Source organism: Rhinolophus ferrumequinum, chromosome 19, assembly GCF_004115265.2.
Source record: "Rhinolophus ferrumequinum isolate MPI-CBG mRhiFer1 chromosome 19, mRhiFer1_v1.p, whole genome shotgun sequence".
NCBI lineage: Eukaryota > Metazoa > Chordata > Mammalia > Chiroptera > Rhinolophidae > Rhinolophus > Rhinolophus ferrumequinum.
In genome coordinates, this window is record NC_046302.1 from 4128163 (window position 1) to 5281595 (window position 1153433).

General features: G+C 39.0%; 11 protein-coding genes, 1 long non-coding RNA gene and 2 pseudogenes across 28 annotated transcripts; 6 read left to right on the forward strand and 8 right to left on the reverse strand.

The window, feature by feature from the left end:
• The first annotated feature begins 2816 nt into the window (after positions 1-2816).
• Positions 2817-35007, forward strand: LOC117011632 (uncharacterized). The gene is made up of 3 exons (XR_004421039.1): positions 2817-2883; positions 11126-11253; positions 34837-35007. It is a non-coding gene; the product is annotated as an uncharacterized LOC117011632 (long non-coding RNA).
• A 711-nt stretch (positions 35008-35718) lies between these two features.
• MC2R (melanocortin 2 receptor) lies at positions 35719-37993 on the forward strand. The gene is made up of 2 exons (XM_033087600.1): positions 35719-35828; positions 36366-37993. The coding sequence occupies exon 2, from the start codon at positions 36490-36492 to the stop codon at positions 37381-37383; it is 894 nt and encodes a 297-aa protein (XP_032943491.1). The 5' UTR covers positions 35719-35828; positions 36366-36489; the 3' UTR covers positions 37384-37993.
• Positions 37994-41293: 3300 nt separating this feature from the next.
• On the forward strand, positions 41294-41667 carry LOC117011964 (60S ribosomal protein L22-like 1). The gene is given in 2 exon segments (XM_033087813.1): positions 41294-41375; positions 41378-41667. Coding segments are annotated over 2 exon segments (366 nt in total). The 5' UTR covers positions 41294-41299.
• Positions 41668-136880: 95213 nt separating this feature from the next.
• Positions 136881-139522, reverse strand: MC5R (melanocortin 5 receptor). The gene is made up of 3 exons (XM_033087558.1): positions 139381-139522; positions 139048-139138; positions 136881-138258 (listed from the first exon to the last, which is right to left on the reverse strand). The coding sequence occupies exons 2-3, from the start codon at positions 139121-139123 to the stop codon at positions 137255-137257; spliced, it is 1080 nt and encodes a 359-aa protein (XP_032943449.1). The 5' UTR covers positions 139124-139138; positions 139381-139522; the 3' UTR covers positions 136881-137254.
• Positions 139523-168841: 29319 nt separating this feature from the next.
• RNMT (RNA guanine-7 methyltransferase) lies at positions 168842-197782 on the reverse strand. 2 transcript variants are annotated; one of them, XM_033087416.1, is made up of 11 exons: positions 197678-197756; positions 194784-195199; positions 193242-193377; positions 190607-190732; positions 188262-188374; positions 187097-187278; positions 186619-186783; positions 177802-177919; positions 173861-173962; positions 172861-172894; positions 168842-169723 (listed from the first exon to the last, which is right to left on the reverse strand). In XM_033087416.1, exons 2-11 carry the CDS (start codon positions 195021-195023, stop codon positions 169686-169688), a joined length of 1254 nt encoding a protein of 417 aa, XP_032943307.1. In that variant the 5' UTR covers positions 195024-195199; positions 197678-197756; the 3' UTR covers positions 168842-169685. The 2 variants fall into 2 exon arrangements, with proteins under 2 accessions (XP_032943307.1, XP_032943306.1); XM_033087415.1 differs by having other exon boundaries at positions 169410-169723; positions 194784-195239; positions 197678-197782.
• Positions 197783-197839: 57 nt separating this feature from the next.
• FAM210A (family with sequence similarity 210 member A) lies at positions 197840-238954 on the forward strand. Its single transcript, XM_033087878.1, has 4 exons — positions 197840-198074; positions 227334-227832; positions 233089-233200; positions 237736-238954. The coding sequence occupies exons 2-4, from the start codon at positions 227366-227368 to the stop codon at positions 237967-237969; spliced, it is 813 nt and encodes a 270-aa protein (XP_032943769.1). The 5' UTR covers positions 197840-198074; positions 227334-227365; the 3' UTR covers positions 237970-238954.
• A 10665-nt stretch (positions 238955-249619) lies between these two features.
• On the reverse strand, positions 249620-821973 carry LDLRAD4 (low density lipoprotein receptor class A domain containing 4). Of its 8 annotated transcripts, none has more exons than XM_033087356.1 (7): positions 821264-821971; positions 736478-736563; positions 586717-587180; positions 522765-522905; positions 281432-281586; positions 258731-258784; positions 249620-257310 (listed from the first exon to the last, which is right to left on the reverse strand). In XM_033087356.1, exons 3-7 carry the CDS (start codon positions 586754-586756, stop codon positions 256780-256782), a joined length of 921 nt encoding a protein of 306 aa, XP_032943247.1. In that variant the 5' UTR covers positions 586757-587180; positions 736478-736563; positions 821264-821971; the 3' UTR covers positions 249620-256779. The 8 variants fall into 8 exon arrangements, with proteins under 8 accessions (XP_032943247.1, XP_032943251.1, XP_032943250.1 ...); XM_033087360.1 differs by lacking the exon at positions 821264-821971 and adding an exon at positions 821071-821128; XM_033087359.1 differs by lacking the exon at positions 821264-821971 and adding an exon at positions 821043-821060.
• LOC117038651 (keratin, type I cytoskeletal 19-like) lies at positions 301988-445191 on the reverse strand. The gene is given in 3 exon segments (XM_033135560.1): positions 301988-302076; positions 444496-444570; positions 444573-445191. Coding segments are annotated over 3 exon segments (783 nt in total).
• Positions 821974-822147: 174 nt separating the features above from the next.
• Positions 822148-858426, forward strand: LOC117038673 (60S ribosomal protein L29-like). The gene is made up of 2 exons (XM_033135567.1): positions 822148-822187; positions 858041-858426. Exons 1-2 carry the CDS (start codon positions 822148-822150, stop codon positions 858424-858426), a joined length of 426 nt encoding a protein of 141 aa, XP_032991458.1.
• Positions 858427-939557: 81131 nt separating this feature from the next.
• On the reverse strand, positions 939558-1087944 carry CEP192 (centrosomal protein 192). 8 transcript variants are annotated; one of them, XM_033087616.1, is made up of 47 exons: positions 1087821-1087944; positions 1086951-1087124; positions 1084168-1084251; positions 1081434-1081601; positions 1080445-1080570; positions 1068306-1068487; positions 1064763-1064812; positions 1062280-1062400; positions 1060599-1060747; positions 1058641-1058785; positions 1058032-1058165; positions 1043999-1044365; positions 1043437-1043580; positions 1037569-1037633; positions 1036791-1037000; positions 1033819-1033945; positions 1032753-1032883; positions 1019441-1020272; positions 1019225-1019348; positions 1003341-1003512; positions 1000478-1001396; positions 998466-998614; positions 996884-997114; positions 989856-989981; positions 989520-989660; positions 989301-989364; positions 988735-988874; positions 988543-988635; positions 987853-987971; positions 986548-986724; positions 975258-975348; positions 974923-975099; positions 971189-971449; positions 970829-970944; positions 968382-968491; positions 965042-965192; positions 960645-960823; positions 959894-960017; positions 958364-958469; positions 957706-957910; positions 955243-955322; positions 954215-954310; positions 950540-950659; positions 949974-950092; positions 947363-947492; positions 946840-946898; positions 939558-939981 (listed from the first exon to the last, which is right to left on the reverse strand). In XM_033087616.1, exons 4-47 carry the CDS (start codon positions 1081595-1081597, stop codon positions 939843-939845), a joined length of 7665 nt encoding a protein of 2554 aa, XP_032943507.1. In that variant the 5' UTR covers positions 1081598-1081601; positions 1084168-1084251; positions 1086951-1087124; positions 1087821-1087944; the 3' UTR covers positions 939558-939842. The 8 variants fall into 8 exon arrangements, with proteins under 8 accessions (XP_032943507.1, XP_032943510.1, XP_032943512.1 ...); XM_033087619.1 differs by having other exon boundaries at positions 1068306-1068466; positions 1087816-1087941; XM_033087621.1 differs by having other exon boundaries at positions 1044218-1044365; positions 1087816-1087941.
• On the forward strand, positions 1015994-1017488 carry LOC117038652 (40S ribosomal protein S8-like; annotated as a pseudogene).
• LOC117011878 (importin subunit alpha-1-like) lies at positions 1027001-1029176 on the reverse strand (annotated as a pseudogene).
• A 6463-nt stretch (positions 1087945-1094407) lies between the features above and the next one.
• Positions 1094408-1130188, reverse strand: SEH1L (SEH1 like nucleoporin). 2 transcript variants are annotated; one of them, XM_033087547.1, is made up of 9 exons: positions 1129948-1130188; positions 1125044-1125094; positions 1121295-1121441; positions 1115068-1115279; positions 1104735-1104833; positions 1100505-1100645; positions 1099375-1099532; positions 1097877-1098027; positions 1094408-1095090 (listed from the first exon to the last, which is right to left on the reverse strand). In XM_033087547.1, the coding sequence occupies exons 1-9, from the start codon at positions 1130056-1130058 to the stop codon at positions 1094883-1094885; spliced, it is 1278 nt and encodes a 425-aa protein (XP_032943438.1). In that variant the 5' UTR covers positions 1130059-1130188; the 3' UTR covers positions 1094408-1094882. The 2 variants fall into 2 exon arrangements, with proteins under 2 accessions (XP_032943438.1, XP_032943439.1); XM_033087548.1 differs by having other exon boundaries at positions 1094948-1096794.
• Positions 1130189-1139618: 9430 nt separating this feature from the next.
• Positions 1139619-1140273, reverse strand: LOC117011818 (40S ribosomal protein S10-like). Its single transcript, XM_033087522.1, has one exon. It carries the CDS (start codon positions 1140251-1140253, stop codon positions 1139768-1139770), a length of 486 nt encoding a protein of 161 aa, XP_032943413.1. The 5' UTR covers positions 1140254-1140273; the 3' UTR covers positions 1139619-1139767.
• Positions 1140274-1153433: the final 13160 nt, after the last annotated feature.

Sequence of the window (1153433 nt, forward strand, 5' to 3'; positions counted from 1 at the left end):
TCCCAATTTCCATGAGGACAGAAGTTTCTGCACTTGGGACCCTTCCAGACCTCGCCCTGTGTACCTCTTCATATGGCTGTTCTTCTGTATCCTTTATAATAAACCAGCAAACGTAAGTGTTTCTTTAAGTTCTGTGAGCCACTCTAGCAAATTATACAACCCAAGGAGGAACCTAGATTTATAGAACATCATTCAGAAGGGCAGGTGACAACTTGAGACAATTAGTGTCTGAAGTGGAGCCAATCTTGTGGGACTGAGCCCTTATCCTGTGGGACCTGACGCTATCTCCAGGTAGCTTGTGTCAGAACTGAATTGTATTGTAGACCACCCAGCTGGTGTTGGATAATTGCTTGATCTGTGGACAACCACCCACACATCTGGTATTAGAAGTATTGTGAGTATGTGAGTAAAGGAGAAACCCAGGAGTAGTGTGTTTTTCCTCAGAGTTACTTTCCAAACCCCAGCATTTGATGTGTTCCAATTACATTGGTCCTACATATCTGAAAGACAGATCCCTGCCCCTGTCTCTTCTTCTTGTTCCCCGATTCCATCTCCCTTCCCCAGCTCTGTCTCCTGACTCAGTCTTCCCCACATTTCCCTCTCTCTCTCTCTCTCTCCTCTCTCTCTCTCTCTCTCTCTCTCTCTCTCTCTCTCTCCTCTCTCTCTCTCTCTCTCTCTCTCTCCTCCCTCTGACTTTTCCATAATGGAGGCATAATGTTGAATAGGGTGGTGGAGTTGTGAAGAACAGAAAAAAAGGGGCTGAGCTGCTGTATAAGAAAAGAAAAAAAAGGGTGCACACAGGAGCTCCTTGTATGCTCTCTAGATGTCTTTTTCCATCCTCTCTCTTGAAGGAAAAGAGATGGGCTCAGAATGGAATGCATGGCAATTGTAGAATCCATCACTGCATTTGCTCTACCAGATCTCAGCTCACAAGTTTGCTTTTAAATGTTCACAAGCTGAATGAATTCTCCTCTGACTAAGGTATCTTTGAAAAACTGACCTCTATTTCAATAACATTTTGGACCAGGCTATAAGAACCGCAAGTACTGGTGTATGAATTTACAGTTCTCTAAGCATTTTTACAAACCCATCTCATGTAATCCTTGTAACAACTCACTTTACATGAAGAAATCAGAGACCCAGAGATCTGGCAGAGTTAGAACTTTTAACATGTGTCTTTGGCTCTAAATCTCATGTCCTTTCTACTCTGCTCCTTCCAAGAGATTTTTGCCCACATTTCTTGCATAATTGGAAGAACAGGAGCACTCTTTGGCCTCAAGTAAAAAGGAAGAACTAAAATAGCAAATCCCACTCTCTTTTCTAGGGCTTAGCCAAACCCTGAGGTCATCTTGTCCCTCCTTGAAATCTCTTTTATCTCTCCTAAATTGAGCTGCTCAGGTCTCCACACAGAGGGAATCTGCTGAAACTTGCCTTCTCCTAAGATCATCCCATGCTCCAACACCCCCTCCAACTGTTAACCTGCCTGAGCCCTGCTCTCTGGGTCCTGGCACCAGTTTTCCCAACCAGCCAATTGGATCCACAGATCTTTGACAAAGTTTCTGTGATGGTACAAATCTGAGGGTGAGGACAAGGTGTCTTCTGTTTCAGGTAACAATGTGGCTTTCTGGAGGCACTGTCGAGCTTTTATATACTGTCTCAACTCTGTGGCTCTGATGGGGAAAAGAGGCCTGTGGAATACCCTCGTTTGAGCCTCAGGACATGTTGCCAGGCACACAGCTACTCACAAACAATCCTCAAACCTGGAATGACCCTGAGTCCAACAGTGCCCAGGGAGAACATGCTTTGCCTCAGGGCCAGGCCAGAGGAAAGGCACTTTATAAAAAAAATGTGTTTGCCTGTCTGGGAAATCAAACTCAGACCTTTGTCCTCAGTGCTTTCCAGACCACCCACATGGGAACATCTTTCAGTTAGGGCTGGAGCTGATGTTTTCAGAATTGGCCACTGGTTTGGAATCAGCCACATATCCCCAATCCATCGCAAAACTTGGCCCCATGCTGCATTTAAACATTCAGATTGATGATCCCAAGAGCTATTCTTCATATTTTTATTTCCCTAGGCTACCTTGAGATAAATTTAACACCCATCCTCCTCCCAAACACATGCTGTACACACATACACACATACACATACGTATGCATGCATATACATATATACACACACTATAGACCTTCACTGCAGGCATTGGCAAACAGAAAACCAAAAATATTGTACCCTAAAACTAAACAATTTTGTTTTGAATTATGAAACTATTGATGGTGGTTTCTGTGAAATTTTATAACAGAGAAGAATTGGCAGAACATGAGGGTTTTCTTCTTGTCTTGGCCCATGTTCGGTTAGGTGCCCTTGAGCACACAAGTCTACTGTTTAGTCTTGTGAAATATGGATAATATGGTTATCCCCTTCTTCTTAATGAGATTAATGACCCAAATGTTTGCAAGATGTCTTGAGAAGTTTGCTGGAAATTTAAAACAAATTCTTTCAAAACCATTTCCTCAAAACCCCAATTTATTGAATTCCTTAGTTTGAAACTAAATGCAACTCTAAAATTATATTAAAAAGAAGCAAGGTCACAATTCTGTAATGTGCCATAAACCTTGTCATAAACTTTGGAAGCATCCTTGTCTAGCTGAGCCCATGGAAATTATGTCTTAATCTGTTTCTTTCTATTTCTCGAACTTCACATTACCAGAAATATGCAGTCCATTTCATACGACATTTATTCAAGGTTATGATAACAAACTGTCTCTCAGTGATGCATATGTTCCGGCACTTCCTGGCCCAAGGTCCTTGTGCTAGCTTTTCTTTCAAACCTCATTCGTTTTCAGTCATCTTGGTCAGAAAGTTCCTGCTTCAGAGCTGAAGGTAAGTACATTTTCTACTAATTTCTCAGGTTCGTAAGTGCTCGTAGAACAGTTAGGAACAAATCTGAGAAAAAATAGTATTCAGAATTCCTTCCAATAGCTCATCCTTTCAGTTATGGTACTTCATCCTTCCTGAGGGAATATATCATTTTTCTAGTTGAACTGTAACAACGACTCTATTTCTTGTTTATTTAACTAAAGCAGTCTTCCTTATTAATGAATATATTAGCTTCTCTATATTCTTAGTCTTTAAAGTATTATCAAGCTCTACTCAAAGACTATGGCCAGGTTTTTCCTAATGGAAACAGGGGTGAGAAAAACATGCTTCTTTTACCCTTTCATGAGAGTCACTCTTTTACCTGATTAACTTTTGTTTTAATGAGCGTGATAGTTTTGCTGTCGTGGTAATTAGGGAAGCTGGCATGTGGTTGGCTTCCCACCACTCTGCCATCAACATATGCATGTGGATTATTTGTGGTTCTAGGGCAATGTACACTCTCTCTGCCTGTCTTTTCCATTAGTTCTATAGTCCTCTGACTTCACTGGCAACAACTCGGGGTAGTATAAACAAGAATTAAAAATACAAACTCCTCCAAAATGGTTATCACTTGGAAAACCACGCAATCACTAAAGAATTGAGATACTCTTTGCTTGATTGGCTTTGTCATGAGGGACATGCATTCTCCAGAAAAGAGGTCCCAGTCTTTTTTTGAATACAGTTATTCTTCGTATTTTTATTTCCCTAGTCTGCCTTGAGATAATTCTACCATCCTCCTCCCAAACACATGCATGTACACATGTACACACATACACATACATACACATGCATATACATGTACAGATATACACATATATGCACACATGCAAAGTCCTAATGGGATAGAAGTGGTATAGGGATAGAGGGGGATGCTGAGAGTAAGGCATTGAGCAAGACTATGAAGAGGATAGCTTCCTTCAGTGCACCCTGAGCAGAAGTGCAGAAGAGATGGTGACAAGCTGTGCTCACTCATTCATGTGTTTATCCAAAATATCCACTGGATAAAGCCCCATCAGATTGCTTGCCACAAGTCCCTGGGAGAACTAGGGATGGAGTAGACAGCTACGGAACAATCTTAACCTTTCAGTGCATCCTGTATCTCTTGTGGCAGAGGAAAAGTTTTTGCTCCCGCAGAGGGCCCGTGGCAACGGCCCTCTCACTGCCTCAGAGCAACTTAAGGCAGTTTAGTTGCCTTTAAAAATTTTAAAGCCATTTTATTATTTACCTTGTTAATTTTTCAGGTATGTTTCCCATTTGAAAACGTAATGGCTAACTAACATTAAATGATACCTTTCTGCTCGGTATAAGCAGCATTCATCTTCCATTGATTTTACAAATATTGCTACGGCCAGGTTCTCTGCTGGGCACTGGGCATACTGAGATGGCCAGGACAGTTCTAATCATAAAGAACTCTGAATCCATTTACAAGGGAAGACCATGTGTTTTAATGTGAGCAATGTCATCAGAGAAATAAAGGCAAATAGTATAGAGGAACATAGATGGGAAGCTCTCTCATGCTCCTTTGGCACAAAATAACAGGATGAGTCTGGAACATCTTATTGTGCCAGAAAGTAAATAATTGTTACCAAAAATCACAATGATGAGACTATGTTTGAGTGACACAGGTGCCAACTAAAAGAGCTCCGAACAGCCAAAGTTGGAAAAATTTAGACAACAAAGTAAGTGAAATTATATTGGATTATAACCTAAAATATAAAATAAATATCCATGTATCCATACTGATAGAAACAAATGATTGAATAAATAAATGAAAGAGAATAGACAAACTCCCTTGCAGAATTCCAAATAGTTTATGAAGTTAGATACTCCACTGTCAAGGAAGTGGGGCACAGCTCTTTAATCCTTAAGAGTGGGCTGTGCATAGTGACTTCCTTTCAAAGAATGCATTATGGAAGGTGGGTGGAGACGACTTACCAGTGCAGAAACGACTTACCAGTGCAGAAACTTGACAGACATTACTTTAGCCAGTTGATGGTGGTCAACACCAACGGCGGATAGTATGTCCCTTGATAGGATGTGTGTGATGAGAACGTTACTTTGCTTCTTGTGGTCTTCCACCCCCAAAATCCATAACCCAGTCTGATCACAAGAAAAACACCAGACAAATACCAGTTGTATGACATTCTACAAAATACCTGACCAGTACTCCTTAAAGCTGTCAAAGTCATTCAAAACCAGAAAAGTCTGATAAACTGTCACAGCCAAGAGGACCATAAGGAGGCATGCTAAATGTAATAATGACTAAATGTCGCCATAGGATTCTGGAACAGAAAATGGACATAAGGTGAAAACTAAAGAAATATGAATAAAGTATGACATTTAGCTAATAATAATGTATAAACACTGGTCCATTAATTGTGGTTAATGTGAGATAATAATATGGGAAACTGGGTGTGCTTTGTATGGGAACTCTCTGTACTAGCTTTGTAACTTTCCAATGAATCTAAAACTGTTCTAAAACAAAGAAACATATATTTTACAAATTAGTTCATAGTTCCACCACCCAACTAAAATTTGAGATATGTCTTTCAGTGATTTTTCCATGCCTTTTCATGAATATATATATATATTCATATACATATATATATATATATATATATATATATATATATATATATACACACACATATATGGCCAGGTTTTTCCTAATGGAAATAGGGGAGAAAAAAAATGCTTCTTTTGCCCTTTCATGAGAGTCACTCTTTTACCTGATTAACTTTTGTTTTAATGAGCGTGATAGTTTTGCTGTCGTGGTAATTAGAGAAGCTGGCATGTGGTTGGCTTCCCACAACAAGTGTGTGTGTGTGTGTGTGTGTGTATATATATATATATATATATATATATATATATATATATATATATATTATGTACACTTCTGCACCACTGAACCATGATTTTAATCATAGAATAGTGTTCTATCTTATGGGCCCGCCAGAATTTATTTACCCAAGACTCAATCACCAGTTATTTATATTGCTTTCAGTTTTATTATAATAATTAAAATAATAATTACTTTCATCATAATAATAATTACTTTCGCTATAATCATTAAAATTCAGTGAACATCATTGTATATACAACTTTGTACATATCACTGATTATTTGTTTAGGGCCACTGAGTCACAGATCAGTCAGGTTTTTAGCTCCTAAAGGCAGACAACAGGATAGTAGAACTATATGTGTCACCTTCTGTTGGGTTAGAATGTGTGACTAGGATTTTTACTCTAGATTTCTGGTGATGATACACTTTCTAGTAAGCAAGTTTGATGCCTATGTTTAACAAAAATTGTACCTGGATTTTGAACAATCTATATTTATTGAAATTTAAATAAATAAGCTGTAATTACACTCTTTCACAGCACCTTAGTTTATTTATAACTATTTTATTATCTTCTTTTCTTCACTTTTGATTTCTCTGAACTGTCATTAGTCAGATTAGGTTCCAATGTTAATAGGAAACTGCTTGCTTTAACCATTGTATTTCTCTTTCTGTCCTCCAACTTTCACCCAAAGCAGAGATTAATTACTTCTTACATATTTCAGCTAATTATTAGTATTTTACTCCTGGATGAAAAGAGTTGGTACAGAGTCAAGGAAGGGAACAACCAACTTCTAGGAGACCCATTACCTTTTTCACTCACTACCACGAGATCTGACATTAGTGAACACTTTAACCCCTTTACATTGATAATATTAGGCTTATACTTTTTGATCATGGTGTATATATATATATATATATATATACACACACACACACACACACACACACACACACACACCATGATATATAATATATATATATATATATCCTTAAAATGGTACAGTGCTCTTTATCTTCACTATCTCATAGACTTCATATTTTAATATAGCCCTCATATAACCAGTATGGGTTACTCCACAAAGCAGTGGTAAAAATAGTCACATATCTTAATATTTGAATTAAATGTTCAAGCACCAATATGCTATGTTAGAAAAGAAAAATAAAAGCCAGTATTTTCCCCTAAGCTGCCTCTGTACCCTGAATTTTCTAAAACCCTCCGGACTTTTGGATTCCAAAGCTGAGCAAGGACAGTCTGGCATTTGGTCAATTTACTACTGTCTTTACTTCACACTGCCACATGGTGTCGCTGTTGGGAGCCGCTCCAACTTCTGTTTGCTGCTAGTCCAAGTAGCCACAGTTCCTTGGGACACCAACGTTCAAGCCCTGCAAAGCATGCCTTATTGGGTCTCTCAGACCAGAGTTCCTAATTCTCAGCACTTTCAATCCCATCAGCAGCTACGCCACCCCCACCCCCCAAGCTAACCATCCCTGGAGTTTTGGGCCAAAACCAGGTTTTACATTTACCTTTTCAGTCTTCGGAGAGGAGGACTGTATCCACTGTCTCCTTCTCTTCCAAACAATAAACATTCAAAGAGGTTGGGCATTTTTTTTTTATTTTCAATATTCAAAAAGTAAGACATCTAATTTCAACTCCTTTCTATTAACAGAAGGTACTCACTTGCCTCTTTCCTTCTAAGTAAGACCCTCTTTCTTTCTCTCTTGCTCAAAAGGTCTCATTATTCTGCTTTTACCACCCAGGAGACCTTTGGCCTTTTACATGCACCTGTAAATAAAGCTGTTTTCTGGAACTCTAGACAACTTGATGTTTTACCCTTTCTAAGACCATTTTATGGACCGTTTTACTGACAATACTTCTAAAGAAGAGGAAAGCAAATGTAGCAAAAGCATACATTTTCCCACAAAATTTTACCTAAAACATTATCTACTAACAGTTTTAAGCTCTGACATGTGAAAAATAAAATCACTAACTGCTTCTTATATATTTTATGTATCTCCCCCAAATCTATCTTTTTAGAAACACAAACTGTTGATTATTCAATTCAATGATGGTCACATCAACAAATAGTTATTGGGCACGTCAATAAGTTACTGAAGTGGATTTAAAGAAAAGAGATGTAGAATTTGTCAGCCCTCCAGGGTGTTATAGAAGATAAAACATCAAAGTTGAGCTTCACATGAGCAAAGTGTGCCATATGTCAAATGCAAGAACAAAGCACGCTCTCTGCAGGACATGAGAGCAGAGAAAGGTCACATAGGTTGAGATGGTGAGTGGTGACACTTGAGATGTTCGATCTTGACTTTGAGCTTAAACAAAAGTAGAATTTAGATAGACAGAGGAGAAATTGGAGAATTCCAGAGGGAGGACAGTAGTAAAAATGTGGAAGGCAAAAATGTTCTAGGCTTCCTGGAGACATTAATAAACTTGCTCTCTGTCTCTCTCTCTGTCTCTCTGTCTCTCTGTCTCTCTCTGTCTCTCTCTCTCTCTGTCTCTCTCTCTCTCTCTCTCTCTCTCTCTCTCTCTCTCTCTCTCTCTCACACACACACACACACACACACACACTACTATTTCTCAGATTTCCAAGAATATTAGAAAATTTTCAAGTATGTTACAAATTGTTTTAAAGAGGAAGAAATATGAGTAAGCAGAGATCTAAAGATATATCACTAAAAATATGAATTCCTCTAGAGGCCAAATACCTCATCATTGTCAGGTGTTTGGGGAATAGATTTAATATCTTTTAGGTAATTCCTCTGGTTACCATCCTCAACTGTATTCTTTTGACCATATCTGGCTCCTATTTCAGAAAAGAGCATATTTCTCAGGAATATAGTTTTAACTATATTTCTTAACTAAGACAGCAGACTTAATTGTCCTATAGACTCAGCCTTCCTACTTCAGTGGTTTAATCTTTTATCTTCAATTATATAATGCCATTTGAGAAAAAGAATATCCATTTAGTTGTGTGTGTAAAACTCAAAATCTACTATTTTGTTAATAATTTTAATTGAGTTTTCCCTTGCCTATAAGACTATCCATTTATACCAAACCCCAAAGTAAGTAAAAATGGCACAAGTGACAGCTAAGAGTGGTTGAAATTATTATTACCTTGAGGGGAGATGTGAAAGTTATGGTAATTGATATAAAGCTTTCCCCCGCCACCCCAACGTGGTGAGAAATACAGGTCAAAAAAAAATCCCCTAGTGAAAAAATTTTCAGCAGCGTTCTGATGAGCTTAGGTGTCCCCAGGATCTTCTACTATTGTACTCGATTCTGCTGCTCATGTAAATATTAATAGGCCTATAAAGTTAACAAATCAATAGCTTCACGTTAGAAGTTCTCTGGGCTTCAGATGATTCTAAGGGAACCAAGTGCCCAGTGGTAGAAAATTACTTCTCTGATTTTTTAATATCAACATTAGCATTTTTCCAAATTAGATTCTTCACTACCCCACAAACCACAGTGGATTACAATCTATAAACTTGACTTTAGTCTACCTGTCAATCACGCAAAATCTTAATTTTAGAAAGTCAACAGAATTAAACCAGGTAAGAAATCAGATGGGAGTCTTCACAAATCATTCCACAGCAATCAATAGTATTCATGTCTAAAAAGCATCAGCTCAATGCCAGTGTTAGACTTGGGCATCCAATGGGAGGTACTGATGGTGGTGGTAGTGATGGTGGGGCGGGGATATTTCACTAGATGGATTGAAGAGTAACATCACTTATAAAGTTCTTCACAACAAGCATGGAATCTTTTCAATTTGTTCACTTATTCTATCACGTTTATGAGTAGCCCTTCAAGAATATCTGAGAATGAAGGTGTGAACTGGAAAAAGCTCAGGTCCTCCTGCAGGGGGATCACCACGTGAAAGCTATGATAAGATGGGCCAGTTGGTTGCACGCACTGTGCCCACTACACAGACTCCTTGCAGGAACTGCCAGTGCTGAATGGTGTTGGGTGCTGGGCAGGAAAGAAGATTGGGGAGCTATCCACGGGAAGCTAGCAAGCTTATTGACCAACTTACATCCTGCACTCTGCTTATATTCTTCACCCTCTATTGTTTTTCTTAACAAAATACTTTTTTTTATAGGTAATATTACAACTTCAATCTTTATTTGATTAATATGCTTTTACATTTCTTTTTGAGAAGTTAGGATGTATATGCTCTTTTAAAAAAAATTATTGGGTGACATTCATTAATAAGATTATATGTTACAAGTGTATAATTCTATAATACATCATCTGTATATTGCATTGTGTGATTATCACCTGAAATCTAGTCTCCTCTGTCACCACATATTTGATTCTTTTACCATCTTCAACCTCTGCCCACTCCCCTTCCCCTCTGGTAACCACCATACTGTTGTCTGTTTCAATTAGTTTTTTTGTTCTTGTGTTGCTTTCTGTTTTATATCCCACATGAGTGAAGTCATGTGGTTCTTGTCCTTTTCTGTCTGACTTAGTCCTCTTAGCATGATACTCTCAAGATCCATTCATGTTATTGCAAATGGCAGTACTTTATCTTTTCTTATGGCTGAATAGTATTCTATTATATATATGAGGACAGACAATTAAGTTCACGAACTCATCCTAGAAAAAGTGCTACATACCTCATTGCTGAAATTCATGATGATCATCTTCAAAGTACTCCCCTTGGGAAGCTATATACTGATGCCAGTGCTTAGTCTACTCTTCAAAGCTATTTGAGAACTCTTTCTGGAATGGCCTTCAGAGCTGTCATCGTATTATCCTTGATGTCTTGGATGTCATCAAAATGTCTTCCTTTCAATAATTCCTTTATCTTCAGGTAAAGAAAGAAGTCATTGGAGGCCAGATCAGGTGAGTAGGGAGGGTGTTCCAATACAGTTATTTGTTTACTGACTAAAAACTCCCTCACAGACAGTGCCGTGTGAGCTGGTACATTGTCATGATGCAAGACTCATGAATTGTTGGTGAAACATTCAGGTCGTTTAACTTTTTCATGCAGCCTTTTCAGCACTTCCAAATAGTAAACTTGGTTAACTGTTTGTCCAGTTGGCACAACTTCATAATGAATAATCCTTCTGATATCAAAAAGATTAGCGTCGTTGCAACAAGTTCACGAACTTAATTGTCAGACCTTGTATGTACCACCTCTTCTGTAGCCAATCATCCATCAAAGGACACTTGGGTTATTTCCATGTCTTGGTTATTATAAATAATGCTGCAATGAACATAGGGATGCATATATCTTTAAGAATAAATGTTTTCAAATTTTTATCCACCTTCCATTTTTTAAGTTTCATTCAGAGCCATTAAACTCTGGTGAAAGTCTAAGTAACTGTTTTGCTTTCAAACAGTGGCTTCCAACATTTTGGTGACCTTCATCTTGACTTACAATCAGAATAATATTCAAAATACTTAGAAGATGCCAGAGGGACACTGACCTATCAGAACAGGAGATACCCTTTTACAGCTCTACACTAAGGTAAAGAGCCCCTGAACTGAACTAAAACTGGTCCATTCAGATAAAAGTCTACAATTTGGCTACTTTTAATTTATGTAAAACCTAACCTGTCCCTGCATGTTGATTTCTAAGATTTTACTGTTGTTTTTTCTTTTTTTCCCTATTTTTCATCTCTTCTTTTTTTACTAGATCATCTTTAGCTTATTTTACTACTCAGTTTTTCCACTCGTTTTCTTCTCTCTTTGAATTCAAGACCAAGAAACAGAAGCAAAGATCAGTTATAAGGACAGTTTGTACCCAAACAGGAAATGCTGGGTGTCCCTCTCAGCCAAATATTTAAGCATGATAGATCTGGTGTGTTTGTAGCACCGAGATAGAAGTAGGAAGCTAAAACTGGAAAGGCCAAAATGCCATCAGACTGTAGGAATGGTGGAGAGAATGTTCTAATTGTGATATCAAAATAACACAAAGGGAGATAACAAAATTTATGTCAAGTATGTAGAACAAAATCTACCAGGTATTTCATTGGCAATAATCACAAAGTTTGATAACTCTGTATTGAGCAGGCAATGGAACGGGAGGATGGTTGGGGTGGGAAATGCACTCTTATGTATTGCTAGTGAGGCTATAAATTGGAACAACCCCTCTGGAAGACAATTTGACAATATATATAAAACCACTGATGCATATACATTTTCATCAACAATTCCATTTCTGTGAACTTATCCTACTCATGAGACATTGTATACTTACATGATTATTCATTACAAAACTTTGTGTACAGCAAAATATTTGAAACAACCCAAGTGACTTTCAATACAGACAGATTAAATAACTTAGGACGTATCCACACAATTGAATACCATGCAGTGGCCAAAGAAATTAATTTAATTAAAAAGAAAAGAAGAAAAAAAGAGTAAGAATGTGATCCATCTACTTTGTGAAAAGTCTCCAAGATAAAACAAGGCACAGAACACTATGTGTAATAAGCTGTTTTTTTTAATACAAAGGGCATGGGATATAGTGGCCATTGAAATGTGCCATTCAGACTCCCACTATAGAGTTGACTGAAAGCCCAGAGCTCCACTGTCCAGATCCAGCCCCTCCCCCCTACCCATCACCGGAGAGGGGTGACCCTACTTGGAGCAGTGCTTGGGCTTGGTTCCCACACTAGGGGTCTAACCCCGGCCTCCTGGGTGAGAGGCGGGAATCCTAACTGCTACATTCCTGGAGGATGGGCTCTCCTTGGTGTGGTCTCCAGGTTCTTGGCATCTCAAGCAAACAATTGAATGAGACACAGAGATAAAGTGGAGAAAGAGCAGTTTATTAGAAGAGAAAGTACACTCCAAAAAGTTAGGAGAGGACCCAACCACAAAGAAAAGCTACTCCCTCCCCCTCCCCCACGACCAGCAGAAGTTTGGCGGTTTTATTCTTTCTTCTCTAGAATGGGCTGTTCCCCTCACCTGATTTACATCTGTGATTGACAGGGGGCTATTACTTCATCTTTTTGTTTTGACTGGATGAGTTGTTGTTTTTTTATTAGTTCCAGGTGTACAAAACAACGTAATAGTTAGATATTTATACTCCTCACAAAATAACCCCCTCCCCCAATCTACTACCCCTCTGACATTGCACTCAGTCGTTACATTTCCACTGTCTCTATGCCTTACGCTATGCTCCATTTCCTGTGACTATATATATATATATATATATATATATATATATATATATATATATATATATATATAATTATACTTGACATTCATTATTATTCAGCTTCAGGTGTACACTGCAGAGGACAGGCACCTACACTGTCCATGAAGTGGTCTCCCTAATAGGATAAGTGTCCATCGAATACCCTACAAAATCTTTACAACATTATTGATTATATTCCCCAAACTGTCTTTCATATCCCTGTGGCAATCTTGTGGTTACCGATTGTGCTTTCTAATCCCTTCATCTTCTCCCTAATCTCCATCACCCCTCCTATCTAGCAACCCTCAGTTTTTCCTCTATATCTCTGAGACTGTTTCTGATTAGTTTGTTTATTTATTCTATTCGTTAGATTCCACATATAAGTGAGATCAAATGGTATTTGTCTTTCTCCATCTGACTTATTTCACTTACTGTAATGTTCTCTAGGTTCATCCATATCGTTGCATAGGGTAAGATTTCATTCTTCTTTACGGCCAAGTAATACTCCATTGTATAAATGTACCACAGTTTCTTAACCTAGTTATCTACCAATGCTCATTTCAGTTGTTTCCAGGTCTTGGCTATCGTGAATAGTGCTGCAAAAGACATAGGAGTGCATACATTTTTTCGAATTAGTGTTTTGGATTTCTCTGGATAGATACCTAAGAATGGAATTGTGGGGTCATAAGGTAGTTCCATTTCCAGTTTTCTGAGATACCTCCATACTGATTTCCATAGTGGCTGCCCCAATCTGCAATACCACCAGGAATACAGAGGGATCCCTTTTCTCCACATTCTCGCCAGCATTTGTTGGTTGATTTATTGATATAGCCATTTTGACTGGGGTGAGGTGGTATCACATTTTGCATTTCTCTCATTATTAGTGAGGTTGAGCATTTTTTCATATGTCTGTTTGCCATCTGTATGTCCTTTTTAGAAAAATGTCTCTTCATGTCCTCTGCCCATTTTTTAATTGGGTTGTTTGTTTTTTTGGTGTTGAGTTGAATGAGTTTTTTTTATGCATTTTGGATATTAACCCCTTATCTGATGTACCACTGACAATGTCTTCTCCCATTCAGTAGGATGCCTTTTTGTTTTATTGATGGTTTCCTTTGCTGTGAAAAAACTTTTTAGTTTGACGTAATCCCATATGTTTATTTTTTCTTTTACTTCTTTTGCCCGAGGGCATACATCAGTAACAATATTACTAAGGGTACCGTGTGCACACTTTCTTCCTATATTTTCTTCTATGGTGTTTCCCCGAAAATAAGACCTAGCCGGACCATCAGCTCTAATGAGTCTTTTGGTGCAAAAATTAATATAAGACCCAGTATTATATTATTTTATATTATATTATATTAAAGACCCGATCTTATATTAAAATAAGATTGGATCTTATATTAATTTTTGCTCCAAAAGACACACTAGAGCTGATGGTCCACCTAGGTCTTATTTTTGGGGAAACACAGTAGGAGTTTGATGGTTTCAGATCTTAAATTTAAGCCTTTAATCCATTTTGAATTTATTCTTGTATATGGTATAAGGAGGCAGTCCAGCTTCATTTTTTTGCATGTGTCTGTCCAGGTTTCCCAGCACCATTACTGAATAGACTGTCTTTACTCCACTGTAAATTCTTTCTTCCATTGTCGAAGATTAAATGACCATACAGGCATGGATTTATTTCTGGTCTCTGTATTCTGTTTCATTGATATATGTGTCTGTTTTTATGCCAGTACCATGCTGTTTTGATTACTGTAGCCTTGTAATATAATTTGATGTCAGGTATCGTTATACCTCCCACTTTGTTTTTATTTCTCAAGATTGCCGATGCTATCGGGGGTCTTTTATGGTTCCATATAAATTTTAGGATTATATGTTCTATTTCTGTGAAAAATGTCCTTGGTAGTTTGATAGGAATGGCATTGAATATGTATATTGCCTTAGGAAGTATGGACATTTTAACTATAATAATTCTTCCTATCCATGAGCATGGTATGTGTTTCTATATATCTATATCTTCTTTAATTTCTCTCCTCAGTGCCTTATAATTTTCTGAGTACAGATCTTTTACTTCTTTTACTTATTCCTAAGTATTTTATAGTCTTTGAAGCAACTGTAAATGGGACTGTTTCTTAATTTCTCTTTCTGATAGTTTATTATTGGTATATATGAATGTAACTGATTTCTGAATATTAATTTTGTATCCTGCTACTTTACTAAATTCATTTATCACTTTTAATAGATTTTTGGCAGAGTCTTTAGGGTTCTTTAGATATAATATCATGTCATCTGAATATGATGATAATTTTACTTCCTCCTTATCAATTTGGATGCCTTTCATTTCTTTTTCTGTCTGATTGCTATGTGTAGAACTTCCAGAACTATGTTGAATAAAAGTGGAGAAAGTGGGCACCCTTGCCTTGTTCCTGATCTTAGGGGGAATGGTTTTAGCTTTTCCCCATTGAGTATGATGTTAGCTGTAGGTTTCTCATATATGGCCTTTATTATGTGAGATATGATCCCTCTATTCCCATTTTCTTAAGAGTTTTTATCATAAATGGCTGCTGGATTTTATCAAATGCTCTTTCTGCATCTATTGATATGATCACATGAGTCTTATTTTTCATTTTGTTAATGTGGTGTATCACATTAATTGATTTGCAGATGTTGAACCAACCTCACATACTGGGAACGAATCCCACTTGAATATGGTGTATGATCTTTTTAATGCATTGCTGAATTCTGTTTGCTAATATTTTGTTGAGGATTTTTGATCTATGTTCATTAGGGATATCGGCTTGTAGTTTCCTTTTTTTGTAATGTCTTTGTCTGATTTGGGGATCAGGGTGATAGTGGCCTTGTAAAAAGAGTTTGGGAGTGTCACGCGGTGCATCCAGCGGGGTCTCAGATCCTGCTCCCCACACCAGAACACAGGATATGGTGAGGCCAAAAAGGAACACCCACGGAGCCATAGGTAGGGAAGTCATACCACTATAGTCTCACTGAAGGCTGGATTCACACGACGTGTGACCTGCTGTCCACTTTTCTGCCAACCGACCAATTCGACTCTCCTCGACTCGACTCCTCAGCACAGCCGCAGCAGTTATACAATGGTTACAGCTGACGGCCAACTAGCAACAGCTGATGGCCATCTATTACCCGAGCCAGCACCTTTCCACGTGAGGCCAAGAGCCTGGAAACTGCTCTCTGGGGCTCTGTCCCCACAGGGAGTCTTCCCTACTGCTGGATTTTTTTAAATAGTTTGAGGTGAATAGGTGATAATTCTGTTTTGAATGTTTTGCAAAATTCACCTGTAAAGCCATCTGGTCCAGGGCTTTTGTTTGTTGGGAGCTTATTGGTTACTGATTCAGTTCACCTGGTAGTAATCAGTCTATTCAGGTTTTCCGTTTCTTCTTCCGTTAGGCCTGGGTGGTTGTATGCTTCTAGAAATTATACATTTCTCCCAAATTGTCTAATTTGTTGATGTATAGTTGCTCATAGTAATTACTTAAAACTTTTTGTATTTCTGTGGTGTCTGTTGTCACTTCCCTTTTATTTCTGATTTTATTAATTTGGGTTCTCTCCTGTTTTTCGCTTTTGTTGTTTTTTTTTTTTTTTTTTTTTTTTTTTTGATGAGTCTGGCTAAAGATTTGTGGATTTACTTAATCTTCTCAACCAGCTTTTGGTTTCATTGATCTTTTGTTTTTTGGGGTTTTTTTTTGTTTTTTTGGTCTCTATTTCCACTCTGATCTGTATTATATCCTTCTTGTACTCTCTTTGGGCTTATTTTAGTGTCCTAGTTCCAGATCCCTTACGTGTAGGATAAACTGTTGATTTGAGATTTTTTTTCTTCTTTTCTTTTCATTAAAATTTTTTTTTAATTTATTGGGGTGACAATTGTTAGTAAAATTACATAGATTTCAGGTGTACAATTCTGTATTACATCATCTATATCTATATATCCCATTGTGTGTTCACCACCCAGAGTCAGTTCTCCTTCCATCCCCATCTATTTGATCCCCTTTACCCTCATCTACCACAACCCTCTCCCTTTACCCTCTGATAACCACTAAACTATTGTCTGAGTCTATCAATTTTTGTTTCTCATTTGTTTGTCTTGTTCTTTTGTTGTTTTTGGTTCATATACCACTGATTTCACATATCAGTGAAATCATATGGTTCTCTACTTTTTCTGTCTGACTCATTTTGCTTATCATTATAATCTCAAGATCCATCCATGTTGTCACAAATGGTCCTATTTCATCTTTTCTTACCGCCGAATAGTATTCCATTGTGTATATATACCACAAATTCTTTATCAATTCATATATCGAAGGACATTTTGGTTGTTTACATGTCTTTGCCACCACGGTAAATAAAGCTGCAATGCACATTGGAGTACACGTGTCTTTATGGATAAATGTTTTCAGATTTTTTGGGTAGATACCCAGGAAAGAGATTGCTGGGTCACATGGTAATTCTATGCATAATTTTTTGAGGAACCTCCACACTGCCTTCCACAGCGGCTACACCAGTCTGCATTCCCACCAACAGTGCATGAAGCTTCCCTTTTCTGAACAGCCTCTCAAACACTTGTTACTATTTGTCTTGTTGATGATAGCCATCCTGACTGGGGTAAGGTGATATTTCATTGTGGTTTTTATTTGCATTTCTCTGATGATTAGCGATGTTGAGCGTTTTTTCATGTCTATTTGCCATTTGTATGTCCTCTTTGGAGAAATGTCTCCTCAGGTCCTCTGCCCATTTTTCAAAACACACAATGGGTTGTCTGTTTTTTTGTGGTTGAGTTGCATGAGTTTCTTGTACATTTTGGATATTTGCCCTTTATCAGAGGCACTGTTAGCAAAAATCTTGTCCCATTCAGTTGGTTGCCTCTTTATTTTGTCAATGGTTTCTTTTGCTGTGCAGAAGCTTTCAAGTTTGATATAGTCCCATTCATTTATTTTAGCTTTTACTTCCCTTGCCTTTGGAGTCAATTTCATGAAGTGCTCTTTGAACCCGAGGTCCATAAGTTTAGTACCTATGTTTTATTTTATGCAGTTTATTTTTTCATGTCTTATGCTTAAGTCTTCGATCCATTTTGAATTAATTTTGGTACATGGTAACAGAGAGCAGTCCAGTTTCAGGTTTTTGCACTTGGCTTTCCAATTCTGCCAGCACCATTTATTGAAGAGGCTCTCTTTTCTCCATTATATGTTTTTTGCTTCTTTGTCAAAAAGTGTGTGTACATATTTATGTGGTTTTATTTCTGGGTTCTCAATTCTATTCCATTGGTCTATGTGTCTGTTTTTCTGCCAGTACCATGCTGTTTTGATTATTGTTGCCTTGTAGTACAAAATAAAGTTAGGGAGTGTGATACCTCCAGCATTGTTCTTTTTTCTTAGGATTGCTTTGGCTATTCAGGGACTTTTGTGGTTCCAAACAAATCTGATGATTTTTTGTTCTATATCTTTCAAAAATTCCATTGGGATTTTGATGGGGATTGCATTAAATCTGTATATTGCTTTGGGTAATATGGCCATTTTAACAATGTTGATTCTTCCAATCCATGAGCACGGAATGTATTTCAAATTCCTTTTGTCTTCTTCAATTTCTTTTAAAAATGTCTTATAGTTTTCAGCATATATGTCTTTCACATCATTGGATAAGTTTATTCCTAGGTATTTTATTCTTTTTACTGCACTTGCAAAAGGAATTCTTCTTTTCCTTTCTTTTCTGAGATTTCATTGTTAGTATATAGGAATACAATGAATTTTGGACGTTGATTTTGTAGCCGGCAACTTTGCTGTATTCGGTGATTGTTTCTAATAGCTTTTTGGTGGAGTCTTTAGGGTTTTCTATATATAGCATCATGCCATCTGCAAAGAGTGACGATTTAATTTCTTCATTTCCAGTTTGAATGCCTTTTGTTTTTCTCTTGCCTGATTGCTCTGACGAGGACTTACAACACTATGTTGAAAAGCAGAGGTGATAAGGGACAGCCCTGTCGTGTTCCTGAATGTAGAGCAAAGGGCTTCAGTTTTTCACCATTAATTATGAGATTAACTGAGAGTTTGTCATATATGGCCTTTATTATGTTAAGGTATTTTCCTTCTATACCTATTTTATTAACTGTTTTAATCATAAATGGATGTTGTTTCTTGTCAAATGCTTTTCTGCATCAATTGACGTAATCGTATGATTTTTGTCCTTCATTTTATTTATATGATATATCACATTGATGGACTTGCATATGTTGAATAATCCTTTTGCCCCTAGGATGAACCCCACTTGGTCGTGATGAATAATCTTTTTAATGCATTGTTGCATTCGATTTGCTAGAATTTTGTTTAGGATTTTTGCTTCTGTATTCATCAGACATATTGGTCTGTAGTTTTCTTTTTTCGTGTTGTCTTTACCAGGTTTTGGTATCAGGATAATGTTGGCCTCATAAAATGAGTTAGGGAGTACTGTCTCTTCTTCAATTTTTTGGAAGAGTTTGAACAAGACTGGTATTAGATCTTCTTTGAATGTTTGGTAGAATTCACTAGCGAAGCCATCTGATCTCGGAGTTTTGCTTTTGGGAAGATTTCGAATGACTGATTCAATTTCCTTAATGGTAATCGGTCTGTTTCGATTTTCCAATTCTTCATGGTTCAGCTTAGGAAGGCTATATGTTTCTAAGAACTTGTCCATTTCTTCTAGATTATTGAATTTGGTGGCATGTAGTCCTTCATAGTATTCTTGGATGCTCCTTTGTATTTCTGTGGTGTTCATGATAACTTCCCTTTTTTCATTTCTGATTTTGTTAATTAGTGTTTTCTCTCTTTTTAATCTTAGTGAGTCTAGCCAAGGGTTTGTCAATTTTGTTAATCTTTTCAAAGAACCAGCTCTTTGTCACATTAATTTGTTGTCTTGTCTTTTGTTCTCTATTTCATTTAATTCTGCTGTGATTCCTATTATTTCCTTTCTTCTGCTGACCTTGGGTTTTATTTGTTCTTCTTCTTCTAGTTCTTTAAGGTATAACATGAAGTTATTCGTTTCGGATTTTTCTTGTTTCTTGAGATAAGCCTGTTATGATATAAATTTCCCTCTTAAAACTACTTTCGCTGCCTCCCAAAAATTTTGGTAAGATATATTTTCATTCTCATTTGTTTCTATGTATCTTTTGATCTCTACTCTAATTTCTTCTTTGACCCCGTCATTCTTTAAGAGTATGTTGTTTATCATAGACACAAACAATAGTTTAGTGGTTACCAGAGGGTAAGGGGGGAGGGGAGTGATAGATGAGCGTAAAGGGGATCAAATATATGGTGATGGAAGGAGAACTGACTCTGGGTGGTGAACACACAATGCCATTTATAGAAGATGTAATACAGAATTGTGCACCTGAAATCTATGTAACTTTACAACAATTGTCACCCCAATAAACTTCAATTAAAAAAAAGAGTATGTTCTTTAATCTCCAAGTATTTGTGGTTTTTCCTGCTTTCTTTTTGTAGTTGATATCCAATTTCAAAACCTTGTGATCAGAGAATATGCTTGGTATGATTTCAATCTACTTAAATTTGCTAAGGCTAGTTTTATATCCAATATATGGTCTATCCTTGAGAATGTTCCACATACACTAGAAAAAAATGTATAGTCTGATGTTTTAGGATGAAGTTCTCTATAAATGTCAATTAAGTCCATTTCATCTAATGTGTCATTTAGGGCTGCTATTTCGTTATTTATTTTCTGTTTGGATGATCTATCCACAGCTGTCAATGACATTCTTAGGTCCCCTAGTATAATTGTGTTTTGGTTAATTTCTCCCTTTAGTTCTGTTAGTAGTTGCTTGGTATATTTCGGTGCTCCCTGATTGGGAGCCTAAATATTGATGACTGTTATGTCTTCTTGTTGTATAGTTCCCTTTACCATTATGAAATGTCCATCTTTTTCTCTTGTTACCTTTTTCACCCTGAAGTATTTCATCTGATATCATTATGCCTATACCTGATTTTCTCTGGGTGCCATTTGCTTGGAGTGTCTATTTCTACCCTTTCACTTTCAGTCTATGCTTCTCCTTGTAGCTGAGATATGTCTCTTAGAGACAGCATATGGTTGGGTTTAGTTTTTTGATCCAATCTGCTACTCTGTGCCTTTTCATTGGTGAGTTCAGTACATTTACATTTAGGGTGATTATTGATATGTGAGGATTTCCTATCATTCTATCTTTAGTTTTCTGGTAAGATTGTGTCTCCATTGTTTCTTTGCCTTTTTGTTGTTGTCTATTATTTCTGTGTGGTGGTATTCTATGATTTTTCCCTCTGTTTCTTCTTTTATTACAGTATATATTTCAGTTCTGAATTTTTTTGAGTGGTTACCATTAACTTTATGTAAAAGAAAGTTTGATATTTAGAGTATTCCATTTTCTTTAGCATGCTTACTTTCCCCATTCCCATGTTCCAGTTCAGGCCTTTACTCTTCCCCTTTTTATGTTTTGGTTGCCACAAATTATCCCTGTTGATGGTGGTTGAATTGCCTCCTTTAGTATTTCTTGTAGTGCAGGTCGTGTATGAGACAAGTCCCTCAGCTTCTGTATGTCTGGAAAGGTCTTTATTCCTCCTTCATATCTCAAGGATATCTTTGCTGGGTATATTATTCTTGGCTCATCATTTCTCTCTTTCCATAGTTTGAATATTTGGTTCCACTTACTCCTGGCTTGTAGAATTTCTGCTGAAAAAATCAAATGATAATCTAATGGAATTTCCTTTGTAGATTACCGTCTTCTTTTCCCTGGCTGCCTTGAGGATTCATTCTTTGTCGTTGATTTTTGACAGCTTCAATACAATGTGCCTTGGAGAAGGCCTGTTGGGGTGAGATAATTAGGTGTTCTATTTGCTTCTTGGATTCGAGGATCCAGTTCTTTCCACAAGTTTGGTAAGTTCTCATCGACAATTTGTTTGAATATACTCTCTGTTCCCTTTTCCCTTTCATCCCCTGCTGGTATGCCCATTATTCTTATATTGCTCTTTCTGATGGAGTCAGAAAGTTCTTGTAGAGTTCTATCATTTCTTTTAAGTCTCAAGTCTCTTTCTTCTTCCATCCATGTCATTTCCAGGTTTCTATCTTCAATGTCACTTATTCTTTCCTCCATCTGGTCAACTCTACTATCTAAGCTGGCTATTTCATTTTTCATTTCTTCTATTGATTTCTTAATCTCCAGAAATTCTATTTGGTTCTTTTTTAAAATTTCAACCTCTTTGGTAAAATATTCCTGTTGTTCGTTGATTGTGTTTCTGAGTTCATTAAACTGCCTTTCTGTGTTTTGTTGCATCTTGTTGAGTTTTTTCAGAACAATCTTCAATTCTCTGTCATTTAAGTTACATATTTCCATATCTTTAAGTTCATTACCTGGAGACTTTTCATTTTATTTCTGAGCTGTATTGTTGCCTTAGTTATTCATGGCAATTAATGATTTATTGTTTCTCTTCCTAGATATCTACAGGAGTGGGTTCTGCAACAGTTTGATAGGGATAGTTCTTTCTTTTGTTTTCCAGTAGGTGTTGGTAGAATGTTTTACTTTCTCTCCAACTGCAGCCTTTTATTCTCTCTCACACTGTATTGTTATGTTTTCTCTGCACTATTCCAGCTTCTCACACAATGGGGGGATACCTTGGAATGCGTGCTTCTCCTCTGTTAACAGTTCACATGGGTCATAGGGCGCCATGTCCATGTGGGGATGCGGAGAGCTTTTGAAGTCCCAATGCTCTTCCTGCACCAGATTCAGAGCCCGTGTGTTTTAGCAATTCTGTTTACTCCTGCAGTGATCCGCCCAGATAGGTGGGGACAGGAGCAGGGTGGGTTGTGAGAGGTGGCCCAGAGCAATGTCAGCGACCACCACCACAGTTGGTCCTGCTTCCACAGCTCCCTCCCTTTTGCTGGAATTAGTTGAGCTGCGAATCTGTGTCTGTGGACCACAGTTCTCAGAACTGCAAATATTCTGTTCTTTTGATCTGACACTTCTACTGTTCTGCTTCTAGCACTGGGTAGGTGAGGGTGGGGCGAGCTTTGGGAGGGTAGAGAGGGGGCAGCTAGCCTTAGTGCCTAAGGCTCTGTTCTCTGTGGCAGTGAGCGCTTAAACCACTGTTTGCAGCCTTCTTCCCTCAGTCTTTGCTCTGAGGTCTCTGCCATGAGCATTGGGTTCAGCTGTGTTATATGCTGCCCCCTCAGCCCTGTGGGCCATAAGTGGAGGCCTAACAGTCCTTGTTCTTCCCTCTTCCACAGCTTTGGTAGTTCTGGGATGCAGCGAGATCGGAGCACTGAGCTAGGTCTGCGTCCTGTGCCTGCGCCGCCCTGTCTCCTCACTTCTCCCTTCCCTCCTCCCCTGCTCTGGCAATTCGTCCAACTTTAGGTGAATTCAGTAGTGAGCCTCTTCATCTTGCCTGTCTGCTGTGCAGGGAGTCCTTTGTGGAGTTATAGTTGTTCGATTTGTTATAAATTGCAGGGGAGATTTGCAGAGGCTCACCTCACACTGCCATGTTGAGGACGTCACTCGAGATTTGTGTTGTTTCTTTAGGTAGGCCTGCATTGCTATTAATTTCCCTCTTAGGAGTGCTTTTGCTGTATCCCATAGATTTTGGGTTGTTGTGTTTTCATTTCCGTTTGTCTTGAGATATCTTTTGATTTCTTCCTTTATCTCATTGTTGACCCATTCATTATTTAGTACCATGCTATTCAGCCTCCATGTGTTTGTATGTCTTCCAGTTTTTTTTCTTGTAATTGATTTCTAATTTCATAGCACTGTGGTCAGAGAAGACATTTGATATGATTTCAATTTTCTTAAATTTATTGAGACTTGATTTGTGGCCTAACACATGTTCTACCTTGGAAAATGTTTCATGTGCATTAGAGAGGAATGTGTAGTCTGCAGCTTTGGGGTGAAATGCTCTAAAAATATTGGTTAAATCCAACTGGTCCAATGTGTCATTTAAGGCTGCTGTTTCTATATTGATTTTCCATCTAAAGGACCTGTCCCTCATTGTCAGTGGTGTGTTGATTGCCCCTACTAAAATAGTGCTATTGTTGATCTCTGTCTTTATGTCAGTCAATATCTGTTTTATATATTTAGGTTCTCCTATGTTGGGTGCATAGATGTTTACTAGGGTTATGTCCTCTTGTTGGATCGATACTTTTATTATTACATAGTGCCCATCTTTGTCTTTTAATATATTCTTCATTTTAAAGTCTATTTTGTCAGATATAGGTATTGCTACTCCAACTTTATTCTCATTTCCAGTTGCATGAAATATCTTACTCCAACCCCTCACTTTCAGCCTGTGAGTTTCTTTTGATCTGAGGTGAAGTCTCTTTCATACAGCACATGCAAAGGTCTTGTTTTCTTATCTACTCAGCCACCCTTTGTCTTTTGATTGGATCGTTTCATCAATTCACATTTAAAGTTATCACTGATAGGTACATAATTATTGCCATTTTGTTATTTGTACTTCTGGTCTTCATTAGTTAGATTGTTTTCATCTTTCTTCTGCTTAAAGAAGCCCTTTTAACATTTCCTGCAATACTGGCTTTGTGGTAATGAATTCCTTTAGCTTATTCTTTTCTGGGAAGCTCTTTATCTCCTTCAATTTTAAATGATAGCCTTTGCTGGATAAAGCAATCTAGGTTGTAGGCCTTTGTTTTTCATCACTTTGAATACCTCTGCCACTCCCTTCTGGCCCGAAAAGTTTCTGTGGAAAAGTCAGCTGATAGTCTTATAGGATTTCCCTTGTTGGTACTCCATTGTCTTTCTCTTGCTGCTTTTAGGATTCTCTCTTTGTCTATAACCTTTGCCACTTTAACTATAATGTGTCTTGGTGTGGGCCTGTTTGGGTTCATCTTGGTTGCAACTCTCTGCACTTCCTGGGCTTGTATGTCAATTTCCTTCTACAGGTTAGGGAAATTTTGGTCCTTATTACTTCAAATATGTTTTCGATCCGTTGTTCCCTCTCTTCACCTTGTGGTATTCCTATGATGTGTATGTTATTGCACTTGATGTTATCCCAGAGGTCTCTTAAACTATTTTCATTTTTTTATTCTTTTTTCTTTTTGTTGTTCCACTTCGGTGATCTCTGCTAACTTGTCTTCTAAATCACTGATTCAATTCTCTGCCTCATCTAACGTGGTGGTAATTCCTTCAACTGTGTTCTTTATTTCAGTTATTGTATTCTTTATTTCTAACTGATTGTTCTTTATGATTTCTCTATCTTTCTTTATTTCATCACTAAGCTCCTTAAACATTTTTATTATCAGTATTCTAAACTTTGTCTCTGATAAGTTGGTTACCTCTATTTCATTTAGTTCCAATTTTGGAGATTTCTTCTGTTGTTTTATTTGGGAGATGTTTCTTTGTTTCCACATTCTGGCTGACTCTCTGTATTTGCTTCAACATATTAGGCAGATCCCCTAGTGTTCTCAGTCTTTGCTGGTGGTCTTATGTAGTATGTGTCCTTTATATTTGAATTGCACTGCTTCCCTATTCTGTGTGTGTGTTCCAGAGGTGACCCTTGTGTTGTGTCTATTCTTTTGTTAAAGTTGAGCTTTAATTGCTTTTGGCTTGTCAGTAGGTGGGATTGACTCCTAGGCTGACTAGTTGTGAGAATTCACTATGCCCACAGTGGATCAGCTGCTGTGTGAGCGTTGGACACTCAGATGAGGCTTGGCCCCTATGTGCTTTTGTGCCTGTAGAGAATTCCCTGTGTGTGTGTCACTTGTAGGTCAAAACCAGTAATACTCTGGTTTGGTCTGGAGTTGGCCTCTGGGTGTGTTGAATCTGGTGCCTCTTGAGCTGGGCCCTGGTCTAGGGCAATTTCAGAACAAAAATCAACAAACACAACAACAACAACAACAACAACAAAGAAAAAACCAAATATACTCACATGTAAGAACAATTGATAACCAACGGGCAAAAATATCAAAAATACAAAAAAAATCAATAGAAAAAAATGAAAAGGGAGTAGGAAAAGTAGGGAAAGGAAAAGAAAACAGAAAAGAGGAGAGAGAGAAAAGGGAAAAGGTGTATATATATATATAAACATATATATGTTTATAGCATATATATGTATATGCTAAAAATGATAACACTAAAAAGAAACAAACAAACAAACAAAAAAAAGCATCGCCGGTCTTGGCTTAAGCCCACCAAGCTATCTCCATGTTGTCCTCTGCTGTACAAAGATTCCTCTGCATCTTGTGGATGCAGAGCTAGCCACCTGGTGTCCAGAGTGACCCTGGCACTGCAGTTCTAGATAAGTGGGGCTATGGGGTGTGGTTGGTAGTTTTTACAAAGTCAGTGCAATTTCTGCTCTTGCCTGCACAACCACAGGCTTACAGCACCACAGCCAGCCACTGGGAGGTGGGCTTATTCCCTGTGCCCAGGTCTCCTGAGTCTTAGGGCACTTCTTCCATCAGGGGTGTGGGGGTGCGAGATTTCTGTGCTGCTGAAAGCCCAGAGCTGCCTCTGCCACTCGCTGCTGACCCCTGCATGTGTCTCCACAGCTGTAATTGCCCTGCAAGCAACCCAGAAAATGTTGGGGCTGAAAAGACCTGTGCTTTCCGTGTCCCTACCCAGTTTCTTCCCTAGGTCACAGCTCCAAAACTGGCTTTTTCCAGATCCTGAGTGCTACAGCAGCTCTGTAATCTGACACTACTCCTCAGTTCAGGGACCAGCTTAAGACTCTGGAAGGGCTGGGTAGGATTGCTGTGGGAGAGTGGGGGGGAAGGGCCCAGGTGTGGCATTTGCTTTTTGTCTGACCTAGGGCCCAGCTGGAGATCTCAACTGAAGTTACTGCCTCAAACGCTGGATAGCTACTCTCTAGGAGGGAGAGATCAGCTACGGGTCACTGGGAGAGAGCCCAGAGCCAGGGTGCTGCAGTCTCTAGTCTATGTCCTGAGGCTCCGTGTCCCTGCAGCTGTGGATGCGGGCTGGGTCTCCACACCGCTCCCTTCCCTCTTCCCCTTCTCGCCTGGTTTGCCCACTGTGGGGACAGAATCCCAGAGAGCAGTTTGCAGGCTCTCGGCCTCAGTTTGCTGGCTCAGTTATTAGATGGCCATCAGCTGTAATCAGATGGCCATCCGCTGTGGCTGGGTGGCCATCAGCTGTTACTGGTTAGCCATTAGCCACTAATATAACTGTCGTGGCTATGCTAGGGTTGATTGGCAGAGAAGCGGATGGTGGATTTGCGGATCATGTGGATCCTGCTTCCTATATCTCCAACCCAGCTGCCAGCAAGAATATAGTGGTATAAACCCCCTATTCATGGCTCCATTGGTGTTCCTTTTTTTTTTTTTTTTTTTGGCCTCACCATATCCTGCATTCTTGTGTGGGGAGCGGGAGCTGAGACCCTGCATGACACCCACCTTCAAGTAATCCTCATGCATGTCACTTAGCTGTTCTGTGTGATGAGTGGAGAGTCCTTTGATGTGTTATAGATGTTCAATTTGTGGTAAATTCCGGAGGAGAATTCATGAAGCTTACCTCACTGACACCATTCCTATGACGTCCTCTTTTTACCTCATCTTTATAGATTGCGTATGTTCCTTCCCAGAATTCAGTCTGTTATAGTGATATTAATGAACTTCTGGGCATATATGATATTATAATGATGGTATAATGAGGCTAAGGTGAGATGGAGGTCGTTGTAGCCTCTACTGCGCAGGTGTGAGTGACTGGTCTAATCTAGTTAGGAAGTGTAGGGATGAAGTCCCAGAGAGCAGTTTCCAGGCTCTGGACCACACGTGGAAAGTTGCTGGCTCGGGTAGTAGATGGCCATCAGCTGTGATCACATGGCCATCAGCTGTAACCAGTTAGCCATTAGCCACTAATATAACTGCTGTGGCTACACTGGCAAGGCGGTTGGCAGAGAAGTGGACAGCGGATTGCGGCTAGTAAGTGAGGTTAGCAAGCGGATTGTGGATCGTGTTGATCCTACTTCCTGTGTCCCACCAGTGAGACTGGGGTGCAGGAAGACCCTCGTTGTGGTACTGGCGGATGTCTGCTTTTGTGTCTCGACCAGCGCCATAGAGACTCCCCTATCTATGGCTCCATTGTTCCTTTTTGGCCTCACCATATCCTGCGTTCTTGTGTGGGGAGTGGGAGCTGAGACCCTGCATTACAGGTAGTTGTTGTCTTTTAGTGTCCTCACAGTGATTAATGGTTAGGGCAGATAAGGAAAGAATTCGAGAGGTCTCTAGGCGATGCTCCCCATAGATTGTGTTGGACATACAGGAATGCAGAGACCCAATTACCTAGTTCTAACTGCCTGCCTTATTTCCTCTGAGAGATGTGATCCCCATAAATCTCTGTGGGAAGTTGAGGGACAGGATGTCTCTCTTCTGTATTTGCTTCCTGCTAGACAGAGGTGTAGATCTGTCCCTACCTATTGGGGATTCAGAGAACTCTCATCCTATCTGATCTTAAATAAAAAAGAGGGGTCTCATATCTGCTTTGATCAGGGAAGCGATGGCCCCAGAAACAGGACTCAAGTCCATTTATCTTAATTTCAGGTGGCATTTGTTCACCCAGGGGTTAGGTCTGGAATGGCCTGGAGGAGTGTTAAAGTCCATTTAACTTTATTTCAGATGGCGTTTATTTATCCATGCGTTAGGTCTGTAATGGCCTTGGGAGAATGTTGGGCTACAATGATTACAGTTAACAAGCTTAAGTCACAGGCTTTTAAGTAGTTACTTGAAGCAGGGGTGAGAGACATTCTGTGATTTAGGGTAAGAGCAATCTTTAGGATTAAGAAACTGATTTGCAAAGTGATTAAGACCAGGGGCTAGGGAGCTAAGAAATTCGGGAAAAGGAGACTTAAAATTCTTATAGTGGAGGAGGCTTAACATTTCTATAGTGAGTGGGCTCTCCCGTATCACCTCCACCATGTTCATGCTAAGGTCATATTTTCCCAGGCTGCCTCCAGCCTAAGATTGAGCACAGTGGTAGTACTAGAGCTGACCTATTTCTACAGGACCTAGGATTCCTCTAACTGGCAACTTTGGCGTTAGGACTCCCCATTGGCCAGGTCAAAATTTTCTTAGAGCTGTGCCACAGTCTGACGTTCTTCCTACTCAATCCTCCTTTCTTCCCACTCTTCACTCCCAGAAGTCAAAACTGCCTCACAATTTGAAGCCTCCCCTGCCTGCTCTTGCTGCCTCCCCTTCATCCTTCATAGGTATTTCTAATCCCATCTTGTTATCTGCTTCTCAGAGACCCTAAGTAACAACAGGAAGAAGATATACACACTCATATTTGCTTATACATGCATACAGAAACTCCAAAAGAAGATTAGTAATGGGGCATGTGAAATAAATAGTTGGGAGGGAGACTTTTTACTACTTACACATATCTACACATATACATATATAAATACATATGACTGTAGTATAAATATATATTGATATAGGATTCTGCTGTCTGGTGCCCAGGGTTCGTGGCCTCACGCACTCGAATGAGAACATGGACCCAGAGAGGTAAATTGAAGCAGTATACAGTTTTATTGCAAAAGCGAAAAGTGCAAGGGTACAGCTCTCTGAAGAGAGGGGGTGTCCGAATGGAATACCCCGCAGACTAAGCTATGTGTCCTTGGGACCCCTGATCTTTAAGTTGTTTACCAGGAGCTGGTTGGGCTCTCCCACCCATTTTCCCTTCCTGCTCCTGGAGTGGTATCTTGGCTGACTCTGCAGTCTGATGCAGTAGCCCCTCCCATCTAGCTCCCTTTTTTACATTTTATTTTTGTTAGCTGCTGTTCTCTTTGGCCTTGAGGCCCTCCTCTTCATGTCCCAGACTGCCCATGATTTTCCCATCTCACTCTGAGACTGTTTGTCTGGGCTTTGATGTCCTCTACTGCAGTCCTGTCCCTAACTGCCTATGACTTTTCGATCTCAAAATGACTGACTCAAAGAATGAAATAAAAATGTTAAATGCACCTCATGAAAACAAGCCAGCACAGAAGCTGGGATGCTAAAAGCAGCTCTGTGATACTGTGATTTATAATAAGAAATATGTAGTTGGTCTTCCTCCTCTTTTCTGTCACAGAGCTCCTAAAACCAATGGAATTTTTTAAGTGATAAGAGCAATTAAGGTGTCTTTGGTTATGTTAATGAGATAACTTTTGGAAAGCCCCTAGGTAACCTAAGTTAGGTTAGGTTTGTTGCCAGGGGGTTAGGCTTGTAGGGGGGCTTGTTGCCAGGGGACCCAATCATGTGCCTATCCAGTTGGAACTTTTAGTCCCACCCCACTGACCTCCAGGACAGGGAGAGGGGCTGGAGGTTGAATCAACCACCAAGGGCTAATTATTCAATCAACCGTGCCTGTGTACTGAAGCCTCAATAAAAACTGAAAAAAATGAAGTTTGAAAAGCTTCTGGGTTGATGAAGATGTGGAGATTATGGGTAGAGTGGTGTATTCAGAGAGCACGGGAGCTCTCTGCCCTTTCCCTATACCTTGCCCTCTGCATCTCCTCCATATCACAGTTACTGAGTTACATCCTTTTATAATAAACTGGTAATCTAGTAAGTAAATTTTTTTTCTGAGTTCTGTGAGCCACTCTAAAATTCATCAAACCCAGTGAGGGGAGTTTTGGAATATTCAATCTATAGCTGGTCAGTCAGAAGCATGGTGACAATTTAGACCTTGGGGACTAATCTGAAGTGGTGTAGGACTTAAGCCCTTAACCTGTGGGATCTGATGCTATCTCCAGGTAGATTGTCAGAAATGAGTTGAATTGCAGGACACCTAGCTGGTGTCCAAGAATTGCTTGGTGGGGAGAAAAAATCCACACATTGGAATCAAAAGCTTTTAATTCATTCAGAAGTAATCCAGAACTCCATACCATGCATACACCTCCACCCATGTCAGTCCCAGCCACACCCAACAGCTCACATAGACCACCTCAGAACCCAGAGTTCATTTCCTATGCTAGCTCTCTATAAAGCATAGGTTACAATATTCTATCACCTGGAAAAGCCTGATAACCCTATAATAAAACTCACTAACCCATTCAGTAAGAAAATAAGCCATGGTATACTCCTTCCCAGCTGCTCTCCAGAAAAGCATTACAAGAAACCGCCAGTAGCATAGAGAACATGCTTGTACAGTGCTGCTAACATTTTCAGAAAGATTCAGAGGAGCCCCCAAAATACAGCCCTCTGTCTCCAGGATGCCTGCAGCCTTTCTACTCAAGGCCTCCCATGGCCGTTTTCAACCAAAAGTGGGGATTGTAGGGCCTTTCTCTTCTCTGAATTTCTTTAATAATCTTTGAGAGACAGAGTTGGGAAAACCATCCTAAGCTGGTCAGATATACAGGTTTAAGGTTTTAAAAGTGATTTTGTTTTCATTTTCTACTAAAGGCAATAAAATTTCCTTATCAGAATAATATTTATAGAGGTGCTTAGATTAACTGATTTATTGTAACAGATATTCATTTGTGTCATCAAACAGACCTTGATTTAAATATCAACTCTGCAACTTAAAGCCTACAGAACTTCAGATTAGTATCTTGACCTCCACCTCAATTTCTCAGATGCAAATTGGGGAGAACACAACAATCTCATACTGTTGACAAGAGGATTAAAATGAGATGTTGCATGTACAGCATGTGGCATAGTAGCAGTTGGCACATAGCAAGAATTTAATAAATAATAGAGCCTTGTCCTTTCTCTTAGATCCCTTCAAAAACATAAAAATTTGTTTCTACATTTTCTGCTCAAAGACAATAATGAATATAAAAATCTCATTTTACAGTTGTCATGCTCCTTTTCCTCTTTCAAAGAGTACCTACCAAGTTGAGCTGCCTTACAGTTGGGGCCACATTCATTTGTCCCATGATGCCATTACCTCTGATGATTCATGATCCCCTCGACCCAGCCAAAAAACAAAAGTTGGTTTTGTTTTTCTGTAGAGTTTTTATGTGATTATAATTGCCCCAGTTCTCTGCTTTATACCCAAACATACCCCTTCAAGACAAATAAATCAGCAAAGGTGGTTTCTGGATATAGATGCTTCAGTTATGAAAGACTTCCCTCATTTTCTTCATCACTCACTCTCCCATCTCTGGCAACACCACGGAGTTGGTGCCTTCTACATTCTTGGTTACTGAAGCTCAAAATGGAGGGGCTTGGTCTTTAGGCAAGAAATTAATCCCAGAGATAAAACAATATCAGAAGGGCTGAAATTTAAAAATCACTCTGTAAACCAAGATTTAGCCATAGTCTAGCTTGATTAGTCGGGCTGAATGTGACCTCCATTAGGGGGTGTACACAAAAGCTGATCAAGCAATAACCTTACACTCATAGTGAGAAGCAAATGCCTGACTCACATGGATAAGGCCAGAGTCCACAGGAAGCAAAAAAACAAAACACCTGCCAGTTTAAGTATAAATTCACTCTTTATTGTTGGATAATTCTTGGTGTCATTTGTTAAAATGCTTTGTTTGGCCATCATTTTAGCAATTATTTCAGCTGAAAGAAAGCATTCTGAAGAGCACTGATGGTTATTTAACAACCCTCCCTGGAGGAATAATATAGGAGTCACTATTTAGTGCACATTTATGTCCAGATCGCCAATAGTCTAAAAGGCACTTTCAAATACAAGTGTAAAAAAACAGAGTGTTTGCAAAGAAAACTGTTGTCTTAAAGAATTTGAGAGTTCAATATAAACTTGGAACAGAATCTCACATTTGGTACTTTTTTCCATAGAGGCTGGAAAATGAACTAATAACATTTGTCAGGTGATAATGAGCACAAATTGGCTCATTTTAATTTTCTACTAAGTATCCTATGAATTAGTTAATGTTGTTTTAATGTTTACCAAACACATTGTTTTTTTTAAAAGAAACAGCTAAAATGTTTTAAACACCCATTAGATTCTCCTACAATGATGAGTAATTTAACTTTACCTCTTATTTTGAAAGAATATCAAACTGGGGTAGTTTCTTATCAGTATTTGAGCATCCATAGTAGTCTATGGCTCTGCCAAATTAAAAGAAAACGAATTTATAAACCTTGTTCTCCCAAATAAAAAATAATTTCTTTACCCTAAAATATAGATATGACTGTTAATTTATGAATGCTAGCTAGTTGTGCTAATGCAATGTTCTGTACCAAAAGAGATCATAGTGGAAGAGATGAGGAGATTATCTGAGGCTGGGATCCTGACAAATTTAGTTTAGCCAGAAGCAGGTGTCAGTAGAATATTGGATTGAGAGAAGCAGCATGTATTTGAAGGATGGACATTTATTGCCCAGCACACTGTAAGCCCAGAAGAAAGTGAAAGTACCCTAGAACTGTGTTGCTTGGAGTAAAGAAATCAAGACACAAAAAAGCAGACAGGAGAGAAGCAGGGCTTTGAATTAGTGAGACCAGACACACAGTAAGTAGGGATCGTTATCCCAGCTCCTTAAACCAAAGAACACATTTGCCTGAAATATTTGGATCATTGAAGTCAGTGAACAAAAGGTCATTGTGAGGTGTTAATGAAGTGTTTTGTTTCTTCTAATTGTCACTTAATGTTGTTTACAACCAATACCTGAAAAACAGGGGACTAGTAATATAATATAACTTATGATATAACCCCAACTGGGTTTTGAGAAGAGAACTGAGTCAAGAAAATAATAGATATCACTTTTTGTTGCAATTTGGGTTGGAGTATGGGATGATTTATCTTGTTTCTTGCATATATTTTTACATTTGCTACTTTGAGAAAGGGGTGCAGTGTGGCAGTTCAGTGATGGATCCAGTGCACACCTGCCCAGGGTGTAGTATTCATCAGTTACCTAACCTTTCTGGATGGTTTCCCCAATTGTCAAATGGGGAAATAACATAATCTACCTCATGGGTTTGTTGTGAAAATTAAATGAGTTAGTATATGTGGAGTATTTAGAATGGTGTCCAGTACACAGTAAGAATTCATAAATACTTATTAGTGTCATCACCCTCTTCAACCAAGAATGGGGTTACACACCCCCTGTAGTCCCTACCCACAAGATTGGTGACAACTCATGAATCCACACTAACAATGGCTGATTGATAGCCTGTTGAAGGTTGCCCAGTAGACTACACTACATTTTTCTTCAAATCTAGGACCTTCCTGTCGATTTACAGGATTGGCAGCAGCAGATCAGTAATGCACATTGACTGAAGCTGGGTTTCAGAACCACCTCTTCCCAAGAAGTGCCAGAATCTCTGTCAGCATTTCTTTTTTTCTTTATCAATTCTCCTATCAAATACAGCCAAGATTGACAATACCGAGAGTGCCAAAAAAAAAGTATACAAGTGGACACTTTGGTCAATGTTGCTCAAGCAGTAGTTCGCCGTAATCAGAAGTATCTGGACACTGATGGTAACCACTTTGAGCACTTCTTGTAGTAGCAGAAGTCAAACATGACTTGTATTCATATTTTGTTATCGGTATATATTGAGTATTACAATTTTAATAGTTTTTTCCTTTCTTAAAATGTGTATACATTTTTTTGGCATCCTCTGCATATACCAAATATGAGGACATTTAATAGACTCAGGTATAAGACTCTCTAGGTGGTTCATGCTGGGCACAGACCTTGGGGTATAGGAGATTAGATACCAATATAGGTATAGGTATAGGTATAGATATAGATATAGATACAGATATATAGATCTGTTATAAGGAATTGGTTCACATGATTATGGAGGCTGAGAAGTACCAAGATCTTCAGTCTGTAAGCTGGAGACCCAGGAGAGCCAATGGTGTAGCTCCAGTCAGGAAGCCAGCAGGGTCAAGACCCAAGAAGAGCTGATGTTTCTATTCAAGTCCAGAGGCAGCAAAAAACCAATGCCCAGGTCAACAGTCAGGCAGGACGTGTTCCCCCTTACTCATTGGAGCCTTCTTGTTCTTTTTAGGCCTTCAACAGATTGGATGCAGCCGTCTACATTGGGAAGGGCAATCTACTTTACTCAGTCAACTGATTCAAATGTTAATCTCCTCCATAAACACCCTCACAGACACATCCAGACTGTTTGAACAAATATGCGGCACCCCAGGGACCAGTCAAGTTGACACATAAAATTAACCGTCACAGGCTCCATACTTTTCAGTATGTATGGACACATGAGTGTATGCTGCTAGCATACAGCTTAAGAAGGTAGAACTAGAGTAACAAATTATCCTTGTTTGCCTGGAACTAAGGGGGTGCCTGGGATGCAGAACTCTCGGTCCTAGGCAAACAGGGATAAATTGGTCATCCTAGATAGAACCCTATCAGCAGCTACCACCTGCCACTCCACTCCTTTCTTAATCATCTACCTACCTAACTCACAAATTTCTACTTTAACACTTAACCTCTGACCCCAGTCTTTGTAAGAAAATTATTAGGTTGGTGCAAAAGTAATTGCAGTTTAAAAGGTTAAAAACAATTGCAAAAACCACAATTACTTTTGCATCAACCTAATAATTCCTTTCCAGGAAAAACCTTAGTTTAAGACAGTAATGAGGACCCTGTGGACTTTGGATCGAAAGCTACACTCCTAGATTCACTCTCCCAAGGGCTGCCTTACAACATGGCAGCTGGCTTCCTGCCTGCTCGAATGGAGGGGAATTAAGCTCCATTTCTTGAGGGGTAGAGTATAAAGGATTTGTGGTCAAGTCTTTAAAACCACCATTTGATACAAAGGCAAATTTGATACATTTCATAAAACTACTTGTGTCCAGCCATCTGTAAACTGAATCAGTAAAAATCCCACATGCTCTCACCAGAAGCAGACTTCTCAAAGTCACTCAGCTATGATCTAGTCAGTCTTCTGTTTAAGGGAAACTAGGCCATTTTGCTGCCATAATTCAACTCCAATCTAGAGATACCTTGAAAACATTGGAAATCTCCAGAAATACCAGAGCTGTGAGTTCTACCTTTGAAACAGAAATAATAACACGTATTGCATAGCCAACTTTGGGAATGGTACATCAATACCTTTGCATTTATCCTATATGCTATGGGGTCAAGCAGTGACCCAGAAAGAAAAGCCGTGAAATAGATAGGACCCAAAAATCTCATTAATCCTCTAAACCCAGCTACTACTTCTAAGTCAAAGAAGGGTAGCTGTGTGCTTTCTTGTTTCTACACATGCCATTAATTTCTTTTATTTCTTTTCTCATTCTAATCTATCCCACATACAATTGGATTCATGAGAAGAACGGGGGAGGAAAAAGAGAGAGGACAAAAGATAATCTTTATTTTTATCTCTGGACTCAAAATTGTTCTAAAGATATTTGTCACCGAGCAGTTAAGATGAGGGTCCAGTAAATTGTTTTATTTAAATGATTATACCATTATATCATATTTCATTGAGGCAATAGAGCTTTCTTAAAGCTAACATGGCTTGTTTTTATTTTGTAGTCTATTTTGCAACTGATGTTCATATATATTCTTTCTTAGGTGACAGTGTGGTTTTTACCTCAGATTTCCCATAAGTACTACAAAGAAGAAAAGATTCTGAAGAATTAGTCAAGTTTACAATCAAGTCCGAGTAACATTTCTGACTTCACCACAAGGAGGCAAAATGAAGCACATAATCAATCTGTATGAAAACATCAACAATACAGCAAGAAATAATTCAGACTGTCCTCATGTGGTTTTGCCAGAAGAGATATTTTTCATAATATCCATCATCGGTGTTTTGGAGAATCTGATTGTCCTTCTGGCTGTGATTAAAAATAAGAATCTCCAGGCACCCATGTACTTTTTCATTTGCAGCTTGGCCATTTCTGATATGTTGGGCAGCCTGTATAAGATTTTGGAAAATATTCTGATCATGTTCAGAAACATGGGTTATCTCAAGCCTCGTGGCAATTTTGAAACCACAGCTGATGATATTATCGACTCCCTGTTCATCCTTTCCCTACTTGGCTCCATTTTCAGTCTGTCTGTGATCGCTGCTGACCGTTACATCACAATCTTCCATGCTTTGCAGTACCACAGCATTGTGACCATGCGCCGCGCCATTGTGGTCCTGATGGTCATCTGGATATGCTGCATGTGCAGTGGCATCACCATGGTGATCTTCTCCCATCACATCCCCACAGTGATCACCTTCACATCGCTGTTCCCTCTGATGTTGGTCTTTATCCTGTGCCTCTATGTGCACATGTTCTTGCTGGCACGTTCCCATGCCAGAAAGATATCAGCACTTCCCAGAGCCAACATGAAAGGGGCCATCACACTGACGATCCTGCTCGGGGTCTTCATCGTCTGTTGGGCCCCCTTTGTCCTTCACGTCCTCTTAATGACATTCTGCCCAAGTAACCCTTACTGTGCCTGCTACATGTCCCTCTTCCAAGTGAATGGCATGTTAATCATGTGCAATGCAGTCATCGACCCCTTTATATATGCCTTCCGGAGCCCAGAGCTCAGGGAAGCATTCAAAAAGATGATCTTCTGCAACAGCTACCACTAGAATTACTGGTCCTTGATTTTAGGAGCCATGGTGATAATATTGTCAAGTGACAGAATAACATGACATACCAACAAATTCCAATGTTCCCAACTACTCTTTTCCTTCCCTAGTATGCATGAGGATTATCCCATTTACTAGTGTTTGTAATAGTTTAGTTCTATGTGAACAGTCATGCTGTAGTATAACTTTTATAACTAGAGAGATAAAATAATGTATTGAAAGAAAGACAGAATACAAAGCACATACAGCAATATAAATTTGAGAGCTTTAGGCTAAAACAATAACTGGTTCTTCTGTAGATATCTAGCAAGCCTATAGATCTCTACTGGCCTTTCCAGGCTGGACACCACTATCACTGATTTCTAGAAGTTAATGTACTAGCATAAGTACTCAAGCCAGAAACTTTGTAAGTCAAAGATGCCAATAAATTACTGCAGCTGAATTTGCCTGCCCCACACTTCCATACAGAATCCCTGCCCTCCCTCCTTCTCACCTGCCTGGCTTATTGTATGCCATCCCAAATCTTTTTGGAGGCAAGCAGGGTATAAATTATAAATGTCTAACAACTCTTTGAGATTTCAAGAATAAAGAAACCTTCTCATTTAGTCTTCTTTGCTCACTCAGTATCCCATTGGCTTTAAGATCCTTTCCTGGTTAAAACTCCTCATGCTTTAGAAGCATAATTTCAAAGGAGGAAATAAAAATGTAATCCATTTTGTTCCTATGTGGGAATAAAGACCAGAGGAAAATTGTGACTATCTGAAGAAGGTATAACCAATCTTTGTAAATCTGTCCAAATAAAGAAGTAAAGGAAAAGAGGCCCCAAATCCCAATATGTATTTTGTGGAATAATGTGAGAGGAGAAAGAAGAGAGGGAGAGAGAAAGAGAGAGACTTAGCTCATTGACCATGCTTTTGGACTGTGGGGAAAACGAAGACCAAAACAACACGTCAAGAACAGTGCTATTATTGGGACCCAAGCCATAGACTATAAAAAATATTTTACCTCCTTCCACAGATGAATCTGAGAGCCTGACCCAATCACTAGAAAATTTCGTCCTACCATCAGCCACAGGACAGATGCCAGCTATTGAAAAGTGGCATTGCCAATGGGAATGAATGACACATAATTTATAAATTCACCCATTTTCAATAGCTGAAAATAAAGCTTAAAGAAAAAGCAACTTCTTTCCATCCATAGTGGCTGCACCAATTTGCAATCCCACCAGCAGTGCATGAGGGATCCCTTTTCTCCATATCCTCGCCAACACTTGTGGTTTGTTGATTTATTGATGATAGCCATTCTGACTGGAGTGAGATGGTATCTCATTGTGGTTTTTATTTGCCTTTCTCTAATGATTAGTGAGATTATGACCACTCTTAGAGAAATCCAAAACACTAATTGAAAAAAATTTATGTACCCCTAATGTTTATTGCAGCACTATTCACAATAGCCAGGACATGGAAACAACTGTAATGCCCATCGTAGATGACTGGATTAAGAAACTGTGGTACATTTATACAATGGAGTATTACTTGGCGATAAGGAAGAATGAACTATTACTATTTGCAATGATATGGATGGACCTAGAAAACATTATGCTAAGTGAAATAAGTCAGATGGAGAAAGACAAATACCATATGATCTCACTTTTATTTGGAATCTAAATAATAGAATAAATGAAGAAACTAATCAGAAACAGTCTCAGCAATATAGAGGAAAAACAGGGTTGCTAGATGGGGGGGGGGAGTGGGGATGAGGGAGAAAGAGAGGGGATTAGAAAGCACAATTGGTAAGCACAAGATTATCAGGGGGATACAAAAGACAGTTTGGGGAATATAGTCAATAATGTTGTAAAGATTTTATAAGTTATCTGATGGGCACTTGTCTTATTAGGGCAACCACTTCATGGACAGTGTAGGGGCCTGACCACTGCAGTGTACACCTGAAGCTGAATAATAATGAATGTCAACTATAATTTAATACATATCTAATCACAGGATGTGGAGTACAGCTTAAGGAATAGTGTCAGTGGAACTGTAACATATATACAATGTCAGAGGGGTAGTAGATTGGGGGAAGAGGGTTATCACTTTGTGAGGGGTATTAATGTCAAACTATTACATTGTTTTGTACACCTGAAACTAATAAGAAAAAAAAACAAAAGAAAAGAAATAGCAAGTCCTGATCATAAGGCCTTATTAAGTTGGAGAGTAACTTACAGGGGTGAGTAGTGAAGGAGAGCGGAAAGAAGTCGGGTCTTCAGATGGATGGAGCATGGTTGCTCAGGACCCACTGAGAGTGACTGTCTTCCGGAAGAGGCAACACTTTACCCTCAGAAGAGTTTTCCCTGAGCTGCTGAGAGCAGAAGCCAGCCACAAACAGGACTACTGGTCTGGTGATGAGTTTGATATTAGTTGTGGGGAGGTACAGGATCTTAAGAAGCAGAGCAAAAGACATGGATTTAAAAAGAAGGGCTTTTTTCCAGATGGCCTCCATCACAGATTAGAGATGAAACCTAAGGTGTGCCTTCTTATCCTCTGTTCTGTAGAAATCCTTTGGTCGTTCTCCCTTACAGTCTGGGCTCTATTACTCTAATGTACAGTAACCTGGATTTTTAATATATAAAATACTATGTAAGTTTATTTTTCATAAAATCTAAAGCATAGGCCTATAAATGATTTTTAAAATGTTATTTTTGTAATGGTGAAATTCAGGAATCAATAATGTAATTAGACTTAGCTAGTTTGAAGTTTGATGCATCATGTAACCTCGCTATCTAGCCACCTGTAATCAGACTTAGTTTGCCGTTAGATCCATCCTGATATTCCGCTGTTTTCTCTTTATTTCTCCACTCACTGATTAACTTAAGAACTCTGTTTTGTTCCCTTTCTCAAGGCTACCCATACCTCATTAATCCATTTAATTGGCAGAATCCTAACCTGGAAAGGGCAATTTTTTAATCCTAGGGCACCCAGACACTGGAATCTGTTTTGCAACTCCCTTGCACTTTTTACTGGTAACACATAAAGTCCCATACCATGGTGGCTGAGTCCAAGCCCACAGTCTGGGGATAACATTATCTTAAAACAGACCAGACCCTAGGAAGCGATGTCAGCCCTCAGACCTGCCTGACAGACTCCCCTTTCCTATATAAGAAAAAGCTAATGTAAAGGTCAGGGAAGCTGTCTACTTGAGACTCTGCCCGCGGCAGCTTCTCTGCCAGCACTTTTCTTGTTAACTAAACTTTCTAACTTCTATTCCTTTTGAGTCTTATGAATTCTTTCACATTCTGTGAATGACCAGGGGTATCCCAAGACAAAACAATTTCTACCATTAAAATAATAATGTATAGCACATTTTTCTGAAATTGAATATTCTCAATAAAATGTAACCTTCCTTTGATGTTGTGCTATTCTATGATACTGTAGAGGTGGATAGTGCAATTTAACCCCTGTCACAAATGATCCCAAACTGCTGTGCTTATTGAATTCTGCCTTTGTTAATAGCTTTGCTACCACTTTCAAGCTCTCAGCTGTCACATTTGACTATTGTCAGAGGAAATCTCCTACCTTTGCCTTCAATTTGTTGTGTTTACTCTAATAAACAAAATCAATAGGGCTACTCTAATAGTATACAAGCAAAAGCATAGACTGTGTGCTAACTCAGAGACATTTACAATTCTACTTCCTCAGCTATATTCAAATCAGATCAGTGTCTTTATTACTCAGAATTACTGAGAAATTTATGGTTTCCTACCTCTACCTTCATATTTAATTCAAACAAAAACAGTATTGAACTGCATTCATTTGAGTAAGGAAGATCAATAAGGCTCAGATTTTTCCCTTGATGATACTTCAAGTCTATTAACAAAATATTAAATCTTAGCTCTCTAATAGCACAGCCTGCCTTCAAGATGGTGCCACAGAAAGTCAAGAAGCCTAAGCGGTCAGTCTGGAAGTTTGGTTTGGACCTTACTCATCCAGTAGAAGATGTATTTTTGATTCTTAAAATTTTGAATAGTTTCTACAGGAGAAGGTTAAAGTCAATGGAAAAACTAGAAATCTTAGGACTGCTGTTCACATTGAACGCTGCAAGAATAAAATGACAGATGCTTCTGAGAAACTGTTCTCAAAAAGATATTTGAAGTATCTTACCAAGAAATATCTTAAAAAGAACAGTCTTCATGACTGGCTTCATGTGGTTGCATCTGACAGGGAGACTTATGAACTTCGTTACTTCCAGACTAGTCAAGATGAAGATGGATCCGAGTCTGAGGACTAGGAGAAGCCACCCATTGTAGGGCTTTGCTTACTACTCAAACAAATGAAGCATACAGAGAAAGAAACATCCAGAAATGGACTTTTAGTTTATCAGTGAATAAAAAACGTACTCTGTAAAAAAATTAAATTTTAAAACTGTTTTGGTAATGACATAAGCATATGTTCAGTTTTGTCAATGACCGAGCCTTGGATCAGACAGCTGAGAATCTTAGAAAAAAGATGACGCACTACAGCCGACTTGACGTCCTCTTTAATGCAGAAGCACATCACTTCTGTGTCCTCTCTAATAAAAATGGAGAGAAGTTTCCTCTTCCTCTTTTTCTCATTTCCTTATTGCCAAGGCCTGAGTGTTTGTTTTTCCCCCAAATTCACACATGTTGAAATTTTATTCCCCAAAGTAGTATTAGGAGGTGGGACCATTGGGAGGTACTTAGACCATGAGGTGGGACCCTCATGAATGAGATTCATGCCCTTATAAAACAGGCTCCAAAGAGATCCCTCACGCCTTTTGCCAAGTGAGGAAACGAGAGAAGGCATCAGCTATAAACCAGAAGGACTCACCCCACCATGCTGGCACCCGGCCTTTCAGCCTTCAGAACTGGGAGAAATAAATTTCTAGTATTCATACATCACCCAGTCTGTGGTGTTTTATTATAGCGGCCTGAACACACTAAGACCCATCTATTCATGAACAGATATGAGTAATTCAATAAACACCTGATTTCTTCAACCATACATTCAGTGGGCTGAGGTAGGAAAGGGACTGAGAGAGCAGTCAAGGAGTACCCCCAGACCATCTAGTTAAGATCTAGTTAAGACTTACTGAGAAACATGAGCAAATCCATAACAAATCCTGAAAAGTCAGAGTTAATGTTTCCTGGAGTGTGGGGACATGTAGCAATAATAACAATAACAATAGTGCCTATCTATTACTGAACAGTTAGTACAAGCCAGGCATTATTCTGAGCTTTGTGTGCATTAATCCTCACAACAACTTTAAGAGTAGGCACTATTACTATTCTATTTTTTTTTTAGATGAATAAGCTGAGGTTCAGAGATGTTAAGTAACTTCTGTGGCAACGGACTCGAAAGTAATCCTTGTGATCCCTGCCTCCTGGCATTTCACATCTTTGTGTAACGCCGGCCCATTGAGTGTGGGTAGGACTGTGATTTGTTTCTAACCCATCGAATATGGCAAATGTGATGGGTTATCACTCTCATGACCCTATTACATTATGTAAAATACCATCTTGCTAGCAGACTTGCTAGAGAGACTCTGCTTGCTGGCTTGACAAAGTAAGAAGACATTCTGGGAAACCCATGTGGCAAGGGGCTATAGGCAGCCTCTAGTTCCTGTAAACAGTGGAGCTCTTGGCCCTTAATGCTGCTGACAGCTATATGAGTCTGGGAGCAAACAGTGAGCATCAGATGAGAGTGCAATCCAGCCCATGGCTTGATTGCAGCCTTGTGAGATCCTGAGCAGAGGATCCAGCTAAGCTGTACCCAGTTATGAGCCACGAAAACTGAGATAACAAATGTGTATTGTTTTAAGCCTCTAAGTTCGTTGAAATTTGTTAAGCAGGCATGGGAAACTAATACACTTACCCAACTCAAGTTAGTGAGTGCCAGAGTCAGGAGTCAACTCCAGGCTTCAGCGTGGTTCCAGAGTCTACTCTCTGTGTGCTATGATGTTCCACATGAAAAAGAAAAAAAGAAAAAAACAGGCTGTATCATGGCAGAGTGACTATTTACTTTGTCTCATTCCATGGCAAGAGAGGCAAGGCAAGAATACCTGGGACCCTCCTCCCCAAACTGAGCACTTAGTTCCTAAAGTAGGGATGCCACTCAGAGAGAAGGGCACCATTGTCCCCAACCCACGGCCAGAGCCCTGCCTCAGTGATTTTGCCTGTAGGAGGAAGCAGGCCATAAAAGAAATAGCTCTAATCTCTTCCCAAAGTAAGTGACTTCATTTTCAACAGAGGATGGAGAATTCTCAGCACTCTCAAGGAGATTGTGACAAAAGGCAATTGGGAGAGGAACAACAGATTCATTTGAGATATAGAGAAATCTATAGGCCAGGCAGTTGGCTGAGGAAAGGAGGGGAACAGTGGGGATTCTCCTGGGGTCAGAACAAATTTCAATCACTGACCTCAGATACTATCCCTTCAAAGGAGCCCCAAATTTGATTAGTCTTTGGAGCAATTTATGCTGCAGGACATTGTTGAAAACAATAAAGCAATCAGTCAGTAATAATTAGTAGGGTTTAACATCTGGGTATGATCAAGGAAAAGCAGTCAAAACAGCCCTGTTAAACCACTGTCATCCCAAGATGACCTTAAGCAAGCCCAAGTCTGCACCCCCTAAGGGGAAAAACAGAGGCATAATACTGCAGGGTGGGGTGAGGGGGTAGAATTCACTAAAATAATCCAGCAAGTCACTAAACAAATAAACAAGCAACTAATAATAACCAGCCCCAGAACAGGGAGAGGGCCCAGTACCCAGAGTTGCTAATTTGTATTATCTAAACTGTCAGTTTTCAGCAAAAAATTACATGCAAAAGACATACAAAAAACCGGGAAACCCATACACGTGGAGGGAAAAACAGGAACAGGACAACAGGAACTGCCTATGAGAGCCAACCAGATCTCAAACTTAACAAAGACGTCAAAGCAGCTGTTATAAACATGTTCAAAAATTAAAGGAAACCATGATTAAAGAAGTAAAGGAAGGTATAATAACAATGTCACATCAAATAAAGATTACCAATAAAGAGATAGAAATTATAAAATAGAAGTGAATGTAAATTAGAGATTAAAGTACAATAACTGGAAAAATAAAATAGAATGCAGAAGTGATACCACAGAGATCGTGGAGTAGCTAGCTCCAAGAATTTTCCCTCCACAGACTGAAAAAAAATCAACAGAATAAAATTACCTGAGCTCTAGATTCTAATCAAACGCAGCAAACAGAGGAGTGCTTAATGAAGAGAGGTGGCTAAATTTCAGTAAGAAAGCATAGTAGCATTTTTGATTACTTACCTAGTATCCTCCATTCCTCAGCATGCCAGTGGTCATGAAAACAGTGGCCCACATTCTTGGTGTTGCTTGCTGGTGCCAGGACCTTGTTTTCAAAAAACTGGGGTTGTGCTTTTTGACCAGAGTCTGACCTTTTGTCACTTGTCTCAATCTGGCATGAGGTCCCAGGGAGTATCTAATAAAAACATTTAAAGACATGTGCTGTCCATAGTCACCGGGGCAAGGTACGGAGGATGGGCCAAGCAGTAGACAGACCTAAAAGCCTGGGAAGGAGGATGCTGAGGAGGAAGATTCTTGAGCAAATAAGGGCTTTGAAGGGCAATCTTGTACACCTAGTAATCTGGAGTGCAACACGTATATCTGATAGGGTAGGTAGATAGATAGAAATGAGCAGAAGAAGGAGAAATTTAGCCCCTGTTAGAAAGCCCCTTGCTGCAGCTCCTACTTGGGTCAAGACCCCTGGCAGCTGCCCAGCAGGACTCCCGGCTTACACATACCTCTAAATCAAAGAGATATGTTGTTAAAAGTCAGAGAAGGGGAAAACCCATCCTGTTTGTCACCAATACCATACTAACCCAAGGGATTCTAGGTTGTTGTAAACATCCAAAGGGATGTGTAAACACATCCCCCAAAACCAAGGGGATGTGTTTACACATGCCCTGAAATCAAAGAATTGCATTGCTAAATTCCACAGGACTAAGCACCTCAGGGGGAGAAAGTGAGATAATAGAGGAGAGAGGGGGAGGCAATTCTACTCATAAAAATAAAAGCCTTCATGCAGTGTTAGGTGAGGCTGCTTCCTTCTCTTGGGTCCACCCACTCCAGATCTTGGAGTGTTCTTTCTTTTACTAGTAAACTTCTGCTGTTCATGCTGCACAAATTTCTCTCTCTTGATTGAAGTCTTTCCTTCAAGAAGACAAGAGCTGAGGTTTCAATGTTATTTTCCCGGAAACATACTCGTGCTTCAGAAATAACCTGAAAGGATCCTAAGCTTGCACCTCTGGCTGACCCTTAGGCACTGCACAAACAGGAAGTGAAAGCTAAGGCAGAGTTTAAGCAATCTGGCTTAGTATTGAAAGAGTGCCCTAGTTCAGAGCCAATCTGTAAAGACAAGGAATGTTTTTCATTTTTCTTTTTGCCTCCTGGAAATCTCTGTCAGGTCACTGAATGAACACAAAGATAATGGAACAGAGAACTCAGTGACCACACACAAAGGGAATACAGTCTTTGCAAAAATAGTTTGGAAAAAAAGCTGAAGAACTGGATAGCTGTAATGTTCAGCAACCAACAATACCAATGTCTGGGGAGGGGAGAGAATCTGATTTTCAGAATTACTACATTGCAGCATTTAATGTGTCCAATTTTCAACAGCAGCAACAACAATAACAAGAGAAATTATAAGGCATACGGAAAAAACACACACAGAAAAGTATGGCTTATTTACGGGGGTGGGGGGGGGGGAAGAAATTGACAGAAACCCTCCCTGAGGAAGTCTAGCCATTAGACTTATATCCCAAGCTGGCATCAGAATCTCCAACGACACCTTCCTCTTCATCTTCTAAATCTTCACACTCCTCGATCACAGGCATAATCTGACCTTTGTTTCATTGCCTCAATCTGGCATGAGGTCCCAGGGGGTATCTAACAAAAACATTTAAGGACATATGGGACAAGGGACGGAGGATGGGACAAGAAACGACCTGATCACCTGTCTCTTGGCCTTCATTCACGTAAGTGATGCTTATTGTAGTGATCTATGATGCTCATGTTCATAGTGATGCTGCTCATTATACTGTTTTTGGTGTCTTCAGACCTGTTTGAGTTACTGAATTTCAGAATGACTTCAAATGTAAGGTATTTTTCTATACAAGCAGGATCATGAGAGGCCTCACCATCATCACGTTCCTGAGCATGCTCTAGGCCGTCACCCTCAGCCCCAGTACCCCCGAGTTCAGGGATGTCCAAACTGCGGCCCGCGGGCCAACTGCTGCCCGCAATCCATTTTTAATTGGCCCGCAGCAAATTCCAAAAATATATTTAGTTTACTTAAATAAACCAGGTGAGGCAATACATACTTCACCTCGAGTGAGTGGCCCGGCTGTTTTGTGTATTTTACCGCATATGGCCCTTGGTGAAAAACATTGAAAAAAGTTTGGACACCCCTACCCTAGTTGGTCAGATTTAAACAAAAATACACCAGTGTCATCTTCCATTCCTTCTTCTTTTTATGGACCTTCAGTTTGTCTTTCAGTAGTTATCGGATTGCTATGATTTCTTGAGTTCCACTCTTAAACTCTCAATCCTGAACCTTTTCCCTTAACTGCCTTGCCCTGTTCTAACTATCCCATCTACCCCTTCCTTGGGCGGCTGCTGGAAAACTCAAAATAGTTAACTTTATTGTGCATATCATATTAGCTCTCATTTGCTCAACCTTCCTTTTCCTGACTAGCCTGAGTTACACTTTTTTTAAAAAAATTAAGATATCAATGAAACACCCCCCCACCACCACCATTATAATGATCTTCTAAATAAATTTGCTATCTATCCTGGATGAGAAAACTACTAACCACACAAAGAACCAGCAGAGGCTTTGAAAGCACAGTTATTCTTTAATTTGTCCTGTTAGAGTTTTTAGGGGGAGGGCTTGTCTTCCAGAACAGGGATCTTAGTAGGTGGAAGGGAAAACAAAAATGGGGTTTTTTTCCCTCTCCAAAGAAAACCTCAGGATATTTTATTTTATTTTTTCTTCTTCTCTGTAACTTCTTTTAAAATGAAACATGATAAAAATAAACATGTGCAATCAGATTCTCATATCTCTTTAGCAATCTATTCTATTCTCCTTTGTGATTGAATTAAGCCCTTTTAAAAAGGCCCTTTTGTGTCAAATTCTTCATTATATTGGCATAGTAGGGAAAGACCTGTTTTCCTTTATTTTACTTTGAAAAAACCCAATATACAACAATAATGCTGAGAAAAATCACAGCTATGTTAATAAAAAGAAGCCCAAATATTTTAAGAAAAAATATTTCTTCTGTAATTGACAATGCTCAGAAATTATAGTGAAGAATGTTATACTCAGATTTTTGACTGCATGTGTGGTCAGTGTCCCTAGCCCCCACATTGTTCAAGCATCAACTGTATTTACATTTACTGTAGGTATTTATATGGTTGTTGAATTTATAATGTTGCTGGTTATTTTTTATTCCATGTGTTCTTCTTTCTTCTTTCTTTTCAATTAAGTGTTTTTTATGATTAAGTATTTTTATTTCCATTTTTCTGTAATATTTTATTTATTATATTATTTAATTTCTTCTCATGGCTGCTCTAAAGTTCATGGCATACATCTTTAACTTTTCACAGTATATCTTCAAATAATATTTATCACTTAACTTAGAGTGTATAAGCTTTAGCCCTGTAGATTTCCATTTCTTTCCTCCCATCATTTGTGCTACATACTATTGTCAAATATTTCACTTCTATGTGTTATAAACCCCACAATATTATTGCCATTAATTATTAGTAATTATTAATATGATTTTTATTTTAAGCAGTTAGTTACGTTTTTAATTGAATTTTTTCTATAACTTCTTATCTTGAAAGATCATGAAACACAAAACATTGCAAAAGAAGTACAGAGAGTTTCCATGTAGCCTTCACTCAGCTTACTTCAATTATAAGATTTTCCATAACCAAAGTATATCATTAAACCCAGGAAATTGACATTGGCATGATACTATTAGTTATAAGATATAGACCTTATTCAGATTTCACCAGTTTTTACCCAAACTTTTACATGAAATTTTATCACATGTGTAGATTCGTGTACACACGTGTAACTACGTGTAACTATAAACACAATCAGTATACAAAGCTGTTCCATCTCCACAAAGAAACTCTTTGTTTTACCTCTTAATAGATATTCCGTCTCCCAAACCTTAACCTCTGACAATTAATAATCTATTAATCATCAACATAATTTTGTCATTTTGAGAATGATGTATAAAAGGAAAAAAAAAAAAAAAACCCTTGGGATTTCCTTTTTAACTCAGCACAATGCCCTTGAGATCCATCCAAAATGTTGCATGTACCAATAGTTAGCTCTTTTTATTGCTGAGTTGTATTTCAGTGTATAGATGTATCACATTTATAAAAATTCAGTTATCTGTTGAATGACATTTAGGTTGTTTTCAATTTTTTGGCTATTACAAATATAGAAGCTCTGAACATTCATGTCCAGTTTTTGAATGAACATATATATTTTTTAAAAAGATAAATAAAAAGCAGTTCAGTTTCTGGATCATATGGTAAGTGTATACTTAATTTTATAAGAAACTGTCAAACTATTTTTCAGAGTGGTTATACCATTTTACATTACCACCAGCAATGTATGAGTGATCTAGTTGCTCTACATTCTTGTCAGTACTTGGCATTATCATATTTTGATTTTTCTAATAGGTGTGTAGTGGGTCTCATCATAGCTTTAGTTTGTATTTCACCAGTGGCTAATGTTGTTGAACATCTTTTCATATCTCAATTTTTTATTTGTTTATTCTTTTTGGTGAAGTGTCTGTTCAATCTATTACCAATTTTCTAATTGGAAAACGTCTTTTGAAACAATTAAAGTCAAGAAAAAAATCTTTTATATTTATTCCCAGTTTTACTATTTACAGTCCTCTTCATTTATTTTCTTTTTTAAAGTTCTTTATTGGGGAAGGGGAACAGGACTTTATAGGGGAGCAGTGTTTACTTCCAGGACTTTTTTTTAAGTCCAGTTGTTGTCCTTTCAGTCTTAGTTGTGGAGGGCACAGCTCACCTCCAGGTCCAGTTGCCATTGCTAGTTGCGGGGGACGCAACCATCCCTTGCGGGACTCGAGGAGTTGAACCAGTAACCTTGTGCTTGAGAACCCACTGGCCCATGTGGGAATCGAAACGGCAGCCTTTGGAGTTAGGAGCACGGAGCTCCAACCACCCGAGACACTGGGCCGGCCTTCATTTTCTTTTTTGTATATACAACTTTCTATCTGGTATCTTACTACTTCCTGAAGAACTTTTTGTTTTTTTCTTTAACATTTTGGTAGTGCATGTAAGCTGTCATGAATTCTTGAATTGTATCATGCCAATGATAAAATTAAAATGTTTTAATTTTACCTTCACTTTGGGACAGTATTTTTCACCTGTTATAGAACTCTTGGTTGACAGTGTTTTGCTTTCAAGAATTTAAAGTTGTCATTCAGTTGTCTTCTGGTGTGCATAATATCTGACAAGAAATCTACTGTCCCCCATTTTCTTGTTCATTTGCATATAATGTTAATATTTCTTTGTGTTCTATATTTTCATTTTATCTTTGGTTTTCTTTGATGTGTCACATGATGTGTTTAGGGATTTTCCTGGGTTTTTTTTATTGTTGCCTTTTAGTAATTTTGGATAATTCTTAACATATTTATTCTGCCCCCTTTTCCTTCTGGGTTCTTAAATTATTTGGATTATTCTTTTCCTTCTGGGACTCCAATTACACACACATTAGACTTTTTGTTACTGTCCCACAGTTTTTGGATCCTCTGTTCTAGTGTTTCATTCATTTTTTTCTATTAGTATTTCAGTTTAATTTCTATTTGATCTATATTCAAGTTCGTTGGTTCTTTCTTCAGCTGTTTTCAGTATTCTGATAAGCTTGCTGAAAGAAACCTTCATCTCTGATTGTACATATTTTATTTCTAACACTTCCTTCCATCTGACCTATAGTTTTTCTCTCTATACTGGATTTCCTCATCTGTTTATATGTGTTGTCCCCATGTCCCCCAATTAATATGTTTTGACATGTTTACCATAGCTATTGAAAACTGTCTGTTCTATTGTTACAGTTTCTTGGTTATTTTTGAGTCTGGTTTTATTGTTTGCCTTACCTCTTTGACAATGGGTTGTTTGTCTACTTTTTGGTGTGTTTCATAATTTTTGATAGAATTATGTGTATCAGGTACAGAAGAATAATAAAGACTGAGGTAAATATTATTTATTTTCAGAAATGAGTATATATTTCTTCACTCATGAAATTAGCAATTTCAATTTTTTCACACTTCTTTTATTTCTCAAATGATGTAAATTCTTGGGACTTGTCAACTTCTGGCCTTGAGAGTAAATGTCATCAGGAAATAATAGTGTAGCTGCTGTTGTAAGTAAAGCTTAGACACAGAAAACAGATGCCACCAATTCTGAAGAACTTTAAAGATATTGCCTTAGCTGCTACTTCTATAACCTGTAAAATTTCTGTTTTCAGGGTTTGATATTTAGCTCATGCTTAGGAGTTGCTCATCATTGTTTAATTAAACTGCATTTTTGAAGCATAGAAAATAGGCTTTTAAGGAAAAAAATTAAACTTATTTATATCATGCTGGTATGAAAGATGCTGAAGAACTGAAATTTTCCATTGACCTAAGCAAGATCTTCGCTCCAACTACTTTTCTGTAGTTCTCCACCCCTCTTTTTAAACTTCAATTGACCAACCAAAGGTTGTTAAACCATAGCCCCAGTTTAGCTAAACTTGTATGCTGTCCCTTGATTAACCCAACCGCAACTTTACCATACCTTACAAGAATTGTTTACGGTTCAGGTCAATTCTTGGAACATAGCTGAACTTTGACTAACCTTCGTCAATTTATTCCATAAAATTTTTCAAACTTCTTGGTCCCCCACAGAACACTCATCTTGAGCTGTTGTCATGTTGAAATGCTTGCAATAAAGGCTTAAACTAATAGATTTCGATCCTGTTTTTGGTGTTTCTCCTTCATCACTGCTGATGTGTACTTGATTCTGCTCTACTGCTGGGCATGCAAAATAGAGCATTAGCCTTTCTGGAAGTCTTGTCCTGATGTACCCAGAAGAGACTGGAAAAAGAAAGCAGGATTGCTCAGCGTCTTTTGAGTCACTAGTCACTTTTAGAATCTGAAGATACCTATCTAATCTTCCCCAGAAAAATGTATGTGTACGCGCCCGCTCCCGCGCACACACACACACACACACACACACACACACACTTACTTTGCATAGATCCCTTGAATATGAACCTCCCTCATGTTTTCTCCAGGTCAATAACCCTGATTTAGAGATATAATTACCATGCAATGGAAATAAAGATTTGCAAAGGCCTGTGAATTTATCATATTAAGAGGCTAAAATTAATTAATTTTAAGAAAGTAGATCTTGACTGGCCTTTCAGTTAGAGTATAGAAAGGTTATTGAAAATACTGCATGTTCCCAATATTTCTGAAATTGATCAAATGTCTTCTTAAATGACCATATTTGCTCTTTTTTGGGTTTTGGCATTCAAAGTTGTTTTACAAAGGCATACATATATATTATCCTGGACCGGTTATCCACTCAGCTGTTCCTCCATTCTCATTGTGGCATGGATTAGATGGATAGATTAGGTGATGGGTCACCTGACATGGTCATAAAGGTCATGAGGGAAGGCAAGTTTTTCTCAAGGAGACTGATGGTTTGGGGAAGGAAATCAGCAAGTAGGAAATGCAGAAAAAAACAGAAATGGCAAGAAAGACCCAGAGACTTGTCATTACATTAAAGGCTGTGGGCATCCAGGGAGTGTCACAAAGGCACTAACCATTTAGAAAGTGCTAACAGCCAAGGGGGAAATACCTATATTTCTCCTGTTTGTAATTGTTTATAATTTTGCCTGCATGGTCTCTACTTGACTTTCAGAATATGGAATGAAACAAGAGGTGTAAACTTTCCTTGCAGAGAAGAATTCTCTTTGGCTTTAGAAGGCTTTCCTTTCAAATAACAGAATATTAAAATAGTTCTAGCTTTCCTTGAAACCTTAGTAAAACAGTGGTGTGTTACCTCACTGTCCTAAATATATCACATACTGAAACAGAATGCTTATTGTCAGGGTTGAGCTAAATCATTAGTATCAGGAAGTCTTGGAGAAATGTCTTCTGTAGAATAAACGCCTCTCTCACCCACATATTTCAGTTTATGAGTAGAGATTCCAGTTTCATATGACCACAAGCAAAGGCAAGAGTAAAAGCACATGAGTAATTTGGAAACATGTTGATAGGAAAAAAAAAGACAGAAATTAGGATTCTGAGAAATTTTTACAAAGGTGTGTATGGGATGGAGGTGTCTTCTACGGACCTGCCTGGTGACTCAGGTGGTTGGAACACTGTGCTCCTAATGCCGAGGTCGCTGGTTCGATTCCCACATGGGCCAGTGAGCTGTGCCCTCTACATCTAAGACTGTGAACAACAGCTCTCCCTGGAGCTGTGCTGCCATGAGCAGCTGGAGGTTGGCATAGGCTACCATGGGCTGCCATGGGCTGCAACGGGTTACCATGTGCCATCAGCAGCTGGCGGCCAGCATGAGTGGCCAGCAGCCAATGAGAGCTGCCATGAACTGCGTGTGCTGCTGTGAGCGGTGACCAGTGACAGTGATCGGTGACTCCAACTGCCTCAGCCCTGGGGGAGCGCAATGCACAACAACGGCTTGAACCGGAGTTGGGGGGGAGGCGGTAGAAGGGAAAAAAAAGGTATTAAGCAAGGTATTTTGTAGGTAGATAGATGGGGCAGAGAAGTGCTCAGGGATCTTTCCACAGCACTAAGTTTTACTGACACAAACAATACACATAGGAAAATTGTATCAGGTGATTAAAACATTTATTTTATTATTATGTTGTGGAGTAATACCAGACTCTGTTATTCTCAACCACACTTCTAAGACCTGGGTTAAACACCTTCTGTATGTCAGACTACCATGTGATTTTTATGAGACCTGTTACTTCATTATCCTTCCAGAATGCCAGAAGTCTGTTCAGACACAAAAGGTTCATATCACAAAGGCATCCTTCACCTTCCATTTTTTTACATTTTAGGTTAATGAATGGTTGAAGTTTAATGATTAAAGTATGTACACATTTGGGGTTTGTGAACTTGGAGACATCAGATTTTAAGTTTTATAGATTTTTGAGATATCCATCCAACAGAGAATGAAAGCTATCATATTAAGCCCTGTAGCCCAGTGATTTTGAGATATGTCTGTAATATTTGGTTACTTTGTTATTTATAACATTTTAGTGACATTTTATATTTATATGAAAATGTATATAAAATTTTAATGAAAATTTATATGAAACATACAGAAAATTTGAAGTAATTCAATTGTAAACACTTATATACTCACCCTCAAGATTCTACAGTTAACATCTTTCTTTACTTTCTTTATCACTTATCTATACAGCTACTATCAGTCTACCTTACTTTTTTGTGTGATACATTTCAAAGTAAGGTTCCCCTTCCCCAATGGCGTTTAGTGAATCCACCTTGTTCAGACACTTGCACATTTTTCTTTCATTCCTTCATCAACATTTTTAAATATATGATATTTTTAATAGATAAAGAACATTACAAGTAATATTCAGATGCATTTATAGTAAGATTTTGTGGTTACTCATCAACCCTTCCTCTTCATGATATTGGTGAAAATCTTAGAAGAGTATCTACCATGCCATTACTCTGGTCCCATCCTCAGTTTTCTTTCTGTACCTAGTGCTGCACTGTCCTTTGGTCCACTTAGACCTTCCACAGTGGACACATCATATGAGCTGCTCCTTTGCATATGCACAGAGACTGTGTCTTCTCTCCATGTGCAATTTTTGAAAGTACAGTCTTTAACATTCAGAGACATTTACCTCAACTTCACATATTTCTACTATTTCTACTGCTCAAATTATCTCCAATAGTTTCGCCAAATAAAGATTTCATCATCCAGACCTCTCAGGCCCACGCATTTAAGTCTGAAGTCCCAAAGTCACTCTGGGCATCAGGTGACCGGCTCTGCCTGCGCAATAAGCAGGGGGCTCTATGGTACAGCAGAGGACAACCTGGACATTGCTTGGTGGGCTCAGGCCGAGACTGTCGCTGCTTTTTGTTTTGCTTTGTTTTGTGTTGTTTTGCTTTGTCTTTATATCTTTGATATCTTTGCCTGTGACGAGTGGGGGTTATCGGCTGTTTTTTGCATGTGAATGTATTTGATTTTTTTCTTTGCTGTTGTCGTTGCTGTTGTGCTTGGTGATTTGCTTTGTGCTGAAACTGTCCTGCTGGGGCCCAGCTTGAGAGGCATGGGATTCAGCATATCCAGGGGCCAACTCCAGACCAAACCGGAGTGCTGCCGGGTTTGACCTCCAGGTCACACACCCAGAGGGGGTTCTCTGCAGGCACTGGAACCCATAGAGGCCAAACCACATTTGGGTGGTCAACCCTCACGCAGCAGAGCGCCCTGCGGGGGGCAGAGCCAAGTCTCACAACGGGTCAGCCCAGGAGTTAACCCCACCTACTCACAAGCAAAAAGCAATTAAATATCTTCTTGAACGGGACAGTGTACACAACACAAGAGTCACCTTTGGAGCACACGCAGAGGAGGACGACGCTGTGCGAGTCAAATATAAAGGACACATACTACATAAGATAACCTAGCAAGAACTAAGAACTCTAGGGGATCTACCTAATATATCAAAATAAACACAGTCAGCCAGAATGGGGAAACAAAGATACACGTCCCAAATAAAAGAACAGAAGAAGCCTCCACATCTGGAACCAAATGAAGCAGACGTAACCAACCTTTCAGAGACAGAGTTCAGAACACTGGTGATAAGAATGTTTAAGGAGCTTAGAGAAGACATAAAGAAGGATGTAGAAATCATAACGAACGAGCTTAGAGAAAACATAAAGAAGGATGTAGAAATCATAACGAACAACCAGTTAGAACTAAAGAACACAATTACCAAAATTAAGAACTCACTTGAAGGAATTACCAGCAGGCTAGATGAAGCAGAGGATCGAATCAGCGACTTAGAAGACAAGGTAGCAGAGATCACCCAAACGGAACAACAGAAAAAAAAAAGAATAAAAAACAATGAGGATGGCTTAAGAGACCTCTGGGATAACATCAAGCACAACAAAATGCGCATCATAGGAATACCAGAAGGTGAAGAGAGTAAGCAAGGGATTGAGAACATATTCGAAGTAATAATGTCTGAAAACTTCCCCAATCTGATGAAGGAAACCAACATACAAGCCCAGGAAGTGCAGAGAGTTCCAACCAAGATTAACCCAAACAGGTCCACACCAAGACACATTATAGTTAAAATGGCAAAGCTTAAAGACAAGGAGAGAATCCTAAAAGCAGCAAGAGAAAGACGGAGGGTTACATACAAGGGAACTCCCATAAGACTATCAAATGATTTTTCTACAGAAACATTGAAGGCCAGGAGGGAGTGGCAGGAGATACTCAAAGTGATGGAAAACAAAGGCCTACAACCTAGATTGCTTTATCCAGCAAGGCTATCACTTAAAGTTGATGGAGAGATAAAGAGCTTTCCAGAAAAAAATAAGCTAAAGGAATTTATTACAACCAAGCCAGCATTGCAAGAAATACTAAAAGGACTTCTGTAAATAGAAGAAAGATCAAAACAACCTAACTACAAATTTAAAAATGGCAATAACTATGCACCTATCAATAATCACTTTAAATGTAAATGGATTAAATGCTCCAATCAAGAGACATAGGGTGGCTGACTGGATAAGAAAGCAAGACCCTTGTATATGCTGTATACAAGAGACTCACCTCAGAACAAAAGACACACACAGGCTGAAAGTGAAGGGTTGGAGTAAGATATTTCATGCAAATGGAAACGAGAAAAAAGCTGGAGTTGCAATACTTATATCTGACAAAATAGACTTTAAAATGAAGAACATACTAAAAGATAAAGATGGACACTATATAATAATAAAGGGATCGATCCGACAAGAGGACATAACCCTAGTAAACATCTATGCACCCAACAAAGGAGCACCTAAGTATATAAAACAGGTACTGACTGACATAAAGACAGAGATCAACAGTAACACTATTATTGTAGGAGACTTCAACACACCTCTGACAACAAGGGACAGGTCTTCCAGACAGAAAATCAATATGGAAACAACAGCCTTAAATGATACATTGGACCACTTGGATTTAATCAATATTTTCAGAACATTTCACCCCAATGCTGCAAAATACACGTTTTTCTCAAGCACACATGGAACATTTTCCAAGATAGACCAATGTTAGGCCACAAAACAAGTCTTGATAAATTTAAGATAATTGAAATCATACCAATTGTCTTCTCTGATCACAATGCTATGAAATTAGAAATGAACTACAGGAAAAAAACTGGAAGACACACCAATTCATGGAGGCTGAATAACTTTTTACTAAATAATGAATGGGTCAAGCAGGAGATCAAGGAAGAAGTCAAAAAATATCTGGAGACAAACGAAAATGAAAACACAACGACCCAAAATCTATGGGATGCCGCGAAAGCAGTCCTAAGAGGGAAATTCATAGCTTTGCAGGCCTACCTAAAGAAACAAGAAACATCACTAATCAACAGTTTATCTTCACATTTAAGGGATTTGGAAAAAGAACAGCAAAATAAGCCCAAAGGGAGCACAAGGAAGGAGATAATAAAGATCAGAGCAGAAATAAATGAAATAGAAACCAGAAAAACAATACAAAAGATCAATGAATCCAAGAGTTGGTTCTTAGAGAAGATAAACAAAATCGACAAACCTTTAGCCAGACTCATTGAAAAAAAGAGAGAGAGGACCCAAATTAATAAAATCAGAAATGAAAGAGGAGAAATCACAACAGACACTGCAGAAATACAGAAAATTTAAAGAAATTACTATGAGCAACTATATGCCAACAAATTTGACAATTTGGAAGAAATGGACAATTTTCTAGAGGCGCAAAACCTTCCAAGGCTAACTCAAGAAGAAACAGAAAACCTGAATAGACTGATTACCACCATGGAAATTGAATCAGTAATCAACAGTCTCCCAACAAACAAAAGCCCTGGACCAGATGGCTTTACAGGTGAATTTTACAAAACGTTCAAAAAAGAATTATCACCTATTCTCCTCAAGCTCTTCCAAAAAATCCAGAAGGAAGGAAGACTCCCAAACACTTTTTACGAAGCCACTATCACCCTGATCCCAAAATCAGACAAAGACACCACAAAAAATGAAAACTACAGGCCGATATCTCTAATGAACATAGATGCAAAAATCCTCAACAAAATATTAGCGAACAGAATACAGCAATACATTAAAAAGATCATGCACCATGATCAAGTGGGATTCATCCCTGATATGCAAGGGTGGTTCAACATCCGTAAATCAATTAACGTGATACACCACATTAACAAAATGAAAAATAAAAATCACATGATCATATCAATAGATGCAGAAAAAGCATTTGATAAAATCCAACAGCCATTTATGATAAAAACCCTTAAGAAAGTGGGAATAGAGGGATCATATCTCAACATAATAAAGGCCATATATGACAAACCCACAGCTAACATCATACTCAATGGGGAAAAGCTAAAACCATTCCCCCTAAGATCAGGAACAAGGCAAGGTTGCCCACTATCTCCGCTTCTATTCAACATAGTGCTGGAAGTTCTGGCCACAGCAATCAGACAAGAAAAAGAAATAAAAGGCATTCAAATTGGTAAGGAGGAAGTAAAATTATCATTGTATGCAGATGATATGATACTATATATAGAGAACCCTAAAGACTCCACTAAGAAACTATTAGAGCTGATAGATGAATTTAGTAAAGTAGCAGGATACAAAATTAATATTCAGAAATCAGTTGCATTTGTATATACCAATAATAAAACATCAGAAGGAGAAATTAAAAAAAACAATCCCATTTACAATCGTTCCAAAGACTATAAAATACCTGGGAATAAATTTAACCAAAGAAGTAAAAGATCTGTACTCAGAAAATTATAAGACAGTGAAGAAAGGAATGAAGGAAGATATAAATAGATGGAAACACATATCATGTTCATGGATAGGAAGAATTAATATAGTTAAAATGTCCATACTGCCTAAGGCAATATACATATTCAATGCAATTCCTATCAAACTACCAACGTCGTTTTTCACAGAAATAGAACATATAATCCTAAAATTTATATGGGACCATAAAAGACCCCGAATAGCAAAGGCAATCTTGAGAAATAAGTACAAAGTGGGAGGTATAACAATACCTGACTTCAAATTATACTACAAGGCTACAGTAATCAAAACAGCATGGTACTGGCATAAAAACAGACACATAGATCAATGGAACAGAATAGAGAGTCCAGAAATAAATCCACGCCTATATGGCCATTTAATCTACAACAATGGAAGCAAGAATGTACGATGGAGTAAAGACAGTCTATTCAATAAATGGTGCTGGGAAACCTGGACAGACACATGCAAAAAAATGAAGCTGGACCACCTCCTTACACCATATACAAAAATAAATTCAAAATGGCTTAAAGACTTAAATGTAAGATCTGAAACCATAAAATACCTAGAAGAAAACATAGGAAGAAACTTCTCAGACATTACCCGGAGTAAGATTTTTATTGATATATACCCTCGCTCGAGGGAAGTAAGAGAAAAAATAAACATGTGGTATTATATCAAACTAAAAAGTTTTTTCACAGCAAAGGAAACCATCAATAAAACAAAAAGGGATCCTACTGAATGGGAAAAGATATTTACCAATGATATATCTGATAAGGGATTAATATCAGAAATCTATGAAAAACTCACTCAACTCAACTCCAAAAAAACAAACGACACCATTAAAAAATGTGCAGAGGACTTAAAGAGACATTTTTCTAAAAAGGACATACAGATGGCAAACAGACATATGAAGAAATGCTCAACCTCACTAACCATCAGAGAAATGCAAATAAAAACCACAATGAGATACCACCTCACCCCAGTCAAAATGGCTATCATCAATAAATCAACAAACCACAAGTGCTGGCGCGGATGTGGAGAAAAGGGAACGCTTGTGCACTGTTGGTGGGATTGCAGATTGGTGCAGCCACTATGGAAAACAGTATGGAGGTATCTCAAAAATCTGAAAATGGAACTACCCTATGATCCAGTAATCCCACTCCTAGGTATCTATCCGGAGAAATCCAAAACTCCAATTCAAAAATCTTTATGCACTCCTATGTTTATTGCAGCACTATACACAATAACCAAGACATGGAAACAACCAAAATGCCCATCGGTAGATGACTGGATTAAGAAACTGTGGTACATTTATACAATGGAGTATTACGCAGCCATAAAGAAGAAAGAAATCTTACCATTTGCAACAACATGGATGGACCTAGAGAACATTATGTTAAGTGAAATAAGTCAGACAGAGAAAGATAAGTACCATACGATCTCACTTATTTGCGGAATCTAAAGAAAAGAATTAGTGAATGAACTAACCAGAAACAGTGTTGGAGACAAAGAGGAAAAACTGAGGTTTGCTAGATGGGGGGGGGGGGCGGGTGAAGGGATTGAAGGGCAGTCGGTGACCACAGGATGGCCACGGGGTTTGAAAATTAATCTGGGGAACGTAATTTAGCGGTTACCAGAGGGTAAAGGGGTTGGGGGTGGGAGATGAGGGTAAGGGGGATCAAATATACGGTGATGGAAGGAGAACTGACTCTGGGTGGTGAACACACAATGTAATTTATAGATGATGTGATATAGAATTGCACACCTGAAATCTATGTAATTTTAATAACAATTGTCACCCCAATAAATTTAAATAAAAAAAAGCCAAAAAAAAAAGAAAAATGTCACTTTTTAAGAATAAAGAGAAGTTTCCTATAAAGATTTCATTGCTAAAATGCTAATGACACATTCCTTTTTAAAGCAAATAAACTCTGACAAATGCTCCTACTGAGTCCCTTCCTTCTATGAATGTCTGAAACCTATGACAAAATAGTATTTTGAAATTAAGTGGTTTCTTTTTCTTTATTTTTTTAAAAATTTATTTGGGGGGACAATGATTAGTAAAAATACATAGGTTCCAAGTGTACAATTGTATAATACATCATTTATATGTCACATTGTGGCTCACCACCCACACTCAGTTCTCCTTCCATCATCGTATATTTACCTTCTTCTACCATCCCCCCCACCCCTTACCTCTGGTAATCACTAAACTGTTGTCTGTCTATGAGTTTTTGTTTCTTTATTTGTCTTGTTCCTTTGTTGCTTTCAGTTTTATATTCCACATATCAGTGAAGTCATAGGGTTCTTGACTTTTTCTGACTTATTTTACTTAGCATAATAATCTCAAGATCCATCCATGTTGTTGCAAATGGCAGTATTTCATTTTTTCTTATGGCAGAGTAGTATATATACCACATCTTTATCCAATCACCTATTGAAGGACACTTTGGTTGTTTCCATGTCTTGGCCACTGTAAGTAATGCTGCAATGAACATCACAGTACATATATCTTTACGGATAAATGTTTTCAGATTTTTGGAGTAGATACCCAGGGGAGGGATTGCTGGGTCATATGATAATTCCATTCTTAATTTTTTCAGGAAACTCCATACTGTTTCCTATAGTGGATGTACCAATTTACATTCCCACCAACAGTGTATGAGGGCTCCTTTTTCTCCAAGCCCCTCCAACACTTGTTATTTGTCTTGTTGATGATGCCATTCTAACAGGTGTGAAGTGATATCTCATTGTGGTTTTGATTTGCATTTACCTAATAGCTAGTGAATTTGAGCACTTTTTCATATATCTGTTGGCCGTTTGTATGTCTTCTTGGCAGAAGTGTCTATTCAGGTCGTCTGCCCATTTTTTAATTGGATTTTTTGTTTTTGTTGTTGTTGAGTTGCATGCATTCTTTATATATTTTGGATATTAGCTCCTTATTGTGTTGTTTGAAAATGTCTTCTCCCACTTGGTGGTTGCCTTTTTGTTTTGTTCATGATTTCTTTTGCTGTGCAGAAGCTTTTAGTTTGATATAGTCCCATTCATTTATTTCAGCTTTTACTTCCTTTGCCTTTGAGGTCAAAATCATAAAATCCTCTTTGAACCTAAGGTCTATAAGGTTAGTATCTATGCTTTCTTCTATGCAGTTTATTTTTTCAGGTCTGATGTTTAGGTCTTTGATCCATTTTGAGTTAATTTTGGTATATGGTGACAGATAGCAGTCTAGTTTCATTCTTTTGCATGTGGCTTTCTAATTTTCCCAGCACCATTTATTGAAGAGGCTGTCTTTTCTCCATTGTATGTTTTTGGCTTCTCTGTCGAAAATTATCTGTTCATATTTATGTGGGTTTATTTCTGGGTTCTCAATTCTATTCCATCAGTCTGTGTATCTGTTTTTTAGCCAATACCACACTGTTTTGATTATTGCTTCTCTGTAGTACAAGCTGAAAAGTCAGGGAGTTTGACATCTCCAGCATTACTCATTTTTCTTAGAATCGCTGTGGCTATTTGGGGTCTTTTGTGATTCCATACAAATCTGATGATTTTTTTTGTTCTACTTCTTTAAAAAATGTGGAGAAAAGGTAACCTTCATACACTGTTGGTGGGAATGCAGCAATCCCTCTCCTATCTACCCCAAAACTCTGAAAACATTTACCTGTAAAGATACATGTGCTCTGATGTTTATTGCAGCTTTATTTACGGTGGCCAAGACATGGAAACAACCAAAATGTGCTTTGCTAGATGATTGGATAAAGAAAATGTCATATATATATATATATATATATATATATATATATATATACAATGGAATACTATTCTGCCATAAGAAAAGATGAAATAGTACCATTTGTGACAATATGAATGGATCTTGAGATTATTATGCTAAGCAAAATAAGTCAGACAGAAAAAGTCGAGAATCATATGATTTCATTGATATGTGATATATAAATCTGAAAACAACAAAAGAACAAGACAAACAAATGAAGAAACAAAAATTCAGACACAGACAATAGTTTAGGGGTTACCAAAAGGTAAGGGGGAAAAAGGGTGGTAGATGAGGGTAAAGGGGATCAAATATATGGTGATGGAAAGAGAACTGACTCTGGATGGTAAACACACAATGTGATATATAAGATGATGTACTTCAGAATTGTACACCTGAAATCTATGTAACTTTGCTAACAATTGTCACCGCAATAAACTTTAATTTAAAAAAATGCCATTGGGATTTTAATGGGGATTGCATTAGGTCTATATATTGCTTTGGGTAATATGGCCATTTTAACAATGCTGATTCTTTCAATCCACAAACATGGAATGTTTTTCCATTTTTTTGTGCCTTCTTTAATTTCTTTTAAAAATGTCTGATAGTTTTCAGTGTATAGGTCCTTCACATCTTTTGTTAAGTTTCTTTTTAGGTATTTTATTCTTTTTGTTGCAATTGCAAAAGGAATTATTGTTTCATTTCTTTTTCTGAAATTTCATTGTTAGTATATAGGAAAGCTTTGGATATATGTACCTTGATTTTGTAGCCAGAAACTTTACTGTATTCGTTTATTGTTACTAGCAGCTTTTTGGTGGAGTCTTTAAAGTTCTCTACAAAAAGAATCATGTCATCTATAAAAAGTGTCAGTTTAACTTCTTTATTCCCAATTTAGATGCCTCTTATTTCTTTCTCTTACCTAATTGCTCTGGCTAGGACTTCCAATACAATGTTGAATAACATAGGGGGCAACCCTGTCTTGTTCCTGAACATAGAGCAAAAAAGGCTTCTGTGTTTCACTATTAATTTTGATATTAGCTGAGGGTTTGTTATATATAGCCTTTATTATGTTAAGGTATTTTCCTTCTATATCCATTTTATTAAGTATTTTAATCATAAATAGATGTTGTATCTTGTTAAATGCTTTTTCTGTATCTATTGCTATAATCATATGATTTTTGTCCTTTATTTTGTTCATGTGGTGTATCACATTTATCAATTTGCATATGTTGAAATATCCTTGTGCCCCTGTGATGAACCCCACTGGATCATGGTGTATAGTCTTTTTAATGTATTGTTGTATTCGATTTGCTAGAATTTTGTTTAGGATTTTTGTATCTGTATTCATCAGAGATATTGATCTGTAGTTTTCTTTTTTTTGTGTTATCCTTACCAGGTTTTGGTATCAGGGTAATGTTGGCCTCATAAAATGAATTAGGAAGTATTGCCTTCTTCAGTTTTTTGGGAGAGTTTGAGTAGGACAGGTGTTAGATCCCCTCTGAAGGTTTGGTAGAATTCACTAGTGAAACCATCTGGTCTTGGACTTTTGCTTTTAGGGAGGTTTTGGATGACTGATTCAATTTCCTTACTGCTGATCAGTCTATTCAGATTTTCCAGTTCTTCATGATTCAGTCTAGAAAGGCCATATGTTTCTAAGAGCTTGTCCATTTCTTTCAGGTTATTGAATTTGGCAGCATATAGTCCTTCATAGTATTCTTGGATGACCCTTTGTATTTCTGTTGCATCCATGATAACTTCCCCTCTTTCATTTTCTGATTTTGTCTATTTGTGTCTTTTTACCTTAGTGAGTCTAGCCAAGGGTTTGTCAATTTTATTAATCTTTTCAAAGAACCAGCTCTTTGTTGCATTAATTTTTTCTATTGTCTTTTTGTTCTCTATTTCATTTAGTTCTGCTTTAATTTTTATTATTTCCTTCCTTCTGCTGACTTTGGGTTTCATTTGTTCTTCTTTTTCTGGTTCTTTAAGGTGCAATATGAGGTTGTTTATCTGGGATTTTTCTTGTTTCTTGAGATATGCCTGTAATGATATAAATTTCCCTCTTATTACTGCTTTCACTACACTCCAATAGTTTTGATAGGATGTATTTTCATTCTTAGTTATTTCTATGTGTCTTTTGATCTCTCCTTTTATTTCTTCCTTGACCCAGTCATTCTTTAATAGGATGTTGTTTAATCAGATATTTGTGGTCATTCCTGCTTTCTCTACACAGTTGATATCCAATTTCAAAGACTTGTGATCAGAGAATATGCTTGGTATGATTTCAATCTTAAATTTCCTGAAGCTGGTTTTATGTCCCAACATATGGTCTATCGTTGAGAATGTTCCACATACACTAGAAAAAGATGTATACTTTTGTGTTCTAGAATGAAATGCTCTATAAATGTCAGTTATGTCCATTTGGTCTAATGTCATTTAAGGGTGATATTTCCTTACTGCCTTTCTGTTTGGATGATCTATCATCCATAGCTGTCAATGATGTATTTAGGTCTCCTACTATAATTGTATATCGGTCAATTTCTCCCTTTATTTATGTTAGTTGTTGCTTTGTATATTTTGGTTCTCCCTGATTGGGGACATATATATTGATAAGTGTTATGTCTTCTTGTTGTATTGCCCCTTTTATTATTGTGAAATGTCCATCTTTGTTTCTTGTTACCTTTTAATCCTGAAGTCTGTTTCATCTGATATAAGGAAAGTCTATTGTATTTATCCATTTTTTTTTACTCATGTTGTCATTTTTTCTTTCTTCTTGATGTTCCAGGATTCCTTATTTTATCATTTCTTTTCTGTTTAGAGAAACGTAGCTATTCTTTTAGATCTACTGATGACAAATTCTCTTAGTTTGCCTTAAACCAAAATTTTGTTGAATTTGCCTTCATTACTCAAGGACATATTTCTGCATTATAGAGTTCGGGGCTGACAGTTATTTTATTTAAGCACTTGGAAAATATAGTTTCACTTTTGGCCTCAATTTTTTCTGATTAATGATCCTTATCATTCAAATGTTTTTCCCAATAGATAAAGTATTATATCTCTCTTACTGCTTTGAAGATTTCTTCCTTTCTTTCTCTCTCTCTTTTTTTCTCTCTCTCTCTTTCTTTCTGTCTTTAGATTTCAGAAGATTGGGACCTGTCTTGGTATGGATTTCATTAGATTTATCTTGTTTTTGATTTGCTCCACCTCTTAAATCTGCAGATTTATGTGTTTTTTCATATTGGGAAGTTTTCATCCATTATTTTCAAGAAATTTTCAGTCTCTTACTCTTCTTCAAGTATTCTGATGACATAGATATTAGGTCTTTTATTATAGTGCCACAGGTCCCTGAGGCTCTGTTCACATAATTTCAGTCCATATTTTTCTCTGCTCAGATTGGGTAATTTCTATTGTTCTACATTAAAATTCACGTATTTTTTTTTTCTAACCCTTCCCGTCTACTGTTGGGTCCATCCATTGAGTTTAAAAATCTTTTCATTATTGTACTTTTCAGTTCTAAAATATTTATTTGGTTCTTCTTTATATCTTTATTTCTTCACTGAAAAAATTTTTTTCGTTTGTTTCAAGTGTGTTTGTAATTCCTTGTTGAAACATTTTCATGATGGCTGCTTTAATATATTTTCCAAATAATTCTAACACCTCGACATCTGTTGACATTTTTTTCATTCAATTTGAGATTTTCCCGTTTCTTGATATAATGAATAATTTGGATTGAAACCTACATATTTTGAGTATTATTTTATGTGATTTTTAAAATTCTATTTAAACCTTTTGGCTTAGCTGTTTTTTTAAAATACATTCAGCAGGGGAAATAGGGGGGCACTGCCTCATTATTTCCAGGTAATGGTAAAAGTCCAGGTTTTTCACATGGCCTCCACTGTCTCTTGAGTCGGGGAAAGCTTTCTCATTACTTTTGGGTGTTGGTGAGAGAATCTGATGATGGCACACTGGCAAATATGGATAAAAATGTCTTGTTATTGTTCCTCATGTGGTGTCTACCAACACCACGGTATGGTGGAGGTTACCTTGTTACTCTTGGGCAGTAATGAATGTCCTTACTCTACACTAAGCCTTCTACAATACCACTCAAGTGGGAAGAAAAGTCATGCCTTATTAATGTTGGGTGGAGTGGTAGTCCAGACTGCCTATATGATATCCACTGACATCCTTTTGGGGAGGAGAGTAAAGGTCTTTATTGATTTGTAAGGATATAATCTCTGGCTCTCCACGTACCTTTGCTGATAGGGTCACAATATTTTCTGTTGTATTTTGCTGTATTATTACCCCAATTATTATCCCAATTTTTTCTTCTTCCTAGACTATCCCTTAACTGACTTTTTGGCTAGGGAGTGAAGGTTTTAATGAGATGTGTGTGTGTGTGTGTGTGTGTGTGTGTGTGTGTGTGTGTGGTGGTGGTGGTGGTGGTAGTGGTGGTGGTTCTATGACCATTGGAATTTTAAAGTTGCTGACTTCTTTAGCTGAAGCCTGGGAATTGTGTTACACAAAGAATACCCAGGAAATTCATCGCTGTGTTGCTCATGGGGTCCTGAAGTTTCTAGCTGGTTCCTCCTCTTGCAATCTTTCAGAATCTTATGTTTGTGTCATACATAACATCTAGGTGTTTTAGTAGTATTTAGCAGAAAGAATGGGAAAAATTACATCTACTCTATCTTCCCAGCAGGAGAAATCTTTAACATATTCATTTCTGTGGCACCTCATTTTTTAAAATAATTTTTATTTTTCAATCAGTTGACATACAATACTATATTAGTTTCAGGGGTACAACATAGTGATTAGACATTTATACAACTTCTGAAGTGATTACCCTGATAAATCTAGTAACCAGCTGACACCATAAATAGTTATTACAATATTAATGATTATATTATCTATGCTATAGTTTACATCACTATGATTCTTTTGTAACTACCAACTTGTATCTCCTAACCCTTTTTCCATTTACCCATCTTCCCAATCTCCTCCCATCTGACCACCATCAAAATGTTCTCTGTATCTATGAGTTTGTTTCTGTTTGGTTTGTTCATTTACTTTGTATTTTGTATTCCACATGTATGTGAAATCATATGGTACTTTTCTTTCTCTGTCTGACTTATTTCACTTAACATAATACCCTCTAGGTCCATCCATGTTGTTGCAGATGGCAAGAATTCATTCTATTTTATAGCTGAGTAGTCTTCCATTATATGTATGTACTGCTTCCTGATCCATTCATCTGTTTATGGACACTTCAGTTGCTTTCATACCTTCACTATTGTGAATAATGCTGGAATGAACATATGGATGTATATGTCCCCTAGAAGAAGTGTTTTGGATTCCTTCAAATAAATACTCAGAAGTGGAATTATTGGGTCCTTCTTTGTTCTTGTTATACCCTTTGTTTTAAATTCTGTCTTGTCTGGTGTAACTATTGCCATCCCAGCTATTTAAATACCATTTTCATGAAAAATCTCTTTCCATCAATTTCAATCTGTGGGTATCTTGATCTGAAGTGAATCTCTTGTAGGCAGCATATGTAAGGGTCTTGTTTTCTTTCTTTCTTACTTTCTATCTTCCTTTTCTTTTTTTTCATTTTCAGGTATAAAACACAATGTCATAGTTAGACATTTACACCCCTCACAAAGTGATAACCCCCCTCCCTTAATCTACTACTCCTCTGATATCGTATATAGCTGTTACAATTCCATTGACTCTATTCTCTATGCTGTACTCCACATCATATATCTATCTATCTATCTATCTATCTATCTATCTATCTATCTAGATAGATAGATAGATAGATAGATAGATAGATAGATAGATAGATAGATAGATATATAATTATGGTTGACATTAAATATTAGTCAGCTTCAGATACTGGTGTATAGTGCAGTGGTCAGACAACTACACAGTCCATGAGTGGTCTTCCTAATAAGGCAAGGGCTTATATGATCCAATACATAATCTTTACAACATTGTTGATTATATTCCCCAAACTGTATTTCATATACATGTGACTATATTGTGACTACTAATTTGTACTTTCTAATCCCTTTACCTTCACCCTCATCCCCACCCCCTAGCAACCTCAGGTTTCTTTCCCCCTATATTTCTGAGTCTATTTCTGTTTTGTTTGTTCGTTTATTCTGTTCTTTACATTCCACATTTAAGTGAGATCATATTGTATTTGTCTTTCTCCGTCTGACTTATTTCACTTAGCATAATATTCTCTAGGTCTATCCATGTCATTGTAAATGGTAATATTTCATTCTTCTTTTTGGCTGAGTAATACTCCACTGTATAAATATACCAGTGTTTCTTTATCCAATAGTTTATCGATGGGCATTTCGGTTGTTTCTGTATCTTGGCTATTGTGAATAGCACTGCAATAAACATGGGGGTACATAAAGTTTTTCAAATTAGTGTTTTGGGTTTCTTTGGATAGATACCCAGGAGTGGAATTACTGAGTCATATGTAGTTCCATTTTAAAATTTGTGAGGTACTTCCATAGTTTTCCATAATGGCTGCACCAATCGGCAATCCCATCAACAGTGCATGAGGGTTCCCTTTTCTCCACATCCTTGCCAGCACTTGTTTGTTGACTTATTGATGATAGCCATTCTGACCAGAATAAGATGGTATCTCATTGTGGTTTTTATTTGCATTTCTCTAACGATTAGAGACGTTGAACATTTTTTGATATGTCTGTTGGGGTATCTGTATGCCGTCTTTAGAGAAATGTCTTTTTATTGTCCTACCCGTTTTTTAATGGGGTTGTTTGAATTTTTTGGTGTTGAGTTGTATGAATTTTTTTTACATATATAAATTTTGGATATTACTCCTCATCAAATGTATCATTGGCAAATATCTTCTCCCATTCAGCAGGATACCTTTCTGTTTTATTGATGGTTTCCTTTGCTATGAAAAAACTTTTTAGTTTGATGTAATCCCACATTTATTTTTACTTTTGCTTCCCTTGCCCAAAGGAATATAAAAATATTACTAAGGGAAATGTCTGCAAATTTACTTCCTATATTATCTTCTAGGAGTTTTATGGTTTTGGGTCTTACATTTAAGTCTTTAATCCATTTTGAATTTATTCTTGTATATGGTATAAGACGGTGATCCAGCTTCATTTGTTTGCATGTGTCTGTCCAATTTTCCCAGCACAGTTTATTAAATAGGCTGTCTTTACCCCAGTGTAAATTCTTGCTTCCATTCTCATGGATTAATGACCATATAGGCATGGATTTATTTCTGGGCTCTCTATTCTGTTCCATTGGTCTATGTTTCTATTTTCATTCATACTGTTTTAATCATTATACCCTTGTGGTATGATTTGATGTCAGATATCATGATACCACCCTCTTTGCTCTTATTTCTCAAGATTGCCATGGCTATTTGGGGTCTTTTACGTTCCATATAAATTTTAGGATTATATGTTCTAGTTCTGTGAAAAATGTCATTGTAATTTAATAGGGATTGCGTTGAATCTATATATTGCCTTAGGCAGTATGGACATTTTAACTATATTCATTCTTCCTATCCAAGAGCATGGTATATGTATCCACTTATTTGTATCTTGTTTAATTTCTCTCGTCAATGTCTCATAATTTTCTGAGTACAAGTCCTTCATTTCTTTGGTTAAATTTATTCCTAAGTATTTTATTGTTTTTGAAGCAATTGTAAATGGGATTGTTTTCTTAATTTCTCCTTTTAATAGTTTGTTATCAGTGCATACAAATCCAACTGATTTCTGAATATTAATTTTGTATCCTGCTACTTTACTAAATTCATTTATCAGTTCTAATAGTTTTTTGGTGGAGTCTTTGGGATTATCTCTGTATGGTATCATGTCATCTGCATATAATGACAAATTTACTTCCTCCTTTCCAGGTTGGATGGCTTGCTTTTTGTTTTTCCTTGCCTGATTGCCGTGGCTAGAACTTCCAGAACTATGTTTAATAAAAATGGTAAAAGTGGGCAACCTTGTCTTGTTCCTGATCTTAAGGGGAATGCCTTTAGCTTTTCCCCATTGAGTATGAGGTTAGCTGTGGGTTTATCATCTATGGCCTTTATTATGTTCAAAAATGATCCCTCTAGTCCGACTTTGCTCAGAGTTTTTATCATAAATGGCTGCTGGATTTTGTCAAATGCTTTTCTGCATCTATTGATATGACCATATGATTTTTATTTTTCATTTTGTTGATGTGGTGTATCACATTAATTGATCTGCAGATATTGAAACAATTTTGCATACCAGGTATGAATCCCACTTGATCATAGTGTATGATCTGTTAAATGTATTGCTTAACTCAGTTTGCTAATATTTCCTTGAGGATTTTTGCATCTATGTTCATTAAGTATATCGCACTAGAGTTTTCTTTTTTTGTAATGTCTTTCTGTGGTTTTGGGATCAGGGTGATAGTGGCCTTGTAAAATGAACTTGGGAGCCTTCCCTTCTGGATTTTTTGGCATAATTTGAGGAGAAAGAGTGATAGGTTTTTTTTGACTGTTTGGTAAAATTCACCTGTGAAGCCATCTGGTCCTGGGCTTTTGTTAATTTGAGAGCTTGTTGATTACTGATTCAGTTCCATTGGTAGTAATAGGTCTGTTCAGATTTTCTGTTTCTTCTTGATTCAGCCTTTGAAGATTGTATAATTCCAGAAATTTATCCATTTCTTCTAGATTGTCTAATTTGTTGGTGTATGGTTGCTCATGGTATTTTCTTCTTCTTTTTTTTAAAAAAGTTTATTGGGGTGACAATTGTTAGTAAAGTTACATAGATTTCAGGTGTACAATTCTGTATTACATCATCTATAAATCCCATTGTGTGCTACCACCCAGAGTCAGTTCTCCTTCCATCACTATCTATTTGATCCCCTTTACTCTCATCAACCACCCTCCTCCCCCCTTACCCTCTGGTAACCAATAAACTATTGTCTGTGTCTATGAGTTTTGTTTCTCGTTTGTTTGTCATGTTCTTTTCTTGCTCTTGGCTCATATACTACATATCAGTGATACCATATGTTTCTCTGCTTTTTCTGTCTGACTTATTTCACTTAGCATTATAGTCTCAAGATCCATCCATGTTGTCGCAAATGGTACTATTTCATCTTTAATTATCGCAAAATAGTATTCCATTGTGTATACGTAGCACAACTTCTTTATCTATTCATCTATCAAAGGACACTTTGGTTGTTTCCATGTCTTGGCACCATAAATAAACCTGCAATGGACATTGCAGCACATATGTCTTTATGGATAAATGTTTTCAGATTTTTTGTGTAGATACCCAGGAGAGAGATTGCTGGGTCATATGGTAATTCTATTTGTAATTTTTTTTTAAATTTATTGGGGTGACAATTGTTAGTAAAATTACATAGATTTCAGGTGTACAATTCTGTATTACATCATCTATAAATCCCATTGTGTGTTCACCATCCGGAGTCAGTACTCCTTCCATCACCATATATTTGATCCCCCTTACCCTCATCTCCCACCCCACCCCCCTTACCCTCTGGTAACCACGAACTATTGTCTGAGTCTATGAGTTTGGTTTCTCATTTGTTTGTCTTGTTCTTTTGTTGTTTTTGGTTTATATACCACATATCAGTGAAGTCATATGGTTCTCTGCTTTTTCTGTCTGACTTATCTCGCTTAGCATTATACTCTCAAGATCCATCCACGTTGTCACAAATGTTCCTATATCATCTTTTCTTACTGTCAAATAATATTCCATTGTGTATATATACCATAACTTCTTTATCCATTCATCTATCGAAGGACATTTTGGTTGTTTCCATGTCTTGGCCACCGTAAACAAAGCTGCAATGAACATTGGAGCACACGTGTCTTTATGTGTAGATGTTTTCAGATTTTTTGGATAGATATCCAGGAGAAGGATTGCTGGGTCATATGGTAATTCTATTCGTAATATTTTGAGGAACCTCCACACTGCATTCTATAGCGGCTGCACCAGTCTGCATTCCCACCAACAGTGTATGAGGGTTCCCTTTTCTCCACAGCCTCTCCAACACTTGTTACTATTTGTCTTGTTGATGATAGCCATTCTCTGGAATGAGGTGATATCTCATTGTGGTTTTTATTTGCGTTTCTCTGATGATTAGTGATGTTGAGTATTTTTTCATATGTCTATTTGCCATTTGTATGTCCTCTTTGGAGAAATGTCTCTTCAGGTCCTCTTCTCATTTTTCAATTGGGTTGTTTGTTTTTTGTTCTTGAGTTGCATGAGTTCCTTGTATATTTTGGATATTAGCCCCTTATTGGAGGCACTGTTTGCAAAAATCTTCTCCCATTCATTTGGGTTCCTCTTTATTTTGTGAATGGTTTCTTTTGCTGTGCAGAAGCTTTTCAGTTTCATATAGTCCCATTCATTTATTTTAGCTTTTACTTCCCTTGCCTTTGGAGTCAAATTCATAAACCGCTCTTTGAACCTAAGGTCCATAAGTTTAGTACCTATGTTTTCTTCTGTGCAGTTAATTTTTTCTATGCTTAAGTCTTTGATCCATTTTAAATTAATTTTGGTACATGGTGACAGAGAGCAGTCCAGTTTCATTCTTTGCACGTGGCTTTCCAATTCTCCCAGCACCATTTATTGAAGAGGCTGTCTTTTTTCCATTGTATGTTTTTTGTGTCTTTGTCAAAAATTGTGTGTCCATATTTATGTGGTTTTATTTCTGGGTTCTCCATTCTATTCCATTGGTCTATGTGTCTGTTTTTCTGCCAATACCATGCTGTTTTGATTATTGTTGCCTTGTAGTACAAGCTTAAGTCAAGGAGCGTGCTACCTCCAGTATTGTTCTTTTTTCTTAAGATTGCTTTGGCTATTCAGGGTCTTTTGTGGTTCCAAACAAATCTGATGATTTTTTGTTCTATTTCTTTAAAAAATGTTATTGAGATTTTGATGGGGGATTGCATTAAGTCTGTATATTGCTTTGGGTAATATAGCCATTTTAACTATGTTGATTCTTCCAATCTGTGAGCACGGAATGTCTTTCCATTTCTTTGTATCTTCTTCAATTTCTTTTAAAAAACGTCTTATAGTTTTCAGCATATAGGTCTTTCACATCCTTGGTTAAGTTTGTTCCTAGGGATTTTATTCTTTTTGCTGCAATTGCAAAAGGAATTGTTGTGGGGTTTTTTTTATTATTTCTTTTTCTGAGATTTCATTGGTAGTATATAGGAATGCAATGGACTTTTGTACGTTGATTTTGTTGCCGGCAACTTTACTGTATTCGTTGATTGTTTCTAAGAGCTTTTTGGTGGAGTCCTTAGGGTTTTCTATATATAGCATCATGTCATCTGCAAAGAGTGACAATTTGACTTCTTTATTGCCAATTTGGATGCGTTTTATTTCTTTCTCTTGCCTGATTGCTCTGGCGAGGACTTCCAACACTATGTTGAAAAGCAGAGGTGATAGGGGACAGCCCTGTCGTAGAGCAAAGGGCTTCAGTTTTTCACCGTTAATTATGAGATTAGCTGTGGGTTTGTCTTATATGGCCTTCATTATGTTAAAGTATTGTCCTTCTATACCTATTTTATTGAGTGTTTTAATCATAAATGTGTGTTGTATCTTGTCAAATGCTTTTTCTGCATCAATTGATATAATCATATGATTTTTGTCCTTTATTTTGTTTATGTGATGTATCATATTGATGGATTTGCATATATTGAACCATCCTTGTGCCCCTGGGATGGAACCCCACTTGGTCGTGATGAATAATCTCATGGTATTTTCTTAATTTTTTTTTTTTTTTTTGTATTTCTGTAGTGTCTGTTGTCATTTCTCCTCTTTCATTTCTGATTTTTATTAACTTGGGTCTCCTCTCTTTTTTTCTTGATGACTCTGGCTAAAGGTTTGTCAATTTTGTTTATCCTTTCAAACCACCAGATCTTGGTTTCATTGATCTTTCTTATTTCATTTCATTTTATTTTATTTTATTATTATTTGGTCTCTATTTCATTTATTTCTGCTCTGATCTTTATTATTTCCTTCTTTGTACTCCTTCTGGGTTTATTTTGTTGTTCTTTTCCCAGTTCCCTTACATACAAAATAGACGGTTTATTTGAGCTTTTTCGTGTTTGTTTAGGTAGGCCTGTATTGCTATGAATTTCCCTCTTAGGATTGCCTTTGCTGCAAACCATATGTTTTGGGTCATTGTGTTTTCATTTTTGTTTGTCTCAAAGTATCTTTTGATTTCTTCCTTGATTTCATTGTGGAGCCATTCGTTATTTAGTAACATGTTATTCAGCCTCCATGTGTTTGTGTGTTCCCTGGTTTTCTTCTTGTAATTGATTTCTAGTTTCATAGCACTGTGGTCAGAGAAGAGGCTTCATATGATTTCAATCTTCTTAAATTTATTAAGACTTGTTTTGTGTCATAGCATGTGGTCTATCTTGAAAAATATTCCATATGCACTTGAGAAGAATGTATATTCTGCTATTTTGGGGTGAAATGCTCTAAAAATATTGATTAAATCCAACTGGTCTAATGTGTCATTTAAGACCACTGCTTCCATATTAAGTTTCTGTCTGGAGAATCTGTCCATTGGTGTCAGTGAGGTGTTGAAGTCCCCTACTATGATAGTGCTACAGTTGATCTCTCTCTTTATGTCAGTCTATATCTGTTTTATATATTTAGGTGCTCCTATGTTGGGTGCATAGACATTTACTAGGGTTATGTCTTCTTGTTGGATCAATCCCTTTATTATTATAAAGTACCCTTCTTTGTCTTTTATTATAGTCTTCATTTTAAAGTCTATTTTGTCCAATATAAGTATTGCTACCCTAGTTTTTATCTCATTTTCATTTTTGTAAAATATCTTATTCCATCCCTTCACTTTCAGCCTGTGTGTGTCTTTTGATCTGAGGTGTGTCTCTTGTAAACAGCATATGCATGGGTCTTGTTTTCTTATCCACTCAGCTACCCTTTGTCTTTTGAGTGGAGCATTCAATCCATTTACATTTAAAATGATTACTGATAGGTAAATTGTTATTGCCATTTTATTATTATTTGCATTTCTTGTCTTCATTAGTTAGCTTGTTTTCACCTTTCTTCTGCTTAAGGAAGACTTTTTAACATTTCCTGCAATACTGGCTTGGTGGTAATGAATTCCTTTAGTTTATTCTTTTCTGGGAAGCTCTTTATCTCCTCTTCAATTTTGAATGATAGTCTTGCTGGGTGCAGAATCTTGGTTGTAGGCCTTTGATTTTTATCACTTTGAACATTTCCTGCCACTCCCTTCTGGCCTGCAAAGTTTCTGTAGAAAAGTCAGCTGATAGTCTTATGGGTGTACCCTTGTAAGTAACTAGCTGTCTTTTTCTTGCTACTTTCAGAATTCTCTCTTTATCTTTAACCTTTGCCATTTTAACTACAATGTGTCTTTGTGTGAGCCTTGTTGGGTTCATCTTGTTTGGAACTCTCTGCACTTCCTGGTCTTGTATGTCATTTTTCTTCACCAGGTTAGGGAAGTTTTCAGTCATTATTTCTTCAAATATGTTATCGATCTCTTGCTCCTTCTTTTCTCCTTCTGGTATTCCTATGATGTGAATGTTGTTACACTTGATATTGTCCCACAGATCTCTTAAACTATTTCCACTGTTTTTTATTCTGTTTTCTTTTTCTTGTTCTGATTGGGTGAATTCTACTACTTTGTCTTTTAAATCGATGATTTGATCCTCTGCTTCATGTAATCTGCTGGTGATTCCTTCTAATGTAGTCTTTGTTTCAGTTATTGTATTCTTTATTTCTGACTGGTTATTTTTCACGGCTTCTATATCCTTCTTTATGCTTGCTTTCTCTTTGTTGAAATTCTCACTAAGTTCCTCCATCATTCTTGTCATCATTTTTTTTTTTTTAATAATTCACCAAATATATGGTGATGGAAAGAGATCTGACTCTGGGTGGTGAACACACAATGTGATATATAAGATGATGTATTACAGAATTGTACACCTGAAATCTATGTAACTTTACTAACAATTGTCACCCCAATAAACTTTAATTAATAAAAAAATTCAAACCACTGATGATGACATATACCCAAAGTATGAAATAAAACCCCAAACAAAACTTATCAAAATTTAACATAAAAAAAATAAACCTAACATGTGATCATCAGTATTTTAAACTCTGCATCTGGTAGGTTGACTGTTTCTGTTTCATTTAATTCCATTTATGGAAGTTTCTTCTGTTCTATTATTTGGGACATGTTTCTTTGCTTCCCATTCTGGCTGTCACTCTGTGTTTGCTTCTACATATTAGTTAGATCACCTAAGTCTCTCGGTCTTTGTTGGGTGACCTTATGTAGTATGTGTCTTTTGTAGTCGAATTTCTCAGTCTCTCTAATCTCCTGTGCATGTGTTCCAGAGGTGTCCCTTGTGTTGTGAATGTTCTTCTGTTGTAGTTGAGCATTGATTGCTGTTGGCATATTAGTGGGTGGGATTGACTCCCAGGGTGACTAGCTATGAGGATTGGCAATGCCCATGGTTTACGAGCTGCTGTGTGAAGTCTGACCCCCTCAGTGGAGGGTTCACCCCTGTGAGCTCTTGTGCCCATTGAGAATTACCTTTGGGTGTGCTGCTTGTAGATCAAATCAAGTAGTGCTCTGGTTTTGGCTGAAGCTGGCCTCTGGGTGTATTGTTTTTGGTGTCTTTTGGGTGGGGTTCCCATGCAGGGCAATTTTATCAATGCCCGTTACTGGCCTGTGGCTACCTGGTAGACGCCTCAAAGCTGTATGTGGTTGGCTGCTGCCTGTGCTGGACCTGGAGGCATGTGGGGGTGGCCTCTCTGTGAACTGAAGCTGGCTGCCACCAATATTGGGCTGAAGGCAGCTTAACAAAATGCCCAAGGCCCCCTATGCCTGTTGCCACCTGTCCATTGCCCGTAAGGCCCAACTGTTGAAAGAGGCTCCTTAGGAGAATGTATCTGACTTGTTGACTTGATATTGAGTGTGACCTCAGTGATGTGGCACTAGCTAGGTGAGGTGGAGTTCAAGTGAGTCACAAAACATGACCAGTGGTTTTTACAACATTAATGCAGTGTCAGATCTTATGCTTGCACCTGGCCTGTGACGACCACCTTGGATCGCACCCCTAGGACACTGCCACCAGCCTCCATTGCAGGCTCACAAATTTCTGAGAGCTGCTCCCAAGTGATTGTGGTGCAGTTTTTTGGGTCACTCTTCACCACCAAAATCTCCCCAGCCCATTGCAGATTGTTTGCTGCTGTAAAAAACCTCCTCCGTGGTTTGTGGGTGCAGGGCCAGTCACCCAGGTGCCCAGAGTGCCCCTGGCAAGGCAGTTGTAGGTGGGCAAGGCAGTGTTATGGGGGGGCTACAGGGTGTAGTCAGTGGTTTCTACAAATGCGGTGTAGTCTTGGCTCCTGGTTGGGGGCGGGTGTTGGACCCTCAATGATTCCACAAAACAAAACAAACTAACAACAACTCAAAAATAATATACACACACTAGAAAGCCACACACAACATTCAAAACAAACAAAAATAGCAAAAAAACAAAAACAAGAAAACAAAAGCAAAACAAACAAGCAAACAACAGAAAAACAGGAAAAAACTAAGACACCAAAAAAAACAAAACTAAACAAACAAAAGAAAAACAGAATAACAGCAAAAGGAGTAGAAAAAAAGAAAAAGAGAAAGAAAGAGAAAAAAGAAAGAAAAAGAGAAAAAGGAAAAAGAAAAAAGAATGCAAAAAGAAGAGGAAGAAAGACAAGAAAAAAAATACACTAAATCCAGTCACCACTCAACAATGTTGCAGAGCAAGTCTTGTTTTCGCACCCTCTAGAAGTCTCCCCTGGCTGTGACAGGTTGTCCTCTGCTGCATAAAATCTCCTCCACACAGCTTGCAGAGGTGGGGCCAGACACCTGGTACCCAGAGTGCCCCTGGCAATGCAACTCTAGGTGAGCGGGGCAGGCTTGCAGTGTGCTGTGTGGTGTGGTCAGTTGTTTCTACAACCAGTGCAGTGTCTCTCCCAGCCCACAAAAATGCACTGAGAACACCATGGCCGGAGCTTCTAAAATCCCAAAGCTTCCCCTTCAGCCAAATGCTGAGCCTGTGTTTCTCCACTGCTCTGATTACTTGCAGGGATCCACTCAGAAAGGTGGGGGTGGGCTGGGATGTGGAAAGGCAGCTGTAGCCTGTGGCTCCAACCAGCCTAGAGCTGTCTCAACCCCCATACCCCCAGCTCCTTCCCTGTCACCTGAATGTACTGGACTATCAGTGCAGTTCTGAGGGTTGTAGATATTTTGTTCTTTAATCTGACATGGCTACCTGTTTCTTTTGAAGCCCAGTTCTAACTCTGACGAGGGTGGAGGTAGGGTGAGCTTTGTGAAGGTGGAAGGGAGGCAGCCAGTCTCTGTGTCTTTGTTTTCTGATTTCTTCCTGGCCATGCGGACTTAAACCTCCGTTCTCATCAGAGGTGTCTGCCTCTAACGCTGGATTCAGCCACCTTGTATGCTTATGCTTCAAGCAGAATTGTGGGTCACAAGGGGTGTGTCTGGAGCATGAATTTTTCCCTCTCCTGAGGCTGCAACTCTGGTCCAGGGGCCCCGCAGCCTGTGGTCCATGTCTTTGCAATTCCCCATTCTGTCCTCCCCCGCTAGCCTGATTTGCCCACCTTCAGTTGATTCACAGTGCAAGTCTCTCAGGCATACTTGTGTTATGTGCAGGGAGTCCTTTACTGAATTATAGCTGTTCAATTTGTTGTAAATTCCAGAAGAGATTTCAAGAAGCGTTCCTCATGCCACCATATCTGTGACATCATCCAAAGGTCTTGTTTTCTTATCCATTCAGCCACCCTATGTCTTTTGATTGGAGGATTTAATCCATTTATATTTAAAGTAATTGTTGATATAAATGTAGTTACTGTCATTTTATTATATTTTTTATCTTATTTTTTCTTCTTTTTAAAGAAGTCCCTTTAACATTTCTTGTAATACTAGTTTGCTGGTGAACTCCTGTAGCTTTTTGTTGTCCGGGAAGCTGTTAATCTGTCCTTTACTTCTAAATGATAGCTTTGCTGGGTAGAGAAATTTTGGTTGTAGTTCCTTGCTTATTATCTCTTGGAATATTGTACGCCAACCCCTTCTGACCTGCAAAATTGCTGTTGAGAAATCAGTTAACACTTTTATGGGAGCTCCACTTGCAGGGAACTAACTGCTTTTTTTTTTGCTGCTTTTAAGATTCCAAAATATCTTAAAGAAAAGAAATCACAAAAACCAAATTCTTAGGAGAAAGAGGGTTAGTGAAAAATTTCTTGTTATAAGAAGATACCCAAGAAATTTAAAAACAAGATGTAGATGCCTGATCACTGCACTGTACACCTGAAGCTGAACAATAATGAATGCCAACTATAATATTATATATATATAGGTATATATAGGTATGCATACATTTACAAGAGGCAGAGTACAGCATTGGGAGTGGAGATAGTGGAAATGAGATACCTCGGTGTGATGTCAGAGAGATAGTGGATGGGCGGAGGGGGTTCCACAGTGTGAGGGATATAAATGATAAACGTCTAAGGAAAAAAAAAACAACTCATAGACACAGACAATAGTTTAGTGGTTACCAGAGGGTAAGGGGGGTGGGGGGTGGGAGATGAGGGTAAGGGGGATCAAATATATGGTGATGGAAGGAGAACTGACTCTGGGTGGTGAACACACAATGTAATTTATAGATGATGTGATACAGAATTGTGCACCTGAAATCTATGTAATTTTACTAACAATTGTCACCCCAATAAATTAAAAAATAAATAAATAAATAAATTTTAAAAAAATAATAAAATAAAATAAAAACAGAGATAGCATATATGCAGTTTCAAGTAGTTGTTTATTCTACAGCATGGGGTAAAACTTCTCAGTTATCCCAAATAATTCAGAAAAGTGTTGCACACATCAGCCTTATGTTAGTGCTGTTGCGGTGAATGAAGTAAAAGAGATCGTGACCATAGTACAGAGAAGTGGAACTAGTAAGGAAGGGTAGAGAAGTCCATAAGAGCCAGAATTCTAGTTGGCAGCCACCAGAAGTAGTCTCTGGATATCCTGAGAAAGTTTGTAACTTGTTGGATTTTCAACGGGATGTGGGATGCGAAATTAGCACTGTCTTATTAAATACTGAAAGGATGATCCCCCAAAGCTGGAAGAATACAATTTATAAGAACATAAATCTTATTGGAAAAAAAAAATCTCTTCAAAGTTCATTGAAATTTAATATAATATTGTAGTTGCAAAACCAAAATATGTATTTAATTCTTTTGTTTTAAAAATATAAGTGCCATTTCAAGTCACGTGCTCTTACCAATTTTCCATTTCATGTGATCTATGTGGAAAGAGTTTGTGAAAGGGAAACATTATTTATATCAATTTTTTAAAATCAAAGTAATATCTGTTTGTCAACCCTGACCACTAGGATACTAATGATTATTGCTCAGAACCCTCCAATCATCCTCAAACCAGCCACTAATCCTCGGCTTCTAACCCCAGCTACATCCTATCATATTTACTTCTCAGAATAACTTAGGAAAGCAATAAACCCCGTGGGGAAATTTAACCATAGCTGCTAAGTTTTTTTAAGGCTACATTCCTCATGGTAAGTGAAGCTGAGAATATATAAGAAAAGCATTCTCAGTTAACAAGAATTTTCTGGAGAGACTTTTATGCTCTGTGTTTTGAATTTTGCATCTGAGAGAATAAGCCCAGAATCCCAGGGAACACAGTCACCCATTAACTAAACAGGTAAATAAGAAGACTCGGATTCCTAGGTTATTTTCTCAATTTTATACAAATACAGTATTTTTTCCAAAGTCTCTCCTAAGAGTGGTAGTGTTTATCTGCACAGCACACTGAAGTCCTTATTTTGCAGGCAAGGTGCATGAAAATATTACTATAAATGATAAAGCAGTTCATAACTCAAATGGCAAAGGGTCCAGGAAATTAATATAAAGTTGTAGTTGCAAAACCAAAATATCTAATTATTTATTTTTGCCATTTGTGTTTACCATGGAAGCCTCACTATGTTCTATGTTCCCTCTTTCTCTTTCTTTTTCGTTTCTGATCTATTAATGAACTTCGAGCCTTAATTTTTCACACACCTGCCTCCAGTTTACTTAGCTCAAGGGCGATCATGAAGTACACTATTCTGAGTATGTAGGGACATCTGGATGAGTTTCAATCTTAGTCCACGGGATAGTAATAGCAGTACTTGGTTGTCTAGAGGAAGCTAAGTACTTCCCATTGCAGTAACTTTAGAATAAATTTGATACACTTTATCACTCAGAGCCAATTTCTGCCAGAAAAAGGCTGACTGGGGCTCAAAGGTTCAGAAATTTGACAATTTTTCTTCTTCTTTTTCTTTTTTAATTTATTGGGGTGACAATTGTTAGTAAAATTACATAGATTTCAGGTGTACAATTCTGCATTACATCATCTATAAATCCCACTGTGCGCTCACCACCCAGAGTCAGTTCTCCTTCCATCACCATCTATTTGATCCCCCTTACCCTCATCTCCCACTCCCCACCCCTTTTACCCTCTGGTAACCACTAAACTATTGTCTGTGTCTATGAGTTTTTGTTTCTCATTTGTTTGTCTTGTTCTTTTGTTGTTTTTGATTTATATACCACATATCAGGGAAATCATATGGTTCTCTGTTTTTTCTGTCTGACTTATTTCACTTAACGTCAGACTCTCAAGATCCATCCATGTTGTCACAAATGTTCCTATATCATCTTTTCTTACCGTCAAATAGTATTCCATTGTGTATATATACCACAACTTCTTTATCCATTCATCTATCGAAGGACATTTTGATTGTTTTCATATCTTGGCCACCATAAACAAAGCTGCAATGAAGATTGGAGCACACATGTCTTTATGTATAACTGTTTTCAGATTTTATGGGTAGATACCCAGGAGAGGGATTACTGGGTCGTATGGTAATTCTATTTGTAATTTTTTGAGGAACCTCCACACTGCCTTCCATAACAGCTGCACCAGTCTGCATTCCCACCAACAGTGTATGAGGAGTCCTTTTTCTCCACAGCCTCTCCAACACTTGTTACTATTTGTCTTGCTGATGATAGCCATTCTGACTGGGGTGAGGTGATATCTCATTGTGGTTTTTATTTGCATTTCTCTGATAATTAGTGATGTTGAGTGTTTTTTCATATGTCTATTTGCCATTTGTATGTCCTCTTTGGAGAAATGTCTCTTCAGGTCCTCTGCCCATTTTTCAATTGGGTTGTTTGTTTTTTTGCTGTTGAGTTACATGAGTTCCTTGTATATTTTGGATATCAGCCCCTGATCGGATGCACTGTTTGCAAAAATCTTCTCCCATTCAGTTGGTTGCCTCTTTATTTTGTTGATGGTTTCTTCTGCTGTGCAGAAGCTTTTAAGTTTCATATAGGCCCATTCGTTTATTTTAGCTTTTACTTCCATTGCCTTCGGAGTCGAATTCATAAAACGCTCTTTGAACCCAAGGTCCATAAGTTTAGTACCTATGTTTTCTTCTATGCAGTTTATTGTGTCAGGTCTTATGCTTAAGACTTTGATCCATTTTGAATTAATTTTGGTACATGGTGACAGATAGCAGTCCAGTTTCATTCTTTTGCACGTGGCTATCCAATTCTCCCAGCACCATTTATTGAAGAGGCTGTCTTTCCTCCATTGTATGTTTTTAGCTTCTTTGTCAAAAATTATCTGTCCATATTTATGTGGTTTTATTTCTGGGTTCTCAATTCCTTTGGTTTATGTGTCTGTTTTTCTGTCAGTACCATGCTGTTTTGATTATTGTAGCCCTACAAGCTAAAGTCAGGGAGTGTGATACCTCCAGTATTCTTCTTTTTTCTTAAGATTGCTTTGGCTATTTGGGGACTTTTGTGATTCCAAACAAATCTCATGATTTTTTTTTTCCTATTTCTTTAAAAAATGCCATTGGGATTTTGATGGGGGTGCATTAAATCTGTATATTGCTTTGGGTAATATGGCCATTTTAACTTTGTTGATTCTTCCAATCCATGAGCACGGAATGTCTTTCCATTTCTTTGTGTCTTCTTCAATTTCTTTCACAAATGTCTTATAGTTTTCAGGATATAGGTCCTTCACATCCTTGGTTAAGTTTATTCCTAGGTATTTTATTCTTTTTGCTGCAATTGCAAAAGGAATTATTTTTTGTATTTCTTTTTCTGAGATTTCATTGTTAGTATATAGGAATGCAATGGACGTTGATTTTGTAGCCAGCAACTTTACTGTATTCCTTGATTGTTTCTAATAGCTTTTTGGTGGAGTCTTTAGGGTTTTCTATATATAGCATCATGTCATCTGCAAAGAGTGATAATTTAACTTCTTCCTTCCCAATTTGGATGCCTTTGATTACTTTCTCTTGCCTGATTGCTCTGACAAGGATTTTTAACACTATGTTAGAAAGTTGAGGTGATACAGGACAGCCCTGTCGTGTTCCTGAACGTAGAGCAAAGGGCTTCAGTTTTTCACCATTAATTATGAGATGAGCTGAGGGTTTGTCATATATGGCCTTTATTATATTAAGGTATTTTCCTTCTATACCTATTTTATTAAATGTTTTAACCATAAATGGATATTGTATCTTATCAAATGTTTTTCTGCATCAATTGACATAATCTTATGATTTTTGTCCTTTATTTTGTTTATGTGATGTATCACATTGATGGATTTACTGATTTTGAGCCATCCTTGTGCCCCGGGGATGAACCCCACTTGCTTGTGATGAATAACCTTTTTACTCCTTTGTTGTATTCGATTTGCTAGAACTTTGTTTAGGATTTTTGCATCTGTATTCATCAGAGATATTGGTCTGTAATTTTCTTTTTTTGTATTGTCCTTACCAGGGTTTGGTATCAGGGTAATGTTGGCCTCATAAAATGAGTTAGGGAGTACTGTCTCTTCTTCAATTTTTTGGAAGAGTTTGAGCAGGACTGGTATTAGATCCTCTTTGAATTTGGTAGAATTCACTAGTAAAGCCATCTGGTCCTGGACTTTTGCTTTTGGGAAGGTTTTGGATGACTGATTCAATTTCGTTACTGGTGATCGATCTGTTTAGATTTTCCAGTTCTTCATGGTTCAGCCAAGGAAGGCTATCTGTTTCTAAGAACTTGTCCATTTCTTCTAGGTTATTGAATTTGGTGGCGTATAGTCCTTCATATTATTCTTGGATGATCCTTTGTATTTCTGTGGTGTTCGTGATAACTTCCCTTGTTTCATTTATGATTTTGTTAATTAGTGTCTTCTCTCTTTTTATCTTAGTGAGTCTAGCCAAGGGTTTGTCAATTTTGTTAATCTTTTCAAAGAACCAGCTCTTTGTCACATTAATTTTTTCTATTGTCTTTTTGTTCTCTATTTCATTTAGTTCTGCTCTGATTTTTGCTATTTCCTTTCTTCTGCTGACCTTGGGTTTCACTTGTTCTTCTTTTTCTAGTTCTTTAAGGTGTAACATGAGGTTATTTATTTGGGATTTTTCTTGTTTCTTGAGATAGGCCTGTAATTATATAAATTTCCCTCTTAAAACTGCTTTCGCTGCATACCAAAAATTTTGATAGGATGAATTTTCATTGTCATTTGTTTCTATGTATCTTTTGATCTCTCCTCTAATGTCTTCTTTGAACCGGTCGTTCTTTAAAAGTATGTTGTTTAACCTCCATGTATTTGTGTTTTTTCCTGCTTTCTTTTTGCAGTTGATATCCAATTTCAAAGCTTGGTGATCAGAGAATATGCTTGGTATGATTTCAATCTTCTTAAATTTGCTGAGACTGATTTTATGTCCCAATATATGGTCATCCTTGAGAATGTTCCATGTACACTAGAGAAGAATGTATAGTCTGTTGTTTTAGGATGAAGTGCTCTGTATATGTCAATTATGTCCATTTCATCTAATGTGTCATTTAGGGCTGCTATTTCGTTATTTATTTTCTGTTTGGATGATCTATTCATTGCTGTCAATCGTGTATTTAAGTCCCCTAGTATAATTGTGTTTTGGTCAATTTCTCTCTTTAGTTCTGTTAGTAGTTCCTTGGTATATTTCAGTGCTCCCTGATTAGGGGCATAAATATTGATGATTGCTATGTCTTCTTGTTGTTTAGTCCCCTTTACCATTATGAAATGTCCATCTTTGTCTCTGCTTACCTGTTTCACCCTGAAGTCTGTTTCATCTGATATCATTATGGGTACACCTGATTTTCTCTGGGTACCATTTGCTTGGAGTGTCAATTTACACCCTTTCACTTTGAGTCTATGCTTGTCCTTGTAGCTGAGATATGTCTCTTGGAGACAGCATATGGTTGGGTTCAGTTTTTCATCCAATTTACTACTCTGTGCCTTTTTATTGGTGGGTTCAGTCCATTTACATCTAGGGTGATTATTGATATGTGAGGATTTCCTGTCATTCTATCTTTAGTTTTCAGGTAAGGCTGTGTCTCCATTGTTTCTTTGCCATTTTGTTGTTGTCTATCATTTCTGTGTGGTGGTATTCTATGATGTTTCCCTCTGTTTCTTCTTTTATTACAGTATATATTTCAGTTCTGGATTTGTTTTTTGAATGGCTACCCTTAAGTTTATGTAAAAGAAAGTTTGATGTTTAGAGTATTCCATTTTTTTCATCACGCTTACTTTCGCCATTTTCATATTCCGGTTCAGGCCGTTACTCTCCCCCTTTTTATGTTTTGGTTGCCACAAATTGTCCCTGTTGATGCTGGTCGAATAGCCTCCTTTAGTATTTCTTGTAGTGCAGGTCGTGTATGAGAAAATTCCCTCAGCTTCTGTATGTCTGGAAAGGTCTTTATTCCTCCTTCATATCTACAGGATATCTTTGCTGGGTATATTATTCTTGGCTCATAATTTCTTTCTTTCAATAGTTTGAATGTTTGATTCTACTCCCTCCTGACTTGTAGAGTTTCTGCTGAAAAATCTGATGATACTCTAATGAGCTTTCCTTTGTAGGTTACCGTCTTCTTTTCCCTGGCTGCCTTGAGGATTCTCTCTTTGTCGTTGATTTTAGACAGCTTCAATACAATGTGCCTTGGAGAAGGCCTGTTGGGATTGAGGTAATTAGGTGTTCTATTTGCTTCTCGGGTTTGAGGATCCAGTTCTGTCCACAAGTTTGAGAAGTTCTCATCGATAATTTGTTTGAATATATTCTCTGTTCCCTTCTCTCTCTCTTCTCCTTCTGGTATGCCCATTATTCTTATATTGCTCTTTCTGATGGAGTCAGAAAGTTCTTGTAGAGTTCTTTCGTTTCGTTTAAGTCTCTAGTCTCTTTCTTCTTCCATCTGTGTAATTTCCTGGTTTCTATCTTCGATGTCACTGATTCTTTCCTCCATCGTGTCAACTCCACTACCTAAGCTGGTTATTTCGTTCTTAATTTCTTCTATTGAGTTCTTAATCCCCAGAAATTCTATTTGGTTCTTTTTTCAAATTTCCATGTCTTTCGTAAAATGCTCATGTTGTTCTTTGATTGTGTTTCTGAGTTCATTAAACTGCCTTTCTGTGTTTTCTTGCATGTCATTGAGTTTTTTCAGAACTGTAATATCGAATTCTCTGTCATTTAAGTTACATATTTCCATATCTTTAACTTCCTTTTCTGGAGACTTTTCACTTTCTTTCTGAGCTGTCTTTTGCCTTGGTTATTCATGGCAATTACTGATTTATTATTTCTCTTCCTAGACATCTACAGGAGTGGCTTCTGCAAGAGGTTGATAAGAAGAGGTCTTTCTTTTGTTTTCCAGTACTTGTTGGTAGAATGTTTTGTGTTCTCTCTGACCGCAGCTTTTTATTTCTCTCTCACATGGTAATGCTATATTTTCTTTGCACTATTCTAGGTTCTCACACAGAACCTAGGGAATGGGGGGATTCCCTGGGAGATGGGCTTCTCCTCTGTTAATAGTTCACCTGGGTCACAGGGCGCAGTGTCCATGTGGGTATGCGGAGAGCGTTTGAAGTTCCAAAACTCTTCCTACACCCGATTCAGAGCCCGTCTATTTCAGCAGTTCTGTTTACTCATGCAGGGATCCACCCAGATAGGGGTGAGTTGTGAGAGGTGGCCCAGAGCAATGGCTGCGACCACCACCACAGCTGGTCCTGCTTCCACAGCTCCCTCCCCTTTGCTGGAACTATTTGAGCTGTGAATCTGTGTCTACTGTCCAGAGTTCTCAGAATAATAAATATTCTGTTCTTTTGATCTGACACTGCTACTGTTCCGCTTCTAGCACCAGCCAGGTGGGGGCGGGGTGAGCTCTGGGAGGGTAGGGAGGTGGCGGCTAGTCTCAGTGCCTAAGGTTTCTGTTCTTTGCTCGGCAGTGAGGGCTTAAACCACTGTTTTCAGCCTTCTTCCCTCACTCTTTTCTCCGAGGTCTCTGCCGTGAGCGTTGGGTTCAGCCCTGTTATATGCTGCCCCCTCAGCACTGTTGGCCATAAGTGGAGCCCTAGCAGTCCGAGTTCTTCCGTCTCCCGCAGCTGCGGTTGTTCCGTGATGCAGCGAGCTCGGAGCACTGAGCTACATGTGCGTCCTGCGCCTGCGTGGCTCTGTCTTCACACTTCTCCCTTCCCTCCACCCCTGCTTGCGTGATTCGCCCACCTTTAGGTGAATTCAGTAGTGGGCCTCTTCGTCTTGCCTGTCTGTTGTGCAGGTTGTCTTTTGTGGAGTTATTGTTGTTCAATTAGTTGTAAATTCCAGGGGAGCTTTTCAGAGGATCACCTCACACCGCCAATTTGATCACAGTTTTTCTTAATTGGGATTCTAGCCACTGTAATCAACAAATTTGAGCAATTTTTAAAATTGTCTTTTAAGAATTCATTTCAGCGAAATAAAAAGGAAAATCAATTACCGAGTGACTCAATAGCAAGAATAAGCTCACCCTGAAAATTGACAATAAATGCAAGAATATTTTCTAAAGTTACCTTATATAAAGTTGTAAATTACAGAATTTATAATCATAGCTGTGTTCATGTTAGACACATTGTGTAAATATTAGTGAAAAAGTAGCTGATCAGCAGGTCCATATTTTATATTCTTAAAGAATACTCCAAATCTTATACTATTGAAGAAATAAATGTGCATAGAGAAATCAGTAAAATTCTCTTTAATTTGAGGAAGTAAATTAAGTATTTTGCATTAAATGTTTTCATTGAAGAATATCCTCTCCTTTTGAATCTGGGCTTGTGATTGCTCCAACCAAGAGAATATGGCAGAAGTGACATTATTTCACTTATGAGAAAAAAATTGGTAAAAAGATTCAGCTTTTGCCTCATCCACTTTCTGTGGGGAGACTACCCTTGGAACCAGGCTACAATGCTGTGAGGAAGCCCAAACCAGGGCAAATGGGGAGCCTATATAGAAGGCCGGCATGAAGAGGAACTGATGCCCCCAACCAACAGCCAGCATCAAACACCAGACAGAGGGATGAACCAGTCTGCAGATGACTCCAATCAAGCCTTTGAGCCTGCCCAGATATCATGGAGCAGAGACAAGCTATCTTTGTTATTCCCCATCCAAATTCTTAATCCATAGAATTGGTCAACAAAATGGTCATTTTCCACCATTTTTGGGGAAAATTTGTTTGGGGATAATTTGTTATGCTATCATATTAACAAACATAGGAATGGAAGGGAGACATCAGAAAATTTATCAAAGAAGGATGTCAAGAGCCTGTGTGTTGCCGAAGCTAGGGAAGGAGAACAACACAGTGAGAGAGGAGTCTTTGTACAAATCAAAGCTGAATAGAGGCAAGGAGGGTGGTGATTAGGAAAAAGTCTTTGGAATTTACAACTAAAGGAAATCTGCCCTTAGTGTCTTTTGGAGGAACAAACATTACAAACTTTGAGGTGTAACAGGGAGTGGTAAGTGGGAACCATAAATTTAGAGAAATTTTTGGGAAGATTTACAGTTAAAGAAAAAAGGAGAGAGGACAGTAACCAGAGGACAATTCAAGGAAAGATTATTTATAGACAGAGGAAAATAAGCATCCTTTTAGAATGTTAGGAAGAAATACACGGTAAAAATTAAATGGATGTATTGTAGTACAGAGTTAGAGGACACTGAAAAATACAAGGTTACCCAGGAGTGGAGGGGAGTGTAGACAGAGAGAAGGAAAGAAGATACTTCTTCATCTGAGACAAGAAAATGAGAAAAAAATGATTAAATAATTTAAACATTTTTTTGACAAAGAGGGAAGTAAAAAAAATATTTCAAGTAGCATTTTTCCCTTTAGCTAAATAAAAGATGAATTTATTTAAATGGCTCAAAAGAAAGGGAGTGAATGCTTAGGATTATGTAGGATTTGTTTCTTATCCTCATTGTTTAGCTTACTGCCTTAATATTTATTTTCATTCCTTCTGAAAAATACTAACAGGGAAAGCTATCTTAAAATGAATTAGCTGGTAGAGTCAAGGCATCACTAGTGATATTTAAGAAGGTTCACTTTGAGGTTCAAGCTGGATCATGAAATATCTTATTTCTTAAATATACTTCCTCTAGATAATACATGAAACTCATCATACACTGATGTGCTTACCTAACAACTTTGTTTTCTCTCCTGTTTCAGTGGAAAGACAAGTTTGTCATTCATTAATTCCAAGTGGGTTATTGTTTTTACATCACCTTTTCCCAAAGGAAATTAATCCAAGGCTATAAAAGCAAAGCAAAAACTGTGTATTCCTCACCCTTCATTTCCTTTAACACCACCTAATTTATTCCAGTTTTCATCTAAGAACAAACACTCTCTTTACTCTGCACATTTGTCCAGACTGCATCTGTCTTTCCTGATTCCAAACATTCTTTCTGGGGAAGACAGGCATTATCTTATGAACTGCTCCCTGCCTAGTACCTCTGATTCTCCAAACCTTGTTGGCTCTTTAGTTTAGTTCCCAAAATTTTCCTGAGGTGCCTCAGTTTTGATAAAACACCTTAGGCATATCACACAAACTGCACTAGAGCATCCCTTTTGGAGGCTTCCAACATTGCATACCTTACATAAGTGAACAAGAGACAGTCCCAAAACTTTCTCACCCAGATCAACCAAGGGGGAGTTGGCAGGGAACTAGTGCTTCTCAACTCATCCGGAGTCTGACTAATCAATGAATCAACCAATGAGCCAGGGCTTGTGACAAATAAACATGGCAAGAATCGTCTTAAATGTTTGTTGAACTGAGTGGACTGGAGTACGACACTTTATTGGGAATTCCTAGTTTACCCGAATTTCTACTGAATTGCATTATGTCAGCTATCAATTCCAAGTCCCAACCACTCTGCCATTTACCTATATCTGCCCTGGTTTTATTTAAGCAAATATTTGTGCACTTCAAATGGTCATAATTAGTTCTGATTGCAAGTGAAATTTTAATTCTAAAATATACCTCTACTCACCTTCCCCACCTATTGCTTTCTTTCACCATAGGATGATTGCTATTTAACAAGCAAGTTAAAAATTTAAGAGGGTTGCTAGATACTGTGGTCATGAGATATTTTTTTTTAAATCTCTTTCATCTGTCTGCCTTGAGAAACAAGTTTTTGATGTTCTAAGACTCTAAGTGACTTTTAAAACCTTTCCCAACTCTGTGTCCACATCACCAAGATGATTTTCAGTCCCCAAAGGAAAATCTTGTGTAAATTAATACCCAAAAAATCTGCATTTCATAAAATTTTCCTCTAAAAGAATTAGTAATCCACCCATGGTGCTATGGAAATCAAGAGAATATGTTGTCCTGAATTTCTAAAAGATTGGAAACTAACAATAAAAAGAATGATACAGATGGACTTCTAAGGAAATAAAAACAGCCACCAAGATTAAAGACAGAGGATATAGGTAAATAATATGTCGGTATTAAGTAAAAACAAAATGTGGCATATAAATAGAAGGATATGAAAACAAGTCAAGGACATAGCACCTTTAAAACTCAGGTGAGGCAGGAAACTTGCTTTTAGGAAGTATCAAGTGTATAGCCCACTCTCTACTGCCAATAGTAGTGGAATATAAAAGTAGGGTGAGAAGTTATCCAGGTTTGCCCAGGACTGAGGGGTTTCCCAGGATGCTAGAATTCCAATGCTTAAAAATTCCAATTTCAGCAAATCAGTGTGATTAGTTACCCTGAACGAGACTCAACAGAAATATATAAACTGCACCAATAATCTAAAGAATACTTCGTTGGAAAATTGGAAGGCTTGACTGTGACTCTTTTCACTGCCTCATAGTGGCTCCAGCATAAAAGTCAATAGACTGTGGGCAGCCAACAGGTCAGCAGTACACTAAAAATTTAGTTAGTATGCAGATCAGAGACTAGTGTACACACAATCAATACCTGACTACAAGCATACAATTTCTGGCTGACTGGGATTGTCTAGACATAGCAAGTCACGCACATGATCTAGTGAGTCTAACACATTTTTTTAAAAAAGTTACCTCAGTGTTCTTGCTTTCCTCCAACTAAGCTTCATACCAAAACAAATGGAAGCCTCAGGAGTGCACGTAGGCAGCCAAGGCCCTCACAGATGCTTGTGAGCCCAGATCAAGTCCTGACTCCTGTCATTGGCTTGCACTGCTAGGCCTCATGAGCAGCAGGTAGTTCCTGCAAATGTGCACCTGCATCCTGCTGGCCCAACTCCCTTCATCAGCCTCCACTACTATACATGCACCCATGGGAAGACCCTGCAGCTAAAGGAGGACACTGAGAGCCAGGGGCCCCATAGCTGCTATTGCACACACAGTAGGCCTCAAACCCTGCTTCAGACTCTGACTCTTACCACTGTACATATGTCTGCAGGTAGACCTTGTCACTACACAGGCACCAGCATCCAGCTCCTGCAGGTGAGTATGTGCACTCCACTGGCTCAAGCCACAACCATCACCCTCCCTTTTCCCTAATCACTAAACCTGGCAGCTCTTCTGAGAACTCCAACAACCCTTATAGCTAGTGCAGACCAGTGGGTCTCTCAGCTTGCAGCTGTTACCAAGGATCACATAATTGTTGATTTCATAGGCCTTAGTGACCTAACGTGACAAAATATCATGCTCTCCCTGACACATGTCCCTATACATATTTGGCACCCAGCATCACTAGACCCAGGTTCACAGCATGTTTCACCCCACCCACAGGTGCAGGTCTTTCCTTACCAAAGTCAATGCATAAATGTGGGAAGAGGTGAATGCTTCCTCAAATGCACAGACACCATGCAAAGCTATAGGGATCACAAAGAATCAGGGACTCATAACACCACCAAAGGAACAGAATAGACTTCCAGTAACTGACCCCAAAGAAGTGGACTACTCAAATTGCCTGACAAAGAATTCAAAATAATTATTCTAAGATGCACAGGGAGCTACAAGAGAACACAAATTAACAATAAAATCAGGAAAACAATACAAAAACAAAGTGAGAAGTTCAAGAACTAGGAAAAAAACACATAAATTTTGGGGCCAAAGAATACAATAACTGAACTAAAGATTCAATAGAGAGCTTTAACAGCAGACTGGACTAAGAAGTAAAGAGAATCAGTGAACTCAAAGATGGAGCATTCGAAATTATTTTGTCAGAAAAGAAAAAAAGAATTATTTTGTCAAAAATGAAAAAGAGTGAAAATTAATGTAGAAAGCTTACTGAACTTATGGGATACAATTAAGGAAATAATCTATGCATTATTGGAACACCAGAAGGAGAAGAGAGGGAGCGAGAAACAAATGCTTATTTAAATAAATAATGAGAAATTTCCAGATGTGTGGAGAGATTTGGACATCTAAGTTCATGAAGCTCATCAATTCCCAAACAAGTTTAACTCAAAAAGATCTTCTTATAATAAAACTGTCAAGAATTAAAGACAGAAGTAATCTTAAAATCACCAAGAAAAAAAACCTTGTTACTTACATGGGAACCTCCACAAGCTATCAACAGATTTCTAGATAGTAATCTTACAAACCAGGAGAGACTGGGATAATATGTCCAAAGTGCTGAAAGAAAAAATCTGCCACTTTATCTTGCGTGTTGTCCTTTGGAAATGAAAGGTAAAAGCTTTCCCAGAAAAACAAATCTGAGGGAGTTCATCACCACATAAGACCTGCCTTACAAGAAATGCTGAAATGAGGTTGTCAAGCTGAAAGGACGCTGATTAGTAACATGAACATATGTGAAAATATAAAACAAACTAGGAAATGTAACTGAATAATCAAATTCAGAATAACCCAATATTATAATATAGTGGTGTGTTAAATAATCACTTAACTCAACTATAAAGGTTAAAGGACAGGAGTATTAAAAATAGCTATAGCTACAGTAATTTGTTAATAAATATATATAAAAAGATGTAAACTAACATCAAAAGCATAAAATAGGGCTGGGGTTAGGGTAGAGTTTTTTTATGCAGTAGAGTTAAGGTGTTATCAGCTTAAAATAGACAGTTATAACTATACAATGTTTTATATAAGCCTCAGGGTACACATGAAGCAAAAAGCTACAGTAGATACACACAACATAAAGAGAAGAGAATCAAAGTATACCACTACAGAAAATCATTAAATCACAAAGGAAGGCAGCAAGAAAGGAAAAAAGGAAACACAAAACAGCCAGAAAACAATAAAATGGCATTAGTAAGATTTTACCTATCAGTAATTTTTTTATATGTAAATGGATTAAATTCTCCAATTAAAAGGCATAGAGTTGCTGAATGGATAAAAATTACAAGATCCAACTATGTGCTGCTTACAAGACAATTGTGTCAGCTCTAAAGACACACATCACCTCAAAGTGAAGGAATGTAAAATAATACTCCATGGAAATGAAAACCAAATAGAACAGAAGTAGCTATTCTTATATCATACAAAATATACTTTAAGTCAAAAACTGTAAGAAGATACAAAAAGGTCATTATATAATAATAAAGGGGTCAATTTATCAAGAAAACATAACAATTATAAACGCAGATGCACCCAACATCAGAATACCTAAAAAAACAAATGCAAACAGATCTGAAGGGAAAAATAAACATTACAATAATAGTAGCAGACTTCAATACCCCACTTTCAACAATGATCATTCAGACAGAAAATCATTAAAGAAACATTGGACTTGAACTATACTTTAGAGTAAATGGACCTAACAGACATATACAGAAAAATCCATCCAACACAAACAGAATACATATTTTTCTCCAAGAAGACATGGAACATTCTCTAGGATAAATCACATGTTAGATAACAAAACAAGTCGTAACAAATTTAAAAAGAATAAAATCATATCATGCAACCACAATGGATTGAAATTAGAAAACAATAAAAGGAGGAAACTGGAAAACTCACAAATATGTGGAAATTAAACAACACAATCCTGAACAACAAACGGATCAAAGAAGAAATCAAAAGGGAAATCAAAAAAATATCTTGAGACAAACAAAAATAAAAATGTGCATACGAAAACTTATGGGATGCAGCAAAGCAGTGCTAAGAAGGAAACTTATAGTGATAAATGCTTACATTAAGAAAAGATTTAAAACAAACAACCTAATTTTACATCTTAAGCAACTAAAAAAAGAACAAACTAAGCCCAAATTTAGAAGAAAGGAAATAAAAAATATCAGAGAAGAAATACAGACTATAAAGAAAATAGAAAAAAAATCAGGGAAACTAAGACCTGGTTTTTGAAAAATTAAAAAAATAATAATATATGGACAAACCTTTAGCTAGACCCATCAATAAAAAGACAGAGAACCAAAATACATTAAATTGTAAATGAAAAAGAAGACATTGCTACTGATACCACAGAAATACAAAAGATCATAAGAGACCAATATGAAAAATTACATGTCAACAAATTGGGACAACTGTAGGGAAGATGTTGAAGAAAATTTGTCTTCATTGGTTGATGTGAGCTTTTGTCTATTAGCTTCTATTTGTTCCTGTATGTGAGGTGATTTCTGTGCTGTGATCAGGGGTTGAATAAATTCCCCCTTTGGTCTCAATCTCCCACGCAAGGGAGATATGAGATGGTATTGCTTTCTGGGTCTCATTCTCTTGAGCAGGGGAGATATGGGATGAGGTTGCTTTTCTGTCCCTCTTTGGTCTCATTCTCCCGAGCAGAGGAGACATGAGATGAGGTTTTCTGTTTGGTCTCATTCTTCCGAGTAGGAGAGATATGAGATGATGTTTGTTGTTCTGTCCCTGTTGTGAGGTGATGGTTAACTTATGGTTAAAGAAATTCTTTGTCAGGGGTTGAGAGAATTCCCTCTTTGTTCTGTCTGTTTCACCCACATCAGCAGATGAAGTGAAGAAGTAGCTAAGTTATATCAGGATGACGTGATAGGCGCGTTGCCAGGCTTTGGAAGACCTTGGGCTGACAGTACCAAGCAAGAACAGTAGATATTGCTTATCTGGATGAATTGGCCCTTTGGCCAGATGGGCAACATTCATATCAGTAACTGCCGGACCCTCCCGGGACTGGCCATTCCTGGAGGGGGAGGCCGGAACAAGAAACTTGGCTCTAAGGTACATCTGAGAAAATATGTAAGACAGACCTCAGTTGACAGTATTAATTATTATTATTTCATCATTTGGTCATTTTGTCATTGGTGATTTCTCATCATTCTAACATTCTGAAGACTTCCAGCAACATGCAACTTACAACACCAGGAGATGTCCTGACTTCCAGCCGCGAACCTGGTGAGGTCTGGCTGGTTCCCGACCTCTTCACTGTTGTTCCCCACTGTTAGCCTTCTTGAGAACGTGTTAGCATCTAGAAAACTTGTATGCAGCTTGCAGCTTACAACATCAGAAGACATCCTAACTTCTAAAAACAACAACAACAATGACAACAACAGCAACATTCTTCAGATTGTTAACACCTTGAAAACTTAGATACAGCTTGCAGCTTTTAGCATCAGAAGACACTTTGGCTTCTAACAACAACAACAACAACAACAACAACAACAACAGCAGCAGCAGCATTCTTGGGAACTTGTAAGCAGCGGTGTGGGAGACACCTAAGTTTCTCTCAGCTACAGACCTGGAAAGGTTTTGATTTATGACTTTTCCAGTACTGTTCTCCCCCAGTTTGGTGAGCTTTTGGCATCTACTGTAATAGTTACTATCCTATAGAGCCTATTACTACTTTTGGATACTCCTTACTGATGTTATTTGTGTATTTAGCCAAGTGATTTTTGATCAATAGTAAACATATGTGGAGATCTCTTAAATTTATAAGTATGTGTACTCCTTTGACATGACGTTGGTTATCAATGTATATAGTTTAGTCTTAACCACCTCTACTTTCTGTCATTAGCACATTCTATTAATTGCCTTTGTCTTTTGCTATTGCACATTGCTAAATAAATTGATTAGATATTGCTAAATATATTCATTAGTCCCATTCTAGCCTGTGTCACTCCTCCTTCTTTCCCCCTGCTGGTCATTACAGACAACGTAGAAGAAATAGATAAATTCCTAGAAACATACAATCTACCAAGAGAGAATCATGAACTAATAGAAAATCACTAGTAAAGAGATTGCATCAGTAATCAAAACCTCCCAACAAGGAAAAGGCCAGGACTGGATGGCTGTACTGGTGAATTCTACCAGTGAAAAAGAAATAAAGAAAAAAACCCACTTATAAGAACATCAAAAAAATAAAAGAAATAAATTTAACTAAGTTAAAGATCTGTACACTAAAAACTATAAGACATTGATGAAAGAAATTGAGGAAGACACAGATAAATGAAAAGCTATCCACTGTTTATAAATTGGAAGAGTTAATATTAAAATGTTCTTATTACCCAAAGCCATCTATAGATCCAATGCAGTCCCTGTCAAAATATCAACTGTATTTTTCACAGAAATAGAAAAAAACAAAAACAAAAAACCCTAAAATTGCATGGAACCACAGAAAAATCCTGCATGTCTAAAGCAATCTTAAGAAAGAATAAAACTGGTGTTATTATACTTCCTAACTTCAAACTATATTACAAAGCTATAATAATGAAAGCAATATGGTACTGGCATAAACAGGAACAATGACCAATGTAACAGAATAGAGAGCCCAGAAATAAGCCCATGCATATATGTTATCTAATATTTGACAAGGGGGCCAAGAATACTCAATGGAGAAGGGATAGTCTCCTCAATAAATGGTGTTAGGAAACTGGATATTCACATGCAAAAAAATGAAATTGGACCACTATCTTCCATTATTCACAACAATTATCTAAAAAATGGACTAAAGACTTAAACATGAAACCTAAAACTGTAAAACTCCTAGAAGAAAACAAAGGAAAAACTCTTTGACAATGGTCTTGGCAATGATTTTTTTGGATATGACACCAAAAACACAAGCAACAAACACAAAAATCAACAAGTGAGACTACTTCAAACTAAGAAGCCTCTGCACAGCAAAAGAAACAATTAACAAAATTAAAGGCAACCTACAGAATGGGATAAAAGATTTCCAAACCATATATCTGATAAGGGATAAATACCCAAAATATATAAGGAACTCATACAACTCAATAGCAAAAGAAACCCACTAATAAGCCAATGTAAAATTAGGAAAAGGACCTGAGTATACATTTTTCCAGAGAAGACATACAAAAGGCTAAGAAATACATAAAAGGCTCTCAACATCACTAATCATGAGAAAAATGCAAATCAAACCACAATGATATAACACCTCAGACCTGTTAAAATGGCTATTATCCAAAAAACAAGGGATAAATTCTGGTGAGGATGTGAAGAAAGGAAATCCTTGTGCACTGTTGGAGGATGTAAGTTCGTACAGCCACTATGAAAACCAGTATGAATATTTCTCAAAAATTTAAGAATAGAACTGCGATATGACCCAGCAATTCCACTTCTGGGTATAGATCTAAAGGAAATGAAATCAGGATTCTGAAGAGACATCTGCCCCTCCTATGTTCATTGCAGCATTATTCACAATAGCCAAGACATGAAAACAATCTAAACGTCCATTGGTAGATGAATGGATGAAGAAAATGTGAAATGAAATATTATTCAGCCAAAAAAATAAGAAAATCCCACCTTTTGTGACAACATGAACTTGGAGGGCATTGTGCCAAGTGAAATAAGTCAGACAGAGAAAGGCCAATATTAAATGATCTCACTTAGATGTGTAGAATCTAAAAAAGCCAAACTCATAGAAACACACAGTAGATTGGTGGTTGCCAGGGGCTGGGGGAAACAGAGAAAATTAGATTGGTCAAAGGGTACAAACTTTCTGGTATAAGAAGAATAAGTTCTGAGAATCTAATATAAAGCCTGGTGATTCTACTTAACAATACTCTACTGTATGCTTAAAAGTTACTAAAAGAGTAGATCTTAAGTGTTCTTACCATAACAACAAGCACAAAATGGTAATTATGTGAAGTAAAGAATGCATTAACAAATCTTACTGTGGTAAACATTTCACAGTATATATATATATATATATATATATATATATATATATATATATATATATATATATATATATATATGTATGTATCAAATCATCACATTGTACACCTAAACCTTACTCAATGTAATATGTCAATTGTGTCTCAATAAAGCTAGGGAACAAAGGAAATTGAAGGTTTTATTCTCACTGGTCAATTCATTCACTTTCAAGAGTAGTGAGAAAAACCTATCAATAACCAAGTTTGCGTTCCACTATTTTACCCTAAATTTATACGGTGAGGATGAAAAAAGGCACAAGGTATTATATTTCTTATAATAATTTCTTAATAATATCTTTGAAGATGTCTGGTAAACTGCTAAACTTCAATATGTAATAGATTTGATAAGTAATGATCTGCACTTTATAGGTGAAATGAATAAATGTAAACCCAAGGTAATAATCACTCAAAATGCCAAGGAAAAAGGAAATTTAAATTATTATATTGACTACTATATTGTGTGTGAATTGTAGAGATTTTATGAAATTCTAAAACTTCTGATTTAACAATATGTGTATCAAAAACGGGGTAAACTATCATATTTAGTAATAGCATTACCAAAGAAATATAAGAATTGTTGACCCTGAGAAAGAAGATACTTACCAAGAAGGGGTCCTGGTGGCTAACTGGGCTCAAATGTCAAAACACAGCCTAGTAACCATTTCTCAACAGGGACCGCTCACCCAAACCCACTTCAGGGAGAAGCCTGCGCTGAACTGCCTGCCTCCTGCACTGAACTGTTTGCCTGTACTGTGTTCCAGCCACCTGAGCTACCCCTTATAAAGAAGTTCCTGGAATCCTATTTCAACCAATAGGACTGAGACTTTCTCTGTCCAATCGGAGCTGTGCAGTGATATGCTCATTAACATCTTCACCACCAATCAAAGCAGCTCCATTTCGATCAATCAGGACAACGTTTTTTGGACCAATCAAACTGTGAGGGCTTGGAGTCCTCATTTGCATGAGAATGGACAAATCAGGTGGTTTCTCTGTATATAAGTCAGCTCCCATTTTATTGGGGAGCACACTTTCCTTTTCCACTGAGCACTGCGTTTTCCTGGCTGAAGCTGAACACTGAAGACATCTCACCATACCAGAGCAGACCAGAGCTGCCCTGTCTCAACAGGCCAGAGTGGAGGAGAGCTGTCCAGGCAGACTGGCATGGAGCAGAGCTGTCTAGCTAGAGAGGGGTGGGGCCACTTTTCCTCCAGGGCCAACCTCCCAGCCATGCTGTCCTCAGTGATGTTTCGTAACTGAGTTCTAAAACTATTGAGCTGTTCCACAGATGTGGTGTTCCACAGCTGTGCTATATCACAGTCGAACTGTTTGTACTAAATAGTCTCCTCCTTCACCACTCCCCAAAATGAGGATTCATGTAGACATTGAATTGGAGCCAATGACCATCTGTTGACAGAATCTAGAGTAAATCAACTATAGGAGAAACTAGTTTAATGAAAAAATTTGACTTCTGCTAGTTCTCATCCAATTTCCAACAGCCTATGTAACATTTAAAAAGTCACTTAAACTCTCTAAGACCTGATATGTCATCTAAAAGTGAAATTGCCTGACTACATGAAATCAAAAGTCCCTTTGTTCTCTAAAAGTTTATTTTTACATAATAGATAAATGTAACAAGTTATCAGTTTCCTGAAACTTTTAAGTGTATTTCACTAAAAGCTGCATATGAATATCATCTAATATGCTCTAGAAAAACATGTGTGTATGGGGATTGCATAGCAAGTTCTTTATTTTTTCTCTCTTTTTTTAAACTTTTTTAATGAGTTTCAGGTGTATAAAACAACACAGTGATTAGACATTTATATACCTCACAAAGTGATGATCCCAATAAGTCTATTACCCATCTGACACTGTACATAGTTATTACAATATTATTGAATATATTTCCTATACTGTACTATATATCCCCTTGACTATTTTTTAATTATATTTGACTTTCAATCTTATTTCATCTTAGTTGCAGTTGTACAGCATATTTGGTAGGTATTTACGTAATTTATGAAATGATCCCCCCAATAAGTCTAGTACCCATCTCACATTATACATATGTTTACAATATTATTGACTATATTCCCCGTACTGTGCTTAACATCCCCATGATTCTTTTGTAACTACAAATTTGTATTTCTTAATCCCATCACTTTTCTCATCAGCCCCCAAACTGCATCTTCCATCTGCCAGCCATCAGTTTGTTCTCTGTATCTGAGTCTGATTCTCTTTTGTTTGTTTGTTTATTTGGTTCTTTAGATTCCACATATAAGTGAGATCATATGGCATTTGTCTTTCTCAGTCTGACTTATTTCATTTGGCATAATACCCTCCAGGTCTACCCATGTTGTTGCAAATGACAAGATTTTGTTCTTTTTTATGACAGTAATATTCCATTGTATATATGAACCACCACTTCTTTATACAATCATTTGTTGATGGGCATTTTGTTTGTTTCCATATCTTGGTTATTGTAAACAGTGCTGCAGTGAATGTAGCAGTGCATATACAAGTATCTTTTCAGGTAAGTATTTTGGATTTCTTTGGATAAATACCCAGAAATGAAATTGCTGGGTCATAAGGTAGTTCTATTTTTTATTTTTTTAGGAACTTCCATACTGTTTCCCATAGTGGCTGCACCAATTTGCAGTCCCACCAACAGTGCACAAGGGTTCCCTTTTCTCTGCATCTTCGCTAAAACTTTTTGTTTGTTGATTTATTGATGATAGGCATTCTGACACATGTGAGGTGATATGTCATTGTGATTTTTATTTGCATTTCTCTGATGATTAGTGACATTGAGCGTATTTTCATAAATCTATTGGCCATCTGTATGTCCTTTTTGGAAAAATATCTATTCAGGCCCTCTGCCCATTTGTTAGTCAAATTGTTTTCGTTGTTTTTTGTTTGTTTGTTTGTTTGTTTTGGTATTGAATTGTAGGAGTTTTTTTAAAAATAGATTTTGGATATTAACTCCTTATCAGTGTATCATTGGCAAATAAATTTCTAATGGCAGTCCTACTTCTGCCATTCAGTAGGACTCCTTTTTGTTTTGTTGATGCTTTCCTTTGTGGTGCAAACCTTTCCAGTTTGATATAGTCCCATTTGTTTATTTTGTCTTTTGTTTCCCATGTCCAAGGAGATAGATCAGTAAAAATATTACTAAGGGTCTGAGTGTTTACTGCTTATGTTTTCTTCTAGGAGTTTTATGGTTTCAGGTCTTAACTCTAAGTCTTTAGGTCATTTTGAGTTTATTCTTGTGTATGGAATAAGAAAGTGGTCCAGTTTCTTTCTTCTTTCTTTCTTTCTTTCTTTCTTTCTTTCTTTCTTTCTTTCTTTCTTTCTTTCTTTCTTTCTTTCTTCCTTCCTTCCTTCCTTCCTTCCTTCCTTCCTTCCTTCCTTCCTTCCTTCCTTTATTCCTTCCTTGCTTCCTTCCTTCCTTCCTTCTTTCTTTCTTTCTTTCATTCATTCTTTTTGCATGTATCTGTCCAGTTTTCCCATCACCATTTATTGAATAGACTGTCATCACCTCATTGTATACTCTTGCTTCATTTGTGATAGATTAAATGACAGTATAGGCATAGATGTATTACTGGTTATTTATTATATTTCATTGATCTATGTATCTGTTTTTATACCAGTACCATGTTTTTTAATTACTATGGCCTTGTAGTAAAGTTTCATATCAGATAACGTGACACATCCAGATTTTTTCTTTCTTAAGATTTCCGTGGCTATCCAGAGTCTTTTATGATTCCACATAAGTTTTAGGATTATTTGTTCTAGTTATGTGAAAAACGTCACTGGTATTTTGATAGGGATTGTGTTGAATTTATAGATTGCCTTGGGTAGTATGGACATTTTCACTATATTCATTCTTTCTATCCATGAGAGTGGTATAGCCTTCCATTTACTTGCATCTTCATTAATTTCTATCTTCAAAGTCTCATAATTTTCTGAGTACAGTTCTTTTACTTCCTTCTCATTTTGTTTATGTGGTGAATCACAGTAATTGATTTGTGGGTATTGAACCAACCTTGAATACCAGGAATAAATTCCTCTTATTTGTGGTGTATGATCTTTTTAATGCATTGCTAAATTAGGTTTGCTAGTATTTTGTTGAAGATTTTTTTCATTTATGTTCATCAGGGATATTGTACTATAATTTTCTTTTTTTGTAATGTCTTTGTCTGGTTTTGGAATCAGGATAATGGCAGCCTCATGGGACGAGATTTGGAGCCTCCCCTCTTTGAATTTTTTGGAATAGTTTGAGAAGAATAGGTGTTAATTTTTTATTGAATGTTTGGTAAAAATTACTTGTGAAGTCATCTGGTTCAAGAGTTTTATTTGTTCTGAGTTTTTTGATTATTGATTAGATTTTGTGAGTAAAAATTAGTTTGTTCAGATTTTCCATTTCTTCTTGAGTCAGCCTTGGAAGATAGTATGCTCTTAGGAATTTATCCATTTTTTTCCAGATTGTCCAATTTGTTGGTTCATAATTACTCACAGTATTTTTCCTCATAGTATTCCTTATAGTCCTTTGTATTTCTATGGTGTCAGTTGTCATTTCTCCTCTTTCATTTCTGATTTTATTTGTCTGGATCTTCTCTCTTTTTTCCTTGATGAGTCTGGTTAAAGGTTTATCAATTTTATTTCTTTTCTAAAATCTAGCTCTTTGTTTCATTGGTCTTTTGTATTGTTCTCTAAGCCTCTATTTCATTTATTCCTGCTGTGATCTTTATTATTTCCTTCCTTCTACACACTTTGGGCTATGTTTGCTGTTTTATTGTTTTTTTTTTTTTTTTCGATTTCCTCTACTTGTAAAGTTAGCTCATTTATTTGATATTTTTCTTTTTCTTGAGGTAGGCCTGCATTGTCATGAATTTCCCTCTTAGGACTGCTTTTGCAGTGTTCCATATATTTTGAGTCATTGTGTTTTCATTTTCATTTGTCTCAAGGTATCTTTTGATTTCTTCCTTAATCTCATTGTTAACCCATTCATTGTTTAATAGCATGTTATTTAGCCTCCATGTGTTTGTTTGTTTTTCAGGTTTGTTTTTTTAAATTTATTTCTAGTTTAATATCATTGTGGTTAGAGGAGACGTTTGATATGATTTCAATCTTCTTAAATTTATTGAGACTTGTTTTGTGGCCTAACATGTGGCCTAACTTGGAAAATAATCCATGTGCACTTGAAAAGAATGTGTATTCTGCTACTTTGGGGTGAAATGCTCTAAAAGTATCGGCTAAATCTATCTGGTCTAGTGTGTCAACCCTGTTTGATTTTCTGTCTGGATGATCTGTCCATTCGTGCCAATGAAGTGTTAAAGTCCCCTATGATGATTGTGTTACTGTCAATCTCTTTCTTTATGTTGGTCAGTATTTGTTTTATATATGCATATGCTCCTATGTTGGGTGCATAGATGTTTACAAGGGTTATGTCCTCTTGTTGGATTGATCCCTTTATCATTATGTATGTCCTTCTTTGTCTCTTATTATAGTCTTCGTGCTAAAGTCTATTTTGTCAGATATAAGTATTGCAAGCCCAGCTTTTTTGTTTCCATTTCTATTAAATATCTTTTTCCACTCCTTTACTTTCAGTCTCTGTGTGTCTTTTGATCTGAAGTGGGTCTCTTGTAGACAGTATATGTATGGGTCTTGTTTTATTATCCATTCAGCTACCCTTTGTCTTCTGATTGGAACATGTAATTCATTTACATTTAAAGTGAATATTGATAGGTATATAGTTATTGCTATTTTATTATTCATACTTTTTATCTTCTTTTGTTGTTTGTTTTACCCCTTCTTCTTAAAGAACTACCTTTAACCATTTCTTGTAATATTTGCTTGGTGGTAATGAATTCCTTTACCTTTTTCTTGTGTTGGAAGCTCTTTATCTGTTCTTCAATTTAAAATGATAGCTTTACTGGGTACAGTAGTCTTGTTTGTAGGCCCTGGATTTTTGTCAGTTTGCATGTTCCTTCCACTCCCTTTTTACCTGCAAAGTTTCTGTTGAGAAATCAGCTTCTTATGGGAGCTCCCTTCTAAGTAACTAGTTATCTTTCTCTTGCTGCTTTTAAAATTCTCTCTTTGTCTTTAATCTTTGGCGTTTTAATTATTTGTGTCTTGGTGTGGGCATGTTTAGGTTTATCTTATTTGGGATTCTCTGCACTTCCTGGGAGTGTATGTCCATTTCCTTCACCAGGTTAGGAAAGTTTTTGGTCATTATTTCTTCAAATGGGCTCTTGATTCCTTGCTCCCTCTTTTCTTGCTGGTACTCCTATGATGTGAATGTTGTTATGCTTGATGTTGTTCCAGAAGCCCCTTAAACTATCTGCTTTTTTTAAAAAATTGTTGTTGTTGTTGTTGTTTTGATTGGCTGTTTTATGCTACCTTGTCTTCTAAATTGCTAACTTGATCCTCTGCTTTATTTAATCTTCCATTGATTTTTTTCGAGTGTATTCTTCATTTCAGTTATATTTTTTATTTCTGACTGGAATTTTTATGTTTTTTATCTCTTTCTTTATGTTTATTATCTCCTTGTTGAAATTTTCACTAAGTTGCTCTAGCATTCTTCTAATCAGGTTTTAAACTCTGTCTCTGATAGGTTGTTTGTCTCCGTTTTGTTTAGTTGTTTTTCTGGAGTTTTCTCCTATTCTTTTATTTGGGACATGTTTGTTTCTTTATTCTGGCTGTCCCTTTGTGTTTGCTTCTATATATTAGGTAGATCTGCTACATCTCTCAGCCTTTGCTGGGTGACCTTATGTCATATGTGTCCTGTGTGGTCCAGTGGCACAGTTTCCTGATCACCTGTGTGTGTGTGTTCCAGGAGTGTCCCTTGTGTATGTTGTGTGTATTTTCCTGTTGTAGTTGAGCCTTGATTGATTTTGGTGTTTCAGTGGAGGCTTTAGCTCTTGGGTTGACTGACTGTGAGGATTGGCTATGCCTATAGTGTATGAGTTGCTGTGTGGCACTGACCCCTCAGAAGGGGATTTGCCCCAATGTGCTCTTGTGCCTATCAAGACCACCCTTTGGGTGTGCCACTTGTGGGGCTTATTGGGTAGTACTCTGGTGCCTCTGGGTGTATTATTTCTGGTGCCTCTTCTGAGGGGTTCCCATGCAGGCCAATTACAGCCTTGCCTATGACTGGCCCATAGATACCCGGTAGGAACTACAAAGCTATACATAGTTGGTTGCTGCCTGTGTTAGATATGGAGGCAAGTGTGGGTGGTCTCATTGTGAATCGAGGCTCGCTGTCAGACGTATCAAGCCTGGGGAAGCTTATCAAAAGGCCCAGGGCCTCCCTAGGCCTGTTGCCACCTGCCAGTAAATCTTAGCCACTGAAAGAGCCTCCTTAGATTCTTGGACCTGGCTTGTTGACCTGGTGTTGAGTGTTCCCATCAACATCATGCTACCTGGGTGATGCATGTTCCCAGGAAGTCACAGGGTGTGTTCCATGATTTTTACAAAGTTAATGTAGATTCAATTATTTCACCATTGCTGAGCTTGTGGCCACTCTGCAAAATGCACTAAGAACACTGCAGCCAGCCACCACTTGCCTTGGGCCCAGAGAACCCCAAGAGATGCCCAAGGAAGGCTGCATCACAATCTGGGACTGACTGCCACTCACCTAAAGTTTCCCAGGTTGCTGCTGTAGAAATCTACCGGAGCTTGCAGGGTGGGCTGCCTGCCCAGGAACTGAGAGTGCCCTGGGTCATGTGGCACTACCTGGGTGGGGTGGGTTCCAAGGGAGTCACTAAGGTGGTGTGTACAAGCATGCAGATTTTACCAGACCAATGTGGTCTCATATTTGTCCCGTGGTGGGGGGGGGGGGCATTCAACACAGGAAAGATGGTGTGCTCCTGTAGGCTACATGTGAGGTGGACTTGACACAGGGATAATGGCAGCTGTCCATCTAGCTCTCAGCCTGAAGCCACACAACTCAGTCTTTCCCTGTATGTCTCTGGCACCTGTTGAGTCACCACCCCTCCACTGGAGCCCAGGATAAGTGCTGGCAAGTAAGTGAGTCTGTACATGAGATTTTTAAGCAAATGTCTGCATTTCCAGTTGCCTTTTATGTTACTGGGATGGTCAAATGGAATACTCACTGATTTTCATCCCCAGTTGTGGAGACTCCTCTTTCCAGCATAGGACACCTAGGCTGGGGAGCCGGGTGTGAGGCTGGGATTCCTCAATCTTCAGTGGGAACCTCTGTTGCTGAGGTGTCCCTGCCAGTGCTCAACCACTACCTGTGGTTTTGGAAACAGCCTGTTTCACATTTCCACCCCTCCTACCAGTCTCGATGTGGCCTCTTCTTTGTATCCTAAGTTATATAGCATAGGAATCTCTTTAACTTGCACTTACTTTACCATCACTTCATGGCTCATTCCTCAGCTAGGTTTATTTTTAAATGTGTTTTGCATGTTTCAGTGTGTACAAAGATTTTTTTGTCTATAGTTTTGTCAAAAGGTAGATGCCCCCATCAGATCTATGCTGTTTCAGAATGGCAGACTGACCAAAGCAGTGAGATTCTCTGTGTTCAAATTCAAGCTCTGCATAGGACTTCCTCTCTCTGAGACCTTGAGGTAGTGACTTTACTCCCATGCTCTGTTTCTTCACTGTAAAATTGAAATAGCAATAGTACCTGCCTTGATGGATTTGTCACAAAGATTTTCAAAAATGTAAAGTCCTTGATTCTGGCACATGGCAAGATTTATATATAGAGTTGTTAAATAGTTTTTTTTTAATCAATTTATGGTGTTAAAAATTGGATTTTCTTTTTAACTAAAAAGAGAAAAGTTTGCTGCATTCTGCATCATGAGTTTTATATTTTGTTGATGCAAAATTTTAAATCATTACATTTAAATAACATGCCTAAATCATGTCCTTATTTAATGCATCAGAAGCAAATGTACAAATGATTAAATTAAATCCCCTCATGGCTGTGGAAGTTATAACATCAGAGAGTTATACCCACCGCAAACACATGTGGTAAAGCTGACATTCACACATCATAGCATGGACTTTGTTATTGCTCTCCTGGTTCATATATCTTCATTTTTTTTAAACAAAGTTTTTCTCTTTAAGATGATTTGCTTGGAAGGTTAATGGAGTTATTGGAAAGAAAGGTATATGAGGAAAGCAAAGAGATTATTTAATTTATTTATCTGTTCAAAAAACACGATTGCATTTTTCAGTTTATTCTCTACTGCCATTACTTATTAGATGACCTAAGCCAGGGGTGTCCAAACTGAGGCCCGTGGGTCAACTGCAGCCTGCAATCCATTTTTAATTGGCCCGCAGCAAATTCCAAAAATATATTTAGTTTACTTAAATAAATCAGGTGAGGCAATATGTACTTCACCTCAAGAGAGTGGCCCGGCTGTTTGTGTATTTACCGCATATGGACCTTGGTAAAAAATGTTGAAAAAGTTTGGACACCCCTGACCTAAGCAAATCACTTAACATTTTCTAAACTTCACGTGTGAAATTGTAAAAAGAAACAACTGAATAAAACCTGGGATTGCTGTTACCTCTCAATGATTCAAACCTCCAAAGATACACCCACATCTAATCCAACTCAAAACACAACTCCATTCCACATGAACATGACCATTTTCCTTCTTTAATTGTTCCCAAATCTGATACACATTATCACCTGGAAGTTTTTTTGAAAATACCAATGCCGCACCAAATAATGGTGAGGCTGTGAAGCAGTAGGGAATCTTGTTTATTGCTGGTAGGAATGTGAAATGGTACATTTACTTTGAAAGAAATTGTGGCAGTTTCTTACAAAATTAAAAATATTCTTACCATTTGATCCAGTAGTCGTGCTCCTTGGTAATTACCCAAATGAGTTGAAAAATTATGTCCACACAAAAAACTGCACATGAGTGTTTACAGAATTCTTTATTTAGAATTGCCAAAACTTAGAAATAACCAAGATGCCCTTCATTAAGTAAACTGTGTTACATTCACACAATGGTATGTTACTCAGTGATAAAAAGAAATAAGCTATCAAACCCTGACAAGACATGGAAGAAACTTAAATGCATACTGCTACGTGAGAAAAGCAAGTCTGAGAAGGCTATAGACTGTATGATTCCAATTGTATGACATTTTGGAAGAGGAAAAACTATGGAAACAGTCAAAAGATCAGTAGTTGCTGAGGGTTGGGGGAGGTAGGATGAATAGGCAGAACACAGAGGATTTTTAGGGCAGTGAAATTATTCTGCATGATAGTATAATGTAAATATGTATCATTATATATATTTAAAAACTCATAGATGAAGAATGAACCCTAATATAATGAACCTTAATATAAACTATGTACTTTGAGTGATAATGATGTGTCTGTGTACATTCATCAATTGTGAAAGGGTTCAGAGTATGCAACCTTAAAATATGCCACTATGGCATAACTATTATTTTGAGTTTAAGGCAATTGAGAAACAAATGCATAAAAAACTCTCTACTATCCACCTCTCTGCTTAAAACAAAGTTTAAATTTTCCTTTGTGAAAGAAAAGATTCTTTTTATTAAAAGCTGCATATAAATATCATCTTCCTCCCCATCTTGTACCAGGAAGAGGAGAATGACTCTTAATCACTGGATACACTTTTATCACCCTGCAGACTGCAAGAGATTGAGTCTGCATAACAAACCTTACTAAAATAACCCTTGTCTTCTATTAGTTTCCCCCATATATTTATCTCTTCCTAGAAGCCCAAACCCCTTTTCCTTTGTCTTGTCACTTTTTCATAATTTCTCTCTCTTTATTAACGCGGTATATATGACCCAAATTCTAACCACTACTTTGAGTTATTCATCACTGAGATCTCCTGTATGTACATTATACACATTAAATAAACTCTTTTTTTCATCTTATGAATCTGTCTTTGGTCAGTTTACTTTTCAGGTGCCCAGACATTGAACCTAAGAGGGTGGAGAAAATTTTTTTTTCCTCCTCTGCAATTGTAACAAGTGTACCACTCTCGTGCAGGATGTTGATAGAGAGAGGTGAGGGTTGGAGAATGGGGTCGGGAGTGGGCATATAGTAACTCTTTGTACTTTCCACCCAATTTTTCTGTGAATCCAAAATTGCCCTAAGAAATAAAATCTATTAAAAATAAAAATACTGGGCAGACTAAGCAAAGCAAAACAAGCCAAATACCAATGCCTGAGACCGACACAGACCAAGCAGAGAACTACTGAGGGTGAAGTCCAGACTTAGACATTCTTTTATTATTTTTTTAAGCTCCTGGATTGATTCTAAAAAGCAGCCAAGGTTGAGAACCAGTGAGGTACTTTCCACATTCTTACTCTCACTCTTTCTGCCCTTCAGCCTTAAAAAGAACTTTAACCTAAAATTAACTTCAGTTACTCCTTTTACCTACCATCTCTTTCCTTTCTACTCATCCAGGGCCTGTTGTGGATTATGTAAAATACATGTTTAGCAAAATGGGCTTTCCTTCTCCACTACCCTTCCTTACCCTTACTCGGGAAAACCACACACTGAAACCCTGTTTAGTACACCTCATCCTCAAGCACTGGCTCTCCACACACCACAAGCCATGTTCACATTCCCTACCATTCAGGCCTCCATGTGCTCCTGGAGAAATCCACCTGTGCCTGCTATGGCCCTATGCACTCATAGTCTCCTGCCTCAGGTCCTGCATCACATCATTTTCTGCTTGCCCTAAAATCCTATTTGACACTTCAAGCTCTATTCTGTCAATACCTCACTCAATCCCCACCTTCTTCTGTTGGCATATTCTCTTACCTCCTACTTACAAAACACACTTTCACTGCCTCTCTCCCTTCTAGTCCCAAAGATGCCCCTTCTTCCTCTCCATGGCTCTCCAGAATATCTGGTCCTTTGGTCCCACATCTTCAAGCTTCTCTGGGACCAGACTATGTCAACCAGCTTCTCTTTCTCATGTGATTTAAATCTCTTTTTTCTAGTAACTTTCCTCTTTACTCTGTAAATATGTTCAATATCACTTATCCTAACAATTTCCCCTCAACTCTGCATTTCTCTCTTCTGTCTGATTTCTATTCTTCCCTTATTTAAAATTATTGAAGGAATAGTCTAGAATAATGATATTATGGCTATGATAGATTTAAAGAGCCCTTAACATTTAGAGATCTGCTGAAATATTAAAGAATGAAATAATACGAGGTCTGGGATTTGCTTTAAAATAATAGGAAATGGGCTCAAGTAAGAGGAAGTACAAATGAAACAAGATGACCATGAGCTGATCATTGTTGAAGCTGCATGATTGGCACATAGGAGTTCATTTATTGTGTTTCCACAACAAAAAGTTTTTTAAAAAATCTATATGCATTGTCCACTCTTCTTACAGCTATTTTTCAGCCTACTGTTTTTACCTGGCTCCTTCCCATTCCTACAAAAGTGTTCTCATTATAGTCACCTGTAACCTTCCGATTGCCCAAATCCATTAAATGTCTTTTATTAATTGTTTGCTACAATTGTTATTGTCGATTACTCCCTCCTCCTGAAACACTCCACTACCTTTGCTTCTGCAACATGATAGTCCCCCAGCTCTCACATACTCTCCAACATTTCCTTCTCTATCCACCATTCAAATGCTGAGGTCACTCCTCAGATTCCTCCTCATACTATCTTCACTCAACAAACTCTCCCCAATCTTTGATTTCATCTCTACCTATGTGGTGAAGACACACAAGTACATATATTTAACCAAAATTTCCCCTGGCTTTATTCTTGACTATCCAAGTTCTTAATGGACATTCTCATTGACGTCCCATAAACACATTCAGCCTCAAGCTGAATCCACAGACTTCCCTAAGCCTGCTCCTTCTCTGTTCCACTGTGAAAACATTCCTCTTACACCATCTTCCTGATTATCTCAGACCCCTCTCTTTTCTTTATCACTCCCTTCCTGTTGACTTTACCTCCTCAGTGTCACTTCTTCACTTCTCCAATAGCACCCTCTTGTCCCAGCCTTTATTTCTCATCTAGAACAGCAACAGCCTTCTATCCAGCATCTCATTTCTCATCAACCCTCTTATCTATACATCTTCCTTCCCCCAAAGTAGCCAGAGACATTCTTAGAAAATATGTATTTGATCATATCATTTTTGTTTTAATCCCTTCAAAACTTGCCATTTCAATATCATTAGTATACAAGTTTCTTAACATGACACACAACAGCTTCCAAGACCTCTTCTCCTCCTGGATTCAGCCCTCAGCATTCCATCTTGCAGCTTATACTCCAGACACTAAATTGTTTGCTTTCCTCCTGTGTATCTTCGCAATTCTCATCCTGTATTTGCTCATGTATCACTTCTGCCTGGGACGCCCTTCTCTCCACTGTCACCGCTCTATCTTGAAGATTTCATTTAGGCTCATTCTTCTCTAAGAAGCTTTCCCTATTCCTCAGCCCCACCCAGTTATGTGCTCCTGTATCCCTATGAATCCCTGTTAATAGCTCTATCTCCTTCATTAGACCATGAGCTTCTCAAGTACAAGAACTTGTCTCTTTCATTTTAATGTACCCAGCATTCAGCTTGGTGACTGGTAAATTGTAGATATTCAATTATTATTTCATAACTAAGTGAATGATAAAGGTATATTTGGGGAATGAATAATATAGCTAACATACAATATAATATCATATTAGTTTCAGGTACACACCATTGTTATTCAACACTTATATACTGAAAGAAGTGGTCACCATGATAAGACCAGCACCCATGTGATACCATACCATGCTATCACAATATTATTGACTATATTCCCTATGCTGTATTGACTATATTCCCCATGACATTTGTTTCATACTTGGAAATGTGAACCTCTTATTACCCCTCACCCTTTTCCTCCCTTTTTAAAACTTTCAATTACAGCTGACATTCAATAAAACTTTCAATAGTCAAAGTTAATGAAGAGTCATAAAATGAAGGTTGGACAATTACGTTCATGAACTCATCCTAGAAAAAGTGCTACATACCTCATTGCTGAATATCACTATGGTCACCTTTGAAGTATTCCCCTTGGGAAGCTATGCACTGATGCCAGCATATAGACCACCCTTTAAAGCAATTTGGGAACTCTTTTTCTGGAATGGCCTTCAGAACAGTCATTATATTACCTTTGATGTCCTTGAATGTCATTAAAATGGCTACCTGTCAATATTTCTTTATCTTTGGGTAAAGAAAGAAGTCACTGGGGGCCAGATCAAGTGAGTAGGGAGGGTATTCCATTACAGTTATTTGTTTACTGGCTAAAAACTCCATCACAGACAGTGTCGTGTGAGATGGTGCATTGTCGTTATACAAGTGCCATGAATTGTTGGAGAAAATTTCAGGTTGTCTAATTTTTTCATGCAGCCTTTTCAGCACTTCCAAATAGTAAACTTGATTAACTGTTTGTCCAATTGGTACAAATTCATAATAAATAATCCCTCTGATATAAAAAAGGTTAGTGGATGTCATCAAAATGGCAGTGTGAGGTGAGCCTATGTAAATCACCCCTGGAATTTACGACTAATCAAACAACTATAACTCCACAAAGGACTCCATGCAGAGCAGACAGGCAAGATGAAGATCCCACTACTGAATTCACCTAAAGGTGGGCGAAGCGCACCAGTGGGGGAGGAGACAAGGGAGAAGTGCAGAGATGGAGACATGTGGGTGCAGGACGCAGACCTAGTTCAGTGTTCCGAGCTCACTGCATCATGGAACTACCGCAGCTGCGGAAGAGGGAAGAACTCGGACTGCTAGGGTTACGTTTATGGCCCACAGGGCTGAAGGGACAGCATATAACACTGCTGAACCCAAGGCTCACAGCAGAGACCTCGGAGCAAAGAGTGAGGGAAGAAGGTTGAAAACGGTGGTTTAAGCCCTCACTGCCGAGCAGAGAATGGAAGCCTTAGGCACTGAGACTAGCTACCCCCTCCCTACCCTCTCAGAGCTCACCCCACCCCCACCTGCCTGGTGCTAGAAGCGGAACAGTAGCGGTGACAGATAAAAAAAAACAGAATACTTGCTGTTCTGAGAACTGTGGTCCACAGACACAGATTCACAGCCCAACTAGCTCCGGCAAAGGGGAGGGAGCTTTGGAAGCAGGACCGGCTGTGGTGGTGGTCGCCGCCATTGCAATGAGCCACTTCTCACAACTCACCCCACCTCTGGCCCCACCTATCTGCACAGATCCCTGCTGGAGTAAACAGAACTGCTGAAACACACGGGCTCTGAATCTGGTATAGGAAGACCTTTGGAACTTTAAAAGCTCTCCACATACGCACACGGACACTGCACCCTGTGACCCAGGTGAACTATTAACAGAGGAAAAGCCCATCTCCCAGGGAATCCCCCCATTGTGTGAGAAGCTGGAATAGTGCAGAGAAAACATAGCATTACTGTGTGAGAGAGAAAAAAAGGCTGCAGTCGGAGAGAAAATAAAACATTCTACCAACAAGTACTGGAAAACAAAAGAAAGACCTCTTCTTATCAACCTCTTGCAGAAGCCACTCCTGTAGATGTCTAGGAAGAGAAATAATAAATCAGTAATTGCTATGAATAACCAAGGCAACAAGACAGCTCAGAAAGAAAGTGAAAAGTCTCCAGAAAAGGAACTTAAAGATATGGAAATATGTGACTTAAATGACAGAGAATTCAAGATTGCAGTTCTGAAAAAACTCAACAAGATAGAACAAAACACAGAAAGGCAGTTTAATGAACTCAGAAACACAATCAAAGAACAGCATGAGCATTTTACGAAAGAGATTGAAACTTTGAAAAAGAATCAAATAGAATTTCTGGAGATTAAGAACTCATGAGAAAAAATAAAGAATGAAATAGCCAGCTTAGGTAGTAGAGTTGACAAGGTGGAGGAAAGAATCAGTGACATCGAAGATAGAAATGAGGAAATTAAACAGATGGAAGAAGAAAGAGACTTGATACTTAAAAGAAATGAAAGAACTCTACAAGAACTGTATGACTCCATCAGAAAGAGCAATATAAGAATAATGGGCATACCAGCAGGAGAAGAAAGATAGAAGGGAACAGAGAGTATATTCAAACAAATAGTCGATGAGAACTCTCTAAACTTGTGGAAAGAATTGGATCCTCAAATCCAAGAAGCAAATATAACACCTAATTACCTCAATCCCAACACGCCTTCTCCAAGGCACATTGTATTGAAGCTGTCAAAAATCAACAACAAAGAATCAATCCTCAAGGCAGCCAGGGAAAAGAAGACAGTAACCTACAAAGGAAAGCCCATTATAGGATCATCAGATTTTTCAGCAGAAACTCTACAAGCCATGAGGGAGTGGAATCAAACATTCAAGCTATTGAAAGAAAGAAATTATGAGCCAAGAATAATATACCCAGCAAAGATATCCTGTAGATATGAAGGAGGATTAAAACCCTTTCCAAAAATACAGAAGCTGAGGGAATTTTCTCATACACGACCTGCACTATAAGAAATACTAAAGGAGGTTATTCGACCACCATCAACAGGGACAATTTGTGGCAACCAAAACATAAAAAGGGGGAGAGTAAAAGCCTGAACCGGAATATGAGAATGGCGAAAGTAAGTGTGATGAAGAAAATGGAATACTCTAAATATCAAACTTTCTTTTACATAAACTTAAGGGTAACCACTCAAAAAAAATCCAGAACTGAAATATATACTGTAATAAAAAAAGAAACAGAGTGGAAACATCATAGAATACCACCACACAGAAATAATAGACAACAACAAAAAGGCAAAGAAACAATGGAGACACAGCCTTACCAGAAAACTAAAGATAGAATGACAGGAAATCCTCACATATCAATAATCACCCTGAATGGAAATGGACTGAACTCACCAATAAAAAGGCACAGAGCAGCAGATTGGATCAAAAAACTAAACCCAACCATATACTCTCTCCAAGAGACACATCTCAGCTACAAGGACAAGCATAGACTCAAAGTGAAAGGGTGGAAATTGACACTCCAAGCAAATGGTACCCAGAGAAAATCAGGTGTAGCCATAATGATATCAGATGAAACAGACTTCAGTGTGAAAAAGATAACAAGAGACAAAGATGGACATTTCATAATGGTAAAGGGGACTATACAACAAGAAGAAATAACAGTCATCAATATTTATGTCCCCAAACAGGGAGCACTGAAATATACCAAGCAACTACTAACAGAACTAAAGGGAGAAATTGACCAAAACACAATTACACTAAGGGACTTAAACACATCATTGACAGCTATGGATAGGTCATCCAAACAGAAAATAAATAACGAAATCGCAGCCCTAAATGACACACTAGATGAAATGGACATAATTGACATATACAGAGCACTTCATCCTAAAACATCAGACTATACATTATTTTCTAGTGTACATGGAACATTCACAACGATAGACCATATATTGGGACATAAAATCAGCCTCAGCAAATTTAAGAAGATTGAAATCATACCAAGCATATTCTCTGATCACAAGCCTTTGAAATTGGATATCAACTGCAAAAAGAAAGCAGGAAAAAACACAAATACATGGAGGTTAAACAACATACTTTTAAAGAACGACTGGGTCAAAGAAGAAATTAGAGGAGAGATCAAAAGATACATAGAAACAAATGACAATGAAAATACATCCTACCAAAATTTTTTGGATGCAGTGAAAGCAGTTTTAAGAGGGAAATTTATATCATTACAGGCCTATCTCAAGAAACAAGAAAAATCCCAAATAAATAACCTCATGTTACACCTTAAAGTATTAGGAAAAGAAGAACAAGTGAAACCCAAGGTCAGCAGAAGAAAGGAAATAACAAAAATCACAGCAGAACTAAATGAAATAGAGAACAAAAAGACAATAGAAAAAATTAATGTGACAAAGAGCTGGTTCTTTGAAAAGATTAACAAAATTGACAAACCCTTGGCTAGACTCACTAAGATAAAAAGAGAGAAGACACTAATAAACAAAATCAGAAATGAAAAAGGGGAAGTTATCACAGATGCCACAGAAACACAAAGGATCATCCAAGAATACTATGAAGGACTATATGCCACCAAATTCAATAACCTAGAAGAAATGAACAAGTTCTTAGAAACATATAGCCTTCCAAGGCTGAAACATGAAGAACTGGAAAATTTAAACCGACCGATTACCAGTAACAAAATTGAATCAGTCATCCAAAACCTTCCCAAAAGCAAAAGTCCAGGACCAGATGGCTTCACTAGTGAATTCTACCAAACATTCAAAGAGGATCTAAAACCAACGCTGCTCAAACTCTTTCAAAAAATTGAAGAGACAGTACTCCCTAACTCACTTTATGAGGCCAACATTACCCTGATACCAAAACCTGGTAAACACAACACAAAAAAAAAAAACTACAGACCAATATCTCTGATAAATACAGATGCAAAAATCCTAAACAAAATTCTAGCAAATCGAATACAACAAAGGAGTAAAACGATTATTCATCACGACCAAGTGGGGTTCATCCCTGAGGCACAAGGATGGTTCAACATCCACAAATCCATCAATGTGATACATCACATAAACAAAATAAAGGACAAAAATCATATGATTATATCAATTGATGCAGAAAAACATTTGACAAAGTACAACATCCATTTATGATTAAAACACTTAATAAAATAGGTACAGAAGGAACATACCTTAACATAATAAAGACCATATATGACAAACCCTCAGCTCATCTCATAATTAATGGTGAAAAACTGAAGCCCTTTGCTCTACGTTCAGGAACACGACAGGGCTCTCCCCTATCACCTCTGCTTTTCAACATAGTGTTGGAAGTCCTTGCCAGAGCAATCAGGCAAGAGTAAGAAATAAAAGGCATCCCAATTTGGAATGAAGAAGTTAAATTGTCACTCCTTGCAGATGACATGATGCTATATATAGAAAACCCTAAAGGCTCCACCAAAAAGCTATTAGAAACAATCAACAAATACAGTAGAGTTGCTGGCTACAAAATCAACATACAAAAGTCCATTGCGTTCCTATATACTAAAAATGAAATCTCAGAAAAAGAAATAAAAAAAACAATTCCTTTTGCAATTGCAGCAAAAAGAATAAAATACCTAGGAATAAACTTAACCAAGGATGTGAAGGACCTATATCCTGAAAACTATAAGACATTTTTGAAAGAAATTGAAGAAGACACAAAGAAATGGAAAGACATTCAGTGCTCATGGATTGGAAGAATCAACATAGTTAAAATGGCCATATTACCCAAAGCAATATACAGATTTAATGCAATCCCCATCAAAATCCCAATGGCATTTTTTAAAGAAATAGAACAAAAAATCATCAGATTTGTTTGGAACCACAAAAGACCCCGAATAGCAAAAGCAATTTTAAGAAAAAAGAACAATACTGGAGGTATCATACTCCCTGACTTTAGCTTGTACTACAGGGCTACAATAATCAAAACAGCATGGTAAACAGCATGGCAGAAAAACAGACACATAGACCAATGGAATAGAATTGAGAACCCAGAAATAAAACCACATAAATATGGACAGATAATTTTTGACAAAGAAGCGAAAAACATACAACAGAGAAAAGACAGCCTCTTTAATAAATGGTGCTGGGAGAATTGGATAACCATGTGCAAAAGAATGAAACTGGACTGCTGTCTGTTACCATGTACCTAAATTAATTCAAAATGGATCAAAGACTTAAGCATAAGACCTGACACAATAAACTGCATAGAAGAAAACATAGGTACTAAACTTACGGACCTTGGGTTCAAAGAGCATTTTATAAATTTGACTCCAAAGGCAAGGGAAGTAAAAGCTAAAATAAACGAATGAGACTATATGAAACTTAAAAGCTTCTGCACAGCAAAAGAAACCATCGACAAAATAAAGAGGCAACCAACTGAATGGGAGAAGATTTTTGCAAACAGTGCCTCCAATAAGGGGCTACTATCCAAAATATACAAGGAACTCATGAAACTGAACAACAGAAAAAGAAACAACCCAATTGAAAAATGGGCAGATGAACTCAAGAGACATTTCTCCAAAGAGGACATACAAATGGCAAAGAGACATATGAAAAAATGCTCAACATCACTAATCATCAGAGAAAGGCAAATAAAAACCACAATGAGATATTACCTCACCCTAGTCAGAATGGCTATCATCAACAAGACAAATAGTAACAAGTGTTGGAGAGGCTGTGGAGATAAAGGAACCCTCATACACTGTTGGTGGGAATGCTGACTGGTGGAGCCATTATGGAAAGCAGTGTGCAGTTTCCTCAAAAACTTACGAATAGAATTACCATATGACCCAGCAATCCCTCTCCTGGGGATCTACCCAAAAAATCTGAAAACATTTATACATAAAGCATGTGTGCTCCAATGTTCATTGCAGCTTTGTTCATGGTGGTCAAGACATGGAAACAACCAGTGTCTTTCAATAGATGAATGGATAAAGAAGTTGTGGTATATATACACAATGAAATACTATTCTTCAGTAAGAAAGAATGATATAGGAATATTTGTGACAACATGGATGGATCTTGAGAGTATAATGCTAAGCGAAATAAGTCAGACAGAAAAAGCAGAGAACCATATGATTTCCCTGATATGTGGTATATAAACCAAAAACAACAAAAGAACAAGACAAACAAATGAGAAACAAAAACTCATAGACACAGACAATAGTTTAGTGGTTACCAGAAGGTAAGTGGGTGGGGGGTGGGAGATGAGGGTAAGGGGGATCAAATATATAGTGATAGAAGGAGAACTGACTCCAGGTGGTGAACACACAATGGGATTTATAGATGATGTAATACAGAATTGTACACCTGAAATCTATGTAATTTTACTAACAATTGTCACCCCAATAAATTAAAAAAAAAAGAAAAGAATAGCCAAAATGGTTCCATTTTGCTCCCTTGATATGAAATAGTTTTTATAGTCTATGCCAGAATGCTATATAGATAACAAGAAATAAGGCATGTTTTTGTACAGATCTCTAAATCAATACTTCTTGTTTACTTGAAAGTATCACAGATAATAATGATCGATTGATTGCTAGCTACCATGTGCTGGTTACTATGCCAAATAATTATCTCCATTATTTCATTTAATCTGGCATGTTAGTCATATTAATCCACTTAGAAAAGAAGAATCTGAGGCTAAGAGAAGTTAAATTACACACCAAATATTACAGGAACTAGTAAGTAACAGAGTCTGGACATGAATGCAGGTCTGCCTGACTGCAAAGAGTAAAGCCATAAAATCTCTGAATCTTCCTGAAAAACATCAAAACTTCAATATAATTAAGAGTACAATTTTATCCATAGAGTATATGGTACATTTAAAATACACCTTCAAAATCCTCTTTTACATGTCTATACTAGCAGAATAAAAGTGTTGACAATACCAAAACCCAAAATAAAAATTATTAAATTAAATTATTGACAATGTAAGAAGCCATAATCCTGATGCTCCCTGACGGATGTGAATAATGGTGTCATTACTGACTAACCTCAATTCTAAGAATCCCTAGCACCTTCTCAAAGGACAGATATGGCAGCTCCTGCAATCATGTCAAAGGGTTTCTCTACATGCTGGACGTTTCAATTCATACATTCCATAAAAAGCATTTGGGTTGATACAGGAAAACTACCTATGTTTACATTACACAGGATGGAGCCTTTGGTACCTTATGAGAGGCTTATTTATTTGTAAATTAAAAGTGTTGTTCTAAATAATCTCTAAGGTCCCTAATAATTCTATGATTACATAAACCTGAACGTTTTAGTTTGTCTGAAACCTAGAGTATCATGATCAGTAAAGGTTAAAAGGGACCAGATTTGAGTAGATACTTAGCAAGGGAAACCAGCATTCTTAATTATGAAAAACAGAGGACACTGGTCTCACTTTTATACTTTAAGTATGATACATTCTCATCCATCTTTTAAGAAACATTCAGAAATATGCTGAACAATCAGACATCTTGATAATGAGAGGTGAGGAGGTGGTCAGCCTCAGGACCTTCAAACTTTGTATTTGTGACCCTGTGATTCATTTCAGATTAATTTAGGAAATGCTTTTTGTTTTTTTAAAAAACAGAAGTAATTAAGTCTTCTGCATTTTACCTAATTTACCTGTTTTATTCTGTCATTTCAGTCCTCCTCATCATCTGTTTTTTTGGTTTACTTTTTGCTGCAACAGATGGACCAGAAATAATATCGCTGTTTAAGTAAGAGAGGCAGGGAACCAACCTTCAAGGTCCCTTGAAGATAATGTTAACAGTAGGATTTCATTATTGAATATCAGGTGGCATAAGAAGTATATACAGAAATTAATTTCCTGTTGACTTATTTTCACTACTGATTTTAAGTATCACCATGAACTAAACAAACTTTATGCAACTACCAATAAACTTCACTTTTAATATGTTTTCAAGTAAGTTTATGATGGATAAAATCTTGTAGCAATGAACTACTAAACTATTATTTTTGAAACCATGGAAATCTTAGTAGAGCAAGTAGAGTGTTGGTTCATGTAAATTTAAAAAGTGGAGCTATTAGATGAAAATACAGAATAGGACAGTTACGATTGGTTTTCCACGGAAAGGATCCATGGGGAAAAAAGAACACCTGTAAATATCTCTTCACAGATATGCAAATAAAGAAACAATAGACAATTTAAAGACTAAGCCATATATTAAACTAAGCAAAAATGATTATAACCCAAGACCATAAATAAAATGGAATGCAATATCTTTTCTGGCAAGAGTTTTATTCTATTTGAGAATAACTGCCTCATGCTGGTAAGTGACAGGATACTTACCTCATGGAGATATCAAAAAAGCTTGAAAGGATTAAAGGATGTGTTGAAAGACTCTGCATGCCAGGAGATTTGCAGTAGGTGATTTGCTTCCTGCCTCACAGTTGCTAAAGAATGAAAGGCTCCAGCTGATGGAGTAAGGAGCCACAGTGTGAGATAGCCTTTTTGACCTGAGGGAAGTCATCTGCCTGGTGGTGGGGGTGGAGTGGGGGGAACTCTTCCTTAGCAGTCCAGACCAGATCACAGAGGTAAACCAATGGGCCTTACAGCAGCCCAATCAACTCAACTATTAGAAATTTAATATGGAGTTAATGTGGCCACTACCCATTGGGTCCAGGCTATACAGCATAACCCAAGGGAGAAAAAGATGTGAGCAACATGGTCTCCATCTAGGAGGCTTGTTTAGCAACCTGGTTGGCTGGAAACTCAATTTTACCTCAAAGAAGTGGCCTTGAAAACAAATGCAAGGTGCCTCATCCAAAGGAAAATAAGCCCCATCAGAGTAAGGAGATTAAATGTGTTGTGTGAACAAATAATAGAGGAAGGGAGAGTTGGGAAGGGGTGGGGGGGGGGTTCCCAGGCAATACCTGAGTGATTCCAGAAACTGGGGAACAATGTTATATTCTAGAAGGGACTTTCACATTGTGTTGTTCTGACCAGGTATATACCATACCATATATAACATGATATAAAGACACAGCTCACAGCAAAATGCAGTTCAGGATAAAGACCATGAATAATTAGTCTACATATACTTCCATGTGCCTAACAGAAATATTCAGATTTTTAAAACCATTATCAACCATGTTCTGTAAGCCAGGTACTTTCTCTTATGTTACCTCATTTAGTTTAATTTGATCCTCCCAACAATCCTATGAGTTAATTATCATGATCCTCATTTTTTAGATGAGGAGGCAGAGGGAATCTCTGTGCAGAACCTTCATCCCCCTAAGGTCTTGAAAGCCCATTCACTTTCTAAAGCCTTTCTAGAAAGTAAGTGTCATGAGAGAAACAATTTGTTGCTGTACCAGGCTTAGATTTAAGCATTGTTCTAAGAAGATGCCAGAACTGAACAGACCATGGAATTCCAAATAGGTTCTGAAACTAAAGAGGTGTTTTTCAATGACAAGGAACTCGCTGTAACCCACACCCAGGTTTAATCCAAGACTGTCCTCTAGACCTTAGTCTGTCACCTGCCCAACCAAAACCTCCCACTTCCCCTTCAGGATGCGGAGTGACTATAGGGTGGAAATTTGTTCTTGTTTTTCCTCTCTCAAGTTATCTCACCCCTCATGACACTGCTTTGGGATCCTTCTGGGTAATTCCTTCACTTTGTTAAACCAAATAATTCATAGGCTGTCTAATGGATCCAATATTTCACAGTTATATTTCATGCCATTCCGATGTGCAAAATTGTAATATTTGTTTCTTTGAACTTAATTTCTAACTGCATACTTAGAAATTACTATGCTGACTATGTCTGATGCAACAATTTAATCTGGTTCTCTGCAGATAGATTTGGTCAATTTACTGTTTTCTCTATCATTTCAGATTTAAACTCTGTAGGTGCACGGCTCAGCCCCACCTCACTCTCATCACCATTCTCCCCCAGAGTGGCATCTGATGGCCAGAAGGTATAAAGGAATCAGTGACGGAGGGAATGTCTGTCCACAGCTCTCAGCTGGCACCCCGAGAGACTGACATCCCTGGTCCCTCTGGTCTTTGGTCACTGCCTCTGACCCCTTTACTTCCCCTGCTGCTTCAATTGCAGGGCCGTGCAAGATGCTCACGTCTGGTTCTGTTCCCTGCTCAGCTCCTTGAAGCCAATTTTGCACTCACTGAGAATCAGCAGTGATTTCCTGGAATGACTCCAGATGATCATATGGTCCCCACCAACCAGAAGCTGTGGCAGTGCCCATTTCCCCTGCAATCATCAGTCACCTGCCTTACTGGTCACGTGAGAGGCTGCGCGAACAGGATACACCTCCCAACGCCCACCACGAACCAGCTTCCTCCTTCTTGTCAGCCTCTCTCTGGGTCTCAAGGCCTCCTATTCAAACTTAAAACGGTTGCTTGCTCTCAGACAAGGCAAGCCACACCTGGAGATGAAGTCTCTTGCATTCCTTCTAAATGCTATTATTACCTCTGTTACTGATCTGATAGTTTTCTGGCTGACATTTACAGCAAAGATTGTTGAGTGAGCATGCTGTTTTCAGTAGCTTTTGTCTGGATGGCTTTGCCACTCTGGTGACTCACCAGGACAAATGTTACATTTATTCCTGGCCTCTGTGTGAGGTTCACTGCAGATTCTCTTCCCTTCCCTGTTCTGCTCCCTGGAGAGAAGCAAACCCGTCATGAACATCCAGCTCATCCCCACCTACTCATCACACTGGACCCATGGGGAAAGAGTCGCCTAAATAGAATCCCAGTGGATCACTTATAACCGGGAAACTACCTGGCTTTCACTTGAACACATATCGTCTGTCTGCAGCACCCTAAAAGTAAACCCTGAAGTGTCGGGACCTGACCAAATTGTTTGCTGATGAATAATTGTGTCTAGAATGCTTGCTATAATATCTATCAATTGAGAGTTTTCTATATGTCAAGTTCTTTCATATTTTATTGCATTTAAGACCTACAATGACAGATGAGAATCTGTTTTGCAGTATAAGAAAACTATTTTAAAGGTGAGAAAACTGAAGCTCAGAGAACTTTTATCACGTGTCTGAGGTCTCAGGGCAGGCAGGGGACAGGGTGGGAATTTGAACTCCCCACTGTAGCCTTTGGACCCCAGGGAGATTAGTTTTCCCTTGACTGCTCCTTTGCTATTGTTTTGGCTTTTCCCCTACATATTCAAAGGGGTATATTCAATCTTTCACCTTTTATGCCGTGTTTCAAAAACTGTATTTCAATTTTATTAAAAAAACAAAACAAAACTGTATTTCAGTCACCCTGGGAATGTGAGGTGAAGCCAAGGAGGCCTCTCAGTGGGTTTAGGGCCCGATTTCCACCCAATGCTATTCTTTCATTGGCTTTTTAAAATTGACTTTCTACATATTTAATATGTGCAAATGTTTCAACCATTCAAGAAAAAAAGGTAAGGGATAGTATGAATGGAAAAAAAATAATAGGTGATTCAAAATTTATTAACTCTTTCACAGCGTTAATTGATTTCAAGTTTTTTCCCCCAAAATATGTCAGAAAGCCACAAAAAACCAAAAAGTTGATATTTTGACAATTTTATGCATTTAATAATAATAATTTGAACTGCTTTATATATAAATGACATTATTTTTATTTATAAAAATTTTAAATATATTCATTCGGATATATCCGACCACCACAGCAAAATTAAGTCAATATTTTCTACTTATTTTATATCAAAGCCTAAGAGTGAACTAATAACAGGGTTGCCTAAAAATCAGTATTTTTGGAACCTCTCTCTCTATTTTCAACACGAGCAGAGATCATATAAAGCAAGAAATAAAAGGGAACAGAGATAAAGCAAAATTTTGCATAAATAGCTGTTGAGTCACCAAGCAGCGCTGAACAATTAATTCATTCACAGCAATGGGAATTCCCAGCTGGTTCATCAGGACTGTAGGAAGCTGAGAATGATCAGACACATACACTATGTTTTCCAAATCAAACCAATCCAGAAGTTTTTAAATCACCATAATAACCAGAAAATAGGACTTCCCCGGCTTTCTCCAGGTTCTGGTGGGAACACCAGCCTGCTTACCCAAATGCTCCCAGAGGCGGGATGCTCCGGGGTTCTGCGAGCCTGGCACTGGTGGTTCCATTTCCCTGCCCTTGATCGCTGCCTTGGGCTGCAGGCCAGTCCTCGGGGAGTTGTTCTGCTGCTGGTTCTGTAAAGGCCACACATCAGTGATGTCTGTGCTGGATGCCTAGTCCGTGAAGGCGGCACAGACTCTGGCCCCACTTCTTCTCCCTGTAGGAGTCGCCAGGCCACTGCGTATGCGGGGCTCTGGGAGTTCTCTGGAGGAAGGAGATTTTGGGTTTGGTTTTCTCTTTTCTTTCCACCCCCTCCAACCACCACATTCTGGCTGCTCTGGGACGCAGGCATGAAGGCACCGGGTTGGAGGACTGCCTAAGCGACAGACACCTGCCAGTGTTCACAGCCTTGTCCCCCTCTTGTTTGTTCAACTGCCCTTCACACCTATGGAGCATCTCTGGGTGAGTGTTGTGCACAGAAGGACCCTCAGAACTTCACGTCAGAGCTCCGTAGAGCCTTCTCCTCCAGGCAGAGGTGTACCTGGATCCTCAGGTGAGCACAGTTAGAATCATCTGCCTCACATGTGATCACTGGCCACTGTTCATCTAAAAGATCAGCCAGCCCACAAAGTTTCTGTCTCAACAAGCAATTTAAGGACTTCAGAAGCTGGGTGTAATCAATCAAGAAGGGAAAGTGATAAAGAGAGGGAGGAAGAAAGATTGCATTTATTTAGCAGCTGCCATGTTCTTGGCATGGTGGCACATGCTCAGCTGCTGCGGTGTTTGCTTAATTACACATACACCAAAGCTGCCTGCACCATGCCATCCTTCCACATGCACACAGGTCCTTCCCAGTGCACAGCACTGCCAGGTGGGGTGGGCGGTGCGAAACCATGCAAGAAAGCCCTGGTGGACGGCTCAGCCTGGCCTTACACAGCCCACCCAGGCCCTCCACTCCAGTAATTTATTGTGGTAAATTTAGAAAATACATTAAAACACAGGAGAAAGTAAAAACTATTCATAATCCCACAGTCCAGATACATACTATCAGCATTCTGTTGTGTTTGTATTTATCTATTTGTTTGTTTGTTTGTTTATTGGGGTAGCCTAAGTAATATAACTAACACCCCCTAAGTCTTGATGACCTAACGCAATGAAGGCTTATTTCTGTCTCATGCCACCATCCAGTGTCAGGGGTGGGAGACAGCAGGAGGGGCCTTTCCTCCTGCAGTCATTTGGGAACCTAGCCTCCTTCCATCCAGTCATTCCATCACACCCTGGGGCTTGAAGTTCTACCCAGGTTCCTCCACATCTGGCATCTGAGAAGGGAAGAAAGAGACCTGCGGTACAGGACACATGGTTGCATCTAACTGCAAGGGAGACTGGAAAATACTACAGTCTACCCAAGAAGAAAAAGGAACAGCTTTAATGAACACCTAGCTAGTCTCCGTTATGGAAGCAGATGTAGACATTGATGTGGATGTGAATAGTGTAAGTATAGAAGGGGGTGTCGTAATGGATATGGGTATAGGTACAGGCATAGGTGTAAAGATGGATAGAATACAAACATAGGTGTGGGGATGGATATAAATAAATATAGGTATGGGGATGGATATGACTCTGGGGAGAGATATGTGTATGCTATGAATATGAGCATAGGTAGAGTTTTTTCATTAAAATTGATTCATAGTTTTATTCTTTTTTAAATTTAATGTATTCTGAATATTTTTAATTCATTAAATGTTTGAGAAAGTAAGCATTGTAATGAGTGACTATGTACAGAGCATCTCTCTTAAATAGGAAAAGACCCCGATAGCAAGGTCAAAGATTATACTTACTGTGTCTACCTGACCTAGGTATTATGATGGAGACTGCAAATGTTGGTTAGGTCCGTCTGGGCCAGATAATTAGTGGATCTTCTTACTCAGAATTTTATGAAGTGAACAAGAAGAGTAGGTTAAAAGAAAAAAATCCTACAAAATGCAGGGGACCCTACAGAGCCCATTAGTAGTTTTCACATATAGAGGTGACATATATATGTAGTAAAAAAGAATGTAGACTTGATATCTAGACTGTTGAGATCCAAATCCCAGGTCTGCCACTTAGCAGGTAAGTGATTCAGACAAGTTACTTCATATCCTCACCCCTAAATTGGAGACAATTGATGGTGCCAGCCTCCTACTGTTGTTAAAATGATTAAACATGTTTCTATATGACAGGGGCTTAGAAGAGTGCCTGGCACATGGGGAGCACCCTATTATGTCTTCCTTTAGGGAAAATGGCAGGAGGCAGGAATAATTATAAATGCAGAAAAATTATTTGCATGCATATATCTTGGAAAAAATGTATAGATATAACTGTGTTGCAAGCCTGGTATTAACCTCCTAATCCTCCTCCCTAAGTTTGAAGCCCTTGGTCAGGAGTGTCTGAAATGGACTAAGTCTCTTCCTGGTTGCTGGTCCCTACCTTTCCATTATACTTATTCAACACTGTCTCCTTTTCTATGAATAATCATAGATAATCATAAATCCTCTGATTTTTATGAATTATTCATGCTAGTATGTGATGTTTCATATCCCATTCTGGTCACTCTCATATCAAGCCTTGGAACTCTCAGCCTCTTTATAAGCAAAGTGCTATATTTGAAATGCAGAATTATACTTCAACCACACAGTATTCCAGCTTTGGCTATTTATATTCTTAACAACTAATGCACAAAGCCCGACACTGATGAACTGCTTCTTTCCATTGTGACTTTCTATGCAGTGTGCTAGAAGTGAACACACTTTGCTCTCTATTGCCTATACAATATCTCCCATGGCTATGGCAGCTGGGTTGATAGAACTCTTCAGCTTTAATGGAAAGAGTAGCAGATCAGAGTGGAGAAAATTCCTTCAGAGGTTGATTTAAAACACCTACTACCAAACATCTTGCTTACTTGGCACTCCATCATGCCATACAGATTTTTTTTTAGGTACTCTACTGGTGCCCATTTGCACCTACTGGAGATTAGCTATTTAACTGTTTGTTGTCCACTGGGAAATGAGTTTTATATTGTGCTAACCTGTGTGTGCCTTCAATGTTTTAAAAAAGGGGGAATGTAGTTTAACAGTGTTAAACTTGGAAAGAGACCATCTTATAGACATTAATAACTACAAATAACTTGAACTGAGTTGAATTAAAAATTTAAACTCTATGAAGAAAGTGAGTCATCCAGAGAGTACAGTTAAGGTTCTGTTACTATGGAGACCAAAATGCTATAGATACTGATGTCAAGAGTGGTGGAAAGTAGAAACAAATGAAACTGGGATGTACTCACACACATAAGCAACATTAATGGGAATGTGGGCCAGCTTCTGCTCTTCCCTGCCACCCTGACTCCTGTGGCCCTTGTGTGACATCTCAGCTTCTTGTCCTTTTATGAATCCTATGGATAGCAAGTTTAGTCAGGAGTCTGTGTGTGTGCGTGTGTGTATAAGCACACATGTGCATGCACACACATATGTGAATTAAAGTTAGAGAAAGACACCACACTGGGAATCTCTGAGGTGCATTTGCTGATGGGTTTGCTAGATAATGTGACTTGGCAAAAGATTTGCCAGTCTTGGCTTTTGTTGAAATTCATGAATTAAACCATAAATATGGAACTGTTTTATTATTATTATTATTAAAACATCATAAGTAGGGCTAAGTCAGTTTCACTGGGAAAAATCTATTCATTTTATCCACAGCTATCTGTTACACACAAGCTGTTCCAAGCAAGTGCCTTGAAATGAAGGTACATTTTTGAAGGATATAGGCAAATTCATAACTGGATACCCAGCACCTAGCTCCATAGCTGGGGCATGGTAGCCATTCAAGGAAGACTTGTTGAATAAATAACTAAATGAGGACACCTCTATTCCCCTTCATGCATCTTAGAGTCTAGTGTTCAATAAAGACAATTAAAGAAGCAACGCCAATGCTGAGTGGAAAGTGCTTGGGTAAGAATCATCCAGGGCACTAAGGTAACCCAGGGAAGGGACAACTAAACTTGAGGATTAGACACAAGCTTCTGAAAAGAATCATGTCAAGGATGTGCAGGAGTCAGCCGAGGGGAAGAAGGAAAGGGAACACAGATGTCCTAGACAGAAGCAAAGATCTGGAGGCGAGAGACAGAACATGGTTCCAATTGAGGAACAAAAGTGGTGCCATGTGACAAGAGTACAAAGTACAGGGAACAGTAGCAAGAGATGAGGGTAAAGAGATAAGCAAAAGCCAAATCATGAAGAGCACTGTAAGCTATTCATGGAATTCTAAGGTCTGAATGGACATTACAAATGGAAAAGTTCCTGGGATTGGATAGCGTGCAGCTGTGGGAGTGAGTGGTTTAGAGGAGTGAAAGTAAAAATCACTGGAGATGAAGTCAGCTTCCAGTAAGGATGGAAAAGGTGAAAGCAGATGGACACATTGAAAAATCATAGTACTCTTTTGACTCTCCCCTCCTGCTCCTCAGTAGTTCTGGGACTTCAGGAAAACACACGGCAGTCTGAAAGAAGAAAAAAAAAAAAAAAGGAAAGACAGTGTGTGGGCAGTTGTGTGAATTTTCCAAAGCACCACCTGTGGAGGGGACCACAGTCATACCTCTAGTGACTGACTTCTCACATACTCACACACAAGTCTTCTCTGTCTTGAGTTTTGAGAAGGAGTTAAAAAAAAAAAAAAAAAAGAGAGAGAGAGAAACAAAAATTCCCATGAATAAGAATAAAACATTGTCTCTTTAGTCTCCCTTTTGTCCTATTCTCCCAGATCCCCCCCCTCCCCACTCCTGACTAGCCAGTTCCCCATTCATGCTGGGTGCCTAGGGTACCTAGGCCATGACAGATGTGTCCCATATGCTAGCCCTGTCCCTTTGCCTTTGACTCTTCCATCTCACTCCTTGTTACAGTTCCCGCAATTAGTGAACCATAAGGCCCTTTAGGGAAGAATCAGCATCTTATTCACTGCTATGTCCCCAATGTCAGGCACTCAGTAATTGCTTGATGAATAAATGAATGAATGTGGGCCTTGGAAAACAGTGCCTTACCTGAAAGACGTGACAGTAATTTGGAAACTCAAGGCACTCCAAAAGAACACTAGGAGAATATTTTGGTGAGGTCCTAGCAGTCAGTACAGGGTGTTTCATCCAGGCCCATAAAGGAATGTCTTAGAAAGAGGTGCCACCAGTGCCTCTAGCTGCCATCCCTGGGAAGGTGGGGGACGAGGTGACCTCAGGGGTTCCTATTATCCATATGTGGGTGGGGGGTTGGGGAAGTTGTGCTGCTGCACCTCCAGAAAAAAGAGCTGGAGTGAGTCCCACCCCACTCTCCCACATGAGCCCGCTGAGGAGATGCTGCTGTTCACAGGCCATGTCACAGAACGTAGCAACACCATGAAGTGGCCATGTGGTGCTCCTTTTGGGTGTAAAACACCAAACTGCCTGAGGCCATAATATCAACTTTTGGAGAACCCTGGGCCTAGACCACATTTTTTTGCAGCTGCCTCCGTACCTGTGCTTACCAGTCACTCTTATAGGGAAACTCAGCTACCCACCACCCCTCCTATCCTGACCTGTGCCCACTCACAGGGGATGGCATGGTGTAAGAATGCAGAGTCCCCATGAAGGATTGTGGAACCAAGCAGTGCCCATGCAGAGCACAGCAGGAAGCCAAAGAAAGCAAAGGTATTGAGGACTTACAACAACAAAGAAATGCAGCAATTTTTTGAATCCCCTAAGTTTGAATTGAGAGACAATACCATATTGGGTGTACAACCTCAGGCAACTTACTTAGCCTCACCAAGCTTCAGTCTCCTCATGGGTAAATTGAGAATAGTAATATTTAACTATTTTTTAAGGTGGTTGGGGATTAAATGAGATAATACTTTCAAAAATACATAGGATATTGCAATTTGTATTCCAGATATTTTTGGGCAGCTTTCAAGCAATGAGGTCATGGAAGTAATTCTCAACTGGAGATACTTTAACTCATTAATTGGCTGGTCAGTAGGTTAGATGGATAACAAACAAAAATTCTGAGATATGTTTACTGCCAAAAAAAGTTTGACCATTAGCTTAAAAGGGCCACTGAACAGATGAATGGACACCTCGGGGACTCTGCCTATCTCCTTTGACCTGGATATGGTCTTTGTTTAAATAACCAATTTCTTTGATCTCTTTAGTTAGGAGTCAAAATGAGAACAAAGATAATAGAACAATGGTCAAGGTGCCGGGTGGGACAAGACTCCTGCACCTCCTCAACGTTGGCAAAGCGGTGCAGGACACACTTGTCCTGGGTGTGGCTGTGTGCTTGTAAGTAGAACCATGGTTAGAACCAGATCCTAGATTCTGGGCAGTGTCTGGAAGCTTTGCTTTGTGCAGAAAACTTATCCTGCTAGCCCCAAAATGTAGCTCAAACTGATTCCTCATTCCTCAAGTATGTATCTCTACTTCTTCTTGAAAATCTACAGAAATGACAGTAAAAACGTGTATAAAATGGAATGAATTCATAAAAGCAATACAAAATGGAAAGGTAAGATCAATAGAATCACTGACTCTGGAGGAAACAAATGATTCAAGTAAGAGGACAAATATTTTAAAAAACAAATTCATCTTTAGAAAGATTGAACAAGATATGGACCCATAAATTCAAAAACAGCCTGCTATGAAAAGAAGGCAATGAAAGGATAAATAAGAAGTCATAGAAATTAAAAATATAATTGTCAAATTAAAAACTCAGTCAAAAGCATAGGTGAAAAAAAGGTAAGAAGTCTTTCAAAATGCATAACAAAAAGACAGAGGAAGAAAATATGAAGAGAAAGATTAAGAGACAATCTGACTAATAGGAATTATAAGAAGAGACACAAAGAAATGGGAAAAGAAAAAAATAACCAAAGAAATAATAAAAGACAGTTTGCCAAAGTTGAAGAAAAACAAATGACGTTCAACAAATGACGTTCAACAAATGTACAAAAGCTGACGTTCCTGATTATTCTTCCTTTTGTTCCATGCTATAATTTGGATAGGATGACAAGAGCTCCAGCAGCCATCTTGGACCATGAATTGGCCTTGAGAATGATGTAAGCCTTGATTCTTTATGGCACCCTTGAGTTCCATGCTAGTCTTAAATTGCTTACCTCCAGACCTTTTGATGTTTCTATAAAAGAGAAATACACTTCCATCTTGAATAAGTCACCATTTTTTGCAAGTTTTCTGTTACATTGAACCAAATTCTGTGTGTTGTTCAATGTGGTAGTTACTGGTCACATGTGGTTATTTAAATGTAAATATACATTAACTAAAATTAAGTAAATTTAAAATTTATGTCCTCAGTCACACTAGTCACATTTTAAATGCTCAATTGTCACATGCAGATAGTGGCTAATATGGTGGGCAAAGCAGATATAGAACATTTTCATTATTGTGGAAAGTTCTATTGGCAGCGTCACCTTAATTGATTCAAGTCCCTTCACACAGAGATTCTTACATTCTAGCAAAGGACATAAAAACTATCTGCTCTCTGAAGTACCTGGCAGAATGTGTGCCACAATGAGGTATGACTATGGAGATCAAAAAGACTCATGGGAGCAGAGGCATTTGAGATGAACTTTAAGGCTCATGTGGATAGAAAGGATGTTCCCAGCTGATTGAACGGCTTAAATAAAATCTGGAAGCAGAAAAGTACAAGTCCTGTTCAGAGTAGTCTTATTTTATTGATGTGTAGGATGATTGGAAGGTTGGCTAATATTCTGGAGATCATTGAAGGTAAAGGTGAGGATTGGGTACTTAATATGGCAAACACTGGGTGTCATGAAAGGTTTCTGAATAGAAAGAATGACACGATCAGAGAAGCAGTTTAGGGGAGGTTAGCACAGGAAGAGACTGGAGGAAGTTTAGACATTAACCAGGAATAAAAGGGATTCAAGATGGTACAACAACAAAATGAATGCACTTACACTGCTGAACTATAAACTAAAAAATTGTTAAGATGGTACATTTATGTTATGTGTATTTTACCGCAATTTATAAACAAACAAATAAATAAATAAAATTTTTTTACTCATACATTTGAAACCAGATTAAAAAAAAAGAATTCTAGGAAATCCAGAGGCAGGACTTCAGAAAGAGAAGAGACAGCTCTTCTCAGCCTAATAAGTAAAAGATTAAATTTTAAAAGTTGAATAACATAAGCCAATTAAAACTCAGATTTGGCACTAGGATCAAATCAACAGACAGTTTTTACCATCGCTGCAAATCCTCTGAGTAGATTAAGGAAGCTGTCTCAGTAAAATCCAAAAAGCATATAGCAAAAGGATCAGTGAATCCTTTCAATTGGACAAAATGGCTCAGGGAAAAGAAACTAAAAGCATGGTTCTCCCTCAAATCCTGATAGACTTAAAGTATACATATTTAGGATGAGAGAAAGAAAAAGTCATAGGGGTAAAAAGGAGAAAGCTACAGCAAGCCTAGGAAATAAATGTAGATATGCACAACCTGTGGCTAGTGCTGCACTGTCCAGTCTGGCAGCACTAGCCACAGGTTGCTGTTGAGCCCTGAAAGTGTAATGCTGGGTTTCTTATTATTTGAGTGCTTGAATAGGAGTACCTGTGTGGTCCCCTCTTCCACCATCATTTATCAGCTTGGTAAAGGTATCAGATAAGTTGTCCTTTTAGTTTATTGGTCTCCAGCTACATCTATACCTGATGTAGAGATTACCTGGGGATTTTTCAAAGTTACTCCTTCACCCGAAAACTCTGCTATGTGCCCCACATTCACCAGTAAAAATTGTTGTTGCAGCCATGAGAGATATCACAACCTTCATTTTATAAGATATATAAGCTGTGTCTCATAAATTCACATTTAATTATGTGTAGTATCTTGAATTGTGGGTAGTGTTTCCACATTTCTTAAAATAGTCATGTCTTGAAATAATTTGTTCCATAAGCTCTTTGATGGCAGAGAGTCTCTAATGGCCACTGCTTCTAGCCCTATACTGAGTACATGATCAGTGATATCCCCAAAATACTTACTTATTTACTAAGAGACAGACTTTAAGACAATATATAATGTCAAGTGTACAATTTTATTTAATTTTTAGGAGTTAAATCACTTTGAACTGAGAAATGGCCACTGCTCAAGCAATAAATACTGTGAGGGAAACTTCATCATTTTCACCAATACCTTCTCATTTTTTGCAGCAGCTGCTGACCAATTGGCAGAAACACCGGAAACACTGAATATCACACATCAGGATGACCACTTCACAGGGGTGGTCTGATCCTTTCATTTAATTAACCATTTCTTTGAACACGTATTTTTATACCAAATAAAGTTTCTACAGAAGCAGAAAGAGCTAATATACAATACCATACAGTATTTGGATTTTTTTGTTTGGGGGTCTTTGTGTTGGAGTCCCAAGGGTTGGCTCATTTACAGATATTTACCGAATCACTATATACATGTATTCCTTCCAAATGAAGACACATCTGAATACTTGGGTTATTTCTGCACTATTTATATAGAGATGAAAAGGCATTTGAGCATTTACTTAAAGACCTTTATAGAAAAGGTCAGACCTTGTCTGAAGTCATGAAGCACACAAAGCAGAGAGTTAGCTTAATGAGAACTGAGTTCACAGATGGGGCCAATACAAACCACAAGAGCTGCAGTTTGATTTCTCATATGATTGGAACCCTAGTGACCTCACTTAACGCTCAGGACTGGTAGGCAGCAGATTAGGTACACAATTATTTATCAACAATAATAAACATCAGGTGAATGCCTACTCTGTATCAAAAACTTCAGGCAACAGGGCCACAGACATGAGCAGGACAGCAGGGTGACTGGCTTTCACAGAACCTAGCTTCCTGAGACATCCCATGTAAAGATGGACTGTGGTTTCCCATCATAATTACATGGAGATCACTTAATTCCCATTCATGGACACACACAGCATGTTCTGCTAAAAGGAACAGGAAACATTTGAAAGGCTAGCTGCCCCTTCAAAACTCAGTTGCTCACAACCTACTAACTTGCCATTTTCCAAAGATTTGCATGTCTCATGTACTTTCCTGCTCGTGCCAGCCTCATTTTTTTTTTCTGGACTCTTAGCTGCCAGAGGTGGGGGGTCAAGTCTATAAGTTATTTATATGTCTTACACCCAGGAAGTTCCTCTGCCCGATAGGCTTCAATAGCTTATAGTTGAGTGAACTTCACGACCCACTGCTTTATTTACACTTTTTCTTCATTGGAAACAGTCCCGGCGCAAATATCCAAAACAAAAGAGAAATCATTAAAACCAAAAATAACAGAATGGAATGCAAGAGCTATAAGGACCACACCCTTCACTTCAGATAAGAACACTGAGACCAAGAGGTTAGAGACATATTCAGAGTCAAACAGCGGCTCTGTGGCAAAGTAGGCCTCCTGGATTCTGGACCACTACTCTCACCATTGCCCTCTGCATCCTCCCTTAATATTTACCCCATCTACAGCATTTCTTTAAAATAAATACTCAATCCCTATGGTGTTTGACTTGTTTTCAAGGTGTTCTCAAATTTTCTCATACAGTTCTCATGACCATCCTGTGAGGTCAGCACAGATGTGAAACCTGAAAAGAAATGATTAAAGCGACATCACCTGTTAATGGCAGAGTCAGGACATGAACTCCATTCTACATTGAAGAAGACGGGACTCCCTGGATTAAAGATGGGCACCTGATCTTCTCTGGCTGCTGGAGTCAGATTGTGATGTGCAAAGTATACAGTGACAAGATTTCAGACTCAAAGACAGACCCAGTCTAAGGAGGTCAAAAATAGCTTGGCTACAGGCATGTGCTACAGTGGGGAAGAGGGAATGGGGGAGGAGTGGCACCTGGAGCCCATGACATGTCCCCAGAACATTCATTTGTAAACTCTGGACTGAGTCAGACTAAGACAGTAAGAAAGAGTCACAGAAACTTTCACACTGCGTGTGGCAAGGTTTGTAACAAGAAGTTTTATATCTAGACAAGTAAAAAAAAAAAAGCGTGATTGACAAAAGCATAATTCTATCCTTGGACATTATAGACGCAAGCCATAAAACCAAAAGTTCAGAAAAGGTGAGCTGTAGAAACATCCCATAATGAATGAACAGGAAATATAAAATGGAAATAATTTGACCACTCTATTCTGCGCTGAAAAGCATGCATAAGTCCCAAGAACATTAAGCAAAGTTACAGAAGTGCTTCTATAACCCATGATGTAGATATTCACAAGTTTTCTTTCCATTACTGTCAGCTCTTCATTATGCTTATGCCTGTACCCAGGATATTTTACCTTCCCTGAGCACACGCTTACTAGATGGAAGATGGATGGGGGCCCCAGAAATGGGTGGGAGCAGTAGAAAAAGTAGAAAAAGTAGAAAAGTGCTTCTATAACCCATGATGTAGATATTCACAAGTTTTCTTTCCATTACTGTCAGCTCTTCATTATGCTTATGCCTGTACCCAGGATATTTTACCTTCCCTGAGCACACGCTTACTAGATGGAAGATGGATGGGGGCCCCAGAAATGGGTGGGAGCAGTAGAAAAAGTAAGAAGAAAACAGAATAATAAGAAATTGTCACAGATCATTCCCAAAATGGATAAGTGGCATGTGCATGTCTGACCCAACAACCACCACAGGGAAAAAAAAAAATGGAAAGAAAGAATGCATCATCAGTACAAATTCGAGATGGAAAAAAAGATAAAGGTAATGCACAGTTTTTTATTTTGACTTATCTTGTTTACCCTTTGGCTGTACTGACTTCATCATAAAGTAAAGGAAGGAGAAAAGAAAACTGCAGAGAATACTTTAGTTTAATACCTGCTAGGGAACTTACAGGGTATTCTGAAGCTATGGCAACAAATAATCTCTTTAAAGGTCTTCCGCATCTCTTGGCTGCGGAAGGCATATATCAGAGGATCAATCACAGAATTACACATGATGAGTATGAGGTACATATTGAAGTGAGACATAAAACAAGAACAGTAGAGGTTCTGAGGGCAAGAGATCATCAAAATGAGGTGGAGGAAGAATGGAGCCCAGCAAACAATGAAAATGCCCAACAGCATGGTCACGGTGATGGCACCTTTCATGCTGGTCCTTTGCCACACAGAACTGTATCCAGGCAGAGCTGCTATCCGCTTGACATGAGTCTGTGCCAAGAGGAACATGTGTATATACAGAGACACCATGAGGAACAACATAGTAAAGAACATGGAGATGAGGCAAATGATGACATAAGTGGATTCGTAGTAAATGATGAAAACAATGCCACAGCCTGTGCAGAAGGTCCAGATGCATGCAATAATCACCCCAGAACGCTTCACTGTCATGATGTGATGGTAGCGTAGGGCATAGAAGACGGTGACATACCTATCCACGGCAATGGCCAGCAAACTGCACATGGAAGCCACCACGGAAATGCAAATCATGGAGTCAAACACATTGTCAATGTGATGCACAAAGGCATCTGCCATCACCAGGTGCTTATTATTTATTAAGTAAATGGTAATAGTCTCCCAGACATTGGACATGCTCACCAGCATGTCAGCTACTGCTAAACTGCACACAAAGAAATACATTGGAGAGTGTAAATTCTTGTTCTTTACTATGGCACTTATGACCAAGATGTTCTCCAAGAGGCTGATGAGACCCAGAGTCAGAAACACCTCCACAGCGATGCCCATTTCTTCACATGGAGACGACTTGTTCTTGACATTTGGTTCTGAAAGGTTGCCCTCTGTGGCATTCAGGTTGAAATCCAAGAAATACAGATGAAATGAGGAATTCATTGCTTCTCTTCTTGGCAGCAAATGTACTGCAAAACATGTTTTAATTCATGATCCGGAGAAGTTAATAATCTACCAAAGAAGCACAATCTACCAAAGAAGCAAGCATAACGTGAGAATGGGGATGAATGGACTCAGCGCATTTGCTCAGTATTAAAATTCTATGTATTAGAATATGATACCTGCTGCCTCATCTCCGGATCCCTGGAATAGTGTCCCCCCAACATGCAGGCTTACACTTTTCACCAGCCTCCTGGTCTTCCTTCCTTTAGGCTCCAATTCTTTCACAGACCTCTTAATACATCTCAGTGTGCCTGAGACAGTTTCACTTTTTAGGCTTGTTGTCCTGGCAACCAAGTTCACTCTCAAAGGTGTCCCCAACTCACAACCTACAAAATCCCTTCCACTCTACTGATTTTCACGTTCCTAAGGCTACTACTGTATTGCATTTTCCTCAAGTGAGCTTAGATTTCTGAAGGATACATGGGCCCATATTCTCTTAAGAGAGATACATAGGTATCTTCTTAACATTTGTCCTGACACTTCTAAAATCCAGTAGGATTCAGTCTCCATAGTTGTAATTAAGATTGTAACCAAGGTGATCCACTAACCTGAACATAATCACAAATAAAAAGCTACTGTCTTCAATTCATAAATTTAGTCGCACATACATGTTAAAATTGAGGCACTCAGAATGCTCTTCCCTCAATAAATATTTCCCTGACTTTTGCATTTGCAATTCCATAAAATCTAATTAATGGATAGTTTTATAATTTCCACATAAGCATAGTACAAAGAAACAAGAGATTTAAATTTACCAAGAATTAGAGGAAGATCACTCCTTTTTCGCCCAATTTCTCTCCCATGATTTATATTCAAAAATCCTTTTGTCATCCAAACTCAGCACATCTGGGGAGAGAGTTAGAATTTCTGTCATCATTCTCATCATCAACAATAAGCATTAACTGAAACGTAATCATTTGTTATTTTGTCTAGTTCTATCTCAAAGATAGTGACCAATTATACTATTACATTAAACATCAGATCAAGCTGTTTAAATGTTCACCTAGCTCTCTTCCACATGTCGGTTAGGCATGATTTTGCATTCCTTTCAAGATGATTTTAAGTAAATAGAAAGCATGGCTATTTACCAGTGCTCTCCCCCACGTCTCTTCTCTTTCACAGCAGCCCATGGGCCCCTAGCTCGGGACGCTGGTTCAGCCTGGACACCTGGCATCCAAAGGGTGCGACCGCTGCCAAGAGCTAAATGCCATCACCCTAGGATGGGACACTTCAAACCGAGCGCAAAGTCGTCTTGAGCATGGTCGCGGCTCTCTTGCTTTTACACAGCCTCGCAGCCCCGCCTCCCTGCCGCCGCTCTCTCGGGACCTGAACCTTCTTGACCATGACAGGCTCTTTACACAGCCGTGGGCCTGAAGCACCACCTAGCGGTCAGAGTCGTGGATTATGACCCTCCCTTTCCCATGCGTACGTTGCTCTGGCTGCTAGCCTTAGGAGCTCCTGGTGACACCTGCTTAGAACAACGTTCTTCTATTTATGGAAAATCTTTTCCCAAAAGTGCGTTCAAGTGTGTTTTCTAGATAGTTATTCTTTTTGACTTTGCTTCTTTTCTCTTCTTCTTACGTACTGATTAAAATGTTGACAGATCATATGACAGCTCAGGTTCTCCCATTCCTCTGTCAGCCCTTCCCTCTAGGACCCTGGCTCAACGTTCCCCCTGACGACTGCTCTCTGGGAAACCACAGCCTGGAACTGTCATCTGTGATCCTGATACACACCCCGTGCTGGCCCAAGACTTTAACTCCTCCACAAGAACTCTGTAAGCCATTCCAGGTCTAACACTAACAAAATAATTTTGTTACTAGAGAAAAAAGAGAAAAGAGACTTTCCTCTGCCAGATATAATGGCTTTTGGCAATATTTTCTGGACCTCCCGTTTCTCTGGTACCTAAAACACTGACCTGAAATTCCCCCTCCCCCAAAGGACCTTTATCACACAACACCAGAAACAGATGCCCAAGTGACTGCCAAGACAAGCCTGGGACAGAAATGCATGAAGCTGTTCTATTACCAGAGATGTGTTTCCAGCTTCGCACATGATCTGACAACCTTTCCAACAAATGTAAGCATACGAGGCTGCAGTCTGGGAAGTCCAATGCCCTGGTGTTTTAGTGCCATGCTGACAGCCACAGATGGAATGCTGTGAAGAGATTTCTTATGTTGCGAACAGGGATGTGTATGTGCAAAGGAATGGCTGATAGAAAACATATAAAGATTCAAGCATTCCTTATTTTTTCTTTATATTCCAGATAAAAGAGGGCTCTGTAAAAGATCCTGGTTTCACAATAAAGTGGTAAAAGTGGAGATTTCTGTTAAAGATAATTAATAGTCCAGACTACATGGCCCAGTTGCCTTTGATGCTGGTCAGATAGCACACCTCTCTAAGCCCTGTGAACACATGCTATTGCATGTGCTGTCATGAATTACTTTTTTAATCTTTACAGAAGCCCTAAGAAGTGGATCCTTTCATCACTGCCATTTCACAAAGGAGGAAACTGATGCTTGGAGAGATTTTGTAGCAAACCCAAGGTCTCAACGCTTAAAAGAAGCACAGTTGTGGCTTAAACCCGGGCAGCTTGACTCAGAGCCCACACAATTTCCCAGCAGGATGCTGCCTCTCCAAAGAGCCCTGGTAGTCATCAGGATTATTCTTTTTATTTTTTTAATTAAAGTTTATTGAGGTGACAATTGTTAGCAAAGTTACATAGATTTCAGGTGTACAATTCTGTAATACATCGTCTATATATCACATTGTGTGTTCACCACCCAGAGTCAGTTCTCTTACAATCACCATATATTTGATCCGCTTTACCCTTATTTACCACCCTCCTCCCCCTTACCCTCTGGTAACCACTAGACTATTGTGTGTGTCTATAAGGTTTTGTTTCTTCATTTGTTTGTCTTGTTCTTTTGTTGTTTTCAGTTTTATATACCACATATCAGTGAAATCATATGGTTCTCAACTTTTTCTGTCTGACTTATTTCACTTAGCATTATAATCTCAAGATCCAGCCATGTTTTCACAAATGGTATTATTTCCTCTTTTCTTATGGCCGAGTAGTATTCCAATGTGTATATTACCACAACTTCTTTATTCATTCATCTATCAAAGGACACTTTGGTTGTTTCCATGTCTTGGCCACCGTAAATGAACATTGCTACAATGAACATTGGAGCACATATGTCTTTAAGCATAAATGATTTCAGATTTTTTGGGTAGATACCCAGGAGAGGGATTGCTGGATCATATGGTAATTCTATTCTTAATTTTTTTAATGGAATAAAAGATTGTCTCAATAGATACAGGAAAATCATTTGACAAAAATCTAATATCTTTCATGATAAAAACACTGGACAAGCTAGTAATAAAAGGGAGCTTCCTAGACCTGATAAAAGTCATCTATGAAAAACCCTAGCTAACACCATTCTTTTTTTTTTCCAGTTTAAATTATTTTTTTATTAGTTTCAGGTGCACAAGACAAAGTAATACTTAGACGTTTATCATTTATATCCCTCACACTGTGTGAACCCCACTCCCCCCATCTGCTATCCCTGACATCACACAGAGCCATTACATTTCCACTGTCTCTATTCCTAATGCTGTACTCTGCTTCTTGTAAGTATACACACACACACACACACACACACACACACACACACACACACACACATACAATTATAGTTGCAATTCATTATTGTGCACCTTCAGCTTCAGGTGTACAATGCAGTGATCAGGCATCTACATCATCCCTGATGTGGTCTCCCAAATGGGACAAGTGTCCATCAAATACCCTACAAAATCTTTACAACATTATTGATTACATTCCCTAAATTAATTTTCAAAACCCCGTGGCCATCTTGTGGTTACTGACTGTTTTCTAATCCCCTCACCTTCCACCTTACCCCCACCTCCCCATCTAGCAACCCTCAGTTTTTCCTCTATGTCTCCAAAACTGTTTCTGATTAGTTCATTCACTTATTCTTTTCTTTAGATTCCACATATAAGTGAGATCATATGGTATTTGTCTTTCTCTGTCTGACTTATTTCACTTAACATAATGTTCTCTAGGTCCATCCGTGTTGTTGCAAATGGTAAGATTTCTTTCTTCTTTATGGCTGCATAATATTCCATTGTATAAATGTACCACGTTTCTTAATACAGTCATCTACTGATAGGCATTTCAGTTGTTTCCATGTCTTGGCTATTGTGTATAGTGCTGCAATAAACATAGGAGTGCATAAAGATTTTTGAATTAGAGTTTTGGATTTCTCCATAGATTCCTAGGAGTGCAATTGCTGGATCATAAGGTAGTTCCATTTTCAGATTTTTGAGATACCTCCATACTGTTTTCCATAGTGGCTGCACCAATCTGCAATCCCAGCAAAAGTGCACAAGCGTTCCCTTTTCTCCACATCCTCAGCAGCACTTGTTGTTTGTTGATTTATTAATGATAGCCATTTTGACTGGGGTGAGGTGGTATCTCATTGTGGTTTTTATTTGCATTTCTCTGATGATTAGTGAGGTTGAGCATTTCTTCATATGTCTGTTTGACAACTGTATGTCCTTTTTAGAAAAATGTCTCTTCATGTCCTCTGCCCATTTTTTAATTGGGTTGTTTATTTTTTTGGAGTTGAGTTGAGTGAGTTTTTTATAAATTTGTGATATTAACCCCTTATCAGATATATCATTGGCAAATATCTTTTCCCATTCAGTAGGATTCCTTTTTGTTTTATTGATGGTTTCCTTTGCTGTGAAAAAACTTTTTAGATTGATGTAATCCCACATGTTTATTTTTTCTCTCACTTCCCTCGCGCGAGGAGATGTATCAGTAAAAATCTTACTCTGGGTAATGTCTGTGAAGTTTCTTCCTATATTTTCTTCTAGGAATTTTATGGTTTCAGATCTTACATTTAAGTCTTTAAGCCATTTTGAATTTATTTTTGTATACAATGTAAGGAGGTGGTCCAGATTCATTTTTTTGCATGTGTCTGTCCAGGTTTCCCAGCACCATTTATTGAAAAGACTGTCAATGTACCCCACCGTACATTCTTGCTTCCATTGTCATAGATTAAATAGCAATATAGGCATGGATTTATTTCTGGACTCTCCATTCTGTTCCATTGATCTATGTGTCTGTTTTTATGGCAGTACCATGCTGTTTTGATTACTGTAGCCTTGTAGTATAATTTGATGTGAGGTATTGTTATACCTCCCACTTGGTTCTTATTTCTCATGATTGCTATGGCTATCCAGGGTCTTTTATGGTCCCATATAAATTTTAGGATTGTATGTTCTATTTCTGTGAGAAACGTCATTGGTAATTTGATGGAATTGCGTTGAATATGTGTATTGCCTTAGGCAGTATGGACATTTTAACTATATTAATTCTTTCTATCCATGAACATGATATGTGTTTCCATCTATTTATATCTTCCTTCATTTCTTTCTTCAGTGTCTTATGATTTTCTGAATACAGATCTTTTACTTCTTTGGTTAAATTTATTCCCAGGTATTTTATAGTCTTTGGAGCAATTGTAAATGGAATTGTTTTTTTAATTTCTCCTTCTGATGTTTTAATATTGGTATATAAAAATGCAACTGATTTCTGAATATTAATTTTGTATCCTGCTCCTTTACTAAATTCATCTATCAGCTCTAATAGTTTCTTAGTGGAGTCTTTAGGGTTCTCTATATATAGTATCATGTCATCTGCATATAATGACAATTTTACTTCCTCCTTACCGATTTGGATGCCTTTTTTTTCTTTTTCTTGTCTGATTGCTGTGGCTAGAACTTCCAGCACTATGTTGAATAGAAGTGGAGAAAGTGGGCAACCTTGCCTTGTTCCTGATCTTAAGGGGAGTGGTTTTAGTTTTTCCCCATTGAGTATGATGTTAGCTGTGGATTTATCATATGTGGTCTTTATTATGTTGAGATATGATCCCTCTATTCCCACTTTCTTAAGGGTCTTTATCATAAATGGCTGCTGGATTTTATCAAATGCTTTTTCTGCATCTATTGATATGATCATGTGATTTTTATTTTTCATTTTGTTAATGCGGTGTATCACATTAATTGATTTGCAGATGTTGAACCATCCTTGCATACCAGGGATGAATCCCACTTGATCATGGTGTATGATCTTTTTAATGTATTGCTGAATTCTGTTCACTAATATTTTGTTGAGGATTTTTGCATCTATGTTCATTAGAGATATCGGCCTGTAGTTTCCTTTTTTTGTGGTGTCTTTGTCTGATTTTGGGATCAGGGTGATAGAAGCTTCACAAAAAGTGTTTGGGAGTCTTCTTTCCTTCTGGATTTTTTGGAAGAGCTTGAGGAAAAAAGGTGATAATTCTTTTTTGAACGTTTTGTAAAATTCACCTGTAAAGCCATCTGGCACAGGGCTTTTGTTTATTGGGAGATTGTTGATTACTGATTCAATTTCCCTGGTGTTAATCTGTCTATTCAGGTTCTCTGTTTCTTCTTGAGTTAGCCTTGGAAGGTTGTATGCCTCTAGAAAATTGTCCATTTCTTCCAGATTGTCAAATTTGTTGGCATATAGTTGCTGATAGTAATTTCTTTAAATTTTCTGTATTTCTGCAGTGTCTGTTGTCATTTCTCCTCTTTCATTTCTGATTTTATTAATTTGGGTCCTCTCTCTCTTTTTTTCAATGAGTCTGGCTAAAGGTTTGTCGATTTTGTTTATCTTCTCTAAGAACCAACTCTTGGATTCATTGATCTTTTGTATTGTTTTTCTGGTCTCTAGTTCATTTATTTCTGATCTTTATTATCTCCTTCCTTGTATTCCCTTTGGGCGTATTTTGCTGTTCTTTTTCCAGATCCTTTAAGTGTGAAGATAAACTGTTTATTAGTGATGTGTCTTGTTTCTTTAGGTAGGCCTGCAATGCTATGAATTTCCCTCTTAGGACTGCTTTTGCGGCATCCCATAGATTTTGGGTCGTCGTGTTTTCATTTTCATTTGTCTCGAGATATCTTTTGATTTCTTCCTTGATCTCCTGGTTGACCCATTCATTATTTAGTAACATGTTATTCAGCCTCCATGAATTGGGGTGTCTTCCAGTTTTTTTCCTGTAGTTCATTTCTAGTTTCATAGCACTGTGGTCACAGAAGACAATTGGTATGATTTCAGTTTTCTTAAATTTATCAATACTTGTTTTGTGGCCTAACATATGGTCTATCTTGGAAAATGTTCCATGTACTCTTGAGAAGAACGTGTATTCTGCAGCTTTGGGGTGAAATGCTCTGAAAATTCGATTAAATCCAAGTGGTGCAATGTGTCATTTAAGGCTCTTGTTTCCATATTGATTTTCTGTCTGGAAGACCCGTCCCTTGTTGTCAGAGGTGTGTTGAAGTCCCCTACTATGATAGTGTTACTGTTGATCTCTGACTTTATGTCAGTCAATATCTGTTATATAGATTTAGGTGCTCCTATGTTGGGTGCATAGATGTTTACTAGGGTTATGTCCTCTTGTCAGATCGATCCCATTATTATTATATATTGTCCATCTTTGTCTTTTAATATGTTCTTCATTTTAAAGTCTATTTTGTCAGATATAAGTATTGCAACTCCAGATTTTCTTCTCATTTCCATTTGCATGAAATATCTTACTCCAACCCTTCACTTTCAGCCTGTGTGTGTCTTTTGATCTGAGGTGAGTCACTTGTATACAGCATATAAAAGGGTCTTGCTTTCTTATCCACTCAGCCACCCTGTCTCTTGTTTGGAGCATTTAATCCATTTACATTTAAAGTGATTATTGATAGGTACATAGTTATTGCCATTTTTAAATATGTAGTTAGATTGTTTTCAGCTTTCTTCTATTACAGAAGTCCTTTTAGTATTTCTTGCAAAGTTGGCTTGGTGGTAATAAATTCCTTTAGTTTATTCTTTTCTGGGAAGCTCTTTATCTCTTCATCAACTTTAAGTGATAGCCTTGCTGGATAAAACAATCTAGGTTGTAGGCCTTTGTTTTCCTTCATTTTGTGTATCTCCTGCCACTCCCTCCTGGCCTTCAATGTTTCTGTAGAAAAGTCATTTGATAGTCTTATGGGAGTTCCCTTGTATGTAACCCTCTGTCTTTCTCTTGCTGCTTTTAGGATTCTCTCTTTGTCTTTAACCTTTGACATTTTAACTATAATGTGTCTTGCTGTGGGCCTGTTTGGGTTTATCCTGGTTGGAACTCTCTGCACTTCCTGGGCTTGTATGTTGGTTTCCTTCATCAAGCTCGGGAAGTTTTCGGACATTATTAATTCCAATATGCTCTCAACCCCTTGCTTCCTCTCTTCACCTTCTGGTATTCCTATGATGCACATGTTATTGCGCTTGATGTTATCCCAGAGGTCTCTTAAACCATCCTCATTGTTTTTTATTCTTTTTTCTTTCTGTTATTCTGTTTGGTGATCTCTGCTAACTTGTCTTCTAAGTCCCTGATTCGATCCTCTGCTTCATCTAACCTGCTGTTAATTCCTTCAAGTGAGTTCTTTATTTTGGTAATTGTGTTCTTTAGTTCTAACTGGTTGTTCATTATGATTTCTACATCCTTCTTTATGTCGCCTCTAAGCTCCTTAAACACTTTTATCATCAGTGTTCTGAACTCTGTCTCTGATAGGTTGGTTACCTCTGTTTCATTTGGTTCCAATTCTGGAGGTTTCTTCTGTTCTTTTATTTGGGACATGTTTCTTTGTCTCCCCATTCTGGCTGACTCTCTGTGTTTGCTTCGGTGTATTAGGTAGATCCCCTAGAGTTCTTAGTTCTTGCTGGGTTATCTTATGTAGTATGTGTCCTTTATATTTGACTTGCACTACTCCGTTCTTCTCTTCTGTGTGTGCTCCAAAGTTGACTCTTGTGTTGTGTATATTGTCCTGTTAAAGAACATCTTTAATTGCTTTTTACTTGTGAGTAGGTGGGGTTAACTCCTAGGGTGACTAGTTGTGAGACTTGGTTCTGCCCACTGCAGGGTGTTCTGCTGGGTGAGGGTTGACCACTTAAATGTGGTTTGGCCTCTATGGGCTCTTGTGCCTGTAGAGAATTCACTCTGGGTGCGTGGCTTATAGGTCAAACCCAGTTGTACTCCGGGTTGGTCTGGAGTTGGCCTCTGGGTATGTTGAATCTTGTGCCTCTTAAGCTGGGCCCTGGTAGGGCAATTTCAGAACAAAGCAAATCACCAAGCACAACAACAACAACAACAAAGAAAAAATCAAATACATTCACATGTAAAAACAACCAAGAACCCCCACCCAACACAGACAAAGATATCAAAGATATAAAGACAAAACAAAACAAAACAAAAAGCAGTGCCAGTCTTGGCTTAAGCCCACCAAGTAATCTCCAGGTTGTCCTCTGCTGTACCAAAGAGTCCTCTGCATATTGTGGAAGCAGAGCCGGTCACCTGGTGCTCAGTGTGACATTGGGACTGCAGATTTAGATGCGTGGGGTTGAGGGGTCTGGATGGTAGTTTCTACAAAGTCAGTGCAGTTTCTGCCCTTGCCTGCCCATATGAGAACAGAGAGTAGCACCACTAGCCCTGTGTCCAGTTCTCCTGAGTCTTAGAGCACTTCTTCTGTGTGTGTGTGTGTGTGTGTGTGTGTGTGTGTGTGTGTGTGTGGCGGGTGGGAGATTTCTGAGCTGCTGAAAGCCCAGAGCTGCATCTGCCACTTACTGCTGATCCCTGGGAGTGCCTCCGCTGTTGTAATTGCCCTGCCCTAGCAGGCCAGAAAGGGTCGGAGCTAGGGGTGGAGGAGTCTCTTCTCTCCTAGCTCAGCAAAAATCACACTCTTCCTAGCCTCTTCCCTGGATCAGAGCTGCACGCCAGTCTTCCCAGAGCCTGAGCACTAAGGCTCCTCTGTAATCTGACACTACTCCTCAGTTCAGGGGCCAGTTTAAGTCTCTGGAAGGGCGGAGGTGGGATTGGAAGAGCGGGGGGAGGGTCCCAGGTATGGAGTTTGTGTCCTTTGTCTGGCGTAGGGCCCAACTGGAGCAATCAGCTAAGGTTATTGCCTCAAATGCTGGATATGCTGCCCCCTCGGCTGGAAAGATCAGCTGTGGGACGCAGGGAAAGAGCCCACCTCCTGGCTTTTGCGTTCTCTGTTCCGTCCTGGGATCCCCTGCGTCTCTGCAGTTGCGGATGCCGGCCGTTTTTCCACCGCCATAGATGCAGACCGTGTTTCCACAGCCAAAGATGCGGACCACGTTTCCACTGCTGCAGATGCAGGCCACGTCCCCCTATTCTTAATTTTTTGAGGAACCTCCACACTGCCTTCCATAGCGGCTGCACCAGTCTGCATTCCTACCAACAGTGTATGAGGAGTCCTTTTTCTCCACAGCCTCTCCAACACTTGTTTGTCTTGTGGATGATAGCCATTCTAACTGGGGTGAGGTGATATTTCATTGTGGTTTTTATTTGCATTTCTCTGATGATTAGTGATGTTGAGCATTTTTTCATATGTCTATTTGCCATTTGTATGTCCTCTTTGGAGAAATGTCTATTAGAGTCCTCAGCCCATTTTTTAATTGGATTGTTTGTTTTTTTGTTGTTGAGTTGTATGTGTTCCTTATATATTTTGGATATTAGCCCTCATCAGAGGCGTTGTTTGCAAAAAACTTCTCCCATTCTGTTGGTTGCCTCTTTATTTTGTCAATGATTTCTTTTGCTGTGCAGAAGTTTTTAGTTTGATATAGTCCCATTCATTTATTTTAGCTTTTAGTTCCCTTGACTTTGGAGTCAAATTCATAAAATCCTATTTGACCCCAAAGTCCGTAAGTTTAGTACCTATGTGATTTTCTATTCAGTTTATTGTTTCAGGTATTATGTATAGGTCTTTGATCCATTTTGTGTTAATTTTGGTACATGGTGACAGATAGCAGTCCAGTTTCATTTTTTTGCACGTGGCTATCCAATTCTCCCAGCACCATTTATTGAACAGGCTGTCTTTCATCCATTGTATGTTTTTGGCTTTTTTGTCAAAAATTATCTGTCTATATTTATGTGGATTTATTTCTGGGTTCTCAATTCCATTCCATTCGTCTGTGTGTCTGTTTTTCTGCCAATACAATACTGTTTTGATTATTGTTGCTCTGTAGTACAATCTGAAATCATGGTACCTCCAACACTGTTCTTTTTTCTTAGGATTGCTTTGGCTACTCAGGGTCTTTCATGGTTCCATGGAAATTTGATGATTTTTTGTTCGATTTCTTTAAAAAATGCCATTAGGAGTTTGATGGGGATTGCCTTAAATCAGTATCTTGCTTTGGGTAATATGGCCATTTTAACTATGTTGATTCTTCCAATCCATGAACATAGAATGTCTTTCCATTTTTTTGTGTCTTCTCCAATTTCTTTTAAAAATTTCTTGTAGTTTTTTGCATATAGGTCTTTCACATCCTAGGTTAAGTTTATTCCTAGGTATTTTATTGTAAGTGTATAGAAATGTGATGGACTTTTGTACATTGATTTTATAGCTGGCAACTTTACTGTATTCATTTATTTCTAAAAGCTTTTTGTGGAGTCTAGTGTTTTCTATATATAGCATCATGTTATCTGCCAAAAGTGACAATTTCACTTCTTCATTCCCAATTTGGATGTCTTTTATTTCTTTCTCTTGCCTGATTGCTCTGGCGAGGACTTCCAACACTATGTTGAAAAGCAGAGGTGATAGGGGATAGCCCTGTCGAGTTCCTGAACGTAGACAAAAGTGCTTCAGTTTTTCACCATTAATTATGAGATTAGCTGAGAGTTTGTCATATGTGGCCTTTAATATGTTAAGGTATTTTCCTTCTATACCTATCTTATTAAGTGTTTTAATCATAAATGGATGTTGTAACTTGTCAAATGCTTTTTCTGCATCTATTGCTATAATCATATGATTTTTGTCCTTTATTTTGTTTATGTGGTGTGTCACATTGATGGATTTACATATGCTGAATCATCCTTGTGCCCCTGGGATAAACCCCACTTGGTCATGATGTGTAATCTTTTTAATGCATTTTTGCATTCAATTTGCTAGAACTTTGTTTAGGATTTTTGCATCTGTGTTCATCAGAAATATTGGTCTGTAACTTTCTTTTTTTGTGTTGTCCTTACCAGGTTTTGGTATCAGGGTAATGTTGGCCTCATAAAATGAGTTAGGCAGTATTGCCCCTTCTTCAATTTTTTGGAAGAGTTTGAGAAGGACGGGACAGGTTTTAGACCCTCTCTGAATGTTAGGTAGAATTCACTAGTGAAGCCATCTGGTCCCAGGCATTTATTTTTGAAAAAATTCGGATGACTGATTCACATTCCTTACTGGTGATTAGCCCATTTAGATTTTCCACTTCATGATTCAGCCTAGGAAGGCCATATGTTTCTAAAAACTTGTCCATTTCTTCTAGGTTATTGAATTTGGTAGCATATAGACCTTCATAATATTCTTGGATGATCCTTTGTATTTCTGTTGCATCCGTGATAACTTCCCCTCTTTCATTTCTGATTTTCTTTATTTGTGTCTTTTCTCTTTTTATCTTAGTGAGTCTAGTCAAGGGTTTGTCAATTTTATTAATCTTTTCAAAGAACAAGCTCTTTGGTGCATTAGTTTTTTTTCTATTGTCTTTTTGTTCCTATGTCATTTAGTTCTGCTCTGATTTTTATTATTTCCTCCCTTCTGCTGACTTTGGCTTTCATTTGTTCTTCTTTTTCTAGTTCATTAAGGTGCAACGTGAGGTTATTTATCTGGGATTTTTCTTGTTTCTTGAGAAAGGACTGTAATGATATAAATTTCCCTCTTATTACTGCTTTCACTGCATCCCAAAAATTTTGGTAGGATGTATTTTCACTCTCATTTGTTTCAATGTATCTTTTGATCTTTCCTCTTGTGTCTTCTTTGACCCAGTCGTTCTTTAAAAGTATGTTCTTTAATCTCCACATATTTGTAGTTTTTCCTGCTTTCTTTTTGCAATTAATATCCAATTTCAAAGCCTTGTGATCAGAGAATATGCTCCGTATGATTTCAAACTTCTTAATTTTGCTGAGGCTAGTTTTATGTCCCAATATATGGTCTATCCTTAAGAATGTTCCATGTACACTAGAGAAGAATGTATAGTCTGATGTTCTAGGGTGAAGTGCTCCATATATGTCAATTATGTCGATTTCATCTAATGTGTCATTTAGGGCTGCTATTTCATTATTTAATTTCTGTTTGGATTATCTGTCCATAGCTGTCAATGATGTATTTAGGTCTCCTACTATATTTGTGTTTCAGTCAATTTCTCCCGTTAGTTCTGTTAATAGTTGCATGTTATATTTTGGTGCTCTCTGATTGGGGGTGTAAATATTGATGACTGTTATTTCTTGTTGTATAGTCCCGTTTATCATTATGAAATGTCCATCTTTGTCTCTTGTTACCTTTTTTATCCTGAAGTGTTTCATCTGATATCAGTATGGCTACCACTTGCAGCGTCAATTTCCACCCTTTCACTTTGAGTCTATATTTGTCTTTGTAGCTGAGATGTGTCTACTGGAAGCAGCATATGGTTGGGTTTAGTTTTTTTATCCAATCTGCTGCTCTATGCCTTTATTGATGAGTTCAATCCACATACATTTAGGGTAATAATTGATTATGTGAGAATTTCCTATCATTCTCTTTAGTTTTCTGGTAGGACGGTGTCTCCATTGTTTCTTTGCCTTTTTGTTGCTGTCTATTATTTCAGGGTGATGGTATCCTATGATTTTTCCCTCTGTTTCCTCTTTTATTATGTTATATATTTCAGTTCTGGATTTTTTTTTTTTGAGTGTTTACCCTTAAGTTTATGTAAAAGAAAGTTTCATATTTAGAGTATTCCATTTTCTTCAGCATGCTTACTTTCTCCATTCTCTTATGCTGGTTCAGAGCTTTACTCTCCTCACTTTTATGATTTTGTTGTTCCAAATTATCCCTATTTATTCTGGTCGAATAGCCTCCTTCAGTATTTCTTGTAGTGCAGGTCGTGTGTTAGAAAATTTCCTCAGCTTCTGGATGTCTGCAGAGGTCTTTATTCCTCCTTCATATCTAAAGGCTATGCTTGCTGGATATGTTATTCTTGGTTCATAATTTCTCTCTTTCAATAGTTTGAATATTTGATTCCATTCCCTCCTGGCTTGTAGAGTTTCTGCTGAAAAATCTGATGATAATCTAATGGGCTTTCCTTTGAAGGTTACCATCTTTTTTTCCCTTGCTGCCTTGAGGATTCTTTCTTTGTCGTTAATTTTTTTGACAGCTTCAATACATTGTGCTTTGGAGAAGGTCTGTTGGGGTTGAGGTAATTAGGTGTTCTATTTGTTTCTTGGATTCAAGGATCCAGTTTTTTCCACAAGTTTGGGAAGTTCTCATCGACTACTTATTTGAATATACTGTTTCCTTCTCCCTTTCTTCTCCTTCTAGTATGGCCATTATTCTTATATCGCTCTTTCTGATGGAATCAGAAAGTTCTTGTAGAGTTCCTTCATTTCTTTTAAGTGTCAAGTCTCTCTCTTCTTCCATCTGTGTCATTTCCAGATTTCTATCTTCGATGTCACTGATTCTTTTTTCCATCTGGTTAGCTTTATTACCTAAGCTAGCTATTTCATTCTTCATTTCTTCTATTGAGTTCTTAATCTCCAGAAATTCTATTCATTTGATTCTTTTTTAAAATTTCAATCTCTTTGGTAAAATGTTCATTTTGTTCTTTGATTGTGTTTCTGAGTTCATTAAACTTCCTGTCCGTATTTTCTTGCATCTCGTTGAGTTTTTTCAGAACTGCAATCTTGCATTCTCTGTCATTTAAGTCACATATTTCCATGTCTTTAAGTTCATTTTCTGGATACTTTTCATTTTCTTTCTGAGTTGCCTTATTACCTTGGTTATTCATGATAGTTAGTGAATTATTCTTAACTGCATCCTTTAATTCTCTCTCATGCTGTAGTGTTATATTTTCTCTGGCTTCTCACACAATGGGGGGAATCCCTAGAAGGTGGGCTTCTCCTCTGTGAGCAGTTTCCTGGGTCTCAGGGCACCACCTTTGTTGCGGGATGTGGAAAACTTCTTAAGTTTTGAAGCTCTTCCTGCACAAGATTCAGAGTCTGTGTGTGTTCAGCGGCTCTGTTTACCCCTATTGAAATATGCCCAGATAGGTGGGGGTGGGGTGCGTGGGCTGTGAGAGCTGGCTGTGAGCAATGGCAGCGAGTATCAGCATAGCCCCCAGGGCTCTCTTCCCTGAGCTGGAACAAGTATGGCTGGGGGCCACAGTTCTCAGAATTGCAAATATTCTGGGCTTTTGATCTGACACTGTTACCGTTCTGCTTCTAGTACTGGGCAGGTGGATGGATGTACGGTGAGCTCTGGGTGGCTGGGGAGGGGGTGGCTAGGCTCTGCCCCTATGTCTTTCATCCTCGTCTTGGCAGTGAGGGCTTAAACCACCATTTTCATCCTTCTTCCCTCAGTCTGTGCTCCGAGGTCTCTGCTGTGAGCATTGGGTTCAGCCGTATTATATGCTGATCCCTCAGGCGAGACTGGGCCATAAATGGAGCACTAGCAGTCAAAATTCTTCCCTCTCCTGCGGCTGTGGTAGCTCTGGAATGCGGGAAGCTCAGAGCTCCGAGCTAAGTCTGTGTCCTGCGCCCGTGAGGCCCGCCTCTCCACCCTTTCCCACTTCCATCATCCCCTGCTCATCCAGTTTGCCCACCGTTAGATGATTTCAGTTGTGCATCTTTTATTCTTGCCTGTCTGCCACTCAGGGAGTCCTTTGTGGAATTATAATTCTTCAATTTGTTGTAAATTCCAGGGGAGATTTAAAGAGTCTTACCTCACACCACCATTTCTTTGACATCATCTACCTCAACTTTTAAATCACTCATTGGATCCTCTTCTTCATCTAATCTACTGTTGATTCCCTCTAATGTATTATTCATTTCAGTTATTGCATTCTTCATTTCTGTTTGGCTGTTTTTTATGTTTTCTATCTCCATTTTCATGTTTCCTGTCTCTTTGTTGAAGTTCTCCCTGAGATAATTGAGCATCCCTATAGCCAGTGTTTTGAACTATTCATCTGGTAGTTTGCTTGTCTACATTTGTTTCATTCTTTTTCTGAAGTTTTGTTCTGTTCTTTCATTTGGGATATGTTTATTTGTCTCCCCATTTTGGCTGCCTCCTTGTGTTTGTTTCTGTGTATTAGGTAGAGCTGCTATGCTTCCTGGTCTTAGTAGAGTGGCCTTATGTAGTAGGTGTCCTATGGGGTGTAGTGGTGCAGTCTCCATAGTCACTGGAGTCGAGTGCTCCAGGTGTTTTCCTTATGTGGGTTGTGTGTGCTCTCCTGTTGGTGAGCCTTGGTTGCTGTTTGCATATCAATGGGAGGATTGGCCCTCAGGCTGATTGGTTGTAAGAACTGGCTGTGACTACAATGGTGGAGCTATTATGGAGGAGATGACCCTATGGAGCAGGATTCACTTTAGCCAGGCTCTGGGGTCTGACCAGTCTGCCCTTTGGGTGTGTTATCTGCAGAGGCCACTGGGTGATGGTCTAGCTCTGCCCAAAGCTGACCACTGGGCATACCAGCACCGGCACCTCCTGGAAGGGGCCTTGCCACAGGCCAAGTCAGGTGCAGCTTGTGCTCTGCCCAGGGCGACCTGACATGAGCCACAAAGCACTCTGCAGATGGCCACCACCCCCACTTGGGTTGGAGGTGCTCGGAGAGGCCAAGCTGTGAACCAAGGCCAGCTTCCTGGGACCACCTGGCATGAGCCACAAAGAAATCTGCAGATAGCTGCCATCCATCCTGGATGTGAAGGTGCCTTGAGGGGCTAAGCCATGAACCAAGGCTGGTTGTTGCTAGTGCCAGGCTTGGGGTTACTCAGCAAGAAGTATGGAACATGTCAAGGCTAGATGCTTCATGTTTGGGTTTTTTGAACCTTTCCGAGATTTTAGGAAAGTCTGCAGCATGAGCCAAGACAGGCCATTTGTATGGAAAGGACACTGGAAGTGGCTTGAGTGGGCCCAAAAGTTGGGTGGGGCAGGGTCTCAGAGAATCACCAGAGTGGGACAGTGTTCGTCAGATTGATGGAGACTCAGATATGGTGGGCACCTAAGTCTGCATGCCAGGAGTGTGGAGAGCTCAACAAAGAAATAATGGATTCTGCAGCATTTCTATCTAGGAGAAAGCTGCTTCTTCAGCTTGCACCCTGAAGCCAGATAACTCAGTTCCTCTCCATATGTTTCTGGCACCTTTCAAGCTGCTGCCCCAGTGCTGGAGTTCAGAGAGTGTGAGTCCATCAGCGAGTAAGTCCATGCACAGGTCCTTTAAGAGGAGCAGCTGGCACTCCAGCCACCTTCTGTCTCAGCCACAATCTCCACTGGTTATCATAGCCAGAAGTTATGGGGACTTCTGTCCCTAGCATTGGAACCCTGGGCTGGGGAGCCTGGTGTGAGACTGGAATCCCTTGCTCCTCTAGAGGTATATCCACAGCTTAGGTATCCCTCCTGATTTTTAATGGTCACATGTGGGTGTGGAATTAGCCCATTCTGTGCATCTGCCTCACTTACCAGTCTCAACATGGCTTCTGTATGTCCTTAGTTGTGGGACTTCAGTTGAGCTAGACTTCAGGTGTTTCTCGATGATGGGTGTTCTGTAGTTTAGTTGTAATTTTGATGTGGTCATGAGAGAAGGCAAGCATAGCATTTATCTACTTTGCCATCTTGACTGAAAATCTCTTAATTTTTTTAGATAGATGCTTTCGATATTATATCTAAGAAATCTTTGACTAACCCAAGGTCATGAAAACATTTCCCTATGTTTTCTTCTAAAAGTGTTATAGTTTCAGTTCTTAAATTAGGTCTTGAATCCATTTTGAGTTAATTTTTGCATATGGTGTAAGATAAGAGTCAAAATTGTTCCATCACCATGTTTCAAAAAGACTATCTTCTCTATATATCGTGTCACCTTTCTTAAAAATCAATGGACAATATATATGAGTTTATTTTTGTACTCTACACTTGGTTCCATTGATCTGTATGTCTACATTTTTGCTAATACCACACTGTTATGACTACTGTAGATTTAGAGTAAGTTTTGAAATCAAGAAACATAAGTCCTCCCACTTTGTTCTTCTTAAAAAGTGCTTATTTGATGCTGGGTCCTTTGAATTAATATATAAATTTTAGGATCAGTGTGTCAGTTTCTTCAAAAAAGCTTGCTGGAATTCTTATGAGGATTCATGTTGAATCTATAGATCAATTTGAGGAGAGTTAACATCTTAACAATATTGACTGTCCCAATCCATGAACATGGATTGTCTCTCCACTTAGATCTTTAATTTTTCTCAACAATATTTTGTAGTTTTCAGTGTGCAAAGCTTATACTTTTCTGTTAAATTTATTCCTATTTTATTATTGTGAATTGAATTTTTTCTTAGTATCATTTTTGAATTGTTCATTGCTACTACATAGAAATGCAACTGCTTTTTGCATACTGGTCTTGTATCATGAAATTTTGCCAAACTCATGGGTTTTGGGTGTGAATTTTTTTAGTTTAATACATATTGTTGTCTGCAAATAAAAGACAGTTTTGCTTATTTTCCTATCTGAATTCCTTCTATTTATTGTTGTAGCATGATTACACTGGCTAGAACCTCCAGTATAATGTTAAATAGAAGTGGTGAGAGTGACATCTTTGACTTATTAACAATTTTATATTTAAACATTAAATATGATGTTAGCTGTAAGTTTTGTAGTGCATTTGATGAGGTTGAAGAGGTTCCCTTCTATTCCAGGTTTGTTCAGAGTTTTACCACAAAAGGATGTTGGATTTTTGTAAAATACTTTGTCTGTTGAAATGATCATGAGGTGAGGTAGCTGGATGGCTCAATTGGTTAGAGCGCGAGCTCTGAACAACAGGGTTTCTGGTCCGATTCCCACATGGGCCAGTGAGATGTACCCTCCACAACTAGATTGAAGACAACAAGCTGCTGCTGAGCTGCTGGAGGGGTGGCCAGATGGCTCAGTTGGTTAGAGTGCGAGTTCTCAACAACCAGGTTGGTTGTGATGTATTATCTTTTTAATGTATTGTATTCATGTTGCTAATATTTTGTTAAGGATTTTTGCATCTGTCTTTATCAGACATATTGGTCTGTAGTTTTCTTTTTAAGTGTTTTATCCTTACCAGGTTTTGATATCAGGGTAATATTGTCTTCATAAAATAAGTATTGCCTCTTCTTCAACTATTTGGGAGAGTTTGAGAAGGATAGGTATTAAATCTTCTTTGAATGTTTGGTAGAATTCCAATTTCAAAACATTATGGTTGGAGGCTATGCTTGGTATGATTTCAATCTTTCTAAATTTGATGAAGCTAATTTTATGTCCCAACATATGGTCTATCCTTGAGAATGTGCACAAGAAAATAATATATAATCTGGTGATCTGGGATGAAATGCTTTGTAAATGTTGATTATGTCAATTTGGTCTAATGTGTCATTTAAGGCTGATATTTCCTTATTGATTTTTCTGTTTGGAAGACATATCCATAGCTGTCAATGAGGTACTTAGGTCCCCTACTATAATTGTGTTCACTAGTGAAGCCATCTGGTCCTGGACTTTTATTTTTTGGAAGGTTTATGATGATTGTTTCAATTTCCTTGCTGTTGATCAGTCTATTTAAGTTTTCCAGTTCTTTGTGATTCTGTCTAGGAAGATTATATAGTTCTAAGAACTTGTCCTTTTCTTCTAAGTTATTGAATTTGATGACATGTAGTCCTTCATAGTATTCTTGCATGATCATTTGTATTTCTGTGGTGTCCATCATAACTTCTATTTCATTTCTGATTTTGTTTAGTTGAGTATTTTCTCTATTTTCCTTAGTGAGTCTAGGCAAAGTTTTGTCAAATTTATTAATCTTTTCAAAGCAGCAGCTCTTCATGGCATTAACTTTTTTCTATTGTCTTTTTGTTCTCCATTTTATTTAATTGTGCTCTAATTTTTATCATTTCCTTCCTTCTGCTGACTTTAGGCTTCATTCATTCTTCTTTTTCTAGTTCTTTAAGATGTAGTGTTAGGTTTTTTATTTGAGCTTTTTCTTGTTTCTTGAGATATGCCTGTAATGATATAAACTCCCTTCTATTACCACTTTTGCTGCATCCCACAAGTTTTGATATATTATCATTCTCATTCGTCTCTATGTATCTTTTGATCTCTCCTTTTATTTCTTCTTTGTCCCAATCATTCTTTAGTAGCATGTTGTTTAATCTCCACATATTTTGGGGTTTTCCCATTTTCTTTTTGCAGTTGATTTTCCCCCCAATAGGATGCATACCTATGAGGTCAGACAATTAAGTTCACAAACTCATCCTAGAAAATGTGATACATACCTCATTGCTGAATATCACTACAGTCACTTTTGAAGTACTCCCCTTGGGAAGCTATGCACTGATGCCAGCGCCTAGTCCACCCTTCAAAGCAATTTGGGGACTCTTTTTCTGGAATGGCCCTTGATGTCCTGAATGTCATCAAAATCTTTTCCTTTCAATATTTCCTTTATCTTTGGGTAAAGAAACAAGTTGTTGGGGGCCAGATCAGGTGAGTAGGGAGGGTGTTCCAATACAGTTATTTGTTTACTGGCTAAAAAACTCCCTCACAGACAGTGCCGTGTGAGCTGATGCATTGTCATGATGCAAGAGCCATGAATTGTTGGCAAAAAGTTCAGGTCATCTAACTTTTCCACACAGCCTTTGCAGCACTCCCAAATAGTAAACTTGGTTAACTGTTTGTCCAGTTGGTATAAATTCATAATGAATAATTCCTCTGATATCAAAGAAGGTTAGCAATATCATTGCAGAAAGTTCACGAACTTGTCAGACCGTGTGTGTGTGTGTGTGTGTGTGTGTGTGTGTGTATGTGTTTATTTAATTATGGTTGACATTCAATATTATTCTACTGCAGCTTCAGGTGTATAGTACAGTGGTCAGGCATCTACACAGTCTATGAAGTGCCCCTCTCCCCCATAAGTCCAGTACCCATCTGGAACCCTAATCTTTACAACATTATTAATTTATAATCCCCATGCTGTATATTATATCCCCCTGACTATATTGTAACTACTAATTTGTACTTTCTAATCCCTTCACTTTCTCTCCCATCCTCAGTCCCCTCCCATCTAGCAACCATCAGTATTTTCCCTATATCTTTGAGACTATTTCTGTTCTGCTTCCACGTTTATTGTCCTTTCGATTTCACACATTAGTGAGATCATGTGGTATCTGTCTTTCTCAGTCTGACTTATTTCACTTAGCGTAATATTCTCCATGTCCATCCATGTTGTTGCAAATGGTATGATTTCATTCTTTTTTATGGCCGAGTAATACTCCATTGTATGAATGTAGCAGTTTCTTTATTCAATCTTCTACCGATGGGCATTTCAGTTGTTTCCATATCTTGGCTATTGTGAATAGTGCTGCAATAAACATAGGGGTGCATATATATTTTCTGAATTAGTGTTTTGGATTTCTTTTGATAGATACCCAGGAGTGGAAATTGCTGGGTCATAAGGTAGTTCCATTTTCAATTTTTTGAGGAACCTCCATTCTGTTTTCCATAGTGGCTGCACCAATCTGCAATCCCTCAATAGTGTCTGAGGGTTCTCTTTTCTCTACATCCTTGCTAACACTTGTTGTTTGTTGATTTATTGATGATAGCTATTCTGACAGGAGTGAGGTGGTATCTCATTGTGGTTTTTATTTGCATTTCTCTAATGATTATTGATGTTGAGCATTTTTTCATATGTCTGTTGGCCATCTCTATATCCTCTTTAGAGAAATGTCTCTTCATGTCCTCTGCCCATTTTTTAATTGGGTTGTTGTTTTTTTGTTTTTGAGTTGTATGAGTTTTATAAATTTTGGATATCATTGGAAAATATCTTCTCCCATTCAGTAGGTTATCTTTTTTATTGATGGCTTCCTTTGCAGTGAAAAAACTTTTTAGTTTGATGTAATCCCACGTTTATTTTTTCTTTTGTTTCCCTTGCCTGAGGGAATATATCAGTAAAAATATTACAAAGGTTAATGCCTGTGAGTTTACTTTCTATGTTTTCTTCTAGAAGTTTTATGGTTTTGGGTTTTATATTTAAGTCTTTAATCCATTTTGAGTTCATTCTTGTATTATGTTGTAAGAAGGTGGTCCAGTTTCATTTTTTTTGCATGTATGTGTCCAGTTTTCTCAGTACCATTTATTAAATAGATTGTCTTACCCTAATGCAAATTCTTGCGTCCATTGTTGTAGGTTAAATGATTATATAGGCATGGATTTATTTCTGTGCTCTCTATTCTCTTTCATTGATCTATGTGTCTATTTTATGCCAATACCATGCTCTTTTGATTAATATAGCCTTGTAGTATGATTTGATGTCAGGTAGTGTGATACCTCTCACTTTGTGACTATTTGGGGTCTTTTGTGGTTCAATATACGTTTTATGATTATTTGTTCTAGTTCTGTGAAAAATGTCATTAGTAATTTGATAGGGATTGCACTGAATCTATATATTGCCTTAGGTAGTATGGACATTTTCATTATATTAATTCTTCCTATCCATGAGTGTGGTATATATTTCTAGTTAGTTGTATCTTCTTTAATTTCTCTCTTCAATGTCTTATAATTTTCTAAGTACTGGTCTTTTACTTCCTTGGTTAAATTTTTTCCCTAAGTATTTCACTGTTTCTGAAGCAATTGTGAATGGAATTGTTTTCTCGATTTCTCCTTCTGATAGTTTGTTATTGGTGTATACAAATGCAACTGATTTGTAAATATTAATTTTGTATCCTATTTACTAAATTCATTTATCAATTCTAATAGTTCTATTGTGGAATCTTTGGGGTTCTTTATATATAGTATCATGCCATATGCAAATAATGACAATTTTACTTCCTCCTTTCCAATTTGGATGCCTTTTCTTTTTCTTGTCTGATTGCTGTGGCTAGAACTTCCAGCACTATGTTGAATAAAAGTGGTAAAAGTGGGCATCCTTGTCTTGTTCCTGATCTTAGGGGGAATGCTCTTAGCTTTTCCCCATTGAGTGTGATGTTAGCTGTGGGTTTGTCATATATGGCCTTTATTATGTTGAGATATACTTCTATTCCCACTTTGCTAAGAGTTTTTATCATAAATGGCTGCTGGATTTTGTTACTTTTTTCTGCATCTATTGATATGACCATATAATTTTTATTTTTCATTTTGTTAATGTGGTGTATCATGTTAATTGATTTGCAAATATTGAACCAATCTTGCATCCCAGGAATGAATTCCACTTGATTGTGTCCCATTATTCTTATATAGTTCTTTCTGATGGAGTCATACAGTTCTCATAAAGGTCTTTCTTTCCTTTCTTAATTTTTTTTTTTTTTTGATTCTCAAGGGTCTCTTCTTCCCTCTGCATCATTCTAGGTTTCTATTTTCGATATCACTAACATTCCTCCATCTGGTCAGCTCTATTTCCTAAGCTTGCTAGTTCATTCATCTCTTTCATTAAGTTCTTAAGCTCCAGAATTTGTTTTTGTTTGCTTAATTTTCTAAGAGTTTATGTGAGCCAAACTGACAACATATGTTGGGGGGGTGAGTGGGGGCAAGACCTCAAATGCTCCTATTTGGTTCTTTTTAAAAGTTTTAATCTCTTTGGTAAAGTACTCATTTTGTTCATTGATTTCATTTTTGAATTCATTAAACTGCCTGAGTTTTCTTGGCTCTCATTTTTTTCAGAAGTGCAATCTTGAATTCTCTGTCATTTAAATCACATATTTCCATGTGTTTAAGTTTATTTTCTGGAGATTTTCATTTTCTTTCTGAGCTGCCTTGTTACCTTGGTTATTCATGATATTTGATGGATTATTTCTCTGTATAAGCATTTATGGGAATGAAATCTGATTTTTTAAGAGTAACACTTCTCTATTTAGTAGGTTGATAAGATGAGGTCTTTCTTTTGTTTTTTCTGTAGATGGCACTGAAGCACAAGTTTTTGAACTTTCTCTTGCACTGCTCTGGCTTCTCGTATCTCTGTGGGGCAGTGGAAAATGCCCTGTATTCCTTGGGGAGGTGGATGTCTTTGTGATCAGGCCTTGGTCTAAGGGCACCACCCCTATGGGGGAATGTGGTGGGTGATGAGTTTCTGAGCCCGTGAAATCCCTGTGCTGCCCCCTGCAACCAGATGCTGCCAGTAGTGCTGCACTGTGCAAACAAGCCCCATGTGCCCCAGCTGGGATCAGTCGCTATGAATAGGGGTGGGGTGGGCTAAGAAAGCCCAGCTCCTGCATTTGTGGCTTTGTTCTCCTCCCAGTAATAGCGACTGCCAGACCTCAGCTGCCTCACCTCTGTATCTCCACCTGTCAGTGATATTAGCTTCAGTGTGCATTTGCCAGTCAGGGAGAAATGCTTCTGCATCCCTAGTTCTGTGTTTCAGATAATGTGGTCTGTAACCCAACACCTGCTATAGCTTCTTCTGGGGCCCTCACTGATAGTTCTGGGAGGGTGAGGGGAGGCAGCCAGGCTCCGTGGCTTTGTTTACTACCTGGCAATGGCAGCCACCAAAGCACAGCTGCTGCACTTCTGCAGTCCATCTCTGCCATCATTGGATTCAGCTGCAGTATGTACTGACCACTCAGGCAGGAATGCTCCCTCTACCTCTCTGTTCCTCAGGGCTGCAGGTAGTGCACACTGCAACCTGATTCCACCACCACCCCGACCCCCTGCAGACCCATAGTGAGCTCTGAGCTGTGTCTTTGGCACCCGTCTCTGCTCTTCTCCCTTCCCTCCTCCTGTTTGCCTATTTGCCCACCTTCAGATTTTTCAATGCGTGGATCTCAGATATTTCTGTGTTGAGCACGGAATCCTTTGCTGAATTATAGCTGTTCAACTTGTAACTTCAAGGGAAGAGACCAGGAGAACCTCTCATGCTGTCATGCTTCTAACATCACTCCTCAATTTAACTGTTCAGAGTCTCTATTTCCTCTTGAGTCAGTTTCAGCATTCTGGGTCCTTTCACCTTTGCAGGCCATTTCACCTAAGTTGTCTAATTTGTTGACATAAAATTTATATTTCTCCTTTATAACCCCTTTCAACTATAAATTTGATAGTGGATTCCTCTCTTCACTCTTCATTTTGGTAATTTCTTTTTTTCATAGTCTAACTAACAGTGTGCCAATTTTGCTGATCTTTTTTAAGATCAACAAGTTTTTAAAAAATTCACTGATTTTTCTCTAGTTTGTCTTCTATTTAATTGATTTCAACTTTAATCTTTATTTCCTTTCTTCTTTTTGCTTTGGGCTAATTTGTTTCTCCCTTCCCACTCCTCCGCTCAGTTACTTAAGTTATGGATTTGAGATTTTTGTTCCCTTTCCAATATAGGTACTTGTAGCTATAAATTTCCCATCTACCATAAGCACTGATTTAGATTTATCCCATGCATCCTGATGTAATTTTATTTTTGTGATTTCTTCTTTGACCTATGGGTTATTAAAATTTTGGGGGGTCAATTTCCAAATGTTTATCGATTCCCCAAATTTCCTTCTGCCTTTGATTTCTAGTTTAATTCTATTGTGGTAGGGAAAATACTTTGTATGATTTTAATCTTAATTTTATTGCTCTATGGTCTATCCTGGAGTATATTTCATGTATGCCTATAAAGAATGTACGTTTTCCTGTTGTGGGGTGAAGTGTTCTACAGATGACATTCAATTTAAGTTGGTTGATAGGGTTGCTCAAGATTTTTATATCCTTGCTGATCAAGGTTATCTTTTAAAAACATAAAATAGATTATCTCATTCACATAATCCTCTTGTGGCTTTCCACTGACTTTAGAATAATGTCCAGATTTCTTCCCACGGATGCCTATCTCTATGCATTCATCATGTACCATTCTTCACTTTGCTCAATTGACTCACTTAATAAGCTAAAGCTACCCTTGTGTTCTGTTATTGATATCAAAATCTATTATACAAACATAATTAAGATAGTGTGATACTGGTGCAGGATTAACAAGCTGACCAGTGGAACAGAACAGCATCCAGAAATAAGAACACACACACATCAGCACTTCATACATGACAAAGGTGAAAAACTGGCATGGTGAGGAATGGATGGTTTTTCTCAATCAATAGTGCCGGACAGCTAGAAATTCATATAGGAAATCTTCTACCTTAAATTCTATCTCACAATATTAAAAAAAAAAATCAGTTCAGTAAGATTTCAGATTAAAAGGTAAAACAAAAAAGATTTTAGAAGAAAACAGAACATTTTCATGATCTTGGAGTAGACAAACATTTCTTAAACAAAATATACCGACTATAAAGGACACTGATAAATTGTACTCTATTAAGAGCTTCTTGCTTTATCACATACATTCTCACAACACAATACCTTCAAAGGAACTTGTATCCAAAATAGATAAATATATTTTTAAAAACCAAGAAGTCAATACAAGAAAAACAGTCCACCGAATAGAAAAATGGGTAAGAAGTTGAACAGATATTTCACAAGACACTCAAAGGCCAGTAAGCATATATGAAAAGTGCTCAATCGTGTTACTAATCAGTGAAATGAAACTAAAGCCACACTTAGATACTGTTAGATAACTTGTCAGAATAAAATGGAAGACACTACCAAGTGTTGACAAAAATGTGAGACAACTGGAACTTAGGAAAACTGTTTGGCAGTATCCAATAATGCTGAATATAATGTATGTACTGTGACCCTGTAATTCCACTCCTAGGTAGAAATGCACACCTACGTGCACCAAAATCCATGTGGTAGAATATTTGAAGCAGTACTATTAATAATTGTTCCCAAATTGGGAATGAACCAAACATCCATGAGATAATATGTGGTTTATTCATGCAGTAGAATGCTATACAGCCATGAGAACGAACCTGAAAAATACATGCAACAAAACTCTCACAGAACATTGAGCAAATAAGCCAGATACAAAAGAATACATACTGCTTGATTCTATTCATATGTCCAAAACCAGACAAAACTAATCTATGCTCTTAGAAATTAGGATAGTGGTTACCCTTGGGGAGGTAGTAACTGGGAGCATGAGGGGGTTTCTGGGGTGCTGGTAATAGTTTGTTGATTTGGGTGCTGATAGTACCCATGTGTTCCCTTTGTGAAAAAGCACCTAATTGTTTATGTTACACTTAAAAAGTTAAAACGAAATGATTTGCCTCAGCCTGTATTATCAGCTGACTGAAGCAATGATTCCTTCTCTTGGCCTCTCCCCTTGGCTAGTTTCACACTTGCACTCACAACTCCTGCCACATCCAGATGGCGAGGGTGGGAAGAGCACCCCTTCGCTTTCTAACAGACTAAGCTAGGTTTTCTACAGGTCTGGTTGTTAAAGGAAGCCTGCTAAAATGTGAAATCAAGTCTATTTCTGACTTCCTGTTGATTATTCACTTTTCCCCCTCCTTCCCCTAGTGCCCAAATGTCCTCTGCTCCTTTTGCCCCAAAGTTCTTAGAAGTAAATGCTCCTCTTAGGGAACATTTAAATAAGTATCAAAGTTTTGAACCAAAAGGACGGAGTTCCAATAGTTAACATTTCAAGCGGCAGGTAGTGGATAGGCGTGGAGTCATCTGAGCCTTTCTAACACCTCTGAAAGAATATAACATACAATTGAAGTGCAGGCCTGACTTGGGGCATATGGGATGTTCAAATCTTGGCTCTGCCTTGGGCAAGTTTGTATCCTCTGTGCCTTGGTTTCCTCATCATTAAAATAGGGTTATCTCTATCCTTACCTCATACAGTTGTGATAAGAATCAAAATGAGTTACATATGTAAAAGTTAGAAAAGTGATTGACATACGATAGGAGCTTAATAAATGTTAGCTATCAATTTGGCTTAATCCAAGGTATGCTGTCTCCAAGGAAGCAGGACCTGAGAGTTCAGAGAGCAGAGGGCTTCCGTGAGCATTAGTCTCCCTAGGCTAACTGAGACTACTCCTGGGTGTCCCATACTTGCTCAGTATTGCAGTGAGGAGCAGGCAGGCACACATGCTTCATGGCTAAATGGGACCAGAGGAGAAACTGAGGACACAAGGAGGAGTTGGCTGGCCTCAGCCCAATATAAATCTGTTAAATAAGTCAATCCCTAATTAAGTGTAGCACCTACTTCATCAACTGCCTTCATAGAATCAGGAATGTTGCTGTCAGAGGGTGGAAAATGAAGAGATTTATCAGGTATGTAGTATTTGATGTAACAGCAACAAGGAAGGTGGTGACAACATACACCTATGCTTTCTATTTGACCAAAGGACCAGTAATCACCACAGGCATTTTGGTACAACTTTATTTATAGAGCCCTGGTCCTTGGATCTGGCCTCTACTTTGAAGACCTTGGCAGTGACTGGCTCAGGATACATACAAAGCCTGAGGTAGACAACAAAAGCCAACTTATCAACAGCGAAAAATAAAGCTCACTAACTACAATATTCCTAAGTGGCATTTTCTCCCTGTAGGCAGATCTACACAAGAAGCCAAATCTTCATTAGAAGGATACTTGAAGACATATAACAATAACGTAATGACAATAAGCTAATAAAGGCCAAAGAATCATTCCCAAAAGAGCTAATGGGACTAGAGACCTGGATATCTGATAGCTGACAATGTTTCCACTGATGATCAACATTGCACCCTGACTCAAAAGCCTGACTTTATAAACTTCTACTCTGATGCCCTATTAATGCTATTAACACAAATTTAGACAGCAATCGTATTTCCTTAATTTCCAAGTTTGGGGAGGGGTAGGCTAGGACTCTGTACTGATAATTACACAGATTAGTTAATAGATGTCAAAGTCTCTAATCAATGCCTTCGCACCCTCTGAAGGCAAATTTCGTTGGGGAGTCACACTAGAACCAGAGGCTTGGTGGGCATTGAAAAAGCAGAGTTACTACCCCCGGGCTTCCAGTTGTCTGCAGGTTAGGACCTCCCCTTTGAATGCAGCTGGAAATGACCAGATTCTCTCCCTGAACACTAGTTACATAGTGCCAGTGTTTCCTTTAGTATATTCTAGGCCCAAAGAATTCAGCTTGAGCATTCTTAGTTATGTCACAATCCAGTCACATTCCCAGATCAATCTTCCCAATTTCAGGTTGTTTCCTTTCTACAAATGGCTGATTTGATCATCATTTCTCCTTTCATCCTCGAAGGACAAACTGAATGTCAGGTCTGGGAGTGCTCTGCAGTCACTCCCATGAACCACTTACATCTCTAACCTGACAGTGAAAAGCCATGTCCCTCCCTCTTCTAACAGTTACAAGTCTTGCAAAGAAAATTACCAGATACTTAGACTACGCGTGCGTGTGTGATGAAGTCCTTCCAGCGTTTGCCTTGGTGATGGTTGGTAGGGACCACATTTCCTTAAGAGTTCTTCTTGAGTCACTGCCCAGACAATTGCAGCAAGGAGACGCTGGGGAGTGAGGGAAGGGCAGAGAAGGAAACGAGGCCAACAAAGCTCACAGGAAAGGGCAATTACCGGAACTCCCCATCCTCAGCGTGGCTCTGCGCCTCTCCTGCACATACAAGAGCTTGCTTAGAGCCCAGAGCCCTGTTCCATCCACTTGAGCTCTTTTGCTTCTCTCTGCTTTGTATTACCAACAATTACTCCATCCTTTGGAGTATTCTTTTCTCCCCCAAATTATCTATGGAGTGGAAAAGCGCAGGAGGAGGCTAAAAACACTTTATTACTTGCTTAGAATTGACACCATTAAATGAGAATAGCGATAGGAAATAATACAGAAGCTTTTCATGCTCTACTGAACTACACATTACTTTTTTGCACTTTCCCCAGAACTAAAATGAATCTGGATATGTATCACTAAGAGCTCACCATCTCCACCTCCCCAGCACCATTACAAAACCTTAGCTAGCTAACAGCAGCCACCATAGTCAGAGGTACTATTATGTATTTCCCCAAATGACTATGGCAAACTACCACCAAGGCAAAAAAACTTAATTTTTGTAAATCAGTAACAGTCTGGAGATTGAGATTGCAGAAGAAACAGAAATAAGGTAATCCACATTCCTTTGATAAAAGATTTGCTATTCCAACATCATGAACAACAACATGTATGAAAAATTAAGAGACTACACTTTTTAAACAAGTACTCTGGATAATTATAGAAAAGTAATGTCTTTTTCAACATGCTTTAAAGAAATGATTTTTAAAAGATATGCAATAATTGCTCTGCTTTTCTCTTTAAACTTTTCACTATATCTAAAAATTGGCAAGTTTTCTAAACAGTAATGTTAAAGTTAAGGACAATAGTAGCTGTCAGTTTTGGAAAAGTAGTCCAGCAAGAAGCCAGGGCTGATGATTGTAAGGGTTTTGAAACAGCAAATACAAATTCTGAATGGTCATGAGATGCTGGATCCTACTATACAATGTACGACACTATAATAGAGGAATAGATACTGCTTCTTTCTGAGGGGTAACAGATTTATAGCATGTATCACCAGTAACCTAAATCTAACATGGGGAGAATTAATCTGAAGTCTGTCAGCTTTTTTTTTTTACAGTCCTATTACAGTACTGAGGAAATCTGAGGAAAATGTACAACAGGTTTACATGGGAGAGGTTTTCATTATATTTTGAGAAAAAACAGCATTTTTGTTCAATGAAGAAAGATAAATCTAATTACATTCCTGATACCTAGAAACATTAATTGCTAGGATAGGAAATTCTTCAGAGAAAACCCCCCAAATCCAAAGCAATTCTATGCTAGGATCTGAAAATGTTTTATCAGTTCCAGAATTGCAATATATTAGCAAATAGAGTAGTTATTTATAATGAAATATAATAAGTGGCTAAAATTCAAGTTAAATAACTTTTACAACAATCTAAAATTTAGTTTTAAACTTATAACTTTAGTAATACATATTGAACACTTACATTCAACTGTACAGAATGCAATCTGTTTAATCTTAAAAAACACTAAATAGCAAAACTCCGGAAATAAGAGCACACACCTGCAAACCAGTACGATGCTCCCTATCAGTTCTATAATTGTAATACATTTAATACTGTAAACAAACATTGAATGAATCAGAGCACTGGGGAAAGAGTTTAGCGGCTTTCACAAATCATAACTTTTATGAGCTAAGAGAGTAGAGGCAAATGGAATTTTTAGAACATTACTTAAAAATAGATTTTTAAAGACAAAGGTCCCAACTCATTCTTATATACACACATAAAAATTCATCTGTCACAGACAGCAAATATTGAATTTATACACTGGAGTTTCCGGCACTATCATGTACATTTAGAATAATTAAACAGAAAGTTGTCAAATCTATCTAAGGTGGATCATTCAAAGCTGCATAAGATGGAACACAGCTGTTCTGGTGCTCACTGCTGCTTCTCAAATGCAAAAACTAAGTAAATACCTAGAAATAAAATAAATAAAAGTCAGCGTTTGGTTTTTCATATCCTCGGGAAACAAAATCTCTGTCCTATTTGTAATTTGGTGAAAATTCTTAGGTTTTCAAGCAGCTTTTGAAGAGGAAAGATTCTATTATTTTTAAGAGTTCCTCAATTATTTCGAGTAATTCAAACAGATGTGGTATTACTACATGTGATGTTTATTTGAAAACAAATGTCCAACTTACAGTAATTCTCAGTGACATCATAGCCCTTGAGAAAACCAATTCAACAGCTCTAAAAATTTCTAAAAACAGTTTGAGATAAGAAAATTTAAAAGTATAAAAGCAAAGAATATTAAAACTAAAATAATCTTATGACTTAATTCTTTTTACCTGGAGCAAGATAAATAGGTAGAACAAGTTTTCTATTCAGAAAAAAATAGAAAGAATCATAAGGAACATATACAATGTGCATATTAAAATTCCAATTACTGAATTGCTGTGTTGTAGGGCCTGGTAAGGAAAGTGAACCAAAAGCTACATGATAACGGATGCTTGGAGATATTAATCTGGCCCGAACAGTGATATTCCTGCATGAACCCAGCCCCAAGAGTACTCTTCCCTAAATAAGGTTTCCTGCTTTGACATGTGTTCACTCAAAAAAAATCTAAAGGCATCTATGGTTCTCCATTCTGAATCACACTTAAGTTCAAACCTCTATCTTTTAATAAAAACCTGTAGATTTTACGGTAAGAAAATATCTGAGAAGATGACAAATCCTCAAAACATCACAAGGATGTTCAGAGTGTGTACTAGGACATTCATTCAACCAGCGAGCCAAGATGACAGGTCACATAACTTGGAGTCCTCGGTCCTTGAGTTAACTTTGTTGAACAGCGAGCAGATGAAGGACGCCAGACTAGAAAACAGCCTCCTGATCCTTCAGCTTTTTGCCCTTCCAACCCAACCTGTACAAGAGTACCATCACACCAGTCTTTCTAAAACACTACTTTGGTCATGCTATTCTCTGCTCCTTATCTGCTAGTCCCTCCCACCCTTCTCACCCCCACGTAAGGAGAAATGAAACATGGCTGGCAGAATAGTAAACAGGAGGACAGAAAACAGGCAGGGTGATCATCAACACTGTAGATTCTTCTAGAAGATAAGGAAGCAAAGCAGTCTAAAGCATTCACAAGTATGCCACGAAATTTAGAACAGACAAGCATTACTTACCTTTCCTTGCACTCTAAGGTCGCAGTGCAACCCTGCTGAATCCACCCCAACACACCTACACCTACTGCAAATGACCTGGCAGTCCTATCCTGCCCTCACTGAGGGTCATTTGAAACCACTAAGATGCAATGTCTGATTTCAGAGAAACAATTACTACCTTACCTTTCTAACTCAAACATTCAAAAAGTTCACTCTTGAACCACTTCTAAAAGCAAATCAGCAACAATTCTCTACTTTCCTTTCACATTTAAAACATCTTCTAGAGGAGCAGCAGGCTGTTGTAACAAGAGCTTAATGATTAGACCAGTAGGAGTTCAAAATATAATTTCCTACATTTATTAAGACTGTGACACCAGGCAAAATACTCTCCAGCCCACAAAGCCCTCCAGTTTAGAATAGTGGACCTTATCAAAGCTGACTGGTCCCGAGCGCTAGATCCTGGCTGCAATTTGCCAGCGTTCCTTTTCTATTGCTTTTCACATCGCTAACCCATCTCTTCCTCAACTGTTTGGGGCCATCTAATTCATTTTCATGTTATCACTAAAATCTACAATTAATATAAAAATACATCTCTAAGCTACAGCCATCACACCGTCACAGCCTTTGACCAAAGTTGTTTTCCCTCACACGGTACTCTGGGAATGGTAGCATATCTAAGATAGCTGTTCCATTTCCAGTTTGAGGAAAGTAATTAAATGTGTAGTTTTATGCATACGCCTCAGTTTATCATTATGTCTCTAATACATCCTCCAATTCCATTTCTGCTGAGGGTACCAATATTCTCAGACAAGCTCAAAATGTTGTATTCTTTCCTTTTTGTCTCTACCCAGTTCAGCAAGTCCTAAGAAATTTTCCTTTCACGTGGGCTTCCATGAGGCCATGGTTATTAGCATGGACCACTTGGGTTAGCTTTGTGACCTTAGCCAAGTTAATAGTCGACTTGTAAAGTTGTGAGCTACAACATATGAAAATCTTAAAATACTGTGCCTGGGCACATGTTAACCACTCAATAATATCAATTATTATTTCTCAGGTTTTGTGAGTTTTCATTAACCTCTCCTTCACCTATTTTTCCCATTACAGTAACTTTAGCACTTTAAATTGTTTGCCAAACTAGTGCACTTATCTGTGTCTATTTCTTCCATTAGATCTGGAAGCCAGAGATTATAACTTGTTTACTTCTTTATCCCCCAAAGCCCTTTCATAGAACTTTATGTAAGTCAACACTCAATGTTTACCAAATGGATTGTCTATGATTACTACTTGTGCCTTCAACATAATCAGCAAGTATTTAAATAAACAGTGAGAACTATCTTTTAAGTCCTTGGGGCAACCATGTATGGGTATTATCATCATCTTAATAGAGAGGCTCTGGGAGCTCACTTCCTCAACATCCATTAGCTGAAGAACCACAGGACTTTGCAGATTTGCCAGACCTCTGACTTCTCTTCCAAAGATAGGTACCTCACTTCAGAATGTCTCCATATAAGGCCTGTCCTCACCCCTATAAAATATCCGGCTCGCTGCTCCTTCACTAAATGTTCTAGGACTTATTATGACTTCACTGTCAACATCAGAGTGGCCAGAATCAAATAAAATATATGGAAGTGTTCCATAAGCCAAAATTTCTGATGCAAATCTGAGGTAAAGACATCAAATACAGACGTCTATGTAATAATGAGTAGACAATGAAAATGTTTAAGAATGCTTGTGAAAGTTTGTTAAGCAACATCCTGCATATATTTTCTATTGGCACTAAACAGCTGTGCAAGAAAGGAGGAATTAGACATAAGGATTTTGTGTGAACATAAATATACACACACACAACCTAATATGTGTCAGAAAAACACTAAAGTTTTCAGATTTTAATGATCAATTTGAAACAATCTTTAAAAATGTCAATAAATCTATACTGATGATATACTCACTTGTAGCTTCCCATTCTGATTTACTTAAGGTTCCCTAAAATTACAAAAAAAAAAGAGAGAATTTTAGACTGAAAATAAAACTACAGTCGACACTTGAACAACACGGGTTTGAACTGCATGGGTCCACTTATATGGGGAGTTTTAAATAAATACTATAAATGTATTTTTCTTATGACTTTAATAACATTCCCTTTCTTTTAGCTTACTTTATATAATATATACAACATGCAAAATATGTGTTAAAAAACTGTTTATATTATTGGTAAGACTCCCGGTCAACAGTAGACTATTAGTTGTTAAATTGTGGGGGGAATCAAAAGTTATATGTGGATTTTCAACTGTGCAAGGGGTCAGCGCCCCTAACCCTCACATTGTTCAAAGGTCAAGAGTGTGTGTGTGTGTGTGTGTGTGTGTGTGTGTATAGATAGATCGTGTTTCCCCGAAAATAAGACCTAGTCAGACCATCAGCTCTAATGTGTCTTTTCGAGCAAAAATTAATATAAGACCGGGTATTGTATTGTATTTGTATTATATTGTATTATATATTATACCTTGTTTTATATTATATTATACCCGGTATTATATCATATTACATATATTATTCTATATTATATTATATTATATTTTATTTTATATTACTATATTATATTATACCTGTTCTTATATTATATTAAAATAAGACTGGGTCTTACATTAATTTTTGTTCCAAAAGACGCGTTAGAGCTGATGGCCCGGCTACGTCTTATTTTGGGGGAAACACGGTAGATTAAGATATAATGATATGGCAAGGTAACTCTCAAACTAAGTCTATAACTTTCTCAAGTACATTTTATTCAATATTTTATGGTTATAAAAAGTCAACGTAACTTAGGGAAAACAGACTAACGTGTATCTGAATTGTAACTCAGTGAACCCAAGTTCTGTAAACCCATGAAATGATTTCCTAAGTTTCCATATATGTTTTACATTTTTAAAAATATGTTTAAAAATGAAAACTTACCAAAGGTAGCCTGACTTGACTGTTCTTCATGTACTTTGCTGCATGTTCATAGTCATCCACCTTCTCTGAGGTAAGTTTGGAATTCTCATCTGCAGGATATGGCTAGGGAAGCAAGTGAAATTCCTAGTTAAGATATCATACTGAAATTTATAATTCAGAATTAAACACACTAAATCGCTGAAATAAAATAATTAACACAATAATCCCTAAGTAACACAAACTACACATACCTTTTGAAATATGGAAAAAAATGGTTGGAGGGAATCCCCTTCTAACAAAAGAGCTGTTATGGTAAATATTCTATTTACAGTTGGACTAACTGTATCATTTAATTACTACCAAGGACCACTTAGCAGCAAACACTTGCATCTCCCTGACTCCATCATAGGCTTTTTCTATTACAACACAAAGCTGAAGGAAGGTATTATGAAAAGAGCAACATATTAATTTGAGCATTATAGTGATTTAATAGCCATGGAAGGCACGAACAGCAATTAGAAACAATACAAATGAAAAACTTGAGTCAACAGAGAACACTATGAGTTAAAGAAGATAAGGAAAATAATCCAGCCTCCAAAGAAAGTCAATCTCTGTATTTCCAGAAGAATCTGAAGACACACACACACACACACACACACACACAGGCTGTTTTTTAACGGTATGTTGGGAAAATGTTTATTTAAATTACCTCAAATAGTATTTTTAATCCATTTTAATTAACGTCTCTTTATACTATAAAGAACAGTGCTTTGTAGATACATGTAAAAAACATAAATTACACAGACTATTTAATATAACAACCATCTACTCTATAAAAATTATATATTCTTTAAAATTCCTTTGTTTTCTTACAACAAAGCAGCTAGTAAGGAACAACTTTAGAACTAGATTTCCCTAACAAATTTTTAAGAAAATGATCCAGAAATGTCTACTTTGTTATCTTCTTTTCCCTTTGGCTTTATAAATATCTTACAATAAGTTCAGGCATTAGAATCTATTTGTTTGCTGTTTAAAAAGTATTGGGGGGAGGGGGCGGCGAGGCCGGTTAGCTCATTGGTTTGATCATGGTGCTCTTAACAACAAGGTTGCCAGTTCTATCCCCACATGGACCACTGTGAGCTGCGCCCTCCACAACTACTAGATTGAAACAACTACTTGACTTGAAGCTGATGGGTCCTGGAAAAACACACTTAAATAAATGTTTAAAAAAAAAAGTATTTGGCTTTTTGGACTTCCATATTGTTACCATTAACAACTATACTCTTTCTTATTGCAACTATACTCTTGTTAAACACAAGGGATGTAAGAAACACCACTTACGATCATTAAATTCTTTTGAACCTTCAAGCCCACATCTTGTGGTTTCATCACACTACAAACCTTCAAAACTTTAATCTGAATGACTGCCAAACTATTCTGTTGTAATTTTTTTAACTAATCAATGTAATAAGACTCCTCTATGTGATTATTTGCCTGTCACTGGACATCTAGATTCTGTCCCGTTGATCATTTTAACAAAATAACATGACAAAATAACATGATTATAAAGCTGCAAAATGAGTGTTTTTTCTAAACTTGCTAAAATGTATATATCCTATTAAGTGTCTCCTCTTACAGCAGTTACCTTTTCAGAACTATTCCCACGTGAGAAAAAAGAAAACAGGTGTCAGGACTTTATAACTATAGTTCCTTGGCTTGCGTCTTTTCATTCTTCCTTCCATCTGCTACACTGCTTCAGGAGAGCAGAGCCAAGTTTTACTGGTTTTACTGCTGAAACTCTGGGCTAGCTGAAGGCTGACGGCTTTAGGAAAAGACCTTTTATAGCAAACATCAGAGAACAGATCAGCTTAAAATCTGATCTGGATTAAAGCAATAGCATCCTGGCTGCTCTTTCTGCCTCTGGTCTTAACATCCCTCCAAACCATCTTCACAGTTGTTCTATTATTTGGTCATATCCTCTCCCACTCAAAGTCCTTTACAGGTGTACAGAAATGACTTGGTGAAGAAGTAGAAAAAAACCAAAGGACTTTTTCAAACTATACACTATTACTGCTCATGTGTGTCCCCAGATGGCCACAGTGATAGGTCATATCCTCAAGGACAGTAATGAGGGAGAAGAAAGACTGGAGAACTACTGTGCTAAGAAATACTAAGTTATTAGTACTTCTTCAAACATTCTCTGCTTTCATGCTTCTCCGCCTTTACTCTTATAGTCTACTTTCTTCACAAAAGGTCTTTTATATACTCACTGCACTTTAATAATTTCTTCATTAAGGCAATTCTCAATGTACTAAATTATTTGCTTATATGTTTATCTCCTCAATATGAATGATATTCTTGAAGAAAGTGGACCCTGTTACCCCTATATCCCACTGTCTACATATATATATATATATATTTTTTACATTACCTTTCCTTTTAATTTATCAAATTTATTAGGGTGACACTGGTTAATAAAATTATATAGGTTTCAACTGTACATTTCTATAATACATTATCTACATATTGCATTGCGTGTTTACCACCCAGAGTCAGTTCTCTTTCCATCACTATATATTTGATTTCCTTTTCCCTCTTTTCTACATATATTTTTTAATAAATTACACCGATCAATTCATTACCCACATGCGAAGAGAAAGTATAAACAACTGATCATTGTACATGTAACACACCATCAAGTAAGGATAATATACTAAAGGCATGTAAGTGTGTGGTGATTTATGCACACACTTTTTCTAGTTTTCTCCTCTCCCTCAAAACAAACAAAAACAAGCCTCTCTTAATGTAAAGCAAATACAAACATTCCTAATTCTAAAGTATAAGAAACATAACCAATGAAGAATATAACATTTTAGTGATTACTGGTTTTAAAAGACAACTTAGGTTTTAAAGAGGATCCTCCCATTCAAAAATGGGGAGGAGGGGAAATGCAACTACAACAGGAGAGTTTAGCTGGAATACCACCTATAAAAACTGAAGAAAACCTGAACGTTAATACCGCATGACCTTAAACAAGTCATTTATCATTTCTAATCCTCAGAATGCCCATTCAAAAACAGGAAAAGTGGCTGCTTTGCCTATTTCATGAGGTAGTTGTGAGGATAAATGAGTATGCTTAAAATACTTTTAAGAAGTTTAATGATTGATTAATATGATCCTGATCAATAATAAAAATGTTTACTATTTTAGATATGTCCAATTAAACACTGGTAAAAAAAAACATAGGGAAAACTAACTAATTAATGGCTGTACACTGTGTTTAAAGCTTGAGTAGACTACCTTCACTACTGCACTAGCGAAAGCAGAGAGGAGTCCAGCAGTTAAAGCAGGTCTCAGGACCAATACAGTCTAAAAGACTGGCATCTTGCCAGTCACCAAAGAACACAATTATACATGGTATGAACTTGTCCTCGACCCTGGCCACGAAAGTTTTAAATTACTGATGTAACCAAAGGACATTACTGTAAAGAAGTGGTTCTCAGCTGAAGGTGACTTTGCATCCCAGGGGACATTTGGCAATGTCTATAGACATTTTTGGCTATCACAAATGGGGGCAGGAGTGCTATTGGCATTTAGTGGGTAATGGCCAGGATGCTTGTTGGACATCCTACAGTGCACAGAACAGCCCCCATAACAAAGAATCATCCAGTCCAAAATGCCAATAGTCCTGAGGTTGAGAAATCCTATTTTAAAGCAGCACTATCTAGAAAATAGAATTTGATGACAGCATCACTCATTCATTGAAGTATTGACTGAGCATCTACCCTAGAAAGTTCCTGTACCAACCTCCATCTCAGGTGCTGAAGAGCCTAGAATAGTTATAAATAATATGTGTAATTTATATCAATATTAAGTGTCTACGTGGCCTTGAAAAGAAACTCAGAAGCAGCAAAACAAGATTATCATGACCTGGAACTTTTATACCTTTTCTAAATACTTACCTCCAGAGCCTGCATTCGTTTTAACAGCATTTTATTTTCATTGTTCTTAATCTTTTCTTCATAGAATTCCAGAAATGTTTTTTTGTAGACTAGTTTCATATTGTACTTCTTCACCATTCTGTCCAAAAAAGATTTAATGAAACGGCTTCCAAAATGTTTGTAATTCTTCAATAGCTTACTTTCACAACAGTGACATCTTCTGGGCTTAACTAAAAAAAGCTACTATCTCCTCTATATATTCACAATAAAGTGATGCAAAATGAATACGCAACACACCACTAACCATGCCCATAAGAAAATATGCCCTCTAAATCTCAATGGGTCACAGGTAGGTCTCTATTGATATAACAAATGGGTCAGGAAGTAAAATGAAAGACTGTGAGATGGGAATGAACAGCTATAAGGAACACTTTTCTATTGATTCCATTTTATTTAACTTTGTCTCTCACAGCGGCATTGAAAACAGCTGCCAACTTCCTTAAAATATTCTTCCTTTCTTGGATTCTATGCAAACATACACTATTAATTTTTATCCTACATCTTGGGTTGCTTCTTTATAGTTTGTTTCACAGATTTCTTTCACCCAACTTCTAAATTTTACGGTTCTGAAGAGATTGGCCTAGAGCCTTACTCATTTTCACTCTTGATTTTACTCAGCCTTTGGTGCTCAACTCTCTTCTGTCCCATTCATTTCTTCTACTGCTTACTAGGAATCTCCACCAGGATGGGGCACAGACATTCTCTAAGTTCCCATATCCAAGGCTGAACCCCACCAGATTGTTCCTCTGCCAATCTTTGTTATTTCAGTAAATTGCTCTAATAATTTATTCCAGAAATTCTGGGAGTTCTCCATGCCATCTCCTTCTCTCCACTGCCCACTGTATTCAACATGCCACTCTATCCTTTACATTAAACTATAAAACGTACTTCAACGGCTTTCCATCAGCATTTTGAACGAGCCAAGCTCTTTCCCACTTAAGGGCTTTCATATATATTGTCCCCTGTGCCTGAAAGATTATTCCTGCCAGTCTTTAACTGGCCAACTCCTATTCATCCTTTAGATCTTGACTTAAACATCACTTCTTCATAGATGGCTTCCTTAAATCCTCAATTACATTGGGTCTCCCTGTTATACTCCATGTTTTTGTGGGTTTTTTTTTTTTCCACTGCATTTGCCAAAGTTTATAACTATATATCTGTAGACAACAAGAAAGAGCCTGGAGTTGATTTCAGGCACCAGGCAAAGAAAGAAAGGAAAAAAGGGGAAAAAACCCTGAAGGGGTACATGGGAGGGCTTGTGAGGTGACAGGTGAGGGGACAAGATGAAGGGAAACATTTGAGGGCCTTTAGGATTTGTATGCCAGAGGCATATTAAGGCAGGATTCCTGTAATTTGAATTAGCCCTCCTTGGAAAGATACCATGAGTAAAGATAAAAGTCTCTTCTATTCCAGCAAGTTCATTTTTTATCATAAATCTCCAAAACAAGCCTTTAGAAATGAAACCAAGTTTTACACCTAAAAAAATAATTACAATTACAAAGAACTAAAACTCAATCTGATCAATTTGAATAGATTTGCCATCATATAAAAGCTGGTATTATATTTTTGTTCAGTTTCTTAATAAAATGGTAAAAGGGCACCTCAAAAATCCCTGTGCATTTGTGGATTCTGTCTCACCAAATGAAGACCTGTTTTGATAAATAACTTTTTAAAAATTTATGTATTAAAGTGATTGTGACTATATATGTCTATCATCATTAAACAATTTAAGTAGAAAAGGTTGCTAGTGCTTGCTTAGTTTTTTTAAAAAAGTTAAACTATTACGTATAAAATCACCAACTTTGTTAGTGAAAAACACCAAACTAACATATTAAACATATGAAACATACTAAAAATGTTTATTATTCTTTTATGAAGTTGAAGAGCACCAACATTTCCCAAAAGTTCACTACTTTTAAGAATAAAAGTGGTTCAAATTTAATTTTAGTTATAAATTGTGCACAGTATTTTCCTGTTTAGTCACACTCTACTGAACTTTCTTATATTATTGTATAAACTTTTTATATATTGTAGAACACCTGAAAATCCTATACCCATAATTTTACGGGCTGACTAAGACACAATTCAAATAATCACCAGCTAAAAGTAAGCAGGCAATAAAGCTCTTTTCCTCAGTTAAAAAAAATACTTTTGGCTGAATTCCTGGGATGAGAGAGGGACTGGAGATTGAGTTCAAACAATCATGCCTGTGTAATGAAACTCCATGTTAAAACCCTGGACCCATGAGGTTCTGAGAGCTTCCTGATGGAGCCTTTGCTTCTTCATACCAGCCTTGAGTGTCACCATTCCTCCAGACATATGCCCAGCATTCCCCAAGGAGAATAGGGAGACTGTGCAATTCAAACATAAAGGACACATACTACATAAGACCACCCAGCAAAGACTGAGAGACATAGGGGATCTACCTAATACAGCGAAGTAAACACAGAAAGACAGCCAGAATGAGGAAACAAAGAAACATGTCCCGAGGTGGCCAGATGGCTCAGTTGGTTAGAGAGCAAGCTCTTAACAACAAGGTTGCAGGTTCAATTCCCACCTGGGATAGTGGGCTGCGCCCCCTGCAACTAAGATAGAAAACGGGGACTGGACTTGGAACTGAGCTGTGCCCTCCACAACCAGAATGAAGGACAATGACTTCAAGGCGATGGGCCCTGGAGAAACACACTGTTCCCCAATATTCGCCCCCCGCCCCGGAAAACGAAAAAAAGTAACATGTCCCAAATAAAAGAACAGAAGAAACCTCGAGAATTGGAACTAAATGAAACAGATAACCAACCTATCAAAGACAGAGTTTAGAACATTGATGATAAGAATGTTTAAGGAACTTCGTGAGAACATAAAGGATAGAGAAATCATAAAAACCAATCAGTTAGAACTAAAGAATACAATAACTGAAATAAAGAACACACTCAAAAGAATTACTCGCAGGTCACCCATGGGGATCAACAAAAAGAAAAAAAGAATAAAAAAACAATGAAAATAGTTTAAGAGACCTGGGGGATAACGTCAAGTGAAACAACATGCGCATCATAGGAATGCCAAAAGGAGAAGAGAAGGAGCAAGGGATTGAGAACATAGTTACGAGAACATAGTTAAAGCAATAATGACCAAAAACTTCCCTAACCTGGTGAAGGAAATCGACATACAAGCCCAGGAAGTGCAAAGAGTTCCAACCAAGATGAACCCAAACAGGTCCACACCAAGACACATTATAGTTAAAATGGCAAAGGTTAAAGACAAAGAGAGAATCCTAAAAGCAGCAAGAGAAAGACAGAGGGTTACATACAAGGGAACTCCTATAAGACTATCAGCTGGCTTTTCTACAGAAACTTTGCAGGCCAGAAGGGAGTGGCAGGAGGTACTCAAAGTGATGAAAAACAAAGGCCTACAACCTAGACTGCTTTATCCAGCAAGGCTGTCATTTAAAATTGAAGGAGATAAAGAGCTTCCCAGAAAAGAATAAGCTAAAGGAATTCCTTACCACTAAGCCAGCATTGCAGGAAATGTTAAAAGGGCTTCTTTAAGCAGAAGAAAGATGAAAACAATCTAGCTAATGAAGACCAGAAACACAAATAAGAAAATGGCAATAACTATGTACCTACCTATTACTAATCACTTTAAATGTAAATGGATTAAATGCTCCAATCAAAAGACACAAGGTGGCTGAGTGGATAGAAAACAAGACCCATGCATATGCTGTATACAAGAGACTCACCTCAGATCAAAGGACACACACAGGCTGAAACTAAAGGGATGGAGTAAGATATTTCATGCTAATGGAAATGAGAATAAACCTGGAGGAGCAATACTTTTATCTGATAAAATAGACTTTAAAATGAAGAATATAATAAAAGACAAAGAAGGGCACTGCATAATAATAAAGGGATCGATCCAACAACAGGACATAACCCTAGTAGACATCTATGCACCCAATATAGGAGCACCTAAATACCATGTTTCCCCGAAAATAAGACCTAGCCAGGCCATCAGCTCTAATGCGTCTTTTGGAGCAAAAATTAATGTAAGACCGGGTATTATATTACATTATATTATATTATGTTATATTACATAAGACCCGGTCTTATATTTCATTAAAATAAGACCAGGTCTTATATTAATTTTTGCTCCAAAAGACGCATTAGAGCTCTTGGTCCGGCTAGGTCTTATTTTTGGGGAAAGATGATATATAAAACAGATACTGACTGATGTAAAGACAGAGATCAACAGTAACACTATCATAGTAGGGGACTTCAACACACCACTGACAACAAGGGACAGATCCTCCAGACAGAAAATCAATATGGAAACAGTGGCCTTAAATGACACATTAGACCAGTTGGATTTGATATTTCTAGAGCATTTCACCCCAAAGCTGCAGAATATACATTCTTCTCCAGTGTATATGGAACATTTCCCAAGATAGACCACATGTTAGGCCACAAAACAAGTCTCAATAAAATTAAGAAAATTGAAATCATATCAAGAGTCTTCTCTGGCCACAGTGCTATGAAATTAGAAATCAATTACAAGAAAAACAACTGGAAAACACACAAATACATGGAGGCTGAATAACACGTTACTAAATAATGAATGGGTCAACGATGAGATCAAGGAAGAAATCAAAAGACACCTCAAGACAAATGAAAATGAAAACACAATGACCCAAAATCTATGGATTGCAGCAAAAGCAGTCTTCAAAGGGAAATTCATAGCAATGCAGGCCTACCTAAAGAAACGAGAAAAATCACAAATCAACAGTCTATCCTTACACCTAACGGAACTGGAAAAAGAACAGCAAAATAAGCCCAAAGGGAGTACAAGGAAGGAAATAATAAAGATCAGAGCAGAAATAAATGAAATTGAGACCAAAAAAACAATATAAGAGATCAATGAAACCAAGAGCCGGTACCGTGAAAAGACAAACAAAATCAACAAACTTTTAGCCAGACTAATAAAAAAAGAGAGAGAGAGAGAGAGCCCAAATTAATAAAATCAGAAATGAAAGAGAAGTGACAACAGACACCATAGAAATACAAATAAATTTAACAAAATACTACAAGCAATTATACGTCAACAAATTAGACAATCTGGAAGAAATGGATATTTTTCTAGAAGCATACAACCTTCCAAGGCTAATTTAAGAAGAAACAGAAAATCTGAATAGATTGATTACTACCAGTCAAATTGAATCAATAATCAACAAGCTCCCAACAAACAAAAGCCCTGGATCAGATGGCTTTACAGGTGAATTTTACCAAACATTCAAAAAAGAATTATCACCTATTCTCAAAATATTTGAAAAAATCCAGAAGGAGGGAAGGCTCCCAAACTCTTTTCACGAGGCCACCATCACCATGAACCCAAAATTAGACAAACTCATTACAGAACAAACTATAGGCCAAAATCCCTAATAAATATAAATATAAAAATACTCAACAAAATATTAGCAAACAATTCAGCAATACATTAAAAAGACCATACACTATGATCAAGTGGGATTCATTCCTGATAGGCAAGGTTTTTTCAATATCTGCAGGTCAATTAACATGATACACCACATTAACAAAATGAAAAATCATATGATGGTATCAATTGATGCAGAAAAAATAGATGACAAAATCCAGCATCCATTTATAATAAAAACTCTGAACAAAGTGGGAACAGTGGAACCATATCTCAACATAATCAAGGCCATATATGACAAACCCACAGCTAACATCATACTTAATGGGGAAAAGCTAAAGCCATTCTCCTTAAGATCAGGAACAAGACAAGGCAGCACACTTTCTCCACTTTTATTTAGCATAGTTCTGGAAGTTCTAGTCACAGCAATCAGACCAGAAAAAGAAATATAAGGCATTCAAATTGGAAAGTAGTAAAATTGTCATTATATGCAGATGGCATGATACCATATAGAGAGAACCCCAAAGACTCCACCAAAAAACTATTAGAACTGATAAATGAATTTAGTAAAGTAGCAGGATTAAAAATAATATTCAGAAATAAGTTGCATTTGTATACATCAATAATAAACTATGAGAAGGAAAATTAAGAAAGCTGTCCCATTTACGATTGCTTCAAAAACTATAAAATACTTAGGAATAAGTTTAACCAAAGTAGTAAAAGACCTGTACTCAGAAAATGATAAGACACCGAAGAGAGAAATTAAAGAATATATAAATAAATGGAAACACATTATCATGCTCATGGATAGGAAGAATTAATATAGTTAAAATGTTCATATCGCCTAATGCAATATACACATTCAATGGAATTCCTATCAAACTACCAAGGACGTTTTTCACAGAAATAGAACACATAATCCTAAAATTTATATGGAACCATAGAAGACCCCAAATAGCTATGGCAATCTTGAGAAATAAGAACAAAATGGGAGGTATCACCATACCTGACATCAAATCATACTACAAGGCTATAGTAATCAAAACAGCATGGTACTGGCACAAAAACAGACACATAGATCAATGGAACAGAAAGGAGAGACCAGAAATAAACCCGTACCTAGATGGTCATTTAATCTACGACAATGGAAGCAAGAATTTACATTGTGGTAAAGACAGTCTATTCCATAAATGGTGCTGGGAAATCTGGACAGACACATGCAAAAAAATGAAGCTGGACCACCTCTTTACACAGGAATAAATTCAAAATGGATTAAAGAGTAAAATGTAAGATATGAAACCACAAAACTCCTAGAATATAGGAAGTAAATTTGCAGACATCACCCTTAGTAATATTTTTACTGATATATATCCCCTCAGGCAAGGGAGGTAAGAGAGAAAATAAACATATGGGATTACATCAAACTAAAGTTTTTTTCACAGCAAAGGAAACCATCAATAAAACAAAAAGGCATTCTACTGAATGGGAGAAGATATTTGTCAATGATACATCTGATAAGGGATTAATATCCAAAATTTATAAAAAACTCATTCAACTCACCAAAAAAAACCCCCAAAACAACCCAATTAAAAAAATGGGCCAAGGACATGAAGAGACTTTTTTTTAAAGAGAACATACAGATGGCCAACAGACATGAAAAAATGCTCAACCTCACTAATTATTAGAGAAATGTAAATAAAAACCACAGTGAGATACTGCCTCACTCAGGTCAGAATGGCTATCATCACTAAATCAACGAATAACAAATGATGGCGAGGATGTGGAGAAAAGGGAACCCTGGTGCACTGTTGGTGGGATTGCAGATTGGTGCAGCCACTATGGAAATCAGTACGAAGGTATCTCAAAAAACTGGAAATGGAACTACCTTATGACCCAGCAATTCCTCTCTTAGGCATCTATCCAGATAAATCCAAGACACTAATTCGAAAAAATATATGCACCTCTATGTTTATTGCAGCACTATTCACAATAGCCAACAACTGAAATGCCCATCGGTATACGACTGGATTAAGAAACTGTGGTACATATATACAATGAAGTATTACTTGGCCATAAAGAAGAATGAAATCTTACCATTTGCAATGTTGTGGATGGACCTAGAGAACATTACGCTAATTGAAATAAGTCAGACAGAGAAAGACAAATACCGTATGATCTTACTTATACGTGGAATCCAAAGAACAGAATAAATGAGCAAATTAATCAGAAACAGTCTCAGAGATATAGAGAAAAAAACTGACGGTTGCTAGATGGGAGGAGGGTGAGGATGAGGGAGAAGGTGAGAGGATTAGAAAGCACAAATTGGTAACCACAAGATTGCCACGGGGATACGAAAGACAGTTTGGGGAATATAAACTATGTTGTAAAGATTTGGTAGGGTATCCGATGGACACTTGTCTTATTAGGGAGACCACTCATGGGCGATGTAGATGTCTCACCACTACAGTGTACACCTGAAGCTAAAGCTGAATAATACTGAATGTCAACTGTATAATTTAATATATATATAGTCACAGGATGTGGAGTACCGCATAGGGAATAGAGTCAATGGAATTGTAACAGCTACATACGATGTCAGAGGGCTAGCATATTGGGGAAGGGAGTTTATCACTTTGTGAGGGGTGTAAATGTCTAACTATTACATTGTTTTGTACATCTGAAACTAATTAAAACAAAATACTTTTGTTTTTAAAAAGTAGGAAACCAAATTCGGTCAACTGTGACACCGCCTACATTTAAGTTGACTCTTGTCCTCTCCCTGTCAAGGAAAACCCCATGACCAAGGTTTCTCATAAGGCCTTGAAGCCTCACCTCAGATGAAGTGCGCTACCCCAACTCTCCCAGTGTCTATCGAGTCCCCAGGACTCCTAGGAATTCAAGTGCATGAATGAATACTTTCCTGAATCAGGATTTTATTATCAACATTACTTGCGAGCACATAGGTCATTTCAGAGGTATAGTGAAATGTAAAACAACTTTTAGTACCCATCCCTGTCAAAAGGACTCATTTCATATTGCCAAGTTACTAGCAGTTATTTAAAAAAAAATCTTTTGATATTTGCAATGTCAAGTATTTTCTGTCACAAGTTGAAGGTAATAGGCTCCCTTTCTTACCTACAGGATAAAATAATTCCAGGAATAAAAGCAAACTAAATAAATAAGGCTATATGGCACCAATGCTAGATTTGAGGTTAGTCCCCCTTTTTTTTTTAACAAGGCTATACCTTTTCTTTGGATCTCCTATAAAGTAAGGGATGATTAGAAATACTGGGTATTTTTTTTTTCCTCTCCAAAGGCAAAAAGAGAATAACAACAGATTAACAACATCCTTACTCAGTTAGCAATGGAAAATAGACCAAGAATTCAGGGACATCCACAACACCTTCCAATTTGAAGTCATATTTGCAGCCAAATAAAGGATAACTTCCTTTCTTCTGAAATTTCACAGTATATATTTCATTTCCAAATGATTCTGTTTCTGAAGTTTCAAGGCGTCTTCTATAATGGTTATCCCGAAACCAAAATAAAAAGATTAAAATTGTTATTAACACAAGCTTATTTTGATCAGATTATGCATGTGAAAAAACTATATGATGCAATTTTAAAAAGACAATTGACTTAAGCCTTTTAATTTAATTTGAGCTACTTTTTAGAAGCAATATACTAAAAGATCATTAACAGTTTTTCTAATAATGTTTTCAAGTTTTATAAAAACTCTATTTCTGATAAACATTTGCTACTTTAAAATAAGCTTAACGCTCAGCACTTTGTAATTCACAGTATTTGAATTACAGTATTTGAAAATACTTACATCAGTTCAAAGCTATTGGGAGTGGTACCAATAAAATAGCCTCCAGGGCTAAGTCTCTCACAAGCATTTCTGAGCATTGTGTCAGCCTGCTCATAGGACTCAAAAGAGTAATGACAGACAAACTGACAACTGCAGATGTCAAAGCACATTTCCGGGTCATGAAATTTGTCAATCAAAAGTTCCTAAAGCAAATTAAAATGGGTAAACATTTGAAGTTAAGTGTAGCATAAAAAATTTGTAATCAATTAGTTTCTAGAATTAGGATTCTTAAAATAAAAGTAGACACGCTCTCCAACTGATCTATCCTTTCCCTCAGTCTTCAATACCTTTCTCTTATGTATAAAAAGGGTCATAATGAAATCATTCTTTCATTCTTGTTCAATAGAATTTGATTCCCATTTTCATAGTAATTTTAAAAACTAGGGATTCTGAAATCATCCTATATATCATCCAATATATCATAGGTAACATTTAAAAGAGTCGATCCTTTCATTTGGTTTCACTTGAAAGCTAAAGTAGAATAACTTTGAACAATAACTTTAAAAAACATACAAAGCTGGCCTTATAGACATTTAAAAATATATATATATTGGTGTTTTTAAAAGTTTCCAACATTCTAGCAGTATACTACCACGTTTCCTCTCACTTTCAAAACTGAAAACAACACGTGTACGATTAAAGGTAGCTCTAATAGCTTAATGAGCTCACAAAAGTCAAACAAAGAACATACATTTCAAGGTGAGACTTGCACCATTCAAGTGTCTCTGTAGTTCTTAAACTTCAGAGTTGTTAGGCAATTGAGAAGCAGGTAGAAGGTGAAATAAAACAGACTCTAATATGTTGGGAAACTACCCTTATAAATTACAAGGTGAACAAAACATAAGTTCAGTTCTACTTCAAAATACTGTAAAATAAACCTTGTCCAAACAGAAAAGCAACAAGTGACTTCAAAAGTTCAAATTATTAAAAGCAAAAAATTCTCAAAAGCACTCAGGGGACCATTTAAAAAATTTATCACAACAGAATTTTCAGTTGAAACTGAAAATGCATGTCCTAAGATTTTTAACATTTCAAAGCACATTTTCAAAAAGAGCTGATTTTTAAAACAAATCATTTTATCAAACTAAAAATATGAAAAATTGATAAATTTTTAAAAATCTTGTACCTTTGAACAATCAGCAGTTATAAATTCTGCATTGAAAATATATTCATTATCACGACGATTTTTCATGTCCTCATACCGCTGCTGACATTGTTTGACAGAAACATCAGCAATATCTGGAAGGGGAAGGGGTGTTAGTGACTGTCAACAAAGACCCGCAGAGATAACAAAATGTAAATTCAAAGATGGCACAAATCTAGACATTGATTTCAACTTAAACTTTGGTATGAAATCTAGCCTTAGTACAAGCAAAAAGGTTCTATTTCCTTCAAAACAAAAAAGAAAGTCTGTTCCCATGTAAATGCCCTATTATTTTTCAAGAGGCATTAAAAGCTTTCTCAATAGATATGTATAACAGAAAAGTTCTGTCATGATTTTTAAATGCTTATTCATTAAAAGCAGAAAGTTTAGATTCCAATTTGAATCATAAAATCTAATACTTTATACCCAGGTTTGGAAATGCCAAATTTGTATTTGCTTAATAAAATGTTATTTGCCTTTTTTCCTGTATTGAGATTTGCACAGATGGAGCAAAAGCAATGGTGGGTAAAATACTGGCACCGTATTATGAATACAAGATAGTGGTAGCAAACGGTACTGGTAATACTTATATTCTTCACCACTATAAACCAGAATGAGAAAAAAGAAAAGCCAGTTCCATCTAAGAATATCCTTGAGAAAGCAGTAAAAATTAATTTTAGTAAGTCTTGGCTCTTTTTAATATTCTATGGGATGAAATGGAAAATAATAAAACATTTCTGCTACATAACAAAGCTTGAACAGGACTGGTATAATTGTATTGTGAACTGTACTGGTCACTTTTCTCATAGAAAATTGTTTCCACTTTAAAAGCACCATTGACAGATAAGCTGGGTATTCAGACTTGGTAATTTGGCAGACATTTTCTTGAGAATGAACAAAGTGAGCCTGTCACTTCAAGGAAAACAACAGATGTATTTGTTACCAATGGTAAAATTTGAGCTTTCAAGTGAAAATTACAATTCTGAAAAACTTACATCTACCACCATGGGCTAGGCATCTTGCTATTTACTTCTCTGATTGGTGGTGATACTAAACAAATGTGATTTCTTGATGTCAACATAGGAAGATTTGCATAACTTTACTGAACATTATTTTCCAAATATTATAAAATCTCACAGGGCCAAAGATTCATTCAAAGTGCAAGACAGACCAACGGATTTAAATGTAACAATATGAAAACTCATCAATACGGTTTCAGATTCCACACTGTGGATGTTTAAGGAACTACATACTGCTTGTCAAGTTTTGACGTAGTATCAAAGATGAACATCTTCAATTATCTGAAAAGACTATTAAAGTATTCCTTCATTTTACACTTATCAAATGAAGTAACAAATCACAACATACTGAATGCAGAAATAGGTGAGAGAATCCAGTTGTCCCCTATTATTCCACACTCTAAAGGAATTTGCATAAAATATTTTTAAAATGCCAGTCTTCTTACAAAATTTTGTTTTTAGTGGATTAAAAATATTTCTTAAATTATCATTTTTAATTTCTACAGTCAATAGATGTAACCACACACAAAAGCTTTCTGGGGTCCTCATTTTAAAGAGTGTACAGTGGTCATAAAACCAAAAAATGTGAGAAGTGCCAATGTAGGCAACATTTCATAGGTTGTGCTGTATACTTCCTGCTACTTATCACATTGGAAGAACATGATGCCTGCTTGTTCCACTTTAGTGTTAAGACTGACTAGTGGGTTCAGGTGCCTTCAACCTCTCACCTAATAGCTTTAGCATCTTTTTATGATTGTTGCTTAGATCTATTATTTCATCAGGGTGGAAAAATCGTGATTTTCATCATTCCTCCTGCACTTATGATTTTTCAAGAAAGAACAACTTCCCTTTTCAATCATTTGGTTACCTTGAAATATGGTTCATACAAGGTTGGGAAGATAAATAACTCAATCCCCACCTCCCCACTTAATTTATGAATTTCAGAATAATGAGTAAATTTCCTAGCAACCTCCAAGGATAAACAATAAGATTTTCCCCCTTTATTTGATGTATTGCCATCCACTCTGATCACTATTTTTGTTGATGAAATTGTGTACTTTAGACATGACTTTAATCATCTTTAATTGCTTCCTTCTTTTTAAGAAGAACAAGTTATCCCAGGCTAATAAACCATACTATAACATCATTAATAAAATCTGATATCTTATTTTAAAAACACCCATCCCATGAGTAGCGCCCAGATATACTGTCATAGGTATTTTGGTGTTGCATTGATAATGAGATCCCTTTTATTTTCCATTTCCCTGACTGACCACAAATTATTATTTTCCCCATTATTAATCTTACCAGTACAAACTAGCTTGTTAATTCTTCCCTTTTTCCACTTGAGCAAATCTCCACCTTTACCACATCCCAGGTCCAAAACACTGATATCACGTTTTTTTTTCTGTCGCAAGTTTTCTAAAAATTCCCCTAAAAGAGAGAAATAAATCACAGTAAATGATCTCCTCTCCATTTTTACTAAAGCATAAACTCTTGCCCCTAATAACCTACTAACTTCTGCCTGACATTTAATAGAAAATTATTATATTTTCATTTTTCTAATTCTTAACTTTTGGTAAATGTTTCAAAATATGACTAAGAGTTAATTAACTTAATCTTCCAGCATTAAAGATAAAAAAAAGCATATATCTGGTATCTTTGAAACTTAAGATAAGGTTTTAAAGGTTACTTTCAGAATCTGATTCAACATTAAATAGCAGATATTTTAAATTCTAATTAATACAAGACTCAACAATTGTTCATAAAAAAAAAACTATTCATAATTTTTGTAGTTTTCTCTTTCCAAAATGAAGTATTTAGCTAACTATACACTTAAGTTAATCAAAATAATTATGGGGAAAGAGTGCTTGATTTTCTCGAAAGATATCAGGCTTACCACTAAAAGAAATACAAGAACTAGTCAAAAAACTATGCATACCTCTTAATTTTGCTATCATCAGAATTCTTAAGTACTCTGAAGTAAAAATGGAATCTTTCATCCCAATGTACAAAATCACATGAATAGCCAACAAATAGTATCATAGATGCCCATATATCAATAGCCAAATGCTTCAAATATCAGTTAAAGGAATCTTAATATTCTTAGACAGCTGAAGTATTCAGCAATTCTAAAACTTGATACAATATGGCATCCAAGATTTTCTCTTCCTATCTTTATCACTGAGTTTAACTATTTCATTTGTGTACTATTTTGACTGCTAGCCTATTCTGTATAAATGCTTCTGTCTTTCACTGCCCACAGGATCTCAATTTCAATAGAAGTGCAAGTGTTCCATATTTAACTTTCTGTGATGACTCTTAAGAAAACAGCATAAAAAATAACTCTGAAAGAGTGAAAAACAACAATTATAAAATCTCTTTATTTCCATACAGTAAGACTAATGAGGCGGGTAATCATTATGAAACATTACTGAAAGATATCTTCATCATATTCAAGAACAGTACAACTATTTACTAAGCTATAGGCACCAAAAAGAAAGAGAAAATGAATGACAAAAAATGGGTGTTGAGAAGAGAGAGAAAAAAGCCAGAGAGGGAGTTTGGCATATACCACGTGGATTGCATCAGAATCAGAAAGACAGGTGCAGATGGCAGAGTACCCATTGAGAGAGTTGCTGGAACAGCTGAGGAAGGAAAATACCATAAATATTCTGAGATCCATTTTTGCTAAGTTTGACTTAAGTCTTTTAATGAATAAATACATAAATAAAAGATACATCATTTGAAAATATCCAATGATAAGCTATCTGCATTAGTGGATCTGCATAGGAAAAGAAAAGAAATTAGGACTAGGGTCCAAAGATTACCTTAAAAGCATAGGCCAAAAATGACATATTAAAAAAAAAAAAAAAGAAAGAAAGAAAAAAAAAAGCTGACACTCAGTTACCCTTCCGGACAACTGGCAGAATGAAATAAATCATATTTTTGTAATAAAACATGAATATTAAAAAATATAAAATATTAAAATGTGATTGGAAAAAAATGAGCCTAGTTCCCACTCCTAATACTACTCAGAATGTCTAATTTACCTTTAAAAATTAGTAAATTATCATCAAAACTAGTAAGAAGTGCCCATAATTGGCATTTTATTCTTTCTAGTGTAACCAAGAAAGTATTCTCACTTTTCCTGAGGCTGGCTTTAAAACACAAAAATAGAAACAAAAAATCTTACTGTGAAAAACTTCAAAATACACTGGCTTTTAAAAATTCTAAACTCTTATATAAGAGTCTAGTAAATGTACTAGATATACAAAGCAATAAATATATCCTGAATCATATTTCTTCCACTGACTTACACTTTAATTTCAAAGATGAGTTTCCATAGAAAAAATGCTGGCTCCAAAAAATTGAAAGTCTTCATCAATCCTCAACATAAAATTTATTTCTCCTCAGATACCATACAAGAAAGATAAGTTCAATGGACAACCAACACACAGGACCTTTACCAACTCATTAAAGGCCTGGAAATAAAAAATCATGATATTGTCAATTTTCTTGACTTAATGAAACCTGAATGTTTAATCCAACAATATGTCATTGTTCCAGAACTATTAGAGAGAAACAGAATAATTACTTAATAGCACTAGGTAACCTTAATTCTAAGTATGAAAGGAGCACACTAGTTAACTGTTCAACTTACTATCCATTAGACATTGAAAGCCTAGTTAACTGTTCCACTAACTATCCATTAGACATTCATTAATATCTTACGTAGTCAACCAAAAGTGAATATGAAAAGAATTTATTTTAAAGGCAGTTTTAGTTTTGGCTCCACTTCTATAAAGCCAAGGTTTGATAATTAAATGCAAAGGAATTAAAAATCTAGCATCTTGGTGTATGATTAACCATAGGGGGAGGGGAGAATGAGACATAAAATGAAATAAAAAATTCCAAACCATAAATAAAATAACAATCATACCAATGAGGACGCTTTTCATCCAATTATTAAAGTTTCTTAGGTAAAAAATACGACTTTGACTACGCTTCTCCAAACCAACTTCCTGAAGTTCATTGTAATGGGCAGCTACTGCTGAGCTATGTCCTTCTTCCAAGATCTGAAAATAAAAGAATGTAACAAAATTAAGAATCAGAACATGGCAAAAAAAAAAAAAAAGCCTCAAAGAACATATAACCTATAAAGGATAAAATACTACTGAAATTGGTAAACTTCATTAAGCAGTGGCATTAACCACAGAAACCCCACTAATTATAAAGAGATGTAAGACTTGTTTTCCCCTGTTCCCTAGGTTTAAAAACATCTCTAGGTTTAACATTTTCGTCTTGATCTTTCATTGGTACAATTTTGGTATCAATGTCTTAATAAAACACTCTTCCAGAGTTCTGATTTATTCAGTTCAATAAATGCCAGTCAGTAAGTAGATGGGATTCCTACAAGAAAATAAAATAGGCATGTTATACATATACATTACTATAAAATAGTTGTGGGCATTAAATGAGATACACACAAAGGCATAAGAACTCAATACTACGTTCAGTGTCAGTGATTTCTATTATTATTTGCTATTAATCTAATTCACCATTTTCAATTTGTGCTCCCTACTTAAGGACCTAAGCAGTCTGCAAAAATGCCATGGTAGGAAAAGGGCTTCAGATTTCTCTCATTTCCTTGTTCAACCAAAGTGATTCACCTTTTATCTATTTCACATATCAGGTTTAAGATTTTCACTTGAGAAAAGGGTTCTGCTGCTAGTGTAAGTTTGAAAACTACATTTATAATACAGGCTCCTCTCTGTTACAAGGATTTATACTCTACTAATGAGAAATGTCTGGCCAATCTGCCACTTTCCTCTTCAGGGTTGGTGGCAGAATTTTACTCATTCATTGAAGTTCTCTTTCCCTCCAAATCCAGATTCTGCTTCAGATGTCTTCACAATATGGTAGTCCCAGACCAAAATAACTTGCTAACCCTTGCTCTATAGTATCCCTGCTAAACATCACTCTTTGCATCCACTTAGTAGCTAAAACTGTATGTGACTATCCCAATAAGAAGTTGGAAACAAGATAGTTAAAGGAAGTGCATTAAGAAAGGACTGTAAAGCTGGGTATGATTTTGAAATTTATCATTTTAAGCGATAATGTCAACTACTTCAGATATAAAAAAGAGCCAAACAATAAAGGAAGAAAAAGGTAAATCATCTGGACCCCATACTCTTGTCTTTTTTAAAACACTAAGAAAATGCAAACTAATAAAAACTAGCTTTCAAGTTTCTAATAAAATAAGAGTTCTGAAATAACATAAAAATATCTCATTAGCAGAAGTTTCACCTAATAAAAACAACTAAAATATAAGCGATAAAAGCCTACTCTACCGTAACACAACATCCATTAAAAAAGAAAATTCTTAAGTTATTCAGATTATGTAAAAAAACCAGTATTATCTCACAGATGCTCCACATTTGACATATCCCATTACGAATAAAAGAGAAAACATTCAACATACTTTTTGCTTTTCAGGAGCATCCTCAAGTCCTATTTTTCTCCTTTCCTGAGTGCCATATCCAGTAGAAGCTTCATCTTTTGGAAAATCATCAGTTTCCATTCTTCTTTTCTTTGAAATGCCTTCATCATCACCAGAACCTTTTTCCTCTGAGACAGTTTCAGTATCAAGTTTTCTTTTCTTGGATGGAGTGTCTTCCCCACAACTAGAACTTTCCTTTACAAGACCATCTGCAAACTCCATTTTTCTCCTTTTTGGTGTGTCTACTTGCCCACAGGTAGGAACCGTTTCAGAAAGCCCAGTCCCAAGAGCGATTGTGTTTTTATTAATACTGAATGAAGATTGTTTCTGAGTCTATTGATGTGTTTATCTCTTCAAGGGAGATCTTTTTACATTCCTCTGTTTTTGGAGAATATTCCCTTTTGGATTAAACAGATGGTACAACTTCATGAACTAACACTGAAATGGCAAAAATTTGATTTTACTTATAAACCACTAATGCTGAGACTAAAACAATTTTAAACAAAAGCAAGCAATTTCATTTCAGTAATCAACTAGTAGTTTTAAAAAATCTCATTCTAGAGACCACCGAAAATAATGTTGACATATATTAAAATCAATTTCTGAATATGCTAATGTGGTAGTAGTACTAATTATAATCCCCAAACACTTCCACAATCTTATCCATAAAAGTCAATACTGACATTAAAACTGACAAATGAAGTGGGGGTATACAAGTTCCTTCTCTATTCTGATCCTTACTCTACTCTGTAGCCTTGGTTCCCAAATTGTGTGCTGGGCACTCTAACTCACATAGACACAGCAGGATATTGAAAAACTTTATAGGAATCACAGTGATATCTAACATCTGGAAGATTATCACAGATACAACTTCAAGTAGAGCACAGTTTCAACTGAGTATATTACATCACTTTCAATGACATCATAACTTTGTGAAGCTGAGATTTTTGTGGTACCGAAGAAAACAGGAAATGAAACTGGTGATGTTTCAAGGCTTGATTAGTTGTTCAGTACGTAACATTGTGTACAGATTCCATTAGTAAGGACTTGTGGTTTACTAAGAGTTAAACACCAATCTTTTTCTTTCAATTTGTGTGTTATTTTCTAAAATAAATAAGCACATAAATACTTAAATTCTTTGCACTAAACTACTTGTAAGTTATACTGTTAGGTATTTCTTTCGGCATAGAGATACTGAAAAAAAAATCAGAGATACTAGGGGCACCAATTACAGGAAATGTCTGGGAACTTACTGTTGACTTCCGAGAGCCCTATTTTGTAACAGGCATCAGAATTAGGTAGAAAGTGAAGAAAGTGGCAATGTCTTTGGACAAGAAGTTTCAAGACTCAGCCCGCAACTTAATGACCATTAAGTCTCTTTCAAATGCCCTTAGGCCTATGTGTAAAATGGGACGGAGAGGGAACTATTTATTCCACAGGAATTGTTACGGTAATCCATTTATTATCATTCAACAAATTTACTGAACCTCTACAACAGAGGGGCTCAATGAGGCACTGTGTGAATTTGTCTTCAAGGAATTTACAGCTTATTATATACCACTATTAAAACTTTAGGCTGTATTATTCAAAACAAATGGACGAGAACAGAAGTACAAAAATCAGTTAGATTCAGTAAATTCAGAACCTGAAAGTTATGAAGAGAGGGTAAATGTCTTTTGAGTAAAAAAATGGAATAAGAAATAAAGTTACTTAAGGAAATGGGTAAAAACAAGTCATTATAGACAGGGAAGGGTTTCAAGAGATATGAACTTTACCCAAGGTTTGAGGTAACAAAATACCAAAACATGCCAAAATAGAAGGAGCTGAATTAGAGGAGGAAAAGAAAAATCACCCCAAAAAGTATTTTGCAGAATGACTACTTAAAATGATTACCTAGTAAAACTGGCCTTCGAATTATCAAATCCCTGTCTTCTCCTGTCATTTATTTCCCAAAGGAACAGAAAGAGGTTTTAAATTGAAGTAGACCAATATGGTTTATCATCTTTAGCAGTAATTAATGCTGAAACTAGTACTGGGAATAGGTGTGAATTTTATTTATAAGTAACTGTTTCCACAGATGAGATGTCATAAAAACAATCAATTCGGGCAGAATAAACGACAGAGAATTCCAAACGATGGCTGGGTAAGCATGTTTGAAACCTAGCGTCAAAGAGGAATAATAAACTCCAAACACGAGAGCTCCCTTCAGAATCCTCGAGGAAGGAGCTTAGGGAAAAGAGTCAACTACATCGAGATGGATATGATAAAACAGGCATTTCGATCGGGCTTTCCAGTCACACCTCTGAGGCAAGCCACATCTCAGTCGTTTGTTTCTCAGAGAACAACCAAGTAGGGCGCCAGGGCCGCCAGGCTTAAGCTCAAGCAAGATAAGCTCTACGCCCCAACCCGCCAGTTAGACGGGGTCAACCCGGGGGCCCAAGAAGATGCGACAAGCGAGAAGGGAATTCTTCAGCCAAGTTCATCCTCTTCCGTCATTGACGCGGCCTAGCTCTTAACTAAACCTCCAGCCCAGGTTTCTAATCCTCAGCTCAAGACCCACAGACGCTTCGTCTGACTCCTCCTCCCTAGCCTGCCCGCTCAGCGCGGCCCTAGGGCGCAGCCTGATACAGCTCTTTAGTCTTCTCGAGACCCGGACTCGTTGGGTCTTGAGGATCAAGAACACCCGCCGACTGCAACAAATCCTTCCCATTTTGCTCCGCGCTGAGGGCAAAAAAAAACCCTCCTCGCGACAGGTACTGAAGGCACAGTTAATGCGAAGCGAGCGCATGTCAGTAGTCGGAGTGCCTCTTCCACCTCGACTGCAGTGGAGGACCTAAAGACAAAAGAAAGGCTGGATCTCCAGCCACCACACTCACCGACACAGGGACCCACGGTTCTGTTTGCGGAAGCGGCGAGCCGCGCCGCGCCACGCGTGTACTGTTACGCCATTTCCGGGGAGTGTGCTGATCACGTGACGCCGCCCTCGGCAGCGAGTGGAGCGTCGCACGACCTTCCCACCGGAACTACGAGTCCCGTCGTGCCGCGCAGCGGCGTGCTGAGGGACGCACAGAGCGTTCACGTGCAGTCTTGAGCACGTTGCTAGTGGGCGCGGCTGGCTGGACTCGGGGTGGTGGGAGGCGAGCGCCCACTGAGTCCCGCGGGTTCCAGCACTGTGGTCATCACTCGGCTAGGTCACTCTGCTGAGTGACACCGCCGTGGTATCTGAGGAGGTGTCGTCCGGCCTGTGCGTCGGCGGCCTCAACGTCCTAAGAGGTAACCTGGGCCCAAGACCTCTAAGGGACAGCGGGAGGGGTGGTGAGGGCACCTTCAACGCGGTGCACCTTGGGGAGCAGACCCGGGGCGCGAAACCGACTACTGCTCTGTGGCAGGGGTGCGCCTGCGGGGGGGGCGGGGGTCATTCACACTCGCCCCACCACCCTTTGCTGCCGAAAGAGGTCACCCCGCCCTTTTTGGTTGGGCCAGTGTCCTGGCAAATCCTGCTTTCTGCTGTAACCTTTCACCCTCTGCTCTTCCCTTCCACGGAAGTCTGATGAGGAGGTGCCTGGGTGCCTCTGCTTTCGGAGTTGTTTTAAGAATGAGCAACAAGGTACCTTCTCTTTAGGGGCTGGCAGGTCATTCCTTATAGCCGTATTTGGGAAGCCGTGCCATACCTTCCTCTAAGGAGGTCTTTTTTAGCTGTCAGATTCTGGAGAAAGGGGCAGCCCATACCTATGCTTGAGAAATGCCTCAAGGTGTAGAATTCTGTGTTGGTTTGACTTCGGTATGGGATGGTTGGGGGAGACAACATTTTCTTTGTCCATCTCCCTCTCCTCTCCCCCGCTCCCCCCGATTTCCACTGGAGAGTCGAAGGCACCTACTGTATTGAAACTGGAAAGCTCCATAGTTCAGTGCTTTCATCCTGAGATTAGGATAAAAACCGTACCTGTGGACTAAGATAATTGATGTGTGTACATATTAACGTTATGTTGTGCCTTAGCACTTTCCCACCTTAAGGGTGTAAAAACGTGATCAGATACACAATCCATCCTGCATTATTCTTTACCAAAATTGATCCCTTTAAAAGCAACTTTGAAAATGTTTTACTAGCCTGCCTACTTGTCAGTAGGCATAGTTATATTAATGAGTAGACTTCGCTTTGGGGAAGGCAATATTTGCAGCACGTTTACAATCCAGTTACTTCTAAAATGTGGGCATTAACCATTTTGACTTTGTTGACCCCTTATAAACTTTGGACCAAGAATGAATCCTATTTTTAACAAATGAGGATGAGCTATCAATTTCAGATGACTGCTTGTATTTTTATTATGTGCAGTGAGCCTAGGTTAAGAACTTCAGTTCATGAATATTGACAACTGCAAACGTACTATTGACAATTGCAAACGTACGAAATTGAATGTACTATTTAGGCACCCAGGCATTAGAACTAGGCAATTACATAGCCCATATTTGCTGGTTCTGATGACAAAGTTCTAGAGATAATTGCAGTTGTAATTTCAGGAAAAATTAGTAATTTTGACTTTTCAAGAAATTTTCTCATTAGATTAAAAGCTTCCTAACTGTGTTTATACAAACTCCACCATGAGTTGATGTTGTGCATAAGATATATAGAGCTCACATTTTGTAGTTTTTATAAAACTTAACTGGAAATCATGTAAATTCAGTTGTGAATAGAACTCTTGCAGATAGTAATAATAGAGGGTAAATGGACCAGATAAAAATGTTTTGAAAGTTACCGTTGGTGTTATTTTCCCCATTATTGCATGGTTTTCTGGAAATTGAATTAAAATTGTAATAGCTAATGTTTTAGTACCTTCTATATGCCTGAAGAAGTGCTTTACACATTTGACTCATTTAATTTTTACATAATCCAGTGGGGTAGTATGATTATTTTTGTTTTATACATGAAGATTAAATAACTTGGCCAAGGTCGTGCAGCTTGGAATTAGTGGAACTAGGATGTGGACTCAGACAGACTAGCTCCAGAGACCAGACTCTATGCTAGTATTGAAATAGTGCCTACTAGTAGGCCAAACTCAGAACTGGAAGTTGACTGACATATAGTAGATTTTCAGAAAATGTTTTGATACTTCTTATGCTTGGGTTGTTATGTTCAGAGAGAAAATAGCTGGACAAAGATGTTATCTTGCTAGAATGTGAGATACATCTGGACAGGATCATCATTTTGTTCAGGGATTTAACCCAGGTGTCTTCAGCAGTGCCTGGCATATAGTGGATGTTTATTGAATGAATGAATTGCCAAGAAAAGTTTTTAAAAATCTTTTTAATAAGGACAGACAGGAATTATTTCAACCCATTTATAAGATTTCTTTATGTGCCGTTTTGATTATTTGGCCCATTATTCACCTGCTCACCCTGTCTGGTTTGGATTTCTCCTGGTTTGGATTATACTTCGTCAGTGAGAGAAAATAAAATAGTAATTTGTAAGGTGTTTTTGGTCAGAGTCTAGTCAAGCAACAGATTCAGTAGATACCATCCCTCTTTTTAAAGTCATTAATTTTCAAAGTGAGATCACTCTGACTTGTAATTTTAAAGTGTGATTTCTGTTGTAGAGTTGAAAATCACATTTTTGAAACATAAACACTGTGTTAAAAATGTAGATATAATGTTACAGCTTCCTAAGAATGATGTTCTTGGAGGTAGGAAAGAGGTGGTTTATGGAAAGTTTGTTTCTCCAATAAGTGGTTCTTTTTTTTTTTTTTAAGTACACCAGTGAACATTTATTTAGAAGGAAAAACAGAAATTGCAAAAAAATTTAAAGTTGACAAATACCTAATTTAAATTTCCAAATGTGTATTCTTAGAATATAGAAATAAAATGCATATTTTTGATTGACTTTGTTTTTTTTAACATTTTTTTATTAGTTTCAAGTGCACAAAACAATGTAATAGTTAGACATTTATCATTTATATCCCTCACACAGTGATAACTCCCCTTTCCCCATTCTCTACCCCTCTGACATCGCACACAGCCATTACATTTTCACTGTTTCTATTCCTAATGCTGTACTCCGTTTTTTGTAGCTATATACACACACGTATAAAATTATAGTTGACATTCATTATTGTTCAGCTTCAGCTTCAGGTGTACAGTGCAGTGATCAGGCCTGATCCAATAAGTCTTGGAGGAAGGATTGTCCCTCTTGTCCCCTCCCAAAGTGCCCTCACTAAAAATTTACTGCCTTTTTGGAGTACATAAGATATTCTTGTTTAAAAGGTCTTTTCTATGGTTGAAAATAAGATTTGGTTGAGAAATCTCTAAGTTTAGTAGTACGTATGTATGTCTATTTGTTTTATGTTAATCTGACTAGGCTGCAGTACCTAGTTATTTAGTCAAATGCTAATCTAGGTATTACTGTAATGGTATTTTGAAGATGTGGTTAACACATCTACAATCAAATGACTTTAAGTAAAGGAGATTGCCCTCAATAATGTGGGTGGACCTAATCCACTCAAGTGAAGGCCTAAATTTCAAACTGAAGTGTCTCAAGAAGAAACAATTCTTCCTCCAGACTAGTATTTATTTCTGCCTGTGTTTCCCTGCCTGCAGATCTGCCCTACGCATTTCAGAGTTGCTAGCCCCACAAATGCATGAGCCAATTCCTTAAGATAAATTTATATCTATCTGTTTAGATAAATAATCTAATAGATTTCTAATAGATAGAAATATATGTTTATCTAAAGAGAGATTGATAGGTATAGATATAGATATTTTTCTATTGGTTCTGTATATCTGGAGAACCCTATCTGATTCAGATTTTGATACTGAGAGTGGTTTTAAAGGAACGTAATTTTAAGGATGAGTTTCCTGAATTACTTATGTTACTCCTGGAATTGGTTCCTGAATCTGATTAGATTTAAGGGCACTAATGATTATTTCCAGAGGGCACTGATAGTCCAGGGTGTGATGTGACAATAGAGACAGGGTCTTTTATAAGTATTTGAGTAGGAGTATCTAATGGTGATATTTTGTGTATCATCATGTATTTGATGACTTAAAACATTTTTATCAAATTAACAAGTATAATGAGATTGGTTGCTCCTAACTGTGTTGGAAAAAGTGGGGAAAGAATAGGTTAAGCTTAGATCTTTAAATTCCCAGCTCAAGCTCTACATAATTGACCTGATAATTTCTGTATCTTCTCTAAAGAAACTCTTCTCTCTTGTAACCGCAGAGCTGAGATTGCTGAAACCAAACCCAGTTTCATCCTTCAAGGTGACTGAAAATGCAAAATGAATTCCCAGTCTAATAGGGTGTCTGCTGTTAAAATGAGGGCATGAATTGAGAAGGAATGAGATCCTTAAATTTGGAATGGTGTACTGAACCCCTAAATTTTGATCAGTCTTCTTTGCCAATAGAAACAGTTTTTTCACTCCTGTTTGAGGAATTTAACCCTACTTTGCCTGAAGAACCTGTAATGGCCTTTCCAGAAGTAATTGCTTTGCAAAACATTGCTGCTTCTCCTCAGGAACTATGCGTACCACTCACTCACCCTTGCTCCTAGACCTATAACTAGACTCAAGTTCCAGCAGGGCCTCAAGGGTCAGCTACAAAGTGTGACCCATGAGGAAATGTGCTTAAAAACTGCGTGATTTTTTCCGATTTACATAGATACAAATCTGGGGAATATAGTGGGAATGAATATTAAGGGTGTGGAATAATGGTGGAAGGAAAATAAAGTTGGATCAGGCCAAATTTATTGATATAGGACCACTAAGCAGAGATTCTGGATTCACTGTTATAGCTTGAGGAGTTAGAAAGGGCTCTAACAGTTTGGTCATTTGGCTGAAGCATGGACCAAAAGGTGACCTAGCTAAATGAAGTTAAAATGCCATACCTGCCTTGGTATACCGTAGAGGAAAGGATCCAAAGGCTTATCAGGGAGAGTGGAATGGTGAAGTGGATTTATCATTAAGGCCTGCTCACCCACCTTGGGAGGGTCCAGAGGAGATATCTTTCACCATGGCTCTGAGAAGTAAATATGTGAGGGGAGCCCCAGCATCCCGGAAGAGCTCTATGATTGCTCTTCTCTGTAAGTCAGAAACTACAGTGGGAACTACTGCTATTGAACTGCGGATGCTTAAAATCCTTTTAAGGATAATTGGAAATCGGGTCGATATTACAGAGGGACCTATTTTTTAAATTTATTTTTTGAACATTATAAATACTTTTTTTCCAATTACCGTTGGTATTCAATATTATTTTATATTAGTTTCAGGTGTATAGTATAGTAGTTAGACATTTATGTAAATTACTGTGATCCCCTCGATTAGTACCCACCTGGCACTCTATATACTTATTCCTGTATTATTGACTATATTCCCTATGCTGTACTTTGCATCCTGTAACTATTTTGTAACTACCAGTTTGTACTTCTTAATCCCTTCACCTATTCACCCACCCCCCATCCCCAACCCCATCTGGCAACCATCAGTTTGTTTTCTGTATCTATGAATCTGTTTCTGATTTGTTTGTTCATTGATTTTGTTCTTTAAATTCCACACAAGTGACATATGGTATTTGTTTTTCTCTGTCTGACTTATTTCACGTAGCATAATATCCTTTAGATCCATCCATGTTGCAAGTGAACAGTTTTCATTCTTTTTATGGCTGAGTAATATTCCATTGTGTATATTTACCACATCTTCTTTATCCAGTCATCTATTGATGGGCACTTAGGCTACTTCCATATCTTGGCTGTTGTAAATAACACTGCAGTGAACATAGGAGTACATATATCTTTTTGAATTAGTGTTTTGGATTTCTTTGCATAAATACCCAGAAATGGAATGGCTGTGTCATAAGACAGTCCTATTTTTTTCATTTTTTGAGGAACCTCCGTACTGTTTTCCACAGTGGCTGCACCAACAGTGCATGAGGGTTCCCTTTCTCCTCATCCTTGCCAGCACTTGTTGTTTATCGATTTATTGATGATAACCATTCTGACAGGAGTGAGGTGATATCTCATTGTGGTTTTTATTTGCATTTCTCTGATGATTAGTGACATTGAGCATCTTTTCATAAGTCTGTTGGCCATGTGTATGTCCTCTTTGGAGAAATGTCTATTTAGATCCTCTGCCTATTTTTTAATTGAATCGTTTTGGTGTTGATACGAATGAGTTTCATATATATTTTGGATATTAATCCCTTATTGGATGTATCATTGGCGAATATCTTTTCCCATATCTTCTTCGTATGTGCCAGCCAGTCTTCATTTTGTTGATAGTGTCCTTTGCTGTGCATAAGTTTTTCAATTCCATATTTATTTTTTCTTTTGTTTCCCTTGCCTGAGGAGATGTCAAAAAAATATTACTAAGAGCAATATCAGAGAGTTTACTGCCTATATTTTCTTCTAGGAGTTTTATGGTTTTGAGTCTTACATTTAAGTCTTTAATCCATTGTGAGTTTATTCTTGCATATGGTGTAAGAAGGTGATCCAGTTTCATTTTTTTGCGTGTATCTGTTCAGTTTTCCCAGCACCATTTATTGAAAAGACTGTCTTTAACCCATTGTATGTCTTACCCCATTGTATATTCTTTGTCATAGATAATTGACCTTATAGGTATGGGTTTATTTCTGGGCTCTCTATTCTGTTCCTTTGATCTATTTGTCTGTTTTTATGCCAGTACCATGCTGTTCTGATTACTATAGACTTGTAGTATAGTTTGATATCAGGTAGTGTGACACCTCCAACGTTGTTCTTCTTTCTCAAGATTGCTGTGGCTACTCGAGGTCTTTTGTGGTTCCATATAAATTTTAGGATTATCTGTTTTAGTTCTGTGGAAAATGGCATAGGTATCTTGATAAGGATTGCATTTGAATCTATGGATTGCTTTGGGTAGTATGGACATTTTAATGATGGTAATTCTTCCTGTTCGTGAGCATGGTATATGCTTCCATTTATTTGTATCTTCTTCAATTTCTTTCTTTAACCTATTTTCTCAATGGCATATCCGTATGCTAAAGGAAAGAAGCCAAAGGAAAAGGCGATTGAAATGCAGGAAAGATAATAGCAGTAAAGAAATACAAGGAAAATGTGGTTGAGCAGAGTCTTAGAAAAGACAGAAAGAGTTTAGCTCTAGAACACAAGTGGAGGACTGGCCTTTGAATGGAGGGACAGTTCATTTTCTGAGGAAGGAGTTAATGGATTCTGGGATGGGTGTAGATGCAGGTAACTCTGGGGGGGGCTGAAGTTGAGAAAATTCACCCCTCATAACTTTGGTTTATTTTTAAAGGGAAGAGAGGATTCACTTCATCTAATTATTCAACAAATATTTATTGAGTGCTTCCTGTGTGCCAGCCAGCCTTTCTTCTAAGGCACCTGGGATGCAGCAGTGAACAAATTCAGAAAAAAAACAAAACAAAAAACTCTGTCCTTGTGGGCCAAAGTAAGTGTAATAAATAAGTAAATTATATAGGATATTAGAAGGTAAGTATTATGAAAAAAGAAGCAAATAGAGCAAGATTAGGAAGATAGGGATGTCAGGGCTGGAAGGGATGGGATGATTGGGAAGCAGTGTTGCAATTTTAAATAGGATGGTCAAGGTAGGCCTCGTGGAGCAGGTGCCGTTTGAACAAAGACTTGTAGGAAGCAAATGAATTAGCCATGCTAAATTGTAAAGAGTATTCCAAGCAGAGAAAATAGCTAGTGCAACATTTTTAAAGCAGAAGCCTTTTTAGCATATTTGAGGAGCTACAATGGGGCTACTGTGGCTAGAGCAGAGTGAGCAAAGAGAAGACAGAGTAGGTGATGCATTCAGAGAGGGAAAGGGAGGAGTTTATGTAAGGCTGTGTGGGCAATTGTAAGGACTCATTATGCTCTCACTTTAGGAGAAATTGGAGAGTTTAAACAGATGAGAGACATGATCTGATGTATATTTTATTATCAGCTGAAAGTAAAGTATAAGAGGCTTGAGGAGATTGGGAAAGGTGTGGAATGGGAGAAACTGATCAGGAACTATCCTGGGTTGTTACACAGCATTCAAAGCCTTGCTAAGATAGGCTGATGTATCATCAGTGTATGCTGGTACTAACTTACTTGTGTGATTTTTGGTAGTGCTCAGCTATGGAGATGTTGTGGGGAAAGCAAATGGTTGGACTGGCTCAAGATTAGATTTAATGGGCTGGTATTGCAGAAAGACAAAGCAGTAATTCAAATTATGTACTGAATCTAGGCTGGATAACCACTTCAGAGTGAAACCAGGAGGAGCTGTTAGATTTGAAGGAAAAAGAGAGAGGTAGTGCGGCAGGGTCCTGGAACTAGAGTCTCAAGAGAGAGAGTAAGGGAGTGGAGGCTGGAAGTAGGAGAGGGTGCAGAGAATGAGGTAGTGTATTTTAGGGATTTCAGTTGTGGAGCAGTATCCAGTGATTTCAAGGTCAAGGGTATGACCAGTGTAGTGAATTGCTAAAGAAGCTGGGATTTTTATGAGTCATCCAAATGGAATAATGACAAAAGTTTAGATGAAGGAAGAATATCACCTTGATTTGAGCAGGTCAGTAGATGAGAAGAAGGAGGGAGACAGGAAGGGAGAGGAGGAGAAGGAGAAAAACTAGAACTAACCATTGATACAGCATACTAAGTGCTAGATACTTGACATACTTTATCTCATTTAATCATCATAAATACCATATTATTATAAAAGTATAATTAATTAACCCCATTTTAGGAATGAGGGAAAAGGCTAAGTAAAGTAATGCCAGAAGATATCGGAACGCAGATCTTTCTGATAGCAAAGCCTGTATTCTTCCCATTGCAGTGGAATAATATAATACCTGCCAGAGCCAAAAAGGAAGGGGGTGGAAGTGGAACCATGTGGATTCTGGATCAGTGTTACCATTACAGATCACCATGGCTTACCTTATAGAACTCTGAAAAGGGATAGAAATATAAACATTCTGTGTAAATTAATATATTTATGTAGTAATTTTGGAAAAATTGTTGATTTTCTTTACAAGTGATACATTTCACATTTAAGCTTGCTCTGGAAATCATTGGATTATTTATGAAATTCCTTAGGAACTCACTAGGGGGCAGAATTTAACCTTTTCTGAAGATTAAGAATTTAACAATGTCTCCATCATTACCACAGCTTGTTTATGTGCCTCAGTTCTGGCATTACAAAGCTCAAAAGCATAATAGCTTGAAGGAGATTATATAATTATATAATAGAGAATAAATTGAATCCACCAAATGCATTAGGGAACAATAAAGTAACAGCCCAGAAAGTACTACAAATAAACTTACATAATGTTGTTTTTCCTAAACAGCAAACTAAATTTGATTTGAAATAGTAGTCAAGGTGTGAAGAGATTGAAATGAATAAATTAGAATATTAATCTATTGAAAAAAGAAAAATTGAATTTCCTTCTGTTTAGTGATAATTAAAATTTGTATAAAGGCAATTTTTTTCTTCACGTAACCCTTTTATTATGCTTCAACCTGATGACTTGTACATTTATCACTTTGCTTTTATCACTTGTACTTCAGGTTAAGGCTATACTAAATACCAGTTGTATTTGGCAAGGCCCAGTGTGCTTTATAGGAATATTAGTAGTAGACTTGATATATTTTAGAGAGTTTAGGTTTATAGAAACATGAAGCAGAGCGATTACAGTACATAGAATCCCCATGTTATTTCCCCCCTACACACAGAGTTTCCCCTGTGTAGCATTAATAGCATCTTGTATTAATGTGGTACATTTGCTAGAATTGATGAACCAATATTGATACATTAAAGTCTGTAGTTTACATTAGAGTTCACTCTTTGTGTCTTACAGTTTTATGGGTTTTGACAAATGTATATTGATGTTTATCCACCATTACAGTATCATACAGAATAGTTTCACCACCCTAAAAATGCCCTGCTCTCCACCTATTCATCCTTAACCCCCCCATCCGCCCACATCCTGCAGCCCCTGGAAGCCACTGATATTTTTACTGTCTCTATATTTTTGCCTTTTCCGGAATGTCATAGTTGGAATCACACAGTATGTAGCCTTTTCAGACCGATTTCTTTCACTTAGCACCATACATTTAAGATTCCTCCACATCTTTTCATGGCTTGATAGCTCATTTCTTTTTATTAGTAAATACTGTTTATTGTATGGAGGTACCTCAGTTTGCTTATCCATTCACCTATTCATAGATACTTCATGGTTCCTTTACTTTGGGGCAATTATGAATAACGCTGCTATAAACATTTGTGTGCAGATTTTAATGTAGACATAATTTTTCAACGCATTTGGCGAGGTACCTAGGAGTGCTTTTGATGGGTAGTATGGTAAGCCTATGTTTAGCTTTGTAAAAAACCACCAGACTGTCTTCCAAAGTGGCTCTACCACTTTACATTCCCACTAGCAATGAATGAGAGTTCCTGTTGCTCTACATCCTTCCAGCATTTGGTGTGGCCAGTGTTTTGGATATTAGTTAATATGTGTGTGGTGGTATGGCAGTTCCTTGTTTTAATTTGCAACTCCCTAGTGACATGTGATGTTGATATCATTTTTTAATTGAAATATAACATATGATGTTATATTTGTTATACAAGATAACAATTTAATATTTGTATGTATTTCAAAATGTTTAACACAATAAGTCATGTTAACATCCATCACCACATATAGTAATACTTTTTTTCTTATGATAACATTTAAGATTTACTCTTCTTAGCAACTTTCAAATATACAATACAGTATTATTAATTATAGTCACCATCGTGTACATTACACTCCACCATGACTTACTTATTTTATGTAATAACTGGAAGTTTGTGCCGTTCACACCCATTTCATCCCCCAACCCTCCTCTGTCAACCACCAGTCTGGTCTCTGTACCTATGAGTTATGAGGTGTTTTTGTTTTTGTTTTAAGATACCACATAAGTCAGATCACACAGTGTTTGTCTTTTTCTGATTTATTTTACTTAGCATAATGCCCTCATGGTTCATCCATGTTGTTGCAGATGGGAAGATTTTCTTTTTATGGCTGAATAATGTGAATAATACACACACACACACACACACACACCATATATATTAAATTTTTTGAGGAACCGCTATAACTATTTTCCATAGCGACTGCACCAATTTACATTCCCACCAACAGTGCACTAAGGGTTGCCTTTTCTCCACATCCTCCCCAACACTTGTTATTTCTTGTCTTTGATAATAGCCATTCCAACAGGTGTGAGGTGATTTGAGCATTTTTTTCCGATGCTTATTTGCCACCCATATATCTTCTTCAGTCTGTTCAGTTCTTTAGCCCATTTTCTGGTTAGGTTGCTTTCTTACTGAATTTAAGAGTTCTCTGTATATTTTAGATACAAGTTTTTAAAAATCTAATATGTGTTTTGCAAATATTTTCTCCCAGTGTGTGGCTTGTCTTTTCATTCTTAACGTTGTCTTTCAATGAGGAGAAGTTTCTAACTTTAATGAAGTCCAACTTACCATTTTTTTCTTTTATGTATGGTGATTTGGATGATCTATGTGAAAAGTCATTGCCAAACCCAAGGTCGCTTAGATTTTCTTCCATGTTTTTTTTTTTAGAAATTGTAGGGTTCTACATTTTATATTTAGGTCTGTGGTCCATTTTGAGTAGTTTTGTGAAAGATATAAGATCTGTGTCTAGGTTTATTTTATTTATTTTTTTACGTTTATCACTTTTTTTTTCCTATTTTTTAAATTAGTTTCAGGTACACAGGACAAAGTAATATTTAGACGTTTATCATTTATATCCCTCACACTGTGTGAACCCCCCTCCACCCATCCACTATCCCTCTGACATTACACAGAGAGCCATTACGTTTCCACTGTCTCTATTCCTAATGCTGTTCTCAGCTTCTTGTAAGTATATATATATATATATATATATATATAAAATTATAGTTGGCATTCATTATTGTTCAGCTTCAGGTGTACAGTGCACTGATCAGCCATCTACATCATCCCTGATGTGGTCTCCCACATGGGACAAATGTCCATCAGATACTCTACAAAATCTTTACAACATTATTGATTACATTCCCCAAATTCATTTTCAAAACCCCGTGGCCATCTTGTGGTTACCAACTGTTTTCTACACCCCTCACCTTCCCCCTTATCCCCATCCCCCGCCCATCTAGCAACCCTCAGTTTTTCCTCTATGTCTCCAAAACTGTTTGTGATTAGTTCATTCGCTTATTCTTTTCTTTACATTCCACATATAAGTGAGATCATGTGGTATTTGTCTTTCTCTGTCTGACTTATTTCACTTAACATAATGTTCTCTAGGTCCATCCATGTTGTTGCAAATGGTAAGATTTCTTTCTTCTTTATGGCTGCGTAGTACTCCATTGTATAAATGTACCACGGTGTCTTAATCCAGTCATCTACCGATGGGCATTTCAGTTGTTTCCATGTCTTGGCTATTGTGTATAGTGCTGCAATAAACATAGGGTGCATAAAGATTTTTGAATTAGAGTTTTGGATTACTCCGGATAGATACCTAGGAGTGGAATTGCTGAATCATAAGGTAGTTCCATTTTCAGATTTTTGAAATACCTCCATACTGTTTTCCATAGCGGCTGCACCAATCTGCAATCCCACCAACAGTGCACAAGCATTCCCTTTTCTCCACATCCTCGCCAGCACTTGTTTGTTGATTTATTGATGATAGCCATTCTGACTGGAGTGAGGTGGTATCTCATTGTGGTTTTTATTTGCATTTTTCTGATAGTTAGTGAGGTTGAGCATTTTTTCATATGTCTGTTTGCCATCTGTATTGTCCTTTTCAGAAAAATGTCTCTTCATGTCCTCTGCCCATTTTTTAATTGGGTTGTTTGTTTTTTTGGAGTTGAGTTGAGTCAGTTTTTTTAATAAATTTCTGATATTAACCCCTTATCAGATATATCATTGGCAAATATCTTTTCCCATTCAGTAGGATCCCTTTTTGTTTTATTGATGGTTTCCTTTGCTGTGAGAAAAATTTTAGTTTGATGTAATCCCACATGTTTGTTTTTTCTCTTACTTTCCTCACGCGAGGGGATATATCAGTAAAAATCTTACTCTGGGTAATGTCTGTGAAGTTTCTTCCTATATTTTCTTCTAGGAATTTTATGGTTTCAGATCTTACATTTAAGTCTTTAAGCCATTTTAAATTTACTTTTGTATATGGTGTAAGGAGGTGGTCCAGCTTGATTTTTTTGTCCAGGTTTCCCAGCACTATTTATTGAATAGACTGTCTTTACCCCACCGTACATTCTTGCTTCCATTGTCGTAGATTAAATGGCCATATAGGCATGGATTTATTTCTGGAATCTCTATTCTGTTCCATTGATCTATGTGTCTGTTTTTATGCCAGTACCATGCTATTTTGATTACTGTAGGCTTGTAGTGTAATTTGATGTCACGGATCATTATACCTCCCTCTTTGTTCTTATTTCTCAAGATTGCTGAGGCTATCCAGGGTCTTTTATGGTCCCATATAAATTTTAGGATTATATGTTCTATCTCTGTGGAAAACATCGTTGGTAGTTTGATAGGGATTGCATTGAATATGTATTTTGCCTTAGGCAGTATGGACATTTTACCTATATTAATTTTTTGTATCCATGAGCATGGTATGTGTTTTCATCTATTTATATCTTCTTTCATTTCTTTCTTCAGTGTCTTATAATTTTCTGAGTACAGATCTTTTATTTCTTTGGTTAAATTTATTCCCAGGTATTTTATAGTCTTTGAAGCAATTGTAAATGGGATTGTTTTTTTTAATTTCTCCTTCTGATATTTTATTATTGGTGTATACAAATGCAACTGATTTCTGAATATTAATTTTGTATCCTGCTACTTTACTAAATTCATCTATCAGCTCTAATAGTATCTTGGTGGAGTCTTTAGGGTTCTCTATATGTAGTATCATGTCATGTGCATATAATGACAATTTTACTTCCTCCTTACCGATTTGGATGCCCTTTATTTCTTTTTCTTGTCTGATTGCTGTGGCTAGAACTTCCAGCACTGTGTTGAATAGAAGTGGAGAAAGTGGACAACCTTGCCTTGTTCCTGATCTTAGGGGGAATGGTTTTAGCTTTTCCCATTGAGTATGATGTTAGCTGTGGGTTTATCATATATGGCCTATATTATGTTGAGATATGATCCCTCTATTCCCACTTTCTTAAGGGTTTTTATCATAAATGGCTGTTGGATTTTATCAGATGCTTTTTCTGCATCTATTGATATGATCATGTGATTTTTATTTTTCATTTTGTTAATGTGGTGTATCACATTAATTGATTTGCAGATGTTGAACCACCCTTACATACTAGGGATGAATCCCACTTGATCATGGTGTATGATCTTTTTAATATACTGCTGAATTCTGTTCACTAATATTTTGTTGAGGATTTTTGCATCTATGTTCATTAGAGATATCGGCCTGTAGTTTCCCTTTTTTGTGGTGTCTTTGTCTGATTTTGGTATCAAGGTGATAGTGGCTTCGTAAAAAGTGTTTTGGAGTCTTCCTTCCTTCTGGATTTTTTGGAAGAGCTTGAGAAGAATAGGTGATAATTCTTTTTTGAACGTTTTGTAAAATTCACCTGTGAAGCCATCTGGTCCAGGGCTTTTGTTTATTGGGAGATTGTTGATTACTGATTCAATTTCCCTGGTGGTAATCAGTCTATTCCGGTTCTCTGTTTCTTCTTGAGTTAGCCTTGGAAGATTGTACGCCTCTAGAAAATTGTCCATTTCTTCCATATTGTCAAATTTGTTGGCATATAGTTGCTCATAGTAATTTCTTAAAATTTTTGTATTTCTGTGGTGTCTGTTTTCACTTCTCTTTCATTTCTGATTTTACTAATTTGGGTCCTCTCTTTTTTTTTTACGAGTCTGGCTAAAAGTTTGTCAATTTTATTTGTCTTCTCTAAGAACCAACTCTTGCATTCATTGATCTTTTGTATTGTTTTTCTGGTTTCTATTTCATTTATTTCTGCTCTGATCTTCATTATCTTCTTCCTTGTACTCCCTTTGGGCGTATTTTGCTATTCTTTTCCCAGATCCCTTAAGTGTGAAGATAAATTGTTGATTAGTAATGTTTCTTGTTTCTTTAGGTAGGCCTGCAATGCTGTGAATTTCCCTCTTAGAACTGCTTTTGCGGCATCCCATAGATTTTGGGTCGTCATGTTTTCATTTTCTTTTGTCTCAAGATATGTTTTGATTTCTTCCTTGATCTCCTGGTTGACCCATTCATTATTTAGTTACATGTTATTCAGCCTCCATGAATTTGTGTGTCTGCCAGTTTTTTTCCTGTAGTTTATTTCTAATTTCATAGCACTGTGGTCAGAGAAGACAATTGGTATGATTTCAGTTTTCTTAAATTTATCAAGACTTGTTTTGTGGCCTAACATATGGTCTATCGTGGAAAATGTTCCATGTGCGCTTGAGAAGAACGTGTATTCTGCAGCTTTGGGGTGAAATGCTCTGAAAATTCGATTAAATCCAAGTGTTGGGATGTGTCATTTAAGGCTGTTGTTTCCATATTGAATTTCTATCTGGAAGACCCGTCCCTTGTTGTCAGAGGTGTGTTGAAGTCCCCTACTATGATAGTGTTACTGTTGATGTCTCTCTTTATGTCAGTCAATATCTGTTTTATAGATTTAGGGGCTCCTATGTTGGGTGCATAGATGTTTACTAGGGTTATGTCCTCTTGTCGGATCGATCCCTTTATTATTATATAGTGCCCATCTTTGTCTTTTAATATGTTCTTCATTTTAAAGTCTATTTTGTCAGATATAAATATTGCAACTCCAGCTTTTTTCTCATTTCCATTTGCATGAAATATCTTACTCCAACCCTTCACTTTCAGCCTGTGTGTGTCTTTTGATATGAGGTGAGTCTCTTGTATACAGCATATACAAGGGTCTTGCTTTCTTATCCACTCAGCCACCCTATGTCTCTTGATTGGAGCATTTAATCCATTTACATTTAAAGTGATTATTGATAGGGACATAGTTATTGCCATTTTTAAATTTGTAGTTAGATTGTTTTCATCTCTCTTCTATTTACAGAAGTCCTTTTAGTATTTCTTGCAATGCTGGCTTAGTGGTAATACATTCCTCAGCTTATTCTTTTCTGGGAAGCTCTCTATGTCTCCATCAACTTTAAGTGTTAGCCTTGCTAGATAAAGCAATCTAGGTTGTAGGCCTTTGTTTTCCATCACTTTGAGTATCTCCTGCCACTCCCTCCGGCCTGCAATGTTTCTGTAGAAAAGTCATTTGAGAGTTTTACGGGAGTTCCCTTGTATGTAACCCTCTGTCTTTCTCTTGCTGCTTTTAGGATTCTCTCTTTGACTTTAACCTTTGCCATTTTAACTATAATGTGTCTTGGTGTGGACCTGTTTGGGTTTATTCTGGTTGGAACTCTCTGCACTTCCTGGGCTTGTATGTTGGTTTCCTTCATCAGGTTAGGGAAGTTTTTGGACATTATTACTTCAAATATGTTCTCAATCCCTTGCTTCCTCTCTTCACCTTCTGGTATTCATATAATACTCATGTTGTTGCGCTTGATGTTATCCCAGAGGTCTTGAAACCATCTTCATTGTTTTTTATTCTTTTTTCTTTCTGTTCTGTTTGGGTGATCTCTGCTAACTTGTCTTCTAAGTCCCTGATTCGATCCTCTGCTTCATCTAACCTGCTGTTAATTCCTTCAAGTGAGTTCTTTATTTCAGTGATTGTGTTCTTTAGTTCTAAATGATTGTTCATTATGATTTCTACATCCTTCTTTATGTCGTCTCTAAGCTCCTTAAACATTCTTATCATCAGTGTTCTGAACTCTGTCTCTGATAGGTTGGTTATCTGTTTCATTTTGTTCTACTTCTGGAGGTTTCTTCTGTTCTTTTATTTGGGACATGTTTCTTTGTTTCCCCATGCTGGCTGACTCTCTGTGTTTGCTTCGATGTATTAGGTAGATCCCCTAGAGTTCTTAGTTTTTGCTGGGTTATCTTGTGTAGTATGTGTCCTTTATATTTGACTTGCACTACTTCCTCCTTCTCCTCTGTGTTTGCTCCAAAGGTGATTCTTGTGTTGTGTATATTGTCCTGTTAAAGAACATCTTTAATTGCTTTTCACTTGTGAGTAGGTGGGGTTAACTCCTAGGCTGACTAGTTGTGAGAATCGGTTATGCCCACCGCTGGGTGTTCTGCTGGGTGAAGGTTGACCACTTAAGTGTGGTTTGGCCTCTTTGGGTTCTTGTTCCTGTAGAGAATTCCCTTTGGGTGTGTCACTTATAGGTCAAACCTGGTAGTACTCTGGTTTGGTCTGGAGTTGGCTTCTGGGTATGTTGAATCTTGTGCCTCGTAAGCTGGGCCCTGGTAGGACAGTTTCAGAACAAAGCAAATCACCAAGCACAACAACAACAACAACAACAACAACAAAGAAAAAATCAAATACCTTCACATGTAAAAACAACCGACAACCCCCACTCAACACAGGCAAAGATACCAAAGATATAAAGACAAAACAAAACAAAACAAAAAGCAGTGCCAGTGTTGGCTTAAGCCCACCAAGTAATCTCCAGGTTGTCCTCTGCTGTACCAAAGAGACCTCTGTGTATTGTGCTGGCAGAGCTGGTCACCTGGTGCCCAGAGTGACATTGAGACTGCAGATTTAGATGCGTGGGGCTGAGGGGTCTGTATGGTAGGTTCTACAAAGTCAGTGCAATTTCTGCTCTTGCCTGCATGTATGCGCACTTAGAGTAGCACCACCAGCCCTGTGTCCGGTTCTCCTGAGTGTTAGGGCACTTCTTCCGTGTGTTTGTGTGTGTGTGTGTGTGTGTGTGGCGGGTGGAGGATTTCTGAGCTCCTGAAAGCCCAGAGCTGCGACTGCTGCTGACTGCTGATCCCTGGGAGTATCTCAGCAGTTGTAATTGCCCCGCCCTAGGCAGGCCAGAAAGGGTGGGGGCTGGGGATGGAGGGGTCTTCTCTCTCCCAGCCCAGCCGTGTCACACTCTTCCCACAGGCCAGAAAAGGTGGTGGCTGGGGGGTGGAGGAGTCTCTTCTCTCCTAGCCCAGCAAAAATCACACTCTTCTCAGCCTCTTCCCTGGGTCAGTGCTGCACGCTGGTCTTCCCAGAGCCTGAGCACTAAGGCTCCTCTGTAATCTGACACTACTCCTCAGTTCAGGGGCCAGTTTAAGTCTCTGGAAGGGCGGGGGTAGGATTGGAAGAGTGGGGGGAGGTACCCAGGTATGGAGTTTGTGTCCTTTGTCTGGCCTAGGGCCCAACTGGAGGTCCCAGCTGAGGTTATTACCTCAAATGCTGGATATGCTGCCCCCTAGGCGGGAGAGATCAGCTGTGGGACGCAGGGAAAGAGCCCACCTCCTGGCTTCTATGCTCTCTGTTCCATCCTGGGATCCCCTTCGTCTCTGTAGCTGCGGATGCCAGCCGCGTTTCCATCGCTGAGGATGCCGGTGTGTCTCTACAGCCGAAGGTGCAGGCCGCGTCCCCACAGCCACACATGTGGGGTGCGTCTCCACCCCGCTCCCTTCCCTCTTCCCCTGCTCGCCCAATTTGCCCACCTTCAAGTAATCCTTGCACGAGTCTCTTAGTTGTTTTGCGTGATGAGCAGAGAGTCCTTTGATGGGTTATAGATGTCCCGTTTGTGATAAGATCCGGAGGAGAACTGAAAAAATGCGCCCCGCTGCCGCCATTCCTATGACGTCACCCTAGGTTTATTTTTCTGCATGTGGATATCTACTTGTTCTAGAACCTTTTGCTAGAAAGACTATTCTTTCTCCATTGAATTGTTTTTGTTTCTTTGTCACGAAACAGATGCCTGTATATGTTTGTGTCTCGTTCTGGACTCTATTCTGTTCCATTGATATATGTGTCTTTTTCTTTCACCAAAACCACACTGTTTTGATTATTGTAGCTTTATGTCTAGTATCTTAAATGTCTAGTATCAGACCTCCAGCTTTGCTCTTCAGTATTCTGTGGTTATTCTTGGTATTTTCCGTATAAAATTTAGAATCAGGTTGTTGATATCTAAAAATAGCTTGCTAAAATTTTGATTGGGATTATAATTTGAATTTCAATCACAGTGGCAAAAATTGATATATTAACAATAATGAGTCTTATCTATGAACATGAACTACCTCTCCATTATTTAGATATTTGATTTCTTTCACCAGAGTTTTACAGTTTTCCTCATAAGATCTTGTACACATTTGTTAGAGTTATACCTAAGGGTTTTTTGTTGTTGTTGTTTTGGGTTTTTGGGGATGTGTTTTGGACAAGATTTCAGTCTTTTTCATGGCTAATAGTCCATTGTATATATGTACCTCTTCTTCCTTATCCATTTATCCCTTGATAGACATCAAGATTGCCTCCGTATCTTGGCTATTGTAAATAGTGCTGAATGAACATAATGGATGCACGTGTTCAAAGTAGTCTTTTGAGTTTCTTCGATTAAGTACCCAGAAGTGGGATTACTCGGTCCTTCTTTTTCTCTTGTTATAGACTTTGTTTTAAAGTCTATTTTGTCTGTTGTAAGTATTATTACTCCAGCTTTTTTGTTTGTTTCTGTTTTCATGAAATATCTTTTTCTATCCCTTTACTTTCAGTTGGTGTGTGTCTTTCCATCTGAAGTGAGTCTCTTGTAGGCAGCATATGTAAGGGTCTTGTTTTCTTATCCATTCAGTTACCTATGTCTTTTGATTGGAACATTTAATCCATTTACATTTAAAGAAATTGTTGCTAGATATGTAGTTATTGCCATTTTATTATTCATATATTTCATCTTTTTCTTTCCTTTTTAAAGAAGTCCTTTTAATAACATTTCTTGTAATACTGGTATTGTGGTGACAAACTCCATTAGCTTCTTATCTGGGAAGCTCTTTATTTGTCCTTCCACTCTAAATGATAGCTTTGCTGGGTAGAGTAATCTTGCTTGTAGGTCCTTGCTTTTCATCACTTTGAATATTTCCTGCCAACCCCTTCTGGCCTGCAAAGTTTCTGTTGAGAAATCAGCTGACAGTCTTATGAGAGCTCCCTTGTAGGTAGTAATTAACTGCTTTTCTCTTGCTGCTTTTAAGATTCTCTCTCTGTCTTTAAGCTTTGGCGTTTTAATTATGACATGTCTTGTTGTGGACCTCTTTAGATTCATTATGTTTGGGACTCTCTGCACTTCCTGGGCTTGTATGTCTATTTCCTTCATCAGGTTAGGAAAGTTTTCTGTCATTATTTCTTCAAATAAGTTTTTAATTCCTTGCTCTTTTCTCTTTTTGGTACTCCTATGATGCAAATGTTGGTAAACTTGATGTTGTCCCAGAGGCCCTTTAAACTATCCTCGGTTTTTTGTTTGTTTGTTTGTTTGTTTTTTGGATTCTTTTTTCTTTTTGCTGTACTGATTATGTGTTTTCTGCTAGCTTATTCTCCAAATTGCTGATTCAATCCTCTGCTTCATCTAATCTATTGATTCTCTCTAATGTAATCTTCATTTCAGTTATTGTGTTTTTTCTGACTTGTTCTTTTTTATGTTTTCTACCTCCATTTTCATGTTTCCTATCTCTTTGTTGAAGTTCTCCCTGAGATCACTGAGCATCCTTTTACCATTGTCTTGAACTCTGCATCTGGTAGATTGCTTGCCTCCATTATGTTTAGTTCTTTTTCTGCAGTTTTTTCCTGTTCTTTCATTCGGGACATGTTTCTTTGTCTCCCTATTCGGCTGCCTCCGTGTGTTTGTTTTATGTATTAGGTAGAACTGCTATGTCTCCTGGTCTTAGTAGAGTGGCCGTATGTAGTAGGAGTCCTGTGCGGCCCAGTGGCACAGTCTCCCTGGTTACTGGAATTGGGTGCTCCAGGTCTGTTCCTTGTGTGAGGTGTGTGTTCTCTTCTGTTATAGTTAAGCCTTTGTTGCTGTTTGCACATCAGTGGGAGGGATTGACCCTTGGGCTCATTAGTTGTAAAGCATGGCCATGACTATAGTAAAGGAACTGTTGTGCAGGGACTGACCCTGTGGAACAGGATTCACGTTAGCAGGGCTCTGGTGCCTGCCCAGTCTACCATTTGGCTGTGTCACCATTGGAGGTGGTGGAGTGATTCTCTGGCTGGGTCAGAAGCTGGCCACTGTGCATGCTGGCTGCTGGACTTCCTGGGAGGGGCCCTGCCGCAGGCCAGTTTCAGCTGCTGCCTGTGCCCTGCCTGGGACCACCTGGAAGGAGCCACAAAGCAACCTTTAGATGGCTGCCAGCCTCCCTGGACTTGGAGGTGCCTTGGAGATGCTGAGCTGTGAACTGAGGCCAGCTGCTGCTAGTGCCAGGCTTGGGGCTGCTTATCAAGAGGTACAGGGCATGCTAAGGCCAAATGCTGCTTGTTTGGGGTTTGTGATCCTTTGAGAGATTTCAGGAAAGTCTGCAGCATGAGCCAAGGCAGGTCATGGAAAAGCTACTGGAAGTGGCTTGGGTGGGCCTGCAGTTTGGGTGGGAAGGAGTCTCAGGGAATCTCCAGGGCAGGGTGGAGGAAGGGTATTAGCTAGATTGATGGAGACTCAGATATGTCGCCCACATGCATGTACATACTCGGATTGGGGAGGGCTCAACAAAGAAATAATGGCTTCTGCCAGCATTTCTGTCTGGGAGAAAGCTGTCCCTCTAGCCCTCTCCGTGCAGCCTAACAATACCGTTTTCCCCTGTACGTCTCTGGCACCTTTTGAGCTGCTGCCCCAGAGCTGGAGATCAAAGTGAGTGAGTCTGTCAGCAAGTCCACATGCAGGCCCTCTAAGAGGAATGCCTGGGACTCAAGCCGCCCTTCATCTCATTCACAATCTCTGTTGGTTTTCACAGCCAGAAGTTGTGAGAACTTCTCCTCCTGGCACTGGCACCCTGGGCTGGGGAGCCTGGTGTGGGGCTGGGACCTCCTCGCTCCTCAGGGGGGACTTCTGCAGCAGAAATAATCCTCTTAATTTTTAAATGCCACATGCAGGTGTGGGATCAGCCCATTCCACATCTCTGCCCCTCCTACCAGTCTCCATGTGGTCTTTCTTGTATGTCCTTAATTATAGGACTATTGTTCAGGTAGACTTCAAGCAATTTAGAGTATTGGTTGTTCTGTCATTTAGTGGTAATTTTGATGTGGTCATGAGAGCATGTAAACACAGCATTTACCTACTCCACCATGTTGACTGGAACTCCCAGCCTTCTTCTGGTTTTGATTGAGAAATTTATATGATTCTATTTTATCTCCTGTTTCAGCTTATCAATTGTACTTTTAAAAGAATTCTATGAAATCTATGTAACTTTGCTAACAATTGTTACCCCAATAAACTTTAATTTAAAAAAATAAAATAAATTTAAAAAACATATTTCAGTGGGTTCCCTAGAGTTCACAATATACATTTAAAGTCCATCTTCAAATAACACTATCCTTCTTCATGTGTAGTTGCAAGTATCTTATAGAGTTTTCTCAATTCCTCTCTCCTGTTCCTTGTGACAACACTGTCTTTCATTTTACTTGTTCATGTGCTATTATTAATGCCTTAATTCATTGTTACTATTATTACTTTAAACAATTATCATTTGATCAATTAAGAATAAAAAAGGTTTTTAGTTTGCCTCTATTGGTTCCTTATTCCTTTATGTATATCTGAGTGTCTATATTATTTCCTTCTTGAAGGGCAAGTATGTTGGCTATGAATTCCCTCAATTTTTTGTCTCTCTGATACAGGGTTTATTTTTGTTCTACTTTTGGTGGATAACTTTGCTGGATATAGAATTCCAGTTTGCTGGTTTTTCTTTAAACTTTGCCTAGTTTCTGATGAGAAGTCAGTTCTAATTTTTATCTTTGCTCCCCTATAGGTAAGGTGTTTTGTTTTTCTCCTCCAGCTTCTTTCAAGGTTTTCTCTGTCATTCTTTCTTTTTTTTTCCCCCAGCTTAAATATGTATGATAGGTCTAGATATGAATTTTAGATATTTATCCTGCTTGGTGTTCTCCGAGCTTCCTGGACCTGTGGTTTAGTGTTTGTTAGTAATTTTGGACAATTCTCAAATTTCATATTCAGGTATTTCTTCTGCTTTCTCTGCTTCTCCTCCTGTCATTCCTATTACGTGTGTGTCACACATTTTGAAATTGTCCCATAGTGCTTGTTATTTTGTTTTTCTTACTTTTCCCATTTGATTAGTAACATATTAACCATAGTTATTTTAAATTCCCTAAGAAGACAGTGTTAATTTGTATATTTGGTACCCAAAACTTCCCAAGCTGAAGATGCTACATTGATTTTAGAAGTCATTTATTAGAGATTAGTTGAGTCTTTTAGAAACTGACAGGTTGGGCCTGCCCAGTGGCTCAGGTGGTTGGAGCTCCGTGCTCCTAAGGCCAAAGGCTGCCGATCGATTCCCACATGGGCCAGTGGGCTCTCAACCACAAGGTTGCTGGTTCAACTCCTGCAAGGGATGGTGGGCTGCGCTCTCTGCAACTAACAACTGGCAACTGGACCTGGAGCTGAACTGCGCCCTCAACAACTACGACTGAAAGGACAACAACTTGACTTGGAAAAAATACTGGAAATACACACTTCCCCAATAAAGTCCTGTTCCCCTTCCCCAGTAAAATCTTAAAAAAAAACCCAACAACTGACAAGTTGTTGATATTCACTGACCTGTATTTTATTGAGCACTCACTAGATGCCAGCTTTTGCACTTTCCCTGTAACTACCAGGAATCACAACAAACTCTTTGCCCTACAAGAACATAGAGTCCACAGGGAAAAAGAAAGAGAAAAATAAAATCCAATATCTGGTAAGTTTTTAGTGGAGTTTCTTTTCTAGCTTGTGGGATCCAGGGGCTTCAGAAGGAATTAGTGCCTGGGCTGTGACTTAGCACATAGATGAAGTAGAACTTTCATATACAGAGAATTCATCCACTTTGTGATTTTGTTTTCATAGTTAGATTTCCTGTGGCTGTTCCCCGTAAGCTGGAAGAGGTGGAGGCAAGCCAGAAAACTCCATTTTTCTCACTCCTGCTTTAAATTGAGCAACTTTGCTTTTATTTATTTTCTTCATTGAACTTCCAAATAAGATTTTGTTTGACAAAAAAAGAGGAATTTGAATTCACTTAATAGAGAACCAGCTCCTTCTATTGAAATTTGTTGTTCTAACTTTTTAGTCAACGTTTTTTTTTATTTCTTATATAAGAATGAAGTACAAATTAGTTAATTCTTTGTACACTCAGTTGTTGTATTTCTAGGTCTGCTTAAATGTGTGAGGGACAAAAACATGTTCATATAATCTTGAGCAATGTGTGTTTGGTAAGGATATAGATGCAAGAAAGGAATCTCAGGAACTAACTCATTTAGCCTAATGGAACTGGAATTTCCAGATAGCTGCCCTAGAATCTTAACAGCACTCTAATATTTGTGCCCCACTGGCATTTAGTCTAATCCATCTTCCCTACCCTCATTCCTTTGACTCAGTGCCTTTCTCTCTTTCTTTCTCTCTCTCTCTCTCTCTTTCTCTCTCTCTCTTCCCACTGCTTCTTTATTGCTTTACTGTTGACCACTGAGTCTTCACCCTGCTTCTCTCTGCCTTAGGATTGCTACATGAAAGGATTCTAACTTGTTTCATCCTCACAACAACCATATGAAGTAGGTACTATTATTAACCCCATTTTACAAATTGGAAACCAAGTCCAGGGAGGCTAATTAACCTGTGCAAAGCTTACATAGTTTATAGTATTTCGGGATTTGAACCCGGGCAGTCTGACCTCTCAGATTCCAAGCTCTCAATTGTTAAACTCTAATGTCTCCCGACTAAAATTAAGTCATGACACAATCAGACTTTACTTAGAAATTTTCACGATGTCCCTGCCCTACAGACTAGGGTTGTGTATTGAGAATTAGGCATTGTTAATCATGTTCCAGCCACTTACAGTGTGTTAAAGGCTTTAACGACTTAATTCTGTGAAAGGATAGCCACGACAGCAGTGTAATCTTGTCACTTCACTTGGGTCTAGTGCTGTAGTTCATCGTCTACTTCCATAACTGAAGCAATAAGCAATTTAGAACACTGCCCCCATTTATAGGTATGAAAATTTCATGCTGTTGGGGCAGGAAAATAACAGGTAACTTTTGTGTAAGAAATAAGCTAAGTCTCATGATTTTAAAAACTTATTACTAAAGTTACTGTATTTCATTGGAAGAAATTCAAGATTAAGTTGTTCATCATTCGAGGTTCTCCAGTTCTATCAGAAAAATTTTAGGAGCCTGTTAGTTCACAATTTCTTCACGTCAGCTCGTACATCTGTCTAGATGCAGCTGGTTTGAGCTGGGTAGGGTTTATGAGGACTGGCACCTCCATATTGACCGATAACCAAAAACTTTTATTTTTAATTGTAAAAATGAGCAGACTAGTGAAATCCAGAAATGAAAGCTGCCAGTGAGCTGAGGCCAGTATACACAGGTGCTAGCTGTGAGACAATTCCTACCGTGCCTTGGTTTTTGTTATTCCTGAAGCCTATTCATTCCAGAATATTTATGATACTACTCAGTCTGTACCTGCTCTCTACTTTTACTTGCACTCACCTAAGTGGGTTTGTTCTTTGAAATCTAATGAGCGTTATTGTATATGTCATTGGTATTGTGATCGATTACCTTTGGAGGGCAAGAGTTATCATTGCCAAATATGGTAGCCATTACCCACATGTTGCCATTTAAATTTAAATAACTCAATTTTAATTTAGTTTTTAATTAAAAATTTAACTCATTTCTTGGGTCAAGTTTCATTAGGAAGCTTTCATCATGTGTCTTGGTCTACTCAAAATTGTCACTGTCTCTTCTAGAAGTGGATGTATAGCTTAGTGACCTAGCATGGGCCTGGGATCAAACTAGGTTTGAACCCCAGCTCCTCCACTCACCAGTTGAGTGACATTGGACAAGTTATTTACTCTGTGCTTCAGTGTCCTCAAGTATAAAATGTTGAGAGTAGTCCCTCCTTCATAGTATTGTTATGAAAATAATATGAGTTGATACATATAAAATATTTACAAAGCACCCGTCACATGGTAGGGGGCTCAGAAACATCTTACCATGATGATGGATGATACCTTTGCCACCATCCTGACTCTGGCATTGAATCAATTTGCTGGGCTTATAGAAATGATCCCCAAATTCATATTGTCAGGTGTGACCTGGCTACAGGAGATTCTGATTTATTTGGTCTTGATGGAGACTAGTAATCTGTATTTTCACACTACTTCCACTCTCCTGCAACATCCTAACCCCCTATGATTCTGATGCCTAGCCCGTTTTGGAAGCCACTAGCCCAGAGGTTTCTCAGGGAACAAAGGTGAATCTTAGCCCAAGAGGTAATACAAGGATGACCCTTGACGACTTTATGCTAAGAAGCCAGTCACATACTGATTCCATTTATATGAAATGTACAGAATAGACAAATAGAGACCGAAAGTAGGGTAGTGATTGCCTAGAGCTGGGAGGGTGAGGGAATGGTGAATGACTGCTAATTAACTTGTGCAAAGGATATGTGGTTTCTTTTGGGGGTGGTGAAAATGTCCTAAACCTAGATCATGGTGATGGTTGCACAACTGTGAATATACTAAAAATCATTGAATTCTACACTTTAAATTAGTGAATTGTATACTATGTGGATTATATCTCTCAGTAAAGATGTTTTTAAAAATAGGCAATAAGTGGAGAAGATGAAAATAATTTTTTAAAATGGGAGGTAGTTGGGAAAACCAGGAGAAAGGGTGCAGACTGGAAGTTTGGAAAGAGGCATATTATTTTACTTGTTTTAATCCTTTTTCTTTCACTTTATTCACACACACAAATACCTAATAATCTAGTTATCTGAAAGTTAGACTTCTGGGAGCTTTAACTACTGGAAAACTGCCCTGGAAAGGAAATAGGTTTAAAAAAAAGAAGAAAGTCTAGAGTTCAGCAAACACCTGTACTAAAGCCATGGATAGGAATCATTCAAAGATAACGGTGTTGGAGGAAAGCCTCAGAATAAATCCACTAAAATAGAGACCAAAACATTCATAATAAAAAGCTTGAAAGGAATTTTTGTGTGTGTGAAAAATGAAGGTAAACTTTATAGTTGACAAATTTTAGGTTATAATTCCAGCTGAGCTAGTTCTTAGAATAAACAAACACTTGGTATTTTCCCCTTGGCATAGGCATAGCATACATTTATAGATAAAAGTAAAGATGTAGATTGTAGAAGAGTAATACATCCTTTACTCAATGTTTGACTTTCACAACAAATAATAAGTCAGTTTTGTAAAAATAATTAAGGGCTTAATCGTTTTTCTCTATAGCCTCTTTTAGTCATCTAATATTTAAATCATTCTTTATTTGAAGCATATTGTCTTTATCTCTGTGTCTTTTTCTCTTTGATTGTTAACTGGTCTGATTTTTCAGATTGTTACTTGACATTGACTTTGCTTTTGATTGTAGCAATCTGCAGCATCATTTTTTTTTTATTAGTTTCAGGCGTACAAAACAATGTAATAGTTAGACATATCCCTCACAAAGAGATAACCCCCTGCCCCCAATCTACTATCCCTCTGACATCACACACAGCTGTTACATTTCCACTGTCTCTATTCTTTATGCTGTATTCCACTTCCTGTGACTATATACATATATATATTAAATTATAGTTGACATTCGTTATTATTCAGCTTCAGGTGTACACTGCAGTGGTCAGGCATCTACACCATCCATGAAGTGGTTGGTCTGTCTAATAAGACAAGTGTCCATTGGATACCCTACAAAATCTTTACAACATTATTGATTATGTTCCCCATACTGTCTTCCATATCCCCATGGCCATCTTAGGGTTTCCAGTTGTGCTTTCTTTTTTTTTTTTTTTTTTTTAATTTATTTTTAATTTATTGGGGTGACAATTGTTAGTAAAATTACATAGATTTCAGGTGTGCAATTCTGTATCACATCATCCATAAATCACATTGTGTGTTCACCACCCAGAGTCAGTTCTCCTTCCATCACCATACATTTGATCCCCCTCACCCTCATCCCCCACCCCCCAACCCCTTTACCTTTCTAATCCCGTCACCTTCTCCCTCATCCCCACCCCCTCTCCCATCTAGCAACCCTGTTTTTCCTCTATGTCTCTGAAAATGTTTCCGATTAGTTTATTCATTCTATTCTTTAGATTCCAGATATAAGTGAGATCATATGGTATTTGTCTTTCTCTTTCTGACTTAGTTCACTTAGCATAATGTTCACTAGGTCCATCCATATCGTTGCCCATGGTAAGATTTCCAGCATCACTTTTAAAGGCTTCATGGGAGCCTATTTGTTTCAGTTTCATTTCCCAGCTCGTTTTTGCATTGTGTTGTTGGATTATCTGTGAGAGCCTGAGAGGAGCTAATATTAATTATTAAACAGGGAGGGATGAATCAGGGAATTAATTTTATAGGGGGGCAGTTTATTAGTGGATGTCTTTATATGATTACAGTCAACTTTGTACCCAGATAACAAATATTCATGTCAAATGGAGTAGCTGTATTTAATTGCAGTGCTAACTTACTAGGGTGCTAACCAAATTTTGTTGACTCTTACTTAGTATACAAAAAAAAAGATTATTCTCAGTATATTAGAAGTAGGAGGGTGTGGGATGGTGGTGGAATTGGGGTCAGGTGACTGCCTGATGTTGAGAGAAGGGAACTGATTTGATATATAGTAACGCATACTATAATTCTATTTTACCAGTGGGCAAACCTATGTCTACAGAGGCCAAGTAATTTACTCAAAACAATACCACTCTTACCTCAGTTGGGTCCATCTCATTCCAAACTCTGTGTTCTTTTAAAATTACATTATAACTGTTCTGTAAAATTACAATAAAACTATCCAAAACGTTTCAGATATCTGGAAAAGTCCATCTATCTTCTCACCAGCCAATAACATGTTATTTACAGGTTTACATAATTTAGTCTAAAGGCATTATAGGATGAATGATATTGATATCAACTTTTCATTAGACTGTAACATTTGTAATAACACTTATATAATGCTTGTTAGTTTACATCAGAAATTTCATATAATTCCTATAACACCCTGTGAGATAATCCTCGTTTTACTAGTGGACTTGGTTTTGGTGTCTAAAAGGGAATTGCGTGGACTTATGTTCCCTAAACACTTGAGCCCAGGTCTTTTGCTTCCAGATCTTATGACTTTTCTGTTACATTACATCCCTTCTTTGTAGAATAACAGAGTACCCTATAAATATTCCTTTTGTAGTAATAAAATAGCCTCAAAACATTACCCTACGTGATGTCTGCTGGACTCCCCTTTAGTCTATCATACTTAAATGATGTGTTTTAATGAGATTTCAGATTGTATTGTATTAGAACTGTATACCTTAACACTAATTTTGTAGATTTGGTAGCAATGTCTATCCTTTTACTTCCTAATAGTTAATGCTTTATGTTTAAGTGGATTGGTTTAAAATGGAAATCTGTATAATCTAATTTTTAATCTAATCTTTGTAGAAACTGAAATCCATCAATCACCGTTCTTAAAAATGCAATGGAATGTACCAAGGACTGTATTCCGACTGGCACATAGGACATGCATGGAACAACATAAAGCTGGTCTTTTTGGACACTGTCAAAATATAATGGGACCATTACTTTTTTATAAAGCTGAAACCAGAGTAGTTTTGGTTCAGGGCCCTCAAACACAGTGGCTGCACTTAACTGCTGCCCAGTGCACTGCAAAGGAACGGAAGCCATTTGATCGTCATTCACCACAACCAGGGGTCGTCCTTCACCATAAACAGTGGGAGCAAGATATTTTGTTGAGAAGGGTTACCACATCTCCGGGAACTCCTTCGGAAAAAAAGGAAGAACCTGATCCTTTACAAGACAAATCTATTAATCTTTATCAACGATTTAAGAAAACATTTAGACAATATGGAAAAGTTTTGATTCCAGTTCATCTAATAACTTCTGGTGTTTGGTTTGGAACATTTTATTATGCAGCCATGAAGTAAGTTTTTGCTTGGTTGAGCACCTTTCCCTGTTTTATCAGAATGTCAATTTTAATTGTACTAATGAAAGCCTTAAATAGTTTTTGAAATGCTTGGATGTCTTTAATTGATAGAGGATGACTATTTTTCATAAATTTTTCACATTTTAATAATAATTAACATTTGCTTACTGTGTACATCAGGCATTGCTAAATTTTCGACTGTATTATCTCATTTAATCCTTAAAACAACCATATGAAGCAGGTGCAATTATTTTCATTTTATTAGTGAGAAAACAGATGAAGCAAAAATAAGTCAAAATAACTTAGCCTTTCCCAAAATAATTCAGAGTCTGATTTCAAAGCCCATTCTCTTAATCACTGTGTTCATCTCCTATCATCAGTTAGGGTAGCACAGAAATAAAATCAGATTTCAGAAATTTGGTAGCACCATGAGCTCTGGACTTACATAAATAAAACCATATCTAGTATTTTTCCATATGTATGATTTTAGTGGGAAATTAGGAAGATATTTTTTCCAAAGCCTGGCTAATATCTGTTATAGACACAAAATTGAACAAACTGCAGACTTATGTTTTAATGTTATTTTAATGTTTTAATGTTATTTTTTATGTATTATTCATATGAGTATCTGATTGGTGTCAAAGTATAATAATATCTTTTATTCTGATCAGAGTTAATTTGTTGTACACTTGAAATTTTGTGAAGAGGGTAGATCTCATGTTAGGTGTTCTTACCACAATAAAATAAACTTTAAAAAAAAATAAGTTAATTTAGTAGGCCTAGCCTCCAGATACAGTATTGTAAAACAGAATTTCTAAATGTACCTTTCTTGTTAAATTCTGTTTCTTTCTTTTAAGGTAAGTTATATTATTCACACTGTTTTAGGAGCAGCAGGAATACACATAGAAACAGCGTCCCCAGTGAGTGCCAGTCCGTTTCTGCTTCTAGTATAACTCAGTGGGTGCCAACCTGCCTGTTCCTTTGAACCTATGGTGTGGACTTCTCTTGTACTGGTCTGGTCGTGACCAAGGCCATTGACCTCATTTTCCTGAGGGCAATGAGACAGCACAATGTAGACCACTTTGACATTTTAGTAAACTCTCCTGATGGGTCTAGAATTATGTTATACTTTCCAAAAGTCCACTAATTTTCAGTGTTTGGTTATATTTTCTAGCTTGATATTAAGGTATTAGTAAAGATGGTAGTTTTGTATATATAGCTCACTCATTAGAAAAAGCTTATTATGTACTAAGTTAAAAGATGATGGAATGGAGATTGTACTAGTTTGGTGCAAAAAGAATTGCGGTTAAAAGGTTAAAAATTGCAAAAACCGCAATTACTTTTGCACCAACCTAATACTTATTCTAGAGAAACGGGATTATAGATGTTTCTTTACAAAAGTTCTGAAAGGTTTTTTTAAAAAAAACCTTGCATAATTGATGCTGTTCTGTTTCTCTCCACGTCTTTCTTTCCATTATGTTTCTGTTATTCAATCATATCCTTCCTTATGTATCATTATTTTCTTTAAGAATTTTTCCTTTTTTCACAGAAGGTCCTTGTATATATAATTTATGGAGTTATCTCTGTTTATTAATGACATTTTCTGGACATGTACAATATTTATAGATGTCTTCAAAACTTAGTTTTGTTTTTTAACAGAGCCCTTAGTTTTTTAACAGCATAAAATCATGTACCATTTTGAATAAAAATTATTATATAGGCCTTCAGTTTTTCTACTTAATTAACGGCTTTTTATATGTTAAATTTTCTTCTTTTGAGCCATTGAGGATTTTTCTGATTCAATATTGTGGAAGATGATATGAGAAATACTTGTTTCTTCTGCCTTCCTTAGGTTGCCCTTGATAAGCATTCGCCTCCTGGCATTAGAGGGAGAAATCTTAAGTTTTTAATTAATTGAATATGAAGGTCTCATTTGGACTATTAAAAAGAGTACTTTTGTTCTATTTACTTTCCGTTGCTTTCTTTAAAGAGTTCTATAACTATAAAAGCAGATCCCAAATAACCTAGTGATACTAATTCTTCTTAATATTTTTTCAGTGCTATCTGGCACCTGAGACAGTTGTGGGGACATTCTGCCATCCCCTGGAGAATGCACCTTTCTTAGTTTTATCTTTACCCCCTCTTTTTCTGAAGAATGCTTGTGTGTAAACATGGTCGTAAGACTATCTACTTTAAAATCATATCCCTTCTCCATCACAACTTGTCTTTTGGCTGTTTGCTAACATATGAATTGGGTTGCCACACCCACCACTACTACCCAGCTATGACTACCCGTCCAGTTGTTATAGCAGTATCTCATAGCTAATTTGTATTATGTAGGATGTGTTGCTTCCCAGAACAGCCCTTAATGTTTTTATTAAATGTTTAATATTTCAGAAATTGAAAGTTGATTTGTTCTAAGTGAAGATCTTATCTCAAGTAATAATCAGAAAATAAGGATTTAGGATGTGTTCAAATGGCAGTTTATCTTTCATTGTGAGATGATTTTTTTGTAAAATTGGAGTTGACTGTATTAAATACAGCTTTTTCAATTCAACTGACAAGAGGCTGGCTTTATTTTATTTTATTTAGTTTTAGCTGGAAAAAGTTCTCTGTTATTTGCTTGTTGCCTCCTAACTATTAAAAGAAAGAAGAAAAAATAGTTTGTAACTTGAAGGATGAACATTTGAAGTCATACTGCATTGCTGACCAGTGTTTGTTTTAGTCACTCTGACAACTAGCATTACTACCTTACTAGTCACCATAAAGCAAAATGCCATTCTTTATTTAGTTAATTCGGTGATAAATATGTCAGGCTTTTGAAACATTTTATTTCAGGGAGATCTAAATTGTGCATGCTGATAGATTTTATTTTAGCCTAAGCTTTGTTGTCACATCTATCTGGCAAAAGCTTGCAGATATCTTATGTCTTCTAACCAGAAGTGTGATGATGGTTTTTGTCCCTGAGTTTAGATGCCTCATGTTTTGGGCCTCAGGTTCCTAAAGCTACAAGTCCACTTGGAGGCAAAATCCCAACTGATTTTTTTCTGCATTTTATCTAGACTGTGAATGTACCTTTGCCCTTGTGTGTTTCTGCATCAGTAGAAATATCCATAAAGCTGGCAGTTTGTGAAGCAGATTGCTGTCAGGCTGTGGGAAGTTCAGAGTAAAAAGTGACAAAAAGTGGATATTACTGTTTAAATCAGATCCTCATTAATATTTCAAATTTAGCAATTCCAAAGAAAATGAAAGTTATTTTTATTTTTTAAAAAGTCAAATCATCAAATCAATATTTTAGAAATAAGTGGAACCAGGTGCTTGCTGGTTTATTTTACAAAGGATACTTATGCAAGGTGTCTGAGGTAGTTTGATCTTTTTGATGGTTTTTTTAAAAATCACCTAATTTTGTCTGTTTGGCCAAATGTTTGTCTTTTTTTCCCCTTCATGATTGCTGTTGAATATGTAGATTTTACATACTAGGCTTAGTCTAAACTAGGAGATGATTAATGAAATAATTTTATAATTATATTGGTATAGGAAAATATCATTAGCATGTTGTGGTAGTATGTTACTGTACGTAGTGACATATTAAATCTATAGAATAGTCTTTGTGGTACTAAGTCTTGCTTTAATGGGATTCTGTCTATGAAAGACTTTAATAGGAACTGCTGATGGAGATAGAAAAAAGCATTTTGGTTTTGATTTGTAATTGATGTTTTCACTAAACTCTTTAAAGTTTTCTTCATTTATCTGGTTTCATCTTGTAGATGATAGGTAATTTTCCTTGATAATCAGCCATATCTATTGAGAGTAGTCCCTAGTTTGTTAGTATTATAGTGAAATCACAGAGAGGGACAACTTTTCATCAGTTACCCAAATTATTTTTGATATTAAAAATAACTTAGGAGTTTGCAACTACCATAATGATAATGGGCCCAAGCAATTCGCTTGCTGAATTACAAAGAGAAAAAGTTTGTTTATGGTGGAGCAACCTGTGGACCCTACCTTTAACCAAGAGTCAAACTTACACCAGTAATGGAACAAACTGACATTGTATGGCCCCTGCTGATACACTGAGAGGAACACAGAATTAACTGTGCAGCTTTCCTGTTGAAAAATATTTAACCAGAATCTAATCACACGAGGAAACAATCAGATAAATCCAAATTTTTGACATTTTACATGCAACTGGCCTGAAAGCTTCAAAAATCTCAGTGTCAAGAAAGACAGCCTGCCTTCCTCTTCAACAAAAAGTTCTGGGGAACATTTCTAGAGAAAAGGAGACTAGAGAGACATGACAGAATAGCATTAAGGGACATACTGGGACAATTCAGGAAATTTTAATATTAAATAATATATTATTCTATTAATAATGTACTATTGTGTATGTTAAATTTCCTGGTGTGATAATTATGTTTATGTAGGAGAAGCACAGAACAAGAGCCTTGTTCTGATTTAGAGGTGAAGGGTTTCAATATCTGCAAAACTGTACAGTGAATGAGACAGCGTGCACACATGCCTGCAGTGCCAATGTAACAAAATGTTGATAATCAGAGGAAACTAATAATAAATTAGGGCTTAACAGCTCAGGTTACAGACTATATCTGCCTTCTCTCCCTCCCTCCAAAAACTTGTTGCAGTTTTCAGTAATTGCTTCTTTACATGCCTTTTAAGTTTGATAATAGCATAGAAGCATCCTTGTAGAATAATTGAAATTTTCACAACCCGTAGAATCATTTATTCTTTGCATAATAACATAATAAGTAATGTTATATCACTTGCTTTTGCAATAATAGTATATAGCTTGACGTGTAATAGTAGAGGTAAAAATCTCAGGTCTTGAAGTTTGAGTTGGAGCATTCTAAGGAGGTGGTGTTTAGTTGAGAAAACTAGGATCAGGTAAATGATTCTGATCCTTTTCTGTTAGGTTACTTAAAGATATTAATTTTGTTCTGATAAATGCTTCTGTTTTTCTGAATATGCCAATTAGGGCTGTCTTTGTGCAGAAGAAGTTGCACACAGTAAGATACAGCATGAGATGCTGATATTTATGTACATACATATTGTTCTTTTAGAGTGAAATTAAAGTGCTTGATAATGCAGAATTGACTTTTAAACAAAATTTGGTTTTGGTTTTTTTGGATAGTCTTTTGAAAAAGTTTATCCCTAAAAGTTTGTGTGTGTGTGTGTGTGTGTCTGTGTGTGTGTGTGTGTGTGTACATATATATAAATTACTTTCTGTTTTTCTCTTAGAGGAGTGAATGTCGTTCCTTTTCTAGAACTTGTTGGGTTACCTGACAGCGTAGTAAACATTCTGAAAAATTCCCAGAGTGGAAATGCACTAACAGCATATGCCTTGTTTAAGGTAGGTATTATTATTATAAATGGATTGCTCCTTACCCTTAACCAGTGACCTGCTCAGTTCTCTGGAAAACTCCATGTTAACACCCAATAGTTCTCTTTTGTAACTTAAAATATTATATTTCATTTCTTATATGTTTAATGATTAAAATTTAAAAATTTTAAGTGTAAATAAAATGATGTTTGTGGAAGAAGTGCTTTGAAAATAGAGAGATTATTCATAACCCACTGTGATTAAATGTGAAACTTCAGAATTTCCAAGTAAGAAGTCATCTTTTTGACATTTTTCCTATTGATAGTATATTAATTTTCCTGACTCAGAGATCCACATGCCACTTGACTTATTTGTGAAATTTAGCGTTTATTTTGTTTATAATAGTCCATCTTCTTAATAGGTAAAATAGTAAAGTTTAATTCAGATTGTTGTATGTGATAAACGTTAATTAGACTTATTGTTAGATGGTATGTATGTTTCATTTTAGAAGTTTTTATAACTGTTTTCTGAATTTAGACAATGACACCTTTAGATAGTTTCTACACCATGGGTCTTTATTTCAGAAGAGGAGATTCATTGTAAATGATGGAATTTAGCCATATTAATCTCATTTTTCTCAATTGACAAATAATTATGAGGTTCTTTGTAGCTTCATCCTAAGAAAGGAAATAGGTAGAAAGCATTTGGAAACTACATGTTATTTTACTTCTGTTGTATAAAAATAGGTAGAAATATGGTTATATAATAGTACCCAAAAGTAAAGTTTTATTTTGTCATCCTCATTAAATCCTCTGAAATCTTGGGAGATTTCCTCTTTTATTAAAATTTTGACTAGAGGGCTAAAGCTTAATTGCTGAGTTTTTCAACATTAAAACTTGTTAAATTCATAAATTATCAAGTTTCTAGTTACAATGGGTATAATTTAGCCTTAGTAAATTAGACTATCATGATGATGATTTAAACCATTTCCGTAATTATAATTGTTCCTTATCCCATGCTCCCATGATGTGTGTAGCTCTTATGCAATTCATATCACAGTCTGTGTTACTTGTATTTTTTAATGTTTGTTTTCTTTATTTGATTATGAGTGCCCAGGAATTCAGAATCGTGTCTTCTTTCTCTTTGTGTTTTCAGTATGCCTGTCATTGTGCTTTGTAGGCAAATCAATGCTCAGTGCATTTTTGTTGCGTTGGACTTGAAACATGAAGCTATACATGTAGATAGATTAATGTCAGCAGTGTTTCTTCTCACTCACTGTTCCTCGGGACGTGGGAAACGTGGAGGGGGATTCTCCTGCGTATTTACTGTAACCCACAGGTTTCTCAAGTAGAGCAACAAACCCTGAGATTCATTGCTTCAATAAGGCAATGCCCCAAAAAGAGGTGTGGCAAATATGAAAAAAAAAAAACCTGTATGACCTTGTGGCATTGGTTAAGATGGTCTCATGACCCCCTTGTACTGTTCTTGAAATGTACGGTGGTTTGAGTTGACACAAATTTGTTGAGCCCCTACTATGTGCCAAGAGCCAATTCTAGGTACTGGGAATACTGTAATTAAATAGGATATAGTACAAAACACCCGCCCTCGTGGAGCTTATATTCTAGTGGTAGGAGGCAGTTGGAGAGACAGAGAAGGTAAAGTTAAGAAAAAAGACACATACGCACACGCACTCACAGTGTATTTAGATGGCAGTAAGTGCTAAGAAGAAAGAACAAACCAGTGATGGAGGATATGTTTGTGTTGTTGTTTGGTGTTTGCTTGTTTGTTTTTCAGAGGTTGAGTTACAAGAAGGTGAGAATATTAATTAGCTGTGTGGGAGAAGAGCGTCCCAAGCAGGGGAAACCAAAGTACAAGGTCTTGAGGCTGCAGGATACCTGGAGTATGTGAGGGAATGGTGAGGAACCAGTGTGGCTGTGATGACTGAGCAGGGACACAGGCAACAGAGTGGCCAGATCAGGGCGTCGTGACGGGCCATTGTGAGCACTCTGGTTTTTTACTCTGAGAAGATAGAAGGTCACTGGGCAGTTCTGAGCATCTGACTTATTTTAACAAAATCACTTTGGCTGCTGTATTGAAAACAGTCTCACGGAACAAGGGTCGAAGCCCAAAGACCTGCCAGGAGGTCATTGCAGCAGTCCGGGTGAGAGCTGATAGTGGTTAGGACCAAGGTGGGAGCAGGAGAGGCGGGAAGAAGTAGATGGATTCTGTCAACAAAATAAAGAGGCAACCAACCAAATGGGAGAAGATATTTATAAACGCCTCTGATAAGGGGCTAATATCAAATATATAAGGAACTCATACAACTCAACAACAAAAAGACAAACAATCCAATTTAAAAAATGGGCAGAGGACATGAACAGAAACTTCTCCCAATAAGACGTACAAATGGTCAACAGATATATGAAAAAATATTCAACTTCACTAGCTGTTAGGAAAATGCAAATCAAAACCACAATGAGATATCACCTCACACCTGTTAGAATGGCTATTATGAGCAAGGCAAATAATAAGTGTTGGAGAGGTTGTGGAGAAAAAGGAACCTTCATATACTGTTGGTGGGAATGTAAATTGGTACAGCTGCTATGGAAAAGAGTATCCAAGGTCCTCAAAAATTAAGAATAAAATTACCATATGATCCCTCTCCTGGGTATCTACCCTAAAAATCTGAAAACATTTATCCGTAAAGATATATGTACTCCGATGTTCACTGCAGCATTATTTATGGTGGCCATAAATTATTGTATCCTTCGATGGATAATTGGATAAAGAAAATGTGGTATATATGCACAGTGGAATACTACTCTGCCATAAGAAAAGATGAAATACTGCCATTTGTGACAACATGGATAGATCTTGAGATTATTGTAAATCAGACAGAAGAAGTCAAGAACCATGTGTCTTCACTCATGTGGGATATGAAGGCAACAAAGAAACAAGACAAAGAAACAAAAACTCATAGACACAGACAACAGTTTAGTGGTTACCAGAGGGTAAGGGGGGAGGGAGTGATACAAATGGGTAAAGGGGTCAAATATATGGTCATGGAAGGAGAACTGACTCTGGGTAGTAAACATACAATGTGATATATAGATGATGTAATACAGAATTGTACACCTGAAACCTATGTAGTTTTGTTGACCATTGTCACCCTAATAAATTAAAAAAAGAAAAAGTAGGTGGATTCTGGATATATTTGGAAAGTATCTTACAAGTTTTGGGCCTGAGCAACTGAAGAGTAGAATTTTCATTTCCCGAGATGCAGACAACTTTGAGAGGAGCAGGTTTGGGGTGGGACCATTGAACAAAAAGAGGTCAGTTTTGAACAAATGACATTCTGAGATCCTATTAGACCTGAAGTTGGAAACGATTAGGTGGTTGTATATGCTAGAATTTAGGGAAAAGGCTGAGACTGGAAATCTAAATTTAAAAATCATCAAAATGACACTACAGACACGAAACTGGACAAGACTGCTGAGGGAGTGAGGTAGGTGGAAAAAAGGAGGAGTCCAGGCACTGAAAGCTGTCCCACTGTGTTCAGAGGTAGACGACATGAGGAGCAGTCAGCAAGGACAACTGGAAAGTGGCAGCCTCTGATATGGAAGGAAACCAAGCAGGTGGGGGCCTGAGAGCCAAGTGGAGCAAGTGCACCAAGGAAAAGCTGCCTTAGGTGTTTCTCATGGTTCAGGGACCTCTGTGCTCTGTGAGGAGAGCAGTTTTTGTGGAGAGGTGGGTTGAAAAAGCTTAGTAAGTTCAAGCGAAAATGAAGAGGTAAATTGGGGGTGGAGAGCACATGCAGCTCTTTCAAAGAGTTTTGGTATCTGGCACACCTACAGTTAATACTGCGAATTTTAATACAAAAGCTTCAGAATGGATGCAGACTCTGCTTTTATGATTCTCTTTGACCATTTTGTCTACTATTTAATTTTGGTTCCTACGTCTCTGATCAGAGTTAAACCTGTGCATGTCTGCAACACATGTACCATTTTACCACTTGTTGGCCTCTTGGAGGTTCTGGTTGGGATTCCAGGCCCAGAGCAGATTATAAGGAGGAAGGAGCATAAGGACTGAAAAAGTCAAAGGAAAGAGATTTAGAAGTGAAACTAAATTCACTAAAGAAGAAATATTAGATCTGAGCTTGCCTCTCACCATCTGAAGTAATTCGGTTCTAGTTTAATTCTCGAAAGTGTCTGAGGGTTGTCATGGTTTTAAAGAATAGAGAGAGACCTGTGTACCTTTGTTGTTGGTAGTGGTCCTGAGCCCTCTTTGCTTTCCCAATGAATCCACCCCCCACCCTCAACCCCCACCCCCGATTCACCAGCATGCGGTAACACACTTCAGGGCTGCCACTGCGAACATGCTGTAATCCTGGGTCAGTGTCTGAGTGATGAGTATTTGTACAATGAATTTACAGGTGAAGTGCCCTTGTTAAGAGGGAGAACCATGTATTATTAGCCTTAGAAAGCAATAAAGTAAGTTCAGATTGTTTTTGCTTAAGACGATAGTCATAATTGGGTATTGATCTGCCTATTTGCCTTTTCCTTCAGATTGCAACACCTGCCCGATACACCGTGACTTTGGGGGGAACCTCCTTCACTGTGAAGTATTTGCGTAGTCGTGGCTACATATCAACACCGCCTCCTGTTAAGGAGTATCTACAGGACAGGATGGAAGAAACAAAGGAGCTTCTCACAGAGAAAATGGAAGAAACAAAGGATAGACTCACTGAAAAATTACAAGAAACCAAAGAAAAAGTTTCCTTTAAGAAAAAAGGGGAATAGGCTGCTATATAACAGGTTATAGACAATTCCTGCACTTTAACCCTTTGGAGACTATGGACAAAGATACATGCTCCTGATTATATTTTTGGTTAGTTGCCTAAATGGACTAGTTCTCTGAGGGCTAAAGAACTAAGATACCTTTGTAACATTAAATGTTGCTAGAAAAATCAGTGTTTTTTGAAAAAAAAAAAATGAACCCAGTATAAGAATTTTACATCGGTAGCTGAATTAAGACGTGGTTAGTGTCTTATAAGTCAGAGCTCTTTTTCAAGGTCTGCAGAAACATACTTGCTTTATGGTTTGTTGCAGCCATAACTGAGTCATACGAGGCGATTGACTCCTTGAATAGCTGATCTGGCCCAAACAGGATGTCAGCACTCGGTCTCCATCTTTATGTTATTCTCTGAGATTATACTATATTCAGTTCTCAATGTGGAGACAAACTATTTTCAAAACTGCCTTTGAATAAGAGGAGAAGTAGTGTTTCTATAAAGAGTCTATAACAATTACCAGTTAAAATACAGACTTTATATGAAGACAGTTGAATAAAAATTGAGTCATTTTTATGTAAATAAGATGTGTTGGTTCTATGTAAATGAAAAAAATTGACCATTTAAAAATGATTTTTCTCTGAAACTTGTAATCAAATTTTTTAAAGCAAATATATATGGCCATAGTACTTTTTCACCTAGAACATAAAACTGTGACTTGTGTCCTCTGCATCTAATTTTTCAGAGGAAAAGTGAAAATGATTATACCTTTATTGTTGAAATCAGATTATCTTAAGCAGTGACTCAAGCTTGTGGTTGTCAAGCAAATACAGGTTTGGAAGGATGGAAGGAAAATGACATCAGGGTTGTCACGGAGCTGACTCACTCTTCCTGTCATGTGGTAGGCCTTGGTTTCTGCAAGCCAGTGCTCTTTCCTAGTTTCTTTGTTCCAGAGTTAATGTTGATGTCATTATGGAATAAATTTTTAAATTGTAGCCCCTGCTTTTACCATTATATTGAAATGTCCTTGCTTGAGCATTTTACTTGAAATTTTTATATTATCTGCTTAAACGAAATCCAGCCTTTGTCAGACAGGAAAGTTGCTATGAGTGTGTGTGTTTGTTTGAGGATGTCTGTGTCTGTTTCCTTTTGCTTTAACTGCTTTTACTTCAATTATGATCCTTGGATTGATATTTGGAAGAGGGAATGGCCTCTTTCTAGATTGTCTAGATTGTCAGAGGGCTTGCCAGAAGCCGTCCTGCAGGAATTATCGCTATTTGGCAGGATTTTTATATTTAATATTTAGTTTGGCCAAATCTGGAGAATAAAGGGAAAAAAGTGTTTACATTTGATACATCTAATCATTAAGTTGGAACACTTCTTAAATTAATACACTGTAGTTGGAATCTTACTTTTGAGGGGGCGTAGTGTGGAGTAGGGAGAGGACAAGAGCTATTGCTCTGCCACATACAGTCTTTTTTTTTTTTTTTTAATTTTATTGGGGGACATTAGGGGACAGTGTGTTTCTCCAGGGCCCATCAGCTCCAAATAGTTGTCCTTCAATCTAGTTGTGGAGGGCGCAGCTCAGCTCCAAGTCTAGTCGCCATTTTCAAACTTTAGTTGCAGGCGGCACAGCCCACCATCCCATGCGGGAATAGAACCAGCAGCCTTGTTGAGAGCTCGCACTCTAACCAACTGAGCCATCCGGCCACCCCTCTGGAAGATCAGCGGCAGCTCGTTGTCTTCAGTCCATTATGGAGGGCACAGCTCACTGGCCCATGTGGGAATCGAACTGGCAACCCTGTTGTTCAGAGCTCACACTCTAACCAACTGCGCCATCCGGCTGCCCCTGCCACATGCAGTATTAATCAGGAGAATGGTTTGTCTGCTAATACAGAGTTGAACATGTGATTTGAAATTAACAGTACATTTTCCAATCTAAGTACAATTGACATATTTTAATTTGTTTATTAAATAATTCACATTTTTTGCACATATTAAATACTAAGATAAGTATAAACACATTTCTTGTTTATTTTTTCTTACTATTTTTTAACCACTTGAGACTTTGCCTGTGTTTTAAAATCTTGTGTAATATGGAACTCTTTCTTTTAAAACAATTTCTTTTCACTCTGCAAATTGCACAGGACATATTTTTCAATGCTGATTGTGGATTCTTAGAAGTCACTAATAATCTTGAGACTAAAATTTATTTTCCTGAGTATCCACCTTTTATTTAGTTCATTTGAGTTTTGTTGCCATCCAGTTTCATAATTGTGTTGTGTTTATGATACTGATGAGTGCTTTGAAATTCTCTAATGATAAGTTCTCTGAAGATGTGAGAAGATCTTTTGTCATTATTTGGCCTCAGAAATATTTGTATCACATCAAATGCTATTGCTAGCATATTGCTAACGTAGTCTTTAAGGCAAGCTACAAATAGCTTACAAGGAGACACTTGTAATATGTTGTATCAAGTTAAATAAATTGTTACGCTACTCAGAGAGTAAATAGTTTGCAATATAAATAATAAACCCCATTTCATTTACAATCAACCTTATCCTTTGGATTAATTCACCCATAACTCCTGTGAACTATGAGAGCAGTTCTGCATGTCTGTATGTAGGTAGGATGTGTTGACATGGTAAGGAGGGGGCTGTGACTGAGATTTAACTTAAATAAAGTGGATGAAAAGGGTTTGCTCAGCGAATTAACAATTGAAACGAAAAAGATTAGGTAAGAGATTTAGTTTGTTCAAGAATAATAGCAAACAAAGCCAACCTTTTAAAGTACCAAAAAATGTCTTTCATTGAAAACAACCTTTTGTATATAAGTACTGTTCACAGATTTCAACAAAGGAGAAAAAGAATGTATATATTGAGATTACCTTCTAGTAATGAAAATAATAAAATTATGCCTCAAAACATAATCTTCAGTTTATTTATTGTTACAAAATCTGCCCCCATTTATATACAAATGAAAGTACTACTATAGTTCTTTATGCTCCCGGATGAAATGGAGCTTTTGCCTGTCTTATTTCAGTGATTTTAGAAGGTAATATCAGGAATTTAAACGATCATAATAGTTTGGGCGGAAGAGGTATTTCAGGAAAAGAGGCAAGTCGTATATTAGAGCCATCTAGCTTTTTCCTTTGTCCTTTCCACTGGGTTCAAGCCATCTTCAGGATTTCTTAACCAATTCAGACATTGTAAACAAGGCCGCTGTAGAATGTGGCAGAATATGGTGATGGTAATGAAATGGACAGAAGGTGATTTTAGCAAATGAGGCAGAAAAAGGGAGTGCACCTTTTGTGGTATTTTTGAGATATAATTTTGACAAAATATATGTGTGAGATACACATTTCTGAATTAAAGGATTCTTTCTGAAAAATACTTGTTTTCATGGTATGTAGACATACTTCTTGTTTTGGTTACAGTCCACTTTTTTAAATGGGGACCTTCATTTCAGATTTTCAAAACTGAGTTTCCATATGGCCTAAAGTACATTAAATGTTACCAAAATTGGTTGGAAGTATTTTTCAGTATTAAAAGCTTGCTGTTAGGTTGGTGCAAAAGTAATTGCGGTTTGCAATTATTTTTAACCTTTTAAGCCGCAGTTACTTCCTTGACTTGACAAACTAATACTTACTTGACTTTATCCATGCCGTAGTCTGCAGTGCATCTGATTTTATAGGTCTAGATTCTCAAGTGGCACAGAAGCTTCCATATGGAAAAGTATGGACCTCTCTGCCACCTGTGAGTTTAACCACCTGAACTAGAAATCTATAGAACCAGAGGTATGTACTTTTAATTATTTATTCTGCAAATATGAACTTTGTTCAGTCTCTTACTGGTTCATCTGTATGTTATGTAGTACCACGTTAGTATTAAATAGGATTCCAAAAGATTCTGCATCATGTACCTGAAGGTTCAATAGAATTAAGATTGCATTCTTCTTCTCTAAGAGACTTCAATGGTCTAGGGGACTCACTCCTTCCCTGAATTCATCGTCAGCTGTGAATTTTGGACTGGCCTTCTGATTCTTGAAAGATCTTTCTCCTGCACTTGAAGTTTGTAACATATGAGGTCGGACAGTTAAGTTGGCGAACTCATCCTGGAAAAAGTGCTACATACCTCATTGCTGAATATCACTACAGTCACCTTCGAAGTACGCCCCTTGGGAAACTGCATTGACACCAGCGCCTAGTCCACCCTTCAAAGCAATTTGAGAACTCTTTTTCTGGAATGGCCATCAGAGCTGTGATATTACCTTTGATGTCTTAAATGTCATCAAAATATCTTCCTTTCAATATTTCCTTTCTCTACGGGTAAAGAAAGAATTCACTTGAGGCCAGATCAGGTGAGTAGGGAGGGTGTTCCAATACAGTTATTTGTTTGCTGGCTAAAAACTCCCTCACAGACAGTGCCGTGTGAGCTGGTGTGTTGTCATGGTGCAAAAGCCATGAATTGTTGGCAAAAAGTTCAGGTCGTCTAACTTTTTCATGCAGCTTTTTCAGCATTTCCAAATAGTAAACTTGGTTAACTATTTGTCCAGCTGGTACAAATTCATAATGAATTATCCCTCTGATATCAAAAAAGGTTAGCAACATTGTTGCAACAAGTTCACGAACTTAATTGAGTTAGGCCATTTGGATATATTTTTCTCTCAGAGATTTTTCCTTTGCAACTTCTGTGTCAAGTGGGTTTATTTTAGCTAGACAAAACAAGTTTTTAATTGTCTTCTTCAGGGTTAGGCTTTGAAAATCAAGCTGCATTCTTCCCTATGCATCATTGACAGTCACAAACAATAATTACAGATTGTAATTATCTTGTGACAGTTATCTGGCTATTTTGATAAGAATGATCTTCTTAGTAGAAAGAATACATCTTGATTTCAGAAATGTCAGGGCAGAGTATAACATTAAACCTCTTTATTCTGATCACTTGATTGGACAGTCTTCGTCAGGAGGTACACACGCATCATTCTCAGACTATGTGGTTTCTCTTTATAGTTAAGAGTGCTGGCGGAGAATAAGACCAAATAGAAGATACTTTCACATTGTGTTTTCTGTGGGACAACATGGTCCATAAGAGCAAAAGTCATAGGAAGGTTAAAGGATGTTCCACATGCTGCCCAAATCAAAATATATCCTCATTCTTGCTTAAAGTGAGGATTTGATACAACCTGTTTTCTTTCTCTCCCTCTTCCTTTCTCTATCCAGCTTTTTCTGTTTTGAATTTTGACCAATGTAAATGTTAGAAAACTCTCTTTGAAATGAGACAGAAGAAGGTGAATTTGCACATGAGTGTGTTTGACTTCCTGTGCAGTGGCATACCAGTTCTCCCTCCCCATCTCTACTCTAGTGGGCAGGTCCACATGGCCTGTTCTTGTAAGAGTGGGACAGCAAACTTGCCATTGTTCCCTGACTTTTAGTCAAGTACATGATGAAAGTCAGCCTTTTATTCTGTTATGCTAGTTCCATAAAGTTTAAGCATATGACATATGAAATAATGGCGATTCTTTATCTTCCCTAATTGGTATACAATCAGGTGTTTTAAATCCTTAATACTGGAATTAACAAAAAAAGAACAGCAATGTCTCCATATACACAAATGTCTCAGTTATTACCTTGTCTGTGTCTCTCAATTCCAGATTTGAGATTCTGTAACGACTGAGCTATATTTTGTTTGTGTTTTATTGAGTTTGAGTAAATATTTTCTTTGGACACTTAATATGGGGACTTGTCACTGCTGCTTTACTTTTCTAAGAATAGTGGTTACTTTGGTTCTCTCTTAAGCTCGGGGTGCCAAAAGTGAGGTCTGAAGTCCTCAAATGCCAACTGTTCTGACTGCCCTTCAGCTCCATCTAGAGATAGAATTACAGGGCTCGGTTGCCATGGTGCTTCATCAACATGTACTTTTTTATTCCCCTATTAGAGAAGATGCAGGATATGGAGGTGGTAATTTGCATTGCTTGTAGAAATAAGGTCAGAAATAAAGGACAAGTCTTAGTTTCCCCCCAAAGCTGAAAATATTATCAAACACTTTAGTCCACAAAACCTAATGCAACTTTAGTTGAGAAATCTAGACCATTTAGTAACTGCGTTATTTTGGAAATATTTTAGATTAATAGGAGTTTTGAGTCATAAACCCTAGGCTTATAGAGATTTTATATAGAATTTTGCCTTTAGTGATTCACTCTAGAACACTGAGGCCAATATTTTTAGTTGAAGAAAATAGGCACAGGAGAGCTGGATGTGAAATTCAGATCTCAACTTCCAGTTTAGTATTTTTCCTCTCGTTCAGGCACTGAGCTAAAGCAAGTCCATGCTTTGGAACTTTTGAAATATTTTGTATTTTTGGAGCTAAAGCAAATTTATTAATAATATTCTTTACCCTCTCCTGCTGCTGGTGCCTTCCATTTTGGGGGGCTTTTTAATTTCATAATTTTTCTTTAATTCTTTTAGATTCTACTATTTTCATCTTTTCTTTAAAATGATAGGAAGAGGAGAGAGTAGCTCTTCTGTTACCTCATTTATGACTATAGGAAGGAAACATCTATTCATTTCTTAGGATTTCAGCTTCATTTTCCTCACAGACTGAGAGATGGGGAAAGGTTCACTGCGGCCAGTTCAGTGCCGGCATCTATGTTGACTTGGCAAAGCAGTAACTATTTTCAAATACGTAAATCTATGCTTGAGAGCAAGTAATCTAAACATTGGTAATTAGATTTAGTCTTTATACACCTGTACAGGTTTAATATTTCATATATCCAAAGAGGATTTGACCTCAGGAAATATACCATTGACCCCTTGATAAAAAGTGAGTTTGCTTTTCCCTGTTGCCCCGATATCAGCCGATATTTGTGGCATATTTGAAATCAGCTCAGATTGGAGTTTTCCATTTACTTGGGTCCAATCACTGGGAGATCTGAAATGATCAGAAACGCATTTGTGAAAAATTTTAGCACTGAGAAATAAGTTCAGTATATCCCTGATTAAGACGTAATTTTCACTAAAGGACAGAGGTTGGCCTCTCTGAATCCCATGAAAATGTGACCAACCTTAAACCCTGGCATTTCACAGCCCATGTGAACAGCTCTGCAATACCATGAAATGTCGTGGAGAGAAGCTGTGTTCTTCATAGTATCTTGTTACGTGGGCTCTGTGCAGGGGATGGTGCTTAATGGACCTGATAGGATACAACTTACTGTGCTGCACTTGCCTTGGGTCCCTCTGCCACTCACATGTGGGTAGCATGTGTGCACAGTTCACGGAAACAGCGAGGGTGCTGAGAGTCAAATGTGCTCCTGTCATGGGCAGCAGATCCTCTGACTGCGGAGGCCTGGGTTGCAACATCTCGCCTCCCCCTTTCCTTTAGCTGCACTTAGCTGAAACCCTTGCAGAGGGAGACTAGCAGATGGTGAAAGAATTGTCAATGTTGAGAAATGGAGAACATATATGTTTAGGGGATGTTGATGGTCAGGCAGAAGACAGTGCTTCTGGATAGTATTCCAGAAGAGAGCGATTGTGCCAATATTAGCAAAGAGGAGTGAAGAACATGGCATAAGTGCTAGATACGAAAAGACAGAGGTGCCCTGAAGTGCAAGATCCCAGCACTAGGAGCCTGAGGTTCATCCAGGGTCCACTTCAGGCCTAAACTGGGGAAGTAAAGAGAACGCTAAGTAACAATGCGCAAATCAACATTTTTAACCATTTATTCTCCCTTTGGAATTTCACATTTTATTACTAAAGCTGTAAGAAACACTAACCCTATCCCCCACCCGCAATGTGGTTCATTAACCAAAAATTCTGTATACGAGGTCTGACAATTAAGTTGGCGAAACCATCCTAGAAAAAGTGCTACATACCTCATTGCTGAATATCACTACGGTCACCTTTGAAGTACTCCCCTGTGCCTAGTCCACCCTTCAAAGCAATTTGAGAACTCTTTCTGGAATGGCCATCAGCGCTGTCATCATATTACCCTTGATGTCCTGAATGTCATCAAAATGTCTTTCTTTCAATGTTTCCTTTATCTTTGGGTAAAGAAAGAAGACATTGGGGGCCAGATCAGTTGAGTAGGGAGGGTGTTCCAATACAGTTATTTGTTTACTGGCTAAAAACTCCCTCACAGTGCTGTGTGAGCTGGTGCATTGTGACGCAAGAGCCATGAATTGGCGAAAAGGTCGTTTTTGTATGACTTTTTCACGCAGTCTTTTCAGCACTTCAAATAGTAAACTTGGTTAACTGTCCAGTTGGTACAAATTCATAATGAATAATCCCTCTGATACCAACAAAGGTTAGCAACATTGTTGTAACAAGTTCGCTCAGAGTTCCTATGTCTAGAATAATGGGGAAAGAAACAGATGTATTTTAATTAAAACCTATGGGAAGCAAGTTTCAGGCCTAGTGATTTAGTCTTCACCATTAGGTTGGGTACTCCAACCCTATGTAGCACTAATTGCAAGAGCATTAAAATTGGTGCCTGTTTCTTTCACTGACATTTGAAGCTACAATTGTTAATATAGAGAGTGTTCCAGGGCACAGTGCTGTTTACAAGTTTGTAGTAATTGGACAAAACGTTTTTAAAATTAAACCTAGAATATTAAAGTTATAGCAAAGCAATAACAGCTTCCTTCTTTGTTGAGGACTCTCCATGGCAAGCATATCCCCTCCTTCCCCATCAGTGTTCCTGTTGTATAGATGACATTTAAACACAACTGCCCATTAGGGATATTAACTTGAGCCAAAGCTAATATTTGAATCACCCAGGTCTATAGGCTCCAGTCTGTGCTGCCCTTTAACTGTAAATAGGAAATCTCACAGAAGTGGCACAGATACTAAATCACTTTTGAGTCCCATGCCAAAGTCGGGTGTGACAAACGGAGCTCTCGCTCACGCAGCAGCTCCGGGCAGAGAACAGGTGAGGGAGTGGGGTGGCCCACCCTGCCACAATGGGAGAGACCAGAGCTTTGTCCTTTGGTTTCAAAGCATGCTTACTCTGTTTGCTAGTGTAGCTAGGACATTTTGTACTTATAGATGCCTGGTAACAATAGTGACAATACAACTCTATAGATGCAAATGGCTTTGTCAACAGGTTAAGTTATACCACAGCTACTATATATGACTATTTGTAAATATACCAGGGGTGCCAAAAAAAAATGTATACACTTGTATTCATCTTTTGTTATTGGTATATATTATTACAATATTAATACAGTTTTTTGCCTTTCTTAAAATGTGTATATATTTTTTTGGCAACCTCTGTATATAAATGCTTCCTGGTAAGTCCTTTTGAAAATATATTTCAGTCACCACTGTGCTGTGTTCCAATGATTAAAACTAGTAGTTTTTGCATTACTGATTTTTTTTAAAAAAGAGAGTGGAAAGTAGGGTGAATGAGGTTTGCATGGATTAGGGCAAAAGCTGAAGTCTGGAGAGAAACATGGCATTAAAACAAAGAACTTTACAAATGCAAAGTTTTAACATTTTGGCTGCTATTTTAATGTGCGTTTTTATTAGAATCCATTCAGAGCAAAACATCAAAACAGTGTAATGAGAGAAGTCTAATTATGATGTTCTAAGTAACAGACTCATTATAAACTGTTCTGTGCAAGTATCACAGTCAGAATATGGTGTTTTATTCCAAGGCTCACTATGGGCTCTGAAAGACTCTGGAGGATTTTCCTCGGCGTGTCCTGCGTGTCTAAGTGTCTTCCTGAGAGTGCAGGCAGAGGGCAGCCTTATGAGTGTGACTCCTCGTTGACTTGCTTAGCCACCAGCAGCTTTGCTGCTTCACAAACAAGTTAATGAACAGAGTAACCCAAGGAAGGCCAGACATTGGAGGGATTTGGGATCCAGTGTAGGCATGATTCCACAGCACTGAAGTCTCGTGGAGAGCTCCCCACATTCCCAGGTTGGGGCATAAGGAGGCCTGGCCAGAACTGGAGACCATCTTCAAAGAGAGGAGGTGTTGTCCTCTGTGTATGTCCTGTACTGAGTGTAAGCCTATCTGGAGAAACTGGGTACAGAACTTGACGATTCTCTCCCTGGCTAGCAGTGCCCAGTGCTTTCAAGAAGTGTGGTGTGCTCTGTCGCAGAGGCACGAGAGCCCTACTCCAGTGCTCCTTGGTCACTGTCATTTCAGCTCCAGCCTAGGCAGGCAGTTCTTGCATACACTGGCCCCTTCCAGGCATCAGTTACCTGTATTTTTCTGCCTCAGGCTTTCTGAAGCTTTCTGAAGCTTGTTCAGTCCACAGCTAGGGCGCTGAGAAGATAAACCCAAAGGGCAGCCCTCAACAGTGGAGATTATTGTCCCCACCTCCTATCCTTTAAAGGCACAGCCACCATGATTTCTTGGCACCAAACTAGCCCCTGTTGCCTAGAGTGGAAACCAGTGCGAGCACCTTTACTGTCTTCTCTCTCCCCACTTAAAATCACCTGCTTCCTCCTCTGAGAACAGCTCTGGGTAAGCCACCTGCCTCCAGATCCGTGACTCAGCCTTTGCTTTCAAGGGACCCCACACTGAGACAGCTACCAGATGACACTTACTACAAACTCCTTACGGCAGACAGGGAAGGAGGGTTTCTCTGCTGTTTCCATTATGACAGCAGACCCCTGGGCTTACTGAATAGAATCATCACATAGGAATCTCAAGTCCTGAATCCCCCTGTTCCTTCTGTGCGGAACTTTCTCCATGGGGAAGATTTACACTAGTCTTAGCTTCACTCGGGGAGAGCAAGTTTGGAGAATATTCTTTAATATTTCTCAAATGACCTGAATAAAACAACAGAATTTATTCTGGAGCATAGTGTGGTTTATCAGTGACTACTTGCTGTTTTAAGGAAAAGAAATCGTCTTGTAGCTATTTTCCTCCTTGTACGTAGTTTTCTGATTCCCTTTCTAAAATAATCTTAATTCAGAATCCAAAATGGGTGTTATGACTAGGGTTTTTAGCTCATACAATTGTTTAAATGGTATCTTTTAAGATTTCAGTTTCCAAAGTTCATTACTAACATACAAATGAAAAAAAAATGTATTTCCTACAGCTATGCTAAACTCACTTATTCTAGTAGTTTGGTAGATTGTGTGAGGTTTTGTACATATGTATCATGTCATCTGTGAGTCCATATACTTATTTAGAGCTTAGAGATAATACTGTTCTAATCTCTCAGTGAGGGAAATATAGAGTACTTTTGCTACATTATCATGAACTGAAAACCTCTAATGATGAGGACCTTAACCTCTGAGGGCGTCTGTCCTGCTGTTGAACAGTTCTCATTGTTAGGAATCTTGTTTATGCTTTGGGCTGAGCTGACTTCAGTTTCTCTGTGACAGCCATCCAGAAACTTGAAGACAACTACAAACGCCTCCCCAGGCACCTCAGCTCTGTTGAAGCAGTTGTCAGTGTCTTCTCTCCTGATGAGACCTGAGGATGACCCTTGAATGTTCTGTGGAGAACACAGAATTGAGGAAAGAATCATACGACATGATCTGACCAGAGTTGTTTATAGCAGAATATGATTTTTGTGAAAAATCAGAGTGAATAAAAGTGAACGGAAAGGTTAGCTAGGGAGCCATAGAAGTGTTTCTTTGAGATGGGTTTTGAAACATGTAGATTTTCCCCCACAGATGTGTTTTGTTTTTGAAAGATTAAAAAGCAAAACAGGAGACATATGTATATCACTGATAATTTTTAATAATTTTGTGCTATGGTTGACCATAGCATTAAGAACAAGCAGAAAAAGCTGATTTCATAACTTTAACAGCACTTAGAGCAACATCTTTCTTTAAAAGTATTGCAATTACAGACCTTAGGTCAAAGAACTACATCACCATTGCTCAGTTAAAAGAGGCAGATACACAACATTTGGAAATCTTTTTCTGTATATAACTGGGAATTATGTTGAAAAGTAAGTACAAATGGTGGTAAAAAAGACTTGAATGACTTCTGCTTATCATAGTTCAAGTGAACAACTGTTTAAAAGTTCAAATACAGTTGTACTTTTTTTAGTAGGCTACTTTATAATAAAAATTAAATGAACTAAATGCTGTGAATAGTATTGTACATATTTTAAAACAGTTTTAAACTAGACAAGTATACAATTAGAAAATGTGATTTTTCAAAGCCATGAAATGAAAAATAGTACACCAACAAGTACATTAAAATGAACCAGTACCATTAACAGTAAAGTTTAGCCTCAATTAGTTCTGTAGAAAGGAAGTTATGGTGTGGTAACAAATTTTAGTACCTCTGAGTCCAGAACATTCTCAGATGCACCCACACTCAACAGTTCTCCCAAGAGATGGAAACTGGAGGGGTGGGAGTGTTGTTCCTGACAGTACTGAGCCTCTGTTCTTAATGCTGAATCATGTGGGAGCCCCTGCAGTATGCAGTGGAACAGATGGTGGGGGCTGGATGGGCTAGAGAACACACAGATGATAATCTTTCCATGACCCTTTCTAAACACGTAACAAAAGAAGGGCTGATTTTTAGTTCATTCAGCATTAAGAGTTGCACCATAGAGGCGTTTTTAATTTAAGGATAATCAGTAATAATTGGTTTTCTGGAGAGGATTGTATTGTAATTTTCAAGATCAGAATATACACCACAGAACAAAGAAAAACCATGGAATTTGATAGACTTAATTAATATCCTGTAGTGACAGAATACACTGGAAGTATGGATCAGATGGGCAAAATTTCACTGATTGCCTTTATGGGCAACACTGGATAGGATGCTTACACCCATGATTCAACAGTGGTTTTAGTGAACATGTTGTTATAGGCTTTTCTTTTTCACTTTTTAATACTAGAATATTTGAAGATAAATGCAGAGGTCACAGTCAGACACTAAAAACTGAACTGGAAGTAGACGCTGTCTGTGTAAGAGAGCTGTGACATAGTATGCAACTGAAAACGTAATCCCTAACCCATGGTAAAACCTAGTCTGTTTTTTGGGTCAAGATCACCATGAGACACCAAAAGGAATGGACATAAGATTCTTTACTTGGCTGGCTGATAGCTAATTCTCTGCTGACGATAACCTGTAACAAAATGTTTTTTTTCCAAAGAATGGGGTCCTAAGTGGGTTCATTTTTCCTGAGGTATTCTTTCCCTAACAAACCACTGTTATTTCATTGGCTTCACTGCTTGGATTTGTCAAAGAAAAAGGCACAGAAAGACTTGGCACTCAGATGGTCATAAATGCCTCTGTATTGAACAAAGTCCTCTGCGGCAGTCCGATTTACCTACTCTGGATGTAATTTTTGCAGTTTTAACAAAATGTGCACTTTGTCTGGGGTCAAACATCTTCATTATTCTATAACATGACATAATGTCTTTTTATAAATCAAGTTGAAAAATCAACTTTTTTTTCTGACTTTAACAGTGGTCCAATTGGACATTACTAAAGAGATTAAAATAAGCTTATAGTGGCAACCAAAAAAGATGGAATTTTTTTAAATTATTTTTTAAAAGTGGTTTCACAGCAAAGATGCAACTCTCAATTGCTATACATACGCTGGTCATAAACTGTGGCTTGCTTGTTCTGACTTCTTTCCCTTGTGTTATAATATTGATATTTAATAGGAAAATAAACTACATAGACTTTTATCTGTATGCATCCATTTGCAAATTTCCTTACAAAAGAGGACAAAGCACATAGGCATTCACAAATCCTATGCCATTTCTGTTAAAATTGGTATCTATACATTATATTACAGTATTAACAATTTTTGTTCTACCCATTGGGTAGGATATGTGCATAATATATTCAAGTTATATACAGCACCTTACAAATAAGGACATAAGAAAAGACAAACTGAAGAAGCACCATTGTAAGTGAGGCACAGCAAAGGTGGGAGCACAGAGTATGGCAGTGGTGGGGGCTTGGTTCCTCTGTCTACTAAAAGCAGAACGTGAGACAACTTGGTTGCTTAAAAACTACTGACATGCAGAGCTCTCTGAAGTGATATGGATCCATATAATATGCATATTTCTCGGTATAGTTTTAAGCCCCACCACAGTACACATAAACAAGCATACAGAGGAAGGAAAGAAAAGGAGAGGAAGACAGTGCTTTCTTAGCAAGGCATCCCCCTCACACACGACAGCTTCCTAATGTAGCCAACCTGGAAATCAGCAGCAGTAGCAGAAGCAGCAACAGCAACTGACTGTCTCATCCTGGCAGAAATTACACACTTGAACTATGTATGCAAAAGATGCAGCACTTTGGGTAGTAAAATAACCCAAGCTGAAATCTTGATTTCTAAAAATTCCTATTCCTAGGATATCGCAAGGCAGGAGCGTACTTTCCATTTTCCATCCATGTCTCTGATCTCTGGATAGAAGGTTCTGGCAGCTGGCAGTAGGGCCTTGTTGGAATTCGTAAGTTAGGTGCTGCAAAGCTGCCAAGACTATCATTTGTGTCTTGGGTGAAAGCAATGTTTCTTAATCTGTGACTTCGGGGTGCCGCTGTTAGATACAGCATTCCTAACATTGAGGAGGGGACACTTGCCAACTTGTCAGCAATTGTGTTATTTTATCTAAATCTGCCAAGGCTATGGTCATCTAGGTGAATGTAAGCAGAACAGGAGCCTGCATTCCTGCTCGTCAACGAAGGTTGGGGATGTTGGTGGCCAGTGAGGAGGCAGGCTTGGGAGAATATGTCACTCACTGTACAAAAGCTTGGCGCCAAGCACTGGCATATTTCTGTTTCTAGTCACTTAGACAAAATCAAAAGTTAACAAAAACCAAGTGTCCTTCCCAGGCTTTTTTCCTTCAGACACTGTTAAGCTTTCAAAATTTTAAGAAAAATGAATGACATACAAATTAGCATGCAATTAATGTTGCCGTGCTAAATATAAATAGCAAACCTCAAGAAGCCAGCACCAGGGCAGCAAACACAAGACGTGAGGCGGCTCAGAACGACGCAGGAGCAAGCGCCAACAGCATAGATGGACTTTCTTTTGAGAGCAGGAGCCAGACTGGGTGTATCTCTCCTATGGGCCAGTATCTGAAGGGCACGGCTCTTCCTAAAAAGGACTTCCTAGAGAAGAGCAAATGGATGGAAGGTACAGGATCACCTCTGTCAGGATGCAACTACTGGTTCTGAGAGGAAGGTGGGGATTTGAAAGGATTCTTCTAGAGCAAAGAAGCTTTCAGAAAGTGCTTGCCTCTTGACACCTCATGCTTATGAAGAGAAAGACGAAGAAGAGCAAATGGAGATACTTAGAAGCTTGATACTCATCTGTGTACCACATTACTATACTGGTGTTAGGCCTCCAGTTTACTGTTGGCCCCTATTTCCTCTCCCATAAATTTGAGCTAAAATTAGTGGATATATGTGTATCCTCATGACAAATCTTTGTAAGTTTTAAATATTCTCCTCTGCTATCTTGAAATTTCTTGGCTTGTGTGTCTGTGTATGTTTGGTGGGGGTATGCTTGACAAGCTTCTTTAACTAAATTTTGGTCACACACAGAGAATAGATTAGCTTTTTAAATGCATAATTTGTTTAGCAAAATCTATTTTGTACTAAGGTTGGCTTCAGTATCTGAAGAACACTAGCCTTTCTGAAAAAACAAATACATGTCTGAAGACTGTTCCTCTAAATGGGACTTAATAGGCCTTGCGTTTCATATTCTTGGAAGTCCCTGGGACAATGGACAAGTCACAGCAGGATGCCCAGAGTACCAGTACCCACCAACTGTTCTTTTGAACAGTGCAATCCTTTGTCTTGATATTCTACTGAAGTAATAAACCTATCATCGATTGCCTAAAATCACTGCTTCTTAAACTGGACCCTCGCGCTCCAGAAGCACAGGCTTCTTGAACATCAGGCCCCACTGTGCAAGCTGCGTCTTCACAATCACTCCTCTTTCCACACCAGGCCAGCGAGATGATGCGGTATGAACAGGCCAGCCACAATCTTCAAAAGAGCTGCTCATCTAAATCACCTGTTCTCTGTATCGAAGGGAAACTTAATTCATGACCTTGGCTTTTAAACTAAGTCATTACAAAGTACCAGCCTCAGGACCATTCAAGTCATGGTTTCATATGTCATTGTCTTTAATAACTAACCTAAAGGGCAATTTTCTAAAGTGTCTGAATGTGAGAAAACTATCTTTTGAAGGATAATTAAAGTTACTTGAATTAAATCATTGTTTTGCCAATACTGTGGGCATCTGCAAAACTTTCATATACTTGCAAAATGACTAAGGAATTTACAAGTTTCTGACCTTAGTTCATTCTTGCAGCAGGTAGGAAAGTTAAGGATTGTAAAACCGTTTTGAGCTATAGGGTGGGTTCACCTTCTTTATCAAAATTGCAGGCAAGGTTTGGAATGATGACATCGTTAGCTAACCCTGTCATTTTGCATTTGAGGAGATACCTGACCAGTAAATTACCCTGAATCCCCACTAATGGGGTCCTGACTGGAACAAGCACTTTACTTGACAGGGTAAGATGAGACTTCATGCCACAAAGATTGCCAGCTTCCTTGAAGCACAGGCTTGTGACCCAGGCAATGAGCTGGCCTGCCAGGAGGCTCTAGGGCAGTGGGAAAGGCCCGAGTCTCTGGTCCCGAGCCAAGGCTCCCAGAGCTCTGCCCAGTCTTGGAATTCCTACTGCAGCCCTCAGTGGCCAGACTTCCAGACAGAGTCTGGAGAGTGAGTGACAACTGTTGCCCACCGTTTTTCTCTCCCTTTCTACGAGTTTGACTAGTCCTGTGGATGTTACTGGGTGAAATGAATACATCTAATGAAGATTCCAATCCTCAAAACAAAACAAACAACCAGCAACCTACGGACCAACCAAGAGAAGCATCAGAAAAGAGCAGAGGGCAGTGGACAGGGCTTGTATTAGGTTGGTGCAAAAGTAATCGCGATTTTTGCAATTATTTTTCTTTTAAACCGCAATTACTCTTGTACCAACCTATAGTTCAGAACAGTCTCTCCAGCTGTCAGCCAACAGCACAAAGTCACCTCACTGAGAAATTGCCTTGGAGACCCACAGACAGACACGAACACACGTGTGCTGATTTGGCATTAAAACTGCAGTGGTCAGAGTCATTGAGTCATCATTCCAATCCATTCTGTTACATGCAGAAGCCAAAAGAACCTAACTTGCTCAGAGATTACAGATAAACCCACCCGTGGTGCGGTACTGGTTGAACTTATTGTCTGGTGCTGTTATAAAAGCCAAATGCTTACTTCTGCAAAAGAAAGTTATTTATTTTACATAGGGACAAATGTTTGTAAATATCAGAAATATTAAAACTAACAATATTTAAAATTAGTTTCTAGTTGCATTTTAACTGCTTGTTGTGCTTTTTATCCTGTGCTTTTAAAGTTGCTCCTCTGCCCTGCAGTGTTTTGTAACTGACCATCCAGTTCTTGCCACCACTGCAAAGGCTGAGTGAACTCCCACAGGAGTTTGGGTTGTGAGCACTGCATTCCTCCAGGAATGCTGTGCCAATACTAGTGAAGTGCAATGGCTTGTCTTGTTCATCAATGTGGTATTCTTTTGTCAATTCCAGGGGCTTCCTATGCATGAAGAACCCACTGCCGGCATCACTCAAACACCAAAGCCAGAGGGCTGCATGGGGAGAGAGCCTCTTGAGCACTGACCAGCCGTCCAGGACTGAACTGAACTATCTAGGAAAAGAGAGAGACAGTGGGAATACACTGACAAGTCACATATTTCAACAGTATTAAAAATAACCACCTTGCATTTTAAATAATTTATTGCATAAAATAATGTATGTATCTGAGTATATTTCATGCTACAGTGAAAAAAACCTAAGTTACTGAAGAAACTGCACTGCTGGAGGATGAGGGCAGCACTGCATGATACTCGGATACATAAACGCATGTGTCAGGTTCATTTTTAATGAAGTGTGCAGCCTAAGTCTATTAGAGTAACCAACAAGTCAGAAATACTGGAACTTAGTATTTACTATCTTCTATCCAAAAGTGTCCAAATACTTCAATGATACACTGTTATCTGATGCAAATTCTTGCAATAATGACTTTCTTGATTTACATAAATCGGCATATGTGAGGCTACATCCCCAAACATCTTTCCTTGAATGATTATGGGGAGCACTCCAGGTTATTCCTTGGGCCTAATAATAATCCACAGGTGAAAAGACAACATACAGAACTTCACGTAAAACAATTCGCTCATGTATATTTTAAACATTAAGATAGTGCAACTTAAAAAAAACACATCATCATAAAAACACAAATTAACTCCTTGCATTCATCTAGCTTTTCCACTTTATACCTTGGCACAAAAAACAGGAATTTTGAATCATATTTTTAAAACAAAATAAAAGTTCCACATCTTGGGAGAAAAAGCAAACTGGCCAATTCTTCCCCATGATAATACATAATAATGCTTCCTTCTTTATTCAGTTAATTATAAAACGGGCCATTCTGGCCTCTTTCTCTGCAGTCTACTTTCATAATTAAATAAATCAAATACCTCTGTGGGATTTATTTCATGATATCTTCAAAGCATCCCTTTCTCTGTGTTCCCATGCCCACCCTTTTCCCACCCCCGGCCCCCATCCCGACGCCTGCCCCCACATAAACACTGTTTATGGTCAGACAGGATGGAAGTTTGTATTATTTCAGTCTAGTTTGCATGCAATTCCCCTGAAAGAAATCAGAAACAAAGACCACATTTGCACATTTGGTTTTACTTAGTTGTAGCATGTAAAACTGAAGAACACTGTGCCTGGGAGCAGAGGGGTGGTGCAGCCCTCTTCCCTCCTCAGTTTCTTTCTCCTCAACTCAAGTGCACATTGGAGGATCAGACAAGATTTCCAGGCTTCCTGTCTTTGCCCTGGATGGGCACCACTGTGCTCCCCGAGATGTCCTGCTGAAATGACAGTCTGCTGCTTCTGTGCGCGTTGCTGTGCTGGTGATGGAAGAAAGAGGCTCCTGGGTAGTGGCCCATCACCTCGCTATACGTCGGGGGCGGCCCCTCCATCCTCCCATTACTGCTGCAGGTGCTGGCACTTATGCCCGAATTGCTGCTGGGTGGGCACGGGCCCCCATTGTACACAGAAATGTCTATCAAATCACTGTCGAATATGGTCCGGTTGGGCGGGGCCCTCACAGATTCTCGGTTGAGTTCCATCTGCTGTTCGGGGTCCCTGAGCTGCAGGGTACAGGGCCCCTGGTAAGGAGGTGGCTCTTCCCCATCAGACAGGGAAATGGTGGGGGGAAGGTCAATCTCGTGCTGCACGTAGGGGTAGGTGGGCTGGAAGCGACTAAACCGATCCCTCTGGATAAAAGACGGTGCAGTAAACCTGTCCCGAGAACGCGGGGCATACATGATCTGCAAGGAACAAAGGAAAAGCTTGAAGACATTCTTGACACAATAATGATCACGAATGTGATGATATAAAGAAAATTTACGCTTGGTCTGTTTTCTCACCCATCTGAAAACTTTCCCCGCAACAAAACAGATAGAAAAGACTATCCCAGAAAAAAAAGTAGTTTTCTTATTCCTCGTGACTTAAACCACTCACCTTGCCAAATTACAGTTTATTCAAGATGGTTCAACAGTGGAGAATTGTGGTTAACTGAAAATTTGGGTTTAATGGGAGTTACTGTGTACATTATGTATACGTTTCCCACCGGTTAAAGTAGAATACAATAGCAACTTCCAGAGTGCAGTAAACAGTAACATAGTGGAAGAATGCTGTGCAGACAACGCTCTGGTACTGCCCACCATGTGACCTGGTCCCGGCCTCCACTTCTTTACCTATAAAGTAAGAGGCTGGCAGGCCTGCTTTCTCAGGTCTCTTCCAGCTCTCATAACTATGATTCGTAAGAATAGGGAGTGGCTCAGAATTTTCATGGTAAATGTGAGTTATAACTTCACACCATGGTGCTTAGTACAGGTAGGGGGCACTGGGTCAATTTATGAATTATTTATAGGAGGCTGTTGCCCTATCAATTACTTAGAAAAATATGGAACAAGTGACTTCTTTTTCTTTCTGGTTTCTAACCTTTAACAGTTATTTCTTTCTAGATAAAGTTTCCTGTAGCTATTTTTAGCAACTGACATGAAAAATGTTTTGTATTCCAAAGTAAATATGATTATAGATTTTTTTCCAAAGTGAATTCTTACATAATTGTCTCATCTATTTCACCATCCATTCTTCTAGAGGAAAGATATTTTATATATATATATATATATATATATATAATATATATATTTTATATATATATACATATATATAAAATATATATAAAATATATATATATATAAAGTATATATATATATATATATATATACACACATCCCCATCCATCCATTGACTTCTCTCATACCATATTCTTAACTTAAAGGCAAAAAAACTGTTTTTTAAAGTCATACTATTAAACTTTGAGATGTGAAAATGAATCATGTTATATTTATAAACTATGTCCACATCTGCCAAGCCTCATTATTAGCAGTTTATAGGATCATGTAAAGATCAGTGATTCTCAACCTGTTTTCTATAAGAAACTTTAGCACAAATAATCTCTAGGAGATTCTAGGGAAAAATGCCCCCGACCCCCACTTTTAAACAAAGTTATAGGCATATGCCTTAATTTATATGTGTTATTTCTTAAGCTATGCTATAATACATTTAACCTTTGCACTAATTTTGTTGTAATGGTTTATTTCCCTCCTCTCCTCTCCTATGCACATCGGGTTCAGTAGCTTCCTCCTGCCACCCACAGGCTTCCCTTGTCCAACTCCTTACCTCCGAGGTAACTGGCCGAGGACCGGAGGTGTCTGAAGGCCACAGGCGCCCTTCCTGGTGGTGGGTGGGAGGGAGGGAGGAAAGAACGTCACAAGAAAATAATCAGTTTCATAACAACAGCACCTAAAATCAAGGAACTACATTCCTTTTTGACAGTAACAGACCTGTTTAAAACAGAACAACAAAGAATTGTTTTTTTTTTTTTATACTGAACATCACAGTGAGAATTGTGACCAAGAAGAAAAGTTAGAAATTTTAGGTCTCTGCCAGATTTGAAATAGACTGGATTTGAAATAGATTTGAAGCTAAACATCTTTCAAACTATCTACTTGTGTGTTTGAAATACATTCAAATGTCATCAAACAGTATTCAGTTACACCTAGATTTGGGTGGATCTAGGTGAATTCATCTCTTATACGGAGGCCTACCCCATGTTGGCCAAGTGCCAGCCAAGGCCCTTCTGAACTGTGACTTGGCTTTGAGTTAAACAGCAGCAGCAGAAGAAAACCACTGCCCTGCCATACTGGTTGGCTTTCAAAGTGAAAACTGTTTCCAAAGCCTGAAGGCCCTTTGAGCATCTTCTAGTCAATTTATTCTTCAGTCCATATATTCCCAAGGCGGATGGAACTTGATATCTAGTTGCTTAACATCTTTTTTTTCAAAAATGTTTGGCCAGACTGGCAAGATGACAAGCAAACAGTAGGCGTTATTAAGGGTCATTTCTAACACCATAAACTTGTTTACAAAGCACTACAATACGTCATCCCTTTTGAACCCAAATTGCTGGCTACTGGCAAGGGACTGTTGGGCTATTAGCTAAAGGCCTATTACTATAATAAAGAGAATAAGGACTATGGGGGAAAGGGGCAGCTGTCTGTATTTTTGGATTCCCAGGAATATTTGTACATGACTTTGTGCGATCACTGAGCCTCCTGAGAGCCAAAAAGGGCCCACAAGTAGACCTGAGAGGTAAAACACCCCTCAGTCTCTCTTGCTCTCTTTTGTAGGCCAGTATTCTAATACAAATATCCCCTTTGATGTTCAGCAGGGTGTTTGTCTAGTTCATACAACTTGTTCCTAAAATACAGGATATCATGGACTCAGCTGCAAAAATCTGAACAGACCCAGCAGCATTTAGAGGAATTTTGGTCTTAAAGTTTGACTATAAAATTATGTGATGGGCGATTACAGCTCTGGCCTGGCTAAGGTGATAGACCTAATTGAATCTATGAAGTGGCTGACACACATTCACAAGCAGCCTTTCACCAGCCAAGGCAGCTTGCACAGCACTCAGGTCAAAGTGAAATAATCACTACAGTTCTGGGTTGTTGCAGCAACTTTCATATTGAAAACGACATAAAAACTTATCCTCGGATGTTTCCAAGACTCATAATTCTGCCCCAGCTCCTCTTTCTTTCTTGATACTGGAGCTCAGTGACTTCTGCCTACCAGCCACCTCAATGATTTCAGCTCTAATCTTCCAGCCAGAGGACTGCCACCAGGAAACAGCAAAAACAGCAGATTAAAACACAGTGTGGAGCATAATGGCCAGAAATAAAACCACCAAATGAAGTAAGGGGGAAGTGACCCAGAAGTAGGTGGTTGCACATTTTCTGAAAATGGCAATAACCATCCTCAATGGCTTTAGTCCCCTAAAAAGTAGCAAAACTGAAAAAGTGCCTAAGAGATTAAGCCTCATGAACACACAATCTTATATTTCAGATCATCCTCATTGTTACTAAATTCACTGGGCACTTTTTGGCCCTCCTCTCACCTGGCCTCCCAGTAGCACTGTGCTCTCTCTTGTTGATCTCAGTGACATCATTCCTCCTGGTTCACACCCTGACTTCTCTGGCCACTTTGCTCCTTGGTGGGGGGGTGCTTTTAGCTCTGCATTTTGGTTAAATGTTGGAGTTCCTTAGAGCCTGTCTGGGGCCCCTCTCCTCTTACCAAGGTCTCCCTGGGCCACCTCATTCCCTCCATATCTTACAGGGACATCTTCATGGGGATGGGTCTATTTCTGGCCCCACCTTCTCCCAGGAGCTCCAGATGCTGCCCACTGAGGAAATCATGAGTGCAAACATCAGCAGAGCTTCCCTATGTCATGCATTGCTCCTTCTTATGTCACGAAGCGAAAGCAGGGAGACAGTAGGCAGGTTAAAAGAAACAACAAGTTTATAGCATTCAATTTTGTGACAAACTTTTATTTTCTCTTGGATCTTCTTTGATTTGCTAAAATGAAATCTTTTTTGTTAATGAATATATTATTTGTCATTCTCCTGCTAATTTAGTCACTGTCAGGCAATCACTTATGCTTGACCATTTCTGAGTAGGGTGACAACATTTTTCTTCTGAATCTGCAAGTTGTAGGCAGAGCCTGGATTGCAGTAAACATGCCAAGGGAGAGGCTTTCCCTTGTGACAGTATCATCCAGCCTAAATCCACAAAAAAGCACAACCACAGTACACACATGAGTGTACACAGACACGTGAGTGCACATGTGTAGTTTCTCTGCTATGCTAAGTACACTTTGAATCAATGACATCTGGGGCTCTGACTTCCCTGACTTAGCCCTGGAAGTTGCCTCTACAAGCCCTCTGGTGAACACAGCCACTGGGACCCAGGCCTATGAAACCCTTGGAGCACCCTGAGTTGCTGGCTGGTCATCAAGGGTCTCTACTGAATCTACATCTTGTGGGAAAGGGATGCAGGACAGCTCCAAATCTTGTAGGCTTAAAGACATGCATTTTCAGACTCCTTTATACTCGAGGAATCTGCTTTGTATTTTCCTCCTTCTGAATGGTCAATGAATAGCCATACTGACAGAAAAATTCTGACAAGACAGAATCTGCTTGACACTAAAACACCCGTATTAAACATTTTTAAAAAAATCACTTAATCTTCCAAATGATTGTTTTTATGATGCCAACAGTGTTATTTTCAGACCTGGAAAACAGACCTGAATTTTTTTCCCTTTAAATCTGACTATCTGGCACTTTCTTAGGGGTTGGTGCTGAGTGGGAAATCAAAATTGACTTGTCTTCTTTTTTCATTAAGGTAAAACTTACATAACATAAAATTAGCCATTTTAATAATTTAAAAGTGTACAGTTCTGTGGCATTAAGTACATTCCCTTTGTCGTGCAAATATTACCACCATCCATCTCCAGAACGTTTTCATCTTCCAGAACTAAAATGCTACACTCATTAAACACTAACTTCCCATTCTTTTTTCCCCTCAGTCCCTGGTAACCACCATTACACTTTCTGTCTCTATGAATTTGACTATTCTAGGTACCTCATATAAATGGAATTATAAAATATTTCTCCTTTTGAGGACAAATACAATATTGTGTCCTTATTTCACTTAGCATAATGTCTTTAAGGTTCATCCATTTAATTGAAAAGAAGGTTCATCCATATTGTAGCATGTGTCATTCATTTTTTAAAGCTGAATAATACTCCACTGTGGGAACAGACCATATTTTATTCGTTCATTCATTCATTCTCTGATGGATGGTTTAGTTGTTTCTGCCTTTGGGCTATTGTGAACAATACTGCTATGAGGAAGGGGAACACAAGTATCTCTCTAAATCTCTGCTTTTAATTCTTGTGGGTATATATATCCAGAAGTAGACTTGCTGGATCATAAGGTAATTCTATGTTTAATTTTTTTGAGGAAGCACCACACTGTTTATAGTGGAAGTACCATTTTACATTCCCACCAGCGGTGCATGTGGTTTCAATTTCTTCACATCTTTGCCAATGTTTGTTGTTTTCTGTTTCTTTGATAATAGCCATCCCAATAGGTATGATGTGGTATCTCATTATGATTTTGAACACTAATCATACACAAATCAGTCAGGGTTCCTCAAAGAAACAGAACCAATAAGGAGTATGTGTGTGTGTGCGCATGTGTGTATGTACACACATTTATCTTACCTTTATATATCTATCTATCTATCTATCTATCTATCTATCTATCTATCTACCTATCTATCTATATCTATCTATCTATCATCTATTATACAAATTGGCTCATGTGGTTTTGGAGCGCCACAATCTGCCATGTGCAAGATGGAGAACCAGGAGAACTGGTGGTATAGTCCAATCTGAATCTGAAGGCCTGAGAACTGGGTGTCACTAGTGTAAGTCTTGGACTCCAAAAGCCCAAGACCCAGGAACTCCAATGTCAGAGGGTAAGAAAATCGTCCCAGCTCAAGAAGAAAGAGAGAGAATTTGCTCTTCCTCTGCCTTTTTGTTCTATTTGGATCCCAAGGAATTGGAAGGGACCAACCCACATTAGTGAGGGCAGATTTTCTTTATTCAACCAACTGAGTCAAATGTTAATATCTTCTGGAATTATTCACACAGACACATCCAGAAAAAATGTTCTACCAGCGATCTGGGCATCGCTAAGCTCAGCCATGTTGACATATAAAATAAGTCATCACAATTAGTGATACTGAGCTCTTCTCATGTGCTTATTGGCCATTTGTATATCTTCTTTGGAGAAATGTCTATTCAAGACCTTTGCCTATATTTAAATTGGAATGGCCATTATTTTGTTGTTGAGTTGCAGGTGTTCTTTATACATCCTGAATATTAGTCCCTTATCAGACATATGATTTGCAAGTTTTTTTCTCCCATTTTGTGAGTTGCCTTTTTCATTCTCTTGATTTTGCTCTTTGACAAACATAAGTTTTTTTAATTTTTGAAGTCTAATTTATTATATATCTTTTGGTGCCTGTGCTTTTGGTCTTGTATCTAAGAAATCATTGCCAAATGCAACGTCATGAAGTTTTTTTCTTGTTGTTTTCTTTAAGAATTTTATAGTTCTAACTCTTACACTTAGGTTTTTGATCCATATTGAGTTAATTTTTTTTGTATATGGTATAATATAAGATATGGGTTCAATGTCATTATTTTGCATGTGGATATACAGTTTTCCCAGAAGCATTTATTTATTTATTTATATACTGGGGTGAAAATTGTTAGTAAAATTACATAGATTTCAGGTGTACAATTCTGTATTACATCATCTATAAATCTCATCGTGTGTTCAACACCCAGAGTGAGTTCTCCTTCCATCACCATATATTTGATCCCCCTTACCCTCATCTCCCACCTCCCTCCCCCCTTACACTCTGGTAACCATTAAACTATTGTCTGTGTCTATGAGTTTTTGTTTGTCATTTGTTTGTCTTTTTCTTTTGTTGTTTTTCATTTATATACCACATATCAGTACAATCATATGGTTCTCTGCTTTTTCTGTCTGACTTATTTCACTTAGCATTATATTCTCAAGATCCATCCATGTTGTCACAAATGGTCCTATTTCATCTTTTCTTACCACCGAATAGTATTCCATTGTGTATATATACCACAACTTCTTTATCCATTCATCTATCAAAGGACATTTTGTTTGTTTCCATATCTTGGACACTGTAAATAAAGCTGCAATGAACATTGGAGCAAACGTGTCTTTATGTATAAATGTTTTCAGATTTTTTGGGTAGATACCCAGGAGGGGGATAGCTGGGTCATATGGTAATTCTACTCGTAATTTTTTGAGGAACCTCCACACTGCCTTCCATAACGGCTACACCAGTCTGCATCCCCACCAACAGTGTATGAGGGTTCCTTTTTCTCCACAGCCTCTCCAACACTTGTTACTATTTGTCTTGTTGATGATAGCCATTCTGACTGGGGTGAGAAGATATCTCATCTTGGTTTTTATTTGCATTTCTCTGATGATTAGTGATGTTGAGCATTTTTTCATATGTCCATTTGTATGTCCTCTTTGGAGAAATGTCTCTTCAGGTCCTCTGCCTATTTTTAAATTGGGTTTTTTGTTTTATTGTTGTTGAGTTTCATTAGTTCCTTGTACATTTTGGATATTAGCCCCTTATCGGAGGCACTGTTTGCAAAAATCTTCTCCCTTTCAGTTGGTTGCCTCTATTTTGTCGATGGTTTCTTTTGCTGTGCAGAAGCTTTTAAGTTTCATATAGTCCCAGTCGTTTATTTCAGCTTTTACTTCCATTGCCTTTGGAGTCAAATTCATAAAATGCTCTTTGAAACCAAGGTCCAGAAGTTTAGTACCTATGTTTTCTTCTATGCACTTTATTGCATCAGATCTTATGCTTAAGTCTTTGATCCATTTTGAATTAATTTTGGTACATGGAGACAGATAGCAGTCTAGTTTCATTCTTTTGCACGTGGCTATCCAATTCTCCCAGCAACACTTATTGAAGAGGCTGTCTTTTCTCCATTGCATGTTTTTCGCTTCTTTGTCAACAATTATCTGTCCATATTTGTGTGGTTTTCTTTCTGGGTTATCAATTCTATTCCATTGGTCTACGTGTCTGTTTTTCTGCCAATACCATGCTATTTTGATTATTGTAGCCCTGTAGTACAAGCTAAAGTCAGGGAGTGTGATACCTCCAGTATTGTTCTTTTTTCTTAAGATTGATTTGGCTATTCGGGGTCTTTTGTGGTTCCAAACAAATCTGATGATTTTTTTCTTCTATTTCTTTAAAAAATGCCATTGGGATTTTGATGGGGATTGCATTAAATCTGTATATTACTTTGGGTAATATGGCCATTTTAACTATGTTGATTCTTCCAATCCATGCGCATGGAATGTCTTTCCATTTCTTTGTGTCTTCTTCAATTTCTTTTAAAAATGTCTTACAGTTTTCATTATATAGGTCTTTCACATCCTTGGTTAACTTTATTCCTAGGTATTTTATTCTTTTTGCTGCAATTGCAAAAGGAATTGTTTTTTGCATATCTTTTTCTGAGATATCATTGTTAGTATATAGGAATGCAATGAACTTTAGTATGTTGATTTTGTAGCCAGCAACATTACTGTATTCGTTGATTGTTTCTAATAGCTTTTTGGTGGAGTCTTTAGGGTTTTCTATATATAGCATCATGTCATCTGCAAAGAGTGACAATTTAACTTCTTCATTCCCAATTTGGATGCCTTTTATTTCTTTCTCTTGCTTGATTGCTCTGGCAAGGATTTCTAACACTATGGTGAAAAGCAGAGGTGATAGGGGAAAGCCCTGTCGTGTTCCTGAACGTAGAGCAAAGGGCTTCAGTTTTTCACCATTAATTATGAGATTAGCTGAGGGTTTGTCATATATGGCCTTTATTATGTTAAGGTATTTTCCTTCTATACCTATTTTATTAAGTGTTTTGATCATAAGTGGATGTTGTATCTTGTCAAATACTTTTTCTGCATCAATTGATATAATCATATGATTTTTGTCTTTTATTTTGTTTATGTGATGTATCACATTGATGGATTTGTGGATGTTGAACCATCCTTGTGGCCCGGGGATGAACCCTACTTGGTTGTGATGAATAATCTTTTTAATGCATTATTGTATTCGATTTGCTAGAATTTTGTTTAGGAATTTTGCATCTGTATTCATCAGAGATATTGGTCTGTAATTTTCTTTTTTTGTGTTGTTCTTACCGGGTTTGGGTATCAGGGTAATGTTGGCCTCATAAAATGAGTTAGGGAGTACTGTCTCTTCTTCAATTTTTTGGAAGAGTTTGAGCAAGATTGGTATTAGATCCTCTTTGAAGGTTTTGTAGAATTCACTAGTGAAGCCATCTGGTCCAGGACTTTTGCTTTTGGGAAGGTTTTGGATGACTGATTCAATTTCGTTACTGGTGATCGGTCTGTTTAGATTTTCCAGTTCTTCATGGTTCAGCCTAGGAAGGCTATATGTTTCTAAGAACTTGTCCATTTCTTCTAGGTTATTGAATTCGGTGGCATATAGTCCTTCATAGTATTCTTGGATGATCCTTTGTATTTCTCTGGCGTCCGTGATAACTTCCCCTTTTTCATTTCTGATTTTGTTTATTAGTGTCGTCTCTCATTTTATCTTAGTGAGCCTAGCCAAGGATTTGTCAATTTTGTTAATCTTTTCAAAGAACCAGCTGTTTGTCACATTAATTTTTTCTATTGTCTTTTTGTTCTCTATTTCATTTAGTTCTGCTCTGATTTTTGTTATTTCCTTTCTTCTGCTGACCTTGGGTTTCACTTGTTCTTCTTTTCCTAATTCTTTAAGGTGTAACATGAGGTTATTTATTTGGGATTTTTCTTGTTTCTTGAGATAGGCCTGTAATGATTGATATAAATTCCCTTTTAAAACTGCTTTCGCTGCATCTCCAAAATTTTGGTAGGATGTATTTTCATTGTCATTTGTTTCTATGTATCTTTTGATCTCTCCTTTAATTTCTTCTTTGACCCGGTCATTCTTTCAAAGTATGTTGTTTAATCTCCATGTATTTGTGTTTTTTCCTGCTTTCTTTTTGCAGTTGATATCCAATTTCAAAGCCTGTGATCAGAGAATATGCTTGGTATGATTTCAATCTTCTTAAATTTGCTGAGGCTGATTTTATGTCCCAATATATGGTTTATCGTTGAGAATGTTCCATGTACACTAGAAAAAAATGCATAGTCTGATGTTTTAGGATGAATTGCTCTATATATGTCAATTATGTCCATTTCATCTAATGTGTCATTTAGGGCTGCTATTTCGTTATTTACTTTCTGTTTGGATGATCTACCCATAGCTGTCAATGATGTATTTAAATCTCCTAGTATAAGTGTGTTTTGGTCAATTTCTCCCTTTAGTTCTGTTAGTAGTTGCTTGGTATATTTCAGTGCTCCCTGTTTGGGGACATAAATATTGATGACTGTTATGTCTTCTCGTTGTATAGTCCCCTTTACCATTGTGAAATATCCATCTTTGTCTCTTGTTACCTTTTTCACCCTGAAGTCTGCTTCAGCTGGTATCAGTATGGCTACACCTTATTTTCCCTGGGTACCATTTGCTTGGAGCGTCAATTTCCACCCTTTCACTTTGAGTCTATGCTTGTCCTTGTAGCTGAGATGTGTCTTTTGGAGACAGCATATGGTTGGGTTTAGTTTTTTGATCCAGTCTGCTACTCTGTACCTTTTTATTGGTGAGTTCAGTCCATTTCCATTTAGGGTGATTATTGATATGTGAGGATTTCCTGTCATTCTATTTTTAGTTTTCAGGTAAGGCTGTGTCTCCATTATTTCTTTGCCTTTTTTGTTGTTGTCCATTATTTCTTTGTGGTGGTATTCTATGATGTTTCCCTCTGTTTCTTCTTTTATTACAGTATATATTTCAGTTCTGGATTTTTTTTGAGTGGTTACCCTTAAGTTTATGTAAAAGAAAGTTTGATATTTAGAGTATTCCATTTTCTTCCACATGCTTACTTTCTCCATTCCCATAGTCTGGTTCAGGCCTTTAGTCTCCCCCTTTTTATGTTTGGGTTGCCACAAATTGTCCCTGTTGATGGTGGTCGAATAGCCTCCTTTAATGTTTCTTGTAGTGCAGGTCATGTATTAGAAAATTCCCTCAGCTTCTGTATGTCTGGAAAGGTCTTTAATCCTCCTTCATATCTAAAGGATATCTTTGCTGGGTACGTTATTCTTGGCTTATAATTTCTCTCTTTCAATAGTTTGAATATTTGGTTCCACTGTCTCCTGGCTTGTAGAGTTTCTGCTGAGACATCTGATGATAACCTAAAGGGCTTTCCTTTGTAGGTTACCGTCTTCTTTTCCTTGGCTGCCTTGAAGATTCTTTCTTTATCATTGATTTTAGGCAGTTTCAATACAATGTGCCTTGGAGAAGGCCTTTTGGGATTGAGATAATTAGGTGTTCTATTTGCTTCTTGGATATGAGTATCCAGTTCTGTTCACAAGTTTGGGAAGTTCTCATCGACAACTTGTTTGAATATATTCTCTGTTCCCTTCTCTCTCTCTTCTCCTACTGGTATGCCCATTATTCTTATATTGCTCTTTGAAGGAGTCAGATAGTTCTTGTAGAGTTCTTTTATTTCTTTTAAGTCTCAAGTCTCTTTCTTCTTCCATCCGTGTAATTTCCAGGTTTCTATCTTCCATGTCATTGATTCTTTCCTCCATCTGGTCAACTCTACTACCTAAGCTGGCTATTTCATTCTTAATTTCTTCTATTGAGTTCTTAATCTCCAGAAATTTTATTTGGTTCTTTTTTAAAATTTCAATCTCTTTCATAAAATGCTCGTGTTTTTCTTTGATTGTGTTTCTGAGTTCATTATACTGCCTTTCTGTGTTTTCTTGCATCTTGTTGAGTTTTTTCAGAACTGCAGTCTTGAATTCTCTGTCATTTAAGTCACATATTTCCATATCTTTAAGTTCCTTTTCTGGAGACTTTTCACTTTCTTTCTGAGCTGTCTTGTTGGCTTGGTTATTCATGGCAATTACTGATTTATTATTTCTCTTCGTAGACATCTACAGGAGTGGCTTCTGCAACAGGTTGATAGGAAGAGGTCTTTCTTTTGATTTCCAGTACATGTTGGTAGAATGTTTTATTTTCTCTCCGACTGCAGCCTTTTTTTCTCTCTCACACGGTAGTGCTGTTTTCTCTGCACTATGCCAGCTTCTCACACAATGGGGGGATTCCCTGGGAGATGGGCTTCTCTTCTGTTAATAGTTCACCTGGGTCACAGGACGCAGTGTCCGTGTGGGTATGCGAAGAGCTTTTGAAGTTCCAAAGCTCTTCCTGCACCAAATTCAGAGCCCATATGTTTCAGCAGTTCTGTTTACTCCTGCAGGGATCCGCCTAGATAGGTGGGGCCAGGGGTGGGGTGAATTGTGAGAGGTGGCTCAGAGGAATGGCGGCAACCACGACCACAGCCGGTCTTGCTTCCATAGCTCTCTCCCCTTTGCTTGAACTAGTTAGGCTGCAAATCTTTTTCTGCACTCCACAGTTTTCAGAACAGCAAATATTCTGTTCTTTTGATCTGACACTGCTATCGTTCCGCTTCTAGCATCGGGAAGGTGGGGGCGGGGCGAGCTCTGGGAGGGTAGGGAGGGGGTGGCTAGTCTCAGTGCCTAAGCCTTCCATTCTCTGCTCGGCAGTGAGGGCTTAAAACACCATTTTCAGCCTTCTTCCCTCAGTCTTTTCTATGAGGTCTCTGCCGTCAGCATTGGGTTCAGCTGTGTTATATGCTCTCCCCTCAGCCCTGTGGGCCATAAGCGGAGCCCTAGCAGTCCGAGTTCTTCCCTCTCGTGCAGCTGCGGTAGTTCCGGGATGAAGCGAGCTCGGAGCACTGAGCTAGGTCTGCATCCTGCACCTGCGTGGCTCCATCTCCGCACTTCTCCCTTCCCTCCTCCCCCGCTCACGCAATTAGCCCACCTTCAGGTGAATTCAGTAGTGGGCCTCTTCGTCTTGCCTGTCTGCTGTGCAGGGAGTCCTTTGTCCCAGCAGCATTTTTGAAAAGACTGTCCTTTCTCTTTGAATGGTCTTGGCATCCTTGTCAAAAATCATTTGACCATATATGGGAGAGTTTATTTCTGAGCTCTATTTTATTCCATTGGTTTATGATTTTCTTTATGACAATACCACACTGTTTTTGTGACTGTAACTTTGTAGTAGGTTTTAAAATCAGGAAATGTGAGATTTCTAACTTTATTTTTCTTTTTCAATATTATTTTTGCGATTTAGGGATGGGGGATTCTTTGAGATAGCTCCTGAATTTTAAGATGGATTTTTCTATTTCTGCAAAAAACCGCACATCATTGGCATTATGATAGGGATTGTACTGAATCTGTAGATAGCTTTGTGTAGTACTGACCTCTTAACAATGTCAAGTCTTTCAATCCATGAATAGGAGATGTCTTATTTCGGTCTAATTTCTTTCAGCAACATTGTATAGTTGTCGGTGTACAAATATTTTAACTCCTTGGTTAAGTTTATTTATAAGTACTTTATTCTTTTTGATACTATTGTAAATTGAATTGTTTTCTTAATTTTCTTTTTGTATTGTCCATTGTTACTGTAAAGAAATGCAACCAATTCTTGCATGTTGATTTTGTATCCTGCAACTTTTTAAAATTTGTTTATTAGTTTTAGCAGGCGTTCTTTGTTTGGTTGTTTGAATCTTTAGGGTTTTCTACATATAAAATCATTTCATCTGCAAACAGAGATAATTTTACTTTTTAATTTCTAGTTAGAATGCCTTTTATTTCTATATCTTGCCTAATTGCTCTGGCTACAACTTCCAATAAGTACGATGTTGAAAAGAAGTAGTAGGAACATTTGAGATCTTGCTCCCAGCATATGTTGTCAATTTTGGCTCAAATAAATTATTAAAATTCTTATAAAAAGAAAGAAAGAATGAAAGGAGAAAAGAACTGAAAGAATTGGTGAAAGTAGTCATCCTCGTCATATTCTTGATTTTAGTGGAAAACATTTCAGTCTTTCACCATTGAGTACGATGTCAGCTGTGGGTTTTCCATAGATGGCTTCTATTACGTTGTGGTAATTTCCTTCTATCCTAGTTTGATGAATGTTTTTATCATGAAAAAGTGTTGAATTAAGTCAAATACTTTTTCTGCATGATGAGATGACCATGTAGTTTTCCCCCTTCATTCTGTTAATGTGGTATGTTAAATTGATTGATTTTCATATGTGGAATCATCCTTGCATTACAGAAAATAACGCCGATTGGTCACGATAGATAATCCTTTTCATATGCTGCCAAATTCAGGTTGTTAGTATTTTGTTGAGGATTTTTACATTAACATTCATGAGGGATATTGGTTTTCTTTACATGTTGTGTCTTTGTCTGGCTTTGGTATTAGGGTAATGCTGGCCTCATGAAATGAATTAGAAAGTGTTCCCTCCTCTTCATTTTTGGAAGAGTTTGAGAAGGATTGGTCTCAATTCTTCTTTAAATGTTTGGTAGCACTCACCAGTGAAGCCATCTGGTCTAAGGATTTTCTTTGTTGGGAGGTTTTTGATTATTGATTCAATCTCCTTACTAGTTATAGATTTATTCAGATTTTCTATTTCTTCATGATGCAGTCTTAGTATGGTATTTTTTTAGGAATCTGTCCATTTCATCTAGGTTGTTCAATTTGTTGATATATAATTATTCATAGTACTCTACTAATCTTTTTTTTATTTCTTGGACTGTTTATCTCTTGGATCTTTTTTACCTGAAGGATATAATTATAGCATTAAAGAGAGTAATCTGTGACCATGACTTACTGGGGCTTTCTCTGGGAGCTGTGACTGAAGCCTACTGCCTTGGGTCCATGTGACCATGTATGAGGCCTCTCCCACAACATGAAGCTTCTTGGTTTTATGCTCTCAGGTAAACTCTCCTTTCCACACTTCAGGGACCATAAGATCATTAGATTTGCGGACTGGAAACAGCTAATAAAGTGTTTTTCAAACTGTGAGTTGCAACCTCTCAGAGAGCTGGAAAATCAATTTAGGTGGGTCACAACCAGTATTTGAAAAAATGAAACAGAATAGAAAATATCGTTTTCTATAAGGATTGTGAAACTTTTGTCCTAGTTGTGTATATGAGTATTGTGATATAAATGCATTTCTTACTGTTCTGCGTGGTCAAAAACAATCTGCAGGTCTCTGATCTAAGCTAATTATTCCTCATTTCACATGGGAGGAAACTGAGGCCCAAAGAGAGTATATTACTCGCTGGATGTGACACAGCCAGTTTGTGGAAACACAAGCCCATTGCTGGATATTTTGGCTTCTACCCAAGGGCTCCTCCCAATGAATGAATGTATTGTATGGCCTCAAATATTTGGAAATCTATTTTTCTTCCTGTCTCAGGGTGAGAAATTCACAGCATAGGTAAAACTGATCTTTGGATATTCAGCAACACCTTTACCTTCTGATAAAATCAATTTTGTTTCTTCCCTTTTCTCATGCAACCTCTCTACCATGCGACTGCTTTAATATCACTGTCTTTTCCACCCTAGATGGCAGTAACAGCTTAGATGTAAAGGCAATACCTCTAGATGTCAATGACTGTGTTCTCTCCATCATCTCCCCTTTTATTCCTCCATGGGAATGCATCATCAGAGTTCTCAAGACTCAATATTTCCTTCCCAACTCTATTCAATCTGGGCCACATCCCTTAAGATAAAGACAAGTCATCCAAGAAGGTATGTTGGGAAGAAAAGAAAGGGAATCCTTTATGTTTCTAGAACAATACAATAGAAGGGAGGTCTATAGACCCTGAAAAGCAAGCAGGAAAGGAGCTATGCAAGTGCCTTTCCAGGGCTTGGTGCTGGGGGAGAGTGAGCAATTAGACTTCATGAGAAGCCAGCCTGGGAATTAGAAAGCTCAGGGCAACAGGGAAATGTGGAACCATACACTATCAGCATAGGTAGGCACAATCACCTCCTTTAAGGCATGAGAGGAAGCTGAAATACAGGAGTGAACGCTTTTGCCAAGGTCATAGAGTTGGTAGGGGATTAACACAGAGCCAGAACCCAGCTACCTATCTTGGCATCTTTTGACAGCTCTAGGCAACAACAAGCGCCATTCAGAATTAGAATAATTTAGAAAACTTGTTTTTCCCCTCAGAATAAACCACACCAACTTTCAAGGACTAAGTAAAAACAAACAAAACAAACAAACTTTACCATTAGATTATTAATGTTAATGTCTATTTAAAGGGTTATTAAAATTTTTTAGTTTATAAGTTTTATTTTAGCATACTTTGGTCACAGTACAAACCATGTTCAAATGAGTTACCTTGGAAGTCAAGTCTATAGATGCTCAGAATATTATTGGATTTGTCTTCAGCATTAGTTTATGTGAGCAGAGGACGTTTTTTACTTGTAAAAGTAATACATGAATACATTCTTATTATAAACATTTTAACAACACACACCAGGTTCCCTTTGTCTACCTCCTCCCAGAGGAAGCTGTCAGTTTGCTGTGGGTCCTTCCTGACCTTTCTGTACAGCACTTTGTAACTTGGACAATACCATTTTTACTAATTGAGTCACATTTAGCTTTGCAACCAACTTGTATCATTTAGCTTGATCAGCCACATCATTTACAAGATTTCACTCTAAATGGATTTTGGCTGGGACCAAAAATCAAATCCATTCTCAGAGTAAAAATAAGAAAAAGGAAGAGCTGCCATTACTGAGAATGTGAAAAATAATTTCCCTTGAAACTTTTCAAAAAAATTACCTGCAAGCTCTGAAAGTAATTTCAAAACTGTTCTGAGCAACGATTACATAAGTAGAAGGATATTTGAGCTACTCATGTTGCTTTAAAGACAAATCTTGGCTATTAAAAAGGTCTATCTATCTTTATTCAGATGAGAATCTGCTGTGTAACTATGGCCCAGCTTCCTTATCCAATTTTTGCCAGCAATTTGGCCTCCGGTTTCTCTTTCTTGAAGGGGGACCTTCTCATTTTGAAGCTGTTAAAATGATCAATCTTCTAATGCTTCAATTAGCCACACAAAAAGATACAACCTTTTAAATGACCAGTCTGGCAGCTTGACTGTGTGAACACCCTGGCTTATTCAGAGAGAAACAGCATGACTGATGGTAGGAAACCTATGCTTGGAGTTTACAGTAGGCACTGACTTGTCCCTTGCAGTCCCCTCAACACTTGGAAATGTAGTTTTAATGGCTCATGAAATAATGGAGAATTGTTATTGAACAAAGTGGACAACAAATACCCCTGGTATTATGGTGCAGCAAGAGTCTGCCTTACCCACAGGGAAACTGTCCCCTGCCATCTTTCATCTCAGCCTGATGCTAAATGAAGCCTGTGGCTCTCTTCTCTTCAGTCTGGAGTGTCAGAGACACGCCTATTATAACTGCATTATCAAGCCCTTTAGTTTTTTTTTTTGTACCTAACTGAATGAAAATAGTTCATTTCTATCATTTTAGAAATGCTTTTCTAAATGCAGACTGAAGGAGGTAGAAATGAGAAAAGGCAGGTAGGTGCACAGTGGTCTAGCTCTTCAGTCACAGTGTGAATGAACTGTGTGTGTGTGTTGACTCCTCCACTCCCTGTGTCGTTCACTGGACCTCAGGACACAGCCTATGGGTTTCTCAAGCATAGTGAGCTCTGAGCCTGCTGTGGTGGATTCCTGAGCTGCTTCTCAGAAGTGATCAGAACTGCCTGTCCTCAGGCTACCTCCATTCCCAAGACCAACAGAGAGGAGCCCACAGCCAACTCTGCCCTCTAGGCCACATACTCTAGCCACAGAAAGGAAGGTTCTGCCCTGGGCAGATGACTGGACAGCAAGGGCCATGAAGGAGCATGTGAGGCCTGGCACAGGAAATGCTGTACTCTGTTGGACCAGACACACTCAGTTAAACTACTAATCTTGTAGGAATGATCTTTACTTCCACGAGAAAGTTTGCTCCCATTTTTCTGGAAACAGTGGCCCTCTTGGTCTGTCTTTTGTCTTCACCCTTGTGGTAGAGGCCTGAATACAGAAGAATATTTCTCTCTAAAAAATAATCAACATAGAGAGATGGGACCACAGCAAAAAGGTGAGCACTGGTCCATTTCGAGTGACAGCTGCTTCGCAGCCCCAGCCTGGGGTTGCCAGGTAAGAATAGAGGCCAGTGTGGCCTGATATGCTGACTTTTCAAGAGAAGATCTAAATTCCAATTTTTATGTGAAATCTCATTTTTACAAGTTCAATTAAGTTTTGTCAAACTACCCTGTGTGGCAAACCACACACACTGGCCATACCCCAGGCCAAGTCTACAGCATTTGCAGGGAGGGTCTCTGGGTGTAGACTTCCCAATACCAGGGCACATACCACAAATCCATGTTTCTGGACCAGCACAGCTGGCGTTTGCAGTCCTCATCCTCCTTCCCAACAGCTGGGGGACAACACAAATGGCCTTCTTCCCTGCACCCCCCCATGGAGCTGGTGTAGCGTTGGCTGTGCTGAGTGCCATCCTAATGCTGCTTTGTCTCCACAGGGAGGCCCAGGCACCCACATTTTCACAACTGATTTAATCCCTGCAGCAGTTGGTAATGAAGAAATGCCTGACGTGACTCCTTTTGTTAATTTTAAAATTAAAATTGCTGTTTTTATAGGTCAAAATGACTGAATATCCATGATGTCAAATGGTGCAAACTAAGTAAACTGTTCCTGTCTCTCTGCTGTTCCTCAGTAAATAGTTGGCCACCTTGGCCTCACCCACTATCCACTGAGCCCCGGGCTATCCAGTGGGCTCAGCTGGCCCCACTGGGCTGGACTCTAGGCTGTCAGAAAAAGCCGCTCAGGCCTCCCCCAGCTCTGGCAAGAAAGGCTCCAGTGATTGTGCAAACATCTCTCAGGGCTGTGTCTGGAATATTTATGCCCCTTTATTGTTTTTCTATTACTTGGTGGTCTAAGGTAATGAAAAGAAATCTAGACAGTCTCAAATCTCTGAAATCACACAAAATAAGCCAAAGCTACTTCAGAAAGAACACATCTGGGTTTATATCACAAACCCACTCATTACTGTTTGTCATGATTTACTTTTTCTGTGTTTAATTTTCATTTTCATTCAGAGATGGCTACTTCCACTAAATTCAGAGCCAGTACTGGCCCATCCGCTGGGCTCCCTGGAACAGTATCTTAGAGACATTGTGGTGATGAAGGCTGATTGGCCTTAGCTGATGCAAACTCTCTCTATTCCTCCCTTGGCCAGAGGGGAGCTGGCACAGAAGGTGTGTGCTTCCAACAGGCACTGTTAGAGCCAACAAGGGAGGAAACCCAGGGAGATGGTGCTATATGAGGAAGATGGGGTGGATAAAGTTGGGCGTGAGGCCACCGCCCTCACTAAAGAAGGTGCCTTTGACTGTATAAGAGAAACCTTCCAGAATCAGGGTGAGCCTGGTGCTTGGCTCAAAGGCGCAACTGATCCAACCCACCATTTTCCAGAAGACTCTCTCTGAGAACCAGGGATATTCAGAGCTACTGAGATCCTATGTTATTAATCTCAGTTTTGGTTTTCCTTTTTGGTTTAAGTAGAAATCTCATTAGTGAGTAGAGGGGCAGCTCAACTAGGGTAGTGAAGTTTACTCAACCGAATCAGAACTTCTACATGTTCAGCAAGCCTCTTTCTCAAAAACAAAACCCAACTATTTTCCTTTATTTTTCCATCTTGACTGCCAAGTAAGTCTTCCAGCAGAAATATATACAAATAAATTTAACCAACAGTGTTAAACCAAGTCACCATAACTTGATAAATTAGATGCCCAGCCCTTCTTGCACCAGTCTAAAATAAATACACCTTTTACTGACATCCTCATGGAGACCTCACATGGTTCTAGCACAAACAGACCAAAAGGCCCCCAGAAATGAGTGGCCCCCAGCAATGCACAGGCTCACCCATTGTGAGGCTGTACCCATACCCACAACCTGCCAACTAGTTGGATGCTGTAGCCCCTATCACTCAGGCTCCCAGGGAGGCAGGATTTAGATATCGGCAAAGTGAAAGGCACTTCAGGAGCATGCAGGAACTCTGACAACAGACGTGAAACCACATGGACAGTAGCAACCACAAATACATATCCACCTTTCCCCAAGGAGCACAAACTGGCACAATGCCACAGGCAGCCCAGCAGGCCATCACTGACGTGGTCTGTCAGTAAGAGCAGAGCCTGTGCCACCATGCCGTGACTGTCCAGCCATGCCCTGCCCAGCTCCCTCTAAGCCCTTCAGAGGAGGAGGCTGCTTGGCACAGGCAGTCAGTCACCTTGGGATGCTGAGGAAGGGCCACCTGGAAGGGCAAATTGAAACTGCCCGTGCTGAGTCCTTATGCCCCATCCCAAACCTCTCCTACAGCTTACATCCACTTGGTATATAGCCCCACCCCCACATAAAAATGGCCATTGAAGACTATTGGCCTCCCCCAGCAAAACAGAGAAAATGCCCATTAGCGTTAGCACAGCGGATGCTGCTGATGGTGGGGGTAGGGAAGGTCGGAGGCAGAGCATGGCAAGGACACACTGCATTGTTTCTTCATTATCTTGCTCTGTGCCTGGTTCATGTCCAGTGAATGACTGAATGAACAAAGAAGGCAGAAATCTCGGGGGAAACTGGTTTCCAAGGCAGAATCCCAGACTAAGACCCTCTGATTGCCTAAGTTCCCAGTGGACCCACAACACTTTCTGCTGAGCTGCTGGGAAGTGTTCTCTTTACTCTGCGGAAGACTCAGAGCCAGCCATGAGAGATCCAGTTACATTAACAGGCATCCTCTTCTAATAGCGAAATGCCTCTGGGAAGGGCGGTGTTCAGCACCTGGTGAGGTCAGGGACTCCCCACTTTGGCACCACTAACATTTGGGGGCAGATGATTCTTTGTTATGGGGGCTGCCCTGTGCATTGCAGGATGTTTAGAGCATCCCTGTAGCACCCTCTCCTCAAGTTGAGACACCAAAAAACATCTGACATTCTCAAATGGCCCCTAGGGGGCAAAATCACCCCTGATTGGGATCCAAGGGTGTAAATGAGTCAGGTTGCTCTCCCAGTATGTATTAAGAGAACTGACATTTCTTAAAAGAAGTTCTAGGAAGGAGAATTGGTAACTGGGAGTGTCGTGCGGGGCGGCCTGCGGGGTCTCAGCTCCCGCTCCCCACATAAGAACGCAGGATATGGTGAGACCAAAACGGAACACCCACGGAGCCATAGGTAGGGGAGTCATACCACTATAGTCTCACTGGAGGCTGGATTCACATGACGTGCAACCTGCTGTCCACTTTTCTGTCTGCTAACCGACTCCACTCGACTCGGCTCATCAACCAACGTAGCCATAGCAGTTATATCAGTGGCCAGTCGGCTAACTGGCCACAGCTGACGGCCAACTAACCACAGCCGACGGCCATCTACTACCCGAGCCAGCACCTTTCCACTTGAGGCCGAGAGCCTGGAAACTGCTCTCTGGGGTTCTGTCCCCACAGGGAGCCAAGAAGCCTGGTGGGGAAGCACATTCCTGGGTAGGAGGAGAACTACATGTGAAGGTATGGCTGCACCCACAGTATAATCTAGATTTGTATCTGTATGCAGGAGAGAAGTCAGGTTTCCTCCTCACCCTCTCTCTTTCCTTTTTGTATTATGAACTAGGCGAATGGTCCTAGTCATGAAATGGAGTTATATATTCTGGGCCTGAATTGTCTCCATCACTGTGTAAAAATACATCTTGGGTTTGTGAAATGTCGAATAGAGCCCATTGCTAAGCTGTGCAATATCCACATTCCTATTTATTGAGAAGGAAAATCCAAGCCTTGAGAAGCAACGGTACCTGTACTAGGTCTCTCAAAGAAAAGAAAAAAGAGCGTAATAGTAGCAAAGGAATTAAACCCTATGTTGTGTGCAGCCTGCATCTCTACAACCCCCAGCTCAGAACTAGGATTGAACTCTCAGGGGCAAACTTTTCAAATGTTTATTAACAAAATTAGGCACCGACAGTGATAAAGATGTCCGTGGACACAATCACTAGCTATTGATTGTTTTCACTTGGCCGTGCAGTGTGTAGCCCTGAAGGAACCTCTGAGAGTCACTTCATTACTTTCTTGATTTCAAGAAAGGGAGACCTTGCTGCCCAGCAGTCCCTGGAGGAGGGTGGACACAAGCAAACTGCTGCCCCTGAAGAAGGGCTTTCTAGAGACCCACTTCCAAATGAAATAGAAGACATAGTCCAAGTAAAAATGCACTTAAAGTTTTGTTTTTCTGCCTTTGCAAAATTGTCTTCCTGGCACCCCTCTTTGCTGGTAAGGGTGTGACTGTATATATACTCGTCCCATCACCTGACTGGACGGGGAGTACCCAGTCTGGGGTCGGAGAACAGTGAGTAGGTGCTAAGGCAACAATGGATGGGGACAGTGAAAGCAAGCATGGCCAGGTCTACATTGAGGTATGGCCGAAGGAGCCACCTCACCCATGCAAGGCAAGGCGAGTTAGGTGGAAGAAAGATGATCCCTGAAGCAAATCTGAGAGGAGAATAGGGATGGGTGGAGCCCAGGCACTGGGTAAGCAGTCTGAATTGTCCCGGTGCAGTGACTCCAAGCGAACTTTGGGGCTTGGAGCAGAAAGTGTAAGATAGGGAACTTGGACAAATTCATGGCAGGTATTCCCTGGAAACTTGAGAGCTGCCTATTGATGATGACAACAAGTCAGGTAGCTTTACCTCCTTCTCCTGAAGGCTGGGTGATCGGCATTTGTAATCCTTGCTTTAAGGCTTAGGCAAAGCAATGATGGCCGATCCTTTTATAGTTCTGACACTGCTGTGACAAGATTTCTCTCTGTCCTCTCTCTTTAAAACTCAGGAGAATTATGAGTATTTTGTGTTCAGCAGAATTAGTTCTGTCCTTCAGGTAACAGAGCTGTCCTTATACAACAATAGGGAATCTATAGGCATCAGGATACCAGTGTTCAGTGAGTCAGGACCCTGCAGGTACTAGACTGCTAGGATAACAGAGGGCCCACAAGGAAACTATCATCGTATAATGAAAGCCATATTAACAGGGCTGGAGGGGGCTTGTGGACCCAACTGGAGATCTGAGGAGACAAAGGAAGGGGAGAGTAGAGGATGAGAGAAAGCAAGAGGGAGAAGGGGTTCTTTCTCAGGATTGATCCTGGTGGCCACATGGTATCCTGTCTAATCTCTGTGGGTTTAAAGGGTGGCACACAATAAATTCATCCCTTCCCTCTCCCTCTGCATGCCATGGACACAGAACATTCAGTAAACCTCAGTTCCACCCACTGGGACAGCAGAGCTTATGGCTCACTGCAGCCCCAATGAAGCATAACTCTGACCTCCTGAGAGGTCACAGTGCTCTGGACTCAGCTGCACCATACCCTCTAAGACAGCTGCACCCCCATACTCATGATGGTCTCCCTAAGCCAGTTACCAGACAGCCCTGGTCCTGACACTTTTAGGGGCTGAGTGTCGTGGGGTGGGGGATGGGATCCTGCCCCTTTGCCCACCACCAAAGCCAAGAATTTATAAGTACCTAAACTCATGCTTCCCAAGTCTTTCACTGAAAGCCTCCAGAATCAAAGATTGTAAAACCAGCTCAGAGCAGAAAGTTCCAGTGGCCCTTGGTCTCCCAGGTACAGATCATGGAGCAGGTTAGCTGAATATCAGTGTTTTATTTTCTAGAGGAGGAGTGTGATTCAGAGCAAGAAGTAGCTGGAAACCTTAAAAAACCTGAAGAGCCTCACTACGGGTTGTTCTGTGAGCCCCCTACACAGCCCCACCTGCCCTGATGCTGTCCCACCCCCACTCCCCTAGCTCGACCACGCCTTTGGACTGTGGAACCCCCTCGGCTTCTTACAAATGCAGGTAGTGAGCACAGTGTGTTGTTGATCACTGGAACACCTCCCAGACCACATTTAAGAATAGGTCTCTACATAAGAGCAAGGATAGACCTCACAAGTGTAACGTGAGTGAAAGAAGGCAGACACCAAAGAGCACCAAAGAGCAACAACTGATTCTATTGTTACAAAGTTCAAAAGCAGGTGAAACTAGTCTGTGCTGATAGCCATCCCGGCAATGGTGACCTCGTGTGGGGCATACTTGGAAGTGGGGCCTGAGTGTGTTTCTGGGGGCTGGTCACGTCTTTTTCCTGATTGGGTGCTGGTTACACAGGTGTGTTCAGTTTGTGAGAATTCACTGAGCTGAACACTCACTATGCATGTGCTTTTCCATAAGTATATTAACCTTCATTAGAGAGTTTTCAATACCTCTGAACCGCAGTGGACTGACACGAGAGCCTGTTCTGTCTCATGGCCCTCACGGACACCCAGTCACACTTTTGGAGCCCGGGACAGAGGCCTGGGCAGCAGGAAGGGCCCAGGTTCACACTTACCGCCTGTAGCCTGTCCTCTTGCCTCCTGCTATGACTTGGGCGGTTGATGAAAGACCGCGTGGACACTTTGTAGTGATTCAGCAGGCAGACGATGACCACGACCATCACCGTAACCACCACAATGATGATGAGGATCTGGGCAAATTCCAACTCCGCTGCATTGAAAGTGGAAACTGTGTTAACCACATGCCTCTTTGCACCATCACCCACTCAGTTCTCCAGACCCCATTTTCTTGATCATGACACCCCCACTCTGATCATGACAACACCACACGTTGAAGGCCTCATGCACGAATCTGGTCCTCACAAGGACCTTGTGAAAGAGAACCTATTTTTCCGCAGGCCTGCTGCCCAAGGCCACGGCCAGACTTTGACATTCTAATAACATTTAAATGAAGAGAGGCCCATTTTGGGAGCTCTCTTTTCAACAGATTTCTGGTGTTTGGTCTAACCTTGGTGCTCAGACACACCTTGACTTTGCAATTTTATAATGAGAAGGGCCTTAGGAAAATGTATTCCATTGGCCCTGCAAAACCTCTAGAGCTGCTGTGCTGTAATTGACGAGCCCATGAAACTCAAAGGCCAGACCAGTGTGCATGCCACAGGCTGTGTGCCGCATGGCCTACCCCTTCCCATTGGGCAGGCAGGTCCTTGAGGGCCATCTCTTGGGGTATGAAAAGCTTTCCATCCCCTATACTCCATTCCTGCCAGATGATATCCTCCTTCCACGCCATCCCAAGGAGAATTAAGAAAATCTCTCAAAACCGAAGCTGTTTCTCCCAGTGTAATCCCTCTGGAAAAGTTAAACTCATCTTTATAGTTGAGTCAAGTTTTCCAAAACACATCCATACAGGATCGGCATCGTACACCAAAGGGAAAATACATGTTGATATAAAGTTCAACCTCCTTTCCTTAAAGGCTCTGCCCTTGGAAGTAATTTAGAAAACACATCTCCCCTGTCTTCAACCCTGTGGGCACCATATTTCATGAGCAGTCGGGTCACCACTGGTTTTCTGACACCATCATTACAAAAGATTTTCTAAATTCCACTAACACATGCTTCACACACGAGTACAGTGCCATGGAGCTACTTCTAGAATAACAGCACATTGAGTTGGCAATTAGAGAAGGAGGTGACTGAAGCACTTCAGTTTTGCAGATAGGAAGCAGAGGCTCAGTCCTCAAGGTTAGCCCTGGAACCCAGACTTTCTGTTTCCTGGCTTCTAGCTCATGGCTCTGCCTAGTGTTGCCTACCTGATTTCCTCTGAGTCTCCCCACACACTAAAAAGGAAGTGACTGTCTGTGTAGGGCGTTAATTTAAAGAATGAGAGGCTCAGGAAAATGCACAGGCTCAGGAAGACAATGCACATCTTTGGTGTGAGGTGGGGAAGTATGGGGTATAATGAAGGGCAAGAGAAAGACGGGAGAGCTCTGTCAATTGCGCTAGTGCCTTGAACTTGCAACACATACATGCATGAACACTCGCACACACATATAAATGTGCACAGACACACACATAAATGCGTGCATGCACACACGCACACAAATATGCATGTGTGGACACACATGGGCTCACACTTGGGATGATGTAAAAGGGGACTGGGTAGCACCGTTCCCCCCAATATCTGCAGCTGTGTGCCTCCACCATCCACACCCTGGGAACAGAGAAGCAGGGGATGGGATGAGGGTAGATGGAGGGTCTTCCTGAACTCTACCATATCCTGTCCTGTGTCACTGTCTTCCACTCCTGCCCTCGGCCCCCACATACCCAAGGGACAAAGATTTACATAATGCCTTCTGGACTGGGCTAGACTGCACTTGACACTGGGCCTACAGGGGGGCTACCTAGAGGTACACGTTGGAAAGCGGAGCTGGTTGTGAGGAAACTGAAATGCTGAGCCCCATGTGGTGAGCAGTTGAAGCCAGGTAGCTTTGCTGAGTGCACCCAGCTGGCAGTAAAAGGGCAGATCCCAGTGGGCATGGCTGACCGAGGAGAATGAGGAGGCAATGCTCCAAGCAGCTCTAGAAGCTGGTGATCAGCAAGACCCAGGTGCCGGGATCTCTACCCCTCTCCTCATAGCATCTTTGCTCTGGGCACCCCTGAGGTCTAATGGCTGATTGGCAAGGCCTCCAGAGGGGCTGTGTACCCAGTTCAGCCCTACGGGCTTAAGCACCTACTTACTGTGGGGAGGAAGCCCCCAGGGAGCCACCAAATTTCTGCATACCCAAGCAGGGAGTTAATTCTGCTTGGGTCAAAGGTAGCCAGTGAAGCATGAAGACTGAACACAAAATTATGCCTTGTTTTACCAACCTTTATTTTTATTTTGTGGATGAACAGTAGAGTGTTCATATGCGTAAACTGGCTTTCAAGTAAATCACACCCTGGAATTGACAAATGTTTTCGTTTCTCAAGAAAATTTCCTTGCTTTATGGCTATGAAAAGAGAGAAAAGTGATGATTACAGTGAGGGTTCCTCCACAAAGTCTTCATGAGTTAATTCTTTACTTGGAGAATGTTTTTCTAGGTCATCTTTTCCTGAATATGGAAAGCCATGCAGATAACCGTTTATAGCAAAGTAATCCAAGTATGTTTCCATAATTCTATGGACATATTTGGGTATATTTGTGTTCCATTTGAAAAGGATTTTTATTATAAAAATGAAGACCTTTAAAATTTAAACAGTATAGAAGAAAATAGTGTATAATATAAAAGTTCCAGTCTTGATAAATTTAAGAAAATTGAAATCATACCAATTGTCTTCTCTGATCACAATGCTATGAAATTAGAAATGAACTACAGGAAAAAAACTGGAAGGCACACCAATTCATGGAGGCTGAATAACTTATTACTAAATAATGAATGGGTCAAGCAGGAGATCAAGGAAGAAATCAAAAGATATCTCGAGATAAACGAAAATGAAAACACGACGACCCAAAATCTATGGGATGCCGCGAAAGCAGTCCTAAGAGGGAAATTCATAGCTTTGCAGGCCTACCTAAAGAAACAAGAAACATCACTAATCAACAGTTTATCTTCACATTTAAGGGATTTGGAAAAAGAACAGCAAAATAAGCCCAAAGGGAACACAAGGAAGGAGATAATAAAGATCAGAGCAGAAATAAATGAAATAGAAACCAGAAAAACAATACAAAAGATCAATGAATCCAAGAGTTGGTTCTTAGAGAAGATAAACAAAATCGACAAACCTTTAGCCAGACTCATTAAAAAAAGAGACAGAGGACCCAAATTAATAAAATCAGAAATGAAAGAGGAGAAGTGACAACAGACACTGCAGAAATACAAAGAGTTTTAAGAAGTTACTATGAGCAACTATATGCCAACAAATTTGACAATTTGGAAGAAATGGACAATTTTCTAGAGGCGTACAACCTTCCAAGGCTAACTCAAGAAGAAACAGAAAGCCTGAATAGACTGATTACCACCACGGAAATTGAATCAGTAATCAACAGTCTCCCAACAAACAAAAGCCTTGGACCAGATGGCTTTACAGGTGAATTTTACAAAGCGTTCAAAAAAGAATTATCACCAATTCTCCTCAAGCTCTTCCAAAAAATCCAGAAGGAGGGAAGACTCCCAAACACTTTTTACAAAGCCACTATCACCCTGATCCCAAAATCAGACAAAGACACCACAAAAAAAGAAAACTACAGGCCGATATCTTTAATGAACATAGATGCAAAAATCCTCAACAAAATATTAGCGAACAGAATTCAAAAATACATTAAAAAGATCATTCACCATGACCAAGTGGGATTCATCCCTGGTATGCAGGGGTGGTTCAACATCCGCAAATCTATTAATGTGATACACCACATTAACAAAATGAAAAATAAAAATCACATGATCATATCAATAGATGCAGAAAAAGCATTTGATAAAATCCAACAGCCATTTATGATAAAAACCCTTAAGAAAGTGGGAATAGAGGGATCTTATCTCAACATAATAAAGGCCATATATGACAAACCCACAGCTAACATCATACTCAATGGGGAAAAGCTAAAACCATTCCCCCTAAGATCAGGAACAAGGCAAGGTTGCCCGCTATCTCCGCTTCTATTCAACATAGTTCTGGAAGTTCTTGCCACAGCAATCAGACAAGAAAAAGAAATAAAAGGCATCCAGATTGGTAAGGAGGAAGTAAAGTTATCATTGTATGCAGACGATATGATACTATATATAGAGAACCCTAAAGACTCCACCAAGAAGCTATTAGAGCTGATAGATGAATTTAGTAAAGTAGCAGGATACAAAATTAATATTCAGAAATCAGTTGCATTTGTATATACCAATAATAAAACATCAGAAGGAGAAATTAAAAAAACAATCCCATTTACAATCGCTCCAAAGACTATAAAATACCTGGGAATAAATTTAACCAAAGAAGTAAAAGATCTATACTCAGAAAATTATAAGACACTGAAGAAAGGAATGAAGGAAGATATAAATAGATGGAAACACATATCATGTTCATGGATAGGAAGAATTAATATAGTTAAAATGTCCATACTGCCTAAGGCAATATACATATTCAATGCAATTCCTATTAAACTGCCAACGTCGTTTTTCACAGAAATAGAACATATAATCCTAAAATTTATATGGGACCATAAAAGGCCCCGAATAGCAAAGGCAATCTTGAGAAATAAGAACAAAGTGGGAGGTATAACAATACCTGACTTCAAATTATACTACAAGGCTACAGTAATCAAAACAGCATGGTACTGGCATAAAAAGACACATAGATCAATGGAACAGAATAGAGAGTCCAGAAATAAATCCACGCCTATATGGCCATTTAATCTATGACAATGGAAGCAAGAATGTACGATGGAGTAATGACAGTCTATTCAATAAATGGTGCTGGGAAACCTGGACAGACACATGCAAAAAAATGAAGTTGGACCACCTCCTTACACCATATACAAAAATAAATTCAAAATGGCTTAAAGACTTAAATGTAAGATCTGAAACCATAAAATACCTAGAAGAAAATATAGGAAGAAACTTCTCAGACATTACCCGGAGTAAGATTTTTACTGATATATACCCTCGCTCGAGGGAACTAAGAGAAAAAATAAACATATGGGATTATATCAAACTAAAAAGTTTTTTCACAGCAAAGGAAACCATCAATAAAACAAGAAGGGATCCTACTGAATGGGAAAAGATATTTGCCAATGATATATCTGATAAGGGATTAATATCACAAATCTATGGAAAACTCACTCAAAAAAAAAAAAAAAAAACAAACGATCCAATTAAAAAATGGGCAGAGGACATGAAGAGACATTTTTCTAAAAAGGACATACAGATGGCAAACAGACATATGAAGAAATGCTCAACCTCACTAACCATCAGAGAAATGCAAATAAAAACCACAATGAGATACCACCTCACCCCAGTCAAAATGGCTATCATCAATAAATCAACAAACAGCAAGTGCTGGCGCGGATGTGGAGAAAAGGGAACGCTTGTGTACTGTTGGTGGGATTGCAGATTGGTGCAGCCGCTATGGAAAACAATATTGAGGTATCTCAAAAATCTGAAAATGGAACTACCTTATGATCCAGTAATTCCACTCCTAGGTATCTATCCGGAGAAATCCAGAACTTCAATTCAAAAATCTTTATGCACTCCTATGTTTATTGCAGCACTATACACAATAGCTAAGACATGGAAACAACCAAAATGCCCATCGGTAGATGACTGGATTAAGAAACTGTGGTACATTTATACAATGGAGTATTACGCAGCCATAAAGAAGAAAAAATCTTACCATTTGCAACAACATGGATGGATCTAGAGAACATTATGTTAAGTGAAATAAGTCAGACAGAGAAAGATAAGTACCATATGATCTCACTTATTTGCGGAATCTAAAGAAAAGAATAAGTGAATGAACTAATTAGAAACAGTTTGGGAGACAATGAGGAAAAACTGAGGGTTGCTAGATGGGCGGGAGGGGTGGGGGGTGGGGGGGAGGGTGAGGGGATTGGAGGGCAATCGGTGACCATAGGATGGCCACGGGCTTGAATATTAATCTGGGGAACGTAATTTGGTGGTTACCAGAAGGTAAAGGGGTTGGGGGGTGGGGGATGAGGGTGAGAGGGATCAAATGTATGGTAATGGAAGGGGAGCTGACTCTGGGTGGTGAACACACAATGTGATTTATGGATGATGTGATACAGAATTGCACACCTGAAATCTATGTAATTTTACTAACAATTGTCACCCCAATAAATTAAAAATAAATTTAAAAAAAAAAAAAAAGAAAAAGCTAAAGGCGTTCATCACCACCAAACCAGCGTTACAAGGAATCTTAGAAAAACTTCTTGAAGACAAAAAACAAAAACAAAAACAAAACAAAAAAAAACAATTAAAAATATGAATAATAAAATGGCAATAGCTACAAAAAAAAAAAGCTATTGTAAATTTTTCTGAACAGAGTTTTAGTGTTTTTTGAACCTATTTACTAATCACACAAAAATGTGATTAGGGAGAGCAACTGACATCAGAGAAAATGAAATTCAGCAACAGAATTTAAACAAAAATCATTGTGTAATCAGTGGAGTAGAGTGGAAACGAACATCTAAAGGGGCACTTCTTCCATCTGGTTCTATGCATCTTTGTGAGGGAACTTTTTCAGTTTTAATGAGCAATAAAGCCAAGTATCGAAGAAAGTAAAAAAAGAGAGGGAGGGAAGGAACTGAACCTATAACCTGAATTATAATAGAATCACAGCATCACAAGAATTATACCAATACATTTTCAAATAATGAAGTATATTCAAGCATATCATCCTCACTAAAAATTATTAAGTTCCATAGTGAGGGAAAAGTTTTGTTAACTTTTTGTTAAAAGTTTTGTCAATAAATTACTTCAGAATATGTGTATATATTTTGAAATATAAATATGAAAAAAATAAAATAAAAAAAAATAATAAAAGTTCCCCTTTATGGGCCTGCAGCATTCTCTGAACCCCCATCCAACCCCTGCCATCCTAGGGTGGGGAGCACAGTTCACCCATTGTGTGTATTTGTGCATTTGCCTATTAAATAAGGGCTTTCTTTTTTTTAATGAATGGAATCACTGTACAAATATACCGTTCTGTTTTTTTTTCACTTAATATATCAAGACATCTTTAAACAAGAATACATATATATACATATATATATATACATATAATACATATATACATATATATACCATGTTTCTCAGAAAATACGACCTAACTGGACCATCAGCTCTAATGCATCTTTTGGAGCAAAAATTAATATAAGACCCGGTCTTATATAACATAATATATAAGACCGGGTATAATATAATATAATATAATATAATACCGGGTCTTATATTAATTTTTGCTCCAAAAGATGCATTAGAGCTGATGGTATGACTAGGTCTTATTTTCGGGTAAATACGGTATAAATTATATATATGTAATATATATAATATATATATATATACACACTAACCTCACTCTTTACGGTGGCTATCTATTCCAGATATGCCAGAACTGACATTCACCAAGTGATGGTTGTTTAGGCGATATTTCCTTTTTTCCATTATGACCAAATATTGTGTGTGTTTACGTCTGTGTGTGAGTGTCAATGTGTGTGTTGACCCACATTTGTAACTATCCATATAGGAAATATTCCTAAAATTGAAATTTCTAGGTCAAGGACAAATCCTTTTAAATGCTGATGGCTACTAAGACCCTGCCTTATGAAAACGCTCTTGTCAGGGAGAGGGCATGCTCCCCCACACCTTCATTAACACTGGACACTCACCCTTCCCAGGTGTACTAATTTCATGGGCAAAAATATATATCTTGTTTCAATCTGTATTTCCCCAACTACTAGTAAGTTCAGATTTTTTCCTAGGGTTATTGGTAATTTGTATTTTTCTTTTTCATAATTATATCAGTTTATTTGTAGTTTTCTCATTTCTTTCTCATTTATTTGCAAGCAGTCTTGACATATCATGGTTATAAATCTTTGTCTGCTACATGTGTTGCAAATATTTTCTTTTAGTCTTCACTTCTTTAAACTTTGCTTGAGTTTCTCTATAAAAAATACAATTTTTTATGTCATTAAAGACTATCTTTTTCCTTTATGGCTTCTAAGTTTCCTGTTTGATTAGAAAGGTCTTCTCCAATAGTCTAAAAATATTTTTCTTCTAATATTTTTGTAGTTGTATTTTTATGTTTAGATCTTTATTCACTCTGGATTTGATTTGTTTTGGTCTGAGACAGCAGATAGAACATTTTATATTGTTTGAAAGGCATGAATCTTCTGATCTAGTATCATATTAAAAAAATTCACTGCAAGCAAGGGTAAGAAAAATCCCAGTTATGGGAAACAGTGTATAGAATCCCCACCATCTTTCTTTTAAAGGGGGCTACTTGCTCATAGGCTGCACTCACCAGATGCCACACCTCCTGTGCCCTGCCCTGCCCCTGCCGAGGTGCTGGCACTTAGAAGGCCCACCCCAGCCCTCAACATGTCCAAACTTGCTGTACTTCCTTCCTTGGCTCCACCCTCTGGGTCTGCTTAGACTAGCAGCTCTCAAGTGCTTTGGTCTCAGGACCCCTCTACACTTTTAAAAGCTACTGATATTACCCCCAAAGAGCTTTGTTTGTGCAATGATATCTATCAATATTTACCATACTTGAAATTAAAACTGAAAATTTTAAATATTCATTAAAAATAAACTCATTACATGTTAATACATATAACATTTAATAAAAGTAATTGTATTTTTGAAAATAAAAAAATTTAGTGATAAGAGTGGTTTTTCTTTATACTTCTGCACATCCCTTTACTATCTGTCTTAACAGAAGACAGCTGGATTCTCCTCTCTGCTTTACCTTCGATCTGTTGTCACATGTTGCTTTGGTTGAGGTATATGAAGAAGAGCTGGTCTCAATGACTACCTTTGAGGGTCTTGGGGACCCCAGGGATCCTTGGCCATACTTGGAGAACTGGTGGTCTAGACCAACTAACAGCAGGTGCTCTAGCACAAACAGTAACAGTCCCTGGATTTCTTGAGGACATTCCAGATGTCAGGATTTGAGATGTTGGAGTTGCTCCAAGGCTGTTGTCCTGAGTTTTCATGCATGAGTACGGCCCCAGTAAGTGCGTCTATGGCACACAGGACACATGGTGACTCTAGGGGTTCATGGGTATTCGTAATTTAGAACTTGCCTGGGGTAGGGCAAGGGCACAGGCTGGCTGGAACCGGGTCCCCAGGGCTCCACCCACTGAGGCAAGCAACCAAGCAGTGAAGCCCAGCTGACTTCTGTGGGTGACAAGCCCAATCAGAGCCTAAGCTACTACACTCCACGAGAGGCAGGTCTTCCTGCAGGGACTGGCCCAGGTTCCAGAGGCCACTGTCCTAACAACCAAGCCCTAATCAGGCACAGGGGCAACAGCAAGTGAAGCAGCAGCAATTTGGACCCTGGCTGCATGTCAGAGTCACCTCTGGTGCTTGTTGAAGTCCCCAACATCAGGGACCCATTAGATACTGTGGAGCTCCTGGGCACGGAGGCCTAGGAGAGCCGTGCAGCCCCCAGTCAAATGTGCAGCAGACCTTTGCTTGAACTCTACGCAAAACTACTCAATGAAAACAAACTGCTTTCTTGAACACCAACAACTGGAAAATATGAAGCCTTCACTTTCTTTGGTGCTACAAATACTCCCTCAAGAGAGGTCGAGAGGATTTTCAGAGTGAAAATTTGAGTAAACAGAGAAGGTTCTAGGAAACAAGCATGATGACTTCCGGACTCCAGAGTCCTGGGCTACCAATAACCACTTCCTTCAAGACCGTATTTGAGCTCACAAGGGTGTATGTGAGCAACCCCCATACCTGTCCTCCCACACACTCTTTTTAAACAGGAAAATTCTACTGAAAAAAATGCATCGTAAACGGTAAATTAAGTAAAGACCATACCACCATAGGGTATGGGCAGGCTGGGTGGTAAATCCAGAAGGGTAGACGGGGAGGGGATTGTAGGCCCCCAAACCCAGCGGCCCACCCCTCCCCTTCCTCTCTCTCCATGCAGTTTGTAATAACTGTGACAGGTGATCCTTTGCCTCTTCCTTTGCCATTCATGAACCCTTCCCCAAAGCCCCCCACCTATGCACGGAAACTGCTCAAAGGCAGTCAGGATCCCCAAAGTGTTTTGCCAGCCCCCAATGAGAGTCTGCTGCCAATAGCCTGATTTTACTTACATCTTCTCAAGAAAATGACTTTCATAGAAAAATTGAAGAAATTCTATATTAAACAAAAAAACCAACACCCCTGCATTACCACTTCTGAATATGTCAGATGAAATTCAGCATACCTGTTCTCCAAAGTGCCCAGTTTCAAGATTTCTGTGTTCCTGATCTCTACAGATGTTTTCAGGGCTTCTGGGGACTTCACTTAGCAATTCCCTGTACTGCACAGTCAGGTATCAGGCAGGCCAAGCAATCTCCACTTCATAATGAAACTACCATCCCTTCAAGGTAGCAGGTCCTGGCCTTATGTTTCCCCACACAGGTGCACACACATACATACTTTCCCACGTTACACCTCATTCATGTCTCTTCAATGTACTCCAAGCTTGGGAGGACCAGGGTTCAAGGCCTGCACATAGGGCAGCAAGGTACAGTAGGGCCTGTTAACCACGCCACAGGGAACTCTTTTGACAGGGCCTGAAGAGGCATAGTCATCAGACAGATACGTGCATTCTACTGCTCTTGAGAATCCAGGTATCACCTAACCCTGTGGAATAAAAGTCCGTGCATAAAAGTAAGGCAGATGCCAGCTGAGGCCTCGCACTGTACTTGGGCTTTGCTGTCCCTCCCTGCCCCTGGTCCGTTCATGTCGGGCTCTACAAGATGCTGTCTGTTTTTATGTTGTAGGGGAGAGGTAATGTGCAATGATGCATAGAACTTAGGGTATACAGAAAAGAAAAATGCCTGCCGGTGGTTTGGGTTTCAGGAAATGGGATGGAAAGGGAGGGCTAAGAGGAGAATTAATTCTGGAAGAACTATTAAAACACACTTTAAAAAAATAATAAAACCTATAGGAATGGTAGAGTTCTGAGAAAATAATGAATACTTTAGGGTTTCCAAAATTTCACGTACCCAATAGGGATTCTGCACACAGCCCACTGCTCAGTTTTCCTTGATTCCAGTAGCTACTGACGTAAACAAAGGAATGCCAAAAAGCAAGCCATGCAAGGAGAGAATTTTAGGCCAAAGTCAAATTTTCAAATTGTGAAAATTTTCTCCCTTTTCTCATGGGGCTGTAGTTCATGATGTTATAATGGATGAGTCAGTGCAATCCAAACACCAGAAATTTTATAATAAATCTAGTTTGAAATTATAGGAAGGCATCATAGCACCTTATTTTATTACTGTAAAACAGTGACAGTTATGACAGTGATGATGGCATCTCTGTAGTTTTATAGAAACATCTCTAAGAAATTCTAAGTTGTGTAGTGGAGAATTACTGTATTTTGCTGTCTATAATGTGCACCCACGTTTTTGGCCCAAACTTTCAGTGGAAAAAGTCTTTTGTTTTAATTTTTTAATTCAAATTTTTATTTGTTTACATTTAGGTACTTGTGTTTTGTATTATAAAGGAATTTTAGCATTTATTTTTTTAATATATTATGGTACAAGAGATTTTATGTAACAAATAATTACAAAACTCAAGAATAGATACAAGGTACAAGAAGTTTTATGTACTGGTAACAAATTTATGATATTTATGCATCACAGAAGGCCAAGAACTCTTCGTTGTTGCAAATTTTTCATAATTTCAACAAAACAGATTATCCTATCCCAGGGTATTATTTTGCATATGGATATCGTTATTGATTTCTAGAGTTACACTTTTAACTCATAAGCATAAGTAAAAGAATTAAAAACATTTATATAGATACAGAATTAATACTACCCATGTATAATGCACATACTTATTTTTCTCTCACAAATTTGGGCAAAACAGTGTGCATTATACATGGAAAAATATGGTAATTACAGAAACAGAAGAAAATGTGTGAGATTTTTGTTGGTCTGGTCGCTGGTTCAATGAAGAGCTGAATTGACTCATACTAGAAGCATGAGTGTCTGTACTATTTTTAAAAATCTCTGGGGAAGTGTGGTTCTACCACCTTAGGTTCCTAATATAATACTCATTTCTATTTGTGGTATAGTTAACACCATCTTCTATTTGGTCTTTCCTCCGTTAATATAAATAACACCCTTCACAGAAGTCCTATTTTCTAAATATTTAATTATTTTTAAGCTCCAGATATGTAATTTATGCCCTTTCTGACCCTATAATGGGAGTTGGGGAGGTTCTGAGCCTTTTATTAGCCCCCTCCTTTCACCAGGCCAACTAAACACCTTGGCAACATTCAGAACACTTGTCATACAGAATACTATGGCATCACTGAAAGGGCTGAATGCTTCTACAAATCCCTGCACACCATGCTGGATGGTTCTTCTCCCATCCTAACCAATGGCAGCACCTCCACCTTACTCCCTCAAGTGCTAGAATTTACTAGGAAAATGAAGACCATGCCTAGCTGCCATGGTTACTAGCTTACCCTCCAGGCAGCCCTCTCTCCCAGAGAGCTCTCCTAGATCTCCATCATGGTTCAGGCATGGTGAATGTGTGTCTGCATTTCCTTCTTCGCTGTCCCCCTGAGCAATGATGGGTGTGGTGAGATGATAGCCTCAGGGGGTCTTACTCTTTATTTATGGTTCTGTGACACTTTCAAAGTGCTAAGTGTTCCTAAAGGCTGGTATATCATTTCTCAAATCCTACAAAGACTGGTTGGTGGGGGCAGAAAGATGGGTGGGGGCAGGAGTTGGAATCTACACAGCCTGTAATTGCCTCAAGTTTGTGAACTGTTAGTATAAAAATACTCTTGCAGACTTCAATGGTTGAATGAAAATTCACACTCATTAAACACCATGGTCGAGAGGGGACAATTCAGCCTGTGTTATAAGGATAACTTCACAGCTTGAAGTTCAGAAGACAAAATAGTAAGAGTTGTAATTTTAATGATTGTATTATATATTTTGCACTCTCTTTTCCTTTGGGTGTGTTGGCTTCTCTGATCTATCCTACAAGTAGAACAACAGAAGGAGAAAAGAGCCACTCAAATTTGGAAATACCAGATTTGGTGTCACTCCCTTTAGAAGCACTTTCCTAACCCTTTGATGATGGGCTCACTACCCAAGGGAGGCTCCCTTGAGTGCATTTGAACCCATTACAGCACTTATCACTGTCTTGTTAGTGCCCATTTTCTGGTCTTCTTCCCCCATGGAGTGAGCCCTGGAACAGTATCTTGTTCTTCTATAGTATCCTCAGGAGGTAGCATGTGCCTGGCACAAAGATGGTGTTCATTATAAACTGAAGAAGAAATCCTGGAAGGAAGGGGCCCCAATTGCCTAATATTCTTTGAACAGTGTCTAGCACAGAACCATATTCCACCAAACATTTATGAATGACTTCAATGGTAAAGTTTTGCTAAAGGTTTTCATATTCTGTAACAATTACTCAACTATTACTACGCGAGGCAGTGTGAACTGTCACTGGAAAAAGCCTCATGGTTGCCACAGTTACCTGTTTATAGAATCCTATTTATATTCATATATTTATATAAAATGTTTTGCATAATAAAGGTAGGAAGTGATATACCTATGATCTATAGAAGAAGAGATGAAAATAGAGCACCAATGACTCAGGGCCCTTTGAGGGCAAAGTGCGGCCCAGGCACATGTGCCCAACTCCAGTCCAAGGCAGAGGACTTTGATGGCACTGGCAAGCAGGCAGCAGGCAGCAACAATTAGACTGACCATGGAATCCCTAGAATGCAGGCACTGTGAGTCCTTCCAGCTAGAATAACATCTTTTTAATTTATAAGATCCAAGCACTTATCGAATACAACTTTTACCACGCATTTTTAGAATCTAGAGTTTCATGATCTCTTCGGAAAGAAATTTAGCTGAATATGTTCCAATCAAATATGATTGGCAGGATTTTCTAAAACATAGCAGAGGAGTAATACCAATTATAAACTTTTAAAAGTTTATCCCTCCGTCATGCTATAAATGGAAAAAATGAATACATAAAACCATAATTCCTTCTATATGGTTCATTTAAAATCCACTCTCACAATATTAATTTAGGAAAGTGTATCAGAAAAAAATACAGCTGCACAAGTAACTGTCTTATTAACAGTTAGAAGCAGTGTTTTCTGAGTGCTCCCTAGCTAGAAGTCAGTCTGTCTGTTTTTCACTTTCCTTGGCTCTCTCTGTCTCCCTCTCAGAGTCACAGTTCTCTTTCCTAACATCTACTGTTACTGCACTAGTGACCTGAGAAACTACCCACATCCTAAGAAATACATCTTTTCTTTAAAATGCTGTTTTCAATGACTCAGGGTGGAATAAAAAAAGTCTAGCAGTGAGTAACAGAATTTCCAGGGGAGGCTTTAGCTTCATGTACAGAGCATTTGAAAACCCCAAATTCCAAAGCAACACATCTATGTATTTATGCATAACATCTCCAACACTAACAAAATGATTGCAGATGAAAAAAAAAAGAAAAAGCCTAAAATACATCTTCGTAAAGAGAGTCTAACCTTTAAGTATTCTCAGAGCTGACAGACCCTAAGTAGACATAAACTTCTTAGTTTCCACAACTCTGTCCTCAGAGTAAACTCCAAGAACAACCACAACAAACCCCAGAGAGAAGGTATCACCCACAGCTGGCCTTTGGAAGTGTACCTTTTTTCAAGAACAGGTCTTTAAACGGGGCCTCCTTCAGTGTGCTGTTGTTCAGGTGGTCACTGGACATAATCGAGTCCTCTGCAAAGGGGAGTCCAACCTTGATGCAGCCCCCCCAGTTCAAAGCATCCCTTCAGCCTCAGGCAATCTCCTCTCTAGGCAGCTCAGAGCTGCAGTTATAGCCAGCATGGTGTATGTGTGTGTGTGTGTGTGTGTGTGTGTGTGTGTGAGAGAGAGAGAGAGAGAGAGAGAGAGAGAGAGAGAGAGAGAGAGAGAGAGAGGAGAGAGAGAGAGAGTCTCTCTCTACTGTATCAGTGGGGCTCAGCCCAGGTGCTAGACTCAAATGCTGTGGCTCTGACCGCAGACTGTGGCTACCAATTATCAACTGCCATCCACAGAAATCAGGAGCTCTGCGGCAGGAAGCCAGTGGTGTCACAGAACAGATAACAAGTCCATGGTCTGAAATCCTGAGAGCAGCTGAACACTCAGTGTTTTACACAGCAGCATAGAGCAATGATTAGTTTGCATTTCTTGTGTTTGGCCTCACAAGAGACATGTTACACACACAGATGAGCGGAATGCAGCTAGACAGATCATCAAGGGGAAGTCTGCAAATCTCAACAGAATATTTCTTCCCTTGATCTCTGCTAGAAGCTTTCATAGTTGAAGAAATGGACAGGGAGGGAGGGAGGGAGAAGGGAAGGGAGGGAGTGAGGGAGTGAGGGAGAGAGAAAGGGAGAGGGAGGAGGAGACAGAGGAGGAGAGAGGAGAAGAGAAGAGGAGAGGAGAGGAGAGGAGAGGAGAGGAGAGGAGAGGAGAGGAGAGGAGAGGAGAGGAGAGGAGAGCACTTACCCAGGCAGCATGTGCAAGCAGGCAGGAACATTTAGCTACTCATGCTTCTCTGCTGTGGATCCAGTTTCAAGAGCATGTCCCCATTCAGAGCGCACACAACTCCCCTCACGCCAGGAGCCAGGCTGTGGACTGTCCTCTGGGTCCTCCTCTCCCCAAAGCCTATAACTGAGGGGAGCAGCTTGCATGGCTCTTGCAGCTAAGCTCTGCACTGGCAACTGGCAGTCATAACCACACCAGGAAACACTCATAGTTTCTCTATCCCCGCTTCCCTGTCAGCTCTTCTCTCTTCTCTCCCTCCTCTCTTGTCGTCATTATTTCTCATTGTATGATAGTACAAATATACCACAGAGAATCCTACAAAGTCAGGATTCTCAATCTTACTATGCAGTTTTAGTTTACAAGTTCAGAAATTACAGAAAACAATCCCAGGTGATGAGAAAAGGCAATTCAAATACTAAAGCAGTGACACATCTCGGGAGAGTGCTTTTTCTTGGTTCATTTTGTGCAAGCACAGTCTCTTTCGTCCCCTGAGGTCTAAACAGTTTGTTTCATATGTGTGTAAAACATCTCCGGTGCATTCTGATGCCCTGGGGCTGTGGTAAAGAGCCTTAAGAAAAGGCTGCATGTCTGTCAGAGCACTTTTCAGAAAAAATCATTGTGGCCTCAGTGAAAAGGGCAGCATGCCATGGTAATATTGCAAATAACCCCCACCACAAGCACTGCTCTGTGCCCAGAATAGCCTTTGTTTTTTCTTATTTAGGGTAAATAGCAATGACATGTGGGCCATAACAATAGTTTTGGCTGTAAGAGGAGTTGTCAAAGCAAAACTAAACTCTGTTGGTTACTACCAGCATTAGAAACGAGGACAGTTACGTCAGCAGTTGGTCCCTGCTGTCTGCCCCAGCATGTCACCTGGGGCCAAGAACAGCTTCTGGGCTTGATGTCACCTCCTGGTCCTCTTGTATTCTAATTACCGGGGATGTGGGGTGGGCAGGAAAGGAACAAACGAATCATCATGAAGATTTTTCAGAGATTTCATGTGGGTAAAACAAATGGGAATTTCAGCAGGAAAATTAACCGTTGTATATATTTGCATGTGCCTATCAAGATAGCCTGATTTTTTTTTGAGCAATTCACAAATTTAAAACGTAACTCCCCTCTCTTATGTTATACTTTCCTCAGATTTCTTCTTAGAGTCACATGGCTGGGTGAATGAAGAGCAGGAGGCTCCAGAGACTGGGCTGGAACGTGCTCACCCAGCTCAGGGAAGCCTCAGAGAAGAGCCAGCCTCAGAAAGCATTATGAGACGGCTCTCACTTCGCTGGGCCTCTTGGGCAGTCCCTTGTACCTGCAGCCCTGAGGTTCTTGTCTTCTGGGGATGGTACTTTCTAGTCAGTTTAGTCAAGGTGATAGGATCACTCTGAAAGCAGCTCCTTCAAGAGAACTATTCATATGATTGTATATGACTGTTAGGCAAGTCTGTTTTTGAAAATCAGAGATTCAGTCAACATATGGGACCTGAAAATCTGTTCTGTCATATTTTTTAATGGATATATTAGCATTTTTACATAGTTAGAAATAGTCCACTTTGGGGTTTTTAAACATTATTTAAAATGCATATTTCATGTATTAAAAAAATGAACACATTTCTAATGGCTACAGGATATTCAACTCTGCCTTAACATACTTATTTTGTTTGTCTGGCTTCCTTATCAACTGGGTGTTTGGGTCATGGGAATCAATCTTAATTAAGCTCCTTATTCATCTGTTTAATTGTTCTCACTCTTTAATCTGTTTAAAAATAACTTTAAAAGCTTTTGACTATGGACGACAGTTTATTTTCAAAACACTGTCCACACCTCACACTAGGCTGGCTGGCATACATTCCTGCGGGATATGTTCTGCACTCCTGGCTGAGATGGGTATCCATCAGAGCCACCTGGGACTGTGTCTGACATGTTGCTCACCACGCTGCAGGGTTAACTCAGGCACAACACCACTCTTTTGCATTCACTGAAGGGTTGTTTGGGCTAAGCCACCAGGTGGTGTTCTTAATTTTGTTCCTATTCCCTTTTAAGCACCAGCCTGAGGAGGATGCTTCAGAAAGAAAGCACACGATAAACATCTCATTCTAGCTGGCCCCGATAGTATATGGATCACTGGAGCTTTTTAAATGATAGGTGCCAATATTTCTTTTCCCTTAATTCAGAGAAAATGGCAGCACACACAGCAGAAGGGTGTGGGAAGAAACTAGTCAGCTGAACAAAAACGCAAAAGTAGGGAAGTGTAAAAAAATTTGCATTCAAGATCTCTTTCCTCCCTACTTGTCTTTAAAAATACATCTTTAAAATGAGTGTTCTGATGGCTGATTTTACTAATGTAAGTTTTGTGCATTTAATAAAATGTCCTAAGCTGTATGAGGTTTCCCTGTGTAGCAGAGGACCTTGGAAATGGTGCCAGGAAGGACACCTAAGCCAGACATTTTCACAAGGGTTAGTTAATAGCAACAAAAACCTGAAGAGCCTCTGCTCTTCACAAGCTCACGCTACCAACATCTTCAAGGTTTTGTATATAAAGGTCTTCAGTTCATTAATTCATCTGACACATATTTACTAAGCGGTTACAGTCCTTAGGAGGAAATATACTGGACCATCAGTGTAGTCTGACAGACAAGCATTTACTGTAGGGTTGACACGTCTTAGTTTCCATCTATAGATAGTTGCTTATTTAAGGAACTGAACAAATTCTAAGGATTGGCTTCTAGCCAACGTAACAAGCTGAGGTGGCTAGAGCACCCATGATCTAAATGGCCAAAAGAGGCAGCACAGGGCAGGGATTTTAGCTCAGGGGCTACTCAGAGCTCATTAGATTCAGAGAAAAATCTCTGGGTGGTAAAAAGGTGAGCTGCTATACCAGAATTTTTCTCTGTTGCATATAATCTGGGTTAGCATCTAGCTTGGTCCAAGCCTCTGATATCATTACAATGGGATCTGTCATGCCCTGCTACCTGTCCCTTACCACCTTCCCATTCTCCCACCCTCAGTAGGTATTCCAACACAAATTTGCACAGATACAGATCATTTGGAGAGTTAGGAATACCTTTACAATGGTTACATAGCAGAAAATTAGCATGTATAATTATTTATAAAGATCTACTGTTATATTCTAGGTACTTTCAAGCACTGTACTATATCTTTTATATTCATACCAGCCCTGTGATGTTATTTCTTATTCCCACTTTATAGAGGAGGGAGCTGAGGCTCAGAGAGGGTGAGTATTTTGTCCAAGGTCGAATGGCTGCTAAAAGGCAGGCTAGGAGTCGGAACCCTGGGCAGTCTGACTCAGAAGCTCCTACTCACCCACCTATCATTCTGCTCAGGGGGTGGTGAACTCAGAATTATCCAACAGCCAACAAACTGAAGTCTCCTGAAACTAACCAAAGGATTTTAATCAATTTATATGGATTTATTTGGAGAATTTTAGCCTGAACGCCTGATTCCTTTTGGGCAATAACTTGCAAATCCATGTTAAAGATTCCGTATCTCTACATGTTGCCAGAGGCTCTTGGAGCCATTTCATATGTCTCCTATACCTGTTAATGTCATTTCTGTTAAGAATCAATGGCCCTGTCCATTATAAATTCTCATTCTTTGAGGTTTATGACTATGAGGTAAAATTTTGCCCTGAGATGAAATTTTCCACATAAAAATTAAGCCCTGGAATTTGGCCTTTAGAAAACAAGACAGTACATTTTAAGTAAGGTTGCTATGCTTAAAGTTGTGAATGAGGATTTTAAAAGAACACAAACTTTGTGTTCCTGCAGACTCAAAACATAGGAATAGTTTGTTTGATATTTGTGGACATTAGCCTATAGCATAGAATAATTTACTAATGTATTCTTAGTGCTTAAAGAGTACAATACAGAAACGTTTTTATGTAGAAACGTGAGTGCTCTGCATGTGCTCCAACCACAGCGCTTGATATCCCATCATTTGGTAGAAATGTCCACAAATGTAAAATATGTGACACGATGGAGCTAGCAAGATACGATGGATTAAAAGTTTATTAAAATAATTAGTCTAAATTGAATAGCCTTGAAATAGCTTCCTAATATGCAACAATACTCCCTGTATTAACAGACTTTGGAGTTTACCTTACACATTATCTATGCCACTACAGTAATTTTGTCCTCTAATGGGGAAAAAAAAAATTACATCTTTTTCTGCACTTATGGCAATATAGATTTTCATAATGGCTAAGCTACTCCTCCCAAGTGGGTTATACACCTTATAAAAGAGCAGCTCCTCTTCCAAGCCCCAGAAGAAAATGAAAGGCAGTATAAAGTTTTACCGTGGCTAAATTCAGGGGCCAGTTAGACCCAAGTTTGGGTTCCAGTCCTGCTATCTAACTCTGTCAGCTTGAGCTAAACCCATTTCCTCCTCTTTAAAATGAGGGTAAGAATACCCATAGCAGAGGGTGGTTGGGAGGATACAATAAAATAACATATAACCTTTGCTACTTAAAGTGTGGACTAGTAGCATTAGCATCAGCATCACCTGGGAGCTGGTTAGAAAAGCAGGACCTTGGGCCCTGCCCAGACCTAAATCAGAGCCTACATTTGAACCAAATCCCCAGGTGATTCATCTGCACATCAAAGGTTCTTCTGAAACTTTGGTCTAATCCAAACTCCTCATTTGGATTGAATGAGCAAACCTGGGGCTCAGAGAATTTGTGGTTTGTGCATACCACGCAGAGGAAATGAGAGTAGAACCCAGCTCTCCCATTTTGGGCCAAAGTGGTTGCTGCTCAACAATGACTTTAACAAATAGTACTCAGCATGTAAGTTTGTGTGCACACGTATGTAAAATCATAATGCTGCCCTTCTGGGCTAAGGGCGGGGCCCAGTGCCACACAAGGCAGGTGCTTCTTGCTGTCCTCCCACCTCTGCTGAGGGGCTGTTACTGATCCATTCATACCCTGTGAGAGAAGCAATAGGGGTTGACAGTGCTGTCAGGGCTCATGAGAATGGCAAAGCCAACCAACTTATGTTAACTGAGGCTCTGGTGTCAGAATACAATACTAGGATATTTGGCATTCTTCTTAAAAACTCCAGAAGTCCCTCAGGAATCCTGGATGCTATACAAGGTCTGACAATTAAGTTAGTGAACTTGCCACTGTGCGCTAACATTTGGCAGCACTGTACAAACCGGTTGGTAAGGTTTTATAACCTTGATATATCAGTGTCTCACAGCTGTGTTTGTGCCGACATGTGGCAGTGTCTTGCTGAGTGGACCTCATTGTTGTTGCATGTTTTTCTGTGCCATCATGAGAATGTCTGAGCTTGAACTAGAGCAACGAACAAACATTCAATTTCTTGCTAAACTTGGCAAGAGTGGAAGTGCAATCAGGGACATGCTAGTCCAAGTTTATGGGGATAATGCCGTGAAGAAAATGGCAGTGTACAAATGGATCAAATGTTTTTCGGAGGGGAGAGAATGCGTCACTGATGAAGAGAGGTCAGGGTGGCTAGTAACAAGCAGAATTGATGAAAACATTGCAAAAAATTCATCGAACTGTGTGTCAAAATTGTTGGCTGACTGTGAGAAGCATAGCTGACCAAGTAAACATAGATAAAAAAAACAGGAAAATCTTAATTGAAAATCTTGGCATGACAAAGGTGTGTACAAAAATAGTCCTGAAGGAGCTCACAGATGAACACAAGAAAAGGAGAGTCAAAGTTTGCCAAGACCTTTTGGAGAGAGAGGCAAGATGATGATTTGGGCCATGTTATCACTGGTGATGAAACATGGGTGTACCAATACGACCCTGAAACAAAGCATTGAAGTGCACAATGGAAGTCAACCAATTCTCCACGACCAAAAATATCCATCAGTCCAAATCAAGAGTCAAAACGATGTTGCTAACCTTTTTTGATATCAAAGGGATTATTCATTATGAATTTGTACCAACTGGACAAAGAGATAACCAAGTTTACTATTTGGAAGTGCTGAAAAGCCTGCATGAAAAAGTCACACGAAAACGACCTGAACTTTTTGCCAACAATTCATGGCTCTCTCTTTTTTCTATGCCTAATTTATTATGTCCGTAATCCTTTCTTTTCTTTCAGGCTCAAAATGTCCTTTTCATTTAAGGATTCATTAGATCCTATTGTAGTACCAAAGATTATAATGTGCCTGAAGGAACTGTTCAGTTTAATATCTTATTCATTTGTGAATTGAAAAAGTATTGAAACTAAAATGTAATTTTAAAACACACTATGGTATCAGATTTCTTTGTTTAAAATGAGGAGTCTTTCTACGTAGGCAACGAAATCACCACACGGAAACAGGAAGAGTTTAGGTGCACATGAGGTCCTTGGTTAACCAAAGATAATGAAAATCAACTGAGCTTTATAAGGACATCTTGCCACTATAAAACAGGCAGAAACCAAAATGATTGGTAGAGTTGGCACCCATTGATCAAATGGTCTAAGAGTGCCTTTTATGTGGATAAGGAGAAATATGGTCCTGTTTTGATTAGAAGTGACCTTAATCAAGTCTGCTATTCTCAACAATAAACACACAAATTAGGAAAGCAATAGAATACAGTAAAATAGAGTGGCAGTAATAAAAATGTTTGGAATTTTCACAGGAAGAAAGGTTTTCTGGCAGAAACTCACTTAATCTTGGTTATACAAATAAAACTGATTTTTCAAAAATTTAAAGGGCCAGAAATGGTAATATCATAAATGGCTTTACAATTTTTTTCTTGTAATGTGCCTTACAGAAAAACTTTTCAAAAATTGTCTATTACCATTTAATCCTCTTAGGGGCAGCTATAGCCTTACAAAATGTATTTCTTAAATAATGAGACTTGAAAATTGAAATTACTCCTTGATCCATATGCTGCAGAATGGATGTTGTATTAGCAGGCATGAACACAACATTAGTCTCATTGTGCATCTCGTTCAGAGCTCCCGGGTGACCAGTAATGTCAATGAGCAGTAATATTTTGAAAAGAATCTATTTTTCTAAGCAGTAGGTCTCAACAGGGGGCTTAAAATATTCAGTAAACCATGTTGTAAACAGATGTGCTGTCATCCATGCTTTGTTTTTCCATTTATAGAGGGCAGGTAGAATAGATTCAACATAATTCTTAAGGGCTCTAGGATTTCCATAATGGTAAGTGAGCATTGGTTTCAACTTGAAGGCACTAGCTGCATTATTCCCTAACAAGAGAGTCAGCCTGTCCTGTGAAGCTTTGAAGCCAGGCAATAACTTCTCTCTAGCTATCAAAGTCCTAGATGCCTTTTTCTTCCAATATAAGGCTGTTTCATCTACATTAAAAATCTGTTGTTTAGTGTAGCCACCTTCATTAATTATCTTAGCTAGATCTTCTGTTGCAGCTTCTACATCAGTATTTGTTGCTTCACCTTGCACTTTTATGTTATGAAGATGGCGTCTTTCCTTAAACCTTATAAACCAATCTTTTCTAGTTTCAAACATTTCTTCTGCAGCTTCCTCACTTCTCTCAGCCTTCATAGAATTTAAGAAAGGGCCTTGCTCTAGATTAGGATTCAGTTTAAGGGAATGTGATGGCTGGTTTGATCTTCTATCCAGACCACAAAGTTTTTCCATATCAGCAATAATGTTTTTGTTGTTATTGTTGTTGTTGTTGTTTTTAATATATATCATTCATTTATTCACTGGAATAGCTACTTTTAATTTCCTTCAAGAACTTTTCCTTTGCATTTACAACTTGGCTAACTAGCACAACAGGCCTAGTTTTTAGCGAATTTCTGCTTTCAACATGCCTTCCTCCCTAAGCTTAATCATTTCAAGCTTTTCATTTAAAGTAACAGATGTGCTACTCTTCCTTTTACTTAAACACTTAGAGGCCATTGTAGAGTTATTAATTGGTCAATTTCAATATTTTGTATCTCTGGGAATAGGTAGGCCTGAGGGGGAAGAGAGAGAGAAATATTGCCATCTATGGAGCAATGAGAATACACATAACATATATCAACTAAGTTTGCCATCTTATATGGCCTTGGTTTGTGGCAACCCAAAACAATTACAATAGTAACATCAAAGATCAATGATCACAGATCCCCATAACAAATATAATAATCAAGAAATTTTAAATATTGCTAAAATTACCAGAATGTGAAAAAGAGACACAAAGTGAGTAAGTTGCTATTGGAAAAATAGACTGCCAATAGACTCGCTCAAAACAGCATTGTCACAAACCTTCAATTTGTAAAAACCAATATCTGTGAAGCACAATAAACAAAGTGAAATAAAGCAAGGTATAACTAGAGTGTGTTTGAAATTTATCATATTTGAAATATAATATGGGAGATTCACTTCCAGAATAGTGAAGTAAAGAGCTACATGGACCCACTCCCCAAGAAAACAATCATTATTAAAAAATAACCATTTAGGGTTCTAGGATTCAACATGGTAGAGTAGATAACTGCAGTGTTTGCCTCCTCCCATGAAGACATTAAAATTACAATTAAATTATAGAACAATCAACCATCTGAAGTCTAGCTGAACATATGTTTTATAATTAAAAACATAAAGAAACCACAGCGAAACTGGTAGGAGGGGCGGAGACACTGAATGGCCTGACCCCAAACCTGTGTGTGCCAGTTGAGAATCAGGAGAATCAGGAGGGATATCTCAGCTATAGAGGTTCCCCCTGGAGGAGCGAGGGACCCCAGCCCCTCCAGGCCAGAGTACTGGTACCAAGATCAGGAGCCCCTACAACATCTGGATGTGAAAAACAGTAGGGATTCCGACCATTGGGGTGCGCTAGAAGGCTGCAGGAAACCCAGACATCCTCTTAAAGGGCCTGTGCACAGACTTACTCACTTGCAGGCACTTGCCCTGGGCTCTGGCAGAGGGACTGACTCAGGGTGGGGGCAGGGCATCAGAAACATGGGGAGAGACTGGGTTGTGTGGCTTTGTGGCAAAGGATAGAGGAACAGTCGCCATTTATCCAGTGTGGGGATCCTTCTCTTGTGCAGCTGGCAGGCAGGCACCATCTTTCCTGTGTTGAGCCCTCCCCCCATGCCCATGGCCAAATCTGAATCGGAATTGGTCTGGTGAATTTCACTCACACCACCCTGGTGACTCCCTGGGACCCCACCTTACCCAACTTGCCCAATGCTGGAGGCATTTTCTTGGTGAGCAGCCAGCCCGCCCCTAGTTGAACACTTTCTTGGATAATTATTGGGGGTCCGTGGGCCCCAGGTGGGTGGCAAATGGGGCCTCAGTATGCTCTGAGATTTCTGCTGAGTAGCTCCAGGCTCAGTACTGGCACCAAACCAGAATCTACATTAACTTGGTGAAAACACTCGTCCCACCTTGGTGACTCCCTGAGACCCTGCCTCACCCAATTCGTGTACCACAATTAGGCTTTTTCAGTGGCTGAACCTTACGAGAGACAACAGGTGGCAGTAGGCCTTGCAGTGTCCTGGCTTTTTGCAGAACTATCCCAAGCCCAGTACTGGTGGCAACTGTCTTCAGTTAACAGTGTGACCACTCCCACATACCTCCAGGTTTAGCACAGGCAGCAATCAACCATAGATCGCTTTGTAGCTTCTACCAAGTAGTCCTTGGTCAGTTACAAGCAATGGGTGACCTAGACCTGTACGAGAGCCCCTCCCAAAAAGCCCCAGAACCAACATATTTGGAGGTCAGCTTCAGACCACAGCAGAGCACCACCCAATTAGCCCCACAAGTGTCACATCAAAAAGGTGGTCTCAACAGGCACCAGAGCCCACTAGGGCAAATCCCACTCCACAGGGTAAGCCCCCCCCCGCCCCCAGCAGCCTGTAAGCTGTGGACGTGACCAAACCCCACAGACAGTTAGCCTGAGAGTCAATCCCACCCACTGACATGCCAATAGCAAGGCTCAACTATAACAGGAGGGAACACACAACCCATTTAAGGGACAGACCTGGAGCACCTGGCACAGGTGGTCAGGAAAACTGTGCCATGGGGCTCCACAGGGCACTTACTATATAAGGCCACACAGCCAAGACTAGGAGACATAGCAGATCTATTGAATACGTAGAAACAAACACAGAGAGGCAGCCAAAATGGGGAGACAAAGAAACATGTTCCAAATGAAAGAACAGGAGAAAACCTCAGGAAAAAACAAAATAAACAAAATGGTGGCAAGCAACCTACCAAATACAGAGTTATAAGGATGCCAAGGAATATAGTGAGAACTTCAACAAAGAGATTTCAAGCATAAAAGAGGACATAGAAACCATAAAAAAGAACGAGTCAGAAGTGAAGAATACAATAACTGAAATGAAGAATGCACTAGAAAGAATCACCAGCAGACTAGATGAAGCAGAGGATCAAATCAGTGATTTGGAAGACAAGGTAGCAGAAAACAATTAGAACAGCAAAAAGAAAAAAGAATAAAATACGAGGATAGTTTAAGAGACCTCTGGGACAACATCAAGTGTAACAACATACGCGTCATAGGTTACCAGAAAAAGAAGAGAGAGAGCACAAAGGATTGAGAACCTATTTGAAGAAATAATGACTGAAAACATCCCTAACCTGGTGAAGGAAATGGATATACAAGCTCAGGAAGTGCAGTGAGTCCCAAACAAGAAGAACCCAAAAAGGCCCACGCCAAGACATATTATAATTAAAATGGCAAAGGTAAAGACAAAGAGAGAATCCTAAAAGCATCAAGAAAAAGGTAACTAATTACTTATAGGGGAGCTCCCATAAGATTGTCAGTTGATTTTTGAACAGAAACATTACAGGCAAGAAGAGAGTACCAGGAAATATTCAAAGCGATGAAAAGCAAGGACCTACAACCAAGGGTACTCTACTCTGCAAGGCTATCATTTAAAACCCAAGAACAGATAAAGAGCTTCCCAGAGAAGAAAAAGCTAAAGGAATTCATCACCACCAAACCAGTATTACAAGTGTTAGAGGGACTTCTTTAAGACAAACATATATATATATATGTATGTGTGTGTGTGTGTATATATATATATATATATACACACACATATATATGTATATATATGTATATATATATACACATATATATGTATATATACACACATTTATATATATGTATATATATGAATAATAAAATGGCAATAACTACATATCTATCAACAATTACTTTCAATGTAAATGGATTAAATGCTCCAATAAAAAAGCACACAGTGGCTGAATGATAAGAAAACAAAACCCTTACATATGCTGACTACAAGAGACTCAGTTCAGATTGAAAGACACACAGACTAGAAAGTAAAGGGATGGAAAAAGATTTTTCATGAAAATGGAAACAACCAGACAAAAAAGCTGAGGTAGAAATACTTATACCAGACAAAATAGACTTTAAAACAAAGGTTATAACGAGAGAAACACTACTTCAAGGGGGTGTGCATCCACATGTTCATTGCAGCATTGTTTAAAATGGCCAAGATGTGGAGGCAGCCTGGGTGTCTGTCGATGGATGAAAGTTTAAAGAGTAGGTGGTACGTAGAAGTATATACAATGGCATATTGCTCCGCTATGGAAGGGAATGGGTTCTGGCCATCTGTGGAGGCATGTATGGACCTGGAGCGTATTGTGTTCAGTAGATTGTCAGACAGAGAAAGACAGATGCCATGTAATTTCACTTATATGTGGAATCTAAAGAACAAAATAAGCAGAAACAAACTCATAGATACAGACAACATTTTGATGGTTGCCAGGTGGTGAGGGGATTGGGGGACAGGGTGAAAAAGGTGAAGGGATAAAGAAATACAAATAGATAGTCATGAGGATGTAAAGCATAGGCAATATAGGCAATACTATGGTAATAACTATGTATAGTGCCAGGTGGGTAGTAGACTAGTCAGGGGGATCATATCTTAAATTATATAAATGTCTAACCACTATGCTGGACACCTAAAATTAATATAAAATATTGAATATCAACTGTAATTGAAAATTTTAAAAAGGGCTGGGGAAAGGTGAAGGAGAAAAAGAGGTCCAAATTTCCAGGTATAAAACAAATAAGTCATGGGGATGTACTCTCAACATAGGGAATACAGTCAATAATATTGTGATAGCAAGGTACGATGTCACATGGTTGCTGCACTTATCATAGCGATCACCTCTTTTGGTATATAAATGTTGAATAACTATACACCTGAAATTAATACCGTGTTTCCCCGAAAATGAGACCTAGCAGGACAATCAGCTCTAATGCATCTTTTGGAGCAAAAATTAATACAAGACCGGGTATATGGTATCTTATATATTATATTATATTATATTATATTATATTATATTATATTATATTATATTATATTATATTATATCACATTACATTACATTACATTATATTACATTACATTACATTGCATTATATTAAAGACCCTGTCTTATATTACAGTAAAATAAGACCAGGTCTTATATTAATTTTTGCTCCAAAAGATGCATTAGAGATGATTGTTCGGCTAGGTCTTATTTTGGGGGAAATGCGGTATAATGTTGCATGTTAGCTATATTTTAAATAAAAATCTTTTTAAAAATCATTACTTAAAATCTCTGAAAATTATCCAAAGGATGTACAGAAAACTAAGAAATATTTAGGAGTAAACTAAACCTAAAGCAAGAAGAAGAAGGGAAATAAAGATTAGAGCAGAAAGTAATTAAATATAAAATAGAAAAATAGAAAAAAATGAACCAAACCAAAATTTAGTTTTTTGAAAAGATCAACAAAATTGACAAACCTTTAGTTGACAAAGAAAAAAAAAGACTCAAATTATTAAAATCAGGAATGAAGGAGGTGACATCAGTACCAATCTTCCAAATATAAAAAGGATTGTAATGGAATAACATGAACAACTATAAGCCAACAAATTAGGTAACTCAGATAAAATGGAACATTTGTGGAAAGGCACTAACTATCAAAACTGACTCAAGAATAAATAGAAAACCTGAATAGACTTATAACAAGAGATTGAATTAGTAATTTTATAACTTCCCATAAAGAAAAGCACAGGCCCAAATGGCTTTATTGGTGAATTTACCAAACATTTAAAGAATAAATACTAATTCTTCACAAATTCTTCCAAAAATAATAAAAGGAGAGGAAACTTCACAATACTTACACTTACCCTGATAACAAAACCAGATAAAGACATCATAAGAACAGAAAATTACGGAGCAATATATCTTATGAAATTACATGCAAATATCCTCAACCAAATACTAGGAAATCGAATCCAGCAATATAAAAAAAAGATTATGCATCATGACCAACTGGGATTTATTCTAGGAGAACTAGGTTGGTTTCACATCTAAAAATCAATAAAGTAATACACCATGTCAATATAAAAAAAGACAAAAACCACGTGATCATTTCAAAAGATTCAGAGAAAATATTTGATAAAAATCCGACATGTTTTTATCATAAAAACACTCAACAAACTAGGAATAGAAGGACATCTAGAAAAAGACCCACAGCTAACACCATACCTAATAGTAAAAGTTGGTTTTCTAACTAAGATCAGGAGTAAGATAAGGGCCCCCATTCTTGCCATTTCTAGTCAACATTTTAATGTATGTTCTAGACAGGGAAATTAAACAACAAAAAGAAATAAAAGGCATCAAGATTGAAAAGAAGTCAAGCCATCTGTATTCACAGAGGACATGATCTTGTACATAGAAAATCCTAAGGAATCCACTAAAAGACTATTAAAATCCACCAACAAACAAGTCCATCAAAGTTGCAGGATATAAGTTCAATAGACAAAAGCCAACATATTTCTATTCATTAGCAATAAACAACTCAAAAGTGATATTAAAAGACAATTCAATTTTCAATAGCATCGAAAAAAAGAAAATACTTAGGAATAGATTTAACAAAATAAGTGCAAAACTTAAATTCCAATTGCAAAACATTATTGAAAAAAATTAAAGAACACCCAAATAAATGGAATATCACCCACAGCTCATGGATTGGAAGTAAGATGCTTCACAAATTGGTCTACAAATTTAACATAATCCCTATAAAATTCCCAGTTGTTGTTTGTTTTTTTTTTTAAAAAAAAGAAATAGAAAAATTATCCTAATAAAGAAAAATTATTTATATGGAAAAACTATCCTAAAATTCATATGGAAATTCAAGGGACCCAGAATAGCCAAAAGAAGTAATCAAATAGTGTGGTACTGGCATAAGGCGAACTATTATCAAAGGAATAGAATTGAGAGTCCAGAAATAAACCCTCACATTTACTGTCAGTGCCTTTAAAATTTTTTTTCAAACACTTTAATGTAAACATTTACTGTCAGTTCATTTTTGACCAAAGTGCCATGACCAATCATTGAGGAAGAAGAGTCTTTTTCAACAAATGATAATGGGACAACTGCATTTCCACATATAAAAAATGAAGCTGGACCTCTTCCTTATACCATGCACAAAAATTAACTCAAAATGGATTAGGGATTTAAATGTGAGAACTAAAATTATAAAAGTCTTGGAAGAAAACAGAGGAGTAAATTTTTGTGATTTTTAATTAGGCAAAGCCTTCTTAGTTATCCACCAAAAGCACAAGCAATAAAAGAAAAATAGGTATATTGGATTTTACCAAAATTAATTATTTTTGTGCTTCAAAGGACACTATCAAGGAAAAGTGAAAAGACAACTCACAGAATGAGAGAAAATTTTTATAAATCATATACCTGATAAGAGACTTGTATCTAAAATATATAAAGAACATTTACTACTCAATAAGAAAAATTAAAAATGGGCAAAGATCTACATAGACAGCTCTCCAGAGAAGATATGCAAATGGCCAAAAAGCCCATGAAAAGATGCTCAGCATCATTAGCCATCAGGGAAATGCAAATCAATACCACAATGAGATTCCACTTCACACGCAGAAGGCTGACTATAATCAAAAGCCCAATAACCTAGTGTTGGTGAGAGCATGGAGAAATGAAAACCCTCATACACTGCTGATGGGAATGTGTAATGGTGCAGCTGCTGTCTGGCAGTTCCTCACAAAGTTAAATATACAGTTACTACATGACCTGGCAATCCTACCCAAGAGAAATGAAAACACATTCCCACACAAACACTTATACACAAATGTTCCCAGGAGTAATATTCATAATAGTCAAAAAGTTGAAACAACTTAAATATTCAACAGGTGAATGAATAAACAAAATGTGGTATATCCATAGAAAAGAATATTACTCAGCCATAAAAAGAAATGAAATACGGATACTTGCTATCACATAGGTGAACTTGAAAACATCATGCTAAGTGAAAGAAGCTCCACAAAAGACCACATACTATGTTATTCCATTTATGTGAAATGTCCAAAATAGGCAAATCTATAGAGACAAAAAGTAGATTAGTGTTTGTCCATAGCTACCGTGTTTCCCCGAAAACAAGACCTAGCCAGGCAATCAGCTCTATTGCGTCTTTTGGAGCAAAAATTTTTATAAGACCCGGTATCGTATCATATCATATCATATCATATATCATATCATATATCATATCATATCATATCATATCATATCATATCATATCATATCATACCTGGTCTTATGTTAAGGTAAAATAAGACCTGGTGTTATATTACATTATGTTATATTGTATTATATTAGACCCGGTCTTATATTATCGTAAAATACGTCCAGGTCTTATATTAATATACAAAATATTATATACAAAATATACAAATATACAAGAATATACAAAAACCTACTGAATTGTACACTACATTTTAAAAGGGGGTAATTGTATGTTATATGAATTACATCTCAGTAAAGCTGGTACAATATAAAGCACTGTGAAATGAAATTGCTTTATGATAAAAACAATAATCAATTTCAATGATGCTTATAATTTTTGTATTTCCAGCTTTAATAATCAATGAGCTTGTTTTTATAAATTTGTTTTGTGCTATTGTTTGTAAGCACCTTTCTAGGTGTATATGTATATCATCTTTATTCTGAATAAATATAAAATTAACCTGAATATAATTATAAATATATTTTTCATTTTTAACATAAAATTTTGAAAAACCAGAAACATCTTTCAGAATAATGAAGCATAGACTATGTTGAGATATAGTTTATATTGAGACAGATTATAGACTATATTGAGATAAATTTGCAAAGTGATTATAATTTTTTTAATCTCCTCACTAGTATTTCAAGATTAGTGTTCTTTTGTTAACCAGTGGTTCATAATGGGTATAAATTAAACAATGTTGCTTAGAATAAGGACAAGTTGAACCTGTAGTGAATCACTATGTGGCTGGTAACGTCATCTGAGTGGCAGATTGACAGAGGGACTGAGCAAAGAGCCACCTTCTTTAAGCTCTGCTCCTACCAGGCAAGCTCACAGGCATACACTCATGCTGCCTCTAACAGGGGAACTGCTCCTCACAGCACCTCTCTAGAAACACAGACTCTCTCTAGAACACCGAGACACACTGTGTGTAGAGTGTAGGTATAGGTGTGCACATATGAATAAATGCAAATGCTAAATGAGGATGGTAATAGAAAATTATGATACAGAAAAGTTTGGGAAGAAAAGAAAAATTTAAAAAGACTGCTCAATGCTCCCATTCCCACACTTCTCAGCACCCTCTCCTCCATTCTTAAGCTGCAGGTCAGACACTTAGGAGCAGGCAGAGCTTCCCTGCAGTGAACGATCATAGAGCATCTCCTATGTAACCACCACTGTGCAAAGCACTGTGAAGAAAGAAGAGAAATCCATGGCCAAGTCAGCTTGGAAACACCTCACAGTCTTGCTGGGGAAACAAGACTGAACCCCAAAAAACGGCAATTAGAATATTTTAAACTGATATTATTTTGCAAATGGCCCTTAATAAATTCAAAAATACTTCTACATGTAGACTCTCATTTGATATAATCAAATTTTAAAATGTGAGAGTCAGACAATAAATTCATAGAACCTGAATCACTTCACCAGGTTTTGGCTTCCGTCTATACCCTGTTTGGGATCCATGACTTACAGGAGAAAGTACAAATTCTTTCTAAACTATTTATAGATTATAAAGTTTATTTTTTCCATGTCTCTGTTTCTCATTTTGAATTTCTTAGAGTTAAATGTAAGATTGAGACATTCATTATCCTGCCTTGGAAAAATCATACCTATACTCTTTGTTGCGTAAGATTTTTTCTTAAAAGGATTAAAATCCTGGTTGACTACCTAGCGCCAAGCCTAACAAGTTTGTAAGTAATAATATTTTCTGTACTCTCTACCAAATAATGTTCATTTTTTTAGCTTACAGCATATCTTTCCACATAGCTAAGACAGATCATTCACTTCCCTAATCATGATGTTACCCATTTTTCTGGCCTTCTGAGAGAAGGGAAGCTGTACAGTGTTTTTTAAGCCCTGAGTCACAATCTATTAGGGCAGTCAGTGCAGTAGACTCCAACAGAATAGAATGGGAAATATCAGAGAGCAAATAGGAAGGACTTATCCTTCCTGTGAGAAGGTTTGTTTGGGCTCTGCATGTATGAGACTGTATTTGCAGTGGGTTGTGATATAAGATGTATTTCTCACTGTAAGTCAGGGTTAAAAGTTTGAAAAGCACTGGTTGAATAAGTAATGACTATTCAATATTTCAGTATTCCCCATTATACAAGGTAAATCATCTTCTTCCACAAAACTCCATTCTTCATCGGGAACATACTAGCAATAACTAAGGTCTTTTTAAGGTTTGTGATTATAATTTAGAAGACTAACATATGCATACCTTCCAGTTGAAGGTTTTGGGCTAGAACCTGATCCACTACCTGCAAATTATGTGATGCTGGATTCGTCACATAAACTTCCCCAGCCTCCATTTCCTCATCATCACCCCTAAATGCCCTAAGAGTGTCATAAAGATCAAATAAAACAAGATGTGTGTAAGTGGCACACAATTATAAAAAATGCATTGTTTTTCATTGGTCTCATTTGCAAGTGACAGTTGAGATATATATTGGCTCAATTGCTCACAATCTTTTAATTCAACTCTGCATATATTCTTTAGAGCAGTGGTTCACATTGGCTGCAGATTTTATCACCTGGGTATTTTACAAATATCAATGCCTAGGCCTCATCTTAGACTGACAAAATCAGAAGCCTCAGAGGTAGACTTAGGCATTTGGAATTTTTAAAGCTGTCAAGGTGATTTTAGTATGTAGCAGGGTTAAGAATCACTGTCTTAGACGGGATTACTGCTCTATTTTCTTTATTTTAAAAATTCTGTCTGCAATGTTCCTCTCTATATAGATACAGACTGACAGGCATGCAACCACACATCTTTTAGGAGTGCATTCTTTCATATTGCAGCTGATTTCAGAAAGAAACAAAAAGCTAGGGGTGATTTACTTAACTTCTTCATTCCTATTCTAATTATCCAGTGACGTTAAATGTGAAACTCAAAATCTTTGACACCAAACCAGTTTCTATAATAAGTCTTTAATTTAGATAAATTATTACTTTGGATATTCTCAAGGAAATCCCTAAAGAGTTTTTATTTATATGGAATTATTTTCATTGTTGAGAGAGAAGTGAAATTCTACAGTGGACAAAAGGTGCACAAAATTTGAATTGTCGTTTTTCTTCTGGATACTTTAATTGTTCAAAGACAATAAGGCAGCCCCACAATTCCCTATGTAAAGGCAACTAAAACTCATATATGATTACTGGGTCAGGGCCCTTTGCTCCTTTTTATTTATACTTAAATAAACATCTAAAAAAGAAAAGTACTAAGAATTTCAGTGAGAAGACAAGCACCAGCCTCAAGGCTACCAACTCATTCTGCTCTGTTTCTTCTTTTGCATTTGATAAATAATGAGACCTCCGGATTAAAATAATAAATTGGTCTTTCAAATTAGTTTTAAATATAAGATGCTTTATACATTTAAAAACTCAAAATTATTTTTTAAATTAAATATTGGCCAAGAGTTCCCTAAGGAGAGAATATGAACGATGGGAAGAGGCAACGTTTACAAAAGAACATTTTCCAGAGTTGAAGACCCAGGTCCTCACACTAAAGAATCACAGTGGGATGTCCCCAGTAGGATAAATTAAAATAAGACCACACCTAGGAAGACCAGAACACTGAATGTGAACAGAAACTTAAAGTCACCAGAGAGACAAGACAGAGTACCACAAGTTAATGAGAACTTGACTGGCAGCAGACTTCTCATTAGAAGTAACAGCTAGAAGCCAATGTAACAATATTTTCAAAGTGCAGAGAGAAAACAACTGTCAAACATCTAAAAAACAAGAATTCTGTGGTATTTGGGAAGAAAAGAATGCCAACAGAAGCTAAGCAATATGTGGGGAGGGGTTTCTTTTTTTAATGTGGTTTATTCTTAGCCAAAAGGCTGAAATCTTTATTATTGAAAACTCAGTAGTAGTAATGGCCAATTTCCTTCTGAAGTGCCATTGTTTACTTTGGATTTTTAATTGCCTTATACAATAATTCTAAATTTTCCTCTAAAAACAAAGTTTTATTTGTATCCACAAATTAAAAAATGTTTTTCAGCCAAAAAAAAACAAAAAAAAACTCAAAATTAGATTTGATCTCCAGTGCAAGTGATCAGAAAGTACCTCCTGAACTTTTAATGTGTTTGCAGGTCTGGTGTATACAGAAAGGATTAGTCACAAGGTAGGATTCTTTGGGTCTAAAGGCTAATCACGTATGTCAAACAAGACAGTGCCTTGTCACCCAGACTTTCATGATGGGTTAAATTGTTTGTAGAGATTATAAATGCTATAGATTTTAAGATGAAAAGAAATCAGTGAGGACTGTGGTGGTCGAGGAGGTGTTGTGGCAGAGGTGGCCTTTGGGAAGGTTGGATGTTCCAGGGACATGTAAATTCTGAATGCACAATTCAGAACATACAAGAAGTGGTATGTCCACACATGTGATGTTTCAGATTCAGGGTCATTTTGATTTCCTGATACACACAAGTGGGCTCTCAACACACATACATGCATGCGTGTGCACGTACACACACGCACACACACACACACACACACACACACACACACTCTCAGTACCTGCCTGGTGTCTTTCTTCATTTTCTTTACATTTTATCCTTGTAGGAAAGGTCCAGCACCCGAAGCAGGTAGGGGTTTTCTCCTCTATCTCCCCTTCCTTTTGCTCATTTACTCCCATTCACAACTTCACCTCACATCACCTGGGCTTTCCTTACTTCTCAAGGCAACTTTTCCTTTACCCCTCTTCTCCCTTCTTTGAGTTTCTTCTCTCCATTTTGACTTCTTCTTTCTTTCTATCTTCTCTATGTGAAGTCTGATCAATACCTGCAGTCTAAGTCTGGTTATGGTTGAGGCAACCCTGGATGTAGCGATGCTGCCTGGGGGAAGACAGACCAAGGTGAGGCTGGAAGCAGCTGCAGGAGGAACAGAACTGCAGGGTAACTGACATATGGATTCTGTTAGAGACAGAGCAAGATATAACTACCTCCTTCTGTCAGCTACCTTGACTCAACTTTCTTGACCTCTGGAATGTGTGTGAGAGGGCACAGCAGTAGTGTAACAATCCATTCCCAAGAAAAACATCAAAACAAGGTAGGCTGTCAGAAAAGCCAATGGGAACAGCAGCAGAAACGTTGATTAAAATATAAGAAATATAGTTCCGGTAAACTCTCTGTGGATCTCCACCAAGGATTTGCAAACAAAAATAAACACCCTAAGTCTTGCTGGATGAAGCTGAGCATGTCATGGGTGCTTGAGCTTCAACACACACATAGATGAAAACCCAAGCAGAGGAGAGAAGCCTGTGGTGGCACCAAACTATTGTTTCACTGCCTTTTTCCTACCACAGGTTATTTTAAACAAATTGAAAGAGTCTGGATATAAGGACTAACGATAAAAGAAAAAAGATGACAGGGTGATGGATGATTTAGCCAAGTTTCCTGAGTGCACAAACAGCTGAATGAAGGCATCATAATATATAAAATCAATGTCGCTGGACTCTGGATTAAGGAAGCATCTCTTCTAAAATAGGGTCAAGATAGTTCCAAAGAATCGGTGGTAATCATATATTCTTTGGAGGAAATTGTGTTGATAGCACAGAACAAGTCAGTCCAAAGAACACAGAGTAAGTAGTTCAAAATTTTTTTTCCAAAATTGAAGCCGATTACAGAAAACACCAGGTAAGTCTTCTGCAAATCAAACTATGGGGAGAAAATGTGCCTTTTGTTCCTTTACTTGGTGAGGCAATAACCAGATATTAGAGTTTGCAAAAAAATTTCTAAGGAAAGGTAAGAAACTGAAATTTAAAAAATAATGCATTATTTGATGATATATTTGAAAATGCATTCCTTTTGAAGCATTTGTGAATTTATTTTATATTCTACTAAAAAATGAAAGCTAATAATCCAAACATTTCCAGAAAATGGAAAAGTCAACATATAGATTTGTTTCTCAGCTTCCAAAAATTATTATTTTATCTATAAAATCCTTGTCTAAAAGTGTACAGCTCCAACTGGTTCATTCAGAGCAGAGAACCTCAAAATGATATTCAAAGGGGGAACAAAAAGGAAGCACCTGCCAGGGTGAGAGAGAAGGCACAGGTGCATCCCCAAGCACAGTGACACCACTTCTAGTGTAAATGTCACCAGAGGTTTTAACTTTAAGCAGGAATGAGTCTGTCTTCTCACAGTATTTTCATAAAGATTCTCAAAGTTTCATTGGGTTGGGAGGATGAAGAAACTATTCTTGTGAGAATATTATTTCATAGATGAATGACATCAGACCATGTCCTCCTTAGGAACCTAGAAAATGATGCAATCCCTTAAAAAAAGCTTTCTGGAGTCCAAATCCAAAATATGTGTGGAGTCCACATCTTTTGTGTAAATTGGATGGCAGTCCATTACTGGTAACTTAATGAACAACCATCCAATTTACACAAAAGATATCCAAGATCAGGTATTATCATTTAAACTTATTTTGGAACTAAATTTTTAAGGTTGAAAGTGACCCTGTTTTTTGTAAACACTGTAAAGCTAAAGAAACAGATAAAAGATTCAATACGAGGAAACAGGATTATGAGTGAGTAAAGGCTTTATCACAAGCCTTTACTTAAATCTTCACTTTACTTAAATGATCACTTAAATGTTGGAGAAAAATAGCCACTCTGTGCACCTGGCCTGGGCATTGGCCCTAGAAGGAATCAAAGGACCTACAAATCTGTACAAAGGTCCAGCTATCCAAGAGAGAGTTAACTCTGCAAAACCTACTATTACACGTCTACAGGAGATAGGAAAGAGATCAAGTAAGGAAAGGCAGAAGCAATTAGAATTGTTTTCCCTTCTGGGTCTTGAACCATTCCACCCCACTAAACAAAGCATGGAGCAGGGAATTAGCAGTTCTTCAACTACCCCTGCAGGCAGGCTGAGAGTGAACGCGAAATTTTCTGTGAAGAATGCTGAAGGGTTGGCTGCTCTCCATAAAGGACAGGAACGTATGTTTCTCATATTCTCTTCAACTAGCACAGAGCTTGGCACCTGGTAAGCACTCAGTCAATATTTGCAACATATATGAGCATGAGACCATCTAACCTGGATAGAATTCTGGAATATGATGCCCAGGGCAGTGGTTTTCAAAGTGTGGTTCCTGGAACAGCAGCATCAGCATCACCTACTAACTTGTTAGAAATGCACATTTCTAGGCCCACTGCAGATCTACTGAATCAGAAACTCTGGGCATGGGGTGAGCAATCTGGACTTTATGGTGTCCTCCAGGAGATTCTAATGCATGCTAGAGTTTGAGAATTGCTGACCTAGGTAAGTTGTGGCATTTCAAGAGCAAAAATCTCCAAGAATAAAATGAATACACAATGTTTTGATATTGCCTGCTTCCTAGGCACTCTGATTTCCCTAGGTCTTTCATTTCTGTGATTCTGGACTTGCAATCCCTTTGTCTTTAGAGTAGATGTGATGTTACAGGTCCACCCTAACTTTTTAGGCATCCAGACTGTTTCAAGATCAACTTATCTGAAAGTTAGATCCTTGAGTACTTTAATGTGTGTTTGTGAGTGCACGTGTGTGTGAATGTGTTGGTGTGTTATAAATAAATATAGAATGAGAAAGTATACAATATCTTCAACTGACCCATTCTGAAAAAAAAAAAAATCTGTATGATGGGAAACAATTTCCTGAAAAAGACTCCTGTAAAATCACAATCTTGTTACATGCACTTTGATTTCTATGAGACCAAAAAGAAAACCATCCCTGTCTGGGAACAGGAACTCAGGGAAGGCTTTGTCAACACAAGACAATCTATTTTCCTAACTGGGGTTTCTTTCTGATGCAGTTTTAATTATTTTTCTAGCAGTCCACTATTTAAAATTACCATTGTGACTGAATTAATTTCTTCTCTCTTTAACATCTCTAATTTCTGCTCATTTCATTTGAAGGTCTCATTTTTTTTGAAGAATTCCACTGACAATGCTAAACATGTAGACAATTCTGTATTTTGAGTTTCCTCTTTAAATTCCATTTTTACTCAGCATTCATTTCCATCTGAAATGGAGAATGTAGAGCTTATAGCCATATTAATGAAAATGAGTTAAAAAAAGAATATTGAGTCAAAATATCTTAATGATTGAAAAAAACCTCTACTTCTGATCACACTGTACCCTTCCTCTATTCTCCCTTCCCCCATCACATGTTACTTTGGCTGAGGGAATTAAATTCCTCTATACCTCATTTCAAAACCAGCATGAATGTCACAGAAAAACTAAGGTCGGAAGGGCATTTAGGTGCTAGAGGAGGTAATGATAAATAATGAATGGGGGAAAAGGGCTTTCTACTTTTAATTCTTCTGCTTGTATTTTTGTTAGAGCAACTAGCCAGTTCTTTTTTAGTAATTACTCTAGTACATTTCATAATATTTTCATTAGACTGTGTCTGTTACATAGTTTTTCATTCTGTCATTTCTGAAAGATATAAAAAGCAACCCTCTATTTAAGCCTTCACAGATGAATCTCACAAATTCCCTGCCCTGGCTTCCACCTTGTGCAGTCAAATGCTTAATGTGTGACTGAGAACTTTTTAAGAAAGTAAATCTTTTCTTATCTGAAGTCATACTGCAAACTTCCTAGCTGAAGTCTTTAGGTTGTCGAACATTGAAATGAAATATGAAAGCATTTTCTCTGTATTTTAGGTTAAAAAATAATTCTCCTTAGCTGATGTTCTTATTTTCTCTCTTTTTACTTTGCATTGTCTGTTTTGCCTGAGCTCAAGTGATCATCTTTTCCTTTTTTTGTAATAATAGAGGCCAAACAAATCCACAAGAAATTAGATACTACTTAATATCTAGATCCGGAAAGAGAAAAAGGAGAAAGAAGGGGAAAGAAGAGCAGGGAGAGACTGTGCGTGTTTTAGGGTTCCGAGGCTTCCCTTACAATGGGAAAACCGATATCATAATCTGACTTCATTTGGCCTGTAGGAGAAATACAAAATGCGAACTGTGACTCAGACCTTTCTCAGCTGCTATTCTTTACTAGGTACTTTTTTAAATTTCTAGATGACAGTAATTTCAGCCTCAAGTAATTTCAGCCACACTTTCAACTTTCAGTTACTTCAATTCATCAGTTATTTGGGTATTAGCTAGCTTGTGCATTACAAAATATTTTGATCAGCTTCTTTAAGAGGAAAAGCAGGGGAAATGTAACGGTTTGATGGACAAGTTCATTTAGAAGGAAATACATTTGAAGATATTATCTAACTTTCAATTCCCCTATTTTATTTGCCCCCCTGGCTTGGTTCAATGTTGAGATATTTTTCTTCCAACACAGGGCTTATTATTCTGTAATGTATTACCAGGAATCTTTAGTCTCCACATAACCTAATACCAGTCTGTGTTAAGTATCAAATATTTTGGTTGATATAGCAATTGTGCTTACATTTGGACAGAATCTGGGAGAGCAGTTGTCTGCATCAGTGAAATTCATCACTAAAATTAAATGTTTTAATTTTCCTAATGGGCTTCAAAGAGGGAGGGAAACCAAGTGTGCTTTTGAAAGATAATCTCCTGGAAGAGGAAGTCTGTACAGAGGCTTAATCAAATCTGGGGCAGAAGGTATGTTGCCAAAATTTCTAATCATCAAATGACCCTTCTTTCTCATTAGTGCATTAGTAAGTGTGGACACCCTTCACCTGGAGCAAACTGTTAATCCCCATGGTCAGACATAATCCATTTCTTCTCCCTTCTCTTCAACTCTACATTAAAGGCTTAGAAAGACCATTTTTTAAAAACAAATCCAGAAGGCACTGTTATTTATGACCGAAGATATAAATTAATGCAGCTTACAGCATTTGTGCCAGAATAAAGAGAGCTGGTAACAGATTTGTTGCTGACGCATTAGAAATGAACCCCGTGACAAACTTCTGCTCTCTCTCCAGCGAAGCTGATGTATTGACTAGACAGGTAGATATTAGGTACTCAGGCTGTCTGGGTGTTATGGAAATTACGACGAGTGCATTTGACCATCGGCAACGGGGCCAGACAAGCATGAGGCTCATTCTTATTCCAACCAGGGAAGCGGCCTTGTCTGCATTTGCCTTTTCACTGAAAGGTTGCCATATTTGTCAGCTCAGACTTGTGTAAGATAAGCTCTGTCCTTGTTATCTAATATTTCACTAGGCAGTAGAACCAAAGGATAAAGACAATCTAAGTGCCCATGTGGGCAGGAAAGCTTGAACACCATCAGGCCCAGCACAAAATCTGAAGCCTGGACAAGAGAAAGTTTATAGCAGAAGTTAATCACTTCATTTGGAAGGAAAGTACTGAAGGACTTGGACAAACAATTATGATTTACTCTGATTACATAATGAATCAGGAGACAGACCCTAAGGCACTTGCTGCAGTATTATCTTCAGACATGCTCTTTACTTTCTTCCCCACTACGCACTTCTAAATTTAATCTAAATTAAATAGAACTAAAAGAAGTGGAGATATGTAAGCCATTGGTCCAGAGTTAATGAGGAATGGGTGTGAGGAGAGACCACTTCTACAGCCATCCTCCAGCTAGCCACCCAATGAAGCTTCATGAGGACGAGTACAGGATTCGTCATTGATGAGAACAAGATGGATAAGTTCCTGTTCTGGAGAAGCCTGGAGTTCCTGGGGACAGGGGAGGGTATAAACTAATAGTTACAAACCAATTGGCAAGGACTGTAATACAGATATTATACAGCTCACAATGGGAAGTACCTAGCTAGTGGGTGGAAGAGAGAGCTGGGTGGGAAAGGCTTCCTGGAGGAAGTGGGCACTAATCTGAAAGTTAAGGGATAAGTAATATTTAGCTAGATGAAAGAGGGAGGGACGAAAGGGACAGGATTCCAAAGGGAGAGGCTAGCATGAAACAAAGCCTTAGAGATGACAAAAAGCATGGTGTATCTGGGGCAAAGCTAAGCAATGTGATATGGCCAGGGTGTTATGACAAAGAGGCTAAAGAAGGGGATGCAGACTCCAGATCCTGTGGGTTATGCGATTCAATTTGGGAATCAGATCAACTAAACTCTGTGGGAAATGAACTTATGGGAAATGGATGAGAGGAGAACAGGGAGGTGGGTTAATAGCCTGTAGCAGTACTAGATCACAAAGGAGATGGAGCCATGAGCCACGGGTAGAACAGGTACAGTAAATATGATGATAGGATTTGGGGAGGTGGAAGAGGAAGAAGCAGGTGTCAAAAAGGACTCGCAATTGTTAGAGAATGGCATGTTGGTGAAGTACAATTCTCTTCACTCTAAGCATAACATTTATTAAGCCCAGTGATACACCAGAAGTGTGGAACTGAGAGGAGGCCCCCCAAAAAGCCAAAGGCAAAGCCAGAAAACAATGACAAAACTATGCCAGCAAGGTATCCTGCCTCAGGGTGGGATCTGCTCAAGGACTTCTGTGACAGCAGAGACTGTATCCACAATGACTCACGCAGCACTTGACACATGATGGGTACCCCTAAACTACTTATTAAGTGAATGAATAAATGAAAACCACACCAGTGGTCAAACTATCTAGCCTCTTACTCTGTGTATATTTGGGCAAATAACAATGTCTTAAAATCTTGATTCTCAGTTGAAAGTGATGATAATAATGTGTTCTCCTAAATACTCATATCTTAGAGGCCAAAGTACTTTCTTTCCGGAACTCCAATAAAACATTTTTTTTTTGCAACTTATTTAGGTTCCCAATCCTATATTTTCTAGAATTACTAACTAGATTTTAAGCATCTAAAAGGCAGTGCCTGGGCCACATCCTTTCCAGAGGGTTCAGCAATGGAAGGCACTCAACGAATACACAGAGTTCAGGAGACCAGTTCAGCCTGACACCCAGGAACTGGGTGTCCTTAAGTCAATTGGCCGTCCTTTCTGCACCTCACACTGTAACCTGCAAACAGGCAAACAGTATGTCCTCTACCTTCTATTTCGTAGAGTTGTTTTAGAAAAAAAATAGGATCATACAAAAGGTATGCTTTGAAATCTTAAATTATATATATTTATATGATTCAATGGTAATATCACAAAAGCAACTAGTTTTTGGATAGCAAGTAGCCTGCTCTGGTTAGTTAGTAAATGTGAAAATAAGAGCTAGAACTCAGTCTTACAGTACAGGTAAAATAATCTAAAAAATTGCCTTAAAGAATAACAGAGTCCCCGGGAAGTGAAATGTACCAAGGTTTGACTTAGACTAGTGTTGGGATGAAGTGAGGCCATGTGGGAGGTGGGCCACGCAGGAGCAGAGCCCAGTGGTGAGGCTGGTCTGGACACAGGCTCAGGCTGGTGCCTACTGCCCGCCATGCAGTTATTTGACTCAGTGGGTACAGTAGTGAAACCTACATGTTGTGAAATGCCTCATCATACCCATTCACTGGAACAAAGAGGACAAAGTAGAAGAGTTGCATACATTAGTCTGAGAGCCTGACATACTGTCCTCTAGCTTAGCCAGGCCTGACCGCTGGTCTTAGGACAGCCACCTGAGAGAAAATTACATTGACTCGGAAATGGCAAGCTCCTCTCAAGTTAATTCACATTTAAAGGGAGGTTTAGAGGTCATTCTTTGGTTGTGTAACTACCATTATGCTGTCCAGAATGCCTACCCAGTGCTCAGGATGATGCCCAGCACTAAACTGAGAAGAACATGTATTTCTCCTTCTCTCTCCGATAGTCTCTTGGCCTTTAGGCAGCTCAAAGGTAAAGATTCTGGGTGCTTCTGTGCCATGCACTGTGCTGACTGCTTTACCTTTTCTTCCCTCTCACTTTTGGTAGGAATCACTATGTCCGTTTTTACAGATGGAGACATTGAGGCTGAGCAGGATGCTACCTGACTGAAGATGAATGGCTAGCAAGTGACAGTGACGCCAACCCTCAAAGGCCATGCTCATTTCAGTGTGAAATAAATCATGGAAAGATATACGCATTTTTTAAAAAAGCTCTAAACTGTCAAATGCTGTGGACCACTAACCCTCTGTCACATATGCGCGTGTGCACACATGCACGCACAGGTGTGCACACAGTCCTGGTAAGCATAGCAGCCACGCTCAGAGTGCTCAGCAGTGCAGTGAGTCCTCAGCCCCATCTACTCTCACACCCACCAAGATGGGTTTGCAATTTATATTTTTAACTACTGGGTAAGGGTTTGGAAGCTGATAGAAACCACAGAACTAAAATTACCAGGTTCAAATTGCTGGACAAACTTTAGAAAAGCATGAATAGAAAATGAATGGTAGACAAAACAAAAAAATTGCTAAGATGCAATTTTATAGCTGGATGATCTCTAGTTTCTTTTTATAACTACATGAGTCCCTCTTTCATATTCCCAAAGAGAAGGCTCCAAAGAATTTAGAAGAGTCTACCCAGAGAAGACAGAATGCAAGCAGCTCAGCTGTTTGAAATATGCTAGACTGTCTCCAGACAGTTTACTAGGGAGACAGAAAATGAGAGACAAGCCTCACTGTAAAAACTGCATTACAAGTAAAACAAACCAGCAGAAATGTATTATACATAAATCCAGTTATCAACCAATTGGCAACCTTGTAATTATCCAATTTCATAGCTGTTATGTTATTTAGAAAAAAGTGAACTTGCAATAATTAAGTGATGCTGCTTTTCTCTTTGCCAAGGGCTTCCTTAAAAAGAGAGCTACAGTTCAAAGACATTTTTATGGTTTCATAAACCAGGAAAACACAAAATCCTTAGTGACCAGGGTTAGGTCCAGAGCCCTGCCTCTGGATAAGGCCATGACCCAGTCACCCAGGAGACAAGCTGACTGGTGGTCAGTCCTAGGAGAAATCCAGGAAGGAGGACAGTCACTTGGTGCCTGTTAGCAGCTGCACTAGTGCTGATCACCCCGAGGGTCCAGAAGTGTCATTCCTGATAGCCAAGGTGAGGCTCTTGTCTTCATGTACGCTTATTCCAAGAACGTCTTCAGCAGCAGCAAACAGTCACTAAGCACCATCTTACGTTGTGTGGGGGATGCAGGGGAACCAAACACATTGAGACACAGGCCCTGAGCTGGAGGGACTCACTCTCCAGCTGATTAAATGGTTCTACTACACCTGTAGGCATGGAGAGCCCAGTGAGTGGTTCCGACAGAAAAGCTAGGGAACTGGAGATGACTGCTGAGGCTGGGAGGGTGGGGAAGGTTGTAGGAGACTGAGCAAAAAAGCTGATGTGGAGATGCACACAGCTGTGTCTGGAGCTGGGCTGACTTGCAGGAGCAGCAGGGAACTTAGGGGCGTGGGGTCTGGTATGGAGAACCTCGGGGACAGCTGGTAGAACTCTATTCTGTCAGAGGTGAAAAGACTCTAAAGGTTTTGGGGCAGGGGTTAGGGAATATGCAGCAGAGGCTAGAAAAGGGAGACTGGTAAGGAGGTCCCTGAAGTAATCCCAAGGAGAGGTGTCAGTAGAAATGAGAAAATTATAAGCAACAAATGTGAGAAAAGCACAGCATTAATACTGTAGATTCATTTATTGCTAATGTGTGGTGAACTAGGGGAAGAGAAGGGAAGAGAGAGCTATGAAAGACCTTAGAAGGGAGGGCTTGATGGGATTTTGCAGCTCATGGTGTCCAGTACCACCAGCTCTGCTAAGACAGGACATGGCATTGTGGGAAATGTCTGAGTCTTGCCAAGGCATATGGCCCCCAGATGATGTATGGACAGACAACATCCTAAAAGTTCATACAAAAGTCATCTACTTGGAATTGGGAATTAATTTTTCTATAGAAAAAAAATATCACAAATGGTGGGGTGGTATCCAGGATACCTCCCTTCAGTTTCTATATAAAACTGAAATATAAGCTGTAGGCAAAGGTGGCATTTCCGCTCTATTACTCGTACCCATAGAATATTTGGTGACTTTGCCTTGGGAAGCCATATCCAATGTTATCATGTCTCCATCAGTTTAAATCTCAAATTCAGGATGTACTTATTAATACTTGAGCTATATTGGCACTTCCCAGCCACAGCAGTCACCAGCCGAAAGAATGCCCTTCAGCTACCATGTGGAGACAAGGAATTCTCTTCTTTTCTGCCATGCTAGTCATCCATAGAGGAAGAGGTCCTCTAGCTTGGGGTAAGCCAGAGAGCTCTGGGCTTAGTGAGTATGGAAGAAGTAATGTCTTACTAACAAGAACTGGCCCACTTAAACACTTTCCATGTACAATCAGATTGCTACACAAAAAAAAAAATCAAATGACTATTACTTGATAATTACGGTACTTCTTTAGTAAGTATTTTCTGGATTTTTCTGAGTCACAAATCACCAATATCAGTTTAAGCAAATAGTATTATATTATTAACTCATAGCAACTTGTGGTCCACTGTGATCTCTTACTCGAGAAAAGACTTGGGCATCTTTTAAACTGGTCACTGTATTTTCATGGATTCTATTTTGACTTCTTGCATTTGTCTTTACTGAGTTTCAGCTTGTTTTTCATACCATCAAAAAACAAAAGTTGCTCCAAGCTACATACATTAGAGTTAGTTAATAAGCCAGTATCAGCATCTTATTCAGTTGCTTTCATGATCTGCAATACATAACCACAAACATTATGTGTCACTGTCACTTTTCCCAAGGGGGTATTGTGTCTTCTTTCTCTGATGCTTAATAGTTGCATGTTTTTTCTTTTCCATATATTCCCTGTAGTTCATCCTTTGTCACCTAGCGCCACACTCAGCAAACACTCTTTGGGGTAGGAGGAGAAGAAGGGTGAGGTGAGGCGGGGAGGAGGGAAAGAAAGAAAAGAAGGAGAAGAGGAGAGGAAGAGATGGAAGGAGAGAGGAGGAAGAGGAGAAGGAGGAAGAGCAGGAGGAGAAGAAAAAACAGAAATTCTGGTCTGGCAGGTGACAAGGTAGAATTAAGAAGTCATTCTCATCTCCTGGGACAAGTACATTCCCAGATTAGTCAATCTAATTTGAGGGAAAATATCAAGGTATTTGTATCCTTAAGGAATATAAACAGTTATTAAAATTATAAAATGTAATAGTAAGGTGATCATTCATCAGAAAAATGATGCAACCAATTATTTTATAAAAAAGAGGCACCTATTGAGTTTGTAGCAAGTGCTTTTAACTGAAAATCCATGGATGGGCTTCAGGAGTGTGCAAACCCAATAGCTATATATTAACCCTGGTGTATTTGCATTCTTCTGAGATGAGGGTTGTTGGCCTGTATCACCTTCTCAAAGGTTAAGAACCATTGGTTATTAGAGATCAATTCTCTACACTCAATCTCTCACTCTACCAAAAAGAAGTAGAAAAACATTGACTTCCTTCTCCTTACTCCCATTCCAGCCTCCTTTGGGTGTGGAAGGCACACATATTCTCTATTTAAAGATAAAAAATTGTGGCTCAGTTTTAGAGATAACAATAGAAAAACCCAGGATTGAGGAGCAAATAAAAATTTCAGGATAAAACTCTGCTATGTCATTAGTGCTTGTTTCACCTTGAAAGTAAACCTGCATTTTCAGGTAACCTGATTTTGTTTTCTTAAAAGGTACACCTCACACAGCCAAATTGTATTAGAAGTAGTCTACGGCAAATCAATTTGCAAATGATAACGCAGCTGGTAGTTTTCCTTATTAAGTTTCCATTTATTCATTACAGAAGATTTGTGTAATGCTAGAGATACTAAACACGAAAGTCCCCCTTTTCCTTCACTTTTTCTCTTTTCCTCACTATCACCATGAATGAATCCACATTTCAGTTTTTTGGGAAAAGAACATCTCCATTTCTTATGTTTTCCTTAGGATTCTTGTCAAAAGTTGCTCTTTTTTCTAGCTACAATCAATAGAATCATAACTCACTCTGCCCACAGTTCTAACAGCACCACATTGAAAAGACTGGCCTCTGATGAGCAAAGGCTTGTCACTGGCATCTCTAAGTGTTCCCCAGCCGCCTGCAAACCAATTTCAATACAAGCCACTCTTTGAGACTCTCCGTACTACAACTGCAGAGTAGCTAAACCTCACTTCTCAAATGCTCGTGAACATGCCTTTTTTGCCCATTACACAACTACTGAAATATTAGTCTCATTTCCCAAAGTAATCAAATTTCTTTCCAGTCAATGACAGGCATGGAACAGCATGCCCAAGAGTTTACTTTCTCATTACGAATGCTGTTTGTGTTTACTATCACATCTGCTTCAAGTCATATGAGTTGAAACTTGCAGAAATATGAAACTAGTCTCATGTAAATTCAGATACTTAAAAAAAGGCTAAACCACAGAGCAAAAAATATATGCTACCAGGAAATTAAACACAGAACTTATTAGTTAGTGTCCAATAATATTTTGTCCAATAATTTATCCAATAATATAATGTCCAAGATATCCAATAATATTTTTAAAACTTTTGCTAAAGATTGCTTTCCACAGAAAGCTTCATATTGTTTTGCTTAATGTTGCCAATTCCTTCTTCAAAGCCACCAAATCAGCAGCTTTTCCTAAGCAGTGCTCATGGTCACCCCTGAGGGCCACCACCTGATACCACATTGTTGACATCCCTCACTTAACACTCCACCTTCCACTGGACATCCAGACATCCTCCTGCTACTGCCCTGAATAATGATTTAACTCACCATGTGTCTGTGTTCTCTCACCCAACAAATCTGAAAGTTCTGAGCTCAAAGGGCCTACTAGAGTGCCATAAACACAGCAGATAATCCAGTCTACTAAGTGAAGACAGGATGAAGGCTTGATTTAACTAACCCAGGACAGCATTTATCATCCATCTTATAAGCTTAATTAAAACAATTTTTAATTCCAATCAGAAGGCTTTAAAATCAGAACTATCAGAACATGATTTTGTGAACATTAAATGATGGGCAAGAAATTGGGGAAGGAATCTACTCGCTTAACACTTGCAACAACTTTTAAGAAACAAAATATCCTCCTCAAAGACTTTCTTCATAATAACCCTCCCTTTAAACTTTTTCTTCATATTTCGGGGGGTTTTTCTTTGCTTTGCTTTCTTCCCCCCGCCCCCGCTTTTTTTGAGCTATAAGCAGGGACTCATCTGGGGAAGGAAAAAATTGGGATGACATACCACTTCTTCCTTCTAAGAAACCTTGTGCTCTAAGGCAGTGTTACATGGGGGCAAGAGACAAAAAGGAAGGGGTCTCCAACACAAACATCCCCATAGGAAACACAAGCTTCAAGCTCTCAATTCTTGCCTATTGGCTACTGCCTGGAACCCAGTAGAACCTAACTTAAAAGCAGGAAGGTTTTTGTTTTTAAAACTTTACAATAATTTGTATGTATGGAGGTTCTGAGAATACTCGCTTGCCACAGTGAGATCTCCTTTTAAGTTGCGGCATTTCAGAGAGCCCCCAGAGAGCAGTGGTCTGGAAAGTGCTCACATCCAGTGCCAGAGCTCCATCAGTGTCAAAGCCCAGAACTCTCAGGCAGCAAAGGAAGTGAATTCAGATAGAAAGGTGCCAGGAAAAGCCATATCACTCTATGATTCTGCATTGATTGTATGGTAAATGTTTTTGGAGGGCTTAGATACCAAGTGCTGGGGCTACAAAGATGAACAGGATATAGTTCCTGCTCCAAAGGAGCTAGTGCTGTGGTGAGGAAGATGTCCAGGTAGATGAATCACAATGTGACAAGGATCTAAAAAGCGGTCTGGAGAGCACACTGTGGACAGTGAACGGGTGATCACTCTGCCCAAAGCCAGGGACAGCACTAGAGAAGCATTCTTTTGGCTGGGTTCACCCAAGAGCTGTAGCCCAGCCATGTTCTGCTTTTATCCTACTAGACTTTCTAATAATACAAAAATAATCCAGTAACAAGTCAACATACTAGATGATAGAACAGCCATTATTAATTCTGGTAATAGATGTACTTTTGCAAATCTGGTCATTTTAAAGCATTCTCAATGATCAAAGAAGAGAAATGAGCATTTGGAATGACTGCAAGTTACAGACTTCTTCTAGGTGGTCAAGAAATTAAGCTCACTTCAATGTCTTCGTCAACAGCTCAAAAAGCATCCATCCAAGGCTATACATGAAGCCCACAGAACTCAAACTGGTTATAGATATCAGCCTGGAAAAACTCCAAACCTCTCTTTCAAGAAGTTCCTGACCAGAAAATATTGAAATGGGGACATGAGATGGAGTGTGTCAACCATAAAATATTTGGCTTCTCTTCCCTCCAGAAAATCTAAAGCTGAGGTCTCACCAAGAAGGTTCTAAGTGTCTAGAATTGAATTTGACGTCAGTGTCTCTACCCTCAATTGGTTTCTCTGACTCTATTCCTTTTACCAAAAATTATGATACTCCTCCCCAATCTAACATAAAATGAATTCCAATCCAACGCGTGTTTGCTTACAATGTATGTTTTGTCAACCTCTTCTTGTTACTTCTCACTTTAACCCAGCATAGTACTAGGATTTCTAAGAAAAAATTGAGAAAAACTTTACAGAAGAATCACTGTGAAGCAAACCTTATGAACCAACAATTCCTCTCCAAATAAACACTGCCCGTCCCAATATCCTGTGCAGGAAGAAACAGCTCTACCATACCAAGCAGGCACACATGCACCCCAGACTTCATTGGGGATTTGCAAGTCTAATTTGTGCTATTTTGTACCCACTGTGCTCCTACTATTAGTACAGAAAAATGCAAGTCCTTTAGCTGGAATTCTTATCAGTAGTACTGGTCCATGTAAACATGATCACTTCTGGATGAAAAATGGTTCAAATGAGCTACCCTAAAACACCACTTGTCAGTTACCAGGATTTAGTAGCCTGAAAACCATAACTGAAAAATGGTGATCTCTGAGCATTGGGAAACATTATCAAGAGGCATGGGTTAGAAATCGTAAGACAACTCTAAGCATATCTATCTTGCTCCCACTGATTGCTCCTTCTCTGCTTTCCATCTGGGGTTTCTTACTCTATGTGCATCAAAGCACAAGAAAAGATATAGGAAGCCTCTTGACAAGGACTGAAGGATCCCTAAATCTTCTAAGGCCAACACAAAAATCAGTAAAAAGGATGAAAGCTTCTCAGAGTCTCCTTCTGTTCCATGCCTAGGTCTGTAAGCACTGTCATTTGCATTCAGATTGCCCATCAGAGTTGGGAAGCTGAGGGAATTCATGGCTAACCTTTAGCAACTTCAGAATGACAACCCACGGAGAAGGCAGCCAGAGGGAGGACCTGATGGGAGGATGATTTCTTAAGTAACTTGAAATCCATCAAGAAATCCATAACTTTAAACTGATTGCACTATTTCCTCAAACAGTTAAAATGCTGGCCTGATTTAAAGAATGAATCCTGTAACACTTCAACCAACATTTGCAATGAAAGATGAATTGATTATATTTTATGGAGTCATCAATATTTATGCCCCCAATCAGGGAGCACTGAAATATACCAAGCAACTTCTAACAGAACTAAAGGGAGAAATTGACCAAAACACAATTATACTAGGAGACTTAAATACATCATTGACAGCTATGGATAGATCATCCAAACAGAAAATAAATAACGAAATAGCAGCCCTAAATGACACATTAGATGAAATGGACATAATTGACATATATAGAGCAATTCATCCTAAAACATCAGACTATACAATTTTTTCTAGTGTACATGGAACAGTCTCAAGGATAGACCATATATTGGGACATAAAATCAGCCTCAGCAAATTTAAGAAGATTGAAATCATGCCAAGCATATTCTCTGATCACAAGGCTTTGAAATTGGATATCAACTGCAAAAAGACAGCAGGAAAAAACACAAATACATGGAGATTAAACAACATACTTTTAAAGAATGACCGGGTGAAAGAAGAAATTAGAGGAGAGATCAAAAGATACATAGAAACAAATGACAATGAAAATACATCCTACCAAAATTTTGGGGATGCAGCAAAAGCAGTTTTAAGAGGGAAATTTATATCATTACAGGTCTATCTCAAGAAACCAGAAAAATCCCAAATAAATAACGTCACGTTACACCTTAAAGAACTAGACAAAGAAGAACAAATGAAACCTAAGGTCACCATAAGACAGGAAATAATAAAAATCAGAGCAGAACAAAATGAAATAGAGAACAAAAAGACAATAGAAAAAATTAATGTGACAAACAGCTGGTTCTTTGAAAAGATAAACAAAATTGACAAATCCCTGGCTAGGCTCACTAAGATAAAAAGGGAGAAGACACTAATTAACAAAATCAGAAATGAAAAAGGGAAAGTTATCACGGATGCCACAGAAATACAAAGGATCATCCAAGAATACTATGAAGGACTATATGCCACCAAATTCAATAACCTAGAAGAAATGGACAAGTTCTTAGAAACATATAGCCTTCCAAGGCTGAACCATGAAGAACTGGAAAATCTAAACAGACCGATCACCAGTAACGAAATTGAATCAGTCATCCAAAACCTTCCCAAAAGCAAAAGTCCTGGACCAGATGGGTTCACTAGTGAATTCTACCAAACCTCCAAAGAGGATCTAATACCAATCCTGCTCAAACTCTTCCAAAAAATTGAAGAAGAGACAGTACTCCCTAACTCATTTTATGAGGCCAGCATTACCCTGATACCAAAACCTGGTAAGGACAACACAAAAAAAGAAAACTACAGACCAATATCTCTGATGAATACACATGCAAAAATCCTCAATAAATTCTAGCAAATCGAATACAACAATGCATTAAAAAGATTATTCATCACGACCAAGTGGGGTTCACCCCCGGGGCACAGGGATGGTTCAACATCCGCAAATCCATCAATGTGATACATCACATGAACAAAATAAAGGACAAAAATCATATGATTATATCAGTTGATGCAGAAAAAGCATTTGACAAGATACAACATCAATTTATGATTAAAACACTTAATAAAATAGGTATAGAAGGAAAATACCTTAACATAATAAAGGCCATATATGACAAACTCTCAACTATTTTCATAATTAATGGTGAAAAACTGAAGCCCTTTGCTCTACGTTCAGGAACACGACAGGGCTTTCCCCTATCACCTCTGCTTTTCAACATAGTGTTGGAAGTCCTCGCCAGAGCAATCAGGCAAGAGAAAGAAATAAAAGGCATCCAAATTGGGAATGGAGAAGTAAATTGTCACTCTTTGCAGATGACATGATGTTATATACAGACAACCCTAAAGACTCCATCAAAAAGCTATTAGAAACAATTAAAGAATACAGTAAAGTTGCTGGCTACAAAATCAACGTACAAAAGTCCATTGCATTCCTATATACTAACAATGAAATCTCAGAAAAAGAAATACAAAAAACAATTCCTTTTGTAATTGCAACAAAAAGAATAAAATACCTAGGAATAAACTTAACTAAGGATGTGAAAGACCTATATGCTGAAAATTATAAGATATTTTTAAAAGAAATTGAAGAAGACACAAAGAAATGGAAAGACATTCCATGCACATGGATTGGAAGAATCAACATAGTTAAAATGGCCATATTACCCAAAGCAATATACAGATTTAATGCAATCCCCATCAAAATCCCAATGGCAGTTGTTAAAGAAATAGAACAAAAAATCATCAGATTTGTTTGGAACCACAAAAGTCCCCGAATAGCCAAAGCAATCTTAAGAAAAAAGAACAATACTGGAGGTATCATACTCCCTGACTTTAGCTTGTAAAACAAGGCTACAATAATCAAAACAGCATGTTATTGGCAGAAAAACAGACACATTGAACAATGGAATAGAATTGAGAACCCAGAAATAAAACCACATAAATATGGACAGATAATTTTTGACAAAGAAGCAAAAAACATACTGGAGAAAAGACAACCTCTTCAATAAATGGTGCTGGGAGAATTGGAAAGCCACGTGCAAAAGAATGAAACTGGACTGCTATCTGTCACCATGTACCAAAATTAGTTCAAAATGGATCAAAGACTTAAGCATAAGACCTGACACAATAAACTGCATAGAAGAAAACTTAGGTACTAAGCTTATAGACTTTGGGTTCAAGGCCATGCTTTATGAATTTGACTCCAAAGGCAAGGGAAGTAAAAGCTAAAATAAACGAATGGGACTATATGAAACTTAAAATCTTCTGCACAGCAAAAGAAACCATCGACAAAATAAAGAGGCAACCAACTGAATGGGAGAAGATTTTTGCAAACAGTGCCTCCGATAAGGGGCTAATATCCAAAATATACAAGGAACTCATGAAACTCAACAACAACAAAACAAACAACCCAATTGAAAAATGGGCAGACGACCTGAAGAGACATTTTTCCAAAGAGGACATACAAATGGCAAATAGACATATGAAAAAATGCTCAACATCACTAATCATCAGAGAAATGCAAATAAAAACCAAGATGAGATATCATCTCACTCCAGTCAGAATGGCTATCACCAACAAGACAAATAGTAACAAGTGTTAGAGAGGCTGTGGAGAAAAAGGAACCCTCATCCACTGTTGGTGGGAATGCAGACTGGTGCAACCACTATGGAAAGCAGTGTGGAGGTTCCTCAAAAAACTACGAATAGAATTACCATATGACCTAGCAATCCCTCTCCTGGGTATCTACCCAAAAAATCTGAAAACATTTATACATAAAGACACGTGTGCTCCAATGTTCATTGCAGCTTTGTTTATGGTGCCCAAGACATGGAAACAACCAAAATGTCCTTCGATAGATGAATGGATAAAGAAGTTGTGGTATATATACACAATGGAATACTATTCGCCGGTACGAAAAGATGAAATAGGAACATTTGAGACAACATGGATGGATCTTGAGAGTATAATGCTAAGCGAAATAAGTCATTCAGAAAAAGCAGAGAACCATATGATTTCACTGATTTGTGGTATATAAACCAAAAACAATAAAAGAACAAGAAAAACAAATGAGAAACAAAAACTCATAGACAGAGACAATAGTTTAGTGGTTACCAGAGGGTAAGGGGGGCGGGGGGTGGGAGATGAGGGTAAGGGGGATCCAATATATGGTGATGGAAGGAGAACTGACTCCGGGTGGTGAACACACAATGGGATTTATAGATGATGTAATACAGAAGTGTACACCTGGAATCTTTGTAATTTTACTAACAATTGTCATCCCAATAAATTAAGAAAAATTATAGTTTATGAATAATTGCTCTACCTTTTTGTTCAGAATTCTAAGCAACACTGGCATGTAAATGGCATCAGGCAACCCCGAATTACCTGAAACAATCATCTACAATTTTAGAAGAACACATTTTCTCTGACCCTGATAAAGATTAAGCCCAGGTCTTCACTTCACCGGCTACCAGAGACAGCAGTGGGCGTGAAAAAGGCATGGCTTCATCTACATGCATGCAGGGGCCTATAGATGGCGATGCATCCAGGGTAATCCTCACATCCATGCAGGGGGTTACAGCAGGAGATGGCAGAAAGAGTACTGCTTTAAGGGTCTGTGTTCAGTTTCATGTTTTATACAGGATCTTTGGAGGCACTGGGGTCTTTAGGGAACTGGAAGCTCTGTTTGAATTTAGTGGTTCTCAGCTTTTGACTGATTTCTGGAAGAAAGAGAAGACATGCTTAATAACTCCACTCTTCAAAAAGGCAGCCTGAGACTGTATCTGAAGGTCACAAGGGTGAAACTCATTGCCAGGGAGTCCTGGGCACAGAAGATCTACCAGACTCCCAGGGAGGTGCCCGCTGGATCTCATCATTAGAGGTCTGTGAGTGACCTCAGTTATGGAGTCAGTTAGGGGCTTCCTGTTTACGTCTCCAAGTACAAAATCAGCACCGTGCCCTTTATATGTATCTAGAGCTGTGACAATCAGTGGCATTTCTCCACTCATTAAGTAGCCAGTTAAGAAGTTGTTTGGCCAAGGCCATGCTGCTTCTCTGCTGCCAGACTCCTGCCTTTCTTTGCCACACAGTAGGCACAAAGATGTCTGGCCAAGCCCTGGGGCTGCTGTGAACTCCCCCATTCTCTCACTGGAGTCTTTGCCTCTCTCTAGCTCCAACAACCCCTGAAGCCCAACGTGTCTGGGCTCCCACTTGGCAGTAGTCTAGGCAACAGGCTGCAGGAGAAGGTCACTATGTCCTGAGCCTTGTAGTGGCATTTTGAGGAGACCCACTTCCTGCTGCAGTGCTGATACACACTGAGTCAGACTTCCCACTTCCTATTGTTCAGACCCTCCTGGATGGTCACAAGTCTGTTCTTTGTTGTAAGACACAAAGTATTATGAAGTTCAGTTTGCTAAGCAAACTAAAATGTCATCCATCACTTTCTTTTAGCTTTACTTCAATTAGATTGAGAATGTCCTTCAAGGGACTAAGAATTTTTTTAAAAAGAACAAAAACCACCAGGAAAATGAAATGCAATCTCCACCACCCCTAAAACACTCTTTAGGCCCAGTAGCTTACTTTTGATGGAGTTCAACTGTCTTGCCTCACTCATGCACAACAAAGAAACAAATAAATAAAAATAAATAGTACCTTATTCTTCCAGGGGAAGTTTAATACAATTCAAGTAAATTGTTGGTGTAATTATCAGTTAATATCAAAAGGGAAATTAATGCAAAATAATGCTAATCATTAGCACAGCAGATTTTTCAAAGAATATTTCTCCCTCAAAAGAAATGAGATTCCTTTTAAAATAAAGTGAATATAAGCAGAGTCCAACTTACGAATTAGATTGGTTCCCAAAATTCAATTATAATTGACTTATCCTGCAACTGATAAGAATTTTTTTCTATGGAAAACAAGAGTACAATAATTTATTCCCTTAATAGTTCAGCTCTATTATTGAACTAATATTTCAGTCCTGAGTCCCTGAGCCTGTAGGAGAACGGGATAGCTGTGGGAGGGCAGAGGGCTGGGAGAGAAGCTTCTGGGGCTGAGCAGCATGAGGTAAAGGTTTCAATGGCAGGATGGGGGAAGAGGACACTTCTCCAGTTTCTTACATTTCTTTAATATAAGACATCATCTAAGATGAACATCTCAAGACAATATAAGACCCGGTCTTATTTTACTATAATATAAGACAGGGTTATAATATAATATAATATAATATAATATAATATAATATAATATAATATAATATAATATAATATAATATAATATAATATAATAAATATATAATACCGGGTCTTACATTAATTTTTGCTCCAAAAGATGCATTAGAGCTGATTGTCTGGCTAGGTCTTATTTTCGGGGAAACACTGTTATAATAATGTTTTTTCAAATTATGTATTTGCTGTTAATCCACTGAAATCAATTCATTCATAAAATGTTTACGTACTGAGTGCCCATGAAGGAAATTAGACTGAGTAGAGGGTTCAGGGTCAGTGGAGCTAACATCTCTTATGACCTAGGTACTTGTCAAGGCGGGGTACTACCTTGACAAGGTGCCCTTTCAGGACAACCATGCAGACTCGATATATTTATGCTGACTGGTTAAATGAGTCCAGCCAAGCTGTAAATTTAAATAATTTGACTAATAAGGTAAAAGGCAATTAGACCTGAAAACTAAACACATCTGGCCTCCAAACAAATGCTTTGTCTGCTACAACCTGTGAACCCTAAATCGTAGTTAAGGTCATATGTCCTTGATGTGGCAGGAACTTCTCTGACTTTAATTCCTCCCTCCTCTCTTCTTTAGCAAGATGGGGCTTGCCCAACCTCTCTTGCATATAGGTATGGTCAAATACCTTCTGGCCGTAAGATATTTACAGACCTGTTGCGTGGGACTTCTAGGAAGGGTCTTCAAAGGAAGGAAGTGCGAATCATTTTGGACCTCTGTTATTCGTCCCTAGTCCAACCCGTGTGTGAATGCCATGAGTGGAGTTCCAGAAGTCATCCTAGACCACAAAGAAACCTGCATATTGGAAGGTAAGTGCTGGGAGGGTAGAGCCAAAAGAGGTAGAGGAAAAACCCTGGGTCCCAAGGACAAAGTGGAGCAACTTTACAAGCCCCATAATGCCTTCTAACAGAATTTGTTTTTTCATTTTTAAAATTTGTTTATTTTTGTTCAGTTATTCAATATTTTGTATTCGCTTCAATATTATTTTGTATTAGTTTCAATATAAGATTATTTTGTATTAGTTTCAGGTACACAGTATTCAATATTATTTTGTATTAGTATCAGGTATACAGTATAGTGGTTAGACATTTATATAATTTATGCAGGGATCCCCTCGATGAGTCAACACCTGGCATAGTTGTTGCAAAATTATTAACTATGCTCTCTATGCTGTACTTTACATCCCATGACTATTTTGTTACTACCAATTTGTACTTTTAATTTCTACCTTTTTCACCCAGCTCCCTAACCCCTCTCCCCTCTGACAACAATCATTTTGTTATCTGTAACTATGAGTCTGTTTTTGTTTTGTTTGTTCATTTATTTGGCTCTGTAGATTCCACATAAGTGAGGTCATATAGTATTCGTCTTTTTCTGTCCGATTTATTTCACTTAGCATAATATCCTCTAGGTCTATCCATGTTGTCACAAATGGTAAGATTTCATTCTTTTTTATGGCTGAGTAATATTCCATTGTATACATGTACCAACTCTTCTTTATCCAATTGTCTATTGATGGGCACTTGGGTTGCTTCCATATCTTGGCTATTGTAAATAGTGCTGCAGTAAACATCGGGGTACATGTATCTTTTTGAATTGTGTTTTGGATTTCTTTGGGTAGATACCCAGAAATGAAATTGCCGAGTCATGAGGTAGTTCTATTTTTAATTTTTTGAAGAATCTACAAACCATTTTCCATAGTGGCTGCACCAATTTGCAACCCCACCAACAGTGCATGAGGTTTCTCTTCTCTCCACAAACTTGCCAACACTTGTTTAATTTATTGATGATGGCCATTCTGCAAGTGTGAGGTGGTATCTCTTGTTTTAATTTGCATTTCTCTGATAATTAGTGACATCGAGCATCTTTTCATATGTCTATTGGCCATCTGTATGTCCTCTTTGGAGAAATGTTTATCCAGGATCTCTGCCCATTTTTTAATTAAGTTGTTTTTTTTTTTTTTTTTTTTTTTTGTGTGTGTGTGTTCAGTTGTATGAGTTCCATACATATTTTGGATATTAACCCCTTATCAGATGTATCATTGGTGAATATCTTCTCCCATTTAGTAGACTGTCTTTTCCTTCTGTTGATGGTTTCTTTTGCTGTGCAAAAACTTTTTAGTTTGATGTAGTCCTTTTTATTTTTCTTTTGTTTCCCTTGCCTGAGGAGATACATCCAAAAACATATTACTAAGAGTAATGTCAGAGAGTTTACTGCCTATGTTTTCTTCCAGGAGTTTTATGATTTTAGGTCTTACATTTAAGTCTTTAATACATTTTGAGTTTACTCTTGTATATGGTGTAAGAAGATGGTGCAGTTTCATTTTTTTGAATGTTATCTGTCAAGTTTTCCCAACACCATTTATTGAACAGACCGTCTTTAACCTACTGTATATTCTTGCCTCATTTGTCATAGATTAAATGACCATATAGGCTTGGGTTTATTTCTGGGCTCTCTATTCTGCTCCATTGATCTGTGTGTCTGTTTTTATGCCAGTACCATGCTGTTTTGATTACTATTGCCTTGCAGTATAGTTTGATATCAGCTGGTGTGATACCTCCAATTTTGTTCTTCTTTCACAAAATTGCTGGTTATTTGGGGTCTTTTGTAGTTCCATATAAATATTATAATTATTTGTATTTGTTCTAGTTCTGTAAAAAATGCCATTGGTATTCTGACAAAGACTGCATTGAATCTATAGATTGCTTTGGGTAGTATGAACATTTATAACAATGTTAATTCTTCTTAGCCATACGCATGGTATATGCTTCCATTTATTTGTATCTTCTTCAATTTCTTTCTTCAATGTCTTGTAGTGTTCTGAGTACAGGTCCTTTAACTCCTTGGTTGAATTTATTCATAGGCATATTTTGATGCAATTCTAAATGGGATTTTCTTAATTCCTCTTTCTGAAAGTTTGTTATTGGTGTAAAAAAATACAACTGATTTCTAAATATTAATTTTGTATCCTACTGGTTACTGAATTCATTTATCAGTTCTACTAGTATTTGGCAAAATATTTAGGGTTCTCTCTATATAGTATCATGTCATCTGCAAATAATGACAGCTTTACTTCTTCCTTTCCACTTTGGATCGTTTTTATTTCTTTTTCTCGTATGACTGCTGTGGCTAGGACTTCCAATATTGTGTTAAATAAAAGTGGGAAAGTGGGTATCCTTGTCTTGTTCCTGATCTTAAGGAAAATACTTTTAATTTTTCTCATTGAGTATGATATTAGCTGTGAGTTGGTCATATTGGTCATTATTACGTTGAGGTACGTGACTTCTACTCCTATTTTTCTGAGAGTTGTTATCATAAATGGATACTGGATTTTGTCAAATGCTTTTTCTGCATTAATATGACCATACAATTTTTATCTTTCATTTTGTTTATAGGGTGTATCACATTAATTGACTTGTGGATATTGAACCAATGCTGCATACCAGGAATAAACTGCACTTGATTGTGGTGTATGATCTTTTTAATGTATTTCTGAATTCGGTTTGCTAATATTTTGTTGAGTACTTTTGCATCTATGTTCATCAGGGATATTGGCCTTTAATTTGCTGTTTTTGTAATGTCTTTGGTTTTGGAATCAGGGTAATGGTGGCTTCATAAAATAAGCTTGGGAGCTGTCTATTCTCTTGAATTTTTGAAATAGTTTAAGAAGAATAGGTGTTAATTCTTCTTTGAATGTTGGTAAAATTCACCTGTAAAGCCATTCAGTCCAACACTTTGGAGTTTTCATTACTGATTTGATTTCATTAGTAGTAATCAGTCTGTTCATATTTTCTGTTTCTTTTTTATTCAGTCTTGGGAGAGAGTGTATGTTTTGAGGAATTTACCCATCCTGTTCAGATTGTCCAATTTGTTGGAATATTATTGTCCATAATATTTTCTTATAATCCTTTCAATTTCAGTGGTATCAGTTGTTGCTTCTCCTCTTTCATTTATGATTTTATTTACTTGGGTCTTCCCTCTTTTTTACTTGATAAGTCTGGTTAAAATTTTATCAATTTTGTTTATCTTTTCAAAAAAACAGCTATTGGTTTTATTGATCTTTTGTATTGTTTTTTAGACTCTATTTTGTTTATTTCTGCTTTTATCTTTATTATTTCCTTCCTTCTACTCACTTTCGGCATTGTTTGCTGTTCTTTTTCTAGTTCCTTTAGGTGTAAGCTTAGATTGTTTATTTGAGATTTTTCTTGTTTCTTGAAGTAGGCCTGCATTGCTATGAATTTCCCTCTTAGGACAGCTTTTGCTGTGTCCCATAGATTTTGGGTCACTGTGTTTTCATTTTTATTTGTCCCAAGATATCTCTTGAATTCTTCCTTGAGCTTGTTGTTAACCCATCCATTGTTTAGCAGCATGTTATTTAGCCTCCATGTGTTTTTCAGTTAAGTTGGTCTCTTGTAGACAGCATATGTACGCGTCTTGTTTTCTCATCCATTCAGCTATCCTATGTCTTTTGATGGGAGTATTGATCCACTTACATTTAAAGTGATTATTGATAGACATATAGTTATTACCATGTTATTACTCATATTTACGTTCTTCCCCCACCCCCATCCCTTCTTCTTAAAGAAGTCCCTTTAACATTCCTTGTAATACTGGTTTGGTGCTGGTAAACTCCTTTCACTTTTTCATGTGTGGGAAGCTCTTTATCTTTCCTTCAATTTTAAATGACAGCCTTGCTGGGTAGTGTAATCTGGGTTATAGGTTCTGGCTTTTCATCACTTTGAATATTAATGCCAATCCCTTCTAGCCTGCAAAGAATCTGTTGAGAAATCAGCTGAAAGTCTTTTGTGAGTTCCCTTGTAGGTAAGTGCTTTTCTCTTGCTGTTTAAAATTCTCTCTTTGACTTTAACCTTTGCCATTTTAATTATGATGTGTCTTGGTGTGGGACTCTTTGGGTTCATCTTGTTTAGGACTCTCTGTGCTTCCTGGGTTTGTACGTATTTCATTTTCCATTCCGTATTTCCTTTGCCATGTTAGGAAAGATTTCTGTCATTACTTCTTCAAATAGGTTTTCAACTGCTTGCTCTTTCTCTTCTCTTTCTGGTACCTGTATAATGTGAATGTTGGTACACTTCATGTTGTCCCAGAGATCCCTTGAACTATTCTCATTGTTTATAAATTCTTTTTTCTTTTTGTTGTTTCAATTGGGTGTTTTCTGCTACCTTGTCTTCCAAATCGCTGATTCAATCCTCTGCTTCATCCAGTTTGCTGGTGATTCCTTCTGCGCATTCTTCATTTCAGTTATTGTATTTTCACTACTGACTGGTTCTTTTTTATGGTTTGTATGTTCTTTTTTTATGCTTGCTATCTCTTTGTGGAAGTTCTCACTAAGTTCCTTGAGCATCCTGATAACCATTGTTTTGAACTTTCTATCTGGTAAGTTGCTTGCTTCCATTTTGTTTATTTTTTCTGGGGTTTTCTCCTGTTCTTTCATTTGGGACAGGTTTCTCTGTCTCCCCGTTTTGATTGTCTGTTTGTTTCTATGTACTAGGTAGATCTGCTACATCTCCTAGTCTTGGCTGGGTGGCCTTATACAGTCGGTGCCCTGTGGGGCCCCGTGGCATAGCCTCCCTGGTCATCTGTACTGCATGCTCCAGGAGTATCCCTTTTGAGTATTTGTGTGTGCCCACCTGTTATAGTTGAGCCTTGATTGCTATTGGCATGTTTGTGGGTAGGATTGACTCTCAGGCTGACTGGCTGTGAGATTTGGCCACATCCATAGCTTACAAACTGCTGTGTGTGGGGGCTTCCCTCGTGGAGTGGTATTTGTCCCAGTAGGCTCTGGTGCTGGCTGAGACCCGCTTTGGGTGTGCCCCTACGGGGCTAATTGGGTGGTGCTTTACTGTGTTCTGAAGCAGACCTCTGGGTATGTTAATTCTGGGGCCTTTTGAGAGGGGCTTCAGTGCAGTCCCAAGTCAGTTACAACCTGTGACTGGGGACTATTTGGTAGGAGCTACAAAGCAATCAGTGGTTGGTTGCTGCCTAGGATAGACCTAGGGATATGTGTGGGAGGCTATGCTGTGAACCAAGATGGCTGCCACCAGTATCAGGCCTGGGTTTGCTCCCCCAAAAGCCCAGGCCTGTTGACTTCTGTAAAGCTCAGTTGCTGATAGAACCTTGTGGGGTAAGTGAGTTGGGTGAGGCAGGGAGGCTATGCTGTGAACCAAGATGGCTGCCACCAGTATCAGGCCTGGGTTTGCTCCCCCAAAAGCCCAGGCCTGTTGACTTCTGTAAAGCTCAGTTGCTGATAGAACCTTGTGGGGTAAGTGAGTTGGGTGAGGCAGGGTCTCAGGGAGTCACCAGGGTGGGACAAGTGTTGTTCACCAGGTTAATGTAGATTCTGATTTGGTGCCAGTGTTGAGCCTGGAGCTACTCAGGAAAAGTCTCAGAGCACACTGTCACCAGCTATTGCCTGCCTGGGGACCTTGTACTCTCGAGAGTTGTCCAATAAATAGTGCAACATGGGCAGAACTGGCTACTGGCTACAAACGTGCCTTCCGCATTGGGTGAGGTGGATGCAGCAGGGTCCCAGGAAATCACCAGGGTGGAGTCAGCAAAGTTCACCAGGCCAATGCAGATTAGATTTGGCCATGTATGGGAGAGCTCAACACAGGAAAGATGGTGTTCACCTGCTGGCTGCACAGAAGTAGGATTCTACACAGGGAAAATGGTGACTGTCCCTCCAATCCTTGCTCTGAAGCCACACAACTCAGTCTCTCCCTGTATGTCTCTGATACCTCCTGAATCAACGTTCCTCTGCTGGAGCCCAGGGTGAGTGCCTGTAAATGAGTGCATCTGTATGCTAGCGCTTTAAGAAAATGTCTGGATTTCCTACAGCCTTCTATCTCATCTGGATGGTTGGAATCTGCACTGTTTTTCACTGCCAGATGTTGTGGAGGCTCCTCTTCCTGGGCCCAGTATTCTGGACTGGGGAGCCTGGTGTGGGGCTGTAGTCCCTTGCTCCTCAGGGGTGGGGAGGACCTCTGCAGCTGAGATAGCCTTCCTGATTCTCAACCACCACATGCAAGTGTGGGGCCAGACATTTTGCATCCCTACCGCTCCTACCAGTCTCGACATGGCTTCTTCTTTATATCCTTAGTTATAGGACTTCTGTTCAGCTAGACTTCAGATGGTTCTCCAGATTGATTGCTCCATAATTTAGCTGTAATTTTAATGTGGTCATGGAAGGAGGCAAGCACAGCATTTATCTACTCTGTCATCTTGGATTCTGTCACTCCAGAATTGTTTTTAATGTGAGGGAAAAAATGCTTGTGGTTTTAAGGCACTGTACTCAAATGTCTGTTACTCACAATTCCTAATATCTACACCCAATATAATAGCAAAACCACAGTTTTATAATTGTATTAAACAACTACATTATTTTCAATAAACCAAGACATTTTCACGCTAGGCTTTGAAAGCAGCAGTCATCATCATATTATTTTCATTTTAAAATAAGTAAATATTCTAATATTTTTGGCAAAAAGTTCCCATTTTAAAGGTAGAACATTTTCTATTTGACCAACATAACAATTATGAACAGTAAGATGAATAGAAACCAGCAGAGGAAGTTTATTTGCATTCAGGATAAGGAGAAAAAGGAGCCAAGAGAAAACTCTTCATTTGGTGCTAATAGTCTCAAATGTTCAGAGAATTTCAATGCCATGTTTTTAAAAGTTGTAAGTGATTGGGGAGATTTTTAATTTTTATTTAGGTGTTCTGCAAAACTAAATTCTCCGGGGCTGCTGAAATGACAGATGAAGACAGTGTTTCTGTGAGCAGGCACTATGGGGACAGACAAGAGCATAGTTCCACTTCTGAGTAACTAATAAGTTGAGCAAAATTAGCTATAAAAGCTCTTAGGTTAATAAGACCCTACAGGTTAAAAGGCTTCATCTCTACATTCAGTCCATCTACTGGAATTTTAGGCAATCCAGATGCGTTTGAATTAGGAATATAAGAGGTACATACTTTTCTTCCTTGTGTGTATTTATTTCAGCCACATCCATGGAGGATTACTGTATTCACAAAACTGGACATCATAGCTATAACAATGAGGCTGGATGATGAGGGAAATGATTAATATTGACCAAAACTAACCAAAACAATGCAAGATGAGGAGAAGGTAAGTGAACCTTAAACAGGAACAACTCAGAGATGTGTCAGCAGGTTTCTTTCCCTTGTGGAGTATGGACCAAGATTGGACTTGGATTCCACCTGGCTCCTCCACATTAGCTGTGTGACTTTGGACAAGGTACTTAACCCTGCTGGGTTTCAGAGTTCCCATCAGTTCAGTTGATAAAGTAATACTCTTTTCAGAGGGATACTGATGAAATTCCCAGCACATTACTCGGCACACAGCAGATGTTCAATAAATCTTTTATTTTCCACTTTGCATGCCACTTTCATATCCTTTTGGGTAGATGTTTATAAACTATACAAACACACACACACACACAATAAATACATTTATGTATATATCTATATATTTTTCCCTCCTCTTTTTTTTTTTTTTTGTGGGAGAGACTCGGTTCAAGGATAGTATAAAATCATAAAACTATAATATAACACTACATTTATTATTTTCACTGAGCCAAGACATACTGGTTGTCATTTAGTACATAATAAGCATGCCCAGCATACTATTATACTAAAAACAGAAGAAAACTCAAGTCTATCATGCCAAGCAGAAGACATTCTTGGGGTAGATGGACTGAAAGTAGTTGGGTTCCATTCCAGTACTATACTGATCTTCAAGGAATAGGGAAGAAAGCAACCAGAGAACACCTTGTTTACCTTACTCAATGACTTTTACTATGATCTCTTGTATGCTGACTGGAGGTCCCTGCATGAGGCCCTTCAGTCTTATCATCAATTCTCACCAAACACAAGTGACTGGTAAAGCTCCATGTCTTAGACACCTGCCTCTTTCTACCAGATGTCATGCTCCTAGGAGCAGGGGTTATGCAGGTGTATTTCTGAATTCCCATGAGGAGACAGTGCTTGTACAGAGAAAATTTGTAACCCAGGTTTGCTGAATGAACAAAATGATGATTGACATGTGATAGTGCATCTAAGACTTTTCTGAATGCTGCACGAACATCATCCTATTCTTCAGAGCTACATCTGATCAACACTGATGGAATTCTTCCTTGTAGTACAAATACAAACCCTTTCAGGCTTCATTCAAAATGTGTGATCCCACAAGTAAAGAGAAACTCTATTCTAGGAGCTATAAAAATACAAAATAGTAAAATTTCTCCTCCTCATACAAAAATAAGGTGTAGGTACAGAATTCTGCTGTAAATGAGCACAACTATTTCTCGCCCTCAGCTGAGAAAGGTTCTGTTCACTGTATGAACCACAATGTCATCCCTTTTGTTTGTTTGCTTATTGATAAGGGAGTGGGAAAGAGGAGAAAAGAATGAGTATTTCAATACAGCTGGGTTGGCTCCCTCCATAGGCCTGAGACTGGGTGCCAGGATGGCCCAGCTGTGAGGGTCAGCTCATGCCAATGTCATGATCCCACTACTACAAGAGGCTGTTATTTACCGCCACTGGTGGATGGCAGCCCCTGGCAATGTGGCTGGGGATGCAGTTGTCCTCCGTCCAGCACCCGGGAGGGCTGCCCAGCTGTTCTTAGAATGACACTGGTGGGCCCTGACTCAGCTTGGTGTTGGAAACAGCTCTGTTCCCTTCTGCTGCTTGGGCCTCTCACTATACAAAGGCCTGTCAGAGGGGCTGTCTGGGATTATGGAAGACTCTCTTCAGCCATGGCTTTGGCCCCACCCCTGGGTATCCTTTGCCACCCCTCTATTATAGACAACTGGTAGACCTAAAACACAATGCATTATTATTTTACAAAAGCCCCCAAGACATAACTAGCTAGGGACACTTTATATTTTATGGGGAGTTATAGTGAGAAAGCCTATTTTTCTGGCAATATGGCTTTGTTTTACATTGCTGCTTTTAGTTCAAATCATGGTAACATGATATTTAATTACTTTTACTTTTCAGACAAGGGTATACAGAGTGACATACTCTGTTCCAAAATAGCAATGTTAGCATAACTGACATGCATGGAGCAACTTTCACTATATGTCCCCACTGGCTGAGTCTCACTTTTAACGTGTCTTTTTTCTTTTTTGGAGTTGGGGGTGGAGGTGGGAAGTATGGACAGAGCACAGAAAGCAAGAATTTTTCAGAGAAGTTAGGAGATTCAAACCCAATTGTACAAATCCTAAAGAATAATATATACCTGGACACTTTAATGACCCCACAAACTACAGGGAAATTAGCAAGGGAGCATTGGAGGGCTGCCACTGTAATGAAAGAAAAATGGTTCTGCCAAGTCAGGAGAGAGGAGAGGTGGTGAGGACGGTGAGGAGATAGCAGGAATAGAGGAAAGGTCACATAGCTGCTGTGGCTAAACACTGACTTCCATTCCCACAAAAGTTTTGGGTGTGGGGTTTTCTTCCTCCCTCCCTTCCTTCTTTCCACCCTCCTTTCCTCCCTCCCTCCCTTCCTCCCTCCTTCCCTCCCTCCCTCCCTCCCTCCCTCCCTCCCTTCCTTCCTTCCTTCCTTCCTTCCTTCCTTCCTTCCTTCCTTCCTTCCTTCCTCCTTCCCTCCCTCTTTTTATCCCTCCCTCCCTCCCTTTCTTCCTACAAAATAGGAATATATAAATGAACTATTTACATTCTGAAAAACACACAAAAATTAAGGATAGCAAGTGAGGACACAGTTCTCAGCGCACTGATCATGCAGGTTTTTTCATAATCAACCCCCAACCCTTAGAGACTGGCTCACTCAGCAGAGGTGGGCAGTGTGGCTGCTGGCCTCAGTTTACATATGGGGAGGAAATATTGCCAGAGGTGTGCAATTTACCTTCATACTTAACTATGCTTGCTTCTGACAAGGACTACTTGCATAACAGCCATTTTCCTATCCAGAATACTGCTCCATTTGGGGTGGGAGGAGGAAAATAAAATTTCTGTAACTATCAACAAAAAGAACAAAAAGGGGAGGAACCTGGCAGTTTGAAAATGGTTCAGTTATATCCTAGTTATTGGGGTTTAAATCATGGCTCAGAGAATCATTGAGGGGTCTTGAAAGGCCATTTGCTTAAAGATCCTTGAGAACTGGGATCTGTCTTGTGGCTTTTCTACCTCCAACAGGGCTAGGTATTTGATAAGCACTTAAGTATTTATTGATGTATGAGAACTATGAATCTTTCTGTTTATTAGCACTAGTAGCTAGGACCATCTATCCCTATTGACCTGCGAATGCTATAACTGTCAAGGCATTCTATAAGGAGGCTTTGTACCCTATATTTCTTTTGTTGAGTTGAAAGAAGTAATATGAAAAAGCCACAGAAAATGTCCATTTTCTCTGTAGACTTACTTACCCCTAAATGAGGAATAGTTCCCTTTCACTTCCTTCCTTATGCCACTATATCTAGAAATTTTTGTGTGAACAGATTTTGGGAATCAATGCTCTCAATATTCACTAATCAACAATTTTTGAAGTTGTCCTGTGGTCCAACCATCCAGAATCCACCCCCTCTTCCTACTGTCATTCATAGGCATGGCTGGAAAATTTTTCATCCGGGATACTACCTGGATGGCATCTCTGTAATTCCACCATCCATCCAAAATTAAACTGGATCTAATTATCAACTTAAAAATGCTCTATGGATTTTGGTTGAAGGATTATTCAGGTGCTGTGAACATGCCCATGTCACTAAAAAGAATCATTAGTTATCCCTAAAACAAAGATATCTGTCATCTCCAGTGATAAAAATATGTTTTATTAAAAAAGACAAAGTGACATGAAACAGTAAACCTTCAGATATAACCGTGTTAAACTATCAGGTCTGTCCCCAGATAGTCAGAAATGGGAAATGGGGAGTTAAGTTTCTTCCTCTCCTAACAAAGAACTGTACTAGTTACACTAGATCAAACAAAACAGTTTCAATATAGAGGGTAACAGTTGGTTTAAGTTCTACCTTCCTTTCTCGGTCTGATCTATTTTTAAATCTGCAGCAGAAAAAAACTTGGCAGCTGAATGTTTCCAAAAGTTAGCATGCCACTTCCCTACTTCAGATCACACATGAGGGCACAGCCTGGGAAGCACAGATTCCTGGGGTGGGAGGAGGGCAAGTGCCAACTCAGAACTCGTATGTCTCATAAGTTCATCAATGTCCTATCAATAGCTTTTATTGAATTTTTAAATTGAAATTTATTGAAAATGAATTTGAAAAGGAAAGGACCTAGTTAAGAGGGTGGAGAATTAGGACAGGCTTAATTTTAAATCAGATTTAAATGATTTAGGTCAACAGAGATGGCTGAGAGTTAACAATCTCAAGGTGACCGATCTTGGTCCTAGGGGTTAAGATGATATCCATGACAGTCCCTCTAACAAACACAGCGTACATTGTCATTAACTTTCCAACAATCTACATGTACCTATAAAGTAAGTAGGTATGATAATCACCTTTTTACAAATGAAGAAATGGAAGTTTAGAGACATTAAACAAGTTGTCCAAGGGCATACATCTTAAAAAGCGACAAAGCCATGAATTTGTGGCCTGAATCAACTTAACCCCAAAGCTCTTAATCATTCTGTAAGGCCAGAGGTGAGGGAGGTCTCCGATGCCACATGGTTGCGTAACATTAAGGAGGAGCTATATAATCCTTATTGGATATTTTAGACTTTCTATGCTTTTCTTTCTTACTCATCATCGCACATCTTTGGTTTTAAAGTTTTCTCTAGTATAAATAAAACAATGATTATTGATGATTACAGGAGGATTCAACAAGCAGGAAAACTCAGGTTTAGCTTTTCCAAAATTAATTTCAGGTTCATGGTGCATTCTCCTGATGCTCTATCACTACAGTAAACATGCATATTTTAATGCCTGATATCTCACAAGGTCCAAGAAACATCAGAATGAATCCTCCATCAAATGAAGGTAAGTTTAAGTATGTGTTTGTGAATGGATGTCATTATACTCTTGATTTCTCTGAACATGTTTCTTGAACTATAATCAGGATACCACTCATGATTATGAAGTACACTTCCAACAAATGATTCCTCTGCTTATTGAGTCTCAGCTGCAGTGCTTAATCACATGGCAGAAACCATTTATTTTCTCATATACTTTTCCTTCTTGAAAAATCTCTTAATTATCTTATTTAATCCAATATAAAATATTGGATTTTATGCAGAATCTTAAGGAGTTGTAAGGTATACATCTATTTCTCATTAAGAAATTTTCAAAATTCCAAATTCTATGATTGGTGGAAAAATAACTGAACGATGCTCTAAGAAAAGGGTAAATAACAATAAGATATATTAACAGAAGCCCAGTTTTAAAAAGAACAAACAAAACTAGTTACTTATATATTGTGTCCCCCAAATAATTTTACCTCTTTATTTTAGGTCAAAAATCTTAAACATCTTTCCACCTTTCAAACACAGAACCTAAAGAATAGCAACAGTGTAGCGCCCCTGATATCTACTTGTGATGTTCCCTGAGACAGTAAGATCTGGAAACTGGGAAGTTTTACACACCACTAAGGCCATGTGACACAATGACAAGCCATTTTATAATACAAGTGAGAAAACAGAATCAGATCTCTTAGGAGACTTTCCTAAGGTCACATAGGTTGCATGTGGAAAACTCAGGACTAAACTCATTGTTTTTCTTTATTTCACACAGACTTGAAGGTTTTTTTGTTGAGAGTGCCACAGTTATGGGCACCAACACTTGTAGAAGGATAGGTAATTTCAATCACAGCTCTTCATTCTATTTCCTATGTTCTTATCAACCATACCAACAAGACTTACTGCCTCTTGAACACTCGATGTTGAAATTGGAGTCTTCTTTAATTATTATTATCAACATAAAAGGTTGAGGTTGAAAGAAAATGCTTAATCTCATTAAGACCCTTTGACAGAGAAGTGAAGAAGATAAACTTTCTGATTTCTTGTCTTGTAGGAAAACATTAAATTAAAAAATCATGGATTAGGAGAAAAATTTTTGTTTTCAAAATCTTAAGATCTTTAAGTTAGTCACTTAGAATCCTACTGAGTCATCTGAAATGTAAGTCTTTAGGGGCCCTTGGGCACAGGCATCAGCTCCACTTCTTCCCATTGGCATGGAGTCTATGATACTTATGATGAAGATCTCTTCCAGGGCTGACCTGAGACAGTAGTCACAGCTTGGGAAGTAAGAACCCAGAATTCCCTTGGGTTCTGAGATTGTACCAAGTTACCCATCACTTCCAAATATCTGTTCAGAAGCCACAGAGAAAAAGTCAGCAACCAGATGTGCTCTTAGTGACTTGGGTTGTCACATATTTTCCTTCAGCAGTTTCAACTATAGTATTTAGGGGGATGTAGCTGGCTTATGACAATAGATGCAAAAGCAAAGGGACACTCTAGTAATCATCTCACCCACCGAGGGCTCAATTCCCTAAAAATAATTCCCCTGTTCCTCTATTTTTGTTTTTGAACAATTTATGTTTTTGAACAACATAAATTTAGAAAGAAAAAACAAAAACAAAACAGGAACTGAGGAGTTTCACTCTTTCTGCTAACAGTTAATCTAAAGCTAAAAAGTTCCCAGTATACTTGAAAACTGTCAGCGAAAGGACTGGTCTAGGAATTCCTTCATGCTAGATTTCAACATCCAACTTGGTAGATTATGAAAGACTGAGCATTTCACAGACAGAAGACTGCTTAAAGGGAAGTAAGGAAGCGCCCAGATACAAGCAGCGATCTCGCAAACTACACAATCTTTGAGCTAGAAGAGGCCTCACAGATCTCTAACCAACTCCTCTGATGGGGAAATTGAGGCCAGAAGAAGGGAAGTGATTTAGCTAAGGTCAGTGAAAAAGTAATTTGTGGAGCTGATATAAAAACCCAGTTTACTGACCCTCAAGCAGAGTGATCTTGGTTTCTAGACTGTCAGGAAATAATAAATAAATTATATATACACACACACACACACACACACACACATATACACAGATGTATGTATATATGTGTGTATGTATGTGTGTGTGTGTATATATATATATATATATATATATATATATATACCCCCATACATTTATATTTAGAAATTTCAATTCTAGACAAATAGAGGCTAATAATCCTATTGCATTTTTTAGTGGATTAGGCTTTATATGTAATTAACAATTATAAAAATAACTTGGCTTAAACATCTAGACATTTTCCATGAATGATATTTCAAGGTAGGTACTATATTCCAGGTCTCTGTCATTCATTCATTCATTCATTCATTCATTCATTCATTCACTCACTCATTCATTCATTCTCCAGGGGGATGAGTAAAAAAATGTATCTAGTTAACACTTAAGAGACTCCTGTGATGACAGCTATGCAGCTATTGTTCTAATTACCTACCAAGTACTGAAGTATCACTCAATTAATAAACAATTTGAGGAAAAATAAAAGTAGGGATTCTCTTTCCTTTTTTTTTCTTTTTGACAATGGCATTTGATTTATCTGTTTTGTTGAATTTGGCATTCGATATTAACAAAGTTTTGCTTTTTATTTGGCTTTTATTAGTTTTTCTTGATCTTTAAAAAATACATTAAAAACTTATTCACCTTTGACATTATTTAAACATATATTAGCAAGCATATTGAGCAAACAAACAACATTCTAGGTTTGTTTTACTTATTTATTCTTTGGTAATTTTTAAAATAAATTCTTTTTTTAGAATAGTTTAAGATTTACAGAAAAATTGAAAAGATAGTCCATAGAGTTCTCATATACTCCATACCTAGTTCCTCTTGTTATTAACATCTTACATTAGTATGGTACGATTGCCACAATTAATAAACCAATATTGATACATTATCATTAACTGAAGCCCACACTTTATTCATATCTTTTAACATTTCAATTTTCTTTTTCTAATTTTAAAATATTTTATCATAAAAATAATACAAATAAAAAAACCTGAAATACTGAAGAGAGACAAAGTCATCTGTTCACTGCCCTGCCATCCTATTATAATCACTATTAATTTATTTTGTCATCATTTTATTACATGCTTGGTGTGTTATTTATAATCATGGTCATACCCATTCATACACTTTTGTATCTTGCTTTTGTTTCACCAAAGATATATTTTCTCATGATTTTTATTATATTCATTACTAAATTTTAATGAGTACATAATGAATCATTCTTTGAATTTATCTATCTATATCTATATCTGTATCTATATATCTCTATATATATCTGTTTACCAACTATTTCATTAGACAAAGGGTTGGCAAATTATGGCTCTACATTTGTAAATAAAGTTTTTGTAAACAAATGGGCATGTGTTGGAACACAGCCATGCCCATTTGTTTACATATATTGTATGGTTGTTTTCATGCTACAAAGAGCAGAGTAGAGAAGTTGTGACAGAGACTATATGGCCTGCTAAGCCTAAAATGTTTACTTTCTGGCCCTTTACAGACCCCTGCCCTAAACTTTTAAATGGTTTATAATTGGGTTATTCAAAGTAATGCCACTTGGAGCATCTTTGTGCATATAATTTTTTATGTTTTAGGCAACTTTAGTAGCAAAAGTGGAATAACTGGGTCTATTTAATAAAGATGTTTTCAACATTGATACCGTCCCCCACTACCTCTCTTGTAATATTCTGGTTATGATATAATAAGGATGGTGATAATAGGAATGGAAAGGAAGGCCCAGTACTGTTGTAGGTAGCACTTTCTGTTCCCTATTAATTTAGACATGTAAGTTTACACTGTGGATGAGCATAATTTCAGTTTTGATTTAAAGTCAACCAAAGAAGACATAATAGTAACTACAATATGAAAATCAATTGAAAGGAAACATTTACTATTTATTGGGGATGAAATAACAGACTGAAGTAAACGATCCAGGTGTCCATGTATATAAGACATCCCAGGCTAGCTCTAGTGGCCAAAAGGCACTGGCATGGTTGAGTAAGGGAAAGAGCTGGTAGTCTCAACAATGAGCAAGCAGTGGCAGCAATGGACAAAGAGGCAGCTATGAGTATGGGTTGACTGAAGAAACATATAGATTCCACCTCTCTGAACACATTCTATGCATAAACTTATACGTAATTGTAATTAAACTGTCTCTAGATGAGAAAGTTCTAGAGCAACTGCCCTATATTTTTGAACAACAACAAAAATTCTTCTACCTGGGAAAGTTGTATTCTTCAGAAAGAAAACTTATGGAATGGGACCAGTTAGGTCAACCCTCACTATCTCTGAGATAAAAGGTGAAACAATCTGACAGGTCTCAAATATAACCTTGTATGAATAAAGTAAGCATCATTAAATATAGGTGTCATTTTCTAACAAGGCAGATGAGCTGGCCAAAAATCCCACAGTTTGTTTCATGCCAATTTTTACTCTCCATGAGGTCCAGGTAAATTAAGAATGCTATATGAATTTGGGTGGCATCTCCTAAACCTAATTCCATCATTTCCAAATATCTAGGGTGGGTGTCTATCCTGACATCCTCAAGGCCCAGAACTTGGTACCACTGTCAACACAAATGCCACCTTCAGACTGCTGCAGCCCAGGTGAGTTCAGAATCACAACACTCCTCCATACCAGGTAGTCTCTCTCTTTCCTTAAAGAGACCTTTATAACCACTCAAGACTGATGATTTGCTATCTCTACTCATTAATTATTTTTATTTACAATGTAATTTCACATTGGTCTTGCAGATAGTGGATGCTACTGCATTCTGGAGTGGTAGCAGTAACGCATCTAGTGATAGTGACAACACTGAAGTTCCTGAAAATAAGCAAGACTTTCCTGAGAAGAAAAGTATCAATCAGGTAATTCACATGCTTCGCAATCCTATGAATGTCTAAGCTCATGGGATGGCTAGTTGACAACTCTCTCTTACAGCATGTTGGGGGTGAGGAGGAGTTGCACTTGGGAAAATTAGAGGTATACATTTATTACATAAATTGTATTATACTATGATGTTTATTCTTAATTATACCTATGAATAGAAGTAACATTTGGCATAAATATTCTTTGGGAATTCATATATGACACTCTTATATATTTTTCTTAATTTAATTAATTTCAAAATTACTTTGCATTTCTGAACAAACACTAACTGATATGGAAGATAAGATTACCGAGAGACATATGAAGTTAAAGTGGGAATCTTTCAGTTAGCCAATAAGCATTTGTTACTGAAACCCTATATGTACCTACCCTATTAGAAATAAAAATTTGCTGCCCATATACTAACAAGTGCTGCCCATTATTTAGGTTTTGCCTACATAGATTATAGCTTTCTGTTTATTGCTGCTTTAATGCTTTATGAGTAAGCTGCGTTGGCTGTGGCCAAAGTATTGGGTGAAGAACAATGTCTTCCATGAGTGTTCCTCTCCACATTACCTTGATAACCTGCTCTGCTGGTCAAAGAAGCTGGTTGAGAATGGAAGAACTCAGGCCAGAACAGGGACCTCTGTGCTCCCCACCCCATTGCCTGGGCTGGTCTCTCCTGGATGTCTTCCTATTCTTCAGAACTCATTATCTCGTTTTCTTCTGCCAGAGTGACACCTACTGGAAAGTATGCATGAATGCAGCTCATTCCTGTGGAATAGTTCTACTCAACATTCTCCCTGGTCTATTTTTATAAAAGGGTAAGAATTTCAACCAGCTTGGATAAACACACAAGTTGTGTGCCGTGAAGATAAATTTGGCAATGGTTGCTTAGGAACTGACAACAGTGCAATCAATAGGCAGTTTCCCAGAGCACCCTACTCCAACACCTTTTTAAAGTGTTATTCAAAGTTTGCAAAACCCATTCATTATATTTCAATACATGAACTCTCCTTACACTTTGAAAAAATGATTAGATTTTGTTTTAGTTGAAGAGCTCTTCCTAATTCAAGTTCAAAGTGAAAATAATGAAATTGGTTATCAAGAGTTTGAGTATGCTGGTGTCTGGTGTCTGGAGGCTTTAGCTATACAATGAAAGTAATAACGATGATGATGTAAAAAATGATGGCTAACACTTATTTAGTTATTACAATAAGCCAAATTCCAAGATAAGTTTCATTTCTTAACTAATTTCTTCACAACTTCTGATCTCCCTATAAAAAAATTTTGTCTGAAGGAAACTACCTTTAGGTACTATTACAGTTTTTGAGAAAGTCAAGTATAGATTAGGATCTTTTTCAAAGTTTAGGCAGTCTACTATTTGCTTATTATTTTCTTAAGCCTGATGAATGGTCTGGAATATCCGATTTTCATGGATTGATTTTCATCACAATACACTGATAATATTATATTTCATAGAGCATTAATTATCCTTTAAAGAGTGGTTCCTCTTAGACAAGGGGGAGAAAAAGTAACTTAACAGTGGAGAAACCTAACAAACACTACCTCAGTCAGATAATAAAGGCCAACATCAACAGTCATAAATCATGTTGACAGTATATACCGTTGATCTGATGTACAAAGGCTAGGAGGTAATCAGCAACAACAAATCCCTCATCTTGGAATTTTCCAAATATATTCCAACTTTTCCCATTGGCATATCTTTCTTTACCAGCTGAAATTAATTTTTCCTCTACTGCATCCCCTACCTCTAGAAACCTACTCATACTTAATAGTCCAGGCTTATGTGCTGCCTGCTCCATGAAGCTGTCCTTGCTCTTTAGGTCAGAAGTCATTACACTCTTTTCTTTGTATACGTGGCTATTTGATATAGGCTCAGAATTACTCTTATTTTAAGAAGTTTGGCATAGCCAAAGCACCATTCCGTTCTCTCCCAATGAATCCACTTTCACCCTCACCTATGTATTTCACACTTTTCAAGAGACATATATTGCAGATAATCACGTGTCTTCACTGAATTGTAAGATTCTTGACAGCAGAGTTATACCTACATAATTTCTTTCAACTCAAACTTATTCATTTCAGTGAAGCTCTGTAGCCTCCTAATAACACGTAGAAATAATGATGACCTACTATAAGAAGGTAAACTCTGTTCTTTAAAAATGTTCCCTGATAGTTTGGAAACAAAAATCAATAGTCTCAGAAATTCAAATGACAATAAATAACTCATTTAAATCAAGTTTCCAGACATGAATTCTAGAAAACAACATACACTAATGCTAAGGAAGATAACTAAGGTTTTAGTTATCCAATTTATGAGCATGCAAATTATATATCTCAGTGAGTGACTAGATAGAGCAGGAATGCATTCCAAAACTATCATTTGCCTTATGCTAGATGGATAATAAATCTAATGCTTAACATAAACTTGCACTCTATGATAATGAAGTCACAAGGAAAACAATGATGAAGCGATTAATTCGCACACAAAAGACTACTTACCCACCTTCTTAGAAAATAATACAATTCCCAAACAAGTTTTAAGTAATAATCTAAGCCTCAATTTTACTCCATCTATAAAATAATTCAATTATATATTCTGTAAACTTCTTTCAATTTGTAATTTTATATTTCTGTCTAATTACAGTTGAGTTTCTTTAAGGCACCTGGCTTACATATTAGGACAGACCAGGTGATTTTTTAACTCAAAAATGATGTACATATCTTTGTATCCTGATGTAACGACTGCTATATACCTTATAGAGCTATCCAACAAAATTTAGATATTTATGTTTGCTGTCTTCTATCCCATTTCAAATGAAAATAATAATCTGAAAATCAATAATTTATCTAATATTGCATCCCATAGGTAAGAGAACATCAAGGCATTTCATCAGAATCTAGCTGAATAATTTCTAATAAAAACAGAAAGAGAAGGAGGCAAGCTGTGACTAATTTTATTGCTGCTTTATTGCAATTGTACTTAAATTTTGTATCCCAAACTAATTCAGAAAGGTAGTGTTCAAGTTAAATGACTCTACTGTAATTCTTTCCTCTTACAAACTATAATTAAAAGAAAAATTAACAGAAGTCCAGAGTATGTTTACATTTCCTTATTTTTTTTTTACATAATGTTCTTTTTCTGTTCCAGGATCCCACCCAGGAAACCACACCACATTTACTCATCATGTCTCCTTAGACTCATCTTGGCTGAAACAGTTTCTCAGACTTTCCTTGTGTTTAATGACCTTGGCAATTTTGAGGAATACCGGTCAGGCATTTTGTAGAATTCTCTTTGATTGGAATTTGTCTGATTTTTTTCCCCTCGTGATTAGATTAAAGTTATAGGTTTGGGGGAGGAAGACCACAAAGGCAAAGTGTCATTTTTGTCATATCATATCAAGAGTACATGCTATCAACGTGATGCATTACTGTTCAAGTTAACCTAGATCATCTGTCTGTGAGAGTGTTTGCCAGGTTTCTCTACTGTACAGTTACTCTTTTCCCACGCTTTTTATACTATACATTTGGAATGCAGTCATTATGCACAGCCCACACCGAAGGAGTAAGGAGGTATGCTCTCCCTCCTCCTTAGGGGTGGGTATTTACATAAATTACTGACTACTTTTTGAAAATATGCACAAGTGGAAATTACCATATTTTGCTATGTATAATGAGCACGTTTTTGCCCAAATTCGTGAGGGAAAAACAAGGATGTACCTTATACAGGGGTAGTACTAATTCCATATGTATACGAATGTTTTTAATTATTTTGTTTATGCTTATGAGTTAAAAGTGTAATTCTAGAAATCAATAACAATGTTCGTATGCAAAATAATGCCCTGGAATATGATAATCAGTTTTGTTGAACTTACAACAAATTCGCAAAGACAAAGAGTCCTTGGCCTTCTATGATGTGTAAATATTGTAAATTTGTTACTGGTACATAAAATTTCTTGTACCATAATATGTTAAAAAATCAATGCTAAAATTCCTTTATAATACAAAAACCAAGTGCCTAATGTAAACAAATACAAATTTGAATTAAAAAATTAAAATGAAAGATTTTTCCCCCTGAAAGTTTGGGCCCAAAATGTGAGTGCGCATTATACACAGCAAAATACAGTACTCACTAAAATATTATTTTTAACAGTCAAGTAACTGTTTTTTCAGTAACTAAAATTTAAATTCTGTTACTGAACTTAGTTATGCCTAAGGGAAAATAATAATATTAAACGGAAATAGTTACTGTAGCAAAAAATTAAGTAGATCTATTTGAAAGTATCTTTGTCTTTGGTGTCCAGACATTCATGTGTCGATTTGGTATCTACACATTCTACACATTACTCTTTCCAGATTAGACCCAACCATATAAAGTTGAAATATTAACAAAAAAGGCCCTATCTAAAGCCATATTTCAAATTAAATGCATGAAATAGAACTACCAAAATATACAACTCCAAATATGGACTTTCTAACTTAGAAAAACACATAAAAACAACTAATCTGTTACATTCTCAGTTATATACACTACTATGGGCCATAATTTGCAATATTTTCATGTGATAATTACATGTTTTTAGTTCAAATAACTAACATTAAAGCAACAGCTAGAATAAAAACATTTATAACACTTGCACTTCCTATGAATCATTCATCGATATATTGGTTCAATATACATTTACGTACAGAGTGCCTACTGTACGCCAGGTGACAGGGAAGCAGAGAAAAATAAGATAATTGTACTATTTATTCAAGCACAGACAGACTACAAATGGAATCATGGTATTACATTCCAGCTACATGACTAGAATAATTAAAAGAAATAAAACATACTAAGGCTGAAAAATGGGCTAGGTAGCAACATCTAGACAGAGAGTCTTGCCTGGTGTGACTTACTCGGTAATTCACAGGACAAACGACAACTTCAGTGAAGAATTATCAGTTATACTTATAGAAGGGAATAGTTTAGCTAACTTGACTTGTTCCCAGGTCATAGACTGCACTTACAAAGCCAGTCAGGATTGCATCATGTATTAACACAAAAGAGGGAAACATACTCAAAACATACACTGAAACATACTGGTGGTCGGCCAAAACTATTGTTTTTATATGAAGAACAGACACTATTATCAGCAGTAGAAACAGACAGACAATGTGTCTGAGCTGGTCAAGATTTAGATAATGAAGGTATCAGAAAACTAAGGATTAGTTAAGTTCCATGGCTATTAATGGGGACCAGCCCATTCTTGGCACAGCTCACGGAACATAATGTTTCAACTTCTGACAGGGACAAACTGCTGTTCAAATCGGGCAAATTATTATTTTAGAAGAAACAAATCTTTTTAATGTAATTTAGGATTTTGCTAAATCTATAATTTAATATATTTTGTGTTAAGAAGCAGTTTGCAGACATATTTTAAGAGTCTTTCTTTAAAATCTCGTCTCACATCTTCAGACACTTTTCTGTCACTATACCCAGTGTCTAGACACCCAAATTAAGTACTGTAAACCCAGCAACAACCAAAACGATCCTTGTGCCTCAGACAATGTGTACACAAGATCACAAACACGTAAGTGTACAAATATTTTCAACATGCACCAAACAGGAGACCTTTATTTGTGGACAAAAATATTGATGTTGCTAAGTGATATTGAACAAATCACCAACTCTAACTCTTTTTAATTTATTTCCATCTATTTCCCACTCATAAACAATTTTAACACTGTTCTAGATCTGCATATATTTAGACTCAATTAGAATGTCACATTTATTAAAAATATAACAAAATAGTAACCTATTATAATTTTTCAAATAATTCCTTAAGAATATATCAAGGATGGGTGAAGTCTTAACTAATCAACATAACAAAGTAAATGAACCAAATAAAATGATTATGGTTAGTTTAAACCTAACTCTAAATCCTTTTTTTACATAGCAAACTCTTAATTTTTCTTACCAAGACAGAAATAAAGCCAGATAAAGAAAATCCACAGGCAATCCCAAACTGAAACTCAGTAAATAAATGCATGCACATTCTCCGTGAGGGTAGCTAATGAAGAGTGAAACTGGCTGATTTTAGGCTCTGTCACCCTCTCTGTACCTTCTAGAAGAGCAGCATCTTCTAAAATTGGGACAAAACAGGGTTGGAAAAGTGGAAAGCAGAAGTCCCCTGGAAGCCACAGTGACAATCAGCCCCCAATCATTAGGAAGTAATGGGAGTAATATGAGCACCTGGCCACCAACCAAAGGCCCAAACCAAGCTATGTAAAGAACCAGGGAGAGCGGCAGAAGGAAGGAGACATGGCAGGGCTGTGGTGACATCATGACTCATCAGGGGCTAAAGGAATCAGCAGCTAAAGGAATCTTGAAGATATTTTCAAAGATGCGAAACCAAGGTCTGGAGATAGTGCACAATCCCTTCAAATTTTTCTAAGGCAGAGAAGACAACGACACATAAAATGTAAGCACCATGAAAAAAGTGAGAAACCTTCCAACATGCTTTCCAACAGTGCTGGGATTCCATGACAACAGCTATCCATCTGTACTTCCCCAGCAAGGAAGCAACAGAAGTGTCATGGGAAATGGCTGGTGGACAATTGAAGAGACTCAGATTTTCACCCTGGCTTGTCACTGGGTGCTGCAGGATTGGGACACTCACTTTGCCTCTCTCTGCCTCACATGGCTTATCTGTCCACTTGGCAAGCCCAAATGCATCACAGGTACGGGTCTTCTCAGTCTGTCTCTGCAAGTGGTTTCTTCCTGTTCTCCCTGATTTTCCCCTCAGCTGGGGGCCCTCTACTGTCCCCTCCTGTCAGGTGCTCTGTGATGCTGTCCTGCTCACTCATCTGGCATCATTTCCCCCAATTTCAGAGTTTCAGCTACTTTTAATCTACCCATCTTTCTTCTGTCACTCTCACTCTTCTTGCAAACTGTATTGCTCAGGCCACCACCTTGCTCTCAGTTCTATCTATATGATCTCTGATAGTTAAGGTTTCAGCCACCTTGCAGGACTCACTGTTGCCACTGTGTCAATATGTGATTCTGGTCCAGGAGCATGACCCAAATGAGCCTGTACATAGACAAAACATATAATAAAATGATTCTTTGTAGAAGGAAACCCAACAGGAACAATTAATCAATGTGTCTTTACAAGATGACACTGAAGGGAAGGTCTGAGCAGCTGTCCCTGGCCAGCTCAGGACACCCACTGTTACTCCATCAGACAGTTCCCAATGCTGCTTACAAGGGGATGAAAGACCCTACTTTGTTTGTGATCATTGGAAGGGAAGTAAAACATTGAGTCCTGCTAAGAGTTTGAGGAAGTGGTGGTGGTGGCATTCGGAGACACACAGAAAATTGCTGCAAAATTAGAAGTGCTGAGCGCTCTGCTACCATATGATTCAGATAAAGGTCAAGTCCCTGGGCACTGATGGAGAAGAACTAGCATCCTCACTGCACATTGCTGCAGGAAGGGTGTAGATGGAAGTTGAGAGTCTGGCGAGAGGGCCCCAGCCCAGGATGACAGCATCTGCACACTTTAAAGGAGGCTCAAAGGAAGCAAAGAATGGAACATGCCAAACTGGAAATCAGCACTAGCGAGACACTGAGGAAGGGACTATGCTGATATGAGGGTCAAGAGTCAGGTTCTAGACACCATTTTCAATGTGTCTCAGGATCTTGTCCTCCACAGGATTCTCTAAAACACCCCTAGATGTGGTCAGCCACTGGGTTGGCGGGGGCGGGGAGGCACTGTCAGCGGGACCATCTTGATGTTTGTCGGCTTGTACCTAGACTGTGGTCAACTCCTGGTTCTCTGATTTTTCTTAACCTAATGGTGATGTGAATCTGTGTATAGTTGCTATGCTATTATTCAAGAATATTACAGAACACTGCTCAGCAGTACTCAATCTTTATAGGCACCTCAACATAGCCAGTCCAATCCATCATACCTAGCACCTTTCTTATCACTGTTATCAGGGACATTTTCCATTCTTATTATCATAACATACCTTCATAATACAATTGAACCCAGTTACTTTCTATACCCATGAGCTTTGATTTATTCCAAGTCCATTGTAGTTCCCAATATTAAATCTCTCCAGACTCATTATGGGTTTCAGAATTTTGTTTTCATCCATCACAATTTGCATAATACCAATCAGATGAAGATTTTGCTTATGCTAGCTTTCCTTTTATTACAGAAGTTAAACAATTCTGTGAAATGAAATCATTGTCCTATTACATTTGAAATGAGTGTCGGCTCAGAGCTCTGTATTTTTTTATACTCCTCATGAAGCCATCGCTTATTCTCGCTACAGAACTATTAGAACACTTCATTGGAAACTTTTTGGTACTTCTCATATTCTAATTTATAATAATCTGTTTTCAAGTCTTACATTAAGTAAATAATAAGCCCATTGAAAACAGTGAATGTGCCTGATTTCTCTCTGTGGACATGGCCAACCTTGAAAAAAAAAAAGACGTTTTGCTAAATGAAAATATGCTGGCTGGATAATGGCAGTAGCTCAGAATAATCCATGAGGCAGGTAATATCATCTCCATTTTATTGAATAAATACAGCTCAGAAAAAATCAAGAAAGTTGCCCACATTCCTTTGGCTTTTAAAGTGGCAATGCCTGAATTTGAATCAGGTTTTTGATCACTCTGCTGCTGTCGTCACCAGAAAAACCAAGAGAGCAAGAACTGCAAAAGCTAGAAGCTGAATTTAATTTTACTTTTTTATATTAGTTTCAGGCACACAAAACAACATAATGAGTAGACATTTACACCCCTCACAAAGTGATAACCCCCAAGTCTACTACCCCTCTGACACCGTGCATAGCTGTTACAATACCATTGACTATATTCCCTATGCTGTACTTTACATCCTGTGATATATATATATATATACACACACACACACACACATATATACTTACATATATATGTATATATATTGAATTATAGTTGACATTCAATATTATTCTACATCAACTTCAGGTGTACAGTGCAGTGGTAAGATACATCTATCTACACAATCTATGAAGTGATCCCCCCAACAAATCCAGTACCCATCTGGCACCTTACATAATCTTTACAACATTATGGATTATATTCCCCATACCGTATTTCACATTAAAAAAAAAAGAGAGAGGGATGGCCATGTGAAGACAGAGGGTTGGAGTGACACATCCAAAGTCCAAGGAATGACAAAGATTACCAGGAAGAGGCAATGAAGAGTTCCTCTATAGGTTTTAGACAGAGAATGGCACTGCAGATTTGCCCAGAACCATGAGATAGTAAATTTCTGTTTTAAGCAAAAAAAGAAAAAAGCTGGAAGCTGTTAAATTTCGTAAACTGAAACAAGACAGTCATATCTGGCCCAGGGCACAGTTTGTCTGGAGAATAAGGTAGGGCCAATTTTAACTCTGTCTATTCTTAACTAAGTTTCTTCCCTCTGGTCTTCTAAAAGAACTCTTAAGTCCTATTCTTTCAGTCATCACAGCCTTTTTACGTTTCACTCTCACAGCTCAAATACTCAGATTCAGTTTCCTTTCTTTAAATATGTAAAAACACAATTATATATTTGTTCTTCAATTAAAAACCTCTGTAAATAAAATAAATTTAACAGAACTATGTGGTCTTTTTTAATCTTACGCACAAAAACCCCTTGCTCTGAAGCTCCCTGACTAGATGTATCATCCCCCAAACCTTCTAGAAGTTGCTCAGCCTGTGACTTAGGCTGTCTGGTTCAGTGTTGATTCCTTAACCATGTAATTTTCACTGTTTCTGTAAAATGAAGACAGCTGTTTTCATTATAGTTCTAGCCTAAACAAAACTCCAACTTCTTATTACGAATGTTTAATAAAACCAACAGGGCATTAAAAACTGCCAGCAGGGAGCTTAGCAAATTAGATGCTTGCATGGTACCTCCCTCTGTGCATGGATGCAAATATTTCTCATTTTATACAGCTTTTCTGAAACATAATAGTGCCATCCCAACCAGCACCTCCCCTCCATGTTACTATTGGGCAAACCAGCTTCATTTTATGACAAAAGTGAAACTCTACTAAGTAGCTGTTCGGTTTGGGGGAGTTGGGAATTTAAGAAGTTGCTTTAGAACTCATGGAATAATTAAAAGAGCCCCACCCGGAGATGGTAAAAATGGAAGAAAACCGTTACATTATGCCACCTAGTATCTATTAAATACCTAACAAACTGGACCCACATTGTTAGACATTGATGGATTTTCTAATAAGTTTAAAGCATTAAACTTATTACTCTCTGTTCTTACTCTCAAGTAGCTTGTGCAACAAGCTAATTTTTCAAATAGTTCTAGTTTTCAAAGAAGCCCAGAATCTGCAATCCCAAGTTTAAGGTATAAAGAACCATGTGCTCTGAATGGATGCAACTCAACTAAACGATGAAATGCTATTTTCTTCCTTTTACCTCAAAAGATGATCTAACTGAAAGTCAGTAACAGGAGTGTGGAGACAGAGCCAGGAGTGCAGTTTCCAGGCTCTCGGCCTCACGTGGAAAGGTGCTGCCTCAGGTAGTAAATAGCCATCAACTGTGATTGGATGGCCCTCAGCTGTGGCTAGTTGGCCGTCAGCTGTAACCAGTGAGCCACTGGCCACTAATATGGGGGCTAGCAAGAAGATGGTGGCTGGGCTAGCAAGAAGATGGTGGCTGAGCTAGCAAGTACCGATTGCAGTTAGCACGGCGGAGTGCTAACTCTGCGGATGTTGCAGATGTCAGAGAAGTAGACAGCAGGTTGCGGATAGTGTGGCTTCTGCTTCCTGTGTCTCCAACCCAGCCACCAGCGAGAATATAGTGGTATGACTCCCCTATCTATGGCTCCATGGGTGTTCCTTTTTGCCCTCATCATGTCCTGCGTTCTTATGAGGGGAGCGGGACCAGAGACCCCCGCATGCCACCCTGCATGACAAGGAGATTAAACAAAGGGAGATGTGTAATTCTTATAGGCCAGAGAACTGTAAATGCCAACATCTGGGGTCTTGTAATCTTATCTAGCATCAATAAATTTCAAGATGGCAAAAAAAATTACAACAGCTGTACAGCCTTACCTCACTCACCGGAATTTAAAGTATTATCTTTTTAAGTAGCATAAATTCAAGAGAAGGAGATGCCTCCATCAAGGGAAATGTAGTAACACCGTCCCTCTAAGTCAGCTCCCTCTCCCCATAGCAACTTCACAGCCTGGCCAGAGAGGCTTTCCTGCTGATTCATAAACTCTGGGGTGAACCCCTCAGCAAGCAGGAGCCACATACTCATGTCTATGTGTGGGGACAAAGCCCTGGAGAGCAGTTTCCAGGCTCTTGGCCTCATGTGGAGAGGTGCTGGCTCGGGTAGTACATGGCCATCAACTGTGATGGGATGGCCATCAGGTGTGGCTGGTTGGCCGTCAGCTGTAACCAGTGAGCCATTGGCCACTAATACAACTGCTGTGGCTATGTTAGCAGAAGATGGGGGCTAGCAAGAAGATGGCTGAGCTAGCAAGCGCGGATTGCGGTTAGCAAGAGTGGATTGCAGTTAGGATGGCGGGTTGAAGACAGTGTGGCTCCTGCTTCCTGTGTCTCCAACCCAGCCGCCAGCAAGAATATAGTGGTATGACTCCCCTATCTATGGTTCCATGAGTGTCCCTTTTTGGCCTCACCCTATCCTGTGTTCTTATGTGGGGAGTGGGAGCTAAGACCCCGCCTGACACCCCGCATGACACTATGCTTTCTCTAAGCCAGATGAGCAGTGAGGTGGGAACCGGGTGCCCCTCGACAGCATCATTCCTAATTAGTTCATATTAAGTGTGTCGTGCGGGGCGGCCTAAAGGGCCTCTGGTCCTGCTCCCCACATAAGAACGCAGGATACAGTGAGGCCAAAAAGGAACACCCACGGAGCCATCGGTAGGGGAGACATACCACTATATTCTCGCTGGAGGCTGGGGTGGAGACACAGGAAACAGGAGCCACATGATCTGCAACCCTCACTGCGCCGCTTGCAGACTCAGCCACCATCTTCTTGCTAGCCCCCATTTGCTGCTAGCGTAGCCACAACAGTTGTATTAGTGGCCAATGGCTCACTGGTTACAGCTGATGGCCAACTAGCCGCAGCTGACGCCCATCCAATCACAGTGGATGGTCATTTACTACCTGAGCCAGCACCTTTCCACGTGAGGCCCAGATCCTGGAAACTGCAATCCTGGTTCTGTCCCCACAAGTGCCTGCCACACTGACCTACAAACCACACTGAGCAAATGCCCTCTTCAGGTGTGGCAACAGTCCATCACTTTTCTCCAGGATGCTGAGTAAACCCACCAATATTATTCAGTTACTTCAAACTGCACTGGTGTTTGTGGTATTAAAAAAAAAAAAAAAAGAAAGAAAATCGGACGTCATAGGAATGGCGGCTACGGGGCGCACTTTTTGAGTTCTCCGGAACTTTTCACAAACGGGACATCTATAACCGATCAAAGGACTCTCTGCTCATCATGCAGAACAGCTAAGAGACTCGTGCAAGGATTACTTGAAGGTGGGCAAATTGGGCAAGCAGGGGAAGAGGGAAAGGAGCGGAGTGGAGAGGCGGCCCGCATCTGCGTCTGAGAAAACACTACCGCATCTTCGACTGTGGAAACACGGTCTGCATCTAGGGCGGTGGAAAAACGGCCGGCATCCGCAACTGCAGAAATGCAGGGGATCCCAGGATGGAACAGAGAACACAAAAGCCAGGAGGTGGGCTCTTTCCCTGCGTCCCACAGCTGATCTCTCCCACTGAGGGGGCAGCATATCCAGCATTTGAGGCAATAACCTCAGTGAGACCTCCAGTTGGGCCGTAGGCCAGACAAGGACACAAACTCCATACCTGGGCCCCTGCCCCACTCTTCCAATCCTACCCCAGCCCTTCCAGAGACTTAAACTGGGCCCTGAACTGAGGAGTAGTGTCAGATTACAGAGGAGCTTAGTGCTCAGGCTCTGGGAAGACCAGCGTGCAGCACTGACCCAGGGAAGAGGCTGAGAAGATGTGATTTTTGCTGGGCTAGGAGAGAAGAGACTCCTCCACCCCCAGCCACCACCTTTTCTGGCCTGCGGGAAGAGTGTGACACGGCTGGGCTGGGAGAGAGAAGACCCCTCCATCCCCAGCCCCCAACCTTTCTGGCCTGCCAAGGGCAGGGCAATTACAACTGCAGAGGCACTCCCAGGGATCGACAGTAAGTGGCAGATGCAGCTCTGGGCTTTCAGCAGCTCAGAAATCTCCCGCCCGCCACACACACACACACACACACACACACACACACACACGGAAGAAGTGCCCTAAGACTCAGGAGAACTGGACACAGGGCTGGTGGTGCTACTCTCAGAGTGCATATGTGCAGGCAAGAGCAGAAACTGCGCTGACTTTGTAGAAACTACCATCCAGACCCCTCAGCCCCACTCATCTAAATCTGCAGTTCCAACATTACTCTGGGCACCAGGTGACCCACCATGACTGCACAATATGCAAAGGACTCTTTGGTACAGCAGAGGACAACCTGGAGATTACTTGGTGGGCTTAAGCCAAGACTGGCACTGCTTTTTGTTTTGTTTTGTTTTGTCTTTATATCTTTGATATCTTTGCCTGTGTTGAGTGGGGGTTGTCAGTTGTTTTTACATGTGAAGGTATTTGATTTTTTCTTTGTTGTTGTTGTTGTTGTTGTTGTTGTGCTTGGTGATTTGCTTTGTTCTGAAATTGCCCTACCAGGGCCCAACGTAAGAGGCACAAGATTTAACATACCCAGAGGCCAACTCCAGACCAAACCAGAGTACTACCGGGTTTGTCCTACAAGTGACACACCCAAAGGGAATTCTCTACAGGCACAAACCACATTTAAGTGGTCAACCCTCACCCAGCAGAACACCCTGCGGTGGGCAGAGCCAAGTCTCACAACTAATCAGCTTAGGAGTCAATCCCACCTACTCACAAGCAAAAAGCAATTAAAGATCTTCTTTAACAAGACAATATACACAACACAAGAGTCACCTTCGGATCACATGCAGAGGAGAAGAACGAAGGAGTGTAAGTCAAATATAAAGGACACATGCTACATAAGATACCCTAGCAAGAACTAAGAACTCTAGGGGATCTACCTAATACATCGAAGCAAACACAGAGAGACAGCCTGACTGGGGAAACAAAGAAACATGTCCCAAATAAAAGAACAGAAGAAACCTCCAGAAATGGAACCAAATGAAACAGAGGTAACCAACATATCAAAGACAGAGTTCAGAACACTGGTGATAAGAATGTTTAAGGAGCTTAGAGACGACATAAAGAAGGATGTCGAAACCATAATGAACAACCAGTTAGAACTAAACAACACAATTACCGAAATAAAGAACTCACTTGAAGGAATTAACAGCAGGTTAGATGAAGCAGAGGATCGAATCAGGGACTTAGAAGACAAGTTAGCAGAGATCACCAAACAGAATAACAGAAAGAAAAAAGAATAAAAAACAATGAGGATGGTTTAAGAGACCTCTGGGATAACATCAATCGCAATAGCATGTGCATCATAGGAATACCAGAAGGTGAAGAGAGGAAGCAAGGGGTTGAGAGCATATTGGAATTAATAATGTCCGAAAACTTCCCGAGCTTGATGAAGGAAACCAACATGCAAGCCCAGGAAGTGCAGAGAGTTCCAACCAGGATAAACCCAAACAGGCCGACACCAAGACACATTATAGTTAAAATGGCAAAGGTTAAAGACAAAGAGAGAATCCTAAAAGCAGCAAGAGAAAGACAGAGGGTTACATACAAGGGAACTCCCATAAGACTATCAAATGACTTTTCTACGGAAACGTTGAAGGCCGGGAGGGAGTGGCAGGAGACACTCAAAGTGATGGAAAACAAAGGCCTACAACCTAGATTGCTTTATCCAGCAAGGCTATCATTTAAAGTTGATGGGGAGAGAAAGAGCTTCCCAGAAAAGAATAAGCTGAAGGAATTTATTACCACCAAGCCAGCACTGCAAGAAATACTAAAAGGACTTCTGTAAATAGAAAAAAGATGAAAACAATCTAACTACAAATTTAAAAATGGCAATAAGTATGTACCTATCAATAATCACTTTAAATGTAAACTGATTAAATGCTCCAATCAAGAGACATAGGGTGGCTGAGTGGATAAGAAAGCAAGACCCTTTTATATGCTGTATACAAGAGACTCACCTCAGATCAAAAGACACACACAGGCTGAAAGTGAAGGGTTGGAGTAAGATATTCCATGCAAATGGAAATGAGAAGAAAAGCTGGAGTTGCAATACTTATATCTGACAAAATAGACTTTAAAATGAAGAACATATTAAAAGATAAAGATGGGCACTATATAATAATAAAGGGATCGATCTGACAAGAGGACATAACTCTAGAAAACATCTATGCACCCAACATAGGAGCACCTAAATATATAAAACAGGTACTGACTGACATAAAGACAGAGATCAACAGTAACACTATCATAGTAGGGGACTTCAACACACCTCTGACAACAAGGGACAGGTCTTCCAGACAGAAAATTAATATGGAAACAACAGCCTTAAATGACACATCGGACCACTTGGATTTAATCGATATATTCAGAGCATTTCACCCCAAAGCTGCAGAATACACATTCTTTTCAAGGGCACATGGAACATTTTCCAAGATAGACCATATGATAGGCCACAAAACAAGTCTTGATAAATTTAAGAAAATTGAAATCATACCAATTGTCTTCTCTGACCACAGTGCTATGAAATTAGAGATGAACTACAGGAAAAAAACTGGAAGACACACAAATTCATGGAGGCTGAATAACATGTTACTAAATAATGAATAGGTCAACCAGGAGATCAAGGAAGAAATCAAAAGATATCCCGAGACAAACGAAAATGAAAACACGATGATCCAAAATCTATGGGATGCCGCGAAAGCAGTCCTAAGAGGGAAATTCATAGCATTGCTGGCCTACCTAAGAAACAAAAAACAAGAAGCAAGAAAAATCACTAATCAACAGTTTATCTTCACACTTAAGGGATCTGGAAAAAGAACAGCAAAATAAGCCCAAAGGGAGTACAAGGAAAGAGATAATAAAGATCAGAGCGGAAATAAATGAAATAGAAACCAGAAAAACAATACAAAAGATCAATGAATCCAAGAGTTGGTTCTTAGAGAAGATAAACAAAATTGACAAACCTTTAGCCAGACTCATTAAAAGAAAGAGAGAGAGGACCCAAATTAATAAAATCAGAAATGAAAGAGGAGAAGTGACAACAGACACCACAGAAATACAAAAAATTTTAAGAAATTACTATGAGCAACTATATGCCAACGAATTTGACAATCTGGAAGAAACGGACAATTTTCTAGAGGCGTACAACCTTCCAAGGCTAACTCAAGAAGAAACAGAAAACCTGAAACGATTGATTACCACCAAGGAAATTGAATCAGTAATCAACAATCTCCCAACAAACAAAAGCCCTGGACCAGATGGCTTTACAAGTACATTTTACAAAACGTTCAAAAAAGAATTATCACCAATTCTCTTCAAGCTCTTCCAAAAAATCCAGAAGAAGGGAAGACTCCCAAACACGTTTTATGAAGCCACTATCACCCTGATGCCAAAATCAGACAAAGACACCACAAAAAAAGAAAACTACAGGCCGATATCTCCAATGAACATAGATGCAAAAATCCTCAACAAAATATTAGTGAACAGAATTCAGCAATACATTAAAAAGATCATACACCATGATCAAGTGAGATTCATCCCTGGTATGCAAGGGTGGTTCCACATCCACAAATCAATTAATGTGATACACCACATTAACAAAATGAAAAATAAAAATCACATGATCATATCAATAGATGCAGAAAAAGCATTTGATAAAATCCAGCAGCCATTTATGATAAAAACCTTTAGAAAGTGGGAATAGAGGGATCATATCTCAACATAATAAAGGCCATATATGATAAACCCACAGCTAACATCATACTCAATGGGGAAAAGCTAAAACCATTACCCTTAAGATCAGGAACAAGGCAAGGTTGCCCACTTTCTCCACTTCTATTCAACATAGTGCTGGAAGTTCTAGCCACAGCAATCAGACAAGAAAAATAAAAGGCATCCAAATCGGTAAGGAGGAAGTAAAATTGTCATTATATGCAGATGACATGATACTATATATAGAGAACGCTAAAGACTCCACCAAGAAATTATTAGAGCTGATAGATGAATTTAGTAAAGTAGCAGGATACAAAATTAATATTCAGAAATCAGTTGCATTTGTATATACCAATAATAAAACATCAGAAGGAGAAATTAAAAAAACAATCCCATTTACAATTGCTCCAAAGACTATAAAATACCTGGGAATAAATTTAACCAAAGAAGTAAAAGATCTGTACTCAGAAAATTATAAGACACTGAAGAAAGAAATGAAAGAAGATACAAATAGATGGAAACACATCCCATGTTCATGGATAGGAAGAATTAATATAGTTAAAATGTCCATACTGCCTAAGGCAATATACATATTCAACGCAATTCCTATCAAACTACCTACAACGTTTTTCACAAAAATAGAACATATAATCCTAAAATTTGTATGGGACCATAAAAGGCCCCAGATAGCCACAGCAATCTTGAGAAATAAGAACACAGTGAGAGGTATAACAATACCTGCCTTCAAATTATACTACAAGGCTACAGTAATCAAAAGAGCATGGTATCGGCATAAAAACAGACACATAGATCAATGGAACAGAATAGAGAGTCCAGAAATAAATCCATGCCTATATGGCCATTTAATCTACGACAATGGAAGCAAGAATGTACGGTGGGATAAAGAGAGTCTATTCAATAAATGGTGCTGGGAAACGTGGACAGACACATGCAAAAAAATGAAGCTGGACCACCTCCTTACACCATATACAAAAATAAATTCAAAATGCCTTAAAGACTTCAATGTAAGATCTGAAACCATAAAATTCCTAGAAGAAAATATAGGAAGAAACTTCACAGACATTACCCAGAGTAAGATTTTTACTGATATATCCCCTCGCGCGAGGGAAGTAAGAGAAAAAATAAACATGTGTGATTACATCAAACTAAAAAGTTTTTTCACAGCAAAGGAAACCATCAATAAAACAAAAAGGGATCCTGCTGAATGGGAAAAGATATTTGCCAATGATATATCTGATAAGGGGTTAATATCACAAATTTATAAAAAACTCACTCAACTGAACTCCAAAAAAACAAACAACCCAATTAAAAAATGGGCAGAGGACATGAAGAGACATTTTTCTAAAAAGGACATACAGATGGCAAACAGACATATGAAGAAATGCTCAACCTCACTAACCATCAGAGAAATGCAAATAAAAACCACAATGAGATACCACCTCACCCCAGTCATAATGGCTATCATCAATAAATCAACAAACAACAAGTGCTGGCGCGGATGTGGAGAAAAGGGAACGCTTGTGCACTTTTGGTGGGACTGCAGATTAGTTCAGCCACTATGGAAAACAGTATGGAGGTATCTCAAAAATCTGAAAATGGAACTACCCTATGATCCAGTAATCCCACTCCTAGGTATCTATCCGGAGAAATCCAAAACTCTAATTCAAAAATCTTTATGCACTCCTATGTTTATTGCAGCACTATACACAATAGCCAAGACATGGAAACAACCGAAATGCCCATCGGTAGATGACTGGATTAAGAAATTTATACAATTTATACAATGGAGTACTACGCAGCCATAAAGAAGAAAGAAACCTTACCATTTGCAACAACATGGATGGACCTAGAGAACATTATGTTAAGTGAAATAAGTCAGACAGAGAAAGACAAATACCATATGATCTCAGTTATATGTGGAATCTAAAGAAAAGAATAAGTGAATGTACTAATCAGAAACAGTTTTGGAGACATAGAGGAAAAACTGAGGGTTGCTAGGTGAGCGGTGGGGTGGGGATAAGGGGGAAAGTGAGGGGATTAGAAAACAGTCAGTAACCACAAGATGTCCATGAAATTTTGAAAATTAATTTTGGGAATGTAATCAATAATGTTGTAAAGATTTTGTAGGGTATCCGATGGACATGTGTCCCATTTGGGAGACCACCTCAGGGATGATGTAGATTCCTGATCACTGCACTGTACACGTGAAGCTGAACAATAATGAATGCCAACTATAATTTCATATATATATGTATATATATGTATATATATGCATGTATATACTTACAAGAAGCGGAGTACAGCATTAGGAATAGAGACAGTGGAAATGTAATGGCTCTGTGCGATGTCAGAGGGATAGTGGATGGGGGAGAGGGGTTCACACAGTGTGAGGGATATAAATGATAAACGTCTAAGTATTGCTTTGTCTTGTGCACCTGAAACTCATAAAAAAAAAAAAAGTAAAGCTTGAAAAAAAAAGAAAATCACCATCTATGGCCATTGAAGATGGCTGTTGAGCTGTTTCATTGTTAAATCATTCTCAGAATAACACACAGTAATTAAAAGCCATGACAGTAAGTCTGTAATATTCCTCTGCAGAGGTTTCCTTGCTGACTTCCTCCTCCCATGGCTTTTCACCTGATGAGTTATAGACATTGGACAAAGATTGATTGCACCCACCTATCCATCTGTGCACATAAACCTATTTCTCTGCCTCAACTGCTGTTGGCTTTCACAAGCGCACCCCTAGCTGAGCCCCCAACAGAATGGCAGAGGCAGACTCATGAGCCCTGTGGGGACAGAGCTAGGAGTGCAGTTTCCAGGCTTCGGCCTCACATGGAAAGGTGCTGGCTCAGGTAGTAAATGGCCATCAACTGTGATTAGTTGGCCATCAACTGTGGCTAGTTGGCCGTCAGCTGTAACCAGTGAGTCATTGGCCAGTAATATAACTGCCTAGCTAAGCTAGCAGCAAGTGGGGGCTAGCAAGAAGATGGTGGCTGGCAAGCGCGGATTGCAGTTAGCAAGGGGTTTGTTGGTTGGCAGAGAAGTGGACGGCAGGTTGCGGATCGTGTGGCTCCTGCTTCCTATGTCTCCAACCCAGCCACCAGCAAGAATATAGTGGTATGACTCCCCTATCTATGGCTCTGTGGGTGTTCCTTTTTGGCCTCACCATGTCCTGCGTTCTTATGTGGGGAGCGGGACCAGAGACCCTGCATGACACCCTGCATGACAAGCGCTTAATCCTGAAAGTCCTCCCAGTTCCGATGCAAATGCTCTCATTTCGCAGGTGAGGGAACTGAGTCTCAGAAAGGGGAAGCAATGGGTTTGGGATCCCATGGTTATAGCAACTGCACCAGAACCCCATTTTCCCAGACTGCCACTAACTTCCATCTCAACTTTGGGTTTAAGGTAAGTAACTCCAGTACTATGATGTCCCAAATGAAGTCAATTGATTCTCACCTATTGAGTTCTCTATAACCCCAGTCTTGCATGATTAGCTTTCCCTGCCTTTCAAATGTTTAGAGGTATCACCTCTTAATGACTCAACCCCACTATAACCCAAACACAGCTGGCACTCACTAAGTGCCTTGGCGTAATAAATTAGCCTTTTTCACTCCATTTCTCCCATCTCTCTTCTACCCCTCCAGTCTTACTGCCCCACCCCACATCTACGACTCATTTGCAGCTGACAAATACCACTACTTATGGTGGACTACTGTATGCAAATCACATAAAAGAGCAACGAAAATTACTTCTGTTACTAACCACATCACTTCATAAAAGGGAAAGCCATTAATGAACACCAAGAGGGATTAGATAAGATTATACAGAATGATTCTCTTTGGGCATTGGGATATGCAGAGTCACTGAATAGGTTCTAATCTGTGAAAGTTAACATTTAATCAAATTCATGCTTTCCCATACTTCAACTAAGGGTTCAGCCTGAATTTTGGTTCCAAAAGGATTCATTTACATATAATTTGGATATTATAGAGCAAAGCCCCCACAGAGTGACCTTTCCTTTTGTATTTATAAATGAGAGTTCTTGGGTTTCAGGCATTTGACCTGATCTGATCTGAACATGTATGTCCAGTGGGTAGCTAAAATAGTGTGGTAAAGTGGCAATGAATCAGCAATGAATCTTGGGGCGCAACATCAGAAACACAGATTATTGGACTCCTGAAGCCATCTTCTCTTACCCTCTGTCTGCAATGTCCATGACATCCAGGTAGCCTAGGCCATTAGTCAGGACTATCAAGAGGAGAAAGCGAACTCTGCTCTCTTCTCCCAGGTAAGGACCGTCTGAGGAACCCTATGGATAAGACTGAATTGTCTGACCATTGAAACCTCAGCATAGACTTCCTACAATGGATGTTTATATTCTAATAAAGTTTAATGTATGCTTTAATAATACCATCTATTATAAAAGTAATATCTGCTCATTGTAGAAAATTTAAAGAAGGATATAAAGAAAAGACATACAAAATGTCACTCATCATTACTTCTGACATTCTGAAGTGTTTCAGGGAGTTGAACCTTTATCCTAGGTAGCATCTGAAACTTGAACTATACCTCTCTTTGGCCTATGGAACATCAGTATTATAAAGGTGGCTTCTCTCTGTCCATTCACCATTTGTTGGTGTAGCCAAACTTGCTTAAATGTCAGTAAATCCCTGGTTAGGTCTACCTGTAAGCTCTGACTGCCCTCCTTTCTTATCTATTTAAGGAAAAACAATGTGTTTCTAGTAGTTGCTTTGTAACTACACACAGACTTCATTTTCACAGTCCACCATCAGGCTACCATCATTAACAATCAATAACGGGCGTCCCTCAGTATCCACAGGGGATTGGTTCCAGTCCCTTACATAAAATGGCATCGTATCTGCATATCCTCCCATACACTTTAATCATCTCTAGGTTACTTAAAATACTTAATACAATGTAAATGTTATGTAAATAGTTGTTATACTATATTATTTAGGGAATAATGACAAGAAAAAAAGTCTGGACATGGTCAGTACAGTCACAACCATCATAGGCCTACACAGTACATGTCAGGAACATAACTTTTTTTCCCCCCAGAATATTTTTGATCCATGGTTGTTGACTGTGCAGATATGGAACCTACAGATATGGAGGGCCAATTGTATTTCCAGAAGCCACTCAAGGTACACCAATCTCTGGGCCTATTGCTGGGCTGATTTCACAATTTTCTGTCTCCTGAAAACACATCTTTGTACAGTTTTCTTTTCGGGTCTGTAACTGTGTTAAGCTCAGGGCTCAGTTCCTTCCAGCTTCAAATACCTTCCCTCCTTAGGAGGTGGGAAGGAAAGCACAGCTTTGCTATTTATGGTGTTCAAGAAGGTTTGTTTACCCTATTAACAATATCAACATTTGTGACTCCATGGCACCCTAAAAATGTCCCTGGCCCACTGTAGCACCCTGGTTAGGAAATAAGGAAAACAGCCTCAAGGCAGAGCAATGCCTTAGGCAGTAATCACATTTTCACTAGTTTCCCAATTGTTTTCCTGAATGTTATTTTTGAAAAACAGCTTGGTTCCATAGCAGGCTCAGGAATTCAGATATTAGTGTCAGGACTAAAAGTTTGTGAATACTAGGCTCAGTTCCATGGGTAACTCACACTGTGTGTATACATATGTGTGGTGTGCATATTTGAGGGGCCTTGTCCTGGTGTCCCTGAGCACTCACTCCAGGCCAGAACCTGCCCTGGTTCTCCTCATGCACATCTCCTTAATTAACCCTCCCAGCAGCCCTGTTTGAGGTACGTGTTAGCTCTTTATTAAAGAAACTGTGGCTCAGAAAGTTTAACTGACTTCCCCAAGGGCACAAAGCAGATAAAGGGCAGAGTTTGGATTTGAACTAGAGTCTGGGTGACTGCACAGGCTGCCTCTCACTCACCAACAAACTCCAGGTGACTCCACCAAGAGACCTAATGTAAGGTAGACCAAAATGGTCAACACACAAGATAATTTATAAATGCTTATTAAGAGATGGGATGCTAATTTTAACAATAATGCAACAATGCAAATTTTCTCCAATTGAAAATGGTCTTGTTCTTCAATTCAGTTTGTTAAAGCCTCTTTTGGGTTCTCAGACATTTTATACCCTTAAATTCCATACATCCATGTCCCTTATCCTCCACCAGCACACCATTCAGTAAACAAAAGCACTGCTGCAAATATCCCATGGGCTCAGGAGCAAAATGGACAAAATCATAAAGAAAAGAGACTGATGGTGTCAAAATTCAGTTGGCTCCACACCCAGGAGGCTCACAGGTGCTGGGAGTGTCTGGGCTGAAAAAGGCTGCAGAGATAGGATGGAGATGATTTTAGGAGCAGGTGCTAAAGACCCTCAGCTCCAGCTCAGCTTAGACATTGTGCTTATACTAGGACGGCACAAGGACACACGGAGCTGGCTGCTCATCTGTGCACTTTTTACCCACAGTTTTCAAGGGAGCTTTCAAGGGAGGACTGGGATTTCATGGACAGGACTGAATCAGAAGAAACATGTTTAATAAATGTAAATGGGTGATCCCTAAATTGCCTTTCCATGAGCACCCCTGCTGACACAGCAGAGGGGCTTGAGGTATGAGGATGGGCCTCTATGCCCACTGCACCAGGTAATCACCTGTAAAAGACAAGGAATGCAGATCATGTCAACCTTATTTACCCATTTCTCCCAGTTCTCTCTTTGGTACCTGGCAACGGGGTACCAAAGAAATGGAAAAGGAAAACATCAGGAAGGACTCAGAGGGGATACAGGCAAAGGGGACACCTTCCTATCCCTCGGAACTTGGACACACTAGAGGCCCTTTCTCTTTGTAAACATGGAGAACCACCATATCTGTGCTCGAAATAGTCTCAGTGGCAGGGAAACAAACTCCAGGGAGAGTCCTTAGAAACAGCAAGGACTCACAAGGAAAAGCAACATAAAAAGGAGAGCAGAGGGGAGTTTTGTGCTTCTGGAACAGCACCTCCTTCTCTCCACCCTTCTGCTACTATTCCTGAGGGATGCCACGAAGAGGATTGCAAGTTCATACTCCCTTGAGGAGCTGACAGGAGGGGAAAGAAAACTGACATCTGAACAAGAAAGGTGACACAGTAGCACAGGATCATCATAGAAACCTGTGTAGAGATGCAAGGAAGAAACAGGAGGTTCTGCCTGCAATGTCAGGGATGGCTTCATCGAGGAGGAGACACTGATCTAATTTGGGTAGAAAAGGTACATCAGGGTAGAGGAAAGAAGGTAAGCACAGACATGTGGATGTGAAGCGGCCAACGGCCCTGGGAAATACTGTGCAGGAAGTGATCAGACATGGGGCAGGAAGGGAGGTGACACCAGTTGGTGATTGTGTGCTTCAGGATTACAAAACAGACAAATATTTATTTAGTTGGCAAGGCCTAGTCCAAAAGTGGATACTAAATAACTTCTCTACAAAACACATTGGCTTATATTCTGAATTGACATAACTTTTCCAATCACTTACCGAATCCCCAATGTAAACTACACAACATTAGTTCCATGAATAGAGCTTTACTACTGTTAGAAGTCGAATTTCAGTTCAAAATTATTTTTTTCATATATTACATTCATTGTGCTAAACTTCTTACACCAGACAAAGTCTGAAGGGAATCTACACTTTACAGACATAGAGTGTATTTCCAAGCACTGTGACCATAAAATAGACTCCAGAGGCATCTCAATTGTTAGCAATATTCAGTATTAACTAGAAATATGCAGACTGCTGAACTCTGCGATCTTTCAGTAAGAAACAACTGTTCTAATCTCAGCAAGCTCACATCTCGAAAGAGAACCTGGGAATCACCTGAGAAACCACTATTCATGGTTTAGTGGTTATTATTTTTCCTTATATCTCTGTATACATACACACACACACACACACACACACACACACACACGGGCACCTACACTTTTACATAAAAGATCAAAGGGCTCTCACCGCCTTTTTTTTTTTTCACTAAACAATCTATGGTGAATCTCTTTCTTTAATTTCTTAAACCAAGTCCTCATAGTTGGCAATGGTTAGTGTAAACCCTAGTTCTCAGTATTATAATGAACAATTTAAAGTGAAGCATTTTAATTGTTGCAGTGAGCATTCTTGATTGTTTATCTTTGTGCACTCACCTAAACAACTGAGTAGAGTTATATGCACATTTTATATTTTATTGTATTTTCCCTAAAACCTTTCAAAATGGCAGCCCTAATTTCTACCCTGGTGGGAATGCCTTATTGGGTCAGGAGGTTAAGGAGAGGCCTCAGCTACGTGCCTTCTGATGGGGTCATCATGGAGAGTAGAATGTGAAGACCTCCATGCATCTAAACACTCCAGTTTTTGACTCCACTGACAGACAGCTGGCAGAGCCCACGAAAAAGGGCCCAGGCACTGGCTCTGCTTAGTCCCCACATGGAGGTGTCAACAGACGTGACAGGACCAGAGTGGGCAAATCTCCTAGCAATCCCAGAAGTAAGAATAGAGAATAAAATGCTGCTGACACACTAAGAGAGTCTTCCATTTTATAAACTGCTATCAGTAGACACTGATTGTCTATGTATTTCACACCAGATCTTTCTCCTGACACGCTGTAACTAATAACGTGTGGAGTTTCCTTCAAATTATCTTTCCTACTGCTCATTATAATCTGAAGCAATTGATAATGTTTCTACAAATTACACTAGATAGATTATTTTTTTTTAAATTCCAGCCAGCAGCTATTGAAGCCAACTAATAAATAAATAACCATCATAGAACACCCTCACTGAACTCAGAAAAGGCTGTAAATATATTTAACAATCCACACATAAACATATCTGCAGCTCCCAACCAGGACTGAATACCTTTCAGAAACTCTGTTAGTTATAAATATATCTGAAGAGAAAAAAAAAAAAAGGCTCTATAGGACACATTATATATGCCTATTTATTTCAGAAATTAATACAAGTCCTGCCCTGTTTCCCTTACCCCTGCCCTTAACAAATGCACACATTTGCAAACATTAGTGCCGTTATACATATTGACTTTATTTAACATCCATTGAATTTTAGATACAAATCTACTTTGCCTTAGAGACTAAACAAAGAATTATGGAGTTCTCAATTTCTTGCCCCATGTCTCTTACCAATTTTTTTTTTATTTGTCTTTTTAACAAAAGACAAATACAGGTAAATTGACAGGTACAAAAACTAAAACAAACAAAAAAACAAAACAAATCCAGAACTCCAACCCTGTTTTACCTAACCTCCACTTGTATCTGGTTAGTAATTTTCAACTCTGTGTCTTACTTATTTCCTTGTTCTTGGGTCAGAAAGAGCGTTAGCCTGACATTCAGTCTGCCTACACTCCCCAGGAATGCCAGGGCCTTGAGAGCTGCCCCTGGTTCTCAAAGGCCCAGTCAGCCATAGGTAGCCCAGGGCACAGCCACCTGGCCCCATATGAGGTGATTTGTCTACCTGTTACTCCCCTTTAGTATGATACTGGTTATATTTCCTTTTCATGCACTGGAGATTCTATTTTTGAAATACGAATTATATTTGATAGTTTACACTTTACCTGTTGCATGTACTTAATCCAGGATGTAATTGAGCAAATATGCAAATGTCAATCCTCATGTTAGGCCCATAAATTTCTGATGTAACCTCCTATAAGACGCAGCCATCATGATACCTAATTCATGTTATTCCAACTTGGGCAAAGAAGAAAAAACAAACATCGAAACAGTGATGAATACCAAAATAGGTAGTGGTAGGAGGGGTAGTCTTTAAAGAGGTGAAAGGGCATAGAAAATAATCTATGTTTGTTTATCTGTAACACACAAACACAAGAGCTTTCTATTGTGAAGCACACAAAGTCAAAAAGAGCTTGCATCTGTTTTTCTTGTTGGCAAAATATGAGCTACTTCAAATTCTGGTTCCTCGCATGAACAGTTCTATTTCTAAGCCAATAAAACAAAATGGAATTGAACTACATTTAGCAACTGAAAAAATTATTCTACTAAATTTCTCCTTCATCTAGTCAGTCTTCACACAGGAACCCAGCTGCTCCATGGTGTGGGGTCGCTGTGCTCATCAATCAGATGTTCCACCACACTTTTGGACCCCAAATCTCTCCAGAGGCCTCAGAATAAAGTGCTGTTGGGAAGGCATAAAGATGATTTCCCAAAAAGCTTTCACTACTCCAACAAGCCTGTAAGAGCAATTACTTCACCTATGAGAAAGAGAACTTGGCAGGAACGACTTGTGTTTTGTTTTGGTTTTTTCTTTGTAATGAAGGGAGGAGAATTAAAGCCAAAACCAAAAGTTACACCAAAGGAAACTGCGTTTCTCATTAAGATCCTAAGAGGTGCAAAAACACTGGTTTCAATTTCCATCCTAGGGACAAACAAGAAAAAGTTTAGTCATCATTCCTTCAAAGGCTTCATTAAGCGGATAAACCCTAGAGCCTTGAACACTAACCAGAGCCAAACTTTCCCTAAAGAAAGCTTTTCACACCGACAGTAAGAGTCATAGAAAGAAAACACAAATTTAAATGATACCCTTCACATCCAAAAAAATCTATGCTTTTTGCTGCCATTTGTACTATACTGTCCCACTCTTTAAAATGATTCTTTAATGGTGCTTTGTCATATGCAGAACTATCCACATATATTAATTTGTTATGAGATAAACACAGAAGTATTCTTATCCCCATTTCACAGGTGAGGAAATCAAGGATCGATAATATAATCAAGGTTGCATACATTATATTCATCCATGCCTGAATTGCAACAATCAGGAGACCTTATTTCCTGCTGCAACTCAGGTGCTGATAAATTTGGTATAGAAAACCCTGACCAAATTACTGATCCTTAGTTTGCTCAGTTTGGAGGAACTTTCTCAGTCTCCATTTCCATAAAACACTGTTCACTTTTTTCTATATCCCACCCAATCCTTTAACCACTTTTCAGAAATAAATAAGTTCAAGTAAATTGATTGAAAAGACATATAAAACAAATAATAAGCATAAGAAGGCTGGAATGGCAACATTACATCAAATACAATGGACTTCATGACGAAAAGTATCGACAGAGATCAAAAGGAACATCTCACTATGATGAATGGTCAGTTCATCAGGACATAACAGTTATAGATGTGCATGTACCTGAAAACACAGCATCAAAATACATGAAGCGAAATAGAATCAAAGGGAGACATAAATAATTTCAACTATCACTAATAAAGATTTTAATCCTTCCTTTCAGCAGTTGCTAGAACAACTTGATGGGGGATAAGCAAACTATCTATAAAGGACCAGACAGCAAATATTGCAGCCTTTCTGAGCTGCAATTTTTGTCATAATTATTCAACTTTGTTTTCATAGCATAAAAGAAGCCAGAGATGATATGTAAAAAAATGACTGTCGCTGTATTCCAATAAAACTTTATTTATAAAAATAGGCAGTGAATAGATTTAGCAGACAAACTGTATTTTATCAACCCTAAAATAATAATAATATTAAAAATCCCATAAAAACATAAAAGATCTGAAAAATACTATTAACCACGAGGACTTATAAAAGACATTACACCTAATAACAGCATTAGGGGTAGACAGTTTTTCCTACAAAAAAATAAGAGATTTTTTTCAAGTATATGTGGAAAAACCTCGTGCTAGGCCTTAAAACAAGGGGCGAATAATTATAAAAACTGAAATACAAAGTACACTGACCACAATGGAATTAAATTAGAAATTAACAGTATTAAAATAACTAGGAGAGTCCCAAATATCTGGCAATTAAACAATCCATTCCTAAATAATCCATGGGTCAAAGAAGAGATCATGAAAGGAATTATAAGATATTTTGAAATGAATGAAAATAAAAATAAAATATTTCAAAATTTGTAGGATACGGCTAAAGCAGTTACTAGAGAGTTTTGTCTATAGCTTTAAATACTTGTATTAGAAAAGAAGATATAAAAACAATGATCTGAGCTCCCATTTTAAGAAATCAGAAAAAGAAGAGCAAACTAAATCAAAAGTAAATAATAGAAGGAGATAAAAAAGATAAGAACACAAATCAATGAAATCAAAAATGGAAAATAGAGAAAATCATGAAGAGAAAAGCTGGTTATTTGACAAGATAAATAAAACGATAAACCAGTAACTATATTGGTCAAAAAGAAAAGAGAGAAGACATAAATGACCAATATCAGAAATGAAAGAGGAAACACCCTACAGATCCTACAAATATTAAAAGGATAATAAAAAACATTATGAACATTTTTGGGCCAATAAATTTGACAACTTGGATAAAATGGACACATTTTTTTAAAAGACATGTGAATGCAAAAATGAATGCAAGAGAGAACAGAAAAATTGAAGAGCCCTACATCAATTAAATAGCTTGAATACACAATTAAAGCAATTTTTCTTTTTTTCTCTCTCTCTCAGTCCCCCTCCCCCAATGCATGTCCCAGATAGCTTCCCCTCCAGGTCCCAGATAGCTTCTTTCTGATGAATTCTATCAAATATTTAAAGAAGAAATAATACCACCCATACATAAATTATTCCAGAAAATAGAATAGGGACCGTTTCTCATCTCGTTTTATGAGGCCAATGCAACCAAACCAGATAAAGACATTACAAAAAAGGAAAATGATAGACCAATATATCTCATGAACACAAATGCAAAACCCCTTGACAAAATTTTAACAAATAGAATCCGACAATATATATAAAAAATATACCATGGCCAAATGGGATTTATCCCAAGAATGAGGGTTGTTTTAACATCTGAAAAATCAATGTAATTAACCACATTTATAGAATAAATGGTTTTAAAACCATATGAGCATTTCAATAGATGCAGAAAAAAAGATTTGAAAAATTTCAACATCCATTCATGATAAAAACTCCCAGCAAAGTGGGAACAAAAGAGAGCTTCCTCAACCTGATTAAAAGCATCTAGAAAAAAACATACAACTAATGTGCTCATTTATAAAGGGTCAATGCTTTCTACCTAAGATTAGGAACAAGGCAAGAATGTTTGTTTTTTACCACTTTTATTCATCATTGTACTGAAGATTCTGGCCAGTGCAACAAGGCAAGAAGAAGTAATTAAAGGCATACAGGGTTGGAAAAAAAAGTAAAACAGTCTCTCCATGATGACATGATTTTGTACAGAGAAAACTTTAGAGAATCCACAAAAGAATTGCTAGAACAAATAAACTTAGCAAGGTCTCAGGATATGAGGTTACTATATAAAAATCTACTGTATTTCTTTACACTAGAAATAATGACATATAAATACAAATTTTAAAACAATTCCATTTCCAACAGCATAAAAAATATCCTTAGAAGTAAATTTAATGAATGACCTGTATACTGAAAATTACAAAACTTTATTTACATAGAAAAATCAAAGAAGACCTCACTATATGGAGATATATAATGTTAATGGATTGGAAGACTCCACATTATTAAGATGGCAATTCTTCCCCCAATTAATCTTAAAATGCAGTTAATTGCAATTAAAATCCTAGCATGCTTTTTGAACAGATTGGCAAACTAAGTAGAAAATTTATACAGAAAGAAAAGGGACCTAAAGCAAAAAGAGTACTGTAAGAGAATAAGGTTGGAGGACTTATACTATCTAATTTCAAGAGTTCTTAGAAAGCTACAGTAAGCAAGAGTGTGGTATTAGTGTAAGGAATGACACTAATGAACAGAATAGAATGTCCAAAATAGACCCATCATTACATAGCCACTGAGTTTAAGCAAAGGTGCCATGGTATTGCAACGGGGAAAAGATGGTCTTTTCACCAAATAGTGATAGTATAATTGTATCTCTATGGGAGAAAAAAAGTGAATTTGACTCTTACACCTTACATAAAAATTAACTTGATAGGGATCATAGAACTAAACATAAGAGCTAAAAACAATTAAATTTATAGAAGAAAAGAGGTGAAAATCTTTGTGACGTTAGGGTAGGCAAAGATTGCTTAATGGGGCACAAAAACCACAATCTATATAAGGAAAATATGTAAAATGGACTTAATAAAACTGTGCTCTTTGAAACACAGCTAAGAAAACAAAAAAGCAAGCCACAGACTAGGAGGAAATATTTGCCAAATACATATCTGGCAAAAGTTTATACACAGAATATATACAGGTCTCTTAGAAATCAATAAGAAAACAACAACCCAATCAAATCTGGGCAAACATTTTAATAGACATTTCACAAAAATAAATACACAAATAACCAAAAGCACATAAAGAGATGTTCAACATCAGAAATACTCAGTCATCAGGGAAATACATATTAAAACAATGAGATGTATTATGCAACCACCAAATGACTAAGGGTAAAAAGACTGACAATACCAAGTGTTAGCAAGAATATGGAGTGACTGGAACTCTCATTAATTACTGGTTGGAATGCAAAATGGTACACCTAGTTTGAAAAACAGTATGGCATTATTTTTTAAAATAAACATTTACTGGGGGTGCCATAAAAATGTATATAATTGGATCCTTTGGTCAACGTTGCTCAAGCAGCAGTTTGCTGTAATCAGAAGTGTCTGTACGCTAATGGTCACCACTTTGAGCACCTCTTGTAATTGCATAAGTCAAATGTAACTTGCATTCATCTTTTGTTATCAGTATATATTACTACAATTTTAATAGTTTTCCTTTCTGAAAATGTGTATACATTTTTTTGGTACTCTCTGTACTTAGCATATGACCTGGCCAGTATTTACCAAAATGAAATGAAAATACGTCCACACAAAACTTCTGTGTGAATATTTATAGGAGCAGTATTCATGAAGCCTCAAACTGGAAGCAATTCAAATATCCATCAGCTGATGAATGGATAAATAAATTATAGCATAGCCGTACCATGGAACATCACTCAGCAATAAAAAGGAACAAATACTGATACACACCACAACATGGATGAATCTCAAAACTGTTATGCTAAATGAAAGAAGTAAAACTAAAAGGACTATATACTGTGTGCTTCTATTTATATTATATTCTAGAAAAGGAAAAGTACAGTGACAGAAACCAGATCAGAAGTGGCCTGGGGCCTGGGGTCAGGGAAGGGAACTGAGTACAAAGCCAGATAGCAAACAAAAGTCCCTGTGCTGACTGGCCCAGTGACAGCTGGTTAAAAACCACTCTGCTCAGTCACAACAGACTCTATGGTCAATAGCAAAGGAAATAACCCTCTGGGGGCGTCTTCCGGAGTATTCCAGTGGACAGCTTGATTTCTTGAGCCCTCACTGCATGCTTATATCTGTCTCTCTGTCCACCTTTCTTATCTTTAAAAGAGCCAACTTACACATAACTAAATGAATGAGAACCCAGCAGGCCTGACATCTCTTCACTGAGATAGCACACTCAAAATTAAAATTCCAAGGGGCCTCACTTCCTGGCAGACCTTCATGCTGTCATGTTCCCTCCCTTGACCTGTGTAAAGCACCTGGTCAGAGCTGGGGATCAGACTCAAGCCTAAACCACCTGAGAATTCTGCTAGAGTATTTCTGCTATTCATTCAAGAGAAATTATAAAGCCTTGTTTTCCTCTTTCTTAAAGTCTTTCTTGTTCCAAGGTGTGTTTCTCCTAGGAATATACAAAGGAATTGCAAAGGAATATAAGAAAACCCTCTCATTTATTTGGTTAAAAATGTAAATGACATTCCTCTTTACAAAAAACAAAGAAAGTTTCCGATTACAGGGAGATTTAACTATGGGTCCCATTAAAATTTTAGCCAGCTTTCTGAAAATAAAAGCTGAAACATGTGGAGCATCACCAAGGAACCCACATACCACACATACCCAGACTGTGCAGTGAGCTATTTATCCTCTAATTTTAAAAGTGTTGATATACTCATGTGGATGCTACATTAAAGAAAAAGAAGGAGCGTGCAGATAAGAACCACCTTGAAATAATAATCTGTAAAATCTAAACAAGGCAGGGAAATATGAAATTACCAGGAGTTTCACTGACAGAAATGAGAAGGATGTGGCCGGTTCTAACAATCCACAGAAAACACAAGCAGGAACGCAGCTTGGGGAGCCAAGACACACACTTGATATTATTCCAGGGGATTTAATAGAAATACAATCAGGAAGGCAACAGCTTCATGGCCCATTCAAATGAAATGCACTTAAAACTGCATTTTAAATTAGTACATTTCATACAGTTTTCACAGCATCATCCATTTTGTCTTTTGTCAAGGAAGAGAGCTGTGCAAATTTCCCCAGCCCTTTACAGTTCATTGAAAGGCACATTATGTTCAAGAGGAGAAACCCAAAAGTCCTTTTAATCCCCAAGTAGAACATTATTCACCTATTGAGGTGAGTCATTAAGCTCAATTAAAATAAAACCATCCATCCATCCATCCATCCTTCTAGCTATAGTCATAGATTTTTTTTAAACTTCTATTATATATATTCCAATACATGGAGCACTGCTTTATGGTAAGAGTCAGAGCACAGTCACCTCCAAAACACCAATGACAATGGGCAACTAGAGTATCATTCATAAATAAAATTAATATTTAAATTAAACCAAGATATTTCAAACCAAATTCTTGCTAGGCATAGTGGAAAATGCTCTGGTTTGTTCAAAGAATATGAAAAATTGATATTGTGAGATAAATGTAAATCCTTTTTTTGTTTCTACTTTCTTCACTATTAAGCCTTTTCTCCTGCAGATGTTCTACAATCACAAGATCTGCTAATTTCAGTGTTATTTTCTTTATCTTCCCTTACTCTTTCAAAGTAAGTGATAGGAGTTAAACAGTCAAGTGTTTGACAATATATATAAATATATTGTCAGAAATATAACAAAGACCAGAACCACAAATATAACAAAGTGAATGAATTATCAGAAATATAACAAAATGAATGAATTATCAGAAATATAACAAAGTGAATGAATTATCAGAAATATAACAAAGTGAATGAATTATCAGAAATATAACAAAGTGAATGAATTATCAGTCTGAAAAATCAGTTACAACAAGAAAAAGATCTATATAGATTAATGTACACAAGTTTATTCAGATAGAGGCTTCTCTGGCTGATATTGAACTTGAAGCTATAACTAGAACAAAGAATGCTATGAGGGGCAGGACACTGTCTTGACACATAGCAGGTGCTCAGAAAATATGATTAATGAATTAATGGAAAATAATGAATAGCGGTTATTAATCGAAACCAAGAAAAACAGGGTGCACACTATTTATGGCCAAGGAGGTTCATTTCCATTTTGATGTGTTTCGTTTGCTTTCCAGCCGGTGGACTTGACATTGAGTCTCTGAGCTCCTGGCTGAGGGTTCCTTCTACTGCCCCTGCCCAGGATGGGATTCACTGGCCCCTGGCTTTGGAAATCGAAGGACAGAGGGCCCAGAGTCAAGCGTGCCATTACACAATAGGAACAAAAGGAGAAAAGGGGGCTTCTGTCCTAGGGGCTAGGAATCCAAAATATTTTACAAGCATTACTGCTATTAAAATTACTATACAGATAAACATGTCTCTGTTTTGCCAAATCTAATGAGGGTTGATTCTTCTCCATGTATATAAAACCACAGACAAGGTGAAAAACATAAAAAAATTGGCGGGTGATAGGAGACTAGTTACCAAGGTTATCTGGTTGCCCGGATTGTTTAATTCCTTAGACAAATATCCTTACTCCGATGCCACCCACCTACCCCGCTTCACACTTCTTTAGGTAACGTAGAAAACAGGAATACTGTGTATACATATTATATTATATATATGTATATATATATTTTTTATATGTATATATTTTTTTCAACTACACAGTCCATGGAGTAATAATTTGGCCCCAACCTGTTGGAAATAAACTCAGATCACTCAAATCATAGTAACCGACAAAACCTACTTGATGATCACCAATTAATGCCAAATTTAGTCCAAACTACTACAGCAGAAGTTTCAGACTCGAATTTGAATTTACAGTCCTGCATTTCAGAGAGGGAAAAATAATATACAATTCGAAAGTCTGCTGCCTTGACCTCCTTATCACTCTTCAATATTTGAATTAAATAGTGTGAGCCCTCCCATGCCATGTACTATGGGAAGTTCACATCTCCCCCAGGATTTTAACAATCCCTAGGCACTCACGTCCTTGGGATCTGATTTAATGCTTCCACTGAGCTTCTCCACCAACCCAGCCCCTGCCTTGTTCCTTTCTCTTGTTCTTTTATTCCCCAAAGTAATACCACCAAAATACAGGCTACCCTATGCCTAAGTCAGGAACAATGGAGGGGGTCAGTGTTAACATCACAGCAAAAACATGAAGGTCCTCCAGGCAATCCCACTAGCAGAGATTTTGACTAGCCACACTTTCTCCTCAGGTGCCAGCATATTATTGCACTCTCTCCCCCCAAGGACCCTTCTCCATCTTTCCTGAACCCGTCACACTGTTTGATTGTCAGGACAACTCCAAATTTCTCTAAGGAGAGAGATCCAGCTCTTTCTATATTTTTAGATATGACCAAGGGGTCGTAAGAGAGAATGGAAATTTTCACCTTTCACAGTGAAGGGGGTTCATCGAGGTTCTAGCCCAAGAGTAGATCTATGATTTCCAGGCATTCTGTCTCCTCCTGATTCAGAAGATAGCCAGCCAGAATAACGTTTTTTCTTCGCATTCCACAAATACAAACTTTCTCCACTATACTGTTATCATAAAGTATGATTATTATTGCACACGTAGAATACTCTCACACATCTGTCTTACTACTTAGAGTCTTTGTGTTGAAGGAGCATCCAACATGAAGCCAGATTTTGACTTTGTAACTGGTCCATGCCTTCCTGACCCTTTGCTGCCCCCAGAACTGGGTTGATCCTGAGCCCAAGGAAGGATCTGCTATTAAGAAATAGCAGCTTGTGGCTCTGTGGGGACGTGGACCAGGCGAAGGGGAAACAGTGTAGTCGGCAAATGAAATTAGTGAGAACCTGTCGTGTTCAGCTGTAGCTTAACTCTATTCTAATCCCAACTCTTAGCGTGGAAGCTTTTCAATGAAGCTCCTTCAGAATGAAATCTTACTTCCTGGTACCACCCCAGCCCACATGATTCTAAATCTGGCACTTCTGTCTGTGCCACTCACCCAAATCCTGTTGCCCCAGCTAATGTTTCTTATGCACGAACTTCTTCCTCCCAACTCCATTGTAAGCTTCCAGAGGGCAGGATTTACCATTCTCTTTGGGGGCCCACTTATAGCTCTGCAGAATCCCTGAACATTACACACATTGCCAAACTATAATTAAGAGCCTGTGTTTTTTATACTAGGGGAATGAGAGCTCTGACTCAGGCCAGCACGGAGCCTGTGGTGCTTTCTCATTACATAAGCCAGTAGACTCAGCTTGGCTGCCTCTCTCCTCTGGACCTCGTGAAGATTCTTCATGGTCAATTTTCTTGGTACTTAGATATTACTAGAAATTTTATTCATTTTGGCCAGAATATTCTTGGAATCATGCTGGAAGGACACTTTGCCCAAGTAAATGAAACGCTGCTACAATCATGCTCCTCTCTATCTAGAAACTTATTGGCTATTTCATAACCTACTCTAAGAGTGTTCATTAAATGGCTTACTGGATTCAGTTAATATTTTTTTTGAAAGGGTGTGATATCTTTTTAGACCCAAAGACTGTTTTTTCTTCTAGGAGAAAAACAGAGAGAAATGTGTTTCTTCCTCTTGTTACTTTTAAAGTCTGTAGCTACACACTACATTTCAATGTTGTATACTGATTTTTATGTTCTTATTGCAGTAGCTTGGTGACTCCACAATTATCCTTCAAGGAATCTGGACATACATGGTTAGAATCACAGGAAATTTCATTCTTTTGACTTAAATGTGAACTTTATGATCAGACAGTTTTTTTTCTGTACAACTTGGGACCCTAAGGACACATATTTTATGAGGATAAGACTCACCCTTAAATATCACTTAGTCACCTTAAATTATTTAGATATTTCAAAATAGAAAGCTTCCCACTACAATGACAAGCATATCACTTTCTTAAAAGAAAACATTACCCGAGGATTGACAGTGCTTCAAATGGAATCTCTTCCATCTCAGTGGAATGGTACCACAATATGTCTCTAAAGAATAATAACAACATACCACAATAGGATGTAATGTGTGTGGACAACATGTGGATGAAGTACAAGTTAATTACATCAGCAAAGTGTCTTCTGTGCACACGTATATTCAAATGTCCTGCCAATATTCAGAGAAAGGCTCTCTATTGATCTGAAGGTTAGTTTTTCATATTGGAATGGCTGGAAGCTCAATTCCTTTTTTTTTTTTTATATGTCCACTCTGAATATGAAAAATACACTTCACAAAACAACTGATAGATGCCATCATAAAAGCATCTATTATTTACTGTGCCTCATGATCTCTCTGAACTTTGCAGCAGCCCAGCTCCCTACAGAGCTTTCTAAAAGTCCTGTACAGCTACAGCCGCCTTTGAGGCTGCCAAAGTCTCAGTATGCATCCTTATCATCTGCCACATGTGGATGGCCTCCTTTAAAAGGAGCCAGCATTCCAGGTAGCTTGTAGGCAATCACCACTCATTTGTATCATCAAAGGCTATCCTCATAATGCCTTTCTGGGGTACCATTCATTCTATTTGGAATGTGGGAGAAATAAATCAGAGAGTGCCTCGAAATCTCCCCCAGCAGCTAGTTCCTCCTGAAAGGCCACCAGTGCTACACAGTGGGTATTTGGCCTGGGCCAGGCACCTGGGGCCCAGTGCTGCCCAGTGAGTGAGGGCTGTGGGAAAAAGCTCTGGTCTGCTCACAGCCAAAATCAGACAGTGCAGTCTTTGACCCCAGTTCTCCCTACACATCTTTAATTTCTGTATTTTCTGAGCCAGGGTTTCAAGTAGGTGATGCTATGTTGATTCCCCATCCGTCTGATCTCAGTTAGGTCTGGTGTCTCCTTCGCCCTCCAAAGCACTGTAAAGCTAGAACTACAGCCAAGGATCTAAACCTTCACTACTCAAATTGTGATCTACAGACCAGCAGCAGGCAGATCCCCTGGAAGCTTGTTTAGAAAGGCAGAATCTCAGGCTTCACCCTGACCTCAGAATCAGAATCTGCACCTTCACAACCCACCCTGGGGACTTCTGTATAGCAAAGGTGGGGAAGCGTGGTTACACAAGGCCGGCTGGGTGCCCAATGGGAGCCTCATTCTTCAGTGAGGAATCTAATTCAAACACCTAAGCCAGTTCTGAGCAAACTCATCTTTTGAATATGGCATAAACTATCTGTGTGACCTTATATGAGTTATGTTAATCTCTTTGGAAAAAAGATAAAAAATAATAGTGCTTGACTCACAGTGCTGCTGTGAGGATTATAGGTAATATAGGTAAAGAGTATTTAGCTCAAGGCCTGGCATGTGGCAGGTGCCCAAAGATGTTGGTTATTAGTAGTTGTGTTTTCATAGAGGTACTTTTCGACATGGGATGGAGAAGAGCACCCAACCTAAAGCGTCTGCTACCAGGTTACTGCAGGAAAGCCCAGGCAAGTTGTGAAGTAAAAAGGCCAGGTGTGGAAGTTGCACTTTTGGGGAGAAAGGAAGACAGTCACTAGAAGCTGGGAGGGTGAATACCAGCTCACTGTGCCATGTGAGCTAGGAGAGGATGAAGGCAACTGGTCACGGTCATCAAAAGAAAGGAGAGAGCAAGCTGCAGGACACTGGGGCCCACAGCGGAGAGAGAGGCAGGCTGTGCTGTGCGAGTATTGGGAGCTGATGATCCCACGCCAGGCATGACTCTGCCTCAGTAAGGGCCACAGATACTGTCCTGAACTCAGGCAGGTCCTGTGAGGATCTGCTCTATTCATGTGAACCACCAGTCTATACCAGGCAAGGCTTCTCATGTATTCTACTTTCACCCTTTGTACTATTGTGACTCTGCTCTCTTTCTCCCTCCATCTGCACACTCTCTTTGCTTCTTCCATTGCAGTCATGCATGCAGAGAAGTCACCACAGATTCTCTAGGAAGGGGTAGTGGCTAGAATAAGGGCGTAAGTGAGAAAGACCACTGGAAGAGAGACTGAAGGCTGGAGAGAAGCTCACATTTGGTTCAAAGTAGGTCTTTGGATAGGGTTGGGAAATGGTAGGAAGAAGAATGGAGACTTCTTGAGGCAGCAGCCTCTCAGCATGTGGCCTGGGTTGGTGAGCAGTCCAATCTCCCAAAGGTAAGCTTGCAGAAGGCCACATGAACCCATGCCTCAGCCTGGAGGCCTGCTTGCATATAAAAGCATAGTACAAGCCTCATTCAAGGACAACTTCATATGCCAAATGACAACCCTGTCAGCAATATTACGACATCTCTCATGTACTGCTTTCTAAGGCTAATCTGTAAAGGCTGTCATGAAGTATCTGTAGAAATGGCACTTTTTGAGCACCATTATATTCATTTATTTGGCTTCTCTGCCTCAGCTTCTCCATCGAGCAGAGTCAGGTCAGCACCATCATACTTAATAGTGGATAATTAAGGGAACCTGCATCAAGTCATGAGGGCCACTGTTTTCCATGTTCTACTGAAGAGCCCAACCCCAGTCTGCATTACCTTCAGACTTGCCTCTCTTTGCCAAGGGCTACTGCAAATGATGCTTTTGTTATGCAACACAAACATAACAATAACATGTATTAAAATACCCATCCAAATTATCCCTTACATTTATCAGAGAGATGGTAATATGAAAAAGAAACAGACTATGAGAACAGTCAGGGAAAGAAAGAAGGAAGGAAGGAAGGAAGGAAGGAAGGAAGGAAGGAAGGAAGGAAGGAAGGAAGGAAGGAAGGAAGGAAAGAAGGGAGGAGGGAAGGAAAGGGGAGGGGAGATGAGGGAGCTGGTAAGAGGAGAGGGGAAGGTTATGGGAGGGAAGGGGAGGAGAGGAGCTTAGGACCAGGACTCAGAAATCTTAGTTCCAGCTATGTCTGCATTTATTGGTCTTATGTTCTAAGCACATCTCTTAGTCTTGCTAAGTCTCAGTTCACTCAGATGCAAATGGGAAAAAACACTTTCAAGCATTTGTTAAAAAAGGTAAAATGGTATTACATGGAAAGTACTTTCTAACACTATATATCATTGTAGAATTTACATTTTATTTTTTCTCCGACTAGAATGAAATAACACTGAGAAAGAGAAAAAGAGAGAGAGAGAAAAAGAGAGAGGAGGAGGGAGAGAGAGAGAAACTGTGGGTAATGCTCAAGACAATTGAGAAATTTTGTTCATTATTATAAAGTATGGCTCAATTGCAAGTGATCTCAGGATAGAGAAAATGTGAGAATTTTTTGCTTCCGCACTTTCGGCTTTATTGTTGCAAGCTAACCTTCCCTTCCCCTCTCACAGACATCTCTTTCCTTTTTTTTTCATGCATATAAACCTGTTCAGCGTACCTGATATGTTTTCCAATATTATGAAACTCCCCTTTCACATACTTTATGATCTGTCCCAGCTTATCTGGAGATGCTTTTCCCACCACATGCAGATCAAGGAGTCCTTGACAAAACAGAGCCTAATAGACGCCTACAGAAGTTTTGAGGGCTCCAGAGGCACTGCTTACATAAATTGGAAAGGCAAATGAACATGCATGGAGAACATATTTAATACATTTCTGATGGGAGTGTTTGCTTATAACAGAACCATAAAAAAAATCACACAGGAAACCCCCCCCAAATAAAATAATATTCCCAAATTGAAATAGAGTCCATGAGACTTCAAGAATATTTAATACCTTAAAAATGTTCTGAAATGGAAAAGCTGCTCAAAATTTATAGAACAGAGAAAACACACACATACATAGGAGGCGGCAAGCTACCCATTAGATCTACAGAAGCTACCCAGTGGTATCTATAAGGAGGGAAGGGTGAGGTGTGGCAGCCATTGATTTATAGGTGACCCTGTACTAAACACCATTGTTATAATCTTGGCCTCAGGGTCTTGGTCTTCCCTCATTGGGCCACACTAATGTGGGCACAATAGGAGGTGGCCCAGAGAAGTCCCCCAGATGGGGCTCCAGATCAGGCAGATGGCAGGGCACCATTGGTGGGATGCTACCGAGCTTTCGGGCCAGGACCCAGCATGTCCCAGGGAGGAGTAGTGGCAGCACAGAATGAACTTGTCTGTGGGCACATGAGAAATATCCCCAGGAAACACCCATTTGAGAGCACCAAGTAGTAAATGAAGTCATACAGAAATTTCCAGGGATCTGTGTCCCCTCTTGCTGTTACAGGACCTCCAGTAGTCTCCCGCCAAAGTCTCTCTCTGCTTGAGAAGTTCTGCCGTGTCTTGGTGGCCACTTGGACTCTGCTATCCTGTCACCAATGCCCTGAAATCGTCCTAGTGCCCAAACTCCAAATGGCTTAGGGTACAGAGGAAGAGAGGATGGCAGTTCTCCTTTTTGTTACACTCCGTTTGAGTGGTCACAGCAGCATTTGACATAGTTTGGTAAATCAGGTCTTCAGTTTTTCATTTAGAGGCCACCATCCTCCCCTGGGTCCTGGTCCCAGTTAAGCTGGAGTTCTGGTCCACACCCTGTGGGCAGGTCTCCTACTCTCTTCCAATGGCTCAGGTGCCACGGCTGGGTCCAGATCATTATGCATAGTGCCCTTGCTGAAGATGACCTGTGTGGGGACAGAGTCCCAGAGAGCAGTTTCCAGGCTCTCTGCCTCACGTGGGGGGGTGCTGGCTTGGGTGGTGGTCGGCTGTGGCTGTAGCCGGTTGGCCACTTGGCTGCTGATGTAACTGCTGTGACTGCGTTGGTTGGTTGGCTGGTTGGCAAGCAGAAAAGTGGACGGCAGATCGTATGGATCCTACTTTGTGTGTCTCCCCGGCTGCCAGAAAGAATATAGTGGTATGACTCCCCTATCTATGGCTCCGTAGGTGTTCCTTTTTGGCCTCACCATGTCCTGCATTCTTATGTGGGGAGTGGGAGCTGAGACCCTGTGTGACACCCTGCATGACAATCTAGAAACCTGCAGTGGACCCTGCTCTAGTTCCTCTTCCAGAGGCTCCTCACGCCAAATGAGGATGGGCCCTTCTGTAGACAGGCCATCCCACCAGACTTCAAGACCCTCCCAGGCACAATGTAGACACAAGATGGGATCCCTGCCACCTGAAGCATACCCATTAACTTTTACTAGTGTAAAATTTCTGCACAATCAATCAAGTTTATGGGAATACCCATTTTTTCGTGGGGATCCTGATTGGTTAGTACTCCAGCTGTCCAGTATTACCAGGATCCAGAGGTAGTTCTATGGTCTGAAAAGCAAACTTAAAATGTTTAAATGTAAATTTTGAATGAGAGACTCAAATGGCATGTGAACTAATGCTTACTGAACACTTGCTGTATGCCAGGTGCCATGCTCTGCTCTTCATTCTTCCAGCAAAACAGAAGTTGATGTTTGTATCTCTATTTTACAGATGGGGACACTAAAACTGTTGGATGTTAAATCATTTGCTGAAAGTCACAAAAAAAAAACAGCACTCAAAATGCAGGTCTGCCAATTCCCAAACCACTGTCTCTCTCCAACATCAAACATTGTTTTCCAAATGACTCTATTTCAGTGGACCTGAGTATGTGAGTACAAGTGTATCCATGTCTGCTTGCGAGCATGCCCCCTTGCAAAGGCACACACACACAAACCATGCACAGAGGTTGTAATTAAGCTCTTCTAATGGTGAGGCTAAGTAGCTTTAACTAGGACAGCCTTAATTGAGAACTGGGGCAGGATGGATAGTGAAGCAAGCCAACTTAATTGGAATTGTAACTCTTTCTCAGATCAAGTCAAACTTAAAGCTTCAGAAGCTGAGAATAGAATCATGGGCTGAGTTCTAAGAAGAACACAGGGCTTCGACCACAGAGACTCTGCATTAAGCAACATCTACTGTGTTGGGAGCTGTAATATATAGTTCATTCCACGTGATCTGACTGTCATGGCTTTTGCTGAAATGAGCAGGTTTCAGAGTAAAGACAGGTGGGAGGGTTAGTGAGCAACAATATATGGTTATTGTTTTAAGCCATTGAGTTTCTGGAGTAGTTTGTTACACAGTATTATTGAGGTACTAGCTAACTGATACAGACAGTAACTTTCCTCTCTAGTAATAAGATGACTGGGAAAATTCGGGCTGGCCTTCCTCAAACTCTATTTCCAGGCAGTAGAATAACTACTCTGCTTAATTTTTTTTCCTAAAAATCTCAGACTAAAAGACATGCCTCTATTTAACTAACTTCATTTTTTAAATATAAAGACACTATATATTAATTTTCTTTAGAAGAAAATTAAACAGGTATAACAGAATGTAGAATTGGAAGTTTCAAATGAAGCATCAAGATGAAATAAATATGTCAAAGCAAGTGTTGGGACGGAGTCCCAGAGAGCAGTTTCCAGGCTCTCAGCCTCCCGTGGAAAGGTGTTGGCTCGGTGTCGTGCGGGGCAGCCTGCGGGGTCTCTGGTCCGCTCCCCACATAAGAACTCAGGATATGGCAAGGCCAAAAAGGAACACCCACGGAGCCATAGGTAGGGGAGCCATACCACTATACTCTCGCTGACGGCTGGGTTGGAGACACAGGAAGCAGGAGCCACACTGTCCTCAACCCGCTGTCCACTTGTCTCTGCCAACCAACCTCACTTGCTAACTGCAATCCGCGCTTGCTAGCTCAGCCACCATCTTCTTGCTAGCCCCCATTTGCTGCTAGCGTAGCCACAGCAGTTATATTAGTGGCCAATGGCTCACTGGTTACAGCTGACGGACAATTAGCCACAGCTGATGGCCATCCAATCACAGTTGATGGCCATTTACTACCTGAGCCAGCGCCTTTCCACGTGAGGCCGAGAGCCTGGATACTGTACTCCTGGCTCTGTCCCCACACTCGGGTACTAGATGCCCATCAGCTGTGACTAGTTGGCCATCAGCTGTTACCAGTTAGCCATTAGCCACTAATATAACTGCCGTGGCTATGGTAGGGGGTTGGTTGGTTGGCGTGCATATGGCAGGCTGCGGATCGTATGACTCCTGCTTCCTGTGTCTCCAACCCAGCCGCCAGCGAGAATATAGTGGTATGACTCCCCTATCTATGGCTCCTCTGGTGTTCCTTTTTGGCCTCACTATATCCTGCATTCTCGTGTGGGGAGCAGGAGCTGAGATCCTGCATGACAGCAAGGGTACAGATCAAGTGTGTATTTTCATGAGAGCATAAAATAAAAACAAGCAACCAGCACCAGACTATTACAAGACCCTTCAATGCTTACCCACACTGAAGTACAGAAAGGCCACGGTAACAATGGGGATGAGGCTTTTTGTAGTGTTCCGAGACTCATTCCCAGTCCCAAAGAAAGAGGGAGGCCTGATCTAAACTGATCTAGGGACCCTGAAGTTGGAGAGAACTGTGAAGAGAAGGTTCTCTGGAGTCTGTGCTGTGCATGTCACTAGGACCCCTGGCCACGGGTCAGGGTGAATTGTGTTTGTCTCAGGCCAAGGCAAAGAGATGTTCACAGGACCATCCAAAAAGTTTCAAATAAGTCAGGGAGGCTCAGTGGACTGCTGCCTGAGTCTCATCTGAGAAATCCAGAGACCAAAGAGATGGCTGACTAGCTGCTTTGGAAGCAGCGAAGGAAAGCGAAGCAGCTGTTCCTACTGCATTGGGTGGAGATTGAGGGATTTCCTAGAATTTTACAAAGCAAAGGAAATGGATCATGGAGGGGGGCTCACTGAAGTCAGTTCAAATCCTCCCCAAACAGTCCAACTGGAAAAGCAAAGGAATCTCAACAGAAATGGTCTGTATGCAGAGAGTCATACAAATAGTGGGGGTGTGGCTAGTGGAACAAAATACATCACCTACACCAAGGAAAGTGCAGGAGAAATTTCAGGAGGCAGTGGCAGCTCTGAAGAACCTACTAGAACAGTTTTCCACTGCTACATGACCAATCATCACAAACTTAGTGGCTTAAAACAACACGTGATGATTAGCTCACAATTATGTATGCTGGAAGTCCAGCACGGCACAGCTCTATTCTCTGCTCAGGGTCTCAGCAGGCTGTGCTCTCATATCTGGAGCTTGGGATCCTATTCCACATTCGTCCGTAGCAGAATTCAGTTCCTTGCTGTTGTAAGACTGAGGTCCCCATTTCCTCGATGTGGCCCACTCTTCTCACAACATGGCACTTCTTCAAGCCCAGCAAGAGGGCCTCTGCTACTACTTATCTCTTTTAAGGATTTCACCTTATTAAATCAGGCCCATCCAGATAACTCCCTTTTGATTAACTGACTGGGGACCTTAATTACATCTGCAAAATCCCTTCATCTTTGTCATATAAGTGTAACCTAATTATGAGAGTGACTGTCCTAACATAGCCACAGTTCCCACCCACACTCAGGGGAGGCGACTAGCTAGGGTGTATAAACCAGAGGGCAGGAATGTTGGAGAGATCTCAGAATTCTGTCTCATATACCATAAAAGCACCAAAAGAGTTAACTATAAATACATGGAGACCCAAAGAGCACAAATCATCCTGTGGCTTTGCCAGGCAGGCACCGAATTCCTACTTCTCTTACCCTGCTCCCTGTACGATTAAATTGCTGGAGGAGGAAGGGTGGAAGCATGAGGCTGGGAGGATAGATGGCCATCCTGCTCCCTGGACTCCCACTCACTGATACAGGCTATGTGTGTGTGGTGGGGTGGCGGAAAGGGTTTGGGGGGAGGTTGAAACTTTTAACTATTCATTTGTAACTGTGACCAAGGTACTTTTTATTGCCTAAAAATGAAGAGTCAAGGGAATCCCTAAGTTTAACCAGGAAGGGTGAAGAACTTCTATGGGAGACAAATGAAAATGTTTTCTAATTAAACCTTGAATCCTATTTGGTCAATTATAAGGTTGTTTATCTGAGCAGTGGGTTTAGAGGCCATTTGGGTTTCTTTTTTATGCTTTCTGAACATAAAACACCTAATAAATGTATTAAATACATATTTATATACTTTACATATTTAAGAGAGTACTATGAAATATTATTTACCAAAACGTTGTACTATCATGAGTTTCATACTAAAATTCCAAAAGCAAACAGAATTATTCTAGGATTCTTAAAAACCATTGGGTTTTTAAGAGTTTGGGTTATTTAAAAGTGTAAAAATAACTTTGGCCCAGATAAAGAAGACAAATCTAAACTTTCAGGACATGGCTTTTTATGGCTGATGTCACATGACTCTTGTCCCTTTCGTGTAGTGTACAAGCTTCTGCTTGAATGATAGAGAAGGACTGGTGAGTATTTCAGATAGGTGTCATGTTCCACGAAGCTTAGTAAAGTCAGTCACAGTTCAGAAAACACATCTCATTTGCATGGCACTTCTTCAAGCACAGCAAGAGGGCATCTGCTACTACTTATCTCTTTTAAGGATTCACCTTATTAGATCAGGCCCATCCAGGATAATCTCCTTACATTAATTTTTTAAATGGAATTAAGCTCTCAGAACATGAAGACTGGCTTCTCCAAGTATTTGGGAAAATGAAATGTGTAAAAGGCATATTGTTAACTTGAGCATATTTATATAATCAGCATACAGTACAATTCTACACATATGTAAAAAATTGTCTGTTATGGATTTCCTAGAATCATTTATGGATAATGTTGCATTTCAAGGGACTGGCTGGGCAGTGGGATCAGAGGCCCTTTTGTTCTACATAATAGCAAAGCTATCAAACAAGCTGGTCATAGAATTATGCAGCTTATCCATGGATCAAGATGGTGATATTGTAAGATAGTATTTAACAGACTTGGTAAGCTGCCTCCAACGAAACAGTTTAGAAAATTAGACTCATCTTCATGAATTCCTCTATGGAATTACTCGTAATTTTCTTCATTGCCCAAGCTCCTAATACGTATATTTAAAAAAAAAAAAAAACTGGTAAATTATAGGACCTTTAGAATATACTTATGGTTAAGAACTACTCTTTTTTTCCTCTGTCTCTCCAAATTTTAATTTTCTTTTTTAAAATTTACTGGGGTGACAATTGTTAGTAAAATTACATAGATTTCAGGTGTACAATTCTGTATTACATCATCTATAAATCCCATTGTGTGTTCACCACCCATAGTCAGTTCTCCTTCCATCACCATCTATTTGATCCCCCTTACCTTCATCTCCCACCCATCACCCCCCTTACCCTCTGGTAACCACTAAACTATTGTCTGTGTCTATGAGTTTTCCTTTTTCATTTGTTTGTCTTGTTCTTTTGTTGTTTTTGGTTTATATAACACATATCAGGGAAATCAGATGGTTCTCTGTTTTTCCTGTCTGGCTTATTTCACTTAGCATTATTCTCTCAAGATCCATCCATGTTGTCACAAATGTTCCTATATCAGCTTTGTTTACAGTGGCCAAGACATGGAAACAACCAAAATGTCTTTCAATAGATAAATGGATAAAGAAGTTGTGGTATATATACACAATGGAATACTATTCAGCGGTAAGAAAAGATGATACATTACAAAGCTGTAATGAACATTGGAGCACACATGTCTTTATGTATAAATGTTTTCAGATTTTTGGGGTAGATACCCAGGAGAGGGATTGCTGAGTCATACGGTAATTCTATTCGTAACTTATTGAGGAACCTCCACACGGCCTTCCATAGTGGCTGCACCAGTCTGCATTCCCACCAACTGTGGATGAGGGTTCCTTTTTCTGATGAGTTTTTTGTTCTATTTCTTTAAAAAATGCCATTGGGATTTTCATGGGGATTGCATTAAATCTGTATATTGCTTTGGGTAATCTGGCCATTTTAACTATGTTGATTCTTCCAATCCGTGAGCATGGAATATCTTTCCATTTCTTTGTGTCTTCTTCAATTTCATTTAAAAATCTCTTATACTTTTCAGCATATAGGTCTTTCACATCCTTGGTTAAGTTTATTCCTAGGTATTTTATTCTTTTTGCTGCAATTGCAAAAGGAATTGTTTTTTGTATTTCTTTTTCTGATATTTCATTGTTAGTATATAGGAATGTAATGGACTTTTGAACATTGGTTTTGTAGCCAGCAACATTACTGTGTTCGTTGATTGTTCCTAATAGCTTTTTGGTGGAGTCTTTAGGGTTTTCTACATATAGCATCATGTCATCTGCAAAGAGTGACAATTTAACTTCTTCATTCACAATGTGGATGCCTTTTATTTCTTTCTCTTCCTTGACTGCTCTGGCAAGGACTTCCAACACTATGTTGAAAAGCAGAGGTGATAGGGGACAGCCCTGTTGTGTTCCTGAACGTAGAGCAAAGGGCTTCAGTTTTTCACCGTTAATTATGAGATTAGTTGAGGGCGTGTCATATATGGCCTTTATTATGTTAAGGTATTTTCCTTGTATACCTATTTTATTAAGTGTTTTAATCAAAAATGGATGTTGTATCCTGTCAAATACTTTTTCTGCATCAATTGATGTAATCATATGATTTTGGTCCTTTATTTTGTTTATGTGATGTATCACATTGATGGATTTGTGAATGTTGAACCATCCTTGGGCTCCGGGGATGAACCCCACTTGGTCGTGATGAATAATCTTTTTAATGCATTGTTGTATTCGATTTGCTAGCATTTTGCTGTGGATTTTTGCATCTGTACTCACCAGAGATATTGGTATGTAGTATTCTTCTTTTTGTGTTGTCCTTACCAGGTTTTGGTATCAGGATAATGTTGGCCTTATAAAACGAGTTAGGGAGTACTGTCTCTTCTTCAATTTTTTTGGAAGAGTTTGAGCAGGATTGGTATTAGATCCTCTTTGAAGGTTTGGTAGAATTCACTAGTGAAGCCATCTGGTCCCGGACTTTCGCTTTTGGGAAGGTTTTGAATGACTGATTCAATTTCGTTACTGATGATGGGTCTGTTTAGATTTTCCAGTTCTTCATGGTTCAGCCTAGGAAGGCTATATGTTTCTAAGAACTTGTCCATTTCTTCTAGGTTATTGAATTAGGTGGCATATAATCTTTCATAGTATTCCTGGATGATCCTTTGTATTTCTGTGGTGTCCATGATAACTTCCCCTTTTTCATTTCTGATTTTCTTAATTAGTGTCTTCCCTCTTTTTATCTTAGTGAGTCTAGCCAAGTGTTTGTCAATTTTGTTAATCTTTTCAAAGAACCAGCTCTTTGTCACATTAATTTTTTCTATTGTCTTTTTGTTTTCTATTTCATTTAGTTCTGCTCTGAAATTTGCTATTTCCTTTCTTCTGCTGACCTTGGGTTTCATTTGTTCTTCTCTTTCTAGTTTTTTAAAGTGTAACTAACATGAGGTTATTTGTTTGGGATTGTTCTTGTTTCTTGAGATAGGGCTGTAATGATATAAATCTCCCTCTTAAAACTGCTTTCACTGCATCCCAAAAATTTTGATAGTATGAATTTTCATTGTCATTTGTTTCTATGTATCTTTTGATCTCTTCTCTAATTTCTTCTTTGACCTGGTCATTCTTTAAAAGTATGTTATTTAATCTCCATGTATTTGTGTTTTTTCCTGCTTTCTTTTTGCAGTTGATATCCAATTTCAAAGCCTTGTGATCAGAGAATATGATTGGTATGATTTCAATCTTCTTAAATTTGCTGAGGCTGATTTTATGTCCCTATTTATGGTCTATCCTTGAGAATGTTCCACGTACACTAGAAACAAATGTATAGTCTGATGTTTTAGGATGAAGTGCTCCATATATGTCAATTATGTCCATTTCATCTAATGTGTCATTTAGGGCTGTGATTTTGTTATTTATTTTCTGTTTGATGATCTATCCATAGCTGTCAATGATATTTAAGTCCCCTAGTATAATTGTGTTTTGGTCAATTTCTCCCTTTAGTTCTGTTAGTAGTTGCTTGGTATATTTCAGTGCTCCCTGATTGGGGGCATAAATATTGATGATTGCTATGTCTTCTTGTTGTGTAGTCCCCTTTACCATTATGAAATACCCATCTTTGTCTCTTGTTACCTTTTTCACCCTGAAGTCTGTTTCATCTGATAGCATTATGGCTACACCTGATTTTCCCTGGGTATCATTTGCTTGGAGTGTCAATTTCCACCCTTTCACTTTGAGTGTATGCTTGTCCTTGTAGCTGAGATGTGTCTCTTGGAGACAGCATATGGCTGAGTATAGTTTTTTGACCCAATCTGCCACTCTGTGCCTTTTTATTGGTGAGTTCAGTCCATTTACATTTAGGGTGATTATTGATATGCAAGGATTTCCTGTCATTCTATCTTTAGTTTTCTGGTAAGGCTGTGTCTCCATGGTTTCTTTGCTTTTTGTTGTTGTCTATTATTTCTGTGTGTTGGTATTCTATGATGTTTCCCTCTGTTTCTTCTTTTATTACAGTATATATTTCAGTTCTGGATTTGTTTTTAATGGTTATCCTTAAATTTATGTAAAAGAAAGTGTGATATTTAGAGTATTCCATTTTCTTCAGCACGCTTACTTTCTCCATTTCCACATTCCGGTTCAGGCCTTTACTCTCCCCCTTTTTATGTTTTGGTTGCCACAAATTGTCCCTGTTGATGGTGGTCGAATATCCTCCTTTAGTGTTTCTTGTAGTGTAGGTCGTGTATTACAAAATTCCCTCAGCTTCTGTATGTCTGGAAAGGTCTTTATTCCTTCTTCATATCTAAAGGATATCTTTTCTAGATACTTTATTCCTGGCTCATAATTTCTCTCTTTTAATAGTTTGAATATTTGTTTCCACTCCCTCCTGGCTTGTAGAATTTCTGCTGAAAAATCTGATGATAATCTAATGGGCTATCCTTTGTGGGTTAACGTCTTCTTTTCCCTGGCTGCCTTGATGATTCTTTCTTTGTCGTTGATTTTAGACAGCTTCAATACAATGTACTTTGGAGAATGCCTGTTGGGATTGAGGTAATTAGGTGTTCTATTTGCTTCTAGGATTCGAGGATCAGCAAACCCAAGGTCAGCAGTAGAAAGGAAATAACAAAAATCAGAGCAGAACTAAATGAAATAGAGAACAAAAAGACAATAGAAAAAAAATTAATGTGACAAAGAGCTGGTTTTTTGAAAAGATTAACAAAATTGACAAACACTTGGCTAGACTCACCAAGATAAAAAGAGAGAAGACACTAATTAACAAAATCAGAAATGAAAAAAGGGGAAGTTATCATGGACACCACAGAAATACAAAGGATCATCCAAGAATACTATGAAGGACTATATGCCACCAAATTCAATAAACTAGAAGAAATGGACAAGTTCTTAGAAACATATAGTCTTCCAAGGCTGAACCATGAAGAACTGGAAAATCTAAACAGACCAATCACCAGTAAGAAAATTGATTCAGTCATCCAAAACCTTCCCAAAAGCAAAAGTCTGGGACCAGATGGCTTCACTAGTGAAATCTACCAAACCTTCAAAGAGGATCTAATACCAATCCTGCTCAAACTCTTCCAAAAAATTGAAAAAAGGACAGTACTCCCTAACTCATTTTATGAGGCCAACATTATCCTGATACCAAAACCTGGTAAGGACAACACAAAAAAAGAAAACTACAGACCAATATCTCTGATGAATACAGATGCAAAAATCCACAACAAAATGCTAGCAAATCGAATACAACAATGCATTAAAAAGATTATTCATCATGACCAAGTGGGGTTCATCCCCGGGGCACAAGGATGGTTCAACATCCGCAAATCCTTCAATGTGATACATCACATAACAAAATAAAGGACAAAAATCATATGATTACATCAATTGATGTAGAAAAAGTATTTGACAGGATACAACATACATTTATGATTCAAACACTTAATAAAATAGGTATAGAAGGAAAATACCTTAACATAATAAAGGCCATATATGACAAACCCGCAGCTAATCTCATAATTAATGGTGAAAAACTGAAGCCCTTTGCTCTACGTTCATGAACACGACAGGGCTGTCCCCTATCACGTCTGCTTTTCAACATAGTGTTGGAAGTCCTCGCCAGAGCAATCAGGCAACAGAAAGAAATAAAAGGCATCCACATTGGGAATGAAGAAGTTAAATTATCACCTTTGTAGATGACATGATACTATATATAGAAAACCCTAAAGACTCCACCAAAAAGCTACTAGAAACAATCAACGAATACAGTAAAGTTGCTGGTTACAAAATCAACGGACAAAAGTCCATTGTGTTCCTATATACTAACAATGAAATCTCAGAAAAAGAAATACAAAAAACAATTCCTTTTGCAATTGCAGCAAAAAGAATAAAATACCTAGGAATAAACTTAACGAAGGATGTGAAGGACCTATATGCTGAAAACTATGACATTTTTGAAAGAAATTGAAGACAAAAAGACATGGAAAGACATTCCGTGCTCATGGATTGGAAGAATCAACATAGTTAAAATGGCCATATTACCCAAAGCCATATACAGATTTAATGCAATCCCCATCAAAATCCCAATGGCATTTTTTTAAGAAATAGAACAAAAAATCATCAGATTTGTTTGGAACCACAAAAGACCCCGAATAGCCAAAGCAATTATTAAGAGGAAAAGAACACTACTGCAGGTATCACACTCCCTGACTTTAGCTTGTACTACAGGGCTACAATAATCAAAACAGCATTGTTATTGGCAGAAAAATCGACACATAACCAAATGGAATAGAATGAGAACCCAGAAATAAAACCACATAAATATCGACAGAAAATTTTGACAAAGAAGCTAAAAACATACAATGGAGGAAAGACAGCCTCTTCAATAAATGTCGCGGGAGAATTGGAAAGCCCACGTGCAAAAGAATGAAAACTGGACTGCTATCTGTCACCATGTACCAAAATTAATCTGAATGGATCAAAGACTGGGGGTCTACCAAAAAATCTGAAAACATTTACCCATGAAGACACGTGTGCTCCAATGCTCATTGCAGCTTTATTTATGGTGGCCAAGACATGGAAACAACCAAAATGTCCTTCGATAGATGAATGGATAAAGAAGTTGTGGTATATATACACAGTGGAATACTATTCAGCGGTAAGAAAGATGAAATTGGACTATTTGTGACAACATGGATGGATCTTGGGAATATAATGCTAAGTGAAATAAGTCAGACAGAAAACGTAGAGAACCATATGATTTCACTGATATGTGGTATATGAACCAAAAACAATAAAAGAACAAGATGAACAAATGAGAAACAAAGACTCACAGACATAGACAATAGTTTAGTGGTTACCAGAGTGTAAGGGTGGAGTGGGGTGGTAGATGAGGGTAAAGGGGATCAATATATGGTGATGGATGGAGAACTGACTCTGGGTGGTGAACACACAATGGGATTTATAGATGATGTAATATAGAATTGTACACCTGAAATCTATGTAACTTTACAACAATTGTCACCCCAATAAACTTTAAATAAAAAAAGAAGATCTATTCTTTGTTTTCAAAACCACACACACTTTCTACCCTCTTTTTTATGTATATTCATTACTTAAGTGTATCTGCATCTAGGTGCACATTTCATTTACCATGTAAATTCCAGGTATGTTTTTGTATGTAACAGTATCTATTTTGCACAGAGTACTTGGTTAGAAATATCCTTAGAACACTTGGAGCTCTTGAAAATGAAAAATTAATATGAACTGGTAAAACCTCAGTACTTTTAGGTTATTTACCTGAGATCGTATGAAATGTAATAGACATTTTAATGTCTACTAACTTTTGGAAGATGTTAAGTCTCTTTTTGAAAAAGGCCAACTCCTCTTGAGGAAGTTAATCTAAAGAAGGAATACCCAAAGCAGAAAAGGGAAAGCGCTGACCCCCAATTCCTTCTGGTATACACACCAAGGAGAATATGGCACACTGATTCCAAATTTTTCTGGAACTAGAGGGATAATAAAGAGTTTCATTTCTTTGCAATACAATGAAATGAGATCCCAGAGACTCACCCTTTACTGGAAAAACTAAGTGCTGAATAAAATAAAATAAAAATAAATAAAATAAAATAAAATAAACAATCTTTAAACCAAAAGGAAGCAAGCAACACTCAGAAGCCAAAAGCTAAGTGAAAATGGGCACTTAGAGATTCAATGAGCACTGAAAGTTTTACCTGCAAAGTATTTTCCAAGGTAATAATTTGAGTCTCAATTTTAATGACTCTTTAAGCACAGTAGACAGGAGACGAAACACCAGGGCATTTCCATGTGGAGTCTAACAATGAACACTACCTCTGGGTAAGCTGGATCTCCAGAAAATTATATCCCCAGTGTAATGGTGAACTAGAAAATCCACCCCCTATGACCATCTTATCCCAGTGGCCTGCAAGGAAAATTACTAGTCTTGGATAGATGGGAAAAGAATCTCCTATGAGAATTTATAACCCTAAGGTTGTCCTTAGGCAGGTTTATAAGCTAAAGTCATACTTTCTGGATGAGTCAAAAACACTCAAACCAAGAAAGCTGAGAGTGCACCAAGAATCTGGTGGGAATAAAGCATGTAGTTTCTGGAAGAACCAACCTACAACTCAGGCCTCTGGAATTCCCATATATATAGTTCTAAGGAATATGAGCTCACATTAAAAAAAAAAAAACCACAAAACAAGAAACAAAGCACCATAATAAGAGCCAGCAGAAGCATAGAAAGTTGAATAAGACTTGCAAAGACTTCAGATATGGAAAACAGAAGATGTAGAAGATAAAATTAAATATGTTTAATATGCTAAAAAGAAAATAAGGAACTGGAAATTGTATAAGGAGCAAGACACAAGTTTTAATAATGACTGATCCAACCTGAAAAATAATCAAAGAAATCTTCTAATATGAAAAATATTAAAAACAAACACAAACGTATTGGATAGGTTTAATAACATGTTAGACACAGATGATGATTAATGACTAGAAGGAATTATCCAGAATGTAGCACAGAAAAACAAGAGATAGTAAATATAAAAGAGATAAGAGACATGGAGATAGAGTCGAGAGGACTAACATACAGTTAATCATAGGAAAGGAAAAAGGAGAAAGAGACAAGGCAGGAGACAATTATTTTGAACGTAATGGCTGAGAATGTTCCAGAAACTACTGAAAGACACCAATCCACAGATTTGGGGACGCTCAGAAAATATGAGGAAAGTGGGGGAGAGATGGATGGAGAAGGGGAAGGAAGAGGCAGAGGAGAAGGAGGAGGAGGATCAGAGAAAGAGAACAAATCCATGTCTAGACATAATGTGTTTCCCCGAAAATAAGAACATAACCGGAAATAAGCCCTAGCATGATTTTTCAGGATGATATCCCCTGAACAAAAACCCCAATGTGTCTTTTGGAGCAAAAATTAATATAGGCCTGGTCTTATTTTCGGGGAAACATGGTACTTTAGAGAGAACAGAGTAACATACAAAGACCTTAAAAATAGCCAGAGAGAAAAACTGTCTCACTTGTGGGGCCCCAAGAACTATAAACAACACTTTCTTTCCAAGGGTCCCATGTATGCCTCCAGGACTGTACTTCTCATGAAGAAGACAGGTATTCACCTGCCACCCTCCCCAAAACATAGTGACTTGCGACTTCATGGTAGTCATAAGACATTTAAAATGTTTAAGGAAACATCACCAGTAGGTCATCTAACCCTCAATCAACTGTGGAGCTCTACCCAAAATGCAGCTATCCTTGGCTACTCAGGGGGCTTCTTGAATAAATAACTGATTCATTATTTATGTGTATGGTATAGACCATTGACATCCAACAAGTGGAACATCCAACTAGAAAAAATGGACAAATTTGTCACTGAACTTAGTGATTAATGGTTCCTTGGCTCTGGAAGGCACTCGAGTCAACGTCAACTCACTGGGCAAGGTTGTTATGGGTGACAAACTTGCCCTGGACTTCTGTGGGCCACAGCAGTCTGTACAATCACTGATCCATCCTGCTATGCCCAGATGAATGTCTGAGCCAATGGAAAAGGTCAGTAGAGAAATGTAAGGAAAAACCACCTGACTTTCTTAGGTAGCCTTTGATGATCTATAGAATTTCTTCAGCTGGTTGGGTTTGGGACACTAAGGGGCAAGACTGAGATCAGTATTGTCAGCCTCATTCTGACAATACTGTTCTGTTGATAACAGTCTTAATTAAATGCTGTATGAAACAAATTGAATGGATTTGATCCTAGCCTTTGTCACAATCTATAGAATGTCATACTCATGAGAAAATTTTCCAGAAGCAAAGTTGGTATAGAAACAAGAGGTAGATATTACCGGAAAACAATTCTTCATAGGTCTATTGTGGTTTTGCACATCTTGTGAGCAGAGGCAATGACTTTCCTTTGTTCTGGATTATCATTTCAAGGATGTCTGTAGACAGCCTTGGAAAATAAAGTCAGTATCTCCCTCTGGAGCAAAGGACAAATTTGTTTACATTAATATTTCCTTCCAGTCCAAAGACAGACATGCTTACTCCTCATTATAAAAGATCTGGGTTCCTTAAGCTCATGGTTTATCTATTTCAACTCATGATGTGTGCAGGCATCCATCTAAGTCCATCTGCACCCAAGTGGGACTTCGGCCAAGGAGAATTGATGTGAATATGCTGATGCTCATGCTGCTTGTTATTCTGTAAGTAATAAAGTCCTTTGTCTCTAATCCAGGAATCTCATGTCTTCTGCCAGCATCTGTAAATTGGCAAGCTAAATTCTTAGCTTGCAAGTAGGGTAGAACCTCAGACCTTTCACAGATCTTAACTCAACCCAATAGAAATTGGGCAAAAACACTGTAAGAGGCAACTCAGAGAAAAAAATAATCAGAATAGCCAATAAACATATCAAGTAGATGAAAATTAGAGCTCCAATTAGATGTTATTTCACACACGGTCTGATAAAAACTGAATATTCTCACAATATCAATGTTGATGAGGATAGGAAGAAACTCAACACTGCTGATGAAAGTGTAAATTGGAGCAATCACTTTAGAAAACAATTGGCCTTCTAGTACAATTGAAGATATACCAGTATCATTCATAGGTAGATAGACTAGTGAAATCTCTGTACACATGCACCAAAAGAACTGAAGAAGAAAATTTATGCCAGTACTGTTTGCAATAACTAAATATATAAAGCAACTCAAATGGCAATAGGAAAATGTACATTTTTATCTTGTAGCATATTTATACAGTAAATATTACACATGCAGCAATATGGATAGATGTGATAAACATGTTGAAAAATAAAGCAAACTGCAGAATACTACAGATGTTATGATTCCTCATATAAAATTTAAAACAGAACAAATTCATTGTTTAGGAACACATACATATAAGAAATCTATAAAGAAAAGCAAATAAATATCTACCAATAATGAACTATCAGAAAGAGTAATTAGGAAAACTATCCCATTTACAATTGCATAAAAAGAATAAAATACCAAGGAATAAATTTAATCAAGGAGATAAAAGACCTGTACTTGGGAAACTGTAACATACTGATGAACAAAACTGAAGATGCAAATACACAGAAACGTATATCATGATCATGGACTGGAAGAATTAACATCATTAAAATGTCCATACTACCCAAAGCAATCTACAGATCCAATGAATCCCTATCAAAATACCAGTGGCATTTTTTCACAGAACTAGGACAAATCTTAAAATTTATATGGAACCACAAAAGACCCTGAATAGCCACTGCAATCTTGAAAAAGAAGAACAAAATTGGAGGTGTCACATTACCTGATATCAAAATATACTACAAGGTTATAGTAATCAAAACAGCATGGTACTACCATAAAACCGACACATAGATCAGTGGAACAGAATAGAGAACCCAAAATAAACCCACACCTATGTGGTCAATTAATCTATGAAAAAGGAGGCAAGAATATACAATGGTGTGAAGACAATCTCTTCAATAAATAGTGTTGAGAAGACTGGATACATGCAAGAAAAAAAAAAAGAAAGAAAAGAAACTGGATCACTTTCTTACACCACCTACAAAAATAAACTCAAAATGGATTAAACACTTGAATGTAACATCCTGAAACCATAAAACTCCAAGAAGAAAACAGGCAATAAACTCTCTGGCAAAGGTCTTAGCAAATTTTTCTCGATATGTTTCCCTGGGCAAACACAATAAAAGAAAAAGATAAACAAATGGGACTACATTAAACTAAAAAGCTTTTGCATCGCAAAGGAAACCATCAACAAAATGAAAAGGCAACCTATAGAATGGGAGAAGATATTTACAAGATACATAGATAAGGGGCTAATATCCAAAATATATGAAGAACTCATACAGCTCAATATCAGAAACACAAACACTATGGTTAAAAACTAAGCAGAGGACATGGACAGACATTTCTCCAAAGAGGACATACAGAGGGCCAACAGACATACAAAAAGATGTTCAACATCATTAATCATAAGGGAAATGCAATAAAAGCCACAATGAAATATCACCTCACCTGTAAGAATAGCTATTATCAATAAATCAACAAACAACAAGTGTTGGTGAGAATGCAGAGAAAAGAGAACCCTAGTGCACTGTTGGTGGGATTGCAAATTGGTGTAGCTACTATGGACAAGAGCATGGAGATTCCTCAAAAATTAAAACTAGAATTACCATATGATCCAGCAATTCCACTCCTGGGTATCTGAGTAAATCTAAAACATTAATTTGAAAAGATATACGCACCCCCATGCTCACTGCAGCACTATTTACAATAGCAAAGATATGGAACCTAAGTGGCCATCGATAGATGAGATGGATAAAAATGTGGTACATATATACAATGGAATATTACTCAGCCATAAAAAAGAATGAAATTTTGCCATTTTGACAACATGGATAGACCTAGAGGGTATTATGCTAAGTGAAATAAGTCAGGCAAAGAAAGGCAAATACCATATGACCTCACTTATATGTGGAATCTAAAAACAAAATAAATGAACAGAAACAAACATACAGAGAATAAACTGATAGTCGCCAGATGGGAGGGGTTGGTGGCATGGGAGAAAAGGATGAAAGGTATTAAGAAGTACAAGCAGCAGTTATAAAAAATATACAGGGATGTAAAGTACAGCATAACAGTAAACAATATTATAATAACTATGTATATGGTGTTGGATGGGTATTAGACATATCAGGGTGATCACTTCGTAAGGTATATAAATGTCTAATCACAATGTTGTACACCTGAAACTAATATTGTTTGTCAACTATAACTGAAAAGAAATTAAGAAAAATAAACGATAATCACAAATTCTGGGTAGTGGTGACTTCTGAGCAACAGGTGTGCTCAGAGTAGGCACACTAAGACGTGGAAGATAAAGGTAACATTCTTTTGCTTGAACTAGGTGGTAGAAACATGGATGTCCAAATGGACTGTGATGTTACTTAATACTTCACACATGTCATGAATATTTGCTTGCAAGAAACCATTTTTTTAAGGGATGCCAGCTGCCTGAGGAGCACAGGCTCACACCAGGCTTCTTTCCTTCAAAGAAGGTGCCATTTGAGAACATTGCTGAGGGCTTTTTCTCCCAGTGAGCTGCCACAATCCAGACTAACAAATACAGACTCATTTTATATATCCTCATCCAGAGTTTGTAAAGCTTTTTAGATTAAAATACATTTTTGTTCTGAGACACTGATCCTTGAATCAAAAATAGTGTCAATTTGAAGTGCGGCTGTTGGTTTCTAGGAACAACTAGAATTTAGAATGCTACCTAAATAATAAAGAGCCTAACTATATAAGCATGTGTCTGTGAAGTCTTGCTGTCACAGAGAGATGGATCTGTCTGCATCCTCAAATTTCTATACAAATCACACCCTTAACTTCAGCCTCACAGGAAGAAGTGCTCACTGGTTCAGCATTGGCCTTTTCAGCATCTGGGACCGAGATAATATGTGAACAACGATGGAAATGCCCTCCATAGCACGGAGGTCTAGGACTTTCTGTAAAAAATGAGATCTTCTTCAGGACATCATTAAAAGAGATCATTCATGATTTTACTTCTACAGGGAATCTTATTAGAACTTTGTTATGGTAACATTCATTTCCAACACGCTCAATTTTTCTAACTTTAGTTTTGGGGGCGAGGAAGAAGAGATGCAAATAAATCTTGATATAGATCCAAAGACCCAAAAGTCTCTTTTTCCTCACATATGGAGACTTTTAGGCATCAAAACATATCAGCTTGCTTAAGAAACATACTCCATAAAATGCAAATAATGATCTAAATATAATTTAGAAATGGTTTTAGTCCTAGAGATTTTGTATCATTGTCTGATTTTTGTTTTAGATACTAAGAAAGGTAAAACAAAGTGAAACCATTGTTAAATGAGGTGAATTAAACATCTGAATTTGCAAGTCTACTGAGATTTCAAGAGGTTGGTAAAACCTGGGGCACCTTCCACAATGTCACACAGCGGTACAGGCATCTACACTTTTCTGAAAATTTGCTCAATGTCTGCTTAATGGCTTGCTTTATCGTACAATTTAAAATTTATTTATCTTGGATTCTGTGTGCTTTCAGTTTTTTAAAGACAATTGTCCTATAATCACAAGGCTTCTAGGACAAAGTTCGCTTTAATAGCTATATCCAAACTGAAATACAAGGCAACCACCACTTCCAAGAGCAGAACTCTGTTTGTCTCCTGTCCTTTGGTATATATCTGGAAGCTTTAAAAAAGCAAAGTCAGAACTTACTCATGTTTCCTTCCCTCCTGCCCACAGGCAGCTCATCAAGGATTTTGGTTTATTAAAAACAGGTATAATTACAGAGGCAAGCTCTCATGAAATATAAGAGTGCGTGCCAGTGTTCTGCACAGGCAGAGCTGCTCTACAAGCCATTTCCACAACGGAAAACTATTTATACCATGTTCCACCACATACATTCTTTTTCTAGCAACAGTTGACACCTTAACAATCATGTAATTTAATTACTTCCTAAATATTTAAAAATAACAAAAGTGTCCACGAAGAAAATACTTGCCCACTCACTAAAACATCTTCAGTGCTTAGCCCAAAGTGGTAATGGGAGAAGAAACGAGAGTGCAAAGTTGGAAGGGTTTTGGCTAATGCACCCTTCAATTATAGCACAGAGCAATATTAAATTCTGCTGCTTGGAAGAGCCTTTTTATCCTGCTCGTCTATAAACAGCAAGATGAGGCAGATTTAAGCAGAGGCATTGAACCTGAAGCTCTCATCTGTTCTCTGGGACATTAGAAGAGGCTGCGGCAGCAACACTGGTCTGGGTTTCACCTTGGGTCTTATGTTGTGTGCTTAGATTATCAATCTGCATTGGTTGAATTGGATTCTGCAATGAGCTCTGAAACACAGCTGCTCAAGGTAGAATTTAAAGTACCAGTGGACTGATAGCTTCTTCAAATGAACATACACATAGACACAAACACTGAATCTGAATAGAGTCATAAGACTGCTTGTATGTAACAAGTAGCACTCCATTTAGGGTTACCAAAGGCATATCATACCTGGTTGGTCTCTTATTTGGGCCCCAGAATCTTGGTTCATCTGTCAGCTAGGTCCACCTGACTCAAATATCTATGTTTAATTATACAAGAATGAGTTATTTATGAACTTTATAAAGGGAGGGAGGAAGGAAGGAAATGGAATTCATATTCAGTATTATATATTAGACACTGTGCTAGGAGTTTTATTTGCATTCATTCCCATAACAATTCCATGAAATTGGTTTATTATGTCATTGTACAGATAAGGAAAACTGGGGTTAAAAGAAATTAAGTTAATTCTTTCAAGGTCAAAGGATCCAACCCAGGACTTCAGCACTCCAAAAATATTATGGATTCTTTGAAAACAGGTGGGTCCAAATTATGGAATGAGAACTATATGCAGTTTACTACAAGTAAGAGTTAATATATGCAACACACTACAAATGAAATATAATAGTAATTTCCGGTCTCTCCACCCTCCCATTTAGAAAGTGGTGAAACCTTACACAGAGTGCAGGTAAGAAATAACTGTCTGAGACTGAATCATCCTCTTTCCTTCACCCCAGTTGTCTGCAGTTATCCAAAATGACATCCGATGAGCCTTACAGCTGAAAAAGCCTTTATTACTTTCTGTCGAGAATTCTCAGCCTGCTTGCAATTTCTCCAAGTTCTGACTTAAACCAGAGCCATTATCAACTGGACTTCTCAGCTTTCTTATATCTTGCAAACTTAAAAAGATAGGGTAATGTGTGCCTGGTTGGGATCCACCTTTTACTCTTACCTTGGTCTGACAGGTGTTTTATAAATAACCTCTAACATGCTCTAGTGAAATCAAAGTCCAATATGTCTCCAAGGCCCTGGCATTTTCTACATGACAAGAAAACTCAGCAAAAGCTCTTGAAGTTCACAGAAAACTGAGATGCCATAAACTGATGAGCAAGAAAAGTAAGAGGTGGAAGTCTGCGATGACCCATGAGCTACCTATCAGCTCGTGTGAGCCCAATACTCCCCACTCTTCCAAAGGAACATCCGAAGCTCCTGAAGTTTGAATTTTCCTAATAAAAGAAGGGAAAGAAACATGTAATTTCATTACTTTTAACTATTTAAATATAACCAAAAAAGTTCATGGAAAAAAAATTTGCCCACTCACAAAAACATCTTGTATTTAGCACATAGTGGTAGTAATGTGGAAAATGTGACTTGCCTACTGCTATCTAAATGCTTTCTGAAGCATTAGGCAAGATAGATTCCAGAAACTGGATGTGGGAAGAGACAAAATACTAGAAAAAAATCAATCTTTAGTTTTTTCAAGTTAAATGTAGGAGTCATTAGCTTTCTAAAGCTATTCAAGGAAGAATTGATTGAGGTGATTTAACATAGGAACTATGGACCACATAAAATTAGTCAATGAAATCTAAGGAAGTATAAATCTAGCATGTGAATGAAAAAAACAGCAAATCTATTAGGCACATAAAACACATTCAAAAGCATCAACACTTGAAAGGAACCTAGCACCAAAACTTTGAGCACTCAACCTTTCCTCTTTAGAAACTCATGTTAACCGCCTTACAAAACCTATGCAGGATGTTTCTATGTCAGAGTATTTTCTTACAGAGCTGCCCATAGGAAACAAGGCCACAGATGATTAAGTAGCTGTTAATTACATAGAAATCTAAAAGTATCAATCATATATTGTGACTCTGGAGGATATTTATTTTAGCCAGGTACTTCATGCCACAAAAGATGTGCAGCTGAGGGGTTAAAAAGTGGTGTAACTAAAATACAGCCACATTTCTTTTTCAATTCTATATCCATCCTGGAAGCCCAATGCAAGAGACAACCATCAAAAGAAATAAGGGAAATTACATTTAAAAACAAAACACTATGGTTTGCCTTACAACCCATTTAAAATAAACACAGTAACTGCTGGAAGAAAATTCAAAGAATGTTAGTGATAAGTAGTAAAAATACTCCTGTTATAAACTTAACTTCTATGTCCAAGAAATGTTTTCAATTAAATACATAAGCAGTGACAATAACATAACTCCAGATGTTTTACATCTTTGCAGTCCCTAGAGCATCTTTCTCAGGGGCCAACGACAGTAAAAATAGATTTCTTGGGGGGCAATTCCTGATACAGTCTGATATTGCGGGGTTAAGTCAAGCAAACAAAGAAGAGGTTAAGGTCTTTTCTTTGTTTTAGGTTTAGGGTAAACCACCACTTCAGAGCCAATATTTCCTAACTCAGCACGTCCAAAAGAGAAATGCTGCCAGGTCATGTTACAACAGATACACTGATGCTATAAGCCTTTCCTATCAGTGGATCAAAACCAATCACTCTCTTATCCCCAAATTTCCAAGTCACTCCTGTAGGAAAAATTTTCCCCATCAGAAGATGATAGAATCACGATATATATATTTTTATCCATAATTTTCAAAGAAATTATGCCCATTTTACACTGAACTGTGTGATTATTTTTGAGAATATTTTGCTTTCCTGTTTCAGAAACAGGATTAAAAAGCACAGTGGAGAAGAGGCTTTCCAAGCTTGCTCAGTTTTCTTCTCTTCCTTCCTCAGACTATGCTCACAGGTCCTGTTTATAAAAACCTGAAGTCATGCAAGTAATGCCAGACTGACAATTTCCACGGGTAATCCAATCCAGGCTCAGTGGATCTTGCTCCCAGAAATTATTCCCATTTCCCTGGCCTCAGTGTGATAGCTTTTCTTTGGAAGAACTGAATTTAATTCTATTGGTTTCCAGGTGATAAAAAACCACTTCAAGACCACTTCCACACCTCTTCCTTTTTTTTAAAAAAAAAAATTTTCCTCTTACTCTTCATAGAAGCCACATTAATTCTATAATTGCTTCAAACTATATTTTCCTCATCCGTTAGGTTCAGCCTCTTGGCTCCCACCTTCTGTAGTAGAGACAGATTGTTGCTCACCAGCCTCTGGATGTAAACTTCACAAGGCGCTGAAACTAGTCATTGTACGTCAGGAAAGCCAACCCGATTGAATTAACCTTTCCTCAGACACCTCCTTTTTCAACTCTTTAATCACCTTTATGACTTTCTTTGAAACTCTCTCTAAGGTCCCCCCACATCATAGAATCAAATATTTTTAAAGCTGGAAGAGACTTTATAAAGGTCATCTGGCCTTTTACAGAAGACACAACTGAGACCCAAAGGGGCTGAGTGACATGCATAGAAGTCTCCCAGCTGATTACTGATGCAGTTTTTTTCTTAATTTTTTATTGTGGTAAAATACACATAATGTATAACTAAACATCTTAACCATTTTTTAAGCATACAGTTCAGTGGCATTAAGTACATTCACATTGTTATGCGACTATCACCACCATCCATCTCCAGAACACTTTTCATCTTGCAAAACTTAAATTCTATATCCATTAAACACTAACTCCCCATTTTCCCCCTACCCGCAGCTCCTGGCAACCACCATTCTACTTTCTGTCTCTGTGAGTTTGACTGTTCTAGGTACCTCATATAAGTGGAATCATATATTATTTAGTTAATTTCCCTGAACATAATGTCCTCAAGGTTTATCCAGGTTGTAGCATGGGTCAGAATTCCCCTCATTTAAAAAAAAAATTATTTTTCAATTACAGTTAACATATTATATTAGTTTCAGGCATACAACATAGTAATTAGACATGTATATACCTTATGAAGTGCTCACCCCAATAAATCCAGTACCATTCTGACACCATAAATAGTTATTACAATATTATTGACTACATTCCCTGTACTTTACATCCTTGTGACTATTTTTGTAACTGGTGATTGGTGCTTCTTAATCCCTTTCACCTTTTCCATCCATCCCCCCTCCTATCTGGCAACCATCAATCTGTTTTAGTATCTATTTACTGATGCAGTTTTAACTAGAAATAATGAATTCCAATTCCCATGAAAACACAGTTACCTGTTCTGTTCAAGATTTAAAGGTATACAGGCTATCTTTGCTTTATACAGTTCAAATATGAAAAATTTTGGTTACCAGAGTTTAGTTAAATGATACCATTCTCAATGCAACATGGTTCAAATCTTAGTTATCAGAATATATTAACTGTAATTGCATAAAAAATTCTATAGCTAGCTCTTCAGTCCACAAATCGTTACATAAATAACAGTTGAGTATCATGATCACTGACCAATCACATCACTTCTTCCAAAATCTGCTAGTGATTGATCACCACATAATCGTTATTCACACACAGACAAAAAAGCATGTAGTTGTATTGTGCCCTGTCTCCCAGAGGTACATATATATGACATTTTACAAAGATGGGTAATCAGAAGAGGGAACTGGCTGGCCAACAAAGATAAAAAACAAAACAAAAACAAAAAGTGATATTGCTAGAAGTGAAATTTGAATCTACCATAAACGGAGTTATAAAAGAAACAGCTCACGATGGGAATGATGGCCCTGCTGCTGTTCAAAACTCCTGATGTGTAGCCAGAGAAACTCAGTGAAGGCGAGCCTATCGACATAACGAAGGGAAGCGGTTGTGACAAAAAGGATGTAGCTGTCCCAGAGGAAATGATACCCGTAAAAAAAATTTTACATTAAAGGAATTCTCAGTGATATTTCACAACATTGAAAGCATATATGATAAAATGTTGGAAGCTGATCTAAACTAAGAAAGGAGTATGACAATTCATCAAGGCACAGGAAAAATGCTTGCTCCATATCAGAAGTTACAGGACAAGATGACAGAAAGCATGTTCAAACTACTCTTGGTAAGTTTTATAAAGAAATAAAACACATTCATTCTCAATGTTTCTAATGTCTTAAATTCCAGTATATTAAATAAACATAAGTTTTACTATTATTTGTCATTTCCCTATAAATGTATAATTATAATCTGAGAGTTTTTAATGCTTTGACAAAAAAAAAAATGTTTAAGATCAGGAAACAATTGTAATTTTTTCCATTGATTATTTGTGGGACTAACCTAAAAAAAACAAAATCTCCTTTTTACTGTTGGTAGAAGCTAACTAAAACTTAAGTTATGGGTGACCAGCTCTTACCACCTAAGGGAATTAAGAGACATTGTTACATTTCCTTAATCAGAAGCAACCACAGTGTGCCACGGATTATGGTATAGGCCATCATGACAAGCCTGTGCGATAGAGATTAAGTGACTTGTCCAAGCCACATGGCAGAGCTGGAATCCAAAGCTGGTTCTTCAGACTCTAAGCCACCTTCTCTGCCCACCCCTCCACAGCCTGTCCAGGTCCTCTGGTGGGAAGGACAGCACCTCTTATGAAGGATGAATATTCCCATATCAGAATCCAAAACAAACAGCAATGGCAAGAAATGGGGGCATCGTTGTGGGGATGTTGCCACAGAGTTATTAACCAATGGCCAGACAAATCACAACTCACACTCCTGCCTCTTTCAGAAGAAAAAAAGGTGTATTCTATTACTTATTTATCTTTGAGTAAGCAACTGTTCATTTTAAAACAATGGATCTTCATTTTTAAAGCCATGGTCTTTCCTTTTTCATCTTCTGCCTGATGTATGGCCTACGATGCCCTCACAGAATAAAACAAAATTCACTTCAGGCTGGGTCTTAACTCGAAATGCACCTATGCGTTCCTTGTCTGGATCCTCCCTAGCACACCTGCTCATATTTCCCTACCTGTGCTTCTTCTATTGTATGGTGAGCTGCTTTAAACAGCATCCACAGGTCTCTCTCACAGCAAGGAAGCCCCGTTCTGATCCTTTTTCCTCTTTCCTTTTCATAACTGTTTCCCTTATCTGATATTCAAAAGGGAAAAAATCCAGAAGATTTTAAAAAGTCGTAATACCCATTTTGAGTCTTTAAGGTTTTTCTACTTAGGAGAGGGAATATCATATACACCATCATTTGTTCTGGTCTCTGGTAATAGGGAAACATGTTGCCTGTTAGAAACAGAGGCAGACTGCCAACTCTCTGTAGAAAGGATCTTCAAAGGCTGCACAGAATAGAAATATTGCTGTGGTGCAAAGTGCTGCATTTTTCAATGATACCATTTGTAATAGTAGTTAGGGACTTCTCCCATGTAACTGAAGGGAAAAAAATCATGGAGTAAAATAAGTAAAAAAAACAAAACAAAACCATTAGTATCAATCTCTACTTTCAGGGCTACAACTTAAACATTTTATCACATATTGTCAATTGATAGTGGCCATAGATAAACCATAAGAGAAAGAATTAAATGCACAATTAAAACTTAAAATTCCATGTAATACCATCAGCACCTCATGTTCACATTAATACAAAACAATAATCCTGACTTATACAACAAATTCTGCTGTCACTCTTCATTCTTAAGCATTTTGTTTCCCCAAATTCTTTCTATTATAGCAGATCTTTGCTGTTTTCACTGATCTACAACAACCATCTGTACATAAAGTCCCTGAAAGACAGAAAGGAATCCATCGCCGCAAATAGCCCACAGTCGGGTGTGTGATGACAACAGATCTCAGCCTGTGGACACGGGGGTGCTCCATAGATGACCGCATAGTCCTGTGATGATTCCCAGAGAGATGAGCTCTCTGAGGACACTAGGGAAAGGTCAAAATCCAAATCCCTGAGATCTGTTTCATAGGCAGATCACCTTGATGGGCTTGGCCCAAACAATTCTCCCAGTGTAAGTCCCTATTTAATATTAATCAAACATGTGGATTTCAGGCAGTCATGGCCCAAGATGGCTGAGAGTATGTGACAAGCAGAGCTACAGGGCTTGGCTCACTCTGCCACCAGCAGGAAGCTGCTTTATCTTTTCCCCTGAGTATTTTTTTCTTCTGTAAAGAGTCAACAAATAATTAAGAATTTACTGGATAGACATATTGGATACCTATGTGCTTAGCACTTGTAGTATTAAAAAATTTTTAATGACTTGGTGGCTAGAATGAACTTCATATACAAAAATCTGGTAATACACAGGCCAATAATTAGTATTCAATTATCAGTGTGCAAAGGGATTAGTACAACTTAAATGCAAATAAGAGCATATTAGGAAAAAACTATCACAAAATGGACCTCAGTACAGTCGTTAGAGTTCCTTAATGATCAGGGCCAACACAAAGGCTGTTTAGCTCTAGGAAGGAGTTTTAGAAGATGTGACACCCTTGATTTTTAAAATCCAGACTTTTTTTCTACATGTGGATGGTTTTCATTTTAACTGGCATGTCATTTGCACACAAAAATAAAGAATAGACAAAGCAATGCAATACAGGAGTAGACAAAAGAAATGTGCTAAGACAAGTAAAAAAAAAAATTCTCTCATAGAACAATGACCTGTTTTACAGGAAACAAAAATCTTGCGTTGAAATTTACACAGTCAGACTATAATTGCATGAAAAAATCTATTTTGTCCTAAAACATTTTTCATTCATGAGTATTTTCAAGTTTTTCATACTATACACATTTCTTACAATATGATATCAGTAGGAACTGAAAATAAATGCCGAATTCGCTACACATGTGTTATCTACCTCTAGGTAACAAAAATATGTGGCAAAACATATACCACCCATAGTGCTTCATAATATGCACTTCTATTTAGCCAGAGCTTACTGTAGTAAACTATTCTTAATAAGATTCACTCACCATTTATAAATGTTCTGGTATGTATTCTTTATAGTGAAGTGTTACTACATCACATCTTATTTATTTTAGCAAATCAGTTTATTTTCTGTAACTATAAAGAATTAACTTAGTTTTTGACATTTATTTGCAAATACACTTTTTCCATTTGGCACTATGGTTTGTTGCCTACTTAGCTGAATATATAATGTCAGCTTATCCTAAGGCCGTCCATGTACTTAATTTACTTAAGTATTCATTTTAAGTAAAGCACTCACTGTGTATAGTAATTTGTATTTTGGAAGTGTTTGATCTATCTACAAACAAAAATTAGGAATTATTTTGTTATAAAATGCTCCTAGAAATCTTAATTGTGTTTATATTTTTAGAAAACTATAATTAGACTTGTGTGCATGGAAATAATTAAGGTACATCATTATTGTAGATTAAAAGTTAAATGTGGGAAGATATATTTTGTTTTTACTGTATGTTTTTACTGAATGATCTCTTCCCCATCCCAAGGCAAGCAAGAATAAAACTAGGTTAAATATTTAAAAAATGATGTGATACCAATTGATAAAAGTAAGTCACTTAGTAATAACACAAAACCTATGTGATAGGAAACTTTGAATCAAGAGCTAAAGAAACCATAAGGCAAGCTGGTCCTAGAGGCAGATGGAATGGTTTTCCATATCTTATTCGGGAAAAAAAAAAGGTTTTTTTAAATTAAAGTTTATTGGGGGTGAGAACACACAATGTGATATATAGATGACTTATTTGGAAAATTTATTGGATTAATATATGGTGCTTTAGTGATTAATTCAAAGCCTTCTCAATATTTTTAGTATTACCCAAAGATTTTATTTTGTAACCCAGATTTGTCTATTGTGCTTATCCATAACTTCTATATTGCGTACAGTACTAATTTTAAAGAGGCTTGAGACGAGTAGAATAAAAGGATTTTAAGTGTTATGTTTTCTTAGGTTAGAAGTATCAAAAATACAGCTTAGTACAATTTCAAATGTTTCAAAATATTATTTTAGAATGCTAAAAATCTTGAAATAAAACTTCCTTCATTGTGGAATGCTTCCTGTATTTACCATGAATTAAAACAAGTCCAACAAAAACAAAAACCCATTTCATATACCTGTCTCTGATTCTTACAAAAAGAAAAGGGCATGTGTGCTTGAGAGTGTGGGGATATTTGTGCATGTGTGCACGCACACACACACACATTTCACTTGTCCTTCTCTTAATCCTGACCTTTCCGGTCTCTATGTATTAATACCTGCCCACCTGGCTGGCAGACCTTTTCACAATGTACCCTTCAAGATTTAAAAAAAAAAAGAAAAAAATCAGCACAGTTTGAAAACAGACAATGAAAGCCCTATGGAGGGCTGGAGAAGAAAAGAACTAAGGGCAAGACCCAGAGAGACAGACATACACGCTCAAGGAAATCGCTTCCAACCAGGGTCTGGGGCTATGCAACTAATCAGGCAGGTATTCAGCTCTTCACTTCTGCAGACTTGCTTAGCATTGAAATCGGCTGTCTGCCCAGGAGGATGAGGTAATGTCTAGGTTTAATGCCAAAATCTCTCTAACTGGCAGGACACATCGGGTAAATATTTCTGTTGCAGGAGACCACATTCATTTGATGCTGCTGCTAGTTTTATTATTGTTATTATGCTCATTACTATTAATACTTCACCATAATACCTGTTTAAGACTGAAGATGGGAAAGTTGGGATTTTTGCTAAAATCGTGTCACAGTAGGTATGGGAGGAAAAGAGTAAGCCTCCCACTCCACTCACCATCCTGTCTTCCCTTAACAACGAGAGCCACATCACTCACCCCTTTCACACACCCTGGGCTGCACAGAGATCCCCCTCCGCTGCAACCACCTCTCCTGTTGGCTGTAAATCTGGAACTGCTGGGGTTGGTCTCTATTACAACCTGTCAGTGAGAATGGGTGGGGGTCGGGAGGCAGGTGGGGATTGAAGCCCACTTCAAGCTACCTTAACAGTTGTAATATTTAGAAATGTAATAGACTGCTAATGATTTCTTCTCTCTTCTAAACAAACAATTCTAAATTTGCTACACCGTTAATTTTGGATGACCTGTTTTATGGCCTCACAAATATGGCACCATGGTGCCGATACCCAACAGGTCTCATAATTTGTTCCTTGATGATCTGTCTCTGTGGTTACTGTCAACAATATGCATTCATGTTGAAGCATATTATCTTACAGAAACATTTACAGAAATGCTCAAGGCTTCTCTAATTTAAATTTTCCCTGTTGTTACTGGATGAGGCATCTGACATCAGCCTTATTCAGTTAAGAAGACAGAACTTTTGTTCTGGGAGCCAGCAACTGAATGTCAAACTTCAGAAGGGGTCACGAAGGACCACTGACAAAGGTTGACCAAACTTTCACCTATCTTATTTCCTCTCACCAAACAGTTGGGAATAATGCTTCCCTCCCACAGGCATTATTCCAAGCAAGGGTAAGAAAGCATGATGTGAAGGCAAAGTCCTCCCAAAAAAAGCACAGTAAGAGCAGTATTATGTGAGAACAACATGAAAGAACATCTGAGACCAATATCATCCTGCACCAAGGGAGGGAGAGAGGGAGAGAGGTACACCTCTGCACTCTGACATTACCTGTATCTAACTTCACAGGGAAAATGGAGCTGTGGAGAATGGAATCAGGAGACAACTCCTCAAATGTGCCAAGGTGGGAAAATAAAGTGAAAGATGCTATTCCTGTGCTTGATTAGAGCCAGCCAAACGCAGCGAGCTGCTAAGATCTTAAGCACAGTGACTCTAAGAGGTTAGTTGAAAAAAATTTTTAAAAGGTCAAACAATATGAGAAGTCATGAAAATGGCGGCGTGAGGTGAACCTCTGTAAATCTCCCCTAGAATTTACAACAAATGGAACAACTATAACTCCACAAAGGACTCATGCACAGCAGACAGGCAAGACGCAGAGGCCCACTACTGAATTCACCTAAAGGTGGGAGACTCAGCAGAGGAGACGTGAGCAGAGAAGGAGGGAAGGGAGAAGTGAGACGGGGCTCCGCGGATTCACAACGCAGACGTAGCTCAGTGCTCCGAGCTCACTGCATCCTGGAACTACTGCAGCTGCAGGAGAGGGAAGAACTTTGACTGCTAGGGCTCCATTTATGGCCCACAGGGCTGAGGGGACAGCATATAATATGGCTGAACCCAATGCTCACGGCAGAGACCTTGGAGAAAAGACTGAAGGAAGACGGCTGAAAACGGAGGTTTAAGGGCTCACTGCTGCAGAGAATGGAAGCCTTAGGCACTGAGACTAACCGCCCCCTCTCTACCCTCCCAGAACTCGCCCCGCCCCCAACTGCCCAGTGCTAGAAGCAGAACAGTGGCAGTGGCAGATCAAAAGAACAGAGTATTTGCTGTACTGAGAACTGTGGTCCAAAGACAGATTCACAGCCCAACTTTTTCCGGCAAAGGGGAGGGAGCTGTGGAGGCAGGACTGGCTGTGGTGGTGGTCGCAGGCATTGCTCTGGGCCACCTCTCACAACTAAACCGTTCCTGGCCCCACCTATCTGGGCGGATCCCTGCAGGAGTAAACAGAACTGCTGAAATATACCGGCTCTGAATCTGGTGCAGGAAGAGCTTTGGAACTTCAAAAGCTCTACGCACACCCACACGGACACTGCACCCTGTGACCCAGGAGAACTGTTAACAGAGGAGAAGCCTGTCTCCCAGGGAATCCCCCCAATTGTGTGAGAAGCTGGAATAGTGCAGAGAAAATATAGTACTACTGTGTTAGAGAGGGAAAAAAGGCTGCAGTCGGAGACAAAATAAAATATTCTACCAACAAGTACTGCAAAACAAAAGAAAGACCTCTTCTTATAAACCTGTTGATGAAGCCATTCCTGTAGATGTCTAGGAAGAGAAATAATAAATCAGTAATTGCCATGAACAACCAAGGCAACAAGACAAAAAGGCAACAAGAAAGAAAGTGAAAGTCTCCAGAAAATGAAGTTAAAGATATGGAAATGTGTGACTTAAATGACAGAGAATTCAAGATTGCAGTTCTGAAAAAACTCAACAGGATGCAAGAAAACACAGAAAGGCAGTTTAATGAACTCAGAAAGGCAATCTGAGCATTTTACGAAAGAGATTGAAATTTTAAAAAAGAACCAAATAGAATTTCTGGAGATTAAGAACTCAATAGAAAAAATTAAGAATTAATTTTTTAATTAATTAATTAATTAAGAATTAAGCTTAGGTAATAGAGTTGACCAGATAGAGGAAAGAATCAGTGACATCGAGGATAGAAACCTGGAAATGACACGGATGGAAGACGAAAGAAACTTGAGACTTAAAAGAAATGAAAGAACTCTACAGGAACTTTCTGACTCCAACAGAAAGAGCAATATAAGAATAATGGGCACACCAGAAGGAGAAGAAAGAGAGACGGGAACAGAGAATATATTCAAACAAACTGTTGATGAGAACTTCCCAAACTTGTGGACAGAACTGGATCCTCGAATCCAAGAAGCAAATAGAACACCTAATTACCGCAATCCAAACAGGCTTTCTCCAAGGCACATTGTATTGAAGCTGTCTAAAATAAACAACAAAGAAAGAATCCTCAAGGCAGCCAGGAAAAAGAAGACGGTAACCTACGAAGGAAAGCCCATTAGAGGATCATCAGATTTTTCAGCAGAAACTCTACAAGCCAGGAGGGTAGTGGAACCAAATATTCAAACTATTGAAAGAGAGAAATTATGAGCCAAGAATAATGTATCCAGCAAAGATATCCTTGAGACATGAAGGAGGAATAAAGACCTTTCCAGACATACAGAAGCTCAGGGAATTTTCTAATACACGACCTGCACTACAAGAAATACTAAAGGAGGCTATTCAACCACCATTAACAGGGACAATTTGTGGCAACCAAAACATAAAAAGGGGAAGAGTAAAAGCCTGAACTGGAATATGGGAATGGAGAAAGTAAGCGTGCTGAAGAAAATGGAATACTCTAAATATCAAACTTTCTTTTACATAAACTTAAGGGTAACCACTCAAAAAAATTCCAGAACTGAAATATGCACTGCAATAAAAGAAGAAAAAGAGGGAAATATCACAGAACACCACCACACAGAAATAATAGACAACAACAAAAAGGCAAAGAAACCATGGAGACACAATCTTACCAGAAAACTAAAGATAGAATGACAAGAAACCCTCACATATCAATAATCACCCTAAATGTAAATGGACTGAACTCACCAATAAGAAGGCACAGAGCAGCAGATTGGATCAAAAAACTAAACCCAACCATACGCTGTCCCAAGAGACACATCTCAGCTACAAGGACTAGCATAAATTCAAAGTGAAAGGGTGGAAATTGACAGTCCAACCAAATGGTATCCAGAGAAAATCAGGTGTAGTCATACTGATACCAGATGAAACAGACTTCAGGGTGAAAAGGGTAACAAGAGACAAATGTGGATACTTCATAATGGTAAAGGGGACTATACAACAAGAAGACATAACAGTCATCAATATTTATGCCCCCAATCATGGAGCACTGAAATATACCAAGAAACTACTAACAGAACTAAAGAGAGAAATGGACCAAAACACAATTATTCTAGGGGACTTAACTACATCATTGACAGCTATGGATAGATAATCCAAACAGAAAATAAATAATGAAATAGCAGCTCTAAGTGACACACTAGATGAAATGGACATAATTGACATATATAAAACACTTCATTCTAAAACATCAGACTATACATTTTTTTCTAGGGTACATGGAACATTCTCAAGGATAGACCATACATTGGGACAAAAAATCAGCCTCAGCAAATTTAAGAAGATTGAAATCATGCCAAGCATATTCTCTGATCACAAGGCTTATAAATTGGATATCGACTGCAAAAAGAAAGCAGGAAAATACACAAATACATGGAGATTAAACAACATATTTCTAAAGAACGACTGGGTAAAACAAGAACTTAGAGGAGAGATCAAAAGATACATAGAAACAAATGACAATGAAAATACATCCTACCAAAATTTTTGGGATGCAGCAAAAGCAGTTTTTTTTTTTTTTTTTAAGGGTTTTTTTTTTTTTAATTTATTTTTAATTTATTGCGGTGACAATTGTTAGTAGAATTACATAGATTTCAGTTGTGCAATTCTGTATCACATCATCCATAAATCACACTGTGTGTTTTAAGAGGAAGATTTATGTCACTACAGGCCTATGTCAAGAAACAAGAAAAATCTCAAATAAATAACCTCACATTACACCTTAAAGAACTAGAAAAAGAACAAATGACACCCAAGGTCAGCAGAAGAAAGGAAATAACAAAAATCAGAGCAGAACTAAATGAAATAGAGAACAAAAAGACAATAGAAAAAATTAATTTGACAAAGAGCTGGTTCTTTGAAAACATTAAAAAAATTGACAAATCCTTGGCTAGACTCACTAATATAAAAAGAAAGAAAACACTAATTAACAAAATCAGAAATGAAAGAGGAAAAATTATCACAGATGCCACAGAAATACAAAGGATCATCCAAGAATACTATGAAGGAGTATATACTCCAAATTCAATAACCTAGAAGAAATGGACAAGTTCTTAGAAACATATAGCCTTCCTAGGCTGAACCATGAAGAACTGGAAAATCTAAATAGACCCATCACCAGTAACGAAATTAAATCAGTCATCCAAAACCTTCTCAAAAGCAAAAGTCTGGGTCCAGATGGCTTCACTGGTGAATTCTACCAAACCTCCAAAGAGGATCTAATACCAATCCTGCTCAAACTCTTCCAAAAAATTGAAGAAGAGACAGTACTCCCTAACTCATTTTATGAGGCCAGCATTACCCAGATACCAAAACCTGGTGTGGACAACACAAAAAAAGAAAACTACAGAGCAATATCTCTGATGAATACACATGCAAAAATCCTAAGCAAAATTCTAGCAAATCAAATGCAACAATGCATTAAAAAGATTATTCATCATGACCAAGTGGGGTTCATCCCCGGGGCCCAAGGATGGTTCAACATCCATAAATCCATCAATGTGATACATCATGTAAACAAAATAAAGGACAAAAATCATATGGTTATATCAGTTGATGCAGAAAAAGCATTTGACAATATACAACATCCATTTATGATTAAAACACTTAATAAAATAGGTATAGAAGGAAAATACCTTAACATAATAAAGGCCATATATGGCAAACCCTCAGCTAATCTCATAATTAATGGTGAAAAACTGAAGCCCTTCGCTCTACGTTCAGGAACACGACAGGGCTGTCCCCGATCACCTCTGCTTTTCAACATAGTGTTGGAAGACCTTGCCAGAGCAATCAGGCAAGAGAAAGAAACAAAAGACATCCAAATTGGGAATGAAGAAGTTAAATTATCACTCTTTGTAGATGACATGATGCTATATATAGAAAACCCTAAAGACTCCACCAAAAAGCTATTAGAAACAATCAATGAATACAGTAAAGTTGCTGGCTACAAAATCAACGTACAAAAGTCCATTGCATTCTTATATACTAACAATGAAATATCAGAAAAAGAAATACAAAATTCAATTCCTTTTGCAATTGCACCATAAAGAATAAAATACCTAGGAATAAACTTAACCAAGGATGTGAAGGACCTATATGCTGAAAACTACAAGAAATTTTTAAAAGAAATTGAAGAAGACACAAAGAAATGGAAAGACATTCCCTGCTCATGGATTAGAAGAATCAACATAGTTAAAATGGCCATATTACCCAAAGCAATATACAGATTTAATGCAATCCCCATCAAAATCCCAATGGCATTTTTTAAAGAAATAGAACAAAAAAATCATCAGATTTGTTTGGAACCACAAAAGACCCCGAATAGCCAAAGCAATCTTAAGAAAAAAGAACAATACTGGAGGTATCACACTCCCTGACTTTAGCTTGTACTACAGGGCTACAATAATCAAAACACCATGGTATTGGCAGAAAAACAGACACATACCAACGGAATAGAACTGAGAAACCAGAAATAAAACCACATAAATATGGACAGATGATTTTTGACAAAGAAGGAGATAACTTACAATAGAGAAAAGACAGCCTCTTCAATAAATGGAGCTGGGAGAATTGGAAAGCCATGTGCAAAAGAATGAAATTGGACTGCTATCTGTCACCATGTACCAAAATTAATTCAAAATGGATCAAAGCCCTAACATAAGACCTGAAACAATAAACTGCATAGAAGAAAACATAGGTACTAATCTTATGGACCTTGGGTTCAAAGAGCATTTTATGAATTTGACTCCAAAGGCAAGGGAAGTAAAAGCTAAAATAAATGAATGGGACTATATCAAATTTAAAAGCTTCTGCACAGCAAAAGTAACCATTGACAAAATAAAGAGGCAACCAACCAAATGGGAGAAGATTTTTGCAACCAGTGCCTCCGATAAAGGGCTAATATCCAAATTATACAAGGAGCTCATGAAGCTCAACAACAGAAAAACAAACAACCCAATTGAAAAATGGGCAGAGGACCTGAAGAGACATTTCTCCAAAGAGGACCTACAAATGGCAACTAGACTTATGAAAAAATGTTCAACATCTTGAATCATCAGAGAAATACAAATAAAAACCACAATGAGATATCACCTCACCCCAGTCAGAATGGCTATCATCAACAAGAGAAATACTAACAAGTGTTGGAGAAGCTGTGGAGAAAAAGGAACCCTCATACACTATTGGTGGGAATGCAGACTGGTGCAGTCGTTATGGAAGGCAGTGTGGAGGTTCCTCAAAAAATTACGAATAGAATTACCATATGACCCAGCAATCCCTCTCCTGGGTATCTACCCAAAATATCTGAAAACATTTATACATAAAGACACTTGTGCTCCAATGTTCATTGCAGCTTTATTTACAGTGTCTAAGACATGGAAACAACCAAAATGTCCTTCGATAGATGAATGGATAAAGAAGTTGTGGTATATATACACAATGGAATACTATTTGGCAGTAAGAAAAGATGAAATTGGACCATTTGTGACAACATGGATGGATCTTGAGAGTATAATGCTAAGTGAAATAAGTCAGACAGAAAAAACAGAGAACCATAAGATTTCACTGATATGTGGTATACAAACCAAAAACAACAAAAGAACAAGACAAACAAACGAGAAACAAAAACTTATAGACACAGACAATAGTTTAGTGGTTACCAGAGGTAAAGGGGGTTAGGGGGTGGGAGAAGAGGGTAAGGGGTAACAAATATATGGTGACGGAAGGAGAACTGACTCTGGGTGGTGAACACACAATGGGATTTATAGATGATGTAATACAGAAATGTACACTTGAAATCTATGTAATTTTACTAACAATTGTCACCCCAATAAACTTAAAAAAAAAAAAAGATCAAACAACCCTCCATTAACAAAGAGTTTCAAGTTGTTTCTAAAACTTCCAAATTTCAAAGTCTTGGACAACATGTCTACACCAGATATATGCTTCTAAAATGGGAAACAAAATTATCTGTGAATCAGGAAGACTGTAGATGGGAACTGGAGATGGGGGTGAAAAGGAAATAATAAAATGGTGATGTAGTTATTGTTAGGAGAATGGAACCCTGGCTGCTTCCAATATAATAATATTGGAAAGATAATTGAGAATGAAAAAGGAAGGGGATTGTGGAGGTTTTTCACAGCTGGGAAAGATGTGTGGTCAGGATTTCTTCAATATGACTTCCACCTGGGCTTCCTCCCATGGGATCGCTGAAAGGACTTCTGCCTCCCTACCACCCCAGTTGACAAATATTTCTTCTCACTGTAGCTTTGGTTTTTACAAGCCAACCTTCTGTCTTCCCCAAAGAGGAGGACCTTTGTCATTGTCGTGCGGGGCGGCCTGTGGGGTCTCAGCTCCCTCTCCCAACATAAGAACGCAGGATGTGGCTTGGCCAAAAAGGAACACCCATGGAGCCATAGGTAGGGGAGTCATACCACAATAGTCTCACTGGAGACTGGATTCACATGACATGCGACGTGCTGTCCGCTTTTCTGCCTGCCAACCAAATGACTCCATTCAACACACCAACCAGCGCAGCCGCAGCAGTTATATCAGTGGCCAACTGGCTAACCGGCCACAGCTGATGATCAACTAGCCACAGCCGACGGCCATCTACTACCTGAGCCAGCACCTTTCCACGTGAGGCCGAGAGCCTGGAAACTGCTCTCTGGGGCTCTGTCTCCACACTCCACCCCTACAGGGTCTCGCCTTACAATCTACACGACAAGCGTCTCTGTGAGGGTACCAGTGCCATATTAGCCTACAGGCACCTGATCACACAACACCTAAAACCTTGACGGATAAGCCAGGGCCTTGGACCTTTTCCTCATTCACCGTCCAGCCACGTGACTTCAGGTGGCAGAGAAAAGAGGGACCTGTTTGCTCCAAATCTGAAAGAGAATCTGATGTTAATAAAATATCATCGACATAATGAGATAAGGCCACAGAGGATGGGCGATCCCACTGTGCCAAATCCTGGGCCATGAGCCCGTGGCAGATAGTGGGGCTGTGCAAGTATCCATGTGGAAGGACCTGAAAAGTCCACTGCCGCCCGTCCCAAGTAAAAGCAAACTGCTCTTAACACTCAGGTGCAATGTCAATGGAGAAAAAAAGCATTGGCCAAGTCCACTACGTAATGAAACGTTTCCAGGCGGACAGTCAGACGATCCATCAAATCGTGAAATGAAGGCACTGCCGCGTGCAAAGGTGGCGTCACCTTATTTAACTCCCTATAGTCCAGAGTCATTCACCAGGTCCCATCTGGCTTCTTGACAGGCCATACTGGGGAGTTAAAGGGACTGTGCATTGGCCTCACAATATGTGCCTTCTCCAATTCCAATATTGTACGACCAATTGCCTCCTACCCTCCTGGCAGGCGGTACTGTCGCACTGTAACCATGTGCCAGGGCTGTGGCAACACTTGAGGCAGGTGGCGAGCATGTCTGCGTGTCACGGCTTTCATCACCCAGATCCGGAGACGGAACTCTCCTACCAACGTCTGTAAGCTGAGGCCATGTAGCATGTCCACGCCTAGAATATACTCCGGAACAGGGGAGACATAAATTTTGTAGGTATCAGGGGGAAGCCTTCCTATACCCAGTGGTAAGGAAACAGCTTTCACAGTCACAGTCTTTCCCGCGTAGCCATCAATGCAAATTGCTGGTCCGGGGAGCAGTTCTGGATTCCCATAAACAAGACTGCAGTCTGCGCCAGTGTCAACTAGGGCCAAAACCTTCTGCATATTAGAAGGGGACCAATGTATGCACAGTTCCACGTGGGGCCTCCGGTCCCTGCTCGTCCCCTCTGACCGGTTACTTGGCCCCACCCCTAATCAAGCTGAAAGGAGTCGACCTCAAGCGGCCACATGAAGTCTTGAAGGGACACGGGTCGCACTTTCCCAAACTTCTCCTTTAGGCTTCTCCGGAATTGCTGTTCCGGATGCAACTGTTTCCAAAGTTCCAACAAAAGTACATTGGGTTGTCGGTCTATCTTCTCCTGATCAACCCCTGCTGCCACAAGATCACGCCACATCTGTGCGCGTGTTATTCTCTGAGGCCCGCGACCTCGCCCCTTTACCTTTGGTTTGGGCTTCCAGGTCTCAACTGCGTGGACCTCCTGTCTTAACTTACTTCGCCTCCGGCTTTCAATATTCCCTAGGGTGGCCATGGCAGTTGTAACTTCATGGATCCGTTGCCCCACATAGAGCGCAAGAATGGCAAACAAGGATCCAAAACCACTCGCTGGTGCAGTATCCAAAACCAGATCTCTCATGCTGGCTGTAAGAAGCTCGTCATCTGGCCCCTGCATATTACGGTTGAAAATAGCATGTCTCATTCCCATTTCACGGATGATTTGCGTAAGTTCCATATATGACTGCCATTGATTCACAGTGTCTGGCATCTCGCCAGCCTGTCCCCATACTGTGCGTACCGCAGCAGTGAGCCACTCCATTAGAGAATGGTTACCCTGGCTTGGGGCCAACCTATGGCAGTTCTGTAACATTTGTCACAGGGACGGATGCACTGTCACAAAGGCTAGCTTTTCCATCTCGCCTGGGGAGCAGAGAATGTTGTCTGTTCCCTCATCCCATAAGTGTAATAGCCAAGCCGAGACTGGTTCTCCAGGGCGCTGCCGGTACCGTCTCCCCAGCTCCTGCAACTCAGAGGGAGTGTAAGGGGTGTAGGTTGTGAACTCAGTCACAGCTGGGTTGCCGGAAGCAACGCCCCCTGGAGCCCAAAAGTTGCTCATGTTTTACCCTTTGCTTCAAGATTGGCCGGGGTTGGGAGCTACATTGTCTCTACTTGCTTCCTCCGCCTCTGCCTCAGAGTCTCCACTGTGGGACCCCTCTTCTAACAGACGGACAGGGACTTCCAGCGCCTCCAACTGGGACACCTGGTCCGGCACCTGGGCCATTTCATTAAGCGCATTTTCCATGTTGAGACTCAAGGCCGTGAGGAACATCCAGCCCACGCGGCCGGCTGTAGCCTTCGCCTCCTCCGGCAACCGCTCAGCCAGAGCCTGCAGGGCCCTCTCCACGCTGGACGGAGAGCCGTCCATGTCCTCCCACCCCTCCTTGGGGGTCCAACTCCTGAGAACAGTGGCCACCAGACACCACACACTGTGTGGGGGCCACACGTCTTCCTGCCCAGAGTCAGATTCCATTCCTACCTGGTCGGAATCCTGCTCGTAGTGCGAGGTGTCTGAGTGGGTGGTGGCCTCTGTGTAAGATGTCCACAACCCTCGGAGCCTAAGGCCACAGCAGATCAACAAAAGGAGGACAACGCCGTCCATGGCCAAGAAGGTGGTGTGCCAGCTGGAGGCTTGAGTCTCCCAGGCAGACCGCGCCTCCCATTCCTGGTGTCGCTCCTCATGGGCATCCTGAAGCTGAGCTTTCACATGCACAAACCGCTCACCGTGCTTCAGTAGGTTCTGGCCGGCACCGTACCCTGCCTACAAAACTGAGCTTTTATATGTGTAAACTGCTCCACTACCTTCCGGAGAGTTTCGGCCGACACCACACCCTGCTCGCTGCGCCATGTGTCATGTGGGGCGGCCTGCGGGGTCTCAGCTTCTGCTCCCCACATAAGAATGCAGGATGTGGTGAGGCCAAAAAGGAACACCATGGAGCCATAGATAGGGGCGTCATACCACTATAGTTTCACTGGAGGCTGGATTCACACAATGTGCTAACTGCTGTCCGCTTTTCTGCCTGCCAACCGACCGACTCCACTCGACTCACCAACCAGCGCAGCTGCAGCATTTATATCAGTGGCCAAACGGCTAACCGGCCACAGCTGACGGTCAACTAGCCGAGCTGACCATCAGCTAGCCATCTACTACCCGAGCCAGCATCTTTCCACGTGAGACTGAGAGCCTGGAAACTGCTCTCTGGGGCTCTGTCCAGAGACACATATAAGAAAATTAAGGCTCCCCAAACGTGTTTTGATCTGATATTATGAACACCACTTGTACCTCCTTACAGGGCTTAGTGAACTGTTTTTGAACAATGAATGGTAATAATTAAGAAAGGTTAATAATGTAGAGTAGTCACCCTTTCAAAAATGCCATAAGAAGCCCCTTCTTGAGTTGTAAAATAAGAAGCTAAATAAAATTCCTAATAGCTAAGCAGTCTAAACTTTATTTAGACTGGAGAATGCTCATTATGAATCAGGCAACAGGCTGGATGGAAGTCACTAATTAATTGAACATTATAGCTTTAAAACTCATTAATTCATCTTACTGCATTTCCTGAATACATGCAATTTTTATGTTTTATTAAACTAATAAAAACACAATTTTAAAAGATTACTAATCAGGAGGTTAATAATCTATCTTCGCTATCTATCTTCAACCACTGAGGTGCTGTTGCAGGGTCGGTCACCTTCACATTTGCTGGAGCAAATAAACGTGTAACCACGACATTTTATACTATGTGGTGTTTTTTTTTCAGTGTGTACTTTTATATTGTACATTTAAGGAAGAGTTTGTTTAAATAATTTGTTTAAATCCTCGCAAGATTTAAAAACATAATTATCATTACCAGTATAGTTACAATTTACGTTTTTTTTTTTTAACTTCTTTAAAATTAGTTTCAGGTACACAAGACAAAGTAGTACTTAGACGTTTATCATTTATATCCCTCACACTGTGTGAACCCCCTTCCCCCATCCACTACCCCTCTGACATCGCACAGAACCATTACATTTCCACTGTCTCTATTCCTAACGCTGTACTCCACTTCTTGTAAGTATATACATATACATACACACACACACATATATATGTATATATATGTATATATATGTATGTGTGTGTATATATACATATACATATATATATATAAACTTGTAGTTGACATTCATTATTGTTCAGCTTCAGCTTCAGGTGTACAGTGCAGTGATCAGGCATCTACATCATCTCTGAGGTGGTCTCCCTAATGAGACAAGTGTCCATCGAATACCCTACAAAATCTTTACATTATTGATTACATTCCCAAAATTAATTTTCAAAACCCCATGGCCATCTTGTGGTTACCAATTATCTAAACCCCTCAATTTCCCCCTTATCCCCACCCCCCTCCCATCTAGCAACCCTCATTTTTTCCTCTATGTCTCCAAAACTGTTTCTGATTAGTTCGTTCACTTATTCTTTTCTTTAGAGTCCACATATAAGTCAGATCATATGGTATTTGTCTTTCTCTGTCTGACTTATTTCATTTAAGATAACGTTCTCTAGTTCCATCCATGTTGTTGCAAATGGTAAGATTTCTTTCTTCTTTATGGCTGCGTAGTACTCCCTTGTATAAATGTACCACAGTTTCTTAATCCAGTCATCTTCCGATGGGCATTTCGGTTGTTTCCATGTCTTGGCTATTGTGTATAGTGCTGCAATAAACATAGGAATGCATAAAGTTTTTTGAATTAGGGTTTTGGATTTCTCCGGATAGATACTTAGGAGTGGAATTGCTGGATCATAAGGTAGTTCCATTTTCAGATTTCTGAGATAGCTCCATACTGTTTTCCATAGTGGCTGCACCAATCTGCAATCCCACCAACAGTGCACAAGGGTTCCCTTTTCTCCACATCCGCGCCAGCATTTGTTGTTTGTTGATTTATTGATGATAGCCATTTTGACTGAGGTGGTATCTCATTGTGGTTTTTATTTGCATTTCTCTGATGGTTAGTGAGGTTGAGCATTTTTTCATATGTCTCTTTGCCATCTGTATGTCCTTTTTAGAAAAATGTCTCTTCATGTCCTCTGCCCATTTTTCAATTGCATTATTTGTTTTTTTGGAGTTGAGTTGAGTGAGTTTTTTTATAAATTTGTGATATTAACCCCTTATCAGATATATCATTGGCAAATATCTTTTCCTATTCAGTAGGATCCCTTTTGTTTTATCAATGGTTTCCTTTGCTGTGAAAAAACTTTTTAGTTTGATGTAATCACACATGTTTATTTTTTCTCTTACTTTCCTTGCGCGAGGGGATATATCAGTAAAAATCTTACTCTGGGTAATGTCTGTGAAATTTCTTCCTATATTTTCTTCCAGGAATTTTATGGTTTCAGATCTTACATTTAAGTCTTTAAGCCATTTTGAATTTATTTTTGTATATATATTATTTTCTTTTTTCTTTAAGGTATAAGGAGGTGGTCCAGCTTTTTGCATGTGTCTGTCCAGGTTTCTCAGCACCATTTATTGAATAAACTGTCTTTACCCCACCGTACATTCTTGCTTCCATTGTCGTAGATTAAATGGCCATATAGGCATGGATTTATTTCTGGACTCTCTATTTTGTTCCATTGATCTATGTGTCTGTTTTTATGGCAGTACCATGCTGTTTTGATTACTATAGCCTTGTAGTATAATTTGATGTCAGGTATCGTTATACCTCCCACTTTGTTCTTATTTCCCAAGATTGCTGAGGCTATCCGGGTCTTTTATGGTCCCATGTAAATTTTAGGATTATATGTTCTATTTCTTGAAAAACATCATTGATAGTTTGATAGGAATTGCGTTCAATATGTATATTGCCTTAGGCAGCATGGATATTTTAACTATATTAATTCTTCCTATCCATGAACATGATATGTGTTTCCATCTATTTGTATCTTCTTTCATTTCTTTCTTTAGTGTCTTATAATTTTCTGAGTATAGATCTTTTACTTCTTTGGTTAAATTTATTCCCAGGTATTTTATAGTCTTTGGAACAATTGTAAATGGGATTTTTTTTTTTTAAATTTCTCCTTCTGATGTTTTATTATTGGTATATACAAATGCAACTGATTTCTGAATATTAATTTTGTATCCTGCTACTTCAGTAAATTCATCTATCAGCTCTAATAGTTTCTTGGTGGAGTCTTTAGGGTTCTCTATATATAGTATCATGTCATCTGCACATAGAGAATTTTACTTCCTCCTTACTGATTTGGATGACTTTTATTTCTTTTTCTTGTCTGATTGCTGTGGCTAGAACTTCCAGCACTATGTTGAATAGAAATGGAGAAAGTGGGCAACCTTGCCTTGTTCTTCATCTTAAGGGGAATGGTTTTAGCTTTTCCCCATTGAGTATGATGTTAGCTGCGGGTTTATCATACATGGCCTTTATTATATTGAGACATGATCCTTCCATTCCCACTTTCTAAGGGTTTTTATCATAAATGGCTGCTGGATTTTATCAAATGCTTTTTCTGCATCTATTGGTATGATCATGTGATTTTTATTTTTCATTTTGTTAATGTGGTGTACCACATTAATTAATTTGCGGATGTGGAACCACACTTGCATACCAGGGATGAATCCCACTTGATCATGGTGTATGATCTTTTTAATATACTGCTGAATTCTGTTTGCTAATATTTTGTTGAGGATTTTTGCATCTATATTCATTAGAGATATCGGCCTGTAGTTTTCTTTTTTTTGTGGTGTCTTTGTCTGATTTTGGGATCAGGGTGATAGTCACTTCATGAAAAGTGTTTGGCAGCCTTCCCTCCTTCTGGATTTTTTGGAAGAGCTTGAGGAGAATAGGTGATATTTCTTTTTTGAACGTTTTGTAAAATTCACCTGTAAAGCCATCTGGTCCAGGGCTTTTGTTTGTTGGGAGATTGTTGATTACTGATTCAATTTCCTTGGTGGTACTCAGTCTATTCAGGTTTTCTGTTTCTTCTTGAGTTAGCCTTGGAAGGTTGTACGCCTCTAGAAAATTGTCCATTTCTTCCAGATTGTCAAATTTGTTGGCATATAGTTGCTCATAGTAATTTCTTAAAACTTTTTGTATTTCTGTGGTGTCTGTTGTCACTTCTCCACTTTCATTTCTCATTTTATTAATTTGGGTCCTCTCTCTCTTTTTTTAATGAGTCTGGCTAAAGGTTTGTCGATTTTGTTTATCTGCTCTAAGAACCAACTCTTGGATTCATTGATCTTTTGTATTGTTTTTCTGGTTTCTATTTCATTTATTTCCGCTCTGATCTTTATTATCTCTTTCCTTGTACTCCCTTTGGGCTTATTTTGCTGTTCTTTTTCCAGATCCCTTAAGTGTGAAGATAAACTGTTGATTACTGATGTTTCTTGTTTCTTCAGGTAGGCCTGCAATGTTATGAATTTCCCTCTTAGGACTGCTTTCGCGGCATCCCATAGATTTTGGGTCGTCGTGTTTTCACTTCCGTTTGTCTCAAGATATCTTTTGATTTCTTCCTTGATCTCATCGTTGACCCATTCATTATTTAGTAACATGTTATTCAGCCTCCGTGAATTGGTGTGTCTGCCAGTTTTTTTCCTGTAGTTCATTTCTAATTTCATAGTACTGTGGTCAGAGAAGACAATTGGTATGATTTCAATTTTCTTAAAATTATCAAGACTGGTTTTGTGGCCTAACATATGGTCTATCTTGGAAAATGTTCCATGTGCGCTTGAGAAGAATGTGTATTCTGCAGCTTTGGGTGAAATGCTCTGAAAAAATTGATTAAATCCAAGTGGTGGGATGTGTCATTTAAGGCTGTTGTTTCCATATTGATTTTCTGCCTGGAAGACCCGTCCCTTGTTGTCAGAGGTGTGTTGAAGTCCCCTACTATGATAGTGTTACTGTTGATCTCTGTCTTCATGTCAGTCAATAACTGTTTTATAGATTTAGGTGCTCCTATGTTGGGTGCATAGATGTTTACTAGGGTTATGTCCTCTTGTTGGATCTACCCCTTTATTATTATATAGTGCCCATCTTTGTCTTTTAATATGTTCTTCATTTTAAAGTCTATTTTGTCAGATATAAGTATTGCAACTCCAGCTTTTTTCTCATTTCCATTTGCATGAAATATCTTACTCCAACCTTTCACTTTCAGCCTGTGTGTGTCTTTTGATCTGAGGTGAGTCTCTTGTGTACAGCATATATACAAGATATGCTTGTATATATCCACTCAGCCACCCTACGTCTCTTGATTGGAGCATTTAATCCGTTTACATTTAAAGTGATTATTGATAGGTACATACTTATTGCCATTTTTATATTTGTAGTTAGATTGTTTTCATCTTTCTTCTATTTACAGAAGTCCTTTTAGTATTTCTTGCAATGCTGGCTTTGTGGTAATAAATTCCTTTAGCTTATTCTTTTCTGGGAAGCTCTTTATCTCTCCATCAACTTTAAATGATAGTCTTGCTGTATAAAGCAATCTAGGTTGTAGGCCTTTGTTTTCCTTCACTTTGAGTATCTCCTGCCATTCCCTTCTGGCCTTCAATGTTTCTGTAGAAAAGTAGAGCACTGATTTCCTCCTCATGGTTCTTCCGGAGGTAGGCCAGCTCTTCTTCAGGCCTTCGATCTGCATCTCCTGGTCGGCTGTGGCCAGGGTCAGCTCATCCAGCACCCTGCGCAGGCTTTTGGTGTCGGCCTCCACGCTCATGTGCAGGGCCGGCTCCATCTCGAACTTGGTTTGGAAAGTCATCCGCAGCCGGACATGCATTGTAATCTGTAGGACAATCCTGGAGTTCTTAATGGTGGCACCAAGTATCTTGTCCCACAGCTCCTCAATGGTCTTGTAGCAGTGGCTGTAATCTCTCGCGGGGCCGGGACCCTGCTTCTGGTACCAGTCATGGATCTTCACCTCTAGGTCACCATTAGCCACCTCCAGGCGGTGCACCTTATCAAGGTAGGAGGCCAGGCGGTCGTTGAGGTTCTGCATGGCCACCTTCTTGTTGCCCACCAGCAGCCCATCGGACCCGGGCAGGGCGCCTATATAGCTGCCACCGTAGCCCCCAGAGGAGGACGAGGACACGAAGCGGGCTGAGGACACCGACACACCGTGTTCACCAGAGCCCCCGTGGATGCTGGGCGCACAGAAGACGCCTCCCACCCGGAAGCATACGGTGCCATCGCCCAGACCCCCGAAGGACAAGGAGGCAGACAACTGGCCATAGCTGTAAGAAGTCATGGCGAAGGAGGACGCTGCAATACTGGCCGGTGGAGTTGCAGTCGGCTGGAGGAATCTATACCATGTGGTTTTAATTTGGCTTACATTAATGCAGTGGTTTGGCAGTAATTGCCACAAATCTTGAAATTACACTCTTTTCCTCTCACCTCCCCATCCCTTTATTAAGCTCGGCTATCGGAGACTTTGACTCTAATACCAAAACCAAGAGTCAAATTTCTGTGATGTCCTTCTTTTTGAAACCATCCTATGATGTGACCCAGTACAGTGCCAATTCTTGAGTCCCCCTAACGCGAAATACTCTAAATTTAACTGGATACTTTAAAGGCTGAATTCTGATCTCTTCTGCTCTTCACCTCCACTGGGAACAAGGTTTAACTTACGCAGGAAAGATTTAGGTCAGATGAAAAAATGGAATTAATATTTTCAACAAAAGACATGTTAAGCATTAGACTGTGCTACTGACTGCGGAAACATCATCCCCTGAAAATCTTTTACCAGAATCAAGAGGGAAGATGGGGTGTCATCTGGTTTATCCCCTGACTACAAGCAAGACCCCATGAAAATCATTCTAGGTAGTGAAGCTGCCGTATTTTTAAGGTGTGTTTTCTGCTTTTCTAGAGGACCAGATTCCACAATCTTCCTTAATAGTCTACTTGAGTTCCTGATGGTCTTCATGACTCAGGATTCATTTCCTTATGCTTAACGTAAATCTTCAAAGCTGCCGCTGGTGCTAATTTCCTCCTGTGTTCTCATTGGTACTGATGCAGAACAGCTGGTGCCTGCCCTCCGCATAGTAACTCTTCCTGTTCCTCCAGACAAAGCCCATCTCCTCCAGGCCAAGAAGGGGTGGTAGGAGAGCCAAGAGAGCCTGGGGTTTGTAATAGAATTAAAAGAGGGATCTTAAAGGGAAAGAAAAATTAATGAGGAAAAATTCCATAAAGAGGCCGGCAGTTGAAGGTAAAGGCAATCTAACTGAGTTAGAAGATGAATGGAGATCTTTGAGTTTGCTTAATTTTGTAAAATAGAAATGCTTACGATTTTTCTATGTGATCAAGGTGGGGCATATAATCCCTTTGAGTTTCAGTTGTCATCTCAGTACAAAATAAATAAGTTTATTGCCTAAAGAAAGGGGGCTGGACCCAATGACCTTTCTTGTTCTAAAATTTGGAATTTTATTAACCTATACCTGACCCATCTTAGCTACTCCAAAGATTATTGACCCAATTCTGAGGAAACAGCTAAGGGAAGATTTAAGAATCCTTGATGTATGCCTTTTTACGAAGCCACATTGTTAGTAACAACCCCCTTTCAAGAACACTGTCTCATACTTCAGGAAAGGAGAAAAAATATACCCTTGTATTTCCTCTAAAAGATAAATAAATAGACTCACTGCATGTGACAGCACCAAAGCTGTTTCTTAGGCTGATGAATAGAAAACATTGGTTGACGGAAGGCAGGCTTAGAGAAACAGATGAGATACATTTACAATTTCATTTGTCAGTAATATTTTAAGCTCTGAGATTTATCAACTAAAGAACAAAAGAGATTTGTGTTCAATTCTTTTCTCACTTCCTGATCTCCCTTCCCCATCTACATTCACCTTTCTGACACCGGAATTCAAACTGTTCCCCAACTTACAAAATGAGGCCATTTAGACCAAATGATTTCTGATTTCACTTCTATGATGAAACTCTGCATTTATGAATGTAGATTGGAATTTTAATAGTCTTTCTTCAGAATCCTACCACATATATAAGCCCTTCTGAATAGTCCCATACATTTAAATTAAGATGTCATTTTCTCAAAAAATGATTTACTCTCTGTGAAAACTTGGTGAACTTGGAAATCTCTCCTCGATGCCAAATAAGACCTTGAAAGTCATTGTAACCACCGTGCCAGGAGGCCGGGGGCATTAGGGCTGAGTTAAAAACGGTTGAGTTGTATCTTAAACTGAGTATTAGCCCATTAGGTTCACTCTCACTATTGTAACAACCAGAAAATAGTGGTCTTGAAAGACATGTACAGAGAGAAATCATCAAATTACAAATTATCATTTTACTAGACTTCTCTAATAATCATTTAATAATTCATTGATAAGCCTATGTCCTGGGAGGCAGTGGGGGGGGGCGCCCGAACTTCTTACAGGCTACATATTTTCTGCAAGTTCCCACTATTAAATGTCATTTATTTAATGCATATTTTCTATAGTATTGGCATACTATCAATATGTGTTATAAGAAAAGATATTTCACTTGTTTTAAAAAACTCAGACATAGACTTGAAAGAAGTCCTTAAGACAGAATATGTTTCGGTGGGCATACTGCATTGTGAACTCATTCAGAAAAAGCTTTTACAGACGTCAGTAACTAAGCTCTTCAGCGGAGGCCAGGCTGAAAATGAATCCTCTCTCTCTCTCTCAACTGAAGCCCCTTGAAGCAGAAGTTAGATGATTTTATTTCCCCTTCTAGTAAATATATGCTTTTGTGTCAGACAAGCCAAAAGCTACCACAGTTGGAATTCAGTGAATGTCAATATTTAATCTGTCCTTTCCTTTTCCATTTTAAACCACAATGCACCATCTCAGCATGATTAATAACAACCACCCCACTTCTTCTCCCCAATTGACTCCAGCTCTTTTTTTGCTAGGTAATGTTTTCAGTCGACTCTCCTCCAAACACAGGGACGATGGCCTCCTGGTAACCACTGCAGATGGGCCTCCACGCCACCTTCAAAGATAGCAGCATGGCAATTATTATGTCTGGGGCCAACACACCTGCTTCCAAACTGTGGGGTACGGCCAGAGCCTTCTTAGGAAGTGGGGACCTTTTAAGTCATCCTGCACACAGATGGGAAGAAGCAGGGGCCCAACAGGGGATGCGGGAGGCCCAATCTAACAACATTCTTCTTCGTAAGGACCATGGCGGGTTGTGGCTTTAACCTCTGCCTCCCTTTGCCTATTCCATGTACTCTTTTTCTCTAAAATAGCAAGGGCCAGTGGTGGACAAAGTCAAGAAACTCTGTTCTGCTCTCAGCCCTGCATCGGGATCTCCTGGTGCAGCACACAAAAAACCATTGAATCTTGGCCTTCCTAAGTTTCTTCTTAAAGAAGAAAAAATCTTATGTTAGGAGCCTAAGAGTGTTCTATGATTTAATGAAAGGATACTACTCAAATATTGGAAAATACTTCAAAAGCATTCAAAGCAATTCCCAACTAAGAATACCTTTCTTTGCAGAACATTAGGGACACCAAAGCCAGGAGCAGCAAGAGGCACACAGTGCAAAAAAAGGGAAAAAAGATTTATTTGCTTTTACATAAATTATTTTTAGTGATTAATATTTCTAAGATCTAAATTACTCTCTTAATTTTTCTAATCTGAAAAGCTGACTCCATGGTCTAACAAAAATGCAAAAAGAAACTTTATGACATTTTACACAGAACTACACTGTTGTGCAAAACACACAAATAAAGATTTAAACAATTGAAAAGGAAGACCAGAGTGTCAGGACTGGCCTTCAGAGGAAGGGCATGCACATCCCCAGTACTGGTAGGCGTATGGAAAATGGTTTTAAAATTGCTTGAAAACAATGAAATTGGTTGGTTGTGGGCAACATGTCAAGGTATTTAGAAGATAGGGGTTATGTTTGAGGATTCCCCTTTATTTACCATACCCTTTTACTAGGGTAGAGACATTTGCTATGGCAGAGACATCCCCTACTCTGAGACAGGAGTAGGTGAGCAGCGAGGATGGAAGAAATGGGGAAGGTGGGGCTGTTGCCTGACCTGGTGCTCCCACAGGGTGCCAAGATGACCTAGGTATTTAGGCATTGGCCAGAGAGCTCGGTCTTCTGGACAGCAGCAAGACCCCTGAAGGGAATCTTGAGTTTCAGGATTCTGGGCATGTCCCCAGTTCGGGTGCGAATTCGGTGGTCTCCATGCAGAGAGATTCACAGGAGGGTCAAATTTACCACACCCAACATCTTCCTGGAAAAGATCTAAAAGCCTGGGACACCTTCCTCGAGGCTGCTCCAGTCTGTGGGAGCCCCACCTCTGGGTAAGGTCAGCCATACTGTGTCTTCTTCAGGGAATTCAACTGTCCTTCTGGGTCAGGGGAGAGGTATTCACTAAGGAGACGTTGCTTCCTGACAGATTATAAGAAGAGTGAATGAACAGAAGCAAGCTGGAATTAGGACACGGAGGAAGGGACAATCCCTTTTGTTATAGTAAATAAAATAGATGTTCCACATAATTTTTACCTTTACAGCAAGGCAAAGGGAACAAGCAAAATCCTGGGCAGTGAAAGGGGTGTCACTTCATACAGAGGCAACTTGTAATTAGAGGAAAGCTTCTCTGGGGATTCTGTCAAAGCCCAGAAACATGGGAGCAAAATACTGAGATTCACCTTCCTGAATGCCTCAGAGCAGGACATTCACATATACACCTCTGTATTTCTGAGTCTTCACGGTGTCTCCTTATAGTCTCAAGCCCTTCCTGACCATTCAAGGAACATAAACATGACCTGTTTCTGCCCAGACTTGGCATGTGGTAGCATAGGTCTTAGAGAAAGGCAAGCTGCATTTTCAACTCCTCCTTAAATGCTTGTCTACCTTTATTAGCTCTGTTGTGAACCAGTGAATGGGAGGCAAAAACTACATGAAAGTAACATAAATTATCTATATGGAATTAATTACATACATAAAACATAGTATTACAGTGCTAGATACAATGAAGCAAGCTTAATAGCCATCCATAAATTGATGGAAACAAGTCTGCTTCTCCCTCAGTGCTTAATGAAAGCCTCTTTGTGGAGCACTGCAAATTCAGTGATCTAATAGTACCAACATGCAAAGCTCTGGAATGACAAGACATAGACCTTCACACTGTCACCTAATGGGAAAAGTACTATGTTGAGAAAGAGATCTTGGCCTCTAGTTCTATATCTTATTCTTTGCCTGTAAAATGGGTATAAAACTCATCTTTGGGCCATTTGACATTAACCTTATTACTGCTTTATTACATCCTTGCTACACTCAAGTGTTTGTTTTGTTATGAAATCAAATGTTGGCATCTTAACTATGGGTTAATAAATTACACTTACCAACACCATATATCTTTAAAGGAAACAGACAAAAATTAGATTCAATGGTACCAGCTATTAATTATTTCAAACATATAAAGTATCTTAAAAAGCAGCAAGTCAAACTTATTGCCATTCAATTTTAAATGTGTCTGTCTTAGAGCATCTCTCCAAAAGTCTCTGTCTTTAAGTTGCATGCACACAAAAATCTACAGACTGATGGTAATGGATGCACTCAGTGACAGAACCAGCGACGGTCGGCCGTTAGTCTTCGGTTCCAGAGGTCATCAGCTACAGACAGAAAAATAATTCTTGGAATGTTTAATTATCCCAGTTGCCTTACAGGTAAACATTTATAATAAATTATTTACTCAACGCCTCATCATTAACCACACAGGACCCTCTCAATGGTATGTAGCAGGTTGAATAGAGTCTGTTGCCTTTTCCATAAGGGTGGGTCTAGATGGCAGCAGAGTGACCCCCCTCTCCCAACTGAATCCCTCCTAGAGCTCAGGGATTTGCTCTGTTGCCAATTTTTGACCTCTGAGAAATTCAGGATAGAGTCACAGAAAATTGTCATTAGAGAGACGAGGCAGAATATCTAAAGGGAGGGGCAGTACAGGAGGCTTCATTCTGCCTCTCCCTGTCCTGTGCCAAGGACTGCAGTTTCTGGCACAGCCAAGATCTGGTAAACTCTTGGTTGTAAAGAAAACCAAAACCCACTATTTCACATCCTCTGAGGAGAAAAGTACTGCCAGACGAGGGAAAGCTCTTCTTATTCACTACATGACAGAACAGATTCTTAAAAGGCTGCCTCAGTCCTGCCTCATGTCTTGGCTCTCTCTTTTCACGTGGCCCAACGGTCCTCATGGTGAGCAGACCCTCATCGGACCAACCGCTCTGGTCGGCCCACATGGCAAACCATTATCCAGTGACCAAGGCCATACTTGTCAGGGAGACAGCAGAAAGTTCACTTTTTGATTTTAATATTCCTTTTTTTCCTTACAGAAACCATTCCTGGAAATACCTATAAATCATAAGTAAGGTAGGCTTAAGAGTGTTTTAGGCTGTAATTTCTAAATTTTTTATTAAGGTATAATATACCTATAGAAAAGCACACATATCACAAGTTACAGTTTTCAGAAACTGAACATACCCATGTAAATTTTTTTAACTCTGACTATAATATTTTGAAATATAAATCTCACAAAAGGATAAAGTGAAAAAATGCTCAATTTTAATGTAGTTCACTTATCATTTCATAATAGTTGGTAACAAAGTTATAAACAAAGCTTAAGGGAATATAATCCCTAGGCCACATTAGGTCACAGTAAGTCATTCTGGGTACATTAGCTTTATACCCCATAATGATGAATTACTGGCAGTCAGCACTTCAGGTAGATGGTGGATCCCAGACACAAGTCTCCTGGTCTCTGAAGAACTAATGGCAGTTTTCTAATCATTACGGAGATTTAGGATGAGCATTCCACTTCACTTGGCCACATATCTTCTAAGTGGAGAAGATCTGGGTTTTATTTACTTTTATCATGAGTTACTTAACAGAATAAAAAGATATATGTAACGTTTATTCATCTTTTAGCCATTTTTCTTCATGTCTGGCATATAATCCCCTCTCTTCCTCTTCTGTTGCAGGTTCCTATAAGTCACTCAAATTAAAGTAGCAAACAGATTCTACGGGTATTTTAATGCAGCATCTCTTTGACAACAGAGATGACTCCGACCCACACACTGGAAAAGGGCTGTTGCTATGGCACAATTACATGCCTGTTTGTGTTAGGAAGCCTCTCCAAGGAAGGCTCCATCCATGCCCTGTTGTTCTGGGAACTTCAGTACGTTGACTTATGAGTCCTGACAAGTATTTTCAACCTACGTATCTGCTATGGATGTAACAGGACATCAGTGCTCACATGTGAGTGTTTGCATGAGTGTGCTGTGTGCATCTGTAGAGCAGGAGACATAGGACATCAGAGGAAGAGCATACCAACGAGTTCCTAAGTGATGAAACATAACAATGATTCTATTACAAAGTAAAAATACCTAAGGCAAACACCAGTCAAATGTCTGCAGAGGCCTCACACCCCTCACAAGTCCATAGGAGGTGCTGGACAATCAATGTTTTAGGCCGGTTAACAGAAATCGCTGCCAGTGCAGTTCTCATGTGATCTATGTACTTCAGAAATGCACATGGAAGGGTGGCGGGAAGAAAGACTACAGAGATTTTGAGCCCTCACAATATTCACAGCATATTTCAATCTTGATCCTCTTCTCTCCAAGACAGCAAGGTATGGAGGGCACAGAGGGGCACTAAAGGGGGTGTCAGCTTTTCTTTAGTGGGTCCTGCCCCTGCATTGCCCTTGGATACTCTCACTGCCTGGGCATAAATGTAGGGATTAGGACTCAAGAGAAGAAAGTTGAAGCAAGAACAATGATACACAAGGCAGATGGGGAGGCAAGTGGAGGAAATGGGGCAAAGGCATCTTTGGAAGTCCCTGACGGTCTGGGAAAAGGGTAAGCTTGGAGTGAGGCAGGTATGCTGGATGGTTTCTTTTCCATGAGATAGCCAGGGTTACCCTTTAAAAACCCCAGTCAGCTCATGGTTTTCCTGGCCCAAATCCCTATACTACCTTCCCATTTCACTTGGAGTAAAATTCAAATTCCTCACCAAGGACCATAAGACCCTAAGCAGGCCTCTGACCTCTGAGCCCTTCTGAGCTCCAGCCACTCTGCCCTCCTGGCTGTCCCTCCAACACAAGCATCCTCTTGCCTTGCTGTTCCTTGTGCCTGGATGCTCTTCCATGAAATGGGCATGTGGGTACTCCCTCACTTGATTCAGCTCTCTGCTCAAATCTTGCGTCCTCGAAGACTTTCTCCACCATCTGCTGCCACCACTCTCTAGCCCTTCCCCGTTTCATTCTTCTCTAGGGCACCTGTAATCACTTGGCATTACATTATATTTGTACTGTTTATTTTTGGTCTCCGTGAAGGCAGGGGCTATGTTTATTTGGTGTTTTATCTTCAATGTTGAAGATATAGCAAGAGCTCATGATACTTATTGGATGAACTAAAGAAGAAATTAACAAATTAATTAATTAATGCATGCAGGTAGCCTATGGATGTTAAAAACCTTGACAATGAAATAAAGCAATGGCTGCAGCAGCAAGATATGAAGTTGATGCTGTGATCGGTACCTCTTCGCCAAGGCTTTGGCACTTCTCCCTAGTTGAGCAGGACTGCACCTCACCAGGTCAGGGGAGCCGGCTCTCTTCCTCTGACATGTCTCCCTGTTTTTGCCATGTGACATGGCCAAGAGGTCATGAAGGCTCCCTGAACCAACATGCCTTTGTACTTTTCTGATCACATCTCCACTCAAACAGCAAGGGCCTGAGAAATCCGTTAGTTCAAATGCACACCTGCAGGACTTCCACAAGAGGAGCAAAAGGTGAAAGACCTAGCCAGCTGTGGCTCTCGGCCACCACTGAGGGCAGTGTGCCTTTTGCTATGCTTCCTGGAAATGGGAGGCAAATTTTTTAAGTTTCCTAAACTGTATTATGGTTGGGGGATGGAAGAGAAATGATCGCCCTCATAGAAATTTTAATAAGGAAAAAAAACAAACTTCTATTTAAAACAGAATTACAAAAATTCAAATGACTGATACACATGAAAAAGTCACTTAGTCATGTAGGGAATTCAAATTAAAGCTTCAATATAATATGTATTACCCACCCACCAGAAATGGCTAAATTAAAAAGCCGGACAATACCAAGTGCTATGGAGTACGTGGAACAAGTAGAGCTCTCATAACTCTGCTGGTCAGAGTGAAAATGGGAAAACCATTCGCCCCCCCCAGAAATTTCACTTGTATATTTCTAACAAAACTGCAGCCCAAGGGAGCTCTGTGGGAGGCTTGTCGAGTTCTGCTGCTTTGTGTGTGTGTGTGTGTGTGTGTGTGTGTGTGCGCGCGCGCGTGTGTGTATGTGACATTCATATTGATATAAAAGTAACCATTTTAAAGTGAACCATTTAGTGGCATTTAGCACAGGTATGTTCAAAGTGTAAATAATACAGTGGGTTTTAGATAGATGTACTTTTCTAACGTATATACTAATGCAATAGAAATTTTAAAAATGGAATGACAACATAAAAATGAGCTTTTTCCTTGCTTTCACTCCTTTAAAGAATATCTGTTTTGTAAACAGAGAGAAGGAGTGGGCAGCATTTTCTCTTTAGCTATCGCTGTGTCGTTTCTTCTTTCTCCCTGGTAGAATGAGCTTTTATCGCTTTGGGTTATATAGTCCCCCCTTGTCTACCAGGGATATATTCCAAGGGCCCTAGTGGATACCTGAAACTGAGGATAGTACTGAACGCTAATCAACTTCTTTAACTCGGCCAGAAATGTGGCAGCAGTGTTTTCACCAGCAGATGCAGCCTCTCCAGTAATTTTTATATTTTTCAGCCCAAACCCACTGAATCTGTGTAACCATCCCTTACATACAGTAAATAGCTTGGTGACACTCATTTCAGAGGATTCCTTGCTTTCTGATGTAACACTTTGCCATAAATTGAAACACGTTTTCTGTTCATGTCTTCGACTCACAAATTTAATGCTTTTTTTCACCTTAACTAAGCATTTATCATGCACTGTGGCCGTAACTTTTGCTGTTTGACGTGCAACAGCAAAACTAGCACTAATCTCTTTTTTCTTCTTCACAATTTCATGGATAGAAGATTGCTTCTTACCATAGATCTTAGCAACCTCAGGATAGATTCTTTTTTTCTTTCATTATTGAAAACTTCCACATTTTTCATTTAAAGAAAGCACTTTACGGCTTTTTTTTTTGGCATAGCCGAATTGCCAGCATTATTTTTGTATTTTGGGACCGTTATTAAACAAGACTTACTTGAACACAAACAGTGTGATAAGGAGACAATGAAGCTGATCATCCAGACGGCCACTAAGTGACTTAACAGGCAGAGAGTGTCTACAGTGTGGATACACTGGACAAAGGGATAAGTCACATACCAGATGGAATGGAGCAGGATGGCTCGAGATTTCATTATGCTACGCAGAACAGTGCACAATTTAAAATTATTTCTGGAATTTCCCACGTAATATGTTTGGACCATGGTTGATTGCAGATAACTGAAAACACAGAAAGCGAAACCACGAATAAGGAGAGACTACTGTATATCATCATCCCTTCTCCAGGATTACTTAGGGGTTTTCTATGCATGTGACAAAACCCATCAGTAACATTTTCAGATGACTTTAAATTATACCTTGCTATTTGTGTTCACAATTAGCCAAGCTACTACATCTCCAATTCTGTGGAGATGGGAAATTGTTTTAATTCAGTAAGGGAAAAAGTCATAACGAAGTAACAATAAGTAAAAATAAATATGTAGTTGTCATGCAGGGTGTCATGCGGGGTCTCTGGTCCCACTCCCCACATAAGAATGCAGGATATGGTGAGACCAAAAAGGAACACACACGGAGCCATAGGTAGGAGAGTCATACCACTATAGTCTCACTGGCGGCTGGGTTGGAGACACAGGAAGCAGGAACCACACTATCCACAACCTGCCGTCCACTTCTCTCTGCCAACCAACCTCACCTGCTAGCTGCAATCTGTCGTGCTAACTGCAATCCGCTCTTGCTCGCTCAGCCACCATCTTCTTGCAAGCCCCTATTTTTCTGCTGGTGTAGCCACGGCAGTTATATTAGTGGCCAATGGCTCACTTGTTACAACTGAAGGCCAACTAGCCAGAGCTGATGGCCATCCAATCATAGTTGATTTACTACCTGAGCCAGCACCTTTCCATGTGAGGCCGAAGCCTGGAAACTGCACTCCTGGCTCTGTCCCCACAGTAGCAAAATTATTTTACATGTGAAAATCGCCTACAATGTCACATAGCCCAGGGAACTATGTCTGCAATGTGCTAGTGCTTTTCACACTTGGCACTCACTATGCTAACAGTGCTCAGGGCCCTTGGAGAAATAATGGTATGTATTTAGTAACTAGTTCCTCATTAGATGGTTTCTGAAGCACCACGTGATTATTGTTTGGAGAGCAGATAACAAGGTTAAAATTCAGTTTCTAGGATTGCTTCTTAGTTCTTGATATTTCCAAGTGGCTGATACATCCCAGAACCATGGGTAATTATCAATGATCGATAGCTACTTCAGCAGAGGCAGCTTCTGCATTATTATAAAACTAAATCAAGAAAAAAGAAGGGAAAAGGCCCCTTTTCAAGCAATTAATAAGGCTTTATCTTTTGTATTTTCAACCACAGCTGATAATTTCTGTCCTTATTTTTTGAGGTGATATTATTTATTTATCCTGGTGCTTTAATATAAAAATTACATAACGTAGGACGTGGTACTATGTGACATGTAGGGAAAATTATTAAGTTACTAAAATTGAAGCAACTAAGCACCTGAGCAGTGAGAAACCAAGGAGTGGGTAGGGGATCCTGGAGCCACCCAAAAAAGAGCAGCTGCCATTATCATGCCTGTATTCACTGAACTGATGCGTAACACACATGCCTGTCTGCACTCCCCCATAGGGAGTCACTGAGACCAGGGAGCAGCTAGGTCAGCCATGTGGCCACGCTCGCCTGGCCAGGACAGCTGGGCCAACATTTGAACTTAGGCCTTCCTGACTCCCAAATCCGTGTATTTACTGCCAGCTACACTGCCTTACAACAAGGCAAGATGCCAGAAAACAAAAGTGGAGATTAGAAAAGCGAGTCCTTCCCCAGGGGGTTTGCTCTCAATACACAGTGCAAGTATCCCATGGGTGCCAGGGAGGCCCTAGCAAATAATAGGTGTTCAGTAAATACTGGCTGAATATGTGCTGTAGAATATTTCTCCAAATATGTTGCTGGCGTCACTGCAGATCACTCTATTTGGAATGTGCCTTTCCAAAATTCTCAGAAGAGCTGCAGAAGTAAAATTATATTCTAATTTTTTAGAAAGATCCTCTATCATATGCTAAAATATGTCTAACAATACTGCTGTATCCAATGCTGAACTTAAGCAACTTTGTATAACTACCAAGGATATTTAAATCCACCACCAAAACATCCAAATCAATATCAGATTAGCTGACACTCATTTGAAAAATTAAAGAAGTCTTGGGTATGTGTGCTAGAGACTGTCCCTCCTGGGGGGAGGGGAGTACATCTTTTTTCATTCTGATAAGAGAGAAAAAATTCTTGAGAATGTTTATCAGTAAGATAGAAAGTGTTTTTCTATCTCTGACGCTTTGTTCTCCTAACCATTGGATCTCCTGTTGCTCTCAGATGCCAGCAGAAACCAGCATCTCCCAGCAAAGGCCCCATCAACACCCACTAGGAGAGCGGGCGAGAGGTTAAGATAAAGCCACTACCAGGTTGGGTTTCTGCACACATCCTAATTGCTGCCAGACAAGAATGTTTTCCTATTTGGCCAGAACCTGGTCCCTCCTCACCTAACCCCATTATCTGTTCTCCAAACACTAATCACATGGGGCTTCAGAAACCATCTAATGAGGAACTAGTTACTAAATACATACCATTATTTCTCCAAGGGCCCTGAGCACTGTTATTATGATGAGTGCCAAGTGCGAAAAGCACTTGAATGATGTCCTGGCACAGAAGGACTACTCAAAAAATGCCTGCTGAACTGAGCAGGAAAGATGGGCCCAGGTGTGAATGCTTTGGGTCCTGCCATCTCTGAAGAGGGCAGGGGCAGAACGCACACCTCTGCTGATCCCTTTCCCTGCATGTGAGGCGGGGAGGGAGCTAATTATAAAATTTAACAAGATAACCTGTTGACTATCAAAACAAGGACCTGTGTCACTCCATTGACCCTGCAGTTCAGGACTCTCACTGAGAATTCCTTCCCTGAATGGAGCAAAAGGGTATTCAAATCTTCTGTAGGCTTGGTGTGAGCGTGCCAGATCAGAGGCTGTGCGATCAGATTCAGGTAGAGGGGTGAAGGAGGAACACATGGGGCAGCAGGAGACAAAGCAAACATGCTGAGTCTTGGGTCCATAACTGGAGGGCAGGCCTACAGGTGAGAACACAGAGAACCTTGCAGTACTTGAAGGAAGGGCCTCAGAATAGGCAGGGCATGAGCCCTGCTGGGGCGAGACCTGGGTGAGGACCTGTCCCCAACAACCTCCTGACTCAGTAGCTTGAGCAAATGGTCCTATTTTTCTGAGCCCGTTTTCTGATTGGTAAAATGGAGATAACAACATCTACCCTCACAGAGACTGGGAAAGTTAAATGATACAATATACACCATGCCTGGTATTTAGCAAATGCTCAACAAACATGTCTCAACTACATGCACGACAACCGGGCCAGGAAGGTAGGAAGGTGGACTAGAGGCACAGAGGCCACATGCCCTCCACCCCCACTTTTGGGAGGTACGCTCAGTGCCAGTGTTCCTTTCCACTTCAGTGGATGCAGCCACATGGTTTAGTGATAGCTTAAACTGCTCCCCAGGTCCACGGGTCTATCTGGGCAGGGGCAGGGTACGTGTTTTACAAAAGTTTCAGCAGCAAACATGGAAGACTGGACTTGGGGACAAGGAACCTCAAGGAGAGAAAACTCAGTTCTTGGCACACCAGGCAAAGCTCAGAGCCTCAGAACACATGACACATTCAGTAACCGCAGCCCTGGGTCAGGACAGGTGTGGTTAGATGCTGAGCCTAGGAGACAGGGCTCAACATATTCCCTCCAGGTTTGAGTCCAGAGATGGAACCCAGACAAGGGTTCAAAGGCCCTTGGTTAGAAGGCGGTGAGGGGGAGGAGGGGCTGCACCTTTGGGCATTTCCAAGCTGTGAGGGTCCCAGGTGACAGGCCCTGAGGGGATGCTACTTGCTCTTCTGTCTGAGGGGTGAAATTTCTGCTCCAGGCTCTCAGATCTTTGTGGAAAGAATTATTTTCCTCCATAAACCAGCATTTCTAACTCATTCCCTCTGTTTTCACTCACCATCATAGTGTATCAGAGGAAAGATGCAGCGAAGCATCTGAAGGAGATTCAGCGAGGCCTGGCACCTGACAAGCTGTGTGGCCTTGGGCAAGTCACTTAAAACTCAAACTGAGAGTTCCGGCCAGGATCACTACAAGATCCCTTCTTCCCTATATTATCACATCACAGAGAAAGGAACTGGTCCATGAGAGGTGACTGATTTGTTGACTGATTTGAACTCCTCCTCATCTCTCTTCCTACTATTTCTTCCTAATCAACCACTTGATCATCACTTGGGCTCAACAGCCTTCCTACGTTCATCAACCTGATCATTTTCAACAGCAGAGCAGCTGGAGGGGAGGAGGAGAGAAGAAGAAGAAAGGAGATATGCGTGTGTGAAATCCACTAAACATGGATTTCTAAGAAAATCAGAACAATTTTGACTTTTGGTAACTCATGCAGTTTCTGCCTATCTCCTCTTTAGGTAAGCCAGACAGCATACCTCTGGAATTTTCTGGATTTATTTTATCTCTAGGATATGACAAGCGTTGAAGGCACATGATAGGCAAATCATATGCTAAATTATTAGCAGAGTTGCCAAGTAGTTTCGCAAGTAAAAGGGTATCCTTTCTCTTCTGGAGAAGGATCTTTCTTATGTGCTGCTCCAACCTGGGGAGGCAGGGGTAAGAAACAGTCCATGATGAAGATGGGTTGGGATCTCAGAAAAATGCTTTTCCATCTGGCCTGCGCTACACAAGGGTATTACTGGAAACAAAGACAAAGGGGGCGGGGTTACAAAAGAAAATTGGAACATTCTGGATAAAAACTGTGAGCAACTTTAAAACTCTATGTTTTCAATTCCGTATGTTGCCTGGGTTCCATTTCTGTATGTTATTACAAGAGAAATCACTGACAGCTCCAGAGTTATACAGAAGTTTTACCAGCTGTCCCCCAGCCCCTATCAGCTTTCTTCACTTTCCTTCACCTTTTAGGCACTGGAAGCGAGACACACATGGCACTCTATCCAGTAACTCATCGCAGCCACTACCTGGTATCTGTCAGGTATCACACACTTACCATGTCCAAATAAAAACGACTCACCCCCATAGTGCCCATGTCTCGGTCAATGACAACTGTAACCTTCCATGAGCTCAGGCCAATAGCCTTGTAGTCCTCTTGTCTCTTTTATTGCTCTCACATCCTACATGTGATCTATCTGATCCACACACAGCAAATCTGGTTGACTCAGCATTCAAAATATACCCACTACCTCTTATCTCCTTCATAGGTACTACTCTGTAAGTCCACACCCCCATCATTATCTCTCGCTTGTATTATTTCAGGCTCCCTGCTCCCACTCTTCCCCTCAGATAGTCTATTCTCACTATAGCGGCCAGATGGATGTTTCTAAACACAGGTCACACCATATTGCATCTCTGTTCAGAATCTCCTAGTGCCTCCCCATTTCAGAGTAAAATTCCTCCTTTCAGTGGTCTGTGAAGCTCTACATGATGTGGCTCCTCATTCTCCCATGAAGCAGCTTCCTTGATATCCCTCAACTTCATCAAGAAGGGCCTGCCCCAGGGCCTTTGCACTACATGATCCTTTCCCTCTAGGTCTGTACCGCTTACTGCCTTCACTCCTTCGGGTCATCATGCAAATGTCACATCCTCACAGAGTCCTTCCTTGACCACCTATTCAAAAATTGGAACCCACTGACATTTCTGATCCCTATTCTTTCCTTTTCTCCAAAGCACTCATCACCTTCTATAGCATGTAATTAACCAACTTAGTTTATGGGCTCTTTCCCTGCACCAAAATGTAAGCTCCAACAGAGCAGGTACTATCTATTTCGTTCACAGTACCTGGCATATAGTACATGCTCAATATTTGTTGAATGAATGAATAACATTTTCACCTGAAGTCTCCATACAGGGTTCACATGTTATATATTAAGTGTCAACTTCCAGATAGCTCCCCAATCTGACCTTTCAACTTAAGGGCAAAATCTAGAGTCCAAGATGTCTCATCATCACAAAACTGATATTTAACTGCTTTCTTTTCACCAGTTTCTTTATAACTCTGTGGAAAAGCTTCCTCTCTTCCCTCTCTCTGGTCCTGTCCATTCCATAACTTCTCACTCAATCTGTTTCACCAGTCATCTCTTTAATACGTGAACACTTTCACGTCAAACACTGTTTTCTGTGACACATGGACAGACCTACAACTATTCCAAAAAACAAATAAAGAACTTTGGAATAATACTTCAGAACTATTAATCTTTACTATGAGTCTTAAAAAAGATATGCATCAGGTATGTATATATGTATATGGGGGGATTAAGGGGGGCGGGCGGGGCTTGGTCCAGCTGGGCAAAACCATTTAAGGGTCTTCCGAAACTCACTGTTTATTAGCAAAACCAAGTGTCCTGATTATCTGATTTGAAAAGAAACTAAAACCTGAACCATTAGAAAGTATCTAGAAGACTGCAGTCTTTGCAATGAATTTCCATTTAGTGATTTCAAAGGGAGAAGAACACATTATTTGAGGGACAGTTTCTTTTGTTTACCTAAAATTAGAAATAACAGTCATAATTGTTTTGAAGGGCTCTAAATGGTTTCAGAATTTGGGGAGAGTAATTTGGCCTTTTGCAAACAGACAAATTTCTGAAATATAATTCTGAAACATGCACCTCTAAAATAAAAAGCAATTCTTCCTGCCCTTGATTTCCCATTGTTCTATTTGTTTTCTGAAACATAGAGCAGAAAGACATCCTTTTACCTTCAATCCCTGCTTACTACCTCAGACTTTTAAATCCTTTTAAGTACCAAGAGACTTCTTCCATTTCTGCTCCAGTGTCTTCCAGCTACCTCCCCATTACTTTCTTTCCACAGCCCCGTTTTCCATCTCATTAGGCTGTGTATTTACTCCTCTAGGCCTCAAGGCTCAGCTCTCCCTCCCACTGAGACACAGAGAGCTGCAACTCATCCCCCTGCGTGAACTGGGTGAAGATGGACATTTCCACTGGAGCTGAGGGTCCATACCAGCAGCCAGGCCCAAGCTAATTATCACTGCCCCCTACAAACACTTCATCACTTCAAGCTGCCCAACAAGCTTGGCAGATGCTGAGAAACTCCTGGTAGTGACCTCATCAGCCCATCACCTTCAGGAGCCATTGACTCACCACAGAACAATTTTTCTCGCCATGCAAATCAACTGGCCTCAGAGTGGCACCACTTTGCAGTCGCCATAGGCCCTAGACACCACAGTCACCTCTGGCCTCGTACCACCCTCAGTCTCCCTGTGCTCTTTTCTCTTTGCGCAACTTGGCACTTGATTTGCAGTTTTGTTTGTGAAGGGAGGTGGGAAGTATTACAATATATAAATACTTATAAATGGTCCCTTGTCTAATTGCTAAATAAGAGTGGTGATTTTTGCCAAGCAAAAGAACTTACTTATATAATCACAATGCTAACAGGAATTTGTATTTTGGGGAAGTTGGAAGAATGATGTTCATAAAAGAAAATAATGTGAAACAGTAGAGCTGCCTCGACTCATCCATTGCAGAGCCTCACTTTGCCTATGACACGTGAAGTAGGAACCAAAGGATCTGGCGACCATGGGGGTTGTGAGAGGCACTAGTTCTCCCCCTGAAATGCCCCACTTCTGCAGGCCCCCAGCCCTCATCACAGTCAGCTCCCTGCTGTCTCTCCTGGAGCACAGCATCCACTGCTCCAAATTTGCTCACCTCTAACCACTTCTCTGCCTGCAGCCTCAGAGACCCCTCACTCTCCTTCCTAGACCCCTAAGAGTCAGGCTTTCCTTTGCCCAGCAGTCCCTCCCACCCACCCTCACCTCTGTCCTCTGTCTCTCCTCCAGCCACCACCCCGTCCTATCCCTCAGCTATGCTCTGCCCACTCTCTCTCCTCCTCTCCTGTAGGCCTTCCACTTGCCACTCTTACGACAAACTCTACTCACCTTTCAAGTCCTAATTTAAATGTCATTTCCTCAGCAAGGCCTTTCCTGACCTTTAAAGCCGAAGCCCCTTATTTAGTACCCTCCCATAATTAATTATCTAATTGCCCACTTCTTCCAACAGATTGTAAGCTGTGGGGGACAGATGGGACTTTGCCTATCCTGAGGCCTGCAGAATCCCTATGGCCCGCACACGTCCTGACTTAGGGCAGGCACTTCATAAATAGCTGCTGAATGAACTAATAAATGAAGGATGGTGTCCAGGAATACAACAAGGTCGTGCCTGAAAGAGGTATGAGTGGTGGGACTGGGAATAGGGAACGGGGACAGGCACTGTTGACAACAGGAGCTAAGCCTTGGATAGCAGCCATAGCAGGTGCTCTTCCCAGGAGATGGGGGACACATGCTCAACCTTGTCACATCAAGGGAGTCATGGAGTTAGGGGCTTCGAGGTGAGAGAGAGCCAAGGCACAGCAGAGGGAAACATCTCCTCATCGACACTTCATCAGTCATGCCTCTTCTCAGCAGGCAGGTTCACTCTCAAAAAAGGCAGAAAATCCACCCATCCTAGGATAACTGTGGAAGGTGACAGGAAGACAGCTATATGTGCTGTCAGTCAGTACTGAAGCCACTCTTTAGCCCACACAGGCATGTGCGTCTGCTGCCCTAAGACACATGCATTCACAGCTTCCAGGTCAGATCTCCTGGAAAGACTTACCATGCTTTGCCGGAATCCTAAATTTTGACTTAGGTGGTCACTGTATGTTCTTTCTTAGATGCTGCCTCTGGCCACGCCTCTCGTGGTCCAAATCTAACTTTAAAAGCATTCTTCTACACTATGAAGCTCTATTCAGGATGTTTTTAATTAAAAAGAAAAATGTGAAAATAGTGAACTTTTACACAATAGTGTATTTAAAATATTTTTAGTAATTTTATCTAATTTGCTATGTTGCTATATGATTCCCTCCTTTGCCAGAGTAATCAAATAATTCCCTAATGAGAAGAAAGCCTAATTTGATTTTCCAAATTACAAACACACAGTTATATGTCAAACTCATTTAAAATAGAAATCAGTAACCATAGCAAAAACATTGAACATGGTATTCTGGCCCGAGGTGCAGACATTCGCCAGAGAGCAGCACCCTGTGTGACGTGACATTGTGTGCCTGTGCCACAGTCAGCTGAGCCCAGAACTTGCAGTGATGATAGTGAAGTTAGTGCTTGTGTGTTTTAACTTAATGTTTTACCATGAGTTATTTTAAAGGCAATATAATCTCATCATGGGAGATTATTTTCCCTAAAATGAATAAGCCAAACAAGGACCTAACTATGCTTATTAAAACAAATCTTTAGTTTTTTGTTTAAGAAATGCTTTTGTGTTTTAAATCCTGAAAATTATTTTATGATGAACTCTACTCTTTAAGAAAGTAGTTCAACTTAACACGTATTAAGTTTATTCACATTTCCTGTGAGAACATATGCTTCTGTTTGTATCTATCCCTTCCATGTCCTGCCTCTATGCTCCCTCAAACACTGTGGTATCTGATATCAACCCAAAAATACTCCACTAAGGCCCCCGAGTGCACCCAGAGCCCTTCACTCTTCCTTTCCTACCTCTGCCCCTAACCCCAAGTCCCAGCCAACCACATCTGGCTACATTTCAACCAGTGCCTTCAAAGCTTTGGGAGGAGGAAATAGAAGGTATTTTCGTTCCCCCTGAGGCTTGGGAGTCCAAGTTTCTATTTCTAAAAGGGCAAAATCAAAGGGAATAGGTTTAGATCACAGCAGACAGGAAGACATTTATAAAGAACTTCCCAGAATCTCAGGGATGGTGTGGGCCCCAGATGTTAGCAGACAGGGGGTTTTGCCTATCTTGGTTGACCACTCAGACTAGTATTTATGAAATGCAGGCCCACGTCACCAAACATTGTTGTAGTAGAAGATACTTCTCCAGAAGCATTTTAAAGACACACGTAGTTTCCCAGGCAAAGGGATACAAAACATCAGTGACTCCCAAGCTTTTCTTGCTGAAAACCTAATGTTCCACTTCAGGTCTAAAAAGGAACCACAGCCATGGCTCTTTTTTAAATGTCCCACTTAATACATGATAACTATCATCACACCATCAAAGCAGCCTGTTAACCTGCAAAATAATATTTCTGTTGGCTGAGGCCTCCTGATGCCTTTTCCACCACTGTTCACTTATCCAGCACACACTTACAGAGAACCTACTTGGGCCTCGCACTGTGCTAGGATCACAGCATGGCTTGAAGACTGCACGTACAGCAGGCATCAGACAGACCATCAGAGAGCTGGGCATGCGAGCCTGGAGAAAGCATGATGCTTTACAGAAGGATATCTGAGCAAAGCCTGAAAGCGAGTGTGGACATTGAGCCAGTGGGTGAAGGGAAAAGTGCACTCAAGAAGTGAGGTTCAATGCAAGGAACTTAGGAGGTGTCACAGAAGGGACTAGGTTTGCTGGGAAGTCAAGATGGGGGCTAGACTGCAAAAGGTCTTGTGTTTGGTAAGCAATGCAGAGCCAAGCAAGGATTTCAGGCAAGGAACCGACATAGCTGGATTTATGTTTCATACCAGAACTCTGGTTGATGTTCAGAATAAACTGAAGGAGAACAGATGCCGGGGGTAGGGGGGTAAATCTAGGGCAACATATCTCAATTTAGATGTGTATACTCATCACCTAGTAATTGTGCTAAGGTGTAAACTGTGATCTAGTAGATCTGGGTGGAATCCATGATTCTGGATTTCTAACAAAGCCCCAGATGCTGCAAATGCTATGAGTTCTCAGACAACACTGAATCACCAGAGTCTTGGGGAAAGAAAATGAGGGTCTAAGCTTGGGCAAAGCCAGTGAATAGGGGACAAGTTCCAGAGGCAGACATTTGTCTTGTCACTCTTGTTGTTCCCCCTGGACCTACCTATCAGAAGTAGGTCCAGAGATGGGAGAGAGGGAAACAAAAGGGTATATGAACAGATGAATGAAGACAGAATGGCTTTGGCACCCTTAGTTGAACTGAGTTGGATCATCAGAGCCAGGGACCAAGGGAAAACTGCCACTTTTCCCCATGTGCCTGCTGGATTTGTTCTGCAGCTCTGGTCCTCCACTAAACCAATTTGGAGGATCTCCTTGACTGCAGTACGCACATGTGTCTCTTGGGCACCTTCTTTCTCCTCCCTAAATGTGCACTTAGCTCATCAAATATAGCAGTAAATTGGGGGTCAGGAGAAGAGCTTTGTGACATAATTACCTGGAAATCCCCTGAGGTTATCATCTTGCTCTCTGGACCACAGTTTTTCTCAGCTGTGAAACAAGGGAGTTGAACTAGAAAATGCCTACAGTCCTCTTTCCATAATCCTATAACCTGAGCTCCAGTCTTCTAAAGCCTTCCTTTTTGTTACCAAAGATCTACTCCAGCTACTCTTCATGCACAGAGTCAGGCTTTATCCCAACTCTCAGCCTTCAGCAACTACTGAAGGGAAATACAAGTAGTTCACAAAAGGAAAAAAGTTGGGGAGCTCTTTTCTAGAAGCGTTGTTGTTTCAATTTCCTTCATTGGTTATAAAGGTTGACGGATGGGAATGGAGGAGTTACAGTCAGCTAATTTCTCAGACAAGCTTGCATTTTTCAGCCCAGTGAACCTCTCTTTCAGCTTGTTCTTCTGGTCATGAGTCGCAACAACAAACACCACTTCCTTGAGAAGGTCAGGGCCTCAACTTCACTCAGACTGAGGAAAGGAAATGTAACACATCTTGCTGGAAGGCAAAATGAAGCATAAAAGAAGTTCCCCTCTTGGAGAAAATCAGGGCACAATCAGGGTTTCTTACTCCTGAGGTTTCTTCTTTTATTCTTTACTCAGAAAAATTCCACCAAATTATGAAAATACTCATTAATATAATTTCAGTCTCCTAAGAAGCCTAATCCATTGTGGGGATTATATGCAAACTGATCAACATAATAAGTCTAGTGAAAACCCATCACCACACATAGTTACAAAGTTTTTTGTGATTAAATCCTTTAAGAGCTACTCTCAGCAATTTTGAAATATGCAATACAGTATTAACTATAGTCACTAGGCTGTACATTATACCCCATGACTTATACATTTTATTTTGACCACCTTCTCACTTTTCACAAAAGTAATATTTCTTGATACATCAAAAGGGATAAGACAATAAGTAGTTAGTGGAGAACTTTTTCCTGACATAAGGCATAATCTAATCTATTTTAAATAATATCCACACCACTCCATTGTTATCAATAATGTCTAAAAACATTAGGCCAAGCAAAAATTTGCAGGGGACCATAGCTACAGTCAGATGCACTCACTGCCAGCTGTCAGATAGGTGATATCAGTGAGTGAAAAAGGCTGGGTGGTAGAGAACAACGGGGCAATCCTCACAACATCCACAAGACTCGTGGCCTCTGTGTGGAAGAGACAGTAAGGGCAATGGGAAACCATGTGCTACTCAGTGACTATCAAGGACCACGAACAATGCAGGCCCAACTGCTACTTCTCAGTTTTCAAGGGAGAAATTTGACTTAACATGACATTTGGATTAACATGAAGTTTCCTAATTTTTTTAACGTTGGCAGTTTATTCATAATTTTTAAAACACTGACAGACCACAGTGTATATGCCAAACCAAACATGTCTGGACCAGATGTGGCCCATAACTGCCAATTTGCAACCTCTCACGTACAAAGCAAGCCCCCATCCATCAGGAACTTATAAACCCCTAAGTCCATGGGTTTATAATCAAGGCTCTCACTTGCCTTTGTATCAAATGTTAATGCTATTATAGGTTTAGAGATCCTTCATTGTCTGATCCCCCAGATTAATCCAATTTATGTTGCATATTCCCCTAAAAAACACTCTATTCTAATGAAGTCAATCTCCTGCATTCCCATGAACATATCATTTTCATTTCCATCTCTGTCCTTTTGCTCAAGTTATTTTGTTCCCCTATAATGCCTCTCCTCTCTCTTCCATTCATGAGGTACAATCACATCCCACCTCTCCACACCATTTTCTTTGACTCCTCTGGTGAATGTATCATTTATTATCAGTACCACAGTTTAGCATGTAGTCATACACTGCTGTTATTGTGAGCTAATCGTTTCATATGTATTCATTATTTCCTGGTGAGGCTGTGAGGTCTGTGGGGGAAGGGGCAATGTCTTGGTGTCTTCTTCTGGCGTGTTTTAAGCAAGGTAATAGGAGTACACATACACCATAAGATATAAAGACATCTGGGACATCAGCCACAAAACACACTACATTAATATAAAACAGACCAGCCACTGCTAACTTAGGATTCCTTACAGTGGGAAGGAGAAGAACTCCCTGGCCCAAATGAAAAAGGTCTAGTTAAGAAGCAGTGCAAAGCACAGAACTGAAAACAGCAAATCAGTGTCAACATCCTTGAATTCATCAGTCTGCTCTATTTCCTTCTGGAGTCAAGTCAATACTTGATTGGTCTAAAACTTACTTGGGGGCTTTCCAGAAACCAGGTGGAGACATACCAGACCCAGGGCAAAGTCAGGTCCCAGGAAACCATGGCATTGGTCTCTGTTCCATGAACCACTTTAACCCCAAACCAAATGGGACCAATACTCTTGCCAATGACCTTACTCAAGAGGAATCCTGAACCAACCCACTGCCTGGCATCCTTGGGTTATCCATTTTCCTAGATCAGCCTGATTCCTCTATAATTGTCACCTTTAGCCAGACATGTCCAGCCTGACCTCAGGACTCCAACACCCACCAAATGTTTGAATTTGTCTGGCTAGTATATTGTACTCCTTCAGAAATACTTCAACTATGGACAAGTGCCTACTACAACAGCTAGAGAAGCTAGAGATGGCAAGAAGCATCTAGGCAGTGTGCTGTTCCCTTCCTGTCTAGGATTGTAGTCTGGGCAAGCTGAAGACAGATTTTAATGTCTTCGTTTTGAAACAAAGACAACTCACCTGGCATCGTTAGGCTGTAATTAGGTTTGCTTTTTTTTTCTATGAATTATATTCTCCCTTCAGTATTTAAAACCATCTGATGTGCTGGGAGGAAGGGGGTGGCAGGAATTCACTATTGCTGTGCAGTATTTTCATTTCAGCTGAGAAGCTTAATTAATGTTGATTTCTACAAACAAATGCTCTTCAGAGAATGATAATGACATACTGAGATTATGAGTAAATTAAAAATTAACACTATCTTTGAAAGGTTGTAAAAGACAGGCAGACACATACCTGGCCACAAAGTCTTCTTTACATATTACCAAAGGAAGAGATGAATTTTGCTCATAAATGCCCACCATGAACTATGAAACTTGCCCTCTTCATCCATTGAAAACAAAGATGTAATATATTTGTGGAGCAAGATTGTCATGAGACAATATAAAAGTTTGTAGTGCATTAGCCAGGGACCCATGTAATCCATGAATAAAATCATTTCATGCACTTGACCTTAAACTATTTGTCCAGAACCTTCCTGCCAACATTAAGGCCAGGCACGTGCAAGTAAGGTAAGAAGACAGAGAGGATAGGCGTAGGAGAATGAAGAGGATGAAGGAGTCTGTCGGGTAGATTTTTTCATTAACCCGAAGGATGCCCAAATTCTGAGAGTTGGCTCACAGCCTTGGCAGGGACAGGATCCTGCAGACTTCACAGTGCTGCTCCTTTTTTCACATTCTAATGCGTTTCACTGCACAGAGCAGAAGCTACACTGTTATGCCAGATCATTTCATGAACCTCAAGTCGTTTACCTGAAACCAAAGCCTAAATGACTTTTTTATCTGCCCAGCTTGCTGGCCATCCCCTTCAAGTTCCTGAATGAAAACAAGGAAGGCCAGAGCTGTCATATTTCTAGGTTTCAATGAACTCCACAGCATCTCAGAGTGTGGGATACCGTTTTGATTACTGAGTCTTTGGAAGACAGTTCTTCAGAATCTGGCAGGGTGCAGGAGAAAGCGCCACCTGTGGATTGGCTATGGTGGTGGTGTTGGCTGGATGGAATGGAGGGAGACCTCATATAACAGTCATGTCTTTTTCACCCTCTTCCTCGTAGGCTGCTGGTAAGTAGGCGACTTAGTTTTCTGTGTTTAAGACAAATTCATCCAAACTAAGTACAAGGTGTGATAAAAAAATATGATGAATGTTTAAAATTTAAAAAACGTATTAGAGTAAAAGACATATTGCCATTAATTCCCCTCAAAATATTCCCCCTTGCTTCAAACACTCTTATCCCATCATTCTTGCCACGTTCTGAAGCAGTTCTGGAAGTCCTCTTTTGGAGGTGTCTTTAGTTGCACTGTCGTGGCTGCCTCGATGTCCTGAATCGATTCAAAACGTTTACCTTTCATGGTCATTTTGACTTTGAGAAAGAGCCAGAAGTTGCACAGTGCCAGATCCAGTGAATAAGGTGGATGAGGACATACCATAATGTTTTTATTTGACAGAAATTGCCGCACCAGAAGCCATGTGTGACATGAAGCGTTGTCACGACAGAGGATGAAACTGTTTGCCCATTTGATGTTAATGCACTGTGCATGACCCATGATTTAGGGCACACTTTAAAACACAACTTTTCTCAATCGTAGCTCACACCCGACTGCACCGAACAAGTTGAAACTTGTCACACACTGTTACTGAGGTTCGATGTGCCCCCTCCCGTATTGAAGATTCCTACTTTTCCATTGGATGGCATTCGGCAGCAGCATTCGCCGTATATTCAGATCATACCTCATACTTCTGCCTAAAACCAGGAATTCAGTTTCTCTGAATAGAAAATCAAAATCAATACTTTTGTGCTCTGAGTTTCCTTCTCCTTATGACTTTCATTTATAAGATTCGTGTCTACTCTTGGAACAATAAGGAATTAGTTATTTAGTAAATTTCTTCATAGCACCAAAGACTCAAAAAAAAAGCCTTTTTAAAAAACAAATAAAACCCAAAACAAATAACTGTTGTTCTTCAAGAAAAATGTATCCTTATCAGTGAAATGGGAAATGCTCTGTTTATCTGGATACAGGGGATGTCCAGACAAAGCTGTGAGGTATGTAATTCTATCTTGAGCATTCTCCTCTTCTCCTGGCACCTCCTTATTTTGCTGCCTCTGAGGTCCACACTCCATTATGCTCTCTAGTGCTCTGGGCTAATGGTTCTCAAAGTGTGGCCCCTTTGATGTTGCAGAAGCATCAGCATTATCTGCAAACTTGTAAGAAACATAGTCTCAGAACATCCCAAGTCTTCTGAATCTCAGAGGATGGAATGATCTGATGCACGAAAAATTGGAGAACTAACTGAGCCTTTTCTTCCCTCCTTCTCCCAGTTAAAAAAGAAAAAAAAGTGCTTTGTTCCTTTCTGCTGGTGATGGTGATGCTTACTGTGAGTGAGTCATGTGCTAAGTACTTCACATCTTCACAGCATGCCCTGTCCCTATATAGTAGATACATAGTGACAGGTTACTATAGCAGAGAACCTGATCAGTGTTCACTACTATTATATGCACATAGCCTTAACCAGGTTAAGATTATGAGTCTGATTCTTACAGATGCCTGTTTATGCTGGGCCACTCTGAGGCTACAAAGGGCAGTCTTCAGTCTGAGATAGATATTGGTCCTAAGAGGCAGGCATGGGGCCCATCAGAACAAACCGGTCAGAAAGGCCATAAAGAATAGCCAACGGGGAAAGCACCACCAGTCACTAGAACATACAGATAGTGTTGCATACTAATTATGACATCATTAATGCTATCTAGAGGACTTTAGAAAAAGATCTCCAAGTGTGTGGTTTCACCCACAGCAATGGCATTCCAACACATGGTCTGCAGACAAGTTTTTTTAATCAGGTCAGTCTGGGCATAGGAGAGGTAAGTGAGGTTGCAGTCAGCAGCAAGAGGAAGGGGGCAATTATGATGGCCCCGCACATGTCATAAGAGTGGTCTGGATGCCCAACATATTGGGGAGAGATGGAAGTTGAGGACCGGGCAGAACACAACAAGTGAGGGAGGTACTTGTGCAACCAAGGGCATCAGCCTGGGGAAGGAGGAATAATCTCCTTGCACCCCAGTCTTCCTTCACCCTGCACGTGGGATGAGAGAATCAGGAAGCTGCAGTCCCCACTTCTGCCTGAGAAAGAAGAAGTGTCATTACTATAAATCAAACATTCCATTTCTCAGAATGCATTCCTAATTTCAGAGCATATTCAGTACTGCACAGAATAACCATAAGCATTGACAGATTTAAGATTATAGTTTCAACTACCTGAGAAGTGACTTACTCGTCTACTCTTTCAACGAATATGTCTAGAGCTCATACTATATACCAGGCAGGGTGCAAGGTGACTTCATATATGTCTCATGAAGCTTATGGCCCCGGGGACCAGAATATTTGCTGTTTTGCTCCAGTACAAATTTGAGTCATGCATTGTGAGGATTATGTACCACCACTAGTCAGGTTGAAGGAGCCAGCTAAAGGACTGGAACCTACATCACAGCCTGATATTTGTCTTTTCTAACCATCTTTATATACACTTGCAAAACGCTAAAAACTTTCTTCATGAAACATGACCATTAAATTTGTGGGTGAAGAAATACACAGGAAACACTTATTTCGCTATGGGAACGTGATTCTGGAGAAAGCCAGGAGACTACAAATATTTCTGCAGCCTCACGTTTGGAGATTTGCAAAAGTCTTTGGTGCATCCTTCTGGATAACAAGAGTCTACTGAATATTACTTTTTTTCATAAGTAGTTATAACAGTGAGAGTTTATTACTTACTCTCTTTTGATCCTCACATCTGTGAGACATTAGTCTGGAGAAGGAAACCTAGTACTTATTTATCTTAAAACTGGAAGTTTGTGCCTTTTGACCACCTTCATATCATTCCTCTTCCCACCTATCCCTCACCTCTAATAACCACAAATCTAATCTCTTTTTCTATGCATTTCTTTTTTAAGATTCCACATATAAGTGAGATCATACAGTGTGTGTTTTTCTCTGTCTGACTTATTTACTTAGCATAATGACTTATACCTAAGAATCCACTGCCAAATCCAAGGTCATGAAAATTTCCCGCTGTGTTTCCTTTTAAGAGTTTTATAGTTTTAGCTCTTATATTTAGGTAATTCATCTATTTTGAGTTAATTTTTGTATCTGGCATGAGGTAGGATTCCAACTTCATTCTTTGGTATGTGGAAATTCAGTTGTCCCAGTACCATTCATTGAAAATATTATTCTTTCCCCATTGAATGAACTTGGCACCTTATAAAAAATCTGTTGCCACGTAGATGTATTTATGTATATATTTATGGACTATCAATTCTATTTGTGGTCTATATGTCTATCGTTAGGCCAGTACCACACTGTTTTGATTACTGTACTTTATAAGTTTTGAAATTGGGAAATGTGAGTCCTCCCACTTTGTTCTTTTAACAAGATTATTTTGGCTATTTAGCACCCTTTACAATTCATATGAATCTGAGAATCAGTTTTTACATTTTTGGGGAAAAAACTGTTAGAATTCTGATAGACATTGCATTGAATTTGTAGACCATTTTGGGAAGTATTGACAGCTTAGCAATATTAAGTATTCCGACGCATGAATATGTAATGTGTTTCCATTGAATTAACGTCTTCTTTAAATTTCTTTCAGCAGTGTTTTGTAGTTTTCAGTGTACATGTCTTTCCTCCTTGGTTAAATTTATTTCTGCGCATTTTCTTCTTTTAGATGCTATTTTAAATGGAATTACTTTCTTAATTCCTTTTTCAGATTGTTTGTTGCACAAGTATAGAATCACAATTGTTTCTCTGTGTTAATCTTCTTCCCTGAAACTATGTTACATTTTTATTTTAGCTCTAGTAGCTTTTTTGTGGATTCTTTGGGATTTCAATACATAGGATCACGTCATCTACAAATAGAGATAGTTTTATTTCTTTCTTTGAAATTTGGATGCCTATTATTTCTTTTTCTTGTAGAATTGCTCTGGTTAGAATTTCCAGTACAATACTGAAAAGCAGTGATGAAAGTGGAAATCCTTGTCTTCTTGTTCCTGATCTTAGGGGGAGATCTTTTAGTCTTTCACCATTGAATATGGTGTTAGCTGTGGGTTTTTCATAAATGCCCTTAATTTTATTGAGAAAGTCCCCTTCTATTCCTGTTTTGTTTTGTTTTTTAAGAGTTTTTTTTTTAATCATAAAAGGATGTTGAATTCTGTCCAATGCCTTTTTTTGTATCTATTGAGATATGCATGTGTTTTTTTCTTTCCTTCATTCTATTAATGTATATTAAATTAGTTGACTTTCTTATGTTGAACTACAATTCTATTGTCTTTTTAAAAGATAATTAATTGCAAAATACATATGACTGTACAAAAACGCTGGGCATCATTTTAAAGATTAGTTCATTTTCATTCAACATATATTAATTGTACTCCCAGGCATTGTTCTAAGTAGTGAGGGTATTTCACACCAGTGAACTAAACAGACATACATACCGTCCTGGAGTAACATTCTTAGAGGGAAGACAGACAAAAAGCAAGACAAGCAAGGTATATGTTATGCTAATCAGTGACAAGTGATAAGGAAGAAAAGCAACAAAATGAGAAGAGAGTATGAAGATGTTGAGATTTTAGATAGAAAGGACTATCTAATTTGTAGCATTACAGTTTACATACATGTCCATAATTTAGCATTGCTTTAGAAATAAAGAAAAACACTTTTGGTGAATAGACATAAACTGTCTAAATGAAGTTAGTATCTTTCCCACAACAATCCTCTGCCAAGCCACAAGCCCAACTAGGAAACCCCACTTCCTTTTGGCTCCATGTCCTCCACCAACAGATACTGACCCTGATGCCAAATGTAATGTGGTTTTGAGGTGTTGTGAGCCAATAAGGACTTAAATGGCACCACATATTGCCCTGTTGAACTAGAACAAGGTTGTAGAATACATCAAGTGATGACTGAGTAGTACTCCAGCATCAAGTGCTTCAACATCCCCACCCTTTCCAATCTTCATCCCTGTTATTCATTTTTGATACCTGAAAATATTCAGGACTGTGTATTTGTCCATAACTCCTACACGCTACCTTCCCGATACTGTATGGTTCTTTAAGAAGTTATCAAAGGTTAAATCGTCTTTTCATTTCTGACTCCAGCATGCTAACATAATTTGAACGTACTCATCTGACCTTCAAAATAAATGAAAAATACAAGAGAGTGAAGAGTGGGCGTGCTACTTGATAAGCTGACTTAACAAGACAGCGACAACTGAGTGCCACTTAACTAAATCGTAGGAACATACAGACTCTCAGACGTCCAGATTCTTTAAACCAATTACGCAGATTAAACATGACTTCATTTAAATTACAATCGCAATATACTTTTTGATAGTTATGTAGATTTTTAATATAAAGCTTCCTAAAAAAGACAATCTTTTGACTTTATACCCAAGAGGCTGCCATCCTGAGTTGAGCAATATTTCTTTCAGCCCCATTCAACTCACTTGCCTTTCTCCCACCACAGCAGACAGGATGCACTGTGCAAGGAACAGGAAACCTGTGCTTCTAGTCTTGTGCCCAGGCCAACCAATTAGCATGTCACCATGAGGGGCAGATGCACATGAATATGGAGCACAGAGCCTCATTTTTCTCTTCAGTCTATCAAGCCATGAATTCACTAATCCAGTTTTTGGGGGTGGGGGTAGGGCCTGAAGAGAAGGAGGGTTTCACAAGCCACATCTACAGGGTTGTGAAACTCAAAACAGTCAGGCTCTGCCATCCTGAAAATGTATTTCTGAATGCAGTGACTCCATCTTTTTATACCCAGGTGCGCTTCCTGGTGTTAGGTCACGGTGTAGTTAGATACAGTGACATCAAATTATTTCCAATGGAAGACAGTCTTGATGTTATGTAATTCACCTACATAAAGAAAAAGGAAGACTTACTGTAAGATTTTTGAGCCTAAACGGCAACAGGTATAACCAGACATTTTATAAAGAAAACCAAAACACTGAAATGAAATTACTGGCTAAATGAGCTCAGAAAAATGTAGGGGAATGAAAATACACAATGTCTAATTTTATTTATCACATTAGAGCAAGTTCTATAGAAAATTACTATATTCTTTGCTCATCAACACAGTTTAAGGCAATGTAAACACATCCCTATTGCTACTGTGCCCAAATACTTCTCCATTGAGTTATTAGCCATAGTTTCATATTATAAGAACCATAATAGAAAATGTGGCCAAACAGCTAGATGGAGTGTTCCTGGCAATATGGAGAAACAGTTGTGTTTATGCGGAGATTAGTCTTTCAAATTGAGAGATCTCCAAAGCTCCATTTGTACTTGAAAGGCTTGTCTTTTTGTTACCTAGTAAATAGCTCATTCATATTCTACAAAGAAAACCCTCTAAAATGGGAGAAATAGCCATATTTAACGTTAGGTAGGGAAATGGGGCTGAAAGCTAGAAAAGTCTATTTCCCTCAGTTTCTTGGACTAGATTAAAGCTTTAAAATAGCCTCTGTTTTTTCCACATATAAGAGGCAAAAATTTCATGAAAGACTGAAAAGTACCATCCATAAATGGAGAAATTATGCCAGAGAACACGTTAAGAAACACATTTAAAAAAAGAAATCTTGGGTCCTTTTCTCTTATTCCTCAACATGTATTTGTTAGCTGCTACATTTCCCCCAAAGATGGAAGGGGAATTGTCAAGATGGTCAAAAAGGGTGCTGAAACTGGTCTTCACGTCCGGGCCATCTTTTCTAAAGCCCAAGAGTGTCCATGAGAGTATCTTGGGATGACTAGAGTTGCAGTTAATTCTCAGTATTAGGAATAAATATCAGAATTGTGGAGATGCTGAGGGGATCCTGTCACCCTTCTGTCAACTCTCATTTCAGACCCTATTTTCCATTCCCATTGTTGGCGCCTTAATTCAGAGTGTCAACTTCTCTCACCCAAAATACCAGCACCTCTTACAGGTTGACCAGTCTCCCTGCACCCTCAGTCTATAGCACTATGCCACAGTGATTGTCCCCAAACAACACTCCCATTCATCCTTAAAAACACAGATCTTATTTTATTTGCATTGCAATCTGCCTGGCTTAAAAAAAAAAAATCAACTTTCTTGCAGGTAGCTAGAGACTTAGCTGTGACCAATAAGATGTAAGTCGATAGGATTCCAAGAAAGTCTTCATAAAAGGGGGCAAAAACTAACTGGGTGTCATCTTTCTCGGCCTCCTCTCCCCATTCCGGATTCCTGCCTGGAACTTGATGTATATGATGTAAATTAGAGCCTCTGGGAGGCACAACTCACTATCTCAAAAACAAAAAGACAATCGGGGAGGTAAGAATATGTGTTAAAAACTGTTTTAAAGACTATTTGAATATAAAAATAACAGAATGGAGCTACCATGTTAACAGGAAACAAAGGCAATGATTCTGTTCTTCATCAGTCATGTGTCCATAGGCCAACCGCTGGCTGTGCTTTTCCAAACCCAAGGCTGGGGTGGGGAGGGTGCAAACAACTGGAAAGAGGGGTATGGCAAGCAGCATGCCCCTTCAAAGAAGCAAAGGAGGAGAAAGGAGCTCTTTTCAGAGACAAAGAAGAGTGTTGGAGAAAAGGAGTGAGCCTGAGAGTCTGTCAAAGTCCAAGGGTGATTGCAGCTATACTCAGGAAGAAGTCAGCTCTTCCCTAAGTGCAGAGACACATCATGCCTGAATCTAGAAACTCTGCGTGGTATCTTCAGGGAATCACCAATGGCTTCACAGAAATTCTTCATAGTCCTGGGTCCCTAGTAGGAAAAATGCTCCACTATCCTTTAGAGTCATCCTCAGTTGCTACTGCTGAAGGTCTGGACTTGCTTGACAGCTGTTCATTAAGAGGCCAGGAAAGGCTCCCATGGCGACTTCACCCAAAGTGTCCTGATCTCTCACGGACACCTGTTCATGAAAGCACTATTACATACACTCCTCGGGTCTAGGTAGCAAACTATTCATTCCTAGACCCATTCCTAGACCCATACATTCCTTGGGTCTAGGAATGGATCATCTTTCCTAGATGACCCATCTTAGGAAAGTTCCTGGATGGGGCTTTGCTTGGAGTCTGTGTTTCTGGGCAATGTCCTTACTGTCCCTGCTCTGGCCCTTACAGCCACCACAATTGAACCTACCGTGATATTCTGGGCCATCATCCTGCTGCATGAACACATTCCTTCCTTGGTGAGCTTTTCAAGGCTTAGGCATAGGAGACTTTTGTATTAATTAAGTAAAGAAGACAAATCCCAATTACTTACCTACCGGATTTCTTTTTTACAATTATTTAGATCACTTCCAAGATCTAACTACTTATAAGACACTGAATGTCTCACAGTTCTATGTAAAATTCAGCTTATCTTACACCAAACTTGGCATCTCTTCCTGAAAAGCACCTCCCTCCCTGACTGCATGATATAGTGAATCACATCTTTGTTCACCTAGGCTTGAAACCTAAAAGCTTCCCCTGGCTTCTCCCCAACCCCAGCATTGGTCATCCTGTCTGCACTTTAAGAATACAGCAGTTCCCCCCCTTGTCTGTGGTTTCGCTTTCCACGGTTTTAGTTACTCGTGGTCAACAGTGGTCTAAAAATATTAAATGGAAAATTCCAGAAATAAGCAAATCGTAAGTTTTAAATTTCACACTGTTCTGAGTAGCACGATGAACTCTCTCCCTGTGCTGGTTTATCCCGCCCAGGTGATAAACCATCCCTTTGTCCTGCGTATCTACGCTGTACACGCTATCTGCCCATTAGTCATCTAGTAGTATCTCAGTTATCAGATCAGTTAGAGAGAGGTCACATTCACATAGCTTTTATTCCAGCGTACTGTAATAATTGTTGTATTTTATTGTTAGTTATAATTAATCTCTTACTGTGCCTAAGTTATAAATTGAACTTCATCATAGGTATGTGTGTAAAGGAAGAAACATGGAATATAAGGGTTCCGTACTATTCACGGTTTCAGGCATTCACTTGGGGTCTTGAAACGTATTCCCCGCAGATAAGGGGGGACTAATGTGTTCACATCGACTCCGAGTCTTACTGCCACTGCCCTATTCACACCTACCTCATACCTGACATGTGTTATTTCTAGTAAATCCACAGTTGACCATCTGTCTACTTTGGGAACGGTGAAGGGTCCCACAAACCTGAGTTGTGGTTCTTTTCTGCAGTTGCTGCCATCATGGTATATGATGTCAGTACACTGCTCAAAAACTTTCTGTCGTTTCCAAAGAATAAAGCTGGCCCACATTAACTAGTTGAACAATTGACCTCAAATTCCTTCTTTAGCATAATTTCCTTTCCTACAAGAACCGTCCACTCTCCTTCAGTAACATTTATGTCACTGTCCCCCAAACCTTCATGGCTCTTCTTTGTTTTTGTTTATAATGTTGTCCTACTCCTCATTGGTGCTCCCCATGACTCTCAAAATCCCATGTATTCTTTAAGGCTATCTGTACCCCGACCCCAAACACCCAGCTCTGGCTCTTCTCATTTGCTATAATAGTCTAGCATTCATGAATATATTCATGCATTTGCTTGACAGATGTCCATGAAGCACCTCCTATGGGTGGGCACTGTGACATCCAATGGGGACAAGACATGTCAGCTTCCTGATCCCACAGAGGTTGCAAAGAAAATAAGCCGTTCCATTCCAATATGGCATGGTAGGGTACATTAATCACTTGTTATGATGGATGAGGATGTAAATTCTACCAATGGAGATTGAGTAAGGTTCTTAGGGTCACACAAAGGGCAAGCTGTGGACAACTTTTCTAGAGCAGTGCTATCTGAAGTGAATGGCACAATAGGAAAAAAATATGAGAAAATTTCATTTATTTTTACTCATTCCTTGGTAAAAATTATAATGTTGTGTTTATCTTATAAAGTTTATAATAGTAAAATATATGCATATAATTTTCAAATAATTACACATATAAGGGGGATTATCCTCAAAATCTTTTACGGATAAGGGGTCCATGATCCAAAAAGTCAGGAGCTATGAATTCTCTACCTTAAATATCCTCATCTCTAATTCTCCATTTTTGTTCCCTTTCAACAGCATCTCCACATAATCCATACAGAATTTTCTATACTCAGTAAATCTATTAGAAAATACAACAACAAAAAAGACACAAATGACATTGGTCACATGATATGGGTCCACTTTAATGGACTGCTCTAAACTGCCAATTTAGGAAAATAATGTTAGTTAACGATTATTTTCAAATATATCTCCATTCCTCTAATGTACAAAATCCTTGCAAAGCACCTCCCTTTTGTATTCCTCTTCAAAAAAGAAAAAACAAATAAATAAGAACAAACAAACTAAAAAGCCTTGAGAAATTATACAGTGAAATGACAATACCCACCAAAGAGGACTCAGGAGAGTTCTAGATTTAGCTCTCTGTCACTAACTGTGTGACACTATGCGACAGAGCTGCATCTAGTGTGTGACCTAAGGCAAAATCTTAGGGAATGCTTAATGAAATGAAGAGATTGGACTAAAATTTGTAGACTTGGAGCTAATAGATGCCCATATTTCTCATAGAGTGAAAACACTGAGAAAATGTAGAACTGAAAAATATTTTCTTATTTTTATTTAAACAATATCTTTATATATGCAAGCCTACATGTATTGGTTCCCTATTCTTGCTATAACAAACTATCACAAACTTAGTGACTTAAAACACAAATTTATTATCTTAAGTTCTAGGGGTCAAAAGTCCAAAATGAATCTCACTGAGCTAAAATCAAGGTGTGAGCAGGGCTGTGTTGTTTCCCAAAGGTTCTAGGAGAGAACGTTTCTTTGCCTATTTGATTGTCTGAAGTTGCCCACACTTCTTGGCTCAAAGCCCCTTCCTCCACCTTCAAAGCCAACAATGGCAGGTGCTGTCCTTTTCACATCACATCAATCTGACCCTTCATCCACCGTCGCATCTCCCTCTGACCATAGCCAGGAAAGATTCTCTGCTTTTTCAGGCCCATATATTTGGATCTGCCTGGATAGTCCAGGATAATCTCTACAACTCAAGTTCCTTAATATAAAGCCTCCTTTTCAATTTAAGGTAACTTATTCACAAATTCTAGGGATTAAGACATGAACATCTTTGAGGTGCTATTATTCTGTTTACCACACCTTATATGTAATTAAACAGAACAATGCAGTCAGTGAATGTTTCAACATATGTGCAGAACTGCTCTCATGGAGATATGTCTAATTTTCACCTAGTACACACACTCCAGCCTGGCCAGAAGTCTGGTCAACTAGGGAGCCCAGAATGATGGTTGTATAAATGATATGTGCATAAGAAAGACTCACTCTCCTCAGCCAAAGAAACGTAGCTAAACTTTATATTGTACATGATAACAAACAGCACTCTTTTTTTCAAAACACAGTTGCAAAGATAAATTATTATTTTTTTCCTTTCCCAAATGTTTATTAAATGCTCATTATGCAATGTCACTTTTAAAATATATTTTTTATTTTCCAATTATAGTTGACATTCAATATTATTTTATATTAGTTTCAGGTGCACACTGTAGTGGTTAGATACTTGTATAATTATGCAGTGGATCCCCCCAATAAGTCTAGTATCCACCTGGCACTATACATCATTATTACGATATTATTGACTATATTTCCTATACTGTACTTTACATCCCCAGGACTATTTTGTAACTACCAATTAGTACTTCTTAATCCCTTCACCTGTTTCACCCAGTGCCGCCACCCCCCCCTTCCGCTGCCAAACAAACTTCCAATCTGGTAATCACCAGTTTGTTCTCTGTATCTATGAGTCTGTTTCTGTTTTGTTTGTTTGTTCATTTATTTGGTTCTTTATATTCCACATATAAGTGAGATCATATGGTATATGTCTCTCTCTAACTGACTTATTTCACTTAGCATAATATCCTCTAGGTCCATCTATGTCATCGCAAATGGTAAGATTTCATTTTTTAAAGGCTGAGTAATATTCCATTTTATATATATATCACAATTTCTTTATCCAATCGTCTATTGATGGGCATTTAGGTTGCTTCCTTACCTTGGCTATTGTTAACATATGGCTACATATATCTTTTTGAATTGGTGTTTTAGATTTCTCTGGGTAACTACCCAGAGGTGGAACTGCTGGGTCACAAGGTATTTCTATTTTTAATTTTTTGAGGACCCTCCAAACTGACAAACAGCACTTTTAAAGTAATGTACAGCTTTTCTTTTTAGTTGCTAAATTTATTTTGCCTGAATGGCATTTTGAATTCCTTGTTACGCATAGTTGACACAATTCTGTAGATTTGTTCCACCGTTCCTGCCATAGAATCAGCCACCAAGCTATTCCCTTAGGCTCCCTCCTTTACGATCTCCATGTTCTGTATGCTGTGTTTTTTCTTTAATTTAATAATTTATTTTTAATTACAGTTGACATACAATATATTAGTAAGCTATACAACATAGTGATTAGACACTTATATAACTTACGAAGTAATCACCCCACTAAATCCGGTACCCATCTGACACCATACATAGTACAATATTATTGACAATATTCCTTATGCTATACTTTACACCCCATGACTACTTTGTAACTAACAATTTTACTTCTTTTTTTAATTTATTGGGGTGACAATTGTTAGTAAAATTAAATAGATTTCAGGTGTACAATTCTGTATTACATCATCTATAAATCCCATCGTGTGTTCACCACCCAGAGTCAGTTCTCCTTCCATCACCATATATTTGATCCCCTTTACCCTCATCTCCCACCTGCACCCCCCTTACCTTCTGGCAACCACTAAACTATTGTCTGTGTCTATGAGATTTTGTTTTTCATTTGTTTGTCTTTTTCATTTGTTGGTTTTGGTTTATATATCACATATCAGTGAAATCATATGGTTCTCTGCTTTTTCTGTCTGACTTATTTCGCTTAGCATCATACTCTCAAGATCCATTTATGTTGTCACAAATGTTCCTATATTATCTTTTCTTACCGACGAATAGTATTCATTGTGTATATATACCACAACTTCTTTATCCATTCATCTATCGAAGGACATTTTGGTTGTTTCCATGTCTTGGCCACTGTAAACAAAGCTGCAATGAACATTGGAGCACATGTGACTTTATGGATAAATGTTTTCAGATTTTTTGGGTAGATACCCAGGAGAGGGATTGCTGGGTCATATGGTAATTCTATTCGTAATTTTTTGAGGAACCTCCACACTGCCTTCCATAGCGGCTGCACCAGTCTGCATTCCCAACAACAGTGCATGAGGGTTCCTTTTTCTCCACAGCCTCTCCAACACTTGTTACTATTTGTCTTGTTGTTGATAGCCATTCTGACTGGGGTGAGGTGATATCTCATTGTGGTTTTCATTTGCACTTATCTGATGATTAGTGATGTTGAGCATTTTTTCATATGTCTATTTGCCATTTGTATGTCCTCTTTGGAGAAATGTCTCTTCAGGTCCTCTGCTCATTTTTCAATTGGGTTGTTTGTTTTTTTGTTGTTGAGTTGCATGAGTTCCTTGTATATTTTGGATATTACCCCCTTATTAGAGGCACTGTTTGCAAAAATCTTCTCCCATTCAGTTGGTTGCCTCTTTATTTTGTCGATGGTTTCTTTTGCTGTGTAGAAGCTTTCAAGTTTCATATAGTCTCATTCGTTTATTTTAGCTTTTACTTCCATTGCCTTTGGAGTCAAATTCATAAAATGCTCTTTGAACCCAAGGTGCATAAGTTTAGTACCTATGTTTTCTTCTATGCAGTTTATTGTGTCAGGTCTTATGCTTAAGTCTTTGATCCATTTTGAATTAATTTTCGGACACGGTGACAGATAGCAGTCCAGTTTCATTCTTTTGCACGTGGCTATCAAATTCTCCCAGCACCATTTATTGAAGAGGCTGTCTTTCCTCCACTGTATGCTTTTAGCTTCTTTGTCAAAAATTATCAGTCCATATTTATGTGGTTTTATTTCTGGGTTCTCAATTCTATACCATTGGTCTTTGTGTCTGTTTTTCTGCCAATACCATGCTGTTTTGATTATTGTAGCCCTGTAGTACACGCTAAAGTCAGAGAGTGTGAAACCTCCAGTATTGTTCTTTTTTCTTAAGATTGCTTTGGCTATTCGGGATCTTTTGTGGTTCCAAACAAATCTGATGATTTTTTGTTCTATTTCTTTAAAAAATGCCACTGGGATTTTGATGGGGATTGCATTAGATCGGTTTATTGCTTTGGATAATCTGGCCATTTTAACTATGTTGATTCTTTCAATCTATGAGCACGGAATGTCTTTCCATTTCTTTGTGTCTTCTTTGATTTCTTTAAAAATGTCTTATACTTTTCAGCATATAGGTCTTTCACATCCTTGCTTAAGGTTCTTCCTAGGTATTTTATTCTTTTTGCTGCAATTGCAAAAGGAATTGTTTTCTGTATTTCTTTTTCTGAGATTTCATTGCTAGTATATAGGAATGCAATGGACTTTTGTATGTTGATTTTGTAGTCGGCAATTTTACTGTATTCGTTGATTGGCTCTAATAGCTTTTTGGTGGAGTCTTTAGGGTTTTCTATGTATAACATCATGTCATCTGCAAAGAGTGACAATTTAACTTCTTCATTCCCAATTTGGATGCCTTTTATTTCTTTCTCTTGCCTGATTGCTCTGGCGAGGACTTCCAACACTATGTTGAAAAGCAGAGGTGATAGGGGACAGCCCTGTCATGTTCCTGAACGTAAAACAAAGAGCTTCAGTTTTTCACCATTAATTATGAGATTAGCTGAGAGTTCGTCACATATGGCTTTTATTATGTTAAGGTATTTTCCTTCTATACTTGTTTTATTAAGTGTTTTAATCATAAATGGATGTTGTATCTAGTCAAATGCTTTTTCTGCATCAACTGATATAATCATATGATTTTTGTCCTTTATTTTGTTTATGTGATGTATCACATTGATGGATTTGCATATGTTGAACCATCCTTGTGCCCCGGGGATGAACCCCACTTGGTCGTGATGAATAATCTTTTTAATGAATTGTTGTATTCGATTTGCTAGAATTTTGTTTAGGATTTTTGCATCTGTATTCATCAGAGATATTGGTCTGTAATTTTCTTTTTTTGTGTTGTTCTTACCAGGTTTGGGTATCAGGGTAATGTTGGCCTCATAAAATGAGTTAGGGAGTACTGTCTCTTCTTCAATTTTTTGGAAGAGTTTGAGCAGGATTGATATTAGATCCTCTTTGGAGGTTTGGTAGAATTCACTAGTGAAGCCATCTGGCTCCAGACTTTTGCTTTTGGGAAGGTTTTGTATGACCGATTCAATTTCGTTACTGGTGATGGGTCTCTTTAGATTTTCCAGTTCTTCATGGCTCAGCCTTGGAAGGCTATATGTTTCTAAGAACTTGTCCGTTTCTTCTAGGTTATTGAATTTGATGGCATATAGTCCTTCATAGTATTCTTGGATGATCTGTTGTATTTCTGTGGTGTCTGTGATAACTTTCCCTTTTTCATTTCTGATTTTGTTAATTAGTGTCTTCTCTCTTTTTACCTTAGTGAGTCTAGCCAAGGGTTTGTCAATTTTGTTAATCTTTTCAAAGAACGAGCTCTTTGTCAAATTAATTTTTTTCTATTGTCTTTTTGTTCTCTGTTTCATTTAGTTCTGCTCTGATTTTTGTTGTTTCCTTTCTACTGCTGACCTTGGGTTTCACTTGTTCTTCTTTTTCTAGTTCTTTAAGGTGTAACATGAGGTTATTTATTTGGGATTTTTCTTGTTTCTTGAGATAGGCCTGTAATGATATAAATTTCCCTCTTAAAACTGCTTTCACTGCATCCCAAAAATTTTGATAGGATGTATTTTTATTGTCATTTGTTTCTACGTATCTTTTGATCTCTCGTCTAATTTCTTCTTTGACCCGGTCGTTCTTTAAATGTATATTGTTTAATCTCCATGTATTTGTGTTTTTTCCTGCTTTCTTTTTGCAGTTGATATCCAATTTCAGAGCCTTGTGATCAGAGAATATGCTTGTTATGATTTCCATCTTCTTAAATTTGCTGAAGCTGATTATATGTCCCAATATATGGTCTATCCTTGAGAATGTTCCATGTACACTAGAAACAAATGTATAGTCTGATGTTTTAGGATGAAGTGCTCTATGAATGTCAATTATGTCCATTTCATCTAATGTGTCATTTAGGGCTGGCTATTTCGTTATTTATTTTCTGTTTGGATGATCTATCCATAGCTGTCAATGATGTATTTAAGACCCTAGTATAATTGTGTTTTGGTCAATTTCTCCCTTTAGTTCTGTTAGTAGTTGCTTGTTATATTTTGGTGCTCCCTGTTTATGGGAGCCTGGGGGCATACATATTGATGACTGTTATGTCTTCTTGTTGTATAGTCCCCTTTACCATTATAAAATGTCCATCTTTGTCTCTTGTTACCTTTATCACCCTGAAGTCTGTTTCATCTGATATCATTATTGCTACACCTGATTTTCTCTGGGTACCATTTGCTTGGAGTGTCAATTTCCACCCTTTCACTTTGAGTCTATGCTTGCCTTGTACCTGAGATGTGTCTCTTGGAGACAGCTTATGGTTGGGTTTAGTTTTTTGACCCAATCTGCTACTCTGTGCCTTTTTATTGGTGAGTTCATTCCATTTACATTTAGGTTGATTATTGATTAGTGAGGATTTCTTGTCATTCTATCTTTAGTTTTCTGGTAAGATTGTGTCTCCATGGTTTCTTTGCCTTTTTGTTGTTGTCTATTATTTCTGTGTGTTGGTATTCTATGATATTTCCCTCTGTTTCTTCTTTTATTACAGTATATATTTCAGTTCTGGATTTTTTTTTTTTTTTGAGTGGTTACCCTTAAGGTTATGTAAAAGAAAGTTTGATATTCAGAGTATTCCATTTTTTTTTTGCACGCTTACTTTTTCCATTCCCATATTCCAGTTCAGGCCTTTACTCTCCCCCTTTTTATGTTTTGGTTGCCACAAATTGTTCCTGTTGATGGTGGTCGAATAGCCTCCTTTAGTATTTCTTGTAGTGCAGGTCATGTATTAGAAAATTCCCTCAGCTTCTGTATGTCTGGAAACGTTTTTATTCCTCCCTCATATCTAAAGGATATCTTTGCTGAATATATTATTCTTGACTCATAATTTCTCTCTTTCAATAGTTTGAATGTTTGGTTCCACTCCCTCCTGGCTTGTAGAGTTTCTGCTGAAAAATCTGATGATACTCTAATGGGCTTTCCTTTGTAGGTTACCATCTTCTTTTCCCTGGCTGCCTTGAGCATTCTTTCTTTGTCATTGATTTTAGACACCTTCAATACAATGTGTCTTGGAGAAGGCTTGTTGGGTTTGAGGTAATTAGGTGTTCTATTTGCTTCTTGGATTCGAGGATCCAGTCCTGTCCACAAGTTTGGGAAGTTCTCATCGACAGTTTGTTTGAATATATTCTCTGTTCCCGTTTCTCTTTCTTCTCCTTCTGGTATGCCCATTATTCTTATATTGCTCTTTCTGATGCAGCCAGACAGTTCTTGTAGAGTTCTTTCATTTCTTTTAAGTCTTAAGTCTCTTTTTTCTTCCATCCATGTCATTTCCAGGTTTCTATCTTTGATGTCACTGATTCTTTCCTCCATCTGGTCAACTCTACTACCTAAGCTGGCTGTTTCATTCTTAATTTCTTCTATTGAGTTCTTAATCTCCAGAAATTCTATTTGGTTCTTTTTAAAAATTTCAATCTGTTTGGTAAAATGTTCACTTTGTTCTTTGGTTGTGTTTCTGAGTGCATTAAACTGCCTTTCTGTGTTTTCTTGCATCTCGTTGAGTTTTTTCAGAACTGCAATCTTGAGTTCTCTGTCATTTAAGTCACATATTTCCATATCTTTAAGTTCCTTTTCTGGAGACTTTTCAATTTCTTTCTGAGCTGTCTTGTTGCCTTGGTTATTCATGGCAATTACTGATTTATTATTTCTCTTCCTAGACATCAACAGGAGTGGCTTGTGCAACAGGTTGATAGGAAGAAGTCTTTCTTTTGTTTTCCAGTACTTGGTGGAATGTTTTATTTTCTCTCCGACTGCAGCCTTTTTTTCTCTCTCACATGGTAGTGGTATGTTTTCTCTGCACTATTCCAGCTTCTCGCACAATGGGAGGAATCCCTGGGAGACAGGCTTCTCCTCAGTTAATAGTTCGCCTGGGTCACAGTTGCAGTGTCTGTGTGAGGATGCGGAGAGCTTTTGAAGTTCCAAAGCTCTTCCTACACCAGATTCAGAGCCCATGTGTTTCAGCAGTTCTGTTTACTCCTGCAGGGATCCACCCAGATAGGTGGGGCCAGGGGCGGGGTGAGTTGTGAGAGGTGTGGACCAGAGCAATGGCGGGGACCACCACCATAGCTGGTCCTGTTTCCACAGCTCCCTCCCCTTTGCCAGAACTAGTTGGGCTGCAAATCTGTGTCTGCGGTCCACAGTTCTCAGAACAGTAAATATTCTGTTCTTTTGATCTGACACTGCTACTGTTCCGCTTCTAGCACCCGGCAGGTGGGGGCGGGCGAGCTCTGGGAGGGTAGGGAGGGGTCAGCTAGTCTCAGTGCCTAAGGGTTCCGTTCTCTGTGACAGTGAGGGCTTAAATCACTGTTTTCAGCCTTGTTCCCTCAGTCTTTGCTGCGAGGTCTCTGCCGTGAGCGTTGGGTTCAGCCGTGTTATATGCTGCCCCCTCAGCCCTGTGGGCCATAAGCGGATCCCTAGCAGTCTGAGTTCTTCTCTCTCCCGCAGCAGCTGCGGTAGTTCCTGGATGCAGCGAGCTCGGAGCACTGAGCTAGGTCTGTGTCCTGAGCCCGAGCGGCTCTGTCTCCGCACTTCTCCCTTCCCTCCTCCCCAACTGGCGTGAGTCACCCACCTTTAGGTGAACTCAGTAGTGGGCCTCTTTGTCTTGCCTGTCTGCTGTGCAGGGAGTCCTTTGTGGAGTTATAGTTCAATTAGTTGTAAATTCCAGGGGAGATTTACAGAGACTCACCTCACGCCGCCATTTTTGAATTGTACTTCTTAATAACTCTCCTTTTTCACCCATTCCCTTTATCCCCTCTCCCATCTGGCAATCATCTGAATGTTTTCTGTACCTGTGGGTTTGTTTCTGTTTTGTGTGTTCGTTTATTTTGTTCTTTAGATTCCACATATAAGTAAAATCATAGGGCATTTGTGTTTTTCTATCTGACTTACTACACTCAGCACAATATCCTTTAGGTCTATTCATATTGTTGCAAATGGCAAGATTTCATTCTTTTCTATGGCTGAGTAATATTCCATTGTATATATATACCACCTCTTATTTATCCCTGTATCCATTGATGGACATCCAGGTTGCCTCTATACCTTGGTGATTGTAAATAATGCTGCAATGAATATATGGATGCACATGTCCCTTCAAAGCAGTGTTTTTGGTTTCTTCAGATAAATACCCAGAAGTGTGATTACTGGATTCTTCTTTGTCTCTGTTTATAGCCTTTGTTTTAAAATCTATTTTGTCTGGTATTAGTATTGTTACAAAAGCTTTTCTTTTCTTTTCTTTTCCGTTTCATGAAATATCTTTTTCTATCCCTTTACTCTCAGTCTGTGTGTCTTTCAATCTGAAATGAGTCTCTTGTAGGCAGCATATGTAAGGGGCTTCTTTTCTTATCCATTTAGACACCCTATGTCTTTTGATTAGAGCATTTAATGCATTAACATTTAAAGAAATTGTTGATTAATATGAAGCTATTGCCATTTTATTATTCATATGTTTAATTTTCTCCTCCTTTTTCTTCTTCAAAACTTGTTTAACATTACTTGTAATATTGGTTTGGTGGTGAGGTTTTCTTTAGTGTTTTCTTGTCAGGAAAGCTCCTTATCTGTCTTTCGATTCTAAATGATAGCTTTGCTAGATAATCTTGGTTGTAGGTCCTTGCTTTAAATCACTTTGAATATTCTGTGCCAATCCCTTCAGTCCTGTAAAGTTTCTGGTGAGAAATCAGCTGACAGTCTTCTGGGAAGTCCCACAGAGGTAATTAACTGCTTTTCTCTTGCTGTTTTTAAGATTCTCTCTTTTCCTTTAACCTTTGGCCATTTTAATTGATTTGTCTTGGTGTGGGCCTCTTTGACGTTGTCTTGTTTGGTATTCTCTGTGCTTGCTGGGCTTGTATGTCTATTTCTTTTGCTGGGTTAGGGAAGTTTTTCATCATTATTTCTTCAAATAGTTTTCAATTCCTTGCTCTTTCTCTTCTCCTTCTGGTATCCCTAGGATGCAAATGTTGGTATGCTTGATGTTGTCCCAGAGGCCCCTTATGCTATCCTCATTTGAGGGGATTCATTTTGCTGTACCAATTGGGTATTTTCTGCTACCTTGTCTTCCAAATCACTGATTCGATACTCTGTTTCATGTAGTCTGCTGGTGATTCCTTCTAGTGCATTCTCCATTTCAGTTACAGTATTCTTCATTTCTAATTGGTTCTTTATGTTTTCTATCTCCATTTTTATATTTCCTATCTCTTTGAAGTTCTCACTGAGCATCCTCAAAACCAGTGTTTGGAACGCTGCATCTGGTACATTGCTTATCTCCATTTTGTTTAATTCTTTTTCTGGATCTTTGTTCTGTTCTTTCTTTTGGAACACGTTTCTTTGTCTCCCCATTTTGGTTGTCTCCCTGTTTTTGTTTCTGTGTATTAAATAGAGTTGCTATGTCTTCTGATCTTAGTAGAGTGAACTTATGTAGTAGGTGTCCTGTGCGGCCCCGTGGCACAATCTCCCTGGTCACCTGACCCAGGTACTCCAAGTGTGTCCTTTGTGTGGGTTATGTATGTCCTCCTGTTGTAGTTGAGCCTTGGTTGCTGTTCGCACATCAATGTGAGAGACTGACCTTCACACTGATTGGTTGTGAGCACTGATCCAGACTACAGTGGAGGAGCTATTGTGTAGGGGCTGACCCAACAGATCAGGATTCAGTTTAGCAGAGCTCTCGTTTCTGCCCAGTTTGCCCTTTGCATGTGTTATTTGTGGGTGTGGTTGAGTGGTACTCTGATGTGGTCTGGTGTGGTATTGTGGTGTGGTTGGATGGTACCAGATGTGTTGGTTCTGGGGCCCCTTGGGAGGGGTTCTGTTACAGGTCAAGGTCAGCCACTGCCTGTGCCTTGTGTAGGGCCACATGGTATATGCTACAAAGTGATCTGTGGATGGTTGCTATTTGTGTTGGGCTTGGAGGTGTATGGGAGAGGCTAAGCTGTGAACTGAGATTGGCTGTAACTAGTGCCAGGCTTGGGGATGATTAGCAAGAGGCATGGAGCATGCTGAGGCCAGGTGCTGCTTCTTTGGGACTTGTAAACCTTTAAGAGGTTTTAGAAAAGTCTGCAGCATGAGCCAAGACAGGCCATTTGTATGGCAAAGCCAGTGGAAATAGCTTGAGTGGCCTGCAATTTGGTGGGATGAGGTCTCAGGAAATCGCAAGGGTGGGACAAATGGTGTTAGCCAGGTTGATGGAGATTCAGATGTGGTGGCTGCCTGCATCTGTATGCTGGGTCAGAGGAGGGCTCAAAAAAGGAAAAATAGCTTCTGCCAGCATTTCTGTGTGGGAGGAAGCTGCCCCTTCAGCCCTCACCCTGAAGCCAGGCAATTCAGTTTCTCCCCGTATGTCCCTGGCGCCCTTTGAGCTTTTCTCCCAGAGGGCGAGCTCAGAGCAAGTCCATCAGCAGACCCTTTAAGAGGATCACCTGGGACTCCAGCAGCCCTCTGTCTCACTCAGTTATAATCTCCACTGGTTTTCACAGTCAGAAGTTGTGAGGATTTCTCTCCCCAGCATTGGAGACCTGGGCTAGGAAGTCTGGTGTTGGGCTGGGACTGTCTCACTCCTCGGGGGGGACCTCTGCAGCTGTGATATCTCTCCAGATTTTTAATGGTCACACATGGGTATGGGGCCGGCCTGTTGTGCATCTCTGCCTCTCCTACCAATCTGGAGGTGGCTTCTTCTGTACATCTTTAGTTATGGTACATCTGTTCAGCTAGGCTTCAGGGAGTTCTCAATGATGGCTGTTCTGTACTTTAGTTGTAATTTTGATGTGGTCATGAGAGGAGGCAAGCACAGAGTTTACCTATTCCACCATATTGACCAGAAGCTCCTTTATTCTGTGTTCTTGACCCAGGTGAGAAACTCACAATTACCACACTTTTCAACAAGAAATGAATAGATATACAATTCTCACCATTAGGAAAGGCAAAGAAATCATTAGAACATGTACTAATGACATAAGTTATGGTGCTGGAATATACTGTTTTTCAAAAAATTCAAAAGAACAAGACAAACAAATAAATAAACAAAAACTCACAGACACAGACAATAGTTTAGTGGTTACCAGAGGGTAATGGGGGAGGGGGTGGTAGATGAGGGTAAACGGGATCAAATATATGGTGATAGAAGGAGAACTGACTCTGCATGGTGAACACATGTGATATATAGATGATGTATTACAGAACTGTACACCTCAAACCTATGTAACTTTACTAATTGTTGTCACCCCAATAAACTTTAATTAAAAATATTCATGGGTTTGTTCACTCAATCAACAAATATTTATTAAGTACTAGTCATGTTCATGGCACTATGGAGGACAGAAAGATCTCAAAGGTATGGTTCCCTGCCTTCAGGGAGCTTATAACCATGAAGGCCTGTAGGATAAGCACTGAAATAAGCAAACTACAAAGGAGAAGCAAGGCTTCAAGTACTAAAAGAATGGAGCTGAGAGAGCAATTCCTTACAGCAGAGGGCAGTGGGGAAGCAGGCATTAGAATTTTAGATAACTGTAAATTATCTATGTTAACCAAAGAATTTAGAGGAAACCATGTGTATTTAAGGAAAAGCAGGAGGCATATTTCTGCTGAACTAAATTTATTAAGATTCTTTAGCTTGAGATTGGGGTCCAAACTTATACTGACTATATAAATTGGTTTATGTCCACAAATACAACACTGTTTTCTCATTTCCATTTATAGGAATAGTTTTAAAAAGTAAAATTATAATAGATATATGTGTATATAATTTATTTGTATTGTGTATGAATACCATGTCAAAATCAACATGTGCTGAGTGTCTACTATGTGGTAGGCTTTGTGCTGGACACTGAAGGTCTAAAAATGAGTAAAACATAGACCTTACCCTGGAGAGATTTACTTATAATCTAGTAGAAGAAGGGTAATTAAAGAAATAATTAAAGTCCAACATGATATGGGTTAGAAGAATCCATAGGGTGATAAAGGAGCACAATGAAAAGAGGAAAAAAAAGGGAATGGATCCACTGAGAACCTCAAATGGCCCAGATACCATGATAGCAGTTTTGCTGGCCTTGCTGGGAGCACCTTACCCAAAGCTGCTCAAAGAAAAGAGGAGCTGAGCTGTGCAGGAAGTGGTAGAGAAAAACTGCACTCTCTTAAAGACATGGCTCGCTCAGAGAAAGACATACAGTGAAAAATGTAAGATTTAACCATTTCTAAAATCTAGTCTCCCATTTTCAGGCAAAACTCATGCCTACCTCTCACTCTCCCACCACAGTTGGTCATTTTATTAGTTATTTATGCATACTCCAATCCAGATCACTGGATACATTTTCCACCTGGACCTCTGACCTCTCTCTTGCCTATGAGTCCATGAGAAGGTGCCCCTTACTTCTTGGAAGATGTATTCTTACCACATGAGTGAAGCATGCTATTAATCCCCAATATGCTTGAAGCCAAACAAGAACATGTTTCTACTAACAATGGAAAGAACTTGTGAGACAACTGGTACTCCTGTAAGAAGACCTGTTAGACATGCACATGGAAATCAAAATAATCATATACTGGAAGCAGTGATATGCTGGGGCTCTGAATAAAAAAAGACTAAAAAAATAGGCTTACTTCACAAACATTTTTGCCTTCTTTATAATCTTAAAAATATAAAAGGTGTGATCAAATAATATGGTGAATGTTTAAATTTTTTAAAAAATGTATTACAGTAAAAGACACATTGCCATTAATCCCCCTCAAATATACTCCCCCTCACTTCTCACACATTTAGCCCATCGCTCTGGCCACTTTCTGAAGCAGTTCTGGAAGTCGTCTTTCATGAGTGTATTTAGTTGTGCTGTCATGGCTGCCTCGATGTCCTAAATCATTTTGACTTTGGGGAAGAGACAGAAGTCTCACGAAGCCAGACCCGGTGAATAAGGTGACTAATGTTTTTTTAATTTAAATATTCACTGTATGTTTTGTATGTATACACCTCGTATAACTGTAATTTATCAATTAGTACAATTGAACAAGTATTTGTTCAATTGTACATTAAACCACCAAAAAATAACACCAAAAATATTGCAGTTTTCACAAAAAGCCCAGTAATTGCATTTTGAGAAATTGAGAACAATCTTTTACTATGCAAGTATAATAAAATAACCTTTTAAGAAACATTCTTGTATGTATTATAATTTCAGTTTTCTAGTCCTTTATTAGTAAATGTCCAATATCAAGGCAATGAAAGTATTTTGTTAAGTGATAAATAAACCCCCTGTGTTAACAAATATATTTATTTTGCCCCCAATTTATACATTCTAAATAATATTTTGAAAGCTGTGACTTGTTTGATACAGCACTTGTGTGTTTTTCTCCATACAGTGATAGTGTATTGTATATATATTTTTAATTTCTGTATATTATGATGTTTTGACATCTTAAAAAACCTTTGTTGCTAGAGAAAGAATGCCCCTCCCAGGGCTAGCCATTTCTTGGATAACAAATGGCTTAGCCCAGAGCATGCCTCTGATATGCAAACTAATCAATCCAGAGCCAGATCTCCTCTCTCAGGCTCGTGCTCCCCAAGAAGCAATATTTCTCTGCCTTAATTATTCCAGTGCCAGGTACCAGGCAACTAGAGACCTCCCCTATAGTCTAAACCCTGCCCAAATTGATCAAACTAGCCAATCTTAAATTGTTTAGCCTGCCCTGCCTTTCCCACAGAAACCCCAATACAGGCTGTGGCCTAAACTCTCCCAACACTTCTGTCTTCTGCCTCCACTCTGATGTTTTCCCTTGTGGCCCTGCATAGCATGCAGAGATTCCCTCTCTGAGACCTGTGAGTATAACAAACTTCTTCCTTCCAAGCCTTGTTCTCTTCTCCTGTGGCCACATCAACCGACCTTACCATGTTCTACACATACTTTCTTAAAACAGATTGAAAACCTACAGTTTATTAATTTGCAAGAATCATGTCCAAAGAATTTGTTAAGACAGAATTGCCAAAAAGAAAAGGCCGAGGACTGGAGAAAGGAAAAAAACAGACAAGTTGAAGTGTTTCTTTTCCTTTGCCCCTTTTCTTGTGCTCCTATTATATCCTGTAAGGAATGAGTCCATAATGTATCCCCTGTAGTGATATTTCCCATAGTAGGAAAGAGGGCAATTTCGTTCTACCTTTCATTACTGAGGGCAAGGATAATGACTGGGTATTTTACATAAGGTTACTGGAGTTGAGTCTTTAAGAAAAAAATGGAAACACCATATTGGTTCCCTCTCATTGCTAAATGGTAAATGGTGTCCAAGAATTATCACTGAAGGTGGAACTTCTGCTCAAAATGATATAGAGCTGCATTCAGACAGAGGAGATAGTTGCTAGAGTGTTATAAGTAAGGCTTGGTCACTGAAAAAGCCATCTCAGGGTTCTAAAGGATCTTTCAATCTTGCTATTTAAAATGTCAGAATGGTATTTTTAAATAAACACAAATGTAAATTACATGTGTAGCCACACGTACACACGTCACACAGACACACCCCACATCATACACACACCCTCCACCTCTCTGCACTTTGTACCCATGTTCATTTAAGATCATTCCTCACTTCTCAGTCTTTATCGACTTGTGTGGCAGCTGCCTACAGTGTATATGAAGACCTAAAAGACAGAGCCCACGCAGGCAGGCAGGATGCAGTCAGTGCAGACTTCCTCTTCTGGTGTATTTCGGAGTCACGGTCATAGGACGGTAACTCTCTGGAAATCTCTGTCTGCCCTTGAGATACACTTTCATTCCCTGTGCCCTAACGCCAGTGCTGAAACCTTTGTTCCACATCTCATTTGAAACAACCCAAAGTACAGACAGAAGATATCATTATCCAGTTTAAGACAAAAAAGCAGAAAAAAGAACAAAGAAAGAGAAGTGAAGGAGGGAGTCAGATAGTGGGATAGAAGGAGGGGACGAAAAAAAGATGAGGGAGTGTACATGTGTTCTTAAATTAAATGTGTTATAGAAAAATATCCTTCCAAAATTACTGTAACAAGGTATTAAGGAAAGCCTGGAGAAGGGGGTAGCTAGGTTTAATTGAATCTATAATGAGTTGCCCACTACACAGCAAAGTGCTTTTATATAGTTTCCCAAACTATATGTTAGTGACCTTGACTGCAGGTGGGACATATTAGCTAGGAATCCTACTGTAAAGAGACATATTTCAGAAGAATATGCTCCTGACAGATACACACACACACACGCACGCACATACACACACAGTGCTGTCCATGAGACTCTTGGGAGCCATTTCTCATTCAGTGTCCTTGGCAATTCCCCTAGTGCTTTGTTGTTTAGATGAAGGGGTGCCTTCTTCCCTCTCAAGTGGGAAGAAGGTCCTGCCTCATGAAGATAATCCTGGTGTGTGCCAAGGCCAGGGTGGAAGGTTGGGTTCTAGGTCCAGGGCAAACCTTCCTGTGCAGATAGAACTGAGGGAGAAGCTCAGGAACACCCAAATGAGGGGTCGGGGGCAGTCCATAAGGGGATGGTACTTACCATGACCTCCTTTTGTTGTTTAACAGTAAGGTACATCTTACCGCCTAAGCCCAACTACACATTCCATTAGAGCAAGGACTCCAGTTTATTCGTCTTTAACATAGCAGGCTCCTCTCACAACATTTACTGTTCAGTTCGCATTTTCAGCGGTGCCCTGTGATAACACTCCTCCTCGACCACGCCGGTGTGGGTCTGAACACAAGTGGAGGGGAGAGGGGCGGCCAACCTCCGGGCAGCTTACCTGGGAGCGGGGGAAGGAACGGACTCTTGTCCATCCCAGTCGCAGGGGGCTTGCACCTCTACCTGCTCTTATCATCCGAATTTAAGCCATGTGCACCAAGGAACCAAGCCCGACTCCTTCTCGAAGAGTGAGGACACATGAGACAGTGAGGAGGACACGCCCTCAGCGGGATGTCTGGGCTTTGGGATAATGCTGAGAATTCCCTGGCCTTTCTCTACATTCTCTAATCAGGAGAAGTTGTCCCCACAGGCTCCAGCCTCTTCTCACCACAGGCTCCCTGGCCCTGAGGGTGTCATCTATGTCTGTGCTTGCTCACCTGCCTCTTCACCCTGTCTGTGTTCATGTCATGATTCTTTTACATTCCATTAATTGAATACACAAAAAAATTATATGTCTCAGGTATATGAGTGGTATATTCATTCAGATATTAAAAAATAAGTAAAACTGCTTTATGTCTATTTAGCAAGTGATTCTCCCATTTCTCTTTAAGAGTCCTGTTTACAACTACCCTCAGTCATCAAGTGTCACAGATAGGCTTTCTAGGTCAGAAAAATGGCTAGCCTCAAAGCTTCTGCTATTGAATCTACCCATTTTTTCCATCATTAAGTATACAATAAGCACATACTCTATCCTGGAAAACTCATTTCATAACTAAGAACTTTTCAGACTACCTTCTCTGTTTTGTTTCATCAACTGACAGTATAAAGATTCATAGTTGGGTTAAATATATAGGTTATATATAATGTCTTTTATGTTTTCCTCTGGCTCCTTCACAGTTTTTAAATTTCAATTTTAGTTTTAAAATATATTTGAAATTTGGCCTGCATGGCCTCCCAGATGCACCCTACACCAATGAAGTGTACCCACATCCCACATGAGACAATGAATCATAGCTGATTAGTTGATGTGCAGTTCTGTTGACTGTTGACAGTTAATTACATATGTTCATTACAGTTTTTAAGTTTTCTTTTTCTACCATGGAGGAAGTACCACTTTTTCCAGGTTTCCAATATTTGTGTAGGCTCTTGAAAAGCTTGGAGACCCCCCAACTCCCTGCCTAAGTGTCTACTGAGTAAAACAACCTGGTGCCAGGATGTGCTTCAGCATGGTCTGTCCTCTGCTGAGCTTCTTGTGACCGTTCCCCAGCAAAGCTCACTCCTCCTCTCTTGTCCCCAGTTCGTGCATGCGTGCACATGCACGCAGGCAGGTTTCCCAGCATTGGTCTAATTATGCCCTTTGTAGGTAAGGACCACCAAGTCTTATACAATTTGGATTGCCAGGCACAGTGACTGGTACATATGAGTCCATTCAACAAATACTGATTGAATACCTACTAGGTTCCACGCCCTGTTCCTTCTTTGGGGGATCCAGCAAGTGTACATTGAGTGGGATGTTTGATAAATGGATGAATGTATAAATAATCATTACCTATATGTGAGGGCTCAGGGTTGTATGATCTCCAAAGCGCCATAAAACATCCAATGTAACAGCTTTTGTCATAGAAACGCAGTGCTTCCCTGCTCCCTAGCACCTTTTTGACAAGGCCTGCTATGTGTCTGCTTGAGCCCCGGGTGCCCTGGTACTCAGCACCCTACCCACCTTAGCTCTGACAGCTGCATGGACCTGTGGCTTGGGTGAATTCCCAATGTGGCCCAGGCATTTCCTCCTGCCACCCTCCCTACAGAGACGGCCATCTTTCAGTGTGGACAAATACCACCAGCTTATATAGCGGATAGCATCTGCCTGTCTTGTCCATTCACTCTGAGTATGTTTTTTACTCAACTGACTTCTGCAAAGTGAGAGCAAACCAATAAAGGGAGGGGGTCCAGGGGGCACGCCTAGGTATTAATATGAGCAAAGATTATGAAGAGAATGGAGTCATTTGTTAATATGAGCCAGGAACAAAACAAAACAAAACTGTAAGCCAGAAATTCAAAATTCTATATATTTAAAATTAAATGTAATGTACTTTAGTCATCCCTTTAAATTTGGTATACTGGAATTCTTTTATGCATTTATAGATCAAATTTAGAACCTCTTTCTAGAGCTCAGAAACTCTATCGAGATGAACATTAACCACAAACAGGATAAAATCTAATTTATGTTAATCAAATGACTGCATCCTATCATTATCATTTACAGTGCTCCTCCACTGAACTCTGCTCTCTTGCTCACTCTTTCTAACAGTCGCACAGAAGGGGGTTCTTCTATCACTGGAGGCCCAGAAAGGCAGCACACTTTATAAAGGAGATAGGAGGAGCCCTTCGGAGACTAACACTACAATAAACAAAACCACCGCCAAGCACTGGGATGAGAGCAACGTGCCTCCAAGCAGCGGCAGCACTGGAATGAACGTCTGCAGGGAAGAGCACGCCTGTTAGCTCCCGTGGCTTGTTAGCATATTTTAAAGCTGCGATCACAGCTTTCTATTTCTATCAAGGTACCAGTAGGTGCCAGACTCTGGATTCACACATTGTGTCATCATCATCTCCAATGACAGATTACACAGCAATATTGGGGATGAAGGTTGAAAGGTAATGAGCAGGGGTAACAGTGGGACGGCAGGTGCACCTGGTTATTTAGTAACAAATGGAAGGGCCAGTCACACAGAAGAGGTTCTAATTTTAGCGGGTACCGGGTAGACATTTTCTGCCCTGATGAACACCTCTCTCAAAACCCTGAAAATAATTACATTATTTACAAAGAAATACTTTTGCTGGGTAAATGTTGTAGCCAATATTTATCTCACTCAAGTTAACAACAGAAGTAAAGTCACTGATTCAGATGAGGGTTTTTTGTTTGTTTGTTTTTGAGCCACAAGGCACTATAGGGACCAAAACTGCTTTACTGGTCAGCAGACGGAGAAAACCCAGGCCCAAGGTGCTAAGGAACCGAGGCCACTGCAGAGAGTAGCAGAACTGCTGATTTGTATTCTAACCCATCCTGTGACACGAGTAATGCAAAAATCCATTGTCACCCATGATCAAAACAAGTCTCAGGGCTAGGCCTCCAAGAAAAACATCAGGAAGGGTTCTGCCCCTTCTGAACATTACAACCTAAGTTTCTATGTAACATTATAGCAATTCACAGGTTTCTTGATTTCCCTAATGCCTATACATGAACATATACTACAAACACACCAGCAACAGAGCAACACAAAGTCAATCATCATTTGTTTTCAAAGGGGAAAAGAGCTAGACCCTGTATCTTTCCTCAAATACAATTCCCACTGTTATTCAAATGTTATATTTGCATTGAATAAAACCTAACGACACACATCCTCACTCACAGGCATACACATGCATTACAGGGCCTGGGAGGGTGGGGGAATAGGGAAAAGTTGGTGAAAGGTTACAGACTTTCAGCTATGAGACGAATAAGGTCTGAGGATCTAGTGTACAACAGGGTGACTAGAATTGGCAATGCTGCATTATATAAATGAAATTTGTTAAGAGAATAGAACTTAAATGTTCTAATTAAAAAAGAAGATAAATATGTGAGGTGATGGTGTGTGAATTAACTAGATGGGGGAATCCTTTCACAATGTATACATATCTAAAATCTCCATGATGTACACTTTAAATATCCCACATTTTTGTCAATTATACCTCAATACAGCTGGAAATTTTTTTAAAATTTAAAAGAAAGTTGTAAAGTAAAACCAAGAGGATGTTATGATTGTAGATTTTTTCTACATTAGTATTTTTTTCACCTCCCCAGCCCCAAGTTGGTTGGTGGCAGAAGACTCCAACTACCCTTTAGTAAGAAGACCTACCCCATGAGGTAATTTTTCTTCCTCCTTTTCAGCTCAGTGACTATCTCCAACTCAGCAAGAGTTCTGCCCAAGCCTCCCAGGAGGAGGCTCCTCCCCTTCTCTACACTGGCTTCCATCCCCTTCAGAGACTTGCTCATAGGATCCTCCACTTCCTCTGGCCTCTCCCAGACATCCCTCTCCCGGAAATAATCTCAATCCCTTCCTCCCTCGTTTCACAGTACTGAGCCTCTGGGGATTGCCAGGAGCTGTGCTGAGCCCTGAGATTACAGCAGTGAGAGGTGGCCTGCAGAGCCACAGCAGGCCCCACACTGAGGGACACCCCAAATGGGGGAACACCTCCAAACTGGGACACACTCAGACTACCCCTCTATTCATCTCCTGATGCAGCTTTCACACTGATTCCTCCAGACTCTTTTTGTTTTTTTACATAATCTTAAAATTATCATGACAATCTGACTATCTTCATAAACTATTGAAAAGGTGCCACTGGTGACAAACGTGCTGGGGGCCTGCCCCCTGTAATGACCTTCCTAGTCATGTGTCTGTCCTCATGGGGCACACACCGAGTTCACTGAAAGACCACCTACTCTGTGGAGAAGGGTCCTTCCGGGTGACTCCCTCTTTATTCTTCATCTTTCCCTGCCACTGCCTTACTTGACAGTTAGTGTGAGGACATTAAACAGTGGAAAGGTAAATGGCCTAAGAACCGATAGGAAGCATTCGTATCAGGGTCTCTGCCGATCACTATTCCGTGACCTTGAAAAAGTTATTTATACTCTCTGGGTTTAAGTTCCCTTACTTATGAAGTGTAGTGCAGAACTAAGTGATCACGAAGGACCGTCATTCATGCAATTGCATTGTTTCATATCCTCACTCTCCTACTCAAAAAACTTCAATGACTTCCATCAGAACAGAAGATAAAAACTATTTGACCCGATATCCCTGGCTTTCTAGAACCTGGCCACAACTTACCCTTCCAGTAATGCTCCTCAGATTCAGACCTTACCTCCAATCAAGCTGGCTTATCATGACAATTCCTACATGACATCTCTGCTCACCCATTTCCCCCACTGTGCTTCTGGCTTCTCCTGTCAGGCTGCTCAGGAAAGTATGAGTTCTCCAGAACCCCACCCACAATGCTGAGGTCTGCCCTGAGCACCAAGTTCAAAGAGATTTTCCCTGCTGTCTCACAAACTGGCACTGGAGAAACTGTCCCAAACCTTTATGGATCTTCTCAAGTGCACTCTTTTAGCGCTAGATGGAAAAGCTGGAAAGCAGAGACCACTTCTTGTCAACACTGCACCCACCCCATCCCCGCTGTACACTCTGCACCCACCCCATCACCCGGCTCTGTGTGTCTCACATATTTAACACAAAAACACTCTCCATGAAATATGTCCCCCAAAAGGACAAGCTACTACTATTTAATATATCATTTTCTGCACATAACTACCTCAAACATATTTTCTCTAGAGCACTCTTCAGCCTCTTGTCCAGATATTGTCTTTCAATAACTCATTCTCTTTCACAACTTTTGAAAAAGAATCTGTTCTGGTATCTTGTTGTTTGGAAGAAGCGAACTGCACTGGCCATCAGTTCCTGTCATTTCCAGACTAAAATGTCCCAACAAGAGAACAAACATGGAACTCCAAAAGCATGAGGAGGCAGCGACCCTGGTACCTCAGAGAGAGTGAAGACCATTTTCATCTTTTAAGGTCAGATTGGCATTTAAAATCTTGATTTCATGCCAAGCTCTCTCCCCATGGAAAAGACACACTTAACATTTCTATCATGTAATAGGAAGAGGGGAATCTCTCTTAGGGGTACATTTTTCTTGGTACCCCTCAAAATTATGTCAAGTCATAGATTTTAGTCATTTTCCTTGATACCCCTCAAAATTATAGACTAAAATTATAGACTTAAGTCATAGACTTAAGTCAGGTCATGGAAGATAAATAATTGTCCTTGCCTGGTTCAGCTACTCCCTCCCACAACAGGGAGAGTGGCCACTGGGCTCAACCTACTGCCTGCTTCAAACCCAGACTGGATGGAGAGGCTGCCAGTCTGAGCAGACCCCACTGCTGCACCTTAACAGGAACAATACCTGGGCCTTCCCCCCATGATCTAAGCAGAAAAGGGTCAGAGGTTTAGCTCAAATTCCTTTTTCTCCTATTTTTTTTAGAATCAAAGGAATAATGGGAGCCCAAACCCCCACTAAAGATAAAGAAATAAAGAAAAGGAGGCAAAATGCCAGTCATCCCTTCCAGATCAGATGTGTGCCAAAGCGAGGGCAAGTGCCTTTTCTCAAAGAGGAGGAACAATACTATATTCTCCTAGCCAAGGCACATACATGAGTCAACCCACAAAATCTTCAGTCTTTGAAATAGGCAGATGAATGTTTTGTTCCTCTGATTATAAGTGAACAGAACCAAAGGGTGTTGGGGTTCTGCCAAGTGTTGTGGTTTGCCTTCTAGACACCAGAGGCTGTTGGTATAAGTTGGCATCCCACCCCCACATTGCGCTTCACTGCGGCAAATGGATGCTCCAGAGGGTGCGAGAGTCCATGCCCTAAAGTCTGGTGGGGACAACAGGCAAGCGTTTTAGGAAAAGAAGACTTTCTGGAGGCTCACGGTACCTTCTGGATGACCTTGGCGATATTTCTGAGAACCATTTTGGAACAAGAACGGATTCGCTCACTGCTTATATGGCTGCAGCTCTTAAACACAAGATCTCTTTCTTTCCTCTCCAGGAATTGTGTACTTTAAGAATATTTTTCATTTTTAATTTCCCTTTTCTTTCTGGGAAGGAAGAAGCAAAAACCATCTATTCCCTCTGCTGTCAACTCTTAGGACATAACAAGAATGAATGAAGGAGTGAAAAAATGATAACTGCTAAATTTAGGTTACTGGATTTTTTTCCAAATTAAAAGCCTGTGCTGGTATCTCTATTGAGACATGACTAAAAGGGCAATAAGCCCAGATGGTTAATTCAGAGACCTGACCGACCCTCAGGGGGTCACTCACTCCACTTCTGCAGTACAGGTTCCATCACATGACATTTGAATTTCAGATTATTTTTGTGATTTCTCAAAGATGGCCCCTCCCAAGCTTTACTGTAGACCCTTTTGGGTAATTTTTCTAAGGCAAATATGTGACTATTGACATCAAGGCCAACAAAGCCCCTCCCAGCTGAGGTGAGTCATGCTCTTCTTGTTGGTGGTCCCCTTGCCTTCCCCCATAACTTTATCTTTCCCCACCCACCACCACATTTAGTTTGTGAGTTTTTATATGTGGAAACTCACTACGTACATATGTCATGCAAACTTCATTCCTGGCACTACAGAAATACTGAGTAAAACGACCATCAGAAGTATTCTTGGACTCAAGTGCAGCCAAGCAGGACACTTGTGAGATTTTTGCCTCATTTCCTACAGCACCATTAGCACAGCTGCTTGTGATGAAATCCAGCTATGGGAAGTTCTCAGAGATTCATCAGAAATGAAAGCAAGCCATATGAGTCTCTAAAACCCTTCCTAATTAAGAGGCTAAACCCAAGAAAATGAATAGTCAGGACAGACAGTCTCGACTGGAGCAGTACCGGGCTCATCAATATACACAATTAATGCAGGTCACCCGATAATCTAGGTTCTTGTTTTAATGACACAAGGAGACATCCTCCTTTTCTGCTCTTCTCCAGTCTTTCAAGGACCATGTATGGATTAAATCATCCCACATTCTGTGGCGGGGTACAGTTTAAATCAATACTGTTACCATACTACAACTCTCCTTTCACACTCTCCCTAATGCCTAGTATTAGTCAAGTTTGCACTAAAATTGATCAGTGACAGAGAGTGTTTTCTCTTAACACCCCTTCTGCATCTAACCTCCCCCTCGTACCCTTTGGCCTCCCCCAGGAAGCAGATTGGCATTGATTTCTATCTGATTACAGGAGAGCCTGCCCTGACTTTCCCCAGTTACTTAAGCCGGTGTCTCATTGCTTGTCCTTAGAGACCAGGGCTTCGCTCAGGCAGAGAGCGTCTAGACAGTATTCATGACCCATCTGTCTGGCACAGCCCAGCGGATGGCAAACTCTATTAGAACTGAAACCATTTTTCCCTCCTCCTCCTCTCATCCCTCTCTCCCTTTGAGAAGCAGGAATCTGACACTGAAAATTACTATCATTGTTGCAATTCTCAAAATAGCACCGCCAGACTTTCATTAACATCCACGCTAGACTACTAAATATTTAAAGAAGTGGATAAATTTCATCTGAAGTGGGACAGCCCCACACACATGAAAGCAGTAACAGAATCAAAATGTAAATCTAAGAGGTTGTTTTTATCCACGTAAATTTAGTGTCACAGCAGGAGAAAATGATGCCTAAGATTTATTGAAACTTTCCCTCCCATTTGTTCTCTGCCTGTGTTTATTTGAAACGGCAGAATTGCCTTTCAAGATTGTAGAAAAAAAAAATTGTACAAGATTTTAATTGATCAGAAAACTGTCTTGGAGAAACAAAGGCAGCAAACCAAAAGGGCCAGAAGGGGAGGTGCCCTCCTCTTCGTCAGTGAAGAAGGAGGGTGAGCCCTACCAGTGCTGCCTCTGTGGCCTACCCCCTAAAACATACCGAGGTGGAAGCCAGTGACCACCTGCCACCCAGTGGGGCCTAGCCTAAGAAATGCATATCCTCATCTTCGCCTTGTTTGAAATACCACCTTGGATCATTTTCACACAAGTCAATAACTGTTTTGCCGAGGATTCTTTTGATTTTTAAGTTGAAAAAGGGCGTAGGGAGTCCTGTTAAAAGAATAAACACTGTTCAGCAGAACAGCTTTCTTCATTGAAAAGAGCCTCTACCTTCCAGCCTTGACCAAGGGAAGCCAGAAATAAGCGAATAAAACCTTCAGAGGCCATGCCACCCCTACCTCACCATGCTCTGGGACAACACAACACACTGGAATATCCTTGTCCCACCCCCACACCCCTGCAGTGAGCAAGCAATATCAAGAGTCTAATCCACTGAGTACTTAAGGACCTGGGAAGCAGGCAGGACCCCACATGTGCTCCACTGGCACAGGTGAAGGAGTCTGAAGGGACCACAGTGCTCAGGCAAGATCCAGCAGGAAATTAGGTGTCTAGGGATAAAAGCCCACATCTAGCCAAGTAGGACTTTTGGTATTCACAGACGGTAAATGGGGGCGAGTAATGGCAAAAACAGTCTCTCTGTTCACTGAGTCCCAAGAAGCTTGAGCCACATGCTCTCAGCTGTCATACTCACCCTCCTGATGGGGAAGGTAAAAGAAAGAGGGGAACTGACCTCCCATAGGTCATGTAAATTGTGCACAATCCATGCAGAATTGAAGAAAGGATCGATTAATTAATCAATTAATAGAGGAAACTCAAAGCAACTCAACAAAACCAATGATCCCTAACACACTGGGGCTCCTGGATTAATATTTTGTAATCTTTTTGAAAATCCAGAATGAAACCAAGATTAACATCATCTGTGCACCAATTAAAAATTGTCACATAAACAATTGTTCTTGGAGCACTCACTTCTGTGGGCCTTCATAATAATAGACTGTTTGATTTCTAACCCCCAAAACTATAAACCTTTAAAAACTGATGAGTAAATCCTTATCTGCTTGAAAAGCTATCACGAAAAATACAACAACAAACAACAAACAAAAAAACAACAAACAGCCAGAAGCAAAAACAAAACCACAACCTGAGTTCAATTCCCAACTGCAGCATGTTCTAGCTGTGTGACCCTGAATAAATTACCTAACGTCTCTGAGCACTATTTCCTATGAAACTTTTCAAGGATGGTTTTGAGAAATAAATGAGATGATGTATGTAAACAGCTGGCACTCAGCAAGTGGCAGCTCTCTGCCTTACTCATCCCCACCCCTAAGAAGCTATAGGTCTTCTTCAGATAAACTTGCACCCACTGGTCATCACAGAAAAGAAGCAGTACTGCCCTTTGAGTAGGGATAATGACATACATGGGAAACAAAAGTGGGTTAAAAAGCCAAGGTCGGGGAGCTCCTGTTGCGTATGCTCCTTGTCATGCAGGGTCTCTGGTCCGGCTCCCCGCATAAGAACGCAGGATATGGTGAGGCCAAAAAGGAACACCCACGGAGCCATAGATAGGGGAGTCATACCACTATATTCTCACTGGCAGCTGGGTTGGAGACACAGGGAGCAAACATCCACCAGTACCCCAACAAGGGGTCTTCCTGCACCCCAGTCTTGCTGGCAGCTGGGCTACGCACGAAGTAGGATCCACATGATGTGCAATCCGCCGTCTGCTTTTCTGCCTGCCAACCAACCAACCAATGTAGCCACACAGTTATATCAATGGCTAATTGGCCAACTGGCCACAGCTGATGGCCAGCCACCACTGGAGCCAGCACCTTTCCACGTGAGGCCGAGAGCCTGGAAACTGCTCTCTGGGACTCTGTCCCCACACTCTGTTCTTGAACATTCAAGATGATGAGTAACAGGTTAAGACTGGGAAGGATCTAAGTGGTCTCCTTGTGCAGGACTCCTGCTACTTGTCCACTGAGCCTTTGCTGAGTAACACAAACAACTGCTATGAAAGATGTGACTGAGGCAACTGAAAAGAATTTAATGTGGACTGTATATTAGAAAATAGTATTATGTCAATGTTACATTTTCTGGGTTTTGGTAACAATACTAGAGAAGAGAATGTCTTTTCTTAGGAAATGCACATTGGAGTATTTTGAAGTAAAGAGACATGATGTCTACAAGTTACTCTGAATTGGTTCAGAAAAAATTAAAATGTAAATACATAAAGACAGAATGATAAAAAGGATACATTTTGTAATTTTATAATAAAAGTTTGAAAAATATTTCAAAATAAAATTTAAAAGACAGCAAATAGAGAAACAGTGTTGAAAATATAATATTTATTGAGTACTTACTATATACCAGACATTATTCTAGTTGCTTTACCTAAACTATTTTATTAAATCCTCAGAACAACTCTTTGAGAGAGATACCAATATCATCATCTTCATTTTACAAATGAGAAAACCAATTCATGAAGACGTTAAGCAACTTGTCGAAAGTCACAGTCAGTGAGTGGTGACTCCAGGATTGAACTCAGGGCCTGATATTGTAGTTTCTAGTGTAAACAAATTGTAGGACCAGCCAGGAACCTAATCACACTTTTAAGGTCGTTTATAACATTGCGCCCACAACAAAATATGGTCTCCCTCTAGTAATATGAAACCCAGGCTGCCAGGGATATATTGGCATAACATGGGACCTAGGACGGGGAAGTGAAGCTGTACACCATGCTCACACTCAGACACACTCACATGCTCACACACCCCACACACACACTTGTGCACATTCATTCACTGTAGCACACACACTTCACACACTCTCATGCACATTCACACACTCTAGCACACACACTTCTTTAGGATCTGGCAGGAAGCATTTCACATTTCTTCTGGGCTTAGCATAAACCAGCCTTTCATATAGTACATGGACATTCAGAAGCCAGAGGTTTGTGTCTCAAGGATTGCTGTTTTGAGAAACCTTGACCCCAGTAAAACACAGTAAAAGTCTATCATACTGTTCACAGAATAAACACTTTGCACTATGGTAGACTTAATCTCTAGTTAATTTGGGTGTTTATGATAAGCAACTACAAATTGTAATGACAGACAATTGGGAGGTACAGAATTTACGCCACACCTTTGTGTCCAATCACGCAGGCTGCCAGGATTGTGTAGGTATTTGAAACCTTCCTATTCCACTAGCAGGGCACTAAGCCATACAAAACAAGTTTTTTTCATCCTCTGGTCAGACTTGAGTGTTCTGAAAAAATCACATTCATTCATTCACTCAGCAAATATTTACAAGGCCATGCAACATATGTTATATATATGTCACATACTATATGCTATACATACTATGTACCACATGCTAATATGCCGTGCACCGTATGCTATTAGGTTGCTGCAAAAGTAATTACAGTTTAAAAGGTTAAAAATAATTGCAAAAACCGCAATTACATTTGCACCAAACTACGGTAAAATATATGCCATGCACTATGGTAGGCACTAGGGCTACAGCAGAAACGCTCATAGGCACCGTTTAATTGAAAGCTATGCTTACAGCATGCTAGGAAGTAGCAGAAGAAGGATAAATGGTTTTCATTTCAATTCAATAAATACTTGTCCATATGTACAGTCCATGCTATGTTAGGAGTATCAGGGCTTCCAAAGACGTAAGCATAATCCCTGTCTTCAAAGAGTTTAATATCTAGTGGGAATTACACTTGTACACGTGTAACAATCAAGCAGAACATACAACACTTTAAGAGGGGCACAGAGTTCTGCAGGGTCCCAAGAAGGAGAAATTATTTCTGGCTACGGGGAGATCAGAAAGCCGCGACCAATTTAATATAACTGGCAGATGATCAAAACACGAAGACAGAAAATACCAAAGGAGGAACTGGTCTGGGGATGGAAGGAAAACTAATTGGTTCAGCTTTAGATACTCAGAGTTTGGGAGGCCTGTAAGAAGACTGACAAGCAGTTGGATACATTGGTCTGGGCTGGAGATAAGAATGTGGGAGTGGTTTTAAAGCCACATAGTATCCAGAATTACGGAGGAAAGGGCAAGGAGTGAAAACTGGGGGCCAAGGATGGCACCTGGGGAACAGAGGAGCTGCCAAAGAGAACAGCTGGAGATGTCTAAAGAGACCAGTCAGCTATGAATCCTGTAATCCCAAGGGAAAAGAGAATCTCAGAAAGGGGCTGACCAACCCTATCAACTGTGGAAAAAAGACTAGTAAAATAAGAACTGGAATAAAGACCACTGGATTGGGCAACAAACAGTGATCCAGCAAAAACAGCTAGGAGAGAGCAACGGTTAGTATGAAGGGGGTAGAGGGGGAGCAGTCAGGGGGCTGTCGAGCTGTCTTCCCAATGTAGTAGGAGGCGAGCTGGGACTGGGATGGAAAGGGACAGGCGATGGAGGGCAGGTGGAGATGAGCAGAGCAGATCTAGGTAAGTGTGGAGTAAAGCAGAAGAGGGTTCCAACTAGGGAACTGTGAGAATTCTTATGGGTGCTGAGGGCCCTGCCCGAGGGGAGGTCACACCCAGCCATGGTACAGTGCCTGCTGGCAGCTGAGGGCTTCTCGGAAGGACCTGGAGAGCAGAGAGCAGCCCTGGTGTCTGCAAGGAGGGTGCAGCAGAGGGCTGTGGGCACAAGGCTGTAAGAAGACACTTCAGGAAGTCAGAGGATAGATAGGTGAGGACAAGAAGAAGCTGAGACTGCAAGGGAGGTAAAGGAAGGATCATGAGACTCCCGGATGCTGTGGTGGGACTGTGGGATGGGGTCAGACCCTGTACTCCTGAAGTTTCACCGCTTTGAAGTTAAACAGACCATTGGGGATCACAGAAGCCTGGATAAGACCTCGTAGTTGGTTACCTAAGTACAGCAGAGGGGGTTTCTAAAAAGGTTTCATGTAAACATCAAATGCATTAATTCATCAGTTCATAATGACACATAAAAAAAATACCTGTGAAAAGCTATGGGAAACTTTCTCACTATTGAGAAAATTGATCCTATGTGATATCTATTTCATGATAATCACTTAGTTGATAGGGAGTTTTTCTTTACAGAAGTATCTACCCCACTATTGAACAGAGGAAAAAGGATAGAATTTGCTTATGACTGTTTTGCAACCCTTAATGACTGATGATTATCACACAACAGAGAGACAACCAGATAGGATGTGGCTCCCAATGGAAGACAACAGGGTCTATGAAGTTGCTTTACACATACAACTTTTAAACCTGAATCACTCCCAAAACTGCTAGACCTAACTACCAACTGACAGGAATTATAAGGCACAGAGAGCATACTCAGTGACTTCATGGGAAAGCAGTCAGCAAAATCCAGAGTATGGAAATTCTACAGAACAAGCAATCCAGAACTTTCGACCAAAACTTCTAAGAAGTGTGTGTGTGCCAGTGGGGGGGGGGGGGCTACAGAGCAAAAAATTCTTAAGGTCTTATCAATCCATCTTGGAGGAATGCTTGGAGCTTCTTTGGATCTTGGTTCAAACAAACTGTAAACAAAACAAAACACACATTTATAAGACAATTGAAAAAATAGGAACTCCATCAGGATATTTGATGGTATTAGAGAATTACTGTTAATGTTTACTGAAATAATTATAGAAAAAAAGGTTCTGGTCTCTGTGAAGCCTGGTTGTAGATAGGTTTTGCACATGGTTATAAACCTGGTCCCAAATACAAAATACTTCATGTTAACTAAACTTATTGTGACATTCATTTCACAATATATGTAAGTCATTATGCTATGTATCATAAACTTATACACTGATGTATGTATGTCAATTATATCTCAATGAAAATAAATGAACGAAAAAACAAACAAACATACTTGGGAGATGAGGAGTTGATAGCCAAAAATGAAGTACAGGGTAGTTTAGCTCAGTGCCTAAAGGTGACTGATGTCTGAGCCTAGGCAACAAATAGAGTGCCAGTCCCTTTGGCATAAAAAAAAAAAAAAAATAAGGAAAGTGGGAAGACTGGTTTGGAAAGAAAGACACTCAGCTCAGATTTCAATATGTTAAATTTTATCTTACTTGGTTGTAATTACCCTAAATGACCTTGGGCAAAAGGAAGGAAGAAAAGAAGGAAGGAAGGAAGGAAGGAAGGAAGGAAGGAAGGAAGGAAGGAAGGAAGGAAGGAAGGAAGGAAGGAGGGAGGGAGGGAAGGAAGGAAGGAAGGAAGGAAAGAAGGAAGGGGTTTCCTTCTGAAAAAGTCCTAAATTTTAATCCTGGCTTAATTAGGTATACTTTATTAGTTTCAGTTCATTGGATTTTGAGATTCAGTTTTATGAAGCCACCTATTGAGAAAAAAGCCACTCCCCCCTCCAGCAGGGTTGGGAGCACCTCCACTCCCAACTTTCCCTGAATCAGAAATTCCACTGAAGCTGAATGTAAAAGTTATTCTGATTGACTGCAGGCTTCGTGTCAACTTTGGACTTACTCTTAAGGTCTAGTAGCATGAATTCCTTAGTAGTGGTTGCTTAAGGAAGGTCTGTTTTTGCCAACACTTTCAAAGTACACAGCTCTTTGCAAGGTTACATAATTATTGCTTCTGGGAAGTCAAGGGAACTCTATTCTTCCTCACCAAGATGTGGCAAAGGGACTTTAAAAAAGCAGTGTAACAGGAAACATTCGACTTGGTAGTGATGGTCAGGCAGAGGGTTCACTAAGTGAAAGGCTGGTAGTTGCGATGCCAACATCACTCAGGGTGGCAGGCAGGCTATGCAGCTCTCCCCTACACATAGCATTGGACTCACAGGCAGTCGGTTTCTTTTTAAAAGACAAGGACAGATGTAGCAGGACTTACTGGCTTTTCCCCATGGGCCCAAGCTACTTTTCCAACCCAGGCCTTCTGTAGTCAGGGCACCAGCCCTCACTCTCCTCACACTCATGTTATTGTGTGCCCTGACGCTATCCTCTCCATGACACCCAGCACATCTCCTCCACAGAGCCACCATGACAACCAGAATGATTCTCTTTAAACTCCTGGACCATACATTGTGGGAACTGCTTAGCTCTAAATACCCTGTGTTCATTTTTAGTTATCTTTATACATGTATCTTTTAGTTCCCCAAGTTGACTATCAGCACCTTGATAACAGGATCTGTATCTTACTTCATCCCCCACAATGCCTGGTACAAGAATCAAAGAAGGCACTTAATTTTATTTTTGTAAATCATAAGTAATTTTATTTGTATAACTTGTATTTTTAGTGCTCAGGAGTACAATATTTTGATGCAGATGCAGCAGCCAAGAGAAAAGACACAAGAAAAGCTGGCAATTTAGGCTGATAGCATTTTCCTCTTCTGTAAAAAGATGCATCCAGCAAAACTCTTTCCCTGTGAAACTATCAACACCAGTCCAGTCCTCCATGTCTGTGCAAAACTGGGGCTAACAGAAAAATAAATTAGCTTCAGTCAATGGACAGCATGACCACAGTCAGCAAAGAAGAGAAGCAGGTGAAACCACTCAAGTCTTTTCAAGGGAAAAGCTACTTACCGCTACTGTAAGGGCTTCCATTATCATTAGCATTGCTGACCTCACAAGTGACAGTAACATTTTCTCTCTAACCTTAATTCATGCTGAATTTCAGCAAAGACGACCAAGACTTCTAAGCCATAGTGCGTGCCCACAGCCAACAACACAGGCAGAAAACTGGTTCTAGCTCATCTGGAAATCCAGAAGAGTCCACCTTGCTTTATCCTAAGCCCCACCAAACAACAGAACATTGAATGTTTCCTCCCTGTGGAAACAAAGCAGATCGAGTAAACGAATCTTGTTCTCAAGTAAGAACAAGAAGGAAGCACTATTTGTTTTTCTGGAATGCAATATTTCATAGACAAGAATTTCTGGAATAATTCAAGTTCTCAAGGTGGAGAGGAAGTGGAATCGTATCGTTAGAATTAGCACTGCATGAAGTGCATATTGTCCGCCTGTTGCAGGAAACGCGTTGATAGATGCATTACAACCCTCTTACAAATGGAGAGCCTCTAAGCCTCCTGACACAACTATTAAGAGGAAGTAAAACATCTTTTGTTTCCTCTGTGTTCTTGCACGACAGGGTACAGGGAAGAGAATATATTCATTTAATATTAGATCATCCTCTAGCATCACCAAAGAACAGGGACACTACACGCTTTCCCAAAGGCACCTGACCATATAGAACATACCTGCTACAACAAACTCAGAGCAAGGGTCTCGATTTAACAAGTGAGCCTGGCTCCCTCTGCTGCTTGCAGAGAACCAGGGAAAAGCAGTGTAGAGGGGGCTGCTGGCCAGATCAGAGTATGCCACCTTGATCTGGCAGACCTCCCCAGGGGACAGACTAGGGGGGAAACGTCCAGAACCTCTGCTGATGAACTCACCTTTGGACATATGGAAACTCTTGTTACATAAGAAAAGTGGCAATGGAATTAAAGGCAGTTGATACAAAGTCATGATGGTCGACCTCCCCAAGAAAAGGCCACACAATGAGTGGGGATGATAGTAATGACGTGATTATATAGACGATTCTTTTCATGTATATTATTTTATTTAAATCCTCAGAGAAACCTTTTTTTTTTTTAATTAAAGTTTACTGGGTGACAATTGTTAGTAAAGTTACATAGATTTCAGGTGTACAATTCTGTATTACATCATCTATAAATCCCATTGTGTGTTCCCCACCCAGAGTCAGTTCTCCTTCCATCACCATATATTTGATCCCCCTTACCCTCATCTCCCACCCCCCACACCCCTTACCCTCTGGTAACCACTAAACTATTGTCTGTGTCTATGAGTTTTTGTTTCTCATTTGTTTGTCCTGTTCTTTTGTTGGTTTTGGTTTATATACCACATATCAGTGAAATCATATGGTTCTCTGCTTTTTTTGTCTGACTTATTTCGCTTAGCATTATAATCTCAAGATCCATCCATGTTGTCACAAATGTTCCTATATCATCTTTTCTTACCGCCAAATAGTATTCTATTGTGTATATATACCACAACTTCTTTATCCATTTATCTATTGAAAGACATTTTGGTTGTTTCCATGTCTTGGGCACCATAAACAAAGCTGCAATGAACATTGGAGCACACGTGTCTTTATGTATAAATGTTTTCAGATTTTTTGGGTAGATACCCAGGAGAGGGATTGCTGGGTCATATGGTAATTCTATTCGTAATTTTTTGAGGAACCTCCACACTGCCTTCCATAGCGGCTGCACCAATCTGCATTCCCACCAACAGTGTATGAGGGTTCCTTTTTCTCCACAGCCTCTCCAACACTTGTTACTATTTGTCTTGTTGATGATAGCCATTCTAACTGGAGTGAGGTGATATCTCATTGTGGTTTTTATTTGCATTTCTCTGATGATTAGTGATGTTGAGCATTTTTTCATATGTTTATTTGCCATATGTATGTCGTTTTTGGAGCAATGTCTCTGCAGGTCCTCTGCCCATTTTTTATTTGGGTTGTTTGTTTTTTTGTCATGGAGTTGCACGAGTTCCTTGTATATTTTGGATATTAGCCCCTTATCGGAGGCACTGTTTGCAAAAATCTTCTCCCATTCAGTTGGTTGCCTCTTTATTTTGTTGATGGTCTCTTTTGCTGTGCAGAACCTTTTAAGTTTCATATAGTCCCATTCATTTATTTTAGCTTTTACTTCCCTTACCCTTGAAGTCAAATTCATAAAATGCTCTTTGAACCCAAGGTCCATAAGATTAGTACCTATGTTTTCTTCTATGCTGTTTATTGTTTCAGGTCTTATGCTTAAGACTGATGGATTTTGAATTAATTTTTGTACATGGTGACAGACAGCAGTCCAGTTTCATTCTTTTGCATGTGACTTTTCAATTCTGCCAGCATTATTTATTGAAGAGGCTGTATTTTCTCCGTTGTATGTTTTTAGATTCTTTGTCTAAAACTATCTGTCCATATTTATGTGGTTTCAAACAAAATGTGGTTTATGTGGATCCAAACAAATCTGATGATTTTTTGCTCTATTTCTTTAAAAAATGCCATTGTGATTTTGATGGGGATTGCATTAAATCTGTATATTGCTTTGGGTAATATGGCCATTTTAACTATGTTGATTCTTGCAATCCATGAGCATGGAATATCTTTCCATTTCTTTGTGTCTTCTTCAATTTCTTTTAAAAGTGTCTTATAGTTTTCAGCACATAGGTCTTTCACATCCTTGGTTAAGTTTATTCCTAGGTATTTTATTCTTTTTGTTGCAATTGCAGAAGGAATTGATTGTTTTATTTCTTTTTCTGAGATTTCATTGTTAGTATACAGGAATGCAATGGACTTTTGTACGTTGATTTTCTAGCTGGCAACTTTACTGTATTCGTTCATTGTTTCTAATAGCTTTTTGGTGGAGTCTTTAGGGTTTTCTATATATAGCATCATGTCATCTGCAAAGAGTGACAATTTAACTTCTTCATTCCCAATTTGGATGCCTTTTATTTCTTTCTCTTGACTGATTGCTCTGGCGAGGACTTCCAACACTATGTTGAAAAGCAGAGGTGATAGGGGACAGCCCTGTCATGTTCCTGAATGTAGAGCAAAGGGCTTCAATTTTTCACCATTAATTATAAGATTGGCTGAGGGTTTGTTATATATGGCCTTTATTATGTTAAGGTATTTTTCTTCTATACCTATTTTATTAAGTGTTTTAATCATAAATGGATATTTTATCTTGTCAAATGCTTTTTTTTGCATCAATTGATATATTCATATGATTTTCGTCCATTATTTTGTTTATGTGATGTATCACATTGAAGGATTTGCATATGTTGAACCATCCTTGTGCTCCTGGGATGAACCCTACTTGGTCATGATGAATAATCTTTTTAATGCATTATTGCATTCGATTTTCTAGAATTTTGTTTAGAATTTTTGCATCTATATTCATCAGAGATATTGGTCTACAGTTCTCTTTTTTTGTGTTGTTCTTACCAGGTTTTGGTATCAGGGTAATGTTGGCCTCATAAAATGAGTTCGGGAGTACTGCCTCTTCAAATTTTTGGAAGAGTTTGAGCAGGATTGGTATTAGATCCTCTTTGAAAGTTTGGTAGAATTCACTAGTGAAGCCATCTGGTCCAAGACTTTTGCTTTTGGGAAGGTCTTGAATGACTGATTCAATTTTCTTACTGGTGATCGATTTGTTTAGATTTTCATGTTCTTCATGGTTCAGCCTTGGAAGGCTATATGTTTCTAATAACTTGTCCATTTCTTCTAGGTTATTGAATTTGGTGGCATATAGTCCTTCATAGTATTCTTGGATGATCCTTCGTATTTCTGTGGCATCTGGGATAACTATCCCTCTTTCATTTCTGATTTTGTTTATTAGTGTCTTTTCTCTTTTCATCTTAGTGAGTCTAGCCTAGGGTTTGTCAATTTTGTTAATCTTTTCAAAGAACCAGCTCTTTGTCACATTAATTTTTTCTATTGCCTTTTTGTTCTCTATTTTCATTTAGTTCTGCTCTGATTTTTATCATTTCCTTTCTTCTGCTGACCTTTGGTTTCATTTGTTCTTCTTTTTCTAGTTCTTTAAGGTGTAACATGAGGTTATTTATTTGGGATTTTTCTTGTTTCTTGAGATAGGCCTGTGATTATATAAATTTCCCTCTTAAAACTGCTTTCGCTGCATCCCAAAAATTTTGGTAGGATGTATTTTCATTCTCATTTGTATCTACATATCTTTTGATCTCTCCTCTTATTTCTTCTTTGACCCAGTCATTCTTTAAAAGTATGTTGTTTAATCTCCACGTGTTTGTGGTTTTTCCTGCTTTCCTTTTGCAGTTGATATCCAATTTCAAATTCTTGTGATCAGAGAATATGATTGGTATGATTTCAATCTTCTTAAATTTGCAGAGGCTAGTTTTATGTTCCAATATGTGGTCTATCCTTGAGAATGTTCCAAGTACACTAGAAAAAAAAATATATAGTCTGATGTTTTAGGATGAAGTGCTCTATAAATGTCAATTATGTCCATTTCATCTAATGTGTCATTTAGGGCTGATATTTCTTTCTTTATTTTGTTTGGATGATCTATCCATGGCTGTCAATGATGTATTTAGGTCCCCTAGTATAATTGTGTTTTGGTCAATTTCTCCCTTTAGTTCTGTTAGTAGTTGCTTGGTATATTTCAGTGCTCTCTGATTGGGGGGATAAATATTCATGACTGTTATATCTTCTTGTTGTATAGTCCCCTTTACCATTATAAAATGTCCATCTTTGTCTCTTATTACCTTTTTTACCCTGAAGTCCATTTCATCTGATATCACTATGGATACACCGGATTTTCTCTGGATACCATTTGCTTGGAGTGTCAATTTCCACCCTTTCACTTTGAGTCTATGCTTGTACTTGTAGCTGAGATGTGTCTCTTGGAGACAGCTTATGGTTGGGTTTAGTTTTTTGACCCAATCTGCTACTCTGTGCCTTTTTATTTGTCCATTTACATTTAGGGTGATTATTGATATATGAGGATTTCCTATCATTCTATCTTTAGTTTTCTGGTAAGACTGTGGTTCCATTGTTTCTTTGTCTTTTTGTTGTTGTCTATTATTTCTGTGTGGTGGTATTCTATGATTTTTTTCCTGTGTTTCTTCTTTTATTACAGTATATATTTCAGTTGTGCATTTTTTTGAGCGGTTACCCTTAAGTTTATGTAAAAGGAAGATTGATATTTCAAGTATTCCATTTTCTTCAGCATGCTTACTTTCTCCATTCCCATATCTGGTTCAGGCCTTTACTCTCCCCCTTTTTATGTTTTGTTTGCCATAAATTGTCCCTGTTGATTGTGGTCAAATAGCCTCCTTTAATATTTCTTATAGTGCAGGTTATGTGTTAGAAAATTCCCTCAGCTTCTGTATGTCTGGAAAGGTCTTTATTCCTCCTTCATATCTAAAGGATATCTCTGCTGGATACATTATTCTTGGCTCATAATTTCTCTCTTTCAATAGTTTGAATATATGGTTACACTCCCTCCTGGCTTGTAAAGTTTCTGCTAAAAAATCTGTTGATATTCTAATGGGCTTTCCTTTGTCGGTTACAGTCTTCTTTTCCCTGGCTGCCTTGAGCATTCTTTCTTTGTCGTTGATTTTAGACAGCTTCAATTCAATGTGCCTTGGAGAAGGCTTGTTGGGGTTGAGGTAAGTAGGTGTTCTATTTGCTCCTTGGATTCAAGGATCCAGTTCTTTCCACAAGTTTGGGAAGTTCTCATCGAAAATTTGTTTGAATATACTCTCTCTTCTTCTCCTTCTGGTATGCTCATTATTCTTATACTGCTCTTTCTGATGGAGTCAGAAAGTTTTTGTAGAGTTCTTTCATTTCTTTTGACTTTCAAGTCTCTTTTTTCTTCCATCCATGTCATTTCCAGGTTTCTATCTTCTATGTCACTGATTCTTTCCTCCATCTGGTCAACTCTGCTACCGTAGCTAGCTATTTCATTCTTAATTTCTTCTTAATGAGTTCTTAATCTCCAGAAATTCTATTTGGTTCTTTTTAAAAATTTCAGTCTGTTTGGTAAAATGTTCATTTTGTTGTTTGATTGTGTTTTGAGTTCGATAAACTGCCTGTCTGTGTTTTCTTGCATTTCATTGTGTTTTTTCATAACTGCAATCTTGAATTGTCTGTCATTTAAGTCACATATTTCCATATCTTTAAGTTCATTTTCTGGAGACTTTTCATTTTCTTTCTGAGCTGTCTTGTTGCCTTGGTTATTCATGGTAATTAATGGTATATTATTTCTCTTCCTAGACTTCTACAGGAGTGGCTTCTGCAACAGGTTGATAGGAAGAGGTCTTTCTTTTACTTTCCAGTACGTATTGGTAGAATGTTTTATCTCCGACTGCAGCCTGTTATTCTCTCTCAGACTGTAGTGTTATGTTTTCTCTGCACTATTCCAGCTTCTCACACAATGGGTGGATTCCCTGGAAGGCGGGCTTCTCCTCTGTTCACAGTTTGCCTTGCTCATAAGGCACCACGTCCGTGTGGGGATGCGGAGAGCTTTTGAAGTTCCAAAGCTCTTCCTGCACCAGATTCAGAGCCTGTGTGTTTCAGTAGCTCTGTTTTTTCCTGCAGGGATCCGTCCAGATAGGTGGGGACAAAGTCGGGTTGGGTTGTGAGAGGTGGCCCAGAGCAATGGTGGCAACCACCACCACAGCCAGTCCTCCCTTCCACAGCTCCCTCCCCTTTGTCAGAACTAGTTGGGCTGCGAATCTGTGTCTGTGGACCACAGGGCTCAGAACTGCAAATATTCTGTTCTTTTGATCTGACACTGCAACTGTTCCGCTTCTAGCACTGAGAAGGTGGGTTGGGGCAAGTTCTGGGAGGGTAGGGATGGGGCAGCTAGGCTCAGTACCTAAGGTTCCATTCTCTGCCAAGTACTGAGGGCTTAAACTACCGTTTTCAGCCTTCTTCCCTCAGTCTTTTCTCTGAGGTCTCTGCCGTGAGCGTTGGGTTCAGCTGTGTTATATGCTGTCCCCTCAGCGCTGTGGGTCATAAACGGAGCCCTAGCAGTCCGAGTTCTTCCCTCTCCCGCAGCCGTGGTAGTTCTGGGATGCAGCGAGCTTGGAGCACTGAGCTAGGTCTGCGTCTTGTGCCCCCATGGCCCCGTCTCCGCACTTCTCCCTTCCCTCCTCCCCTGCTGGCTCAATTTGCCCACCTTTAGGTGATTTCAGTAGTGTGCCTCTTAGTCTTGCTTGTCTGCTGTGCAGGGAGTCTTTTGTGGAGTTATAGTTGTTCAATTTGTTGTAAATTCCAGGGAGATTTCAAGAGACTCACCTCACACAGCCATTTTTATGACGTCACCGCTGAGAAACCTTATATGACAGCAGTTGTTCACATTTTACAGAGACAGAAACCAAGCCTGAAAGGGCTTCAATTACCTACTTAAGGTAGAATTTGAACCCAAGTCCACCTGAAGCCACAGCCATGGTCTTGTCCTTTGTCATTCTGTTTCCTAGGTCTCCAGTCTTCTTAAAAGAGAGCGCAATGTAAATAACCTCTCATTTTAGTTATAGGACACAACAAGTTATATTTATATCTGAACTGTAGGGACCAACAATTTGCCAATAGGATCTTCAAATTCCTCTGTTAGGGCAAACTCTTGTAGCTGCCTGGGAAATGTTGAACCACTTACAGACGTAACTGCTTCACCTGGCTTCTAAGCAAAATTAAAATATTCATACTTTTAAAATGGATGAAAAAGACATGTGGAAATAGGCTTTAAATACCAGGAAACAATACTGATGAGAAACGAGGGAAGGGGAGAGAAAAGAAAAGGAGGGGAAGGGAGGGGGGCAGAGAGCGGCGGGCAGGGGAGAGGAGGGGTTTAATAGGAGGAACGGACCCTGAAGTGAAGGAGAAGCACCTTCAAGATTCAGTGAATCAGTCTGTGACGTGCCCTAGGGCCAAAGGTTTGGTCATCTGCTTTTCACAGTCAAGGTACCACACACAGTCCTAATAGTCTCTCTATAGCTTATCATGCATGTGCTTGCTGTTACTCAAGTCTAGAGAAAAACAACAACAAAAATCAAGAAATTGGCTTTACATTGCCCTTCTTATTCTAAGATCCCTTGGCTTGAGTTTAGCTGACCTACATCAAGGGCTTAGTATCAGCAAGACTCTGTTCTAATTGCTTTATGTGGACCATCCCACTTAATCCTCATGATACCCATTCTCATGACTCATTGTGCAGATGAGGCCACAGAGCTGCCCAACTGTTGGGTAAGTACCAAGTCCAGGATCCGGACCCAGCAATCCAGCTCAGAGCAGACAGAACAAACACTTTGTGGACCCCTTCCCTGAGCCCAGGCAAGCCACATTATGCAAATTACAGTACTGACAATTGCAAAGGCTATTACACAAAACATCATCAGAGGAAACAAATGGACCAAATACCCAGAAGCACACACATAACCTTAAATTGTATTTTGAAAGCATAGACATGGGATTCTAAGAACACTCAGTGTTAAGAAAATGCAAACTGACACAACAAAAAAGCTTGAATTTAGCAAGCATAAAGAGCAAGCTTAGACTTTACTAGGCACTGTTATTCTCTGAGTTTTCCCCCAATATGAAAAATACAGTAGGAATAGAGAAAATTGTTTCTTTTAAATAATCTCTCCACATTTCCCATTACAGTATCAGTATTTATGTAGTCTAATTTTCATAACAAAAATGTACAGAGCTGTAAATAAAAACAAATATAACCCCTCAAAATCATGTCAATAACACTGGGAAGATAAGTTGAATGTTTCATGAAATGATCGCAGTAAGAAGACCCCATGAAGAGGGTCAGTGCTACAAACATTCCTCCAGAGTGTGCTACTGCAAAATCATTCTGTCATCCTCAAACCACTTCACTTAGCCCAAGGAAACACAGGAAACAATAAACTATTTTCCCTAAGAGAAGTTCAGCAGTGCTTCAAAGCTGCCTTCTCTCTCCTTCCTCTTCATAAAAACCATGAAATCAAAAATCAGTGAACTTCAAACTATTTATTTCACCTTTTCAAGTTCAAGAATTTCTCAGCCTTGGGATTCACAAATCTAAACACCTCACTTAAGTTCTTTTCCATCCAGCAGCAAATAGAAAAACACATGATCAGAACCTTTTTTAAAAGTCCAATATAAATCTGTTTTCTTATTTTAATTACATAATTAATTATGGCCTCTCCACATATCTTTCTTTGCTTATTTAAAATTATTTGAAAATTGTTTCAAATTACTCTTTAAAAATTCTACAAAACTGGTAGGAAGAATACTAAATCAATATATTATTTCTTGGAATCCAGTAAATGCTTCTGGGTAGCAAAATCCTATTCCGAAACATAGTGTCACTGGACATCTCTGAAAATAGAATAAATTTCCCACTTTTAGACACACCATTTTTCTATCCTAAAAGAAGAAAACATTCCCTTTGTGAAAATGTAAATCTTGCCCCGCAAAACAACATCTTTCCCATTTCCACCAGGACCCTACCTCCTAACCATTTCAAAAACATAATCAAACCTAATCATGCCAAGGTGCGTAGGAGGGACTTACAGTTGAAGATGCCCGGAGGTGGATGTTCAGTCACCAGGAGACAGTTTTCTTCATCACTGTTGTCCCCACAGTCGTTCTGTTGGTTACAGACCAGTGAACCAAGATACAAGCATTTACCGCTGGTGCAGGTGAATTTGCACTCTGAAAAAGTACAATATAAAGCATGAAGTAGTCAATGCAAACTTGATGCTCTTGAGTTGTTTTTCGCATTCCGTGACTGTTTGGGAACTCAATTCTATCTGGAGATCCCAGGAAACTGATCTTAGAGAAGGACTATCTTGGTAAGGACCTTCCTTCTATGAAATGCACAGGATAGTGCCCCAGGGGCACTCTGGGGCCTGCCATACATTACTCACCCCACTTCTATAACCCACAAAATTAGTAACACAGGTGCTTTCTTTCCATGACCTGCCCAGCAAAAGTCACAGCTATGAGGCTCTCATTTAGCTTGAAAAACATCCATGATTTCCATGCCTCCAAGGATGAAGAGCTTATGCAGCAGCGACTGGGGCTGCAGCAGAATTTGGAAGTTCAGGCTTGCTAAAAGGAGACACATACATTTTATTTCCAACTTTTCACTATATATTGTGAAGCTTTGAGCAAAATATTTAACCTCTCTAGTGTTCATGCCTAAGAAAACCCAGGTTTAATACAAGGTAGGAGTAGCATTGACTTTATAATGTAAAATATGGGAAAACAATGTGAGCTTTCTGCTCAGAAGCATCTATGCCGGAGACCATGTGGAGTGACTTAAAGAATAGGATGGAGACCAACCCAGATCCCTGTAGGTCACATCGAACATGTATCTCTAAGTCTATACAAAGCAATATTTGAAAATGGAATTAACTTTTATAAGACTTTAAAATAAATTTGCAAACTTAACACATTACTATCAATTTAAGCAATTAAGGATAAAGGAAGTGACACAATTACATAGACATGGGCACATAGATGTGTATGTGTATCACCTTGCATTCTGTGAGCTTTTTACTAGGAGTACCCACAGAAGCCAGCAGGATTCACATAGTATGTTCCACTCAGTGGCAGACAGTAGGAAAAAACTCAGGAAAAGCATCTCAGGACACCCACTGACACAGACTATCACAGCTTCTTCATTTCTCTTCAATTTTGTCTGTCTAGAATATGAGTGGCAGGCTTGGATCAAGTTCAGGGTCTTTTCAACTCTAAAATTCTGTTATTCAAATAAAAGACTGGGCATCAGAACACCAAGGCCTCCTCCAGCTACGCTAAGGGCACATGGGGCTGCAAAGAGAATAACCCTTTACCTGCTCTAAAGAGACAGAACTTAAATCCTCAAAAGTATTTATTTCTGTGACCCAGTATGAAAGGGATCTTATAATTCTCCATTTGTTCACATTCTCTTAAAAGAATATAGAGACACCAACCACAGATCCTGACCTAGTTTAGAATAACATGTGAACACAGCCCAAATGTACAACCACAAGTTCGCTGCTGGCTGGGTTAAAAAAATCTGTGTGCTGGGTATGATCCAGGCCATGTGGTAGGAGCATTGTTGAAACCAAGCTCTCTCTTCCCATAAGGTAGAAAGATTAAAATCCAGCTGTTTGAGATCACATTTATGAAGCAACTATTTTTTAAACTTAATTTAATGGGGAAAAAAGGATGTCAAGGAAAGAATTTATCTTTCTTTCCAAAAGAAATATTGGAGTTTGAATTAATACCAAACATGAAAAGGACGTTAAGCCAAAACAGGTACTCTTCATGTTGCCATGTTGATCAGAAAAAAAGGGAATACTAACCTATTGGAATCAAACTCCAACTAAAATATTAACCATTGCTGTGGTTTGACAGGATCTCAGGCTAGACACCATGTTGAAGTTCGTGTGGTACTTGAAGCCAACAGGAAAATGAACCCACATCCACACATTACTCATTTCAACTTGTTCAAGGGAGACTCAGACTAGAGGAACAAAATATCTTCAAGGAAATTAATTATGTGATTAATTCATTCACATAAACAGTATTTTAGCCCCTTCTTTGTTATGTGCCAGGTACTGAGACATGGAAACACAAAGATGAAAGAGCAAGCCGTCTTCAAAGGGCTTACAATATGATTTTTTTTTTATGTGAACAGTGACTAATATATTTGCTAACTCCTTCCAAGGACATATTTTCCTTTTTTATATCCTTCACATCTTGAATGCTCCCTGGCAAATAATAGGTACTTGGTGAATCACATATTTATTGAAAAAATTAATGATCTAATCTGAGCCTCGTAAGAACTCTGTGAAATAATTATGGTAGGCATTATTCCTATTTTATAGATGAGGAAATTAAGACTCAGAGATTAAGTAAGTTGCCCATAAATACACTGCTAATAAATGGCAAAATCCAGAGGAGTGTCCAAATTCTCTAACTCCCATCTCAGGGCTCTCCCCATTGTTGCCTCTCAATTTCCAAATCTGCTTTCATGAATGTGTAAGACTGGTTTGTAATGAGGATGCCCATTAATGTAACAAAGTTCTCAAAATAGTTTTTTTCATAAGTAGGCTTAACATAACTCAGGACACATTAACAAGGCTTAGGCCACTAATTTGCTCAGAAAGCTCTCACTTCTTAGATAATGGAAATATCAACATCAACACATTGAATCTCAAATTCCTAAAATCTAAATCTTCTCAACTATGAATCATTAGCTGAATATCAAACTAAAGGTCTCTCCATCACATGGCCACTTGAATCAAAACTATTAGATTGAAATTTTGAATCTATCAACTTCTTGATGTGATATAGAAACTAGAAAATTGCTATAATTGCTATAGTGCTATAAAGTGGTAAAGATTAATGCTAAAGCTGGAGTGAAATTTTAGACTAGAATAAAATATCTCTCCAAGTTAAAATAACGGTGCTGACTGAGGCAGGCTTCCAACTCTATCCTGACTCACCCTGCAAAGCCATCTCCAACACACTTTGCTATCCAAAAGCCAAGTACATTCAGACCTTAGGGGGTGGTCCTCTAATAACTAGCTTATTGTGATATTTGAAACAAACTAAGAACCCTACAGGGTCTGTGTCTGCATACTGGAATCACCTGACCATCTTTCAACACTACTTATACCTGAGCTCCACACTGCTCTCACTAGCCTTATGCCTGGGCAGTGGGGGTTTCTAGAGATCCTTAGAATGATACTGATGGGTGGCTAAGATAGAGAACCAATGCCTAGTAAGAAGTAGATAACTCTCACTTAAATTAAGCCCTCTCTTTAGCTAATAGTATATTACTGGAATGTTTAGCTGGTATTTGCTAATTTACTAAAAAAAAAAAAAACAATAAAAAATAATCTCTTAAAATAGGCAAAAAAATGGTGATGAAAGCAGAACTGACTCTGGGTGGTGAACATACAATGTATACAGATGATGTACAATAGAAACCCATACTTGAAATCTATGTAATTTTACTAACCAACGCCACCCCAACAAATTTAATTTTTTAAAAAAGGGCCAGGTATTTTGATGATTCCTGTATATAGGGACTGGTTGTTACAGCTCTGTACTATCAACTGGATATTTCAGAAACTTTGAGACCCCAAAACTACATTTTGATACACTAGAGCCAGAAAATGTCCTCAATGAAATAAAACTCAAGTCAGAGAAAGACGACAGAAGAATAAAAAAATGTTTTGTTATATCTCGTCCATTATTTGTGGAACTTGAGTATTTCTGCCAAGCCAGAAGCTGAAGGAAATCAAATATTGTTAAACATTGGAAACATTCTGGCTACAAATTCAATGTATAATATTGGAATGGAATACAGAACAAACAACTCAGTTTTTCCTTCAATAGCTATAGATTTAATTTTTAAAATTATAATATTTAAATAACTCCTCTTTGTTAAATTCAGGACTTTAACACTGAAGAAAATGTCATTCCTGTCATATTTTTTATGTGATTTCTTATGAAACAATTTCTAGAATCAGCAATATATTTTAGAATCACTTTATATATTCATAGTAATAAAGAATTTTCTCCAAATTTGGGGTCTTTAATTTCTCTACAATCCTACATAAAGCTTCTGATGCATTTCAGTGACTTTGATTTATTACAGATTCATAAAATTCTAATGCTGAGAGGGCCCTAGAGACACAGTGGTCCATCCTCTCATGTCACAGATGAGGAAATAGTCCAGAGGGAATTCCTGACTTACCCAAAGTCAGAAGACAAATTCTCTATAATGGAACATAAAACCCAAGATTTCTACCAAATTGGGAGAAATAAACCTTTTTGTACTGAACGTCATTCTAATTATGTACAAACTAATATTAACTAGCTGGAGTATACTGTGTGAGACAGAAAAGAAAGTAATGATTAAGAATAAGAAAATTTCCTAATATTTTGTTACCCTTTTTTTTAAAAAATCAATTTTAAGAGTCCTAAAACCAGGAAAAATGGAATATCCTGGGATGTTCTATGAATTCCAAACTTTTATACAAAACGCTATACTAAAAAAATTTTTTAAGAACCAGTAGCTTAACAATTTGAATAGTCTAAATCTAAACTTAGACAGGATTCAAAGATAAATGTTCAATCTTGACTTCCAGGAGAACAAATCTGCATCCCAGAGACCAAAGTTAACCCACTGGGTAGAGTCAACATTTTATTAGTTAAAAGGCAATAAAAAGTACTTGAAAGTTGCTAAGAGAGTAGCTCTTAAATGTTTCTCTCTCCCTCTCTCTCTCTCTCTCTCTCTCTCTCTCTCTCTCTCTCTCTCTCTCTCTCTCTCTCACACACACACACACACACACACACACACTCACACACACACACACAGTAATTCGGTGACGTGATGAGGGTTTTAGCTAACGCTATGGTGGTGATCAGCATTCTGCAATATGTAAGTGTAAGTATCAAATCAACACGTACCCCTTAAACTTACACAATATTGTATGTTAATTATATCTAAATAAAACTGGGGGGGGAGCAACAAAAAGTTGTTCTCAATTTTTCCTACAGTCTTTTTAAAGCCTCAGTTTTCACAGATATGATCTTAGTCCCAAAATATAGACCTATACAGAGTATTACATCACAACTGTAAAATCAGTCTTTTTTGTGAATTGGCAAGGTAGTCTCCCTTAGCTATTTCTGTTAAAATTCATACAGTAACATTGACTCATTCAGTTCACACTTCTATCATTCACAAACCTGAGAACTGAGATTTTGGCTCCAACATTTCTGACATTAAAATCTAGAAACTGCTGTCAGTAATGGGGCCTTCATAATGTACTTACATTGTGACTAGCAAAGAGATAAAACTTAGCCATTAATAACCTGTACGTGAAGAATTAATAGGTATCTAAAATTAAGATAAATAATTTATTATAACCAATGTAAGTTTACATTTCCTAGTGTAGAGATGAAAATAATATTTTTATTGATTTATGTATACATTGCCTATTCACCTGCAAGGTACAAGTTTATCTATCATAAAAGTAAAATTCAAAAAAAAAAGGAAAACAGTGATTAAAAGATAAAAACCCATGAATTTAGAAATGCAGGGGAAAAGAGAGAAACTGTGACTGAAGAGAGCTCTAGTAATTGGTCACTAAACTGAACTCCAAGCCAACGAGCTGCCACAGAGACAAGGAAACCAGAGACATGGTGGTGAGCCCTCACTGGTCCATAGTAGTAGGCATTCCAGTTAGTCAGAAACAGACTTTCTCCTGCTTCTAGGAATTAAGAGGATCTATCCCTCTTTTTACGAAAGGGTGCTGTACAATAACATGGAGGCTATCTGAAGTACCAATTTTATCAAGGAAAGGAAAAGGGCTCCCCATACTATTCCCTATATCAGCCTTCAGTGCGGTTGGAATACTAGTTTCCATAAAGGAAGCCAGAATTACAGTGTCCAGGAAGGAGTGATTTAGCAAATTATGAAGATAAAAGTTTTGAGAATCTTCAGAAGTGAAAAATTAATCCTTAGGGCTATTCATCTCAAATGTCAGCTTTTGATAACATGTGAATGGCATAAGGATGATATATGCACATTATCCTACAAAATTTTCAATGCAAGAAATATATTTTGAGTAACCTGTAAAAGACTTAATATCTCACATAATGTCAATGTTTATCTCCTTGGAAATCTGAGGAACGAACTACACAAGTTGTGTGTGCTCCATCTAACATTACATGGCGATCTGCACAGCATGCCAAGAGTTAAAGACTGAATCACTAATGAAGCTCTCACCTCACACTAAGAGGAGGCTGACTTTCCTGGTCTTATGTAAATTTGGAACAAAGGGGTATTTAATTTGAAGGTTTATATTCTGTGTAATGAATTAACTTACCCACAAGTATGTAATCAAAGTCTTATCTTATGTGGTGCTACTGAAACCATAGTTGTCCTTCAGAAACATGAATCTGACATGATAAAAGGATATTTTCCCATATAATAAGATTAACATACTGTGTTTCCCCGAATATAAGACCTAGATGGACAATCAGCTCCAATGAGTCTTTCGGAACAAAAATTAATATAGGACCCAGTCTTATATTATATTAAATAAGAACCGGTCTTATGTTACAGTAAAATAAAGACCCGGTGTTATATTAATTTTTGCTCCAAAAGACGCATTAGAGCTGATTGTCCGACTCGGTCTTATTTTTGGGAAAACACGGTAGCAGAGCATCCCATCAAATATAGTAACAAAAACTCAATCCATTTTATGATATGGATTATTGGTCTCACTATGGTGCTGAAAAGATTTTAATGTACCTGAAATTCTCTGAAAACCGTAAGTGAAAAATGTGCTCTTAGAAGTACCAGGTACTTTCAGACTTTAGACTTCTGGTGCTAAATTTACCCTTTAGAACAGCTTTAAAAAACTACCCAACTTTCATCAAAACATCATCAGGTATTTCAAAAGTCAGTGAAAATCCTTTAAAACTTGAATTAGCAAATAGCACTGTTTCTTTTCTATGTTTAAAACCAATGAATGAATGAACTTTTTCTGTCTTTCTGTATATAAAATGTGAGGAGGTATATTATCTCCTTAGAACAGTACTGAAAATAAGCAGGTAAGAAAACACCTTAAAACACTTTGAAGAACAAAAAAGGTATATCAATATATGCAATGCACATGGGAAATAGTTTGAAAGGAAGTTGATAAAACATAAACAGTGACTATGTCTGGGTGCTGGGGTCACTAGTAATTTGTAAGCTTCTTGTGAATTTTATGTATGATTTTATATCAGGAAAAATATACAGCCTCTTCTAAGGGGGAAAAAAATCTCTGTGAAAACCAAATGTTTGTAGAATTCTAAATCCATCACAATCCTAATGTTTGTGTGTTTTTTAATTAAAGTTTATTAGGGTGACAATTGTTAGTAGTTACATAGATTTCAGGTGTACAATTCTGTATTACATCATCTGTATATCACATTGTGTGTTCACCACCCAGAGTCAGTTCTCCTTCCATCACCATATATTTGATCCCCCTTACCTTCGTCTCCAACCCCCTACCCCCCTTACCCTCTGGTAACCACTAAACTCTTGCCTGTGTCTATGAGTTTTTGTTTCTCATTTGTTTGTCTCGTTCTTTTGTTGTTTTTGGTTTATATACCACATATCAGTGAAATCAGATGGTTCTCTGCTTTTTCAGTCTGCCTTATTTCACTTAGCATTATAATACAATCCTAATTTTAAAGGCACCAATAAAGTACTAATTCCCAATGGCATCATCCAAACAAAACTCCAGACATACATCTCCAACCCCACAAGCATAACCACTATTTCAATTACATTTCATTTCATGAAGAACACTGAGCCCCTGCCACTGGTGAAGCAGTAGTATCAGTAGGGATACCAGTTGGCAGTATCTGCCTGAGTAGCTGCCTAAGGGGAGAGTGAAGGGAGAGGAGGTCTGCTATGAGTTCACGCCAGTCCTGTGGAGCTTTGTGTGCCACGGGAGGACAGAAAGTGGCTTTTACTCTAAGACCTGAGCCCAAGGACTAATATACTCTGACATTTTAAAAAATATGTGAAAAAGGTGTGTGTGTGTGTGTGTGTGCGTGTGTGTGTGTGTGTGAGGCCCAAGTTAACGGATTTATACTAAGGAAAAAAACCCCATGTAACCAGCACACTGATCAAGATACAGAAAGGCGCATGAAGGGGTGGGGAAATGGAGGTTTCCTGGGGTGTTCTAACTTTCATTTTAACAGAATGCCACTGTCTGCAATATGAAAATAAGACTCTAGGGCCAGGCATCCACTCAAGAAGAACCTTGTATGCCTTGCTGAGGACCGTTACTGGCTCTCAACCAATAGGTTTTAAATAAGTGTATTTGAATGTAAGGGTTACCGGGCAGTATCAAGCATTTAATATACATTCACCAAGATTAAACTTGCAAAATCCTCTTATGACTGCTCCATTGGGTAAGCAGCATAAATCCTCAAAACTAAACAAGAGTTCTAAGTTATCTACTGATAAATGTTCTTTCCATAAGCATCTGAGGTACACAGGTTATAAGGACAAAACCCAACTGTCAGGACCAACATAAATGGATGCACAGGCATATTATAGCACAAATCTGGGCCCCAAAGGGGGGAACACAGGGGTGAAATTTCCATTTTCTTGTACACCTGGATAATTTCTTCAGATATATCTTCCATTACAATAATTATCAATTTAATTCTGTCTACTCTACTGCTAAATTCTTCATCAATTCTTAAATTTTCAAAGATTTTATTTTTCATTTTTTAAAGTGTATTTTATTTGTTACTATAATGTTTAATTTTATATGGCAACTTAGCTAGGTTATGGTGCCCAGTTTTTTGATTAAAAACTAGTCTAGGTGTTGTAAAAATATTTTTTACAAGTGATTAACATTTACAACAAGTTGACTGTATGCAAAGCATACTACCCTTGATAATGTGGTTGAGCTTCATCTAATCAGTTGAAGATCCTAAGAGTAAAACTTTGTTTCCTGAAGAAGAAGGAATTCTACCTAAAACTGCAACATAGAAATCCTGCCTGAGTTTCTAGCTTGCCAACTTATTCGATAATATACAAACTTGGGAACCTCCACAAGCATGTGAACCAATTCCTTAAAATAAATGTAGATAGGTATTCAACTGATGAGACACATAGATGATAGATAGATAGATAAATAGATAGATAGATAGATAGATAGATAGATAGATAGATAGAAATATATCTCTCTCCATATTGATAGATAGGTATAGAAGATATCTAGATATATATAGACAGATATATGGGTAGATAGGTATATATGATAGGTATATATGATGGTTTGTGTTTGTGGATAGGTAGCTCCCATTGTGCAAAAACTCTTTGATGCAGTTTAATGTAGTCCCATGTTCATCTTTTCTTTTGTTTCCCTTGCCCAGGGAGACATATCAAAAAAAAAAAAAAAAAAAAAAAGGAAAGAAAATGTTACTAAGAGAGATGTCAAAGAGATTATTGCCTAAGTTTTCTTCTAGGAGTCTTATAGTCTCAGGTTTTACATTGAAGTCTTTAATCCATTTTGAGTATATTCTTGTTTATGGTGTAAGAAAGTGATAGAGTTTTATTCTTTTGTATGTATCTGTTCAGTTTTCCTAACACCATTTATTGAAGAGACTGTCTTTATACCATTGTATATTCGTGCCTCCTTTGTCATAGATTAATTGACCATATAGGTGTGGGTTTATTTTGGGGTTCTCTATTCTGTTCCATTGATCTATGTGTCTGTTTTTATGCCATGTACCATGCTGTTTTGATTACAATGGCCTTGTAGTATAGTTTGATATCAGGTAGCATGACACCTCCAACTTTGTTCTTCTTTCTCAAGATTGTTGTTGCTATTCGGGGCCTTTTGTGGTTCCATATAAATTTTAGCATTATTTGTTCTAGTTCTGTGAAAAATGTCATTTGTATTTTGATAGGGATTGCAGTGAATCTAGATTCCTTTGGGTAGTATGAACATTTTGACAACATTAATTTTTCCTATCCATGAACACGGTATATCTTTCCATTTATTTATGTCTTCTTCAATTTGTTTCTTCAGTGTCTTGTAGGTTTCTGAGTAAAGGTCCTTTAGCTCCTTGATTAAATTTATTCCTAGGTATTTTATCATTTTTGATGCAACTGTAAATGGAATGGTTTTCTTAATTTCATTTTCTCATAGTCTGCTATTGGTGTATAAAAATGCAACAAACTTTTGAATATTAATTTTGTGTCCTGCTACTTCACTGAATTATTAATTCTAATATTTTTTGTGTGTGGAATATTTAGGGTTCTCTCTATATAGCGTCATGTCATCTGCAAATAATGACAGTTTTACTTCTTCCTTTCCAATTTAGATGACTTTTCTTTCTTTTTTCTTTTCTTTTTCTATTTTTTTTTTTTTTGTCTGACTGCTGTGACTAGGACTTCCAATACTATGTTGAATAAAAGTAGTGAAAGTGGGCATCATTGTCACATTCCTGATCTTGAAGAAAAAGCTTTCAGATTTTCACCAGTGGGTATGATGTTAGCTGTTGATCATATTACGGCCTTTATTAGATTGAGGTAAGCTCCTCTATCCCCACTTTGCTGAGAGTTTTTATCATAAATGGATGTTCAATATTGTCAAATGCTTTTTCTGCTTCTATTGCTATGATCGTATGATTTTTATCCTTTATTTTATTTATGTGGTGTATCACGTTAATTGATTCGTGTATACTGAACCAACCTTGCATCCCAGTAGTAAATCCAACTTGATTACGGTATATGATCTTTATAATGAATTGCTGTATTCAGTTTGCTAACATTTGTTGAGGATTTTTGCATCTATGTTCAGTAGGGATATTGGCCTGTAATTTTCTGTTTTTGTAGTGTCTTTGGTTTTCTTATGAGGATAATGAGGGCCTCATAAAATGAGTTTAGGAAACGTCCCACCTCTTGAATTTTTTTGGAATAGTTTGAGAAGAATAGATGTTAATTCTCTTTTGAATGTTTGGTAAAATTCACCTGTGAAGCCATCTGGTCCAGGATTTTTGTTTGCTGAGAGCTTGTTGATTACTGATTTGATTTCATTAGTTGTAATCAGTCTGTTCAGATTTTCTGTTTCTTCTTGATTCAGCCTTAGAAAGTTGATGTTTCTAGGAATTTATCCATTTCTTCCACACTGTCCAATTTGTTGGCATATAATTGTTTGTAGTATTTCCTTATAATCCTTTGTACTCTTGTGGTATCAGCTGTCATTTCTCCTCTTTTATTTCTGATTTTATTTATTTAGGCCTACTCTCTTTTTTTCCCTGATGAGTTTGATTAAAGATTTATCAATTTTATCTTTTCAAAAAACCAGCTCTTAGTTTCATTGATCTTTTCCCTTATTTTTTAGACTTTATTATGCTTATTTTCACTCTGATCTCTATTTCCTTCCTTCTATTCATTTTGGGCTTTGTTCGTTTTCCAGGTCCTTCAGGTATAAGGTTAGATTGTTTGAAATTTATGTGGTTTCTTTAGGTGCCTGAATTTCTATAAATTTCCCTCTTAAAACTGCTTTAGCTACATACCATAGATTTTGGGTCTCTGTGGTTTCATTTTCATTTGTCTCAAAGTATCTTTTGATTTCTTCCTTGATTTCATTAAGTCATTAATTGTTTAGTAGCATGTTATTTAGTCTTCACATGTTTATGTGTTTTTCAGTTTTCTTCTTGTAATTGATTTCTAGTTTCATACCATTCTGAACAGAGAAGATGCTTGATCTGACTTCAATTGCCTTAAATTTATTGAGACTTGCTTTGTAGCCTAAGATGTGGTATATCCTGAAAAATGTCCTATGTGCCCTTGAGAAAAATGTATATTCTATGATTTTAGGTGCAATGTCCTAAAAGAATCAATTCAGTCTATCTTATCTAATGTGTCACTTAAGGCCACTGTTTCCTTATCGATTTTCTGTTCTGACAGGATGACCTGTCTATTGATGTTAATGGAGTGTTAAAGTTCTCTACTACAACTGCATTACTTCTGAACTCTCCCTTTATGTCTGTCAACATTTGCTTTATACGAGGTAAGAAAATTAAGTTCATGAACTCATCCTAGAAAAAGTGCTACATACCTCATTGCTGAATATCACTATGGTCACCTTCGAAGTACTCCCCTTGGGAAGCTATGCACCAATGCTAGTGCCTAATCCATCCTTCAAAGCAATTTTGGAACTCTTCCTGGAATGGCCATCAGAGCTGTCGTCATATTACCCTCGATGTCCTGAATGTCATCAAAATGTCTTCCTTTCAATATTTCCTTTATCTTTGGGTAAAAAAAGAAGTCATTGGGGGCTAGAACATGTGGATAGGGAGGGTGTTCCAATACAGTTATTTGTTTGCTGGCTGAAAACTCCCTCACAGACAGTGTCATGTGAGCTGGTGCATTGACGCCATGAATTGTTAGCAAAAAGTTCAGGTTTTTCACACAGCCTTTTCAGCACTTCCAAATAGTAAACTTGGTTAACTGTCCAGTTGGTACAAATTCCTAATGAATAATCCCTCAGATATCAAAAAAGGTTAGCAATATCATTGCAACACGTTCATGAACTTAATTGTCACACCTCATATATTTAGGTGCTCCTTTATTAAGTGCATAGGTGTTTACAAGAGTTTGTCCCTTGTTGGTTTCATCCCTTTATCATTAAAAAACCTCCTTCTTTGTCTCTTGTTACAGCACTTGTTTTAAAATCTATTTTGTCTGATATAAGTATTGCTACTCTACCTCTTTTTTTCCATTCCATTTGCATGAAATATCTTTTTCCATCCCTTTACTTTCAGTCTGTGTGTTTCCTTCAATCTGAAGGAAGCATATGTATAAGTCTTGTATTTTATCCATTCAGCCACTTTTGATTGGAGCATTTAGTCCATTTACATTTACAGTCATTATTAATAGATATATAGTTATTGTCATTTTATTAATTGTTTTCTAATTATTTTTTTTAGTTCTTCTCTGTTCCTTTCTTATTCTCTTTCTTTCTTCTCTGGCATGTTGAGTACTGTCTACTGTTGTTTGGATTCCTTTCTCTTTATTTCTTGTATATATCTTGTAGATTTGGGGTCTGTAGTTACCATGTGCTTCCAGTATACCGAGCTATGTTTATAGCAGTCTATTTTCAGTTGATGGTCACTTAAGTTCAAACACATTTTAGAATCACTGCAATTTTTATTCACCCCCTCCACATCTATGCTTTTGTCATTATTTTTTACTTCTTTTGTGTGTGTTTGCATATATCCTTTAATTTATTATTGTAATTAAACATGATCTTCCTACTTTTGCCTTTTAACCTTTGTACTAGCTTTATAGTTGGTTGATCCACTGCTTTTATCATGTGTTTGCCTTTTTCAGTGAGAATTTTTTTTCTTTTTTGTATTTTCTTCTTCATGTTTTTGATCTTTTCTTTTTTTTCTAAAGAAGTCCCTTTAACATATCCTGTATAACAAAAATAAAATAATAATCATAATAATAATAATAACAATACTGGTTTGGTAGTGATGAACCCCTTTAGCATTTTCTTGTCTGGGAAACTCTATCTCTCCTTTGATTCTAAATGATAACTTTGCTGGGTAAGGTAATCTTTGTTGTAGCTCCTTGCTTTTCATTACTTTGAATATTTCATGCCACTCCCTCTGTCATGCATAGTCCCTGTTAAGAAATCAACTGACAGTTTTATGGGAGCTCCCTTGTAGATAACTAACTGCTTTTCTCTTGTTATTTTAAAGATTCTCTGTTTGTCTTTAGCCTTTGTCATTTTAATTATGATATGCCTTGGTGTGGGCCTCTTTGGGTTCATCTTGTTTGAGACTCTCTGCTTCCTGGACTTGTATGTCTATTTACTTTGTCAGATTAGAGAAGTTTTCTATCATTATTTTTTCAATAGGTTTTTAATCCTTTGTTCTCTCTCTTCTCCTTCTGGTACTCTTATGATGTGAATGTTGTTATGCTTAGTGTTGTCTCAGAGGTACCTTAACCTATCCTCATTTTTTAAAATTCTTTTTTGTTTTTGCTGTTCCAATTGGTTGTTTTCCACTACCTTGTCTTACAAATTGCTAATTCAATCCTCTGCTTCATCTAATCTACTGTTGATTCCCTCTAATGTATTCTTCATTTCAGTTATTACAGTCTTAATTTCTGACTGGTTCTTTTTTGTTTTCTATCTCCACTTTTGTTTCCTATCTCTTTGTTGAAGTTCTCACTGAGTTCATTTATTCTTCCCCTAAGTAAATGGAGCATCATTACAACCAGTGATTTGGACTCGGCATCTGGTAGATTGCTTGTCTCAATTTCATTTAATTCTTTATTTGGAGTTTTATCCTGTTCTTTCATGGAAACATGTTTGTCTCCTAATTTTGGCTGACTCCTTGTATTTGTTTCTTTGTATTAGGTAGATCTGCTTGTCTCCCTGTCTTGGCAGAAGGGCCTCATGTGGTAGGTGTCTATGGGACCCAGTGATGCAGTCTCCCTGGTCACCTGAGCCAGGTGCTCCAGGAGTGTCCCCTGTTGTGTGTGGGTTGTGTATGCCCTCTTGTTGTAGTTGAGACTTGACTGCTGTTAGAACATAAGTGGGTGGGATGGACCCTCAATCTGACTTGCTGTGAGGACTGGCTATGACTACAATAGATGAGCTTTTGTACAGGGGCTGACCCCACAGAGCAGAATTCACTTTAGTGGGGCTCTGGTGCCTGCCATGTCTGCTCTTTGGGTGCAGCCTTTGTGGAGCTGGTTAGGTGGTGCTCTGGTATGGTCTGAAGCTGGCCACTGGGTGTGTTATTTCTGGGGCCTCTTGAGAGGTCAGCTGCCATCTGTGCCCATCCCAGGGACACCTGATACGAGCCACGAAGCGATCTGTGGTTGATTGCCACCTGTGCTAGGCTTGCAGGCATCTGAGAGAGGCTAGGCTGCACTCCAGGGTCAGCTGCCACTAGTTCCTAGCTTGGGGGCTGCTTAGCAAGAAGTATGGGGCACTCCAAAGCCAGGTGCTGCTTGTTTGGCATTTGTGGACCTTTGAGAAATTTTAAGAAAGCCTGTAATGGGAGCCAAGGAAGACCCCGGGTGTAGAGTAGCTGCTGGAAGAAATTCAAGCTGGATGTGTGAGTTGGGAGGGCAGGGTCTTGGGGAATCACCAGGGCAGGGCAAAAGATGTTAGCCAAGTTAACGGAGAGCTCAGATTTGGTGCCTGCCCATGCCTGCTGGCTGGGTGGCATAAAGGCTTGACAAAAGAATAATGGCACCTGCGAACACTTCCTTCCCTGGAGGTGGTCCTGACTCCAGCCCCTCCAGCCTTTGTCCTGAAGCTAGTCAATTCAGATCCTCTCCAATGTCCCTGGAGCTTTTCAAGCTGCTGCCCCTGCACTGAGGCTCCAAGCAAGTGAGTGTATGAGCAAGTGAGTCTGTGGGTAGGCCTTTAAGAGAAATGCCTGGGACTCCAGCAACCCTCCACCTCATTGAGCCTCAAAACCCTCCCTACTGGTTTTGACAGCCAGATGTTATGGGTAGTTCTCTTGCCAGCAGAGAAGCCCAGTGTGGGGCTGGGACCCCTCGCTCCTCAGGGAGTATTTCTGCCATTGAGATATCTATCCTGTTTCTTAACCTCCACACCATGTGTATGGGACCTGCCTATTCTGTGTCTCCGCTCCTCCTATCTTTCTTGATGTGGCTTCTTCTTTATATCCTTAGTAATAGGAATTCTGTTCAGTTAGTCTTCAGGTGGTTCTCACTGATGGTTGTTCTGTCATTTAGTTGTAATTTTGATGTGGTCATGGGAGGAGGCAAGCACAGCATTTACCTACTCTGCCATCTTGACCAGAAATCAAAAGGACAGCATCTGTCCTAACGTATTGCAACCTCTGGGCCTCAGGGCTCTTTTCCTCCAAGCTATTCAATCATTCACTAATTCATTTATTCATTCAAGAGTCCTGCACTTCTCTGGGCTAAGAGCATGGCCACAGGCACCAAGGAGAGAAGTAGACACTCCATTTTCCTGAGTCTCAGGAAAATGGCTTCTCTTCCAGCTCTTAAATTAAATATTGTGTTTATCTTCAGGCAAGAATCTTAACCCCTAGATTCTCTACTGGTAAATGGCATGCCTGGATTATACCAGTTTAGAATCTTTCCTCTGAACAACATAGGTGTTCCCCTTGAAGTTTCAGGGTCTTCAGCAGGAGATGGGAGTGGGAGTGACATCAGTAAAAGAATCCTGACAGGTCTGCTAAGATCTGCATACAGATTAGATTTCCTCTGAGATTTCACTGGAAAAAGGCATTCTCCAGCTAAAAGTTTTGAAAGCCAATGAATGTCTTACATTTAAACAAATTATTTTACTTCTTACAATCCATGATTCTATAAAATTTGAAGAAATTTTAATGAATTCAATCCTCCTTTAGCACTTTGGTATAATACTTCTGATGCCTGCTCTTGGTTATTCTAATGATTATCCAAAAGACAGGTGATTTTTCAAATTTCTGAATTCTGTATGTTTTAATGCATACTGATTATCAACACCACCTCTATGGGATCTTTCACGTCAGCTATAGAAATGTACTGTAACTTCCTATCTTTAAAATAAATATGCCCTTGGCTCCATTCTTCAGTTCTCCACTCCCCCAGCTTAATGCCTTTAACTTGTAATTCTCCCCTAAACAAATTCCAGTCAGGCTTTGGCCCCCATCATTGCGCCAAAACTGCTTATCTGAGTCACCAATGACCCCCATGTTGTTAACTCCAGTGTAGTCACTCAGGCCTTATCTTACTAGACTGCCTTCGACACAGCATTCATTAAATATTTGTTAAATAAATCAATGAACAGAAGTAAAATCTTGTTGGGAGGTTGTTATAGGAAACACAATTAACTACTGCTATCCCTTGAGTGAAGAAAATTTTCTCTAACTGAGCAAATATCCTCACTAGGTGTAAAGGAGACCAAAAAAAAAAAAAAAAAAAAATAGAACTCAAATACATTATTGGCAAATTACATAACACTTTTTAAAGCAAAGAATTACTTAAAATTATTATCCAAAATAGTATTTTTTAAAATTATCTGTGATCTTCATGTATGGAATCACTCTGTCTCTCGTATTCAATGTCATAAATATTTAGTCTTCTCCATCTGTCCCTTCCCAGTCATCTGGCCTAATTCCTAAATCCCAGTGATCTCTCTCAGTGTAGCCCCCATGTATTTTGGAGAGAAATCCCACTGTCTGGCTAAAGCATTGGGCTGTTTATTCAGGGAACAGCCAGCTTCTTCCCTCACAGCTTCCAGCACCCTGAGAATTGGGTTTGGACACTGAGTTTTCCACCTGTCTTATTTTTTAATATCTGCAAACAAGCTTGGGAGCCAGGGAGTAAGGAAGGTATTTACTGATTCATGGTGTTGTTGACCCTGTCTTGTCCTCAAGTTGATCACAGCTAGTTTTTTGTTTTGTTTTATTTTCCTATCTGGGGAGAAACTGCCTCATTTTCTTGCCTTGAGCCTCCCATGGATATTTGCTTGGGGTCCTCCAACTGTTGCACACCCTTTATGAAATGTACCTTCTTGAAAATGTCCACCTTCTGAGACCTCCACAAAAATCAAAACTCACCAAACTCAAAGTGTCACAGGAGCTGGCTACATAAACTCCTGTGCCCCGTCTTCTTTAGCCAATGCACACCGGAATTTTGACATGATATCTTTATACATTTTTTACTGGATAGTAAGATACTCTACTGCAAGGAGAATGCCCCTTGCCCCAAACAAGGACAGACTGCTACCTTTTGTTATTTATTTCCCCATTGGTTCCTTAGAAGCCCTTCTTTGTTCCCTCAAATAAATTTCCCACTTTAAGACCTATTCAACCCTACTGTCATCTATAATAAGCTGATGGCCTTATCATTCACACCCTCGAACAGAGTGCCATATCCAGCCAAGTCCCAAAGCTCCCTCACAACACACATAGCCTTAGAGAAGCTCAGGAACGTTGGGAGACAGATCTATCTCTTCATCTCTAGAGGGAGAGCTTCAGATACTTAAAATTATAGCCTTTGGTTTCTACCACTAATCAAATTTGAGGCCAGGGATCAATGTGGATGGAAAGCCATTGCCGCGTATTTCTCCCAACTCCATACGTTAGAGGGAGGCAACATAGGGGGGCTTCTTGGTTGTCAGAAGGAGGCTCCCACTGATCTAGAACCAGTCCTACCTTAGGTAGGAGAGATGTAGAAGCCTCTAGCTCTGTACTCCACTTCCATCCATGGTTACTGCTTTATTGGGGAAAATGACCTATTTCTGACAATATAGAACAGGTTAGAATCTTACATTCCACGAGGACAATCTTTTATTTTTGGTCCTAAAAAAAGATCCTTTCTTTATGAAAGGCTCATTTCAGGCCTTTCATAAAGAATTTCTTTATAGTACCATGGGCCAATTAAGAATTTCCTGAATTCCTTTGCCTATTTCCCCAATAACCAAGAAGAGATTATTTCTAGAAAACTTAAGAGACTTCAAAAAAATTGATTAATGAGCAGGACCAGGGAGGGGCTTAAAATCCATCCTCCTCAATGGAACACTGTTTGAAACACTTCTTACCTTCTGAAATTAACAACTAATCTTTCCGCTCAATTATTCCTCAAGGACACCCCCAGTTGGGAGCTTGTTCCATGTGTGGTGTGACCTGAGACCCAGCACCCAGGAGTTATGGGTATCCTGATACTCTTGGTCATTTGTCCCCCAAATTCCTGCTGATCACTCTGCTCCACAGACCAACTCTTGAGGAATGTTGTCTCCAAATCACAGGCTAGAATCACTCTCAACCTTTGCCTGGCTTCCCTTCTGCGCCCCTTCCAACAGGAGCCTCAAACACCATCAGTGCCCTATCCCAAGGACTCATTACCATTGCTGCAGCTGATCCCAGATCAGGTAGACTGATAACCACAGTAGTAGCAATGATGCCGTAAGTGTGGAAGCACATGAGAACAATTCGTCCACTGCCCTAGGCCCTCCACTCTGGCATGGAAAACTCACATGTGTACTCACTCAAGCCTTTAACACTCCTGCTGAAGCTAACCCCATTTTATCTTGTTGTGTCCGTAATGGAGATAGAGGTAACTGGTCTAACTTAAATAACCACTTACACCCTTGAACATGGTTTTGAGGTTACTCTTTAGCTTTCTCATCTCTAAACTCCAATTTTTCGTATTTGTATACAGTACTGGAAGGAGTAAATACACTAAATGAACATGGAACTCAGTTTTAACTCTATTTCACAACCAATACAGGAGGTTTTCTCAATATTATTTCTATAAACAAATTTATAAAACAGCAATAATAATTGACACAGATACAAATGTGGCATAGAATCTGAGTCTTAAAATACACACTGAAAACAAATTCATAAAAAAATACAAACCAAAGTAAATTTTCTTTATAGTCAAGTATAGCAAAGCACCCTATTTAATATGTAACCATCCACCCCCGTGTCCAAACATCATTTTCTTTTCTCTGTAGCAGTTAACATTTTTCAATAAATTATGTAATTAACTTTTTTTGTGTTTACTGTCTCTAATCACTAAAATGTAAGTTTGCCTGAACATAAGGAATTTCTATGGTATTGTTTCTTTCCTGAAACCTAGAACAATATTTGACATGTAATAGGCTCTCAAAAAGTATTAGCTGAATGAAGAAACATTCATTCTATCCAGTAAATTGTTACATCTAAATCATAAATATCATGTCACTCTTCTACTTTAAATCCTTCACCTTCAGAATATAGTCCACGTGAGCTAGGTATACAAGACCCTCCTAATGTGGTCCTGACCATCTATCCAACCTCATTTCCCAACTCCTTTCTATACATCACCCCTGAAGCCTTACACACCAAAACACGAGGATGTTCCCAAGCACACCATGGCTTCCCATTATTGTGCCTTGACGCAGTGTTTCTCCTGCTAGGAATGATTTGCTCCCCTCCCCCTTACCTTACAAATGTCTGCTGACCTTTCAGCATAAAAAAAAAAGTGCCATGTCTGTGAAGCTTCCCCATCCTCTCCATTCCCATCCACAATTAAATACTGCTGCCTTTATGTTCCCATGGCAACCTGCGCATCCCTCCAGTACAGCGCTTATCACATTGCTGTCATTATTTATCTATTTGTCTGTCTCATCCACTGCTGGTGAGACCACTCGGGCCTAGAACCATCACATCTTTGCATGCCCAGCTTCTAGCATAGTTGGTGATTAATAACTTGGTTCAAGTTAAATTGAATCAAAAGCACTGGGAGGAGGGGAAGAGAGAAGTGCCGTTTGGGGTTCAGTTTTGTTTCTTTCACTTGTACCTGAAGTCTATGCTTTCCCTACACACCATCCACACAGACATACAAGCTAATGAGAAAGACGTAAAAAGAGGAGTAAACATTTCACTACACTGGTTTCACATAGAACCAGAAGGGTCCATTTATCTTTGTTAACTTAAGCTATTAAAGCTGTGTAATTCATACAACTAGTATCCACTACATGTCCAAATTAGGAGGTAATAAACACTAGAAGATTATTTAAATATACATATTTTTTACAGAGGGAAAGTTATACACAGAAATTATAAAATGTAGATGATCACAAATTTCCTGAGACAAAGGGCACATGAGAGGGAACCACATGCACAGGACTTTCTACAGCTGTTCAGGTGCACACACTGGGAACAGTCACCAAGGATTTCTGTAGACAAATGAAAACAGTGGGTCAGCAATAAGAAATTCAGACAAAAGAGTGAGTATAAGTACTAACAGTTTCATCCCTCTCAGTTCTTGGAAGCAGCCAAAGTCACAGCTCAATGGGAAATGTAGTAAATGGGGCTTTTCCTAAGTCTCCTTAAAATCAGAAACTTTTTCCCTAAATGCCAAAAATTGTCAGAGTTCTAGACAAGTGGTGACTCACTATGGCTATACCAATATTGAGATAAAATAAAAGCTTTTGGACCTCAATAGTATTATAAGAATTTGCTTATCAATCCTCAATAGCAGGTTAAATTCTGCTAGCCAATGGAAACTGCTGGGATTAACCATGGGGCCTGCTCAACGCCCCAGGCTGCTGCTAATAACTCCAGAGCCACATTCCTTTCCTAGTGTCATCTTTTAACTTCTGGTTAGTGGAGATCACATTACCAAGGTTGAGCTGCAAGCAGTTACAGCCCACAGCCTTGCACAAGCAAATTAAAAGGGAAATTGGAGCCTGTTATATCTAGGCAGTTGTACCTAACAACATATTCTTCTGGTGCATGGCTGTGGAGATAGGAGAAGAGGGAAAAAAAAATAGGTATGTTGCTAGAAACAAACCAGCAAGCATAGATTTTTCTAACAACTATGCTTGCTAACATTGTTGTTTTTTAAAAAACAAACATATTTGCAGCAATATGCAATGTCTCTCTTTATTTGCATGTGGCAATTAGTAAGTCCTTACTGGGCTAGAGAGAGAGAGAATACTTCTTTGGATTTTGGAACTTGAAAGGCCGAAGCCCTTTTTCTACCCGTGGTTCTCCCCTCACCATCCATGGTGCGTGCCCTATGGGACCAGTGCACTGAGGTATTTTTCAATAATAATGAATAAAAGAATGATAAAATAATTGAAAGAATTATGGAAATACACACTGGCAAAAAGTTGCTATTAATTCAGTAATACTTAGAGTAAGTAATTTGTTAATCACACCAGCAGCAAAAGTAAGGGTCAGCCAATTGTTGGAACTAATTGGTTACCTTATTGCCTGGACCCTAGATCAAAGATGTTTTAAGTCATTAGCATGTGTGGAGGACACCAGCATAGGTGTCGTGCACACGACCTGAGGCTGCAGGTGCAGTGTGAGCCTCTCCTGCCCAGGTCTCCAGCACTGCCCACCAGCAGGCCTGCTTTACTGTGCTCTGCAAAATGTGCTTCACTTGCAGCTGACCCAGCTCATGTGAATATCTGCATTTCTCCTTGCCCTATAGTATCCAATGTATCTTTTAATTCTGTAAACAGTAATCAGGGAAATACCGGGACAGATGGTGACAGCCTCTCAGAAGATTTACAAAAACGCAGGGAGAAAGAGATGAGAGGTGCCGTGCTATCTTCTGCAAAGGACAGAGCTTGTCCTCAGTGACAGGAGGCCTAGAAGAGACTCACAGAACCCTCGTGACTCCATGCTGGAAGGAGGCTTGGATTGAGTGGAATGGACACAGGCTTTCTCAAGCAGGAAGTGCTCACCCCTGGGCACAAAAGCCTGTTCTGCTTTCTCCATAGACTTGTACAGGTTATATCTTCCCTGTTGTTCATCTTCCCCTTCAGACTAACCAAATTTAAAGATGTCACCTTCCCAAATTTACTCCCTCCAAACATCAGATACTCTTAACTTTTATTTTCTTTATCCCCATTGTTATTTATTTAATCATTCAGCATTCAGTCAATAACTACTATATGCCAGGTACTGTATTAGGGTTTTTTTGCTTATTATCTTAGATGAGGAAGCTGAGGCTCACAAAGCTTCGGTGAGCAGATGGTCACCTGGGGAAGAATGAGGAAACAGTTCTTCACATGCTTGTTCTCCCCTATTCTGGGCACTGTGCCCCTGACCCACACAGAGCTGTGATGTGTGTGTGGAAGGTGGAAGGACAGGGAGGGAAAGCTTCTGTGGTGATGGTGGTGACAGAGCTGCAACACCTGCAGACCAGAGAAGAGGGGTGCAAAGCCCAAGAGGGCTTCTTAAATTCTACATACCTTCCCTGCCTGTCCAATGTCTATCCCCCAGGACACAACTGATCTGGAAGCAAGTGTCAAGAGGTACAAAGTATCCTCACACCTGGGCCCACAAACACCCTCACCACACAGCAAGGGCTGAAAAGGTAACTTGAGTATTTCATCCTGCACAGCTGTCCCCGCTACAGAGACATTAAAAAGTTAGTCTGTGGTAGTAAATGCAGAAAGATATTCTCTGCTCCTTTTAACGTTCAATTATTATTTTGCTCAGTGACCCCCTGGTATGCTTTTCTCTGTACAATGTGGAGAAAGAATAGTCAGGAAAGCTCCCCAGTCCTGTCATTGTATCTGGGTGGCTGCTCGGATGACAACATCCAGCTGACTGAAGTCTCTGCCATGCTGCACTGAGTCTCTGTACACTTGGGACATACAGGACTGAGATGTCTTCCAGCACTAGTGAATGTAACTAACGTTTTCTATGGTGTCCAAACCATTCTACAGCAAGTATTCTATAGTTAGCCACTGCCCTCTGCAAAGCTGAGGAAATAATGAGATCATGCTGACCAGGGGCCACTATGCTCTATAAGCCATGCAAGGGAGCTCCACACTTGGGCTCTGAAACCTGAATGACATTTCACCTGGACGACACTAGCAGAATAAATGTCAGAGCTCAAATATGCTTTCCTGAAGTTTATCTTCAATTAAGGCCTGGGTTGCTTACTTTTGTGAAAAATTTAAGATGTCAAAAAGACGTGTTCTGCTAGGCTGTATATCAAGAAAGCTCCCCCTTTAAAAAAGGTTCTCGATATTGCAGGTGTCACTTTTTGCATTATAAATCACAAAGTGTGGTAGCCAGTTTAACAAGGGAGAAACAGTTGTTTCTCCTCTGAAGGCGCATGCAGAATAGTACAGAGATTCTGTCCTCATTCACTGTACTCAGACACATAATTTATGCAGGACTTCCAATCACCCAGCTGAGGTCTGCATATATGGGGCTTGTGTGGACACGTGCACAGGAGTGCATTCTAGTCTACCAAGCTGAAAACGCAGAATGTTAGGGATGGAAGAAACCCTAGAAATCATGTAATCCAACTCTCTCATTTTAGAGATGAGAAATGCCAGACCCTAAGAGGAGAGGAACTATAACACAGTGGAACTAGAATTAAACTGCCCGGGTCCAAATCCTAGTGTGACAACTGTGTGATCTTGGGCAAGTTACTTAATCTCTTTGGGTCACAGTTTGCGTGGCTATAAAATACAACAACAGTATCTACCTCATGGGGAAACTTTAAGAATGAAATTTATAACTGCTATTAAGCACTTCAAAGACTTTCAGATATATAATATTAGAACTACATTTGAGCTAAACCATGATCCAAAACTTTGGCTTAATGATTTCCAAGATAATACTTTCCTACTTGGATGGATCATCACTTGTATTATGCAATGTTGTAAAAGGACACAAAGATCAAACATCACAAAACATACAGAGCTGTGTTATATATGTCTATCTACAGAGGTCCTTGTCCCAAAACTTATGTGGATTCCCAAAAACCATTACAACATATAATTTCCCCCAATAAAATGTAGCAGAGTATAGCTGAAAAATTTAAGGGACCCGTTAAACTCCTAATGATTCTATAAATACAGCCCTAAGGTAATTTATAAAGCTCATAAAATACATTCCAACTGAAGCATTTACTGCCAAGTTTTTACTGTTGGTGACAAAAGTATATGAAAAAGTTTTCTTATGTCATATAATCAAGTCATCACTGAATTCAATAATCTTTTCTTTCATTTATATAAAATTTCCATTTTTTGGTTTTGAGACCTAACTGTACAAAGAGTCTAAGGTGGCAGGGTTGCGCTGAAAGCCCCCTGAGGGTGGGAGTCATGTGTGACTGGCTAGCACTCTATCTCTGGCCCAATGACTGAACCATGAACAAAAAATACTTCTGAAACCAAACTACTGTCTGCCAGGCAGTACCAACAAGCCATAGCTCAAAATGTTTGTTCATTAGCCTGCCATTCAAAACTTTGAACTTGGAACAACACCAACAGTAGTTTAAGTGTCTCACTGAGCAATGTACAAAAGTACTGGTTATTCAAAAGATGGCCATATTATACTGGCCGAAAAACAGACACATAGACCAATGGAACAGAATAGAGAGCCCAGAAATAAACTCATGTCTATATGGTCAATTAATCTATGACAAAGGAGACAAGAATATACAGTGGGGTAAAGACAGTCTATTCAATAAATGGTGTTGAGAAAACTGAACAGATACATGCAAAACAATTAGACTGGACCACTTTCTTACACCATATACAGGAATAAACTCAAAATGGATTAAAGACTTAAAGACCTGAAACCATAAAACTCTTAGAAGGAAATATAGGCTCTCTGACATTGTGCTTAGTAATATTTTTACTGATCTATCTCCTCAGGCAAGGGAAACAAAAGAAAAAATAAACAAGTGGGACTACATCAAACTAAAAAGTTTTTACACAGCAAAGGAAACCAACACCAACAACAAAAAAAGAGACAGTCTATTATGGGAGAAGATATTTGCTAATGATACATCTCATAAGGGGTTAATACCCAAAATTTATAAAGAACTCATACAACTCAACACAAAAATAAATAAAAAATAAAAAATGAGCAATTCAATTAAAAACTGGGCAGAGAACCTCAAAAGACATTTCTGCAAAAAAGACATCCAGATGGCCAATAGACATATGAAAAGATGCCCAACATCACCAATCATCAGAGAAACACAAATTAAAACCACAATGAGATATCATCTGACACCTTTCAGAATGGCCATCATCAACAAATCAGCAAACAATAAATGTTAGTGAGAATGCAGAGAATAGGGAACCCTAGTGCACTGTTGGTAGGATGGCAAATTGGTGCAACAACTATGGAAAACAGTTTGGAGGTTCCTCAAAAAATTAAGAATAGAACTACCTTATGACCCAGCAATTCCACTTCTGGATATTTATCCAAAGAAATCCAAAACACTAATTCAAAAAAATATATGCATCCCTATGTTCATTGCAGCACTATTTATAATAGCCAAGATAAGGACGTAACCTACATGCCAATAGATGATTGGATAAAGAAGATGTGGTACATATATATAATGGAATATTACTTGGCCAAAAAAGGATGAAATCTTATCATTTGCAGCAACATAGATGGACCTACAGTGTATTATGCCAAGCGAAATTAGTCTGACTGAGAAAGACACTTGATCTCACTTATATGTGGAATCTAAAGAACAAAATTAATGAACAAACAAAACAGAAACAGACTCACAAATACAGAGAACAAACTGATGGTTGCCAGAAGGGAGAGGGGATGGGGAGCTGAGTGAAAAAGGTGAAAGGATTAAGAAGTACAAATTGGTAGTTACAAAATAGGCACAGGTATGTAAGGTAAAGCATAGAGAACATAGTCAACAATGTTACAACAACTGTGTGTGATGCTAGGTGGGTGCTAGATTAACCAGGGGGATCACTGTATAAGTTATGTAGGTGTCTAGCTACTATGCTATACACCTGAAAACTAATACAAAATAATGTTGAATATCACCTATACCTGAAAAAAGAATAAATAACTTTTTGAAAAAGTTGACAACATTGACCTGAGGGCTGTCCATAGCAACAAGTGACTGCAATGAAATCATACAGATCCAGAACCCATAAGAGATGAAGCTGAGGACAGAGAAAACAAGCGACGAGATGTAGAGCATTGATGAAAGACACAGTTGTAAGGTCCCCTCAGGCAGGAAGAATGATCTGGAAGAGGGCTGGCTTGGGCCAGGTCCAATGGCATGAACCTCCACATCCCAGTTGGAGAATCAGACAGGATCACAAGAGCTGTGAATCACTGGAACCAAGTGAGGATCCCAATAAAGATGGCACTGAGCTGGCCCTTAAAGCTACTGTCCAGACATGGGTGACAGTCCTGACATAGACCCAGGGTCCAAGGAGTGGGGGCACGAAGGAACCTGCTCGCAACACTGTGAATGTCCTCTATGGCCATCGCTGGGCTGGGAGATGGAAAAGAGACTAACTGGGGAAGAGGTTACAATCAGCTTAAACACCAAATAGTTAGAATTTAAGAACAGTCAACCAGCTGCATTTCAGTGAGTAGTGGACATTTACAATTCTATTTTCCTACTCAGCACTGAAACTTTTTTGATTAAGGAATTCCCTGCTTTATAGGTCCTATGGGCAGTGGAGCTCCTTCATAATCAAATGCATTGTCCTGGGTTTCACTTGGAACTAGTGGTGTGAAATAGAAGGGTCAAAAGAAGCCCTTCCTTCTGGTTTCTGTTGCTTGCATCCTGCTGTCACATAAGTCATCATCACCATGTGCAAGAAGGAAGCAGCACTTCCAGGAAGTCAAGAAGAATAGGAATCAGTAACTCTATATGCTTGAAAAGCAGAAAACAACTCAGCAGAAGCTGAGCATAAAGAACACACCATATAGGCTGCCCACTTTCACCACTTTTATTCAACATAATTCTAGAAGTTCTAACCACAGCAATCAGAAAAGAAAAAGAAATAAAAGGCATCCAAATTGGAAAGGAGGAAGTAAAATTGTCTTTATATGCACATGACATGATACTATATGTAGAGAACCCCAATGACTCCACCAAAAAACTATTAGAACTGATAAATGAATTTAGTAAAGTAGCAGGATGCAAAAATTAATATTCAGAAATCAGTTGCATTTATATACGCCAATAATAAACTATCAGAAGGAGAAATCAATCCCATTCACAATTGCTTCGAAAACAATAAAATACCTAGGAATAAATTCAACCAAAGAAGTAAAAGACCTGTACTCAAAAAATGATAAGACACTGAAGAAAGAAATCAAAGAAGATACAAATAAATGGAAACACATACCATGTTCATGAATAGGAAGAATTAATATAGTTAAAATGTCAATACTACCTAAGGCAATATATAGATTCAACTTAATTTCTATCAAACTACCAATGACATTTTTCTCAGAAATAGAACATATAATCCTAAAATTTATATGGAACCATAAAAGACCCCGAATAGCCACAGCAATCTTGAGAAATAAGAACAAAGTGGGAGGTATCACGCTGCCCGACATCAAATCATACAACAAGGCTATAGTAATTGAAATAGTATGGTATTGACATAAAAACAGACACATCGGTCAATGGAACAGAATAGAGAGCCCAGAAACAAATCCATTCATATATGGTCATTTAATCTATGACAATGAAAGCAAGAATTTACATTGGGGTAAAGATAGTCTATTTAGTGCTGGGAAAACTGGAATGAAACATGCAAAAAAATGAAACTGGACCATGGACCACCTCCTTACGCCATATACGAAAACAAATTCAAAATGGATTAAAGACTTAAATATGGGGTGGCCAGTTAGCTCAGTTGGTTAGAGTGAGGTGCTGATAACACCAAGGTTGCCGGTTCCATCCCCATATGGGCCACTGTGAGCTATGCCCTCCTTAAAAAAGAAATAAAAATACTTAAATGTAAGACCTGAAATTATAAAACTCCTAGAAGAAATACAGAGTAAATGTGCAGACATTACCCTGAGTAATATTTTTAGTGATATATCCCCTTGGGCAAGGGAAGTAAAAGAAAAAATAAACATATGAGATTACATCAAACTTAAAAGTTTTTTCACAGCAAAGGAAACCATCAACGAAACAAAAAGGCAGTCTACTGAATGGGAGACGATATTTGTCAATGATACACCTGATAAGGGGTTAATACGCAAAATTTATAAAACACTCATTCAGCTCAACACCAAAAAAATCAAGCAACCCAATTAAAAAATGGGCAGAAGACATGAAGAGACATCTCTCTAAAGAGGACATACAGGTGGCCAACAGACATATGAAAAAAATGCTCAACCTCACTAATCATTAGAGAAGTGCAAATAAAAACCACAAGATACCACCTTACTCCGGTCAGAATGGCTATCATCAATAAATCAACAAACAAGTGCTGGTGAGGTTGCGGAGAAAAGGGAACCCTTGGGCACTGTTGGTGGCATTGCAGATTGGTGCAGCCACTATGGAAATCAGTATGGAGGTATCTCAAAAACTGGAAATGGAACTACCTTATGATCCAGCAATTCCATCTTAGATATCTATCGAGAGAAATCCAAGACGCTAATTAGAAAAAATATATGCACCCCTATGTTTATTGCAACGCTATTTAAAATAGCCAAAATTTGTTGAAAACAACTGAAATGCCCATCGGTAGACAACTGGATTGAGAAACTGTGGTACAATTATATAATAGAGTATTACTCGGCTGTAAAGAAGAATGAAATCTTGCCATTTGCAACGATATGGATGGACCTAGAGAACATTATGCTAAGTGAAATAAGTCAGTCAGAGAAAGACAAATACCATATGATCTCACTTATATGTGGAATCTGAAGAACTGAATGAGCAAAGTAAACAGAAATAGTCTCAGAGATATAGAGGAAAAACTGATGGTTGCTAGAAGGGAGAGAAGTGGGGATGAGGGAGAAGGGGAGGAGGTTAGTGAGCATAAATTGATAACTACGATATTGCCACGGGGATAGGAAAGACAGTTTGGAGAACACAATCAATAATGTTGCAAAGACTTTGTAGGGTATCAGATGGGCACATGTCTTATTAGGGAGACCACTTCATGGAAGGTGTAGATGCCTGACCACTGCACTGTACACCTGAAGCTGAATAATATTGTATGTCAACTACAATTTAATACATATATAGTTACAGGATATGGAGTGTAGCATAGGGAATAGAGTCAATGGAATTGTAATAGATATATACGATGTCACAGGGTCAATAGATTGGAGGAGGGGGTTATCACTTTGTTGGGGGTGAAATGTCTAACTATTATATTGTTTGTACACCTGAAACTAATAAAAAGCAAACAAACAAACAAAAAAAAAGCACGCCATGCCCTGGGAACAGCAGGTAGTGACGGGGCCAGTGTGGGGTTGAGCACAGGGAAGAGGCAGGCAGTGCAGTAACTGAGACAAAGTCCTGTCACTGACTGTGCTGTCGAGGACTCTCCTGAGCAAACTCCAGCTAAGAATACATGCGGACTACTAAGTTGAGTCTTTTAATTGGCAATTTCGACAAAAACACCCTATTGACTGACTTACAACAGTATTTGAAATATCTGCTCTTTTCTATGAAGCCATTGTGTTTTTAGGAGGTCCCTGTAAAAAAATAAAATCTAAATGTTTTACCTGGAAGTAGTAATATGTTAGCTTATAGCAAATGCTTCTTTGAAATCTTTATTGAGCACTTATTAAGGCAAAATTATGAGATATTAAGACTAAAAAAGATGATTCTGTTCTTGGGGAATCTTATGTAGATTTGTTTATCCTAACTAACTGCCACCCTCTATGGCGGGGAAAGTGCTACATTCAAAATCCATCCTCTCATTTGTCCTGAATCTCCACTTCCCCCTAGCAAAAATATCATCCACTAAAATCAAGCTAACCTTTTAGAAATAGTGCTTTCAGTTTCCCATAAAATGGCTTACCAGTTTTATGAATTTTTCTAGGCATCCAGCCTATTGGGTCTCACCTCATATTTTGCAAGGCTAATCACAAGGTAATCTGAGGAAGGGAAAATAATTTACATACAGTGTATTTCAAAGTCCAATGTAAACCAATATCTGTAATTTTTAACTACCTATATGCTATTCTTCCCTCTGTTAATACAGATGATCAAGCATGACTATATAAACAATAGCAGACTTGTATATTCACACACACACACACACACACACACACACATGGTGTCAAAAAAATGTATACACATTTTAAGAAAGGAAAACTGTATTAAAATTGTAATACTCAATATACGAAGTCTGACAATCAAATTCGCAAACTTGTTAAACCAATGTTGCTAAACTTTTTTGATATCGAGGGATTATGCATTATGAATTTGTACCAATTGGACAAAAAGTTAACCATGTTTACTATTTGGAAGTGCTGAAAAGGCTGCATGAAAAAGTTAGACAATCTGAACTTTTCACCAACAATTCATGGCTCTTGCATCACGGCAATATACCAGCTAACAGGGCACGGTCTGTGAGCGAGTTTTTAGCCAGCAAACAAATAATTGCATTGGAACACCCTTCCTACTCACCTGATCTGGCCCCAAAGACTTCTTGCTTTACCTGAAGATAAAGGAAATATTGAAAGGAAGACATTTTGATGACATTCAGCACATCAAGAGTAATAGGACGACAGCTCTGATGGCCATTCCTGAAAAACAGTTCCCAAATTGCTTTGAAGGGTGGACTAGGCACTGGCATCAATGCACAGCTTCCCAAGGAGAGTACTTCGAAGGTGACTGTAGTGATATTCAGCAATGAGGTATGTAGCACTTTTTTAGGATGAGTTTGCAAACTTAATTGCAGACCTCATATACTGATAACAAAAGATGAATACAAGTCACATTTGATTTCTGCAATTACAAGAGGTGCTCAAAGGGGTTATCATCAGCGTCTAGACACTTCTGATTACAGCGAAGAACTGCTTGAGCAACGTTGACCAAAGTGTCTACACACACACACACACACACACACACACACACACACACCACACACCACACACCACACACACACACACACACACACACATACAGGGGGTGCCAAAAAATGTATACACATTTTAAGAAAGGAAAAAACTGTATTAAAATTACGCTGATGGTAACCACTTTAAGCACCTCTTGTAATTGCAGAAGTCAAATGTGACTTGTATTCATCTTTTATTATTGGTATTTATTGAATATTACAATGTTAGTACAGTTTTTTCCTTTCTTAAAATGTGTATCCATAATGGATTTTTTAACTTCGTACTTTGAGATTATTTTAGACTTATAGAAAAGATGCAAAACGACTACAGATTTCCTGTACACCCTTAACCTCACTTCCCTTAGTGTTATAATCTGACAACTATAGCACAATTATCAAAACTAAGAAAGTAACATTAGTATAACACTGTTAATTATAGACATCATTTGGATATCACCGTTTTTCTCAAAAATGTCCTTTTTCCATTCCAGGTCCCAATATAGGGGCCCTGGTTATGTTTAGTTGCTGTGTCTCCTTAGTCTCCTCCATCTGTGACAGCTCCTCAATCTTTCACTGTCCTTCAGGATCTTAGCACTTTTGAAAATTACTGGTCAGGTATTTGTAGACTGTTCTTTGATTTGGGTTTAGTGATGTTTTACAATGCTAGACTGAGATTATGCATTATACAGAAGGATACTACATAGGTGATATTCCCCGCTCACTGCATCCCATCCAGGGCTACAAAATGTGGATATGTTTATTACTGCTAATGTTGACCTTCAGCACTGATGACTGCCTGTTTCCTTCACGGTAAAGCTATTACTTTCTCTTTGTAATTAATAAATATTTATATTGGGGGAGATACTTTGAGACTCTTCAAGTACCTGTTTCTCAACTTTCACTGACTAATTTTAATACCTATTAATAGATCTTACCTACAGCAATTATTATTATGGTACTCTGATGGTGAATTTCTGTTTTCCTCATTTCTTCTGTTAGGTTGGTGCAAAAGTAACTGCAGTTTAAAAGGTTAAAAATAATTGCAAAAACCACAATTACTTTTTTTTTTGGGGGGGTACATTTTATTTTTGTTTTAAATCTCTATGGATAACATACCCTTGTTGTGCCTGTAACCAGGGAGATCACACCCACTGCCTGCCCTTGGCACATCACTGCCAGCACGCTTACTGCTCTGCAGGTCACACCTCCACCCTGGCTTCAGGAAACCATCTACCTCTTTTCTGCAATAACGGATTGTTTTTCTGTTCTAGAACTGCATATGAATGAAATCATATAGGATATACTCTTTAGTGTCCAGCTTCCTTTATTCAGTACAATGTTTTGGTGATTCATCCACATTCTCGTGTGTATTAGTAGTTTATTCCTTTTAATTGTTGAATAATATTCCATTGTATGAATGAACATATCACAAATTTTTAACCATTGTTTTGTTGATGTACTTTGAGATGTTTTCAATTTGGGCTATTAAAAATAAAGTTTCTGTGAACATTTTTGCACAAGTCATTTTATAGATTTTTCTAGCTAAGTGCACAATTAACTATGAGAAACTGCCAAACAATTTTTCTAAGTGATTTACAAATTTTTTTTACTCCCACAGAGAATGTATGAGAATTCCAATTGTGCTATATTCTCATCAACATCTGGCGCTCATGCTTTAAAATTTCTCAGCATTCTAGTGGTTATAAAGTGGTATCTCATTGTGGGGAAAACCGCAATTACTTTTGCACCAACTTAATATATGTATTAACTGGAATTCTTCTGTAAGGAAAAGTTGTCCCTTCTCTTCCTTCCTTAATGCTTTTTATTCTTGTGAACTGTCTCTAATGCAAGAATGAAATGGCTCATTAAGAACGAATCAAGGAATGCTCATGTTGCAATATGTAATGCAAAATTTGCATATGTTCTCATACTAAATGATAAAATACAGACTGCAGATAGTTTTAAGAATGTAAGTTCCACCTAAGATACAATAGGTTAATAGTTTGACCTGTCAGTAGCTTACAGTCTTCCTATATGTACTAGCACTAAATAAAAGGCAAGGTTATTTAATAATTCATAGGCAGGATAACTACAAATGGTATGTATAGAGTCACCTACAGTTAAGGACAGAACTCCTAGAGGACAATTAAGCATTTTCTACAGTATTCCCAGGGAAATCCAACATACCTTCCTCTTCTCTAGGGAATGGAGGCAATGGCCTTCCCCTCTGGGCTCTACCCAAATCACTCACTACCAGGAGGCATGTCTTGTCTATGAAGGTGGCCCAGTTACTTCCCTAGTGAAAGAAAATGGTGCAATTATGTAACAAAGACAAAGCTGGAAACAGAACCAAGGGCATCAAGGACAAACCTATTTGGGGGGTTAAAAATGGGGCTATGACACAAAGGCAGAATCTCACAACTCCTCTGAATTCTCACCGTTCTCAGAGATCTTCCCTCTGTGCACACCAAGATGAATGTAATAATCACACTTTGTGATTAAGCTAATTTTCTTTGCTCAAAAAAATAATTCATATTAACAGTAAAAAATTTAGAAAACCTAGACAAACTGAAAACAAAGGAAGGAAGAGGATGAGGATAGGGAAAAAGAAAAGGAAAAGAAAAAAAGGAGGTTAAGAGAGAAAAGAAGAAAATGTATCCTAACCTCATGAACCAGAAGAAAGCACTGTATATCTTCTATTGACTATTTTTTTCTTTGCATGTATTTTTTTGTTACAAAACTGAGCTCATACTTCACCTACTCTTTCTATTTCTCTTCATATATTATATTTAATTGAATCAAAGATGATAGTAATTGTAAGACACTATTTCATGTGTCAATAAGAAAGAAAAAGAAAACACAAGCAATTTTAATTGTAATATGTGATCATACGCCAGTTTTGAAAGCGTGGCAATGGAGGGAGGGAAAATATGCTTAAAATAGACTAAGTGTGGTTTCTTAATACTTTCCATGTTATTAAAAAATGCCTTCACAGCATCATTTTTAATGGCTGTATATTGTCTATACACTGCCAAATTACCTCCAGGAAAGTTCATTCATTTACTTATTTACTCAGTATTTATTGAGCACCAACTTTGTACTGACTGCTGGAGGTAGAATAATTAGTACAACAGAACCTAGTCCCTGCCTTCTAGGACTTGGGGAGACAGACACTAGTTTAAAAAACACATAAATATCTCATTAGAAACTATGGTAATGGGTGTGAAGAAAAGGTCTGTGAGGCACAGACAGGCTCACTGCTCTGTCAACACCCAGAGTACCCTTGTTGGACAGTGGCCAAGTGCATTCCTCTCACGTGGCCTAGAAGGAGTTCTCTGAGCTCTGAACAACCATCTCCACCAAAGGACACCAAAACCTTGGACAGAGAGCACTGGCACAGGTCCTCCCTTGGGCAACCTTGGTACACATCAGAAGCATCAGGTAATATATCAAAATGACTAGAGAGAACACACTTTGTCTTGTTCATCATTACATCCAATCAGTGTTAATGCAATGCGTCAGCACTATACAAGTTCTATAAACACTGGGTAAAAATTATTCGAGAGACTCACACCATCCTCAATCCATTGTTACGATGAAAGGGTAATGGCATTTTCCTATAAGCTAAATTATTTGTATGTCTCTAATAAAAAAAATGAAAATTAGAGAAGCTGTGGAATCCCATTCAGATTGGACTTTATGAGTGAAGCACCCCAAGTTAAGCAGGTGACATTGAGCAGTAATGCACAATAATATGTGCATTTAAAGCAAGTTTAAGAAAAGTCCACTGAGTTCTGTTCTCTCTCACCTTTATTCTCACATTTTCTAAAACACTCTGCAAAGGAAAAACAATCATAAAAAAAAATCTTAAAACCCATATTACCAGGTACCTTGTCTATTATTCTGTTCCACAGTATGTCAGACCATGTTAAATTTATGGGACATACGAAAGAGCAGAGGCCAACAGTCCTTGCCTTAAATTGCCATTAATGAACAGTCATTTTATTTTATTGCTGAATCAGTGTCTGGGCTAAAATCAAGGACTCGAATCCACCTTCAAATGCCATACCACACTATCCTTAGCACCCTGACAGTCGTATTTCACCTCACAGACAGTCGACCTCTGGAGGACACATTCTTCACCCTGTAAACGTGTGGAGGCCCCTGGCCATCTCCCTCCATGTCCTCTTGCCCAGCTCATGTGGGGACTGCTACAGAGAAGACCCACGGGCAAGCAGGGGCAAGATGCTGCAAGGTGTGAGTCAGCCCTGGCATGGTAAGAAATTGTGTGCTATGTGGCTGGCTCTGTGTTCCACTTCATCAGATCCTGGGGTCTGCCCCATGCCCACTCCAGTTTTTCTTTCCAGAGGCACGCAGAATGATTAAACATGTCTGGGAATTGCAGAGTGGGAAGGCTCAGCACAACACAGAAACAAGCATGTTCCCCAGTAAGCAAAATCATCATATGCTCCATGACATGGATGGGACAAGAGGACAAAGTATCCTCTTTAATGTCTACCCTGTCTTAGTCCTGCATGATGTCAGACCCTCAATCTTCTCTGTAACAAAGAAAATGACTGGATAGCACTGTTCATGTCACTTCTTAATAAATATGGGTACACAGCTTCTTGTTTACATGTCACTGTCATTTCAGGAATCTAAGCAACTTGCAAAACACAGGCCAAAGTACCTCAGCACTACTTTCCCAATAAAGACGCATGTTCCTTACCAGCTGGAAATCCCAAAGTCACTTGGGGGTTGGAAACTCAGCAGGTGTCATCAGTCAGGAGAGCTGGTCACTAAGAATCCAGGGCAGATTTGTCTGGAAGTCCCAGGCACACCATTCTGATGAGGGGCATCTGTCATGGTGTGTGGCTCTGTTAGACCACAGAATAAAATATGCTGCAAAACTAGAGGTGATTTTATCAGCCACCATAAAGAAATGTTGTATAGTAAGAATGGTCACAAAATTTTTATTCAGTCTAAAGAAAACAACTTGGAAGGAAGAAACAAAGGAAGGGAGTGAGGAAGGGAGGAGAGAGAGGGACAGGACTTAGGGAGGAATCATCTCACAATGAAGTGAACCACTTACTACTTCAGAGGAAAGGAAATGAGCTGCTGACAGAAAAAGGTCCAGGAGCCCCTTGGTGCTCAGAACCCCCCAGCACCATCACACACCATCCAAGTCAGCGAGGGGAACAGTGAAAATGCTCCAGAATGCTGGAAACACTCAGATAGCCACACAGCAAAATTCTTCTCATTCAAAATAATTTTTGTGCCCACGGTACCGACATGAGATAGAAACAAGACTGTAGCTAAGGTCAAATTGTGATAGTGTTGTTCTTTAAAGAGTTGATAATGAACTGGTTAGTTTATAGCTCACATTCTGAACAAAGCACTTTTGTTACCGTAGTCAGAAAAACAAAGGACTGCAGGGAGAAAAGGGGAAGGAGACAGGAAGTGCAGAAAAACAAAGGAGGGAGGAGATGAGATCATTCTTAAGAAAAGGTGCAACTACTAAACTGGCCAGAACCAGATTTCATAGGCCGAGAGCAGACTCAGGACTCCATCTTGTCCCTCAAGGTGAACTTTACCTAATTATAATGGATTCTAATATTACTGCAGGCAGGGAAAACTCCATCCCCTGTGTCGCAATGACAGTTCCGACAAGGGCCAAATCCTTACATCCTGATGGGAAGGAGTGGTCAGTGAGGACCCGCCTAGGAACGAGTGTAATGCCACCATTAATTCTTAAATATTTTGCTCCTTCATTTTTAGGGAAATAAATTCCCAAGCCCCACCACTTGTTGCTGTTCTCCTGGCCTGCCCACTCCCACCATCTTGGGAGTGTACTATCCTTTTCTTTTAATAAAAAAATGCTGCTTGCTTGGCTTATTTAGTGCATCTTTGAATTCTTTCCTGTGGTATATCCCAAGAACCCACTTTTCTGGCAACACTTTAAGAAGATCATCTATACTAGTTAAGGAAATGGATCTGGGTGCAAGTTCCAGCTTTTCCATCAACAAGCTGTGTTGCATTGTCTTTAAGGCTAGGTTTGTTATTGTATAAAAAAGGTTTAACACCTACTTCTTAAGGTTGTTGTGAAGATTAAATGAGATATTTATACATGAAGTGCTTAGTATAGTATGTGATCCATGGTACATATGGAATAAAATGGTAGCTAATAATATTATATTTGTTATCATCTTTATCATGATTGTCATCATTATCAGTATTACCACCTGCTCATCAAAAAACAAACTTGAAGCTACAGCTTAGATGGCCTTGCCATTTTTCTGGGAGTTCCCACTGCCTCAAGGAACAGCAGCACTGTCCTTATCAAGGAAGGGTACTCAGAGAGGCTGTTATGTCACATCTACTTTTATATCAAAATGTCTTCATTAGGTTTCTCTCACACTACATTTTTCTTCCATTACTTATATAACCCACATATAGATTTGTAACTCCTGTTCTTTGCATGCATTTCGAGAATACCACAGAAAACTGAAATGGATGTTAAAATAGGTCCTGAATTTGTATAAGTACATTTAAAAACTCTAAACATAAATTTAAAATAACAAAAATTACTTTAGGGGGAGGAAATCTTGCAACAGTTCCCAGGAAAAGAATTAGGAGTGTTCATATTCTACAAATTAAGCAAGTCCATTGACCCACAGTATAACCACAATGCCTGGCACAGAGGACACTCACAGTAAGTAGGCAATGTCAGGTGGGAAGGTGGCCACAAAGATTAATATAATCTCAGGCGATGTTGTAAAGCATAGAGCCCATGTGGAAGTCACGTATTGCTGCACCCTATGCCTTCAGACATCTGGACTCGGGAGTATCCTGTGCGCATCTGGACACCCGCTTTAGGGAGTACTAGAAACAGTGTGAATACAGAGCACCGTGACAACAAAGCTGCCAGACGAAAGGGCAGACTGTGCTGCATCATGCACCCATGACTAGAGGAGTCAAGCTCACTACATACACCACATATCAGAAATGCTCAAGAAAGATTTCCAGTCTCCAAGGTACCTCTTAGTCCTATAGGACATTAATGAAGAGATAGCAAAATATGAAATTATTGGCCTCAGTAAAATATACTTAGGAGGAGAAGTAAAAGTCATTTCCCAGGCTACACTAACCATGGGGGAGGGTGGGTGGGACTGCAATATTGTGATTTGTAATAAATATATATTTGGTTTTAGTCCCTGTTTCTGGCAGAGAGACCCTTGAAATTTCCTAAGTGGTAAGAGTCATAAAGGTCTTTTGTTATTCATAACAAGCCCCTTTCAACCACACCTGAGTTTATGTTAATGAGGTGACTTTTGGAAAGCCCCTAAAAATAGGGGCTGGTTGCCAGGGGAAGCCAACCACGGAATTTTCAGGCCCACCTCCCAACCTCTGGGGAAGGGAGAGGGAATGGAAATCGACTTAATCAACAAAGGCCAATGTTTTAATTAATCATGCCTATATAATAAAGCCTCCATAGAAACCTGAAAGGACAGGGTTCAGAGAGCTTCCAGGTTGATGAACACATGGAGGTGCCAGGAGGGTGGTCTACCCAGAGAGCATGAAAGCTCTGCCCCGTCCTGCACACCTCACCTCATGCATCTCTTCCATCTGGCTGTTCCTGTGTTACATCCTTTAAAATAAACTAGTAATCTAGTAAGTAAACTGTTTTCCTGAGTTCTGTGAGCGACTAGCAAATTAATCAAATCTGAGGAGGGATCATAAGAACCTCCAATTTACAGCCAGTGAGTCAATAGCACAGGTGACAACCTGAACTTGGAACTGGCCTCTGAAGGGGGCACTCTTGTGGGACTGAGCCCTTAACCTGTGGGACCTGACACTAATACCAGGTAGACAATGTCAGAATTGCATTAAACTGTAGAATGTCCAACTGGTGTCACAGAACTGCTTGATGTGGGGAAAAACCACATTTGGTGGCCAGAAGTGTGAGTGTTGTGTGTAGACAAAGAAAAAAGAAGAGTTTTTTTCCTTTACAGGGACAAACATAATAACAAAAATCAATGCTCTCTATCTCTAGCCTCAGTTCAGCTCAATGTTTGCTCATTCAGCTCATACACCACCTCCCTTTATGGCTGCACTGCGGGCAGGGCATGTGTAGGTGAACTTGCTCCCATTCAGCCATTCTCCTTCCAGTCCTTGCCACCCTCCATCATACTGGGATTTACATGCAACGGGGAGGGGGGCGGGGGGTACGGAGGGGGAGTCTGCTTTAAGGCCATAGATTCCCCTTGCCCTTTCTTTTAGAAGTAAAATATATTAGGACCAGTTTGAATTCTAATATAGGACTCTAGGTCCTATAAAGACACAGTTCCATGAGTTTCTGCACAGCAGTAAGACATTCCCCAGTGAAAGACAGCTAAATACGGTCAGAACGCAGGTATACAGAATCGTCAGATCATATGGGGCACCATCAGAAGGGGGTCTCAGAGATTATTTCAATTCCTGATGTCAGAGAAACTGAGGCCCAGAAAGGTTAAGTAACTCACTCAAGGTCATACAACTATGTAACAGAAGAACTGTCAGTATACACCTCACTGTCATTTGTTCCGAAAGTGAATGATCAGAGTTTTAGTATCTATTCTCAGATGTACTCTTTTAATAATAACATTATAAAACAATAATATTAAACTATCCTAGACACATGCAATTGTTTTTTACCACAAAAGTAACAATAGTTATTATTGACCCATATTTTTATAAAACATGTTTTTTACTTTAAAAAAAGAAAATTAGGAAGATATAAATAAGTACAAGTAATTAAAATCGTACGTAATGCTATCACTCAGAGGTAGCCACTATTCACATTTTGGTGCATATCCATCTATACTGTCTTTGTTCTTTGAGAATAAAAAAATAAACAAAAGGATTGTCCTCTTCGTATTGTTTTATGACCTACTTTTACACTTAAAAATATAAGAATTTCTCCAGGACATGAAGTCTGCCAGGGGAAGCCAACCACGGAATTTTCAGGCCCTCCTCCCAACCTCTGGGGAAGGGAGAGGGAATGGAAATCGACTTAATTAATCATGCCTATATAATAAAGCCTCCATAGAAACCTGAAAGGACAGGGTTTTCTCAAAGAGCCTTTGTAATGGTTGCACAGTATTTCATAATAATAATGTACATTATTTAACCATGTGATAGTCTGGAACTTGTTCATATTTTAATATTGTTATCTTTCTAAATTTTGATTGCACCAGCCAATGACTGAGCAATTCCTTCTGGTCTCCTGTCATTTGCAAACTTAATAAGCACGCTTTTTATCACCTTCACCCAAATTCTCAACGAAAGCCTTGAGAAACAATCTTTGCGAGTTCCTACATGGTCGACATTCATTCATCAACATTCTTTGAAATCACCAATTAGGAATTCAAATTCTGGAAGAGTTCCCCAGTAACAAATATTGGTTTTCATAACAAATATTTGGTGTTTCATTCATTCAATATATGTTTACTAACTGCTGTCAACAAACAGTACTGACCTAGGAGCTATAAAAATGTCTGAAAAGTGTTAAGAATACTTACATAAATGAGAATTTTTGTGACTCTTGCTCACAAAAACAAAAAACAGAAACAACCCGATTTTGACAACCCAAAAGTTAAAATGTTTTTCATTTAAAAGTAAAAAATACTTTAAAATTTTTCATAAATTTCTTTTTAATTAAAAAAATAAAATCCCCTCAATGCTAATAACATGTTTTGGAAACATATCTAGACTATAAAAATTGTTCAAGTTACTGAACATAGGAGTCATATAATTCAAGATTTAGCTATTGGGTCACCATCATTTCCAAGCAATGAGTTTCTGAAGATGGGATGTTAATAATGAAAGTATGAATTCAGGTCACAGTAGCAGGATCCTGTAACCAGAGCAGCAGCTTTGATTTTGAAGAAAGGACAATAGGCTGTACCTTACTTCTTTGTAAAAACAAGGAAACTCATGGTTACAAGCAAAAAGGAACCAAGAGCTGAAAACCTCAAGAGAAGAGTTGGAAGAGAAGGACAAAGGATATTTTGGGCTCCTATCTTTTTAAAAGGCAGTATTTAATGCTGAAAATATCATGAAAAGTGCATCAGATGTTCTCATGTTAAGTGAGAAGAGACAAAGTATGGCAAGATTAAAAACTGATCTGGCAAAGTGCCGTTGGTACTGATTCCCATAGCTTTTATTATGTCGTCGTCCAGGATAAGGACGAACTACCCTAGGAAACTGCACTTGTGAAGTCAGTCCAGAAACCTAAGAGAAATGTATTCCAATATGAACTGGTGGTGGTGTTACCTGCCAGAGGGGTGGCATTTTGAAAGGATGCATACTGAGAAATAGCCTTGGTGTTCACTGAGGTGGGCCCAGTTTGGAAAAAAAGAACCAGGTCTGAAAGCAGATTCTGTTCCCCATGTTTGCCCCAAAATGACTGCAGCAGCCTACATTTGTGGGGCAAAGCTGGGAGTGCCAAGACTGAGCAAAATGTCTGTCACATTTTTCACGTCCCTGGACCTGTGCTGGAGAGCAGCACAGGCTCTCCCCGGACCTGAGAGCTCATCTCACGCAACGTCTTCTCTCCCATGAGACTTGCTGTCCCATCTCACATTTCTCAGTGACTAATAATGAGAATTTGCTTAGCCACCACATGTAGTTGTTTCTCTCACGCTTGTATCAACACAGCTGAGCAATATGCTTAGGAAGTGCCAGAAAATACAGAAACTGAAGTCCAAGAACTGACCTTGAATATAAAAGCCCGTATAGTAGACTCAGTGTTTGGGAGATGGACAATTTTTAAAAATCAGTGATTCAAAACAAGACATAATTTATATGTACTAAATATATACCAAATGGTACTAGCTAAAATTACAGATATTTACCCAGATTCTTCCTCCCTCTGGAGAGAACAGTGGGCACCAAAACAATGTAAAACAAAAGCACAGTGACCATTCATCTGCCCAGCCTACTCTTGGGCAATGTGACCATCCAGACAAACCATGCTGCTATTCCTCAAACACCAACTTTATTCCAACTCTAAGCCCTCTGCACTTGATGGGCAGAACTCTCTTTGCCAATCTCCACCTGACCTCTCCCTCCCTTTTCCTTATAGGGCTTCCCAAATCATCCTAGCAGTAATAGTCATTCCCCATCACTCTCTTCTTCCCCACTTAATTTTCTACAAGACTTGATTGCTATCTGAAATCACATGACATTTTTGTTATTTCTTCATTATCTGTCTGCCTGGCCAATTTGTAAATTCTGTGAATGCAGGGGCTATCTCTGTCTTGTTCACCCCTAGTACCTATTACAGTGCCTAATATAGCGCAAGTGCTCAATAAAAGTGTTGAATGAATAAATCTAAGAGTGGGGCTCACATCATGGACCCATAAAATAAACCATGTCCATTCCTTCATAATCCTTAAGCCGAAGGTAACGCTGCCTCCTGGTCAAAGTGTTTTTAGAAACTGTATAAGGGAAGAAAGATTTGCTCCCATACACATGCTCTCAATCCTGATCAACCTATAAAAATACACGTGAACACAGCTGGGTTTGTTATTTCCCTGGTTCATTTCCAGACATGGGCTCCTATCATAAATACTCTTTTCACCATCTTGGAGTGTCTCCTGCCCTGTTACCACATTTAAGAGTCTTGTCTGCTCACCTGAACTGGGCTACATAAACAAAGGGACTTGCCTGGAGCCAGCAAGTCTGAGCTCCACACGAAGTACCAAGTACTGAGTCCCAGCTTCCTGGGGGATGCAAACCTACTCTCACCCCTCTGGACTTTGACCCAAGCCCAAATTCCTGCTGCTGGAAATGGAAATTCCTTAAGGCCTCCAGGATCTTGAAGGGTCATAGGGACATAAAACACCCTTATGGTACTTTTTCTATATGCAGAAATGAAATCACCAAGTCTTGCATGCTTCCCCTCTCTCTTTTTTTCCAACACCTAAAAAATAACTTAATTGTACAAGTATATATGACAAAGACATGCTGCCCTGAAGAAGCTGAAGCCTGCCATCCAAGTAAACTATGTAGTGTTTTTATGAAATAGAATGTTTTCCTGTTTTGCAAGTCATTTTTACTGTTATATTTCCAGCACCTAGCCCAATGCCTGGCATAAAGTCAGTAAGGGAACCAATGCTGATTGGCTCTCCAGGGCCACGAATGTTTTTTACATCGAGCAGGACAACAGGAGGAAAAGTAACAGAAAACGTATAGAATGTAAACTGTTTAGCAAGATGTATGTTTATATTACATCTCTACCTTATAAAACATAGTGAAAAATGTATTTAAATGACAAATATGCAATAAAGATTCTCACTATAGGGGGGAACCAACCTTCATTGAATGTACTAGGAACAATTAATCATGTGGGAATATTAATTTCAACCTACAAGGGGTATCCAAGAATCAGAGGTTTGCTTTGTTGTTATTTAACAAATGAACTAGAAAAGCACATATTCACATAAGTTTACACCATGATTTCCAATCAATAGTGTTGCCATCATTCAAAACCCTTTGGAACAGCTCTTCTGGAAATGTCCCCAGACTCTATGGGTAAATGTGATGCCGCATGTGGGCCCACTGACAGTGTGTTGAGATTTTCAGAGGCAGCAAAAATTTGAGGGCCAAGTTGTGTACATAAATGAGGTGAATCAATGGCTAACAATTACTTGTCATGTTTAAAGTTGTGTTTTTAGTAACAGCAGGATCCCTGAGATAACAATAATAACTATTTATTGCAAACTTATTATATGTCAGGTAAGTGCTTTATCTATGTAAACTCGTGTATTTTACCAATAACCTTCTAAAGTACATACTATTATCATTATTCTCATGTTATAGGTGAGGAAAGTGAGGCACAGAGAGGTTAAATAACTCACCCAATGCCACACAGGTTGCTATGGCAAAGCCAAAACTTGAACCCAGGTAGTCTGGATCAGAGGCCACATGTATTTAAACACATTCATGTCCTATCTGTCTCTGTAGCAATATATATAGTACCCTAAGATGACTGCTCCTTAGGATATCAAGAGGCATCTAACGCTTTGAAGGTTATCCAAGTATTTCAAACTATACAGATGCTCCTCGACTTTTGACTGGGTTATGTCCCAATAAACCCACTGTAAATTGAAACCATCATAACTTGAAAATGCGTTTAATACACCTAACCTACTGGACATCATAGCTTAGCCTAGCCTACCTTAAATGTGGCTCAGAACACCTACACTAGCCTACAGGTGGACAAAATGATCTCGCTGCCACTGCCCAGCTTCAGGAAGGACCGTCATACTGCATATCACTAGCCCAGGAAAAGATCAACGTACAAAATTCAAAGCACAGTTTCTGCTGAATGTGTTATCACTTTTGACACCATCTATAAAGTTGAAAAATGGTAAATGAAACCATTGTGAGTTGGGGACCGTACGTATTACAAAGCTTTAGTAATTAAAACAGTATGGTATTGGCATAAAACAGACACAGAGATCAATGGACCACAGTAGAGAACCCACAAATAAACCCATGCTTTCATAGTCAATTAGTTTACAACAAAGGAGCCAAGAATATATAATGGGAAAAGCAGAGTCTCTCCAATAAATGGTGTTGGGAAAATTGGATAGCTAAATGCAAAAGAATAAAACTGAACCACTATCTCACACTATACAGAAAACTTAACTCAAAATGGATTAAAACGTTGAATATAAGATCTGAACCATAAGACTCTTAGAAAAAAACATAAGTGATAAGCTACTTGACATAGGTCTTAGCAATTATTTTTTAAAATCTGACACCAAAAGCAAAAGCACAAAAGCAAAAATAAACAAATGACACTACATCGAAGTACAAAGCTTCTGCACAGCAAAGGAAACCATCAACAAAATAGTAAAACAACCTCCTGTATGGGAGAAAATATTGGCAAATTATATATTGATAAGGAGCTAATACGCAAAATATATAAAGAAGTCACAATACAATAGCAAAAAAAAATCTGATTAAACAATGAGAAGATCTGAATAGACAGTTTTCCAAAGAAGACATACAAATGGCTGACAGGTACATAGAAGACACCATCGTAAGAGCAATGTAAATCAAAACCACAATGAGATATCACCTACCTCACACCTGTTAGAATGACAATCATCAAAAGATAAGAAACAACAGGTGTTGGCGAGGATGTGGAGAAAAGGCAACCCTTGGTGCACTATTGGTGGGAATGTAAATTGATGCACCACTATAGAAAACAATATGGAGTTTCCTCAAAAAATTAAAAATAGAACTACCATATGATCCTGCAATTTCACTTCTGGGAATATATTTGAAGGAAATGAAAACACTATGTTGAAGAAATATCTGCATCCTCATGTTCACAGCAGGATTATTTACATAGCCAAGACATAGAAACAATCTAAGTGTGCGTAAACAGATGAATGGATAAAGAAAATGTGATACACACACACACACACACACACACACAGAGGAATATTATTCAGCCATAAAGAAGAATGAAATCTTGCCATTTGCGACGACATAAAGGAAACTTGAGGGCATTATGCTACGTGAAAAAAGTCACGCCAAGTGAAATAAGTCAGAGAAAGACAAATACTAAATGATCTCTCTTATATGTGGAATCTTCATTAACAAACAAACAACAAAACAAAACAAAACAAAAAAACAAGCTCACAGATACAGAGAACATATTGGTGGCTGCCAAAGGTGGGGTTGGGGGATGGGAGAAATAGGTGAACTGCTTTGTGGTGTGTTTTTTTTTTTTAGTTTAAATAAAAGGGGTGGAATTATTTATTTCAACTTCTTCATTTTACAATAAAGTGTTCTGAGATGTTAACTGACTTTCCAGAGTAAGAGAGAGAAAGAGAGAGAGGGAGAGAGGTAGGAGAGAGAGAGATTATTGTAAGGCTAATGAATGGTATGCTGAATAGCCAAACCTAGGAAAGCCAGGCAGGGACTTGGGCATTTAGATGAGCGATACAATGGGAATTCATGTGTTCACTATGTTAGGAGCTGCTGTCAGATGACTCAGTCTAACTGCCTTCTAATCCTGTATGTCTCTGCTCACGATTCAAATTCCTAGAAGAGAGAGCCTGATCATTTTGGCTTAGCTTATCTCTGGAGTCCTATGACTGACAGCTCACTAGAATCACGTACAGTGCCAGAAGGACAGCTCCCACCAAAGAATGAGTGCTGGGAAGGAAGCAGAAACAAGAGAATCACTGGCTATACAACATACACACATGCCCTTCTTTCCATAAACACCATTTTAAAATATTTCAAATATAACGTAAATAATTTTTAAAAGAAACACTAAACAAAAAAACTACTCCCGCTACCCCACAATGCTTGAACTTCACACCCCATGTTGTTGTAATGTTTTTGAATTCCCACTAATGACAATTACCACAAAATCTGCTATCAGAATATAATCACCCCTAGAGAGCCCCTCTAAACCTCAAACTGTAATCAATGAGGGCTGATGGAATGGGACCAGTGGGGGTGGGAGCAAAGCAGCAGAGTTGGCCCAGTTCCTCTCTCTCCAGACCTGAATTGGCTGATGTATTTTTTTCTAGCACATGTGGCCACACATGGAACCTCTCCTTATCTGGACAGCAGACTTGAGGAGTCTCCAGAGCTCAGGTAACATCAGACTTTTGCTGAGAGAACTTTAGTAACCCTCCAAGGAAGCAGACGACAAGGGGGTAGGGGTTAAATAAAGGGACACAGAAACAAAGGCACGCACATATATGAGTTGGCAGAGGTGACTGCTAACTTTAAAGTCTAGCTAAGGAAAGCCTGGCCTGACATAATGTGTGGGCACCCATACCAAATTCCTTCTGTTCCACCTCTGACTGCCTGTCTGACAAACGAACTCCCAAACTTTAGGTAGATGTTGGATAGTTATCACTTCTACTTCAGGCGTCTTTACTCACTCCAGAATCTACTTTCCAGTCTAGATCTGCTTTTCTTCCTAGCCCAAGGATGAGCTTCATGTCTATTCCACAGTCACTCTGATGCCCTATAGACCGTCCTCAGGGCTCAGGAGGAAAGGAGCAGGACTCTACCTGGCCCCAAAGTGCTCTCCTGGGCACCAGGACCCTTGCTATGGCGTCACTGTCATCCCCTCCACCCCATGAAGAGAGCAATGGCTTTGGCGCTTGACGTCCCACTGAGCTGGGACCCGTTTTTCCCACTACTCTGTTTTAATCTAACATGTAATCTCTGGCAGCCTGCTCCCTGTATCCTCCTTCACCCACCTCTACCTTTAGCCTTTTCTCCCCCATCCAAACTTCTTTATAAAAAGTTGTTTACACTCCCTGTGTCTGCTTCCTCACTTCCCTTCATGCATCCACTGCTGACCACTGAGGCCACATCCTGACCCCTCCCCTGAATGCACCCCCACCCCCACCACTCTGGCTGTGCCCTCCACATTTGCATGGGACTTTAATGTTGACATTCCACACAATTCTATTTTAAGCCTCTTTCTTCTCGGGCTACATACTATCTCCCCATGACTACATTCTCTCTTTTGCCCTCAATTATTACTCAATGAAAAATACCCATTGCTTACAGAGACATTGGAAATACTCGTAAGATGAAGCTGTGTGTGATCCGAGATAAAGAAATCACCTTTGATCCTGAAGCTCCTGCAGCTCTCTGTACCCATGGAGTACAGAGACAGACCCTTTTCTGAAAGGCCCGAGGACGGGCTCCACCTCTTATATGTCAGTGGACTCTGAGCATGGTCTAGAAGCAAGAGAAGACAGGAGGAATAGATGCGTGTAGACTGAAGTCTCTGATCAGGTTTTACTGCCTCCAGGAAAAAAAAATATGAGGTGCTTGGGAGATGTGTGATTGTGTAGATACATGTGTACACAAGTCACCAGAGAAGAACTGAATACTCAGGAGAACACAGGACACAGCTTCAACTCACACTGGCCCAGAGACACCAAAGAAAGGTTCACTCTGGGGCACCATCCACCGTGGACCAGACAGCAACGTTACATGTAATGGTAGGGTTCGTGTGTCCTGCAGCCTGCTCCATGAGGGAAGGAGGTGGATCCCAGGGCAAGACATGAAAGTAGGAAATGTGGTTTTCCTAGAAGGGAGGAAGACAGAGGTTTACAGGGAAAGGCTCCGTGGAGGAAGGAGCTCTCTTTCTGAAGAGCCAACCTCCAGACAAGAAAGGGCAAGAGTTGGCTGCCCCCATGCGGGGATCATTTGTGAAGAATATAACTTTTGCTTTTCTTTCAAATTCTGTAAATTGTCTCATTTGATGTACTAAGTGTCCATTTTAAAAGTTTTTCTCCTATCTAGCTCCTGCGGACTATGCAGGCTTCCGTACAGCTGGCCCCCTGCAGGCTTGTGTTAGCACTATTGCTAGGTTCACACAGCAATGGAGAGCTGGCTTCACCCCCTGCAAGAACAGCTCAGCCACAGCAGTTTGCGTTTTTCGAGGGAGGCAGCAGTTTGGCTTCCCTGAGGCAGACACAGGGAGTGGCGGGCTCAGAGCGGAGCAGGACACGAAGGGAGGTACTGGGGCAGAGAGGCAGTGGCAGTGTGCACAGGGGGAAAAGGTTGTAAAATGGGTTCCTTTCCCCAAAGGTTTGCTGTAAGAAGGGAAAGCAGTCATCTGTAGTGCATACAGACTGCTGATTCCCAAATCTCCCTATCCAGCCCTGATTAAAGCTGGATATGCACTTTCATATCCAACTGCATGTCCAACATTTCCACCATGATGTCCTGAAGCACCTCAAATTCAATACCTCCAACACTAAACTCGAGATCTTCCCCACAATACCTCCTCCTCCTCCTCTTCCCCTACCCCTCTCTCTCTTCTTCCTTCTCCTCCTCCTCCCCTACTCCTCTCTCTCTTCTTCCTCCTCCTCCTCCTCCCCTATCCCTCTCTCTCTTCTTCTTCCTCCTCCTCCTCCTATGTTAACTGGCTCAGGAGATCACCCACCCATCCTCCAGGTGCCTCAGCTGGACATCTTAGCATCAGCTTTGCCTCTTCCTCTCCTTCACACAGTACTTCCAGTTAATCATCATTCAACAGAACCTATTTCTGAATTGTCTCTCACTTCGTGTCCTTTCTTCCCATAGCTACTGCCACTGTCTGGACCCTGCTCACCTGTCCGCGTTGTCAATTTCCACCACCGCCTCCCACGCAAACTCTAAGCTCTGGCTGGATGGAGCCACCACCCATGCTCTCCCCACTCACCTTGGGCTGTTGGTCCTGCTGTCCAGTTTTCCCAGGACTGCCCCCCACCCCACCTACTCCTTCATTTGGCGAAGTCATACTTCTGATCTCTGTTTATAAGTCATTTCTCATGGAAAGCCCTTTCCTAATTCCCCTAGTGTAGTACAGGTGACTCTACTATGTAAACCTACGGTGACCTAGAAATGGTCACAGTAAAGACAATTGTTTACTCCCTGTCTGAGTCCCCTCTCAGGCTTTACACTCCATGCAGGCTGACCTCACACAGTGCCCAGCACACAATAAAAGCTCAACAAATACTACAAATGGAATATATGGATTTGGTCTTCATTTGGTGGGGGAGCCAGAGGTTTATACATCAGTCATTTTTTGGTGCAGTGTTTAACATGAATAAAACAAGATGATGCCACATAATTCTTCAATATGTAATTCCTCTGCTGAGAGGCTCTAATATTTTGATAACTTCATTTGGCAATCACTGTCTTTGTAAGGATGATACACGAAGTCTGCCCCTTCTCCCAAAAAAAGATGTGAATATCAACCACAACTTGGTCTTGGTCTTTCTTACTCCTTCTTCCAAAACACCAAGCTGAACGAATCTCACAAGGTTGTCTGTCATCTTACAGCCACCTGAACTCTATAAGCAGATAAAATGCACACAATGGCTTTTAACACAATGCAATCTTTGGCAAGAAAATAACATTCTATCAGCTGAACTTATGCAACTTATTAACTGCAGGATATTCTACTTTGGAGGAAAACCTATATTCATAATATACATATATTACTTAACTCATTTTTTTTTTTTGTCTTAACCAACACAACCCTCTTTCCACTCTCTGAGTGCTGATAAATGTTCATAAATCTCTCAGTCATAGTTCTGGCTTTGAGCAATCGGGAATACGTTCTTTATGCTCAAAAGAAGAGTATGTGCCTTTGAGATAAGTAGACAAAAAAAGCCGGTGAACCTTGCCCAGGAACACCAAGGGGGAAGGTGAAGGGGAATTTAAAAAAAATGTGCCAAGCTGAGCATAATCGATGGCCAAGCATGAACTTCCTTCTGCCTGGCCTCCGTCACCTCCACTCTCTCAGGAACACTGCAGCCACAGCAGCTCTGATAGTCACTCTGTGGCCTGAAACCTTCACAGGCTCTTCATTCACCTCCCAATAAATGCCAAACCCTCACTCTGACTGCCCGCCCACTTCCACAAACTCGTGGTCATGGAACTACTTGTGCCTACACTGTTCCTGCCTTAGATTCCCTCTATCTCCTCTACCTGGATCCTCCCTGCACTCCAGGCTCAGCTCATTCTTTCTAAGCCGCCCCTAGGAAACCCGGGTTTCCGCCTGCTAGGAAACCCCAGAGCTTATCATCAGTACATTCCTTAGCACTCACAACTTTCTATTCTGTCCACACATGTAAGTTATCTCTTCTAATAAAACAGGACACTAAGGTTAGGAGAGATGCCAAATTAATCTTCATTGCTCCTCCATCCCTGGCCAAGAGTAGATGAATAACAACAGATGGACAATGAATAAACAAACATCACTACTAAGGGTGCTTCAGTGAAGCCCACAGGACAAGGTATTCACTTATGGTGCAATTGGAAATCAAGGCCAACATTGATTTAAATAAATAAATAAAATCTGATGAGTTTCTATAATTCATTAATAAAAATTTTCAAAGCTTCCACCTCAGTTATCTCTCCCCTGTACTCATGACCAGGTACTCAATTTAGCGGTTCACTCCACAGCAGAAACATCTTATTTATTTAGTGGGTAATTTCGTTTATAAATCTTAAATTTAAAAAAATAAACTTTAATTTCAATTAACATTTACTTGTATGGACATGAGTTGGTGCAAGGAGTTTGCTAAGAACTTTGACAGACCTCATTAAACCCTCATGACAAACTCACAGGGGAGGGACTATCCACCTGAGAGACAGAGGTGGACACCCACTCCTACTACCACACAGCTAGTCAGTGGGGAGCCAGGGCTGATCCAGCCATAAGATAAGCTCCCTTTCCACCAGGCCATATTGCTGCAGAGTTTAATCTTCCAATTACAAATGTTTCACCGAATAGAAAAACCGCTATTGCTAGGAAAGCCATCTTTACACACAGCTGTTGCAGAGACGGTGTAGAATGAAAATATCCAGGAAAGCCTCCTGTCACTATTCAAAGCCAGGAAAGTCACTCCTGTAGTCAGGATATCAGCCGTAAGTACAATGGTCACATATCAATGGTTGTCCAAACTGTGATATTTTTGAGATACAAGAAGGGCTCTCGGTCATCTAAACATTATTATTAGATTTCTTAACTCTTGTGTAACATTTTGAAATTTACACAGCACTTTCTACATGCTTTTTAAAAATATGGCTCTGTATCACCACCTAGGAAAGTGGGCATTTATACATTTCCTATCTTACAGATGAGGATGGTTTCAGAGAAATAAAATGTTCGTGAAGGCACATAGTTTCCAGTAGGAAAACTGGCCAGACCCAGGGCTTGTATGTCTACTGCTCCAGTTTGCCCTCGCCACTTGGGTCACTTTCCAAGAGAACAGCTTTTTGAGGAAACAGACAACAGCGTTGGCAAGTGACAGAAAAAGGACAGAGACAGAGGAGGCATGAACCCAAGGCAGACAAAGGGCTTCAGCAGGACAGCTCTGTGGGACCACAAAAGAAAGAACAAACAGCAACAAAAATGAATTTTCCCAGTGTTGGTTTTTCCTTGGGTTAGTCTAATATAAGCCAACATATTAATATTTAACATTAGAAAATACGTTTGACCAATAACTGCTCTCCCCACCAAAAAACAAACAAATAAATAAATAACTGCAACAAAAAAACACCCAGGCAGAGTTGCTCAAAACTGTAAAAAGAAACAGAAGAGGTGTGGACTATACATCAGGTCCTATACTATGACCACACATCACAAACCCATAGAAGGGCAGGACAGAGACAGAATTAACCATCGAATCTATCCATAATTCCCTCTCCCCTTTGACCAATAGGTCCCAGTACCTCAACCATCAAAACAGTGTCAGCAGTGTTCACATGCAGCTACATAGCTAGGTTTAAGTTGTAATTTGCATCCTTGTCATACTCACCCTCTGTGAATGTGCCACAGACACATGAAGTAAAAGCTAAAGGCAGGTACAGCAGAGGCCTGGGCCCAGGTGGAGAAGCCTCACCCTGGAGAAGCTGTTTCTGAGTCCTGCCTCCACATCAAGGCCTTGGCGGACGCTGGGAGACCTCACAACACAGTTCCCAGGTCTTTCCAGAATGGTAGGAATGCCACGGAGGGAAACTGGTGGCCTTGTCCAGCACTGTCACTTAGGTTCTCTCTTTAGCTATCATAGCTATATGGAGTTGAGATCCATATTTCATAGAGAAATATGGACTCCAATTTCACAGGGAAAAAATACTGAAGTCCAGATTCAATAACTTTCCCAAATCCCACCTTTAACAAACGGCAGGCAGGACTTAGATCAAAACCCATACGTCATAAGCCCAAGTTCACCCTCTTCTCTCCTTGCAGTGTCCTGGCACAGAGAAATGGCCCTGTGAAAGATGGCCTGCTGTATGTCCACAAGAGGCATTCTCTAGAGTGGAACTGGAGTCTGTATGCTCCAGGTCCAAAAGAACCTCCTCTCTGCGCTATGAGTGCTGCCCAATGTCCAAGCATTGACTGGAGCAACACTAGGCAGGCAAAAACCAGAAGCATGAGGCAGGCAGACCATTCTTCCATACTAGAATATCAGCCAATATATCCAAGTGACTGGAATTTTTCTTGTTGCTCATTTTATATTTTTTAAAGAGAAGAAAAAGATTTGTGAGAAATGAGGTTTGAATGGAAAATATACCAGCTAGATTGTTGAACAATATAGGCTGCACATAACACAACACAACACAGGAAGAAACATGGGTGTTCTAGTGCTTTCGCCATTTGCTTACTTCCAAACACCCTGAAAGACCATCACAGTGATAAGACACACTCCTGTGTGGTCTAACTGAACCTAGAATTAGAGAAGGTAAACAGAGCTGCAAATCCATATATTAAACAATGTTTGTACACAGGCCACAATTTTGTCATTTTTATGTCAAAAAAAAAGGAAAAAAGCCCTTACAGGCCAAGTATTCTTAAATAACTGTAATATGAATTTCTCCATGAACTAAACCACCTCTCCAAGAGCAGCATTTGGATCATAGGTCTCTGTGGACACTGATAAGCTGGAAGGAAAACACTTCCCGATAAGGCTGGCTTTGACCATACTCAAGGTACAATCAGCCATATGTGCTGACTACAGAGGTTGCAGGTTCTAATCTCAGCTAGTTGTCTTACCAGGGGTATGACCTTGACTTACCCTCGTGCCTTGGTTTCCTCATCTGCCAAAAGGGCTTCATAATAGTACCTATTTTATAGAATTGCCTTGAGGCTTGAATAAGGTTATATATGTCAAATGCTTCTATATAGAAAGTTGCTTAGAACATTGCTTGGCACATAGTAATACTCAATTACTCTCATTTAGTCTCTCCATAACCCTCTCACCCTGAGGAAATAGGAATAAGGCAACATACGCACATATTTATGGTACACGCAGTCAAGACTGGACAACAGCAGAAGGTAACCAGAGAAGGTCAAGGTTGGATGTTTAATAAAAGAGGAAAAGGGGCTGACAGCTTCAGTGCCAAACTGAAGCAGTAAGCGGAGTGTGCAGGACAAGTGGGGTTCACAAACTCCCGCCTTGGAAATGGCACTCCCTACTACAAGAAACAGCCTAGGCACAGGTTATCTCCTGTCCAGGAGGACTGTCTCCACAAAACGAGCTAGGACAAGAAGATGCAGGCAACACCTGGTGCCAGGTACACAGAACAGCTAGAATTCTAAGGACAAGCAAGGAAATTGATTCTAAGAGTCCCAGGCCAATAACCAACTCAGGGGACTCCGAAAGAATATACATCACCAGCTGCTGCAAATTGATGTGAAGCAGAGAGTAAGGACAAGAAGGAACTCAAATAATATTACACAAGGAGATGCATAAGGCAAGAGTTCCAGGGGGTCCTAAATCAACAACAGGGAAGAGTGCCGCTCTACCAACACCTTTTTTTGAGTAACAGCTGCCTTTTATCTGTGATGTTTCTGGAATGCTGGTTCCTGCCCCTGGTCATGCTGGACATTCTTGAGGTGGTTACAACAGAGTCTCTCACCACTTACATAGTCATCTCCTCTCTACTTTCTAGATAACACATGATAGCTTGGGAGGCCATGCTATCAGCCCAAGTCACAACAGAACCTACAGTGACAAAAGGAGACCCCAAGAAACCGTCAGGTCCTAGCCCTACTCCCTGTGCTTTTCACAGAAAGGAGCCTTCCAAGATATCCTGGCTTAAACGCACATTTTCAGTGTCTCCAACTTCACCACTACGCCTATCTAAGGAGAATGAGATTACAGACATGCCAGCCGAGAAGTCACCGAGGATTCCGATCTATACCGATACCAAACAACAACATAGTACTGCGGGCCCCAAACAGCTTTACAAATATCAAGAGTTGGGGGAAACTGCATTTATCACATCTCTGTGAATGAGTACACTGTATGAAGTTGGAAGCAATGTTATGATCAGTGCTCTATATACGAAGTGAGTCCCAAGCACAGCAGTACCTCGGTTTTCGAACGTCTCCGTCAACTAACATTTCGGTTCACGAACGCCATAAACCCAGAAGTAAATGCTTCGGTTTTCGCCCTTGGCTGTTTTCGAATGTTTCAGAACTTGAATGGTCTTCCAGAACGGATTACGTTTGAAAACCGAAGTACCACTGTATTAACAGATGGTTGTTAAGCTGCCTTCTGGGGAAGGGGACTGCTTACCTGTGGGGCTTCTGCTTTGCTGAGTGGGATCCATGTGTTTATAACCAGCAGTGCAGAGGCTGTGTGGGACACCAGCAGCCCACACAAACTCGGCCTCTCCTCCCAGTGAGCACCGAGTAGGAGTATCAGTTCACCAGCCTGTCCAACTGTGGGTACATCTACCTCAGTCCAAACCTGCCTTTAAGCCAGACAAGACCGTTCTCCTCACACACACTTTCCCACATGTCTTTCTACCCCCCTTCTCTCCATCAAGACACATGCTCAAAAAGAACTATTGGTTCTTTTTTTCACAACTTTTTGTTTTTATTGTGTAAAAATATACACAATATAAAATTTACCATTTTAACCGTTTTTAAGTGTATAGTTCTGTGCTATTAAGTACATTCACATGGCTGGGCAACCATCACCACCACGGTTCATTCTTGCTTTCACTCCTATGCATTATCAAAGCAGAATGACATAAAACTGGTAAAGTTATGTTATAAAGCAGATATGTAAGTTTGTATTTTCCCAGTTAGAACACAGACATCACTATCTCACAAATGCTTAAATGCAAGTTCAGTTTGGAGCTTCAACTTCCTATCTCTTTCTCCGTATATCCCTCTCACTCTGCATTGGAGTCTGAAAGAAATATCCTATTTTTCTGTGTTCTCCCACATGCTCAGAGGAAGCTGAGGCAGCACAGTGGGAGACACCAGGATCCGGCTCCATTACACACAGACCGTGTTTCAGCTCTGGCACTGCAGCTGCTAGTCATCTGGGCCTTGAGCAGGCCTTCTTTGGGCCTGTGTTGTTCCCTTACCAATAAACCTGGGATGATATGAACACCTCCCAGGGCTGTTGCAAGGACTGAATGAGACTGCATATGTGAAAACACCTGGCATAGCAGACAATTAATCTTCATTCCTTATGTCAGCTCTGTGAAATATCATATCTGAGATCAATGATAACATAATTCCAAAAGGACAAGGAAAAACACCCTTCATTTTCTGAAATTTTATCACAAAAGAAAAAAGTAAGATTAGATGATAAGACCAGCATAGTTTCTCATCTTACTCTTGATACAAAGGAACCCTGAGCCTGGACACTGCCTACAGGTGTGTAGGCACACACACTCTCATCCTGCGTCTGGAACCAAGAGGAATCTTTCTTCCACTGCTCTGCAAATACTCTAAAATACCAGTCAGCTGAAAGAAAAAAATGTCCATGTTACTATATTCACTGTTGCTTATTCAATTTTTGATGGAACCATAAAATATTCACCCAGAGGTTAAACGTATTTATTTCTGCATCCCTTTTCTGGGTGTTCACATTTGAACATAGTGTCCTGAAGTATGTAGACGTAGACCTGTGACTCAATCTTAGGCCCAAAGAGGCACACACCAGTGACCTGTGATGACTGCATGGGGTCACTGCCCCCAAGTCCTCTGGAAGAGAAATCATCACTCAAAGGCTATCTATGAGCACAGGCAGGTAGAGTGAATGAATGTGGAGGCAGAAACCATTATTGACAGAATATAAATGAACAAGACAGGAGGCCATATGCTGAAGACGTCCATGAGCGGAGAGGTCAGGGGTCTGTGCAAAAGTCCTCAGCCTCTCTAGACCATGCTCCCAGCTCCACAACAGCATGTGAAGTATCTATTCTGCACCAGTTAACAGTGTAGCTCATGACGACATCGACATTGTGAGCTCCAGGGAGAGGGATACAAGGTCTTACAATGACGTTCGTGAACTCATCCTAGAAAAAGTGCCACATACCTCATTGCTGAGTATCACTATGGTCACGTTTGAAGTAGTCCCCTTGGGAAGCTATGCGCTGACACCAGTGCCTAGTCCACCCTTCCAAGCATTTTGAAACTCTATCTGGAATGGCCATCAGAGCTATCATCATATTACCCTTGATGTCCTGAATGTCATCAAAATATCTTCCTTTCAATATTTCCTTTATCTTTGGGTAAAGAAAGAAGTCACTAGGGGCCAGATCAGGTGAGTAGAGAAGGTGTTCCAATACAGTTATTTGTTTACTGGCTAAAAACTCCCTCACAGACAGTGCCATGTGAGCTGGTGCATTGCCGTGATGCAAGAGTCATGAATTGTTGGCGAAAACTTCAGGTCATTTTCATGTGACTTTTTCACACAGCCTTTTCAGCACTTCCAAATAGTAAACTTGGTTAACTGTTTGTCCAGTTGGTACAATTCATAATGAATAATCCCTCTGATATCAAAACAGGTTAGCAACATCATTTTGACTCTTGATTTAGACTGACAGAACTTTTTTGGTCATGGAGAATTGGCTGACTTCCATTGTGCACTTTGACACTTTGTTTCAGGGTCATATTGGTACACCCATGGTTTTTCACCAGTGATAACACAGCCCAAAACATCGTCTTGCCTCTCCAAAAGGTCTTGGCAAACTTCAACTCTCCTTTGCCTGTGTTCATTGGTGAGCTCCTTTGGGACCATTTTCTGATGCCAAGATTTTCAGTTAAGATTTTCCTAACTGTTTCTCTATCGATGTTTACTTGGTTTGCTGTGCTTTTCACAGTCAGCTGACGATTTTGACGCACAATTTGGCAAATTTTTGCAATGTTTTTGTGAATTCTAATCATTACTGGCTGCCCTGACCTCTCTTCATCAGTGATACATTCTCTCCCCTCATAAAAATGTTTAATCCATTTGTACACTGCTGTTTTCTTCATGGCATTATCTCCATAAACTTGGACTAACATGTCCCTGATTTCACTTCCATTCTTGTCAAGTTTAACAAGAAATTTAATGTTTGTTCGTTGCTCTAATTCAAGCTCAGACATTCTCACAACGGCACACAAAAACAGGCAACAACAATAATGAACGCCACTCAGCAAGACACCACCACATGTCGACACAAACACAGCTGTGAGACACTGATATACCAAGGTTATGAAATCTTACTGAGCTGTCTGTATAGCACAGCGAATGTAAGCACCTGGTGGCAAGTTCGCGAACTTAATTGTCACCCTGAGGAGTCTGGACTCTTTTTTTTTTTTTTAGGAACCAATAAGGAGCCACAGAAAGTTTGGGGGCAAGAGAAAGTAAACTAAAGTTGCATTTTAAAGAATATTGGCAGAACTACAGAGGGGAGAGAATGGAGGCAGGAAGACAGACTGCTTTGTTACATTCTTTTCAGCTGCAGCACTTTACATATGTCTGGCAAGAGCTCCATAAACATGTGCTTGGTAAAAGTAGCCCGATTGGGAAATTACTGCATCAGTGCAGGCAGGACAGGGACACCTGACCTGCAGATAGAAGGAGGGCAACATCATAGACTGGCAACACAGGCTGTGGGGGACTCTCCCTCCATGGTTTTCTTTCTAAAAAGACTTCAAGGTCTTGTCATTTGGGAAATGCTCTCAACCATTTGCCTGTTTGGGACTTTTATATTGCACAGTCTTATATTAAACTCTGAAACACTCTACAGTAAAGAAACCAATTTAAATTTCTTCTTTCAGAATTTGGCCATAAATCCACCCCATCCTTCTCCTTTATGAGCAAAACAATCTTAATTTGTTTAACAACTAGACCTGATTATTCTTTTCACAGAAAGACTTGTAAATTCTAAAGCAATTTGGTGTATTTACCTCATTATCCAACGTAAAATGTTTTTTCTAACATTGAATGAAATGATTCAAAGAGCCTAAGAAAATTGTGCAAAACCTTTACAGTATCTAAGGGTGTTGGAGGAGGAGGAAGCATATAGTGATAACCCAGGCAGGGTGCCTTCTAAGTCACTGAGAGTACAGTAAACCTCAGATGAAATCTCCATCTCTATTAGGACACTTCAGTGGGGCGCTGACTGACACATCCTGAAAGGATTGCCATTTCTATCTGCCCAGAAGTACAGGGGGTTTGTTTTTACAAGAGTCTTATCTTCCTGGAATCTATCGATCTACATCATTGCCTCAGTGAACTATAGCCACATAGAAAGACTGCCTGAAAGAACAAACACAGTAAATTTAGGATGCCTGAGTTTTTCCTTTGCCTAAACGAAATATTAGCATTATCATCATAACTGTGGCACTCAGGTAGCCTTTATAGCAGCATGCTGCAAAGAGCTCCACAAACATATATTAATCCCACGACATCCCGCAGGGCAGGCAGGGCAGCTCCATCTCACAGCTGACTGGCAGGGACAGGCCACAGAAACAGTGAAGAGGCAACTGGAAGAAACTGAGCTCAGCGCAGTCTCAGGAGCTAGGATCAACCAATCCCTTTGGAAATTCAACCATAAACTTTAATAAAGTTCCCATCTTTGGACCTAACAATTGTGCTTCTTGGAGTTTATCCTAAGGAAACAACCCAACATACAGAAAAGCTTTTTGCACAAAGTTGTTCATCAATGCCTTATTTATAAGGGTAAAATTGTCAAAAACTCCAATATCCAACAATAAGAGCACAATTTTAAAATTCAAGTACACATACATAAAAGAATATTATGAAGCAATTTTAAATCACATTTATAAAGAAAATGCTCATAATGTAATGTTAAAAAAGAACGACCAGGTTATAAAATTGAATATATATTACGAACATAGTTCTGTAAGAAGAAATTTGAACAGGGAATATATTGAAAGGACATAAGCCAAAATGTTCACAGTGGAAAGCTTCATATGACAAGACCATTTATGGGTAATTATTTTTCTTTTTTAGACTTTTCTCTGCTTTCAAAATTTTCTTACAATGAGCAGGTATTACTTGTAAAAGGGAAAATTTAAGTTTTTTGTTAGAAAATAATATACAAAATAATTAAAATCATTTATAAATTACATGCACTGAGAAAATTGGAAACAATGTATAAATTCCTTTATGCAACAAATGATTAGCCTAAGAAAATCATAATTAGGAAGGTGAATTTGCAATATGTATCCATGTGGGTATACCTACATTCACACAGGAAGCAAGACGTAACAGGTAACTTCTAACCACACAGGTGGGCCAGTAGTGTCATGGAGAGTGGGGCCTTCCAAGCTCCCACCACCCATCACGGTAATTTCACACATTCTAAACAAGCATTCTAAACAGGCAAACACAGTTTCACACGGGTTTCCCAGCCTTCCCTCCCAGCCAGACTGCCGCCCCTCAGCCTTTATTAAATAGGAATCTTGAGCATTCGCCTCCCGCATGAGAACTAAAACATAAAATATAAACTGCTTAATTTTTTAAGTGGAGATACAGTTAACTGTATAGTGACTTTTGTCTTGCTCCAAAACAAGATTTAAAGCCAAGGAAAAATGCCTCACCCCTTCACCATTTAAGATATCTAAAGTAAGGCTCCTTTCTACTAGCATAGACAATCAGCAAAATCAGTGCAAGTTCCTTCAACTCCAGAAACTAAGATGTTAGCATCTTTAGTTGCCCTGAGATAATAAAAGACTACAGTCAAAAAACATATGAATAGCAAACCAACTAAGGGGGTGGGCACTAGCCTCCTACTCACCTCCATCTAAGACTACAGCTTTACCCAGCTGCTTAGGCAGGGACAGAAGATTAGCTCTTTCATCCTACATCATAAGTAACTTTTACTAACTATGTGGACAAAGAAAGATGAGAAGGGCAGGCCAAGAATAAAAATGAACTGATTCTACAGGAACCCTCCTCCAGAGAAGGCTGGGTACTTACATTTCCTTTATTTTATCACTAGTTATTTTCTAGAGGTATTGGGAAGCTAAAACCAGTTTTCCACAGGTGCTACAGTACTGTGTCCGGCTCTCATAACTAACATTCAACACGTAAGTTTCCTTAAGAATAATCAGATTAATTAATTCAATCATCCCTGTTGAAGGAATGAGACAACTAAGTTCCTTTTCTTAAAAACAGACTCTCCCAACCCATCCCTCGCCTCTAAACACCACTACCTGTACAGTGCTGGGTCTCAGTGCTTCCCACACTTCCATGTGCACTGACACCTGGAGATCTTGTTAGGATGCAGGTCCTCATTTAGCAGGGTTAGGTGATGCAGAGACCAATTAAATCCCAATCTCTGAGGGTGAGACCCAGGCAGCGAGTGGTAAGTCTCCCTAGGTGAGCCCCAAGTACAGCTGAGGTCGTACACAGTGCTAGAGGGCCACCAGCTCAGTCTAACTCCTTGGCTACTCTTAGTGTGCCCCCTGCACCAGCCACACCAGCACATTAACACTGGCTTCAGAGTTGTTATGACGATTGACAGAGGTAACACAGGTAAAGCACGCAGTAAGTTCTTTAAAATATTAGTCGTGGTTATTATTTTACTACTAGTAGTAGTATGATTATTATTCAGGTGGGCTAATGCAACTGAGAGGAGGCCAAATTTGTAAAGAAACAGAGTTCTTGGGAAAACTATGAGTTACAGGAAGATAAGAAAATATGAGCTGGGGAGGAGCTTCAACAGGATGGCTGAGAGCAAGTGTATGAGGAGGTGACACAGGGCCCTGTGCATAGCCCACAACCAAGGAGCAGCTCATGTGACTGTAACAGCTGAAGTGTACCCATTAAGAGAGGACAAAACGGGTATGGTTTCAGGCCAGCCAGGCTGGAAGTCTGAAGCTGGTTCTAGAAAGCTTAATTTTGTGTATTCTTCTGAATCTATGTTTAAATAGCTGTTTCACTCATTTTCAATGAGCCATGACCACCCTAGGAAGACCTTCCCCAGCACCACCTGCAAGATGGAGGTTCCCATGTTACAGATGTAAATGCTAAGAGGCCTAAGGAGTTCACTCAAAGGTCTGAGCACAAGGAGCAGCAAGGCCTGGACCAGGCAACCTGGCTCCACACTGCGACTCCATATCAGGAAACAGCCGAGGCCTGGAAAGCATCAAAATCTTTGTTCTGCATCTCACCTATCTTGTCTCATTTTCCTCGGAGCAGCACTGTGAGAGCTGCACATGACCACCTACATTTACAAATCAGCAAAGGGAAATGGAAAAGAGCTCAACGAATGTCCAGGTTCAGAGCTCTAGTCAGTGGAGAAGGCAGAGTAATCCAAGTCTGTGTGCCTCCCAAGCCTAAGTCACAACTTCTCTCCAGGCACTCCGACAACTTGACCTGCTCTCTCCACAAAATTTGAAAAGCTACAAACCTTCAGAAGTCACAGGACCAGAGAATATGGTCACTTCTTGTGATTATTCTACAACTTTCCTTTAAAAAAAAACAAAAAAAAAATTTATGTAAAAATGTTTTCCCTGAATTTTATGAGGTTCTTCAACTGCACAGCCCCCATTTTACACACAAGGAGCCAAAGGTCCAGAAGAATTAAGTGGCTTCCTGGGATGTTAAGCAAATCAGACAAAGACCCAGGACCCAAATTTATTTGTTTTTTGTTCTTTTGTTGTTTTTGGTTTATATGCCACACATCAGTGAAATCATATGGTTCTCTGCTTTTTTCTGTCTGACTTATTTCGCTTAGCATTATAATCTCAAGATCCATCCATGTTGTCACAAATGGTCCTATTTCATCTTTTCTTACTGCCGAATAGTATTCCATTGTGTATATATACCACAACTTCTTTATCCATTCCTCTAAACACCACTATCGAATGTCCTCTATCGAAGGACATTTTGGTTGTTTCCATGTCTTGGCCACCGTAAACAAAGCTGCAATGAACATTGGAGCACACGTGTCTTTATGTATAAATATTTTCAGATACCCAGGAGAGGGATTGCTGGGGCATATGGTAATTCTATTCGTAGTTTTTTGAGGAACCTCCACACTGCCTTCCATAACGGCTGCACCAGTCTGCATTCCCACCAACAGTGTATGAGGGTCCATTTTTCTCCACAACCTCTCCAACACTTGTTACTATTTGTCTTGTTGATAATAGCCATTCTAACTTGGGTAAGGTGACATCTCATTGTGGTTTTTATTTGCATTTCTTTGATGATTAGTCAGGACCCAAATTTAAAAGCCCCTGTGCCTCGGCCAGGACTCTAGGGCACCAGCCAGACTAAGTGGTTCCCTGCAAAATGTTCAAACTGACAGCCAGGGGAAAATCCATGTAAGATAGTGATACCAGGATTGATAGGAAAAGCACCCTCGCTGCAAGGATAGTTCAGCAGAGTTGACACTCCACCACCATTTGCACATGAATAAATCTGAGGAAAAAAACTACAGATGGGGAGGGAGATATTACTCGTCAGCAATAATTTTTTTTCATTCCAAGAGTCTTCCCAGTTCTATAAAGAAAAACACATTCCCTATACATTGCTCTACAAGTGACAGATTTCCTTCAGCAAACAGTGACTTGCAGGATATTATGTGTGCCCTATTACTTAACAAAAGCAGAATCATAAAATGACAAATACTTTTTCAAATTGCTACTTAGAAGGAAAACATGTTATTATTTTGTAAAAATTCAGTCACTATCGCAGCCCAGGCCTTGAATCTGAATGGTCTTCAGTTCATAAATGGAAATGTACATTCATTTTAAACAGTTGTTTGGTATTTTATTACCTATCAACTAAGAGTTGAAATAAAGTTTTCGTTTAAGTGTGGAGGATTCTCACCTGTGAAAGCATTTGTGGCCTGAAAACCAGCTTCCTGCATACTGCTCCTCAGACAAGCCTGTGTACCGACTCTTAAGCTGTCCTGTCGAGAGGAAACTGCCCAGGCAAGGCCTCAGGTCACTTCCATCTTAGCTTGTTGGAGTCCATCGCTCTGTCCCTTCTGGCTTTTGGTAGCATTTGATGCCCACCTGCCCTGCTCCCCAAGAGCAGGCAGTACCTGGGACAGCACCCAGTCTAGGAGCGTGCACACTTGGGGTACAGTCACGTCAGCCGTCCAGCCAGAGATCGGAAGCCATGGTGAGCCCAGGAGCAGAGGACGCTGTCCCACTGAGACCTGCTTTCCCACCTTAGAATGATGGCCTCCTCAGCCACTCAGCAGCCAGCATCCTCCACGGCTCGCAGCTGCTCCAATGGAGCTCAGTATGGTCTAATCTGCTGCTCTCTGTGCTTCGCCTCTCCCCTTGCTGAAATTAAAAAGAAAGAGATCACTTTCCTGGTGACCTATAGGAACATTAAATTTAGTAGATCTACAGAGACAAAAAAGAAAAAGAAAAAGTAAAAGCCACCCAGGACTATGCTCATGACCATACTTTGGGCACTGGGGGAGCTCTCAGGAAGGGGTAGCTATGGCACTTTTTCCTGAGTGCCTATGCAAGGGCAGGAGAGCAAAACAAAACAACACAGGGTTCATTGCTCCAAACCTCTCTAAGAACGGTTACAAAGGTCATACAATGTGCAAATGTCCTTCCCCAGGTTACTTATAGTTCACAGACACCTTGAAGAAGCCCATTTCCCAAGCTTGCTCCCGAGGTCTTAGAAATGCAGTCTGAGGTTCATAACCACTGCCATCAGCCGTCTAGGAAGGACTCAGGTTGAGAAGTTTTAAAAAGTGCCTCTTAAGGGGGAAACAAAGGCCCGTATTAATTTTTTTAAAGAGTGCAAAGGAAAAGCAAATTTAATCTATAAACTATTCCATATATATTACATAATAATAAAAACATTTTACAAAATACTTTCAGTATTTCAATGTTGTTATATTATACAAGAAACAACATTAACAAGAATATCAGAAGCCCCAAAGACCAGACTTTTAAAATGGTATCCCTAACATTAATCTCCAGTATTGGAGAAAAAAATCCTTTTTTCATTACTATCACTTCATCTTATTCCTTTTACAACTTCACCATCAAACTAAAGAAAAAAAGAATTTAAGAAAACAGCACGTAACAGAAAGGAATCCTCTGTTGAAACCTTCATGTTTCTGTGAATATAAATATAAGGTAATAAAGTAAAATATCACTAATACAGATTAACTATAAAGACTTTAGGTATTAATGAAGAAATTTAATCATATTAAGAAATTCAATTGTATTGCCTTCACGCACCTGCAGTAACAATATCAGTTAAGGTGTAGCTCAGTAGGAGTCCTTAAGTTTAATGAATAGGTAAAAATTTTATTTTAATTAAAAATCATTTATGTAAATGGTGGTTTTGAAGTGCTTGAAAATGTCAGAAATGTTTTTTCACTGAATTTAAACATTCCACATAAAATGACGAACACACAGTATCAGCATCCCAAAGTCCTACACCAACTTCTAAAGTAAACTAATCACATACACTGTTGTTATCAATTTTAGGAAATGGAATTGCCAGATTAAAACAAAACCCCACATGCCCTAAAAACCTTAATCTTCTTTTCCCTTTTCTATAATGCTCTCAACGCACAGAAATGCTAGACTTTATTCTTTCTCTGAACTCAGAGACAAACTGAAGTGTGGTGAGGTTTTTCTTGTTTTATTGTGGGGGGTTTTGTTTATATTATTTTGTTTCCTTGCAAAAGGTATGCTACCTCACGTTTTAAGAAATGAAGCTATCCTATATCACATTTCAAATGGCTATGGGAAAGATTGAGGCAGATGTGAATAGAAATAGAAGAAACAACAAAGTTATTTTTCTTGCACTGCCATTATCACACTCACCAATTCTTAACTTCACTTCTTCTAAAATAGAGGCATTACAACAAGTGTGTAAGAGTTCATTTTGAGGTCTCAGGCATGGTCTTGGGCAGGATTTTTAAGGCATGATGTGTGCGGTTCCCAACAAAGGACGGAGGGACACAATTGTGTTAATTCATTAAAAGATAACTTGCACACTCCTACATACACTCTGAGTCTCCTCACATGAAGTTTTCAAGTTAAAATGAAACTAGAAGGGCTATAAACGTTTTCTTCCTAACCGCTAACACCACAGAAAAGCTACACTTTCTAGAAATATGCAAGAAAGAGATGGAGGTCTCCAGAACCTGGAGTCTTTCTTCTTCTGCTCAGTTAGGGACCCAACCATCTAGAACAGGGCCAGAAACCCAGCCATGCTCATTAAGAAAGTGTCCGATGACCCAATGGGTTGAGAAACAGAGGTCTGCTTTCACAGCTTAATAACCAACGAAGAATCAGTAAAATGGTAGAGAAGCTGACAAATAGTGTCTCACCTGTTTGTCCTTCCTATCTTTCACTCTCATGTGGCTCCTGCTCATCATTTGCTGCTCACCTTCTAGTCTCAGCTCAGTGGGCATCCCTCCTCAGAGATGCCCACTTGATCATCCCCCAGGCTAAATTCAGAACCAAGTTACTGGGCTTCTCAGCACTTGCCATAGTTGTGGCTTCATACAAGGATTGTGACTGCTTACTGCCCGTCTCTCCTACTAGACTTTAAGTACCACGAGAACCAGAACAGTGACTGGCTGACTCTTCATTTCCCCTCAGCACCTAAGACACTGCCTGACTCCTGGTAGGCACTCTGTAAACGCGGGTTTCTTGGATGGATGGATGGATGGATGGATGGATGGATGGATGGATGGATGGACGGATGGATGCCACTGGTGTTCAAAGGGGTATAAAGAGAAGGGCTCAGCAAATACCCACAAAGCAAATCTACCACCGGCTGTGAACTGACAAGCAGCAGTTCCCGGACTGAGAGACTATTCCGCAGTTCTGACTCTGAGCCCCTGAACTGGCAAGAGCTTTTCCTATCACCCCATTAGTCAAGATGAGACAGTGATTATGAGTGGTGATTCTCATCACACTCACACTTCACAGAACGTCTTATCCAGTAAAAGCCTATAGAGGTCATTGTTTTAAATTCCCTCAAGCCACAGCGAGAAAACTCGAACCCCAAAGAGGTTAAATAACTTAGCCCCCAAATCTAGTGTGCAGGAGAGTCAGGACTAATGCCTGGGTCTCTTAACCCTACAACCACTATTCTTCCCATGCTACTTCTAAATCTCAGGTAGTTCCCTAAATCAAGATGTCGTTAAGTCTGATAAAACTCATATCAGGAAAACCACGGTGGAAGAAGAGAGGAAACATAAAGAAAGAGGCAACTTACCCAGGATGCAAGATCACAGAGTAATCCTGAGCCACATGTTAAGAGCCCCCTCTACAGCAAGCATGCTACCATCATCCTATCGTCTACACACACACACACACACACACACACACACACAATCTACTTATACTAGGAAGATGGGCAGGACTAACCAGGAAATAAATTAATTCAATATCGCACTTGAAAAATGTCATTAAGTCCCTCCCATAACAGAGCAACAGTTACTAAGGAAATAGAGCACACCAAACGGAAAAACACCCCCACACGAAGGGACATTTTTTAAAAAACGTGAACACCCACAAAACCTAACCAAATAAGTTGTGGAATATGTTTGCTCTATCACTTGTTCATAAAAACTTTTGTAAAATGAAGTCCTCTTAGGAATCATTGGGGAATGGAAACTTAACTGCATTCAACAGATCAGAGGTTTCCTAACGTACACTGAAAAAATAGACATGCACAAGTCAAGAAACATTAGGGTCACACACTGGGCACAGAGGACAAAACCTAATAGAGAAGTGAAACAGCCTTTTTTTCAAAATCTAGTAACATTCAAAGATTTTGTAGTGCATAAAGAATAAACACTGCAGTTTCATTTTTTATTTCCTCTCACTGTGGACAGACTGTTTCACTGCCCTAGTATCGGTTACCTAGGTAACAGCTAGACTAAGTAGCCTGAAGGGCTCCAGGCCATAGAGACTCTGTGAGCTAAGTCCCCATGCCTGTGTCTCATGAGCCATCACTGGTCTACCCACCAGAGAAGTTCCAGGGAGAATGGAACACTGAAAGATGAAGAGATAGTTTTAACCTTAAAAATTAAGGCATTGTTGTAAAATTCAAAACATAAAAATTGATACATTGAGTTGTACTGTACTGCTTACCAAAAAAAAATCAACTATGGGCTACTTCATTTAAGTTCGAAGTGGCAATGGACTTTTAGTGAGATAGATGTGAGAAAAAATAGAGAAAAGAAACCCGACATTCTTTTTTTGACCAGAGCTTGAATCAGGTGTTACCCTGGCGGAGAGACGTCACACTTCTCCAAATGAGTTCCTCTACCTCATGAACAGTTTAGACCTTGGCAACTGCCAGTCAGTCTCAAGGCTTCCTAACAGCAAAAAAGGAGGGCCTTAAAAAAAACACAGTCCCTGCCTGCATGTCAGCAGTAGGGAAAAGAGCACTGGACAGGGAGTCCCTCCCTGGTTCTGGGCCGACTTATAGGATTTTAGCCTGTCAGGGTCCCACTTCATCATCTGTAAAGTTAGGAGGTGAATTCAAGATCCCTTTTGATCTGAATATGTTCCTATGGCTATGTCTCTGGCCAAGGGAGACAGGACAAATGTGCATAAAAAGGACAAACAAGTACAGAAAATTTGCACATAAAGGCAAGTCTGGGAACAAGTCAAAGAAACCAGCAGGCTACAACTAGCAAAGGTTGAGTTGGGGTATTACTGATTCTTCAGGCTACTTTTAATTTCTGTTATTTAGGGTATAAAACAATTTGTAGCTTCTAAAATACAACCTCTAGGATTTCCAGTCAAGATGGTGGAGGAGATAAACGCTATGCTTATCTTCTCTCACGACTACGTCAGTATTACAACTAAACTACAGAACACTCATCATTGAGAACTGCCTGAAGTCTTGCTGAACCGAAGCCTTACAACTAAAGATATACAGAAGCAGCCACCTCAAGACTGGTAAAAGGGTCAGACACAGAACAGGCACCCGCGTTTGACCACTAAACATCAGGAGGTATATTTCAGCTGTGGAGGTCTCCACCCCTACTCCCCCAGAAAGGCAAGGGGTCCCAGCCCCATACCAGGACCCCTAGCCCAGGGTTCCAGTGCTGGGGAGAGCAGTTCCCATAATTTCTGGTTGTGAAAACCAGTGGGAATTGTGACTGAGTGGGATGGAGTGCAGCTACACTCCCATGAGTTCCTCTTGGTGGCCCGCACACGGACTTAGTCACTGATGGACTCACTTGCTATTATTTCCAGTGCTGGGGCAGCAGCCCAAAAGGTGTCAGGGATGTGGGGAGGACTTGAGCTGTCCGGCTGCAGGGTGAGGCCAGGAGGAACAGCTTTCTCCTGGACGGAGGAGCTAGTGGAAGCCATTGTTTCTTTGTTGAGCCCTCCCCCTTCCCGGCATGCAGATGCAGACAGCCGCCATATCTGAGACTCTATCAAGCTGGCTAACACCGCCTGACCCTGGTGATTCCCTGAAACCTTGCTCCACTCAATTTGCAAGCCCACTCAAGACATTTCCAGTGGCTTTTTCATACAAATTGCCTGCTTTGGCTCATGCTGCTGACTTTCCTAAAGTCTCTCAAAGGTTCACAAAACCCAAAAAAGCAGCATCTGGCTTTGGCATGTCCCATACCTCTAGCTGAGCAGCCCTAAGCCTGGCACTGGCAGCAGCAGCCTTGATTCACAGCTTGGCCTCTCAAGGCACCTACAAGGGGTTGGGGGTAGGTGAAAAAGGGGAAGGGATTAAGAAGTACAAATTGGTTGTTACACAGTAGTCATGGGGATGTAGGGTATAGCATAAGGAATATAGTCAATAATATTGTAATAACTGTGTATGGTTATCAGGTGGGTACTAGATCTATTGGGGTGATAGATGGGAGAGGGGTTGGGGGCAGGGTGCAAAAGGTGAAGGGATTAAGAAATACAAATTGGAAGTTACAAAATAGTCAATAGGATGTAAAGTAAAGCATAGGGAATATAATCAATAATATGATAATAACAATGTATAGTGCCAGGTAGGTATTAGACTAGTTAGGGAGTTCACATCTTAAATTATATAAATGTCTAACCACTATGCTCTACACCTGAAATTAATATAAAATAATGTTGAATGTCAAAATAAAATGCAACCTCAAAGCCATCCTAGCCCTGCATAGCTTAATGGACTCCAGTTACTTAGGTCACTATTTCAGGAAGCAAGTGTAAAATCTCAAACACCTGTTTCAAACACACACACAAACTAGAAACAGCAAAAAGTGGCAATTATGTTAGAACATCCTTTAAAATGTCACCTTGGCAAATATGATACTTGATAAATCCTGATGTATCTATAGTCTAGGTCTCTACTAAACCAAGTTGGGTAAAGTTTCCCCGAGATATAATTAAGTAGGATAACTGTCCCTTGTGAATCATGAGTCTACAAACTATCTCCTCATACTATCTTGGAGCAAAGGAAGCCATAAGGGGTCGTCTATCCTACCCTTTCATTTGATGGAGGAGGAGGAAGAGGCTCAGGGAAGAGAGGGGACATGCTGAAGGTGACTGTGGTGAAAGCAGAGATGGGACCAGAACCAGGTGTCGGTATAGGTCCAAGCTTCAAGTTCTCCCATTCACGGAAACTGGCCCCAAACACGAAAATTGGCCAAAAGAAGAAGCTGTGAAAGGGGCAGTGTACATCTGTACCAACTGCCAGTGGGGATGAGGGAATATTGAAACTATTCTTACTTTCTCAGGCCCAAATCGGACCATGCCCACAACACGAATGTGCCTAAAAGAGAAGGCAAGGAAAGGTCAAGGTCAGACAGTCCTTGAGTGAATGTATGTATATTGAGTGGAAGGTATGTGACCTACTCTGAGCACGTCACGGTCACTTCATCTGTGGATGCCAGCCAAGCAGAGGGCAGCTGTGTGAGAAATGGTTACCTACTCCCAGCCCGGTGTGAGGGGGCACAGGCTAGCCATGCCAGGATTTGGGTCCTGAGACATTCCACACCTAGCCCTTCCCCCTCCCCAAATTTCTTCAGAGAAAATCAGCTTACAGTGGGCATGACAGGCAAAGAAAAAGAGGGTCACTTCATGCAGGGAGCTAACGAGTGTGAGCAGAAAGGAAGGGGTGCTGTTGCTTCGTTCTTTGGTGAGAGCAGAAGAGAATATGAACTGATGAGCTATCTGCACAAAACAATTTTTGTCCTCCTCGCACACACCCTCCAATGCCCTTGTCGCCCATCAATGCCTGCTCTGCCAACGCCAGCACTCCCAGCTCCCCACACCAAGCCACTGTCTGCCTTAACTAATGGCAGGCTTCCATCAGACACCTGCACGTAGCCCATGACTTTCTCTGCTCTTTGGCATTCAGACCTCCCACAAGTTGCATCTTCTCATTCAGTATTTCAACAACTATTTGTGGGGTCATTACTCTAGCCGGGCATTATTTTAGGTGCTGGGAGATAGAAGTTAGAAAACAAACCTGTCCCCGTGGTGCCTATATTCTCGCCTCTTTCTATGGCGGTGTTTCTAACAAACCTTTCCTTGCTAATCTTTGCATCTTCAGCATTGGTATCAGGGACTAGAACACAGCAGGTCCCCAGTAGACGTGGTTGTACTGCACTGAATTGCATCTGAGCTTCAGCTGGGTCATCTTCTCTTCACTCTGTTACCTCTGTCATGCCTCAGCTGCACAAAGTACCAAGGGCACGATACCGAATGAGGCTGCTGGCCACAGGGCACTCAACCCCCAGAGGGCACTCCATGTGGGGAAGTGCCAGCTGGGAGTCTGAAGCACAGGGAGAGCCAACCTGTCCAATATTTAAAACACGCTCTAATGAGAGCTTTAAACACAAACAGGCCAGAGGACAAAAGGCCAGGCTCTGCGTCAGACTACCTTGGGTTTACTTCATTCTAGGCTGGGTGTGATTTGGGCAGTACTTAACCTCTCCAAACCTCAGTTTCCTAATCTATAAAATGGAAGCAACAAGGGCACCTTCTTCATAGAATTATGGTGCATTTAATGAGGAAACATACACAAGACATTAGTCACTAATAAATGTTAAAGAAATAATAGTGGCTACAATGATAACTCACCTCAGCAGATGACTAATAAATTACGTCTTTGAGAATATACCCCATCCACCCTCTTTCAACTCTTATCAGACCTAATCGGACACATTTTATCTCATAGCTTCTCAGGTGATTTGTACTGTTCATTTTTTTTTTTAAGTTTTCAATAGATAAAAATCTAAGCTCAAAATCATTCTATGTTAGCTAAAATTAATAACAGAGAGAAACAGGGGAAAGGATACAAAATTAGAGAAAATGTGTGGGTGAGGTATTTGGTATGAAATGTGGTAGAAAAGAAGAAAAAAATGACAAAAAGGGAACTTGCCTTTAAAAGGAAAAAAAGCCTCTTGATAGTCAATCTTTTCATGTTTTCATATTGAAACATCAAATTTACAAAACAGCAATAGATAGTAATAAATAAATTTAACCAAGGTTTTATATCCCCTTGCCAGAAAATAATCATGCAGGGTCTGCCTTTCTTCTGTCCGTTGCCCTGTTTGGTTTGTTCCCTTTGTAAAGTGCTGATTTTTCAAGCCCTTTATGTGCTTTTCTTGAGCTTTGACAAGGCCCCACGAATGAACCTGCACATAGAGGACATCCTACCAACCTTTCCCAACAGCTTAATAAATTCAGTCCTCCTCTACACAACAGGAGGCGTTGGAACAGAACCGCCAACACTTTAAAAGCTAATGAAAATTGATCAACAGTAAAAAAGCCAATGCTCCCTATAGAAATGAACAATCTGCATAATTTCATTTCTTGCATTAGCAAAGGAGTTTCTTCAATGTCCCTGTTTACAAAGCTCCAGACCAGCTCCACACTGGCCTCTTTAATCAAAACACATAGGGAATGCCTACATTTTCATTAAGTAGTTTTTCTTGTTTGCTCACTTCACTTTCTGAAAAACATATTCCATTAGGAGGAAAAAGAAAACTTTCCACTTTACAGCTTTTTACAACTCAATAGGCAGTTTGAGGTGGGTAGTAGTGTATAGAAATACTCCAATAATATTTTTCTTAGATATGTCCAAAGAAAAGTCTATGTTGTCTGGAACAGACATGGGAGAAGGGAGACACAGTGAGTGTCTGTCAGGCACGTCCCCAACACCTGGGGCCTGCGAAACTCTGAGCAGCAGCCAGCAGAGATCAGTGCTCAATTTAATGCAGGTACAACTGTGGGTCTCTCTCTCTCTCTCTCTCTCTCTCTCTCTCTCTCTGCCTCTCTCTCTCTCTCTGTCTCTCTCTCTCTCTTTCACTCCTCCCCCGCCTCTCCCCGCCACACACACACACAGTTGTTTAACAATTTGTGCCCTGGAAGAAAGACTCCTTATTGCCTGAGTATGCTCATCAACAAAATTGAGGAGAAGTCCTGCTTACCTGTGGAGAGAGAAGGAGGTTTCCATTGTCTATAGAGCAGACACAGATACAGACCCATCCCATATCCTCTTAGAACTTAAACTTCCACCAACTACTGTGTTGTTTCCCTCAGTTCAGGGAACCAGAAGAAGAAACAATATGCAATGTATCACGGATCCCAGGAAGATCACAGATTCCATGACTACCTTAGAGAAACCACAAGTTCTCATATGAGCTAAAGCTGCCATTTGAGACATACCAAATTCTGGAAACAGAACTCATTTAGCCCAGTTAGTTAGCTTTGACGGAACAACTTAATCTGATCACAGAAATCCAAGATGAAAATTTCAGCAGATGTCTGAAAAACATAACACAAAATGGTACTGTCTGAGGTTGGCCCCCGGAGCTGATATCACTAGCAGCAACTAGTCTGAGAGTGTGACAAACGAGCTCTCGGTGGATGTTACACACAATAATGAACGTTACATCTGCGAGAGGCCCCAGCACACCAAGCCATTTGACGAGCTGTGCCTGACTCCACATATATTAGGGAAACACTGATTGAGTTTCACGTCTTCCTGGAAGGCTGGATGAGGCAGGGCCATGAAAGTGCATCTGTCCTGAAGAGCAGCTGTTGAAGGGGGCAGAGAATTCAGGGAAAGGCTGCCTGGTATTTACTAATGGGACTACACAAACCCTGTCCCTGTGTGTTCTGGAGGCCTCCAGCCAAGCAGAAAGAGTTCATTAGACCAATTTCCGCTGCCTTGGTAACAAAGGCTATGCATGTACTCTTACTCAGGGAAAGAAAACAAGTATTATTCCTGGGGAAAAAACTACAGACAGGTACTTCGTGTCCCACCCAGGAGGCCAGGCAGTAGAGACGTGCCATCCTGTCATATAGAAGTGCCCTCGCCAGAAGCCCAGTGTGATCAGAAGCAGTCTCTTGCAGTACCTGAGGCCATGTGTTTCTGAATTAGCACAGTTTGCTCAGCTTTAGAAGCACTGATCAGTGCCTCCGGAAACTATCGCATTCCAAATAGTATACTCAACCAGGCATCAGTAACCTTGGTGCTAAGCGAACCTGTCTTACATGTCCACCATCACATCTGGACATGAGAATGCCTGAGATACCACCAAAGAAAACTGCAGGGCTCTGGCAGCAAGAAGAAATTTTAACCATCAAATTTGGAGCCCAAAATCACTGTTCGTATTCTCATCACTTGCTAAAGTTAGCTACACAGTATCTGTGATGCCTTTCATGATCTAAGTACGCCAGGGACCCTGTCAACCCAACAGGAAACTTTCTCTGCATTTAAAATAGCATCTTCTTTCAGTTCTCCCTTTTTTTCCTCTCAAAATCTAGCTCTTATTTATTCCCTTCCCTTCTGGAGTTGACAAGTAGGAAGTGACTTATTCTAATCCCTGTTCTACAGTGGAGTCCTCAGCAAGCTTCTTCAGAAAGAGGCCCTGAGAGGACCAGAGTCAGGCACAGGTGGTGGAAGGGAAGGGAAGGCAGGAGGACAGGAGGAGACTTTACCACAATGTGAAACATCTCCTCACTCCCTCACCTTCCCACAGTCTAGTGAAGTAAATTTGTTCCCTCAAGCAGCAAGAATGAGGATTTGAGTTTGTTCCTCACAGGACAGCAAGCTGTTGCTGCTTTCCACCAAAATACTCTCTCTAGGCCAGTGTTCCCAAAATACCCCAAGAGGAAGCATGCAATCATCAAAACTAAATTTTGCCCATTTTGACTTTAAATATATTGATAAACACATTTAAAATAGGAAAATGCCCATACGTAAATACACAAGACTAACATCAAAGAGCAAGGAGCTGCCTGTTTATTTGGGCTGGCTGTTTGGAGGAAATGATAGAAATGGATGGAGGGTGGAGGGAGGGTGCTGAGAGCAGCTCCCAATAGGTGACAAACTATTGCAGTCAGGGACTCTGCAAGTCCCGTTGGCACTGACATAGATGCTCACTCCATGGAGCCCTGTGCTCACAGGAGCCAGCACGGCTCTGGGGGCAGACAGGGCTTAGAATGACAATTCTGCTGAGCAGCCCACCATACCATATAATCTGCTATCAGGCAGATTATACATCCTCTCTGAGCCTCAGTCTCTTCATCTGTCAAATGAGGCATTAATATAATATAACTGTAAGGCAATTGTGATGACTAAATGAGAAAATACATGACAGACATGAACATGGCATCAGAATATCTAGCAGGCCCCCAATAAACAGTTAAGGCAGTAATGGGGAGCAGGGAAGAGGGGCAGGGATTACACTGATTTCAGACCCTTGGAAGATGTGTGAAAGGGGTGGTCAGTCAACCAGGCTGTAAGAAATGTGGGAGAAATTGAGGGGAAGGGAAAGGAAAAATACAGCATCTCATTGAGACCCACAAAACGCCACTCCGTGGTTGAACACTCAAAGAGTTAAAATCTAGGGCCTATTAGATTAGAATTTAATATTCTCATCTTCAAATAATTACTTAAATAGGTCAACATCAGGTGTGTTTACCTTTTTCCTTACCAAAACTTGTCCATTTAACTAGGGCATCCACCCTGCCCTTGCTAACCTGGCCCCTCTTTCACTCCACTAGGCCTTCATTCCCACCCCAACACACACAGCCAGTCAATATTTACTGCACACCCACTAACTGTTGGGATTCCCCACATCAGAGAAATCACTCCTATTGAAATGACTTCTCCCTTCACTTCTTTGAGTAAAAACATGTTATTATATTCAATAAAACTATACAAGAAATAATAGCTAAAGATGACATTTAAATAACTTATATCAACACCTAAAAATGGTTTCCTGGAAGAAAAGGAAATAACTGGCATTTTCAAAGATATTTTAAGAGCTCCATTTCTTTTCTTCTTCTACCCCCACTTCCCCTCACAGATGAGTCATGGCCACATTCAGAGCCACACGGGCCCCTGGCCTAGAGATAAACTTGGGCAAAAGAAGGTTTTATAGAGAGGACAGAGGCCATTGATATCTGAAAGCAGTCTAGCTACTATACCACCATCACTTTCTCTTCTGGTTCCCATGGAAACAGACCTCAGATCGCCAAAAACAGGGTAAAGATAGCACCATGCCCAGTTTCCCTGCAATCTGTTTCCATGGGAACTGGAAGAGAAAGGAATGGGAGGCTGGGTAGCTAAACCGCCTGAAAATCTCCATCCCTGTCAGGTAGGGATGCAGGCATTGCTGGCATATTAGTCCAGTGGCCCGTAGACCTCCACGGCCTCCTCAGATATGATGTGTCCACTCTTGAATGAAGTCTGAGAAAGGGAAGCTCACAGAAGGCTAGACTGTGGGACCAAAGCCAGCTACAGACCTCCAAATACATACTCAGCAGTGATTCACCTCCTGGAACATCCCTTTACCAACCACAGGTGAACCAGTGGTTCCCACATCTGGTTGGGCAGCAGATGACCCCAAACCTAGTGAATCAATATCCCAAGGGGCTGGGACCAGGATTCTGTAATTTTTAATCAGCTCCAAAGGTGATTCTGGTGCTAGGTCATTCTGGGAAACCAGTGATCTAGACCAGATTTTCCCAAAATTTAAGGTTCTCATGAATCCTGTGGGGACCCTGGTGAAAAGCAGATTCCAGTTCAGCTGAGATACTGCATTTCTAACCAGCTTCCAGGGAATGCTGATGCTGCTTGGACCACATCTGAGTAGCGAATATCTAGACTCCAGTGAGTTAGCCTCTAGACCCTTCTCCATTGACCAAAGATAGAGACTACAGCTATTCCCACAGTAGCAACTTATTCCCATCTTTAGCCATCAGTCCACACCCAGGCCAAGCCTCTAAGGCAGACAACTCTGATGATGGGGGGTGAAGCGGAGTCGAGTCATGCTTCACATTACCCGCCCTCTACCTGTTTTCTCTGCCTCCAGAGACAATCTGTGTGGATAAGAAGGTAACACAGAATAGGAAAAAATTACGTATCAACAACAGGGGAAAGAAACATGATTGTCTCCTCCAAATCTGATTTCTCTAAGAAAAGTAAAAGCAAAGTCTACATAGTTGAAGATAAAACTAGTGGTGGGGAAATGTGTGAAATATTTAGAATATTTATAAATACAGATATTTTATACCCAAAGAGGAATAGAACTGTCCACATGTCATTTTAAAAGAAATGAGAGAGAATTTTGAAAAACTCTACAATTATTAATAGAAAGTAACTCAGCTAGCCTTAAAATCCCTAGCCTAAAATAAAATGTACAGAGTAAAAGAAGACTCCACATTCCAGCTAAAAGTATGCAGAGTAATAGAAAAGTAATGTTTATTTCTATACGGAACCACAAAATAGTTTTAAACCACATAAAATGCCAGTGTATTATTCAAAAGCAATTCACTGATTTTCTATCTTAAGAAATCTCCATTTTGCTTTTATATATATATATATATATATATATATATATATATATATATATATATATATATATATATATATGGTGAACTATTTCTGTTTGTTTCATTAAATACATTTTGTATCTCCTTTTTCTGTATCATCTTCTTGATAAAGCATTACATATATTAATCTTTGAAAATTAAAATATGAGCAAACAATTCAACTTGAGAAATAATCTTCTGATTATAAAATTGTAAAAGGGGAAAAAATGCAATTCTTTGATTAGTCAGCACACAAGCAAGAAAGAGAGCTCAGCATTTTGCACAGCGCTGTCACTGCAGGCAGCCAAAGAAAACTTCACACATATAGTCTGTGACACACATTTTCATTCCAATGAGCCAAAAATATACATAATATTTATTTAGACATGTGTGTATAATGTCACATACAAACTTAAAGAAAATGAGTTAGTTTTGAGACTCAGTTACTTTTTAGGTTCCCAAAGCACATGAAACCAGAGTGCTACTGCTACGATAAAAAAATGAAGTCAAAATGAGGGCTTTCTATGTTTACTTAAAAGACAACAAACATACATACACAATAACAAATTAAACAGATGTAGTAGAGAATGCCAAAGGGGTGTGAGCTGTTAAGTGCTCCATTAAAAAACATAAAAATAATTGGGAATAAATGCAGAGACATGCTTACACAGAGTTCCACTGAAATCTGTTAGTTTGTGAGACCCTAACCAGAGAATCAGTTGTATTTACTCTGTACATGTGTTTACTTTGTATTTACATGAAGAAGCAACTGGAGCAGGGTCAGCAAACTTCCTGTAAAAGGCCAGATGGCAAATGGCTTTGCAGGGCATGCAGTATCTGTCCCTACTCCTCGATTATGTCATTAAAGCATAAAAGCAGCCACCAGGAACAACACATAAATGAATGAGTATTATATGTTCCAATAAAACTTTATTTATACAAATAAGCATGAGCCAGAATGTGGCCTATGAGCCATAATTTACCAACCACTGGACTAGACTATAAACTCCTTATTTGGGAGGAAATATTCAACTTCCTCTCCACAGTTTCAGGAAGGGAAGAGGAAAAAAGCTGCAGGATCTGTCTGACATTTTTCAGTCACCACTGAGGCATCTCTGAATTCTCAATACCCCAAATGTTCTAGCATTTCTCAGCACTTATATACCAGCTCTATGCAGATGCTACTAATGAACATATAACTATTTGTTGTGTGCTGTTTGTATTTTCGGTACTTTTTCTTGCATTTACCTTGTCTCCTTCACTAGATTCTAATAGTTCCAAGGGCAAGACATTTTTATTTGCATTTTCCCTCGGAATTTAGCTTAGTGGTCAGTAAAAGATACTACTGACAAACAAATCCTCCCTTCTTCTCAAAGGATAGGTAAAAATATGGCTAAACAGGAAAAAAAAACCCACCATCTTTTATATTAACCCCAATGCAACTTGGGGCAGGGAGCACAATCTCACGTCTACCTTACAAAGGTCAAGAGTATATATAATGGACATGTTCACCAGAACTTCCTGAAGGTCAAGACTGGCCTTATCTGATAGTGTCCCCAGCGACTGCACATGGAAATATCTATTGAATTCAACAATACATAAAGTATAATGAACTGTATAATGAACTCATCTAATTTCTTACACTTGAACAGAAATGTGGAATCTAGAAATAGGAAGTGCTCTTAGATATCATTCAGTTCAATTCAATGTCCTTCCCATATAAGTAGAAATTATGACTCAGCTGTCACCACAAGTTATGCAAAGCTGGGCCTAGACCAGAATATAAAATTGAGCTAAATCTGATGCTCTTTTAAACATAATATAGAAATTCTTGCTGTTTTAAGGAATCCTATAATGAATCTGGCCTCATAAATAAAAACACACATTAGTAAAAAGTTGTTTGTTGCCTAATTGAGAAGTTCCTTGAATCTGGGTTCTGACAGACTCAGTCTGTCTAGTAGAAGTCACACCAGTAAGTGTAAGTACTCACTCAGTAAGTGTTTACACAGGAGATTATGACAATCCGCAGTGATGCGACAGAGACAACATAAAGTTGTGGCTTGGGATCCAGCGGCAGCAAATATGGAACACCATGTCTGTGGGGACAGCTCCAACCTTAGAGCATGCTACATTATCCTGTGTCTCAGCTGCATTTCACAGCCTTCATTCTCAGTTTCTCCACAGACTGTTCCCGTGAAGCATCAGAGTGAGATGAACACAGGCAGTAATTTCCAGAGCCATCTAAATACCAAAGGAAGAGAACCTTCTCTGTAGTCATTTCTGCCTCCTGCTGCTGGAACCTGGTTTCTCAAGGAGAACAAAACCTTCCTGGAGCCACTGGCTCAGTCTGAAAATCTTGGTGGCATATTCTGATGAGAAAAGGTAGAAGGATCAAAAATCATGAAGGAGACATACCCACATCTAAAATCAAGGCCTGATGTCACAGAATATGATCAGCTCCATGGACCATTCCAAGCTGTTTCCCTTGGCCATTCTGGAAGAACAGGAAATGCAAACAGCTTCACCTTTTGAGTTTTTATTATTGTAAATAAAAAAAGTGGCCGTATAGAGGTGACGCAAACACTAAATTATATAGGGTCCATGTAAACTGACTGACACAGAGCAAGTACTCGACAGTATTTTATACTAAGCATCATCATAACAGGAATCATTAAGGATAGGCAATACAGTCAACTCAAGTAAATCAAGGCAAAGCGAAAACTAGTTTTCAGTGTGTTCACATGGGGCTCATTGATGACAGTGTTTAATCCCAGCCTACATTCTCTATGACACATAACATAGTCTCACATGTCCACCCTTTGCCTTTTCCTCTCTGAGCCCACAGGCATAGTAATAGAGGCCACAAGCCATATCTCTCTGAACCTAGGACTCTTAAGTTCCTATGGGACAATGTTTCTCAAACTTTGGGTTGTGACCCATTAGTGGGCTATTTAATTAATGTAGTGGATCATAACCAGTACTTTGTTTTTAATAGAGAGGGAAAGAGCATACATCTCAGGAAGTAAGGTTGAGTACTGCCTCAAGAATCTTTCTATACCGTGATATACATGAGGTCAGATAATTAAATTCACAAACTCATTGCAAAGATGTTGCTAACCTTTTTTGATACCAGAGGAATTATTCATTATGAATTTGTACCAACTGGACAGTTAACCAAGTTTACTATTTGGAAGTGCTGAAAAGGCTGTGTGAAAAACCTGAACTTTTTGCAAACAATTCATGGCTCTTGCATCACGTCAATGCACCCGCTCACACGACACTGTCTGTGAGGGAGTTTTTAGCCAGCAAACAAATAACTGTATTGGAACACCCTCCCTACCCACCTGATCTGGCCCCCAATGACTTCTTTCTTTACCCGAAGATAAAGGAAATTTTTAAAAGGAAGACATTTTGATGACATTTAGGACATTAAGGGTAATACAATGACAGTTCTGAATGCCATTCCAGAAAAAGAGTTCCAAAATTGCTTTGAAGGGTGGACTAAAGCGCTGGCATTGGTGCATAGTGTCCCAAGGGAAGTACTTCGAAGGTGATCATAGTGATATTCAGCAATGAGGTATGTAGCACTTTTTCTAGGATGAGTTCGTGAACTTAATTGTCAAACCTCATATGTGGGTGCTGGTATCTGTGTACCAGGTCACAATGTAACATCTATTTCTTAATGTGAATCAAGGTCAGGATGTAAAATTCATTTCTTACTGAGAAATATTATGCTGTTAACACAGATCATCAACGCAGCTCCCTGTGTATAGACCACTTGCAATCAGGAATTTAATTAGTGGTTGAATATTTAAAAAGTCCATGCATTAACTATTCCATATCATTTAGGAGACATATTCTACTGACAAAAACTCCCCAGAAGCTCCCACAGTTCCAAGCATGAGCCCTGCTCCTGGGTAGCCAGTGTGGCCAGGCAGCAGAGCTGGGCTAAAAGGGACAACCTTCACAATTACCCCTTATTTTAAGATGAGGTGGAGCACATGGAGGAGGTGGTCTGACTGCATAAGCCCACTCAGTGCTCACTAGAAGCCTGACATCAGCAGAAAAGACACTCAAGGAAAGATATTTATCTACAGAACATGAAGTTCATTTTCAATATTTTCTGAGAAATAATCAGAGCATTTATCAAAGGTCTGGGGGCACTGAAGTAGCTCTCTAAAATGCAAATATGATGAGATTGTTTCCCTGCTTAACATTCTTCAATGTCTCCCACTACTTTCGGGATATAGTTCAAACTCAGGAGCATCTATGGTCTTTCGTGGTCCAGCCACTTTCTCCCTTCCCATTCTCATCTCCCTCCACTCCCAGGGAGAAGTCCATGCTCCAGCCGTCCTGAGCATCTCCACAGGGTGCCACCGCCAGCCCTGTGCCTAAAGTACCCCTGCAAGCAATGTCCTCACCAAGATCTAGGCCTCTCCCCACAGCCAGCCTGGGCTTCAGGCCCCTGAGGGCTTCTCAGATGCAACTCTCTCTTACATCACCTGTAACCCCAGCATATTTTCCACGTTTCTGTCTCCACCAAGCTGGGTAGGTCCTTGAGGACAAGAAGTGCGTATCATTCCTACACCTCCAGTACCAAATACAGGGCTCCAGAAGTAAGGGGTACTCCATGAACACTTACCTGAATGGAAAAAGACAAAACCTCCTTAGAAGGAGGGTGAGTGGCCATTGTTCTTTAGTTCACAGGCCCTGCCTATGTGAGCCTGGCCTCAGCATCTGGTTAAAGCACACTGTCCTACAGCCAGCTGTGGCTTTCCCATTCTTCATTTCAATGTCCAGCTCATTGCTAGACAGACACATGCACATTGACTGAGCTTCCTGTGACAAAAAGAATTATGGTCTATAACATTTTCCTCCTTCTCCACTGACCCTCCACCCTACCTGGTCAGAAAGTCATTAATACTAACCAGCAAGGTGACAAGCAAACATAACAGACAGCTGTCCCAAGGCTAACAGGGAGCTCAGAGATAAGGACTCTGAGCTGGTAAAAACTGTTAAAACAGGTAAACACATCTTCGTGATATATAAAGATTGTATAGTTATATACAAGTAATATGTTATATATTATGTATTATGTATTTTATATATACATTTATATATTAGTATATGTGTATGTGGAAATAGAGCTAGAGATAGAGACATATAGAGGTAGAGATAAAACATATTGATCAATAATAATGAATTAACATATGGCATTGCGGGGAAAAGTCACACATATGAGGTTCATATCAACCTGATGACAAACTCAGTCCCAAAATCCAACAGAAGACTGATTCTGCTTGTGATGTTATAACAAACATTAGAAACAGCAGCTATTACAAAGGACAAAGCCATTACAGAAGGAAAAAAAAAAGAAAAAAACTATGTCTGGTAAGCTCCTGGTGACAATACAACATGAGCCCACCCAGTCATTGTGCACCCAACTATGGCAGTATTCTCTGCCATACTGAGCCTACTCGTGCCCCTGTTCCCAGGTAACAGAAAGTCATTACCTGCTCAGTCCTGCTGTTTACTCACCTGCATGGGCCATTGGCAAGAAGGTGAGGTGGATCTGCTTCTGAAGGGATTCAGTGGGATTAAAGGACAGGAGAGCCTGACTCCTGGTCCTTGCCTCTGAAACTGGAGAACTTCTGAGCAAGAGAGTAAATCTCATCTTCTCAGCCCATGATGGAGCAAGCCCACCCTTCTGGCCCAGTCCATGCCCACAGGGGAAACCCTGCCTGTTTCTTCCTACGGACAAAGGAGATATTACTTCTCACCCAAGGAGACAAGAAGGAATGGGAGCTGCCCCAGTAGTTGGTACTAACAAACCCGTGGTACAGGTACAAACTCATTGGTATTTCTAATCCTATGTGTAAACTTTTTAGAGCCTGGAAACAACGCTCACTGAGGGAGCAAGTTTGCACATGGAGATTCAGAGCACTTGGAAAATCTCATTAACCCCTCCTACCTTTCACAAATCAAAGTATTTCAGATGAAAAGAAAAAGGGGTTTGTCAAGGACGGCACATGGCTGCATACACACTTCACACGCCACCATCAGCATGATCAACAGGACAAAGGGTCATCTCAGAACTTCCATCTGGCCCCTAACCTGAACCTTAATGATCCTCCCCAACCCCACTCATGTCCCATGGCACACCTGGCTTCCTGAAATATTTGCCGTCTAAGTACCTCTCTGCTTCCTAAGAAGGGAACACATGCTTTGCAGGGCTCTCATCCTGCTGCACTCAGGAGAAGCTCTAATCCTTTCCAGTTCTGCCTCCCTGGTGACTAGCTCCTGCTGTCTAGCCCCAGTGTTCCCCTCCACGGACGCCCCCAAATCACAGAACTTAAAACTGTCAAATACTTCACCTTAAAGAAGACTCTAGGGTCATTTTTTAATTCTGATAGGCATTTCAAATAATATTTCACACTTGATATGAGTATACATTTCTTTACAATGTAATATTGTTCCATATCTATTCTGAGGCTGGTCTTTCCCCATCTCTCCTTTACGGACAAGGAAGACGAGAGTGACAAAGGCTAAAGGCTTTGCTGAAGGCTGGGAGGTTAGACTGTAACAAAATTCAACTTACACGAGCTCTTTCACTGGAAAGCCAGCCTCTTTGGACTGCACCAACTTGGTTTCTCCAGAGAAGCAGGGCCAGGGCTGCAGCACCCTCATGACGGCCCTGCCACAAAAGAGTAAGAAAAAGCATCCCTTCCCCTGCTTATGGGAACTCTGGCACTGAGGAGGAGATCCATGTGACCATGTCTACCCATAAGCTATAAGTAGCCGGACCCAGCATAACAAAAAATAAACTAGAATCACAACGAAACAAAGAAAGTCCAACAGCTTGTCCTCTTCCTCTCCCAACTAAAATAGTTCAAAAATGATGAAACATAAATAGGGCAAAAAAAGAACTGTAAAAGAAAGTCATAGCACTTTGCTAGATGAATAAATTCAGGTTAAAAAAGGAGCAGGCGAGAGGGAGATATGGTGCTTGGCTGGTTAGGAATGAAGACAGCTCAGTTCACTGAGGTCTGGGCTCCTGCCATCTTCCCCATGACCTTGGACAACTATTTCAACTTCTCTAATCTCAAGATTTCCTCACAGGTAAAGGGAGAGATGGAACTAGAAGCCTACCAGGTCTCTTTCCACCCCAAAAGTATGAAAGAAGAAATTCATGAATAGCACAAATTAAGCTACTAATCAGTATTTCCACAAAGTTCAAACAGGCCTTGGATTAGGAGCATCTCCCAAAACTTGAGGTGTTCCCAAACAATCTCGTCCCAAGACACCTACAAGAAAGTGCCTAGAGAAATAATAGAAGTGAAATGAATCAGGTAAGTGCCATGGAAACATCTAGAAAAGCACTTGGCACACAGCAGGCTCTCATCTGAGTGGACAGGACAGATGGACCACAGATAGACAACAGATGGATAAAATCAGAATTGCTTTGTGAAGAAAAACTACTTTATATCTATGTTTGTAATATTTGTTCAATTTTAATATGACTTTTAAAGATAAGTTCTGGTATAGACTGAGCTATTAGTAAGTGCAGCTCCTTAAACAGAAAGTAGCCACAACTGAAAGGGGTCCAGGCCAGGGGACAGCACCCACTTCACGTAGCCAGAACTGCCACATGCATTCTCCCCATCTCGCCGTAGCTCCTGACATCAAGGTCCTCACCCTCTCCAGGTGCCCTCCTGGTGTGTCTGTTTTCCTTCTCCTGTTTTGTTGTTGTTGTTGCTGCTGCTGCTGCTGCTTCCTCCTCAGCTCATCCCCTAAGTGTTGGTGTCCCCGAAGTCCCATTATCAGGCTTCTCCTCTCCTCCTTCTAGAAACTCATCTTCACAACCGTCTATGTGTTAATATCCCCAAATCTGTAATTTTGGCTCAGGAAACTTTTCCTGAGCTCCAGGTCCCCTTCCTGGGTAGTCTCACTTGCATATATCCAAATATACCTAATTTTAAGACATCAGAAAACAAATTGTTCCTCCCAAACCTGTGCCTTATCTTTTTATACTCCCTGATTCAAAACAGAAGGTACAGCCATCCCAGGCCCTCCGTGTTCCTTACCTGAACTCTCACCTACCTACATGCCCATCAAACCCCTACAGTCTACTCTGTTCACACTGCCACAGCTATATTTCTGGAACATTCTTCTGTTCAGAGCTTTTCTGGCTGGAAACTGACTACGGTTCCCCAATGCCTGTGGTGTAATTCCTGAGTGTAGCTGATGAAGCCCTTCATAGTCTGACCTTGCCAGACTATAGGCCTGCCCTTTACTGAGACCCCTATAACCAGCCACGTCAGGCTTGCTGCCTGCCCCTACACTCACCAGACTCCTTCCTGTCCCAAGGAATGACCCATACAGGTCTGAGACTCCTTCCACTCCTTCCCTGCCTGTTAGTCCCTATGTATCCTAGAAAGTCCTTAAATATTGTGTGCTCTCCTCTGCACTATATCCCCCCAGCTGTCTGTACCACCTGACACACAGCCCTCTCAGGCTGTCACAGTCCACTCACTGGTCTCCCCCACCACACAGTGGTTCTCAGACTTTGCATCAATCAAAAGCATCTGGGGATTTTATTCAAAACTAAGATTCCAAGTTCTATTTCCATAGGTTGTGATTCAGTGGGGCAAGAGTCGGATATAGTGCTTTCCTTCACATTTCCAAAAGACTTTCCTGGACAGCAAATAAGACTACTCTGCATAGCTCTAATGGCCAGAACTAGGACCGCTGAGTGAAAAATATGGCTTCCACTCACTGACAGGAAACAAGTTTTAATAATTAAGAGCCATGCAAAACTGAAATAGGCTGCCTCATGAGGCAGTAGGCGCGCCCCGTCACTGAAGTTGTTGGAGAAAGGCTGAACGACCACATGTTGACGGTACTGTAGAAGGACTCAGCCATCAGATAGGTTTGCATCAAATAGCCAAGAAATGCCCTCCAGCTCTTTTACAATAATAGCAATTATGTACGGGTTAACCTTTGCTGAATCTCACTCAGAGCCCAACCATAAAGATCAGCCATGACCCAGATTCCCACAGAAGCTGTTTATAGACAGAGAGTCAGGAGCCAAAGCCAGTATTCATTAATTCTGCCTAAAAAACAGGACTTGAGTCTCAAGTATTCTTGCTACTAAAAGCAAGGGGCTATGAAGGGTGGTCTTTTTTTTTTTTTAATGTGAGAGGAATTAGACAAAAGGATTCTCATGTGAAAGATCAAACAACCCTCAAATTTATTCAGAAGGATTTTTTTCTCATGTTGAAGTTTTCAATATCAAATAAATATATGACAGACCTTGATCTCTAAGAGCTGATATAAGATGGTCGGTCAATCCAGGGGTAAAGAAATACTGATCTTCAAAAATCAAATATTTAATTTTAGCTGAACATCAAACAATCCTGACTTTTCCACTAAAGGACCTGTGAATCATTCCATTAATTGTCTTCAGGGAGACAATATGAGAAAGAAATAATGCTCTTTTCTCTCCTTCCACTGAAAAGTAACCAGGGCCTCTTACAGACCACTCATTGACTTTGAGATAAACACATAGTATTTTACAGAGCATATTACAGAGCCTATTGTATAACGTTTTCACTTAACATATATAAAACTCATTCTATGTTAATTATTCTTTGGAACAGAACATTTATATGACCTCAGTATATTTGAGGACAATCTTTTAAAATTCAGAATAAACCTCATCTTAACTCCTTGTTGATAACAAGATAAGGTCTAGTAGGGATGGCAGCAAAGAACAAGCACAGTACATGGAATTATTTATAGAGACTTTTAATACTGACAGGAGTCGTAAAAGGTAAAGTGTCAAGTCATGCTCTAGTGCTGTTAATTTGGCAATTAAAATGTTTTACATTTTTAAAAATGAGATTTAATTATAACCATAAAGACTTAAGGTATCTATGAGACCACAACTAATATTTATTTTTATTACAGTACTATTCCTGACACTACACATTTTATCGTGGAAATGAGAACACTATTATCATTGTCAGCTGTCAAAACACATCCTGAAAGGCAAGGTCATAAGCCAACATTAACTCAAAAGATGTGATATTTAAAAGTGCAAAACTGTCCTCAGAGCTGACCCCTAGACTCCTCTGATATGATACACTAGTCACACTTGAGAAATCTGCCTTTTTAATTCCTACTTCATTTTCCTCTGTTGCAATCCTAAAGCCTTTCATTGAGGGAAGTAACTTGAAGCCTGCCCACCCATCCACTCCCATTCATTCTTATTCTCAAGCCTTGCTGCCGGTTGGCGTTTTTATGATTAACCTGATAACTAACTACAGCTCATAGAAGTGGTTACAAACATGATTAGCTTTTCACAAAAGATGAATCAGTCTCTCTTATCTCAAGCAAAGAAAAAAACTTAGTAGTTTTCCAATTAAGTTCTTCTCTGAAGGCATAAAAGTATCCAACAAGCTCAAATCCAGGGATCCACCAACTTCCCATGTAATTTTCAAAAAGGGAGTCAGAAGGAACTGCCCTTAACACAAATACTAAATCTCATCCAAGAATAAATTTATGATGTTTATCATCTTTGCATTGCACTTTTCATTTCTATTTAACCAGTTTCCATACTGTTATTTCTATCAAGCTGTTTTCTGCTACTTTCACCTTTTGAATTTTCTATTTGTTTTATTCAGTTTGTCTTCTAAGATGTGTTTATGCATCTGCTAAGGTCCAGCTAGAAACATCTAGATGCATAACTGAAGCAAAGAGACTGAGATCCAAGGTCACCTGGACTGAATCCTGCCAGGGCGGTGATTTCAAAATCAGACCACCACAGTACGTTGGCTCTGTGATATTCCTGAAAGCTGCTCCAAATCATGCCTTGATCTCCTGTGCGTCAGTTCCCTCTACTTACAGACTTTATGGGCATATTCCAAAGCACCATGTGTAAGGTCTATTTGGACTGCAAAAGACTTCAAATGATAAGGTCACTAGAACGCTAAACTGACACAAATGTATGAAAGTAAAATCATGACTCACATGCTGAAAACCAAGAAATGTTTGGTACAAGCTGTGAGAAAATCAGATAAGAACTGCTGCCCGACATTCCTACATAAACTGGCACAACATGCAACTACCCGTAACAGAAATGTTGGTATACAAGGCAAAGCAACTATAACAAATTGCAAAGATGGCCTCTATTCTCTGACACCTCTGCTCACACTGTATTCCAAACACATGTCTTTACCCATCCACCTACCTCTGTGTGTAACAATCAAAAGTTTATGCTCCACCATTAAAGCACCATACAATTAAGACATGCCAACTATGTCAAGGCCCCTTGCTGACAGGAATCAGAACAGGCACACCTGGCTCAGCTGTGACCCTGCTCTGACTGACCGGAACAAAACCCCCACAAAGAACAACATGGTGTGTAGTTGACATCATGCTAGCCCCTTAATGGGAAACATGCAACTTACTACTTTTCATCCATCAAACTGTTGCGATGGGCCCTTCTCAGCTCTGTCAGTGTAGTCTTCACTGCAGTGAAAATACCTAACATGGATGAGGGTACTGATGATGTCATCCAGACAACCTCTGAGATTACATGCCCTGGAGCCCATGAAAGAATCCACATGGAAAGGCCCAGAAAGATGATGTCCTAAGAGTCCAGCAGATGAAACAATACAAAGCTGGCTTAGGGCCATGGCTGACGTTGGCTGTCTTATCTGTGGGGTTGTACTTAGAGCCATGGAACCACCACCCAAAGTAAAGTACAACAAAAAGCACTTAGAAATAAGTCAGACTAAGAAAGACAAATACTATATGATCTCACTTATATGTGGAATCTAAAGAACAGAATAAACCAACAAACGAAACAGAAACAGAGAACAAACTGATGATTGTCAGAGGAGAGGGGGTTAGGGGACTGGTTAAAAAAGGGAAGGTATTAAGAAGCACAAATTGGTAGTTACAAAACGTTGTGGGGATGTAAAGTACAGCATAGAGAATATAGTCAGTAATAGTGCAACAACTATGTATAGTGCCAGGTGGGTACTAGACTAATGGGAGGTGGGGGTAAATCACTGTATGAATTATATAAATGCCTAACCATTATGCTGCATACCTGAAACTAATATAAAATAATATTGAATTTCAACTGTAATTTAAAAACATAAATAATTTAAATAATTTTTTTAAAAAAGAACTTAAGAAGTATATGCTCTTCTTCAGCCACAACACCTCTTCCTTTCTAGAAATCATGACCAGAAAAGTGGGCATAATATGTATACTAAAATGACAGAAGAAATGAGAACTTGCATTCAGAGGAATATTTTGACTGAACAATGGAAGAGATGCCCTGTAGTCATCCCAAGGATCTTCTTGATGAGAAATGGGGTCCTCTCACAGCAGTTGCTTTGGTGCTCAGACCTTTAAACATGCGCAACTATCCCCACTCCTTCACCCTATAACCTAATATCTACAAAATATTTGGTGCAAACCTTAAATGCAAATCTTAATGCAAAATTTGGTGGGGGTTGTTATACTCATCTCACATCCATGTGCCTCCCTCTGGAAATAAAGTGACCAAATTCAGTGGGAAGAAAATGGGGGAAAAGGTAGGACAGAAAAATATCAGTAATTCTCCCTGGGCCAGGAATGGGCACCTTCACATCACCTATTACTTACACAGTGAAAAACCAAAGCAAGCCCATCTTCCTCTTTTATTCAGCTTCCACTCTTGAGAGGCCTTGTGTGAGAAGGTATCCAACTGCCCTGCTTCTCAGTGCTTTTTTTACTTTTTGAATAACGATACTAGAAACTTCTTTCTGAGTCAAATTATCTTTGTATATAAGGGCAGAAATTGAAAAATCCACATTATATTTACTTATATTCTTTTCATAAATATTCATGGTCATTTTGTATGTATGACCTCTAAATTCCCTAACTTAAAATTCAGGGATCTTCTGTCATACTGATTTATTTTAGTACTGATAATCTGTAATAGAGGCTGAAGGTCTAACCAGACAAAACGCATGATAGCATTGAGAACAAAAGCTAAACAGGATTGTCACTGATAAATATTGGTACTGTCCTTGCATGGAACAGTGTAATATTGTATATTTCCACACCTGAATTTATCTTGCTACATAGCCAGTTAGATTACAACCTTCCTGAGATCAGAAAACACATTTTCCTGAGAAGAGAAGCTATATAGGATATTTGTTCTCAGTCTGACTCTAAAATAAACCTGTTTCCAAAGTGGCTGAGAGATGCAATTTTTTTCTCCATTGATAAAGAAAGAAATGACTAGCAGGAAAACTGAAAGCCTGGGTCCTGGGTGAGGTGAGCTTGGCTCAGGTCCTGGGTGGCCACACCTCACCCATCACTCATCAAGAGACACCATTTTCTAAGACTCACTACAGCTTGAAGTCTTTTCATTCCATGGCCCATCTATAGCTCACATTCTCTGTGTTCCATCAGAAGCTGAAAACACCTTAGTCTCATTGATTTCAAAGGCCAAAAAACAGTCAGAAACAAAATTTATCAGTTTCCAACTGTGACTCAGCCATATGCCTGCTGGTTGGGAGGAAATCTTTGAAACATACAAGCCAATCTCAAGAATAGTTTCTATTCCTGGGTATTTTATTCTTTTTGTTGCAATTACAAAAGAATTGTTGTTTTTGTTTTAATTTCTTTTTCTGAGATTTCATTGTTAGTATATAGGAATGCAATGGATTTTTGTATGTTGATTTTGTAGCCGGCAACTTTACTATATTTGTTTATTGTTTCCAATAGCTTTTTGGTAGAGTCTTTAGGGTTTTCTATATGTAGCATCATGTCATCTGCAAAGAGTGATAATTTAACTTCTTCATTCCCACTGTGGATACCTTTTATTTCTTTCTCTTGCCTGATTGCTCTGGTGAGGACTTCCAACACTATGTTGAAAAGCAGAAGCGATAGGGGACAGCCCTGTCGTGTTCCTGAACGTAGAGCAAAGGGCTTCAGTTTTTCACCATTAATTATGAGATTAGCTGAGGACTTGTCATATATGGCCTTTATTATGTTAAGGTATTTTCCTTCTATACCTATTTTATTAAGTGTTTTAATCATAAATGGATATTGTATCTTGTCAAACGCTTTTGTGCATCTATTGATATAATTATATTATTTTTGTCCTTTTTTTTGTTTATGTGATGTATCACATAGACAAATTTGCATATGTTGTATCATCCTTGTGCCCCTGGGATGAACCCCACTTGGTCGTGATATATAATCCTTTCAATGCATTGTTGCATTCAATTTGCTAGAATTTTCTTTAGGATTTTTGCATCTGTATTCATCAGAGATATTGATCGGCAATTTTCTTTTTTTGTGTTGTCTTTACCAGGTTTCGGTATCAGGGTAATGTTGGCCTCATAAAATGAGTTAGAGAGTACTGTCTCTTCTTCAACTTTTTGGAAGAGTTTGAGTATGACTGGTATTAGAGACTCTTTGAATGTTTGGTAGAATTCACTAATGAAGCCATCTGGTCTCAGACTTTTGCTTTTGGGAAGGTTTTGGATGACTGATTCAAATTTCTCACTGGTGATCGGTCTATTTAAATTTTCCAGTTCTTTATGATTCACCCTAGGAAGGCTATATGTTTCTTAGAATTTGTCCATTTCTTTAGGTTATTGAATTTGGTGGCATATAGTCCTTCATAGTATTCTTGGATGATCCTTTGTATTTCTGTGGCATCCATGATAACCTCCCCTTTTTCATTTCTGATTTTGTATATTTCTGTCTTTTCTCTTTTTATCTTAATGAGTCTAGCCAAAGGTTTGTCAATTTTATTAATCTTTTCAAAGAACCAGCTCTTTATCACATTAATTTTTTCTATTGTCTTTTAGTTCTCTGTTTCATTTAGTTCTACTCTGATTTTTATTATTTCCTTCCTTCTGCTGACTTTGGGTTTCACTTGTTCTTTTTCTAGTTCTTTAACGTATAACATGAGGTTATTTATCTGGGTTTTCTCTTGTTTCTTGAGATAGGCCTGGAACAATGCAAATTTCCCTCTTAAAACTGCTTTTGCTGCATCCCCAAAATTTTGGTAGGATGTATTTTCATTCACATTGGTTTCTATGTATATTTTGATATCTTCTCTCATTTTTTCTTTTGACAGTCATTCTTTAAAAGCATGTAGTTTAATCTCCACATATTTGTGATTTTTCCTGCTTTCTTTTTGCAATTGATATCCAATTTCAAAGCCTTGTGATCAGAGAATATGCTTGGTATGATTTCCATCTTCTTAAATTTGCTGAGGATAGTTTTACATCCCAATGTATGGTCTCTCCTTGAAACTGTTCCATGTACACTAGAAAAGAATATATAGTCTGATGTTCTAGGATGAAGTGCTCTATAAATGTCAATGTGAAAGACCTATATGCTTAAAACTATAAGACATTTTTAAAAGAGATTGAAGAAGACACAAAGAAATTGAAAGACATTCCGTATTTATGGATTGGAAGAATCAACATAGTTCAAATGGCCGTATTACTCAAAGCAATATACAGATTTAATGCAATTCCCATCAAAATCCCAATGGCCTTTTTTAAAGAAATAGAACAAAAATCATCAGATTTGTATGGAACCACAAACACCCCAAATAGCCAAAGCAATCCTAAGAAAAAAAGAACAAGGCTGGAGGTATCACACTCCCTGACTTCAGCTTGTACTACAGGGCCACAATAATCAAAACAGTATGGTATTGGCAGAAAAACAGACACACAGACCAATGGAATAGAACTGAGAACCGAGAAATAAACCCATGTACATATGGACAGATAATTTTCGACAAAGAAACAAAAAACATACAATGGAGAAAAGACAGCCTTCTCAACAAATGGTGCTGGGAGAATTGGAAAGCCACATGCAAAAGAATGAAACTATACTGCTCTCTGTCACGATGTACCAAAATTAATTCAAAATGATCAAAGACCTAAACATAAGACCTGAAACAATAAACTATATAGAAGAAAACATAGGTACTAAACTTACGGACCTTGGGTTCAAAGAGCATTTCATGAATTTGACTCCAAAGGCAAGGGAAGTAAAAGCTAAAATAAATGAATGGGAGTATATCAAACTTAAAAGCTTCTGCACAACAAAAGAAACCATCGACAAAATAAAGAGGCAACCAACTGAATGGGAGAAGATTTTTGCAAACGACGCCTCTGATAATGGGCTAATATCCAAAATATACAAGGAACTCATACAACTCTACAACAGAAAACAAACATTCCAATTAGAAAATGTGCAGAGGACCTGAAGAGACATTTCTCCAAAAAAGACATACAAATGGACAATAGACATATGAAAAAATGTTCAACATCACTAATCATGAGAGAAATGCAAATAAAAACCACAATGAGATATCACCTCACACCAGTTAAAATGGCTATCATCAACAATACAAATAATTAACAAGGGTTGGAGAGGCTGTGGAGAAAAAGGAACCCTCATACACTGTTGGTGGGAATGCAGATTGGTGCAGCCGCTATGGAAGGCAGTGTGGAGGTTCCTCAAAAATTTAAGAATAGAATTACCATATGACCCAGTGATCCCTCTCCTGAGTATGTATCCAAAAAATCTGAAAACATTTAACCATAAAGACATATGTGCTCCAATGTTCATTGTAACTTTATTTACAGTGGCCAAGACATGGAAACAACCAAAGTGTCCTTCAATAGATGACTGGATAAAGAAGTTGTGGTATATACACAATGGAATACTATTCTGCCATAAGAAAAGATGAAATAGTACCATTTGCAACAGCATGGATGGATATTTAGATTATAATGCTAAGTGAAATAAGTCAGACAGAAAAAGTAGAGAACCATATGATTTCACTGATATGTGATATATAAAAGTGAAAACAACAGAAGAACAAGACAAACAAATGAAGAAACAAAAACTCACAAACAATAGCTTAGTGGTTACCAGAGGGTAAGGGGGAGGAGGGTGGTAGATGAGGGTAAAAGGGATCCAATATATGCTGATGGAAAAAGAACTGATTCTGGGTGGTGAACACACAATATGATACACAGATGATATATTACAGAATTGTACACAGGTTGGAGGAATCTGTACCCTCTACAGTTGTTGTAGTTGGCCTTCACCATGATGTGCTTAATGTAGCTGTTCCCAGAAAGCTTAATTCTGAGGGATAATATTTCTGATGAACTACCAACATTTATATCATTTATCATCTATGCAATTATAAAATCAAATTCAACTGGCACTGTCTCCTGACTAAGTGTCCAAAAGGGACAACTCCCAGGGAATTAAATTCACAAAGTGAGTTCACAATCATGTTTATCTCTCATAAAAATATTCACTCCCTTCCTTGCTATTATTACATAGCAAATGGAATAGCAGAATATGAGAGTTAGTAGCTAATAATATGACTTTGCTTTTAAGCTGACTTAAACAATTGTAAAGACGAGAAGCTCATTATTTAACAAGAAGCCCATCCCATTGTTAGACAACTGTTAGAAGCTATCTCCCAAAAATGGAGAATTTTTCTTCCTGTACCTTGTACCGATAGACCCTAGACTGATAATTTCAAGCAGTGCCAAAACCCTACTGCTTCTTCCACTGAAGAAGGAGGGCTTTAAAAAAAAAAAAAAAAAAAATTTGAGTTTTGGTTTTTGTTGTTGTTGTTGTTGTTTTTTTGGGGGGGGAAGGTGACAGGACTTTTATTGGGGAACAGTGTGTACTTCCAGGACTTTCTCCAAGTCAAGTTTTTGTTCTTTCAATCTTAGTTGTAGAGGGCGCAGCTCAGCTCCAGGTCCAGTTGCCATTGTTAGTTGCAGGGGGCACAGCCCACCATCGCTTGCAGGAGTCGAGGAGTCGAACCAGCAACCTTGTGGTTGAGAGTCCTGTGCTCCAACCAACTGGGCCATCTGGCACTGGCCCATGTGGGAATCGAACCGGTAGCCTTCAGCGTTAGGAGCACAGAGCTCCAACCACCTGAGCTACCGGGCCGGCCCAAGGAGGGCTTTTATTTGAAGACCTTTGTCTTTCAACTATGGATTCTTCTCCATTTTTGGGCTCCTCAACTGCTTTTCATGTAACATGATATCCAAATTCTCCTCCATCAGAGTCCCTGCCTCTGAACCATCTCTAGTGTGTCAATGCCTATACTTTAGCACAAAACTTGAAACTAAAGAGATATAGCCTGACCAGTGTGGGCTTCCATGCACTGACTAAGACACTGATCGTCAACGAATGAATGCAGCCTTTTTGAAAATCCAGTGGTGGTGTTTTGTTTGTTTTCAGCTGCCTCATATTTTTGATGTACATCACAGTTTTGGGTTTTGTTACCGAGAAAGACTAACCCTTTCTCCATCCAGTCTTTTTCACTTTCCTATCCAAAAATTATGTAACTGAGCTTCTGAACCCAAATACAGGTGAGACCTTTATTTTTAGCCATGTTAAATTTGAACATTTTTGTGTTAACTATTTTTTTCTAACCTATCAATAACTTTCTGAGCTATGATTCTGTTATATTTACTGTTTCCAACTAAAAATATAAGCCATCTGTCTTAAGCCATTCAGGCTGCTATAACAAAAATACCGTAAACTGGGTGGTTTATAAACAACATTTATTTCTCACAGTTCTAGAGGCAGAGAATTCCAAGATCATGATGTTGGCAGAGTGTGGTGTCTGATGAGGGCCCACTTCCTCATAGAAACAGTGTTCTCACTGTAACCACACATAGCAGAAGGGGTGAGCTAACTCCCTGGTTTCTCTTTTATAAGGGCACTAATTCCATTCATGAGGGCTCTGCCCTCATAAACTAATCACCTCTCAAAGGCCCCACTTCCTAATACCATCACTTTGGGGGTTAGAATTTGAACATATGAATTGGGGGTGGGGGTGGGAAGGACACAAACATTCAAACCCTATCATCATCCTTCTAAACTTAAATCACTGGAAAAGGTCCAAAGAGGACAGGGTTAAAACTCCAATGCAATAAACTGTTTTCAGTAATCATAATTGGCAGTGGTAGTATTGGCATTTTTCTTCTAACTTTGTTGTACATTGAGATAAATTGAATGAGTAATCATGAAATATTCTCATTCCATCATTACTCATGTCCTTCAGAACCAGGATTCTCACTGTAGAAGAAAGAACATAAATGTAATATAAAAAAGATTAGGTAATACCCAGTAATCCTGAAATTCTAAATTTGAATTGAATATATTAAGATGAATTCACAAGATCTTTTAACTTGTGATATGTATATTACACCTAGTTCTATCCACTGAAAAGGCCTAAAAACAATAACCTAGGATTAGTGAGTATCCCTAGTACTCAGATGATGCTCTTGAAATGTGATTTCCCATTAAAAGAAACCACAGCTTGTAGGGGAAATGTCTGATCCCAGGTCTTGTGCATAAAATGTACCAGATGAGCTTCTTGTCATACCACATAGCCAGGAAAACATCAAAGACTATCAGGATCATGTCAAAAAAATCTCAGCAGACAACTGGAAGAGGTTCTCATTGGTCAAAGATAGCACCATCTAACTTCAACAATAATAATTATTATAATGGATTGACTCCCATTTGTTTAAATCCATAAGCTCATAACTGCATTTTTAAAACTAATCCGTCATCTTTTGAGTATGACAGAAACTTGATGATGAAAAGGAACATCAAGCATTTATATGAACTGTACCACCAGGTAACCAAATGGCAGATGAGGTAAAGCATCTCCTTACAAAAATCCTCCAGCTAATAAGAAAAATCAAAATAATGGAATTACAACATGACGAGCTTACAGCCCCCAATAAACTAATGGATATAGAAACATAACATTAAAAAACAATGGGAAACAGATATTAAATGGTTCCTGATGAAAGAACACAATATATCTTCTAGACGTGCCAAAGAGACCAAATTCTGACCATGCTTCTGGACACAACTACCAATTTACAGGAATTACCAAGAACAGAGAAATATGTTGAACTGCACTAGGATTATGCAAGTCGCAAAATCCAGAGTGAAGGAAACTGTAGGTCAATATATCCCAGATCCTTTAACAAATAAACCTCAAGGAAAACAAAGGGCTAGAGGGAGAGCCTGTATATTAAAAGAGACTTGAGATATATCAAGTTTTTTTAAAACCTGGAAAGATTATAGATTAAATTTGGATGAGAAAATCATAAAGAAATGTCAGGAAATCATTCTAATAAAAGTTACAATGCTGGTTAATTTTGGAATGAAGAAGGGAGGAACGTGATGTGTTGGGAAAGGGGCACATACGGGGGCTGATTGGGTTGGGTGGCAAAGTTCTATTCTTGACTTCAGTGGTAGGTACAGGCGTGGTCACCACAGAATAATTTACTAAACTATATATTAGTTTTGTATGTTTCTATATCTGTATTTTATTTACAATGAAAAGGTAAAGCTTTTAATTAGAAGAAAGACTATTTTAATTTTAAATAAAATGCCTGTCTTATACCTTTTCTTTCTTTCTACACCCCTTCATTTTCTCCATCAGACTTACGATAAAAGACATTAACAAAGAACAATAAGTTTTTTTCATCAATCAAATGTGCTAAACTAGCGTGAAATGATGCATTTACTTTACATACACCGCAAATCTTCCTCAGTGTCTAGTTTAGTCACCAATGGAAGGCAGGGGTGTGTGCATGTTGTTAGATAGTGATAGATGTGCTGTAGACCTTCATTGAGTTCTTTGGGAGTTTAGGGTGGACTTTATACCCTGATGCCAATATCCATCTTTATGGAGGTACTGCTCCGGAACCTGCTGTCTGGGAAATGAATGGAAAGATGTGTTTGTTTTTACTTCACTACTGTTCCTTTTTGATACATTGTTAAGAAATATGACTGATGATCAGATTAAAGTTGTCACACTGTCACACTGTGAGTGTTTGGTACAAAGTCACAGGGGGCCCTTTAGAGGCTTTGGGTGCTCCTTCACTTTGGTCTACATTGCCAAATTTTTTTGTTTTATTTAATCAGAACTTACCTATTCTTTTAATCTAAAATTGGAGTGAAACTGACACTCCTGATAGTGCTTAAAACTTAGGAAGACTTGATGAATGTGGAGATTTAGTGAGATGCCAAGTTGCTTTTCTATGGATGAGTCTTCAGATGCTGTTGAACAGAAGCCCTGCTCATCACCTAGCAAGAGAAGATTAGGATCCTCTGCTTTTTGTCCCTTTTATGGAGTTGCTATTATAAGCCAGTTATGAGGGAGTCTTAAAAGGAGTTAGTAGCTCATCCACATAAAGAAATGAGACATGCTGGGACATGCTGATGGTATTTAGTGTTTTTCAGAATGGCAAAATGCTTACTTATTCATGACTTACTGAGACCTTTCATGCCTGTCAGTAATTCGCTTTTAAGCTGGAGTCACTTTGGTCACTGCAAAAGTGAATTTTACTAACAGTTTTCACCCCAATAAACTTTAATTAATCAAAAAAAGTGACTTTTCATTTTCAAAAGTATTAAGCTGATTTTCTAGAAGCAGAGCCTGAGATAACACTATGGTTGCAAGTTATTTATTGAGGATATATTATCAGGAACAGGAGACTGAGGTGAGAAGGATTGGGCAGTGGGGGAAGGAGCTAAACAAGTAAGTGATCGTAGGGACTCGAGCATGAATTGCATTGCGGAACGTGGATTGGTCCCACTATTGTGGGAAGAGGGTAGGTCTTTTGTACTCTGTATCAGTCATTCTTCGGTGACTGACTGCCTGGGGGCTGTGGTGTGGGGTGGGCCGTGGTGTGGGGTGGGCCATTGGGCATAGCCTCTGAGAGAGGTTTAGCTAAGAGGAAGTTTCTATGTTTTTTTTTTTTTTAAGAAATGGTAGCTATAAGCCATTAGCGTCCAGCACACAGCTGCTTGGGATGGGTGCAGTGCCACTAAACCAAGTTTGCAATGAACCCAGATAACTGCAAAAGTGACTTGCATTAGATCCATTAACAGATTCTGGTTGAGGACACCAGCTTAATAATCTCTATCACACTATCTGAATCACACCATCCAGAAGCCTCAGATGGTCATTTACCTATTCCCCTTCCTCAAGAAGGATGGTACCTAAGTCTTCACAGGCCCAGTTCTATTTCCACCTCTATTTAATGGAACTATAAATCAGTTCAGAATGCCTCTCGTTCTCTATATCTTTCCACCACAAAAACAAATGTAATTTCTAATTCACAGTACCCTATGTGAAAACTAAAGAGTGTATAACCAATAGCACTGAAAGAATATTCCTGACTTATGTTCATTCTGTTTGCTCCAAAATCAGACAGAAATTCATATCACTTCTAACAGTGAATTCCTTTTGTGAATAAAAAGATGTTGTGTTGCAGCTAAACAATACAATAAAAACTTCAAGATGAGATTTTGCTGTAAAAAAATGATAATTTCACATTGCATTTTCTAAAGTATTGAATAAATTAAACTTTAAACATTTTTAGTCCTTCAGTTAAATCATTGACGTAATAATTGTGCAAAAAAGAATATTATCTGGAGAAGTGATGTCAACAAAACAACAGACTAAGAGGCTCCAGGCCCTTGTCCATCCACAAAAAACATTTAAATAATAAACAACTTCAGACTGGTTACATTGATTTTATGAGAGCGGTAGAAAACAAAGGTCTACAGCAACCAAGCAACACCCCAATCAAAAAGTCACATTCAAAAAAGCAGGAAATCTAAAAAAAACCCTTTCTAGTCTGATGTGGATTTGATCTGGAATAGGTAGCAGCCCAGTTCTCCCTTGAAACAGAGGGAGCAGAACAGACCAAATTTTCAAAATCCTCACCTTTCTGGGGATTGGTCTCTGAGAGATTAGTCTCTGTATCACCTAACGCAGAGCTCAAACAGCAAAAAAGCAATGCAGCTCAGATCTAAGAACAGGAGAAGCCCCAGGAAACAGAAAGCATCAGTAAAAGCCATAGGAAGACTAAAAGCCCCACAGACGCCTGTGGCAAGAGATTACAAAAGGAGGAATACAGTTATTCCTCTTCCTATAATAGAACATGTAAGGCCCAAAGAAGAAACTAAGGTGAGGCTCTTAGGAAATTAAGACATTTAAAAGCAGTCATTTATGTGGGGAAATCAAAAAAGCACACACACAGGTCCAAGTAAGACACGTATCCAGAAAAGGCCTGAGACGACATTATGCTTTCACAACTGGCTGATCCAAAAGCTCAGAACACAGCCAACTAATCAGTGAAGGTGTTCCTCGCAAGTAGCCAGTCTGAAAAGATACAGAGAAGTGGCTGTGTGTTTTTTCAAATGCACAGTTTTCAACAGAAAACATAAAATATCAACAACTACAAAAAAAAAAAGCAGGAATTATACCATGATGTAAGGCAATTGTATCTCAGTAAAATGGGGGAGGGGCGAGGGAGCAGGAAAACATGGCTCATTCAAAGGAAGAAAATAAAGCAGTAGAAACTCTTCCTGAAAAAACATTGGCATCTGACATACTAGACAAGGAATTTAACACAAGTGCCTTAAGTATGCTTAAAGAGCTAAAGGAAAATATGTACAAATACCTAAAGGGAATCAGAAAAATGAAACATCAACAAAATGAGAATACTGACAGAGACTGAAATTGTAAAATGGAACCAAAAAAATTCTGGAGCTGAAAACACAATAATTGAATTGAAAAATTCACTAGAGGAGTTTTAATATCAAACTCCAACAGAAGAAAGAATCAGAGAGCTTGAAGACAGGTCATTTGAAATTATTGATTCTGAGAAGCAAAAAAAAAACAAAACAAAAAAATTAAAGAAAAGTAAAGAGAGCCTAAAGAATTTATGTCATACCAACTAGTAAGCCAACTGATATGTATTATGGGAATCAGAGAAAAATGAAGAAAGGGAAGATATCTGAAAAAAATAATAGACAAAAATTTCCCAAATGTGAGGAAAGATATAGATCTACAATTCCACATAGCTATACAAACACCAAGTAGGATAAACACAGAGAGACTCACACCAAGACACATTATAATCAAATTGTTGAAAAACAAAGAGAATCATGAAAGCATGACATACAACAGTTCCTCAATAAAATGATCAGTGGACTTCTCAACAGAAACCTAAAGGGGCAGAAGAGGGTGCAATGATAAACTTAAAATGCTGAAAAGGGAAAAAAGTGTCAACTGAGTGTCAACTTTGTCTATATCTGGCAAAACTGCCTTATCTAAAAATGAGGGGGAAATTGAGACATTTATTCCTAGGTAAACAAAAGCTATGGTGATTCATTGCCACAAGATCTGCCCTACAAGAAATGATAATGGGAGTACATCAAGCTGAAATAAAAGAACACTGGACAATTCAAAGTCATAGAAAAATATAAAGTTTTCCATTAAAGGTAAATATATGGACAAATATTAAAACCAGTAATATTGTAATTTTGGTTTGCAACCCCACTTTTTTCTTTTCCACATGACTTAAAAGACAAATGCACAAAAACTAATTATAAATATATGTTAATGGGTACAAAATATACAAGGGAGTAATTTGTGGCATCAATAACATAAAGTGGGAAGCAGCAATATAAAAGAGTACAGTATACATATGCAATTGAGGTTAAATTGGTATCAATTTAAAATACTGTTATGACTTTAGGGTATTATGTGTAATCCCCAAGGTAGCAACAAAATGTTTATAGAATATACACAAAAGTAAATGAGAAGAAAATCAAAATGTGTCACTACAAAAACAAAAATCAACTAACACAACAGTAACGGTGGAAATAATAAACAAAAGTGGTATAAGACAAATTGAAAACAAAACAAAAATAAGTCCCACACTATTGTAAATGAATTAAACTCCCCAATCAATAGACATAGGTTGGCAGAGTTTGGAATTTAAAAGAACAAAATCCAACTATATTCCATCTCCAAGACACTCACTTTGGATCTAAGGATATGCATAGGTTGAAAGTGAAAGGATGAAAAAAGACATTAAATCAAAAACTGTTACAAGAGACAAAAAGAACATTATATATAATAAGAGGGTCAACAAACCAAGAAGATATAACAATATAAACACATGTAGACCAAACATCAAAGCTCAAAAATATACAAAACTATACTGACATAAGTAAAGAGAGAAATTAGACAGCTCTACAGTAATAGGAGACTTCAATACCCCACTTTCAATAATGGATACAATGAAGACCAATAAGGAAAGACAGAAACTAAATAACACTACAGACAAATTGTACCCTAGTAGACACACAGAGAACATTCCACACAACAACAGCAGAATACATTTTTTACAAGTGCACATGGAATATTCTTCAGGATAGAACATTTGTTAGGCCACGAAATACATCAATGAATTTTAAAAGACTGAAATCACACAAAGTATCTTTCCAATCACAATGAAAAAAAACAAAACTAGAAATCAATATCAGAAGGAAAACTGGATAATTCACAAACTTAAGGAACCTAAATAATATGCTATTAACATGCTAATAACATGCCACTGATTAGTGGGTCAAAAAAATCGTAAGAGAAATTGGAAAATATCTTGAGACAAATGAAAATAAAAATACAACATACCAAAACTTATGAAATGCAGCAGCACAGCAGTGCTAAGAGAAAATTTATAGCTATGAACACTTACATTAAAAAAGATCTCAAATCAACAACCTAACTTCACACATTAAGGAACTAGAAAAACAAACTAAACCCAAAGCTAGAAGGATGAAAATAAAGATTAGAAATAAATGAAACAGAGAATAGAAAAACATTAGAGCAAAATCAATAAAACCATGAGTGAGTTCTTCAAAAAGGTCAACTCTTCCAAAATATTGAAGATGAGAGAACACTTCTGAACTCATTCTATGAAGCCAGAATTACTTGAATACCAAAGCCAAACACACACACTATAAGAAAATAAAACTACAGACCAATAACCCATTATGAATACAAAGATCCTTAACAAAATAATAGGAAAACAAATTCAACAGCATATTGAAAGGAATGCACAATAGGACAAAGTAGGATTTATTTTTTCAAAGCAAGGATAATTTAACATACAAAATTTAATCGATGTTATACACCACATTAACAAAATTTTTTAAAAAACGATCATCTCAATTGATGCAGAAAAAGCATTTGATGAAATTCAACACCCGTTCATGATTTAAAAGACACACAATAAACTAGAAATAAAAGGAAAATATCACAACATTATAAAGGCCATTTATGAAAAACATACAGCTAATATATTCATTGGTGAAAGACTGAAAGCTTTTCCTCTAATATTGAGAACAAGACAAGGATGCCTACTTTCACCACTTCTATTCAATATGGTACTGGAAGTCCCAGCCAGAGCAATTTGGCAAGAAAAAGAAATAAAAGGTGTCCAAATTGGAAAAGAAAAAGTAAAATTATCTTGGTTCACAAATGACATGATCCTTTATGTAGAAAACCCTAAAGATTCCACACAAACACAAAAAAGAAAAACTGTTAGAACTAATAAATGAAAACAGCAAAGTTGCAGGATACAAATCAACACACAAAAATTAGCTGTGTACTTATACACTAACAATAAACAATATGAGAAATTAAGAAACCAAGAAAAGAAATAAAAACAATTCCATTTAAAATAGCATCTAAAAGAATAAAATACTTAGAAATAAACTTAATCAAGTAGGTAAAAGATTTTGTATGCTAAAAACTAAAAAATATCGCTGAAACAAATTAAAGAAGATACCAACAAATGGAAAGACATCCCATGTTCATAAAAGACTTGATATTGCTAAGATAACAATACTGTCCAGTGAGTCCACAGATTCAATGCAAGTCCTATCAAAAGATCAATGATGTTTTTGCAGAAATAGAAAAATCTGTTCTAAAATTGGACTATCATGAAATATCAAGGGACCTTAAATAGCCAAAACAATCTTGGAAAAGAATAAAGTTGGAGGTCTCACATTTCCTAATTTCAAAAATTGTTATAATGCTACAGTGATTAAAACAGTGTGGTACTGGCATAAAGACAAATATACAGTCCAGTGGAATAGAGACCCCAGACCATTCAGTGGACAAAGGATAGTCTTTTCAAAAAATGTGTTGAGAAAACTAAATATCCACATGGAAAAGAATGAAGTTGGACCTTTCCCTAACACCATATGCAAAAATTAACTCAAAATGGATTAAACCTAAATGTAAGATCTAAAAATTAATTAAAACTCTCAGAAGGAAAAAAAAAGACATAGGGAGAAAGTTTCATGACACTGAATTTGGCAACAATTTCTTAGATGTGACACCAAAAACACAGGTAACAAAAGAATAAATAAATTGGACTTCATCAAAATTTAAAACTTGTGCATCAAAGGACACTACCAAGAGAGTGAAAAAAGAAAACTACAGAATTGCAGAAAATAATTCAAATAATATATCAAATATATCTAATAATATACCCTAAATATATAAAGAACAGTACAGCTCAAAAACGAAAAAAAGGCAAACTGATTAAAACACAGGCAAAAAACTTGAATAGACATTTCTCCAAAGAAGATATACAAATGAGCCAATAAGCACAAGAAAAGATGTTCAACATCAGAAATCATTAAGAAAATGTAAATCAAAACCACAATGAGACACCACTTCATACCCATTAGATTGGCTGGAAAAGGAAAAAGAAGGAAAGAGAAAGGAAGGTAAAGGGAAGGGAGGAGAAGGGAGGGCAGAAAATAATAAGTGTTGGCAAGGACATGGAGAAATAGGAATGCTTGAGCATTGCTGGTGAGAATGAATAATAGTACAGCTGCTATGAAGAACAGTTTGGTTCCTCAAAAAATTAAACAGAGAATTACCATATACTCAAGCAATTTTACTTCTGAGTATATACCCAAAAGTCCTGAAAGCAGAGACTTGAACAGGTATGTGTACACCAATGTTCATAGAAGCATTATTCATAGTAACCAAAGGTGGAAACAATCCAAGTGTCCTTTAAATGATGAATGAATAAACAAAATGTGATATATATATATATATATATACACACATATATATAAATATATATATATATGTATATACACACACACACACACACACACACACATACATACATACATACAATGGACTATTATTCAGCTTTTAAAAGGAAGGCAATTCTGACATTTGGTACAACATGGATGAACCTTAAAGACAATCTTTCCCTAACACCATTTTACTGCTAAGTAAAATAAGCCAGATACAAAAGGACAAATACTATAGATTCCACTCATATGAAGTACCTAGAATAACCAAATTCGTAGGAACAAAGTAGAATGGTGGTTGCCAGGGGACAGAAGGAGGGGGGAAATGGGGACTCAGTGTTTAATGGAAACAGAGTTTCAGTTTAGGAAGAAGAAAAAGTTCTGGAGATGGATAGTGGTGATGGTTGAATAATACTGTAAATGCACTTACTGTCAGGGAACTACACAATTAAAAATGGTTAAATGGTAAATTTTCTGATATATATTTTAAACATAATATTAAAAAATAAGAATTAAGGGCAGCCAGATGGCTCAGTTGGTTAGAGCGTGAGCACTGAACAACGGGGTTGCCGGTTCAATTCCCACATGGGCCAGTGGGCTGTGCACTCCACAACTAGATTGAAGACAACGAGCTGCCACTGAGCTTCCGGAGGAGTGGCCGGATGGCTCAGTTGGTTAGGCCATGAGCCCTCAACTACAAGGTCGCCGGTACAATTCCCGCATGGGATGGTGGGCTGTGTCCCCTGCAACTAAGATTGAAAACGGTCAACTGGACTTGGAGCTGAGCTGAGCCCTCCACAACTAGATTGAAGGACAATGATTTGGAGCTCATGGGCCCTGGAGAAAGACACTGTCCCCCAATATTCCCCAATAAAATTTATTTTAAAAACAAAGAATAAAAAAAAGTTTTGTTTTATTACTTTAAAAGAAAGAATATCAGCATTACATTTTGGTACTGTATCTACTCTGGTCATCTATAGTTTTAGTTGTTTTCATGCAAATTTTTATCTTTATATATTAAAAGGACACAAAGCTTAATAGATATATAAAAGGAAAACAAATTTAAAGAGATGACATATTCACTATATAATGCATTAATTTTTGAAAAGCTATTATTTTAATCAATGAATGTTATCCTCAAGATGCAATGAAAAGTAATCCCTGAAATATGGGAAATAATTCTATCAAATGCCTCTCTCTTCCCTACCAAAACATTTTGATATGTCCCAGTATTATAAATCAACATACACAAAATTTTAAACTATTTTGTGAATTCTTCAAAATGAATGTACATTTCCTCTCATCCAACCCTGAAACAGACACACACAAAAAAAATCCCCTAGATTCACCATTGTCCTCTTCAGAGGAAACAAAGTCAATGTAAAGCATCATTTTGAAAGACCATCATCTTGCCTGTCTCCTCTTCACCCTGAATCTCTCACAAATCCACCCAGCTTAAACACACACACACACACACACACACACACACACACACACACCAGAATGTGTGTACAGGACACATATGTATAAACAAACAACTAAGTTTGATATTACAATAATCTTAAGAGTTAGCAATTAAGCCTTATTTTTTATACAGAGTAACAACCACAAATAATTTCTGAAAACTCAACTGTTCTTTGCAGAAATGCAAAAATAAAGAACATGGCACAGTTGAATTCTATTTTCACCAGAACCTTATCTTTACAGTGTAAACATATGTGTTAGAGTAACCTTTACACTCACAGAAACATTCACAAACAAATCCACCAACGCTATATTCAAGAAGGGTACTGCAATGCTCAGGGCTGAGGATCCTGTCAGAGTCAACAGCAGTAGTTACTGATTTCAGATCTCTGTTTCAGGAAGCTCAACCACTCTAAACTTATGAAACGAGACATGATAAGAAAAGAAATCTGATTTTATCCACTCATCCCTCGGCTCTATAAAATATCTGACTAGAGGTCCCTTAAACAAAACAAAGGGAGAACACAATTTTTAGTGAGTCCAGTTCTAAAAGGGAAAAACCAAGAGAGAATAGAAAGGAACAATGGTAGATGATATAAAACATCATCACATTCAGAACAGTTGCAAGAAAAACAGTAGATGAGAATAGAGAGCCTTATTTACCTATAGTCTCCTTTCTGGGTCACAGAAGGAAGGGAAAAATAGAAGGGAGGGACTGGGAGAGAGGGAACTTGAAGCTATAGAAGATCATGAAGTTCTAGTGTTCCACTAAGTGAAGGTGCAAAATTTTTCCAAAATCATCACTTGCTACTTAGCTGCATCTACATCTATAACAAATATCCAATGAGACTAAGGTCCCTTTGACTATATAACTATGCTGCTGTGACTATATCTCCAGTCCTGAAGAAACACCATGGTATAATGACAGAGCACAAGCTTTTAAACTTGGTTTTGAATCGTCACCCTGACTTATGCTGGGAGACAATAATCAAGTAATTTAACCATTGTGAGACTACATTCATTATCCATAATAATGGATATAATAGAACTTTTTCTTTCTCTTCTGGATATCAAACAAACACAAAAGGACAATAAAAAAAAAGTTGTATGGAATTTTCAAACTCGATTTTCCATGTAGCTGGGAGACATAAAAATCTACAGACTTCAAAATGACCTGTAAGGACTGCCAGAAGCAGCTGAGATTGGGCAGAAAGTACATAGGGAGAAGCAAAGAAAAAAAGCACAGAGAAATAAAAGGACTCAGGGTTGAAAGATCCCAAACACCACAGACAAAAACATACTTGAAAGGGAAGAGCATATCCTGAAGAACACAGCTGTATTCCATGGCAGGAGTGGAATATTACCTCGTGGCAGAAGCCCTCCAGGATCTACACAGGTTCAAAGAATCAGAAGACATAAGACTGCTCAAAAATATCTCATAGCTGGAAAAAAAAAATCCCATTGATGAGCCATATTTGTAGAAAACAGCCCTGATGCAGCAGAGATGGAGGGAGGATGTGGGGTGTAGAGCCTGGAAAGCTACCCTGGAAGCTTCATCGTATCACAATACCTTTTACAAAAAGCTGGTCTTGGAAAACCCAACTCACTCAACAATGAGTAGTAAAAAAGGAACTGGAAAAGCAATTAAAAAGATACTCTATTTAAAAAAATGTAAAACCGTAAAACTTACCAAGAGACAAAGAACACTCCTTAGAGCGTTGCTATTGGGCAGATAAAACTGTGACCAAATATTGTGCCATAAATTTTAAAACTTTAAGAGGCAATCCCCCTATAGAAACAAAGGGGAGAGAAAAAAGACCACAAAGTACAAATATAAGAATCCAAGGTAGAAATGGTAAGAAACAAGAGGAGGTAAATAAAATCTGACCTGGCGAAAATTAGAAAACAAAACTTAGAAAAAAAAAGGTCACAGAAATGAAGATGAATTTGAAATGAGCACAAGACAGAAAACATATTGCAGAAAACAAAGGAAGAGGTAGTGGGTAGGGATTCGAAATGTCAAGAAAATGAAACTGAACTAAAGACTTAGTAAGGACTGGGGAGAAAGATGATAGATTTTTGAAGAACAGCAAATGAGAGTCAACATATGCATAAATGGAATCTTTAATAAAACAAATATTTAAAGACATTATTAAAGAAAATTTTCCTGAATACAAGGAGACTTAAATCTGTATAATGAAAGGACATAGAGGGCACCCTAAGTGACAAGGAACTGATCCACCATAGTCAAAAGCCAAGCATATCCTAGTAATATTGGATTTACTAAATTTGGACTTTCAAAATAAAGAACAACACCTAAGAGCAGCTGGGCAAAAGAAAGAAAATCAAGTCACTGATCAGAGGTACATGCATTAATCTGTCCTTATATTTCTTCAGAGTAATAGCCAATGCCATAAATCAGTAGAATAAATCTTCAGAATACTTAAAATACTTAAGCATGTAAAGCATAGGCCAAAGATTTCATATCCAGCCAGGCATTTCTTCAAGTATAAAGACTAATAGTTTTGAACACATCCAAAAGACAAGTGGGAAAACAAAGGCAAAAGAACTGGCAATTGTTTTCATTTAACTATAAAACTAAGAATAAAACAAATATAAGGATTAAAGTGATGTGCCAAATATAAATTTTATAATATGTGACAATGTAAAAATGATACAAAGCAAAAGTTGTGGCAGTGGAAAAGAGCAGTAAAACATGGTGGCTGACAGGGTAATGTCACTGATTGCCTAGTGGCTGAGAATCAAAAGACATCACTCAAATGTGATGAGGAAAAAGTAATAGATATATAAGCATAAATAACAAATAAATACTATTAAAATACTATAATTGACTAACAACAAGTATAGAAGGAGACAGAGAGAAGAGTGAGGAAGAAGACAAATGCTAAACATTACTGCTCATTGCAGGAGCTTCTCTCTAACAAAAAAGAGAGGAGTAAAAGTATTTCATGAAGTTATAACCCAAAAAGTTACTACTAGATAAAACACAAACAATTGTAATTATCAAAAGTAACATAAAAATTTTAAAAAGATCTCATAACAAGAGACTTGAAAGACTATAAAAACAGAAAACATATAACATAATTTAGACCGGGGGTGTCCAAACTATTTTCAACGTTTTTCACCAAAGGCCAGATGTGGTAAAATACACAAATAGCTGGGCCACTCACTCGAGGTGAAGTACGTATTGCCTCACCTGGTTTATTTAAGTAAACTAAATATATTTTTGGAATTTGCTGCGGGCCAATTAAAAATGGATTGCAGGCCGCAGTTGGCCTGCGGGCCGCAGTTTGGACACACCTGATTTAGACCAAACCTATCTAGCATATCAGGAATGAGCTTAAATCTAAACTAAATAAACTTAATTCATCAATTAAAAATTTTCAGATGAGGCCATGGAGCAAAATTCAACTCATTCTCAGCAAAGTAGGAGTAGAGCGGAAAGAACTTCCTCAACTTCATAAAGAACATCAAAAAACCTACAGCTAACATTATACTTAAAGATGAGAACTAACTTTCCCGCTATGATCAGGAACAAAAAAACGTATGTTTCTTCTTATCACTCCTTCTTTTATTTTTAAATAGTTTCAGGTGTACAAAACAACACAGTGATTAGACTCCTTTCAACAGCATACTGGATGTCCCAGCTAATGCAGTAAAACAAGAAAATGAAATAAAAGATATACACAACGTCTGACAATTAAGTCCTGGAACTTATTGCAACAATGTTGCTAACCTTTTTTTGATATCAGAGGGATTATTCATCATTAATTTGTACCAACTGAATAAACAGTTAACCAAGTTTACTACTTGGAAGTGCTGAAAAGGCTGTGTGAAAAAGTAAGACGAAAACGACCCGAACTTTTCACCAACAATTCATAACTCTTGAATCACAACAATGCACCAGCTCACACAGCACTGTCTGTGAGGGAGTTTTTAGCCAGCAAACAAATAACTGCATTGGAACACCCTCCCTATTCAATGGTCCCCAGTGACTTCTTTCTTTACCCCCAAAAAAAGTAAATATTCAAAGTAAGACATTTTGATGACATTCAAGACATGAAGGGTAATACGATGACAGCTCTGATGGCCATTCCAGAAAAAGAGTTCCCAAATTGCTTTGAAGGGTGGACTAGGCACTCGCATCAGTGCACAGCTTCCCAAGAGGAGTACTTCGAAGGTGACTGTAGTGATATTCAGCAATGAGGTATGTAGTACTTTTTCTAGGATGAGTTCGCAAACTTAATTATCAGACTTCATAGATTAGGAAGGAAGAAATAAAATTGTCTGTTTGCAGATAACATGATTTTTTATATAGAAAATCCCAAAAAGTGGACACAAAAACTCTTGAAACTGATAAGTGATTATATCAAGGTTGCAGGATACAAGAAAGTCACTCACTTTCCTATTACCAGCAATACACAAGTAGAATTTGAAATTAAGAAGAATGCCACTAGATTACCACCCCCAAAAATGAAATATTAGGTATAAATCTAACAAAATATGTACAAAACCTATATAAGGAAAACTACAAAAATTGATGAATGAAATCAAAAATCTGGATAAATCAAGAAATATTCTATGTTCATGGACAGGAAGACTCAATAGTGTCAAGATCTCAGTTCTTGCCAAATTGATCTGTAGATTCAATGCAATCTCAATCAAAATCACAGGAAGTTATTTTGTGGATATCAACAAATTGATTCTAAAGTTTACATGGAGAGGCAATATAACCAGAATAGCCAACACAATATTGAAGGAAAAAACAAAGTCAGGAAACAGACACTTGCCTGCCTTCAAGACTAAAGTTACTAAAACTACAGTAACTGAGACAGTGTGATACTGATGAAGAAATAGATCAACAGAACAGATTAAAGAGCCAGGTAGACCCACATAAATATAGTCAACTAGCCTTTGGCAAAGGAATAAAGGCAATATAATGGATAAAAAACAGTCTTTTCAACAAATGATGCTGGAACAACAGAACATCCACATGCAAAATAATGAATCCAGACATAGACCTTACACCTTCCACAAAATTTAACTCAAAATTGGACCACAGACCTAAATGTAAAACGTGAAACTATTAATATAAAACTCCTAGAGGATAACATAGGAGAAAACCTAGAAAAGCTTGGGTATGGCAATGACTTTTTAATAGAACACCAAAGTCACAGTCCATGAGAGAAATAATAATTGATAAGCTAGACTTCATTAAAATTCAAAACTTCTGCTCTGTGAAAGACACTGTCAAGAGAATGAGAAAACAAGCCACATGCTGGGAGAAAATATTTGTAAACAACATATCTGATTTAAAGGCAAACTGTTATCCAAAATACTCAAGGAACTCTTAAAACTTAACAACCTGACTAAAATGTGGGCAAAAGATCTCAGCACTTTACCAAAGGAGATACACAGATGGAAAATAAGCAAATGAAAAGATGCTCAACATCATGTTATTAGGAAACTGCAAATTAAAACAATGAGATACCACTACACATCTATTAGAATAGCAAAAACCCAAAACGCTCACAACACTAAATGTTGGTGAGGATCTGGAGCAACAAGAACTCTCATCTATTGCTGGAGGGCATGCAAAATGGTACAGCCAAATTGGAAGGCAGTTTTGTATTTTCTTACAAAATTAACGATACTCTTACCATACAATCCCGGAATTGCACTCCTTGATATATGTACAAAAGAGCTGAAATCTTATATCCATTCAAAACCTGCACATGGATGTTTACAGCAGCTTTATTCAACATGGCCAAAACATGGAAGCAACTATGTGTCCTTCAGTAAGTGAATGGATAAATTACGGTACATCTAGACAATGTAATATTATTCAGCACCAAAAAGAAATGAGCTACGAAACCATAAAAAGACATGGAACAACTTAAATGCATATGACTAAGTGAAAGAAGCCAATCTGAAGAGGCTACATGCTATATGATTCCAGCTTTAAGACTTTCTGGAAAAGGCAAAACAATGAAGACAATAAAAATAATCTGTGGTACCAAGGGTTGAAGGGAGAGAAGAATACATAGGTAGAGTACAGAGGATTTTTAAGACAGTAAATCTGTTCTGTAAAATACCATAATGGTAGATACATGTTATTATACATTTGTCAAAACCCATAGAATATACAAACCAAGACTGGACCATAATGTAAACTATGGACGTTGGGTGACAGTTATTTGTCACTGTAGGTTCATTGATTGCAAAGAATATACTACTCCAGTGAGGAATGTTGACAGTGGAGCTGTGCCATACGGGAGCTAGAGGCAAATGGGGAACCTCTGTACCTTCCACTCAATTTTTCTGTGAACTTAAAATTATTCTAAAGAAAGTATGGTGACATCATAAAATTGGCGGCATGAGGTGAGCCTCTGGAAATCTCCCTAGAATTTATAACAAATTGAACAACTATAACTCCACAAAGGACTCCCTGCACAGCAGACAGGCAAGACTAAGAGGCACACTATTGAAATCACCTAAAGGTGGGCAAATTGCGCGAGCAGGGGAGGAGGGAAGGGAGAAGTGCAGAGACAGGGGCGCAGGATGCAGACCTAGCTCAGTGCTCCGAGCTCATTGCATCCTGGAACTACCGCAGCTGCGGGAGACAGAAACTCAGATTGCTAGGGCTCCATTTATGGCCCACAGGGCTGAGGGGAAAGCATATAACACGGCTGAACCCAAAGTTCACGGCAGAGACCTTGGAACAAAGACTGAGGGAAGAAGGCTGAAAATGATGGTTTAAGCCCTCACTGCCGAGCAGAGGACGGAAGCCTTAGGCACTGAGACTAGCTGCCCCCTCCTTACCCTCCCAGAGCTCGCCACACTCTCACCTTCCCGGTGCTGGAATCGGAACAGTAGCAGTGTCAGATCAAAAGAACAGAACATTTGCAGTTCTGAGAACTGTAGTCCGCAGACACAGATTCGCAGCCCAACTAGTTCCAGCAAAGGGGAGGGAGCTGTACTGGTGGTCGCTGCCATTGCTCTCAGCCACCTCTCACAACCCATCCTGCCCCTGTCCCCACCTATCTGGGTGGATACCTGCAGGAGTAAACAGAGCTGCTGAAGCACACAGACTCTGAATCTGGGGCCATGAAGAGCTTTGGAACCTAAGAAGCTCTTCACATCCCCCCATGCAGGTGGTGTCCTATAACCACAGCCAACTGTTCACAGAGGAGAAGCCCGCCTTCCAGGGAATCCCCCCATTGTGTGAGAAGCCGGAATAGTGCAGAGATAACGTAACACTACGGTGTGAGAGAGAATAAAAGGCTGCATTCAAAAAGAAAATAAAACATTCTACAAACAACTATTGGACAACAAAAGAAAGACCTCTTTCTATCAACCCATTGCAGAACTCACTCCGGTAGATGTCTAGGTAAAGAAATCATAACTCATTAATGCCCATGAATAACCAGGGCAACAAGACATCTCAGAAAGAAAATGAAAAGTCTCCAGAAAATGAACTTAAAGATATGGAAATATATGATTGAAATAACAGAGAATTCAAGATTGTAGTTCTTAAAAAACTCAACGAGATGCAAGAAAGCACAGACAGGCAGTTTAATGAACTCAAAAAACACAATCAAAGAACAAAAGGAACCTTTTACCAAAGAGATTGAAATTTTTTAAAAGAACCAAATAGAATTTCTGGAGATTAAGAACTCGATAAAAGAAATGAAGAATGAAATAGCCAGGTAAGGAAGTAGAGTTCACCAGATGTAAGAAAGAATCAGTGACATCGAAGATAGAAACCTGGAAATGACGCGGATGGAAGAAGAAAGAGAGTTGAGAATGAAAAGAAATGAAAGAACTCTACAAGAACTTTCTGACTCCATCAGAAAGAGCAATATAAGAATAATGGGCATACAGGAGGCGAAGAAAGAGAGAATGGAACAGAGAATATATTCAAAAAAATAGTCAACGAGAACTTTCCAAACTTGTGGAAAGAACTGGATCCTCGAATCCAAGAAGCAAATAGAACACCTAATTACCTCAACCCCAACAGGCATTCTCCAAGGCACATTGTATTGAAGCTGTCAAAAATCAACGACAAAGAAAGAATCCTCAAGACAGCCAGGAAAAAGAAGACGGTAACCTACAAAAGAAAGCCCATTAGAATATCATCAAATTTTTCATTAGAAACTCTACAAACCAGGAGACAGTGGAACCAAATATTCAAACTATTGAAATAGAGAAATTATGAACCTCCTTTAGATATGAAGGATAAATAAAGAACTTTCCAGACATACAGAAGTTGAGGGAATTTTCTAACACACGACCTGCACTACAACAAATACTGAAGGAGGGTATTCGACCACCATAAATAGGGACAATGTGCGGCAACCAAACCATAAAAATGGAGAGGGTAAAGGCCTGAAAGAGAATATGTAAATGGAGAAAGTATGCATGCTGAAGAAAATGGAATATTCTAAATATCAAACTTTCTTTTACATAAACTTAATGGTAGCCACTCAAAAAAAATCCAGAACTAAAATATATACTGTAACAAAAGAAGAAACAGAGAGAAAAATCACTGAATTCCACCACGCAGAAATAACAGACAACAACAAAGAGGCAAAGAAACAATGGAGACACAGTCTTACCAGAAAACCAAAGATAGAATGATAGGAAATTCTCACATATCAATAATCACCCTAAACGTAAATGGACTGAACTCACCAATAAAAAGGCACAGTGTAGCACATTGGATCAAAAAACTACACCCAACTATATGCTGTCTCCAAGAGACACATCTCAGCTAAGAGAACAAACAGACTCAAAGTGAAAGCATGGAAATTGACACTCCAAGCAAATGGTATCCAGAGAAAAGCAGGTGTAGCCATGACTGATATCAGATGAAACGGACTTCAGGAAAAAAAGCTAACAAGAGACAAAGATGGACATTTCACAACGGTAAAGTGAACTATACAACAAGAAGATATAACAGTCATCAATATTTATGCCCCCAATCAGGGAGCACCAAAATATACCAGGCAACTACTAACAGAACTAAAGGGAGAAATTGAGCAAACACAATTATGCTAAGGGACCTAAACACATAATTGACAGCTAAGCATAGATCATCGAAACAGAAAATAAATAACGAAATAGCAACCCTAAATGACACATTAGATGAAATGGGCATAATTGACATATATAGAGCACCTCATCCTAAAATATCAGACTATACATTTTTTTCTAGTGTACATGGAACAGTCTCAAGGATAGACCATGTATTGGGACATAAAACTAGCCTCTGCAAATTTAAGAAGGTTGAAATCATACCATGCATATTCTCTGATCACAAGGCTTTGAAATTGGATATCAACTGCAAAAAGAAAGCAGAAAAAAATCACAAATATGTGGAGATTAAACAACATGCTTTTAAAGAATGACCAGGTCAAAGAAGAAATATGAGGAAAGATCAAAAGATACATAGATACAAATGACAATGAAAATACATCCTACCAAAATTTTTGGGATGCAGTGAAAGCAGTTTTAAGAGGGAAATTAACATCGTCGCAGGCCTCTCTCAAGAAACAAGAAAAATCCCAAATAAATAACCTCACGTTACACCTTAAAAAACTAGAAAAAGAAGAACAAATTAAACCCAAGGTCAGCAGAAGAAAGGAAATAATAAAAATCAGAGCAGAACTAAATGAAATAGAGAGCAAAAAGACAATAGAAAAAAATAATGTGTCAAAGAGCTGGTTCTTTGAAAAGATTAACAAAATTGACAAACCCTTGGGTAGATACTCTAAGATAAAAAGAGAAAAGATACTAATAAACAAAATCAGAAATGAAAGAGGGGATGTTATCACGAATGCCATGGAAAAAAAAAGGCTCATCCAAGAATACTATGCATGACTATATGCAACCAAATACAATGACCTAGAAGAAATGGACAAGTTCTTAGTAACATTCAGCCTTCCTAGGCTGAGTCATGAAGAATCAGAAAATATAAATAGATTGATCATAGGCAACAAAATTGAATCAGTCATCCAAAACCTTCCCAAAATCTAAAGTTCAGGACCAGATGGCTTCACTAGTGACGTCTACCAAACCTTCAAAGAGGATCTAATACCTGTGCTACTCAAATTCTTCCAAAAAACTGAAGAAGAGACAGTACTCCCTAACTCATTTTATGAGGCCAACATTACCCTGATACCAAAACCTGGTAAGGATAACACAAAAAAGAAAACTACAGACCAATATCTCTGATGAATACAGATGCAAAAATCCTAGACAAAATTCTAGGAAATCAAATGCAACCATGCATTAAAACGATTATTCATCATGACCAAGTGGGATTTATCCCAGGGGCACAAGGATGGTTCAACATACGCAAATCCGTCAATGTGATACATCACATAAACAAATAAAGGACAAAAATCATATGATTATATCAATTGATACAGAAAAAGCATTTGACAAGACACAACATCCATTTATGATTAACACTTAATAAAATAGGTATAGAAGGAAAATACCTTAACATAATAAAGGCCCTACATGACAAACCTCAGCATATCTCATAATTAACAGTGAAAAACTAAAAAAAAAAAAAAAAAAAAAAAAAAAAAAAACCTGAAGCCTTTTGCTTTACATTCAGGAATATGACAGGGCTGTCCCCTATGACCTGTGCTTTTCAACATAGTGTTGGAATTCCTCACCAGAGCAACCAGGCAAGAGAAAGAAATAAAAGGCATCCAAATTCGGAAAGAAGACGTTAAGTTGTCACTCTTTGCAGATGACATGATGCTATATATAGAAAATCCTAAGACTCCACCAAAAAGCTATTATATACAATAAACGAATACAGTAAATTTGCCGGCCACAAAATTAACATACGAAAATCCATTGCATTCCTATATACTAACAATGAAATCTCAGAAAAAGAGATTTAAAAAAAACTTCCTTTTGCAATTGCAACAGAAAGAGTAAAATACCTAGGAATAAACTTAACCAAGGATGTGAAAGTCCTATATGCTGAAAACTATAAGACAATTTTAAAAGAAACTGAAGAAGACACAAAAAAATGGAAAGACATTCTGTGCTCATGGATAGGAACAATCAACATAGTCAAAATTGCCATATTACCTAAAGCAATATACAGATTTAATGCAATCCCCATCAAACTCCCAATGGCATTTTTTAAAGAAAAAGAACAAAAAATCATCAGATTTGTTTGGAAGCACAAAAGACCCCGAATAGCCAAAGCAATCCTAAGAAAAAAAGAACAAGGCTGGAGGTATCACACTCCCTGACTTTAGCTTGTACTACAGGGCTACAATAATCAAAACAGCATCGTACTGGCAGAAAAACAGACACATAGACGGATGGAATAGAATTGAGAACCCAGAAATAAAACCACATAAATATGGACAGATAATTTTTGACAAAGAAGCCAAAAACATACAATGGAGAAAACACAGCCTCTTCAATAAATGATGCTGGCAGAATTGGAAAGCCACATGCAAAAGAATGAAACTGGACTGCTATCTGTCACCATGTACCAAAATTAATTCAAAATGGATCAAAGACTTACGCATAAGACCTGAAATAATAAACTGCATAGTAGAAAACATAGGTACTAAACTTATGGACCTTGGGTTCAAATAGCATTTTATGAATTTGACTCCAAAGGCAAGGGAAGTAAAAGCTAAAATAAATGAATGGGACTATATCAAACTTAAAAAGTTCTGCGCAACAAAAGAAACCATTGACAAAATAAAGAGGCAACCAACTGAATGGAAAAAGATTTTTACATAGAGTGCCTCCGATAAGGGGCTAATATCCAAAATATGTGGGAACTAATGCAACTCAACAACCAAAAAACAAACAAACCAGTTGAAAAATGGACAGAGGATATGAAGAGACATTTCTCCAAAGAGGACATACAAATGGCAAATAGACATATGAAAAAATGCTCAACATCATTAATCATCAGAGAAATGCAAATAAAACCACAAAGAGATATCACCTCACCCCGATTAGAATGGCTAACATCAACAAAACAAATAGTAACGAGTGTTGGAGAAGCTGTGGAGAAAATGGAACCCTCATACACTGTTGGGGGAATGCAGATTGGTAGAGCCGCTATCGAAGGCAGTGTGGAGGTTCCTCAAAAAATTAAGAATAGAATTACCATATGACCCAACAATTCCTCTCCTGGGTATCTACCCAAAAAATCTGAAAACATTTATCCATAAAGACAAGTGTGCTCCAATGTTCATTGCAGCTTTATCTATGGTGGCCAAGACATGGAAACACCCAAAATGTCCTTCAATAGATGAATGAATAAAGAAGTTGTGGTATATATACACAATGGAATACTATTCAGCAGTAAGAAAAGATGAAATAGGAACATATCTGTCAACATGGATGGATCTTGAGATTATAATGCTAAGCAAAGTAAGTCAGTCAGAAAACGTAGAGAACCATATGATTTCACTGATATGTGGTGTATAAACCAAAAACAACAAAAGAACAAGACAAGCAAGTGAGAAACAAAAACTCATAAGACACGGACAATAGTTTTGGAGTTACCAGAGGGTAAGAGGGTAGGTGAGTGGTAGATAAGGGTGAAGGGGATCAAATATATGGTGATGGAAGGAGAACTGTCTCTGGGTGGTGAACACGCAATGCGATTTATAGAGGATGTAATACAGAATTGTATACCTGAAATTTATGTAACTTTACTAACAACTGTCACCCCAATAAACTTTAATTAAAAAAAAAGAAAGTCTGTTAAAAAAAAGAGAAATTCAACCCATAGAAGATTGTTTTACTCAACTTGCAACAAATAAAGTTGAATCTCTGAATGAAATGAAAAGTTTCTAGGAAAATGTAATTTACCTAAACTCATAATACCAAAGATATATTGACTAACTTTCACAGGAAAAATAGAAAAGGTTGTCAAAATGGTAACCCCCCAGTGAAATCTCAGAAAAAGAAATTAAAAAAAAAAAGCAATTCCTTTTGCAATTGCAACAAAAAGAATAAAATACCTAGGAATAAACTTAACCAAAGATGTGAAAGACCTATATACCGAAAACTGTAAGACAGTTTTTAAAGAAATTAAAGAAAACACAAAGAAATTGAAAGGCATTCCATGTTTATGGATTGGAAGAATCAATATAGTTCAAATGGCCATATTACTCAAAGCAGTATACAGATTTAATGCAATCCCCATCAAAATCCCAATGGCTTTTTTTTAAAGAAACAGAACAAAAATCATCAGTTTTGTATGGAACCACAAAAGCCCCAAATGGCCAGAGCAATCCTAAGAAAAAAATGGTATTAGAATTGGGTAACTATCTGGGGGAAAAAAACTGAATCAAAAACTTACACCACAGAAGGATAAATTCCAAATGGATGAATGATTCAAATGTTTAAAAAAAAAAAAGGAAGCCCTAAAAGTAACAGATGAACACATGGGAAAACTTCAGAAGACCCTCCTGTTATTCTAAATCCAGAAGTCACCAAAAGAAATATTTAATTGATAGATCTGACTACAGGAAATCAGAAATTTATGCATGGAAGGGGAAAAATATAAATAAATTTAAAAAAACAAATGAAAATCTGGGAGAAAATTTGTAATTCATATCACAGAGAAAATGGATTAAACCTAAATGTAAGATCTAAAAATTAATTAAAAGATAGGTAAAGAAAATGAAATATGAATGACTCACAAATATGTGAAAAAATGTTCATATTCACTCATAATAAACATACAAATTAAAGCAACTCTATTACAATGTTTTATCAAGTAGACCAACAGAAGTTCTTTAAAAATTGATAACTTACTCTGCTGGCAAAGCTGTGGAGAAACAGGACACTACTAACTATATTGCTGATGATCATGTAATTGGTACAACCCTAAGGAAAAGTAATAAAATTGTGAGTAATAACTAATCAAAATGAAAAATGTATAATACTTTTTCTTCTTTTTAAAATTACAGTTGACATACGATATTATATTTCAGGTGTACAATATAGTGATTCCACATTTATATACTTTACAATATGATTACTATGATACATCCAGTAATTATTTGTCACCATACAAAGTTATTATGATATTATCGACTATATTCCCTGTGTTGAACATTATATCCCTATGACTTATTTATTTTATAACTAGTCTCTTATTCCCCTTCACCTTTTTCATCAATCCCCCTGCCCTCTGGCAATCATCAGTTTGTTCTCTGTATTCATGAGTTCTTTGTTTTGTTTTGTTTTTAGATTCCACATATTAGTAAAATCATACAGTCTTTGTCTTTCTCTCTCTCACTTATTTCACTTAGCATAATACCTTCTAGGTACATCAATGTTGTCACAAATGCCAAGATTTCATTCATTTTTATTGCTGATTAATATTCCATTGTTGATTGATAGATAGATAGATAGATAGATAGATAGATAGATAGATAGATAGATAGATAGATAGATAGACACCACATCTTTATCCATTCATCTATCGATGGACACCTACATCGCTTCCATAAAAATACATATAGTACTGCTTATTCTGAGCTTGCTATAGCAAGAGTCAGCACCGTCACTTGGGTTTTGGCCGAGGCTCAAAGGTAAGTAAAGGAGTGGAAAAGCTTTATAGGGGAAAAAAAAGAGAAGGTTTCAATGGGCTCTGATTGGAGGCTGTTGGCCTGGGAAGCTGTAGACAGGCCCACTAGAAGACATCATATGTGACTGGTTAAGGGTTTTTATGTGACTGGTTAAGCATTTGGCCTCTTCTAGTAGGCCTTAAGTGGGAAGTAGGGACACCAATTAGAGAAGCTGTCAGTTATTAATCAAGTCCTGGCCATTTGGAGCTGATGGTTACAGAATTTATTTTTTAGCATCCTGGATTGTCACTAGAGATAGCAGTCTGGCTTCTTGCAAGTCTGACTTATGGCAGGCTGTCTTCCTGGGTCATTTATTATAAATAAGGGGTTGGTTATCTGGGCAGGCTGCTGAAGGTTGTGGATCAAATTTCTTTTTTAATTTTATTTATTTATTTTTTTGATCTTGCAATGTACTTTTTAAATTTTATTTTATGTTTTTCTTAAAATATAGCTAATATACAATATTATATTAGTTTCAGGTATATGCCATAGTAATTCAACATTTATATACCTAAAGAGGTAATCACCATAAGTCCAGCAACCATCTGACACCATACCACGCTATCATGATATTATTGACTGTATATTCTGTACATTACATCTCCACGACTAATTTGTTTTATACCTGAAAATTTGAACCTCTCATTCCCCTTCACCTTCTTCCGCCTCTTTAATTTTTCAATTACAGTTGATATTCAATATTATTTTATATTAATGTCAGGTATACAGCATAGTAGTTAGACATTTATATAATTTAAGAAGTGATCCCCCTGACGAGTCTAGCTCTCACCCAGCACTATACAGAGTTATTACCATATTATTGACTATATTCCCTATGCTTTACTTTACATCCCCATGACTATTTTGTAACTACCAATTTTTACTTCTTAATCCCTTCACTTTTTTCACTCTGCCCCTACTCCCTCCACCTATCACCTCAATAAATGTAGTACCCATCTGACACCATACATTGTTTAGTGACTATAATTTTTTCGCTCAGATGTTTTTATTTCAGCTTTTTTGTTTATTTGTTTCTTTTGTTTTTTAATTAAAGCTTATTGGGGTGACAATTGTTAGTAAAGTTACATAGATTTCAGGTGTACAATTCTGTATTACATCATCTATGTATCACATTGTGTGTTCACCACCCAGAGTCAGTTCTCTTTCCATTACCATATATTGGATCCCCTTTACCCTCAATGAATGCTGCTGCAACATGCAAAAAAATGAATTAGACACAGACCTTACACCTTCCACAAAAATTAACTCAAATTGGACCACAGATGTAAATGTAAAACGTGGAACTATTAATATAAAACTCCTAGAAGGTAACATAGAAGAAAATCTACAAAAGCTTGGGTATGGCAATAACTTTTTAATAGAACACCAAAGTCACAGTCCATGAGAGAAATAATTGATAAACTAGACTTCGTTAAAATTCAAAACTTCTGCTCTGTGAAAGACACTGTCAAGAGAACGAGAAAACAAGTCACACACTGGGAGAAAATATTTGTAAACAACATATCCCTTACCCTCTAGTAACCACTAGACTGCTGTCTGTGTCTATGAGTTTTTGTTTCTTCGTTTGTCTTGTTCTTTTGTTGTTTTCAGTTTTATATACCACATATCAGTGAAATCATATGGTTCTCGACTTTTTCTGTCTGATTTATTTCGTTTAGTATAATAATCTCAAAGTCCATCCATGCTGTCGCAAATGGTACTATTTCATCTTTTCTTATGGCCAAATAGTATTCCATTGTGTATACGTACCACAATTTCTTTATCCATTCATCTACCAAAGGACACTTTGATTGTTTCCATGTCTTGGCCACCATAAATCAAGCTGCAATGAACATGGGAGCACATACATCTTTACGGATAAATGTTTTCAGATTTTTTTGGTAGATACCCAGGAGAGGGATTGCTGGGTCATATGGTAATTCTATTCGTAATTTTTTGAGGAACCTCCATACTGCCTTCCATAACGGCTGCACCAGTCTGCATTCCCACCAACAGTGGATGAGGGTTCCTTTTTCTCCACAGCCTCTCAAACACTTGTTATTATTTGTTTTGTTGATGACAGCCATTCTAACTGGTGAGGGGTGATATCTCATTGTGGTTTTTATTTGCATTTCTCTGATGATTAGTGATGTTGAACACTTTTTCAAATGTCTGTTGTCCATTTGTATGTCTTCTTTGGAGAAATGTCTATTCTGGTCCTCTGCCTATTTTTTAATTGGATTGTTTGTTTTTTTGTTGTTGTTGAGTTGTATGAATTTCATCGACAGATACCCAGGCTGTCTCCACGTCTTGGTCACTGTAAACAATGCTGCAATGAACATATGGATGCACATGTCCCCTCAAAGTAGTGTTTTGGGTTTCTTCAGATTAATACCCAGAAGTGGGATTACTGGGTCCTTCTTTGTCTCTTGTTTAGCCTTTGATTTAAAATCTATTTTGTCTGATGTAAGTTTTGCTACCCCAGCTTTTATTTTTCATTTCCATGTTCATAAAATGTCTTTTTCTATCCGTTTACTTTCAGTCTGTGTGTGTCTTTTGATATGAAGTGAGTCTCTTGTAGGTAGCATGTGTAAGGATCTGGTTGATCTTCATTTATTCCCACAGTGACTCATGGAAGGATGAAAAGATAAAAATATAATTTAAAAAATTGGTGAAGGAGGAAAAGCGAAGAAGATAAAGTAAATTCCTCATGTTCACGGTAAGAATTCAGGAGACACTATTTAAAGAGATAAGTCAAGAAACAGGGGCATATATTATTTAGAGTTATGGGGGCCCTTACTCATGATTTATAAGAATAAATGGTCCTGAAGAGTAAGGAGGTGGGGAGATGAATGGGGTAAAAGGAGGAAGATGTTTTCTTTTCACTTAAGAGCCTTTTATAATATTTTAACTTCTGTTTTCATATTGATTCATTACTTTTATAATTAAATGCATTTCTGGATCATTGCCTTTTATTATTCTGGATAAGAATTATACTTTTAAAATATAGATGCACCTAAGAAAATAAAATTTCTTGGCACTGACGTTGGCAGGGAAGACCCAGGTAATGAGAAAAACAGGAAGGGAGAGAGTGGACAGTGCTAGGGGCTGACCAAAAAGGGTCTATGACGAGGTAAGGTGTTGTCAGATGTATGTGGTGTTGCACAGCGATTTTACACATGGCGGCCATAATCATGGTTGAGGTATTACAAGACATTAAAATTTTCCTACTCCACACTTCTCCGGGGACATTTGTTACCTAATCCAGTAACAGACACACAAGGTCAGACCCACAGCAGTGACTGTGACTGGAAAAGAAGGGATAAATCTACAGAGACAAGGTTTAAAAAGCAGAATTCGATACCAAGAGGCAAAGCAGGAATTGATCTGAAATTCTCAAATAAATGTTTTCTACGGAACCTATTTTTACTTATGACCTAAATAAAACTGTCTGTTCTCATTTTTTTTATGCATATACTTTTAATCTGGCAATTCCATTTTGATAACCTACCCTGCAAATGTATGTTCACATGTAAAAAAATATATGGATATATAAGGTCATCCAATTAACATCATTTGTAATACCAAATGACCAGAAATGAAAATATATTTCTCTCTTTGTATGGCACTGGGTAAATAAATGCTGGTATATCCATTCAACTGAGTCAGTACTATGATGCTATCAAAAAAGAACGAGGCTGCTCCCTATGAACTGATCTACGACGATTTTCAAGATAAACTGTTAAGTGAAATAAAGCAAAGTGTAAAACAGTGTGTGCAGAATCTACAATTTGGGCATAAGAGGTAAATAATAATATATTTTATCTTTGATTTTATATGCTTAAAATTTTAGGATGTATAGATGAGAAAATAAAAATGGCTATATATTGGAGAGTGGGAGAACTTGATGGATGGGGAATAGGGACTGGAGGGAAATTTTTCAATAAATATCTTTTTTATGCTTTTCAGCCATTTGACTAAAAGGCATACTCAAAAACTCAAAGTTAAAATGAACACAATTAATATATTCCACAGAGTTGTAAAGATATTAGATGATAGCCTACTCCCTAATATAAAGTAGATACTCAATAAATGTTAAGTTCCTCAAACCTCATCCCTGTCCACAGGATAAGGACAATACTTCAAAGCATAGTAATGAGAGCCCAAAAGCAAAGCAAGAGGGCCATGACACTTTGTACACATCTGTCTCTCCAAGCCCATGCTCCTCAAACCTCTGGGAGTACTTTGTGTTGGTTGTTGGTTTGGGGTCTGGGGTTTCCACTGAGTTAAGTTGGGTTGGGTGAAGTTTTGATTAGAGCATCTCACATTTCAAAGATGTTTTCCAGCATCTCCAGATTCTCATAAGCATGAGCCACTTCCTTTCTCTTTAACATGAGGTCATGTCCCCCTATCCTTAGAAACAAACTTTCCTTCATCCTACTAGTCCATCTAGTACTAGTTCTATTTGAAGACAAAATCTTTAATTAAAAGAAAAAAAATGCATGCACCATAGTTAATTTCTACTTTCTCTCCACCTTCCCCTCCCAACTTCCTTGAGATATGGCTTCCATTTCAAAGACTTGCTCTTCAACAATGACTCCCTTTTAGCCATTTTGATGTGTGTTTTTTTCTCCGCCAGTCCTTATCCAATTTTAATCTTTCTGCATGGTTATGCTGCTCAAAGCTCCTTCGTTAATTTCAGCAGCACCATATTCTTTGGTGCCACAAGTACTTATTATCTATTAAGGGCTAGGTGCTGTGCTAGTATAACCTCACACAGCTGTGGTGAGAATTCATGGGTTAACCTGATCAACTGCTTAGAAAAATTGGCTCTATCACAATGATTATTATTACTATCATTATCATTTGTTTAAAAATGTGATAATCAATCAGAAGCTCAGGGAGATGAAGCTCTGAACTAGATTCATTAGCCCACAGACAGGAATCAAAAGAGAAAAGCAATGGGCCCGTGACAAGAGTACTATCTTTTAAGAATAAATACATGAGGAGCATCCCCAATAAATAAAATGGAGAGTCAGATGTCAAAGAGATAGTTTATTAATAATAGTAATAGTGGTAATAATAATAATACAGTATCTACCTTTTACTGAAGCACTTTCTATGTTACACCTTGATAAACACTTTAATATACTGTCTCATTTAACCACATATAACCTTGTGAGCTATGTATTGCTATTTCCATTTTATAGATGAGGAAATTAAGGTTTGCTCCAAAGCAAATGGCAGTTTCAAGAGGAGTGGGTACTCAACACAGCTGAATGCAGCAAAGAAGCCTAGTAGAACAGGTCTGAAAAGCACCCTTGACATTTGCCCACATGATCGTCATTGTGACAGCAATTTCAGTGAAGAGGAAAATCCTAACTCTCCAAATGAGAAGTGAAAAGGAAGTGAGGAAATAGAACCTTTACACATCCTTCAAAGAAGGTGAACTATATAGAGAAGGACAAACAGGTCAACAGGGTGAGGGGAGTAGTTTGTGTTGGTTGTTGGTTTGGGGTCTGGGGTTTCCACTGAGTTAAGTTGGGTTGGGTGAAGTTTTGATTAGAGCATCTCACGTTTAGAGCATCATTAGAGAGTCTTAGTGCACTCTCCAGATCTTCCTTCTCTCTGAGTCTTACATTCAGTCCTCTTTGCTGACTCAAAGCTCTGCCATCAACCTTCCACAAATATCCACACCCATGCATTCAAGTCTCACTTTTCATGATAGGGACTTCAGGTTCTAACCTTTGGCTATGTTCAGCCCTTATAGTGGCCTAGAAGGACATGTTCAACTTGGATAACCCACCAGCATCTCAAAACCAAAATGCCCAAACTTGAAGCCATCATCTAAACCGACAAGTCGTCTCCTTCTCCCTCTTCACCATTTCTATCACTGTTCTTTATACATACCGTGTTTCCCCTGAAAATAAGACCAGGTCTTATATTAAGTTTTGCTCCAAAAGATGCATTAGGGCTTTTGTTTAGCGCTGTCATCCTGAAAAATCATGCTAGGGCCAATTTTCTGGTTAGGTCTTATTTTCGGGGAAACACAGTAATAAGTGGATCAACAAATACTAAGTAAATCATTTCAGAGCCTTGTCCAAAAATACAAATACTTGTACCCAATGTGGTTAATGAAGCTAAATGTACATAATTCATTTTCAAGACATGGCATATTAACTCTGATGACTTTTTGAAGATTATATCCTTATCTGAACTTGAGTCTTTTCTTCTTTATGAATATTCACTACGGAATAATACTAATATGAAGAGGTTTACAAAATATTCCAAAATGGTCACTGGAAATACTTTTACCTTACATACATTTAATATCATTCCCTGATTCCACATGCTGAATTTTACATCTTATCATAAACAGACTCTTCTTTTTTGTTGATATATAATCAAGAATGAATTCCATTCACATAACTAAAATGAAATCAAATACTCATCTTAATATATCCATCAAAGTATAAATGCTACAATTTACAACAGAATAATATGTCATCAGAAATTTCTGTTTTGGGTGATACAGTAAGAGCTTTTCATAAAATTTATTAAAGCACCCCCAAAAAACTTAAGTGGTAAAAGCACTTCACTATTTTTTATATTTCCAAACTAAATACAAGGCATACAATTCAGATTCTTTAAAATGCATGTACAAATCATCTGCAACAAAACCAACAAGAAAAGAAAAATTGAGATGAAGCTAGCTTAACAAAACTGGTACAACAAACACGGTGCTTAGATATTAAGCCATATTGGAGTGTGAAGCAAAAGGAAACTATGATACTGATCCTGTCTTTATTCAAAATTTTAATATTTTGTTCACCATAAACTCTTCTCATAATTTTGATATTTTAAAAATATTCTTTATCTTGATTACCAAGGAGTTTTTTGCAGTGCCTCCTTAAATTTGATGCCTGACTACAGTCCTGCCCCTGTGAGGTTATGGCCTGAATTGGGGGGAAAAAAATACAAAGACCACTAACATATTTACTCTCAACTTCCTGCTTAGGACACGAAAAATGATCTAGCTGTATACGGTCCTTGCATAAAAATATCACTCATTTAAAAACATCCATTCTTCTCTTAATTGCTAGTCCTGCCATTTACATAGCACAAGTTCTCACTTCTAGGAGCTTATGATAAAAAAAGGAACATCACTGGTGAAAGCAAACACACAAAGAAAATGCAGGCAGAAAAAAAATGTACAACGATGTATTTCTTAACAGAACATTTTCTAAAGAATAAAAGCAAAGCTTCTTTCTGAGGAGTTTGAAGGAAAGCAGTTTTCTTTCTACTGCTCCCCTTCCCAACTGCTTCCCCTGCTGACCAAGCTTCACAAAAGAAAAAATCCAGAGATGCTGCTGATTTCATTTCATAACTATCTATGAAGAAGAAAACTCTAAGTTGAAGCCTTCACATGACAGAAATTTACATTATCCAAAAACAGAATTGGGTGTTAATGTTGAGTACAAAAAGAAGTGAGAGCCATTTATAAAATCAGATTTCATTCCAGTCAAGATGGTGCAATACGTAAACTCTGTGCTTACCTTTTCTCACTACCACATCAAAATTACAACTAAACTACAAAACAACCATCATTGAGAATTGCCTAAAATCTTGCTGAATCAAAGCCCTACAACTAAGGACATACAGAAGAGGCCACCTTGAGGTGGCCGTCATATCTGGTAGGAGGGGCAGAGGCATGGGATGGGCTGGACCCACACACAAGTTTGACCATTAAAAATTGGGAGGGATATCTCGACTGCCGAGGTCCATTCCAGAGAGGCGAGAGGTGACCCAGCCCGTCCACAGCCCAGGGTTCCAGTCCAGGGAGGGAAGTCCCCATAATTTCTGGTTGTGAAAACCAACAGACATTGTGACTATATGAAATGGAGGGCAGCTGAAGTCCCAGCCATTCCTCTTAAAGGAACCGTGCGTGGACTTAGTAACGGAATCACTGCCTCTGAGCTCAAGCACTGGGGCAGCAGCTGGAGAGGCGACCAGGACATACAGGGGTGGGGGAAAGGGGGAACTGAGTTGTCTGAATTCAGGATGAGGGCTGGAGGAGCAGCTCTCTCCTGGACAGAGGAGCTGGAGGAAGCCATTGTTTCTTTGTTGAGCCCTCCCTCTTCTCAATTTGCAGACACAGGTGGCCACCATAGCTGAGTGGCCACCATATCAAGCTGGCTAATTCCCTTGGTTCACCATGCCCTAGTGATTCTGAGACCCACCCCGCCCAATTTTCAGGCACACCCACGTCGCTTCCAGTGGCTTTTTTGCACAAACCACCTGTCTTGGCTCATGCCGCAGACTCTTTTAGGGTCTCTTAAAGGTTCGCAGAACCTTTAAGAAAAGCAGCATCTGGCTTGATCAGGTTCTGTACCTCTGGCTAAGCAGCATTAAGCCTAACATTAGCAGCAGCCAGCCTGAATTAACAGCTTGGCCTCTCAAGTCACCTACACGCATGACTTAAGTGGTGGCCACATGTGAATTGCTTTGTGTCTCCTGCCAGGTGGCCCTGAGTGTGGCACAGGCTGCAGCTGAATTTGGCGTACAGCGAATCCCATCCCAGGTGGCCCTGAGGTTGGAGTCCTCTGTGTCCACCTTCCTAAAGAACTGGAGCATCACCCAGCGGCCTCCAAGGATGATACACCCAAGAGGCGGTTTGAGCAGGCACCAGAGCCCTGCTCAGGCATATCCTGCTCTGTAGGGTCAGCCTCTGCACCACAACTCCTCCACTGTAGTCAAGGCAGGTCCCCACAACCAATTGAGCCCAAGGTTCAATCCCTTCCACTGATGTGCAAACAGCAACCAAGGCTCAACTACAACAGGAGGGCACACACAACCCACATAAGCAACACACCTGGAGTGCACAGCACAACTGACTAGGAAAACTGTAACATTGGGTTCTACACACACCAACTACATAAGATCACTCTACTAAGACCAGGAAGCATAGTAGCTCTTCCTAATACACAGAAACAAACACAGGGTGGCAGCCAAAATGGGGAGACAAAAAACATGTCCCAAATAAAAGAACAGAACCAAGCTCCAGGAAAAAAACCTTAAACAAAATGGAGACAAGCAATCTACCAGACATAGAGTTCCAAACACTGGTTATAAGGATGCTCAATGATCTCAGGGAGAACTTGAACAAAGAGATAGGAAACATAAAAATGGAGATAAGACTACCTCCCATAAGACTACCAACTGTTTTCTCATCAGAAACTTTGCAGGACAGAACAGATTGGCAGGAGATATTCAAAGTGATGAAAAGCAAGGACCTACAACCAAGATTACTCTACCCAGAAAAGCTATCATTTAGAATTGAAAGACAGATAAATAGCTTCCCAGACAAGGAAAAGATAAAGGAGTTCATCACCACCAAACCAATATTACCAGAAATCTTAGAGAGATTTCTTTAAGACCAAAACAAACAAAAAAATATATGAACAATAAAATGGCAATAACTACATACCAATCAACAATTATTTTCAATGTAAATGGATTAAATGTTCCAATCAGAATTTGGGGAGCTGAATGGGTAGGAAAACAAGACCCTTACATATGCAAGGGACTTACTTCAGATCGAAAGATACACAGACTGAAAGTAAAGGGATAGACAAAATATGTCATGAAAATGGAAACAAACAAAAAATCTGGGGCAGCAATACTTACATCAGACAAAATAGACTTTTAAAATAAAGACTGTAACAAGAGACAAAGAAGGACCTAGCAATCCCACTTCTGGCTATTTATCTGGAGAAACCCAAAATGCTACTTCAAGGGGACATGCTCATCTATATGTTCACTGCAGCATTATTTACAATAGGCAACACATGAAGGCAACCTGGGTGTCCCTGAATGGATGAATGGGTAAAGAAGAGGTGGTACATACATACAAAGGTATATGACTCAGCCATAGAAAAGAATAAAATCTTGCCATCTGTGACAACATGGATGGACCTAGAGGGTTTTCGCTGAGTGTAGTAACACAGACAACAAAAGACAAATGTCATATGATTTCACTTATAGGTGGAATCTAAAGAACAAAATAAACAAAAGAGAAACAAACTCATAGATACAGAGAACATTTTGATGGTTGCCAGAGGGGAGAGGGGTTGGGGTGGATGAAAAAGGGGAAAGGATTAAGTACAAATTTATTGTTACACAGTAGTCATGGGGATATAGCGTATAGCATAAGAAACATAGTCAATAATATTGTAATAACTATCTATGGTGTCAGACGGGTAGTAGATCTATCATAGTGATAGATGGGAGGGGGATTGAGGGCAGGGTGAAAAAGGTGAAGGGATTAAGGAATACAAACTGGTAGTTACAAAATAGTCTTGGGGATGTAAAGTGTAGGAAATATAATAATACGGTAATAACTATGTATAGTGCCAGGTTGGATCGCTTCCTATATTATATAAATATCTAATCACTGTGCTGTACACCTGAAACTAACATTAAATAATATTTTCACTTATATGTGGAATCTAAAGAACAGAATAAATGAACAAAAAAAACAGAAATAGATTCGGAGATATAGGGGGAAAATGAGGGTTACTAGATGGGAGAAGGTGGGAATGGGGGAGAAGGTAAAGGGATTAAAAAGTAAAAATTAGTAATCACATTATAGCCATAGGGATATGAAATACAGTTGTAAAGATTTTGTAGGGGTTCAGATGGGCACTTGTCTTATTAGGGAGATCACTTCATGGACTGTGTAGATGTCTGACCACTGCGCTGTACACCTGAAGCTGAATAATATGGAATGTCAACTATAATTATATATATATAGTCATGGGATGTAGAGTACAGCATAGATGATAGAGTCAGTGGAATTGTAACAGCTATATACTATATCAGAGAGGTAGTAGATTGAGGGAGGGATTATCACTTTGTGAGGGGTGTAAATGTCTATTACATTGTTTTGTACACCTGAAACTAATCATAAATAAATAAATAAAATATTAAATGTCCATTCTAATTGAAAAATTTAAAAGGGGGGCAAAAGATGAAGAATAAGAGGTTCAAAGTTCCAGAAATAAAACAAATAAGTGTTGGGGATGTAAAAACAGAATAGGAAATATAGTCAATAATAGCGTGATAATATGGTACAGTGCCAAATGGTTGCTAGACTTAATCATGGTGATCACATTTTTAGCACAGGGAATATAATCAATAATATGGCAATAACTATGTATAGTGCCAGGTGGGTACTGTTCAAAAACTATGATGTATAACTAAAACTAATATAACATTACATGTTAGCTATATTTTAGCAAAAATCTTTAAAGAAACTTTTTAAACTGAGAAAGAAAATATAATTTTATACAGAGAGTAATTGTTAAATTATGTAAGCTTATGGCAGTACGACACAGAAGCTAACTGAATCACTTGATTTTCTTCTTAGGATAAAGTTTTCTGTGCTGTAAAAATATTTTCTGTATTTTCTGTTTCACTAAAAAGAACAAGCACAGCTAGGATTCTGGGTTTTTTTAAATTCTAAATGTAACTATACTGGCTTTCACTGCTTTTTTTCACAAATAAAGATTTTAACTTTTTGTCTTTTTCTCAATATATTAATTTTGGAAGAAGAGTTGCCATTATAAGTATCCGAATCTGACAGCTATAAATTGTATGGAAAAGATTAGAAAACAGAAGATACAAAGAAACTAATTCAGAACTGTAAACAACTGCTTCAAATGTAAAGGAAATAATAGATTGCCAAAAACAATAATTAAATAGGCACTAAAAGCTAAACAAACTATGACTTTTAAAAAACAGCAGTCATAGGCCTAGAAACATGTTCTGAAAATGTCTGCTACTAAATCTGAAATCACAGAACAGTAACTTTCAGAAGGAAGCTAGAGAGGGAGCCAAATAATGGGCAGATTTCTGTGGTAAGATGCAGTTCCTAAGTACACAGACTCAGAGGTGCTAGGGTAAAAAATAAAACTGTTCTTCAATAAACAGCCTGTCTGTTGGGCCAGATAAGAAATGGGGAGCTAAATCTCTCAGAACCCCAAAGGATAATCTGGATGAAAATTAACTACCCTCTCTGCTTGCTGACTTTCTAAACATAAAGGGACAGCAGAAGATAAAAGATTGCTATTAAAAAAAAAAAAAGCTGCAAAGTCAAATATCTCAAATTATGCACTTCTGACATGCTCATTTTGACTCACTAAACTAGTCCATTTACTCACTATCTCCAATTTACTTTTCCCCAGTAATTTATTAGAAATCATTTCACCAACAGATGCAGGCAAGGCTTAGCATGTCCAGCAACAGAGAGAGGCCACATCCTGGAGGAGCCCATATGGAAGGAAACCCACAACTGTTCCTGTTGTGCTTTGTAATGTATTCTTGAATTACACTTGAATACAGTCCACCTGAGGCTGTGGGCATTCACAACATGTCAAAAGAAACACTGAAGTCAAGAAACATTCAAACTCAGAATTACCCTACTTCTAACCCTAGCTTACCCCTCCCATGCCACGTTACCAGCTGGCAACAGTATTTCTCAAGACTTCACTGAGCTTATCTGGCGAAAATTATGAAGATAGATTTTTTTTACTTCCATATAAAGAAGAGGTTTCCAAAATTTGAGCTGTCCAGAAATACCCTGTTTCCCCAAAAATAAGACCTAGTCAGACAATCAGCTCTAATGCGTCTTTTGGAGCAAAAATTAACATAAGACCCAGTATCATATCATATCATATCATATCATATCATATCATATCATATCATACCCAGTCTTATAGTAAAATAAGACCAGGTCTTATATTAATTTTTGCTCCAAAAGACTCATTAGAGCTGATTGTCCGGCTACGTCTTATTTTCAGGGAAATACGGTAGAATTATGCACCTTCTTAGGTGGTGACTTCTCTCATACTAGAAGATTCAAGCATAGTCATAGTCAGCATAACCACTTATCAGAGGGAATTCATTTATCCACAGAAAACTAACTTACTGAAAGACTCTGGAGTACTTGTTCCCACTGCAATCCTAGGAGGAAAGAAGCAGACACAAGGGAGATTTTTTAAAATTGTCTCTTCCCTAGGTTAGAAGATACATTTTGAAATGTTTCAGTTTAAAAGGATTGCTCCTAGGCTAGATGTAACATAAAAGTAAAAATAAAAAAGAGGCAACAGATTATGTCAACATAAGACCTCACAGCACATTCCTCCTAATTAATACAAACTTAAAAGCAGTATGGGCAGAGTCAGAGATGCAGCTAAGAAACTTGAAAATGCAAACTACTGAAGAATTTCTGATGAGATATGCAATCAAATTATCTCATTGAAACCAGGCCCTAACACTGAAACCAGACCCTAATATTTTTTGTTGTTGTTGTTTTTTGCTTTTTGTTTTTTGGTTTTTTCTCCTAGTTTTCTTCTGCCTTTCAGAAGATAACAATACGTCTCCTCACAGCAACCTGGAGACCAGGAGACCATGTTGGATCAGACTGGTCCCAGAGGGTTATGCAAGCGCAGAAAGCCAACAAATGAATGCCTGCTAACCTCGACAGGTGGCTGGAACCAACATTTGATGCTAGTCAAGACCTCTGTGCGCAGACCGGTCCTTTAGGACAAAATTCAGAAGTGAAAGTTGCCTAGTAATTTGCACGTAGCTGGGCACCTAGATCTCACCCTATCAGACCCTGCCAACTTGGAATTCCTTTATACTTTCTCTCACCTTTCCTACTCCTTACCTTAGATGACTTAGTTCCAAGATTGTGCAATCAAGACTCCTGAATTAGAATTAATAAATATGTATAGTTTTTCTTTACCATTATCCTTTAAATTTGCTCTAAGTCTTTATTCAGTGAGCCTTGTCTCTGGTCTCCTTATTTGACAGCTGAACAAATAAATATTTTCTCTGCAAAAACCTTGTCTCAGACTTTGACTTCTCTGTGCACCACTGGCATCGATGCCACTGGCATCAAACTCGCGGACTTTGTTCCTTGTTCCATAACATCATCAGAAAGTTGAGATCACAGGATAGCATAAAAAGTAACTATAATTCTGCAACAATGTGCACACCATTGTTCCCAAGTCAAAACAAAAATCTTTTTACAGTCTTTGAATCAGCCATACATAGTTTTTTTGGTTTTGTTTTTTTTTCATCCCTTCTTCCATTTGGGGGCACAGTTCAAGAACTCCTTTATTTATAAGATTATTATTATTTTAAAAATAGTAAAAATTCAACACAGTGATCCTGAGAAATGCCTCCTGACTTGAGCATTAAACCACACCAATTTTAGAGCTAGAAGCCAAGCATGGCCTGAAATACACACATTTGGAAGTCACTTCATTCAGGGTTCCCAAAATTTCAGTCACTTGGGCGCCCTCTCCTCTGTTTTTGCCATAGCTGCAAACCAACTATACCATTTACTTATTATTTTTCTATAAATCAGATAACTTTTTCACTGAACACACATTTATTTAAAAGATTTCTTGGTCCGAGAGTTAGTGGTGCCCATGCTGAGCAGGTTTGAGGCTCAAGTCCTAAATGAAGTACTGCACTCCAGTGTCACAGATGTACCACTGAAGACCAAACACCTCTTACAGGAAGCAGCTGCACCTGCTTCAGGACAGAACTTTTGACCCTGAGCACCTGGAAACGTATGACTTTGAGCCCACTTAGGAAGGCAAGTTCTTCCAATTAAACCCCCAAAATTTCCTGCACTAGGAGCAGAGACGCAGTGACCATTGGGTTGTGAGTTTAGGATTGCACGGAACCATTCTCACCAACCACTAATCCCAAGGGTGAGCAAATTGGGAGGTGTTTCCCTCATTTCGTTTCTATTAAAGATCTTGACTACCATACAGGGGGGGTGAAAGGGGTGGGGGAATTTCTATCACTGCCATAAACAGAAAGCCAGTATCACCGGTCATGAATTAAAAGCAAATCTAAAAGTAAATAACAATGAGACAATAATCCAATAATTTTAAGAAGAAACATTTAAATTGAACATTAACATATGTCTCAAATGAATAATAAACTTGGTCCTTGCAGGGAGAGAGTTCAATTTCCTCTTCCACCAACCTCTAAAATTCCAGCTTTCATGAATTTCATGAACCAGAAGTTCAAAAGCAGATCGGTATCTGTAAACAAAGTACCATCAGACCAATGAAAAAACTCTGGCGCTATCTCTGGTTCATGCTTAGGAGCTGTAGGCCTCTACACAAGCCATTCCACCTCTGCGCACCTCTGTTTCCTGTGCATGAATTGTGACTAACACCATTTCCCTTGGCTACTTCACAGGGCCATTGTTTATTATGAAGTTCTATTCATGCTTTCATAAACCAAAAAGTCCACACAAACGAAAGGTGGTATCACATAGAGGAGCAGCAGTAAATTAATCAATACATGTAAAGTATTTAACCAATAAAAAGGGCTTTGTGAGGAATAAGAGCAGAAGCAGCATTTTTTTAAAAATCTAACCAGTGAATGACCTCACACACTAAAGGACATGATGCATCATACATGCAGTAGGATCCTAGTTCACTAACAATTATTGCAAGTATTGATTTTCTTTTCCCTATTAGTTCTTCAGCTTTCCTCATTTAAAGCCTGAAAACATTGTGCAGTAGATGAGTCCTCCTCCAACTCCAAGCCAGGGTACCTTAATATCAGGGCCAGGCCAGGCTATAGAATCAATAAAGCTGTTAATTTGCAAATGAAGTGATGTAACTTCATCCATCACCATTTGCAAACAGAGCTCTCTACAGCAGAAATGTGAAAAGGTGGCTGCCCCCAGAAGATGCAAATGCAGAGAAGCAGAGCCGAGACCCAGGAACCAAAATTTTGAAAAGAAAGTTTCTTTTCTGTTTTCTTTTTTTTAAATATATAATAAACTCTTCGTTTTATTTTATTCCACTTCAGATTCTTTTTCTTTTTCAGGAAAGATATTTTAATACCAGTGCAAGGGTATTCCATACAGAACGACTATTCCCAATTTTTTTTTAAATTAAAGTTTATTGGGGTGACAATTGTTAGTGAAGTTACATAGATTTCAGGTGTACAGTTCTGTAAACATTATCTATATCTCACATTGTTCACCACCCAGAGTCAGGTCACTATCCATCACCATATATTTAACCCCGTTTACCCTCTTCTAGAAACCCCTTCCCCCTTACCCTCTGGTAACCACTAAACTATTATCTATGTCTATGATTTTTGATCTTTCATATGTTTGTCTTTTTCTTCTGTTATATACCACATTATCAGTGAAATCATGTTTCTCTACTTTTTCTGTCTGACTTATTTTACTCAGCATTATAATCTCAAGATCCATCCATGTTGCTAAAAATGGTCCTATTTCATCTTTTCTTACCGCCAAATAGTATTCCATTGTGTATATATACCATAACTTCTTTATCCATTCATCTATCAAAGGACATTTTGGTTGTTTCCATACCTTGGCGACCGTAAATAAAGCTGGAATGAACATTGGAGCACACATGTCTTTATGTATAGATGTTTTCAGGTTTTTGGGTAGATACCCAGGAGAGGGATTGCTGGGTCATATGGTAATTCTATTCGTAATTTTTTGAGGAACCTCCACACTGCCTTCCATAGTGGCTGCACCAATATTCATTCCCACCAACAATGTATAAAGGTTCCTTTTTCACCACAGCGTCTCCAGGACTTCTTAACTATTTGTCTTGTTGATGATAGCCATTCTAACAGGTGTGAGGTGATATCCCATTGTGGTTTATATTTGCATTTCTCTGATGCTTAGTGATATTGAGCATTTTTTCATGTCTATTCTCCATTTGTAAGTCTTCTTTGGAGAACTGTCTATTCAACTCTTCTGCCCATTTTCTAATTGGATTGTTTGTTTTTTTGTTGTTGAGTTGTATGAATTCCTCATATATTTTGGATATTGGCCCCTCGTCAGAGGCGTTGTTTTCAAAAATCTTTCATTCGGTTGATTGCCTCTTTATTTTGTCAATGGTTTCTTTTGCTGTGCAGAACTTTTTAAGTTTGATATAGTCCCATTCATTTCTTTTAGCTTTTACTTCCCTTGCCTTTGGAATCAAATTCATAAAATGCTGTTTGAACCCAAGGTCCATAAGTTTAGTACCTATGCAGTTTATTTTTTCATGTCTTAGGCTTAGGTCTTTGATCCATTTTGAATTAATTTTAATACATAGTGACAGATAGTCCAGTTTCATTCTTTTGCATGTGGCTTTCCAATTCTCCCAGCACCATTTATTGAAGAGGCTGTCTTTTCTCCATTGTATGTTTTTGGCTTCTTTGTAAAAAATTATCTGTCCATATTTATGTGGGTTTACTTCTCGGTTCTCAATTCCATTCCATTGATCTATGTGTCTGTTTTTCTGCCAATACCATGCTGTTTTGATTATTGTTGCCCTATAATACAAGCTAAAGTCGGGTAGTGTGATACCTCCAGCATTGTTCTTTTTTCTTAGGATTGCTTTGGCTATCCGGGGTCTTTTGTGGTTCCATCAAATCTGATAATTTTTGTTCTGCTTCTTTAAAAATTGCCATTGGGATTTTAATGGGGATTGCATTAAATCTGTATATTGTTTTGGGTAATATGACAATTTTAACTATGTTGATTCTTCCAATCCATGAACATGGAATGTCTTTCCATTTCTTTGTGTCTTCTTTAATTTCTTTTAAAAATGTCTTATAGTTTTCAGCATGTAGGTCTTTTACATCCTTGGTTAAGTTTATTTCTAAGAATTTTATTCTTTTTCTTGCAATTGCAAAAGGAATTGTTTGGTTTTTATTTTTTTCTTTTTCTGAGATTTCATTGGTAGTATCTACGGATGCAATGGACTTTTGCACATTGATTTTGTAGCTGGCAACTTTACTGCATTCGTTTACTGTTTCTAATAGCTTTTTGGTGGAGTCTTTAGGGTTTTCTATATATAGCATCATGTCATCTACAAAGAGTGACAATTTAACTACTTCCCTCCCAGTTTGGATGCCTTTTATTTCTTACTCTTGCCTGATTGCTCTGACAAGGACTTCCAACACTATGTTGAAAAGCAGAGGTCATAGGTGACAGCCCTGTCGTGTTCCTGAATGTAGAGCGAAGGGCATCAGGTTTTCACCATTAATTATGATATTAGCTGAGGGTTTGTTACATATGGCCTTTATTATGCTTAAGTATTTTCCTTCTGTACCTGTTTCATTAAGTGTTTTAATCATAAATGGATGTTGTATCTTGTCAAACGCTAGTTCTGCATCAACTGATATAATCATATGATTTTTGTCCTTAATTTTGTTGATGTGATGGATCACATTGATGGATTTGCGTATGTTGAACCATCCTCTTGCCCCTGGGAAGAACCCCAGTTGGTTGTGATGAATAATCTTTTTGATGCATTATTGCATTCGATTTGCTAGAATTTTGTTTAGGATTTTTGCATCTGTATTCATCAGACATTTTGGTCTGTAGTTTTCTATTTTTGTGTTATCCTTACCAGGTTTTGGTATCACGGTAATGTTGGCTTCATAAAATGAGTTAGGGAGTGCTGTCTCTTCTTCAGCTTTTTGGAAGAGTTTGAGTAGCACAGGTATTAGATCCTCTTTGAATGTTTGGTAGAACTCACTAGTGAAGCCATCTGGTCCCAGACTTTTACTTTTGGGAAGGTTTTGAATGACTGATTCAATTTCCTTACTGTTGATTGGTCTATTTAGGTTTTCCAATTCTTCGTGATTCAGCCTAAGAAGGCTACATGTTTCTAAGAACTTGTCCATTTCTTCTAGGTTATTGAATTTGGTGGCATATAGTCCTTCAGAGTATTCTGGGATGATCCATTGTATTTCTGTGGCATCCATGATAACTTCCCCTCTTTCATTTCTGATTTTGTTTATTAGTGTCTTTTGTTTATCTTAGTGAGTCTAGCCAAGGGTTTGTCAATTTTATTAATCTTTTCAAAGAACAAGCTTTTTTTCACATTTTTACTCTTGTCTTTTTTTCTCTATTTCATTTAGTTCTGCTCTGATTTTTATTATTTCCTTTCTTGTGCTGACTTTGGGTTTCATTTGTTCTTCTTTTCCTAGTTCTTTAAGGTGTATCATGAGATTGTTTATCCGCGATTTTTCTTGTTTCTTGAGATGGGCCTATAATGATATAAATTTCCCTCTTAAAATTGCTTTCACTGCATCCTAAAAATTTTGGTAGGATGTATTTTCATTGTCATTTGTTTCTATGTATCTTTTGATCTCTCCTCTTATTTCTTCTCTGACCCAGTCGATCTTTAAAAGTATGTTGTTTAATCTCCATGTATTTGTGGTTTTTCCTGCTTGCTTTTTGCAGTTGATATCCAATTTCAAAGCCTTGTGATCAGAGAATATGCTTGGTATGATTTGAATCTTCTTTAGTTTGCTGAGGCTAGTATTATGTCCCAATATATGGTCTATCTTTGAGAATGCACACTAGAAAAAAATGTACAGTCTGATGTTTTTGGATGAAATGCTCTATAAATGTCAATTATGTCCATTTCATCTCTAATGTGTCTTTTAGGGCTGATATTTCTTAATTTATTTATTTTTTGGATGATCTATCTATAGCTGACAATGATGTGTTTAGGTCCCCTACGATGATTATGTTTTGGTCAATTTCTCCCTTTAGTTCTCTTAGTAGTTGCTTGGTATATTTCGGTGCTCCCTGATTGGGGGCATAAATGTTGATGACTGTTATGTCTTCTTGTTGTATAGTCCCCTTTATCCTTATGAAATGTCGACCTTTGTCTCTTGTGTCCTTTTTTATCCTGAAGTCCGTTTTATCTGATATCATTACAGATACACCTGATTTTCCCTGCATACCATTAACTTGGAGTGTAAATTTCCACCCTTTGACTTTGAATCTCTGTTTGCTCTTGTAGCTGAGATGTGTCTTTTGGAGGCAGCATATGGTTGGGTTCAGTTTTTTGATCCAATCTGCTACTCTCTGCCTTTTTACTGGTGAGTTCAGTCCATTTATTTATATTTAGGGTGATTATTGATATGTGAGAATTTCCTACCATCCTATCTTTTGTTTCCTGGTAAGACTGTGTCTCCATTGTTTCTTTGCCTTTTTGTTGTTGTCTATTATTTCTGTGTGGTGGTATTCTATGATTTTTCCCTCTGTTTCTTCTTTTATTACGTTATGTATTTCAGTTCCGTTTTTTTGTTTTTTGGGTTTTTTTTCCGAGTGGTTTCCATTAAGTTTATGTAAAAGAAAGTTCTTATTTAGAGTATTCCATTTTCTTCAGCATGCTTACTTTCTACCTTTACATATTCCGGTTCAGGTCTTTACTCTCCCCCCTTTTAAGTTTTGGTTGTCACAAATTATGCCTATTTATGCTGATCGAATAGCCTCCTTCCGTATTTCTTGTAGTGTGGGTAGTGTGTTAGAAAATTCCCTCAGCTTCTGTATGTTTGGAAAGGTCTTTATTCCTCCTTCATAACTACAGGATATCTTTGCTAGATATATTATTCTTGGTTCATAATTTCTCTCTTTCAATAGTTTGAATATTTGATTGCACTCCCTTCTAGCTTGCAGAGTTTCTGCTGAAAAATCTGATGATAATCTAATTGGCTTTCCTTTGTAGGTTACCGTCTACTTTTCCCTGGCTGCCTTGAGGATTCATTCTTTGTCGTTGATTTTTGACAGCTTCAATTCAATGTGCCTTGGAGAAGGCCTGTTGGGGTTGAGGTAATTAGGTGTTCTATTTGCTTCTTGGATTCGAGGATCCAGTTCTTTCCACAAGTTTGAGAAGTTCTCGTCGACTATTTGTTTGAATATATGCTCTGTTCCTTTCTCTCTTTCTTCTCTTTCTGGTATGCCCATTATTCTTATATTGTTCTTTCTGATGGAGGCAGAAAGTTCTTGTGGAGTTCTTTCATTTCTTTTAAGTCTCAAACTCTTTTCTCTTCCATCCGTGTCATTTCCAGGTTTCTATCTTCGAAGTCACTGATTCTTTGCTCCTCCTAATCAACTCTACTACCTAAACTGGCTATTTCATTCTTCATTTCTTCTATTGAGTTCTTAATCTCCATAAATTCTATTTGGTTCTTTTTTGAAATTTCTATCTCTTTGGTAAAATGTTCATTTTGTTCTTTGATTGTGTTTCTGAGTTCATTAAACTGCCTGTCTGTTTTCTTGAATCTTGTTGAGTTTTTTTCAGAACTGCAATCTTGAATTCTGTGTCATTTAAGTCACATATTTGCATATCTTTAAGTTCATTTTCTGGAAACTTTTCATTTTCTTCCTGAGCTGCCTTGTTATCTTGGTTATTCATGGCAATTAATGATTTGTTATTTCTCTTCCTAGACATCTACAGGAGTGGTTCTGCAATAGGTTGATAGAAAGAGGTCTTTCTTTTGCTTTCCAGTAGGTGTTTGTAGAATGTTTTATTTTTCTCTCCTAATGCAGCCTTTGATTCTCTCTCACACTGTAGCATTATATTTTCCCTGCACTATTACGGCTTCTCACACAATGAGGGGGATTCCCTGGAAGGCAGGCTTCTCCTCCATAAGCAGTTCCCCTGTGTCATAGGGCTCCACCTCCGTGGGGGGGATGTGGAGAGCTTCTGAAGTTCCAAAGCTCTTCCTGCCCCAGATTCAGAGCCCATGTGTTTCAGCAGCTCTGTGTACTCCTGCAGGGTTCCGTCCAGATAGGTAAGGACAGGGGCGGGGTGGGTTGTGAGAGGTGGCCCAGAGCAATGGAGGTGACCACCATCACAGCCAGTCCCGCTTCCTCAGCTCCTTCCCATTTGCCAGAACTAGTTGGGCTGCGAGTCCATATCTGCGGACCACATTTCTCAGAACCGCAAATATTCTGTTCTTTTGATTTGACACTGCTACTGTTCTGCTTCTAGCACTGGGAAGGTGGGGGCAGGGTGAGCTCTAGGAGGGTAAAGAGGGGGCAGTGAGGCTCAGTGCCTAAGGCTTCCATTCTCTGCTTGGCAGTGAGGGCTTAAACCACTGTATTCAGCCTTCTTCCCTCAGTCTTTGCTCCAAAGTCTCTGCCGTGAGTGTTGGTTTCAGCCATGTTACAGGCTGTCCCCTCAGCCCTCTGGGCCGTAAGCGGAGCCCTAGCAGTCCAAGTTCTTCTCCCGCAGCTGCGTTAGTTCCAAAATGTAGCAAGCTCAGTCTGCATCCTGCGTCTGCACGGCCTTGTCTCACTTCTCTCTTCCCCCTCCCCCCGCTTGCCTACCTTTAGATGATTTCAGTAGTGAGCCTCTTAGTCTTGCCTGTCTGCCGCACAAGGAGTCCTTTCTGAAGTTACAGTTGTTCAATTTGTTGTAAATTCCAGTGGAGATTTCAAGAGGTACACCTCACGCCGTCATTTTTGTGACATTGTCCTCGAAAAGAAAGCTTCTGGTACCCCAAAGAGAAGGAAGTGAACAATGGGTCAAGAGGGAAGTGGGGACTACTATCCTTGGTGGAGAGGGAACATGATTTAGCATGAAGCAAGAGGGCTTTCTAACCTGGTAACAATAGTACTGCCCACATTCACCCAAAAGGCAGCAACTCTGGCAACAACTTAGCACCCAGCGTCCTCCTTAAGTCTGTGGCCTCTGTGGCAACACATCACCAGGCATCTAACATCATATTAAAAGTAGTATTAGGGTTCCCAGTGTCATTTTAAACTCAGATGAAGAAAAAAATAGCCTTATTGATAGGCATTTATTCTAATTTTTGAGGACACACTTAAGATCCACCACGAATTAAAGCTCCATACCCAGAAAAAAGAGCAAGGCACAAGCAGAAGGGGAAGCAGTGGGTGGTGCTGTGAAATGGAAACTATAGGTGAGGGTGTGACCTCACTTCTGATGGGCTCAATTCCTGTGTTAGAGAACACTCCTAACTTGACAAATTAAAGGAACAATCACCTTTACAATGGACATAAGGGAAGGCCAGGTACATTGTACAAATGAACCAAATCACTCAAATGAACAGGTACTCAACTATTTTTTAAATGATGGATGCCTCCTAGTGAAGAAATGTTGTTCGTAAATTCATCAAAATGAATTCTGACAAACGTGAAACACTATTTCTTCTTTAAAAAAAAAAAAAAAAAAAAATCATCCCAGTAGCTGGCAAGCATCTTCCATCCAAGTTACTTTTGGGGAATGTGTGCATTATGCTTGGGGGTTGAAGAAGTTGGGAGTCTTTACTTACAAACTGTCCCTAAGAGCTTTGGATATACCTGGAGGCAATTTGAGGTCTATCCCTTTGTGGCTCTAGATCCTGCCTTTATACTAAATTATCTTCCTTGGGAATTGACCATTTATCAATATAAAATGTCTCTATCTTTAAACAATGTTCCCTGCCTTAAAGTCCACTTCATCTCATATTGGTGTATAGAGACACCAGCTTTCTTTTAGATGGTTGGCATATCTTTTTCCATCATTTTACTTTTAACCCTTTTGTATCCCTTTATTGAAGATATGTCTATTGTAAACAACAATCTTTTTTTTAATATCCAGATTGACAATCTTTGTCAATTAAATAAATTCTCTAGTCCTTTTGCATTTCATGTAATTATATGTTTGAGTGAAATTTGACCAGGTTGCTATTTGTTTCTGTTTGTCCTACCTGTTTTCTCTCTCTCTCTTAATTTATTTTGGATTCATCAAATACTTTTTATCACTTCAATTTCCCTTCCATTATCACATTAATTATACATTATTATCATCTTAGTAATTACGAGGGATTACAACATACTCTCTTAATTTATTAGAGTCTAACATAAATTAGTGCAGGTGGTCCCCAACTTAACAATTGTCCAACTTATAATTTTTCAACTTTACAATGGTGCAAAAGCGGTACACATTCAGTAGAACCCGTACACTAAATTTTGAATTTTGATCTTTTACCTAGCTAGCAATAGATATGTGGTACAATACTCTCATGAGTATTGCAGCAGTGAGACACAGCTCCCAGTCAGCCACTTGATTACGAGGGTAAACAACCAATATTCTACTTACGAGGGTAAACAACCAATATTCTACAGTGAACTGTGTTGCCAGCATTTTTTGGATATTTTGTCTTGTGTTTTCACATCCCATAATGTCTACAAAATGTCCATCTGTATCTCCTACTGGTCTGAAGAGGAGAAGGAAGGCAATTACTCTTGAGATAAAACTCAAGATAATTGCCAAACTATAGACAATGTAAGTGTTCTAAGCATGTTTAAGTTGTGCTACACTAAGCTATGATGTTTGGTATGTTAAGTGTATTGAATGCATTTTCGACTTATGATATTTTCAACTTACAATAGGTTTATCAAAAATAACCCCATCATAAGTCAAGGAGCATCTGTACTTCAGCAACTTCTCTTAACAATGGAAGTGCCTTCGCTCCACTCCTACCTTTTATGCTATTATCATGTATATTAATTCTACATACATATTATAACCCCACAAAATACTGTTGTTGTTCTATAGTAAATACTCATGGATAATTATCCACATATTTATTGTTTTTGTTGCTCTTCATTTCTTCCTATATTTCCATGCTTCCATCTGGGACCATTTTCCCTTCAGCCAAAAGAATTCTCTTCAGTATTTTGTTTACTATAGGTCTTCGGTGGTAAATTCTCTCTGCTTTTATTTGTCTACAAATGTTCTTTGGATGCCTTCATTTTTGAAAGATGTTTTCATTGGGAAGTGAATTCTGGGTTGACAGTTACTTTTTCATCACTTTACAGATTAATCATTTCATTGTCTTCTGATTTCTATTACTTTGGTTTAAATGTCAGCTGTCAGTCTTATAGTAACCACTTTAAGATAAGTGGGATTTTTTTTTCAGCTGGCTGTTTTTTAATACTTTTTCTTTGTGTTTTGGTTTTATTATGCTGTATCGGGTGTGCTTTTCTTTGTATTATCATGTTTGGAGTTTGTAGAGCTTCTTGAATATCCAACTTAAAACTGTCTTTAGACAGTTTTGAATAATTCTTAGACAGTACCACTCCAAATATTGCTTCTGCCCCAATCCGTTTCTCCTCTCATCATTTCTCTTTATTTACACACATGTTGGGTCATTTCACCATGTCTCACCATATGGTTTTTATGCTCTTTTCTCTATTTTTCTATTCTTTTCTTCTCTCTGTGCTTCAGTCTGCATGTTTTCTATTGATCTGTATTGCAGAGTTCACTAATTTCCTATGTCTAATCTGCGATCAAACTTATCTACTTAAGTCTTCATTTCATTTATTGTATTTTTCATTCCTAGAATGTCCATTTGAGTCCCTTTTTTACACGTTTCATTCTACTTGCGACATTCTCATCTACTTTCTTGAACATATTTATGACAACTCTTTTAAAATCCTTATCTAATTACTCCAATATCTAGATCACCTGTTGTTGTTTTCATTGTCAGTTTTTACTTGATTTTTTTTCCCTTGTAATCATTTTGCCCTATTTCCTGGCATGCCTATTGATTTTTCACTGAATGCCAGACATTGTGTATCAAAAACTAATGAGACAATCTGAGGTCCTGGCTGATGTTACCATTCTTCAAAGATGGCTTATTTTTGGTTTTTGGCATCTCAGTTAGAGCAGGGACAGATCATGGTAGTCTACCCTGACGTAAACTGGCTCAAAGCTGAGTTTCAGACTTTTGTAATGATTGTCCTATTTCAAGTTTACTTTTATTCCTAGGGCGGAGTCAGGCCCAAACAGGAAGTCTAGAGTGCTTACTAAGGCTCTTCCTCCTTGGCAAGTTCTAAATTCCAATTTTTGTTGCCCCAGCTCCCTGACACTGCCAACTTCGCCTCCAGCCTTTAAGAATACCTTTCTCTTTACATCTTACCTCTGAGATGTTAACACATCAGCAAATGCCTTGAAGAGAACATCAGTGAAGATTATTTGTTCTTATTGTTCTTTCCCGCCTCCACAAGATCCTAATCTCTTAAATCCACACTTCCTTTGTAGCTTTAACTCCAAGTTTTGTTTCCACAACACCATAAGACTGTCGAAAGCTCCATTAATGGTCCCAGCTTCTTGGAAAATACACTCTGTTTGGTTTGTTTTCATATCTATCCCCTAGACTCCTTATAAACCAGAAAATACTTCAAGGGGAAAAGCATCACAGAGTGTTAGGCTGAATCAGTATGTTTCCCTTCTCTTTGATACCCTGGTCTCTCAAGTCTTGACCGACCACCTTTTCTTGTACTTTGTCCATTTTTTCTTGATCAATTTATAGGAAAGTTTGTCTACAACCTATTCCACTTTCACTAAAAACAGAAATCTTTCTATGGTAAGTTTAACTATTGCTTTCATCTTTGGAGCTCTGTCCTATCCAGTAATCTTCTGTCTTCTGTTAGAAGCTGCTCTAAAAGCTATTGAAAGGCACTTAGTTAAATAATTTAAAAGCCCAGATAAGCAGCATCCAATTATTCCAATATCATACATTAGAATTCTGTCCAGGTCCCCTATATACACTCCCCTACTCCCATTGCAACTCTGAACATTTCTGGGCCTTGACTGACTTGGATTTGCCAGCTCCCACACCTGGGTTCATCTCTATGCATGACAGCCCACATCTGATCCAACCCATTTTGTCTTAGGGTAGAGTCTTCCTTCTGGGCCTACCTCCTCCATATTCCCAGTCACTATACTACATAATTAGACCCAAGCATAACATTCAACTTCTCCTACCTTTACAAATCTGCCTGTACTCTCAACCCAAGTCACACACCACCCAGTGCTTATATTCCAAGCTTTGAGACTCTTCTCCCCTTTCTCAAGTTTCATCTGTGAACTCTGACAGTAAGCAGGCCTTCACCTTCAGGGCAAAGAGGCCAGGTATTCCAGCTTTGTTTTGTGGGCCTCAGCCTACTGATAGTAATGCTATGGGCTAATAATGCCTGAGGCACTCACCTAGGCCTCTACTATATGTGGCAATTCCCCACAGACATTTCCCTGACCTGAGCCAATTTTGTGGCTGCACCAGTCATTGTAGCTCTTATTATTATTGCAAGACCTACCTAAGCCAAAAACCATCAGGGAACTTTGAAGAACAATATTTATTACTCAAAGGTCCTGGAGGGTACCTGGCATGTCTATGGGTCACACAGCAAAGTTGCAGGCATGCAGAGAGAGCCAGAGGGACCATGGGTCTGGGGTCTGCTTTTATTAGAGTAGGCGGGTGGTGTGCCTAGGGTTTCACGGGTTCACTCTTTATTGGAAATTTTAAAACATAAGAGGGGGAATCAGAGAGCAAAAAGGGAGAAGTGGAATCATTTAAGTGGTCAGTTATCTAGGTTACCCCGGGCTTTGTAAAAGAACTCAGGTAGGTGTGGCCTGGTTCCTTATCTAGTTGATTTGCTTGTAGCTGTGTCATACAGCTGGCAGTGTGTTAATTCGAGATGGATATCTTTGAAATGGATGCCTAAGCAATCAAAAGCTTAATGTCAAGCAATTATACTACAAGCTCACTCTCAAAGCAAACAAACTTCTCACAGCAGCAAAATATCTAAGCCTTCCGGAAAATATAGCAAAATATAGTCAGTTATCTGCATAACAATTTGCTGCTTTAAAGATTTTCCACATTGAAATTTTTATCTATAAATGGCTTCTCTATACCCCTCTTTCAGGTTTTGGGGTTACTATGTTTCCCATCCTCTGCCACTAACCAAGAAAAAGAAACACTTAAACTGAGGTATAAAAGAAACACAAAATAATTTAAATATGAACTATAAACTGAAAAAGTCACTAAGTCTTCCCCTCCAAAAAAAAAAACAACAAACAAACAAACAAAAAAAACCATGATGCATTCCAAAGCCACTTAAAAATAACCTTGTATTTTTCTCCTATTATATATAACATAAAAATAAATACAGTTATACTTTTGTCTTAAGAACAAGAACATTTTGAGTGCAGAATATATGTAATATGCAATTTCATACTTTATACAATATACTGCACAGTTGTATATTAAATTATAACATTGACTGTGTTAGCACCAGTTTCATTTTACAAAAAATATTTTAACCTATATATTACACAGCAACTGTATCCTAAGATTTGCCAAATTTTCCCCTTTTATATCTAACAGGCAGATTATGCCATTTTAAAATAAATACAGAAGGTTAACCCTTATTTTCTTTGTTTGTCAAGACTGGGCTTTTCCAATGTATCACACCTGGGACTCTTCTCATAAATTGTTCAGGGAGCCAAGGCTGACGGGGTCAGCAGAGAAGGTCTCATTAACGGCAGTGCCTTCAACACTATTCTGCCCTCTGCTGTGGCAGAAATACCCATATATAGGAATAATTTGAAGGACTGATTTCATCCTTAAAGCCCAAGTGTTTAAGTTTGCTTTAGGTCATCAGTGTGACACAGCTATCTGGGGACAAAGGCCCTCCCTTGTCAGAGGGACTCTTAAGAGTTGCTATGATATGCTGTCACCTGCCTAAGGTGCTGGGATTACGTTACCACTGCTGGCATGTCTGCAGGCTACTTTATCATACTGGCTATACTGGGAAGGCTACACCATAGCCCAAAGTCGATGCAGGTGGATTGTAGGGACAAAAGACCCTTTAAGCAAGGATGATTCTCAAGCAAGGGTCCTATACTAAGGTTGCTGCTATACATTCAGGTAGAGGTGAGAGGAAGTAGAATAAAGTAAGCTCTCTGAGGGTCTTATTTGCACAGGTTCCTGGAACTGATCTTTTTCCAACTACTCCCAGGACTTCTCTCTCCCTTTTTTTATGGTGATGCTGATGCCTCTCACTAGTCTGAAATGAAGCAGATGTAGTCACCATTTTACATCTCTATCTGATACATGAAGGCCCTTCTCTATTTGCCCAGAAATCCCCCAGCTTCTGTAGGAGATTCTCCTTGTTAGAAGGTGTATGCATACACTTAAAGGTACAGTGTTGTACAGCATGTCAAAAACTATCACAGACTGGGGGTTGGTTTGTGGTTAACTTAGTTCTTCAAAGATATCTTTAAAACAGAATCAGAGTATATCAGTATTTTACTCAGTGCTATGGGTTGAAGTTGGGTGAAAGAAGAGAAAACGTGTTCCTCCAAAGACCACAAACCAAATTTAACAAGAAAGGCCCATGACTGATGACAATACACTATGATAGTCCAACTTCACTTTCCAACAAAGAATATTTGTGGGTCAGCCATAGGCTGAAAAGATTTAGTCAAAGGTAAGAAATTTCTCTGAGTTCTGAATTCTCCGAAAGATATCTTTCTTTTTTTTCTTCAACACAGTTCCCTGGCCCATGCTGGTATTATGAGCCTTGCCTTCCCCTTGGCTGAGGCAGTCGGTCGCCAGTCATCGGTCAGCTGCTCACAGCAGCTCTTGCCGGCTGCCGGCGGCTCACGATGGCTGCCGGCACCACACAGCAGCCCATGGCAGCCTACAGAAGCTCACGCTGGCTTCCAGCCTCTCATGCTGGCTGCTGGCCACTCGTGCTGGCCACTGGCCGCTCACGGTAGCCTGCGGCAGCACTCAGCAGGCTGCGACAGCTCACGGCAGCCCAGCTCTAGGGAGAGCTGCTGTTCACAATCTTAGCTGTAGAGGGCACAACTCACTGGCCCATGTGGGAATTGAACCAGCAACCTCGGCGTTAGGAGCATGGCGCTCCAACCACCTGAGCCACAGGGCCGGCCCCAAAAGATATCTTTCTAATCAACAAAGTTATGCTCAGCAGTTGTCACCATTCTTGTCACTTTGAGCACATCTCTGTTTCTTCATCTATGAAATGACAGTTTTTGAAACACTACCCCTAATGCCATGACAACTTTTACATTCTATAAATTAGTGGACACAACTGCTGCCCTGACACCCTTGGTACCTAAGGTCATTATCTATGTGGTGAGTAAATCCATGACCTTCCACCTAAGAGGAGATGTGTGTGTCAGGAGGATTTCAAAGGAAAACGAAAATTACCTACTGATAAGGTCAAGATTTAGGAAGAAATCTGGAAGGTGAAAGCTACTGGACTATTTTCAAGCACAGATGGCTAAAGATTGAGTTGGCCAGCCATACAAACACCAAAACACCATCTGAGAGTTCTTCAGAGCTTCTTAACAGCCATATCATTAAATTAACACCAACCCCAAAAACAAGGCAAGGAAGAAGGTCTTTAAAGGTTAGACACCATCTTCCAGGGAAGGCAGATATAGCGCCAATCCTAAAGTTTATAAAGGAGCAAAAAAGACAGACATCCCAAGGGAAGACTGGGGGAATGGGTGAGACATAAAACAACAATAAGAATTTTTTTATATATTTTCTGGTCCACATTCATACATAGCATATGGCAAACGGAAAGAATTGAATCTGAATGTGAATCCAAGTCCCCTTCTGTCCAGGTGAGAAAGCTTCAGGCAAGAGAAATGTCTCAAAGCTGGGAGCAAAAAGGATCATGGCTTCCTCAAGGGCCTTCTTCACAACTCCAGACTCTGGCTACCTGCCTCTGCTACCCACCTCTGAGGTCCCACGGAATTTGTTCACGTGCATGAAATGTTGGGGGGAGAGGGACGGACACTGCCTACTTACACCCCTTCAAACAGGGTCTCTTCTTCCCTATATGGGCACACAACCCCATAGTCCATTGTTTCTGATCACTGTTTCACCTGCTAACGAACCCACTGTGCTATACATGCTAATGCACACACTGGCTACAAAGCTGGCCTTACACATCATGGAAAAGGGAGTTACCTAGAACGCAGGGTGTCAGCAGTTTAGTGTTTTGAAGGCTTGATGCTTAGTATCTCTTACAGCTCGATGTAACCACACAAGACAAAATAGGTGGAGCTTTCTTCCTCCAAGTCAGTGACTTCAGACTCTCAGAGCACATCTGGGAAGGGGAACAGCTCTGCTGGTTTAAACAAACTCATTCTATGCATACCACCTACCAAAGGGTCTGCTGATGAGATATACAGGAAATACCTCTGACAGGAGGTTTTTATGCTCACCTCGAAAACATGTACCACTGATGGGCCGTGTTGAATTATCATTAGAGAAGTTCTAAAATACACTGGGCCAACAAGGACTATTTTCTAACTCTAGTTGATGACATTTTTCCAACAAATGTGTGGATTTTTGTGAATTTTTCAAATGCAGCTATTTTTATTCCTTATACACCAAACATTATTATAAGAGTAACAGCCACATCACAAAAAGTGTTAAAATTACATACAATAGTTTAGTGGTTACCAGAGGGTAAGGGGGCAGGGGGTGGTAGATGAGGGTAAAGGGGATCAAATATATGGTGATGGAAGGAGAACTGACTCTGGGTGGTCACAGATGTATTACAGAACTGTACACCTGAAATCTATGTAACTTGACTAACAATCGTCACCCCAATAAACTTTAATTTAAAAAAAAGTGTTAAAATTAAGAGACCACTTTTTCAATAAATTATTTGACATAGTTTAACAACAAAAAATAAAGAAAACAATCACCACTTCTCCAGAAAACTTAAAACCCCTTTGGTACCTCTAATTTTTAAAACATTCCATTTAATCAGGTCAAAATAGTCTCTTCTATTGAGGAGTCCCTTATGATCTACCACTTGATGACTGAGAAATCCCAAGCCATTAGGTAATATGCCAAAATCATCATAAATTGTACCAAGATATTTCCCCTCAAGCCCCACTGATTTCCAAATTCATTACCAAAATGACTTGAAGATGTTGCTTCTTTACTAACAAGTTGAAAAGAGACATTTAAACACTGACTTTGTCTGGACAAGACGGCAGAGTAGGTAAACGCTATGCTTGCCCCCTCCCACGACCACATCAAAATTACAACTAAACTACAGAACAACCATCACTGAGAACTACCTGAAGTCTAGCTGAACAGAAGCACCATAATTAAGGATATACAGAAAAAGCCACATCAAGACTGGTAAAAGAGGCAGAGATACAAAACAGGCTGCTCCCACACCCACCTGTGTGGAGGTTAAAAATGGGGAGGGATGTCTTGGTTGTAAAGGTACCCCAAGGAGTGAAGGGTCCCAGCCCCAGACCAAGTTAGACAGCCCAGGGCTCCAATGCCAGGAAGAGAAGTCCCACACTCTTAGCTGTGTAAACCAGTGGGGATTGTGGCTAGTGAGACAAGGGCATTCATTTCTCTTAAAAGGCCCCCAGACAGACTTACTCGCTGGGCCCCACAGGACACCTACTACATAAGGCCCTCTACCAAGACGGGGATATGTAGCAGCTCTACCTAATACACAGAAGCAAACACAGGGTGGCAGGGAGGAGACAAAGAAACATGACCCAAATGAAAGAACAGAACTCCAGAAAAACAACTAAACAAAATGGAGACGAGCAATCTACCAGATGCAGAGTTCAAAACACTGGTTATAAGGATGCTCCGTGATCTCAGTGAGAACTTCAACAAAGAGATAGTAAACATGAAAATGCAGAGAGAAAACATAAAAAAGGAGTGACGTCATGAAAATGGCAGCATGAGGTGAGCCTCTGGAAATCTCCCCTGGAATTTACAACAAATCGAACAACCATAACTCAACAAACACCCCCTGCAGAGCAGACAGGAGAGACGAAGAGGCTCACTACTGAATTCACCTAAAGGTGGGCAAATTGCGCAAGCAGGGGAGGTGGGAAGGGAGAAGTGTGAAAACGGGGCCGCGCAGGTGCAGGACGCAGACCAAGCTCAGTGCTCCAAGCTCGCTGCATCCCAAAACTACATCAGCTGCGGGAGAGGGAAGAACTTGGACTGCTAGGGCTCCACTTATGGCCCACAGGGCTGAGGGGACAGCATATAACACAGCTGAACCCAACGCTCACGGCAGAGACCTCAGAGAAAAGACTGAGGGAAGAAGGCTGAAACTGGTGGTTTAAGCCCTCACTGCCACAGAGAACAGAAAGCCTTAGGCACTGAGCCTCACTGCCCCCTCCTTACCCTCCCAGAGTTCGCCCCGCCCCACCTACCCTAGTTCTAGAAACGGAACAGTAGCAGTGTCAGATCAAAAGAACAGAATATTTGTAGTTCTGAGAACTGTTGTCTGCAGACACAGATTTGCAGCCCAACTAATTCCGGCAAAGGGAAGTGGCTATGGAAGCAGGAGCAGCTATGGTGGTGGTCGCTGCCATTGCTCTGGTCGTGCCGCTCTCTGTGCTATCTGAGTGGGTACAGGAGTGGGGTGGATTGTGAGAGATGAGTAAACAGAACTGCTGAAACACACAGGCTCTGAATCTGGTGCAGAAAGAGCTTTGGAACTGGTGCAGAAAGAGCTGTGCCCCACACAGACGTGGCACCCTATGACCTAGGTGAACTGTTAACAGAGGAGAAACCCCGCCTTCCAGGGAATCCCCCCACTGTGTGAGAAGCTGGAATAGTGCAGAGAAAACATAACACTACAGTGTGAGAAAGGAAAAAAGGCTGCAGTCAGAGAGAAAATAAAACACTCTACCAAAACGTACTGGAAAAAAAAAAGAAAAACCTCTTCCTATCAACCTGTTGCAGAACCCATTCCTGTAGAAGTCTAGGAAGAGAAATAATAAATCATTAATTGCCATGAGTAATGAAGGCAACAGGACAACTCAGAGAAAAAATGAAAAGTCTCCAGAAAATGAACTTAAAGATATGGAAATATGTGATTTAAATGACAGAGAATTCAAGATTGCAGTTCTGAGAAAAACTCAATGAGATGCAAGATAACACAGAAAGGCAGTTTAATGAACTCAGAAACACAAAGAACAACATGAACATTTTGGCAAAGAGATTCAAATGGAAATGCTGGAGATTAAGAACTCAATAGAAGAAATGAAGAATGAAATAGCCAGCTTAGGTAGTAGAGTTGACAAGATGGAGGAAAGAATCAGTGACATCAAAGATAGAAACCTAGAAATCACAGAGATAGAAGAAAAAAGAGACTTGAGACTTAAAAGAAATGAAAGAACACTACAAGAACTTTCTGACTCCATCAGAAAGAACAATATAAGAATAATGGGCATACCAGAAGGAGAAGAAAGGGAGAAGGGAACAGAGAGAACATTCAAACACTTGATGAGAACTTCCCAAACTTGTGGAAAGAACTGGATCCTCGAATCCAACAAGCAAATAAAACACCTAATTACCTCAACCCCAATGGGCCTTAACCAAGGCACATTGTATTGAAGCTGTCAAAAATCAACGACAAAGAAAGAATCCTCAAGGCAGCCAGGGTAAAGAAGATGGTAACCTACAAAGGAAAGCCCATTAGATTATCAGCAGATTTTTCAGCAGAAACTCTACAAGCCAGGAGGGAGTGCAACCAAATATTCAAACTACTGAAAGAGAGAATTTATGAGCCAAGAATAATATACCCAGCAAAGATATCCTTTAGATATGAAGGAGGAATAAAGACCTTTCCAGACATACAGAAGCTGAAGGAATTTTCTAGTACACGACCTGCACTACAAGAAATACTAAAGGAATACTAAATACAAATATTAAAGAAATACTAAATACTACTCGACCACAATCAACAGGGACAATTTGTGGCCAGCAAAATTTAAAAAGGGGGACAGTAAAGGCCTGAACTGGAACATAGGAATGGAGAAAGTAAGCATGCTGAAGAAAATGGATTACTCCAAATATCTAACTTTCTTTTACATAAACTTAACTTAATGGTATCCACTCAAAAAAAAAAAAAATCCAGAACTCAAATATATACTGTAATAAAAGAAAAAACAGAGGGGAAAATCATAGATTACCACCAGAAATAATAGACAACAACAAAAAAAAAAAAGACGAAGAAACAATGAAGACAGAGTCTTAAATGATAACTAAAGATAGAATTATAGGAGAGCCTCACATATCAATAATCACTCTAAATGGAAATGGACTGAACTCACCAATAAAAAGGCACAGAGTAGCAGATTGGATCAAAAAACTAAACCCAACCATATGCTGTCTCCAAGAGACACATCTCAGCTTCAAGGACAAGCATAGACTCAAAGTTAAAGAGTGGAAATAGACACTCCAAGCAAATGGTATCCAGAGAAAATCAGGTGTAGTCATAATGATATCAGATGAAACAGACTTCAGGGTAAAAAAGATAACAAGAGAGAAAGATGCACATTTCATAATGGTAAAGGGGACTATACAATAAGAAGAAATAACAGTCATCAATATTTATGCCCCCAATCAGGGAGCACTGAAATATACCAAGCAACTACTAACAGAACTAAAGGGAGAAATGACCAAAACACAATTATACTAGGGGACCTGAATATATGATTGACACCTATGGATAGATCATCCAAACAGAAAATAAATAATGAAATAGTAGCCCTAAATGACACATTAGATGAAATGGACATAATTGACATTCATAGAGCACTTCATCCTAAAACATCAGACTATACATTTTTTTCTAGTGTACATAGAACATTCTCAAGGATAGACCATATATTGGGACATAAAACTAGCCTCAGCAAACTAAAGAAGATTGAAATCATACCAAGCATATTCTCTGATCACAAGGCTTTAAAATTGGATATCAACCACAAAAAGAAAGGACGAGCAACCACAAATATTTGGAGATTAAACAACATACTCTTAAAGAACGACCACATCAAAGAAGAAATTAGAGGAGAGATCAAAAGATACATAGAAACAAATGACAATGAAAATACATCCTAACAAAATTTTTGGGATGCAGGAAAAGCAGTTTTAAGAGGGAAATTTATATCATTACAGGCCTATCTCAAGAAACAAGAAAAATCCCAAATACATAACCTCACGTTACACCTTAAAGAACTAGAAAAAGAAGAACAAATGAAACCCAAGGTCAGCTGAAGAAAGGAAATAATTAAAATCAGAGCAGAACAAAATGAAATAGAGAACAAAAAGACAACAGAAAAAACTAATGTGACAAAGAGCTGGTTCTTTGAAAAGATTAACAAAATTGACAAACCCTTGGCTAGACTCACTAACATAAAAAGAGAGAAGACACTAATTAACAAAATCAGAAATGAAAAAGGGGAAGTTATCATGGATGACACAGAAATACAAAGGATCCTCCAAGGACTATATGCCACCAAATTCTATATGAAGGACTATATGCTTCATACTATGAAGGACTATATGCCACCAAATTCAATAACCTAGAAGAAATGGAAAACTTCTTCAAAACATATAGCCCTCCTAAGCTGAACCATGAAGAATTGGAAAATCTAAAGAGACCAATTCCAGTAACGAAATTGAATCAGTCATCCAAAACCTTCCCAAAAGCAAAAGTCCAGGACAAGATTGCTTCACTAGTGAATTTTACCAAACCTTCAAAGAGGATCTAATGCCAATCCTGCTCAAACTCTTCCAAAAAATTGGAAGAGACAGTACTCCCTAACTCATTTTATGAGGCCAGCATTACGCTGATACCAAAACCTGGTAAGGACAACACAAAAAAAGAAAACTACAGACCAATATCTCTGATGAATACAGATGCAAAAATCCTCAACAAAATTCTAGCAAATCGAATACAACAATGCATTAAAACGATTATTCACCACAACCAAGTGGGGTTCATCCCAGGGGCACAAGGATGGTTCAACATCCGCAAATCCATCAATGTGATACATCAAATAAACAAAATAAAGGACAAAGATCATATGATTATACCAATTGATGCAGAAAAAGCATTTGACAAGATCCAACATCCATTTATGATTGAAACACTTAATAAAATAGGTATAGAAGGAAAATACCTTAACATAATAAAGGCCATATATGACAAACCCTCAGCTAATCTCATAATTAACAGTGAAAAACTGAAGCCTTTTGTCCTACGTTCAGGAACACGACAGGCTGTCCCCTATCACCTCTGCTTTTCAACATAGTGTTGGAAGTCCTCACCAGAGCAATCAGGCAACAGAAAGAAATAAAAGGTATCCAAATTGGGAATGAAAAGTTAGATTGTCACTCTTTGCAGATGACATGATGCTACATATAGAAAATCCTAAAGATTCCACCAAAAAGCTATTAGAAAGAATCAACGAATATAGTAAAGTTGCCAGCTACAAAATCAACATACAAAAGTCCACTGCATTCCTATATACTAACAATGAAATCTCAGAAAAAGAAATACAGAAAACAATTCCTTTTGCAATTACAGCAAAAAGAATAAAATACCTAGGAATAAACTTAACCAAGGATGTGAAAGACCTATATGCTGAAAACTATAAAACATTTTTAAAAGAAATTGAAGAAGACACAAAGAAATGGAAAGACATTCTGTGCTCATGGATCGGAAGAATAAATATAGTTAAAATGGCTATATTACCCAAAGCAATATACAGATTTAATGCAATCCCCATCAAAATTCCAATGGTTTTTTTTAAAGAAATAGAACAAAAAATCATCAGATTTGTTTGGAACCACAAAAGACCCCGAATAGCCAAAACAATCCTGGTTGGTGAACTGAAAATGTGATTTATAGATGATGTAATACAGAATTTTACCCCTGGAATCTATGTAACTTTACTAACAATTGTCACCTCAATAAATTTTAATTAATAATAAAAACAGAGAAAACATAAAAAAAAAAACAGAAATGAAGCATAAAATAACTGAAATGAAGAATATATTACAGGGAATCAACAGTAGATTAGATGAAGCAGAGGATCGAATCAGCAATTTTGAGGGTAAGGTAGCAGAAAACACAGAATCAGAACAGTAAAAAGAAAAAAGAATTCAAAAGATTGAGGCTAGTTTAAGGAACCTCTGGAACAACATTAAGCATACCACATTCACATCATATGGGTACCAGAAGGAAAAGAGAGAGAGCAAGGATATGAAAACCTATTTGAAGAAATAATGACGGAAAACTTCCCTAACCTGGTGAAGGAACTGGACATACAAACCCAGGAAGGGCAGAGAGCCCCAAACAAGATGAACCCAAAGAGGCCCACAACAAGACACGTCATAATTAAAATGCCAAAGGTTGAAGACAAAAATATAATCTTAAGAGCAGCAAGAGAAAAGCAGTTAGTTACCTACAAGGTACCTCCCAGAAGACTGTCAGTTGATTTCTCAACAGAAATTTTACAGGCCAGAACGGACTGGCACGAAATATTCAAAGGGATAAAAAGAAAATACCTACAACCAAGATTACTCTACCCAGCAAAGCTATCATTTAGAATCAAAGGACAGATAAAGAGCTTCCCGGACAAGAAAAATATAAAGGAGTTCATCAACACCAAACAAGTATTACAAGGAATGTTAGAGGAACTTCTTTAAGAAGAAAAAGAAAATCAAGATCAAATGAATCAAAAGAGAAAAAGATAATAAAATGGTAATAACTACATATCTAGCAACAATTATTTTCAATGTAACTAGATTAAGTGCTCCAATCAAAAGACATAGGGTGGCTGAATGGATAAGAAAACCTGACCCTTACATATGCTGCCTACAAGAGACTCACTTTGGATCAAAAGACACACACAGACTGAAAGGAAAGGGATGGAAAAAGATATTTCATGTAAATGTAAATGAAAAAACAAACAAAAAAATCTGGGGTAGCAATACTTATACCAGACAAAATAGACTTTAAAAAAAACAACAACAACAAAAAAAAAAAAACAAGGCTATAACAAGAGACAAAGGAGGACCCAGTAATCCCACTTCTGGGTATTTATCCAAAGAAACCAAAAAAACTACTTCAAAGGGACATACGCATCCATATGTTCATTGAAGCATTATTTACTATTGCCAAGATATTGAAGCAACCTAAGTGTCCATCAATACATGAATGGATAAAGAAGAAGTGGTACATACATACAGTGGGATATTACCCAGTCATTAAAAAAAAGAGTGAAATCTTGCCATCTGCAACAATACAGATGGACCTAGAGGGTATTATGCTGGGTGAAATGAGTCAGACAGACAAAGACAAATGTCATGTGATTTTACTTCTATGTGTAATCTAGAGAACAGTATAAACAAACAATCTAAAGAGAAACAAGCCCATAGATACAGAGAGCATTTTGATGGTTGCCAGGTGGGGGGATGGAGGGCAGGAGATTAATAGGTACAAATTGACAATTACAAAATAGTCATTAGGATGCAGACTACAGCATGGGGAATGTAACCAGTAGTGTTGTAATAACTACATATGATGTCAGATGGGTACTGGATTTATCAGGGTAATCACTTCACAAGTTATATAAATGTCTAATCACTGTATTGTACATCTGAACTAATAATATCAATGTCAACTATAATAAAAAATAAAAATAAAAAATTATTTAAATAAACAAATATACTTTAAAAACACTGGTTTTGTGCTGAATTTTTTCAGGGGATATTACTAAAGCATGGACTGATTTGAAAGAAAATATGTTTTTTGGTAGCATCTAATTCACAATAAAATAATAATGATTTCTGATTCCCTCCCTTTCTGACTTCCAAAACATAAAAACTGCAAAAAGAAATGGTTCTCCTTAACCCAAGCACTAAAATATCCCTCAAGGCAGGAGAAGAGAGGGTCACCCCTGCACATGGTTGATTTGCAAACATGGCCCTCCAGACTGGAATGAGGTAAAGGGAGAAAAGGCAGAAACAGACAGAAATTGTCACTCTCCACAAAGTCCGTATGCTTAAGAAAAGGGAAAAAAATCAACAAAGAAAACAGCTGTGGACAATTAAAAAGCAGCACATCAACAGGTGCAAAATGTTCTTGTTCAAATGAAATGCACACATGAGTGCCAAGGAGACTAACTTCATGTTCCCACTGCGAGAAAGACTGCAGAGGAAGGCAGTACTTTAAACAACTGTTTACCATGGAAAAATCAGGTTCACCACAGAGATAAAAAAAAACAAACCCTGAACTTGTTGTATGTACTGTTTTGCCACAGGAAGACAATAGTTCAAGGACAAGTTTGAATGGTACGTGCAGCCCATGTCTGCTCCTTTATCACCACGTGACTGAGGCATGGGGGACACTCAGTTTGCTGCCTGCTACCAGGCTGTGGGGAGGAAATCTATGAGTGGAATAGTCAGAGCTAGTAGCTGACTCCAGCTTCTGCTTGAGGCCAGAAGAGGCTAGCATCCTAACGCAAACAGGTTAGCTATACCATCATGGGCTGATTAACACAGGTCTGTGCACAGGTAAGGACAAAATAAGTTTTATAAGTTTGTCCTTTCTTCCAAAGACTAGAGACAGCAAAAAATAGACAACATAACAGATCCCTTCTAGTTGCCCCCAAATTCTATGAAGCATAAGGCCCCTTTAGCCCTGATCATCAAAACTCCTTACATAAGTAGATCAAGTCCCACAGCTGAATGCAAAGCATACCAAACCCCTCCTGTTAACAAAGTCAGTAAAAAGATCAAAGGTAAAGAAGAAAAATGGAAAAACCCACACACAAATGGAACCTTGTGTTATTTTCATATTATTTTATTATCATCTTTTTTTTTAAAAACGTCTAGGCTTTTACAGTCAAAAAAAAAATCTGTCTTGCAAGAGACATATAATGCAACTGAAACTTAGGAAGAATTTCCCCTTGTGGTCTGATAATTATGATTATTGAAAATATCTTATTCATATAATTGTAAAAGGAAAATTATGCAGTATTATCTTTAACCTTGAACTCATTTTTTAATGGTGCTTTTCTGCAGTTCCTTCAGCTGTATAGCTATTCCTACGAATTTTTATTTTCCAGGTTAGGCCAGGGCAGCCTGGGCGACTTGAGATTTTTTTTCCAAAGTAACCTGAAAATATAGGACTCCTTCTGGTCAGGCCTGTGAGCATTTCCTGCACTTCCAAGCTAATCCACTATCTTCCCTAAAGAGGTTGACAAGGAAAGCTGAAGGTGTTGCCAGTTGTCACAGTGCTCAACACACTCAGCTTTTGAAGACCTCCGTACAGATTATTTTGAAATCTCCCGAGAACACTGTAATAACCAACTCAACACTTTCAGTGCGGTGTGCATTCTTGAGGATGACACTGGAGTAAAGGTCACCTCTGCTGGGCAATGCAAGTGGTGCCACCTACGGCAGGGGAGAATAATAGTCTCTGAGGGTCTGGTGAAAACCAAGACTTGATGGATATCAGCGCTTCTTGCCAGCCCCTCTCTCTCAGCCCCCCACCACCCACTTGTGTCCAGTGCTGCCACCAGAACACAAGAGTATTCTCTCACATGAAGGATGGATCTGTAGACAAAGTGTCAGGCTCCGTTGCCCCACCCTGACAAGACTGAAGCTGGTCCCCTGAGTAGTTCTCTGAGGGTGGGATGAAATCTTTTTTGTATTTGTGTCCCACCTATCACAGTACCTGGAATACAGGAAGCATCCAATAAACTCTGATTCACTCAACAGTAAAAATGGATGAATGAATGAATGAATGAATGAATGAATTTGCAATTTAAAATAGGAAAGGTCAAATGGATCCTCTGCCTTCCCCAATAACAGTCATAGCTTTTAATTTGTTTTTATCTTTACAGTAGCCCTCCACATAGGTATTGTTCTCCCCATTTTGTGCAGCAGAGAACTGAGACTCAGTGAGTTAAATAATTTGTCTAAGGCACAGTCATGCTAAGGGGTAAAATAGGAATTTGAACTTACATCTCTCTGGTTCCAAACCCTATATCTTTCCAACACACCAAACCATCTTCTTAACAAAAGTTTGACTCTGCAAAGTTCTCCAAGTAAAATAAAAGAATAAGCAAAAGTAAATGTTAATCAAAATTGAAAAAATAGTATTTCTCCGACTGTCCACTGTTAATAATACAAACCAAAGCCAAAACACAAAACTGAGCTGACGATCAAAACCCACCTGGAAGCTGTTATTCCAGATGGAAACAGCAAATGAAACCCGAAAACCTCAGACCCAATTGGGAGGAACTAAGGTCAGGACCGAATGAAGGAGTCCAGGGGATGAGAAAAGAGTATGGCCCGCATGGCTCCTCCACCCTCCCCTCAGGGAGAATTTACTGGTCATTCCACACCAGTGCCAATGGCCATCTCAGACTGTAAAATCTCTGATGGCAAAGACTGTGTCTTCTACCTATACATATTTTTTCTACCAAGATATCTATCACCACACTGTACATATCACATAGGTTCACAAAATGTTAGTTGGATTAATGTTGGATTAACGAAAAAACAAATGAATAGTAAACTCTGTAAGTAAACTGAATAGTCATGGCAAAAAAAAAAAAAAAAAAGTGAAGTGATCCCTGGAAATGGAAAGGGTAATATTTTCTTTTGGTTATTAGAGCAAACACAGTCTTACTCTTCTGTGTCCCCCTGTAAGCCAAGGCAGGCCTACCAGCATTTCCCCTCTTGGTTCTGACATGAAAGAAGTGGGTAATGTCAGTCTGCAGCTCACAAATACTATCATCTTGGCCATTTATCTCACATTATGATTTGTCCTGATGCAGCATTAAGTGGTCACATTATCATTTTATCAATAGTTGTTAAGTTCAGTGATAGAATTCTTTGGAGAACGTGGACCCTATAGAATGAAGGCCACATGGCTTCAGTCACAAAGAAGGGCAATAATTCCTCCCACCCCCGACTACCACCACCAAATCACTTCTGGGTATTCTGATAAATCTCAAATAGAAACAATTTTTTAAAAACATCATGTTTGGCAACTGGTTGGGGGTAAGTCACATGGGAATTGTACGTGACACCAGCGGATCCAACAAGGACTACTTTGTGACAGTTTATAGAGTAGTTCATATGGCAAAAATGCTCTTGAAATAAACAATGGTCTCCCATGGATCAGCCTTTTCCATTTAATAGTGTCTGTAGGGAAGGAACTCATGAAACTGAGCAGGATGTTCACTTTTTATCCTATGGACAGGCTTCTGAAAGTGCTCTGGCAAAGCTCTCCAATGTCCTCCTAATTTCCAAATTCAATAAGCATCATTCATTCCCAATCTTGTTTGACCTCTCAGAAACATCTGATGTGCTGACGGCACCTGCCTGTCCCCCTCCACAGTTACCAGGACTCTACTCTCCCAGTCTCACTCTGACCTTCAATGGTCTCTAACAGCCTCACAGGCATTTCTTCCTCCACTGAGCTCCTAAAATTTGCTGCTGCCTAGGGCGCTGTCCTCAGTAAAATCGTTCATCCTGAATTTTATTGACTTTCCCTAAATTTGCTAATCAGTGGACAAATGCTAAATAAAGGATAGCGGGAAGAAAGGAGTAAGAGGAGAAAGTAGTAGTAGCAGAGGATAAATCACAGGCTTGCTCACCTATATCTGTGTAACTATCAACCACACAACCAAGACTCAACTGTGTACAGAATTTTGTTTCAGCTATCCTATGGGAGGAATTCAAGGCCTAATGCTGAAAAAGCACCCTTCATTTGCTATGTCATTGTATTTGCTTAAATGACATAGAGTTAAAACAGCCTCCTGATAACCAACAAAGAAGGATCATATTTTAAGATCTTATTTTACATGATCAAGGTCTAAGCAAACAGTTTTCTAACTGACCTTAATTTTTTTAAATGTCTCTAATATCTCAACCTTTCTCTTAAGGTCTTTAACATCTTTAATACATGATTATTAAGAGTGCTGTAGAGCCCAGAGGAGATGGGATGCTATGTCCTAGGTGACTCCTCCCCACAAACCAACCCCTAAGTCCTCAGTAGATTCATGCAGAGAAAAATAGAATTGTAAGTAATAAACATAAAAGGCTTGGCACATCTAAATTACTTCCAAGAGAAATTAGAACCAGAATGCATAGAAAACAACCTACCTGGAATTTGATTTTCTTTGGTCAAATCCTCATCCAACTAAAGAATTCCCAAGGCCACTTGGATGGGTGTTTATTACCAGCATTCTGAGATGCTCCAGAGAAACATGCAAAGCCATATCCTACTTCCCATCAAAGCCAAATGTCTCTCCCATTACAGTCCACGGTCCATGCCAGGGTGTGCGTGGAAGGCAAAGCCACGTCACTCATAAGCTCCAAGGCCAAGTACAGCCCCACTGAGAGCGTACCCTTCACTTTTCCACTTTGGGTGGCACTTACAATATCTTTCCAATTATGGGAAATGGAAACATGTAGTAAGTATATCTTATTATTTTAAATAAAGTCAAGAAGAGAAGACAAAAGCAAAGCACATGAAACAAAAAGCAAATATAATCTGAATAACCTGTGTTATTTTGGGGTTTTGGAAACAGAAACCAACAGAATCTCTAAAACTAATTAGTCCTAAACAATAGTGTGGGTAGACAGCCATGTCAGAAATTCCTTCTAACTATGACTCAAAATCCAGAAACCATAAAAGATTGGTAAATATAACCACATAAACATCAAAAACTTCAGCCTGGTAAAAACCAAAGTTAAAAGACAAATGACAAAACCTTACAAACAGTGTCTGCAAGTTTAAACACAAAGTCTACTTCCCTAATACATGAAGTGCTCCTAGAAACCCATGAGAGAAAAAAAGTGCAACAATCCACAAAAACAAATGGCTCTTACAATCATATGAAAGATGCACGACCTCACTCACAATAGAAATGGAAATAAAAACTACATTTAAATGCCACTTTCTGCCTATAAGTTTGGTAAACTCCCAAAATGTGGTAACATGGTCTATTGCTGAGGATGTAGTAAAATCCATAGCTGATGAAGTGTATGCTGTTTCAACCCTCAGGAAGGGCGACTTGGCAAAGTCAACCAAAACTACAAATCCATATACTCTTTGACTTAACAATTTCAATTCTGGTAACTTATCCTAAAGGTATGCTTGCAAAGTAATTAAGTACAATAAAATGAAATGAAATATGTCACTCTTTGTATTTTGTATGTCTAAGTAAAATCCGAAAAGAAGTCAAATGCTTACCAGTAGAGGACTGGTTTAATAAATTATGATGCAGCTATTAAATGGGACACCAGACAGCTGTAAACAGGAGGGGCGGGGAAGAGAGTGGAAAGGAAGAAAGAGGAAGGAAACTTTCTACATGCTAATGTGGAAGGATCTCCAAGACATTAAATACAAAAAGCAAGGTGCAGGAAAATAGGTATGACAGCTTTTGGATAAACAGAGAATTGTGATGGATTATATATTTTCAAATGTGTTTACAAATGCATAAGGAAACTAAATATACGTAAGAAACTAATAACAGTGATTGTGGAGACAAGGGCAGGGACAGAATAGACAGAAGTAGACTTTTAAATGAATACCTTTCGAAAATTGATTTTATTTTTGAACCATGTGATGATGTTACCTAATCAAAAAAAAAACCAATAATAATTTTTTAAACATGACATGATAGCTGTCTTTCATACCAGACTCCACATCTGCATAAGAAGACTGAGTCCACCGTTCTCAGGCAATTCTTTTGTGTCCGACAGTGTTCACCCCTCCCAATCCTCCAGGGATCCTTAATATGCCCTCCCTCACAGTACTTGGTTTACCAATCCCTTATCCTCAAGTCTGTTTCTATGACAAAGAGTTTCAGAAAATTATTCTTAAATGTCGTAATTTGAAACTAAAACAGATGGAATCCATTTTCCTAAACCTGCACAACGGTAGGTAAACCTGAAAGGGCTGAAACCTCTTGGGTTAATCAAATGAGAATAGCTGGTTGATCTCATTAGAAAGGGGGGATCTGAAAGTCAACCACCTTTCCTAGCCTCTCCTCCAGCACTTTTCCAGGTGGTCTGACCCACAGCATGTACTGTGCAGACCTCCATAGATATCTAAGGTCAGTACCTTGGGCAACATTGACCAAGCCTGGAGCTGAGCAGGAAAGCCTCACACAGTACAGGGCTGTACTCAAATCCTTCCAGCTGTTTACTTTTACCTAAAAATTTCCATAAATGGCTTTGCCTGGTCTGCACTGCTTAATAAACTATACTAACAACACTTAAGACCATAATTTTGTACGACTCCTTGGCCTCTGACAATTTACGTTAGTTCTTCTTGTCATATCTTCTGGAGCAATTAAGACCATTTTAATTCTTTTACTATCAGAATCTTGTGCTCATCTATCTAAGCTGTTTTATCAAGAGATCCACAGAACAATACATGTGCTTCCCATTCACAGGAGACTTTTATTTTGTTTGGCTTTTTGTTTAGCTTCCTTCCTCTTTTGTAGCTTCTTAGGGAGTGAGGGGCAGGAAGATATGTGTGGAAAGATATAACTCATGCATAAAACAACTTTCATTCACCAAAAGCTAAGTCCTCAGAGGATAAAGTTAACCTATTTGCCCCTCAGTGGACATGAGAAGACACATGGGTAACCCCAAGACAGCCAGCCAGGCATGAAGACCCTGTATGATGTGCAGTCTAACACATGCCCTCGTTATGCTGTACTCCCACTCGCCTTATGCCTTTACTGTTGGCAACTCCAGGGTCAACCGAGCAGCCAGAGAGAGAAAGACCCACATTGCTGGAGAAATCTAGAGAATCAGTCTATTCATTAAAGACTACCCCCAATAAATCTTTCTAAAAAGAAGGAACCAAAAGCTTTCCTTTTGGACCATGGCCAGGTTCTCGTTTTACAGCCAGCAGCAGGTCTCAGCACTCCAAAACAGAAACAGTAACTGCATATTTTCCTCTTTTTCCTCCGCAGCTGGAGAGCAAGCATGAAGTCCTGCCTGAGAGACCACAGGAAGCCTTCAGGAGCCTCTCACCTTCGTGCCCCATTACAGGAATCACTGCAAACATTTTCCTTTCATTCCAGCAGCATGGATCCCTGAAAGGCACTCATCTGCATTTGGCCGCCATGCACATCAGTAAATATATAAACTGAAAATATGAAGTATCTCCTATGAATAACACCAAAACAGATAAAAGAATGTAAGCCTCCTTATCCTATCCCAAAATTATCTGTTCTTCTCCTGAAATATCACTTTCCTCAGGTAGCATCAATCCTTCTTGAAGCAGTTGCTTTTAACAGTTTTCTTGGAAACTAAATACCATCCTAGCAAGCCGTTACTCCTCTGGACAGAGCTGCTGAAAACTAATAATTGAGCTACAAACACTAGGTTTGGCAAACTTTAGGTACAGAAAACCATTAGTCTCATTATGGTATTTTAGAGGTCTCCACAAAATCATATTTCTGAAATTAAATAAACCCAGTCTCTCAAACTGGGCTGCATTGGAACAAGGAAACAAACAGCCGGAGACAGCAATGAATTACAAATGGCATGCTTATTACCAGTCTACACCCAGAAATAGCTGAAGACTGCAGAACTTTGTTGTTGTTTTAAAATAACTACAGCCTTTATTCTAGGGTTGGGCAAAAGCATCTGATTTATTCAAATGCTTCAGCTTCTAAACATAATCACATTTATATGTACTTATCTGGGAGCGAAAGTTGGTTGAGAGAAACTTTGGGGGCTGAGGCATGGGTCCCCAGAGATAGCAGTGGGCAGGCAGGGGAGAGCTGACCAGCTATCACTGCGCAAGTCCACCGGCATCACAGACCCACCCACTGTGGCTGATGGATGGGGGACTCTCCTGCTTGCCCTCTTAGTGGTGCCCATCTTATACCCTATGGAGAAAGAAAGATGACAGAGGAAACCAAATCTCTACACAGTGCCTTTAGCACCTTCACTTATTCCATGGTAGGTGAATGACCAGCAACAGTGCCCAGAGAGTCTTACAGAGTTTAGAGTAGAATCCTACCTTCAAGAAACTTACTATCTGCTAGAGAGAAAAACAGGAGAAAGTGCATGAGCACGACAAAAAGATGGTCATTTCATGTCACTGCCCTTGGTTCCCAAAGGACAAAATGAGCACCTCTCTCTGCATGTGGAAGTTCAGTTCAAAAAATAAATACCTCACCCAAGTTTCCTGTTTGTACTGTGGATGCAGAGCATGGCCTACAAGGGTTTAATTTCAGGATCTGAAGTTTGAGTCTAAACACACACATGCACACATGCACGCACGTGCTTGCCCCAAGCCTCAACCTTCTATCATTACCTCATTATCCCTCTAAATGCGGCCCATCCTCCTACCCCTGCTCTCAAATTCTAAAATATTCCAGCTGGAAGTCTCCTTCAAGGTCATCTGGCTCAGCAAAAGTTCCTTCAGGCTTAATAGAGCTGTAGGAAAAGAGTGTTCTTGAATCAAGTAAGTTTAGGCAGTGATGGGTTTAACAACACTAAGGTTTTCCTTACTGCAGGACTTCTCAGGGCCTCTCATATGCTAAAAGTACACCAAGAATTTCCAAGAAAGTGACATGGAGACATTAGTTGACTGGAGAATCTTTTCTTTTGTTCACCTTCTAAGACCAGCATTCCCCTGAACACACACTGGGCTAGGCTCTGGGCCCATCTTCTCCTTCAACTGTTGGGCAAACATTTGCTGAGCACTTATTCCAGCTGGGCACATGCTGGGTGCTGAGGATATAAAAATGGAAAAGACACACATTTATCCAGGTGCTGAGGATTCTGAGACTCTAAGAGGTGAGCTACTCAAAGTCATGCAGCTTGTTACCAACTGGTTTCAGAGTTGAACTAGTTGCCAGCTTCCAGTTCACCATACTTTCTTCCTTGCCACACCCCATCTCTGATCATAAGAGATGCTCAGCCTTAGAAATGTAAGATCAAACAGAGGTCTCCAAAGAGAAGCCAGCAGCAGCCTAGATCCCTCATTAAAATAAAACATGCTGCATTCCCTCTGCCCACTTGAACAGGAATACAACCAAGGAATTCTTGGGTAAGGTGGTTGATAATATACAGATGAATAATAATACCAAATCCCCTCATCCTGCTGTCACTCAAGTTTTCATTCCATGGCCAATTCTCACATACCCATGTAAAAATTAAACAGGCATCTCCACTGGGTGGAGATGGCCTAGGAGGAGCTTACCTCAGGAGGAAGCAATATAGTATAGGCACCATTCCCCCCGTCACAGACCTCCCTTGGGAAGGAAATAGCGGCTGACTCAAAGGACACTATGTATTAGGACAAAAGGCCATCAGGGCAGAGCTTGCCCCTCTCTTTCCTGGGCACCCCAAAAGGGCTCAGGTTACCACCACAACCATCCATTCTGCATCGAGAGGTTGGTCAAGCAGAGATGGGTGGGAGCGTGGGAAGAGAAGCTACAGACTCCCCTCTGAGCCCTCGACAAGCCCCACCTGTAAGAAAACACTTGCTGGGCCTTAAAACCATGCCTCTCCAGAGATAAGCAAGGACCAGAAGCCACACAAAACAGGGGAGGGCAGAATTCCTCAGGAGCCAAAAATTGCAAGGCACTGGGTAGAGCCAGATGGGCTGTGACCAGCTGTTCCTATTTCCAGTACATTCTCTCAAGTGCAGGCATTCTCTCATCAGACAGAGCCAGCAACTTTACCAAGAGGCTGATCTGTGGAGGCACCAGGTGAACACAGGTAGGTAGACTTTCAATCACCCCCTTTCCTGAAGGGGACAATATCCTCCAGGAGTCCAGGGGCTCTGGACTCCCCTTTGTTTCTACATCCATATATGGGGACCCTAAAATACTCTTCACCACCAATATAGATATCACCAACAGTATCCGTATGGAAGTCACACGTCTGAAAGTCTTCCTGAAATTCACTTGTCATGCCAGTCCAGTCTCCCCACTAAAAATTAAAAATTGTATCACAGAAGGTTTTAATCCGGATCCAGAACAAACTCTAGAGTGGTCTAGTCCCAGCACTTCCTCTAAAGATGGAGGTTCCAGGGAGGAAGAGGTGGGGGGAGGGGGCAGGATGTTAACCACTCACCTTGATATTGTGAGGAAGAAGGTAGGTGTTCCAAAAATAAAACTTTAAAGAAAGGTTTTAAAATGTTTTTGCTTTGAGATATCAAACAGGCTTACCATAAACTTGAAATGTTCCACACTTCTATTAAAATGTGTTAATTTCCAGCGAGTCTGGCTTAGCATTAACCTTCCCCAGTCACTCTCACATAGCTACCGTCCACAGCATTGGGATGCAGCTCATGGTGAACACTGCTCTGCTGTTTCTACACTAGCTGGGGCTGGTTTATCAAAATGATCTTCACTCTTTTAAACTACGAATGTCACTTAAAATGCCTACATACTACATAAAATCATCACTTGAAGCATTCCATCCTAGAATTTTAGAGGGAATGATGAAAGCATCCCATGGATGTTTTCCCCAGAATTTCAAGAGTGGAGTAATTTTGGACAAGCCGATATGATCAAACTATACGTGACTTACCAACTTTTGCTTTCCCAAAGTGTGACAATGGGGCCCACTGGTGTTCCTACCTGTCCAAGTCTCAAAACAATCCCAAGTTGAAGCAGGATGGGTTTAAACTAGACTGCTGCAACCCAGGTGCTCAGCAGCAAGTATTGTCAATGCTGACCAGACCCCACGAGCAGGGTCCTGGAGCTGTTCTGATCAAAGTACATTTTTACCCAAGCTCCCTGGCCCCTTATGACAGTGAATTTCTACCAGATTCTACAGGATACCAACTTTCTATTGATAAATGCCGGGGTCCTCCACTGTTTTTAAAAGCTAACTGCCCCCTCACTCTTGCACTATCTCACCCTGGGACCAGAGCCCTGCCCTTGAACAGTGGAAGGGAGGTTGTCCCTCCACAGCCACCTGGCTCCTCCATGGTTATGCTGGGACTCTCATACAGAGGGGCCCCTGTGTGGCCCCTACACACCTGCTCACAGGAGCCCTCCTTGTCAACACCTACAAATAGGACAGATCCCACTCTACTTCCAGCTTTAGTCCAAATCCTAGCCCTAGTCCATATGCCTTCTGATTTAAACAATTAAAGAAAGGCCTGTCCATCATCCTAGATACAACAGACCCAATAGAGTCTACATTAGACTTGAAATTCAAGCACCAATATCATGGCTCTGGAGTTTAGGAAACAATGTTTCAATAACTGGAACAGGTACTTTCCTTCAAGCTGGTCCCTGAGTTTACCAGGGAGCTCCCGTAAAGAGTTTTGAATTGTCCCAGTCCTCTACAGGACACTAGAGAAAGGACTGTGTGACATCTACTGGGCCAGAAAACACCAAAGGGTGCAAACACCACAGTTTCCCCCTTCCCTTCCACCTGTGGCTTAGCAAAGCAAAGGCTCCTCCAAGATATAGAGACCCTCAGGGTCCCAGAGTCTCTCAGTTCCAATACTCTCCTATGAACATTTTCCACGGGGGACTGGAGACTTCCCTTATCAAAGCAGGTGGTACTTTCCTTTCAGACCATGCAACAAAATGAAAAACAAATGCCCACGAGAATATTAAACAGTGAATAATGTATCATTAAAGGCCACAAAAAGCCAACTCTACAAGAATCCTATGTGAGTTTAAGGTATTATTTCATTTTGCAGATGAAGAAACTGAAATGCTGAGAAGTACAGGAACTGTCCAAGGTCACATAACTAGTAAATGGTAGGCCCAACAATCAAACCCAGGTCTGCCTCCAAAGATCATGAACTTTTCACATAGCCATGTGATAAGGACCTTAAGAAAGAACATATTTAAAATTTTGTTTAAACATTAAAAGACTGAAAACAAATGCACAGAAAAGAAAATAGTGGCAGTTGAAAATAATGAAACCGTGGATGACTTTTGCCCTTTTCTTTGTTATTAAATTTTCTTGCATTTAATATTTAAAGATATATTTTAAAATATTAAATAATAAAATGTTTTTTATAAATCAAAGCTTCATGTATATCAATGAAAGGGTACTTTCCATTATTTCTATTATAATTTCTTAAGAAAACAAAATGGGAGAGAGGGTCATCAAAATGGTGGCGTGAGGTGAGCCTCTGTAAAGCTCCCCTGGAATTTACAATTAATCAAACAACAATAACTCCACAAAGGACTTCCTGCACAGCAGAGAGGCAAGACGAAGAGGCCCACTACTGAATTCACTGAAAGTTGGGCAAATCGCGGAAGCGAGGGAGGAGGGAAGGGAGAAGTGCAGAGACAGAGCTGCACAGGCGCAGGACGCAGACTTAGGTCAGTGCTCCGAGCTCGCTGCATCCCGGAGCTACCGCAGCTGCGGGAGAGGGAAGAACTCGGACAGCTACGGCTTCGCTTATGGCCCACAGGGCTGAGGGGACAGCATATAACACGGCTGAACCCAACGCTCACAGCAGAGACCTCAGAGAAAAGACTGAGGGAAGAAGGATGAAAACGGTGATTTAAGCCCTCACTGCCGAGCAGAGAACGGAAGCCTTAGGTACTGAGACTAGCTGCCCCCTCACCACCCTCTCAAAGCTCACCCCAACCCCACCTGCCTAGTGCTAGAAGTAGAAAAATAGCAATGTCAGATCAAAAGAACAGAATATTTGCTGTTATAAGAACTGTGGACCGCAGACACAGATTCGCAGCCCAACTAGTTCCAGCAAAGGGGAGGGAGCTGTGGAAGCAGGACCAGCTGTGGTGGTGGTCGCCGCCATTGCTCTGGGCCACCTCTCACAACTCACCCTGCCCCTGGCCCGACCTATCTGGGTGGATCCCTGCAGGAGTAAACAGAACTGCTGAAACATACAGGCTCTGAATCTGGTGCAGGAAGAGCTTTGAACTTCAAAAGCTCTCTGCATACCCACATGGACACTGCGCCCTGTGACATAAGCGAACTATTAACAGAGGAGAAGCCCGTCTCCCAGGCAATCCCCCCATTGTGTGGGAAGCTGGAATAGTGCAGAGAAAACATAGCACTATCAGAGAGAAATAAAAGGCTACAGTCGTAGAGAAAATAACACATTCTACCAACAAGTACTGGAAAACAAAAGAAAGACCTCTTCCTATCAATTTGTTGTAGATGCCACTCCTGTAGATGTCTAGGAAGAGAAATAATAAATCAGTAATTGCCATGAATAACCAAGGCAACAAGACAGCTCCGAAAGAAAGTGAAAAGTCTCCAGAAAACGAACTTAAAGATATGGAAATATGTGACTTAAACGACAGAGAATTGAAGACTGCAGTTCTGAAAAAACTCAACGAGATGCAAGAAAACACAGGCAGTTTAATGAACTCAGAAACGCAGTCAAAGAACAACATGAGCATTTTACGAAAGAGATTGAAATTTTAAAAAAGAATCAAACAGAATTTCTGGAGATTGACAACTCAGTAGAAGAAATTAAGAATGAAATAACCAGCTTAGGTCATAGAGTTAACAGATGGAGGAAAGAATCAGTGACATCGAAGACAGAAACTTGGAAATTACACAGAGGGAAGAAGAAAAAGACTCAAGACTTAAAGAAATGAAAGAACTCTACAAGCACATTCTGACTCCATCAGAAAGACCAATATAAGAATAATGGGCACAGCAGAAGGAGAAGACAGAGAGAAAGGAACAGAGAATATATTCAAACAAATTGTCGATGAGAACTTCCCAAACTTGTGGACAGAATTGGTTCCTTGAATCCAAGAAGCAAATAGAACACCCAATTACCTCAATCCCAACACACCTTCTCAAAGGCACATTGTACTAAAGCTGTCTAAAATCAACGACAAAGAAAGAATCCTCAAGGCAGCCAGGGAAAAGAAGACGGTAACCTACGAAGGAAAGCCCATTAGATTATCATCAGATTTTTCAGCAGAAACTCTACAAGCCAGGAGGGAGTGGAACCAAATATTCAAACTATTAAAAGAGAGAAATTATGAGCCAAGAATAATATATCCAGCAAAGATATCCTTTAGATATGAAGGAGGAATAAAGACTTTTCCAGACATACACAAGCTGAGGGAATTTTCTAATACACGACCTGCACTACAAGAATTACTAAAGGAGGCTATTCGACCACCATCAACAGGGACAATTTGTGGCAACCAAAACATAAGAAGGGGGAGAGTAAAGGCCTGAACCGGAATATGGGAATGGAGAAAGTAAGCGTGCTAAAGAAAATGGAATAATCTAAATATCAAACTTTCTTTTACTTAAACTTAAAGGTAACCACTCAAGAAAAATCCAGAACTGAAATACATACTGTAATAAAGGAAGAAACAGAGGGAAACATTATAGAATACCACCATACAGAAATAATAGACAACAACAAAAAAGGCAAAGAAACCATGGAGACACAGCCTTACCAGAAAACTAAAGATAGAATGACAGGAAATCGTCACATATCAATAATCACCTTAAATGTAAATGGACTGAACTCACCAATAAAAAGACACAGAGTAGAAGATTAGATCAAAAAACTAAACCCAACCATATGCTGTCTCCAAGAGACACATCTCAGCTACAAGGACAAGCATAGACTCAAAGTGACAGGGTGGAAATTGACACTCCAAGCAAATGGTACCCAGAGAAAATCAGGTGTAGCCATAATGATATCAGATGAAACAGACTTCAGGGTGAAAAAGATAACAAGAGACAAAGATGGACATTTCATAATGGTAAAGGGGACTATACAACAAGAAGACATAACAGTCATCAATATTTATGCCCCCAATCAGGGAGCACCGAAAAATACCACGCAACTACTAACAGAACTAAAGGGAGAAATTGACCAAAACACAATTACACTAGGGGACCTTAATACATCACTGACAGCTATGGATAGATCATCCAAACAGAAAATAAATAATGAAATAGCAGCCCTAAATGACACATTAGATGAAATGGACATAATAGACATATATAGAGCACTTCATCCTAAAACATCAGATTATACATTCTTTTCTAGTGTACATGGAACATTCTCAAGGATAGACCATATATTGGGACATAAAACTAGCCTCAGCAAACTAAAGAAGACTGAAATCATATCAAGCGTATTCCCTGATCACAAGGCTTTGAAATTTGATATCAACTGGAAAAAGAAAACAGGAAAAAATACAAATACATGGAGATTAAGCAACATACTTCTAAAGAACGACTGGGTCAAAGAAGAAATTAGAGGAGAGATCAAAAAATACATAGAAACAAATGACAATGAAAATACATCCTACCAAAATTTTTGGGATGCAGTGAAAGCAGTTTTAAGAGGGAAATTTATATCATTACACGCCTATCTCAAGAAACAAGAAAAATCACAAATAAATAACCTCATGTTACACCTTAAAGTACTAGAAAAAGAAGAACAAGTGAAAGCCAAGATCAGCAGAAGAAAGGAAATAACAAAAATCAGAGCAGAACTAAATGAAATAGAGAACAAAAAGATAATAGAAAAAAATTAATGTGACAAAGAGCTGGTTCTTTGAAAAGATTAACAAAATTGACAAACCGTTGCTAGACTCACTAAGATAAAAAGAGAGAAGACACTAATTAACAAAATCAGAAATGAAAAAGGGGAAGTTATCACGGACACCACAGAAATACAAAGGATTATACAAGAATACTATGAAGGACTATATGCCACCAAATTCAATAAGCTAGAAGAAATGGACAAGTTCTTAGAAACATATAGCCTTCCAAGGCTGAAGTTCTTCATTAAGAACTGGAAATCTAAACAGACCGATCACCAGTAATGAAACTGAATCAGTCATCCAAAACCTTCCCAAAAGCAAAAGCCCGGGACCAGATGGCTTCACTAGTGAATTCTACCAAACCTTCAAAGAGGATCTAATACCAATCCTGTTCAAGCTCTTCCAAAAAATTGAAGAAGAGACAGTACTCCCTAACTCATTTTATGAGGCCAACATTACCCTGATACCAAAACCTGGTAAGGACAAAACAAAAAAAGAAAACTACAGACCAATATCTCTGATGAATACAGATGCAAAAATCCTAAACAAAATTCTAGCAAATTGAATACAAAAATGCATTAAAAATATCATTCATCACGACCAAGTGGGGTTCATGCCCGGGGCACAAGGATGGTTCAACATCCGCAAATCCATCAATGTGATACATCACATAAACAAAATAAAGGACAAAAATCATATGATTATATCAATTGATGCAGAAAAAGCATTTGACAAGATACAACATCCATTTATGATTAAAACACTTAATAAAATAGGTATAGAAGGAAAATACCTTAACATAATAAAGGCCATATATGACAAACCCTAGGCTAATCTCATAATTAACGGTGAAAAACTGAAGCCCTTTGCTCTACGTTCAGGAACACGACAGGGCTGTCCCCTATCACCTCTACTTTTCAACACAGTGTTGGAAGTCCTTGCCAGAGCAATCAGGCAAGAGAAAGAAATAAAAGGCATCCACAGTGGGAATGAAGAAGTTAAATTATCACTCTTTGCAGATGACATGATGCTATATATGGAAAACCCTAAAGACTCCAACAAAAAGCTATTAGAAACAATCCACGAATACAGTAAAGTTGCTGGCTACAAAATCAACGTACAAAAGTCCATTGCATTCCTATACACTAACAATGAAATCTCAGAAAAAGAAATATAAAAAACAATTCCTTTTGCAATGGCAGCAAAAAGAATAAAATACCTAGGAGTAAACTTAACCAAGGATGTGAAGGACCTATATTCTGAAAACTATAAGACATTTTTGAAAGAAATTGAAGAAGACACAAAGAAATGGAAAGACATTCCATGCTCATGGATTGGAAGAATCAACATAGTTAAAATGGCCATATTACCCAAAGCAATATACAGAATTAATGCAATCCCCATCAAAATCCCAATGGCATTTTTTAAAGAAATAGAACAAAAAATCATCAGATTTGTTTGGAACCACAAAAGACCTCGAATAGCCAAAGCAATTTTAAGAAAAAAGAACAATACTGGAGGTATCACACTCCCTGACTTTAGCTTTTACTACAGAGCTACAATAATCAAAACAGCATGGTATTGGCAGAAAAATATACACATAAACCAATGGAATAGAATTGGGAACCCAAAAATAAAACCACATAAATATGGACAGATAATTTTTGATAAGTTAGTTATAAACATACAATGGAGGAAAGACAGCCCCTTCAATAAATGGTGCTGGGAGAATTGGAAAGCCACATGCAAAGGAATGAAACTGGACTGCTATCTGTCACCACGTACCAAAATTAATTCAAAATGGATCAAAGACTTAAGTATAAGACCTGACACAATAAACTGCATGGAAGAAAACATAGGTACTAAACTTATGGACCTTGGGTTCAAAGACCATTTTATGAATTTGACCCCAAAGGCAATGGAAGTAAAAGCTAAAATAAACGAATGGGACTAAATGAAACTTAAAAGCTTCTACACAGGAAAAGAAACCATCGACAAAATAAAGAGGCAACCAACTGAATGGGAGAATATTTTTGCAAACAGTGCCTCCGAGAAAGGGCTAATATCCAAAATATACAAGGAACTCATGAAACTCAACAACAACAAAACAAACAACCCAATTGAAAAATGGGCAGAGGACCTGAAGAGACATTTCTGCAAAGAGGACATACAAATGGCAAATAGACATATGAAAAAACGCTCAACATCACTAATCATCAGAGAAATGCAAATAAAAACCACAATGAGATATCACTTCACCCCAGTCAGAATGGCTATCATCAACAAGATAAATAGTAATAAGTGTTGGAGAGGCTGTGGAGAAAAGGAACCCTCATACACTGATGGTGGGAATGCAGACTGGTGCAGCCATTATGGAAGGCAGTGCGGAGGTTCCTCAAAAAATTACGAATAGAATTACCATATGACCCAGCAATCCCTCTCCTGGGGATCTACCCAAAAAATCTGAAAACATCTACACATAAAGACACGTGTGCTCCAATGTACATTGCAGCTTTGTTTACGGTGGCCAAGATGTGGAAAGAACCAAAATGTCCTTCGATAGATGAATGGATAAAGAAGTTGTGGTATATGTACACAATGGAATATTATTCGATCGTAAGAAAAGATGATATAGGAATATTTGTGACAACATGGATGGATCTTGAGAGTATGCTGTTAAGCGAAACAAGTCAGACAGAAAAAGCAGAGGACCATATGATCTCACTGATATGTGGTATATAAACCAAAAACAATAAAAGAACAAGACAAGCAAATGAGAAACAAAAACTCATAGACACGGACAATAATTTAGTGGTTACCAGAGGGTAAGGTGGGTGGGGGGTGGGAGATGAAGGTAAGGGGGATCAAATATATGGTGATGGAAGGAGAACTGACTCCGGGTGGTGAACACACAATGGGATTTATAGATGATGTAATACAGAATTGTACACCTGAAATCTATGTAATTTTACTAACAATTGTCACCCCAATAAATTAAAAGAAAAAAATACATTTAAAAGCCAAAAAAAAAAAAAGAAAACAAAATGGGGCTTGTCCATCATTGGCACCATTCACTGACAGGCACATTTTAAAGTGAACACCACTGGCCCCACATGGTTAAAAGGGGCCATGTGATTGATCCTGGTCACTTCTGGAATTGCTGGGACAAGTCTTTCCAGAGTTCCCTTTACCTACTTAGTGCAAGCTTACATTTAAGAATTCCAAAAGTTTCCTTTTTAGATCACCTCTTACTAAATTAGAAGTAATCTCCTGCATTCTATTCCTGCCTTCTTTCATCTTAGCATAATGCCACACAATCTTTGTGGGAATGAACTGAAGGGAAAACAGTAGGGACATCCTAACAGAACACAAAGAGCTCTAAACTGGAAAGGTTGCTCCTATCTCTATGATTGGCTGACTACATGGTCCTGCAAAAGTCACTCAACCTCTCCAGGCTTTAGGTTTTCCTCTTTGTACAAAGCAAAAGAAGGAATCAATGATCTATACAGTTACTTGAGTTCTAAAACTCCGACTTTATGATCTCTGCCTTTGTCAGTGTACAGTACTCAATCTCTCACACAAACATCAAATAAAACTTTTCATACAATCACTCAAAGCACACATATGAAAATATACATTATAATTTACTTCTATTGGAGAGGTCTTACATCCTCATAAGATGTTGTGAATTTAAGCAACAGTGGCTATGCCATTTGTTTTGTTCCAGGTATTCAAGAACATGTATTATTTGAAATAACAACATAAAGATTACCTTCCCACTTGGAAGTCACCTGACCACCACAAACAAAACTCAAAAAAATATATGATACTAAATATTTCAAGGTGCCAATTGATCCTTTAAAATTCATTCTACTTCTTCTACAGGTTTAAACTTCATAAAAGCCATTTGGATATGTGAAGCTATGGTTAATGTTAGTCCTATGTGATATCAACTACAGTCTGACTTGTGGGGAAATGGTAAGGAAACCCTGTGCCCATACCTGGGCTTCCAAATGCAAGAGCTGTTGGTTTTCCCTGGTTTAGGCTCAGGCACAATGATCTCTGCATATGTGGCTTGATAGAGAAATGATTCTACAGAAGAATAAACTTCCAGGTTCCCCCAGTTACAAGGTCCCTCACAGCATTCCAGGATGTTGGGGACATTATGCAAGGTTACACATGTTGGTACGTTGAGGGCAAGCCCCTGTATGAGGAAAAATTCCAAGCAAGAGAGTAAAGTAAATATCTCAAGCGTCTCTACAAAGTCCAGATGCCAGCAGAGGCCTCACTACTGTTTATACTTTTGTTTAAGCAACTTCCCTTAGAAAAGCTGTTAGTTTAATTCCTCAGTTGCAAACAAAGATGCCACAACTCAATTCAGGGTAACAAAGGGTTTACCTACAAATTAAATGCTTGATTTTCATTGTGCTTGACTACTACAAAATAATTACACATATCCCTAAAACCTGACCAGTCAGTCACCAAAGCTGTCTTCGTTCCTGAGCATTTTCTAAGGACTAATGAAAACATCTGACCGAATTCAATTTTATGTCCATTGTTAATACTGATAATTTCCCAGTTCTTCTACTAACAACCTCTCAGCTATTCATATTAGACCAAACTAAAAAGATAAACATTTTTTACTATTCCAACAATGGCCTGGCAGTCAAACAAGAAGGAAGACTGTCCTAGCATGATGTAAAAAGTGTGTAACATGATTTTCCTAGCAACCATTCAAACTACCATGTAAAGCACAAGGATACCTTACATCCTTCACCCACATCCTCCAATGCACGACACGGTCTCAAAAAAGCACAGGCTGCATGCAGTAAACTGCTCTCACTTCAAGGCTCACTCCACCACTCACTCAGGGTCTGACCTTCAACGAGTCACTTTACCTCTCTGACTTCTATTTCCTCACTTGAGGTTTTTGAATTGAGGTTTTTGAATATATATGATAGCCTTGGTCCTCTTCAGTTCTAAAGAAAATTATATAATTTGATCTCCTGTTAATAACAGCTTTAAACTATAACAGACTTCATCCTTTCAATGACAAAACTCTCTTGCTAAGTATTCAGATTGATTTAAGCCTTTTTAAGAAGAGACCATTTATCATAATCATCTCTTATTTAAGCCATTTCTGGTCAGGTCCTTCTGATGTGCTCCTAGCCTACAGCCTCAAAGTGACAGTCACCTAGACCATCATCAACCATTTCATCATAGGTAGAAACCAGCATTTAACATGTACATTTCTCAGCTAATTTTATAGGATTAAACTTAAATAGCTAGAGATTAAAAGGATAACCACTAGAATAAATCTGTCACCCTAACCTCAGAAATAATTCAGCATGAATTTAGAGAGAGTTACCACTGAACTTCTGCTAAAAAAACTGCTCCAGTCCATAGAAGCCTGTGATCCTGACTCCTATGAGATCCCTAAAGAGGATAGTCCTAGCTCAGACAGTATCATTAACATATGATTTTCTGGGACTTAAAGCAAGGTAAAATGCAATAATAAAAAAAAAGTTTAATGGTAAGTTTTAAAAGTATCTTCAAAGGATGTTCAGCAAAGGTGACAATGACTAAAGAGCTAATGCTGACACCTGAAAATTCACATGCAATGTGAAAAAACGAAGAAGTAAGATGAAATTCATCCAAGACTTCTTATTTAGTGAGGCAGTCAGACTTTTTAAAAGAAAAAGTATCCTAAAGTTATAATTTCATCCAAAACTGAACCATAAGATAACTGGACTCCCCTGTTTCTTCTGTGATGGCAATGAAGTGCTGGTGTAATGCACTCTTCCAGCCCAGCCAGCTCATTTGTATATAATTTGGATACATTTGCATAACTTCTACAAGAGTAGGTATTCTCTTCATGCATCTAAATTTAATTGAATAATTTCAGCATCTGTTAAGAGATGGTAGAAGGGAAACAGAAGCCATAAAATAATCAGTCCAACTACTGCTGACTTAGAGAAAACACAAACACATACACTAACACGAGATCAGATAGTTTGTCTACAAGCAAAAGCTTCCCAGCAGTAACCTAGAAATATTGTGTCTTCTCCTTTTACCCACTCCACTAAATTAATATGTCGGCAAAAAAAAACAGTTTTCCAAAAACGGAAAACTGAATTAATTCTACAGAGGCCATAGAGATGGAAAACTGAATTACAAGGAATGCCAACCCATCACCCAATGCTTCAAAGATTGTAAGAAAAATAGTAACTTTGCCAAGATCTAAACTAGTGATTTCAGGTTTATGTTTTCATCATGTGTCTGCCTTAAAAGTTAAGAATTCCACATTGAAGGCTCACAATATTTCTCTGATGGGGTGCCTCAGCCCTCAAACCAAGCACGCCTGTCTCAGGAGCTTCCTCACCAACACCCAGAACTGGTCTTCTGGAGTCCACACTGCCTCGGCTATCATCCCATTCCTGAGTATCCCCTGGATTGGAAAGTTCCCAATTCTCTCTTCAGTGTCCTTTGTATCCCAGAATTACCAAGGAACAAGTAAAGAGGTAGAAAATGAATAAACTTGTATCAGGACTGTTGATCTCACACAAAGTAGAAGGCAGCTTATTGCTGCCTCATTTACTGCAAAACAAATCCTCCATGTAATAACCAGAAAACAAAATGCTGCCAAATCAGGTGGAGAAAGCAGAAATCAAAAAATCTCCACCTTCCATGCTTCATGATATTCAATCAATTGTGTGGCTCTCTTCTCCTTCAATTTCTTCACCTGGTGGCAAAATTTTTAAAGGTTTTCAACATTTCAATTATAAATTTTGGAGAACTGGGCATAAGAAAACTGACCCTAGGGCAGCCAGATGGCTCAATGGGTAAGAGCGCAAGCTCTGAACAACAGGGTTGCCGGTTTGATTGCAACATGGGCCAGTGAGCTGCGCCCTCCACAACTAGATGGAAGACAACGAGCTGACGCTGAGCTTCCTGAGGGGTGGCCAGATGACTCGGTTGGTTAGAGTGCAAGCTCTCAACAACAAGGTTGCCGGTTCAAAGTGGGCTGCGCCCCCTGCAACTAAAGATTGAAAATGGCAACTGGACTTAGAGCTGAGCTGTACCCTCCACAACTAGATTGAAGGACAACGACTTGGAGCTGATGGGCCTTGGAGAAACACACTGTCCCCCAATATTCCCCGATAAAATTTATTTAAAAAAGAAAGAAAGAAAAAGAAAACTGACCCCAATAGTGCCCTCTCTCCTTTGTCAAATGTATAAATGTTTTCGCAAATGGTATCCCAGAGCCTAAATACTGAAGAATGTCTAGAATATTTCTACATGCTAGAAAGATTTCATAACTAAAGTATCCCTGACCTATAGTTATCTCAAGTTACATGATCATCTGAATAAGCTGGAGAAAGCAACAGGAATATAACATAGGTTACACAATCACAAATATGCACAAAACACACCAGGGAATAATGTGAGCAGCCAACCCACAGATAATTTACATCCACATCAAGATGCACCCAACATTACTGTTACTATTTGTTACGTGCTTCTGAAACGCCTAAGACGATAAACCAAGAAAAATGTCAGGCCTTCATAAATTCTTTATCATTTTTCCCAGCCACTCCACCATCCAAATAGCAGCCAAATAACTCCTTGAGGGCAGGAAACTATTTTTTTTTTAATTTTTTTTTCAGTCACAGTTAACATTTAATATTATTGTATATTAGTTTTTGATGCACAGCATAGTGGTTAGATATTTATATAATTTATTCACTGATTCCCTCCCATTAGTCTAGTACACACCTAGCACTACACATAGTTGTTGCAACATTACTGACTATATTCTCTATGCTTTACCTTACTCCCCCTATTTTTTAACTACCAATTTGTACTTCTTAATCCTTTCACCTTTTTCACCCTGCCCCAAACCCCTCCCCTCTGACAATCATCAGTTTCTTTTTTTTTTTTTTAATTTATTTTTAATTTATTGGGGTGACAATTGTTAGCATAATTACATAGATTTCAGGTGTGCAATTCTGTATCACATCATCCATAAGTCACACTGTGTGTTCACCAACCAGAGTCAGCTCCCCTTCCATCACCATACATTTGATCCCCCTCACCCTCATCCCCCCCCCAACCTCCTTACGCTCTGGTAACCACCAAATTACGTTCCCCAGATTAATTTTCAAACCCCGTGGCCATGTGAATCTGTTTCTATTTTGTTTCTTTATTTTGTTCTTTAGATTCCACATACAAGTGAGATCATACAGTATTTGTCTTTCTCTGTCTGAATTATTTCACTTAGCATAATACCCTCTAGATCCATCCATGTTGTCACAAATGGCAAGATTTCATTCTTTTTATGGCAGAGTAATATTCCATTGCATATATGTACCACCATTTCTTTACCCAATCATCTATTGATGGGCATTTGAGTTATTTCCATATCTTGGCTATTATAAATAGTGCTGCAATGAACACAAGGGTGCATATATTTTTTCAAATTACTGTTTTGGATTTCTTCAGATAAATACCCAGAAGGGGTATTGCTGGGTCATAATGTAGTTCTATTCTTATTTTTTTGAGGAACCTGCAAATTGTTTTCCATCGTGACTGCACCAATTTGCAATCACACCAACAGGGTACAAGGGTTCCCTTCTCTCCGTATCCTCACCAACACTTGTTGTTTGTTGATTTACTGATGATAGCTATCCTGACAGCTGTACGATGATATCTGATTGTGGCTTTAATTTGCATTTACCTGATGATTAGTGACATTGAGCATCTTTTCACATTTCTATGAGCCATGTGCATGCCTCCTTTGAAGAAATGTCTGTTCAGGTCTTCTGCCCATTTTTTACTTGGATTATTTGTTTTGGGGGGGTTGAGCTGTATGAATTTTCTATAAATTATGGATATTAACCCCTTATCAGATGTATCATTGGCAAATATCTTCTCCCATTCAGTAGGATGTCTTTTTGTTTTGTTGATGGTTTCCTTTGCTGTGCAAAAACTTTTTGATGTAGCCCTACTTGTTTATTGTTCCTTTCGTTTTCCTTGCCTGAGGAGGCATTTCAGTAAAAAAATATCATTAACAATGTCAGAGAATTTCCTGCCTATGTTTTCTTCTAGGAGTTTTATGGTTTCAGATCTTACATGTAAGTCTTTAATCCATTTTGAGTTTATTCTCATATGTAGTGAAGGAAGGTGGACCAGTTTCATTTTCTTGCATGTATCTGCCCAGTTTTCCCAACACTATTTATTGAAGAGACTGTCTTTACCCCACTGTATGTTCTTGCCTCCTTTATCATAAATGAAATGACCATATAAACACGGGTTTATTTCTGGGCTCTCTATTCTGTTCCACTGATCTATGAGCTGTTTTTATGCCTGTACCATCCTGTTTTGATTACCATAGCCTTGTAATATAGTTTGACATCAGGCAGAGTGTTACCTCCAATTTTGTTCTTCTTTCTCAAGATTGCTGTGGTTATCCGGGGTCTTTTTTGGTTCCATATAAATTTTAAGATCATTTGTTCTAGTTCTGTGAAAAATGCCATTAGTATTTTGAAAGGGATTGCATTAAATCCAAAAAATAGCTTTGTGTAACACAGACAATAGTTTAGTGGTTACCAAAGGATAAGGGGGTTGGGGGGTGGGAGATGAGGGTAAGGGGGATCAAATATGGTGATGGAAGAACTGACTCTGGGTGGTGAACACACAATGGGATTTATAGATGATGTAATACAGAATTGTACACCTGAAATCTATGTAATTTTACTAACAATTGTCACCCCAATAATTTTTTTTTTAAAAATAGCTTTGTGTAGTATGGACATTTTAACAATACTAATTATTCTTATCCATGAATATGGTATATGCTTCCATTTATTTGTATCGTCTTCAGTTTCTTTCTTCAGTGTCTTATACGTAGTTTTCTTCAGTGTCTTTTACCTCCTTGGTGAAATTTATTGTTAGTGTTTTTTTTTTTATTATTCAGTTGTAAATGGGATTGTCTTCTTAACTTCTCTTTTCGACAGTTCATTATTTGTGAATAAAAATGCAACTGATTCTGAATATTAATTTTGTATCGTGCTACTTTACTGAATTCATTTATCTAACAGGTTTTTTTTTTCGGGGGGGAGGAATCTTTAGAGTTCTCTATATTTGGTATCATGTCATCTGCAAATAATCTCAGTTTTACTTCTTCCTTTCCAATTTGGATGTCTTTTTATTCTTTTTCTTGTCTGATTTCTGTGGCTAGGACTTCCAATACTAAGTTGAATAAAATTGGTGACAGTAGGCACTGTCTTGTTCCTCATCTTAACAAGTACACTTTTAGCTTTTCCCAGTTGAGTATGAGGTTAGCTGTGGGTTTGTCATATATGGCCTTCATTATGTTGAGCTATATTCCCTCTATTCCCACTTTGCTGAGAGTTTTTGCCATAAACGGATGCTGGATTTTGTCAAATGCTTTTTCTGAATCTATTGATATGATCGTATGATTTTTATCCTTTATTTTATTTATGTGGTGCATCACGTTGACTTGTGGATATTAAACCAACTTTGCATCCCAGTAATAAATCCCACTTCAGCAAGGGGTATGATCATTTTAATGTATTGCTGTATTCAGTTTGCTAATATTTTGTTGAGGATATTTTCATCTATGTTAATCAGGGTTATCAGCCTAAGTTTTCTCTTATTTTTTCGTCATGTTTTTGTTTGGTTTTGGAATCAGGATAAGGGTGGCCTCATAAATATGCCTGAGAGTTTTCTATCCTCTTGAATTTTTTGGAATAGATTGAGAAGGATAAGTGTTAAATCTTCTTTGAATACTTGTTAAAATTCACCTGTGAATCCAGACAGTCCAGGACTTTTGTCTGTTGGGAGTTTTTTGATTTATAATTCGATTTTGTTAGTAGTAATCAATTGGTTTAGATTTTCTGTTTCTTCTTCACTCAGTCATGGAAGACTGTTTGTTTCTAGGAATTTATCCTTTGCTTCCAGATTGTCCAATTTGTTGGCATATAATTGTATGTAATATTTTCTCATAATCCTTTGTATTTCTGTGGTGTCAGTTGTCACTTCTCTTTCATTGCTGATTTTATTTATGTGGGTCCTCTCTCTCTCTCTCTGTCTCTCTTTTTTTTTTTTTTTTGTGAGTCTGGCTAAAGATCTATAGATTTTATCTTTTCAAAGAACCAGCTCTGTTTCATTGATCTATTGATTTTTAGACTCTATAATGGTTATTTCCACTCTTATCTTTACTTCCTTCCTACTCACTTTGGACTTTGTTTGTTCTTTTTCCAGTTCTTTTAGGTGCAAGGTCAGATTGTTTGGGTTTTTCTTGTTTCTTTAGGCAGGCCTGCATTGCTATGAATTTCTCTCTCAGGACTGCTTTTGCTGTGTCCCATAGTTTTGGGTCGTTGTGTTTTCATTTTTGTTTATCTCAAAGTACCTTGATTTTTTTCCTTGATCTCATTGTTGACCCATTCATTATTTAGTAGCATGTTATTTAGACTCCATGTGTTTGCATGTTTTTCAGTTTTTCTCTTGTAATTGATTTCTAGTATCATACCACCATGGTCAAAGAAGACGTGTGATATGATTTCAATCTTCTTAAATTTATTGTGACTTGTGGCCTAATATATGGTCTATTTTGGAAAAATGTTCCATGTGCACTTGAAAACAATGCATAGTCTGCTGCTTTGGGTGAAATGCTCTAAAAATATCAATTAAATCCATCTGGTTTAGTGTGTCATTTAAGGTCTCTGTTTCCATGTTGATTTTCTGTCTGAAAAATCTGTCCATTGGTGTTAAAGTGGGGTGTTAAAGGTCCCTACTATGATTGTGTTATGTTGATCGCTGCCTTTATGTCAGTCAATATTTGCTTTATATATTTAGGTTGGGTGCATAAATGTTTACAAGGGTTATATCATCTTGTTGGATTGATCCCTTTATCATTATGAAATGACACTTTGTCTCTTACTATAGCCTTTGTTTCAAAGTCTACATTGTCTGGTATAAGTATTGCTACCCCAGTGTTTTGTTCGTTTGTTTCCATATGCATGAAATATTTTTTTCCATCCCTTTACTTTTAGTCTACATGTGTCTTTTGATCTGAAGTAGATCTCTTGTAGACAGCATATGTATGGGTCTTGTTTTCTTATCTGTTCAGCTACCCTATGTCTTTTGATTGGAGAATTTAATCCATTTACATTTAAAATCAATTACTGATAGATATGTATGAGTAGCTATTGGCATTTTATTATTCTTATATATGTTCTCCCCACCTCCCCCACCCCCACCACACTTTCTTCTTCTTAAAGAAGTCCCTTTAATACTTCTTGTAATACTGGTCTAGTTGTGATGAACTCCTTTAGCTTTTTCTTATCTGACAAGCTCTTTATCTGTCCTTCAATTTTAAATGACAGCCCTGCTGGGTAGAGTAGTCTTGGTTATAAGTCCTTGTTTTTCATCACTTTGAATATTTTGTGCCCATCCCGTCTTCTGCAAAGTTTCTGTTCAGAAATCAGCTAACAATCTTATGGGTGCTTCCTTATACATAACTAGTTGCCTTTCTCTTGCTTCTTTTGGGATTCTCCCTTTGCCTTTAACCACTGCCATTTTAATCATGTGTCTTGGTGTGCACCTCTTTGGGTTCATCTTGTTTGGGACTCCACACTTCCTGAGCTTGTATTTCTATTTTGTTCACTAGGTTAGGAAAGTTTTCAGTAATTATTTCTCCAAAAAGGTTCTCAATCCTTTGCTTTCTCTTTTCTCCTTCTGGTACCCCTATGATGTGAATGTTGGTATGCTTGATGTTGTCGCAGAGGTTTCTTAACTTATCATCATTTTTTATTCATTGTTCTTTCTGCTGTTCTGATTGGGTGTTTTATGCTACCCTGTATTCCAAATTGCTGATTCAAACCGCTGCTTCATCTAGTCTACTAATGATTCCTTCCAGTCCATTTTTCATTTCAGTTATTGTATTCTTCATTTCTGACTGGTTACTTTTTATGGTTTCTATGACCTTTTTTATGCTTGCTATCTCTTTGTTGAAGTTCTCACTAAGTTCTTTGAGCATCCTTATAACCATTGTTCTGAACTCTCTATCTGGTAGGTTGCTTGCCTCCATTTTGTTTAGCTCTTTTTCTGGAGTTTTCTCCTGTTCTTTCATTTGGGGGATATTTCTTTGTTTCCTCATTGTGGCTGCCTCTCTGTGTTTGTTTCTATGTGTTAGGTAAATCTGCTATGTCTCCCAGTCTTGGGCAGGTGACCTTATGTACTAGGTTCCCTGTGGGGCCCAGTGAAACAGTCTCCCTGGTCACCTGTGCTGGGGGCTCCAGAAGTGTTCTCTGTGTGGGTTATATGTGCCTCCTGTTATAGTTGAGCCTCGATTGCTACTGGCACATCAGTGGGTGGGATTGACCCTCAGGTTGACTGGCCATGGGATTTGGCCAAATCCACAGCTTATGGGCTGCTATGTGGGGGTCTTACCCTACTGAGCAGGAATTGTACCAGCAGGTTCTGGTGCCTGTTGAGACCATCCTTTGGGTGTGCTGCTTATAGGGCTTTTAGTGTGGTGCTCTACTGTGGTCTGAATCCAACCTCCAGATATGGGCCTCTTGGGAGGGGCTCCAGTGCAGCCCAGGTCAGTCACTGCCTGTAACTGACCAGGGACTACCTAGTAGGAGCTACAAAGTAATCAGTGGTTGGTCGCAGCCTGTGCTGAACCTATAGGTGTAAGGAAGAGGCCACACTGTGAACCGAGGATGGCTGCCACCAGTACTGTTCCTGGGGTAGCTCTGCAAAAAGCTCAGGGCATCCTGAGGACTCCTTCCACCTGCCAGATCACATAAAACTCAGCTACTGATAGAGCATCATGTAGTACACGAATTGGGTGAGGTAGGGTCTCAGAGAGTCACCAGAGTGGGACAAGTTTTCAACAAGTTAATGTAGATTCTGGTTTAGTGCCAGTGCTGAACCTAAAGCTACTCAGCAGAAGTCTCAGAGCACACTGAAGCCAGCCAACAGCCGCCTGGTGCCCACAGACCCCCAAGAGTTGTCCAAGAAAGAGTGCAATGTGGGTAGTGCTGGCTTTTTGCCAAGAAAGTGCCTCAGGCATTGAGCGAGTTTGGTGGGGTGAGGTCCCAGGGAGTCACCAGGATAGAGTGAATGGGTGGAGCAAGCAGAGTTTACCAGGCCAATGAAAATTCAGATTTGGCTGTGTGACAGTAGGCTCAACACAGGCAAGACAGTGTCCACTTTCCGGTTGCACAGGAGAAGAGTTCTACACAGGGAAAATGGCAACTGTTCCTCAAGTCCTTGCCCTGAAGCCACACAACTCAGTCTCTCTCTCTCTCTCTAAATGTCCCTGATGCCTCCCCAATCACTGTCCCTCCACCAGAGGCCAGGGTGAGTGCCTGAGAGTGACAGAATGCATGTGCCCTTTAACAGGACATCTAGGTGTCCCACAACCTTCCATCTCACCTGGACGATCAGAATCCCCAGCCAGATGTTGTGGGGGCTCCTCTTCCCGGAACTAGTACTCGGGGCTGGGGAGCCTGGGGTGGAGCTGGAGTCCCTTAGTCTTCCAGAGAAGACCTCTGCAGCTGAGATATCCCTCCCAATTTTCAACCACCACACACAATGGGCCGTCCCCCATTGTGTCTCCACCCCTCCTACCAGTCTCAATATAGCTTCTTCTTTACATCCTTAGTTTTAAAACTTCTGTTCAGCTAGACTTCACATGGGTTCCAGGTTGATTTTTCTATAAATTGTAATTTTAATGTGGTCTCAGAAGGAGGCAAGTACAGTATTTTGGATAATCAATGAGGCCAGGAAACTTCTGAATCCCATAGCGCTTCCTTTTCACCTGCTGAGCCTTGGATGGCACATCAAAAATACATGAAAACTAACTAAATTAAAAACACCCAACATCTAATGCTTCTTTTTGGTAGCCTAAAGGGAAATTTTTGTTTAACTGGGATATCTTCCAGAATTTCATCTGATTGGCTCAAAAATAATCTAATCGGCTAGCCCAGTAGATTTGGGGGCCATAGTTCCCTGGTAAATAGGAAACTCCCTATGCTGTGGTCTCTGTTTGAGACACTCAGTCAATTTTAAGCATAAAAAGTATAACTTTCAAAAAACACTTATAAGCATAAGAATGAAGGAGAAAATTGCACTGGTGATGAAATGGCACATTTTTATTCCTCAGAAACACTGCTTTGTTAAAAATTCAGTAATTCTTAAAGATAAATCACATTAATATTGAATGTGACCCTCATTGTTCTCAAGTATCTTAAGATCTTAGCTAAGGTTTGGAATAAATCAGCGGCAATTCAGACCAGGCCAGTCTACAGAAATTGCCAGGGGAGAAAGAAGGGCTCATGAAGTGAAGGGTGAACAAGGAACCCAGAGATGTGAGTCGGCTCCCTGCAGTTCCATTTACATGCTCTGTAATCACAAGCAAATCATTGCAGCTGTCTGAGCCTAAGCTTCTCCACCTATACAATTCAATTTATAAAAGGCTTTTACCAGGACTAACATTTTATGGTTCCAATCAAGTACTCAATAATTATTCATTGAATGAATGAATGAGGGAACATAAAATAAATGAAAAAAACTAAAAACTGATTTTGCCTTCAGATGCCCCTCTTGGTGGCAGAGAGGACTTTGCTGCTGGTTATATCATTTATCATTTTGTTTTCTGGGGCACAAAAAATTGAGCCTCAGGTGGAGAGGTGTAAGGACATCAGCAAACACAGACTGGTGGAAGGAAGGAAGGGAAGAGCAGTGGATATGTATACCACTATTCAGACATACTCTCTTGAGGGGCTATTTTGCTGTGACTCAGAGGCCCAAACACCCAGTCTTGATAGGCGGTTCATTTTAGTTTCATTTAGGTTTTTGTTACCTGTAAACTGAAAAAATGCCCCAGAGTTTAGTTAGGCTCAGGTAATTAAAATCCCAGTATGTCACAACAGATCTGGATATGGCCCCAGTATGAGGTGACTTTCTCTCAGAAAGCTGTGGTACAGAGCAAGGTTCCCAGATTTGGTCACTGGTGCTGGCAGTGATGGTCTTTCTGTAGATTGTACCCTCTTATATGTTTACAGGCCTACCTTAGAGGCAAAAGTTTGGTATAAATCATCTATGGTTTGAATTTAGAAAAAAAGATTTTTCCATTCTGTTATACTCTAACTTCTCAGAATAAATCCAGTGCCTGACTTCTTTCCACAAATAAGGAGACAGCCACACATGGTGGATAACAGAACTCTCAAGATATTCTGATTTTACTTCTTATCAAAAAAGAAAATATGCCCGTACTAGTACAGGAATAAGGCACAAAATGATGCATAAAACACACACACACACACACACACACACACACACACACACACGGCACAAAACGATGCCTAAAACATATATATGTATATATGTTTTAGGCATCATTTTTTGCCTTATTCCTGTACTAGTACGGGCAAAAAAGGATATATATAAATTTTTTTAAACAATACCTGCCTGAAGAAAAAATAAAGAAAAAGAGAAAACTGAAGAAGGCAAATAAATGGAATCTTTAATAGCTATTGGCTCTTCTGGCCAAGTCAAAATTGGATAGTGTTCTAACGGCTTCGGGATTATTTAAAATTGTAGAACAATGCTTAGAATATAAACAAAATCAGATTAACAAAGAGGCTGCTGCTACAAATTCTTAAACTGACTGTATTAGTCAGGGTTTTCCAGAAAAACAGAATGAATTGGAGAGAGAGAGAGAGAGAGAGAGAGAGAGAGAGAGAGAGAGAGAGAGAGAGAAAGAGAGAGATTATGAGAAATTAGCTCATACAATTATGGAGGCTGAGAAATCCTATGATCTGCCATCTGTAAACTGCAGACCTAGGAAAGCCAGTGGTATAATTCCAGTTTGAATCCAAAGGCCTGAGAACCAGAGGAGTCAATGGAGTAAATCCTAGTCCAAGGGCAGAAGACCTTCCTGAAGCAGGCAGGCAGGAAGCAATAGGGGCAAATTCATCCATCTTTTGTTCTATGCCAGCCTTCAATGAATTAGTTGATGTCCACCTACATTGGGGAGGGAAAACTATACCAAGTCCACCAACTCAAATGCTAACCTCATCTGGAAACACCCAGAATATTTAATATGGGAACACCTTGGCCCAGTCACACTGACTACAAGCTAAACATTTTAGGCACCCAAAGTATTAAAAATTCTCTGTGGATAACCATAGACAGAAAAGAATCTCCAGTTCCTCTTTCTCTTCAAGGATCATGAGACTAAGGTCCCTGAGAATCATGCAAAAACAAAGTCATCAGTCTGATGGCTTTGGAAGGAATGGATGCCCCCACCAACAAAAAGGAGGCACCAGCTGTCAGGGCCCTGCTTGCTTCTCCAGCCACACTCAGCAGGACTGAAAGTTTTCCCCATGGTGTAACCAAACCCAGTTCCTGAGCCCACCACACCTACCAATGCATAAGAACCACAAAACCGGACATGGGAAAGGTACACACACAGAGTTGGGAATCAGTCTTGTCCCAGTGGTTCCCCCACAGGCTGGTATGCCTCTCATGTGACCCCCGAAGGTTCACATGAAAGGTTGAGATAGAGTATGGTTCTTCCTTAAGTAAGAGGAAGCCTATTCTTGAGCATGATTCTTCACCCCTAGAAGCTCAAGCACCCAACCTCAGCAAGGAAGAATCTACATCTAGTGGTCTGTGATGTAGCTGTTCTTCTCTCCATAACTCTATCTCTCCATGGCAGTCCCCATAGCTCGGGACTGGACACACCTAGGTCTGCAGGTGAGCAGAGCTCTCTAAGACAAAGACAGATGGACCCCAGGTGATTTTACCAATGATTTATGTCTTTTACTTTGCAAAGTATTACAGTAGACAACTAGCCATTCTTAACCACAGTCCCATTTATGTTTTCGTCACTAAAAACTAAAGTTCACAAAAGATGAGTCAATGTTTTTTATTTAACTGTAAATTAAAGACAGATGACCCTCCTGAAGAAGGTTTAAAGTTAAGTGATTAGACAATTAGCCAACTAATAGTACTAAATCTTACTTATATTTACACAGTTATGAATCCTTGAACAGTTCAACGTGCTGCAATCTTCAACGCTCTATTAATCCCTTCTAACACTGTAAGAGTTATCACAAATATTATTATATACCTCACATAATCTCTCATTCCCTCAGTTTATCCATCTCCACAATAGGGACAAATGAGAAAATGAATATGATGTGATGTGATTTAAGTCCCTAAGAAGTAAACCATTATGCACAGTGGAACTGCATTATTTTACTTTTAGAACTCAGAATAATATAATACATATTCAGAGTATATTCAAAACAACTACTAAATGGATCTTTTATTGTTAAGACCCTTACAGGAAGGTGTAAAACACCAAGCAGTGGACCATTTTCAATTGCTGCAAAGCAGAACAGAGCCCGAATTCCTTATGAGGTCCAACCAGTGTTTCTAAAAGCCTCCAACTGCCAAAATGTCCAAAAGTTTGGATGCTGCTCTTTCTACAGTGTTTTAGTTCCTCTGCTAAAGTTCTGTTCTTGTTTATTTTTTTTCTAGGTGGTGTTTTAAATGCTTCTAAGCAGGACAGTTATATCAGTAGTTGTATCATTACTGCTTTGTTAGTGTCACCAAGGTGCAGAAGGTATGGTCAATTGCCAAGGGTGGTAGGACTGTTATTATAGCCTTTGATTCATCGTGTAGCAGTGGCTTCTAAAGCATTTTTCAGCCGAGGTATGGAAGCAACCAAGTGCCCATCAACAGATCTATGGGTAAAGAAGTGGTGTATATATGTATTTATATACATACATACGTAGTGAGTATACACACACACATAAACACATGCACACACCTACATGCACACAGAGGGTGCCAAAAAAATGTATACATTTTAAGAAAGCAAAAAAACTGTATTAAAATTGTAATACTCGATATATACTGATAACAAAAGATGAATACAAATCACGTTTGACTTCTGCAATTACAAGAGGTGCCACTCAAAGTGGTTACCATCAGTGTCCAGACACTTCTGATTATGGCGAACTACTTCTTGAGCAACGGTGACCAAAGTGTCCACTTGTATACATTTTTTGGCACCCCCAGTGTGTGCGTATGTGTATACACACACACACACACACACACACACACACACACATATACATACACACACACTCGTGTGTGTGAATAAAATGAAATATTACTCAGCCATAAAAAGAATGAAATTTTGCCATCTGCAACAACATGGATGGACCTAGAGGGTATTATGCTTGTAAAATAAGTCAGACGGACAAAGACAAATACCATATGTGGAATCTAAAGAACAAAATAAACAAAACAGAAACAGACTTACAAAATTAGAGAATAAACTGATGGTTGCCAGATGGGACAATGCTGGGGGGCTGGGTGAAAAAGGCGAAGGTGTTAAGAAGTACAAATTAGTAGTTGCAAAATAGTCATGACGGTAAAGTATAGCATAGGGACTACAGTCAATAATATTGTAATAACTATGTATGGTGTCAGATAGGTACTAGATATATCGAGTGATCACTTTGTAAATTTTATAAATGTCTAATCACTATGTTGTACACCTGAAACTAATATAATGTTGTATGTCAACTGTAACTTAAAAATAAAAATTTATTTTTTAAAAAAGCACTTTTAATTTGTAGTCACAATATTGTGCTAATTCCTTTATGGATGCTTTTTTAAAGATTATTGAAATTATATTATTTCAGCAATGTTTTAGTGTGAAATAGCCAAAGTTGTATATCTGGTCCTATTGTCAATTATGTTTTCCTGTGCTGTAAACTTGAGATAGTTTTAGTGTAAATAACTTTAATGTGGATGACCACAGTAAATTTTTCAATTTCAATAAACTCTTGTCCTTTAAACAGATATAGAATAGACCTTTATGGGTATAATAGAGGCTAACATGATGGAGGTGGTTTAAAAAAGATCATTTCACTTTAGTTATCTGAAATTGAGGTTGGGGCATTTGTCCATTTTATGCTGGGTTATATGCTACTTACATTTAGTTGAAGAACTGTAAAACTGCTATGTTTTATCGCTAAAACCCAAGGAACACAATCAGAATTGCTACAGAAATATATCGTCAGTTCAAAATGTGAGAGGAATCTAAATTGATATACTAATCTAAATTGATAACCCGATTCCTCTTTCTTCAAAGAATAATCATTTTGGAGATAATAATAATAATACCTGCATTTATCTGAAAATTTCTAGATCTATATAAGATTTTCTAAAACTCTAAAAACAAATGATTAAACTAAAACTAACTATGCCAGTACATTTTGCCTTACTCTCTTTGACTCCTTTGATATAAAGTTTTCAACATTTTTCTCTGCATTGAGCCAATGTCATCAGTGTTTCTTCAATCAATTTTCCATTAATAATTCTCAACTGCAGGAAGTTTATATTAATAGCATTTTCTCTGAAATATTCAGTCATCTGATTTTAACTTAGACTAAGTCCATTCCTCATAAAAAGTGTTTCTCCACTCACCTATACTACTAAGTTCCATCCAAAATCAGAATAGTGATAATAAGAAGAATTTGGGCACTGTAATGTGAGAGCAGATGATGGAGAAAATGTATGAGCTTACTCGACAAAGTCAAATCTTCACAGCCAGGGCATGAGACAAGACTGTAACGAGTATGCACAGGCCAAGAGTAGATTATTTATCAAAAAGATGTCCCCAGCACCTCGGTCACTTCTAAAGTGAGGCAAGAAATCATTTTTTACATCACTGTATCAGATTCAACTCTGATACAGAACATAAAACTCATTTTATCCCTACCTTTGATCATGTACTAATAAAGTAACGTTCATTAAAATGCATTTGTAAAAGTAGATTCATTTCAAAGCTTTTGAGTGTTTCAGTTTCTACTTCTAGAACATCAACAGTGAAATCTTTCTAATTGCATTTAGAGACGGGGAAAAATTCTTTTTTTTTTTTTTTTGCATCTATAAAAATCTTTTTTTTTAATTAAAGTTTATTGGGGTGACAATTGTTAGTCAAGTTACATAGATTTCAGGTATACAATTCTGTATTACATCATCTATAAATCCCATTGTATGTTCACCACCCAGAGTCGGTTCTCCTTCCATCACCATATATTGATCCCCTTTACCCTCATCTCCCACCCTCTCCCCCCTTACCCTCTGGAAACCACTAAACTATTGTCTGTGTCTATGAGTTTTTGTTTCTCATTTGTTTGTCTTGTTCTTTTGTTGTTTTTGGTTTATATACTATATATCAGTAAAATCATAAGGTTCTCTGCTTTTTCTGTCTGACTTATTTCGCTTAACATTATACTCTCAAGATCCATCCATGTTGTCAAAAATGGTCCTATTTCATTTTTTCTTACCACCGAATACTATTCCATTGTGTATATATACCACAACTTCATTATCGATTCATCTAACACAGGACATTTTGGTTGTTTCCATGTCTTGGACACCGTAAATAAGGCTGCAATGAACATTGGAGCACACGTGTCTTTATGGATAAGTGTTTTCAGATTTTTTGGAGTGGGATTGCTGGGTCATACGGTAATTCTACTCGTAATTTTGAGGAACCTCCACACTTCCATACCAGCTAAACCAGTCTGCATTCCCACCAACAGTGTATGAGGGTTCCTTTTTCTCTACATCCTCTCCAACACTTGTTACTATTTGTCTTGTTGATCATAGCCATTCTGACTGGGGTGAGGTGATATCTCATTGTGGTTTTTATTTGCATTTCTCTGATGATTAGTGATGTTGAGCATTTTTTCATATGTCTATTTATCCTTTGTATGTCCTCTTTGGAGAAATGTCTCTTCAGTTCCTTTGTCCATTTTCAATTGGGTTGTTTGTTTTTTTGTTGTTGAGTTGCATGAGTTCCTTGTATATTTTGGATATTAGCCCCTGATAGGAGGCACTGTTTCCAAACATCTTCTCCCATTCACTTGGTGGCCTCTTTATTACGTCGATGACTTCTTTTGCTGTGCAGAACGTATTAAGTTTCATATAGCCCCATTCATTTATTTTAGCTTTTACTTCCCTTTCCTTTTGAGTCAAATTCATGAAATGCTCTTTGAATCCAAGGTCCATAAGTTTAGCACCTATTTTTCTTCTATGCAGTTTATTCTTTCGGGTCTTATGCTTAAGTTTTTGATCCACTTTGAATCAATTTTGATACGTGGTGACAGATAGCAGTCCAGTTTCATTCTTTTGCATGTGGCTTTCCAATTGTGCCAACACCATTTATTGAACAGAACTGCTGAAACACACAGGCTCTGTATCTGGTGCAGGAAGAGCTTTGGAACTTCAAAAGCTGTCCACAACCCCACAGGTACGTGGTGCCTTCTGACCCAGGTGAACTTCTAACAGAGGAGAAGCCCACCTTACAGGGAATCCCCACATTGTGTGATAAGCTGGAATAGTGCAGAGAAAACATAAAAATACAGTGTGAGAGAGAAAAAAAGGCTGCAGTCGGAGAGAAAAAGAAATTCTACAAACACGTATTGGAAAACAAGAGAAAGACCACTTCCTATCAACCTGTTGCAGAACCAACTCCTGCAGATGTCTAGGGAGAGAAATAATAAGTCATTAATTGCCATGAATAACCAAGGCAACAAGACAGCTCAGAAAGAAAGTGAAAAGTCTCCAGAAAAGGAACTTCAAGATATGGAAATACGTGACTTAAATGAAGGAGAATTCAAGATTGCAGTTCTGAAAACACTCAACGAGATGCAAGAAAACACAGAAAGGCAGTATAATGAACTCAGAAACACAACCAAAGAACAACATGAGCATTTTAGCAAAGAGATTCAAATTTTAAAAAAGAACCAAGTAGACTTTCTGGAGATTAAGAACTCAATAGAAGAAATTAAGAATGAAACAGCCAGCTTAGGAAGTAGAGTTGACCAGATGGAGGAAAGAATCAGTGACATCGAAGATAGAAACCTGGAAATGACACGGACGGAAGAAGAAAGAGACTTGAGACTTAAAAGAAATGAAAGAACTCTACAAGAACTTTCGGACTCCAACAGAAAGAGCAATATAAAAATAATGGGCATACCAGGAGAAGAAAGAAAGAAGGGAACAGAGAGTATATTCAAACAAATAGGCGATGAGAACTTCCCAAACTTGTGGACAGAACTGGATCCTCGAATCCAAGAAGCAAATAGAACATCTAATTACCTCAACCCCAACAGGCCTTCTCCAAGGCACGTTGCATTGAAGCTGTCTAAAATCAACGACAAAGAAAGAATCCTCAAGGCAGCCAGGGAAAAGAAGACGGTAACCTACAAAGTAAAGCCCATTAGATTATCATCAGATTTTTCAGCAGAAAGTCTACAAACCAGGAGGGAGTGGAACCAAACATTCAAACTATTGAAAGAGAGAAATTATGAGTCAAGAATAATATATCCAGCAAAGATATCCTTTAGATATGAAGGAGGACTAAAAACCTTTCCAGACATACAGAAGCTAAGGGAATTTTCTAATATACGATATGCACTACAAGAAATACTGAAGCAGGCTATTTGACCACCATCAACAGGGATAATTTGTGGCAACCAGAACATAAAAAGGGGGAGAGTAAAGGCCTGAACCGGAATATGAGACTGGAGAAAGTAAGCATGCTGAAGAAAATGGAATACTCTAAAAATCAAACTTTCTTTTACATAAACTTAATGGTAACCACTCAAAAAAAAATCCAGAACTGAGTATATACTGTAATAAAAGAAGAAACAGAGAGGAAAATCAAAGACTACCACTACAGGGACATAATAGACAAGAAAAAAAAAAGGCAAAGAAACAATGGAGACACCGTCTTAAATGATAACTAAAGATAGAATGATAGGAAATCCTCACATATCAATAATCACCCCAAATGTAAATGGACTGAACTCACCATAAAAAGGCACCGAGTAGCACATTGGATCAAAAACTAAACCAAACCATATGTTGTCTCCAAGTGACACATCTCAGCTACAAGGACAAGCTATACTCAAAGTGAAAGGGTGCAAAGTGACACTCCAAGCTAATGGTATCCAGAAAAAATCAGGTGTAGCCATAATGATATCAGATGAAACAGACTTCAGAGTGAAAAAGATAACAAGAGACAAAGATGGACATTTCATAATGGTAAAGGGGACTATACAACAAGAAGACATAGCAGTCATCAATATTTATGCCCCCAATCAGAGTGCACCAAAATATACCAAGCAACTACTAACAGAACTAAACGGAGAAACTGACCAAAACACAATTATACTAGGGGACCTAAATACATCATTGACAGCTATGGATAGATCATCCAAACAGAAAATAAATAATGAAATAGCAGCCCTAAATAACACATTAGATGAAATGGATATAATTGACATTTATAGAGCACTTCATCCTAAAACATCAGACTATACATTTTTTTCTAGTGTACAAGGAACAGTCTCAAGGATAGACCATATATTGGGACATAAAACTAACTTCAGCAAAATTAAGATTGAAATCATATCAAGCATATTTTCTGATCACAAGGCTTTGAAATTGGATATCAACTGAAAAAGAAAGCAGGGAAAAACTCAAATACATGGTGATTAAACAACATACTTTTAAAGAATGATCTGGTCAAACAGAAATTAGAGGAGATATCAAAAGATACATAGAAACAAATGACAATGAAAATACATCCTACCAAAATATTTCAGATGCAGCAAAAGCAGTTTTAAGAGGGAAATTTGTACCATTAGAGGTCTATCTCAAGAAACCAGAAAAATCCCAAATAAATAACCTCACGTTACACCTTAAAGAACTAGACAAAGAAGAACAAATGAAACCTAAGGTCACCAAAAGACAGGAAATGATAAAAATCAGAGCAGAACAAAATGAAATAGAGAACAAAAAGACAATAGAGAAAACTAATGTGACAAAGAGCTGGTTCTTTGAAAAGATTAACAAAATTGACAAACCCTTGGCTAGACTCACTAAGATAAAAAGGGAGAAGACACTAATAAAATCAGAAGTGAAAAAGGGGCAGTTATCACGGATGCCACAGAAATACAAAGGATCATCCAAGAATACTATGAAGGACTATATGCCACCAAATTCAATAACCTAGAAGAAATGGACAAGTTTTTAGAAACATAGAGCCTTCCTAGGCAGAACCATGAAGAATTGGAAAATCTAAACAGATCGATCACCGGTAAGGAAATTGAATCGGTCATCCAAAACCTTTCCAAAAGCAAAAGTCCGGGACAAGATGGCTTCACTAGTGAATTCCACCAAACCTTCAAAGAGGATCCAATGCCAATCCTGCTCAAACTCTTCCAAAAAATTGAAGAAGAGACAGTGCTCCCTAACACATTTTATGAGGCCAACATTACCCTGATACCAAAACCTGGCAAGGACAACACAAAAAAAGAGAACTATAGACTAGCATCTCTGATAAATACAGATGCAAAAATCCTAAACAAAATTCTAGCAAATCGAATACAACAATGCATTAAAAAGATTATTCATCACGACCAAGTGGGGTTCATCCCAGGGGCACAAGGATGGTTCAACATACGCAAATTCATCAGTGTGATACATGACATAAACAAAATAAAGGACAAAAATCATATGATTATATCAATTGATGCAGAAAAAGCATTTGACAAGATACAACATCCATTTATGGTTAAACACTTAATAAAATAGGTATAGAAGGAAAATACCTTAACATAATAAAGGCCATATATGACAAACTCTCAGCTAATCTCATAATTAACAGTGAAAAACTGAAGCCCTTTGCTCTACGTTCAGGAACACGACAGGGCTGTCCCGTCCCCTCTGCTTTTCAACATAGTGTTGGAATCCTCGCCAGAGCAACCAGGCAAGAGAAAGAAATAAATGGCATCCAAATTGGGAAAGAAGAAGTTAAATTGTCACTCTTTGCAGATGACATGATGCTGTATATAGTAAACCCTAAATGCTCCACCAAAAAGCTATTAGAAACAATCAACGAATACAGTAATGTGGCCGACTACAAAATCAATGTACAAACGTCCATTGCATTCCTATATACTAGCAATGAAATCTCAGAAAAAAGAAATTAAAAAAACAATTTCTTTTGCAATTGCAGCAAAAAGAATAAAATACCTAGGAATAACTTAACCAAGGATGTGAAAGACCTATATGCTGAAACCTACAAGACATTTTTAAAAGAAATTGAAGAAGACACAAAGAAATGGAAAGACATTCTGTGCTCATGGATTAGAAGAATCAACATAGTTAAAATGGCCATATTACCCAAAGCAATATACAGATTTAATGCAATCCCCATCAAAATCCCAATGGCATTTTTTAAAGGAATAGAACAAAACATCATCAGATTTGTATAGAACCAAAAAAGACCCCGAATAGCCAAAGCAATTTTAAGAAAAAAGAACAACTCTGGAGGTATCACACTCACTGACTTTAGCTTGTACTACAGGGCTATAATAATTAAAACAGCATGGTATTGGCAGAAACACAGACACATTGACCAGTGGAATAGAATTGAGAACTCAGAAATAAAACCACATAAATATGGACAGATAAGAACGGCTATCATCAACAAGACAAATAGTAACAAGTGTTGGAGAGGCTATGGAGAAAAAGGAACCCTCATACACTGTTGGTGGGAATGTAGACTGGTGTAGTCGTTATGGAAAGCAGTGTGGAGGTTCCTCAAAAAATTACAAATAGAATTACCATATGACCCAGCAATCCCTCTCGTGGGTATCTACCCAAAAAATCTGAAAACATCTACACATAAAGACACATGTGCTCCAATGTTCATTGCAGGTTTGTTTACGGTGGCCAAGACAACCAAAATGTCCTTCGATAGATGAATGGATAAAGAAGTTGTGGTATATATACACAATGGAATACTATTCGGCGGTAAGAAAAGATGAAATAGGACCATTTGTGACAACATGGATGGATCTTGAGATTATAATAGTAAGCGAAATAAGTCAGACAGAAAAAGCAGAGAACCATATGATTTCACTGATATATGGTATATAAACCAAAAACAACAAAAGAACAAGACAAACAAATGAGAAACAAAAACTCATAGACACAGACAATAGTTTAGTGGTTACCAGAGGGTAAGGGGGTGGGGGGATGGGAGATGAGGGTAAAGGTGATCAAATATATGGTGATGGAAGGAGAACTGACTCTGGGTGGTGAACACACAATGGGATTTATAGATGATGTAATACAGAATTGTACACCTGAAATCTATGTAACTTTACTAACAATGGTCACCCCAATAAACTTTAGTTAAAAAAAAAAAAAAAGAAAGAGGACAAGATATTAGGTCAGAGGATTTTGAAACCAGAAGTTCACTGCCAAAATCACCCAAATTGAAGGCTGACTATGATACGCACTCTTTGGGGTAATTTTTTAAGATGATATAAACAAGAGTGAATGTGAACTGCAATAGGCCTAAGCCATCCAGGTATAGACAGGAAATACTCTGGATGATGGGTATACCAAGGGGAAAATCTCTAAGGCTATACTGATGAGGTAAAAGGATACACAGTACTAAATGTTAAAGCTTAACAACTGTCTTCTGACAACCCATGAGAAATAGACAAAAATGTGGCAACAGAATATAGATCATCATCATTATAACAAGACAAAGTTGTATATTTGTAGCTTTCACATCCTTTTCAGAAGACCTGATCTCTTATTTTTTCTGTATCTTTGGGGCCTTGCCATATGCTGATGACTCCCAAATCTCCGTCTGTTGTCACAACCTCTCCCAGCCTCAGACTGCTGTCTACCTGATCTCTAACCATCTCTCCACGAATGTCCTAGGCTCATCAGTAAAGGAGTCTCACCCTAAGTGAGCTCCAACTCCTCATACCATCATCTCATTTACCCAAGACTGAAGCCCAAAGTCATTGTGGAAGCCACATTCACTTAATGTGCACGCCCAACGCCTCTCTGCTCCAGGCCCTCTTCTCTGTCACTGCTGCCTAGTTCAGGCCTTTTCACCTCTGCCATAGAAGAGCCTCCTCACTATTCTTTCTGGCTGGTCTCAGCTTCTGTCTCTCGTCTCCATTCACTCCTACCCATGGCCACCAGGCTCTTCCCTAAACACTTATCTAAATGACATCTTCCCTGAAAAGCCCAAAATGGTGCTCCCTTCATTACAGGATAATCTATGCACAGAATTCAAATACTTTATGGTCTGGCCCCAACTTTGTTTTCCAACTTTATCTTTATCTCTCACCTTCCTTCCCAAGCACCCTACATCCCAGTGCATTTACTATTCCCCTAATATACTCTTAGTTTTCTCATATCTATGTATTTGTGTGAGCCTTTCCCCATTCTCAGAATGCTCTCTACTTTTATTTGTCCACCTTAAAGCATGAAAACTACAGTTCATGCTTTAAGACACACCTCAAATGTCACCACCTCTATAAGCATATCCACAAACTTCCTAGGCAGGTGCAGACAAGTATCTGTGCCCTGGATCCCCTCAGCACAACGTGCTAAGCACATGTTACTATGGACTACGACCAAAAACATACTTGTGGGTCTCCTCCATCAGATCATGAGTCCCTCTGTAATGCAGGGCCTGTTTTCCATTTACCTTTGTGCCTAAGTCCCCTGTAGAGTGCCCAGCATAGAGCTGGAGCTCTGTGCGTGTTAAAGATAAATTTTATCAAAAACAACTGGTTGTGATCCTTCTTATTTTCCCACTGCTCCTCTTCCAACAACAGCTTCTTTGTCTTGGTGATTTATAAGCATCTCCACATGCTTTTGAACACCAAGATTTGCCCAGATTGAGACAAGGTTCTCTATTCTCTCTCACATTAATTTTACTCCATGATTTGATGGGGTATTTCATGTACTAAATAAAATTTAGGCATAATAGGTAGGCTCCTGAGGGTGAGCCTACCCTTATAAGATGTCATACCAACAGAAGGAACTACAATAATTTAATACCATAAACTTAACATGAAAACCTTCCTATTGCATGTGATTGTTATAGGTCATTCCCATAAAAATCTTGCAGAATTCTTATCGTAAACAATGTATTATTATTTTAAAAGGTCACAATTTAAAATTTTTCCGATTTTCAGAAACACAACAATCTGACCAGATACTTTCCTATTTTTTCCATTTCTTCACATTTCCTGACAGTCACCCCTATCAGCAGCCCTGATGACATGACAGCAACTTGCAGGCCAAGTGGGCCATTCCTGGAAGTTGGCTATCTGGCCCTTCCTGGAGTCTTGTCTGAAAAATAATGCCTTGCTCCTACACATGTATTAGAGGTTCACCAGCCTCTTATAACATTTATTACCTCTACAATAAAGTATAGCTCTCAATTCTACCCTGTCTCTTACTTCCCTTTAAATAGTTCATCTTTGTAAATCTTGTAGTTTCAAATGTCACTTCCACATTTCAATATATCTTTCTTTTGGATTCCTTATGGTATCAAAATCAAGAGTGTGTTTTAAAAAATAAGTTTGGAGAGTTTAATTTAAAAAAAAAATGAGGCTACCCAAAAGAACTGAAAGCAGAGACTCAAAGAGATTTTTGTACACCCATGTTCATAACAGAATTATTCACAATAGCCATAAGGTGGAAGCAAGCCAAGTGTCCATCGATAAATAAATTGATAAATAAAATGTGGTCTTTCCATACAATGGAATATTATTCAGTCTTAAAAAGGAAGGAAATTGTGACATATGCTACAACACGGATAAACCTTGATGGCTTTATGCTAAGTGAAATAAACCCGACATAAAAACGCAAATACTGTATGATGCGACTTACATGAAATAACTAGAATAGTAAAATTCATAGAGACAGAAAGGAGAACAGTGGTTGCCAGGGGCTGGGGGCAGGGGGAATGGGGAGTTAGTGTTTGTGGGTACAGAGTTTGAATTTTTCAAGATGAAAATAGTTTGGGGGATACATCGTGGTGATAGTTGCACAACACTGTGAAGGTACTTAATACCACCAAACTGTACACTTAAAAATGGTTAAAATATACTGTTTTCCAGATAGCAGCTGTACCATTTTTCATTCCCACCAATAGTACACGTGAGTTCCAAGCTCTTCATGTTATGCATATTTTACCACAATTTTAAAAAGAAAGAGAGAGAGAGAGAGAGAAGCAGAACATTTGAAAACCAATTAAAGGTCAAAAAATAGATAACTGACTTAAATATCACAATACTAAGTGGCCACAAGTTCTTTAATGCTGACTCAAACGCATCCTTGTATCTTGCAAAGCACTAAAAAACACTTCAGAAATCCATCTGGATCCGTGAAACAACTTTTTATGAAATGATTCAAGAATCTCAGTGTATTTCCTCATTTTTATGAAATTAAAGGAGGTACAGAGAGATGAGGAGTGAGGTGATGGGACATGTGGCAGTTGCCAGGCTAACACCACAGGAAATAGAACTCTGCCTCGTAACTGTACTAGGTAAACGCAGCTCAGCTCGAGTCTAGAAATAAAGCCAAAAATATCATCGTTCTTGGAATGTAACAGCAGATAACATATTAGAACAGAACAAAACTGGCCTAACAGGTAGCAGCTCTGCAACTTTAAAAAAGTAAATGTAGACTGAGGATGCAGGGTGTTTAGGATGAGTCTTCCCTGCCTTCATGCCCCATCTTCAAAGCACCACCTTACATTCTGCTCTGAAAGACAGAGAAGTGATCATCGTAAATGACAGCCCAGCCGCACCATGGCTTCCTTGCTCTTCTAACGTTATCTATAGATTCAGTAGAAAAACTTCTGTTCCTAAGTGGAATATGTAGCCCAGGTAGTGTGAGCACCACTCCTGACCTGTGTCCTAGGCACTGTCTCTACACTGTCATTTGGCAGCTGTAACGCTTTGTTTGTAAATGACATGTACATTTATTCAGTCATCCCATCTCCCAAACATGACTGGCCTGGTCAAACTGAAGGCACTAAAGCAGAGCACTGCTGAGTAGTGCCAAAGTTCACAGTGTGTCATGGAAGCTGAAATGAAGCATTTGTTACCTGACTTGTCCTCCAGTGTACTCTAGACAAGCAGGCCCCAACTTCCCTATCGTAATCCCCAGATGCAGAAAAATGTGGAGAACTATGGCAAAGGAGAGCACAGGAAAAGAAGTAGGAAACTGTTTATTAAATTTCAGGCTGAAGCCACGCAGACCCTAGACACCCTGTGTGCAGCAGGAATCTCTCCCAAGCACTGAGCTTGCAAAGTTAACCAAGCACTGCCAGTCTTCAGCAAGAATCATCCCCAACACAAAAACAAATATTATATGAAGTTCAAGAAGAAAGCCTACGAAGAAAAACCCCAGTAGAAACCTCGAAGAGTCCCCTTTTGTGCTGTTAGGTTCACAATTTATAACTGGATCTCTCTCCTCTCTCTGTCTTTTCAATCCTGTCAATGTCTCCCTCTGCCCACACTCATCACATTTCCAAACTGATTTTTTCAAATTAAATGAACTTCACATCTCATGCTCTACTGCAAACACTCTTAACCTTTTTGGAGGTCAAAATCTTACTGAGAATCCCATTAAAGCCCTGGCTTTCTCTGTAGGAACAGGCACAATTTCAAGAAATTCACATATGTCCTGGGTCCCCTGGGGGTTAAAAACCTCTGTCCCAGTGGCTGCCTCCTTCTGTTTCCTTTCTGCATTGAATTTGAGAAACACTTGGCAACTTACCTCTATTTGTAAGAATTATATAATTCTAATAAATTTCAAGAATCCATAAGGACTCCTTTTGAAGAAGTGGCCCATCAACCCTACTGATATCAAGACACTAAGAAGAGATCATCTCACACAGACTCAAGATATTCAGCCAGTCTGACACACAGCAGCCCTGAAGGACACCCCCCTCCCCACATCCCAGATTATGATTCCTGCTCCCAGTGACTGCCCTCACACATGTACCAATGTGACCTGTGGGGACCACTGAGACTCAGTCTGTTACAACTGGCACCAGTTGCCACAGGCAAGTCATCACAAGAACCTGACCTTCGTAAGCACATTTTACACTTGAGTGCTATTCATCCGGGTGACACCAAGCAGGAAGCAGGGAAGCAGGAAGACAGACAGAGACAGTGCCAGAGCATTCTGCCAGGCACTGCCCCCCACCCAACAGGCTACAGAAGCTGCCTTACCCACACAGAGGGACTAAGCCCACGATGCCAAATTTTTGAGCTGCTGCTGAGGATCCCATAAAAAGCAATGCTATTTCTAACTTCCCGCACCATGGAAAAATACACATGCCACCAAACAACCCAAAATCTCTGAAAGGTTTATTTTTATACTCTTCCCCACGCCCCCACCTATACCTCCCCCACAAAAATTTTTGGTGGAAAATTTGCTAGCTTTTTAGCAGTTTGACACTACTGTGCTAGGCATCCATTGATGAAGCTGCTAGTATGTTTGATTTTACAGCAAAAAGTGCAGCTCTTTTTCTGATATAACTCTGAATATCTACTAAATAAGAAAATAACATAGTCTAATAATAGGACAGAATCCAACACGTAGACAGAGAAAATCTCCCAAGTTCTCAGGATACAGACAGAAATGACAGAGGTAACAAGTTTCTCTTCCCAGCCTTTAAAAGTGGTGTTCGTGCCTGCTGGCCTTCTTTGCGCTGCTGATTTTTACTAGGTCAAACATGGCACATAGCATCCCTGATGCACTTGCTGAATTTCAAATTTTCTCAGTGCCACTCAACCTTAAAGTTGAAAAATGAGAGGAAAGCAGTCCCCTGATGTTACATAGACAAGGGGCGGGGCAGGAGGGAGAGCCTGAATGAGGCCTGGAAAACCCAGAAACTCTTTTAGAAACTAGGGGAACCCTGGTACTAGTCTATAAGATCTGTCCCAGGACCCACCCACTGGGAACCTTGGCATACTTCCCTGATGACAACCTAGAAGGCCAGAGAGGCACCGACCCACCATGCCCAGCTTCTCACACAGATGAGAAGTCCAGCCTCTGAATGATCCTAACCTAACTAAGGTGGAGTTTAAATCCTCCTTCAAGTTAGGGAACCCCCAACACAATATGGTCGTTTACATCACAGTGCCGAATGTTTTTGTTTGGTCACATTTGCACAATATTGTACAGTATGAAGGGATACATCAAGAGAAAAATAAGCATTACTTTATTTACCAGCGTAGACAGCAGGGACCAACACTTAAAGGTGACATTTCTCCTAGCACTACAGATCTTCTTTGGTTTACCTTAAAAGTTTAAAGTTAACACAAAGACAGGAAGTTCAGGTCGAAGATGCAGCACCTGTACCTAAAGTAATTTTTTAATTGCTGGAGCATCTCCCCACTGGGACCACAGGTCTCATGCTGAAAGACTTTCATATGTCTCCTTGGTCCTCACCATTCACTTCAGATCCCTTAAGGATCTCAGAAAAAAACAAAAGACAGGTGGGATTTTCCCCATCTAAACCTTTCTTGTCTGTCAGAGAGCCGACTAGCTCTAAGTTTGAGGTTTCATTCTTCAATGAACAGAACAGGAAATAGTGCAAAAAGCTTGAATTAATGTTTTTTTCACCTACATCCCAGCGGCTTTGTGCTCAGCTGAGTCACCAGCACCAGCACTCCACCACACCTGGCTCTAGCAAGATGCCTCATGAAATTCCTCCGCAAACCTCCTTAGTCCTGAAAGAGGACAGAGAGATCCACACCTCTACTCTCTCTCTTCCTCTGATCCTGTCAGCACACGGTCCTCGGGTAAGAACTAGCATTTGGATGGAAAATAATAACTGACATTTTATTGAGCTCCTACTGTGCATCAAATGCTGAATTAGGCATCTTTACAAGAATTCCACAAGATAAATATCATCCCATTTAAAGATGAGAAAAGCTGAGACTCAAACAGGGTTAGGACTTCCCAGAGTAACAAAGTGGATAAAAGTGGCAAGGACAGGATTTGAGCCAAAGGCTGTGTTTCTGACTACACCTTACAAATGTGGTATGACAAAGAAGCATATGTCTTCAGATTTATCAAGGAGGTCAAGATTTTAAAATACATTTAATAACAATCTAAACATGGGAACCCAATCCCATTTTAAAACCTAGTCCAAAAATATCCACTGTACAGTAAGACAGGCACATTCTGCAGTTAATGCAAAAATTCAGACCTCATTAGGCCTTCCCGGCCAAGGAGATGGAGCAGAGTGGTAAGGCCACCTGTCCATCTTATCAGCACTTAGGAACATCTCACCACCCAGCTGTGAGCTTTAAGGGGCAGAATTTTACAAGTAACAGAGGAAATATAAATTCCAGGACAGTCAATTGTAGGCACCTATTTTAGAGGTGTGAAAGTTCTTACAACACTTCAGAATCCAACTATGAGCCTGAAAATGACCCAAGATGCACTAAGTGACATGTAGTTCTGCAGACAGGGATCTGTTCTTTAACTGCTGTGATGTTCAGAAGGAGCAACATAGCTTTGTATTTAATTTAAAATCCATATACAGTAATGTAGTCAAGAAAAGTTTTCCATTACCAATTTTGAAAGTTGCTTAAAATGGCTGACAGAATGAGGTAACCCCATATATGGGGTGGGGGGGAATTGGGTACTTACATAATTTGCAAGAATTATTTCTACTTTTGTCAAAATTTTGTAAATCAAGCTGCATAGTCTTTAGGGGCATAGTCCAGTGGTGTATTCAGATATACAGTAAAATTCCATCTGAGGACAGTTTTAGTTTTTGGTGCATAAAGTCAAAGAGAACAGTATCTGAAATGATGAAAGAGAAACTAAACTGTGCCCATACTCTTCTGGTAGAGATGAGCTGCCACCTCCCACTTTAAGCTAGTGGAAGGTGTGCCAAATTATGGGAAAAAAAATAGCCCAACTCATCAACATTCACCAAGTCAGGGAAAATAAGGGAGTCTCAAACATCATGCTATCCTGTCAAGTGATAAAAAATAACATGAATGAGAAGTATTTCATCAGTCACTGAACATTCGTGAGGCACACAGCCTAAATGCTCCCTAGGATAGCTTACCATCCGCCCTGTGAGAGCCCATCAAATAGGCTCCAAGTTCTCAGATATCTGATAGTGAAATCCACTCAGAAAAGAAACACGTGAACTGCACACACTCAGCAATACACAGGAATTGCATCCAACATTGACTCAGAGTGTGGTTTTTACATACTGCATGCTTCTTAGCACCTACAATTTTCAGAAGGTTCCAAACTGTGCAAAGTCCATTTAAAGTCAAGAGTCTGTGTGCCTCAGTGAGGAAGCATATTAAATGCCTCCAGATTCTCCGATTGCCTCATCTATTTCCAACACCAACCATAAGGAGAAAGGCTAAAAGGGCCTCCAGGGGGTAACTTCATCAATTTATTTCATTTGACAAAAGTTGTATTGAATTCCTATATACCAGGAACTGTTTTAGACCCTGGAGAGAAAAAAAAATAATGGGAGGGAGGGAGATATTTGCCCTTATAAAGCTTACAGTTTAATAAGAGATTTGACATAAACAATGACTTATACCTGGCACATTACAAATTTAGGAAAAAGGTGCACCCTGTATTTTATAGAATTTCTTACTTTCCTGAAGATTCTCATATATTTCTTCATTCAATGTTCCCCACAGCCTGGCAATTAGGCTAGACAAGAATCACTAAAACCACTTAAGACTTGACAAAACAGAGGCAAACAGAGGTGAAGAGGCATGTCTAAGGTGAAAAGCTGGTGGAGGGAGGCTGACACAGAGGAGGATGCTCCTGGCACCCTCCTGGTACCTTCTCTGAATGTCGCCCACAGCCGCTGGCTCTGAAATGGGCTTTGAGTCTAACGATGTCCAGAGATGACCAAAACACATAGGTGTCATCTAAGCTTCTATTTCCAGAAACCCTAAGGCCTGGCCACTTAAACTCCACCCTCCAAAAAGAAACACACAGGCACATAAACATAAAACCAATTGCAGCAAATTAGGAGGTCAACCCCCACTTCCTTGTACAGACCATCTGTGCTACCTATACAAAGAAAGAAAACCCTGCCCACTTGATGTCACAACAGCTGAGAGAGAAAGGAGCTGACATTTATTTAGTGTGCGCTATATTCCATGTGCTGTATTAAGCATGGTGGCTCATTTATTTCTCATGGCAACCCCATTTTTATCCCCTTTATGAAACCAAGCAAAACAGAGAATTTAGAATGAGAACTAAAGAATCCCATTTCTCACTGATCTTAAATGTTTTTAAGTATCTGGGCATTAAATGCTCAGACTCAGCAATAAATACAAGGTGAACAGTAAAATTATTTTTCTTCAGGTATTTTAGTAAATCTAGAAATTTTTATATATATTCACAGACGACTATGAATATAATTGAGTATTAAACAAAAAAATCATTTGAATCTGATATCATGCAACTTCCCTCTTATCAGAAAAAACTAACTTAGTAACATAGTTTTTACAACTAGAAGTTGGTACAACTTCCTTGCGAAAAACACCATCTCAGAATGGTTAGTGCTGTGACACGCTCTGCTTCACAAACATTATAAAAAAGAAGAGTCTTAAGTTCTACTCACCTTTTACGTATGAAAACTGATTTTGGTTCTTAAAACTGGTCGTATCAGGAGACAGCAGTTTGATTACAAATGTAGAGTTTGAACTGCTAAAAGGAAAAATGAAGAATTTCAGTGAACCATTCCTTGGTTCCTCATAGTGCACCATCCCCTTCCCAAGTTCCAAAAAAATATTTGAAGACTGTCACAATTAAAGGCACAAATACAAAAATGAATAAAATAAGAATACTAGGATAAGCATCAAATAACAAAGAGAAGGAGAGAGAATTATAGTAAAAACTAAGGGATATGACTGAGCTGAGGACAAAATCTATCAGCTCTCTAGAAGCCTGTGGGGGCACTGAGTTTTTATCTTCCAATCAAAAGATACATACTTGTTCCTCCAAACACACAGGACTTTTCTTCAATGAGGAGCCACAAACAAATAACGAACAATGTCTTTATTGGATTTGGGTGGTTTTTTTTAATCATAAACTTGTTAAGTATGACTGTTAAAAAACTGTTTTCTTTTTGTTTCCTTTTTTTTTTTTTTTTTTTTTTTTTTTTTACTGGAGAAGGGAAACAGGACTTTATTGGGGAACAGCGTGTACTTCCAGGACATTTTCTCCAAGTCAAGTTGTTGTCCTTTCAATCCTAGTTGTGGAGGGTGCAGCTCAGCTCCAGGTCCAGTTGCCATTGTTAGTTGCAGGGGGCGGAGCCCACCATCCCTTGCGGGAGTCCAGGAGTCAACCCAGCAACTGGCAGCCTTCGGCATTAGGAGCATGGAGCTTCAACCGCCTGAGCCACGGGGCCGCCCCCCCAACCCCAATTTTCTTTCTTAACAATCCAAATTATTATGTGACCACACAGATCCACCCATCCTTAACTATAAAAGGAGGAAGGCCCAGCAGCACCTTTTCCCTCCCATGAAATACATGTTTCATTTGTGGGAGCAACACGAACCACTACTTAGTGAAGACCTAGATAGGGTGATAACATTGTGATTCTGTCTACAAGGCTATCTTTATACCTGCCCTCCACTCTATTGGTAGAACATCCTCCGTTTAGTGTTCCAGACTTTGTCCAGTTCCAGTTCATACAATCTGTCAACAGCATCCTCATCCCAACTTGATGAGCATATTCTGTGTGTATCAAGCCATTCCAGGTAACGTCAGGTGACCACATCATACCTTACAAAGCAGTTTCAGGTAAACTCAGTCAGCTCTGCCTCAGATACCACAGCACATCTCAGGACCCAGCCTGCCAATGTATAGGATTACACTCCTGTCCAAGGTTGAATAAGCCACCATCTGTCCAGTTTGTGTGCTGCAGTGTACTCTCCAGGAGACTTGTCTCTCAAAGTGTGTTCCTGCCATATGTCACTCCTGAGTGATCAGCCAATGCTAGGACATCCGGATGAAAAAAAGTGAGTGTCTAGCCAGAGGATACTGTGAGATTACCGTGGAGGTCCTCCCTGAACACATGAGCCAAACATTTCGCTGTTTTTATGTAACTCCTTCCTATCAATATAGTGAACCTACAAGTATTACTTTCTCCTTCTGTTTTCTACCTACTGAGAGAAGAAAACAATCCACTTCTTTTTTTCCAGATGACAGATTTTATTCTTCAACTGGGACTGCTCTCATCAGTCTTCCTAGGATTTAAATGTTTAGATTTCACGGGAACAGAAGTCAGTGGAATAACCAGAAATGTACTGTGGTGGGTAGAATTCTAAGGTGATCCCCAACAGGTCATGCCATTGTATAATCCCCTTCTCTTAAATGTAGGCAGAATCTGTGGCTTGCTTCTAACCAACAGAATATGGCAAAAGTAATGGGATGTCATTCCCTTAATCAGGTTACACTATATAAGACTCCATCTCAGCAGACTACAGAGGGAGAGACTCACTTTCTGGCTTTGAAAAAGTCAGCTGCCATGTCATGACAGAGCTTGTGAAGGGGTCACATAGCAAGAAATTATAGGGGCTTCTACGTTCTGAGAGCAAGCCCCCTGCTGACAGCCAGAAAGAAAACAGGGACATAAGTCCAACAGCTACAAGAAAATGAATTCTGCTAACAACTTGAATGAGCTGAGAGGTGGATTCTTCCCCATTCACACCTCCAGAGAACACAGCTGGGCCAACACCTTGACTGCAGCCTTCTGAGAGCCCGAGCAGAGAACCAGCTAAGCTACGCTCAGACTCCCAACCCATGGAAACTGTGATATAATACATGGGTGTTTGTTTAAGCTACTAAGTTTATGGTAATTTGTTATGCAGCAATAGAAAATAAATTTAATTTAGTAATTAATTAAACATGGGGATATATAAATATGTATATATATTAAATGTATACATAACTGTACATCAGAACAGCCCTTTCTATCTGTGTCATCCACCCATAAGTAAAAATTCATTTCTCCCACTTAACTATGAGCAACTGTGGGGAAGAACCACATCACCATCATCCTGGCATCCCCAAGATTGCAGAGCGTGTGGCACATGGGAGGGCCTTAACATTTTTTGATATAAGCCTAATTTTAAAAGTTATGATTTGCCAATCTGTAGTTACTGCAATAAGACCAAAGCAACATAATTTATACAAGCCTAAATTAATTTTAAAATAGGTGGAAGACATTTAGCCTCATGCATTACCCCCAAATGATTAATGCACAATTTTTCCAGTACTGGTTATTTCATTTTACCTGTGAACCTGAGTCAGTGAACAGAAATGTTGCTCAGTAGTTTTTCTGCCAAAAATCCTTGCCACTTCTCTGGCATTTAGTTATCTAACAGCTAAAGGTTAAAAACAAAAAATTCCCTAAGAAATTTTCCAAAGTAAGAATCTGTGAGTCATTCTTAATTTTCCATTTGTATCAATAATTCACTCCCAACCAAAATGGAAAAACCTGTACAGTTTAGTGGGGTGACAAAACAAAACAAAAAAAAACAAGACCTGTACAGGTCAAATAACCCAGCTCCAATTCTGAAACAAAATGCTAATCCAACTCCCTGACAACCTATCTCAAAAGTTCTTTAAGACTTTTTATTTTTAAACTGATGAATTTTTTAAGCATGTTTAAAATAAGATGTTTAAAATAAAAGTTGAATGCATAACTATATTGTTTCTGCTATCCTTAAAAGACAAATAATTGTTTTTATCACAAAAAGATTAACTAAAGTTGTGTTTATTTTACATTTTGAAAAGGGATGTTTTAAAATATTCAAATCAGTTAAATTACTTGAGAGTACAAAATAAAAACTTCATTCATTACAAAAGCCTATCATGCTCTCCTGAAATCTATATTCAAGATCTTATTATTTATTCCTACTTCTCATAAATGCCTCAGCAAACCTGAACATTATCTCCAATGTTTATCTATTCCCTGGTGCTCCATCTCTGAGGAAGCAAAGTTATCACACCACAGCCAAGAAAAACTAAAAACTCCAGTTCATAAGGCAGAAAATTTCAAAAAACTCACCTCTTCTTCTCAGCATAATTTTAACTCTCTTGGGCCCATTTCTGTGTGTGGAAACAGCCAGTGACCCACAGCACGGAATAGGAGGGCTCACTGAGCCAACCTCTCCCCATGCCAAGGAAGAAACAAGCGCAGATGACAGACCACATCCAGTTCCTTTCACCCTCAGTTCTAGTAAGTACATGCCTTTTCCAGAGTCTCACAAAACACAGCTCAACACAAAATCCAGCGCTTCAAATAAAGAAGACTGAGTATTAATATTATGCCCCCCACAAAGGAAAATAGCCTTCATAAAAATGGTTCACTCAAGAGAAAGACACTGAAGAGAATTAATAAGCATAGGTGCTCACAGAAGGTGCTAGTGGAGTTCTTCATATACATACCATACCCTGCAGGTCAAAGCAGTTGAGGAATCCACACATGGCTTTCCAAGTGATAAAGTATGGTTCTGTGGAGCTGATCATATCACTAACCCCAAACCATCTCCTGAATGCCATGTCCCTGACACGTTTTCAGCAGTTTTGCAATATTCTAAGTTCAGAGGCTAGTTTAGGAACACTGAGCTTGTAAGAGGCAGAGTAAGAAGAGGCAGAGTGCATATATTCCTGAAAAGTAACAGGTAGCAAGGACCTCTCAAGAAGTGGGGGATACGTGAATGGCAGAAGAATAAAACATCACAAGTGAGGCACATTTGTTCTTAATTTTCACAATATTCTCACTTTCTCTTTAAGGTAAAAGAAGATATTTGGTCCTGACCACACTCTTCCTTCCATTCTCTGAAACAAGACTGGCTCCAGCTGACTGGGTCCAGTGAAGTAGAGCCATTTAAAACACAAAAACAATAGTATCAGTCAAGATGGCAGAGTAAGTAAATGCTGTGCTCGCCTCCTCTCTCGACCACATCAAAATTATATCTAAACTACAAAACAATCACCGTTGAGAATCTCCTGAAATGTAGCTGAACAGAAGGACCATAACTAAGGATATACAGAAGCAGCCACGTTGAGACTGGTAGGAAGGGCAGAGACACTAAACAAGCTGGTCCCACACCCATACGTGGCAGTTAAATGTCAGGAGGGATACCTCAGCTGCGGAAGTCCCCCCCGAGGAGCACGGGGTCCCAGCCCCACACCAAGTACTCCAGCCCAGGGTTCCAGTGCCAGGAAGAGAAGTCCCCATAACTTCTGGCTCTGAAAACCAGAGGAGATTGTGGCTGAGTGAGGTGAGAGCAACCAGAGCGCCAGGTATTCCTCTTAAAGGGACAGCACACAGACTTACTCACTGACGGACTCACTCGCTCTGAGCTCCAGTGCTGGGGCAGCAGCTCAAAAGGCACCGGGGACAAATGGGGAGGAACTGAATTGTCTTGCTTCAGGACAAGGACTGGAGGGGCAGCTTTCTCCCAGACAGAAGTGCTAGCAGATGGCTAACACAGTTCACCCCATACTGGTGATTCCCCGAGACCTTGTCCCATCCAACTTGCGGGCCCACCCAAGCCTCTTCCACAGGCTTTTCCATACAAACAGCCTGTCTTTGCTCATGCAGTGGACTTTCCTAAAATCTCTCAGAGGTTCACAAACTCCAAATAAGCTGCATCTGGCCTTGGCATGCCCCATATCTCTTGCTAAGCAGCCTCAAACCCAGCACTTGAAAAACTATTTGAAGAAATAATGAGAAAACATCCCTAACTGGGTGAAGGAAATGGATATACAAGCCCAGAAAGCACAGAGAGTCCCAAACAAGATGAACCCAAAGAGGCCAGCACCAGGACACATCACAATTAAATGCCAATGGTTAAAGACACAGAGAGAATCTTAAAAGCAGCAAGACAAAAGCAGTTATTATAGTTACCTACAAGGGACTTGTCAGCTGATTTCTCAACATTGCAGACCAGAACAGATTGGCAGGAAATATTCAAAGTGATGAAAAGCAAGTACCTACAACCAAGATTACCCAGCAAAGCTATCATTTAGAATCAAATGACAGATAAAGAACTTCCCAGACAAGAAAACGACAAAGGAGTTTGTCACCACCAAACCAGTATTTTAAGGAATGTTAGAGGGACTTCTTTAAGAAAAAGAAAAACAAGATCAAATGAATCAAAAGAAAAAAGATAATAAAATGGTAATTACATATCTAGCAACAATTACTTTCAATGTAACTGAATTAAGTGCTCCAATCAAAAGACATAGGTTGGCTACATGGATAAGAAAATAAGACCCTTACATATGCTGCCTACAAGAGACTCACTTCAGATCGAAAGACACACACAAACTGAAAATAAAGGGATGGAAAAGATATTTCATGATAATAGAAATGAAAAAAAAAAAGTGGGATAGCAATACTTATACCAGAAAAAACAGACTTTAAAACAAAGGTTATAACAAGAGACAAAGAAGGACCCAGTAGTCCCACTTCTGGGTATTTATCTGAAGAAACCCGGAACACTAATTTGAAAAGACATATACATCCATATGTTCATTACAGCGTTATTTACAATAGCCAAGATATGGAAGCAACCTAAACATCCATCAATACATGAAGAAAGACGTGGTACATACTCGTATACACAATGGAATATTACTCAGCCATAATAAAGAATGAAATCTTGCCACCTGCAACAAATGGATGGACCTAGAGATTATTGTGCTGAGTGGAATAAGTCAGTCAGAGAAAGACAAACGTTGTATGATTTCACTTACATGTGAAATACAGAACAGGATAAATGAACAAACCAAGCAGAAACAAGCTCATAGGTACAGAGAATATGTTAATGTTTGCTGGACTGGAGGGCTTCAGGGATGGGTAAAGGGAAGAAGGGGTTTAAAAGGCTGTCACGAGTTGGTAGTGACAACATAGTCTTGGAGATATAAAATGTAGCATAGGGAATAGTCAGTAGTATTGTAATAACTACGTATGGTATCAAATGGATACTGGATTTATCAGAGTGATCACTTTGTAAGTTATAAATGTATAATCACTGTGTTGTACACTTGAAACCAATATAATATTGTATGCCAACTATAAATGAAAAATAGAAATAAATAGTCACAGGATATAAAGTACAACATAGGAAATATAGTCAATAATATTGAAACAACTATGTATGGCGTCAAATGGGTACTAGACTTACCAGGGTAATCACTTCATAAGGTATATAAATGTTAATTACTATGTTGTACACCTGAAACTAATATTGTATGTCAACTGTAATGAAAAATAAATTTAAAAAAACATAATGATGCCTGAAGACAAGAGGAAAGAGCCATTTCATGGAAATTATAAACTGAGATGGGAAAAATACAAAGTAGTAAGTAATGTACTTTAGTGTTACAGAAAGAGATTAAGGAAAATAGAAAACAGAGGTCTTTTTTTAGAACCATTCTTGCTCTACAACATTTTTCGGAAATGTTGTGGTGTTCCTTAAGAATAGACCCACACTCCCACCCAAGATGCAGTAATATTCCTGAATTTTTGTGTCAGGTACATTTTCAAGACAGAAAAAAAAATGCATGTGTTCATTCAACCCATAAATGCCACAGTTTTTGTTTTCATATCTTTCTCTTGTGGAGCTGAATTATTTCAGAATAAACTAATGCCAAGAAATATTGACCAGAAGTGTTTCTTTGTGGCCCAAGTGCCCAGCACAAGGATCTGCTCTCACTAACTGAGCTTGGCCTGGGAGTCCAGTAGGAAGCACTGCCAGCAGCCTCCCTTCAGAGCCAAGAGTGAGATGCAAACCACCCTCCCAAAGCCAACAACAGAGTGGCCACAGGCAGGGTCCAGCCACTGGGCCATGACCAGAGGTTTGACAAGTTGTTTCTTAACAAAGCATCAACAACCACTTCATTGGTGCCTTTCAAAATCAAGGGATATACACTGAGAGGATGGCTTTGGGCAGCTCCCAGCAGACACTAAGCCTGCTGGGAGGAAGGAGAGGAATCCTGAAACCAGACGCCTCCTGTCAGCTGTCTGGCTTACCTCTAGAGGAATTTTCGGTTCCCAAAACAGAAATGAAGAACCTCTTCAAAGCAGATGTAACAGTGAAATGGTCGCATTCTGTTTCTCAGGAAGAAATAAAGCATAGCGACAGCCACACCCGCAAATCATCTCTTCTGGAGCACAGAGGACTGGCCAAAGAGCCTTTCCTAGGGTACAGTTGAAGTGGCCGGCTTCTTCAAAGACTTGATCCCCAAAAGCTCCTTGTGGGGTGCATCTAACAGACAAAGGCAAACCAGCTGGATTCACACACGCACCTCCTCTCTCAGGAGAGAAACAGCCACCAAGTCTGAGCTGACAGGGCAGTGGAGCAGGCAACAGATTTTCTGAGAAAAGTCCCCATGCCAGGGCCCTTCCCACCCTGCTTCACCCTTCAACAAAGAACCTCAGTCAAAGCAAAAACAGTCCATCCACCTAAAGCTAAACAACGGATAGGTTTCCTATCTTCCCTTGTGAACAGATCTCATATTTCCCAGGGAGAGGTCTCACATTTCCTGGGTTTTTTAATACAATCTATTCCCTTCCCTGCACCCCCAAACCATATATGTATCTCCATATCTGGCATTCCCCAAAATAGCAGCCTCAGAGGACGACTCAAGGCAAACGCCCACCTTTCACATCTTACAAGCTCTCATACTAAAGAGCTCGAGCCCCATCCCCTTGTGTGAATCAAGATGAAATCAAGGAGCTCAGAGGTGAAGGGTCTTTACCTAGTCACTCAGGTGGGTCAAGTCCCGGGGGCACAGAACTGGCCTCTTGTCTCTCCCACCATGACACTTACTCTGCTATTGGCATCAGCTCATCACAGGGCCCACCTTGGGAGACAGAGCAACTGCCATTGGCATTATAAACATGCTAATGACCCATATTCCTACCACATAGCCCTGGGCCTTGGGGCCTCAACATGCCCATCAAAGAGCAAGGCAGGCTCGCGTTAAGAAACAGCCCTGCACATCCAGGATTCTGAGCTGTAACACAAAGGTTCTGTTCTCTGCTCTTTTTGACCTCCTGTTTGGACACTTAATTAATTATGCAGAGAAGAAATCAAACAGATAAAAGATACTCAGGCATCTTAGCCATTCATTTCCAGGTAATAACAATACAGCTAATGTTCCTTTAACATTTGCTCAGTGCCCAGCCTGGCACTTTACATGTGTTATCTCATTTAACCCACACAGCAACCTTATATGGATGTTACTAGTATTCTCAGCTGACAGATGAGGAAACCAGAGTCAAGAGAATTTAAGTAACTTGTCTAGGGTCACACAGCTATTAAGAGACAAATATAGGATTTGAACCCTATTTCATCCTACAAACAGATCCACACAGCAGTCAAAAACAAATGGTTATAATAAGAAATAAAGCATAGCTGAGGTATCAAAAATGAATATGCATTCTTCTTAGGAACTTCTTTGAAAACTAAGGTGTATTTTTGTTTTAATATTATCTTCAAATCCAGACTTTATTATTCCATTTAGAAAAGCAATAAGTCATTCACCAATAAGCAGATTTTTTTCAGACCCTTTAGGTCATTTCCATGAACACTCCACGGGCAGAGGCGAACCTGGATGCTACAGAACCACACTGACAGAGGACAGTCCTGACCCCCAAAGACTGGTGCAGTGCGAGGCCACAACCAGGACTTCTCAGGAGCTTCACAGCTTCACAGCAGACTTCACACCAGGACTTCACAGCAGACTCAGTCGCAGACTGGCGAAGGAGCAATGTTTTTGAAGATTCATTATGTCCCAAGTTTTCTACCACATACTATCAGAAAATAAAAAGAACCTAAGTTGCTATTTCTCTGAAAACCTAAAATTTAATAAGGGAAACAGGACAAACATCAATAAGTCTGTGCTGTTATAATAAAATGTGAAGATTGGTTTTCATAAGCCAAAAATAAAAATTATCAGTATTTTGTTGACCTCTATCAATATTTAACATTAAATATAGACCCAACTCTCTGTTTCTATGAGAAACTCTATGAGAGCTGTTTCTACATGCTGAATCCCTCATACTATAAGGGACAAACGCTAAATGCCAGGAAGGGACCATAAAAGTCACCATGTCATGTAAAGCGGAAAGAAGAAGCTAAAGTGTGTAAAACACTCGAACTCATTCAACCATGCAATCTACTGGCAGATTGTTATGAACGCCCACTAAGTGCCAGACAGGATTCCAGGCACTAGGGGACATCAGCAAGCAAAACAAGGGTGGAGAATTGAACAACAAACCTCCTCAACAGGTAAATGAAGCAGTTTGCTCAGAAGTGATAAGTGCCTTGTAGAAAGACAAGAGTAGAGCAGGGCAGGGGACAGCCAGTGCAGGATTGAGGGAAGCAGTTCTGGAGAAGACTCCCTGAGAAAGCAGTACCTGAGCCAAGGATGGGACAAGGCAATGGGGTGGACACACAGGTGTTTGAGGAAAAGTGTTCCAGGAAGAAGTTCAGAAACAAGAAAGCAAGGTGGCTGGACAGAGTGAATGAGGGCAAAAGTATCAGGAGACAACATCAGAGGCCACTGGGATCCCACAAATTGTAGGCAATTGTAAGCACTTGGATTTTACTCAAGAGAAATGGGGAGCTACTGAGTCATACATTTATTCAACAAGCACTTACCAGATGCTAAACATGCCAAAGCCCTGTGCTATGTGCTAAAGACACAGGAAGAGGAAGAAGGTTGAGAAGAGGCAAAAAGTAGACTCTTCAACCTTCAGTGGTAGCTAAGGTCTTCATTCAGTAGACTAAGTAATCCACAGTACAATCCAAGCCTCATGTGGGAACCTGGAAATGAGCATTCTATGGGCTCAAAGAACTCCTCTCCTTTATATAGATACTGAACATTTACCACAATGTCAAAGACACAGATGATCCTAAAGTTGTCTAAATCAGCAGTGAAAAACCAAATTAAATTCAAAATCACTTTAGTCTTGACTATACCTCCTTGGATTCTAAATATTTAAATCTATCAATGCCATTATGCTAACTTTATGGTGGCTACAATAGTTTAAAAATCATAACACCCTATTTCCCAGTATTTCTGATGGGCAAACTGTTTACTGTTCACTGATATCTAGACACGTATTTGTCATTTGGTAAACTGAGCCAAAAATAAACTTGGACTTTCACCTCCATTAAATTACACAGACTATATCTTTATTACTTCCTCTGTAACTCCCTGATAATACTAGTCATTTTGTACTCACAATCATTTTAATGCAATACATATGTGTGTATACATACATACATATACGAGATGTGATCATACAATATGATGGCTGTTTAAATTAAAAAATTTATTACAGTAAAAGACACATTGTCATTAATCACCTCAAAATACTCCCCCTCACTTCAAACACACTTATGCCATCATTCTTGCCACTTTCTGAAGCAGTTCTGGAAGTCCTCTTTCGTAAGTGTCTTTAGTTGCACTGTTGTGAGTCCTTCGATGTCCTTAATCATTTTGATTTGGGGGAAGAGCCAGAAGTCTCACGGTGCCAAATCCAGTGAATAAAGTGGATGAGGACACACCCTAATGTTTTCATTTGAGAGAAATTGCTGTACCAGAAGCGATGTGTGACAGAGCGCTGTCATGATGGAGGATGAAACCATTTGCCCATTTTTCAGGCCACTTTCAATGCACATCATTTCTTAAACACTCTAATAATCCTTTATAATATTCAGAGTTCACCATAGTGTGCCTGGGGACAATTCCATCAAGGTCAAAAAACACAATTAACATCACCTTGATGTTACTCGTAGATCTTGATTGATGTGCTTTTTTCACACAAGGAGAACTGGGACATCTCCATTGAAAACTCTGAACCTTGGTCTCGGGATCATAACCATAGATCAAAGTTTCATCTCCCATGATGACATGTCTTAAAAAGCTGGAATCTGAAGTGGCACAATTGTGTGACTCCAACAAAATTGACAAACGCTGTTGCTTTTGTTCGACAGTCAAAATTCATGGAACAAATTTTACACTCACTCACCTCAGGTTCAAATCTGTTGTTAAAATGCTTTGAACGGAACCATAAGAGATGTTCAGATCCTCAGAAATTTCCCTAATAGTCAATCACCTGTTTGATCGAATCATTTCATCATTTCATTTACTCTTTCAATTTTCACTTGGGTTTTTGATGTTGAAGGACATCTGATCTCTGCTTGTCTTCAATCGATTCACAACCATTACAAAATCGCTCAGACCACTTGTACACCATCTTCATGGTCTCTACAGGATCACCATAAACTAATTTTAACATTTCGGGTGTTTCTTTAGCACATTTTGCAGTTTGAAACAAAATTTCATGTTAATGCATTGTTCGTGATCCATGATTTACAGCACATTTTAAAACACTCCTTCTCTCAACTATAGCTCACACCTGACTGACTGCACCAAACAAGTTGAAACTTGTCACACACTGTTATTAAGGTTCGATGTGCTGCTTCCTGTATTGAAGATCCCTGCCTTTCCGTTGGATGGCACTTGGCAGTAGCATTCACCATACTTTTTTATCACACTTTGGTATAAGCATACATATATATGAAAATACATACAGGTATATATATATGTGTGTGTGTATATATGTAAATATACACATATATCTATATATACTGAGTTGTGATATTAAAAATCTATATATACATACCACATGTATAACTCTTTTAAAGTTTCTAAAAACAATTGTAGCCTGATTATGTGAACAATATTCTATCTTCTCTTCTATTGCAGATTACTTTTAAGTGCTGGTGGTAACCTAGTAAAATGATTTAATGATCCGCCAAGAAGTTGTGACCTGCAGTTCTAAAACACTGGTCTAGGCACTTAATGAAGGCGCTTAATTAATTAATAACTTAATGAATGACTAACCCCACCATAGTCACAACATCAGCTGTCTTCCTTTGTCCACCTATCCTCACAGCCTAAAGAGCAAAGCAAACTCCAATCTACTAGTGAAACTGAGGGTTTCCTGAAGGACGATCCTTCACAGATAAGCCCTGCAAGATTCGTGGACTAACCAGAAAGCAGAAAGGAGCTAACTGTTCTCTGCTGGAGCCAAACAGAACTCACCCCAACTGCACTATCTATGCATACACTTTTCCAATAAAGTCTGAGATCCAGTATTCTGAAATAACAGTGAAAGCACATTCTATTGCTAAAGATCTTTGCCTTTTCCTTTCATTGCTTTGGTAAACTTGTAAATGGTCATTAAAATAGGCTCAGTATAAGCACTACTTTGCAATGTAAAGCAGAACAGATTCAGCCTCAGCAGGTCTTCAGTGAGCCCCAAGATTCTGCATTTCCAACAAGCTCCTAGAGGATGCCAACTGCGGTGGTCCAGTAATAAAGTGCTAGACAGCCCTGGGTGATTTGCCGATCAGAGTGCCCTGCCTTAGTTCCCCTAATAATGTGTGTTCAAACACAGAGCAGAATCCTCAGCGAGAGCACCTGCTGTGAAGGCAGGTGTTTAGGTGACATCCACACACATGTTAATGTGGGCTTCAACTGGTGGCAGCCCATCAATGGTGGTGATGGAGGGCCCTCTGGGAAGAGTGGAGGACAGCACCCAGTACAGGAGTAAAAGAACTTAGAGAGGACTTGGAAAACAGGACAAGCTCTACTGTGGAAACATATAAACTGTCCAAGGATGAAAAGAGAACATTTATTTGGAAATAACTCATATACTACCAACTTGGATACACTAAAAGTGAGCCATGTTATGTCAAATGGGCTCATTAGGGATCCAGCAGGCTGGAAAACATATCTTAATGATGAAACCATCATTCAAGAAAATGTCCATCTACCCAGTTTTGTTTGAAAGGAACATGGATGCTCCAAATATTCCCATGTTAATTGGTCATTTTAACTGAAAATAGAGAGATGCGTCTACGGCCATACCACCCTGAACGCGCCCGATCTCGTCTGAAAATAGAGAGATGCTTACAGTACCTCATTAGAGATCAAGGTCAGAATACAACATATGATTGTAAAGACTGCTATTATCCAATTGCATATATTCCATTAAGTCAGTTTTGTTTGTTGTTGTTTTTTTAATTACCACATTTTTCCTCATTTTACACCATTCTTAGAAATATTTCCCAGCATTTACTCCATGAGATCATCAAAAGATAACTATTGGAGTTGAAATTCTACCCATTTAAAGGCCCCTATTAACAACTAAAGTATGGAAATGCCACTGAATTAACAAGTAAAAATAAAATACCAGAAAAGGCAAAAGCTACATTAGCACAGCCTTCTCTTATTTGAAGTCATGCAGTCTTTCTTCATTTTTGTGGATTTCATTAAACTAAGAAGTACAGAACACTGTAAACTGATTTGCTAGTTTCCATACTTACTGCCAAATTTCCACTTCTACAAAACCTATTTCAATCAGAAAAAGAAAAAAGAAAAAGTAAATCTAATCTTCTGGTTCTTCACATGGTCCAATTTATCCAAAATGTGGGGTAAAATGTAGGAAAAAAGGAAATCAATCTTTGGCAAATAATGCAAATGTTAATTTGTTGTCTTTACTTTTTAAATCACTACATTGTCTCAGAATCATTTCCTCCTCTGAGTTCTGGAAAGTTTTTAAAATGTAGACACTGCCAAACAATGACCTTGTTATAAGCCAAAGTTTAGTTATTTTAAGGAATTTACTACCTTTTAGCTGAAGGAGTTCTCATGAAAATCCTTCCAAACCACTAACTTCGTTAAGAATTTTTACAGGTTTACAATATAATACTGCATAGCTTCCAAACATTTTAGGGCTTTACTTTATGCATTACTTTAGCCTTTAGGAAATCAGTGTAACCTAAAATTAATGGCATAGGTAAGAGAAAGGAAAGCTGAAAGGGGAAAAGCATGAAGGGACTTCAGCGAAGCAACACTACATTATAGAAGAAAATCAAACTACAAGCACAGTATGTGGTATGCTTCAGCTGTTAAGTACTAGACAGAAGAGTAATTTTGGAAGTATAACATTTTGTATCCATTGACTTGTTAAAATATCTCTTTTCCTAGGGGTCTTCAACAATAAACTCAGATGTTTCTAGAGACCAATAAGCACCATGTTTTCAGATCCTCAGATGAAATTAAGTCCCACTGAGCCACAATCCAAACAGCTGGGAAATTCAAATAACTGGAATTTTTGTGACAAGGAAAATAATTACAACCACAAGACCTTAACACGCAATATGATTGTCCAACTTCCCTATTACAATGGCTGCCAGGAGCAGGAAGGAGAGAAAAGGAGAAGGGTCAAGCCAAGAGAGAAAGCAAGAAGAAGGGGACCAAATGGGAGAGGAGGATGAAGGAGGAAACTGAGGCACAATGGAAAAACAATGGATTTAAAAAGAAAGGCAGAGTCAGCACTGTCTGCAATCCATCAACAGAGATACAAAATATTCTGCCATGTGATAATGAAAATGAAGGATATCAGTGTAACACTGGGCTTAGCCTTAAGAGGAAAATGGTCTCTCCATGCACGTCTTGGAAACTACAAGAATAAAAACAGCTCAATGAAAGAATGCACTGGTCTGCACATTAGTTAAATCAAAGTTCAGAAAGGACAGTTAGTGACTCACAATCTGTGTTAGTTCTTATCACAAGGCAAGCTATTACTATGGGTCCCAGGAAAGCCACTGGACAATGTTTATGTGTGGGTGATTTCCACTACGCCAGTCCCAGTGAGGTTCCACTACCTTGGACTTCACCCTCACAAAGAACCAAAGGATGAGAATGAACAAATGAAGAAGCACAGCTGCATACTGCATCAGAAGTAAGGTTTGTTCGATTCAAGCTGAGCGAAAACAGCTCCTCTCAAGCAGGCGCACATGCACAGGTTGTTTTTAGAAAGTGAATGATCATGCATAGGCTTTTCCTCTGGAAAACTTCACAATCCTGATAAAACTGTCCTCATTCTTCTCAAATCCCACCACAACATGGTGACAGGTGGAGCTGGTGCTGCTGGTTTCAAAATAAATAAGACAGACCACTCTTCTGATAACTGTTAATGCCACAGGCCTGTGCACTCATCTCTCTCACACACACACACTCTAAGAACTAACCAGAACTAGAGTTTTCAAAAATACCAAACATTTCTCTGATAATTTAAAAGTGTATGACTCTACATGATCTTGTGCAGAAAATGTTTCTAATATATGTAATTACTTGGCCTTTTCAAGTAAAAGTATATTTTGCAAATATAGGTATAACTGAAGACTGCTATGCAATTTTAGAGTCATCTTCATAATTCAGAATTGCAGTTTGAGAATATTTTTACCAATCTCCCTCTTGCCATAGATACCCTGTTGATTATAGCCAAGACCTAGGCCAGACTCAGGAAATAATGTTATTACAGCAAGAGGTTCCACGTGAAAGTGGATCTATCATTCGGTTAACAGAGAAGGTTTTCAATCTCACTGGAACATAAAAGTTGTAACTTTTAGTATTGCTCTTACTCAGAATTCTGTTTATTTCAATTCTACACCAGTCAGTGACTCACCTCCCTGTGACGCTGTGATCAAAACTGTAGCTAACACCCTGAAGGCAACTCCAAGGGGTGAAGTGGAGACAGGGCTCCAGGGGTATGACCAGGAGTCTAGCCAGGAGTTCAGGCTGGACTTGCTTTAAAGCAACTCCCTTCTCTCCATGTAAAAGCTATCACTAGCTACCACCCCAATATGAACGCCACTTCAGCAGCTTTTCTTTGCTCTAAGATGACCATTTTGCCAATTAAAAACAACTAATTTTCAGCCATGCCCAGTAGAAGCCAGATATCAGAGACCTTCATAATTTTCCCTACCTCTAGCCACAAAAACATCATGCCATGAAGAAAAGAAAAAGCAAAACCCTGACATCGGTGCTTTCCTCCATTTGTGACAGGCACTTGTCTCCAAGACTATTCTTGCAGACATCAGTATTCAGTCTGAGATACTAAGCTTTGTAAAGGAACAAAGCATATTCCTGCCCTCAAGTAGTCCACAATCTACTCATGAAAATGAAGCCAGGTAGCAGAATGACTTAACTATTTGTAGCAAAATGGCCTTTTGTGTTTCTGGGTCCAAAAGGAGACGTCGGGTGAGGTCTGGGTAACTGCCATTCACTGCACAGCTTACAGAACAACTACAGAAAAAGTGTCTGGTGTTCTTATTAAAACACACACTCCTGGGCACCATCTCAGCTCTCCTGAGTCAGAATCTCTTGGGGTGGGGTCTAGGTATCTGCATGTTTAACAAGCTCCCCAAATAATTCCCAAACATACCAACATTTGAAAAACTGAGGTCTAAACCCAAATTAAACTGATCTATGTAATGGAATGTGAAGGGAGGCTTCATGTTTAGAGGCTGCAGGAGAGGCGCTGGAGGAGATGGAGACAGAGGAGCAGGCTGAGAAGGTTCCACGGAGGATGGAGCTTAGAGCAGCTGAGGAAAGGTTCTCCAGGACTGGCACTTGGAGGGCCCACCCCTACCTGCAGTGACTTCAGCAAACCGACTGAGCACCAAGCAAGTGCTTCATTCATGAGTAGACCAATAACAAGTAAGTGGGTGCAGTGGGTGAGTAACAAGTCCTGGGGTACACACTCCATCCCCAAATGACTGATATAAGCTATCTTACCTTTCTTGGTGAGTCAGAGCTCAAATGAGGTTCAATTGCACTAAAAACAACAACAACACAGATGTGGCATGCCTTATTCTGGAGTGCCATGGAAAAATTCATTCCTGTTATACATTTCAACGAGTTAAGATGAGCCCTGAAACACCTCTCCCAGTGACATCTGTGCTGCAAATGGAGGGCAGCATTCCAGGCACAGGAGCTGGAAAGGGCATGGATTGTTTGGTGTCACTAGAGAAATGGGGTGAAACGGGAAGTAGTGAAAGAAGGGCTGGAGACAGAGACCCACACCAGGCCACGGTGACCCTTTGGCCACACAGTCAAGCTCAGCCTTTACCTTTTAAGCAATGCAGTGACAGGTCAGCTGTGCGGGCCAAGTAACTGGAGTGGTGGTTCTCAGAGAAAAGTCACAGACCAGGAGCATCAGCGTCCCTTGGGAACATGTGAGAAATTCAAAGTCTCAGGCTACACTCCACACCTACCAAATCAGAAACTCTGCATTTTAAGGAGCCCATTTTAAGTGGTTCTGACACAACTCTGATGTCTCAGACCCTAGGCTCTAAAGCACAGGGAAGGACATAATATAAGGATGGGAGTGAAAAATCAGAGGTTGAAGGCAAAGCAATCTGTCCAGAGGCTATTGCAAAAGTCCACTCAAGAAACACTATGAATCTAAGGCAGTAACTACATGTTAGAATGAAAAAAGTCATGCAAAAAAATACTCAGAAGTAAAATCTCAGGACATGGTGATATGGAGATCAGATATGCAGAGAGGAAGGAGGATGGAGCCAGAATAAGTCCAGGGACCTGGCTTGGGTAACCAACTTTACATCAGGTAAAAGAAAACAGAGCTTTTATATCATTGCGCAGATAAATTTACTAACGTCTGCCTCAACCTTGAAACACTCAAGTCTGTTTACAAGCCACCTCAGAATCTTCCAGACTCAGGAAGATTGTATTTTAAATGCTTTTCTAAAACAGCCCAGTTGTGAAATACACCCATGTGTTTTCTTAAGATACATTGTTCAACTACATTTTTCAGCAATGCATCTTGGAAAGCTTTATAAACAAAAATCAATCCAGATTCAAAGTCTTGGAGAAAGGGAAAGGCTACAGAAAAATTATTTCACACAATCCAAAACACAGCCATTTGCAGACAAAAGTATTATACAATTCTCAACATCTACCATAATTTTGAATAAAGGAAACACAGCATAGTGTCTAATACAAAACACATGTTAAAGACTTCTTTGCCCAAGAATGTTACTTACCTAAGATATTGGGCTTGAAATATTTATGAAAAAAATGCCCATTCTTAATTACCTACATTCATGAAGGACACTGTATAACTGAATGATAGCAAATACATCAAAACAATCCTTCATTTCTGGTTTTATAAAATGTCTTTATACTTATTGAGAAATATGGGTATGTTTAATGATCTGGATATTCCCTTTTAAAAAGCAGCAAGGTACATTCTGAGGATGTGACCCAGGAGAGCTGGGAAGCCATCCAACGTCTCCAGGCCCCAAACCTCTCTCAGCAGCTTAACAGAGTAGCCATCCTCATAGTCTGTACAGGACCATTAACAGTCACTTTCATCCCCATTTTGAAATGACATCCAACTGACAAACAGCAGTGTGGGGCCTAGAAGAGGAAGAGTGAGGTCCAATCTGCCACAGGAGTGACATCTCAGTTGCAGATGTCCCATCTGAGGAGTGAGGGGTCCCAGCCTCACACCAGGCTCCACCAGCCTAGGCTTTCAAGTGCCGGGAAGAGAAGTCCCCATTACTTCTGGCTGTGAAAATCAGTGGAGATTGGGGCTGCTGGAGTCCCAGGCATTCTTCTTAAAGGACCCCACACAGATTTACTCACGGACGAACTCACTTGCTCTGAACTCCAGTGCTGCAGCAACTCAAAAGGTGCCAGGCACATACGGGGAGGAACTGAATTGTCTTGCTTCAGGACGAGGACTGGAGAAGCAGCTTTCTCCCAGGCAAGAAGGGCTGGCAGAAGTCATTGTTCCTTTGTTGAGCCCACCCCAAACCCAGTCTGCACATGCAGGCATGCTCCATATCTGAGTCTTTATCAACCTGGCTAACACACTTCACCCCACCCTAGTGATTCCCTGAGAACTCGCCCGACCCAAGCTGCTTCTAGTAGCTTCTCTGTACAAATGGCCTTTCTTGACTCATTCTTCCGACTTTCCTAAAATTTCTCAAAAGTACACAAGCCTCAAGCAAACAGAATCTAACCTCTATGTGCGCCATACCACTTGATGATCAGCCTAGAGCTTGGCACTAGTGGCAGCCAGCCTCAGTTCACACCTTGGCCTCTCCCAGGTACCTGCAAGCCCAGCACAAGTGGCAGCCAACTGCATACCACTTTGTAGCTCATACAAAGTAGCCCCTGGCAGGGCACAGGCAGTGGCTGAACTTGACCTGAATAGAGGCCCTCCTAAGATGGCCCAGAACCAACACACATGGTGGCCAACTTCAGACCACACACCAGAGTACCACCCAACCCCCTCCACAAATCACATACCCCAAGGGAAGACTTACCACGCAGCAGAGCCCTGCTAAAGCGAGTCCTGATTCACAGGGTCAGCCCCTGAACAACAGCTCCTCCACTGTACTCACGACCAATCCTCACAACCAATCATCCTGAGGGTCCATCCCTCCCCCTGAAGTGCAACAGTAATAAAAGCTCAAAAACAACACGAAGGCACAGACAAGCCACACAATGGACACATCTGGAACACCCAGCATAGGTGACCAGGGAGACTGTACCACTAGGCCCCACAGGACACCTATTACATAAGACGACTCTACAAGATGAGGAGACATAGTAGTTCTATTTAATACACAGGAATAAACACAGGGGGGCAGCCAAAATGAAGAGACAATGAAACATGTCCCAAATGAAAGAACAGAACAAAGCTCCAGAAAAAGAACTAAACAAAATGGAGACAAGCGATATACCAGATGCAGTGTTCAAAACACTGGTTATAAAGATGCTCAAAAATCTCTCTGAAAACTTCAACAAAGAGACAGTAAATATAAAAATGGAAATAGAAAATAAAAAAGAACCAGTTAGACATAAAGAAAATAATAACTCAAATAAACAATACATTAGAGGGAATCAACAGTAGATTAGATAAAGCAGAGGATCCAATTAGCAATTTAGAGAATAAGGTAGCAGAAAACACACAATCAGAATGGCAAAAAAAAAAAAAAAAAAAAAAAAAAAAAATCCAAAAACATTGAGGCTAGTTTAAGGGGTCTCTGGGACAACATCAAGCGTAACATTTGCATCATAGGGGTACCAGAAGGAGAAGAAAGAGAGGAAGAAAATGAAAACCTATTTGAAGAAATAATGATGGAAAACTTTCCTAACCTCATGAAGGAAATCGACATACAAGCCCAAGAAGCACAGAGAGTCCCAAACAAGATGAACCCAAAGACGCCCACAACAAGACACGTCATAATTAAAATGCCAAAGCTTAAAGACACAGAGAGAATCTTAAAAGCAGCAAGTGAAAAGCAGTTACCTAAAAGAGAGCTTCCATAAGACTGGCAGCTGATTTCTCAACAGAAATTTTACAGGCCAGAACAGACTGGCACAAATATTCAAAGTCACAAAAAGCAAGGACGTACAACCAAGATTACCCAGAAAAGCTATCATTTAGAATTGAAGGACAGATAAATAGCTTCCCAGACAAGAAAGAAAGAAAGGAGTTCATTACCACCAAACCAGTATTACAAGAAATGTTAAAGGGACTTCTGTAAGAAGAAAAATAAGAAAAACAAGATCAAAAATGTGAATCATAAAATGACAATAACTACATACCTATCAACAATTATTTTCAATGTAAATGAATTAAACGTTCCAATCAATAGACATAGCGTGGCTGAATCGATAAGAAAAGAGAACCCTTACATATGCTGCCTACAAGAGACTCACTTCAGATCAAACGACACACAGAGACTGAAAGTAAAGAGATGGAAAAAGACATTTCATGATAATGGAAATGAAAAAAAAAAAAAGCTGGGGTAGCAATACTTACATAAGACAAAATAGACTTTAAAACAAACGCTATAACAAAAGACAAGGACCCAGTAATCCCACTTCTGGGTATTTATCAAAAAAAACCCAAAACACTAATTTGAAAAGACATATGCATCCATATGTTCATTGCAGCATTATTTACAATAGCCAAGATATGGAGGCAACTTGGGGGTCCATCAATGGAAAAATGGATAAAGAAGAGGTGACACATATATACAATGGAATATTACTCAGCCATAAAAAAGAATGAAATCTTGCCATCTGCAACAACATGAATGGGCCTAGAGAGTACTGTGCTGAGTGGACTAAGTCAGACAGAGAAAGACAAATGTCATATGATTTCAATTACATGCAGAATCTAGAGAACAGGATAAACAAACACAAAACAGAAACAAGCTCATAGATACAGAGAGCATTTTGATACTTGCTGGACTAATGGAGGTTTGGGGATGGGTAAAAGATGGGATTAATAGGCAAAAACTGGTAGTTACAAAATAGTCACGCGGATATAAAGTAGAGCATGGGGGAATATAGTCAGTAGTATTGTAATAACTATGTATGGTGTGAGATGGGTACTGACTTTAATGGGGTGATCACTTCATAAGTTATATAAATGTCTAGTCATTGAGCTATATACCTGAAACCAATATAATATTGTATGTCAACTGTAATTGAAATATAGGAAAAAAATAGTCATGGGCTATAAAGTGCAGCAGAAGAAATATAGTCCATAACATTGTAATTACTATGTATGGTGTCACATGGGTGCTAAATTCATTATGGTGATCACTTTGTAAGTTATGCAAATGTCTGATCAAGATGCTATACACCTGAAATGGATATAATATTGTATGTCAACTATAATTGAAAAATAGAGGGACGTCATCAAAATGGCGGCGTGAGGTGAGCCTCTGTAAAACTCCCCTGGAATTTACAACTAATCGAACAACTATAACTCCACAAAGGACTCCCTGAACAGCAGACAGGCAAGATGAAGAGGCCCACTAGTGAATTCACCTAAAGGTGGGCGAATCCCGCGAGCAAGGGAGGAGGAAAAGGAGAAGTGCGGGACAGAGCACTGCAGGCGCAGGACACAGACCTAGCATAGTGCTCCGAGCTTGTTTCATCCCAGAACTACCGCAGCTGCTGGAGAGGGAAAAACTCAGACTTCTAGGGCTCCGTTTGTGGCCCACAGGGCTGAGGGGACAGCATATAACACAGCTGAACCCAACGCTCATGGCAGAGACCTCAGAGAAAAGACTAAGGGAACAAGGCTGAAAACGGTGGTTTAAGCCCTCACTGCCGAGCAGAGAATAGAAGCCTTAGGCACTGAGACTAGCCACCCCCTCCTTACCCTCCCAGAGCTCGCCCCGCCCCCAACTGGCCGGCGCTAGAAACGGAACAGTAGCGATGTCACATCAAAAGAACAGAATATTTGCTATTCTGAGAACTGTGGACTGAAGACACAGATTCGCAGCCCAACTAGTTCTGGCAAAGGGGAGGGAGCTGTGGAAGCAGGACCGGCTCTGGTGGTGGTCGCTATCATTGCTCTGGGCCACCTCTCACAACTCATCCCGCCCCTGGTCCCACCTATCAGGGCGGACCCTGCAGGAGTAACCAGAACTTTTGAAACAAACGGGCTCTGAATCTGGTGCAGGAAGAGCTTTGGAACTTCAGAAGCTCTCCGCATACCCACATAGACACTGAGCCGTGTGACCCAGGCGAACTATTAACAGAGGAGAAGCCCGTCTCCCAGGTAATAGCCCCAGTGTGTGAGAAGCTAGAATAGTGCAGAGAAAACATAGCACTACCATGTGAGAGAAAAAAAAAGGCTGCAGTTGGAGAGAAAATAAAACATTCCAACAACAAGTACTGGAAAACAAAAGAAAGACCTCTTTCTATCAACCTGTTGCAGAGATCACTCCTGTAGATGTCTAGGAAGAGAAATAATAAATCAGTAATTGCCATGAATAACTAAGGCAACAAGACAGCTCAGAAAGAAAGTGAAAAGTCTCCAGAAAATGAACTTAAAGATATGGAAATATGTGACTTAAATGACAGAGAATTCAAGATTGCAGTTCTGAAAAAACTCAATGAGATGCAAGAAAACACAGAAAGGCAGTTTAATGAACTCAGAAACACAATCAAAGAACAACATGAGCATTTTATGAAAGAGATTGAAATTTAAAAAAAAAAAAAACAAATAAAATGTCTGGAGATTAAGAGCTCAATAGAAAAAATGAAGAATGAAATAGCCAGCTTAGGTAGTAGAGTTGACCAGAGGAGGAAAGAATCAGTGACATCGAAGATAGAAAGCTGGAAATGACATGGATGGAAGAAGACAGAGACTTGAGACTTAAAAGAAATGAAAGAACTCTACGAGAACTTCCTGACTCCATCAGAAAGACCAATATAAAAATAATGGGCATACCAGAAGGAGAAGAAAGAGAGAGGGGAACAGAGAATATATTCAAACAAATTGTCGATGAGAACTTCCCAAACTTGTGGACAGAACTGGATCCTCGAATCCAAGAAGCAAATAGAACACCTAATTACCTCAATCCCAACACACCTTCTCCAAGGCACATTGTACTAAAGCTGTCTAAAATCAACGACAAAGAAAGAATCCTCAAGGCAGCCAGGGAAAAGAAGACGGTAACCTACGAAGGAAAGCCCATTAGATTATCATCAGATTTTCAGCAGAAACTCTACAAGCCAGGAGGGAGTGGAACCAAATATTCAAACTATTGAAAGAGAGAAATTATGAGCCAAGAATAATTGCCCAGCAAAAATATTCTTTAGATATGAAGGAGGAATAAAGACTTTTCCAGACATACAGAAGCTGAGGGAATTTTCTAGTACACGACCTGCACTACAATAAATACTAGAGAAGGATATTCAACCACCATCAACAGGGAAAACTTGTGGCAACCAAAACATAAAAAGGGGGAGAGTAAAGGCCTGAACCGGAATGTGGGAATAGAGAAAGTAAACGTGCTGAAGAAAATGGAATATTGTAAATATCAAACTTTCATTTACATAAACTTAAGGGCAACGACTCAAAAAAAATGAAGAACTGAAATACATGCTGTAAGAAAAGAAGAAACAGAGGGAAACATCATAGAATTCCACCACACAGAAATAACAGACAACAACAAAATAGCAAAGAAACAATGGAGACACAGCCTTACCAGAAAACTAAAGATAGAATGACAGGAAATCCTCACATATCAATGATCACCCTAAATGTAAATGGACTGCACTCACCAATAAAAAGGCACAGAGTAGCAGACTGGATCAAAAAACTAAACCCAACCATATGCTGTCTCCAAGAGACACATCTCAGCTACAAGGACTAGCATAAATTCAAAGTGAAAGGGTGGAAATTGACAGTCCAACCAAATGGTATCCAGGGAAAATCAGGTGTATCCATACAGATATCAGATGAAACAAACTCAGGGTGAAAAAGGTAACAAGAGACAAAGATGGATATTTCATAGTAGTAAAGGGGACTGACTATACAACAAGAAGATATAACAGTCATTCATATTTATGCCCCCAATCAGGGAGCACCGAAATATACCAAGCAACTACTAACAGAACTAAAGGGAGAAATTGACCAAAACACAATTATACTAGGGGACCTAAATACATCACTGACAGCTATGGATAGATCATCCAAACAGAAAATAAATAATGAAATAGCAGCCCTAAATGACACATTAAATGAAATGGACAAAATTGACATATATAGAGCATTTCATCCTAAAACATCACACTATACATTTTTTTCTAGTGTACATGGAACATTCTCAAGGATAGACCATATATTGGGACATAAAATGAGCCTCAGCAAATTTAAGAAGATTGAAATCACACCAAGCATATTCTCTGATCACAAGGCTTTGAAATTGGATATCAACTGCAAAAAGAAAGCAGGAAAAAACACAAATACGTGGAGATTAAACAACATACTTTTAAAGAACGACCAGGTCAAAGAAAAAATTAGAGGAGAGATCAAAAGATACATAGAAACAAATGACAATGAAAATACATCCTACCAAAATTTTGGGGATGCAGCGAAAGCAGTTTTAAGAGGGAAATTTATATCATTACAGGCCTATTTCAAGAAACAAGAAAAATCCCAAATAAATAAACTCATGTTACACCTTAAAGAACTAGAAAAAGAAGAACAAATGAAACCCAAGGTCAGCAGAAGAAAGGAAATAACAAAAATCCGAGCAGAACTAAATGAAATAGAGAACAAAAAGACAACAAAAAAATTAATGTGACAAAGAGTTGGTTCTTTGAAAAGATTAACAAAATTGACAAACCCTTGGCTAGACTCACTAAGATAAAAAGACAGAAGACACCAATTAACAAAATCGGAAATGAAAAAGGAAAAGTTATCACGGACACCACAGAAATACAAAGGATCATCCAAGAATACTATGAAGGACTATATGCCACCAAATTCAATAACCTAGAAGAAATGGACAAGTTCTTAGGAACATATAGCCTTCCTAGGCTGAACCATGAAGAACTGGAAAATCTAAACAGACCGATCACCAGTAATGAAATAGAATCAGTCATCCTAAACCTTCCCAAAAGCAAAAGTCCGGGACAAGATAGCATCACTAGTGAATTCCACCAAACCTTCAAAAAGGATTATAATACCAATCCTGCTCAAACTCCTCCAAAAATCTGAAGAAGAGACAGTACTCCCTAACTCATTTTATGAGGCCACATTACCCTAATACCAAAACCTGGTAAGGACAACACAAAAAAAGAAAACTACAGACCAATATCTCTGATGAATACAGATGCAAAAATCCTCAACAAAATTCTAGCAAATCGAATACAACAATGCATTAAAACGATTATTCACCACAACCAAGTGGGGTTCATCCCAGGGGCATAAGGAGGGTTCAACATCCGCAAATCCATCAATGTGATACATCACATAAACAAAATAAAGGACAAAAATCATATGATTATATCAATTGATGCAAAAAAAGTATTTGACAAAATACAACATCCATTTATGATTAAAACACTTAATAAAATAGGTATAGAAGGAAAATACCTTAACATAATAAAGGCCATATATGACAAACCCTAGGCTAATCTCATAAATAATGGTGAAAAACTGAAGCCTTTTGCTCTATGTTCAGGAACACGACAGGGCTATCCCCTATCACCTCTGCTTTTCGACATAGTGTTGGAAGTCCTCGCCAGAGCAATCAGACAAGAGAAAGAAATAAAAGGCATCCCAATTGGGAATGAAGAACTTAAATTGCCACTCTTTGCAGATGACATGATGCTATATATAGAAAACCCTAAAGACTCCACCAAAAAGCTATTAGAAACAATCAACGAATACAGTAAAGTTGCTGGCTACAAAATCAACGTACAAAAGTCCATTGCATTCCTATATACTAACAATGAAATCTCAGAAAAAGAAATAAAAAAAAACAAATCCTTCTGCAATTGCAGCAAAAAGAATAAAATACCTAGGAATAAACTTAACCAAGGATGTGAAAGACCTACATGCTGAAAACTATAAGACATTTTTAAAAGAAATTGAAGATGACACAAAGAAATGGAAAGACATTCCATGCTCATGGATTGGAAGAATCAACATAGTTAAAATGGCCATATTACCCAGCAAAATATACAGATTTAATGCAAGCCCCATCAAAATCCCAATGGCAGTTTTTAAAGCAATAGAACAAAAAATCATCAGATTTGTTTAGAACCACAAAAGACCCCAAATAGCCAAAGCAATCTTAAGAAAAAAGAACAATACTGGAGGTATCACACTCCCTGACTTTAGCTTGTACTACAGGGCAACAGTAATCAAAACAGCATGGTATTGGCAGAAAAACAGACACATCGACCAATGGAATAGAACTGAGAACCCAGAAATAAAACCACATAAGTATGGACAGATAATTTTTGACAAAGAAACCAAAAACATACAATGGAGAAAAGACAGCCTCTTCAATAAATGATGCTGGGAGAATTGGATAGCCACATGCAAAAGAATGAAACTGGACTGCTATCTGTCACCATGTACCAAAATTAATTCAAAATGGATCAACGACTTAAGCATAAGACCTGACACAATAAACTGCATAGAAGAAAACATGGGTACTAAACTTACGGACCTTGGATTCAAAAAGCATTTTATGAATTTGACTCCAAAGGCAAGGGAAGTAAAAGCTAAAATAAATGAAGGGGACTGTATGAAACTTGAAAGCTTTTGCACAGCTTTTAGAAGAAACCATCGACAAAATAATGAGGCAACGAAGTAAATGGGAGATTTTTGCAAACAGTGCCTCCGATAAGGGGCTAATATCCAAAATATACAAGGAACTCATGAAACTCAACAACAACAAAACAAACAACCCAATTGAAAAATGGGCAGATGACCTGAAGAGACATTTCTCCAAAGAGGACATACAAATGGCAAATAGACATATGAAAAAATGCTCAACATCACTAATCATCAGAGAAATGCAAATAAAAACCACAATAAGATATCACCTCACCCCAGTCAAAATGGCTATCATCAACAAGACAAATAGTAACAAGTGTTGGAAAGGCTGTGGAGAAAAAAGGAACCCTCATACACTGTTGGTGGGAATGCAGACTGGTGCAGCCGTTATGGAACACAGTATGGAGGTTCCTCAAAAAATTACGAATAGAATTACCATATGACCCAGCAATCCCTCTCCTGGCTATCTCCCCAAAAAATCTGAAAACATTTACACATAAAGACATGTGTGCTCCAATGTTCATTGCAGCTTTATTTACGGTGGCCAAAACATGGAAACAACCAAAATGTCCTTCGATAGATGAATGGATAAAGAAGTTGTTTTATGGAATACTATTCGGCGGTAAGAAAAGATGATATAGGAACATTTGTGACAACATGGATGGATCTTGAGAGTATGATGCTAAGCAAATAAGTCAGACAGAAAAAGCAGAGAACCATATGATCTCACTGATATGTGGTATATAAATAAAAAACAACAAAAGAACAAGACAAACAAATGAGAAACAAAAACTCATAGACACGGACAATAGTTTAGTGGTTACCAGAAGTTAAGGGGGGTGGGGGGTGGGAGATGAGGGTAAGGGGGATCAAATATATGGTGATGGAAGGAGAACTGACTCTGGGTGGTGAACACACAATGGGATTTATAGATGATGTAATACAGAATTGTACACCTGAAATCTATTTAAATTTACTAACAATTGTCACCCCCATAAATTAAAAAAAAAGAAAGAAAGAAAGGAAGGAAGGAAGGAAGGAAGGAAGGAAGGAAGGAAGGAAGGAAGGAAGGAAGGAAGGAAGGAAGGAAGAAAGAATAAATTTTTTGTGATTTTTTAAAATTTTTTATTGGGGAATGTTGAGGAGCAATGTGTTTTTCCAGGGCCCATCATCTCCAAGTCCAGTCGCCATTTTCAATCTTTAGTTGCAGGGTGTGCAGCCCACCATCCTACACAGGAATTGAACCGGCAACCTTGTTGTTAAGAGCTTGTGCTCTAACCAACTGAGCCATCCAGCCGCCCCTCTGGCAGCTCAGCAGCAGCTCAGTTGTCTTCAATCTAGTTGTGGAGGGCGCAGCTCACTGGCCCATATGGGAATCAAACTGGCAACCCTCTTGTTCAGAGCTTGCGCTCTAACCAACTGAGCCATCCGGAAGCCTCAAAAAATAAAATTTTTTTAAAAAATTTTTTTAAAAAAGAACTCTATGAGGTGAATAATACTATTAGCAACATCTTCCTTTTACAGATGGGGAAAATGAGGCACAGGAAGATCAAGTGAATCATCCAAGATCACACAGCTAAGAATGAGCAGAGTTGGGATTTGGACCAGCAACTGGTATGAGGTACCACCACACGTCACTACCTTTCTCCTGGCTAGCTCCTGCCTTCATGAGCCTAGGTCTCTCCATCTGGTGCTCTTGCTGCCCCTGCCAAGCTACTGTGAGATCTGCTAGAATGCGACAGGAAGGCTGGCACACGGGGTTCACAAGCACACACCATGGGCACAGCTCCAAGTTCAGTCCCTGTATACAAAACTACATGTGTCCTGCCATCCCCACAATGTCACCCCCATTTCCTCACATCCTCTTTGGTCTCTCAGGCCCAGTTACATATGCAGTCGTGCCTCCACGTTCTCCACCATCCTCGCCTTCCTAATGCACACAGCACAAGTTCTGCACACAGGCTGGAATGACCCTGTGGCTCTCAGGCAGTCTTCAGAAAGATGGGGTCTTTACAAATCCTCGTCCCTGAAATTCAAAGTAGGATAGAAACATTGCACTTTCTAACAACATTGTCTAAGTTTCTACCCACAAGGTTAATTTACAGGTGGGCTTCTCACTAGCTCTGTGGACCTAACCAGTGTTGCCTTTAGCATATAGCTGCCGAAATAAATCCCACCCCCAAAAGTTCTGAAGGGCTGAGTTTGAAGTATAAAACCAACAACAAGGATTCTTAGCCCATAAATTGAACTGAACGGGGATTTTTACAAACATTTGCTGATATATAGCCTGTCCCACACAGGGCATTTTCTCAAAATTATCTTTCTACAAATGAAGAGCCTCAGAAAGCCCTAACAACTGTTCACTAGGAACCAGGAATCCAAGTCCTTGGCTGAGAAACCACATTCTTTCTTGATAAACAATACAAAGAAAATCTATCATCTAGCAAGCAGAACAGCAAGAACCCACTGGTCTGTTTTTCCACCAGTAAATGGAATGTTGGGGCAGAGTTTTGCTGTTCACTGGAGACAGGACTGTGCCCCAGTATCTCAGCCTCACTAATGCTCTTGTCACCTCGTCTAGCCTGCCACACTAAGACACAGTGCATCATAGGTAGGCTCTGGAAAGCACTCCTACCACCATTTGGTGAGCACAACTTCGTCTAGAAGAGGAACGCAGAGAGGCTATCAATGTGCCAGAGAAGGAACAGTAAATGCAAGCTGGCCTCCAACCTGGAAAGAGGAGGGTCAAGTGAGACATCAGAGGTAACTTCAAATATCTGCAGGTCCAATGTGGAAGAATCAGAGGCCAGGGAAGGTCACAGGGAGGCGCATTTCAACCCAGTCTGGGGCGGAGGTTGGGTGGAGGGGGTTCCAGCTGCTGCACTGTCCTCAAAATGAGCTGCATTCAGTGGTGATGAGCAACCTGGCCTTAAAAAGGTTCAAACCATGGCTGGATGGCTCCTTTTAGACAAGTAACTTAACAGGGAATTCCAAGGTCAGATGGGTACAAGTGACCATTCCTGTCTATGAGACAGAAGGTCAAAAATGATAAGGAATGTTCTAAAAATAAAGACAACGGGGAAGGAAACAGTGAAAGAAAGAATAGCAACAACAAATAACAATATGGAGAAAAACATAATTGGCTGAATCACAGAAATGCTATATTTAACAATCTCACCATGTCCCACTCATTGTCAGATGCGACATTCACTACAAACATGATCAGATTTGGCCAAGTTCATGTAAAACCAATACTACTGTGGGGACAGAGTCCCAGAGAGCAGTTTCCTGGCTCTCGACCTCACGTGGAAAGGTGCTGGCTCGGGTAGTAGACGGGCATCAGCTGTGGCTAGTTGGCCATCAGCTGTAACCATTAGCCATTAGCCACTAATATAACTGCCATGGCTAAGCTAGCAAGTGTGGATTGCAGCTAGCAAGTCGGTTGGCAGAAAAGCGGAGGGTGGATTGGGCATCGTGTGGAGCCTGGTTCCTGTATCTCCAACCCAGCTGCCAGCGAGATATAGTGGTATGAACCCCCTATCCAAGGCTCCGTTAGTGTTCCTTTTTGGCCTCAACATATCCTGCGTTCTTATGCGGGGAGCAAGACCAGAGACCATGCATGACAACTACTCAGCTATTTGTTAAAACAGATTAGAGAAAGATTTGCAAAATCCTCTAAAACATTTGAGTCAGTTATTACAGTACATGAAAGACAATCTTCTCCAGTCAGTTTCCTAAGGCAAAGAAAGGCCTCAGAGTTGTCAACAAGGCTGCAAAAAGCTAGAGAAGGTCCTGTTTTCACAGATATCAAGAAGCAGTCAACTAAGAGAGACATGTTTGGTGCTGTAGTCAGAAAGAAGCTCAAGGCAGCAAAGGGTGCATTTCTAAAGTTGTGACACATGTGCTGGCACATGAGCCAATCAAAGACTTTGAAAATCAGTAGGTCGATGCAACGACCTTCAGTAAACAGCAGTACATGCTCTTAGAAATTATTTGAAAGTAAATTATAGCCTTTTCTCTTTAAAGGGGAAGGTAGGATGAATGCCCCTTGAGTTTTGTAAGATAGATAGATAGAGATAGATGATAGATAGATGATAGATAGATGATAGATAGATAGATAGATAGATAGATAGATAGATAGATAGATAGATAGACATAAAATCCGAAAACAAGCTAAAGAAACAACTAGAAGAAAATGAATCAAAACCATCTAGCAATGTATGATATATATAGTAGAAATTCTAAGTAAGGCTTTTGGCTTCTTTTATTTGTACCTCTCTAAGCGCTACTATTGTAGGATGTTTTAGTATTAAGACTCATTTATCCAAAAGTCAATTAGAAATCAGGAGGTAGCCACAAATTATGCAAATTCGCTTCAGTCTGGAGGTGTTGTGAAAAGCGCTCCAGGAAAACAGCAGCCTCTAAAAATAGAGTTCGTTTCAGGAACACACTGTCATCCTGAATTGAGCATAAAATAATAAACGATAATCTGCCCTGAGAACTCACTGGTCTGCCATCATACTGGGCCCAGAAGTTGTACATGGCAGCAGCACCTGTCCATACTGGATTAGATTGAGTCCCCTTTAGAGAGCATTTTCTGGGAAGACTTTGTTTTAGAGGTTAAAAGGCCAGTTGTTTTGGTCTAATCCTTTATCTGCCCCGTTTGAACATTATCAGTAATCTAGCTAAGGAAATAGGAAATCTGTATCATGAGAGATCAAACTAGTAATAAGCTAGAAAGAAATATCACTGGCCTAAAGACAGAATTAATGAACAACAAATTTATTAATTGCAAATTTCTGTAAGGTGTAATCAGATCACAAAAGCTTTTAAGGGACCTGGTAAAAGAAAGGAAGGACACTTGTGAAAGAGTTTAAACTTCAGTACACAGGTGATCTAGTTCCATTCCCTGAACTTCCCTCTACTCATTTTAAACATTTGTTTAAAAAAACTTGAATTGTGAAGTCATGAAAGCAAAATTTAAGTAAATATCCAAATTTATTGACCATAAAATCTTCAAGAAAATGTATCACATTTCCAGTGTTTTCACCATTGACCCAATGGGTATTTTATTAGCAGATTTTACTTTAATGCTAACAAAAAAAGATTTAATAGAATTCACTCATTAAGACAAATCAGGAGCTTAAAAAAAGAAAACCCCTCCCATCCATTTAGAGCAGCGCTTCTTCATTGTCAAGCAAACTGTTCCGGAAGCACAGAAGAAAAGTAGGGCTACCTATGATGAAGGAGTCTACCCATCTAGACCTCAGCAGTTTGTGACTATCTGTCCTGGTTGGAAAAAATTGATTTGGACAATGGAATTTCTTTTCTGACTATTAAGTAATCAAATGAAAAAGGAATAGAAACAGACATTGGAGATCTGACATCTTTTCAACCACTATCTGGCCAAGATATATGTTCTGATCTTTACCCACTCTTATCCATCTATCAAAACTGTCACAAGCTTTAAATCAGGGTTTCTTAACCTCAGCACTACTGACATCTGGGGCTGGATAATTCCTTGATGTAGGGGCTGTCCTGTGCATTGTAGGACACGTAAAGGATCCCTGGTCTCTAAACACTAGATACCAGTAGCCCCTCTTGCCTCCCAGTTATGACCAAAAATGTCTCCAGACATTGTCAAATGTCTCCTGGGAGACGAAATCGCCTCCAGTTGAAAACCACTGCTATAAAGCATCCAGACCCATAAAAAAAATATCCCATATGATCATTTGGTTTCTCACAATTCACAAAGCCACAGGTTGCACTCTGAAAGCCATTGCAGATGTCAGCCTTGAACACAAAGTGGGTGGGATGGGACAGACGGGTCAGGGCACAACAGTGGGAAAACAACTGCAAGCCATGTTATCAATGATGAGCTAATAGCACCACCCCTCAGTATGACAAACATCATGAAAGAACAAAAAGACATGCAATGAATTCCTCTCTATCCTAGCCATCAAAAGAATGGCAACATCGCAAACATATGCCTTAATATTGGGCTTCTGGTGATCATTAAAAGGGAAAAGATTTTCAAAACAGAACTTTTCCACAGAAACCAGGCCATTTTCACCCTTTTCAATTCAATTCATCAACTTAAAAATCAGACCCACAGCACACATACTTGGGCCCTTCTTGAGCTGGGACCATGAGGCCGTGCATATTATCCCAGACCCTGCCATCTCTCCTTGATTGAACAGCAGTACATTTTTAACTAGAAATGATTTGTGACAGCTCATAAACAGCCCTGAATACAAACCATTGTCAAAAGAGATATTAACAAATTTGCACTTCTCGAGTTCCCACACAAGCAATTTTCTCATCATTCTGACAAGAGAAATATTTAAGGAAAATGCAACAAACAGTTCTGAGATCTATGGGCAATGTTTTCCAAATAAGTGCTCCAACATACATCAAACAGCTATTTCTTGTCAGCAATATGAATTTCCTTTCACCCCAGCAGGTGCACCTGCAACACTGGGTGCCCAGACACCTGGGCTTTCCCCCTCCATTCACTCAGCCCCCACTTCTGACCCTCTCTTTAGAAGAGAGAAGGCTCTCTATTGCATGCCAGCGCCCACACCAGCTTACCAGGGATCTCATTTTCAAAGGGCTCTCTAAGAAAGCACCTACGGGGTGCCAGACTGCTGGAGATGCTGTTGGCGGTGATCTGTAACTTGACCCTGTTCACAGCAGCTCGGAAGACCTACTGGTTTTCATCGTATTTAAACCCAGCAGCCCTGATGAAATGCTGACCCTGAAGCAAGGTTTCAGAAACACTTAAAATTGTTCTCACTCAGTACTTCTCAAACTTTAAGGTGTATGAACCCCTTCGGGACCTTGTTAAAAGGCAGGTTCTAATTTGTGGGTCAGGGTGAGGCTGAGAATCTGCATTTCTAACCAGCATCACAAAAGGGTAACCCTGATGACAGAGTCAGGAAAGGGACCCTAATTTAAAAGAGGAGCCATTTCTATTCCCAACATAGAGGACTCACCTCAAATATATAAGGATGTTTTTAGAGGAAGGAAATAGATTTAGGTTCACCCAAACTTCCTGCCACCTAATTCAGGGTAGTTCATGGATCTGAGTCCTGTCAACATATAGAATCACTGTTCTACTTTTCGATAGAATAATAAATAGAGCATTAAAATCTTGTGCGTACACAGAACATTTTCCTCTGCAGAATCAAAGTACTTTAAATTGAATCTTTTTTTTTTTTTAATTTATTGGGGTGACAATTGTTAGTGAAATTACATAGATTTCAGGTGTACAATTCTGTATTACATCATCTATAAATCCCATTGAGTGTTCACCACCCGGTCAGTTCTCCTTCCATCACCATATATTTGATCCCCCCTACCCTCATCTCCCACCCCCCCACCCCCCTTACCCTCTGGTAACCACTAAACTATTGTCTGTGTCTATGAGTTCTTGTTTCTCATTTGTTTGTATTGTTCTTCTGTTGTTTTTGGTTTATATACCACATATCAGTGAAATCATATGGTTCTCTGCTTTTTCTGTCTTGTTTCGCTAGCATTATACTCTCAAGATCCATCCATGTTGTCACAAATGTTCCTATATCATCTTTTCTTACCGCCGAATAGTATTCCATTGTGTATATATACAACAACTTCTTTATCCATTCATCTATTGAAGGACATTTTGGTTGTTTCCATGTCTTGGCCACCGTAAACAAAGCTGCAATGTACATTGGAGCACACATGTCTTTATGGATAAATGTTTTCAGATTTTTTGGGTAGATAGCCAGGAGAGGGATTGCTGGGTCATATGGTAATTCTATTCATAATTTTTTGAGGAACCTCCACACTGCCTTCCATAACGGCTGCACCAGTCTGCATTCCCACCAACAGTGGATGAGGGTTCCTTTTTCTCCACAGCCTCTCCAACACTTGTTACTATTTGTCTTGTTGATGATAGCCATTCTGACTGGGGTGAGGTGATATCTCATTGTGGTTTTTATTTGCATTTCTCTGATGATTCGTGATGTTGAGCATTTTTTCATATGTCTATTTGCCATTTGTATGTCCTCTTTGGAGAAATGTCTCTTCAGGTCGTCTGCCCATTTTTCAATTGGGTTGTTTGTTTTGTTGTTGTTGAGTTTCATGAGTTCCTTGTATATTTCGGATATTAGCCCCTTTTTGGAGGCGCTGTTTGCAAAAATCTTCTCCCATTCAGTTGGTTGCCTCTTTATTTTGTCGATGGTTTCTTTTGCTGTGCAGAAGCTTTTAAGTTTCATATAGTCCCATTCGTTTATTTTAGCTTTTACTTCCATTGCCTTTGGAGTCAAATAAATTGATTCTTTCTTGCAAAGAAACTCCATTTGATTTCCAGATGATTAACACTCATAATGTCCTAGATAAGTGGTAAACTGTTTTCTAAAAGGTTAGAGAGCACAAAGGCAGAAATAAGATGTCAACAAACAGTCGCAAACCAGCTAAAATATTACTACTGCTATTATTACTACTACTAATAATAATAATAATAGTCTCCTCACAATAAAATTGATGATCAAAACTTCCCCAATCTTCCTCATCCTGATAAAATACAACTGCAGTTGCTCAGGCAAAATCTCAAATGCACCTTGTCTTTCTCAGTCCTCAGCAAACCCTCACAGCACCACCTTCCAGGTCTTGATTCATTCCCTCCACCATGGATTCATTCCCTGGACCACCCTGGCCTGCGAGCCACCACCTCTAGGGACTCAATACTTCAACTGCCTCCTCTGCCGCCACCCCACTTCACTCCACACGCAAAATCGAAGTCAAGACATTGCTCTGCTTCAAGCCTGGACTGGCCCCTTTCACCAGAGCCCTATAGGGCTGTACAGGACCACGCACATGCACAACTGGCCTATCCTTCTCTCTTTGCCTTGCTCCACTCCAGCCACGTGACTTTGAACACTTCGGGAAAGCTCTTGCCTCAACGCCTTTGCATAGAGTTCCCTCTGCGTAGAAATCTTCCTAAATAACCACATGGGTCACTCCCTTGGCTCCCTACTCAAATGTCACCTGACTGATAAGACCTTCCCTGATCCCTACACATGTGACCAGATGTTTTGTTAATAGTAGAGCTTTTGAAATTATAAGAACTGGGGGTTTTTCCTTTGAAATTTTTTTTTCATACTTGTTACCTGTGGTCATTTTTGTTTGGTGAGGTTCACTCTAGTTCAGAGTAATTACACATCTAATGCTAGAACAGTCATGAATGGAAGATAATATTGGATGTATCTATAAGAGCAAACGCTACAGCTGGAGTTTTAGGCCCAGCTATGCCCCAAATGAGCTGAGTGGCCTCAAAGCAGCCCTTTCCCTGTCTGTGCCGGGACCTTCCTTGTATATGCAAAGGAAGACCCTCCACACTCCCTGCCCAGTCTCCACGCTGCAGTCAGGTGAAAACAGAGCTTGTCATCCCCCTGCTTCAAACACTCCAATGGCTTTCCAAAGCCTTCCAGATGCCATAGGGTCTCAGAAAAGAAAACCCTCAATCAGCCTGGAGGACCCCTGCCACCTACCCGCCCTCCACACTCGCTCCCAGGCTGTTCCCTGCCTCTACTGTGAGCACGTGTCTCCAGTCAGCTCTCCCTCTACCACCTACCAGAGAAGCAGGGAACCGCTCTCACTATTATGCTTGCCTTGCAGGCTCTCCCCAGGGGCGAGTCTACATTTATGCACAGGACTATTTGATCACTACATTCTCCCCACTTTACAGTCAGTTCCCAAGGCCAGCTGGGCTGGGCTGAGCACACTGAGCTGGTGCGTGAGCAGGGCCGGGGGATCATCAGAAACTCACCCACAGTATCATGCACACCTGAATGTAAGGGGGCAAGTACAGCCACTGTACCCGATCAAAGGTGCCTGTGTTCAATTTCCACAGAAAAGTAATAAAAATATGATTGATTCTGATCATTAGGCCTTTAAGAAAATATCAAGAGTATTCTGAATCCCAGGGTTTTCTGTTTTAATTGACTACATTCTTTCTCTGTCTCTGTCCCTCTCCGTTTCGTATTTGCAGAATTCACAAGGTAATACACACCATCCCTCCCATTACAAATTAACCACCATTAGCACCATGTGTCATAATCAGTCCCAAAAGGAACCTTGCCTGCTCACAGTAAATCATTCAGAAGAAAGACTTATTAACCATCCTAATGCTAGTTTACCCTGAAAGCTTAGGAATTCCTTCAAAGAGCGGGGGAGGGGAGGAAAAAAGGATTTTTAAAATATTACTCTTCCTAAATTCGTATTACATCTCTATAAAGAAATGGAGTCAATGACACATTCAGTAAACAGTACAACCATGTTCAAGCTAAGAAGGGCCAAAGCACACGAAAATGTGTCTCGCTTCCCTCACAATGATTGTGTCTGGTCAATTGGAGGTTCTGGCTCCTGCTGCCTGTTCCCCTAGGACTGCAGTTCTCCTATGTCCTCAGCAGCTGCAATGCCTGACATTTCTTCATCTCACTCCTTTTTCCTCCTGTGGCACCTCTTGGCACTGACAGTGCATGAAGACTGAAGACAGCCACCACCTGGGGCTCTTCTGGGACTAGGCCCAGCAATCTGACCCCTCATCCAGAGACAAGGCTGGCCAAAGAGACTAGCGGTCACTCAGACTTGGAATCAGAGGCTCGGGAGGCGGTGTGCCAGGAGTGAGCAGGCCTGGACCCTGGACCCTCTGGCTGCCCTACTACTTGAGCATGCATTTGTCTCATGCCATCTGTTCCCTGAGGCCTCGTGGAGCAGGCAGTGGTTTGGAAAACTAGCAAAACACCAAGATACAAAATAAACAGAAGAAAAGCCTAACAAGACTATACGCTTACTATACTAGGAATAAGGATCCCCTTTCTACAGAAGCCCAGATTCAGACATCCTTGTGCAGACACAGCTGCGCATGTGGAGGAAGACAGCACAGGAGTTTGTTTCTAAACATTTCACATAAGCCTTACTTGTAATATCAGCCAATGGCATCTAAGTTTCTCACATCAGCTTCTCTGCATTTATCAGCGGTCTTCACACATTACATAATTCAGATATCTTCCATGGGCACAGCCATGTCTGAGATTTCACCCTGTTAAGTGTGGACTGACTGATTCACATGAGGACACCATGTGACACAACTAAGTTACAGCGTCACATTTCATGTGACAGGTACACACAAAAAAAAATGCATCAACATCTACCCATAATTAACTCCTAAGATAGCTAAGTACAGAGGGCAGACCTTGTTGCCCACATCTACAGCAATCCCAGTACCTAATGCTGCACTGGGTACCACGTTTCAGTGGAACGACTGCAGTGCTAACCCCATCATCGGTCTTGGGTTTCGATTCTTAATTGTAATAATATTGTCATTGACTACTGGAAATAAATCATGTGTGTATCCAAGTCAACCTGGGGTCAGTCACCTGGTTAGACACAGGGTTGTGGCCCTCCCCTGGGTCCCTAGCACCTGGCAGCATCTGGCAGAGTGCACAGTAAATAAATGTCGAAGGAATTAATGCAATTTTGCATTTGAATTTCAGCAATAACATCAATTTTTCATTAAAAACTTCTTTTACAACAAAGAGAGTTATTCTAATATGAAGGCACCATTCCAACACATACTGTTTCTCACTGGAAGATCCAAGTCCCCTTCAAACTATCATATTTCTATGGAAACACAAAAATAACATTCTTTTCAATCTGCCTCGTTTAGTCGCCAGGGTTGAGTTTTCATATAAGCCACTAACTTGTTTGGAAGACCAGTAAGAAAGGTATCTTAGCCTCTTCCAGTAGCTGGCCACAAGGTCAGGAATTCCACATTCGGGTTAAACAGTTGTTCTTCAAGACACCATCTCTTTAAAATGTAAATAACCCCAAGGGGTCAACAGTGAAAATATCAATAGCTATTAACACCTTGGTGTGAAGTAGCTTAGCAGTTAAACCCATAAACCTATTTATTAGCAGGCTGGTGGTTGATTCATTGGAGGAAAAGCTACAGGAAAAGACAGCTCTGCCAGGAGAAAAGGAGTACATTTGGAGCAAGGGGTAACTTGGCCTTCAGGCTGACATAAGGATCCTGGACATCCAGGGAAGGTGGAATGCAGAAGTGAGGCAGTCGTTCTATTAGACTCTGCACTTTAGTCTGGCTCTTACTATCACCTATCTCAAGAAAAGTGAAGTTATATGGAGTTCAAGAGATATTTGTGAACCATAGGGTCACAATCAATAACAACTAGAAGTAATGAATAAAGGCTCTAGAGTGAGTGTGTTAGCCAACAAATTCTGTTGTATATTCCAGGCATTTGGAGCACTTTTCTTTGAAACTGTGGCAAAAAACAGGAGAAAGACCAAATCCAGTTGTCATTTAAAGGTGCTTTCAGTAGTAACACCAGAGCATTAGGAAGGGACCACATGATGGTCCACAACAAGCATGCAATCAGGGACAAAGTCTGCAGTCCTCACATACACATGTGAGGGGTACTGCTAAGGGTCACGGTACTCATTTAAGGCCAACTTATTCAATAGGAAACGCGAACTGGTGAGCACAGAAGATGCTGATCATGGTTAAGAATGGAATTCACTATACTGTTCTCCAGTTTTAAAGAGTTTGAAATTTTACCGTAATAAAAAGTTCAAAATAAAATTGTTTAAAGAATGAAAAAGAGCAGAGGCTATACGCAACATGACATACTGGATTGGATCTGGGAACAGAAAAAGGACGTTACAGAAAAACTGGTGAAATCCAAATCAAGTCTGTGGTTTTAGTCAGAGGTTTGTATCAATGCAAATTTGATATGTGATCAAATTATCACAGTATTAATGTGATAAGTGTACTGAGGTTGGGTAAGATGTTAATACAGGCATATCTTGGAGATACTGCAGGGTCAGTTCCAGACTACTGCAATAAAGTATCACAATAAAGCAAGTCCTGATCTTTTTGCTGGTGGAGGGCCTTGCCTTCAATCTGTAAAACTCACAACATCTATGAAGTGCAATAAAGCGAAGCACAATAAAACAAGATATTCCTCTATTAGGGGAACTTGGGTGAAGGGCTAATGGGAACTCTCTGCACTATCTTTGCAACTCTTCTATAAATCTACAATTCTTTCAAAATGATTGAAGGAATTTTTTTTTAAAGCAGTGGCTTAGTGATAGAAAGGGGAGAGATATGGATTTTAAAATCCTGCAGCCTGAAAATGTAACCTGTAATACTACTATCTCCTGGCTCCTGAAAAGCTAGCTAGCCAGGTTGGAATTTAAAAGACTGTCAGTGAGAATGGATGTGTTTCTAATTATGACATTTGGAGTCCTTGAGTTTACCCCAGATCTTTTTTGTCCTTATCATGCCATCACCGTATCTGTGTGCAATGATACACATATGCTGTTAGGAAAACTTTTTATGTGCTTATAGATAAAGAAGCATCACAGACTAACTTAGTTTTAAAAATCTGGAGTTACTAATCACTTGTGATCCACCTGCAAGACTGTTTAAACCCTGAGGTTACTAAGTACAAATGTTCTCATTTCTAAGTGTGACTGATGGAATATCAGTAGTGCAGACCACCAGTTCCTCCAAATAAACTAGCTAAATGTCGTAATAAGAGAAGACAGCCTCTGACACAGCTCACTCCACACTTCATCTTTGGAGGCAACTTTTCCAAGACACTGACAAAACGGGGAATTCTATCATTGTGGATCATGTTTCTTTACAGAACGCTGCTGTGGGGACAGAGCCCCAGAGAGCAGTTTCCACGCTCTCAGCCTCACGTGGAAAGGTGCTGGCTCGGGTAGTAGATGGCCCTTACCTGTGACTGGTTGGCCATCAGCTGTAACCAGTTAGCCAAACAGCCACTGATATAACTGTCATGACTGTGTTGGTTGGTTGGTTGGTTGGTTGGCAGGCAGAGAAGCAGATGGCGGATTGCGGATCGTGTGGATCCTACTTTGTGTGTCTCGCCCAGCCGCCAGCGAGACTGGGGGGCAGGAAGACCCCTTGTTGGGGTACTGGTGGATGTTTGCTTTTGTATCTCCAACCCAGCCGCCAGTGAGAATATAGCGGTATGACTCCCCTATCTATGGCTCCGTGGGTGTTCCTTTTTGGCTTCACCATATCCTGTGTTCTTATGTGGGGAGCGGGAGCTAAGACCCAGCATGCGCTGCATGACACCTGCCCACTCTAATACCCATTCCAGCCTATAAGCAGTGGACCAGTTACCCAGTAATGGCTGTAACATCTGCATTTTATATTACGGCTGGGACCAACTAAAGGGAAGCCATTGTACATAACCTCAGTGTGTGAACATCCATCAGTAATAAATCACTCTCCCTTTCCTCATCGCCAATGAAGCACTTTACAGAAACCTGACCATAGATTTCTGTCAGTGATTTAGACAGTGGCATGGGAGAACTCCACACATGTCCCAAACTCAGGGCTGCAGAAATACAGAGAATGCACATCACCAGGTGCCAGGCAGCTGAGGTCCTCAGGGCCAAGACCTATGGGCACAGTCTGATCTCAATATGGGCAAAAACAGGTAGAGCTTGAGGACAATGATCGCCACAAACCACTTGGACCTCGGTAGGCTGCCAGCACAGCATCCTATGCCATTAGGTCTTTAGTGAATGCTTTATGGTTATTTTAGACAATATGGGTTATCTGAATTTATCATTGTTCATGCACTTTAATGAGCCTCTAAAAATACAGGGACCCAACCTTCATGCCAATCTTTGTTCACACATTGAATCCATTTTTAACAATGCATTTTTAATTTGCTCTTGAGCATCTACTTATACATCTGTCAGTGCCTGCCTTGAAATTCCAGGCAGAGACCCACTCCACAGAAGAAAAGTAATGACAGCAATAGTGTTCTGAGCCTTGAGCCTGACTAGATACTGGACACATGCTCAGCACTCTGCACGTCCTGTCCCTTAGTCCTCCCACTGGGCCACAGGCAAAAGGAGGTGGAAGCCAGGAGGAAGAGAGGTAAAGAACAGGCTCACACTCACAGCTGAGCAGAGCTGTAAGGGTCTTTGCTCCCTCAACCCTAACAGGAGGCCAGGAGCTGCCATCTGTACACATGATCTGAGAAACATCGCTTCTCTTTGCCCTTCTTGAGCAGAAACGATCATGCTGTCTGTTCGTATCCTGTTTGGAGAAACTTTGCTATCCACAGTCCTTAGAGGTGTGTTGGCCATAGCAAGACATAGAGCCAGGGTCCAAAATATGGGCTTGAGAGACAGAGCCAACTCCTTCCTGCCCTGTGACTTGGGCACATCACTCAACCTCTCTGAGTCTTAGTTTGCACATTTGGAAAAAATAGATGACAATATTATCTGTATAGTAAGCACTTGGCAAAGACTTACATGCATATTATTAAGGAGTAGTAGTATCTTCTACTAGAAAAACTAGCAAAAACTTCAGGCAGCCCCCAGAATTGACATCACTTACTTCAATGCGTAAATAAAAAACTCTCCCCTCACTTGACTGTCTCACCTCGAATCTGCGCCGTTATGGCTGGGACTGAATAAGAACTCATTAATGGTGAGACAGGATGGTATTTAGCATGCCCCCACGTGCTTCAGGGCCATAGCATAGTCAGGCCTTCCTAGGGTTTGGGACTGGCAAGGTGACACACATGGTGGTCTTCTAAGTTCAGGCACTCATGGTCCTGAGAAGTCAGGGCCATGCCTGCATAGCATTTCAAGCATACTATTCACCCACGAAGTCGTTTTTCAACATTTCTCCCATATGACACTGGCCCAGGCACAGCTCCACTTACGGAACCTATCACCTCCACCAAATGTCCACGAAACTGAGACAGACAATAGTACTCTCCAAGAATCCCTTATGCTTAAGTAATACCCCCCAAAATGATAAGGTCCATAAGACACAGTTAATTCATGTGTTTTTGTTTATTTCTTCCAGAGTGCCTAACAAAATTTCTAATGAGGCATACAATACATGCTTTCTAAATATTTATTAAATTTAACTTGAAAATGAATGATCCCTCCTGTCCGTGAGGATAAAAATTCCTAATGATAGAGTCAATCCATAAGCTCTGCTAGAAGCTCAAACTTCACACAGGAACATTCAAACATAAAACTTGGTGTATGTAGCTCATCCACTGTAGTCACAACCAGTCCTCACAACCAATTAGCCTAAGGGTCAATTCCTCCCATGACATTCATGCAAACAGCAACCAAAGCTCAACTACAATAGGAGGGCACACACAACTCACACAAGGAACACACAGCTGGAGCACCCAGCTCAGGTGACCAGGGAAACTGTGCCATGGGGCCCCACTGGACACCTACTATATAACGCCACTCTACTAAGACTGGCAGACATAGCAGTTCTACCTAATACATAGAAACAAACACAGGGGGGCAGCCAAAATGGGGAGACAGAGAAGCATGTCCCAAATGAAAGAACAGAACAAAGCTCCAGAAAAAGAACTAAACAAAATGGAGATAAGCGATCTACCAGATGTAGTGTTCAAAACACTGGTTATAAGGATGCTCAATGATCTCCGTGAGAACTTCAACAAAGAAATAAGAAACATAAAAATGGAAATAGAAAAAAAAAAGAACCAGTCAGACATATAGAATACAATAACTGAAATAAAGAATACTTCAGAGGGAATCAACAGTAGATTAGACAAAGCAGAGGATCCAATCAGCGATTTGGAGAGTAACGTAGCAGAAAACACACAAACAGAATGGCAAAAGAAAAAAAAAATCCAAAAACAATGAGGCTAATTTAAGGTGCCTCTGAGACAACATCAAGCGTAACGACGTTTGCATGATAGGGGTACCAGAGGAAAAGAGAGAGAGTAAGAAAATGAAAATCTATTTGAAGAAATAATGATGGAAAACTTTCCTAATCCGGTAAAGGAAATCGACATACAAGCCCAGGAAGCACAGAGAATCCCAAACAAGGCAAACCCAAAGAGGCCCACAACAAAACATATCGTAATTAAAATGCCAAAGTTTAAAGACACAGAGAGAATCTTAAAAGCAGCAAGTGAAAAGCAGTTACCTAAAAGAGAGCTTCCATAAGACTGGCAGCTGATTTCTCAACAGAAACTTTGCAGGCCAGAACAGAAGGCATAAAATATTCAAAGTTACAAAAAGCAAGGACGTACAACCAAGATTACCCAGAAAAGCTATCATTTAGAATCGAAGGACAGATAAATAGCTTCCCAGACAAGAAAGAAAGAAAGGAGTTCATTACCACTAAACCAGTATTACAAGAAATGTTAAAGGGACTTCTTTAAGAAGAAGAAAAAGAAGAAAGACAAGATCAAAAATATGAATAATAAAATGGCAATAACTACATACCTATCAACAATTATTTTCAATATAAATGAATTAAATATTCCAATCAAAAGACATAGGGTGGCTGAATCGATAAGAAAAGAGAACCCTTACGTATGCTGCCTAAAAGAGACTCACTTCAGATTGAAAGACACACAGAGACTGAAAGTAAAGGAATAGGAAAATCTATTTCATGAAAATGGAAATGAAAAAAAAAGCTGGGGTAGCAATACTTATACAAGACAAAACAGACTTTAAAACAAACGCTATAACAAAAGACAAGGACCCAGTAATCCTACTTTGGGTATTTATCCGAAGAAACCCAAAACACTAATTTGAAAAGATATATGTATCCATATGTTCATTGCAGCATTATTTACAATAGCCAAGATATGGAGGCAACCTGGGTGTCCATCAATGGATGAGTGGATAAAGAAAAGGTGGTACATATATACAATGGATTATTAGCCATAAAAAAGAATTAAATCTTGCCATCTGCAACAACATGGATGGACCTAGAGGGTATTATGCTGAGTGGAGTAAGTCAGAAAAATACAAATGTCATATGATCTCACTTACATGTAGAATCTAGAGAACAGAATAAACAAACAAACAAAACAGAAACAAGCCCATAGACAGATCGAGCATTTTGATGGTTGCCAGATGGGAGTTCAGAGGGTTGGTGGGGTGGGTGTGGAGAGGAGGGGATTAACAGGTACAAATAGGCAGTTACAAAATAGTCATGAGGATGTAGACTATAGCATGGGGAATACAGTATTATTGTAATAACTATGTATGGTGTCAGATGGGTACTGAATTTATCAGGTTGATCACTTCGTAAGTTATATAAATGTCTAATCACTGTATTGTACACCTGAAACTAACATAATATTGTATGTCAATTATAATTGAAAAATTAAAAAAAATTTAAAGACTTGCTGTGTGCATGTGCATGCATGCATGAGTGTATCTGAAAGAGAATGTGTGTGTGTGTGTGTGTGTAAGACAGGAGGAGAGACCTAAGCTTTTGATGTCAACACTTGCAGGTGTAAATGAAGTGATTATATTAACCACAATGCACTCCATGTGGATCAATAAATAATTTTTGAAGATTTCAAAGTTTAATTAGTAACTATAATAACAAAAAGAGAGGTAAGTAATAGGGAAAATTGAGGGCCTTTACCTTACCATTAATATAATTTATGCTTGGTAATTAAATTTAATAAGTGAGAGACAGGTGGATGGAGTGGGTGGGGTAGATGGATGGATGGGTGGGTAGGTGGGTGGGTGAATGGATGGATGAATGATAGATGGATGAATGGATGCTGATGTAAAATTTCAAGTGCTGTCCCCATATTTTGTCTCATTTTTTCTCCTCATAGTTTTAGAGGCGTTATTAGGCCTACTCTACAGAAGTTAGTAAGTGCCCAAGGTTAAGAGTCAGAAGTGGTGGCAGAGGCCAGGGACAGTTCCAGCGGAGCCCGCCACACAACATGGGCCCATGGCAAGGTGGTCTTACCCCTTAAGAAAGTCGAGTTGTAAAGTGCTCTCAAAGAATACATGGCCTGGTTGAGAAACTAAGATCAGCTGGGGTCAAACAAAAAGACTCTAAGTGCTTCCAGAATAAAAGACAGCTCTGAGACACTCAAATAGAGGATACAGAAATGAGAGATGTGGGAACAAAGGCACAAAGACTAAGCGAGCACACAGGGAGAGCTAAGCCTCCCAGACAAGCAGATGAGACGCTCACGGCAAAATGGAGAAGGCAAAAAAGCCACCAGCACTGCTGCTCCTGATAAATAAGATGACTAAATAAGATGACAGTGCTAATTTGGAGCTGACGGGGGCTCTAATTGTTTAACAGCTGAAATTAACTTGAGACAAGTGGGGTCAGAGCTGAGAGGAAGGCCAGACAAAACTGTTACTGTGTTTCCCCGAAAATAAGACCTAGCCAGACAATCAGCTCTAATGCGTCTTTTGGAGCAAAAATTAATATAATACCCGGTCTTATTTTAGCATAATTTAAGACCGGGTATGATTATGATATGATATGATATGATATGATATGATATGATATGATATGATATAATATGATATGATTAATATAATACTGTGTCTCATATTAGTTTTTGTTCCAAAAGGCACATTAGAGCTGATTGTCCAGCTAGGTCTTATTTTTGGGGAAACAGGAGAGATGAGATTAAAATAAGCTACTTGATAATTACTTTTATTAATTAATAAAACAATACACCTTTTGCATTTAGTGCTTATTTCTCTTCCACATACTATGTAAACTACATAGTATGCCATGATTACCATATTCAAAAGGGTAAAATATAATCCCTGTAATATTATTATGAAAAATTCATTTCTTAATGAAAATTATTAGTAAGTGCTTGAAGGTAGTTTTTCTATATCTGAATAAAATCTATAAAGCTATTGCCTGCCCTATCATAATTAGATGTCACAAATCACCCAAACACAGTTTCAGGCCTGAATCAAAACACCACTAGGAATTAACCTCTTCAAAGCACATCCTAAAACCTTAATCCTTTAACTGTAAAAGAAATGTGAACTTGTTGTGCAGGAGACTCTGTTCACTGCGCCATTTGTCATGCGAGGCAGCCTGCGGCGTCTCACCTCCTGCTCCCCACATAAGAACACAGGACATGGTGAGGCCAAAAAGGAACACCTACGGAGCCATAGACAGGCGAGTCATACCACTATAGTCTCACTGGAGGCACTAGTCTCACTGAGTCTGGCTCCACACGACCTGCAACCTGCTGTCTGCTTCTCTGCCTGCCAACCAACCGACTCACCAACCAACGCAGCTGCGGCAGTTATATCAGTGGCTAATTGGCTAACTGGTTACAGCTGATGGCCAGCTAGCCACAGCCAATGGCCATCTACTACCCGAGCCAGCACCTTTCCATGTGAGGCCGAGAGCCTGGAAACTGCTCTCTGGGACTCTGTCCCCACAGAATTGTTATTGGGGTAACTTGAAATGTACTTCTCTTAGGTAAAACTTGAAATCCTAAAATTCAGAACAAAATTGTTTCAATGGACTTTCATGGACACTTACAAATAAAGGATTCTAGTAAGTCAATATGTCGGAAGTACTTCTTTGATTAATAAAGCCATGTTCAAACTCATTTTATTTTTTCTAAAAACCTCAATCTCTTATTATTTTTTAACATTATATATATTTTTGTAGCTGTCTTTAAATCACTTCTGGAAGGAAGCTGGGCATGCATAAAGGAATAAATAGAATGCAACTGGTGCACCAGAAATAAATCAGAGATCTCCTATGGGATTTAGTCTCTGGTAGAGACATTGGTCTGAGCTGCTCTCAAACATGATGAAATTAGACCCTGGGGCCTGAGACGTATTCCCATAGCAGAGGGTGACAGGCAACAGGAGCCATTCCATATGCCATAACAAGGTCATCCTGTCTCCTGCAAGTGGCAGAAGGTACAGATGTAACAGTCATCCACTTCTCCAGAAATCCAACCTACTCTGCGCTCTGCAGTACATGAGAGTCTCTGTGACATGAACCCTGCAACATTTACTTTTAATTACAGTAAAATACAGAGATTGAGGTAGTTGTCGTTATAACCTCAGCCTCCAGCAAGCGTGATTTTGATGTAGGATATCCTTAATAATGTTCCATGAAACCAGCATCCAGAAGGCTTCATCATGAGGTGAACAGGGGTCCATGATGGAGGAGCAGCATTTTGCTGTTGAAGGAAGAGCACTTTGCAGCACCATTTCAGGGGGCAACACCAACATTTGAAGGGCCATTCCTACATCAGCCCATTGGTCAGTCAGGGTGAGAAGCTGTGAGGCTGGCTAACACCATGGCCCAGAAATAGCGGCCTCACACAGGGCCTGACTTCACCACTGCTCCCTCTGCTCTAAGGTCTGTCCCTCAAACACACAGTCCGACCATGCCAAGGTTTAACCAAGGTTTTGCTGTGTATCTCCAGGCAAGATCTCTGCCCCATCTCAGTTCACAAAGTATTAACACTTTTGTTCCAGAGTGATGATGAATGTTGGATTGCTGAAGAGACTCTGGGAGGTTGCCCCTGAAGAATATTCAAGCTGAACTCTTGTATACATAGACCATGATAGCAAATCACACAGGAAGCACTATGGCCAGTGTTGACCTTTACACATATCTGGGTCCTCACAAACCAGCACAGTGCCATGTGAGGTGCCCAATAGGACACAAATAAAGGAGTAGGGGACCCACCACAGGGCCAATTCTTTAAGCAAAAAGCATGAGACTAGACCACAATCCGTCACCATCCCTAATGTTGCTGTGTTCATCTATCCATTCTCCCAGCAGTCACAGATGACCTACTATGCACCAGGTGCTACCTTTACGTTGAGCACTTGGAATATGAAAGTGCACAGTACAGTTCTTAATGGCTCAGAGTTCATGGTCTGTGAGGAAGGAAGTGGTGACATGCACACACAATGCATGTAAACACATGAGTGCAAGCACACACATGCACACACATACACTGGTGTATATGTGTGTATACACACACTATAACCAAACTCTGAGGAAGCACAGGGCAGGAAGGGAACCTGCCAACCCCAGATGCTGACATAGCCTTGGAGAGCCTCATGGGAAGAGGCAAAATGAAGTAGCACCTCCCAGTCAAGCTCCCAGAGGGAGGCCAAGAGAGTAGGGAATGAAAGCCTGGAGAAGGGCACTGGCACGTAAGAGGGGAGGGCCCAAGGAGCTGAGCCTGCAGCTCACAGCAACTGCTAAACCAGGAGCCGAGCTTTCAGCCAGCTGGACCACAAGAGGCTGGGGCACCCAGGATGCTCTGTTTGTCAATGAACCTGTAACTCTTTCCAAAACACCCTGATCCTGTGTGTGACCCATCTCCGTCACAGAAATGGATCTGGGTTTTGTCTTTTAAAACACTAACCTATTTAATTATTGAGCAATGAGTTTGTATGGGCAAGGCTATGTGAAACACAAAGGCCAAATATCGATATGCTTATGAACTCCTTTCATTGGCCAAACAGGAGCAGCCATCCCCACGCCCCACCCCCTGTGACACTGGCATGGGGAGAGCTTGCAGTGCCAGCCACAGCAAACATACACACCCCAGCTCCAGAACCGATCAAGGTGAGCCAGTCCTGGGAGGGACAGCTACAGCCCCAGCCTTTTCTAGTAAGGAAGCTGGTGCAGCTGCATGGCAGGGTGCACAATGGAGTACCTGGAGGCCTGCCAGCCAGCGACACGGGCTCTGCTCCTCACAGGGTCACCAAGGGCAGCGAGACGCCCCCATCTTGTCCCCACTCCACACTGCTCCAGTCCGGGATTTAAAGGGTAAAGAATGCAGTGTGAAAAGAGATTACTGCCTTTCTGAGACTATTTAAAATCCCTTGGTGGATGGATGGTCCAAAACCCCTTTGGATAACTACGACTTTCATTTGCTCTAAGACTGTACAATCATTAATACCTGTAATTCATCCTAACTAATCAAAATTCATACTAGTTAATTCACCAGCTAATTAGAATTTAAAAGGGCGCTGTAACCATTCAGGCCAGCTCATTTAGGAGCTATTGAAATCCTTACACAAGAGGTAGGTGAAAAGGGAGAACTGAGTCTGTTTAAACTTCTAAGTGGTCCCTTCAATACCCTTTGTCCCCTCAAATCCTGTAGCTCAGCAGGCGAATCTCATTGGATTAACTGCATTAACATTTCCAGCATCCTCTCCCCTCCCGCCAGGCCCCCCATCAGCAAGCTGGGTCCCAAGACACAAATGTTCTATCTAACCCACAGTTACAAGCAGCGATCTTTATGCTCACACTCCGTGCAGAAACTGTCACATGAACGCTGCTGAGGCAGAAGCGGAGCCAGTGGGTCTTGGGCAGGACGCCTTCCGAGTAGTCTGACAGCCACCTGAAACCAGCTTTATAAACTACACTCCAACCACAGGTGCAATCCAGTCCTTGTAGTACCTGCTGTGTGCTAGCCCCATCCTAGGCATCATCTTCTAGTTTCTCCAGGACCCTTTGGTGCCCGTTTCAGCAGAGACTGGAACCCAGGTTAGTGGGCTGCCTCCTGGCACATTCCTCTTGCTCACCCTTTTCTCTTCACTAACCAGCAACTCTCTGAATGACCATAATGTCTGGCCCAGCAAGAGTCAAGCAAGAGTGTCCACTGAAAGAATGAATCCTGAGTTGCTCGAGGGACAATGCTACTTGGGGACAGACCTGGGAACAAGCACCCATATTTCCTGAATGTCTTTCAACTGCTTTTTCTTTTCTTTTCTTTTTTATTTATTTATTTTTTTTTTATTTTTTATTTTTTTTTTTAATGTATTGGGGTGACAATTGTTAGTAAAATTACATAGGTTTCAGGTGTGCAATTCTGTATCACATCATCCATAAATCACACTGTGTGTTCACCACCCAGAGTCAGCTCCCCTTCCATCACCATACATTTGATCCCCCTCACCCTCATCCCCCACCCCCCAACCCCCCTTACCCTCTGGTCACCAGCTTTTTCCATTAAGCAGAATCACCCTATTTCTACTTGGCCCTGGATCTAGGAGTGAAATTATCATCTCTGTCTTGAAGGCAAACGAAATGGCATAACAGCGGGTCATTGTCCACAAAGCCATCAATCACAGTAACCTTCCTTTGTACCAGGCATCTCAACCAGAAGCTGGAGGTGCTAACAGGCCATCTCCAGTGGCTTCATGAAGCCATGTGCTATCAGATCACCAAAGAAAGTAGGCAGGACAGCAGGACACCCAGTGATCAGGGGTCAGGACATAGGGGCCGTGCACCTTCCAAGAACTTAGTCTTTCACTTCTCAAAGCAGACACTTGCACCATCTTACCTGACAGTTACAATAAGCCTATGAGGAGGCAAGTGTCGCCACCACCATTTTCCAGATGAGGGAACTGGAAGTCAAACCGGCCTAAGACTACACCCCCAAAATGAGAGCAAGAGCAGTACCAGCATGGGGAGCCTCTGAAATCTATGCCAGTAGCCCCACCAGGGTCCTGGGAATGCCACACTAGCTGCCTGGCATCCCCAAGCCAGCATGTCTACCATGACATTAGCCCTGGAAGTCTTCCAGCGTTGACCAAGGACTCAAAGAGAAAGCCCACTGCTTTGCTTATCATTTTGTTTCATTCTCTGTTAAATGTAAAACTGAACTTTATTTGCGTGCATTATGTCCCAACCCTGACCCCAGGACAGAATGTTATAACCTTATCTCTAATTGAGATGGGACCATATTGGTTCTAAGCAAATGCATGAAGGGAAGGAGACCACGAATTCAAGGGGCAAAGCAAAGGGAAATGAAAACAGTGTCTCTGAAAGAAATGTCAGCACTTCTGTAAAAGAAAATTAACTCCAACTGTGATAAAAGTACAACACTGTGCACCCTGTTCAGGAAACACCTCCACTCCACCGGCGAAGACAGAAACCCTTCACACTGTAAGTAATGCATCAAGTCCCACAGGTGACGACAGGCACAGACCGGTCAGAGGCTGCGGAATGCAGTTTAGAATTGTGTTTCTGCTATTAGATCAAAGCTAAATGGTGAGTTAAGGGGGGAAAAGATGGAATCATGATTCTATGCGTAATTGTTTCCACATCTAATGAGAAACTCTGCTGTGTGTAGGACTGCCCAGCTCTGCTCAGGGAGCATGTGGTGCCAGATGGAACCACTCTCTGTAGAGAGTAAACTTTACCATCCCCATAGCAACTCCATCCACGCTTCCAAAATCCTTAAAAAGACACACATCAAATTGTTTTCCACAATTTTTCAGAAACTGACATTTTATTCCATGCCCTGAGGAAATAAAAAACTGGGAGTGTTCTCAATATAAAAATGATCATTATAGGAAATATGGAAAAGATGAAAAGATACAATTTTTTTACATTACCCGTGGTGTTACATTGGAGACATCTATTTTTAATGTCCTGGTGCATTTCCTCCAGTCTGTTTTCTGGATGAAGGTGTGTGTACCTGTGTCATTCAAACCAGAGATTCTTAATGGAGGCAAAGATTGGAACTCAGCCTTCAAAAACACCTACCCAACCTGGGGTAAATGTGTGATTGGAGCTCAGTCTTCAAGAAAAGCTATTCAACCTGGGGTAAATGTGCACAGTAACCGGTTAGGGCAGGGCTGCAGATGTGTCCTCTGAATGGAGACTGAAGAAAAACCTGCAAAAGGAAGACCTTGACCTTTCCAAGGTTGACCTCATCTGCAGGCAAGGCTGGTGTGTGAAAATCTATCACCTGCAGGCTGAAAACCTTTAGTAGAAGTGAATTGCTGTCTTATTCACTACTATTTGGAATCTCTCTTATTCAGGTATTTTCCCTGTCACAGTGGGTACTTAGTTTTCTCATCCTTGTGGATTTTAAATCCAAGGCAAGAACATGAAACTCAAGAAGACATATCTAATACCAGAATAAAAGCACCGCCGGATGTCTGGAAGATGAGTCAGACTTCAGGTAGCTGTCAAACACAGTCTTCTGTGAAAAGGTGGGAAAAAAGGATTCACAGACCATAATTTTCTGTACTTTGAACTTTTCTTGATCCCAAGAACAGAAGAAAACAGCTGAGGGGAACCAAGATTATAACAGAGACACCTTATCTAAAGAGGTAACGTCTACCTATAAGGATTTTAACGAAATTAATAAATCTGATGATCTTTCACAGTTTCATAAATTTGCTTGAAACATATAAATATCTAATTCACCCATGATTTATTTAGCAGCAAGTTAAATTTGGGGTAGGAAAGAGGGAAGCCAAAAGTTGGTCCCGAAAACAATTGCTTCTACTGGCTCCTAACAGGTTGCTTACTTTGGAGGGAAAACAATAGAATAAAATGTTAATTAATGTAGGTGAGTAGAAAAACCTAAGGGGGCTAAGGGTGAAGGAGAGGGTGACAGCATTGACGTCACTGAGATGTACCTGACTTCTCCTCATCCCTTTCACTTCTATGGCTATACTTTAGCCTTACCTGCAGGACATTGTGTTTGCACTAAAGTCGAACCTGCCCTACGGTGACTGAGGTGAGACACCCAGCACCCACACCTGCCCCACTCAAGCGTTAAGAAGGAGGAAAGAGGAGACAGCATGCACTGAGCCTGTCTTGAGCCCTGAAGGAGCCCTGCATGTGCCAGACTGCCCACCATCCTCTGCAGGCCATCGGCCCCAGTGCTGCGGGCCCCAGTGCCACCTTCATTTGGTCATGTGGCTATGGTCCCTGGGCTGCTGCTAAATGTCCCTCCCAGAAGGAGGGACAAGAGAGTAACACACCTGCCTCCCACATTTACTTTCCAGTGGGGCAGATAACAGCCAGCACTTGTGGAACAAATGGAGAAAACCAGGACAGAATCTGGGCAGGGCCCATGGTCATGGATGGCCTCCTGTGGAGGGACACCTGACCAAAGACTGAATGAAGTGAGGGGACAGACTGTGTGCCCCCTCCTGTGGGGGTTTCAGCAGAGAATCCACAAAGGCCTTGTGGGGTAGGGGAGAGGGATGGCGAGGAGCCCCAGGGGTGGAGGGCTCTCAGACCCCTCCGCCACAGGCAGAGGAGCAGTGCAATTGTTGGAATCACACGGATGCTGGACTGAGACTACACTGTGTGCTAGGAGGAGAGTGGCCAGTCAGGAGACTCTGGCACGGGCCGGGGAGGGGACACACTGGCTGCTAGCGGCAGTGACATGACAAGTGACCAGATATAGAGCAGATTTTGAAGGCAGAACAAACAGGATTTTTGATAGATTGAGATGGGCCATGGAAAAAAGAGTCAAGGAGAGCTCCATGATGTGTGGCCTGAATCACCAGGCAGATGGGAATAGTGTTACTGAGACGGGACAGTAAGGAGACAGTGTGGGGGAAACGAGGGAGTAGGAGGCCAAGTGGGGGGAGACAGGTGAAGGGGGGTAGTGTGTAGGAAAACAGGACAGGGGATAGGTGGGCAGGGAAACAAGGGGACAGTGGGGGGAACCATGGGGGCAGGTGTGGGAAGAGCACAGGACATCATTTTCAAACACAGGCTTGCAGATGCCCACTGGACAGTAGAGATGCCCGATAAGCTGTTAGACATGATTCTGGAGTTCAGAGTTCAGGAGCAAGATCTTCTATATAAACATATAACCAATTTCAACACATGCAACAGAATTCTGCCTCTAAGCTTTCCAAATGTGGATATAATGTTTTTGGTTCACTGACAGACATCCCTGGAGGCAGACTCTGAGACGGACCATACTTCCTCAACAGCTTCACTTGTCAGACTATGTCAGAGGTAGAGAGACCAAGTACCCAAACACATCATGCCTAGAGAAGGTTGTCAATAATAAAACTGCACTGCAGAGACAGCAAAAAACAGATCACAGAATGGAGTATTTCAAAAAAGAGGGCACTCGGTTCTTCAGCCAGCTCTCAAAAGCAGTCATCAGACTTTTTGCTGGGCTCTGCTCACCGTTCGCCTCTGTCAACTCTAAGAACAAGCCAATAGGGCCACTGACATCTTGTCATCATCTTCTCTCCACAGTGAACAAGCCAATTAAGTTGACAGGTCAGTTAGCACTCTGTTATCCAACAGCAGAGGGTATATTCAAATTGGTACAGAGACAAGCTCATTTTCTAACCTCAGAAAGGGAGCATCTCATCAGCACTGTCCTTCAGTGCAGACCCTTCTTCAGAGTTGGGGCCATGTTAGTACAAGCTCTCAACCTAACTCACTGCTGCAACCACACAGGATTCCCCTGCTGTAGTTATTTAGTCCTTATTGATCACACAAACTAACAACCCAAGGAGATCAGAAAGCACTTCATTTACCACCTAAACTATTGAACGATATCTAAGCCCTTGTTAGTGGTGTCCATACCAGAAAAAGCTAGCAGACTCCCCAACCTCTGTCTCTTTTATTGGTTTAGGATGCAGAACCTGGTTTCCCACCCTTGGACTAGGGGTTTCCACATGCATTTTCAGTGAGTAGGACTCAGACACAACACTTCTGAGGTCTGTGGAGGAGAAAGCAGACAACCGCAGAGCAAGTGTGACAGCAGTGTAAATGACTTGGAATACAGGAAGGGGTCAGAATATTTGGCACCCACAGCAAGGAGGCAGAGCCGAACACAACAGTGAGGAACTGAGTGGAGAAAAAGGAGCCACTTGAAGCAGAGGCAACCCCGGATGAAGTGGTCAGGCACCCACCAGACGCTGAGGCCGAGGGGCAATGTTACATAACCCACTTGGAATGAAAACTATTTTGCTAAAAAGGAGAGACAGATCTGACAGTAACTTGCACCCACAGCTAAACAAACAGATACCATGACAGAAGCCAAAACCACCTGAGAAAAAAGGAGCACAATCCCCAGTGCACTGGACCCACAACATGTAGGAAGAGGGTATGCTGGAGCACCTGCTCCACAATTACCAACAGGCGATACTTCAGGTTTGCCAGAACCTACAACAGTTCTTTAATTGTCACAAAGAGCTCACCAGAAAACCTTCCTTTAATACCAAAGAAGCAATGAAAGCAGGCTTCCGACTCCACCCCAGTCTGCTCTCACACTTCATTTCAGTGATGTCTCCACTCTGCACCATCTACATGGGAAAGGACTGCATGGTTTGGCTGTATTTTTTTAATTTGATTTTTAGTGCTTTATCCTATCCTCTCAAAATTATGTCGACTGGGTAGCTGGCCAGCCAGCAAGCTGCAAAGCCTTGCCCAGCAACCTTCATACAATATCCTGTTATATGGTGTGGGCAACAACAGGGCATCTCTTTCCAATTAGGATCTGCACATTAAAACAAACTCCAATCTGAATTTCACATTCAGCTAATAGCTGCATTAGAGAGGAATGCAGAAAAAAATCCATCAGTTCTACTTCTATGTACATTTCATTAATTTTTAGATGTTGTCTACAAAGAACTTTAAAAAGTTATAAATGTTTTGTAAATAGAAGATATTATTATTACCGTGTGAAAATGATAAACCTGGCTTCCTGATGTGAACGGCATAGAGTATAAAATTTAAGCATTTTGTGAAATGTGAACAAATATTGAGTATTAAAGAACTGTAGTCAAGACAGAGTCTCCAGTGCAAACAACAATTACACACAAAAATAGAAGGTAGGTGTCCCAACAGGCTTGTTTTTATCATTACTGGCTGTTACTTTGGTTTTCAGCAAAGATGGGAGGAAACCCTCCACAGCAGAATCAGTCTTGCCTACCCTAATCCAGGGCCATGATGTAACAAGAACAATAATCATGACAACAGATAACATTTATTCATCTCTAACCTGACTGTGCCTCCAATAGACTAATGTTCCCCAAACACCCCTCCACATTCCCTGCCTTTATTCATACTCTTACAGCAAGCCTTCCTCTTCCCATCTTTGCCCATCTATCATCCAAGACATGCGTCAACTACAACTTTTTTCACAAAACCTGTTCTGAACCCTCTTGCCCTTCCACACATCCTGTGAGAGCCCCCGTCCTCCAACACTATTGGCACTGAGCTCCCTCCTGTCCTACCTGCATGCTACCTCAGGGACTAACACAGATGTGTGTATGACATTCAAAACTCTGACTAAAATTACATTCTGTGAAGGCAAGGAAAGAACCAGTGTTTACTTAACCCCCACAGCCCTCTCGACATATTAATTGAACGTCACCATTCTTATAGATGGGTGTGGGCCCTAGAACCATGCCACGCTCAGAGCATGAAGAAACAATCTCAAATTTGACAGTTTTTTTCTCTGCATCCATAAAGCAGTCCTATTAGCATTTTATATTATCTAAACCAGAGCATCAAATCCCTCCCCACAAATCTGGCAGAATTCATCCCAGCTATGCTCCAATAGCGAGTGAACTCAGAAAAAGGACCGTGTGAAAGTCAAGGTGGCAAAATATGGTACATGGATTTTAAGTTGGTGGCACTTAAAATTAACAAATAATTCACGATTTTCTTCACCATGCTCACCCTTCATGCGGTGGTACAATTAGAGTTTTAAATTTCAGGAGCTATATGCATCACTTAGACCTATGAAATAACCAGCACCTCTTCACCCTTACAGCTGCTCTCTCCCCAGTTCTGAACACGTTCGCTCTGCCCACCAGTGGTTTTTGAAGCATACGAGGTCTGACAATTAAGTTCACGAACTCATCCTAGAAAAAGTGCTACATACCTCATTGCTGAATATCATTATGGTCACCTTCAAAGTACTCCCATTGGGAAGCTATGCATCAATGCCAGCACCTAGTCCACGCTTCAAAGCAATTTTGGAACTCTTTTTCTGGAATGGTCATCAGAGCTGTTATATTACACTTGATGTCCTGAATGTCATCCAAATGTCTTCCTTTCAATATTACCTTTATCTTTGGGTAAAGAAAGAAGTCATTGGGGACCAAATCAAGTGAGTAGGGAGGGTGTTCCAATACAGTTATTTGTTTACTGGCTAAAAACTCCCTCACAGACAGTGCCGTGTGAGCTGGTGCATTGTCGTGATGCAAGAGCCATGAATTGTTGGCAAAAATTTCAGGTCATTTTCGTGTGACTTTTTCACGCAGCCTTTTCAGCACTTCCAAATAGTAAACTTAGTTAACTGTGTGTCCAGTTGGTACAAACTCATAATGAATAATCCCTCTGATATCAAAAAAGGTTAGCAACATCGTTTTGACTCTTGATTTTGACTGACGGAACTTTTTTGGTCATGGAGAATTGGCTGACTTCCATTGTGCACTTTGACGCTTTGTTTCAGGGTGATATTGGTAGACCCATGTTTCATCACCAGTGATAACACAGCCCAAAACATCATCTTGCCTCTCCAAAAGATCTTGGCAAACTTTGACTCTCCTTTGCTTTTGTTCATCAGTGAGCTCCTTCAGGATCATTTTTGCACACACCTTTGTCATGCTAAGATTTTCAGTTAAGATTTTCCTAACTGTTTCTGTATCAATGTTTACTGGGTCTACTATGCTTCTCACAGTCAACCGACGATATTGACGCACAATTTGATGAATTTTTGCAATGTTTTCATCAGTTCTGTTCGTTACTGGGTACCCTGACCTGTCTCCATCAGTGACGCGTTCTCTCTCCTCAGAAAAATGTTTAATCTATATGTACACTGCTGTTTTCTTCATGGCATTACCCCCATAAACTTGGATTAACGTGTCCCTGATTTTACTTCCACTCTTGCCAAGTTTACCAAGAATTTAATGTTTGTTCGTTGCTCTAATTTCAAGCTCAGACATTCTCACGATGGCACACAAAAACACGCAACAATAATGAACGCCATTCAGCAAGACACCGCCACACATCACCACAAACACAGCTGTGAGACACTGATACACCAAGGTTATGAAAGCTTACCAAACTGCTTGTACAGTGCTGCCAATGAAAGTGCGTGCTGGCAAGTTTGCGAACTTAATTGTCAGCCTTTGTATACTACTATGAGCAAAAAGTGTGAGTACACGCACGGGTAATTTATTTATAAATTACATACATGTACTACAGTAATAGTGCATCATATACATTATACACAGAAGTTTAAAGCTCTAGCATTTGCTTTCTAGACCCCAGTGCTACAGCTTTCTGGAAGTTACCAACAGAGAACAGCCTCTCCTGCTTGTCTACCTGGCAAAAATTTGTTCTTCACCAAGTCTCAGCCCAAAGTTGGCCTTTCTCTCAAGTCTCCCTTGATTGGCCAGAGTGGACCAGAAGTCCTCTTAGCTCCTCTGGCCCTTTACACCTCCCCAGTGGGGCCATCACCCTGTGCAGCAACTGTATGGGCACGTGTCTTCCACCAGCATGAGGACAGAGCCAGTGCCTGGACATCACAGTATGATATAGAGCAGAGGAAGAGGAAAGGGAGGGGACATGTGAAGCCATCAGAGCTCATTGCCCTTTAGGCCCAGCAGCCTCATCCTCCATATGCAAAGCCCTTCCTAACTAATATCTTAAATGGTGTTTCCCAACTCTTAACCCAAGACTTGATTATAAACTGCCCACTCTTATTTACTGGCTGCTTCCTGTGCACATAGTCTATCTTCTCCTTGAGCCTCCAAGTTCCCAGAGTCCAGGAGCTGGGTCTCCACTCCACCAGGCTGGCAGGCACTTTACAGATAGTTACTTGACTTAATAACAGCTGCCATTTACTAAGCACTCACTATGGTACTTCACTGGACCTCTGGCAGCTGGTGTGCATACACATTATCTTATTTAATCCTCTTCAAAACCTAAGAGGTAGGCAAATAATTATTTTAGAGAAAGGCAAACGGACCTTCCAAAGTCAAACAGTCTCCCAGGGACATGGCCGGACTAGAGCCCAGAAGACATAGCTAGGAGTGTCAGAGAAGGAGAAAAAAAAAATAAAAACCCTTCTAGCAAAACCTTCCTCAAAACCAGAAGACATGTCTGCTCAGATCCTTCCATACACACTGTGGATAGCAAGTAGCTGCAGGTGGATACCTCTCGGGACATGTTTAGCCCTCACACATCTTTGGGTGTGTCGAGTGGGGACAGCTTGCTCCCTGGCAGATGCCAGAATGGGAGCCATTCTCTTAGGCATATAAATGTGCCCCAATTTTTAAAATCCAATATATAAACCATGTTACAACAGTAAAAGGGGAAGGATTCACATTACAAAGTAACGCACTAAGATTCCATTAAATAACAAATGCTCCCACTTCATTTCATGTCCAACTTTATCAGAAAACAAATATGATTTCTCTGGACTAAATTTACTACATAAACTATGTACCTATAGCTATATATATATAATATCTGTTTATTATTTTTATATTACTCTTCAAATAAAACAAAAATTTTAATCCCAGGACCTTCGGTTTAGAAATAAAAGATTTTGAATCTTAGTGACGTCATCAAAATGGCAGTGTGAGGTGAGCCTCTGGAAATCTCCCCTGTAATTTAGAACAGATTGAACAACTACAAATCCACAAAGGACTCCCTGTACAGCGGACAGGCAAGACGAAGAGGCCCACTACTGAATTCACCTAAAGGTGTGTGAATCGCGTGAGCGGGGAAGAAGGGAAGAAGGGAAGGGAGAAGTGCGGAGACGGAGCCGCGGGGGCACAGGACGCAGACCTAGCTCAGTGCTCAGTGCTCCGTGCTGCGAGCTCGCTGCATCCCGGAACTACCGCAGCTGCGGGAGAGGGAAGCACTCGAACTGCTAGGGCTCCGCTTATGGCCCACAGGGCTGAGGGAACAGCATATAACACGGCTGAACCCAACGCTCATGGCAGAGACCTCGGAGCAAAGACTGAGGGAAGAAGGCTGAAAACGGTGGTTTACGCCCTCACAACCAAGCAGAGAACCGAAGCCTTAGGCACTGAGACTAGCCGCCCCCTCTCTACCCTCCCAGAGCTTGCCCCGCCCCCACTTGCCCAGTGCTAGTAGCAGAACAGAAGCAGTGTCAGATCAAAAGAACAGAATATTTGCAGTTCTGAAAACTGTGGACGGCAGACAGAGATGCACAACCCAACTAGTTCCAGCAAAGGGGAGGGAGCTGTGGAAGCAGGACCTGCTGTGGTGGTGGTCGCAGCCATTGCTCTGGGCCACCTCTCACAACTCACCTCGCCCCTGCACCCACCTATCTGGGCGGATCCCTGCAGGAGTAAACAGAACTGCTGAAACACATGGGCTTTGAATCTGGTGCAGGAAGAGCTTTGGAACTTCAGAAGCTCTCCACATACCCACACGGACACTGAGCCGTGTGACCCAGGCGAACTATTAACAGAGGAGAAGCCCGTCTCCCAGGGAATCCCCCCATTGTGTGAGAAGCTAGAATAGTGCAGAGAAAACATAACACTGCAGTGTGACAGAGACAAAAAGCCTGCACTCAGAGAGAAAATAAAACATTCTACCAACAAGTACTGGAAAACAAAAGAAAGACCTCTTCCTATCAACCTGTTGCAGAAGCCACTCCTGTAAATGTCTAGGAAGAGAAACAACAAATCATTAATTGCCATGAATAACTAAGGCAACAAGAAAGCACAGAAAGAAAGTGAAAAATCTCCAGAAAATGAACTTAAAGATATGGAAATATGTGACTTAAACCACAGAGAATTCAAGATTGCAGTTCTGAAAAAACTCAATGAGATGCAAGAAAACACAGAAAGGCAGTTTAATGAACTCAGAAACACAATCAAACAACAAAATAAACATTTTACCAACGAGATTGAAATTATAAAAAAGAACCAAATAGAATTTCTGGACATTAAGAACTCAATAGAAGAAATTAAGAATGAAACAGCCAGCTTAGGTAGTAGAGTTGACCAGATGGAGGAAGGAATCAGTGACATCGAAGACAGAAACCTGGAAATGACACGGATGGAAGAAGAAAGAGACTTGAGAGATAAAAGAAATGAAAGAACTCTACAAGAACTTTCTGACTCCAACAGAAAGAGCAATATAAGAATAATGGGCATATTTGAAGGAGAAGAAAGAGAGAAGGAAACAGAGAGTTATTCAAACAAATAGTTGGTGAGAATTTCCCAAACTTGTGGGAAGAACTGGATCCTTGAATCCAAGAAGCAAATAGAACACCTGATTACTTCAACCCCAAAAAGCCTTCTCCAAGGCACACTGCATTGAAGCTATCAAAAATCAATGACAAAGAATCCTCAAAAGAGCCAGGGAAAAGAAGACGGTAACCTACAAAGGAAAGCCCATTAGATTATCATCAGATTTTGCAGCAGAAACTGTACAAGCCAGGAGGGAGTGGAACCAAATATTCAAACTATTGAAAGAGAGAAATTATGAGCCAAGAATAATACATCCAGCAAAGATATCCTTTAGATACGAAGGAGGAATAAAGACCTTTCCAGACATACAGAAGCTGACAGAATTTTCTAATACACGACCTGCACTACAAGAAATACTAAAGGAGGCTCTTCGATCACCATCAACAGAGACAATTTGTGGCAACCAAAACATAAAAAGGGGGAGAGAAAGACCAGAACCAGAATATGGCAATGGAGAAAGTAAGCATGCTATAGAAAATGGAATACTCTACAGATCAAACTTTCTTTTACATAAACATAAAGGTAACCACTAAAAAAAAAAAATCCAGAACTGAAATATGTACTGTAATAAAAGAAGAAACAGAGGGAAACATCATAGAATACCACCACACAGAAAAAATAGACAACAACAAAAAGGCAAAGAAACAATGGAGACATAGCCTTACCAGAAAACTAAAGGTAGAATGATAGGAAATCCTCACATATCAATAATCATCCTAAATGCAAATGGACTGAACTCACCAATAAAAAGGCACAGAGTAGCAGATTGGATCAAAAAACTAAACCCAACCATATGCTGTCTCCAAGAGACACATCTCAGCTACAAGGACAAGCACAGACTCAAAGTGAAAGGGTGGAAATTAGCACTCCAAGATAATGGTATTCAGAGAAAATCAGATGTATCCAGACTGATATCAGATGAAATTGACTTCAGGGTGAAAAAGATAACAAGAGACAAAAATGGACATTTCATCATGGTAAAGGGGACTATACAACAAGAAGACACAACAGTCATCAATATTTATGCCCCCAATCAGGGAGCACTGAAATATATCAAGCAACTACTAACAGAACTAAAGGGAGAAACTGACAAAAACATAATTATACTAGGGAACCTAAATACATCATTGACAGCTATGGATAGATCATCCAAACAGAAAATAAATAATGAAATAGCAATCCTAAATGACACATTAGATGAAATGGACATAATTGACATTTATAGAGCACTTCATCCTAAAACATCAGACTATACATTTTTACCCAGTGTACATGGAACATTCTCAAAGACAGACCATATATTGGACATAAAGCCAGCCTCAGAAAATTTAAAAAGACTGAAATCATACCAAGCATATTCTCTGATCACAAGGCTTTGAAATTGGATATCAACTGCAAAAAGAAAGCAGGAAAAAACACAAATACAGGGAGATTAAACAACACACTTTTAAAAAATGACTGGGTCAAAGAAGAAATTAGACGAGAGATCAAAAGACACAAAGAAACAAATGAGAATGAAAATACATCCTACCAAAATTTGGGGAATGCAGCAAACGCAATTTTAAGAGGGAAATTTGTACCATTAGAGGTCTATCTCAAGAAACCAGAAAAATCCCAAATAAATAACCTCACGTTACACCTTAAAGAACTAGACAAAGAAGAACAAATGAAACCTAAGGTCACCAAGAGAGAGGAAATGATAAAAATTAGAGCAGAACAAAATGAAATAGAGAACAAAAAGACAATAGAGAAAACTAATGTGACAAAGAGCTGGTTCTTTGAAAAGATTAACAAAATTGACAATCCTTTAGCTAGACTCACTAAGATAAAAAGAGAGAAGACACTAATTAACAAAATCAGAAATTAAAAAGGGGAAGTTATCACGGACACCACAGAAATACAAAGGATCATCCAAGAATACTATGAAGGACTATATGCCAGCAAATTCAATAACCTAGAAGAAATGGACAAGTTCTTAGAAACATATAGCCTTCCAAGGCTGAACAATGAAGAACTGGAAAATCTAAACAGACCGATCACCAGTAATGAAATTGAATCAGTCATCCAAAACCTTTCCAAAAGCAAAAGTCCAGGACCAGATGGCTTCACTAGTGAATTCCACCAAACCTTCAAAAAGGATTATAATACCAATCCTGCTCAAACTCTTCCAAAAAATTGAAGAAGAGACAGTACTACCTAACTCATTTTATGAGGCCAACATTACCCTGATACCAAAACCTGCTAAGGACAACACAAAAAAGGAAAACTACAGATCAATATCTCTGATGAATACAGATGCAAAAATCATAAACAAACTTCTAGCAAATCTAATGCAACAATGCATTAGAACGATTATTCATCACGACCAACTGGGGTTCATCACAGGGGCACAAGGATGGTTCAACATATGCAAATCCATCAATGTGATCCATCACATAAACAAAATAAAGGACAAAAATCATATGATTACATCAATTGATACAGAAAAAGCATTTCACAAGATACAACGTCCATTTATGATTAAAACACTTAATAAAATAGGTATAGAAGGAAAACACCTTAACATAATAAAGGACATATATGACAAACCCTCAGCATATTTCATAACTAACAGTGAAAAACTGAAGCCCTTTGCTCTACGTTCAGGAACACGACAGGGCTGTCTCCTATCACCTCTACTTTTCAACATAGTGTTGGAAGTTCTCACCAGAGCAATCAGGCAAGAGAACGAAATAAAGGCATGCAAATTGGGAAGGAAGAAGTTCAATTGTCACTCTTTGCAGAAGACATGACGCTATATATAGAAAACCCTAAAGACTCCACCAAAAAACTATTAGAAACAATCAACGAATACAGTAAAGTTGCCGGCTACAAAATCAACGTACAAAAGTCCATTGCATTCCTATATACTAACAGTGAAATCTCAGAAAAAGAAATTAAAAAAACAATTCCTTTTGCAATTGCAGCAAAAAGAATAAAATACGTAGGAAAAACCTTAACCAAGGATGTGAAAGACCTATATGTTGAAAACTATGAGACATTTTTAAAAGAAATTGAAGACAAAAAGAAATGGAAAGACATTCCATGCTAATGGATTGGAAGAATCAACATAGTTAAAATGGCCATATTACCCAAAGCAATATACAGATTTAATGCAATCCCCATCAAAATCCCAAGGGCGTTTTTTAATGAAATAGAACAAAAAATCATCAGATTTGTTTGAAATCACAAAAGACTCCAAATAGCCAAAGCAATCTTAAGAAAAAAGAACAATGCTGGAGGTATCACACTCCCTGACTTTAGCTTGTACTACAGGGCAACAATAATCAAAACAGCATGGGATTGGCAGAAAAACAGACACACAGACCAATGGAATAGAATTGAGAACCCAGAAATAAACCCCCATAAATACGGACAGATAATTTTTGACAAAGAAGCTAAAAACATACAGTGGAGAAAAGACAGCCTCTTCAATAAATGGTGCTGGCAGAATGGGAAAGCCACGTGAGAAAGAATGAAACTGGACTGCTATCTGTCACCATGTACCAAATTTAATTCAAAATGGATCAAAGACTTAAGCATAAGACTTGAAACAATAAACTGCATAGAAGAAAACATAGGTACTAAACTTATGGACCTTGGGTTCAGAGAGCATTTTATGAATTTGACTCCAAAGGCAAGGTAAGTAAAAGCTAAAATAAATGAATGGGACTATATAAACGTAAAAGCTTCCGCACAACAGAAAAAAGCATCAACAAAATAAAGAGGCAACCAACTGAATGGGAGATTTCTTCAAACAGTGCCTCCGATAAGGGGCTAATATCCAAAATATACAAGGAACTCATGCAACTCAACAACAAAAAAACATTACTGTATTCGTTGCTTGTTTCTAATAGCTTTTTGGTGGAGTCTTTAAGGTTTTCTATATACAGCATCATGTCATCTGCAAAGAGTGACAATTGAACTTCTTCCTTCCCAATTTGCATGCCTTTTATTTCTTTCTCTTGCCTAATTGCTCTGGCGAGGACTTCCAACACTATGTCGAAAAGCAGAGGTGATAGGGGACAGCCCTGTCGTGTTCCTGAATGTAGAGCAAAGGGCTTCAGTTTTTCACCGTTAATTATGAGATTAGCTGAGGGTTTGTCATATATGTCCTTTATTATGTTAAGGTATTTTCCCTCTATACCTATTCTATTAATTATTTTAATCATAAATGGACGTTGTATCTTGTCAAATGCTTTTTCTGCATTAATTGATATAATCATATGATTTTTGTCCTTTCTTTTGTTTATCTGTTGTATCACGTTGATAGATTTGCATATGTTGAACCATTCTTGTGCCCCTGGGATGAACCCCACTTGGTCGTAATGAATAATCTTTTTAATACATTGTTGCATTCTATTTGCTAGAATTTTTTTTAGGATTTTTGCATCTGTATTCATCAGAGATATTGGTCTGTAGATCTGTTTTTTTGTGTTGTCCCTGCCAGGTTTTGGTATCAGGGTAATGTGGCCTCATAAAATGAGTTAGGGTGTACTGTCTCTTCTTCAAGTTTTTGGAAGAGTTTGAGCAGGATAACAATCAACGAATACAGTAATGTGGCTGGCTACAAAATCAACGTACAAAAGTCCATTGCAATCCTATATACTAACAATGAAAACTCAGAAAAAGAAATACAAAAAATAATTCCTTTTGCAATTGCAGCAAAAAGAATAAAATACCTAGGAATAAAGTTAACCAAGGATGTGAAAGACCTACATACTGAAAACTATAAGACATTTTTAAAAGAAATTGAAGATGACACAAAGAAATGGAAAGACATTCCGTGCTAAGGGATTGGAAGAATCAACAGTTAAAACAGTCATATTACCCAAAGCAATATACAGATTTAATGCAATCCCCATCAAAATCCCAAGGGCGTTTTTTAATGAAATAGAACAAAAAAAATCATCAGATTTGTTTGGAGTCACAAAAGACCCCGAATAGCCAAAGCAATCTTAAGAAAAAAGAACAATGCTGGAGGTATCACACTCCCTGACTTTAGCTTGTACTACAGGGCAACAATAATCAAAACAGCATGGGATTGGCAGAAAAACAGACACATAGACCAATGGAATAGAATTGAGAACCCAGAAATAAAACCACATAAATACGGATAGATAATTTTTGACAAAGAAGCCAAAAACGTACAATGGAGAAAAGACAGCCTCTTCAATAAACGGTGCTGGCAGAATTGGAAAGCCACGTGAGAAAGAATGAAACTGGACTGCTATCTGTCACCATGTACCAAAATTAATTCAAAATGGATCAAAGACTTAAACATAAGACCTGAAACAATAAACTGCATAGAAGAAAACATAGGTACTAAACTTATGGATCATGGGTTCAAAGAACATTTTATGAATTTGACCCTAATAGCAAGGGAAGTAAAAGCTAAAATAAATGAATGGGACTATATCAAACTTAAAAGCTTCTGCACAGCAAAAAAAAACCATCGACAAAATAAAGAGGCAACCAACTGAATGGAAGAAGATTTTTGCAAACAGTGCCTCCGATAAGGGGCTAATATCCAAAATATACAAGGAACTCATGAAACTCAACAACAAAAAAACAAACAACCCAATTGAAAAATGGGCAGACGACCTGAAGAGACATTTCTCCAAAGAGGACATACAAATGGCAAATAGACATATGAAAAAATGCTCAACATCACTAATCATCAGAGAAATGCAAATAAAAACCACAATGAGATATCACCTCACCCCAGTCAGAATGGCTATCATCCACAAGACAAACAAGTGTTGGAGAGGCTGTGGAGAAAAAGGAACCCTCATACACTGTTGATGGGAATGCAGACTGGTGCAGCCGCTATGGAACGCAGTGTGGAGGTTCCTCAAAAAATTTAAAATAGAATTACCATATGACCCAGCTATCCCACTCCTAGGTATCTACCCAAAAAATCTGAAAACATTTATCCATAAAGACGCGTGTGTTCCAATGTTCATTGCAGCTTTATTTACGGTGGCCAAGACATGGAAACAACCAAAATGTCCTTCGATAGATGAATGGATAAAGCAAGTTGTGGTATATATGCACAATGGAATACTATTCGGCAGTAAGAAAAGATGAAACAGGACCATTTGTGACAACATGGATGGATCTGGAGAATATAATGCTAAGCGAAATAAGTCAGACAGGAAAAGCAGAGAACCATATGATTTCACTGATATGTAGTATATGAACCAAAAACAACAAATGAACAAGACAAACAAATGAGAAACAAAAACTCATAGACACAGACAATAGTTTAGTGGTTACCAGAGGGTAAGGGGGGAGGGAGGTGGTAGATGAGGGTAAAGGGGATCAAATATATGGTGATGGAAGGAGAACTGACTCTGGGTGGTGAACACACAATGTGATTTATAGATGATGTAATATAGAATTTTACACCTGAAATCTATGTAACTTTACTAACAATTGTCACCCCAATAAACTTTAATTAAAAAAAAAAGTTCAGAAGTATCAGCAGAAAGGTGATACCATATTTCCTTGCCATTAAGGAAAAATTTTTCTCATTTTAGTATTTCTGAAGTTGGACTGCACCTTACAGTGAAGTTTTATAAAGCTATTACTGATTCAGTGTCTTACAATCCATGATTTCTTAGAATCATGGAAAGATGATATTTGAAGTACAAAGAGTGACAAGAAAAAGTGGCCAGAGGTGAAACCTTAGTGAACATATATTCAGGAATTAGGTGAAATGTTACCTGGGGAGTTGAGCCATTGTATTTAAGACCCCAAATTTTTCTTTTTAATGGAAAGCAGACTAATGAGAACCTATTAAATTAATTATGCAGTTGTCTGCTTTCTAAAAAAAAAAAAAAAAAAAAAAAAACCCAATTGAAAACTGGGCAAAGGAGCATTTGGAGACATTTCTCCAAATAGGACATACAAATAGCAAATAGACATGAAAAAATGCTCAATATCACTAATCATCAGAGAAATGCAAATAAAAACCACAATGAGATATCACCTCTTCCCAGTTAGAATGGCTGTCATCAACAAGACAAACAGTAACAAGTGTTAGAGAGGCTGTGGAGAAGAAGGAACCCTCATACACTGTTGGTGGGAATGCAGACTGGTGCAGCTGCTATGGAAGGCAGTGTGGAGGTTCCTCAAAAAATTACAAATAGAATGACCATATGACCCAGCAATCCCTCTCCTGGGTATCTGTCCAAAAAATCTGAAAACATATATACATAAAGACAAGTGTGCTCCAATTTTCATGACAGATTTCTTTACAGTGGCCAAGACATGGAAAAAAACAAAATGTCCTTCAATAGATGAATGGATAAAGAAGTTGTGGTATATATACACAATGGAATACTATTTGGCTGTAAGAAAAGATGAAATAGGACAATTTGTGACAACATGGATAGACCTTGAGATTATAATGCTAAGCGAAACAAGTCAGACAGAAAAAGCAGAGAACCATATGATTTCACAGATATGTGGTATATATACCAAAATCAACAAAAGAACAAGACAATCAAATGAGAAACAAAAACTCATAGACACAGACAATAGTTTAGTGGTTACCAGAGGGTGGAGCAGGGGTGGTAGATGACGGTGAAGGGGATCAAATATTTGGTGATGGAAGAACTGACTCTGGGTGGTGAACACACAATGGGATTTATAGATGATGTAATACAGAATTGTTCACCTGGAATCTATGTAACTTATGAACAATTGTCACCCCAATAAACTTGAATTTTAAAAAAAAGATTTTGAATCTCATATTTAAACACAAATGTGATGAAAACTAAGTTCTGCAAGGATGCAATATTTATCTTACTAACAGAAAAACGAATGTTCAATCAAGCCATGCAACTGTAAACATTACCTCCACCCTTGAAATCATGCATACATTATGTCCAAAAAGCCCTCTGTCCCTCCTAGAAAAACATTCTGGCATTTTATCATTCTGCAGAAGGAGTAAGCCAAATCCAGCAAGGTCAAATTAAAAACATAAGTCTGTCAGCCCTGCACACATCAGCCAACAGCAAACCGACAGAAAAGACACAGGGTATATTTTTCACCCAAAGTGCCCTGAGCAAATGTTCCAGAAACCTATTTGATAATATCATTCTCCCCTGGGAACCTCCTACCCAACCCAGCAAGGGACGTTGCACAGGCTGCTCCGCAGAAGACAATGCCCAACCCCCGCTGATCAGACCACCAGCACGGCTACTGGCCAGCCCTCCCATCCACTGGTGGTCTTCTGCACACTGCACTTTAAGGTCTTGGCACTGTCTGCACTGTCAGCCATGGAGAGGGTGGGTTTGCACCTGGAATGCATCGTGTGGTTGAGGGTATGGCCAGCAGGGGAGAGATGTGGGTCAATTGACAACTGCTCAAGCAGAGCTCCCCACCATCTGTGCCTGGCCGGGACTCACTCACCTGGGCACAGAGGAGAGAACAGTGCCCACCTCGGACCCAGGGACCCTGCACATTGCTCACCGAGCCATGCCATAGAAGGTGCACACTCCCAGCATGCACCCCAGAGCACAGTAAGCACCCATACCTGGTGAACAAATGGATGCGTGAAGGTGCATGTGAATACAACCAGCTGATTGGGACTAGCCCGAAAGATGCAGGTGTTATGTCTTGCTCCCTCCAACCAGCATTGTATATGGGCTCCCCATCAACTAGTCCCAACCTTTCAACTGAAATGGCTGCCTTTAAAGAAAACAAAACCGATTTAACGTTAGTTAACTGCAACCTACTAAAATGATTTTTCCTTTATCTCAAGCTTCTGAAGCAACCAGCTTAGGAAGCCAGACACTGTCGACAGCTGCATTTGACTCTGAAAGGCCTCAGGCCTTGGCTGGAAGCAGAATGCTCTGCCAAATTTGAAGATGGGAGGAGTGAAGTACCCACAGCAGAGGACAGGAACGCCAAGTGTTAAGCATCAACCAACAATTAAGTGAAACAATAGGGGAATGAATTTTCTGTCACCATCCTTGGATACAAGGCTAGGTGTGGGGACAGAGTCCCAGAGAGCAGTTTTCAGGCTCTCACCCTCACGTGGAAAGGTGCTGGCTCGGGTAGTAGATGGCCATCAACTGTGACTGTTGGCCATTAGCTGTTATCGGTTAGCCTTTAGTCACTGATATAACTGCTGTGGCTACATGGGTTGGTTGGTGGCAGAGAAGCAGACGGCAAATTGCAGAATCTGCAGATCGTGTGGCTCCAACCCAGCCGCCATAGAGAATATAGTGGTATGACTCCCCTATCTATGGCTCTGTTGGTTTTCCTTTTTGGCCTCACCATATCCTGCATTCTTGTGCAGGGAGCAGGACTACAGACCCCACATGACACACGGCACAGCGAGCAGGGTGTGGTGTCAGCCGAAACTCACCAAAAAGTGGTGGAGCAGTTTGTGCAGATAGGTGCTCAGTTTCGGGAAGCCCATGAGGAGTGGCACTGGGAACCGGAGGTGCGATCTGCTTGGGAGAAATGTGACCCCTCGGTAAATTAGTGGGCCTCTCTAGCCTCTGGATGGCACGACACCCTGTTGGGCGTGATGGGCGTCAACTTCCTTTTGGTAGTCTGCTGTTGCTGTAGGCTCCAAGGGTTGCAGACATCTTACACCAAGGCCTCCACCCAATTAGACGCCTGGTGCGGTGAGCAGGATTCTGGCCAGTTAGGAATGGTGTCTGACTCTGGGCAGAAGGACATGTGGCCCCCACAATTTTCTCAGGAGTTGGACCCCAGAAGAGGGGTGGGAGGACAAGGATGGCTCTCCAGCCAGTGTCGAGAGGACCCTGCAGGTTCTAGCTGAGTGGTTGCTGGAGGAGGCGAAGGGTACAGCCAGCTGTGTCGGATGGATGTTCCTCACCACGTTGCGTCGTAACTCAGAAGACACGCTTAATGAAATAGCCCAGGTGCAGGACCAGCAGCCCCGAGGTGAAGCTCTGGAAGCTCCTCCGTGAAATGAGTATAAGACATGCTATGTTCAACCCTAATATGCGGGGGCCGGATGACGAGAGTTTTACAACCAGCATAAGAAATCTGGTTTTGGATACTGCCCCTGCAAGTGCTTGTGGATCCTTGGTTGCCATTCTTACGCCTTATGTGGAGCTGCGGATCAGTGAAGTTACCACCGCCATGGCCACCCTGGGGTATGTTGCAAGTTGGCAGCGAGGGAAGTTAAGACAGGAGGTTCGAGAAGTCAAGGCCTGGAAGCCCAAGTCAAAAGTAAGGGGATGAGGTCAAGGGCGTCAGAGAGTAACATACATGCAGATGTGGCATGATCTCATGGCAGCAGGGGTTGATCAGGAAAAAACAGACCGACAATCCAATGCATTCTTGTTGGAAATTTGGAAACAGCTGAGTCCGGAACAGTAATTCCGGCGAAGCCTAAAGGAGAAGTCTGGGAAAGTGTGACCCGTGTCCCTCCAGGACTTCATGCAGCCGCTTGAAGCCGACTCCTTTCAGTTTGATTGGGGGGGAGGGCACCCAAGGTACCTGTCAGAGGGGACAAGCAGGGACCGGCGGCCCCACGTGGAACTGTCCATACATTGGTCCCCTTCTAATGTGCAGAGGGTTTTGGCCCTAGTTGACACCTGCGCTGACTACAGTCTTGTCTATGGGAACCCAGAACTGTTCCCCGGACCAGCAATCTGCATTGATGGCTACGGGGGGAAAGACTGTGATGGTAAAAGCTATTTCCTTACCACTGGGCATAGGAAGGCTTCCCCCTCGTACCTACAAGGTGTATGTCCCCCCATTCCAGAATATATTCTAGGGGTGGACGTACTACATGGCCTCAGTTTAAAGACGTCTTTTGGAGAGTTTCGTCTCCGGATCCGGCTGGTGAAAGCGGTGACACGCGGGCATGCTCACCACCCTCAAGTGTTGCCACAACCCCAGCACATGGTTACAGTGCGACAGTACCACCTGCCAGGAGGACAGGAGATTGGTCATTTTGGAATTGGAGAAGGCACATATTGTGAGGCCGACACATAGTCTCTTTAACTCCCCAGTATGGCCTGTCAAGAAGCCAGATAGAACCTGACAAATGACTGTGGACTATAGGGAGATAAATAAGGTGACACCACCCTTGCACGCTGCAGTGCCTTCAATTCACGATTTGATGGATCATCTGACTGTCCGCCTGGGAACGTATCACTATGTAGCACACTTGGTACATGCTTTTTTCACCATTGACATTGCACCTGAGTGTCAAGAGCAGTTTGCTTTTTCTTGGGACGGGCGGCAATGGACTTTTCAAGTCCTTCCACATGGATACTTGCACAGCCCCACTATCTGCCATGGGCTCATAGCCCAGGACTTGGCACAGTGGGATCACCCGAAATCTGTGATCTTGTTTCACTATGTTGATGACATATTACTAACTTCTGATTCTCTTTCAGATTTAGAGCAAGCAGCTCCCTCTCTTCTCCACCACCTGAAGTCACGTGGCTGGGCGATGAATGAGGAAAAGGTCCAAAGCCCTGGCTTATCCGTCAAGTTTTTGGGTGTTGTATGGTCTGTTAAGACAAAGGTCATACCTGAGGCGATTATTGACAAAATACAAGCATTTCCCCGGCCGACCAAGGCCTCCCAACTGCAGACGTATTTGGGTCTGCTGGGGTATTAGTGGGTGTTTGTATTCCATTTAGCACAAATGGCAAGGCCCTTGTATAACATGATAAAAAAGGGGGCCTCGTGGGATTGGACAGAGGCTACAGAGCAAGTCTTTGTTGCCACAAAAAGGGCAGTACAGCAAGCACAGGCTCTGCAAGTAGTAGATCCTGGTCGCCCATTTGAATTTGATGTTCACATAACCCAAGAGGGTACGGTTGGGGCCTCTGGCAATGGCATGTGCATCTCCGGTCGCCAGTGGGATTTTGGTCCCAATTGTGGAAAGGAGCAGAAGTCCGCTACTCTCTAATAGAGAGACAGCTGGCTGCTGTGTACGCAGCCCTAGTGGCCACAGAAGCCATCACAGGAAACGGCACGGGTCTTGGTTCGAACAACCTATCCTGTCCAGGAGTGGGTGTGTACATGGACTCAGAGACCCAAAACAGGGGTGGCACAGACCACCACCCTCGCCAAGTGGGGTGCCTACTTGGAGCAATGTAGCACCCTTAGTTCAAGCCCTTTGCGCACAGAGCTACAACAGGTCCTGGGGCCTGTGGAGCTTATAGCCCAGGCTGAGCCAAGCGCTCTGCCTAGGGGGAAGGACTCAGAGCCCTCACCCTACAGAGGACAGCCCCCAGTACCTGAAGATGCCTGGTGTACTGATGGTTCTAGCCGGGGAGCTGCAGCCATTTGGACGGCTATTGGTGTGCAGCTCAAAACAGACACCATTTGGTTTGATACTGGGACGGAGTAGCCAGTGGCCTGAGATACAGGCTGTGTGGATGATAATCAGCCACGAGCCCGGGCCCCTAGTTATTTGTACTGACAGCTGGGCGGTGTTCCGGGGCCTAACGCTGTGGCTCCCTACGTGGAAACACCAAAACTGGTTGGTAGGACACTGTCCACTGCGGGGTCAAACCATGTGGCAGGACCTCTGGGACCTAGGGCAGAGAAAAGAGGTGACCCTAATGCATGTCACAGGTCACTCCCCTTAGTGTCCCCAGGTAACGATGAAGCAGATGCCCTAGCACGGGTCCGATGGTTAGAAGGGGCTCCTGCCACTGATGTGGCCCATTGGCTGCATAGGAAACTGCAGCACGCTGGAAGCCGAACCATGTGGCAAGTGAGCAGATGCTGGGGTCTGCCTTTGAAATGGCAGGAGATAGCAGATGCCTGTTATGATTGTGCCGTCTGTGCCCAGGACAGCCCCCAAAGGCGGAGGTTCTCCTGGGAGACACAGCAGATTACGCGAGAAAGGGTACCCCTCACTCTCTGGCAAGTGGATTACATTGGACCCCTGCCTAAGGCCCGCAATGCTATGTATGCGTTCACAGCAGTGGACACTGCTACAAGGTGGATGATTGCTTGGCCATGTCCGGCTGTGGATCAGCGGCATACAGTGGTCGCTCTTACACGGCTGTGCGCCCTCTATGGGCGCCCCCAAGTCAGTGAAAGTGACAGGGGTACCCATTTTACGGGGCAAGAAGTGCAGCGCTGGGCTGCCAGGATGGACGTACAATGATTGTTTCATACCCCGTATAACCCACAAGCAGCTGGCATGATTAAACGCTACAACGGCCTTTTGAAGCAAGGCCTCCGGATGTCAAAACACCCTCCCACAATGTGCGACTGGGCCTCGTATCTATGGGACGCCTTGAGAATCCTGAATGAGAGACCACAGAAGGGAGGGCCCGCACCAGTAGAAGCTCTGCTACATCGGACAGCCGCTCCCATTCAGTTACAGGTAACCACCAGTGAGACTCTGTTAAAGCCAGGCTAGGGCAGAAATGGAAACATTTTTCTGCCAGCACCCACATGCTTGAAAGCAGGGGAACGGCAGCAATGGACTTGTCCCTGGCGGGTCAAAAGCCCCACTGTCGGTGGTTGGGCCTGATAGCCCCATGGGGGGCTGGTCTGGCCCATGATTTGCAAGTGACGCCAGGGGTGGTAGCCGAGTGGCCACTGCAAGTGACTGGAGTATACAGAGGTCCTGATGCTGGGACAATTTTGCAAGGAACCTATGTGCTCTCGCTATTATGGGGCTTATTATGGGGTCCCCTATTCTGTTACATGTTGAAACTACGCAAGGGACCCCAAGCACTGCCATAAAAGTCTGGTACCACAAACCACGAAAGGTGCCGGTGGCAGCAACCCTCCTTTCCCAGGACAAAAAGCTAGTATGTATCCTCCCAGATGGAAAAGATTTGCCATTGTTGGTTCCTAAGACCACTATTTTTTTCCACCCGTAGGGGCCTACAGGCTGATACGGCACAAGGCTCTCGCAGAAGACGCTTGTCCCGTAGATTGTGAGGCGAGACCCTGGAGGATGGAGTGTGGGGACAGAGTCCCAGAGCAGTTTCCAGGCTCTCAGCCTCAAGTGGAAAGGTGCTGGCTCAGGTAATAGATGGCCATCAGCTGTTACTGGTTAGCCATTAGCCACTGATATAACTGCCATGGCTACATTGGTTGGTTGGTGGCAGAGAAGTGGACAGTAGATTGCGGAATCTGTGGATCGTGTGGCTCCTGCTCCCTGTGTCTCCAACCCAGCCGTCATCGAGAATATAGTGGTATGACTTCCCTATCCATGGCTCCGTTGTTGTTCCTTTTTGGCCTCACCATACCCTGTGTTCTTGTGCAGGGAGTGGGACTAGAGACCCTGTATGACACTAGGAAAGAGTTTAATCTCAAAAAAGTGATCATTTAAAATGGAGAGAAGTGACTGAACAAGATGTCACACAACTCTAAAAGCAACTGGTTGCTGAATCCACTCCCTCTCCTAGCCCTTATTTCTCCACTGTGGGCCCAAGACACCCCCACGAGGGAGGGTTAGGGTAGTGGAGACAGACCAGTGCAGTTCTTGGCCATAAAAACATACAATTTTATTTAAAAATATATTATTAGACTGTTTCATGCCCTTAACCTACCTGAGTAGAATTTAACTCAAATTTAAAATGGCAGAGGTCTTATCCCTCTTGCTGGGATCATCTACTATAATATCACTGCGTTTGCCCAAAACGCTAGCAAACAGCAAAACTATTTTCACTTATGATCCAGATGCTATAAACCCAGATTTTTATATCAAAAGAATGTGAAGGAAAATTTAAGCATACCATTTTATAGCCAATTTTCAAAATTTTTTTCCATAATAATATTCAGCACTGGCAAAGGTGTCCTCGTATCTGTAGTGTAAAGTACCCCATCCTTTCTGAAGAGCAATCTGTAATACTTTTGGAGGAACCTCTAAAAGTTTTATACCCACCAACTTCCCTCTTAGGAATCTATCCAAAGAATATTATCAAAGTGTTCAATGGAGTATTATTTACAATAGAGAAAACGGGTAACAGCCTCAATGTCCCCGAACAGATTTTTTAAAATAACAATATAACCATAGAGTAAGATATTATAGTCATCAGAAGTGGTATTTTTGGAGAATATTTAAATTACATTTTTAAAAAATTTTGATGAAATGCTAAATTTTTAAAAAGTATGCAAGTTCTTTACATGATTTTATAATTAATAAATACAACTGCATAGAATCTACTAAACTGTGACAGAAGTCATCTCTAAAGATAGTGGGACCACAGGTAATTTCAGTCATTTTTATTTTCTTCTTTGTTTTATATTTTCCTAATTATCTTCAATAAGTATATAACCGTGGGGAGAAAGATTTCAAAGACAGGATCAGTGACACTGGTTCCAGCCAGGCCTCAAAGACTATATGGAATAAAAAGTCAGGTTCAAATAGAATGGGCAAAGCACTGGACTAGCAGCGTACCCCCCGACCCCGACATCTGTCCCTAACTGGTTGTGCTCACACCTACTCCACAGAGGTGACAGGAGTGGCCACTCCAAAACAGATCCTGCCCTGGATGCTGATGGCTATGATGCAGTCTGGGACACGCTGCATAACACCATAGATGCTCAGTGCTGTGGAGGACAGAGCACAGACCAGAACAGGACCTTCCAGAGGCCTGCATCACCTCAACCACAAAGAGAACAGTGCTTGTCCAACCCCATTCCAGGAGACTGTACCCTAATACGTGTACAAGGGACAGCACCATCCCAGCCACCCAGCTGAGATCAGAGGCTATGATAGGTTCCCATTCCAGCCCTGCTGCCATGGGAAGGTTTGCAAATAGCTGAAAAGCTGTGCTGCCAGACCCAAGTAAATGTGCATCTCCTGGGAACTCGCTTTAGGTTCCATAATCTCAAACACTTAGGTTTGTCCAAGATGGACAATATTTCACACTACATGTCTACATGTGTGGTTGATTAATCTATGCCCCCATGGAGCAAAACAGAAAATCTTAAAGATATGATTATTTTGTCTTTTTTTTTTTCCCCCTAAATGTGAGAAGCCAAGAGAAACGAAAACTGCAGCGTTCTAAGTACCGGATCAAGCTGGATCCTTCTGTGTGAACGGACAACTGGGGAGGGCCTCGTTCAATCCAGCCTCAGACCCAGACTCACAGGCCTCAGTTCACCACTCAGCAAACAGGCCCTGTTGCTCTGACACCTGAGAAGACTAACAGTAGTGGTTGCAGGGGGCGCTGCAGAATATTACCAGGCAGCAAAAATACTGCTGATTGTTACTTCACCTTTCTTTCAAGGAACTCTGAGCCTCAGTGTGGCAAAACAGAGCCACCAATGGCCCAATTCACAAAACTGAGGCTCTTCCCACAGGCAAGATAGGCACAGAGAGCAGAGGTTAGAAATAAGAATGGAAAAATGGAAGTAAAGGGGGCATAAATCAGAGCCACAGGCAAGGCAGGAAGGAGGAAGGAGCTTGCTGGCTTTACAGAGTCACTGGGACCTGTGTGGGGACAAGGAGAGAAATGGCACTGTCCCCTGAAGAACTTCTGACCTAGGCCCTAACGCTGGCAGCTCCAGAATCAAAGCCCAGACTCCCAGGAAGAGACTGCTTGGGCTGCATCAGACTCTGCCCTTTATTTACAAGACTTTGGGCAATTTCAGGGCTTCCTCTTGCCTGCCTGAAAACAGGGGATGGTAGCAGTACCTATGTCACAGGGCTGCTATGAGGATTAAATCACTTAATGCGCAAGCAGCCCAAAGAAACAGCCTGGCATAGAGTGATATGCGAGTGTTTGGAAATGCTGCTACTGTTCTCTGACCAAGTACCTTGGTGGAGGGGGGCACCAGCCAGAGGTCCAGGATCCCTTCTGAAAACAGCCTGGATTCAAGCCATGGGGTCTCCGTTCTTGCTTTTGCTTTCCAGAAGCAGTCAGATTTTACTATGGAAATTCCCTCCCCAATTCTGTGCAGAGGTTACTGCCTGTGGGGGGCACTGACATTGAAAACAATGCCTGCCCAGGCCTCCACCAGCCACCAGGGGCCCAGCCCATTTCTAGAGAATGGTGGCCCTGCACAGGAACCAACGAGGCATGGCAGGAAGCCTGCCATTCTGCAAACCCAAAAGGTAAGGAGTCCACGCACTTACACAGACGGTCCCCGCCACACCTCACGTGGAGGGACAGCTGGCTAGCGGTGGATGGGACGGATCTTTTTTGCAAACTGGATGGAAAAGTCTTACTTTGAAAAGAAATTCTAGGTCCATCTAGGGATCGTGTGGATGAGGGCACACAGATGTCGCTCACACCCACCCAATTCCTGATCTTAACGTCACTCGAGTAGTCCAGGCCCTGTATCTTGTCTGCAAAGAGAAGAGCAAGTCATTTGGCAGGGGCCCAATTTAGGAGGTGGCTTTGTAATATGAGCAGTGTGTCCGCTAACAACTAGAACAAGACCATTAAGTTCATTACACCTGTCACTCTGCCAGCTGACTATCCAAATTGCCAGAGATGAAAGTGCATTATGCCCAAGAAGTGCCACCCAGGCCCCTCCCAGAGCAACACACACACTTATCTCAGACAATTTGTTCTCAGTGTCTGCACCTGCAGAAAGAACGCAACCGTAAAGAGCTTGAAACTTGGCTCTGAGAAACCTTGGGGCATGAGCAGCTAAGAACAAAGTTTAGTTTCCTCGGGGCAGGTCCCTGAGAGGAAGACTAGGTGCTATGTCTCCTGGATGAAGGGGGTAAGATGAGGAGCAGGGCAAGGGGGCAGAGGCGCCAGCAAAACTAAGGACACAGAGCAGCTACATGGATTCTGCTGCCCTGCAGCACTGCCAAAAATAAAAGTGAGAAACACACCCTTTTCATTTTCAAACCAAGTCACAGAATTGTAGGCAGTAGGCAGAGGCCTTCCCCCAGCTGCACAGCCAACAGGATCTCTGGGTGTGCAGCACCCGGCCGCCGGCTGCAGAGTGCGTTTGCAGTGCAAGCGTGTTGCAGACAGCGGTAATTTATTTATCCCTGTCATGTAACATTAGCAATCTGTCTGGAGCTTGGCAAGCACCAACTTGCACTGTCATATAAACTGTCTGACAAACTTAAAGTTTCATAAATGCTTCTCTTTTCCAGCAGACAATAAAGCATCATCAAAAAAAAGTTATCTCCTTTTCTGTTCCTTTTCTCTCTTTCTCTTCCAAAAAAAAAAGGAAGAAAAATAAAGAAAACCAATAACAAAAGAACCTATGCAAACAGAAATGATCCCTCAGCAGGACTCTTAACCTTGAAAGTCTCAACATTTTTCCAATGCCAAGTAAATGAGTAAATAAATGGACGGGGGAGGAGTGTCGTGGTGGGAGTCAGTCGTAAGGGGGTACAGAGCAAAATGTGCAAAATAAAAGTACAGCCATTAAAAATTAATAAAGGGTGTGGACATCAGCTCCCCACCCCCTTCTGCTCATGGGGATTTGAGCCAGACATTCTGCATCCTCATTAAGTGGTGTCTGGCAGGCTGCCGGGAGTTTTAGTGGGTTCTGGGAATGCCAATATATTAACCAGAGGACTTTTTGCATACCCTTTAGAGTTTTTATTCTAGAAAAGTCAACCATTTGGCACTGTGTAGCCTTATTTTTGTCCAGGAAAGCTCTCAGCTGCCAATCAAGGGAGAAATTATAGCTATGTTCTTCTTAATTTCCAAGACCTATCCGGAAAACAAGCTTGGTGGAAAGAAAAGTCCTCAGCTCTCACAAAAACAGCTGAAAAGGCCAAAGTACCATTTTTAGTACTTTGGGAATTCAAAGAAAAACAATCCATACTTAAATCACGTGAATATGACACAACACAGACATTATTTTCAAGTCCTCGTATGATAGAGGAAGAAAACAACATTAATTGGCAATATTAACCCAGTATTTCTATAGCAATTAATAGTATAGGTGCTGGGCTGTTTCCTTTAGTTGCCTAGCATTGAAGTGAATAATACCACACACAAAAAATCTCCCTAAAAAGAGGCGTGTCTTGTGGCCTAAATTTTCAAATAGTCAGAAGGTTTACATTCCTATTTTAAAACTTAAGATTCACCTTCCATGCACACCAATAATATAGGTCAAGGTGTAATTCTAGACTGACAACTCCCACATAGGCAGAAAATCACTTTGACATCAAAAAACGGTGGCTTCCAGGAGAGTTTTCTGAGACTTAAAAAAGGAAAGAATGGAGGGAGAAAGGAAGGCGGGGGAAGAAGAGAGACCCCGACAATGGGCCTACGCAGCGACTTTACAACTGTTCACATTTACCAGCCATGTGTCGATGTAAAGGATGTTACAGAATTCTAAACATCGTCCAGGTTAATATGGAATAATCTTCTTTTATAGCTATTGCTCCTTGAGTCTCTATTAACTCTCATCCAAAAGGACAGACACATCATAGATACTGCATAAGCCTAGATTCAAAATAAAGATGAGAAGAAACAAGGCGAGGGCTACCAGAAAGACCTAACCAGTCATAGTTGAAAATGTCCCTGCCCTGAGCCTTGAGAGTGCTTGAGTTTTACATGGTAACCAGAGGAATCACCTCCAGCCCAGACCACAGAGTAACTGCATGCTGGGCACGAGCAAAGGCATTCAGACAGAACTTAGGGGTCTCTGAGTAACAGCACGCCAGAAACTACCCTCAGGGAGCAAAAGTCAGTCACCCCCACCTCTCTAAGTTCCCCTGTCCATCTGGGAGTTGTCCCTCCAGAGGTCCAGATAAAAAAACAGACAGCGTCCCATGAGCTACAAGGCTGCTCTGACAGGCCACTAAGTCAACCAAGACCACAACACAATCCCAAATTGTAAACACCTCTCCAGACTGGTCCTTGCTCTCAGTGAGCCAAGCAAGAAAACCATTCTTAGAACACTGTCAGCAGTTGGGGGAAAATAAATATTTGTCTATGTATGTATATACTCTGATGAGGTGGGATTGGGAGTGGACTCTGGATCTCAAATGATGTGCCAACAAATTGGTACAAAATCCCTTAATGACCAGCTGGCACTGGCTGGGATCCTCTGCAGGATTGTGGTCATGCAAACTGAGCCCCTGACAGGATTCAAGAGACAGCCCTAAAATCCTGCTGGGAAAAGTCTTCTCCATCATAAATACAAACCTACATGAACTAGAAGCATGGCCAATGAGGGCAAACTCTTCCAAGGGTAACAACAGAACGTTCAGAAATTAGAGGGCTCTTGTCAAACAAGGGAGGGAGGGAGCTACCACTCCATCACAACGAATAATCCCTGACTGTCATTTGTAGTCTGAGCCCGAATTCCTAACATTGTGTTCAATGTTGATAGTAATGTGAAGCTCTTAAAAGAATTAAGTTTTCAAAGATCATGAAGAATTTACCCCCATGTTTTAAAAAACAGTGTTTTGCTACGGCCATCAAATGGCATTCAAGGGTTGATAGGAAATCAAATATTATAATTCAATAAATGTACATGGGTAATATTCTGATCTATTCATTTGACTATGTAATAACTCAAACTTGACATTATGATCATTTACTGAACATAAAGAATATGTTCCAAGAGAACTATCAGAATATAAAGGCAGATGTACTGATGACAGTAAATTCAATATAAATACTAGAAAAGACTAACATGCAAAATGCAAAACATGACTTGATGCAATGGCAGCTTCTCAGTGCAAGACTCTACAAAATCTTTCCGGTAATTCAATACTCAGTCCTGAAGCTTCAGAGGAGTACAGATGGGAGAATACCTTCCTTGCTAGCCAAACAAGAGGAACGGGCCATTTTAAAGGGAAGTTTCCCAGCCCTAGTCCTGAAGAAAGGAACCAACATCCATACTAACCACAGGACCCATGTTTTTAAGAGCCAAGACTGTTCACCATCTCCACCCACCTCCACTGCAAGAAACTTACTAACAGTAGCTCTCTAAATCGCCACTCTGTACAGCTTATCTCACCTCACAGCCCACAATGCCCAGCCCATAGGTCATCAATAAACATCATGATTGTGATTAACATTTAGAAAGCAGCACTGAACTGTGAGTGAGGGGGCCCAGGGATGAAAAGTTGCCAAAATAATTAGAAAGAAGAGAGAAAGAAAAGGGAATACATGGGACACAGAGAAACAGAAAAGAAGCAAATCAAAATTATCCAATTTTAGCTAATTAAAACGCTCTGAGGAAAATAAAATTTAAGCTAGTTTATGTGACCATTGCCCCTCAGCAATCATTCCTATGCCTGGGTAGGAGCCAGGAAGTCCTACTTGCTTTAAAGAGTTTCTTGCAGTACTGATCCCGCGGCGCGGTGCCCTGCCAACAAACCGGGAACCAGGGTACTGACCAATGCGCCTTCTCCAGGTGCCACCCACCCACCACGCGTCCGTGTAGTTCTTTTGAAAATCTTTGCCTCATTGGGAAGCCTCCTCCTTTTCCAATTAAAAAAAAAAAGTTTAAAAACAAGCAATGCCCTCTCTGCCACCATAGCAAATTAACCTGAACAGAGCCCACAGTCTTCCAGCCGCGTACTCACAGGGCGCGCCCCCAACCCCACCCTGGGAGGCGCACCGGGCAGGGGTCCCAGGGAAGCCTCCTCACCGCTGTGCAGGCCGACCCCACAACAAAGGCAAGTGCTGGGCCAGGGCTGGGTGCTCGTGGCTTCCTGCTTATTCCATCGTGAGGGTCAAAGAGAAAGAAATTCAACACACGACTGCTTCCTCCAAGTCTCCGAGACCTAGTCTAAGTGTAACAGCAGCCGCCCGAGACGATCGACTTCCCAGTCAACGCCAGGAGCTCCGGGCGGCCCCGCGACCGACGTCAACCCGTGTGGGGGGACTCGGGCAGACGCCGGGTGAGGCAGGTCCGAAGAGTTGGCGGGCACTGGGTGCAGGATTCGGGGAGTCGGGGCGCCCGGCTGCGGTGCTCCCTGCTGCGGGACGTACAGTCCAGGGTACGTCCCGCTCCCGCCCCCTTTCCTTCCCGCAAACTCCCCGGCAAGGTCCTGCACAATCTTCCCGCTTCCCTATGACCTCCAGTCCCCCGACTTGCAGTGTTTCGCCAAGAGGCCACAGGGAACCCAGACCTCAGTTTGAGCAGCCACCCCCACATTCACCCCGGCCTCCCGGCGGTGCAGAATTAAGTCCCGCAACTGCAGGACAATCCGCGACCGGGCACAGGGAGATAAAAAAGGGGGTGGGAGTCGGAATGTTCCTCCTACAGGGCACACCCGCAAAGGAGGCGGGGTCGGCCCCCCACAACCATCCCCAAACGAGCCCCCGGGGACGCCCGCCTTGCCCACCCGCGACACTGCCTCACAGACCTCGCGCACTCGTCTTCGAGTCACTCACCAGGGTGAGGAGAGTGCCTCGTACGGCGCAGGCTCGCGGACGTCCGGTTCCCGAAGCGTCCTGTTCCCGTGTCCCCCACCCTCCAGCGCCCACATCCCTCTAGTGCCCGTCCCCCCCCCACTCCGGCCTCAGCGCAGCGCTGAACTTGAGCCAGACGCCGCGACCACAGCAGCCACCTCGGATCTTCACTCACCTGCGGCCGACCCTCCGGAGCGGAGGCTGGGGACTGCCCGCAGTGCAGCTGGCGGGGCCACCCGGTCCTAACGGCAGCGGGGGAGGGGCGGGGGTGCAGGGCCGCCCCGGCGGGGGGCACGCAGCTGGCCGGCGGGGAGCGCGGGGCGGCGCGCCGGGTCTCTTTAAGAGCCGGGGACCTTACACACGAGCCTCCCCTGCGCTCCCCGCCCCCCTTTCACTTTCCCAGGGACTCGCAGGCTGTCTGGCGGCGGCGGCCGCGGCGGCTCCTCCCCGGTTTGTAGGGGATCCCCGGCCAGCCGCGGTAGCGCGCGGGGCAGGCAGGGCCAGCCGCCCTCGTCTGCCTGTCCCTCCAGGCCCGACCCGCAGCCCACGGGAGGGGGAAAAAGGGGAAGACTGTGCAGCGGCCGCCGAGCGAGGTGTCCCGCCTCCCGTCGCCGGAGGGGGGATTGTCCCGCCTCCCGCCGCCGCCGCCGTCTGTCTCCAGCCGTAACTGCTCGCGGAGGCAGTGTCTGTCTCCAACTCCTCGTCTCTCCTCCCTCCCCATCCCCCTCCGCGGCAGGGACCCGGCGTGCGGCCAGGCCGCTGGGGGCCGCCGCGCTGGCAGGGGGTGGGCAGACCCAGCACGCACAGACCGCACAGGCCTCTGCAGGCACGGAGTTGGGGGCGGGAGACCGCGGGACCGTAAGGCTCCGCGGGACCCACCGGCTGCGTACACGATAGCGGGTTCAGGGCGCGCGCCCACCGCCGGCCGGACGGGGAACTCCAAGTGCCGAGAAACCACCGGCTGCAGGAGCCCGCTAGCCTACGCCGGCTAGGGACTGTCTCGGGAGAGCCGGCCTGCGTGTTCATTGCATCGGATACCTCGCGGGCTGCGTGAGCCCAATGCGCAGCGGGCCTTCGGGCAACAGCCCCGATACGCACAGTAAGGCTGCAAGACACTTAGTGGGACGGGTGAATCCTCAGTGAGCCAGCCACGCAGGGCTCCTCCAGACCCCACGAGGTCACACCCTTAGCATCCCCGCCCTTTATTAGTGCAATGGCTGTACCCCGGAAGGTCAGATGGATTCTTCTCGCTAGGACTCTTTTTCTTTGAAGAACCTATATTTCTCCTCCTCCGAAGGCAGACAGCATAGCATGCATTTTGTCCTCCAGAAGGACTAGCGCTGACATCAGGCAACCTAACAATGTTTGATAGGGGTTTGGTTATTGCTATAGCATATGGGCATTTAACTCAATTTTATTACAGTCAAGAAAACTAGACAATTCCCCTCTACCAAAATATACTAACTTGCAGGCAGAGTCTAACAGAGGTGGGTCTTATTAAAGGGGTAACTGTTTTCAACCTGTGCCCCCCAAAAGTTGACCGGCGCATACTTCGAGAATATGAGAGAAGAGAATCTTTTGAAATCTCTGATTAATTTGTCAGTAACTTTAGTTGATGAAATGTTGGTTTAATTCAGCTTCCTTTAAAAAGCCCTTAGTTCTCCTCAACTATCATAGTAATTGTTACGTAGAATTTGGTCAGTGCTCCTATGTGATATAATAACTACCACTTATTGAGAGCAATGCACCAAGCTCAGTACTAGGTACATAGATTGTTTTATTTAATCCTCATAATAACTGTCACAGCTATCACTTTCCCATTTTACAGGTGAGAAAGTTGAGGTGATGAAAGAGTCAGTAACTTCTCCTCAGACCACAAAGAGAAGGGTGTAAAATTCCTAACTGGCTGCATATAAAGCAGGGAGTTGAACCATACTGCCACCTACCTACAGCGGCTTTGACATCCAGTTCATTCAGCTCAGCCCAGCAACAACTGACAGCGTCTGCTCTATGCCAGACACTGCCCGCCCCATGGAGAATGCCCAGGTCCTACGCTAATAGAGGAGCATTTAGACTAGAGGAACAGCTTTGAATCTGTTTTTAAACTTTTTTAAATGAGGAGTGAGGTGAAAGTGCTTACTACAGGTTATCTGAATCTGACAAGTATACACTTAGTTTATATTTAATGTACAAAAATGTATGCAGCACTAATAGCAGTTCACATGCTATCAGGTTAGAGAAACTGTGTTCTTACCCTCTTGGAGTCAAAAGAGAAATAGCTTTTTCATTCTAAACCGGAAACTGCCCAGGGACAGTAAAGAAGAAAATGGTTTTTCCAAGACCACAAAACAATTTGTTCTTCTATTTCACTTGTGCATAATTTCCTTGTGTATAATTTAACTCCTTTAAATTGAGAACTGAATTTTAAAATCGTAACCTCAATTTTAACACTTATGATGAATCTTAATTAATCTTGCACTTCCTTTTCTTGTTGTCTTCCCTAATTATAACTAGAAACTACATATCTCTATTTCTAGTCTTAGAAAATAGCTATGGGAGGAAACTCTCCCTGCATTTACCACTCTGTCCTCCCTGTATTTGTTTTCCATTTCAGCTGTTCTCTCCCACACCCCTCCAAACACACACACATACACACACACACACGCACACACACATACTCCTTACAGCAATGGGAGAGTTGGAGGCATTTAGTTATATGTTTGCCTTCTGTAAATTTAGACCAATTATATGTCAGCTTGACTCTGTTCATAATCTATCAGTTTCACTCCAAGGGCCCAGAGTGAAGTCCAGAAGAGCAGGACTTTGTTTTGCTCAGAACAGTGGAGAATGTGTATCCCCGGCACACAGAATTGTGCCTGGCACTCACTAAGGACTCAGATATTTGGGGGATGAGTGGAGTCTAATATTGGGATAGACACATAAAAAAATACCATTGAATTGAGTGGAAATCAACTGAAATTGGTTTCAAGGAGTAGGACATGAGAAAAATTACTTCTCAGTATGAATCCATTGCAGTTTACCTAGAGTCAATTATATCCTGACCATATTTAGTTCATAGAAGAAGGTCAAGATATGATGTCATAGGAATGGCGGCAGCGGGGCGCACTTTCTGAGTTCTCCTCCGGATCTTATTACAAACGGGACCTATAACCCATCAAAGAACTCTTTGCTCATCACACAGAACAGCTAAGAGACTTGTGGAAGGATGACTTGTAGGTGCGCTAATCGGGCGAGCAGGGCAGGGAAGGAAGGGAGCGGAGTGAAAATGCGCGGCCCTAGGCGGAATCCAGGCCTGTGGCAGCGGGGAAATCCCGGCCCGTGGCAGTGGCAGCGGCGAAAACCGTGGTGGCACCCACAGTGCCAAACAAGCACGGGATCCCAGGGCAGAACAGAGAACACAAAAACCAGGAGGTGAGCTCTTTCCCTGCGTCCCACGGCTGATCTCTCCCGCCGTGAGGGCGGCTAGTGGGCCCTAGGTCGGACAAAGAACACAGACTCCATACCTGGGCCCTCCCCCCGCTCTTCCAATTCTACCCCCGCCCTTCCAGAGACTTAAACTGGCCCCTGAACTGAGGAAAATTGTCAGATTACAGAGGAGCCGTAGTAGTGCTCAGGCTCTGGGAAGACTGACAGGCAGCCCTGACCCAGGGAAGAGACTGGGAAGAGTGTGATTTTGGCTGGGCTAGGAGAGAAGAGACTCCTGCACCCCCAACCACCACCTTTTCTGGCCTGCGGGAAGAGTGTGATGGGCAGCTGGGCTGGGAGAGAGAAGACCCTCCATCCCCAGCCCCCACCCTTTCTGGCCTGCTTAGGGCGGGGCAAGTGCAACTGCCGAGACACTCCCAGGGATCAGCAGTAAGGCAGGCGCAGCTCTGGGCTTTCAGCAGCTCAGAAATCTCCCGCCCGCACCCCCCCCCCATACACACACACACACTGAAGAAGTGCCCTATGACTCAGGAGTACTGGACATGGGGCTGGTGGTGCTACTCTCAGCGTGCATATGTGCAGGCAAGGGCAGAAACTGCACTGACTTTGTAAAAGCTATCATCCAGACCCCTCAGGCCCACGCATTTAAATCTACATTCCCAAAGTCACTCTGGGCACTAGGTGACCGGCTCTGTCTGCGCAATAAGCAGGGGGCTCTTTGGTACAGCAGAGGACAACCTGGACATTACTTGGTGGGCTTAAGCCTAGACTGGCGCTCCTTTTTGTTTTGCTTTGTTTTGTTTTGTTTTGCTTTGTCTTTATATCTTTGATATCTTTGCCTGTGTCGAGTGGGGGTTATCAGGTGTTTTTACATGTGAATAGAAGAAAGATCAAAACAACCTAACTACAAATTTAAAAAAGGCAATAACTATGTACCTATCAATAATCACTTTAAATGTAAACGGATTAAATGCTCCAATCAAGAGACATAGGGTGGCTGACTGGATAAGAAAGCAAGACCCTTGTATGTGCTGTATACAAGAGATTCACCTCAGAACAAAAGACACACACAGGCTGAAAGTGAAGGGTTGGAGTAAGATATTTCATGCAAATGGAAATGAGAAAAAAGCTGGAGTTGCAATACTTATATCTGACAAAATAGACTTTAAAATGAAGAACATATTAAAAGATAAAGATGGGCACTATATAATAATAAAGGGATCGATCTGACAAGAGGACATAACCCTAGTAAACATCTATGCACCCAACATAGGGGCACCTAAATATATAAAACAGGTACTGACTGACATAAAGACAGAGATCAACAATAACACTATCATAGTAGGGGACTTCAACACACCTCTGACAGCAAGGGACAGGTCTTCCAGACAGAAAATCAATATGGAAACAACAGCCTTAAATGATACATTGGACCACTTGGATTTAATCGATATTTTCAGAACATTTCACCCCAATGCTGCAAAATACACCTTTTTCTCAAGCGCACATGGAACATTTTCCAAGAAAGACCATATGTTAGGCCACAAAACAAGGCTTGATAAATTTAAGAAAATTGAAATCATACCAATTGTCTTCTCTGATCACAATGCTATGAAATTAGAAATGAACTACAGGAAAAAAACGGGAAGACACACCAATTCATGGAGGCTGAATAACTTATTACTAAATAATGAATGGGTCAAGCAGGAGATCAAGGAAGAAATCAAAAGATATCTCGAGACAAACGAAAATGAAAACACGACGACCCAAAATCTATGGGATGCCGCGAAAGCAGTCCTAAGAGGGAAATTCATAGCTTTGCAGGCCTACCTAAAGAAACAAGAAACATCACTAATCAACAGTTTATCTTCACATTTAAGGGATTTGGAAAAAGAACAGCAAAATAAGCCCAAAGGGAACACAAGGAAGGAGATAATAAAGATCAGAGCAGAAATAAATGAAATAGAAACCAGAAAAACAATACAAAAGATCAATGAATCCAAGAGTTGGTTCTTAGAGAAGATAAACAAAATTGACAAACCTTTAGCCAGACTCATTAAAAGAAAGAGAGAGAGGACCCAAATTAATAAAATCAGAAATGAAAGAGGAGAAGTGACAAAGGACACCGCAGAAATACAAAAAGTTTTAAGAAATTACTATGAGCAACTATATGCCAACAAATTTGACAATCTGGAAGAAATGGACAATTTTCTAGAGGTGTACAACCTTCCAATGCTAACTCAAGAAGAAACAGAAAACCTGAATAGACTGATTACCACCACGGAAATTGAATCAGTAATCAACAATCTTCCAACAAACAAAAGCCCTGGACCAGATGGCTTTACAGGTGAATTTTACAAAATGTTCAAAAGAGAATTATCACCTATTCTCCTCAAGCTCTTCCAAAAAATCCAGAAGGAGGGAAGACTTCCAAACACTTTTTACGAAGCCACTATCACCCTGATCCCAAAATCAGACAAAGACACCACAAAAAAAGAAAACTACAGGCTGATATCTCTAATGAACATAGATGCAAAAATCCTCAACAAAATATTAGCGAACAGAATTCAAAAATACATTAAAAAGATCATACTCCATGGTCAAGTGGGATTCATCCCTGGTATGCAAGGGTGGTTCCACATCCTCAAATCAATTACTGTGATACACTACATTAACAAAATGAAAAATAAAAATCACATGATCATATCAATAGATGCAGAAAAAGCATTTGATAAAATCCAACAGCCATTTATGATAAAAACCCTTAAGAAAGTGGGAATAGAGGGATCGTATCTCAACATAATAAAGGCCATATATGACAAACCCACATCTAACATCATACTCAATGGGGAAAAGCTAAAACCATTCCCCCTAAGATCAAGAACAAGGCAAGGTTGCCCACTATCTCCACTTCTATTCAACATAGTGCTGGAAGTTCTGGCCACAGCAATCAGACAAGAAAAAGAAATAAAAGGGATCCATATTGGTAAGGAGGAAGTAAAATTATCATTATATGCAGATGATATGATACTATATATAGAGAATCCTAAAGACTCCACCAAGAAGCTATTAGAGCTGATAGATGAATTTAGTAAAGTAGCAGGATACAAAATTAATATTCAGAAATCAGTTGCATTTGTATATACCAATAATAAAACATCAGAAGGAGAAATTAAAAAAATAATCCCATTTACAATTGCTCCAAAGACTATAAAATACCTGGGAATAAATTTAACCAAAGAAGTAAAAGATCTGTACTCAGAAAATTATAAGACACTGAAGAAAGGAATGAAAGAAGATATAAATAGATGGAAACACATATCATGTTCATGGATAGGAAGAATTAATATAGTTAAAATGTCCATACTGCCTAAGGCAATACACATATTCAACGCAATTCCTATCAAACTACCAACGGCATTTTTCACAGAAAAAGAACATATAATCCTAACATTTATATGGGACCATAAAAGACCCCGTGTAGCCTCAGCAATCTTGAGAAATAAGAACAAAGTGGGAGGTATAACAATATCTGACTTCAAATTATACTACAAGTCTACAGTAATCAAAACAGCATGGTACTGGCATAAAAACAGACACATAGATCAATGGAACAGAATAGAGAGTCCAGAAATAAATCATGCCTATATGGCCATTTAATCTATGACAATGGAAGCAAGAATGTACGATGGGGTAAAGACAGTCTATTCAATAAATGGTGCTGGGAAACCTGGACAGACACATGCAAAAAAATGAAGCTGGACCACCTCCTTACACCATATACAAAAATAAATTCAAAATGGCTTAAAGACTTAAATGTAAGATCTGAAACCATAAAATACCTAGAAGAAAATATAGGAAGAAACTTCACAGACATTACCCGGAGTAAGATTTTTACTGATATATCCCCTCGCGTAAGGGAAGTAAGAGAAAAAATAAACATGTGGGATTATATCAAACTAAAAAGTTTTTTCACAGCAAAGGAAACCATCAATAAAACAAACAGGGATCCTGTTGAATGGGAAAAGATATTTGCCAATGATATATCTGATAAGGGGTTAATATCACAAATCTATAAAAAACTCACTCAACTCAACTCCAAAAAAACAAACGACCCAATTAAAAAATGGGCAGAGGACATGAAGAGACATTTTTCTAAAAAGAACATACAGATGGCCAAACAGACATATGAAAAAATGCTGAACCTCACTAACCATCAGAGAAATGCAAATAAAAACCACAATGAGATACCACCTCACCCCAGTCAAAATGGCTATCATCAATAAATCAACAAACAACAAGTGCTGGCGAGGATGTGGAGAAAAGGGAACGCTTGTGCACTGTTGGTGGGATTGCAGATTGGTGCAGTCACTATGGAAAACAGTATGGAGGTATCTCAAAAATATGAAAATGGAAATACCCTATGATCCAGTAATTCCACTCCTAGGTATCTATCCGGAGAAATCCAAAACACCAATTAATAAATCTTTATGCACTCCTATGTTTATTGCAGCACTATCCACAATAGCTAAGACATGGAAACAACCGAAATGCCCATCGGTAGATGACTGGATTAAGAAACTGTGGTACATTTATACAATGGAGTATTACGCAGCCATAAAGAAGAAAGAAATCTTACCATTTGCAACAACATGGATGGACCTAGAGAACATTATGTTAAGTGAAATAAGTCAGACAGAGAAAGATAAGTACCATATGATCTCACTTATATGCGGAATCTAAAGAAAAGAATAAGTGAATGAACTAATCAGAAACGGTTTTGGAGACAAAGAGGAAAAACTAAGGGTTGCTAGACGGGCGAGGGGGTGGGGGTAAGGGGGAAGGTGAGCGGATTAGAAAACAATCAGTAACCACAGGATGGCCACGGGGTTTGAAAATTAATCTGGGGAACGTAATTTAGTGGTTACCAGAGGGTAAGGGGGTTGGGGGGTGGGAGATGAGGGTAAGGGGGATCAAATATATGGTGATGGAAGGAGAACTGACTCTGGGTGGTGAACACACAATGTAATTTATAAATGATGTGATACAGAATTGTACACCTGAAATCTATGTAATTTTACTAACAATTGTCACCCCAATAAATTAAAAAAAAAAAAAAGAAGGTCAATCATCTGAGGAGACAAAAGTAGAAAGGGCAAACACAAGCAAATATTGAAAAAAAAAAATCCTAATGGCCCCAACTGACCACAGATGAATGTGAATCAGAGAATATAATTCTTTTGTTTGAATCGTGTGCATGATATTTAGATGAAACTTAAGCTATCCAAAATGATCCTTTCTATCCTTTGTACCTTTTAATTTAAATAAGAAGTAGATAGAAGGAAATGAGAAAGAGAAGCTGGCATTGCGTGGTTCTGTTGGGGAAGTGAGAGCCCAAGTCTGGATAAATACATAGGACTAGAGTCCATGGATAAGCTAAGCTCAGGAGAGAGGGATGTCTCACGTGCCTCGAAGATGTCATGGGGACGTTTCTTCACGTTACTCTGCATCATCAGACTGTCTGAGTGTTCAATCTGTAAACTGGAGATAATAATTCCTACAACACAGAATCTGTTGTGAGGTTGGCCATGTCCCACTCTACATACATATACCCTCTCTGGGGACCACAAATCACTCTCCTCCTTCTGTGGTTTTAGGTTTAAAATCACAAGAGACAGAAAGGAAAATGTTTTTTATCAGGCAACTTCTGCTTTCAGCCTTGCTGCAATATTCTCCTTGGGCAAAACAAAACCACAGTATGTGCTCTCCCCTTGAAGAGGAGGGGTTAAAGGAAAAGGAGAAATACAGCAAGAAAAAAACTAATGATTGCCTCAAAGATTATCTATCCAGACACATTTATGTATGGTATCTATACATCAGTTAACAAAAATGATGGAACAATTCATGAACAATGACACATTAATTTCAAGTCATTTACAAATATTATAATAAATCTTCGCAGTCTGTTAAGGCCACAGCAGTTCACAACTTCTGCGTCTTCTGGTGTCCAGTGGCCCCCAAGTTAACCCACACCCTGGCAGAGCATCTCAGGGCTTGATGAGCCTTGCCTTGAACTTTGGGGCTTCCCGCCCCGCTGCAATGACAAGCAGCTGGATGTAAAGTGGCTACATCAGCCTCACCCTATTCCATTGCTTTCTGACACACAGTCTAGCCAACTCCCTAAATTACCAATAGGTTAAGTATTTAGGACAGAAACTGCTCCAAAATATGCTCAATAAATATTAGCTTCCTGTAGTTCTTTTCTCTTCCTTACCAGCAGGGACAAGTTCTCTAGTGACTTTGTACCCTGTCAACTTAGCCATGCTGAATCTGTGCTTCCCAGAATTCTCTTCCAGTGGGGTTTCAGGTTAGAGATGCCACAAGAGAAAATTGTGTGCAATGCAGAAAAAGGAAGTCAAAAAGTGATTGGTCCGCAGGGTAGCATGGGGCGCCAGGAACTGTGAAGCCAGCACACATCCCTGACCTGTCCTCCCTTTGTCCCCTTGTTCCTGTTCAGGTGGGGGCATGTGCAACCCTCTGACAAAGGGTGCCAGCCTCTTCCACAGGTTGCCTGCATCATCAAAGTTGAAGGGGAAAAAGACAGACAGTTTCTTTGTCTTCATGGGCTCCAGGTTGTTCCTCTGTCTGTATCTGTCCTTGCTCTCCTCAACTTCAAGGCCAGTTTTCCTCCCTACCTGCCAGGCCTGCCAGACCTAGATTCAGTGGCCTTCCAGAAGTTTCTCCCTATTGCCTATGAGTCCTGGTTCCATGTCACTTACAAAGTTCTGCTTTTCTGATAGAAAACTGACTGATACAGAATCATATACCTGTGTATCACCCCATCTTAGCTGGAGATCGTTTTTTTGTAGAGAACATAACCCCCTCAAATCTAGCTCACTTTAAGGAAAGGTATTCCATAAAAAGTCGTCAAACTACTTTAAAGGTACTTTACAAAAAAAAAAAATACTAAACAGCCAATAAGCACACGAAAAGTTACTCAACTCATTAGAGAAATGTAAGTTAAAACTGTTATGAAATAGCATATCCACTGGAATAGCAAAAATTAAAAAGAATGACAATTCTAAATATTCACAAGGAAGTGGAAAAGCTAGAACTTGCATAGCCAGCAATTCCATTCCCAGGAGGTTGGAGCAATGAGTGCAGATGTTGGCCAAAAGGTAAGTACAAGCATCTCCATACCAGTTCATTCATTGGTATTAAAAATAAAAACCTGGAAACAACCCAACTGTCCATCCGTGGGTAAAGAATAAATAGCTTGTGGTACACTCATATAATGGAAGACTACACAGCAGTTTAAAATTTTTTAAAACTGCAAGTACACACAACATAAATGTCACAGAAGCTTATTTGAGTGACAGAAGATAAGTGGAAAAGAATAATAATGTATGATTTTATTTATGTGAAGTTCCAAAACAGAAGAAGCTAATTGATTTTAATAGAAATTAGAACAGTGGTTAACTCTGGGTGGTTCCAGAGGGAAAGAGGCAAAAGAGAACCTTCAGGACAGGGGGAGGGGGGCTTAGAAAATGTTCTATATTTTGATCTGGGCATGGTTACAGGAGTGTATACATATATAAAAATTCTTTAGCTGTATACCTAAATCAATACACAACGTTACACATTAAAATGGAAAAGTTTTGAAAGGGGGAAATTATTGGATGTAGGAGGACTTTTGCTAACTAAGTCACTCAGCAGGAGAGTTGCCTCTCATAGATGGGAGAACAGCAGAAAGGAACCATGCCCACTCTACTAACCCACCCCAAACACCTCACAAGTCTTCCTTCTGCCACACAGAAGGTCTCAACTCATTTCTTCTGAACGAATGACCCGGTGGTGCTGAAGAAGACCTGAGGTTTATGCTCCCCTAAGACGTGTTCACACAGGTGTAAAGACAAGAGTCTGTACCCGACAGCATGTTTCTATCAATAAAGCAATACCCCTTGGAAGCTTCCCTTAATATCCTTTAAAACTGTTTCATCTGGAGGGTTGGGGACACACAGCAGCAGGACTTTAGGTCTTGGATTCTGGACTTCACCCTCAGGTAGTTCTCTGCTTGGTCCAGTTCAAGCCACAAGACTCAAGGAGCAGACATTCTGTTTAATTTCATTTGAATTATAAGTTGGCTGTCAGATAGTATTGGCTTAATTAAATACTTGATGTATAAAGTGCTACATGAATACAGGCTTACCTCATTTTATTGTGCTTCACAGATGTTGCTTTTTTTTTTTTTAATAAATTGAAAGCAAGAAACTCCACTAGCAAGACCACAAGACCATACCCCTTCTGAATATACACATGTATGTACCGTCTTGAGTATATTTTCCCGGAAATGCCATCGTATCCTTTTTATTGTGTAGGGAACATGAATTGCAATCCACACCCAAATGTGCAATAATTATAGTTTTATTTCACATAATTCAGTGTAATTTCTGATCCCGAGCTTCCATTTTGCAGAGATGGTCGGAAGCTTAACCTCATTCCTTGGGTATACCCTCTCCCCAAATTTTAGCACCATTCTGGGGTTTATAGAAATGCTGGGGCAGATACAACACATGTTTCTGCTGTGATATCTATTGTCATCATCTATGTGGCCACCTGAGATGCAGCGCCTTGCCTTTCACTGCCTGTGCCGTGGGTACAGAAGTCCTTCTTGTGGCTGCCCGTAATTCTATTTGTTTTGTCTTTTTCTGGGATCTGCCACCTCCCTGGAGGTTCTTGCAGGAAGTAGGGTCTGGAAGTCCCTGCTCCTAGCCCACAGGTATCTCATCTCAGTCTCCTCTACACAGGAAAACTTTTCCCTCTCCTGCCTGGTTTATTTAGATTGCATCCTCTCACCCCACCCACCGCTGCCAATAATCATTTCTCAAAGGGAAGAGAAAGATGGTTTAAGGAGCTAAGTGTGTAGCCCACGTGATGCCAGGCTCTAAAGACACTAAACAGGCTCCGGGGATGGCTGCTACTGACTCCCACAGCCCAGATCATTTCTGCCTTTAAGGACTGAAGCCAGATTCAGACATACCGAGAAGCAGATGGCTGATGCAGGAAGCAATACTTAAAAATTGCACCATTCCATTTAAGACTTGTAGTGAAAAGGAGAAAACTGAGTATCAGGAAACCCAGCTCTGCTGTTAGCTAGGTATGCAAAAGTGGGCAAGTCACTTTACTTCTTTGAGCTACCATATAGCCTCTAGAAGATGAGATTACAGACTAGATGATGCCAAAGGCCTCTTAGGACCTTTCCTGCTTTCATTCACCGAATACTTGTTGAGGTCCTCCTATGTGCCAGGCTCTGACAGAGAACCTGGAATCATAGCCGTGAATCAGACAAATTCTGCACCCTCACTGGGCTCAAATTTCCCACAGGAGTATCTGACAGTCAGCACATGGAAAAGAGGATTCCCATTTATGAAACAGGATGTTTTAAGGCTGCCACAGTCCCCACAGGCTTCATCCTGCCTTTCCAGGTGAAATCTCTGGTCGGGCCCACCTCACCCACCAAAAACACAGGAAAGCCCAAACAGCCAAGTGTGATTTGAAAGTACAAGGGCTATGAGAAATGGTAGAAACTCCAACTCATTATTATTTTATTTCAACGTTTTGGTCAAGATCCTTCCTTCAATTTGCTTGGCCACTGAAGGAATGATTAAAAAAAAAAAAAAAACATTTAGAATCAAGGCCAACCCTTGATTAGGCCAAAAATGTTAAGCAGGCAACTTGTTCTCTGCTAGCAACCAACTAATCTCAATTAAAGTGAGAGCAGATAGCTCAACATTTTTGTAGAATTTTAGAACATTATGGGAAGTGCCGTGAAGGTTAAACTAGTCTCAGAAAGTATCTCTACTGCATTCTTGCCAAATGGTTTTCCAACTCTCCTCAAACTCACTGCGTTCCTGGGCAGCCCCTGTGGACTATGCTGGGTTTTAGAAAGCTGGTCTTGCAGTGAGCTGAGATCTGGGTCGTAGCAGGCTTCTTTCCATCACCCAGCTCAGTTCTCCCATGTGTGCAGAGCAGGCTGCTGTCCTCTTTCACGTGAATCCTATCTAAAGGCAGCTTTCCTGCTACTTTCCTTCTCCAAACTGGACAGCTATGGTTCTTTCAACCATTTTTCATGTGCTGTGGCCTTGAGTCCCCTCATCATTCTGACCACTCTTTTCTAAATATTCTGGCTGACCAGCCCCCTCCTTAGAGGCTGGTGCCCCAAACCCAGCACAATGTCTTGAATGGTTTTCACTACTTAGCAGCTTCGTCACTTCCTAGACATGAAATTTTCATTAGTGCAAACTGATACTGCATTTGTTCATTTTAGCAGCCAATTACAAATAGTCAACAACTAAGCATCTAAACAACAACTAAAATCCCAGAGTCCCAAGGACTTTATCAAATGGTAAGACACAACTCAAACCGATGCTGAAAAGGGAATTTCTTGGCTTTCAAGGGTTGGATACAGCTTTAGGCAGGGCTAAAGCCAGGTTTTTAACCAGAGTGTCATTTCTGTCTGTCTGTCTCTTCTCTATGCCCAGTTGGGGCCTCTCCATAGGGCACTCATGGCCCCCAGTTGCTCTAGCCTCCCATTCTGCCATCAGTTTAGCAGCCTCAATGGAAGAGTGTATCTTTCCTAAAGTCCTGGGAAAACTCTGAACTGGGCTGACCACGTGTTCACCCAAGATCCAATCACCAAAGCAGGAAGAAGGCGTCCTCTAATTAATCACAGCCGAGTCCTGTCCTCACTCTCATGTCGTGGGCTCCTCAGAGGAAAGAGGTTTTCTACAACCAAATGAAGGCAAAGGAACACTCCTTAGGTAAGAACAGTAAATGCTCACTCCAGTCAGGTCAGCCGTATTTAAATTTGGCCACCCCACGTGCCCATCCTGGATATGGACTCAGCACCAAGCCCAGTGCCTGCAATAACAGCCCTCTCAACATAGATGACACTGCATGCGGCTTTGTAACCTCTTTTGTTTCACTTGACATATAAACATTTCCTCAAGTTATCAAGAATTCTTTATGACATATTTTAAAATGCTGGATATTATTTCATGGATGTCCCATAATTTGTTTAAATGTTCCCCTACTGTTAGACATCATGTTATTTTCTTTCTTTCTTTTTTTTGTGTCTACAAATAATATACACCAATATGAACATTTTTTACATCTTTTTCAAAATTTCTGATTATTTCTTTGGAAGAGGTTCCTAGAAGTTGAATATATATGTGTGAAAGAATATTTCAAGGTTCTTGAACATATCACCAATTGTTTTCCAGAAACATTATGCCAATCTACATTTTTATAGAGATAGTGGTGAGTGGTAACTTTAACCTGAAAACAAAAACCACAACATATAAATAAGATGCCTGTATCTGCAGGCATATAATGTACTGAGAGGTACTTATTCAGAGACTGTACCTCTCAGTACATTATATGCCTGCAGATATAGGTTAGACATTTCCAGATTTAAATTCAGAGGCCCGTGAGCAAAGAATTTCTCATACCAGACTACCCAGGATGAATGGTCAGCAAAGTTTGCATTGACCATCCTAACATCTCAATTGATCTCACTTTTCCTACACACTTCACTCATTTTTCCCTATCCCTTCCCTTTTCAGAAAAAGTCCTAATAAGATCATTCACACTAGATGGCTATAAAATTTAATCCAAGCAGATTAATTGACATGAAACTAAGTTAAATAGATTAACCCCCCATTCTGACCTAGGCATCAGTAAGCTTATTGGAAAGGTGTTCGTTTTTTAATTAAAGTTTATTGGGGTGACAATTGTTAGTAAAGTTACAGAGATTTCAGGTGTACAATTCTGTATTACATCATCTATAAATCCCATTGTGGGTTCACCACCCAGAGTCAGTTCTCCTTCCATCACTATATATTTGATCCCCCTTACCCTCATCTCCCACCCCTCACCCCCCTTACCCTCTGGTAACCACTAAACTATTGTCTGTGTCTATGAGTTTTTGATTCTCATTTGTTTGTCTTGTTCTTTTGTTGTTTTTGGTTCATATACCACATATCAGTGAAATCATATGGTTCTCTGCTTTTTCTGTCTGACTTATTTCACTTAGCATTATATTCTCAAGATCAATCCATGTTGTCACAAATGGTCCTATTTCATCTTTTCTTACCGCTGAATGGTATTCCATTGTCTATATATACCACAACTTCTTTTTTTTTTTTTAATTTATTTTTAATTTATTGGGGTGACAATTGTTAGTAGAATTACATAGATTTCAGTTGTGCAATTCTGTATCACATCATCCATAAATCACACTGTGTGTTCACCACCCAGAGTCAGCTCCCCTTCCATCACCATACATTTGATCCCCCTCACCCTCATCCCCCACCCCCCAACACCCTTACGCTCTGGTAACCACCAAATTACGTTCCCCAGATTAATTTTCAAACCCCGTGGCCATCCTGTGGTCACCGACTGCCCTCCAATCCCCTCACCCTCCCCCCCATCCCCCACCCCCCCCACCCATCTAGCAACCCTCAGTTTTTCCTCATTGTCTCCCAAAATGTTTCTGATTAGTTCATTCACTTATTCTTTTCTTTAGAATCCGCAAATAAGTGAGATCATATGGTACTTATCTTTCTCTGTCTGACTTATTTCACTTAACATAATGTTCTCTAGATCCATCCATGTTGTTGCAAATGGTAAGATTTCTTTCTTCTTTATGGCTGCATAATACTCCATTGTATAAATGTACCACAGTTTCTTAATCCAGTCATCTACCGATGGGCATTTTGGTTGTTTCCATGTCTTAGCTATTGTGTATAGTGCTGCAATAAACATAGGAGTGCATAGAGATTTTTGAATTGAAGTTCTGGATTTCTCCGGATAGATACCTAGGAGTGGAATTACTGGATCATAAGGTAGTTCCATTTTCAGAATTTTGAGATACCTCCATACTGTTTTCCATAGCGGCTGCACCAGTCTGCAATCCCACCAACAGTGCACAAGCGTTCCCTTTTCTCCACATCCGCGCCAGCACTTGTTGTTTGTTGATTTATTGATGATAGCCATTCTGACTGGGGTGAGGTGGTATCTCATTGTGGTTTTTATTTGCATTTCTCTGATGGTTAGTGAGGTTGAGCATTTCTTCATATGTCTGTTTGCCATCTGTATGTCCTTTTCAGAAAAATGTCTCTTCAAGTCCTCTGCCCATTTTTTAATTGGATCGTTTGTTTTTTTGGAGTTGGGTTGAGTAAGTTTTCCATAGATTTGTGATATTAATCCCTTATCAGATATATCATTGGCAAATATCTTTTCCCATTCAGTAGGATCCCTTCTTGTTTTATTGATGGTTTCCTTTGCTGTGAAAAAACTTTTTAGTTTGATATAATCCCACATGTTTATTTTTTCTCTTAGTTCCCTCGCGCGAGGGTGTATATCAGTAAAAGTCTTACTCCGGGTAATGTCTGAGAAGTTTCTTCCTATATTTTCTTCTAGGTATTTTATGGTTTCAGACCTTACATTTAAGTCTTTAAGCCATTTTGAATTTATTTTTGTATATGGTGTAAGGAGGTGGTCCAGCTTCATTTTTTTGCATGTGTCTGTCCAGGTTTCCCAGCACCATTTATTGAATAGACTGTCATTACTCCATCGTACATACTTGCTTCCATTGTCGTAGATTAAATGGCCATATAGGCGTGGATTTATTTCTGGACTCTCTATTCTGTTCCATTGATCTATGTGTCTGTTTTTATGCCAGTACCATGCTGTTTTGATTACTGTAGCCTTGTAGTATAATTTGAAGTCAGGTATTGTTATACCTCCCACTTTGTTCTTATTTCTCAAGATTGCCTTTGCTATTCGGGGTCTTTTATGGTCCCATATAAATTTTAGGATTATATGTTCTATTTCTGTGAAAAACGACGTTGGCAGTTTGATAGGAATTGCATTGAATATGTATATTGCCTTAGGCAGTATGGACATTTTAACTATATTAATTCTTCCTATCCATGAACATGATATGTGTTTCCATCTATTTATATCTTCCTTCATTCCTTTCATCAGTGTCTTATAATTTTCTGAGTATAGATCTTTTACTTCTTTGGTTAAATTTATTCCCAGGTATTTTATAGTCTTTGGAGCGATTGTAAATGGGATTATTTTTTTAATTTCTCCTTCTGATGTTTTATTATTGGTATATACAAATGCAACTGATTTCTGAATATTAATTTTGTATCCTGCCACTTTACTAAATTCATCTATCAGCTCTAATAGCTTCTTGGTGGAGTCTTTAGGGTTCTCTATATATAGTGTCATATCATCTGCATACAATGATAACTTTACTTCCTCCTTACCAATCTGGATGCCTTTTATTTCTTTTTCTTGTCTGATTGCTGTGGCAAGAACTTCCAGAACTATGTTGAATAGAAGCGGAGATAGTGGGCATCCTTGCCTTGTTCCTGATCATAGGGGGAATGGTTTTAGCTTTTCCCCATTGAGTATGATGTTAGCTGTGGGTTTGTCATATATGGCCTTTATTATGTTGAGATAAGATCCCTCTATTCCCACTTTCTTAAGGGTTTTTATCATAAATGGCTGTTGGATTTTATCAAATGCTTTTTCTGCATCTATTGATATGATCATGTGATTTTTATTTTTCATTTTGTTAATGTGGTGTATCACATTAATAGATTTGCGGATGTTGAACCACCCCTGCATACCAGGGATGAATCCCACTTGATAGTGGTGAATGATCTTTTTAATGTATTGCTGAATTCTGTTTGCTAATATTTTGTTGAGGATTTTTGCATCTATGTTCATTAAAGATATCGGCCTGTAGTTTTCTTTTTTTGTGGTGTCTTTGTCTGATTTTGGGATCAGGGTGATAGTGGCTTCGTAAAAAGTGTTTGGGAGTCTTCCCTCCTTCTGGATTTTTTGGAAGAGCTTGAGGAGAATTGGTGATAATTCTTTTTGAACGCTTTGTAAAATTCACCTGTAAAGCCATCTGGTCCAGGGCTTTTGTTTGTTGGGAGACTGTTGATTACTGATTCAATTTCCGTGGTGGTAATCAGTCTATTCAGGTTTTCTGTTTCTTCTTGAGTTAGCCTTGGAAGGTTGTACGCCTCTAGAAAATTGTCCATTTCTTCCAAATTGTCAAATTTGTTGGCATATAGTTGCTCATAGTAACTTCTTAAAACTCTTTGTATTTCTGCAGTGTCCGTTGTCACTTCTCCTCTTTCATTTCTGATTTTATTAATTTGGGTCCTCTCTCTCTTTTTTTTAATGAGTCTGGCTAAAGGTTTGTCGATTTTGTTTATCTTCTCTAAGAACCAACTCTTGGATTCATTGATCTTTTGTATTGTTTTTCTGGTTTCTATTTCATTTATTTCTGCTCTGATCTTTATTATCTCCTTCCTTGTGTTCCCTTTGGGCTTATTTTGCTGTTCTTTTTCCAAATCCCTTAAATGTGAAGATAAACTGTTGATTAGTGATGTTTCTTGTTTCTTTAGGTAGGCCTGCAAAGCTATGAATTTCCCTTTTAGGACTGCTTTCGCGGCATCCCATAGATTTTGAGTCGTCGTGTTTTCATTTTCATTTATCTCGATATATCTTTTGATTTCTTCCTTGATCTCCTGCTTGACCCATTCATTATTTAGTAATAAGTTATTCAGCCTCCATGAATTGGTGTGTCTTCCCGTTTTTTTCCTGTAGTTCATTTCTAATTTCATAGCATTGTGATCAGAGAAGACAATTGGTATGATTTCAATTTTCTTAAATTTATCAAGCCTTGTTTTGTGGCCTAACATATGATCTATCTTGGAAAATGTTCCATGTGCGCTTGAGAAGAAGGTGTATTTTGCAGCATTGGGGTGAAATGTTCTGAAAATATCGATTAAATCCAAGTGGTCCAATGTATCATTTAAAGCTGTTGTTTCCATATTGATTTTCTGTCTGGAAGACCTGTCCCTTGTGGTCAGAGGTGTGTTGAAGTCCCCGACTATAATAGTGTTACTGTTGATCTCTGCCTTTATGTCAGTCAGTACCTGTTTTATATATTTAGGTGCTCCTATGTTGGGTGCATAGATGTTTACTAGGGTTATGTCCTCTTGTCGGATCGATCCCTTTATTATTATATAGTGCCCATCTTTATCTTTTAGTATGTTCTTCATTTTAAAGTCTATTTTGTCAGAAATAAGTATTGCAACTCCAGCTTTTTTCTCGTTTCCATTTGCATGAAATATCTTACTCCAACCCTTCACTTTCAGCCTGTGTGTGTCTTTTGTTCTGAGGTGAGTCTCTTGTATACAGCATATACAAGGGTCTTGCTGTCTTATCCAGTCAGCCACCCTATGTCTTTTGATTGGAGCATTTAATCCATTTACATTTAAAGTGATTATTGATAGGTACATAGATATTGCCATTTTTAAATTTGTAGTTAGTTTGTTTTGATCTTTCTTCTATTTACAGAAGTCCTTTTAGTATTTCTTGCAATGCTGGCTTGGTGGTAATAAATTCCTTTAGCTTATTTTTTTCTGGAAAGCTCTTTATCTCTCCATCAACTTTAAATGATAGCCTTGCTGGATAAAGCAATCTAGGTTGTAGGCCTTTGTTTTCCATCACTTTAAGTATCTCCTGCCACTCCCTCCTGGCCTTCAATGTTTCTGTAGAAAAATCATTTGATAGTCTTATGGGAGTTCCTTTATATGTAACCCTCCGTCTTTCTCTTGCTGCTTTTAGGATTCTCTCTTTGTCTTTAAGCTTTGCCATTTTAACTATAATGTGTCTTGGTGTGGACCTGTTTGGGTTAATCCTGGTTGGAACTCTCTGCACTTCCTGGACTTGTATGTTGGTTTCCTTCATCAGGTTGGGGAAGTTTTCAGACATTATTACTTCAAATATGTTCTCAATCCCTTGCTTGCTCTCTTCACCTTCTGGTATTCCTATGATGCGCATGTTGTTGCGCTTGATGTTATCCCAGAGGTCTCTTAGGCCATCTTCATTGTTTTTTATTCTTTTTTCTTTTTGTTGTTCCGTTTGGGTGATCTCTGCTACCTTGTCTTCTAAGTCGCTGATTCGATCCTCTGCTTCATCTAGCCTGCTGGTAATTCCTTCAAGTGAGTTCTTAATTTCGGTAATTGTGTTCTTTAGTTCCAACTGGTTTTTCGTTATGATTTCTACATCCTTCTTTATGTTTTCTCTAAGCTCGTTTGTTATGATTTCTACATCCTTCTTTATGTCTTCTCTAAGCTCCTTAAACATTCTTATCACCAGTGTTCTGAACTCTGTCTCTGAGAGGTTGGTTACGTCTGCTTCATCTGGTTCCAGTTGTGGAAGCTTCTTCTGTTCTTTTATTTGGGACGTGTATCTTTGTTTCCCCATTCTGGCTGACTGTGTTTATTTTGACATATTAGGTAGATCCCCTAGAGTTCTTAGTTCTTGCTAGGTTATCTTATGTAGTATGTGTCCTTTATATTTGACTCGCACCACGTCGTCCTCCTCTGCGTGTGCTCCAAAGGTGAATCTTGTGTTGTGTACACTGTCCCGTTCAAGAAGATCTTTAATTGCTTCCCGCTAATGAGCAGGTGGGGTCAACTCCTGGGCTGACCTGCCGTGAGACTTGGCTCTGCCCCCCGCAGGGCACTCTGCTGCGTGAGGGTTGACCACCCCAATGTGATTTGGCCTCTATGGGCTCCAGAGCCTGCCGAGAACCCCCTCTAGGTGTGTGACCTGCAGGTCAAACCCGGCTGCACTCCGATTTGGTCTGGAGTTGGCCCCCGGATATGCCGAGTCCCGTGCCACCCAAGCTGGGCCCCGGCAGGGAAGTCCCAGAACAAGGCAAATCACCAAGCACAGCAGCAACGACAACAGCAAAGAGAAAAAAAAAAAAAAAAAAAAAAAACAGCCGATAACCCCCGCTCGACACAGGCAAAGATATCAAAGATACAAGACAAAGCAAAACAAAACCAAGCAAAGCAAAACAAAGCAAAACAAAAAGCAGCGACCGTCTGGGCCTGAGCCCACCAAGCAATGACCAGGTTGTCCTCTGCTGTACCAAAGAGCCCCCTGCTTATTGCGCAGGCAGAGCCGGTCACCTGGTGCTCAGAGAGACTTTGGGACTGCAGACTTAAAAGCGTGGGCCTGAGGGGTCTGGATGATAGTCTCCACAAAGTCAGTGCAGCTTCTGCCCTTGTCCGCACGTATGCACACCGAGAGGAGCACCACCAGTCCTTTGTCCAGAGCTCCAGAGTCCTAGGGCACTCCTTCAGTGTGTGTGTATGGGTGCTGGCGGGAGATTTCTGATCTGCTGACCGTGCCTCACAAGCTGGGCCCCGGCAGGGCAGTTTCAGAACAAAGCAAATCACCAAGCACAACAGCAACAACAACAACAAAGAAAAATATCAAATACGTTCACATGCAAAACCACCTGATAACCCCACTCGACAGAGGCAAAGATATCAAAGATATAAAGACAAAGCAAAACAAGACAAAACAAAGCAATACAAAAAGCAGCGACAGTCTCGGCCTAAGCCCACCAAGCAATGTCCAGGTTGTTCTCTGCTGTACCAAGGAGCCCCCTGCTTATTGCGCAGGCAGAGCCGGTCACCTGGTGCCCAGAGAGACTTTGGGACTGCAGACTTAAAAGCGTGGGCCTGAGGGGTCTGGGTGATAGTTTTTACAATGTCAGTGCAGTTTCTGCCCTTGCCTGCACAAATGCACACTGAGAGTGGCACCACCAGATACGTGACCAAAACTCTTGAGTCTTAAGGCACCTCTTCAGTGTGTGTGTGTGAGTGCGGGCGGGAGATTTCTGATCTGCTGAAAGCCCAGAGCTGTGCCTGCCTCACTGCTGATCTCCGGGTGTGTCTCGGCAGCTGCACCCACCCCACCCTAGGCAAGCCAGGAAGGGTGGGGGCTGGAGATGGAGGGGTCTTCACTCTCCCAGCCCAGCCGTGCATCGCCCTCTTCCCGCAGGCCAGAAAAGGTGGTGGCTGGGGGTGGAGGCGTCTCTTCTCTCCTAGCGCAGCCAAAATCACGCACACTGCCCAGTCTGCCTGGGTCAGGGCTGCCCGTCAGGCTTCCCAAAGCGTGAGCCTTAGATACCACTCCTCGGTTCAGGGGCCGGTTTAAGTCTCTGGAAGGGCGGGGTAGGATTGGGAGAGCAGGGCGGGGGGGAGGGGCCCAGGTATGGAGACTGCGCCCCCCATCCGCCGCAGGGCGCGCCGCCTTCTCGGCGGGAGAAATCAGCCGTGGGACGCAGGGAAAGAGCCTACCCCCGGTCTCTGCGCTCTCCGCTCCGCCTGAGATCCCGTGCGTGCCCGGCTCAGTGGTTTTCGGTTTTCGCCCCCGCCAGCTGAGGCTCCGTTGGGGGCTGGGCTCTCCCGCTGCTGCCGGCCGGGCGCTCTCACGCCGCTCCTCTTTTTCCTTTCCTTGCTCCGTCCAGTTACCGTACCTTCAAGAATTTCTTAGCTTCAAGTAATCCACTATATTGTGTGGTGAGCGAAAATTTCTTTGATGGGTTATAGTTCCCGTTTGCAACAAGATCCGGAGGAGAACTCAGAAAGTGCGCCCTGCTGCCGCCATTCCTATGACGTCACCCACAACTTCTTTATCCATTCATCTATTGAAGGACATTTTGGTTGTTTCCATGTCTTGACCACCGTAAATAAAGCTGCAATGAACATTGGAGCACACGTGTCTTTATGGATAAATGTTTTCAGATTTTTTGGGTAGATACCTAGGAGTAGGATAGCTGGGTCATACGGTAATTCTATTTTTAATATTTTGAGGAACCTCCACACTGCCTTCCATAGCAGCTGCACCAATCCACATTCCCACCAACAGTATATGAGGGTTCCGGAAAGGTGTTCTTAGACAAACCTCCTCATTGGTCCCGTAATCACACAATGTGATCAGCTGCCATTTATAACCAGTCCTAAAACTCTTCTTAATCCTATAAATATTCAAGGACAGGGTGAATTGTAGGCTGAGCAGTTGATATTTTGATGCCTAACAATGTATTGTTTATAGAATATTAAAGAATCAATGGGAAATCAAAGTAGAAGCTGGAAATTCCGGTAATAGTCTTTGTTGTAAATAGGCCAATTATGTGAAAATAATTGTGTGCCTGTTACCATTTATTGAGTACATACAAGCACACAGGCACCCTGCTGAGAAGCTGCATGTTTATTTCATCCTTAAAAGCAAACCTTGAGTCTCATAGTATGTATTAAATGATATGCCCAGATCAAACAACCACTACATCCAGGAGTCTGACTCCCAAGCTTGTGTCTTACTGCCACATCTCCACATCTTGAAATCGGCTATGGATGGTGGCCACCCAATCTAGCCTCTCTAAAACTGGATCTTTTTATACCCATTCATTCTATCACTTTTTCTATCACTAGCCTCTCTAAAACTGGATCTTTTTATACCCATTCATTCTATCACTTTTTTCATTCAGCAAACTTTGCAGTTGCTTCCAATGAGCAGAGGTCAAACCCTCAATGTCATGTCTCATTTGAACTCCATTATTTTAAAGGGTGTAAAGTGGAAGATTTCACATAACAATTTCAAATTTCCGCTTCTCCTGAAAAATGGAAAGACCTAGCTACACAGCCCCACATACCCAGGTGACAGGGCTAGAGTTGACTGCGGCTGCCTGTGGTTGGGGTGTGGCTGGGAATCCTCACACGATCTCCTACCCAGTGTAAATGAGGAAGTAATATAGCATGATTCAGTTTTTATTTTTTTAAGTTTTAAAAGTTTACCCTGGCTGGATGATGGACGTAGTTTGGATGGAAGCTCAGGTGGATACATCCAGAACCAATTGCTTCTCACCTCCCCTGCCACCTTTCTAGTACAGTACAAGCCACCAGCCTTTCCCTCCTGGGCAAATGCAATAAACCCCTAACTTCCCTGCTTTCACCCTCCCTCTATGGTCCATTCTCACCAGCAACCCTAATGGTACATTTAAGACACAACAAGACTATACTCCAATACCCCCAGTACCTCCTATCTCACTTGGAATCCCATCCAAAGTTCTTTCCAGGGTCTACAGAACCCCCTCCCTACCCTTCTGGCCTCACCTTTTACATTCTCCTCTCTGTTTCTGTGATCCTGGCACTCACTGGTGTAAAAAAATTATATACATGGAGACACTTTAAAATGGTGTCAGAGCTGCCATCCCAGAGGAACTGCCTTGCAGGTCTTATACCTCAAATGCTTGGAATGTTAAAACAGGTCAAAATAACCTTTGGGCTGGGATTAAAGCAGCATCAAGTCCCAAAGAACTGTTTGCAAAGATAACAAGAAATATATTATAACTACTGGACTGATGACTACTAGGACTGAAAATCAAAATCATTGTTTAGAATTAGTGTCACTATGTTAGCTTATCTGCACCAACAAAAATGCCTTCCTTCTGTTGATGAAATTGTTTCCCTTCCCTTTTTTTTTTTTTTTTTAAGATTTTATTTTTTCCTTGAGCGTCTGTTGCTTGCTGGCCACCTTCCTTATTCTAGCTGTCTTTTATGATTCCAGCTTTACTGAGCTATAATTGACATACGATGTTGTGTAAGTTTAAAGTGTACAGCATGATGACTTGCTACATGTATATATTGCAAAATGATTACCACATTAAGGTTAACACATCCACCACCTCACATTATTATTATTATTATTATTATTATTATTATTATTATTATTTTGGGGATAAGAAAATGTAGTATCTACTCTCTTTATAGCTACTCTTTTAAATTTTAATTTGCATTCAGTTCTGCCTATAAGCAAATTTACTTGAGAGAGGGGGAAATAGCTTTCTCCTCTCTGTGCAGAGGCAGGAAATGGAGGGAAGCATTGTGGGAGCTCCTCCCTAGCCCCACATGTATTCATGCAGTTGGAACCAATTAAAATGAATTCCTGTAAAAAGCAGGCTTAATGGGAGAGATCACAAAAGCTAAGGTCCTTTAGAAACCCTATGAGGGAATATGGAGGAAGAGAGGTCAGGCGTGGATGCAACCCTATGCACTTAGACTTGGGGATGGCAGAGGGTTTCTAGGCTGATGGTGTGTGTATTTGTGTGTAGGACAAAGGCCAATAACAATGTACTAAATCTTGCTCTTTTTTGTTTGCTTACTTGTGTGTTTTTGATATGAGCTTGCCACAGAGCCACTGACACTTGGCTCCTTTTCTCCTTCAGCAAATCATGCTGGGAAACTTGCTTGGTTTTCTAATCCCGGCTGAAAGAGATTTCCTGTAGAGAGGCACATTACCCCACCTTACTATATAACCTATCATATAAATCAGGACCTATTTCAAATTCAACGTAAGCACTAAAAAGAATTAATAGGCATAACTGATCTACAACAAGTGAAAACTGGGACGTATGGTCCATAGTTCACCAGTAGGCACCTGGGTAATGACAGTAAACCAGATCCAGTTTCTCAAAGGGTTCACAGGGAATGCTCTTTCCCTCCAAATATCCTGGAAGCAAGGGTGAAACTGTAAGATCATTGGTCCATTCTACTTGTGGTTCACACTGTAGCCTCAAAAAAGAAGTATCTTATTTTGTTAGTTAAAATGCTTATGAACAACTGCCTATTATTGTCTTTATTAGTGTGCTAGGACTGCCATAACAAAATACCACACACTGGGTGGCTTAAACAACAGACATTTGTTTTCTCACAGTTCTGGATGCTTGAAGTCCAAGGTCAAGATGTCAGCGGGGTTAGTTTCTTCTAAGGCCTCTCTCCTTGGTTTGCAGATGACCACCTTTTGTCTGTGTCCTCATACAGTCATTCCTCTTTGAGCCTGCATCCCTAGTGTCTCCCCCTTCCCTTTATTTAAAATGTATTTTTTTATTATTATTGTAGAATATGGGGGAACAGTGTGTTTTTCCAGGGCCCATCAGCTCCAAGTCATTATCCTTCAAGCTAGTTGTGGAGGGCGCTCCACAACTAGCTCCAAGGAGCTCTAAGTCCAGTTGCCGTTTTTAATCTGTAGTTGCAGGGGATGCAGGCCACCATCCCATGCAGAAATTGAACCAGCAACCTTGTTGTTAAGAATTCTAATCCTCTGGCTGCTCAGTGGCAGCTCGTTGTCTTCAATCTAGTTGTGGAGGGCACAAGCCTGTTGTTCAGAGCTTGTGCTCCAACCAACTGAGCCATCCAGCTGCCCCTCCCTTCCCTTTCTCATAAATACCCCTTGCTTTTGTCTCCTAATTGGAACACTATTTATGTTTCTGCCTGAATCAGTGCTTCCTGAACAGCTACTCTTTTTTTGGTCTTTACGTGCCTGTTGCCACTCACTTTGTTTTTCTATTTGTAGGTTAACACTGGCGTCCCCCAATTCCTGAGCAAGCTAAGTTTGCTTCTACCCTGTGCCCTTCATCTGCTATTCCAGTCTCCAGCACTCTCTCATACTAGAGCTTAGCTGGCTGACTCCTTCCCTGTCCCAGTTCTCTCTTCAAATGTTACCTTGGTCCCCCTGCCAACTGAGATCAAACAGGATCCAACATACTACTGTCTCGCATCACCCCTCTTCTGTTTTATTCTTCGTACAGCACCATCTCCACCTGACAGAAGAATTTATTTGTTGTCAATCTCTACACTCAACAAAATCTGAGCCATGAGTTTACTGCTGGGGCCTGGGAACCTTACACCACCCAGCACATGGCTTCACAGTAACCACTGAGGAGGGAATGGCTGAGAGAAGGTCTATAGAAAGGTTGTCATGTGGGGCCAGGTGTGAGATCATGGGGACATGGCCAAGGGAGTGCGGTTGAAGTGGAGCAGGAGGAATATTTGAGCGCTATCCAGGGAAAAAGGCCAACACACTGTGGAGATGGGCTGCAGGGGGCATCAGGATGCCTTCCAGGTCTTTGATTTGCACAGCCAGATGGAAGATGATACTATTTCATCCCAAGGGTCACTAGGAGGGAACCAGCCTGGAGAAAGGAGAAAGCCAGGAGTTTAGGTTTGGACATTGGGCACTATGTAGGAAGTATAAGCTATATGGATGCCAAGAGATGAATGTTCTGGTCATTCTGAGATCTTTCTGTTCAGAACCAGGAGTGTGAGAATCCATTGTTAGCAGAGGAATCATACAGAGGAGTGATGCCCGGGACTTTGGCTGGCAGCCTCTGTGCCCTGTGTCAAGCAGCAGCTGGCAGCAAAAGACAGAGAGCATAACCACAGGCACTCTTCACACTTGGTGAGCATGTGACCTGCAGGCTGCTACACTCAGAGTAGGAAAAGAGGGGCTCCAAGAAGCTGATGCTGATGTCCCCACTGGCAACTGGCTGGCCCAATGATACAACTGTGTCCTTTAATAAAGCAAAGCTTTTCTTTCTTAAAAATCTGGGGCAGGGCTTTCCTGACATAAAGCAATTCAAAGTATTTTCTGTCCACTGCAACTTCATGACAGGGGCAGTATTATGGTATTTGGAAAGTTATATAAAAGTAAGAAGGACAATGTTCTCCAGATGTCAGGACAGCCTAATGGAGGCATTGACATCTGGCTGCCCAGGAATTCTAGGGGCTTCTAGAAAATTCAGCACAGAGGATATCCCTCACACAGTCCTGAGAATCTGTTGCTCTAGGTGTAGAATCAGATTAAAAATGCAAGTAAAGCATTGGCTCAAAAATACAGGCTTGGGAGCAAGGTTAATGGCCAGAGTAGAGACACATGGCCTACATGAAAAATTAAACACAGGAGGAATCACAGGTATGGGTGTCAGATCAGACCCCCACCCCCAAATGAAGCCAAGGATTCTGCAATTAGGGATTTGCCTACAGCATAAAATAACTGGGAGTCCTCCTCAATTAAGAAGGAGGAGGAAGAGAGAAGCTGAAAAAAGCTTTACATTTCAGAGATTGAATTGTTCCCATAGACCAAAAAGGAGAGACCAATTACATGAAAATTTCATTTTAATGACAATTCTCGTTGAATATTATCACTGTTGACTGAGTAATTTTGTTTGAGTATGTGTCAGTTAAACCCTCCACTTTTACAGACAAGAGTACCTTCTGCCAATGAGCTGTGACTTGAAGCTATGTGATTTGTGTAAATGTGTTGTAATTAACTGAGCTTTAAAAATTGACTTTGAGGGTCTCAAGGTCTTAGAAATGGCTGTTGGTTTTGAAAAAGTCACCTTCTAGGAAGGTAATCAAAGATACTTAACTGACACAAACTAAATTTATTTTGGAAGACGCAATTTTTAAAAATCTATGTGTGTTCAAGGATAACTTTTAATTTTTAAAATATGTTAGCATTAGAACAAAATAAAGAATGACTTGGTAAAATTGAAGTTGGAGAAACATCAATATGAACTCATGCACTTTAAAGGGATTCCAATTTTGTCACTAACAGGAACACTGGGCAGTCCCCTAGTTCCCTTAATACCTGTCTACAGCTTGTACTTATAGAAAATCCCAAGGCCTAGATCTTGGTCACTATTACTCTTCCCTGCAAATAAGGGTTAGAAATTCTTGGAAAGTTACTGACCCCATGTTGAGGATGGGGATAATTAAGATAGGCCCAGGTTAGTTTTATTTGCCAGCAAATGTTTTCTAAAATGTTTGAGCTATTGCTAAAATATCTGGGCAGAAATATCACTGCCCAGACTGTGTTTTGAGTATCGAAAAAAAGTACCCATTATAGTCAACTGGAGCATGTTAAAAAGTCATGAGACTATGATAAATCTAAAAGAAAGGAATTTTATTTTTGTAAATGATATGTTAATCTGTCTAAATTGTCTGAGTCTTACACTCAAGTTTTAATCTGTCTAAATTGTCTGAGTCTTACACTCAAGTTTTAATCACCTAAATTGTCTGAGTCTTACACTCAAGTTTTAATAATACATAAGAATATAAAGATATAATTACAGTAATTTTTAAAAAATAACCATTTTTATGTCCTTTCTAAATTTTAAAGTAAAATGTAATAAAATTAGGGATGCAGTTACCTAAAAAAGTAAGGTAAGGACAAGTATACAAAATGGTAGCTAAATGAAACTTCCATAAATAATTTTGAAAACCAAACTGCTTTACCACATAATCCAGCAATCATGCTCTCTGGTATTTATCCAATGCACACAAATGTTTATAACAGCTTTATTCATAATCACCAAAAGTTGGGAGAAACTAAGATGTCCTTCAGTAGGTAAATAGATACATAAACTGTGATACATGCAGACAATGGAATATTATTCAGCAATAAAAAAGAGCTATCACCATTAAAAGGCATGGAGGAGCCCTAAATGCATATTGCTAACTGAAAGAAATGAATATGAAAAGGCTACATATTGTATGATTCCAACTATATGACATTCTACAAAAAACAAGACTATGGAGACAGTAAAAAGATCAGTGGTTTCCAGGGGTTCAGGTGAGAGAGGGATGATTAGGTGGAACGTGTAAGATTTTTAGAGTGGTAAAACTATTCTGTATGATACTTTAATCATTGATACATGTCATTATACATTTGCCAAAACCCATAGAATGTGTAACACCAAGATTGAACCCTGATGTAAACAAAGGACTTTAGGTAATAATCAAGACTGGCTCATCAAGGTTGTGGGAGTGGATCCAGTCAAAATGGTGGAGCAGATAAAAACTGTGCTTACCTCCTCTCAGAACCATATAAAAATTACTACAGCTAAACTACAGAACAACCATCATTGAAAATCTCCTGAAGCCTAGCTGAACAGAAATCCTACAAATAAGGACATACAGAAGAAGCCACCTCAAGACTGTTAGGAGGGGTGGAGACCACACCCACGTGTGACCATTGAAAATTGCTGCAGAGTCCCCCCACCCCAAGAAGTGAGGGAGTGAAAGATCCCAGCCCTACACAAGCCTACCCAGCCCAGGGTTTCAATGCTGGGGAGAGAAGTCCCCATAACTTCTGGCTGTGAAAAACAGCAGGGACTGAATGAGACTAAGGTGGCGTCAGTCCCAAGTGCTCCTCTTAAAGGGCCCACACACAAACTTATTCACAGACAGACTCACTCACTCTGAGCTGCAACGCTGGGGCAGCAGTTTGAAAGGTGCCAGGGACATATGGGGAGGAAAAGAATTGTCTGGCTGCAGGACAAGGGCTGGAGGGGTAGCTTTCTCCCAGACATGGGAGCTGGCAGAAGCCATTGCTTCTTTGTTGAGCCCTCCCCACTCGTGGCGTGCAGATGCAGGTGGCCACCATATCTGAATCCCCATCAACATTTACCACACTAATGCAAGATAATAATAAAGGAAACTGGGGGAGTTGTGGTGAGGGCATATATTGGGATCCTCTGTACTTTCCACTGAAGTTTTCTGTATCAAAAATAAATGTTACTACTTAAAATAAAACTGCTAGTTTCTTTCTACCCATCTCATAAAATGAACCAACGAGAGACTAAGCCAGTACAGTGGTACCTCATTTTCTAATGTAATCCGTTCTGGAAGACCATTTGAGTTCTGAAATGTTCAAAAACCGAGGCACAGTTTCCCATAGAAAATAATGCAAAATGGGTTAATCTGTTCCAGACCTTTAAAATCAACCCCTAAAACAGCAATTTAGCATGAATTTTACTATCTAATGATACCATACATCCAGAAAATGGTACACAATGAAAGCAATAAACACAATATATTGTACTGTATAAGCAATAATAAATAAACACAATGTAAAAACTCAAATAATACATAAGAATATAAAGACATAATTACAGTAATTTTTAAAGTACTGTAGATGACAAAAATGAAAATGTAATTTTTTTCTCACCTGTAATGATGAGTCATGGTTTGGATGGGGGGGGTCCCCTTCAATAATCACAATAGGTGACTGTTCTTCAGGTGTTCTGTGGTCCTCTTCCATAATCACTGTAGGTGACCCCTCTCCTGCCATTTCTTCCCTTGATTTTTTTTTACACCACTGACACCTGGTTTAGATTCACTGGATTTTTTCCTCACTAAAAAATTTTCAATTGACATTTGCTTTTTCCAATGTTTTAAAATTTGTCTAAAATGAGACATTATCATTGGAAGTGTTAGTGGCATGACTTATAGCAGCCTCATCAGGGTGATTTTTTCAACAAAAATTTGCACTTCAACCCATTTTGCACACATTTCTTTGATCAGCGCAGTAGAAACACTTTCTCTTCTCTCCTCCTCCAAAGACAATTCCTCAGCTGCCGCCTCTTGCTGATCTGTCAGAAGGTGTTGAAGTTCTTCTGTGGTGAGTTCAGTCCTGTGGTCCTCCACTGACTCCTCCACATCATCACTACTCACTTCCAAGCCCATGAACTTGCCCAGAGACACAATATCCTCAACAATAGGAACATCCTCTTCAACATCCTCAAATACATGTTCAGGGACAGCATGTGGCCACAATTTCTTCCATGCTGACTTCATTGTTCTGTGAGACACATCCCTCCATGCTTTGTCTATGAGATGTAAGCAATGTAGGATATTGAAATGATTCTTCCAGAACTCTCTGAGGGTTAGCTCTGTGTCCGAAGTCACCTCAAAGTACCTTTGGAACAGTGCTTTGACGTAAAGCTTCTTAAAATTAGATATGACTTACTGGTACATGAACTGTATGAGAAGAGTCATATTGGGGGGCAAAAACTTTACATTGATAAAAGTGAACTCTTCTATCAACTCGTCCTCAAGCCTAGGGGGTGAGCTGGAGCATTATCCATAACAAGCAGTCACTTCATTGGAAGATTTTTGTCTTGGGGGTATTGTTTTACACTTGGCCCGAACACTTCATGAACCCACTCAATAAAAAATTGCCTGGTTACCCAAGCTTTGCTGTTTGCCCTCCACATCACATGCAATTTGCTTTTTATGACATTGTTTTTCTTAAATACCCTGGGATTCTCAGAATGGTAAACTAACAAAGGCTTCAACTTAAAATCCCCACTTCCATTCCCACAAAATAAAAGGGTTAGCCTGTCTTTCATGGGCTTGTGTCCTGGTAATGATTTCTCCTCCTTTGTTAGGTAGGTCCTCTTTTACATTTTCTTCCAAAAGAGACCTGTCTCATCAGTTGAAAACTTGTTGGGGAAGGAAACCCTCTGCCTCTACATAATCTTTAAATTCCAAAACAAATTGGTTGGCATCTTCTTTGTTGACACTGACAGCTTCACCATGTCTCACCACATCGTGTATGCCATTTCTCCTCTTAAACTTTTCAAACCACCCTCTACTTGCCTTGAAAATATCACTCTTAGCACTTGTTCCAGGGGTGTTTTTGATGAGGTCAGCATGCAAATGTAAAGCTTTTTCAAATTAGGCTCTCAGAAATGCTATCACCAGCCAACTATTTTTCATTTATCCATATGAAAAGCAATTTTTCCACTTCTTCAATTGTCTGTGTTCTTTTCTTGTGTTTTAACACCTCTCGCAACTGGCTCCTTTAATGGCTTCTTTATTTTTTAAGATGGTGCAAATTGTAGATGTGGCAATACCAAACTGCATTGCCAGATCACATACACGGACACCACTTACATGTTTGGAAATAATTTCCTTCTTCACCTCTATTGTTGGTCTGTTAATGATTCTCTTGGGTTTGCAGCTTTCATCCATTTCTCACAGCAAAGGGTGATTGGCAGAGGGCTCCTGAGATGACATGAACACAGATGGATTGCACACAGTCACAAAAACAAATTGGTTGCAAGAGTTGAGATGAGATGAGCACAGATTGATTGCACACAGTCACCAAATAAGCCCAAATATCACCTCCGTGTTGCGAGTGTGCTCAAGACTCAACAGCCGACATCTAGGCCTCAGGATATTGCACTTAGCAGAAGCCGCATCACATGTTCGACTTCCGAGACGTGTTCGAAAACCAAAGCATTTACTTCCAGGATTACAGCATTCATAAACCAAAATGTTCGTCAACGGAGACGTTCGGAAACTGAGGCACTACTCTATCTATATTGCCAGACAAAACTAGAAATTAAGAGTGGGCCAATAACAAAGACATTTATCTGTGCATCATGGGTGCAATAGACAAAAAAAAAAATCACCAAAGCAATCTCTAAGCTCAACACAATTATGTGCCCAATAATATCAACATTAGTAATAGTTACAGTGGTACCTCAGTTTTCGAACGTCTCCGTTGACGAACATTTTGGTTTATGAACACCGTAAATTTTATGGATCTATGGTATCATTAGATAGTAAAATTCATGCTAAATTTGCAGTTTTAGGGGTTGATTTTAAAGGTCTGGAATGGATTAATCCATTTTGCGTTACTTTCTATGGGGAAACCGTGCCTGGGTTTTCAAATGTTTCAGATCTCGAACGATCTTCCAAAATGGATTACATTAAAAAACCGAGGTACCACTGTATTTTATTATTATGTTAGATTCACCATTTATATTGCCATTGTCATATTTGTTGCTTCAATTAGCAAATTCAGCCTGTCACGTACTTAAAAAGTAGTGTGTGGGACAGGAAATGTCTTGAGCTTCCAGTTAAGCATGGTAGATTAGGCTCTTGTGCTTATTACTCCACCTCAAAAGTCCTGCTGAAATAATAATGAAGAATAGAAAAGGAACAAACTCACAAAGTCAAAGAAAATGGTAGAACAGACCAATTTCTGTGGATTTTTGCAGAATGGAAAGAAGATGGAGCTTAGAAAATTACAACAGATGTGGGTAAATACAGAGGTCACAGAGTGAGTCAATTTGCCACACAGAACCTAGGAGGACCTGGAATGACAAGGGGGAGAAGGGCTGGGGGAGATATGAACTGGGAACAGAAGTGTGTGAAGAGAGTGATTTGGTCTATGCACATGGGTCTCCTTCCCCACCCTGAGCAACCAAGAGACCTCCCTCCTCCAGCCCCCAGTTATTTTCCAGAGATATAACACCCTGTACTGTATGCACAAGACAAGAGGCAACAAATGAAGCGAGGAGGCCTGGTGTTAAAGGCAGAAAGAGAAAGTATCCAACCACATAGCCCTCTGACACTTCCCTCTGCCCTGCTCTCAATCATTTATTCAATAAATATTTATTGAGTACAACTTTATATGAGATACTCTTTTAGGGAATTCAACAGTGAACCAGACAGGCAAAATCCCTAAGATTATGGAGATTCATGGAGCTGGCATTCTAGCATAAAAGACAGGCAATTAACAAATATATTAAAAAACATATATTAATCGTGCAGGTGATGCTCAAAGAAAACTGAAGTAGGATAATGGGATAGAGTGGAAGGATTCTATTTTGGAGAGGTGATCAGGACAGGATCTCAGAGGAGATGCCACAAAAGCAGAGATTTGAATGAAGTGAGGGTCCTACCAGGATTTGGGGACAAGAGTTCCAGGTACCAAGTACAAAGTCTGTGAGACAGGAGCGTGCAAGGCTTACTGAGGAACATCAGAAAAGCCAAGTGGGTGCCAGACATACAGTGATGCAGGGAAAAGTAGGGATGAGGCAGGAAAAGCTGGTGGGGGCCAGATTCCACAGAGTTTGAAGATTATTATGAGATTGGATTCCAAGAGAGATGAGAAGTCACTGAAAGGACCTGAGCACATCTGAAGTCCATTCTAAAAGGATTATTCTGGATGCCATGTGGAGAAAAGATAAAGAGGATGATGGTGGAGGCAGCCAGACCTGTCAGGAGCTATAAAAGAACACCAGCACCAGGCTGCTCACCACCAACAGCACACCAGCAGGAAGGAGGAGTGTCACCTTTGGTGCCAACAAATGTACTCTGAGAGAGGCTGTATCTACTAGTATCAGGGCCTGCTGTTGAAAGGCAAGAAAAACCTCATTATACCACAATGCAGTCCACCAGGACACTGGACAACAAAGACTGACACACATGTACACACATAGCTTCCAATTTCCTTTTTTTTCCTTAATTTTCCTAATTCAATTATGAAACAGTTCAAACATGTAAGTACAAGAATAATACAACACCTATGTATCACCAGCAAGATAAAACAGAAATTATTTTACCTTATTTGCTTCATATCTTTCTTTTTAAAAAAATGAATAGAGGAACCAATAAAAAACAAAAATATTATGCTGTAGCTGAAGTCCTTTCTCTTTGAGATGAGGAGATTTTCCTGGATTATCTGGGTTGGTCCAATGTAATCACAACAATCCTTATAAGAGGGAACAAAGGGGTTAGAGTCAGCGAAGATGTGATAATAGAAGGAAAGGTGAGTGAAGGAAAGAGGGGAAAAGGAAGATAGCAAGTGGTGGGGAGACAGGTGTAAGCTATTTAAAGATGCTACACTGCTGGCTATAAATATGGAGGAATGGGCCATGAGTTAAGGAATACAGGTAGCTTCTAGCGCTAGTAAAAGCAAGGAAACAGATCCTCTCCTAGAGAGTCCGGAAGGAATACAGCCCTGCTGACTCATTTGGACTTCTGACCTCCAAAACTGTAAGACAATAAATTTGTGTTGTTTTAAATCACCAAATTTGTTGCAAAATTGCTTGCTACAGCAGCAATAGTGAACTAATACACCTAGAGTATGCAAAGAAAAACTAGGCAGTGTGGCTAATACGAAGAAAGTGAGGAGGTGAGTAGTATAGGATGATGAGACGAAGTTAGAAAAACAATAAGGCCTGGAAGGGTTGGGGTCTTTCAGCCAATGGCTCGGATCTTGCCTTTCACTCTGAGTGAGGAAATGGTTGGAGGGTGTTGAGCAGAGGAGTGAAATGATTTTCCTTACTTTATAAAAGAATTACTCTGACCGCTAAGAATAGGCAGGAGGATAGTAGGTAAGAGATTAATAATGGTACCTGTGGGTATACCTATATCTGTGCCTTCCTGAGGAACCAACATCAGAGATTTCACACTATAGGAGGAAATAGACTTCACTTAAGTAATCCAATCAGTCATTAAATAAATAAACAAGTGAATAACAAGAACAAGCCCTGGGGTTGGGGTGTGGGAGACCAGTAGCAAGAGGTGCTGCAATATTTTATCTAAAATGTCCACTTTCTAACAAAAAATTATGAAATACGCAAAGAAACAGGCAAATATGACCTGTACACAAGAAAAAAATGCAGAATCAAAACTTTCTATTTAAAAAAACTCAGGGAAACCATGTTTGAAGAAATAAAGAAAGGTATGATGCCATTGCCATATCAAATAGAGAATATCAATAAAAAGAGAAATTATTTAAAAAATGAAAATTCTGGAGCTGAAAAGTCTAATAACTGAAATGAAAATTTCATTGAATGGGCTCAACAGTAGGCTTGAGCTGACAGAAAAAAGAATTAGCAAACTTGAAGATAGGTTGGTGGAGAATATATAACCTGAAGAATGGAGAGGGAAAAAAAATGAGGAAAACTGAACAGAGTCTCAGAGAAAAGTGGGACACCATTAAGCACACCACCACATATGCATAATGGAAGTATCAGAAAATGAAGAACCACAATAACTTTAATAGCTGACTTAACAGCAGAAACAATGGAATCCAGAAGGCAGTGGGATAACATATTCAAAGTGCTCAACAGCAGAAAACTGTCATCCAAAAATCCTGTATCCATTTTCTCTTCTGGTCCCAGGTATTTGGGAACTGCAGTTTTCAATACAGACATGGTCCAAGAACCACACCACTCACAACCAGTCCCAAAAATGGCACAGAAACACCATCAAGAAACCCCAATCACAAAAATATGAATCTCTTAAGGGAGTGGATACCAAGTTCCTGAGGAATATGCGCTTTGCCAAGAAGCACAACAAGAAGGGCCTGAAGAAGATGCAAGCCAACAATGCTAAGGCCATGAGTTCATGGGCTGAGTCTATCAAAGCCCTTGTAAAGCCCAAGGAGGTCAAGCCCAAGATCCCAAAGGGTGGCAGCTACAAATTCAGTCGACTTGCCTACATCACCTACACCAAGCTTGGAAAATGTGCTCATGCCTGCATCACCAAGGATCTCAGGCTCTGCTAGCCAAAATCCAAGGCCAAGGCTCAAACCAATGCTGTGACTTTAGTAGCAGCTCTGCCTCCAACTCAGGCTCCAGTTCCTGAAGGTGACAAGGCCCCCACAAAGGCTCCAGAGAAGAAGCCTCTGGTGATGTGAGGACAGAAGGACTGGTGTGACCCCTGGGGCTGGGATCCTTCTGTGCTATTTTTCTGTGCTATTTGTACAAATAAACCTGTGGCAGGAGCTATAAAAAAAGAAATCTTGTATCCAGCAAAATTATCTTTCAAAACTGAAGATGAAATACATTCTCAGATAAACAAAATTTGAGAGAATTTTTAGCTAGATAAACTGTCTTATAAAAAAAATACTGAAGGAATTTCTTCAGGCTAAAAGCAAGTGATCCTACACAGTAATTCAAATCCACAATTTGGATGTTCCTCAAAAATTTCATGTTACGTGAAAGAAGACTGACACAAAAGGTCACATTGTATAATGCTGTTTGTATGACATTTCCAGAGTAGGTAAAACAATAAAAACAGAAAGCATATTTGTGGTTGCCAGGAGCTGAGGGAAAGAGAAGAATAGAGAGTAACTGCTTAGTAAGTACCAGGTTTTCTTTTGGAATGATGAAAATGTTTTGGACCTAGATAGAGATAGAGGTTGCACAATATCATGAATGTACTAAATGCCATTAAATTGTTCACTTTAAAATGGTTAATTTTATGTTATGTGAAATTCATCTGAATAAAAAATACTGAATCGAGATTGTAAAAAGAGAAAAAGAAAAAACACAAAGAGATGAACATGATGAAAAATAATATGGAGGAAGAAAAGAGGATTCGATCTATAGATTACAGATTTTCTGAAGAATAATCAAGAAAGAACAAAACATAGAATAAAATCATTAGACCCAATAAGAAAAAAAAAACTATTTAAAGTACTAAAAAGCTTTCCAGAACTGAAACAGGGCCTTTTTCACAGATTGAGTACTTAGCACATCCAGGTAAAATTAATGGGAAAAGACCCATATTTAGATACAGCCTGATAATATCTTTACATTTAAGGATAAAGAGAAAAATTCTATAAGACTACAATCAGAAACATATGGGTTACCCACAAAGGAATAAGAATCAAGGTGGCTTCAGACTTCTCCACAGCATTAATTTTCAGGAGAAATATCACAGTAGGTACAGAGATTTGAAGGGAAGAATTCTTTATCCAGACAAGTTATCATTCATATATTAATTACACAAAGGCTCGAGAAATACATTTCTCCAAATCCTTCTTGAATTATTTTAATACATAATATGTGCTATGCATGTATGAATATGTACTACATCTGAAAGATAAATACTCACAAATAAGAAATTTGCAATATAAGGTACTGTTAGTAAAATTCAAGAGCAATTAAAAATGTAGAGCTAAAACAGTGGTGTGCAGGTAAATGTTTAACAACCAGATCTAGGGTGCAAAGAATAGCCCTGATTTGTAGTGATTTCTGGGGGTAAGTCTTCCTACCATGACTGGTTTCCAGCTACCAACATGATTTAAATAAAAAAGAATTTAATCCTCCTCATTTCAAACCATATACCCAAATTAATTGTATAAGCATTAATACATAAAATGTAAGATACATCAAAACCTACTGTAAAGTGACATAAAGACAGAATATTGATCAATGGAGTAGAATAGAGAACCTGGAAATAAAACCTTGCCTATATGGTCAAACGATTTTTAACAAGAGTGCCAAGACCATCTAATGTAAAAGGGACGGTCTTTCCAACAAATGGTGTTGGGAAAACTGGATATTCACATGCAAAACAATGATGTTGGACCCTTACCTAACATCATGTACAAAAATTGATTCAAAATGGATCAAAGATCTAAATGTAAGAGCTAAAATTACAAAATTCTTAGAAGTAAACATAGGAGAAAACCTTCATGACATGGGATTTGGCAGTGATTTATTGGATATGACACCAAAAACCATAAGCAATAAAAGAAAAAATAGATACATTGAACTACATCAAAATCAAAAACTTCTGTACATAAAAGGACATAATCAACAGGACTGAAAGGTAACCCACACAATGGAAGAAACTATGAAAATCAAGTATCTGTAAGGGATTTATATCCACAGTTTATAGAGAACTTCTATAACTCAACAACAAAAACAAAACAAACAACCTAATTAAAATATGAACATAGCACTTGAGTAGACATTTCTGTAAAGAATCTATACTAATTACAAATAAGCACATGAAAAGTTGCTCAACTTCACTAATCATTAGGGAAATGCAAATCAAACCACAATGAGATATCACCTCACACCCATTAAAACAGTTAGTTTTGCAAGTAGTGTTTATTTTTTAATTGTTGGTATTTTATAATTGTACAAATGATATATTAAATGATGCACTTACTGATATTTGTATATATTTATTTATGCTTATCATTTAATTTTTTTTAAGTTTTGTGCTTGAAACAAATAAAGAACTTAGTTTTGCCAGAAAAAAATAAAATAAAAAGATTTTTCAGTCAAGATGGTGCAGTATGTAAACATTGTGCTTACATCTTCTTAGGACCACATCAAAATTACAACTAAACTACAAAACAACTGTCATTAATCACCTAAAATCTTGCTGAACCGAAGTCCTACAACTAAGGACATGCAGAAGAAGCCACCTTGAGACTGGTCGGAAGGGCAGAGACACAGAACGGGCTGGTTCCACACCTGTGTGTGACCATTAAAAATCAGGAGGGATATCTTGGCTGCAGAGATCGCCCCAGAAGGAGCGAGGCCCTATCAACCCCAGAGTTCCAGTGCCGGGGAGAGAAGTCTCCATAATTTCTGGCTGTGAAAATGAGCAGAGATTGTGGCTCAGTAAGACGGAGGGTGGCTGCATTGCCAGCCACTCCTCTTAAAAGGACTGTGGTACAGAGTTACTCACTGACGGACTTACTCACTTTGAGCTCCGCCCTGGGGCAACAGCTGGAGAGGCAACAGGGACATGGGGTTGGGGGACTGAGTTGTCTGGCTTCAGGACTAGAGCTAGAGGAACAACTTTCTCCTGGACAGAGGAGCCGGTGGAAGACATTGTTTCTTTGTTGAGCCCTCTCCCTTCCCGGCACACAGACTCAGGGAGCTGCCATTCTGAGCCTCCATCAAGCTGGCTAATGCCATTTGCTAGCCATGCCCTGGTAATTCAAGACCTTGCCCCACCCAATTTTGGGGCACACTCAAGCCACTTCAGTGGCTTTTTCATACAAACAGCCTGCCTTGGCTGATGCTGCAGACTTTCCTAGGGTCTCTCAAAGGTTCACAGAATCAAGACAAGCAGCATCTGGCTTGAGTGTGTTCCAAACCTCTGGCTGAGCATCTCTAAGCCTGGTACTAGTGGCAGACAGCCTTGGTTTGAGGCTTGGCCTCTCAAGGCACTTACAAGCACGGTGTGGGTGGTGGCCATCTGCAGATTGCTTTGTGCACCCTACCGGGTGAGCCTGGGTGGGGCACAAACTGCAGCTGAACTTGACCTGCAGCAGGTCCCCTCCCAGGTGGCCCTGGGTCTGGCACCCCCAACAGCCAGCTTCAAACTGAGCTTGAGCATCACCCAGCCACCTCTAGGGATGATACACCCAAGGGGCAGGCACCAGAGCCCTGATGAGGCAGATCATGCTCTGTAAGGTCAGCCTCTGCCTCACAACTCCTCCACTGTAGTCAAGGCCTGTCCTCACAACCAATGAGCCTGAGGGTTAATCCTTCCCATTAACATGCAAACAGCAACCAAGGCTCATCTACAAGAGGAGGGCAAACACAACACACACAGGGGACACAATTGGAGTGTGCAGTTCAGGTGACCAGGAAGACCGCACCACTCAGCCCCATAGCACACCTACTTACATAGGCCACTTTACTAAGACAGGGAGACATAGCAGCCCTACCTAATACATAGAAGCAAACACAGGGAGGCAGCCAAAATGAAGAGATAAAGAAACATGTCCCAAATAAAAGAACAGAACAAAGCTCCAGAAAAAGAACTAAACAAGATGCAGAGTTCCAAACACTGGTTATAAGGATGCTCAATGATCTCAGGGAGAACTTCAACAAAGAGATAGAAATCATAAAAATGAATATAAAAAACACAACAAGACCCAGTCAGAAATAAAGAATACAATATTGGAAATGAAGAATACATTACATGGAATCAACAGTAGATTAGATGAAGCAGAGGATCAAATCAGCGAATTAGAAGATAAGGTAGCAAAAAAACCTAATCAGAAGAGCAAAAAGAAAAAAAAGAATCCAATCACTGAGGAGAGTTTAAGGGACCTCTGGGACAACATCAAGCATACCAACATTTGCATTATAGGGATACCAGAAGAAGAAAGGAAGTAATGAATTGAAAACCTGTTTGAAGAAATAATGACAGAAAACTTCCCTAACCTGACAAAGAAAATAGATATACAAACCCAGGAAGTACAGAGAGTTTCAAACAAGATGAACCCAAAAAGGAGAACATCATAATAAAAATGCCAAAGTTTAAAGACAAAGAGAGAATCTTAAAAGCATCAAGAAAAAAGCAGTTAGTTACTTACAAGGGAGCTCCCATAAAACTATCAGCTAATTTCTCAACAGAAATTTTGCAGGCTAGAAGGGATTGGCACAAAATATTTGACGAAATGAAAAGCAGGGACCTACAACCAAGATTACTCTACCTAGCAAAGCTATTATCTAGAATCAAAGGACAGATAAAGAGCTTCCCAGACAAGAAAAAGCTAAAGGAGTTCATCATCACAAAACCAGAGTTACAGGGAATCTTAGAGTGACTTCTTTAAGATGAAAATATACATATATATGAATAATAAAATGGCAATAACTACATACCTCCCATCGCTTACTTTCAATGTAAATGGATTAAATGCTCCAATCAAAAGGTGGGGGGGGGGGCTGAATGGATAAGAAAACAGAACCCTTACATATGTTGCTTACAAGAGACTCACTTTAGATCAAAAGACACACACAGCCTGAAAGTAAAGGGATGCAAAAAGATATTTCATGAAAATGGAAACAAACAAACAAAGAAACTGGGGTAGCAATACTTATACCAGACAAAATAGACTTTAAAACAAAGACTATAACAAAGACAAAGGAGGACCTAGTGATCCCTCTTCTGGGTGTTTATCTGAACAAACCCAAAATGCTATTTCAAGGGGACATGCTCATCCATATTTTCATTGCAGCATTATTTACATAAGCCAAGATATGAAGTCAAAATGGGTGTCCCTGAATGGATGAATGGATAAAGAAGAGGGGCACATATATATAATAGAATATTACTCAGCTGTAAAAAAAAAAAAAAAGAAAGAAAGAAAGAGAGAGAGAGAGAGAGAGAGAGAGAGAGAGAGAGAGAGAGAAAAGAAAGAAAGAAAGAAAGAAAGAAAGAAAGAAAGAAAGAAAGAAAGAAAGAAAGAAAGAAAGAAAGAAAGAGACAGAAAGAGAGAAAGAAAGAAAGAAAGAAAGAAAGAAAGAAAGAAAGAAAGAAAGAAAGAAAGAAAGAAAGAAAGAAAGAAAGAAAGAAAGAAAGAAAGAAAGAAAGAAAGAAAAAGAAAAAAGAAAATCTTGCCATCTGCAACAACATGGGTGGATCTGGAAGGTATTGTGCTGAGTGTAGTAAGTCAGACAGCAAAGACAAATATCATGTGATTTCACTTACAAGTGGACTCTAAAGAATAAAATAAACAAACAGAACAGAAACAAACTCGTAGATACAGAGAATATTGTGATGGTTGCCAGATGGAGGGGGTGAGGGGTGGGTGAAAAAGGGAAAGGGATTAAGAAGTACAAATTGGTTGTTACACAGGTAATCATGAGGATACAGTATATAGCATAAGGAACATAGTCAATAATATTGTAATAATTATGTATGGTGTCAGATGGGTAGTAGATCTATCAAGGTGACAGATGGGAGAGGGTTTGGGGGCAGTGTGAATAAGGTGAAGGGATTAAGAAATACAAATTGGTAGATACAAAATAGTCATGGGGATGTAAAGTATAGGGAATATTATCAATAATATGGTAATAACTATGTATAATGCCAAGTGAGTACTAGTCAAGAGGGATCACTTCCTAAATTGTGTGTCTAACCATTATGCTATACACCTGAAACTAATATAAAATAATATTGAATGTCAACTCTAATTGAAAAATAAAAAAGAGGGGGAGATAAAAAAGAATAAGAGGTTCAAGTTTCCAGAAATAAAACAAATAAATCTTGGGGGTGTAATATACAGCATAGGAATTTTAGTCAATAATATTGTGGTAACATGGTACAGTGTCAGATGGTTTGCTGGACTTATTATGGTGATCACTTCTTTAGCACAGGGAATACAATTAATAATGTAGTAACACTGTATAGTGCCAGGTGGGTACTGTTGAATAACTATGATGTACACCTGAAACTAATATAGTATTTTATGTTAGCTATATTTTAATTTAAAAAGCTTTTTAAAAAGAAATTTTAAAAATAAAGAAAAATAAGCGTTGATGAAGATGTGGAGAAATTGGAACCCTTGTACACTGTTGGCTGAGATGTAAATGGTGGAGCTACTATGGAAAACAATATGTAGTTTCTCAAAAAATTAAACATAAAATATGATCCAGCAATTCCACTTCTGAGTGTATACCCAAAAGAATTGAAAGCAGGATGTAAAAGAGATATTTGTGCACCCATGTTCACAGCAGCATTATTTACAATAGTCAAAATGTGGAAGCCACCCAAGTGCTCATCAATGGATGAAATAACTTGTGACATATACCACACAATGGCCTTATTAGGCCTTAAAAAGGAAATTCTGACACATGCTACAACATGACTAAAACTTGAGGGCATTATGCTACCTGAAATAAGTCAATTACAAAAGGGCAAATACTTTGTGATCCCACTTACGGGAGGTACTTAGAGTAGTCAGACCTAGAGACAGAAAGTAGAATGGAGGGTACCAATGGCTGGGGGTATGGGGAGTGAAGAGTTAGTGTTTAATGGGTACAGAGTTGGAGTTTTTCAAGATGAAAAAAGTTCTGGGGATAAAAGGTGGTGATGGTTGAACAACAATGTGAATGTACTTACTGCTACAGAACTGTACACTTGAAAACAATTAAGATGGTAAATTTTACGTTATGTGTATTTTCTCATAATTAAAATTTGTTAATGTACGAGAAAAATAAAAAGTATTCATATTAATACTGAAAAAAAGAAAAGATAAGAACACCCTCTATTCAAACCCTGAAGAGCTTAAACCTTAAAAGTCAACTCAAGAAAGAAGATCTGTCAAGAAGGCAGATAAGTGGAAAACTTGGACAGTGTTATGCCCCAAAGACCAAAGGAAGAGGTATCAGGGAAAGAGTGTGATTTTTTGTATATATGGGTGTTGTGTGATTCCCACATAAGCCTATTTTTTCTTTTTATCTCTTTTTAATAATACCTATATACTCCCTCTCTGTATCTCTGTCTGTCAATTTCCTTCTTTCTCTCCTCATTTTTGTTTCCTTTATGAATTTCTTCCTGTGTCTTTCTCCTTTAACTGTAAGAGGGAACTGAATATATTATTTTACTTGTTATTGTTAAGTATTTGATAAAAGTGAACTGGCATCTTAAAATGCTTAACCATAGAGCTGGGAGGACTATGGGTGGAGCTGGGCCCCTTGTTAACTCTCTAGTCCTTACTTCCTGTTAAACTTTGTGGTAACTTCTGGGGGAGGAATGCTAATAAATAGAATAGCCATCTTGGAACCTGGGCTATTCTTCTTCACGTGTGCTGCGGGTTGGAGCCCGGGTTGGAAGTATAGGTTCCCACACTACAGTGGTGGTTTTTGTTTCTTTTTCTTTTCGCAAATAAACTGCTCTTTTGGTGGATTTTCTGGAGAGTTATTTTTGCCAGTCGACATATTTATGATCATTTTATTGATTAAAACAATTAATGGATTCTTTTATTTTAATATTAAATAAACATGGAAAAATACAATCAAATAAATGTACTATTGGCCCTTGGTTGATTTCTTTTTCTGTTCATAAGTGGCTCATAGTTAGTGAAAAAAAGATTTCCCACCTTACCTAAGGAATGGAGCCATTGTTCAACAAAAATGACACTCAATTCTCTGGGATATTTCTTTTTTTCAAACGCATCTTTTATTTTTTATTTAAAATATTTTAGATACACCAAAGAACTACAGAAAATAATATAATAAACACTGTACATACTAGCATGTTGCCATATTTGTTTCAGATTTTTTCTTTTTTTAATAAGTTTTTTTAAAGATTCTTATTAAAATATAGCTAACATACAATATTATATTAGTTTCAGGTGTACATCATAGTTATTCGATAGTACCCACCTAACACTATACAGAGTTATCACCACATTATTGATTATACTCCCTGTGCTAAAGAAGTGATCACCAAGCAAATATCTGATACTGTACCAAGCTATCACAATATTATTGATCTTTCTCCTCTTTTTAATTTTTTCAAATGGAGTTGACATTCAATATTATTTTATATTATTTTCAAGTGTGCAGTCTAGTGGTTAGATATTTATATAATTTAGGAAGTGATCCCCCTGACTAGAACCACCTGGAACTATACATAGTTATTACCATATTATTGATTATATTCCCTATACTTTACATCCCCATGACTATTTTGTAACTACCAATTTGTATTTCTTAATCCCTTCACCTTTTGCACCCTGCACCAACCCCCTGCCATCTGTCACCCCAATAGATTTAGTACCCTTCTGAAACCACACAGAGTTATTACAATATTTTTTACTATATTCCTTATGCTATATCCTACATCCCTATGACTACTGTGTAACAACCAATTTGTACTGCTTAATCCCTTTCCCTTTTCAACCAGCTCTAAACCCCCTCCCATCTGACAACCATCAAAATGTTCTGGGTATCTATAAGTTTGTTTCTGTTTCATTTGTTTGATTATTTAGTTCTTTAGATTCCACTTTTAAGTGAAATCACATGGCATTTGTCCTTTGCTGTCTGATATTACACTCAGCATAGTACCCTCTAGGTCCATCCATGTTGTCACAGATGGCAAGATTTCCTTCTTTTTTACAGCTGAGTAGTTTTCCATTGTATATATATGTACCACCTCTTCTTTATTCATTCATCCATTCAGGGACACCCAGGTTGCCTTGACTTATGTAAATAATTCTGCAATGAACATATGGATGATCATGTCCCCTCGAAGTAGTATTTCGAGTTTGTTTGGATAAATACCCAGAAGTGGTATTACTAGGTCCTTGTTACTCTCTTGTTATATATTTGTTTTAAAGTCTGTTTTGTCTGGTATAAGTATTGCTACCCCAGATTTTTTTGTTTATTTGTTTCCATTTTCATGAAATATCTTTTTCCATCCCGTTACTTTTAGTCTGTATGTGTTTTTCAATCTGAAATGGGTCCCTTGTAGGCAGCATATGTAAGGGTCTTGTTTTCTTATGCATTCAGTTCTCCTATCTTTTGATTGGAGCATTTAACCTATTTACATTGATGAAATTAAAATTTAATGACCATTTGTTTGCAGCATTCAACCCTTTTGTACAAGCAACCCCATTTCCTTTTAGGATAATCTTCCATCATGCTTCCTGCTGGAAACCTTCCCCTCAGACTTTATTCAACAGGAGAGACAACATATAGCCTAGGAAAAGCCAATTAGTTGCTCTTGCAGAGCTTAAGTGAGTGACTTAATGGTAGTGGAAACTACTGGAAGTCAAATTCGTCACAAAATGGATGCCAAAGCCAGGTTAGGTCTTCTGTGTGCCTTAGCTGTGATTCCCTGTGCCCAGACATCCAGAGCACTCTCAATGCCCTGTCTCTGTTCCAAACCAAGTACTTATTCTGCCATTGAGAGCATGTGCCAATAAATTCACTTCATGCCTGAGAGAGCTACCATCAAATCCTGTTGCTGGAAAATAAGAACTCTGATTGATAGATTATGGGGAAAAGCAGAAGAGGGAAGGAAGAAAGGAGAAAGAAAGAGGAATGAGAATAAAGAAAAATGAGGAAAGAGAAAGAGAATGAACACAACTTTCACTTTTTAATTTTTTTATTCAGAGAGCAAATTTTGCCAAATAAGCAGGAAAAGTGCCTCTTCAGCAGTATTAGTAAGCCTTTGCTGACAAAGTTTTAAAACATGTAAAAGGATAATAAAAATAAAAAAGCAATTACAATGTACTGCCTACTAAAATAATAGGCAATGTAGCTTATTTTGCAAAATGAAGATTGTTGCCTCTGGTTATGGGTTGTTTTTTTCAAACAAATATCAATATTATAACACTTTTTACATAAAATGTAACTTTTTCCTTTGTTTCCTATTGTAAATTGCTTATTCAACTCTATTAGTGAATGGAGATAGATTTTTGATTAAAAAAACAAAAGGTAAAGTGCATTGATGTGTTACATAAAAAGGAAATAAATTATGTAAGCCAATAGCAGAATGAGATTTATTTTTCTGTGTAGAACCTAAGACTGCTATTGTGTGTTATGCTTATTATTGCACATGTGTGAGTCAGGAGTTTGGGAAAGACTCAGCTGGGCAGTTGGTCTCTGACCTGTCATAGGGTTACAGGGTATGGCTAGCCCCATTCTCAACGTGTTTTCTTTGCTCACCTGTTGGCATCTAAGGCCAATTGGCCTATATGCTCTGTGAACTCTTACTCTCTAGGGGTTCTTGCAGCAAGGTATTTTTAGGATATTTGCTAGGCTTTCAAGAGGAAAGAAGCAGAAGCTGTCGGGCCAGTCAAGGGATCTGGCTGGTATCATTTCTGCTCTGTTCTGTGGTCAGTGCCATCACAGAGTCAGCCCACAGTAAATGCAGTGGACGAGTAGATTCCGCTCTTGTAGGAGTGGAAGTTCACACCTCAAAAGAGCATTGGAGTTGCTGCAGCAACTTTAGAAAATACACTCAGCCACACTATGAAACAATGTTTGCTCTTTGTTGATTTGCATGGTCTTGGGATCAAAAGATCTTCAATTAGAAATACTAAAGTTTTTTTTTAATTAATTTTTACTTTATTTTCTTTATATAACTTTCCTTGAAATTAGAAAAGCCATGTATGCTCCCATTAACAAGTGAATATACCCAAAGACATATATTTTAAAGTTAATAATATCTTCTCTGAACTCATTCAATTCCACTTTCCTGGTGTAACCAATGTGTCCTTCTGCATATTTCTGCATGTCTGTACAAACATACACAAACACTCACATATACAGACACTTATTGGTGGTTGTTTTTAGAAAAGTTGGGTAATAGTATGCACCTAATTCTGCAACTTGCTAGTCACTTACTGGCCTATGGGCATCCCTCCAGGCATAAGTCAAACTGATATTGTTAAGGATTATGTAATAGTCCATGGTTGGATGTAACTACAATTTACTCAACCATTCCCTTTGTAGCAGAGATTTTTATAGTTCATTAATATCCTGCTACTCTTCTGTGCATATATGCATTGAAGGTTAGTGTCACAAACAGCCTGATTTCCAGACCAGAGCATCACACTGCCAGTGTGAGTCTTGGCAGCTTGCTCTCCTACTGTGGGAAGTGTGAACATACACCAGAAGGGGGGCACCCTCATCCTGACTCTCTGAATGATCACTGTGAACACAGCTTTTCTACAGTTCTGCCGTGTATATGTAGTATGAGCAAGAAACAAACTTTTACTGTTTTAAGCCATTCAGTTTTTGAGCTAAATCAATTTATGCTCATTTGCTACATTCATTTCCATTGGATAAACTAACACCATAACATATACAACCGTATTGGTGGATATTAGGTTATTTGGGGGGTTTTGCTACTGTAGTCAATGCTGTGATAAACTTCCTCAATATAGATATAGCTATACATGCTGATACTTTCATTTTTATAGGATAGACTCTCAAAGGTTGATTGCTGGGTCAAAGGATTTTAATTTTTAATAGATATTTTTAGATCACATTCCCCCAAATCTTTAGCAGTTCAAACTCCTATAAGCAAAGTAAAGATGTTTCTCATTCATTTTAACTTTTGTCAATTTGGTGTGTAAAAAAAGAAGTATCTTATTGTTTTAATTTGCATTTCCTACACCAATTTACAGCAATTCACACACACCAGCAATGTAGGAAAGCGTTACATTTTAATTTTTCAATCTGATAGGTTAAAAAAAAAAAAGTATTTTGGAAGACATCAGAAACATGACAGTGTGAGAGGTCTCCCTTGATTTCTCCCCTTGAAGTTACAACAAGTTGAACAGCCATAATTCCACAAAAGATTCCCTGCTCAACACAGAAACACATCTGGGAGATCCGCACATCGAAACATCTGAAGGTGGGCGAATCAGGGTAAACAGGAAAGGAGGGAAGGGAGAAGAGCAGAGACGGGTGCTGTAGATACAGCCCAGAGTTCACTGCCATGGATGCATCCCAGAGCTCAATGTGGGTCCCAAGAGAGAGGAGGAGTCAGACTGCAGGTGCACTCTCCGTGGCCCCGAGCATTCCTGCGTGATTGATGAGCATATTATATGGCTGAACACAGTGATCAGGGCAGAGACCTCAGATAGAGATTGAATTCAGAAGTGTGAGAGCAGTGGTTTAGCAGCCCTCACTGCCAGGCAGAAAACAAAGCCACAGAGCCTAGCTTCCCAGAGCTAGCAGCAGGTCCCAGAAAAACAAAACAAAAAACTGTAGCAGTGAGTACTGGGTCAAAGAGCAGAATATCTACAGCCCCGAGAACAGAAGAGAGAATTCCTGAGTGGCAGACACACGCTACAGGTAATCCCAGCGATAGTGTTGGAGATATAGAGGCTAAGCAGCTGTGGTCTGGCAGTCGCCATTACTTGGAGGAGAACAAAGACACAAACACACCAGCAGCCTCTCCCAGCCCACCCCACCCCAACCTTTGCAGCTGATCCCAGCAGAGGCACCTAGGACAGCTCAGGCAGCACAGCATTGAATCTGATTACCGGAACAGCACTGGGATTTCAGGGACTCAGAACCCCATCGCCTACCACATTCTCACATGGGGGGAGACCAAGGTGAACTGGTCACACAGGAGAAACCTACCTCCAGAGAAAATACAAGGCATCTTCCACCTAAAGAACCCAGAGTAGGGCAAGCTAATATAAATGCTCCAGCGCCACCTACTGGAAAACAAGAAAATACTTCACATCAACCTACTGCAGAGCTCATTCCATAAATGCATAGGACAAATAGTCCATCAAATGCATGAAAAATCAAAGTAACTAGGTATCTCAGAAAGAAAATGAAAAATCTCCAGAAAATAAACTTAAAGACATGGAAATATATGCCTTAAGTAGCAGAGGATTTGAGACTGCTATTCTGAAAAAACTCAACAAAATCCAAAACAACCCAAATAAGAAGATTAATGAAATCATAAATAAAATCAACAAACAAAATGAATACTTTACCAAAGAGATTGAAATTTTTAAAAAGAACCAAATAGAAATTCTGGAGCTGAAGAACTCAATAAAAGAGATGAAGAACAAAACAGCAAGGTTAGGAAATAGAGCTGACAAGGAGGAAAGAATTATTGATATCAAAGATATAAATCTGTAAATGATGCAGATGGAAGAAGAGATTTCAGAGTTAAAACAAATTAAAGAACTCTACAAAATTATCTGACTCCATCAGAAAGAACAGTAAGAATAATGGTATACCAGAAGGAGAAGAAAGGGAGAAGGGCACGGAGAGCCTATTCAAACAAATAGTTGACAAGAACTTCCCAAACCTATGGGAAGAACTGGATCTTCAAATCTAAGAAGCAAACAGAACACCTAATTATCTCAATTCAAGAAGGCCTCCTCTAAGGCACATTATATTGAACTATCCAAAATTAATGACAAAGAAAGAATTCTCAAGGCAGCCAGGGAAAAGAGAAAGGTAACCTATAAAGGGATGCCCATTAGATCATCATCAGATTTTTCAGGAAAAATTCTACAAGTTAGGAGAAAGCGAAATCAAATATTCAAACAATTGAAAGAGAGAAATTACCAGCCAAGAATAATATATCCAACAAAGTTATCCTTTAGATATGAAGGAGGAACAAAGACCTTTCCAAAAATATAGAAGGTGAAGGAATTTTCCACCACAAGGCCTGCATTGCAGGAAATACTGAAGGGGGTTATTCTACCTGAAACAAAAAAACAAAAGGATATAAAATTATGAGTAAGATGACTAACAGACAGACAGAAGGAGGAAATGGCAACCCCTATTTAGAATAAGGCACTATACACTTAACTATAACATAAAGGTTAAAGGAGGTAAAAATAAAAAATAAAAAGAGAAGAAGATTATTGCTACTGCAACTTGGAAATGAACTCACACAACATTTAGCGATAATTTGTGACAACAAAAATATAAAAGGGGACTGGGTTAAGGTCTGAATTTGCAAAGGGGAATGGAGATAAGATGCATGCAGAAAAAAAAAAGACTACTGTATATATGAAACTTTCTTTTATATAAATTTAATGGTAACCACTCTAAAAACAAATCCAGAATGGAGACACATAACAAAAAAAGAGGGGAAAATCATAGAATATCAACAAACTAAAATAACAGACAGAAACACAAAGGGAAAGAAACAATGGAGACACCGAGCTATCAGAAAACAAAAGATAAAATGGCTACAGGAAATCCTCATGTATCAATAATCACCCCAAATGTAAATGGACTGAACTCACCAATAAAAAGGCACAGAGTAGCAGATTGGATCAAAAAACAAAAACCGTATGCTGCCTTCAGGAGACACATCTCAGTTGCCAGGACAAATATAGACTCAAAGTGAAAGGATGGAAAATGATACTCTAAGCAAACGGCATTCAGAGAAAACTAGGTGTAGCCATGTGTATATCTAATGAAGCAGACTTCAGGATAAATAAGGTAACAAGAGACGAAGATGGACATTTCATAATAATAAAGGGGACAATACATGAAGACATAACACTTATCAAAATATATTTTTCTGATCAGGGAGCACCAAAAATATATAAAACAACTACAAACAGAACTAAAGGGGTAAACTGACAAAAAAAAATTATAGTAGGGGACCTAAAAATGCCATTGACAACTATCGATAGATCCTCCAAACAAAAACAATCGATAAGAAAATATCAACCTTAAATGACACATTAGACCAAATGGGCACAATTGACATTTACAGGGCCTGTTATCCCAGAACACCAAATTTACATTCTTTTCTAGTGCACATGAAACATTCTCAAGGATAGACCATATGTTGGGACACAGAATTAGTCTCAGCAAATTTAAGAAAATTAAAATAATTAAACTGTATTCTCTGACCACAATACTTTGAAATTGGAGATCAATTGCAAAAAGAAGGTAGGAAAAACAACAAATATATGGAGATTAAACATCATGCTAGTAAAAAAATGACTGGGTCAAAGAAGAAATAAGAGATCAAAAGATCCATAGAGCCTCTACAATAAATGGTGCTGGGAGAATTGGAAAGCCACGTGAGAAAGAATGAAACTGGACTGCTATCTGTCACCATGTACCAAAATTAATTCAAAATGGATCAAAGACTTAAGCATAAGACCTGAAACAATAAACTGCATAGAAGAAAACATAGGTACTAAACTTATGGACCTTGTGTTCAAAGAGTATTTTATGAATTTCACTCCAAAGGCAAGGGAAGTAAAAGCTAAAATAAATGAATGGGACTATATGAAACTTAAAAGCTTCTGCACAGCAAAAGAAACCATCAACAAAATAAAGAGGCAACCAAGTGAACGGGAAAAGATTTTTGCAAACAGTGCCTCCAATAAGGGGCTAATATCCAAAATATACAAGGAACTCATGAAACTCAACAACAAAAAAAACAAACAACCCAATTGAGAAATGGGCAGAGGACCTGAAGAGACATTTCTCCAAAGAGGACATACAAATGGCAAATAGACATATGAAAAAATGCTCAACATCACTAATCATCAGAGAAATGCAAATAAAAACCACAATGAGATATCACCTCACCCCAGTCAGAATGGCTATCATCAACAAGACAAATAGTAACAAGTGTTGGAGAGGCTGTGGAGAAAAAGGAACCCACCTCATACACTGTTGGTGGGAATGCAGAGTGGTGCAGCCATTATGGAAGGCAGTGTGGAGGGAGGTTCCTCAAAAAATTAAAAATAGAATTACCATATGACCCAGCAATCTCTCTGTTGGGTATCTACCCAAAAAATCTGAAAACATTTATCCATAAAGACAGGTGTGCTCCAATGTTCATTGCAGCTTTGTTTACGGTGCCCAAGACATGGAAACAACCAAAATGTCCTTCGATAGATGAATGGATAAAGCAAGTTGTGGTATATATACACAATGGAATATTATTCGGCGGTAAGAAAAGATGATATAGGAACATTTGTGACAACATGGATGGATCTTGAGAGTATAATGTTAAGCGAAATAAGCCAGACAGAAAAAGCAGAGAACCATATGATTTCACTGATATGTGGTATATGAACCAAAAACAACAAAAGAACAAGACAAACAAATGAGGAACAAGAACTCATAGACACAGACAATAGTTTAGTGGTTACCAGAGGGTAAGGGGGATCAAATATATGGTGATGGAAGGAGAACTGACTCGGGTGGTGAACACACAATGGGATTTATAGATGATGTAATACAGAATTGTACAGCTGAAATCTACGTAATTTTACTAACAATTGTCACCCCAATAAATTAAAAAAAAAGTTGTGTAATATAAATACTGTGTTCTCAGGGCTCATAAAATAACTCTTTTCACTGGGTAGATATGGCTCCAACCAAAAATGTTCATTCATTTGAGTTTGTTTTCAATTTTTAGGGATTATTTTGATTTTTAAAAATATATAAGGTATTTGTATGACCCGAAAGTCATAACTATATCACACATTCTATTCTGAGAAGCCTCAATTTCACACTGTTAGCCTCTTGACTCTGTCCTTTCCCTCCCCTGCAGTGTTTGGGTTATTCCCTCGATGCTCCTTCTAACAAATAAGAGCAAGTTAATATTCATATATTCATGTCTCTCTACCTTTCTTACTGCAGTAAGTATATCATGTACACTTGTTTTGTATCTCAGTTTTTTCCATGTCGTCATGGACCTTACTACTCCCTTTGTGTCTGTGCATTACGTGTTCTGACCTCTCCACTGTGTGATTGGAACCAGGTGTACTGAGCCAGGCACCTGTGATGGACATTTTTCACAATCACAAATAATAATCACAATAAACAACCTGTGCCTGAGTTATTTTGGATTTTAACTTGTGTATCTTTCACATAGATTCCTAGAATTTTATTCTATTAACATCAGATTTAGGTTAAATATCTGACAGCTAAAAGAACCGTGAAATTTAGTTCGTTTTTTTTTTTTTAATTTATTGGGGTGAAAATTGTTAGTAAAATTACATAGAATACAGGTGTACAATTCTGTATTACATCATCTATAAATCCCATTGTGTGTTCACCACCCGGAGTCAGTTCTCCTTCCATCACCATATATTTGATCCCCCTTACCTTCATCTCCCACCCCCCACCCCCCTTACCCTCTGGTAACCACTAAACTATTGTCTGTGTCTATGAGTTCTTGTTTCTCATTTGTTTGTCTTGTTCTTTTGTTGTTTTTGGTTCATATACCACATATCAGTGAAATCATATGGTTCTCTGCTTTTTCTGTCTGGCTTATTTCGCTTAACATTATACTCTCAAGATCCATCCATGTTGTCACAAATGTTCCTATATCATCTTTTCTTGCCGCCGAATAATATTCCATTGTGTATATATACCACAACTTCTTTATCCATTCATCTATCAAAGGACATTTTGGTTGTTTCCATGTCTTGGGCACCGTAAACAAAGCTGCAATGAACATTGGAGCACACCTGTCTTTATGGATAAATGTTTTCAGATTTTTTGGGTAGATACCCAACAGAGAGATTGCTGGGTCATATGGTAATACTATTTTTAATTTTTTGAGGAACCTCCACACTGTCTTCCATTAACGGCTGCACCACTCCGCATTCCCACCAACAGTGGGAATAGTAACACTTGTTACTATTTGTCTTGTTGATGATAGCCATTCTGACTGGAGTGAGATGATATCTCATTGTGGTTTTTATTTGCATTTCTCTGATGATTAGTGATGTTGAGTATTTTTTCATATGTCTATTTGCCATTTGTATGTCCTCTTTGGAGAAATGTCTCTTCAAGTCCTCTGCACATTTCTCAATTGGGTTGTTTGTTTTGTTGTTGTTGAGTTTCATGAGTTCCTTGTATATTTTGGATATTAGCCCCTTATTGGAGGCACTGTTTGCAAAAATCTTCTCCCATTCAGTTGTTTGCCTCTTTATTTTGTCGATGGTTTCTTTTGCTGTGTAGAAGCTTTTAAGCTTCATATAGTCCCATTCATTTATTTTAGCTTTTACTTCCCTTGCCTTTGGAGTGAAATTCATAAAATACTCTTTGAACACAGGGTCCGTAAATTAGTACCTATGTTTGCTTCTATGCAGTTCATTGTTTCAGGTCTTATGCTTAAGTCTTTGATCCATTTTGAATTAATTTTGGTACATGGTGACAGATAGCAGTCCAGTTTCATTCTTTCTCACGTGGCTTCCCAATTCTCCCAGCACCATTTATTGAAGAGGCTGTCTTTTCTCTATTGTAAGTTATTTCCTTCTTTGTCAAAAATTATCTGTACATATTTACGTGGTTTTATTTCTGGTTTCTCAATTCTATTCCATTGGTATGTGTCTGTTTTTCTGCCAATACCATGGTGTTTTGATTATTGTAGCCCTGTAGTACAAGCTAAAGTCAGGAAGCGTGATACCTCCAGTATTGTTCTTTTTTCTTAAAATTGCTCTGGCTATTCGGGGTCTTTTGTGGTTCCAAACAAATCTGGTGATTTTTTGTTCTATTTCTTTAAAAAATGCCATTGGGATTTTGATGGGGATTGAATTAAATCTGTATATTGCTTTGGGTAATATGGCCATCTTAACTATGTTGATTCTTCCAATCCATGAGCATGGAATGTCTCTCCATTTCTTTGTGTCTTCTTCAATTTCTTTCAAAAATGTCTTATAGTTTTCAGCATATAGGTCCTTCACATCCTTGGTTAAGTTTATTCCTAGGTATTTTATTCTTTTTGCTGCAATTGGAAAAGGAAATGTTTTTTGTATTTATTTTTCTGAGATTTTATTGTTAGTATATAGGAATGCAATGGACTTTTGTACGTTGATTTTTGTAGCCAGCAACTTTGCTGTATTCGTGGATTGTTTCTAACAGCTTTTTGGTGGAGAGTTTAGGGTTTTCTATATATAATATCATGTCATCTGCAAAGAGTGATAATTTAACTTCTTCATTCCCACTGTGGATGCCTTTTATTTCTTTCTCTTGCCTGATTGCTCTGGTAAGGACTTCCAACACTATGTTGAAAAGCAGAGGTGATAGGGGACAGCCCTGTTGTGTTCTTGAACGTAGAGCAAAGGGTTTCAGTTTTTCAGCATTAATTATGAGATTAGCTGAGGGTTTGTCATATATGGCCTTTACTATGTTAAGGTATTTTCCTTCTATACCTATTTTATTAAGTGTTTTAATCATAAATGGATGTTGTATCTTGTCAAAAGCTTTTTCTGCATCAATAGATATAATCATAAGATTTTTGTCCTTTATTTTGTTTATGTGATGTATCACATTGATGGATTTGCAGATGTTGAACCATTCTTGTGCCCCAGGGGTGAACCCCACTTGGTCGTGATGAATGATCCTTTCAATGCACTGTTGTATTCGATTTGCTAGAATTTTGTTTAGGATTTTTGCATCTGTATTCATCAGAGATATTGGTCTGTAGTTTTCTTTTTTGTGTTGTCCTTACCAGGTTTTGGTATCAGGGTTAAGCTGGTCTCATAAAATGAGTTAGGGAGTACTGTCTCTTCTTCAATATTCTGGAAGTGTTTGAGCAGGATTGGTATTAGATCCTCTTTGAAGGTTTGGTAGAATTCACTAGTGAAGCCATCTGGTCCTGGACTTTTGCTGTTGGGAAGGTTTTAGATGACTGATTCAATTTCATTATTGGTGATCGGTCTGTTTAGATTTTCCAGTTCTTCATGGTTCAGCCTTGGTAGGCTATATGTTTCTTAGAACTTGTCCATTTCTTCTAGGTTATTGAATTTGGTGGCATATAGTCCTTCATAGTATTCTTGGATGATCCTTTGTATTTCTGTGGTGTCCGTGATAACTTCCCCTTTTTCATTTCTGATTTTGTTAATTAGTGTCTTCTCTCTTTTTAGCTTAGTGAGTCTAGCCAAGGGTTTGTCAATTTTGTTAATCTTTTCAAAGAAGCAGCTCTTTGTCACATTAATTTTTTCTATTGTCTTTTTGTTCTCTATTTCATTTAGTTCTGTTCTGATTTCTGTTATTTCCTTTCTTCTGCTGATTTTGGGTTTTACCTGTTATTCTTTTCCTAGTTCTTTAAGGTGTAACATGAGGTTATTTATTTGGGATTTTTCTTGTTTCTTGAGATAGCCCTGTAATGATATAAATTTCCCTCTTAAAACTGCTTTCACTGCATCCCCAAAATTTTGGTAGGATGTATTTTCATTGTCATTTGTTTCTATGTATCTTTTGATCTCTCCTCTAATTTCTTCTTTGACCCGGTCGTTCTTTAAAAGTATGTTGTTTAATCTCCATGTATTTGTGTTTTTTCCTGCTTTCTTTTTGCAGTTGATATCCAATATCAAAGCCTTGTGATCAGAGAATATGCTTGGTATGATTTCAATCTTCTTAAATTTGCTCAGGCTGATTTTATGTCCTAATATATGGTCTAACCTTAAGAATGTTCTATGTACACTAGAAAAAAATGTATAGTCTGATGTTTTAGGATGAAGTGCTCTATGTATGTCAATTATGTCCATTTCATCTAATGTGTCATTTAGGGTTGCTATTTCGCTATTTATTTTCTGTTTGGATGATCTATCCATGGCTGTCAGTGTTATATTTAGGTCCCCTAGTATAATTGTGTTTTAGTCAATTTCTCCCTTTAGTTCTGTTAGTAGTTGCTTGGTATATTTCGGTGCTCCCTGATTGGGGGCATAAATATTGATGACTGCTATGTCTTCATGTTGTATAGTCCCCTTTACCATTATGAAATGTCCATCTTTGTCTCTTGTTATTTTTTTCACCCTGAAGTCTGTTTCATCTGATATCATTATGGCTACACCTGATTTTCTCTGGGTACCATTTGCTTGGAGTGTCAATTTACACCCTTTCACTCTGAGTCTGTGCTTGTCCTTGTAGCGGAGATGTGTCTCGTGGAGACAGCATATGGTTGGGTTTAGTTTTTTGATCCAATCTACTACTCTGTGCCTTTTTATTGGTTAGTTCAGTCCATTTACATTTAAGGTGATTATTGATATGTGAGGATTTCCTGTCATTCTATCTTTAGTTTTCTGGTAAGGCTGTGTCTCCATTGTTTCTTTGCCTTTTTGTTGTTGTCTATTATTTCTGTATGGTTGTATTCTATGATGTTTCCCTCTGTTTCTTCTTTTCTTACAGTATATATTTCAGTTCTGGATTTTTTTTGAGTGTTTACCCTTGAGGTGTTTCTAAGTTTAAGTAAAAGAAAGTTTGATATTTAGAGTATTCCATTTTCTTTAGCACGCTTACTTTCTCCATTCCCATATTCTGGTTCAGGCCTTTACTCTCCCCCTTCTTATGTTTTGGTTGCCACAAATTTTTCCTGTTGATGGTGGTCGAATAGCCTCCTTTAGTATTTCTTGTAGAGCAGGTCGTGTATTAGAAAATTCCCTCAGCTTCTGTATGTCTGGAAAGGTCTTTATTCCTCCTTCATATCTAAAGGATATCTTTGCTGGATACATTATTCTTGGCTCATAATTTCTCTCTTTCAATAGTTTGAATATTTGGTTCCACTCCCTCCTGGCTTGTTTCTGATGAAAAATCTGATGATAATCTAATGGGCTTTCCTTTGTAAGTTACCGTCTTCTTTTCCCTGGCTGCCTTGAGGATTCTTTCTTTGTCATTAATTTTAGACAGCTTCAATACAATGTGCCTTGGAGAAGGCCTGTTGGGATTGAGGTAATAAGGTGTTCTATTTGCTTCTTGGATTCGAGGATCCAGTTCTTTCCACAAGTTTGGGAAGTTCTCATCAACAATTTGTTTGAACATATTCTCTGTTCCCCAGTCTCTTTCTTCTCCTTCTGGTATACCCATTATTCTGATATTGCTCTTTCTGATGGAGTCAGAAAGTTCTCATAGAGTTCTTTCATTTCTTTTAAGTCTCAAGTCTCTTTCTTCTTCCATCTGTGTCATTTGTAGGTTTCTATCTTCGATGTCACTGATTCTTTCCTCCATCTGGTCAACTCTACTACCTAAGCTGGCTATTTCATTCTTCATTTTTTCTATTGAGTTCTTAATGTCTAGAAATTCTATTTGGTTCTTTTTTAAAATTTCAATCTCCTTGGTAAAATGCTCATGTTGTTCTTTGATTGTGTTTCTGAGTTCATTAAACTGCCTTTCTGTGTTTTCTTTCATCTCGTTGAGTTTTTTCAGAACTGCAATCTTGAATTCTCTGTCATTTAAGTCACATATTTCCATATCTTTAAGTTCCTTTTCTGGAGACTTTTCACTTTCTTTCTGAGCTGTCTTGTTGCCTTGGTTATTCATGGCAATTACTGATTTATTATTTCTCTTCCTAGACATCTACAGGAGTGCCTTCTGCAACAGGTTGATAGGAAGAGGTCTTTCTTTTGTTTTCCAGTACTTGTTGGTAGAATGTTTTATTTTCTCTCCGACTGAAGCCTTTTTCTTTCTCTCGCACGGTAGTGCTATGTTTTCTCTGCACTATTCCAGCTTCTCACACAATGGGGGTGTTCCCTGGGAGACGGGCTTCTCCTCTGTTAATAGTTCGCTTGGGTCACAGGGCTCAGTGTCCGTGTGGGTATGCGGAGAGCTTTTGAAGTTCCAAAGCTCTTCCTGCACCAGATTTAGAGCCTGTATGTTTCAGCAGTTCTGTTTACTCCTGCAGGGATCCGCCCAGATAGGTGGGGCCAGGGGCGGGGTTAGTTGTGAGAGGTGGCCCAGAGCAATGGCTTCGACCACCACCACAGCCGGTCCTGCCTCCACAGCTCCCCTCCCTCTGCCGGAACTAGTTGGGCTGCGAATCTGTGTCTGCGATCCACAGTTCTCAGAACAGCAAATATTCTGTTTTTTTGATCTGACACTGCTACTGTTCCACTTCTAGCACTGGGCAAGTGGGGGCGGGGTGAGCTCTGGGAGGGTAGGGAGGGGGTGGCTAGTCTCAGTGCCTAAGGCTTCATTCTCTGCTCGGCAGTGAGGGCTTAAACCACTGTTTTCAGCCTTGTTCCCTCAACTTTGCTCCGAGGTCTCTGCCATGAGCGTTGGGTTCAGCCGTGTTATATGCTGCCCCCTCAGTCCTGTGGTCCATAAACGGAGCCCTAGCAGTCCGAGTTCTTCCCTCTCCCGCAGCTGCGGTAGTTCCAGGGTGCAGCGAGCTGGGAGCATTGAGCTAGGTCTGCGTCCTGCGCCCGCCCACACGACTCCGTCCCCGAACTTCTCCCTTCCCTTCTCCCCGCCTCACGCTATTCGCCCACCTTTAGGTGAATTCAGTAGTGGGCCTCTTCGTCTTGCCTGTCTGCTGTTCAGGGAGTCCTTTGTGGAGTTATTGTTGTTCGATTAATTGTAAATTCCAGGGGAGCTTTACAGAGGCTCACCTCATGCCGCCATTTTGATAGGAATTGAAATTTAGTTTTGAGATTAAAACAATCTTACAACATTTCCTCAGCCTCTCTTCCTCTCCAATGCTGCTCGATGGTATGCATAATTTCCCAGGTCCTGGCTGGACGCTGGATCCAGGACCCCTGCACATGAGGATCACAATGGCCAGTGATCTAGCTAGTGGAAACACAGTCTCCTCTCTGCATCGGAGAGGCAGAGATAGCTAACTTCAGCATGACACCTGGTGACAAAACACACATTTCTCTTAAAAACACAAGAAGTGAGCAGAAAAGATTTAGAAATAAGATTCCAACTTTTATGTAATTCATATCCTTAAGTTAGGTAGTAATTATTGAAGCGATATAAATACAAAGCAGAAAACATGTAATACATAATTCCCAAAACTTCAAGCATGTGTATAAATGAATCTCTCATTTTACTACATTGCTTCATGGTATTTATATTTGGCATTTCATCACTATTTTTGCATTTTATGAATGTTTATATTACAGAAAAGGAAATTTTCATAACTCGAAGTATGACTTGGAAAATCATATTGCTCCTCGAGCTCATTAAATCTCTTCTTTTCCTTCCAAAGATGAGCTTTTGCCTGTAGATTATGCCATGGGCTTTTGTTTAAAAACATATAAGAATTGTTAACTCCAGTTCCGTCTACAGTAAGCTTTCAGGAGCCATAATCCCCTGCAAAAGACTTGACATGTACTAATCAATACATATGCAATATATTTTTACATTGGAATTGTTTCATGAGAAACCCACAGGCAAACACGACAGGTACGATCAAGGGAAAAAAAGGGCATGGAAGTTTTAAATTGATTGATTATTTTCCTGCTAGAGTACATCTGGTTCATGATCTTTCTTGAGGAATTAGGTGAGCCTTTGGGAAGATGTGTTAACTGTATCAGATTGTATGTCTCTGTTCAGTTTTGAATCAACCAGATTTTCGGGGACACCCTGTCCTTCATTTGGGATGTATTGGGGAGAAGAACAGGGAAGTGCAGACAGAGAGTAAGGATGTGACTTCTGGGCCTTGTTTGCTCTCTGACCTTGACGCTGGTCCACCTCTTAGCTTTAGGTTCCTCATTAGTACAGAGGAAGTTAAAACTGCCTGTTCTCCTAGGAATACTGGGCTTTAAAAGTGAAAAGATTTATGTGAATGTGTTCATTGAAACGAAAGCACCATGGAAATGTAGGGTGTGTTGTGTTATACCTTCTCCTAGATTTTGAGCTTTTGAAGGACAGAGATTGGTCTCATCATTCTTTGATTCCTGAGCCAACAACAACAGTGCTAGGAACATAATAGAACCTAAAACTTGTTTATTGAGTTGTGGCAAGTCCCAAGGAAAGCACTAGGGACTTGGGCAGAGGACTTTGTTCTTTGTTTGCCAAGATTTCCTCAGAGATGGCTGGAGAGTATTTCAGTGGGTTATGTGATTGTGCATAAAGGGGAGTTTTAAGGCTAAGATAGGCCACCAAGAGGAACGTGTTCAAGAATTGGGTCCAGGGCCTGAGAGCTGGCTGTATGTTTCCTACACAGGCTGCATCTCCCTGGTCCGCAGGCCTGTAAGAGGACCAGTCAGGCCTCTGCTCCTTCGTTCAACAGGGATTTATTAACCACCTACTGTGCTACGCCCTGTGGACACAAAAATAGATAAAAATGGCTCCGCTTGGAGGAGCTGCCCTGTAGAGGGAGAGATAACCCAGAGACTGGGAAAATTGCAAGACAGTGTGACAAGTCCTGTACAGGCAGTCAGGGCAGCTGTGGGACCCTTGAATATCCCAGAGGACAGGGGTCTCCTGCAGGGGGAGGTTCTCTCCACCCTAAATCTCTGTGGATGTGCGAGCTTACCAACTGGCCTTGAAGAGAGAGCCTCCCCACAGCTGATTTTCACCCCCAGGACTGCTGGTGCAGCCACTACCCCAGCTCTTCTCAGTCTTTCTTCCCCTCCCACCATCCTTTGGTCCTGGGATAGTGGGATGGAGGGCAATGATGCCCTGTGAAAACTTGGACTTGCCTGCACTGGCTGTTAAATGAGGGACAGCTGAGCACACAACCTGCCACCAGTCAGCTGTTGGCCATGGCCGGTGGACTCTCCGCATGTAGCAGCTGCAGAATGACTGTGACTCTCGATGGCTGCGAGCTTGTCCTCATGTTTCTGTGATGACCAAACACACTCCAGGTCTTAGAGGGCAGCAGGAGCTGCCACCCTCAGAGCCCCAGGCGAGAACCAGGGCAAATTCTCCAGCTGCCTCACTTCTACTTGCTGCTGCTTTTGTCTGTGTATGTAGGTCAGGGTTGACTCCAGAGCCTTTTGCTCTACTGACTCTCTTTCTCTTGCCCTTAGCAGCCTTCACTGCCTAAGAAAGGGAGGGTTCACTGTTTGTGACCTGAAAACAGAACTGCTCAATTTAGAGCTGTTATGCTAAAAGAGCTGGCATAAAATTCAAGAGGAACTTTATGCAAACAAGTCCATCTAAAACAACAACAGTGATACTGATAGCAAATACACACATACCTTGCTTTTTTGTGCTTCACTTTATTGCACTTTGCAGACTGCATTTTCGTCAACATCGAGGCAAGACCCTCCACCAAGGAAAGACCACAACTTACAAAGGCTTAGATGATGGTTAGCAATTTTTGGCAGTAAAGTATTTTTTTAATTAAAGTATGTACATTGTTCTTTTACACATAATGCTATTGCATACTTAATAGACTATAATATACTGTAAACTTTCATATGAACTGAGAAACTAAAAATTCATGTTACGTGTTTTATTTTGATTTTTGCTCTATTGCAGTGGTCTGGAATCAAATCTGCAATGTCTGCAAGGTATGCCTGTAGTTGCTGAACACTCTCTATGGGCCAGGCACAGTTCCTAAAGCTTAACTTACATAATCTCAACTATCTGTGCAACATCTCTATTAGATAGGTTACACTAGATAAGGAAACTGAGGCCTATGAAGAGAGCAAGAAGTGCCCCACAGTAACCATGGCCTGTGGTTAGTCAGGCTTCAGATGCAGGACAGTCTGACCAAGGCTCCATGCCTCTGCAGTGAGGGCAAACTTTGGATTTCCCTTTTGAGCAGATGAAAGATTCATATTTATGTCTCCACTTGAGTGCTGAGAGCCTCCCTGGCACTCCTGTAATGGCAGCGTGTGCTGCTCTATATTCATCAGAAGTGGGTTTTCTCTTTTCCCGGCTGCCCGATGCGCCTCACACCATGCCCTTGGAAGGCTCCAGAAGTCAACAGGGAGGCTAATTAGGCCCAGAACCTGATGTTCAGGAGCCCAGCTCTCACAGCAAACCAAGTTCCCAAGTGCCAAGGATAAAACCAATGTGTCCCAGGAGCCACAGTGCATAACCTGAAGGAAGAAATTGTAGTTCCATTAAGGGCCGGCCTCACTGCATCTCCTGGCTGCAGCAGGAAGCCTTAAGACAAAAATCTAATCCCTAATGAGAGGGGAAGTGCAACCTCCTGTTTGAGTCCTAACAAACCTTTCTCCTCATCAACCCTTACTTCATTGGCCAGCATCTCCTTGGGCCACTTGATTCCACACTATAATTCATTTACAGTTCTATTTCCACCTTCACCTCATTTACTAAAAAACCAATTTCCTCCCCCCTCTCAGGCCTCCCTGATGAATTTCTGGTCCCTGATCCCATGGCCATGTACCATTAGGTCTGTGTGCTTCTCACTGCCATGGCCCTTCTGTCTTGACCCCTGCTGCCTTCAGAAAGCTCAGCTGTCTACTCCTACTTCAGGGGTGTGAAGAACTGTGGTGACCACCCAGAGACCCATCCTCAGGAGTGGATGCTGCTGGTAGTGCAGCTGAAAGGTGGCTTTCAGCCACCAGCTACTCAGGATCACTTTGGCCTCAGCCTTGCGCATGTCTTCTTCCAGGGACAGCCCCATCTAGTGACTGACCAACTTGGCGGTGTGAGAGTTTGGCCCCCTCACCATGCCCAGAACAAGTCTGAGGCCATCCAAGCCACAGAGCTCTGCACAGGACGCCTGAGGTACCATGAAGACTGCATGGTGTTTCAGCTTTTCCTGTGCTCACTCCTGCTTCCTTCCTCTCCCTCACATCAACCCCACTTATTGCCTGCCTTCCGGAGAACCCACCTGGCCAATGAATGGTCTCTTCTGGACCCTCTTCTTAGTCCCCTCTGAAATCAGAGACTCTCCCCCATCCTGTGTTCTCTTCTCATCTGACATTACTTGGCCATCTTAGCATCTCCCCCAGGGTTCACACTGCTTTACCCTCATAATAACTGCAAAGCTACACCTCCCACTATGGACTCTTTCCTGAGCTCCTAACCTTCTCTTCCAACCTCCTGCTGCTTGTCTTCTGTTTGGGGCTGCTCATGCCACATACTTAGCCCCAAAGTAAATACTAAATTCATCTTCCACCCACAACTAGCCCCCACTACCAGTAGGATCTCACTTTCATCCATTTACCTAACCAACTAACATGTATTAAGAAACTTCTATCTGATCACGATAATAAAAATAACTTTTGGGAAGGAGAGTGGCCTGGAGACTAAGCTCTATAAAAGCTCTTGAACAAGGAGATTTGATGAGCTTCTGGGTTAGTAGACACGCTGGCAGGGTAGCACATCCCAGTATCACAGGGACAGAAACGATTGACCTCAGGACCCTTCCAGACCTCACCCTACGTACCTCTTCATCTGGCTGTTCATCTGTAGCCTTTATAACAAACTGGTAAACATAAGTAAGTGTTTCTCTGAGTTCTGTGAGTCGTTCTGGCAAATTAATCAAACTAGAGGAGGGAGTGGGAACCTCTGGTTTACAGCCGGTTGCTCAGAAGCACAGATGACAACCTGGACTTGTGATTGGCGTCTGAAGTGGGAGCAGCCTTGCGAGACTGAGTCCTTAACCCGTGGGTCTGATGTTATCTCCAGGTGGACTTAAACTTGAAGGGCAACCAGTCAAGGTCTGCTGGAAATTGGAAAATTGCTTGGTGGTATTGGAAAACACATCAGACTCTCCAAGCCTTAGATTTTCACCCAGAAACAATGGTGCCAATTACCCAGGGCTGCTATAAGCGACCAATGGAGACTGGTTGGTGTCATTATCTCTTTTTTTGAATAACAGCTTTATTGAGATTATAGTTCACATACTACACAATTCACCCATTTAAAGTATACAATTCAATTGTTTTTACTATATTCAGAGTTGGGCCACCATTCCCACAATCATTTTTTGAACATTTTCATCACCCCAAAAGAAATCCCATATCCTTTGGCTATCACCCTCCCTCCCTCCCCCTGCCCTAGACCACCACAAATTTACTTTCTGTCTGTATGGATTTGCCTATTCTGGACATTTCATATAAATGGAATCATACAATATGTGGTCTTTTGTGTCTGGCTTCTTTCACTTAGTGTGCTAGTTCTAAAGTTCATCCACATTGTAGCATGTATTGGTATTTTATTTCTTTTGATTGCTGAATAATTTTCTACTATATGAATATACCATATTTTATTTATCCATTCATCAGTTAATAGACATTTTGTGTTTCCACTTTTGGGCTATTAAGAATAATGCTGTTATGATCATCTATGTACAAGTTTTTGTGTGAACATTTTCATTTTTCTTGAATATGTATCTAGGAGTGGAGTTGCTGGGCAGTGTACAAGGGTTCTAATTTATTCACATCTTCACCAACACTTATTATTTTCAGAGCCATCCTAATGGGTGTGAAGTAGAATCTTATTGTGACTTTGCGTTGCATTTCCCTGGTGGCTAATATATTAGTGTTCCCTATTCTCACATTCCATGCATCTTTCTTCTTCCCAGAAAATCATTCCCTTTTCTGTATTTCCTGAAGAGCTGTTGAACAGAAATGTCTATGAGTTAACTGTAGCTTATGGATATGTTCATTACCTTGATTGTGGTGATGGTTTCACGAGGTATACACATGTCAAAACTCATCAAATTGTATACTTTAAATATAGGCAGTTAATTTTATATCAATTATATCTGAAAATAAAGCTGTCAAAACAAAGATGCATTCTCACTCCCCTCCAAAATGTGATAATGATGCATGCCAGGTGCTTGGAGCAATTATATCCCCTCTTTTCAAAAAGTTTTTGGACACTGTTTTTGTCTGAAAGCCTTTTTGCTTGTGTGTCTTACTATTGTAAAGTGTCTCAAAATTCTTTGGGGAATAAGCATGGTGAAAGAGCAGAATGGATGCTGGACCTCTGAGAGGGTGAGGAACTCTCTGGGGGACCAGGAGAGTAGAAGACATGCTGGTGTGGAGGGGTAAGAGGTGTCCAATACACAGATTCTTTGTAGTTCCCTTTGACCCAGGAGAACCCAGGCGGCCACTTAGAGTGGTCCTACACTTCAGGCCATTAACCCAGGGCCCCTGGAGCAGCTCCCAGTCCAAGCTCTTTACATTCAAATAAACCCTACACTCTCAGGGACAGATAACAAATGATCTAAACCTGGAAATAAATCTCTGTCCGTAACATTTATAAACAATTGGGAATTTTAGTAATATCATTTATTCAGCCTCCCTGAGTCTATTGCCTCATCTGTAAAATGTCACAATAAAATCTGTCCTCCTTTTTCCCAGAGAAATTTTAAGAACTAAATAAAGATCAGTTGAACCAAAATATCTGTAAGCCGTAAAGTGCTGTATAATCTGAGATCTGTGGAGATGGGGGAGGGGGCAAAGGAGAACTGCGCATAGAAGGGAAAGGGGAAATGTCGTGCAAAATAAGAAGTTGGCAAATGGGATAAATACATAGAAAAAAATTAATAAATGTAACTTTATTTACAGTGGCTGTAGTTGAGACATCACTCCTAACAGAGAGGAGAATAATTTAGAACAACTCAGCTTTTTAAGGACCACGCTGGATCTCAGCCACAGCTTGGATGACTGTAGAGGTGCTTCCAGCCACAGTAGGGGCTCTTCACAGACCAACTCCCTTGCAGGCAACAACCATAAACTCCGGACAAAATGTAAACTTCAGGAAAACACTGGAGGATGACCACAACAGGCCAACCCTGAAAGGAGTCCACACTTGGAAGAAGAGATAGGCATGGGATGGGTTTCTTGATTTCTGCAGCTTTTAGCCCAATGACTGGCTCCAGTCCATGCAAATCAGGGTAACAGGAATTTGCATAGAACAGCGGTAGTCTCCCTGGCTTGCAGAATCAGAGAACAGAACTTGAACATTCCAGAAACCTCAGAAAGGAGAAAGAGAAGTCCTAAATTCTGTGGTTCCCTGAATCTTGTGGGATACTCCAGCTATGGCTGGGAGAACTGAGCAGAACGGATTGGTGAGGTTTTCTGTTGCCAGATCACAGGAATTTTTAAAATAATGCCAACATGGCCTAGAAGCATATCATGACACTGTGATTTTTATTCTGAAATAAAATATGCTGAAAGAAACTGGTTATTGGTGGAAATTATATTGCTTACAAAGCATGTTAGTGTGAACAACGATCAATTTTTATTTGCAATGGAAGTTTTGGCAACATTTTTCTATGCAAAAAAAATAGTCTTCATTGGTTCAATACAATAAATTCTGAATAAAAGGCAAGCCACTTTCCTCTGGAAAGAAGCCCTCTGTGGAACTGCTGACAGAGGCTTCCTGTTTGAGCTCCCGTGGAATTATGGCCTCAGTCTCCCTAAAGTGGGTGATACCCAAGGGCACCACTGGCTTTGAATCTACATCAGAATAAGGACCTTGGAAACCTCACAAACTCAGAGCTATGAGCACAACCAGCTGGGTTTTCACCTGCTGTTTCTGCACATGGAGTCCTTTAATTTCTCACTTTTGGTCAGGTGCTTCGGCAGGCCAGGTAGAGAGCTGTGGTCAAAGGAGTTCTGCTGCCTTATAGAGACAGTCAGCAGGCCTTTCGTTTGTGTAAACTGTTGAATATAGCTCCGCCCACAGGAAAGATATTTCAAGAGAGTAACATGGGCACTAGCTTCACCTAACTCCTGGTGCCCTTGTTAACGAGTTCAATAAATCTGGGACATGTATCATTCTATATTTTATGAAAGTTATGTTTTTACCGTTTTTGTGAATTAGTTGGACAATTTTGAAGGCCACATCAAGATGCTTGGCTGACTCACCCAAGAGTCACAGAACTCCACTTCCTGAGTGTGTCTCATGGCTGCAGAAACACTGAAGCTTGATCCCAGAGAGAATCCCATTGAGTGATCCATCTCTATTAGTGTGCAAGGGTTCCATTCTACACTGGGTGAGAGATGATAGAAAATCTGGATTGCTCATCTCCTTTCTGTTTGTGAGCTCACCTCTATCAAAAGGATGTATAGGGTCCACTGAGAAGGAGAACAGACTTTGAAGAGCTACAGCACTGAATCATGTTTCTGTGCTGATTTCACCTGTGGCTGAGGCTGTAGAATGAAAACTGCAGGAACTCTGCACTGAATGCTTCCAACTGAGAAAAGCCTCAACTTCTCATGGTGTCAGCTTGAAATATTTTCTTATGTGAAGAGTGTATTAATTAATTAGATTATGAAGTATATTACAATATACATTCTGATTAGTTTATAGAGGTTAATGAGTGCTTACAATAATTTAATATTCCCAAAATTTCCAGAAAATATAGAAAATTAATTTCCAATACTTTAAATGTGCTAGTCTTTTAAGAGAAACTCTTCCTCCCCAAAACATCTACCACTTACAGCATTTTTCTATAAGAAACTAAGTTAATATAATCAAAGTGATTAAACAAATTACACCAAGTTAAGTTTGCTTTAAAAACAGCTACTATGCCTTTTTTCTTGATTTTTATCTATGTGGAGCATACTATAAACATACATTTTATCTTTTATAAGATTTGAGTTTGCTTTACCTTAAGTAGATTAGATCATTTGAACTTCCTAAACTTCTCATTCGAATTTTCTGATCAAATAAGAATATTACTTCCACATAAAGTTTTAGATTTAAAAATGCAAAATTATGTTCAAGTAAATTGAATTACTAATCTAACAAACTTTGTTATAACAACAGTAATTATGTCCTGTGGTATGTCATTTTACATATAATTTCCAAGGTCCTTAATTAAATTTAAGACTTTGAATTAATATGGAGTAAAATAATGGATAATCTTTAAATATTTGTTTCTTCTTATTTGTACATGTTCTAGAGTGGTCATACCTTTAGGCCATGTTAACAAATATATCCATTTTTGCCACTTTGATGTGTGTGCCGTAGGGGTCCTTTTTTTATTTTTGTGGGCTTTATTGGCTGTTGTAGACATCGGGGTGCACAACCCGGGTGCCCTTTCAAAGAAAGACATGCTACTTAGCCCCTCCTCAGCAGCAGAGAGCCACCTCGTCTGTAAGCCACCCATCTGAGAGTCACCTCAGCTGCATTGCCTGGGTCACCCAGTAACTGAGTGCTGTGGAGGGTCCTACCACCACCAGTCAGCCAATGCAAGACCCCTTTATCTATCAACTCTTGTCCTGGAGATGACTGCTGGGCTGGCCAAGTCTTTGGCTGGAGTATATTGACTCCTCCCTCTGCCCACTCCTGCTTTTTCCCCCTTCCTTCCAAGTATTGGACCCTAAAATCCATCTGCACACCCAGCTCTATTTTACCAATGGCTTCTAGAGCCCCCTTTGTTAACACTGTCTGCTAAAATGCCTGTGTGATGGTAGGCAATATTCAGTCACCCACCTCCCAATTCTGTCTGTAAAATCAAAGTTAATGACTTTGGTTCACATACGTAGTTAACATTGGTGCTTGAGATTACACTAGGAGCAACAGTGGCAAAGAAATACAAGGTCTGCCAATTAAGTTCATGAACTCATCCTAGAAAAAGTGCTACACACCTCATTGCTGAATATCACTATGGTCACCTTTGAAGTACTCCCCTTGGGAAGCTATGCACCAACATCAGAGCCTAGTCTACCCTTCAAAGCAATTTTGGAACTCTCTTTCTGGAATGGCCATCAGAGCTGTCGTTGTATTACACTTGATCTACTGAATGTCATCAAAATGTCTTCCCTTCAAAATTTCCTTTATCTTCGGGTAAAAAAAGAAGTCATTGGGGGCCAGATCAGGTGAGTAGGGAGGGTGTTCCAATACAGTTATTTGTTTACTGGCCAAAAACTTCCTCACAGACAGTGCCATGTAAGCTGGTGCATTGTTGTGATGCAAGAGCCATGAATTGTTGGCGAAAAGTTCAGGTTGTTTTCGTGTGAGTTTTTCAGACAATCTTTTCAGCACTTCCAAGTAGTAAACTTAGTTAACTGCTTGTCCAGTTAGTACAAATTCATAATGAATAATCCTTCTGATATCAAAAAAGGTTAGCAACATCATTGCAACAGGTTCACAAACTTAATGGTCAGACCTCATATGACAGTACATTCAATGGGATGTTCTTTTGTTTGTCAAGGAAAAAAAGATTTATTTTGTCTAAAATAAAGTGTTTATTTACTCCAGAATGGAAAAAGAGGGTTGTGAAAGGCACATTTGAATGAAAATAGAAATTTATAGAAGGTTTAATGAAATAAACTTATTTTCCTGATTCCAAACATCTGCAAATAATGAGTCTGAAAAGAAGCAATGAAATGTGTTAAAACTTTGGCAAAATTTGTTCATACTTAATGTTCATAAGAAAAAATAAAAGTGTACGAATTCTTCTCAGCCAAATATATTAATGCAAGACTAGAATTTGGTTTTCTCTTTGTTAAAATAACAAATTGGTCTTGGGGTATTTGACCAGAGGGTGTGGGTGGGCTCCCAGATGTCTTCAAGTTGTCTGTCGTCCTAGGTTATGCTAGGAGAGGAGCCTTTACTAAATTCTCTGTCCTTATTCCTGGGTCACACCCAAGGTGTCTCCTTTTCCATCAGCTAGGCACTGCTGTCAATCCTATTTTCTGTTCCTTTGACCCTGGTGCTTCTCCCTCCTGCTCCTCTGTCCGTAGCATCCATGTCTGGCCTCCTTTAGTGCCTACTTTTCCTGGGGCAAATCTGATCTGGCCACTGGCCTCCTGAAAACTGCTCTTTGGTTCTCCAGGTATGAAGGCCTCGCTCTTTAGTGTGCCCTCTGCTCTCTGCCAATTCCGTCCACAAAGCAATGAGTTTTCCCAGGATGCAGGCCTAACCACCCCCACCATGCCTCCCCTGCAGTAACCCTGCCAGCTGGTGTGGCCCACTTTGCTTCCCAGTATTCCCTGACCAGGCCACCCACACCTAAAGGGGCTGTCCGCCTCACTGCCCCAGCAGGCCAACCTCCATTGGACTTTACCTCATTCTACCTCATAACTGCTGACGTACGGATCTGTCTCTCCCACCAAAATGGGTCTTGCTTATCTTTGCACTGTTAGCATCTAGCACACAGCTGGATCTATGGAAAATGTTCCCAAATGTGCTGGATAAACAAATCAAATCTAGTCTATATCTCTCATTTTACAACAGAGCAAAGGAGTTGTAAAGAAGTAATAATGACTTGCCTGAGGTCCTACAGCCAGTTAGTAGCAGCACTGGGATGAAATCCCAAATCTTTTGGGATCACCTAAAATTTCCAATGGCTGCAAGGACCATGTTGGATCTGACGATCAAGGTTACAGGTGGGTGCACTGGGCGCCACTTGCGGGAGAGCTCTGGAGTAAATGCTAACCATGACACAGGGAGTGGAGCCTGACGGAGGGAGGGGTGGTGCTGGGTTCCCAGCCACATGCTCTCCCTGCTGCTTCCTCCTGGACGCTGTGTCATGGACAAAGCCCTTCCCATACTGCAGGGCACGTGACAGAGCTCACTATCTGGAAGATTAAAGGAAGTGGAGGATGAAAGGAAAGTGATAACAGTAACTCTTATCCAATAACAAAAATATTTGCCTTCCCAAAGTAGGTCCCTCACTGCTGGGAGTATTCCGCCAAAGGCTGGAGACTCCCTGTCAGAGGCGGGACAGGGGTCCTGTTCCTGGGGAGGTCTGGGTCACATGGACTCAGCCCACTTTCAAAGCCAGGGATCAACTCTGGTTGCACAGACAGGCCAAGTCACACTGTGGATGGTGAGGCCCCGTACGGAGAGGAGAGAATCTGGCCCCATGGCCAGGCTATCTTCATACCTGGCTGCATGGCTTCCACAAAGAGATCCAAGTAGCTCATCACCAGACTTCATGATTGTTCTTTGCTCCTACAGAACAGCTGCACATCTCTTGGGCTTCTAGGACACATTCTTGAGGATTTTTTCTGGCTAGGTACATTTTAGCCAGCAGGCAGCTCACTCCCTGTCGTTCCCCCATGCACCATATGCCAACAGTAATGTTCTGACTTCAGAGCCCCAGCTTGCCACTGGCAATGAGCAACGAGGATGAGGATGGCCTCTATGTGGACGAGAGGACTTAAGGGACAGTGCCTCACACCAAATGGAATTCATACAAATGTGAATTCAAACCCCTTTTCTCAACAGGCTACGATGTAAGCTACGTTCTCTTTGCCTGCCAAAATGAAAGTGGTGATATCCCGATGAGAGAATGTCCAGCTCAAGTGTTCTGGAGTCCAATCACTGCTCTCACTTGCTGCTAACCAGCTGTGTGTCATCCCTGGGAGATGATTTTGTACACAGCCCAGTAAAGTGTCAGCTTCAGGAAAGCAGGCCATCCTTCAACAGGGTGGTGCAAAGAAGCCTAGAGTAAGAATGTGAAGACTTGGGTTCTAGTCTTGGCTCTGCCGCTTCATAGTGTGCTGTTGGAGCAGTTCCCTTAAAAAGACCCTCAGTTTCCTTGTTTGGAAAGTGGGAAAAATAAAACTTGCTCTTCCTTTTTGCAAATCAAATGATCATTTCCTTACTAATACTACAAACAGTGCTAAGTTGTTCATAGATTTATTAACTCTTAAGTACCCCTTCCATTTTTTTTTCTAAATGTATTTTAGTCCTTCAGCCATTGAAAATGACACCACCAGATTACCCTTCCCACTTCTTGCTGAAAAATTACTTCTTGCTGAAAAATAGTGTCTATGTAGTGTCACTGAACTGGACACTTAAAAATGGTTAAAAGGGTAAATTTTATTTTACTTTTATTTTACCACACACATATAAAAAGTACTCCTTACTCCCCCATCCCCAGCTGGACTGTTCCTCTCACTCCTACACACTTGTTGGTGTCCCTCAGTGGCCAGCTCAAGTCCATGCTCTCATGGTGCCTCCCCTGGTCTGTGCCTGTTCACAAGGTGCCTTCATCCTCCCCTCTCATCAGGGTACCTGTCTGTCACCCAGTAGCTGTAACAACTGGGGACACTGTGCCTCCCTAACAAGATTGCCATCACCAGAATTCAGAGAATTGCTCTCACGTTGGCCAACACTGTATGTTGTTTGTTGGCTGACTAATTTCTCTGTCCACAGTGAGGGGAGTGAGGTGAGGATCAGGACTTCTGTGGACGTGACTCCTTAATAGGTGTCATTTGTCCTTTAGTTCCTCACAGTATGGGTTTTGCCCACTGCATCCTTTTGATGTCCATACTCATTTCTATTGCTGTGATAAGAAGTTACCACAAGGGAGTTACATCAGGAAGATGGCAGAATAGAAAGCCCTTAAACCTCATTTCCCCAGAGATACCAATTAAACCATAGTATATGGTTCAAAAAGCCTTTATGAGAACTCCAGAACTCCAGAAATAACTTCAGAATTCACAGTACCTGAGACAACTTCAAAGACGAGAATAGCTGAATTGAAATGCGTAAGAAAGTTGTTTAATTTCAATCCCAATAGCCCTTCCCCCGAACAGCACAGCTTGGTACAATACAGAGAAAGCACCCAGCATACAACTTCTCCCACAGGAAGGAAAGACAAGAGTGGAATATATGTTCAACATTCCAACTTTTCAGAGGGACTGGTTCCTGTCACTCTTGACTGTGAACACTGATGAAACCAGCATACTTTGGATACCTGGGGAGTGGGGGAGGGGAGGGAGGGGTACGACACTGTGGAGAACAAAATCATAGAAGCTTGTTGCAGCTTCAGAGAATTTTCAGGACCACAGACAGATTCCAGAGGGAGCAAGACATTATGAGCCTCTAAAAAAGAAAGCAGCAGACCTCTGACTGGGATATTACCATAGAAGCAGAGAGAAGACACAACCCCAGAAAAGGTTTGAGAGGCTCCCAGAATCTGTAACTGTGCCAACTGGTATATGTCTTTCCCTTTACAAGCCAATCTGTAAAGACTGAAAAAAAAGAAAAGACACATGAAGAAATAGGGAAACATGGCCCAATCAAAGGAACAAAATAAATCTCCAGAAAGTGATCCTAAAGAAACTACCCTGAGGTGACGTCATCGGAATGGCCACAGTGGGACGGACTTTTTGAGTTCTCCGGATCTTATCACAAATGGGACATCTATAACCCATCAAAGGATTCTCTGCTCATCATGCAGAACACTTAAGAGACTCGTGCAAGAATTACTTGAAGGTGGGCAAATTGGGCGAGCAGGGGAAGAGGGAAGGGAGTGGAGTGGAGACACGGCTGTGGAGATGTGGCCCGCACCTGTGGCTGGGGAGACGCAGCCCACATCCGCGGCTGCAGAGACGCAGGGGATCCAAGGACAGAACAGAGAACACAAAAGGCAGAAGGTGGGCTCTTTCCCTGCATCCCACAGCTGATCTCTCCCGCCAAGGGGGCAGCATATCCAGCATTTGAAGCAGTAACCTCAGCTGAGACCTCCAGCTGGGCCCTAGGTTGGACAAGGACACAAACTCCATACCTGGGCCCCACCCCCCATTCTCCCAATCCTACCCCCGCCATTCCAGAGACTTAACCTGGCCCCTGAACTGAGAAGTAGTGTCAGATTACAGAGGAGCCTTAGTGCTCAGGATCTGGGAAGACCCAGGGAAGAGGCTGGGAAGAGTGTGATTTTGCTGTGCTGGAAGAGAAGAGAATCCTCCACCCCCAGCCCCCACCCTTTCTGGCCTTCCTAGGGCAGGGCAATTACAACTGCGGAGACACTCCCAGGGATCAGCAGTAGGCGGAAGACACACCTCTGGGCTTTCACAGCTCAGATATATCCCACCCGCCACACACACACACACACACACACACACACACACAGAAGAAGTGCCCTAAGACTCAGGAGACCTGGGCACAGGGCTGGTGGTGCTACTCTCAGTGCTCATATGTGCAGGCAAGAGCAGAAACTGCGCTGACTTTGTAGAAACTACCATCCAGACCCCTCAGCCCCACTCATCTAAATCTGCAGTCCCAAGGTCACTCTGGGCACCAGGTGACGGACTCTGCCTGCACAATACACAGAGGACTCTTTGGTACAGCAGAGGACAACCTGGAGATTACTTGGTGGGCTTAAGCCAAGACTGGCACTGCTAATATTGTTTTGTTTTGTTTTCATATCGTTGATATTTTTGCCTGTGTTGAGTGTGGGTTATCTCTTCTTTTTACATGGGAATGTATTTGGTTTTTTCTTTATTGTTGTTGTTGTGCTTGGTGATTTGCTTTGTTCTGTAATTGCCCTACACCAGGGCCCAGCTTAAGAGGCAGAAGATTCAACACACCCAGAGGCCAACTCCAGACCAAACCAGAGTACTACCAGGTTTGACCTACAAGTGACACACCCAGAGGGAATTCTCTACAGGCACAAGAGCCCATAGGGGCCAAACCTCATTTAAGAGGTCAACCCTCACACAGCAGAACACCCTGCAGTGGGCAGAGCCAAGTCTCACAACTAGTCAGCCTAGGAGTCAACCCCATCTACTCACAAGCGAAAAGCAATTAAAGATCAACTTTAACAGGACAATATACACAACACAAGAGTCACCTTTGGAGCACACGCAGAGGAGAAGAAGGAAGTGGTGCAAGTCAAATATAAAGGACACATACTACACAAGATAACCCAGCAAGAACTAAGAACCCTAGGGGATTTACCTAATACATCAAAGCAAACACAGAGAGTCAGCCAGAATGGGGAAACAAAGAAACATGTCCCAAATAAAAGAACAGAAGAAACCTCCAGAATAGGAACCACATGAAATAGAGGTAACCAACCTACCAGAGACAGAGTTCAGAACACTGATGATAAGAATGTTTAAGGAGCTTAGAGATGACATAAAGAAGAATAGAGAAATCATAATGAACAACCAGTTAGAAATAAAGAACACAATTACTGAAATAAAGAACTCACTTGAAGGAATTACCAGCAGGTTAGATGAAGCAGAGGATCGAATCAGCAACTTAGAGACAAGTTAGCAGAGATCACCCAAACGGAACAACAAAAAGAAAAAAGAATAAAAAACAATGAAGATGGTTTAAGAGACCTCTGGGACAACATTAAGTGCAACAACATGCGCATCATAGGAGTACCAGAAGGTGAAGAGAGGAAGCAAGGGATTGAGAACACATTAGAAGTAATAATGTCCGAAAACTTCCCTAACCTGGTGAAGGAAACCAACATACAAGCCCAGGAAGTGCAGAGAGTTCCAACCAGGATAAACCCAAACAGGTCCACACCAAGACACATTATAATTAAAATGGCAAAGGTTAAAGACAAAGAGAGAATCCTAAAAGCAGCAAGAGAAAGACAGAGAGTTACATACAAGGGATACTTTTCTACAGAAACATTGAAGGCCAGGAGGGAGTGGCAGGAGACACTCAAAGTGATGGAAAACAAAGGCCTACAACCTAGATTGCTTTATCCAGCAAGGCTATCATTTAAAACTGAAGGAGAGATAGATTCCCAGAAAAGAACAAGCTAAAGGAATTTATTACCACCAAGCCAGCATTGCAGGAAATATTAAAAGGGCTTCTGTCAATAGAAGAAAGATGAAAATGATCTAACTACAAATAAAAAAAATAGCAATAACTATGTACCTATCAATAATGACTTTAAATGTAAATGGATTAAATGCTCCAATCAAAGGACATAGAGTGGCTGAGTGGATAAGAAAGCAAGACCCTTGTATATGCTGTATACAAGAGACTCACCTCAGATCAAAAGACACACACAGGCTGAAAGTGAAGGGTTGGAGTAAGATATTTCATACAAATGGAAATGAGAAAAAAGCTGGAGTTGCAATACTTATATCGGACAAAATGACTTAAAAATGAAGAATACATTAAAAGACAAAGATAGGGACTATATAATAGTAAAGGGATCGATCCGACAAGAGGACATAACCCTAGTAAACATCTATGCACCCAAAATAGGAGCACCTCAATATATAAAACAGATATTCAATGACATAAAGACAAACAGTAATACTATCATAGTAGGGGACTTCAACACACCTCTGACAATAAGGGACAGGTCTTCCAGACAGAAAATCAATATGGAAACAATGGCCTTAAATAACACACTGGACCAGTTGGATTTAATCGATATTTTCAGAGCATTTCACCCCAAAGCTGCAGAATACACGTTCTTCTCAAGCTCACATGGAACATTTTCCAAGATAGACCATATGTTAGGCCACAAAACAAGTCTTGATAAATTTAAGAAATTGGAATCATACCAATTGTCTTCTCTGACCAGTGCTCTGAAATTAGAAATGAACTACAGGAAAAAAACTGGAAGACACACCAATTCATGAAGGCTGAATAACATGTTACTAAATAATGAATGGGTCAACCATGAAATCAAGGAAGAAATCAAAAGATATCTCCAGACAAACGAAAATGAGAGCACGACGATCCAAAATCTATGGGATGCCGCAAAAGCAGTCCCAAGAGGGAAATTCATAGCATTCAGGCCAACCTAAAGAAACAAGAAAAATCACTAATCAACAATTTATCTTCACACTTAAGGGATCTGGAAAAAGAACAGCAAAATAAGCCCAAAGGGAGCACAAAGAAGAAGATAATAAAAATCATAGTGGAAATAAATGAAATAGAAACCAGAAAAACAATACAAAAGATCAATGAATCCAAAAGTTACCTTTTGGATAACCTTTTTTTTTGTTTTGTTTGTTTGTGTGTTTTTTCTTTTTTTCCTCTCTTTTTCCCATAACCATATTTTTTATGATTCAGTAAGAAATCTTTCTATTAATGTCACATTCAAAATAATTTTTGTTCTTTCTTAGCTCTTTTTTTTCATGTTTTTTACTTTGTCGTTTTATTTATTATTTATTTCTTTATTAGTTTCAGGTGCACAAAACAATGTAATAGTCAGACATTTATCATTTATATCCCTCACACTGTGTCAACCCCCCTCCCCCCATCCACTATCTCTCTGACATTGCACACAGCCATTACATTTCCACTATCTACATTCCTAATGCTGTATTCCACTTCTTGTAACTATATACATAATATATAAACTTGTAGTTGACATTCATTACTGTTCAGCTTCAGCTTCAGGTGTACAGTGCAGTGATCAGGCATCTACATCTTCCCTGACGGTCTCCCTAGACCGTTAGGTGGTCTCCCTAACGAGACCCTACAAAATCTTCACAACATTATTGATTACATTCCCCAAATTAACTTTTGTAACCCCATGGCAATCTTGTGGTTACTGACTGCTTTCTAATCCCCTTACCTTCCTCTTTATCCCCACCTGCCCTCCCATCTAGCAACCCTCAGTTTTTCCTCTGTTTCTGATTAGTTCATTCACTTATTCTTTTCTTTAGATTCCACATATAAGTGAGATCATATGGTATTGGTCTTTCTCTGTCTGACTTATTTCACTTAACATAATGTTCTCTAGGTCCATCCATGTTGTTGCAAATGGTAAGATTTCTTTCTTCTTTATGGCTGCATAATACTCCATTGTATAAATGTACCACAGTTTCTTAATCCAGTCGTCGACCGATGGGCATTTCGGTTGTTTCCATGTCTTGGCTATTGTGTATAGTGCTGCAATAAACATAGGAGTGCATAAAGATTTTTGAATTCGAGTTTTGGATTTCTCCGGATAGATACCTAGGAGTGGGATTACTGGATCATAGGGTAGTTCCATTTTCAGATTTTTGAGATACCTCCATACTGTTTTCCATAGAGGCTGCACCAATCTGCAATCCCACCAACAGTGCACAAGCGTTCCCTTTTCTCCACATCCACGCCAGCACTTGTTGTTTGTTGATTTATTGATGATAGCCATTTTGATTGGGGTGAGGTTGTATCTCATTGTGGTTTTTATTTGCATTTCTCTGATGATTAGTGAGGTTGAGCATTTTTTCATATGCCTGTTTGCCATCTGTATGTCCTTTTTAGAAAAATGTCTCTTCATGTCCTCTACCCATTTTTTAATTGGGTTGTTTGTTTTTCTGGAGTTCAGTTGAGTGAGTTTTTATAAATTTGGGATATTAACCCCTTATCGGATACATCATTGGCAAATACCTTTTCCCATTCAGTAGGATCCCTTTTTGTTTTATTGATGGCTTCCTTTGCTGTGAAAAAACTTTTTAATTTGATGTAATCCCACATGTTTATTTTTTCTCTTACTTCCCTTGAGGTAGGGGATATATCAGTAAAAATCTTACTCCGGGTAATGGCTGTAAAGTTTCTTCCTACATTTCTTCTAGGAATTTTCTGGTTTCAGATCTTACATTTAAGTCTTTCAGCCATTTTGAATTTATTTTTGTATATGGTGTAAGGAGGTGGTCCAGCTTCATTTTTTTTGCATGTGTCTGTCCAGGTTTTCCAGCACCATTTATTGAATAGACTGTCTTTACCCCACCGTATATTCTTGCTTCCATTGTCATAGATTAAATGGCCATATAGGCATGGATTTATTTCTGGGCTCTCTATTCTGTTCCATTGATTATGTGTCTGTTTTTATGTCAGTACCATGCTGTTTTGATTACTGTAGCCTTGTAGTATAATTTGATGTCAGGTATCGTTATACCTCCCATTTTGTTCTTATTTCTCAAGATTGCTGAGTCTATCCGGGGTCTTTTATGGTTCCATATAAATTTTAGGATTATATGTTCTATTTCTGTGAAAAGCGTGGTTGGTAGTTTGATAGGAATTGCATTGAATATGTATATTGCTTAGGCAGTATCGACATTTTAACTATATTAATTCTTCCTATCCATGAACATGGTATTTGTTGCCATCTAGTTGTATATTCTTTCATTCCTTTCTTCAGTGTCTTATAATTTTCTGAGTACAGAGCTTTTACTTCTTTGGTTAAATTTATTCCCAGGTATTTTATAGTCTTTGGAGCAATTGCAAATGGGATTGTTTTTTAATTTCTCCTTCTGATGTTTTATTATTGGTATATACAAATGGAACTGATTTCTGAATATTAATTTTGTATCCTGCTACTTTACTAAATTCATCTATCAGCTCTAATTGTTTCTTGGTGGAGTCTTTAGGGCTCTCTCTATATAGTACCATGTCATCTGCATATAATGACAATTTTACTTCCTCCTTACTGATTTGGATGCCTTTTATTTCTTTTTCTTGTCTGATTGCTGTGGCTAGAACTTCCAGCACTATGTTGAATAGAAGTGGAGAAAGTGGGCAAACTTGCCTTGTTCCTGATCTTAAGGGGAATGGTTTAAGCTTTTCCCCATTGAGTATGATGTTAGCTAGGGATTTATCATATATGGCCTTTATTATATTGATATATGATCTCTCTCTATTCCCACTTTCTTAAGGGTTTTCATCATAAATGGCTGCTGGATTTTGTCAAATGCTTTTGCTTCATCTATTGATATGATCATGTGATTTTTATTTTTCATTTTGTTAATGTGGTGTATCACATTAATTGATTTGCGGATGTGGAACCGCCCTTGAATACCAGGGATGAATCCCACTTGATCATGGTGTATGATCTTTTTAATGTATTTCTGAATTCTGTTCACTAATATTTTGTTGAGGATTTTTGCATCTACGTTGATTAGAGATATTGGCCTGTAGTTTTCTTTTTTTGTGGTGTCTTTGTCTGATTTGGGCATTGCATGATAGTGGCCTCATAAAAAGTGTTTGGGAGTCTTCCCCCCTTCTGGATTTTTTGGAAGAGCTTTAGGAGAACAGGTGATAATTCTTTTTTGAATTTTTTGTAAAATTCACCTGTAAAGCTATCTGGTCCAGAGCTTTTGTTTGTTGGGAGACTGTTGATTAATGATTCAATTTCCTTGGTGATAATCAGTCTATTCAGGTTTTCCGTTTCTTCTTGAGTTAGCCTTGGGAGGTTGTATGCCTCTAGAAAATTGTCCATTTCTTCCAGATGGTCAAATTTGTCGGCATATAGTTGCTCATAGTAATTTCTTAAATTTTTTTGTATTTCTGTGGTGTCTGTTGTCACTTCTCTTTCATTTCTGATTTTATTAATTTGGGTCCTCTCTCCCTTTTTTTGATGAGTCTGGCTATAGGTTTGTCAATTTTGTTTATCTTCTCTAGAAACCAACTCTTGGATTCGTTGATCTTTTGTATTGTTTTTCTGGTTTCTATTTCATTTATTTCCGCTCTGATCTTTATTATCTCCTTCCTTGTACTCCCTTTGGGCTTTTTTTGCTGTTCTTTTACCAGATCCCTTAAGTGTGAAGATAAATTGTTGACTAGTGATTTTTCTTGTTTCTTTAGGTAGGCCTGCAATGCTATGAATTTCCCTCTTAGGACACTTTTGCGGCATCCCATAGATTTTGGGTCGTCGTGTTCTCATTTTCGTTTGTCTCTAGATATCTTTTAATTTCTTCCTTGATTTCATGGTTGACCCATTCATTATTTAGTTACATGTTATTCAGCCTCCATGAATTGGTGTGTCTTCCAGTTTTTTTCCTGTAGTTCATTTCTAATTTCATAGCACTGAGATCAGAGAAGACAACTGGTATGATTTCAATTTTCTTAAATTTATCAAGACTTGTTTTGTGGCCTAACATGTAGTATATCTTGGAAAATGTTCCATGTGAGCTTGAGAAGAACGTGTATCCTGCAGCTTTGGGGAGAAATGCTCTGAAAATATCAATTAAATCCAAGTAGTCCAATGTGACATTTAAGGCCGTTGTTTCCATATTGATTTTCTGTCTGGAAGACCTGTCCCTTGTTGTCAGATGTGTGTTGAAGTCCCCTACTATGATAGTGTTACTGTTGATCTCTGTCTTTATGTCATTGAATATCTGTTTTATATATTGAGGTGCTCCTATTTTGGGTGCATAGATGTTTACTAGGGTTATGTCCTCTTGTCGAATCGATCCCTTTATTATTATATAGTGCCTACCTTTGTTTTTTAATGTATTCTTCATTTTAAAGTCTATTTTGTCCGATATACGTATTGCAACTCCAGCTTTTTTCTTATTTCCATTTGCATGAAATATCTTACTCCAACACTTCACTTTCAGCCTGTGTGTGTCTTTTGATCTGAGGTGAGTCTCCTGTATACAGCATATACAAGGATCTGCTTTCTTATCTACTCAGCCACCCTATGTCTTTGATTGGAGCATTTAATCCATTTACATTTAAAGTGATTATTGATAGGTACACAGTTATTGAAATTTTTTAAATTTGTAGTTAGATCGTTTTCATCTTTCTTCTGTTTACAGAAGCCCTTTTAATATTTCCTGCAATGCTGGCTTGGTGGTAATAAATTTCTTTAGCTTATTCTTTTCTGAAAAGCTCTTTATCTCTCCTTCAATTTGAAATGATAGCCTTGCTGGATAAAGCAATCTAGGTTGTAGGCCTTTGTTTTCCATCACTTTGAGTGTCTCCTGCCACTGCCTCCTGGCCTGCAATGTTTCTGTAGAAAAGTCATTTGATAGTCTTATACGAGTTCCCTTGTATGTAATCCGCTCTTTCTCTTGCTGCTTTTAGGATTTTCTCTTTGTCTCTAACCTTTGCCATTTTAACTGTAATGTCTTGGTGTGGGCCTGTTTAGGTTTATCCTGGTTGGAACTCTCTGCACTTCCTGGGCTTGTATGTCGGTCTCCTTCACCAGGTTAGGAAAGTTTTCAGACATTATTACTTCCAATATGTTCTTGATTCCTTGCTTCCTCTCTTCACCTTCTGGTATTCCTATGATGCACATGTTGTTGCGCTTGATGTTGTCCCAGAGGTCTCTTAAACCTTCATTGTTTTTTATTCTTTTTTCTTTTTGTTGTTCCATTTGGGGGATCTCTGCTAACTTGTCTTCTAAGTCGCTGATTCGATCCTCTGCTTCATCTAACCTGCTGGTAATTCCTTTCAGTGTGTTCGTTATTTCAGTTATTATATTCTTTACTTCAAATACCATATGATTTCATTGTGATTTCTCTGTCCTTTTTCATGTTGTCGCTAAGCTCCTTAAACATTCTTATCATCGGTGTTCTGAACTCTGTCTCTGGTAGGTTGGTTACCTCTATTTCATTTGGTTCCAATTCTGGAGGTTTCTTCTTTTCTTTTATTTGGAACATGTTTCTTTGTTTCCCCATTCTGGCTGACTCTCTGTGTTTGCTTCGATGTATTAGGTAGATCCCCTAGGGTTCTTAGTTTTTGGTGAGTTATCTTATGTAGTATGTGACCTTTATATTTGACTTGCACCACTTCCTTCTTGTCCTCTGCATGTGCTCCAAAGGTGACTCTTGTGTTGTGTATATTGTCCTGTTAAAGTTGATCTTTAATTGCTTTTTGCTTGTGAGTAGGTGGGATTGATGCCTAGGCTAACTAGTTGTGAGACTTGGCTCTGCCCACAGCAGGATGTTCTGCTGCGTGAGGGTTGACTGCTTTAATGAGGCTTGGCCCCTATGGGCTCTTGTTACTGTAGAGAATTCCCTCTGGCTGTGTCACTTGTAGGTCAAACCTGGTAGTGCTCTGGGAGTTGGACTACTGAAATGCCCGAAATGGAAACAACCAAAATGCCCATCGGTAGACGACTGGATTAAGAAACTGTGGTACATTTATACAATGGAGAATTATGCAGCCATAAAGAAGAAAGAAATCTTACCATTTGCAACAACATGGACGAACCTAGAGAACATTATATTAAGTGAAATAAGTCAGACAGAGAAAGACAAATACTGTATGATCTCACTTATATGTGGAATCTAAAAAAAAAGAATAAATGAAACCCTTCTGGCTGTGTCACTTGTAGGTCAAATCCAGTAGTACTCTGGTTTGGTCTGGAGTTGGCCTCTGGTTGTGTTGAATCTTGTGCCTCTTGAGCTGGGCCCTGGTGTAGGGCAATTTAAGAACAAAGCAAATCACCAAGCACAACAATAACAAAGAAAAAACCAAATACATTCACATGTAAAAACAAATGATAACCCACACTCAACACAGGCAATGATATCAAAGATTTAAAAACAAAAGAAAACAATAAAAGCAGTGCCAGTCTTAGCTTAAGCCCACCAAGTAATCTCCAGGTCGTCCTCTGCTGTATCAAAGAGTCCTCTGTGTATTGTGCTGGCAGAGCTGATCATCTGGTGCCCAGAGTGACCTTAGGACTGCAGATTTAGATGTGTGGGGCTGAAGGGTCTGAATGGTAGTTTCTACAAAGTCAGTGCAGTTTCTGCTCTTGCCTGCACATACGCGCACTGAGAGTAGCACCACCAGCCCTTTGTCCAGTTCCCCTGAGTCTTAGGGCACTTCTTCCGTGTGTGTGTGTGTGTGTGTGTGTGTGTGTGTGTGTGTAGCAGGCAGGAGATTTCTGAGCTGCTGAAAGCCCAGAGCTGCCTCTGCCACCTACTGCTGATCCCTGGGAGTATTTCCACAGTTGTAATTGCCCTGCCCTAGGAAGGCCAGAAAGGGTGGGAGTTGGGGAGGGAGGGGTCTTCTCTCTCCCAACCCAGCAGTGACACACTCTTCCCACAGGCCAGAAAAGGTGGGGGGTGTGGGTGCAGAAGTCTTCTCTCTCCCAGTCCGGTAATATCAGTCTTCCCAGCCTCTTCCCTGGGTCAGAGCTTCAAGCTGGGTCTTCCCAGATCCTGAGCACTAAGGCTCCTCTGTAATCTGACACTACTCCTCAGTTCAGGGGCCAGCTTAAGTCTCTGGAAGGGCGGGGGTAGGATTGGAAGAGCGGGGGGAGGGGCCCAGGTATGGAGTTTATGTCCTTTCTCTGACCTAGGGCCCAGTTGGAGGTCTCAGCTGAGGTTATTGCCTCAAATGCTGGATATACTGCCCTCTTGGCAGGAGACATCAGCTGTGGGATGCAGGGAAAGAGCCCACCTCCTGGCTCTTGTGGTCTCTGTTCCATCCTGAGATCCCTGTGTCTCCACAGCCACGGATGCGGGCCTGTCTCCACTCTGATCCCTTCCCTCTTCCCCTGCTCGCCCAATTTGCCCACCTTCAAGTAATCCTCATATGAGTCTCTTAGCTGTTCTGCGTGATGAGCAGAGAGTACTTTGATGAGTTAATGATGTTCAGTTTGTGATAAGCTCCGGAGGAGAACTCAAGAAGTCCACCTCGCTGCCGCCATTCTTATCTCCCATAACTGATTCTTCTCTTTTATTTACCAATTTTCAGAAAAAAGTATTGGCTTCTTAGCATCACCCAAAAGGAAGTGATAAGTTGTTGTTTTTGTTTGTTTGCTTGTTTTAGTATTATTATGTAGTCATGGACTTAGACATACTAAACCTGTTTTAACCCTTTGTAGTTATTATTCTTTTTAATGTTCAAATGGTCACATTTTAGGCTAAAGGAAACCCCTTCAGGTTGTCATCTGGGTCTTTCTCACATGACTCCACCATCTGTGATGGCTTTCTTGCTTTCTGGTGAGACAGAATGTTCCAGATTGCAGATATCTTGTGCCTCAGGACTAAAAATAGTGTTTCTTCACGGAGTTCTGGTTGTTTCCTGTCATAGCTCATCTGGAAGTCAGGGGTGCTTCTTGCTCCTGGTTAATATAGGTGTTAGTCTTTTTCAACGGACAGAGGCAAATACATAAAAAAAATTATTTTAAGGAAGAGCATCATGTGGTTATTCAAGTATTCCCAATTCAAATTTAATATTAAAAGGTTTTTACTTAATTTCTTTAATTTTACTTCTCTCTTTCTTCTCTTATGCTGAAAAATCTTTTTTCCTAATGATATAACACAATTAAATATTTGCTTTACTCTATTATATATAATAGCTTTTGAATAACAATACCAATAATATTAGTGATAGTGATAATATAATTAATAATATTGGTATACAATTCTTCACAATATGATTACTAAAAAAAAGAATTAAATGTTTGTTGAAATGAAAAGTACCAATATGAGGCAGTCCTTATGTTTTAATATTGGCTTGTTATACACATTCCTATCTATTACATTTACTGTATTTTGGCTTTTGCTTTTGTGAAATATAGTTTTTGACAGTTTACAGTCAAAATCAAGGAAAGGATATAATATGAGCAAGGAGATTAACAGAAATAAATCCACAGTGTTCAGTGCTGAAAAATATTGAAGATCTACTTGATTTTCGTAATGTTTTAAAATAAGTTTGCATTTTATTAATACATATTCAAAAATGAAATTAATAAATTTATAATTTGAAAAAATGAAGATATGTTTGCAGTGCTTTTTGCTTTTAGGGTATATCCCACTGGGGATGTAAAATTCAATTATTGAAATCTAAAGTAATTTAAATTTATTTCTGTGTGGTATTAAGCCATAACTTAATAGTTAATTTTATTTGTTTTATTTTTATTTTTTATTTTTATGGGTTGAATTTTTAAACTATAATTTAGTATCGATTTATAATTATGTAAAACATTTACATGGTTTTAAAGTCAAATCTACAAAGATTCTAGTTTTTGTCTATTATTAATAAGACTGCTATAAACTTTCATGTAATGGTTTTCGTAGGAACATAAGTTTTCATTTATCTTGGGTAAAGTCAGGTCTAATATAAGACTGGGTCTTATATTAATTTTTGCTCCAAAAGACACATTAGAGCTGATTGTCCAGCTAGGTCTTATTTTTGGGGAAACACAGTATTTAATCTTACAAGAAGCTGCCAAACTGTCTCCAAACTGACTTACCATGTTGCATGCCCTCTAGCAATGAATGACTTCTAGTTTTTTTATATCTTAATCAGCACTTGGTATCATCAGCTTTTTATTCTTTTTATTTTTTCAAGCCATTCTAATAGATATAGTGGTATCTTTTAATTTGTATTTCTCTAATGACTAATGATGTCGAGCATCTTTTGCACAACATCATTAGTCATTAGAGAAATATCTCTCCTTTTTCTAAAAAAATTTTATTGGGCAGTATTGGGGAACAGTGTGTTTTTCCAGGACCCATAAGCTTCAAGTCAAGTCGTTGTTTTTCACTCTAGTCGTGGAGGGCGCAGCTCTCTGGCCCATGTGGTAATTGAACCAGCGACTTTGGTGTTATGAGCACTGCGCTCTAACCAACTGAGCTAACCGGCCGCCCCTCAAATCTCTTATTTAATGTATTGTCTGTTCAAATCATTAGCCCATTTTTAATTTTTTTCTTATTATGAATTTTGTGAATTCTTTATATATGATGGATGTAAGTCCTTTGTCATATATATGATAACAAATATTGCCTCCCAGTCTGTGGCTCATTTTTTCATTCTCTTAATAATGTCTTTTGTAGAACAGGAGTTTTAAATTTGATGGAATCCAATTTATTAATTTTTTCTTTTATGGATCATGTTTTTTATGTTGTGTCTAAGAACTCTCCCTATCCCAAGGTTCCAAAGATTTCTTTCTTCTAGGGTGGGATGAAGACTTGCTCACTCCCTAGAAGAGTGGACAGTGTATGGGATGGGGGAGGGGACAGATAGGCTGACACAAAACAAGGCACCTCCTTACCAGATGCACCTGCAGCCAATGCACAGCGGGTCCCAAGCAGGGGTCACAGGCTGGAGACTGTCCCGTGATACATTAGGCAGACTCTCAAGGGGCCCCACTTTTTGCACCTTTCCAGCCAACTCCCACAAAACAAATGGGCAGAACCAAAACAAAATAGGACACATACAAGGAAGCAGATCCTAATAGAGGGCCCTCCTGAAATGGCCATCCAAGCAAGAGATTTGTGAGATGGGGGCCAAACTTTCTGGGGCTCACTGTTCTACGAGGTCTGACAATTAAGTTCACGAACTTGTTGCAACGATGTTGCTAACCTTTTTTTTGCTATCAGAGGGATTATTCATTATGAATTTGTACCAACTGGACAAATAGTTAACCAACTTTACTATTTGGAAGTGCTGAAAAGGCTGCATGTAAAAGTTAGACGACCTGAACTTGTCGCCAACAATCCATGGCTCTTGCGTCACGACAATGCACCGCTCACAAGGCACTGTCTGTGAGGGAGTTTTTAGCCAGCAAACAAATAACTGTATTGGAACACCCTTCCTACTCACCTGTTCTTGCCCCCAAATGACTTCTTTACCCAAAGGTAAAGGAAATATTGAAAGGCAGACATTTGGATGACATTCAGGACATTAAGGTAATACAACGACAGCTCTGTTGGCCATTCCAGAAAAAATTGCTTTGAAGCGTGGACTAGGCGCTGGTATCAGTGCATAGCTTCCCTAGGGGAGTACTTCAAGATGACTGTAGTGATATTCAGCAATGAGGTATGTAGCACTTTTTCTAGGATGAGTTTGCAAACTTAGTTGTCCAATCTCGTAAGCACATTTATTGCATGCTCACCACCTATGGGGGAAGTACTGTTATGAGGCTTACTTTTCAGATAAGGAAACTGAGGCACAGACCAGAAAGGCTCCAAGGTCTGGTTGGATGGGTACTTGAGCCCAGGTAGCATGGCTGCAGCGATCTCTCCTGTCCTCTGCGAGTACATTGTACCCTGTACCCCTGTGAGTAGTGTGTAGACGAGCCACCTGGAGAGACTTGGGGAAGAAACTGAGGATGAAGATGGATTTTGAGGGTAGAGAGGGGAAAAGAGAATAAAGGGCAGAAGGTGAGAGGCTGAATGGAAAGAAGAGGGGAGCAGACCAGGGTTTTGTGCATCAGCCAAGGTGTGAGGCCTGGGACAGCAAGGCTGGAGACAATGTGGACGCAGGAAGGGACATCAATCCTCTGCTCCCCACTAAAGCTTCTGTCAGGAATGAACTCCACTCTAACCCCCTACACTGGAAGAGTTTGAGAAAGAGTGTGATGGGTGGTGAACTCCTTCCCGCAGGCCCAGGACATAGAGCTACAATATCCCAAACCACCCCAGCCAGCCCAACTACTTCTCCAGAAACTAGATCTGTGAGCTCAGCAAACATTTTTGTCCTGTTAACACATTACCCTACATGAATCTGCAGTAAGATTGAATTTTACACTTTTGTCTAAAATATGAAAAAAATAAGGTATGTATCCTTTTGTCCCTTCTTTCAAAATTCAATGTGTGTACGTGTATGTGGAGAAGAGAAGTGTGTTCCGTGTTTCTAATCCTGGGATGGGGTGAAAGCAGTTTTTTCTCGTTTTTCCTCTGTCCCCTCCCCTCCCAGGTGAACTCTAGTCATTACCTCCTCTCTCAACGTATGGAAGTTTTGTCCCCTGCATTATTTTAGTTGTCCCGTTCGGGATTCTTCCAGCTCTGACTTGTCTCCTCCTTTGCCCCCAGAGGGTCCCTCTGCCTCTCTGCTTTTGGATTCCTGAAACACAGGGGCTGTGTGCTAATTCTATTTATTTCTATCAGAACAGGAGAACCTGCATGAAAAGAGGCTCCCCAAATGAGTAAGGCCTCTAAGGCCAGGTATGGTGAGATGGTAAAGAGAATTGACAGAATGGATTTGGAGGCAAGAGTTCTTGCCAAAGACTAAGAGGGTTATTGTAGTATTTTCTTTTTGCCTTATATTGTCTCATCTGTGGTGTTTTGGAATCCACATAAAAATGGATAAGCAGAAGGATGCAGGAACATCACTTCTGTGACAAGACTCAAGACATTTCAACACTCAAGAAACTCAGGGCACCCTAAATTGAAAGGAGACCCCCTGGGTTATGGTGAGAGGCTCCTGCAGCGGATGGTCTCAGGGTCCCTCTGGGCAGTTTCTAGCACCAAGAGGGGAAGCAAACGGGATTGCTTGAATGTGCTCAGAAGAGGGCACTTAAGTGAGAAAAGCTGCTCCCTCCTATTTGAGCACTGCTAGAAGACTATAAATGGGACCCCTGTCATTTTTTGTCTAGAGACATGAAGGAGCATAAAAGCATATAGAGCTCACAGAGTGTTTAGAGCATGCCTATATGGCCCCATTGAGTCTGTGTGTGGTTTTGAAATTCATATGGATCTAGTCACCAGTAACTTTAGAGATGCCAGCTCTAAAATAAAAAGAAAGAAACTTTGAAGGACTAATAAAGGATTGTGAGGAAAATGAGAGACTTGCAGTTTGTCAGCCTTCAATTTTGGATGTTCAAAAAAACCAAGAAAGCACTGTTCTGTGAATAGTCTTCAGCATGGCTTTGTTTTGTAATCAGGTTTTCTCCCACCTTTACCACATTGAACAGCTTCAAAAAGGGAATTAATCTGTGTCAAAACACCTCTACCTGGGCCAGAGGCCCAAAGTGGCTAATGAATCTGGTGGCTGTGGGAGGCCCCCCCACACTCCTGTCCCTTCCACAACTTGCTTGGAGGCAGCCGCAGACCCCAGCCCTGCACTGTGACAGTGCGATCACTCATTACAATAGAAACTTCTTGTCCAGTGAAGATGCTATCGGGAAGAGATTTTACATTGAACAGTTTTGGCACTTTTCCATGACTAATTTTACTAATTTTACACCCAAAAAAGGGTTGTTGTTTTTTTTCCCCCAAGGCAGGATGAGTGCAGACTTTTTTGTATTATTTATCTTTTCCTTTTCCTCATCAACTCCCAAGTAGTTGGGTTTCCTTTTTGATCAAAGCAAAGACTAGCAATGGAGCGATGCACTTGAAGTTGCACAGATCCCTCATACAAAGGGGGACACGTGTCCCCAAAGCTGCCCAGCAGTGTGACTCAGATGTTCCCCATCCACTCTCTAGACCTGTGTGGCCTGTTTGTGCAGACATTGTAAGGACTGGATTTACTTTTCACAATGGCAAATGGAAATGATTAGCTGGTGTTCATGGCACAGATCGAGCATTTGAATATTATTGTGAGTGCACAACATTTGTCAGAGAACATACAAAGATCACTTACTGCAATTATCTTTTGCCAGCTTTAAAATATTAGCTGTCACTTCTTTCACAGCTCTTGTGAGAAAGGAAAGTCTCTCTTTATTTAACTCTCTTTTCCCTTGAACACGATTACCACCTCATTCATGGCTCTTTGTGGCCACGTAATCTTGCCGATTATGCCAGTGACACGCTCACAAAGGGACATGACTGACATACCTGACAGCTCAGGCTGTTGAGAGAATGGCCACAAAGAGGGACAGCCCTTTGTGGGATGAGTCCCACAACAGTAGCCTCTGAGGAATGCTGGGGGGAAGGTACAAATGGGGAGGGGAGGGTTCCAGGCACTGCAACCCCTTTCCAACCCTGGGGGCGTCCCTCGCTTTTAACTTGATAGCCTGGTGGCCCTGAAGACCGAGGGCTCTAGAGCACATCTACCTAATTCATCCACTGTTGCCTCCACACAACACTTCTGCACTTGTATTCCATTTGTCACTGACACAATTAAGGAGGAAGTTCTGAGAGCCGGCTTCCGTGGGGTCTAGGCCTAATCTGCCTTCCACAGGTCCTCCCTGTGAACTGCCCCTCCCCAGGCTGGGCAGCAGCACATAGGGCTGCAGCCAAGCACCCAGGTGCACACCTTGTACAGGGGTCCCATTCCCTGTCTGCAGGGTCCCATTATGACTAACCTGTGTGCAGGGACCCCGTGTGTAAGGTTCTATGTGTAGGGTCCCCGTGTTGGAAGGAAGCTGATAAACTAAACTGTACTGTGCTGAGCCCCACAAAGATGCTCCAATGCTCTCAGTCTGTTTCCAGCTATATTCCTGGTGCAGTAACTGACCCTGGGATTAGCCAGTTAGGTGGCTTAGCTAGTGTCTGGTGCATTGGGTTGGTTATATTCTCTGAGTTTTGGTCTCCCCACCCCCCACTTTCCTTTTCAGAGTACAGAAATAATGCATATGTATTATTTTAAAAATAATCCATTTTCCAGGGTGGTCGGTTAGCTCAGTAGGTTAGAGCATGGTGTGAATAACACCAAGGTTGCTGGTTCGTTCCCCACATGGGCCAATTAGCTGCACCCTCCTTACAAAAAATTAAAAAATAAAAAACAAAAAATTACCCATTTTGCCATAATGCAACCTGGTTATCAGCATGGAGCATTATCTCCAAACATTTTTCTCTGTACATTTACAATCACCCAGTACTATTAGTAGCAATTGTCTTACAGAAAAGGATTGCACAGCACATACTGTTTTACAACTTACTTTTTTCTTTATTCTACATTGCACATTTTTGCATGATTAATGTTTTTAATAACTGATAGTTAATCAGTTTGAGGGGTATGTAGCTCAGGTTTGGCCTCTAGGGAGAACAGTCCAAAACCCCCCAAATCAAAGCCCCACGTCATCAATCCAATGCTGCAGCACGTCCCTCTGAGACAGCTGCATCACCTTCATTCTCAGCACCCAGAAAACAGCAGCTTTCTTCATGTCCTAAGGTTTAAATAGCTAGACACATACGAACTTCTTAGGGGCCTTAAGATTGACATTAAAATAACAGAAAGGAGAAAACAAAACTTGTACCGCAACAGAGTGACGGGAAGCACCATCACTGAAGCAGTGCTTACAATCTCACTTTCCAAAGACAGGACAGGTTTGGGTGAGCAGCCCTGCAGTTGAGTATGACCAGGAAACCCTTCCAGATCTCTCAAATGCTCTAGAGTCTTCTCTTTCACCAAAGGCTTTGCAGAGTGTCCGGTTCAGAAGAATCCAAGCCACCCTGCTCTTTAAGCCTCAGTTTCCTCATTGTGAACACCAAATCAGAATACACTTTGTAAGCAAAGCCAACATGGAGCATTAGGCTACCTGGTTATTTCTGCTGTCTGCGAGTGCACACGCTCAGCCCTGGAGAAACTCGAACTTCTGCAGTTCAGCAGAGAAACCTGTGAGAATATCGAGGGATCTCAAACAGAAGTTCTTCAAAAGGAAATATCGATCTAGAATTTTACTGGGAGACGTCATTTCAAAACCCTTCTGAAAAAGACTACATCAATAGACCACATTTGGCTGTCCAATAAACTGGCCCAAATACCCTTAATAAATGGTATGTTCCATTAAGTTGACTGAATGTGATAGTCAGACTTTGAGATCTTACTGAAACAATTTACTTGTTGTGTTTACCTTTAAAATTATTTATTACAAAAATAGTTAATACTTGAACATGGTAAATAATTGAGATAGTGCAGTGCAAAGCCCCCCTAGCTCTGCACAGAGGTCCCTGTCGTTCTGCCTGGAGGCAGCTGCTGTTACAAGCACTGCCATCAGAGGGTTTCATGCATACACAAGCAGGGTGATGGTCTTTCCACACAAGGTCTTTGGGAAGCTTATCAACGTGAGGTAGTTAATGTAGGATTCTAGTTTGCTGTTGGCTGTTATTGTTGTAACATAATAGGGGTGGGTCGGCAGCTCCACAGTGGCCTAGGTGGTCCAGCACATCATCCTCTGCCCTGCCATTCTGAGTGGTCTTTCCATCCACATAGTCATCAATATTTGGTCACAGATAGCCGCCATTGCCCCAGGTTTCATGTGACAGAGCCCAAAGGGAAGGGTGGGTCATCTCCCTAGGGGTTCACTCTTTGGAGCTCAGTGGCAGGGGATGCTAGAAAAGTGAGCGTCTGACACATGTGACCTTTTTCACTGGAGTCAGGACTGGCGGGAAGTGGGTTGGGGGTGGCTACCAGCAGGCCACCCACAGGACCTGTATGGTGGGCTCTGCTCCCAGCATTCAAAGCCATTGCGCACATTAAACCGACACCATTTTTCAACTATTAGAGTGGAAAAAATAAAACTTTGCTAACACACCATTATGGCTAGGATGTAGAGAAATAGGCACTCTTCATAAATTTCTGGCAGGAGTAAAAGCTTATACAACCGCTACAGAGAACAATTTGGCAATATCTATCTAAATTAAAATTACTCATATCCTTTGACCCAGCAATTCCACACATAGTATTTTATTCTACAGACACCATTGAAAATATGTGAAACGACATATGTATATAGGCAGTCTGAGTAGCAATATTTGTAATATAAGAAGACTGAATTAGCCAATATGTCCATTAAATAAAGATTGTTAATAATGGCACAGCCAGACAAAGACATATTATGTGGCCATTAATGAGAACGAGGCAGTTTTATACGTGCTGATACACAATGATTTCCAAGGTATATTTTTAAGTTAAAAAAAAAGCAAATAAACCATCACTTGTGTTTTAAAATATATAATTATATAAAATTAAACTTATACATAACACTTTTATATAATTTATTATGTGTTAGACACACTGTTCTAAGCACTTTACAAATATTTATTCATTTAATTTTCACAACCAACCTATACAATGGATAATATTATTATCCTTGTACAGGGGAGAAAAATGAATCACAGGTCAAATCTGCCCAAGGTCACAAAACTACTTAAGTGAGGAAGGTGTGATTTGAACTTCAACCGCCTCGCTCTCTCTCAGCTCTGACACACACACACACACACACACACACACACACGAAAGATAGACAAGAAACTGGTTTCTGAGGAGAGTCGCACCATTGTGTATGAATGACCTATTCAAGAGTACACATCACAGGAAATTTGACTGTTGTTCCACAGTCTTCATGCTTCCCTGTAATAAGCAGAATTACATCCCACGTCTTCTAGGCCTCTCTTGTAGGGCTTCCCATGAGACACGCTCTGGCCCATTAAATGTGGGTGGAAATGATACTGGCTAGTTCCAAGCTAAGGCCTTAAGACTCATGATATGTGTCTGCTCGTCCTCCTACATCTCTACTCACCATGAGGAGAACATGATCTAATGCCTACTGGCCCAGAGAAGGAGAAACACAGGAGCTACCTGAACCTGAGCTGCAGCTGGGGGCCCGGCCCAATCAAGAGCAGGTGAGATAAACTGCACCCCAGTGCCATCTCAGGCACAACATGAATGAGAAAGACAAATGGATGATTTTAGACCACTGAGATTGAGGTTATTTGAAAACAGATTAATATACATATTTTAATAATTTTAAAAATATTATTTGTGCTTCCTTTCTGTTAACTGTTCATGTCTTTTACCTGCTTTCCAATTGCTGTTTTTTCTTATTACTATCCAAAGCCCATTTACATAAGACATTTGCAAATGTCTTGCCAGTCAGTTTGTCATTTGACTGTGGTTACGCTTTTCCACCCCCCAAAATTTAATTTGTATATGGTTGAATTTATCAGTCTTGCTTATATAATATCCAGTTTTTGTTTCCTAATTAGAAATTAATAACTGAAATTGTTTTCCCATATTTTCTTCTGGGGACTTTTACAGTTTCATTTTTAACACATGATTCATCTGGAAGATATTTTGGGATAACCCATATATATTTTCCCCACTGATACACACCTTTACCGTATATTAAATTTCTGTATGTATTTGGATGTTGCTGGAGTCCATTAGGTTTCACTGATCTTTTCATAAGCCAGTCACCCAGGCTATTTTAATTCCTGTTGTTAGGGTTTGAAGTGGCCAATGAATCACACCAGCAGCTTCTTACCACGTTTCCACTGACAGATGGAGGATGAAATACGAGCTTCCTTGTTGCTATGCTGCCTCCTAAGACTTCCTCTCCTGAATGACACTGGCAGACCGGCCGCCTGTGGCCCACCGACCCTGTGCGGAAGTGAGGAGTGGGAGTCCTGAGCACTGATCACTTGGAGAAAGCCCAGAACTACTTCTCCCTGGAGGAGGCGAGGGCAGAGGTGTGTCTCTCCCCACCGTCCACCTATCTCTCTGAGGGGTGGCAGTCTCCTCACCCCTCCATCATGCCAGGAGACTAACAACTGAAGCCTCCTATCTGACCAGCCTGGTAGGACCAGCCTCCCTCGTGACTCTTTGCAGCACTGTACTGGTTGTTCCTGCATTGCATTGTTCCATATCTACTTTAGAAGCACTTTTTCACTTTAAAAAAATACCTGGTAGGTATTATTATTGGAAAGGCATTAAATACAGAGATCAGTTTAGGGAGAACTGCCAGACGTGGTTATTGGATCTTTTCCCTCACAACTAGGTTCTACTTGTTAGGTCTCAGACTGTCAGGTCTCAGAGACCTTGACTTATAGATGGAGCCATGTCTGGAAGAAAACAACAAAATGTCTGTTGGCCTGTGCCTGCAGATAGAGCCAAACTTGCGATAACAGAAAATGCCACACAACAGCTACTGGCTTACAGGCAGTCAGCATTTTCTGTTCAAACAATGCCACCCTGTCAGCACAGCCCCTATACAACCCTCCTCACCCCCTTCCTCGGGGCTGTAGTCTCTTTAGACACAGCCCGGGCTGTAGCCGTCTTTGCTCAGCCCGAAGACTTTCTCTCAATAAACTTCCTTAACTTGCCTGACCACGCACCTTCCTTAATTGGCCGAGCTATTATTACTATAATGCAAAATACATATTCCTAACAAGCCTTCCATTCACACACTGAAATCAGGCTAATGGAGAAAGCGATGTTTGGGGCCAACTACTTACAATCTAAGCAACTTTGTAACTAAAGCAGTAATAATTGTTATGCCAATCTTCATAGAAGTCTAGCACAGTTAAAAGGACACGTAAAAACCTAATAAAGACATATGTTAAATGTAGGATTTCATCCTTTGAAAAATGGAGAAGCTAGATTGATGGAGGGCTCTAAGGTTGAGGTAAGAGCAAAGAAAGGGCAGGTGGAGAGCCAGTTACAGGCTCAACTCAAAATGCAGCGATGCCAGGGACGAGCACGGCCATTGACTGTGTGCGTAAAGAATTCTCAGTGAGCAAGGCCTGGGTGAGGTGGAGATGCCAGAGGGGGCACAAAGCATTAGTCAGGTCTTGGGGGAAACGCTACCTGAGCCATGAGAACTCTGTGTTACTGTCACCACTGCCCTCTTTACCAGTCACACATGGTCTGACTCATGCAACAGAAAGTACACCATGGTAAAGTGGGTGCAGGTCGCTCCTCCTACTCGTCTCTTTCTGCCCCTCAGTGTGACTTTAAAGTTTTCTTTATGTTTTACACATTTCTTCATACATTTCTTCATAGGTGTTTTATCTTTTCTTCCATTATACTTTCTCACTGCCCATTACTATTTTCTTATATAAAAAGTCTACTAGTTTTTATATATCTATTTTATGCCCAGTCACATTACTGAATCCTTCTACTGTTTATCATTTTTAAAGGACATTCTCTTGATATTCTATATCAACAATTAAATCACCGTCTTAAATGTCTCATATTTTCCCCCATGTCCACCAGGGCCATGCTATATGACAGTCACGGTGTGAATAGTCTTGGCCTGCTCCTGACTCCAGCGCCTCTCCATTCGCACAATTTGCTTTTGGCTTTTTATTCTTATGTTATTACATTATCCTATGTTCTTGATATTTCCAGTGAAATATTAAGACACAGAAACCTCAGTGGTGCTGCATCCATTTATTCAAAACATATGAAAATCTACCAAGAGCTAGCTGTACTCTATGCCCTGAGCTTTCAGAGGTAAACCAGCAGCCCTGGTCCCTGCCCTCGTGGCACTTCTGGTTGAATGAGCGGAACATACACTCAACAGAAAATCGTTAACACAGTTACCCATTAGTTGAATGGACCATCTTCCCTGAAGACCTGCAAAGCAGGTAAAAATGAAAGTACCACCCACGGGGAAAGTGTCCTTGTGAAAGGGGGGTGTTGGGAGCCGCACTCCCAGAGGATGGACATGCCTGTGGAAGAGTCAGGGAAGGGAACCAGGCTGGAGAGGAGGGCTCAGAGCAAGCTGGGCTCCAGCAACAAAACTAACTGACCTCTCTGGATATTTTATCACACAGTTCCAAAGAAGCTGCTGGGAAATCAGCTTCCAAGACTCAAAATATAAGCGTTATGCCAATAGAGGTGGCCCTCTGAGAAACTGTAATGGAGCAAAGTCTGGAATCTGGTGCCTTTACCCCCTCCCAGTAGTCTTATATCCACTCTTGATATATCAAGAGGACAACCATTGTTGATTCCACTCAGATGACAGTGTTTCATGCCCTGCTTCAAAGCTTGTCAGACATCAAATCTCACATACAGCAAAGTATGAAAGACTGTATTTCCTCATGTTGATTCTACAGAAGGGCAATTTTGTGTGTCAACCAAAATATAAGGAGAATCTGGCTGAACCAAGCGGCTTGGGGCTACCTGCCCAACTTGAAGTCATACCAAGAACATTGCCTTCTGATTGTATGTCAACCATGCTCATAGAATTAAACAGTCACTTCTATGTACTCATACAGTATGTGTGGGACTTTTAGAGGGTAGGCACTGGATAAATAAAAATTATAAAAATTCCAAGGATGATTAAATTTCCAATTGCACTTTCACCTACCCAGCTCCTCCTTTATCCCAGCACTACTCTTTTCCAAGCCCCGTGCTGCTCAACTGTCAGCTTTCAGAGTCAGACAGGTGCTTCTGTTTGGGGTGCTGGTCTTTGGGGTGATACCACCCACACTGCACCCCTCCTGTCCAAATAGGCTAAACCCTCAAGGGACCAGAGACAGGGAACGTTGACTTTCATTCTTGGGTTCCCCTTAGTGCTCAGTAAGCTCTGGATGCTTATAATCATTTAAATTAGTGTGTATTTAAAAACTTACAGAATTCTTTGTTCCAATACGCCTAGATCTTTACCTGGGAATAAAATTAAAAATTTAAAGATGAAGCAAAACAGGGGAGTGCCCATTTTATAAAAGATTAAAAGAGAGAACTTTTAATCACAAAAAGATCAATAGTTGCTGGATTGTCTCTATTCTTTATATTCAATTATTTACCAATGTGGCTGATTTACAGGGGCTTATTAAATTTGCAGTGCAGTTATTTTTCTTTTTCATTAAGCACCCAATTAGTTATCTGTTGCTGCATAACAAATTACCACAAACTGTGGCTTAAACAACAAGCATTTTATGAACTCATCGTTTCTGTGGGTCAGGAATCTGGGCACAGTTTAACTGGGTTCTCTGCACCGGGGTCTCTCACAGGCTGCAATCAAGGCGCTGGTCTTGACTGGGGAAAGATCTACTTTCTAGCTCATTTAAGTGGTGGTTGGCAGGATTCACTTCTTTTTGGCCTGCTGTACTGAGCTCCTCAGTTCCCAGCCAGCTGTTGGTTAGGGGCTGCCCTCGACTCTTCACCACATGGCCCTCCCCAGGATGGCAGCTTGCTTCATTAAAGCCAGCAAGTTGGAAGTCAATCTTTTGTAATCTAATCACAGAAGTGATGTTTCTATCAACATTGAGGTATTAGAAGCAAGTTACTCAAGTAGAGGGGATACATGAGACCATGAAGACTAGGAGGCAGGGCTCATTCTGAGCCGTCTCGGAAGGTGCCCATCACACTCACCATGCTCCTGACTGTAATAATCCTTATTTACAAAATAACTATTTTTACAATGTCACAGCTCTGAATATTTTATCTGCTCATTTTCTTATTCGGACTAAGGTAATCTATGAAGTGTATAGAAATACAAAACCAAGTGAACTACTCCATCTTTAAAATAAATTTAATATTTGTACTATTTAGTTTCACTACTTTAATTGTCACTGGTCTGTTAACAATGACAGAGGAAGTAGTGTTATTAAACAATGTCTGAACATGTGGTCCTATAGGATTTGGGGATTCAGGAAGAAGTCTGTGGCAAGCAGTCCTACATTAGTAAGCCAGTGATACCACACAGAGGAACTGGCAGGAAGCCAGCTGGGCCTGTGGTTGTAGGATTTTCAAGTAGCATTTTAAAATTCAATAAAAGCCAACTAGCAACATAAAAAAATACAACTTCCATAAAATTTGAAAAGTAAAATTTATTGCATGCCAAATGAGTCTGCTGTTGGAGTTTGGGAACCAATAGTATGAAACCTATAGGTCTTAACCAGTCTGGGTATCCAGAATGTGCAGTGGACAAGAAAGTGTCTTTAAGACTGACACACTCGTTTTTACTAAATGGAAAAGACATATAAAAAACAATCTCATTTAGGAAGATACTGGGAAAACAGTTTTTCACTTTAGAATATTTTCATCAAACATCTATAAAATGTAAGAATCTACCATGTTAAATATAAAAATTTAGAAAGTTAATACTGAATTAACAGAAGAAACATATTTTCTCATATTTGTGAGAAACAGCACAATTTAATTCTACCCAGAGATTCATTTTCTGTAAAATATATGTATTGTATATATAAAATCATCCCTACCTCAGAGTTCAATTAAAGACTAAAAGCAGATGCCCTCCTATCCAGTCTCATTTCTGGACTAATTAAATCAGTACTGATGCACATTAATCATCACTGAATTCAACAGAATCTTAGGTCTTACCTGCTAAATGTTGGTTGACAAGCAGGACTGTGTGCTGAATGTTTTAACCCCAGTGGGACATGCTTATTTACGATCTCACAGTTGCTTTACACCAGAGGGAATCAAACTTTTAAAAGCAGACATACATCAGTGTTGCATTTCCTCTAATTTTTGGTTCAAGAACAGTTTCTATTATCTGCAAGCGGGCACCCAAGTCAGAAAAACCAAGGTTTGGACCTTCTCTGTTGCATGACTTTTAGCTAATACCAGCTGGAGCCTGAGTTTGCTCATCCACACCACACCATCCGAGGGCAGCCCAACCCCTCCTGACGCTCAGCCCCACCGACAGCCTATGATCACTCCACCAGTCTCTCCAGATGCTGTTGCAGGTGTCTGTAGGCTGCCATAGCAGGAAAGCTTCTGTACTTCCTCTCCTCGAGGCCTCCCCACCAAGAAAGGGTCAAACTCTGTAAAGCTGTTGGGAATTAAGGGTGACACTGTATAAAGAGCACAGAGGACATTACTTAACACATAGAAAGCACTCAATAAATGTTTAAGTATTATTATGAGGAACATTCTACAGGACACTGGCGAGAAACCAAGTAAGAAATTTTGGGAAAAGCCTGGGATGATGCTTACTGGGGGTGGTGAGAAGGGATGGCTGGGACTGTTGGGCACTTGGTCACATCCACATATGAGGCACTGACCAGGTAGCAACAGGCCTCCAGGTGTCCTGTTTTTTTGTGGACTTACCACAAGACTGGTATTGGTGGCAGCCGTCCTTGTTTTGCAGTATGGTCTCTCCCACATGCCTCTAGATTTAGCACAGGCAGCGAACAACCATGGATCACTTTGTTGCTCCTACCAGGTAGCCTCTGGCCAGTCACAAATAGTGGCTGACCTGGGCCTGTACCAGAGCCCCTCCCAAGAGGCCCCAGAACAAACATACTTGGAAGTTGGCTTCAGACCAGAGCAGAGCACCACGCAGGCTTTGGAAACTGACTGGTCCCTCTAATAATTGGCACACCAGACATGGCTTTTCTGCGTAAAAACAACATAAGCTTCTGACTCTTACTGCCCTCCTTCCTACTTCTATTAGCCTCATCTATAGTTGAAGCCGGCGCTGGAACCGGCTGAACTGTCTACCCCCCTCTGGCAGGACACCTGGCCCATGAGGGGCTTCTGTGGATCTAGCTATCTTCTCCCTCCACCTGGCACGGGTATCCTCCATTCTAGGGGCCATCAATTTTATTACTACAATCATTAACATAAACCCCCCCGCCCTATCTCAATACCAAACACCATCTTCTTATGGTCTGTCCTAATTACAGCTGTACTCCTTCTGCTATCCCTTCCCGTCCTAGCCGCCGGAATTACCATACTACTGACTGACTGCAACCTAAATACTACCTTCTTTGACCCCACAGGAGTAGGAGACTCTATCCTGTACCAACATCTGTTCTGGTTCTTTGGCCACCCCGAAGTCTGTATTCTCCTTTTACCCAGATTTGGAATCCTCTCCCATATTGTTACCTACTACTCAGGCAAAAAAGAACCCTTTGGGTACATGGGTATGGTCTGAGCTATAATATTAATCGGTTTCCTGGGCTTTACCGTGTGAGCCCACCACATATTTACAGTAGGCCTGGAAGTCGACACATAAGCCTACTTCACCTCCGCTACTATAATCATCGCCATCCCCACTGGAGTAAAAATCTTTAGCCGACTAGAAACCCTGCACGGATGCAACATTGAATGATCACCTACCATACTATGAGCGCTTGGTTTTATCTTCCTATTTATAGTAGGAGGTCTTATCGTAATTGTTCTAGCTAACTCTATGTTAGACATCGTACTCCATAACACATACTATGTCATAGCACACTTCCACTATGTCCTGTCTATAGGAGCCGTAATCGCTATCATAGGCGGCTTTGTTCACTGGTTCCCACTATTTGCGGGCTACACATTAGATATAACCTGAGCAAAAATCCATTTTCTTATTACATTCGTAGGAGTCAACATGACCTTCTTCCCTCAACACTTCCTGGGCCTATCTGGAATACCACGACGATACTCTGACTACCCAGATGCCTACACAACATGAGACACAGTATCCTCGATAGGATCATTTATCTCACTCACAGCAATAATCCTAATGGTATTCATGGTATGAGAAGCTTTCGCGTCAAAACGAGAAGTATCAACAGTCGAAATAACAACAACAAACCTCGAGTGAATACACGAATGTCCCCCACCCTACCACACATTCCAAGAGCCCACCTACGTAAACCCAAAATAAGAAAGGAAGGAATCGAACCCCCTTACAGTGGTTTCAAGCCAACGTCATATCCATTATGTCTTTCTCTACCAGAGAGATATTAGCAAAATTTACATAACTTTGTCAAAGTTAAATTATAGATTAAAATCCTTTGTATCTCCATGGTGTACCCCTACCAACTAGGCTTTCAAGATGCCACATCACCCATCATAGAGGAATTACTACATTTCCATGACCACACACTAATAATTGTCTTCCTAATCAGCTCCCTAGTGCTATATATCATCTCACTTATACTGACAACTAACCTTACCCACACCAGCACAATGGACACACAAGAAGTATAAATCTGAACCATTCTCCCAGCCATTATCCTCATTATAATTGCTCTTCCATCCCTATGAATTCTATAATAATGGATGAAATCAACGACCCATCCTTAACTGTTAAAACCATGGGCCATCAGTGATACTGAAGCTATGAACACACAGACTACGAAGACTTAAACTTCGACTCATAATCCCAACATCCGACTTAAAACCAGGCGAACTTCGCTTACTAGAAGTGGACAATCGAGTTGTACTAACCATAGAAATAACTATTCGCATGTTAATCTCATCTGAGGACGTCCTACACTCATGAGCTGTACCCTCCCTAGGACTAAAAACGGACGCCATCCCAGGGCGCCTAAACCAAACAACCCTCTTGTCTACCTGACCTGGCCTCTACTATGGCCAATGCTCCGAAATTTGTGGATCAAACCACAGTTTTATGCCAACTGTCCTCGAGCTAGTCCCACTTAAGCACTTTGAAAAATGATCATCATCAATAGTATAGAGTCATTAAGAAGCTAAGCAGCGTTAACCTTTTAAGTTAAAGACTGAGGACCTAACCCGTCCTTAATGAAATGGCCACAATTAGATACATCAACATGACTAATTACCATCATTTCCATGATCCTCACCCTATTTATCATAATACAACTAAAAGTCTCAAAGCACTCTTTCCACTCCAACCCAGAACCCCTAGAAGTCAAATCATCAAAACACACCACCCCTTGAGAAACCAAATGAACGAAAATGTATTCTCCTCTTTCATTACCCCAATGATAATGGGTCTCCCCATTGCCATCTTTATCATTATATTCCCCAGCATCCTATTCCCCTCAACAAATCGACTAATTAACAACTGTCTTATTGCCATCCAACAATGATTAATCCACATGACATCAAAACAAATAATGGCTATCCACAACCCCAAAAGCCACACCTGAACTCTAATACTAAGATCCCTCATTCTATTTATTGGCTCAACAAATCTACTAGGGCTCCTGCCACACTCAATTCACACCAACCACACAACTATCAATAAACTTAGGCATGGCTATCGCCCTATGAACCGGAACTGTTATCCTAGGGTTTTGCCATAAAACAATAGCCTCTCTAGCCCACTTCCTACCTCCAGAACCCCCATATCCCTAACCCCCATGCTAGTAATTATCAAAACCATCAGCCTGTTCATTCAACCCATAGCCCTCGCCGTACGGCTAACAGCCAACATCACTTGGCCAAAGAGCCATTAAACCAAAAAAAAACAAAACAAAACAAACAAACAAAAAAACTGTTCATAACTATACTAATCCTACTGCAAGTATTCCTAATCATAACATTCACTGTCACCAAACTAATCATGTTTTATATCCTATTCGAAGCCACTCTCCTACCCACCCTAATCATCATCACCCAATGAGGAAATCAAACAGAATGACTAAACGCAGGGCTGTACTTCCTATTCTATACACTAGCGGGATCCCTCCCGCTTCTAGTGGCACTAATCTATATCCAAAACATCAACGGGAACCCTAAATTTCTTACTCTCAACATACTGATCACGACCTCTATCCCCTTCCTGAAGCAACATCTCCCTATGACTAGCATGCATAACAGCATTTATAGTAAAAATACCACCCTATGGTCTACACCTCTGACTGCCAAAAGCACATGTAGAAGTACCAATTGCTGGATCTATAGTCCTAGCGGCTATCCTCCTAAAACTGGGAGGCTATGGCATGCTACGAATCACAGCACTACTAAATCCTGTCACGGACTTTATAGCGTATCCACTCCTAATACTGCCCCTGTGAGGAATGATCATAACTAGCTTTATCTGCTTACACCAAACGGACCTGAAATCACTCATTGCATACTCATCCATCAGTCACACGGCACTAGTCATTGTAGCCGTCCTTATCCAAACACCCTGAAGCTACATAGGAGCAACAGCCCTAATAATTGCCCACGGCCTTACATCCTCAATACCTGCCTAGCAAACTCAAACTATGAACGTATCCACAGCCGAACCATGATCCTAACCTGTGGCCTGCAGAGCATCCTGCCCCTAATCGTAGCCTGATGACTGCTAGCAAGCCTCACCAACCTGGCTCTTCCACCAGCAATTAACTTAATTGGGGAACTATTTGTAGTAATATCAACATTCTCATGATCCTCTATGTCCATCATCGTCATAGGGACTAACATTGTCATCACAGCCATATACTCCCTGTACATACTCATTACAACCCAGTGGGGTAAACACACATATCACATCAACATATCCCTCCTTTACAGGAGAGATACACTCATAGCTATACACCCTTCACCCCTACTACTCCTATCTATCAATCCTAAAATCATTTTAGGGACCTTATACTGTAAATATAGTTTAAACTAAAACGTTAGATTGTGAATCTAGTAATAGAATCTAAAACTTCTTATTTACCAAGAAAGTATGCAAGAACTGCTAACTCATGCCTCCATACCTAACAGTATGGCTTTCTTGCACTTTTAAAGGACAGTAGTTATCCGTTGGCCTTAGGAGCCAAAAAATTGGTGCAACTCCAAATAAAAGTAATAAACCTATTTACCCCCTTAATCCTAATCTCCCTACTAATTCTAACAACCCCAATCATCACAGCCACCCTCAACCTCCACAAAACCGACACCTATCCAAACTACGTAAAAACAACCATTATCTGAGCCTTTCTAATTAGCCTCATCCCAACGTTTATCCAATCAGGACAAGAAGTAATCTTAATAAACTGACACTGAGTATCCATCCAAACCCTAAAAATTTCAATAAGCTTTAAACTAGACTACTTCTCCATAATCTTTATATCCGTAGCATATTTGTCACATGATGAATTATAGAGTTTTCTCTGTGATATATGCACCTAGACCCTTACATCAACCGATTCAAGTATCTCCTTATATTCCTCATCACAATACTCATTTTAGTAACCGCCAACAACCTCTTCCAACTTTTCATTGGATGAGAGGGCATACGCATCATATCGTTCCTACTTATTGGTTGATGATGTGGCCGAACAGAGACGCTAACACCGCAGCCCTACAAGCCATCTTTTACAACCGAATCAGAGATGTTGGCTTTCTAATAGCTATAGCCTGATTCCTTTTCAACATCAACTCATGAGACCTACAACAAATCTTCTCACTCAATCTCAACAACACTAACCTATCCTTAGCCAGACTTGTCCTTGCCGCAACAGGAAAATCAGCCCAATTCAGCCATGACTACCATCAGTCATAGACGGCCCAACCTGTCTCAGCTCTACTCCACTCCAGCACAATAGTTGTAGCAGGGGTATTTTTACTCATCCAATTTTACCCGCTGATCAAAAACAATAAATTAATCCAATCCGTAGTACTATGCCTAGGAGCCATTACCACCCTCTTCACAGCGATCTGTGCCCTCACCCAAAATGACACCAAAAAAATTGTAGCCTTCTCAACCTCCAGCCAACTAGGCCTAATAATAGTAACAATCGGTATTAACAAACTTCACCTAGAGTTTCTCCACATCTGCACTCAGGCATTCTTTAAAGCCATACTATTCCTATGCTCCGGCTCCATCATCCATAGCCCAGGGGACAAACAAGCTATTCGAAAAATAGGCGGTCTATTGAATACCCTACCCTTCACCATCACTGCCCTAACTGTAGATAACCTAGCACTCACAGGAATACCTTTCCTAACAGGATTTTATTCTAAAGACCTAATCATTGAGTCAGCTAACACATCATATACCAACGCCTGAGCCCTTCTAATTACCCTAATCGCCACCTCCCTAACAGCCATATACAGCACCTGAATCATTTTTCTTCGCACTCCTAGGCCCACTTCGATTTCCCACACTCATCCTAATTAACGAAAATAAACCCTACTTGCTAAACTCCATCAAGCACCTCCTAATCGGGAGCATCTTTGCCGGATTATTCATCACTAACACCATCACTCCTATAACCGTACCTCAAATAACCATACATTATTACCTAAAAATAACAGCCCTAGCCGTAACTATCCTAGGCTTCACCATTGCCCTAGACCTGAATTCAGCAACACAAAACCTAAAATTTAAGCACCCCTCAACTCCGTTGAAATTCTCTAATCTAGTTGGCTATTTCCCAACTGTAATACACTGTTCCATGCTACTAATAAACCTATCTCTAAGCCACAAAACGGTCTCCCTGTTTCTTGATCTAACCTGAATAGAAAATACCCTGCCTAAATCAATCTTCCTGCTCCAAATGAAGACCTCCACCCTAGTATCAAGCCAAAAGGGCCAAATCAAACTATATTTCCTCTCTTTCCTCTTAACACTGATCCTAAGCCTAGTTATGCTTAGCCTCCATGAGTATCCTCTAGAACAACAACCACTCCAACAAATAGAGACCACCCAATAACAATCACCAGCCAGACACCATAGCTATATAAGGCAGCTACACCCATTACCTCCTTAATAAACACTTCACAATCCTCAATACCATAAATAACCCAATCCCCCATGCCACCAAATTCAAATATGCCCTTTAGCTCCTCACTATTTAACGTGTATAAAACGAACACAACTTCAACCATCAAACCAGAAATAAAGGCTCCCAACACAACCTTGTTAGAAACCCACATCTCAGGGTACTGCTCCGTAGCCATAGCAGTAGTATAACCAAACACCACTAACATTCACCCCAAATAAATCAAAACCACCATCAACCCTAAAAAAGACCTACCAAAACTTATTACAATACCACACCTGGCCCCACCACTCACAATCAATCCAACCCCTCCGTAAATAGGCGATGGCTTAGAAGAAAACCCAACAAAACTAGTAACAAAAATATAGTACTTAAAATAAATACAATATATGTCATCACTATTCTCACATGGAATCTAACCACGACCAATGACATGAAAAATCACCGTTGTATTTCAACTATAAGAACAGCAATGACCAACATTCGCAATTCCCACCCACTATTCAAAATCATCAACGACTTATTCGTCGACCTACCAGCCCCATCAAGCATATCCTCCTGATGAAACTTTGGCTCCCTACTGGGAGTTTTCTTAGCTGTACAGATCTTGACAGGCCTTTTCCTAGCAATACACTACACATCAGATACCGCCACAGCCTTCTACTCCGTAACTCATATCTACTGAGACATTAACTATGGCTGAATCCTGCGCTACCTCCACACCAACGGAGCGTCCATCTTCTTCATCTGCCTGTTCCTACATGTAGGCTGAGGTATTTACTACGGCTCTTACATATTCTCAGAAACATGAAACATTGGCATTATTCTCCTCTTCGCTGTTATGGCCACAGCATTCATAGGTTATGTACTTCCATGAGGCCAAATATCCTTTTGAGGAGTAACAGTTATCACAAACCTGCTCCCTGCTATCCCATACATCGGAACAAATCGCGTAGAGTGGGTCTGAGGGGCGTTCTCCGTTGACAAAGCCACACTCACCCGATTTTTTGCTCTACACTTCCTACTTCCTTTCGTCATCTCAGCCATAGCTATAGTCCACCTACTCTTCCTACACAAAATAGGGTCAAACAACCCAACTGGAATTCCATCAGTTATAGACATGATTCCATTCCACCCCTACTACACCATCAAAGACATTCTAGGCCTCGTACTAATACTTACAGCACTTCTATCCCTGGTCCTATTCGCCCGACCTACTAGGCGATCCAGAAAACTATACCCCAGCCAACCCACTGGACACCCCACCCCACATTAAACCAGAGTGGTACTTTCTATTTGCCTAAGCGATCCTACGTTCCATTCCAAATAAACTCGGCGGAGTAGTGGCCCTAGTCCTATCCATCCTCATCCTAGCTGCCATCCCCGATACACACATCAAAACAACACAGCACAGCATTCCAACCACCAAGCTAATGCCTGTTCTGACTCTTAGTAGCAAACTTCCTAACACCAACATGAATCGGAGGTCAACCTGTCGAACACCCATTCATCATCATCGGACAACTAGCCTCTATCCTATACTTCCTAATCATCCTAGTCCTAAATACCACTTGCAAGCATCACAGAAAACCATCTATTAAAATGAAGAGTCTCTGTAGTATATCTTATTACCCTGGTCTTGTAAACCAGAAAAGAGGAACAACTCCCTCACAGACTCAAGGAAGAAACTCCAAGTTCCACCATCAGCACCCAAAGCTGAAATTCGACTTAAACTATTCCTTGAACTATTATATGAATGGAGTTAGACCAACCCCTTGTAACTCCCTAGTATTAATCTCCCAGTACATACCCCTATGTAATTCGGGCATTATATTAACTAGACCATAGGTTATATAGTACATAATATGTATAATCATACATAAATTACTTACCCCATGCATATAAGTAGGTACATTAAACTAAGACGTTGCATAATACATTAATGGACTCTCACATAAAACTATCTACAACAGGAGTATCCTCTACCCAAGCTTAATGCTTGAAGTTGCATAGTACATAATATGATTGGTCGTACGTACCCCATTAAGTCAATCATTTCCAGACAACATGCGTATCACCTCCATTAGGTTATCTCTCGACTACCAACTCACGTGAAACCAGCAACCCTTACGAGAGGTATCCCTCTTCTCGCCCCGGGCCCATAAACCGTGCGGGTTTCTAAACCTGGGGTGTAAACGGCATCTGTTCTTTCTTCAGGGCCATCTCACCTAAAACCACCTATTCTTTCCTCTTAAATAAGACATCTCGATGGGTTAGTGACTAATCGGCCCATGCCGACACATAACTGTGGTGTCATGCCCTTGGTATCTTTAATTTTTAGGGGTATGGTTGGACTCAGCTATGGCCGTCAGAGGCCTTAACACAGTCAAGCAACTTGTAGCTGAGCTTATATTGAACCATGCCAAACCACACAACAAAATCAAAGGGTAAATAAGATGAATGGTCCAGGACATAAAAGCCAAGCGAGCATAAAACAGCAATCCACAGCATGCAGACTAAGGTGAGGCTACCGCGAAGCCAAGAAGGGGTGCTATCCAGTCAATGGTTTCAGGACATAACAACCTACAGCATACGCAGCACATACACCAGCACAAACCTCCACAAAGTAAGTAAGATCACCAAACCCTCCCCCCACCCCACCCCACCCCCCGTTAAATCCTAGCATCACGTGCAACTATCAACATCTTGCCAAACCCCCAAAACAAGAACAAATGCACAACTGACACAACTGAGACTGAGTCCCCATCAGTAGCCGGATAGACACCAGTAAGTCCACAAGCCTCAGCGATTTAAGTTAACCACACCTACTATTTGATACAAACCTGTCAATTTAATGATTCAATTTTCCTTAGACATCCATACTCCTAGATCTGAAACCTACCTCCATCGATTCAAACACAACTATGAATTTTAATGTCCACCTTAAACCCAACCCACCCCGTTAATGTAGCTTAACCAACTAAAGCAAGGCACTGAAAATGCCTGGATGAGTACTAGTACTCCATAAACACATAGGCTTGGTCCTGGCCTTTCTGTTGGTTCTAGGTAAAACTACACATGCAAGTATCCGCACCCCAGTGAGAATGCCCTCTAAATCACACCTGATTAAAAGGAGCCGGCATCAAGCACACTACAAAGTAGCTCATAACACCTGGCTTAACCACACCCCCACGGGAAACAGCAGTGATAAAAACTAAGCCATTAATGAAAGTTTGACTAAGTTATACCTACACTCCAGGGTTGGTAAATTTCGTGCCAGCCACCATGGTCACACGATTAACCCAAATCAACAGAAATATGGCGTAAAGCGTGTTTAAGAGTACAAAAAATAAAGTTAAATTCTAGCTAAGCTGTAAAAAGCCATAGCTAAAATAAAAATAAACTATGAAAGTGACTTTAGAAATTCTGAACACATGATAGCTAAGACCCAAACTGGGATTAGATACACCACTATGGTTAGCCCTAAACCCAATCAATCAACACAACAACATTATTCGCCAGAGTACTACTAGCAACAGCTTAAAACTCAAAGGACTTGGCGGTGCTTTATACCCCTCTAGAGGAGCCTGTCCTATAATCAATAAACCCCGATAAACCTCACCAGCTCTTGCTAATTCAGCTTATATATGGCCATCCTCAGCAAACCCTAAAAAGGAACTGTAGTAAACACAAACATAAGACATAAAAACCTTAGGTCAAGGTGTAGCCTATGAGCTGGGAAGAGATGGGCTACATTTTCTTCTTAAAGAACACTTAGTATCACATACGAAAGCTCTCATGAAATCAGAGCAGAAGGTGGATTTAGTAGTAAACCAAGAACATAGAGCTTGGTTGAATTAGGCCATGAAGCATACACACTCCACCAGTCACCCTCCTCAAATATGAAAGTTCTACCCAAACCTATTCCCATGTGCCCATAGTATGAGAGGAGATAAGTCGTAACAAGGTAAGCGTACTGGAAAGTGCGCTTGGACACATCAAAGTGTAGCTTAAACCAAACAAAGCACCTGACTTACACCCAGGAGACTTCACGCATAATGAACACTTGGCACAAGCACTAGCCCAGCCACAACCTAACTCAATTTACACAGTCAACTAAAACAAAACATTTACCCCTGTGAAAGTATGGGAGATAGAAATCTCACTCGGTGCTATCGAGACAGCACCGGAAGGGAACGATGAAAGATAGGCTAAAAGTATAAAACAGCAAAGCTTACTTCTTTTACCTTTTGCATAATGATTTAACTAGAACAAATTAGGAGAGAACTTTGCTAATCACCCCGAAACCAGACGAGCTACCTACAAACAGCTTTACAGAGCAAACCCATCTATGTGGCAAAATAGTGGGAAGATTTGTAGTTAGAGGTGAAAAGCCTACCGAACCTGGTGATAGCTGGTTGTCCAGAACAGAATATTAGTTCAAATTTAAACCTTACCTGAAAAACTAACAATTATGATGTAAGTTTAAATGCTAGTCTAAAGGGGTACAGCCCTCTAGACATAGGATACAACCTTTATTAGAGAGTAAGTATAACCAATACCATAGTCAAGCCTAAAAACAGCTACCAATTAAGAAAGCATTAAAGCTCAACAAACCCACAATCTTAATCCCTAAAATAAAAAACTAACTCCTAATGTATACAACTGGACTATTCTATTAATAGAAGCGACACTGTTAATATGAGCAACAAGAACTACTTCTCCCAGCACAAGTCTATATCAGAACGGATAACCCACTTATAGTTAACAATAAACCCATGCATAACCCAAAGCCAAGACAAGCCATAAAACAAGTTGTTAGACCGACACAGGAGTGCAATAAGGAAAGATTAAAAGAAGCAAAAGGAACTCAGCAAACACAAACCTCACCTGTTTACCAAAAACATCACTTCTAGCATTTTTTTTTTTTTAATTGGGGAAGGGGAACAGGACTTTATTGGGCAACAGTGTGTACTTCCAGGATTTTTTTCCAAGTCAAGTTGTTGTCCTTTCAATTTTAGTTGTGGAGGGTGCCATTCAGCTTCAAGTTGTTGTCCTTTCAGTCTTAGTTGTGGAGGGTGCAGCTCAGCTCCAGGTCCAGTTGCCGTTTCTAGTTGCAGGGGGCACAGCCCACCTTGCAGGAGTCGAACCGGCAACCTTGTGGTTGAGAGGATGCGCTCCAACCAACTGAGCCATTCGGGAGCGGCAGCTCAGCTCAAGGTGCCGTGTTCAGTCTTAGTTGCAGGGGGCGCTGCCCACCATCCTTTGTGGGAGTCAAGGAATCCAACTGGCAACCTTGTGGTTGAGAGCCCATGCTCCAACCAACTGAGCCATCCGGGAGCTCAGCGGCAGCTCAGCTCAAGGTGCTGTGTTCAATTTTAGTTGCAGGGGGCGCTGCCTACCATCCCTTGCGGGACTAGAGGAATTGAACTGGCAACCTTGTGGTTGAGAGCCCAGAATTGAACCAGCAGCCTTCGGAGTTAGGAGCATGGAGCTCTAACTGCCTGAGCCACTGGGCCAGCCCTCACCTCTAGCATTTTAAGTATTAGAGGCATTGCCTGCCCAGTGACATCTGTTCAACGGCCACAGTATCCCGACCATGCAAAGGTAGCGTAGTCACTTGTTCCCCAAATAGAGACTAGGGCCACACGTGGGTTTTACTGTCTCTTACTTCCAATCAGTGAAACTGACCTTCCCGTGAAGAGGCGGGAATACTCTAACAAGACGAGAAGACCCTATGGAGATTTAATTAACTAATCCAATAAAGATAAATTACTACTCACCCAGGGCCCAACTCCCCTTTATATGGATTAGCAATTTGGGTTGGGGTGACCTCGGAGCACAAAAAAACCTCCGAGTGGTCAAAATGTAGACTAACCGTCAAAACACACCGTTACTTATTGATCCAAAATTTGATCAATGGAACAAGTTACCCTAGGGATAACAGCGCAATCCTATTTGAAAGTCCGTATCGATAATTAGGATTTACAACCTTGATGTTGGATCAGGACATCCCAATGGTGCAACAGCTATTAACAGTTCGTTTGTTCAACGATTAAAGTCCTACGTGATCTGAGTTCAGACTTGAGTAATCCAAGTTGGTTTCTATCTATTCTAGGCTCCTCCCAGTAGGAATGGACATGCAGCACACACAAAGGGTGGTCCCAACAGGCACTGGGACAAATCACACTCAGTGTGGTAATCCTCCTGCATAGCAACCCATAAGCTGTGGACATGGCCAAACCCCACAGCCAGTCAGTGTGATAATCCCACCCACTGACATACTAATAGCAATCAAGGCTCAACTGTAACAGAAGGGCATACACAACCCACACAAGGGACACTCCTGGAGCACCTGGCTCAGATAATCAGGAAGACTCTGCCACTGGATGCCACAGGTCAGCTACTACATAAGGCCACCTGACCAAGACTGGGAGACATAGCAGATCTACCTAATACAGAGAAACAAACAGAGAAGCAGCCAAAATGAGGAAACAAAGAAATGCACCCCAAATGAAAGGACATAAGAAGAATCCAGAAAAAGAACTACATAAAATGGAGGAAACCAACCTATCAGAGAGAGTTCAAAACAATGATTATAAGGAAGCTCAAGGAACTTAGTGAAAACTTCAACAAAGATATTACAAGCATATAAGAGGACACAGAAATCATAAAAAAGAACCAACCAGAAGAATACAGTAACTAAAATGACGAATGCACTAGAAGGAATCACCAGCAGACTAGATGAAGCAGAGGATCAAATCAGCAATTCGGAAGACAAAGTAGCAGAAACCACCCAATCAGAACAGCAAAAAAAGAATTTTAAAAAATGAGGATAGTTTAAGAGATCTCTGGGACAACATCAAGTGTACCAAGATTCACATTATAGGGGTACCAGGAGAAGAGAGAAAACAAGAGATTGAGAACCTATTTGAAAAAATACTACCAGAAAACTTTCCTAACCTGACAAAGGAAATAGTTATGCAAGTCCAGGAAGTGCAGAGAGTCCCAAACAGGATGAACCCAAACAGATCCACACCTAGACACATTATAATTAAAATGCCAAATGTTAAAGACAAAGAGAGAATCCTAAAAGCAGCAAGAGAAAGGTAACTAGTAACTTTAAAGAAGTCCCTATAAGACTGTCAGCTGATTTCTCAACAGAAACTTTAAAGGCCAGAAGGGACTGGCAGGAAATATTCACAGTGATGAAAGCAAAGACCTACAACCAAGACTACTCTACCCAGCAAGGCTATCATTTAGAATCGAAGGACAGATATAGAGCTTCCCAGACAAGAAAAAGCTGAAGGAGTTCATCACCACCAAACCAGTATTACAAGGAATGTTAGAGGGACTTCTTTAAGAAGGAAAAAAAATAAATAAAAATTATGAATAATACAACCGCAATAGCTACATGTCTATCGTCAATTACTTTCAATGTACATGGATTAAATGCTCCAATCAGGAGACTATAAGAGGGCTGAATGGATAAGAAAACAAAATCCTCCCACATGCTGCCTACACAAGACTCACTTCAGATTGAAAGACATACACAGACAGAAAATAAGGGAATGAAAAATGATAGTTCATGAAAATGGAAACAAACAAAAAGCTGGGGTAGCAATACTTGTACCAGAAAAAATAGACTTTAAAAAAAAGGCTATAAGAAGAGGCAATGAAGGACCCAGTAATCCCACTTCAGGGTATTTTTCTGAAGAAACCCAAAACGCTACTTCGAGGGGAGATGTGCATCCATATGTTCATTGAAGCATTGTTTACAATGGCCAAGATGCGGTAGCAGCCTGGGTGTCTGTCAATGGAAGAACAGATAAAGAGGAGGTGGAATATATATATATACAGTGGAATATTGTTCGGCCAGGGAGGGGAATAGGTTCTTTCCATCTGCAGCATCATTGATGGACCTGGAGGGTGTTGTGCTGAGTATATCAGACCGAGAAAGACGGATGCAATGACATTTTGCTTGTATGTGGAATCTAAGAACAAAATTAACAAACGAAACAAACTTATAGGTACAGAAAACATTTTGATGGTTGCCAGATGGGAGAGGGTTTGGGGTTGTGGGTGAAAGAAGAGGAAGGGATTAAGAAGTACAACTGGTTGTTACAAAGTAGCCATGGGGATGTAGGGTATAACATAAGGGATATAGTTAATAATATTGTAGTAACTATGTATGGTGTCAGATGGGTACTAGATTTGTTGGGGTGATAGATGGGAGGTAGTTGGGGAGCAGGGTGAAAAAGGTGAAGGGATTAAAAAGTACAAATTGATAGTTACAAAATTGTCATGGTGATGTAAAGCATAGGGAATACAGTCAATGATATGGTAATAACTATGTATAGTGCTAGATGGGTACTAGTTAGGGGGATCACTTCTTAAATTATATAAATGGCTAACCACTATGCTGTACACCTGAAACTAATATAAAATAATATTGAATGTCAACTGTAATTGATAAAATTTAAAAATGGAGAAAAAGGTGAAAGGGAATAAGAGGTCCAAATTCCAGGTATAAAGCAAATAAGTCATGGGGATATAATGTAAGCACAGGGAATATAGTCAATAATATCGTGATAGCATAGTATGGTGTCACACGGTTGTTGGACTTATCATGGTGATCACTTCTTTAGGTATATAAATGTTGAATAAATATGGTGCACCCCTGAAACTAATATAATATTGTATGTTAGCTATATTTTTAATAAAAAATCTTTAGGAAAAAAAGATATGATTATCCACGAAAGTATATTGTCTATGGAAGGAGAGTTACATTTAAAATTTCTTTGCTTGTTTAACCCTTCTTTTGTGACCTCCTGAGTATCACCTAAAAAGCAAAATGATGGTTACATGAAAACGGAAATATCACAACACTTAGGGATTGAAAGAACACGGCAAACATTTTGAAAAAGCAATACCTCTGTTTTAAAATTTTTGAGCGTGACTGTTATCAAATACACATTGAAGTATGAAGTCATGCCACATTTGATGTACAAAATCTAGAATTGCATTTGATGTACAAAATCTAGAATTGAAGTAAGGCAACATCAATAAAACCAACAACTGTTTAACTTGTGAAAGTTTTCACAAATTTGATTTTCTAAGAAAGAAATTCTAAGCAAGAGAAAAATGAGGTGGAAGACAAAAGAATTTGTTTTTCTGTCTCAAGCTCACAATCGTTTTGTTCTGAACTGCTACTGGGTTTATGTCATCTAGGCTGCTTTTCATATGTTCCACGGTCTTTCTTCTCCATCAATAATATCCCATTGTGATCACCGTCAACCCACTACACAAATGCTCATAGTCTGGGCTTTTGATTCTTCAAAGGAGAAGGGGCTCAGAAGTTTATCAGGAGGCTTGCTGGTAATGGTTGAGAAGCAGTAGTAATGTTCCTCCTGGGTAAAACCAGGTAACCATGTCACCTTCTCTACCTTACTCCTTGCCACAAGTAAAGATGTCACACAGGAGAGCTTTTCTGTCTGCTCAGTGATTCACTGCCCTGATCCTACTGGTACCTGCTTGCTGAGTGCCCCTTCTATGCTGATTCTGAAGCAGTTGTACCATCTGGTTTTAATCACAATAAAATGTTATCTTAAAATACATCAACATCTTCAACGTATTTGCATAGAATATGAAGACTTCTCCCACTCTGGAGGAAAACAATTTCATTAAAAGTAAGCTTTCCTTTCTACTCTGGGCAATGAGGTAAAAGACTGGAGGAAGAGAGAAGGAATTTCTTAGGGGAAAGAAATCTACGTAATGGAAGAAAAAATCATGGAAGACCCAGGAGCTTGGAAGTAATTAGTGGAATAAAGCAATATTCTGATTTCTGTATGACATCAGATAAAAAAGACAAGTTTAGTGAAAATTAACTTTATTTCTGGATATGGGACATTAAAATATCTGCCATATTTATTTAGAATATCATAATCAATGCAAAAATAGAACTCTCCTTCTCTTAAAAGTTAAGTACAATACTACAAGCTAGATACATGATATTTCAGTCAGGTCTTCAGTATTAGCTTTTCAAAACAACAAAAAGTCTACTGTTTACATATGTAATTTATCATACAAAATATATACAAAAGCATAATTGTAGTGTAGAAAAATGAAGTTACCAAAATATAACTTATGCCATTTACTTTACACAAAATGTATTCTACTTAATTTTTTTCAAGAGCTTCACCAATTAGTTGAATAGCTACACTCTTGCCTTCGTCTGTCTGAATAACAAGCAAAGCTTCAAATTTGCCCACCGACTTTGGTCTGAACTGCACGGGCATGTTGATGTAATGCTGGGCTCTGTAGAGAAAAGGAAAATGTCAGCAGCCTGACACTCCGGCAACAAGCCAATCACCTGCCACAGTTAAGCACACATCTGCAGAGAACTCAGGAGGTTTGTGATGAAAGAACCTGGTCCAGTTACATTTGACTTAAATTTAGTTCTCATTTCTTTGATGTTATTATTTAATATGAAACTTGCACAAAGGAAAGAAAAACCTAAAATCTGATTCATATAGTACTGCATATTTATTCCCGGCTAATCAATAAAAATAGGAAACGGGGAATCAGAGTTCTGATTTGAGCTTCATATTCTGTCTGCAAAGGCAGGTGCCTGTCTACCTAAGAAAGGGTGAGAGAACATCCTCCGTATCCTGACCTTACTGAGTTTGGCAACATCTCAACTGGGAAGAACATAAACGACTTGTCCCATGCCCATCATTAACAGAGTTGTATAGTTCTTGCTCCAAAATTCATATGAAACTCTTATAAAAAATCTTGAAAACTGATTTTCAGATTATATCACGGTAGGTAATGAGTGTCTTTTAATTTAAAAGTAGTATGTGGGCAGGTCTGTTTTTTTTCCATAAAACTAGGTCCCAAGAGTCAAAAATATACCTTTATTCTCGTGGTGAATGAGACTACATATACTTTATCATAGCTGTGTGATGTCACCAACTTTCAATTTTAATCGTTTTTGAAGTGAAAACTTATAGCTTTGAGATTTCCCTCAGAGGGAGGTACGTCATCCCTTGGTTTCACCTCTGAGCTACATATTTTAAAGTTCAGCAATCAGAACTGATATATACTTTTGTTTCCAATGGCTAGAAATTTAGAAAATAGCTTAAGTATTTCAAAGCCCTTTTCCTGGATATAACTGATAATGCAGGAAAAAAAATTATATATGTGTATTTAGAGTCTGAGTTATTTTCCCCAAATGCGTTAATACCTTATTTCCCCATGTCAAAGCTAGTGTGCCTTTCTAAAAAACGGTACCTTGTCCATGGCATTGACAAACTACAATTTCTCTTTCATGTTAGCACTTCAATACTCAGAATAATGTAGTAGAATCTGCCAATTTAAGAGGCTCTACCATTTATGAATTACTAAAAGTAACAAAACATCCCAAAATAAATTTCTGGAAGATCCCATTATTAACAAATTTCAGTATGGACTATAAAATTGCTCTATATTTGTGAGGAAGTGTTTTAAAAAAACGTATTATGATAAGCATATATCTGCATTAGCTTTACAGATAACTTTGAATAAAGTGAAGTGCAATTTAGAAAGAACCATGAAGTTTAATGTAGCTATACAACACTACCAGTAAGATGGACACTTTCATGTCCATCTTGCACTATTATTAAAAACTGCTTTAATCTCTCTCTCTCTCTCTCGCCCTCCCTCGCTCACTCCCCCCACACCCACATAAAAGGGAAAAGGTAATAGTAAAGTATGCTGAACCTAATGGAGAGGTCTAGTTCAAAACCTTTCACTAGCTAATGACCAATTTTATAGCAAAGGCACCCAGAAGCAAAAGCATATTAAGCGCACAGAGGCAGTCGTGAAGTGCACTCTAAACCTCCTTGTTCACTATATGCCCCACCTACACTTAAAGTGCTTATCAGAAGCTACCAATTATATAAACCGTATTTTTCTTTTTTAATTTAAAAGAAATACTTTTGTAGGAAAAGGCTAGCACATTAGCATAGCCAAGGTACCATCATTATCAAAGAAACTGAAAAGAAATAACAAATAGCTTGTTTCCTGTGCGTGGGTGAAACGTAATGACAGCTGGATGGCAGTGTTGTTCCCTGCCTGTGCCTTTGTGAGAACTGTCCTTTCCTCTTAATTGACATGGCAGGGTCTGTCAGCTCAGAAGCTGGAGCTGGCGAGGACCTGCAGCACGCTATGTGCATGGAGACCTGGGCACAGAAGGGGGGAAACACATTAGCTAGGACATCTCAGGAGAGATTAGCCTTGAATAACACAACAGGTTAACAGAAGGATGCTTTTCAGGGCTAAGTGGAAACATGACCAAATTCTGTTTAAAAAGACGTGAGAAAGGGATGATCACTTAGAATCCAAAAAAGAATGTTTACAAAAAACTTAATGTTTCCTTCCTTCTTTATAATCCATCACTAAGTGGGTTAAACATCCACGAGATACATTCATGCTCACCCCCCTCTGCATTAGGCAAACTGCTGTAACTTCCTGGGGGAAAAGTCGCCTGCTTTATTTATGTTGCCGTCAGTGTACCCCACAGTGCCACTTTTGTGGGCCGGCCTGGGAGCTTACTGACAGCAGCCCATCAGGCCTCACAACAGCCTTGCGAAAGGTGCAGTTATTACCGCATGTGCCCTAGAGACGACTAAAGGGAACTGTGCTCCTACTAGTGTCACAGACAGCGATCTAATGAACAAAAATGTCATGAAAGGCTGAAAATTGTTTCTCATAATTCTCAGAAAAGATTCTGTTCTACCTGTACAGCAAGCTAACTATTGCTCTCAACAAGCAATTATATTTCATGAGCCCTCGTCCAAAGTCAAAGTGTCTAATATTTGGGACAAGTACAAAAGCACTCAACACTTATAATACCGAACATTTCAATTCTGTGGTAAAAATTCTCAAGTGAAATACTATAGCAAAGATCTGCTTCTTCTCTGAAGTTGAAAGAAGTCATTCTTACATATAAGAAAACCAGCTTTTCCACTTTCCTTTTTGTAAAATTTAAGCTTATGGATGTGTCATGAGAGGAAAGTTTTCTATGACCTACCGGTAGAGTTTACTTCATTTAGTTAAATAGAGCACAGAGTTAGTGCTTTACACACATGATTTTCTTATTCTTATCAAATTTATGCTGAGTTGCTGCTATTAGAGTTGATGCTGAAATTTGTGACATTACATATTTATTCTAAGTCCCATAATGATAGTTAATATGGATAAAAACTTCCTGGAAACTCATTGTGCTCAAAATAATAAGTATTTGCCACTACGTATAAAATTACCTTATTTATCTTCAAAGCATAAAAATTTAAAAATATTTTAAATAAGTCATAAAGAGAATAAAGCAAACAAGATCTATCTTGTGATGCTATTTTAAATGCTAGCTTATGTAAACTGCCCAAATTTTGCTGAATTTAAAAATATTTTCTCATGTTTCTAAGTTCTTCTAGATACTATTAACATGACCTAGGCTACACAGAAAAGCAGCACTCTAATTCATGACAGCTTAAAATTTTCTAGCACTGGAATGGTAAGTCAACAAGTTCACCTCTAAAAAGATCTACTTTTAAATGGCTAGCAATGAACACATTTTAATATTTCAAAATTGGATTTTAAAACACAAGTTGAAGTTAAGCAAAATGCCATCTCATTTATAAAAATTGACTTTTTCATTAAAATGTTTTCATCATGTCAACAATACTGAAATAAAGATAAGCATGAAAAGGAGGAGGGGAAGGCGGAAGAGCAGTGGTAACTGCTGCTGCTATTAAGACTATTAAATCCAGGGAAGTTCACACGGAAAAAATGTTACTAGCTTGTTAAAAAATTTAATGATGAAAAATAAAGATGACTAATATGAAAGTAACTTGACATTTGATTTGAGGTAATTCACTATTCTATGAATTTATAATACCTCAGTGACAACAACTGTATACTACAGAAGGATTGCCACCATAAATTCCCCTCATATCCCTTTCATTCATTTTGTCTTGGTCCCACACTCCATATTAGGAGCAGATTTTGCTGCTTGAAACACTATTGTAATGGAACAGATTTAGGTTCTTTTTCTGCAAAGGGTCAAGAGACAACTAATTTGGCTTACAAATTTCAGCTGAAATAGAATTAAAAAAAAAAATCTGTGAAGCAAATTAAGCAAAGAATATAACATCAAAAGAGAATTTGAAACCACAATGCATTCAGTGATGAAAGTTGGAAAATGAATATTTAACTCCAGGCAAGTTTTGACGGCCTCATCCTCTAGCCATAAAATGGGAACACTGACATAAAGCTACACAATTTAACACCTATTTTAAATAATGATTCTTTACCCCAACTATAGATGAGCTGAATGCCAATACTGTTTTAAAAACAGTTGGTACTAGGCTGTTCAAGGGAATTAAAAAAAAATCTGGAAGATTTCTTGGAACTTTTTAAAGAAGCTTTTTAAAAAAAAATATTAAAAAAAGACTCATATTTTTTTAGATAAGAAGAGCTTCTTGAAACAAAAATCTATGCCCTTCCAATAAGTTCTGCCAGTTGTATGCTGGTTTACACAGAAGTATTCCACCTGATCTACTTAACGTTTAAAGATACACAACTGCCTAAAACTGGTTAAGATCACGGACGTGAACCAGGCAGAGAAGAAAAGGGAAACAGTGCCACAACCTGGATGGACCTAGCGGGTGAAATAAGTCAGACTGAGAAAGACAAATTCCGTATGATCTCACTTATGTGTGGAATCTAAAGAACAGAATAAATGAACAAACAAAACAAAAACAGACTTACATATACAGAGAACTAAGTGATGGTTCCAAGAGGGGAGAAGTTGAGGGACTAGGTGAAAAAGGTAAAGGGATTAAGAAATACAAATTTGTACTTACAGAATAGCCATGGGGATGTAAAGCACGGCATAGAGAATGTAGTCAATAACACTGCAACAACTATGTATAGTGCCAGGTTGGTATTAGACTAATGGAGAGCGGAGCAGGGGGGAAATAACTGCATAAATTATATAAATGTCTAATCACTATACTATACACCTGAAAAGATAAAATACTATTGAATGTATATCAATGTGTAACTGAAAAAAAAAATTTATATATTAAAAAAAGGTTTGTTTCAAATAGGTCGTACACATTTTCTAGTTAAGTTTAGTACAATGAATACTCTATTCTGGTTGCTATATAAATGGGATTTTTAAAAATCAAAAAAGAAAAGAAAATGTTCTGGATCTAGATAGTGGTAATGGTTGCACAACATTGTAAATGTATTGAATGCAACTGATTCTTACATTTTAAAATGGTTAACATTAATCTTATATTTTACCTCAATAAAAATATTAAAATAAGAAATAAAATAAAAACAATGAATAGTTATGATAAAGTTCAAATTCAGATAATAACAGTGTTCTGGAGGGATCATTTATTCAGTATCAATTACTAAAAAGTTACAATTGGGAATTTAACCTATTTTTAAAATAAGCTAATTGCTTCTGCAGTTATACCATTGTGTAGTTAGCAGTACCTACCTATTTTAACACACAGTATAACATTACTAGTCTTAAATCAATCAGAGCAAACCTTCATTAAGTGAAGGGGCCCACAGACTGCTAGGAGACAAGAACTCAGAGCAGAGAAGCTGGAAAACTTAGGTTTAGCAGTTTTTTTAAAATTTAGGCTTTTTTCTTCTATGTAGTTATTGAAGGGATTAAATGGGAAAGCACTAATAAAAAACAGTGATGTTATATCAAAATCTCTCAAGTTAGTCTTGATGGATCCTGCCAGTAAGGCCAACTAAAAAGAAGGGCTTCATTAATATACAATGTCAGGTGGGTGGTAGATTGAGGGGCGTGAGGGTGGTTATCACTTTGTGAGGACTATAAATGTCTAACTATTATATTGTTTTGTACACCTGAAACTAATAAATAATAATAGTAATAATAATAATAATAATAATAATAACAACAACAACAACAGTGAAGATGCCATCATCTGCTGAGTGCTTCCTATGACCAGGCACTAATACTCACAAACCTCTTACGTACTCCTCAAACAATTCCACGCTGTTAGGAGAATTCTCATTCCATTTTACCAAACAGGAAATCCAGGCACAGAGAGATTAAGTCTATGATAACTTTCTAAATACATTCATTATTGAATTTGCAGTTTGCCTCCAGGTCAGCCTCCTTGGGAGGCAACGAAAGTGCTGAACTCCCAAGTACATAAATAACATGTTCCATCGTACATAGGATGAGGAAAGTGTGGTAGAGTGAAAAGAAAAGGTAAGAGGTGGAGGGAACACGTTTCCCCCTGCCACCGCCTTTCAGTTTCCAGAGACATGTGTAAACTTCTAGAGTCCAGCACTACTGGACTTAGTAACTCACTAAAGACAGTCCTAGAATGTTAGCCAAGGGTCCAAGTTTTCATAGAAAATAACATGTTTCTGGAATAGTCTCCTCATGCTAAAATGAAATATCTTATAATAATTAAATGGTTTAATTAAAGATGAAGGTAAAATTACTCTTCAGTATTAAGTCTAATAGAACCACACTATTAAAATTCTAAATAACAGGGAAAATCAAGTTTGAGATTTCAAGTTAAATGTACATCATATAGAAAAGAAAAATAACAAGGACAACAAGAAAATGAGACTTTGATTTAAGAACAACATAGGGTATTTGAAGAACGACAACTGGAAAATACAATAAAAGTTTTCCCAAATATTCTGGGAAAACGAATTTTTGTCAAAATTAGTGAAAATTTAAATCCCTCTCAACATAGTGAAAATAATATTTAAAACAGGAATTATTCTAAAGTTAATCACAAAGTAATTAAGGTTCTGTGTATTTATGTGGCTGGCAAAATACCAGGTTAACAGGAATCATATGTTAAGTCAAAAACATTTCATTAAGTTTGGCTGCTACACTGAAAAGTACACGAGCTGACAGTCATGAAATGCTTACCCTTCAGGCTCCTTATCTCTTTTCCTATTTATGAAGACCCATGTGTTTCCTGTTCTGTGGTGTTAGTGACGAAGATGTGGGGCTGTGAGTGAGGGAGACCTCACAAGTGCTAAATCCCAAGAGAAATCCTGATGTCCTGAAAACAAAGTCCTGCACTAGGATGACAACACTATGATTTACAATAAACTCACCTCAAAGAATATTTTGAATGCTTGACGTAGAAAGGCTCTCTGGGACTTAAAAACCTCAGCTGAAATTTAATAGGAAACACTTCATGAAGTTTATGCAAGTTAGATATTTGAACATATATTTACATTTGTAAATTTAAGTAAAGCCACAAAATCAGGTAAGACAATAAATGCTCATAAAAACATATAAGGGAATTTTAATATGAATTTAATGTAGTTTTAACTAAAGTAAGTGTTATCTAGAAGTATGTTAGTCTAATGGTACAGAACAAAGAGAAAACAAGAGAAAAAGTTAAAAAATGAAAAATATGAAAACAAATGCTAAATGTTTTTGTTTTTCAGATAAAGCATCATGAACTTTCCATGAGTTTCTTTTTAAATACGGTAGTAAGGCATTTAAAAAATTAACTCATTAATACAACTTCAATATAATCTATAACATAAACTTCTAATTATCAGGAAAATGTTTATCAAATAGTTGAATACATTTACTTTTCCAAAACCCACAGCAGTATTTCCAACTTACCGAGTGTGTAATAAAGGAATTATTTCGCAAATTGACTTTTAATGTCCTTGATTCCCCAACTTTAGTTGGTGGAAACCGATACACATCTTTTGGGGCATAAACTCCACGGTGGGTCAAGTCAAGCTGTCTGCTTTGGAAATAGATTTAAAAGTTACCTATTTAAAATCCATAGTAATTTAAACTATTTATATATATTAAATTATGAAGTGTTGCTTTAATTTGTCTTTTCTCTCACAAGTCAGTTAAAAAATAGTTTTGTAATTTCATTTAACTACTCGTAAAATGTATAAAGATAAAATACTGACAGCAGGAATAGTTTTACAAAGATGCTGGATTAGTTATGTAAGACAGGACAGCAGCGCCACCTCCACCCCTTTTTCACTACAATCTGCTTCTCTACTCACTTCTAACCATTTATAAAAGGTGGCCCTTTCACCTGAGTTCATTTCACTCTTATTACTCACAGTGCAGCCCACTGATAATCTTCATGTTTTTAGGGATACAGACTACTCTGATAGTGTGAACACCAGCTCTGGCCTCTCAGCAGCCTTTGATGGTAGTGACCACCTCCTTTTGCCTTGGCTTCCAGATTCCATGCTGCTGACTCATGTCTCTGGCCACTGGTCAATTTGTGCAGGCTCATCTCCATTCCTTCACCCCTAATGCTGCTGTCCCACGGGACATGGCCCTGGACACCCTTAACTGCTCACACGACACTCTCCCTAGGCAATCCCATCACAGGTGGTCCAGTGACCTCACACCTACGGGATTCCCAGGTGTTTTTCTCATCTCATACTGAGCCTCTGGACAACATATCCAATCACCACACCACACAATTATCTCCTTATGGCTATCTCAAAGACGGCTCCACAAATACAAAATAAACTTGTGACCTTTCTCCTCAAATCTGATGCTCCACCTGTATTTCCTGTCTCAGGGAACAGTTTCTGGGAACTGACCTTGACTCCCTTCTTTCTCATGCCCCTTTATCCAATCCATCACTGAATCCTTCAAATTTCCTTCTCATATACTTCAAAAGTGTCCATTTCTTATCATCTTCCTTGACATTATTTTAGTCCTGGAATGCTTAAGAATAGCCTCTGACCTGTTTTCTTATACATACTCTCTGGCCTCCTTCTAATCAGTCTATACTATAGCCAGAGAGATTATTTTGTAAATACTTGAAACTGATCATGTCATTCAATGGCTTCCCGTAGCTTTACAGGTAACACCTGACACAAGGCCCTGCGTGGTCACCTGCATTCTGCCCACTTCCCTCTCCAGATTCACCTCATCCAATTCTCCCTCCTCCTCTGTGCGCTAGGGCTGTGGGCTGCTTTTAGCTCTTTAAGAGCCAGCAATCCTATCATCCTAGTTGTTTATATAGTCCTCGTCACCTACGTCATTTCCACTCATTCTCCTTTACATTGACGTTCCATTTCAGCGAGGTTCTTCCCAGATATAACAACAGATCAAGCTCCCTCTGTCATATATCCCCATGTTTCCCATTTACTTCCTTCCAGTCCTTTCCACAGGTTGTAATGAAGCCTGTCAGTATGATTAGTTGTGATGAGATTCCTCTCCAGAAGGTAAAGTCCATGGAGGCAAGGACCAGGGCAGTTTTGCTCAATGTCTTATCTCCACTGCCTGACACATAGTGAGGACTCAGTAAGTATGAGATGAGCAGATGAGTAAAAATAGCATAGAAAGTGTGGTAAGAACACATATTCTTTAAAAGATTCTAACTTCTTACAAAATGCATTACTTACTTCTATTAGAAATAAATGACCACATTTGTTTAAATTCAGCAGGCATTTAACATGTATTTTTCTTACAAGCATCTTCCTTCCGAACTAACTTAGATTAACTTATATTAGTTAATTAAGGATTATTAGAAACATTTTTATTAGGTAAAATACTTAAATGTTATCATTAAAGTTGTTTAAGCTGCTGGTATGAAATGTACATTTTTAAAAGTTTTTAAGAATCTACTTTCATAGATATCTTCTGAATGTTTTGGGGAATGTAAAATGGTACAACCCTTTTAGGAAAGCTTATCTGGCAGTTTATTTTAAAGTTAAACACATGACTGTCATATGACCTAGCAATTCCATTCTTAGCTACTTTTACTCCTCCAAAACACAAAAATAAGCCCGCAAAATTACACATACAATAATGTTTACAGCACCTTCATTCATAATGGCTCCAAATTAGAAGCCACCCATATGTCAATAAGAAAATGCATGAATTATGACATGTTCATACAATGGAATACTAAACAATAAAGGAACAGACTACAGAAACACTCAACAACACAAATGAATCCCAAAAAGCAGTATGTTAAGTAAAAGAAGCCAGATAGAAAGAGTGCATATGTATATGAAATTCAACAAAACTAACCTATGGCAACAGAACAGAACAAACCTTGGGGTGACTGCAAAGGGATATAAAAGAACTTTCTGGGGGGAAGAATAATAGTCTCTACTTTGATTAGAGTGGTAGTAATGCATGTAAACCCATAGGTAAAGTCATTGAGAATTTTACTGAACGTAATTAAACCTCAATAAAGTACTGGGGAAAAAATTTTTTAAGAATGACAACAACAACATACCCAGATATGAGAGAAGCCTCTGATACAGCTTGTCTTCGGGGCTTAACTAAATTATCTATTTTAGTAAGAGTATCTGTAGAAATGCATGAGTTTTCAGGCTCATTTTCTGCTTTGACACTCTATATTAAAAAAAATGAAAGAAAAAACCACAGAGTTAGGAAGGAGAAATACTCTAGCAAAATACATAGACATTTACCTATTTGAATTCTACTATTTCCTTCACAATTTTTTTAAAAGAAGACTTATGATTTTTAAATTCCCTAAATCGCAAATTCTACTTTGCATTGTTCAGTTTCTTACACACACACACACACAGTATATTACCTAATCAAGTCAAACATAGATTTCATAAAGCCAAACTCAGACTTCAAACATGCCAATCAATAAAGATAAATGAGAAAATTAAGAATATAGAGCTATACAGCAGAATTAATGAAATTAGAATACCAGGAAAATATTCTGCATTTTCAGGCCAGTTTTTCATGTCAGTTTCACTTAGCGTTTTTATACACACACACACACACACACACACACACTAACTTACTTAAATTCAGTGTAATACTCACTTGTCCAGAGAGTTGAAATCTCAGGGTATGTTTCATGTGAGGCTCTTTAAGGGGGTGACACTCAACATCCCAAAACTGGGCATAATCCCCTTTATCTCGGGGCAAAAATGTGATGGAGACCTACAAAACACATCCAGGAGAGAAATTTTGACACTGAACCTTACACACATGTAGTTAGATTACCAACTCAGAGTGTTGGTATAAAAAAATTAAAGGGAACAATATTTTTGCATTATCTAGTTTTGCCACTAATTTGAACAATTCTATTTTTGGTGGGCTTGTTACTATACCAGATCCAAAATACATTTTTCTTTAAAGCTTTATGTAACATATTCCTCAAAATGTAAATTTTTTTAATTGAAAAAGAAGTTATCAAAAATCCTGGAGCTGTCAACTACAAGATCTAAATAAGGAAGATCCAACTCCCGACACACAATTCAGTCTTTCACTGCAGTGCTTATGGAACCCTCTGCTGGCCAAGGGGTAAAGGACTAAGGCCTAGTACACAGCCACTAACTGAGAGGACTGAAAGGACACACAGAAAACGTGATGCAAGGGTGGGTGTATAATAGGAGTTGGAAAAGACGAGTGCCACTACATTACATATTAGCAGTTTTTCTTATGATTAACTTCAGAACATTGGTCAGAACCAGTTACCCTGACCATACAGCTCAAAGTTATAGATATGAACTGTATGCATACAACCTACAAAAAGCTCAATAATGAGAAAGTTGTAATATTTAAAACCAGTATTTTATAAAGTTTACCAGTTTAAGAGCTTTCTTTATCAAAGAATGAGTCCGGACTTAACATTAAAACACTTAAGTGACCTAATTTCTGTCACTACAGAACATAAGAAATACGCAGCCAATGAGCCCGAGAGCCTGAGGAAAAGGCAGAATATTGAGGGAGGAGATGAGATCATCGAGATTAGGGAGTCACACTGTTAAAGATGATAAGGACACTGAGAAGATTATGGAAGAAAAGAATGAAAACACCCATGTCTTAAATGGTGAAAATATACACATTATCTGGAACCACTGGAGGCAGTACCATGTATTCTACAGCTCCCACTTATATCTCCTTCTAACACCAAAAAATATACAAAGAGGAGGGAAAACCTAATATTATTGCATGTAACATAGTAGGGACATAACAGGAACTTTAATATTCATTACCGTAGCTTATTTAATCCCACATCAAGCTGATCAACGTTTCAAGAAATTATTGTGTACGTCTTTTACTTTAAGAGTTAGGTTGTAACTAACAAACTAATGTTTCCTCTTCTGAATAACTAGTATATATATATATATACTAGTTATATATATATATATAATATATCAATAATTGTGCTATTTGGTAGTACTTCCCTAAATGGTCCCAGAATGATGTGCCCTGCTCCCCCATCCCCTTTTAAACTAAGAAACCAGACCTAGAATTCATTTGACAAGATGGTAAGCAGTTCAGGCCAGGATATAGTGATGAACACAGCAAAAATTATGGAGGCTACATTTCTATGTTAAGTACTGTGTGAAAAGGATTGTCCTGGGAGACAATCTAGTCCTGCACCTTCATGTTTCTTTTTTTACAGCTTTACTCAGATATAATTCACATACAATTCATCCATTTCAAGTAGTTTTTAGTGTATCTCCAGAACTGTGCAACCATCACTGCAATCTACTTTTAAAATATATTCAAAAATCCAAAAAGAAGCCCTATACCATTAGCAGTCCTTCCCCATTCTTTATCTTCATTCCCAATCCCAGCAACCACGAATCTACTTTCTTTAGATTTACCTATTCCAGACATATTACATAAATTGAATCATACAAATCATGTGTCTGGCTTGTTTTACTTAGTATGTTCAAGGTTCATCCATGTGGTAGCATATTATTAGTAATTCATTCCTTTTGATTGCCAAATAATATTTCATTGTATGGGATATACAATGATGGGCATTTGGGTTATTCCACTATTTTGGCAATTTTGAATAAGGCTGCTATGAACATTTGTGTACAAGACTTTGTTTGAATACTGGTTTTCAATTTGGGGGAATATATAACCAGAAGCGGAATTGCTGGGTCACATGGTAATTCTATGCTTGACTTTTTGAAGAACGAGCAAACTGGCTGAACCATTTCAGCAGTGTATGAGGGTTCGAATTTCTCCACATCCTTGTCTAAATTTGTTATTGTCTGTTTTTTGTTTTTTTTAAAAAATCATTATCATACTATTGGGTATGAAGCTTTATTTTGCATTTCCCCGATGACTTGTAATTCTAAGCATCTTTTCAGGTGTTTATCAGCCACTTGTGCATCTTCTTTGGAGATGTATCTATTCAGATCTTCTACCCATTTTTTAAACTGGTTATTTGCCTTTACTAGGGTCTAACTTTATTCTTTTGCACATGGACATCAGTTGTCCCAGGACCATTTATTGAAAAATATTCTTTTCCTTATTGAATTGTTTTGGTATCCTAATTGAAAAAATCAGCTGACCAGAAATATGAGGGTTTATTTTGGGGCTCTCAAGTCTATTCCACATATTCAATATGTCTATCCTTATATCAATACCACATAATTTTTTATTACTGTAGGTTTTGAAATGAGGAAGTATGAATTCTCCAACTTTGTTCTTTTTCAAGATTGTTTTGGTTACTGACAAAACAAAAAACAAACAAAAAAACCCAAACAAACAAACAAAAAAAGCCACCTCACAGCCAGCAGAATTTTGATTGGGACTGTGCTGAATCTACAGATCAATTTAGGCAGTACTGCTGTTTTAATCATGTCAGATCTTCTGATCCATGAACATGGGATATCTTTCTTGCTGTTTTTTTTCCCCCCAACTTCCCTCCAGATGTTGAATGTTTGTTGAACACTGTGTCTGTTCCCTGTTCAGCTGCATTGATTCTATTGGGGTCTAGAAAATGAAACAAACTTATAGAATTGTGTTTCTTTCTAAAAAAGTCAGAAACCCTCTGGAATCATGTTATAGAGACAGTAAAGTACCTAGAGTTTGTGATTACTATCATTGCTCAAAGATTCTTTACTTATTACAAGTCTGATCTCTGAATAAATGTGCCAATATTATATAAGTGCTATAGTTTAAATGAGTTTCAACTACTAGCATGAAAAAGTACATTACTGAGGCCAAGTGAATGACGAGTGTCACTAACAGATATTTGAAGGGGCTATATCAGGTCTACAAATGAATTAAAATACAAGAGGGTCATGGTGCTAAAGGGATCTGTCACCATTTACCCATGAAGCAATATTACTGACTACATGTCATGAACACTGAGTTGTTTTGAGTACTGGTAGATTTTTCTGACTACAACTGGTGGACTAAACTATTGTCTAGATTAGCACTACTCTAAGTATGTTCTAAGTACTGGCAGCCTGCAGCTAAATGAAGGGCTTATATAAGAATATAAATCAAGCATGTCACTAAGCATGGTATTTTGTTTTGCTGTTTAGAAAGCAGGACTTTTGGCTGCAGGAGCCAGTCCACTGACTTGTGCTCAGACAGGCCTCTTCTCCTGTGGCATCCTTGCTGACAGCATCACTGGTCTAGGTGAAGCAAGCTGCTCTGGGTGGAAACAAATGAGATACTCCTGGCCAATCAACACCATGTTCTTACCAGCTGGCTGTAAAAAAAAAGGTTAAAACTCACCTTTTGGATTCCATGACTTGCCAGTATACCAGATATAGGAGAACATCTGAATGCTGCATAGGTAGCTCTAAAAACATCTCCACTTTCATCAACTCCCTACAAAGTAATCAGTTAAACAACCAAATGAAAAAATATGAAAGTTAATGGATCAATTCTGAGTGACACCATTACCTTAATGGTTATGGAGGACACCCAAACCGTTTTGCAGTGGACAAGGAGAGCTCAATACCTGTTGCAGAGTGGGAGCACTATTAAACTCGACTCACGCAAGGCCTCACACTGACTCCTCCCTCCGTCAGCAGCCACTCCTCTCTGGCTACAGTGATCTACAGAATGCTGTTCATAAAGTCAAAGGACTGCTTTTTCTGTAAAGACCCTGAAGACCCGACTGAACGTACATTTTAACATCCTATGCAAAAACCAGTTATTTCTTTTCAGTAGATCCAGAATTATCATTGCACACATTTTGTTAATATTATGGCTCAAAACTATTCCCATCACGCAAAATACATGCCAAAAAGGCCAACAACACACATGACAACATGTTCAATTCAGGCAGTACCCACTAGCAGGGATTATCTCTAGTATACAGTAGGCTAATAGTGGCAAAGGACATTCAATTCTGTCTCCTGCACTAGCTCCCACTTGTAGAAAACATACAATAGCACTCAGAACATGGGAGAGAAAAATGTATGCGAATGTGCACGCGCGCACGCACAGTGTTCCATAATAAAATTTTTACATATCTTTCAAAATAAAGTTATTTATGATAAAAAATCAGGGCTATAAGAGATAGCATTAAATGAAGCAAGCACATATTTTCACATACATTCTTTAATTTGACTTTCAAAACCACCTTGTGAAAAAGACTGGGCATGCATTATTAGCCCACCTATAGAGAAAATCAAGTAAATGAATTAGTGGAACAAAGAGCCAGTAAGCTCAACCTATGCTCATAATCCAAATTTTAAACACCTTGTCTAAACTTTAAACGTTAAAACAAATATTTCAAGGCAATTATTACTGACCTTGACATATGGTGGAGCTAAAGATGACAGATGCCACTTCACTTCTGTGTTACCATGATTCTCAAATTCCAGATAATTTTCTAAAAGGAACACATGTATAACAACTTAAACTCTTGGAGAGGTAAGTAAACAAGCAGATTACTGTGATAATCTGTGATAATTACCATGATTACTTCATCATAGGGGGAAAATGCAATCAGTAGATCCCTAGAGGAGTCCAACAGGAACTACAGTATTTTCTAACAGAATCATGTTTGATAGGATCCTATTTTGGACTTCATCAAAGTACAATGCAAAGCTACTGAAGGGCTTAAGCAAGGGAGCAATAAGGTACTTACATTTTTAAGAAATTAATGGCTGATGTGGGGAAAGAGACTAAAAGGGGGTGAGGAAGAACCCTGGTAAGACGTCACTGCAGTAGTTTAACTGAGGGATGATGCACGAGGTGGCCTGCATCAGGCTCGAATCGTGGCAATGGGAGGAAAAGCAATGGACAGATATGGGATCTCTTTTGAAGACAGACTGCAAAGGACTTGCTGATGCACTGGATGAGAGGAGGGAGGGAGGGAAGAGAAGTCAACTTCCAGGTATTTAGCCCAACAAAATGGGCAGACAGCGGTGCCACTTACTGACAGATATGGGGTGAGGCTAGAGGAGAAGCAGTCTTTATGGGTAAAACAAGACTTCTGGTTTTGTGAGATGCCCACCTACAGAAGCTGAGCAGGTGCCTGGTGTGTACATCTGGGGCACAGGGAGAGCAGAGAGAAGGAAGGGGACATAGGTAGGCCCAGGAAGCAGAGTCAGCAGTGGATCCTGAGATGGAGCGTGTGAGGCAGGGAAAAACCAGGAGAGCTTCCAAGAAGGAAGTAATTCCAAGGAGGAAGGAGTGGTCAACAGTATTGAGAGGTCAAATTAACAAAGACATATAAAAGAGACCCTGGATTTGGTAAAATGGAGCTTTTCAGTGACCCTCAAAGGAACGGGTTCAGGGCACAGTGGTGGCAACAGCTAAACGGCCTGAGGAAGTGAAGGCAGGTCGTTTCACTAGGTAGGGGTACTGAGGAAGAGGACAGCTGTAGCAAAGAGACTGAGGTTAAGGAAGGCATTTCTTAAATAGGTTAACAGTAGAGCATATTGTGTGCTAATGGAAATGCATCAACAAAGAGAGAGAAACTGATGACACGAGACAGAGCAGGAGGAAGTCCCTGAGAAGGCAGGAATAGATGGGCCTAGGTTCCAAGCAGAAGGGTTCGTCTGTGATGGAAACAGAGGCTTTTCATTTAGCCTAATGGCTTCCATGTTTTCAATGATATGTGAGGCAAAGTCAAGAGCTGGAAAGAGTGACAGCAGGAGTAGGGGAGGATAGAGGGAGTAGGAGCTTTGAGAAGAAAGGAGCTGTTAAGTAACTGTTGGAAACTGGTAAAGGACACATACTAAGGAAGGCTAGGAGAAAGCCTAGTGTTGACCTGAGAGCTGAGCTCATGAATTAGCCAGCATGACTGTAGTTTTCTCTAGGAATGTTTACTGCTAGGATGGAGACATGGAGTAGGTAGACAATTGGGTTTAACAAAGGTTGGGATTTTGCCAAACAGGAGTGCAGAGGGAGAGGGGCACAATGCAGTTAAGAATGTTTGTGGGGAAGTAATTACAATGATAGACCACAGAACTCAAGGAGCGTTGGAAGACAAGTGGGATGTGGATGGGGTGATGGAGAATGAAAAGGTAGTATGGTCAGTGGCCTGAAGGTCTGAGTGAGGGCAGAGAACTGCTATAATTTCTAGAGTAAGTGAGCTGGAAAGACGAGGGGTGAGAGGGCATGGTCAGGAAGTGACAGGCTTGAAACTAAGAGAGAAAACACCATGTGGCTATCGATGATGACAAAAATCCAGGAGGAGACCATAAAAGTAGGAAACTGAGTTTGAGTGGAAGACAAAAATCAATGAAAGGCCAAGAGCTAGAGGGCCAGATGACAGATGGTCCTAAATCCTTTCTAATAGGTCCCACATACAATCCTAGTCCTTTAGACTTAGGGGGGAGAGAGAGAGAGAGAGAGAGAGAGGGAGAGAGAGAGAGAGAGAGAGAGAGAGAGAGAGAGAGAGAGAGAGAGAGAGAGGAAGAGAGAGAGGCTCAAAGTCACATCAGTAAGTGACAGAGCCAGGCCCTACCCACTTTCCTTTCTTATTCAGCTACTAATTTATTAGTAATTCTAGTCAAAGATTTAATGAGATATGGTGAGGGATGGTTCTCACCCAAAAGATCTAAAACTACAGGAATACACAGATTTGTTAAATGCCTGGATTTAAAAGTTAATCATTGAAAAAATTGCCAATGACTACTTGATTTTGTCCTGATGTAAGGGGGTAAAATTTTAAACCTACCACGAATATACGGTTAACAAAGAAAAGAGCATTAAACTCAGTATGTCAGGAGCCATTTGAATTAAGTAATCTTGTGATACGATACCTGAAGTTTCACCAGGTTCTGTTGTAGAAAAAGTAACAGTCTTGTTTCTTATCTCAACTTTTGTGGAAGGTGGTTTTGTCATTGGTTTTACCAGATGACTAGATGAAGGTTCAGCTGGAGAAGGGATGCCAAATGGGCTGGAGGCCAAACGAGTGAGAAGTTCTTCTTGGGTCAAGTCTTCTCGAATTTGAACTTTCACAATTTTCTGAAATGATCCAAATAAAGAGATAAGACACAAATGCAGCTATCATTTTTAAAATGTAGCTATTATTTTTAAGTCATGGTAGAGAAAAGTAAAGCCAAACCAATGAAAACACTGATAAATTTAGAAATTAAAGTTTTTTCGGATCTCAAAGTAAATCTCTAACTTTATCTTTATCCCCTCTTCCCAAACTCCCTTATTTTTTTCAAAGCAAATTTTGCAAATTAATAATGGCTTGTAGGCCCCCCTCTTCACTCTTGCCCCCACCCAGGAGAACTGTTCAGATCACTAATGGAAAATCTCTGTACTAAATCTATATTTAAATAAGTCTAGTTGGGCTGAAAGAACAGACACCTTTATTTGATTTCGGAAATATAAGTGCTAATAAGTATGATGACACTTAAACTACAATGAGAAATGTTGCTTAAAAGAAAAAAAAAGCACTTTATAAAGTACCTTTTGTCCATTGTCACAGTGTATATAGATCAAACCACTCCATGGGATCATTGAATGTTTTGTGGATAAGGAAGAATTAGGACTCACAAGAATTTGTAGCTTACTCCTTAAAAAAAAGATTGAATAATGAAAACCAAGAATATCTGATACTTTAATAGCAACAACCACAAAAGTTATAAATACTGTTCTATCAATAACCAATTTCCTTACTGCTCAGAAAGAGCAGTGAACAGAGAGGTGAGCTCCCACATACATCTGATATTCAATCAATCCACAACTCAGAGGCTAACAAAAAGATGAGTGACATGAACCCATGAACCTAAGGGCAAAACTGAAAACAGATCATACCATAGAAATACCATTTAAAAAGCAATTCAAAATACAAATTTCTAGAGCAAAAGACCAATACTACAAAAGCTCTGAGCCACTTGATAATAAAGAATGATATTGTCACAGTACAAAGAAAATGTAATAGGTAGGGAGAAAACTGGAAGAAAAGAGAGGTGACAGAAAAGGAATGAAAAAAGACTGCTTCACCCATTTGCTAAAATTTCCTCTTCAAGAGCTATGGGATATCAAAGAAGACTTTAAAATGACAGAGCAAGATTATTTTCTATTGCTAACAGCTAAATATGTGGGGCAATGGAAAAAGTTATTTGTGAACAACCTGTCCTATCATTTCCCTAAATTTTCATCCATTAATTTTAAATATTAAATTGAATGCTTTGGTTCTAGGAATGTTTCTCTGGAGTGTCCCCACCATACCTGACCTCAGTCTTAAGTCAAGTAAACTTTCCTAAAATGCACACTATTCCTTCATTTTTCAAAAGTAAATAAACTTCATGTTGCTCTTCTGCAAAGTTGCTATTCATAAATATGAAGCAACTTTCAGACATGAATATGCTGTGCCAACACAGATAAAGTCCCTGAAGAGCTGCAGAGCTGTGGCTTTACCTCTTATCAATAATTGAGTTGCATATAGAGGGCAGCTGCTTATCAACAATAGGCCCTAAAAGACTTCCTTCTATCTTAGAATATTCTTTGCAGAAAATGGCGAGCTACGTTATGGCTCAGACATAATAAGTCTGGAATATTTGTCTATAAATGCTCTTTAGATAAAACCAGCAGGATAAGCCAGACTCAAGGTAAAAGGAAAGGCAAAGTCATCTGGGCTTTAGAGACCAACACCCCTCATCACAGGCCCAACTGTATCCCTGGCTTTGTAAGCAAGAGTAACATGTCAGATAACACTCCGATGTCTTCCACTGTATAATTATCCAGGAACTCTCTCCCACCTCATATGTCTTTCTTGACGTTTTTAGGCTATCTACTACAATTGGTTGTTGACATGGTCTTTATTCCACAAAACAGCACGAGTCTTGAACTCACTGTACCACATTGGAGCTCTGTACAGAGTTAGCACACAGCAAAATTCTACTGAATAAATTAAAATGGCATATTATTTGATCCTTAAAAAGTCACCATGCTAGCATCTGAATAATACCCAAAGGAAAGAGAAGTCATACTTACTCTGGCTCGATAAATCCATGTTGCGGTGTTACTGTAAGGCAATGTGCTGGCCAGTATAGCTCAAATTTCAGTAACCTAACAGAATTATTTAAAATCTGGAAACGTCCAGTTTTTGCCAGATCACCTATTATATTAGATAAATGTTACTTACATTTATATAGCATTAGTGAAAAAAACAAAAATTAATAAACAGTAAAAATAAATCCTATATAAGTACACTAGTAAACCAGCTCATTTTGCTTTCTCAACTGCCCAGTTACAGGAATTTCAAATCTCTGGTCAAGCAAGACCATCTAAACTACAAAGGTACTGATCAAAGTTCAATACTGACAAAGGTATAGAAAAAAAGGGAATCTGGAAATTGTTACCACCTGGTCTTAGCTTGGGCGCATACATAGAGGTACCAGATTTGTTCCTACTCTGAACCAACTATATCAATGTTAAGGGTAAAAGAGTGCCAAATGAATTCTCTGGGGCAGAGTATGTGGTGGTAGGAAGGGACCATGGATCATGAGTGGCTCTGCCATACAGGGAACTGGGAATTTGGACCGAGGACCATAGCCTTGCGTCAGAACAATGCTCTGGTCAAATCTGATTTAGGTCTCTAATAGATAAGAGGAGGATCTGTGAAAGCCACTGGTCACATTTGCATCAAGTCCAAGTATATATTCTAGATAAGCTATGCGTAGAGAGTAAGTATAGCTCTAGGTTTCAGAGTGAATTCCTGTTGTGTCGTTGCTGACATACTCACAAGTAGAAGGGGCTACCAAAATCAAATGTGCAGGTTGGACAGTCCACATTTCTTCAGAGAGCGATTTATCTTGAGGTGGGTGAACAGCTTGTGAAAGGAGTGGAGAACTCTGAGGACCTTTAACTGGTAAAACATCCAAAGAAACATTTGCACCATGTTTCCCAGGACTATCAGCTTCACTACAGAAAGCAAAAAAAATTAAAAATGATAAAAAGCTAGATTGTCATGTTTTTATATTAATTCTTCATAAATCTAAAAACATTTAGATAAAATTAAAACTAAAAGTACATTACATACTGTGTATGTTTCAGTGAATAAAAATCCTTCACATTGTGTATTCTTAATGTACAAAAAAGAAAGTACAGTACAGGTTAAATATTATTATGCTAATCTTTAATTAAATACTCAATGATTTAATTTCTTTCGTGCCTTGACTTCTGAATGCTATCTAAGATCTCTTAAAAGAATGTAATAGAAAATTACCCAATATTAAGAATTCAAAGGAAAAAAACAATGAAACTCTTACTGTATCTATAACGACACAATGATAACTGGTTTCATGATGCTAACACCAAAAAACTTTAAAACAAGAAAGTCTTCTGGGAGAAATATCATGGTGAAAAATTCTTATAAAGTTTAAGAAATTTTTATTAAGTTTGGAAACAGTGTTTTCTAATAAGTCTTAGATTACAAAAAATTATAATTCAAATAAATTTTATAATCATGAAAGCACATGATTTAATTGAAGTTCAACTGTGCCGTACCCACATTCTCCTACTCTACAGTGGAACAACATCTTTATTTCAAGTCACCACTCAGCAGACAGAAATCTCTCCCTTCACCCTTACTTACTGCCCTCTCATTCCTCATTTTCAAAACAGGCCTCTACTACCCCACAGAAATAATGGAGGCACCAGTCAAAAGTCAGAAATAATTTTTAAAAATAAAAAAAGTTGATTCTTGGCTTTTAGCTTTCTAAGAACCAGTTCCTCATAATAAGTGATTTTCAAGGTAATTTTTAATATATGTAACTACTATCTTTAATTCTTCCTTTGACTGACTATCTTAGAAGAAAATTAACATTACAAGTATAGGGAATAAAAAGCAATCTGGCATGAGCCAGAGCACTGGGGTGATGGGGGTGGAGGGGGGATGTGAGTCAGCAGTGAGCTCTCAGTTGGTGGCACTGGGACTTGCAGAGAACTTTCAGGCAATATGGGCCGAGGAAGACAGCCCACGTGATGAGAAGATGATTAAAAACAGGAGGACAGAGTAAAATTAAAACATATTGAGGGCAATGGGGCCAGGATTCTCAGTATTGGAGGAAAAAAGATATAATTAGAGAAAGGAAGAAAAAAATACACTGTATTGTTAGATTAGAACTGGATTATCAGTGTTAACTCCTGGTTTTAACATATTTATAGACAGATATGGACACATATGGATTTATATATAAATGCATTTATTTCCTAGCTCTGTCCACTGAGTGAGCTTAGAATTAATGACATCTCAAAAGCAATAGCACACCTACTACCCATATCTTGGTTTCAATACCATTCTCTACTAAAGGAACCAGGACTTCTAAAAGAAGTCCCAACTATTCTAGGGCTTGGTCAGGGAAAGTATAAGATGAACCTACTGTGTTTCCCCGAAAATAAGACCAGGTCTTATATTAATTTTTGCTCCAAAAGATACATTAAGGAGTATTTTCAGGGGATGTCTTATTTTTTCATGTACAACAATTTACATTTATTCAAATATAGTCATGTCATCTTCTTCTGGAACATCGTCATAACATAGTAAATGTGTCTGTCTGACGATCTTAATTGGGGCTTAATTTCGGGGTATGTCTTATTTTTGGGGAAACACGGTAGAATATCCTGTTCTGCCACTGAATAAGTAAGTGCTCAAAGAATGATGTGGGCACATCAAAGGGATCAAGGAGCCAAACTAAGAGACCAAATAATGATAGTAAAAAATTAATACTGAACCCATGAGTCCATCCTAACATAAATAAGTACATAAAAAAGGGAAAATAAATCTCTTCCTCATAGTGGATAGACAATTGATAGATGCAGAAAGAAAGATGACAGTAGAAAATCACCATTTGGTACAATTCAGGCAACAATCATCACTATGGGTGCATAAGTCTGAGAAGTAATGAGATAATTCATCATCTCCAGCTATCTCCCTACAAGATGTTAACTAACTTTACAGTGGAGAAACCTGGCAAACGTCATTTTAACTAAGTGATGAAATATTTCTATAATGAGACAAATCAGCATTGTTTAACACCTGAGACGATGCACTGAGAAAACAAACAGCATCATTTCTGTGGTGTTCTGAATCTACAAACTGAAACTGAGGAATATTTTACAAAATAATTTGTACTCTATAAAAACATCAAGGTTATTGGTAAGAAAAGGGTTAGCAGCTGGCCTGCAGCCTATTTTCTCCTTTTTTTTAAACCATGGAATGCCTAGGGGGAAAAAATGACTTGGTCAAATCCCTTAGTAAACTTGCTAATGACATCTCCTAGCAAATACACTAGTGTCCTTATCTACAGAATGTTTTTAACAAGATATCCCACTCTGTCTATAATTGTTGATGGTAAAGAAATCTAAAATTTATAAATTTATGTGGCATACATGTTTGCAAAAATATCACCTAAACTATATAATTACCAGAGTATAGTGAGCTTTCATGATTGAAATGGCTCCCCTTTCTGTGTAAGCGATATGTCACACGCACAACTTGCATTAAATATGCAGCCACTATGGAAATCACTATGGAGGTATCTCAAAAAACTGGAAATGAAACTACCTTATGACCCAGCAATTCCACTCTTAGGTATCTATCCAGAGAAATGCAAAACACTAATTCGAAAAAACTTATGTACCCCTATGTTTATTGTCGTGCTTTCACAATAGACAGGACATGGAAACAACCGAAATGCCCATCAGTACATCACTGGATTAAGAAACTGTGGTACATTTATACAATGGAGTATTACTCGGCCATAAAAAAGAATGAAATCTTACCATTTGCAACGATATGAATGGACCTAGAGAACATTATGCTAAATGAAATAAGTCAGACGGAGAAAGACAAACACCATAAAATCTCACTTATATATGGAATCTAAAGAATAGAATAAATGAGCAAACTAATCAGAAACAGTCTCAGAGATACAGAGGAAAAACTGAGGGTTGCTAGATGGGAGGGGGGTGGGGATGGGGGAGAAAGTGAGGGGATTAGAAAGCACAGTCAGTAACCATAAGATTATCGGGGGATACGGAAGTCAGTTTGGGGAATATAATCAATAATGTAAAGATTTTGTAGGGTATCCGATTGACACTTGTCTTATTAGGGAGACCACCTCAGCGATGGTGTAGATGCCTGATCACTGCACTGGACACCTGAAGATGAAGCTGAATAATAATGAATGTCAACTATAACTTAATATATATATATAGTCACAGGATGTGGAGTACAGCATAAGGAATAGAGCCAATGGAATTGTAACAGCTATATGTTACGATGTCAGAGGGGTGATAGGTTAGGGGAGGGTTATCACTTTGTGAGGGGTGTAAATGTCTAACTGTGACATTGTTTTGTACACCTGAAATAAATAAATAAATAAATAAATAAATTTGAGCCAGAGTAGAGAATTAAGGTTGCAAAAAGGACCTAGGAAGCACCATCAACAATTTGGATTTCTTCATGTTTCACCTAAAAATATTAGTAAAGCTTAATTCTGGTGAATATCTTTGATTTGTAGATCTGATTTGATAATCCAACCCTCTGTGTTATCTCACTCAGGAATGATAAGGAAAGACTAAGGAACTGTTCTTTGAAAGAGATTAAAGAGACAGGCTAATTACTAAATGCAACGTGCAATCTTAGATTAGATTCTGGACGAAAGAGGAAAGGGAAAGAGAAAGTTTGATTTAACTATAAAGGACATTATTGGGGAAGTGGGAAAATCTGGGTGGAATCAGTGGACTAGATGGTAGTACTGACTGTATCAATATTAATGTCCTAATTTTGATGGGTTTACCATGGCCATGTAGGAGGATGGCTATGTTTTTAGGAAAACTTAGGGTTAACTGGTCATCAATTTACACTTAATTGGTTCAGAAAAAAGTTATATATACATAAAGAATAATAGGTAAATGTGGTATAATGTTATTAATAACTGGGGAATGTCAGTACACGTAGCATATGGGAGTTCTCTGTAATATTTTTTAACTTTTCTGTAGATTTGAAATTATTTCAACTTAAACCAAAAGTGAAATAAACATTTTGAGACAAAAAAATAATAGAGTACAGGGAAAAGATCAGCTATACTATGAATCAAATAATCTTGAAATCTGGTGACAGATGCTTTGTTTTACCTTTTAGATTCTAAGTTAGCTTTGGAAGAAGGCTGAAGAAATTCTCTGCTAGAAATGTAATCTCTGAATTCTCCAATTACTGATAGTATAATTTTACGCATGTTTCCATAAAAGAGTTGAACATCATTAGACCGTTGGGGAAGATCATACACTGAAATAGAAAATAATGTTTCAAATACATGAATCCACATAATCACATCACAAAATAACATAATCACAAAATACTACTTTCTTAGGTTGGGGGTAAGTGACATTTTGATTTTTAATACTATTGACTAGCATGAAATTTTAGGCAGTTCGTTATCAACGATTAGCAGCTCAGGCTCTGGCCTTGGATTTGAACTACAACCTTGCCAATCGTTTGCTCTGTAACCTCTGACAATCTAACCTCTCTAAGTTTTAGTCTCTTTAAGTACAGTAGGGAGTAACAGTCTATCTCATGGATTGTTGTGAGCATTAAAACAGAATGTTTTTAAAGATGTGGCACATTTATATAAAGCTTACTGTGGGCCAGGCACTGTTCTTATCCCTTTGCATATATTAACCTAGTTGGTTTTCACAACTCTTTGAGGTAGGCATTATTATCTCCACACCAAAGATGAGGTATCTAAAGCACAAAGGAGATTAAGAGTATACAATTTGTAAGTGGCAGTCTCACAGATATTTAACTTCAGCAAATATAGAAACCAGGCAATATTAATTAAATATTGCAGATTAATAAAATAGTGCTGGAAGTTAACATCTCTAGATTAGTCCACCTGAATTTATATGTACAAGAAATTTTATAGAACACTATCATATCTATTTATAAAAACAGATATTAAAATTATATTTTTAAATGGAAATTTTTTTATTTTTTTTAATTAAAGTTTATTGGGGTGACAATTGTTAGTAAAATTACATAGATTTCAGGTGTACAATTCTGTATTACATCATCTATAAATCACATTGTGTGTTCACCACCCCGAGTCAGTTCTCCTTCCATCACCATATATTTGATCCCCCTTACCCTCTGGTAACCACTGAACTATTGTCTGTGTCTCTGAGTTTTTGTTTCTCATTTGTTTGTCTTGTTCTTTTGTTGTTTTTGATTCATATACCACATATCAGTGAAATCATATGGTTCTTTGCTTTTTCTGTCTGACTTATTTCGCTTAGCATTATATTCTCAAGATCCATCCATGTTGTCACAAATGGTCCTATTTCATCTTTTCTTACTGCCGAATAGTATTCCATTGTGTATATAAATGGAAATTTTAAAACACAGTAAGTATAAGTTGAAATTTACAATAACTAAGACATCTGACTCTAAAAGTTTAAATCAACTGTGAAAATATTTGCCAGTAATTACACATTTTGCAAAAACGAAATTATAAATACTGGTAATAGTAATATGCTCAAACTAATGTTATTCAAAATAATCATATAGAAATTCAACAGCAACATTCTCACAGGTGATCTACTATACTAACAAAAAGTAAAGTGGGATTGTTTCCTCCCTTCAACTGGATGATAAATATACCATCTCGAGAAATCCAGTATCCTTTCAGGTAGAAACTGGCATCCCAAAAACCTCCTGAAATCCAAACTCAATCCTATCTTAGATGGGTGATCTCAGCACGTTACTTATCTCTTCGTTGGGTTTATAAACATGACCCTTAATATGACACATTTGTTGAATTTTGTACATGCAGCTCTCTCTCCCTTAAATATCTTTCCCTACTCTGGCCCCCATCTTCTCCACCTTGTCAACTCCTCATTCTTCAAGATTCCTCATTCTAAGTAGGGTACCCTCCTGTGCTCTCCCAGGTTCCTAAACATAGCTCTATCATAGCACTTTTCACACCATACCTTAATCATCTGTCTTCTCCCGAGCCTGTAAGCCCATAAAGGGCAAGCACTGCATCTTTTACCACTATAGATTGGCACCCTGTACTCTCCATACATGCCCATTCAATCAATGAATGAAATGTTGCTGAAGGAATCATGAAAATGTGCCAAGCTCTGAATGGTTACAAAGTCAGGCTACCTGTCAATCAGTCTTCATTACGGTTGCAATATGTTACTAAGTGCTTGTGTTATAACTACATAGCATAGTATAGTTTAACTCTTTTATTGGGATCTTTCTTGTGAGGAAGAGATAAGGAAAGTGAAGCTCAAAGGAGCTGAAGTGGCAGAGATGCACCTTGAGTTTCAACTCCAAATCCAAGGTTCTTCCCATATTCTGCTCCTTTAACACACTGCTCACAAGATCCATTTCAAATCTTCATTATTTTTAACTAACCCCCACTACTACCTTCCCATTGATCAGATGATCTAGACTCCTAATTACTAAAAAGATCACATAGTCTATATCATCTCTGCGTAGGCATAAGTATCCTTTTCTTTTATCATTTCATATTTTAGAAACAATATACATTTCATCATTTAAAAACTAGAAAACAAAAATAGAGGGGAAAAACACTATCACCTGAAATTCTACCACCAAACATAACCACTGTTAATGTTTTGGTGTGTATACTCCTGCAACTTTACCTATGCAGCTATACATGAATACAGTAAATTATTTTTATACCAAAATGAAATCTTATGCAAATTAAAAATTTTTTTCTTAATAAATGAAGAGCTTTCCATGTCATTACTATAGAATCACATCATGGTTTTAATAGCTTCAAAAAATTATACTGAATAATTAAACCCCCTACTCTTGGGCATTTACGTTACTTCTAACTTCTTGCTATTATACACAATACTGTGGTGAAAATTTGTACGTTTTTACACAGTACACATGTCTGAATACCTACCTTTTGTATTAGTAATAAACACCGTCCAATACTTGAATTGTTTAGCTCAAACTGGACTAACCATGTAAGTTAGAGTTACTCGACCACTGTCTACTTTGGATTTTTTTGCCACTATCACATCTTCCATAACCATACAGTAGGCACAAAAAAAATCTCAAAATCAGTGCAAGTTTGCAATCATTAAATCTTAAATAGTAATTAATTTGAGTTCAATAAGAACCATTCTCCTCCTCCTGTTTAAAAGTCTACACACAGAATCAGTGCAATAATTTATTAATAATATCTAACATTTACAAGCAAAGTTCTTCATTTTATCTTCACAATACTTTTGTATGGATGAGAAGTTAGATATTATTATTCTTCTGATTTAACAGATAAGAAAACTAAATTTCAGTGATGTAATTTGTCCAAAGTCATATAGAACTGTGGCTCAAACTCAGTCTGATGCCATATCCAAACTAATACTCTTCCTCCTTATGTCACATCACTGGACTTATAAATGACCCAAAAGATTTAAGACATGTTGAAATTCTTACCTTCAGTTACTAGTAGTTCACCGTGAAATGCTTCAGTAAAATCAATGTTCTGCAGCACACTATGCTCTGGAAGTATCTGCTGTAGAATCCCTGGTTTATGCAACAGAGCTCTGCCAGGAGAGATTTTTATTCAAAAGTGGTTTTACATATACAATGACCTTAGATTTTTAGTAGCGTATTTGGCAAATCCCATTAAGAGCATGATATACCAGGTCTGACAATTAACTTGTTGCAATGATGTTGCTAACCTTTTTTTTCCTATCAGAGGGATTACTCATTATGAATTTGTAGCAACTGGACAGTTAACTAAGTTTACTATTTGTAAGTGCTGAAAAGGCTGCATGAAAAAGTTAGACAAAAACGACCTGAACTTTTTGCCAACAATTCATGGCTCTTGCATCATGACAATGCACCAGATCACATGGCACTGTCTGTGAGGGAGGTTTTAGCCAGTAAACAAGTAACTGTATTGCAATCCTCCCTACTCACCTGATCTGACCTCCAATGACTTCTCTCTTTACCCTAAGATAACGGAAATATTGAAAGGAAGGTATTTTGATAACATTCAGAACATCAAGGGTAATATGACGACAGCTCTGATGGTCATTCCAGAAAAAGAGTTCCAAAATTGCTTTGAAGGGTGGACTAGACAGACGCTGTCTTTGGTGCATTAACTTCCGAAAGGGAACACTTCAAAGGTGACTGTAGTGATATTCAGCAATGAGGTATGTAGCACTTTGTCTAGGATGAGTTCATGTACTTAACTGTCACACCTTTGTATTAGTACATAAACCTCATGTTTTAAATCCTAATATAAGTAACTTTAAAAAGAAAACCTGTTTTGGAAGTTGTTTTAAAGTTATACGTGATAGTACAACCATCAGTTTCAGTTAAATATTAACATCAAAACAAGAACTCCCTAATATAAGAGTAGAAAGAATAAAATTAGATTTTTTTCAGGTCTTATATTCTCATTATTTGTGATAATTTGGTCACAGTTAGAAATTTCTCAATAAAAAGAATATGCAGGGGGGAGGGGGTAGATGAGAGTAAGGGGGGTAAGGGGGACCAAATATATGGTGATGGAAGGAGAACTGACTCTGGGTGGTGAACACACAGTGGGATTTATAGATGATGTAATACAGAATTGTACACCTGAAACCTATGTAACTTTACTGTCACCCCAATAAACTTTAATTAAAAAAAAAAGAATATGCCAATAAAATGATATATACAAGACATCAAAGGGAGACATTTAAATTACTCTATATGTTTATCTGGTCTCTTCTAGAGACTCTTAAAGGTGTGAAAACTGAAATGTAAATTTCTCTGTAATACTCAGATGTTCACACACAAAAGAAATCTCATTACCCTAAATCTGTGGCAAAGAGGGGTTCTAAAACAGTACCCCAACTTCTAGATCCCAGTAGAAAGAAAGGGGAAAAACAAACAAACAAACCCAAACCTGGTAATATAACTTCTCCAAATGTCAGTTTCTATTTCTAAAATACGAGCTTGAGAAAAAAACATTTTCAAAGTTGAGCTCTTTACACCGGGTCTGTTCTAACATCATGTAGCAATTTATCACTAAACTCTCTCTTTTGAAACATTCCAATAATCCTCAACAGATTAAAAACAAAACAAAATTTCCTACATTATATACATCAGAATAAAACAGAAGACCACAAAGGAAGAAGACTGGGTTATGCATATACCCCTCCCCTTCTGGGAGGTAATGATTTCCTACTAACAGATGAAACATTGTGAACTTCACATTTATACATTTATTTTATATTCAAGTCTTCTAGGCTAGAAAACAAAATTTTAAAATATAAATACTCTGAATTTAACATACAAGAATGTTACTTATGTTTAAATCATACCTAACCACCTAAATTTGACACTTCAGCATATTAAACTATATTTAAACTAGATGTACCAAATTTTCTAGAAGTACATGTTTTAAGTAGCTAGCCAATTTAAACATCCTATAACATTTTAAAAATACAACTTGATCCTTTGAAATAATTCACAACATTCCCAGAAATACTCCAAATAAGCCAGATGTGTTTAGACAATACACTCTTTCAGTAGTTCTTAAATCTTTTCTGAAATCGATCTACCATCACACAAAGATGATCCTATTACTGGTATGAAGTCAGAAACTCCTACAGTATTTGAGTAAAGGAGAAGAGGCACAATACAATATCCAGAAAAGGTGGCACACTGAAAATACAGATGAGTTTCCTACAGGCATTGTTTCCTCACATTATGGTAGCTTATCGGCTACTCAAATTTTACCAAGACTTTTTCATCTACCAGTTCACTAATATAAGTAGTGAAACATGTTCTATAAATTCCAAATCCCAAACCATTTTTTAAGCTGAATACTATCTACTGAATACTATCTGAGTTCCCAATACCATCTGATGATATAAGTAACCTACCTTCTGTACTGCTGTCTTGAAATTTCATCTCCACCAAAGAAGTATATGGTTGACAATTCTGTTGCAGTTTTGTATTTGCTCTCTCTTTCTGATGGATTATATATTATAGTAACAACCTGATGCCAAGAAAAAAATCAAAAGTAAATATTAAATATTTTAATGTTATTTTATTCTGAATAAACTGTCATATGAGACTAACAGTCACTATAGACATGAATGCATATGTATAGCATTTCCAAGAAGGTATTTCTATTCCTTATACATTTCAAATATTATTTTAGTTTTTAGACATAAAATACAGTTATTGATTTAACCTAAAAATTAACTTTATATTTTTAGTGCAGAGATTTTTATACTTACTTCTTGTGTTTTTTCCTTGAGCACAAATTTATCGGGAAAAATCCTTAATACTTTAGGATCCAGGAAAACTTTTTTCTGAGAATCCTTAAAAACTACTGCTTTAACAAAAGCTGCCCGAGAGCCAGTATTACGAATAGAAAACACAACTCTACTTTCTTTGCCAGGTATTAAGTTATTCACTGTTACCATGTAACTGTCAGATAATTTTTTAACATCTTCCAAAATAAGATTACTTGTTCCTCCATATCCAGACAAAGGTATCTGAAAGCACACACACACAAAAGAAAGAAAATATCTTTATATATATGTTTCCCTGAAAATAAGATCTAGCCGAATAATCAGCTCTAATGCATCTTTTGGAGGAAAAATTAATATAAGACCCAGTCTTATTTTACTATAATATAAGACTGGGTCTTATCTAACATTACACACACACACAAACACACACACACACACACACACACACACACACTTATATATGTGTATCTCCAAAATTATTTTTGTTAGCTAAAAGCAGATTAAATAAATTATGGTCAGTGAAGAAAATACATACAGATTTAATACAGTTAAAATTATTATTCTTTATGTACTTTGGCTACAAGTTATCCCACTTCCAGTCCAGCATTCAAGTCTCTGTCTTAAGAGAAAAACAAATTATAGACCCGCAAAATTATTTTCCTTCCAATATGCTAAAATAGTTATTTCATTGTTATATAGCTACGCTTAAATAAAGGAATAAAGATTAGTACAGTATAGATATGCTTACTTAGAAGTGTTTAGAGTGAAATGTACGTTTGTAATTTACTTTGAAATGCATAAAAAGCAGATGAATTGATGGTTAGATATGTGATAAAAGAAATACAGCAAAACATTAATTGTAGCATCTAAGTGGCAGGGTATGTGAGTTTACCATATAATTTTTTTCAACTTTATAGTAATTCTGAATTTTTTAAACGAAATGTTTTGGATGAGAAATGTATTGTCCTGTTAGCTCTTGGTCTAGCAGAGTCAGAGAAACGTGCCCAGGGACCAAACAGAAGCCAAGGACTCCAACACCCGTCAGAGGACAAACACCCTGGCAGCAGGGGTGCCGACGAGAGGCAGACAGCAGGTGCTGACTAGTGCCGTCGCTGGGCCAGGCTGCTTCCACAGGGCTCAAGCACTACCAAGAAATAAGGACTCAGAGAACAGACTCTACAAATAAGAATGTAGGAAAATAGGTATCCTGTTAGAAAACAAACTTTTCATACCCTTTAAAATGCACACCTTTAAAAATGATCTTTCATTCCTAATTAAGATCATTTTTAAATAGGTTACAAAGAATTCCTTATAAACTTGAAAACATTAATAGTTTGAGCTGTGTTATGTATTTAAAGTAAAATTTTTGAAAACTTAAATTTAGGCTTCTCATAAATTGGTATTGGTTTGCCTTTTAGTACAAATTCATAGCATTTTAAAGGGCTTCAGATCTAAGCGCCTATAAATCCCACCTAATTCAGAGTGAAGTCTAGTAGTTTCAAGAGCCAAAAGTGTTTCTAATTTTTCTTTTCCCACAGAAACTTGCAAGTAAATTTTATGTATGAAACTAGAAAACAACAGGAAAAAGTTAGGTTTAACAAACACTCAGTATAAGTATTCTTCCTGTATTTTCAAAGCCTAAGGAATCACAAATAACTACTGAGTAAAAGGTTAAGAAGAAGAATTAAATGTAATCTGACTAATGCTAATAAATCAGAAGACTGAACAGGAAATACTATCATTCTAGAGCAGGATTTCTTAACCTCAGCACTGTGGACAGTTTGAGCCGGATCATTCATCGTGCTGGAGGCCATTCTGTGCATTGTAGGGTATTTAGCCTCATCCCTGGCCTCTACCCACTAGATGCCAATAGCACCTCTTCCCACCCCCAGTTATGACAACCAAAAATGTCTCCAGAAATTGCCAAATGTCCCCTGGAGGGTTAAATGCCCTCTGGGTGAGTAATTCTGCTCTAAGGCACTAGAAAACAGAGAGGCGGTATGAACACCTAGAGCCTGCACAACAGATATAGGTGGGCTCTGTAGTCAGGTAGCCTGAATGTGAACGCATCCTGGACAAGTACTGGTGTGTAAAGTACATGACCACAGGCAGGCATCGCTCTAGGCCTCAGTGTCCACATGTGGAAAATGGAGATAGTTAGCATGATCTCAGAAGTTGTTTTGAAGTAAAATGTGATAATCCATGGAATGATTAAGAGTAATGCCTGGCATATACTCAGCATGCAATACATACATTTTTATTGTAGTTTCCATCATGCTTTATGGTATACAAAGCATAGATAATTTCATTTGTTCCTCAGAACCACACCAGGAAGTTGAGGTAACAATTGCATTTCAGATAAAGGAATGAAGCATGTGCAAGTGAAATGACTGATCCAGGGTGAGTGTGAAGAACAGAGGTAGGGCTATTTCGGGTTCTCTCATCCTTAGAGTTAAGTGCTCTTCCACCACTGTACCAGGCTACTTATCTCCACAAAGATACATCAAACTTAATGGTCTAAGTCCTGTGAGATAAGAGCCATACTCTGTGTACTTCAGGTCTCGTTCAGCCCACATCTGGGAGAAGACAGGTGGCACCTACTTAGGCAGGACTACCACCAGGATCCTGGTTTGTCTTAACACGGCATCAACCCGAATTTCTGCTTGGTTAACTACCAAATCAAATGGTTCTGCCCTAAACCACCAGAGAATCATTAGTTTTCCAGAGATTCTTACTTAGGAATAACCTCAAAATCTTGTCTAGTAAGCCTGAAACTAATCAAAATATATTCAGGACAGTCTGAAAGATACAGCCCATTTAGTCTTCTCCACAAACCACTTGATCCTTACTTGAAACCAGATCATCAGAGTATGTAGTACTCTGCATTGTGTCCTGGACTTATGTGTAAAGATGTTAGTTCTAAAAATGGCCATTTACATCTTTAAACAATTTTGCCCACTGTAGCGCATAAGGCCAACCGAAGAGCTCCAGAGAGAATATGTGAAGCTCCAGCATCAAATAAATCTAGATTTGTCATAAATATCTAATTTTTTGAAAAAAACCTTTTAGATATTGTTAATCTTGTAATTTATCACACTCCCTTTTTGACACTAGGAAAAGAACCAAAATTTTAGTCCCAGCCCCACTGCCAAATAACTGTGCATTTTTAAGGTATGCACTTTAATAGAGCTTGAGTTTCATGTTCCTTTTCTCAATGATTTATCACTTTTGTTTCTTAGTGCTCTGAATGTATCTAAATAAATGACTTGAAATCTTTTTTAAAAATTATGATGGGAAGAAACAAAATATAAAAATTCCTGTCTTTTTATTTCTAGTATCCGAAATAGAGTCTAGCATATGGTGTCAATAGATATATTGAATTGAATGAATAAAATTTATTTGGAAAGAGAGTGCCTTAAACAGTTTGATCAAGATTTGCCAAAAAATATGTTCCTGAAAAGTTTCAAAATTCTCAAACTGAAATGAAACTTAAAAGCATCAGAAGAGATTATTACTAAGAGAAATACTATGGGGTCTGCTTTTGTAACATGACAATTTTATAAAATACATAATTACTCCCTAACTTGTCTGTAAATGTAGGCAATCACATATTTTGATTTCTAAAAAGCAAAGTATATATAATTTATCAATATTAAATCAATAGTTATAACATCATAAACTCCATGGAAAGAAAAAAAGCAGTAAAATTATCTTACTGTGAACTTAATGCCTGGCTGTGATCGAATTCCAAGTTGTTTAATTTCTAGTTTAGCCAACATACAAGATAATCGAGTAGGTGCAAATAATACAGAGATGTTAACGTCTTCTTTTGGACGAATTCTGACCTCACAGTTATTGGTTAGTCGCTCTTCTGAACCAAATGTGTGCTGAAGCTACAATTTAAAAACAATCACTGCATAAAACAAAGCAGCAGTACAAACACAACATACCATTAACACAAACTCTTCAAAAACACAAAATGGTCTGCATATGGAAGTGTTCTGGATCCAGACAGAAGATAAAACAGAACAAAACCATGCACGTGACAAACCTGAAAGCAATCCTGATCTTGTCCTCTAATAAGCAGTCGTAAGTGTTGGGCGGCAGACGTAGAATTATTTCTTAAAGCTAGTTTCTGAAGCCTAAAAACAATTAAACAATTATAGATTTTAAATGTGGTTTTTCTCAATGGGTATTGTTACAATTATAAAAACAAAGCCAATTAACACCAACTGCAATGTTTAGAGATGACTGATTGCACATGCCATATTAGCAGTCTGGAATTGTCTCTCCACAGTCCTGGAACTCTCCATTTCTGAAAACATATGCTGAAGACTGATAAAAGAGAAGCTTTTTGTTTTAATCTCTCTACTACAACTCCTCAGATGCCCTTATTATTTTCTGTCTTATAAAACATTAATCAATGAAAATCCAGATTAACAATTCATTAATTCAATACTATGCATAGCTCAAATACCTAGTTTTCAATTATACAAAGAGTCCCAGGAACATTGCCCAGGTTTTTCACTCTAAGAGGCTCATCTGCACAAAGCAGTCTTTTAAACAGTATACTAAATTAACCTGACTTTAAAAAAAATTACAATTCAAGTAGAATGGACATATGAATAGCAGCTGGCTGGTAGTAAGAAAATCCTTCATTCTTTGAAAGTAAGTAAATCCTCTCCTCACTAGAGAATAAATAAATGAGCAGATATTTTTCTCAAGTTTTGAATATCGGCAATTAAATTACTTAAGCTGTGCTCTATGTCCTGTCCCCCTTGTGGGAAAGCTGCTGAGCTTTACCTCAGAATAAAATCTAAGACCTTTGGTTATCAGCACACCTGAGAAAAATCCCTCCACAAGTATACTGGCTGGGAAAAACTTGCATGGAAAATAAAATCATTTAGAAAACTTTTAATTTTTTAATTTTTTTTATTTTTAAAGAAATGTTGTCATTTTCAAGTAGCAGAGTTACCAACGGAGGTGGGGGCTCTGTTTCTAGTTATAAAAAGGAACTATACCAAACAGAAACAGTTAACACCTTTCTGATATAAAAATTAGTAAGAAAAAAATACTAAAATCTTAACCAACAAATAGGTAAAGTATGTAAGCAGACTTATGAGAAACTAGAATGAATGAATATATGGAAAAATACAGAACCAAGAAATCGAAAAACATCAACTTGGAATGAAATAACACTTTGGACCATAGAAAAACATAATGTTAATTTATTAATTACCATTGCTATCTGCAACTGAGGCAAAACCCATTAACTCAATGAGAAAACTGCCCCTCAAATTATACATTAATTTTTCCTCTGTACACTGGAAGAAGAGCTCATTTCAAATCTCCCTTTTGCAACAGCACCTTCTTCTACAAGGTGGGGCAGGGAACAGACAAGTACTGCACAGGAAGGGCACCTAGTAGTGCAGAATCATCTCCCAGACTGTTTCTGAGTCCTCTCCTAGCATCTATTGAGTCACAACCTCCGTCTGCCTCCAAGGACATTTTGCAGTGGGCAAGAAAATGGGGAGATTCCTTCCTAAACAGACACCACACCTCTTTATCATGAACTCTGCTGCAACAGATTTACAGAGGAGTTATTTGTGGTGAGGAAAATTATTGTTCTAAGCAGGACACCAAGATGAGGCTGAGGAGAACTAAAGAAACACAAATCCATTAATTTACGTAGGTACTGCACTAAATAAATACATTTACATGTTTAATTTGGAATTGTTACTTTCAGAAAAGCCTACTTTTAGCCATCATGTACCATACTATCAATTGACTAAGGCAGAGCTGTTCTCACAGGACTGGCAAGCTCCTCTAGGCTGAAGTAAGACATCTAACCAACTCCTGTAAACAGAAGACACGACAGGCTTTCAGGTCAGTTCCTTGTACTGGCATGACCAGGACTTACACATATATCTATTAGATTAGAAGGAAGTCCATGAAGCTCCATGAGGAAGTGAAGTCAAAAAGTGAAGTCAAGAAGTCAAGAACTCAGGCGTGATAGCCTGAAGGCCATTCACACAAGAAAGGGCTAGGGAAAAACTGCCACACATAAGTCCAAAAGTATGTACAAAACAGTGTGCCTGTTTTCAACTTACGTTATTTCTGATTTTAAAAAAAGTTTAAGTGACATGAAGAAATGGCGGAAGCTAGGCGCACTTTTTGAGTTCTCCTCCAGATCTTATCACAAACGGGACATCTATAAGCCATCAAAGGACTCTCTGCTCATCACCCAGAACAGCTAAGAGAACCGTGCAAGGATTACTTGAAGGTGGGCAAATTGGGTGAGCAAGGGAAGAGGGAAGGGAGCTGAGTGGAGACGGAGCCGCATATGCAGCTGTGGAGATGCAGCCCACATCTGCGGCTGTGGAGAAACGGCCGGCATCCGAGGCTGCACAGATGCAGGGGATCCCAGAATGGAACAGAGAACACAAAAGCCAGGAGATGGGCTCTTTCCCTGCGTCCCACAGCTGATTTATCCCGCCAAGGGGGCAGCATATCTAGCATTTGAGGCAGTAACCTCAGCTGAGACCTCCAGCTGGGCCCTAGGTTGGACAAATGACACAATCTCCATACCTGGGCCCCTCCCCCAACTCTCCAAATCCTACTCCTGCCCTTCCAGAGACATAAACTAGCCCCTGAACTGAGGAGTAGTGCCAGATTACAGAAGAGAGCTAGTGCTCAGGCTCTGGGAAGACCTGCTTGCAGCTCTCACCCAGGAAAGAGGCTGGGAAGAGTGTGATTTTTACTGGGCTGGGAGAGAGAAGACCCCTCCATCCCAAGACCCCACCCTTTCTGGCCTGCCTAGGGCAGGGCAATTACAACTGCAGAGACACACCCAGGGATCAGCAGTAGGCAGCAGACACAACTCTGGGCTTTCAGCAGCTCAGAAATCTCCCGCCCGCCACAAACATACATACACACACACACACACACACACACACACACACACACACGGAAGAAGTGCCCTAAGACTCAGGAGAACTGGGCACAGGGCTGGTGGGGCTACTCTCAGTGCGCACATGTGCAGGCAAGAGCAGAAACTGCACTGACTTTGTAGAAACTGCGATCGAGACCCCTCAGCCCCACTCACCTAAATCTGCAGTCCCAAGGTCACTCTGGGCACCAGGTGACCGGCTCTGCCTGCACAATACACAGAGGACTCTTTGGTACAGCAGAGGACAACCTGGAGATTACTTGGTGGGGTTAAGCCAAGACTGGCGCAGCTTTTTTTGTTTTGTTTTGTTTTTATATCTTTGCCTGTGTGGAGTGTGGGTTATCGGTTGTTTTTACATGTGAATGTATTTGCTTTTTTCTTAGTTATTGTTGTGCTTGGTGATTTGCTTTGTTCTGAAATTGTCCTACACCAGGGACCAGCTTAGAGGCAGAAGACTCAACACACCCAGAGGCCAACTCCAGATCAAACCAGAGTACTACCAGGTTTGACCTACAGGTGACACACCCAGAGGGAATTCTCTACAGGCACAAGAGCCCACAGAGGCCAAACCTCATTTAAGTGGTCAACCCTCACACAGCAGAACATACTGCTGTGGGCAGAGCCAAGTCTCACAACTATTCAGCCTAGGAGTCAATCCCACCTACTCACAAGCTAAAAGCACTTAAAGATCAACTTTAACAAGACAATATACACAACGCAAGAGTCACCTTTGGAGCACACCCAGAGGAGAAGAACGAAGTAGTGCAAGTCAAATACAAAGAACACATACTACATATAAGATAACCCAGCAAGAACTAAGAACCCTAGGGGATCTACCTAATACATCAAAGCAAACACAGAGAATCAGCCGGAATGGGAAAACAAAGAAACATGTCCCAAATAAAAGAAAAGAAGAAACCTACAGAATTGGAACCAAGTGAAACAGAGGTAACCAACCTATCAGAGACAGAGTTCAGAAAACTGATGATAAGAATATTTAAGGAGCTTAGTGACGACATAAAGAAGGATAGAGAAATCATCATGAACAACCACTTAGAACTAAAGAATACAACAACTGTAATAAAGAACACACTTGAAGAAATTACCAGCAAGTTACATGAAGCAGAGGATCGAATCAGCGACTTAGAAGACAAGTTAGCAGAGATCACCCAAACGGAACAACAAAAAGAAAAAAGAATAAAAAACAATGAAGATGGTTTAAGAGACCTCTGGGACAACATCAAGAGCAACAACATGAGCATTATAGGAATACCAGAAGGTGAAGAGAGGAAGCAAGGGATCGAGAACATATTGGAAGTAATAATGTCTGAAAACTTCCCTAACCTGGTGAAGGAAACCGACATACAAGCCCAGGAAGTGCAGAGAGTTCCAACCGGGATAAACCTGAACAGGCCCAAACCAAGACACATTACAGTTAAAATGGCAAAGGTTAGAGACAAAGAGAAAATTCTAAAAGCAGCAAGAGAAAGACAGCGGATTACATACAAGGGAACTCGTATAAGACTATCAAATCACTTTTCTACAGAAACATTGCAGGCCAGGAGGGAGTGGCAGGAGATACTAAAAGTGATGGAAAACAAAGGCCTGCAACCTAGATTGCTTATCCAGCAAGGCTATCATTTAAAATTGAAGGAGAGATAAAGAGCTTTTCAGAAAACAATAAGCTAAAGGAATGTATTACCACCAAGCCAGCATTGCAGGAAATATTAAAAGGGCTTCTGTAAACAGAAGAAAGATGAAAACAATCTAATTACAAATTTAAAAAATTTCAATACCTGTATACCTATCAATAATCACTTTAAATGTAAATGGATTAAATGCTCCAATCAAAAGACATAGGTGGGGGAGGGGGTTCAGACAGTGTGAGGGATATAAATGATAAACGCCTAAGTATTAGTTTCTCTTGTGCACCTGAAACTAATGAAAAATAAGAGATTAAAATAAAAATTAAACAGACATTAAAAATTTTGCATCTAAAAAAAAAAAGACATAGGGTGGCTGAGTAGATAAGAAAGCAAGATCCTTGTATATGCTGTATACAGGAGACTCACCTCAGATCAAAAGACACACACAGCTGAAAGTGAAGAGTTGGAGTAAGATAGTTCACGCAAACGGAAATAAGAAAAAAGCTGGAGTTTCAATACGTATATCTAACAAAATAGACTTTAAAATGAAGAATGCATTAAAAGACAAAAATAAGTACTATATAATAACAAAGGGAACAATCCGACAAGAGGATATAGCCCTAGAAACATCTATGCACCCAACAAAGGAGCACCTAAATATATAAAACAGATCTTGACTGACATAAAGACAGAGATCAACAGTAACACTATCATAGTAGGGGACTTCAACACACCTCTGACAACAAGGGACAGATCTTCCAGACAGAAATCAATATGGAAACAACGGCCTTAAATGACACATTGGTCCACTTGGATTTAATCGAATTTTCAGAGCATTTCACCGCAAAGCTGCAAAATACACGTTCTTCTCAAGCGCACATGGAACATTTTTCAACATAGACCACATGTTAGGCCACAAAACAAGTCCTGATAAACTTAAGAAAATTGAAATCATACCAATTGTCTTCTCTGACCACAGTGCTATGAAATTAGAAATGAACTACAGGAAAAAAACCTGAAGACACATCAATTCATGGAAGCTGAACAACACGTAACTAAATAATGAATGCATCAACCATGAGATCAAGGAAGAAATCAAAAGATATCTCGAGACAAACGAAGATGAGAATACGACGACCGAAAATCTATGGGATGCCGCGAAAGCAGTCCTAAGAGGGAAATTCATAGCATTGCAGGCCTACCTAAAGAAACAAGAAAAATCACTAATCAACAGTTTATCTTCACACTTAAGGGACCTGGAAAAAGAAGAGCAAAATAAGTCCAAAGGGAGTACAAGAAGGACATAATAAAGACCAGAGCGGAAATAAATGAAATAGAAACCAGAAAAACAATACAAAAGATCAATGAATCCAAGAGTTGGTTTCTAGAGAAGATAAACAAAATTGACAAACCTTTAGCCAGACTCATCAAAAAAAGAGAGGACCCAAATTAATAAAATCAGAAATGAAAGAGAAATGACAACAGACACCAACGAAATACAAAAAAATTTAAGAAATTACCATCAGCAACTATATGCCGACAAATCTGACAATCTGGAAGAAATGGACAATTTTCTAGACGCACACAACCTTCCAAGGCTAACTCAAGAAGAAACAGAAAACCCGAATAGACTGATTATCACCAGGGAAATTGAATCAGTAATCAACAGTCTCCCAACAAACAAAAGCCCTGGACCAGATGGCTTTACAGATGAATTTTACAAAAAATTCAAAAAAGAATTATCACCTATTTTCCTCAAGCTCTTCCAAAAAATCCAGAAGGAGGGAAGACTCCCAAACACTTTTTATGAGGCCACTATCACGCTGATCCCCAAATCAGACAAAGACACCACAAAAAAAGAAAACTACAGGCCAATATCTCTAATGAACATAGATGCAAAAATCCTCAACAAAACATTAGTGAACAGAATTCAGCAATACATTAGAAAGATCATACACCATGATCAAGTGGGATTCATCCCTGGTATGCAAGGGTGGTTCCACATCCGCAAATCAATTAATGTGAAACACCACATTAACAAAATGAAAAATAAAAATATATGATAAACCCCCAGCTAACATCATACTCAAGGGGGAAAAGCTAAAACCATTCCCCTTAAGATCAGGAACAAGGTAAGGTTGCCCACTTTCTCCACTTCTATTCAACACAGTGCTGGAAGTTCTAGCCACAGCAATCAGACAAGAAAAAGAAACAAAAGGCATCCAAATCGGTAAAGAGGAAGTAAAATTGTGATTATATGCAGATGACATGATACTATATATAGAGAACGCTAAAGACTCCACCAAGAAATTATTAGAGCTGATACATTAATTTAGTAAAGTAGCAGGATACAAAATTAATATTCAGAAATCAGTTGCATTTGTAATACCAATAACAAAACATCAGAAGAAGAAACTAAAAAAACAATCCCATTTACAATTGCTTCAAAGACTATAAAATACCTGGGAATAAATTTAACCAAAGAAGTAAAAGATCTGTACTCAGAAAATTATAAGACACTGAAGAAAGAAATGAAAGAAGATACAACTAGATGGAAACACACACCATGTTCATGGATAGGAAGAATTAATATAGTTAAAATGTCCATACTGCCTAAGGCAATATACATATTCAACGCAATTCCTATCAAACTACCAACGACGTTTTTCACAGAAATAGAACATATAATCCTAAAATTTATATGGAACCATAAAAGACCCCGGATAGCCTCAGCAATTTTGAGAAATAAGAACAAAGTGGGAGGTATAACGGTAACTGACATCAAATTATACTACAAGGCTACAGTAATCAAAACAGCATGGTACCGGCATAAAAACAGACACATAGATCAATGGAACAGAATAGAGAGCCCAGAAATAAATCCATGCCTATATGCCCATTTAATCTACGACAATGGAAGGAAGAATTTATGGTGGGGTAAAGACAGTCTATTCAATAAATGGTGCTGGGAAACCTGGACAGACACATGCAAAAAAATGAAGCTGGACCACCTCCTTACACCATCTACAAAAATGTATTCAAAATGCCTTAAACTTAAATGTAAGATCTGAAACCAGAAAATTCCTGGAAGAAAATATAGGAAAAGACTTTACAGATTATTACCCAGAGTAAGATTTTTACTGATATATCCACTCCTTCAAGGGAAGTAAGAGAAAAAATAAACATGTGGGATTACATCAAACTAAAAAGCTTTTTCACAGCAAAGGAAACCATCAATAAAACAAAAAGGGATCCTACTGAATGGGAAAAGATATTTGTCAATGATGTATCCAATAAGGGTTAATATACCACATTTATAAAAAACTCACTCAACTCAACTCCAGAAAAACAAACAACCCAATTAAAAAATGGGCAGAGGACATGAAGAGACATTTTTCTAAAAAGGACATACAGATGGCAAACAGACATATGAAAAACTGCTCAACCTCTCTAATCATCAGAGAAATGCAGATGAAAACCACAATGAGATACCACCTCCCCCCAGTCAAAATGGCTATCATCAATAAATCAACAAACAACAAGTGCTGGCGAGGATGTGGAGAAAAGGGAACGCTTGTGCACTGTTGGTGGCATTGCAGATTGGTGCAGCCACTATGGAAAACAGTATGGAGGTATCTCAAAAATCTGAAAATGGAACTACCTTATGATCCAGCAATTCCACTCCTAGGTATCTATCCGGAGAAATCCAAAACTCTAATTCAAAAATCTTTATGCACTCCTATGTTTATTGCAGCACTATACACAATAGCCAAGACATGGAAACAACGGAAATGCCCATCAGTAGATGACTGGATTAAGAAACTGTGGTACATTTATACAGTGGAGTATTACGCAGCCATAAAGAAGAAAGAAATCTTACCATTTGCAACAATATGGATGGACCTAGAGAACATTATGTTAAGTGAAATAAGTCAGACAGAGAAAGACCAATACCATATGATCTCAGTTATATGTGGACTCTAAAGAAAAGAATAAGTGAATGAACTAATCAGAAACAGCTTTGGAGACAGAGGAAAAACTGAGGGTTGCTAGATGGGAGGGGGGTGGGGATAAGGGGGAAGGTGAGGGGATTAGAAAACAGTCAGTAACCACAAGATGGCCACGGGGTTTTGAATATTAATTTGGGGAATGTAATCAATAATGTTGTAAGGATTTTTGTAGGGTACTCGATGGACACTTGTCTCATTAGGGAGACCACCTCAGGAAAGATGTAGATGCCTGATCACTGCACTGTACACCTGAAGCTGAAGCTGAACAATAATGAATGTCAACTACAAGTTTTTATATATATATATATATATATATATATATATATATATATTTATATGTATATATATACACACACACATATATATATACACACATATATATACTATATACTACATAGGTATATATATATATATATATATATACACACACACTATATACTATATACGTATATAGTTACAAGAAGCAGAGTACAGGATTAGGAATAGAGACAGTGGAAAGGAATGGCTGTGTGCGATGTCAGAGGGATAGTGGATGAGGGTAGGGGGGTTGACACAGTGTGAGGGATATAAATGATAAACGTCTATTACTTTGTTTTGTGCACCTGAAACTAATAAAAAATTTTTAAAAATTAAAAAAAAACAAAAGAATATGTCATGATCAAGTTTTAAGGGCTTAATCAACCTCTTAAAGCCAAAAACTAGAAAGTCAAATAAAAATTAATGATAATCAACAACAACAACAAAGTTTAGCACACGCTAATTTTGTATTAGATGAGTGGTGAGTGAGATTTCAGGATGTATGGCATCTAAGGAGCAACTGGATTTTAAGAACAGCCATCTCTACTATAGTAATGATTTATTACATATTTTATCACAAGGCAGGGCATTCTGTCAGGAACACAAGGATTATGATGGATCTTACTGAGCTTTCTTCTGCGTCTAACTTAATGGACGAGAGCAGTTCTAGGGTAAGTGCTACGATTGCTAAGGCATACTGAAAATAATTTTCCTTTTCTTTTTATCTTAGACATTAATGGCTGAGCTAAATTATTTTGGCCACCTTCCATAGCACAGAACTAAAAGCCTGAATCAGCTATTTGTACGTGTATTGGAGCAGACCACAAATTAATGTTTCAAGGAAAATTTTGGCATGTAGACACTGTTCGGGTTCAACTGTACAGAACCAGAAAAACCTCCTTAGGCACATGTCATTGTTCAGCCCTTCCCTTCAATGTAAATGTCAATCCTGATTCCATCTTAAATGGCTACAAAAAGCATATGACACATATAACCAACAACACAGGAACTACTGAAGAGGGTGTAGTGCCTCACACTCGCTGCCACTCAGGATTTTTGAAAAGTCTAACTGAGAGAAATCTTTATGGACAGCTAATTAAAGAACATGCAGTCCATGCATTCTTCTAGGTGCCTAAGGTATCTCAAAATCAAATACCACATGCTTCAGCATCCAGAGATGCCTTCACTGAGTATTCCAAATTGGAGCACCTAAAGGGGAGCTTTCTGAGTATTTCCTGTGAGGTTGTTTTTCTTTGGGAGATTCACTATATTACACGGATTTCTCTTTAAAGGGATTCCTGAAGAAACATCTCTCTAAAATCGGTAGCAGCAATGGCTATAGTCTCTTACACAGTTAATGGTTTGTTCTTAACCTCTGAATGCTGTGACTCATTTAATAACGACGCTGAGACCTGCATCAAGGCAAATGCACAGGGTCTCTCAGCAAGCCTTCCGGTGCCACCTTTATGATTACTGCATCTCATTTTCCCACATACGTCATTTTCCACTTAATTGTTTTTATCTTACTATTATTATGTCTTTTTGAAAGCTGCTTTTGGAACAAGACAAGGTACAGATGACTACATGAGTAGTTATGCAGATGTATGAACTCTATATAAAGTAAGGAGGTTCAATAAGATCCTTTTTGCACTAAAAAACTATAATTTTAAAGAATTAATTTCTTCACACCTGTACTAGAGATTCAGTCAGAAGTTTCTTATCTTTCAGCAGCCATAGAAATATATAAGTAAAACATTTAGGACAAACACAAAAGTGTAAAATATAAAAGAGTAAACAAACATTTAGGTTTAATAATCACCTAGGTTGTTAATTAGAAGTTTGCACTGATTTGAGGTTGGTAAAAAAATTTGGCTACGTTGCTAAGCTTCTGAAGGGAAAAATATTACTGTACATACTAAATATTTATGCCAATTAATTTTATTAACTCAGAGGTATCAATAATGTATAATCAGAATATAAAAATAAAATTAGATATATAATTCAAATTAAGCTGTGACAGAACATATAAGCTCTACTAGATACCCCTTATACCTTTTACTTTACAGTACAAAGTATTCACCAACTAGTTTGTGAACTCTTTAAATAGAATACAATGTCTCTGAGTATTTTTTCTGCCTATTTTTTCATAGTGCTTTCCAAAGAAGGAACAAAGGATACTCTTAGTTGCCTAGATTTGGAAATCAGCAGAGAATTCACCAAAAGCTTAAGAAAACTGAAACCTGTATTTTTTGGAATGCATTTAAAAAGAGGTGAAAATTTTAGCTAAAAAATGTGAATTCATAATAGGAAGTTTAAGGACTATAAGACAGCTTTACTCAATTCTAAAAACATTAACAGGGTCATTAACTAACACAACAGATAATATTAGGCAATGACAACAAAATCTTAGCACTCAGAGGCTGCTATGTGCATACTCACTGTGTTCTACCCAGAGGGACACCTCCCCAAGCCAGAAACTGCTTGTTGGATAAAATCGATGGAATATATGAGCAGCAAGATCCAGATACCAGAGGTTTACTTCCTGAAGAAACTACTTCACCTTTTAACACAACTTCATACTGAGGTCCAAATGGCTGCACAAATATTTTCAAGATCCTAACAAAGAAAATCATTTAAGTTGAACATCCAGAATTCAATTCTTTTGGCAACTACTTCCTACATGCTTCTTTTGTCTAAGAGACTGAGGTTGGTGCTGAGGATACAATGACATTCCCACCCTTAGAGCTTATATTCCAGAGACTACAGACAATGAAAGAGAGTGTCCTAATATCATCTACATGGTGGCAAAGGAGAGGTTCACGGAGCTACACAACGCTACTGAATACAGTGGTACCTCAGTGTTCAAACATCTCCATTGACTAACATTTTGGTTTATGAATGCCGTAAACCCAGAAATAAATGCTTCGTTTTTTTAACACGACTCAGAAGTCAAACATGTCACATGGCTTCTGCTGAGTGCAAGACCCTGAGGCCTAGCTGTTGGCTGTTTTTGAACGTTTCAGAACTCATGGATTACATTCGAAAACCAAGGTACCAATGTACTATTTATGAGGAATTTGGGACAAGTTGAGGAAAGCTTCCCAGATGAAGGAGTTAACCAAGTGAAGTTGAGGATGAGTGCTCCAATGCTCCAGGCACAAGAATTTACATTTGCACAGGTCAGCTCTTCTCTGGTAAGGTCACAGTAGCAGACTGAGCACTCTAAGGCATTCTGTCACCCAGGCAGTAGATAGGTCATGTGTGTCTCAAAACAGCGTGCGCCAAGTTTATCAAGCAAGTTCAAATACTAATGACAACGGTGTTCTGACCAATGTATGGTGATATTCACCCATTTATGACTTGGGGCCAAAAAAGTTACAGGCTCTGAGAAAGGGTGGGGAAAATACCTTAAACTAACAACTGACAAGGTGAACCAATGGTTTCCTTGGAGAGAGAAAAAGTTAATGAGAAACATTAAGATTGACATTCTATTATTTTCTTGTCAGAATATACTTGAAAATAGTGATTTCTTAATTTCTAGTCAGCTGGTTTAAAAGGAGATTTTTAGTAAACAAAAGAAAAAAATCTGAGGCTAAGTGAAAGAGGTTCGATAGAGCTGTATCATCTGTTAGGTAAGGTAAAACATATACTCTATCATTCAGGCTGTGGACTGAAGTACATCTAAATAAATGGCTGTTTTGAGAAGTGAGTAAAAACTTGTCATTATAAACAATTTTACATTACCTTTCCTCATAGCCTTTGGAATCCTTTGGAGTGAATGAAATGGTAACTTCGTGTTCTTCTCCAGGTTTGAGGAATAGAGTCTCTGGATCGACTGAAAAGTGACTTCCTTGATCTGGGATCTAAGTATTTATATAATTATAACTAAATGCCGACCTATGCAAATATGGCTTTTATTCAGTTACTCTCCTTGTCTTATATGCCTTTTTCATTTATTATGACAAGTTATTTTTCCTTTCCTTTTTGTCCATCACTTTCTTGTTTTGTCTTATTTTCTTGGAAAGGATATTCCTTTCTCCTTCTTCTTCCATAACAAACTTCATCTTCCACCCATCCCTAATTCCTGGTCACTAACACCCCACCCTCTTACTCACCCACATGTCTCAGAAATAATGTCTATGCATGTGGATCACTCTCCTCCAATTCTACCTAGCCATAGGACAACACACAAATTTTTTAGGAACTAATCAAGAACTTGGTTCTTATATATGAAACACTAAATATTAAAGTTCCTTATCATCTACTTTACACTAGTGTAACCCCCAGCTTTTAAAGCACTCGCACAGATTCTTCCATTTGATCCCCATGGCACTCTGACAAGGTAGGTAGCCTACTAACCTTCAGAATGTAAGGAGATACTCAGTCTCACAGTCTGAGGAAATACTATGTTATAGCACAGATAGAGATTCTTACCTTGATATCTAAGTAAACGTCAATATTCCCAGCATTTTTCAAAGGTAAGTGCTGCTTTGTTGAGGAAGCCACACTGGCAAATAAATGCATAGTCTAGAGGATGAGGTAAAACAGGCATTTAAAAAAATAGTCAAAATTATAATAAAATTAACCTCAACATAAAATAATGTCAAAAAGAAGAGTTTAGAGTACCTGTAAGTCTTTTGGAGCATGGATCCTAGCTATTCCTGCTCTTGCTCGAAGACTAATACTTTTAATAACTGGTGTAAGGTTTGGGCTATCAACTTCTATATCAACTCTTGCCAAGAATTCTTCTGCTGAGTCCAGAATCTCTATAAAAGTTCATTCTTTTAGTTTTGACACCAGAGTTACTTAAGTCTAAATGCCATGAGTGGTCAAACACTATGCCCTCAGGAGTCATAAGAAATCTTAAGATAATTTTTTAAAGAACAAAGAGGAACAAAAATAAGTGGAAGAGAGAGGAGAAAAAGGAAGAAAATATCTCATTGTTATATGTAATACAATCAATTAACGAAAAAGATCCCAAAATGTTTTCAGTGGTACTTGCTTGGGTTACCCACAATTACACGGATTTGACCCAAAATAGTATGCTCTCTGCCCCCATTTTTAAAACAACATAAAATATTTGACAAATTACTCAAAGTATTCATATTTACTGAACAAAGGAAATAAGCCCCAACTTTGTAATTTATTCAGGTACAGAGTAGAGTAGTTCCCATAAAATGTAAACATGATACCTGAGGAAGTGATCCGTTTCTTTGGACTATGGAAAATAACCCAAATAATCAGAAACTCTGGATCCTGTAAAAAAAAAACATTTTTTAATGTACACTGGTATTAAAAATTAAAATCTAAAAGATTTTAATCTTTTATTAAAATCTTAATAAAAGTAAAACCGTTTGGAAACTTAACTTCCTCTTTAATTCTAAACCAGTTTTTCAACCCATCTGGCTTACCTGACCGTCGTAACTGGCTGGCATCATGTGGTTGATCACTGAAGGAGCTGCCAGCTGAGCAATATCAGCATAAGGAGCAATTTTCATAGCAGCATGGACTGCTTCCTTGGAAAACGTGAAGCAGCGCCAGGCTATGGCATTCTGTTCAGAAGCAGAAGAAGCAGTTTCAGTAAAGCCAATAGTGTAATGTTGGTATAATGTTAAATTTGTTGACAGAATCCTTAACAAAAAAATTTACTGTCATAAGAAAAATTAACGAGGAATGATATTAGCAGTGTCTACAATTCAAAATCAATGCGCTCTGTAAACGGTTTCTTATTGTACATTAGTACTTACAGCATTAATAATAAGTCTGATTGGCACGGTGGCATGTGTCTTGTTTATCAATTTTAATGGGAGAGCTTTCCAGCCTCCGTAAGTCAAGTCACCAAAATCAAGAACATCTTTCTTTTCTGTTTCTACCTAATTATGAAAAAAAGAATTGATTTATAAAAAGTAACATATTAATAAATGTCACAGCTTATGTTCACATCTCTGCCCTTTCTGCCACAAATAGAGTCAACATTGAAGGTGAACTTACCTAATTTTCCCAGACTATTTCACAATTGCTATTTCTAAAAAAAGATAAATGTTAAATTCTTTTTCTGAGGTAGCCAATGTACTCAAGTACATTCCTGAACAAAACAAATCTTAACTGCTGTTACTCTGAAAGACTATTAGATCTTAAGATAAACTGACAATTTTATAAAATACATAAGCCTCCCTTCAATGAGTTCTATTATTACAATACTGACTTCTCAATTTCCTTCAAACACACGTTGGCATTTTCAGATTTAGTCCAAACTTCTGACAATACTAAAAATGCTTAAAGTGGTATCAAAGTAGAAATATCAAAAGTTTAAAGTGAGTGCCTATCATTGCAACTGACTGAGTTCTTTAAACAAGGGAGACCCACCTAAACAGATCCCTCACACCCATACATGTAGAAATGTTGGATAATATTTAACATACACAAAATTTTTTTGGCCTAGCCAAACCTAAAATACTGGGAAATCAAAAACAGACTGGTAAACCGGAGGTAACTTCGACAGTGGCCAATGAAGGTCTGGCTGAGCTTTAACACCCTTCAGAACAAAAGATGGGACCCTGAGGCTCCTTGGGGGCAGGGCAAGGTTTGAACGGAATTTGAACTCCCAGCACAAGGTGCAGAAATTCAAAGAAGTGCCCTCTTTATGAAAACTGGAAACACTCTGTTTCTATGTCAAAGGAGACAACAGGGAAGCTGTCCATGGATGGGTGGGCACTGGAGGACCATTTGCAAGAAAGTGAAACCCTGAAAAAAATCACTGAAACTTTAGTGCCCCCAGCATTTATACAAAGGGCTCTCCAGGGTCACTTTTAAAAATCAGGACACATGGGATTTCTATAGCAAAAGGCAGGCTCCATGAATGTGTGCTCACACTAAAATTTTTTAAATATTAAAAACTTAGAAACCACATGAAGAAAATAATCAGGGAAACCCAGCAAAACTAACTAGCAGAAGAATTAGCACCTGAAGAACTAGAAATAATCTGAAATAAATGATAAAGTAAGAACATTTTAAATACAGATAAGCAAATAGAGTCCATGAGGAAGGGAAAAACAAACGATTCAAGAAGCAGTGGTGAGCAAAAATAAAACAGTGTAAGTAGCTTGATCTGTTAAAAAAAATTTAATGTGGGGGTTTTAAAACCATGTGGAACTGAAATATTTATTCAAAAATAATACAAAAGGAAAAGATCAGCATTAAAATGATTCAAGCTTCTTGTGTTGTTTGGGTATAGAATAGAGCTCCTGATTAATTTCAGACGTGAGTAACCAATTTTAAAAAAAGAAGGGAGGGGGGAATAGAAATGTGTAACCTCCAAACTAATGCAGATGCAAAGGAAGGATGAAAGAAAAATTTAATCTATTCAGCGAGAATCAGGAAAGGTGGGAAAAAATCCAGAATCTTTAAAGAGACACTATAACAAAATAGAGGTTGAAGACTTAAAAATAAAGATATGGAAACAGATATATCAGGAAATTACTAAACAAAAAAATTTGACATACAATATTAACAGTCAAAACAGACTTTGAGACAATAGGGATAAAGAGAATCATTACTTAAAAAGGAACCATTTCACTTAGATGACAAAACAATCCTGAGCCTAAACACATGTAACAATAGTGCTGCAGAATATCCAATACAGAAATAAAAGAATTATAAGAAGTAATCTACAAATCCACAATCCTCCTCAGAGGTCAAAAGACTAAGCAAACAAAAATATTAGTAATAATACAGGAGGATGGAGCTATGTAACAAATGAGAGCTGAAGGACACTTAAAAGAACTCTTGCACCTCAGAGAAAGAAGAGCCATCCATTGCAGGCACATAAGAAACATTAACAAAAACTGAACAGACTATGGAATTTCTTTCCCTTCCCCCCTCTACAACTAAATTCAGACCACAAAGTTGGGGAGATTTTGGGGGAAGGCAGCTGAAACACTTCCAAAACATTTGGAAACTATAAAATACACAACAATCCAATTTCTCAAAGAGAAGATGGAAAAAGTCTTTTTGGCCAACTTTAAAATATACATCTTTAGCAATATGGATGAAATACCTACCTGACAATACTCATCAGTTTTGGCATATGTATATGTTATATGTAATATAATATTTTAAAAATATATAAATTTTGAACCAATGGAATAAAAGTGAGAACCCAGAAATAAAACCACATAAATATGGACAGACAATTTTTGACAAAGAAGCAAAAAACATACAATGGAGAAAAGACAGCCTTTTCAATAAATGGTGCTAGCAGAATTGGAAAGCCATGTGCAAAAGAATGAAACTGGACTGCTATCTGTCACCATGTACCAAAATTAATTCAAAATGGATCAAAGACTTAAGCATAAGACCTGAAACAATAAACTGCATAGAAGAAAACATAGGTACTAAACTTAGGGACCTTGGGTTCAAAGAGCATTTCATGAATTTGACTCCAAAGGCAAGTTACAATAAATGAATGGGACTATATGAAATTTAAAAGCTTCTGCACAGCAAAAGAAACCATCGACAAAATAAAGAGGCAACCAACTGAGTGGGAGAAGATTTTTGCAAATAGTGCCTCCGATAAGGGGCTAATATCCAAAATATACAAGGAACTCATGCAACTCAACAATAAAAAAACAAACAACCCAATTGAAAAATGGGCAGAGGACCTGAAGAGACATTTCTCCAAAGAGGACATACAAATGGCAAATAAACATGTGAAAAAATGCTCAACATCACTAATCATCAGAGAAATGCAAATAAAAACCACAATGAGATATCACCTCACACCAGTTAGAATGGCTATCATCGATAAATCAAACAAACAACAAGTGCTGGCGCGGATGTGGAGAAAAGGGAACCCTTGTGCACTGTTGGTGGGAATGCAGACTGGTGCAGCCGCTATGGAAGGCAGTGTGGAGGTTCCTCAAAAAATTACGAATAGAATTACCATATGACCCAGCAATCCCTCTCCTGGGTATCTAACCAAAAAATCTGAAAACATATATACATAAAGACACGTGTCTCCAATGTTCATTGCAGCATTATTTACAGTGGCCAAGACATGGAAACAACTACAATGTCCTTCGATAGATGAATGGATAAAGAAGTTGTGGTATATATACACAATGGAACACTATTCGGCGGTAAGAAAAGATGAAATAGGACTATTTGTGATGACATGGATGGATCCTGAGATTATAATGCTAAGTGAAATAAGTCAGACAGATAAAGCAGAGAAGCATATGATTTTACTGATATGTAACCATATGATTTTACTAATATATGAACCAAAACCAACAAAATAACAAGACAAACAAATGAGAAACAAAAACTCATAGACACAGACAATAATTTAGTGGTTACCAGAGGGTAAGGGGGAAGGGGGGTGGGAGATGAGGGTTAGGGGGATCAAATATATGGTGATGGAAGGAGAATTGACTCTGGGTGGTGAACACACAATGTGATTTGTAGATGATGTAATACAGAATTGTACACCTGAAATCTATGTATCTTTACTAACAATTTTCACCCCAATAAACTTTAATTTAAAAAGAAAATTGAAATATTGCTGTTTCCACTTTCTATTTGAATCAACAGTTCAGTCATTAATTGAGCCCCTACTATGGGCCAAGCATTGTCCTGAAGTGAACTAAAGAGACATACTTCATGCCCCTCAAGTGGCTTACATGCTAGTGGCAGCAGGGAGTAACAATAAACAGGTAAATATTCAGTATGTCAGATGCTGAAGTGCTACATATAAAGTAAAGCAGACTTTTTAAAAGACAGTGGGAGGATGGGGATGATAGGACAGGTGGGGATTGCCATTCTATGAATAGTGTTCAGGTGACATCTCAGCAGAGACAGACCTAGAAAAAGTGACACAGTAAGGCATGTGATGATCTGTGGGAAAAATAGTCTAGTCAGAAAACAACTGTATTCAAACTCTGACAAATATTGTCAATACTGGTGACTTCTTCATCACTAGAGATACTTTCTGAGCTGGTTTCACACGTCCAGAAAGCTTAGTCCTCACATGCACCCAAACTGATACCACAACACTTTTTAAATCTATATGTGATGCTGTCACTGAAAGTTATTCCAAGCTGAAACATTTTCATAAAATATAGGGCAGTTGTTTTTACTTTTCCCATACACATATCCCTACGTTACCACTTACTGGATTGCTTCTTAAAGTGCGATTTAAAAGACAAGTGTATAACATCCAACATTTACAACTATCAGGAATAATCACTGAATCTGGTTAAATTTCTTAGTCTCCTTTAAAAAAAAAATTATGTAAGTGACTTTTCAGAATGTCCCAAACTGATACCCACTCAAGTAATGACAGGCTAACACATTATCCTAAAGGAGTGAATTTGAAGCAACTCCTCCTTCTTTTCCAAGGAATACTTTTTTTGGAGGAGGGAAAACAAACCTCGTTTTGTATCCGGAATACGGGGTCTTACCTGACTACGCTATATTTAAAATTTTAGCCCAACCGAAAAAACAAAAAACAACATAAATGTTGAAAAGAAAAGCCTAGGAATGGGAGAAAAGAATCACAGAGCATAATTATTAGCAAAGATTTATACTCCAGAATATAAGAAACATCTATAAAAATCAGTCAAGACATTAGAAACAACAGAAAAATGGGCAAGAAATAGGAACAGGCAGTTCGAAGAGGAAACTAGAATGGCTGACAAACAGATAAAAAGGATGCTCAACTTCATTAGTCATCCAAGTATGCAAACTAAAACAATTATTTCACATCCAAAAAGTAAGCCAACAATTTAAAACCTAACAATAACAAATGTTAGCAATAATAAGAACTAGCATACATTTCTTCTGGGAACATAAATTAGCAATTTGGCAGTATCTAGTCAAAGTGAAAGCACATATACTATAAAATATGATGTTTGCTGTAGGTACCTGTGGGAGATCCTTTATCAAGTTAAGAAAGTAAACTAACAGTTTTTATAGACGTGGCCTCTGTATAAAATTCCTGCACTATCTTTCATGGGGAATGTTCTTCCCTAGTCAAATCCTGCTGGTCCTTCAGGGCCCAATTACTCCTCCAAGTTTCATGCTCCCTAGAAGGCTTTCACTGGACTGGCTATCACTGAAACATCCCTTACACTGGTGGTTCCCAAACTTGCCTATATGTTGGACTCAAAGCCCAGACTACACCTCAGACCAATGAAATCACAATCTCTGGGGCATAGACACAGTCATCAGTATTTTTTTTGAAGATTGTCAGGTGATTCCAATGAGCAGATCAGTTTGGGAAACACTGCCTCACACCACTAAGTATCACTTATGTGAGCCACTTAAGATATGACAACTACAAACATTGCTTAGTTGTGATTTCAGAAGCCTAGTATAGTGGAGTCTATTGAAATGCAGAAAATTAACGACATTGGTTCTCAAGTGGGGGTAATTTGGTAATGTCTGGAGACATTTTTGATTGTCATAATTAGGGGAAAGGAGGTACTGCTGACACCTAGTGTGGGTAGAGACCAGAGATACTGCTAAATATCCTACATTACACAAGATAGCCTCTCTCCCTCAACGAAGATTTATCCAGCTCAAAATGTCAACAGAGCCAAAGTTGAAAAACCCAAACCTAAAGAATGGCAAGCATCGCAGAGCTGAAAAGTACATAAAATGGCACTTAGACAAAAAGAAAAAGATCATTAAGAGTTTATAATGTGAGAACTTCTACAAACTCTACTTCCTCCTCCATGCTCTAGAAAATAAAGAAATTTCGGAGCCAAGTCTAAGCATTCCCCCTGGGAAAAGGTAAGGAGAGCATGTGCACTGTGAACAGAAACCCTAAATGATTCTCATCAGCCTCCTTGGAATGCTACCCTGCCCCTCACTCCCCACACCCCAATTCTAAACAGAATCAGTTAATAGCTTGGTTGAAGGAGACAGATTAACTTTAGTAGGAGTTCAGTTAAATGTGGCTAATGTGTTAAATGTGGTTAAACAAACCTGTTAATTCGCATAACAGGAATCAACTAATTTTTATTATCATGAAGAGCTGTTCTGCTTTTCCTTTGTTTTGTACCCTCCCCATCTCTCCTTCCCACATTCCTTAAACTTGTTCAATATGTTCTGATTTCACTCACAATTGATTAAGACAACACACATTTTGTACAACTGCAGTTGTGAATTAAGGCTGCAATTTAAAATCATGGTGAGATTTAAAAACTAGTGATACCTAGCCATGCACTCCTCCCCATACTGATTTAGTTGGTCTGGGTAGGACTCAGGCATTGTGTTGCATTTAAAACCCCAGTGGTATTCCAATGTGCAGCCAAGGTTGAGAGTCATTATTCTAAAGAAGCACATAATCCAGTGACTGCTTCATTACCCCAACAAGATTAGATCTAATTTCTTCCACTTCCAGAAAATGGGTGACTGTAGAAGAGAAACTTTTTCAGCTAGCAAATAATCTTCAGGTATACAAATGGAAGAATATCAACATGGCACTTTCTTAAGTGACCATCAAATTACATAACAAAAATCAGTTGGAAAATAGAGTTTAATGTAATACTTTGTTTTATAAACATCTTAGCAAGTATATACACGTTTCTTTAAAACAACAGAAATAATTTTAAGTTTTGGAATAAGAAGATATTAAGAACCAATGCTTAGCTGGAAGGTAACTCTGTGGCACATTTACCCACAAATTCATTTTTCCCAAATATTACTTCTAAGATTAAACAGCTTTCATTAAGATGCCAAGTATGACAAAGACCTGCATACAAATAGTTACCTCGATCACAGGGGTCTCAGCAATAGCGGTGAGAATGACTCTGCTTGCTAAGGCTTCTGCTTGGATTATTGCCTCAGCATCTGCTGTAAATGGCCAAGAAGCAACACTGAATACACATCTGAAAATCCCAGGATTGGATGGTATAAAAAGTACTTTTATCTCTTCGGTGGCATGAGGTCTTATGATGACTTTATTCTTGAAAACTAAACAGGGATATGCTGAAAGATCCACCTTTAAAAAAAAGTGCCACATGATTTGTTAAAAAATGGCTTCACACTGAAAATCAAGAAGTAGAATCAACTAGTTTAAGATCCCTTTTCCCAGTCACTGAAACTACCAAATCTAGACATTGATTACCTCTTCAAAAATATCCAACTCTTATAACTCATTATCTGTGAAGTACAATTAGTTAAAATTATGAAGACTTATGAAGACAGGTTGAACTTACAGACTCTAGTCTATTTTAAAGCAAACTTACTTATTAATACTCTCACTTTCCTTGAAAAGGGCTCTGAAAATGGCAGTGTTTCACAGCCCTGTGCATGGCCCTAGGATCTAGTTCCTGGTATAATGCAGGAGGATTAGACCGATCTCTCATATTTCTTGTCAGGCCTCCAAGTCTATGATTACGATTCACTTCAAACACACCCTTCTCATTGTAAATGTGGATCTTTTTTTCTACTCCTACTTCCAGAGACAACACTACTTCCTACACACCCATGAGAAGGCCTCCAGTCTCACCTCTTCCACCCTCAACCCTTTTCTCCAATCAGCTGCATTTCACCTAACCTCAGGAAACGAAAGCAGAGGGGAAAAGCTAGGAAAAGGGGAAAGGTAGGATACAGATAAAGAAAGTATTATTTTACCAGGTAAATAAAGGCTATTACTTCATCGGAGGTAATAAGGAAGAGTAAACCCATCCACCAATGTTGGTCTGCAGGTAGCAGTTGCAAAACCAAGACATTCCAAAACAGGAGCTGCTGTCCATATTTCCCACACTCCCAACTCAATGATATTCAAATCGTCATTGTGATCATGAAAGAGAATTTAGATTCTAGAACTTCAGCAGTTGGTACAGATCATGTGAGAGACCCTTGCTATGTGAGTTAATGTTAAAACTGTTATTTCCAGGTATTTTAAAAGATCATGTAAGAACATGATCAGATAAGTTAGTCACAAAGACAACTTACTAAATGAAAGTGTAGGCCCTAATATTTGTTTTTTGATAAATGTCAGTAATTTTACATTCAATCACTTCTAACAAAACCAACAAGTAGTGACCAGAAATTTAAGAGCTTTCAGTGGTTTAAATAATAGCACCAAAAGGACATTTACATGATATTCTAAATAAATAATGAAACATAATGATTAATAAATGAATAACGGAAAATGAGAAACACATTCAGATTTCACTTCTTACACTATAAATACTACAACAAAAGGGAGACCAAGAAAAACATAGTATTCTGACGATTCTGTGCACGGTATAAAGGGAGGGGGCACAGTCTGCAGCATAAAAGGAGAAATCCAGCATTAATCATAATGCAATTGCGAAGTCAAAAGCGAGACAGAGAAAACTTACCTTTTCGCCATTAACACTAACACTGAGTACTCCGATGCTGACCTGTAGCCAGCACACGCTTGGATTAAGTACACTGAGGTGGGTTTGTGAAGCAATGCCAACACAGCAAGCACGAGGAAACTTCAATTCCTCAGGTACTCTTACATTCACTGGGTAAAGATAAAGCATAGTTATATCAAATACCTGATTAAATGTACAATTGGTTAAAGGGAAATTTTTATAGAAGACTACCTGTTTATACCCAAGAGCTATGGCCTGAAGTGCCTCAGATCTTTAGGTGGCCTTGACATATATAAGCCTCAGCACAGGCTGGTCAGCAAGTTTTTCCTGCTGAATCCAGCCAAGGAATAAGAACAATTAAAACTGATCAAATGCATAATTTATAGCTAATCAACTCTACCTATTAATACGAGTTGTGATAAAAAAACACAGTGAATGTTTACATTTAAAAAAATTTATTACAGTAAAAGACACATTGCCATTAATTCCCCTCAAAATACTCCCCATTGCTTCGAACACATCCCATCGTTCTTCCCACTTTCTGAAGCAGTTCTGGAAGACTCCTTTTGTGAGTGTCTTTAGTTGTGCTGTTGTGGCTGCCTCAACGTCCCGAATTGATTCAAAACGTTTACCTTTCATGGTCATTGTGACTTTGGGGAAGAGCCAGAAGTCACACGGTGCCAGATCCAGTGAATAAGGTGGATGAGGACACACCATTATGTTTTTATTTGACAGAAATTGCTGTACCAGAAGTGATGTGTGACACGGACCATTGTCACGATGGAGGATGATTTACAGCACACTTTAAAACATACCTTCTCCCAACCGTAGTTCACAGCTGACTGAACCGAACAAGTTGAAACTTGTCACACACTGTTACAGAGGTTCGACACGCTGCTTCCTCTATTGAAGATCCCTGCCTTTCCATTGGATGGCATTCAGCAGCAGCATTCACCATATTTTGTGATCCCAACGGAAAGACTCTGACACACAGCTTCTGGTACGGCAATTTCTGTCAAATAAAAACATTACGGTGTGTCCTCATCCACATTATTCCCCGAATCTGGCACCATGTGACTTCTGGCTCTTCCCCAAAGTCAAAATGACCATGAAAGGTAAATGTTTTGAATCAATTCAGGACATCGAGGCAGCCTCGACAGCACAACTAAAGACACTCACAGAAGAGGACTTCCAGAACTGCTTCAGAACGTGGGAAGAACGATGGGATAAGTGTGTTCAAAGCAAGGGGGAGTATTTTGAGGGGGATTAATGGCAATGTGTCTTTTACTGAAATAAATATTTTTTAATTTAAACATTCACCATACTGTTTATCACACCTCATAATCTCTTACTTTTTTCTCCCACAAATATGAGCCCACTGCCTAACCTAGTAAGAAACAACAGACGCTCTAACTTGGATTTTTAATATGACCAATCTTTTTGTCAACCACATGCAGTTACTCTGGAACTTCCTGCAGAAGAAAAAGAGGACAGAGAACAAGACAGCAGTCCAGTGGCTGTGTGTACTGTGTCAGGAAAAGCACAGCACCCAGCTCTGCTTCACAGAGTGACTGTCAGTGAGAGAATCAGGGGGTAGTATAGCCACTACAGATAGGAGTGGAAAGGTGCTATCTCTCAGTATCACAATAGTAACCGCCAAAAGACTTTAAAAGCTGGAAGGAGACTCATTCCTTCAGGAAAGCAACTCTAAACTGGGTGTTTCCTAGTAGAAAGAAACCCAAGGGCAGAGAGACAGGAAGACAAAGTTATCAGGAGTGTCACGTGCATAAGTTTTCATGTTTTTCTAAGGTCACTTCAGGGACCCTTGCCCATAAATATGTATGGTCTGTGTTCCAATTTCACGATGAAAAAAACAAAAAAACAAAACTTAGAAATTCAGACCAATCAATATTTCTTTGAAACAAAACTAGTTTTATAGTCTCATTTGAGAAAACTCAATTTTTAAGTAATAGCAAGCAACAACAGGCAATAACAGAGAAAAAGCATCTTACCAAATCCTGACATCACTCCTGAATCCCATGGTTCAATTCCACAATTTGCACCAACAGATTGCCCAGGAAAAGGTTTTGCTGTAGTTAGAAGATTCTGACGTAAGGCATTAGAAAGTGGGTTACAAAGGGAAGAGGTACTCATCAATCCAGAGCTGATATTTTGTCCTAGGCAAATGTCCATGGCCACAGAGCTCTGAACATGGTCTCCTGCGACAGCAGGGTAAGGACAGCTTCCTGAGAACCCACAGACTGTGGTGCTGCCAGCATAGCACTGGGGCAAAGCAACATTTCCAGCTGTAGGGAGTGTTGCCAAATACTGCTGGGCAAAGGGAACTGTGGTAAAAGAATGTCCAGTCAAGAGTGTAGAAACTGCAGCAGGCACATTCTGCATCTCAGGAGCAGAGGCCTGAGCCACAGAGCCGGGAAGAGGGCCACACTGGCTTCCAGAGGCCGTCTGACTAGGAAACTGGCCACTCAACGCACTGTTGGTAGTTGATGTATCTTCGGAAGTTACTCTCTCACTTTCGTTCACAGATGATTGACGTGACGCAGGAAGGCATGGTGTTGCTGATACAGCCAAGTGCCTAAGACCTGACTTGCTCAGATGAGCAAGGCTGATCTGTTCCAATTCACTGGGGTTTGAGGTCAAACCTACTGTAGTGGTTTCCAACAGATCTCCACTTTTGGCGGAAAGATCTTTACTCAATCTCAAGTTAGGTTTTACATCTTCAGATTTGCTACTCAAAGCATTTTCAGACACTTTTTCTGAATCTGAGTTTTTCTGGATAATATATGATAATGCTCCTTTTCCTCTACTTAGAAATGGACTTTTTTCTCTCAACTTTTCCACAGCCTGTTCCTCCGATGGAATTGGACTGGCTCGAATAATCGTGGTGCTCAACTCACTGATGATATCGCTCTGAGTGTTACAAAAGAATGTTTACAAATAATGCATTGATTATTACACATTAAAACCAAGCTGATACACTCTCAAATAATAAAGATATCTATGACATTAACTCTGGAAAAAAAGAGTTGGCTTATACACAAATAAAGTAGTTTTGCAGCTGTGAAATGCAAAGTTAAAAGTTAGAAAATCTGTATTCACTCTTTTATAGAAATAATTATGAGGAGACTAAATAGGAGGTATATACCAATTACATCTCTGAAAAAAATTTACATAAAGGACAAGAGACAAGTAATTTTGTACAAACTTAAGGGATTTTTCCCCCTTTAAACTGCACATCAAAAAATCTCAATAAATGAATAACAAAGGAATGGGAGGTGAGCAAGCTTCCAAAAGACATCAGCATGAGGTTAGGAATCATCACAAAGCCAGTTCCAGGGCTCTCCCACCCCCATTAATTGTCTATACTGCTGTTATGTTTGAAGATGTTAATTTTTATGAGCATCAAATCTTTTCCAATGTCAAAACTTATGAGGTTTTGTTTTCTCAAGTATGAAGTAAGAGCCCTAGTCAATGTTCATATACTCATTTCATCACCTTAAGGGTGCTATATGAAGCTCTGTCTGGAGGGCGGATCAGCTGGAATTTACACACAAGAGGCACTTAACCCTCACTGATTATTCTTGGCACTTGGTTTGAAACTTTTTCCAATGCTTTAGAAACAAAGACACTGAGAAACAAACTATCTGCCAGTCATCAATCAATCAATCAATCAGTAAAAATAAATAACAACAGCCAGTATATTCAGTGGTAACTTCTTGGTGCCCAGCCCTATCCTCACGTCACTGTCCCTCCTTACAGATGAAGCAACAGGCTGGGGGAGATAGTATCTGTCTGAAAGTAGCAGAGGAGAGGCTGACTCCACAATTCAGCTCTTAACCACTATGCTAAGACATAGAGACCCACATCTAACAGCATCATTAAAGAGATAGCTTTCAATGAAATGGATATACCGGTTTGTCCAACACAACGTCATATGTTTAGCAACTTTAGTGGATATGTTTAATCAATAGCTTGGTAGAAGAGGACTGTGCTGCATATACACAAAAATCATATTCACCTCATTAAAAAACTGAATACTGTAACATTCACAAAACACACCCACACAGATAATAAATTTCTCCCACCTAAAGTTTTCAGATCTGTCTGCTTCTGTGCCACCCTCTGGCACTACCTTGGTCCAAGCCTGCACAAGCTGTCACCTGACTGACGACACGAGCCCTCTGTCAGTCTTCCTGGTTCTCATTTTGCCCTCCTAATGCCTACTCCACTCTGCTACTGCAATGAATTTTGAAAAGATCAACAAACATCATTCAGTGTCCTGCAAAAGAGCCTTCAAACTCCAAAATTTGACATCTAACATTCTTCATGGTTTGGCTAATCCTCCTTTCCCCAAGTACATGATTCACTGCAGCCATTCCAAACTTTTTGGAGTCCCTCAAATGCACTGTGTATTTTACAATTCCATGCCTTCCCCCATTTGTTTGTCTCCTTCCTCCTTGCCTAATTCCAAGTAGTCTTGAAAACTATGGCTTCAATATATTACCTATTCCTCCCATTGACACCACAGTCAAGACTTTTAGTTATCTCTTTCTGAATCTCTTTTAAGTTCTATTACAGTGCATTTCATCACACTGTGTCTTGCTTGTGTTCTCCATCAGATTGAGAGCTTTTTGAGGGCAGACACTAAAACATTTATACCTCAAGTGCCTACTCGGCATGAGCAGCTGACACACACACACACACACACACACACACACACAGACACACACACACACATTTTAAACGGAAAATGGCAACAGAAAGTATACAGGCTGGAACTTCAGTCTGAGTCCCACATTGATGACATTTTACAGCCTGAAGCCTTACTAAAGAAATAATAAAAGGGCTGCCCACCTTGCGGTCCTCAGGGCCAGGATCTGAGGCTGTGGTGGAACAGGTGCTCTCCTGTTCAGACACATAAGTCAGTCTGCTCACACTAGCCTGTGGACACATCAACTGAGACAACCCACTCTCACAGGGGAGCTTCTGAGGATGAGCTGCTGAACCAGAAGACTCGGAAGCACACCTGAAAGAGACAATACCTCAGGACTGGAGTTATCCATTCTGTTATTTAACATTATCTACACTAGCAAAAGCCAATCCTGCTTTGCCTACAGTCTTATTAATCTACAGTCTCTGCTCTAGCTGCCATATATAATAACTCAACCACGGATTTTTTTTTTAAACTCATAATTATCTAAAATTGTAAATTATATTCCTATTGAATGAATCTGGTAAGCTACTGTGTTTCCCCGAAAATAAGACCCAGCTGGACAATCAGCTCTAATGCGTCTTTTGAAACAAAAATTAATATAAGACCCGGTCTTATTTTACTATAAGACCGGGTCTTTAATATAATATAATATAACATAATACTGGGTGTTATGCAATGCAATGCAATATAATACCGGGTCTTATATAATGTAATATAAGACTGGGTATAATATAATATAATATACTATCGGGTCTTATACTAATTTTTGCTCCAAAACACGCATTAGAGATGATTGTCCAGCTAGGTCTTATTTTCGGGGAAACACGGTACTGTAAAAGAAAAATGTGGTATTTTCATTAATAAATTCCACACACAGTCACATAACAACGTTAGCTATTTATTCAATAAAAATTTACTGAATACCTGATATAGAGCAATGAGAAGAGCATTAAAAAATTTCTACACTGGTGCTTGGTCATAGGAATGGCGGCAGTGAGGTCGGCTTCTTGAGTTCTCCCCTGGAAGTTACCACAAACTGAACATCTATAACCCATCAAAGGACTCTCTGATCATCACACAGAACAGCTAAGAGACTCATGGGAGGATTACTTGAAGGTGGGCAAACCTGAAGGTGGGCAAACCAGGCAAGCAGGGGAAAAGGGACGGGAGCGGTGTGGAGACCCGCCCACATCCACAGCTGTGGAGACTTGGGGCCCCAGGACGCAGACCAGAGATCACAGCAGCCAGGCAGTAGGTTCCCTCCGTGCGTCCCGGAGTCCTGCTGAAAGATCAGCATAGAGGATACGGTGTCCAGTGTTCAAGGCAGAAACCTCAGCTGAGAACTACGGCTGGACCCTCTGCATCAGACAGAAAGCAAACTCCATACCTGGGCCCCTCCCCGCACTCTCCCACAGCAATCCTACCCCACCCTACCAGAGTCTTAACCTGGTCCTTGAACAGAAAAGTACTGTCAGATTACAGAGGAGCTGCAGCCCTCAAGAACTGGAAAAAAGGTGGTTTGCAGCTGTGACCTAGGGAAGAGGCTAGGAAAAGTGTGACACTCCTGGGCTGGCCAGGCACTTGCCTACCCACCCAGTCCTCACCCTAAAACCCAGGGGACCTGCTCACAGGGAAGAAGCTCACCTCCTGGTGGCTGGCTGTGGTGCTCTCAGTGCCTGTTTGTGCAGGCAAGAGCAGAAATTGTACTGACATTGTAAAAACTACCCACCACATCCCATAGCCCTACCCATCCAGAACTGCACTATCACTCTGGGTCACTCTGGGTTCCAGGTGGCTGGCTCTGCCTCGACAAGACGCAGAGGAGTTTTTGTATAGCAGAGGACAACCTGGAGATAGCTTGGTGGGCTTAAGCCAAGCCTGGCACTGTTTTTCTGTTTTTTTATTTTATTATTATTATCATCATATATTCCCCCCCTCTCTCTTCTTTTTTTTCCTTTCCTTGCTCTAGTTTTCCTTCTTTTTTCCATTTTCCTATATTGATTTTTTCTTTTTCAATCTTGCTATTTTTCATTTTGTTTCTTTTTTTTTCTATTTTTGAGTGTTGGTTGTTTTTACATGTGAGTATATTTGGTTTTTTCCTTGTTGTTCTCGTTGTTGTTGTGTTTGTTGTTGGTTTGTTTTGTTCTGATATCGCCCTGCACGAGGGCCCAGCCAAAGAGGCACAAGAATCAACACACCCAGAGGCCAACAACCAGAGCATTACCGGGTTTGACCTACAAGTTGAAACACCCAAAGGGAATTCTCTACAGGCACAAGAGCCCATAGGAGCCAAGCCTCATCTGAGGGGTCAACTCTCATACAGCAGCTCATCCACTGTGGGCATAGCCATTTCTCACAGCTAGTCAACCTTGGAGTCAGTCGCTCCTACTGACAAGCCAAAAGTAATTAAAGCTCAACTTCAACAGGAGAATACACACAACACAAGAAACACCTATGGAACACACACACAGAATAGGAGGACTGTGCAATTCAAATATAAAGGACACATACTATATAAGTCCACAATGCAAAGACTGAGAGACCGAGGGGATCTACCTAATACACTGAAGCAAACACAGAGGGGCAGCCGGAATAAAGAAACAAAGAAATATGTCCGAAATAAAAGAACAGAAGAAACCTCCAGAATGAGGTAGAACTAAATGAAATAGAGGTAACTAACTTATCAGGTACAGTTTAGAACACTTATGATAAGAATGTTTATGGAACTTAGTGAGAACATGAATAAGGATAGAGAAATCATAAAAAACAACCAGTAAGAACTAAAGAATACAATAACTGAAATAAAGAACACACTCAAAGGAATTACTAGCAGGTTAGATGAAGCAGAGGATCGAATAGGCGATTTAAAACACAAGATAGCCTAGATCACCCAAGTGGAACAACAAGAAGAAAAAAGAATAAAAATAGTTTAAGAGACCTATGGGATAACATCAAGTGCAACAACATGCACATCATAGAAATACTAGAAGGAGAAGAGAAAGAGCAGGGGATCGAGAACATATGTGAATAATGACCGAAAACTTCCCTAACCTGGTGAAAAAAATCGACATACAAGCCCAGGAAGTACAGAGACTTCCAACCAAGATGAACCCAAACAGGCCCACACCAAGACATATTACAGTTCAAATAGTAAAGGTTAAAGACAAGGAAAGAATCCTAAAAGCAGCAAGAGACAGACAGCAAGTTACTTACAGGGATGCTCCCATAAGACTATCAGCTGATTTTCCTACAGGAAATTTTCTACAGGCCAGAAAAGACTGGCAGGAGGTATTCAAAGTAATGAAAAACAAAGGCCTAAAACCTAGATTGCTTTATCCAGCAAGGCTATCATTTAAAAATGAAGGAGATGAAGAGCTTCCCAGAAAAGAATAAGCTAAAGGAATTCATTACCACTAAGCCAGCATTGCAGGAAATGTTAAAAGGGCTTCTTTAAACAGAAGAAAGATAAAAACAATCTAACTAATGAAGACCAGAAATATAAATAACAAAATGGCAATAACTATGTACCTAACAATAATCACTTTAAATGTAAATGGATTAAATGCTCCAATCAAAAGACATAGGGTGGCTGAGTAGATAAGAAAACAAGACCTTTGCATATGCTGTGTACAAGAGAGTCACCTCAGATCAAAAGACACACACAGGCTGAAAGTGAAGGGATAGGGTAAGACATTTCATGCAAATGGAAATAAGAAAAAAAGCTGGACTAGCAATACACATATCTGACAAAATAGACTTTAAAATGAAGACTATAATAAAAGACAATGAAGGGCACTACATAATAATAAAGGGATCGATCCAACAAGAGGATATAACCTTAGTAAACATCTATGCACCCAACATAGGAGCACCTAAATATATAAAACAGATATTGACTGACATAAAGACAGAGGTCAACAGTAACACTGTCATAGTAGGCGACACACCTACTGACAACAAGGGACAGATCATCCAGACAGAAAATCAACATGGAAACAGTGGCCTTAATGACACATTGGACCAGTTGGATTTAATCGATATTTTTAGAGCATTTCACCCCAGTGCTACAGAACATAAATTCTTCTCAAGGGCACATGGAAAATTTTCCAAGATAGACCACATGTTAGGCCACAAAACAAGTCTCAATAGATTTAAGAAAACTGAAATCATTTCAAGTGTCTTCTCTGACCACAGTGCTATGAAATTAGAAATCAATTACACGAAGAAAACTGGAAGACACACAAATACATGGAGGCTGAATAACATGCTACTAAATAATGAATGAGTCAACAATGAGATCAAGGAAAAAATCAAAAGATACTTCATGACAAACGAAAATGAGAACACAATGACCCAAAATGTATGGGATGCAACAAAAGCAGTCCTAACAGGGAAATTCATAGCAATGTAGGCCTACCTAAAGAAACAAGAAAAATCTCAAATCAACAGATTATCCTTACACCAGAGGGAACTGGAAAAAGAACAGCAAAATAAACACAAAGGGAGTACGAGGAAGGAGATTAAATAAAGATCAGAGTGGAAATAAACAAAATAGAGACCAAAAAACAAGACAAAAGATCAATGAAACCAAGAGCTGGGTTTTTAAGAAGATAAACAAAATTCACAAACCTTTAGCCAAACTCATCAAAAACAAAAGAGCGCTCCCAAATTAATAAAATCAGAAATGAAAGAGAAGTGACAATGGACACCACAGAAATACAAAAAATTTAAGAAATTCCTATGAACAACTAAACACCAACAAATTAGACAATCAGGAAGAAATGGGCAATTTTCTAGAAGCATAAAACCTTCCAAGGCTAACTCAAGAAGAAATGGAAACTCTGAATAGACTGATTACTAACAGGGAAATTGAATCAGTAATCCACAAGTTCCCAACAAACAAAAGCCCTGGACCAAATGGCTTTATAGGTGAATTTTACAAAACATTCAAAAAAGAATTATCACCTATTCTCCTCAAACTATTCCAAAAAATCCAGAAGGAGGGAAGGCTCCCAAACTCTTTTTATGAGGCCACTATCACCCTGATCCCAAAATCAGACAAAGACATTACAAAAAAAGAAAACTATAGGCCGATATCCCTAATGAACATAGACGTAAGAATCCTCAACAAAATATTAGCAAACAGAATTCAGCATACATTAAGAAGATCATATACTATGATCAAGGGGGATTCATTCCTGGTATGCAAGGTTGGTTCAATATTCGCAAATCAATTAATGGGATACACATTAACAAAATGAAATATAAAAACCATATGATCATATCAATAGATGTAGAAAAAGCATTTGATAAAATCCAACAGCCATTCATGATAAAAAATCTTTAAAAAGCAGGAATAGAGGGATCATATCACAACATAATAAAGGCCATATATGATAAACCCACAACTAACATCATATTCAATGGGGAAAAGCTAAAACCATTCCCCTTAAGATCAGGAACAAGGCAGGGTTGCCCACTGTTTCCACTTTTATTCAGCATTGTTCTGGAAGTTCTAGCCACAGCAATCAGACAAGAAAAAGAAATAAAAGGTATCCAAATTGGTAGGGAGGAAGTAAAACTGTCATTACATGCAGATGATATGATACTACATGTAGACCACACCAAAGACTCCACAAAAAACTGTTAGAACTGATAAATGAATTTAGTAAAGTAACAGGATACAAAATCAATATTCAGATATCAGTTGCATTTGTATATACCATTAACAAACTATCAGAAGGAGAAATTAAGAAAACATTCCCATTTACAATTGCTTCAAAAACCATAAAATACTTAGGAACAAATTTAACCAGAGAAGTAAAGGACCTGTACTCAGAAAATTATAAGACACTGAGAAGAGAAATTAAAGAAGATATATGGAAACACATACCATGCTCATGGATAGGAAGAATTAATATACTTAAAATGTCCATACTGCCATAGGCTATATATAGATTCAACACAATTCCTGTCAAACAACCAAGGAGATTTTTCACAGAAATAGAACATATAATCCTAAAATTTATATGGAACCATAAAAGACCCCGAATAGCCATAGCAATCTTGAAAAATAAGAACAAAGTGACATCAAATATATTACAAGGCTATAGTAATCAAAACAGCATGGTACTGGCATAAAAACAGACCCAGTGATCAATGGCACAAAATAGAGAGCCCAGAAATAAATCCATGCCTACATCATCATTTAATCTACGACAATGGAAGCAAGAATTTATACTGGGGTAAATTCTTTTCAATAAATGGTGCTGGGAAACCTGGACAGAGACATACAAAAAAATGAAGGTGGACCACCATCTTACACTATATACAAGAATGAATTCAAAATGGATTAAAGACTTAAATGTGAGATCTGAAACCATAAAACTCCTAGAAGAAAATATAGGAAGTGAATTTGCAGACATTATACTTAGTAATATTTTTACTGACATTTCCCTTCAGGTAAGGGAAGAGAAAAAATAAACATATGGGATTACATCAAACTAAACACTGTTTTCACAGCAAAGGAAACCATCAATAAAGCAAAAAGGCATCCTACTGAACGGGAGAAGATACCATGTTTCCCCGAAAATAAGACGGGGCCTTATATTAATTTTTGCTCCAAAACGCATTAGGGCGTGTTTTCAGGGAATGACTTATTTTTCATGTACAACAATCTACATTTATTCAAATACAGTCATGTCATCTTCTTCTGGAACATCGTCGTAACATACTAAATGTGTCCGTCTGGCTGACAAACTTAACTGAGGCTTATTTTCGGGGAAACATAGTATTTGTCAACGGTACATCTGATAAGGGGTTAATATCCAAAATTTATAAAAATTCATTCAACTCAACCCAGAAAAAACACAACCTAATTAAAAGATGAGCAGAGGACATGAAGGGGTATATTTCTAAAGAGGACATACAGATGGCAGACATATGAAAAAATGTTCAGCCTCACTAATTATTAGGGAAGTGCAAATAAAAAACACAATGAGATACCACCTCACCCGAGTCAAAATGGCTATCATCAATAAATCAACAAATAACAAGTGCTGGCGAGGTTGTGGAGAAAAGGGATCCCTCGTGCACTACTGGTTGGATTGCAGATTGGTGCAGCCACTATGGAAATCACTATGGAGGTATCTCAAAAAACTGGAAATGGAACTACCTTATGACCCTGCAGTTCCACTCTTAGGTATCTACCCGTAGAAATGCAAAACACTAATTCCAAAAGACTTATGTACCCCTGTTTATTGTCGTGCTTTCACAATAGACAGGACATGGAAACAACCGAAATGCCCATCAGTACATCATTGGATTAAGAAACTGTGGTACATTTATACAATGGAGTATTACTCGGCCATAAAAAAGAATGAAATCTTACCATTTGCAATGATATGGATGGCCCTAGAGTACATTATGCTAAGTGAAATAAGTCAGACGGAGAAAGACAAATACCATATAATCTCACTTATATGTGGAATCTAAAGACTAGAATAATAAGCAAACTAATCAGAAACAGTCTCAGAGATACAGAGGAAAAACTGAGGGTTGCTAGATGGGAGAGGGGTGGAGATGAAGGAGAAGGTGAGGGGATTAAAAAGCACAAATTGATAACCATGGGGATATGAAAGACAGTTTGGGGAATATAATCAATAAGTAAAGATTTTGTAGGGTATTCGATTGACACTTGTCTTATTAGGGAGACCACTTGATGGACAGCGTAGGTGCCTGACCACTGTAGTGTACACCTGAAGCTGAAGCGGAATAATAATGAATGTCAACTATAATTTAATATATATATAGTCACAGGACGTGGAGTACAGCATAAGGAATAGTCAGTGGAACTGTAACAGCTATATATGATGTCAGGGGGGTAGTAGATTGGTTGAGGGGGGTTATCACTTTGTGAGGGGCATAAATGTCTAAGTATTACATTGTTTTGTACACCTGAAATAATAATAAAAAAATTTCTGCCCTCAAAGAGCAAAGATGAAAAAGAGAATCACATAGATAAGTGCAAAGAAATGGAAACAGCATACACTGCAGATAGAAATATAAACTGGTACAACTTTTGGCTTGGAAACTAAGCAATTCATATCAAAATTCCCTTGAATCAGATATTCTACAAATCTAATCTACGAAAAAGATTAATGCTAATCATATAAAGACTGTTGAAAGGGTATGTTGTCATACAATACTACTGATAATAAAGGAATCTTAAATGTTATAGGAGGAACTATACTATGGAAATTGTGGCACAAACACACATTAAAACACTATGCAGCCACTTTAAGTCATGCTGAATACTATCCTTTAACTCAGAAAGATGTTCATAACATATTAAGTAAAAAAAAAGTATTAAAAAGCAATACACAGTAACCCCACTAACAGCCCACGTCTATTTAATACACACACCATATCTTGTTAGTCAATACCCATCACAAGGCCAGCCCAGCCCAATTCAAAGGGAGGGGAGACAGGCTGCAACTCCTGAGAAATGGGCAAGTCACACTAGAAAAAAAACTATTATCCCAGCAATCATCTTTGGAAACAGTTGCTGCACCTACTAAACACTGCCACTTAAGTTTCAATTCAACCCTGAATTTGACTGAATTTTATCTTGTTTTTTTGCACAAAATTCAGATTTCTCAGATGGACAGTGGACATAGAGAGAAAAATTCCATTTTGAATTTGGGATTTTTAAAAAGCCCCAAATCAAGACAGTATTGACAAAATACTAGTTAATGAATTTCTTACCAATGGAGACAAAATATTAACCGAACTGCTTTAGGCCTATTTTAACCACTGTGTGACATGCACCTACATGGGTCCTTGTATGCACATGCACATACACACATGCAAACATATTCACACAGATACCATGTTATGGTGTGAAAAAACTTCTAGGTTACTGGGGTGATGAATTTTAAGTCTGTCTCCTTTGGTTGAAAGGAACAAATGCATTTAGGTTACATTACCTCAATTAATGAGCAGTGAACTGTAAGAACACACAGAAATAAAAGGAGAGGAATTTCAAGATGTCAGACTTCAAGCAATCCAAAAACAAGGTGCCAGCCACAAAGAGACTCAAGGAAGTTCTGGAATTAGAATCTCAAAATCAGCTCTATGAACCTGTCAGAAGCTAGCAGACCCGTTAGGAGGAATGCTCATGAGCAGCAAAGCTTATTAAAGTGCACTCAACAAAAAAATGTTGCCAGTGACAAAAATTCTGACTAACATTTATTTCACCATAAATATGTATTAAAAAAATAATAATGGAATATGAGCTGGCATAAACCAGAAAAAAAGTAGAATGAAAATACCAAACATATTTTAATGCAGTAAAAAAGTATAAGGAGGATTTCAATAAAACAAATGAATACAAAATTAAAGTCTATGTTGATAGCAATGAAAAAGCTGCCAAACAAATCAGCGATAGAGGATAAACATTTAAATAGCTATCCCACGATACAGAGGAAATGTATATAGATATTAGGATCCATAGTCATGGCTGACCAGAGAAAGGAGTTACCAACTAATGGGCAATCGGTGCATTCAAGAGGAGGAAGGACTAAGTGAAAAACAGGCAACAATTAAAGGTAATAGAAAATGAAACTTCCCTCAGTTGAAGAAAGAACTGGGTACACAGAGATTATCATGATCCAGGAAAATCAACTGAAAGAGACTGACGCATTCATTTAAAGTTGATGAGGCAAAAAGGAGAGAAAGCAAATAGTAGGAACAAATAAAAATGGACCCAGAAGTTAGGCTTAGAAAAAAATGCATGTTATGCAACAGAAGAACAGATAAACAAAATGTGGCACATTCATGCAATGGAGTACAACACAGCAATAAACATGATGAGCTACTGATACACCAAACAAGATGAATCCCAGGAACACATTAAATGGAAGAAGCTAGACACACCAAAAATGTAGTACAGTGAGGCACGACACACCGATGTTTTGGTCAAGGACAGACTGCTGGCTTATACGATGGTGGTCCCATACAATTACAATGGAGCTAAAAAATTCCTATCACCTAGTGACATGCTAGTCATCCTAATATCGTAGCTCAAAGCATTACTCACGTGTTTGTGGTGATGCTGATGTAAACAAACCCATCGCACTGCCAGTAGTATAAAAGTATACTAAAAGCACACTTTTTAGTATATGCAATTTAGTATATGCAATCCACATGCAATTTTGTACAATTATGTACAGTACCTAATACTTGATAATGATAATGAATTGTTACTGGTTTATGTATTTACTATACTATACTTTTTATTGTATTTTAGAGTATACTCTTTCTACTTACAAACAAAAGTTTGCTGTAAAACAGTATGCTGTTACATGAGAATCAGCCTTATACCTCTCATGTCTCTTGATTGCATCATTTTCTCTTGTGCTCGATTTAGTTTTGTGTTGTTTTGTACAGTAACATGCTATACATGCTTGTAGCATAGGAGCTATAGGTTATACCATCCAGGTTTGTATAAGTGCACTCTATGATGCTCACACATGACAAAATCAACTAATGACGCATTTCTTAGAATATATCCCTGTTGTTAAGTAGCACACGACTGCATATGATTTCATTTATACAAAATGCAAAAACAGACAAACTAAACTACAGAGATACAAATCCAGAAAGTGAGTGCCAGGGTGGGGTTGGGGGAGAGAGAAAGAGAATTGACTGGAAAAAGGCAAGTGATTGTTAATGGGGTAATGTAAATGTTCTGTATAGTTTAGGGGTGGTGTTAAATAGGTGTACATAAGTGTCAAAAACTCATTGAATGAAATCTCTAAGATCTGTACATTTTATTGTGTGCTAATTATACATCTATAAGTATTAATATAACAATGCATACTATGAAATACTAAAATTGCGTTAGGGATGGTCCAAAACCTGACAGTAAGCTTTTGCTAGTAGGTTAAATCATGCCCTTGAAAGGATTCACAGATTAATCTACACGTATATGCCAGATAGTAACCAAGAGATCTCAAATAGTATTTGCTTTGGTGACTATGGCAGCAAAAAAACGTTATGTTATGCAACTCAGCAGCACAACATCACCTAATTTCATCTTCCCCAGCAATTTTAGTTCAGAGTACACTTACCCTCTTATAAATTGGCTTTTTATCACTAAATTGTGTTGATTTACCCCAGGCTGTGAGATAAGAGTGCAGTTGCTTAGCTAGCTTACCCATATGTACCCATATGGAGTAAGCTTACCAATTCCATGGTCACTTTAGAAAAGTAAGATGATGCCCTTATTTAATATATCTGACCATGTGCAAAGTTCATGAAAAAGTTTAGAATCCTCTTACAGTATGTTTCCTATTCTTAATAAGTAAGTATATTTTCTTAGCAGCACAAGAAAAAAAAGGTGGGTTCAAGAGTAAGACCACTCAGTCTGGCATTTTGTCTCTGATCACGCAGTAAAGGGCAGTATGAAGGGAAATAAATCATAATAATATAAATCTTTATAGAGTACTTATAGTTTTTTATTAAATGCCTTCATAAACAATTAAAAATATCAAAACCAAAGAAAACAAGATGAAATTGTAAAGAACTCAGGGGTAAGACACATTGCAGAAAACACTGTAAGGAATCTAGAGACCAGAACTGTGAAAGGCAAATGAAGAGGCAGGCCAATTGTGGCGATGGTAAAGTTCTTATCTTTGATTGTGGAGGTAGTTATATGAATTCACACCTGTGATAAAATGACACTGAATTTCTATCCACACACTGTACCTATGACAAGTTCCTGGTTGTGATACTGTGCTATAATTATGTAAGATGCAACCACAGGAAGAAACTGGGTAAAGGGTTTCTTTATAATTATGTAAGATGCAACCACTGAAAGAAACACGGGTTATCTCTCTCTACTATCTTTGCACCTTCTATGAATCTATAATTATTCCAAAATAAGTTCTTAAAGAAAGGATTAAAGAGAAAATAAATGCAGAAGTTAAGGAAAATAGATCTCACATATGCATCACTACAGTTCCTAGGGGTAGTAGGGGGATGGAGCAGGACTAGTATTTCAAGAGGACTAGTATTTCAAAAAACTTTCCTTAAATAAAAGAATGCTTGAATCCATATGGTTAAAAGACATACTGTGTGACTGGGCAAAGTAACCATGAAGAGTCAACACAGATACAGCCTAAGAAAATTACTAGACTTGAAAGATAGAGCATCCTTGGCATGAGTTTACAGAAAGATCAAGTCAATTATGAAGCAAAGAGAATTAGGATAGCCTCAGATTTCCCTCTTCTTTTCCATAGAGACAGAAAAGCAATCTCTGTAAGAAATTTAAGGGAATAAAGTGTAAGCCAAAGATTTTAAACACAGCCATGCCATCCTTTAATTACAAAAACCGCAGATTAATTTCTTAACATAGAAGAGCCTATGGCATATTGCTCCCCCAGGCCTTCTCTGAGCAAACTTCTACAAGGCATACTTCAGTCAACCAAGAGGGGAAACACCTGAAGCCAAGAACTGAATGTATTTAACCGGAGAACAAAAACTAAACAAGTGTAGGATAGAGATAAATCAAAATGTAAATGAGAAATCACGCAACTAAAAAGAAAGTGGAAAGGGAAAAAGAAGAGAGAATAAGTTCACTAACTGTATCATTGGTAATAGATGGAGTTATGGGTTACGTTCCTCAAAGAAAATATGTTGAAGTCCTAACCCCTAGTGCCTCAGAATGTGACCTTATTTGGAAATGTTTGGAAATGGGGTCATTATAGATGTAATTAAAGACGAGGTCATAATGGAGTAGGCTGGGCCCTTAAACCAGGTGAATGTTGTCCTTATAAGAAGTGTGAATTATGGACACAGACACAGATGAATAACAGCCATGTGAAATACAGAGGCTTTAATTAGACTGATGCATTTACAAGCCAATAAACGCCTAAGGCTACCAGAAAATGGAAGAGGCAACTAAGGATCTTTCCCTAAAGGCTTCAAAGGACAGGATTCTGGAATCCCTGCCTACAGATTATGAAACAATGAATTTCTGTAGTTTTAAGCCACTCCAGTTTGTGGTACTTTGTATGGCAGCCATGGAAAACTAATACAGTTGAGAATCAAAGGTCATTTAAAAGCTGGCAAAACTAGTGTCTGAAGTAGAAGCTTATTTATTAACAGTACAAAGATAAACACTGAGATAATTTTATTGGCAAAATATTAGTGGGTAGAGGAAGAAAAAAGTCAGTGGATGGCATCAATGACGACAAGTCATAGTCAGATGATCTTCACATCTGATTGGGCAAGATGACTTCTAATATGATTTAAAATATGAAATTAACTGTCAAATAAGAGGTGGCCGTGTATATAAAAAACTTTTAAAATGAGGCATCTATGAGTCATTAAAACAGCAAAGAATTAAGCTCTCCATAGATATTTAGCTCTAGTTTACCCATACTATTACAGATGAACATGCAAAACTTCAACTGCAGCTTGGGAAACAGTTAATAGGTAACTTCGAAATCAAATATAATTTCAATTTGTTTCATAATTTAACATTTTTGATAATTTCACTGTCACGGTAAATTTTTCTGTTTATTAAAATCTCTCAATATAAAAACATAAAAGAGCCATAGCTCTTTCTAATTGGCACAGAGCCACAGGCATCTCTCAAGACAACTGGCACAAGTGCCACAAGACCAGGGGCAAGAGAAAGCCCTACCATAGGAAGAGAAAATATGAGCTGAGACGCCCTGCTGCCAACACTAAGATTGGCCCCAGCCACATACACAGCCCATGTGCTGGGAGGCAAGAAGTACCATGCATTGAGGCTGGATATGGGGAACTTCTCCTGGGGATCAGAGTGTTGTACGCACAAAACAGGGATTATTGATGTTGCCTACAATGCATCCAACAATGAACTGGTCCACACCAAGACCCCAGTAAAGAACTGCGTCGTGCTCAACAGCACATGGTATGGACAGTGGTACAAGTCCCACTGTGTGCTGCCCCTGGGCCTGAAGAAGAGCCAACCTGACTCCTGAGGAGGAAGAGATTTTAAACCAAAAAAAAATCAAAGAAAATTCAGAAGAAGCATAATAAAAGGAAAAAGAATGCCAAAATCGGCACTCTTCTACAGGAGCTGTTCCAGCAGAGCAAGCTCCTTTCATGCATCACTTCAAGACTATGCCAGTGTGGCCGAGGAGATTGGTTACGTGCTACAGGGCAAAGAGCTGAAGTTCTATCTGAGGAAAACCAAGGCACGGAGAGCAAATAAATCATCCTCCCTCCTAGCTTAGTGCGTATAATAAAGGTGTTTTGTGTTCTGAAATAAATAAATAAATAAATAAATAAGCAAGACATGAAGAAAAAAATTCATAAATTTAACAAAATAAACGTTCTATACATCAAAAAATACAAGTAAAAAAAAAAACTTCTAAAATCTAGAAACTGTAAGTCACATCACAAATAAAGGGCTATTTGTTCTCCCTAATACCTCAAGGGCTCCTAGAAATGGAGACGAAAAGACTAACAGTCCATCAGAAAAAACAGGCAACAAACATGAATAGATATGATGTAGATATGAAAAGAAAATACAAATATGAAGAAAAAGATGCTCATCACCACTCACAAAAAATCTGAATTAAAATTATATTGAAATACTATATTTTTATTTCTTTTTGTACAACTGAAACCTATGTAACTTTGCTAACCATTGTCACCCCAATAAACTTTAATTAAAAAAGAAAAAAGAAAAAGAAAAAGAAATACTATTTTTCACCTATCAGATTGTCAACAATCAAAAAATTTGATAAATATTCTGTTGGTTAGACTGTGGAAAACAGACCCTCTCCTAAACTACTGGTGGAAAATTAAATTAACACAATCTCTATGGAGGGATTCTACTAATTTAAATATGAACAAAAATGCATATACTCTTTGACCCAACATTCTCATTTCCAGGAATGTATCCTATAGATATATTTTCACATGTTCAAAATGACTTTAATACAAATGAGCCTTCACTAAGTAACCTTGTATAGCAAAACTTAAGTGTGTAAAGGACCCTACATTGAGCATAAAAAGGGATGACAAGAAGAGTATATATTCCTATTTGGTTACATATGCATAAAGAAACTCTAGAAGAATACCTAAGAAACTAATAACAGCAGTTCCCTGGTGAGGGAACTGAGGAACTAGGCAGATGAAAAACAGCATAATGGAGGGAAATATGCACGTGCACATGTGTGTTTCTATACCTGAATACACATATACATACATTTGATAAACTTTTTATACTGTTCAAAAATTATGTCCATACACATATACCTATATATGTATTAACTTATGACCTTTCTGAAAAATTGTATTTTAAAAAGTTCTTGTAACTTGACGGTTAAGTTAGTTTTCACCTACCCTGATAAGCTTGATTCAAAACCTGTGAAACAGACTCCTAGTCTAACTCTTTCTTGAAAAAGCATTTACCAACCTCACTAGTATTCAAAATGCAAATGAATACAATAAGATAAAAAAATCCAAAATTACAAGTCATTTAAAACACTGGCAAGAAAACAGTGAAATGGACACACTAAATGCAAGTCTTTAAGACCTTTATAATTTGCTAATACAAAAAGCCTTTAAATAGACTTACTCCCAATCTGGTAATTTCACTTCTAGATATCTATCCTATGGAAATCAGTCAAAGCACAAGAAAAATTTTATAAGCAAAGTTGTTCGTCTCACGATCACTAAGATGGCAAAAATAGTATAGTATCCACGAGAAGTATCTAAACCGTGACAGCTTCATTACGCAGTCTGTAACATTACTAATTTTCTTTTAAATACAGGAAATTATTGTAAGTGAAAAAAACAGTATAAAAATTAGCACTGAAAAATGGCTTAAATTAAATTCACAAAATATTTGCAATGGTTACCTTTGAGAGATGAACTTATAATTTTCTACCGTATACTTTTTTGCAACCTTCCTATACTGAGCACGTATTTTTAATATTTAAAAAAACAGGTAAGCACCTACCCTGAACTTGTTCCAGAAGTTTCACTAGGAGAAGAATGACTGAGTGGAGAAGTGGAAGGTCTGAAGCTATCCTGGAAATCTTCTGAACTATGTCCACCATGCTCAGGAGAAGGATTTTTCAAATCTATCAGAAAGTTATATTTTCCAGTGAGAACAAAAAAAAAACACCACACTCTGCCTCATTTTGTGAATGTGATCAGTTACTCTGACACTTACCAACATTTTTAGGTGAAATTAAGAAATGTTTTCCAAAAGTCACATGCTTTTCACTGCTGCTTGTTTCACTACCATATTCATTTTGCCTCTGATTTTCTCTACTATTTTGCATCTCTTCACACCCTTCCGACAGCCAAAGGGATGCTATTCCGGGGCTCCTTACTGATGAATAACTATTAGATGTTGGAGTGCATACTGAGGTAGCTTTTTCACTGTTACCAATATGTGGAAATTTGCTGTCAATAGAGTATGACTTCACATCAACTATTGCATGCTCACTCTTTCTTATATTTGTAAGAATTGAATTTGAAGAATTTGTGGTTCTTAGTGATTCCTGGTTTTCACTGTCTCCATTTTTACCATAAAAAATAGCTGCCGTATTTTCTTCTGGTTCCCTTATACTTATACTAGTAGCACTTAAGTCTACTATATGGTTGTCTTGCGTAGTCCATTCTTTCGGCAAAGGTAAATCCCAAATATCAGACACATCAGCTCTTGAGAAGTTTTCTAGTCCACCTTCACATCTACTATCTTCAGTTTTTTTAAGGTATTTCTCCATATCAAATGTACTGGATCCATTACTTTTTTCTAAATCATTAGATAAAAAATGAGACACAATGGAACAGTCCTTTTGTTCATCATTTTCCTGAAAAGTTTTCTTTCTGGTTTTATTTGAAAGTGCCTTGATCATGGCAGCAAATTCGGAAGGCTCAGTACTCACTGATGCATTTGCAATTGCTGAAGCAATGGTGCTTATCCGAAGTACAGAATCACCACCATCAGGTAGCTTGCCTTTGCATCTTTGCGGTTTGCTGTTCGTGAAGAAAGTGTCCTAGAAATGAGAAACTTTACATCAGATAAATTTACCTCAGGTCCATGGCAAGTACATATTAGTTTAATTTCTATTTATGAGTGCTACATAAGATTTAACAGCAGCAAGAAATTAATGGTATAAGAGTTAAATACCCTAATGAAATAAGACAGCTATCAACTTTAATTTTAGAGTGCTGGGTTATTTACATAATCAGATTATCAACTGCTTAAAAAAAATCCTAAAGAGTTAAAAGAGATGGTAAAACTGAATCAAAGAATAACTTCAAACCAAAAAATTAATAACGAGATTGAGAAGCCACTGAGCCATTGTGATTGCCAAGTATAGTTCCTGATAATTTCATTCAATTGTTAAAATTATTTACAAGCAAGATATAAATAGGAATCATGAGTGAAAAAATGAAATGGAAGCAAAGTAAAGAAACACAAACCTATTTAATATTCAAAAATGCAAGCTAAGACCTCTGCCTCCGGTGAACTTTCTAAGGTGGTGGGAATGTTCCACCTCTTAGCGGTTGTGTTGTTTATGTGGCTGCATGTATTCATCGAACTTCATCAAAATGTAAACTTAACATCTGTGCATTTTACTGCGTATAAACCATATTTCATAAAATTAATTTAAAAAAATATAAATAAGTAAAAGACTTCTGGCCTCTGCCAATAGCAGACTAAGTAATGCAAATCAACTCTTGCTGAGACCAGTTAGAACTAGGCAGCATATCCATAGACATCCCTTAGAAGGCTCTGGAGGACTAAAAAATGGAGTAAAACCTACGGGGTCAAAATTTAAGATAAGAAAAAATCCCAGAGAGGTGAGCCCATTAATGGGGATGCTTTTCCCTAAGAGATCTGCTGTCTCAAGAAGAGGCAGCTGATAAAACTTCAAAAAGCTAAGCAAAATTGTTCTTTTAGGAGTTAGGGTACATAAAATCTCAGAGTCCGCCAATGATGGCAGGATGCCTCTGGTAAAAATCATGCTTTAGGATGAGACTACAAATAGCTACACTGTAGGAATAAGAGTAAACCAAAATTAGACTGGCCCTCATAAGGACTGAGGCCCAGCTCTAATAAGCTCAATCACAGAAACTGGATTAAAGTGATCTGAGATTGCTAGAGTTCTTTGCTCCCTTTCAGAAGCAAACATAAATCCTGTCTGGAAAATATCATCTCCCATGACCTCAGATTATTTCAACAACTTTTCCTATAAAAGCCCACCCCTCAGTCAATCAATGATACATGATGTTCCAAGATTACATGGCCCAAAGCCAAGAGAAATAGACGCGTGGGGGATTCAGAACATAGAGTCATCAGAATCCCAAACACATCTAAATCTAAAATCTACAACATATACATCTAAAACATAAAATATAATTAAAGAAACAAAAGACAACAATGAAACTCTAGCAGAGGACTAGAAATTATAAAGAACTAAATGTAAATTCCATAATTGAAAAATACAATAACAAATTAAGAACCAAATGGATAGGCTTAACAACAAATTGGACACAAATGAAATGAGAATCAGACTTGGAAGAGAAGTCTCAAAAAAACAATCCAGAATGAACCAAGAAAGAGAAAGTTAACGGAAAACACACAAATGAACAGAAAGAACATAACAGAAAAAAAGGACATTCTGACAAAGTCCAAAACTTGTAACTAAACTCTCAGAACAGTAGAGGAAAGGGAACACAAGTTATATTTGAAAAGACACTGGCTAAGAATTTTCTAAAATTTGTGAAAGTCAACTATGCAAGAGTTAATAAAGCCTATGAACAAAAAGCAGGATAAAAGAAAGATGCCAAGCACATCATAATTAAATGGACAAAAACCAAACAATGAAAAAAATTTTAAAGCACAGATAAGATACATTACCTTTAATGGGGTTAGTAAGATTGACAGCAAACTTTCATGTTGCCTTATAGCTGCCGAACCGTCTGCTCCCCTGCGCCTTTCCCATGACATCACAAGGAAGTGTCTCGGCAAACTGAGACCCAATGGAACATTATCAGCAAAGCTTCCTTGAGGGGATGCCTCAGCAAACTGAGACCCTATCTGCCATTCCCCCTTAATGGATGGTTTCAGAACAATGACTCCATCCCCTGGGGTTATGCGTGTGTGAAAAGGCACAGTACTTGCTGGAGCACATGCGGACTTTCAGGAAAACAGCCAGCAGGCACGAAACTCTACAGACCTTGGAAAAAACAAGCTTTACTTTCTCATAAGTTTATTAATAAAAGCTATGCGTTGGCCCAATTCAGGGCTCAGTCCTTGAGGCTTGAGTCCCTTGGCCCCGCTTGCACTTTACGCTTGGCTACTGTCTTTCTTAACCCTGCAATGCCCCTCTTGCTTCCTACAGCTCTTGTCGTACAGGACAGGATGCGACACTTTCACAATGAAATTATGCAAAATAATATATTCAAATTGCTAAAAGTTGTTTCTAACTTGAAAGTCTATACCAAACAAGTCTATATATCAAGAATGAAGGTGAGGGGCGGACGGGTGGCTCAGCTGGTTAGAGAGTGAGCTCTGGGCAGCGGGGCTCCCAGTTCGATTCCTACATGGGCCAGCGAGCTGCGCCCTCCACAACTAGAATGAAGTCAATGAGCTGCCGCTGAGCTCCTGGGTAGCCAGATTAGTCAGTTGGGTGGAGCGTGGGCTCTCAACCACAAGGTTGCTGGTTCGACTCCTCGACTCCCGCAAGGGATGCTGGGCTGCGCCCCCTGCAACTAGCAACGGCAACTATACCTGGAACTGAGCTGTGCCCTCCACAGCTCAGATTCAAAGGACAACAACTTGACTGGGAAAAGTCCTGGAAGTACACACTGTTCCTCAATAAAAGTCCTCTTCCCCTCCACCCCAAAAAAAGAATGAAGGTGAAATAAATATATTTTCAGAAACAAACACAGATAACTCATCAGCAGATCCTTACTAAAAGAAATTTTTAAGGATGTTCTTCAAGCAAAAGAAAATTAATCTCAGATGGAAGGTTAGAGATGCACAGTGGTTATATATAATAATAGTAATCACCATCATCATCACTACCATGTGTTATGGGGTTTAGATAGAACTAAAAATATAAAACAATAGTAGCTTATTAGCTTATAATAGTAGCTTATAAGTGGAGTATAACTGAATGCTTTATGATCTTTGTAATCTCAAGAAAGAGGTAAAAAAATTTTTAAAAAAAACCCAAATTTTTATTACACATTATTAAGCAAAGGAGACTTGGGTAATCACTAAAATAACAGAAAAATAATATATAGTTACTAAATTAGTAAAGGGACAAGAATTGGAATATAAAATGATCAATTCCAAATATGCAAAAACGAAAAAGAACACAGTCCAGATGAAACAAAGAGAAACTAAGACAGCAGATTCAAACTCCCGTATATTGGGAATTCCATTAAATATAAGTGAAAAGAAAGATTGTGGGACTGGTTGAAAAATAAAATCCACTCTTTGTTCTTATAAAATCCAACTCGGATACAAAAAGGTTGAATGTAACATGAAAAAAATACATGTAAAGACTAACTAAAGAAAGCTGCTGTTAACTATGTTAACATCAGACCAGACTGCAAGCAAAAGGCATAATTAGAGACAAAGGGAGTCAAGCACAATGATAAAAGCCTAATTCACCAGAAAAAGAGAACAATTCTAATTTGTATGTACCTAAAAACATAGCCTTGAAATTTTGTTTCAATTTTATTGAGAAATAACTGACATATATCACTGTTTAAGGTGTACAGCATAATGGTTTGATTTACTTATATTGTGAAAGGATTACAATAGGTTGGGTTAACATCCATCATCTCATAGACACAATAAAAGGAAAAGAAAAAAATCTTTCTCCTTGTGACAAGAACTCTTTGGATCTACTCTCTTAACTTTCTATACAGTCATTTGTTGCTTTTAATGAAAGGTCTACAATCTGAGAAATGCATCATTAGGTAATTTTGTCATGTGCAAACATTGGAGGGTACTTACACAAACCTAAGATGGTATAGCCTATTGCTCCTAGGCTACAAACCTACCTGTACAGCAAGTTACTGTACTGAATACAGTAGGCAACTGTAACACAATGGTAAGCATTTGTGTATCTAAACATAGAAAACATACAGTAAAATTACAGTATAAAGGATAAAAAATGATACATCAATTTAGGGCACTTACCATGAATGGAGCTTGCAGGATTAAAAGTTGCTTTGGGTAAAGCCTAGGACATTACTGTATACTACTATAGATGTGATAAACACTGTACATTTATACTACACTAAACATAAAAAATATTTTATTTAATTGACCTTAGCTTACTGTAACTTTTGTATTTTATAAACCTAATTTTTTAAATATTCTAATTCTTATAATAACACTTAGCTTAAAACATATTTTACAGCTGTACAAAATATTTTTTCTTTATATCCTTATTCTATAAGTTTTTTTCTCAATTAAAAACATTTTTTTTATTTCTAAATTTTTTTATTAAAAACTAAGAAACGCACACACATATTAGCCTAGGCCTACATAGGGTCAGGACCATCAGTATCAACTGTCTTCTATCTTCATATCCTGTCCCACTGGAAGGTTTTCAGGGGCAATAACATGGAACTGCCATCTATGCTAACAATGCCTTCTTCTGGAAGACCACCTGAAGGGCCTGCCTGAGGCTCTCCTGCATGAGGAAGTGTCACTCTTTTCAGAAATACGTCCATGGTAGTGTGCTTGGTTTGTTTCTTCTTTCCATCACAGATTTGCTTGTAAGCAGATAATGAACCATGAACATTCCTCTCTATGAATGGAAAAGCTTTCCAAGTTGGGATCCATGCTTTCAACCTTTTTAAAAAGCTTGTTGAGGTCTGCAAAAGCTTCTGCTAAACCTTTCAGTGTGAATTTCCTTGGGCACTCTTCTTTTTCTTGTCCTGTAGTTTCCTTTATCTTGCCCTTCTTCAGCTATGCATTCCTGTTCCAGTTCCAACAACTCCTCAGTCAGTTCCCCAGGAGCCACCTCCAGGAGTTCCTCCATGCCACCGTCATCCACACCCAGGTTAAAGCTGTTCACCATCTCAACCACAGCCTTGTTGGTTTTTGCAACATCCTCATCCTTGGAAAATCCTTTGAAGTCACAGATGAATATCCATCCAACAAATGCCATTTATACCCTCCTTGGTGACATTACCCCAAGCCCAAGCAAGCTTCTTGATGCAGTCATAGATGTTGTAATCCTTCCAGAATTGCATCAGTGTCTTCCTCAGTTGCAGCAAGAGCCTGAGCAAAGGTCCACCTCAGGTAGCAGGCCTAAAAAGCTGCTATGACTCCTGGCTCCAGTGGTGGGATCAAAAAGGTGGTATCTGGACGGAGAAACACCACTTTGACATTGGGATGAAGATCACCATTAAAAAGAGGATGTCTGGGAGAATTATAAACAATAAGAAAATCTTGAAAGGTATGCTATTCTCTAAACAGAACTTCTTCATTTTGCTGGCACAGCAATTCAGGAAGGCATCTTGGAAGAGCTGGGTAATCCATGACTTCTTACTGCTCCTGAAGTACACTGACAGTGTGTGCTTACTGATGTGCTTAAAGGCCTTGGGGTTCTCACTGCGCCCCAAAGGGTTTTTCAAAGGGTTTCAGTTTGTAGCCCGGGACACTGACCCAAAGCAAGACTGTTATCCTGTCCTTAAAGCCTTGAAACCTGGCATTGACTTAGCCTCCTTATGGATCAAAGTCCTTTCAGGCATCTGTTTCCAAAATAGGAAAGTTTCATCCATATTGAATATTTACTCTGGCAAGTAATTTTCTTCCACAATCTTATCTAGTTTCCAAAAATTCTTAGCTACCTTCTCATCAGCACTTGCAAACTCACCACTCACTTTCATATTATGTAATGAATAATGATTCTTGAATCATTTAAACCACCCAGAGCTAGCAGTAAACTCAACATTGTAGTTGAGTCCAGCCTTTTCTTTCAACATCACAAACTACAGTAGTATCTCGGTTTTTGAACGTCTCCGTTGACGAACATTTTGGTTTACAAATGCCGTAAACCCGGAAGTAAATGCTTCGGTCGAACACACCTCGAAAGTCAAACATGTCACGCGGCTTCCGCTGAGTGCAAGATCCTGAGGCCTAGCTGTTGGCTGTTTTCGAACATTTCAGAACTCGAACGGTCTTCCAGAGCGGATTATGTTCGAAAACCGAGGTACCATTGTATTCACTTGGGCCATGATCGTCATGGTGCTGGGAGGGATACACTTCTGTGTCTGGTCTTCAATCCAAGTTATTATTAGAAGTTTCTCCATGTCTGATATAGGTCCTTCTTGAATTTTTGTTAAGACTTGTCACCTTCAGTGAAACAGATCCTGTAATAGCTTCCATCACTTTGTACTTGTTCTTCAAGATCGTAGCTCTGGTGGAATGGGACATGCCTGACTGGCAAGCAATAACCATCACTGATTTTCCACCTTCGTAGTCCTCAGTAACTTTTTTTTAAAACTTAATCTTTATTTATGGGACACTGCAAAATATGAAATTGCACATAGAAAAGAAACCCACTGAGAGGAGAAGCTTCATACAGCATGTAGTTTGGAACTGTTCAAGTACAGTTTTGTTTGTAAAAAGTGCTACAATAACAAACCACATTTAAAAAGAATTCTTAATGGAGAAACAGTAAGACAAACTTATACCAAACATAGAAACATAGTACACAACAACTTTATGCCTGAGCTGTACAATCTAAAAGCTAAATGTTCCAGGAGTGCCATCCTAAACTTGGAATGTACAGCCTTCAGAGGTAGATGCTAGTACATTTTGATCTTCCTCTACAGAGAACTACTTCTCAATCAAGTTTAATGAAGCTTTATACATAGACTCATTTCCATGGTTTTTTAGAGCTTCAATTTTGTCCAAACCTCCACATTCTTCAATCATTTATACTAAGTTTCTCAGTTTCACCTAGTTTCTCAGCAGCCTGAAAGATATTTCAAATGGCATCTAGAATAACCAGAATAATTTTGATATCTTTCACAGTTAAGAGGTTCATCAATGGTTCTATTATGCCAAAATGAATGAGGTATACAACAAGTTCAAATAGTACACCACTTGTACAAGTATACATAGTTGGTTACAAGCTATATAGCTTCCTTTTGTGTCTTGAAGTTTGCCTTAGAGCGAACACCAATGAGGAATGGGATTGATCGATGATTCCTAACTTGTTGTATATGGTCCTGGCGACCAGCTGTGAGGTTTGACACTATCCATGTAGCTTCCTTCTGAATATTAGTTTTGGAGTTTGTTAGCAGGCTGGGAAAGACAGCAAGTGCTCCCACATCTACTACAACCTGAGTCTGTTCATCTGTCCCAGTTATTATAATACTTCCTATGGCTCTTAGTGCAAGAGTCATAATTGGCAATTCAGTAGGCTCCACGAAGCTTCACAAGTTAGGGCACAATTCCTGTTTTCACGACTATTTCAATCCATTCATTTGGACCATCAGTAAGGTAGGAAATGGTCCAGCAGCTATCTGCTAATACTTCTGGATCATCACGATGATGGAGGAAACGAACTCCATCAGGAGTTCGAACTGAAATAGGAAGAATTTGCTCAACAGCATCTAACGGGGAAGCAGGATTTTTGTTGTGACAAAGGTTTGATTTTTGTTGTGACAAAGTGTCCAAGTAAGAGTACGTAAGTAACCACATGGTAAAGATGACAGACATTATCGGGAACTGCAAGAAGAGCCAACAGTGCACCATACTTGATAACCACATCTCAAAATATTGAACCATCACATAGAGGAAAAACTGAGGGTTGCTTGATGGGAGGGGGGATGGGGGGAAGGTGAGGGGATTAGAAAACAGTCAGTAACCACAAGATGGCCACAGGGTTTTGAAAATTAATTTGGGGAATGTAACCAATAATGTTGTAAAGATTTTGTAGGGTATCCGATGGACACTTGTCTCGTTAGGGAGACCACCTCAGGGATGATGTAGATGCCTGATCACCGCACTGTACACCTGAAGCTGAAACTGAACAATAATGAATGCCCACTATAATTTGATATATATATATATATATATATACACATATACATGTATATGTATATATATATATATGTATGTACATACTTACAAGTGGAGTACAGCATTAGGAATAGAGACAGTGGAAATGTAATGGCTCTGAGATGTCAGAGGGATAGTGGATGGGGGGAGGGGGGCTCACACAGTGTGAGGGATATAAATGATAAACATCTAAGTATTACTTTGTCTTGTGCACCTGAAATTAATTTTAAAAAAAAGAAAAAAAATACTGAACCATCACCTGCAATGTTTCCTAGAGCACAGGGCAATGCCAATAGAGAAATGAATGCTGGCATAGCACCTCCATCTACTACAGCCTTGGTCTATTGGTCTAATACCTAACAGCCTTGGTCTAATACCTAACTGAAAGAACATTGCTGATGTTCCAGAAGCAATGTTAGTGAGGGCCTAAGCATATTCAAACTGAATGGGACTACAATCAGTTCTGCCCAAAGAGGATACAAATTCTGGAATCAAGCCAGCCCAGATTATATTGTCTGTGGGTGGCTGTTTTTCCCTAGAAAGCAGAATCCTAGCAGTTTGAGTAAGTTTGGAACTGGCTTTCCAAATTATTGCTATTCATGCCTTTGACAATGTCCTTAATAGACCAATTTATAGTGCCCTGGCTGTTGTGGTTTTCCTGCAATAAAGCAGCACCTTTAGGAAACAAGCTTACATTTCTCCTTTTCAGCATCTGGTCATCATTCTTAGCTTTCCTCAGCTCCACATTAACTTCTATTTGGCGCTGTCTCATTTCTGTACTGTCTTTCCCTTTGTTTTTGAATCTGTTAAGGAGTGCAGCTGGTGAATTAGCACCCTCGTTGGTGGACATGGCTACGAGACAAAGTGAGAGAACTACACAGCCAGTTCAGGCTTTCACAAAAGACAGTGCAGGGGCGCACAGGCTCCAGGTTGGCTACTCTGAAAACGTCCACTACAGACGAGCCCCCAAAACGGTGTCCTCAGTAACTTTTAATTTCATTTCCAGGTCAATCACCTGATATAGCCTCTTACTGGCAACGTTAACGATGGATTTTTTACACTTAGGAGCCACGATAAACAAAACACAAGATTCACTTAAGCACAAGAGAAAATGATGGGTAAACATGAGATGTACGTGGCTGCTGCTGATGTAACAAGGCATGCTGTTTTACAGCAAACTTTTTTTTACACATTAAAAGACTACACTCTAAAATAACAATAAAAAGTATAGTAAATACATAAACCAGTAACATAGTTATCATTATCAAGTATTATGTACTGCATATAACTATATGTGCTAAACTTTTATACGACTGGCATTAAATACATTTGTTTACACCAGCATCACAAACATGTGAATAATGTGTTTCGCTATGATATTATGACAAATTATGATGTCACTAGGCGATAGGAATTCTTCAGCTCCATTATAATCTTATGGGACCACCGACATATATACAGTCCATTGTTGACCAAAACATCTTTATGTGATGAATGACTGCCTAGCATGCATCAGTGCTAACTGTAGTTATCATGTTGTACATTACACCTAGTACTTATTTTTATTTGTGTATTACACCCCCATTCCTTATTTATTACATAACCAAAGTTTGTACCTCTTGACCCCCTTCATCCTTACCACCCACCCCCTAAGCCTTTCCCCTCTGGCAACTACCAATCTGTTCTCTGTATGTATGAGTTTTGTTTAGCCTTGAAATTTTTAAAGCAAATATTGACAGACTCATAATGAATAACAGATAAATTCACAATCTTAGCAAGAGATTTTAATACCTAACTGAAAGAATAAGCTGAAAGAATAATTAACTAACTAATTATGAAAGAATAGTAACTGAAAGAATAAGTTTAAGAATGTAGATAGTTTGATCATGATTTAACAAATTGTACCTAAATGAAATATACAGAAGAGGGCAACCAACAATCTCACAAATGGCATTCCTTTCAAGTGCATACAAAACATTTTCAAAAACTGAACAAATGTTGAAACATACATCATGTCTCAAAAAATTTCAAAGGACTAAAAACAAAAACTCTCTGACTGTAGTACAAGTAACTTAGAATCAAAATTTTTAAATTCGTAAATGTTTGTAAACTAAGCAATGCACTTTAAATACCGGTGGGTCGTAGAAATGAGAAAATACACTGAATGAAGTGATAATGAAAATATGACTTATCAAAACATACGGGATGAAAAAAGAAAGTATGGGATACAGTAAGACCCTCACTTTGGGGGAAATTTGTACCATCAGATGCTTATATGAGTAAAACAGAAAAATCAACAAGGCAGAGAAATCAAAAAGCTAAGCATTCATCTCAAGAAGTTAGAAAAACAACAAAATTAAATCCACAGAGAGTAGAAGGAGAGAAATAAAAATAAAAAAACATGGAATAGAAAACAGAGAATAAATAAAATTGATACATTAATACAATTGAGAAATACCTGGTAAGACTGTCCAAGAGAAAGGCAAAATAGCCAATATTAGAAATGACAAAGACGACATCTCCTAAGAACCTAACATATTAAATAATCATAAGAGAGTATAATGATCAATGTTAAAGTGATATATTTTCAAGCTGAGATAAAAAATTTTAACTCCTAGAAAACGATTTACAAAAATAAACATCAGAATCATCCTATAACTACTAAAGAAATTGAATCTGCTGTTAAGAAATATTAGTTTTTAATATTTTTAATTCCAGACTCAGATGATTTCATGAACATATTCTACGAAAATCTAAAGAAAAACAGTGCCAACCTTACAAAAACTTTTCCAGAAAAATGGAAAAAAATGAGACCAGCAAAACCTTCAAACCAAACCAAACAAAAACATTATAAGAAAGGGCATTTATCTCACTCATGAACATAGATGCAAAATTCTGAACAAACTATTAGCAACTAAGTCCAAGGATCTATAAAGAGGATAATGTATCATGACCCAAGTGAGATTTATTCCAAGTGCAAAACAGTTTAACATTCAAAAACCATTTAGTGTAATTCACCAAATTATAAAAAGAGAAAGCTCATGTTTATCTTGATAGTGCAAAAAAGCATTTGACAAGATTCAATCCCCTTACAAGTTAAAAACAAAAACAAAATTAGCAAATAAATGTTAGATGGGAATTTTCTTAATCTGATAAGTAAAAACCTACAGTATATACGAAATTTAAAGATAAAATACTGAAAAGCTTTACCACTGAGTCAGGGAAACCTGACATCATTACTTCTATTTAACACTGTTCCAAGATGTAGTCAATGAAGGCCAGAGAAAGAAATGATGGTATAAAAATTAGAAAGGAATAAAATTGTTATTCTCAGATGATAAAACTGTATATGTATAGAAAAATCCAAAGAATCTACAGAATTTATTGTAGTTAATAGTAAATTTAGCATAGTTGCTGAATATAAGGTGAGTATATTTTAAAAATGCTTTTGTTTAGCCACAACAAATGGAAAATGAAGAAATATTAAAATAATGTTTCTACAACTTAGGAAGAAATCCTAAAAGATGTACAAAAATATTTGTACAAAAAGATCATAAAATACAGAGAAATTAAAACCAAAATGGACTAGAAGATTCAATTATTATAAAGATGTCAGTTTTACTGTTCTATAGATTAAATGCAATTCCACTTAAAAGTCCAACATGGTTGCTGGTTGGTTGGTTTGTGGATGGTGACACTATGATTTTAAAATACATATGGAAATGCAAAGGGCCAAAAACAGCCAAGATACTTTTAAGGAAATAAAAGAGGGAGGCCTTATTTTACTAGATATCAAGACTTATTATAAAGCTACAATATTTAACAGTGTTATATTGACATATGATAGATCCCAACTGTCCATCAACAGTAGAACGGATATATCAACTGTAAAATATTCATATAACAGAATACTACATAGTAATGAAAATAAGCTACTATTATATTTAACAAAATAGTTGCATCCAACAAACATTAAGTAAAAAAAGAATACATACTACATAACTTCTAATATACAAAGTTCAAAAACAGGTGAAATTAATACAATGCTAAGGTCAAACAGGAGAAAGTAAAGTTCAGGAGTGGCAAAAAATTGATTTCTGGGCTGCTGGCAATGCTCTTTCTTGACGTGTGTGTGTGTGTTTGTGTGTGTGTGTGTGTGTGTGTGTGTATGTTGGGGGGGTTGTGCACAAGTACTAGTTATATATCTCACTGACCATAAATTTGATTTATAAACTCTTTTGTATGTTTATTATGCACTGATTAAAAAAAGTGTTTTTAAAAATTTAAAGGACACTTATTATAAAACTGAAAAAACAAAAGCCAACCATTATACTGCATATATTTTCCACATTATGACCTTATCTTGATCTTAGACAAGAACTATGACAACATGTTTTAGCTTTCCTTCATGAAAGGCTTACAATACCTCTGTTTTGCCTTTATTGGCAGTTAATGTCACATCATTTTCACCCACTTGTGAAATACTCTCCAGTTCTTCAGCCTGAAGTGTAATTGATCCTTCACTTAGCTGTGCCTTTGATTGTTCACTTAAGTCTCCTGTAGAAAATATACAACATTCAACTTATATCTATATACTATCTCATAGAAACAATCTGTGAGATAAAGATCACTCAACATAATTGCCAAGGAAGAAATCTTTTTACCCCAAATATCTAACGCATCCTCAGAAAAACTGAGTAAATGTAGTCAATAGGACAAAAGACCATACCACTGTTAATTTGACTCAGTTCTGCAAAGTCTGAACTTTGAAGAAAACCGGATTTTAATTTCTCCCTTGCAAATACTGACAAACTCATTTAATATTTTCTCGCTTTAAGCATTTCACAAATAAACAGTAAGTTGAATTTTAAAAAATGATTACTTCTTTAATAGAAGTAATAGAAACTCAACTATATATATATATACACACACACACGTATATACGTATATATCCTCTTCATCCCAGCTTCTCTATTGGCACATAGGCTCTTTAAGAACTGGAGCATATCTTGTACAATTTTATGTGATATGTAGCACCAGACATTGTATTAGCAATAAGTAGGTATTTGATCATTGTATTTTAACCAAAAAAATTTGATTTAAAATATTTATCACAGATATTTATCATACTTAGACTATCACAATCTAAATCTCGAAATACCTCTTTAAGCCTACCTAAATAGTAAAAATAGTTATAATTCATTAACTCAGTTGTTTAATAGGCCAAAGTTAACTAGCCCATTTGAACAAATTATATTTCATTTACTTTGAGTTTCATTTATTTTGAGTTTTACAAAAGCATTTAGGTGGGTTTTAGCTGACTTGATTCCACTTTAAATAAAAAAGGCAATATAAGAATCAAATCTGTAACTAATACTGCAAAAGATCTAAGTAGTTTATACATTTTCACTCATAAAGAATGTAATAACACAACTACTTAATTTACAGGTTTAAAAAAAGGGTTACTAAAAACACTTCATTTAATCCATTACCTGAAAATAGATCATGGTTAAGATTAGCCACTTCTTTTTCCAAATTACTTCTTGATAAATCAGATTTTCTTATTAAAGCAACAGGTTCTCTCTTATCTGGAGATCTAATAAAATAACCAAAGGATGGCTACAAAATAAACGTGAATTATTTCATTGATTTTCAACTGCTTTGAGAAATTCTGTACTAATTTATCTCAATTTTGCTAACCTAGCTAAATGACTACAACAAAATAATTCTTTCCATTTAATCTTAAATTACTAGAGATGAACTTTAAAAGTCCAAATAAAACTCATTTCCTTATTGCTAGTTATCTTTAAACATCGGAACTAAATATTTCCAAGTTGCCCTTACTAAAAAATCCAAATTAAAACAACCAAGAAATGACACTTTGTTCCTACGATAATTATTATTGAGCATCTACTATGTGTCAGGCACTGCTAACAAACACCAGTGACGTAACAGTGAGAAAAAGACAAAATGTCCTGCCTTCCTTTAACTTATACTATAAGGGTATTTTATTTTACACAATAAATACATCCTCAAATATCTGTATTAAGGGGCCGGCCCGGTGGCTCAGACGGTTAGAGCTCCATGCTCCTAACTCCGAAGGCTGCCGGTTAGATTCCCACATGGGCCAGTGGGCTCTCAACCACAAGGATGCCAGTTCAACTCCTCAGGTCCCGCAAGGTATGATGGGCAGCGCCCCTTGCAACTAAGATTGAGCACGGCACCTTGAGAAGAGCTGCCGCTGAGCTCCCGGATGGCTCAGTTGGTTGGACCGCATCCTCTCAAACACAAGGTTGCCAGTTCGATTCCTTGACTCCTGCAAGGGATGGTGGGTAGCGCCCCCTGCAACTAAGATTGAACACGGCACCTTGAGATGAGCTGCCACTGAGCTCCCAGATGGCTCAGCTGGTTGGAGCACATCCTCTCAACCACAAGGTTGCCGGTTCGACTCCTCCAAGGGATGGTGGGCTGTGACCCTGCAACTAGAAAACGGCAACTGAACCTGGAGCTGAGCTGCGCCCTCCACAACTAAGATTGAAAGGACAACAACTTGACTTGGAAAAAAGTCCTGGAAGTACACACTGTTCCCCAATAAAGTCCTGTTCCCCTAAAAAAATATATATATCTGTATTAAGTTTGGTATCTTCCTACTGACTTGGATGAGAGTTTCAGAAAGGATTATATATTCAAGGAGCTTGCTAAACATCAGGGAATTCACACTTGTCTTTCTTACAGAACTTTCACATAATAGGCCTAAAATGTGAATCGTTAAATGCACTCACTTTTTAATTGATATTAACTTGGAAATTTCTTCCCTTGATCCAGCAACTTGAATGCAAGTAACATTTCATAACTAATACCAAAATAGAAATTCCAATTGATAGATCTATTTTTCCATGATCCAGTGCTTTATCTGTTTAGTAAGGAATTCAGTGACACTTCAACTTCTCTCATATCAAAAATCCCAATCGATCCTGGCAAAAAAATCTGTCTCTCTAAAGTACAGTGGTACCTCGGTGTTCGAACATAATCCATGAATTTTGAAACATTCGAAAACAGCAGACAGCTAGGCCTCAGGATCTTGCACTCAGCGGAAGCCGTGTGACATGTTCGACTTCCGAGTCATGTTCGAAAACCGACGCATTTACCTCTGGGTTTACATTCATAAAACAAAATGTTAGTCAATGGAGACATTTGAAAACCGAGGTACCACTGTATTTATTTTCATTTTTTAATTCACTGCACAGACAGGACTCACAGTTCAGTTTCAAATTCAAGTTCTGTAAATCAACTGTGAGTTCTTAACACCATAGCTATTATTTTAAGCTATACTCTCAGTGAAATCCAGTTTTGATAAATACTCCATCCAACCCAAACTCCCTATATGGAGTTTATCAACTTAGTCCTTTGACTCTACCGCCAAAAGAAATCTTGAGTCCCTGAATTTTTCTGTTTCTGTACTATCAACCTAGACCACAGCCTTCATCACATCTCTTCCCATGTACTAAGCCTCTCTGCCTGCTTCTACTCTTCCTCTGTGGTTCACTGCCTTCTCCACTCAAGCTCCTAACATAAGTATTTAGCATCCTGTCACCAAGGCACCACAACAAAGTTGCTTCATGCCTCCAAGTACTTCTTCCCAGTTAATATGAGATGATCCCAAGTCCTACAAGGATCCCCCATGATCTGGCCTTTGTCTACTTCTACCATTTAATCCATCCTACCCTCCCCCACTCCCACTCACGTTAGCTCTATTTGCCTGCTTTCTGTTCCTCCAATATGCCACTCCAGTTTCTACCTACCTTCATGTATATGGTCTCTGTTTACTGGGAACAGACTTCCTCCAGATCTTTTGGCGACTGCTTCCTTCTCTCTCATCATTTAGGTCCCAGTTCAATGCTATCTCCTCAGATGTCACCCTGACCACCACTGCTAAAGCAGCACCTTATCCTCACTCATTCTTCACAGAACTTATCACTATTGCTTGCATTTTTCTTACATGTATTACATATTATTAAACCAAAACACTCTTATATTTCAAAATGTTTTTAAACAACAGATCAAAACAATGAATCTTTAAATTCCTCCCACCAACCAATGACATAATGATATCAACTAACAAGTACTGAATAATTACTGCATGTTAGGTTTGGTGCTAAATGCTTTACATGTACCATCACATTTAATTCTCAAAACCCTATAAAATAGCATTCCATTTTAGAAACTGGAAAATTAAGGCATAGAGGAGTTAAGCCAATTGTTTTAAGTCATTGAACTCATTAAAAGGCAGAGTTAGGACTGGAGTCAGGGTCTGACCAACTGTTAAACCTAAGCTTTTTACCACTATTCTATCATGCTCCTATTCTGTTTCTGCTTTACAGATATTATGGTCTAGCTATACCATCATAATATTCAAATATAAGGGCTGATCAATTTAACCACTTCTAGCACATATCATACTTACTCTTTTCACATTGTAACCACCACCAAGGCAACCAAGGGCTTCAGATCTTTGAGCAAAGAACTCTCCTAAAGATAGACGTAAATAACTGGCATCATCTTTGTCCAAATCTGATGTGCTAAATGATTTTCTCAACAAATTGTAATTAATTGAAGTTCCCCAGGACATATCCCCTAGTGCAACTGAAGTGTTCTGGACATCTATGTTTTCTTCCTAGGAAGAAAGTTATTGTTTCATTTTATTTACCCAGCAAGCTTTCTTTCTGTTCTCATATGCAAAAATAAAATTTAACTAAAAAAATATATATATTTAAATTTTTAAAAAGTTTGGACAAATTCATGCCTAAGCAGCTAATAAAGGTAATGAAGTCCAGAAAAAGAGAAATTCATTTTTCATACTTGAGTTATAATATGCATTGTTTTAATATTGCTTAATTAAACACTGATTTTCATTAATATAAATGTTTAGAAAGGAGTACATCATCAATAAAAACAAATAGCATTACTTCATTTTAAAACATGGTTAAAACCTATAGAAATATCTTTGAAAACGATTAAAGTGACTTTAAGTGAATTAAACATTACTTCAGTATGCTAATTACTTTTTAATTGATAGAGTATGAAAGAAAAAGCAAAAATTGTCTAAATATGAGAAAAAAAGACATAATTCCCTACTAAGTGTATATATATATATTCAGAAAGAAATGAAAATTTTGCCTACATTTAAATTAATTAATACAGGAAAAATTTTAAACCTTGGTTAATGCCAATGAAATACAAACCTGAATAAATTGGTGCTCTTTATTAAATTCTTCTTCATCTTGTGCAATCAAGTCCAATGCCTCAGCTTAAAAAGAATAGGTTTATAAAATTATACAAGTGCTAATTAAATACTAGCATATAAATAAAACTTAGCTAGAAGGGAAAATGAAATACTAAAGAAATAAAATTTTTAAAAAGTATGTGAAAGCTTCTATCACACGACCGATACACCTGTATTAAGTACATTAAGTCTGTGGTTCTCAAATTTTATGTAATGAACACTCTACTGTGACTGATTTAATCAGTTACTAAGGTATCCTAATTTACTAAAAGAGCTTTACAATGCAAGTTTGGAATCTACAGAACAAAATAAAAGAACAAAACAGAAACAGATTCAAAGATAGAACAAATTGACAGTTTTCAGAGAGGGGGTTAGAGAGCGTGGTGAATAAGGTGAAGGAATTAGGAAACCCAAATTGGTAGTTACAAAATAGCCATGTGGATGTAAAGTACAGCACAGAAAATATAGTCAATAATGTTGCAATACTATGTATATATAGTGCCAGGTGGGTACTAGATGATTCGGGGGATCACTGCATAAATTATACAAATATCTAATCATTAAGCGGTACATCGGAAACTAATATAAAATAATACTGAATGTCAACTGTAACTGAAAAAATAATTTTAAAATAAGATTCACATTAATTTTAGCTTTGAAGATTTGGCACACGTTGAGTACCGATGGAATTTCATCTGGAACCATGAGACTGACAAGCCATTCTGTAAACTTGTCATGAAGATGTCTGCTGGCGTGCCCAACCATCCATTTGCCTAGGACTGTCCCAGTTTTAGAAAGGAAAAGTCCCATATCCCAGCAAACCCCACAACCTGGGTAAACAGGGATAATGGTCACCCAATGTCTGTCCTGTAAGTTCCTATAAGCACCTCAGTTCACTTTAGGGAAATGAATGGGCCCAGACACCTTCAACCTCTAAGCCAAGACCACAAACTAAAATGTCTCAGAGGCTCGGGGTGAATGAGCAAAGAGGGCTAGTTATAACACAATAGGCAGTGGTGGGACAGTGGCAAACTAGAAAGCATGTAATCCTGCTCAAGATATTAAAATTAAAAAGAATTTTAAACATGGTGGCTAAATCAGAAATGTCTGCAGGCTAGACTCCACACTGCATATCTGGTGCCCACTCTGCACCTTTACCTGGTACTTCAGGAAAGTAGCAGAGAGGGGAAGAGTGAACAGCAACTCAGAAGGGACAGTACAATTGTGGCCCAAACACAAGACATGTCCCCCACTCTCAACAGTCCATCAAGGGCTAATCAGATCCAAAATGCCCTTTTGAAAACCCTCACACTCCAACATTAACATCTTGAGACAAAATGAGAATAGATACAGGAGAATATTTCCAGTTAGGAAAAGTAGAGCACCAGAATTCATACTTGTTAGGTTAGGATAGCTCTTTACCTTGGGAACCTATCACTTCTTAAATAAACACATTCTAACCTAGAGGTCTATGAATGAGCATCCGGAGAACCATGAAGTTCCTGGAATCACACGCAAAACAGTATCTTCCACATAAGTTTTCTATGAAGCTTTTCTATGGGGTTCCATAACTCAAAGTAAGTTAAAAAAAACCACTGCCCTAAAAATGTGCAAATATCAACCAACCAAATCTAACAGCCAAGAGAAAGGAAGTAGGAAATCAGTCCATAAGAAAGTAACCCAGAAAACATAATTTACTTCAATGAGTTAAATAGCACATGTTTTTAAATCGCTAAGTAAACAGTTCCAAATGCTGTATTATATTCATAAGTACTTTTTCTCTTAACTTTAAGATTCTTCAGTTAAGAATCTACAATATTATTACCTTGCATGCTCATCAGAAATTATTCACAAATTATGAGAAAGCAGAACTTCATTTTTTCAGTCTATGCTCAACTGTTTGCCAAATCTAAAACAGTCCTTTCAAGTATCTCCTGAATACTTTAGTTGTTAAATTTTGAAGCAGCCTTTATGTCCCATTCCTTCAACCGCTCCCTGCCCAGAAGTAATGTAGTACCTCAGCTATATGGAACTATCAGAGAGGGCAGAGATGGGGAAGAGGAATAGCATCTCTTTAGTAAATTTTCTGAACAAAGTAGGCAAGTTTTCATTTAAAATGACTTTGACATTATAAAAATTATGCCCTTGGTCCAATCTTCCTCTTCTGAGTATCTCTTACATTTTCAAAATTCCCTTCCCCCTTCCTATTAAAAGGCTCCCATTTCATTCCCAGATTTCCCTTGATCTTGTCCATCCTTTCTTTCCTTCCATCAAACTTTTTAATAGCTTTCCATAATCATTTTCTCTATTACCTCACCACCCATGCCTGTCATCCCACAAAGACAGTTTCATTAAAGTCTTCCATTATCTATTTATTTTTCCTTTAATAGTAATATGTCCACGTAGTTAAATATATATATATGCCATATATATATATATAGCATATATATATATATGCTTCAATAAATTTTAGAGATTAACCAAATGACATAAAAGGAAATACAACACTGAAAAATCTCTCCCGCATCCCTGCCCAACTTACCTCCAGAAGCCACCAGTGTATAAAGTACCCATGAAACTCCTCACATTTCAATCTATTTGGTTTTTGAGTTCAAGTAGTTTGATTCCTGTAATCAATTTCTACTCCTTTTTTAAAATCTTTCCATTGTATGCATTTACAAATATATGGGTCCTCCCTCTTCCACCTTTTTACACAAATGTTAGAATATTTTATATGTTTTTCTATTTCTTGGATTTTAAATAACTTACCATGTTTCCCCGAAAATAAGACCTAGTCAGACAATCAGCTCTAAGGCGTCTTTTGGAGCAAAAATTAATATAAGACCTGGTATTATATGTATTATATGTATTATATTATATTATATTATGTTATATTATATTATACCCAGTCTTATAGTAAAATAAGACCTGGTCTTACATTAATTTTTGCTCCAAAAGATGCATTAGAGCTAATTGTCTGGCTAAGTCTTATTTTTGGGGAAACACGGTATTTTGGTGATCGTTTCATATCAGTACCTAAAAAGTTCCTTCTACCTTTTTTTTCTTTTTTTTTAAATACCCACAGGGAATTTCCTTGTACGGATATACTTTAATCAGTCCCCTATTCTGTACATCCACTTTGCTTCCAATCTTTCATTATTATGAACAATGTGCAAGTAATAACACTGCACATACATTCGTGCAAGTGTATCTGAAGAAGATATTACCAGGAGAACTGCCTGGTTACAGGGTATGTGCATCTGTAATTTTGCTAGATGCTCCAAGACTGCTGCACCTAGAGGCTGTGCGCATAATGCTCTAGGATACCTATTTCTCTCACACTCTTACCAACATCGTTTTATTACCAAACTTTTGGATCACTGCCAATAAAATAACTAAAAAACAGTATCATGTGTTGGTTTTACTCTGCATTTCTTTCCATAAGTAAAAATGAATCTTTTTATTTAACCATCATTTATATTTCACTTTCTATAGACTGTTTATATCCTTTACCTAATTCTATACTGAGTAGTTGGTCTTTTTATCATTTATCAGAACTATTTACATATTACAGAAATGAGCCTTTAAGCTGTAATATGAATTGGAAATATTTTTTCTCAATTTGATGACTAAATTTTAAAAACTTTTTACCAAAGCATAATATACTTATGAAAAGTATATATAAGTGCACAATTCAATCAATTTTCACAATCTGAACATGTGTATAGCCACATCAACACCCCAGATCAAGAAACAGAACACTGCCAGCATGCAAAGGGCCACTCGAGCTTCCTTCCCATCACATGTCCCTCCAAGGATAACCACTACCCTTGGTTCTTACTCCACATACAGAGCAGGGTATGTTTGAACTGTGTAAGAATGGAATTATATAGTATGTATTCTCAGTCAGCCTTATTTCATTCAACATATTTGTGAAATTCATCCATATTGCTAAAAGTGACTACACATTATTCATTCCCATGGCTACACAGCATTCCAATGTATGAATAAACACTATCCGTCCCATTGTTGATGGGAATTTCAGAGTTTCTAGTTTGGGGCTATATATATAGTGCTGCTATAAACATTTTAGTATAGGTCTTTTGGTGAATATATACACCCCATATACCGGGTATATATTGGGTCATAAAGTGTGAAATTTATGAAGTTCACCTTCACAAGATACTGCCAAACAAGTTTCCAAAATGGCTGTATCAATTTACACTCTTTATCATTGACATTACAAGTGACAATGTCAATATCCACTGTCCAGTCTGTATCCTCTTGTCCTTTCTAAATCAAAACATTGAGCAAGCTCTAACTGTAACTTAACCTCCAATTTGACGCATATTTCCAACTACTGAGTATCCCTACTTCAAACCACAATCATCCAAAATTCTACAATTTATTGTTTTTCCCATCTCAGTTAATGGTATTGGCATTTTCCCAAGTAACTCAGACCACAAACCTCAATCTTTTCTTGCCTTTCTACTATCCCCTGAAATCCAGTGACTAAATCCTGGCTATTACAACTCCATGTCTTTCATTAGCTACCTTATTTTCATTCTCACTGTAACACCGAGATTTCTATAACATCTTAAGGAATCTCCCATTCAACTGACCATTGCTGCCAGAAGTCTTGCAAAGCAAGTTGGACAAGGAAGTCTTCAGTGGCTCTTACTGCTTACCAAACAAGTCTCAACTCTTTGACAAGGGAAACAGAGCTCCGCCCACTTCCCAGCCCTACTGCACCTCTCCAGCTTCATCTCTTCATATCATACGGCTCTCCCCTTCCCACATCTTGCCACAAGTAACAATCTCAAAACATGCCCATGCTTTCTCATCTCATTCCTTCATTGGGTTTTCCATCCATTTGGAATTTCTCATTCCCCCAAATATGTATTTACCCATTGAAATTCTACCTCAAAGCCACCTATGTGAAATCTTTCTGCTACCCACTGAAGAAAAAGTTATTTCTCCTCTAAACTCCAAAGCATTTGGTTTGTGTTTCTTATGATGCTAACTGTTGTTTTGTATTCTTATCTATCACTCTTAGCTGATGGACAGTTTCTTAAGGGCTGAAAAAATGCCTTATTTATCTCTGTTCTTCCATATCATCAGACATTTAAGAGGAGTTAGTAAAAGCAGCAGTTAGAATAACTTCTTCCTCTGGCACCTCCTGAGCCTATTAAAAATAAGATTGGGCTTGACAGGCCACTGCACGCTTTCCTCATCCTAGGTTTAGAGGTGCTCAGGGACCAGAGGCCTCAGCAGCACAGTGACATCTCCACAGCAAGACAAAATGCTGTGCATTCCATAGACTTATTCCAGTTTTCCTCTTTCACTGTCAGAGATTCTGCTAATCAACAAATCTAACTGATGTTCCTAATGTGCTCATCTGCTGAGATTTCATTTATCATTTTTGCCACTTTTCTGCCATCACTCCCACCACATTTCTTAGCTTTTACTCCAAAATGGACTGGCTTTTGTAATTGCTCATTTATCAGAATATTTCCTTTGTTCAAGACAGATCAAGAGAAAGTGAAGCCTAAGAGAAAGTAAAGCCCAATTCTGCAATATAAAGGTTCTAAACTGAAGAGAGTACTGGTTTGACTCACTGTCCTTGCATAAAGAAAAGGCTCAGCTCATTCTGTAATGATTAACACTGACTAATTCAAGCCCCTGTTCCTATAAAAACAAGTGAAGAGCTAAGTATTGTGTATTCCAGAAGGGATTTGATGTGGTCAACCAATATATACAGAGTAATTTCAGAACACCATCAGAAGCAATGAAAATGGTACAATAAAGTAGTTATCAATACACTTACAACCAGATCTGAAGTCTTCATTCATCTCATCAGTTAGAGCTATATTTAAATCTTGTTCTTCATTAAAAGAAGTATAATAAGCAAGGTCAGTGACCCATCTACCTTCTTCATTTTGATAGACCACACTCTGTGGTAGATCAGTTTCTAAGAAATAAAATACGAAAAATATTCAATGACACATGCGACAAGTAAAATGACATAATATTCATAAATAATTTTACTTTTTTGACTTATCTTGGTTATCAACAGTACTGAAATCTGGCCAAAACTAGTTAGAAAAATGAATATCCCCAAAAGAAAAGTATCTCTCTGATGGTAGACAAGCCCACCTTACTTATAGTTAAAGTATACAATGGAGAATGAGGGAAAAAAGGAAAGAATACTTAGAAAGGTACATTTCCACCAGATCTGTGAATAAAGACACCATTTTAAAATTCATAAAACACTCAAAGATTTTAATATGAAAGATTAGGTAAGCTCTACTTAGGAATATATTCTATTCAAAATGTATAAACATTTTATATATTTCTTTACTTTTAAATTTAAAAAAAAGCCCACTTACGGTCGTTACTCTTTTCAATGGACTCATAACATTCACATGTTCGCCTTTCGCTAGTTGGTAACCGACGAGTATCAGTGGAATTAATTCCATTGTCACTAATAGGCTTCAAAGATGTTGTGTTCATATTCATATTTTTTTGACTGGACACTATAGGAGTCTCAGTGTCTAACCATCTGTCCACAGGCAAAACTATTTCTGAATTTGATGCCAAATGCTTACTTTGATGAGGAAACCATGCCTCCAGCTTTAAAGGGTCTATCAAGTCAAAATCACTTTTACTGATATTTGTGTCATGATAATAAACAGGGTTAAGTTTCACATTAGTAGCCCTGATAGTCTTCACCAGAACTTCTTCTTTTGTGCTTTCCTTTAAAAATCAATAAGAATGCAACAGTAAGTTTTGTTTCTCATAACCCATTTCAAAATTTTTGTGAAAAAACTCATAGTTGACATAAAATGTTTATTATAAAAAAGAACAGACTATATGGTAGTCACTATATTCTTCTAGACTATGTAAGAAACAATGCTGAACAATTTATGAAAACCAAAATTCTTAATGTGGTCATGGCAAACATACCTTAACAGATTCAGATACCAAAAGTGGATCCAACATGATTATTATGTTACAGGATATTAGAAATGTTAATTTAATTTGTATAATTACCACTAAAAGTTTCTGTAGGACTGTACGCCTGTTAGTGTGACCAGCCTCTTGAAATTAGTATGAATAACAGTCCTTGAAAACACAGATTATCAGCATCTTTTAAAAGGAATAAAACAGCAAAACTACAGATGTCCCTGAAGAGTACAATGACAATTGATTGCATCAGACACAGCAAATGAAGTCAGTGTCTCAAAACCAAGCTCTCTAATAAACTTTTCCCAAATGGCACTTCTGATTCTTTCCCAGAATAATAACCGCTGAAAAGAGGCGCAAGTGCCTACAGTATTCTTTTTAGATATTCAGCTATGAAAAAAGTGCTGTAACAGTCTTTTCTGTTACAAGATGTATGACAAAAACAGCCTCATGGGCAAAGGTTTTAAAGTTAGAATACTAAAAGAAGGTAGTTCTATATAACAAAAAAGATGCTAACTTTGAAATCAAGTCTTAAATTTAAATCCTAGTGCCACCATTTACTGACTGGGTGATTTTGTTATACAAAAAACAAACATAAATCTCTACTTCATATCAAAATAAATTCCAGATGGCCTAAAAATGTAGATGTAAAAGTACTAGGAGAAAATACATATGGATAGTTTTATATTCTTCAGTAGATAATCTTCTAAGTGTTAACATTCTTGTGCCTGAATCTTAATCCCAGGAACCTGTAAATTGTGACCTTATTTGGAAACAGTCTTTACAGATATAATTAAGTTATGGGTCTTGAGATAAGATCATTAAGGATTTAGAAGGGGTCTTAAACTCAATGAGCAGTGTACAGTTGACCTTTGAACAACACAAGTTTGAACTGCACGGGTCCACTTATATGTGGACTTTTCCCATTAAATGGAGCCCATACAGTCAGGGCTCCGTATCCCTGGGTTTCACATCCGTGGATTCAACCAACCGCAGATGGAAAACGGTATTTTTGATCCACGGTTAGGAACCGATGGATGCAGAGGGCCGACTATGTGAATTGTTCTGTGCCATTTTATACAAGGGACTTGAGCATCCACGGATTTTGCTATCTGTGCAGGTCCTGGAACCAAACACCTGCAGACACCAAGAGACATAGTTAAGTTTTGGGGAAGTCAAAAGTGATACAAGAATTTTCAACTGTATCGGGGATCGGTACTCCAAATCCCTGCATTGTTCAAACACTTCAGAGGGACAAAAAGACAGAGGAAAAGATCATGTGAAGACAAAGGCAGATATTGAAATAATGCTGCCACAAGCTAAGGAACAGAAGGTCAACACCATGATTTCAAACTTTTGGCCTCTAGAACTGTGAAAGAATAAATTTTTGTTGATTTAAAGCTAGTAAAAGTTTGGTAATTTGTCCTGGGAGCCCTGGAAAACTAATTCAAACACTAAGGCCTAAAATGCATAAAAACCAGCAAAGGAAGAAAGTATGAAAACACAGGGAGAAGACAGCCACCTACAAACCAGGAAAGAAGCTTAAGAAGAAACCAACCTTGCTGAAACCTTCATCTCAGATTTCTCCAGAATTGTTTAAGAAAATAAATTTCTATTGTTTGAGCCAAATAATAAATGCATACAGATCAAAATACCTCCTTAATACGAAAAGATTATAAAAAGTTAAAATATCACTAACCCAATAGGGAAAAAAAGACAAAGGAGACAAAGAAATGCCATTTAAAATTAGATAATCTATTTTTCATAAATGATACTAGCACAGATTAAAAAGAACCAAAATGAGGGAAACTAGCTCTCATCTTAGTAAAGTGTCTTAAAACAATCTTGAATAAAAGAATGCAGTCAAGTAATGCCGGACTCCAAAATCGCTGAACTCTTTAATGAAGTGCATTTGAACCCTTTAAGCGCTTGGGTGAGAAGGCTATGGGGAGAAGTTACCACCTTTGGATTATGACTAACCACCCTCTCAATCAGAATCCTGCCCAGGCAAAACACGGAGTAGCAACATGGGGCCTTGGATGGAGCCGCTCCCTCTCCCTACACGGAATGCACCATTGGTGTAAAACCTGGTGCTAAACCATTTGTAGATTACCTGCTTCTGGGCTGGGGTTTTCTACGTAGCAGAACAGCTCCCTTGCCATGATGTATTAAAAGTCAGCCCTAGACACAAAGGTTTGTAAAAAAAAGAAAAACAAAAACAAAAAAAGAGGAATGCAGCTTCTCTGAGTTTTTAAACCTAAACACAAAATAGGTCTTTGTTTACACTTTGAAAGTTTAACTCTCAGCAAAACTTAAGAGTCAGGTAATATGAGAAGGAAGAAAAATAAAAGCAATCCGAAGGACTCTTACTGTGTTTCCCCGAAAATGAGACCTAGCCAGACAATCAGCTCTAATGCGTCTTTTGGAGCAAGAATTAATATAAGACCCGGTCTTATTTTACTATAATGTAAGACTAGGTATAATATTATATATTATATTATATATCTAGTCTTACATTATAGTAAAATAAGACCGGGTCTTATATTAATTCTTGCTCCAAAAGACGCATTGGACAGCTGATTGTCCAGGTAGGTGTTATTTTCGGGGAAACACAGTAGAAGGTGGGATTTCGAAAGGAGGGAATGAAAGTACAGCTGACACTTAAACAACATGGGGATTAGGGGCATTGAACCTTGCACAATCAAAATTCGAGAGTAACTTTTGAGTCCCCCAAAAGCTAACTAAAGTCCTTCGGTATCTAAAGGTGATTGGACAAATCTGCAGATACCAAATTCCACAGATGCTCAAGTCCCTTATATACAATGGAGTAGAACAATGTATACAGAAGGCCCTTCACATCCATGGATTCCCAAACATGGATCGAAAATACTGTTTTCAATCCAAGATTGGTTGAATCTGCAAATGCATTACCCAGGGATATGGAGTACTAACTGTATATTTACCAAAAAAATCTGCATATAAAGGGACCAATACAATTCAAACCTGTGTTGATCAAGGATCAACTATATTTGAAAGTCCCATCTTACTGGAGTCTAAGGGAATCAATGAGGCAACAAAGCACCTTAGAAGTATGTCTCATAATAAATTAGGGAAAAGGAAGTATGCCCTCCAAAGAATGGACATATACCATCCTTCATAGACAGAATCTAACCATTAATTTTAAGATTTACCATTATTGTATGTACCACTAAGAAAGAAAACATTAAACTATGACATATCACTAACTGTAAAATACGTTGATTTTAGGTGTTAAAATATGAAAAATATGTATCTTTGAATCTAGAAAATTATAACAAAACTTCGAAACATACTAAAAGGAAAAACTGGGGAGGTAGAGAAGACGACAGCAGGGATGAACAGTGCAATACAAATTTTGAAAATGATAAAAACTGAAAAATAAATATTAAATTAAGTAAACATAAAAATAAAATCAAATGTATTAATAATTACACTAAGTGTTAAAGGATTAACTAGCTCATTAAAAAACACAGACTACCAGATTACATTAAAAAAATAAAAGCTAGCTATATGCTATTTATAAAGAAACCCTCTAAAGAAACAAATGATAAAGAAAAATTAAAAAGAAATGGATGGAAAAGAACATAACAAACATAAACAAAATAAAGAAAAGGAAACGGTATTAATACTAGCATCACACAAAGGGGAACTTAAGGTTAAAAGCACTGAACAGGATAAAAGAAAGGCACTATTATTAAAAAGGCACAATCTTATAAATAAGGCTAAAACAACAATAATCGTGTATGCATTCAACAAAGCAGAGAAGTACATAAAGAAAAAATCTTGAAGGTATAAAAACAATTCGATAAAATTCAATTAAAATTGGAGATTTCAATTATTTTTCTAGAATATATCTAATAGACAAAAATAAGAGTGATCATAGAAAAATGTAACAATGCAACAAATAGCCTGAACTACCATGTTTCCCCGAAAATAAGACCGGGTCTAATATTAAAGTTTGCTCCAAAAGACCCATTAGGGCTTATGTTCGGGGGATGTCACCCTGAAAAATCATGTTAGGCCTTATTTTTCTGGTTAGGTCTTATTTTCGGGGAAACATAGTAATAGCTATTTAAAACTAAACATTCTACAAAAAAATGCATTTAGTTTTCATTTTTGTGTTCCATGAAACACATATACACTTTATCTAAAACATTCAGAAGGGTTAGATTTTTCAGACTAAATTGATTATAATCTTATAAAGTTAGAAATAAAAATTAAGGTAATAATGAGTGTTGTAAGGGAAGATGGCCAGAGAAGAAAATATCTTTCTACCCAGACAACAACTGTACTGTACTGGCAAAAACTTCTGAAGTAACTATTTTGGAACTCTGGAGTCTATTTGAACACTTTCAGTTACCAGAGAAAAGCTTTACTGATAAAGAGTAGTTAATTTGAAAGATTAAAAGGAGATATTCCATGCAAATGATAACCAAAAGAGAGCTGGGGTAGCTATGATAATATCAAATAAAACAGACATTACATCAAAACAGATTACAAAATACAAAAAAAAAAGGACATTATAGACATTATATATTAATATAAGGGTTTGACATAGCAAGAAGATGTAACAATTATAAATATTTATGTACCTAAAAACAGACTTTCAAAATATATAAGACAAAGATTAACAGAACTGAAAGAAACAGGCAGTTCCACAATGCTAGTTGGAGACTTCAACACCCCCTGTTCACTTATGGATAGAACAAGCAGTCAGAACACAAATAAGGAAATAGAGGACTTCAAAAATGAAATTAGCCAATCACAACGAATAGACATATACAGAATACTCAACAACAGAATACACATTTTCCCAAGGGCACATGAGACTCTCAAGGACAGACCATATGATGAGTCAAAAAACAAGTCTCAATAATTATATAAAAAGATAGGCATCATACAAAGTATCTTCTCCAACCATAGCAGTATAAAGTTAGACATCAATAAGAAAAAATGGAAAATCCACAAAACATACAAATTAAATAATATACTTTTAAACAACCAACGGGTCAAAGAAAAATCATGAAGGAAATTAAAAAATACTTAGAAAGATGAATGAGAACCAAAACACAATACACCAAAACTTACTGGATGCAGTGAAAGAACTACTCTTAGGGAATTTTATAGCTGTCAATGCTTACATTAGAAAGAAGAAAGATCTCAAATCAATAACCTAACTTTATACCTAAAGAAACTAAAATAGAAGAGCAAACTAAACCTAGAGCTAGCAAAGGAAAGAAATAATAAAGGTTGGAGTGAAATAAACAAAATAGAGAATTAAAAAACAATAGAGAAAAATCAAAGAAACCAAAAGTTTGTTCTTTGAGATCACCAAAACTAACAAAATTTAGCTAGCAAAGAGAGGAGATGCAAATTAAAATCAAAGGAAAGGTGGGGACATTACTACCAACCTTAGAGATAAAAAGATTGTAAGAATACTATGAACAATCATAGGTCAACAAATTAGATAACCTAGAAGAAAAAGACAAATTCCTTAATCACTCAAATCACTTAAAAGTGACTAAGAATTAGAAAATCTCAATAGAACTACAAGTAAACAGACTGAATCAGTAATCAAATACCTTCCAACACAGAAAACGCCTGAACCAGATGGCTTCAACCAGTGAATTCTACCAAATGTTTAAAGAATTAACACTAAGACTTCTGAAGCTCTTTCAAAAAGCAGGAGAGGAAGGAACACTTCCCTAATTCACTGTATAAGGCCACAATTACTGTGTTACCAAAGCCAGAAAAAGACTATTACACACCCACATTCCTTATACATACAGATGAAAAAATTCCTCAAAATATTAGCAAATCATATCCAACAGCATATGAAAAGCATTATTCACCATAACCAAGCAAGATGTATCCAAGAATGCAGGGGTGGTTCAACATATGAAAATCAAGTGTGTAATACATATTAACAGAACAAAGGAAGAAAAGCACATCATCATCTTAACTGATGCAAAAAAAATGCATTTGACAAAACTCAACACCCTTTCATACCAGAAACTCCTAGAAAACTAGGAACAGAGGAAAAACTCCTAAATTTAATGAAAGGTATTTCTTTAAAACCCACAGCTAACATCATAATCAACGGTGAAAGACTGAAACCTTTTTTTGGACAAAGATGCCTGTTTTCACTTCTGCTCTTCAATTTTGTACTGGAAGTTCTGGCCAGAGCTATTAAAGAAGAAAAAGAAATAAAAGGGATCTAAATTAGAAAGAGAAAAAGTACCTATTCACAGATGACATGATCTAGAACATTCCAAAGAATCCACAAGAAAGCTACAAGAGCTAATAAACAAATTAAGCAAAATTGGAGGACACAAGATCAACACACAAAAATCAGTTATGTTTCTATACACCATCAATTCAAAAACAAAAACTAAGAAAGGAATTCCATTTACAATAGATTCTAAAACAGTAAGATACTTAAGACATAAACTAATCAAAGAGGTGAAATACTTGTATGCTTAAAACTGCAAAACATTGCTGAAAGAAATAACAAAGACCTAAATAAATGGAAAGACATCCTGTGTTGATGAACAGGAAGACCTAACACTGTTAAAATGTCAATACTACACAAACCAATCTATAGATTCAATACAATCCCTATTAAAATTCCAACAGCCATTTTTGTAAAAAGGAAAAGCCACTCCTCAGATTTATATGGAATAGCAAAGGACCCCAAATAACCAAAACAATTTAGGAAAAGAATTAGGGTTGGAGGACTAACATTTCCTGACTTCGAAACTTACTATAAAGCTACAATTCAGTAATGACATAAAGACATATAAATCAATGGAATAGAATAGAGCCCAGAAATAAAACCTTATCTATGTGGACAATTGATTTTCAAAAAGGGTGCCATGACCATTCAATGGGGAAAGGAGTCTTTTCAACAAGCAGTGCTGATAAAACTGATATCCACCTGTAAAGAATGAAGTTGGATCCTTACCTTATACCATAGGTCGTACCATTAAGTTCGCGAACTTATCCTAGAAAAAGTTCTACATACCTCATTGCTGAGTTTCACTAGTCAGCTTCGAAACACTCCCCTTGGGAAGCTATGCACCAATCCCAGCACCTAGTCCACCCTTCAAAGCAATTTTGGAACTCTTTTTCTGGAATGGATAACACAGCTGTCATCATATTACCCTTGATGTCCTGAGTATCAAAATGTCTTCCTTTCAATATTTCCTTTATCTTTGGGTAAAGAAAGAAGTCACTAGGGGCCAGATCAGGTGAGTAGAGTGTTCCAATACAGTTACTCGTTTAGGGCTAAAAACTCCGACACAGAGTATGCTGTGCAAGCTGGTGCATTGTCATGATATAAGAACCATGAAAAGTTCAGGTTGTCTAACTTTTTCACGCAGCCTTTTCAGCACTTCCAAATAGTAAACTTGGTTAACCGTCCAGTTGGTACAAATTCATAATGAATAATCTCTCTGATATCAAAATAGGTTAGCAACATCACTGTAAGAAGTTCGCGAACTTAATTGTCAGACCTAATTGTATGAAAATTAACTCAAAACGGAACAACGACCTAAATTTGAGAGCTGAAACTATACACACACACACACACACACACACACACACAAATCTCGTAGAAGAAAACAGAGGAAATTCTTCATGAAATTGAAATTGACAGTTTCATGGATATGATACCAAAAGCACAGACAATAAAAGCAAAAATAGATCACACTACATCAAAATTAAGGACTTTTGGTATTAAAGGATTCTACCAAGAAAGAAGGACAATATTCTACCAAGAAAGGCAGAAAATATTTACAAATCATATATCTGACATGGGATTAATACACAGATGATATAAAGAATTTGTACATTTCAACAATAAAAAACCGAACAACCCAGTTGAAAAATAGGTTAAGGGCTTAATAGACAGGTCTCCAAAGATACACAAATGACTGATAAGCATATGAAAAGATGCTCAATATCATTAGTCATTAGGAAAATGCAAATCAAAACCACAATGAGATACCAATTCACACTTATTAGGGTGGCTATAATCAAAAATAGCAAGTGTTGAATAGGATGTATAGAAACTGGAGCCCTCATGTATTGCTGGTGGAATATAAAATGGTGCAGCTGCCATGGAAAACAGTATGGCAATTCCTCAAAGTTAAACACAGAACTACCATATGACCCAGCAATTCCACTTCTAGGTACACACACACACACACACACACACACACACACACACACATTTTGATATATATATATCAAAAGAAATTGAAAGAGGAACAGATATTTCAACACCAATGTTCACAGCTGCATTATTCACCATAACCAAAAGGTGGAAACAACCCAAGTGTCCATCAACAGATGAATGTATAAACAGAATGTGGCATGTGCGCACGCAGGCACACACACACAGTGGAATATTATTCAGCCGTTAAAAGGAATGAAATTTCAATATATCCTACAACATGAATGGACCTTGAAAACATCATACTTAGTGAAATAAGCCAGACATGTGACGAATACTGCATGATTACACTTATATGAGGTACTTAAAACAGGCAAATTTATAGAGACAGAAAGTAGAATAGAGGTTACATAGGTCTTGGGGGAAAGGGAAAGGAGAAGTTATTCTTTAATGGGTATAGTTTTTGTTAGGGAATATAAAGTTTTGGGTATAGATTCTGGTGATGATTATACAATACTGTGAATGTATTTAATGCAATGAACTGTACACTTATGAATGGTTAAATGATAAATATTATGTTACGTATTTAAAAAGTAATTAACAAAAAGTTTTAATTATTTGGAAATTAGAAATAAACTACTAAATAGCATCTATTGACTCTACAAGGGAACAAAGAGCAGAATTACATATCATCTACAAATAAAGGAAAAGGCAACAGCCACAATGGAGTATGATACATCAAGGAAACTAAAAGAGGTACAGTTACATGCAACAATATGGATAATCTTTGTAATACTGAGTGAAATAAGTCAATTACAGAAGACTATATAAATTAATGCTCTTGGTATAAAGTTCAAAAACTAAAACTAAGTAATGAATTACATACATGTCTATAGATGTGAAAAAACTGGAACCCTCATGCATTGTTGGTGGGAATGTAAAAAAAGCAGGTATGGAAAATAATATGGTGGTTGCTAAAAAGTTTTAAATAGAATTACTATATGATCCAGCAATTCCAATTCTGGGTATATACTCACATAAATTGAAAGTGTCTTAAAGAGATATTTGTACACTCTTGTTCATAGCAGCATTATTCACAATTACCAAAAGATAGAAGCCACCCAAGTACCTCTGATGGATGAATGGATAAATAAAATGAAGTAAATATGTACAATGGAATATTATTTAGCTAAAAAAGAAGAAAATTCTGAAACATGCTATAATATGGATGAACTTTAAAGACATTATGCTAAGTGAAAAAAGCCAGTCACAAAAAGTCAAATACTGTATGATTCCACCTATGAGGTTACCTACAGTATACAAATTCATAGAAACAGAAAATAGAATGGCAGTTGCCACAGGCTAGGGTGGAGGTGGGGGACAAAGAAATAGCAATTTGTTTAATGGGTACAGAGTTTTGGTTTTGCAAGATGAATTGTTCTGGAGATTTGGTTGCCCAATGGGGATGTTTTTATCAATACTGAACTATATACTTAAAAATGGTAGTAAATTTTACATTATATATATTTTAACACAACTAAAATTAAAAAATATATTTAAAACATGAAAAATACATACATAACAAAGCAAAAAAGCAAGTATTATTTTAGTAAGTATTGGAAAAGTGGGTATCAGTGGGAAAAAAATTAATCCAGATGCAAAATTCACACCATTGTTTATAAAACTATATTATCAACGCTGGAGGGGCAAAAACAATTCCTGACCATTGGAGAAATTGAGCTGAGAGAACAATGGTGAATTCTAGTAGGTGAAAAATGTTTACAGAATAATACAATAAAAGACATATTTCAAATAAAAGCCATGGGCCGCCGGTTGGCTCAGTTGGTTAGAACGCAGTGCTCCTAACACCAAGGTCACCAGTTGGATTCCCACATGGGCCAGTGAGCTGCGCCCTCCACAACTAGAATGAAAAACAACGACTTGACTTGGAGCTGAACGGCTGGTGGGGTGGCCAGTTGGCTCACCTGGTTGGAGTGCGGTGCTCATAACACCAAGGTCAAATTGACTTGGAGCTGAGCCGCGCCTTCCATAACTAGATTGAAAACAGCAACTTGACTGGAGCTGATGGGTCCTGGAAAAACACATCGTTCCCTAATATTCCCCAATAAAAAAAAAAAAAAGAAAAGAAAAACCAGAATGGGGGAATTGTGAAGGAGACAAAAATCTTATCCAAATTACATGTAAAGAACTCATGCAAATATGAAGTTGATACCTAAAAGCCCCTTGCTAAGTTTTTATCCAGTTTGTTCCTTTTCAGGTAAGGAAAGTTTTCACACCAGATGGCTCCCATGCTCCTGCAACTCCCACAATTTACATTACTTTGTTGGGGGGAAAACTCGCCTTTCTTACATACAGCAATTATTACAACAACAAAAAAAGAAATCTACTTAAGATAGTAGCTTGCATTTCTAAGTTCCTTAGATGCCATTCAATAAGAAAAATGGGCTGCCAAATCAAGCACACAATACTGTTCCCTGATGGTAACACAAACCACAAGACCTTAAAACATTGGGAAAGTAAAACATTTCATGAAATAATGTAACATTTTGTATGACAGACAGGGATTTTCCCCCAACCAAGCAATACAGCTTTGATGAATGTGTTCATTCCACCCTGTCCTGATCTTCAGCTGCCAGAGGCCAGTCCTCATTGTCACTCTACACACAGTGCCTTCCTTCAACTACTGCTTAGGACCTCGGAGCTTCACCTTCAGAAAGCCTGGAAGAATCCTACAGATCCTGGCTATTTTAAGGATTAAATACTTTTTTAGAAGATGGACTAAAAATGGATCATCAGAAACTATGTTTTTACTTACAGAGAAAAACTTCTAAACTTCAGAAAACTTTTAAAATGTAACTCAGTCACACTTCTTTCAATAGGTAAGATGAGATTCAATAACCAGAACACAGCCTTACATTAGTTACCATATTTTGCCATGTATAATGTGCACTTTTTTGCCCACATTTGTGAGGGAAAAATAAGGATGCACATTATATTAATACATGGGTAGTACTGATTCCGTATCTATATAAATGTTTTTAATTCTTTTATTTATGCCTATGAGTTAAAAGTGTAACTCTAGAAATCAGTAACGCTATCCATATGCAAAACAATACCCTGGAATCCGATAATCAGTTTTGTTGAACTTATGATGAACTTGCAAGATGAATAGTTGTTGGCCTTTTATGATGCATAAATATCATAAATTTGTTAACAGTACATAAAATTTCTTGTACCTTGCATCTGTTTTTGTGTTTTGTAATTATTTGTTACATAAAATTTCCTTTACCATAATACGTTAAAAATAAAAGCTAAAATTCCTTTATAATACAAAAAGCAAGTATCTAAATGTAAACAAATAAAAATTTGAATTAAAGATTGAAACGAAAGATTTTTCTCCCTGAAAGTTTGGGCCAAAAACGTGGGTGCGCATTATACACGGGAGCACATTATACATGACAAAATATGGTATCTAAGTATTTCTTTTGTTTTCCTACTAAGTTTCATGAAGGGAGATTATCTTTGTATGACCTACTACATCAAGTACCATGCCTATCATCGAGAAGATATTGATAATTCTTTTTGTTGAAATACCTGACGGAGATGCCTAACAATTTGTGAATACTGAACATTAAAACTAAAAATATTGTTTTTAGTGACAAATAATCACTAATTAGAAATATGACTACTATAACAAAATTTAATGGTTCTTAACCCCAAATTAAATAGCCACAGATAGACACATTTATAAATTTTATCAACTATCACATTTTGACAAAATCAAGATTAATAGATGCAGTCTCCCTTTTCTTTCCTGATTTGCTACCTCTAATCAGCTAAGAGCTAATCATCTGTTCACTAAATATATTAGAATTATAACTTCATATTGTCAGATAAGTATACATATGACCAAGCATCCACAGCACTGTCCTAGGAGGAAAACCCATTGACTCTGAACACCTGTTCTGGTTACCTGATGGTAGGGGCTTTGTACTCTATGTTTACTGGCTCCTCTGATGAGTAACAATTCTTGAAGCTGCTGAATAGGTAACTTCTGGACAAGTAAAATACTCCTATATATAATACAGTACTATACTATAGAATGCAATCATCATAATAGCAATTCAGACAATTAATGTAGTCAGAGTTACTGGAAAGTAACTAAGGACTTGACATAAGACTGGAAAGATTATAGTCTGGATTAGGGAAGGAGGGGAGAAAAAAGGAGGAGCAGGGATTTGTAGAAGATATATACAAAAGAAGGGGCCAGATTATAAAGCAGTTTAAAGATTATTATTAATTTGAAATGGAGACGCAGAATATATATCTATATTTGTATAGATATATGTAGTTTTACATACATATATATGTATGCATATCTAGAGAGAGAGAGAATATATATGTGTGTGTGTGTGTGTGTGTGCGTATATATATATATATATATATATATATATATATATATGCCAATGCAACAAGATTAACCTGTGTTGAGAAATATAACAGAGTGGTAAAAATACTGTAGATGGAGCAATAAATCACACATGTGATAGTAAGCATCCTGAACAAGAAAGAATAAGTCTAAGACATAGTCCTAAAGACATACTGACAGGATTTAGGTCTTCTGAGCTGCATCCCTTTAAAATGACAACCCCATTACCACTTGCTGCTTTAATACACTCAAAGGATTACTGTGAGAATAAAACAACTGTCTCTATAAATACAAGCACACACATTCCCTCTAAATTAAAAATCATCATACAATCCTGAGGCATACATTACTTTTTAAAAGGGGACAAAAATTGGTAAGAGTCAGAAATGATTACCAAGTTTCAAGCATAGGCGTAATGGGGTGCCATTAATAAACAAAAAAAATGAAATAATGAAAAACAAACACGCTTGAGCAAGGTTAAAGATGATCAGTTTGCTTTTTTACTTAAGGTGTCAACACTGAGCTTAAGAACTTTTAAAATGAATATTCTAAATTTAAGTCATTAAATATTTAAATTTTAGAAAATGTATACAATTATATATTTAATACCATCTTAGTGATATCAAAGATACATATAAATATACACACAAAAATATTATCAGTAAGGATTTTTTTATGTTGGCTATATTTTTCCAAAAGTCAGGAATTGTTGCTTTGAAAACAACTGCTATTATACTAAAGACTTTTTTATCTTTTTATAGAAAATTTAAAGAAAATGCATATAAACTTACTCTGTCACAATGTAGAACAATACCCTTCGAACTTTCTGCCCTTTCTTTCTCTTTTTCAGTTCTCCAAGTAGTAGAGGAAAATGGTAACACACCATCTACATGCCTTCTACTATCTCCAGTGTCTACAGAATTACCTTAAATATAAAAATTTTTTAAAAAATGGAGCAATGTCAGTTTCAGTAATCTATAATAACTGTCTTGCTACTAAAATTATTTTATGTAAACCTAATATTTAGCATTCATATGACAAATACAGCAATTTGCATGAGAGAAAATAACCATTAGTACAAGGCAACAGTAAATGTGACAAACTGCTACCATACAGAGAATTAATTTATAATTCTCAAATGTCATAATATACAATAAAGAAATAAAGACTACAGTATTTCAAAAGCACCAATTGGTTATAATAAACACCAATGTTTATTATAAATAAAACTCGGGTATTATTAAAAGCTCTTTTGAAAAGTCTTAGACTATTTCAAGATTTGAGGGGATAGAAGGGTTAATACATGTTAAATTATACAAAGAAATGACTTTGGGTTTTTCTTGCAAAAATGCAATGTCAAATAGAATTTAGGAACAAAGGAAACATATTTCAATACTTACTGGTCCCAGGTAGACAAACAACATGGTCTTCCTCATATTCTTTGTGAGTTGTTTCAGAATTTCCCGAAGAGTGTGAGGCACGGAAAATCAGAGAACTGTTGTTTTCTGACTGAGATTTACAGTTTAAACTACCATTTTCATTTGCCTGTGGAAAGAATATCTTAGCTTTATTAATTTTTTAAATTAAAATCAAACATTTTGAGAGGAAAAACATGGGGTGACAAGAATGTCTTCTTTACAGAAGGATGCCAGGTAGTTAATGTAGAAGGTATTGGACAAATCACCATTATAACTAGCAATGTAACAATTATTTCTGGGAGGCCTCAGCAATGATACTAAAACCAGTCCATGAAAGTTTGTTGGGGAATCAGATGTTCACATGATCTCGACCTATCATCCCACAGATGACTTACTGATAACAAAGGGGGTAAGAAAGGCACCTTCACAAGGAGATATCTGGCTGATACCACGTTAACCAAGATAATCAAACACATCACCAATGTTTCCCAGCATCAGGAACAATAATCTATAAGAGATTTATATGTCTCCTGATGTGACGCTATGGGAAGTACACAACATCACCTACTTTTAATCTTAATCTGTTCATGAGCAAAATATTTAATTTGAATTCTTGTCAAAATGTTTAATCTAATCAGGAGGGGAAAAATTGATCAGGTATATCTAGTTTATGGGCCATTTTACAAAAAGTTTAATGACAAGGAAGAACTACTCCAAACTGAAAGAATAGAGACATGACAACCAAAGGCAAGCATAACCCTTGATTAAATCCTGGATCAAAAACAGTAAAAATAAAGGACATTTTGGAGACAACTGAGTAAATGTAAATATGGACGGTATATTAATTTAAATTACTGCATCAAAGTTAGATAACAGAACTGTGATTATGCAGAAAAAATGTCCTATTCAATATGGGAGATAAATGCTGAAGTATTCGGGTAAAATGTCATAATATCTGCAACTTACTTTCACATGATTCAGGAATAAAGTATTTATGGAGGAACAAAGAAAATGCAAAGATGGCAAAATGTTAACAATTGGTTATTCTGGATAAAGGGTATACAGATGTTCACTATACTACTCTTAATTTTTTTGTAGGTGAGGTGTTGTCACACAGTAGCCTAGCAGACTGTCCCCCCACGTCTTTCCTTGTAGAAAGAAAAGTCTGTGAGACTGTACCCTTTTGGGACTTTGCTTATCTCAATGTTTTACACCTCATGTCTCTCTGTCTGGTCCCCAAAAGATGGTTTGTAGCCAATGACGAGTAAGATTCCCCATGGGGGAAACAACTCAAGCCAGGCAGAACCGAGTGGGGACCCCAATGAGCTGCCTTAGAAGATCCGGGAAGGAGCCTTGCCTCTCCTTCCCTTCTGCCTGGGAAAAGCCATTGCTGACTCTGGCTTTCCTCCCTCACCGGATTGTGAGAGAAGTCACAAGGGCAATAAAGATTAGCTCTCTCCAGTATCTCAACAGAACTGTTACAAAGTGAGAGACTTGCCCCCAGGGAGATGCATATCTCACCTAGGTCATCACAAGACTTTCTGTTCCAGCTGCTTGGGGACAAAGATAATTGGTTTGATTCACTTTTGTAAAATAATGTATGAGATTTACAGACCGTTGAATAGATAATGCTACTTCCTTGTGTGAATATCAATAAAAGCCACGAGTTGGCCTGATTTGGGGCTCCAGTCTCTGGTGACTGTGAGACCCCCTAACCCAAAGCCGCCCCTTCTCGTTCCCTCACTGCCCGTGTTGCGCTGGACGCGACAGTGAGGAAAAGGTAAGAGGAAACAGGAAAGGGTTTTCTCATCTGTTTATATTGGGAGAAAATTAGAATCCAAAGAAAACCCAAAACTTAAGTTTTACGTTAACTATCCATTGAGACTAGTAATAATCTCCTAATGTCAAATTTATGAAAAACCACAACAATCGGAACATACCTGACTGGGATCACTTGTGGGTAATTTAAAATGTTTTTCTGGAGGTTCCTGTCCTTCTAGGTCTTCATATATCATTCCTGGAATTGCCAGTTGCTCAAAATAAGCCTCCAAATGATCATCATAAAACTCTTCATCATCAATGTCATCATCTATTAGTAAATGGAGGGGAAAAAGGGCAGGCTTTAAAGTAGTGACTGAACTATAATCAAAAAGTTGATAAAACATATGGGTCAATGTCTATGCAATTCTGTTTTAACATTTGACGTGGAAAAATTGTAATTTCAAACTATAGATTACGAGCATTCCAATAAAAACTAAATATGTAACTTTCTTTGATAGAACAGAAATAAATCCTGGCATATATCATAAGTTAGGATATAATAAACGTGACATCAAAGATCAGTGGAAAAAAAGAGCAAATTATTAAGAAAATGGAGTAGCAAATAGGTAACTATCAAAAAAGGATAGTTAAGCCCATAGTAGAAGTAAAAACAAATTTTTGATGAATTAATGATTAAGTTAAAATGAACCTCAAAAAACACCTGATCTTGAGAAAGAAGTAAGGAAAAATGATGTAACAAAGTTGAACACTGATGGATATAATTTAAAAATATTCAACCTCCACAAAAACCAAAAAGTTCCAAGTAAACAAAGAAAACAACACTGACAGTGATTTTTAATGTTTTAACATCCAGCCCAGCCAGGAGCAAGATAAAACTGGAACTCTCAATCACTAGTAATGACATTGTAAGTTATCACTGCCTTTTAAAGAGAGTAATTTTGCAATCAACATTAAGAGCCTTAAAAATGCTCATAAACCTGGACTTAGCTATTTCACCTCTATGGGTATAAATTCAGGTCAACAATTCCTTATCCACAATTCCACCATCCAAAAATATCTAAAGCCTGTGGCAGCAAAATCTGTCCTGAATTTATTTCTATTTATCCCACTCAGACCATGAGCCTGGCCTTCAAAGCCATAAATAATTTGGTCCCTGCCTACTTTTCTAGGTTCATTCCTCAACTGAGCCTCCTACTGCTGAAAACCTGCCACACAAATCCACTAGCTATTGCCAAAATATAGTCCATATACCATGCCGCACTCCACACCCACATCGGGCCTCTGCTGAAGCTGTTTTCGCTTCCTGAAATATATTTCTCTTCCCATATCTACATTAAGGCCTATTACAGATCTTTTCAAGAAAGAGGAAAAACTGCATCCTCTTTCAAAAAAGCTTCACAGGTACCTTCCTCAATCAGAATTAATTTGTCACCCTCCTATGACTCTTGTATTATTTGTTCTGTTGAGGTACATTTAATACAGTTGGAGGTTTAACTATGCATCTCTTTTCTTACTTGGCAGTCTTTTAGAGAGCAGAGACTAAATACTTCATTGTTCTCCAAATTTCTTAACATAGTGCTTTACACTGAGTGAAACCTAGGGTGATCACTTCGTACCCTTATGATACTAAACTGAGGGATAAGCATAATCATATCAGGATTGATACAAATAAGTTTTAAAAATTCCATCACGTAACAGAAGTGGCATTTGAGTGCTAGTAAGTAGGAGGTATAGGAGAAGACAAACAAAAAGCTGCCATAAGAACTACTGCAACCAAGAGGCAGAAAGTCGTGGAGTGGCAAGGTAAAGGCTAAGAAAACACAAGTTACTTTACGGTACCAGAATAATCTTCCAAGCTTGTCAGTGACATAAGTTTCTCGTTTTCTAGTAAACTAGTGTGGCTTAAGTCATTGTCTGGATTCTTGTCTTCAAAATGTTTTCCAGCATCAGGAACAATAATCTATAAGAAATAAAATGCATGTAAGAGAAGTACACTCACTGCTTTGAAGACTATAGTAAGTACAAGGCTGAAAAAAGGACCGCCAATGTGCTTAGTATCTCTAATGAAGGGCTAGTTGTGTTAATAACTTTCTTCCTAACCCAATGCCGCCTCCCTCCCCAAACCACCCCCCACGGGTCTCCCTAAAATTTAGGGTCTCAAACTGCACATGTTTGGAAGACCTAGTAATATAGTTGATATACTAATATACAATTGAATTTGAGCCACACAAGGCTTAAGTGGAGATAATAGCATAGTTGAACTCAGCAACCTAGTACATTGGAACAATTAATTTCTCTGCTCCTCAGCCCAGGGACCCTGTAACCCTAAAGGTATACAGCAGTTTGCTAAGGATGCTCGGGCCCAGAATAAAATGTCACATTTCCTTCTAAGTGTTGATTTTATTTCATAATCATATCATGTATCAAACAATATCATCTTAAGAACTAGATTGCAAAATGCACAATAAGTTTTAAGAAAAAAAATATGGGTTTTCAATGCAATTACATACTTGTAGAGGGCAGTGCTGAGTTATGCTCATAAAGATCTAAGGCACCAGGGGCCACTGCTGTAGAATAGAAGCCCTGTGTGTTGGAATTTTTCATAATAAAAAACTGGGGATAAATCTGTATGAGAAAGCACAATATGTAAAACACCTCTGCCTGTTTGGACATGGATGCTATCGTGAACTCCGTTCACTCTGCCATGCTTGGTGCCTTACACATGGGCCAACTGAACTAGACAAACCCTGGAAAAGTCTCTATTCTGCTAAAGTGGTGCAGCTCTTAGACGATGCAACCTACCAAGACACACTTCTTGCACTGTCTTGACTACCAGGGCAGTCAAAACTAAATCAAAAGTCAAATGCAATAGTAGCTCCCACTGGTCTAGGTTTTTTAATACATTGTCTCCCACTGTCACTTCTTCATTCTTTTTATCAAGTGTTCATGTTTCTATACTTGTTTCGTTGCTTTCCACTTTTATGGTCCGTCACTTTCATTATCAACGATTTCTAATACTTTCAGGAAGTCAATTCTTCAACCATTCTAATAAAATAAATTACTTATCCAAGGGAAAAGTTATGTTCGCTCTCTTTAGAAACAACTTTTTTAAAAAATGTTCAAAGAAATCAGCCTTTCTGACTCAATTTGACCACACCTGAGTTTCTTATAAAAAGCACCTCTCACCCTTGAAAGTTATTAGTGATTACATACAGGGAGCAAGCTTATGAAGCAGGGGTCAACAAACATTTTCTATAAAAGTCCAGATAGTAACTATTTCAGGTTTTGCCAGCTTAGTCTCTGTCACTTCTCAACTCAGCTGTTATAGCCATAAACAATACAGAAACAAATGAGCATGGCTGCGTTCCAATACAAATTTACAAAAACAGGCAGCAGATTGGATCTGGACAATGAGCTACAGTATGCCAACCCCTGGCGTAGGGAAGTAACTCTTACTTTTAACCCTTCTGTAATCATTTTATAAAAATAATCTTAAAAATTCTTATGAAGATAAAACAAAAATTGCATCTCCTTTTTGTAAGTTTTAAAAGTACTGGAGACTATAGCCTAAAATCCCAGTTCACTGTTTACGTTGGACAGACTGTTTATCTGCTCAGCATCCCTTCCTTTGAGGAGACCATCTCTTTTTACTTCATGTGTTCCTGGTAGGGTTGTCAGTCACATTCCTCTATCTGTGCATGCATAGACCCTAATGCACATATACCACGTACATACATACAGAGAAGTGAACCTAAGGTCCAGCTCACACATCAGTGTCTTATCCCAACCTACCCCTTGGCTCAGTGATTTGCATAAGGGAGGACATATAACCCAAGTGGGCTCATTAGAGATGTCCTCTTTTTTTAAAATTTACCCCAAAGAAAGATCACGCTCTTCTTTTCTGATCACGAATGTTAAGAACGTAGGCTTGGGTGGCGTACAAATGAAGACAGCTTCCCTATCATTCAACACATTACTGAGTTATGTGCCAACTATGTGCCAGACACTCAGAATACACTAAACAAAACAAAGAAAAACGCTTACCCTCATGGAGCCAACATTCTAGAGGGAGCAGGCACCAAGTGAAGTAGAGCACAGGAGCAGCCAGTCCTGATGACACAAGAAACCCAGGAATACACAGCCCTTGGACCAGCACTACTTTCAACTGCCTACTTACTTAAAGAAGTATCTTGGAGTTTTGCTATTGACAAGTAGAACACTTCTAACTAATATTAGTACTACTTAGCATTTATATATGTGAAATAGGACATCTCACTCTTTTAAACAGTCAAGAAATTGATAACAAATATATAAAAGATTACCTTATCTTCATTATTCATCCATGATCGTAAACAAAAATCAACAGGTAAGTCTGTTTAAGAAAACAAAAATACAAACTGAGAGACCAAGTTATTTTATTAACTAAATACCCAACAATATCTAAAATTAGTAAATTAATGAATTAAACATTTTTCCCTGTAAATAAACACAGCACTTTTAAATGATGCTCTGGAACCCATCATCGGTCAGTTAAATTAAAAAACTGTTAGGGTGGGGAAACGTAAAAATTATACACATGCCAAAAACACTTGTATATGAATCTGATCAAACTTTTAAAGAAGTGTCATGTTTTACAGAAGATAGGGGAAGAAAGAAATAAGAAAAACGACACCATGAGTAAGCAAACAGACAAATCCAAACAGTGGGACAATCTACAGGGTGACTCAACCAAGCCTATCTCTATAATGCATTGACTTAAGACAAATGTACCATAACATAATGTAACCTTCCTTGGACCTCAATTCAAGCAAACCAACTGAAATAATTAGTAAATTGAATATACACTAGAGTACTATATGATAATGAAAGAATTATTGAGTTTGTTAGTAATATTAATAGCTCTGTGGTTATGTCATAGTATGGCCATATTTTCAGAGATGCATACTGAAATTTATAGGAATAAAATGATGTCTGGAATTTTCAAATAACAAAAAAAATAAAAAACCAGAAGAGATGAAGCAAGTACAACAAAGTCTTATACCGTGTTTCCCTGAAAATAAGACCTAACCAGAAAATAAGCCCTAGCATGATTTTTCAGGATGACATCCCCTGAACATAAGCCTTAATACGTCTTTTGGAGCAAACCCTAATTAAGACCTGGTCTTATTTTCAGGGAAACACAGTACTAATTGAAACTATGGGCTAGGTATACGGAGAGCTTTTTTTAACTGATATAAAATTTATATATCATAAAATCACCCTCTTAAAGTGTAAAATTCAGTGTTTTCCAGTATATTCACAAGACTGTGCAACCATATTCTCTCTCTAGTTCCAAAATATTGTCATTACTACAGGAAAAAAAAACTGTACCCATTAGCAGTCACTCCCCTCACCCCAGGCCTTAGCAACCACTAATCAACATTCTGTCTCTATCAATTTGCCTGTTGTATATCTATAGATTTACCTATGCATAAATAAAATCATACAGCATGTGGCCTTTTGTGTCTGCCTTCTTTCACTTAACATGCTTTCATCCATATTAGGTTCATCCATATTAAGGCACATACTTCACTCCTTTTTATGGCTGAATACTACTCCATTATATGAATATATACTACATTTTGTTCATACATTCATCAGTTGATGAAAATTTAGGTTATTTCCACTTTTTGGTTATTGTGACTAATAGTGCTCTGAACATTCACGTACAAGTTTTTGTATGGACACATGTTTTAATTTCTCTTAGATACACACTTAGGACTTGAATTGCTGAATCACTATTTTTAATGTTTGGAAGAACTGCCAAACTTCACAGCACTTGTACTATTTTATATCCTCACCAGCAATGGATGAGGGTTTCAATTTCTCTATATCCTCACCAACACTTGCTGTTTTCCATCTTTTTTATTAAAGCTACTCCAGTACGTGTGAAGTGGTATCTCGTGATTTTGATTTGCATTTCCCTGATTACTAAAGATGCTGACCATATTTTCATGTGTTTATTGGCCATGTGTACAAGTTCTTTAGAGAAATGTTTATTGAAATCCTTTGCCCATTTACACACAGCATTGGATTATCTGTCTTTTTATTGAGTTGTAAGACTATACATTCTGAATGCTAGTCCCTTATCATATATAAGATTTTCAAATATTTTTCTCCCAACTTTTGGTTACCTTTCATTGCCTTGATAGTCTTTCAAGCACAAAAGTTTTCAATTTCGATGAAGTCCAATTTATCTATTTTTTCTTTTATTGCTTGTGAGTGTGTTAATACTATTTTACTTTCATAAGTGGTCTGACAATTAAGTTCCCGAACTTGTTGCAACAATGTTGCTAACCTTTTTTGATATCAGAGGAGTTGTTCATTTCGAATTTGTACCAACTGGACAAACAGTTAACCAAGTTTACTATTTGGAAGTGCTGAAAAGACTGCATGAAAAAGTTAGACGACCTGAACTTTTCGCCAAAAATTCATGGCTCTTACATCATGACAATGCACCAGCTCACACGGCATTGTCTGTGAGGGAGTTTTCAGCCAGTAAACAAATAACTGTATTGGAACACCCTCCCTACTCACCTGATCTGGCCCCCAATGACTTCTTTCTTTACCCGAAGATAAAGGCAATACTAAAAGGAAGACATCTGAATGACATTTAGGACATCAAGGGTAATACGACCACAGCTCTGACAGCCATTCCAGAAAGAGTTCCAAAATTGCTTTGAAGGGTGGACTAGGCGTTCTCCAAGGGGAGTACTTTGAAGGTGACTAGTGATATTCAGCAATGAGGTATGTAGCACTTTTTCTAGGATGAATTCGTGAACTTAGTGGTCAGACCTTTCATCTATATTTGATATTTTTCATCAGGAGAAATATAAATATTCCTTCAATTTTTTAACTTAAACGTAAAAATGTGCATTCATTCATCAATCTTAGACATGGGCTCAAGCGAGGCCTTTTGAGTATTGAACCACAGTTTGAAGTTGTCTTTGCTACGTAAGTCTGTATTACATAGTTTTCAATTTCTAGTCTTGATTTCTTTGAAGAAAGAGAATGTAGAGTACTTAAATTTGACAGTAGAAGTCTAAATTTATTTATTTTTAATTTTTCCCCACATTTTTGATATTCTGTCCCAGATCTAATTTGATAGCAATTTTTCATGAGACTCCAAAGTGTTCAACTTGGTTTTCTTAGAAAAAATAATTTTAGAATTTATAATTCTTATAAAAATAAGTTTAGGAACAAAAATGACTATTAAGAATATAAATTAATTGGTGGGGAGAAATGTGAAAGGTGTATTAGAAACAGTTTCCTTGTCTCGAACATAAAGTGTACTGTGGTCATCAGACAGCATGATTTCCAAAGGAAAGGAGATTTCAGCTTAATCAGTAAAGACATTTAAGAGATTAAGAGACCTTTTTCTATGAAAGTATTACAAACATGGTATTAATAGGCAAATGATAATTAATAGGTAAATGCCATGATATTAATAGGTAAATGCCAAACCAAAGCATTTTCAGTTGACAGCATCATAGCTTAACATAAATACCAGTTCAAAGATAGAGAAATAAGAAAGGAAATTAAAATATATACATTAAGAAATAATTTCTTGGAGCAGCCGGATGGCTCAGGTGGCTAAAGCGTGAGCTCTCAACAAGGCTGCCAGTTCTATTCCCGCATGGGATGGTGGCTGCACCCCCTGCAACTAAGATTGAAAATGACAACTGGACTTGGAGCTGAGCTGCGTCCTTCACAACTAGATTGAAGGACAACGACTTGGAGATGATGGGCCCTGGAGAAACACACTGTTCCCCAATATTCCCCAATAAAATAAAAAAAGAAAGAAACCATTTCTTATACTTCAGTACCTTGCACTTGTTCCAGTGGTAAAATCTTAACGCAAGGATCTTGGCTCTGAAAGGATTCTGCAGTTTTGTCCTCTTCTTCCGTCTTTGCTAGACTGCTGGGAAAAGCTGACTCTTTGAGGACAGCATCTGACAAATGTTGACTTTCTATATGGTTCTTTTTCCTAAAGACAGAACATTTTTTACTAGGGGAATAGAATGATGATGAAATGTTAGGTACCTTGCATAAATCTATAATATATTCATCAATCACTTATGCATTTTATCTCTCAAAAAGAAAAAAGTGGATACAGTGAAAAGAAACATTTCTGGGACCAGCCAGAAACTACAACTGGTAACACCGTGAGTGTCCTAGGGACTGCACTGTCATTTTGGGTCCAGTGATGGACAGTCTACTGAAATCAAATACATTATCATACTGCTACTGTACCTCTCAGGTGATACAATGAGGGTTTTTTCTTTCCCAAGTAAGTATCTCTGACCCTATCATATCTAGAGAAAAAGTCAGCTTTCTAAAAACAAGACAGATTTAAAGGATACTGTATATTTGCCAAATAGCTAATTGTCTGCACTACTAAATGCTTCCAAACTTTTCCCGTTAGCTCCTGCCACTCTTCTTGTCCTCATCTTTCCATCTGCCTCTATTGTTTTATATATGGATGAAAACGTTTTTCCTCAAAAGCAAACTTCCTCCTAATCTACTGTAAAGTCTTGGATTTGTAGCAGCTCACGGAGCCATTTCACCAGCAAGAGGAGGAGCAGAAATGGAACTGCAGGAAAAAGCCACTAAATGCAACAAATTTATCATTTGACAGACTGATACCTAGGGCCAGGCTTAGATTTGGCCAGGATGGATGAAAAGAAAATAGCCCTTCCATATATTCCAAATTCTAACGCTTTATGCCTAAGGCAACTCCCCAACTCTAATTTACTGGCCAGCTACCCCATCTCTTTCTTGTAATACATAAAAAGCCATTAGCTTAAATCAAAGGTGAATTCATAGGCAGTTATATGAAACTTTCACCCCAATCAACTAGAAGCTGAATAAAAGGGAGGATAGGTGTAGGTACAAAGACTTTAAATGGATACAAAGTCATGTGGTAGACAAGACAAAAAGAAAAGGGGGCGGGGAGCAAGATGGTGACATGAAATAAATAAAAAACAAGATGGGACATTTAAGTTAATTTTCATATTGTAAAGCCCTTGCCTAAGAAAAGCAAGTAGTGTGACTATTAGAACTTTAGGATAACAGAGACAGTTAAGGGCACTCTAAGTGAATCACTACCACCCCCAAAATCTACTTCCTCAAACCAATAGCTATCCCTTGTGTTTATTAGTCCATCAACATTTCTCAAATCATAAGCTTCAAGTAAAACTATCAAACAATTCCAGGAGTCCATTAAAAGACCACTTAAGGACAGCTAAAAAAGTGAAGCACTCTAGATGAAAAGCCACCAGTCCTAGCCCAAGCTTATCTCAGATTCTAGAATCTGAAAAGCAGATAGGAGATACAGGAGAAAAGAAAGATGCGGTCCAGAACAAAAACAAAAGGGCCCAGAAGGAAATCTGCCTGGAAGAACCACAGTAATGTTTCCTGACTACAGTTGGATGGAGGACAGGAGGCAAGAGCAGGAGAGAGGAGCTGACTGACAGTCTTTCAGAAGACCATGCCAGGCAGTACTCCACTCCTGCTCCCCAACCCACACAAACAAAACAGCAGTGTCAACATGACACTGAACACCTGGGAAGAAGGCTCTTCCACAGACAAGGCACACGAAACACCTGTGCAGATGAAGCTATGGTAGTTACAGCGGCCCAGAATAAAGCATTAAACACCTGGCAAGAATTTAAGATTCCCACCCCCCAACCCCCAACAGCAGCCTGCTCACCCCAAAGTAAAGATGGCCAGGAGTGCTGCCCCCATTCACACAGAGACCTAACGGAAATGAGATCTGGACACACCCAACATCTGAGGGGTGCCCACACTAGCAACCCAGAAGACAGCCACAAATCAGACACAGTTTGAGAAGGAACAGCTCAAGTGATAAAAAATAAAGATGAAAAAACTAAACAAATAACCCCAGAGACGAGGAATAATTAATAGAACTTTGAAAAAAATCTCAATTAGAATCCTCAGAAACATTCAAGTAGCTATTACCTCCACAAAAAGGAGCCATTACAAAAAAACAAAAAAACAGAAGAAAACCTCTGAAAATTATGGCTGCCAAATGATTTAATAGAAGGATGAAAAAAAATTAGGAACTTATCTAGAACATTGTGTTTTTGCACTGAAAAAGAAAAAAAATAGGAAAAAAACACACAATAGAATTAGATCAACCCAAGCACTCCAAAATAGTAGCTCCAAAAAAAAAGAGAGAAAAATAGAAATTTGCCAAAGTAATACCATCTTTCCCCAAAAATAAGACCTAGCCGGATCATCAGCTGTAATGCGTCTTTTGGAGTAAAAATTAATATATCATCAGCTGTAATGTGTCTTTTGGAGTAAAAATTAATATATCATCAGCTGTAATGCATCTTTTGGAGTAAAAATTAATATAAGACCCATATTATATTATATTACATTATATTATATTATACTATACCACCGGGTCTTATAGTAAAATAAGACCCGGTCTTACATTAATTTTTGCTCCAAAAGACGCATTAGAGCTGATGGTCCGGCTAGTTCTTATTTTCAGGGAAACACGTTAATTATCTACAACTAAAGCACGGAACTCTCTGGATTGATGCCAATCAGAATTTAGTGAATAGAGGAGGTGGGGGGAAACCCCATCCACCAGGCACTCTGGAGGACTGTGAAAGTTTCCAGAGAGAAAAAAATAGTTTAGATACAAAGGATCAAGTATCAAAATAACATCAAGCTTCTCATACTATGAAGCAGTGCCCTCAAAATTTTGTGAAAATTATTTTCATCTTTAAATTCCATATTCATCTAAAATATTAATTCAAAGGTTAGAATAAGGACATTTGAAATATATACATTCTGCCCTCCCCCAGAAGGGGTCACAGAAGCCATCCCTCACAAGGGGACTAAGACCATGGCTGTGGACCCTCCATCACAGTAGCCACAGGAAGCCCTTGCACCAGACTAAAACCCAGGTCTTCAGATTATTCAACAGAGGCAAGGACTACCCCAAAGCACTCCCCTTTCCCCAGATCTCCTCACCTCCATCAAAAAGCATCAAGGGGTTACTCCCAACGTCTCCTTCCCATCCCCCCACATCCACTGACTCATCGCCAACATCAGTTCAGGGAGACTAGCTTCATGATGCCCTCTGTACCTACTTCAGTCCCTACAAGTTCAGGACTCCTTCCTGCTGGCATTCTAAACTCCGTAAGACTGCACATCCCTTCTCTTCCCTTCTTAGTACACAAACCCCTCCACAGTGCCTTCTACAAGTTACAGTGCTGGATCGGCAAAATCTTGTTATTCCTGAACCCCTTCTCTACACATTCGTTTCACCTCACTGCTTTAATGAAAACCTGTATGTCCTGGGAGAACATTGCTCCCCCTTAGCTCTGTCAAATGAGGACAGGACTACTGTCTTTTCCACAGCACTGGTATCACTGGGCGTGGAAATGTAATATACAGTCCTCCGTGCCCCTCAGTACCACTTCCAGATCACTCTCCCTAAAGCCTCCCCGCTTAGAATCACCTACTACCCCCATGTCATCTACCTTAGTATCACAACTCTAAAATCCTTTGACCCTCCCAAGCTGCCAATCCATTCACACTGCCACATTTCACACACTCCCTCACCCTTCTGATATCCTCTCCTCTTCCTTAACCTAAATCCTATAAACAGTGATACACCTCAACTCCCTTGTGCCTCACTCCCTGCATCAAACTATTCCTGGTTAATCCCAACTCTCCACTTACACCTTGCCAGCACTCCTACAGCTGAATGTGGTTGGAGAAAACATCACAATCACACTGAGCGATCTCATACTAAATTCACGACCATGACCCTCAAGTGGGGCTCCTGATGCTGTCTGATAATCCTGCCATTCCCCTTGTCTGTTCACTTTTCCACACTCCCATAGGACTGTTTACATCTCTCTTTTCAAATCAGCAACTCCTTCCTCGTCCACCTTCACTGAGTTGATGGCCATGCCTCCTACTTTATTGAGAAACCTCAAGCACTGAAAAAACAACTTCCATACTCTTACCATCACATGTACCCACATATTCCGCCTCCCTGTCTGTTAATACAAAGGAACGATCCATGGTCCAATCCCTCTAAACTTATTCCCTACTCGGCATATTAGATCCCAGTCTGTGTTATTTATGCAAAGACACTGCTCCAACAAGTCTTTTCTCTTTCTACATGATCAAATTTTCCCCTTCCCGATTATTCCTACTACCAACTAAACATGCAGTAACTCATCCCATCACACAAAAAAGAAAAACTTCTCCTGACCCACTACACCTACCAGCTATCACAGCCCTGTTTCTCTGTTCCCTTTTACAGCAAAACTCCACAAGCTGTCTACTCTCACTGTCTCCAAAACTAACTTCCCATTCTCTCGTAGACTCACTCTACTACACTACTATGCCTCCCCCTACATCCAAAACACCACTTGTCAGGGTTACCAATGGTGACTCCTTAGTCTTCATTTTATTAGACACAACTGAACCACTCTCTCTTCTTTTATATATGTTCTTCATGTGACTTCCAATACACTCTGTTTTCTTCCTATCTCTGATCACTAATTCTTATTCACTATGTCTTTCCTCCTCTCCCCACTTCTTAATATTGAAGCTTCTGAACATCAAACCTTGCTGCTCTTCTCGGCTCCAACTACCTCACTCTCCTGATAATCCAACCTCCTGAGTGATCTTCTACTTTGTCTTCCTCCCAATAGTCTAGTCTCCCCACAGTAGCCAGCGTGAGCCTGTTAAAACACAGTTCAGATGGAATCCTCTAATGGGTTCCCGTCTCAAAGTCAAAGTCCTTGCTCACCCACTGCAGCCTCCTTCCTGCGCTTTGAACATACTAGGTATGAATGCTCCTACCTTGGTACCTTTACGCTGGTTGCACCCTCTACCTCAAATCCTCTTCCTCCTGATGTCCACGTGGTCTTCGCTCATTATCTTACACTTCCTCAATGAGACTCACACTGAGCACTCCCTTCAGCCTTCCTAATAACTCTCCTTATCATGTTCTATTTTCTTAGCACTTTTCCCTTCCAATATATTAATACTATAAAATAGGTATTATTTTAATGTTTGTTTAATGTCAGTTTTGTTCACTGATATTCCCTAAACACTTGGAGAAACACCTAGCACATAGAGGCACTCAGTAAAAAAAAAAAAAACACACACACACACACACACAGAATGGATGAATATACAAAGAGTTAACATCTTTGAGATACAGAAATGTTATCAAGAGACGAGAGAGATCCAAGTTGGTGGAGTAGACAAACATTGTGTCTGCTTCTTTCCATGAACACATTAAAATTACAACTAAATTATAAAACAATCAACCTGGAGGAACATCAGAAGTCTAGCTGAATGGTAGTTTTATAACTAAGAATACAAAGAAGCCATGTCGAGACTGGCAGGAGGAACAGAGACACAAAACAGGCTGCCATCAAACCTCCACGGGGCGGGTGAGAATCAGGACGAATATCTCGGCCACAGAGTTTCCCCCAGAGGATCAAGGGACCCCAGCCCACCACACCAGGATCCCCAGCCCAGAGTACTGGTACTGGGAGGAGAAGCCCCCCACAACATCTGGCTGTGAAAACCAGAGAGGATTCTAACAATCCAGGTAAGACAGAAACTGAGGGAAATCCAGCCATCCTCTTAAAGGGTCTGCACTCAGACTCACTCACTCGCAGGCACTCAATCTGGGCTCGGGAGACCTCAGAGACATTAGGGAGGTAAGGTATGTGGTTTCAGGGGAAGGACTGAAAGACAGTGAGCATTTTCCCAGTAAAGGGTCCTCCTCCCAAGCAACTGGCAGACGGGCACCATCTTTCCTATGTTGAGCCTGCCCCCACAGGCAAAATCTAAATCTGACTGGCCTGGTGAACTCCACTGCTCTGCCCTGTTGACTCAGTTGGGACCCCACCCCACCCAACTTGCACACAGCAGGAGGCACTTTCTCCTAGAGCAGCCAGTCCCTCCCATATTGCACTCTTTCTTGGAAAACATTCAGAGTCCATGGGGCCCAGGTGGGTGGGAACTGGCCTCGGTGTGCTCCAAGACTTTTGCTGAGTCGCTCCAGGCTCAGCACTGGCACCAAACCAGAGTCTACATTAACATGGCGACAACACTTCCCACTCTAGTGACTCACTGAGACGCTACCTCACCCAACTCGAATACCACACAGGCTTTATGAGTGTCTGAACCTTAAGGGAGTCAGCAGGTGGCAGCAGGCCTCTGGGTGTCCTGGCTTTTTGCAGTTACCCCAGACCTGGTACTGGTGGCAGCCATCCTGGGTTTGCAACGTGGCCTCTCTCACATGCATCCAGGTTTAGCACAGGCAGCGAAAAACCATGGATCACTTTGTAGCTCCTACCAGGTAGCCCCCAGGCAGTCACAGGCAGTGGCTGACCTGAGCCCTCTTAAGTGGGCTGTACCAGAGACCTCTCAACAGACTCCAGAACTAACATACTTGGAGGTTGGCTTCAGACCAGAGCAGAGCACCACACAATTAGCCCAGCAAGTGGCACACACAAAAGTTGGTCTCAACAGGCACCAGAGCCCACTGGGACAAATCCCACTCAGTGGGATAAAGCTCCTGGACAGCAGCCCATAAGCTGTGGACGTAGCCAAACCACACAGCCAGTCAGGTTAGGGTCAATCCCACCCACTGACATGCCAAAAACAATCAAGGCTCAACAGCAAGAGGAGGGCACACACAACCCACACAAGGGACATTCCTGGAGCACCTGGCCCAGGTGACCAGGGAGCAACTGCCTCTGGAACCCACAGGACACCTACTACATAAGGCCGCTCAGCCAAGACTGGGAGACATTGCAGATCTACCTAATACATAGAAAAAAACACACAGAGGCAGCCAAAATGAAGAAACAAAGAAATACGTCCCAAATGAAAGAACAGAAGAAAAATCAAAAAAACAATTAGATAAAATGGAGGCAAGCAACCCACCAGAGACAGAGTTCAAAACAATGGTTATAAGGATGCTCAAGGAACTTAATGAGAATTTCAACAAAGAGACTGCAAGCATAAAAAAGGACATAGAAACCATAAAAAAGAACCAATCAAAAGTAAAAACTACAATAACTGAAATGAAGAATGCACTAGAAGGAATCACTAGCAGACTAGATGAAGCAGAGGATCAAATAAGTGATTTGGAAGACAAGATAGCAGAAAACACACAATCAGAATGGCAAAAAGGAAAAGGAATCTTAAACGTAAGACCTGAAAAAATAAACTCCACAGAAGAAAACATAGTTACTAAACTTATGGACCTTGGCTTCAAAGTATTTTATGAATTTGACTCCGAAGGAAAGGGAAGTAAAAGCTAAAATAAATGAAAGGGACTGTATCAAACTAATAAGCTTCTGCACAGCAAAAGAAACCATCAATAAAATAAAGAGGCAGCCAACTGAATGTGAGAAGATTTTTGCAGATCACACCTCTGATACGGGGCTAATATCCAAAATACACACATAAGGAACTATACAACTCAACAACAAAATAACAAACAATCCAATTAAAAAATGGGCAGAGGACCTGAATAGACATTTCTCCAAAGTGGACATACAAATGGCAAATAGACATATGAAAAAATGCTCAACATCACTAATCATCAGAGAAATGCAAATAAAAACCACAATGAGATTATCACCTCACTCCAGTAAGAATGGCTATCATCAAATAGTATCATCAAATAGGCTAAGACAAATAGTAACAAGTGTTGGAGAGGCTGTGGAGAAAAAGGAACCCTCATGCACTGTTGGTGGGAATGCAGACTGGTGCAACCACTATGGAAGGCAGTGTGGAGGTTCCTCAAAAAATTAAGAATAGAATTACCATATGACCCAGCAATCCCTCTTCTGGGTATATACCCAAAAAATCTGAAAACATTTATCCAAAAACACATATGTGCCCCACTGTTCATTGCAGCTTTATTTACGGTGGCCAAGACAAGGAAACAACCAAAGTGTCCTTCAATAGATGAATGGATAAAGAAGTTATGGCAAATATACACAAAGGAATACTATTCGGCGGTAAGAGAAGATGAAATAGTACCATTTGCGACAACGTACATGGATCTTGAGATTATAATGCTAAGCGAAATAAGTCAGACAGAAAAAGTAGAGAACCATATGATTTCACTGATATGTGGTATGTAAAATTGAAAACAACAAAAGAACAAGACAAACAAATGAAAAAACAAAAACTCATAGACACAGACAATAGTTTAGTGGTTACCAGAGGGTAAGAGGGGAGGGGGGTGGGAGATGAGGGTTAGGGGGATCAAATATATGGTGATGGAAGGAGAACTAACTCTGGGTGGTGAACACATAATGTGAGATATAGATGATGTATTACAAAATTGTATACCTGAAAGCTACGTAACTTTACTAACAACTGTCACCCCAATAAACTTTAATTAAAAAAAGAAAAAGAAAAAAAAATGAGACTAGTTTAAGCGACTTCTGAGACAACATGAAGTATAACATTCACATCACAAGAGAAGACAGAAGGCAGAGAGTTAAGAACCTATTTGAAGAAATAACGACTGAAAACTTTCATAACCTAGCAAAGGAAATAGACATACTAGTCCAGGAATGGCATAACGCCCCAAACAAGATGAATCCAAACGGACCCACACCAAGATATATTATAATTAAAATGGCAAAGGTTAAAAACAGAGAATCCTAAAAGCAGCAAGAGAAGGGCAACTAGTAACTTACAAGGCAGCTCCCATAAGACTGTAAGCTGATTTCTCAGCAGAAACTTTGAAGGCCAGAAGGGATTGGCATGAAATATTCAACGTGATGAAAATCGAAGACCTACAAGCAAGGGTACTCTACCCAGCTAGGCTATCGTTTAAAATTGAAGGATAAAGAGCTTCCCAGACAAGAAAAAAACTAAAGGAGTTCATCACCACCAAACCAGTATTACAAGGAATGTTAGAGGGACTTCTTTAAGGTAGGGGGTGGGGGGGAAGATCAAAATTATGAATAGTAAAATAGCAATAGCTACATATGAAGTGTGACAATTAAGTTCGCGAACTCATCCTAGAAACAGTGCTACATACCTCATTGCTGAATATCACTATGGAGACTTTTGAAGTACTCCCCTTGGGAACCTATGCACCGACACCAGCGCCTAGTTCACCCTGCAAAGCAATTCTGGAACTCTTTTTCTGGAATGGCTATCAGCGTTCTTGTATTACCTTTGATGTCCTAAATGTCATCAAAACATCTTCCTTTCAGTATTTCCTTTATCTTTGGATAAAGAAAGAAGTCATTGGGGACCAAATCAAGTGAGTAGGGAGGGTATTCCAACACAGTTATTTGTTCGAACTGGCCAAAAACTCCCTCACAGACAGTGCCGTGTGAGCACTGTCGTGATGCAAGAGCCATGAATTGTTGGCGAAAAGTTCAGGTCACCTAAGTTTTTCACGCTGCCTTTTCGGCATTTCCAAATAGTAAACTTGGTTAACTGTTTGTCCAGTTGGTACAAATTCATAATGAATAATTCCTCTGATATCAAAAAAAGGTTAGCAACATCGTTGCAACAAGTTTGCGAACTTAATTATCAAAACTTCATCCTATCAACAATTACTTTCCATGAAATTGGATTAAATGCTCCAATCAAAGGACACAGGAGGACTGAATGGATAGGAAAACAGTACCATTACATATGCTTCCAAAAGAGACTCACTTCAGATTGAAAGACACACACAGACTGCAAGTAAAGTGATGGAAAAAGATATTTCATGAAAATGGAATTAAAAAACAAAAAAAGTGGGGTAGCAATACTTGTACCAGACAAAATGGACTTTAAAACAAAGGCTATGTATAACATGAGACAAAGAAGGACCCAATAATCTCAAATCTGGGTATTTATCTGAAGAAACCCAAAACTGTACTTCAAGGGGACAGCCTTATGTTCACTGCAGCATTGTTTACAATGGCCAAGATATCAAGGCAGCCTGGATATCTGTCGATGGAGGAATGGATATGGTGGAGGTAGTACATACATACAATGGAATATTACTCAGCCTTGAAAGGGAATGGGTTCTTGCCACCTGCAGCTGCATGAATGGACCTGGACGGTATTGTGCTGAGTGGAGTATGTCAGACAGAGAAAGACAAATACAATGTGATTTCACTTATTATGTAGAATCTAAAGAACAGGATATACAAACAAAACAGAAACTCACAGATATAGAAAACGTTTTCATGGTTGCCAGGGGGGTTAGGGTGTGGGTGAAAAAAAGGGGAAGGGATTAAGAAGTACAAATTGGTTGTTACAAAGTAGTTATGGGGATGTAGGGTATAGCATAAGGAATATAGTTAATAATATTGTAATAACTATGTATGGTGTCGGATGGTAATAGATTTGTTGGGGTGATAGATAGGAGGGAGTTGGGGGGATGGGTGGAAAAGGTGAAGGGATTAAGAAGTACAAGTTGGTAGTTACAAAATAGTGATGAGGATGTAAAGTAAAGCACAGGGAATACAATCACTAATATGGTAATAACTATGTATAGTTCCAGGAGGGTACTAGACTTGTCAGGGGATCACTTCTTAAATTATATAAACCACTATGCTATATACCTGAAATTAATATAAAACAATGTTGAATGTCAACTGTAATAGAAAAATTTTAAAAGGGGGGAAGGTGAAGGGGAATAAGAGGTCCAAATTTCCACGTATAAAACAAATAAGTCATGGGGACGTAGTATACAGCATGCGAAATATAGTCAATAATCTTGCGATAGTGTGTACGGTGTCAGATGGTTGCTGGACTTATCATGGTGATCACTTCTTTAGGTATTTAAATCTCGAATAATTATAATGTACCTCTGAGACATATAATATTGTATGTTAGCTATAGGATATAAAAAATCATAAAAAATAAACAAATGTTGTCAAGAAGCAAGTCACAACAGAAAGAAAAGTAGTGAATAAACATTATAGTATGTTCAATCCATAAATACTCAATTATGAATTCAAACAGAAAACTTTAAGACTGCCTGTAATACTATCATCAACAGATAACTACCATTTGTATTTTGGTTTATAGACTTCCACACTTTCATCTATGCATTTACGCATGTGTACGAATTTTTTTACTTCTAAAATGAAAGATTAAAAATACCACCAAATGTTGGGCAAAGCTCAGAGAAGTAGGCATTCTCACAGACATTTTCTAGTGGGAGTATAAATTGGTATAAATCTTCTAAAGAGCAATGTGGTCATTTCTAAGTGTTTAAAATTAAATACTCTTAACTCAGCAATTTCAATCCTAGGAATTTATCTTAATAAAATAATCTACTAGGTGCGGAATATACAGAGGGTACCAAAAAAATGTATACACATTTTAAGAAAGGAAAAAACTATTAAAATTGTAATACTCTATACCGATAAGAAAAGATGAATATAAGTCACGTTTGATTTCTGCAATTACAAAAGGTGCCCCAAGTGGTTACCATCAGCATCCAGACACTTCTGATTACAGCAAACTACTGCTTGAGCAACACTGACCAGTGTCCACTTGCATACATTTTTTTGGCACACACACATAGTATACACACACACACATAGATACATATATATACATACACACACACATATATATATGTATGTGTGCATAGAAAATATTCTCGAAGACTATAAATAAAAATACAATCAATGGCTATTCGCTGGTTAGTGGGATTTCAGACCTTATTGTCTTCCTTACAATTCTCTGTATTTTCTTTTTTCAATGAGCATGTATTACTACTGGAATCAGAAAAAGTGTTTCAAAAAACTTAAAGTGTTTGTACGTTAAAATAATATAAAGAAAATTTAAAGATTCTTACGATTAGAATTAATCAGAGACACCATCACAGTTTCATTTTCCACAAGACTGAGTGAAACTCGCTTTTAACACAGTGCAAGCAATACCGAGGTACAAACTTACTCATCATCCTGGAAGTTAAGCTGTAACTTCTCTCTTGGTTCAGCTTCACTCTGGCTACTGGGAGATGACTCAGATGGAATTGAAAACTTTCCTTCTACTAGATAAGATGTCTGGATATCAGAATACCTACACACACAAAAAAATCTGTTTTGACTGTTAATAATTAAATTATGCACATTTAAAATTCACCATGACATAGGCCTGCATGATTGTGAAGCCAACCACCGGGTGGTAAAACAAATAGAGCCCAGTGTTCAAAACGATCATCCTATGTGCAAAGTACTGAAATGGATCAGCAGTGGGGTTTGTACGGTGTTTCCCTGAAAATAAGACCTAGCCGGACCATCAGCTGTAATGCATCTTTTGGAGCAAAAAATAATGTAAGACCCGGTATTATATTATATTATATTATATTATATTATATTATATTATATTATATTATGACCCGGTCTTAGACATTAATTAGACACAGTACATATTAAACAACAGAGTCACAGAAATGTTAAAGCTAAGTTTTTACAAAGTTAATCCAACCCTTTCATTCCAAAGGTAAAGATGATGCTCTTTACCAAATGTTAGATTGGAAGGATGGAATAGTGGTTAGATATTTAAGCATTGGCAAAGTTTACACACTACACAAGATGGGCAACTTGTACACATTATATTTAGAGATATAATTCAAATTACCAGTCACCAGTAAGGCTGAACTAATACAAAGCCAAAGCACTATGGACAGAAAAAATAATTAGTAGACCAAAAGGTCACTGGTACCCAATCCTAACACCACCCACCCACCACTGATAAGGCAATGGAATACAGAGACAATATATTTTTTCTTTTTCCATATTAATTTTACATAATTTTACATACACGGCCATCTCCCTCAGATAAAGCAAAAGCTCAAGCTTGACTGAGAAATTTTACAGAAGTTATCAGTATATTGTAGGATTTACGGACCTAAAAAAATCATCTGTTCAAACAATTCGTACCTGTTATCAGTGGTGGATCTATTTCTAGCAAGTGTTGAAACAGCAACAGGCAAGCCAAGATTTGAAGAAATCGTGACATTTTCCAAACTCCCGCTATTACCAAGTAATGAATTGGTTAAAAAGCTTGGAAATGACTCCTCAGCTATACCTCGAAAATCTTCCATCTCACTGCAACAACAGAAGTTTTTATAAATCAAATGTCATTATAAACTTTTTACAATGATTAAGAATACAAGCCTCATAAATCTTAGAAAACTGATAAATCTTAGGACAAAATCATATTTCTGGAACATCACCAAGATGAGACACTATGAGAGCATTCTGAGTTAAAGGAACTCTCAGAATATTTTGCTACTTTATAGCTGAGAATATAAAAATCAAACTCATAATTAACATACTAATGAAATACAACACAGCTTAATTTACTCTTAGACTGATGTAGCAAGGAATATGAATTACCATAAACCGATCCTATAAAGAAGCGAAAAAGGCACAACACTCATGGCATAAACAAATGATTTTAGGATGCGCTTAAAAGTTTACCAGTTGGGTACTCATTCTAACATGGAAAAGAAAAAAAAGAACCAGCAAAACCTAGCCTCTGATTTCAGAGATTACTGTCAAGGATTAGTAAATGGTTTAAAAAGTGAGTTGGTTCAAAGAAAAAAATTAAGGATACTTCGCACATGGACAAGGCAAAAATGATAAAAGTAGCTCACAAAGGACTAAGTCTGGAAAACAATGGCAAAGAATCTGTACTATTGATAGAGAACCTCCAGCCCACATTCGCCATTAGTTCAATTTGACCCTGATCACAGTACTCAGGAGACGTTATTCATCTCAAAAATATTTCAGAGTGCTTATCATGTAAGGGCTGTGTGTAATTCAATAAAGAAAACCATTATCAGGAAAGGCTCAATAAGTGAGAGGGTTTTGCCCCCATATCTTGAAGATGAGGGGGCTTTTAAAGACGACAAATAAACATGAGCAAAGGTGAAAGAAAATTAAAATTTATTGCATACCTACTATCTTAACTCATGGATCCCCATTTTACAAGTGAAGATACAAACTCAGAGACTAATTTAGTTAAATTTACCCAAGATTGTACAATTAGTAAGATTTGAACCCAGGCCTGACTCCAAAATCCACTTTAAGTACTAAGTGTGTGGTGGGAATAGCAAGTGAATTGGTTTATTTTGGCAATGGTTGTACAAAATAACAGTGAATCAAACCATGGAGCCAGATCCTAAAAGCCTTAAGTGGTGTATTAGAAAGTCTGGACTGTATTCTGCAGCCCAGGAAAGGACTGATCCCACCAACTTATACTAGAGGAAGGGAGACGGCTTAAAGCCTGGAAGGATATTCAAAGAGATACCACAATTGGTAAGATGACAACAATGACGGACTGGGCAAGGTCACTGACACATGCATTGAAGCACAGATTTTCAAAAGTATGGACTAATGTAATTACTCTACAAAGTAGAACAAGTTTTAAGACCACTATAGAGCTAAACCACTTATTTGATTACGGATGAAGTATCCATGTTCCTTTCAGAAGCCCACCTCCCCAGTTTGCACTAAATTCCAACCCCTCTAACCAGTGCAATGACGATCACTAGCAGTTGGCCATCGTCTTAAACACTGTTAGATCTTCTCCCTGTGCATTCAATTCCACCAGCATGCAGTTAGTTCTCACATCTTTTTAAAAAGTCTTCCTCTCTCATACCATTATCCCCTGCGCTGCTACCACATCTATCAGCACTCCCTTCACGACATACTCCTCCAAAAGGAATCACTACTGGCCATGCAGTTCCACTCCTGCCATTTCCTAAACTCACTGTAAGCTGGCTTCCGTCCTACCACCCCACCAAAATGCTTGTCAACATCACCACTGACCTCCATTGCCAAACTCCATAATCCCATGGTCAATTGTCAGTCCTCCTCATCTTCAACCTAACAGTATGGGAGTCATACTCCTTCCTTGTAGAAATACTTTCTTCACTTAGTTTCCAAGACACAACTGTCTAGGTTCTCCAACTTCAGCAGCTGCTTCTTTTCCTTCTTCTTGGCTGGTTCCTCCTTACCTCCTGGACCCCCACACAGTGCAGCCCTCAGGGCTTGCTCCTGGATCTTTTCCATCTACCCACCTTCTCGGTTGATGGCCCTCAGTTTCAAAGTTTTAAAATACTATATGAAATTATACCTCCAGCCTGGGCCTTTCCCCTGAACCTCAGATATTCCACTTCCTACTTGACACTTCACTTACACATATAACAGGCACCTAAACCTGAATCTTGACTCCATTTTATTCCAGTCCCCTCAAGAAAAGCCTGCTCTTCAATCTTCCCCACAGAGAAAATGACAACTCCATTCTCTACTTGCTCAGACCAGAAACCTTAATCATTCCTGACTCCTCTCTCTCTCTCTCTCTCTCTCTCTCTCTCTCACACACACACACCCCATATATGTAATCCCTAAGCAAATTCCAATGGCTATATCATAACAATAAACCAGAACCTGCGATTTCTCACTACCATGTTTCCCCAAAAATAAGACCTAACCGGAAAATAAGCCCTAGCATGATTTTTCAGGATGACATCCCCTGAACATTAACCCTAATGCGTCTTTTGGAGCAAAAATTAATATAAGACCCAGTCTTATTTTTGGGAAAACACAGTACTTTCACTACTACAACCTTGGTCAGGCCACCACCCTCTCCTGCCTGGATACTCACTGTAATAGCCTTCTGTCTCCACACCTCCACTCTTCCTCTTATAATCTATCTTGTTTATCCATATATTCTCAGTACCTATATCTGCTAGGAACATGAGTTGGAAAACGTGAATTGAAAGAAGCTATATTCCCTAGTTATCTAGCAGACATATAGTGTCTATTATCAAATAATGTGTTAAGTATTCTACGACGTCAGACAATTAAGTTCACTAATTCATCCTAGAAAAAGTGCTACATACCTCATTGCTGAATATCACTATGGTTACCTTTGAAGTACTCCCCTTGGGAAGCTATGCACCAACACTAGCACCTAGTTCACCCTTCAAAGCAATTTTGGAACTCTTTCTGGAATGGCCGTCAGAGCTGTGGTCGTATTACCCTTAATGTCCTGAATGTCATTCAGATGTCTTCCTTTTAGTATTGCCTTTATCTTCGGGTAAAGAAAGAAGTCATTGGGGGCCAGATCAGGTGAGTAGGGAGGGTGTTCCAATACAGTTATCTGTTTACTGGCTAAAAACTCCCCCACAGACAGTGCCCTGTGAGCTGGTGCATTGTCGTGATGCAAGAGCCATGAATTGTTAGCGAAAAGTTCAGGTCGTCTAACCTTTTCATGCATCCTTTTCAGCACTTCCAAATAGTAAACTTAGTTGACTGTTTGTCCAGCTGGTACAAATTCATAATGAATAATCCCTCTGAGACCAAAAAAGGTTAGCAACATTATTGCAACAAGTTCGCGAACTTAATTGTCAGACCTCGTATATAGATTTCTCTAATCCCTACACCAAACTTTCAAGGTAGCCATCATCCCTACTATTGAAGAAACTGAGGCTAAGAAAGGGAATTAAGAGACTTTTCCAGGCCACACAGTGCAAGTGGAGCAGAGGATTCACACCCAGGCAAGCCTGGCCCAGATTGTATTATTCTTTCTTCTGTACTAATGCCATCTCACTCATCTTTAAATCACCTTCAGCACAGACCTCAATCCTAAAATCTACACTCATATTTCCAAATGGCTCTTTGACAGATACCTTACCCCTGATTGTGTCCCAAATAATGCAAAGCCAACAAATATAAAACCAAACTCATTACCCTTCCCACCCCCTTTTTCTGTTAGCTTTAGTTTTGATCAATGTTATCCATAGTCTCTTGCTACTAGGGTTTCCAGGCAGGTATTCCCGCCCGTTCTCAGGAATTTTTTTCACTTTCCCGTTCCTGAATCCTGAGAAAAGTTGGTCGGGAAATTGGAGAAATCAGCTCCTTGAACCCATTAAAACCCACAATGGGAAATAAACGTCCTATTCACAATGTATTTCTTAGACATTTTTCCTAAATTCCCACCCGTTTGCGGGAATTTTTTTCGCTTTTCCGTTTCCAAATCCCGAGAAAAGTTGGTCAGGAAATCGGGAAAATCAGTTCCTTGAACCCAGGTGGTTGGTAATATCGGCATCACTTTGTGGAAACAATTCATCATGGAGAACAGAAAACAGTTTATATCTCAGGATTCGGGAACGGGAAAGTGAAAAAAATTCCTGAGAACTGGCAGGAATTCGCGCCTGGAAACCCTACTTGCTATACAAGCCAGACTCATGGGACCATCTGATCCCTTTTGCTCTCTCAATTAGTTATCAAATTCTAATGCTTCTAACTCCAAATATATCTCTGGACCTGAGACCCACTTCTATATTCTCACGACCTGCCACCCATCACTTTTTAATCTAAACTATTGCATCAAGTCTTCCAACTAGCTTCTACATGTCAAGTCCTGTAATTACTAAGTTATTTCATTTACAGATATATAAACCATATTAAAACATATACTAAACTCTTTAAGGATTATTCCTATTTAAGAGGAGTCAAATCTAGATATTTAGCAAAGATCATTCATGCAACAATCATTATCAAACATGAATCATGAAACTCACTCTACTGAGCACTAAGAATGCAAAAATATATAAGGCAGCTCCCCTCAGGTTGCTGACAATCCCTATCAATTTTAATACACAGTGTTAAGTGCTTGGATAGAGCTTTGCTTTCGGCGCAAAGGTAGTAACACAATGCAGTGGAAGATTCCACAAAATGTAATCTAATACCTAGTCTCTCATTTCCAGAAAGGATTAACTTACTCTACACCATCCAGACATACCACATTCCTAAAGCTTTCCTAGAAGGGAAAATAGTCCCTAACTTCCCTCTGTATTGCATTACCCACCCCTCCTTCATTACTTCAAGTGAAGAAAATGTTATCATTCCTTTCACTATACCGGGGGTTCCAAAACAATGTATACAAGTGGACACTTTGGTCAACGTTGCTCAAGCAGTAGTTCGCCATAATGAGAAGTGTCTGGATGCTGATGGTAACCACTTTTGAGCACCTCTTGTAATTGCAGGAGTCAAACGTGACTTGCATTCATCTTTTGTTATCGGTATATATTGAGTATTACAATTTTAATAGTTTTCCTTTCTTAAAATATGTATACATTTTTTTGGCACCCTCTGTATTTGAACTAAATAGCCATCTTGGGGATTTCTCTTGCTATTTCCTAAAAGCAGTAACCTCAAAATATGGCATTTGAGTTTACCAATATTTAATTGCTATAACTGTATTTCTGAATATGTAAAATAACATTTATTGTAGTCATTAATTGGAGATCTACGTGTACAATTAAACACATTTAAAAGTATATGCCATGGAAAAAATACATAGTCAAACATTCCTAATATTCATCATTCACGCTTTGCATTTTAAGACATATTTTATAATTAGGTAGATATTTAGTATATTACCTTTTAAAGCTTACTGCAAACTTTGCCCACAAAACTGAAATTTGGAGAAAAAGTTGATCTTGGAGCAGTAAAAACTCCAGTTGAATAATCTCAAAATGGTAACAGCAAATGGAAATACTCTCATAAAAACAGCTGTCCTCCCAAAGGCTGTCTCGAAAGGGATCTCATGTTTTACTAAACAAAGTGAAATTAAGAGAAAGCAAAAGTAGAGTGACGTTAAACATTGTCATATTTCACGATTTTTTTTCCATAAATCAGATACAAGAAATGTAGGAAAGAAATTGGGAGGAAATGTGAATGCCGCCTAGCAGAAACCAAAACTAAAGTGAATTATAGGTGACATTGGCAGACCTCTCAGTATTTAGTTAACAATGTGATTTCCTGGGTCAGAGTTTCAGACAAAAAATAGAAACAGAATCGTCCATCACCACACATTATGAAGCCAACACCGCGGATCAACCGAGCACTTTGCAACAAGAAACTCCAGAGCAAAGCGCAGAGCAGGTTCGTTGCTCGAGAGCTCGGAAGTCACCCTGTGAAAGGGAGACACAAGGATGTGATCCTCTAAAATCAAAACCCGTTTCTTTCAGAGCTGATTTCTCATGCTTGGCTGAGAGCATCAGACACAGAGGCCTCCAATTAACCTCACTGAGCGGAATTCAGCGCGGGGGCCAGATCGGTGCGAACGGCTGGACCAAGCGTTACGGCCCGACCCCGGCTCGCTCCCCGCAGCCCCCTGCCCGGATCCTGCGCCCCACCTCTATCCAACCGTCACTGCCCCACCGGCTCAGCAGCTGAAACGCCGACCACAAATGGATTCTTCTGCCTCCCGCCGAACCGCACGTCTGGACACAGGATGACCAACCTCACCGAAGCCGCGACCCCAACTTCCGGGGCCAAGATCCCGGCGGAAGGTCCGAGGAGGGGGCGTCCCAGCGGCCCTGCAGATGCGCGTGAGCGTACCTTCTGCACCAGCCGCGACGGCAGGAACCGACCGTACCGCACGCCCCTCAGGTTTACGTCTGTTTACGGCAAGAGCCGAGAGTCTGAGACTCAGGGACGGCTTTGGATTGGACGGCGCAGAGGGAAAAGGCGGGCAGGAGCCCGATGATTGGGCGAGGACAGCGCGCCCTGGATTTGAAGGGAGGAAGCAGCGATCAGCAGTTCCGAAAGAGGAGGTCAGCACTGCCTGAGACGTGGTGAAACGCCTTCTCGCTATAGCTGAACCGAAGGCGCCGCGTTGAAAGATTTGGCCAACTTGAAAATAACGCACACCTTGTTGAGTTTAGGACCCCAAAGCACTGTCACTCACCTTATACACAAATATTTCCGGTGAACAAATCCCGAGTTCGGTATTGTTGCCATTTTGTTGTCCTTACATGGGCAAATGCCGATCTTTTCTATCACCGTTTGGCAGATGCTGAAATGTTCTATATCCCTTATGTATGTATATGCACTGCTAATAAGCGCCAATTAGGAAATCATTCCTTGGGATCCAAGCTTCAAGAGAGTTCGCTTCACCTTATCGCCTCTTCGTGATGAATTAAGGTTTGGGGTGGTGAGGTGATAAGACATAACTCACCCTTAATGAATTTTGTACGTTTTCCTGTCCTCAGGCCACAAATCCCATCACGGACATCTGCTCAGCTCAAGGCCTTAACTCTTACTTTACTGAAACTATACAGGTAATTTAATTTCACTCTTTTCACTTTCCTTTATCTCAAAATTTCTTCCATAGTCTCAAAGGGAAAGTGACTCTCCAAAGCTAACTCCTTAATTTCATTCAAGTTATTTACTGTTTAAAATGCATGGTGCACTTGGGAGAAAAGGAAAAAAAAACAGTTGAGTCTGACAGTCCTACTCCTAATTTTAGCCTGGTGCGGAAAGAGATGTTTATTTGATCCCTTTGCTTCCTGTATCCTCTAAAATACTGCTCAACTATCATTCCTGGATACCCTCTCCACTGGTCCCTTTCTGCCTTTGGAAATGCTGCATCTTTCCATCCAAAAAACAAACACCACCATTCCTTGATTGTTTTATCACCTGAAGACCATTCTGTCTCTCCTACCCTGAATTGCATCCACTTTCACAACTTGTCACTCATTTCATATTATCAGCTTGGTCCTAAGCATTAATTAAACACTTATTTTATCAGGTCTGGCTTCCTGTCAAACTGAGTCGTATTTCCCTAGTTCTCTTAACATCTCTTTTTGAAACATTCCAGCCTTGGTATTTCCAAAGTGTATATTACCCCTTTTCTACCTTTGTCCATACTCAATGAACAAAGTTAATAAGTGAATATCTCAAGATTTTTGAATCCTGAAAAATGAAGCAAATATTTAGCTCTAGAGCTGAAAGGATGCTAACTGAGTGTGGGGACAGAGCCCCAGAGAGCAGTTTCCAGGCTCTCGGCCTCACGTAGAGGGGTGCTGACTCAGGTAGTAGATGGCCGTCAGCTGTAACCATTGAGCCATTGGCCACTGATATAACTGCCGTGGCTACGGCGGGAAGTGAAGGAGAGTGGAGGAGAGAGGAGGAGAGAGGAGGTCGGTTGGCAGAAAAGCGGACAGCAGGTCACACATCGTGTAAACCCAGCCTCCAGTGAGACCATAGTAGTATGACTTCCTTACCTATGGCTCCGTGGTGTTCCTTTTTGGCCTAGCCATACCCTGCGTTCTTACGTGGGGAGCGGGAGCAGAGACCCCGCAGGCCGCCCTGCACGACAAATGGCGCAGCCAGCAGAGTATGGTGTCGGCCAAAACTCTCCGGAATATACTGGAGCAGTTTACACGTATAAAAGCTCAGTTTCGTAGGCAGGGTACGGTGCCAGCCAAAACCTACCAAAGCATGGTGAGCGGTTTGTGCATGTGACAGCCCCGCTTCGGGAGGCCCATGAGGAGCGACACCGGGAACAGGAGGCGCGGTCTGCCTGGGAGACTCAAGCCTCCAGCTGGCACACCACCCTCTTGGCCATGGACGGCGTTGCCTTCATTTTGTTGATCTGCTGCGGCCTTAGGCTCCGAGGGTTGTGGACATCTTCCGCGGAGGCCTCCACCCACTCAGACACCTGGCACGGAGAGCAGGATTCTGACCAGATAGGAATGGAGTCTGACTCTGGGCAGGAGGACGTGTGGCCCCCACACAGTGTGGTGTCCGGTGGCCACTGTTCTCAGGAGTTGGACCCCCAAGGAGGGGTGGGAGGACATGGACGGCTCTCCGGCCAGCGTGGAGAGGGCCCTGCAGGCTCTGGCTGAGCGGTTGCTGGAGGAGGCGAAGGCTACAGCTGACCGCGTGGGCTGGATGTTCCTCACGACCTTGAGTCTCAACACGGAAAATGTGCTTAATGAAATGGCCCAGGTGCCGGACCAGGTGTCCTGGTTGGAAGAGCTGGAAGCTCTGGTCCGCCTGTTAGAAGAGGGCCCCACAGTGGAGACTCTGAGGCAGAGGCAGAGGAAGCGAGTGGAGACAGTGTAGCTCCCAACCCCGGCCAATCTTGAAGCAAAGGGTAAAACGTGAGCAACCTTTGGGCCCCGGGGGCGTTGCTGCCGGCAACCCAGCTGTGAATGAGTTCACAACCTATACCCCATACACTCCCACTGAGTTGCAGGAGCTGGGGAGGCGGTACCGACAGCGCCCTGGAGAGCCAATCTCAGCTTGGCTATTATGTTTATGGGATGAGGAAGCAGACAACATTCTCTGCTCCCCAGGCGACATGGAAAAGCTAGCCTTCGTGACAGTGCATCCGTCCCTGCGACAAAGGTTACAGAACTGCCATAGGTTGGCCCACGACCAGGGCAACCATTCTCTAATGGAGTGGCTCACTGCTGCTGTACGCACACTATGGGGACAGGCTGGCGAGCTGCCAGACACTGTGAGTCAATGGCAGTCATATACGGAACTTACTCAAATCATCCATGAAATGGGAATGAGACATGCTATTTTTAACCTTAACATGCAGGGGCCGGATGACGAGCTTTTTACAGCCAGCATGAGAGATCTGGTTTTGGATACTGCACCTGCGAGTGCTTTTGGATCCTTGGTTGCTATTCTTACACCTTTTGTAGAGCGACGGATCCATGAAGTTACAACTGCCATGGCCACCCTAGGGGATGTTGAAAGCCGGAGGTGAAGTAAGTTAAGACAGGAGGTCCGCGCAGTTGAGACCTGGAAGCCCAAACCAAAGGTAAAGGGGCGAGGTCGCGGGCCTCAGAGAATAACACGCGCACAGATGTGGCGTGATCTCGTGGCAGCAGGGGTCGATTGGGAAAAAATAGACCGACAACCCAATGCACTCTTGTTGGAACTTTGGAAACAGTTGAGTCCGGAACAGCAATTCCGGAGAAACCTAAAGGAGAAGTTTGGGAAAGCGCGACCCGTGTCCCTCCAGGACTTCATGCAGCCGCTTGAGGGCAACTCCTTTCAGCTTGATTAGAGGTGGGGCCAAGGTACCCGGTTAGAGGGGACGAGCAGGGACCGGAGGCCCCACGTGGAACTGTGCATACATTGGTCCCCTTCTAATATGCAGAAGGTTTTGGCCCTAGTTGACACTGGCGCAGACTGCAGTCTTGTTTATGGGAACCCAGAACTGTTCCCGGGACCAGCAATCTGCATTGATGGCTACGGGGGAAAGACTGGGACTGTGAAAGCTGTTTCCTTACCACTGGGTATAGGAAGGCTTCCCCCTCGTACCTACAAGGTGTATGTCTCCCCCGTTCCGGAGTATATTCTAGGGGTGGACGTGCTACATGGCCTCACCTTACAGACGTCGGTAGGAGAGTTCCGTCTCCGGATCCGGGTGGTGAAAGCGGTGACACGCGCGGGCATGCTCACCACCCTCCTCAAGTGTTGCCACAGCCCCAGCGCGTGGTTACAGTGCGACAGTACCGCCCGCCAGGAGGGCAGGAGACTGGTGGTACCCTAAGAAGTCCAGGAAGTCTGACGTGCCCAGAAGGACTGTGGTGCCCTGAGAAACTCTGGCTGTGCCCAGAGAGAGTGGCAGTGCCCTGAGAGCCCTGGCTGTGTCCAGGATACTGCATTCACTCCTAGGCTCCTCGCACAGGGACACTCGCAGAAGACGCTTGTCGCATACATTGTGAGGCGAGACCCTGTAGGGATGGAGTGTGGGGACAGAGCCCCAGAGAGCAGTTTCCAGGCTCTCGGCCTCACGTAGAGGGGTGCTGGCTCGGGTAGTAGATGGCCATCAGCTATAACCATTGAGCCACTGGCCACTGATATAACTGCCGCGGCTACGGAGGGAAGTCAAGGAGAGTGGAGGAGAGAGGAGAGTCGGTCAGTTGGCAGCAAAACAGACAGCAGGTCGCACACCGTGTAAACCCAGCCTCCAGTGAGACCATAGTGGTATGACTTCCTTACCTATGGCTCCGTGGGTGTTCCTTTTTGGCCTAGCCATATCCTGCGTTCTTATGTGGGGAGCAGGAGCACAGACCCCGCAGGCCGCCCTGCACGACACTGAGTATAATGAGCAACCGTCGTTTCACAGGGTATTTTAACTCTATACACCATGGCCATACATAGATTAACTGCTGGAATGTGTCTGTATGTTCCAGACTATCATTCATGCTGTATCCCTTGTACCCAACTCAATAAATCTCCTTCCTCTATAAAAGTCAAGTGGCCAAAGCTCTCCCCACAACTCCCAGCAACGTTGTAGGACTCTAGTAACAGGGATCTACGATCCAAAATATCTGCAGGCAGGAAAGCCTAGACTCTGGTGCCAGACTGCCTAGATCTCAATCCTGGTTCTCTCACTTCCTAGCTGTGCAGCCTTGGGCAATGGCTTTAACCTGCCAGTTTCCTAATCTGTAAAATGGGGATAATTCAAGCACTTGCCTCAGGTTTGACGTCAGGATTAAGTCAGTTAACTTATGTAAGACATAACTTATCTAGAAGAGCACTAGCACATGGAGTACTCAACAAATATTAACTATTACTTTACTTGCCAACTTAAGAGGAGGAAAAGAACTCCCAGGAAATTCCAAATCTCCTTAGTTAGACATTGAGTAGAGCTTGCAAAAGCCCCATGGCCAAGAGTGCCTTCCAGGGGATTAGAAGTGCTGCCTACCCAGTTATGAAAAGGCAAACATCTCTCAGATTTCCCCTTTACCAACTGCTGTAAGGGGGAATACTTCAGCTGTGAATATCCAAAGCCTTCTACAATGTGACCACAAGGTATGATTTGAGAATAATCTCCTACTACGTAGCTCCCCAAATGAACCTTACTGTTTCATCAGGCTAATCCTTCATTCTGTTGCCTTAACACACCCTTATCCTTTCACATCTTGGCCATCATCACCCTGGAACTTCTACTCTGTTTCAATTATTCCACCTGTTGAAATTCCACATCCCTTCCAAATCCTGCCAGCTCAAACATTAAATCACTTTCTTTTATGCCTACTACACTGTTTCAAACCTTTATTATGAAGCCGAAACCTCATCACCTTTTGTAAATTCTATAGATACCGTCTCTCATTAGAATGACAGTTTGTGTGCAAACTATCTTTGTATTTTTTATATATATCGCACAGTATATTGCACACAGAAGATGCTCAATATTCACTAAATTGGACTGAGAATCTGTCTCAATTCATTATCCCATTCTAACCTCTACAACTGAAATCTCAAAGATGTGAATTCTTAATTCTGAGCTAGATTCAGCCTTAAGTTAGATCCCTAAAACAAGTACTTTAACAGAAGGAAGTTTGAGAATTATTTGGAAAGGATTCTTTTTCTTATATTGGAAAGCTAAAACGCCAACTTTATAGACAAAACATTTAATGATTAGATACAACAAACCACAATGTACCTTAAAATTACTGTATCTTACCAGCTGTTTATCCTTTGCACATTAAGAAGCTCTATGTGTCTTTGAAAATTAAATTATAAATTATTATAATATATGGTCATAACAATTATCTATGTGTGATTAACTGCTAGATACATTTGAAATGCTGCTCAAATTGCATCCTTCTCTAGCCCTGATAGAAGTTAAATCCTTGACAATTCCTGAGAAAACCACCAAAAAGAATATTACTAGTCCCGTAGTTTTAATCATTTTACCATAATTACTGTCAAGTATATTGTTTTCAAATTTTAAATGTTTCATTTTAGAAAATGTTGTCTAATTAGATTGAAAGTCAACATCTGTCGGTTCTACATGTTATTCTACATACTGACTACCTTTTAAATAAAGGTCATGCCCATCCTCTAATTTTTGATTGTTTGCATTTTATTTTTAGCAACATGGTATTTTAAGGAGATATAAGATTTTCCAACTATCAAACAGAATACATTCTACTTTTATAAGGCAACAGATTCATCTTTTAAAATATATTTTATTAAATAATCTACTTGAAGAATAATCACAAAAGCTTTAAACAGTAATTCCAAGTAGTGAAAACAATTTCCTTTAAAAAAAAAGACCAAACAGTCCATATGATGTTTCACTACTTTATACACAGGAATGATTTATTTTACAAACTAGTCAGTTTCAACATTAGCCTGTAAAATTAAAAACATTTCTTAATATGTCTCAAAGGCAGAGTGAACTTTATAATGATATGCTCTCACATTAACCAGTACGACAAACCGTTAGAAACTTAACACCATGGTAACAGTTCAAAGTAAAATTTATAAAATAGGCACTTTGAAGTCAGCTATTGGGTGTAACTCTCACAGAACTGTTACTTATACATATCTCATTTCATCAATGGTTATAAACTAATGAAGAAAATGTTCCTTTGATGCAGAAGCACAAACACACTTAGGTTTCAAACACTGTGTTCTGGTTGTAATACATGCAAGACAGACCCTAAATTAGAAAAATCTTCTGAAAGAAAATGAAAACAAAGAGCAGCCAGGAATGAAAGCATCTACAAGCACTCGAATAAGGCCTTTAAGTGTTAAGTCAGTGTTTTAAACCCCTTCATTCTCAGGTAAGGGATTAAGAGGCCGAGAGAGAGATCGTCTGCGAGGGTGAGGATACTGGAGGTTGGCAGTGTCAGCATCGCAAGAGTGCTCTACCAGAGGAGGAGGAAGAGGAGGAGGAGGAGAAGGAAGGAGCTGGGTATAACTGGACCATCTCGATCCAGCCCGTGGGGAATCCAGAGGGGGAAAGAAATACCTGAAACAGTGAGACAGGAACAAAACACCAAAACAAAACAAAAACATTAAAAAAAAAAAAAAGAAAAAAACAGAAGAAAAAGAGAAAAGTAGTAAATACAAAGAGAACCAAAGAGGAGGAAACACGTGCTGGGGGAGAGGGAGGGAGCTTTAGTATATTCATGCCAAAACTAACAGAACATAATAGCAAAAATCAAGGCCCTTATTCAAATCAAGCCTGCTTAAGCAAGTATAGAAACTTGAAAGAAAAAAATACAATCTGTTAAACTTAAAATATTTTTAAATTAGTATGAATGTTACAAAAGACATTAATTTTGTAATTTAAAACATTTTCTAACCTCTCAGAAACATCTGATGCTATCCCATAAATTTACAAATCCAGTAAGCTTTTTCTTTATTTTAAGCAATGTTTCACTTGTGGTAGCAGCAGGCACACATTGTTTTAGTGCAAAGATATTACTGAGAACCAATTCAAATATATTTTCACATAGTATGGTCAGCTATTGCAACATACTTTTGAAGAAATACAATCTTTGAATATTCTTAGCTGTTTTTCTGCAAAAACCTTAGAATAGTACCAAATTTTGATAACTATTAGGGTTGGAGCAAAAGTAATTGCAGTTTTTGCAATTATTTTTAACCTTTTAAACCACAATGACTTTTGCACCAACCTAATAAAAGGGCTCAAAGAATATGTCCTATTGTTATTCTGCCATTTTATAACTTACCCGTAATACTTGCACATTCTAGCGAACAAAGATTTATAGCTTTGTCATCAAGGTCAGAGCTCTATAGGATATAAACTAAATGAAACAGCCAACTAAGTTAAAATCCTGGGACATGAACGTGGGAGTTAATGTACATGCACAATTTCAGCAAAATTTTAACTGCTTCTCTTATAGTGTATTTCCAAATTTTGACCTGAAGGAAACCTTTAGCCATAGAATCACACCATAAAAATATACGAGCACATTTTAGAAACGTTAATCTCTTTAGTGAATATAAATTGAAAATTTACAAAGGTGTTTTCATTTTACTACCAAATTATAAATGAAGCAATACTAAATGTTTAATTTGACTACAAACTGTACAATTTACTTTGATTTTACTACTACTTAACTCACTCGTTTACGAATATTTTTTAAATGTTACAAAGAAATGACAGAATTGTACTGAATAATTTCATGTATAAACCAATTCTACAAAGTAAACAAATTAGCACTCAAAACAATCTTTATGAAAAATATTTAATCTTCAAATAAAAATAAGAAATTCCTCATTTTAGCTTACTGTTTTAGAAAACAAAAGAAATAAGCCTATATTCTCCAAATGGAATAAAGTGGAATTTTCCCTCCTCCCAACTACATATAAGGATGTTAACAATCCTTTTAATTTTAAAACCCATGTTAGTTTCAGGAACTAACAATTTCAAAAAATTGTTTTGGTGACAACTCGCAACAAAAAGCCTCTCCATTTTCAAAAGTTTCAAATAGTATCAATCGACTGGCTAGTACAAAAAAAATGATATACAACTATTTTTAAAGGCCTTTGGATTGCCAGTAGTAAGCAGGCTGCTGGTGTATCTTGGGAGAGGTCAAATGGCGCTGGGGAAGGGGAAAAGGAGCTCGCTTTCCATTCCTGTGTGCATGCAACAAGCAGCAAAACAGCAAAGTTACTCCAGTTAGCTGGTACTCAGCTGTGCTTTCTGTTAAAGGACATAATACAAATGGAGAAGGGAAAATGCATCACAGATCTAACACACATGGTTACTGGCACAGTAAGAATATATGTCAAAACTTCAAAGATCTTTACAAAAGAAAATATGCAGTACAGGCAACCAAAAACCAGGTTTTTGTTGTTTTGTTTTTAATTAACACTAGTATCCTTTGTGTCATGGAATCATCTTTATTATCTGGTATCGTCTATGGTAACTTGAAATTGTTTTCATGCAACTACTTAAACCTCAAAATCAAATAGCAGGTCTTCTTTATAACAATATAACAAATATAAAAAGAGTTGAGATTTTAAATACAATTATCTTATTTAAGATGACAACAGAATAACCACAGGACAGTCTATTAAGGCTGTACTTTAAAGTTTCCTGAATCACATTCCAAATTCTTCACAAAGGAGTATTAATATGATTTTATCTTACAAATTCACATATGAAATTTGAATATGCAAACAAAAGCATGACTCTTTAGATCACATCAAACATTCTTTATTAAACCAAATAAGAATCTAAAATATTTTTAAAATTCTGAAAATCAAGAACTCAGAATTTACCATTTTATAATCGCCATTAAAGTTTTAAACAACAACCAAAAAAGAAAAACCAATTTAACTTACTCTCTTCTACAAAGCCTCAATTATTTTTACTTAAAATTTCAGTTTGACCTGATTCAAAGGCTACACTGTCAGCTCTAACACATTAATAATCTAGGACTAAAATCCTCAGTATTAGCTCTTATTTCCTCTTCAGCTCCCACGTCAAAAACAAAGTAGAATCTTAAAGTTATAAATATTTCTGATAGACGAGACGACTAAATTTCAGAACGTAATTTAGATTGGTTAATGACCTCACAACCTATGTATAAATATTATGACTAAGTAAGCCAAATACAGAGCTAACAAAGTGAATGTGAATTGAAAACTTTTTCTAGTGTCATAATTATGGGTGAATTTTTTCATTCAATCTTAAAATCCATGAAATAACACACCTTAAGTATGGCTACCAGAATGATTTAAAAATAAGATAATTTCTAGTTTTCCCATAAATCAGCCTACCTGCCAGAAGAAGATCCATTTAATGAATTTTGAAGATTTGGGATATTTGAACCTAGGGAAGGATTTGAGTTTCCCTGTTGAGAACTCCCATTGACAGGGCTCCCATTACCTTTCAAAATACCAGTACACTTCCAGTTGTCCATATAATTAGCTGAAAGGAAAATAGTCAAATACATTAACATGACTAATATCTGTTCTCCAGGACACAAATCTATGTTCACGTCCTTAATCTACAATTAAAAAAAACAAGAGCCCTATAGGCTGCCTTTCTCTCAGAATAAATGTTAAAGACATTTTAAAATAAAATAAATATACTTTTATTTCAACAATTTTTTAAGTCTTAAAAGAATTACTAATTTAAAAAATATAAAGCTTTCACCAACCCATTTCCCTTCCCTACAAGATAAATATTAAGAGACAATTCTCTAAGCTGCTACATTAATAATGTAGCATCAATAACATCAAAATAAATTTTTGTCTTCATTATAATTTTAATTACATGTATATGTAGGGTAATGGAACTGTGTTCTTTGTCATGTGGGTACCTAATTTCCTCAGAGATGGAGGTAGGTAAGAAAACATTTAGGTTTCAGTGGCTTATTCAACATGGCCTAATTCTTTCAATGAAAAATTGGTCACTGAAGACACTGAGCCCAGCAAACCCAAGTTAGGGATTCTGCTAGGTGGAGATGGGTGGTTTCACTAAAGCCCAGAGCAGGAAAGGGCAGCAAAACCCCTGAAATCAAGTTACACCGAGGAAAGGGAGGCCAGGGCTGCTTCTACCCCAGCCTAAAACTGACCATGGGACTCAGCCAAACTGCACTTTGGGAAACAATACTGCTCAGAGTAAATGAACTAACCTATAATTTTGGATCCTAAGTACGGGACACCATCGACCAGAGCATTGCACCACCGACTAGAGTGGTGCACAGGCCAAGAACACCTCTGCCCAGTGGATATCTGTGCAAAAGTGCAAACCACACTACAGCAACCACAGTCAGTATCGGCTGACCAGACCAGAATTCTCTCTCAGCTTGGCATTTCTAAGAAACTTTTAGAATCAGTGGCTCTAAGACTCTTGAACTTTTGGAGAGCTACAGAGGATAAGTAGGGAAGATACTAGATTTTCTCCTACGTATTAAGGGCTGGCTGGCTAAGCCACTGTTTAATCAAGTATGAGATGACTCTAGTCCTACTCTGAGTTTGCAGAACAGTCACACAAGTTACATATAGAGCAAACAGCATCTTAGAGATACTGCATATTCTGTTACAGTAACTTTTAGTTTTAAAAGCTGGTTTGTTCAACATAGAACCTTCAAAAAACAATTCAATTAGTCATTAACTGTTATAAACTAAATAGAGTGATGAAGGTTCAAAAGAACAATATGACATAATTTAAAAGTAACTGTGGAAAGATATTTTTTTCAAAATATTTAGATTACATTTCTAAGTGATAATTCTAAAGCAGCAATATAAAGCAGATTCATTGAAATCTTACCTTTCCACAATCTTACACAGCCATCATCACCTGAAGATGCTAGCACTGTTCCTGTTATATTCCAACTCACTCGCCAGACCTGAGAATTATGATTATCAAACTGAGCCACTATATGGATTTCAAATTTTGTTGGCCCACCAGAGGAAGTAAGTTCTTTCCTGTTAAAAAAATTTTCCTGAGGAATTCTGCGAAAAGGTTTACACACACACACACACACACACACACACACACACACACACACCCCCTTACCTAAACAAAAAATATATAAATGACCTCACCTACTTACCATATTATTTTATAGTAATGTGCATATCCATTCCACCCGCCCCCTATTAGTTCATTGGGCCATGCCACGTTCATTTGACTCCCCAGTACCTGGGGTGATTCTACCACATAAAAAATAATCAGTGACTGTTTCAGAGAAGAAAAATACAACAAAAGAGGACTTTATTCCCTCAAAGTTGAGGAATAAAATACATAATAAGTCATTTTAAAAGAAAAGCATTAGGAAGGGAAGACTAGACGGGAAGGAAAAAGGAACAAAGGCAAGAAAAAAAACTCAAATTCGTAATTCCAAAATTAAAGATAAAAAGGTTATTCACAAGAATATCTCAGTACTAGTTTATTTTCCCTTAGAATGCCATCTCTCATTCATTCAAACATTTATAGAGTACCAATTATATTCAGAGAATCTAATTCATTGTTAGTATCAGCCTAAATAAAACACAATTAAGAAAATACAAATCTCTCCTTACTCAATTCCCCATCCCCAATAAGTCATATACCGGGAGTGCCAAAAAAAATGTATACAAGTGGACACTTTGGTCAACGTTGCTCAAGCAGTAGTTCACCGTAATCAGAAGTTTCTGGATGCACCTCTTGTAATTGCAGAAGTCAAATGTGACTTGTATTCATCGTTTGTTATCAGTATGTATTGAGTATTACAATTTTAACATAGTTTTCCTTTCTTAAAATGTGTATACATTTTTTTGACACCTGCTGTATTTACAGATGAAACATTCACTAAAAAACCCATTCTTCAGATCAGTTGCCTCTATGGTCTTCTTCACAAATGAAAATAATCAAGAATTAAGAACACTTTCAAATTAGAAATTGTTTCAAAAACTTACCTCACAGGCTTTAATGTAAAAATTCTCACATCTTTGGTTGCTATGGCTAGAATATGGTAAGACCTTCCCAGGTTTGGAGCAAATGCAATATCATGAACAGCATCTGTAACTGTCATGAGCGTTTCAGCTTTTGCATATTTCCTAACGAAAAAACAATTTACATTAAAAATTCCAGAAATAAAAAATTTAAAAATCCACATGTTGAGGTACCTCAATTTTTTAATAAATTGCTCACAATGAAGTAGTGTTTACCTCTGCAGTATGTAGTATGTCCAAGTCCTAACACCCAAAACTGTGAATCTCACCTAATTTGGAAAAAGGATCTTTGCAGATATAATTAAGGATCTCAGGATAAGAACACACCCTGGGTTTAGTTAAGTACTCTTATAAAAGACAGAGAAGAGAAACAGCGACATAGAGAAAGCTATATGACGACAGAGGCAGAGACTGGAGTTAGATGCCACACATTAAGAACTCCTGGAGCCACCATCAGAAGATGCAAAGTCCTGACAACACCTTGATTTCAGATGTGTGGCCTCCAGAACTGTGAAAATAAATTTGTTTTAAGCCACCACATTGCAGTGATTTATTACTGCAGCCCTAGGAAACTTACATACCCTCCCAGGTGTTTTTTTTTAAGTTTAGCTTAAGATACTTTAACAAAAACTTAGAATGGGATCTCGATTAGCCATTAGTATCTTTTTAAAGAAAAGATGTTAATTGAATTTCGTTAGTATTTGAGTATAAATAAAAACGTAAAGCTCATAATAGCAGGAATCAAGTTTTTTACATGGTGATAAAGGAAGCTATACCAATGTCTATTTCATCCTTACAATTCTATTTTTAGATCTGCAAATAGAGAATAGGAAGATAATGAAGGAGATAGCAGATCAAATTTTCTATGTCTTCAACTGATTATATGGACAGTACTGAAGCACTGTCTGTTGGAGAGGGGGCATTAGAGAGATGTCCCCATCTCACCTTTCCAGCCTCTGAAACACCCACCTAGCTCACCTTTCCACCCTCTGAAATACTGGTGTTCCCAGCATTCTCTACATGGCCTGCCTTCTTTCTGAAAACATTTCCAAGCTAGTATGTGCATCAAGGTTCCCTTCTTGACCTCTTCTCACCCTGTATGATCACCCTGAACAATCTCATCTATACCCTTGTGTCTTCTATGTGGTCTTGACTCCTCTATTTGACCTCATTTTATTTTGTTGGTCTCACTTTCTTCGTTTGTAAAATGGTATTAATAAAACCTATCTGTCCTACTCAGAAGATGGCTGTTAGCATTCAATTTCATAATACATGTGAAAGTGCACTGTAACCTATATAAATGCAGGACACTTATATTATTATCAAGGCGAGGTCTACTTTAGTATTTTCATTCACCAATAGAAATAAAAATATCCAATACTGGTTAATTTGACAAGTGTTTCCTGTGTACCTCTTACAAAAAGAACAATTAGGTATCAGTAACTGAATGCTTCATAGTACACTATCACATATGCTACATGTACCATGTTCAATCTATTAAGAACTGTCAAACAACTCTAATTTCAAGGAATCAAAATAGCTCAATTCTCAAAAAGGTCTAATAACTTTCTAAGTCAATCCCTCCCCACACCACACACACACACACACACACGCACGCACACACGCACGCACGCACACATTGTTACCTACCCGATGCCACTTCCCCATTATTCCAGACACAGAAAATGCCAGATGCATGCTGACTACCTTGCAACTAAAGCATGGGTTAAGTGACCCAATTCTTGCCAGCAGGACCCAATGAAAAATCCTGTTAAGATGTTTCTATGAAAGTTTTTCTCTTCCTAATACAAAAAGATTCATGAAAGAAAAGGCCCTACTTTGTATCTGCACGTGAAACCTGGAACTCTTATGATCCTAAGAAGGAGCTGTCACCAACACACTAAGGATGACAGCAAAAAAGTGGAAAATACTAAGGCCCTTCACATCATCACTGAGCAACTGAGCCACTTTAAACTAACCCCAGAACTTCTCCGTAGCCAGGCCCTTATTATATGACATAATATAGGGGATCCAGCTCCTAATCTGGATTTATTCTCCTAGCTAAGAGACTCATATGCAACCTCAGATTACCTTTATCACTGGATTTTTTTATATGCAACCTCAGATTACCTTTATCACTGGATTTTTTTAAGTATTTAGGTACTTTCTACCTGCCCTGTATTTTCTTTTAGAACTAAATGCAAGTTCTTTATCCCTTCACTCAAATCTTATTGATGAAATACTTATTTTCCGATGCTTTAGAAATGGTCCATCTTTTAAATTTTAGATATTTGGCTCATTATTCATTCTGTTTAGCTAAGGGTGAAAGAAATTAACAAAATTAGCTCTTCATGAAGACTCTTTAAAAAGTGCTATTAGGGCCGGCCCGGTGGCTCAGGCGGTTGGAGCTCCGTGCTCCTAACTCCGAAGTCTGCCGGTTCGATTCCCACATGGGCCAGTGGGCTCTCAACCACAAGGTTGCCGGTTTGAATCCTGCAAGGGATGGTGGGCTGCGCTCCCTGCAACTAGCAACGGCAACTGGACCTGGAGCTGAGCTGCGCCCTCCACAACTAATACTGAAAGGACAACAACTTGAAGCTGAATGTCACCCTCCACATCTAAAGATTGAAAGGACAACAACTTGACTTGGAAAAAAAGTCCTGGAAGTACACACTGTTCCCCAATAAAGTCCTGTTCCCCTTTCCCAATTAAAAAAAAAAAGTGCTATTAATGTGGTTCATAACTTTGATGGCTTAAAAGGACTTCTAGAGGAAGGCTTCTATATTCTAGAAGTGTGGTGGCCAAAACAACAGCCACTAGCCACACATGCCTATTTAAAATTAAATTGATAAAAAACAAATTCAGTTTCTCAGTTGCAATAACCACATTTAAGTTTCAATAGCCACATATGGCTAATGGTCGCTGCATTAGATGTGCAGATATGGACCATTTCCATCATCACAGCAAGTTCTACTGGACAGCACCGTAGACAGAGTCTCTCTAAAAAACCAAGAATCTAGGAAGGTACAAGGCAGGTATAAAAACCCAAGTAGTAACATTCTGAATTGCAGAGCTCATGGGAATTATACTAGTTCTTCTCTTCTACTTCTGGCCCCACCCAATATCTGACTACTAGACCTAAGAATTCTGTCTAGCACATGTGAAGCCTACCCCATCACCTGGTGGGTGCTCTTTTCTCCTGTAAGACTCAGAATACACCTCTGACACAATGCTTATGGCTCTCCGAGGTATTACAGGTATCTCAACATGACCAAAATTAAATTTTTTTTCACATGCTGCTACACTCTACCCAAATCTGCCCTGTTTCCAGAGTTCCTTATCTCAACAAATTACACTTTATTCATTGGCCACACCCTTGTAAATCATCTCAATAGCTCTCCCCTTCTTCACCTCCTATATCCAATCAATCACCAGATCCTACTGATACTACTTCTTATAGTCTCAAATCGTCTACTTCTCTCCATCCCCACTGCCACTACTCCATTCCAAAGCCATTATAATCTCCCACCTGGACTATTATACCAGCATTCTAGCCCTGAAACCAATCATGTTCCCTTCCTAAATACCTTCCACATCTATGGAAAAATTAAAGTATCATTTGATCCTATTATCCCCCAACTTAAAAACTTGTCAGTGGCTTCATATTACCCTTAAGAAAAAAACCTAAACACTTAACACTAGATCTTGCAGATATAAGCCTTGCATATTTCTCACAATTCCTTTTGCTTATTACATTCCAACCACAGTAAAAATATACATTGGTTCTCTCTTGTTCATGGACCTTACCACATGCAGTTTTCTCTGAAATGTTTTACCCTTTGTCTGGCTAACTTCTTCTCATCCTATAGGTCTTCTTTTGGTAGAACTTCCTGGCCACCTCCTCCCTGGTGTAAACTCTTAACATCCTGACTCTCCCAGATTATAAAATTAATCACCATTTTTTAATTTTTTTGTTTGTTTTCCCTGCAAAATGGTACATGCTGGATAAGCAATTACCTTCTCCTCTATATCATTCAATTTTATATCATCATATCCTATCACAGAACATGGCATATCATAGGAAATCAGTAAATATGTAATGACTAAGGCATAATTCAGTTAATGAATAAAGAAATAACATTTTAAAAAATTAAATGCAATTTGGAACAATTTTAAAACCAAAACAGTACTGACCTGGTGTTCTCATTATATTCGAAAATCTGAACCTTGGCCATTGCACTTGGACTACTGTCATCACTTCCTACAGCAATCATGGGGGAATGAGCACGAGAGCTAAAAATGAGTAAAAATATTTCCATGATTAAATTAACATACATTTAATTCAGAGAATTTTTAAAAACTGGCATCAAGCCGCTCTATAAGCTCTACAACCCACAAGTCAGCAAGACATTACTGTGATTAAATCCCTGCCATACATCCAACAGAGACAACACTTTGGAAGGGTGTGTCCTTCAGAATGATCAACACGGGGACTGAGGATACCATTGCACTGTTTTTACCACATTTACTTATAGTTGAGAAAGAAAGCAGTTTTCCCAAAAGAAAAGGTATCAAACATTCAATAGATATATTTTTTTTTTTTTTAAGGAGGGCGCAGCTCATTGGCCCATGGGGGAATTGAACCAGCAACCTTGGTGATACCAGCACCACACTCTAACCAACTGAGCTAACCGGCAGCCCCATCATTCAATAAATTAAAAAAAGGAAAAACCACCTACAAGATCTTCAAATTTTTCTTCTTGAAAGATATGGTCATTAACTATGGAATGAGAAGTAACCCTATGGTGATCAAATTCAGGACAAAAAGATTTTAAGTGCTTTGTACCAAGTTTCAAAACCCTGAAGGAAGGAAGAAAAACAGAAAAAGACCTCCCCTCAGGAAGGCATGCTCCCCACATCACTCTCTTCTCTAGACTCATTTTAAAAGGCAAGAGATAAGCAGTAGGAGAACGAACTCTACTAAACTCTAGGTTAAATGGTTTTTTTTTGGTTCTATGCCTGATTACCTAGATATTGATTTCCTTTGCCTCCCTTATTCAGATTAAGTAATATCTCTGTGAATATGACACCGTTGTTTAACCTTTATGAGTTGATCTGCCAACTCATAAAGTTGAAGGTGGTAATGGAAAACAAAAAAAAGATTGTTCTTTATCACTAAAATTTCTGATAATGAATCGAGTCACTGTGGGGTCCAGAACAAGTCACCCCAAGATGTGCCACTGTGGTAGGCAGATTGTTTTGAGCTAAAGGCAACTTTAGCCTCAGATTTACGAGAAACTTCTGGCCCCTTCACCCCAATTACCTAGAAGAATTTGAATTAGAGGCCTTGTCCATAACAGATCATCAGAGACAACTTCTTTTGACCTATCTACACAACAGGGCAAACTTCTATTTACTAAAGGTCTGCTCTTCTTATCCTACATTGATCTTTTGAAGGCTCCAAAGCACCTTATCTCATCCCTAGCTCTATGTCTTATCTATCCATGTTCCCTTTCTATCTCTGACCCTTTCATGCATGTGGGGTCTTTGATTCTCATGTATGCGGGGTTCCCATACATATGTATGTATTAAATCTGGTTATTTTCTCTTGCTAATCTTAATCCGTCTCACGTCTATTTGATTATTAGACCAGCCAGAAGAACCCTGAGGGTAGAGGAAAGTTCGTTCCTCCCCCACATCATCTACTGTAAGAAAAATATCAGGTAAATTGCAAAGTGCTATAGGAATAAAATAAAATTACAAGTTATTTATAATTCTTGGCCATTAGAAGAGATGTAAATTCCACAGTAGTTTCAGTATCTCACAAACTCTCTTTTTGAAATGTCGTATAAAAATAACTCGTTGTTTTTAAAATGTTAAATATTTGAGCAAGGACCAAAAGTACATTTACAGTAACATATTCTGAAATTACTGAAAATGACTTTTAAAACATTTTTTTTACTAAAGTTTATTGGGGTGACAATGGTTAGTAAAGTTACATAGGTTTGAAGTGTACAATTCTGTAATGCATCATCTATATATCACCTTGTGTGTTCACCACCCCATCATTTTTAAATCAAATTATAAAACATCTAGATAACGGAATTCAGGATTACCTCATTTGTACATCCAGAAATAACATGTTCACCTTTTAGATCATTTTACAAATATGACTCAAACCTAAACAGTGAGAAAAACCACCTGGCTCTCTTTAAAATAGTAGACTGCACCTTCATGTCTTTCCCCTCCCTCCTAAGGTCCCATGGAAATGATGAAAGAATAACACCACAACAGTGCCAGAAATCAGTGAGCCTTCAGAAATCAAGAAACTTGGAAGAATTCCAAAACGACAGGAAGCAGAAGATCAGACAGAAAAAATGCACTATTAGTAAGGAGGAAATTCCAGAAGCTCCAACCTCCAATCAACAAATGCAAAGAACAGGAATGAGTCATGGGACAATTATGAAGTGATTCATTTAAAGAACTGCAATCAGAAGATCCCCCAAGGCTTACAGCTGACTCTATTCTAGGCTAAAAAAAAAAAGTCGGAGGAGGGATCTTAGTAAAATGATTTAGAACTTAGGAGAGAGGTAACAACTTGAAATAAAATAGTACTCCAAAATTGGCAAGGAAAGGGACAAGAAGGAACAAAATACATTAAAGTATTCCATCTCCAAAGTCAAGTCCTCCTGACTTTGGCAATTTGGGGATACCCCAAGCCTGCCAGTTCCCTCTTTGTCTATACTCACTACAGAGAAACCCTGTGAACCCACTCCACCTACTTAGATGAAACTCAGCCAACTCCCTGTGTAAGACAGTGAGCTGCTTAAGAAAACAGAGCACCTAACAGAAGAAATACCAGTTTTCTCTATTAGCCATAATAGTCTCTTGTTTATAAATAGAAATACATAAGCAAAGACTAACACGTACTTAAGGAAGAGTAAAGATAAAGACCAACATACGAGTATACAGACCTTTGAGAAAATAGATATAGCCCATCCTCATCATTTTCAGATTCTATGTTTGTAAATTGACCTGAATACTAAAATTTATTTGTAACCCCAAAAATCCAATACTTGGGGTTTTCATACTCATTCATGAACATGCCTGAAGTAGCTCTAAAAAATTTGAGTCGCCTGACATACACATTCCATGCTGAGGTAGAACAAGGGGAGGCTCTGCCTTCTTGTTTCAGCTCTTATATTGAAAACAAGTTGTCTCTTTTGCACTCTATTTACACGTTTTCTGCATTTTTGTGCTTTGTATTGGTGAAGGACTAATCAGAGAAAAAAGCTTCTTAATTAAAAATGATTGCCAATCCTCCACCGCATCCCCCAAAACAATCAATGGATGGTATAAAATGTGTACATGGAGAACAAGTTGGAGATCTGGGACAAAGAGTAGTAAATCTCCAAACAATTTTAATGAAATGGAGAGACAATCCAGGAATCATTGAAAGTGAGTTTCAGAAAGACAAAACTAAGACAATAAAGTATCAAAGAATGATAAGAAATCCTCAATATGAAACAAGAACTTTTATTTTGAGAGGGACCACTAACCATCAAGCAGGATGACTCAAAAATGACCAACAGCTAATAGTGTATGTCTACATTTACTTTAATGGTTTTTTTTTGGGGGGGGAGCTGAGGGGTGAGGAAAAAAGGCACGTATATATAAAACAAGAGTAACTTTGAGTTATTATAGCTGGGTGATGGCTATTTGAGGATCTATTATAATTCTACTATTACTTGTGGTATATGAAATTTTCCCTAAAAAATGTTTTAAAGAAAAATTACCTAAAACATCCTGGTTAAATTTTAGAATTCTACTACGTCAAACCACATACACAGCAATTCCAGAATGTTTAATGCCCTAAATGTGAAAGGCAAAACCAACAACCATTCAGGATAAACTTGACAACCTCAAGGTGGGGGAAGAATTTCTCAAAACACAAAAAGCACTGTAACAATACAAGAATGACTTATAAATGTGGCTACTTTAAATTTCAGAACTTTCTGTTGACTATGCAAAGTCATCATAGTGTCGAAATAACAAGCCACAAACTAGGAGAATATATTTGCAATAGAGCTCAAAGTAAGACAAAATTCTAAAAATTTTGAGAAAGAACAAGCCACACAATAAAGAACCAGCACCATAATGATCTTGGACTTCTCATTAACAACACCTGAAGTTAACAAGATTCAAGAACAATAGCTTCGAAATTCTTACACTTTGAACTTAGAACTCTAAAACTAACCAAACTACAATTAAGAATGGCATATAATGAAGACATTTTCAGTGATATTAGAATTCAAGGTACTTGCCATCCATCCCATATGAAAAAAAAATTATTTTAGGAGGTGCGCAATCAAAATGAAAATCAAGAAAAATCTATAGATAACACATGATATAAAAATTATGACAAGTATAACCCAGAAGTAAAGGAATCAAGAAAGAAAAAAAAAGCATCCTTCAGAAGTTAACACCAAATTATTCTGTGTGAACAAGTTTTCATGAAATCCACTAGATTTGTAGCTACAATGAATACTTACATAATCTGATACTGTAAATTCGGGTTGCTGCTTAATTTTTGGAATCAACTTGTAGTCAAAAGAAAAAAAAAACTTACAAATATATTAAATGACAGAATGTAAATAAGACTTATAAATTTTGCCAGTATACAAACACAACAAAGTATTAGGAAATGGAAGGGTAAATGTGAGGTAGAAGCAAAATAAGCCAATTTCCTTTTTTCAAAAGGTAAGTCATTATACTCTAAAATTGACAAATCACTATGTAGAGAAATATATCATTTGGAATTATGATACTACCAATATAACTAAAACAGTTATCAACATTTCCACAAATAAGATGTCTAGTGACACCCTGAGAAACAGAAAGCTTTGTAAATGTGCTAAATTCACCTTTCATATAGTGAGTATAGATACACAGCAAGAACCAGAGGTATGAATCATTTAAAAACAAAATACTGATTACCAGAATTAAAATCTAAAAACAGCACTATTAATAGCATTTGTTTTTAGGAGATAAGGGAACTTTTACTTTTCATTTTGTATTCTTCTAGATTATTTGAATTTTTTTTTCACCAACTGACTCATTATTCCTTTAATGTTTTAAAATAGTTTAATAAAAAGTAACTACGGTGTAGTCTTAACAGTCACATTCATGTATCAGTTAAAGGAATAAGGTAGGACTGACCAGGTGTACTAATATACAGGGAAATGCTCACAATGTATTTCTAAGTGAAAACGGCAACTGCAAGAAGAAAAATTTAGGTCTATAAATATCTATGAGCTTTATAGACCTGTACAGAATAGTGTATATCTGTGTATATTTGCAAGTATTTGTGTTTATAAATACAGGAAATATTTATTTGTATATTCACAGAAAAAGTCCAGAAGGTATGCACCAAATTATTTCAAATGCCTGGAAGCTTCTGTGCAGTAGAAATAGGGGGATGAGGCAGGGTGGAGAAGGGAAAATTTTTATTCTACATATAAATTTTTAAAAATAATGAAAATGAGGATTTCCGGTCAAGATGGCAGCGTAGGTAAATGCTGTGCTTGTCTCCTCTCATGACCACATCAAAATTACAACTAAACTAGAGAACAACCATCATTAAGAATCCCCTGAAGTCTAGGTGAACAGAAGTCCTACAACTAGGATATACAGAAACAGCCACATTCTGGCTGATAAGAGGGGCGAAAACTCAGAATGGGCAGGTCCTGCACCTGTGTGTAGAGGTTAAAAATTGGGAGGGATATCTCAACTTTGCAGGTCCTCCCTGAGGAGGAAGGAGTCTCAGCCACACACCAGGCTCCCCAGCCCAGTGCTCCAGTGACGGGAAGAGAAGTTTGACAACTTTGGCTGTAAAAATCACTGAAGATTGTGGCTGTGTGAGAGGAAGGGCTGCTGGAGTCCCAAGCATTCCTCTTAAAGGGCCTGCACATGGACTTACTTGCTGACAGACTCACTTGCTCTGAGCTCCAGCACTGGGGCAGCAGCTCCAAAGGCAAGGGAGACATACGGGAAGGAACCAAACAATCGTATGGCTTCACAGCAAGGGCTGGAGGAGCAGCCTTCTCCCAGACAGAAATGCTAGCAGAAGCAATTCTTCCTTTGTTGAGCCCTTTCCTCTGAGTTCTGACAATTAAATTCACCAACTTGTTGCAACGATGTTGCTAACCTTTTTTTGATATCAGAGGGATTATTCATTATGAATTTGTACCAACTGCACAAACAGTTAACCAAGATTACTATTTGGAAGTGCTGAAAAGGCTGCATGAAAAAGTTAGACGAACGACCTGAACTTTTCACCAACAATTCATGGCTCTTACATCATGACAATGCACCAGCTCACACGGCACTGTCTGTGAGGGAGTTTTTAGCCATTAAACTAACTGTATTGGAACACCCTCCCTACTCACCTGAGCTGGCTCCAATGACTTCTTTCTTTACCTGAAGATAAAGGAACTACTGAAAGGAAGACATTTGGATGACATTCAGGACATCAAGGGTAATACGATGACAGCTCTGATGGCCATTCAAGAAAAAAAGAGTTCCAAAATTGCTTTGAAGGGTGGACAAAGTGTTGGCATTAGTGCATAGCTTCCCAAGAGGAGTACTTCGAAGGTGACTATAGTGATATTCAGCAATGAGGTATATGTAGCACTTTTTCTAGGATGAGTTGGTGAACTTAATTGTCTGACCTTATACAGACACAGGCAACTGCCCTATATGAGTCTCCATCAACCTAGCTAACATCACCCTGCCCAGGTTATTCTCTGAGACCCCACCCTACCCAACGTGTAGGCCCATCCAAGCCTCATGCAGTGGCTTTTCCATACGTACAACCTGTCTTGGCTCATGCTTCAGACGTTCCCAAAACCTTTCAAAGGTTCAAAAACCCCAAACAAGTAGCACCTGTCCTCAGCATGCCCCCATTTCTTGCTAAACAACCCCAAGCCTGGAACTAGCAGCAGCCAGCCTTGGTTTGCAGTTTAGTCTCTCCCAGGCACTTCCAACCCAGTGCAGGTGGCAGCCATCTGCACATGGCTTTGTGGCTCATGCCAGATGGCCCCAGGGCAGGGCACAGGCTGAGGCTAAACTTGGCTTATAGTGGGGCCCCTCCCAGGAGGCCCATCTGCCAGGGCCAAAACACCCGATGGCAGGCTTCAGACAGAACCAGAGCACCACTCGGCTGCCTCCTGAGACAAAACACCCAAAGGGCCAACAGAGCATGCCAAAGCGATTCCTGCTCCGTAGGGTTAGGCCCTGAACAACAGCTGCTCCACTGCAGTCACAGGCAGTCCTCACAACCAATCAGCCTACGGGTAAATCCCTCCCACTGACATAAAAACAGCAACCAAGGCTCAATTACACATACATTCCGCAGAAGGAACATACCAGCAGTACCTGGCTCAGGTAACCAGGGACACTGCACCATTCGGCCCTGCGGGACACCCACTACATACGGACATTCTACTAAGACCAGGAGACATAGCAGCTCTACCTAATACATAGAAACAAACATAGGGAGGCAGCCAAAATGAGGAGACAGAGAAACATATCCCAAATAAAAGAATAGAACAAAGCTCCAGAAAAAGACCTAAATAAAATGGAGACAACCAAACTAGCAGATGCAGAGTTCAAAACACTGGTTATAAGGATGTTCAATAATCTCAAGGAGAACTTCAATAAAGAAACAGGAAATATAAAAATGGAATTAGAAAACATAAAAAAGAACCAGTCAGAAACGAAGAATACAATAACTGAAATAAAGAATATATTAGAGTGAATCAACAGATTAGGTGAAGCAGATGATCGAATCAGTGATTTAGAAAGTATCACAGGGGCCAGCTCAGTGGCTCAGATGGTTGGAGCTTCATGCTCCTAACTCCGAAGGCTGCCAGTTCGATTCCCACATGGGCCAGTGGGCTCTCAACCACAAGGTTGCCAGTTCAACTCCTCGAGTCCCGCAAGGGATAGTGGGCTCTGCCCCCTGCAACTAAGATTGAACACGGCACCTTGAGCTGAGCTGCTGCTGAACTCCTGGATGACTTAGTTGGTGGGAGTGCGGGCTCTCAACCACAAGGTTGCCAGTTCGACTCCTGCAGGGATGGTGGGCTGCGCCTCCTGCAACTAGCAATGGCAACTGGACCTGGAGCTGAGCTGTGCCTGCCAAAACTAAAACTGAAAGGACAACAACTTGAAGTTGAACAGCACCCTCCACAACTAAGATTAAAAGGACAACAACTTGACTTGGAGAAAAGTCCTGGAAGTACACAATGTTCCCCAATAAAAGTCCTGTTTCCCTTCCCCAATAAAATCTTTCAAAAAAAAAAAAAAAAAAGTTATCAGAAAACACCCAATCAGAATAGCAAGAAGAAAAAAGAATACAAAAAAATACGGATAGTTTAAGGGGCCTCTAGGACAACATCAAGCATACCAATATTCACAACATAGGGGTACCACAAGGAGAGGAGAGAGAGCACGGAATTGAAAATCTATTTGAAGACATGATGATGGAAAACTTCCCTGATGTGGCGAAGGAAATAGACATATAAGACCAAAGAGTCCCAAAGATGAACCCAAACAGTCCCACACAAAGACACATCATAAATAAAATGCCAAAGGTTAAATAAAGACAAAGAGAGAATCTTAAAAGCAGCAAGAGAAAAGCAGTTTGTTACCTACAAGGAAGCTTCCATAAGACTGACACCTGATTTCTCAACAGAAGCTTCGCAGATCAAAACAGACTGGCACAGGAGATAGTGGAAATGGGATGGCTCGGTGCGATGTCAGAGAGAAAGTGGATGAGGGGAGGGGGGTCCACAGTGTGAGGGATAGTAATTATAAATGTCTAAGAAAAAAAAAACACAAAAAACAAAAAACCTCATAGACAAGACAGACAATAGCTTTGTGATTACCAGAGGGTAAGGTGGTTGGGGGTTGGGAGATGAGGGCAAGGGGGATCAAATATATGGTGATGGAAGGAGAACTGACTCTGGGTGGTGAACACACAATGTAATTTATAGATGATGTGACACAGAATTGTACACCTGAAATCTATGTAATTTTACTAACAATTGTCACCCCATTAAAAAAAAAAAAAACAGACTGGCACAAAACATTCAAAGTATGAAAAGCAAGGACCTACAACCAAGATTATTCTACCCAGCAAAGTTATCATTTATAATTGAAGGACAACTAAAGAGCTTCCCAGATAAGACAAAACTAACGGAGTTCATCACCACCAAACCAGTACTACAAGAAAGTTAAAAGGACTTCTTTAAGAAGAAAAAAAGATATAAAAAGTATGAATAATAAAATGGCAATAACTACATATCTATCAACAATTACTTTAAATGTAAATGGATTAAATGCGCCAATCAAAAGACATAGGGAGGCTGAATGGATAAGAAAACAAGACCCTTTCATAAGCTTTCTACAAGAGACTCACTTCAGATCGAAAGACACACACAGATTGAAAATAAAGAGATGGAAAAAGATGTTTCATGAAAATGGAAACAAAAAGAAAAAGCTGGAGTAGCAATTATTTATGCCAAACAAAACAGACTTTAAAACAAAAACTATAACAAGAGACAAAGGACCCAGTAATTCCACTTCTGGTTATTTACCCAAAGAAACCCAAAACACTACTTCAGAGGAACATGTACATCCTTATGTGCACTGCAGCATTATTTACAATAGCCAAGATATGGAGGCAACCTGGGTGCCCATTAATAAATGAAAGGATAAAGAAGAGGGGGTACAGAGCAACCTATTAGTTTAGTTGGTTAGAGCGCATTGTTACTAACACCAAGATTGTTGTTTCGATCCCCACATGGGCCACTTTGAGCTGCGCCCTCATTAAAAAAAAAAGAGGGGGGGGTACGTATATACAACGGAATATCACTCAGCCACAAAAATAAAAAAAGAGATGAAATCTTGCTATCTGCAACAACATGGATGGACCTAGAGGGTATGCTGAATGGAGTCAGACAGAGAAAGACAAATGCCATTCATTTCACTTATATATGGACTCTAAAGAACAAAATAAAACAAACAAAAAACAAACAAACTTATAGATACACAGAACATTTTGAGGGATGCCAAATGGGAAGGGTTTCAGAAGATGGGTGAAAAAGGGGAAGGTATTAAGAAGTACAAACTGGTACTTAGAAAATTGTCATGGGGATGTAAAGTACAACATAAGGTATCTAGTCAATAATATTGTAATAACTATGTATGGTGTCAGATGGGTACTAGGTTCATCAGGGTGATCACCTTATAAGTTATACAAATGTCTAATCACTATGCTGCACACCTGAAACTAATAATATTGTATGTCAACTGTAATTGAAAAATAAAAAAATATTAAATAATAAACATGACTATTTAAGAAAAGCATTTTTAAGAAAATAAACCATCAAATGCTTACCTTAAAAATTACCAATTTGTTTTACTAGGATTATATTATCAGAAGTTTGCTGCGTAAGCTTACCTGGAAGGATTCCAAGAAATACAACTACAGCTTAGTTTACATGAGATCTCATGTTGCAGAGACCACTGGCTGAGATTCATGACATCTGGTGCCTCATATATTCTTACTATACCATCTGCTGAACAGGTTGCTAACATAAGACCCATGTGCTTAGGAGCAAATTTCACATCAGTAACAGATGTTCTGCTATCCACTAGAGTTGTCCTCTTAACCTGAAAAAAAAAATTTTTAACAATTTAAATTATATACAGTAGCTCCCTCTCTTATCTCCAATTTCACTTTCTGTGGTTTCAGTTACCAGCAGTCAACCAGAGTCAAAAAATATTGAATGGAAAATTCTAGAAATAAACAATTCGCAAGTTTTAAATTGCATGCCATTCTAAGTACATGATGAACTCTCTCACCGTCAAGACTCAGGACATGAATCATCCCTTTGTCCAGCATATCCACCTCACTTCATCTCATCATGTAGACACTGTGTTATATCACACATCATCACAAGAAGAGTGAGTATAATACAGTAAGGTATTTTGAGAGAAAGACCACATTCACATAACTTTTATTACAGTTGTAATGACGATCGGGGAAAAGACAGGGATGGACACGCTAGAGTGGAACTAATGATTTTATTTAGCAATATCTAATCAATTTATTTAGCAATATGCAATAGCAAAAGACAAAGGCAATTAATAGAATATGCTAATGACAGAAAGTAAAGGTGGTTAAGACTAAAATATGCCAAAGAAGCTCACCAAACCATAGGAAAAACAACACTAGAACAGTCAGGAATCAAAACCTTGCCAGGTCTGCAGCTGAAACTCAGGCGTCTCCTACTGCTGCTTGCTAGTTACCAAGAATGCTAGCATGATGGGAAAAAAAAATCACCAAGGATGGATGACAAACACACTGCCAACTGAGATCTGTCTTATATCTCCTTTTTTTCAGATGTACACTAGAGCCAAGTTCCTTGTTCCTGCCTCCCTCTCAAGGAATGGCCAGTTTCAGGAGGGTTCGGCAGTCACTGTGATAAAAAAAATATTGCTTATCTGGCTGAAGAGCCAGTTAATTCGGACAAATAATAATTACTGTTCTCACCTGGGACCATTGGCCCAAGGCCTTCCAAAGCCTGGCAATATGCCTGTCACGTCATTCTGATATAACTTAGTTACTTCTCCACCTCATTTGCGGATGTGGGCAGAATCTCACATGCAGTCTCTCACGGGAGGGAACCCCACATGCAGTCTCTCATGTGGGGGAACAAAAAGCTAACTAAAAGCTAACTAATACCTCACGTGCAATCTCTCACATGAGGGAATCTCAGAATGCAGTCTTTCATGTGAGGGAACCCCACATGCAGTCTCTCATGTGGGGAAACAAAGGAACAAAAACTAACAAACAAAAACTCGTATCAGCCAATGAAAGCAAATTTTCCTCAATAACTTCCCTCCAACAGTATATTGTTATAATTGTTCTTATTGTTGTTAATCTCTTGCAGTGCTGCAGTACCTGTAATTTATAAATTAAACTTTATCATAGGTATGTATGTAAGAAAAAACATAGTATGTATGGGGCTTGGTACGACCCAGTTTCAAGCATTCACTGGGAGTCTTGGAATGTATCTCCCACAGACAAAGTGGGACTACCCAAAATAAAATCATCATGGAAAGAACACAGGCTATAAAATCACACAGAACTCCTCTGCCATTTACTAGGTAGGTATATTACCTTAAATAAGTTATTTAAAACCTATCTGTGCCTCAGTTTCTTCCAAAGCACTTAGCAAAATGCCATACATAGGTGGCAATCAGTAACAAATTAATGACCTATAATTAATTATTCCATTTATAGAAGATAGTAGGCTTTAAATTATGTAAATAGTCTCCCTTAATCGAGCCAGTCACTTAACCAGAAAACGTTAGAATTTTCATATAGGTAGTAATGCCCTGCAAAGTATTCTGAAAGCAGTAAATTAATTAAAATTCTTTAACAGTAAAATGGAAGGAATGCAACTTCCTCCCTCAGGCATAAATGTCAGTTAACCCTACTTGGAGCACCACTATCCACTTTTAAGAGAAAGAATTTAGTAGAGACCAAGAGGATGGTACAAAGCTGGCTTTGTGATAATTACAGAATTCCACAATAGCATTTACAAGTTCCTTTCTGGAACCTAGATAAGATGATTTTTGACTGAAAACAACAATAAAATTTAGAAACCAACAGTTTACTGTCTATGGTTACCAAAATGCATCTTAATGACTCTCAATATTAAAAGAACATTACATAAACTTCAAAGATAAAATCTTTGCAAACTTTTGTCTACAAACACCATTGAATAATTAATACCAACCAACACAAATGTTGAAATAATAAATGTATTAATGACAGTTAATTAAGTATAAATATATCTTTAAGAACAAATAAAATTCCTTTATATGTCACCACTCCTGAATCCAACCAACAGTACACTAACTGATTCATTTCAAACTGCTAGAAAAATGACTTCTATAAATTTCTCTTCTCTCTTCTTCTTAAGCAGTTGTTTGCTTAAGGACGCCCCAGTGCACAGGCAATGAGACCAACCCCTGCCACCATAAAAAAAGAGTTGTAAAACAACATGAATAGCATGCAAGCTACAAACCTATAGTAATTTAAAAAGTATGGTATTGGCATAAGGAGAGACATAAAAACCAACAGAATAGAATAGAGAATAAACCCTCCATATATGGTCAAGTGATTTTCAATGAGGGTGCCAAAGCGATTCAATGGGGGAAAAAGGACAGTCTTTTCAATAAAAGGTGCTGAGAAAACTGGATATCAAGTGCTAAATAATGATTGTACCCTTACCTTAGACCATATACAAAAATTAACTCAAAATGAATCAAAGACCTAAATGTAGGAGCTAAACTATGACACTCTTAAAAGAAAACTTTGGGGAAAGTCTTCATGACATTGGATTTGGCGATGATTTCTTGAATATGACACCAAAAAAAGAAAACGAAGATAAATTAGACTTCACGAAAATTTCAAAATTTTGTGCATCAAAGGACACTAACTACCAAGAGTGAAAAGGCAACTCAGTGTGGGAGATGATGTCTACAAATCATGTACCTGATGAGAGATTAATATCCAAAATATATAAAGAACTCCTAAAACTCAACAACAAAGCACAAACACCCCGAGTAAAAAATGGGCAAAGGACTTGAACAGACATTTCCCCAAAGAAGTAAAAGGGTTCTGGTCAACAATTCCAATGGGGAAGGTTCCCCCACACCAACAAACAATTCTTGGATACCAACAGATGTGAGGAGAATTCAACTAAATTCTGATACTATCTACCCGGAAATGGATAGCATCAGATTCCACAGGCTAATGGTCTCAGTCCTACAATACTACCCCCACCCACCCACAACTTCAGATGCCAGAAGCAATTCCTGTGCTTCTGACTGATTACCTATAAATCAGAGACGCCCAAGCTACTCCTCAGGTTCAATTAATTTGCTAAAGCTGCTCTCAAAACTCAGCGAAGCTTTTTACTCACTAGATTACTGACTTATTATAAAAGGATTGTAATGCAGGGTCTCAGCTCCCGCTCCCAGCAGGTGACCGCAGGATATAGTGAGGCCAAAAAGGAACAACGGAGCCATAGATAGGGGAGCCATACCACTATATTCTCAATGACCGCTGGTCAACAAAGCAAACATCGGCAAGTACCCCAACAAGGTATCTTCCTGCACCCGTCTTGTGGCGGCCAGGCAAGACACAGGACGTAGGATCAACATAATCCGCTTGCTAACTGCACTTACTAGCCGCAATTCGCACTTGCTAGCTCGGCCACGGCAGTTGTATTAGTGGCTAATGGCTAACTGGTTACAGCTGATGGCCAACTAGTCACAATTTATGGCCATCTACTACCTGAGCCAGCACCTTTCCATGTGAGGTCAAGAACCTGGAAACTGCTCTCTGGGACTCTGTCCCTACCAGGATGTAATTCAGGAACAGCCAGATGGAAGAAATGCAAGGTATGGGGTAAGGGCACAGGGCTTCCAAGCCCTCTCCAGTCACATCACTATCCCCAAATCTCAATGTGTTCACCAACCTGGAAGCTCTCCAAACCTCATCCTCTTGGGTTTTATGAAGGCTTCTTTACAAAGGCATGACTGATTAACTCACTGGTCCCTCCCCAGTCCCTGGAGGTTGCTGGGTAGGACTGAAAATTCCAACCCTCTAACTATATGGTAGGCTCCACTAGCAACCAGCACCCAGCCTTAGGTGCTTTACAAAAGTCACATTAACATAACAAAAGACATCTTTATCACTCTCAACACTTAGGAAATGCCAAGGATTTTGGCAACCATGAATCAGGAACCATGGATAGACGAAAGCTAAATATAAGAAATATCTATCTGGTCATCTGAATGACCAGATAGATATTTCTTATAAGTCACAATATCACAAGATATATAAATGACCATTAGCACATAAAAAGATGTTCAACATCATTAACTATTAGGGAACTACAAATCAAAACCAAAAGGAGAGGCGTGGCCAGATGGCTCAGTTGGTTTGAGTGCGAGCTCTGAACAACAGGGTTGCCAGTTCGATTCCCATAGGAGTGGTGGGCTGCACCCCCTGCAGCTAAGATTGAGGGCAGTGACTGGACTTGGAGCTGGGCGGCGCCCTCCACAGCTAGACTGAAGGACAATGACTTGGAGCTGATGGGCCCTGGAGAAACACGCTTTTCCCCAAAATTCCCCAATAAAATTTATTAAAAAAAAAAAAAAAACCACAAGGAGATACAACCACACCTATTAAGATAGCTATAATTGAAAAACAGAAAATAACAAGCATTGATGAGGATTTGGAGACATTGGAACCCACATGCATTGCTGGTGGGAATGTAAAATGGTGCAGCCACTGTGAAAAACTGTTTACATAGCAGTTTCTCAAGAAGTTAAACATAAAACTACCATATGACCCAGCAATCCCACTCCTAGGCATATATCCAAAATAATTAAACGCAAGGTTTCAAATAGGTATCTATATACCAATGTTCACAGTAACATTACATACAATAGCTAAAAGGTGGAAACAACCCAGTTGTCCATCCACAGATGAATGGATAAACAAAATGTGGCATATACACACAATAGAATATTATTCAGCCATGAAAGGAATGAAGTTGATATATGCTACAACTTTGACGGACCCTAAAAAATTCTGCTTAGTAAAACAAAACAGACACTGACAGACAAATATTATATGAATCCATTTATGTAAGATACAGCAAGTAGTCAAATTCAGGGACAGAAAATAGAACAGTGGTTACCAGGGGCTGGAGGGGAAAGGAGGAGGTACTATTTAATGGTACAGAGTTCAGTTGAAAATGATCAAAAGTTTTGGTATAGGTATCGCACGGCATTGTATAAACAGCATTGTGAATATAATTCCACTACATTGTACGCTTACAGTTAAAATTATAAATATGTTATGTATATTTTACAATTTTAAAATGCAACAGAAGAAAAAACAGTATTGACAGCATTAGAGTTAGTGTGGAGGGCAGTGGGGAGGACTGGTCAGAAAAGAAAACACTGTATCTATGTCCTTATAAAAACATGGAATACATGTGTATCCAAAAGGATACACAAAAAAACATAAGAGGGTATTCTCACTGCATACATTTGTCTGTACCTTTTTAATTTTATACCTGTGGCTGAATATTTATTAAGAAAAATAAACAGGAAAAAGAAGAAAACACTGGAATGGGTCTTAAAAGTAATCTAGTTCAATTCTCTCACTTGACAGAAGAGGAACTTGAGCAGCAAACACATTATGCTCTTGCCTAAATTCAAACACCCAATCAGGAAAGACTTAGAGTTAAAGCAGAAGCCAATAAAGAAGTGTGTATTTTGTAAGAAGGAAAAGGTAACCACAAAAAAGAAAAAACATTTTTTAAACAATTTTAGAGTGTACTCCACGAAAAAGCAAATACACTGGATTCACCATGAAAGATAACTAAACAAGTAGCAAGTAATCCTGAGTATCAATTCAGGATTAAATAAACAAGTAGGAGAAAAATATGGACGGAAGAAAAATGGGACTGGTAAACATGGAGAGGAGTAGTAACACCCTACCAAGTGCCTGAAGATTTCTTGGAAAGACTAATGCTCCTTGGATGCTCATGCCACTCTCCGACCCAATTTCCCAAAAACGAACAAATATCTCACCCAATGACTCTGCCCTCGCAGTTTATCATTTGATTCTCCTACTATTTCTTCCCATACAGCAGCTGTTCGGTCAAAAGAACAGGAAGCCAAAACCTGTCCAAATTCAGGATGGGCCCAAGTCACACGCCACACAGATCCACTATGCGTCTAAGGAATTAAAAACAAAAAGACAAAAAACTGAGTTTACTCATTATTTCACACATATAAGATTTTACCTGAAACAGAACTGCACATATTTTTACTTCAGTAAGAGAAGAAAGCTATTAAATTTAACATTTAAATAGAAAGTTAAATTCTAGAACTTTTTAACTTCAACATATTCTATATTCAGCATTGGAGCCCTTCCAGAATCAAGTTCTTCTAACATTTTACTAATAAAGAAAAACCTAGCTGGATAAACTTGACGTCTTCCAGTGCTAATAGTTAGAGACCTGCTTCAGAGTTTAGCCAAAACAAGCTTTTAAAGAGATTCTACCAATCCACTAATTTTTATACTTGCAAATTATCTCTACAGTAAACATCCACCTATTAAAATAAATAAGACTGATCAAATTTGCTTCAAAAGCCTAACATTATACAGAAACTGGAGAAACAAAATTCTTACATCATTCTGATATCTATCCAGACAAGACTATTCCAGAAAGAGGCAGTGGGTGATCAAATACAGAGAAGCCCAAATCCTTGTATTCTAAGAAAACAATTTAAACCTCAGCAGCAGTATCTTTATACTATATGAAAAATGTCGAATCACTATTCTTCCACTCTTCATATTGACACAAAAAAAGAAAAAAGGACAGACAGGTCTTAAAGAATTCACATCAACAGAATTTCACTTGTGCTTTCCAATAAAACATACCCTATGACAATAAGCATCAGTCCACCAATTACATCTACAAAATTTGTTTCATGCTTCTGCATATCTAACACTTTTACACTCAACAATCTCAGAATACTTTCATAATCTGTTAATTTCTACGTGGTGACAATGTCATCATCCAAAAGTAAACTTTACACCCTTATTTTTTACCCTTTGTTTTATCCAGTCTTTTTCGTTTCACCTTTAATTCTTATTTATACAGACTATTAACTTTTTAAAAAATGCATTAGGGCATGAGATTTTGTTACAATGTCGGATTCCCAGTGAAGTGTGATCTACCTAACGAATAAGGATCACACAAAGATGTTCATCACAATAGACAAGTTAAATAAAGCAAAACATAGTAAATTTATTGGTATATTTATGTTTTATTGCTATTTATGTTTTTAAAGAGCCTTTGAAAATATACCAAAGTATTTATGAAATATTTTGTTAAAATTTTAGAAATAGGGGTTTTCTTTTGGAATGATAAAAAAGTTCTGAAACTAGTTAAGAGGTGGTTGCTGTGCAACAGTCAGTGGAGTAAAGGCCATTGAACTGTTTACTTTAAAATGATTAATTTTATGTTGTGTGAATGTCACCTCAATTTAAAAAAAAAGAAGGGCAAAAGATTTAGATAGACATTTCAACAAAGAAGCTATATCAATGGTGAATAAGCACATGAAAAAATAATCAATATCTTTAAAAATTAAGGGCACATGGGCCGGCTCGGTGGCTCAGGCGGTTGGAGCTCTGTGCTCCTAACTCCGAAGGCTGACGGTTCGATTCCCACATGGGCCAGTGGGCTCTCAACCACAAGGTTGCCGGTTTGATTCCTCAACTCCCACAAGGGATGGTGGGCAGCGCCCCCTGCAACTAGGATTGAACATGGCACCTTGAGCTGAGCTGCTGCTCCCAGATGGCTCAGTTGGTTGGAGCACGTCCTCTCAACCACAAGGTTGCCGGTTCGACTCCTGCAAGGGATGGTGGGCTGCGCCCCCTGCAACTAGCAACGGCAACTGGACCTGGAGCTGAGCTGCACCCTCCACAACTAAGATTGAAAGGACAACTTGACTTGGAAAAAAGTCCTGGAAGTACACACTGTTCCTCAATAAAGTCCTGTTCCCCTTCCCCATTAAAATCTTTAAATAAAAGAAAAAAAAATTAAGGGCACAAAAATCAAAACTCAATGAGATACCAGTTCACACCTACTAAAATGGCTATAATCAAAACAGAGAAAATATCAAGTGTATGGGAGGATGTAGAGAAACTGGATCCCTCATATGTATTTCTCGGTGGGAATATAAAGTGGTACAGGCACTTTGGAAATTTGGCAGTTTCTTAGAAAGTTAAAACATATACAACTCGGCAATTTTACTTCTTAGTACCTACCTAAGAGAAATAAAATGTATGTCCATTCACACAAAGATTTGTACAGCATGTTCATAACAGTGTTATTCATAATTGGCAAAAACTAGAAATAATTCAAATGTCCATCAACTAGTGAATGAATAAACAAAGCATGAGTTTTTCTACACAATGGAATACTCCTCAGCATTATGAAGACTAGAACTACTGACATATACCACAACATAGAGGAACCTCAAAAACATGCTAAGGGAAAGTAGCCATATACAAAAAACTACATGTTGTAGAATTCCATTTATATGAAATATCTAAAAAAAAAATAAGGTAAAAATATACAGGCAGAATACAGTTCAGTAGGAGTTTGGGGCTTGGGAGGGGAATGGGCATTGAAACCACAGGGGCACAAGGGAATTTTCAGGCTTGATGGAAGTATTCTAAAACAAAATTGTGATAATGGTTGCACAACTATATAAATGTACTGAAGTGTACATTTAAAATCGATGACTCTTAAAAGTATGTATAATTCTACCTAAGTAAAGTTGTTTTTAAAAAAAGCAAGAAATGGGGCCGGCCCAGCGGCTCAGGCGGTTAGAGCTCCGTGCTCCTAACTCCGAAGGCTGCCGATTCGATTTCCACATGGGCCAGTGGGCTCTCAACCACAAAGTTGCCGGTTTTAACTCTTCCAGTCCCGCAAGGGATGGTGGGCTCCACCCCCTGCAACTAAGATTGAACAGGGCACCTTGAGCTAAGCTGCCGCTGAGCTCCCGGATGACTCAGTGGGTTGGAGCGCGCGTCCTCTCCACCACAAGGTTGCCAGTTCGACTCCCACAAGGGATGGTGGGCTGCGCCCCCTGCCAACTAGCAACGGCAACTGGATCTGGAACTGAGCTGTGCCCTCCACAACTAAGACTGAAATGACGACTTGGAAAAAAGGCCTGGAAGTACACACTATTCCCCAATAAAGTCCTGTTCCCCTTCCCCAATAAAATCTTTAAAAAATAAATAAAATAAAAATAAGCTTTAAAAAAAAAAAAGCAAGATGTAAAACTATGTATAAAACATCCCAGCCGTAAGGGGGGTGGGGGGTGGGAGATGAGGGTAAGGGGGATCAAATATATGGTGATGGAAGGAGAACTGACTCTGGGTGGTGAACACACAATGTAATTTATAGATGATGTGATACAGAATTGTACACCTGAAATCTATGTAATTTTACTAACAATTGTCATCCCATTTAAAAAAAAAAATCCCAGCCATTAAAAATATGTAAATGAAAAAAGAAATACTAAAATACTAAAAATAGTTGTTAGAATGCTATGGAATTACAAATTTTCTTACTCTCAAATTTTCTAAACTGTATTTCTGTTATTTTAATAATGAAAAATGTAAAAATGTAAAATACCTTTTTAGGAAAAGAAGTATAAATTTTATAATTCTCTCAAAGCTGAACACCAAGTCACTGACACAACCAAATAAATAGTAAACATTTCAATTTTTAAAAATCACTGTAAACATAAATACTAACCTTCCAGCTAGCAGTACAATGCCAATCTCCATTTTCACTTTTATCCCAGACCTATAAAAAATTTAAAAAGATATTTTATACAAAGAATCCCTAAAAAGCAATGTGAAAAACATTAAGACTGAATCAGTATTAGGGAAAAGGAGATGAACATGAATTCACAAAAGAATACAACCAGTACGTTAACATTCATTCATTCAATGTATTTATTGAGAACATTGCATGTGTCAAGCACTGGGCTAAGCATTGAGGGGAGAAGGAATCCGTGCTCTACTAGGTAATAGAGACAATTACAATTACAGTCAAGTCTTGTTATTCAACGTAGTTGTTTTCTGTGTTGCCCTGAACACTGAATTAGTGAATACCAAACCACTGCTCCAAAGGGAAATACCAGGTGAGAATCATAGGAGCCTCTGGTCACAACATATTTGTCAACCAATCAATACGTCACCTTGTTTTCTGTGTGTATCTGTTTTAAGACACTTTATTTAGTAAACATTACTGATTCATTAACATTGAACTCACAGCCAACAGCACTATAACTCATGCCTAAATGAATCTTCCCTAATACACATTTTTCCCTAGAGCACATCACAGCCTTTTTGTGCTTAGGAACACTAAACAGTTCTTCAGCACTACACTTAGGCATCATTTTAGATAGTGAAATCACCAACAAAAAGAACAAAAATGTGAAAAACGTGGCAATAGACAATGAGGACACTTGTTTCTAGTATGATAGCCAAAAATAAGAAGGCAGAGTATCACCCTATTCGACTTCAACTGGGAACGTGCACATTAAGCAACTCCAATTTTTTACCACTCTCCTCATGTCAGCAGATAACTGTGAAGATTTCCAGGTTATAAATAAATTTTAGAGTAAGAAAATTCAGAAATACAAAATCTGCACATAATGAGGATCACTTATATATGTAACAAACAAAAGCAAAATATTAAACCTTACTACCAACAAAAAAAATACAGATTACAATAACAACATGACATTGTAGCCTGTTTACAAAATGTAATGATAAACAGTATGGTTTTCAAAACACTAAGAACAGAATTACCATATGATCCAGCAATTCTACTTCTGGGTTTATACTCAAAAGAGTTAAATGCAGGGTCTCATAGTGACATCAGCATCATGGCAGATGGAGAACTCCATCATGGAGAACTCTTGGTATCTCACCTTAAAATTGTAAGTCAGACAAATATAGTTAAACGAAGGATCCGCTGCTCAACACACAAACAGGTCTTTCATGAAAGATCCTGAATAGCCAAAGCAATCCTGAGAAAAAAGAACAAAGCCAGCAGTATCACACTGCCTGACTTCAAATTATACTACAATGCTACAATAATCAAAACAGTATGGTGTTGGCAGAAAAATAAACACACAGATCAACAGAACAAAAATGAGCCCAGAAATAAACCTGCACACATACTGGCAATTAATTTTCAACAAGGGATCCAAACTATACAATGGGAAAAGGAAAATGTCTTCAATGAACGTCGGGAAAATTGGAAAGCCACATGCACAAGGATGTAACTAGAGAGTTGACACTATACATAAAAATTAACTCAAAATGAAGTAAAAGACTTGAATATAAGAACTGAAATAAAATGCATAGAAGAAAACATAGATACTAAACTTATGGACCTTGGTCTCAGAGGGTTTTTTGTGAACTTGACCCAAAGGCAAGGGAAGTAAAAACAAAAAATAAATCAATGGGACTACATCAAACTAAAAAGTTTCTGCACAGGAAAAGAAACCATCAATAAAACAAAAAGACAACCAACTGAAGGGGTGAAGATATTTGCAAACGATACCTCTGATAAGGAGCTAATATCCAAAATATATAAATAACTCATACAACTCAAAAACAAAAAAGAACAAATACTACAATAAAAAAATGGGCAGAGGACCTGAACGGACACTTTTGCCAAAAAGACATACAAACGGCCAGCAGACATATGAAAAGATGCTCAAATTCATTAGCTAAAAGGGAAATGCAAATCAAAACCACAATGAGATACCACCTCACATCTGTTAGAATGGCTACTATCAATAAAACAAGAAATAAGTATTGGAGAGGACGTGGAGAAAAGATAACCCTAGCACACAGCTGGCAGGAATGTAAATTGCTGCAACCTCGATAGAAAACAGTAAAAAATTAAGAATAGAACTACCTTACATGACCCAGCAATACCTCTTCTGGGCATCCACCCGAAAAATTTGAAAACATGTATTTGTAAAGATGTACATATCTGTAAAGATATATGTAGCCCTACGTTCACTGCAGCATTATTCACAACAACCAAGACATGGAAACAATCTAAGTGTTCTTCGATCAATGACTGGATAAAGATGATGTGGTACACATATACGATGGAATACTACTCAGCCATAAAAAATAAAATACTACCATTTCTGCTAACATGGATGGATCTTCAGTATCATGCTAAGTGAATTAAGTCAGAAAAAGACAAGAACCATAGGATTTCACTCATATGTGGGATATAAAACAGAAAGCAACAAAGAAACTCATAGACACAAACAACAGTACAGTGATTACCAGCGGGAAGGAGATGGTGGGGAGGATAAAGAGGGCCAATTACATGGTAACCGAAGGAAACTAGACTTTGGGTGGTGAGCACAACAATGCAATATACAGATCATGTATTATAGAATTGTACACCCGAAACATATGTTATTAACTGCTACCCCAATAAATTTTAAAAAAACAAAAGGTCTCAAAGAGTTATTTGTACATCCACATTCATAACAGCATTGTTCACAATAGCTAAAACGTAGAAGCAACCCAAGTCCACGGAAAGATGATGAGTAAAAAGTGGTATATACAATACATGTAAGGAACTATTTAGCTTAAAAAGGAAATTCTGACATATGCTACATGTACAAACTTCAAAGACATGCTAAGTTAAATAAACCAGTTTAAAAAAAAGACAAATGTATGATTCCACTTACATGAGGTATCTAGAATAGTCAAATTCATAGAAATAGAAAGCAGAATGGAGGGTAGGGGGAATGGGGAGTTATTGTTGAATGGATACAGTTTCATTTCGCAAAATGAAAAAGTTTTGTAGATGGTGGTGATGGTTGCAGAATGTACCTAATACCACTTAACTGTAGACTTAAAAATGGTAAAGATGGTAAATTTTGTTACATGTATTTTGCCACATAAAAAATTTTTAAAGAAAAATTGTAATAATGCCCAACATGGAAAATGATGTTATCAAATCAATACTCACACTGGCAGTGTATAGAACAACCTTCAAAAAGGCAATTTATCAATTATTCTCAAAAGCTTTTAAAATATTCACTAATTTCTCTACTGGAATGAGCCTAAGAAAATCATCCAAAATATATAAAAAGCTAAATTAATGAAGATCTTCATTGCAACAGTACTCTAACAGACAAAACGTACAAACTGAAAGATCATCTAAAAAATTCAGTAGTAAGTGGACAACAAAAAAAGTATGGACTATTCAGTTAACAGACAATACAATATCCACAACAGTCAAAAGGTAGAAGGATAAACAAAATGTGGTGCAACAAAATTATTCAACCCTAAAAATGAAATTCTGATACACTGTACAAACATAAATGAGCACTGAAAATATCACAGTAAGTGAAATAAACAAGACACAAAAGGACAAATACTGTATGATTCCATTTATGAGGTACCCTGAATAGTCAAATTTATAAAGAGAGTTGGAGGTAACCAGGGGTTTGGGGTACAAGGGAAGAGGGAGTTACTAGGTACAGAGTTTCTGTTTAGATGAAGAAAAAGTTCCTGAGATGTACAGTGGTTATGGTGGCACAACAATGTGAATGTTGTGCTTAACAGAACTGAACTGTAATGTACACTTTCAAATTGTTAGTTTACCACAATAAAAAAAAAAAACTTTAAAAAGTAGTGATTCCAAACCTTTTACAGGTTAAAAACACTGCATTATTCGATGGATTTGAGGCACTACTCTTTTTTAGAGAGGAAAATTAGTTATAACTATCTTTGAGGAATCAATGGTATCAAACTTGATGGTTAAAAACGAGAAGTAAATATAGTCTTTCAACTTTTCAGTTATTTTGGAGTTGTTGAAAATTCAAATACTCCACACTCCAGCTTTCATCTTCAAGTCTATTATCGTTTACCCTTTATCTCTTAAATTCCTAAATCCCAAATAGTATCTTCTTAGTATAATAGAAATTGTTATTTTCAGAGCAGTATACAGACGTGTAAATAAACTAAGAAACACACCCTCCAATTCCTCGAGTGAGGAACTTCATTGGGTGTAAATGAATCTGTAATTTTCTTTCATCGCGAAACAACGTAAACCTCCTATCGGAAGACAGAGAATAAATAACCTCTCCAGGTGAAGGACGAGGCACACAGAGCTTAACACTACGAACTGACTGTCCTACAAGACCCAAGGCACAGTCCTTCTCACTGAACAAGAGTGGTTAACTCATTACAGATATTGCCAGAACTCCGCGGACAAAGCAACCCCTACTGGGGACTAGGCTGAGGTAGCTCGCGGACTCCCGCCGAAAAGGACCCGATACGGCGTACGCAGGAACTCGGAGGGCTCCCAGCGTCCCCCGGCGGCGGGAGCGCGCACGTGACCAACAGGCCCGCCCAACCCGCCCGTTCTACGCACGCGCAGGGCAGCACGGCCCCGAGGCGGCTGAGACCCCACAGTGAGGGGACGAGGATGGCGAAGCAGGCCACTTGGCCGAGGTTTGCCGCCTCCCTGGGGCTCCAGGTCTTGTGCCCGGCAGCGCGCATCAATATCGGGAAAGTCCCCTTTCCACGCGCGGGTCCCTTCGCTCACGCTCCCAATCCCCTCTTTCCCGGCTCAGCCTCGCCCCAAGGTTCCGCGCGCACCTTGACGCTCTGGTCGCTGGAGCAGGTCGCCATCCGCCGCCCATGGAAATCGAAGGAGACATCATGGATGAGATCCTTATGGTCCGCTGCGATGCTGCGTGCCACAAACATGGCTTCCGCCGGGCACGCACCTCTTCCGTCTGCCCCTCCGGCGTCTGAAGAGGGCGGCCGCGGCAGAGCATGAATCGCAGTCCCCCCAGACCCCGACGCCGGGACGTGCACGTCTCGTACGGCCTGCGCGCCCCCCGGCCCGCCCCTCGTCCCGTCATGCCCCGCGAGGCCGCAAGGGCTACGCCTGATCCTCCTAAAGGAAACCTTCAGTGGACAGCCGCCAAATTCAAGCAGATGAGCTTTGCGGTGCTTTAATGAAAGTAAAAAGAACTCATTGTTAAAGTATAAAAATTAAGAAAAATGAAAAAGTTAAAATGCTATCCACAGTCCTCAATCTTGAGTCAATTTTGGTCAACGTTTCGATTAGTTTCCCCTGCTATACGGGCAGAGTGCTCAGAGTGAGTCAAAATGTTTAAAGGTTTCACATGTAGAAAAGGCTTGGAGGTAGAACAGACAGGAACCAGGATGAATGAATGCAATGAGATACTAGGAATTACAAAGTTCTCCAAGTAGCAACTTAAATCACCTAGGAGAAGGACAGGATCCGAAATGAACTGGAAGAATGTTGAGCCAGAGTTCTCAATGAAGGAATAAGTCAAACGGGCGGCGAGACGGGGAGGGGGGGGGGGGGGGGAGAACACTGTGAAGGAGACCAGTGAAGAAGTCCGCAAATCAAGGATTCTGCCAAACCCAGTAAGTGGAGGAATATTCTGCAGAGAGGTTAACAATTTAGAGGATTTTGTTTATCAGACATTCCAGAAGGCTTAGTGGTAGAGTCACTTAGAATAGGAAACAGTGGAAGATTGGGTGAGGGAATGCAAGTAAAGAAAAAATAATAATTGAAAATGAGCCTGCCAAAGGAGGTTCGTAGTATTTTAATTTTAACCAAGAATGACAAGAAAGTGGGGGCATGGTGAGATTAGCAAACTAGAAAGTTTTCAAAACAGTCCCAGCTGTCCCCTGATGGATTACATAGAAACCAGCAAAGGGAGGTGGCGAAATGACCTCGCCTTTCTGGAATTTTCTTTACTTGCCTTTTTTCCACTGAATATGAATGATAAGATTTTATTGGTACTTTAAAAGACAGACCTCAAATCTGTGAGTTGCAGGTATGATAACTAATCATTGTAATTGCTGTAAGATCAAAGACTAATTTCTAAAGAAAGTACTCACTGTCTATAAAAGTCCAATCAATTTATAAAAGCTCCAAAACTTTTTAAAATTTTTTAATTTAAATATTTTTTAAAGTTAAATTTAGAGACAGTAAACGAATCAAAGGTTACCAGAGATATCTGGGTGGGGGATTAAATAGATGAAGCAAAGGGAATTTTTAAAAATAGACTTTATGTTTTATAATAGTTTTAGATTCACAGCAAAATTGAGCAGAAAATACATGTGTTCACATATACGTACCTACCCTCTGTAGGTATGCTTCCACGAAGATGTGCTTCCACGATATGCAGATTATTTTGAGCTAAAGGCAAAAGAGACATAAGGGGCTCAAGGGACACTTCTGCCCCTCCCCTTTATTTAGAGGAATTTGAATTAGGGGTCTTGGTCATAATAAGAGATCAAAGAAAACCTATATGGCAGGGCAAACTACTGATTACTGAACATGTGCTCTCCCTGCAATTACCTTCTAAAGTCCCAAGGTGCCTTACCTCATCCTTAGCCCAGAATGTCATATACAGCTTATTTTTTCTGCTGTTTTTCAACCTCTCATGTATGTAGGGCGTTTCTGACTCTCCTGTATGAGGGGTTCCCATATATAGTATGTAAGTAATTAACTTTGGTTATTTTCTCTTGTTATAGGTCTCATGTCTATTTATTAGACGAACCGAAAGAACTGTGAGAGCAGAGGAAAGTTTCTTCCTCCTCAATTCCTACAAAATTCCTACCAACTGGCCTCTACTACTAGCAATACCTAAAAACGCACTGTTATGTTTCTTACAAATGATGAACCTACGTTGACACATAATCACCCAAAGTCCATAGTTTACCTTGGTGGTGGACATTCTATGGGTTTGGACAAATGTGTAGTGATGTGTATCCACCATTGTAGTATCATACAAAATACTTTCACTGCTTTAAAAATCCTCTGGGTTCCACCTATTCATCCCACCCTTCACCCAACCCCTGAAAACCACTGATTTTTCCACTGTCGCCATAGCTTTGCCTTTTCCAGAATGTCATATAGTTGGAATCATACAGTATGCAGCCTTTTCAGATCAGCTTTTTTCACTTACTAATATTTATTTAAGTTTCCTCCATGTCTTTCCATGGCTTGATAGCTCATTTCTCTTTAGCACTAAAAGACATTTCATTATCTGGATGGATCACAGTTTATTTATTCATTCACCTATTGAAGGACATCTTAGTTGCTTCCAACTTTTGGCAATTCTAAATAAAACTACTATAAGCATCTGTGTGCAGGTCTTCGTGTGGACATAAATTTTCAGTTCCTTTGGGATTGCTGCATCATCTGGTAAGAATAGGTTTAGTTTTGTGAGAAACCACCAAACTGTCTCCTGAAGTAGCCGTACCATTTTGCAGTCCTGCCATCAGTGAATTGCTGATGCATCCTATTGCTCCACATTTTCACCATCACTTGGTGATGGTTGTCAGTGTTCTGGATTTTAGCCATTCTAATAGGTGTGTAGTGGTATCTCGTTATTATGTTAATCTGCATTCCCTTGATGACATGATGTGGGGCACCTTTTCATACGTTTATTGCCATCTGTATGTCTTCTTTGGTGAGGTGTCTGTTCAGGTCTTTTGCCCATTTTTTAATTAGGTTGTTTTCTTGTTGTTGAATGTTAAGAATTCTTTGTATATTTTGGATAATAGTCCTTTATCATATTTGTCTTTTGGAAATATTTTCTCCAAGTTTATGACCTGTGTCCTCATTCTCTTTTTTTAAAATAATTTTTTTATTTTTCAATTACAGTTGACATACAATATATTAGTTTCAGGTGTACAACATAGTGATTAGACATTTATATAACTTAACGAAGTGATCACCCCAGTAAATCTGGTACCCATCTGATACTATACTTATTACAATATTATTGACTATATTCCCTATGCTATACTTTACATCCCCATGCCTATTTTGTAACTACCAATTTGTACTTCTTAATACCTTCCCCTTTTTCACCCATCCCCCCAACCTCCCTCCCATCTGGCAACCCTCAAAATGTTCTCTGTATCTGTGAGTTTGTTTCTGATTTCTTTGTTCATTTCTTTTCTTCTTTAGATTCCACGTATAAGAGAAATCATATTGCATTTGTCTTTCTCTGCCTGACTTATTTCACTTCGCATAATACCCTCTAGGTCCATCTATGTTGTTGCAGATAGCAAGATTTCATTCTTTTTATGGCTGAGTAATATTCCATTATATATATATGTACCACTTCTTTATCCATTCATCTATTGATGGACACTTTGCTTCCATATCTTGGCTATTGTAAATAATGCTGCGATGAACATATGGATGCATATGCATATGTCTTTTCAAATTACTGTTCTGAGTTTTTTTAGATAAGTATCCAGAAGTGAAATTACTGGGTCTTTCTTTGTATCTTGTTATAGCCTTTATTTTAAAGTGTATTTTGTCTGGTATAAGTATTGTTACCCCAGCTTTTTTTGTTTTTTGTTTTTCATTTCTGCTTTCATGAAACATCTTTTTCCATTCTTTACTTTCAGTCTATGTTTGTCTTTCAATCTGAAGTGAGTCTCTTGTAGAGTACATATGTAAGGGTCTTATTTTCTTATCCATTCAGCCATACTATATCTTTTGATTGGAGCATTTAATCCATTTACATGTAAAGTAATTGTTGATAGATATGTAGTTATTGACATTTTATTATTCATATTATTTATCTTTTTCCCCCTTCTTCTACTTAAAGAAGTCCCTGTAACATTTCTTGTAACACTGTTTAGCTTTTCTTCTCTGGGATGTCTCCTCATTTTCTTGAACATATTTTTAAAATTTTATTTATGTTTTTATTAGTTTCAAGTGTACAGAACAATATACTGATTAGACATTTACACACCCCATCAAGTCTACTTACCCATCTGACACTGTACGTAGCTATTACAATACCATTGACTATATTCCCTGTGCTGTACTTTACACCCAGTGACCATATATATATATATATATTTTTAAATTATAATTGACATTCAATATTATTTTATATTAGTTTCAGGTATACAGCACAGTCGTTAGGCATTTATATACTTTAAGAAGTGATCTCCCCTGATAAGTCTAGTACCCATGTGACACCAGGCATCATTTTCACAACATTATTGACTATATTCCCCATACTACATTTCACATACCTGTGACTATTTTGGGACTACCAATTTGTACTTCCTAACTCCTTCACCCAACCCCCAACCCCCCTCCCATCTACCAACCATCAGTTTGTTCTTTGTAGCTATGAGTTCATTTCTGTTTTGTTTGTTCTTTTATTCTGTTCTTTAGATTCCACATATATAATTGCTTCTTGGCCTTTTGGCTAAGATCAAGTGTAGATTCCACATTTAAGTGAGATCATATGGTATTTGTCTTTCTCAGTCTGACTTATTTCACTTAGCATAATATCCTCTAGGTCTATCCATGTTGTTGCAAATGGTAAGATTTCATGTATTTTTAGAGCAGAGTAATACTCCATTGTGAAAATGTACCACAATTTCATTATCCAACTATCTATTGATGGGCATTTCAGTTGTTTCCATATCTTGGCTATTGTGAATAGCTCTGCAATAAACATAGGGGTGCATATATTTTTTCAAATTTGTATTTCGAATTTCTTTGGATAAATACCCAGGAGTGGAATTTCTGGGTCATAAGGTAGTTCTATGTTTAATTTTTTGAGGAACCTCTATAACATTTTCCATAGTGGCTGCACCAATCTGCAATCCCACCAACAATGCACGAGGCTTCCCTTTTCTCCACATCCTCTCCAACACTTGTAGTTTTGTTGATTTATTGACGATAGCCATTCTGACAGGAGTGAGATGGTATCTCCTTGTGGTTTTTATTTGCATATTTTATCTGATGATTAGTGACATTGAGCATTTTTCCATGTGTCTAATGGCCATCTGTATGTCCCTTGTGGAGAAATACCTATTCTGGTACTCTGCCCATTTTTCATTTGGATTGTTTGATATTTTTCTATGTTGAATTGTATGAGTTTTTATAAATTTGGGGTACTAAACGCTTATCAGATGTATCATTGGCAAATATCTTCTTCCATTAAGTAGGATGTCTCTTTGTTTTCTGATGGTTTCCTTTGCAGTGAAAATCTTTTTAATTTGATGTAGTCCCATTTGTTTATCTTTCTTTTTTAAGAAAATCAAACTTTATTGGGGTGACACTTGTTAGTAAAGTTACATAGATTTCAGGTATACAATTCTGTATTACATCATCTATAAATCCCATTGTGTATTCACCACCCAGAGTCAGTTCTCCTTCCATCACCATGTATTTGATCCCCTTTACCCTCATCTACCACCCCCAGCCCCCCTTAACCTCTGGTAACCACTAAACTATTGTCCGTGTCTATGAGTTTTTGTTTCTTTGTCTTGTTCTTTGTTGGTTTTGGTTCATATACCACATTGCAGTGAAATCATATGGTTCTCTACTTTGTCTGACTTATTTTGCTTAGCATTATAATCTCATTAATCCATGTTGTCACAAATGCTCCTATTTCATCTTTTCTTATCGCCGAATAGTATTCCATTGTGTATGTATACTGCAACTTCTTTATCCATTCGTCTATCGAAGGACATTTTGGTTATTTCCATGTCTTGGCCACCGAAAACAAAGCTGCAATGAACATTGGAGCACACGTGTCTTTATGGATAAATGTTTTTGGATTTTTTGGGTAGATACCCAGGAGAGAGATTGGTGGGTCATATGGTAATTCTATTCTTAATTTTGTTGAGGAACCTCCACACTGCCTTCCATAAGGGCTGCACCAGTCTGCATTCCCACCAACAGTGTATGAGGGTTCCTTTTTCTCCACAGCCTCTCCAACACTTGTTACTATTTGTCTTGTTGATGATAGCCATTCTGACTGGGGTGAGGTGATATATCATTGTGGTTTTTATTTGCATTTCTCTGATGATTAGTGATTTTGAACATTTTTTCATATGTCTATTTGCCATTTGTATGTCCTCTTTGGAGAAATGTCTCTCCAGGTCCCCTGCCCATTTTTCAATTGGGTTGTTTGTTTTTCTGTTAATGAGTTGTATGAGTTCCTTATATATTAAGGATATTAGCCCCTTATCGGAGGCACTGCTTCCAAAAATCTTCTCCCATTCAGTTGGTTGCCTCTTTATTTTCTCGATACTTTCTTTTGCTGTGCAGAAGCTTTTAAGTTTAATGTAGTCCCGTTCACTTATTTCAGCTTTTACTTCCCTTGCCTTTGGAGTCAAATTCATGACATGCTCTTTGAACCCAAGGTCCATAAGTTTAGTACCATGTTTTCTTCTATGTAGTTTATTGTTTCAGGTCTTATGCTTAAGTCTTTGATCCATTTTGAATTAATTTTGGTACATGGTGACAGATAGCATCCAGTTTCATTCTTTTGCACGTGGCTTTCCAATTCTCCTAGCACCATTTATTGAAGAGGCTGTCTTTTCACCAGTGTATGTTTTTTGCTTATTTGTCAAAGATTATCTGTCCATATTTATGTGGTTTTATTTCTGGGTTCTCAGTTCTATTCCATTCGTTTATGTGTCTGTTTTTCTGCCAATACCATGCTGTTTTGATTATTGTTTCCCTGTAGTAAAAGCTAAAGTCAGGGAGTATGATACCTCCGGCATTGTTCTTGTTTTCTTAGGATTGCTTTGGCTATTCGGGGTCTTTTGTGGTTCCATACAAATCTGATGATTTTTTGTTCTATTTCTTTAAAAATGCCATTGGGATTTTGATGGGAATTGCATTAAATCGCTTTGGGTAATATGGCCATTTTAACTTTGTTGATTCTTCCAATCCATGAGCACGGAATGTCTTTCCATTTCTTTTGTCTTCTTCAATTTCTTTTAAAAATGTCTTACAGTTTTCAGCATATACGTCTTTCACATCCTTGGTTGAGTTTATTCCTAGGTGTTTTATTCTTTTTGTTGCAACTGCAAAAAGAATTGTTTTTTTTCTTTCTTTCTTTTTCTGAGATTTCATTGTTAGTATATAGGAATGCAACGGACTTTAGTACGTTGATTTTGTAGCCGGCAACTTTACTGTATTCGTTGATTGTTTTGGTGGAGTCTTTAGTGTTTTCTATATATAGCATCATGTCATCTGCAAAGAGTGACAACTTAACTTCTTCACTCCCAATTTGGATGCCTTTTATTTCTTTCTCTTACCTGGTTGCTCTGGCGAGGACTTTCCAACACTATGTTGAAAAGCAGAGGTGATAGGGGACAGACCTCTCGTGTTCCTGAACATAGAGCAAAGGGATTCACTTTTTCACTGTTAATTATGATATTAGCTGAGGGATTGTTCTATATGGCCTTTATTATGTATGTTAAGGTAATTTACTTCTATACCTATTTTATTAAGTGTTTTCATCACAAATGGATGTTGTATCTTGTCAAATGCTCTTTCTGCATCTATTGATATAATCATATGATTTTTGTTCTTTATTTTGTTTATGTGATGTATCACATTGATGGATTTGCGGATGTTGAACCATCCTTGTGCCCCTAGGATGAACCCCACTTGATCGTGATGAATAATCTTTTTAATGTATTGTTGCACTCGATTTGCTAGAATTTTGTTTAGGATTTTTGCATCGGGATTCATCAGAGATATTGGTCTGTAGTTTTCTTTTTTTGTGTTATCCTTACCAGGTTTTGGTATCAGGGTAATGTTGGCCTCATAAAATGAGTTAAGGAGTATTGTCTCTTCTTTGATTTTTAGGAAGTTTGAGTAGGACAGGTATTAGATCCTCTTTGAAGGTTTGGTAGAATTCACTAGTGAAGCCATCTTGTCCCAGACTTTTGCTTTTGGGAAGGTTTTGAATGACTGATTCAATTTCCTTACTGGTGATCGGTCTATTTAGATTTTCCAATTCTTCATGGTTCAGCCTAGGAAGACTATATGTTTCTAAGAACTTGTCCATTTTCTAGGTTATTGAATTTGGTGGCATATATTCCTTCATAGTATTCTTGGATGATCCTTTGTATTTCTGTGGCATCCGTGATAAATTTCCCTCTTTCGTTTCTGATTTTGTTTATTAGTGTCTTTTCTCTTTTTATCTTAGTGAGTCTAGCAAAGGGTTTGTCAATTCTATTGATCTTTTCAAAGAACCAGCTCTTTGTCACGTTAATTTTTTCTGTTATCTTTTTGTTCTCTATTTCATTTAGTTCTGCTCTGATTTTTATTATTTCCTTTCTTCTGGTGACCTTGGGTTTCATTTGTTCTTCTTTTTCTGGTTCTTTAAGGTGTAATGTGAGGTTGTTTATTTGGGATTTTTCTTGTTTCTTGAGATAGGCCTGTAATGTATAAATTTCCCTCTTAAAACTGCTTTTGCCGCATCCCAAAAAATTTGGTAGGATGTATTTTCATTCTCATTTTTTTCTATGTATCTTTTCATCTCTCTTATTTCTTCTTTGACCTGGTCATTTTTAAAAGTATGTTGTTTAATCTCCACCTATTTGTGTTTTTTTCCTGCTTTCTTTTTGCAGTTGATATTCAATTTCAAAGACTTGTGATCAGAGTGTTTATTTTTTCTTTGGTTTACCTCACCCAAGGAGATATATCAGTAAAAATATTACTAAGGGTAATGTCTGAATTTACTTTCCATATTTTCTTCTAGGAGTTTTATGTTTTCAGGTCTTACATTTAAGTCTTTAATGCATTTTGAGTTTATTCTCGTATATGGCATAAGAAGGTAGTCGAATTTCATTTGTTTGCATGTTTGTGTCCAGTTTTCCCAGCACCATTTATTGAATAGACTGTTTTTACCCTAATGTAAATTCTTGCTTCCTTTGTCAAAGATTAAATGACCATATACGCATGGATTTATTTCTGGGCTCTCTAATTTGTTCCATTGATCTATGTGTCTGTTTCTATGCCAATACCATGCTGTTTTGATTACTATGGCCTTGATATCAGGTAGCTTTGTTCTTATTTCTCAGGATTGCTGTGGTTCTTCGGGGTCTTTTATGGTTCCATATAAATTTTAGAGTTATTTGTGTTAGTTCTGTAAAAAATGCCATTGGTATTTTGATAAGGATTGCATTGAATCTATAGGTTATTTTGAAAGGTACAGACATTTTAACTATATTAATTCTTCCTGTCCATGAGCGTCCAATGCTTCTATTCATTTTATTTTCTTTAATCTCTCTCTTCAATGTCTTATATTTTCTGAGTACAGGTCTTTACTTCCTTGGTTAAATTTTTTCCTAAGTATTTTTTTTTTCTCACCACAAGTTTATTCAACACCAAAATCGCTCCCAGTTTACTGAGACCATTTTCTCTCCAAAGTTTATTCAAACACTAATAATCGCTCCAACTTTACTGAGATTGTTGATCATGTCCCCCCGCCGTGGGACTTCCCCCCAACCAATCCAGTCTCGCCCCGTTTATACTGACTTCTAAAACATTCCTGATCAGACTACATTATGCAAAGACGGGCACACAAGATTCTTTTTTCGTCACAAGCTCATTCAATACCAAAGGACCGCTCCCACTTTACTGAAGGGGTTGACCACGTCCGCGACCAAATCCGCCTCTAAACTGGAATTCCGTTGCTGACCCAGCCCCGGCCTCGGCTTTCTTGTCGGCACCAGGAGGCACAGCGCTCCGTCTGTAGGTGTCTCTGTCAGCTTCCCCTCGCGTGAGTCTTGCAGGTCGCTCGCCCTCCAGACCTTTGGGCCTTGGCCTGCCCGTCTCAGGCCGGCTGCCGGCATGATCTCTGGGGGGCAGGTGGAGGTAATCACGGAGATACTGGATACCCTCGTTGGTAAGGTACGAGTAGAAATGTCTCCAGGCAAACTGTTCCTTCACATAGCCTCGTGATTTGAGAGACTGCATGGCTTTCATGACGTGAAGATTAGGCACGTTCTTGTCTGCCAGTTCAGGGTATTTGGGCATGTGAACATCCTTCTTGGCCACCATCACTCCCTCCTTAAAAAGGAGCTCATAAATGGCAATCCGGTTCTTCTTGGGCATCAACATCGTTACGACTTCTGCGTCCCGGTCCGGAGCTGGAAAGCTTCCTAAGTATTTTTTTGATGCCGTTGTAAATGGGACTGTTTTCTTAATTTCTCTTTCTGACAGTTCATTATTGGTGTATAAAAATGCCACTGATTTCTGAACATTAATTTTCTATTCTGCTACTTCACTAAATTCATTGATCAGTTATAGTAGTTTTTTATGGAGTTCTCTATATGTTGTATTATGTTGTTCTGCAAATAATGACAGTTTTACTTCTTCCTTTTCCATTTGGATGCCTTTTATTTCTATTTCTGATTACTGTGGCTAGAACTTGCAGTAGTACGTCGAATAAAAGTGGTGAAATTGGACATCCTTGTCTTGTTCCTGATCTTAAGGAAAATGCTTTTCGCTTTTCCCCATTGAGTATATTAGCTGTGTGTTTGTCATATATGGCCTTCATTATGTTGAGATATGTTCCCTCTATTCCCACTTTGATAAGAGTTTTTCTCATAAATGGGTGCTGAATTTTGTCATATCTTTTTCTGTATCTATTGATATGACCATATCATTTTTTATTTTTCATTTTGTTCATGTGGTGTATCATGTTAATTGATTTGCAGATATCGACCCAACCTTGCTTACCAGGAACGAATCCCATTTGATTGTGGTGTATTGCTTTTTAATGTATTGCTGAATTTGGTGCTAATATTTTGTTGAGGATTTTTGCATCTATGTTCATTAGGTATATTTCTTTTTTGGTAATGTTTCTGTCTAGTTTTGGAATCAGGAGATGGTGGCCTCATAGAATGAGGGTAGGTGTTCTCCCTCCTCTTGAATATTTTGGAATAGTTTGAGAAGAATAGGTGTTAATTCTTCTGTGAATATTTGGTAAAATTCACCTGTGAAGCCATTTGCTCCAAAACTTTTGTTTCTTGGGAGCACGTTGATTATTGATCTGATTTTGTTAGTAGTAATCAGTCGGTTCATATTTTCTATTCTTCTTTGTTCCGTCTTGGGAGATTGTACGAAAGTTTCTTGGAATTTATCCATTTTCTCCAGGTTGTTCAATTTGTTGGCGTATAGTTGTTCATAGTGTTTTCTTAAATTTTTTTCTATTTCTGTGGTGTCCATTGTCACTTCTCTTTCTTCATTTCTGATTTTATTTATTTGGGTCCTCTCTCTTTTTTTCTTGATGAGTCTCGTTAAAGGTTTGTCAATTTTGTTTATCTTTTTGAAAAAACCAACTCTTGGTTTCATTGATGTTTTGTATTTTTTTAGTCTCTATTTCATTTATTTTCACTCTGATCTTTATTATTTCCTTCCTTGTATTTACTTTGGGCTTTATTTGCTGTTCTTGTTCCAGTTCCCCTAGGTGTAAAGTTAGACAGTTTGTTTGAGGTTTCTCTCGTTTCTTTAGGTAGGCCTGCATTGCAATGAATTTCCCTCTGAGGACTGCTTTTTCTGTGTCCCATAAATTTTGGGTTGTGTTTTCATTTTTGCTTGTCTCAGGGTATCTTTTGATTTCTTCCTCGATCCATTGTTGATCCATTCATTATTTAGTAGCATGTTATTTAACCTCCATGTGTTTTTGTGTTTTTCAGATTTTTTTCTTGTAATTGATCTTTAGTTTATATAGACCATAATATTATGGTCAGAGAAGATGCTTGATATGATTTCAATCTTATTAAATTTATTGAGACTTGTTTTCTGGGCTAATGTGGTCTATCTTGGAAAACATTTTATGTGCACTTGAAAAGAATACCTTTTGTGCTGCTTTGGAGTGAAATGCTCTAAAAATATCAATTAAATCCCTCTGGTCTAGTGTGTCATTTAAGATCGTTATTTTCATGTTGATTTTCTATCTGAAAGATCTATCCATTGGTGAAAGTTGGGTGTTAAAGTCCCCTACTATGATCATGTTACTGTTGATCTCTGCCATTATGTGAGTCAATATTTGTTTTACATATTTAGGTGTTCCTATGTTGGGTGCATAAATGTTTACTAGGATTATGTCCTCTTGCTGGATTGATCCCTTTATTATTATGTAATGTGCTTCTTTGTCTCTTATTGTAGTCTTCATTTCAATGTCTATTTTGTTCAATATAACTATTACTACTCCAGCTTTTTTCTCATTTTCATTTGTGTGTAATATGTTTTTCCATCCCTTTACTTTCAGTCTGTGCATGTCTTTAAAGCTGAAGTGAGTCTCTTGTACACAGCATATTCATGGGTCTTGTTTTCTTATCCATTCAGCTACCCTATGTCTTTCGACTGGAGCATTTAATTCCTTTACATTTAAAGTGATTATTGATAGGTACATAGTTATTGCCATTTTATTATTCATATTTTTTATCTTCATTTGTTTGTTTGTTTTCTCCTTTCTTCTGCTTAAAGAAGTCCTTTTAACATTTCTTGTAATATTGGCTTGGTGGTAATGAATTCCTTTAGCTTTTTCTTGTCTGAGAAGCTCTTTATCTCTCCTTCAATTTTAAATGATAGCATTGCTGGGTAGAGTAGTCTTGATTGTAGGCTCTTTTCATCACTTTGAATATTTCCTGCCACTCCCTTCTGGCCTGCAAAATTTCTGTTGAGAAATCAGCTGATAGTCTGATGGGAGCTCCCTCATAAATAATTTGTTGCCTTTTTCTTGCTGCTTTCAGGATTCTCTCTTTGTCTTTAACCTTTGCCATTCTAAATATAATGTGTCTTGGTGTGGGCCTGTTTGGGTTCATTTTGTCTGGGACTGTCTGTACCTCCTGGGCTTGTATGTCTATTTCCTTCACCAGGTTAGGGAATTTTTCAGTCATTATTTCTTCAAATACATTCTCAATCCCTTGCTCTCTCTCTTCTCCTGGTTTTTCTATGATGAGAATATTATGTTTGATGGTGCCCCAAAGGTTCCTTAAACAATCTTCATTTCTTTCTTTATTCTTTTTTCTTTTTGTTGTTCCAATTGGATGTTTTCTTCCACCTTGTCTTCTAAATCGCTAATTTGATCCTCTGCTTCATCTAACTTGCTTTTGATTCCTTGTAGTGTACTCTTCATTCCAATTGCATGTTTTCTTCCACCTTGTCTTCTAAATAGCTAATTTGATCCTCTGCTTCATCTAACTTGCTGTTGATTCCTTCTAGTGTACTCTTCATTACAGTTATTGTATTCTTTATTTCTGACTTGTTCTTTTTCTGGTTTCTATGTTCTTATTTATGCTTCTATCTCTTGGTTGAAGTTCTCATTAATTTCCTTAAGGATTCTTATAACAAGTGTTTTCAACTCTGTCTCTGGTATGTTGGTAGGCTCCATTTCATTTAGTCATATTTCTGGAAGTTTCTCCTGTTCTTTCCGTTGGGACATATTTCTTTGTTTCCTCGTTCTGGCTGCCTCTCTGTGCTTGCTGCTATGTATCAGGTAGATCGCCTGTGTCTCTCAGTCTTTGTTGGGTGGCCTTATGTAATAGGTGTCCTGTGTGGTCCGGTGGCACAGTCTCCCTGGTCTCCTGTGCATGCGTTCCAGGAGTGTCCCTGTTGTGTGTTGTGTGTATTCTCCTGTTGTATAATAATTGAGCCTTGATTGCTTTTGGTGTGTCAGCGAGTGGGATTGACTCCCAGGCTGACTGATTGTGAGGATTGGCTATGCCCACAGTGTATGAGGTCCTGTGTGTGGGGTGACCCTCAGAGGGGGATTCACCCCGCAGGCTCTTGTGCCTGTTGAGATTACCCTTTCGGTGTATCTCTTGTGGGGCTAGCCAGCTAGTGCTCTGGGGCCAGCCTGTGGGTGTGTTTCTGGTGTCTCTTGAAAGGGACTCCCATGCAGGCCAGTTTCACCCTTGCCTGTTACAGGTCTGGGGCTACCTGATAGGAGCTACAAAGCTATATGTGGTTGGTTGCTGACTATGCTGCACCTGGAGGTATGTGGGGGTGGGCTTACTGTGAACCAAAGTTGGCTGTCACCATTTCCAGTTTTGGGCCTGGGGCAGCTTAGCACAAGGCCCAGGGCCCCCTAGGCCTATTGCCACCTGCCCATAAGTCTCAGCTGTTGAAAAAGGATCCTTAGGTGCATAGGCCAGCCTGGTTGACCAGATGTTGAGAGTGTCTCTGGTATTGCAGCACTAGCTGGGTGGGGTGGGGTCCCAGGGAGTCACAAGTTGTGGCTGGTAGTTTTTTCAAGGTCAATGCAGATTCAGTTCTCACACCAGTGACTGGCCCGTGAGCATTTCACAAAATGTCCTGAGAACACCACAGCCAGCCACTGCTCAACTCAGGTTCGCAGATCCCCAAGAGCCACACAAGAGAGGCTGTGGTGCAGACTGTGGCTCACAGGCTCCCTCCCAAAAGTTTTCTGGGCTGCTACAGGCTGCCCACTGCTGCAAAAGGCTTTCACAGTTTGTGCGGTGGGGCTGGCACCCAGGAGTCAGGTGTGCCTTCTGCGATGTAGTACTAGCTGTGCAGGGCAGAGATCCAAGGCATCACCATAGTAGTGCTCATGCGTGGATTTTACCAGACCAATGCATCTCAGATCTGACCCTTTGGGGAAGGTTCAACATAGAAATGATGGTGCCTTCCTATAGGCTACACGTGAGACAGGCAACACACAAGGATAACGGCTCCTATCACTCCAGCCCTCACTTTGAAGCCACACAACTTAGTCTTTCCCAGTATGCCTCTGGCACTTCTTGAGTTGCCGCCCCTCCACTGGTGACCAGGTGAATGTTTGCAAGCAAGTGAGTCTGTATACAGGCCCTTTAAGAGGGTGTCTGAGTTTTCAGTTGCCTTCCATCTCACCAGGACAGACAAACAGAATGCTCATTGATTTTCACTGCCAGATTCCTCTTCCTGGCTTGGGACCCCTGGGCTGGGGAGTTTGGTATGGGGCTGGGACCCCTCCCTTTTCCAGGGCGACCTCCACCACCAAGGTGTCCCTCCCAGTGTTCAACCATTATCTGTGGGTTTTAGGTCATTCCATTTTGCATCTCTGCCCCTCTTATCAGTCTCAATATGGCCTCTTCTTTATATCCTTATAGGGGTTCTTTCATCTGATTCTTGAGGTTGATTTTTCTATAACTTATTTGTAGTTTTGGTGTGTTCCTGGGAGGGAGTAGGCATAGCATTGACCTAATTTACTATCTTGGACCTTCTTCAACATTTCTTAAAATTAAAAATTATTATGAGTGTTTTTAAATGTTTTAAAATGCAGGTACATAGAGAGAGTAAAAAGTTCAAGTTCCCTTTCACCTCACAATCTAATCTCCCTGCCCAAGGAATATGATTGCCACTTGTTTCTATGGATTTACAGGACATAAAACATATATGTGTACCTAGTATGTGAAAGTTTTTTAGAATAAATTCACAAGTACTATACCAATTTTTGGTTTTTAAAACATATCCAATATGTCTTGGAGATTTTTCCACATGGGTCTAATTCATCTTTCATTCTTTTTAACCTGTGCATTTCAAAATATGGTCAAATTGTGGTTTATTTAATCATTCCCCTGGTAATGTACTATCATTTAAAGCACCATAGGTATGCTTTATTTCTTTATTCATATAGGTTTTATTATATGTGCTTCAGTATAAAGTTTTTCTTCATATAATTTTGCATCTTTCTCATTAGGTTTTCGAAAACTTTTTGTAGTTTTTCATACTATTGTGAAGGGGCTCTTTTTCTATATTGCTTATAAGAAAGCTGTTAATTTTTGTATCTATTCCCTTTTTGGACTCTTAGAACATTTAGCTTCTACATTGATTCTGTTGGGTATATAGGTTAAAAAAAAAAGTCATGCCAGCTTCAAATAATGAGTACAGATACTTTGTATCAGTCAGTATTTAATCACAAAACAGTATCCACTCCACTTATTTGAAACAGGAAATCTAACACAGAAAATTGGTTATAAATATATTGTAACCATGAATTAAGAGCAAAAAGGGAACCATGTGAGGTTACCAAGAGATTAAAAACTGCAGGAAAATTTCCACCATTAGGGCAGGAAGAATCAAAGAGAAAAATAGGGCCTACCATCACTGACCCTCCGGCTGCTGATGTTAGAACACTGACCACCAATAAGCAGGAAGCTGGGAGTCAACACTCCAGCTGATTCAGCAGGTGTCCTACAGGAGCCACAGTCAAAGGAGCAAGGGCCACAAGTTGTGTACAGCTGAGGTCCCAGAGCCTCTCCTGGAACTGCTGGAGACAGAGCAGAGTGCTGCTGCTACTGCTGCTATCAGAAATGTACAACTGAGTGGGAAGCCAGACTCGCCCATTGCCACCACCTCTGCAACTACCTAGATGCCTCCACAGAGATAGGAAAAGGCTGCTTCCTATCTCCCATATTTCAAACTCCCACTAGTGTCTCACACAGGCAGAACCTAACCAGAAAGTGAGAGCTGGTAAGAGAGTCTGGGAAAACTAGTTTGGAGGTTTTCAGTTCCCTGTATTGTAAAAAAGAAGAGAAAGCCAGTGCTATAGTATATTGTTGAATAATAGCTACGGTCATACTTATCTTGTTCCTAATGAGCATGAAACTGCTTTTAATATGGTAGAATTTCTTAAAAGATTGAATTACTATTTCTGGCTTCTAAAGAGTCTTCATTAGGAATTTGTGTTTTATTTTATCACCAATTTTTTTATTGTTTTAATATATGGCTGGTGATTCACTAATATTTTATTTAGGATTTTTGTTTCTGTATACGGAATATAAGCAGATAGTTTGTGTGTACTTTGCACACATGCTATGCTGATCCTGTCATTTTATGGCTTCTGAGTTATATTAACCTACAATGAGTTAAGAAGCTTTCACATTTTTTTCCTGTTATAAACATCATAGGAACTACTACTATTCTGTGAAGATTTTGTAGATGATATCCATAGAAGTGTATTGACCTGATGCCTTTGGTAGTGAGGGGATAGTTGATTTTAACTACCTTAAAATTTTTAACTTGGTCCCTTTAGATTTCCTACCTCTTATCAAGTCAATTTTGATCATTTGTATTTTCTTTTAAAAATCAATTATTTCACCAAGACATTTAAATTTATCAATATATATATATACGGTAATATAATTTTAAAAATCTCCTCCATTAGTGGTGTAATGCTTTTTTCTTGTTTCCATTGTTTTTTGTCTTATTTCCTTTCTTCTTAACATTTTACTTTTTAATGAAGTAAAATATACATTTCAAAATGTACACATGTCATAAGTGTACAGTTCACTGGATTTTCACAAACTGAATATACACTTCCATGCAACCATCACTGAACCAAAAAACAGAACATGATCAGCATGCCAGAAACCCTCCATGTGCTTCCTTTCCTGGTCATTACACCTCTGCCCCAAGAGTAACCACTAACCTCATTTCTAACAGCATAGATTGATGTGATGGCTAGGTGCCCAGTTGTTTGATCAAACACTGGTCTAGATGTTGCTGTAGAGGTGATCAATATCTATAGTCACTTGACTTTAAGTAAAAGAGTTGACACTTAATACTGTGGATGTGCCTCATCCATTCAGTTGAAAGACTTAACAGCAAAGACTGAAGATTCCCAGGGAAAAGAAGGAATTCTGCCTCAAGACTGTAATACAGAAATCCTGCCTGAGTTTCCAGTCTACCTGCCTGCCCTATGGATTACAGACTCAAGACTACAACATCAGCTTCCATTGAGTTTCCAGCCTGTCAGCCTGTTCTTGGATTTCAGAACTGCCAATCCCCACAATCACATAAGCCAATACTCTGAAGTAAATCCATATATATATATAAGTAAATCCAAGATATATATATATCTTATTGGTTCAATCTCTAGAGAACTCTGACTGGTAAAGATTTTGATACCAAGAGTAGTTCTAAAGGAAGAGAATCTGAAGGATAAATTTTCTGAATTTCTTCTGTGGTTCCTGGAATTCGTTCTCTAATCTGATTAGATTTAAAGGCACTAATGACTCTTTCCAGTGTTACAGTAGGCACCAATGGCATGATGTGGCAATAGAGGTACTCAAAATATCAACATTGGATACTCCTAATAAAATACACAGAACAAGTTTCAGAGTGGCCACGTATTCAATACCTTAGAATATTTTTGTTAAACTCATGAGTATAATGAGATAGGCTGTTACTCTTAACTGTGTTGGAAAAGTAGGGAAAGAAAAGGATGAACTCAGTACTTCAAATTCCCAGCTCAAGCACCATGTAACTGACTGGAAAGTTTCGATGTCTACCGTGAAAGAATTACTTATCTCCTGTCACCACAGAACTGAGATTTCTGAAAACCAAATCCAATGTCTCATCCTGAAAATGATTGAATTTCCAGCCTCACTATTAAAGTAAGAGCATGGATTGGAAAAAAAACAAGATCCTGAAAACTGGAATAGAGACATATGGGCAGATCCTGATGAAGCTGGGGACATTGAACCCTAAATTCTGTAAGTCTCCTTTGCCAGTAGAAGCAATTTTTCCACCCCCATCTGAGGACATTGAGTCTGCTTTGCCTACGGAGCCTGTAACGGCCTCCTCTCAAGTAGTTGCTTTGCAAGACATTGCTGATTCTCCTTAGGACTCACCTCAAGAACCCCTCTTTACTTCTAGAACTGTAGCAAAACTCAAGCCCCAGCAACCCCCAAAAGTTTGACCCATGAGGAGGTGCACTATGATCCAAAAGAACTGCATTATTTTTCCAGTTTATACACACATAATTCTGGGGAGTGTATGTGGAAATGTATATTAAGGGTGTGGGATAATGATGGAAGGTAAATAACATAGGATTGGGCTGAATTTATTGATACGAACCGACTAAGCAGAGATTCTGGATTCAATGTTGTAACTCAAGGGGTTAGAAAAGTCTCTAATTGGTTGTTTGTTTGGTTGTTTGTTTGGTGGTTTGCTTGGTTGATTGGCTGAAACATGTTCCTAAAGGTGAACTATACTAAATGAAGTTGAAATACTAGGCCTGCCTTGGTATACAAGGCTTAGGGAGGTTGGAATGTTAAAGTAGATTTATTGTATAAGACATACCCACTCACTCCAAAAGAGTCTAGAAGACACATCTTTCACCATGACAGAAATTGGTGAGAGGAGCCCCAGCATCCATGAAGAACTCCTGTGGTCACTTCCCTGTAGGTCAGAAATTACAGTAGGAACTATTGCCACTGAACTGGGATCCTTAAACACAATAGGAATAATTGGATCCCAGGATAGGATAATTGCTAAAGACAAGATGACCCCAATTACCATAATGGATAGCAGATTCAAAGCAATAATCAAAATAGTCTTACTGGCAGAGACCTATAGCATTGGCTAGATGATCCTGGTGTCCCTAGAAGAGACTAGATGCACTATCTACACATTCTTACTTGATCTGAATAAGTGAAAGTGTTCTAGAACAAGTACACAAAAGCTTTGAATCATAAAAACAAGAGTCACAACCTTCATTCAATTCCAAACTTGAGCCAGTTTAGAGACCCAGAACCCCTTGAATAAAGGGGAAGCCAGATCTCTTTTAGGAAGGGCCCTGCTTCACTGCCCAAAATATATACTGTTAATCTTCCTCTCAGCCTTCCCTTAGGGACCTGGAGCCTTTTACCAAAGCATGATTATGCCTTGGGGAATAGAAAATAATTAGGCTTTTCAGGAATTACTGAACACTAGCTCTGAACTGACACTAATTCCAGGTGGAGATTGGGTTATCAGTGGAGTTTTAGCTCAGGTCCATTTCACAGTGGGTTCAGTGGGTCCCCAAACCAATCCTGTGTTTATTTCCCCAATTCTGGAATGTATAATTGGAATAGACATATTCAGCAATCACCCAGTAGAACACACGTGTTTCCTGACCTATGGAGGGAATGCTATTATGGTAGAAAAGGCCAAGTGGAAGCCACTAGATTGTCTCTACATAGGAAAATAGTAAACCAAAAGCAATACTGCGTTCCTGGGATTGTAGAAATTAATGTCTCCATCAAGGACTTGAATGATGCAGGCGTGGTGATTCCTACCACATCCCCAGTCAACTCGCCTATTTGGCCTGTGCAGAAAACAGATGGATCTTAGAGAATGACAGTTCTTAATGACAGGATTATCATATACTTACCCAGGCAGTCACTGCCATTGCAGTTGCTGTTAGAGCTGTGCTTTCATTGCTTGCACAGGTTAACATGTTCCGTGGTAGCTGATTTGCAGCTGTTGATCTAGAAAATGCTTTTTCCTCAATACTTGTTAATAAAGACTTCTACCAGATGCAGTTTCTTTCAGCTGGCAAGGCCAAGAATACACTTTCACTGTTGTTTTCACTTGGACTGCCACAATACAATACCATAGACTGTGTGAATTAAACAACAGAAATTTATTCTCTCACGCTCTGGAGTCTAGAAGTCCCAGACAGAGGTGCTGGCAGATTTCATTTCTAGTGAGAGCTCTCTTCCTGGCTTGTAGGCAGCCACCTTCTCACGTGTGTCCTTACAAGGTCTTTCCTTTGTGCACTCAGAGAGAGAGAGAGAGAGACTACTGGTATCTCTTCCTCTTCTTGTAACGACACAAGTTTTATACATTAGGTCCCACCCTTATGACCTCATTTAACCTAAATTACCTCCCTACAGGCTCTAACTCCAAATACAGTCATTTTGGATCCCCCAAATTCGTATGTTAAAGCCCTACCCTCCAATGAAGTTGTGGCTCCAATTGCAGCTGCTCTACGAGATGTGGCATCATTGCTTGAGCAAATTAACACATCCCCTGGTACCTAGCATGCAGCTATTGATCTGACAAATGCTCTATGCTTGTCAATAAAGACCTCTATAAGCAGAATGCTTTCACCTGGCAAGGCCAGCAATACATCCTTACTGTTCTACCTCAGAGGTATTTCAACTCTCCAGTCCTAGATCATAATTTAGTTTATAGAGATCTTGATTACCTTTCCCTTCTACAAAATATCACACTCCTCCATTATATTCATGACCTTATGCTCATCAAATCTAGTGAGTGAGAAGTAGCATCTTCTTTAGACTTATTGGTAAGACATTCATGTGTCAGAGGGTGGGAAATAAATGTAACAAAAATTCGGGAGTCTCCTATCTCAGTGAAATTTCTAGAGGTATAGTGATTTGGGGCATGTCAAGATATCCCTTATAAGATGAAAGATAAGTTGTATTTGGCTCCTCCTACAACCAAAAAAAAGGTACAATACCCGGTGGGCCTCTTTGGATTTTGGAGACAATATATTCCTCATTTGGGTGTGCTACACAAGCCCATTTACTGAGTAACCCAGAAAGCTGCTCATTTTGAGTGAGGCCCTTGACCCTCACTCTTGCTGCACTACCTTCTCTGTTTCAACCCCCACCTATGGCCTCATGGGGGAATTCACTACAGTCAGTTGACTGAAGAGAGAAAACTCAAGCCAGATTTACAAATGGTTCTGTCTGATATGCAGACACTAGTCAAAAGTAGACAACTGCAGCATTACTGCCCAAGACAGTAGTGAAGGGAAATCCTCAGTGTGCAGATCTCTGAACAGTGCACCTGGTTATTCATTTTGCTTGAAAGAGAAATGGCCAGAAATACAATTATATACTGATTCATGGGCTGTGTCTTGATGATCATGGACTTGGAAGAAACATGATTGAAAAAATTGGGACAAGGATATTTAGGGAAGAGGTATATGGATAAACCTCTCTGCATGGGTGAAAAAACATGAAGATGTTTGTGACTCATGTGAATGCTCATCAAAGGGTGACCTCAGCAGAGAACGATGTTAATAAACAAGTGGCTAGGATGGCCCATTCTGTGGAGACCAATCAGCCTCTTTTTCTACCTACTCCTGCCATCACCCAATAGTCTCATCAATAAAGTGGCCATGGTATTACGGATGGAGGTTATGCATGGACTCAGAAATATGGATTTCCACTCACCAACACTGATCTGGCTACAACCACTGCTGAGTGCCCAATCTGCCAGCAAAAAAGACAACATTGAGATCCCATTACAGCAGCATCCTTGGGGTGATCAGCCAGCTACCTGATTGCAAGTTGATTACAGTGGACCACTTCCATCATAGAAGGGGCAGTGTTTTATTCTTTATTGAGAGAGACATTTACTCTGGATATGGATTTGCCTTCCCTGCATGCAGTGGTTCTATCAAAATTACCACCATGAACATACAGAATGCCTTATCCACTGCCATGGTATTCCACACAGCATTGCTTCTGCTCCACAAATTCACTTAAGAACAAATGAAGTGTGTCAATGGACATATGTTCATAGAATTCACTGGTCTTCCTATGTTCCCCACCATACTGGAGCAACAGTCTTGATAGAATGGTGGAATGGCTTTTTGAAAGACTCAGTTACAGTGCCAGCTAGATGGCAATACCTTACTGAGCTAGAATTATATTCTCCAGGAAGCTGTATAAGCTCTGAATCAGTGTCCAACATATTGGTGCTGTTTTTCCCACAGCCAGGAATCAATGGGGCGAAAAAGTAAGGAGCAACACTCAATATTGACCCACTAACAGAAGTTTTTCTTCCTGTCCTATGACTTTATGCTCTGCTGATCTAGATGTCTTAGTTTCAAAGGGAGGAATGCTTCTACCCAGAGACACAGCAATGATTCCATTGAACTGGAACTTAACACTGCTGCCCAACTACTTTGGGCTCCTTATGTCTCTGAACCAGCAGGAAAAAGAGGGAGTTACTGTGCTGTCTGGGGTGATTGCTCCTGACTACTAAAGGGAAATTGAGCTGCTATTTCACAATGGAGGTGAGGAAGAATATATCTGGAACACAGGAGATCCGTTAGGGCGTCTCTTTGTATTACCACGCTCTGGCATTAAGATCAATGGAAAATTTCAACAATCCAATCCATTCAGGCTACTAATGGCAGAAATGAAGGTTTGGGTCACCCACCAGGCAAAGAACCACAACCAGCTGAGATGCTTGTTGAAGGCAAAGGGAATATAGAATGGCTAGTAAAAGAAGGTAGTTATAAATACCAGCTAGAACTACATGACCAGTTCCAGAAATGAGGACAGTAATTGTTATGAGTATTTCTTCCTTATTAGATTATAAATGTTTATATAAATAGATATATCTTATATATTTGTCTACATCTATATCTAATATCTTTGTATTCTTCCCCTCTTATTCCCTTATATGACATAAAATATACTAACTTTGCATCGTGGTATTTAAGCATTGTTAATTTTACATGATAATATTTAAGTCACGGGATAAA

What these genes read in the sequence shown, in the direction of transcription:
- MC5R (XM_033087558.1), bottom strand. Translation starts at nt 139,123, where the DNA reads ATGACAAAAGGATTTTTGAATATAAATCATGGGAGAGAAATTGGGCGA. An exon ending in TGATCTTCCTCTAATTCTTG is followed by an intron (nt 138,259 to 139,047) that starts GTAAATTTAAAT and finishes CATGTTTTGCAG; the next exon opens with TACATTTGCTGCCAAGAAGA.
- LOC117038673 (XM_033135567.1), top strand. Translation starts at nt 822,148, where the DNA reads ATGCGCAGCGGGCCTTCGGGCAACAGCCCCGATACGCACA. An exon ending in CAACAGCCCCGATACGCACA is followed by an intron (nt 822,188 to 858,040) that starts GTAAGGCTGCAA and finishes TTCTGGTCCCAG; the next exon opens with GTATTTGGGAACTGCAGTTT.
- LOC117011818 (XM_033087522.1), bottom strand. Translation starts at nt 1,140,253, where the DNA reads ATGTTGATGCCCAAGAAGAACCGGATTGCCATTTATGAGCTCCTTTTT.
- SEH1L (XM_033087547.1), bottom strand. Translation starts at nt 1,130,058, where the DNA reads ATGTTTGTGGCACGCAGCATCGCAGCGGACCATAAGGATCTCATCCAT. An exon ending in CCAGCGACCAGAGCGTCAAG is followed by an intron (nt 1,125,095 to 1,129,947) that starts GTGCGCGCGGAA and finishes AATTTTTTATAG; the next exon opens with GTCTGGGATAAAAGTGAAAA. An exon ending in TTTACATTAAAGCCTGTGAG is followed by an intron (nt 1,099,533 to 1,100,504) that starts GTAAGTTTTTGA and finishes TTTTTTTAACAG; the next exon opens with GAAAGAACTTACTTCCTCTG.
- FAM210A (XM_033087878.1), top strand. Translation starts at nt 227,366, where the DNA reads ATGCAATGGAATGTACCAAGGACTGTATTCCGACTGGCACATAGGACA. An exon ending in TTTTATTATGCAGCCATGAA is followed by an intron (nt 227,833 to 233,088) that starts GTAAGTTTTTGC and finishes TTTTTCTCTTAG; the next exon opens with AGGAGTGAATGTCGTTCCTT. An exon ending in CAGCATATGCCTTGTTTAAG is followed by an intron (nt 233,201 to 237,735) that starts GTAGGTATTATT and finishes CTTTTCCTTCAG; the next exon opens with ATTGCAACACCTGCCCGATA.
- CEP192 (XM_033087616.1), bottom strand. Translation starts at nt 1,081,597, where the DNA reads ATGGAAGATTTTCGAGGTATAGCTGAGGAGTCATTTCCAAGCTTTTTA. An exon ending in TCAAGACAGCAGTACAGAAG is followed by an intron (nt 968,492 to 970,828) that starts GTAGGTTACTTA and finishes CTCTCCTGGCAG; the next exon opens with AGCTCTGTTGCATAAACCAG. An exon ending in ATTCCTTTATTACACACTCG is followed by an intron (nt 946,899 to 947,362) that starts GTAAGTTGGAAA and finishes ATTAAATTTCAG; the next exon opens with CTGAGGTTTTTAAGTCCCAG.
- MC2R (XM_033087600.1), top strand. Translation starts at nt 36,490, where the DNA reads ATGAAGCACATAATCAATCTGTATGAAAACATCAACAATACAGCAAGA.
- LDLRAD4 (XM_033087361.1), bottom strand. Translation starts at nt 586,756, where the DNA reads ATGCAGGAAGCTGGTTTTCAGGCCACAAATGCTTTCACAG. An exon ending in ACCTCCGGGCATCTTCAACT is followed by an intron (nt 281,587 to 522,764) that starts GTAAGTCCCTCC and finishes CTTTCAATGCAG; the next exon opens with CGGAGTTGGAATTTGCCCAG. An exon ending in CTCGGCCAGTTACCTCGGAG is followed by an intron (nt 257,311 to 258,730) that starts GTAAGGAGTTGG and finishes TGTTCCTTGCAG; the next exon opens with ATCATGTATGCCCCGCGTTC.
- RNMT (XM_033087416.1), bottom strand. Translation starts at nt 195,023, where the DNA reads ATGGAGTTTGCAGATGGTCTTGTAAAGGAAAGTTCTAGTTGTGGGGAA. An exon ending in GATGAAAAGCGTCCTCATTG is followed by an intron (nt 190,733 to 193,241) that starts GTATGATTGTTA and finishes TCTCTCTTTTAG; the next exon opens with GGGAATTTTTAGAAAACTTG. An exon ending in CCCAATAGCTTTGAACTGAT is followed by an intron (nt 186,784 to 187,096) that starts GTAAGTATTTTC and finishes TAACCATTATAG; the next exon opens with AAGACGCCTTGAAACTTCAG.